At 52.5% G+C, this 1,079,708-nt stretch overlaps 354 protein-coding genes and 2 non-coding genes across 356 annotated transcripts; 173 read left to right on the top strand and 183 right to left on the bottom strand.

Moving 5' to 3' along the window:
* Positions 1–22,763: 22,763 nt before the first annotated feature.
* On the top strand, positions 22,764–23,432 carry J4E84_001813 (uncharacterized protein; the record flags this gene model as incomplete). The annotated part of the gene is made up of 1 exon (XM_049384443.1): positions 22,764–23,432. One exon carries the CDS (start codon positions 22,764–22,766, stop codon positions 23,430–23,432), a length of 669 nt encoding a protein of 222 aa, XP_049247799.1.
* Positions 23,433–24,244: 812 nt separating this feature from the next.
* On the top strand, positions 24,245–25,877 carry J4E84_001814 (uncharacterized protein; the record flags this gene model as incomplete). Its single annotated transcript, XM_049384444.1, has 2 exons — positions 24,245–24,992; positions 25,042–25,877. The coding sequence occupies 2 exons, from the start codon at positions 24,245–24,247 to the stop codon at positions 25,875–25,877; spliced, it is 1,584 nt and encodes a 527-aa protein (XP_049247800.1).
* A 302-nt stretch (positions 25,878–26,179) lies between these two features.
* J4E84_001815 (uncharacterized protein) lies at positions 26,180–26,660 on the top strand (the record flags this gene model as incomplete). Its single annotated transcript, XM_049384445.1, has 2 exons — positions 26,180–26,381; positions 26,431–26,660. 2 exons carry the CDS (start codon positions 26,180–26,182, stop codon positions 26,658–26,660), a joined length of 432 nt encoding a protein of 143 aa, XP_049247801.1.
* Positions 26,661–27,768: 1,108 nt separating this feature from the next.
* Positions 27,769–29,515, top strand: J4E84_001816 (uncharacterized protein; the record flags this gene model as incomplete). Its single annotated transcript, XM_049384446.1, has 3 exons — positions 27,769–28,459; positions 28,512–28,831; positions 28,889–29,515. 3 exons carry the CDS (start codon positions 27,769–27,771, stop codon positions 29,513–29,515), a joined length of 1,638 nt encoding a protein of 545 aa, XP_049247802.1.
* A 1,202-nt stretch (positions 29,516–30,717) lies between these two features.
* J4E84_001817 (uncharacterized protein) lies at positions 30,718–31,540 on the top strand (the record flags this gene model as incomplete). Its single annotated transcript, XM_049384447.1, has 2 exons — positions 30,718–30,887; positions 30,946–31,540. 2 exons carry the CDS (start codon positions 30,718–30,720, stop codon positions 31,538–31,540), a joined length of 765 nt encoding a protein of 254 aa, XP_049247803.1.
* A 593-nt stretch (positions 31,541–32,133) lies between these two features.
* J4E84_001818 (uncharacterized protein) lies at positions 32,134–32,730 on the bottom strand (the record flags this gene model as incomplete). Its single annotated transcript, XM_049384448.1, has 1 exon — positions 32,134–32,730. The coding sequence occupies one exon, from the start codon at positions 32,728–32,730 to the stop codon at positions 32,134–32,136; it is 597 nt and encodes a 198-aa protein (XP_049247804.1).
* Positions 32,731–33,831: 1,101 nt separating this feature from the next.
* Positions 33,832–34,467, top strand: J4E84_001819 (uncharacterized protein; the record flags this gene model as incomplete). Its single annotated transcript, XM_049384449.1, has 2 exons — positions 33,832–34,208; positions 34,254–34,467. 2 exons carry the CDS (start codon positions 33,832–33,834, stop codon positions 34,465–34,467), a joined length of 591 nt encoding a protein of 196 aa, XP_049247805.1.
* A 99-nt stretch (positions 34,468–34,566) lies between these two features.
* J4E84_001820 (uncharacterized protein) lies at positions 34,567–36,336 on the bottom strand (the record flags this gene model as incomplete). The annotated part of the gene is made up of 1 exon (XM_049384450.1): positions 34,567–36,336. The coding sequence occupies one exon, from the start codon at positions 36,334–36,336 to the stop codon at positions 34,567–34,569; it is 1,770 nt and encodes a 589-aa protein (XP_049247806.1).
* A 785-nt stretch (positions 36,337–37,121) lies between these two features.
* On the top strand, positions 37,122–38,149 carry J4E84_001821 (uncharacterized protein; the record flags this gene model as incomplete). Its single annotated transcript, XM_049384451.1, has 2 exons — positions 37,122–37,685; positions 37,751–38,149. The coding sequence occupies 2 exons, from the start codon at positions 37,122–37,124 to the stop codon at positions 38,147–38,149; spliced, it is 963 nt and encodes a 320-aa protein (XP_049247807.1).
* Positions 38,150–38,196: 47 nt separating this feature from the next.
* Positions 38,197–39,174, bottom strand: J4E84_001822 (uncharacterized protein; the record flags this gene model as incomplete). Its single annotated transcript, XM_049384452.1, has 1 exon — positions 38,197–39,174. One exon carries the CDS (start codon positions 39,172–39,174, stop codon positions 38,197–38,199), a length of 978 nt encoding a protein of 325 aa, XP_049247808.1.
* A 1,123-nt stretch (positions 39,175–40,297) lies between these two features.
* Positions 40,298–41,866, top strand: J4E84_001823 (uncharacterized protein; the record flags this gene model as incomplete). Its single annotated transcript, XM_049384453.1, has 1 exon — positions 40,298–41,866. The coding sequence occupies one exon, from the start codon at positions 40,298–40,300 to the stop codon at positions 41,864–41,866; it is 1,569 nt and encodes a 522-aa protein (XP_049247809.1).
* Positions 41,867–42,229: 363 nt separating this feature from the next.
* J4E84_001824 (uncharacterized protein) lies at positions 42,230–42,675 on the bottom strand (the record flags this gene model as incomplete). The annotated part of the gene is made up of 2 exons (XM_049384454.1): positions 42,230–42,528; positions 42,666–42,675. The coding sequence occupies 2 exons, from the start codon at positions 42,673–42,675 to the stop codon at positions 42,230–42,232; spliced, it is 309 nt and encodes a 102-aa protein (XP_049247810.1).
* Positions 42,676–44,418: 1,743 nt separating this feature from the next.
* On the top strand, positions 44,419–45,247 carry J4E84_001825 (uncharacterized protein; the record flags this gene model as incomplete). The annotated part of the gene is made up of 2 exons (XM_049384455.1): positions 44,419–44,488; positions 44,538–45,247. The coding sequence occupies 2 exons, from the start codon at positions 44,419–44,421 to the stop codon at positions 45,245–45,247; spliced, it is 780 nt and encodes a 259-aa protein (XP_049247811.1).
* A 2,024-nt stretch (positions 45,248–47,271) lies between these two features.
* On the top strand, positions 47,272–47,907 carry J4E84_001826 (uncharacterized protein; the record flags this gene model as incomplete). Its single annotated transcript, XM_049384456.1, has 1 exon — positions 47,272–47,907. The coding sequence occupies one exon, from the start codon at positions 47,272–47,274 to the stop codon at positions 47,905–47,907; it is 636 nt and encodes a 211-aa protein (XP_049247812.1).
* Positions 47,908–49,213: 1,306 nt separating this feature from the next.
* J4E84_001827 (uncharacterized protein) lies at positions 49,214–50,513 on the top strand (the record flags this gene model as incomplete). The annotated part of the gene is made up of 2 exons (XM_049384457.1): positions 49,214–49,495; positions 49,548–50,513. The coding sequence occupies 2 exons, from the start codon at positions 49,214–49,216 to the stop codon at positions 50,511–50,513; spliced, it is 1,248 nt and encodes a 415-aa protein (XP_049247813.1).
* Positions 50,514–51,125: 612 nt separating this feature from the next.
* J4E84_001828 (uncharacterized protein) lies at positions 51,126–52,978 on the bottom strand (the record flags this gene model as incomplete). The annotated part of the gene is made up of 4 exons (XM_049384458.1): positions 51,126–51,380; positions 51,429–51,693; positions 51,876–52,148; positions 52,383–52,978. 4 exons carry the CDS (start codon positions 52,976–52,978, stop codon positions 51,126–51,128), a joined length of 1,389 nt encoding a protein of 462 aa, XP_049247814.1.
* Positions 52,979–55,139: 2,161 nt separating this feature from the next.
* On the bottom strand, positions 55,140–55,983 carry J4E84_001829 (uncharacterized protein; the record flags this gene model as incomplete). Its single annotated transcript, XM_049384459.1, has 4 exons — positions 55,140–55,268; positions 55,400–55,565; positions 55,645–55,876; positions 55,971–55,983. 4 exons carry the CDS (start codon positions 55,981–55,983, stop codon positions 55,140–55,142), a joined length of 540 nt encoding a protein of 179 aa, XP_049247815.1.
* Positions 55,984–57,137: 1,154 nt separating this feature from the next.
* On the bottom strand, positions 57,138–58,152 carry J4E84_001830 (uncharacterized protein; the record flags this gene model as incomplete). The annotated part of the gene is made up of 5 exons (XM_049384460.1): positions 57,138–57,524; positions 57,576–57,788; positions 57,841–57,935; positions 58,021–58,083; positions 58,146–58,152. 5 exons carry the CDS (start codon positions 58,150–58,152, stop codon positions 57,138–57,140), a joined length of 765 nt encoding a protein of 254 aa, XP_049247816.1.
* Positions 58,153–58,480: 328 nt separating this feature from the next.
* On the top strand, positions 58,481–60,244 carry J4E84_001831 (uncharacterized protein; the record flags this gene model as incomplete). The annotated part of the gene is made up of 1 exon (XM_049384461.1): positions 58,481–60,244. The coding sequence occupies one exon, from the start codon at positions 58,481–58,483 to the stop codon at positions 60,242–60,244; it is 1,764 nt and encodes a 587-aa protein (XP_049247817.1).
* A 396-nt stretch (positions 60,245–60,640) lies between these two features.
* On the top strand, positions 60,641–61,924 carry J4E84_001832 (uncharacterized protein; the record flags this gene model as incomplete). The annotated part of the gene is made up of 1 exon (XM_049384462.1): positions 60,641–61,924. One exon carries the CDS (start codon positions 60,641–60,643, stop codon positions 61,922–61,924), a length of 1,284 nt encoding a protein of 427 aa, XP_049247818.1.
* A 2,315-nt stretch (positions 61,925–64,239) lies between these two features.
* J4E84_001833 (uncharacterized protein) lies at positions 64,240–65,691 on the top strand (the record flags this gene model as incomplete). The annotated part of the gene is made up of 1 exon (XM_049384463.1): positions 64,240–65,691. The coding sequence occupies one exon, from the start codon at positions 64,240–64,242 to the stop codon at positions 65,689–65,691; it is 1,452 nt and encodes a 483-aa protein (XP_049247819.1).
* Positions 65,692–66,547: 856 nt separating this feature from the next.
* J4E84_001834 (uncharacterized protein) lies at positions 66,548–66,958 on the bottom strand (the record flags this gene model as incomplete). Its single annotated transcript, XM_049384464.1, has 1 exon — positions 66,548–66,958. One exon carries the CDS (start codon positions 66,956–66,958, stop codon positions 66,548–66,550), a length of 411 nt encoding a protein of 136 aa, XP_049247820.1.
* Positions 66,959–69,798: 2,840 nt separating this feature from the next.
* Positions 69,799–71,745, top strand: J4E84_001835 (uncharacterized protein; the record flags this gene model as incomplete). The annotated part of the gene is made up of 4 exons (XM_049384465.1): positions 69,799–69,853; positions 70,008–70,046; positions 70,142–71,309; positions 71,358–71,745. 4 exons carry the CDS (start codon positions 69,799–69,801, stop codon positions 71,743–71,745), a joined length of 1,650 nt encoding a protein of 549 aa, XP_049247821.1.
* Positions 71,746–72,655: 910 nt separating this feature from the next.
* J4E84_001836 (uncharacterized protein) lies at positions 72,656–73,846 on the bottom strand (the record flags this gene model as incomplete). Its single annotated transcript, XM_049384466.1, has 1 exon — positions 72,656–73,846. The coding sequence occupies one exon, from the start codon at positions 73,844–73,846 to the stop codon at positions 72,656–72,658; it is 1,191 nt and encodes a 396-aa protein (XP_049247822.1).
* A 4,840-nt stretch (positions 73,847–78,686) lies between these two features.
* J4E84_001837 (uncharacterized protein) lies at positions 78,687–79,504 on the top strand (the record flags this gene model as incomplete). Its single annotated transcript, XM_049384467.1, has 3 exons — positions 78,687–78,962; positions 79,013–79,246; positions 79,304–79,504. 3 exons carry the CDS (start codon positions 78,687–78,689, stop codon positions 79,502–79,504), a joined length of 711 nt encoding a protein of 236 aa, XP_049247823.1.
* Positions 79,505–80,479: 975 nt separating this feature from the next.
* On the top strand, positions 80,480–82,505 carry J4E84_001838 (uncharacterized protein; the record flags this gene model as incomplete). The annotated part of the gene is made up of 2 exons (XM_049384468.1): positions 80,480–80,485; positions 80,661–82,505. 2 exons carry the CDS (start codon positions 80,480–80,482, stop codon positions 82,503–82,505), a joined length of 1,851 nt encoding a protein of 616 aa, XP_049247824.1.
* A 429-nt stretch (positions 82,506–82,934) lies between these two features.
* Positions 82,935–83,414, bottom strand: J4E84_001839 (uncharacterized protein; the record flags this gene model as incomplete). The annotated part of the gene is made up of 2 exons (XM_049384469.1): positions 82,935–83,194; positions 83,411–83,414. The coding sequence occupies 2 exons, from the start codon at positions 83,412–83,414 to the stop codon at positions 82,935–82,937; spliced, it is 264 nt and encodes an 87-aa protein (XP_049247825.1).
* Positions 83,415–83,744: 330 nt separating this feature from the next.
* On the top strand, positions 83,745–87,027 carry J4E84_001840 (uncharacterized protein; the record flags this gene model as incomplete). The annotated part of the gene is made up of 4 exons (XM_049384470.1): positions 83,745–83,808; positions 83,866–84,968; positions 85,031–85,471; positions 85,570–87,027. 4 exons carry the CDS (start codon positions 83,745–83,747, stop codon positions 87,025–87,027), a joined length of 3,066 nt encoding a protein of 1,021 aa, XP_049247826.1.
* A 418-nt stretch (positions 87,028–87,445) lies between these two features.
* Positions 87,446–88,060, top strand: J4E84_001841 (uncharacterized protein; the record flags this gene model as incomplete). Its single annotated transcript, XM_049384471.1, has 1 exon — positions 87,446–88,060. The coding sequence occupies one exon, from the start codon at positions 87,446–87,448 to the stop codon at positions 88,058–88,060; it is 615 nt and encodes a 204-aa protein (XP_049247827.1).
* Positions 88,061–91,616: 3,556 nt separating this feature from the next.
* J4E84_001842 (uncharacterized protein) lies at positions 91,617–92,240 on the bottom strand (the record flags this gene model as incomplete). Its single annotated transcript, XM_049384472.1, has 1 exon — positions 91,617–92,240. The coding sequence occupies one exon, from the start codon at positions 92,238–92,240 to the stop codon at positions 91,617–91,619; it is 624 nt and encodes a 207-aa protein (XP_049247828.1).
* A 455-nt stretch (positions 92,241–92,695) lies between these two features.
* Positions 92,696–95,815, top strand: J4E84_001843 (uncharacterized protein; the record flags this gene model as incomplete). The annotated part of the gene is made up of 5 exons (XM_049384473.1): positions 92,696–92,710; positions 92,762–92,869; positions 92,928–93,355; positions 93,405–94,453; positions 95,091–95,815. The coding sequence occupies 5 exons, from the start codon at positions 92,696–92,698 to the stop codon at positions 95,813–95,815; spliced, it is 2,325 nt and encodes a 774-aa protein (XP_049247829.1).
* A 753-nt stretch (positions 95,816–96,568) lies between these two features.
* On the top strand, positions 96,569–101,366 carry J4E84_001844 (uncharacterized protein; the record flags this gene model as incomplete). The annotated part of the gene is made up of 5 exons (XM_049384474.1): positions 96,569–97,001; positions 98,289–98,632; positions 98,683–99,245; positions 100,170–101,047; positions 101,131–101,366. The coding sequence occupies 5 exons, from the start codon at positions 96,569–96,571 to the stop codon at positions 101,364–101,366; spliced, it is 2,454 nt and encodes an 817-aa protein (XP_049247830.1).
* A 298-nt stretch (positions 101,367–101,664) lies between these two features.
* Positions 101,665–103,149, top strand: DPH1 (Diphthamide biosynthesis protein 1; the record flags this gene model as incomplete). Its single annotated transcript, XM_049384475.1, has 2 exons — positions 101,665–101,845; positions 101,903–103,149. 2 exons carry the CDS (start codon positions 101,665–101,667, stop codon positions 103,147–103,149), a joined length of 1,428 nt encoding a protein of 475 aa, XP_049247831.1.
* Positions 103,150–103,553: 404 nt separating this feature from the next.
* On the top strand, positions 103,554–104,930 carry J4E84_001846 (uncharacterized protein; the record flags this gene model as incomplete). The annotated part of the gene is made up of 1 exon (XM_049384476.1): positions 103,554–104,930. One exon carries the CDS (start codon positions 103,554–103,556, stop codon positions 104,928–104,930), a length of 1,377 nt encoding a protein of 458 aa, XP_049247832.1.
* Positions 104,931–105,665: 735 nt separating this feature from the next.
* On the bottom strand, positions 105,666–107,348 carry J4E84_001847 (uncharacterized protein; the record flags this gene model as incomplete). The annotated part of the gene is made up of 2 exons (XM_049384477.1): positions 105,666–106,780; positions 106,835–107,348. The coding sequence occupies 2 exons, from the start codon at positions 107,346–107,348 to the stop codon at positions 105,666–105,668; spliced, it is 1,629 nt and encodes a 542-aa protein (XP_049247833.1).
* A 284-nt stretch (positions 107,349–107,632) lies between these two features.
* Positions 107,633–108,967, top strand: J4E84_001848 (uncharacterized protein; the record flags this gene model as incomplete). Its single annotated transcript, XM_049384478.1, has 2 exons — positions 107,633–107,706; positions 107,752–108,967. The coding sequence occupies 2 exons, from the start codon at positions 107,633–107,635 to the stop codon at positions 108,965–108,967; spliced, it is 1,290 nt and encodes a 429-aa protein (XP_049247834.1).
* A 1,307-nt stretch (positions 108,968–110,274) lies between these two features.
* J4E84_001849 (uncharacterized protein) lies at positions 110,275–112,067 on the bottom strand (the record flags this gene model as incomplete). The annotated part of the gene is made up of 4 exons (XM_049384479.1): positions 110,275–110,603; positions 110,781–111,767; positions 111,817–111,935; positions 111,994–112,067. 4 exons carry the CDS (start codon positions 112,065–112,067, stop codon positions 110,275–110,277), a joined length of 1,509 nt encoding a protein of 502 aa, XP_049247835.1.
* A 453-nt stretch (positions 112,068–112,520) lies between these two features.
* On the bottom strand, positions 112,521–113,216 carry J4E84_001850 (uncharacterized protein; the record flags this gene model as incomplete). The annotated part of the gene is made up of 1 exon (XM_049384480.1): positions 112,521–113,216. The coding sequence occupies one exon, from the start codon at positions 113,214–113,216 to the stop codon at positions 112,521–112,523; it is 696 nt and encodes a 231-aa protein (XP_049247836.1).
* A 254-nt stretch (positions 113,217–113,470) lies between these two features.
* J4E84_001851 (uncharacterized protein) lies at positions 113,471–114,805 on the bottom strand (the record flags this gene model as incomplete). Its single annotated transcript, XM_049384481.1, has 2 exons — positions 113,471–114,379; positions 114,473–114,805. The coding sequence occupies 2 exons, from the start codon at positions 114,803–114,805 to the stop codon at positions 113,471–113,473; spliced, it is 1,242 nt and encodes a 413-aa protein (XP_049247837.1).
* Positions 114,806–115,385: 580 nt separating this feature from the next.
* On the top strand, positions 115,386–119,306 carry J4E84_001852 (uncharacterized protein; the record flags this gene model as incomplete). The annotated part of the gene is made up of 5 exons (XM_049384482.1): positions 115,386–115,709; positions 115,757–116,131; positions 116,184–116,844; positions 116,894–119,242; positions 119,296–119,306. The coding sequence occupies 5 exons, from the start codon at positions 115,386–115,388 to the stop codon at positions 119,304–119,306; spliced, it is 3,720 nt and encodes a 1,239-aa protein (XP_049247838.1).
* A 6,547-nt stretch (positions 119,307–125,853) lies between these two features.
* J4E84_001853 (uncharacterized protein) lies at positions 125,854–129,379 on the bottom strand (the record flags this gene model as incomplete). The annotated part of the gene is made up of 2 exons (XM_049384483.1): positions 125,854–128,527; positions 128,604–129,379. The coding sequence occupies 2 exons, from the start codon at positions 129,377–129,379 to the stop codon at positions 125,854–125,856; spliced, it is 3,450 nt and encodes a 1,149-aa protein (XP_049247839.1).
* Positions 129,380–130,914: 1,535 nt separating this feature from the next.
* On the bottom strand, positions 130,915–131,923 carry PCA2 (putative proteasome subunit alpha type-2; the record flags this gene model as incomplete). Its single annotated transcript, XM_049384484.1, has 4 exons — positions 130,915–131,639; positions 131,691–131,741; positions 131,808–131,827; positions 131,880–131,923. The coding sequence occupies 4 exons, from the start codon at positions 131,921–131,923 to the stop codon at positions 130,915–130,917; spliced, it is 840 nt and encodes a 279-aa protein (XP_049247840.1).
* A 1,196-nt stretch (positions 131,924–133,119) lies between these two features.
* J4E84_001855 (uncharacterized protein) lies at positions 133,120–133,420 on the top strand (the record flags this gene model as incomplete). Its single annotated transcript, XM_049384485.1, has 2 exons — positions 133,120–133,269; positions 133,319–133,420. 2 exons carry the CDS (start codon positions 133,120–133,122, stop codon positions 133,418–133,420), a joined length of 252 nt encoding a protein of 83 aa, XP_049247841.1.
* Positions 133,421–134,036: 616 nt separating this feature from the next.
* Positions 134,037–137,066, bottom strand: J4E84_001856 (uncharacterized protein; the record flags this gene model as incomplete). Its single annotated transcript, XM_049384486.1, has 1 exon — positions 134,037–137,066. One exon carries the CDS (start codon positions 137,064–137,066, stop codon positions 134,037–134,039), a length of 3,030 nt encoding a protein of 1,009 aa, XP_049247842.1.
* A 1,517-nt stretch (positions 137,067–138,583) lies between these two features.
* On the top strand, positions 138,584–140,556 carry J4E84_001857 (uncharacterized protein; the record flags this gene model as incomplete). Its single annotated transcript, XM_049384487.1, has 4 exons — positions 138,584–138,932; positions 138,981–139,566; positions 139,615–139,910; positions 139,973–140,556. 4 exons carry the CDS (start codon positions 138,584–138,586, stop codon positions 140,554–140,556), a joined length of 1,815 nt encoding a protein of 604 aa, XP_049247843.1.
* Positions 140,557–140,714: 158 nt separating this feature from the next.
* Positions 140,715–143,253, bottom strand: J4E84_001858 (uncharacterized protein; the record flags this gene model as incomplete). The annotated part of the gene is made up of 2 exons (XM_049384488.1): positions 140,715–141,447; positions 141,815–143,253. 2 exons carry the CDS (start codon positions 143,251–143,253, stop codon positions 140,715–140,717), a joined length of 2,172 nt encoding a protein of 723 aa, XP_049247844.1.
* A 1,119-nt stretch (positions 143,254–144,372) lies between these two features.
* J4E84_001859 (uncharacterized protein) lies at positions 144,373–146,524 on the bottom strand (the record flags this gene model as incomplete). Its single annotated transcript, XM_049384489.1, has 3 exons — positions 144,373–145,531; positions 145,585–146,051; positions 146,099–146,524. The coding sequence occupies 3 exons, from the start codon at positions 146,522–146,524 to the stop codon at positions 144,373–144,375; spliced, it is 2,052 nt and encodes a 683-aa protein (XP_049247845.1).
* Positions 146,525–147,841: 1,317 nt separating this feature from the next.
* On the bottom strand, positions 147,842–149,691 carry J4E84_001860 (uncharacterized protein; the record flags this gene model as incomplete). Its single annotated transcript, XM_049384490.1, has 3 exons — positions 147,842–148,162; positions 148,217–149,583; positions 149,646–149,691. 3 exons carry the CDS (start codon positions 149,689–149,691, stop codon positions 147,842–147,844), a joined length of 1,734 nt encoding a protein of 577 aa, XP_049247846.1.
* Positions 149,692–151,137: 1,446 nt separating this feature from the next.
* Positions 151,138–152,033, top strand: J4E84_001861 (uncharacterized protein; the record flags this gene model as incomplete). The annotated part of the gene is made up of 3 exons (XM_049384491.1): positions 151,138–151,449; positions 151,497–151,640; positions 151,695–152,033. The coding sequence occupies 3 exons, from the start codon at positions 151,138–151,140 to the stop codon at positions 152,031–152,033; spliced, it is 795 nt and encodes a 264-aa protein (XP_049247847.1).
* Positions 152,034–154,255: 2,222 nt separating this feature from the next.
* J4E84_001862 (uncharacterized protein) lies at positions 154,256–156,295 on the bottom strand (the record flags this gene model as incomplete). The annotated part of the gene is made up of 1 exon (XM_049384492.1): positions 154,256–156,295. One exon carries the CDS (start codon positions 156,293–156,295, stop codon positions 154,256–154,258), a length of 2,040 nt encoding a protein of 679 aa, XP_049247848.1.
* Positions 156,296–157,309: 1,014 nt separating this feature from the next.
* Positions 157,310–159,525, bottom strand: J4E84_001863 (uncharacterized protein; the record flags this gene model as incomplete). The annotated part of the gene is made up of 6 exons (XM_049384493.1): positions 157,310–157,784; positions 157,911–158,017; positions 158,127–158,133; positions 158,621–158,683; positions 158,734–159,131; positions 159,181–159,525. The coding sequence occupies 6 exons, from the start codon at positions 159,523–159,525 to the stop codon at positions 157,310–157,312; spliced, it is 1,395 nt and encodes a 464-aa protein (XP_049247849.1).
* Positions 159,526–160,225: 700 nt separating this feature from the next.
* J4E84_001864 (uncharacterized protein) lies at positions 160,226–162,187 on the bottom strand (the record flags this gene model as incomplete). Its single annotated transcript, XM_049384494.1, has 2 exons — positions 160,226–162,141; positions 162,184–162,187. 2 exons carry the CDS (start codon positions 162,185–162,187, stop codon positions 160,226–160,228), a joined length of 1,920 nt encoding a protein of 639 aa, XP_049247850.1.
* A 1,549-nt stretch (positions 162,188–163,736) lies between these two features.
* On the bottom strand, positions 163,737–164,027 carry J4E84_001865 (uncharacterized protein; the record flags this gene model as incomplete). The annotated part of the gene is made up of 1 exon (XM_049384495.1): positions 163,737–164,027. One exon carries the CDS (start codon positions 164,025–164,027, stop codon positions 163,737–163,739), a length of 291 nt encoding a protein of 96 aa, XP_049247851.1.
* A 352-nt stretch (positions 164,028–164,379) lies between these two features.
* Positions 164,380–164,908, top strand: J4E84_001866 (uncharacterized protein; the record flags this gene model as incomplete). The annotated part of the gene is made up of 3 exons (XM_049384496.1): positions 164,380–164,418; positions 164,473–164,596; positions 164,658–164,908. The coding sequence occupies 3 exons, from the start codon at positions 164,380–164,382 to the stop codon at positions 164,906–164,908; spliced, it is 414 nt and encodes a 137-aa protein (XP_049247852.1).
* Positions 164,909–167,118: 2,210 nt separating this feature from the next.
* J4E84_001867 (uncharacterized protein) lies at positions 167,119–168,180 on the top strand (the record flags this gene model as incomplete). Its single annotated transcript, XM_049384497.1, has 1 exon — positions 167,119–168,180. One exon carries the CDS (start codon positions 167,119–167,121, stop codon positions 168,178–168,180), a length of 1,062 nt encoding a protein of 353 aa, XP_049247853.1.
* Positions 168,181–169,170: 990 nt separating this feature from the next.
* Positions 169,171–172,188, top strand: J4E84_001868 (uncharacterized protein; the record flags this gene model as incomplete). The annotated part of the gene is made up of 5 exons (XM_049384498.1): positions 169,171–169,224; positions 169,304–169,667; positions 169,835–171,087; positions 171,135–172,076; positions 172,126–172,188. 5 exons carry the CDS (start codon positions 169,171–169,173, stop codon positions 172,186–172,188), a joined length of 2,676 nt encoding a protein of 891 aa, XP_049247854.1.
* A 710-nt stretch (positions 172,189–172,898) lies between these two features.
* On the top strand, positions 172,899–174,089 carry J4E84_001869 (uncharacterized protein; the record flags this gene model as incomplete). Its single annotated transcript, XM_049384499.1, has 1 exon — positions 172,899–174,089. The coding sequence occupies one exon, from the start codon at positions 172,899–172,901 to the stop codon at positions 174,087–174,089; it is 1,191 nt and encodes a 396-aa protein (XP_049247855.1).
* Positions 174,090–174,477: 388 nt separating this feature from the next.
* On the bottom strand, positions 174,478–175,905 carry J4E84_001870 (uncharacterized protein; the record flags this gene model as incomplete). The annotated part of the gene is made up of 2 exons (XM_049384500.1): positions 174,478–175,573; positions 175,649–175,905. The coding sequence occupies 2 exons, from the start codon at positions 175,903–175,905 to the stop codon at positions 174,478–174,480; spliced, it is 1,353 nt and encodes a 450-aa protein (XP_049247856.1).
* Positions 175,906–176,955: 1,050 nt separating this feature from the next.
* J4E84_001871 (uncharacterized protein) lies at positions 176,956–179,190 on the bottom strand (the record flags this gene model as incomplete). The annotated part of the gene is made up of 3 exons (XM_049384501.1): positions 176,956–178,402; positions 178,458–178,760; positions 179,012–179,190. 3 exons carry the CDS (start codon positions 179,188–179,190, stop codon positions 176,956–176,958), a joined length of 1,929 nt encoding a protein of 642 aa, XP_049247857.1.
* A 748-nt stretch (positions 179,191–179,938) lies between these two features.
* J4E84_001872 (uncharacterized protein) lies at positions 179,939–181,405 on the top strand (the record flags this gene model as incomplete). Its single annotated transcript, XM_049384502.1, has 4 exons — positions 179,939–180,016; positions 180,065–180,200; positions 180,252–181,053; positions 181,105–181,405. 4 exons carry the CDS (start codon positions 179,939–179,941, stop codon positions 181,403–181,405), a joined length of 1,317 nt encoding a protein of 438 aa, XP_049247858.1.
* Positions 181,406–184,493: 3,088 nt separating this feature from the next.
* Positions 184,494–185,000, top strand: J4E84_001873 (uncharacterized protein; the record flags this gene model as incomplete). Its single annotated transcript, XM_049384503.1, has 1 exon — positions 184,494–185,000. The coding sequence occupies one exon, from the start codon at positions 184,494–184,496 to the stop codon at positions 184,998–185,000; it is 507 nt and encodes a 168-aa protein (XP_049247859.1).
* Positions 185,001–185,395: 395 nt separating this feature from the next.
* On the bottom strand, positions 185,396–188,941 carry J4E84_001874 (uncharacterized protein; the record flags this gene model as incomplete). Its single annotated transcript, XM_049384504.1, has 1 exon — positions 185,396–188,941. One exon carries the CDS (start codon positions 188,939–188,941, stop codon positions 185,396–185,398), a length of 3,546 nt encoding a protein of 1,181 aa, XP_049247860.1.
* Positions 188,942–190,022: 1,081 nt separating this feature from the next.
* On the bottom strand, positions 190,023–192,386 carry J4E84_001875 (uncharacterized protein; the record flags this gene model as incomplete). Its single annotated transcript, XM_049384505.1, has 4 exons — positions 190,023–190,104; positions 190,178–191,075; positions 191,146–191,782; positions 191,871–192,386. 4 exons carry the CDS (start codon positions 192,384–192,386, stop codon positions 190,023–190,025), a joined length of 2,133 nt encoding a protein of 710 aa, XP_049247861.1.
* A 523-nt stretch (positions 192,387–192,909) lies between these two features.
* Positions 192,910–195,084, bottom strand: J4E84_001876 (uncharacterized protein; the record flags this gene model as incomplete). Its single annotated transcript, XM_049384506.1, has 1 exon — positions 192,910–195,084. The coding sequence occupies one exon, from the start codon at positions 195,082–195,084 to the stop codon at positions 192,910–192,912; it is 2,175 nt and encodes a 724-aa protein (XP_049247862.1).
* A 328-nt stretch (positions 195,085–195,412) lies between these two features.
* J4E84_001877 (uncharacterized protein) lies at positions 195,413–196,674 on the bottom strand (the record flags this gene model as incomplete). Its single annotated transcript, XM_049384507.1, has 2 exons — positions 195,413–196,234; positions 196,318–196,674. The coding sequence occupies 2 exons, from the start codon at positions 196,672–196,674 to the stop codon at positions 195,413–195,415; spliced, it is 1,179 nt and encodes a 392-aa protein (XP_049247863.1).
* A 220-nt stretch (positions 196,675–196,894) lies between these two features.
* Positions 196,895–198,810, bottom strand: J4E84_001878 (uncharacterized protein; the record flags this gene model as incomplete). The annotated part of the gene is made up of 3 exons (XM_049384508.1): positions 196,895–197,993; positions 198,046–198,334; positions 198,396–198,810. 3 exons carry the CDS (start codon positions 198,808–198,810, stop codon positions 196,895–196,897), a joined length of 1,803 nt encoding a protein of 600 aa, XP_049247864.1.
* Positions 198,811–199,328: 518 nt separating this feature from the next.
* J4E84_001879 (uncharacterized protein) lies at positions 199,329–200,963 on the top strand (the record flags this gene model as incomplete). The annotated part of the gene is made up of 4 exons (XM_049384509.1): positions 199,329–199,338; positions 199,547–199,673; positions 199,721–200,699; positions 200,751–200,963. 4 exons carry the CDS (start codon positions 199,329–199,331, stop codon positions 200,961–200,963), a joined length of 1,329 nt encoding a protein of 442 aa, XP_049247865.1.
* Positions 200,964–201,473: 510 nt separating this feature from the next.
* On the top strand, positions 201,474–204,419 carry J4E84_001880 (uncharacterized protein; the record flags this gene model as incomplete). The annotated part of the gene is made up of 2 exons (XM_049384510.1): positions 201,474–202,025; positions 202,071–204,419. 2 exons carry the CDS (start codon positions 201,474–201,476, stop codon positions 204,417–204,419), a joined length of 2,901 nt encoding a protein of 966 aa, XP_049247866.1.
* A 163-nt stretch (positions 204,420–204,582) lies between these two features.
* Positions 204,583–205,564, bottom strand: J4E84_001881 (uncharacterized protein; the record flags this gene model as incomplete). The annotated part of the gene is made up of 2 exons (XM_049384511.1): positions 204,583–205,474; positions 205,530–205,564. 2 exons carry the CDS (start codon positions 205,562–205,564, stop codon positions 204,583–204,585), a joined length of 927 nt encoding a protein of 308 aa, XP_049247867.1.
* A 581-nt stretch (positions 205,565–206,145) lies between these two features.
* J4E84_001882 (uncharacterized protein) lies at positions 206,146–207,107 on the bottom strand (the record flags this gene model as incomplete). Its single annotated transcript, XM_049384512.1, has 2 exons — positions 206,146–206,634; positions 206,682–207,107. 2 exons carry the CDS (start codon positions 207,105–207,107, stop codon positions 206,146–206,148), a joined length of 915 nt encoding a protein of 304 aa, XP_049247868.1.
* A 176-nt stretch (positions 207,108–207,283) lies between these two features.
* J4E84_001883 (uncharacterized protein) lies at positions 207,284–207,823 on the top strand (the record flags this gene model as incomplete). Its single annotated transcript, XM_049384513.1, has 1 exon — positions 207,284–207,823. The coding sequence occupies one exon, from the start codon at positions 207,284–207,286 to the stop codon at positions 207,821–207,823; it is 540 nt and encodes a 179-aa protein (XP_049247869.1).
* A 1,235-nt stretch (positions 207,824–209,058) lies between these two features.
* Positions 209,059–210,364, top strand: J4E84_001884 (uncharacterized protein; the record flags this gene model as incomplete). Its single annotated transcript, XM_049384514.1, has 3 exons — positions 209,059–209,316; positions 209,856–209,996; positions 210,245–210,364. The coding sequence occupies 3 exons, from the start codon at positions 209,059–209,061 to the stop codon at positions 210,362–210,364; spliced, it is 519 nt and encodes a 172-aa protein (XP_049247870.1).
* Positions 210,365–215,392: 5,028 nt separating this feature from the next.
* Positions 215,393–216,494, top strand: J4E84_001885 (uncharacterized protein; the record flags this gene model as incomplete). The annotated part of the gene is made up of 2 exons (XM_049384515.1): positions 215,393–215,599; positions 215,652–216,494. 2 exons carry the CDS (start codon positions 215,393–215,395, stop codon positions 216,492–216,494), a joined length of 1,050 nt encoding a protein of 349 aa, XP_049247871.1.
* Positions 216,495–220,946: 4,452 nt separating this feature from the next.
* On the bottom strand, positions 220,947–222,218 carry J4E84_001886 (uncharacterized protein; the record flags this gene model as incomplete). Its single annotated transcript, XM_049384516.1, has 1 exon — positions 220,947–222,218. One exon carries the CDS (start codon positions 222,216–222,218, stop codon positions 220,947–220,949), a length of 1,272 nt encoding a protein of 423 aa, XP_049247872.1.
* A 738-nt stretch (positions 222,219–222,956) lies between these two features.
* On the bottom strand, positions 222,957–224,651 carry J4E84_001887 (uncharacterized protein; the record flags this gene model as incomplete). Its single annotated transcript, XM_049384517.1, has 1 exon — positions 222,957–224,651. One exon carries the CDS (start codon positions 224,649–224,651, stop codon positions 222,957–222,959), a length of 1,695 nt encoding a protein of 564 aa, XP_049247873.1.
* Positions 224,652–226,804: 2,153 nt separating this feature from the next.
* On the bottom strand, positions 226,805–227,729 carry J4E84_001888 (uncharacterized protein; the record flags this gene model as incomplete). The annotated part of the gene is made up of 3 exons (XM_049384518.1): positions 226,805–227,258; positions 227,323–227,473; positions 227,537–227,729. 3 exons carry the CDS (start codon positions 227,727–227,729, stop codon positions 226,805–226,807), a joined length of 798 nt encoding a protein of 265 aa, XP_049247874.1.
* A 458-nt stretch (positions 227,730–228,187) lies between these two features.
* J4E84_001889 (uncharacterized protein) lies at positions 228,188–228,841 on the bottom strand (the record flags this gene model as incomplete). Its single annotated transcript, XM_049384519.1, has 1 exon — positions 228,188–228,841. One exon carries the CDS (start codon positions 228,839–228,841, stop codon positions 228,188–228,190), a length of 654 nt encoding a protein of 217 aa, XP_049247875.1.
* Positions 228,842–229,395: 554 nt separating this feature from the next.
* On the bottom strand, positions 229,396–230,241 carry J4E84_001890 (uncharacterized protein; the record flags this gene model as incomplete). The annotated part of the gene is made up of 1 exon (XM_049384520.1): positions 229,396–230,241. The coding sequence occupies one exon, from the start codon at positions 230,239–230,241 to the stop codon at positions 229,396–229,398; it is 846 nt and encodes a 281-aa protein (XP_049247876.1).
* A 1,088-nt stretch (positions 230,242–231,329) lies between these two features.
* On the bottom strand, positions 231,330–236,203 carry J4E84_001891 (uncharacterized protein; the record flags this gene model as incomplete). Its single annotated transcript, XM_049384521.1, has 4 exons — positions 231,330–232,425; positions 232,475–235,641; positions 235,698–236,074; positions 236,137–236,203. 4 exons carry the CDS (start codon positions 236,201–236,203, stop codon positions 231,330–231,332), a joined length of 4,707 nt encoding a protein of 1,568 aa, XP_049247877.1.
* Positions 236,204–237,872: 1,669 nt separating this feature from the next.
* On the top strand, positions 237,873–239,875 carry J4E84_001892 (uncharacterized protein; the record flags this gene model as incomplete). Its single annotated transcript, XM_049384522.1, has 2 exons — positions 237,873–238,461; positions 239,301–239,875. The coding sequence occupies 2 exons, from the start codon at positions 237,873–237,875 to the stop codon at positions 239,873–239,875; spliced, it is 1,164 nt and encodes a 387-aa protein (XP_049247878.1).
* A 1,874-nt stretch (positions 239,876–241,749) lies between these two features.
* Positions 241,750–242,641, bottom strand: J4E84_001893 (uncharacterized protein; the record flags this gene model as incomplete). The annotated part of the gene is made up of 3 exons (XM_049384523.1): positions 241,750–242,022; positions 242,108–242,343; positions 242,476–242,641. The coding sequence occupies 3 exons, from the start codon at positions 242,639–242,641 to the stop codon at positions 241,750–241,752; spliced, it is 675 nt and encodes a 224-aa protein (XP_049247879.1).
* Positions 242,642–248,137: 5,496 nt separating this feature from the next.
* On the top strand, positions 248,138–248,950 carry J4E84_001894 (uncharacterized protein; the record flags this gene model as incomplete). The annotated part of the gene is made up of 3 exons (XM_049384524.1): positions 248,138–248,377; positions 248,478–248,612; positions 248,666–248,950. 3 exons carry the CDS (start codon positions 248,138–248,140, stop codon positions 248,948–248,950), a joined length of 660 nt encoding a protein of 219 aa, XP_049247880.1.
* Positions 248,951–260,938: 11,988 nt separating this feature from the next.
* Positions 260,939–262,435, top strand: J4E84_001895 (uncharacterized protein; the record flags this gene model as incomplete). Its single annotated transcript, XM_049384525.1, has 1 exon — positions 260,939–262,435. One exon carries the CDS (start codon positions 260,939–260,941, stop codon positions 262,433–262,435), a length of 1,497 nt encoding a protein of 498 aa, XP_049247881.1.
* A 523-nt stretch (positions 262,436–262,958) lies between these two features.
* J4E84_001896 (uncharacterized protein) lies at positions 262,959–263,584 on the top strand (the record flags this gene model as incomplete). The annotated part of the gene is made up of 2 exons (XM_049384526.1): positions 262,959–263,126; positions 263,204–263,584. 2 exons carry the CDS (start codon positions 262,959–262,961, stop codon positions 263,582–263,584), a joined length of 549 nt encoding a protein of 182 aa, XP_049247882.1.
* A 299-nt stretch (positions 263,585–263,883) lies between these two features.
* On the top strand, positions 263,884–266,005 carry J4E84_001897 (uncharacterized protein; the record flags this gene model as incomplete). Its single annotated transcript, XM_049384527.1, has 2 exons — positions 263,884–263,889; positions 264,137–266,005. 2 exons carry the CDS (start codon positions 263,884–263,886, stop codon positions 266,003–266,005), a joined length of 1,875 nt encoding a protein of 624 aa, XP_049247883.1.
* Positions 266,006–266,348: 343 nt separating this feature from the next.
* On the bottom strand, positions 266,349–267,142 carry J4E84_001898 (uncharacterized protein; the record flags this gene model as incomplete). The annotated part of the gene is made up of 4 exons (XM_049384528.1): positions 266,349–266,713; positions 266,765–266,848; positions 266,947–266,960; positions 267,105–267,142. 4 exons carry the CDS (start codon positions 267,140–267,142, stop codon positions 266,349–266,351), a joined length of 501 nt encoding a protein of 166 aa, XP_049247884.1.
* A 321-nt stretch (positions 267,143–267,463) lies between these two features.
* J4E84_001899 (uncharacterized protein) lies at positions 267,464–268,282 on the top strand (the record flags this gene model as incomplete). Its single annotated transcript, XM_049384529.1, has 1 exon — positions 267,464–268,282. The coding sequence occupies one exon, from the start codon at positions 267,464–267,466 to the stop codon at positions 268,280–268,282; it is 819 nt and encodes a 272-aa protein (XP_049247885.1).
* A 632-nt stretch (positions 268,283–268,914) lies between these two features.
* Positions 268,915–270,403, top strand: J4E84_001900 (uncharacterized protein; the record flags this gene model as incomplete). Its single annotated transcript, XM_049384530.1, has 3 exons — positions 268,915–268,967; positions 269,013–270,160; positions 270,327–270,403. The coding sequence occupies 3 exons, from the start codon at positions 268,915–268,917 to the stop codon at positions 270,401–270,403; spliced, it is 1,278 nt and encodes a 425-aa protein (XP_049247886.1).
* Positions 270,404–272,624: 2,221 nt separating this feature from the next.
* On the bottom strand, positions 272,625–274,452 carry J4E84_001901 (uncharacterized protein; the record flags this gene model as incomplete). The annotated part of the gene is made up of 4 exons (XM_049384531.1): positions 272,625–273,055; positions 273,109–273,303; positions 273,413–274,008; positions 274,109–274,452. 4 exons carry the CDS (start codon positions 274,450–274,452, stop codon positions 272,625–272,627), a joined length of 1,566 nt encoding a protein of 521 aa, XP_049247887.1.
* A 3,978-nt stretch (positions 274,453–278,430) lies between these two features.
* On the top strand, positions 278,431–280,130 carry J4E84_001902 (uncharacterized protein; the record flags this gene model as incomplete). The annotated part of the gene is made up of 4 exons (XM_049384532.1): positions 278,431–278,538; positions 278,592–279,091; positions 279,148–279,558; positions 279,605–280,130. 4 exons carry the CDS (start codon positions 278,431–278,433, stop codon positions 280,128–280,130), a joined length of 1,545 nt encoding a protein of 514 aa, XP_049247888.1.
* Positions 280,131–280,244: 114 nt separating this feature from the next.
* J4E84_001903 (uncharacterized protein) lies at positions 280,245–281,561 on the bottom strand (the record flags this gene model as incomplete). Its single annotated transcript, XM_049384533.1, has 1 exon — positions 280,245–281,561. One exon carries the CDS (start codon positions 281,559–281,561, stop codon positions 280,245–280,247), a length of 1,317 nt encoding a protein of 438 aa, XP_049247889.1.
* A 307-nt stretch (positions 281,562–281,868) lies between these two features.
* On the bottom strand, positions 281,869–283,086 carry J4E84_001904 (uncharacterized protein; the record flags this gene model as incomplete). Its single annotated transcript, XM_049384534.1, has 2 exons — positions 281,869–282,423; positions 282,472–283,086. The coding sequence occupies 2 exons, from the start codon at positions 283,084–283,086 to the stop codon at positions 281,869–281,871; spliced, it is 1,170 nt and encodes a 389-aa protein (XP_049247890.1).
* Positions 283,087–283,567: 481 nt separating this feature from the next.
* On the bottom strand, positions 283,568–283,988 carry J4E84_001905 (uncharacterized protein; the record flags this gene model as incomplete). The annotated part of the gene is made up of 2 exons (XM_049384535.1): positions 283,568–283,829; positions 283,894–283,988. The coding sequence occupies 2 exons, from the start codon at positions 283,986–283,988 to the stop codon at positions 283,568–283,570; spliced, it is 357 nt and encodes a 118-aa protein (XP_049247891.1).
* Positions 283,989–284,654: 666 nt separating this feature from the next.
* J4E84_001906 (uncharacterized protein) lies at positions 284,655–286,470 on the bottom strand (the record flags this gene model as incomplete). Its single annotated transcript, XM_049384536.1, has 3 exons — positions 284,655–286,190; positions 286,241–286,378; positions 286,438–286,470. The coding sequence occupies 3 exons, from the start codon at positions 286,468–286,470 to the stop codon at positions 284,655–284,657; spliced, it is 1,707 nt and encodes a 568-aa protein (XP_049247892.1).
* Positions 286,471–286,994: 524 nt separating this feature from the next.
* On the top strand, positions 286,995–287,819 carry VMA4 (V-ATPase V1 sector subunit E; the record flags this gene model as incomplete). The annotated part of the gene is made up of 3 exons (XM_049384537.1): positions 286,995–287,027; positions 287,112–287,620; positions 287,669–287,819. 3 exons carry the CDS (start codon positions 286,995–286,997, stop codon positions 287,817–287,819), a joined length of 693 nt encoding a protein of 230 aa, XP_049247893.1.
* Positions 287,820–288,250: 431 nt separating this feature from the next.
* J4E84_001908 (uncharacterized protein) lies at positions 288,251–290,064 on the bottom strand (the record flags this gene model as incomplete). The annotated part of the gene is made up of 2 exons (XM_049384538.1): positions 288,251–289,992; positions 290,061–290,064. The coding sequence occupies 2 exons, from the start codon at positions 290,062–290,064 to the stop codon at positions 288,251–288,253; spliced, it is 1,746 nt and encodes a 581-aa protein (XP_049247894.1).
* A 1,712-nt stretch (positions 290,065–291,776) lies between these two features.
* Positions 291,777–291,874, top strand: J4E84_001909. Its single transcript has one exon. It is a non-coding gene; the product is annotated as a tRNA-Val (tRNA).
* Positions 291,875–292,414: 540 nt separating this feature from the next.
* J4E84_001910 (uncharacterized protein) lies at positions 292,415–294,007 on the bottom strand (the record flags this gene model as incomplete). The annotated part of the gene is made up of 1 exon (XM_049384539.1): positions 292,415–294,007. One exon carries the CDS (start codon positions 294,005–294,007, stop codon positions 292,415–292,417), a length of 1,593 nt encoding a protein of 530 aa, XP_049247895.1.
* A 778-nt stretch (positions 294,008–294,785) lies between these two features.
* Positions 294,786–296,280, bottom strand: J4E84_001911 (uncharacterized protein; the record flags this gene model as incomplete). The annotated part of the gene is made up of 2 exons (XM_049384540.1): positions 294,786–295,433; positions 295,483–296,280. 2 exons carry the CDS (start codon positions 296,278–296,280, stop codon positions 294,786–294,788), a joined length of 1,446 nt encoding a protein of 481 aa, XP_049247896.1.
* A 2,385-nt stretch (positions 296,281–298,665) lies between these two features.
* Positions 298,666–299,709, bottom strand: J4E84_001912 (uncharacterized protein; the record flags this gene model as incomplete). The annotated part of the gene is made up of 1 exon (XM_049384541.1): positions 298,666–299,709. One exon carries the CDS (start codon positions 299,707–299,709, stop codon positions 298,666–298,668), a length of 1,044 nt encoding a protein of 347 aa, XP_049247897.1.
* A 365-nt stretch (positions 299,710–300,074) lies between these two features.
* J4E84_001913 (uncharacterized protein) lies at positions 300,075–301,355 on the bottom strand (the record flags this gene model as incomplete). Its single annotated transcript, XM_049384542.1, has 1 exon — positions 300,075–301,355. One exon carries the CDS (start codon positions 301,353–301,355, stop codon positions 300,075–300,077), a length of 1,281 nt encoding a protein of 426 aa, XP_049247898.1.
* Positions 301,356–302,272: 917 nt separating this feature from the next.
* Positions 302,273–304,367, bottom strand: J4E84_001914 (uncharacterized protein; the record flags this gene model as incomplete). Its single annotated transcript, XM_049384543.1, has 4 exons — positions 302,273–302,538; positions 302,674–302,846; positions 303,702–303,904; positions 303,963–304,367. 4 exons carry the CDS (start codon positions 304,365–304,367, stop codon positions 302,273–302,275), a joined length of 1,047 nt encoding a protein of 348 aa, XP_049247899.1.
* Positions 304,368–305,098: 731 nt separating this feature from the next.
* Positions 305,099–305,732, bottom strand: J4E84_001915 (uncharacterized protein; the record flags this gene model as incomplete). The annotated part of the gene is made up of 2 exons (XM_049384544.1): positions 305,099–305,207; positions 305,257–305,732. The coding sequence occupies 2 exons, from the start codon at positions 305,730–305,732 to the stop codon at positions 305,099–305,101; spliced, it is 585 nt and encodes a 194-aa protein (XP_049247900.1).
* Positions 305,733–306,746: 1,014 nt separating this feature from the next.
* Positions 306,747–308,407, top strand: J4E84_001916 (uncharacterized protein; the record flags this gene model as incomplete). The annotated part of the gene is made up of 2 exons (XM_049384545.1): positions 306,747–308,309; positions 308,360–308,407. 2 exons carry the CDS (start codon positions 306,747–306,749, stop codon positions 308,405–308,407), a joined length of 1,611 nt encoding a protein of 536 aa, XP_049247901.1.
* Positions 308,408–309,320: 913 nt separating this feature from the next.
* Positions 309,321–311,709, bottom strand: J4E84_001917 (uncharacterized protein; the record flags this gene model as incomplete). The annotated part of the gene is made up of 4 exons (XM_049384546.1): positions 309,321–311,056; positions 311,109–311,514; positions 311,566–311,618; positions 311,670–311,709. The coding sequence occupies 4 exons, from the start codon at positions 311,707–311,709 to the stop codon at positions 309,321–309,323; spliced, it is 2,235 nt and encodes a 744-aa protein (XP_049247902.1).
* A 348-nt stretch (positions 311,710–312,057) lies between these two features.
* Positions 312,058–314,083, top strand: J4E84_001918 (uncharacterized protein; the record flags this gene model as incomplete). Its single annotated transcript, XM_049384547.1, has 2 exons — positions 312,058–312,282; positions 312,353–314,083. The coding sequence occupies 2 exons, from the start codon at positions 312,058–312,060 to the stop codon at positions 314,081–314,083; spliced, it is 1,956 nt and encodes a 651-aa protein (XP_049247903.1).
* Positions 314,084–314,249: 166 nt separating this feature from the next.
* J4E84_001919 (uncharacterized protein) lies at positions 314,250–314,828 on the top strand (the record flags this gene model as incomplete). Its single annotated transcript, XM_049384548.1, has 1 exon — positions 314,250–314,828. One exon carries the CDS (start codon positions 314,250–314,252, stop codon positions 314,826–314,828), a length of 579 nt encoding a protein of 192 aa, XP_049247904.1.
* A 626-nt stretch (positions 314,829–315,454) lies between these two features.
* Positions 315,455–316,307, top strand: J4E84_001920 (uncharacterized protein; the record flags this gene model as incomplete). The annotated part of the gene is made up of 3 exons (XM_049384549.1): positions 315,455–315,563; positions 315,612–315,946; positions 315,999–316,307. The coding sequence occupies 3 exons, from the start codon at positions 315,455–315,457 to the stop codon at positions 316,305–316,307; spliced, it is 753 nt and encodes a 250-aa protein (XP_049247905.1).
* Positions 316,308–316,861: 554 nt separating this feature from the next.
* J4E84_001921 (putative NRPS-like protein biosynthetic cluster) lies at positions 316,862–319,056 on the top strand (the record flags this gene model as incomplete). Its single annotated transcript, XM_049384550.1, has 4 exons — positions 316,862–316,877; positions 317,018–317,122; positions 317,176–317,695; positions 317,745–319,056. 4 exons carry the CDS (start codon positions 316,862–316,864, stop codon positions 319,054–319,056), a joined length of 1,953 nt encoding a protein of 650 aa, XP_049247906.1.
* Positions 319,057–319,190: 134 nt separating this feature from the next.
* On the bottom strand, positions 319,191–320,150 carry J4E84_001922 (uncharacterized protein; the record flags this gene model as incomplete). The annotated part of the gene is made up of 3 exons (XM_049384551.1): positions 319,191–319,674; positions 319,728–319,868; positions 319,978–320,150. The coding sequence occupies 3 exons, from the start codon at positions 320,148–320,150 to the stop codon at positions 319,191–319,193; spliced, it is 798 nt and encodes a 265-aa protein (XP_049247907.1).
* Positions 320,151–321,047: 897 nt separating this feature from the next.
* On the top strand, positions 321,048–322,085 carry J4E84_001923 (uncharacterized protein; the record flags this gene model as incomplete). The annotated part of the gene is made up of 2 exons (XM_049384552.1): positions 321,048–321,300; positions 321,349–322,085. The coding sequence occupies 2 exons, from the start codon at positions 321,048–321,050 to the stop codon at positions 322,083–322,085; spliced, it is 990 nt and encodes a 329-aa protein (XP_049247908.1).
* A 2,195-nt stretch (positions 322,086–324,280) lies between these two features.
* On the bottom strand, positions 324,281–325,259 carry J4E84_001924 (uncharacterized protein; the record flags this gene model as incomplete). The annotated part of the gene is made up of 2 exons (XM_049384553.1): positions 324,281–324,703; positions 324,756–325,259. 2 exons carry the CDS (start codon positions 325,257–325,259, stop codon positions 324,281–324,283), a joined length of 927 nt encoding a protein of 308 aa, XP_049247909.1.
* A 1,606-nt stretch (positions 325,260–326,865) lies between these two features.
* Positions 326,866–330,497, bottom strand: LYS2 (putative NRPS-like protein biosynthetic cluster; the record flags this gene model as incomplete). Its single annotated transcript, XM_049384554.1, has 3 exons — positions 326,866–328,799; positions 328,846–330,116; positions 330,163–330,497. The coding sequence occupies 3 exons, from the start codon at positions 330,495–330,497 to the stop codon at positions 326,866–326,868; spliced, it is 3,540 nt and encodes a 1,179-aa protein (XP_049247910.1).
* Positions 330,498–331,136: 639 nt separating this feature from the next.
* Positions 331,137–333,068, top strand: J4E84_001926 (uncharacterized protein; the record flags this gene model as incomplete). Its single annotated transcript, XM_049384555.1, has 1 exon — positions 331,137–333,068. The coding sequence occupies one exon, from the start codon at positions 331,137–331,139 to the stop codon at positions 333,066–333,068; it is 1,932 nt and encodes a 643-aa protein (XP_049247911.1).
* Positions 333,069–335,170: 2,102 nt separating this feature from the next.
* J4E84_001927 (uncharacterized protein) lies at positions 335,171–338,446 on the bottom strand (the record flags this gene model as incomplete). Its single annotated transcript, XM_049384556.1, has 2 exons — positions 335,171–336,695; positions 336,954–338,446. 2 exons carry the CDS (start codon positions 338,444–338,446, stop codon positions 335,171–335,173), a joined length of 3,018 nt encoding a protein of 1,005 aa, XP_049247912.1.
* Positions 338,447–344,011: 5,565 nt separating this feature from the next.
* On the top strand, positions 344,012–344,842 carry J4E84_001928 (uncharacterized protein; the record flags this gene model as incomplete). Its single annotated transcript, XM_049384557.1, has 2 exons — positions 344,012–344,174; positions 344,226–344,842. 2 exons carry the CDS (start codon positions 344,012–344,014, stop codon positions 344,840–344,842), a joined length of 780 nt encoding a protein of 259 aa, XP_049247913.1.
* A 341-nt stretch (positions 344,843–345,183) lies between these two features.
* J4E84_001929 (uncharacterized protein) lies at positions 345,184–345,702 on the top strand (the record flags this gene model as incomplete). Its single annotated transcript, XM_049384558.1, has 1 exon — positions 345,184–345,702. One exon carries the CDS (start codon positions 345,184–345,186, stop codon positions 345,700–345,702), a length of 519 nt encoding a protein of 172 aa, XP_049247914.1.
* Positions 345,703–346,062: 360 nt separating this feature from the next.
* On the bottom strand, positions 346,063–347,301 carry J4E84_001930 (uncharacterized protein; the record flags this gene model as incomplete). Its single annotated transcript, XM_049384559.1, has 1 exon — positions 346,063–347,301. The coding sequence occupies one exon, from the start codon at positions 347,299–347,301 to the stop codon at positions 346,063–346,065; it is 1,239 nt and encodes a 412-aa protein (XP_049247915.1).
* Positions 347,302–348,136: 835 nt separating this feature from the next.
* Positions 348,137–349,750, bottom strand: J4E84_001931 (uncharacterized protein; the record flags this gene model as incomplete). Its single annotated transcript, XM_049384560.1, has 2 exons — positions 348,137–349,477; positions 349,526–349,750. 2 exons carry the CDS (start codon positions 349,748–349,750, stop codon positions 348,137–348,139), a joined length of 1,566 nt encoding a protein of 521 aa, XP_049247916.1.
* A 2,241-nt stretch (positions 349,751–351,991) lies between these two features.
* On the bottom strand, positions 351,992–352,528 carry J4E84_001932 (uncharacterized protein; the record flags this gene model as incomplete). The annotated part of the gene is made up of 1 exon (XM_049384561.1): positions 351,992–352,528. The coding sequence occupies one exon, from the start codon at positions 352,526–352,528 to the stop codon at positions 351,992–351,994; it is 537 nt and encodes a 178-aa protein (XP_049247917.1).
* Positions 352,529–355,695: 3,167 nt separating this feature from the next.
* J4E84_001933 (uncharacterized protein) lies at positions 355,696–358,419 on the bottom strand (the record flags this gene model as incomplete). Its single annotated transcript, XM_049384562.1, has 3 exons — positions 355,696–355,751; positions 355,800–358,243; positions 358,316–358,419. The coding sequence occupies 3 exons, from the start codon at positions 358,417–358,419 to the stop codon at positions 355,696–355,698; spliced, it is 2,604 nt and encodes an 867-aa protein (XP_049247918.1).
* Positions 358,420–359,611: 1,192 nt separating this feature from the next.
* J4E84_001934 (uncharacterized protein) lies at positions 359,612–360,927 on the top strand (the record flags this gene model as incomplete). The annotated part of the gene is made up of 2 exons (XM_049384563.1): positions 359,612–360,337; positions 360,391–360,927. The coding sequence occupies 2 exons, from the start codon at positions 359,612–359,614 to the stop codon at positions 360,925–360,927; spliced, it is 1,263 nt and encodes a 420-aa protein (XP_049247919.1).
* Positions 360,928–365,596: 4,669 nt separating this feature from the next.
* Positions 365,597–366,045, bottom strand: J4E84_001935 (uncharacterized protein; the record flags this gene model as incomplete). The annotated part of the gene is made up of 2 exons (XM_049384564.1): positions 365,597–365,879; positions 365,936–366,045. The coding sequence occupies 2 exons, from the start codon at positions 366,043–366,045 to the stop codon at positions 365,597–365,599; spliced, it is 393 nt and encodes a 130-aa protein (XP_049247920.1).
* A 1,154-nt stretch (positions 366,046–367,199) lies between these two features.
* On the bottom strand, positions 367,200–369,617 carry J4E84_001936 (uncharacterized protein; the record flags this gene model as incomplete). Its single annotated transcript, XM_049384565.1, has 2 exons — positions 367,200–369,259; positions 369,401–369,617. The coding sequence occupies 2 exons, from the start codon at positions 369,615–369,617 to the stop codon at positions 367,200–367,202; spliced, it is 2,277 nt and encodes a 758-aa protein (XP_049247921.1).
* Positions 369,618–369,949: 332 nt separating this feature from the next.
* DPH3 (Diphthamide biosynthesis protein 3) lies at positions 369,950–370,252 on the top strand (the record flags this gene model as incomplete). The annotated part of the gene is made up of 2 exons (XM_049384566.1): positions 369,950–370,144; positions 370,196–370,252. 2 exons carry the CDS (start codon positions 369,950–369,952, stop codon positions 370,250–370,252), a joined length of 252 nt encoding a protein of 83 aa, XP_049247922.1.
* Positions 370,253–370,575: 323 nt separating this feature from the next.
* On the bottom strand, positions 370,576–371,231 carry J4E84_001938 (uncharacterized protein; the record flags this gene model as incomplete). The annotated part of the gene is made up of 2 exons (XM_049384567.1): positions 370,576–370,833; positions 370,887–371,231. 2 exons carry the CDS (start codon positions 371,229–371,231, stop codon positions 370,576–370,578), a joined length of 603 nt encoding a protein of 200 aa, XP_049247923.1.
* Positions 371,232–371,421: 190 nt separating this feature from the next.
* Positions 371,422–372,119, top strand: J4E84_001939 (uncharacterized protein; the record flags this gene model as incomplete). Its single annotated transcript, XM_049384568.1, has 3 exons — positions 371,422–371,490; positions 371,549–371,631; positions 371,681–372,119. 3 exons carry the CDS (start codon positions 371,422–371,424, stop codon positions 372,117–372,119), a joined length of 591 nt encoding a protein of 196 aa, XP_049247924.1.
* Positions 372,120–372,865: 746 nt separating this feature from the next.
* J4E84_001940 (uncharacterized protein) lies at positions 372,866–373,877 on the top strand (the record flags this gene model as incomplete). The annotated part of the gene is made up of 3 exons (XM_049384569.1): positions 372,866–373,321; positions 373,371–373,646; positions 373,701–373,877. The coding sequence occupies 3 exons, from the start codon at positions 372,866–372,868 to the stop codon at positions 373,875–373,877; spliced, it is 909 nt and encodes a 302-aa protein (XP_049247925.1).
* A 7,316-nt stretch (positions 373,878–381,193) lies between these two features.
* Positions 381,194–382,348, top strand: J4E84_001941 (uncharacterized protein; the record flags this gene model as incomplete). Its single annotated transcript, XM_049384570.1, has 3 exons — positions 381,194–381,198; positions 381,252–381,421; positions 381,474–382,348. 3 exons carry the CDS (start codon positions 381,194–381,196, stop codon positions 382,346–382,348), a joined length of 1,050 nt encoding a protein of 349 aa, XP_049247926.1.
* Positions 382,349–382,814: 466 nt separating this feature from the next.
* J4E84_001942 (uncharacterized protein) lies at positions 382,815–383,285 on the bottom strand (the record flags this gene model as incomplete). The annotated part of the gene is made up of 1 exon (XM_049384571.1): positions 382,815–383,285. One exon carries the CDS (start codon positions 383,283–383,285, stop codon positions 382,815–382,817), a length of 471 nt encoding a protein of 156 aa, XP_049247927.1.
* Positions 383,286–388,339: 5,054 nt separating this feature from the next.
* Positions 388,340–389,048, top strand: RPS8A (ribosomal protein S8A; the record flags this gene model as incomplete). Its single annotated transcript, XM_049384572.1, has 3 exons — positions 388,340–388,344; positions 388,397–388,465; positions 388,514–389,048. 3 exons carry the CDS (start codon positions 388,340–388,342, stop codon positions 389,046–389,048), a joined length of 609 nt encoding a protein of 202 aa, XP_049247928.1.
* Positions 389,049–389,776: 728 nt separating this feature from the next.
* On the bottom strand, positions 389,777–391,562 carry J4E84_001944 (uncharacterized protein; the record flags this gene model as incomplete). Its single annotated transcript, XM_049384573.1, has 4 exons — positions 389,777–389,834; positions 389,888–390,672; positions 390,724–391,148; positions 391,199–391,562. The coding sequence occupies 4 exons, from the start codon at positions 391,560–391,562 to the stop codon at positions 389,777–389,779; spliced, it is 1,632 nt and encodes a 543-aa protein (XP_049247929.1).
* A 992-nt stretch (positions 391,563–392,554) lies between these two features.
* On the bottom strand, positions 392,555–393,185 carry J4E84_001945 (uncharacterized protein; the record flags this gene model as incomplete). The annotated part of the gene is made up of 2 exons (XM_049384574.1): positions 392,555–392,872; positions 392,928–393,185. The coding sequence occupies 2 exons, from the start codon at positions 393,183–393,185 to the stop codon at positions 392,555–392,557; spliced, it is 576 nt and encodes a 191-aa protein (XP_049247930.1).
* A 1,922-nt stretch (positions 393,186–395,107) lies between these two features.
* J4E84_001946 (uncharacterized protein) lies at positions 395,108–398,167 on the bottom strand (the record flags this gene model as incomplete). Its single annotated transcript, XM_049384575.1, has 1 exon — positions 395,108–398,167. One exon carries the CDS (start codon positions 398,165–398,167, stop codon positions 395,108–395,110), a length of 3,060 nt encoding a protein of 1,019 aa, XP_049247931.1.
* A 684-nt stretch (positions 398,168–398,851) lies between these two features.
* On the bottom strand, positions 398,852–399,978 carry J4E84_001947 (uncharacterized protein; the record flags this gene model as incomplete). Its single annotated transcript, XM_049384576.1, has 2 exons — positions 398,852–399,420; positions 399,477–399,978. The coding sequence occupies 2 exons, from the start codon at positions 399,976–399,978 to the stop codon at positions 398,852–398,854; spliced, it is 1,071 nt and encodes a 356-aa protein (XP_049247932.1).
* A 1,848-nt stretch (positions 399,979–401,826) lies between these two features.
* J4E84_001948 (uncharacterized protein) lies at positions 401,827–403,944 on the top strand (the record flags this gene model as incomplete). The annotated part of the gene is made up of 1 exon (XM_049384577.1): positions 401,827–403,944. One exon carries the CDS (start codon positions 401,827–401,829, stop codon positions 403,942–403,944), a length of 2,118 nt encoding a protein of 705 aa, XP_049247933.1.
* An 898-nt stretch (positions 403,945–404,842) lies between these two features.
* On the top strand, positions 404,843–406,611 carry J4E84_001949 (uncharacterized protein; the record flags this gene model as incomplete). The annotated part of the gene is made up of 2 exons (XM_049384578.1): positions 404,843–405,311; positions 405,359–406,611. The coding sequence occupies 2 exons, from the start codon at positions 404,843–404,845 to the stop codon at positions 406,609–406,611; spliced, it is 1,722 nt and encodes a 573-aa protein (XP_049247934.1).
* A 233-nt stretch (positions 406,612–406,844) lies between these two features.
* On the bottom strand, positions 406,845–407,277 carry J4E84_001950 (uncharacterized protein; the record flags this gene model as incomplete). Its single annotated transcript, XM_049384579.1, has 2 exons — positions 406,845–407,026; positions 407,088–407,277. The coding sequence occupies 2 exons, from the start codon at positions 407,275–407,277 to the stop codon at positions 406,845–406,847; spliced, it is 372 nt and encodes a 123-aa protein (XP_049247935.1).
* A 380-nt stretch (positions 407,278–407,657) lies between these two features.
* On the bottom strand, positions 407,658–408,404 carry J4E84_001951 (uncharacterized protein; the record flags this gene model as incomplete). Its single annotated transcript, XM_049384580.1, has 3 exons — positions 407,658–407,960; positions 408,017–408,370; positions 408,402–408,404. 3 exons carry the CDS (start codon positions 408,402–408,404, stop codon positions 407,658–407,660), a joined length of 660 nt encoding a protein of 219 aa, XP_049247936.1.
* Positions 408,405–408,711: 307 nt separating this feature from the next.
* Positions 408,712–409,146, bottom strand: J4E84_001952 (uncharacterized protein; the record flags this gene model as incomplete). The annotated part of the gene is made up of 3 exons (XM_049384581.1): positions 408,712–408,970; positions 409,021–409,049; positions 409,102–409,146. The coding sequence occupies 3 exons, from the start codon at positions 409,144–409,146 to the stop codon at positions 408,712–408,714; spliced, it is 333 nt and encodes a 110-aa protein (XP_049247937.1).
* Positions 409,147–410,404: 1,258 nt separating this feature from the next.
* On the top strand, positions 410,405–410,812 carry J4E84_001953 (uncharacterized protein; the record flags this gene model as incomplete). Its single annotated transcript, XM_049384582.1, has 1 exon — positions 410,405–410,812. The coding sequence occupies one exon, from the start codon at positions 410,405–410,407 to the stop codon at positions 410,810–410,812; it is 408 nt and encodes a 135-aa protein (XP_049247938.1).
* A 1,633-nt stretch (positions 410,813–412,445) lies between these two features.
* Positions 412,446–413,032, bottom strand: J4E84_001954 (uncharacterized protein; the record flags this gene model as incomplete). Its single annotated transcript, XM_049384583.1, has 2 exons — positions 412,446–412,510; positions 412,603–413,032. The coding sequence occupies 2 exons, from the start codon at positions 413,030–413,032 to the stop codon at positions 412,446–412,448; spliced, it is 495 nt and encodes a 164-aa protein (XP_049247939.1).
* A 1,165-nt stretch (positions 413,033–414,197) lies between these two features.
* On the top strand, positions 414,198–415,937 carry SDH1_1 (succinate dehydrogenase flavoprotein subunit; the record flags this gene model as incomplete). Its single annotated transcript, XM_049384584.1, has 4 exons — positions 414,198–414,204; positions 414,252–414,790; positions 414,844–415,326; positions 415,380–415,937. 4 exons carry the CDS (start codon positions 414,198–414,200, stop codon positions 415,935–415,937), a joined length of 1,587 nt encoding a protein of 528 aa, XP_049247940.1.
* Positions 415,938–416,384: 447 nt separating this feature from the next.
* On the bottom strand, positions 416,385–419,753 carry J4E84_001956 (uncharacterized protein; the record flags this gene model as incomplete). The annotated part of the gene is made up of 1 exon (XM_049384585.1): positions 416,385–419,753. The coding sequence occupies one exon, from the start codon at positions 419,751–419,753 to the stop codon at positions 416,385–416,387; it is 3,369 nt and encodes a 1,122-aa protein (XP_049247941.1).
* Positions 419,754–421,373: 1,620 nt separating this feature from the next.
* Positions 421,374–422,419, bottom strand: J4E84_001957 (uncharacterized protein; the record flags this gene model as incomplete). Its single annotated transcript, XM_049384586.1, has 3 exons — positions 421,374–422,035; positions 422,086–422,301; positions 422,380–422,419. The coding sequence occupies 3 exons, from the start codon at positions 422,417–422,419 to the stop codon at positions 421,374–421,376; spliced, it is 918 nt and encodes a 305-aa protein (XP_049247942.1).
* A 269-nt stretch (positions 422,420–422,688) lies between these two features.
* J4E84_001958 (uncharacterized protein) lies at positions 422,689–424,810 on the bottom strand (the record flags this gene model as incomplete). Its single annotated transcript, XM_049384587.1, has 6 exons — positions 422,689–422,811; positions 422,866–423,721; positions 423,768–423,890; positions 423,939–424,001; positions 424,090–424,165; positions 424,786–424,810. 6 exons carry the CDS (start codon positions 424,808–424,810, stop codon positions 422,689–422,691), a joined length of 1,266 nt encoding a protein of 421 aa, XP_049247943.1.
* A 989-nt stretch (positions 424,811–425,799) lies between these two features.
* On the top strand, positions 425,800–426,388 carry J4E84_001959 (uncharacterized protein; the record flags this gene model as incomplete). Its single annotated transcript, XM_049384588.1, has 2 exons — positions 425,800–425,854; positions 425,958–426,388. The coding sequence occupies 2 exons, from the start codon at positions 425,800–425,802 to the stop codon at positions 426,386–426,388; spliced, it is 486 nt and encodes a 161-aa protein (XP_049247944.1).
* A 530-nt stretch (positions 426,389–426,918) lies between these two features.
* On the bottom strand, positions 426,919–429,010 carry J4E84_001960 (uncharacterized protein; the record flags this gene model as incomplete). Its single annotated transcript, XM_049384589.1, has 2 exons — positions 426,919–428,296; positions 428,346–429,010. 2 exons carry the CDS (start codon positions 429,008–429,010, stop codon positions 426,919–426,921), a joined length of 2,043 nt encoding a protein of 680 aa, XP_049247945.1.
* Positions 429,011–429,700: 690 nt separating this feature from the next.
* On the top strand, positions 429,701–431,510 carry J4E84_001961 (uncharacterized protein; the record flags this gene model as incomplete). Its single annotated transcript, XM_049384590.1, has 2 exons — positions 429,701–431,191; positions 431,241–431,510. The coding sequence occupies 2 exons, from the start codon at positions 429,701–429,703 to the stop codon at positions 431,508–431,510; spliced, it is 1,761 nt and encodes a 586-aa protein (XP_049247946.1).
* Positions 431,511–433,833: 2,323 nt separating this feature from the next.
* On the top strand, positions 433,834–435,795 carry J4E84_001962 (uncharacterized protein; the record flags this gene model as incomplete). Its single annotated transcript, XM_049384591.1, has 2 exons — positions 433,834–434,186; positions 434,235–435,795. The coding sequence occupies 2 exons, from the start codon at positions 433,834–433,836 to the stop codon at positions 435,793–435,795; spliced, it is 1,914 nt and encodes a 637-aa protein (XP_049247947.1).
* A 2,211-nt stretch (positions 435,796–438,006) lies between these two features.
* Positions 438,007–438,916, top strand: J4E84_001963 (uncharacterized protein; the record flags this gene model as incomplete). The annotated part of the gene is made up of 3 exons (XM_049384592.1): positions 438,007–438,036; positions 438,089–438,323; positions 438,393–438,916. 3 exons carry the CDS (start codon positions 438,007–438,009, stop codon positions 438,914–438,916), a joined length of 789 nt encoding a protein of 262 aa, XP_049247948.1.
* A 2,431-nt stretch (positions 438,917–441,347) lies between these two features.
* J4E84_001964 (uncharacterized protein) lies at positions 441,348–445,081 on the bottom strand (the record flags this gene model as incomplete). Its single annotated transcript, XM_049384593.1, has 3 exons — positions 441,348–441,727; positions 442,151–444,854; positions 445,076–445,081. 3 exons carry the CDS (start codon positions 445,079–445,081, stop codon positions 441,348–441,350), a joined length of 3,090 nt encoding a protein of 1,029 aa, XP_049247949.1.
* A 2,212-nt stretch (positions 445,082–447,293) lies between these two features.
* On the bottom strand, positions 447,294–448,762 carry J4E84_001965 (uncharacterized protein; the record flags this gene model as incomplete). Its single annotated transcript, XM_049384594.1, has 3 exons — positions 447,294–448,027; positions 448,092–448,518; positions 448,577–448,762. 3 exons carry the CDS (start codon positions 448,760–448,762, stop codon positions 447,294–447,296), a joined length of 1,347 nt encoding a protein of 448 aa, XP_049247950.1.
* A 3,592-nt stretch (positions 448,763–452,354) lies between these two features.
* J4E84_001966 (uncharacterized protein) lies at positions 452,355–453,149 on the top strand (the record flags this gene model as incomplete). Its single annotated transcript, XM_049384595.1, has 1 exon — positions 452,355–453,149. One exon carries the CDS (start codon positions 452,355–452,357, stop codon positions 453,147–453,149), a length of 795 nt encoding a protein of 264 aa, XP_049247951.1.
* A 1,243-nt stretch (positions 453,150–454,392) lies between these two features.
* On the bottom strand, positions 454,393–455,599 carry J4E84_001967 (uncharacterized protein; the record flags this gene model as incomplete). Its single annotated transcript, XM_049384596.1, has 4 exons — positions 454,393–454,812; positions 454,861–454,909; positions 454,959–455,200; positions 455,255–455,599. 4 exons carry the CDS (start codon positions 455,597–455,599, stop codon positions 454,393–454,395), a joined length of 1,056 nt encoding a protein of 351 aa, XP_049247952.1.
* A 2,113-nt stretch (positions 455,600–457,712) lies between these two features.
* On the top strand, positions 457,713–458,312 carry J4E84_001968 (uncharacterized protein; the record flags this gene model as incomplete). The annotated part of the gene is made up of 1 exon (XM_049384597.1): positions 457,713–458,312. The coding sequence occupies one exon, from the start codon at positions 457,713–457,715 to the stop codon at positions 458,310–458,312; it is 600 nt and encodes a 199-aa protein (XP_049247953.1).
* Positions 458,313–458,412: 100 nt separating this feature from the next.
* J4E84_001969 (uncharacterized protein) lies at positions 458,413–460,061 on the bottom strand (the record flags this gene model as incomplete). The annotated part of the gene is made up of 2 exons (XM_049384598.1): positions 458,413–458,997; positions 459,048–460,061. 2 exons carry the CDS (start codon positions 460,059–460,061, stop codon positions 458,413–458,415), a joined length of 1,599 nt encoding a protein of 532 aa, XP_049247954.1.
* Positions 460,062–460,880: 819 nt separating this feature from the next.
* J4E84_001970 (uncharacterized protein) lies at positions 460,881–461,786 on the top strand (the record flags this gene model as incomplete). The annotated part of the gene is made up of 3 exons (XM_049384599.1): positions 460,881–461,060; positions 461,170–461,582; positions 461,699–461,786. The coding sequence occupies 3 exons, from the start codon at positions 460,881–460,883 to the stop codon at positions 461,784–461,786; spliced, it is 681 nt and encodes a 226-aa protein (XP_049247955.1).
* Positions 461,787–469,804: 8,018 nt separating this feature from the next.
* On the bottom strand, positions 469,805–470,786 carry J4E84_001971 (uncharacterized protein; the record flags this gene model as incomplete). Its single annotated transcript, XM_049384600.1, has 2 exons — positions 469,805–470,563; positions 470,781–470,786. The coding sequence occupies 2 exons, from the start codon at positions 470,784–470,786 to the stop codon at positions 469,805–469,807; spliced, it is 765 nt and encodes a 254-aa protein (XP_049247956.1).
* Positions 470,787–473,897: 3,111 nt separating this feature from the next.
* On the bottom strand, positions 473,898–475,586 carry J4E84_001972 (uncharacterized protein; the record flags this gene model as incomplete). Its single annotated transcript, XM_049384601.1, has 1 exon — positions 473,898–475,586. The coding sequence occupies one exon, from the start codon at positions 475,584–475,586 to the stop codon at positions 473,898–473,900; it is 1,689 nt and encodes a 562-aa protein (XP_049247957.1).
* A 2,020-nt stretch (positions 475,587–477,606) lies between these two features.
* J4E84_001973 (uncharacterized protein) lies at positions 477,607–480,884 on the bottom strand (the record flags this gene model as incomplete). Its single annotated transcript, XM_049384602.1, has 2 exons — positions 477,607–480,291; positions 480,339–480,884. 2 exons carry the CDS (start codon positions 480,882–480,884, stop codon positions 477,607–477,609), a joined length of 3,231 nt encoding a protein of 1,076 aa, XP_049247958.1.
* Positions 480,885–481,816: 932 nt separating this feature from the next.
* Positions 481,817–483,319, bottom strand: J4E84_001974 (uncharacterized protein; the record flags this gene model as incomplete). Its single annotated transcript, XM_049384603.1, has 2 exons — positions 481,817–483,237; positions 483,292–483,319. The coding sequence occupies 2 exons, from the start codon at positions 483,317–483,319 to the stop codon at positions 481,817–481,819; spliced, it is 1,449 nt and encodes a 482-aa protein (XP_049247959.1).
* A 1,046-nt stretch (positions 483,320–484,365) lies between these two features.
* J4E84_001975 (uncharacterized protein) lies at positions 484,366–488,108 on the top strand (the record flags this gene model as incomplete). The annotated part of the gene is made up of 2 exons (XM_049384604.1): positions 484,366–486,287; positions 486,335–488,108. The coding sequence occupies 2 exons, from the start codon at positions 484,366–484,368 to the stop codon at positions 488,106–488,108; spliced, it is 3,696 nt and encodes a 1,231-aa protein (XP_049247960.1).
* A 145-nt stretch (positions 488,109–488,253) lies between these two features.
* On the bottom strand, positions 488,254–489,257 carry J4E84_001976 (uncharacterized protein; the record flags this gene model as incomplete). Its single annotated transcript, XM_049384605.1, has 2 exons — positions 488,254–489,093; positions 489,159–489,257. 2 exons carry the CDS (start codon positions 489,255–489,257, stop codon positions 488,254–488,256), a joined length of 939 nt encoding a protein of 312 aa, XP_049247961.1.
* Positions 489,258–492,676: 3,419 nt separating this feature from the next.
* Positions 492,677–495,165, bottom strand: J4E84_001977 (uncharacterized protein; the record flags this gene model as incomplete). Its single annotated transcript, XM_049384606.1, has 2 exons — positions 492,677–493,072; positions 493,129–495,165. 2 exons carry the CDS (start codon positions 495,163–495,165, stop codon positions 492,677–492,679), a joined length of 2,433 nt encoding a protein of 810 aa, XP_049247962.1.
* A 651-nt stretch (positions 495,166–495,816) lies between these two features.
* Positions 495,817–498,242, bottom strand: J4E84_001978 (uncharacterized protein; the record flags this gene model as incomplete). Its single annotated transcript, XM_049384607.1, has 6 exons — positions 495,817–495,879; positions 495,968–496,242; positions 496,292–496,421; positions 496,474–496,734; positions 496,784–497,978; positions 498,160–498,242. 6 exons carry the CDS (start codon positions 498,240–498,242, stop codon positions 495,817–495,819), a joined length of 2,007 nt encoding a protein of 668 aa, XP_049247963.1.
* A 1,759-nt stretch (positions 498,243–500,001) lies between these two features.
* Positions 500,002–503,210, bottom strand: J4E84_001979 (uncharacterized protein; the record flags this gene model as incomplete). Its single annotated transcript, XM_049384608.1, has 2 exons — positions 500,002–501,497; positions 502,760–503,210. The coding sequence occupies 2 exons, from the start codon at positions 503,208–503,210 to the stop codon at positions 500,002–500,004; spliced, it is 1,947 nt and encodes a 648-aa protein (XP_049247964.1).
* A 617-nt stretch (positions 503,211–503,827) lies between these two features.
* J4E84_001980 (uncharacterized protein) lies at positions 503,828–505,782 on the bottom strand (the record flags this gene model as incomplete). The annotated part of the gene is made up of 3 exons (XM_049384609.1): positions 503,828–505,377; positions 505,426–505,454; positions 505,526–505,782. The coding sequence occupies 3 exons, from the start codon at positions 505,780–505,782 to the stop codon at positions 503,828–503,830; spliced, it is 1,836 nt and encodes a 611-aa protein (XP_049247965.1).
* Positions 505,783–506,338: 556 nt separating this feature from the next.
* J4E84_001981 (uncharacterized protein) lies at positions 506,339–508,252 on the bottom strand (the record flags this gene model as incomplete). Its single annotated transcript, XM_049384610.1, has 4 exons — positions 506,339–506,365; positions 506,414–507,937; positions 507,984–508,156; positions 508,213–508,252. The coding sequence occupies 4 exons, from the start codon at positions 508,250–508,252 to the stop codon at positions 506,339–506,341; spliced, it is 1,764 nt and encodes a 587-aa protein (XP_049247966.1).
* A 349-nt stretch (positions 508,253–508,601) lies between these two features.
* Positions 508,602–509,760, top strand: J4E84_001982 (uncharacterized protein; the record flags this gene model as incomplete). The annotated part of the gene is made up of 2 exons (XM_049384611.1): positions 508,602–509,002; positions 509,049–509,760. 2 exons carry the CDS (start codon positions 508,602–508,604, stop codon positions 509,758–509,760), a joined length of 1,113 nt encoding a protein of 370 aa, XP_049247967.1.
* An 831-nt stretch (positions 509,761–510,591) lies between these two features.
* Positions 510,592–511,347, top strand: J4E84_001983 (uncharacterized protein; the record flags this gene model as incomplete). Its single annotated transcript, XM_049384612.1, has 1 exon — positions 510,592–511,347. One exon carries the CDS (start codon positions 510,592–510,594, stop codon positions 511,345–511,347), a length of 756 nt encoding a protein of 251 aa, XP_049247968.1.
* A 3,702-nt stretch (positions 511,348–515,049) lies between these two features.
* On the top strand, positions 515,050–516,093 carry J4E84_001984 (uncharacterized protein; the record flags this gene model as incomplete). The annotated part of the gene is made up of 1 exon (XM_049384613.1): positions 515,050–516,093. The coding sequence occupies one exon, from the start codon at positions 515,050–515,052 to the stop codon at positions 516,091–516,093; it is 1,044 nt and encodes a 347-aa protein (XP_049247969.1).
* A 2,895-nt stretch (positions 516,094–518,988) lies between these two features.
* J4E84_001985 (uncharacterized protein) lies at positions 518,989–520,489 on the bottom strand (the record flags this gene model as incomplete). Its single annotated transcript, XM_049384614.1, has 5 exons — positions 518,989–519,063; positions 519,113–519,467; positions 519,648–520,020; positions 520,089–520,180; positions 520,419–520,489. The coding sequence occupies 5 exons, from the start codon at positions 520,487–520,489 to the stop codon at positions 518,989–518,991; spliced, it is 966 nt and encodes a 321-aa protein (XP_049247970.1).
* Positions 520,490–521,926: 1,437 nt separating this feature from the next.
* J4E84_001986 (uncharacterized protein) lies at positions 521,927–523,373 on the bottom strand (the record flags this gene model as incomplete). The annotated part of the gene is made up of 3 exons (XM_049384615.1): positions 521,927–522,388; positions 522,439–523,286; positions 523,340–523,373. The coding sequence occupies 3 exons, from the start codon at positions 523,371–523,373 to the stop codon at positions 521,927–521,929; spliced, it is 1,344 nt and encodes a 447-aa protein (XP_049247971.1).
* A 5,690-nt stretch (positions 523,374–529,063) lies between these two features.
* J4E84_001987 (uncharacterized protein) lies at positions 529,064–530,431 on the bottom strand (the record flags this gene model as incomplete). The annotated part of the gene is made up of 1 exon (XM_049384616.1): positions 529,064–530,431. One exon carries the CDS (start codon positions 530,429–530,431, stop codon positions 529,064–529,066), a length of 1,368 nt encoding a protein of 455 aa, XP_049247972.1.
* Positions 530,432–531,044: 613 nt separating this feature from the next.
* Positions 531,045–532,138, top strand: J4E84_001988 (uncharacterized protein; the record flags this gene model as incomplete). Its single annotated transcript, XM_049384617.1, has 4 exons — positions 531,045–531,195; positions 531,249–531,256; positions 531,309–531,410; positions 531,464–532,138. 4 exons carry the CDS (start codon positions 531,045–531,047, stop codon positions 532,136–532,138), a joined length of 936 nt encoding a protein of 311 aa, XP_049247973.1.
* A 1,946-nt stretch (positions 532,139–534,084) lies between these two features.
* Positions 534,085–535,449, bottom strand: J4E84_001989 (uncharacterized protein; the record flags this gene model as incomplete). Its single annotated transcript, XM_049384618.1, has 4 exons — positions 534,085–534,180; positions 534,232–534,399; positions 534,548–535,035; positions 535,446–535,449. 4 exons carry the CDS (start codon positions 535,447–535,449, stop codon positions 534,085–534,087), a joined length of 756 nt encoding a protein of 251 aa, XP_049247974.1.
* Positions 535,450–535,737: 288 nt separating this feature from the next.
* J4E84_001990 (uncharacterized protein) lies at positions 535,738–536,575 on the bottom strand (the record flags this gene model as incomplete). The annotated part of the gene is made up of 2 exons (XM_049384619.1): positions 535,738–536,391; positions 536,441–536,575. The coding sequence occupies 2 exons, from the start codon at positions 536,573–536,575 to the stop codon at positions 535,738–535,740; spliced, it is 789 nt and encodes a 262-aa protein (XP_049247975.1).
* A 1,351-nt stretch (positions 536,576–537,926) lies between these two features.
* J4E84_001991 (uncharacterized protein) lies at positions 537,927–539,042 on the top strand (the record flags this gene model as incomplete). The annotated part of the gene is made up of 3 exons (XM_049384620.1): positions 537,927–537,974; positions 538,032–538,597; positions 538,658–539,042. The coding sequence occupies 3 exons, from the start codon at positions 537,927–537,929 to the stop codon at positions 539,040–539,042; spliced, it is 999 nt and encodes a 332-aa protein (XP_049247976.1).
* A 512-nt stretch (positions 539,043–539,554) lies between these two features.
* Positions 539,555–540,300, bottom strand: J4E84_001992 (uncharacterized protein; the record flags this gene model as incomplete). Its single annotated transcript, XM_049384621.1, has 2 exons — positions 539,555–539,989; positions 540,046–540,300. The coding sequence occupies 2 exons, from the start codon at positions 540,298–540,300 to the stop codon at positions 539,555–539,557; spliced, it is 690 nt and encodes a 229-aa protein (XP_049247977.1).
* A 444-nt stretch (positions 540,301–540,744) lies between these two features.
* Positions 540,745–543,156, top strand: J4E84_001993 (uncharacterized protein; the record flags this gene model as incomplete). The annotated part of the gene is made up of 1 exon (XM_049384622.1): positions 540,745–543,156. One exon carries the CDS (start codon positions 540,745–540,747, stop codon positions 543,154–543,156), a length of 2,412 nt encoding a protein of 803 aa, XP_049247978.1.
* A 183-nt stretch (positions 543,157–543,339) lies between these two features.
* Positions 543,340–545,519, bottom strand: J4E84_001994 (uncharacterized protein; the record flags this gene model as incomplete). Its single annotated transcript, XM_049384623.1, has 3 exons — positions 543,340–544,700; positions 544,861–545,414; positions 545,470–545,519. The coding sequence occupies 3 exons, from the start codon at positions 545,517–545,519 to the stop codon at positions 543,340–543,342; spliced, it is 1,965 nt and encodes a 654-aa protein (XP_049247979.1).
* An 891-nt stretch (positions 545,520–546,410) lies between these two features.
* On the top strand, positions 546,411–547,594 carry J4E84_001995 (uncharacterized protein; the record flags this gene model as incomplete). The annotated part of the gene is made up of 3 exons (XM_049384624.1): positions 546,411–546,419; positions 546,468–546,578; positions 546,632–547,594. 3 exons carry the CDS (start codon positions 546,411–546,413, stop codon positions 547,592–547,594), a joined length of 1,083 nt encoding a protein of 360 aa, XP_049247980.1.
* Positions 547,595–547,612: 18 nt separating this feature from the next.
* On the bottom strand, positions 547,613–548,026 carry J4E84_001996 (uncharacterized protein; the record flags this gene model as incomplete). The annotated part of the gene is made up of 1 exon (XM_049384625.1): positions 547,613–548,026. The coding sequence occupies one exon, from the start codon at positions 548,024–548,026 to the stop codon at positions 547,613–547,615; it is 414 nt and encodes a 137-aa protein (XP_049247981.1).
* Positions 548,027–548,227: 201 nt separating this feature from the next.
* J4E84_001997 (uncharacterized protein) lies at positions 548,228–554,992 on the top strand (the record flags this gene model as incomplete). The annotated part of the gene is made up of 1 exon (XM_049384626.1): positions 548,228–554,992. The coding sequence occupies one exon, from the start codon at positions 548,228–548,230 to the stop codon at positions 554,990–554,992; it is 6,765 nt and encodes a 2,254-aa protein (XP_049247982.1).
* A 610-nt stretch (positions 554,993–555,602) lies between these two features.
* Positions 555,603–557,836, bottom strand: J4E84_001998 (uncharacterized protein; the record flags this gene model as incomplete). Its single annotated transcript, XM_049384627.1, has 3 exons — positions 555,603–556,568; positions 556,632–556,966; positions 557,017–557,836. The coding sequence occupies 3 exons, from the start codon at positions 557,834–557,836 to the stop codon at positions 555,603–555,605; spliced, it is 2,121 nt and encodes a 706-aa protein (XP_049247983.1).
* Positions 557,837–558,047: 211 nt separating this feature from the next.
* On the bottom strand, positions 558,048–560,036 carry J4E84_001999 (uncharacterized protein; the record flags this gene model as incomplete). The annotated part of the gene is made up of 2 exons (XM_049384628.1): positions 558,048–559,683; positions 559,732–560,036. The coding sequence occupies 2 exons, from the start codon at positions 560,034–560,036 to the stop codon at positions 558,048–558,050; spliced, it is 1,941 nt and encodes a 646-aa protein (XP_049247984.1).
* Positions 560,037–560,740: 704 nt separating this feature from the next.
* On the bottom strand, positions 560,741–561,290 carry J4E84_002000 (uncharacterized protein; the record flags this gene model as incomplete). Its single annotated transcript, XM_049384629.1, has 3 exons — positions 560,741–560,811; positions 560,859–561,216; positions 561,267–561,290. 3 exons carry the CDS (start codon positions 561,288–561,290, stop codon positions 560,741–560,743), a joined length of 453 nt encoding a protein of 150 aa, XP_049247985.1.
* A 1,974-nt stretch (positions 561,291–563,264) lies between these two features.
* On the top strand, positions 563,265–564,026 carry J4E84_002001 (uncharacterized protein; the record flags this gene model as incomplete). The annotated part of the gene is made up of 1 exon (XM_049384630.1): positions 563,265–564,026. The coding sequence occupies one exon, from the start codon at positions 563,265–563,267 to the stop codon at positions 564,024–564,026; it is 762 nt and encodes a 253-aa protein (XP_049247986.1).
* A 594-nt stretch (positions 564,027–564,620) lies between these two features.
* On the top strand, positions 564,621–566,532 carry J4E84_002002 (uncharacterized protein; the record flags this gene model as incomplete). Its single annotated transcript, XM_049384631.1, has 2 exons — positions 564,621–565,318; positions 565,734–566,532. The coding sequence occupies 2 exons, from the start codon at positions 564,621–564,623 to the stop codon at positions 566,530–566,532; spliced, it is 1,497 nt and encodes a 498-aa protein (XP_049247987.1).
* A 5,805-nt stretch (positions 566,533–572,337) lies between these two features.
* Positions 572,338–573,555, bottom strand: J4E84_002003 (uncharacterized protein; the record flags this gene model as incomplete). Its single annotated transcript, XM_049384632.1, has 2 exons — positions 572,338–573,140; positions 573,192–573,555. The coding sequence occupies 2 exons, from the start codon at positions 573,553–573,555 to the stop codon at positions 572,338–572,340; spliced, it is 1,167 nt and encodes a 388-aa protein (XP_049247988.1).
* Positions 573,556–582,285: 8,730 nt separating this feature from the next.
* J4E84_002004 (uncharacterized protein) lies at positions 582,286–583,050 on the bottom strand (the record flags this gene model as incomplete). Its single annotated transcript, XM_049384633.1, has 1 exon — positions 582,286–583,050. The coding sequence occupies one exon, from the start codon at positions 583,048–583,050 to the stop codon at positions 582,286–582,288; it is 765 nt and encodes a 254-aa protein (XP_049247989.1).
* A 24-nt stretch (positions 583,051–583,074) lies between these two features.
* Positions 583,075–583,571, bottom strand: J4E84_002005 (uncharacterized protein; the record flags this gene model as incomplete). Its single annotated transcript, XM_049384634.1, has 2 exons — positions 583,075–583,129; positions 583,189–583,571. The coding sequence occupies 2 exons, from the start codon at positions 583,569–583,571 to the stop codon at positions 583,075–583,077; spliced, it is 438 nt and encodes a 145-aa protein (XP_049247990.1).
* A 3,019-nt stretch (positions 583,572–586,590) lies between these two features.
* On the top strand, positions 586,591–590,037 carry J4E84_002006 (uncharacterized protein; the record flags this gene model as incomplete). Its single annotated transcript, XM_049384635.1, has 3 exons — positions 586,591–587,259; positions 587,310–589,940; positions 589,996–590,037. The coding sequence occupies 3 exons, from the start codon at positions 586,591–586,593 to the stop codon at positions 590,035–590,037; spliced, it is 3,342 nt and encodes a 1,113-aa protein (XP_049247991.1).
* Positions 590,038–590,898: 861 nt separating this feature from the next.
* J4E84_002007 (uncharacterized protein) lies at positions 590,899–592,962 on the top strand (the record flags this gene model as incomplete). The annotated part of the gene is made up of 5 exons (XM_049384636.1): positions 590,899–591,011; positions 591,070–591,264; positions 591,318–591,687; positions 591,939–592,504; positions 592,641–592,962. The coding sequence occupies 5 exons, from the start codon at positions 590,899–590,901 to the stop codon at positions 592,960–592,962; spliced, it is 1,566 nt and encodes a 521-aa protein (XP_049247992.1).
* Positions 592,963–593,779: 817 nt separating this feature from the next.
* J4E84_002008 (uncharacterized protein) lies at positions 593,780–595,468 on the top strand (the record flags this gene model as incomplete). Its single annotated transcript, XM_049384637.1, has 2 exons — positions 593,780–594,685; positions 594,746–595,468. 2 exons carry the CDS (start codon positions 593,780–593,782, stop codon positions 595,466–595,468), a joined length of 1,629 nt encoding a protein of 542 aa, XP_049247993.1.
* Positions 595,469–595,959: 491 nt separating this feature from the next.
* On the top strand, positions 595,960–597,674 carry J4E84_002009 (uncharacterized protein; the record flags this gene model as incomplete). Its single annotated transcript, XM_049384638.1, has 2 exons — positions 595,960–596,172; positions 596,226–597,674. 2 exons carry the CDS (start codon positions 595,960–595,962, stop codon positions 597,672–597,674), a joined length of 1,662 nt encoding a protein of 553 aa, XP_049247994.1.
* Positions 597,675–598,613: 939 nt separating this feature from the next.
* Positions 598,614–598,904, top strand: J4E84_002010 (uncharacterized protein; the record flags this gene model as incomplete). The annotated part of the gene is made up of 2 exons (XM_049384639.1): positions 598,614–598,733; positions 598,794–598,904. 2 exons carry the CDS (start codon positions 598,614–598,616, stop codon positions 598,902–598,904), a joined length of 231 nt encoding a protein of 76 aa, XP_049247995.1.
* Positions 598,905–606,122: 7,218 nt separating this feature from the next.
* UBC13 (Ubiquitin-conjugating enzyme 13) lies at positions 606,123–606,729 on the bottom strand (the record flags this gene model as incomplete). Its single annotated transcript, XM_049384640.1, has 4 exons — positions 606,123–606,298; positions 606,348–606,479; positions 606,531–606,619; positions 606,677–606,729. The coding sequence occupies 4 exons, from the start codon at positions 606,727–606,729 to the stop codon at positions 606,123–606,125; spliced, it is 450 nt and encodes a 149-aa protein (XP_049247996.1).
* A 354-nt stretch (positions 606,730–607,083) lies between these two features.
* On the top strand, positions 607,084–611,934 carry J4E84_002012 (uncharacterized protein; the record flags this gene model as incomplete). The annotated part of the gene is made up of 1 exon (XM_049384641.1): positions 607,084–611,934. One exon carries the CDS (start codon positions 607,084–607,086, stop codon positions 611,932–611,934), a length of 4,851 nt encoding a protein of 1,616 aa, XP_049247997.1.
* A 446-nt stretch (positions 611,935–612,380) lies between these two features.
* Positions 612,381–613,262, top strand: J4E84_002013 (uncharacterized protein; the record flags this gene model as incomplete). Its single annotated transcript, XM_049384642.1, has 2 exons — positions 612,381–612,930; positions 612,994–613,262. The coding sequence occupies 2 exons, from the start codon at positions 612,381–612,383 to the stop codon at positions 613,260–613,262; spliced, it is 819 nt and encodes a 272-aa protein (XP_049247998.1).
* Positions 613,263–615,373: 2,111 nt separating this feature from the next.
* J4E84_002014 (uncharacterized protein) lies at positions 615,374–616,447 on the top strand (the record flags this gene model as incomplete). Its single annotated transcript, XM_049384643.1, has 1 exon — positions 615,374–616,447. One exon carries the CDS (start codon positions 615,374–615,376, stop codon positions 616,445–616,447), a length of 1,074 nt encoding a protein of 357 aa, XP_049247999.1.
* A 2,045-nt stretch (positions 616,448–618,492) lies between these two features.
* Positions 618,493–619,221, bottom strand: J4E84_002015 (uncharacterized protein; the record flags this gene model as incomplete). The annotated part of the gene is made up of 1 exon (XM_049384644.1): positions 618,493–619,221. The coding sequence occupies one exon, from the start codon at positions 619,219–619,221 to the stop codon at positions 618,493–618,495; it is 729 nt and encodes a 242-aa protein (XP_049248000.1).
* Positions 619,222–619,605: 384 nt separating this feature from the next.
* On the bottom strand, positions 619,606–620,023 carry J4E84_002016 (uncharacterized protein; the record flags this gene model as incomplete). The annotated part of the gene is made up of 2 exons (XM_049384645.1): positions 619,606–619,881; positions 619,943–620,023. The coding sequence occupies 2 exons, from the start codon at positions 620,021–620,023 to the stop codon at positions 619,606–619,608; spliced, it is 357 nt and encodes a 118-aa protein (XP_049248001.1).
* A 323-nt stretch (positions 620,024–620,346) lies between these two features.
* On the bottom strand, positions 620,347–620,790 carry J4E84_002017 (uncharacterized protein; the record flags this gene model as incomplete). Its single annotated transcript, XM_049384646.1, is given in 3 exon segments — positions 620,347–620,438; positions 620,492–620,691; positions 620,708–620,790. 3 exon segments carry the CDS (start codon positions 620,788–620,790, stop codon positions 620,347–620,349), a joined length of 375 nt encoding a protein of 124 aa, XP_049248002.1.
* Positions 620,791–621,082: 292 nt separating this feature from the next.
* Positions 621,083–621,718, top strand: J4E84_002018 (uncharacterized protein; the record flags this gene model as incomplete). The annotated part of the gene is made up of 2 exons (XM_049384647.1): positions 621,083–621,237; positions 621,394–621,718. The coding sequence occupies 2 exons, from the start codon at positions 621,083–621,085 to the stop codon at positions 621,716–621,718; spliced, it is 480 nt and encodes a 159-aa protein (XP_049248003.1).
* Positions 621,719–624,972: 3,254 nt separating this feature from the next.
* Positions 624,973–628,028, bottom strand: J4E84_002019 (uncharacterized protein; the record flags this gene model as incomplete). The annotated part of the gene is made up of 2 exons (XM_049384648.1): positions 624,973–627,822; positions 627,909–628,028. The coding sequence occupies 2 exons, from the start codon at positions 628,026–628,028 to the stop codon at positions 624,973–624,975; spliced, it is 2,970 nt and encodes a 989-aa protein (XP_049248004.1).
* A 1,174-nt stretch (positions 628,029–629,202) lies between these two features.
* J4E84_002020 (uncharacterized protein) lies at positions 629,203–630,102 on the top strand (the record flags this gene model as incomplete). Its single annotated transcript, XM_049384649.1, has 2 exons — positions 629,203–629,830; positions 629,885–630,102. The coding sequence occupies 2 exons, from the start codon at positions 629,203–629,205 to the stop codon at positions 630,100–630,102; spliced, it is 846 nt and encodes a 281-aa protein (XP_049248005.1).
* A 1,818-nt stretch (positions 630,103–631,920) lies between these two features.
* On the bottom strand, positions 631,921–634,450 carry J4E84_002021 (uncharacterized protein; the record flags this gene model as incomplete). Its single annotated transcript, XM_049384650.1, has 3 exons — positions 631,921–632,071; positions 632,639–633,122; positions 633,169–634,450. 3 exons carry the CDS (start codon positions 634,448–634,450, stop codon positions 631,921–631,923), a joined length of 1,917 nt encoding a protein of 638 aa, XP_049248006.1.
* Positions 634,451–637,055: 2,605 nt separating this feature from the next.
* J4E84_002022 (uncharacterized protein) lies at positions 637,056–637,725 on the top strand (the record flags this gene model as incomplete). The annotated part of the gene is made up of 5 exons (XM_049384651.1): positions 637,056–637,102; positions 637,152–637,184; positions 637,230–637,313; positions 637,364–637,644; positions 637,715–637,725. The coding sequence occupies 5 exons, from the start codon at positions 637,056–637,058 to the stop codon at positions 637,723–637,725; spliced, it is 456 nt and encodes a 151-aa protein (XP_049248007.1).
* A 926-nt stretch (positions 637,726–638,651) lies between these two features.
* On the bottom strand, positions 638,652–639,789 carry J4E84_002023 (uncharacterized protein; the record flags this gene model as incomplete). The annotated part of the gene is made up of 2 exons (XM_049384652.1): positions 638,652–639,365; positions 639,427–639,789. 2 exons carry the CDS (start codon positions 639,787–639,789, stop codon positions 638,652–638,654), a joined length of 1,077 nt encoding a protein of 358 aa, XP_049248008.1.
* A 1,228-nt stretch (positions 639,790–641,017) lies between these two features.
* On the bottom strand, positions 641,018–643,989 carry J4E84_002024 (uncharacterized protein; the record flags this gene model as incomplete). Its single annotated transcript, XM_049384653.1, has 3 exons — positions 641,018–643,626; positions 643,672–643,745; positions 643,793–643,989. 3 exons carry the CDS (start codon positions 643,987–643,989, stop codon positions 641,018–641,020), a joined length of 2,880 nt encoding a protein of 959 aa, XP_049248009.1.
* A 2,052-nt stretch (positions 643,990–646,041) lies between these two features.
* On the top strand, positions 646,042–647,911 carry J4E84_002025 (uncharacterized protein; the record flags this gene model as incomplete). Its single annotated transcript, XM_049384654.1, has 3 exons — positions 646,042–646,770; positions 646,818–646,920; positions 646,968–647,911. 3 exons carry the CDS (start codon positions 646,042–646,044, stop codon positions 647,909–647,911), a joined length of 1,776 nt encoding a protein of 591 aa, XP_049248010.1.
* Positions 647,912–651,113: 3,202 nt separating this feature from the next.
* RRG9 (Required for respiratory growth protein 9 mitochondrial) lies at positions 651,114–651,878 on the bottom strand (the record flags this gene model as incomplete). The annotated part of the gene is made up of 1 exon (XM_049384655.1): positions 651,114–651,878. One exon carries the CDS (start codon positions 651,876–651,878, stop codon positions 651,114–651,116), a length of 765 nt encoding a protein of 254 aa, XP_049248011.1.
* Positions 651,879–654,276: 2,398 nt separating this feature from the next.
* J4E84_002027 (uncharacterized protein) lies at positions 654,277–655,772 on the top strand (the record flags this gene model as incomplete). The annotated part of the gene is made up of 2 exons (XM_049384656.1): positions 654,277–654,323; positions 654,374–655,772. The coding sequence occupies 2 exons, from the start codon at positions 654,277–654,279 to the stop codon at positions 655,770–655,772; spliced, it is 1,446 nt and encodes a 481-aa protein (XP_049248012.1).
* A 389-nt stretch (positions 655,773–656,161) lies between these two features.
* Positions 656,162–656,610, top strand: J4E84_002028 (uncharacterized protein; the record flags this gene model as incomplete). Its single annotated transcript, XM_049384657.1, has 2 exons — positions 656,162–656,166; positions 656,193–656,610. The coding sequence occupies 2 exons, from the start codon at positions 656,162–656,164 to the stop codon at positions 656,608–656,610; spliced, it is 423 nt and encodes a 140-aa protein (XP_049248013.1).
* Positions 656,611–656,747: 137 nt separating this feature from the next.
* J4E84_002029 (uncharacterized protein) lies at positions 656,748–657,850 on the bottom strand (the record flags this gene model as incomplete). Its single annotated transcript, XM_049384658.1, has 3 exons — positions 656,748–657,282; positions 657,451–657,548; positions 657,608–657,850. 3 exons carry the CDS (start codon positions 657,848–657,850, stop codon positions 656,748–656,750), a joined length of 876 nt encoding a protein of 291 aa, XP_049248014.1.
* An 885-nt stretch (positions 657,851–658,735) lies between these two features.
* Positions 658,736–659,451, top strand: J4E84_002030 (uncharacterized protein; the record flags this gene model as incomplete). Its single annotated transcript, XM_049384659.1, has 4 exons — positions 658,736–658,751; positions 659,013–659,044; positions 659,115–659,273; positions 659,332–659,451. The coding sequence occupies 4 exons, from the start codon at positions 658,736–658,738 to the stop codon at positions 659,449–659,451; spliced, it is 327 nt and encodes a 108-aa protein (XP_049248015.1).
* Positions 659,452–660,566: 1,115 nt separating this feature from the next.
* J4E84_002031 (uncharacterized protein) lies at positions 660,567–662,106 on the top strand (the record flags this gene model as incomplete). Its single annotated transcript, XM_049384660.1, has 5 exons — positions 660,567–660,608; positions 660,657–660,681; positions 660,731–660,927; positions 660,976–661,985; positions 662,043–662,106. The coding sequence occupies 5 exons, from the start codon at positions 660,567–660,569 to the stop codon at positions 662,104–662,106; spliced, it is 1,338 nt and encodes a 445-aa protein (XP_049248016.1).
* A 654-nt stretch (positions 662,107–662,760) lies between these two features.
* Positions 662,761–663,542, bottom strand: J4E84_002032 (uncharacterized protein; the record flags this gene model as incomplete). The annotated part of the gene is made up of 2 exons (XM_049384661.1): positions 662,761–662,982; positions 663,048–663,542. The coding sequence occupies 2 exons, from the start codon at positions 663,540–663,542 to the stop codon at positions 662,761–662,763; spliced, it is 717 nt and encodes a 238-aa protein (XP_049248017.1).
* A 588-nt stretch (positions 663,543–664,130) lies between these two features.
* On the bottom strand, positions 664,131–665,622 carry J4E84_002033 (uncharacterized protein; the record flags this gene model as incomplete). The annotated part of the gene is made up of 3 exons (XM_049384662.1): positions 664,131–664,754; positions 664,801–665,387; positions 665,439–665,622. 3 exons carry the CDS (start codon positions 665,620–665,622, stop codon positions 664,131–664,133), a joined length of 1,395 nt encoding a protein of 464 aa, XP_049248018.1.
* Positions 665,623–667,028: 1,406 nt separating this feature from the next.
* On the bottom strand, positions 667,029–669,843 carry J4E84_002034 (uncharacterized protein; the record flags this gene model as incomplete). The annotated part of the gene is made up of 3 exons (XM_049384663.1): positions 667,029–667,986; positions 668,031–669,624; positions 669,684–669,843. 3 exons carry the CDS (start codon positions 669,841–669,843, stop codon positions 667,029–667,031), a joined length of 2,712 nt encoding a protein of 903 aa, XP_049248019.1.
* Positions 669,844–671,377: 1,534 nt separating this feature from the next.
* BTN1 (battenin CLN3 protein) lies at positions 671,378–673,785 on the top strand (the record flags this gene model as incomplete). The annotated part of the gene is made up of 5 exons (XM_049384664.1): positions 671,378–671,480; positions 671,552–672,287; positions 672,337–672,787; positions 673,127–673,327; positions 673,387–673,785. The coding sequence occupies 5 exons, from the start codon at positions 671,378–671,380 to the stop codon at positions 673,783–673,785; spliced, it is 1,890 nt and encodes a 629-aa protein (XP_049248020.1).
* Positions 673,786–674,384: 599 nt separating this feature from the next.
* Positions 674,385–675,683, top strand: J4E84_002036 (uncharacterized protein; the record flags this gene model as incomplete). The annotated part of the gene is made up of 2 exons (XM_049384665.1): positions 674,385–674,897; positions 675,438–675,683. 2 exons carry the CDS (start codon positions 674,385–674,387, stop codon positions 675,681–675,683), a joined length of 759 nt encoding a protein of 252 aa, XP_049248021.1.
* Positions 675,684–676,220: 537 nt separating this feature from the next.
* Positions 676,221–677,105, bottom strand: ATP5 (ATP synthase F0 subcomplex subunit OSCP atp5; the record flags this gene model as incomplete). Its single annotated transcript, XM_049384666.1, has 3 exons — positions 676,221–676,427; positions 676,514–676,831; positions 676,932–677,105. The coding sequence occupies 3 exons, from the start codon at positions 677,103–677,105 to the stop codon at positions 676,221–676,223; spliced, it is 699 nt and encodes a 232-aa protein (XP_049248022.1).
* An 824-nt stretch (positions 677,106–677,929) lies between these two features.
* On the top strand, positions 677,930–679,120 carry J4E84_002038 (uncharacterized protein; the record flags this gene model as incomplete). The annotated part of the gene is made up of 1 exon (XM_049384667.1): positions 677,930–679,120. One exon carries the CDS (start codon positions 677,930–677,932, stop codon positions 679,118–679,120), a length of 1,191 nt encoding a protein of 396 aa, XP_049248023.1.
* A 423-nt stretch (positions 679,121–679,543) lies between these two features.
* Positions 679,544–680,980, bottom strand: J4E84_002039 (uncharacterized protein; the record flags this gene model as incomplete). Its single annotated transcript, XM_049384668.1, has 1 exon — positions 679,544–680,980. One exon carries the CDS (start codon positions 680,978–680,980, stop codon positions 679,544–679,546), a length of 1,437 nt encoding a protein of 478 aa, XP_049248024.1.
* A 2,555-nt stretch (positions 680,981–683,535) lies between these two features.
* On the top strand, positions 683,536–685,332 carry J4E84_002040 (uncharacterized protein; the record flags this gene model as incomplete). The annotated part of the gene is made up of 1 exon (XM_049384669.1): positions 683,536–685,332. The coding sequence occupies one exon, from the start codon at positions 683,536–683,538 to the stop codon at positions 685,330–685,332; it is 1,797 nt and encodes a 598-aa protein (XP_049248025.1).
* A 1,011-nt stretch (positions 685,333–686,343) lies between these two features.
* On the top strand, positions 686,344–686,851 carry J4E84_002041 (uncharacterized protein; the record flags this gene model as incomplete). The annotated part of the gene is made up of 2 exons (XM_049384670.1): positions 686,344–686,437; positions 686,568–686,851. The coding sequence occupies 2 exons, from the start codon at positions 686,344–686,346 to the stop codon at positions 686,849–686,851; spliced, it is 378 nt and encodes a 125-aa protein (XP_049248026.1).
* Positions 686,852–687,286: 435 nt separating this feature from the next.
* On the bottom strand, positions 687,287–688,073 carry J4E84_002042 (uncharacterized protein; the record flags this gene model as incomplete). The annotated part of the gene is made up of 2 exons (XM_049384671.1): positions 687,287–687,812; positions 687,877–688,073. The coding sequence occupies 2 exons, from the start codon at positions 688,071–688,073 to the stop codon at positions 687,287–687,289; spliced, it is 723 nt and encodes a 240-aa protein (XP_049248027.1).
* A 513-nt stretch (positions 688,074–688,586) lies between these two features.
* On the bottom strand, positions 688,587–690,032 carry J4E84_002043 (uncharacterized protein; the record flags this gene model as incomplete). Its single annotated transcript, XM_049384672.1, has 2 exons — positions 688,587–689,482; positions 689,531–690,032. The coding sequence occupies 2 exons, from the start codon at positions 690,030–690,032 to the stop codon at positions 688,587–688,589; spliced, it is 1,398 nt and encodes a 465-aa protein (XP_049248028.1).
* A 5,767-nt stretch (positions 690,033–695,799) lies between these two features.
* J4E84_002044 (uncharacterized protein) lies at positions 695,800–697,415 on the bottom strand (the record flags this gene model as incomplete). Its single annotated transcript, XM_049384673.1, has 2 exons — positions 695,800–696,952; positions 697,297–697,415. 2 exons carry the CDS (start codon positions 697,413–697,415, stop codon positions 695,800–695,802), a joined length of 1,272 nt encoding a protein of 423 aa, XP_049248029.1.
* A 143-nt stretch (positions 697,416–697,558) lies between these two features.
* J4E84_002045 (uncharacterized protein) lies at positions 697,559–700,015 on the bottom strand (the record flags this gene model as incomplete). Its single annotated transcript, XM_049384674.1, has 1 exon — positions 697,559–700,015. One exon carries the CDS (start codon positions 700,013–700,015, stop codon positions 697,559–697,561), a length of 2,457 nt encoding a protein of 818 aa, XP_049248030.1.
* Positions 700,016–701,098: 1,083 nt separating this feature from the next.
* On the bottom strand, positions 701,099–702,890 carry J4E84_002046 (uncharacterized protein; the record flags this gene model as incomplete). Its single annotated transcript, XM_049384675.1, has 2 exons — positions 701,099–701,271; positions 701,321–702,890. The coding sequence occupies 2 exons, from the start codon at positions 702,888–702,890 to the stop codon at positions 701,099–701,101; spliced, it is 1,743 nt and encodes a 580-aa protein (XP_049248031.1).
* Positions 702,891–705,537: 2,647 nt separating this feature from the next.
* J4E84_002047 (uncharacterized protein) lies at positions 705,538–706,233 on the top strand (the record flags this gene model as incomplete). Its single annotated transcript, XM_049384676.1, has 1 exon — positions 705,538–706,233. One exon carries the CDS (start codon positions 705,538–705,540, stop codon positions 706,231–706,233), a length of 696 nt encoding a protein of 231 aa, XP_049248032.1.
* A 78-nt stretch (positions 706,234–706,311) lies between these two features.
* Positions 706,312–707,707, bottom strand: J4E84_002048 (uncharacterized protein; the record flags this gene model as incomplete). The annotated part of the gene is made up of 2 exons (XM_049384677.1): positions 706,312–707,424; positions 707,498–707,707. 2 exons carry the CDS (start codon positions 707,705–707,707, stop codon positions 706,312–706,314), a joined length of 1,323 nt encoding a protein of 440 aa, XP_049248033.1.
* Positions 707,708–709,624: 1,917 nt separating this feature from the next.
* J4E84_002049 (uncharacterized protein) lies at positions 709,625–710,567 on the top strand (the record flags this gene model as incomplete). Its single annotated transcript, XM_049384678.1, has 2 exons — positions 709,625–709,713; positions 709,763–710,567. 2 exons carry the CDS (start codon positions 709,625–709,627, stop codon positions 710,565–710,567), a joined length of 894 nt encoding a protein of 297 aa, XP_049248034.1.
* Positions 710,568–711,038: 471 nt separating this feature from the next.
* Positions 711,039–712,061, top strand: J4E84_002050 (uncharacterized protein; the record flags this gene model as incomplete). Its single annotated transcript, XM_049384679.1, has 2 exons — positions 711,039–711,072; positions 711,139–712,061. 2 exons carry the CDS (start codon positions 711,039–711,041, stop codon positions 712,059–712,061), a joined length of 957 nt encoding a protein of 318 aa, XP_049248035.1.
* Positions 712,062–712,695: 634 nt separating this feature from the next.
* J4E84_002051 (uncharacterized protein) lies at positions 712,696–714,789 on the bottom strand (the record flags this gene model as incomplete). Its single annotated transcript, XM_049384680.1, has 2 exons — positions 712,696–714,281; positions 714,339–714,789. 2 exons carry the CDS (start codon positions 714,787–714,789, stop codon positions 712,696–712,698), a joined length of 2,037 nt encoding a protein of 678 aa, XP_049248036.1.
* Positions 714,790–718,029: 3,240 nt separating this feature from the next.
* J4E84_002052 (uncharacterized protein) lies at positions 718,030–719,034 on the bottom strand (the record flags this gene model as incomplete). The annotated part of the gene is made up of 1 exon (XM_049384681.1): positions 718,030–719,034. One exon carries the CDS (start codon positions 719,032–719,034, stop codon positions 718,030–718,032), a length of 1,005 nt encoding a protein of 334 aa, XP_049248037.1.
* A 1,956-nt stretch (positions 719,035–720,990) lies between these two features.
* J4E84_002053 (uncharacterized protein) lies at positions 720,991–722,031 on the bottom strand (the record flags this gene model as incomplete). The annotated part of the gene is made up of 2 exons (XM_049384682.1): positions 720,991–721,805; positions 721,872–722,031. 2 exons carry the CDS (start codon positions 722,029–722,031, stop codon positions 720,991–720,993), a joined length of 975 nt encoding a protein of 324 aa, XP_049248038.1.
* A 1,652-nt stretch (positions 722,032–723,683) lies between these two features.
* J4E84_002054 (uncharacterized protein) lies at positions 723,684–724,859 on the top strand (the record flags this gene model as incomplete). Its single annotated transcript, XM_049384683.1, has 2 exons — positions 723,684–723,968; positions 724,017–724,859. The coding sequence occupies 2 exons, from the start codon at positions 723,684–723,686 to the stop codon at positions 724,857–724,859; spliced, it is 1,128 nt and encodes a 375-aa protein (XP_049248039.1).
* Positions 724,860–726,056: 1,197 nt separating this feature from the next.
* On the top strand, positions 726,057–727,825 carry J4E84_002055 (uncharacterized protein; the record flags this gene model as incomplete). Its single annotated transcript, XM_049384684.1, has 5 exons — positions 726,057–726,593; positions 726,840–727,225; positions 727,310–727,359; positions 727,423–727,471; positions 727,522–727,825. 5 exons carry the CDS (start codon positions 726,057–726,059, stop codon positions 727,823–727,825), a joined length of 1,326 nt encoding a protein of 441 aa, XP_049248040.1.
* A 476-nt stretch (positions 727,826–728,301) lies between these two features.
* J4E84_002056 (uncharacterized protein) lies at positions 728,302–729,180 on the bottom strand (the record flags this gene model as incomplete). The annotated part of the gene is made up of 1 exon (XM_049384685.1): positions 728,302–729,180. One exon carries the CDS (start codon positions 729,178–729,180, stop codon positions 728,302–728,304), a length of 879 nt encoding a protein of 292 aa, XP_049248041.1.
* A 3,567-nt stretch (positions 729,181–732,747) lies between these two features.
* On the bottom strand, positions 732,748–735,241 carry J4E84_002057 (uncharacterized protein; the record flags this gene model as incomplete). Its single annotated transcript, XM_049384686.1, has 5 exons — positions 732,748–733,558; positions 733,611–733,868; positions 733,915–734,698; positions 734,796–735,098; positions 735,154–735,241. The coding sequence occupies 5 exons, from the start codon at positions 735,239–735,241 to the stop codon at positions 732,748–732,750; spliced, it is 2,244 nt and encodes a 747-aa protein (XP_049248042.1).
* A 796-nt stretch (positions 735,242–736,037) lies between these two features.
* J4E84_002058 (uncharacterized protein) lies at positions 736,038–736,735 on the bottom strand (the record flags this gene model as incomplete). The annotated part of the gene is made up of 3 exons (XM_049384687.1): positions 736,038–736,484; positions 736,533–736,590; positions 736,680–736,735. The coding sequence occupies 3 exons, from the start codon at positions 736,733–736,735 to the stop codon at positions 736,038–736,040; spliced, it is 561 nt and encodes a 186-aa protein (XP_049248043.1).
* A 324-nt stretch (positions 736,736–737,059) lies between these two features.
* J4E84_002059 (uncharacterized protein) lies at positions 737,060–737,965 on the top strand (the record flags this gene model as incomplete). The annotated part of the gene is made up of 1 exon (XM_049384688.1): positions 737,060–737,965. The coding sequence occupies one exon, from the start codon at positions 737,060–737,062 to the stop codon at positions 737,963–737,965; it is 906 nt and encodes a 301-aa protein (XP_049248044.1).
* Positions 737,966–740,255: 2,290 nt separating this feature from the next.
* J4E84_002060 (uncharacterized protein) lies at positions 740,256–741,101 on the top strand (the record flags this gene model as incomplete). The annotated part of the gene is made up of 2 exons (XM_049384689.1): positions 740,256–740,434; positions 740,519–741,101. The coding sequence occupies 2 exons, from the start codon at positions 740,256–740,258 to the stop codon at positions 741,099–741,101; spliced, it is 762 nt and encodes a 253-aa protein (XP_049248045.1).
* Positions 741,102–741,287: 186 nt separating this feature from the next.
* J4E84_002061 (uncharacterized protein) lies at positions 741,288–743,312 on the bottom strand (the record flags this gene model as incomplete). The annotated part of the gene is made up of 1 exon (XM_049384690.1): positions 741,288–743,312. The coding sequence occupies one exon, from the start codon at positions 743,310–743,312 to the stop codon at positions 741,288–741,290; it is 2,025 nt and encodes a 674-aa protein (XP_049248046.1).
* A 4,388-nt stretch (positions 743,313–747,700) lies between these two features.
* Positions 747,701–749,500, top strand: J4E84_002062 (uncharacterized protein; the record flags this gene model as incomplete). The annotated part of the gene is made up of 3 exons (XM_049384691.1): positions 747,701–747,867; positions 747,932–748,291; positions 748,339–749,500. The coding sequence occupies 3 exons, from the start codon at positions 747,701–747,703 to the stop codon at positions 749,498–749,500; spliced, it is 1,689 nt and encodes a 562-aa protein (XP_049248047.1).
* A 2,881-nt stretch (positions 749,501–752,381) lies between these two features.
* On the top strand, positions 752,382–754,957 carry J4E84_002063 (uncharacterized protein; the record flags this gene model as incomplete). Its single annotated transcript, XM_049384692.1, has 2 exons — positions 752,382–753,309; positions 753,357–754,957. 2 exons carry the CDS (start codon positions 752,382–752,384, stop codon positions 754,955–754,957), a joined length of 2,529 nt encoding a protein of 842 aa, XP_049248048.1.
* A 1,270-nt stretch (positions 754,958–756,227) lies between these two features.
* J4E84_002064 (uncharacterized protein) lies at positions 756,228–756,717 on the top strand (the record flags this gene model as incomplete). Its single annotated transcript, XM_049384693.1, has 2 exons — positions 756,228–756,443; positions 756,511–756,717. The coding sequence occupies 2 exons, from the start codon at positions 756,228–756,230 to the stop codon at positions 756,715–756,717; spliced, it is 423 nt and encodes a 140-aa protein (XP_049248049.1).
* A 1,377-nt stretch (positions 756,718–758,094) lies between these two features.
* Positions 758,095–759,225, top strand: J4E84_002065 (uncharacterized protein; the record flags this gene model as incomplete). Its single annotated transcript, XM_049384694.1, has 3 exons — positions 758,095–758,645; positions 758,713–759,166; positions 759,223–759,225. The coding sequence occupies 3 exons, from the start codon at positions 758,095–758,097 to the stop codon at positions 759,223–759,225; spliced, it is 1,008 nt and encodes a 335-aa protein (XP_049248050.1).
* Positions 759,226–763,137: 3,912 nt separating this feature from the next.
* J4E84_002066 (uncharacterized protein) lies at positions 763,138–765,162 on the top strand (the record flags this gene model as incomplete). The annotated part of the gene is made up of 3 exons (XM_049384695.1): positions 763,138–763,347; positions 763,397–765,083; positions 765,134–765,162. The coding sequence occupies 3 exons, from the start codon at positions 763,138–763,140 to the stop codon at positions 765,160–765,162; spliced, it is 1,926 nt and encodes a 641-aa protein (XP_049248051.1).
* Positions 765,163–766,537: 1,375 nt separating this feature from the next.
* J4E84_002067 (uncharacterized protein) lies at positions 766,538–767,574 on the top strand (the record flags this gene model as incomplete). Its single annotated transcript, XM_049384696.1, has 2 exons — positions 766,538–766,796; positions 766,850–767,574. 2 exons carry the CDS (start codon positions 766,538–766,540, stop codon positions 767,572–767,574), a joined length of 984 nt encoding a protein of 327 aa, XP_049248052.1.
* A 593-nt stretch (positions 767,575–768,167) lies between these two features.
* Positions 768,168–769,815, top strand: PDH1 (ATP-binding cassette transporter CGR1; the record flags this gene model as incomplete). Its single annotated transcript, XM_049384697.1, has 4 exons — positions 768,168–768,281; positions 768,334–769,111; positions 769,169–769,353; positions 769,402–769,815. The coding sequence occupies 4 exons, from the start codon at positions 768,168–768,170 to the stop codon at positions 769,813–769,815; spliced, it is 1,491 nt and encodes a 496-aa protein (XP_049248053.1).
* An 842-nt stretch (positions 769,816–770,657) lies between these two features.
* J4E84_002069 (uncharacterized protein) lies at positions 770,658–772,554 on the top strand (the record flags this gene model as incomplete). Its single annotated transcript, XM_049384698.1, has 7 exons — positions 770,658–771,194; positions 771,246–771,334; positions 771,386–771,517; positions 771,574–771,631; positions 771,682–771,803; positions 771,852–772,126; positions 772,178–772,554. The coding sequence occupies 7 exons, from the start codon at positions 770,658–770,660 to the stop codon at positions 772,552–772,554; spliced, it is 1,590 nt and encodes a 529-aa protein (XP_049248054.1).
* Positions 772,555–775,837: 3,283 nt separating this feature from the next.
* On the bottom strand, positions 775,838–776,830 carry J4E84_002070 (uncharacterized protein; the record flags this gene model as incomplete). The annotated part of the gene is made up of 3 exons (XM_049384699.1): positions 775,838–776,616; positions 776,670–776,722; positions 776,790–776,830. The coding sequence occupies 3 exons, from the start codon at positions 776,828–776,830 to the stop codon at positions 775,838–775,840; spliced, it is 873 nt and encodes a 290-aa protein (XP_049248055.1).
* A 373-nt stretch (positions 776,831–777,203) lies between these two features.
* Positions 777,204–778,137, top strand: J4E84_002071 (uncharacterized protein; the record flags this gene model as incomplete). Its single annotated transcript, XM_049384700.1, has 2 exons — positions 777,204–777,282; positions 777,335–778,137. 2 exons carry the CDS (start codon positions 777,204–777,206, stop codon positions 778,135–778,137), a joined length of 882 nt encoding a protein of 293 aa, XP_049248056.1.
* Positions 778,138–778,349: 212 nt separating this feature from the next.
* Positions 778,350–779,416, bottom strand: J4E84_002072 (uncharacterized protein; the record flags this gene model as incomplete). The annotated part of the gene is made up of 2 exons (XM_049384701.1): positions 778,350–779,179; positions 779,227–779,416. The coding sequence occupies 2 exons, from the start codon at positions 779,414–779,416 to the stop codon at positions 778,350–778,352; spliced, it is 1,020 nt and encodes a 339-aa protein (XP_049248057.1).
* A 967-nt stretch (positions 779,417–780,383) lies between these two features.
* On the top strand, positions 780,384–780,870 carry RPL43 (60S ribosomal protein L43; the record flags this gene model as incomplete). Its single annotated transcript, XM_049384702.1, has 4 exons — positions 780,384–780,457; positions 780,516–780,531; positions 780,591–780,715; positions 780,807–780,870. The coding sequence occupies 4 exons, from the start codon at positions 780,384–780,386 to the stop codon at positions 780,868–780,870; spliced, it is 279 nt and encodes a 92-aa protein (XP_049248058.1).
* A 1,721-nt stretch (positions 780,871–782,591) lies between these two features.
* On the top strand, positions 782,592–784,454 carry J4E84_002074 (uncharacterized protein; the record flags this gene model as incomplete). Its single annotated transcript, XM_049384703.1, has 1 exon — positions 782,592–784,454. The coding sequence occupies one exon, from the start codon at positions 782,592–782,594 to the stop codon at positions 784,452–784,454; it is 1,863 nt and encodes a 620-aa protein (XP_049248059.1).
* A 2,974-nt stretch (positions 784,455–787,428) lies between these two features.
* Positions 787,429–789,492, bottom strand: J4E84_002075 (uncharacterized protein; the record flags this gene model as incomplete). Its single annotated transcript, XM_049384704.1, has 3 exons — positions 787,429–787,832; positions 788,014–788,817; positions 789,120–789,492. 3 exons carry the CDS (start codon positions 789,490–789,492, stop codon positions 787,429–787,431), a joined length of 1,581 nt encoding a protein of 526 aa, XP_049248060.1.
* Positions 789,493–790,127: 635 nt separating this feature from the next.
* MRS2 (magnesium ion transporter) lies at positions 790,128–791,573 on the top strand (the record flags this gene model as incomplete). Its single annotated transcript, XM_049384705.1, has 3 exons — positions 790,128–790,325; positions 790,378–791,006; positions 791,057–791,573. 3 exons carry the CDS (start codon positions 790,128–790,130, stop codon positions 791,571–791,573), a joined length of 1,344 nt encoding a protein of 447 aa, XP_049248061.1.
* A 309-nt stretch (positions 791,574–791,882) lies between these two features.
* Positions 791,883–792,379, bottom strand: J4E84_002077 (uncharacterized protein; the record flags this gene model as incomplete). The annotated part of the gene is made up of 3 exons (XM_049384706.1): positions 791,883–791,995; positions 792,052–792,213; positions 792,271–792,379. 3 exons carry the CDS (start codon positions 792,377–792,379, stop codon positions 791,883–791,885), a joined length of 384 nt encoding a protein of 127 aa, XP_049248062.1.
* A 254-nt stretch (positions 792,380–792,633) lies between these two features.
* Positions 792,634–793,866, bottom strand: J4E84_002078 (uncharacterized protein; the record flags this gene model as incomplete). The annotated part of the gene is made up of 4 exons (XM_049384707.1): positions 792,634–792,667; positions 792,717–793,040; positions 793,093–793,715; positions 793,780–793,866. The coding sequence occupies 4 exons, from the start codon at positions 793,864–793,866 to the stop codon at positions 792,634–792,636; spliced, it is 1,068 nt and encodes a 355-aa protein (XP_049248063.1).
* Positions 793,867–795,309: 1,443 nt separating this feature from the next.
* J4E84_002079 (uncharacterized protein) lies at positions 795,310–796,035 on the top strand (the record flags this gene model as incomplete). Its single annotated transcript, XM_049384708.1, has 1 exon — positions 795,310–796,035. One exon carries the CDS (start codon positions 795,310–795,312, stop codon positions 796,033–796,035), a length of 726 nt encoding a protein of 241 aa, XP_049248064.1.
* A 197-nt stretch (positions 796,036–796,232) lies between these two features.
* J4E84_002080 lies at positions 796,233–796,306 on the bottom strand. Its single transcript has one exon. It is a non-coding gene; the product is annotated as a tRNA-Lys (tRNA).
* A 416-nt stretch (positions 796,307–796,722) lies between these two features.
* Positions 796,723–798,712, bottom strand: J4E84_002081 (uncharacterized protein; the record flags this gene model as incomplete). Its single annotated transcript, XM_049384709.1, has 3 exons — positions 796,723–798,111; positions 798,161–798,240; positions 798,289–798,712. The coding sequence occupies 3 exons, from the start codon at positions 798,710–798,712 to the stop codon at positions 796,723–796,725; spliced, it is 1,893 nt and encodes a 630-aa protein (XP_049248065.1).
* A 1,232-nt stretch (positions 798,713–799,944) lies between these two features.
* J4E84_002082 (uncharacterized protein) lies at positions 799,945–802,639 on the bottom strand (the record flags this gene model as incomplete). The annotated part of the gene is made up of 5 exons (XM_049384710.1): positions 799,945–801,700; positions 801,749–802,181; positions 802,232–802,272; positions 802,325–802,445; positions 802,603–802,639. The coding sequence occupies 5 exons, from the start codon at positions 802,637–802,639 to the stop codon at positions 799,945–799,947; spliced, it is 2,388 nt and encodes a 795-aa protein (XP_049248066.1).
* Positions 802,640–807,507: 4,868 nt separating this feature from the next.
* On the bottom strand, positions 807,508–809,348 carry SUB2 (Suppressor of the cold-sensitive snRNP biogenesis mutant brr1-1; the record flags this gene model as incomplete). Its single annotated transcript, XM_049384711.1, has 4 exons — positions 807,508–807,814; positions 807,866–808,226; positions 808,275–808,691; positions 809,117–809,348. The coding sequence occupies 4 exons, from the start codon at positions 809,346–809,348 to the stop codon at positions 807,508–807,510; spliced, it is 1,317 nt and encodes a 438-aa protein (XP_049248067.1).
* A 4,352-nt stretch (positions 809,349–813,700) lies between these two features.
* Positions 813,701–815,602, bottom strand: J4E84_002084 (uncharacterized protein; the record flags this gene model as incomplete). The annotated part of the gene is made up of 3 exons (XM_049384712.1): positions 813,701–814,889; positions 814,941–815,359; positions 815,408–815,602. The coding sequence occupies 3 exons, from the start codon at positions 815,600–815,602 to the stop codon at positions 813,701–813,703; spliced, it is 1,803 nt and encodes a 600-aa protein (XP_049248068.1).
* Positions 815,603–816,186: 584 nt separating this feature from the next.
* J4E84_002085 (uncharacterized protein) lies at positions 816,187–817,244 on the bottom strand (the record flags this gene model as incomplete). Its single annotated transcript, XM_049384713.1, has 3 exons — positions 816,187–816,427; positions 816,478–817,017; positions 817,198–817,244. 3 exons carry the CDS (start codon positions 817,242–817,244, stop codon positions 816,187–816,189), a joined length of 828 nt encoding a protein of 275 aa, XP_049248069.1.
* Positions 817,245–818,167: 923 nt separating this feature from the next.
* Positions 818,168–819,752, top strand: J4E84_002086 (uncharacterized protein; the record flags this gene model as incomplete). The annotated part of the gene is made up of 3 exons (XM_049384714.1): positions 818,168–818,603; positions 818,672–818,928; positions 818,979–819,752. The coding sequence occupies 3 exons, from the start codon at positions 818,168–818,170 to the stop codon at positions 819,750–819,752; spliced, it is 1,467 nt and encodes a 488-aa protein (XP_049248070.1).
* A 956-nt stretch (positions 819,753–820,708) lies between these two features.
* Positions 820,709–822,088, top strand: J4E84_002087 (uncharacterized protein; the record flags this gene model as incomplete). Its single annotated transcript, XM_049384715.1, has 1 exon — positions 820,709–822,088. One exon carries the CDS (start codon positions 820,709–820,711, stop codon positions 822,086–822,088), a length of 1,380 nt encoding a protein of 459 aa, XP_049248071.1.
* A 156-nt stretch (positions 822,089–822,244) lies between these two features.
* J4E84_002088 (uncharacterized protein) lies at positions 822,245–822,906 on the bottom strand (the record flags this gene model as incomplete). The annotated part of the gene is made up of 2 exons (XM_049384716.1): positions 822,245–822,782; positions 822,833–822,906. The coding sequence occupies 2 exons, from the start codon at positions 822,904–822,906 to the stop codon at positions 822,245–822,247; spliced, it is 612 nt and encodes a 203-aa protein (XP_049248072.1).
* A 400-nt stretch (positions 822,907–823,306) lies between these two features.
* J4E84_002089 (uncharacterized protein) lies at positions 823,307–824,029 on the top strand (the record flags this gene model as incomplete). The annotated part of the gene is made up of 3 exons (XM_049384717.1): positions 823,307–823,353; positions 823,405–823,474; positions 823,532–824,029. The coding sequence occupies 3 exons, from the start codon at positions 823,307–823,309 to the stop codon at positions 824,027–824,029; spliced, it is 615 nt and encodes a 204-aa protein (XP_049248073.1).
* Positions 824,030–825,669: 1,640 nt separating this feature from the next.
* On the bottom strand, positions 825,670–826,367 carry J4E84_002090 (uncharacterized protein; the record flags this gene model as incomplete). The annotated part of the gene is made up of 2 exons (XM_049384718.1): positions 825,670–826,312; positions 826,363–826,367. The coding sequence occupies 2 exons, from the start codon at positions 826,365–826,367 to the stop codon at positions 825,670–825,672; spliced, it is 648 nt and encodes a 215-aa protein (XP_049248074.1).
* Positions 826,368–828,893: 2,526 nt separating this feature from the next.
* Positions 828,894–829,678, bottom strand: J4E84_002091 (uncharacterized protein; the record flags this gene model as incomplete). The annotated part of the gene is made up of 2 exons (XM_049384719.1): positions 828,894–829,574; positions 829,673–829,678. 2 exons carry the CDS (start codon positions 829,676–829,678, stop codon positions 828,894–828,896), a joined length of 687 nt encoding a protein of 228 aa, XP_049248075.1.
* A 4,630-nt stretch (positions 829,679–834,308) lies between these two features.
* J4E84_002092 (uncharacterized protein) lies at positions 834,309–835,246 on the top strand (the record flags this gene model as incomplete). Its single annotated transcript, XM_049384720.1, has 2 exons — positions 834,309–834,338; positions 834,389–835,246. 2 exons carry the CDS (start codon positions 834,309–834,311, stop codon positions 835,244–835,246), a joined length of 888 nt encoding a protein of 295 aa, XP_049248076.1.
* A 335-nt stretch (positions 835,247–835,581) lies between these two features.
* On the top strand, positions 835,582–837,160 carry J4E84_002093 (uncharacterized protein; the record flags this gene model as incomplete). Its single annotated transcript, XM_049384721.1, has 3 exons — positions 835,582–835,676; positions 835,971–836,835; positions 836,891–837,160. 3 exons carry the CDS (start codon positions 835,582–835,584, stop codon positions 837,158–837,160), a joined length of 1,230 nt encoding a protein of 409 aa, XP_049248077.1.
* Positions 837,161–837,295: 135 nt separating this feature from the next.
* Positions 837,296–841,115, bottom strand: J4E84_002094 (uncharacterized protein; the record flags this gene model as incomplete). The annotated part of the gene is made up of 4 exons (XM_049384722.1): positions 837,296–837,503; positions 837,564–839,368; positions 839,865–840,413; positions 840,471–841,115. 4 exons carry the CDS (start codon positions 841,113–841,115, stop codon positions 837,296–837,298), a joined length of 3,207 nt encoding a protein of 1,068 aa, XP_049248078.1.
* A 4,226-nt stretch (positions 841,116–845,341) lies between these two features.
* Positions 845,342–846,688, top strand: J4E84_002095 (uncharacterized protein; the record flags this gene model as incomplete). The annotated part of the gene is made up of 3 exons (XM_049384723.1): positions 845,342–846,041; positions 846,096–846,250; positions 846,545–846,688. 3 exons carry the CDS (start codon positions 845,342–845,344, stop codon positions 846,686–846,688), a joined length of 999 nt encoding a protein of 332 aa, XP_049248079.1.
* A 2,527-nt stretch (positions 846,689–849,215) lies between these two features.
* J4E84_002096 (uncharacterized protein) lies at positions 849,216–850,678 on the top strand (the record flags this gene model as incomplete). The annotated part of the gene is made up of 2 exons (XM_049384724.1): positions 849,216–849,270; positions 849,339–850,678. The coding sequence occupies 2 exons, from the start codon at positions 849,216–849,218 to the stop codon at positions 850,676–850,678; spliced, it is 1,395 nt and encodes a 464-aa protein (XP_049248080.1).
* A 291-nt stretch (positions 850,679–850,969) lies between these two features.
* Positions 850,970–851,952, top strand: J4E84_002097 (uncharacterized protein; the record flags this gene model as incomplete). Its single annotated transcript, XM_049384725.1, has 2 exons — positions 850,970–851,262; positions 851,334–851,952. 2 exons carry the CDS (start codon positions 850,970–850,972, stop codon positions 851,950–851,952), a joined length of 912 nt encoding a protein of 303 aa, XP_049248081.1.
* A 280-nt stretch (positions 851,953–852,232) lies between these two features.
* J4E84_002098 (uncharacterized protein) lies at positions 852,233–853,322 on the bottom strand (the record flags this gene model as incomplete). Its single annotated transcript, XM_049384726.1, has 2 exons — positions 852,233–852,366; positions 852,413–853,322. The coding sequence occupies 2 exons, from the start codon at positions 853,320–853,322 to the stop codon at positions 852,233–852,235; spliced, it is 1,044 nt and encodes a 347-aa protein (XP_049248082.1).
* Positions 853,323–854,094: 772 nt separating this feature from the next.
* Positions 854,095–856,646, top strand: J4E84_002099 (uncharacterized protein; the record flags this gene model as incomplete). Its single annotated transcript, XM_049384727.1, has 3 exons — positions 854,095–854,206; positions 854,261–856,068; positions 856,119–856,646. The coding sequence occupies 3 exons, from the start codon at positions 854,095–854,097 to the stop codon at positions 856,644–856,646; spliced, it is 2,448 nt and encodes an 815-aa protein (XP_049248083.1).
* Positions 856,647–856,870: 224 nt separating this feature from the next.
* On the bottom strand, positions 856,871–858,538 carry J4E84_002100 (uncharacterized protein; the record flags this gene model as incomplete). The annotated part of the gene is made up of 1 exon (XM_049384728.1): positions 856,871–858,538. One exon carries the CDS (start codon positions 858,536–858,538, stop codon positions 856,871–856,873), a length of 1,668 nt encoding a protein of 555 aa, XP_049248084.1.
* A 1,119-nt stretch (positions 858,539–859,657) lies between these two features.
* On the top strand, positions 859,658–863,461 carry J4E84_002101 (uncharacterized protein; the record flags this gene model as incomplete). The annotated part of the gene is made up of 7 exons (XM_049384729.1): positions 859,658–859,707; positions 859,812–860,220; positions 860,270–860,674; positions 860,744–860,840; positions 861,328–861,334; positions 861,393–861,459; positions 861,611–863,461. 7 exons carry the CDS (start codon positions 859,658–859,660, stop codon positions 863,459–863,461), a joined length of 2,886 nt encoding a protein of 961 aa, XP_049248085.1.
* Positions 863,462–863,876: 415 nt separating this feature from the next.
* Positions 863,877–865,015, bottom strand: J4E84_002102 (uncharacterized protein; the record flags this gene model as incomplete). Its single annotated transcript, XM_049384730.1, has 3 exons — positions 863,877–864,596; positions 864,659–864,906; positions 864,967–865,015. The coding sequence occupies 3 exons, from the start codon at positions 865,013–865,015 to the stop codon at positions 863,877–863,879; spliced, it is 1,017 nt and encodes a 338-aa protein (XP_049248086.1).
* A 266-nt stretch (positions 865,016–865,281) lies between these two features.
* J4E84_002103 (uncharacterized protein) lies at positions 865,282–867,351 on the top strand (the record flags this gene model as incomplete). Its single annotated transcript, XM_049384731.1, has 3 exons — positions 865,282–865,503; positions 865,595–866,549; positions 866,603–867,351. 3 exons carry the CDS (start codon positions 865,282–865,284, stop codon positions 867,349–867,351), a joined length of 1,926 nt encoding a protein of 641 aa, XP_049248087.1.
* An 860-nt stretch (positions 867,352–868,211) lies between these two features.
* On the top strand, positions 868,212–870,940 carry J4E84_002104 (uncharacterized protein; the record flags this gene model as incomplete). The annotated part of the gene is made up of 3 exons (XM_049384732.1): positions 868,212–868,402; positions 868,461–869,617; positions 869,667–870,940. The coding sequence occupies 3 exons, from the start codon at positions 868,212–868,214 to the stop codon at positions 870,938–870,940; spliced, it is 2,622 nt and encodes an 873-aa protein (XP_049248088.1).
* A 737-nt stretch (positions 870,941–871,677) lies between these two features.
* J4E84_002105 (uncharacterized protein) lies at positions 871,678–872,333 on the top strand (the record flags this gene model as incomplete). Its single annotated transcript, XM_049384733.1, has 2 exons — positions 871,678–871,702; positions 871,759–872,333. The coding sequence occupies 2 exons, from the start codon at positions 871,678–871,680 to the stop codon at positions 872,331–872,333; spliced, it is 600 nt and encodes a 199-aa protein (XP_049248089.1).
* A 155-nt stretch (positions 872,334–872,488) lies between these two features.
* On the bottom strand, positions 872,489–874,653 carry J4E84_002106 (uncharacterized protein; the record flags this gene model as incomplete). The annotated part of the gene is made up of 4 exons (XM_049384734.1): positions 872,489–874,028; positions 874,086–874,300; positions 874,352–874,459; positions 874,513–874,653. 4 exons carry the CDS (start codon positions 874,651–874,653, stop codon positions 872,489–872,491), a joined length of 2,004 nt encoding a protein of 667 aa, XP_049248090.1.
* A 487-nt stretch (positions 874,654–875,140) lies between these two features.
* Positions 875,141–876,365, bottom strand: J4E84_002107 (uncharacterized protein; the record flags this gene model as incomplete). Its single annotated transcript, XM_049384735.1, has 2 exons — positions 875,141–875,625; positions 875,684–876,365. 2 exons carry the CDS (start codon positions 876,363–876,365, stop codon positions 875,141–875,143), a joined length of 1,167 nt encoding a protein of 388 aa, XP_049248091.1.
* Positions 876,366–879,438: 3,073 nt separating this feature from the next.
* J4E84_002108 (uncharacterized protein) lies at positions 879,439–880,107 on the top strand (the record flags this gene model as incomplete). The annotated part of the gene is made up of 1 exon (XM_049384736.1): positions 879,439–880,107. One exon carries the CDS (start codon positions 879,439–879,441, stop codon positions 880,105–880,107), a length of 669 nt encoding a protein of 222 aa, XP_049248092.1.
* Positions 880,108–883,248: 3,141 nt separating this feature from the next.
* J4E84_002109 (uncharacterized protein) lies at positions 883,249–889,339 on the top strand (the record flags this gene model as incomplete). Its single annotated transcript, XM_049384737.1, has 10 exons — positions 883,249–883,296; positions 883,348–883,435; positions 883,494–883,564; positions 883,625–883,857; positions 883,905–885,658; positions 886,450–886,639; positions 886,710–887,910; positions 887,957–888,301; positions 888,348–889,125; positions 889,194–889,339. 10 exons carry the CDS (start codon positions 883,249–883,251, stop codon positions 889,337–889,339), a joined length of 4,854 nt encoding a protein of 1,617 aa, XP_049248093.1.
* A 7,537-nt stretch (positions 889,340–896,876) lies between these two features.
* Positions 896,877–897,872, top strand: J4E84_002110 (uncharacterized protein; the record flags this gene model as incomplete). Its single annotated transcript, XM_049384738.1, has 1 exon — positions 896,877–897,872. The coding sequence occupies one exon, from the start codon at positions 896,877–896,879 to the stop codon at positions 897,870–897,872; it is 996 nt and encodes a 331-aa protein (XP_049248094.1).
* Positions 897,873–899,132: 1,260 nt separating this feature from the next.
* Positions 899,133–900,113, top strand: J4E84_002111 (uncharacterized protein; the record flags this gene model as incomplete). The annotated part of the gene is made up of 1 exon (XM_049384739.1): positions 899,133–900,113. One exon carries the CDS (start codon positions 899,133–899,135, stop codon positions 900,111–900,113), a length of 981 nt encoding a protein of 326 aa, XP_049248095.1.
* Positions 900,114–901,413: 1,300 nt separating this feature from the next.
* J4E84_002112 (uncharacterized protein) lies at positions 901,414–901,833 on the bottom strand (the record flags this gene model as incomplete). Its single annotated transcript, XM_049384740.1, has 2 exons — positions 901,414–901,529; positions 901,596–901,833. The coding sequence occupies 2 exons, from the start codon at positions 901,831–901,833 to the stop codon at positions 901,414–901,416; spliced, it is 354 nt and encodes a 117-aa protein (XP_049248096.1).
* Positions 901,834–904,166: 2,333 nt separating this feature from the next.
* On the bottom strand, positions 904,167–905,726 carry J4E84_002113 (uncharacterized protein; the record flags this gene model as incomplete). Its single annotated transcript, XM_049384741.1, has 1 exon — positions 904,167–905,726. The coding sequence occupies one exon, from the start codon at positions 905,724–905,726 to the stop codon at positions 904,167–904,169; it is 1,560 nt and encodes a 519-aa protein (XP_049248097.1).
* A 971-nt stretch (positions 905,727–906,697) lies between these two features.
* J4E84_002114 (uncharacterized protein) lies at positions 906,698–907,924 on the top strand (the record flags this gene model as incomplete). Its single annotated transcript, XM_049384742.1, has 1 exon — positions 906,698–907,924. One exon carries the CDS (start codon positions 906,698–906,700, stop codon positions 907,922–907,924), a length of 1,227 nt encoding a protein of 408 aa, XP_049248098.1.
* Positions 907,925–909,289: 1,365 nt separating this feature from the next.
* On the top strand, positions 909,290–911,856 carry J4E84_002115 (uncharacterized protein; the record flags this gene model as incomplete). The annotated part of the gene is made up of 6 exons (XM_049384743.1): positions 909,290–909,680; positions 909,732–910,574; positions 910,625–910,791; positions 910,841–911,107; positions 911,158–911,375; positions 911,424–911,856. 6 exons carry the CDS (start codon positions 909,290–909,292, stop codon positions 911,854–911,856), a joined length of 2,319 nt encoding a protein of 772 aa, XP_049248099.1.
* A 2,163-nt stretch (positions 911,857–914,019) lies between these two features.
* Positions 914,020–914,766, top strand: J4E84_002116 (uncharacterized protein; the record flags this gene model as incomplete). Its single annotated transcript, XM_049384744.1, has 1 exon — positions 914,020–914,766. The coding sequence occupies one exon, from the start codon at positions 914,020–914,022 to the stop codon at positions 914,764–914,766; it is 747 nt and encodes a 248-aa protein (XP_049248100.1).
* Positions 914,767–915,288: 522 nt separating this feature from the next.
* Positions 915,289–916,110, top strand: J4E84_002117 (uncharacterized protein; the record flags this gene model as incomplete). Its single annotated transcript, XM_049384745.1, has 1 exon — positions 915,289–916,110. One exon carries the CDS (start codon positions 915,289–915,291, stop codon positions 916,108–916,110), a length of 822 nt encoding a protein of 273 aa, XP_049248101.1.
* A 1,231-nt stretch (positions 916,111–917,341) lies between these two features.
* J4E84_002118 (uncharacterized protein) lies at positions 917,342–918,376 on the bottom strand (the record flags this gene model as incomplete). Its single annotated transcript, XM_049384746.1, has 2 exons — positions 917,342–918,282; positions 918,343–918,376. The coding sequence occupies 2 exons, from the start codon at positions 918,374–918,376 to the stop codon at positions 917,342–917,344; spliced, it is 975 nt and encodes a 324-aa protein (XP_049248102.1).
* A 663-nt stretch (positions 918,377–919,039) lies between these two features.
* On the top strand, positions 919,040–920,724 carry J4E84_002119 (uncharacterized protein; the record flags this gene model as incomplete). Its single annotated transcript, XM_049384747.1, has 5 exons — positions 919,040–919,300; positions 919,358–919,399; positions 919,446–919,771; positions 919,825–920,143; positions 920,191–920,724. 5 exons carry the CDS (start codon positions 919,040–919,042, stop codon positions 920,722–920,724), a joined length of 1,482 nt encoding a protein of 493 aa, XP_049248103.1.
* Positions 920,725–922,027: 1,303 nt separating this feature from the next.
* Positions 922,028–923,494, bottom strand: J4E84_002120 (uncharacterized protein; the record flags this gene model as incomplete). The annotated part of the gene is made up of 1 exon (XM_049384748.1): positions 922,028–923,494. The coding sequence occupies one exon, from the start codon at positions 923,492–923,494 to the stop codon at positions 922,028–922,030; it is 1,467 nt and encodes a 488-aa protein (XP_049248104.1).
* Positions 923,495–923,676: 182 nt separating this feature from the next.
* Positions 923,677–926,802, top strand: J4E84_002121 (uncharacterized protein; the record flags this gene model as incomplete). The annotated part of the gene is made up of 1 exon (XM_049384749.1): positions 923,677–926,802. One exon carries the CDS (start codon positions 923,677–923,679, stop codon positions 926,800–926,802), a length of 3,126 nt encoding a protein of 1,041 aa, XP_049248105.1.
* A 1,180-nt stretch (positions 926,803–927,982) lies between these two features.
* Positions 927,983–928,984, bottom strand: J4E84_002122 (uncharacterized protein; the record flags this gene model as incomplete). Its single annotated transcript, XM_049384750.1, has 1 exon — positions 927,983–928,984. The coding sequence occupies one exon, from the start codon at positions 928,982–928,984 to the stop codon at positions 927,983–927,985; it is 1,002 nt and encodes a 333-aa protein (XP_049248106.1).
* A 316-nt stretch (positions 928,985–929,300) lies between these two features.
* J4E84_002123 (uncharacterized protein) lies at positions 929,301–930,194 on the top strand (the record flags this gene model as incomplete). The annotated part of the gene is made up of 1 exon (XM_049384751.1): positions 929,301–930,194. The coding sequence occupies one exon, from the start codon at positions 929,301–929,303 to the stop codon at positions 930,192–930,194; it is 894 nt and encodes a 297-aa protein (XP_049248107.1).
* Positions 930,195–932,422: 2,228 nt separating this feature from the next.
* J4E84_002124 (uncharacterized protein) lies at positions 932,423–933,214 on the bottom strand (the record flags this gene model as incomplete). The annotated part of the gene is made up of 1 exon (XM_049384752.1): positions 932,423–933,214. One exon carries the CDS (start codon positions 933,212–933,214, stop codon positions 932,423–932,425), a length of 792 nt encoding a protein of 263 aa, XP_049248108.1.
* A 465-nt stretch (positions 933,215–933,679) lies between these two features.
* J4E84_002125 (uncharacterized protein) lies at positions 933,680–934,714 on the bottom strand (the record flags this gene model as incomplete). The annotated part of the gene is made up of 2 exons (XM_049384753.1): positions 933,680–934,300; positions 934,352–934,714. The coding sequence occupies 2 exons, from the start codon at positions 934,712–934,714 to the stop codon at positions 933,680–933,682; spliced, it is 984 nt and encodes a 327-aa protein (XP_049248109.1).
* Positions 934,715–936,478: 1,764 nt separating this feature from the next.
* Positions 936,479–936,931, top strand: J4E84_002126 (uncharacterized protein; the record flags this gene model as incomplete). Its single annotated transcript, XM_049384754.1, has 1 exon — positions 936,479–936,931. The coding sequence occupies one exon, from the start codon at positions 936,479–936,481 to the stop codon at positions 936,929–936,931; it is 453 nt and encodes a 150-aa protein (XP_049248110.1).
* A 1,151-nt stretch (positions 936,932–938,082) lies between these two features.
* Positions 938,083–940,053, top strand: J4E84_002127 (uncharacterized protein; the record flags this gene model as incomplete). The annotated part of the gene is made up of 1 exon (XM_049384755.1): positions 938,083–940,053. The coding sequence occupies one exon, from the start codon at positions 938,083–938,085 to the stop codon at positions 940,051–940,053; it is 1,971 nt and encodes a 656-aa protein (XP_049248111.1).
* Positions 940,054–941,887: 1,834 nt separating this feature from the next.
* Positions 941,888–942,387, bottom strand: DTD1 (D-tyrosyl-tRNA(Tyr) deacylase; the record flags this gene model as incomplete). Its single annotated transcript, XM_049384756.1, has 3 exons — positions 941,888–941,992; positions 942,095–942,288; positions 942,381–942,387. 3 exons carry the CDS (start codon positions 942,385–942,387, stop codon positions 941,888–941,890), a joined length of 306 nt encoding a protein of 101 aa, XP_049248112.1.
* Positions 942,388–942,432: 45 nt separating this feature from the next.
* On the bottom strand, positions 942,433–942,687 carry J4E84_002129 (uncharacterized protein; the record flags this gene model as incomplete). The annotated part of the gene is made up of 2 exons (XM_049384757.1): positions 942,433–942,626; positions 942,681–942,687. 2 exons carry the CDS (start codon positions 942,685–942,687, stop codon positions 942,433–942,435), a joined length of 201 nt encoding a protein of 66 aa, XP_049248113.1.
* Positions 942,688–943,092: 405 nt separating this feature from the next.
* J4E84_002130 (uncharacterized protein) lies at positions 943,093–945,143 on the top strand (the record flags this gene model as incomplete). The annotated part of the gene is made up of 3 exons (XM_049384758.1): positions 943,093–943,347; positions 943,397–944,976; positions 945,083–945,143. The coding sequence occupies 3 exons, from the start codon at positions 943,093–943,095 to the stop codon at positions 945,141–945,143; spliced, it is 1,896 nt and encodes a 631-aa protein (XP_049248114.1).
* Positions 945,144–947,189: 2,046 nt separating this feature from the next.
* On the top strand, positions 947,190–947,943 carry J4E84_002131 (uncharacterized protein; the record flags this gene model as incomplete). The annotated part of the gene is made up of 3 exons (XM_049384759.1): positions 947,190–947,204; positions 947,338–947,462; positions 947,655–947,943. The coding sequence occupies 3 exons, from the start codon at positions 947,190–947,192 to the stop codon at positions 947,941–947,943; spliced, it is 429 nt and encodes a 142-aa protein (XP_049248115.1).
* A 2,864-nt stretch (positions 947,944–950,807) lies between these two features.
* Positions 950,808–952,312, top strand: J4E84_002132 (uncharacterized protein; the record flags this gene model as incomplete). The annotated part of the gene is made up of 3 exons (XM_049384760.1): positions 950,808–950,998; positions 951,110–951,384; positions 951,435–952,312. The coding sequence occupies 3 exons, from the start codon at positions 950,808–950,810 to the stop codon at positions 952,310–952,312; spliced, it is 1,344 nt and encodes a 447-aa protein (XP_049248116.1).
* A 670-nt stretch (positions 952,313–952,982) lies between these two features.
* Positions 952,983–954,322, top strand: CPR6 (peptidyl-prolyl cis-trans isomerase cpr6; the record flags this gene model as incomplete). Its single annotated transcript, XM_049384761.1, has 4 exons — positions 952,983–952,995; positions 953,066–953,133; positions 953,212–953,390; positions 953,455–954,322. The coding sequence occupies 4 exons, from the start codon at positions 952,983–952,985 to the stop codon at positions 954,320–954,322; spliced, it is 1,128 nt and encodes a 375-aa protein (XP_049248117.1).
* A 789-nt stretch (positions 954,323–955,111) lies between these two features.
* J4E84_002134 (uncharacterized protein) lies at positions 955,112–959,505 on the bottom strand (the record flags this gene model as incomplete). The annotated part of the gene is made up of 2 exons (XM_049384762.1): positions 955,112–956,544; positions 956,595–959,505. The coding sequence occupies 2 exons, from the start codon at positions 959,503–959,505 to the stop codon at positions 955,112–955,114; spliced, it is 4,344 nt and encodes a 1,447-aa protein (XP_049248118.1).
* A 600-nt stretch (positions 959,506–960,105) lies between these two features.
* J4E84_002135 (uncharacterized protein) lies at positions 960,106–961,176 on the bottom strand (the record flags this gene model as incomplete). The annotated part of the gene is made up of 1 exon (XM_049384763.1): positions 960,106–961,176. The coding sequence occupies one exon, from the start codon at positions 961,174–961,176 to the stop codon at positions 960,106–960,108; it is 1,071 nt and encodes a 356-aa protein (XP_049248119.1).
* A 5,303-nt stretch (positions 961,177–966,479) lies between these two features.
* Positions 966,480–967,910, top strand: J4E84_002136 (uncharacterized protein; the record flags this gene model as incomplete). The annotated part of the gene is made up of 2 exons (XM_049384764.1): positions 966,480–967,015; positions 967,061–967,910. 2 exons carry the CDS (start codon positions 966,480–966,482, stop codon positions 967,908–967,910), a joined length of 1,386 nt encoding a protein of 461 aa, XP_049248120.1.
* Positions 967,911–968,881: 971 nt separating this feature from the next.
* ICL1 (isocitrate lyase 1) lies at positions 968,882–970,704 on the top strand (the record flags this gene model as incomplete). Its single annotated transcript, XM_049384765.1, has 5 exons — positions 968,882–969,085; positions 969,133–969,288; positions 969,340–969,682; positions 969,739–970,291; positions 970,347–970,704. 5 exons carry the CDS (start codon positions 968,882–968,884, stop codon positions 970,702–970,704), a joined length of 1,614 nt encoding a protein of 537 aa, XP_049248121.1.
* Positions 970,705–971,126: 422 nt separating this feature from the next.
* On the top strand, positions 971,127–972,341 carry J4E84_002138 (uncharacterized protein; the record flags this gene model as incomplete). Its single annotated transcript, XM_049384766.1, has 1 exon — positions 971,127–972,341. One exon carries the CDS (start codon positions 971,127–971,129, stop codon positions 972,339–972,341), a length of 1,215 nt encoding a protein of 404 aa, XP_049248122.1.
* A 1,222-nt stretch (positions 972,342–973,563) lies between these two features.
* On the top strand, positions 973,564–975,158 carry J4E84_002139 (uncharacterized protein; the record flags this gene model as incomplete). Its single annotated transcript, XM_049384767.1, has 2 exons — positions 973,564–973,689; positions 973,746–975,158. 2 exons carry the CDS (start codon positions 973,564–973,566, stop codon positions 975,156–975,158), a joined length of 1,539 nt encoding a protein of 512 aa, XP_049248123.1.
* A 2,246-nt stretch (positions 975,159–977,404) lies between these two features.
* On the bottom strand, positions 977,405–979,100 carry J4E84_002140 (uncharacterized protein; the record flags this gene model as incomplete). Its single annotated transcript, XM_049384768.1, has 6 exons — positions 977,405–977,461; positions 977,513–978,027; positions 978,078–978,658; positions 978,710–978,728; positions 978,862–978,998; positions 979,051–979,100. The coding sequence occupies 6 exons, from the start codon at positions 979,098–979,100 to the stop codon at positions 977,405–977,407; spliced, it is 1,359 nt and encodes a 452-aa protein (XP_049248124.1).
* An 845-nt stretch (positions 979,101–979,945) lies between these two features.
* J4E84_002141 (uncharacterized protein) lies at positions 979,946–981,694 on the bottom strand (the record flags this gene model as incomplete). Its single annotated transcript, XM_049384769.1, has 2 exons — positions 979,946–981,389; positions 981,624–981,694. The coding sequence occupies 2 exons, from the start codon at positions 981,692–981,694 to the stop codon at positions 979,946–979,948; spliced, it is 1,515 nt and encodes a 504-aa protein (XP_049248125.1).
* Positions 981,695–986,644: 4,950 nt separating this feature from the next.
* On the bottom strand, positions 986,645–988,424 carry J4E84_002142 (uncharacterized protein; the record flags this gene model as incomplete). Its single annotated transcript, XM_049384770.1, has 2 exons — positions 986,645–987,813; positions 987,860–988,424. The coding sequence occupies 2 exons, from the start codon at positions 988,422–988,424 to the stop codon at positions 986,645–986,647; spliced, it is 1,734 nt and encodes a 577-aa protein (XP_049248126.1).
* Positions 988,425–988,806: 382 nt separating this feature from the next.
* Positions 988,807–993,641, bottom strand: J4E84_002143 (uncharacterized protein; the record flags this gene model as incomplete). Its single annotated transcript, XM_049384771.1, has 2 exons — positions 988,807–988,833; positions 988,884–993,641. The coding sequence occupies 2 exons, from the start codon at positions 993,639–993,641 to the stop codon at positions 988,807–988,809; spliced, it is 4,785 nt and encodes a 1,594-aa protein (XP_049248127.1).
* A 3,883-nt stretch (positions 993,642–997,524) lies between these two features.
* J4E84_002144 (uncharacterized protein) lies at positions 997,525–998,001 on the top strand (the record flags this gene model as incomplete). The annotated part of the gene is made up of 2 exons (XM_049384772.1): positions 997,525–997,532; positions 997,623–998,001. 2 exons carry the CDS (start codon positions 997,525–997,527, stop codon positions 997,999–998,001), a joined length of 387 nt encoding a protein of 128 aa, XP_049248128.1.
* Positions 998,002–999,214: 1,213 nt separating this feature from the next.
* J4E84_002145 (uncharacterized protein) lies at positions 999,215–1,002,022 on the bottom strand (the record flags this gene model as incomplete). The annotated part of the gene is made up of 1 exon (XM_049384773.1): positions 999,215–1,002,022. The coding sequence occupies one exon, from the start codon at positions 1,002,020–1,002,022 to the stop codon at positions 999,215–999,217; it is 2,808 nt and encodes a 935-aa protein (XP_049248129.1).
* A 727-nt stretch (positions 1,002,023–1,002,749) lies between these two features.
* On the bottom strand, positions 1,002,750–1,004,098 carry J4E84_002146 (uncharacterized protein; the record flags this gene model as incomplete). The annotated part of the gene is made up of 3 exons (XM_049384774.1): positions 1,002,750–1,003,174; positions 1,003,221–1,003,720; positions 1,003,773–1,004,098. The coding sequence occupies 3 exons, from the start codon at positions 1,004,096–1,004,098 to the stop codon at positions 1,002,750–1,002,752; spliced, it is 1,251 nt and encodes a 416-aa protein (XP_049248130.1).
* Positions 1,004,099–1,007,786: 3,688 nt separating this feature from the next.
* J4E84_002147 (uncharacterized protein) lies at positions 1,007,787–1,008,911 on the top strand (the record flags this gene model as incomplete). Its single annotated transcript, XM_049384775.1, has 1 exon — positions 1,007,787–1,008,911. The coding sequence occupies one exon, from the start codon at positions 1,007,787–1,007,789 to the stop codon at positions 1,008,909–1,008,911; it is 1,125 nt and encodes a 374-aa protein (XP_049248131.1).
* A 402-nt stretch (positions 1,008,912–1,009,313) lies between these two features.
* Positions 1,009,314–1,010,828, bottom strand: J4E84_002148 (uncharacterized protein; the record flags this gene model as incomplete). Its single annotated transcript, XM_049384776.1, has 2 exons — positions 1,009,314–1,010,221; positions 1,010,270–1,010,828. 2 exons carry the CDS (start codon positions 1,010,826–1,010,828, stop codon positions 1,009,314–1,009,316), a joined length of 1,467 nt encoding a protein of 488 aa, XP_049248132.1.
* Positions 1,010,829–1,011,683: 855 nt separating this feature from the next.
* Positions 1,011,684–1,012,392, top strand: J4E84_002149 (uncharacterized protein; the record flags this gene model as incomplete). Its single annotated transcript, XM_049384777.1, has 2 exons — positions 1,011,684–1,011,763; positions 1,011,840–1,012,392. The coding sequence occupies 2 exons, from the start codon at positions 1,011,684–1,011,686 to the stop codon at positions 1,012,390–1,012,392; spliced, it is 633 nt and encodes a 210-aa protein (XP_049248133.1).
* Positions 1,012,393–1,020,474: 8,082 nt separating this feature from the next.
* On the bottom strand, positions 1,020,475–1,021,353 carry J4E84_002150 (uncharacterized protein; the record flags this gene model as incomplete). The annotated part of the gene is made up of 1 exon (XM_049384778.1): positions 1,020,475–1,021,353. One exon carries the CDS (start codon positions 1,021,351–1,021,353, stop codon positions 1,020,475–1,020,477), a length of 879 nt encoding a protein of 292 aa, XP_049248134.1.
* An 817-nt stretch (positions 1,021,354–1,022,170) lies between these two features.
* On the top strand, positions 1,022,171–1,022,923 carry J4E84_002151 (uncharacterized protein; the record flags this gene model as incomplete). The annotated part of the gene is made up of 1 exon (XM_049384779.1): positions 1,022,171–1,022,923. One exon carries the CDS (start codon positions 1,022,171–1,022,173, stop codon positions 1,022,921–1,022,923), a length of 753 nt encoding a protein of 250 aa, XP_049248135.1.
* Positions 1,022,924–1,023,241: 318 nt separating this feature from the next.
* On the bottom strand, positions 1,023,242–1,023,541 carry J4E84_002152 (uncharacterized protein; the record flags this gene model as incomplete). The annotated part of the gene is made up of 2 exons (XM_049384780.1): positions 1,023,242–1,023,397; positions 1,023,443–1,023,541. 2 exons carry the CDS (start codon positions 1,023,539–1,023,541, stop codon positions 1,023,242–1,023,244), a joined length of 255 nt encoding a protein of 84 aa, XP_049248136.1.
* Positions 1,023,542–1,025,291: 1,750 nt separating this feature from the next.
* On the bottom strand, positions 1,025,292–1,025,784 carry J4E84_002153 (uncharacterized protein; the record flags this gene model as incomplete). Its single annotated transcript, XM_049384781.1, has 3 exons — positions 1,025,292–1,025,297; positions 1,025,351–1,025,493; positions 1,025,553–1,025,784. 3 exons carry the CDS (start codon positions 1,025,782–1,025,784, stop codon positions 1,025,292–1,025,294), a joined length of 381 nt encoding a protein of 126 aa, XP_049248137.1.
* A 1,312-nt stretch (positions 1,025,785–1,027,096) lies between these two features.
* Positions 1,027,097–1,027,348, bottom strand: J4E84_002154 (uncharacterized protein; the record flags this gene model as incomplete). Its single annotated transcript, XM_049384782.1, has 2 exons — positions 1,027,097–1,027,261; positions 1,027,316–1,027,348. The coding sequence occupies 2 exons, from the start codon at positions 1,027,346–1,027,348 to the stop codon at positions 1,027,097–1,027,099; spliced, it is 198 nt and encodes a 65-aa protein (XP_049248138.1).
* A 2,271-nt stretch (positions 1,027,349–1,029,619) lies between these two features.
* J4E84_002155 (uncharacterized protein) lies at positions 1,029,620–1,032,423 on the bottom strand (the record flags this gene model as incomplete). The annotated part of the gene is made up of 2 exons (XM_049384783.1): positions 1,029,620–1,031,845; positions 1,032,418–1,032,423. The coding sequence occupies 2 exons, from the start codon at positions 1,032,421–1,032,423 to the stop codon at positions 1,029,620–1,029,622; spliced, it is 2,232 nt and encodes a 743-aa protein (XP_049248139.1).
* Positions 1,032,424–1,033,864: 1,441 nt separating this feature from the next.
* J4E84_002156 (uncharacterized protein) lies at positions 1,033,865–1,035,038 on the bottom strand (the record flags this gene model as incomplete). Its single annotated transcript, XM_049384784.1, has 2 exons — positions 1,033,865–1,034,915; positions 1,035,034–1,035,038. The coding sequence occupies 2 exons, from the start codon at positions 1,035,036–1,035,038 to the stop codon at positions 1,033,865–1,033,867; spliced, it is 1,056 nt and encodes a 351-aa protein (XP_049248140.1).
* Positions 1,035,039–1,046,374: 11,336 nt separating this feature from the next.
* J4E84_002157 (uncharacterized protein) lies at positions 1,046,375–1,047,485 on the top strand (the record flags this gene model as incomplete). Its single annotated transcript, XM_049384785.1, has 2 exons — positions 1,046,375–1,047,334; positions 1,047,390–1,047,485. The coding sequence occupies 2 exons, from the start codon at positions 1,046,375–1,046,377 to the stop codon at positions 1,047,483–1,047,485; spliced, it is 1,056 nt and encodes a 351-aa protein (XP_049248141.1).
* A 2,304-nt stretch (positions 1,047,486–1,049,789) lies between these two features.
* On the top strand, positions 1,049,790–1,053,943 carry J4E84_002158 (uncharacterized protein; the record flags this gene model as incomplete). Its single annotated transcript, XM_049384786.1, has 5 exons — positions 1,049,790–1,050,412; positions 1,050,458–1,051,204; positions 1,051,256–1,053,225; positions 1,053,280–1,053,561; positions 1,053,726–1,053,943. 5 exons carry the CDS (start codon positions 1,049,790–1,049,792, stop codon positions 1,053,941–1,053,943), a joined length of 3,840 nt encoding a protein of 1,279 aa, XP_049248142.1.
* A 1,747-nt stretch (positions 1,053,944–1,055,690) lies between these two features.
* On the bottom strand, positions 1,055,691–1,056,498 carry RPL24 (60S ribosomal protein L24; the record flags this gene model as incomplete). Its single annotated transcript, XM_049384787.1, has 3 exons — positions 1,055,691–1,055,975; positions 1,056,162–1,056,305; positions 1,056,448–1,056,498. The coding sequence occupies 3 exons, from the start codon at positions 1,056,496–1,056,498 to the stop codon at positions 1,055,691–1,055,693; spliced, it is 480 nt and encodes a 159-aa protein (XP_049248143.1).
* A 1,065-nt stretch (positions 1,056,499–1,057,563) lies between these two features.
* On the top strand, positions 1,057,564–1,058,979 carry J4E84_002160 (uncharacterized protein; the record flags this gene model as incomplete). Its single annotated transcript, XM_049384788.1, has 1 exon — positions 1,057,564–1,058,979. The coding sequence occupies one exon, from the start codon at positions 1,057,564–1,057,566 to the stop codon at positions 1,058,977–1,058,979; it is 1,416 nt and encodes a 471-aa protein (XP_049248144.1).
* A 794-nt stretch (positions 1,058,980–1,059,773) lies between these two features.
* J4E84_002161 (uncharacterized protein) lies at positions 1,059,774–1,060,304 on the top strand (the record flags this gene model as incomplete). The annotated part of the gene is made up of 1 exon (XM_049384789.1): positions 1,059,774–1,060,304. The coding sequence occupies one exon, from the start codon at positions 1,059,774–1,059,776 to the stop codon at positions 1,060,302–1,060,304; it is 531 nt and encodes a 176-aa protein (XP_049248145.1).
* Positions 1,060,305–1,060,588: 284 nt separating this feature from the next.
* On the bottom strand, positions 1,060,589–1,061,552 carry J4E84_002162 (uncharacterized protein; the record flags this gene model as incomplete). Its single annotated transcript, XM_049384790.1, has 2 exons — positions 1,060,589–1,061,485; positions 1,061,538–1,061,552. 2 exons carry the CDS (start codon positions 1,061,550–1,061,552, stop codon positions 1,060,589–1,060,591), a joined length of 912 nt encoding a protein of 303 aa, XP_049248146.1.
* A 4,607-nt stretch (positions 1,061,553–1,066,159) lies between these two features.
* On the top strand, positions 1,066,160–1,067,119 carry J4E84_002163 (uncharacterized protein; the record flags this gene model as incomplete). The annotated part of the gene is made up of 1 exon (XM_049384791.1): positions 1,066,160–1,067,119. One exon carries the CDS (start codon positions 1,066,160–1,066,162, stop codon positions 1,067,117–1,067,119), a length of 960 nt encoding a protein of 319 aa, XP_049248147.1.
* A 409-nt stretch (positions 1,067,120–1,067,528) lies between these two features.
* J4E84_002164 (uncharacterized protein) lies at positions 1,067,529–1,067,945 on the bottom strand (the record flags this gene model as incomplete). The annotated part of the gene is made up of 3 exons (XM_049384792.1): positions 1,067,529–1,067,695; positions 1,067,755–1,067,844; positions 1,067,897–1,067,945. 3 exons carry the CDS (start codon positions 1,067,943–1,067,945, stop codon positions 1,067,529–1,067,531), a joined length of 306 nt encoding a protein of 101 aa, XP_049248148.1.
* A 2,455-nt stretch (positions 1,067,946–1,070,400) lies between these two features.
* J4E84_002165 (uncharacterized protein) lies at positions 1,070,401–1,071,509 on the top strand (the record flags this gene model as incomplete). The annotated part of the gene is made up of 2 exons (XM_049384793.1): positions 1,070,401–1,070,405; positions 1,070,579–1,071,509. 2 exons carry the CDS (start codon positions 1,070,401–1,070,403, stop codon positions 1,071,507–1,071,509), a joined length of 936 nt encoding a protein of 311 aa, XP_049248149.1.
* A 993-nt stretch (positions 1,071,510–1,072,502) lies between these two features.
* J4E84_002166 (uncharacterized protein) lies at positions 1,072,503–1,074,118 on the top strand (the record flags this gene model as incomplete). The annotated part of the gene is made up of 2 exons (XM_049384794.1): positions 1,072,503–1,073,136; positions 1,073,187–1,074,118. The coding sequence occupies 2 exons, from the start codon at positions 1,072,503–1,072,505 to the stop codon at positions 1,074,116–1,074,118; spliced, it is 1,566 nt and encodes a 521-aa protein (XP_049248150.1).
* A 983-nt stretch (positions 1,074,119–1,075,101) lies between these two features.
* J4E84_002167 (uncharacterized protein) lies at positions 1,075,102–1,076,929 on the top strand (the record flags this gene model as incomplete). The annotated part of the gene is made up of 5 exons (XM_049384795.1): positions 1,075,102–1,075,133; positions 1,075,935–1,076,156; positions 1,076,212–1,076,522; positions 1,076,592–1,076,752; positions 1,076,843–1,076,929. 5 exons carry the CDS (start codon positions 1,075,102–1,075,104, stop codon positions 1,076,927–1,076,929), a joined length of 813 nt encoding a protein of 270 aa, XP_049248151.1.
* Positions 1,076,930–1,077,324: 395 nt separating this feature from the next.
* Positions 1,077,325–1,078,805, bottom strand: J4E84_002168 (uncharacterized protein; the record flags this gene model as incomplete). Its single annotated transcript, XM_049384796.1, has 2 exons — positions 1,077,325–1,078,513; positions 1,078,801–1,078,805. The coding sequence occupies 2 exons, from the start codon at positions 1,078,803–1,078,805 to the stop codon at positions 1,077,325–1,077,327; spliced, it is 1,194 nt and encodes a 397-aa protein (XP_049248152.1).
* Positions 1,078,806–1,079,708: the final 903 nt, after the last annotated feature.

Genomic DNA, 1,079,708 nt, shown 5'->3' on the forward strand with positions numbered 1-1,079,708 from the left:
TATATATAGCGACTAACTAAAACTTAATCTATTTAGCCTTCTATCTTAGAAAGGCTGCGCGCTACCTTTAAGTGCGCATTTTACCTACTAAAGGCTTATTAGAATAATAGTTTAACTAGGCTTTAGAAGAGACACAATTATTATATAATATAATAGAATAAGTAATAGGCAAGTACATAAAATAGAGAATAAGATAATACATAGAATAGTATACCTAAGAGACGCATAGAAGTAAACTATAAGCTATAGAAACCTAATAGTATAGACACCTAAGAAGTAGGCGCACTAAGAGACCTCTAATAATATAAATAATTAAATAATAATAACTACTACTTAGGCTAATAGATAATATAGCTATAGTAGCGCTGCGCTAAGCAATACAAAGAGCTAGACAAGAGGTTTAGACTAGGCTAATTGCCTCTTAGACTACTATATAGATAGAAAATAATATAATAGAAAGTATACAGCTATATTATTCTACTAAGAATAAACAACAAGACCTAAGAAAGGTTAGAAGAGCTAACATAGTAGATCTTAATTCTAGTATAGCTAGAAAGAAAGAGGCTAAACAATAAGATAGTAGTAGAAAGCTATTATAGTATATAAAAAAGGCAGTAATAGCTCTTCTAGCAAAGAACATCTAACTTTATTAGTAAGTAAATAGTTAAACCTAATTAATAGCACTTATACGTTTAACATTTACACTAGCTATTATACTATTTATAATACTTATATACTACCTTGTATAAATAAGTAAGAGTTAATCTAACAAGACTAAGGTTAATAAATAATCTAAGTTAGTTACTAAAGCCCCTTTAAAAGCCTAGTTTACTAAATAACTATCTTTACCTCTCTAAACTAAGCTTATAAAACTTAAAGCAATATCTATATTATTCTAGAAGAATATTAAGATGCTAGATATTCTAGAGTTCTTAGGCACTACTAGCTAGCAGCCTTAGGCATAACCTCTAGTATAACTCTAGAATAACAACATAGTAAAGCTTCTTTAGATAATAGCTTAGTCTCTCTAGTAGCTAGGCAATCGCTCTCTAGTCTATTCTACCTAGCTTTCTCTATACCTATTAGAGATAGTTCTAGTGTTTAATAGAACTAACGTTACTACGTTTCTTAAGCGTTTTAAGAACATATTAAAGTACTATAAGTTTATAAATAAGATAAAGATTAATTACCTTTTAGCGCACTATAAACCTAAGTAGAGAGTAATTATCTAAGCCTTAAACAAATATTCTAACGCTCTAGTTACTAAATTCTAGAAGAAGTTTAGAGAGGCTCTTAGAAAGCTCTTTTATACTAATAATAAAGACTAACAGAAAGCTTAGGCTAAGTACTTTAAGCACTAGCTCCTCTAGTACTAAGCAAGGTCTAATCTAAACATTAAGAAGTACTTATAGAAGTTTTAGATTCGCAGTAAGCGCTATATTAAAGCATTAACTATTAATAAAGATTACTAAGGTTTCTACCTAGTTAAGAAACTACTCTTTAGGTATGCTATAAAGATACTTAACAAGTTTAGTTTAAAGACTAATAACCTAAAGGCATTTAACTATACTAAGATTAGTAACTACCTTACTACCTATCTAGAGGTAGAAGAAGAAGCTTATATACTTAACCCCTCTAAAGCAGTTAAAGAGATTGTTCTAGAAGTTAAATTTAACCTAGCGCAGCTAATAGCCTATTAGTAACCTTAGTAACTAGTACTAACTCTCTAAAATAACTATACGTAGTCTTTCTAGCTACTTAAGCTTAACGTTCTACTCTAAGATAAGCTGCTTAGGCTCTATGCCTTCTAGTCTTCTCTAGAAAAAGCACCTACTAATATAGAGGTAGATAACTTAGTTAATAAGATGCTTAACCTAAAGATTAATTATGCTAGCCTAGAGATAGAACTATAGAAGATCTAGTAGACCTACTACAAAACTAAACTTATAAACAACTCTAATATACGCAGTAAAGTAGACTATTAAGCTAATAAACGCGCAAACTACCTAAGAGCGTACTTACTCTAAGGCTAGAGGCAATTCTAGCTAAATAACTAGTATTAACCTTAGTAGTAGTAGTAATACAGTAGTTACTAATAGAACACTAGTTAGACTTTCTGCAATAATTTCTAAGGCTTTTAGAATCTAGAAACTAGATATAATTAAGGCACTGCAAATAGATAGGCTCTTAGAGTAACTATAAATTATTAGGTATATAATAAGAGTAATTATTATAAGTAGAACTACCTAACGCTTTAAGCGTATATAGACAAGAGCTAGCTTTATATAGATAAATATAATATACTTTAGTAAGGCACGCTAGAGAACCTCTAGAGTTATATTAATAACCTAGACTAGAGACTATAGGCTAAGAGCATTTTAGCTAAGATTAAGCAATAATTTCTAAAGAAGAATATTAACTCTCTTATAGTTAACGCCTAGTTTAGCAATCTAAAGGCTCTAATTAGTGTAGAGAACAACACTATTTTAGTTTAGCTTATACTAGACTCTACTAGAAGCCTCTAAGTAGATAACGTAGAACAATTCTAGAAGCTTTTAAGTATCTTTACTAAAGATAAATTAGACTACTACCTGCGTCTAGTAAATCTAAATTAATGTAATAACACTATTACAGCTGCAACTATTTCTAGAGTATTCTTAGAACCTAAGAAGGTAGTATCTTATAATTCTTCTAAGGTTTAGAAGAAGATAATACTATAAAGACCTAGTAATAATTACATCTCTTATCTCTAAGGTTATAAGAATAGAATAGAACACTCTTTAAGCTATTAGACGCTAAATAAGAAGAGAGTTATTTAATTTAGCAAAGAAGATAATCTTATATAACTAGATAATAGATTATCTAGAACACTATAAGAATAATTAGAACTAAATTCTAAGATAACTAATAAGTAACTAAGAAAGCGTAAGATTATTAATAAGCTTAAGCCTAATACACAGGCTATAATCTATAGTATTCTAGGCACTTTAATCTCTCTTTAGATTAGTACTCTTCTTAGTAATATACCTAAAGTCTATAAGACGCTATTTAACTCTAACTATACAAATAAGAAGCTAGATAAGTTTAAAGTTAATATTATTAAGACGTTAAGGTAATAGGCTAAATAAGAGAAGCTTTAAGAAGAGAAAGAAGAATAGAAGTTTAATAAGCTCTTAGGCGCTGCAGTTAATACAATTACTCTTAGCACTCTCTCTAACTACGTACTAGTAGAAGTAGAAGCTAGTAGAGTAGTTAACTACTATAGCCTAAAGGTAGAACACTAGACTAACTAGAAGATTAGCTATATATAATAGCACATTATTATAGATTAAGGCTAAGAGTACAACTCTAAAGACATAGATTATAACTACCTAAGAGATAATTAAGCGTATAACTAACTAATAGGTATTAAGTACTTGTGTTAAGACTACCTAAAGGTCTCTATTAATATTAGAGGGAACTCTTTTCTCTACTTTTTAGACTTAGGCGCTAAGCTAAACACTATTAAGAGAGAAGTAGCTAAGAGAGCTATATTACTAATTATATTACTACTAGGTAGTATAAAGGCTGCTTAGATAGTTACTATAAACAGAAGTATAGTAAGCTTTATAAGTATTATCTAGAGTATCTCTATTATTATAGAGTAGATTAAAGTCTAAACAAACTTCTTTATTATAGAATTCTACACTAATCTAATTATTCTAGATAACTCTTTTCTAATAGATGCTTAGGCGCGTATTAAGTATGCAACTAATAGATTAACGTACTATTACATCTTTAGCGTAGATAGCTAAGCTAATATAAGATTTATATATACTAGAAGTAATAAGCTTATAGCTTCTAGTCTTTATACTAGGCCTATAGTAGAAAAAGGTATAGAAGTGTAGTAGCTAGCGCTACACTCTAGCACGTAACTAAAGAGCTAGTAGGTAGCGTAGCGTACGCGCATGTAGAGGCAGTAGATATAATAATAGAGAAGGTTAGAAATAGTAGACTAAACAGTAGTTAGATACCTATACAATCTGTTAGTAAATAGGTTCTATAGAAAAAGCGTAGAGCTTCTAGAAAATATCTAATAGCGTACTTATTAAGATTAAATAGTAAGTTAATAGGCCTTAGACCTAATAGAAGCCTGCTAATAAGAGATAATAAAGGCCTATATATTTTTAAGATAGAAGGCGTTAAAGAGCTATTAGCCTAACTTATAAGTAATATTATAGAGAGTATTAGTAATAAAGATACTATAAAGCAGAGTAAAGCGTTCTTCTAGGCAAAGAACCTAGCTAAGGTAGATAAAAGCCTTATACTAAAGGTTAATATAGTTATAGTGTTGCGCAAACCTACGCGCCTGTACACTAAGTATATAGTAAGTTAGCTAAATAACGCTTAGATTAATAGAGCTTATAAGCGCAAAGGCGTTAAGATTAAACCTATTAACAACTCTAGCTAACTAACGCAACCTATTAAGAGGTAGTTAGACTAGAAGAAAAAAGTAGTAGTAAAGTAAGTACCTAATACTAATAGCTAATTAGCTCTATTTACTAAGTATTTTAAGCTGTAATACGCTACATTTCTCTAAGGCACTTAAATAATACCTAAACGCGTTTTAGAGATAAAAATCTTATTAGAGTTATTACTAGTAGAGAAGAATATGCTCTTAGAAGTTCTCTACTAATAAGAAGTAGCACTAGCCTAGAACTTTAGAGAATTAGAAAGAGTTAGCAAAGATATTATTTCTCTAGTAGTTATTAATATAGTACTATATTAAGCCTAGAGAGTTAACTAATTCTCTATTCTAAGAAAGCTTTAGTAGGTTATAATTAACATAATTTAGAACTATATTAATAGAGGTACCTTAGAGTTATACAAGAGCTAGTATTGTAATCTATAGTTCTTAGTTACTAAGAAAGATAAAAGGTATTATCTAATTAATAACGCTTAAAAGCTTAATAGAGTTACAATTTACAACGCTAACCTGCTACCTAATTCTAATAAGTTTTTAGAGAAGTTTGCTAGCTACGTTATTATAAGTCTACTAGACTTTTTCTTAGGTTATAACTAAGTAGAGCTACACAAAGACTTAAGAGATATAATAGCCTTTTTAACGCTATTAGAACTTGTATAATAATATACACTTCTAATAGATATAATAAACTCTCTAGTAGAGTTTATACGCGTTATAACAAAAATCTACAGAGACTACATTCTAGATAGGTATATACTATACCTTAATAATGTGTATATTAAGAGGCTAAAGAAGCGCTATAGTAACTATAAGATAGAACTAGGTGTAAGGTAGTTTATTACTAAACACCTTTTAAATATTAATAAAGTGCTTATAGACATTAAGCGCGCAGGCATAATAATATTAGGCTATAAGTCTAACTTCTACTATCTCTCTATAATTATTATTAGCTATTAAATTAATAAGTATAGCTACTACTCTAATAAGAAGAAGGTTAATAAGATTACGCGTTAGCTAGATTATTGCAACGCTAAGAAAGTCTAAATATTTCTTAGAATCTACGTTTACTATAGAGTATAGGTACTAGATTTTACTATTATTACAGCCTCTTTGTTTAAGCTTCTCTACAAGAATGCACTATTTAAATAAAGCCTAGAGTAGAAGTAGACAATAGAACATCTTAAGGTAGCTCTAATAACTGCTCTAGCGCTAGTTTCTATTAATTACACTAAGCCTATCTAAAAGATTATTCTTGTAGTTAATAGTAGTAAGAAGAGTTAGAGTATAGTTATTATGTAGCTTAACCTAAACAGCTATTATTACCTAGTACGCTTTAAGAGTAGAGTTTAGTCTACTACTAAGAGAAATTAGAATTTAAGCAAGTATAAATATAAGACTCTTCTACTTACTCTAAAGAAGTTTTAGTTCTATATCTATAGAGTAAACTTCTAAGTTAAAACAGACGTAAAGACGCTTATTACGCAACTCTAACAAAGCGTAACAAATCTCTCTAGAGCTCTAATTACTTAGTAGCTTATACTTCTTAATATATAGAAGTTTAATATTATCTATATAGCTAGTAAGAAGAACGTTATAGCTAATGCTCTTTTAAGAATACCTAAGCTAGATAGCTAGAAGCTACCTAATAAACCTAAGAAAGATATAGAAGACTTTATTAATGCGTATCTAAATATAGTTTAGCTTATCTTTAGCGAAGCTCTAGCGCACGCGTATAGAATGTACTAGGTAGATCTTTCTTTTAATAATTAACTACTAGTAGATAGCTATAGTAATAAGTTATAAGTAATTGTAGGCTAGCTTCTATTCTATAGAAGGCCTAAGTATATATCTACTACTAAGTTTTATAAGTTTAAGAAGAAGGCGCTCTAAATAACTATTAGAGAACAACATCTCTTTATAATCTTCTTAGAAGGCTAGCCTCTACAAAGAGTAGTTAACTTAACAGATAAGTAGTATAAGATTATTAGATCTCTCTATAATAAGTCTAGCTACTAAGGTAAGAAAGGTACCTAGCGTAAGATATAGACGCGCTACTATTAGAAAGAATAGTATAATTAAGTTAAACACTATATATAGTTCTACTCTAAGTGCTAATTACATATATTAGTAATAGTTTAAGAAGAGCTTTAGCCTATAGAGCTACTAACAATACTATTTATATAGATTACTATTAACGTTGTTTATATACTGCCTAGCTGTAATAGCAAGAAGTTCTTTATTATTACCTAAGACTACCTTTCGCAATAGATAGAAGCTAAGGCTTTAGCTAAGAATAACTTAAAGAGCGTTTAGAAGTTTCTACTACATAATATCTTTTATTAATAGAGTATTCTACTTAAAATATTAGCTAATAGAGGCTTTAAGAATAAGAGCCTTGTTAAGAAACTTTAGAAGCAATAGAAAATTAATAAAGTTATTTTAAGCGCCTACTACTCTTAGAGGTAAGAACTTATTAAGTAAGAGTACGCGCCTATTATAGCTACTCTAAAGAAGCTTTCTAGCAACTAGATAGATAACTTACCTAACATTCTATAAGCTAACTATATAACTATTAAACAATCTACAAACAAGATACTAGCTTACTTAGTCTTAGGCTAGCAGCACATCTTACCTATTAAGCTATCTATTCTAACTTAGTAGACGCTTCTATAGAATAACGTTTAGAATATACCTACTCTACTTATAATATAAGCCCGCTAGTTTAACTATAGAGATAAATAATTTAAGAAGTCTATTAACTGCACTATACGTCTTAGGCATAAGAATAAGAACTATTTTAACTAGTTAAGAGTTCTTTAGCTAAGTAAGCTTTCTCTAGATAATCTTATTCTATTAAGAGACTTTTTCTATAAAAACAACTAATCTACACTTACTAAGTTTCTACCTAAGTAGAAGAGGCTATTTCGCATTAGCAGCGTTAATAAGAAAGGTTAGTATTAGTTAGAAGAGCTAGATAGCACCTCTTTCTAAAGTTATACGCTAGAAAACTGCCTAAAGGCTTTTTACTAGCGTATAGTAGCAGATCTTACTAAGATTAATAGGCTAGACTACGCCGCAACTATATTCTCTACTAATAAAACTAATAATATAAATTAAGAAGTAGGTAGTAATAATAATAATAAGACGTCTAAACAGCCTACGTATAGCTAAGACATTCTAGATACTCTAAAGTTAACTAAAGTTTAAAGAAGCCTATAGCTAAGAGCTTAACTAGATAATCTATTAGTTAATGTAGAAGAGAAACAAGACATAGAATAGGCATTATCTAGACCTTAGTAATTATTAGTAGTTATTCTAATAAAGAAGCTAGATTTTAACTAGAATAAGTATTAGGTATATATATTATAGGTATAGTTTTAAGTAGTTTTAGATATGTATATATTAAATACTATAACTAAGCTCTAAACTACGTCTATAAATATATGTAGAGAATAGCTACTACTATTTTAGCCTATAACTAAGCAATATACCTACTTCTTACTCTTCTTCTTCTTCTTACTAGAGGTCTTCTAAACTAATAAGCCTTTAGACTTAGATAGAGTAAGAAATTTATTACTCTTATTATTATTAATATCTATAGCCTTAGTAGAAGGCGTAGCAGGCTTATAAGTATAAAGAGTACGTATAAAGGTAGGTAGTAGTACTAGTTTCTTTATCTTCTTAGTAGAGGTAGACTTTGTAGTACTCTTAGAAGAAACGCGCTTACGCTTAGAAGATAGTAGAGCTAAAAGACTCTTTAGAGTAGCTATAGCCTTCTCTAGCTAAGTAAGCCTTAGCTTGCAATTCTTTTTAGAGATACTCTTACTATAGTTACTAATATCTAAGTTCTAGAACTTCTTAGTAGAGTTATAGTTACTATTACTAACTAGCTTCTTAGAAGCACGTAGAGCCTAAACTATAGAACTCTTCTTATATAACTAAAGTACGCTTAGACTATTAGAGCTATTAAGAGAAAAGAAAGACTAGAATAATTAATAAGGGAGGCAGGATGCTATAGAAAGCTTATTAAGATCTACTAGCTTAGTAAATATAACCTTCTTACTAGAGAAGTTAGACTAACCTAAGAACAAGTTAGCTATTATACTAATACTAAGAAAGTAGATGTCTAAGAGGTAGTTAGAAACTTATAAGTAAAAGAGCACTAAGGTTCTGCGCTCTTTACGTAGCAATTAGTGTAAGTTCTCTATAGCATTAGAAAGCTATTTAATATAACTAAGTAATATAACTTAAATAGAAGCTTTAAACTACATTTACAATAGCTACATATTTTATTATATCTACTAAGCTCTTTATTCTTGCCTAAAGCTAACTTATACTTAATTACGCTAATAAGATAATAGTATATAAGTGTAGTAATAAGAGGCTTAAAGATAATTCGCTTATAGTTTATACTAAGAGAGAAGAACTTATAGAAGAATAAATAGTTCTTAAACACGTCTAGAGGCGCTAAATTAATTTTGCACTTAATCTAAGGTTCTTTACTCTAAGTTAGAAAGTAGGCTACTATAAGAACTAGTCTAGCTAGAGTTTCTAAAGTGTTAAGGTTAATAATATATCTATAGAGGTCTTTAACCTAGTTAATAGTAAAGTCTACGCGTAATATATATATTACTATAAAGAAATATAGTATTAGCAGAATGTCTTTTAGAAAGTAAGAAAGAAAGACAGTAGACTTACTCTAGCTAATAATAGTATTAGAGGTAGAAATACGCTTTAGTAGCTTATGTAACTCTACTACCTAATTACTAAGAGCTCTAGGCACTAGACGCTTTTTTACAGGTAACTTAGAAAGAACTTTAGACTTAGATAGGCTAGAGCTCTTAATAGAGGAGCTAAATTTCTTAATATTAGATAGAGTTTTATAGTAGTTAGGCAGCATAGTAGAGCGTAAAGTGTTTTTACCTATAATACTCTAAAGCGCCTAAGAGGCGCTTAGCGCGTAATTAAGATTAATATCTATTTACGTAATACCTAAGAACGTCTTAATATTAATCTACTCTTAAAGGCTAAGAAGAGATTCTTTATTATCTAAAGTAGAGAAGTTAAAGTTATTAAAAGGCTGCGTGTCTAGCTTATTAAACTTATTAGTACTTATAGGTATAGGCTAAGCAGCAATAGTAGCTAAATAGTTCTTAGTATTAGACTTAGCAGTTATCTTATTAGCAGAAGTTAGCTTAGAAGTAGCAGCCTCTAGCGTAGTAATAGCAAACGCTTACTTAGGCGTAGCGCGTAGAAGAGCTTATAGAGTAGTAGAGTAGGCGTTATTAAAGCTAGAGAAGATAATAGATGCGCTCTTAACAAGAGGCTACTTAATAGTCTTACCTTTAGACGTAGTGTTAATAGAGCTAAAAGCTATAGTAAGAATATGCGTAGAATAATAGTAGTAGTAGTAAAGTAAAGAGTAAGAAGAGATAGAAGAGCGCGTAGAAGAGTATAAGGTAGTTAAAGCGTAGAAAGAGTAGAAAGTAGTAATAGAGATATTATAGAAGAATTTACTTAATATATTTACTGCCTAAAGAGCTATTAAGCTTATAGTAATAGATCTACTTTTCTTACAAGAGCTACTACGCAACACTAGATTATAATACTAGAATTTTAAAGCTAGCTAGTATATAATAATACTCTTAGAATATATTAGCAATGTAAGAAGAATATTATAATACTACAATATAGAATATAATGTATTTAGAGTAGTTAGAAATTTAACTAAAGGCTACTTAGCTAGAGCTATAGTAAAACTCTAACTAGACATCTTAAGTAGGCGCTTAGATTAGTATCCGCTAATAAGAAAAGACTCTTAGATAAGCTAGAGAACAGCTTTAAGAACCTTAGAAATAGATCTTAACTTTACAAAAGAATTATTTTAATTTAGAAAGATATTAGAAGGTCTTCTATATAATTATAAAGGCTGCTAAGATAATTACTATTAGTACTTCTTAATTGCAGCTTAGAATCTAGTATTATTACAATAGCTACTAGAAACCTAAGAATATTATAATAGAAAGATTATGTCTAAATAACATTTAGAACCTAAGGCTAAAGAAGAAGAGACCTTCTTTCTTTTAAGTATAGAAGAGAAGTAATATAAGTTTAGCTATTATAATATTACAGGCGTAAGAATATAAGGTAATAAGAGAAGACTTAGAAGTATATTATAATTTTATTTACTATAACTATAGAGTAGAAAGAATAGACCTAAGAGTTAATTAGAAAGAAAAGAGACTAGAGAACTACCTACGCATAGAAGAGCTAGCAGAGCTAGAAGTTATAGAATTAGTAGAAGTTAAAGAAGAAACAGGCTTAGTAGTTCTAGTAGAAGTAGTAATAGAAGCAGTAATAGTAGAAGCCTTAGACTTAACAACATTATTACTAATAGTATTAGCTTTATTAGTAATAGCCTTCTTAGGCTTAGGCTGCTTATAAGGTTAACTACAACTACTACCTAGAATCTAGATAGAAGAAGAAACAGCACAAGAAGCGCAATAATAAAGTTTTCTAGTTAGCGTAACAGGCTTAAGAACACTAGTAGCTAAATAGCTATTAGGCCTAACAGAAAGCGCAGCGTCTAGAGTAGGCTAGCTAGTAGATAGATTAGACTTCGCAGGTTAGCTCTAACGCTTAGTAATAGTTAACCTAGACTTATTATTACTCTTACTAAGAATCTTTAAGCGTAGCAATAATAACTAAATATAAGTTATACTAGTAGAAGTAGAAGCAGCCTTAGTATTAAAAGTCTCTTTAGGCAAATTACAGCTAAGATTCTTTAGACTTAGTTAGAAAGCTAAGTTGTAACTAGCGTTAACATTACTTAAATAGTATCTGTACTAAGTAGCTATACTATTGCTAGCCTAGGCAAATAAGGCCTTATTACTCTCTTTAGATATAGTAGTTAGCTTCTTACTAGCCTTAAGACAAGTAAGAACGCTCTTAGAGAGACTAGAGATTATATTAGAGGTAACTACAGACTTAGTAGCTATAGTAGACTTAAGGCTACGTCTTACTACTTAGGTCTCTAGAAGAATATATTAGCAAAGATACTAGAAATAAGAAAGTAAGTGTCTAAAGAACAGTTAGCAACTTACTACAAAAAGAGTAGACCTAATAATTACTATGCTTTAAGTAATTAGTATAAACTCTACTCTTTATTAGCTAGCTATTAATGTAGACCTAGATACACTAGCTAAATATCTTTCTATAGTTTAATAACGCACACTAACTATAGATAATAATCTTAATAGAAGAATTCTTAACTAAAGAATTAATTACACTAACTAACTTAGCGCTAAAGTAATAAGATAGTATAAGCGTCTCTATATTAGAGTTAAATAGCTAGCGCGCAGACTTATTATCTAACTAAAAGAATTTGCTAATAGTTATCTCTAGATTAGCTAAGTAGAAGTTGCTATAAGCGTTAACTTATATATTAGACTAATAGCTTTTCTAATTAGTAGCTAGAATAGATAGAGAAGGCCTAAGTATGCGTTCTACGCTTTATAAGGTATATAAGTAATTCTGTATATCTATAGTAAAGCTAAGAGTAATAATATAAGCTCTCTAGTTAGTTACTAATAAAGTAGAAGATATTAGAATAATATTTAGTTAAAAGACTCTAGAGAAGAGAAAAGACTTACGCTAGGTAATATACTAGTTATAACTAGAATTAGAAGTTTTATACTTATATAACTTTGCTATACGTATACTACGCCTACTCTCTTTAATAGCCTTAGTTAGAGTAAAGATAGAAAGGCGTAGAGACTTACTCTAGTTCTTCTACTTCTTAGAAAGGCAAGATATAGGCGTTTAAAAGGCTTTTATTAGAGACTTAAGAGCTAACTTAGGCTAAGAATAGCTAGTAGAGTTAACGTTATAGATAGAGAAGAGTAGTAGAGTAGTATTAGGCATATTAGTTATAATAGTATTAGTTTAGCTAACACTAGCGCTAGTCTTAGCTTTAATTAAGAGCGTAGTCTTAGGCAGAGTAAGTAGAGTAGATTTAGCTAATAGCTATTTAGGCGCACGTAAAGGTTAGAATAACAGCGTAGTATTATTACTAGTACTCTTAGTTATAGGCTAAGTAGTAATAGTAGTAGAATTATCTATAGCCTTAGGCTTAATAGTTATCTTATTAGTAGAAGTTAGCTTAGAAAGCGTAAGCGCGTGCGTAGTAATAGCAGTAGCTTACTTAGCTATAGTAAGCTTAAGAGTAGGTATAGTAGTAGAGGTAGTAGAGCTATTATTAGCCTTAACTATAACAGCTAGCTTAGTAGCGAGCTCTTAAGTAGAGAAGGTAGATATAGTAACTAGTATAGTGTCTACAGTAGCTAAATTGCCTTTAGAGCGCTTAGGTAAAGCTATAGCAAAGAAAGAAAGTTAAGGTAGAGTAGAGTAGAAAAAGAGAAGAAGATAAAGAGAGAATAGCAAAAGGCTACGCGCGTAAAGATAGAGTTAAGAGTAGTAATTACTATGCGCAAGAAGAAAAGTTACAATATTATTATTTTAATAGCCTAGTTACTAAGCGCTAAAGAGCTCTTAGGTAAAAAAGTAGAGTAACTAGCGTATAAGTTCTAATAGCAGTGCAGCATATATAAACCTTCTAGAATATCTCTATAGATGCACTAGTAATATAATAGAGATAATAGAATATTTATTAGAGAAAAGGCTAATATTATAGAGGGTTAAGCGCTAGATAGGTAGGTGCTATAGAAAAGCAAAGATTAAACCTAAGAAAGATATAGATCTAAGCCTAAGAGATTATTAGCTACTAACATTAAAAGTAATTAAGATAAGGTTTAGAATATACTAGAGAAACAGAGGAAGAGGCTATAAGCAGGCAGAAGAGATTAAATTAAAACAAGAAGAGTAATAGAGGAAGATATACTAGAATAGAAATAGCCTAAAGAGATTTTACATTTAGATTTCTAGGCAGAAGTTTAGCGTATAGTATATTTAGATTAAGTAGATAGAATCTAGCAATATAATAGGTAGAAGAAGATATCTAAGAGCTATTCTCTCTTTTATACTTAAGAAGAAGAGAAAGCCTTCTTCTTAAGTGTAGAAGAGATATAGTAGTAAAACTAGTAACATAATAATAGGCTAAATAGCTATTAGGCTTAAGAGTTAGTGCGCTAGAGAAAGCTAGGTCTAAACAGCGTTTAGATAAAAATAATAACTAGATATATACACATAATACAACTAACTATATTAAGTACCTATTCTAATAGAGATACTTCTAATCTCTCTACTACACTAGTATCTAAATTTATTTAGTTCTTTAATAGAGATAATAAGTAGCGCCTTAGATAGGTTCTCTTTATTAGTAGAGATTAGATAGCTAAAGCTATAGCTAAAGGTAAAGATAAAGAGGTAATACTTCTTATTAACTATGTCTATACGCTTAGAGCTCTACTACTATACCTATAGTAAGTAGCTATATCTACTATACTATAACTCTCTTTCTTATAATAAGAACTTTTCTTAGTTAAAGTAGAGAAACTAATAAAGGTTTAAGAGTCTAAGTTAAGATAGTAAGAGCTAGATATCTTTCTTAACTACTAATTTAGTACTAATATACTATACTTATATTATTATCTTTATAAATACATTGTTTGCTATATCTTTACTAAGTCTACCTTACCTACTATTTATAAGCTTACTCTCTCTATACTCTATTATAGTAAGCTTAAGATTATTAAATATACCTAGAATAAAATTATTATATAATTATATCTAGCTAATTACTATATTATAAGCTTTCTCTATACTACTTTTATTAATAGGTTTAGGTTATATTACAACATACATTATTTAATTATTAGTAAATATCTATAATAGACTTTCTTAAATAAGGCTAACTGTAAGAGATAGATTAATATATTTTCTTTAACACTAGGCCTCTTTAGTGCTAGCTAGAAGAATATAGTTAGATCTCTAGTATACCTTACTAACCTAGAAATAGACGTTAATATTATTCTAGATAATAGAACTATAATTACTATATATACGCTCTATCTTATATATATTAGTAATATACTATAGTAGTAGGCAAATACTAGCTATAAGAGCTAGAACGCTACGCATTTCTACTAGTTCTATCTTATTAGAGTAGAGAACAAAGTAAATCTTAAGTATAATATTATTATTAATAGTTACTACTATAATAAAATACTACGCACTTATAAGTATATATCTAGTAAAAGCTAGAGAGAGAGAGATACTATATTCTAGAAGCTTAGTCTCTCTAAGAATTCTTCTTAGCTCTTACTTCTTACCTCTATACTTAACTATATCTAATTATACCTACTAGACGTAGTCTATAGTAAGTTTAAAGAAATTACGTAATAGATAATTACTTATCTATTTAAAGATATATTAAAGCTATTTTTCTATAATATCTTTGCTTACAAGTTTATACTACTACTAACTCTACTTAGCTAGCCTTAGAACTTATATATTAAGAGGTATTATAGCTTATATTTAATATAAGAGTTTAGCTAAGTAAGTATTATACTACTTATTATCTTGCGCAAATAGCTACTACTAATCTATATCTACTAAAGGTATCTTAAGGCTATTACTACTATTCTAGAGTTACGTAAAGATAATATAATATACAAAAGTATTAATTTTCTTATATACTACTTTAGTATAATTATAAAGTTAAACGCGCTCTTTATAGAATCTATACTATATATAGTAGACTATAACTAGGTATAATTAGTTAGTATTAAAAGCTATAAGCGCTACTAGAATATTCTAACTTTTACTATTACTACTACTAAAAGAACAGCGCCTAACTAACTAATCTCTATTAGAAACTTTTATTTCTATTTCTTGCCTAGAAGAAGCTCTATTAATAGTAAAGTATCTAATATAGCTAAATAGCTTACTAGTAGTATAATATTTAGAAAAGAAAAAGAAGTTTTAGATATTTAGCTTACTATTAGAGTAAGCAAAAAGATAAAGGCTTAATAAGTAGCTCTTAAATAAAAGTGTTAAACCTCTAACATCTATTTAATTCTCTACTTTATAGATATTATTATCTAGTATATCTTTACTCTAAATATTCTAACCTTCTAGAGAGAGAACTACTATTAGTAAGTAAATAAGTCTCTATTAACTTCTTTAAGAGAGTTATAATATCTCTTTTCTTCTCTTAGTCTAAAATAAATATATATTTTCTTAAACTATCTATACGCTAACTCTACTTAGTCTTTTTAAGAACTAGGTAATAAGCACTAATAACTAGAGAGTTACAAAAACGCTTATAGCTATAGAGTGCTAACGTTAAATAACAATACTTATACTTAATAATACTTTCTATTACTTCTATCTAGCTCTTATAGATATATATTAGAGTATAGCTATAAATTACCTAACTCTTCTTTAGTACTTAACTATAACGTTTATAGATTTAGAGCTATCTAAGCTACCTAATATTAACTTCTAAACACTATTATTAGATAAGGTATACCTTAATATTAAAGCCTAAGTCTGCCTTATACTAAAAGAAAATCTTACTAAGAATAAGCTACTTAGAGTATAATATAACTATAAGCTTGCAGCTTTATATCTATTTAATAAGCTTCTCTTTAACGTATATAAAAATAATTATAAAATACCTAATATAAACTATTTATAACATTAGAGTATCTAATAGACTAAGTAGTTAAAGTATATTAACTTATACGTTAACTACCTCTAATTACTCTTTATTATTTATACTACTAACTCTATTATAGCGCCTTACGTAAGATAATTATTTTTAAAGTAGAGAATTTTATTAAACTCTAAGATAATATAGCTAGCTAGATTAAGAGAATCTTTACTTACTAATATAGTAATAATTATAGGCTCTTTATAGTTATTAATATTATAGAGAGATTATTTAAATATAAGAGTATTATAGTAGCTCTTTAAGATAAGAGTTTAGATTAAGATTCTATACTAAAGTGCTAGATATTTATAATGTAGAGTAGAAGAATTATTATTAGTATTCTAGCTCTTACTACTACTACTATATAGATTATACTAGGCTAAGAAGAAGAGATATTCTAGTATATAGATAAAGATATCTACTTTATATAGATACTTTTTGCTACTACGCTAGTATCTTCTATAGTTAGTAAAATCTTCTTACTTTCTCTAGCTAACTACACTAATAATACCTACTAAACTACACTTATCTACGCTTTACTTTGTTACTTAATAATTATATCTTCTATTACTAAAAGAAGAATTATGTTAAGACGTGCGTTGTTACTAATATAAATTATTATTAAGTATAGCTAACTATACGTTAAAGTAGCTTCTTATATACACTATTTTAAAGGCGTAATTATAGTAGCTAAACTTTATATATAAGAGAGTTACTCTGTATAACTATTATCTAAACCTCTCTAATATTCTATAGATAATAAAGAGAACTCTTTATATATTATTCTAAGTCTAAGTAGATTAAACCTTATAAAATTCTAAAGGTATTATTTAGTGCAGCCTTATATACTAAAAGAGTCTTAAGAATTAAGATATAGCTATATAAATAGTTTCTTTAGAAGGTTATAGCTCTAGATTTAGTAATAATACGTAAAGTGTAATATATAAATTAGAGAATATAAGAGGTTTATTATTATAACTACTTTTATATTTCTTATATAAAGCTTTAGAGTTATAGCTTTAAGTAGTAGGCTAAGAGAACTAAGTTTATAGCTACTAAAGATAGCTTATAAAACTAGAAAGGTAGATAAGCGCTATAAGCTAGTGTAATATATTAAAATATAAAGTATATTATATAGTAATTCTAGACTAAGTAACTATATATATAATAATAATTAAAGATTAGCTATAGCGTGTCTATACAAAATTAGATATCTTATAGATAGTAAAAAAATAGCTAAGTAAGAGATAGCGCGTATTATAGAGTAGCTATATATTATATAGTAGGTATAGCGCAAGCAGAACGCGCTTATACGTAGCGTTAGGTAGAAGTAGAGTATTATTATATACGTTATTAGTCTAGCTATTTTATTTTTATATCTATAGGCTATTCTAACTCTATAAAAGATTTACTTTATATCTAAGCGCTGCCGCAAATTCTTATAATATATACATCTAGTATATTAGAGAACTAGTAGAATTCTACTCTAAACTACTTATATTAAGAGATTATATTACCTCTACTTAATTAAGCTATACTATACCTGCTATAGCGCGCTGTCTTACACTAATATAACTATTTTCTATCTAGTATTCTTATAACTATGCTATACTTCTATAGTTCTACTTTATTAACCTAATATATTATATATTTTTACGCGTCTAAATATCTAAATAGTATATAGACTATCTAGCTAGCCTTAACTTAGTGCAGCGCAGCTTCTCTAGTATTACTACTTCTATAGAAAACCTCTTACTCTTTTTTACTATACTTCTACCTCTACTTCTTACTAAACGTATAAATATTTATCTACTAGCGTCTATTTCTACTACCTAAGTAGCGTATACCTTTAGCGTAAGGTAAATCTATATATTATACTTATAATATCTATCTCTTCTACTTAGCTTAAAAATATAGGTTAGGTACTAGTAGGTACTATTAGAGTAAGTTCTATACTTATCTAGTAGAGTCTAATAGAGTATAATTCTTCTATACTAAAGACTAAAAATACTTATATTTACTATAAGCGCTAGGTCTAAATACTAATCTATTCTTAGTTTTATATAAACATCTACTACTAATAGTATAGCTAAAAGTAATATAATAGTTATATTTATAGAATATTTATATTCTAGATACTAGCGCTAGGCTATAAAGAGCTTTGTTTTCTATTATATAAAGAAATATTTACTCTAATATTACTAGTGTAATAGCTAAAACTACGCGCAAATTAACTCTAGAATAACTAAGTCTAACTCTTACTATATAAAAGCTAGGCTTAAATTAGACCTAAAATTATTATACTAAGAAATATTTACTCTAAAGTTACTAGCGTAATAACCTAAACCTATACACAAAGTAGCTCTAAAATAACTAAGTCTAGCTCTTAGAGAGTAAAATCTAGACTAAAAACTACTAAGTCTAATCTATAAAATACGTAGAGATATATAAGTATATATATATATATATATATATATATATCTAAGAGAAAGTTAAACAGCGCTACTTCTTTCTAAACCTTAAGGCTCTAGAATATTACTTTAATATTTTATAATACCTTTAGCTACCTATAAGCCTACTAAGATTATACTATTACTAATTCTTATAATATACCTTATTATCTACTATACCTATCTACTTCTACCTAGCCTAAAGTAGACTAGCTAGAAATATCTAGGCTTACTAGGCTTAGATATAAAGCTCTTTAGCTACTTCTAATACCTAATAGTAGTATAAAAGACTACTCTTACTAACTAGACTTTTACTAGGCCTCTACATCTGCCTATATTATGCCTTAGATATAATCTTCTAGGCCTTCTATACACTAGCTATATCTATATACTTATAGGCTATCTTAATTCTAACTAAAACTTCTATTACTTCTATATACTAGCTATATTTAGACTTTTACTTATATTAATTATTCTTTTATATATAACTAAGTCTTTATATAAATATCTTATTATACTATATTCTATACCTAAGTATTAACTAAGTATAAGGTAATAGAAAGTATAGGTTAGGCCTAATAGAGGCATAAATAATAAAGAGTAGCAACGTATATATATAAGTAGATAAATAATAGTAATAGTAATATAAGGTATATATAAGTATAGTAATAGAAGCGTACTAACGTTTAGAAGGTTAGTTAGTAAAGTTTAATAATAATATAGGCTAATACTTCTAAGGTTAACTTATAAGACTAGCTAAGGTTATCTTAGACCTTTACTTTTTTAGCTAGTAAATTAATAGACTTTATAATAGATAATATTAAAATATATTAATATCTAAGTTCTTATTATCTAAGATAGCCTTAGCCTTCTTCTTAGAGGCTATCTTTACCTTAGGCTTTACAGCTGCGCTAGTAGTAGACTACCTAGTTAGTAAGTTTACTAGGTATATTAACTAAGAATAGAGCTAGAGAAGAGAGATAGATAGCTTAAGAATAATTAACTGTAACTCTTAGAAGTAACCTTAGTATTATTACTATCTTTATTAGTCTTAGCCTTTTATCTATAGAGTATTATAGCCTTCTTAGAAGTAACCTTAGTATTATTACTATTCTTATTAGTTTTAGCCTTGCACTTATAAGAAGTAGCTACCTTCTTAGTAGTAGTAGACTATAGAAGGTTAGTAAAGTTTATTAAGTTATTACTATTACTTACCTACGTATAGTAGAATATTATACTACTTTTTATTACACTAGCTAAGTACTACTTCTTATTAGTAGTAGCTCTAGCTAAAGTAATTATAACCTATATAAGTATATAATAATTAGATAATTAAGCTTATATAAGCTACGCCTTCTACGCTAGTAAAGTAGCGTAGGCTAGAGAAGGTTAGTAGAGTTTATTAAGTTATTATAGTTACTTACCTAAGCTTAGTAGGCTAGCTAAGCACACGCTAATAGTCTATTATTAACTACTAAATATAAGTTATAACTATAGAGTAGTAGACGCTTAGAAATAATATTCTTATATTATAGTAACTATAGCGCTTTACAGAATATAAGTAAGCTTAATAGCTATATAGATAGGCTACTAAGGCTAAGTACTATTAGTATATATAGTAGTATCTAGAGAGAAAAGACTTATAAGTCTTAATAGAAGTAAGCTTCTTCTTAGTAACCTTCTTCTTTAGGCAGCTATAATCTTTCTAGATATCTTATAATTAAGCGTATTATTATTATTATTATTATTATTAGTAGTAAAGATAGGTATAAGAGTAAAAGAGATAGAGATAGAGAAGATAAGTAGAGATTTATAAACTAAGGCCTAAGCGCTAGCTATTACTAGTTACTATCTTAGCTAGTAAGTAGTAATAAGAGTAAAAGTAAAGATAGATTATAAACAATAAGAGAAGCTACTACTACTACTACTACTATTAGGTAAAATTTAAGATTTGCTTTTAAGGCTAGCAAGTAATAAAAAGAGTTATACTATTTAGTAAACTTAGATACTATAAATAAGATAAGATTAAATAAAACCTTAGAAAGAAGATAATAGGCGTAATAGTAGTAGAGAAAAAAAGTAAGAAAAGAGCCTACCTACTTAAGTACTAGTAATATTAACACTACTAGAGAGTGCTTTATTAATAAAAGAATAGATTCTTACCTCTAGCTATACGCTACCTTAGACCTAAGGCTTACTTATTATAGTAATCTATAAGAGCTATAAGTACTAATACGCTACTCTTTAACCCCTCTTAAATGTTTATATACTTATATACTACCTATATCTAGCTTTTCTTATCTAACCTATCTATATCTAGCACGCTATCTATAATAAGAACTATAAGCTAGAGTATAAGAGAAAAGAATAGAATATAATATTAGAATAGTTAAAAGACTATTAAATTAATCTATCTAGTAGATAGTATAACACTATAGAGCACTTAGTAACGTTATTATAGTAATATATAAACGCGTTATTAGCTTTTAAAAGTTTATTATAATATATATAGCTAGTATTTAATATAAATTTAATACTAATAAAAGTAGTATTTCTAGCTACCTTACATTCTAGCCTATCTACTGCTATTATAACACTTATGCACTAGGTATACTAGCACTTATTAGCTCTGCGCTAACTAGCTAAATAGCTTAGATTACGCTATATTAGCTATAATAATCTAGAGTAACTTAGAAATATAGTAGATAGATTTTGCTACTACGCCTCTCTCTATATATATAAAGCAAAGCACTACTTTTAATAATAAGAGTAAGTACTATAGAAGGCGCTTTATATTTCTAGCTAATTATTCTTAAGTATAGTAATAATATTTTTATACTCTGCTAAATTAAGTCTTTAAGATATATAAATCTTTATAGCTATTTTTACTTAGTAATACGTTACCTATACTATTAAGTAAATTCTAATTTTAGATATAGTTATTAGCTATAAAGCTATAGGTAATATTACTCTCTAGTTTAGCTATCTATACTACTACTATATAAGTATTAATTAGCGCCTATAGAAAAGCAGACAGATAACTTATAATAATTCTTAATTACTATATCTATTTATAAAGTACTAGTTTTAGAGAAAAGAGAGGCTAAGTATTAGTATATTATAGCGCTAATACAGACACACGTCTTTATTATATAAAAGTTAGTAGCGTATAATATTTATATTATAGGTATATTTTACTATATTATTCTTAAGAGTTATATTCTTTAGAGTAGGCGTATATATATAATATATAGCATAAATTAATCTACTAAACTCTTTTACTATCTAATCTAATATATATTCTATTTGTAATATCTACTAAATTCTTAAAATTATTTAAAGTTTTAACAGGCCGCTAATAGTATAATAAGAACCTATTATTTATAATATATACCTATAATAACTACTAATATATTGCAAAAGTATTGTAAGATAAAATTATATATAATATATAAGTTCTTTTAATAGCTTGCTAATATATATTAGAGTAGTAATAGCTTTCTATTTTTTATTTATTAATAATATCTTTAAAACTTAATATGCTTATAATAGTAAGTAATATAATAATAGCCTAATATAATTAATATATATTCTAGGTAAAAGCTTTAAATTATATATTAATTATATAATAGGTTTTGTATTTAATAGGTCGCGCAGATTTATTAGAGGTTTGTTAGCCTATTAATATTATATTAATTTTAATATCTATTATAGCATAACATGCCTTTATTAGCCTATTCTCTATAACATATATTTATTATAATAGCTTTTAATAGTAATATATATTGCTTGTAAATAAAAAATAGAGAGCTATTACTAGTGTAACGTATTATACAAATATTTAATTTTGCAAGCCTAACCTACTCCTGACAACCCCCCTACGGTGCGCGTGACGGAGGCGTACACCATCCTAGATAAAGTCAACATGCACCCTCCAATATTCACGCCACAACCTTCCACATTCAACAAATTCCGACGTCGATCGCACCGTTAAACACACATCATGCTGACCGGCACTACTGGGTGTTTAGTAATACTACCATGGCTGATCTCACTTGCCGCATGCGACATTCTTTTTGGTAGGCAATCCATACCAGACTTGAGAAAATCAGATCATGAGTACTTGTACGGAGATCTTCATCATTCAGAAGACGCAGCAAATATCATCAAAGACATGTTCGAAGCACCGAGCCAACTCACCTGGCTCTTCATCTCCTTCAGCCTCATCGGACTCTCCACCTGCTATTCGCGCTCATTCGAGAAAATGAAGCACCAGCTTCTTCACTGCCTCTTAGCTACCAGCCTCATCGTGCGATTTTTAGCCATATTCTCAGGTATGCTGCATTTGAAGCTGCGATCCCTAGACTGGATTATTCCCTGGCTTGCAATATCACCTTTGAACATCCTCGTCCTTACAGATTTCATTGACCTCCGTGCTTGGGAATGTACGTCTTTGGGAACATTCCTCAACAATGTTTGGGAAGGCGTGTCTGGTGATCCCGCAGCAACCGACCGCAACCATATCGTCAAGCCTCGATTCGACTGGACGATGATCTGGAATACGACAGAATTGGTAGCAACCCAGGACGCGATCATTCGACTAGCCTACTACCACCTCTTCGAGAACGCGGTACGCGTCCTGTGCCTCCGATACTATCACCCACACAATGAAGGCGCGCCATACACTACGTATATCAACAACTCGGAGATCTTGACCGGGTTACTGGCGCTCCAGGTGGCGGCTTGGACATACTGCAAGATGCGTGAGAACGCCAAAATCCTGAGAGACGTTGAGAAGGGAGCTGCCCTGCAGATGGGTCCAATCGTTGCAGATCGTCTTTAGTTCCGGTGGATCGTGGCCTGTCAGTATTTGGTGATCGTCTGTTATTGTATATTCATTTTCCCGTATGTATGTCGTATATCGAAGATGGCCCGGAAATATTTGATGAGGTGCTCCGGCCTGACAGTTCCCGTGGTGGTGGATCGTGGTTGGCAATGACGTCGCGCGTTGGACATTTCCGCAAATCGTTAGGCTGCGATGTCTGGGCAAGCATGCACGCACCTGAAGAGCTTTGCGTTAGACAATAAAGGTATAGAGAATCAAATAATTCCGCCATGGGCGCTCAAGTGACCGAAGCTTTTTCTTCGGCGATTTTCGCTAGTCCGAGATGAGCCCATTGACCGCGTGTGAACGGGTCACAGACAAACTTTCATGGCAACCTTAATCGACATGTAAGTTGCGCCAGAGACATCACCTGCGCGCACCGTCCCGGCGACTACCGGCAGGCTGGACAAGATGCGGGCATGATGCCAGGCGGTGGAATTGTGAATCTGCCGCGCACACGCAGATAAGATAAGCCTCATCGAAAGTGGGGATCGAAGGCGCTGATCAGGGGTAAAGCACGTGCCCCACCCCGGTCATCTCAGTGTGATAGCAATCTTACCGACGACTTCATTCGCCCAATGCGTTTCATCGACCATTGAAAGGGTTTAGCCTTTGTTCTCACTCGATGCCGCAATCCTGACTGAAGAAACATATGAGCTAGCAGGTGCCCCAATAGACGGTTGTGCCGGTCTCTTTACTTTTGTGCGACTTGCCCACAGTACTTATTCCTAATATCCACGCACTCGCCGTGGTGGTGTGGAAGAGCAGCCATGTCGTTTTTGGGCGACCTTTTCAGTTGTGGTCGGGCGAGACGGACGCGTGAGACGTCAACAGAGCCGCTTGAAACAAACGACGCGACGCCCGAGCCCAGCAACGCGCATGGAACTACTGCAACCACCCTTCACCCCACGACTGAGAAGCCGAACGACATCCCCGCGCCCAATGAAGACCGTTTCGAGCGCGTCGCGAATCCAGGGAGCGCAGGTGTACGGTCTGGTCTTGAGAGTCGCGGCAGCAAGAACGATGATGTCGAGCTGGCTGTCATTTCGGAGAAGTCGAAACCGAGTGCAGGATGGATGGTCGAACAGAGGGTCCTAGTCACAGCTACATCCGCCACAAAGCAAGACACATCGTCAGTAGCCGAGGAGCAGGAGCCTTCGCAGCAACTCGACCAAAAGCACGAGGAACACCATGCTCGTGCAGTCACCCCGCCTGTTCGCTGCACCACCCCTGAACAGGAGCCATGGAACTCGACTCCCGTCGCCTATACCCAAGTCGAGCCTGAAGTCCACGACATTGCCGCCGCTGCGCCTGTGCGATGTGCGACACCTGAACCAGAAACCTGTGCGATCACCCCCGAGCAGCAACCCGAACCGAGTACCCCGTCTGTACACGATGAGACACCAGAACTGGCTATCGATGAAGTCACAACCACCAGTCCCGACGTTGACGATGTTGTTGAAGACATCCCGGCACCCAAGAAGACCGCACCACTTTGCTTCCTCGACATGCCGCCAGGTATGTTACCCCTAGTCTATCTATGTGTATAAGTGCTAATGCATTACAGAGATCAGGAACCGCATCTACGAGCGCATGAGCGAGGAGGTGCCCATCAGGATGTGCCGTCACGATGATCCGGCACTGGTCCAACGCGAAGGCGAAGTCACCCCGACCAAGCGGAGACAATACTACAGCCTCACGCAGGTATGCCACCAGCTTCGCGAGGAGTTCCTACCGATATACGCGGAGAAGGCACACTACATCATCGACCTGTGGAGCCAGAAATCGAACCTGGTCAAGATTGATTCGCTCAAGGGCCATGTCTCTTTGGACATCGATGCTGCGTGCTTTGACATGGAGCCCATTGACCTGTTGCCGCTCATCCGATGCCTTGTCCGCACGCGTCGCACCGATTGTCGCTTCACCTCCACTGAGGGAGTTGTCTTCCGCAGCATCTCTGAGATCGTTGGCGAGCTCAACAAGCTGCTACCAACCCCCGCCAACAGCAACCAAAGCTGGCTTACCGCAGTCAACGGGCCGATGAAGAGGATCGACTTGCACCTGTTTCCCCACGACGACATCCGACAATACTACCGATTCCGTGGTGCCGAGCCCCTGCTGCGAGTAGTCTACCCATCGGCGGTGAGTGAGGAGTGGATGAAGCGGGCTTCCAAGTCTGAGGGATACGAAGCGTACTTGCAAAAGACTGGATTGGACAAGTTCGAGATGCACGTCGTTATCGGCCACGCTTCTCGACGTACCACAAACGAAGGTCGCCTGCCGCTTGACTGGCGCATGAGCTACCAGCTGTCGAGGCACTCCATTGACAGCCGCGCTCCCCGCATGTCTATGGATATCGCTGCTGCTCGCATGTCCATCGACAGGGCGCCTCGGATGTCATAATGACGAATTGATAACGTTTGGGGCGAATGCGCATCCTGCGCTTAGTGCTTACGTCCTGCACTTCACGTTCGAGCTGTATGCCATCTTGGGCATGGCTATTTATGATTGTAACAGGGCGAAGCGCCCATTTACTTGTAATGTTTTCTAGGGAGGACAATCTGTTTGTAAGCGCATGGCCGCCCAGTGACGAACCACGCTCATCTGCAGTCGCTACGGGCGGCGTCATGGCATCATACCCTTTCATGTTTTCTATACCCCGAAATCGATCAAAAGTTACTTCCCTCATCTCCACCTTGAACATCATGACCGACTCAAGTACTGCAAAAATATCGTCCGCCCCGAGATGCGTGCCATCCTACGACATCAGCGATCCACTTCAGCAGGAGGTCACGCGCATTCTCAGAAGCTTCAAGAATGATATCCTCGGTATCAAGTTCCTAGGTAACGACGGCGTTCTGCGCTCGCTAACTGCAGATCGCAAAGTGCTCTCTGCGGAAGGACTCAGTAAGCATCCTACCTACCGGGAGGTTTCAGTACTGATCCAGTCGCACAGGACCTGAACTCATCGAAACTTTTCTGAGCCGCTTTCCAGAAGACTTCAGAGCGCAAATGACGAATCCAGTATTCGCCGATGGTAGCAAGACGCCTAAAGAGAGGTGGTTTGAGCCGGATGCAGGGACTTTGCCGGAGCCGCTGTCTCAGCAGGAGATTGACAAGGTCAAGAATCAGCCTGACGAGCGGAAGGACTTGCTACGAACGCGTATGCGTGAGGATGAGAAGTGAGTCACGACGCCTCATTCTGTGGAATCCTGTAGAGCCAACGCTGACAACTTGAAGTTTGTTGGACGTCAACGGCGTGCTTGCCTGAGTGTCAGGCTGGGAATGCGTTGCGAGCTGCGATGAGATGGCACATGTGACGGCGGCAAAGCAAATCTTGTGGCGTTCAAAACCAAGCTTCCTCGTACAGATTGACACAAAAAGTCAAACTTGTTCGGACGCAAACCATATTTGACCTCGCGCCGAACAAAAAGCATGGCATTCGTAGATTACGACAGGATCGCCAGCACACAGCGGGCATGTGCCTGGACGCCTGAAAGTTTCAGACATCTGTGGCCCAAAGCATCTGTCGAAACCTTCTTATCTTGCCGTTCAGGGAGATGTAGCGCTATCCTTGGTGTGGATTTGTACAAGTTGTGTCGAGAAAAGAACGTTGAAATTGTGTGTCACGACGGCATGTGCCTATCATGAGGGGCGGACTCACAAGGCACGGGTCTGGCTCTGCAAACTTCACCAATCGGCGTAACCTCGGCCCGCGACATGGCCCTTCCCTTTCATCCTCATTCATTACTCCTGCAAGCCCATCCATCTTCATTCCACATCTCGCTCCCCGTTTCACAACTGCGCAACGTTTATCCGCAACACTTTGCTTCTATCATGGCTCATGGGGCCCTTTCTCACTTGTGCGCTCGGCGGTGCTAATGCCTACCAAGCTTCCTTCTTAATTTCGAGAATTTCCCCGGATTTGCTTCGAAACACCGAAAGCCAGCCCCACCAATGATATGGTGCGCACGCGGGTACTAGACGTGCTAGACTCGGAGTAGTACTACAAACGCTGGGGCGAATTATATACCCATGCTCGGCTCTTGTACAATCAGCACCATGCACTACTCCGCAAGGCGTAGGTGCTCTATCCTGATGGCGGAGCACGCTCAATCTGGGAAACTAACGTGGAGTCTACAATACTACCACCGGGAAAGATGGTATTGTAGTGGTGTGTAGTAGCCATCTGCGCACACACGTGGGAAAGTAAATACATTGCTATAAAGCCGTCTTGTACAACGAATTCACATGGGGTCTCTAGCTCATCGTCTTCCCTCAGTCAGTCTTCAAGATGCGGTTCTTAGCGACCGTCACTGCTCTTCTACTGGCCCCTACGGCTGTTTTTGCAGCTTGGGGGTACACCGATGACGGCAAGAACTATGTTATCGATACGAACGCGAACCTCGTGGTCAAGGTCAGCAAGACAAACGCCGACATGACCTCGATCAAGTACCGTGGCGTTGAGTACAACGGCCAGAACGGGAAGAATTCGCACGTGGAATCTGGCCTCGCACCCGGCACTGTCACCATCCAGCAATACACCAACGTCATCAAGGTGACAATGAAAGTAGGAACGCTCGTTCACACTCTCGTCTTCCGCTACGGCAACCCCAACGTCTATATCTTCATGAACAAGAAAGACAGCAGCATTACTGTATCGCGATACATCCTTCGCATTCCGCCGAACATCTTTACCAACAACATCAACGAAGACACGGACTGGGTTCCGGACGGTGCCACTGCCATTGAGTCTGGTGACATCAACGGGCTCAACGGTCAGACATGGTCCAAACATTACTCCGGCAAGTTGTATGGTCGCACTATGGACTACGACTGGGTTGGATATACCAATCGAAATGTCGGCATGTACATGATTAGGTCGAATCACGAGAAGGCGTCGGGTGGGCCGTTCTTCCGCAGCCTGATGCGCCGCGGAGGTAGTGGTGGCCCAGATCTCTATGATATCTACCACTACAACATGGGTACGTGAAGCCACTCTCGGCCTAGACTAAAGCATCGACTAATGTGCTCCAGGTCATACTGATGTGATGCGCTTTGGCCTGCAAGGTCCCTCCGTCCTCCACTTCACGGATAGTGGTGCCGCACCGAGCACCGCACTATTCGCTCGCAACGCTAACTGGGACTGGATGGACTCCCTTGGAATCGATGGCTGGGTTCCGGCTAGTCAACGTGGTGCCGTCGCTGGTGTTGGTTTGGCCAACGTAAAGAACGGCTACCAGTATGTTGTCGGTCTGAAGAGTGCCCAGGCGCAATACTGGGCCATCGCATCATCCGGCTCTTGGCGAATCAGCAAGATCCTGCCAGGCTCGTATACGTTGACTGTATACAAGGGTGTAAGTATAGCCATACATCAGCACTTTGATCTGACGTGAACTCACACGATATCGCAGGAGCTCGAGGTTCACACTAGCACTGTTACTGTCACTGCTGGAGGCACCGTAGCGCTGAACACGATCACCTGCAACGACCCGTCAGATACAGCTGTCGTGTGGCGAATTGGTGAATGGGATGGCACACCCAAGGGTTTCCTGAACTTCGGCGACAGCCCCATGAAGCCTACTTACATGCACCCGTCTGATTCGCGCCTCGCCAAATGGGATGCTAGCAACTACATTGTGGGTACCAGCTCCGCTGCCAACTTCCCCGGCTACATGTGGAAAGACATCAACAACGACCACCTCGTCTACTTTCGCCTCAGCGATGCGCAACTAGCCAATGGCGCAAAGATCAGAATCGGTGTCACAGAGGGCATGTCTGGTGGAAGACCGGCTATCGCGGTCAACAGCTGGACCGCTGCTTTGCAATCAGACAAGGGTCAGGGCGATACCAGAAGTCTGACTGTTGGAACCTACCGTGGCAACAATTACGTTTATGAGTACAGTGTGCCGGCAAGTGCGTGGGTGAAGAGCGCAAGGGAGTATCAGATACTGAAGATCTCTGTCATTTCTGGAAAGACGTCTACGGGATATTTGAGTCCCAGTATCAGTCTCGACGCGATTGAGATGATCTCGGCCTAGACAGCTTACTCTTCTTCTTCTCTCTCCATTACTTGCGCGTGTAATCAACATACATATGGAGGTAGCACCGAAGTAGCAAATGCGTAACGTCGAATTGGTGTAGTCAGGTTCAATCATCGTGTCGAGCTGCTGTGTCAGCCCTGTCCCTAATCAGCCACATATTCACTCGCTCCTCTTATAGACAGGTTCGCATGTCTGGTAAGCATCATAACCCTTACTTCGGTTCACCGGTGGCACTATATAACATTCACCAGCCACAACACCCGTGTCCAACGCTATCTCTGCCTGCGCGCCTGACAGAAAGCTCAGGTGAAGAACTAGAAGTGGTGCCCCGACATAACACCCGTTCCGACATTCAAGGTGTCGAAGCATCTTTGCGGATGTAACAAGTAGTTAGGTTGCCCGACGGGCCTGTCATTGCGCAGACGGAAATCGGTTGCTATCCTTCAATGACAAGTCACGGTCCTCCATATCCCCCGTTTACGCAGTACGGGTATCAGCAGACACCGATGCCTATGGTATATGGCTCCCCAGTACTTTAAGGGGGTGTCTATGGCTACAACGCCCCAGCCTACATGACGCCATACCCTCCAATCTTCTCGACACCCTACCATGTGCCGCAGTCGTTCTCGCATTCAGATTAGACCACCACAGTGCGTCCTGCTCGTTACCTTGTCGAGGATGACTCTGACTCTGAGCCTGATGTCTTTAGACCAAGTCAGACCAGAGTGCGCCCTGCTCATCGCGTCGTCAACGCCTTTGACTGATGGTATATCGCCTTGCGCGCTATTTGGTCTATCTGCAGAACCATCGCAAACTTTGCCAGAGTATGGGTACTCCAGTCGCATCGTCTCCATCAGCAGTTACGATGTAAGCTGTAGCTATGTATGGACGTAAACAGTCACAGTCCCATCAAACCCAGAGCAAGTGTTGGCGCAGCTATCAGTACCATGCAGACTGCCACCGCACAGGTGTGCTTTACTCTAACTCAGCCGGTGATCATTGATCTAGCATGAACAACCAGACAATCGAGGAGCGCTTGAACGCGACGGTCCCAGTACCCAAACCACAAACAATGGACATCAAGCACGCGATTGGAATAAAGCTTGCGATTTTCTCCTGCACGGAGCTGACCAGATTCACACTCCCGAAGTCCGCTCTGAACCAACGTGCAACCGAGCCAATACTACGACGCCACCAGCATGACTGGAAACGATATCAAAGGGAAGTTCCAACGAAGGTCAGCAAGCCAGAAGGAACGTGCGGATGAAGTGACTCAGTTTGTGGGAAAGTTGGCCAACCAGAAGGAGGAGTTGGACAGAATGGTTGCCCAGGGTCTCTTAGACATCAAATCAGAGAACATCTACGTAAGGTATGCTTCCCGAATGCATTACCACGATCTAACTTACAACAAAGGCCAACGTGACCAGCCTCGACGATATTGGGCCCCTGGGTTCCTTCGAGGAGTGGACGATGAAACTAAATAACCAGTCTTCCGCCGCCCCAGAGGGTACCACTGCGCTAGTTCATATAATCGTTCCACCAGCCAGGAAGGCGCGGGCCGCCTCGGTCCTCCTGCAAGACGCTATTACCGAATTGAAAGGACTACCCAAGTACACCGACTCCATTTTGAAGAATGAAGAGTTGGAAATCACGCAACGTTACGAGATGCTGGTAGCAGCGGATGATTGGTACGGCAGCATGCTAATCCAGGCGGCTGAGCTTTATCTGGAGCCAGCGGAGAGAACAATCAGTGCCTTCATCGACGCATACAAAGAGCAAGGAAAGGACCTTGATCAAGATACCCTGCAGGAATTCGACAACCAAAGTCCCGAGCAGAAGATACGGATGATGTTGGATCACCGGGTCGCTACTTTCGCAACCACTGCCGATAATCGCGAGATATCAACCTTTCGCAAAAATATCCTCATGCTGCTCATGTTTACACAGAGCAGATGGAAGTCAGAAATGGAAGACTGCCTTAAGGAGCTTCGTAGTGTTCTCCCCTTAACCGAGACCATCTAGTCAGGAACGGAGCGGATCGTTGGAGGAATGCCTTGCGGTACCATTCGTGTGTCAGCGTACAATGAAATGAGAGATCGTTGAGTCAATCGAAAATGTCGGATACAATGGGTTGATACGAGGTTACCGCATACGAAGCATTAAATGTTAACAAGTGAGTGATGTTTGAGACAATGTATGCTTCAGGCCTAAAATTTATTTTTTGGTTCCATGTAACTTCGACATATACCCGAACCCGGAAGCACACTGAAGATACCCTGTATACCTAGTCGCATAGACAACCAGTGAAGCCGTCTCATGACCTACATTCTTATGGCTCGACTATCCATCGTTGAGCTAACGTAGAAATCATGCGCAAGTTCGACGTGCTAATAGAGAATGAGCCGATAGAGTACATCAGCTCTATTGTCATGAGCTATCTTCCACCGTATATTGTTGGTTTCCATTAGCTTTCATCTCATGTACAATTAGATTGCTTCTTTGTTGTTAGCAAACACATTTGCCTTATATAGATAGTATTGCTCGTAGATAAGTCAAATTATCATCTCATCTTTCTTCAGATCTATCTCTCCAAGATACATCTACCTAGACTGTCCTCATCGAATGGTGTCGTGTTGTGACCAATGACTGGCTCGCCGTGTATGAGCTCGATTTCGAAGGCGTGGCGATATCTCGTCCCACCACTTGGGGTCGTTCGTATCAGACCCTGTGATGTACATAGTTGACGAAGTCATTTGCTTGACTTGGCCCGGAGACCTCTTCGAAATATCAATGCTGTTCCATTGCATCTCGCCAAGCTCTTGGATTATCTGTACATGGACGTTATGCCACGCTTGCACTGTTTCGTCGTCTTGGATGACGGCGTTATTGAACTCCCAGGCGGCTTCGACGTCCACGATCTCGACGTTTATGTCATCGCGCCCCCGGCCTGTCAGCCGCTCCAGGATCTTTTGTGCTGCGATAGCCCAGTTGGCGTGGGCATCTTCCACCGAAATGTCGGCCAAGACGATTATAGTCTTGTTGTACTCGCTGTCCGGACCGGGTGTCTTGAACGGTTTTCGGATGACTACTTCGACATCGTAGTAGCGAACCGAGGCTTTCCGCAGTGTCTGGTGAACTTCAAGCATAAGGCCGCCGGCTAGCCACTCGCGGAAGCCTTGATGCCGAGTTGTGTGTACTGGTAGTCGTGGCATGCCGGGAGAGCATACGCGATACGATGATGTCGTATGTAGAAGAGGAAACGGTGTCATCGTGGTTAGATGGAGGAGGGGGTTGTCTGGAGACTGCGCGAGACGCCGCAGCTGTCTCCGATGGGCTTGTGAAGTAGTTGCGTAGTGTTGAGACCAGTGAAAGCTAGGGGAGTCTAGCGATTTTGCGCGGCGGGTTGAGCGTGGTCGGAAGAGACCCGACCCGTTGCTCCGTTGTCTCTTATGGTCGCTCATGGTGCGTCCCCGTAATTGACCCCACAAGTTGTAATGGTAGCGGAGTTGTTACCCAGGGTTGGAACTGGGGATCTCAGGCTGGGGAGATTGATCAATCCTCGAACGCAAAGCTTTATTGGTCTTGAGATCGTTTGGGGAAGCCATGGCTCTGGGGCGCACGAGCGAATCCCACGTTACCAAGGCAAGTACGGTTGGAGGTTTGTCATTTCCGCTATTGCGCCAGGTCAATTTGCGCGGCTTCGCCTTCCCAATGCCAGTGATCACGTGGCGTGCTGTGGTAGCCGTGAGTCGTACTTTCCTCTCTCACCGTCTGCCACCCCGCACCCGTCCTCCACGACAGATCCATGGATTAACTTCCGACGCACTACCTGCATCTCACACAGTGATAGGTCAAATTGCATGATGGCAAGAGCATACCGTTTGCAGACCAGTCTCCGTGGGCCCAGCGAGACAGCGAGCTCTCTAATCAATTTGTGCCCACGTTGTACATGCGCGCATATGTCGACAAGCAGGGCAATCCTCCCAGCCATCAGGATCATCGATCACCTACGCCTATACATCTCCGGAGACCCTTGATCAGCCCAACAGAACGCTACCATCGACAGCCAGACTCGTGGACACACCAGCCCTGCTGAGATCAAGCAAGATCGTCACCGCTACCTTGGGCGCCAAATTCGTGCCGAGCGCATTGAAACGTTTTGCGAGGCGGTAGATCGAAATCTGCTCCAACACAGCCCTGACAGTGGCAGTAGCCAGTCGGTCGTGAACAATCCCTTCAAGTATTTTGGGGTCACCAGCCACCCTCATCGCCGCATGAACCAGCATGCTTCGCAAAAATCTACCGACCGCATCATGGCGCTAGTCACCAACGTCGGCAAATATTTGAAGTCTGAAGGATCGATAACACGCAGCTACGAAACCAAAAGCTACACAATCTGCCATATGGCGGACGAAATGCAGTGTCGGCTGAGCGAGGAAATCTTCTGCCGAATGGATAGAGGATACTATTACACCGGCCGGGGCTCCAACATCGCAAAAGCTGGTTCGGCGAGCTCTGGTGACTTGGGTGAAACCAATTTCCGCAATGGCACCGAGCAATGGGCAGCGTGTATCGACTGGCGAATGAGACACACAACTTATCTTGACAACATAACACAAGAGATGAACGTGGACTTGCCAAAGTACCAACAAGAAGTCCAGCGACTCGTGGGGGCCCAGGCAGAGCGCCAGTGAGATGAGGCGACTGCTGAAATCAAAGTCGTGACTGCGTCCAGGCTGCCCAATGAAAAGATCGCCACTGCGACTACTGACATGAACCGTGAGCATGAGCAAGTACTACGTACGGTGAGCGACAATGGCGACCGGCGGCTTGTCTATGGCTCTGCATACGCGGCGATCGAACGGATAATATTGGACGAGTCTGAGAAGATCAAGCGCGAGCTGGACGAGGAAGACGAAGTTCTTGTTGAGGCGTCGTTTGTGGTGTGAGATTCGATATCTTTATCGCGATCACATCGCCTACCATCTAGTATGCTGAACGATACTTCTCATCAAACTACGAAACAATCATTCACAGATCCTGTTTCATCACCCCAAAACCTTAACCATGGCTTCCCTCCACTTCTCGCCCCATCTGCCCATCGCATAAAGCGCCATACACCCCGTGACCACACTCCAAATGCCCAGAATCGTCATCAACCATCCATTTCCTATTGCACTCAATATCGGCTCCGCAACTATCGCGCCGGTGAAAGAGAAGATGTTTCGCACAAAGTTATTCAGTGCAATTCCAGACGCAGCGCGTCTGGGCATGAACTCCGTGAGCATGGTATTGACCAACGCGAAAATAAGCATACTGCCAATGCCAAAGAAGAAGTTACTAATCATAGGTACGATCCAGTGGATACCCTTCTCCGCGGTCCAGCCGTAAACGATGAGAGCCGAAGGCCAGAGAATAGCAGCGATCCACGCATTCTCCTTCATCCGATCTTCAGGGCGGAAGATGAGCTTGCCCCTGTCGTCGTAGCGGCCTGCCTTCCGGGCTTCGCGGTGCATGATGCTGTCGATCCATTTGCCGCCAAAGAGTGAGGCGAGGAGGTAGCCGACAGAGTTCGGGATGTAGAGGAGGCCGATTATGAGGGTGGAGAAAGAGTAGGGTTGGGCGGCGAAGGTGGATTGGATGCTGATGTTGAGGATGTAGAGGCAGCCGAATGTTATGCTGGCGTAGTAGACGGTTAGGAAGACGGGTGGGAAGCGGAGCCATGCTATGATTCGCAGTGGATCGATGAAGATGTGGCGTAGGTGTAGTAACATGCTCTTAGTCTTCTGGACAGTGGAGGCACGTGTGGTGCTTCTTCCGAGCGTTGTACTTTGTTCTTTCCCGGCATCGTTGTTGGGTAGGGCTGTTGGGTCCGCGGAGGGTTTCTCTTTTCGATGCAGGGTCTCCGGAAGAGCAAATATGATAAATATCAATGTCAGCCCACCGTAGATGACAAGGAACCATTGTGTTGATCGCCAGCCTAGTCCTGACCCCAAAGCGCCACCGATAATGGGCGCGAAGAGAGGTCCACAGAGTGGTCCAAGGTAGAAGATGCCCATTGCCCTTCCGCGCTCTTTCGTCTCCCAAACATCAGCGATAGTCCCTGCGCCTACAGCCTGTACGGATGCCGCTGCGCCTCCAGACAGAACACGGAAGACGATCAGCATAGCGATGCTTGTGCTGATCGCAGAGAGAATAGCGAACAATACGAAGAGTATGAACGAGGTGATGTATATCGTACGTCTACCCAATCGTTCAGAGAAGGAGCTCCACCACAACGGGAAGATGGACATGCTAAGCATGTATACAGCAACGCTCATGTTGGTAACCGTCTCCGTTGCATTGAAAGCTACGCTAATCTCTTGCAACACTGGCATAACGATTGCGCTACCCATCGGTGCTGCCATGGCACAAAAGGCGACAATGAATGTCAGAAGCCATTTCGTTTGCCGCGCGTAGTGTTCTGGGTTCTCAACCTCTGGGATGAGCGCGAAGCGCGCAAGGAGTCCACGGCGCTGTGATCGTGGGACAATGACGGCATCGGGTAGAACTGAGGTGGTTCTTGCCAGAGTAACTGGACGTTGTTTCGTATTCGATGTTCTCGGCTGGTCGGCATTGGTGGAGTGCGTTGAAGCCGTTGACGCTCGTGATGACGAAATTGACATTGTGTCGTCGTTCCCTTGGTTGCTTGTTTCTAACATATCTTTTTCCGATATTTCTTCCTGTTCTAATTTCGTCTCTTCTTCGATGCCTCGGTCCGGCACATTCTCCTGTTTCAACATCCCGGAAGGCGATCTTGCCTTCTCGTCGTCTGCCATCATTGCCCGTTGCAAAAACGACAAGAAAGAAAGAAAGCCAAGTAACGCAACGACCCGATCTTCACAAGGTTATGTCAATCGACAGCTTGCATTGATTTCCGCGTGCACCTGCTCTTTTCCGTATGCGTCGTAATACCTCGGTTGTCGACAGCCGCTATCTCTAGCTCTTCAGCATACTATCAACGCGTACCTGTACGCTATGTACACCGCAGCGTGTCCTCAACACGGGGAATGTGGGCGAAGAAAAGTCAAACCAGGCCATGACTCCAGACGAAACCCAGCGAAACGCAGTTGTTGAGGGATAACTAAGCAGAAGTGACTGCCGAGACAGGCGGTTTGCCATGCGGAAACAAATCGCATTAATTATATCCGAAGCAAGGGTGGGCCCAGTAGGAAGCATGCTTGCGATCCGGGTAATTGGAGCTTCACGGCACGGGATGTGCCAGGTTTAGATCTGTCGTATCTGTCGTGGGGCCGCAGCGAAGTCAGCCCGTTCGATGCTTATGTGTGTGCATCTGCCAGCGAAGTGCAAACACCCTTGAGGTTGACAGCGCAAGATCCGATCGCATCTGCAAGGCCGTTATCGTCACATCTGGCGTTGTCGCACGAGCAAGTTTTGGCGGGGTAAAGATGGGTTAGCTCAAAATGGCTTGGAAGGGCCCATCGTGGCCTCGGCTTCCTCATTCCGTCATCGTCGAGAGCTATCCCACGACACTATCAAGCCATTGGCCTTCAATACGAACCCAATCGACCTCGCCATACACCACAATCTGATTGCCCACGTCATGGCAACCCAGAACCAAGACCGGCTCCGAACACACTTCTCCTCGACTCCCGACAAAGAACACAACAACCGCTGGGACGACCTATGGAGAGATTCTACATTCCTACCTTGGGATCGCGGTCATGCGAACCCCGCATTGATTGACCTGCTGCAAGAGCGTGGTCGCCCATTGTCGTCCCCAGACCCAAATCCTTCTCTCGGCGCACCACCACCAAACAGCGAATCGGCGGGTTATGCGTCACTCGCTGGACCTTTACGAGACGATAAGAAGAGGAGGAGGGTGCTTGTGCCGGGATGTGGAAAGGGATACGATGTAGCGCTCTTCGCGGCGCATGGATATGACGCCTATGGGCTGGAGGTGTCCTCGCATGCTGCTGAGGCTGCGAGGGGTTATCTAAAGGACGCTGGCAAGGGCCCGTTGGAAGGAGAATACAAGGTGGCGGATGAGAAGATCGGTAAAGGGACGATGAATGTTGTATGTGGGGATTTCTTTGAGGATGGCTGGTTGGCAGATGTAGAGGGATGGGAGGGTGATGAAGGATTTGACATTATCTACGACATTACGGTGAGCAGAGTCCCAGACGTGCCTCGTGAACATTGCCTGGTGTTCTGTACTGATGCGATGAGTAGTTCCTCTGCGCGCTCCCTCTGTCGCTAAGGCCAAAGTGGGCATCTCGAATGACCACGCTTCTCCGCCGCCCGACCGCGAACTCTCCGTCTACGGGTGGTGTCCTCATCTGTCTCGAGTTTCCAACACATAAGCCCGCATCCTCCGGCGGCCCTCCGTGGTCGCTTCCGCCGCTTGTACACACTGAGCTGCTCAAGCAGCCAGGTGAGGATATCTCGTATGACGATCAGGGCGTGGTGATAAAGACGGATAGAGAGGAGACGGACAACGCGCTGGTCAAGATCGCGCACTATACGCCCAGGAGGACCCACGATGCTGGCGTGATCAAAGGTCTCGTGCGAGACTGCGTGAGTATGTGGCGACACAAGGTAGATTGTCCGGAGGAGCAGAGATGGCATTGAGCGTAGCCGTTGTGTGAATGCCAGTATCTGCATTACCGCTCTCAGCCTCATCCAACCTTGCGTAGCGAGTTGTAATGCTCGCCTAGACCGTGACTGTGCTTGTAGTATCCCAGCCAGATTTCTTCCTTCTCTTTGGCCTCGTCCTCGGCCTCTATCTTGTCCACCTGCCCATCGCTGTGCAGCACGCATATCCTTAGACCATATGTCCGAGCCAATGCAAGCAGTTCCAGATGGCCACCCCATTCGCCTGTCTCTCTAATCTTGCGCACATGCTCCGGCAACGGGTCTTCCATGAAGCCCGAAAAGTCGTCCGCGTGGCCTTGGATCCAGTCTGCTGCTGCGTGCCGGACCGTCTTATATGCCTCGGGCTTAGCGTCCGGTCCTTGGTCTCCCTGCCCATTGATGGTGACACCTATCCTCGGCTTCAAGCCCAACTCCCGTGTCTGCAGTTGGTCCGCGACTGCAGCGTATAGACAATGACCATCCGCGCGTATCTCGTGCAGCGCCAGCCCGTGTTTTTGTAATTGTGTCGCCATGCGTTCTCGTTCTAGTTCGCGTGGGTTCGGCGCGTTGGCTGCTTCGCGCTCTGCTTCTGCGATGATGGAGGCTTGTTCGGCGGCGCGACGGGCGAGGCGGGCTTTGGCACGGTTCGGCTTCTTTTTCTTGGGCTCGGTGGAGTCGCCATTGGTGCTGCTGTCTTTGCTATCCGAACCAGCACCATCAACCCTGAGATTGGACATGTCTTCTTGAATATCCTGCGCTTCATCCCCAGAGCTCTGTGTATCCTCTGCTTGCTCCTCCGCATCCACAGCCACTCCATTCTGCACAGCGAGTTCGTGCGCCTGCCGCTCTTTCAATTCGCGTTCAAGTCGTTCGCACTCATCGTTGACACCCTTCCGTGTCTTTTTGCTCGCTTGTTTCTTCTTTTGTGTTATACGGGATACGAGGTCGCGTTGCTCTTTGCGATGCCGAGATTGTAGCGCGTCGAGAGTTTCTGGTTCGGGTGTAGGCGTCACGTCGCTCATTGTGACGGTGTAGGGTGTCGCAGAACAAGGTAGGTAGGGAGGGGAGGGGAGGAGAGGAAACGAGGCAAGGTAGAGACCGTGGGAACTTTGCTGTGAGATCGACCAAACGATGGTGGGGTGGTGGGGAGCGCGACATTCTTTGGCGTCTCGGTGAATGGTTTCGCCGGCACCTACCTCGTCTGGCATGCTTCATCATCTGTCTTCATCCACATACGTCGCCTTTTTCCAAAGATGCCATCATTCGGATGCTCAAGGCTTGATACCAGATCTCGTCTGCGCTTATTCAAAAATAAGAGATCTCGCGGAAACCCACGTATCTCGCCGACTTATTCCCGGTCTCCTTTATGTCGTCACTTCACACTTCAAGAGATGGGTTTAAGCAGGGATACATTTCTTATATCGCTGGCACCGAGATATGACATGTTTCTTTCTTGCTTTCCGTTTTCCCCTCATGTGCTCGACTGGAATTGTAGGCACCCGCAGTGTCAAGGTAGTAGGTTGCCTACCATGATCCCACGCGCCGAACATTTTCGAAATCGTCAGAACGCTTGTGGGCGATATCGAATTGAAGTCGTTTGACCACCCAACTCTAGAATGGCAACAGAGTTTCAAGCGTACTACGATAAGGCCTGGTAGGCTGGAGACATTCGAAATAACTCTCACTTAAGATTCCGTCTTTCGGTCAGCCAAAATGCTCGAATCCTCCATATGAGCGTACAGTGCACTCTCGCATTCGCTCTCTACGCTCGCCTCATGTTTGCAGTTCTGCATGTCTAGATGGAGACCATTAACAACCAGCTCATTCAGAGACAATTGCGGACGAAGCGAGATTATCCGAGCCGTGAAGCCCAACGTCGTACAAAGAGGACCGCTCAGCTACAGCAATATCCTGTGAACATAGCCGGCTCTTACACTACTCTGAAGATAGTATTGCAAACGAACCCGGTCCAGAAGTCAGCTTCACCATCCCGCTCCTCCACCGCACCTTCCTTGGCGGCCGCGCGCCTTCCATTAGGCGCTACCGAGCGCACAGGACTTATCAACACCACCGCTGAAATACCACTGGGACGCGTCATCATCTCACTCTGCCATTGGTATCGATTGGTACCCGACTATCACAGAAATGCCTTTCCACGACCAGGACTGGGAAGACCTGCAGCGCGACTGCGACATCTTCCCTGCCTACACCGACTTCATCTACGGACCCGACGAGCGTCTGGTCGTGACCCAGGAACCTGGTTTACACCCTGCGATATACTACATGAGTCCACCTCCGCCAGTCCGGTACACTAACAGCATGCCTTCACGATCTTGGTCTTACAGGACCGCCGAACGATTCGAGGGGCTTGAGCCTGCAGCTATGAGAGAGGTGCAAAATGCGAACTATGGCTTCGTTAACACCGATATGAGTGGCACACGCAGCGGCAGTACTACTCCCGGATTGGATGTACGCCCGCAGACGGGCAGTCCCCTCTATCCGTTGTTACCACCGCAGGGCGTCCGCACTGTTCACGAGAAGGCAATTGCGCAACGTAGCATGTCGAACGCGTCGCAGCGTCGACCCCAGCCTGGATCAGCAGTTCGCTTTAGCCCATCACAGCAGCAGCAGCAGCAGCCAGTGCGAATGACTAGGCAACAGACGCAGATGAGGAATGCTCCGGTCTATCAACAGCCTGCTGTTCAGCAACAAAAGCCGTCCTTCTTGCGCTCATCATCTACTACTGATATCGATGAGAACCTGGCGCAGGTGAACTCACGTCATCAGCCAGCCATGCTCTCGCCTTTCACCTCACCAGCGCCGATGCTACCCCCGCCAGTTATGCTGCCCCAACAACAGTCATACAGTGCCACCGGTCTGCCTGAGAGCTCTACTCCCAGCCCAGCTTTGAACAACTTCACAAACCCGAGTAAGCAGATTCCTCTTCTCCGACCAGTCGATATACTGCACGATCCGCGATACAACATCCTCCACCCCGACAAGCGTTTGGAGATCGCCAAACTCCTCCACGAAAATGGGGCTGTTGTGCGCGACTCTCGAGATAATGATCTACGAGCGAGAGCTTTCGCGAACATCCAAAATGCCACCATGATTGTCAACCAGTCAATGGCCAGCATGCAGGCTGCGATGGAGTTGCAGCAGCAGAGGGCGCGGCAGACTCAAAATCAGGAGGGCTCCCAAGCGCGGATGGGACAAGTACATCAGACTCAACAGCCTCAGTTCCAGCCTCAAGCTCACCAGGTATATGCTCAACCCCCGCTTCAGCCGGGCATCACACCCGTGCAATCCTCCCCGTCGTCCCCGGACCCATACTACACTATTCCTCACACTCCTCAACAGCAGATGTCGCCACCTCAGCCACCCGCACCTCAAGGCTATCCGACGTCGTATCCTCAGGATTCCACTCCGAACCCTACACCGCCGCAACTGTCCGTCCAGCTCCGTGCGAACATCAATCGCCACCTGCTACAGGTCTGGCAGTGTCTGCGGGTCGTGTTATGTACCCCGGATAACCCGTCAGAAGAAGCTGCACAGAACAAGGAGCGCTCAGGTCGGTGGATTGAACAGTTCAAGGCTAGCTTGCCAGGTGAAGGACGCCCGTACCTGATGCAAGTCATGTCAAGGATGATCAAGGAGCATAACGCAGGGGGAAATGTAATGGCGTTGTTGGGGGTTCCTTCCCGACCAGCCTAGTGGCGGTGGATAAGGGCGCGCTGCGGAGGTCACAAGAGATTACATGCTTCTGCTATACAAAATGGCTTGCAAAGAGGAATGCACGACAGTACATACAAGATAGCACCCAAAAGCCAGACTTTCAAAAACACCAGTTGCGACAACTGAGCCCTCTACAGCATGGCGTCAAGAACGCGTAACCGCTGCTAGTGGATGAGTTTAGTGTTGAGATTCTACGGTAATGACAAGATACAAAAGAGCCGAACGCTCTCTGCTATCCACCCATGAAGCTTCCCAAATCAGAAGCTTAGCCACTGAGATATTCCCTTGGTGTGTCTCATTCCTGAAGGTCGCGTGCGAAATCTCGACGTGTACCCAAAGCGCTTATAGCTTTATGCACTTTTTGCCACACTTCTTGCAGTTCTCGACGTTGAACTTCTCGTAACATTGTTCGCAGGTCATCCAGCTGTTAACCATGCAATTTACCAACCTGAATTTCTCATATTCCACAGGAAAGACTTCTTTCATCCGGTCTTGTAGCGTGTCGAGCCGCGCATCGACCTTATTGCGCGTATCGCAACAATGGAATTCATGCTGAACAGCACCACCGTCTGTCATCTCGATGTCCATCCAGTTGACCCTTGAGTTCTTCTGGCCGCCAATAGGGGGGAGGCGGACATGGACTGCATTTGGGATATTGCACATCATCCTGCCGGGAAATTCGTAGCAGTTGGGATTGCTGTAAGCGTCATCTGTGAACCCCACTGCAAAAAAGAGAAAGTTAGTGATTTTGCATAATGCTCGATAAACAAGCACTTACCCATGACCATAGCAACTGAATCGACGAGAAGCTGATGGATATGTGGGTTTTCCCACTTCCCTCTCGCTGTAAAGCACAACTTGGCTAGAACTGAGATGAGTGCATGCGTACCCAATGCGGATGACATTACTTACTCCACTTCCATTCAACAGGAAATGGTTTCAACTTAGTGACTTCTTCGACATTTATGCAATAGCGGGGTGTGTTGAAGGCGCCGCCCTCGACGCACTCTCCATCGCGCTCTGCACAAAGAGCTTTCGTTACATGGTCAATTCCATCTTTCCATTGTTCGCCTATGAAAAAACCTGAGTTGATGGCTGGACGGCCAACCCAGACTTCCACAGTGGCAAAGCCGTGGTGGACTTTGAGTGGGCTCCAATCGCAACATGTGGCGGTAGTCACATCTATCGATGTCAGTAAGTAGATGCCAGGAGACCATGGAGAGCCGCGCCATACCCGTGTATTCAACTGGCGAGACGTCGGTCATGCTGTCGAAGACAGTGGGAACAGCGGCAGTGAGAAGTGCGAGACCAGCGACCACGTATAGGGCCAATGTACTGAATAGTCTCATGTTGGGCGGAGGGATTTGCTGTTGGTATAAACTCGATCTGAAATTGGGATTGGTTGAGTTAGGTCTCGGGAATGGAGTAAAGAGAGTGGAAGGAGCAATTTTGTTGAGTGATATGTACAGGTGAAGGTGACTATAAGCCAATCGGAGCCTGGTCAACGGTTTAGGATCGTAGTGAAAAAATCAGAGCTTCCTGGTGGTAAGGGCGAAAGTTGCCTATGCGGAGCCACGATTCCTCAGACAAGACAAGCCCTCTTAATAGGCAGCTTCACTAGCTGTGACAGCTGAAGTCACTGCTTTACTTCATGCTGCATCCTATATATGGCTTGTGGTTATGCAGTGTCCTATACAGAGTAGTGAGACGACCAGAGATGCAGCTTCCAGTAGCCCCACGAGCGCTACAGTTGTATCGCTACGTATCCCAGACTTTTGATGTCTTCCTGGCCTAACCTTGAGTACAATTAGAGGCCTCGTCAATGATATCGGCTTGTGCGCTCCGCTTTCGACAGCGACCCTTGCTTCCCCGATAGACATGTATCATTTCGAAGCTAGGATCTAGCATGGTGTCGAAATCCTGTAAAGACCCAGAGAACCAGCTGGTTTAATTGAGAGTGCGTACCAAGATGGATTTCTGATGTTGGCACTTTGACTTCATGGTTTCCCACAGTCCGCGACCTGGTGTGAACGGTCACGGTGGGATGCATCATCAGATTGGTCGCGCAAGATCTCGCAGTCCAGCGATACTGTGGACAATGCTTTCTTCACAAAAACTGTTGCATCCTCTCTGTAGTGTGTGTCGGCATCAGGTCAGTCGTTGGTGTTAATAGCTAGTCGAATACGATGAGGAGGCGAATATGGTAAGGCACCCCGGGTGCGTAGACCGTTGGGTCAAGGCAAACTGTTCCGACCCAAGGTTTACGTTATGAGGATGCTCTGCTAGTCAATAAGAAGTGAATAAAGGCGACGTGTGAGAGAATGCGTCGTTTGTCGCTCGGTCGACAATCAAATTACGTATCCTTTAGCGGCCGACGATTACGTCCTGCCTAATGCGGCTAGCACGCTGACACTCAGCCCTTCACCTTCCTTAATGTGCATCTCTCCACAACCTCTTCTAACCCCCTAGAACTCCCAAGAAAGCTTTTGTTTTGCGCAAAAGCTTGTAGCAACATTGCGATGAGCGTCACAATGTCTTCGAACCCATCCACTGTGAATGCTGGCAGGTCTGCGGGCCGGGGCTTTAGCGACCTTCCGCAAGGTACCATACCAACCTCGGCACAACTTGTTCTCAGCTCACAGACGCGTAGAGGTGCGCAACAGGATATACGCGCTTGCCGCGAATGACAAGCAGCGCCTTATTGAGCAGCACGTCAGCCGGCGCAGTGTCACAACAACAAGTGAAGCGTTCTGGGCTGCGCGCGGTTACTACAGCTTGACTCAGGCGTCACGACAAACGCGTCGCGAGTTCCGCGAACTGTACTTCAGGGACCGTGCTGTATCGGTGCACATTCGCGATGCGCAAGACTACCTGGATACCATTTACCCGTCATCTGGCGATTTTGCCGTCGATCGCAACACCATCAGCGCCTGGCTCACCATACGTACTGATGTCGAACGCCGTGGCAAATACGATACACCCATCGAAATCCGTCCCCTGCTTTTAAGCCTTTTCCAAACGCCTGGTCTCGAGTACGAGTTTGTGGGCAAGGGAGGCGCGATCTTCAACGAACTATTTGTTGGTTATGAAGCGGAGTGGAAAGCCGCAGTGGAGGGCGTCTTCAAGAGCGTGGAGCTGAAGGAACCGAGCGTATTCGGTCTGAGGCTAGTACTGAATCCCAAAAGCACAGTGCCTTGGGTCAAGCAGTGTAAAATATCAGTGACAAGGCTACCGCACGTACCAGAGGATGCATTGGAGTGGTTCAGTGCACTCGGACTGGACACGGAGAACGACATGATCTTCGTGAGGAAAGGTGCGCCGAAGTGGCTGCGCGGCGACTTCATCAAGGGTTCGAAGTAAATTTGGCGATATGGGTTTGTGACAGAGACTCGTCTCCGTGTCAGAAGTTATGGTTGTGTTAATATGGAGTTGAATACTGATTTTTGAGTTGACTGCAGGTACCCGTGGACGTGCAGCGTTCCGAGATCGGGTGACAGAAGCACGTGACCGTGACGTAATCCAGGTGCCGCTCACGATGCGCGATGAGCTGCCATGAACCCAAACAACAAGCAGACGCGTCGATACAGACCAGCGCTCACCTTTACTTTCCGGGTCTGCTTCTGTATGCTGCACTTAACTGAGAGCCTGGTGGGCTCCGACGGCGACTGACTTCTCTAGGAGTGTTCCCTCTTATCCATATCCAGGCACAATACCATGCTTTCCACAAAAGAAAGCTGGGAGTCAATATAATACTTATCCTATTTAACAGCAACACCATGCAGATGTCTCCAGATTTAGAACAGGTGATTCCCACGCGGCAAGCATGCTGGCGGCTTCCAGCAAAGCAACAAGGGGCAGCTCGAAACGCAACCCCCGAAAGACCTTACAAAAGCAATCATTCCACATGGACACAATAAGGTATGTACTGAAAGCTACAGAACAAGGTGAAAACGTGATACTGACGTCCTCTGGTCGCTACGAGCCTAGCGCAAGCATACCGCAGATATCAGCCGTCGATCCGAGCGCGCGAGCGGGCTACTCTCCGCAGGTTCCACCGAGCCGTCACCAGTTGGCAGCCTCTCCTTTCGTGGAGTTGATCATTACTCCAGTGTTTGTACTCTTGACAGACCCAATAAGTCTTTCATCAGAGCTATGCAGCCATGAAGATGGGTGCGTCATTGCGGACGCTGACGCCGGACGCGCGTACAATGTTCGAGAATGTTGCTCTGACTCTGTCGATACGAAGAGGGGATGCATTTTGCCTAGGACTACTGCAGTCTGGCCCAGATCCATACTCGGCTACGTCAGGAGTGTCGTCTGTTGTGCGAATTGACCAGAGATCATCTTCGAGGAGCACGATGACAAGCTTGACTATTTCGAGACATTACCTGAGCACACCGTTCGAATATCTCATCTTTTCCAACGAGAATAACCAGATTCTTGTACTGCAGTGATCACACTGGCGTTCTATCGATCCTTCTGCCTTTATCAGACTCATATTCGCACGAGACATAACGCTCCACCTTGCAGGTGATCGTCGCCCCCACGAAGGTGCGCACGATTCGCAGTGCCGCCGAACTGCACTACTGGATTTGGGACGACCAACCGGTCTGGGAATTGGCTGTCAACAGGGGCTTTCTCGCATCATCTGAGAGTTTGGCCTTCACCTGAAGCTTGTGTCCGGATACCAGATCGTGGATATGGTTCTGAACGAAAGGCTCACCCTACAGCACTGGTACCAGGGATGATTGAGCACTATCATCAAATGGTAGGCTTCTTTTTCCATTCCTTTTGGTGAGTGATCTAGGGACACGGGGAGGATGGTGACATGGACTTTAAGCACGATTTCTGCGACGAGACACCAACACTCATCGCTTCTTCTTCATGGTTCGGAGGGACTGCGCGCACGATCTCGTATGCGCCAAATTGTGGGTTCGGATAGCTTTCGGTGCTACGCAAACTCGGTGTCACATCCCTCGCTGTCGCATGCGCCACGGAAATCGGCAAATTAGCGACGCGCGAAAGCCACCTCACGCGAGCCACACTTCCGCGCTTTCCGCACCGCCCCTGCTTTGGCCAATCACACGGCGGCCTGCGCCATAGAAGCCATGCTAAGCTTCAAAATTGCGGCGCCATTTTGATGAGACTTCTGCAGCGTGCTGGTGCGGCTAGTCCTGCATTGTGATGGAGAGCTGCTGATGACATGTGGCTAGGAGTGGCTTACGCACGCCGTGGGGAAGGGATTGGGCAGAGCATATATAGCGTGAAGCCCCCGTTGTGGCTGTGTGAAACGCACCACAATTACCATCGTCTACTACTCGTTTAGTCTAACGTTGTCGCGGTACGGGCCTAGCGCTATCCTGATCTACGAGACGAACGCCACCATGTCATTCGAAACCTACATACAGCGCGCAGACAACTACATCACCAAACAGATCCACAAGTTCGAGCAACAGAGACGCGGAACCAGATCGCCGCCGCGTGCAAATGGATATCACCCAATGCCGGTCCTCCACGGGCAACAGCAAGGCCGGCCGCAGTCTCAAGGTGGCTACCCCGGCAGCCCTGCTCCGCAAGGCGGTGCACCATCAGTGCCACAGGGTTGGATACAGGAGTACGACACAAGGAGCCAACGATGGTACTACATAGAGAAAGCTACGGGAAGAAGTCAATGGGAACCACCGTCTTTCGCCCCGCCGCGCGCCGCTACGTTCCAGCCTGACGTTCGCATGCCCAGTCCATACGAGCGTTTCACCCGGGAAGACGAGCAAAGTCAGCGATGGCGCGAGCGATCCATTTCCCAGCCACAACGGCCAGGGTCTGGTGTAAGTGGACATGGACAGTTCCTCGATCCGAGAGAGAACGAAGGAAGTGGAGGCGGCAGTACAAGCCCAGGTGGCATGCATAACCAGTTGCCACCAGGATCACATTACGATATGAAGACGGGGAAGGTGGTCAGTAGTATGTTCCCGGAGGGTCAGACTCATCACAGCTGGCAACAGGAGATACAGAGGATATGATGTTTGTTAAAGATGCTGGAGGAGGAATCAGAGCGACATACATAATGTCACCGACATGGAGTTCTTGCTTTACGGAAAGGATACCTTCGACGAGTCGATGAGTCCTGGTGTTATGAGTCTTTGATCAAATGTCTGTTGTACAGGCGACTGCGATAGAACTCTTACCGTTGTCACAACACTAGCAACTGTACTGCGCCTTCTGTAACTGAACTTTGGAGATTCTCGTATCCCAAATGATCTCGTAGCCTCATGCCGTAGCTCAGAGTTTGGCTGCTCGCCGCGATTGCCCTGTAAAGCTGCCGTCACTTCATCTCGTGGGAGTTTTCAACACACATCTGCTTTGTGAGGATGTAGAAAGCACATTCGGCTGTAAGCAGGCCTCGAATTGACCTAGGAGTCTACATTGCTACTAAACTTTCCATTTGTCTCTTTTAACAACAATGTAGGCTCCAGAGTGAACGAAGTCGTTCAGACGCTCCCAACTATTTCTTTCTCTTTTGTATAGAATACTGCCCAGCAGACCACCGTATCACAACCTAGTAAGCCGAAAGCAGACAATTAAAGCCTCCCATGTCCACATTCGGCATCATAATCGACTCTGAAGGATATGTAGAACGCGGCCAATTTCTTGAGGGATGATTCGTTCTTGAGGGATGGACAAGGTAGAGGCCGGAGACATCGTCCATAGATGTATCCGAATCTGAGTCTATCAACCACCTAAGTGGCTAATACAAGGGCCACGAGTAAACACATATCACTGCCAGCCTCGTTCTAACTGGAATAGGAAGGTCAGAGCATCAGCGGCGGCATGGAGGACTGACACTTTATCAGATCCTGCTAGGCAACAATCGGGATGGGGGGCCTGGGCTCATTCCGATCTGATAAGAGCCAAGATCCGAACTCCGAGCGAACATCGTATATACTGTACGCAAAGCGCGTCACGGTTTATTGGATATATGCAATTCTCGCTGACGATATTCATACATATGTGTCATTCCAAAGACCCTGAGAAAGCTGTCGATGGGATTGTTGGTGGTCCGGCACCGGGCATACTCAAAACTGAGCATCGAGCCCGTGACGGGGAAGACCCGGAGATAACGTCTTGGACCACTGACGATATTAACGACCGCCTGGTGCGGTTGAAGAATGAATACGGAGTATGTTAATGTCTTACTTTGATCAATTCTTGCTAACAAATTAGTCAACATGGGCGTCACCCACGGACACCTCCGATCCTTACAACTGGCAAGCTTCACGCAAGATCACCATGGGAATTATATTCTCTTTCGGCCAGCTGATACCCATAATGTCTGCAAGCATGATTGCACCGTCGCTTCCTGCCATCGCTTCCGATCTCACCATCAGCGCTTCTACTGCACAGATAACCATGTCGGTATACTTCCTTGGCATGGGCATCGCGCCGTTCTTAATCGCAAGCGCCAGTGAGATATGGGGAAGGAAGCCAATCTGGCTGATATGTAACGCTTGGTACGTGGCCTGGAACACACTTTGTCCTGTGGGAAGGAACACTGGCTTGATGATCGTTGGGAGGTTTATGACAGGTGCTGGTGCGAGTGTAGGCGTAACGGTAAGTGATGAGCCCGAGCAATGCCGATATGACAGTGGCTGATCTTTCGCAGCTGAATGGGCCAGTCATGGCAGATATGTATGGCGAGAACGAACGCGGCAAATCGCTGGCCATGGTGACCCTACTTCCCTTTCTTGGTCCTGCTCTCGGACCAATCATCGGTGGTCTTGTTACCCATTCCCTCCATTGGTCGTGGGTCTTTTGGATCATGAGTGCTTTCAATGCCGTCGTCCTGATCGTTGGGTTCTTCTTGATTCGCGAATCATACACACCAGTCTTGCTACGCCGCAAAGCCTTAGCCGAGGGTGGTAATGTTCTAACCACCAAAGCTGAGCGTGCTCGCATTGCGCAGAACCTTCTACGTCCAATTCGCATCTTTATGACAAGGCCTATCACCTGGCTCATCTCACTGACGGCGACGTTGTCTTTTGCCGTCTATACACTCATGCTCGCTACTTACGCCTCGCTGTGGATCGACAAATACGGTGACTCTGAGCTTGTCGGCAGCTTGCATTATCTCTCGGTTGCAATAGGCTCGACCCTATGTGGTCAACTGGGTGGCCGCATCATGGACTGGTCGTATCGAAAACAGGCTAAACGAACTGATGGAAAAGGCGTCCCTGAGTTTCGCATCCCCTACATGGTTCCAGGAATGATGATCATGCCAGCCGGTCTCTTCTGGTATGGGTGGTCGGCCGAGCGCACACTCCACTGGGTGATGGTCGATTTCGGTGTTGTTATCTTCACGCTGGGTAGCTTCATCGTGAACCAAGCAAGCATTGCATACCAGATTGAGGAGTTTGGCCAGTTCGCAGCTTCCTCTGGTGCAGCAATTCGTTCTGTTTCGTATGGCCTCGCATTTGTCTTTCCGATTTTTGCGCCTGACATGTACAAAAGTCTGGGATATGGTTGGGGTAACAGCGCATTGGGTTTCGCCTCGATTGGTTTGGGATTACCAGCAAGTGCAGTGCTGTGGTTTTGGGGCGGTAGGATAAGAGCTGTTGGCAAGTCAGGCTGAGCGCACAGCGATCGACTACATATGTTAATAGAGCATGGGGGTACGATTGAGGATGTTGAAAAACGGCTGTTTTGAACAAAACCTGAATTGTAAGATAGGTAGAGTCGGAGGGAATACATGATCAAAACGAACGTGTCGCAAGGTCCGCTCGCTATGACGTCATTGCCGTACTGATCCGCCTTCAGGGTCCGATCTCACCTATAATAAGCTTAAGGATATCTTCGCACCTGTTGCCGCTTCACCCTGGCCCAGCTCGTTGGTCCCAAACCACGGTTGTTGAACGTTTTCTTGCGCGTCTCGCTCCCAGCTTTCCAATTCGTGATCATGTCAAATGTATTCCACATCAATCTCGGAATCAACCGTCCCGCCCTCAAAATCCTCTCCGTAATCTAGCTAGAGAGAACATAACTTGAATATCAGGGAAAGCACGCCGTTGAACTCGCCCAACAACGTGCGGTATACAAATAGGTTGGCCGCAGAATGTAACAGGAAATAAGAAGCGAAAAAGTTTGGATCGTCGCAGGGCTCAAGTTTGATCAGCGACAGCTAGAACTAGATATCTGTGTAATCGTTAAGGAATGGCGTACCCGTAAGTAGCAGACGCATCAACGCTCAAACGCGATTTACAGCCTTGTTGACACCAGTCTTGTCGTTTGCGATCTTATGTGCCTCGTCCAAGATTTGGCCCCTCCAGTATATAACCATAGTGGGGCAACGTGCGAGAACCGGTGTCTTGAAGAAGTCTTCGTGCGACGCTGCAGCGGCCATAGCATCTTCGTAGTCTGACCGTAACGTCTCATAGGATGTTACTACCACATCAACTACAGCAAGCTCGTCTGCAGTATGCGCAGTGGAGTGGTACCACAACTAGTGTCCATAGTATATAATAACACTTGGAGGGTTTTCCAAGTGCACCTGGAGCTCCTTCTCCCATAAGGGAATGAGATCGACTTGGACAACGATCAGAAACCCTATTTGTATGCTCACCTTGCGGTCAAACTCATGCAAATCATGCCCTTCGTCCAAAGTTGTCTTGTCAATCAAGGACCAATCACGCCCATGCATGGCGAAGTCTTGCTTCAAGACGGCGTACAATCCTACGGCTACCAGCGTCTTGCCAATACCCATGCCGTATGCCACAATGGTTCCATGAAGGCCTGCCTGCAATCTCTCGAGGGCCCTATGGATAGCATGGCGTTGATGTGGGTCGAGAACGATGGGCTCTTTCGCATTGGCAAGCTCCGATGGTGTTGCAAAATCCATCCCCGACTCCGTTGTGTGATCATCTGATCCAACCCGAAGCCCTTCCTGTATTAGGCTCCACAGCGAATCATACTGACTTTTCAGAAGTGCGGGACTTACGTCCTTTGCCTCCTTCGTCTTCCGTTCTTGCGCTTCCTCTTCGAAGGCTTCTGTTCGTCATCTTCTTTAGGGGCGATGCATTCCTCAACCTTCTTTCTCCTCCAAGTTGGGTTAAACCCTCCAGTCTCATGAACCATGTTCAAGAGCCTGTTTCGAGCATTGGATGGCGGTGGGGCGGCGTCATCGAAGTCTTGGAAAGGTCGCACCCTGAGCGGGTTCCTCCGCTTGAAGTCTGGCGGAAGCATGGTGATGGGTTGACCAACACTGAATACTCTCCGGGTAGGTTATGTGGCGACACCCGCATGCGATTCCAGCCTGTATCTTCTCCAGTCTTTAGTGATGACTGCTTGTAACCTTGACCGGGCCCTATGTGTCCTTCAGAGTTGTTTATGATGTCGAGGGCGGTTGTGGAAGCTTGGAATGACTGCTTCCGGCGATCAAGCTGGGTAACCTGAAGGGGGTAACAGCTACACGAATACTCCCAGCATTAGTAAGGGTGTTGTATACATGATGCCCATGCTTCCCTGTAGTCGATACGCATGCGCTTGATGCGCCAAAGGTCGGGGCAGTTGTCGAAGTAGTCGGTAGGTTGACCGCCAGCGACGCATGGAGGCAAGGCCGGGTTGCGGTGGCAGCTTATTCTCAATCTGCTTCAGCCACTCGGTTCCCGCCAAAATATCCTTAATAATGGTTCCTTGATACATGTTGCTCGGGGCGGTAGACTTCACACGGAAGCGGTACTGTAGGTCTCGTAGGTAAGTGTTGAGCTGCTTGCCGCGCCGAGGTCGAGTGATGACCGGCAACGTGTTGTGGCGAAAATGCTTCTTGAAATAGGCCTTTAGGACTTTGAAAGGAAAGGTACGGTTCAATTCACCGAAGTTGCCATTCGCGTAGTGGTCCTCTGCTTCGAGGCTGAGGATGAAGTCGAACACTTCCCTGATGGGAGGTACATGTGACCCCACACAGTTCGAGTTGGTGGAGTATTGAGTCTGATTGAGAATGGCCGTGAAGCAGTGAATGGTGTTGATGGCTTTGCCGTCACAGCCAAACTTGGAAGGATTGACCAGCGGCCCTAAAGTCATCTTACCCAGGATCTGTCTCATTGAGATTGGCACCTCAGGGTAAGTTATCTCGCGCGACTCTACGGGGTCTAGCCTTTAGTAGGGGGTTTGGGAGCCATGATGAGGCCAGGACACAGAAGAGGTTTTGGCGTGACCTCGATAGAGGCTCCCGGAGTGTACATGCCGTAATTCATAAAGTATTCTGGGGGAGTCAGAGGGGTGAGAAGGATACGTATAGCGCGTCTGAAGCCGCATAGCTTTGTTTAAAAAATATGTAGCCCTCTCAGGCGGCCCATTCGTCGTTTTCAGTTAGTGAAGGAAGACTTGCCTTCCTCACGCACCCTCTCTCAAGCTGTCACGGAGTCTTCTTGGCCCTAATGTCGATACCACGCACCGCTAGAACCCATTATACAGCTCTGTTGCCCCAGCCGTAGTCTTTGCGGCTCATTTCGTACTGCTTTACATCAAAGTCGGCCTCTTTCCAAGCTCTCACCACCGGATCTTGTTCAGTACCGATGGTGTCGCGTTCGTAGGATGCCTTGATATTTCCTTAAGTGTCGAGTTGGACCCGGCCATCTCCAGGAGCCGATCGAGTGCTTTTGCGGAGACATCCAGCATTTCGCTTACGCAACTCATGAAAGTTCAGGTAGAAGCCCACAATGATTGCTCTGACTGCTGATAGCATCTCATACGACGAAGCAGTAAGATAAAAATGACGCGTCATCATCAAATGCAAACCCCCAAGCCCACCCAATCGCGACCCATCGCACTCAGCATTCCACGCCACCTTCTGCGACCGCGCCAGAACCTCGTCCTACCTCCCGTCAACACCTTCTGCACTGCACCCCGCCCTGTAGCCATCTGTAACTAGCCATCGTGCATCGATCCCACGACACTCATCGCACATGATATTCGTCCGGTACTGGTACCGAAGCGTGGCTTCGCACGCTAAGCCCGCCAACTTCGGGAACTCCGACGATCCCCTAGGCCGCAATCAGGCCAAGTGCGCGGGAAGATGGCGTAAGCGAGCTGCCCTGGGATATAATCCTGGTCTGTTAAGGCGATGCCGAATGCATGGAACGGGGAATGTGGGATTTGATGCTGGGCGATGCATGATTGCGCGTGATAATGTGTGATGATGGCCGCGTTGTGCGATCAATGGAAAGTTTCCAGTTGCTAATTCTGCGCCATGGGGTTGTGTCGTGGAGAGGCTGCGCTGCGTTGTGATTCGTGAGGAAGCACATTAGCACATGTCCATGCTACTGCTAGAGCCTCCATTACTCCTCACTCAGCCCTGCCTAGTGTATGACGTCCATAGCATTGATGCCACGCTAAGGTATCTGCCTTACGAACAACCGTTTGGTAAAAGCCCTGCTGCATTGCATCCACGTGCATAATCGGTCGGCTCCGCAGTGTGGGATTCGACGGTGCGGGTTCGATCTGGCCATGTGCCTGTCAAGCTGAAAGCTAGTGCACAACGCTAAAGGCGGTTAGTTCGAAGTACCCATATCGCTCCAGGTTCCACAATCGTTTCTTGATGAGGGGTTGGTTAGTAACAGGCTTGTGTGCGTTTTCGTGTTCATGAGATGGTGTTGACGTGCTTAAAATACCAATAGTAACTAGAATTATTGACATGAAAAGAAGAAAGTAAGAGAAAGAAAGGAAACAACTCAAGAAGGAACTAGGACATGGGGATACAGCCTAAAAGCCGCAATTGACAAAAGAGCGAGAAGAAGAATAGAGGAAACGCCCGAACAACTGTTCCTTGGTCAACTTTACCCGAACTTTCCTGTGCTTTTGCCATGCTTTGCCATCACTTCGCATGCATATCTGCCGACCGGTCGCTTGTGCCTTCCAAAAGAGCGTAACATGTCCCATGCACCAAAATGATTCAAGACGCCAACGCCAACGCTAAAGTAGGCTGTCATCCAGGGCTACCCCAAAGAAACAAAGTGTATGTGCTTCCCAAACCGTGTGACCAGCACTAGAAGAGTAGTATTCGAAAAGCCTGAACAATGAGTCGCGATGTGTAGGCATGTCTTGCCAATAGAGACTCGCCGGAGGAGACGTGTGCGGGGAAACGATGAAGAGCGGAGGACCGAATCCGCTGCAGTATGATGTGGGAGTGGGCGTATTCGTAGGATGGCGGTAATATTCTCAATCTGATGGAGAGCTCCGGGCAGTGTTGTTGGATCGTAAATGCTCAACGTCGAGTCATAAGTATCTGTTGGATCTGTGCCAGCGAAGGATCTTCATTGAGCCACTTGCCCTGCGAGGCGTCTGCGGCGCGCAGCGTGTTTTCGACATAGGCATCGCTGATTGCGAGGAGTTCCTGCGGCCCAGTAGTCAGTTTAGAACTTAGTAAACTAGCATGCAATCTTCCCAGCCTGGTGCTTCTCATCGCTTCTGAATCCCTCTCCTCCAATCTCGAAGTGGAATAGGGGAATGGCACATTCAACGTACATTTCTCATCGTAGCATCAGCCTGCTGGAGTGCACCCAGATGGCTCGCGTTGGGCCTCTGGCCACGCAAGACGCTGTTGCGGGTGTTCATCCACCGCAGGCCAGCGTGGGCTCGTAGGTAAGCGCGTTGGCATTGGAAGCGTCGCACAGCGGCGTCTGTGATAATGCTAGAACTCGTCAAACACCTCTTTCGTGCTAACTGCTGCAGTCCCTCATTAGAGAAATAGGCAGGAGAAAGTGACCTACTTTCTCAGTTGCTGCTTCTCTGCCTCCGGATCCCCTGAGCCCGTGCTGGCACTGCCAGAAAAGGGTGTCTGTAGGATAGCCTGTGCCTCGCTGGTGCATTGTCGTAGCAGAGAGTAACCCTCAAGATAATACTCTTCTGCTGTGGGAGTGGCGCGTAACTGGACGAGGTAGTGTTGGAGGTTGCGGAAGTCGGTCATGATCTCTGCAATGCGCATGGCACGGGCATCGTTGACTATATGTAAGTCAGTCTTTGTGTCTTGATCAGTCGTATGAATTGGGGGTGCTGGGAGGATGAAATTATTTTCCTAGAGTAGGGAGAGCCTTACGACCGTCAGACATGGTAGCTTCGGTTTTTTTGAAATGAAGATCGACTGGCGACAGATTGATGAAGTGACTAATAAGAAGTAAGTCGTAGATAGTAGAAGAGAACTAGGCTTGCTGGCGTGGATGGGTGAATTGAGGCGGCGTGGCGAGTATTAAATAGCATGTAGGAGACATGTATTCACGATGATGATGATGGTGGTGGTAGTGTTCATGAGCAAGGCTCTCGATAGCGTAAGGTAGGAATAGCCATGCCTGCAGGGCTGCTCCCGCCGCTACCATAAGGACGTCCCACTTTGGGAACGTGAGTAGCTCCCAGCTGTACTAGGGCCCTGGCCTGGTGGACCACTCAGGACCTTGCATTCGGCAGCTCGAGGCTTGTGAGGAGGTGTGAGAATCGGCATAGTAGCATCACCGTCAGTACCAGTCTCCACTACAACGGGATGGCCAAACATGCAGGAACCGTGCGTCTGCATCTAACCATGCCTATTTTTCGATGCTCCGCTACGTTTGCTCTCCAGCTGGAATGAGCAGCGTTGTGCTGGACCTTTTCAGCAGCCCTAAAAGCGCCACATCGAGCGAAGTAGTTTAGCGAGCCAGCCCTGGTAGGCTGCATCGGGTAAGGCATCAAGGCCAAGCTGTGTATCTCAGCCGCAGCATCCGCTCTGATTGGACGATGCTTATAATTAGTGGTGCGGTCTTCGCGTGGTTGTCCGCTGAGTATGAACCTGGAAGTGCGTGCCGGCGTAGGGTTGACGTGCGCGCAAAGTCGAACAACGCTCGCGAAAGCCACGGTAAGCCACGGTCAGCCACGCGACGGCTGTGCTGGGCACTCCGACGACTAGGAGCCAGTAGCATGACGTCGATGGAGCAGTTCGCGAGTTATTGCAGACCGTTGCAGCTGAGGCAGTATGGGAATCTGGTGTCATGGGCGAGACCAAGTGGAGTCATGGCTGAACTCACCACACGTTTCTTGTCCCAGGACCGGCCGCTTCGTCACAGTTGCGCTTATGCAGGAGAGTACAGTCTAACGTCTTCATTCATGGTGCTGCTGGAGCACTTTTGACGTCTGAGAGGTCGTATCATGCTATCTGTTGTTATCGTCATGGTTCGTCTCAGTCATACCTCAGCGACCCACATGCCGTTCCAGCTCCACGGGCAGTGCTCCTTCCTTAGTCCTTGTCCGCGATTGACTGTAGTCGTTCATCGATTTCCTCTTCGGTGAGCGCCCTGAAGGCGGAGTCTGTGCCCTCCTGGCCGTTGGTCTTGGGGCCTCCTACGATGCCAATCTCCAATTCGTTCTTCTTGAAGTCGACCGACAGGACGGTGCTCAAGGCGGTGATGGCCAGCTCGACAACCTCCTCCCAGTTGCCCTCAGCATGCTCCTTGTTCTTCAGCTTCTTCTCGAGGAAGTTGAGCGCCTCCTGCGTCTTGGGCCCAGAGGCTGTTGCCTTGTAGCCTACGTAGTAGCCAGCTGGATCGCACTTGTAGAGTTGGGGGCCGAATTCAGAGTCGAGGGAGACGAGGGTCGTGGCCACACCGAGCGGTCGCATATAAGCCTGCACGTTGCTTAGCATCCAGTCGCACCTTCTTCATGCATCGCCACTTACGCGCTGTGTGTAGACCTGGCTGATGTTGGCTATCCTCTTTGCCAGTACGTCGCAGGGCATTTCGTAGCCGTACTTGTAGCGGAACTCGGCAGCCTCACCCCGCGCTCTGCTCACGGAGGCTCTCGCATCGGCGATGGATCCGGTCATGACACAGCCGACTGAGGGCGACAGGCGGAAGATGTGGGATACGGAGGAGGGGTCGATGAGCTTGTCCTGTGTATATACGTCAGCACCTCGTGCGGCCCGTCGTGCTTGCCATACGTACCGGCACCTTCTTCTGCGAGATGACTACTGCGCAGTCCTTGCCCCGCACGCCCAATGATGTGATGTTTGCTGCCGTAATCGCCTTGAATGCATACTCTGCATGTCGTGTTAGTCGTGGCTCCTCCAGGAAGTCGCGGGGTCTATCGCTGCTCGGGCGGCGTGAATAGCTCGGGATGCGTACCGACTTGGTATAGACGACCTTGGTCCGAGAAGATGGTAATGTGTCTGTCGTAGCCTGCGCTTCCTGTATGACGAGGTCCCTGTTAGCATGTATGCGGCAAACCCCAGGTTATAGCTTCAACGCACCAGACATGATGGGCGGTGGTGGATCTGTGTATTTGTAATTGGCGGCTTCAGCTGCAGCAACGGGTTCCGGAGATTTGCGTAAGCTCGGTGGGCGCGGTCTGGGGGTTGAAGGCGAGGTTGTCGGCGTTGGCTGTCACTACACGCGTTGCTTGTGGCCTGGAGCTCTGGGATCGCCGTCACTTGGTCTGTGCCTTCCTAGATCAGCCCCGAAATTCTCTGCCTGCGACCTCTCATTCGACCTTTCCCTCCTGACAGGACGCTCTGCTCCAGCTGATTCGGTCATGCGCGATGCGATTTAACTCTTTGATACAGATATCCATATTCCGCATCTGATCATGGCTAATGTGTTTGAACCGGGCTACATCCCGGCTTGGAGGCGGCTAGGGCTCAAACTGAGGCACGAAGAAGAAGCCGAGTCCGGAGACGCCGTACCTGAACGTAAAACACCATCGATCCACCACCAAACAACTACAGACTATCCTGCGCAAGCTTTTCCATCCCAGAAGCGTGCCGTAAATGGCGAATCCTCAAAGCTTGGCAAACGGAAACACCAACATGAGGCAGCTGAGGATCATCAACAGGATGCCAAGAAGAGTCGGGTTGAGACCACGGAAAGCGACGTCAACGGAGCTACTAGTAACGAATTTCCAGTCGTGACTTTTGATGTCGAGCCAGAGGCTCCCGCGGAACAGACTCCAGCAACAAACAAGCCCTTCAAAGGAGGAGATCCGAATTATCGAAAGAAGAAAGAGAAGCCAGCCAAACGCCGGAGAGAGGAAAAAGAGGGTGATTCTCAGCCCAAGACGCGTCCCAAGCCAAGCTCCACTCACCCCCCTCACGAGCCAGCGTACGCGACAGCGCGTCCAACTTTACTTGCCTCCACTGAGTTGGACCACGCCAACCCAGCCGCCGCCACAACACCACAAAAGCTCCCCAAGAAATCCAGCCGCAAGGAGCCCTCCGACTCACCCCCACTGACAGACGTGAGAAAATCAGTCGCATTCACCCCCGATACCAAACGGTCCGACGGGAATACAGGCCAGGATTATTTCAAAGCCTGGGTTGCCGAACAAAAGGGAACTGGACCCGTCTCCCAGCCACCAGAAGTTTCCAACTTTGTACTCCATTCAATCATTGCTGAGGAGCAGAAGGCGGCGAGAAGGAACGGACAGCTAGACAAGAAACCAGCGACAGAAGCAGAAGCCAAAGAAGCCACCAGTTCGAAGACCCCAGACGCTGAACCGGAAGAGAAGTCGAAACCGCAGTCGAAGCCGACACCACAAGCAGCACCGAAGCCTACGTCGAAACCTGCCGAGGCTAAATCTACACCTGCATCTGCAGCTGCGCCAAAGGGAAAGAAGAAGGATCCTTCGGTATACATTGCCTATCTCAGGCAGTACCACTACGATCGCGACAACTGGAAGTTCAACAAAGCGAAACAAAACGACGTTGTTGATAACGCCTTAAACATCTTTCGCATTCCTAACGAGCATTCTGAGGCCCTTGTTGAATACATCGCTGGTCTTCAAGGAGCTGGTGTGATTGAACGTCTGCGCGAACGTTGCAGGGCAACAGTAAAAGACATCGACGAGCAAGACGCCCAGATGAATGACGCGGAAGCCAAGAAGGTCGCGCGGGAGGACGCAGAACAGGAGCGCATCCTCAAGGAGCGGAAGAGGAGAAAGACAGAAGGCGACATCACAGACCTTGGAGAACACGAGTACAGTGCCGGGTTCATTCGACGTCTGCAAAGGCGACGAGCTGAGGCGCTCCTGAACGCTTTGGGTCGCGCTGAGCCCGTACTGCCAGCAGTGACTCCAAGATCTAGCATCAACCCTTTGATGGAGCATGTGGAGCCAGCGAAGCCCGTTGCACGGAAGCGGAAGCGCAGGACAGAAGTGTCGAGCGATGAGAGCAGCTCGGACAGTAGCGACTCGGACAGTTCAGACTCCGACTCTGATGACGGCAGCGACTCGGATTCTGGATCAGACAACGCGACTTCTGCCAAGAGCGCCAGCAGCTCTAGCAGCGAATCGGGAAGCAGCGACAGTGACAGCCGCAGTGATAGCGATAGTGAGAGCGATAGTGATAGCGATTAGAATGGTGATTAGGAGTTGGAAACAGGAGCAATGGATGGAGTTTACAAGGCATTGCTAGTCCTCTTCTTTTCGTTTATGCAGTGGATACCTGCAGGCCTGAAAGAGCTACTTTACTGCCACAACTGTACATATCAAAACGGTCGCAAGGAAACATTTTTTGTGGAGAGTCAATACTAGTGGAACTCGGCAGAACAAAATACAAGACGAATGAGATTAAGCATGCGCAGTACATCGTGCCTTCCCGAATAATGCATGTACGATACCCGAAACAGTTAGTGCATCGTCAACATGCAGCAGGTTCCCCGCCTCTTTGCCTCCACAGACGTTCGGTGATTGCCTCATCCATCTTATCAACATCTGTCTCATAGATCATCGTAGGATATAGCACTGAGAGCGATGGCATTGTCACACCTGCCCACCGAATTGATCGAGCACATAACCACCTACCTGGACCTCCCAAACAGCCGTTCACTCCGCCTCAGCAGCCCATACCTCAGCAAACAAACCTCCCATGTGTTCAAAGACCGTTTCTTCCGTCAACACACCCTCCAATGGACCCAAACCGCCTTTTCCAGATTACTGGAAATAACATCGCACCCCCATTTCGGCAACGCCATCCAGCACCTCATCGTAGACGCCACACCTCGCCACTCAATCCATCTTTGGCGAGCACAAATACGGATCGCAGAAACACAGGGCGTTGCTACGCCATACGGCACCGCATCAGCTACCCGCGATCTCGAAGCACAATATATTGCCGATTACACAGTATCAGAAGAAGTAGCCAAGTTCTTCAGCGAAACGAGATTCGATCGCAAAAGCTTGGTGACTATTTTCGAACGACTGGAACGTCTGGAATCCATCACATTTTCGTACGAAGGCATGCACGAGAAATACGCAAAGTTCTGTACGCGGTATTGCAAGAGTAGCCAGCAGGAGATGTCGCGGCCATTTGTCTCCACCATGGCTGCGATTGCGGAATCCAAAGTGCTGGTTCGACGCATTCAGGTAGACAGCGACAAAGCCTTCGGCGCAGTCAGTATCGGCAAGCTGGAAACGCTGGGTCCTTCGCTCCGCTACTTCGATCACGCGTTCGAGAAGCTGGATACACTGCAACTGCATCTCCGGGATCTACGCTCTTCAGTCTCAGGCTTCGAGATAGACACTACACGCGCGCCGTTCGTGGTACGCTTCCTGGCTAAAGCACGGAATGTAAGGAACTTGGAACTGAGCTGTTACAGCATCTTGGAAATGGATGTGTTTGGGGAAATGGCACGGCATTGCCACTTTGAAAAGTTGGAGGAGTGTAAACTTTCCGTTATGCGGATCATGAACGGTGACGATCTGCTCGCGCTCTTGAAGCCGGCAGAGAATACGTTGAGATCGCTGAGTCTGAGATACATCATGAATTCAGATCCCTACAACACGTGGTGGCACATTTTGAGCCGCGTTGCTAAAGAGGAGGACGTGCTGCCGCGGGTGGATCATTTGCATCTGGGCTATTTGATTTCCGATTCTAGGCGCAGGGTTTGGATGAATGAGCTGCAGGTGCAGAGCTTTGCTGGGAACGATTGGCGAGGACATTTGTCTGATGCTCTAGATCAGTACAAGACGAAAGCAGCAGACTCGTCGTGGAGTCTAGGCGCTCTTGCATATCCGTTTGTTGGGTTGAGCGTGTGAGATGCGGCTATAGAGGAAAGTACACCATGCACTATATAACCTCCGTCCGCGCTGCAAAACATCTTTCGGGGTGTATGTGGTCCTTAAATAGCGTGCGTGCTTTGCCATGTACAAATAACATCCGCGTGCTCAGCCAACACTTTAACTCATTCGTGCAGCTTATTTCCGGCTACGATCGTTAATCCACGGGGTCTATCATTGACACTGAAACGCAAGGCTTGCTGCTGGATGGTGAATGGCATCGTACTCGATGCTCACAGGGCAACAGAAGAACAGTGGCAATAGTGACCGCCGGAGGGGTCATACCCCTCGGACAGCGAATGGACGTGATAGTCTTTGACCACGGGTAGATAGCCGTTTCAAGTGTACCGGTGGCGGACCGCCTCGTCCGTCATCACGGGTGGGTCAGATCGGAATTCCGTTGAGCTCAGGACCCTGTGAAGCATGAAGTAGTCCGAAAAGTAACTTCTGCTACACTGTAAGATGTCACCCGAGGGCGGAGCTTCAGCCGAGGTTATGCGGTTGTTGGAGAGTGAAGTAAGACAAAAAGGACCTCCACTATACTGCGAGATTATCAACGAGAAGACGGCCGAGGATGTGTGGTCGGTATCGAGCTCTGATTAGGGGTTGAGAAATTGATGTAGTGATTGCTTCTTGCGAATGTTATTACTCGACACCTATATCAGAGTCTGGCAAATCTCGGATGTCAGCAACGGCAAACCTGCCAGTGAGCGCGCAGTGTCACCAAGCCACGGTCTCGACTTTTCGATCAGCAGCGGGAGATAATCAGCGATGGGTAGCGCAAGGGAGACCCCATAATACACCCATCGCGATAACAGCGGATGGTGGTACAAAAGTTTCACAGGCCCTGTTGTGAGTGGCTGGGTTGGGGAAATGAAAGGGCGGATGCGGGTTAACCCCACAGAAAAGGGTAAATATGGTCGGCCGTGGTTCGTCGTGTTTCGCATGCATGTTAGGAGGGCAGCCAGTGTGCCTGGCACATCAGGCGGGCAGCAGTCGTGCTGGTGCGATACCTGCGGCTGTTGGACCTGGCAGGTGCTGGACCAGAGGAGTGTTGCAGGTGCGTGGAGCTTGGCTGACATGATTCTGTGCGAGGAATCGGATACATGTAGCCTGAGGCTTGAAGTGGCTTGCGCGGAGTTGGAGGTGTTGCCGTGAATGGGTAAGCAGTTGGGAGTAGTATCCAGTAGTATGGATGGGTGAAGGAGGCTGCACGTGGTGGGAGATAAGGTGGATGCTCGATATATTGGCCGCTGCGGAGAGATGAATCTAGACGCGCAATTGACTATTTACCCAAGAGCGAAGGGCCAATGAGGTCGCGGGAGGCTCTGCTAGCGGCTGGATCCCGTACCTGAGGTCAGCAAGTCCCGGTCAGCGCCGGCAGCAGATGAGTGCAAATCTGTGCAACAGCGTGCGAGAGCAGATGAAAGAAAGCGATGCGCGGAATGTGAATAGATGAGGCCGGGCGAGGCCGTGATATGGGCGCTGGTGGTGAGGCAGCTGGAGGCGTTCGGTCGCCCGGTTGAGGCTGCAATTAAATAGATTAAGGTTATGCACACGAGGGCCGCTTGGCCCAGAACGGCCGTGGCTTGGGTCCCCAGTCAGGTGCTTCAAAGAGAGCAGCAACAGTGTCTGTAACAGTCTCCCCCTCCGCAACGGCCAGGTCGAGTGCACGACGATCGCAGCTCTGAGGCAGCGACAAAAAGAAAGAGCGTTTCGGACATTTTCGCGTGCCCATCGACATTGTCGCCCGTCGGCACACCTCACCCTCAGGCCCCAGCTCGCCTTGACGAAACACGCGCGGCCCACCCCAGCCGGCGCCCCAACACCCAAGAGCCACGCCCGTCTGACCACGCTACTGCGCCCTCGTCCTCAGGTTCCTCACCACCTTTGCGCCGCATCACCGCTTTTGCTTCTTTGTTGCGTCGCCTTTGTCCCCAGTCACTCGTTACCACCCTTCGCGCCGCCGTACAAGACTTCGCCCGCCACCCTTCGCACCTTCCCATTCTCCGTAGCGCCGTCTATTCTCGCCTGCTTTCTTTGTCCCCGTCGCCAGGCACTCGAACCGCTCAAAACCGTCGCACCGTGCTATTTCCGCCGTACGACACCTTCACGATCCGCGTCGCACACCACCGGGTGCGCCCATAGCTGACAGCTGGCCCTCGTTGCTTCTTCACCTGGGGTTGCTGATCCCCTAACCACCCCATCCACCGTTGCCATGTCCATCCGTGCGCTCAGAGGTACGATCTGCGACCCTGCAGCGACGTGACTGCATATGACAGCCCGCTAACACGATGCCAGACGCTGAGAATGTCTTCCGGATAGAAAAGCGATGCGTCGCATGTGAGACGGCTGCACTGTCCTGCGAGGGCATCAAGTGCAGAGCCAACGAGGTCTGCGTCCAGAACTCACGAACATGCGACCAGTGCGCCTCCGTCGGCTGCCAGCCCGACCCCACGGCAGGCGACGCTCCTGCTAGCAAGCCAAACGTCGGTGCCATTGCCGGTGGAGTCATCGGCGGAATCGCCTTCATCGCCATTCTCACATTCATCGTATGGAAGTACTGCCTAAAGGGAAAGAGGCGGCCCATGTCCCAGCGCAGCGAATGGCAGGATGTCGACATGACGGCGCAAGAGAAGGCCGAGAACGACTTCCAGTCACGGCGGAGCGCGCGCGCGTCCACACACACCGTTGCCTCGATGGCCTCGTCCGTCCTCACCCGCGCCTCCAACATCATTCAGATCGCCTACATCCCCGGCGTCACCAACCGCTCAGGCCCCGGATCGCCCGACCTGCTCGTCCCTCCCGTGCCTCCGATTCCTGCCATGTCGCCTTCGTCTGGCATGAGCACCCCGTACTCGACCGCCGACCAGCACTTCTTCGTTCCCGACTTCCGCGACTCCATGATGTCTGCCAGCACCGCCGGCCGCACAAGCATCGCTCCCAGTCTCGCCCAACGAGGCAGCGTTGCATCGACCATGTACCGGCAAAACGCCATTGTATCTCCTCTCCCAGCTCAGACCATCGTACGCGGCAAGGCAGCTGTCGTCAGCGTCAAGTCGACTGCGACCAACAGCCCAGCAGAGACACCCAGCATGGAGACACCACCTGTACCTTCAATCGACCCCAAGCACACCGTAAAGCCCATCCGCATTCACATGCCTGGCATCAGCCCCGCAAACTCCGTCCGAAGCACCGCACAACTTGGCCCTGTCCGTGCCCTCAACATCACTAAGAAGAGGAGCTCCGACATCACACCACCCAAGAGCTCATCAAACTCGACAACAAGCGCAGACCGAACACTCGTCAACACACCCGAAGTCCTCGTACCCTCTGCGCGCCCACTCACCGGCTACTCTACCGCCTCATCAGATGATGGTGCTGCCCACTCGCGTGCACGAAGAGGAAGCTTAGCATCCGACTCTGGGGACGACTCCGACGATGACCACGTACGCGCACGACAAACACTACTTCGCAGCAACTCGGGCAGCGACCGCGGCTCACCATACCCTGATTCTCGGGACGGCACACCTACCATGGACCGAAGTCCTTTCGCAGATAGCTCGTCACTCGAACCACCGCGACCCATCATGTCTTCCCGCATCACTTCATACGATACCTCGCTCGGCCTTCGCACACCGATGACGCCCATTGTCGAGGAGTCATCAGCGTCAAAACGCGGCAGCACTGTCTCTAACAGAAGGGACCAGAGCCCGTTCTCCGACAACCACAAGAGCGGGTTGTAAATGATGAATTCTACATCGCCGATATCAAAGGCGTCTACTTTACCCAGCTTCAGCGAACTGGGCACCATCTATGTTAAATCTGCGAAGATATCCAGCCACTGCGGCACCCACACCATTTCCTTTACACTTCTCTTCTCTGGATCTAGGCATTACGACGGCCGAGATCTGGCATCTCGGATGCATTAGTCACACTTTCCGTGTTTTCTCGTTCATTGATATCCAAGCATCTTTTATTCTGTCATGATCTGATTCTGATCTTTCCAACTTAACGTCTAGCTCTGACGGACGTGGTGCGATGACCACCGCACGGTTTTTATATTCCTGTATGTATATATTCTAGCGCTGAGCGAGCGAGCCAGTGAGCGCCCGATATGGATGGGCTGGTATGAGAGGGGAGATAGGTGCGAATGAAGAATTGATACCACATTATCATCATCATCGTCATTGAATTTGTACGCTGTGCTTGAGCGACGTGAGTGTAGACAGTTGCAATGGAGCTTGGACTCCTTGCGGGTTTCAACGTGTTCTCGATATAGCACTGCATGTATCGAGTGCACAGACAGCCGTGTCGTAGCCGCCCTGTGAGACGAATCGACCCAGAGTATTGGTGCGCGTGTTCTACGCGAATCTCTTCTCATGTACACTGTCGCACTTTGTGCTGCCCTACCGCTGGCGACACGGAAGCACACTGAATGCAGGTTCCCGCTGTACCTCGAAGACAGAATCGTGACACCAATGTCCTGGACTCGAGATTGACAAACAGTCAAGATGTAATTACCTTGACTTCCAACCCATTCCTCCTCTCTATCCCCATGCTCACCTTCCACCTATCCACCTATCCATACATTCAATGCCCTCAACTCCCCCGATACGTCGTATACCCAAACGGCCCCAACAACACCGGCACATGATAATGCTCGCCCTTGGCCTCCTGCCTCACAAGAAACTTCACCTCCACCTCCGGGAAGAAAGTCTTAACCCCCCTCTCCCCAAAGTAGCGCTCAGTATCAAACGTCAAACTGTACTTTTGATCACCCTCTTGCGCGAACACTTCTTCTAGACTCGCGGAGGAGAAGGGCGTGCTGGGTGTCCAGGCGGTTACGCGGCCGTCGCCGTTTGTGAGGCCGGTGAATTTGGGGGTCGAGGCGGTGCTCGTGGTGGTTGTGGGGTGCAGGGTGAGGGTTACGGGGATGCTGGGGCCGGGGCGCCCGAGGGTTGTGTCGAGGACGTGGCAGGTTATTGGGGGTTTCTTCTCGGGGGTCGACATCTTTGCGGTGGGGGGTGTGGGTGGGGAGAGGTGGTTTGTGAGGGCGGTGATGCGGTGCGTGGTGGACATGCGGTTGTAAAGGTGTGCGGGTGTGCGCGTAGTGTTTGTGAGGTAAGGCCGTGTGGTCAATGATGTCTAGACCTGGGAAGGTTAAACAGAAAGAGTGTTTGTGAGTGTAGATATGATAATCGCGCGAAGACAGATCTGCGGTACCTTCCTGCTGTTGTACGCGGTAGCTACCCCTCCAGCCCACTTCGGAGCTCCCCGATGCTGTACTACGCGCCGGACGCCGCGTACCTAAACTCGACGACGTCCCGACGCGAAGATTTCATTATTATCTTGCTGATGTGTAAAGTCTACTTTGGTGGCTCATATGCAATTCGCATTGACCAAACAAAAGACCTGCTCTACCCCTTGGTCAGTTGAATTACGTACTTCTTCTTCTATCTCTGTGCACATACCTAGGTAGTCGGGTATTTGTTACTATATAGCCGTCTCACTCTCTCCCTAATGTGTGAGTTGAGGTAAATGGTGTTACGGATTTCTTCTCTATTTTGTTGCTACATCATTGTGTAAGTTCTAGCGGAGGCTTACAGTTTATAGAGCCGATACAGCACCTGCATAGAGATGCCTAGGTGAAGTAACATTAAGATGGATTAGAAAGGGGGATGTTCGGAAAGATGCACCCCGAGCATCTTAGTTGTTGTGTGGCGATTCTTCGACATCATCTGTTTATGGAAAGAGGAAAAGATTGTGTATTGTATGCTAAATCATACCTTGCAAAGCTGTACATCTCGTGCGTCGATGTTTAGCTGAAGCAAGTTATGTTTGGCTTTTGCTTCATGTGTTTCCAGAAATACCTTTCTCTTTACTTGTCTCCAGTCAACAGAAAAGAAGACCCCTTCCACATCGACCTGTCATGAATTTCGAAGTTGATTTGCCTTCGATCAATGTTGCTCATTCCTCCATGCCGTTTCAGCTTTACCCCGAGCTATCAGGGTATTCAAATCTATTTGACAATATCATGAGCTATCAAATTTCATGTGTTGTTGGAAGTAAAAGCATGCTCCGGTGTAGATGGAGTTGGATCCGATTGGTGTCGTAGTAGCGATCAAAAGCATCACCAATAGTGTGAGTTTCAAATGAAAGCTAGGCAAAACACCTGTCTGATGGGGAAGAAGCAGATGTGTAACCCTCAGTCTGCAAGTCTGGCGAGACTAGATGGCTCTACAGCAGTGTTGTGCGCCAGTGGAGATCAAAGGTCAATAACTACGTCACAATTAAGCTTTGCTGCACGCTCATGCGCTACGTGCGGATAGTTGATCGCTCGCATGAGCCAGACCCATGCGGCCAAGCAGCAAGAATCAAGAAGGTACGGGGAAGCGGAATAGCCGTCGTCCCTAACGTTCGTGATACGTCTTTAGGGTGTGGAGGCTGGCATCGCCCTGCCACCCACCCACTGGTTGATTACAGAATGCCAAACATCCGACTCCTGCATTCCACGCTTGTTGCATTAGACAACATGGACATCACGATCTCGATGAGCATCGGGAAAAAGAAGACGATGAAACTTTGGCATGGTGTGATTGGGACAGCGGTTGCAAAGTCCGCGCGAGGGCTGGTACTTTGCCGATGCGAGTAGACGATGTAGATCGGCGAAACATGCGTGAATCGAGGTCTGGAACGGGACCGGCACCTGGCAGAATCAGATCCGCTGGCCGTTGCAGAGTGTCGGCTCCAGTAGCTTCGAGGTTCCTTCCCTGCGGGTGGAGAGGCAGGGATGGAAGTGGTAGCAGTCGTCGATGCGGTCATTGTGAACGATGCATTATCAACCTCCTACGTGTGTCTTATCGCAGCGTGCTGGAGGAGAGGAAAATGCGGTGGGCGGGAATAGTCCTTGCAGTGAATGGAAGGCTGGGGTGCTTCGACGGGACCAGTGCCGGAAAGCGTCTCGTGGCAGGCGAGCCAAAAGGGGCTGCGGATCGGCGGACCAGCGAAGGCGGTGGGGCCTCGGCTGCAGTGATTGGCCCTCAGAGCGGACTAGCGGCCGGGTTTGATTACGAACCCAAGAAATCACGTTATGCGCTTGGCACAGCTGCGTCACTCCCAGAAATTGCTCGCTCGTCCTGTCCTCTGACCTCATCGCCGAACGCCTCACTGTCATCGTCACCACGAGCACAATCCCCGTCAACGCCGGTTTGAGCCTCATTGAGATCAGGAACATCCATCACGCGCTTCCACAGCCCCGGATTGCCTAGAGTCGTGCAGAGTCAGCGCGCGTGTAGGTCTAGAGACTGCGACGGCTGCGAGCGTCACCACAGGGGCTTGACGTCACTATTGGTTTTGACAAGCAGACACCAGCTTTGCGACGACAGAGCCGGCGGTCAACAATATCGATATTCATCGGATTGAGACGGCTCGACCCCGCATCTGCCGCGCTCGATTCCTTTTGCTGAGGTACGTAGTCGTGTCGCCCTGCCCTGCCCTGCCGCTGCCGCCGCTGTTGTTATCTGCGCTGCCGACTTTGCCACGTTCCCAGCGTCTGCGACAGCCCTTTGCGCCCGTCGTCTGCCTGCACCCAGCCCGTCGCATCGTGCCTGCACCTGTAATTCCGTGCGCTGACAGCTCCGCCGAACAGCACAGGTGCTATTGTGCTCGAGTCGCCCGTGTGCGCCCAAAACCGTCGAGAGAAGCCGAATCGCGTGCGTGTGAGCGAGCGAGCGAAGAGAGGTCAAGGCCCGGTACCACAAGCGATCGACCAGGACACCACCCCTACGTCACCACCCCAAAGTATGGCAGCCGCAACCCAAACCGCTCGAACCTCCTCCCCGTCCTCCAAGATGTCCTCTCCCAAGGACAGCAAAACATCTCTTCCTACCGTCACCAAGACTGAAGGTGTGTATGCCCCCGTCGCTGCTGCCCCGTGACGCCCTCACCGCTGCTGCTTCCCACGCCTCCCCTTTCCCTGCCTGCGTCGCGCGCGCATGCATCGTCGTCATCCTCGCCGTCACATCATCACACATGCAAGCATTACTAACACCGTGATCAGCTGAGCCAGTAAAGGCCGAGTCGTCGCCCAAGGTACAGCGTAAGTAGTCCCGTCCCAACATCACCGTCGGCTGTCAACTGTCGCTTTGCATCCATCTCGTCGTCCACCAGCACACGATGCTAACCCACCGCCAGCTGCGACCACCGAAGCGGCCACCAACGCAGACGCTGCCAAACCCGCAACCACCAATGCCCAGCCGTTGGCGCCTCCACCAAAGCCCGCGCCCTCGACCACTGGCGATACTCCCGACTACTTCAACACCGTCCACAACCCCTTCTCGCTCGAGCCAAACGTCTTCGAGCAGTCCTTTGGCGGCGAGTCTGGCAACCTACAGACACCTGGAGGCCGACCTATTCTTCCGCCCGTTGCGAACATTACGTCACCATCACCCCTACCGGGCATCACACCGGGGTGGCAGGGCTTACGCGCAGGACCCTTGAGCCCTGCTATGCTGAGCGGGCCGACTGGACAGACAGATTATTTTAGCGAGTCATTCCGAGGCTTCCCAACCCCGAACGAATCCTCTCTCCGCACCGGCCTTACTCCTGGCGGCGGTGGTTCCATGTTCCCAGCTCCTAGCCCGAACACCCAAGCCATCTTCAATCTCCAAAGTGCTGGCGTGACACCTGGTACTGCCGACTTCCAGCAGTCTGCTCTGCGCGCCGCTGCTCAACACCAAGCTAACAACAACAAAGCCACCTCCAACGCGCCCACGTCGCAGCCCGAAGCCGCGACCGCAGGAATGGACCGCCCTAACAACAACTACCAGCAGGCGCAGCAGCCACAACAGCGCGCCCAGAACGAGCCATATCCAAACCATGACGTCAGCAGTGCCGCTAACGACCTGCTGTCCTTTGCCAGCCAAAACGGCGCTGCACGCAACAACCAGCCACCCTACTCGATGGCTCCCCAACAGCAATCGATGAATGCCGGGCACATGCCCGTCCAACCCGTCAACGCCAATCATGGCCGCCGTGACACCAAGGGTTCCATCAACAGCGTTCAATCTGCAGAGACCGGTGACTTCTCAGAGAGCGGCCAGAGTGAGCAAAACAAGACTGGTACACGGTCACGTGCGAAGAAGGGCGCCGCTAATGGCAAACAAGCTGCCGGAAACAAGCGCAAAGCTGAAGACGGCCCCAAGAACTCAAGAAAGAAGAGCAACGCCAACCAGCCCATGGGCGACGACATGGATGACGGCGACTCTGATGACGAGAACAACATCAAGGAGGAGGAGTACGACAGCAAGGGCCGCAAGATGACCGACGAGGAGAAGCGCAAGAACTTCCTCGAGCGCAATAGGTATGTCTTTTTTCCCCATCCCAACTTCAAGCTACTAACGTGTATCAGGGTCGCTGCCCTCAAGTGCCGACAGCGCAAGAAGCAGTGGTTGGCCAACCTCCAAGCTAAAGTCGAACTTTTTAGTACAGAGAACGACGCGCTCTCTGCTACCGTCACTCAGCTTCGCGAAGAGATAGTTAACCTCAAGACGCTTCTTCTAGCTCACAAGGACTGCCCAGTGTCGCAGGCCCAGGGCCTCCATGGCGCCGCTATGAACAACTTCCTCGGCAGCGATATTAGCCATCAAAACCCATATGGCATCGCCCAGATGCAACCCAACGGCGTACACATGATGCCGATGCAGCAAGGCCAGATGATGAACCGGTTCGTATACCAACCCCAAAGGAACTCCAGCCCCGACGATCAAGAGAACGGGCGGTATCCTTCGAAGTACTGAGACACTCACTCACGTTGTCAGGTAACTGGGAGTAAACAAGCTTCCTGACCATGTTACACGTGTACACCGCCATTGTCATGACTCTGCATCATGGCAATGACGCAAAGCGTGGGGCATGCGCAGCTCCGACGATCACGATGCTCTACCCGTACGACCTTGTAATCTACCCAACCTTCTCCTTCCTCTCCTACTCCTTGACGCATCGTCGTCTCTGTCACAACGCATGGACGGCGCTTGGCGTTACGTCATTATTGCATCCTCACACCCAGGGGATTGCAACTCGGGTTACCAAAACTAAATTTCGACTTTTCCCTCTCGGGCTGGGTGGCTGGATCGGCAGGGAATCATGGGGCTGGCTACGCACCTCATGCACGCGAACACGATTATTCCTCGTCGGCGATGACGACTTTCTTCATCCATTTCCTTCAGTAACCTGTCCGCCGTTTGTGTGTATATACGGTGTGTGCGAGGGCAACATTTCACTGGCGTTGCAACGGCGATTATATACCGGGTCGTTTTCTTCTTTCTTTGATATTACTGCAGCGCGCCAGTCTAGAGCTGCGCTCGGCGTTCGGGATGCTTGGCTTCGAGCCTACCTTTCCTTTCCGGTGGTGTATTCTGAACGCAAGAGCTTTTTCCCGACGTTTGTTTCTCGAGTCTACGATAACAACAGGGATTATGGCGTAGAGAAAGGAAATGGGAATACCTGTCGGCATGCGTGTTGGTCTACAAGTATGGCTCGACGAAGTGGGATCTGTATGTATACCACAAGCAATCAAGAGTTCAATTTCAAGTTTTCATTCGCATTCGCTGCTTCGTTGGGACCAAGCCTGGTTTCCCATACGGTGAGATCAACTACAGTCTGATGTTCGTCATGATTTCCTCTCTCTCAACGGTCTCGGTGTAAAAGTCACTCCCAATACGGGTCCCTGTGCCTCCTAACCATCTCCTCCAGCTCCTCTCTATGCCTCCTCAACATGTTCATCATCTCGTTTGCTTTGTCCTCCTGCGTCGAAACCGCTTCCTCCCGCCTAATCAGCGCTAATTGCCGCTCAAGAAGCACCTGCTCGCGACGCGACAAGGAAGCTTCGCGGCGATCGAGCTGCCTGCTGCGAACAGCTTCGCGCGCAGAACCTGACTGAATAGCGGGGAGTTCGGTAGGCTCATCTGCGGTAAGGTCTATCGGCGTGTCTGAGTTGTTTGGGCTCGGAGTCTGTCTGTATGGTGTTGGGGCTCGAACTCGGCGGGCGCTCGCGTGGTTAGCAGTTCGCGAGGCGGGTTGATCGAACCTGCTTGCGCGTCGTAGCTCGCTTCCTAGACGTCGCTCCTGCGGCTCGCTGCGCTGTTCCAACATCTCGGTCATGGGAACAGGAGACGCGCCAGCGCCAGCGCTAGCGGTGTACTCAGAAGGCTGAAACGGGTGCCTTCCGTTACCCAGAAGACGGTTCAGCGCGCGAGACCTGGCGGTACCAGTCCCACCGTTCACAGCGGTGGTCTCACTGACACGCTCCCTCTCAGCAGCAGCAGCAGCAGTAGCGGCCCGTCTCGTTCTGATACTCCTCGGCCTGCGCGTCTCTCTTGCTCGACTCCGCACATCAGCGACATGGCGTCTGAAGTTCTCGAAGTTCTGGAACTGGACGGCGTAGCCTGCGTTGTCGTCGGAATCAGAGTCGATGACGATGGGATTGTGCTGCTGGTTCTGCACTGGAGCAGCATAGGACTCTTCGCGCCAGGGTGGGATTGGGCTACCATGGGGCGGTGGTGTCGAGGGCGTGTATGTCGGGGATGTCGGGAACGTGGGAGTTGTGGGAGAGTATGCCGGTGAAGTGGGTGAAAAGTTCGGGGATAGCGGGTTTGCTGGGAACGTGGGAGATGTGGGTGTGTATCCCGGTGAGGTGGGTGAAAACGCCGGGGATTTCGGGTATGCTGGGAATGTAGGGGTTGTGGGTGTGTATACTGGCGACGTGGGCGCGTAGGCTGGTGACGTAGGTGTAAGGTCAGGCGATGAGGGTGCACTGAATGGTAGAGGTGAGATGGCGCCAGCGCCAATCAACTCGTTACCAGCGATATCCGCACCGATACCGTCGAGACCTGCGATCATGTTGATGTGTGTTGGTAGTAAAGAGTAAGGAGTAAAGAGTAAAGAGTAAAGAGTAAGGAGTAAAGAGTTGGAAGTAGAGTTAGAGTTATCAGAAAAGACTTTGGCTGTAACAAAGCTTGGCACTATTGAGAGCGAGAGACAATAGTAAGTGAGCGAGGAGAAAACGTCGTTGTTGGCAGAAAATTCATGTAGTGAAGGTGAGTTGTGTGGACGCTTTGACTGGCCGATGAAAAGTTTGTATACTATTGTCTATTGTACCTTGGTTGAAAATGGAGAAGAGCTCACAAATTCTCGTCATTGTTAGCAACATACAATAAGAAAGCAATAAAAGATTGCGCAATAAAGTCTTTTTGAAGTTTGCGCAAATCGGCACGAAGTGTGCGTTCTTCCTTCGCGTCACTGCAGTCAGTCAGAAATCATGTCGCGTTACCGCTGACATTGTATTACAATCTGGGAAGTGACTAACACAGACGCTATTGTACACATGTACGTAGAATATAAGACATAGCCTCTTCCGATTAAGAATCTACGCGGGCAGTAAGTGGAGCATTTCTCCGACGACGCTCCGTTCTCCCATTCGTCGTGTGATGTCACTGAATATAGTCCCATCACGATAAATACTGCCAAAGCTTCAATATCTGTTTTCACGCAGCGTAGTTGCGCTATGCAGTCTTCCGCGCAACTTGTGAAGCCGCCCTTCAGTTCAGACTCGTCGGCCAGTAGCCTGCATTTCTCCGTGGATCGAGAGATACAAAAGGCCCAGCATCTACCGGCACTTCATGCCTATTCGAAACGCTATTAGGGCTCGTGCGAAGTTGCGGCCGTCGAAGAGATACCGGGGGAGGCGTTGATGTGGGGGCGGTAGCTGGCTGTGTTGACCCAGGACTTAAGCTTTCACAGTAGTTTTCCAAGGCTCTAGACATTCGTCCAAAAGCTTCGGTATGGTCAATGCCATGAAATCTGCGGTGCGGCCGGTTTATCAACTCGTATGATCGTGTCCACACGTCGTCTCTGGATGCGACAGGCTCATCTCTTTCTGTACGTGTGACAGGCATACCGGGGTTTGAAGATTCTCGATTTTCGCGAACAATGGGCGGGTCGTCGTTTGACAGACTGATGTGCTGTAAGTACGCGTTGTATTGACGAGCGCTTATCGGGTCTTCGGATGGTGGCGATGGAGGTGGCTGGTGAGCATCCTCCCTAGTGTTTGTAGACGCGTTGGCGGTTTCTGGGCTCTCATCTGGCGTAGGAACCGTAGGTGAAGATGTCACCCTAGTATCTGCGCTACTCGCCATAGAGTTCTGGGCATCGCAAAGCCCGGGTCCAACTCTTCTTCCCAAGTCCATTCGTCTGAGGAAGTCAAGTTCCCTAGTGACTCTGTCTTGCCGCCTGATCTCACTCTCACGTTGCTCTAACTCTCTTTCCTGGCGTCTTAACAATGCTTCACGCTCGTTCAATGACGTCTGCAGAACTCTACTGTTCTCATGTGCAGACTGGGATTCTTGGTGAAGTCTCCGGGAGCGGCGCTCAATCGCTTGAAGACGCACGCGCGTGTCTGCCGTGGAAGTGTGCTGCTCGCTACTGATGTCCTGAATCAGATCCAGTCTCCGGAAGATCTCATCTAAATGGCTACTGATGACTCCGTTGTTCGACGCCCGTTCTTGCTCCAAGATGTTTCGCGTTCGATGAGCTCTCGCTCGTGATTCGACTAGCGCCGGCTGTTGTGGTAAGGTCAAACCTAGCAAACTCTCCGTGACGTTGACGTCTCGTGGCGCCGTCCAGGCAGGTGGTCGTTTGTACCATTCTCGTCGACATTGGGGACAACTGTTGTTACGTGGGCTTTCGCTGTCGAGGTAGTCTGCGAGACATTTGCGGCCAAAGCGATGGTAGCAGCCTGTTATGAGCACAGTGACGGCTTCGTGAGAAGGATCGTATAGATGTAGGCAGATGCAGCATGTTTCATCCTGGGATGCAGTTGGAAGGGCTGCTATATGCGACGTCCTCAGCTCTCGTAGGCTGGATACTGAATGGTCCGGGTTACTGTGTACAGTCAGTGACCTACTGGACTCTCAAAGAAGACAGGCACGAACTTTGAAAGGGATGATGTGAAGTTGAATGGCATATTTGTGATGTTAATCCCTGGCCAGTGTCTCAATAGGTGTGAGAAGAGGAGTGTTGTTTACAATCGACGTGCGCACAGAAGACGATTGTTTGACTGGGTGATCCTGCATGACCATAAGACTCCGCATCATGAGTACCGTGGATGAGAGTTCGAGTGCATTCCGTGTCTGTACAACTTCCAAAATTGGGTTTTGTGGGTATGCGGTGCGTAGAAAGCGTGTTATTCACGAACCATGGAATTGCTGTCCCTCGATTTGTCCTTATCTCAACAGAATGCGAAGGTATAATGTGAAGTCGAGGCTGCGCAAGATGACACAAGGGCAAAGGCACTTTTTTACGCGGCTCAAACCCCTGGTGGTAGTATCTAATCCACGCGCTGCGTGTAGCGACAACTCGGCTGCAAACATCACGAAAATGAGGCTGGTCGCCAATAATGGATGGGTGAGGGTGGATGCTTACGGTTTCCTGGCTCAATGCGGCCCTGAACCAAAACTGCTATACCAAAGTTAGGATTACTGCGGGCCCACAAAGTAAGGCTGCACTCTGACCCCTGCGCCGAGCTTGGGGTTAGAATTTGGTCTAGAATTGGCGGATGTGTGCGTTTCTGGGCACAACGGGTAACCGGATAACGATGCCTTTAATCTCCTCCTTTCCGAATGCCAACGCCGCGTTTGGGTCTCTAGTAGATTCCTTTGACACAAGACATTGGAGTACGTTCGGAAAATGAACCGTCGCGCGGCATGTGACTGTAGAGGTGAGGTTGGAGGCTCTCCCTCCACTCGGTGTCCTCTCTAGTTGTGGCTTTGTTCCGATGAAGACCCTTTTTCTCGTGATTTTGAAAGGAAATGGAACATGTTCAGCTTCGGATGTCTTAGAAGGAAGGATGAAGAAGAGTTGCTGGAGGTTCTTGGGTGCGTTGACCCCGCTAAAGCACGCACCCGTGCCACTGCCTAAGCTGCGCCACTTTCCACAACAAGTTGGGCACCCACAAATTGAGTAAGTGCGCTTCAGATGACAATATAAAGTGCAAACTCAGCATCAAGTTGAAGGTGCCTGCCAGCGAGAGACGGTCGTAAACGGCAGAGTTGTGTAAGGCGGAGGTGCATGACGCTGATTGGTGGAATCGCTCGCGCGTCTGTCATATTGTCCCACACCTGAGCAATTATACACCCCAACCATCCCCTCTCCTAAAGGATGCAGTGCTTTCTCCGAAATCCGGGGTTTTCAAAGCCGTCGCACTGCCGATGCGCTCTGCATGCACGCCACCATGTACTCCAGTATGTACCCCATATGAACGTTTTTTGAACACTCCCGAGGTCCACCAGTCAGGGTAGCTATCCCGCGCCTTGCAAGTAAAGAGCTTGGCTTGTATCGCGTGGTGCACTGCACGACTTAACGGAGAATGTATCTTCCACTCTGCAATCGATCGGTCTTTTCGACGCCCTAGAGTCCTTCTGATTAACGCATGAAACTCCTGGTCTTGGAATTCTCACCTGTTTACTGATCAGTATCCACAAGGTGGAGGACATCATCCTTCGGTACCCATCAGAATCCTGCGCCTTTGCTAAATAATCTCCGCAGCCTATTACTGCGTCATGGTCTTTCTCATACAGTCGCAGTCGTGCAACATGCCCAGGTGAGCTGCGGAGAAAGTATTGCTCATCAGGCCGATTCTAAGCGACGTCGTCAATGAACAGCGTGAATTTTTGAATCGTTGAGAGCCGGTTCCTTCGCAGTGTTCCCATGAACGACAGTTCGAGTTGTCTTATGCATACCAAGACACCGTTCCTGACGGTGTTTCCTAGTTTGCCAGGGCCCGCCGCAAGCGGGATTCCCATCGCTAGCCCAGTTCTCTAGGCTGTATCCGTGCGGTGTCTCTAGGGAGGAAGGGTCAAAGCCAGTATTTGACTGTGATCAGTTGCCCGTAGATTAACTAGCAGAGTCGGAAGGCTGGCATGCTACTGGTGATGGTTTGCTGATATCGGTGACCAAGACAGCTTCAGAGCGCACAACTTTCCGCTATTCTCCGTCATACTGCGGGGAACGTAACCCTCTGGAAACACCAAGTCGTGTGGTATTTCCGCTATCGATAGTACCTCAATAAACCAAGAGCGGATATACAGGACAGAACCGGCGAAATGCTAGTTGGCGGAAGTAATGATGGAAGAGGAAATGAGAGGAGGGTTGCAGCGCTAAGCATTGCGCTATGGCATGTCACTGTCGCCCTAATAATGCAAGTGCCAACGCACGGCGGAGTTTGCTGGGCGTTTCACTTGTGCAATCACCATACCAAAACCACGTGGTACTATCCGATGTGCGCTTCCAAAGCGCATCCTTCTACACCAAGCCTCCGTAACAAGTCTTGGCAATGGCGCGACTCGGGCGGAAAGACGTTCGGCAGGATCGATATAGAAGTCCGCGAATGAGCGTGGAAAGATTGAGGAGGAAAGTCCTAATGTGGTAAGACGACTTGAGTTGAGGGTGCGAGGTTAGCAGTGCAGAAGGCGTGGCAAAGCTGCCTCAGCGTGCTATGGATAGAGCGGAGAGAAGGGGTTCAACTCCCTATAAGTAACGGCGAACATCCCACCGGTTAAGGTTCTATCCTTCAGCCAGAAGCATTCCGATATCCAAGGCTCCAGTAGCATTCTTTCTATCATTTCGTCTATTCCAGCTTCCGCTTTCGATCAATTTTTTCTCAACCCGAACACCATCCTTTACCATGAAGTTTGCAGGCATCCTCGCTGCGGCCACGGCCCTCCTCCCTGTTGCCCTTGGATGCAATGGATACGCTGGAGGTGTCCCTAAAGCCGTTGGTACCAAGACCAATAGCAAAGTCATTGAGGTCGCTGCTGGTCAAACCTACGATGGCCAGTGGTACCGATTCGACCGTGGTAGCGGTGCTTGCTCTGGTCAGTCTGAGGGCGGTGCTGCCGACGCTGTCTTCCTGCTCAAAGAAGGCGCTACGCTGCGCAACGTGATCATCGGCAAGAACCAGGTAAGTGTCAGGTCAAGTCCTGAAGTAGATACCTACTAAGACATGTTTAGGCGGAAGGTGTGCATTGCCAAGGCCACTGCACTCTTGAGTTCGTTTGGTTCGAAGATGTTTGCGAGGATGCCATTTCCATCAAAGAAGACAAGGCTGGAAAGGAGTCCTGGATCATCGGTGGCGGCGCCTACCACGCATCCGACAAAGTCGTTCAGCACAACGGATGTGGAACTGTGAACATCGTCAACTTCTATGTCAACGATTACGGCAAGCTCTACCGCTCTTGCGGAAACGTAAGTGATTTCAATCATCAAGATCAGGTTCCTGAACATCCGCTTACACGATCCTAGTGCTCTAAGCAATGCAAGCGCAACGTCTACATCGAGGGCGTGACCGCGGTCAACGGTGGTGAGCTGGCTGGTATTAACAGCAACTACGGGGACACTGCTACCCTCAAGAACGTCTGCGCTGATGCGAAGACCAAGTGCCAGATGTACACTGGTTGTGCTGGTGGCTGCGAGCCCAAAAAGGCTGGCACCTGCTCTGGCTAAGCTGATCCGCCGTTTCGGGCAGCGTCCAGCGTCCAGCGTCCAGCTTTGTCCAAGGAACTGAAGCTGGATTGGTGAACAGATGGAAAGGCGCTGTGCGGCTCATATTTTCTTGTAAATAAGTTTTTTGGATACATCTGTACATATCATCACTTCTTTGTCAATGTTTTCATCGCAAACTGCTTCATCGAGATGCGCTTACCTTAATCTGCGAGGCGGCTGGATGCTGTGCTGTTACCCCGTTCCCGCGCGAATGTCGAAGTGGATGCTCGGCGCGGCATAGCCACTGTAACTATGCATCGAAGCCTGATGCCAGACAGCTCAAGTGTATCTTTGCGCGCTCATCTAATGACAGCATACATGGCCGATGAGATGTTGGTGTCGAGTCTGTTGGCGACACAAGGGGGCCACTGCGGGACGGTGGTGGGGCCGGCGCATAATCGGTTTAACCAAGATTAGACCGCGCTAAACCTCGGAAGGTTCGCGAACTCCTCTCGAAGACGCGTTCCAACCCTTTGGCCATCAGCCACCCAACGTTTTGCCCCTTCGTTGCATCTGCCGATGCTATCGCTAGATCTCCATCAGTTTGCGCCTGTCTGATGCAGCATTATTTCTCCGTCATCGACCGACTGTCCCGGAAACTTCCTGATTGGCGCGGGAAGCCAGCAGAAGCAACCACGGGCACCTAGAGACGCGACTTGCCGATACGTACTCGTCTCTACCGCCCGAGGAACATCCGACGGTTTGACGGCCTGTACAAGACATTGTTTTACACTGGCAATTTCAGTGTCTCGTGCAGACCAGATTGTGGTGCTCCGTACCCCACGTTGGGTCTCGGTTGTGCGAGAAGGATTTTTCGCGGTCCATCAAGGACTCAACTGAATCTAAAACAAGCAACGTCTAGGCGCAACAAAGTCTAAGACAAGCAACATCCAGGGATCAACATCAACCCCACCTTAGGGCCCGCTGTCATTCAGCATGGCCGTGAATGAGCCAACCTATCAGTTCGCTTTGACGGCGAAAGAGTGCGAAATCCTACGCGCCATTCGCGCTGTCGAGCATAGCAATGCGCCTAGCGAGCAGCCAAGATTGTGGGTATACCCATCACATTTCCTACCCCAGAACTAACATGTTCAGATATCAAAAGCTGGAACTTCAGCTTAGAGACGAGAATGGAGATTCGCTGGGAAGCTGTGACGTCAGCCCGGAGAATATGGTGTTGGACTTTGTTGCCGCTTCGGCCGCGTTTTTGAAGGAGTTGGCAAAGGAGCCTGATCAGCGCAAGAAAGACTTGGCCGAAGTTGACGAAGGTGTTCACATCGATGACCGCGACTCTGTTCTGGGCTCACAGACGCAGGATACTGCTGCTGACCTCCCTGAGCCGGATAATGGACTCCAGACTCCGTCATGGGAGACATTCAGGAAGTCCAGCATCCCGCCGTGTGTCAAAGACGTCAGCTTCACTGTAAGCGAAGAAGATCTGACAACAGAGTTGCGCCAACGGTTACAAGACGACTACCCCGGCGTCACTATAGTAATACCCAAAACCAAAGCCGAAGAGGACAGAGCTCGTGAGGCTCATGCGACAGAGAAGCCCAGAGGAGTCAAGCAAATGATCATCGAGGTTGAAGAGACTGAAATTAGCGAGAATCCTGAGCTGGAAGGCAGTCTCCGAAAGACATACCCGTGGGCGCTGATGGAATTGAAGTCCGGCCCAAATATATCCAGAAAGCGCGCAAGGCGGATGACGGATAGCGACGCCGCAACGCCATCTAGACCAGACCCGGTCAAGCACATCGAAGACTTTGCCGCATACGTCTTGGACCCGCCCTCCGATGATGAATTCGGTTATCACTATCCAGTAGGCGATTGGGATCGTCTGACTTATGCGCGGAAATTTGAAATCGCTCATGCGCGAGCGATTCAACATTACCATGGCAAGGCGGCTGACGGTGGAGGATGCAGTCAGTGTGCGGAATATGGCCATCAGTGCAGAGTCTACTTGCCGCAGCTTGGGAACCTAGCCCACATAGATTTCGGTCACACTTGCCAAAACTGCCGGCTCAGGCATCAACATTGCGACCTTCCCGCCGCCGTAAAACCCCCTCCGAGCACACCAACAGGTCCAGCGGCACTCAGGCTCGATACACGGAACATCCATCACCGAGATGAAACGTTATATACGCCACCATTGATGAACGCCACACCAGGATCGCTAGTATCGAGAATGACGGCGGCCAATGGAAGGCGGTTCAACGATGAAGAGAATAACGGTCATACTCCAATAAGCGGGGATCCTGGCCTGGATATGATGGAATTCGCTGAGCAGATCAATCTCTTTCAAGATTACAGTAACCCCAAGGTCAAATCCGTCATCTTTGCGATGTACAGCCTCTTGGATAAACACGGCAGGGTCGAGCCGTTTGGCAAACACCGCTTGACTCTCGACCAATACTACCAGAACCTCTTCACTCTTTACATAGTCACGTATCTGCGTAAGGAGTACCACTCGGCTTATACTGTTTTGCTTCGCTTCCAGAACACGAACTACCACGAGACCGGAGAGCTGCCTAGCATAGAAAACGTCGTCCGCGCTTTTGAGTACCTCCCAACGCATGCCCCACTTTGTCGCTGGATAGTGATACTATACAGTTTCCTCTGGGGAACGCAGCACTATGGCAGTTGGGACATGTTCATGAACACGCACCCAAGTGTCAAGTCAAGGGTCCGCGCAGTCGCAAAACTTCTCTTCGGGATTTGCTACGTTCGCGATCCATTTACTACGGGAGGCGATGGGGCAGTACGGCAGCAGTGGTGTGAGGTCCACAACCATTCTACGGGGACCCGTGAACAGGAAGAAGCTTGCGAAAACATGAAGAGAGAGGAAAGATACTCGACACGTATCGGTGAGAAGAGAAGGAGTGATGGATCACCAGTGCCGAGGCCTTACAAGGCTGCTAGAGGAGGACGGGGCAGAGGGAGAGGGCGTGGCCCAAGTAGGTGAGGCAAAATGTGCTTAGAGCATGGAAGGCGTTCTTGGACTTTGGTCTTTTGGCATAGCGTTGTGATAGTGAAGTACGACAGTCTGAATGATACTTTGTGTGTCTGCTCAACTTTTGTGTCTTGTGTCACTTACTTCCCTGTCTCAAGCATATCCGATCATGAGTATGGATGAACAACGCTGTTTTGAAGGTGCGTCAGCGTGAGCCACATTGCGCCTGCACAAATGAGTGATATTAGCTATTGAAGCTTTACTACTTCCCATAACACGGACGGAGGAATGTATACACCACTGTTAAACACCAGGATGATATACCCAAATCGCTCCCCAAATACATCAAACAAAGAAAAGAACGTTATCGCTGACCACCTCGCTTCATGCGCCCCATGACACGGCGCTCGGTGTACTGCTAAGCGGTATTCGAGAGGACGCTTATACCTTGCACTCGATGGTGAAGGATGTAACGTCGGTGGGAATAGCAGCTTTAGAGTTCCCGTCAAGGTCGATAAAAGTGTTCCATGCGTTGAGCGCATAGGTCTGTCCAGGGTAGTTGGGGTTCTTGACCTCGCACTTGACGTTGTTTCCGCCTGCACCGGGGGTGACAGCCTGGAGCGAAGTGGCGAGAACCTGGGGCCTGAAGGCATCACCGAAAAGCTGACCGAAGGTTACAGCGTTGTTGCCAACGAAGACACCTTGCATGCCCGAGATTCGCCTAACCCCGCACCCCCACGGACACGCTAACGGCGCCGGCCTTCAGTGTTCTCTGTTCAGTGCAACTCCAGTATTCTGTCTACTTCGTACTAAGTCCAGCTCTTGGCTCACTCGGTACTGGTTGCATCTGCTGTCTCTGAAACACCCGAAAGCTTTCAAGGTCTAGGTAGTTGGGGGCTCGTCTTCAATGGCGCTACCCATCGCGTGGTACTGCGACGGCCTTTCACAGAAACAACTTGCAGTTTCCGGCACCCATACCACGCTCATGCAATTGAATCCTCTCGAATAAGAAGCATCGCCGATTCGAAAACCATCTACCACTACGCGCACGTCTCTTCTAATTGCCGGCTCCAAAACAGGAAGGATCCTTGGTATCCACTGATTGAGCGAATTAGCATGCCGGGAGTTCCACTTGACGCTAGGTCCATCCGAAGTCCCGCTACTCCGCTCTTTCGATCCAGCGGCTTCAATGGTTGATGTTCCACGACTCTTTTCCCACCCGCGCTGTTCTTTCTCACACATCTATTCAAGATGTCGACGACTCTAGATTCTGGGTTTCTTTCGACAACTTATCGCCAATACAAGAAGGATACAGGTGCGTCTTTCTTAATGGCTTCAATTTAGTAGGTTAACGTTACTTACACGACAACAGAGTACATTGCCGGCTGGCTAGTCGAAGCCTCAAAAAAGATCGGGTTTAGTCTCAACAGTGGACCGGCGCCGACGCCGGTAGAGTCACAACGCCTAAAAGGCAAAGATAGGAAGAAGGCCAAGGAGGCTGCCAAAGAGGCTGCCAAAAACCAGCCCTCTGCATATCACATCCGGACCGTCGACTTCATACCTATTGCCGAGGCTATTGCCAAACAAGCCAAGAAAGTCAAAGTGCCATCTCCGCTCCTGACAGTGTTCGGCAGAGCTATAAAAGCTAGGAAAGAGGCACAAGCTTGGTACAAATCTGCTAAACTTGAAGATGAAGGGCATAATCACTTCATAAACATACTGTCCAGAGTCCAGGAGATTCTGCGCCCTTTGGTTCCTGTCGCCAGAGCCGTTAAACCGGAGAAGTCCAATGGTGTCGACAATCGGTTCAAAAAGCTGACGGTGGAGGAAGTAGCGGACACGTCGCCAAAGGAGAATGTTGAACAGCAAGCCACTTTGCCGCCGGTTGTCACAGCGGATATCGAGCAGAGCGAAGAAGAGGCCGAAGAGGAGTTTTTCTTCGCAATACATTCGTTTCTCGCAGGAATCCACGAGATTCAGGACGTGGTACAAGATTCCTGGTTCAAGACACAGGACTTCAACAGGGACCTTATGGCGTCGGCTCTGCTCACAAACACTGCGATAGATCTTGTCAGGCGTGCTGAGAGCGAATTCGACCTTAATCTCAAGCGCCCATCCAGATACCCAGTATCAAAGTTTCCTGTGTGGTCCCTTCCTGCGCTCTTATATCATCACTACCACCCATTGCCGGATGATGTCAAGATCCACAAGGTAGTGGTCCCCTCAGATGTTAGTATTCAGTTCAATGAGGACGAGTACGATAAGATTCACGCCAACTGGTGCTTTTGGCCTGCCTACACAGGTCTGCGATTCTGTGTGAACCGCATCAAGAAGTTCCCCTATCTTGACGCCAACGAGGACGAGCTTCAGGCGATTGGTGCGGATTCAGTGCCACAGATTAAGCGGACGTTCGAGCTTGCCAAAGCGTTCCGGGTGTACACCTCAGCACACCAACGATTTTGGGCTCAAGATGAGGTAAGAGATCTTGGTGTATGAAATGCAAGAGAAACACGCTGACTTTGTACACCACCATCTAGGTAACCCGCGGCATGAAGATCATGTTCACAGATAAAGCCATCCCCATTTGGGTCACATTTGGCATCCAGACGCTTCTCGACATCCAGGACATCAAGGATAATCGTATGGGTGAAGGCAAAGGCTTCAACAATTCGTTCACTCATGCTCGGGTAACACTAAACGACGAGCTGAATGAATGGCCGGCGTTTGATGGATGGGAAGCCCCGTTCCCGGAGCTATTTGGTCCTCATACTCCATCTGGAGATGAACGCTCTCGGTGCAGGGACACCATGGACATCTATCACCAGCTTATGGAACATTCTGACATCCCTGCACTCAAATATAACCCAATACGTTGCGGTTTGATCAAGTATGATGTCTACTTCCAACTACATATTTGCGGCTGGCACCTCGAGGGGCAGAGTGGCCTTGCGTGCGTCTTGGGCCACCTCTATACTGCGGTATGTAAAGCTCAGTCCTGCCTAATTGTTCTAGAGTTTCCAAAACTCCACACAGTGGCCTTGAGTAATCGTCAATCGGTACTAATATCAACCACTAGGGTAAACTACTTTATCCAAACGATCCTACTTGGCCTGACATGGAATACCTCCTCTACTCTCAGGATCCAAATCACATCTTCTACGGCGGCATACCCAAGACCCTTGACGAGTCATACCGTAAGATTAATCTTGCCTTTGGCAGCAAGATGCCCCGCATAGACAGCAGTGGGAAATACCGTTTCCACAAATCAAGTCGAATGTTTCAAGAAACGAGCTTATTGAGTCCGATTCTGCAGAGTAGGATGACAGGATGGAGCGACCACACCAACGAGTCCGTGGACGAGCTTGCCAGTAACCTCAATGTCTTGCTGTGCGACAAAACCGAACAAGGGCAACTAGCACGCCAGTTGGGCGCATCACCGGATTGGGTTGAAAGTGAGATTGACACTCGTCGGGTGGTACGACTGTTCGAGGATGGTCCGGCAGATGGCTCTCCCGTGCTGCTTCGCGATCTGTCTCTATTTATAGAGGGCGAGATGCAGAACGTGTACTTCGACTGGATTTCGATGTACCGAATCTGTGGAGACATATGGAAAGAGATATTATCGGAACTAGCCGGAGACCCTGTCCTGGCGAAGCTCATGCCAAAGCCCACACCCGGGCTAGGCTTATACATCCTCAAGATAGCTTCCGAAGATGCAGCCAAGCAGAAAAAGATCGATCTCGACGATCCAGATCTCGCACCGCAGCTTCGAAAGGTATGGGCTTGCATCCAGAGAGTCATCCACAAGCGTTCGTCACACGAGTTCACCCCGCAATACAACATGTGTAAAGCCTGGCTTGGCGACAAATGTCTGGCTCAGCAAATGGCTCGCACATACCACACGGTGGCTTGGCAGCTGGTCGGTTATAACGTTCCCCAGCTCTACAAATTCTACGAGAACTGGGATTTCGACGACAAGATAGATAGCGGCGTGCTCGCCCAAATCCCTGCTCACAATCGCATGAACGAGATATACCGCGAACGCAACCGAGATCTACTGTTAGGAGGTCTGCGCGATGAGTGCATAAGGGACCAGTATCACAGCAATGACTACTGCGGACGCTGTCGCCGCCGTAATTTCTTCCTTGACCATTACGGCTCAGCGGCGTCGCTCAGAGGTACGGAGCTAGTGCAAAAACACCTCGGGCGGAAGTACCATGGACAAGACGACAAGATTTTGGAAGAGGATGATGTACGGAAAGCCGTGCTCAAGAAAATGTTTGAAGAAAAAGGTATCACGTTCCTCGACGGCGACGATGAAGGCTCTGAGGGTACTTCTGACACTGTGGAGGGTGAGGTGTTAGGGGAACATGAAAATGCGAAGATCACGCCTACAGTTGACGGAAAGTTCCAGGTCGAGATGTCAGTCAGGTCTATTTTTCATCGGCCAGGTGTTTGGCGGAGTCTTGGTAGTCCCCTGAGCAGCGAGGACGGCAGCGAGGACGGCACTGACGACGGCATCCACGATTCTTAGAGCGCAGTGGTATTGCAATTAGATAGTCTCACGATCCGCACCTGTATCAGCGTATCCACAATGATGCGAGACTAGTATCCGTGAAAGTCGTCATCCGTGCCCATCCAAATCATTGACTACGTGCGGCAAAGTCGACTAGGCAGAAGCTATATTAAGAGCTGCGCTTCAACTTTGCGGGTGGTCGATCTATTTGTTAAGTTGTATGTAGTAGATACAAGATTTACCGCACCCGTTAGAAGTCCATTTTCTTGTCTCTCAGCCTCGTCTCGCCAGGCGTGGCCTCGCTTGACCCCGCATTCTCGCCAACATGCTGACGAGCCAGCCTTCTCTGTTCTTACATCTTCAACACCCATCCTACTTCTCTCACACTCTGAGGCACGAGCAATGTTTTCGCGTTCCATCATACTGACCCTGCGAGATGATCGACGATAACTCTGAAGAGGAGGGCCGACGCTACTGCCAGCTTCGCTCAGGAGACGCAAGCGCAGACCCACTGCCCCGCTTCTACTACGAGCCTCTCGAACCCCGCTGCATCCGCATCCTCGAACTCCAGCCTGGTCGACGATCAGACCCGTTCCTAGGCAAATTCATCATTGCGAACGTGGACAGTGACTTCGCGTACAATGCGCTGTCGTACATGTGGGGTGATGCGACGCAGACCGATCGGGTCGTTGTGGATGGCGCCGCTATACCGGTAGCCTGGAATCTGACCAGAGCATTGGAATATCTGCGCGACTTCGCGGGATCAGAGCCACTAAGGATATGGATCGATGCGATATGTATCGATCAGAATAATTTTGAGGAACGAGCCGAACAGGTTGCCATGATGCGGACTATCTATCACAACGCTTCCTGTGTGCGGATCTGGATCAATGAACCGTCTTTCGACGACCAGAATGCGGCCGTAGCAGCTCTGAATGCATTCAAAATCAACCCACAGACGGTGAATCGTGGTCTGGGCGATGATGCCCTTTTCTGGGCCTCGCTCGTCTCAATGCTTCAGAATAGCTACTGGAATCGTATATGGATGTAAGTGTGTGCATGATTGCATGTAAGAGCGAAGATCAGCTGATGTCGTCATCTCTATATTCGCAGACAACAAGAGGTCCTTAACGCACGAAAATTGATGCTACACTGCATGAATGCTGCTTTTGACGGTATAGCTGTTGCAAGCTTTCGGCAAGCCATAGGCGACGTGTTCGCTCAGTTTGACACTCATTACAGCTCCTGGGACGATAAGAGTTTGCATGATTTGAAAGGAACTATATCAAGTCCAATCAGTAGGGAGATGTTCGCCGTCCACGGCGATCGAAGAGAAAGACGGTCACTTTTTGTTCTCCTTTCCAGGAGTGCTCGTATGGAAGTATCCAAAGGTCAAGATCGCCTGTACGCCCTTATGCACTTAGCTAAAGACTACAAAGAAGGGCGGATTACAGTCGACTACAACAAGACGGTAGAACAGGTAATGGCAGATGCAGCCGCATATCATATTAGCCAGCATCAGAGCCTCGATTTCTTGATTGTAAGCTATCGGAATGACGAGATTTCCAACCCAACGTGGATCCCAGAGATGTGGATGGGAAATCACCCCGCTGGAAGTACAATCATTCGACAGAAAACTGATGTGTTGATGCACACTAAATGTTCTTTGAACTCTGTCGATATGAGGAGTATGAGACTACGCATCCGAGGTGTGAAAGTGTATTGGGTGCGTCAATGCCTCGTTCCCAATGCAAGAAAGACGGTGGCTGGCTTCTGGAGATCCCAAATCGGTGAGTACATACAGCCATATCTAGGAGACACCAGCATAGGGTTACCCCTTGAATTCTTTCATGCCATTCGTGGCGGGATGAAAGATCAAACTCACGAGCACCAGTCTATACAGACTGGATTGTCGCATCTATGGAAAATTGGAAACGCTCCAGAACACGCGAGTCGGGACCTGGGCTATGGGGGATCGAAAGTCCTGGATCTACTAGACCCCCTCAAGAACGATAACCAGCCCGCTTGGTCCGCGCTCCGAGATGTCTTAAAGTGTCTGCATAGCAGACTTTGCATCAAAACGAACACAAAACATCTCGGTCTGATACCGGGATGCAATGCAAGAGAAGAAGATGAGATTTGGCTGGTACTTGGATGCAGCCTACCCGTTGTTGTTCGGTCTCAGCCCAACGGAAGATATCAGCACATCTGCACGGCATGGATACCTGCTCTCCAGCAACACGAAGACATCGCACAGTTCGTAAGTGAAATCCAGCCCGGTGAAAAAGTCGGCGAATGGACGGTTGAGGATATCGAATTGGAATGATAACAACACGCCCCACGATGACGCAAGAGTAAGATTCGCTACGAATCCAGTTGCGATCATATTCCGGTCGCACTATATACAACGAACTTAACAACGTTCTTCCGCCGAGGTTGAACCCATACCCCAAGTCTCCGCCCTAACATCTCTCTGACCATCTACGCCGGAGGCCCAACAGGCGTAGGCATAGGCATAGGTGCTACAAACGATCAGCAACAGATCCAGCACTCTCCAAAAACACAATCTACTCACAAAAGCCCGGCACACTCCTCGTAGGCCTCGGCATTGGTCCTCTACTAGGCCGACCAGGGAACCCCCCTGTCGGCATGGGAGGAACGCCACCTGGGAAGCTGGGGAAGCCACCAGTAGGGAACGGAGGCGCACCGCCTGAGAAGCTGGGGAAGCCAGGGAAGCCGCCGGTTGGGAAGGGAGGAGCGCCAGTAGGGAACGCGGGGAAACCTCCTGGAGGTGTTGGCATGGGACCGGTGGGGCGGGGGCCAGTGGGGAAGGGTGGGATGCCGACGGGCATTGAGGGAGTGGCTTGGCGTTCGACGATGGGGGCGGCCAGGGCGCTGGGGGGTGTTAGTTGGGGTGTTGAGGAAGTGGCTTGGTAAGGGAGATGTACCCAGCGGCCATGAGGATGACGGCGGTGAACTTCATAATGTGCGGATGTATAGTTCAGTGAATGAGTAAAGTGGAAACTGTTCGTTGATGTCGATTTAAACTTCTGACACGAGGTTCTCTTATACTCCTGCTCACCCCCAGTCTCCACATCTTCCAGAGCACACGCGTACCTGGCTACCATGCGTCAGCGTAGATTACCTTCCTTCCCTGTTCCTCCGCCCTCAAGCCCACGTTGATGAACCCTAATATCCCGTATAATGGTGCAGCAACGCCATGTTTGCCCGGCTATCAAAGCCCAGAGCTCGGAGAATTCTTTCACTCGCGGAGGTTTGGGGCCGATCGAGTGTGTTGAGAGGATATGACGTTGCGTACACGTTGTACAGAGAACGACGCGCCAGGGTGTTTATGGAGAGTAGCACAGCGGCCAATTTATCGGTTGCTTGTGGCCGGGTCCGTTGTCTAATTAAGCTTTGGATTCAGGGTAGGGACGGGTTGTACAACCGCTGTGAGAGTATGGTTTGAAACAGCTCATCTGTACGATCCAATGGTAATGGTGATCTTGAGCGTGTGGCCTGAGGCCACTGATGTCTCGTTGGATCGAACTTGCAAGAGGCCTGCAGGTAGAGCTGTATGGAAGTAATGGTGCGTAACTGCCGATAGATACTGCATGCAACCAGACGGGGATGAAATCGAGATTCTTTACTTTGGGTACTAAGATCGAGGACGCGTCTCTCCTAGATAGAGGCGGCCGGGCTGTTTAGCCGATCTCGGCATAGTTTCTTGGCTGTGAATAAAAGAGTAATGTCGAGTCGTTCCTATGAGTTTTCAACGATGGCGTACACTGCGGCTCGGGTCTCCGCCACGACGGTCAGTCGTGAGCTCATGCAGAACTGAGCAGGAGTAGTTTTTGTGGGTCTCCAGGCGTAAACTCAGAGGACATCGGCAAGTCGGCGTGTTCAGACACCTGGCATATCAATTGACGACAACGTCATTTTCTGGGCAGCAAAGTAAAATCTGGCGAGACTTGGAAGGATTAATCGAGATCGAACATGAGGTAAATTGATATGAGGGGCAGCGCTGAACTCCCCGCATTCTCGCATCTCATCGGAGTTCGACTCCGGTAGGCAGTCCCGACCGTTCGTCGCAGAAAACTTGATTGCTAAATGAAGCACAAGTACATGGATGTCGTCGAGAGTAGATGAAATGCGGTCGCAATGAGCCAGTGAACCAGACAGATGAAGCCGTCAAGGTCCTGCGATGCCCAACAATTGTGGTTGGTTGGAATGGGAAAAGCCGCGAACTTTGCCGGGCCGCACCTGCATAATTCTCCTGTTGTGCCGCTAATCCTTGACAAGCAACATAGCCCTGATTGCAGATGTTTGATGCAAATGCTCCTGACGACAGTCGACGGGCGATATATGAAGAAGGCGCGGCTGCTGTAGGGGGTCGCATAGGATAGAGGGTTGCGTAACGTCTCGCGACAACGGTAACGAGACTTTTGTATTGAGCGTTAGCACCAGGTTTGGGAGAAATCCGCGTCATCGCACCTTTTGACCCAAATGTGAAGAGTATGTCCATCAGCTCTTGATGGAGCTTTGCTGAATTAAAATGATTATTGTTCCACTCATGCAACCATTCTTCCGAAGTGTGTTCAGGCCGCTCAGTCATCGTCTTCGATGACTAGTCCAATCTCTTCCGCATTCTTGACCTCTCCGCCTTCGTTGTTGGCATCTGCGTCCTCGTCCGTGCCAGTCTTTGGCACATTCGCATTCGGCGCCAATTTCTTCTTCGTCTTGCCATCGTCTGCAACTGGTGTCCCATCCCTCTCGCTGCCTGTTCCGCCCTTTCCGCCCTTCTTGGCTTTCTCTTTCCGCTGTCGCGCCTTCTCCCTCTTCAGTCGATTCTTCTCTGTCTTCTCATTGTCTTTCTTTTCCAGCTCCTCTTTTCGCTTGGCGAACTCCTTTTCGTCTTCCTCCTTCTTCACCTCCTCGTCCATCATCCTCAGCCTCTCATACTCGCGCCTCCGACTCGCCTTGTAGACGTGGAACTCGCCACTTCCCGCACCTGCACTGGAACCTTGTACATTGGCGACGATTTCTGGGGGTAGGGAGGATTTGGCTAGCGCGCTGGAGCCTGGAATGTAGATATCGCGATCAGGCTTCGCAAAGAGAGCCTCGACTTCTGAGGCTTGTACTGAGCGGGGAGTAAGCGCGCGCTTCTTCGTTGGGCGCTGCGAGCGCGGGTCGGCGGAGGTTGGTATTGATTCGGGGATGGGTTCAGACATTGTGGTGAGTCCACAGAGGTAGATGCGAAGCGCTGGCCAGTAGACAAGCTGGCAGGGGGGCTCTAATTTGTTTATGACGTCGTATGTGGTTGCCCGGAGTGATGCGACTCCAAAAAGATAACGTGGGCAGTAGCTGCGTGTAGGTGTGCTGTCGCGCAATGCAGAAAAAGTGGTGAAGATGACGGCCAAGAAACAGTCGCGAGGGATGACGCGCTAGCATTTGCGGCGAACACCTCGGGGGCGCTACGGGCGGCCGAACAAGCCACTCGCGCCAGCGAAGTCGCCGCTATCGTTGGGCTTGCAGCTGCACATGAAACGCCCTTGATCGCACTTTCCCTGCACAGCTGTACATATTCCCCTCTTGCCTCGAAGACACCTTGCTGTACAGCATATTATCAACTACACGTATATCATCTTCCAAACCCACACCATACACACATCCCACTCTCTTCACCATGGGGAAACCCCGCGTAGGTCCACTTTATCAATACCACCAAGGCCAATGGCTAACTCCCACGCAGATGATCATATTGATCCGCCATGCCCAGTCAGAGGGAAACAAGAATCGCGACATCCACCAGTTCATTCCCGACCATAGAGTGAAACTGACGCAGCATGGCTGGACTCAGGTGCGCCCCCAGTCCCATTCGACTTGAGACGAGACATGACTAACTCATATGCTTGTAGGCAGAAGAGGCAGGACGACAGCTACGGTCTCTGCTCAAGCCGGACGACACCCTCCAGTTCTTCACTTCACCCTACCGTCGCACGCGCGAGACGACCGAAGGCATACTCCGTACCCTGACCTCGGACGACCCAACACCATCGCCCTTTCCCCGCAATAAGATAACCGTCTTCGAAGAGCCCCGGATACGCGAACAGGACTTCGGAAACTTCCAGCCATGTTCAGCTGAAATGGAGCGCATGTGGCAAGAGAGGGCCGACTATGGACACTTCTTCTACCGCATACCTGATGGCGAGAGTGCGGCTGACGCGTACGACCGAGTCAGTGGCTTCAACGAGAGCCTGTGGAGATCCTTCCAAGACGACAACTTTCCCAGTGTGTGCGTTTTGGTCACACACGGGCTGATGTCGCGTGTCTTCCTTATGAAATGGTGAGGCGCACAACAATTGGGTCAATAGTCCAGAACTAACATGCTCTAGGTACCACTGGTCGGTCGAGTACTTCGAAGATCTCCGTAACGTCAACCACTGCGAATTCATAATTATGAAGCGAAGCGAGAACAACGGCCGCTATATCCTCCAAAACGAGTTACGAACATGGTCGGAACTCAAGCGCCGTGCTGCGAAGGAGAAGGAAGAGACAAAAAGCGCCACCTCATCGACGCCGAGCAGGGCCACACCTTTGACTGGCCTGGGCCAAGGAGGCATCACCGCATCCCCCACCATACCCACGCGCCGATGGGGAGGATGCGTCAACGGATGTGATCATGACAAGATCAACTACCCCCGTCGACCGATGCGCAAGAACACTATGGAGTACATGGGACAATCGCAACAGCTGCCCCCGCCGGCAGTCTCACACATGGAGCCTGTAGAAAGCGAACAGGAGGACCACCCAGTTGCAGCGCAGCAGACCGAACACGCTCCCATTATCAACGAGCCGTCGCCGGCAAAGCTTTCGCGAAAGCAGAGTACTAAGGGTGCCACCATGCCGGAAATGCCTCCAACGCCAGCATCTCCAAACGATGCGTCCAACGACGCTACAAGCAGTGACGAAGGGGAAGCAACATCGTCCATGTCGCGTTCAGGTAGCCATGCGCAACCGAGAACCGCAGCTGTCCTCCGCCACTTACAACCCCACAAGACACCAGGCGAGGGTTTCTCTGATGATTCCGACTACTTCCCAGGCATGCAACAAATACAACACCGCAAGTTCCTCCGAGCAAGCTCTACGCAGCGCAGACAGTCCAAAGAACGCAAACTGCAGCGCAAACAGACAGAGCAGAGCTGGAAAGAGGAATCTGGCATGGGTAACGGCGTCAGGACCGATAGACTGGGCGACGGCGATGCCACCAGCGATGACGCTGCGTTTGCGAAGGAGAAGGAAGGAGAACCAATCCTCACGGAAGCGTTGAAAGGCAACATGATTGTTGAGAACAGTGAGGAGGATAGGGAAGCCGGGGAGGAAGAGAAGAAGATTGGTGAGACGGAGATTGACAAGATGCAAGACGCCGAGAGAAAGGGCTTTGGTGAGGTATATTGAGCATCTTGAACGAATGGTACGTCGAGGACGAATTGGACGACGATACGGCTGTATTGACGCAGATACTAAACGTCTCAAACGATTTACGGTACAAGATCGAATCGAGCCGGTCTCGTAGATCTTTCACATTAATCGAATGTCTACGGTTTGGTTGGGTCGCTTTCCTTGATTCTGGTACGCTTTACTTGGTTCCATCCCCACCATGAGTGCAATACTATGTGCCAGATGCCCCAATGTTGCTGCCGTGGGTTTCTTCTGAATTAAAAGTATTAGCTTCCACACCAATTTCTCACTCGCGCAAACGCAAACGCACTTTCCTCACTTGTTGTGGACCCACTTTCCGCGTCAGGTGGTTTGCCAAGACCACTCTTGCTATTCTCACTCTCTTCGGTTCTCTGATCTCTTCGGTCTACTTCGCAGCCACTTGGAGGAACCCATTGCCTTGGGGACTATTACACGACAAGCCACTTATACCATGCAAAAAACCGAGATTGACTCTGGCGCAGTTGTTGCGCCCACGCCCGCATCGCCTTGTCAAGGTCGAGCTATCGGCTTTCTGGACTTATCTGGGGGTGAGTTAGGATTTCGGAACCAGATTTCACATTTGCTAATCAGATCTAAAGAAATCCGGAACTACATATACGAGTACGCAGCTGAGCAGAGCATTCTGGTGAAGCTCTCGCACGACCCTAGCCTCACTAAGAATAACATCGACTGGATTGCTCAGGATCGTACGCTCCTAGGTCTCACACGAACCTGTAGACAGGTCCGCGATGAATTCTTGCCTATCTACCTCACAACTACCACTATCGCAATACCATATTACCAGGTCGATCAGTACATCTCTACGTTTGTCGATCCACAACATGGCACCTACGACGACACGGTCGGTAGTGTTATCTTGCTGAGGCCAAGGGTTTTAGTAACACGCCATTCCGTCAACATACTCCCATTGGTCAAAATCATCGCTCGGGCGCCACGCTTGATTGCACGCTTTCTCAACGAGGACACTAATGACTTCCGCCAGAACAGCTTGTTCAACGCGCTGCTCAACACCCATCGCAACCCCCGCTGGAATGTCTACGCAAAAAACTGCATTTCTCAGATCACCATTAGCAGTTGTCCGAATGAAGGTCTGAAGACCACAATCGTGGTCAAGAAAGAGTGGGCGGAAAGCTGGATGGGTCTCAACTTCTATGAGAAGAGTAAGCATCTCATCGCAGCAATGGCATGGAGTAAACGTGTTGGTCTCAACAGGAATAGTGGCAAGTACAGTTCGTTGCTCTATCACTTTGGCCATATAGTTCCGGAAGATTCTGCGACGTCAGCGGAGCTCGACAGTGAATGAGGGCATGTCGTATGTGTTTACATCCAAGGGGGGGATAGATCTGCATAAGACCAAGATATGCTTCCACGGGAACAGGGCTTTTCATCGAGAGGTTCGTGTAGCTCTCCAATGCTGAAAGGTGAAATGGACGCCACGCGCAGGCCTTGTATTTAGTGTACCTAAAGTAGGTGTAGTGAAAGTAATGCTCATTACCACGATCTCAACTGATGCATGTGAAGAGCTATTCAATTATCGCTAACCTTCCGCTCAACTCGGATGTCTTGTTAATTACAAACCACCCTGAAAACTTCTACCCACCGAGGCAAGCAAACTGGTTACCGTATAACATGTCTCATCCACAAAAGTCCGATACTCTCGCTTCAATTCAGGAACTCAACGCAGCTCTCCAAAATCTCACTGTAGAAAGCCCCAGGCTCGGGTTCCTATCCCTATCCGGTGGTAAGTACACACTAACCGTCATCATCAAGTGCATCACTAACAAGCATAGAACTTCGGAACAAAATATATTCATACCTCGCCAATGAACGTATAAACCACGACCCTCCCTTCAACCCAGAGATCACAATATTCTCCTCGACGGCGAACTACTTGCACACGCCCGCACACCAGATCGTGCTGTATTACGAGAACAAAGATGACGTTCTATACGAACCTCCAGAATGGAACACTATACAACGCTACGATATGGGCCTAACGCAGACCTGCCATCGAATACGAGAAGAATACGAAGCCACTTATCGCCAAAACCACTCAATGTCCATCTCGCTCGACGCCCTTGTAACCAGCACCGCCTCCCTTGATCCCGACCAGCCTCCCATCCTTCCTTTAGGCAGCGTACGCATCACAGTCCGAGAGTCCTCGTGGTCAACACCCAACATCGACATTCTCCCTTTTCTGAAGGCATATAAGAACTTCCCATCCTTGAAGCTGCACTTCGAACTCCCCGAACACGCGCGGACTGCTTTTGGCGATGTGTTCAGCGTGAGGGAGAATAATAAGTGGTGGGTCGGTATTGAAGAGCATGTCGCGTTTATACATGTGTGGCCTGAGGTATATGGCGAGAGAGCTAAAGTTGGGATTACGGTTACCAAGGAGTTTGAGATGAAGTGGAGGAGTGGAAGGAGGGGAGTTAAGAAAGGTGTATTGCTGGCTGCGTGGCTGCGTGAGATGGGGTTGGAGGCTTTGGGTAGGTGGCCAGGACTCAGGATATATGTAGTTTGATCTCCTGCTTCATCAAGATGGATATGCACCCTTCAGGCGATTGATGTGTCCAGGAGAGGCTGCATGAGTGGCTGCCAACGGTCGGACTGGGGGCCCTAGTAGGATGGCATGGATTGAGGGTTTACTTGGCGAAGCCGTGGTTGGAGGAGTAGTTTGAAGAATAGAAATAAGGAGGATCTTGAGCTGCGCGTTCGACGACTGGCTTGCAGACCGACCACGCAATCAATCAGAGCAGATGCACACTTCGGCGCAGCGCTGCGGTGTGTCGGTGTCCGTTGAGTACTTGGCATGTTTGCTCATCTTCGAGAAGCATTGTATCGCTCCCATTGCAGGCATTCTGGTCGGCGAGGTAGCTGCGACATGCAGATCTGACACGGAGAATAATCTGAGATAAGCGGGCCGCGTATGCAAGAAATATGCAGCGATGTGAAGCTGTTCAACAAACGCATACAATCGTTCGTGAGAAGAAGTGACAAAAACTCGAAGTCAGTCGCCGCCGTGATGGACCATCGATGAAGTTCGCGCCAGTAGCCGCCACCCGGCACTCGCATCCGTCCGTCGCACGGAGTCCTTCTAGAAACCATCTAGACACCCACACACCAGCTTGACCTAGCGGGCCACGTTAGTAATTCATTCCATGACGAAGGAAGGCCGTGGTAATTCCGACGGTGCGAGGTTTCGGTCGCCGACTAGCCTCCAAGACCCCGAGAACGATGACACTCGCACTCGCTGCCCTCAGCGCAGAAATCATACGATATCCCACATCGTGAAACGCCTTGTCGACTCTACATCATCATGTTCGCGGGTACGCAAGCCTCGCCATGCAGTCGCACAAGCCATGAACCGGGTAAAGTTCCCATGTGCTATCCCTGGGGCGCATTCTCGTCGCCGACGACCCACGCGCCTACCACGCGCGAGCCATGCTTAGTACACACGCTAGTCAATTTAGGGGTGTATGCGTATCTGCTGCCGGGGCGCCACCAGTCCGCCTCCACGATATATCCATCGTCGGGATGATTGCATTCTCGGCTAAGTCCTCGTTTGCAGCGTGAGGTCGGCGACTAGGGAAAATGTCTACACGGCGATTGGCACATGGGCCCGTTAGCGAGGGAAGATCTGGTCTAGTGACCTAGTCCTTCATAATGAGGTGGTGGTCTACAAACGGCTTGTTTGTCCTTCGCTGGCAGGGGTATTCTTTCATTTTGCTGCTTTCGTTCTGCTGATGCACCTTACGGGACGAGTCCTTCGCTAGAGTGGGATGCTTTAAGGGACGGGACCCGACGAAACGACAATACCGGTATCAAGAGGATGTTTACACCCGTTGAGACTTCCATCGGCGCCTTTCTGCTACACCAAGCGACTAGCAACCTCCTCTATCAGAATGGCGATATCCTGGGACTCAGCGGCTACCTGCGTCGACTCTTCTCTGCGCCTACGAAGGAACTGCTCGCTTTCTTCACGGGCATGGCTGCCAGCTATGTTCCGTTGAAGGCATTAGCACCGCAGTTGATCACGGAGTATCCTGCTGTACAGACCAGTCCACAGAGTGCTCTGTTTACGCTAGCGATTGGTGCTCTGATAGGATGGGGGACGAAGGTAAGAGACCTTTGATACTAGACTCTTTCACCACTAACGCGAACGGCCAGATGTCGAATGGATGTACATCTGGACACATGCTGTGTGGACTCCCCAGACTGAGTGGACGCTCAGCAATCGCTGTTGCTACGTTCTTTCCCGCGGCCATCATAACACATCACCTCGTCAACCCAAACCTATCGAGTCCGATGTGCCCCGGTAGTGCACCATGCTACACACCTGTGTATCCGTCAACCGAGACAACCGCATCTCTTCTCATACTCGCCATATTCAGTATCTTCGCCGCGCGAACCATACCCAAACTCGTAGCCCAGGTCACGGTCGCACCCGCAACCAAGGACGCCAAACATCAGCCCACAGATACACATACAGCTGCACGCCTTACGACGCAGTCCTTCTCGGGTCTTCTTTTCGCCCTCGGTCTTCACATCTCGCAGATGTCACATCCTGAAAAGGTGGCCGCTTTCTTCTCTTTCCCAGATCTACAACACTGGGACCCGTCACTCGCTCTGGTCATACTCTTCGGCGTCCTACCCAACTTGATTGAGAACCAGATAAAAGGCTTCACCAGCCCGCCATCTTTCGCCGACAAGTTCTCCCTACCTACAAAGACGTTGCAAGATGTGGATAGAAGATTCGTCGTCGGAGCTGCTGCTTTTGGTGTTGGCTGGGGTTTGACGGGAATTTGTCCTGGTCCGGCGGTGCTTCGAGCTTTCTTTCAGCCGGTTTGGGGAGCGTTGTGGGTTGGTGGATTTTGGTTGGGAGGTAAACTGAACATTTGATCTGGTTCCAAGCTTATTTCTTTACTTCGAATGGGTGGGTCTTTGCGTTACACGATACCCTGTATGTATTCCTGCGCATCATTTGCCACAAGGGCTGGACGACGACTGTGGAAGAAGTTAATAGTCAGATTATGGAATGTCAGTCTAATGAATGATAAAACGACATATGCCAGAGTTTTCGAGTTTCGGTTGGGAGAAGCCTTCGTATATGTCGCTGTTTTTCATAGAAATTGCGAAGCGATAATCGAAAGCCCTTCTCGCCGCCCCAGGGAAAGGTAGGCGCGTGTGTATATGGATCTGTATGACAAACTGCTCAGTTGGCGAAAGAGGAAAGAACAACCCGTGAGCCGAGATCATTGGGAGACGTTACACGATAGGGGCGCACTTTCCAGTGTTGCAAGCTCTGGGAAATGCCCGGATCTCGGTCGCCTTCTTTCGTTTCACTCCATGCGCAGTGAAGGTGAAGGCGGGAGCTACGCACAAAAAAAAGCTCAATCCCGCTTGAGTAGTACGCCTCTGTTTCCAGCACCACCCGGGTGTTTCTCTCTCTCACCTTACACTCATCAGCAACGAACTTGAAAAGTATGCGGATCGGCCAATTCGTCAGGCTTGCTGCCTTCTTCGCTGCCGTTGCAGGCGAGATCTGTCCGGAGTAGGTATAACCCAAGCATTCCGATTTCCGTCTCGGCGGCTTTGATAGTGCTTGTACCAGCGTCTTGCTTGACTAAATGTCTCGCAGCTGACTTGACATCTAGCTGCTCGAACGATGTGCGTCTATCCACTAATGTCACGATTCTCGAGGCGCCATACAAGAATGTCGCTGCCGCTGGGCCTCCGCCTCCGCCCCCTCGAACTCCTCCGCCCGGACTGCCAGATCGGCCTCCTCCGAATCCACAAAACGAACCTGCGACTGATGAGGTCTGGGATAGGTGCAGGAGAAAGGGATGCACGCTCTCGTGGGCGATGAGCCACGACGACAGCGAAGTCGGACCCCAGTACAACCCAGGACGTACCACGGCAGCATCACCGTACCAGAATCGTAATCAACTCGGAAGATGGTTCTGGCAGTATTTTCAATTTGATCCAAGCGACGAGGCGGATTCTTTTTTCAACTTCTATTTGACATGGGGTATCGGTGAAGCACTCGCAAGTCTCGGACTCAACCCCAACGCAGACAGATTCGAAGGTGGCGAGAACCACGTCGTCTCCTATCAGCACAACTTGCCTGGATTCGATGAGGATATTGATGATCAAACGTACTATGTTGACGGCAAGCAGTACCGGGCCACAGGTGCTGATTTTACCTTCTCACTCAACATCAACGAAGGCGTCATCATAGCAATGAGCCGTACAAGCCCCAAGGAAATAGGCAAGGGAAAGGACCCGCCAATTACCGGTGACGGACTGCCACGCCTTAATCAATTCTCAGACGTGGCGTGGCTGGAGTGGCAACATTTGATGAACCAGAACAATGGCGATGTCAGAAATATGCGTTACTTCGTGTCTGTGTTGGTTGTCAACCGAGAGACTCAGGCAGTGGTGGCGAGAGCATTGCGCACTCGAGGTAAAAATCTAGACGATTTTCCAGGGCAGACGTTCGAACGGGGGACAGACGAAATGAACGCAATCATGGGTAAGTTTTGCGCGTTCCAGTAGTGATGCAGGAGGCTCTTCGATTTACCAACAGCTAGGAAGCGTTGACTAACATGTGACCAGGCACGCCGAACATGCAAGGCTTCGCATATATGCTGGTTCAGCACAAAGCGCAGCTGGGCAACATGTACATCAAGAAGATCCAAGTCTTCAAGTGCGTGACGATGCGCGAGCCTCCTTGTATCATCGCGCATGTATCCAAGCCAGACGTCTGGGTTGACCCCGGGGGCGGCGAATTCGTCAGACGCGACGCAGGCCATAACGTAGCGCGTATGCACAAGATCTTCGCGAAGCTCTGAAGTGTCAGTATTTGCGTGGCGTTGTAGTGGAGGATATAGGGCAGCTAGATCTATGGGTAGCAGTAATGTACGACAGTCATCGCTGTGGTTGGAAATTCGATACTGATTGGCTGGTGATGTGTGTAGCCTTTTTGTTCATGAGCATACATTCTCGCATCAATGGCCGGGAGCGGGTGGGAGTGGAAGTAGAAGGCTGTGGACCCTGAGTGAAGTTCAGCCCTACCAAAAAAGTCTTGAGCCCCGCCACATGATCCCACCCGACCCCGCGACGCGCTCAACCACGACATCGACGCGCAAAATGGAAGACGACAGAGCTGCGACCAACCTGGGGCCCGGTGCCGAGCAGGGCATGCCAGAAGAGGCTGTGCCCGTGCAGAAACAACCGAAGCGACGTTTTGTGGGTAGGAAGACGGCGGAAAAGGCGGGCGAGCAGCAAGCGGATCCCAATGCCAACATTGAGGATTCCAGCGCGATACAAGGTGTGAGGAGCCCATACACAGAAGCTTATTAATAACTCTAGCTAATAGTCATCCAAGTTGCCCAGCCTCGACGTACAGCTCGTGTCTTGAACGCCATCCCCGACGACATCCTCCACGACCAGGAGATCAACGACGCGATCGCTCTTCTGCCTCCAAACTACAGCTTCGAGATCCACAAATGTATACATCGCATACGGACATCTGGCGCCAAGTCGATAGCCCTGCAGTTCCCCGAGGGCCTGCTGCTGTTCGCGACGACTATTTCCGATATCCTGACGCGATTCTGTCCCGGTACTTCGACGCTGATAATGGGTGATGTCACATACGGCGCGTGCTGTATAGACGATTACACTGCAAGAGCGCTAGGATGCGATCTGCTCATACACTACGCGCACAGCTGTCTGATACCGGTGGCAGTGACGAAGATCGCGACACTGTACATCTTCGTCTCCATCAGTATCGATACTCAACATCTGATCAATACCATCACCGAGAACTTCCCCGTGGGAAAGACTATCGCGTTAGTTGGTACCATTCAGTTCAACGCTACAATACACGGCATCGTGCCGATACTACGGAAGGAAGGATACAACCCGTTTGTGCCCCAGATTGCGCCTTTATCCAAGGGCGAAATTCTGGGCTGCACATCACCGTCGATGGCCATCAAGCCGGGCCAACTCAATGCGCGAGGCAAAGAGGAGGAAGTACCGGACATGATACTATATCTTGGCGACGGACGCTTCCACCTCGAGAGTGCTATGATCGCCAATCCACACATACCCGCATACCGCTACGACCCATACTCGCGGAGGCTGACACACGAAACCTATGAACACGATTCACTATATGATCTACGCCGCACTGCCATTCTCACAGCTCGGAAAGCTCGTACATGGGGCGTTATCCTCGGTTCGCTAGGACGACAAGGAAACCCACATACACTGACGCTCATCGAAAACGAGCTGGCACGCCAAGGCATCAAATGCGTAAATCTGCTCATGTCTGAGATCTTCCCTGGTAAACTGGCAATGATGTCCGATGTAGAGGCTTGGGTACAGATTGCGTGTCCTAGATTGAGCATTGACTGGGGCTACGCGTTTCCCAGGCCGTTGCTAAGTCCTTATGAGGCGCTTGTCACGCTTGGAGTAAGAGACGCACCATGGTTGGAGGAAGACGACACAGTGAGGAGAGTCGAGGCCAAGGACAGAAAGAACCTCTATCCTATGGACTTTTACGCAAAAGAGGGCTTGGGACGGACTACGGTAGATCATGTGAAAGCTGCGGAAGTAGCAGTTGGGGCATGAGGAACTACAAAGCGTGCATTGGTTTGGCGTCTTTCTCTGCTAGTTTAAACTGAATGTGCATTGTTGCGTGGCGCGGGTCAAGACTTCAACTCTTCCACGTCTCTACGTCTCGGATGAGTAGTTGGGATGAGCTATGGCTGCCTGCCGCTTGCTCTCCTCTTTCACTGCGACGCCATCAAAGGAGCATCTCCCGCTAGCAAAAACAAAAGCACGGACATTCGCGATATCACCGTTAGGCTCCCATCTTGCCCGATTGCTCTCTACAACACAGTGACCGTTAACCTAGGATCTTCCACTATACTGCGACCTATTGATCCGCAACTAGCTGCTGCTTGACCGGCGCGATCATGTCATCAGAAATATTTCCCCCGTCCATCCTTCAGACCGACATCATTCCGTCCAGCATGACTCTAACTCCGACCTCACCGACTCCTCTGAAGCGGAAGCCATCAGTCAACTCCTCTCCTCGGGAGTCTCCCAAGAGACAGCGACTAGACTCACAAAGACCGTCCACTGAAGAGACCCTACACTCTACAAAGCACTACGCCGTGTACTCTCACAACCTCCTCGAAGAACCGGGTAGCGCCAGACCCCAGCTTCTCAGCGCATCCACCGTCTTCGAGACCACCCAGAAAGCCATGCGTGACCACGCTACCCAAGCGATCGAAGCAAACGTCCAATGGGGAGCAACAAGAGAGCTAAGCACCAATCGTCTCTACGAGATTCTCGATAGTAAGAACCATGTGGTTCTACGCTACGAAATGGACGTTGTCTTCCCCGCAGGCGAAGATGCAGATGGTATGAAGCAGTGGAGCCGCGCGAGCGAGCTGGAAGCTTTGCCAATACAGTACGGTCTGTGTGTTGAGTATCTCAATGACAACTACGACGACAAAAAGGAAACTGAGCGCTCCTTGGTCGTTACTTTTGGTAGTCTAGGCGAAGCCAAACACGCAATGAAGAAGTCGGCGGCGGCGTACATTGGCAGCTCCAGTGGAATCAAGGTGTCTGAGAGGCGGATTGAGATGGTAGGGGAGGAGGGACAAGTTCTTCGACGGTACAAGATCGAAGAGGGCAGGAGGGATGCGCAGGGTAGGTTTGTGAAAGAAGAAGACTTGTATCTTGAGCTGAGCGGTGCAGATTCTGAACTTCCACCCGCGCCCGAGAGATTGGAGTCGTCTGCACCGCCATCTCCTCAGCCGATTGCTGCTCCTGCCATCACTGCAGTCGTACGCCAAGCTACACCAAAAGCCGCATCAAACAGTCCTGCTCCCGCGATCCCCGAACCAGAAGCTGTCCAGGGCACTCGCCGCCAGTCTGCTCGGATTAAAGTCGAGACTCAGGCTGCTAAGGATATGAAAGAAGAACAACTTAAGATCGAGCCCAAGCCCAAGCCTCAGCCCAAGCCAAAGGCTCCAGCTCAACCCAAGCCCCCAGCTAAGCCCAAAACGCCAGCTAAATCCAAAGGCAAAGGCAAAGCTCCAGTCCAAGAACCAGTCGATAGAACCCTTCACTGCACTTGTCGCGGCCATGACGACGGCAGTCTAATGATCGGCTGCGATAACGACGCTTGTCCGATAGGGTGGTATCATGGTCGTTGCATCGGCATCTCCAAGCCTATTCCGAAGAACAAAGAATGGTATTGTGCCATGTGTACGAAAGAGATGGAGGACAACAAGGATGCGGGTGTTGGAGCGGTTATTGTGAAGACGCCTGCGAAGAAGAGAGGTAGCGGTGGTGGCGTAAAGACAAAGGCGAAGGCGAAGGCGAGGAAGAGGAAGTAGGAGTAGGTGGATTGATGTGAAGGTTGGCTGAAGGGACTGTGGAATTATGCACTGATTGGCATAGTCGTCCTGGGGCTTGTTAGTATGTATGATACGATAGTAATTCCAGTATGTAAATATACGGTCTTACCGTTCACGTTCGAACTCCAATGATGTTCTCCTGTTATACCACATTCCAAGCTATGTCTCTTTCATATCTACTTTCGGTCTCTGATACTGCGCCGGTGTCTTGATAACACGATGTAACAAGGCATGTCCAAACCATGAGCTGAAGAAGAAGAAGATGATAACTCCAATGGTGATGTTATCCATTTCCAGATGACGCACTGCGCAAATGTCCGGTCAGGTGGAGAAGATGGCAGATTTCCGCACGTCGTGTTTAGGTTTAGTGCTCAGATATGTGGGAAGCGTCAGCGTGTGTTGTACAGGATGCAGTAACCAATGAAGGAGAGCGTTTTTGTGGCCATGAGGCGGGCGCATATCATCGGGCGGCAGTGACGAATGGCTGTTCGTGTCAGCAAACGCCTTCCGCTCTATAGCCACACGGAGCGTGGTTTGGTCAGCTTATCGGTTTGGCAAAACAGGATCTGCTGGTATATCAAGTAACATTAGCATCGTCGGCTTGTAATCCGTTCAAGTTGAAGCGCGTAATGGGTATCGTATTCGCTATGCAAGACGCCAAACAATGTCAAGTATGTAGTCAACTCTTGCCCGCTACTATATCCAAAGCTGCGCTCAGTCAATCTCCGGCATCAGCTCGTCGTCATCGACGAGATCTGGATCAACCTTGCTTCCTAGGTCGGTATCTTCCAGAAACGTGCGCCCTCGAAGTGCTTCCGGCAAGTACTCTTGTTTCACTTTGCCGTCTAGGTAGTGCGGGTTGTATTTGTATCCCTCTCCATAACCCATATCCTTCATCAACTTGGTTGGCGCGTTGCGTATGTGATGCGGTATAGGCAGTGCAGCAACTCCCGGCTCCTTCAACGCATCGTAAGCGTTGTTCATTCCCCGGTATGCGCGCGTAGATTTCGGTGAGAGGGAGAGGGCGGTAACGGCGTGGGCGAGGTTGATGCGGCATTCTGGCATGCCGATCTTCTCGCAAGCAGAGTATGTGGCCGTCGCAAGAGACAGCATCGAGTTGTCTGCCAGTCCAACGTCTTCGGATGCGACAACGATGAGCCGGCGGGCTATGTATCGCGGGTCCTCGCCAGACTCCAGCATACGTGCTAGGTAGTATAATGCCGCGTCGGGGTCGGAGCCTCGTATTGACTTGTGTAGTGCGGATATGGTATCGTAGTGTTGGTCACCGGCGCGGTCGTATACGAGGGTTTTGGTGAGACTCTGTTGTATCTTCTCTTTGGTCATATCAGGCTGCTTCGCAAGGCTCATGGCGAGTTCGAGAAGATTCAGGGCTGTTCTGGCGTCGCCGTCAGAGAAGCGGGCGAAATATTCCAGCATCGGCTTGTCTAGGATAGGGGATGTGACGTTGTCTGCGGCCATGGCGCGCTCGAGTATTCGTACCAAGTGGTCTTCTTTGAGGTCGTCAAGCGTGAAGGTCCGACATCTTGACAGCAAAGCTGAGATGACCTTGAAGGACGGGTTCTCGGTTGTTGCGGCTATGAGGGTTATGGTGCCTGACTCTACAGGCCCAAGGAAGGCGTCTTGTTGCGTCTTCGAGAAGCGATGTAGCTCGTCGCAGAAAACGATGGTCTTTCGACCTGTCAGCTGCAGGTCTCTAAAGGCCTCTGCGAAGATCTTGCGCACTTCCTCCAACTTTGTGCTTGTGCTGTTGATCTCGACGAAGCGTGAACCGGATGTGTTGGCGATGAGTCTGGCGATGGTGGTTTTGCCTAGAGGATGGGTTAGCCTCAATTGGAGCGCGAAGGATATAGAGAAAGTAGTACCTGTTCCAGGTCTTCCCCAGAGTACCATTGATGGTAGTCTGCCTTCATCGACCATGCCTCGAAGCACGCCGCCGGGTCCCACCAGCTCTTGGCCATATACATCGTCCAATGACATTGGCCTCATGCGCTCGGCCAGTGGCATGGCATCTTCGACAGCCTTGAGCTTCCGCGCCCGTTTCGGGGCAGATGGTGATTGCTGTTCCCCATTGGCTTGTGTATCCGACGCTTCTTCGAGAGGCCGTTTTGTACCTGGTGGGGGTGTCTTTGATATCTCTATCCGCTGTGTCGCTGTTGGCGGTGCTGGCTGTGCGGGTGGTGACGACGTTGGGTGTCCATTCTTCTGTGTCGCGCCCAGAGGTTTGCGTGCGCCCGGCGTAAAGAAGCTATACGCCTTTCCCAGGTTCGGCGTGCCTTGTGGTTCTGGCTCAAGCAGAAATTCCTCGCAGCCGCTGTCGATGTGTTCGTTGATTCGGGCGTCTTTGACGGCTTTAGTGCAGATGGGGCAGTCGACCATGTCGAAGATGAGTGGCTCGGCGCACGCGACGCGAATTATTCTGGGGTAACGCGACGAGCGAGGCCGGCGCTATTTCGGATTTGTCCCCGCTTGATGACGGCAGACGACGGACGGGAGCACGCAATGCTAGACGCTGCAGTTGGTGACTCTTCTGGGTTTACTCATCTCCCAATGCCATTGCCATGCGAAGCATCGTGACTCCGGCTCTCAGATCCATCCGAACCTCCCCAAAGAGACAATCCGCAGCTTCAAGGTGCCCCACCAGCTGTCCCCCTCTCCGAGCCATGTCAGCGACAACACGAAGGGAAGACCCCTTCAAGCCCGCGAAGAGAGTCGCGGGCCAGAAGCAGGATGTCTGGTAGGTCAGCAAGCCTCAAAGTCCTACAAATACTAATAATGGCAGGTCCATCGTCAATGAAGCCGCCGCGGCCTCGCCCGTGCAGCCCATCGTCAACATGGGCCAGGGCTTCTTTGGCTACAACCCTCCCAAGTTCGTCCTCGATGCCGCCAAGGCTGCGCTCGACCAAGTAGACTGCAACCAGTACTCGCCCACCAAAGGCCGCCCGCGGTTAAAGAAGGCCATTGCCGATGCCTACTCGCCCTTCTTCGGTCGCACGATAGATCCCGACAAGGAAGTCACAATCACCACAGGCGCAAATGAGGGTATGCTCAGCGCTTTCATGGGCTTCTTGGAGGAGGGCGACGAGGTCATCGTCTTCGAGCCCTTCTTCGACCAGTACATTAGCAACATCGAGATGCCAGGCGGGAAGGTCGTCTACGTGCCTCTTCACCCTCCCAAAGACGGCGCGACCAAGACAACGTCCGCAGCCGAATGGAGTCTAGACATGAAGGAGCTGGAGGCTGCCATTACACCCAAGACCCGCATGATTGTCATCAACTCTCCGCACAACCCAATTGGCAAGGTCTTTTCCAAGGATGAGCTGCAAGCCATTGGCGACCTCTGCGTCAAGCACAACATCATCATCCTCTCAGACGAGGTCTACGACCGTCTATACTACGTCCCTTTTACTCGTGTCGCCACTCTGTCACCAGAGATCGCCAAGCTCACATTGACAGTTGGTTCAGGAGGAAAGAACTTCTACGCCACCGGTTGGAGAGTAGGCTGGCTGATTGGACCCGAGCATCTGATCAAGTACGTCAGTGCAGCCCACACACGAATCTGCTACAGCAGTGTCTCGCCGCTCCAAGAAGCCACCGCAATTGGGTTTGAGCAAGCTGATGCCCACAACTTCTGGGACGAGTCGAAGAAAGAGATGAAGGCCAAGATCGACAAGTTCACCGCTGTCTTCAATGAGCTTGGGCTACCCTACTCGGATCCCGAAGGCGGATACTTCGTCTTGGTGAACATGTCCAAGGTCAAGTTGCCAAGTGACTACGAGTTCCCGCCTCACGTTGCGGAGAGACCAAGAGACTTCCAGCTCAGTTGGTTCCTGATCAAGGAAGTTGGTGTAGCGGCTATCCCTCCAACTGAATTCTTCACGCCAGGAAACGCGCACATCGTGGAAGATTGGCTACGGTTCGCCGTGTGCAAGAACGATGACGTACTGGAGCAGGCAATGGAGAGGCTGAGGAGTCTTAAGAAGTATATTCAGGAATGAAACCACCACATCGAATATCAGAAATGACAAAACAAGTATTTTCACATTCCCGTGACATTCCTCTCGTGATACGTCCCTCAAGATCGTTTGCAGAACCGTCCAGGTCTTTGTTGATCGTGTCTGTCGCCAGTTCATACCACACCGCCGCACGCGCCTTTCAGTATCCGCCCCACGATTACGTTGCTCAAAGTACTCCTCACAAAAGCGACTTGTGTGGCGTAAATATCAGGAATTAGCTCTGATACCAAGTTGACTCACGCCCCACTCGCCCGTCTGCCAGTCACTCTCTGATTACTTCCCTTCACTTCCACGGATCCACTCAACCGCTCATTCAGTCACGACCCCCACCACTGGCCTACTTAGTCACCTATCTACTTCAACCATGTCGCGCCCACGCATCTCAAACGGCGCACCACTACCAACATGCACACCACAAGCCTGCTGTTCGCCCTCTGGTTACCCATCCTCGCTGTCGCTCTATCACAAAGCGGAAGCCCGGCGACAACACTCACAACAAGACCATCGCCTGCAGTCCCGCGGTCTATTTCACCGGTCTTACAAAGCATCTACGATGTCCTAGACATCTTGTCGCCCGGTCAACCTCATCCCACGCCACCACCCAAGTCCACGTCTACGCCTACGTCCACCACCGAGTCAGGTAGTACATTCATTATTACAACCACACCGGGCGTAGGATTGGTGGTGACAGTTATTTCACTCACGACATTACGGAGTACGATGACCCCGCCGCGGTCGCTTCTTTCCACTACGACTTCATGGACAACACTAAGCCAGGTTGCGGGACGTAGGCGGCAGCAGGAGGAGACGGGCGAGGCGGCTTTTGCTCCTGTCAACACACGTCTACCCGCAGCGGAGAGGGACTCGGAGCGAGAAGGAGAGGTCGGGGGAATGCATTGAGGAGACTTCACTCTGTCCCGCGTATGTAGGGGAGGTGAATGACCAGAGGGGAACGACCTTACCGGGAAGTTGCTGGATGTCAATGGCGAGATTGGAAGATGGTTATCTAGAGACAACGGGTGTGTGCGGTGTATTCTGACGGGAGATGTAATGGAAAGGCGGACGGAACGCCCAGGGTTGCATGATAGAAAGAAACATTAATGGTCAGGGCTGCTATAGGGTGTGGTGAGATGGCACGGGTGCAACATCGTACATGGGTTCTTTCATTCGATACTCCCATTGGTCGATCGCTTATTCTTGATTGCACTTGCACTGCATCGATAGTCTCGAAGGATGTGCAGAAGATGTAGTGGTATCATGTACTCATTGATTCATTATATATCAGATCATTACTCGTCATCGTCATATACTTCTCGGTCTTGGAAGACCAGGAACTCGCCAGCATCGTCGCCTACAATCTTCTGCCACACCTCTTTGACATTATCAAGCACTGCGTCATCGAAGGCGAGGTCCATGGAGGGAGGTGGAAAGCGAATGACATGGTCGGTATCGGTCGGTAACGTCTCCGATCCGGATGACGATTGCTGCTGGTATTCGACAGACCATAATATGGTAGGAGATGGCGAGACGTCTTCCGCAGACAACAACGAGTCTACAGCTTTCTGAAGCAGAGCAAACCCATCTCGGCCGCTCACCGATGTCGAAGCATATAGTACACCTGGGGTATAGTCAGTAACATGAAGCTAGAAGACCATGCATTGACAATGTAGAGGATGTGCCGTTGTATCAGGTTGTCAGAGTTAATGTCTTCAATGGTATTCAGACAATGTAGATAAGTATTCGTAAGGTTTGTTCATCATAACAGCGTAGGGGTGAAGTAATAGAAAAAACTTACATTGACCAGAGGGGCATTCGCCAGTGTCGCTCGAATGCACAAAGACGTGAACTGGCGGAAGCTCTTCAGCTTGCGACTCCAGCGTCAAAGATCCGGGCGGGAAGACAACGACAGCAGCGGCTGGTGCTGGTGCTTCCTCGGCGATGGGAGGGAATAGATGCGACAAAGAGGATGACACAATGGTCATCGACTTGCAGTATGTATCCTCAGAAGCAGATGAGGAATTTCCTCCTACGATCCACTTCGCGGTGACAACTTCGCCATCTTTCAGGCGAAGCTTTGTACCATTCTCGGTTGTCTCCGGGGCGCTGTCAGTGGGTGGAGTTACGCCTTTTCCAAGGACATAGACACCACCACCCACAGCACAGGCTCGACACGAGACTTGGCTAATCTCTGACAGGCCACCCCACTTCGGTATGACGGCGCCAAAACCAGCACCGAATACTCCGATCGAACGTAGATGTGTCGCGATTCTTGGTAGAGCGTATTCGGTTGTCGTACGGTCTGCCCTGGTGGGCGAGAGCGTCAAAGCCATCAGAGGTCCTTGCAGACTGGCTGGAACCTTGAACTGCTCCGACAAGAAGCTCGAGAAGGGCTGCTGACGGTGCTCCTCCCAAACTTCAGTCTGTTCCTCGTACTCGCTGATGAAGCGCAAGAACTTCATCAAGGCGCGCTTGGCTTTGAAGTCGAGGTCGTGATCCTGGAAGACATCCTCGCGGCCGTTGGGCACCTTCAGTAGTCTTCCATGCGATGACGAGCTTTCGCCCGGTGCATCGGCAGAGTATACCCACCAGGTACCGACAGCAAGAAACTCGAGTTGACGGTAGACCCTCGACGAGACGAGGTAGCCAAGCAGCGAGGAGCGCGCGTAGATGACCTGGGGGCTTAGAGACAGGCTGTATGCCCTCGAGAAGGATAGCGCGGGGCCTGAACCAGTAGCCTCAGGCTTGGTGACTGCGACGTGGGAGAAGGCAGCATTCGAGGTTTCTGCGATGCATTAGCGACAGTCTACCCATTCAACGTCATCCCTACTTACCACCATTCATCCGCTGCGCCCACTCTTCAGCTTCTTGCAAGCTAAAGGCAGCCTCGGCACCGCCGTAGTAGTCATTCTCGTCGACATGGAGGATCTTCTTGTCCGAGCGCGACAAAGCTCTTCACGCGCTGCGTCAGTCAGATCGCGTCCACCCTCGCCGACGAGCAAGATACATACAAAGCGAGAAGAGACTGCTGCAGGCCAGTGCCTACGATGAGAACATCCCACTGAGTGTTGTCGAGGGTTTCCATGTTGGAGCTGTAGGAAAAGATTGAAATGTCGGAGAGAGATGGTAGCGCCATTTTAGCGTAGGTGACTAAGCGGGGCCTGGTGACAAAATCTGTCGCCGGCTGCCGAGGAGCTTTCTTCATCATCGCGCACGCTCAGGGCATCCCGGCATTACGTATGGCCTGTCCGAAAAGCAGCCTGGTCTTCACTGATCGGGACTTGTGCGCGTGAGAAGAATATCTCGTCCGGTATCTACTGCTTTGGATTTCACCTGAATTAGCGGCTCGAATGTGGCGATACATCACCTTAAGACACGCGATAGCTCGTTTGAATGCGTATTAAATGAATGCGCTCTCGGCATTTTTCCAGTATTGGCTACGCATACGATGGGAAGATCGGTTCATGCGACAATGCAATTCCTCTTAAAGAGATGGCTGGCGATTTGATCAGCTACCCATGACGTGGAGAGCCTCTGCTCATGCCTGATTGCCCTCCGCCAATTGTGAGATGCTCTCAACGATTGCGACTATATCTTGCGGGTCGAAGCCTAGTCCAGTCTCACACTCGATGACATTCATCCCATCCTGCTTCATCGCAGCGATGATGTCGCCGATAGAATCCTCATGACTGTCATATCGCTTATCGAAGACATCGCCCGCCCTTCCACGACTCGTGAACCTCTCTCTTGCTACTTCTCGATCGGTGCACAATGCCAGTACCCAGGTATTGCCATCGGGCTGCCATATGTCTTTGACACTTTCCTTGAAAGTCTCCCACCGATCCACTCCCCTAGGAAAACCGTCGACCAGGATTCGTACGTTTGGCGGAACGATACCATCAGGAAAAATGCGTTCTCGGACGTACTTTGGTGTCCTATTCGAAGGTGCCAATGTGCCTGCTTTGACGTTCTTGGCGAGATCTCCCAGCTCCTCAACGGACAGTTTGCACTTGATGCGTGCCGGGTGGCCCGTCGAGTTTGAAGAGACCAGGTTACGTAGTTCATTGCCGAGAGAGAAGTGGTCTAGGTTGAAGTGTTTGGCTAGAATGGTGCATATCGTCGATTTGCCGGCGCAGGGAGGGCCGAGGACGAAGATTAGAAGGGGCGGGGATGGCTTCTGTGGTTCGGGTGCAGAAACATACGCTATAGACTGGGCAGACTTCTCGATGTTCATGGTTTAGGGTAGTATGTACGATAAATATATCGTTGCTTAGAGAGACGAGGTCGTTTGTGCCTCGAGAGCTGACTATATAGTTAATATACTTCACACGTTCTTTGACTTCACGCAAGTGCTGCTCGCTCGTGCTAGCCCTCGACTTACACAGCGTTTGTATGTAGGAAGGTGCTGACAGTCCAGCGACGTTGTAATTGTTTAGTGTCGCATTGTCAACATGCTTTTTAGCAACAGTGCTCTCGTGTATCTAAGTGTCAGCCTCTTGCTTCACCATCTTCCTCGTGCGCCCTGATGTCTTCTTCCTTGTCCCATACTTTGTGTCCCGCGACCCACGTTTGGAGCACCTCGCCATGCTCATTCAATACCGTCAAGTCTGCTCTTCTACCCTCTTTCAGCAAGCCTCTTCCACCTTCTCCGTCAACGCTCATAAAGGCAGCCACGTTTTCTGTAACCGTGCCTACAGCCTCTGCGATTCCACATCCAGACCAATCCATCAAGTTCCTCACACTCTGCTGGAGCGGTGTACAACCACCGATCAACGTGTCGGTTCCAGCAATCGTCGCCCGTGTACCATTCTTCACCTGTTCAAAGGGAATTTGCGAGTGGCCAGGATATGTTCCATCCTTGAGTGAAGCAAGTTCAATGCTGTCTGTTATCAGAATCGACCGCTTGGGGCTTGAGCGATGGAGCAAAGACACGGTATTAGGATGCAGATGCTCTCCGTCTGCAATGATAGTGTACCACGGTGGTGCGAATTTTCCTGATTCCGGTAGCGAGACCAGACCAGCTAGTCCGGGCGCTCTCGATGCCCAAGCTGGCATGGCATTCAAGGTATGCGTCAATCCACTTGCTCCAGCTTTCAGCCCCGTCAATCCTTGTTCATACGTGGCAGTAGAATGGCCCATTGCTACTTTGATGCCCTGCGACGTAAGCGATTTGATAAGTGCAGCTGAATCTTGGAGTTCTGGTGCGACGGTCACAAGCTTGACAGTAGAGTGCAGATTAGTGGATCCGTACACAGTCGAAGGGGAGGTTGAGCATGGGTGAAAGAGGGAGCTGTTGTGCGCGCCCTTCTTATCTGGATGCAGATATGGCCCTTCGGTATGAGCTCCAAGCAGGGATGCTGAAGAGGAAATCTGCCGTGGTTTCAAAGAGGGAAGAATCTGGAGCTGTGTCAGTAGAGTGGCACAATGTATGCACTTATCGATCGTTCAATTGCACGACAAAGATGTCACAGTACGCTACATCTGTCTCACCTTTTGGAATTCATTACTCTTTACAGTTGGTAGGGTTGCCCAGAATCCGGTGACACCTTGAGTTGCGTAGTACCTTGCGATATCATCGATCTTGGTCGCATATGTCTTTTCGTCCTCATAGTGTGTGAAGTGGAAGCCGTTTGCCCCATTGGTGTGTAGTTCCAGAAAGCCTGGAGCTATGATACTGTCTTCCAAGTCGATAGCCTCGCCGCCAATGTAGCCTTCTCTTTTCAGGATGAGTCCGCTCTCATCTGAGATAACGAGATGGTCCTCAACCAGCTCGCCATTGAGGATGTAGCGACAATTGGTGAAGAGAGTGAACCAGCCTGACATAATGTAGACCTGGCCAATAGCGCGCTCGAAATAGGTCGCGGGTAACTTCCGTTAGCAAGGCGTGAGCAAGGAGATCATGAGTCGTTCCAAGGTGGAGGGGACGATCAGCCCCACCAGGCCCTCATTGGTCAATGCAGCCACACCATGTGCCTTGACGTCATCATAGGCGGATCTCGCGATCCATGAACGCGACAGCCAGGGTGATTACCAGAATTCCAGCCACAGTGGAGATTTTGACAGCTTCTTGCCGTGGCACAAGCAAAGGTTGGGTACGCGTCGTGCGCAAAAAGGTAACGCGGCTGCTCCTGTTGCAGCATTGGGCGCACTTGCCCTACGTCATTGACTGCAATTGGCAGCCCCGCGCGCGGGAACTCTTTTATGGTCTTGCAGCTTGCTTGTTCCTTGCTTTCGCTTCTTAAGCGGGGAGATCTTCGCTAGGCCCAAACTCTCCCAATATATCTCCATCGGCCCATACGATCCTCGATCCTCCCGCAACAGCCGCAACTGCTGTGAGCCCTTTCGCCCCTCCACACCCTTGACTTTGACTTGGGCGGTCACTTCGGAGGAGATATAGCACAGCATGGCGTCACAACAGCAGCAACACGCCCCGGGAGGGCATTACTCGGGCCATAACCCAATCCCTACCGTCAGGCAGTTCGTCGAAAATCTGGACAAGGACAAGGCGGCTCGGGACAAGAGAATAGACGAAGCATCCAAGCAGCAAAATCAGCAGCAATCGCAACCCCATAAGCAGCAGGAAAGACAAATAAAGGGTACGGAGCAGGTTGTTACTGACCCTACGACTGGTAGGGAAGTCACCATTGCCGATGTCAACGAGGATATGATGGACGAGGTCGAGAACCCGCATCTAGTCATACCAAATGCAAACCTTGATAAGCAAACAGTACGTCTTCTATGCCGGCTCCATATTCACTCGCTAATACTGTGCAGCCTATCAAGACCGACGCCTCCCAATCTCTCGAAGACTACAAGCACAACCAGGATGTCACAGCTCCACCAGATCCAGTCGCCGAAGGCACGACGACCGACGTACCGATCCACGGCGAAAAGACGAACGTTCTCTTCCACCCGACACCCTCAGTCAGCTACGAGCCCATGTTTGCCGCACTCGAAACACGAGCCAACTACCTGTGCGCGGGTATCTTGATTGGAACAGTTGTCGTAGGCAAGATGTTCGGTGGCGCACTGAAGGGTCTCATACCACTCGGCATGTGCTTGGCTTCTGGCGTATTTCTCTGGATGAAGGAAGTCGTGCGCAGCGGACGAGAGGTAGAGTGGGACAGCGAGCAAGTCCGTGGCCAGATGGTGTGTATTTGCGAAAGTCCACCCACATGAGCGATAGCTAACCATCTTGTAGGCCTCTCTGAATTTGCTACCCGAGTCCGTCGAATGGATGAACACGCTTCTCGCTATTGTTTGGGGCCTTATCAATCCCGACATGTTCTCCGGGGTTGCGGACATGCTTGAAGATGTCATGCAGGCCTCCGTACCTGGTGTCATCGAAAATGTCCGCGTGGCCGAAATCAACCAAGGAAGCAACCCGTTGCGCATCCTTAGCTTGCGAGCACTTCCAGACTCACACATGGGCGACATGAAGAGGTCCATCCACGAAGAGAACAAAAAGACGAAAGACCCACAAGAAGCAGCAGCAGACGAAGAAGGTGGCGATTACTACAATCTGGAGGTCTCTTTCGCATATCATGCGAGCCCCAGTGGAAAGCGAGTTTCGGAGAGGGCACGAAACATGCACATGCAGCTGGTATTCTACTTGGGAATTAAGGGTCTCTTCGGTGTTCCGCTGCCCATTTTCGTCGAATTGCAGGGACTTGTCGGCACAGTTCGCCTGCGTCTCAACATGACACCGGAGCCTCCTTTCCTGAAGACATTGACCTTCACGTTGATGGGCGCACCGCAGGTCAGTGCCGGATGTACACCCATGGTGGAGAAGGGTGTAAACATCCTCAACCTTCCATTGATCAGTAACTTCGTCAACTACGCCATCAAGGCAGCGGCAAGCAGTAAGTGAGCCCTTCTAGACGGAGAAAGAAAACATGCTAATCAGCCTAGTGTATGTTGCGCCCAAGTCCATGTCTATCGACATGCGAGCTATTCTCCAGGGCGACTCCGTTCAGAAGGACACAGAAGCCCTCGGTGTTCTCTGGATCCGTATTCACCGCGCTGTTGGCCTGAGCAAGCAAGACAAACGCGGATCGAAACATGGTGGAAGCGACCCTTACATCACTATCGCCTTCTCAAAATACGGAAAACCCATGTACTGCACTCGGGTCATTACCGATGATCTGAATCCGATCTGGGAAGAGACAGCAGCTGTTCTTGTTGGACCGGAATTGATCAAAGCCAATGAGAATCTGAGCGTAGAACTCTGGGACTCCGACCGACACACCGCCGATGACATTGTCGGAAAGGTCGAGATTTCCATGCAGAAGATGATTCAACACCCCGGCAAGATGTACCCGCAGACTTCAAAGCTGGCTGGTATGGATGCCGATAGCGAGATGCCTGGAGAACTTCACTGGGAAGTCGGCTACTTCACCAAGCCGAAATTCAGGAAAGAGATGCGAACGGACGGCAAGAACAAGTCTCTCCCAGACGAGTTGAAGGACAAGCCTGAGCTACAAGACGAGAAGGGTGTCATCAACTCCGAAGAGGATGATGCTGTCATGCACACTCCACCGGATCCTCTCTGGCCTAGCGGTATCTGCAGTGTGGTCTGCCACCAGATCGTGAACCTAGAGCTCGAGAACGTCAAGGGTAGTGCCGACCCTAGAGGTCGCGAGTACGAGCCTGCGAAGCCTTACGGCGAAGGCAAAGAAGAGACTGGTGGCAATCTTCCGAACAGCTACTGTACGATCTTGTTCAACGACGAGCTAGTCTACCGAACTCGTTCGAAGGCTGTCTCATCTCAGCCCATCTTCAACGCAGGTACCGAACGATTCGTTCGTGACTGGCGATCGGCCATCATCACGGTAACGGTGCGCGACCAAAGGAACAGGGAGCACGACCCCATTCTAGGCGTGGTTCCACTGAAGCTATCTGACATCCTCGAAACATCATCCCAGGTTACGCGATGGTATCCGCTCGACGGTGGTATCGGTTTCGGTCGCATACGCATCTCTCTGTTATTCCGCAGCATCGAAACTCGTCTACCACCGCAGATGCTTGGCTGGGACGTCGGCACCTTCGAATTCCGGTCGCAGCGCATTCTGGCTCTAGGCTACAACCATCACCCCAAGATCAAGTTGCGGACTGGAGGTAGCACCGGCAAGCTAGGCCGCAGCGCTGCCACCAAGCTCCAAGAAGGCGATGGCTATTACTGGGATTTGGAAGAAGGCAATGGAAAGAACAACGTCCGATTACCAGTTAAGCACCGCTACAGGTCACCGATCGTGTTCGAATTCCACATCAGCAATCATCGCAAGGCCGACGCTTATGCCGTGATCTGGCTCCAGCACTTCATCGACAACGAGGATGCAGACATTAACATCCCAATCTGGAAGACCGCTGCTCCTGCTCGACTCACACAGAACTACATCACCGAATCAAACTGCCACAAGGAACCTGGTCTCGATGACCTCCAAGAGGTGGGTCGCCTGCAATTCCGTGCTCGCTTCAAGGCCGGTACAGACGAGGCGCACGCTGCTTTCATCACCGACAATGACACACGCGAGACCTTCGAGACATGGGAGGCTTGTGTTACGGAGGGTGTTCGAAACCACAAGGTCGAAAAGGAGATACCAGATCGCGTGCAGGAGCTGCATGACCAGTCATTGACTACAGGACGTGACATCCTGAAGAATGCGAGTGAGGAAGAGAAGCGTCAGTGGCTCGCGAAGGATGGTCAGGACTGGTCAGGTGCTTTTGGAGACAACCCTAAAGCCTACATGAATACCAGACGCCAAAAGAGACGTGAACCTGGCGTTGAAGAGCCACTACACGACCGTCACCATCCATCCGACAATGAGGATAACGACGACTCTGATGACGACTATGGCGCAAACTATTCTTCATCCGATATCGGTGTCGAAGATGCTGATACGGTAGGCAACGCGAAGGCTATGAGTGGTGGCCAGGGCGGAGGTGATCAAAGCAAAGGCAATGGTCAACTGAAGTCACAAAAGACCGATCTATCGCCAACCGAGGATCATCAAGCTCGCCAGTCCATGTCAACAGCTCGTACAAGTACCACAGCCGAGACAGATGAAACATCATCGAGCGGAAATGGAAGTGTCAACAAGCAGAACAAGAGAACTGAAGAGAGGAAGCACCGTGGGTTGATGCAATGGAAGCCTGCACGAAATGCGAAATTCGCAAAGGATGAGGCTAAGATCGGGCTGTCTAAGTTGAAGAAGAAGGTCACTGGAGGATTGGACGGAAGGCAACCCGGTGTTGAGACTGGTGAGTTCTTCATGGTACCCATAAGCAAGAGATGCAAACTAACACATTCACAGAAACTGGATAATTACACTAAAGAGCACGATATCATATTAACGATTACACGAGCTCTTCCCATATTCGACTTCGCGACATGGCGTTGGTGAGGCTGCAAAACGTCAAGGTGGTCAATCTTGATAGGACCGAGAATTCTCACGGCTCTCCATTCAGAGGTGCATGATGTTATGAGGTAGTCAAAGCAAAGTTAGGAATCATAATAACTAATCAAATCTCAATACCAACTTTACTCATCGGCCATGGCTTCACTCTCACAAGATCCAGAGGTGCGCATGGGACGAAACGCCCATTGGTAACAGGGGGGATAGCTACGAACACACTCTACCTCTTGGGGCGATTTCATCGCGCAACGTACTGTGATCAATAGGGAAAGTACGAGAACATGGCGACCCTCGTACTCACGATGCGAGAGCTCGGCTGCGGCACGTTGGATGTCACGGCTAGTGCACCAATATCTGGAGATCATATCAGCAACGTAAGCACGACCCCAACATAAGCGGGCGGGAGTCCAAAAGCACAGATGATGATGTAGTCATGAAACAGTGATGAAGCTGTATCCGACGTACCTGCGCGAATTGCGATGCTGCGTAGCTACACGTCTGCCTTGCCCAGCCAGCACATTGCTGGCCTGAAAAGAACCACAGCACTATACTATTCTCGTATACCGACTCGTTGGTTAGCAACCGACCCATTGATTTTGGCCCTCATTCCAGGGACGCGGTCGTCGTCCGTTTGTTCAAGGCAGGATCGGCCCATTTCGCTTCAACCCCATTTACGCGCCGGCGCTTGCTGCGCCGCAGCACTCCTCCAGAGCGTGCAAGCCACCATCATATCCAGGCGATGCTTACTGGACTAGACCAAGACGTGGGTTTGGGAAGGCCTAGCGTTGATCAGCTGGGTCCAGGACCAGGTTTTGGCTCGCTTTTGTTACGACCGCGCCGCACAAGCCGGCGCTTAGAGGAAGGATGACGGACGGGACGTTTTTTTTACGCCTTGCACACCTGCCCGATTTACGTGCCTTGGGTGTTTGGAAGTAAGACATACGAGTGGACTTCATATCGATATCGTGAGCGGTGGGTAGTGCCGGTGGTTTCGCGGCTTCCTTTGTTGGGACGGCCTGCGCACATGGCTGTCACGAACAGTGCAGGTCATCGGTCATCGTAAGGCTGCATGGTCAAGACCGCGGCTTAAACGCTTGGTATTTCTGTCGTTACCACCGTGCGGTCCATGACATGCCTAGGTCATTCAGGCTCAAAATCCTCAGGCCGAAGGTTGGGTCGTTGTTAGTCATGCTACACCTGATATCATCATGGAAGCGGTGTTGCGTCTTCGTTGTTGAGGAGTATGAGCGATGAAACGAAATTGAAGATCGTGTTGGTTGCGACAAATATGCGTTTACTCGGCTAACCTAACCTGCATATGCATACCCAGTTATTTGGGATGGAGTAGTTGTTTTTTCCTGCACCTGCATGCATAGACCTGCGGTCACATGTTTTCAGCACATACCTCATACGTCGGAAGAGGTTGCTTCATTAGCTTAGGTGGAGTATTCAAGAGCTTGCGATGTTGGATTGTTGCGTCCAGTGAATCTGTGTCTTGTAGCGCCGGCCGCAGTTTACACCAGGCCCGTAGCTTCGTACGGGATGACCTGTCTATCTCCAAAACATGGCCCCGATAATCTACCTGAGGATACCATATACTGCTGCTTTGTTTTTCTGGGTTAGAATTGCCGACGGCGCAGTCGCATGACAAGTTGAGCCGTGTGTGACGTGAATATATTTTCCCATTCGTTGCTTTCCGATGATGTGGCTCGAGGACGGATCGCTGCTGGTGTGTGCGTAAGGCTCAGCGTGGTCGCAGAAGAGGTCGATGCCTGGGATCAAGGATCCTGCAAAAGTCCGGATAGTCAAACCTCGGGTCCAACTCAAGTGTTATTTTCCGTGTGCGTATCTCCGTGGCTGGCCGTTGTATACGATACGAGATGTGTCGCTTCCAACAAGCATACACTGTAAGCACTGCCATGTCACGATGGATGAACTGTGGTGATCGGCGGGCGCTTTGCCCCGTGCTACTGCTCCAACTACTATCTGCGTAGTGCGGAGATTTGGTGCAAACCCTAAACTATCATCATGGAGATAGCGTGGGAGTTAGTACCGTGGGAACTGCCAAAACGACGTCACTGCTCAATCTTCTGACAGAGACCACACTATACTGAATCGGCCCTGTGTCCTGGCGAAACCCGGTAGCCGTTGGGGAATTCACCGCGCTCATGACTCGGCGGGACAGACATGTAAGGATGCGGGGAGCTGGGTTCCCTGGAGTACTTCGCAGGCTTAGAGACCCACTGTGCATTTCCAATTCCAATGAATCGGCATGCCACGTTTTTGCGCGCTTAATCGCCTGGTCGAGATCAGCGTCGATCTAGAGTTTTCCTTTTGCCGTCTCCCAGCTACCGGCCCTCGGTCTGTTGCTCGATAACGGGCTTCTGCATGTCATTCTGGATGGTATCCAACCAGATCATATCAAGCATCATTTGCCTAAAGGGACCTAACATGTCTGGGTGAAACAGAGCTAGCTCACATCTTTGGCGTCTTTGTCATGGCCTTGCGCTACGGAATGTGGCAAGCCCTTCCGGATTCTTTTGAGTGTGCGCATGATTCGTCGAAGCAGAGGCTGTCCAACATGAAAGACAACGAATCATGCGCGCTTAGCGCGTAAAGTCCCGCTTTCCCTGCAGTAGAGTGAACGTGCTGGCTTGGAATTGGCACTTCTCATGGTACGAAGCCGTTGTCAATCGGTGGCAGCTTGGGGTCTACGGACTCAAAAGGGTGAACAGATCGAAGTGATGGATCGAGAGTCCGCTGAAGATGGAAACCCGATCCGTGACAGTGATCGCGACGCTGAGTACTCTCCTATGCATATCAGCTGGTGTAGCATCATAATATGGGATGCCAAACATGAGCAATCTTGGTGGTACTGGTGATTGTCCGGCTTCTTCGGCTCATCAGTTCTCTCGATTCGAGGGTTTAGCTAGACCGATTGGACGCCCCTTCCGTTGCAATCGTGCACTCTCAACAGAGAAAGCGGATTCCCTCGGTTATTGCCCCGCCTGATCATTGTGCATCCATCGTCGATCAATCACGGCTGATGAGGAACCGGCTAAGGCGCTGATTAACGTGGGTGTTGGTTGGGGGTCCACCTGTCGCCGCCGCTGCTGAGAATTCTCGCGCCATCTGCCGATTCCAAGAGTAGACGCCCGCATAGCCTTCCAGCCATGGAAGCTCAGGCTCGGTCCGTTGCAGTGCGAGGCGTAGATGGTTGAAACGGAGGACGAAGGCACTCGCAGTATCCCTAGTTGGGGTGCGGATGCCGCTTTGACGTCAGATGCTCTTACCACAAGCAGCTTCTTCCGCATGTATGCGAATCCTGATCATGGGATGCCGTGTAGACAAGTCAACACTCGGAGTGGATCAGCTGCAGCATGGTGAGTGCAAGAAAAGCGATCGGTGCTGGACACTGACACTGACTTGCAAGGTGGGGAGGAGAAACATGCGCAATCAGCTTCCATTCCATTAAACTTGCGTCAACTCAAGCAGTGCAGCTTGATCTAAACATCGTCACTTGACTCAACAAACACCCGAATAGAACCCAAATAGTACCCCACAAGAACTGAAAACGCCCTCGCAACGTGTTCAAAATAAGCACGACTGCGACTCTCCAAGCCCATCTGCACTGATGTTGCAAGATGCTTCCTTTCAGCGCCGGCGGGGTGCGCACTGATAGAATGGTTAGCGCAGTGCGAAACCGTGGAACTGATATACTGACCATGCAATGAGCGCACAGCTGATCCTTTTGGTCGACGAAGTTGTAATTTGATGGGTGACCTGCCTGCTGCCAGTTTGGGCATGGATATTTGTTGTAGCCACCACCTGTCGCGCCGGTAGGTCTGCCACCAGTAGACGACTGTGGCATTTGGTTTGAACAAGACGACATGATGAAGCTGGAGAGAGGATGAAGAGACGATTGGAAGTAGGTGTCGAATCTCGATATCTTGCAAGATGAAGGTCTGGAAAAATGATGGCTGTTCCGTAGTTATATATTTCGTATCGAAGATACTGCGCGCTTTATAGTTACACAAGATATTTTTCTCCATCGAGTCTTGCTATGCGGTTTCCGCGCCTCAATCAAAGATCACTAGACAGAGCAACGGTAGCTAGGTAATTTTCGCCCCTACCGAGAGCAGTCACATTGCATTGATGTTCGGGCCCGGGAAGTGGCCGTCAGGCAGTCTTGTCAGAACAGCGAATACGCCACACGGCACCACGAGCGCCTCACCACAACGGAGCGTCGGAAGGAAACCACCTCAACTGTGCCTCCGCCACACTAGTCTGCAACTCCCGGAGCCGCTCTGACAACATAATTTCTCCCGCAACACCTATCGTGCGATGCCTATTCCGCTCTGCCCTACAATTCGGCTGTGCCGAGCCGGCCCTTTTGGCAAGCGCCGCACACACCGATTACATATTGCAACAACACCGGACAGCCTGAGGCATCGGATTTTGGGTCCACTCCAACAGCCCTACCAGCCAAAAAAGCTTACGTATTCCGCTCCGAGTATCATCGAAGTGTCTTACATCGGACCCACACATATAGCCTCCCCTGGAAGCAACAGTGCTACCTGTCAAGTGCTTGCAATCCAACATGGCGCTAAGGGTGAGTGAATTGGCTCCCTCCAAGCTATGGATTCTTGTATGGACCGCTGATCAATACTGCTACATCACAAGATGCTCAACCGATACCAGGCATCAGCCCGAACCCTCCTTGACCGGCACGTCATTTTATCCGCATCCATCCAATGACTCTGCATAGGGTCTATTACCCATACACAACATGCCATACGGCCCGATGGCTGTTGAATGAGACATACATACCAGCTTCCCGGGTAGAGCTGAGGGGACCTGCCGCGCTGTCGGACCTGAGGCCGGTCGGTTTTATGGTATCATACGACTACCCTCAACAAGTACCTACACCGAGAGACCAGCCAGGCATCCGAGGGCATTGCAAGGGCACAAAGATATCAAGGGCTCACTGGTACTGCCTTAGGCAGCTTCCGAGAAGACTGAGTTGCCGAGACTTTAGGGTCGTGTGAGCGCTGGCTCCCGTGTCGGAAGCAACAGATACTACAACCACGTATCTTTTACAAAGCCTAGGGTAACATATTCTCGCGCTTTCCATGGTAGTTGAAGCTAGAGTCTGTATAGCTCAGTGCTTGTATTGTAGGATGCAAGACTTACGTCTGGGTTTGGGGACTATGCTAGAGCACAGGCTTCTCGGAGCAAGTTCCTAAGCTGTCGACGCCAGACTCCGAACATACAAATCGAAGAAGGGATCAAACTACCTGTTTGGTCTTCGCAAGGCAGAATCATACCCTCGAGCACTCTAATGGCGCAATCTCGAGCCAGTGAGAACACTACTCGCACCGGGTGACTTCAGCGCTCCAAGCCGCCATACCGATCCGATGACTGACGCCACGGCCGAACTGACGAAGGAATATATCATCCAGCGGATATCTATCTTCGGAGGGAATTCAGGCAGAGGATCCAAAGCTTTTGGCTTCGTTTCGTTCTGTTTCCTCAAGCTGCATCCAACGCATAAACGCGCTTCAAACTTCCTCCTCCACAACCGTGCCGCACGGCTCGCTCGATGCGACAACCGCGACCCTCAGCCACGAACTTGGCTAATCGGGATAAATGCTATCGATAAGCGACGTATTTGTCATTGTAGAAGAGGAAGCATACCTTGGGTGGTAGGGATGAGTGGTTGACAGTGACAATTGGAAGACGAAATGGGCCGAATACCCCAGCGATTGGCAACACAGCTAGGAAGCTATAAGAGGGGGACATGGGAGTGAACAGTGGCAAAAGCTACTTTGCCGCTGGCGATAGGCACGAGCCGTCTTCTCGAGGCTGCACCTTTCCTCTGGTCAGGATGCTCGGCGTTGCCGACTCCAGACCACACCCTACACGTCTTGGCAAAGACTTCCTCGGAGATTTAACTCGTGAACGCCTCCTTTGATGTACGGCGCAGTACCAATCACAATCACCGTGCAAAGGTCATCGTCATTGTGCAAAAGGAAACAATGCGTTATCGTCTATAAGCGATAACTACCATTGGGCAGACTACGTCTCGGCAACGCCTCCGTATGCTAGAGGGGTATCTAGGATACTCTATAAGCGCTTGAAACACCGCAAATGGTTGTTACGAGACCTCAATTAGGTTCGAGGAAGGGTGAAAGGATGCGGGGAACCAAAGTATAGTCCAGAGGCACTGCCTCACTGCATGGGGGCCAAAACCGGTACTGACATGTTGACAGTCGTAGGCAACAATGAGCTTCTATGGAATATGATAGGCGTGGAAATATCCAGTGAGCCACAATCTACACAAGGGGCGGTAGAGATGAGAGTGTGATCAACCGGCTAGCAAAGACCAGTGCGTTATCATACGTGATAGGCCACCGTCTGTTCAGCACCCTCCAGCATGACTCCCCCCTCTACGCATCAAATCTCCAACATGACTCCACCGCCTTCTTCAGCATCGAAGAACTCATCTTCCTCGTCTGATTCGTCCTCCTCGGCTGCCGTCGTTGGTACAACAGCAACACCCCCATCTTCCTCGTCTTCTTCATCTTCCTCTTCTTCACCCTCTGCTGCCTTCGTTGGTACAGAATCATCAGCTGCGCCTTCAAGCAGCGCGATAACCTTCCAGGCAGCGATAGTCTCAGTCTGCAACCTCTTGACTCCCTCGACCACACCTCCCACATCCTTCCCGCCAATTCTCACCTGTACCCTATACCCCTTCTCCGGGCTACTCGCTCCTTTACCAGACTTGCCTTGGTCGCTCGTGACCCGGACGTACTTGATACCCTTATCCGCCGCAAGCGTGTTGATCCGCTCTTTCGGATGCCAGCAGTCCACACCATCCCGAAGAATGCGCTCGAGACATGGCAGGATACCCAGACGACGGACAAACTCCTCGCACACGGGGATGGAGCCCTGAGAATCGATGTAGAGGGCGCCGATCACGCTCTCAACTATATCAGAGAGAAACTTGGGTGGGTCAGTGAGCGAGAGCGCATGCCACGGGAAGCGGTTGTCGTGCGCTAGAGCTGTAGCGATCGCATGACGTGCCTCGTTATGTTGTTGCAGGGCTGCAGTCCGCCCGGCGATGAGCTCTGGGCTTGAAGATCGAAGGAACTGCCACAGAGCTCTATGATGCACTTCTGGCTGGAAGGTGGACTTGTTGGTCAACTCTTCCGCTACCGTAGTCTCGAACATACAGTAAGTCAAGAACGCCGCGTTTACCATTGCTGTTCGGACGCCATGCATCTTCCAATGCGGCAGCCTCGACTCATGAGCGTAGAGCCTCTTCGAGATGATGTAGTCGAGCACTGCGTCTCCTAGAAACTCAAAACGCTCGTACGAGCAGTGCACGTTTGGGCCGCGGAACGTAGAGTGGGTGAGAGATTCTAGTAGGAGGTCCTTCTTGTTGAACGTGTGACCAAGTAGCTTCTCCACCAGGGCCAAGTTTGTTACTGTGTCTTGAGAGGGGGCCGCGTTGTAGAGTATCTCGTTCGCTTCCGGGATAGGCGTCCATTTCTCTAGCGGTAGGAGAGCTTGCACACATGCGAACGCTTTGGGGAAGCCACCGACCAGATACGAAGCGCCAATGAGCGACTCTATGACGTCGGCGATGAGCTTCGATGACTTCTCTTGCTTAGTCGGCGGCGCGCTATCAGCGAGTGTATCACTAATGTATCGCGGCTTCCACTTTGCGCCGGTGAAGTTCTTGTAGAAGATGAACTTGTCTAAGCCCGCAGCAAGTGTAGCTCGTGCCAGGTAGCCGTTACTGACAAGCTTGCCTTTCTTCCCAGTGAGAATACCTTCGGGCATGATGAGATTTGCAGCCATCAGATGAAGCGAAGCGACGAACTTCAAAATACAGTCGCCAAGGAATTCCATCCTCTGGTAGTTGTCGCGCTTGTCAACCGCGGATGAAGTAAGTGCTGTGATGATGACTGGAAGGTCCGATGCCTCGAATCCAGCTGGCTGGAGAATCGTCGTTCGAAGTGTATCCGCGATCATGTATACCTCAAGCTTGTGCAGGATCGATGGTAACAACAAGCCCAGAATGGCGTATCTAGTCGGAAGAGCTTCAACAAGACATGATGAAGCTAGTAGACTCTCTACTTTGGTATACGCTTCGCTCTTGTTTGCGTTCTCAAATACCGCATGTAAAAAGTCTCGACGTTTGGGCAAACGCACAACTTGTATCAGGGTTTCGTCAATGCCTGTCAGGTCTGGGGACTCTGGAAGCTCGATAGACATGGGCATGAACTTCCGGAGGTCTCCTTGCAAGGAAGTCAGACCCCAGTTCGATATGTCCAGGTTTCCTTGAGCCAGAATTTTGGATGCTGGGCGCTGGCCTTCCGTTGTCGCATTCCATTCGTAGAGCTCGTTCTCTGTCATCATATATCCCGATGAGTCGCATGGAGCAAGTAGACAGAGAAAGTCGTCGACCCCTTTGATGATGTGTGCTCCGAAAACCGAGCGCAAAATCTTCCACGTGATGGAGCGTAACAGATCAATGTCGATGTCGACCAAAGATGCACCGTAAAGAGCGGAGGTTGTAGCAGTGTACTGCTTCGATTCGTTCCAGTGCAGTAAGATATTAGAAATCTCATGCATGGAAGCTGGTGTTAGTAGTATCATGCGCATCGGTTCCTCCCCTGGCGTCTTCACCTCAAGCAAGGTGCGGTACCATAAGTCAGGTTCGCATTCATGAGATTGCGCAACCACCGCCCACGGATCGAGAGTTTGAGAAACAGGTACAAGGGATGGGCGATCGTCTGGAATCTGGTATTGGGCCGCGTTGTCGTCTCCCTCTTCTTGGACGGGGAGTAGATTCTCGTTTACCAATCCGTGCAGGTAAAGAGCCTTATATGCCTCGAAGGCAGCGTCTTTCTGAGCCATTCGCTCGGTGCTCCACGACTGCAGACTCTTAGCTTTCCTTACAGTAGGGTCAACACAGATTGGTAGCGTGATGGTAGCAGTGATCCGCCCCAGGGTGTTGGTAAAGTCGATTTCAGGTCGCGTGTCGACGTAGGTGTTGCCCCCTAAGCGCGCGCAGAAATGGTAGAGATGTTGAGCCGCGTTTTCCAGAGTCAACAATGCACTAGTGTCTCCAGTAAGTGAAGGCCGATGGGGCAAGGTACGAAAGCAAACGCTGCTAGTAAAGACTTCTCACTCACCCGGTACCTGGGACACTGAAGTAGCGCTCACCCACCTCGTCCTTCTGTTCTGCCTCCTGAGCCACCTGAACTTTGCGTTTATCGTCTTCATACGCTCTCCTCATCTCAGCCTCAAGCCCTTGCCACGATGTTAAAGATCGTGCTTCGCCAGTATCTGGGACGAGGATGAAGTAACGCGACTCCTGTCGCCTCGCTCTTCCGCGTCGCTGAACAAAGCTTTTCAGATTCTTGGGTCTTTCGAAGCATACCACGAGATGGCAACTAGATACGTCGACACCTTCTTCAAGAACAGTTGTCGCCAGGACGAGATTAATGACCCCAGCACGGAAGTCGTCGAGCGTGGTTTGTTGGTTGGCTGGTTCTGCCAGAGCGCATACGTTTGTTTTGCGTTTGCTTGTCTGCGATGTACCGACGAATGTCCCTACCCGCAACAGATCCTTGGTTCGTGGATGGCATGCTAAAATTTCAGCAATTGATGCTACCCAGACTCGCTGTTCAATGAATACAAGACCGGTAAAGCCTGGGGTGCCATTGGCTTCAGCGACCAGAGTGTCGATAAGCTTTTCAACTTTGTGGGACATCTTCTCGATGATGGTAGCAGGTGAAGGTGCAGGGTCCTGAAGGGGAAGGCCTTGGAATATGCTCAGTAGATGTTGTCGCTCATTGGTGGTCAAATCCAGTAGCTGCTGATCCGACCCTTGAGTTGTCTTTTCGAATTTGCCAATGCATTGATGTACGTAGTACTCCATTGCTGAGATTCCGAGCTCGTCTGCCATGGCTTCCGCTTTTGAAACCAGCTGTTTCAACTGGTCGAGGCAATAAGTCTTATTGCTGTTCCACAGCTTGTTCAGCTGGCGAGAGACATCAAAGCCATGCTTTTGTTGGTCCAATAATGCGACGACGTACGGATCCTTTGCAAGATCATACGTGAGTAATGCATGCTGCAGCGCGAGAAGTAGTTGAGAATGCTGTTGCCCTGGGACGTTTGACGCGTAGTTGACCTGAAGTAACTCCGGTCTATGAACATGCCGTATGAGTTCGGACCTATGAAGCTTTGGTGTTCTTACGGTGGCGTGCAGGTTCCGCTCTATCTCCCTACAAAGATCAGAATAGTATTCGCGTCCAAACAAGCCAAACTTACTGGAGACCCTGCTCGGTAGCTGCTGCTTTCATAACAGGGCTCGCACTCAGCCCAAGAACTTTAGGCAGCGACTTGCCACTATTATCCAATTGAGGCATATAGAAATTGGACATGATCAAATTTGCTGGGTGCTTCAAAGTACAGTGATGCGCTACAGAATGTTAGCGGGGCCTTTTCTTGTCAACGCAAGAGACTGGCCTTCGTCAAAAATCAACAAAGCCAGTTTGCCCAGCTTAACAAATCCGTGTGTGAGTGCGTCAAGCAACACCCTGAAAGCGCGTTAACGGGCGCGTGTGGCTTCCCTTGTGCCCAGGCTGTGGACTTACTGGTGTGTTGAAATTACGATGCGGATGTGATCCAAAACGCTGTCCCACTGCGCCTGAGTGGTCCAGAGATCAACGTCATCTCTTCCGCAAAGCAATTGGTATCCGAGTCCAGGTAGATGAGACTGGAAGACCTCATGTTGCTGCTCGCATAGTGTAACTGTGGGTGCTAGAAACCAGACGATCTAAAATGCGTCCCGAATTCGGTGAGATGAAGTTTAGTGTGGGGACTTAGCGGCAGGTATCCGTACCTTGTCGGGCTCGCACGTCTCCAACTCCGCTCGTGTCCGTTCGATGGCTCTGCAGACTTGTCAGTAGGATTCTCTCATAGCGAAAGTCTTCTACCCACATGTGCGTCTTTCCTGAGCCCGTGTCCATGACCACAATGACGTTGCCGTTCATGCTCTCTTCCACCATCTCAGCCTGATAGCCTCGCAGTTGGAACGCCTCACTGGGCACAGCAGGAGGGGCTTCAGCATCGTTATCATCTTGCATTGGTGAATCCATTTGTAAATCGGTATGATGCGATACAAGTAAAAAAGCGTTGATAGTCACCAACTTGGTGTTGGGTCTCAGTGCTCAAAGTCGACAGGGTGCTAGCTTGGCCGTGTTCTGACCGCGGACAATCGAAATGCAGAACCCCTCGCATGCTTCTATCTGCTCTCGTTGTTGCACAAACAACCCAATTGGGTTTGTCGCGTCACTGTCTACGAACCAATGGGATCAAGTATTAGGCATTTCAAGACATCATTTTCGTAAATGCTACATAAGTCGCTTCATGCCCTTAGCACCAAGTCCATCTGTACCGACTCGGAGCAGGATGGTGCTGTGTCATAACCTTCTACCTCTACAGGTTGGTGAGGTAGTCCTCAACTTCAGACGGGCTCAACTTCCTGAATCGCGGTCCGACGGCTCCCTCGACACCCTCGGTACCAAGCAGCCTCTCCTCTGGCGGTCCGACAATGCCAATCTCAACGGTCTCGCCGTTCATCTCTCCTTCTATGGTCTCCTTGAGGGTGAGCAGGGCGATATGGATGGCGTCTTCGAGCTCGAGACCGTCGGTGTAGCGCTTCTCCAAGAAGGTCTTGGCGCTTGTCGCGCTCTTTCCTATGGCTGTCGCCTTCCAAGGGAAATAACTGCCGCTGGGGTCGACCTGGTACAGACTGGGTCCGCCCTTGAGGATTCCACCAGTCTTTCCGCTGACCTTCTTCTTCTCTTCGCTCGTCTGCTCTTCGCTTTTGCCTTCGGCCTCAGGCTCAATACCATCGTCCCATCCAGCAATCAGCAGACTGACACCGTACGGCCTGACACCACCAGACTGTGTAGCCTCCTGCATCACTCGCGCCACATCCTGTACTAATATCCTTGTAGGTGGGTATTCGTTGTAGACGCGCTTGTAGCCGGTATGTGAGACCTTGCGAGCCTTGTCGACGAGAACGCGGTAGTCAGGACCCATGCCCGAGTAGACCATACCGATGTTGGGTGTTATGAGACTGATCTTTGATGACGATTGCGAGTCGATGAGCGGCGATGACGATTTCTTCTCGGTAGCGAGGACAATGCCGTTGGTGGCTGCGAGCTCTAGTCAGCGCTGTTGGGGGGCTAATGAACGATATAACGCACCCTTGATTCCTAGTGAGGTAACACCCTGGTTGACGGCGTTCAAGGCATACTCTGTTCAGGTATTAGATGCGGTCTGATACAAGAAGGCGGGAGTCGCCATATCCCTGGGCCGCGTACCGATTTGTACCAGCTTTCCGCTACATGAATGTTAGCAAACATGTCGTGCGTAATCGATAGCGCAGTGTTTACCTGGGGGAGAAAGTGGTGAGGGAGAAGGAGTATCGGTCCGCCATGACGGTTGCTTGACAGAATCTAGAGGCGGTATATAGGAAGGGGCGTAGTCGGCGGCGGGAGGACGTTCAGTGGGGTTGGTAGACGACGCGGGTACTGGAGGCGATCTGCTAGAGCTCCAGGCTACCCAGAGCTTCGTCGCCGGAAGCGCCAAGACCGGCGCTCGGCGTAACCGCAGCTCCGGTTTGTCTGAGGAAGCTGCAACCCCGAATTCTTTGAGCTTCCAGAACTGCTCCTCTGCATCACCACCACGTCTACAATATCCTGCCACCGTGTCCCTAGTGTCATACCGCCCAAGGAGGCGGTGTCGGAACATGATCCGCACTACCGAGACACTTAAGTTGGCGAATGTCTTCCCCGCGGCTTCCTGATTGATCACTTCGTCATCTCATGCCTACCCACATGCTATATTACTGGTAAGAGCTGCATTAACCTCCGCCTTGTACCTTTACAGTTTCACACCCCGCCATGTCTTCTTCGTCCGGATATCAGGCCATGCCAGGCTGGTACTGGCCTGATGACGCGCCCAAGACAGAACCCGCCCACGCGACATCCTCCTCCACAGGTTCCACATCGCAACCGCCACCTTCAGCCACCTCCAATACCAGCGACAACTCTTCATCGCAGTCGCGCAGCTCAAGACGTACCCACTGGCCGCCCAGACAATGCAGAATCTGCCTCGAGACAGTTCAGCCGACATTCAATGTTCCCTCACAAAGCCTTCCTGGCTTCTTACAGTCGTCCAACGTTGTGTACGAAGATGAAAGTGGCCGTTTGATCCGCCCGTGCATGTGTAAGGGATCATCCAAGTATGTCCATGAAGCTTGTTTGCAAGCTTGGAGGCATGCAGATCCTAGCTATGGGCGTAGAAACTACTGGCAGTGTCCGACTTGTGGCTTCAAGTACCGACTTGCGCGTTTAGGAGTTGGGCGCTTCATAGGCAGCGCTGGTATGTATTCCATTTCACTATAACAGAGCAGTGCTAACATGGACTATAGCTGCTCAGGTTGGTTTGACTGCCATTATATTGATATCCATCGTGTTCATCCTCGGCTTCGTTGCAGATCCTATCATCAGCCTATATCTGGACCCATGGAGCTTGTTTTCCCCCTTTTCCTCGTCGGAATCTGACTACGCTTATTACTACGAGGATGAGTCGGCCACTTGGTACGAGCACTTTGCGAAGGGCTTCGCTAGCATGGGTGTGCTTGGTTTCTTGAAAGTCCTCATCGCCAGTCCACTATCTTACTTCAGGATTGGCGGCGGTCGAGGTCGGACGACTGGTCGAGACAGATATGAACAGGTCAGCTGGATCATCATCCTCATCGGTGTTGGCACATTCCTAGCGGTACGTGGAAAGCGATTGACATTATTGTGAACATGCTGACAATGACCAGGCAGTATACAAAGGAGTCCGTGTGTGGAGTCGCCGAACGCTTGAGAAAGCTGGCGAGCGTGTCATGGATGTCCAAGGTGACAATGACGACGATGACGAATAGCCATGACTGAAATGCATGCAGTCGCTTTCCGGTTCTCCTCCACTCAATGCTTGGTTCTACCCTTTCCAAATTCCGCACTTTCTTAAATTGCCACAAGTTATTCCTCAATACTGTGTCGATTAGTCTACGTGCGAAGATCGAACCAGCCCACGACCTCCATATCGACATTGCGCGTTTTGTGCTCGTCGGCTTTGTGGAACGTGGAGCTACCTGCCATTGGCACTCATTTCGTCTACCTTGCCTGCTCCTGGAGCATCCTCTCTGTGGCTTGAACGAAAACAGGCCTTTGGCACATCTTATGAAAACTTGTAATGAATTAATTCTTGGGAATCACAAATGAAATCGCGCGCCCCCTTCATCACTTGCTAGTGACGCTGCCATCTATGAATCCCAAATAACGCCATGGGGTATGTACCTCAGCTAAGATATGCTGCGAAGCCTGCCCGTCTATAATGGCATTGCTCTGCGATACCATACGCCCAAACCAAACCGAACCAAACTGTACCAATCCGATCCAACCGTGAACAAACGAGAAAAAGTACAATACAATATATAGGCCCAGGGTATCAATGTAGAATATTAAAAGCCACCTCTTCTCTCTCTCTTTTTCTTTCACCTAGTGATCGCCCAAACCGGGCTTACCACCCTTCATAAAGACACGCTTGGTCGCACCAACCTTGCCTAAATCACCAAATTCTGTCTTCTTTCCCCCTACAGCGCTGCCAGGGCGACTGTCACTCCTACTGTCGGTGCGCTCGAAATTTGGATGGCTTGAGGTAATGACGTTGTTACTCACGGTGCGAGCCTGCTTCATCATGCCCTCAATCCACTCCAGCTTCTCGCCGCTGAGATCCAATTTCTTGGCTGATGGGCCTGCCATTCCGACTTCCCTACCCTGCCAGGAACTACGAGACGAGGTTGTCGAGGGTATCGTCGGGTCTTCAGTAGTGGCACTTGGTGTTCCAGGAATAAAGCTGGGCATCGGCGGTGGCGCTTCGTCGCTTGTAAAGGCTAGACCAGATGACTTGACAGGTGTGGTGGATGGGCTGGCCAGGGGAAAGCCAACGCTGATGCGTCTTTCCATCTTACTCGCCCTGCTGTCAGGTCTCGTCGGCGAACTATCGGGGTTCTTCACCTCCAGACCCAGTACCTCAAATTTGCCTTCGCTTGCTGTCCTGCGGCCATGGTGCTCGGCGTACTGGCGCAGGTACTCGCCTAGGTCAGACCAACCACCACCGACACGCACCATGACACGCTCGCCATTCTCGCCAACGCGGCGGATGAACAACTTGATCGGCTGTTCTTTGCCAGGTTGTGTGAGATGATACAGTTTGATGTCGTTGTCGCCTCTCGCAGCTGCAGCCGACCTCCGTCCTGAAGTAGCGTTGTTCAACTCGAACTCAGTCTTTGCAGGGGACAGTGTGAGCTCAGGAGACTTGAGGCCGCTGACTGAGCGAGCTGCGCGTAGATATCCACGACTGCTTTTCGCGAGAAGGCCACGCGCCGACTTGACTTCGGGCGCATCGGGGCCGGGGCCTGACCTAAGCCTAATATGGGCGGGGATAGTCGTGAGGATGTCGGAGATCTTTCGCTCAAGTTCTTCAGCGCTGTTGTTAGCTTTCTGAGCAAAGTGCGTCGGTGGCCATGGAGCGCTTGATGTGTCATCAGCGGTGGTAGTAGTCTTGACTGGTCGACGCTTCGCCATGGCTGCATTCAGTTCGGGGCGTGGCGCTCTCATAGAACGATTAGTGGCGTTTCGGACTGAAGGAGACTCCTCGATGGTACTAGGTGGGCTTGAATCAGGCGACATATCTGTGGACAGCGAACTAAGACTGCCCCTCCATGATCGCGGCGTTTGAGGAGGCTCCATAACGGGGCTGTCCTGTCCGTCGTTCTTTGTGATCGTGGGATTGCCGAAAAGCGCCAGAGGTTTGGGCCTGCCTTGTAAAGATGCTTGGGATGAATGGTCGTCAGTCTCTGTATGGATGGCGACTTCTTCGGGGCCTTCATCAAGATCGTACTGTACAACAGTGTCGCCTTCTTCGAACTCCGAGTCTTCATCATCAGAGGCCGGTCCTGGTTCGAAGCTCATCTTCTCTAGATGTGTGGTCGCAGTAGGGGACTTCGATGGTGACGCGAAACCTTGTGCCAGCTCGTGTTCGGTAGCATCGGTCTCACCCGAGACTTGTCGTGCGTTGCTGGAGCCGATGGAGGTATGAAGTGTTGAGTTGCTGCTGCTCGATGCGTTCATGGCATAGTCTCCAGAGAAGATCCCACGCTGGGGCGCACTGAAGTAGTCATCCTGCATGGCGTTGTGGCGGCTGCTCTGCGAAGCAAGCTTCGGTGGCGGCGATTGGAGTGTAGATGCGACAGAGTCGATTCGAGCATTGAGAGCATCCAATCTGGACGTAGTAGCGGATTGCACAGCCGCAGTGGGTGCGACAATGGACACATCGTTACCAGCATTGACTGATGAGGATGCTGTTGTCAACACCCGCTCGCCGCTTGTATGCGCAGTCGTACCCGCATCGACCTCTGGTTGTAGCGCAGGTTCAGGGGCGCCCTTCTCGGTAGTGTTAAAACCTTCCGCCTGTCTCCGAACCTCGAGATCGATTATCCTCCTTCTTGATTCGAGTTTCCATTGCCCATAGTCAGCCTCTGTAGTTTCAAAGACGTCTATCCAGTGCTCGGGTAGAGTGTCCTCCTGTCCTTCGAGTGTATCGAGCATCTTGTCTAGTTGCCTCCCCAAGTCACTGACCTTCTGATGGAGCACGAGCGATATGGTATCTACTGCCTTCTTCCACTGCTCAAATGCAGCGTCGGACGCGTCTGCTGGTGCCTCGATGGCATCCCAGCCTAGCCGCATGGCTTCTTGCGCCGTATCGAGTTCGCCGGTGTAACGCGGGGCTTCGCGGAGGATGGAGACGCGGGCGGTCCACGTGCTTAGGCGGGCTTTGAGCTGGGCGTGGTGCGGTAGGGCGGATAGGAGGGTCTGAGTGATGAGAAAGGAGAAGTCGTCCATGACCTTGTAGTGCTGGCGATTGGCCTCGTAGCCCGCAGAGGACGGCCTCGACCTGCCTGCCGGGTGCATATCCAGCACGTGCTCCTTCAGCTCTTCGACGTCAAGCTTGAGCATCTCGTCGGCGATGTCGTCGAGGCGCGCCTCGTGTTGCTCCACCTCGACCGACAGCATCGAACCCCAGTACTCTAATGGCGGCATGACATTGCCCATGTCGGAACCGGCGACGTGCTCCCTGATGCGCAGCTCGATGCTTTTCCTCCTCTGCTCGCGGACCTGGGCGCTGGGCTGCTCGAAGCTGCCCGACCACCCCCATTGCTCAATCTCGGCGCACCATATCTTCAGCCGCTGCGCAGCCTTTGCGACGCGCGATCCCAAGTCTCTCTCGGCGGCGGTGAGAGTCTCGATGCAGGAAAACATTTTGTATTCGTCGCGTGTTGTGTCGAACGGCATCGGCTTTTGTGTGAAGGCGCGGAGGGTCGTCTCGGGCGACAGGTCGCGGAGGCGGGTCTCTTCCGAGCTGCCATAGGTTCTGCCTCGTCTGCCGGCGGGTGACATGGCTGGTGATGGGACGCGACGGGGTGTGAGGGGCGGGATCATGCGCATAGGCGACCGAAAGACGTCCATGATGGCGGTTGGCAAAAGTTGAAAGAGCGACTGGTGACAAGGAAGGTACAAAGGAGACGGGTCTCAGACAGAGAAGGTGCGGCTGGCTTTGTCGCTATCAATGCGGCGGTCAGTAAATCGTGTCCTTTGTCTCCTTCCTGTTGCCGTCGTGTTTGCGCTGCCGGCAGCCCAATGTTTATTGACTGACGCAGTCTTCGCCGAACATCTTGCGCCGTGCACTCTTGCATTGGTTCACCCGCCTTTCGATATGACTAAGCCCAAAAGCGTGCTAGCCGTAGATCACTTTCGGACTCGACTCCTGCGCCCTCACCAACATTGCGCGTTATCGCATTGAGAATCTGAGATGGCACCTTGATGGACCGCAGAATACATATAAGTGAGATGCTCCGCTCATCGTTCCTAAGCTCTAGTTCTGTCTCTTCTATGCTGCCAAGTGCATCGCGGAATAAGGACGCGCCCATCACGCGTCTCCGCACTCCCCCGCATTCAACTTCACCCGGCCATCCTCTGCTCTGTGCCGTCTGCGCAGAACCATATTATACTTTCCACCACCGTTACTTTTCTTCGGACGGCTTTCGGGTCAGCCTCTGGCGACGTGCACGGAACGACGGCGTCGGTATGCGCGCTTTTCCGATCTGCTATCTGACCGTCAGATTTTGACCGCAGAAGATACGTGCATCGAAGCGGCATCTCTTCCTCATTTCAGAAGCTACCCCACCACCTATATCGTCATTGCTCTCTGCCAAGCACCTTAATGCTCCGCCCCGCGTTCATATCTCTTCGACCTTCCGGAGTGCGTTAGCCAGTTGCCTGTATACCTCGCGGTTACGCAGTGCCTGCGTCCAGCTACAGCTACCCGCATGTCGGGATACGATGGCACGAGAGAGCAGGGAACTCGCCAGGTTCACCTGCTCTCAGTAGAAGCAGCTATCCTCGGAATGGAAGCCTTGACGTTATCGTACCGAACGCCGACGGAACTGCCTGCAAGTACTTAAAGTACCATGCAACCTATCGTTGTTCGGTACCCTTCTGCCTCTGTGAAGTGTGCATTTGTCAGTCAATATGAGAACAGCACTTCTAGCACTCGCTGCCATTGGCGCTCAAGCCTGTCAGCGTGAACGTGCATTCTTCCATCACCCGCATAAGCATGTCAAGAGACAATCCGTCTTCCCTCCAGCTTTGACGCCTAATGAAGAGATCTTGCTGAACTCGTTCGATTCCGTCTCGATATCGGAATGGTCATACTACTACAGTATGGCTCTCGGGCTCGATGCAAAGTGTATGCTAACAAAATGCAGCTCATGGCCAGCATTTGGCCGGTCAGAACGAGTCAATGGGTATTTGAAGCCATTCCCGGACCGATCCGATATGTAACTAATCCTTGACACAGCACAGTGGACGGCTGACAAATGGTCGGAATATGGCTTCACATCAAGGCTCGACGAATACTGTATGAAACTGATGATGATCGTTGCGGCAGGCACTAACAAGACGCAGATGTCTTCCTCAATTATCCCATGTCGAACTCGCTACAGCTTACCTATTCCAACGGTAGTACTTACACCCCGACCCTCCTGGAAGACGTACTGGAAGAGGACGAGACCACGAGCTATCCCAACAGTGTCCCCGTCTTCCATGGCTACAGCTTCACAGGAAACGCATCTGCAGAATACGTTTACGTCGGAAGAGGCCAGCAGGTCGACTTTGACCGCCTCGAAGCTCTTGGTGTCGAACTTGAGGGCAAGATCGCTCTAGCAAAGTACGGTGGACCATTCCGCGGGCTGAAAGTCAAGAATGCACAGGATCACGGCATGATCGGTGCTGTGATCTTTACCGACCCTGGTGATGACGGCAACATGACTGAAGGTGAGCTTATTTGGCCTCTTCCCAAAACTACCCATTAACAATTTCCAGCGAAGGGAGTGGCTCCATACCCCTACGGCGGAGCGAGGAACCCTTCAACCGTTCAACGCGGATCTGTCCAGTTCTTGTCTACGTATCCCGGCGACCCCACTACTCCAGGTTACGTCTCCAAGCCAGACTCCCCACGCGCAGATCGCACCGACATCACCCCGCAGATTCCATCACTGCCTATTTCCTGGATCGAGGCTCAACCGCTTCTCCAAGCCCTCAACGGCTTTGGAACCAACGGCACCGAGGTCAACAGGACGCGGTGGGTTGGTGCTATTCCCGGCGTAGACTACTTCACTGGCGAGGGATCCGGCGCATCGCTTTCAATGAGCAATGTAATGAACGACACCTACGGTACCATCTGGAACGCAGTCGGTATCATCAACGGTACGAACGAAGACGAGGTCGTCATTGTGGGCAACCATCGTGATGCTTGGATTGTTGGCGGTGCCGCCGACCCCAATTCCGGATCCGCTGTACTTATCGAGCTGGCCAAGGCTTTCGGTGCTCTTGCCGAGACAGGCTGGAAGCCAATGCGAACCATTGTACTCTGCAGCTGGGACGCCGAAGAGTATGGTCTTGTTGGAAGGTAAGACTAAAATGTTATATGAACGAGTCAGGGTACTGATAATCATAGTACTGAGTGGATGGAGGAGTACATTCCTTGGCTGAAGAACGCCGCCGTGTCCTACCTCAACATCGACGTCGCTGTCAGTGGACCAATCCCAGACGTTTCCGCAACCCCAGACCTACACGCCATCGCCACCAGCCTGATGAAGAAGGTCGTGTACCCCTACCGCAACGACACCGGTCTCACCATGTACGATGTCTGGTCGCACGAAAGCGGTGAAGTCGGTGTACTCGGCAGTGGTAGTGACTATACCGCTTTCCTCCACCGTGGTATCGCATCCATCGATATGGGTGCTGGCGGAGGTCAGTGACATTTCTGTACAAATTGTATGTGACAGATGCTGACTTCATACACCCATCTCTAGGTCCAAACGATCCCGTTTACCCTTACCACAGCAACTACGACTCCTACCACTGGATGGCCACGTTTGGAGACCCTGGCTTCGTCACCCACAAGGCGATGGGCCAGTTCCTCACTCTCCTCTTGTACCACATGGTATCCGATCCCGTCCTGCCCCTCGAGCCAGCAGACTACGTCTCAGAGCTGAACACTTATCTTGAAGCTCTGGAGACGGATATCAGCAGCAGCAACTTCACCGTTGACCTTACAAACCTCACTGCCGCTATCACTCAATTCGAAACCTCCGCCCAGGAGTTTGTCGATCTGAGAGATGAAGCTGTTGCTGCGAATGACACGGAGCTCATCACTGTGCAGAACCACAAGGCGAGGGACTTCTCCCGGGGCTTCACTTCGCAGGGTGGACTGCCCACCAGAGAGTTCTATCAGCACACTATCTTCGCTCCTGGACGCGATACAGGATATGCGCCTGTGACGTTCCCGGGTATCACAGAAAGTATTACGTTCGATCAGGACGCGGAGTTGGCGCAAGAGTGGGTGCAGAAGACTAGTGATGCGATTTTGGTGGCTGCTAGTATCCTGAAGACATAGAGAGTCGATCTAAACGCAATACTGCAATGACGAATTCGGTGGTAGTGGAGGGTGGAGGAGATACCCTAGTAAAGGCCTTGATAAGGAAGAGATAAGTCGTCAGTAGTAGAGAGAATAATGATAATGTATGCTGCAGACTCCAGACCTCACCTCTCCCTCTACTTCACAACAGCAAGCAAGAACCCATCGTAGGACTTCTCCCCCACCGTCTGCAACACCACACCCTCCAGCCTCTCATCCCTCCCCACATTCTCCACCACCCTCTTCGCCCCCGCAATCCTCGGATCATCCGTCTCTTCCGCTAACTGCCCCTTCCGCACCACATTATCCACAATAACACATGCACCCGCCTCGCACATACCCAGCGCTATATCCACATAGTTCCAGTTATTCTCCTTATCCGCGTCGATGAAGACGAAGTCGAATTTCGGCCTCTTGCCGTCTCTAGCCTGCTGTGCCAGAGCAGGAAGAACATCCATACCAGGCCCTTCTATGACGTCCACATTGTCTTCCAGACCCGCGGTCTGGATATTCGACCGTGCGACATTGGCGTGATGCATATCGACTTCGACGCTTATTACTTTTACGTTGGGACTGGATGTTGCGAGCCAGATGGTGCTGTATCCGCCCAATGTGCCTACTTCGAGGATGTTCTTGGAGCGTGCGAGGCGTGCGGTGAGTTGGAGGTATTTGCCTTGGGAGGGCGACACGGCGATGTCTGGGAGACCGGCTTTCTGGGAGGCGTCGAGGGCGTGTTGGAGGGCGGATTGGGAGGGGGACATGCGCGTGGAGGGGTGGAGGTGGCCGAACGAGTAGGTGTCAACTGCTGTCCATCGCGGGTCTTTTTCGTGGGACTGGCCTGGCTGCGGCATAGTGAGGATGCTGTTAGAGCTTCAGGATGGAGGTTAGTTGCTGGTTAGTGACGCGCTCTGGAGGCGCGGATTGACGCGTCTTTATAGAGAGATCATGTCGGTTCAGTCGGGCATGCCAGATGTGACTCGTATCTCATAATGCATCTGCCTAAGGAGCATTGAGCAGTCATTGGATGGCATCGAAGAGGGGTGGCGGATGAGCATTCAACCAGCTCGCGGAAGCTTGCTATGGGGCGATCTGATAAGCACAACTCCGAGCTTCGATCTCCGATATCGCCGAGCACACGCAAGCAGTCCACAAGGCAAGCACGCGAAGCAAGCAACATCAACAGAAGGAAAATAACGATTGTATCATTCAATACGCCTTCGCCATCTCACCTACATACTCATTGATCGCCTTCCGAATATCCACCTTCTTCACAGCCTGCAGGTCCTTCAACCTCGCGTGTGAAGCCTGGTGCGCGAGCCGTCGCGCTTCCGGGGGCAGGGGCGGAAGTCCTTTGTTCACGTCCAGCGATGTGACACGCGTTACGTGCTTCAATGGGCTAGGCCTGTACGGCCGGTGGAAACCATATGGCATGATGTTGGTGGAGTGAGTGCTGCAAGGCCTGGGTCTGCTGAAGCTAGAGTTGTGACTCCCTCTTTGGGGCTTGGTGTCGCTAGGCACGCTTTGGCTTGCGCGATGGCTGTTGAGAGTCCGCATGGCGTTGAGGATGTGAGCTGAGGTGGATAGATCTGGTTGGACGTTCGACGTGTCGGCTTGTTCCCTGAACGCAGGATGGCATTCGTTGGCTGGTATCTGGCTTGCGCCAGAAGCTCGCAACTTGGCATTTGAGAGTTTGGCTTGCAACTTCTGGTCAAACTTCCCCACCAGAGTGGTGTTCATTGTGGAGTGGGATGTTGTTCTGCTGATTCGCTTCCAGAGGCCTACAGAGGATTCCTTAGTACCTGGTGAGTTTGGTCGTGTGTTTTCTTGGAGGCTGTCGTATTTTCTCTTTGGCCTCAGCCAGGATAACATTGTAGGTCTCATCCTGGTGACCTGCATACCAATTTCCGCTTTCGAAAAGTCGACTGAGTCAGCTGATGAATCAGATGAGAAACATGATCGGGATATCTCATGGTCTTCGCTGGAACGTCGCTCATCAGACTGGTCTAGATCTTCGACATCATCCTGCCTGAGTGCCTGCTCCGTCGTTCCATCGATCCTCACAGTCTCTGGAGGATTCGGGGGTTGAGGTGGACCGTGGTGGCAGACGTCTATGCCGTTAGTCTTAAGAACCTCCGCTCCGCAGCTTGGCTCGCTGGACTGGACTCTATCGTTTCCAACGCCGCTCGTTGTTGACGCATGCCCTTCTTTCCCAAGGGTTGACACGTCCCATTCAACAACGCCCGATCGACGTACGGAAATCCGCCATGTTTTGTCGCGCGCGTCCGACTCTCCGACAGCTGTAACCTCTTCTTGCGCGACATCGTTCTCCGGGAGATCGCCATCATCGGGCACATATCGCGATACAAGCTCTGCAATGTCGTCGAAGCTCAGGTTCTTATTGCGGAGCAGGTAGGAGAACCTGAGCCAGTCCAAGTCGCTTGTCGGGCCGAGGGTGACCACCAGTGGCGTGCGTGGAGCATCAAGATGAAGGTCTTGGAGGTATTTATGTTGCTTTCCTGTTTCCGTGCGGGTGCACTTGTCGCTCTTAGACTTCGGCGTGGTATTCTGGTGGACCTCTAAAGCACTATCTTTTCGTCGACGACCTCCGCCACAGGATTCGCAATTCGCCCAGCAGCCAATGTCTTCACCATCGCCGCCTCCCCGAAGGGGCCACATGTCGCCGAAAGTATGGACAAACGGCGAAGGCGAAGATGCCGGCGACTCGACCTTGCGACGACCATCAAGAAACCTCACCACTCTGATAGAGTCATCGTCGTTACCGACGATCTCATTCATCAATGGCCATTGTTCCTCCTCTTCCCCTCCACAACAACTGATGCGTTCCAATTCTTTCAATGCAGCTTCGAACCCTGATCTAGCCTCACTGAGCAATCCTCGATCGGGACGCATCGTCTCTCCTTGGTAGACCGCTACGGATCTCACTCTTTCTCCTTTACCGCTCTCTTGCATCTTGCACCGCTCTTCACGTAACCTGATTGCGCACGGTCCGCACCGTACCAGCGTGTATATGGGCCAGTCTTTACTCTGTCCCTCGACTTGCTTTGGATCTATGACTGTATGTAAGACTCCCTTCTGGTCAGCTGGCTTTGAGACTTGAACGAACTCGTCAGGATGACCGCAGATATAGGCACGGCGAAAAGCGTATGGATATGCTGGGGGTGCAGCTATGTGAGTCGTTACAAGCTCAGTCTGCACTGCTACTACTAGTGGGTTCTTATCAGCCATGACTCCTGGTAGATAGTGGGGGGTTTGCCGCGGTACTACTCGGGAAATAACAAGAGTGAGGAATGACACATACAGTTGGATGTTGGTGTTGCAGTTTGTTGGCCACGCGGTCACTATGTTCGGGGCCGACACAACACGATTTGCCACCTCAACGACAACGACGCACCGCGCACCACCGTGACATAACAGTCAGTATGAAGAGCGGACTTTGCAAACATTTGAAGATGCAGCGACGTCAGTCGTCTTTGTGAGGCGTCGACGTTACGCCACACATCTCGTTCCGTCGATTTAGCGTCGTTCGGGATCACCGTGACTAGGGCTATGTAAGGGTTGAAAGGCTTTTCATTCAATACTATTGAACCCGCCGTAGCAAAGTTCATTATTACGCTGTAACAGGTAACGCCATATCGCCATGTCCATCTTTGTGACGCATCCGTCCCCCGGATATCGGATGTGCAAATGACGCTTCTCCAAAACGACAACGCCGCGCTTGCTAAATGACCAGAAAATTACAAGAAGATCTAGAACCACACCGTTCTCGATAACATCCTACGCACTGTAGTTTTGTCCCGTACTCACGGCTGCATATCCGGCTGGCGCGTGACCCATATATCCCTGGGGGGCCAGCGGATCGTGGCTTGACATCGGGGGGCTTGTTATCGGCGGAGTAGCAAGCGGCTCCATAGCGTAGCTTTGGGGCCGCGAGTGGTATTCTGTGCTTTGTGCCGTGAGTGGCACCATGTCTTCGGGTCGTGTGCTCCACCGTGCCGTATTGCGCATCTCTTCCAACCCCGCGTCGTGCGGCACATGCCCGTGTGCCGCACCCGTCTCGTGCACGGATCCATGAGGACTATGTCCGTGTCCGTGGTGTCCGGGCTCTTCGTACTCCAACGCATATGGTTTCCCGCTCTTTTGGAGTTTCCAGTTGCAGTAGATTGAGCTTAGCTTGTCGCTGACCAGGATGAGGAAGAGGAACACAACGCAAATTGGTAGGAGCGCAGGTGACTCAATGACGGCATGCAATCGCTCGGTGTCGGCCATCAAAGCTAACATTGCGCCCCCAACGCCGAGGGTAAGACTGCGGGTTATGATGGACGTAAAGTCGAAGAGGTCGGCTTTGTGACGGCGAATTAACAAAAGAAATATGATCAGACAGACGAGAAGGAGGCAGAACGACGACCAGAAGTAGAGATAGACGAGCTCGAATCCTTTGAGACCGACCTCGAGGGGACTGTAGTCCTTCAGTTTGTCGACTGGTATCTTCATGCCGAGACCAGTGTATAGGCCGTTGTTGAGAAGGTGAGATACGTTCTTGAGTGCTCCGGGCCAGTCGTCATCTTCCTCGCCCATGTTGTACTCGGTGGTGTTTTGCTGAGAGCAGATGTTTGTAGCGTTACCGACACTCCAGATGGCCGACTGAGCTTGATTGTAGAAGCTCTTGGTCTCATACTTGCTGTCGAGCTCGAAATACTCCAAAAGGTACTGCAGCTTGTCTTGTAGTTTTTGGCCGTCGAGATGATCCGTTTGGCAGTATTGGAGGATGGAAGTAGTAACTTTCCTGGTATTTTTAGCAACGTAGCGGGCCAGAGCAACTTGCTGCGAGCCTTCCACGACACCGACAATAGCAAGTTGAAAGGGAAAATGTAGCAGTGACCAGATTTGCTGACGAATGGTTCCATAGTGACCGTGGGGAAAGTTGTCGAAGTACCTGAGTGCTGTTAGCTCACATGCGTCATATCTTCCATACCTGCATATACTTACAGAGCCCAAATCAACACAAGAACCACGATGATGCACATGATTAAGAAGCATCCCTCGACTTCCAACCCGTGCTTCCCCATCATCCTGCTAACCGTCTTTGTGACACCAATTGCACCCTCGCCAATGACGATGATTGTCAACAAGCTCATGCGCTCCATCAAGTGGGTCTTTTTGAAACTCATCATGCGCCAGAAGCACGATATAGCAACGACTGCGATGGCTTCAAGCACCATGACGACGTACCAAACAAGGTAGACTAGGCGTCTACGATGATCGCCCTCAACCTTGAAGGCGGGTGTCATGCCAGCGAATGCACCCATACTGATCGCATAGACGGCGAACATAAGAATGATCGGGAGGTAGATCTTGGTGTACTTCGCTCTCCAGGTAAAGAAGAGTACCACCAGATATTGGATGGCGAGAAGACCGCGGCTTATGACTAGGGTGTAGCATAGGATACGGAAGTTCTATGGGACTTAGTATATCTTCTCCTCGATGTGGGTAATAAACTTACAGTGTTGTTTCCTTGGCCTTTCGCGCTCGCTGGGTTGAACTGACTTCCGACTAGCGCCAGACCGACAAAGACGATGAATTGAATCGTTTTGCACACGCGCTCATAGAGCGAATCCCGCGCAAACCGTACATCGTGAAGTGTGATCTGGAACCAACACGACCACAATATGCCAAAGAAACCGATGTATGCCAGCAGATAGTCGATGTCGGTAATAGAGTGGTAGGCTGTAAAAGTCGCAAGATTGGCAACGAAGAACAAATCGAAGAAAAGTTCCACGCTATTCGCTTCGTGCCGTTGAGAGAAGACGAGGTGTTCGTGATCGGCACCAACTAGCGGGGATTCGATAAACGGTGTTGTCTTGTGCAGCCGTCTCAGATGCTTTTCCGCATCAACATCGCGTTTGTGGCCGTGAAAAGTCCAGCCCATGATGCCAATTTCCCTCAAAGTCGATGGGAAACAACCACAACTCAACTCCAACGGTCAGGAAAGGAGCAGCGAGGTTAAATCAAAGACAGACGGACAAGACTACCAAGACAAATACGAGCTGCTTTCGGCGCCGCAGTGAGTCTTATGCAAATCCCAATTCGCATACTACACGCGACACGAGATAGCCCCGCAAGCTATGGCGCATGTTCTATCTTGGGGCTGGAGGCCCAGGCCGGCGAGTACGGTTCCGCCTTGAGTCCGCTAGCAACGGTACCAATAGCACCGCATAGCGGCGCGTTACACGGTGGGCGCTGGCGGAGCACGCATGGCGGGTTAGGTCGTGCTAAGCCGGAGGAAGCTTTCACCACCAAGCCTGCGCGGGTCGGGCTCAGCAGCAAGCCAGCGCAACAATGCTGACAACGCTATCGTGAATCGGAAGAGCACAGATGCTGGAGTACTGGTTGTAGCGTACGTCGGTCCAATCATTGCCTCCACGTGAGGCTTGGCGCGCTGGTGTGTCGAATTAGACGGTGTGGAAGATAGGAGAGTCAGCTCAGCCCTGAGATCCGTAGACGGGCCGCTAGCGGTGCAGGCGTCCAGCGTCGAGTCTATGGCGGAGGTGCATCGCCAGCTAGCCTCTTCGTAAGACGAAGTCATCGCTGCAGCAGTTGAAACGCATCTTTTTGTCGTGCATTGGTAGAGGTGCTGCAGTAACACTCGTACGCAGCTCACGATCACCCGTCCGCAGCCGGTCAGCTCGGCTTTCTACGTTGCCTCTACAGCCCTTTCGCATCCACAACCTCTTCTCGGCAACCATCAAACCTCACCAAGCCGGCGTTGCGCAGATATTACTTCCTCCTCGCTCCCGGTCTTACACATCCCACTCGCCCTCAAAATCTCACAATACTGGGCCGACCGTGGTACCCGATGATCCAGAGGTGCATGCTCATGCATCTCACGCCCCATCTTCAACAGCTCGCCTGATGTGCTTACATGAGGCCCGCTATTTGCAGACGGGAGGAACCGCAAATACAGCCATTCTGACCCCCATTCAGTAAGCATACCGAGCTTGCCTCACCCATGGGAAAATCTCACAGGTCGTCATATGTCCCCCGACATGGAAAACATTGTTTGCCTGTAGTCTCAGCAAGTGTCACAATGAATGTTCAAGAATATTGATAATGTATTGGCTGAAACCGCAACCAGCAAACGATTTCTAGATCCGCCATATGAACGCCGCGCTGATAGACAAGACAAGGTTTGGGGGGCCTTAGCCATGCAAGTATGCTGTAAAATGCACTAAGTACGATGAAGTCTTCACTTCCGTATCAGACCAGTCCGTTCATTCGCGCCCTCGCCAATCTCCTCCTCTTCATCTTCGTCTTCCATATCATCCTCGCTCCATCCTTCGGCTTCCAGTCCATCGCCACGAATGCCGAAGCTTAAGATGAAACCGAGGAGTGCGATACCAGCGAAAATACCAAAAGGCAAAGCTTCACCTTTGGGCTTCAGCTTGGTAGCGGCTGTGAAAAGCGAGCCTGACACGAACGGTCCAGCAGCGCGACCAGCAGCAGAGAGCGTCTGAGCGAGGCCATTCAGCGTACCGAGCACGTTGTGATTGGGTGCGGAGTTGGTGATCTGCATAATGTCAGCATCCGTAGAGCGCGTCATGTTGGAATTAGAGTAACTTACCATAAGGAGTGCAGCTGTCAGGCCGCCGACACCTGCAATCGTTTTGATAACCAGCACAACGCCGAGCTCAAACCACAACCAACCAGCACCCGTACCAATGCCCTTGTATCCGTTGCTCTCTTTGTAGCCCACAAACGGCATGAGACCGAAGGCTGCAATGAACAGCCCTAAGCTGACTCTGTACCCCATCTTGTTGCCCATCTTGTCTCGAAGCCTGCCAAATATGCCCACCTGGAACAGTATCGTTATAGCGCCTGCGAATGACAGAGATAGTCCGACAGCCTCAGGCTTCAGCCCGCGTCCGGTAGGTGGTTGCTCTTCCGCGAAGATCGGATACAGAGAATTGTAGGAGATGTTAGCGAGCTGGAATATGAAGTACGTTATGAGAAGCAGGACTGTGTCCCGGTTCAGGATCTCCTTCCGTGTAAGTTCGTCGCCGCTACTGTGTGGGAATAGTGTAGGCGCAGATTCCTCAGAGGCGTCGGATGCGTCGTCCTCGTCTACATCGTCCACACCACCGTGTGAGTTGTGGGTTTTGTGATTGCCTAGGAGGCGTCGTACGTAGGTAGGTCGCGTGGAGCTCGAGAACTGCCACATCCATGAGAACAAGTTGCCCAGTCTCTTTCCGAGAGGTGGCAGATTCTTGGCTTCTTCCAAACTCTCCTCCAAGAAGAGCATACACACTATCAGGTCTATCGCGAGGACGAGGGCCGAAAAGAGGTTCGGGAGGAGGTACGGGTAGGGATTCGACTGGCTCTTGTTGAACGGGTTCTGATAAAGCACCAAGAGTCCTCCTACGATCGGTCCCGTTATGCCACCGATACCGTAGACGACGGGCAGATAGGTAAATGCGCGCGATTGGTTGCTTCGATCCGTAATCTCGCCCAAACACGTCGACACAACGCCAGAGTTTCCGTTGACCAAGCCCATCAGGGCCTGCACGAGTATAGCTTGCCATAGCTCCCTGCAGAAGCCAAAGGCCAGAAAACAGCACATGGTCAAAAATGTGCCCGTGATTATTACCGGCTTTCGTCCGATCTTGTCCGATAACCAGCCCCAAAAGAAATTTGTTGTGAATTGTGCCAACGCGAAAGACGACGCGATGAGTCCGACGTATAGACCTGTCTGTCCATCCTTGACAGCGGAAAACGATTTCGTCATCTCAGGCAGATAAGGGCCTATTGAGTTGAGCGCGGTTTGCTCAGCGAGAGCTATGACAGCTAGCACGATGAGCTGCTTCGTCGGTAGGGGCTTTTCATGGTGGGTATGGCTGCCGTCTTCGGATCGGTTGCCATCTTGACCGGACGGGGCGTCAGATGGTGGTCGGCCGCGGGATTTAGGGGGGATAGTTGGGAAGGTCGTGTAATCTACATGGGGATGTACCAGTCAGTATATGTCTCCTATCTATTCCGTATAGGATGTTACCTACGAAGCGTTGACCTGCGCGCATCAAGGCCTGGCCGGGTTGATGGCATCGTCGCGGAATGTACTACCTCTGTGAGGCCGAATTGCTATAACGAGCTTTCGCATGCATTGGGGCGCAGGGCTGTTGCTGGTTATGTGGACACTAACGCGCAAGGCTACACAAGAATGTCAGGTAACTCTATAGAGGCGCGATTTGATGATGGGGTTCTCGAATGCAGGAGGCTGAAAGATACCGATTGCTGTGCAGATTTCAAGCTGGGATCACGCGCGGCTCAAGCTACGTCATTATCGCAGGAACCCGCTGGCTTGGCGCGAGATCTACATCCTCGATGCTGCCTCTCGATCACGTCTCTGACTAATCATTGTTTCCTTCACATCTTCTCTTCATGTCGACCTCGTCTTTTGATTAGGCAGGTCTGATTGACATACGTTGCACTGTTTGCGACAACCCGCTGGCCTACCCAACGACTTCACAAACACAGATCCCAGGACGTGTCTTCATCTCGGTGCACATCAAGCCATGTTCGCATGATGCGAACGGGCCAGGTGAAGCTTGGGAAGTGCGACATGCAGTGTGCATGCCGGTCGGCAGAGGAGGCTGGCGAATTCAGACACAGGACCCGGATGCGATCGTCTAAGCCGGTCCGCGAAAAGAAATATAGAATCATGCTGGAGCGCGACTACCTGGGACCACGCTAGACGCACATCGACATTGCTGGCCCGAAGTACTCTAACTACATGCATGCATCGCGGCACCTGCTCGATCATCTGGCAACCGCGTCGCGGACAGGCACATGACATATCCAAAGACCCGGAATCGACTTCCTTGGCATGCTGCGATACCAGAAACCCATGATACCCCACATTCCTGATTAATTATCGAAAGGGCTGACCGCTCATCCTCAATCTATTACGCCCTGGCGGCTCGCCAAAGCTATTGGACACCTCGCGAACACTGAAAGCTGACTGGCGATACAAGTCATCGGTGGATGCGAATTGTCAAGATGATCAGCAGTCGCTTAAACCAGTGTAGTTGAAATCTTCGCAACTCGCTCATATCTTCTCAAACATTGGATGCCTTACGAAGTTGTTCGTTCTCGACATCGGAGGTGTGTGATCTTCGCATCCGCCTGATCCTCTTGTACCTCAATCATTGCTCGGCGAGGCTTATGAGCGCATTAGAACCAATACAACCACGCGACTTAGATTACACTGCAGCCAAAGTGCTGGCTCCGGGCATCCATGTGGAGATTTCGGTTTTAAGATGTTCAACGAAATTCGGAGTATAAAAGTCTAGTGAATTCCTCATAGAAACGTCAAATAGTCAGAAGACCCAGTTCAGAGCCGCAGGTACACCGCGGCCTTTGTTTGAAGGCCTCTCTTCTACTTAGGTCCCCACTTGGTTGCCCCTTCAGATCTCCTCCTACTTCTGAATTGCTACTTCTCGTCCACTCTCTTCTGCACATCACTATCTTATCAACTACAAATCTCCAAACATGCGATACTCCACCCTGCTCCCGGCTCTGTTAGCCATACGCTCAACTCTAGCAAGACCAAGCCAACCCGAGATCGCCAACACCACAACCCTTCCCACTCATTTCGGTCTACTCACATTCCCACACTTCCAAGCTCTCGACATCTTCGGCCCCATGGACGTCCTTAACTCACTCTTCATGTACTACCGAAACACATCCATTGTGCCGCAGTTTACAGTCTTCAGCAAGACCATGGATCCGGTGACATCGGCCATGACGGATGGAGGCTTTGGCCAGGAAATTGTGTCCACTATGACATTCTCGGACTATCTTGTGAGTTATGATGGTCGTGTGAAGTGAATACGACTAATTGGAAGAAGAACAAGCAAAACGACATTGGTGGTGGCGCCGTACCGTCCACGTCAGACAAGGGCGCAATCGATGTCCTCTTCGTCCCCGGCGGAGGAGGGACTCGTAGAGACATGACTGAGGAGATCAACTTCGTCAAAGCCACTTACCCAAACGTATGTACTCATCCCCTGCCTATCCCTACCGATCACTAACAAGCTACCTCACAGCTCAAATACATCGTCTCCGTCTGCACCGGCGCAACAATCCTCTCTCGCGCAGGCATTCTTGATGGCCGCAAGGCAACCACGAACAAGGCTGCCTGGCCCTGGGCTACATCGACCGGTCCCAACGTAGACTGGGTACCGACTGCGCGATGGGTCGAAGACGGCAATATTATCTCGACCAGTGGAGTTTCTGCAGGTATCGATGGAACGTATGCGTTTGTCAGTCGGGTGTACGGGGAGGAGGTGGCGCATTTCCTGAGTTTGGCTTTGGAGTATAACCGTGAGACGGATGCGCATCATGATCCTTTCGGCAAGATTTGGGACGTTCCGGGTGCTACTTAGATCGAGATGTATCACGGGAGGAACAGAGTACTGGTGGGATGAGACTGGGCGGCGGGTGAACAGATGCGCTAGGCCGGTTCAGCCGCACGGCGTATGCATGTGTCTGGAAAGCCTGCTTTTCCCTCAGCCTTCTTGACAATCACCGTTTGCCCCTCTTCTCCTCTTTTCTCTCGTACACCTCTGATTCTCATATCCAAATGTCTTCATCATCGCAAACCCCCCATCGCCCATACCTACCTTTTCGTGGTATAGAAAACGATGACAAAGCATTTCTGCCACTGAACCCCGACCTGAGAGAGATACGATGCGTCATCCTGCTCCCTGGATCTGGAGACGACCCCATCGAATGCGAGCTTGTGTATACCAACATAGAAGAGGGGTCTGATTCTCGCATACCTTACGTCGCGCTATCGTACTGCTGGGGAGATCTTGAGGATCCCGCTGAGATCCTGTTGCATAACAATTCTTCGACCAGCGAAAGGACTAGTGCGTCCTTTCGAGTTACGCGAAATCTTCACATCGCGCTCCAGGCCATACGGAACAAAACCAGACAATGGCTATGGATAGATGCCCTATGTATCAATCAGCTAGATCCACGAGAGAAGACACATCAGGTGCAATTGATGGGAAAGATTTACTCTTCGGCTGAATCGGTGTTAGTGTGGCTTGGACCAGATGATAAGAACAGCCAGTTCTTTTCAAGAGCATGGACGGTACACATACAGCCTATGGTTAACGGTCACGATCCTGGGGAAATGCTTAGACTCTGGGAAAGACTGCGTGATAACAAGAACCAGACATGGACGTATATGGCGCGCGACGAAGTGCTCAGTCAGCTCGGAGTTACTTACAGAAATGGGATGCGCGACAACTCCTCGCCTGACCTATGCAGGACGGCAATCTCTACCGGTCTTTCTAGTCTCGCTAATCGACCTTGGTGGAGTCGAATATGGGTGTTACAGGAGGTACTTCTAGCTCCTAAGCAAAAGGGCTTCGGACGCAATGTCGAATTCAGAGTCGGTCATACTAAATTGCGATGGTTCGACATGTTGCTACCTAAATGGACAGTGACACAGGGTGGATACACCCACAGGACTTCGCACGAGCATAACCCGCTCCAATCGTTCGCGTGGGATTCACTGTTGTCCAAATACGGATTGTACTCATACGTCAAACTCGAAAAGCTGCTCCAGTGGACGAGGACATTCCAGGCTTCAGATCCCCGGGACAAACTCTTTGCTCTACTTCCCCTGGCTTCAGATACCAAAGATTGCTTTTGGAAAGAGCCTCTGATCAACCCAGATTACAGTAAATCGCCAAAGGCTGTTTTTGACGACTACGTACGTTGGAACCCACTTGCAATGTTCGGCGACCTCTACGTGGAAGGGATAGGAAAGATCGAGATAAATGGCGATTCGGATTGGTCGAAAAGGGAGTGTGGATTCTGCCGTCTTGGTACGTGCAAGAACTGCAGTGTACGCTATATTTAAGAAATACAAACCTAGTCCAAAGAGACAGGAAGCTCCAGAAAAGTGGAACAAAGCGTATGAGGCGCACGTCAAGAGGCTTAACCATCGCCATCGTATCTTCGCGGACGGTAATTTTGCGTGAGGGTAAAGCATGGCTATACTTCGTAAGAGAATAAAGTCGACGCCTAATCAGAGTCCACAACGCAGTGGTAGAACGGATGTATAGGGTATATAGTAGCAGAGCTATACCTAGCCCTTGAGATTCAGTAGATGAACAATAACTGTTGGGAACGTAGGCTCGCAACAACAACAATGACCAAAGAATAGACGCAGTAACAAGGAGTATCAAAGAGAGAGGCATAAGATCGCGATATCCTGACGCGAGCACAGCATTACCATGACACATTGAGTATCAAGCATGTACTTACCTTTACACCGGTGCGAAATTTATGTACTTACGGTCAAGTCTACAATGAGCATGGTGAGAAACCATCAATGCAAGTCAAACAGACAACGATACACAAATGAGTATCCTAACATCAGTAGAGCGCACGTCTAGGGGTAGCATACCATCATCACAGCCGACTGCGGACGTTCTATTTCCAAAATTCGCATTAATGACAACATTCTAATGTACAGCTTCAGGAGCTTACTGACCTTTTGAGCCCGTGGCAATACCATCTGGGTGACCGTCCCATAAACATTCCTCTTATTGGCGACATGAACCTGGTCGAATGTTCGATCATCCAGGCTCTACTGCAGGCGGACACCAGCAGTACCCTTCTTCTTCGCCTGATCATCAAACGCATTCCCCAACCCACCACCCCCACTCCTACTAGCCTCAAGCGAACTCTCAGCCATCTTCTTCTTCTCAGCAGCAACCTTGTCAAGTTGCTTCTTCGTCTTCGTGTTTCCACTACCCTTGCCGTGGAACTGGTGACTGAGCTGCTTGAAGGCTTCTTTCTGGTTCATGTGGCGGCCGTGTTCGTCAACATACTTGAGCTCAATGTTGGGCGTGTACTCCTTGTTAAAGAGCTCAGCGAGACGGCGACTCTCGACCATCTCGGCGCTCGTGTTGTTTTTGCGGGCCCATTCTTCGCGCTCGCGCGGCGTCATGTTGTTCCAGCGGGCGGAACCTCGTTCGCGCTCACGGGCGATCTTGCGTTGGCGCTCGGCGTCATCTTCGGCCTTTTTCTTGTCGGCAATGAACTTTTGGCGGTCGCGGTACATCGCGTTCTTGTCGGAGGCGTCGGATTCTGTGACCAGACCTCGTTGCTTGAGCAGGGCGAGAGTGGCACCCATACCTTGGTCGACAGTCTTCTCTGCCTCGAGACCTGTCTCAGTAATGTCGGTGGAGCGAGCGCGCGAGATGCTGCGGTTTCGGGCCTCTTCTGCTTCGGCTGCTTCAGCGTAGGATTGGCCCATTTCGACATCGCCGTCTTCATCAGCGACGGGCATATCGCCCATGGACTTCGTGCCCTCCGAGATGTGGCTGGACTTTCTACGCTTCCGGCGGGCTTCCTCCTCGTCGGCATCGCCTGCAGCACCTAGATTTTGTACGAACTCGGTTGTTTCGTCAATAACAAGGCCGCCATCACCATCTTCTGTGGATTCCATAACGTCTGGCTGGGGTGTTGATGCGTCTTCACGTAATTGCCGTGCAAGATCTTCCGGTCGCATCTTCTTGCGCTTCTTGAGGGCCTTTTGGCGCTGTGCTGCAAGATTCGCTTGAAGGTCGTCGTCATCCACAAACGACTCGTCGAACACCTTCTTCTTCTTCTGTTGTGGTGCGGAGGATTCACCACCGTCAATGTCCATGTCGTCGCCAGCTGCAGTGTCTTCCGCAGGCATGGCAAGCATTTCCTCATCATCTTCGACGCGTTCTCGCTTGGATTTCTTGCCCTTCTTCTTCTTAGGCTTCTTCATCTTGACTTCCGACACGTCCATGTAATCGTTAGTGGGCGCGTCCTCTTTGAGTATGTCTAGACTGATCGCGACCTTCTTTGGTCTTGAAGAACCTGCGACTTCAGCCTGCACGTCTTCAACAGTTCGGCCCTTCCCGTCCAATGTGAACGCATTGCGCTTCTTGCCCTCAATCTCCTCGTCGTACTGTGCAAGTATCGACTTCTGGCCTCCCTCGTCCATATCGTTGGGGTCGTATGCGCGCTTTCGCTTCTTCGAATCGAGTCGCTCTTGTAGTCGCTCCTTTTCTCTGAGTTCAACCGCCTCTAGCTCGTCATCGTCTTCCCCGTCGACTGCAGTGTCTTTGAGAACAAGGATCTGATCTTCATCGTCGAACTGGTCGACCTCGTGTCCAACTTTGACACCAGCAAGGTCCTTGTCGGTATATTGCATGGCCTCGAGTGCCTGACGCTCGCGCTCTTCGAGCTCCTTGCGCATCTGCTCCTCCTTGGCGATCTTCTTCTGGCGCTTCTTGCTGCTCTTCAGCCAGGCCAGGTCATCGTCGACGTCTGCTTCGTCCGCCAGCCCCTTGCCCTCAAGCTTTGCAAAGCGCGCCGCCTTTTCGCGCTCCTTCTTGATCGCCGCGGCGCGTTCTTCACGTCTTATCTTGGCCAGTCGCGCTTCTTCCAACTTCTTCCAGTTGTCCGAAGCGGCGGCCTGGCGCGTGTCGATGGTGCTCGCAGGCTCTTCGTCCGAGTCGTCGCCATTTTGCGCCGCCTTGAAATCGAGGCCGGGGGCTGCGGGTGCTGCAGGCGTGCCTCCACCGGGGAGAGCAGAGAGACCCATAGACAGACGAATCTTGTTCGCCTCATCGATGGATAGGTCCGCCATGGCTGATGCGGTCGTGATGTCCTGTCGCAACGCAGAGGTTTATGGTCCTGGAAGGAAGGTTGTGACGGCGCCGGAAGTTCGGGATCTTCAATACACTTTCGAGCAGTGTACAGAAGTGGTGGTCGCAAAGAGTGAAAGCACACTTGATATTCCCCAAAGGTGAAGTTCGGTGATGAGTGCCTACTCGTGACCTGCGGGCAACATCGCACCTCCGCCCACACATTTCCCGCCAAGCCGCTACCCACTAGCGCGCCGGCGTTCAGCCGAGCGACATAAAAAAAGTTGCGCGCCCTCACCCATCGAGTTCTCACCACAACGCCCTGTGTCAACGTCTCCTGTCCACGTCCTTTCGGGGAGCCGTGTGATGGTTGAGATGTTGACAGTTCGTCCATCATGGAGCCTTCTTCCTCAATAGAACGCTTCGGACGACAGGCAGCGCAGAGCAACTTTGGCAGCTTCCGGCAGCCTGAGCTCACCGTTCACGCGGTTCGAGCTCGGTGTATGGTTGTCTGTCAGGCAGACTGATTCCGTTTCCCTTTTGCTAGGCCGTTGGCCACTGATGCTTGGGACTAACCCAGTCGGCTACATGCCATCTTCATGAGTGACGTTTGAGCGATTGCGCAGCTTTGCGCTGGTTGATCGTGAAGCCTGATAACTTTCCATGCGACTCACTCAAAAAGCGCGACGGACGCGTTTACGCGTTTTAGAGGAATTGCATCATGCGCGAAGTCATGTGAATGCACTTGATTTGCGAAACATCCCTAGACGCATATTTGAGAATGAAAGCCGTCCTCTGCGCAGAAGCCGCTACCCCATGCATCAATGAGCACCAACATGTCAAAATCATTGGGCACAAGGGCTCGTATTGACGTCGTGAGTATGCCATACAATATACATATGTTACAATATCTCAGCCTTGAAGCCGCTAGATTGCAGTCCAATTGCTGTGGAAGACCACATAGCCTCCTCGTGTTTCTCATGTCAATCCTTCGTGACTTCTCCCAGACTACACACTTAGTTGGCAGCCGGTGCCTCACCCCTCGCCAACTTGAGCAGCTCAGCCTCTCTCCGCTCCTTGATCAACTTCTCCCTAACCAGCACTCTATCCGCCTCCGACCTCTCCTTGAACTCCTCAATCTCCTTCATCTCAGCGAGCTCCTCCTCCGTTGGCTTGATCTCCACTGCGCCTATCTTCTCCACCAGTGCCTCTAAGATCTCGCTCTCCGACTGGTCTCTCATGTCAATCGAAAACGTGGGTTTCGAGGTATCGGGTACGAGCGTATTACGCGGGTTTGGTGTTGCGGATGGCGGTGAAGCGTCTGATTGTTGCGTTGTGGGAGAGTTTGTGGAGCCAGTCGATGGTTGTGTTTTGGTTGCTGTGAAGATGTGGAGGAGTGAGGGACCATCGGGATCGTTGTGTCGCGCGACTTCCATTGGGATGGATGGGTTACGGTATTTCATCCGGGGCAGCATATTGCGCCAGAATTTCCTGTTCGTACAGTGAGCGCTAGATCTTGTCATTGCGTACAATTGCCAGCTCTCAAACATAGTGCCTGAATTGGCTTCATATTCTTGGCCCTCCTTTGGTACTTGTAACGGAGCAATGCCCACATACCTTGCCCCTCTATGTCCTCCGTAGAGTTTTGTGTTGAATTCCATGCTAATCTTCGACACCTCTTTGGGCAGTATGAGCGCGCCTGGTCCGCATCTTATCCATAATAACTGTCGCAGATACCAATGTCAGCATTGTTACAATTCAGGTATCTCGAGTTGGTCGGGTTCGATTGTAGGCTTCGACGTTTTCGGAGGTGTCTGCGGAGGTGAATCTTACGTACGTGCTATGGCGCTTGTTAGTCTTGCCGAACGAGTAGACATGCACGAAGATTAGCTACTTGCCTCGCGTAACTTGCGCATGCGCTTCAATATGTGCACCATGGTTGCTGTGATGTGATATTGGACTGGGGTTGCGGAGTTCGAGAGATTCTCGGGCATTGCCCGTAGCGCGATCGTGTCTTGGCAGCCCTGCAGATGAGATGCATCAACTGTTCACTCAAAAAAGAACATTCTGTATGGATAGTAGTATAACTGAGCATTACAATGATTGAACGCCTTCCCAGGTATCTGAGCTACATTATTCTTCCACTACACACATCCAGATCTCCATCTCCATTTGCCGAGTACTTCCACGAGCCAGACCAGGACATGTCCAATCCCAAGACTGTATTCGCATCGCTCTGTTGGGTATTATCTGAGATCGCGCACAATGCTTATCACGTTCCTGTTGTGCGACTCTAGTCTACAGGAAGCAGGAGTGTAGGCGTTTACCGAGCAGGTTGTGCGGCGGCGGCACGCGTCTCTGCGGGAGTTGGTCCCGCCATGCGCTTGCTCCTGTAATTGGGATTAGTATGTGTGTTTCATCTCAGAGTAATTCGGCTTACATGAACGACCTGCTGAGGAAGGAGATGATGATCATGGGCATCCACGAGGGCATCTTGGAGAATCCCCAGGTGACGTATGCGTAAGGAATGGCAAGGTTGTACTGCTGGAGAGCACCGTTGAAGGGGTGGAAGGGACCCTCGTATGGGGTGACTTGCTCAATCTCGTTGTCAACGATGAGCTTCTTGAAGGTCTCGGTGGTGGTGCTGGTGCGGTTCAAGGGCTTGTAGCGAACGACGGGGACGGGCGCGGACTGGTCAGCCATGGGCTTGGGAACCTGGAAGTAGTAGAGCGCCGGTGCGCCGACAGACCATGCGTTGCAGAGGAGAGGCTCGGTTTCGCAGTCAAGGTACGCAAACTTGGGCGCATCAGGCTTCGCGGCCATGATGGGGAGAGAAGCCTGGTTGATGTTAGTGTCGGTCATCTGTATATCCGCATGCTATACGTACGTTCCATGCCTTGGTTGCGTTGCCACACAGGCCAAAGCAGGTGGTGTTGCCGCCGGTGGTGAAGATGAGCCAGTCCTGTGTGGTAGGAGGGCTGGCGGTAGCATCAACAGTAAGCGTCTCTTTCCAGTTCTCCAGGGTAATTGGGTACTGGATGGCGGCAGCTGCGTTGGAGGCCACCTTGCTCGTTGCGGTGTCGACTGGCGCCGACGGCATAGAGGGGATGGATGCGGACACGGCAGCCGTCGCCTTGTTGAAGAAGCCCTTCACCTTGTCAAGGAGAGGAACCTGCTCCTCGGCGACAGCGAGCGCCGGGAGAGCGAGAACGAGGCCTGATGAGAAGCGCATGTTGATTCTGTGTGGGGGGAGGTGTGGTGTTGAACTGCGAAAGCTGCGGGCGGTATGCTTGCGCTCTTCTGCCTGATGATGCCACAGGGTCCAATTGGAGCGACGTTGAAGTAATGTGGGGGATGCAGCTCAACGTCAGAGGCAACCACTAACAATCGTGAAGGAGCGATAGAAATGTAGATGCAATTGTCGCGCGAAGATCGCAAGGAAGTTCCCAGGCCGAGATAGCTAATAATATGAGGAATAGGGATGAGGACTAATAACCCGGCTCTTCTGCTCGAGCTTGGCAGTCCAGAGCTCTGCCGCGAAATTGGGAAGCCTGGGCCAACCGTTCGTCAATAGCTTTCACCATCACGGACCTGGTGCGTACGCGTTCACTCTTCACCAACCGGACGCGTTACAATGCACACATTCGCGACAGGGTGGACCGAATGACCTATGACGCGAGGATCTATTTGGACAAACATACATCAATTATCTCTCACACTGGTTTGCCTACCCGGCTATCCATTCCCAGCATTCCATCTCACCTCATCTCGTTCCATCCCGTCATCATCATTTCCTAGTAAGCCCGTCAAAACTCCAGCCTGGCTGCGCAATGTGTGCCGCCAAAGTAAAGATGAGATCCTCGCCACTCTCTGATCTCGAAAGCCGTTGGAAAGGAGCTTCTATCAACACCTCAGTACAGTCCTATCCAGCTCTAGGGATAGTTCAACATACTCTCATCATGTAGCTTTCGCGACACATTGGCACTCATCGACGTCCTACAGCCTGCTGTTAGTAAGCTATCGCCAGAACCCCTTGAGGTCCCCGTCATAGAAGTGTCAATACCTTGGCCCAATCTCCTCGCTAGTTCCTCTCTGAACGCTCTGTTAGGTTCTGGTCGATCATCGGCTTCTTCTTTTGCGGAGTAAGCGGTACTCCATCCACTAGCTCCTGATACTGGCAGACGGTTACCAGCGTCCCTGACCTGAGCTCGCTCGTGCTCTTCTACCTCGCGACTGTGTGCTGTTTCTTCGTACAATACCTTGCCCGCTTTCGGGCTACTACTGTCATTTTTCTCTTCAGCTGCCACACTACGTAGTTTGCGTGGGCCAAGGATATCGCCAAATATGGCGGCCATATTGGGTGGTCCTGCTGAGCGTGGTGGAGGGGGTCCAGGTGGAGGAGGTGGTCTTGCTGCTGGTGGAGGTGGAGGAGGCGGTGGTGGAGGCGGTGGTGGAATTGGGGGGGATGCCGCTTGCTGGGGAGCTGGCATCTGGATGCTTTGTAAGAATTCGGGCGTAAAACGATTTGATAGCGATTGAGCGCGTGGTGCGTGCGACATGATTGGTGAGGATGATCCTGAAGGACCTTCTGATACATCAGGAGAAGGGGGTGTATCTGGGTATGGAGGTCTGGCAGAAGAAGGAGGCGTATCTGGATATGAGGGTATGGTAGGAGAAGGAACGCTCTCCGGATCTTGAGCAGCCATGGCAGGAGAAGGGGGTGTCTCCGGGTATGGTATCTCATCATGAGCGAGAGATCCTTCATCTCCTTCCCGCTCCAGATAATCCTGGTCCTCATAATCCCCATAACTCCCTGGCATCGGCGAACCTGGAGCTTGATCGTAGTAGTCTGCTGCTGCACCATTTTCAGACGCATCATCAGCAGCCCGAACACTGGGCTCTCGCGGTGGTGAAGCCTCACGCCCATGAGGTTCCTTCTCAGGGACAGGTGGGGGCCGGCTGGGAGGTGCATACCAGTCGTGCGCTACTGGAGCAATTGGGGGTGTACGATTGGGAGGAGTATTGGCTCGGATAGGTCTGCTCGGCTGTTTTGGAGCCGGTGGAGGAGGATATTTCGGAGCAGTAGGGGCCTGAGAATTGCGAGCCACTGGAGTTGACTGGGGAATGTGAGTTCCACCAGATGCAGGAGGCTGGACACGAACCTTGGGAACCGGCGAGCTACGGTTCTTCTTCCTGTCTTCCTCTTGCCTTCGCTTCTCGGCTTGCCTTCGTTCCTCATCTTGCCTACGCTTCTCATCCTGCCTTCGCTTCTCATCCTGCCAGTGCTTCTCATCCTGCCAGTGCTTCTCCTCCTGCCTTTGTTCCTCAATTTGCTTTCGCTTCTCATCTTGCCTTTGTCTCTCACGAAGCTCGTCTTGTTCACGGCGGGGAGTCCCACTAGCCGTAGGAGGCTGAACACGAATATCAGGGATTGGCGAGCTACGGTTCTTCTTCCTGTCTTCCTCTTGTCGTCGTTTCTCACGATATTCGTGTTCAAATCGTTTCTCGTTTTCACGGCGGCGCTCGTCTTGTTCATGACGATGGCGTTCCTTTGCTTCCTTTTCAGCAGCCTTTTGTTTCGATTCATCCCCCCGCGTCTTTTCAGGCTTCCGTTCGGCCCATCTGACACGCTCTGGTTCGCTCTTTCGTATCTTCTCCCTCTCTCTCCTTGCACCTTCCCTTATTCTGTGACTATCATCCTTCGTATCCGTCTTCATCTTCTCCCTCTCTTTCCTTTCACCTTCTCGGAGTCTGTTACTGTAATCCTTCGCATCCGTCTTCTTCTTCCACATCCCATCAAAGACGTTCTCCAACGCACCTTTGGTACGGTGGCCGGCTTCATGCTCGGCTTTGATGTGCCTATAGGTGGCCATGAAGTGATCCCCAAGACCCATGGCAATGCCGCCTTTGCTTTTGTACTCGGGCAAGCTACCGAACGGTGTGCCATCTGGTCCTTTCTGCTGCCTTGTTGGAGATTGCGATGCGCCTATGCGACCTGGACGATGATCCGATTGTTTGGTACGTGAGCGATCACGCTGATGTGAGCTCCGGTGCCCTCCAGACTTTCGACGATGAGATCGATGGGGTGTACGAGATCTTTTACGTTCTGTACGTTGTGCTTCCTTGCGTCCACGAGATCGCGATCGGGGACGAGGCTCAGGAGCCAAATCTTCCCATGAAGTTTGATAACCGCTGCCGCCACTTCCTGGCCGATCTCCGGCTCCAGGCAATGGAGCGTCTGCCCTCCGATGGCCATCTTGCAAAGTATTTGCTGGTCCTGCACCACCGGTCATATGGTACTCGGAGTCATCGTTGTGAGGGGGCTCGGTGACTGGGTCGCGAATGTCTCTGCTCCGGTCGCGTCGGCGTGATCTGGAGCGTCCACCCCGTGAGCTGTGACGGTGTCTTCCACGATCGTCATCCCTCGATCTAGAACGGTGACGACGGTGTCGATGTCTACCACTGGATCCATGACTGTGTTCATCACCGTGCCTATGCCTACGGTGCCTCCTATGCCCATCCTTCCCACTTTCGTCCATATCGCGTCCCTTCCTATGTCTCCTGTGCTTCCCTTCTTCTTTCCCCTTCCCCTTCTCTTCTTTCCCCTTCTCCTCTTTGTAGCTGCGATACAACTTCACACCCTCAACCACAGCTTCGATGACCAATTTTGCACCACTTTTCTCGTGACGTTCAGAGACCAGGTCCTGGACTTTTCCTTGAACTTGCTTGCGGTACGCGTCGTTGTCAGGCATTGGTAGTGCTCAGGTTGCGCGTGCGGGTACATAGTCGGAAGGGAGTAAGTTGGGTTATGAAGGGAAAGCATGTGAAGCGGAAGGGTTGTGAATGTGATGATCGTGGGCTGAAGTGGCAGTGAGCGGACGCCGCTGCTGGGAGTGTGGTTTGGGTTATGGAATGGGGTGCTGGGCTAGCAAACGCGGTGAATGTGTGAAGATGATGTGGCGTGAACATGCAATGAACGAACGGGGTTCTGTCATGAATGGAAGTGCAATTGCGAACGAGATCAAGGTCTATTAGCCAGCAATCAGGATAAACACACCGATGCTCGATCTGTGGTGTAAGAGAGTCGAAGCGCTGAAGAATTGAGAAAGGGGTAGAGTTGATCTTATTAGAATTACGATACTGAAGCAGAAGTGGACTTCCCAGAGCTTAGCTCGTCGATTTCTTCTCGATTGTATTGTTGTGTCGTTCTCAGTAGGCGCGTCATCGCAGGTATCGCAGTCGTCGTGCTAGGAGTGTTCCAGAAAGACACTCCAGGTCCGCATGTTGGCCAAGTCCGAATGCCAAAACGCCGTTGGTATGCAGCCCATATCCATGTCCCTCAAGCCGTCTATGCTCCTTGTTCCCATCAAGATCATCCTCGTCCCTGATTTCACAGTATTACCACCCCCATTGCCATGCCCGTCCATCTTCCTATGCGTGCACCTACTCCTTCTTCTTCGCTTCGCCCTTTTTCACCCTGACGCCCTTGCCTCTGAAGTCGTTGGCGTCTAACGCATCTGTCTTCCCCAAGCCAAGGTCTTCAGCCTCCTTCTCTAATTGTTGCTTCTGTTTCTTTGCGGCCGCGTTGAGCAGGTATGGTCGGATGAGGAGGTATGCGCCCACGATAGCGATGATGCGAACCCAGCGCTGGGCGGTCATCTCTTCGAAAGACTTGATCGAGTTGTTGACCAGACGGTCCTTCCACTCGACCACGTTGTCAAGTACGTAGTCCATCTTGGCTATGTGATGTTTGTATTCGCGATTGTAGTTTTGTTGCGCAGTAGTGTGGAGGAGCGACGTTCGGGTGCGATTACGGCTTCGTTGGAGGGTGACGCGAGAGAAGTGTTCGGTGACTTTGTCGATAGACGGATGCGTGTGGAATTGTGCGTGAAAGGCGATGTTGACGAGGAAGTAATTGCGCGCAATAACAATAAATCACTCAAGCGTGGACCCCCAGGTGGCAGAACATGGGCGGTGACTTTCTCCCCGGTCATCACCGAGGCCCCGCTATTGGCCCGCGTTAGGCGCGTCGCGTCACTCGTCTGGCCGGCAATTACACGCGATTGAAGTTCAACCACGAGGCGATATGGCGTCAAACGATGATGCCAAAGCAGAGCGCGAAGAGGTAGGAAGTCTTTTGTCTGAATTGATAGTCAGCTTGGGCTGACAATATGCACAGCGGCTCAAGTCAGCCCTCTGGTACTCAATCGGCCAGTTCGTTGACGAGAAGACGTTGGAGAACGACCTGAATGCAACACCTCAGTTCATCGGTGCGCTTACTGAGCTTGTATATACCCAAATCGGTACGATCAACCTCGAGCCCTCAGATACTGCTTAGTCTACAGGGTGCTAACGCCATCACAGCAAATACAGCCCGCGACCTCGAAGTCTTCTCCAAACACGCCGGTCGCAACACAATCAATACGGACGATGTACTACTACTAGGAAGGCGTAATGAACAATTACAAGGCTTGCTGGAGAAGGAGCTCGAGGATATCAGAACAGCAGAGGGCAGGCGGGCAGACGGACAGCCAGTTGCTCGCGCACAGCCAGCCGCGGCAGGGAAGAAGCGAGGTCGGCCTGCTGGTACTGGCAAGGGCAAGGCGAAAGCCTGAATATACTCGGGGAATCATGTATGGACATGCCTGAAAGGTTATTGCGCTGGGAGTTTTGGAGTTGTGGTATGATACCCTCAAGCACGCCTAGTGAAGGCATACTCTGCACGTACATCTCGTGCAAACAATTATGATCGGACATTTTACGAGCCAATAATCAAAACTACGATAGTCATGCTCAACTACTGACTTTGTCTGTGATTGAGACTACTCGGTGCGGCCAGTATGACACCCCAAGGCTAGCCCCTGCATCCGAGGGAAAGCGCCGGTACGCCAATCGTTCGTCAGCACGCCGCGCCTTCCAAACCCGTCGTCCCCACGCTCCATCTTCTCACCACCACTGCATTCGTCGAGATGTGTTATTCAGCCGTAGAAACGATACACAGGCGCACGAAAGCGATGAAACGTTTGCTAATGACTCTTTCCATAGGCTAATTGCAATAGATCATTGTTTGTGGATGCTACGCTGTTCATCAGATGCAGTGCCTTTATCTGCATTGTCCGCACTTGAATTGTTACAGCAGTCAAGCTCCGCGTTGTTTCTTTGTTATAATCACTAAAAGGCAGGTCCTCTTTCTTGTCGCACTTACAGATCTTCCACATGTTCGCCTCCACCATGCACGCCCCAAACCGACCAACGTCATTAGACGTGGCTTCCATCGAACAGGGGAGCTTACCTTCACCAGCTCCAACATACAGCTCTACGTTCCTTTCGTATACCGCTCCTCATACGCCCCAAAACGCCAATTTTGGTTCAGCACCAAAAGGTGGCGCTTCAAACAACCCCTACCATCAAGCCACGCATGAGTCGCCTTCTTCGATCCCGCGTTACAACAAAGCAGCTTCAAAGGAGATGGAGGAAGCTCAGGTCAAGCCCGACTACCAGGACACAAACCACCCCCACTTTGCGCAGTCTTTAGCACCGGGGTTCCTGACCTCACAGCCTGCACGGAATCGAATGCCGCGAAAATGCATCCTTGTGCCGTGGGTGCTTTTCGCCATTTTCTTCCTCATAACGCTGTGGTTCACTTCGATCTTAGCTGGCGCAAGGTTCCTCTCCATCATCCATCCGAAATTGCCAGTTTCTACGGTACCGGAAATTCATATCTACGTCAATGGAGAAGTACTTCAAGGGAGCGTCTCTGTCTCTACTAGAACTCTCGCATTGCCCACGGACACTGTTACCTCCACTGCAAATACTCCAAGCCCAACGGCATCAATATCCGAACCAATACCTGACACGGGCAAGGAAATGGACGGTCTTTCTACGGTGCTTGAAGGACGTACCGTACCAGCGCCTACAGGTTTCATCTTCAAAAGACGAGACCCATGAGGAAGACATTTTCTCCGACTGAGGTGCTGCCCCACCCCAGGCGCCGGTGCAGCGCGTCATGAAGTGCAGCCTCATCAAAGGCAGTGAACTGTAGATTGCTTTTGCAATGAAAGTCGTTCACATGATTCATACGCAATCTCAAGCACATGTTACTCTATTTCTTTCAAACCACCGACTACTGCGTCAACGCAGTCTTGTGAAATTTCTCCGGATATCACACAACCCGTCAGCTGCGTCTACAGGCTTCGGCAACAAGAACACCGAAGTTTTCATGTTCATCGCGACTCGCTGCAGGATCGTGTTCCCAGCGAACCGCTCTTGCAGTGTTTTGAAACATGCGGCTGCACAGTTGAAACGGATTCGCTAACCCAAAGTAGCGAGACTGGAAACGCTCGCTTCCCAGCTTCTCCACCACCATGCCCACCCAATCTCGGATGGTGCCTGTCGCATAAACAAGCATCGCGGACAACGCCCAAAAAGGGCAAACTAGCACTTCATCTAGATGTACTGCTGGCGTGTCGCCCCTTGGCATCTGTCAAGGCGATGTCGTTCCCGTTGCCAGTGGCTGGGATAGCGTGAACGGGTGTCATGGAGGATTCCAGGCGGTTTGTCCTGATCTCCGGGACTATTAATCTCAGGTCTGGCGCCTAAGACAGGGAATAGATCTGCGTGGGGTGAGTACAAAAGCTGCCGTCGTCCTGACTTCTCCAACTCATCATTCCATCAGGCCAGTCCTTTCTTGCACAACACTCGTTCCGGTTTTTGCCAACTTCATTCTTTACACTACATTCATTTCGTGATCAGGCATCACTAGCATATCTTTGCATATCCAGTCACTGTACATATCACACCGACGACACAACTTTGAAACTTCAAGATGTTCACCAAGGCCGTTTTCACCAGCGCTCTCCTCTCCGCCGTCTCGGCTCACCAGAACCTTCACCAGCTCTGGGTCAACGATGTTACCCCTGGTTACCAAGTCGGCATCCGGATGCCACCTTCCAACAGCCCCGTCACCGACGTAACCAGCGACGACATCGTTTGCAACGTCGGCGGCTCCAAGGTCCCCTCTGGTGTCGAGACCGTTGCTGCCGCTGAGGGTGACACAATCAAGGTCCAATGGGACCAGTCCGGCCACCCAGGTCCTATCACCCACATGCTCTACGGACCCGTCGACGATGCTGCCCAGGCTACCGGTATCGGTGCCGGATGGTTCAAGATTGACGAGCTCGACCAAGTCGACGGCAAGTGGGCCAACGAGATCATGGGGGCGAACAACATGACCCACGAGTTCGCTCTCCCCACCGGTCTTGCCACTGGCGAGTACCTACTCCGTTCAGAGATGCTGGCTCTTCACAGCGCCCAGACCGTCGGCGGTGCTCAGTTCTACATTGGCTGCATGCAGCTCAAGATCACTGGTACCGGCAGCGAGGGCTCCTGCACTCCTACCATTGAGCTCCCCGGCGCCTACAAGGCTGAGGACAAGAACATCTACATCCCCGACATCTACAACGGCTTCGACGCGACCACGTACAAGGCTCCTGGTGGCGCCGTTGCTTCCTGCGGTGGTGCCGGTGGTGCTAAGCCATCTGCTCCTGCTGCCAACTCGACCGTCCCTGTCTCTTCTCCCGCCGCCGCCGCCTCCTCTGTCGTCGTTGCCGAGACCAGCGCTGCCGCTCTCCCTACCCTCGCTCCTGCCCGCCCCTCGATGAACGCTACCATCCCCAGCGCTGCCCCCGAGGCCCCTACCACCTTCGCTACTCTCGTCAAGCCTTCCGCCGGTATTGCTGCCCCCACCGGTGCTGTTCCCTCTGGAACTGCTGGTGCCGCTAAGCTCTGGTACCAGTGCGGTGGCCAGGGATGGACTGGCCCAACTGCCTGCGAGGGCACTGCCAAGTGCGTCAAGCAGAACGACTTCTACTCCCAGTGCCTCGCCTAAGGGAGAGCTTCTGAGACAAAAATGGCTATGAGATTAATCGGGGAGAAGGAGATGAGCTGGAAACTTTGATTGGAGATACCTTCTTGATGTTCATGTATATACCTTGACTTTGCAATTCTACTTCACGTTACTTATTGTTCAAACCCTTTTCTGAAGCATGCGTGACGTAGACCCCCGTGGCACGGATTTGCTGACGTGAAGCAGTGATGGCGGGCTGAGACGCGGCCGTTGCACAAGAGGAAGGAGCGTCATCAACAGGTGGCTGGATAGGAAGGAACAAAGGAGACTTCCTTCTTGTTCGAGAACGTCGGACGTCCGGCCCCTGAGTGACGTCTTGCCGTGTGCTGATTCTTTTGCAGTCGCGGACGATCAGGTCGAAAACCAAAAATAGTGCCGAATGCCTGTCGCGTGTGGGAGACGGTGTAAGGCTCTCGATTCGCAGGGCGGGCGGAGGAGGAACAAGCGGCGGCGTTAGTGCATGTTTCAGATTAACCTTATGTATGGCAGGCCATGGTGGGCTGTTTGTACCACCACGGCGCGCCTTGTGAACAGCTGGCCTGGCGGTGCGGCTGCATACCTAGGTATGCACATCCAGGCATGAAGGGGGCGACGTCATGCAGCGTGTCAGAGTCTGAACTGTCACGGACTTCGTCTTCCATGGCCGGCCGTTGTTGGTGACGGACGGGGGTGGAGGTGTCGCTGTGGCTCCTCAGTGGCTTCCCCGAAGTTCAAGGCCGCGGCCAGGGTGCCAGGGTCGTGCTCCACTCTCTCTAATTCACCAACCCACGTCGCTGTCCCGCTCCTAATTCCCCATCACCACCACAACACCGCCGCGCCTCCCGACTTGTGCCCCGAAGCCCGAGCAACACTACGTCTTAATCTCTATTCTCTACACACGCCCACACTCCACGTTCCGCACGTCGACGGCAGCTGCCTTTCAAGATACCCTCGACCGACCCGCAGTAGCCTACACCGCCAACCCTTGCAAATATGGCGGACAAGACCGAAAGACCCACGAGCTCACACAGTTCCGACAAAGACGGCGTAAGCAATGCCTGTTTGAATCTGGCGAAAGAGGAGAGCCTCACTGTGCGAGTTTGCTAACACGCGTGCGGCGGTGTAGGACGACTTCGAAGACGCTTCTGAGATTACCCCTCGCCCCGACTCACACTCCGAACGATCGCAGTCACGATCACGCTCCCTCCTACAGCGGGAGTCTTCCAACTCCACCGTACAAGCCGGCAAACCAGTCTCGCCCAATCCTGCAGTGCCAAAACTGCCCAAAGAGGAGAGCGACGACAGCGAGGAGGATGACGACGATGATGACGACGACGAGGATGAGGACGAAGATGACAGCGACGAGTCAGAGAGCGAGCCCGAAGTCGTCGAAAAGCCTACCGAGGCTGCACCGGCAGCCAAGTCACCACTCTTGACTGGACACAGGGTCTCAGTCACCTCAGACATGGACGACGTGTCGTTGGATAGTGGTGAGTACACCTACTTTGTTTGGCATAATCTAGGGCTATGTGATGTGCGCATGCTCGGCGAATCATGCTTCAAAAGCGAGGGCGCCCCGCATTCACTCACTCCGTAGCCACAAATGCGTCATGCGCAAATGCATGCTGAGCGCAGAACCTGAGCTGACTCCCTACAGAAGGCTCCAAGGCTGCCGGCATACTCCCCAAACTACCACCGCGAGACTCTCGAGACTCCACAAGCTCCGCGAGTGGCCTACAAGGCCTTTCAGGCACAATGGCACCCGTAAAATTCCCCCCTCCACCCGCGCCGCCCGCTGTACAGGAGAAAGAGAAACCCGCGCCAGCACCGACGACCAGGAAGCTCACAGGCCCCTTTGCGTGGCTTTCGAGAAATAGTTCCAGCAAGAAGCCAGAGTCTCCACCCACAACTACAACAACTGCCGAGCGACGCCATACTGGGGCATCTATTGCAACCATCGGCAGCAATCCTGAGCTCACTTTGAGCAGGATCGAAGACGAAGGAGACATGGGCTCCAAGAACAGATCAAGCCAGGGCAGCCTGCGAGATCGCTTCAAGATTCTGCGGATGAGGGAAGAAGCTGGCATAACACTGGATGACACAACCGGAGAAGGCAGTCCAGCAGCAGCGTTAGCATCACCAGGCCTCGGTCTCGGCATTGCCAGCCCCACCCCTCTAGCTGAGGAAGAGCCAGGAAGTCCTCCAGCGCTCGCAAAGCAGCCTACAATAAATCCCAAGTTGGCCCCCGGTACTGCTTCTGGTTTCGCCGCTGGTCCGGCAGGAGATGCGGCTGAGCCTGTTGACTGGGATCTATGGCAGTCAGTGGTCAATGAGGGCCCAGCCGCAATCGCGCGTACCAGCTCCGAAGAACTGAACCGCGCCATCGCCAGCGGTATCCCTCAAGTCATCCGTGGTGTTATCTGGCAAGTGCTGGCGCAAAGTAAAAGCGAAGAGCTGGAGAGCATGTACAGAGAGCTAGTTGCTCGTGGAACAGACAAAGAATATATGAGCGTCAGGAACAGCACTGTCAGCACCGGCCAAGCCAGTGCGAACGGAAAGGACTCCGTCGCTTCTTCCTCGTCTTCTGTGCATTCCGACTACTCGAGCCCGGCCACAACAGCCGCTAGCACGACCGCACCATTAGGCTCGCCATCACTCACCTCGGACGAAGATCCCATCAAGGTGCAAGCGAGGCTTGCGGCGGAAAAGAAGCAGAATGCAGTCACCATCTCGAAATTAGAGAAGGTCATCAAGCGCGATCTCGGAGCTCGAACGAGCTACTCCAAGTACCTCATGGCAGCTGGGCTACAAGACGGTCTCTTTGGCATCTGCAAAGCCTATGCTCTGTACGATGACGCTGTTGGTTACGCTCAAGGCATGAACTTCATCGCTATGCCTCTGCTTTTCAACGTAAGCTATCACCCTTGTGATAATCGTCGCTTTACTAACTTCGGTAGATGCCTGAGGAAGAAGCTTTCAGTCTTTTCGTTACGCTCATGAACAAATATCGTCTGCGCGACCTCTTTGTGGCTGATATGGCTGGACTCCATCTGCATCTTTACCAGTTCGAACGTCTTTTGGAAGATCTGGAGCCCGCTCTCTACTGCCATCTTCGTCGAAGAGAGGTCAAGCCCCAGCTTTACGCAACGCAATGGTTCCTCACGTTGTTTGCATACCGATTCCCGCTGCAGCTCGTCTTGCGCATCTACGACCTGATACTCAGCGAGGGTCTTGAGTCTGCTATCTTGAAGTTCGGCATCGTACTAATGCAGAAGAACGCCGAAACGTTGCTAGGTATGAAGGACATGTCTACCCTGACCCAGTTCCTCAAAGAGCGGTTGTTCGATGTCTACATCGACAAAGCCCCGTCGGCCAATTCCATTCTCGAGAACGGCTTCTTCGGTTCGACGGCCGGTATCGACAAGGAGATTTATCGCGCCGATACCCTCGTCAAAGATGCCGTTTCTGTCAAGATTACGCCGGAGATGCTCAAGCAATACACCGCTGAGTGGAAAGAACAGCAACGTGTGGAAAAGGAGCGGGAGACTGAACTTCATGGATTGAAAGACAAGGTCACGCATTTGGAGCAAAAGGTTCGGTCTTTGGAGCATCGTGCTGAACAGTCCGACATGGAACATGTCCAGGTCGCTTCTGAGCTCATCAAGACCAAGGTCGAGAATGAGAACTTCGCTGAAGAAAACGAAACTTTGAAGACCAAGGTCTTGGAACTACAGAAGATCGTCGACACCCAACCTGCCGAGGTTGAAGCACGGCTGAAGAGCGAAATGGAGACTGTCATGCAAAAGAACATTGTCGTCCACAACGAGAACCGCAACTTAGAAGACTCGATGGCCGAGATGGAGAAGGAGTTGGTCGATGTCAAGATGCAATGGGCTACAGTAAGTTGCAACCCAGTTCGATGTTGGGCACTGCTAACCAGTCTTCTAGATCAACGAAGAGCACGAAGCGCTCAAGCAAAAGTGGAACAACATTTCGCAGATGATGAAGTAAGCCCGATAGTGGGCTCATTTTTGCATCAAAGGCATCGGGTTGACTTGCATACAGCACGCAAGCGCCGCCACCCGTTGGGGATCAGATCTATTCTGTCGCGTCGATCGCCCCTTAATTCGTTTCTAATGTCTATATACATGTCCGCCCCGCACGATACTACTTCTTGCGGGGCCTTGTTGCGCGTTATGCTTTGGCATCATCAGTTTCGCATCACTATCTATACCTGTGGCTTGATGGGACGGGTGGAGATGCCTTCACTTGGATACGATCAGAATTGGACAGCTCGCATGGCATGGAAGCAAGGTGTTTAGGAAAGTGGCGATTGAATAAGCATACGTCTATCTCTATAGACTCATGGAAGGTGTTTCTCGCTATGTTTCGTTGGCTTGTAGTATCTTATGACGGAAGCCTAGTTTGTTAGATCATCAATAGAAGCACGAAATGATTTAGCAGGTATGCACATGCTTGCTGCCAGCGAATGTCATAATGCTACAAATATCGTTCGTGCAGCTTTCGACCTACTATCCTTGTCATTTGCTACTCAAGCCGTGGCCTTCCAAGCACAGCACATTATCAGTCCATGCCGCATCGGGAAGCCACAGTGAAGCACTAGTCTTCGCTTATCTTATCGTGAACCCTGCAGAAAAAGTTACCCAACCCCACAGTCCATTCTGCAACTCAGATCGACGTCGATACAATCACAATTCAAGATGGCCGAACAAGCAACAGAAGAAGATATCCTCCTCGCCAAGCGCATCATCTCGGCGGCAGAGCGTCACGACGTGCCGGCGTTGACCGTCCTGCTCAAGGATGGATCGGCAAACGTGCAAGACCCCACAGCAACAGTATCAACATCACCACTACACGCAGCAATCGCAGCATGCGGCAAGGCTGAAGATGGAAAGGAGGCTGGCGATGCCGCCATCCAAACGGTAGAGACTCTCCTCCAAAACGGCGCCATCTGGAACGACCTCAACAAGGAAGACGAAACACCAGGATGCATTGCCCTCCGCTTAGGCCAAAAGAAGATCTACGAGATGATGGTCGAAGCCGGTGTTCGCGCTGAGATCCTCTTCGCGCGCCTGGAAGCCCTCGGCATGGGCGACAACGACGTGGAGGAAGCATTCGAAGAAGACACCACCGAGCAACCCGCCGCTAAGAAGCAAAAAGTCTCCGCCGAAGACGCCAAAGCCGTGGAACAAGTCGTCGAAGAGAAGGTACTCGACGACGTCTCCCTAGACAACAAAGCATACCTGAAATCACAACTCCGCTACAAGCCGGGTATCCTGCTTGACGAATCCGACAACGCCGTCATGATGGACTGGGAAACGCAAATTATGCAACGCCACGCCGAGACTCTAATTCCCAAATCTGGTCTTCGCACTATGAACGTTGGCCATGGGATGGGTATCGTTGACACGGCGATCCTCACGCATGACCCCGCAGAACACCACATCATCGAAGCGCACCCGCAAGTGCACCAGCGGCTGCGTGAGCAAGGCTGGTACGACAAGCCCAATGTCAAGATTCACGAAGGGAGGTGGCAGGATATTCTGCCCAAGTTGGTGGAGCAGGGTGTTGTGCTAGATGCGATCTACTACGATACTTTTGCCGAGGATTACAAGGCGCTCAAGGAGTTTTTCGCGGAGTATGTGGTTGCGCTTTTGGCCAAGGACGGAAAGTTTGGGTGGTATAATGGTTTGGGGGCTGATCGCCAGATCTGCTATGATGTTTATACCAAGGTTGCTGAGATGGATCTGTATGAGGCGGGCTTTGATACGCAGTGGGAGGATATCGATGTGCCCAAGGGACTGCATGGGAGTGATCAGTGGGAGGGAACTAGAAGGCCGTACTGGACGATTGATGTTTACAGGTTGCCTGTCAACACTTTCGTTAAGTAGATGGCGGGTAGGATGAGAGTGGACACGTTTATTACACAGCACGTCAAGCCCTACGAGAACACGAACCAAAAGTACTGCAATGATGAATGACGCAATGAAGTGTATGTCTAGCAACTACCTTATTGTCTTCATCCCTGCGATCCAACACTGTCCCACAGTCGGCCTGGTCGTGCACCGACGCACAATATCAAACCCAGAAACAGCAATGCCCTTACTTCATGCAAGGAAAACGTTGAACAACCTGGAACCTAGGTTGACCTTAGGTCTTCTACTTTGCCCAACTATAACTCAGTGTAGTCTGCTGACCTGTTCAGGTTATATGTAGTATAACGTGGGTTGTTGTTCCTGGGGCGAATTCGCAGGCAACGATGTACATTATGTAGCCCTACTAAGCTCCGGGTGCGTCGTCGTTGACGGCTTCGTCGGAAGTGGGAGGCTGGCTGACTATGGCTGGGACATCTTGTTGGGCAGCTTCTTCGTTGGCCGGGACGACTTGGATGTTGGAGCCGGCGAAGTCATAGAATTCATTTTGGTCCGCGGGAAAAGCTCCTGCCACTTCTGGGGGGTTCTGGTCGTTTGGTATAGCACGGGTAATCTGCAATTCTCCGTTTGCATCGAGAATGTACCTTGGGTCATGGACTCCCGCTTCACCTGGCAGGAAGTCATCGACAGCGGGTCCATGTTCTGCGTTTATGTTCTCGTCGTCGCGCTCCGCGTCGTCTTCACCGTCATCTTCCCCCTCGTCTCCATCCTCACCATCGTCTTGCGGGTGTGGAGTCGGAGGCGGAGGATGAGGATTGAACTGATCGAACAAAATGCCCTGGTTTTCGAACAACTCGATGCGATGCTGATCCAAAGCGTCTTCGCGGGGCCCGTGAGGAAGCATATTGACAATAGCGCGTTGGTCAGGAGTCAGATGTTGCAGGACTTCCCACTCAGGATCATTTCGCGCATCACCTTCTTCCTCGTCATCTTCATCGTCATCATCAACCTGACGCTGCGCCTCGTCTAGTGCACGAGCACGTAGGATTTCTTGACGACGAGTGAGACCTTCACGACTGAGGCCACTATCACGGTGGAAGCCGTCCTGGTTGTATCCTTCTTCGTCGTACTCTGCGGGTCCGTATTGCGGGCAGCCGTGCATCCCAGGCCAGTTCTCACCGCAGATGTAACAGAACGAGTTGCCGCACTCGCAGGTAATATGATTGCATGCCTCGGCCAACTCCACAGTTGCGCCGCAAACGAAGCACTCTTGGTAGCCCTTCTCGTTCGCAGTCTGCTTGAACTTCTTGTCGTCCTCGTTCTGGTCGCACTTGTGGTTCTGGGTTCCCTGGTCGAGCAGCGTCCTGCACTTGACACAGGTCAACTTTCCGCACTCTTCGGCCTCGCAGATGGCATATGTGATTTTCGATTCGGGATCTTCGACGTGGTTTCCGGGGGGTAGGAACTTCGCGCAAGCTAGGTTTGCGCAGTATGTGCGGAATCTGTTCAAGTGTTAGCTTAATTCAAATATGTTACTCGCACGTCGACCCGTCCAGCTTTTTTCGTTTAGGACTTACTTTGCCAGGATTGTGTACTCGCCCTGCTGTTTCACCTGGTACGCCCAAGAAACCTCCCACGGCAGATAGTCCTCATATTCGTCTAACACAAACATAACATCGCAGCACTGCGGCGGGTATAGACTCTCGTTGTTTGTCGCATTCTCGAAAAAGCTAGCGAGATCGTCGGCGCAGACCAAATGGCGTTTGCATGGAGCTTCGATAAGTAGTTCGCTTTCGCTCTCCTCTGTGCCGCAGATGACACAGCTCTTAGACATGATGGCTGATGTGGTTGAGTATGGTGTGGATTCCTATCAGTTAAAGAGGGCTGCGAGGATGATCGTTCGTGGGTACGTCGCGCGCCGTGGTAGAGTGGTAGAGTGAGTTCGGTACCGGGCGAGAAATAGTTCAGGCGTGTGGAGATTGTGTAGAATTAAGGCAGCACGTAGTGTGCGAGGCGAGTGACTAATTCACAAGGGTAGGATTCACGCCCAAGGTGAAGTGAATGCCGACAGACTTGGACCCGACTAGCTAGCCCTGAATGCGGTGTGAAGGAAGCTTTGTACCTCTTCACATATCCTGATAAAACAACGACCGATCAGTTCGATCGCAGTTAATGACCGTTGCTTTGAAGACAGACGGCATCCACAAAATGGCAAAAAAAACCGGTTCCCTTGTTGCTGTATGGTATGATGTACGAGAGAAAGATGACGCGACAAAACATGCGCAAAATGGAAGCAAAATGTAGGTTGATGAATGCTAGCTGAAATACCAACAAAATCACAGCAGCTCACTGAGAAGACATATAAGGGAAGTGCATCCCGATATCAAAGCTCGAGATGCCCATAACGGGAATGCCAGGCAGCCATCGGCCGGGCGCAGGGGTCGACTCGCAAAGCCATGTGTGCAGCCTGGAAAAGACCCACACAGTGCGATGGCTGACTATCCAGGCAGATTCTATATAGGGAATGATGAAGAGTCCGAGGTGGCATCAGGAATGTGTGGTGAATGACAGGGTCCAGAAATCGTGACGCGACGTCACGTGGAATTTTAGCCGGCCTGATCGTGCACGGATGCACAACATCGAATCGAGAGACAGCGATGCCCTTACCTGTCTCCTTCCAACGCACAACGACACATCTACGCCACCTCATGTCTCGCACTACGATAACGTCGATTGATTTGCCGCGTCTTTATCATGATAAAAGTGGCCCATCGCTACATGCATCGACAAGTGGAGGATTTGGTAAGAGTTCATAAGTTCTTGAACTGAGAGAAGCCCAGGACGATAAGTTGTATGTACAAGAAGATTAAACTACGCGACACCCCTACGCACGGCACATGCGTCCGTCTTTGCTGACCTTCCAAGCCTCACTACCAACACCCTTGAGGATGTAGAGAACATCCTTAGGGTCGTACTTCTTCTTGATGTCCTTCAGCTTGTCATAGTTCTTGCCAAAGAAGGTCTCCTTCCAGTTCGGCTGCTGGAAATCTGCCTCATTAAGGTATGAGCCACTGCCCGGAGTAATGGCTTCAATCTTAGGCATGAGCTCGTTGGTCATCTTCTGCTGAGCTGCCTCCATGGTGGCCCAAGGAGCGGTGGAATCCCAGTTTGTGATAAGTTGCAGCTGGATCATGGCGTCTCTCCATGCGGGCAGTACGCCATTGTCGGCGACTCCAGCGGGCTTCTTGTAGTTTGCTGAGCTACCAGCAAGCAAGACGCCTTCTGCGGCAAGCTCTTGGTAGACCTTGACAAGGTCGGCGGTCTTGTTCTCGACCACAGTTCGGGGAATGAGACGGCCACCAAACTGGTATCGGTTGACTTCGTATGCGCCGCGTGGGAGAGGGCCCATGTAGCGATCGAAGTGGTCGCGGTAAGACAGCTCGCTGTAGACGATTGGGGGCGTGATGCCGAGATCTGTAAGAGCTTTGGCATAAGGCGCAAGCACCACGTCCTTGACGTAGGCAGCTGTTGAGTCCCAGACGGTGACGGGCTTGATCACAATGTACTGAGTGCTGACCAAGAAGACGACCATAGCACCAGCGTCGATCATCGCTGGCAAGAGCTCAATCAGCTTGGCAGTTGCTGCGGCGTACTTCTCGGGGGTGGTGGACGAGGCGAGAAGCTGCATAGCAGCACCACCAACCTGCTTGGCTGGGTATGCTCGTACAGTCAATGAGAGGACGATAGCATATGTGCCACCACCACCTCCGCTGAGAGCCCAGTAAAGGTCGGCGTTCTCGGTTGCTGAAGCAGTGAGCATCTTGCCCTCAGCAGTCACGACCTCGAAGGACAAGGTCTGATCAGCAGCAAGCCCGAACTCAGTGCTGAGCACCGAGTGTCCACCACCTTGGGTAAATCCTCCTGCTAGACCGACAGTAGCGCATTCACCAGACACAACACTCATGCCTTGCTTGTGCACTGCCTCGAGCAACTCGTTGCCCATCACTCCAGCGCCAACGGTGACCGACGGGCCAGTGTAGTGCTCATCGGACCAGTCGCCGAAGGCGATGTTCTTGAGACTTTGGGTCCAGATGGCTAGAGCGCCGGCTCCGGTAGATCTTCCAAGGAAATCATGCCCAGTGTTCCGCACAACCACACGAATTTTCTGAGCTTTGGCGAACTCAAGAGCAGAGACGACATCCTCAGCCTCGGTAGCTTTGACAGAGTACGAAACGTAGTTGCCCAGAGTGCACGGGATGCTCCTATCGGAGAATGGATCGCAGCTCTGATTGGCAAAGTACGACTGCATTATCGAGTGGGAAGACGGGGTGCTGCCAAGAGTATTAGAGTTCTACCCCAACATGTAAACGGAGCTCTTGCACTTACTGTATCAGCGGGTTGAGCCATGATGACTTCAATGCGTCGCAAGCGTCGGCATCGTATGTCGGATCGTGACACGGGGAGCCAATTGGGACAGTGGCTACGAGCTTCCCGTTCACGGTCGAGTTCAGTGTCGACCACGCGTTATCGGATGGCCAGTCGGCATCGCTTGGCAGACGGTAACAATCCTGGGCGCTTCCAAAGCGAGCAAGGAGTAGGGCTCCAAAGAGCGCAGCGTTGTCGATGAGCCTCATCTTGTCTTGAAAGTGCTTGATGGCAGTGATGAATACCAAGAGCCTTGTCCCGACCCTCATATATAGCCATTGTTCCCCTTACTATCGTTTTCGCATTGCCACATGCTATTCTTCTCATCTCGGAGACCATCTCAAAGAAGAAGACTTAGAATATGTCTGCTTCCTCTGTAGGTTACAACGCCGACAGAGTCCACTTGAGACATTGTGCCACATGCCGATATCAATGCAAGGAATAGCCATGCACTGGGCTGGAAGCCGGCGAAAACCTCGTGCGGGAATCGATGGCCGCACGCGAGAATGACTTACTGCAGGGCAGAGTGGGCCAACCGATGAATGGGGGATTCGCCGGGTGGCCTAACGCTTGGGGGTGGACCCTCAACGACGGATTGCTCGCTAGGATTGAGCTTCATGAAACCGTGGGATTCGTCCTCAGGCGACACAGTGTGGCGCCAGGAACCGGCGGGCGTGCAGATCTTGGCGGGCATTCGTCGTCTTGGAACGTTCGGAGGGAACCTCATTTCGGCAGCCGTGCAGCGAACGAGATGTCTAGGTGCGCACTGAGCAGCTGTTATCGCTCCACGTGCTCGCCCGCCTCCAGACCTCTGCCATTGCGCCATGCTCATCATCGCCCTTTCTGTCACATATTCGAAAGTCTAAAATTATCCTCCGTTGGTCATGGATGGTGGACGTTGTCGTTCAGGTTTTACCGTGGTTTTCGGTTGGCGTTTGTGGCGTTCGCAAGCCCATGACACACCGGACCGCACCCCACATTGCGCTGCACCGGCCTGAACAAGGCAAGACCCCTTTCTGGATGACATGCCGCCATCTCTGAAGGATGCTAGGTTCCGACCGTATATGCGCCAGCACTTCTTAACAAAGTTTGCGCTATTGGAATGCCATGGTCGGGTAGGCTTCTGCAGTCGGCACTTCATACCAATGACGGCAGCCACCATGGTAGCTACGACTCGTGGGTTTCAGTCCTGGGCCTTACAAGAGACGCACTATAAACCGCACGAGGGATCCCTGCGTTCATCATATTCGAGGATCACCTTCCGTTTAGAGGCGGAAGATAAATGGTGGAACCTGTCCCGCTGTCGCTTTACTTGAGACCTCCGCGATATCCTACGCACCCGTTACAAACTCGGGGGTCCGCCCATCTGTCTTCAACATTCGGATTGTCTTGCGCAAACGTGGCGTGAGAGCATCGACATGGCCTCTTTCATTCGCACATGCATGCTGTTGTGGCTCGTTACCATCTCCATGGTACATGCAGCACAGCAGCCAGCCCTGTCAAAGCTTCCCGCATGTGCTGTAAGTACCTTGCAGCCCAACTTCTTAACATTTCGCTCACCCTTGCAGCAACTGTGCCTCTTGAACGCTTTCAGTACGAACACCTGTTCTCCAACAGATCAAGCATGTATTTGCACGAACGATGTCTTCCAAAACAACGTAACGCTGTGTGTGAGCGCCAGCTGCACCATCCCTGAAGCTCTAGGTACTTGCACCTATCCCGACGGAAGAGAAAAAGAGGCTGACGAACATGAAGTTACGCGCAACATCAGCCTGACCACCTGCGGAGCCCCGGTACGGGATCGCGGACAAAGCTATGTGCTGTTGTCAAACGTCATGGTATGCATAGCTGCAGCCTTCGTTGCGATGCGTTTCACCTTCAAGGGCACCGTGTCGAGGATGGACTTTGGCTACGACGACTGGTGCGTGCTGGCGACACTCATAGCCGCTATACCCAGTGCCGTCATCACTGTTTTTGGCACTGTGAAGAATGGACTTGGCCAAGATCTCTGGACCCTGACACCGACGGAGATCACTCAGATGCTGCAATATTTCTACATCATGGCCTGGCTCTACTTCACGCAGCTTATGCTGTTGAAACTCACGCTACTGTTCTTCTACATCCGCGTGTTCCCCAGCAAAGGCGTTCAACGACTACTATGGGGTACAATCGTCTTCACCATACTCTGGGGTGTCGCCTTCATCATCGTCGCGATATTTCAATGCCAGCCCATCCAGTACTTCTGGACAAAATGGGATGGCATGCACGAAGGTACTTGTCTCGAAATCAACGCCATCACTGCATCGAACGCGGCCATATCCATCGCCTTGGACTTCTGGATTCTGGGTGTACCTCTTTGGCAGCTTTGGGGCTTGAAGCTACACTGGAAGAAGAAGGTCGGTGTAGCGCTTATGTTCTGCGTTGGTACCTTCGTCACCGTCGTCAGCATTCTGCGTTTACAAGCCTTGGTTCACTTTGCCGCTTCCTCGAACGTGAGCTGGGAGTTTTACGACGTCTCGATGTGGAGCACGATTGAAATCTGTGTCGGCATCATGTGGTAAGTTCTATACTCGTTCTCATATATCGCATCCATTAATGTTCCTACCAGCGCCTGCCTCCCGACCCTCCGTCTTCTCCTGGTCAGACTCTTCCCCATTTTGGGCGGCTCATCGGCACGCAGCCGTCAATACTACAACTACGGCAGCAACAACGAACTCAGGAACGTCAGTCAAAAGCACAAGTCGTACAACTTGAACACGGCTATATCGAGCCCTCGTTCAGAGTCGTTCGATACGAAAGTGGAAGATGGCATCAGAGTCAAGACCTCGTATCACGTGAAGCACAGCCATAGTCAAGGAGACACAGATGAGGCTAGCTTGGTTAGCTATGAGGGGAAACGGAGGCCATAGTTTTGCATCCGATATAGTAATGATCATGAGTATTTCGCACCACCTCACGTTCCCCGCACAAACACATGCTACCTAGGTACTTTGAATACTGCGTCTGCCGGTGCTGAAACCTATTCGAGACGAACTTTACCTTCAAACAGCCACTTGCCAAACGTAACTTTCCACACGCCTGGTAACTGCCGTGATCGACAGGTGCTGAAGCACCCACCTCTCGCGATTTCGGTTGACCCATCAAAGGGTAACGCAGATCACCGGAGTATCACCGACATCCTCGTGGAAGATCACACTAGTTCCACGTGTCGGCGATCTCTGTACGCGGTTGCGACAAGGTCTAAACGACGAACGGTCGGTGGCCTTATTCATTGCACCATCTCAGTATCACGATAATTTCCATCACGGCGAGAGGTTCCGTAATTGGCGTCTCTCAGGCATCCCTTCAAGTGCTGCCGTCCCCACAACACGAATCATCCCGTATCCGCAATGATGGCAAACCCGGCCGAGCTGCGACGAGCTTTCGCGGTGGAATAAGACCGACGAGTCGTAAGTCTGCGATAGTTTGTGGTACGGCAGAGCTACGGGTCCGATGTGGGCCCGATCTCTGGGTACCTAGGTAGCCGATTGTCGGCTGTGCGCAGATGGAGGCTGTTAGCAACGAGTACTTACTGCTAGCGATGGCACTTGTCTTCTGGAAGAAAGACTAGTTGAGGAGAGGATTACTCGAATTTAGCCTGGTTCATTTTCAACGTACACCACCGTATCGGCCGACTTACCAAGTTTTGTGGCTGATGGCACGTGCCCTGGAATTACGTTGCAGTGGCTGAAGTGGCCTTGGTGATGTCGCATTCAACGAGCAAGGCGCTTGCCGACGTTGCGCTCACAATTTCGGATCGAATGAAGACTTTGCGCTGCGAAAGTTGGAAACACGAAAATGCAAAACCCGGTCTCTGGCGTACCTAGTACCGGGTAAGAATGTCGTCATCAACGTCGCAGCGGTGATTGTGCAATGCATTGCGTCTTTGAATAACGCCGAAAGTTTGCGCGCACGCATGCATGTCCTCAACCCGCACATCTAGCAATTGCGACTTGTGACGATGTGTCGGGCGATCAAATGTGATAACCTCACGCGTAGGTCTAACTCATCTGCACTACCTAGGTAAGTGTCTGGAGTAACACGTTTCACGTGTCAACCAAACTTCACAAAGCAGCTAAAGAACTTACAGGAAACTGCCGAAAGCATGTATCGCATGTCGGTATTCCAGCGAGCCTAGAAGGAAGATCTTATCGGCTCCTACTTAGTGCGGCTCCCGCTCTCACATGACCTCGGGATTAAGAAATTGACTTTAACTACTGCTCCTCGACGCAGATCTCGCGGTATACGAACGCGACACTTTAGTAAAATCCTCAACATTGAGCCCATACTACCGTTTGCGAAACCTGAAGATAGCGCTGATAACCGAACGCCAGCAGTACTGGCATATGTCTTATGGTGCAGTATACGAAGATCAACGATGATGTGGAGAGAGTGGACAGCACCAGACAACGTGCAGGAAAGAAGTGATAAGAACTCGGAAAAGGAGCAGGCTTAGGGTACGTGGAAGAAACGCCGCACCTCGAACGGGATCTTTCACCAGCCGGTAGAGAGGCTTCATCTCAGAGAGAAAACTCGCTTTCGCGATACTGATATTCTCCAAATGTTATCGCCATCGTCGCGCCAAGCTGCTGAACTTCCTCGCATGTTCCTAAATCACTGTAAACCCGCAATTCTCAGCTACGGCGTTTACTGAAAGGAAAAGAATGTTGCAAAGCTGCGCTTTAGACATATTTGTAATAACATAACATCTACGGGGACAGTGAGCACCACAAAGACGCTCACCTCACGTTTGCGTCTAGCCGTGTGCCGCTTTAGGCAGGTCTACTCTTCTCACTTTCATCGCAAAAATTCATCTTTGCTGCTTTCTACTGCATTACCTTTCCACCATTGGTGCACAACCCACGATACGCTCTCATCCAGCAACATGGCTCCATTGCGCACGCCATCACAGGGAGAATCGTCATCTACTGCGGGTTCTTCTCTTGCTGTCCGTCATGGGGTGCAGTCCACTCGTCCAACAGCCATCGCTCACGAACTCGTATGTATATCTTACACGATCAGTCCCCATCAAAAGTTGCTCATGATGTGCAGAACAAAACCTACTCGGATATTCGCGCCACTGCCGCCGTTTACAGTGGGCCTATCTCAAAGATGCAGGTCCAAATGAAAGAACTCGCAATTGAACACAGCAGACTATTCGAGGAGAAGGACGCAACTATCGCAGATCTAGAGCTTGAAGTCCACGAACTGAAAAGCCAGAACAAGGATCTCTCATGCAGTCTGAACAAAGAGGCCAACACTCGAAAAGTGGCGGTCGCAGGTATCGAAACTCTCACAAAACAGCATGAAATTTAAGGCAAGAATGTCATGAAGCTCAGCAGTAGGGTTGCCGAGCTCGGGAATGAGTTGGCTCAAGAGAAAGCCAAGCATACCGCAGATAAAGGCGCGAACGAGAAGTTGCGTAGTATCACGGAAAAGTGCGCCGAGATTGCAAGGCTTGTGGCGCAACACCCGTAGATGGAAATCTACCCGTGTTTAGGGAATGGCTGGATGGACAAAAGCGAGCTGCGAATCACAGAACCTGATGATGAGTACAAGGGTATGACTTCAGGTGGTCCCGGGCGGATTGCAATCTTAGGCATACAAGATACTGTTGGTTGGCGTATAGTTTGAAGCTCCAATCTCACCTTCACTTCTGCCTCCGCCATCATACCGCCATTGCAGACCCCGTCCACTCCGTTTGCAGCATCTCAACCTAACTTCTACCTTCCACTAGAGCTGCAGCCTAAACATGATCTCTCGTACCTCGTCTCCCGACAATATCGCAATCTCTCAGAAATGTCGAACAACCGCTCGCCCTCGTATGCGCAATGGTAACGACAAGACAAAACAATCGCGGTCGCAATCCATCTTTTCGAGAGCTTTTCCCCCGTCGCAATATCCGCCCACCTACATCGACAAGCACCGTAAGTGAATGCAACAATACATAAAAGAAGCATGCTGATAAGCCACAAGCCACGTTCTACAGCACACGCTGCTGCCGCAAGATCGTCACTCACCGCGTTGGTCAAAGACCTAAGGGCGCAGGAACGGGAGGTTCTCAGTCTAAGCAGCGCGCTCGATAAAGAGCGGTTGGAGCATGAGAAGCACATTGAAGACCTAGAAACAACACACGCGAAAGAGATCGCGGCCGTCAATGAGCATCACGATCGCCATCTTGCGCAGATCGAAGTGCGTCACAGCGAAGAGCTCACGCGCGTCAAGTTGTGGTGTGTGATGAACCAACCAAGGCCAAACGAATTATCACGGGTTCGCGAAAGGCAGCGGAGGTCAACATTGGAAGCCGAAGTGGAGAAGACAAAAGAAGAGGCGAAGATGAGAGCTCTTTGGCAAGAAACTAGAATACAGGAACTGGAGCGTGAGAACGACCAAGTCAAGCATCAACTGGCAAATTTGCAAAGGGATTCACAATGGAAGAACTGGATGAAGACAATAATGTCATAATGCCTGCCCGTCCTCCCGGCGAGTGCCGACTCAAACCCCCGAAGGGGTGAGTCAAGGTCTCAAACCGGGAGGACTAAGACAAGAGTAAAAAGCTAGCTACAAGAAAGGAAACGTATACAAAACAAAGTACAACAAAAAACGATGCAGCGAATGCAGACCCATGGGTATCGTCGCGATAAACACCAAATCAAAACCAAAACCAAAGCCAACCCAGAAACTCCAATGCGCAAAACGTGATGAGAGCCAAAATAAACGCCCAGTACCCAAGATGCATCTTCCCATGCTCTCGAGTTGTCGCTGAAAAACCAAATGCGCAACACCGTGTCGTGTGGAATCGTAAATGCGGAGTCGTGTCTTTTTCTTCTTCCCCTTCTAGTCGATGGAGTATTCTAGAATTATACCGCAATGAAGGACAAGTCGTCGTAATCATCAGAGAGCATGGACAGGTGGACGAAGTCCTCCTCGGCTTGCTCCAAAGCCACCTTATGACTGTGTGCGCGCTCCTCCCAGCCTAGGCTGATGCCACTGAGTTCGATAGCCGACATCTTAGGTCGGCCAGTACCATGTGCGTTCGAGATTTGATATGTTGGGTTCTCCTCGAGCACTGGGCTTGATGGCTCAAAAACGAGGAATTCATCATCGTCATCGAGGTAAAGCCTCTCATAGCATTTCCTCCAATTTCTGTCGACATGCTTGTAGGTGTCCAGACTGATCAACGTCTGGCGCACGTTCCATTTGAATGCCCAGCTGTTTTCGCGCTTGCGCAGCCAATGGTTCTCATTGTCGAGGGCTTCGAGCATAGTCCTGAGCTTGCTGGGATGAGCGAGCGGGTCGTCCTCTTCCCGAGGTTGCTCGACTGGAGCGGCAATGGTCTCCATGGCGTGTCCTGCGTCGTTTTGCGCATGCTCGTCGGCATTGGCCAGGCGCTCTCTCAAAACCTCAATCTCCATCATCTGGGATCGATTCAGAGCCTGAAGATCCATGATCTTATCATGACGTGTCGTGAGCTCTTCTTGGAGAGCCTCGAGACCTTCGGTCTTGCTGGTAGCGTCCTTGATCTTGGCCATCAAGTGCTCAATCTCCAATTCTTTGGTGGCGATGACTTGCTCTCGCTCGTGAATCTTCAGAACGGTTGCACGATGCTCGACGGTAAGAGTTTGTAACTGGCGCACAGCCTCGTCGTCCTTCTTCCGTCCCGCCTCAACCTCCTTCGCCTTCTGAGCCCAGGGCGTAGGTCCGTGCTCGATCTCGATGGCTTTTGATAGTATGCCGGCTTGGTCGGCCCAGGAATTCAGATGGTAAGTGATGGTGTTCAGGTGGGCAAACATGAAAGCATAATTCTGATCGACATCGAGATTATCGATGTTGTCTTTGATCGCGCGAAGCTCAAGAGCAGGGACTGGCTCGGTGTCGGATAGGCTGGTGCACTTCGCAACCTCCTCGATCAGGCTGCGAACGAAAGCGGCAAGGGTTCCAGCAGCCGATGCCAGCTTTTCGTCGTATCTGAAAGCGTCCTCGAAATCAGATGGTCGTTCCGGAAACATATTATCCTGAACCAGAGCCTTCAGAGTCCGTTGCAACCTGGCCGCAGCCGTGGATGTAGCCTGCAAAGTATCGACTGGCTCGTTGAAATGAATGAGCATCTTTGCGCACTCTTCGCGTATGCTCTCGGGCACTTTCTCTAGGACGAAGTGTGCCAGATCGTAGATGTAGAGGATATAGTTTATCCTCGCGTGGAGCGAAGTCGCTATGGAGAGGAATTCTCCCTCTGGTCGTGCAGCAAGGACCTCTTGGTGGCTTGACAGAATTGCTTCATGTGTCTTGGTCGATCGCTCCAAGGACCCAGCAAATTCTTCAAAGTTGAGTGTGTCTGCTTTGAGAGCGTTGAGGCCTTGATCAAGAACCTGCTCTACCGAGATCAATTCTTGGTACGTCGGGCCAAAATTGGCGAATTCGGGAAGTGATAAGCCACGAATGGCAGACCAAAGACGGTTGCTTCCGTCTTTAAGGACCTCCAGGTGAACAATGGACTCTTCACAGACGAGTCTGGAGACGGCATCGTCCAATCGACCGCCATTGCTCATGTGACGACAGGTGCTCCTCAACACATTGACAAGCAGCTTGGATTTCCCAGCGATCCTTTCTGTTGCGAGGTAGGCTTGGAGAGACTCGCTTCGAGTGAACTCCTTGGACTCTGTCTCGTTCCAAATCTCGAGCTTTTCAGCAAGCTGATCTGCCTTGAGCGATACCAGCGAAGACTCAATCTCTCGTGTGGTCGACAACACAGTGGCTGCACGAAGTTGGCGGTTAAGGTCCATCACTTCGTTGAAGCGACCGGTGGTATCCTTGACTTGGGCTTCCGTCATAGTCTTGGAAGACTCAGCGTCGGCCATTTTGGTTTGTAGGTCCATGACGAGGTCTCGGAATTTGGAGATGAGAGACTCTTGGTCGGCGATGATGTGGGTCTGTTCGGTAATCTGGCGTACTTGCTCAGCGAGCTCGTTGTTCTTAGCGTCAAGCTCTGCAAGCATGTCCTCTTCTTGCTCAAGGTGTTGAGCTTCTAGCTCGTCGTTGAGTTCCCGTAGGTTCTCAAGATCTTGTACGACCAGATCTTGCTCCGCGATTCTATCTTGGAGATTCTGGTTTTGTTGGGTCAACTCCTCGACCATCTCCTCCCATTCATTGGCAGCGTCCAACTGCTGTTTCAGGTGGTCGACAAGATTTTCGGATACAGAGAGACGTTCTTGGAGATTGGCATTGTCTTGTCGGTAGTACTCAAGTTGTGCGACGTCGCCCTCGAGCCCGAGAATGTGTGCCTTGAAGTCTTGTTCCCGCTCCTCTGTCATCTCTTTCAGAGTGATCAACGCCTGTCGCATGCGATCATTCTCGTGTTGGAGACGGTAGTATCCAGCCTCTTGCTTCTGATCCTCTGACATTTCTGTTGTGAAGAGATCGGCCTCATCGCGAAGAATGTCAAGCTCCAGCGTCTGTTCTTCCAGGCGTTTGCGCAACGACTCGATTTCTGCCTCGGCTTGATCCGCCCTCTCCTCGGCCATCTCCTTGTCCACCAAGGCATCCTCCAAGTCCACCTCGTGGTCCTGGTGTGATCTGTTGAGAGCCTGTTGTTCCAACTGAAGTGTGTTCACTCTATCTTTCAGCTCTTGTATCTCGGTGTATTGAGCTTGACACTTGTTCTGGAGCCGCTGGATGATGCCGCTGTAGCGCTCTTTCTCGTCGCGAACCTGAGCATACTCTCTCAGGCGCTCTTGGTCTTCCGCGTGTTGCTTCTCGAGATGCCTAATCTTGGTGTGCAGATTGTCGACGTTGTTATCCCGACTTGCTTTGCCAGCATTGCTTGTGACTGAAGATGCAAGACTCGGTCTTGAGGTTGATGGTGTAGGACGAGAGGGTTCGGGACGAGAAGGTTCTGGGCGGGAGGATTCGGGTCGAGAGAATGGGGCGCGAGATGATTCAGCGGCAGAGTTGCTTGACGTGCTCGCCACGCTGGCCTTGCGGACTGGGCCACGCGAAGGCGGTTGTGATGTTGAGGGAGCTGCGACTGACTGCCGCTTGCTCAATGTGGTTGTCCTTGTAGTGGTTGTAGGCTTAGGGGCAACCACGCTTGATGGGCGGGCTCTGGGTGTGGTGGGTGGTGCCTTTGTTTTGGAGACCGCTCGTGGAGTAGGAGGAGCCGGTGCGGGGGCTGCCTCAGAGAGGATGCTGACAATGCTAGTGTCGCGGATGAACAGCCCGTGGAGAGGTGCGCAAGTGAAGTAACGCTCTCCGCGTACGGAGCCATCGTTCTTGCCATCAGCAGTTGGGAGTTCTATTCCCACAAATCGCCCCTCTGAGACGTGAATGGGGCCTAGGTAGCGGACGATGCCGTCTACACCGCCAGAAGTCTCGACCGTCTGGCCGAGCTTGAGATTGAGGGTAGTCATGGCTACTGGAGACTACCCAGGAGCAATGCTGAGAGTGTGGAGAGAAGCAGTGGCAGACAGCGTGGTGACTGAGTGCAGTGTGGTTACCTGATGCGACGCGTCGAGAAGCAGCTGCGCGTGAGGGGGAGAGCAATTGCGAACAATTGACTCAGCTGAAGTGTGAAGAGTGCAGAGCAGAAGAAGAAGCAGATACGCAACAATGCAGTAGCAGCGGCTTGAGAGTGTTGTGGGAAGTGGGAAGTGGCATGGGGCAGCTGCAGAAAGTGTGGTGTACAGGTGAGAAGGGAGGAGCGAGGTGGCCGGCTTTTACGTGAGGGCTGGCTTGGCGCGGCGATGGCTCGGATCAAGGCGCTAAACCTCGGACGCGTCTCGGATGAGCTGCTGTTCGCGCTAATGGACCCTGAGGGGCGGGAGCACCCGACGCTAGCCCATCTGAGCGCGTTTGAGCGCGCTCAACCGCGACTTTCGTTTTAACATGACGCCCATGAGGCCACTTTCGCCCTTTCCCAGCCACCCTATACACAGATGGGGTAAGCCTTGAGGCAGTTTCCTGCCGGAAATCCGCAACCACGCCACTCGACGCGTCTGAGTTTTGCTACCGCGTACATTCCGTGTCACGCCTCTTGCGATGTTTATTATATAACAATGTTGTCCATGAGAGGTGTTCCTTTCTCATTTGATGTTCCGCTATGATTATACCGCCACCTGTTTACTGTTGTTTCTGAGTATCCTTGCGCGTCGTGCGCCCACATGTGCAAGATGCCTTCTACACCTGCGCGCTGCATCACTCTCAAGCTGCTGCTGCCGCCTTCTGCCTCAACATCGCAGATGCAAAGCCCTTAGTATCGTGCATATCACCGCCAACTATTTGCATATAGATGAATCCGTGCCTAATCAGCGTTAGATGTGTGTATGCATTATCTTGTGGTATATCACGCGGTGAGCTTACGAAGCTATGCACTCTCGTTGCAGTGCGCGATTTCATACATTCTATGCAAGATATGATATAACTACGCATAGATCCGCGGCTACCACATGCCAGCGCCCATTAAACTTGTCCGACCACTTTCATCCACATCCGTTACCGCGAAGCTTCCAACTCCCTGATCCTTTGCTCAATGTCCGGAACAGCTCTGAGCTGCAGATCGATGTCTTCCTTCTCACTACCAAAATGTTAGCGCGCATTCTCGCATACTCCAAAAAGCTCACAAACACCCCAAATGGAAAGGAACTCACTCTTCAAGTACCGCCCTCCTCTCCGCATCCAGCCCTCCAAAGTAGAATCCACCTTGGCCGTCAAACTGCAAAATCCTAGTATGGTACCTCCAAAGACTTCTCCGATGACTGACCGTCATGAGCGTTATACCCAGTCTCTTCGCTTCCTCATACATCACCCTTTCTACCTCCAGTGTAACAGAGCTCGTGCATTCGTCCAAGATAGCGTACCGGGGTTTATGATAGAAAAGCCGCGCCATGGCGACGCGTTGCTGGAGACCACCGGAGAGCACGTCTTCCCATTGAGCTTCAGCGTCGAAGCCGCCGGGGCGATCAATGAGAGATTCTAGGTTCAGGGTCTCGAGGATCGAAAGGATGTCATTGTCGGTAATGGATTTGGAGTGCATGTCGTGTAGCGAGTCTGGGTAGATGATTTGTTGACGCAGTGTTCCGCGCGAGAGGTATGGACGTTGCGGGATGTAGAAGATGTCTTCGAATGGTGGCTTCCGTACTTTGCCGCCGTATACGGGCCATAGGCCGCCTAGGATGCGGAACAGACTGCTTTTTCCGCAGCCGTTGGGTCCCACGATGAGGAGATGGTCTCCTGGCTTCACGCTGAAGGAGAGCTTGCGCACGAGTACATCGCCGTTTGGAGATACTATAGGCACGTCAATGAACTCTATATCGGTGCCTTCGGTTACGGTGCCGCGACCGCGTAGAACGGATGCGTTCTCCTCGGTGTCGGCAGAAGAAACGAGCTTCTTCTCAAAATGACCAGCTTGTATGTCGTCGATTACGTCGAGAAGGGTTGACACGCGTGAAGTGTAGCCGGCGAGCTCGGTGATCTCCTTGTACGAGAACATGACGCGACCGAAAGCGTCGCTAGACATGAGGAGCATTCGCCGGTTGGTCACGAAGCCTGTTATGGTGACACTTGTCAGTAATCGTCCCAGTAAGTGAAACAAGGACAGCGGGTTTTGAGTACTCACTCTCCGTCCGGTCTCCCATAGTCATGCCGCCTGTGCCTGGAACCTTGAAGAACACTGGCACACTGCATAGCAGCAATCCCAGCGCACCCCAGAAGTACTTTATCACAAAGTCCTCCATGACTCCGTGGTAGAATCTTCTCCTCAATATGCGATTGACATGCTTGATCAGCGTGAAGTATCCCTTATCCAAGGTATCCTTCTCCGCCTCATGTCCCGCATACAGTGCCACCTCCTCGCTCCAATCGATCAACCTGGAGTGCTGAAACCTGAATTCTCCCTCTAACCTCGCTTCATCCGCTACGTATTTGCCAAAAGGTGGGGTAAGTGCCCTCATGACGTTGGCCGAGATCTGAACCAGCAAGCTCATGAAGAACAGCCCTTCGCCACCGACGCTGCGCGAGAGCGAGTAGTTGTAGATTATGATGTCTAGGACAGGTTTTGCGAGATTTGAGTAAAGTTCGGCGAGCGAATTGGAGAACTTGGATACATCGACGGTTATGAGTTGGTCGGCGTTTGCGATGCGATCGTCGAGGGCAGAAAGCGTGTAGAAGGTCATCTGTGAGAGGTATTTGGAGTGGATGTGATTCGTGAGGCGCGTGCGATATTGGAGGGAGAGTTTGCACTGGTGGTACGAGAGCTGGGTCTGTTAGCATGTCTTCGGTTCCCCGTGGGCGACTGCAGCCTCGCCGTCTCGCTCTCTGGTGGTGGGATAGGAAGTGACATACCATACTGTTCGTGAAAGTCGCTGGTACGGCCACCGCCATCCACCAGACCAGTCCCAGGAGGAATTCCCTCCCTTTCCCTCTGACAAGCGCACTAACCAGTCTTCCGTCCAACTCCGCGACGTACAAACTGATCATCGTCCTCAACACCAAAAACACACTGTGTCCGATCAAGAGCCTGAACTCTTTGCTCTTCCACCCAGGTATACATATCTTCAAAAGCCTCAGCAGATTCTTGAAGAACTCCCTGTTCAGCTCTACCTTCTTCCTCCCCGTTGCTTCACCCTCGCCTGCTGTTGTCTTGTCCGCTGTTTTGGAGGCACGCCGTATGGAAGCGGCCTTCTGCTCGGCAATGGCATTGCGTATGCGGTTTATGAGAGCGACGAAGAGGGTGAGGTAGACGGCGCGTGATATGCGTGTTCGGTGCTGGAGGTACAGGCGTGTGAGGTCGTTGACTATGGCTTTGGCAGACGCGCTGGTGAGGCGATGGGAAGAGAGCGGTTTCGAAAAGACAGCCATGGCTATCGTGGACGAGGCATTGGTCTTATGCGAGAGGTCGACGCTGTGCGGAGAGCGTGGCGTAGCGGGTTGTGGTACTCAGTACATACGCAGTGGTGTGGAACGCGTAGTCTCGTAGTTTAGCTGGTCACATGTGCCGTTGCGACAGGCTTCCAGAGTGCAGTATCGCGCGTGCCGGCTGTGATGTTTGGTAGATCAGCACGTCGCAGAAGGTGTCGCCGTGCAAGCCTCACCTGCGACATGTGAACGAATGCCTCGGCTTCCCCACAAAACGACTAACCGCATCGGGACTTAAGCTGGGGAAAGCTTTCACATGAACGAATGGAGCACATGCAATTACAATGATGGACTAGATTTTGCAGCTCATCCTGTATGCTAGGAAACAAAAAATCAGCTTTGGTGACCTGTTCTTCAAAGATAGAGCCTTCATTGAATGAGACCTGATGATCCGCAATTTCTCTAGCTAATGTACAAAACCCTTTATTCGAAAGCCCTTTGCAAACCTTGCATTATTCCTAGAGCACTACTTCGTATCCTTGAAATCACCCGTATGCTTCTTCGCTGTCTTCTCCGCTCCATACTCTGGAGCCACCTTTCCCGGTAGACCCTTGACGAATCCACCGATGTCGAGACCCTTCATCTTCTGCTGCGTGACTTGCATCCAGCTTTGCTCTTGCTTCTTCTTGACCACCTGCTCCATCTCCACCTTCTCCTTCTCTTCGTCACCTTCTCCCTTGCTACCTTCATTCTTCGCTCTCTCCTCCTCTTCCTTCTTCTTTTCCTTTGCTAGATCAGCCTCAGCACGCTCTACTTCTTCGATGTCAACGTCTTCGAAGCCGATCTTGCGAAGTATGGAACCTGTGATGAAGCGGTATTGGAGGTGACCGTCCACAATGTCGCTGACGTCAACGTTCTGAACGCCGTGTACGCCGACGACGGGTTGCAGACCTGCGACGCCAAGTTGCATAGAGGATGTGCGGTAGAGGAAGCCAAGGATGTAATCCGACTTGGAGAAGACGTTGACACAACGTCCACTCACTACTGAGCGGATGCGCCGCCAATCGGCAACATCGGAAGGGCATGGAGCGCCGACGAGGACGACGTTCTCGACAAGACCAAAAGCTTTGCGCTCGGCCAGCTTCTCAAGGCAGGAAAAGATCAGGCGTGCGCCAAGAGAGTAGCCAACAAGAGTGACCGGTCGTTCGCCTTGGACTTTATTGATCAGTGCATCTGCGAGGACCTCACCGGCCTTCTCGGCGCGATATTTGGCTTTCGAAAACGGGTTGTCCAACAAAGTCGCAATCTTCAGCAAGCCCAGTGGCCACATCGCAGCCGTCATCGCAGCGAAGACAGTCTGCTCGATGATCTTCTTCTTTGCGTAACCCCAAGCAGCACTAGTCACGAATGTCTCGAGACTGTGTCCGAGCTTGAGAAGGGCTTCAAGCTCCCAACGAAGTGCAAAGCCTTCTGTCCCTGTACTGATATATCTCCATGGCTTTGATACTTCTTCAGGATCGCGTAGCCAGCCAGAGACAGCGATAGCGACGCGCAGGCGACGAGATTCGTTGTCCTGTTTCCTCGGATCCTGGGTACGATGGATTGGGATGAACGCAAAGTCCTCGACTTGTCGGGCGTAGTCGTCCATGGCTCGTCCAGTCATCTTCGCACCGTATGCACCGAACAGCCCGCCCACAAGAACAGAAGAACCAGCAAGGGTACCTAGATACCCTGCAGCTGCAGTAGCACCCAGACCGATTCCACCCATGACACTTCCAACGCCCGCCGCAAGGAGCGGCGCAGCAAGCCCGCCAGTGACACCAATCAACGCGGCACCAGCAACACCAGCAAGGCCGACCTTCCATCTACGAGCATTCTGCGATTTCTCGGCCGCTTCCTTCGTCTCGGCATCAGCGTTCAGTTGCTGAGATGCTGCCTCCAAAAGACCCTGGGCAACCGTCTCTTCATCCTTCTTCAGGACGGCTCTACTCAGCCCGAGAGAACTTGTGAGGTAGAGGTTTAGGACGCGAGAATGTGCCGAGTAGTGCTCCAGGCTCAGAAGTATGAGCACCAGCGAATGCAGTATGAGTGCTCGCTTGCTCTCCTCCAACTGGGTGAGGGCGTTGGGAACAGGTGGATACAGTTCGTTGAACATTTTGTCCTCGTCTTCATCCTTCTCATCGAGCTTCTTAATACTCTTTAAACTTGTCTCGGATTTCTTCGTGATTTTTTTGACTTCCTTGCCTTCGACTTGTCGTGTCTGCTCTTTGGCCTTTTCTTTCGAGTTGACCACCTCGCCGATTCTGCTGATGACGCTACCTCGCCAACCATCAAAGTACTTCAACATCTCCTGCTTCAGCTCTTGCACTTCAGGCTGTGCGAGCTCTTTCCTCGCATCTTCTTCACGTGCCTGCCTCTCTTTCTTGATCTTGTCTTCCTTGGCAACATCGACATCGTCGAGGTTGGAGGGTGCGTCTTGCAGTATTTCTTCCTCTGATTTGGCGGTCTTTGGGTCGATTGGAAATTCCTCCGCGGTATAGGTATCGACCAGGGACTGTCGCATAGACGCTGTGATAGTTGCGACCAAGAAGGTCAGATCCGCGCATTGGTCTGCGTCGAGAAGCGTGGTGAGCGATGTTTCGTCCTTGTCCTCAGACTTGGAATGACCCAAGGAGGTCAACTTAGACGCCCAACCCGACATGTTTGTGGGAAACCAGGCTTTGAAGTTGGTGTTGTGGTTGTGCAGTGGTACACCTGCATGAACTCAGCAGGGTAAGGTGTCGCTGCTTGAGTATGACGTATAGTGGGGCAGGAGCTGCGAACGGTCCAGTGTCATACTAACGTCGAAGATCAGCCGGACTTCCGCTGTCCGAACTAGAGTTCCCTTGCATTACAGGCTGCTCGAGATGACCCATGTAAACATCACCTGACTGAGAAGAGCATAATATCCATGCGCAGCAACACCGTGGATCTGATACACATGCACATATGACGTTCATTATCCACGAGTTTCCAATGGAATCACCATCTTACGAACCTACTCTACCGGTGGGTATCGGCGGCGCATTCCTTCCTCCCACTGGAAAGTTCCTCGCACTCAAAAACACGCCCTTGACAGCCCTGATGTCGTTCTTCAGCACCTCAATCTGATCATTCTGCGCAGTGCCACTCTGACCAGACCAGTTATAGGTCGCTCCATAGCGGCCCATGCCAGGGTAGTATTGGTTTTGGTAGTCCATCTCGGTCAGATATGAAGTCAAATCTGACACCTTCGTCCGCAACCCATCCCTTGATTTGCCGTCATTGGTACGGTTCGTGTCGAGCTCTTCAAGATGTGATTTTATGATCTTGAGGCGGTTTTCGTGCGCTGTTACGGTTGGGTGTGGGTCTGTAGAGGTAGACGGTCGGCGGGAGAGGTTGGGTGTGGTTTGGGTGCCGTAGTCGCGATGGTAAAGCTCGGTAGGATCTGAGTCTGCCTCTGAGACATCATCTGCAGCATCGGTAACCGCCTTTACTTTGCTAGCAGGATCCACGGATACTGCCTTCTCCAGTCTTGAGTTCAGCTCCTTCAACTGTTCGTGCGTATGCGATGCGAAGTCTTGTCTTGATTCGGCGAGGGTATGTGTCATGGGCGCGATGATCCACCTTGAAAGCCCGTATATGCTCGCCATCAAGCCTCCCGTTACGTATGCGGTTGTTACGAGGCGCTGAGTGGTTATGAGTGGTGGTGGCTTTTCGGTGTTCGCGAGGAACTCGGGGTAGGTGACGATCGGGGGTATTTCGCGGGGCTGAATGATAACTTCGCGAGGCTGAGATGTGACTTCGGGTGCCTCGGTCGGCTTTGGCGGTGTCTATACGCATCAGTATCTTTCTTCTGTGATACTATCGATGGCCCAGGCTTCAAGCGCTTAAAGAGTAGGGTTCATGCACTCACTTCTGACCACGCCCGTTCCCCAACTGCTTCGAGCTCTGTATGTGTGCTCTCCTGTGGCTCTTGGCCTAGCAGAGTCTCGATGTCCTCAGGGCGCACACCCTTTGACTGCAGGAACGCGACCTTCTTCTCTCGCGGCGCATCCCGGATTGTGTCATCCTCGAGGAATCGCGACGCTTGATCTAGTAGTCCCGAGCTTTCTGACGGTTGCTCTTCCTTGTCATCTTTCTCGACGTCGTCTTCGGTTGGTGTCGGGGCTTCAACAGCGTGTTGCGCGCGTGCTTCTTCGGGCTCGGATGACGCTGCAGCGTTATCGGCGGAGGCACGTTGCCATTCGGGTATCGCGGGCTTGTTGGCCATGTTATATAAATTGCGGGATCGCTTTGATATGGTATGAGATGTTGTGGACGCGAGATGAAGGCAGGGGCGGTGTTGAGCGTAATGATGGGTCGCCCGGGAAAGATGGCTGGACCGAGGCAAGAGCCCCAGATCCCGCCTTTCCTCTTTAGTCACGCATTGAGCATCGGCATCTTTTGAACACTCGAATCACCTCTTGATCTGCTATCTTATATTTACATTTCTAGAAACCCGTCTCAGTGTTTCCCTCGCCCATACTCTTGCTGCCGGAGCTGCCACTCTGTATCGCTCCCAAAATGCCATCGATGTAGCCTGCGCCAGACCATTTCTGGTGCGTAAGCACATCACAGCCCAGCTCCTTTTCTCTTGCCTGTACTAGCTTGACATACGCAAGCATACCCTCATCCTTGAATGCCCTGCTCAATTCGCAGGTAATCGTAGCGGTAGAGTGCACTCCAGCAAGCGAGATGAGCTGGAAGATGAATCCGTGCTTCGCCAGATCCCAAACAAACGACTTGAGCGCTTCTTCCGAGAAGCCTTGGCCCATCCAGTTGAAGCTGGGAGAGAGGTTGTAGACGAACTTCTTGTCGGGGTGAACCGCGCGAATCTCGCCGGCGAACCTGGCTGCCTCTTGCACATTCGGATCGCCGGTCTCGACCCAGAGAAGATCTGCGTACGGAGCGTATTCTTTACCGCGTTTGGTCGCGGCAGCGACGCCGGCTTTGTAGTGGTAGAAACCCTCACGTGTACGGGGGATATCCCAGTTGAAATACACGGGCGTTTTGGTGTACTTCTCTGCGACTTTCCGGCGCTTGAGAAGAGAGTAGTCCGGGTTCTGCTTGGTCTCATTGAGGTATGAATCGATGGTTGATTGAGATGCACTCTCTTTCTCGAGGTGCTGGACCACGGCCTCGTCGAAGGTTACGAGCTTGTGTTTCTTCACCCACGCAGCCTCGTATTGGTCGATCTCCTTGCCTGGTGCGCCAGCTGCCTCCATGTTCTGCAGTGTTTCGGCCAGGGGCTCGGAGTCTTCTGTGACGCCCTTGATGAACTCGTGATCTCGCACATCGACCGCACTGGAGATGAGCTTGCCGCTCTCTGAATCAGTGCGCGCAATGACAAGGTTCTCGCAGCCCATCATATCCCATTGGAATCGTGCGGCAACCAGGCGGTTGATGTGGTCTCCGACTGGTACGAGGACCTTGCCTGCAAGATGTCCGCATTTCTTTCCGCCGTGGAGTTGATCTTCGAAATGGACACCTGCGGCTCCGTTCTCAGCGAACAGCTTCGCCAACTTAATGACTGCAGAGAGACCTCCGTGACTGTTACACGTTAGCTGCTTGGTAGCGTGCCTTGTGGGTCGTCTAAACGTACCCAGTGTCACCATCAGCAATGATTGGCCTCATGTAGTCCAGGTAAGGTGTCTTTGCCCTCTCCTCTGCGCTCATCTTCCTCCTGGCATCCCAGTTCTTGCGGTCGTGTAATTGCTGAGCCTTGAAAAGCCGCTGGACTTGGTTCGGTACGGTGTTATATGGGTAGTCGCCAAAATCGGCGGAGACTTCGTTCGTGGAGGTCAAGACGGAGGAGCATGCCCATCCGGAAACGTAGAGGACTTCTTGGTTCGCAGCTTGTTGGGACATTTGGATGGGGTCAATTGCGCCCACTGGAGTTTGAAAACACATGATCAGCCATTGTACTATCTATGCAGGCTAGGATAAACGCACTGGTGTGTACTGGTTCGCCCTTGGCTGCCCTCTCTTCAAGAAGGTTAAATAGCTTCCGTGCCATTAAGGAGCTGGGATACGACTGCTGGAGCGCCCCTCGCTTGCTCACAACATCCTCCGCAGAGTAGGGGCGCTTGATGCCCTTATACCGCGGTGACGACCACCAGTCCTTGACGGCTTGTACCTGCTCTTCGAAGAGCGCATCCTCCGCCTGGCCCGCTTTCGAAGCTTCGGGGAGCAGCTGGAATGAATCGCCAGGGAGCGCTGACGATACGGGAGGGTCTACATTCTTGAGCGTCGAGCTCGACATGCGAATTGCCGTGGTGGAGAGTGGGCGTAGGAGTTGTGGTGTTCGGCTTGCTATCCTCGATGGTCGGCTCTGGCGCGCGATGGAGCGCGATACTGTGCGTAGCATTGTGGAGGTGTATGTGTGGATGAGACTCCAGCCAGCAGAATCTCTCTGTGTACCTTAGTAGGCTGGCGGCGTGGAGTCAGTTGGTAATCAGGCACGGAAAAGTATCCGTAAATCGCAGGGGATCAGGTGACGACGTTCGCCACAGACGCCTTTTTCAATTGTGAATCAATTCTTCTTCGCGCAGGTAGATAGCGATGGGTCGCATGAAAATGTGCGTCCGGCGTTGTGTTTGCGGTAACGTTTCTCCAGGGATGCGCGTGGCCGACGTCACTACCGAGGTATGTAGCCCACGTCTAGCCGTCCAGCTGCCCCTCGGTCCATCATTCGACGCTGCACTCGCATCAACGGACCACGCGTGCCTGGCGCATCGTAGCTGCATTACCGAGAGTTGCCGTCAACATTTCTCTGCTAGTTGCTCGTGAAGTTTGTAACGCCATCATCGTGTTCTTGTGTTCTGCATTCCGTGTGTTGAAGAGTGATACTCCCACCCCCCGCATCTACCCCACGTAAAGCTAGCTATGGCATTGAGTGCACGATCAGCTTCCCGAGCTCTACGGGCCGCCAAGGTGAGCTTCAAAAGTTATGCGACGGCATATACAAGACATTGAGAGCTGACAAACGCTTTACAGGCGCGTCCTTTTGTTTCTGGTATGCCATTGGGTCACCCACTTCAACCGTCATCGTCCTAACGCGTTGATCGCTGCAGTGCAAGCATGTAGCTACTCTTCCTCCTCAGAGCCGGATCTCAAAGAGACATTCAAAAAGGTCCTGCCTGCGAAACGCGAACTCCTGAAGAAGGTCAAGGCACATGCCGACAAGAAGCTCGGCGATGTCAAGGTTGAGAACGCGCTCGGTGGCATGAGGTATGGACCCTGATCATATCTAGAAGCGCGCTCTAACATAACTGAAGGGGTCTCAAGGCCATGGTCTGGGAAGGCTCGGTTCTTGATGCGAACGAGGGCATTCGATTCCACGGCAAGACCATTAAAGACTGCCAAAAGGAGCTGCCCAAGGGTACTTCCGGCACTGAGATGCTTCCTGAGGCCATGTTCTGGTTGCTCCTCACAGGCGAAGTGCCATCAGTATCACAAACTCGCGCACTCTCGCGGGAGCTCGCCGAGAAGGGCCAGATCCCCAAGTTCGTCCAGAAGATGCTGGACGACTTCCCCAAAGATCTCCACCCGATGACACAGTTCGCATGCGCCGTCTCAGCACTGAACTACGAGTCCAAGTTCGCGAAAGCCTACGAGAAGGGTATCAACAAGGCCGATTACTGGGAGCCTACCTTCGACGACTGCATCAGCCTGCTCGCCAAACTGCCTACCATCGCCGCGAAGATCTACCAGAACGCATACCGTGGCGGAGGCGCTCTCCCGAACGAGATCGACCTGAACCAAGATTGGTCGTACAACTTCGCTGCCATGTTGGGCAAGCCAGGCAAGGAGAACGAGGGCTTCCAAGACCTTCTCCGGTTGTACCTCGCTCTGCACGGTGACCACGAGGGTGGTAACGTCTCGGCGCACGCAACTCACTTGGTCGGATCTGCGCTCAGCGATCCTTTCCTGAGCTACAGTGCTGGTCTTCAAGGACTCGCAGGACCCCTACACGGTTTGGCTGCGCAAGAGGTGCTGCGTTTCATCCTCGACATGCAGAAGGTCGTTGGTGAGAAGTTCACCGAGAAGGATGTAAACGAGTTCCTCTGGAGCGTTCTCAAGTCTGGACGTGTTATTCCTGGTTACGGACACGCCGTGCTCAGGAAGCCCGACCCGCGATTCGAAGCTCTCATGGACTTTGCCAACGCACGACCCGAGATTGCGGCAGACCCTGTTTACCAGCTGGTTAAGAAGAACTCGGAGGTTGCGCCGGATGTCCTCAAGGAGCACGGAAAGGTGAGATGAAATATTCTGATCGACTCAGATCATTGCTGACTTGTTTTGTAGACCAAGAACCCCTTCCCGAACGTCGACTCGTCGTCTGGTGTTCTCTTCCACCACTTCGGCTTCAAGGAGACGCTCTACTACACAGCGACCTTCGGTGTCAGCCGTGGTCTGGGCCCGCTCGCACAGCTGATTTGGGACAGGGCACTGGGCCTTCCCATCGAGCGCCCCAAGTCGATCAACCTGCAGGGCATACTGGACCAGGTCGGCGCATAAGCGTGAACGGTCATAGGCTTGTTGGAGAGGATGTGAAGTTAGAAATGACGAACCGAATGGTTGGGAAATGTAGCCATGAATTCAAACATCTATGCAAACAATCCAGTCAGCGTGGTTTGGTGAAGGGTGGATGATGCGCAACCAGAAGGCCCGCCTGGATGCAAGCGCGGGCGGGAGTCGACCCACGAGATCGGCACCTAGTCAGGGACGAGACGCCATCGCGCGCAAGCCAGCCCGGTGAAACATTCGCCTTGAACCACGACGCTCGCTGTGTACGCTGTGTCTTCTGTCCTACAGAAGCATTCTAAGCATCCTCTTTACTCGATCCATCACTCCCTCGTGATTGCCGAATTACCGCATTCAATGCTAGCCCCAACATCATAGAGCTCAACGCTCGCGCCGTCATCGATAGCCTAGCCGTTTGAGCCGCGAACGACACAACACCGCCCACCTCTTCCTTTAAAGCAGGCCCCGGCGCCGACCAGAATGCCGCCCTACGAAGCCCACGAAATGCGCCGTGGCAAGTACGCCAAGCTCGACAACCCCGTCGACGACGATGTCGAGACGCCGACGCGCTTCTCCTCCGAATCCAACGGGACGCTAGAAGATCTCGAAGAACACGACCCACTCGCATTCGATAGCAAGATCAGGCGCAAGAAGAGCGCCGGCGATCTCAAGGTTCGGAAGGCGTCCTACAGAGACACCGAGGACGCGGCGCCATTCCCCGTACAGCAAAGGAAGTCGCGGTGTGCGCCAGGACGGTGCTGCTGCTGGCTGCTGGTCTTCGTCGCCGCGACCGTACTGATACTCGCCTCGGGTGGCATATGGGCATACAAGGTCTCGGTGCCTGAGGATGGGCTGAGTCCGCCGTGGTACCCCTCGCCAAAGGGTGGCACCGACCAGGCGTGGGAGGACAGCTACAAGAGGGCTGCGGACCTGGTCAAGCAGATGACGCTGCCGGAGAAGGTCAACATCACAACAGGCACAGGCTGGAGCATGGATCTCTGCGTCGGCCAGACTGGGCGTGTAGACAGGCTGAAGTTTCCCAGCTTGTGTCTACAGGTACGTACACTCCGCATGTCTCCAGGACTAGACTAATGTTTTCAGGACGGCCCACTGGGTATTCGATTCGCCGACAACATCACCGCATTCCCTGCCGGTATCACCACCGGCGCGACCTGGTCCAAGGAACTCATGTACCTACGCGGAAAGGCCCACGGCCAAGAAGCACGCCTCAAGGGCGTCAACGTCCTGCTGGGTCCTGCCATGGGTCCTCTCGGGAGAATGCCAGCTGGTGGTCGCGTCTGGGAGGGCTTCGGTTCAGATCCCGTTCTCCAGGGCATTGCAGCTGCCCAAACCATCAAGGGCATCCAGGAGGAGGGCGTCATGGCTACCGCGAAGCATTATGTCGCTAACGAACAAGAGCACTTCAGACAAGCATGGGAGTGGGGCCTTCCGAACGCGATATCGAGCAACATCGACGACCGCACACTACACGAGATCTACGCATGGCCCTTCGCCGACTCCGTCAAAGCCGGAGTGACCAGCGTCATGTGTTCGTACAACCAGGTCAATTCAAGCTATGCCTGCCAAAACTCCAAGCTGCTCAACGGTGTCCTGAAGGATGAGCTCGGCTTCCAGGGTTTCATTCAGAGTGACTGGTTAGCACAGCGTTCAGGCGTGGCTAGTGCTCTTGCGGGCTTGGACATGACCATGCCTGGAGATGGCTTGAGATGGGCCAAGGGCAACAGCTTATGGGGCCCTGAGCTCACCCGTGCGGTTCTCAATGGAAGCGTGCCCATCGATCGTGTCGACGACATGGTTACTCGTATTGTGGCATCTTGGTATCAGGTTGGCCAGGACAAGTGGGAAAATGACGGACCAAACTTCTCTTCGTGGACCAACGACAGGGTTGGCAAGCTTCACGAGGGCAGCCCATCGGACCACGAAACAGGCATCGTAAATCAGTATGTCAACGCACAAGGAGAAGGGAAAGAAGCACATGGACACCTAGTACGTCGCGTCGCAGCCGAAGGTACCGTCCTGGTGAAGAACGAGGGCAAGATGCTGCCTCTGGACCGAAAGGGCTGGAAGACTGGCGGCAAGGCCAAGACAAAGTTCCGTGTTGGTGTCTTTGGTGAAGATGCACGTCTCCCTCATGAGGGAATCAACCACTGCCCTGATCAGAGCTGCAACGAAGGTACATTGGCCTCAGGGTGGGGTTCTGGCGCGGTTAACTTCTCGTATCTAGTGGAGCCCATGTCCGCTATTCGAGACGCGTTCGACAACGAGACTGTTTACGTCACCGATTGGCTAGAAAATAAGCTGCCTAGCCAGAAGGAGATTCTCGTTGATCAGGACCTCTGCATTGTCTTCGCCAACGCCGACGCCGGAGAGGGCTACCAGCACTATGAAGGCATTCGTGGTGACAGGAATGACCTTAATCTGCAAAAGGGCGGCGAGAAGCTAATTCAGGATGTTGCTAAAGATTGCGGAGAAGGCATGGGCGATGTCGTGGTTGTCATCCACACTGTTGGACCTGTAATCCTGGAGAAGTTCATCGACATCATGAATGTCAGAGCCGTCATTATCGCCAATCTTCCCGGTACCGAATCTGGTAACGCCATCGTAGACGTACTCTTCGGTGACGTCAACCCATCTGGACGTCTACCTTACACAATCGCCAAGAAGGAAGACGACTACGGCCCAGGTAGCAAGATCAAGTATCTTCCCACCCCAAAGGATGGTCTGGCGCCTCAACAGGACTTCTCCGAAGGTCTTTACATCGACTACCGCCACTTCGACAAGAAGAACATCGCCCCACGATTCGAGTTTGGCTACGGTCTTTCGTACACCGACTTCAAGCTGTCCTCTCTCCTCATCGAAGAAAAGGGCGCTAAAACACCTCTTCCCAAGCCTCGACCTGATGGCCTGACTCCACCAAGCTATTCTACCGACCTACCAGATCCCAAATCTGTACTGTTCCCTGAGGGCTTCAACCAAGTTGAGCGATTCATCTACCCGTGGCTAGATTCCGTAAAGGGTATCAAGAAATCCGACCCTGCGACCCCCGCTCCACCATCTCCCCTCAGCCAAGCAGGCGGTGGCCCAGGCGGCAACCCCGATCTCTACACCACGCTTCTGACTGTATCGGCGTCACTAGAAAACGCCGGACCCGTCGACGGCGCATCGGTAGTCCAACTCTACATTTCTTTCCCGCAAAACTACAAGGACCACGAGACGGGTGAGCCCGTCGACTTCCCAGTTCGTGTGTTGCGCGGCTTTGAGAAGATTCACCTTGAGAAGAATGCAGGCAAGCTAGTGCAGTTTGATGTGACGAGAAGGGACCTGAGTTATTGGGATGTCAAGAGGCAGAATTGGGTGCTGCCTAACGGCGAGTTTGGTATTGGTGTGGGTTTCTCAAGCCGAGATCTGCCATTGCAGGGGAAGTGGTGAACTGGTATTTTCTTGGATAGAGGGGCACTTGATCTGGTGTTAGGTGTTATGTCTGTGTTGGTTGCTGATATCCCATATATACAATCTGTCTATTGCTGCTCACACTACCAACTACACTGCAACGATATCTAGTGATTACTCAACTCTTCTTTTCGAGGCAAGCTCATAGCTCACTCTTTCCCGGGCCATCTTGTCCTTCCATCGGTCTGCGCCCTCTGGCAAACAAGATCGTGCGCCACAGCTTCTTGCCACCGATTTCCATGTAGTTTTTCTCTTTCATCGTAATGACATCCACATCCACGAACCCAGCTTCCGTGAAGAACTGCTTTACGCCATCGATAGTAAAGTGCGGAACCACTATCGAGGCGTTCATCTTCTGGCGAAACTCGGTGTTACTCTCGCCAACATCATGCTTCTTGTCAGCATCATGGTGGTGATGATGCGAATGATGATGCCCATGCCCATGAGATCCAGAACCCTTCTCTTCCCCATGACCATGATGATGTCCATGACCATGAACAGCATGATTCCCCTCGCTTCCCTCAATCATACTCCCATCCTCCCCCGCCAAAAGATCACCTCCCTCCAGAAAATCATTAATAACCAACACACCGCCCGGCCTCAACCTCTCCTTCAACTGCCTTGCCGCAAACACCACATCCTCGAAATGATGGAATCCAAACCCCACAGTCGCGATGTCGAAGTTCCAAAACCTATCCCCGGAAAGCGACTCGGGGTCAGGATCAGACTTGTCGAAAAGGTCGCCTACAACGGCATTGACTACATCCTCGGAGAGTCCGGCGTCGCGGGCGCGCGTGTTGTATGTGGAGACCATGTTGGGTGATATGTCGATGCCTTGGGTGGAGGTGACGTAGGGGCCGAAGACGCGGGTCATGAGTCCGGTGCCGCATGCGTAGTCTAGAAGACGGACTGGTTGAGTGGTGGAGTCTGTGAAGGGTATGCCTACCCATGATAGGTCGGAGCGGAGGGTGGTGGCTACTCGGTCGTTGACGACTTTGAACCAAGGCTTACTGTCGTAGGAGTCGGATATGGCACTGTGATACGTTTAGTATGGCTTTACGTTTCTGGATTTTAGGAGGTGTCGCATACTCGAAGTACCGGCGGTTGGCTTCCGCGTAGCTCATCTTGGATGGTGGGTTGGGGTGAGGGGTAGTTTTGGTCTTTTGAGAGTGGTGATGTAGTCTTGATGGGTATGCAGAACGTTTGGAAGGTGCGAGAGGTTGTAATTGGGAATTTGGAGAAGATCCAATGTTCCTTTTGTATGTTGAAGATAGCTGTGAAGATGGAAGCAAAGTCGCCGATCTGCGTCGGAGACATATTTACGCTAAGCCTCTATTGGTGGAGCATCACCAAAATGGGTTGGGAAACACGCAGTATATGGCGTTATGTTACCGGAAAACACAGCATACAGAGAAAGAAGTACGACTCCAGAGTTTTGTGTGCACACACGCTAATTCGATAAGTCGGTGGATGCAACCGGCCGAACGTTGCTCATTCTATATCTGAGCTATGAAGACTAGTCGTCGGAGACATTGTCGTGTGGCTCCGCAAAGTATAGAAAAGCAACCACTTATCGTGAACTCAAATTCGCCGTCGCGATAGACAGAATATGACTCATACCCGTCTACGACATAGTAGAACTCTCGTTGTGTTCAACACAGGCATTCTCGTCGATGCGCATGTGTCTGTGTTGTGCTATATATCATCAGGAGAATATCCCTTCCATGCTGTCTATGTTCTCCGGCGCTGATGAATTGCTGTCTTCTTGGGAGACTTGGGTTTGCAGAGCTTGTTGCCGCGCAAGGCCTTCTTCTCTTTTCCGCCGTTTCCTGGCGTCCGTATCTTCCCAATCTGGCTTGGATTCACTTGTCGCAGTCGGTTCGTACGTCTCCAAGAGGGCCTGGCGAAACCGGCTTATGCGATCGAAGTTGATGTTGAATCGCTCGTTTGCGATATTTACTAGTGTTCGCAGATACCGCTCGTCTACCAAGGCAACATTGCGGCCATCGCCATATTGATACCCAATGATGGAGTCGAATGAATAACCAGCTGACCGGACAGCCACGATGGGGTTCGACTCTGCTGTCTTCGCTGACCCTAGACTCACGGCGCCACTCTCACGGAACCCGGCAGCTAAGGCAGCAGTGAGGACACCTTGGGCATGATCCATGGATGCACTCAGGACGTGGAGTATCTGTGCCACGTCAGACCATGTCAACGTGCTATGATGACTGAAGATACCATGGGTTCAAATTTAAGATGAATGTACCTGCTGGACACGCTAGGTGTTTCCTCCGTTGCTTCGGCCTTGTCTAAGCCAAACTTTGATATGAGGTCACCTGTTGCTTCGTCTCGCCCAAGTGGCGTGTGTGAGATGAACAGCCAAGCACCCCCACCACCTTTTCCTCCTGGTCCAGCGCGTGAAGTCTCACGTTCAGGCAATTCATCTGGTACTTCATTGTATGATTTGCGTCCTTCCAAAAACACGCTGATGCGCCCCGAACAGCTGCTAGTGGTGACTAGTCCTGGGAGACTGTTGATCTCGCCGATTAAATCTCGGATGGGCGCATCGACGGATCCCTTGGGCGACAGATCATGATACTCGCCATCTGGAGCGTCGAGTTGCTCCAAGATCTTTTGCTTGCGAGCTTCGAAGCGTGTCGGCATGTCAATCGGGCGTGCTTTCTGGCTGGGGTGGAAACGTGACAGCGCGCTGTATTTTCGCGTTCGAGTGCGTCATCGATGGTCTGTGCGCGCGTCATCTTTCAAGCAGCCACGAAGGCACCTGCAATGACAACTGAGTGTCACGCCTATCACGTTCTCAAATCGCATCACTCGAGATCATGCCACGTAAAGCCACTAAAAGCGCAAGTGCTCCAGCTCCCAGGAGCAATTCTAAACGTCCTGCGCCGGAGGTTCCAGCACGGCAGTCTAAGAGAGCACGGGCTACCGCAAGGAAGTCTTACGTCGAGCCTGAGAGCGACACGGATAGCGACGGGAACAAACCCAAGGCAGACGTCGCACCCGACGATGACGAGGATGACGTTGTAGCATCAGACTACGAGGAACATAGCGACAAGGATCCATCGTCGGAATCCGAGCACGATGAAACCGCCAGTGACGACGAATCTGAGGGCAAGCGAGCAACTCCTAGAGGGCGCGAAACCAAGAGCCTTGCCATACACAAGAAGGTCGCTGGCGAGAAAGAGCTATGGAAACCCGGTGCGAAGCTCGCACCAGGAACGCAGCTGATCATCAAGAAACCAAAGGCTCGAGATGCAGGCGACACGCCGTACTTGGATCACACAATCCACCCAAATACTATGCTGTTCCTTAAGGACTTGACGGCTAACAACGACCGCCAATGGTTGAAGCGTGAGTGATGGCTTATTACGTTTCATGTCAAACGGCACGATCGGATCGCTAGCTGACGTCTATATCGTAGTCCATGACCCTGACTTTAGAGTTTCATTCCAAGATTTTACCACTTTTGCGGAGAAGGTATCCGAGAAGATCATCGAGGCAGATGAGACCATCCCAGAGTTGCCTGTCAAAGATGTAGTAAGTGTTTCCGACTGGACCGTTGCAGTACGATTTACTAAAAAGTGTAGATCTACCGGATTTACAGAGGTGAGCCCGAAGTATGGTCTCAGCTGGATTATGCTCACAGTAGAAAGATATTCGGTTCTCGAAAGACCCAACCCCGTACAAGGTGAGTGGATACATCGAACTTCCACGCTAGGGTGGGGTCATGCCCTTGAAGCCGTGTCACGAAGTCGAGAGACACAGCATGCTGCCAAATCATCATGGCGCTATGGCATATACTCTGCGACCCGACGAATAGCTTCAGCATGATGCCCTTTCACGGCTATATGCAAAGCAGGCTGACCTGATCTAGACTTACTTTTCTGCGGCCTGGTCAAGAACTGTAAGTCACACATGCGTACAAGCTTATGTGAGCCCCACACTGACATTGTATACGACGTGCAGGGACGCAAGGGACCCTACGCACACTACTACATCCAGGTGCAACCCAATGGTGGTAGCTTCGTAGGTATGTTCGATTCTCCTCTCTTCGTCTTCGCGGAGACACCCGAGCCGCGAGCTGTTGTGGAACTCAAGCGCAGTGCGAAGTGACCTCGTGGCCACCGCATTGCTTCTTTCGACTCCATGTGCATAGGGTATGCAAGTGTACCCAATGCTCGTCACCACGACAGCTGCTGCGAGCCTCGGCTCCACAGCGACTCTTGTCGTGTGGTCGACCTTGCACTCCTGACCATGTGTCGCATTATACGACTGCCGGCTCGGAGACGACAATGCATCGCCATGCGGTGAGATTGACCGATCCGACCAGCGCTGCACGTTATGGCCATGCGGGGAATATTGACGGTCACTATGCCACACAATTGGACCCATGTGCCTATGTCTCGTCGGACAGCGTAGAGTAACATATTGTCTTCTCGGTTGTACCGCGCGGTATCCGGGAGGTAACGTATCGAACCGTTTGAGGGTTTGGCAGCGTGCAGCGAGGTGTCGTCGGGATGGTACATTCATCTGATGCACGTCAGTGTGTATCCATTCTGCCTATGCAAGAGGCACCATAGTCAGCGGCGCGTCAATGGCTCATCGATATCCTTTCTTACACGAGAATGCGCTGACTTTGAAAGGTGGTGGCTTCTGGCAGCCTGACGCGTCGACTCTGGCCAAACTACGACGCGACATTGATCGCAAACCGCACAAGATCAAGGCCGTACTGACGGACTCTGGTATTCGAGAAGCTTTCCTGGGTGGAGTCAAAGATGACGAGAAGAAGGCTGTGAAGGCTTTCACGAGCTTGTCGATGAATCAGTCGAATGCTCTGAAACGCAACCCAAAGGTATGCAGCATCTGTTCAATCCATCCCTTGAGACAGCAGGGTATCAGCAGACAGATCTCGTGTCATCAAGCATGAAATATGCTTGTGAAACACCATGGTCACGACGTCTTCTCACAAGCAGAGTCGATTTTTGCAAGGTCTGGTATCGGCTTTGCCGCGATCGGGTACTGTCCGCCGCCTGACACGGTTCAACACCAAAACTAGCACGGAAGCTCCCCGCCTACAAGGATGTATCTCCATGAAACTCTTCCGCTACACCATCTCGCAAACGGCACACGATCACGATGACGTACAATCAGCTTCAGTCTCGTACTGGAAGGTTGTGCGTTACAACTGTGTGCCGTCCCGCAAATAGAGTTTCAAGTCGCCCCGCACTCAACAAGTTGAGCTGAGTTGGAGTAGTCATGGCTAGCACCCTTTGAGTAGGCGGGGTTCTCTGCTCGCAGCAGTCTGCAAAAGCCCAGTCGCGGGGATTATGATGAACAAACTTCAAACTTCAAACTCACTGCAGCTGTTCATGTTTGCTGACACCTCTCCAGGGATATGACCATGACCACAAAGATATCGAACTCATGCGGCTCCGCAACTACACCATGGGGCGGAAGCTCGCAGACGATGAAATTGTTGGTTCTGGGGGCTTGGAGCGAGTGGGTGAACTCATTGCCAGTATGGTACCCTTTGTAAGTCTATCCTTCCATACTCTTGACATTGACGGCCTCACGTTCCCATTGGACAAGACAAGATAAGAGCGGCGGCAACTTGTTAGGGAAGTGCCTGTACGGTGCAAGCGATGGGGTGACTATAGTGCCGGCCAGTAGTGCGTTGGCAATGCAGTCACCCGCCCATCGTAAAATCCTTCAGGTGTGAAGGACGACCACAGCAATCTCCCGGGAGGCGTTGCACACAAGGCCGCTAACAACCGTGGCAGATCACGTATCTGAACAGCATCGCGATGCCCGACGACGACACGTCAGACTCGAGCGAGGACGAAGGAAGCGATGCCGAGCCCGACGATGACAGCAACGCCGCAGAGGATGACGAGGCTTGATGAGAGCAATTTCAACAACGCATGTTCGAGGCACGGTGCTTCGAGCCGAAGTCATTTAGATGCACACATTGGTGGGAGCGTGGAGGAGTGGGCCACGCAAGCGCAAAGACCGCCAATAGACGCTGGTGTAACCCTGCCACGGTGGCGCTGACTGGTTGACACAACCGATGCCATGCAACAGACTAAGTCATCGTGCAGCATTAGCTCCAGCACGAGCGGATAACTGGGATCAACATGCAGCGCTAGTAGGTCACGGGAGCACTTATGCCAAATGCAGTATCCTCGGTCTTATGATGGGCCTTGTTCATTTCGGATCTAGCTTCTTCGTACCCTGGCCCCCTCTTAAAGCTACGCTCAGACGCGGGCCTGCCGTCTTTCTTAGCGGCTTTTTCCTGGCTAAACGAACGAGGGGAGGCAGTGCACAGTGCTCACTCTCTCTGTTCGATCACGACGCAGTATAGATGGCTGACCGCATCGATGCCAGATTCTCGCCATGACATTGCAGCAGAGGATCTGCCAGGGTTTGCAGCTATCGCTTCATATAATCGCCAGGCCCCGATCAGCTGGCCTCCCCACTATCCATTTTGGCACAGTGACATGCTGCACACGTTGCGTTAGTCTATACACGGCTACGGCTCGGGGCGCACTCGTTGTCCGTCTGGGATGCATGGGTTTACGCCCTAACGCGTCTGATCGAGGCCAGCTGCATCTCGTGACGAAGGCTTCAGCGAATCTTTACCGGCGCCGTGAGTAGCTGGCGGTTAGTTGCTGCATCGCTCAGCGTCATGCACTCATAAGAAGCGGAAAGTTGAGCGGCTTACGCTGTTGGGCTGCGCTTGACGTGGTGTAAGCATGACGCCAGCATCTCCAACGCCAAACCTTCAGAATTTCAATGCGAGCTGTGGTCCTTCTACGGCGCGATTTTGCATCGCACAGTGCATTCCAGTTGAATAACGAGGCTTTGAGGAGCTTCAGAATGCCTTCAAAAGGCGGTGTGGTTATAAGGCAACTCGTTGTGTCTATTGAATCCCACCGTCCATCACACCGATGAGCTGCAGATATTTCTTTCTTCCGCGAATTAGCACGCTTCGGGCTGATCCATCGACCCGCAATGGCTTGCGTCCGCTTATCCACCCCTTCCGCGTCTCTAGATGATATTTACCGGCGTTTGTGACACAGCTGGATCTCGCAAAGCCAAAACGTGTCGCCTTGCCCTTCTCGGCCTTCCGCCGGGTTCGGTAAGGCGAGCCTACACCGTCGTCTGCCCGAAGATGAGGCGGACGAGCGCTGGGGTAGAGAACGGAGATGGGATACCGCTTATCCGACAGGATGTCGTCCCTCACACCACTACTGCAAGGACGGAAACTCGTTTGTTGGAGCATCAGCAACATGCGGTACTGCGGCGCATCAAAAGTATTGTCAGGATGCAAAGGAATGCGTGTACACCGATGCAACGCCATCACCAGACTGACCACGCCTCTATCGCACCAGCACACCTTGACAGATCGGTGAGGTTGTTTGTTTTGCACTGGCCACGGACGCGCTGTGGAAGCATTGCCCGCGTTCTTTATGCCTGTCAGACACTAGAACGGTGCCACGGGCGAGGCATCGTCTCGGAGGCTTGACGATATCTTCCCGCCTGATATATCTGAATCTGGTTTTACCTGCAGATTGGCGGTACACAAAATGCGGCACAAGCGACATGGCCCTTTTGCGCTGCTTACGGTGACACGAATGGGTAGACTCCGCAATCTCCAGCTATGCTATGCATATTGCGGGAAGGCTTCGGTGACACAAACTTCGTTAATCTAATTATCAACGGGACACACGCGGGAATTCCACATCTCGTCCCGAGCCGCGAATACACCTGGTTCCAATTGAGCCAGCTCCCACCGTCCACGCGCGGCGTCGCAATCTCCATGGCCACCACCATGGCTGAGCATCGCTTACCGTCTGCACTGCAGTGGTGATGGACGTTGCGCGGCTATTTGCTTGGGTGAATCGACCGAGGCGGCTGAAGATCACGTCCAGAACAGATCCTGGTTGATCTACCCCACAATCCGCTCACTTGGTGTAACCGTCATCAGCGGCATTCAACGGCACTTTTTCAATGTGCAGCACAAGGCTGCTGTCCTTGATTGTCGGCCAAGTCAAGGATGATGCTCCTTGGACTGATGGTTTCAGACGAATATAGTCGCAGACAAATGACTGCATTGGGCCTCATCTATCACGCGCTCGTGACTGACTCGAAAGGGCGAAATACGGTGTGGCAGTCAATCAAATTACAACAATTATTAAAAGCGATTGGCTGCAAGCGGTCATCCCGCTGAATACGGTGCCAATGAGTGAAAACGGCACTGTGGCCGGGACGACGGCTTTGACCGGTAGACACGTCTTGTGACTGCAGCAAGGATTTTTGTCGTGCTCGATAGGATTTACCCGTCGAGCAGCAGCTGCAAGGCACATGCCAGCTGGAATGCTGAGATTTGCCCAAGTAAGTTGAATGCTAGGCAAGGGACGTGCTGATTGGTCGATTAAATTTGACCGAGACCTGGACGGTGGAAAACTAAGCTTGAGAGAGTGCGGGCCGTCCGCCCTAATCTCGAGGCAAGAGACACAGGACGAGGTGCTTAGGCAAGCATGGATAGCAATGAACTACTGCTGACTATTCTTTGTTCCAGGTGTGGGCGTCGTCACGTATATGCAGTCAGGTGAAAATAGGCCGGCGAGGAGCCGAGGCTGAAAGCGCCCTGGGCGTTTCGCGATTCTCCATGCCACCGTGCCTACATCCGCACAAGTCCGAGATTCGTCACCAGCGGGACTTGCGGCACCGCCACTACCAAAGAATAGGCACAAGTGCCGTCGAATTCTTTGTATCGGTTTGTCTCGACTATTGTGGAGGCGTCGAATCAGCAGCGCGAGGAAGTGTTTTGCCATGGGCACCAGTTCGCAAGCCTTCGCCGGCGCAAGGGATGAACGGTTTGCCAAATTGTGGATGTCAGATTGAGAGGCGTGATTCGAGGACGAAAGTGGGCTGCGTCGCATGCCGGCCGTCTTACACGAAGCAATAGCAGCTGAGAGAGACGATGTCGGACGGTTTCTTCACAGGCAAGACTGGCCAGAATCGGCTCTATGACCAAGCAGCTTGCGCGTGAAGGCGAAAAAGAGCAGCAGCTGCGCTCAACGAACGGTTCTCCCGGCGCAAGATATCGGCTCTCCCGTAGACACTGCCCCGCGAAGGAGTAAGTGCCTGAAGTCGCCGAGACGCACCGGCAGGGCCATGACTAGCGAACAGAGGGCACTCACGTCACAGTTGTCCAAGCAGACGTAGTTGCCGAAGTGTTACACACCAACAGTCGGACAGGGATGCTGCCGTGCTTGTCGAGGAAAATGACCGACGCCCCGAATGGATCAGCCCTATCAGACATGTGCGCAAATGAAGCAGACGGCAGGCGGGAACTCGAGGTTAGGGCAGGGAGGTGCGCGGGTGATGCTGCAGGCGGCCACTTGCAGTGGACACGTCGGAGAAGCAGTTCTGGGGAGGACGAGGCAGCGTCACGATGCATGTGTACAAAAAAGCATATTGCAGCAGGCGGCCGGGGCCAGTCGCGGAGGGTAGGACCAAAGCTGACCGGACGCAGGCGCGTACCGTGGTTCGTGAGCTGTCGAATGCGCGAGCTATGGGCTTGGCGGAGGAAGCGACACGAGGGACGCAGAGACGGGCCGTAGACGATTCAAGAGCCCGAGGTGGTTCCATGAGTGTTTAGCGACTGTGCCACGGTAGACGCACGCGCAGTGCAGCAGCGACGGGAGGGCTCTGGAGCAAGCGCGGTGCAGGCAGGGCGCGGCGTGCAGGGCAGACTGGGAGGCCGTGGCCTTTCTAGTAATTGTTGCGGCGGCGTGTGTATGTAATTAAAGGCTCGTAGATCACAGCGCGACGGGAGTCCCCGAGGGCTTGGCGAGTCACACATCTCAAGCAAGCTGCCGGCCCGCAGCAGCATCATGCACATGGGTGGCCGACAAGGTTGGGGCAGCTTTGACGGCCATGGGCGGCGTCATGGGCGTGTCATGGGCGCGGTCGCAATACACAGGCCAGACAGGGCGTGGTAGGGGCGGCTCGCACTCAGCGTGTGCTGCTCGCCGGTAGCTCGTGTGCGCGGATGGGTGGGCTGCCCAGCTGCACGTCGCGCTGCAAGTGAGGATGCCGCATGGCATTTAGCGCGTTTGGCGGACCGTCGCCGTCGTCGCTGCATGGGGCGGGCAGGGATAAAAACGCCATGCCAGTAGAAGCGGCGAGAAGGTTGAGTTCGGGCACGCGGTGGGTAGTAATAGCGGCCGCTCCAACCTGAATCTCCTTTTTCGCTTCCACGCTCTTGGGTCCCGTCGTCTCCTCCACGCGCTTCGAGAAGCCTTTCACTCCACAGCCTCCCTCGCCCAACTCTGCCCTTCTCTCCAACGCTCCTCGTGCAGACCACACCCGCCTACACGCCGCCTGCACGCCCGTCTCGAAGCGCCGCCCTACACCCTCCCCTCCACCCTCCGCCCCGACTGGCTTGGCTCGCCCACGCAGCACTGCCCGTCGCTCTCACCTGCAGCCGACGTTGCGGCCCGCCTGCCAGTATTTTGTGACACCTCACCCGCCCCAGAGGATCTCCCGCACCACCACCGACCTTCTCTTTACTATCTGCGCTGCTGCCAACCCAACCGCTGCGTCGCACTGGGAGAGCCCCCGCCGTGCCAGCACCGCACACGACCACCGCCGCGCGACACCATGTTCCCTCACCAGGGTGGCCAAGGCCAGCTTCCCGCCCACTGGCAACCGCCCACGGCCCAGCAGCCTCCCAACGGCGCCTATGCCCAGCCTCCGCATGTAAGTGTCTGAAGGGCAGTCACGCGTGCCTGCACGTCATCTGGCTGCCTGCCTCTGGTAGTCTCTCTCGTAAGCTGGGTGACAGCGCGCTGACACTTGACGTCGACTAGATGAGCACCACGCTCCCTCCTCCGCCGCCCCAAGAGCCCCGTCCCGACATGGCTCAACATCCGCAGTACCAGCACCAGCAGCCCTACCGCCTGCCAGGCCCCAATGAGTGGACGCGCGCTCCTCCTCCCCCCGATCCATACCGCCAGCAGCACCAGGGCCCGCCTCCACCGCCGCAGTACGTCCAGCAGCACCACCAGCCGCCAGCTCCCCGCCAGCGCACTGCAATTGCCTGTCGCTACTGCAGACGTCGCAAGGTACACCACGGCCCACGCCATTGACTCGAGACTGCCTGCTTACCTTACCTAGATCCGCTGCTCCGGCTTTGAGGCAACCGAGGACGGCCGCTGCTCCAATTGCATGAGATTCAACCAAGACTGCATCTTCACCCCCGTGTCTGCCCAGACGCAGGCCTTTGTTCCCGCGCACACTGTCTGGCGCGGTGTCGGGCAGCCACCGCCCATGTACGGCGCCTACGGGCAGCCTCTCCCTCCTGCCAGCCACGCCGAGCCCTATGGCCAGCCGTCGCGCCAGCCGCACTATCTGCCCAGCCCCACTGCAGGTCCGTACCCAGCTCATTCTGACTATGGTCCGCCTAGTGCTTCTCCAGATGAGGCGAGCCGTGACGCGCTGGCAGGCAGGAAGAGACTCCACCCAGAGCCTCACACTCCTACCCTGCCTCCGCCGCATCCTGGCTCAGCGTCACAGGCCCCTCATCGAGGCACTGGGCAAGATTATGCCTATCCAGAGCCACCGTCTCTAACATCGGGCGCTTCAACAGCATCGACCCCCGCTCCCTACTCATCCGCACCTCCTCCCGCCCAACCATACTACGCTGCTCAGCCTCCGCGTCAAGGCTCCCCACAGAGCGCCTATCGCTACGAGCCGAGTCGCACCTCGTCCTCGCCACACTCCCAAGCACCCACGACCCCTGGTGCCCCGCCGACGCCCTATTACGCAGCTCCACCGCAGCCCAACGGCGTCTTGCAGCCACCACCCGCGCGCACCGATGGCAGAACCCCACCGCCACCTACATCGCAAGCCTCGGCTAGGCCCAGCATGCGCATCAATGATCTCGTAAGCGATAATGGCCCCGCCCGCAGCTCGACCGATTCGTCCATGCTCAACATGCTCAACCGCCGCCCCATGTAAAAATCTGCCTCGCGCAAGTGGAGACGCTCTGGAGCTGGTCTTTCGAGAGCGCTACACATTTCGGATTAAGCGAAGAGCAAAGAGCAAAATTTCCCATCGAATCTGTCAGCCGTCGTTTCTGCTTTCCAATGTACAATCCATCTTCGCGTCCAATCGACGTTTGCTATCGCAAGGAGTTCTGGCTGGCAACAGCGTGATTTCTGGGCGGCTATCTGAATCTTCAAGAGCGACAAAGATCTTTCAACGTTTTCTACTTTAATACTCACGGATCATCCTACTGTCTCTCCCGGTCTTCCATCTCGAGTGACCTAAACTACTACACTGGGTGGTTATTCTGTCTTTTCCCGCAAACACTAGAACTGGGGTTGCATCATCACATGGAGGCTTCGTTGATATTTGCATCATCGTAGCGTGGGTTGGGTCCGGCATTCATGTGCTTCGCTGCATATTGGCTGGGGTAGTGGTCGCTTGTGCTTTTTGGTGCCTCTTTCCTATCGTACGTTTTTACGCTGGTTTTTCGCGGTATTCCCCTTCTCGGCCTGTCTCTACCGCATCTGAAAGTCTATATGGGAACTATTACTGGTGGGTGGCAATCTGATTTAAATCGCAAAGCACTTTGAGAAAGCGAACGTTTCGCGCATCGTCTTGTACGTAGTCTCCTTTTTTCTTTACTAGCTATCTAAATTGGAGACGTTCGCTGGTGCAATACTTGCTCGACCCTCTGTATGCCTTGATGAACGGCGTACTGCATTTGGAGCACGTCAGTGCTGATGTGCTCATGTTCAATGCCGCATTTCCGAGCTGATCCTACCCGTCGAACCACTTCTGATGCCCAGGTCGATCTGTCATGCTCACCCATCGCTCCTGCCTGCAGTGCCAACCAGCCTGCCCCTTGTACGACGGTATTGCCAAGACACGTGCCAGTGATAAATTTTGACATGCAAATCACATGGCACGTTACGCACGAGAAGCCACGCAGGGCAGCCGATGGTAGGTACACGAGAGCGGGTACGCACGTGTTGCACCTTCCTTTCCAGGGCAACACGTTCCATCCAAAAACAAAGGTCAACCAGATTCAGCCGCCTCCACGCCCCGATCTTGATCCCATGGGGCGGACTTTGTTTTGGTATCGATTGTACCGTTACCATACCAAGTCTTCACTGACACTTGCCTGACAGGTGTACGTGCATAATTCAATTACGCCCACACGGAAAGGCACCGCACAGCACTTCTACCACGGTACGGCCTCGGGGTCTCGGCGAGCCGGAGCGCTGCTACCACGCAAGTTTCGATCTGTCAGTCTCGAACTACATCGGCACGGGACGTGATGGGTTCCACGGTAGAAAGCCAAATGGAATCATCTCAGCCCGTCGACTAGAACGTCGCCGTCTGTCATCTCGCGGTACGGCGCGTCCTGGCATGCACGATGTAGTCAACATGATTTCACCATTACCACTATCATGATTGCGTCTCGCGGCTCAGACGCAGGGTGGACTACCATCGTCCGATGATGGCTCGATGGTACTATGCACTTGCACCAAATGCCACCAGACATCAGTTGAGGCTCTAGATTTCTAGCGTACCACGATACTACTTGGCCAGCTGATGAGCCCAAAGGCTCTATTACTCTTCTGTCTCCTCAAGCTGCCGCGCGGTGCAGCATCGTACCAGAGGTCAGGTTCTGGATCGCACTCCGCCGATGTTGACCTAATGAACGAAGGGCTTGGCCAACCACAGTCATCGACTTACCAACCCACCAACGTACACACCCAAAGTTCCTCGCGAAAAGACTTCAAATTCGAGCGCGAGCCCACAAGAAGGGCTTGGCCATACGCATGTCTCATATCCACTGGCTATTGACACGCTGGCCGTTGCATGGTTTGGCCGCTATAGCGTACCGTTCAAACTCGCCCTTGACTAACGGAACGGTGCGAGCAGGCAGGACCTGTTTGATTCGCTGCCACAAGGGGAGACAACTCCGTCATGAGAACTGCCAAAGCATGCAGGGCAAAAAAGCAAAAACGTCGAGTTTGGTTCTAAAGTGATCTAGCGCACCGCCGTCTGCCTGCCTCGACGCGCATACTTTCTTTGCCTGGGCCGCCAACACGGACACTATTCAGCTGACATATATCGCACCACTCAATTTTTCCTTCAGGCAGACAGACAGGTCGTTTTTCCATGGTTCAGGGTTGCGGCGATGTAATCGAATCTGGAAAAGTATATCGTGGGTAACCGCATGTCACGAATCAACATTAGCCTGTCAGCGTTTCAGTCGAGCAAGAATTATCTTGCTCTCATAAGCCAGCCAGGACCAGGGGTGGTTTCTAGTATGCGACTCGCTTTCAGCCGATCGTAATATAGTAATCCCTCACACATCTATAGGGTCAATCGCTGTTGTACGAAACGAACGTGCTCGGTAACCCCCTCTAACTCCGAATTCGGACCTGGTCAAGCTAAATAGTCGTTGCCCGTCACGGGACGGTGCGAGCAGAAGTTTCGAGCCGGGATGCTCGATGTCGCAAATAGCCGGCTAGACTGAGTCGAGCAACGGGCGAGCCCTGACCTTTTCCCTTCCTTGTACAAGTCATGTTAGTGTACCGCTCTTTGTCTTCCTTCCTCTGGGCTTCGCAATCGCATCTCGGACGGAGCAAGTCCGAAGCCCTTGGTGTAAGCTATAGTGAGAAAATGTAGTGCTGACCAATGGAAAAAAAGGTTCCGTTGGTGTACGATAGCGAAAGTCAAACTCTCCAGCGCCTTCAAGGCGGTTCTGATCCTGATCCTGCTTGCACATCGCACAGCCCGTCGCGCACCCTTGGCAACAACACACGGATGCAATTTTTTGCGCGTGCTTTGCATTCGGGAGCAAGCACACGACGCGCCTCCACAAGTCAGTTTTTTCCTCTGGCTGGCTTAGCCAGGTGCTGTGCTGTTGCTTGCCGCTGTCCGCCCGGCAGAAAGGATTCCCACCCTGGACCCATTTCCTCCGTGCCATCCCTTGCAACCACGCATGGCATGCTGTAACCGACATGTCAAATGTGCCACGTACGCCTGCGACCCCATCAGTTCCGCCGCCCGAGCCGTGTGTGTGTGCTCGCGTGTCGAAATCTGCGTTCCCATCACACATCCATCACACATCATCGCCTGACGGGAAGCAAGTAGCCTCGCCTTGCCTTGAATTTGAGCTTTTGCCAGTGCCAACGAACTACGCCGCATGGGCCGATCGTGTTGCTATCCCTGTTGGCGTGCTTTCCTAAGCTATCAGCATGCTTACCACACCACGCCATTCCTTCGTCCATGTAACAACACTATTCTAATTCCACATGCTATATCCCACAAGCTCTCAGCGCTTAGAGGAAAAACTCACTGCATGCACCATCCCCCTCCCTCCATCCCTCCACCAACAAACCAGCGGTGAGCAGCGGGAAGGAGCCCTGACCTACCCTGTGCTTGACCCTCTCCGTGCCCACTGCCCACACCATTGCTCTCCTCTTAGCGCCCTGTAGCATCGGCCCCAAGGATCTAGCGTACCGTGTTTCTTGCAGCGGAAAAGGGGTTAGCATGGCTGGCGGCCTCGCTGGGGAGCCATGTGCGTACGGTAGGGATCTGGGTTCATGCGGCGGACCGCAACATGTCAGGTTAAAGTGGAGATTGGGACGAGGGCAGGCGGGCGGTTTGGCCGATTTTCCTTTCTGGTGACGCGGGGTGCGAGGGGATGAGCGAGGTTGGAGGGGGGCTGTGCGAAGTATGTTGGAGGTGGGACGAGAGGTGTTTTGTGCTATGTTGGGTGGGCTGTCGCGGTTTCTTCACCGTGTCACTGCTTGACATGCGCAGTATGATTATGACTCGATGGAAGCGGCACAGCAGTTCCTTCGCGTCTAATGAGACTGCGCCACTTGCAGGCATGATAGATTGAGGCTGCTAATTGCTCGTCTTCAAGTCGCATAGAGATAGACAGGCGCTATGCTATGTACGGATGATCCCATTGCTAAGCTACACGTTTACTAGAAACACGAACGTATCCGCGGATACGTATCAGTTGGTCATATCTTTCCGACCTGTAGGTATGAGCCGTAAAGGCTTCTACTTAGATACTATCTCGAACGGCGCTTTCAAGCCCCGGAAAGCGCACGTAGCTCAACGAGCTTCCGATAACGTCTTTGAGATGGCTTGGTATATCTGAGCTCAGAAGGATTGTTCAGGATGCATATCCCACCTCGTCCAAGGAAAAAGAACTGAACAGGTCTGCAGACTACATTGAAACAAAAACTTGCAAAGTAGGTGACCCAACGTCAACGTAGGCTCCAGGCTGTTCAAATTTTCCCTAGGTGGGCGTGATCCTCATAACGGCCATCATGGCGATCCTTCGCCATCTTTGAGGCTATTGCATGTTCATGCGCTGTCTTCCTCCTCAACCTTGCTCAATGCGAAATGGGCCCGCTGAATCCCAAAACATCAATGCATATCCTCCAGTTGCATTTTCGCCCACTTCTGAGGCTCAGGGATATGGCGAGGGCTGCAGTCAGCATACGGATCTTTGGTGCAGAGCTTCCATCTGCCTCTAAAGAGATCCCATTTCTCTTTCAATGGCTCATTCATCGCCGCCATCGATGCCATTCCAACCCAGACGTACTGCTTAGCGACTTCTCCTTTTACTGTATAGCAGTTTCTGTCCTCCGTCGCCTGTTTCCAGGACTTCAACTCCGAGAAATTGATCGAGACCGGTCCAATGATAAGTGTGGACTTGTCAAGCTTCTTTTGGATATCCGCAGGGTAAATTAACTCCCTTGTGGAATGCCAGACCAATTTTTTCCAGTCGTCTCCGAAAGGCAGAGCCCAGACACCTTGTCCTTGTAAGAGATGGGTAGGTACCAAAGCCCGGATGACGCAGACATATGTTGGTGATTTGATGCGGCTGCATGTATATGCTGCAAAGTGTTCAGAGACCCAGTGTTGAGTGCTCCAGCAGTAACCCCTTCTTTCATTGTGGAAGTCACCTGTATGGATTCCTCTTCCGAATTGGAAATTCAGGTCGAGGTTGAGCGAGTGTTCCCCAAAAACTCTCTCGAGTTGTGCTGCTGACGTTGACCGGTAGAGAGTTGTGTGACCAACTTGGGTCAAGTGGTACTTTGACCTGTCCTCAGGGGCGCCGCCACGTAGCGAAGCGAACGGGGTCTTACCGGACTGAAGAACAGCCAGGTTTCGGTTGAGTCGTTCACTTAGATTCTTGAGTGTCCAAAGATTTTCGAAGATAGTCTCCAGTATCCAGTAACTCAACCACTGGGTGCTTCTCACGTCTTCATACTCAGGGTCCATGACCTTCTCTTGCAATTCCGCGGAAATTCCGATCTTACTCATACTGGTCCGCTCGTCATCAGAATCATGACCGCCGAAGTTCACAATGCGAGCGATCATGGCGTCTTCGAGGTCGCCTTCGTCGTCAAGGGCCCAGATATCGAGGAGCCACTTTGAAGCGCTTGCCGTGAATCCTATAAATTCGAACGCTTGGATAGAATAGAGGTTGAGTGGAACCTCAAGGTCAGGATGCGCATGTTCCACTTCGGCAGAGGAGGATGTCGTGCTTGATGCCATCACAGTATCCGGAGGTGATAATATTTGACCGGAGATTTTTCTTGTACCGTTCACCGGTTCTCCAATAAGCTTGTCGTCAAACTTCTTAACGTTGGAAAGCACCCATTCTGAGATGATATCGTTCGGCAGACCCATGATGGGCGGAGGTGTGGTTTCGTGTCACCGAAAAGATGAGTGGCGAGAGTAGGTTTTTGGAAAACCAACTGTCTTTGGTAAAGAAAGAAAGACGAAGGAAGGAAAGAAAGAAAGAAAGAAAGAGAAGCGCAGACAGAATTTATATGGCTGTGGAAAGTGAAGGCAGGGTAAGAGCGAAGTAAAGGTGGGGCGAGAGCGCGAGTGAAGTCGGAGTGAGAGCGCAAGTGAAGGCAGAGACCAGCGCGTGACCGTAGAGTCAGAGGATTGCGATCTCTCTTATTCGATAAGGATTACCTTTGCGTATGTGGTGGTTATGTATTTCGGGAGTCATGAGTGGCTCGTCTCGCTCTGCGTCATCGCAGTACCACGGATGGAATGGAAGGAACCGAAGTATGGGTCGATACTTCATCTATCCACTCGCCCAAGGCGTGTAAGCAAAACAAGAGATGTTACGGCATGAATAAGGCGGACAACATGATGGATATGCGGCCATTGAAATGGCTTCAGCCTTGCTGTCAGCTGATACAATGGTGGGAATAGAGTATTCAAAAATGAATGCTCACTCCTCTGACCTTTTCAGCACTCACGTCCGTGCATAGTACGATATAACCAGGTCTGGTTTACATTTGCTTGAAAGAGTTATCTAGGTCTACAGTGTGAGACGTCTCACGATAGCTCCCGCTTGAAGTAATCTCATACACTCTTCCACCACCTTTCGTTGGTACCTCGACTAAGGTTTTATCTACCTTTATTGAAGTCTTCGCTTCGCACACTCTCAGTCTCAGAAATGTACTGTCTAATACCCTTGTACCTCCACCTTCTGAAGTATGCATTGGGCGTGGTAGCTGGGCAATCTAGCCCTGATCCAGCTCCATTGCAAGTAGCATACACACCAATCAGCGTTCCTACGAACGAGCCAGATGGACTCAGCTGCTCTGTTGAAGCTCTACCAAACGAGATCGGTCTTGACTTGCCGTGCGCTAGCATAGCCGAAAAGACATAAGTCCTTGGATCCGGCATCGTGATCTCGAAGCGCATAGGCTTTCCAGACCAAGATGCGGGCACAGGCGTCTTCTTCTCCTCATGTTCCGTAGAGTTGTAACGCAGATACGTCGACCCATTACTGCGCATGAGTCCGAGCTGGATGTTTGCCGTCTGCCACAGGAAAGCGGTCACACCAGCTTCTTCACCATCAGCTTTCGGGTCGAAGGATAGATCTACGCTAAACTTGAACGTGCTATCCGTCTGACGGCGCCCGATGAAGTTCACAGCCCTTGAAGCTGGGTCAGACCCGCCTGGCGAGCCGGCGAGATTGTTGCGACCAAGAGCGACTTGCAGACCCTTTTGCGAAGTCTTGAACGCGCCTTCGCGAGGAACACGCCAGTAGACGAGGTTGCGTGGAATTGTCGAGTTTTGAGGGAAGTCGTAAACATCTGGGTCCGAGTTGAAGGGTCCATCACCCGGAACATCTCTTGAGCGCGCAGGTAGTTGCCAGCCAGTCATCTTGCCTCTTACAGGTTGGAATACGGGCCACTCGCCTTCCTCCCACGTAACTGGCGTGAGTACCATTTCGCGCCCCATGGGGAAGGATGTACCATTTGGACCCACGCGCGTCGCGAGCGCGCAAGACCACCATGCGCCGTTGTTATCTTGGAAGAGGTCTGCGTGACCAACGGTCTGGAAGTACTCTGATGTACCGCGGTTCGTCAGATGTGGGTTGTATGGGCTGGGAGAGTAAGGGCCCGTGATGTTTCTGGCGCGAGCCATGGTGACTGAGTGGTCTTCGGCTGTTCCGCCCTCGGCAATCAGCAGATAATACCATCCGTCTTTCTTGTAGAAGTGTGGACCTTCGGGCCAAACACCGCCGGTGCCATTCCAGAGCGAAATTACAGGTCCCATTTCGCCAGTATCGATGTCCATCTCCTGCACGATGATTCCCTGGGTTGCGACATACACTTTGCCATCATCATCCCAGAAAATATCGGGATCGATCTTGGGAGCCTCGAACGTCACTGGATCGCTCCATGACGCGTCGTCGAAAGGATCTGTGGTCCTGAACAAGACACCTGCCTCCATGTCTGATCCGAGATATTCGCAGATGACGTAGAAGACACCCTCGTGGAATCGCAAAGTCGCTGCGTACATGCCTCTTTGTTGACCATCGCTGGAATAACTATAGCCCAAAAGCTGTGATTCACGGTTCCATACGTGGCTGATGTGTTTCCAGTCGACTAGGTCTTTCGATGCGTAGATGGGCAGCCCGGGGAAGGATATGAAGGTGGAAGTTACGCAGAAGAACGTCCCGTTCACGTTGACGCATGATGGATCGCTGTGCCAACCTGGAAGTACTGGGTTGAGGAACGTTGAGTTCTGCGCGAGCGCTGGAGCTGCGCATGCGAGGACAGTTGTCACGATGCTTCGTAGAAACCGCATCGTGAAGAATTCCAGAGGGTCTCGACAGAGTCCACTCTCTACGCGGCAAGGTGGGACGCTTTATGCGTACCGTCGACCTTACGACCAAGAGGCTGGTACTTGCCTGCTGTGGAGAAGCGCGATCGACGGCCGTCTCGCGTACCAAATTGTGCCCATTTAGCCAGACTGCTTCCGCAGTGCTATTGCTGTTGTCATCGAACACACAACGTATTTTAACCGTTATGCAGGGTGACGCGAATATACGATGAGCTGCAGAGCCACCGGGCTTAATGAGCTTCCCAGATCCGAGGCTTCATAGAGATTGCGGAGAAATGTATGTCGATCTTCGCGAATGCGCCCGCTGACGTAAAGTTTTTCCGTGCCTGGTGATCGGATGCTGTGAAGCTTTCCAGAAATCCAGCATTGCGTTCCGTGGAACGCAGGTACGTGGCTGGATGCAAGCTGGCTGTCGTCAAATATCACATGCTTGAAGCTACACACCATTATCGCACTTAACAATGCGAATGAGATCGAGTATCCAGGAAAGAAGTTGGCAAGATGAGGCTCGCTGTTCGGAACATTGAGTTCCAAGTACGCGGGGCCGTTAGATGGTGTACACTGCACGTTCCAAGGTTCTGTTCAGGCAGGAGCGGGGTGCCCCGCTCTGGGGAAGCTCAACTCCGAGATCGCCTCATGCAAGGAAAAGCTGAACACCCTAGAGCCTACATTAAGGTAAAGATATGCAAAGTTAGTAGCCTAACGTCAACGTAGGCTCTAGGGTGTTTAATTTTTCCCTTGTATAAGGTGAACTCGCGCCACTAGTTAAACTTACAAAGACGACGAGCAGGCTGGTAGACACGTGCACATCTAACACCCTCATGAAGATAGCTATACACGTTGAAGTGAATTGGTTGATCAATCTGATCAGCTATCTGCATGCATACCCGATAACACTAAAGAAGAACCTCCCGATACAAGTGCCCTTAACGCCAGTCCATCATTTGTCTTTTTTGCGTATATCCTTCCCACTTTCTCTATTCAAAACGAGCAGACTCCGGCCAAACTCCGCCAATCCTGCACGGAAGCCTGCACGGAAGCCTGCGCGCCAGCGATCAAATCCGACAACCTGAACCGCTCTGTTTCGTCGGCGTCGCCTTGCGGGGGTTTCAGGTTCCGCCTGAGGCTGAGGTGCCACGGGGGGCTGAGGTGCCACAGGCAGATCCTCTTCCCCGCCATCGTACGTGTATCCGGGAGGCGGTATTCCGCTTGGAACATGGCTTCCGATTAAAGGCCGACGTTCGCTTGGGCCTTCATACGGAGTATGTTGGATTGAGCTTGTGCTGTCGTTGGGTGGTCCTGTGTAGGGCAAGATGTCCATACTGTGTGATCTGGACGCATTACGGGACCCAGTGAGCGGCGCATTTTCGAATTGAAATGGACTACCGAGACGTGGACTGGGGGAAAAATAGTCACCGTTGTGCCAAGGCCTATTCAAGAAGGCTGCGCTGAATGGGTGCGCTGATGGTCCAGCCGTCGAGGCTGCATCATCCGAAGCTCGTTGCAGTTCGTTCTGCTCATGGAAGTGCTCAGATGCAGCGGCTGATAAGTCGGAAGAAGAAGAATACCCAGACGACACAGAGCCGGGGGACCCCCCAGGTAAAGCTTGGTCTTCGGCAGAGACCTCAGTAGAGTCGTAGAAGTCATCGCCTGCTGGCATGTCGTGATCGAACTCATCGTGTTCTCCTGGCAGTCCAGCGCCTCCTCGAAGAGTACCAGTCGTGATCTTGTATAGTCCAGACGTATGGTTTGCATGCTTGTCCGAAGTACGCTGCTGACTTGTATACGTCAAGTCGATCGTTGTCGAGATTTGCTGCGAGTCTGTGGGCCGAATAGCGAGTGCTTGAGGTAGCTTTGCGGCATGTGTATGTATGTGCGAAGGTACGGAAGCATCGTCCGAGCTATTGAATACGCCTCGCGAGTAGGGAAAGGGAAGAGCTGCCATGATAACGATGGGTCGGGGTATGCTGGTTGGATAACGAAAGCCAAGCAATGTAATACTGGTAGAATAAGCGGTGATCGGGTCGGGATGATGGAGTTGCGTGGGAGAAAAGATGGTGGCTTTGTTGATGCCTATAGTAGGCGGAATGGGATTGCGCCTGCGTTCTGTATGTGCCTCAAGGCGGAACTTCTTTCCCATCCCAGTCCCAACACCTCCCTCGTCCTTCAGGCGCCACTTCCCTGATCACATCAATCAGCCTTTCTGCGACCCAGTCGCGCTCGAATAGCTTTTCCTTCTTGACGTTGCTCCAGAAGTCCTTGCTCAATCCTGTTTTGACAGTTCCAGGATGCAAGGCAACCGCCATCGCGTTGTCGCCAGAAGCAGTCCTCAGATGATTGTCGAAGGTCTTGACTACCTGATTGACACCAGCTTTTGAAGCGCGATAGCTGTACCATCCTCCGAGGCGGTTGTCGCTGATACTGCCGACTCGAGCTGACATTATAGCTATCGTAGCTACATCTGGTAAACCTGTCATGTCCTCTTGGTCCTTATCGACGACTGCGCTTTTCCTTGGAAGGAAGGGAGAGAAGTGCTTGAGCATCAGCATTGGGCCTAACGTGTTGGTGCGGCTGGGTTTTGGTGCATCAGATCAGCACATGTATCATGTAAACCTGGGATAGCGGCATTACTCACAAAGTCAGCAAAGCATCGTCGGCGTTGATCTGGGCTGGTGACTTCTCCGGAAACAGAATCCCAGGAACCATCAGCGCGAGCTGAAGCTGACTGGGACTACCACCGAACTGCTTCTTGCAGGTCGCTGCGGCATCCGCGATACTCGTCTCGTCTAAAACGTGGTCAACACTTGATCATCGTTGTACACACAACACCATCAATGCTGGTTACATACCCAGAACATCCAACTTCAGCACCGACAATCGCGACTCGTCGACGTCCAAGCCATCGAGCAACTCTTCCTTGGTCTTGTCAAGGTCCTTCCGCGCCGTTGCGACAACGGGCGCGTTTGTGGTTTGCAGCACCCGTCTTGCGAGCGCGAAGCCTATGCCCCGCGAGGCAGGTGAGATCAATGACCACGGCGGCATCGCGACGGATGTGAATGAAAGACAGTAAGAGATGCCATGGTCACGACATTTTGGTGATGCTTCACAAGCTACGCGAAAAGTGGTCGGGACGCGATCGATGATGACATACATGCCCGTGGATCGGCTAGCATAACATTGGTTAGCGTCAACATACTAGCGCGGTCTTCCCGAACACAGCTCCAGCCTGGCTACACTCAGGGCATTCACTCTTCACGAGTGGAGACATAGAGAGCATAGCGTCTATGTCTTGCTCTCATACACGGCAAAAGATCGTACAATATCCTGACTCGACATGAGTAGCACCCGAGCTTTGTGTCGCAAGTAGCGCAGCCAGAACAACGCATCGTCAGTTCGCAATAAAATACAATGTGTGCTGCAGTTCCAAAGTCTCATCAACCAACTCATCTTGACACAGCAATAAAGACGAGTAGAGCTAGGTCATGCTCTTCGTCTACGCCCTACTCGTCATAGATATCGATATCGAACTTGTCCCAGTCGTTAGGCTCCTTCACAGCTCCTGCGCTTGCCGGCTCCGCACTGTCGTCCATCTCTGATTCCTGTCCTTTTTGCTCGCTACGTCTCGCCTCTCGCTGTTCGAAGTCCGTCTTCTGCTTCTGGGCCCATTTCTCGCGCATGTCGTTCTTCTTGGTACGGCGCAACGCGGCTTGTTCCTCCTTGGCGCTCAACTGCTCTTTTACTTTCTCGATCTTGGCGTTCAAGTCTTTCTCTTCAGCGGCGGCGGCGCGTTTTGAAAGATTGCGGCGTGCTCTTGCAAGGTCTTCCTTGGCTTTGAGCTTCGCTTTCAGCTCGCGCAGACCGCTGCTCACTTCATCGAGCCTAGTCTTGATGTCCACTTGAGCAAGTCGAAGCTCCTCGTCCCTATCTTTCCGAGCGATGGATTGTTTGGATTTGTAAACGATCTCTGACTCGTGGGATATGAGGCTGGATACTGCATCAGCTGGCTTTGGGTCGTCTGCATCGCCACCCGTCATGGGAAGTCCTTGTTGGAGAGGGAGAGCAGGCGGCTTGTACTCTTCCGCGCTCTCGCGACGTGGTTGAACCGGGCCTTCAGCTTCTTGCTCCGCCTTTTCGGGGTCTGCGGTCGTGGCCATGTTTGTGAGAGACATCGCTGTGTAAACTGGCAGCACGGAACAAGAGGTGTGAGTTGTTGTAGCAGTGAGCTTGATCGAGAGGTAGCGGGGGAGTTTGCGTGATCTGCCTAGAGATTTAAAGTGTCGAAATTTCTGCGCAAGGCGAGCGTAGTAGTCCAAGTGAATGTGAGTCTCCAACTTTCTGTTCAAGCACTGCCTAGTCTTGGCGTTTCCAAGGTCGCGACGTGACGCACACGTGCGCGCTTGGGACAGTTTATTCTGCCAAAAGACTAAAGATTATGATCACGAAGACTTGTAAGTGAACGTTCATGCTGCCAAATCGATGTTGATTCGGAAGCTCTGGGATGCCCAGACCAGAACAAAAATAGCCACACCGATCACCGGTATGGTACTATTACTCTCAAAAACCTTCATCCAAACCTTCGTCAAGTGCTGGTAGTCCGAGCGCATCGCAATAGTGAGAGGTACAACCAAGCTAATCGCCAAAGAACCATAGACTTACGTCAAAGCCGCAATGCAAAAGCCCAAGTAAGCGAGACAAACTCCCCAAACATCTACACTCGATCCATCCGGCTCCTGATCCACGGCTCATACTTCCTCCTCGTCTCTTCGTCACCGTAGATGTCAATGTCAAACCCGTCATCCGCAACCATCCTCTCCATTTCCACGCGCCTTTTGCTCTCTTCTTCTTTCTGCGCTGTCACGACCGTCGCTTCTGTTACCCCCGCCACACTCTCCTTATTGATCTCATCCTCAGGTGCATGCTTGGTATGCGGCCCTAGAAATGGATGTTCCAAGCCCAACCCCTCCATCTCTCGATGCACTCTGATCCTCCACTCTTTGAACGCCAGCCCTTTAGGACACTGGTCGAAACGCAGATGCCGATATACAAAAGCGTCCTCTGCTTGCCAACTCCGCTCGTTCGTCTGAGCTAGTTTCCGCCATGCGTCGATATCTTGGAGGTCTGGATATTTCGGGGCGAGTTGAAGTGCCTTATCTAGTTGATCCTTGCGCCGCCCTGAATCTTTCTTTCGATGGTCATTCTTTTTGGGAGGTACTGGCGCTTCCACTTTCGGTCGTTTGTTGCGGTCGGCGTCGAACACGCTCGGACGCGGCGGGCGGGTATGCTCGAATTTCGCCTTCTTTCCTGGCCCTTGTGCATGCTCGGGCCTTCTGTTACCGGGTTGATTTCCTGAAGTCTTGTCATACTCGTCCGGTGCCTGGACCTCACCCCCAGCCATCGAATACTGCTCATCTTGAGTGTCTTCCCACTTCCTCCTCCTGTTCCTTCCTTGCGCAGGTGCCAAGTCTCCAGCACGTCCTCTGACTGAGGTCGCGCGTCCAGCCTGCGCCCTTGCGTCTCCTACGTTCTTCGCGCGATCGGGATGTACGAAAGCCATGTCTAAGTCTGTGCACGTAGTAAATATCGTTGCGTTGAAGATGTAGCGAAAGGCGCGTGTTGTGAAAGTAATAAGAAGTGGTATCTGTCGGGTGAGTGTAGGAGCGTTCAGTATGGTAGTTGCGGCAACTTACGACTCTTATTCCAAGTGCAAGCGCTCGACGTGTTCGCAGACAAGGCATCCGCAGTGAATCGTGACTTCCAAGGTTGTGACCCACCTGCTCTTGTGGTTGCACTACCCTCGCTCGCCAGGCACCAAGCAACAACGTGACAACAACCTCTCTAGTCGCATAAATGACAAGGAAACATTAGTAACGTACCGAGTTGATTCCAGGTATCTTCTTTGTGACTGACGCCTTTTTCTGTCCGGCAATGTTGTGGTTGTGAGTTAACGTAGGGTGTGAGTGTACCTACCAGATGGACCCTGAAGAGCGCGCTAGCAGCGGATTGGCTGCAAACGCAAGCTGGAGCCGAAAGAGGAAGCCACGCGGTGTTGTATGAGTCCGAGGCATGTGATGACTGTACAGACTCAGACAGAAGAAAGCATGGAAAGCTTGAGAGTCATGAAGCCTATTGACTCCAACACACATCGCACGAACCATCCACGCAAAATGCGATCTTGTAGAACGTTGAGGCTAGCCTAAGAAACTGCCAGGCCAGCCACACATCATTAAAATATCTACAGCCATGCTCATCAACACTTATCTCCCCATCCATCTCACAATGAGCATATCGAGTCTCTCCCCTCCATGGCTCCGATATCAGTGTAGATAGAGAAAGATGTAAAACAAGGAAAGCTCAACGAGGGAATCACAGCTATACATGCGAGGAAAATGCAAAACCGAAAACGCCCATTTAGTCTCTAATCAAGTGAGAAAAAACCGCAGACAGGGAATAAAGCGTAGTAGTGGTAGTAGTAATGTGTGGATAAGGAACATTGTCAGATCGCTAGCATAATGCGAAACGTGACAGGAAAGAGAAATATGATCGGTTATTTACAAAAAAAGAGTCGTAACGGCTCGTCAAAGTAGGAAAACAGTAAGGCGTGGTATGCAAACAAGTCCACCCGTCCTACCGACGCTGCAGGTACTACCTGGGCGGGCTCCTTGGACTTCGTGGACTCCGTGGTGGGCTCTTGGGCACTGCGGGCACGTCCGGTACATCTTCTTGATCCTGACGAAGATGTTCCGGGGCCTCGTCCCGTGTTATTGTTGCTCTCCGTATCGCGTTGCGTAACCGGCTCATGACCGCTGGCTGTGTATTGGGAGTGCCATGTTGATAGCTGTTCCGGTGGCCTTGGAAGCTGTTACGGCTATGCGAAGACTCAAGTCGCGTCAACATAGCTGCCGATGTAAAGTCGTTGCTTTGCTCGAAACTAGGGCGTACACGGTCCATAGACATGCGTGCACGATCGAAGCTCGGTCGCACACGATAATCGGTCGACATACGGTGGGCGAGAGGAGGAGGAGCTTCCGTTGTGGGTGCGGGTGGAAGACCTTCCGTAGAGCGGCGGAAGGTGTAGTCGGTGCTATTACTGCCATTTTGACTTCTTGGGTTATGCGTCGTAGCCGTCGGGGCGACTGATGGTGGATAGATGGGACGCACGTCTTCATCGGTAGCATCGGCGTTAGCGGCTTTGTACTTTGTAGCGTCGGGTTCCGACTTGTTAGAGTCTGACTCACCAGCCACCTTCTCGGGCGGTGGAGGAAGGTAGGCGTCAGTGTCTCTAAGGTAGTCGAATTTACCTTGCTTGACTTGCTCTCGGATGATGTCCGCGTCGAGGGGGAAGTACATTTTCTGCACAACCTTGAAAATGAAGCGCGGAAGTAAACAAGCTATCGTAGCGCAGAGGACGTAAGCCCAGAAATTAAGAGTACCATATGCTTCGGCACCAGCTTTGTAGAACTGAGCACTCGATGTGAAGGAGGTGTACACTCCGGTCCAGAACCAGATGAAGAGAGTACTGATGACGACGATGAGGACCATGAGCCAATCCCAACGGTAGGTGTTGTACAACACGTAAATGTTGGCAGCGCAAACGGCGGTAGTCGCAGCATAGATACCCATGCGTCGGAATTCAGCCAGGTCCAGTCCGTTGGAAGTCGCGAAAGTAGCGGGTGCAAAGATCTCATACAAGAAGAAGAAAGCGACCGCGGATTGGTAGATACCGTCGACCATGTAAGCCCTGGAGAATGTTAGCAATCTTTCATACGCTCTGAGAATACTGTACTTACCAGAACTTCGGCTGGCTCCATTCCTTCCGCTCGATACCACGACGGTACAGCTGTGGAACGGCCAGAGATACTCTATCATCGACATCCTGATCCAGAACACCCATGACGATAACAGGGAGTGACGTAAACGCCAAGTTGAAGAAGATAATGTACGTGTAGTCGAAGATATACTGGCTGTCGAAGTTGGTGTAAATCTGGTACCAGAAGAGAGAGAACGTCCAGATGATGTTCTTGTAGAAGAAGTTGGCAATCGTCTCTGCAAGTCTGCGGTAGGACCATCGACCATGAACAAGCACTAGACGAGTGAGGAAGCGGAATTGACCAATGGCGTAATCAGAGGACATGACGGCTGCGCGTCCCTCAACACCAGCGATACCGACACCGACATGGGCTTCTTGAATCATAGCGACATCGTTGGCACCGTCTCCGATAGCAAGAGTGAGACAGTCCAGGCCGGTCTTCACCATATTGACGACAGCTGCCTTCTGACTGGGACTGACTCTGCAGCAGAGAACGGACCGGCATCGCCTACACAGAAGAAGGAACTTTCTCTTTACCGAATCATCCAGAGCCAGCTTGAGAGTATCTCCGTCAATGATGATGGCATGCGTAGGTGGTGGAGGTTCGTGATCGTTTTGAGCGGCGGCTAGCTCTTCTTCAGAGCCTTCCAAGCCGAAGATCTTCAACTTCTCGTCAAGCTGGGCTTCCACGGAACCGATGTTGTCATCGGTAACCTTGAGAATGATGAGGTCCATGTCGTTATCGAGTAGGTTGCAAGAGAACCCAATGTTGATGGCTGTCTCAACTTTGTCACCCGTTAGGACCCACAGTTTGATACCAGCTTGACTGAGGAGAGAAATCGACTCTGGCACACCGTCTTGAAGTCGATCTTCGATGGCAGTTCCTCCGATCAGCCACAGGTGGTTTTCGATGCGATCAGAGACCTCTTCCAGCTTATCTTCACGCCCCTGGATAGCGTTGGCAGCGATGTCATAATCCCTGTTCCACTCTTGATATTCCTCTTCGGAAACCTCTCTTTGAGCGATGCACAGTGTTCGGAGTCCTTCTCGTGCAAACATTTCCAGGTGTTCACCGGTGTCGGCACGGAGTTGTCGCTGCTCATTGGGGATCAATCTCGAGTAGATCATGCTGTCGGCTCCCTTGCAGAAGAGGACGATTCGGTTGTCGGGCATTCTGATGATCGCGCTCATGCGCTTCCTGCTGGAGTTGAATTCCAGAGTATTGAGAACCTGGTATTTGCGCTCTTCTCCCAAAACATTGACAACGAGACGGTCGTCTTCACGGCCTACGAATGTGAAGCCACAGTCGCGAGCAGTGGCGACAAGTGCAGCTTCGTCGGGCGATTGTGCTTTGAACTCGATCTTCGGTGGGTCGCCTGGAGTGCGTTCGGTAACAACAGTATGACAGAGGGCCAAAGCGATCATGAATTCCTCGTTGGCTCTCTTCTGTTCCATTCCAGAGTCTCCACGCAGGTCGTCGACATAGTCCGGGGCAATGAAGGTCAGGTCGTCGTCCCACAAGTAGGGGTTGTTGTGCATCTTGCGGATCCCCTCGAGCATCCGCACACGGTCGCGTGCTATCTGTTCGCGGGCTTTGGCACCCTCCACTTCGACGTTGATACCCTGTCTGCGTTGCATACCTGCTTGAGCCTCCGTGTACGCTTCTCCGTAGGGCACACCATTGATGGTCGCCTTCTTGAACTCCATGACGTTTTGTGTGAGCGTTCCCGTCTTGTCCGAGAAGATGTATTCGACCTGACCCACGTCGTCGGAGATGTTCCAAGACTTGGGCGTACATGGGTAATCGAGCTTTGCGTAGTACATGTGGATGTCGCTGTAGATGAAGAGGGCCTGCAACGTTCGAATGATTTCCAAGGTGATGTAAAGAGAAATGGGAACCAAATTCTGGAAGAGAATAACGGCAGCCCAGAACGCAATGACACCGTCTGTGGCAGGGTTACCTCCGTAGGACCCATATTCGAAGAAGGAATGGGTGGTGTCGTCCCGGGCCCATGTGACCCCAAGCACGATTCCAGAAACCAGACACATGGCGGCCAGGATGAAAAAGTTGTATACAACGTTCCAATTAAGTTCTTTTGATATCCTGGCTCGCTTGCTAGGCGTGATACCAGAGTTGATCATGATCTTTGTCTCTTCTCCGGTAAATACGACAACGCCCAGCACCCACTCAGTGTTTCGAAGTTGGCAGCCACGGAGGATGAGGTTGTTGATAGAGATAGGCTCGACCATCTCGTACGGCGGTGCTTCAGGGTCCTTTGCATTGTGCTGCTGCCATCTGATGGCTGCGCTGTACGAGTAGAGGTTCGAGTGGGCGCCTTCGCTCTCGATGACGAAGTCGGCGCGTTCGCAGTGTCGAGCGTGTCGCACTTCTCGGGTGCAGTGCAGTGCGTTGCGCACCTTGAGGTTCGTCTCACCGTCCAAGTTCTTCGTCTCGACATAGCACGCGCCGTCGTCGGAAGAGGTGGAGAGAACAATGACGTCGGCGGGGATCTCCTCGTCGTTGTACAGGCGCACAAAGTCGCCGACCTGAACGTTCTTCCAGGCGTCCTTCTTGAAACGTGCCTTTTCCGGGACCGTCTTGTTCGGGTTCAGGACGCTTCCCCAGAACTTCTTTTGCACACCGGGATTGGCGTCTGCACCGCGGATCTTGTCTCCTTCTCCTGGACCGGAAGTCAATGGAGGGGATTGCGCTGGGGATTGGCCTGGGAGCGGTGAAGGCACGGGTGTCATCTGGATGTCGTTCTCGCCGCCAAAGTAGGATTCCCTGTGCGATGCGATGGATGCTCTGCGGGTCTCGTGCGAGGGGCGCGTGCCGTCGACAGCGTTATCGTCGCCGCCTTTGCCCTTTGCACCCTTCTTGCTCTTCGCGTTCTTCATCAGACGCCATGTTGAGATTATGCCTTTGGTGGTAGCCTTCTTGATCCTCCGCCATAGCGAAATCGAGTCCTCGGCCGTATTTACGTTGTTAAAGTCGACGAGTCGGTGGACGGGCGCGTTGTTCAGCTCGTTGTCGAGGACGGTTCTCCGCCAATCTTCTACTCCGTCCTTGATGGAGGTTACGACGAGAATGACGATGAGGGGTACTGCGTTCAGCGCAGGATTACTGGCGCCGAAGATTGAGAAGATCTAGATGGTCATGTTAGTCTGGGGGTGTCGGAAATGCCGGAGGGGGTGGTACGCACGCCCAGGATAATGATAAACAAGAAGTAGACGTTGGCGATGTTGTGGAACTGGAACCACAGGTTCTTGGGTATGAAGCTGAGGGGCGTGTATTTGGCGGTTCTTATCTTGTTGCGGGCGTAGTGTGCGAGGGGCTGGCCTTCTTCGTCGCGCTCTGTTTGGGGCAGCGGCACGTTGAAGTAGACTCTCCGGCCGGAGTCTTCGTGGTCGGCGCCTGCATCTGAACTCTCAGGGGACTGGTCGTGGTCGAGCGGCGGCCCGCCTTCTTTGCCCAGCGAGTCTCGCTTCTCGCCGCCAGAGCCTATGCGCCGGTGCAGGCGCTCCTTGAGCGAGTGTCGCTTGTTGGCCGCTTTGATGCCGGTTGCGCGGTGTGTTGCCCCTGCGTGGCTCCCGTCAGCGCGTGCTCTCAACTCTGTGCGGTCAGCGGGTGGTGTCACTCACAACGTATGCGCTTCTGCGGATGTGACACCTCGGTCTCATTGGGCTCCATGTAGGGTTGCAGCGTCATGGTGCCTGTCGTCGGGGAGGCTGCGGCGGTGCGAGGGCGGCGACGGCCTGAGCCGGGAAGGCTCTACGCGGCGCGGCAGGCCAATTCGATCGTGTCGGACGCGGGTACGAGGCGACGGGTGCAGTGCATGTAGTGCCGGGCGGGTGTTGAGGGGCGGTGGGAGCGTGGTGGTGTTGTTGTCGCGGAGGGTGAGAACAGATGGGCGCCCGTGTAGTCGGATATTAAAAGATGCCGGACGAACTTGCACGCAGAGGCGGAGCGACAGGCAGGCAGGCGATGCGACGGGCGATGAATTAGGCGGTGCAGTGTCGTCAGTACACGATGAGGCCCAGCAGCACGAGGGGAAACAGCGGAGCGGCAGGTACTTCGACAGACCCTGACAGTGATGAATGGATGGATGCGATGCTTGCCATGTGCTTACAGAAGCATCGGCGCGGGAAGCACACGCCTCGCACTCCCTCGGCCGGCCGCTACGGTCTTAACAAGATGCGAGCCTAGTTGCTCTTGGAGGACCCGCACTGCGATCTGATCATTAAACGCACCAACACAGGAGCATTTATTTCTGTCGCGCGCGTTGGCGACGCGTGGCCTGGCCGCTCCAGCACAGAGGCAGTAGACACAGTGCACATCCCCATCTCAAAGCTCGGCAACAGTGCCTCAGAGGGAAGAGAACACATCCTCTGCAACGCATGGCCCCAGCATGTCAGCAGTCAGCACTTGGGCTTGCCAGTGCCAGTTCATGGACTAATCGCAGCGGAGCTTCCGCGGGCCACCGCCAGCAGCCCTTCTAAGCAGGTCGAGTGGAGCATCATCTCAGCCCTCTGTCCTTCGACTCCGCTGTGCATGGCGTAGCCGGGAGATCCTCAGTTCCGTGCTTCGTACAACTCACTTTTCACAGCTGGCACTCGGATTAATGAAGCGTCTAGAGCCGCATCCATGTGCTTAATATAACACCTCTAACGGTGTACGCCTTTGAACCTCAGATCTGATACTGCCCAGCGCAGCGAGAGCAATGCGAAACCGTTGAAACAGACGTCACCACTCTGTGAGGGCGGCATCGCTCGGATGCGAGCTACTTTCTGCAGGTGAAAATGGACCTCCGTCCAGCGAGATTCGGATGCCGGCCAATGCGGATTCCGATGCATGTCGTCAATGGCAAAGAATCTAGCCCGCCTGCACGCCCTGCGCCAGGCAGCGAGGCGTCCACGGTGGAATGCGCCCAGATGCTTAGCCCCGGGTCAATTCAGGGCTGTTCGTCGACCTGGCACGTGACAGCGTGCTGTGAACTGTGGAATTATTCCCGGCCTCGAGGCGCCTCACGCGTCACGACGTTGCACCACCAGGCACCCCACCCGTCTACACCACCACCCCTCTATTATTCTCCGCCATGAAACCCCAAAAGAAAAGCATCCGAGACTTCTTCTCGCCCGTTTCCAGAACCCCTCCGCCTGCTGCTAGCCCGCAGACGACGCTGCCTCAGAGAAGTACACGCCTCCCACCAGTATTGCTGCCCCAGGCTAACCGCACACCCACTGCAGATGCAAACAATGCGCCTACCCGTCAGTCAAACCCTCCAAGTTCGTCTGGAGTGTTACAGGACGCAAATTTACATGCCGTCCATACCCCGCTTTCTTCGTCAAACACACCCGTGTCCAGCGCGCCGTCTACAATGAGAGCTGCGAGTGCCGATGCGCCGCCTTTCAACCCCTCCCAAACATCCGCAAATTCAGGCGCAAGCAAGCGCACCACATCCAATGGCCAGCAGGTGGTCCTCGACTCGGACGATGATTCTCTACCAGACCTTGACTTTGGTCTACCCACCCCCAAAGTCAAGACAATCGTCACGACCACCACCACACGTTCTAAGCGCATGTCCGAAGACCAAGAGAACGGTCTACAAAAGCCGGCTAAGAAGGCCAAGGATAACAAGAGCAAGTTTGATGTACTTGTAAAGGCGGCCCACAAGAATCTCGAGACAGAGCGGCAGATCAAGGAGCACAGTGCGCTTCTGGACCAGTCCCTTGAAGAACACGCAGATACTACCCTGGCACTCAACGAAGAACTACTTGGCCAAGCTGTGGACGACGACGATGACCCAGAGAAAGCGCATCGCCTCCTTCAGGCCATGCAGAGAACAAATGCTACACAGATGGAGAGCGTCTACCATTTCTTCCAAGATCACTCGGACTCAATACAAGCGCAGCCCAAATTCCCCCTCAGCAGCCTGCCTAAGCATGGATGGGCCTCGATTTTCAAAGGTGGGATTGTTACAATGACGATAGGCTGGGTCTATTGCTAACATCGTTAAGACTCCCACGCCAGGGACCAGGCTTTCATGACCGGCTTTGCACAACAAATCTTTCGAATGCAACAACTGCCCGAAGAACTAGCTTCCTGGATGATTGAATGTAGTGCGTATTACGCGAACTTGATAAAATGTTTCTGCTAAGAACTGTAGTTTCCCAAAGCCGGAATGAGGCAATGAGTTGCAGATACATTGAAATCTTGGAATCAGAACCTCACAACAAACACCTCCGCACGCTGCTTGATAACGACAGGCTAGATTCTTTATTCGGGGCAATGGGGGCCAATACAACTCAATTCAAGGCGCAGACTGAGCTAGTCCCAACTTCAGTACCACGAACCGAAACTAAAGTCTTACTTCCTCCGTCACTGGTCTCTGTCGCCAGACTGCTTCAACAAGCAGCGCCAGTGTAGGTGGACTATATACATGTATGGTGCTTTGCTGACTTTGGTAGGCTACGTTCGAAAGCTCGAAGGCGTGCGCTCTCTATTCTTTGCCACGTGTGTCTGGATGACCGAGTTGTTGCAGATGCTCATATATTACACATCATCCAGGACGCTATGGAAGCTCTCATATGCAACCTTGATAATCACAAAATGACCTCCACCGTAGGGAGTCCTCCACTGCAACACGATACCCAGGCTCTAATCTCTTCACAGCTTAGCGATATCATCTCCCAACTACTTGTCAAAGTAACGCATCCTCTGCTTCAAAGGAACCTAGTCTGTTCGTTCCCAGCGACTTCACCATTAACGGCATACCTTCAACGCCACTTGGCTCTCGCGTTATTAGTCTACCCAGTACCAGTCGATGTAGAACTCTCAGACCCCAAGCTGCCTGACATGATTCACCAATACCTGGACAAGTCTTCGAATTTCCGAATAGACAAGGACACCGACTACGAGCACCTCACCGCACGTTTGACATTGCTTGACATTGCCATTGGGCCTGGCTTATTGAACGTCCCGTATCAGCCCCTATCAAGTCCAACAACGTCAGAAACCGGCTCGTCTCCAGTCAGGGCTCCAGTGCCAGCGTCATCAGAAGTCAAAGATTTCAACAACGAGGTGGATGCGCTTGCTCGGCAGTTCCAGCTACTCAGCAACTCCATCGTCGAGGCTGGCGCTGCGGTGGATCTTACCATCATGGACGCCAAAGATTCTATAGAGAGACTACGCGCACGACTAGAGCACGCTGTGCGGATAGGCGGAAAGAAGGTCTACAACGTCTTTGGTGATGAAGATGAACACACAAAGCCAAATCTCAGAAGGTTCTTTAAAAGCACGAGCAAAGACGCGCCGAAGAAGTCTATCTTCGACGAACAGGACGATGTAGCGGTATCACTAGCCGATGACTTGAAAGCCTGAACGGCCCTGTAAAGATGTTGCTCCGCAGACAAATTCAGATGATGCAACGACACTCGCATTGACAGAGTGTCAGTCTCAATAAACAACAATGTGCCAGTTTACCTCTCGTGGAAATTATCTCAATTGCAGAGACAACACCACCCTGCGCATCTTGACGAACCTTCATTGGAAATTAGTGAGAATCAATATGAGATGATCTATCAATACAGATATGTAACGATAATTCGAGATCGTATTGAAAATTGTCATACGATACAGCGCGCGATCCTATAGTTCTGTAACGCACCTGTGAAAGCGAAGTTCGCATCACCATCGGCACAGCACTTGGCGCCCTTCTCCGCGCGACAATCTTGGGACTTCAGGGGCGATCTACAGGAGAAGCCAAACCGGCGTGTCCCATTGCAGCGCGTCCGTCGTCTTCGCAGACTACCCAATGCGAGAAAACCATGCAATTTCACCTACTGCAATCCTTCGAAAACTAGCGTCTTAGCCAAAGGGTCTAGACAGGAGAGAAAAATCATGCGCGCAGCTGTATCCGTGAGGATGCTCGGTCGCGGCCCACAAGAAGAGATTCATCTCCTCCTGTCACATTGCATGGCGGGGCGAGGACGCGGCTTACTCATCTAACTACTGTACGTGCGTGCGTGAGGCGGGTTCTTGGCTGAGAGACCCGCAGGTCTTGCTCATTAAGAACACGTGTGCAGAGATACTCGTACAGATGGATTGCAAGGCAAGCAGGCGGCACGGGTACGCTTCACGAATGGCAGATGCACCTGGCGACATGGAAAACAAGTCCTTCAACATGCACGATGAGAGAGCTGTGGCGCATGCAGAATGCTGACTCGCTATCTGAGGCGGTGTGATGGTCCACTGACGGAACATGTGCAAGCTAGCAGGTTGCGTACCGTGGAAAGCTGGGAACGGCCTCGGCCAGGGTGCGAAGCGAAGAAAGGGAACGGGGGACCTCTAGATTTTGCGCATCTCAAAAGAGCGCGAGTGTTTGGGATAGTACGAAGGAACCAGATTACCTCTGCCTTGAGCACACGTAGACACTTCCTATCCGATCCACGCGCCTCTTCTAGCCCTAGCAAAGCGACCGAAAATGTCGCGCATATCGAGCCTACATGCCGAAGCCCACAACCCGTGACCCATTCCATCGCAGGGCCATCCCCATACAAACTCCACCTGAAATAATCCCGGTGGTAAAACATACAGCTAGCCCCGTTCTGCCACCACATGCATGCAGGTATCCTTGGTCTCGGTAACAGTTCTTGTTATTTCGGATAGCAGTTTCCGCGTTTGAACTAGATGCCGTTTGCCGATGAACGGTTTGGCGGCTTTGCGGGATGGTCCTTGTAAAAGTAAATGCACTGCTGCACTCGATGAGAATGCGGATTAGCGGCCTTTGACCGCGGCGTGCGGGCGAAGAATGTGACAGTGACAGCTGTAGTGAGGGCTTGGGGAGGCTTGATCTGTTTTGGTATTTGGTGTGTTTGGGGGTTGTGTTTTAGGTCGTGAGTTGGTGGGCTGGAGACGGGAGAACCCAAGGATTGTCATGACTATGTCAACTTGTGATGTCGATGAGACTCATATACTATTTCCATGCGGGTCGCGAATCTAAATTAACGCGTGGTATCCAGATCTATATACACAAAGAACGCTAAGTGCAGAAGCGATGCAAAGCTGAATGAAACCAACAAAGCCAGTCGTAGGGAGTATCAGCGCTGCTGAGTCCCCGTCATTACTTCCACATCACCAGCTGTAGACTATGGAGGGAAAGAAAGAGTCGTTCGATTGGACATGTACGTTCGTTGGCTTCGCTCCCGGCTCTTCCAAAAACCCCTTCTTTTTTTATTTTCAAATCATCCAACCGACTATATCCCACCAAGTCCGTTCTTCTCGTCAATGTGTCTGTAGCGCTCCTGCTCCATGCGGTACTTGAGGACCATGGCAACGCAGAGTACGAGGATCATGTCCACGCCGACGATGCCAAAGGCGGCAGTGAAAACGCGGTCCAGGTACGTGTTGGCGAATGAGGAGAACTTGCCGATGCATCCTCCCTTCTGAGCGGCGACCAGGGTGTTTTGGCATGTGCTGTCCTGGACGAATGGAGGGGTGGTCGAGTTCACGTAGCCGCAGCAGTCAAACTGTTCCTCGTCAGCTTGTGTGCACACCGGCGTGGACGTGCGGAAAATGCGCTTCTAGTGCTGACGCCAGTCATGGAGGACTCACCTTTTGCTGCAGGAGACTCTGAATAAGCGGCGACTCACGGCCCCAAAGTACACTGAGGTTGGTGCGGGTTTGCAGAGTTTCCACCCAGATGGCAATACCGAGTCCGAGTGTGAATGTTGCACAGATGACGACTAGCCAGCCCTGAGTACGAAGCCAGCCTCGGTTTGTTGGAAGGAAGAGTGCAGGGAGAGACAGCAGGAATGTGACGAAAACGAAGATGGCATTGACGACGCCAGCTGGATAAGGTGTTAGTTGATATTCCCTAAGACTGCATGTCCACAGGCGATGCGTGGGACGATGGGCCGCCACAGCAGTGCCAGAATATCGATTCCTTCGACACCCCCATCGCCCATTCGTGAAATTCGTACCTGTCAGCGGACACTGGCCGAGCAGCAAGTTCTGCGTGACGTTGTCTACGGTCGGAGTGGCGCGCATCGATTGCTCAGATATGAGGGAGAAGCCCAGCAACAGTCCTCCACATCCGGCGAAGAGGAAATCCATGCCCACAAAGGCCATCATCAGTTTGGTCGGCATCTTGACGGTAGTGGAATTTGACGGAAGAGACTGGAGAGAAAGGAAGGATTGGACAAAGAATGGAAGTCGAGCGCAGCGGAGCCGTCCGGCGTACTCTCGTGAACTACGTCGATCAAAGCGATCAACGCGAATTATTAGATAGAAAGTAGCGAAGAGAAGAGAAGGTGGTAGCAAGAGCAGCGCTCGCGCGGAAAATGCATGGCATTGGGGACACGGGGGCCTTGAGCATTAAGAAGCACTGCGCAGGCGCGTCGCAGTTGGACCACGGCGATGCGTGGGTGGTTTCAGTAGTGTTGGAGCATGGTGGGCGGCCAATCACGGGCGCGAACGGGCATAATGGTTCGATGTTTTGGCGCTGCGACGTCGGTGAGCCACAGACGAGTGGATCGCGGCGTGAGGATGCGACGAGAAGTTTGGAACATTCATCAGGAATTACTTGAGATGCAGTGAACCGCGGCATTTGGCTGTCACGAGGCGCGGTGGTGGTGAGTACCCAGCTGCTGCCTCACGCAGGCCGCCACCAACAGCGCAGGCGTGCGGGACGAGGGATCACGTGTCCGAGTAAGCCTTAGCTTTAGTATCTTAACTATAGGAATTTAAAAAAATCTTAACTTAATAACTAAAGTATTTATTAGCAAACTAACAATTCTATAGTAAGCTAGTTTAAAAAGAGTAAAGTTTATTACTAGTATATAAAAAGACGTATTTTAAAAAGAGTTAAAATTCTATATTTAGAGGTATAGACGTTAGGTAAGCTAAGACTTAGGTCTTTAGTACTACTACCTCTAGTATAGTAGTTAAAACTTTTAAAATTTAGAGTAGTAAAGTAACTATTTTATAAATACTAACGTCTATCTATACTATAGTAAAAAGAATTATAATATAATTATATATTCTTAATAGCTTATAACTAACTAAGCTATAAATTATAAAGTAATAAAATACTAAAATATTTAGTAAGTAAAATTATACTTTTACTATATATATACTCTCTATTCTCTATTTCTATCTTTATTCTTATTTTTATTTTTATTCTTATTTTATAGCTTATAGTAAATTAGAGATTTAAAAACTTATTAAAGTAAATAGTAGCTTAAATCTAATACTAAAGCTATACTAATATATATACTAAATAAGCTTTTAACTATATTACTAATACTTTTTTTATAAGTTCTTCTAGCGTTAGTAAGTCTAAAGCTAATCTTATTACTAGTTATATTACTTTTATTAATTATATTCTTATACTATATTATATTACTTATTAAAGCTTCTATAAACTACTCTAAGACTACTACTAAAAAAAAAGCTCTTAGTTAAGCTATTTTAAAAATTATTATATAGACTATTATTAAAACTATTATAAAGGCTATTATTAAAGCTTTTAAAGTCTACTTAACTTATTTTATATTATATTCTAAGACTACTAATACTATTAATACTATTAATACTATTAAGATTACTATACTACTACTATAAAAGCTTTTAATAAGTAGATTAAAACTTTTTATAGTTCTTTATTATAGCTAAGTCTTTAAGTAACTTACTAGTAATATATAAAAGTTTTTTTATAAGCTATACCTACTTTAAAAAGAGTAATAAAATAGTTATTATATTACTAGTGTTACTTTTTCTATCTAAAGTAATTTATTAATTATCTATACTATTTATACTTATAACTTTATATATAAGATTAAGCTATAAATAGCTTTATTTATAAAGATAAAAGTAGCTATTATATACTAGTGTAAGATATTTATTAGAATTTTTAGCTAAAGTAATAATAAATAGACTAAAGAGAATAAAATATTTAAAGTCTACTTTTAGTATAATAATACTATTAAGAAGAGAGTTGTAAGCGCGATTATAGCAGCTGCAAACAGAATAGAAAGCGTAGAAGTAGCAAGTGTAATTTAGATAGCTAGAACGTAGTAGAGATTCTAAGTTAATTTAAGTTATATATATTATTAGAGCGTAGTAGCTAAAGAGCTAAAGATAGAGAAAGAGCTTAAAGAGCAAGAGCTAAGAGAGTAGTCTAGTTGCAAGAGAGTAGTAGCGAAAAGCGCACAGCGCATTTATAAGAACTTTAATCTAAAAGAAGTATTCTCTATAAAACATTCTCTAAGAACATTTAAAAGCATTAAACAAGTTTAAACAAGTTTAAATAAGATAACGCCTCCTTCTATTCTAGAACTAGTTATAACTAGTAAGTATTCTATAGTATGTGTGTGTATATATAGCAGCTAATTATGTATAGATCTAGAAAGCTACCTAATATAGATTATAAACAAGGTAGACTTTAAGTCTCTAAGCGCGAAGACAATTGCGTATAGAAAGGCAGCTAAGGTTGCTAAGAATAATAAGAAGGCGACTAGCGCGTTAAAGCTAGAGTTATAGTAATAGCTTAGTCTGTTTAGGTAGTTCTTTAAGAATATAAAGAAGTAAGTAGGTATATAGTAGGTGTATAGTAGGTGTATGTGTGTATATACGTATGTGTAGCTACGCAGCGCAGACTAATAGAAGATAGGTAAGCTAAGAGGCGCTAAGAATACGTTTATAAAGCAGCAAGATAATCTAATAAAGGCGTTAATTGTTTAGGTTAGCTAGTAGAAGATAGGTAATACTAGGCTAGAATTTATAGAGGCGCTAAAGGTGTAGAACAATCTAGAGAAGTATTTTCTTCTTGCTTAAGTAGCACTAAGGCGTGTAGTACAATGTATTAGTTAAGTATTATATTAGTATAGGTATTCGTGTATATGCAGCAGGGTAGCAGGTAGTAATAGTAATAGTATTACAATGTTGCTAGTAACAGTATTTCTGTAAGAGTAGCTAAATGCAAAGCTATATTTAGTATATTAGTGTATGCGTGTAATATAATATAATACGTGTAGTGTATATAAGTAATTAGGCATTACGTAGTGTGTAAGGTAGCGCATAAGGTAGGCGTATAGGTATAGATATAGGTAGGTGTGTAGGTAGGCGTATAGGTGTATTGTAAAGGTGCTAGCTAGGTAGCTACTTAAGGTAGCGGGCGCCTAAGGCGCTGCGCGGCCTTAGCAGGCTTAAGAGCTCTAGAGCTACGTTAAGCAGGCGTACGCGGGTAGGTTGTCCTAACTTAGACTAGAGGGTCTAGGTCGAGGGCTCTAATACTATTAAATAGATAGTAGCTATATTAGTATTCTACTATTATAGTTACTTTTAAGAACTAAGCTATAATAGAGTAGTTATTTTTATTAGCTACTTAGCGTCTTAAGTTATATTATATTAATAGCTAACTATTACTAGTTAGTTTTACTTTATATATTAGAGCTAATATAGATATTACTTAATATAAAGTTTACTCTTTTAGTAAGGCTTTAAAAGTAATATATTATTAGTCTATATAGAAGTCTTAGTACTAATAGTAATATATACTAAATATATTAAAATTTTAAAATCTTCTAGTAGTTCTAGAATAACTTTAAAAGCTAGATATTTTTTAATATCTTTTTACTAAATAGAGTCTATAAAATTAGGTATAAGATACTAATAACTAAAGTATACTATTATAGTTATATACTACTAGTACTTAAAAAAAATAAGTAAATAAAATTTTTATACTTATATATTAATTTTTCTTTATTTATTTATATAACTTTATTAAAATAGTAATATAAATCTAATTAAATATACTTATATATATATTACTATAAGTACTTAGTACTAATAAATATAAATAATTTATTAATACTAACTTTTTTAAAAAGAAGTATTTTAACTATACTTTTAAGTATAAGTATACTATTAGCTATATATATACTATAAAGCTTTAAGTAATTACTTATTATAAAGTTATAGCTAAGTTTATCTTTACTAATATTTTTACTAACTTTATACTATAGCTTTTTATATATAAAAAGCTTATAGCTTTAAAATAACTTTATATAAAAGTTTTTACTAATAATACTATATTTACTAAAAATAAAATTATTAAGATACTTATATATAAAAGTTAAAGAAAAGTATAAAAATAAGTAAAATATATTTTAGTTTTAGTTTAAAGTAGATAAAAGAAATAAAATTAAGTAGACTAGTAATTAATAAGCCTATAGGCATGCTCTAACGTCTTCCGCAGCGTGACATTAGGCCAGGACAAGAGAGCAGGCTAGACTGTCGCTGCAAGCGAAGCGAGATCAAACGGGGAAGGTGCGTAAGGGAGGTGCTTGCCTGGTGCTGGCTTGGTGCAGCCGCGGCTTCCAGCACGACCCACGCAGCACCACCGTCGTGGGATGCTCTGGAGTGGCATGAAGTGCATGTTTGGCGGATGGACAAGAGCAGCGGGCGGCAGAGTTTGGCATCTCGTCCGGATGCCTGTCTGCTGCGCGTGTACTGTCTGCTGTCGCCTGGGTAGTGTGGACTGTAAGACGGACAGGAGTGGGAACCGACATTCACCAGTTGACCGTCAATCTGACTTGAGCGGGACTAGCGGCGGGATCCCACCAATCAACATGAGACGAAACAGCGGGGCCTGCTCAGCTGCCTCTAGCGCAGCCCTCGGCCTGAGAGGGACGGCGGACTTTTCATGTGGAAAGGCCGCTGCTGTTCATCTCCAAAAGCGACCTGACAGGCCAAATTCTAGTGGGAAGGGGTCAAAGTTAGTATCAGCACGACGGGCGCGCTGCGCTGCAATCTGCCAGTTCATGCGTGTCGCGACGGCGGCGAGCGAGGCTGGCGGCCAGGGCAATAATTGTCGATCTCCGACTCAGAGCTGTGACCAGGGTTGCGCTCAAGCGCATCCGCCCCCAGTTGTGTGGATAGTTGAGGGCCTGCCCGCACCAAAGCAGCCAAAGCAGCCGTCGAGAGAAATACTTGACCACTCCCGCCGTTTCATTCCCAATACCGTTCGTCCCTTTCCTTCCTCAGACAGCTCTCGGGCTATAACACACCTGCACCACTCCGTCTGTCCCTGCGTGCCCGCCAAGCTCCACAAGCTCAGGGTTCACGAGACCACCGCTGCCTCTTTTTGCACGCTCCCAACGGCGCGCCAAAACAAAGCACTCGCCGCACCTGATCCCCCAGGCCGTCTAACAGGTACGTTGCCAGTATCTTTTCCGTCTCCTGCGAGGCCTGCCGCGCCAGGTCACGCTCCCCGGCACCAAGCCCTTCGACCAGCACCCCCCAGCCACTGGCGCAGCACGGGCCCCCGAGCAATTTAGTGCCTTCCACCGAGCACAGTGCGACCAAGCGTTTCCTCCCCCGCGCACCTTTTCCTTGCATTCCTGCTGCGCCATCAAAGGGACCAGCCCCGATCTTTTAACAGGCCGCGCTTCCTTTTCCTATTGAGGGCGTCCTAAGAGTCTAACCCAACTCAAGCTGTCTGCAGTTCCTTCTGTAACATTTTGCGCGTCTGCCCAAACCACGCAAGAACGCCTGCCAACTCCCCACACTCGGCCCAACTCAGCTTAGGGCCTTCGTCCCCCAAACACTGCGGGTAACCAATCTTTGTCGCGACTCACCACCATGGCCAGCGAAATCACCGAGCACGACCAGAACGCGTCGCCGTCCGTCCACGACGACGGCAATGGCACCATGGGCATGGAGAACCGCGGCGTCAAGCGTGCGCGCGCCGCTGCCGATGACGACGACGACGACGATGACAAGCCCGGCCGCGAGCGAAGAAAGATTGAGATCAAGTTCATCCAGGACAAGTCGCGTCGACACATCACCTTCTCCAAGCGCAAAGCCGGCATCATGAAGAAGGTACGTTGGTGCCCCAGTCGCGCGCATCGTGTGGTGCATCTGCTCCCGCGTCGCTTGAAACCGTTGCCTGCACCGAGCGCTCCGCTAACCTCCACCCCAGGCCTACGAACTGTCCGTCCTGACGGGCACGCAAGTGCTGCTGCTCGTCGTCTCCGAGACTGGCCTCGTCTACACCTTCACCACACCCAAGCTGCAACCGCTAGTCACCAAGCCCGAGGGCAAGAACCTCATCCAGGTACGCTGCAACCACCCACGCGCCTGTCGCATTGCATTACTAACCGCGCCCAGGCCTGTCTCAACGCCCCTGAGCCGTCAAGCGGCGACGCGAATGGCGTCGACAACGACACTGTCGAATCGCCAGAGGACAACCACGCCCAAGTGCCGCCTGGTCAGCCACGCGGAATGCCGCCCAACAACCAGCCCATGCCTCAAGCTTACATGACGCCCGAGGCAGCCCTGCACTACCAGAGCTATCTCCAACAACAACAGCAATCAAACCAGTACCCCATGGCGCAGCAAGGCATGCCCCGCCATCCTGGCGGCCACTACCCCCAGGACCAGAAGCTGGGTTAAACGTAATACACACATACTCTACCACTTTGGTAGCAGGTCACTACTCGGAAGGCGCATAGTAACTGGATAGGGATACCCACATAATGGCAAAAGTAATCACGGTGTCGCTCAACGACCAAGACGCAGGTGCATGCATGCGAGTTCGCATGCGACGGTGTAGCGAGTGAGAAGATATGATGTGGGCACGCAATGTTGGCGGGGATGCACTTGCACTTCCGGACGACTGTACGTCTTACGTGGATATTGGCGCAGTCTGTGGTTTCTTTATTCTCAGTCGTTTGTTCTCGATCAACATATCTAGCATCTCCTGTCACATTTACCAGGCGCGGTGTAGACCAGATCTATAACTCTACTCATAGTCTCGGTCCAATCCAGCACCTTAATTCACTCCAAGCTAGCCTCGTGGGCCGCTATCCGTGAGGGCTTAGTCGGGTCTGGGCATTGCTTCCTATTCCGTCGCCCGAACTTGCCTTTCTGGGAGAATAAGCTTGCCACCACAACTCAAAACCCTGAAGTGTCCGCGGAACCACTCCTTGAAGTGATTTCTACAAAAACTCACGTTATCCGCTGTTTCGATTTCTCTGCCGTGTCTGGCTCACCGGTGCAAGAACTAATGTCCACACGCATCACTTGACTCCTCTCAGATGCCCTATTACCTCTCTCCACTGGACTGCAACGTTTGTTTCGCAGTGAAAAGCAATGTGCAACGTTGACCCCAGGCTCGTGCGCGACACCGATGACGGCTCGATAACGGCTGGGAGCTGGGAGCAAGGCTCTTGTCGCGTACCGGCTGGACTGAACTAGAGACTCGAGAACACCCTCGAGGAAATGTGACATCCGCAATCGCACGACCATGCCCGCCTAGCGCGCCGTCCTAGATCACACCATGTACGTGGAACCACGTACGTCCTTCGGACTCGATGTACCGGGAGGCTTTGCAGAGCCAATGCAACACTGGTACCGTCTACCTCGATGTTTGCTTTACCCACTGGTCATAACGACACTCGGTCACGATCACGGCAATACCCTCCAAATGCATGACTACGTGACTGCGGCATCTGGCTAATACGTCGCACCAAGTGGCAGTCATGTAGCACATAGCCAGCCGATGGATGCGAAAGGCGCACGCCACCTACTCCTTCGGAAGTATCTCGAGGGCTGGGGTACCTAGAAAGAGGTTGTTGATGAGATGCAAAGAGCGCCACAGTGGAGCGAATGAGGCTGTGCGAGTGTGAAGATGTTCTCGAGATGCCGCTGAGCGTAACTGATAACACGTTGTGCGATTCCGATATCGCTCTCACCTTGACATCACCAAGAAGAGAATGTGTGTTTTACGTAGGAGAGAGATGAAAGTTTGTCGCGAGATACAGGTGGCCTCAAGACTGACAGCTGTCGTCATAGGGCTGATCCCAATTTAGTCGGCCAGCGGCTCTTGAAAATCACTGCAAGGTTACAGCTACGGACCGCACCGCGGAAATCCGCCGAAGGATACCTACGCCGGGTCATGAACACAGCATCGATGCAGTGCGACTGAAGTCTTCACGCTTTGTACGCTGTCCTCTGTACGTCGGGTCGACATGGTGGAACTCACTAGCACTTAGCCTCCATGTCAATTGTGTAGCGCCTGTGTAGGCCTCCTGGGGCCATCTCATAACATTTTCTTGTCTTTGCGTATCTGCCGCTGATAATTACTCTTTCAACGTTGATTCTGGCTGTTCGTTGCTTGTGTGCTACTAGACGCGTCATTTCGCCTCCCGGGTGCGGATGTCTTCCCGTAGATGGCCTCTTTACTTCTTTGAGCGGTCCCCGCGTTTAGGAGAGCTAATGCCGGCTCTTAGGGAGTGTGCGTTATAGGCATTGATCGGCGATGTCTTTTATATGTTCGACGCGTATCTCTTTCTACCTCGACGGTAGGACTTTGGGTCTTGACTGAAGATGCAAACAGCGTGTATCTCTGGCATTTGCCGCTGACGAAGCACTCAGAGTACGCTACATGGAATTAAAGTATATACATTGAGTCGACCTCGAATACACATATGGTCACATGCTCCTGGTGGCTTCTTGCCAGTTTCCATATCACAATAACGGCGATGTATTCTAATTCTCTACGACTGATAGTCGAGAAAACGGTAGACAACGCGACACAAATTCGACATTTCACTGTCGTTCCATCTCTACGAAACAGCTCGTGCTTTCTGGATCATATATGTCAAACATCGATCAAGATACCAGAGTTCATTAACCTAACATAAGTGGAAAGACCACCATTCCTCATGTACAGCGTCTGATCATAAGTATCCGAGTAGCCATATCTGCTAATAGGCTCACTGAATCCATGAAGAACGTCCAACCCAAGCCGGGTATACTCCACTACAAGTCAGATCCCAAATTTTTATCGATGCGCATGTCGTGAACAGCTCCGTCGTGGCTACGTTGGGGTATTTGTACCCGGCTTCGTTGACAGCGTTCAATTTGGAGATCTCCCTGTTCTGACCAAACCTCGAAACTCAAGCAAGAACCAAAATGAGCTTAAGATGACAGTAACGTGTATCGTACACTTGTCTCTCAACCACCATTCCTTTTCCATGCCTTCGCGTCCCTAGTTTCAATGGTATGACTTATGGCTCTTGCTGGATCGACCCTGTTGTGATCTTGAGAAATGTTATAAGCTTCCTCAGCACAGAATTTACGATAATCATGTCCTTGATTCCGTATACAAGACCTGTTGAACTGGGGAATATGAGTGGACATTTTTGCTACCTCCGGATAGCTTCACCACTAAGTTGAGATTCAAGCGTTTGCATTCATGAATACATGCCGCCGTCGCCTTCGTGGTCCCCGCGAAGGAAAGGGTTGGAGGTGTGAACCACGGTACTGCGGTGACACACCAGACACTCCAGCGAACAACATCAAAGCTATTGCAATCATACCGTATACCAAAGTACAAATGCTCCAAGTTGTGGATCTGCTCAGGTGGTAGAGTTACAGGCTATATGGTTCAAACGACTAAGGACATCACCACGCGTTAATTGAATGCCATGCACGTGACTTCTTGTTCCCCGCCTTCTCTGCGTTTGATGCGAGGCTCTCATCCGTAATGTGGCCTCACGAGGTTTATTCCACATTTTGAATCGTGCTGGCTTCGCAAGCCTGGTGGGCGTCTAACCTAAAGAGCCCAATACTGGCATGAGGTACTATACTCTGCAGAATCAATCTCACATATAGACCTAGCTCTAGAAATGCGAGTTTCGTGACGTCCTGAAGTTGCTGTGGGGATGAAAGAGGAAGGTTAATAGGCTTGGCAATTCTGACCCGTGGACGCGAAAGTGGACCGCGCTAGTGGACCGCGTCGCGTTTGCATGGGGAATCTCTGATGCACTGACGTCTGTGATGGACCTTTCTTCTGCCCAACGCACCGCAACCTCACCTCGCCCTCACCCCTTGGAGCCCGGCAAACGCTCTTCGACTGACGCTCCTTTGACAGATTTAAGACCACCCAACTGCCTGCGCGCCTTCCCTCCTTCCACAACCACCTGCGCCGGGCATTGAACGGGCGCGACGGACTCTGCAGCATAGATAGCATCCCCTAGATAGTCACAAGTGTAGCCCTTTGCGCTCGCATAAAGGCTCTGAGGACAGTGAATGCTGAACTGCGCTTCGTCATCTCGGAGGGATTGTGAGCGGGGCGCCGTCCTAAGCAGGAAGGGCCTGGGTGAGGCATCATGGCGGAAATCCTCGAGAAGATAGAGTAAGTACTGATGCTTACCAACCCTCATCCCTATCACCTCGATCGCTTCAGGTCCGCCCGGAGTATTGCTACACGTACCCTCCTGTCGTTGCCAGCAGCTACATCCACATGCCAGACATGGCTAACCTTGTGTCTCACAGCGAGCTCCAACAGCTACCCGAAGAACAGCATCTATTTTGCCCTCGAATCGGCGATGACGGATCAGTATACTACGACGAAGACGTTGCGGCATACCCGCCCGAAACCGATCCCACCGAACTCGCCGACCGCAAGCTTAAGCTCGAAGCCGCCGAAGACAGGAAATGGACCGCGCTCAAGGCGACCGAGATACTGGCATTCGACGGAGAGGAGGCAGCACCGCACAAGGAGTGGCTAGTCAGCCGGCTGAACAGCCTCATGCAGAGCTGTGATGTCTGTGTGAGGGTCTTCCACCAGAGCAGAGCCGAATGGCGAACTCGGCTGATCGACTCCTACGACGAGGACAACATTGGTGATTTCTTACAAGTGGTAGACAACCAATGCCTGGGTCGCATACAGAAGGGCTTGGACGATGCCAACGACATACTCAGCAAAGCCGAACCGAAGACGCGCTCAGTCCGACTGTTACCGAACGAATGCACATACGGCTTCTTTGAAGCACTCAGCTGCGACGCCTTAATACGAAACGAGGAACTCCTCCAGGGACACTTCGACGCACCATTCGACATGGTACAGACGAAAAAGCGATTAAAGGTCCAGACATACCTGCCTGCTATGACGAGATTCCTGTTCAGCAGAGTCGACAGACGGCACAAGTGGGCGACGGAGTCATGGTCAACTTTCAAGAGGAACATGCTCAAGTCGGAGTGGGATTGGGCTGTACGGGATTACGTCACGAGTGTCATGATGAAGGTTCAGATGAGCAACTTGGACTTGTCCATCGTACCGCTCTTCTGGGGCGGCATGCGGCTCATAGTAGCAAAGATGGACCGGGACTTGATCACGGACTCTCTACGGGGCCTCGATGGAGACTTCTATCGACTGATGCTTGATCACCTCTCACTGAAGTCTGAGGGCTTCCTCGATCTGATTGCGACCATGAAGCAGCTGCTGGAGAAGTCACCGATCGACTACTGGGACGGCATGAATGCTGTCACCCCTTCCATTGCCACAGTGGTAGAGCAGGTGTTTAATAGCCCTGTCTTCAATCAGCTCCTCCTTGCAACAGCGGAAGCAAATGAGCAGAACATGAACAACCTTCACGCTGCGTTCGCCTGGATACCCGTCTTCCTCGACTCTATCAAGCTATCCAACCTTGGACCGTCTGTACGACCTTTTGCACAAGCGCTACTTGGCCGCTGCCAGTCCGACCGCTACCCCCCTGCGGCTAGAGCATACTGCTACAAGGAAGGCCTCAAAGTACTGGATTACGCCTTCAGGAAGATGGGCGAAGGCAAGACCATCGACAAGTTTGTTGGCCAACCAACAGTTAACGGCATGCTGGATTTGCTATCGACCTTCATACAGTCTCTCGTCACGAGCCTCAAAACCTTCAAGCAAAACAAGGAAAACCAAGAGGATATGCAACTAACCCTCTCAGTGATCGAGCATGCATTCAAGCTGGAAGCGCAGTCTCTCATTGTTGAGCGGCAGCTTATTTCTGCGCAGCGGCCATCGCCCACCGAAACGCCCCCATCAAGCCCACTATGGAAAACGGTTCTACGAGCAATAGGGCCCGATAGCTTAGAACTTGCTACGCATTTGCTGATAGCTGGGAGAGGCTTGATCGGCATCGAAACACTGCAGATGAAGTCGGGTGTCGACAAGGTACCCCAAACGGTACGACACTTCAACGACCGTTTCAGACTACTTTCTCAGTCCGTTACCGACGTTGTGGAGAAAATGTCAGAATTCGACCCCAAATTACTGCAAGCCTTGTTCGGACAACAGCCTGCAGCAAGCGCCATCGTCTCACTAATGTTTTCGTCCACGGAAGACACTCGCAACTCCGCTATTGAGCTTCTGAAGGTCATTAGTGGGGAAGAAGAGCGCCGAGGGGCTCTACAACATATCTTGAGAGCCCATTATAGGCACGTTGTTCGAGGCATCTCGGACTCAGTCCGACAAGTTCGGCTAAAGAAGGCCTTCGCTCCCGCACCAAGTATGATCCGGACATGTACCGACATTATTGACATCCTTTGCAACTCTCAAGACGGTATTTTGCGAGGCCGAGAATACGACTCCAACGACGCTGCAGCAACAATGAACCTATGGGAGAGCCTATGGGATTCACTAACGATGATCTTCGCCACCACTGAAGCCTGGAGTAACTTGGGTTTCTACGACAAACACATGATGATGGACTTTTGCCGAGACACTATGCAATTTGCTGATGTTCTGTTCGACCAATGCAGCATCTTTGCAACTGCGCTGAAACCACCGACCGGCGATGAAGAAGAAGCAACATCAAAAACGGCGTTACTCAAAGAGCTGCTTGCTCGGCCTGCAAACGCGATGGAAGGTCTGGCGAAATGGCTTCGACTTCGTGACGAGTTTCTGTCTAGTAAATCCGTCACTTTGATTAGCAAGCTTCTTGTTCGTCTACATCGCGTGTCCATCGAGATCGACCCCGATGCGCTCTCGTACATGGAACGAGTTCTCTCAGGAGACGTCCGCGCGAAGCTGAGTCAGACACAACAGGCGGAGCTGCAGCAAGCGCTTGAAGAGCATCTGGGCCGCCCGCTCGTGAAGGAAGAAGAGCCCGCGCAACCCAAGCAAGCATCTATCAGCAAATGGATGGCTCCTGGAACGGCACAGTCTACGGCAGATGCCAAAGCTAAGTTGTTGGCCAGCATGACTTCCGGGTCTAGCAAGTTCCAGGAGCGACGTGAGCAGATGAGAACCGCCGAAGCGAAGGCTGCGCAACAGAAAGCTCTCAACGACAATAAGAAGAATACCCAGGAAGAGTTCAAGCGCAAGCGGCAGGCCGAAAAATTAAAGCGCGAACAAGAGAAAGCTGCTGCGATCGCTAAGGCCAAGGCAGCCCGGGGTGCTTCAGGTCTCACCGCCGAAGCCGGCTCTGGCCTCGAAGGCTTAGGTGTCCTGGGCAAAGATCAAGCTGCGAAGGGAGAGGGATTGATGCATTCTTCTGATGAATCATCCGACTCAGACGGTGACATCGATGAGGATTTGTTTGGCATCAAGAAGACTAAGGTCAAGACTGGACCGAAGACGAACATTGTCAACGAAGTCAAGATTCAGATGCCGACGAAGAAGAAGAGAGCTCAGCGTTCTGCCAAAGACATGCGTGCTCGTCTGGCGCCTGATCTCAGCAGTCTGCACCGTACTATCCTTGGCTGGAACTACTTCCACGAAGGCGACTTCCCACCCAAGTCTAGGCCAGACCAGTACTCTAAGGTTCTCAGTACTTTCCGTACACCTAATGATTACCAGAACACGTTCGAGCCTCTTTTGACTCTGGAGGCATGGCAAGGTTTCGTCAAGGCTCGTGAAGAGAACCAGTCCAAGCCATTCGAAATCAGAATTACGTCGCGAGCTGCTGTCGACATGTTCCAGGAAGTTGGTAGCACCATGACCCACGTCGAGAACAAGGAAGTCTTCATTTCTGAAGGAGACATCATACTCTTCTCGCGGACCAAGTCGCCCTCTGCGAATGAGCCCACATGTCTTGCCAGGGTATTCCGCGTGAAGAGGAAGCAACAGCACATCGAAGTTTCGTACCGGGTCGTACCAGGCAATCCTCTGTCAACCTCACTGCAGCCGAACAACACTATCCTCGGCTTCAAACTCGAATCGATTACTTCTCTAGAGCGCGAATACGGTGCGCTGAAAGGTCTTCAGTACTATGATCTGTGTGACGAGATCATCCGCGCGAAGCCCTCTCCGCTTTTGACCTACAAGGATAGCCAGATCCAGCCGCTCATTTCCAACTACGACGTGAACCCGGCGCAGGCGAAGGCCATTAAGTCTGCCATCGATAATGATGCGTTCACGTTGATTCAAGGGTAATTCCAACATCCGTGTGTCGGCAATTACTATACTAACAAGACTGCAGACCACCCGGTTCCGGAAAGACCAAAACAATTACCGCCATCGTTGGAGCGATTCTCAGCGACAGTCTTCGCAACCGCGGCACCGCCATCGCTATTCCAGGCCAGCAACGTTCAGATGCTGCTTCGAAGAAACTGCTTGTCTGCGCGCCGAGTAACGCGGCCGTCGATGAGTTGGTCATGCGTTTCAAGAACGGCATCAAGACCCTCAGTGGCGAGTCGCGCAAACTCAACATTGTACGCCTAGGTCGTGGCGACGCTATCAAAGCCAGTGTACAGGATGTGACGCTAGAAGAGCTTGTCAACAAGCGACTAGGTGTAGATCCATCGAACGGCAACGACCGAGAAGCGACGCAAAAGCTCTTTCAGGAACACAAGCAAATCTCCGATCAATTGAAGCAGGCCTACCAGCAACGAGATACTGGGGAGGTTAAAGGCGAAGCTGCGAGCAAGCTAGACGACGATATCAACGCGTTGCGCAGGCGGAAGACGGCCCTGGGTACAAAGATTGACAATGTCAAAGATGACGAAAAGCTCGCCGGCCGAAACGCAGACCTGAACCGACGACGAGCACAGGAAGCAGTCTTGAATGACGCACACGTCATTTGCGCAACACTCAGCGGCTCTGGACACGAAATGTTCCAGGGTCTGAGCATTGAGTTCGAAACTGTCATTGTGGATGAGGCTGCGCAGTGTGTTGAGATGAGCGCTCTTATCCCCCTTAAGTATGGTTGCGCCAAGTGTATCTTGGTCGGAGACCCGAAGCAACTGCCTCCAACAGTGTTCTCGAAGAAGGCGGCCGCCTTTCAATACGAACAGAGTTTGTTCGTTCGCATGCAAAAGAACCACCCAGACGACGTGCATCTACTAGACACCCAGTATCGTATGCACCCGGAGATCAGCTTGTTCCCCAGTCGAACGTTCTACGACGGCCGACTCTTGGACGGTGGCGATATGGCCGCCCTGCGCAAGCAACCCTGGCATCAGAGCATGCTGCTTGGACCTTATCGCTTCTTCGATGTCCAGGGTCAGCACCAGGCTGCTCCGAAGGGCCATTCGCTTATCAATATTGCCGAAATCAATGTCGCGATGCAATTGTACAAACGAGTCACTTCCGACTATCCCGATTATGACTTCAAGGGAAAGATTGGCATTATCACACCATACAAGAGCCAGCTGCGCGAACTCAAACAGCGTTTCATGAACGCATACGGTCAGAACATCATCGAAGACATTGACTTCAACACTACAGATGCTTTCCAAGGTCGTGAAAGCGAGATCATTATCTTCTCCTGTGTACGAGCCTCTCCGTCAGGTGGCGTTGGTTTCCTCCAGGACATCCGTCGTATGAATGTCGGTCTCACGCGTGCCAAATCGTCTTTGTGGGTGTTGGGTAACTCCGACTCGCTCATGCGAGGAGAGTTCTGGAAGAAGCTCATAGTAGACGCTAAGGAGAGAAAGCGGTTCTCTGCTCAAGATGTGCCAAAGATGCTGAACCAGCATTCTAGCAAATTTCCGGCACCAAAGGAGGGTTATGTGCAACCTAATCGTCCCATACCAGAGGTCAAATCAGAAGTAAAGTCAGAGCCCATGAGCAGGGCAGCCAGCAATCAGTCGAGTACCTCTTCAGAATCAGCGCCCAAGGCTATCAAACAAGAGATCAAGTCGGAGATAAAGAACGAACGAACACTTGTACATCACGAGAAGCGCAAGTTTCAAGACAGCAACGACGCAGGCGTAATCAAGCACGAGAGTAGCGACGCCGAGATGGAAGACGCTCCGTCTGACTCTGCCTCCAACACTATGAATGGTGGCAGTGGACGATCAACGCCAGCTGGCATGGCCGATGCCCAACGCAAGAGCTCAACGCCCAGTGGAGAGATGTGTAACGGAACGCATGGCGCGGTCGCTCCTCCGCCGGGGGATGTCATTGGCGGCATGTCGATGGCAAAGCCCAAGATCCGCAGACGACCTCGCGAACCACCAAACCCTTTTATCAAGAACAAGAAGCCAAAGAATGGCTGATTGTACATTATCTGGCCAACCGGAGCTGCTAGAGCAGCACGATTTCCTTATGTATATGATTTGGCAACAGCTACTTCTAGTAGTATGTGGCATCATTTGGCGTGGCGGACACTTTGATCAGCATTGACTGGCGTTCTGTCGCATTCCTGTGTATATGTAGCTATCCGACATTATTACTTCCTGGGGCCATATGCCCTGATATCGTATTAGATGAAGATCGGCCACGATGCCTAAAGGGGCGCTCTGTGGCTGAGATCTGGCAGGTAATGATCGACGTGCGTGCCGTGAGCTGAATCGCGTTGAGTGTGAACTACCGTACGTCTTTCCCGAAGTCGGGGAATATCCAAAGCGTAATATAGCCTAGTACGTGCAGTTCGGCGTCTTCTAGACATCTGAGCGCAGTGCATTGATCAGGACTATGCGTGGTCGCAGCATCGCAAGTGCGTGAGGGCCACGACTTTCTCTGGCTAGTCAGGCGTTCCTGTACCACCGTGACGCTCACCGCCCATTCTCAATTATTGGATTCTGCACTCCACATCATTCAAGCAAAAATCGACAGTCCCTTGTCGCGGATCATTCTGCATCGGCATATGCCTCAATGCATCAAAGCGCGATATCAGCAAGGCGCTCCCCTCGTCGCCGGATCAAGCAAGCCGCACTGCCCTCAATCTATACCTGTACTACATCGCCACCAATCACCATCGTGCACTCGTACTACAAAGCGATGCGCCCAGTTATCGTCATCGGCGAGCGACACATTCTCCAGATCGTGGCTGGCTTGCAGCTTGAGTTCCGCGGCGATTTCTAAAATGTTTTGTGGGCAAACAATTAAAGTTTGTGCTCCTCGGCTGCAAACATCCTTTGCGTCGCGGAGATTCCACTACTTTCAAATGCTACTCCCTGCTCCTATCATCTTGACCTTTCCAGGGCAAAGACATCTCCCGATCTATGCGACCTCATTGTCGGCTACCGGCTTCGCTGTCAATACGCTGTAGTGTTACGTTGCTCACCTCACGGCATCACGAGCTCGAGAAGTGATCCCTACACTCAGATCCGCCCCTGATTACACCACATCACTTTTCTCCTGTCGAATTTGAGAAACTGTCTTATCTGCAGCAAGCTTAGGCGCGAAGAAAGCTGCCGGTCGCCATACTTCCTAGACACTAAGGCCAAACCCACGTCGCCTCTGCCAATCACCGAAGCCAACCCTCCACCTACCCCTGCTTGGGGTTACAGCCAACAAGCAGCGGTCTTCGTGAGATACAACACTACTGCGTCTGCTGAGTTACCCATCTCCTGGCTGTACCACAATCTGAGCCAGCTTTCCCTGCTACGCAGTACTTACAGCTCACGTTTAGGCATCGGGTTTGAATGAGGACTGTTGTTCCCAAGTCGGCTTTAAGGGTACCTAGCAGCCAGATTGCAGTCATGATGTCGTCTGCTTCGACAGAAAATCTCTTGAACTCGTTTCCAATGTTCGGGAATACCAGATGGAGTGTTCTTGAATATACTGGGGCGTTGGGAGAGACGTGTAAGATGAACACAAGCGTGTCGTCCGAGTCGCTCAAGCGCAATTCAACGGCCTCGACGCAGGACGAAAACACCCCGCCGACCACTGCAGGGACTCCACCGACTGGCTATGGCTTGTCATCACCGGTGCACTTTATAGACGAGTCTGGGTGCCAACGAAGACGCAAAGGCTCTTTCCTCAACCATACCCCACGACATTTCGAAATGCGGTCTTCAAAGCCACTCGACGTGTATCAACCTTCCAGAAGTTTCAAAGAGAACTACTCGCGTCCCAGAACGTCTCAAGGGTTCCGTTCACCCAGCAACAATCGTATCGCTGCAAGTCCACGTGCTTGTAGCTCGTCAACAGCGTCACATACTACTGGAAGGTCCACCACAATTGAGTCTCGGGAGGCAATCGAGCTTGACTCCAAGGAAATATCGTCGCCGTCGTCACTTGAGGTCTATCAACCAACAGCCAAGCCAAATCGACGCTCGTCCTCCGTTCCTTTGGCCAGAGTGCTTACTTATGAGCCTTGCTCCGCTTTGTCTTCCGAGCGTGTAGGCCGCAATGCCAGTATTGGAAACGCAAGCATCCCAATCAGTCGCCCACAAGATAAGAAGCGCCAGCGCCGCCAGACGCCATTCAAAGTAACGATGCCGAATCTCACGAATGCCGCACGACATGCGCCACTGGAGCCACTGGTAGCCAAGCACCGACGCAAGGCTAGCTATGACACCATGAGTGAGCTGCTACCTGAAATCGAAACCGAGCAAGTTGGCGAAATGGGTACTTTTGGAGTGATCCAGAGATACTTCGATAGCCAAACGGGCGGTCCAGTGTCTGCATCGAAGGCGATTTGTCACGCCTACTCACCAGACCCGCGAGATGTTCCCCTCCCAGTTTCACCTGAGCCTACTCTTCCGAAATCGACCAGAGAGTCTATTGATATCTACGCCATTGGTGAACCAGATCTGCATGAGCCGCCACCAGCAGTACCGGATCGAAGTCCAAAGCGGCTCACGAACCCAAGCTTCCCAACCCAGATCGAGCCTGCCGTCTCCACGCATGAAGAGTTTGTCTTCGTAGATGAGGAGCAACATTCGTTACATGACGACGACAAGCAACTGGAGGGTGATCTCCACGTTCGGAAGAAGCGAATCTCAAAACGCCTTGACGTAGGACAGGCTGGCCGCGTAGGTTCATCGCAGGTAGGACGATTGGCGCCACCAATTCTCAGCCACGATGCACTGACAGCGAGTGCTGATCTTGGTCTGAATGATCTCAGCTACTACCTGAAGCATACTGGACCATCTACAGACCCTCAGTCTACGGCACAACCGCGGAAGCAAATGAAGCTATTCAAAGTCAAACAACGCAAGACTCTGGCTTCTCGTGTTGGATCAGTGGAAGGCTCTCCTCAGCGAGCACGCAGACAGGCGCCTATTCCGACGTGCGCCCGCGAGATGACCACGTCTGGAGGCGCGCGACATCTGAGGATCGTCATACCGACCGAAAGCCCTCGCAACACTCAGCTGGTTGCTGTTCCCACATCTCAACCTCCAAAACAACGACGCTCCCGACACATCGCCATCACATTCGACGAGGAGATGCTGAATCCCCTCGCCAGCCCGAAAGTGGAGCGTATAATGGCCAGCCATGGGCGTCGTTCATTCTCTGAACCAGCTCCTGTGTCGCCGCGGAGCCCGAAGAGGCTACCCAAGTCACCAAAGCTGGTGCCTGCTGATGACCACCCACTAGCGGTATCTCCCGAGCCACGGTCAAACCGAGAAGATCAGACGAGAGCTCGGAAGCTGCGAGACTTGCAGCGCATCAAGCGCAAGCCATTGCCGACGTACGAACAGAAAGAGCAGCATCCCGAGCCGGTTGCTGGAGCGTTACCGACGCCAGCTCACACACCAGAACCTCTGTCAGATTCAGTCGCGATTGACAGTGGCCATGACGAGGTTGCCGAGGAAGAGAGTTCGATCAGCAAGATGGCACGGATGCAGGAGAGGGCCATGTTGCTGCAGAGACAGAACATGGAGCTCACAGAGGCGCTGGCGAAGATTGTGGGGCTCGACCTTGAAGATGGAGATCTGAAGCCGGAGGACGTGCTAAGAGCAGTCAGGCAGGTCAGGTTCTCGCGATAAAGATAGTAACAGGCGGACGAGTGTGGGTACTCAATAATCTGCATTGCAATTAAATATATCTTTAATTTGTGACTGGACTCTGTCAATGCTTTGGTGTCGCAATACGATCGTGACGAGCCGACACGAGGGAGCTCCTGAAGATCATGACGAGGCTTCCCTGAATGTTCCAAATATAGATCTGGTTCCTGGATGCTTGGCACATTGCCCAGCTATCGCAACGATCGTGTAGCCACCTTGCTGAGTACCCAGGCATCTTGAAAATCGAACCGCTGCACTGTTTTCGTATACTCAACGTCTCAAGTATCGCTACCAAGCTCACATTAATCTATCGGTTGTCTTGAAAGCCGCGACCTCCTTCTCACCGCCTGCTTATCGATAAGACACCAAAGGACCCCCGCGACACCCAATCCCGCGCGTTGGCACGAGCTGTAGAAAGACTGGTCAATCGCGTCGCAGACCTCGTCACGAACCAATTAACCACCTGCATTCATACCTCACCAGCTTGAAGCAATCCATACACACGATGTCAACGACCGAAGGCCCACTCTTCAGCTCCGAGCTCATCTCGCCCGAAGTCCTCAAAGCACTCCCTGAAGGCTACAGCTGCCGACCGCTCGAGAGGAAAGACTACCACAATGGCTTCCTAGATGTACTTAGGGTGCTCACCACAGTGGGAGACATAACCGAAGAGGTACGAAACCTCTTCCAACCCCCTACAATAAGCAAGACATAGCTCTGCCACACCCACTCCGAAGCAAACACACGTAGTACAAGCGCACCGCTAACACACCAACCTCCTCACAGCAATGGAACAAACGCTACGACTGGATGTCCGCCCGCAACGACGAATACTTCCTCCTCTGCATCACCGACTCGTCCAACGCCATCGTCGGCACCGGCGCCCTCATAGTCGAACGCAAGTTCATCCACCAGCTCGGCCTCGTAGGACACATTGAGGACATTGCTGTAGCCAAGGACCAGCAGGGCAAGAAGCTGGGTCTGAGGATCATCCAGGCGCTGGACTTTGTCGCGGAGAAGGTGGGCTGCTACAAGACTATCCTGGATTGCTCAGAGGCGAATGAGGGATTCTATGTTAAGTGTGGGTTTAAGAGGGCGGGGCTGGAGATGGCGCATTATTATGGGCGGTAGATGTGGTGAGAGGGGGATGAATTGCATAGTGAGGGCGTTATTTGGAGGGATTGAAGAGATGTTAGATCTATGGGATATAGACTATCGACAGAGTACAGCTAGAGCACAGAAATCTGGTATGGAGCTGCGCGTAAACGTCGTTCTCTTCAGATGCCTATATTGTGACCAGGAAAAGTCCCCCGGATTTGCGCACCGGACCTGATGCTCCAGATATTACGAAATGCACGCATCACGATCAATGGTTTTAACGCAAAATGTTACAGAGCGCGTGTTGTACTGTGTTTGTTATCGATTCCGGGATGTTTGTTGCACTTTAGGGTTGTCGTAGATCAGCTAAACCTCGATTTGCTCGCTTGCACTCTACCACCAACGCCATCATCACCACCGCGCAACTTGAGAATCCAAGGCAACGATTACTATCGAAGAAGCAATTTATCGCCGATGGCGGATAATCCTGATTTTCGCTTGGACCGCAGCAATCTGATGATCATTTGATTTAGGCGGGGGTTGAAATTTATCATTGTGGACGAGTCATTCAACATCAAGAGATAGTTCACGGACAAGATGGCACACGATGAGCAACACGAGAATTGCGAAACCAGAACGTCACGAATTAGCGAGAAGAACACAGGTCACGCAGAAGTGGGGAAAGTACAATCAAAAGCGAAGCCCGAAAACCAAGAATCTGCAGGCAACAAGTTCTCACCCTACGACATATCCAGTGCGCCCAGGGTTTCTACCGGCCTCCCACCCGAGATATGGACCATAATGCAATCTGCGCCGGCGAATCTCGCGCCTGAGTACTTTCTCGAAACCAGTCGCGACCTGCTCGAGAACCCTAATCGAACCTCAACCCATCTTGCGCGCGCAGAGCTTTCCTACCAAAGTTTCACAGACGCAACATATAATCCCAAGGCTAGTATCCCAGAGGAACTGGCAAGTATTGTCAAGCATCTACGACCAGAATGCCGACCGCAACTGATCGATGGAGGTATAGAAGGGTACGAGCTAGAGTACACGGTTGTACGGAAACTCATACCTCGGAATCCGAAGCTGGATGACTCGCTGATGCAGACTTGTCATCTTTTTGTATCTCACGAGGATGTCAATATCGCCAGCGCAGATGAGAAAGAGGAGACCGTCAAAGCAGAGCGGTATATGGTTGTATACATTCCTCATGCTGCAACCCCAGAAGCCATTCCCTACTATCACCCCAAAGTCCGCTCGTTGGCCATGCTATATACATACTTTCCATCCACCTCTAAATCATTACATACATCTCTGATCTCCGTACCCGGGCACCTGTCTATTCATTACTCCCTCTTCCCTGGCCAACCTCTGGATAATCGCCTCTCCCGCACTGGTCTCAAGCTTCTGGAAGTCATACACAAACACTCGCGCGGCCGGCAAGCTGGGTATAAGAAGCGCGTTCATCACGATCAAGTCATCAGTCAAAAGAGGTTCCAGGACACGTATGCATTCTTGAAGGGCAAGTATGCGAAAGATCTGATCGAAGGATGGGTGGAGCAGACGCCTGCTGAGAAACATGTCTTTGAAGACCTGGGGATTACTGCCTTTCTCATGGAGCTATGGACGGACATGTACGGACCTAAGAAGGACAAAATCAAGCATGACGAGGGCTTTATGGAAGAGGAGGAAGATGCAGCAAAGCAAAAGACCAAAATAGCACAAGCCAACTTCCCAGGCTTCGTAGACATCGGCTGCGGAAACGGTCTCCTCGTCCACATCCTCAACGCCGAAGGTTGGCACGGCTGGGGTTTCGACGCCCGACGAAGAAAAACATGGGAAACCTTCCCACAACACCACACCGAGAAACTGCAAGAAATGCTCCTCGTACCTGAGATCCTCCAACCACCTCCCTCAGACACAAATCCCCCCTCAACACCCCATCACAACGGCGTCTTCCCACCCGGTACCTTCATCATCAGCAACCACGCCGACGAACTCACCCCTTGGACACCGTTACTGGCATACCTCAATTCCTCGCCTTTCATCGCCATACCATGCTGCTCGCATGACTTTGGTGGAACGAGATTCCGCGCGCCGGCGCATGCAAAACATGTTATTCCCGATCCCATGACGGCGGATTCGAAGAAGCCCAAGCAACCCTCTGCGTATGCCAGTCTGTGCAGTTGGGTATGCCATCTAGCAGAGGAAACTGGGTTTGTGGTTGAGAAGGAGCATCTGAGGATTCCTAGTACGAGGAACATTGCTGTGCTGGGGAGGGGCCCGCTCAAGCAAGAGGGACGCAAGGGTGGCCAGGCGAGTATAGAGGAGAGACTCGAGTTCTTGAGAGTATTGGTGGAGAAGGAATCAGGTGGGCAGCCGATCGGGCAGACTTGCGTTAATTGGATGCAGAGCGGTGATGGGCTGATGAAGACTGGGAAGGGCGGACATTGAGACGGAGGATCCTCTGTGCTACGAGATAATGAAGAAGTGCAAGGCGCCCTATGTCGCGTCATGATCGTTCAACCCAACATCAACTAGGTGCAGCTGACATGATCTGTGACAGGACACGCGCTCAGATGCACGAAGAGCAAATCAAACAGGATAGTTCACTGAAGGTTATGGGGTATCATTGAGGACATGGTCGTCCAGGACTGCATCATCGCAACTTAGACAAGCGATCCATTCGTAGTATCATCCGGTCATTTCGCCGTATCCGAACCCATTTTGTAATGCAGTAAAGCCCGACATGAAGATGAAACCGTATCTAGCCTTACTCCAGAAAGCCCTCAACTGCTTACGAAGCAGGAGCAGCGCCGCGTCCCCGGCCGAAGCCACCACGGAACTCGGGCTTGAACTCGCCAGGGGCAGCACCCTCAGCCTTCTCGCCAGCGTCACGGCGGCGGTAGCCGTCACGGTCACCACCACGGTCACCGCCACGTCCACCACGACCGCCACCACGGCGCTCACGGTCGTCACCGCCGCCGAGCATACCCCGGGGAGGAGCAGAGCGCTGCTGCTTGATGTGGGTCTGGGGAACGATCTCGGCGGGGAGGTGGAGCCATTCACGGAGGTAGTCGAGACCCTCAGGGGTGAGGGTGTAGTAGTACCATTGCCATGAGAAGCGGGTCTTGAGGTAACCGCGCGAGGTCAAAGACTGGCCTGTTGACTGTTAGGGGCCGACGGTGTTGCAGTGCAGTAGGGGGTACTGACAAGCCTTGACGACGTAAAGGTTCTTGGTGTCGATCTCGCCGTGCTTGGGAAGGTTGAAGTCCTTCTTAGCAACCAGAACTCCCTCTGTGGTGACCGTGTGTCAGCCTATCCTTATATGCAGCAAAGCCGCGAAAATGTATAATGGTGCCATAGCCATGGCTCGAGTGCGCGGGGATACTAACCTCTGAAGAGGTACCTGGAGAGAAGAACGGTTAGCAAATATGTTCAATTGTATGGAAGGGAATCAAGTGTAGCTCAGCCCATATCAAGTCGTATCATTTCGTGCGAAACTCAGAGCTCGAATGCGCCGTGGCATTGTTTGTTGTAGAGGGGGACTAACTCGTGGATCTTCTTGCGGTCGGCCTTGGGGATGAGCATCTTGACGGTTTGCGAGAAGTCTCGGGATGTCAGAGTTGTGGTTGAAGGTCGATAAGGGCAGAAGTTCGCTGGTAGAGAGCAGGCGATTTCGAGTGATGGGTGCGAAGCTTGTCTAAGCGAGCGCTATGACCAGCTGTTGCGGTTCCGCCAAGGCCCGGTCCCCAATCTTCAAGACTCAGTCGCCTGATCCCTCACCAAACCACTCTCGCCCACCAACAAGCAACTTTCACCCTAACCAGAGTTAAAACTCCCAAATCGCATTCGCAAGCGATCGCGATATTCACCACGCACGCGCAAAATACACAACACCGCGTCGCAACCATGGACGCCGCCACCCAGTCCCCCATCACCGTCATCGTCAACAGCATTCGCGGGCAGAACATCGCCTTTGCGACGCAAAAGGATGCGCCTCTTACCTCCATCTACGATACACTCTACGAGCGCGCACCGTGGATCCAGAACTCATCCTACATCCTGACCACCAACTCGCGCCGCTCCGTACGTCATGACGCTGCGCCCGTGTCGTCGCTCCTGTCCTCGCCTGCAGACACTTTTCTATCCCTACGCCTGACCGTACCGCTATGTGGTGGAAAGGGTGGTTTCGGATCTATCCTGCGCGCCCAGGGTGGTCGCATGTCCTCGCGCAAGAAGAAGCAGGGCGACGTGAATGGATCATCCCGAAATCTGGACGGCCGACGCCTGCGCACAGTCACTGAAGCCAAGGTGCTTGCCGAGTACCTCGCGATCAAGCCCGAGATGGAGCAGCGCGAAAAGGAGGAGCGACGGAAGAAGTGGGAGGACATCGTGGCCAGCACCGAGCGCAAGCAAGAAGAGCTACAAAACAGCAGAGGAACAGCACGTCTTGATGGGAAGTGGGTTGAGGACAAAGAGGAAGCAGAGAACAAGACGAGAGAAGCTATCGAGAAGATGCTGATGGCACAGCGAGACAGCTCAGAGGAAGAGGACGAGAATGATGCTCAACCGTCCGCTTCTTCTTCAAAACATGTGCAGCAACGGACCATGTTCGGGTGGGACGACGAAGATGATGAGTTCATGAGCGATAGCGAGGAAGAGGACGAGGTCTCCGAGGAGGACGTCAAGCCAGTGATCGAAGGAAAGGGGAAAGGCAAGGCCGTCTGAGATCCGTCGCACAGCCAGGAAAGTCGCGGACGCAATTTAATTTGAGCAGCATACAAAGGCGTTAAGGACAGGCTACACTATAGATACCCCATACCAATACACACATTATTAGCACATGGGGCGCACCCATTTCGCCCCGTGAGTTCAGCATCTTTCTGGAACAAACTGCCAAAGCAATAAACTGCCATTCTTCAACTAATGTCCATTCCATCCGCCTTATCATCGCGTGTTCGCATGCTTCCATTAGCCGACGGATAACCTGCATATCAGAAAGCGGGATAGTCCCGCACTACTGTTATCGGACATCCGACCCGCCCCTTCCTTACGACTGGGCGCCTGTCATGTCATGTTATCCTTTGAGATGCCGACTTCCATGACCCGTGCCGCCATGACTTCCATCTCTTCCCTTCCTCACTTCCTACAACATAATGGCTCTGCTGGCTAACAAGTTCCCGACTGCACTCCGCATTGCAAGCAGACGCTACCCCGCACCGAGAGTTGTACCTACTCCCAGAGCAGGAATAGCATGCAAGCATGTCAGATGCTTCTCGAATTCGCCACAATGGCGGATCAGAACGAAGGAGATGAATGATGATTCGATGAGAGATCTGAAAGTCAACCAGGAGAGGTTGATGAAGGACATCCACGACACATGCCAATGGGGTATAGGCGAGCCATGGGGCGAGTAAGTGGTCCAAGTTATGGATATCCATGTGTCTGACGATAGTAGAGAGCCAACGGAGACGGGTATGAAGCGATTGGCGCTGTCTGATGCCGACAAGACTGCACGTGACTGGTTTGCAGAAACAACAAGGGCACTCGGCTGTGAGGTTACCGTTGACGCCATGGGAAATCAATTCGCTGTGCGACCGGGACTACGGAACGACAAACCACCTACATTTGCAGGAAGTCACTTGGATACGCAGCCTACTGGTGGACGATATGACGGCATTCTGGGTGTTACTGCTGGCGTGGAGATGCTCAGAGTGCTCGCTGACAACTGGACGGAGACCGAGTACCCTGTCGGCGTAGTTAACTGGACTAACGAGGAGGGTGCGCGCTTCCCCATGTCAATGGTTTCCAGCGGAGTTTGGGCGGGCTCTATTCCTCTTGAAACGGCGCATAACCTTCGCGAAGTTCATCCTGGAACTGCAACCATGAAGTCTGAGCTCGAGCGCATTGGCTACCTGGGGGGTACACCAGCGAGCTACGAGGCCATGCCAATGGCGGCGCACTTCGAACTTCATATCGAACAGGGCCCACTTCTGGAGATGGCAAACAAGAAAATCGGAGTTGTCACTGGAGTGCAAGCTTACAAATGGATGACTATTAAAGTAAAGGGGCGAGACACGCATACCGGAACTACCGATCTCAAATCACGAGCTGACGCGCTGCTGACAGCGAGCAAGATGATCCTTCATTCTCATCGTCTTGCAACCGCCAATGCCGCACTAGCATCCACGGGTATACTCAACCTGAAGCCTGGCTCAACAAACACGGTGCCAGGCGAGGTAACTTTCAGCCTCGACATCAGGGCACCGAAAGACGAGACAGTCGCGAAGATGAAGGAGCTAGTTCTCCGCGACTTCCCCAAGATCGCTGCAGGCGAAGATGTTGAAGGCTCAAACCACGGTTGCACAAGTGGTCTTCCACTCAGTGTTGAGATAGTCGAGGATTTCGACAGCCCAGCAACCAAGTTCCACGCAGACTGCATCACGTCTGTCAGCCAATCCGCACGCAGTATTCTCGGCCCTAACCAGTCTATGGAGATGACTTCTGGTGCTGGGCATGATAGCGTCTACGCGAGTAAGCGCTGCCCGACCAGCATGATCTTCGTGCCGTGCAGAGAAGGTGTGAGCCACAACCCAAGGGAGTTCTGTAAGGAAGAGGACTGTGCACTTGGTACCCAAGTTTTGCTACAGAGCGTGGTAAGGTTCGACAGAATGAGGGATGAGAGAAGGGTTTCATGGAAGCAAGAGCCATATACTCTATAGGGAGAGCCCGCTGGGCGACAGCTTAGCATGACCCGTGTAATCTTTGGTAGTTCACGAGCTCATTCATTGGAGCACTGGCAATCAAACAGTATCATCCCACATTCTCACGCTCGGCGGAACGATGTGAAATTTAACATTGACGGCGACCAGGAGCGGGCGACTTAGAGGAAGCTGGAGTGCAGTAGCGCCGCATGTGACTTAGCGCCACTGCCAGTTGGGCAACGCCCGAATGTCCGCCCTGTTGCCTCCTCCACATGCCCAGCTTTCTCGACATATACTCTTCTTGAGAGCTGAGAGCCAATAATGATACCATTCTAGGGGCTTGTGTGATACTCGAATCGCAAAAGCTGCTTTCCGATTGCACCGCGCCAGGGAAGTGCGTTTCACGGCGCGTTGCAGCTGCAATCCAGCCATGCTCATCCCTGAGGCAGACGTTCAGCCCGCCAAGCTCAACACACCCAGCATGTGCCTTCCAAATGGCCCTCGCGCTTCATTAGTTGTACCACGCTGCAATAGGATCTTGGAGTCAGCCTTGGGGAATTTGGCATCTGGGACCGGATCGCACGAACAGGGTGTCCTTCTCGCAAACAATTTGGGCATTACAGATCAGCGTACAACACCACTTGATTATCACTAATTCATACACAGTCCTCCGGAAGACAACTGTCGCGATAGGTCCGTTCGGACTGCGGCTGACATTGCTGCCTGCAGGTGCTTCAACAGGCTCGCATGAGCCACCCCACGCTTAACCCAAGGTCCTACAAGCCGTCGGCATCTATGCTACCCAAAGATACGAGTTATCGGTGGCGCTCGGCCAGACCGATGTGTTACACATGCATACTTGCGCAGGAAGGCTGGTACTTTGCTCTCTCAGCTCGTGGAACAAGGGTAGCCGAGGGTAGAAGCAGGTACAGCGCATGTGCACAAACCGCATTCCTCGCTGGCACTCACAACACCACACGAACTTGTTCCATACCGCTTTACCGTAGATGAAGATGCGACCAAGTCTCCGCTTCTATGTTTTGAATATCGCCGCGCTGGTCGCTGGAAAAGACATCCCCAATCCACAAGTACGGGCGACTGGAGTACAGGTAGCGATACCAGAGAGTCTTATCACGCCGGCTCCTGTTTTGCATGGCGATATATTCAAAAGATCCGTTGCGACATGCGGCTTCATTCGTGGCAACTCAGGTGCATCGATCTTTACCCCGGGGATGCGGCCAACATCTAACCTGCAACAGAATTACCCATCACATGTGCGGAAAACTATAACTGCATCACTACACAACAACTTGACCTCGGCTTCGCATGCTGCAATAACGTTGAGTGTCTCGATAATTGGGCTACATGCAGACCGTACGGTCAGACAGATTGTTTCGGCTATTCCCTCCCAGCCGACACCTGCTCGTCCATATATGGCTCAATTCTTCAATGGTATGCCCTCCAGAGTTTTCGTAATAGAATGAATGCTCATCTCAGTCTACAGTTCGCAGCAAGCACAACAGTGTTTCCGCTACGCTCGCACTTCTGCCCTTGGCGACAAGAATACATTCTACTCGTGGGCATGCGGATCAGCTTCAGACGACATTCTCGTGCTTGCGACTTCAACAGTTGAAGGAGAAGTTCTGACCACGGGATCCGGCACCACGGGTATCGATGATTTCCTGCGATCGATCACTAGCGGGCTCCAGCCCACCGCCGGTAGCAAAGATCCCACAGCCGGTGGTAGTGGAGGTAGTGGTGACAGCAGCAGTAATCCAATCAGTACCACTGCTATTGCTCTCATAACGGTGGCTGGTATTGCTGTACTTGTCATCGCTCTGCTACTTGGATATTTCTGCTGGTACCGGCCGCGCCACCAGAGAAACAATGACGTTGTTCAACACAACCAGCCCTCTCAGTTGGAATACGAGCCGACTGTTACTCAAGGACCTCGTACCGAAATTATACCATCATATGGCGGATCTCGGGATGAGATCATGGCTAAATGGAGCGGCCTGACGCCTCCCGGAGCACATCCGAATGTGCCGCCGTCTGAGGCTCCTAGTGATAGTGACTACTCTGGGCCCACTGCGAGTGAGATGCCACGGCCGATGTCGACAGTGCATGAATCGGGCAGCAACTTTGGCAACAGATTCTATGACCATTAGCTTGGAGTGGCTACACGAATACTCTATTGGCGACTTTGATGCTCCTCAGACTGAGCATGAAGGGCGTAGTTAGCGAGACATCATCAATGGACTTGTCGCGAGTTGCTTTGTATATTAACCTAATATCTAAATTCTATCTTGAGAAAACTGTCAACTAGTTCCAACGAACACAAGCAGCAAGCGACATCTGCCCTCATCTCACATCGAAGCTTCCCATGCCTTCCTGGTCGCATCTAGTTTCCGCACTTTATCGCTCTTGAACACTAATTTCCACTTGCTATCGTCAAACAACTGCAGAAGATCACATTCATCACCACCATTTCCGCCGCGCGATAGCCCGACCTCATTCACGAAGTTCCATTCGCGGCCACACCTAGCATCACACTTGCATGGCACCCACTTCGAGAACCGTTTCAGCATCTCGCGTCGATTAGGGTCTATGTTTGTCATCTTGGTGAGATCAAGACTAGATTCGACGTGGAGCATGTACAAAATCGCCATCACGAACGGCTTCCGATGTATACTGTTGCGCACATCGCGCTTGTCTCGGAGAAGGCGCGCCCAGGTTTCGAAGACGTGGTTAGATGATGGCTTTGCATCGGGGCCGAACTGCTCAAAGAAAGCGCTGACTGGAAAGTTGTTAGTGTTTCTAAGGGCTTGACTTTGGACTTGTGATACGTACAAGTGACTTTTCTGTCTTGAGGGTTGCATCTGTCGTATATCGTTTCGTACACGTAGTATGAGTCCAGCGTTAGATGTTGCCAGTATGATGGCGCATACTCTTTGATGTACTTGGGTCCTTTGTGCAGTGAATAGAACAGTTTCGTCACAGCGGGCTTGATGTGATTTGCAGATGGAGTCGGTGAGATGATTGGTTCTATTTCAGGATAGTAGTCAGCATTGATCTACATGCTGCGAGAAATAGCCAACATGAGAGACCATCTAAGTAAAGTCCATTTCTTCAGCACTAGCGAGAGTCAACGCACTTTTCTCGGTTCCTGCCACGCTCACCCAGCGCTCCACCATCTCCAAAGTCTGCGCGTCGTTGCCATACGTATCAGTCCGCGATGCGATAATGCCCTTTTTGCTCGCTTCGTCGATCGCCACTTCAGAGAGGTCGGGAGGATTGAACCGAAAGTATCCGTCCCTGCTTGCCAATTTCTTATGCGTGAGATGGAATTTGTTCGCTGTGTTCTGAGTCTCTGTTGCGATCGAAGCAATGCTCTTTGCAACCTCGGTGACTTTCTCGCCGAATCCGTGTAATGCTGGTTTGCCGGTACCAATCGATACTAGCACTCTGATCTGCTTGTCGAACTCTTCTTCGGATTTATCGAACAGCGACATCGCTTCGAGGTACAGTTCGTCGATGGGATTGTTGGAGCCGATACCTGCGTCAAGGAATCGTCTAGGTTCACCGGAATGTGTTATCTCCATTGGCGCAAAGAATGATGTTGCAGCGGATGTAGCACGAGCTACCTCCCAGATTTTGACTTCGTTGTAGAAGTTGGAATGCTCGCCTGCTTTCTCATAATCAGTGAAGCGTATCGGGACACGGCTTTCTTCTGTCATGGCAATCACAACACTTGCTAAGTCAGCGTATGGTCCCGAGACGAAGAACTTTGGGACATTACGTTTTACAAGCTGAAGTTTTCGACCCTCTGAACCTATCATCCGATGTCCACCCAGCGTTGGACATCACCTGCTTGATCGCTTTCTCCATGTGCTTCGTTTTGTACCGAGGCTGCACTTTACCATTTCGAATTTTGAAAGGCAGTTTTCTGTCTTTCGGATCGAAGACAACGTCCATCAGTCCGGTGTACGCCTCAATGCACTGATCGACAGACATCTCCAATCGACCGAGCATGATAGCAATCAAACCTCCTGTGCTTGTTCCGCAGATCATGTCAAAATAGACACATGGCTTTGGGCTGCCAACCAAGGATAGTATCTTCCTTAGCATATACAGTGATGCCAGACCACGTACGCCTCCTCCATCGAGACTGAGAAGTCGGAGATCTCCAGACATTGTCGCTATGTAGCTCGGTAGCATTCGTAAATCCTAGATGCAAAGCGCATACATCTGAAGGAAGGAAGAAACACGTGGAAAGACGAATGCAGAGCTCAACAGCCAGCGCGTAAAGACCTTAGACGCACGTGACATATCGCGTAACTCAGCTTTCGTCCCGAAATGGTTTTTCTTGGTGTGAGTCAATTCGCAGCTAGATCCGCAAAGCCGCTGTTCAGCTCGAGACCGGTCGCTGAACACTGCGTTGGGCCTGTACCCCCACGATGCGACGGCTTGCAATGCTAGGCTACGATTCGTTCGTACAATCTTACATCTTCGCGTGAATGAACAACTCTGAATGGCTAGCCATGCTGTCGGGCTACACAAGGCTAAGCGGATGATGCAGAAGACCAAATGCGAGGGGCAATATGTGGCTTTTCTTGGCAGCTGAACAATTAGAAATCGAATGACCTGAACACAATAATCTTTTGAGGCGCATTTCTCAGGGCATTGATTGCGAGTGGTTGAAAGCGCAAAAGGAAAACGAGGCAATGTCACACGGCGTTCTTTGGATGCGCAGTGGTTGACCCCTCAGGAAGCTTGGCCGACAGTCTTGTCCGTACCTTGTCACCCAACTCTTCAACCGACTCCACCAAGTCAATGTTGTACTTTTCACATACCAACTGTACGTTGCCTCTCTTCCAGAAACCCTCTGGACAGCAAACAATCGCCTTGCCTGTTCCGGCATACAGTCCTAGTTCCAGCAGCGTGATGGGCTGTAATGCCTTAGCCTCGCCTGCGAAATAGAAAACGATAACATCGGCTGTGCGCGCGTAGTCCATTTCCCATTCAACCTGCTCTTTGAAAGGCGGGAAAGATATGTCTTCGATCCAGCTGCTGTCCCAGTCATCTCGGCGTGGGTTCAGGATAGCAATGGGTAGATCGGAGAGCAAGGCTGTGAGGTGTGCCTGCCAGTCCTTGTTGGGATCGGACTGAATAGCTCCATAGAGAATCACAGATGGCCTATCGACTAACGTTCGGATGGGGGGTTTGTGAACGATGGCTTTGGTTGTGGAAGAAGACATGTCTGATAGAAGTTGTGATGGTGCGGAGGCTGGCGCGTGCTGGCGCTCCACAATAACCGCGACTTGCTATGACATAGTGATTATGTAATCTGTTGTCCTGAAAATCAGGCGACCCTCCAACGCCTAGTTGGTACCAGCCTTGCATCCGACATCCATCGTAAACCCAGCCATTGATTAAGTACATCGGATATCCATAAGAGCGTCGCAATGTCGTAAGAAAGCAGTCATATCGAGAAACGCACTTCTAGTGTCAAGCGTGGGGCGAAGCTCACAGGGCCCGGGGTGCCAGGTGCCCGTCTGGCCAGACCTGACGTGTGTACGGATTCGCAGGGTCGCCTCCGTTACCCCCTTCATATGTGACCTGGACGGTCCGCTCGTACAGGATAGCTTCCTCGCTATCGTTGTCTCCTTTATAAGAGACGTGCCCGGTCGGCGCCTTGGCCTCTCGCCCACCCGAGGCTTTAGGAGCCACGCTAGCAAGAGGAATCTCATCGTCGCCGTCTCCTTGCGCGCCGTCTACAGTGCGCATCAACGTATCGTACTTGCGCTTGGCGTTTCCATCACTTCCCCAGGTGCGCAACCCGCGATTGCGACCTGAGGAATCTTTGTTTTCAGATCCGCGACTCTCGCCGACTAATCGCGGGGCCGCGTGTTTTAAGAAACGTCGCAGGGTCGGCAAGCAGCAGCATATGACGAACAAGTTCGATTCGACGACGCTGTATTGTGGTTAGTTTCCTGAAACCACATCAGATCAACGGAGGCCTTACATCCACAAGCACCCCACGGCTATGATCCAGGTTTGGTCCATGTCTGTCAAAGCTGGGATCAACACAATAAGGCGAATTATTGAAGTGACCATTGTGCTATATGGAGTCAGCATTGGTTCGTAGCGCGACTTTCCTTCTCGGTGGACACTCACATTGATCCAACACAGAACATGATTGTCAGTCCAATCTTCTGTTTCATCGCCATTTGCAATCCCCAGACGGTCGGAATGGGGATGGCCATCAGCATCACATCCGTCACGATACCGATCACAGCCGTAGCAATATAGATTGCCCCTCTGTTGACGCATGTTGCCGTAGCGAGCAGTAGAGGATCCCAGCTGGCTGCAATTGGCTTGCAAGCGAATATCAAACTGAAGAATATCGCTGTATACGAACCAGCGCAGACGAAAAGGGTGATCCAAACAGCCCATTGGAAGGCGACGGACGGGGAGAGACGACTGTAAAAGATGCAGAGTGCGACCTTCGTCAGGGCTGTGCAAGGAGCATACACGACTGGTGCTGCTAGAATGAGCTGTCAAGTCGTCGAATCAGCACATACGCAACAAAAGTAGGTGAGGGAAAGAGTTGTCAGCTTACTCGCGAATAAAAGCCGTATTTCTCGATCGAGATTTCCCAGGCGTGTACACCGATACTACCGGTCGAGAATCCAGTTATCAAGAGACCTTGAGTGCCCACTGAACAAGCCCAACCAAGGAGGAGTAATGCTGGACCTCTGTCAGAAGAGTTCCTCTGCCACTGTTATTGGATATCATACCATCGTCAATCTGGAACTGCTTCATAAGCCGAATCTTGGTGTAGAGCCGCTGCCCAAGAAACGCAAGTGCCAAGATGTTCTCGACGATGAAGACCACATACGTCTCCGTCACCAGCCTCCGCTGTGGGTTCGCGAAGTCGACCTCGTAGCCATCGGGTGGAGGGATGATGGTTGTGACGCCGTTAACTGTCGCCATGACGTGGCAACCGTTGGACAAAGAACGGATAGTTGATTAATGAACAACGGTCTCGGGAGCGGCAACTAAAGAATACCCCAACGAGGGAGAGCATGTACGCCTAGGACTCTTGAAACCTTCTTCTCCAACTAGCAGGCGGAGGTGCTTCACACATAAGGTTGTGGAGGCTAGACGGCCAAGTTTGCGCTAAATTTCCAGTCCAGGGGCGGAACACATGGGGAGTGGATGTGAACGACATTCATGTCGATCGCATCGAAGTACTCGCCTGGACGTGAAGGCCCGTCTCGGTAAACTTGACCCCTTCGCCAGACCGTTGACCCCGATATGGACATGGAGGCACAATAACTACCGAGAAGGGGTCCGGGGTCTTGCTCAGATAGATATGACACCTTCATGTGATCGGGACGACCATGGCCAATGCACATTTGGCTGCTGGTTTACTGATTTCAGACCACTTCAAACTGTATATCAGGCCTCCATACTCCAGTCCACAAGACGATTCAGTGCTCATCTGGTTCATGCCCCAGTCTCCACTGAACAGATCGGATCATACGATAACCGATATGCTATGAGAGTCATGGTGAACACCTCTCAGATCCGCATTTCTGAAGCATGATAATTGGCCGCAATGCGAGCGAAGAGTCGATGCTGACGCGTGCGAAAAGGTTGAGATCTGATCCTACAGATCGAAAACGTCGAAGCCCCGACGGATAAGGCCGATACTAGCTATTCCCGTAGCTTGTGGGTCTTGTGTTCGGACCGCCCGCGGCATTGGTGCAGAGTGTGATAGGTTCCATTTTACCGTCCCGTGTTCAAGGATAATATTTGCCTATCATATCGATGAAAATATCTGGAGCCCTCGCCTCTTTTCTCAGGGACCAGAGGAGCACACCCCTCCTTAAGGCTAATGCGCACACCACGTGTTAGAACGGCAGCTGGATATGTACCCTTCTGCTATACATGTTAAGATCCGCATAAGAGCCGCCTACCTAGGCAGGAGGAGGACATTTCAGGTTTAAATGCCAAGTTGGAGCGATATCTCTTTCGGGTGCTGTTAGCCGCTGCTGGCATGGTAACTCTGCCTGCAGCGATGGCGGCAATAAAACCCCAACCGACCCGGCATATCGGTCCAACAACATCTTTTTCGAGTGTGCTAAGTTTTAAAGTTGAGACAGCATGAAGCTCCTTGCACCGGCTATTGTTGCATCTCTGGGATTGCACGCCGAAGCTGCCCAGTTCGGTGCCCACAAGAACGAGGTTCTTGGCAGTAAGAATGACAGTTGCGTGCGTGACGGGTACTCCCTAGTCAAACTTTGACCATTGCTGACCGGATTTAGTGTTCATCGCTGGAGGTTGCCGGACTGAAAAACATCTTTTACGAGAATGATGAACAGTACAAAAACCGAACAGCATCTTACTGGTCGGTGAGTGCTCAGTTGCAGCCTAACTGCATTGTCCAACCAGTATCTACCGAAGAGGTTTCGACTGCTGTCAAGACCCTGGGTGCGCAAAGCAACTGCAAGTTTGCGGTGCGGAGTGGTGGTCATTCGACCTGGGCCGGGTCCAACAACATTAATGATGGCGTGACACTCGACCTCGGTCTTATGAACACAACTATCTATGATGAGGCAGCAAACCTCGCACGATTCCAGCCTGGCACCCGATGGGGTGGTGTTTACGGCGCACTTGAACCTTATGGGGTTACTGTCGCGGGTGGACGAGCAAGCAGTGTTGGTGTTGCCGGTTTCTTGACCGGAGGAGGAAACTCTTTCTACACTGCGCGAAGGGGTTTTGCTTGTGATCAGGTACAGAACTTCGAGGTTGTCCTTGCGGATGGGTCAGTACTCCGTTGCATCATCGCACAATACATGGGTTGTCGCTAATACCAAGCAGCGAGGTTGTCAACGCGAACGCTACGTCCAACAGCGACCTCTTCACAGCCCTCAAGGGTGGCTCTTTCAACTTCGGTATCGTCACCCGCTATGACGTGCAAACATTCGCTGCCGGAGACCTTTGGGGTGGTGTCAGGGTTCACGACAAGAACCACACACAACAACACGTCGAAGCTTACACAGCATGGGTCGACAATGTCGAGAACTACCCTGACGGCTCAAGCATTGTCTTCTGGAGCTACCTACCCGCCATGAAGGACATCGTCATCATTGCCGCATACGAGGATGTTGCCGGAAACGTAGCTCCCACAGGCTTCGACAAGTTCATGGCTATCCCTGCTCTATCCGATACCACAAGGAAGGCAAGCCACAAGAACCTTACTGACGAGCTTGAGCAACCTACAGGATACCGGTATGTCATCCTGAACGCAAAAAAATGATCAAACTGACAGATCTAGTGACATCTGGTTCACCATGACTTTCAAGAACGATGCCACCGTATTCAAGTACATTGTCGACGCCCACACCAAGTTCGTCGAAGCATGGAAGGCGATCAGTACCGACGGCGACTTCATCACCCAGTGCATGTTCCAAGCTATCCCGACCACCTTTGCCGAGCACAGCAAGGAACGCGGTGGTAACGTCATGGGTCTTGATCTCGTAAAGGACAACGCAGTCATGCTTCTTTTCGACATTGCTGTCAAAGGAGAAGAGACCGAAGTCATTGCGAGAGAGGCGCTCAGGGCCGTCACCGAAGAGATGCAAAGATTCGCTGCCAGCAAAGACGCTCTGGTAGACTGGCAGTACCTAAACTACGCCGACGCTTACCAGGACCCACTTGGTAGCTACGGCTCCGCAAACGTCGCTAAGATCCGAGCTGCGGCTAAGAAGTACGACCCCAAGGGTATGTTCCAGACTCAGGCACCCGGTGGATTCAAAATCTCAAAGGTCAAGAATTCGACTTTTACCAAGCAAGAGTTGTAAGTCTTGATAGCGCATCCGCTGATTACAGCGAGCAATACGAGGCAGAGGAGGAGGCTTTTTCATGTTTATTAGCAAGCCACGACTTGAAGGATCTTCAGTTTTATCTATTCTGCCTCAGAGATCACCATACCCATTACCTTCATAGCTAGGCGCATCCAAAAGCTCCAGAGCCTCGGCTCTCAGCTCTCTATTCTGTTGTTTCCCCTCAACCTCGTCTCTCGACTTCGCCGCCTTCTCAAAGCGCTCTTCCGCCTTTTCCGTATGCCGCGCGACACGAATATACCTCGCAACTAACGGAACACACCACTCGACAAGCTGCTTTGCCGTAGTTCTTTTCTCCTCGTCTCGTTCCCACAAGCTTTTATACCAGGTGTTGAGTGTTCTAGTATATGGCCAATGCTTCCAAGCCCTGTACTCGGGAAAACCGTTCGCCCAGATGGACATGGGGACGTCGTGGTGATTTACTAGTTCCTCTTGTGTAGCGTCGAGCGGGCGGTAAACGGTGGGTCTGAGAACACGCCACTTTAATTGTTTCCAAGCGCCGTCGTCACTCAGGATAGGCGCGAGTTTGTGTGCCTTTAACTGACTTTCGAGGAAAGCCTGCCGCGATTGGACAGGATTTATTCTCAAAGCGAGCGTTTGTAAGGTCGCACCCAGAGCCCAGATATCAACGGACGGCCGGTGCTTCTCTTGTTCGGTCAATGGCGGTGCGTACTCGGGTGTACCGAGACAGTCTTTTTTGGGCTTCTCGCCTTCAAGTAGAGGATATCGTGTCATACGAGCGAAGTCGGTCAATCTGAATACCGGCTCATCGGGGATACCATCTTTTGGATTCCAGCCTTTGGGGAATTCGACTAGAATGTTGTCTGGTTTGACGTCGTTATGGACGTAGCCAAACTCGTCGTTCATGTTGTGCAAGTGATCCAGAGCGAGGGCCATGTCGCGAAGACACTTCCAGATGGTGACTTCCGATGTTCGTATGACATGCTTTGATTGCTGGAGTTGCTGATCTTTATATGCAGCCATGTATGAACGAAGATCTCCTAGCTCGCAGAATGGAAGGAAGATTGCTGGGGCCGCGGGATGATGGTTATGCGACCATGCTAGCATTCCGGCGATGTGCTCATGCTGACCGAGGATAGTAAGATTCTCGACTTCTGCTTTGATGAACTTAGCTGCTTCAGCTACTAAGTAAGGAGTGTTGTACGCGATTGGTGTCTTTACTGCAATAAGCGCTTTGGAATGTTTGTGTTGGTATGCGTAGACTGTGCCATCACTCCCTTCCCCTAAAAAGCGTGTTTGGTTGAATAGCCTTTTGAACTTTGCGTAGTCTTCTAAATCACCCGTATTGAAGGATGAATTCATGCTCGCCTTTGTTCGCTCCCCGCTAAGATCCAGGAAGATTCGGCTCCTGCGCTTGAGTGAGTCCATTTGACAAGGGTGGGGTATATAAGATTAAAGTGACAGCACTGTGTAAAGCTACGGCTTGAAAACACAGATGTGGCTATTATATACTCACAAGGTGCCTCGTAGGAAGGCGCCCTAGCATCCTGAACTTTGGTTGGCGTTGACTGGTAGTGCTATGACACACAGCGAAACAAGCCACTCACAGCTTGCGCAATAAAAAGAGTACCATGAAAAGGGATCGCGGCGAACAAGCTGAATTACAGGCATACTGTTGATGAATTTCGCAAGTATTGTAACGACGGTAGTGACAACAGTAGAATCGTCAGGCTCCTCACATCTCTCGACCAATCTTGACAGCGATCTTGCCCACAGCACTCTGCTTTGCCATCATCTCAAATGCCTCAACCGTCTGGTCAAAAGGATATTCGTGCGCCACCACTGGCTTGATGCCGTGCGCTTCAACGAACTGCGCTAGTTCGACAACTGCGTTACGCGGGAAGGCGCAACATCCTTTTACTGCGTTTTCGTTGTCAGCATACTTGGCATTTGATCCAGGAGAGATAGTCAAAGACTTACCAGTCTTCGCAGTAAACAAGATACTTGGGACAAAAGCCGCGTCGATAGGCGCATTCGGTGTCAAAACACCTGGCATGCTGATCAAACCGCCAACGCGGGTGCTGCTGATAGATTTCATCAACGTGCCTGCACCGCCTGTCTCGATAACGTGATCGACGCCCTTACCGCCAGTAATCTGAGAGACTTCTTCGTCCCAATTCGGCGTGGTGACATAGTTGATGAGGTGCGTCGCGCCGAGACTTCTCGCAATCTCGAGCTTGCTGTCCGAAGAGGAAGTAGCGATGACGATTGCGCCGAGGGCCGAAGCAATCTACGTCCTGTCAGTATACATCCACTTGCAACACACATGACGACTTACCTGAATCGCAAAACAGCTGACGCCACCCGTACCCAAGGTAAGCACCCACTTCCCTTCCAATCTCCTATCGGTCCAGCCCCCGATCCAATCTCCAACACTCCCATCCAGCCTTCCATCAAGCTGCCCACGAATCGCAGACCAAGCCGTCGCCCCCGCCGTCGTCAGAGAGGCCGCCTCGACTGCCGTCAAGTTCTTTGGCTGCTCCACAATCCACTCATCAGGCAGCACAAGATACTCCTGCAACGTGCCATCTTGGCTCGTGCCGCCTAGGATCGTGGCAAAGTCCAGATTGCGGAAGTCTCCCGACAGCCACCCGTTCTGGTTGAACATGACCGCTAGTCCCTTCTTGCCGGCCCAGGCAGAGTCTGCGCCAGTCGAGTGGATGATGCCGGCTCCGTCAGAGCCGGGCACGAGATCGGGTTTGTGGTCTCCTGGGTATTGGGGGGAGCGGGTGGAGATGAGGACGTCGCGGTAATTGAGGGAGGCTGCTGTCATCTTGAGGAGGACTTGTTTGGGCCCTGGAGTTGGGATAGTCTTTTTCTGTTTCGTTAGGTCGGACAGCTTGGTGGCTGTCGCCGGAACGGTCCATGCTGCGTAGGTGGTTGGGGTAGACATTGTAGAAGTGCTTTTCTTCCAGTAGTAACTTGGTGAAGATGATGAGGTTCTGGTGTTTATCGCGAGCTGTAGCGGCATACTTATACCATATTTTGATACTTTCACCAATACCGAGATGCAGTCAGCATGCAGCGACACCGATGATGCTTAGCGAGCATTCACCTAAGGCGTCCATTTCTGGCCTATTCTGCGACAACTTCCAACTCGGGGTTTTACAAATGCGTCTCCAGAAGTTGAGGCTCATGGCTGGTACTTTTCGACGTGAACTTGTTGATTGGATGCAATGCGCCGACATTGGTAAGCAAGGCGAGCAACGCGATTTCGCAATACATACCACCGGTTACACAAGGATATCCTCGAACGCGAGAAAATGCAATAATCAGAGATTCGGTAAGCAAGGCAAGGAGCTGCATCAATCAGTGTTCATGAGACGCAAGCCTCATTTCCAACACTCTTATTCTCATCTCCATCCCCTACCCATCTACGCACCATCCTTCTTCCTCTGCCCGACGAAAAAGCCCAATCCAAAATCATCCGTCTTAAACGTAATTTTGCTCCCCTTGGGAAAAAAAAACACATCCCCCTTCTCAGCCTTCACTTCCTTGCCTGTCTCATCGCTGATGTAGAAATGGCCGTCCACTATGATCTTGATCTCATCGTACGTATACGTGTATACGAGTGGTGTTCCCTTTTCTAGACGGTAGAAACCGCCGCTGATGGGCTTCTCTGGGTCTGTGGACTCACTGATGAGGGAGGGAGGGTTAGTTTGGGTAGTGGGTTGCTGGGATTTGTGGAGGCTGGACGTACGACGATACGACGTCACCGAGGTAGGCGTTCTCGTTGGCGATTAGAGGGGGTTTGAAGGTTGTTTGCGCTTTTTCGAAGTATTGCATTGCTGGCATTGTGGCGGTTGGTATGATTGGATTGTTCGGGTTATCTAGGGATGTTATAGACGCCGCTGGGAGTGGAAGGCGCACGAGCACGACCGGCCTTATGTACTACGACCTTATCTACCATCGCCCAATCTTCAGCACTTACGACATCGGCATCATCAGCTTCTCAAGATACACTGTTCAAGGGGCTTTCCCTGCTTCCGTCATCCAGTCAGCCGCCATATAGGCGTAGAGCAGCGCATATCTGGGACTTTGATACTGCATATGGCGCTTGGCATGCGTCAATTACATAGCCGATTTGGCGGGAGCTTTGCTAAGCTTTCCGATCTTATCCACTGCCATCTATTAGTGTGCGCTGCAGGTCATGAGCAAGACGACCCCGAAACGTTGGAGGTAGATGCGGATAGTGGGGTGGCATAAGGTGGGGCAATGAGATGTAATCTGCGATTGGCTATGAGCTTATCGTCAGGAAAGGATTACTCCATCTGGATGTCGTGCATATGTGGGTTAGTGTAGTAACGTGGGTTCCGACTATGACTCGAGGAGACTTTCGCAAAGCGGAGATGCTTGTTGCTTGAAAGGGGCGATGGCGCTGCGTAGTAATCCTTAGAACTGCGTCTTGAATTCTGATAATACATTCTGGGTATATTCAAATTAATGGATGCGGTAGTGATATCATGCAGGTCGTTCTTCTTCATGTTCTTCGTCCTCTTTCCACTTCTTGCGCCACCACTTCATCTTGAACCAGTCGCCCAAATTGTCTTGGCTTTTGCTCCCTTGGCCGTACCCCCAGGTCTGTCGTCTCCGGGATGTTTCGTCCATGTCTGTATCAGAGATATCGCCATCCTCTGGATCGGGATGATCAAGAAGTGATGTAGAGCTGTCCACGGGCTTCTTTCCTTGCGACACGCTCCTGCCTCGGCTACCGAATCCTTCGAACCAGGACCGCCGACGCATCTGATTGAGCCACGCCGACTGCGCAGCATTCCTTCGTGGAGGCAAAGTCCCAGATCTTGGTCGTCGTTCTAGATCCACGGATCGCCGGGCAGGAGAAGGCAAAGTCTCTCGGTCGTTGAGCTCATCCCATATCTCATTTGTCTCCTCCGAGATAGTCATCCGCCGTCTCCTCGGCAATCTACGGGATTGTATAGGACTTTTCAAGTCACCGGCGTCTACCGATGCTCGCTTCTTCGGATTGGCGAGTGTTACCGCGGGACCTGTGGGAGCGCCGGCCAGCAGAGGTGTCCTTTCGTCGACCGCTTTCCGTTTGGCTTGCTCCGAGGCATAGCCATGCACGCCTGGGGCTTCTTCATCGATGTCCAGAGGTGAGTCGGATTCGTCGTGGCTGTGGCCATGCGCAAGGCCGATACCGGGTTCCAGCACATTGTGAGGCATCGGAACCCTGCCGGTGTGCTTGCTTGCTACTGGTGACATGGGCTCTTCCTCGTTGTCTTCAAGTCGCCAGCTCAGGCAGACAACTCCCGCGAGCAGAATAACAGTTCCAAGCGCGATCAATCCAGCGTGCAGACTCGACAGGCGATCGTTTTGGTCGAAGTAAATGAGGCCGTCTATAATCGCGATGATGTTGTACACGCAGAAGACCAAGGGGTAGAGCACGCTCGTGCTAACCAACTTCAGTCCGCGATGCATGTAGTAGAGTTGGGTCAGGGCGAAGACGACCAGTCCGACTAGGATCATCCAGGACTGCCAGCGGTCAAACTGATTATGACGGTCGATGAGAGTCCGGACGAGGAGTTCGACGGCGCTCTTTGCGATCAAGAGTGAATGCGCGGAGAGGATGCCACTGACGCAACCGAAGAGGATACCGCGTACGAGGCGTTGTCGAGGAGTGGTCCGCGGATGCATGCGGTGTAATAACCAAGTGGCAATAACCAGCATGACAACCACTATGCCCGTCATGACCATCCATACAATGAAGGTGTTTCGTCCCAATAGCGCCAACAGTTGATCCAGGTTATGCGACGGTTCCGCAATGGCACCGAACAAGGCGATGAGCAATGCGCCTATCGCAACGAGCATCGTGCCGACGAAGGAGTATCGCGTAAAGGGTTCGCTGAGGATGATGGAGGCGCATATCGAGTTGAAGACGAGGCCGGATGCCTGGAGGGTAGAGAGGACGGGAAGGGGGAGGGTGGTGATTTGGATGGTACTGCCGACGATGTTTGCCACGACGAACATGAGCATGCCCAGCTGTATGTGTGTTAGTGAATCGTCTCCGAATGCGCGAGGGGTGTTCGTGCCTGCCATCTCCGCCGCTTGTATGGGGGTCGCCTCTCATCGTCGTCGTCCTTCTCTTCCTCCAAGAGATGGGACTTCCGCTGCAGCGTCAGGCCAACGCTCTGTATGCTGGTAGAGGCAAGGCCGACCATTACTCCAAGCTGCATGTCCTTCCGTTAGCGGTCTATTCCCGCGTTGGTATGGCGGCCTGGGTACTCACAGCAACGCTCGCGCCCGGCGAGAGTTCCACCATGGTTCGTGTCGGCTGTCGTCGCTGCACTGCGCGTATCGCTACCTAGTCGTCGGGCGCATGCTGTGCGTATGGGGTATGAAGGGCGGGGATGTGTGGTCTTGGTAGTAGACAGCGCAGACGTGGGAGTCGCGAAACGTCACGCTGAGTCGGTGAAGTGCACGAGACGGTTGGGGAAGACTAGCCGACGCCGTGCAGGTTGCAGGGATCAGCCGACTGATGATGTAGTTGGATTCAGGAGGAGAGCCCTGGAGAGCTCGGGAGCAGCAACGAGGCGACGCGACGAGGTTGAACAAGAGATATATCCATTACATCCATAGGGTGACACGTTTAATATTACCATCGCGTACCTGCGACGTCGTGCCATGGGTCCTCTGCAGACGTACCTGGGTAACCGCGGGCAGCGTCTGGGTGTCTGGGGGCCCAAGCTTGAACTTCAACCTCCAAGCTCCGTCACTGCTATACCTCGACGCCAGCACCCATAACCCGACCCCGTAGCCCAGAGGACCCCACACAATACCGCCATCATGTCGCAAGTCCACGCCCTCTCCGACGACCAGGTACAACTCCCCACCCGCTCCAGCCCGCGGCAAGCTCCCCGCCCACTACGTCAACACGATAGCTAACACGCACCACCATGGCAGGTCGCCGGCGAGCTCAAGAAGATGACGGCCTTTATCCGCCAGGAAGCCATGGAGAAGGCCAACGAAATCCGCCTCAAGGCCGACGAGGAGTTTGCCATCGAGAAGTCCAAGCTCGTGCGCCAGGAACAGGCCTCGATCGACTCGTCGTACGAGAAGAAGTTCAAGCAGGCCAGCATGTCGCAGCAAATCACCCGCTCCACCGTCTCCAACAAGAGCCGATTACGCATCCTCTCCGCCCGCCAGGAGCTGCTCAACCGCCTGTTTGAGAACGCCGAGAAGAAGCTGGGCGATGTTTCAAAGGACAAGAAGAAGTACCAGAGCGTTATGAAGGACCTCATTGTCGAGGGCGCCTATGCGCTCAACGAAGACAAGCTGCAGGTCAAGGTCCGGAAGGCCGACTACGACCTTACCAAGAAGGCTATCGAGGAGGCGCAGACCGAGTACAAGAAGAACATTGGCAAGGACGTCTCCATCACTATTGATGAGAGCGACCCGCTGCCAGAGGGATCGTACGTCTCGTGATACCATGAAGATCGGACATTACTAACTCCAGACAGCGCTGGCGGTGCCATGATCGTTGGTACAAACGGCCGAATCGACATTAACAACACCTTCCAAGAACGATTGAAGCTACTCGAGTCCCAGGCCCTGCCATCCATCAGGGTCACGCTCTTCGGTGAGAACGAGAACAGGAAGTTCCACGACTAAGAGGTCAGTCTGGAAGTGGAGTAAGAGAGTTGGCTGGTGTGCCCGGCCGCAGTCACGGGTCAGCACAGACGAAGGTCCGCGTCAGCAGTGTCGGACCGAGGTTTTGATGAGTAGACTGTACATGCACGAGATCTTGTAGACCTCTCGGAACATTTAGCGAGTTTTATTCCATGCACATTATCGGAAGTAATGTTTGACTGTGATATCATTGAGCAACTGTTCTCGACTCCTAACTACAGAACCTCGTATGTACTGCGAAGGAGGGTATAAATAACAAAATGTGCGTACAAAGACGCTGTGTATCTTCGCATCAAGTAGTGGATATCATCAACACTCATTACTCCCGTAATAATCAAACGCCAGTGCTAAGTCATAGCATGCAAATGCTCGTATATACAACAAAGGAAATCATTACTGTGCATCGAATGCACTCATACGCGTTCGTAAACGCGATCCCACATGGGACTTCTCGTCCTCTTCTGCCCACCACCCATGACGTTCCTCAAAGGCCACTCAGTCTTGCTGCTCTTCTTGAGAGACGAACTGGGATCTGGGTATCGATCGAAGCTTCTGTGTCCACCATAAAGCTCATCGTCCTGGTCGGTATACCCGTTGTTTGAGTACTCAGGGCCGTAGTCTTCAAGGTATGCGTATCCGCCTGCAAAAGGATTTGAGGACGGTTGCTGGTGGGTGATGGGAGAGATGGGTCCGGAATCGTCGGATTGGTATCCATGGCCGGAGTTACTGGATAAGCTGGAGACAGCAAGGCCAGAGGAACTGCTTCCGCTGTAGTCGGCGCTGTTGTATGCGAGAGAAGGGCGGAGGAGACCTCGTGACGCTTCGGCTGCTGGGCTACTGATGGGACTGGTGGGAACGGGTTTGCGTTTTATGCTCGCCACGGCGGGGACGGGAAGCGTGTCTAGAGCGGACATACTGGGTCTCCGCGGGCCTGTCTTTGGTGGTGAGTTGTTGCGACCTAGCACCGGAGAGTCTCCGTTCAATTCTTCGTCGGGTTCGGTCACTTCGGCCACTGAGTGCAGGCTCTTATAGCTTGTTCGTCGGCCGCGCGCACGATTCGACGAGTGGCTGTGGTAGAGTGCGGGCGCTAGGATAGGCGTGTGATTATCTTGCATCGCCATTGGTGTTGACTCTGATGGCATTGAATTACCGTCGTTGGGATGGGGAATGCCTGCAGTCGCAATGTTGTTTGCCTGAGACGGTGTAGGTGCTGCAGCCGGTGGGATCTGATGGCCATGGTAGGCTGTAGACATGGGAGCCGGATCATAGCCATCATCCTCCCAGTTCATGTCCTCAACGAAACGGCTCGTCTGGTGTGATGCGGGATTCAAAGGCCGCCTGTGTTCGAAATTTTCACCGCCCAGTCCTCGGTCCTGAAACGAGAAACGGGGAATGAAGCCCGGGGATGACGGAGGTTGGCTGCCTTCGATGGATCTCCTTCTCTTTCGGCGCAAAATAAAGCAGCATGCGAGTAGTAATGCGGCAAGTGCGAGTACCGCCAGTGGCACACCCACACCAAGTCCGATCTTTTCGCGTCTTGTCAAACCAGCGTCGCTAGAAGCGGGTGCCACAGGATCTGTCGTTGGGTTCAAAGTTGCAGATGAACTTGCAGCGGAGGATGCAGATGTTGAGATGGTAGTTTCCGAAGATGATGATAATGATGACGATGATGATGACGACGATGATGATGACGACGATGATGATGACGACGATGATGATGAAGTCGCGGGTGTGGTCGAAAGTTCGGAAGAAGATCCAGAGGAAGATACCACGCTGGTGATTTCGCTCGAGGCACTGCTCGAAAATGCCGCAGGCGTGGAAATCGTGCTCAAACTTTCGGATGCTGATATCGCAGAGGATGGCACTGCGCTAGTCGATAGTGACTCAAATATCGATGAGTCCACATTTGAAGCAGTCTCTGAGGGAAATGCCGTTGGTGATGCGGTGACGTCGGTGGGCAATGCTTCGCTTGCAGGTGGTGCTGCCGTCGCTGGTCCGAACTCTTGTATGAAGTAGGATTGTATGTCGTATGGCAGCTCTTCGAACCATTGCGGTCGGTTGTCGTCTAGGAACTCCTCCCATAGTATGCTCGAGACAGCGGGTATGTTTGTCGCAGCGATCTGTCTTAGCGAAAGTGGTAGTGCAGTAATGAGCACTTGCAAGATCTCGATACTATTATCAATGTCAGCGCAGTCAAAATTGATGTATTTCAAGGACCCTTACGCATCAGGATCTTGCCTATGTTGTAGTGATCGAACATCTGGTCTTGGTGCAGGTGTGATGACAGGCACCGCAGCGCCGTGCACCAAACCCACCACATTCCCCAAGACCAGCCAATTCCATCCTCTTAGCGAATGCATGTATGCGTGAACGAGCGAGTGTGGTAAAGAAAGCAGTAATAATAAATGGCAAGTAGCGGAGAGTCAATGTTCGCAATGATGCGTCAGCGCTTCATGTCTGGCAACAATAGTACGAACAGTCAGGAAACCAGTGCCCAGCGGCAGCGGTGGCCATACTTTTTGACTGTTCACACCCATGTACATTGTCGCATGCCGTCGACGTCCATAATTCGTTGAAGCAAGCAAAGTCGTCGCAGTGTGGCGATTGATCAAGAGATCGTCCACACAGCCCACCGGTCTCGTTACTGCACTTGGTAGGATCTCATGCAGATCAGGGTCCTGACAGCCGGTTATGAGGTCGCGCACCCGCAGATTCGCCCCTCACTAGCCACACTTCGGATGACACTTTTGGTCGAATCGCATGTCGAGCTGCCGTTTATCCTGGCACGCATGTTTTTGGTGGAGCGATCCGAGTGGGTCAACGGCTGAGTGTGGCTGGTGCGTTGCAGGAGGGTTCGCTTCGCTGCCGAACTGGAGAACGCTGTGCCGGCGAAGCGATGCCGCGTATACGTTTGATGCGATCTTTGCAGGGAAAGATTTGCATACAGAGACAACGTGACGTTCGATAGACATTCTTTTTATTTTTGGATCAGTTGGCGGAGGACGAGTGCCGACCAATGACTGTTGGGTGCTCGGGCTGTTTGGGTGACTCCTTCCATCTCGCGTCGGCTGCGCGCAAACGCTCAATGAGGAAATCACCGTTCACCGTCACCATAGTCGCGTCTTCTGTCTACGTCTACTGAAAAATCTTAACACAACCTCACACCCACTCCTCCATGACCAGCTTTGTATATACCACCACCACCATTAACACGTTTGCGCAACGCGACCCAGCCATGGCATGCAATCAACCTGCGCCATACCACCGACGAATGCGACATGCGCGTTCCTGCGCGAGTACCTCGAGAGCATACGCGTAGAATTCGCACCTACAAGCGATCGCCTGGACAAGACATGAAATTGCTGAACCCCTGGCTCAGTCAAGATGGCAGTTAGAGCAATCATGTTCAGTGGCAGCCCTAATCCTCAAGGCTAGCCTTTGTACCTTCAACTGACTCAGATACTCCAGGACCTCGCCGCTAAGCACCATGCACACCCATGGCGATACTTGTCACAACGCGACTTGTAACCCAGACTTATCAACGTACACACATCGCGATAGAAGCTATTGTCTCGTCCAGTACCAATACACGCATTCGTCATTGTTCAAGCATGCTGGCTACACCTACGCTCAAGTAAAAAAAGAACTTGCATCTCAGGAGCGGAACGACGTTCAACTTGCACGTTCAGAACACTTCAGATCTAGAACCAGTCACTACAAAGACAACGCGGACGATTGCCGAACGAGAGACCAAGGCTGTCACGCTAGCAGCCAAAGGCCTTGTGTGATGCGTGGATTGGTTACCGAAATGAATTGGCGCCCGACATTTTCCCACTTTCCAACCCCACCTTCCAGGCCTTCTTTCGAGCTCCGCGACAGCGACGACGACGCAATTCTGGCGATATATTGCCCGCTTCTTGACCTCATTTCATCAAGCAAGGCTCGTTGGTGTAGTTGGTTATCACGTCAGTCTAACAACGGCCGTCAAACGCCAGTTAGGACACTGAAGGTCCGGAGTTCAAACCTCCGATGAGTCATCATCGGCGTTCGCAAGAGCGCATCGAACTTTTTTGCCTTTCCTCCAGGCTGTTGGGGTATCTTTTTGCTTGGACAGCCCCCACATCACCATTTTGAGCCGGTTGAGCCTATAAATTGAGGAAGATGACGATGCCGATTTTTCTAGGCCCCCTTATCTCCTCTAGCCGACGGCCTTACACTCTGAGGTACCCTCGCTGGATTGTGGGCGCTCGTTGGCCCGTCTACCTCGGTATCGCATCGGAGGCGAGCCTGTAGCTTGTATGGAACATTTAGATGCGAGTGCGCCTTTGACTTAGACGCGGTCTGGTCATTGAGATTATCCTTTGGTATACGAGTATTCAGATTCTAGTTAGGCAACGCTACTTTGCAAGAACTGCATACGATTACGCATTTGCTGGCTACAAAATTGTGGAGGTTCGACGCCGCGGCGCTGTTCTGTTGGGTTCGAAATCTTAGGCTAACTCGCACAGCAAGCTCTACTTGGTCTATGAGGTCAGGTCGGGATGTTGACGATAGTTAAACATTCTATCTATATTAGACTACCTTCGCAGTATCTGTGCAACAGCTATATGCAGTCTATTCACATGGTCCTCTCCACCTGACTTGCTTCTCCAGGCCACGATACCATCTGGTCTTACTAGAACGGCTCCATTCCCTCCTACCTCTGAAAGCTGATCCCATTTCCCATCAATATCTTCTAGTTCCCTACCATCAATACCAACAACGTGGATTAGCTCGTCTCTGACCTGGTTCCAAGTAGTAGGGTCGGCCGTAAAGAGAACGAAACGGTCCAAGCACAAAAGATCGAGGGACGAAACAACATCATCTCCCTTCCTCAGCCACATGTGGGGAAAGTGATGCCCAGGAATGGTCGAAGGGTGGTATTCGGTGACCTTCAGCTTCCCAGTCTCGTCCACCTGGCCACCGTGAAAATTATCCCGCCCCTCATTGTCGATATCAGCGGTTGGATAGAACCAGCCTATTTCTGCCCCTGGGGCTTTGAACTCTGTATCGAGGGTCTCTTGCGCTCTCTGTACATCCGCATGCACTTGAGCATAGCCTGGATGGCTTTGGTCAAGCAGGACTTGAATGGCTCTCTTGTTCTCTTCGACTGAAGAGTCTTTGCTGATACCCAACGCCTTGTCCATGATCATGCTGTGACTCCGCATGTTGACGAGGCTCGATTGCGCTACTCTTTCCCCAATCGGGCGGCGTTCTTCATCGTATGTGTCCAGAAAGTCGCCATTCCCAAGTTTGCCCTGAAGCATCAAAGCTAGCTTCCAAACCAAGTTGTTAGCATCTTGAATACCCGTGTTGAGTCCGAGAGCACCCCATGGAGGTAGGCGATGCGCCGCATCACCAACGAGGAAAGTGCGGCCGTTTTTACTGCGATACTGCTCAGCTGAAATAGCGTTGACAGACCAGTGGCTCAGACTCATGACTTCAACTTCCAAGTCTGGAATGTTGATGCTCTTCTTCAATCGACTCATCATTGCGTCGTTGTCGAATCGGACGGGGTCGTCCGGGAGGATGCCGCAGGCAAAAATCCACTCTTCTGTGTCGGGGTTGTTGGGGTATGGGCCAAGGTGGTACATATAGCCAGTTCCAATACTTCCGCCCATGTCCGGGTTGATGAACCAAGTTATGAACGCTTCTGGTTCGGGATGTTTGAGGGATATTGGTGCTCGAATGTGTGCAGTCACCATGTCGACTATGTTCTTCTCCCCATGTAGTTCAATACCAAGTTTGTTTGTTACCATACGCCCGCCATCAGCTGCAATAACATACGAAGCCCGTATAGTCTCGCTGGGTCTAGATTTGTCACGGAATTCGATCCGTAACTCCACGTAGTCCTCCTTCTCCACGATGTCGGTAGCTTCGGCACCATACTGCACACCGCTCGGGTTCAACTGCTTGGCCTTTCGTGAAAGAATGGGCTCGAGCCGTATTTGTGGCAACGTGAGATAACGACTAGGACTTGCTGTCCTATACTCGTCGGCATACCTCCCACCACCCCATGCGTCGCGCGAGACTATCTTGGTACCAGTCGGTCCAAGAGAAGTGAACCACGCCGTCTTGGAACATGTGTTCGGAGGTGCTGCATTGGCGATAACCTCCTGCTCCACTCCCATCTGACGGAAGATCTCGCCAGTTCGTTGATTTAGGCCGCATGCCTTCGGGTGGATCGAAGTGCTAAGGTGACGCTCGAAAAGCACGTGTGGAATGTTGCGAAGGGATAACAGGATTGAAGAGGAAAGGCCTACAGGGCCTCCTCCTATGATGGCAACTGGATATTGCTGAGGACTTGCCATTTAGTCCCGGTAAGATTGATGGACAGCAACGAACGCTGGGACACAGGAACTTTACAGCGAGAATCCCCCCCGTCTTTGACGTTTCGGCTCCACATTCCCCTCCCGAGGTCTTTACCCTTCCAGGGTTGTTACCAACTTTACCAACTTGACGTGGTAAGCATGTGGTATCTCACACTACGTCACTCTCGGTTGAATATGGAACGTCAAAACGGCGGTCTTCCAGGCTTCGCGCTCGAGCTTCGAGTCTTGTCGCGACGGACTTTGGGTGTGTGAGGGTGTACATTGGTGGGGTCGGTAAGTGGATATCGGTGATTTCAAGACGGCGGTCGGTCACGCTGAGCGCCGATTCTGTCCCACATTCCGCCTGCTACTTTACCCGCTCTGATCCTCATCCATCACACGTGTGTCAAAAGGATTGATGGCAAATGAGAAGTATTTTTGATAAACGATTGGTTGAGGAAATCTATCCATCCTCTATGTCTCTTTGTTTGCCTAAAAAGCGGCAGAAATATGTACAAGGAACGTAAAGCTATACGATCTGAGTTTTTGTTCGAATCTCTCGAAAATGCTCAAGAGTTACATGTCGCCAAAGCCTGGCTTAGTACGCGCCGTAAGAGCCGGTGCTCATAGCACTGTTTGCATCGACGGTAACAGTGACTGTCTGCTTGACCGTCTCGGTGACGATAGGCGCGCTGGCGCAGGTAGTCGCATCTGCAACCTCAGATGGCACCATGGGGGTAGGCTGTGGGGCGTTGTATCCGCCAGTCGCTGTGTTGATTTGCTTGTCTGGAAGCACAGCGCTGTATGCTGAGTATGAGCTCAGGGGGAGAGCGGTAGCGGCAGAAGAGGCGTTGGGTACAGCCGCAGAGTAGGCAGCAGAAGAGGCAGCGGCGTATCCGGAAGAGATGGCAGCGACGCCAGTGGGGGTCATGATAGCGGAGTAAGCAGTGGTGCTGTTACCGGCAGGGACAACGGCAGCAGTGCATCCTGCGCCAGTTGCTGAGGTAGCAGAAGCAGGGCCTGACTGGATGGGGTTGCATCCTGGGAGAGCGTCAAGAACGCTTCCGTCGTCACCACCGTATGCCTCCATAGCAGAGCAGCTCTTCCAGGACTCATCGCTATCCTTGTTGACGTTGGCAGAGCCAAAGCACTGCTCCATCTCTTCTTGTCCACAGCCGCAACCGCACTTGCATCCGTCGTTCTCGCTAACGGCCTTTTCGAGGACACCGGCTTCCCATCCGTTCATCTGTTGCTTTGTTAGAAATGAATGTCAAAAGGAGTAAAGAAGAACTTACAAAGTCACCGTGGAACCCGTAACCAGTTGGGTCACCGTTGGACAGGACCCAGGGAGCATCATCAGGACCAAAGGTAAACTTAGTAACGTCCCACCAGTACTCGATGAAGAGAGTAGGGAAACGCGCAGCCCTGTGGGTCATGGGGCAGTTCTCGATACCGACACCAGCGTTGCCGTTGGGGTAGGCCATGTGCGCATTGGGGTTCTTGGGATCCATCTTCTCGCCGTTCCAGCACGAAGGGAAGGTGACTTCGGAAGCGAAGCCGTACTTGCAGGTGCTGAAACCTTTGGGGAAGCCATTGGCGAAGATGGCTGTGGAGCCACCGTCGGGCTCGTGGCAGCCCCAGCGAACACCGGCGGGGTTGTCGCCGTCAGAGCGCTTGAGCGGGCTACCAGCGATCATGTTAAAGTCCTCTGGGTAAGCAGTGACGTTTGCCCAGTTGTTGCCATCGCCGTACTTGTAGTAGATCTTGGTGGCTAGCTCGGGTACGCGGTAGAGCTTGGTTCCGTTGGTGAAGAACAGGGTGGGGCGCCAGTACAAGGACTTGTCGGTCTTGATACGGGCAGTGGTGCAGTCAGAGGCCTGGGTGTCTGCAAAGCCCATGGACTTGGAGAGTCCGTTTCCTCCGTCGAACGAGTGGAGATGGGGGCTCTCGGTTCCGGGGAACAGACCGGGGTCGAGGCGCTGGTAGCTCATGGCATTGCCGGCGCGGTTGTAGAAGCTGAAGTAGTTGCCAACGCATTGAGCGGAGGCAGTGGCGGCAAAGCCAGCCGTGAGGGAGACGATATCGAAACGCATGTTGGCTTGATTGTGGTTTTGGGGTATGTGGAAATCTTGTATGAGTCGTAAGACAGCGAAAAGAGTGAGCTGTGTGAAAATGAAAGGACCGAGTCACAGACTCTGTAGGCTCTTGATTTCAAAAGGAGTGTGTAAAGAGTCAAAAGAATGAAAGAATGGTATTCCACCGGAAGCCAAAGAGAGCGATGTGAAGACAGCGATAAAAACAGGAAACTGGTGGGCAGGCTACTAAATAATATATCCAGGGACGCCCACATGCATCGGGAATTACATGCAGCCATGGGGGCGGCCAGCCCACGCTTGAGGCGCCCCATTCTAGGACGAGATTAGCTGAGGCATCCAAAAGTTTGACTGATGTGACTAGATTCGCGTAGGTGCGTAGTTGTTTCCGGGTGGAGATCTGAGCCAGGGGAGCCGCGCGCAGTTCGAAGGCGGCGGCGCGGGTGTCAGGGGTAGGATGAGAGAATGCTATGCCGCGAGTCGCAAGAATACGTGGTGACGATGCCCAACTCCCTCTAGCCTGCAGCGAGGCTTGCAGTGCGCCGTCGCTATCTGAAACATACCAACATGCAGTTCGCGCGACTCCCGTTATTTTTTGCCAGAGTCTGGAAGACGGCTGACGTATCGATAGGACAGAAAGACAGATTCCGTTCCTGGCGGAGTTCGGGGCGCTTAGCGTCACGATCGTCGCACGCGAGGCCCAGGTGGCTGATCTTCAAACGGTGCTGACTCCCCCTGCCTAAGATTAATGTCCGCGCGCGCTTCCATTTGCTGCACATGTTTCTTTTCAGGCCTCGATGCAAGGGCTCCGATAAGGAGGACAACCCGGCAGACATGCTCTTTTCTTCCACCGAACCCACACTATGTGGAGCACAAAGTGTTTGCCGCTGGGCCGCGACGGGAAGCACTCAGAGGATCGCCCCGGTACCTGGGAAACGAGATCTTCGCAAGGACCGCTTGCTGTCGATGAGGACACGATCCAGGGCAACGGTAATCTTGACGAGCTGTCATGTCCTGTATCTAGAAACAGAATCGATAAAGAATCCCACGTGATCTTTCTAAACTCGTCCACGGGTCATCACGCTGCAGCATGCCACAGTCCGAGCTGACGCTCTGTCCCCGAACACGACATGTGCGTGGCGTCGAATCACAATTTTATGATGACCTCCAAGTCAAGTTTAGCAGGCAAAAGTCCTGTTCCAAGGCTAATTCTACAGCATACGCGTTCCTGCAGCGTACCTGGCAGAAGTCTCCGACCGGTAGACGGGCGGCCGCCATTCAACAAGTTCATAGTAGCCGGAGTGTAGCTGCACTGCTTAGTTTGGTACCTGACGTCTCAACGACAGCTCGTGGCACAGCGGCTCGTATCGATAAAGAAATTACCATCCCCACAATTCATGAGACGCACAGGACTCGTGCGAGGGGACGTGTGGTCTAGACCACACTTGAATGGCATACTGCAGGTTACTGCTCAGTTGTGGAGTTGAGAAACACAACCGTCGTCACGATTTACATAAGTGGAGATATCGTAGCGTCTGCATCTACTCCGAGTAGAAGGAGTGGCTGTAGGAGCGCGACTACTCCCTGTACAACTTCATGGATGAAGCCTGAACACAGAGGGCGCGTAACGAAGGCCTGTGGATTACGTAGACTTCAACACACTCTAGAGCCTCCTTCTAGGCGCTGCGTACGTCGCGCGCTTGTATTAGTATACAGGCGTGTAGACGTGCTACGGTTATTGAGCCTCCACGGGATGTAGCGACCGGTACACCAGAGCGGCAGCGTGCCGCGGACAGACGAAACAAGGTTCTAGCGGAACGGCGGAGCGTTTGATCCCCCTGGAGACGTTTTTGTTCGTTGGTTCTGACAGGCTACGCAATCTTGGGCGTTGAGTTAGGTGAGAACTGACGAGTCGTATCTAGAAATGTCGTGCGGTTGAGAAACTAGTCATGCAAGAAGAAGAGTTTAGAGGGATACATAGCATGCAGACAGCAAGTTTTGGGAATGGCGATTGAGGCTTTGCGTGACGTACGCGCCTTGTAACTACCCGAGCAGGCTCGCATACCCGTACGAACAGCGTGCTAGTTCGATCGGGTCTGCGTATGCTTTTTGCTCTACATTGGCGAAGTGGCCAATTCTCAAACTTATGAATGAAAGTCCTTCTTCCGCTTTAATGATGGCTTCCGCCTCAGATAAGCAGGTTGAAGATGTGGCTGACCCGTGACAAAGTCTCTAGCACATGCCGATGTTCACTGAGGTATCTTCTTTCAGTCGAGTTACCCAGGTGGGCTCTGTCTGTGCCGGCTCAATACCGCATCGGATGGCAGATGAAGACTGCTGAGTTCGCCGCGGCGGCTAGTGGGTAAAGCATGCATACCAGCTCACTCAGGCCTTCCCACTCAAGACACCCTCCACAGCGCCCCAACGATCAATACTCCTCTTGATCAGACCTGCCATCAGCTCCTTACCGACAACACCCCCGCCGCTCTTCTCTACCCTTCTGATGACCAAGTCCTTCGTGCCCTTCTTTCCGCCTGCACAATCCACCATCACACTAACGGTCTCTCTACACACACCCTCCTCAAACGCATCAGGATCGCTGAGCACAAAGTCTACTTCTTCGTCCTCGTCCTCTCTCTTGCCCTCGAACACTGCAAATGTGCTAGGTATCGGTAGACCGCGTAATTGAAGGCGATGCGCCTCCTTGGGTTCGTCTGAGCATAGAATTCCCTCGTACTCCTCGTCGTAGTACGCATGTGGTAGAAGTGTGTCGCGAAGCGCAGCGAGTATGGATATCCACGCCGCATCGAATGCGTTCCCATCGATGCTGATGAAGAAGACGTCGAGGTAGAGAACCCAATATCCTTTCAGCTGTGTCTCCGCTTCTGTGTCTGGGTCTTCAGGGTTCGTGGATGGCTTGTATAGTATGCGGAGATCTGAAGCGCGGAGAAGTCGTGTCGAGTTGAGGAGAGAGCGTATGCGGGTTATGAGCGTTTGCGCGTATGTGGAAGGCGCGTTGCCGGGGATGTGCGAGGGTGTGCTGCCTGTAGATAGTTCCACGTTTGGGACCAGTAACCTCAACCCTTCCACTTCTTCACCGTTGTCTTCCCCGTCTTCCGAATCCTGCCCGGCAGTTTGTCCGGGATACTCGAAGGTGCCTGGAATGTCTTCCTCTTTCAAGATCTCTGCGCGCACGCCGCAGACGACGCTTGTGTTGCCCAGTCGCACGACCGCACTGCCATTGCAGTGGGTGAGACTTCCAGTATTTACGCCTGGTGTGCGGAACTCGTTTGCGGTACGGCCATTTGCGCGTATGGGCTTCTTCTTCTCTGCGGAAAGATGCGCCTGCAGGAACGGGTGCGGGGAGACGGCAGCGAAGATGGGGCGAGGGAACGTGAGGGCTGGGGAGGGCTGGGTTGCGGCTGCCATTGCGACTGTACTGGAAATGGATACGCGCTTGAATTGGGTGCGATGTTTGAAGCGCGAATCGTTAGGACCTATGTTGGCGCTGGGAAATTTTGGAGCTCAGAGCTATGACGCGCTAGAGTTAAGCTTAACTGGGTGGGGCATGGAGATCACAACCCCATCGTCACGTATCAAGTCAAGTCAAATTTGTTGGCTGTAAAAAGAGCAAGCAGGCCGACATTAAAACTACGTAACCTATACGCTATGCCTCAAGGGTATTCCGATGCGCTATGAACGCGACGCGACAAACAAAACATTACAGGTGTATCCGATGCTCTCAGTCAAATTGTAAAGTCTGCTCGCAATCGTAGCTTTGTCGAGTTTCGAGCCTATCCTGAACTGAGTCCAGCCTTGCCAGCCTGCTGAACAGGCGTCCACTTGCCCTCTTTCTTGAACTGATCACCCCTCAATGTGCCCTCAGCAAGCTGGCTGATCATGTAGTCCCTTCCCTTGATCATCCATACCATCTGACTAGGCACCCTGAAGCCATTGAATGCACCAACACCCTTCTGGGTGCCGATGGGGCAGATCTGCTGCTCCTTCATGTTCGCCGTGTAGTGGCGATCGCCCTTGTGTGGCTCTCCAGTCAGGTGGGCAAGCAGGTCGTTCTTGAGGTTTGTCATGGCCGCAGGTACAGCGTCGTACATGTCCATGACACCTCCACGAGTATAAGAGCCTGCATCGCCGACGACGTAGACGCGGGGACCGGCGGATTCGTGTTCGACGCGGAGGGTCTTGTCGTTGCATGCGACGCGGTTGCGGGTATCGAGCCACTCCTTCGGAAGAAAGCCAGTGTTCGGCCGGGAGCCTGTCGCATCGATGTAGATATCCGCTTCGACTGTTTCGCCGTTGCTGAGTTCCACCCTCGTCTTTGCGCCTTCTTCTTCGCCCGCTTTGGTGGATCCAACAACCCTTGTGTTGTAGGTAACATCGCATCCGAGACGCTTGAGGAATTGCTCGGCTGTTTGACCAATGGCTGGACGTAGCAGAGGCAAGAGCTTCTTGTCTCCGCAGATGAGCGTGACTTTTGCCTTTGGGTTCTTGGGCGCAGATGCCATGAAACCCGGTCTGCCGTTCAGGATCTCTGCAACCTCTCCAGCGGTCTCGACACCTACTGGGCCGCCTCCACCGATGACTACTGTCTTTGCGCTCTTCAGGCCCTCCTGGAAGGCGGTATGAACCTTCTCGAGTGCTTCGCGGTCGGTTGCCTGTGTGAAGAGCGGGCTTGGTGTGGTGAAACCAGTCGCGATTACAAGCGCAGCGTATTCGACGTTTTGCTGCTCGCCAGACGCGGTTTCAACGCAGACTGTTTGGCCAGTGGGGTCGACATTTGTCGCAGTTCCTTGGATGAACTTGAACTTGGGGAACGCATAAGTGAACGCAGGCTCGATGGGGTAGAAGGTCTTCTCCGAAGGCATCATCTGTTTGGAGACACTTTCCCGAGGTGCTGCGATGCGCCACCAGAGGTCTTTGGAGGGGTTGACGAGCGTGACATTGTATGTGACTCCATCCTTCTTGGGTAACTGTGGGATAACATGCTTGAGGGCGTAGTGCGCAGCGCTGATGCCTGCAAAGGATCCTCCGAGGATTAGGATAGTTTCGGTACTCATGGTGAACGAGAATTAGAAGATGCGCTTGGATTGGGTATCGTAATTAAAAGAAGACGAAGAGATAGAAACAAACACGTCGCAAAAGAAAAGTTCAGGAGACGCGTCGCTATTAAACTTTAGGCGCGCTTCAAGCCTCAGGGACACCGCAGGTGGGGAGCCGCCGAATCGTTAAGTCGATGCTGAATCGAGGGTGCGACGTTTCAATGGGCTAAGCGCGTCGTTAGCTTGATATATGGTTTTCACGATTCCGTTATCAGGATTTTAGCCGGCTTCGGGCGTTGCTTATGCTCACGCTTATGAATCGCGTTCGTGGACAGGCTGTTCACACGCATTGTTAGATATTGGAGGCTTGGGAAAAGGAAGCTAAGGAGCGGGTGCTAGCCACTTCACGCTAAATCCCGGAATCCCTTGCTGCCGATCCGTCGCTGACAGTACATAGCTGTGCAGAGGGTGCTTACATGCTTGGAAACCATGAACAACGCGGAGACATTCCGACCTCGTGACAAGAGCATCGCGAAGTGCGAGTCCTGCAGGTGGGTCATCTGGCATGACGTACTCCTGAGATCTTTGGTATTCCGGGTTCTCCGCAGCATCTTTGGAAACTTTATCCGCAGTGTCTAACCAACAAACGCGGACGCGGGCTTCAAGGCTTCGTAACGTGAAATATAGGTATGCTCTAGTTCGTCATCTGTGCGCAGTGATCGTGAAGAGCGTGCTAGAAGATTTTCATTCATATCTTTCCTGAGACATAACGCCAGTCCGGTATTTTGCCTGCAAGACCCACCGCGATTGCTGACCGTCACGGTCGTTGCATTCATGAAGTCCTCCATATCAATATACATGCGGTAGGCCGTCATTGCACATAATCTCCTCTCTGCCTCTTCCGGATCTTTCTTAAGCTACTTTTGCGTAACTTCTTACTCGACCTCAGTCTTGGACTCGAAGTTGTCGCCAGCGACGAGGTCGGGGATGTCATCATCGTCCTCATCGTCGTCGTCCTCCTTCTTGTCACCGTCCTCGCCCTTCTCCTTCTGCATGCTCTGGTAAGATTCGGCGAGTTTGCGTAGCGATGCGAGTGAGTCGGGGCCGAGCTGGTTGAGGATGCCGGGGACGAGCTCTGTCAGCTCCTTGTCCTCACCATGTCCGTAGATGGCGAAGGTGTTGGCAGGTACTGATGCGTGGACTATACGATGCGTGAGTTAGTATGTAATGTGACGGAAAAGTAGGGTGACATGAGTGTGGATCATGTAGTGCCATGTCTGCGATGTACCAAGGCACTCTTCCCTATCCACATGTCACGACGCCTGGGATGACGTACCCTTTGGTGCTGAGAAGTGGATGACGTTTCCGTCGCTCTTGAACATGTTGACCTCCTCAATGGCCTGGATAGGCTGGACGTTGAGCTTCTTCAGCGCGGTCTGGAGCTTCTTGTCGTCGGTGCCAGCGGCCCTGTGGACCTTCTTGACCTTCCTGCGGGGAGTACCCTTGCCGCTGTATATCGAGTTAGCCTCGAATTCCTTATAGCCATCTGATTCCTGAGTATCGCTCGCTACCAATGGGCGGTCGTGGTGGGATTTCGCGGGTTCGTGATATTTTGTGGTGCGGGGCTGTCAAAATACAGCAGGAGAAGCTTGCTTACCCTGTACACACATGAGTTAGCAACTACTCCCTCGAATGATCTAGCTGACTGCTCTATGGACAATTGCAGCTCAGAATTGGAGTACGTACCAATGCGCACCGACGCTTGCATGCGCGCCAACTTTGCTTGATCCATATTTGCGGTGTTGAGGAAGGATGACTACGTGGGGAGAGCTGTAGGCGTGGAGTGTCAGCGGTCGTGTCCGGATTCTGCGCAGATTGGGGCTTGGGCTTGGGCTCAGAGCGAGCGCGGGGCCGGTACGCACCTAAATTCGGGATCGTGGCCGAGACTTGGAGTGTGGTGTTGCTGGTGAAGTTGTTGCGGCCATCGGCGAAACTCGACGGAAGCGCCGATTGTGTGCATGTCCTCGCTTGTGGAAGCTTCAGATCCCCGCAACGTCAGAGGGGTCATAGCACAACCATCTTTCGAGACACTTAACATGACGCGTTGTTCATTGTTTCAATTGAATTCACATGCATATGCAGATGCACAGATGGAACCGCGGTGCACACCCAAGGCCAATATGCGGAATGGCGGTCCATCGACTTTACACCAATGGAAAAATGCTTCACATCCCAGCAGACGGAACCCTTCCAAGGTTGTGTTGAATTTGATCGCGAATAGTGGTATTAATGCTCTACTTCGAAATGCCCACATCTACTTAGAGCAGTGCGATTCCAGCCACACCAACAGCACCCAATGCCCACGAGAAAGCCTTCGCTTGCACTGCTGCACCTGTCGGCGTCGCTGATGCAGCACTGCCGCTGGCGGCCGAGCTTGGGCTTGTCTCCGTCTCCGTTCCATTGGGGTTTCCTGGAATGTCTTCCTGAGTAACCTTCATGCCTGTCTGGTTCTTGCAGTTGTCGGCGAAGTTGATCTGGGCGTTGTTGACCAGGGTCACGTCCGCACACTATGTGGCCGTTAGCGACTGTCTTGCGATAATGGACCATTCCATGTCAAAGGCTTACCTGGTACAATCCACCCGCCTCGTGGTTGTTGGTAACAACTTGTATTGAAGCCTTGGTACCATCCGTCACATTCAATCCTTCCGGTAGGGAGACGTGACCGAAGCAGAAGTCTCCCAGACCTGATACTTGGGTCTGCTGTTGCGCGACGATACTGAATCCATCTCCTGGGTTATCGCCAATGGCCATGTAAACAGCAACGTTGGTCTGCGGGTGCTCCATGTGCAGTTGTATCGGCCCTCCGCTGATTGGGAAATCGGTGCGCTCTTGCTGGACATCGTTGTAGCCTCCACAAGGGAAGTTGCCCTCAGTGTCATCGGTGAATCCACGCGCTTCAGGGAAATTGAGCTGGAAATGGGCGAGTGTAAGAGGAAGGAAGGCGAGCGCAAGAGCGCCGTTGGTAAGCATATTGACGATTGAGAGGTAAACGTAGGTCTTGATGCCGTGTAGGAAAGAGAGGGAGCAGCGCTTTCAACTTGATGCAGAGGAATGCGAGAAGGTTAAGAGAGCAACAATAAACAATAAGTAAACGCCGGGATCACCTGCCGTATTTATTACAGCTTACTCTGGACCGCACTCCATCCCATGCCGTGCATTCCGTTCCAGTAAATCGCGTGGCTCGCCCGTGAGCACTCGAAGCGACCTGCATTGATCCCGCGTTTCGAATAGGTCGACGATCTAAGCGGATAGCAGTAAGTGAGCAGTATCCTGCATCAGCGGCGACTGTCGCTAATGTGCAAGCCGTTAGGGTATGGTATCGTGTGGCGCGCAGGGTGCCGACAATTGAGCAAGTTTATTACCAAAGCGGTGGTTCCTCACCGCGGAAGCGACTAGCGTCCAACAAGGTTACATTTCACCGATGGCATTTCCGGTGACGCGCCGAGGCCTAGATTATGGTTCTACTGTATAGCCGGGAATGGAGATCAAGATTATGGGAATACCACGTTCATGAATCGCATTTGTGTTGCTGGAAATAAGCTTTGTGCACCCCACGGGTTCTGCGAGGAAGCTCCTAGCCACTGAATGAACTCGAAGTGTTGAGGAACCTTCTTTAAAATATGTGTCTGGGGTATCACGATGAATATTACGTTCTAACAAAGCTTTGTTTGGATATGAATAACAGAATGCAAGTCGAAGACTTAGTGCGCCGCAACCTGATTGAACCTGCCAAACGCCAGCTCACCGACGAATGCACCTGCTAGCACGGACAGAAAGTATCCAACATTGTAAGTCATGACTGCCAACATGCTGCCCAAAAGTTAGCTTTGACGCAATGACTGCAATGCGTAGTGCTTACAGGAGATATCCGACGCCGGCCACAACTGTCATCAACAGTGCCCGGGGTAGGTCGATGCTGAATCTCCATGGCTGAATGTGAGAGACCGGCGCCGAAATGATGCGCACATCTTCCTGGACACCGTTTGTTGTGAGGACACCGGTCATCGAGTTGGCGTCGTCTGCAGCGCTATCGACAACCGCTTTCTCGCCGGCAACGACGATATAGCGTCGCTTCAGCGCGCTCTTGACTGCCTTGATCTCGAGGTATGTCTTTGCGGTGAAGAGGGCGCGAAGGATTATGGACAAGATAATAAGGAAGATGCATGTCCCTGCGTATTGACCAGCGGTCGTCGGGGTCCAAGCCTCGGAGAATAAAGGAGTGGTCGTTGACGTGACGAACGCCATTGCCATACCGCCATGTGAGGAAGTACCCATGGACATGCCGCCCATATCCATCGAATCCATAGCCATATCGTGACCCTCGTGAGCAACCATGGTGATGGGTTCGACGTGCGTGTAGCGATAAGAAGGTTCCGTTGATGAGGCTCAGGATGGGTTCCGTTTAGGTCGCGCGGGGTGATAAGGGATCGAAGAATAGGTACCGAGTTCCAGACTGCTATCTTAGTCCTGGGGCAGGCGATCGCTTAAGACTTCTCGGTACGCTGTGGGCTTGCGCGTTCGCTGGTTCCAGTTCCGTAAAGATGAAGGCGCCTCAGCATGAACGCACGACCTGGAGGCGCTGGTTTCGTGTTGCAGTGTATACAACTGTGGTGAATGCGTAAGATTCTGAGACACTCAAGAAATGGTCAAGTCTGGGCTGAGGCGTGGAGCGTCGGGGCATGTGAGCACATTTCTCGGCAACGCCTTCCCGCCTACATGTATGACAGGCAAATCTCGCAGCTACGGAAAGATCCCTTCCATGCGCGTTGTATGGGCCATGGCACGCTGTCGGTGGCTCGGGCGTGTGAGCGACGTTCAAGCAGCCGGACTCCCAAGGAGCGACTTTGAGCATAATTAGCCGGTTATGGTTAGCGCATGAAGCTTATTTCAAGCCACGGCCAACAGAGTGCCCGCTGGGCCTCGATGCACCCCCGCAGTGCATCGACCCTGCCGCCCTGCATCTGAGAGGCAATTGATTACAGTCGGCACTACGGCCACATGGACTATTACCGGGACCATGGCTGAAGACGGTGCGTGTGTGCGTCTTTCGCTGGACGACTATCACATTTCGTCAACCTCCTATGACACTGTCACACACTGTCTATTTCCCAACGTCCTAGAGTGCGTATCCATACCGATCCTTCGACGTACCAACGAAACAACGACCCTGGTTACATCTCAGACTGCTTGCGACGAAGTCAGCATGCGATAAACATCGATACAGGCACACGCCATCCATCACTGGCAACCGCCCAACCTTGCATCCAGTGCAAGCCTGGAAACATAGACCAAACAAGAGTCGGCAACGGTGCAGCAGCGCGTAGCATCATGAGCCACAATCACATGTCGATGGGCTCCATGGGCGCCTTGCCCCCGCTCACAGAATGGCCGGACTTCTACTACGCCGTGATTGGGGCCGCAGTCGGCGTCGCAACACTGTTCAACGTGTACAACTATGTGCTATACCGCCAAAGAATGCTCGCAGCAAGAGGGGGATCGCGGACGCCTGCAAAGCCCATCTCATGGTTCGCCCTCGGGAATGCGACACTCTACGCCCTTACACGCGAAGCGTCCAATTTCTCATTACGCATACCACTGAAAGGTCGCATACTCAGACTACCAACAGTCGGACGATCGTCGCTCGTTGTCGGAAACGTAGTTGTGCTGGTCGTTCTATGCTTGTACGGCTTCGATGTGACGGATATGTTCAGCATGGAGAACATTGGCTTTCGGTGCGGTGTGGTCACGATCGCCCAACTACCGATTATCGTCCTGCTAGCGGGCAAGAATAACATCATCGGATGTCTGAGCGGTGTGAGTTACGAGCGTTTGAATTGGCTACATCGATGGTGCGCTCGATGCATGCTGCTTACGGCCACCATGCACCTGGGGTATTTCCTCAGTGCGTGGGCTCCATACGATTACATCGGCTACCAATTCAAGAATAACGCGATCGTTTGGAAAGGCCTTGGTGCATGGTGTACCCTGGCGTGGATTGTGTTCAGTTCCATGACACCGATCCGAGGCTGGAACTACGAGATCTTCGTCATTCAACATATCGTTTCGTTTGCAGTTTTCCTTGCGTTCGTCTACATTCATACCCCTCTCGAGATGAACGGCTATGTCTGGGCTCCTGTTGCCATCTTTCTGTTCGACCGCCTCTTCCGGGCATTGCGACTGCTATACATCAACAGCTCCATTTTTCATCCTGCGTTAAAGAAGCGGGGCCAACTGAATGGCCTCTGGGCGTGCAAAGCCGAATTCACACCTCTCCCCCACAACACCACCCGAATCACTATACCTAACCCACCCATCAGCTGGACTCCTGGTCAACATGTATATCTATCATGTCACTCTGTTGTGCCGTTACAAAGCCATCCATTCACCGTGGCCTCGATACCAGCAGATGGGAAGATGGAGTTTTACATCAAGGCCGAGAAGGGAGGTACTAAGCGTCTCTTCAGACACGCGGAGAAATCCGGTAGTCTATCTGGAGTGCCCGTCAAAGCCAGGACTGTGGCCATAGAAGGCCCATACGGCACTCTGAGACCACTGCGCCAATTCGACAGTGTCGTTCTCCTCGCAGGAAGTACCGGCGGTACTTTCACTCTCCCACTCCTCCGCGACCTCCTCCAGGGTTGGAAGGAGAATGCTTGTGGCAACACAGGCAGCAGTTCGATCTTCAAAACACCAACAGGTGCAGTCACACGACACATCCGCTTCGTATGGGTCGTCAAGAGCAGAGGACAGCTAAGTTGGTTCTCCGAGCAACTTTCCTCCGTGTACACCGAGTTCCGAACGCTACAGGAAACACTCCGCGACATCAAACTCGAGATGAGCGTCTACATCACCTGCGACGAGTCCTTCACAGAAGAGCACAACTCCGTGCTTTCAGGCGTGACTGCACCCAATGTGAGTGCAAGGGCACAGAACGAACCCGAGCATGGGACCGTGCAATATAGATCGCCCTCACAGACATCAGAAAAGAAGAGCGAGAAGAAAGCGCATAGGCAGGGATACCAAGAAGTAACATCGATCGATTCATCAAGTCTCGATATCCAAGAAGCATGTGGTCCGAACGGCACATGCTGTTGCCGCACTGCGGTTGACGAATCGTCTTCAGCTAGTAAAGCGGTGTGCAGCTGTTCGAAACCTCAAGCCACTGCCTTGTCTCGTCCTACATCTCTCGCACCTTCCACACCCTCATCTCTCGAGAAAGGCCAAAGAGTCGTCGTGCATCCGTCGATAGCGATATACTCCGGTCGACCGAAGACGCGGGATATCATACGCAGGTCGTTAGAACAAGCGTTGGGCGAGAGTGCGGTCGTGGTGTGTGGACCGCAGGGGTTGGTGGCAGACGTGAAGCATGATGTTGTCTGGTTGAGCGATGAGCGCGCGGTGCACAAAGGGACGGGAGCGCAGGGCATATACCTACACACAGAAAGCTTTGGATGGTAATCCTCGCTCCAATACATTCTTAATCATACCACGCCATTCATAAGTGCATTTAGTGAAGTATGGTAGTAGTAACATTCGTCGCAATAAATAAGAGTACAGATGCAACCCGTCTCATCACGGTGCAACGCCTCAAACGCCTATCCAAACCCAACCCACAATATCGCCAAAAAGATGCTAGTATGCGTTCGTGGAAAATGTGCGTAAAACAAAGCGCAGATGCAATGATGATGACAAAGGGAAGAGATGGTAGATGGGACGCGAGGCAAACGCTCGCTTTCAATCCACAATCCTCAACGCCAGACACCACTCCGTTTGATGAGACAAAGGAAATGGTATTTGCCCGCCCTCCTTTCGTCACGCCAACGCCGTGGAATGTTATGTGTCCAAACACCCCATTGTTTACCCTTCGTCGTGTCGTTGTTGTATATGTCGTAATCGTTCCGGGGCTGTCACACATCGTCCGTCCTACCGGACCATGCGCTTGCTGCGTTGGATAAAAGGAGATGGCATCTCCGGCTCGGTCTCGGGGTCCCATACTGCGGGTGGGCTGATACCGCCAGTTCGCTTGACGGGACTCCTTCGGCCGTTGTATCCGAAGCCCTTCTTCGCGCCTCCCTCGTCTTCACTCATAGTGTGCACAGGGATACCGCGCGCTTGTTGAAGTTCGACTAGTGTGCGGCCCTGGACGCCGCCGTTGTTGCGCATCGCTTGAACGCGGAATGCCTCGTTGCCCTTCTTTGATGGGAGTCCAGCAAATGGAATGGACTTTGTTGTAGCGCCTGTCTTGCGCGGCGATGTTGATGCGGTGTCGGTGGACTTGGACTTCGTTCGAGAAGGCGACGCAGCGACGATGGGTACGGCGGAAACAGGACGGGGCTTTGTAGTTCTGGGACCCAGGAGGTTTGGTGTGCTTCCCAATCGACCGTTGGCCTTCAACAGTGGCGCTTGGGCATTTGCGAGCACCTTGAAGGGGTCCGCACTCATAGGACGACCCCCAGAGGCGCTTCGTGCGCGGGTTGGCGATGGCAGAACAGGAAGATCATCATCGTCGTCGAAGTCGGCGTTCCACTCTGCCTCAGTTGGCGACGGGGGAACGTCAGCTTCCCACTTCTTCGCGCCTTCCTTAGCAGCAGCGAAGATATTTTGCTTAGGTTGCTGGTTGCGACGAGGGGAAAGCGAGAGTCCCTTGAGTGAGATAGGTGCCGGCGACGGCTCAGCCATCTGCACATCCATGGGAGAGTCGGGTACTTGTGTGGTGGAAGGCTGCGAGAACATTGTGCGGGCGCGGACGAGGGGACCGCGGGACGGTCGCTTTGCCTTTGGCTTAGCTGCGATGGTGACATCTTCGGTGTGGTCGTCCAGGGAGAGTGACGATAGGTCTGTTCCGCTGGCGAAGTCGGAGTCTGTGTTGAGGGTGTTTTGCGAGCCGCTCTTAACGGCACCATCGGACTCTGCTGAGAACAAAGCAGACGTTGGTTCTGTTGCCGCCATAGTAGGCGTATTGGACCGAGGAGCCAGCTTTGGCGATGTGCTCAGACGGTTGGGGTACATCTTCAGGGCGCGCTCTACCCGCCTATTCACCTCTCCCTCGAAGGTCGCCTGGAGCTGAGCCAGCTCTTTTTGTACTCGTTGTTCCGTTTGCAGCTTCACTTGTCGCTCAATCTCCAACTGTGCTTTGACTTCCCACTCTCGTCGTAATTGGTCGTCCAACTCTTTGCGTATCCGTGAAATGGCTTCGCTTGCCTCCTTCTCCCGCTTCGCTGTCAGCATACGCTGCTCACGGAGATCTTGCCCCAGCTTAACGACTTCCTGCTCTTTGCGCATAAGCTTGACGATTGGCAGGTTGAGAAGTGCGGCTGTGTCTGGTCGGTTGTCGGGCGTTGTGTTCAGGCAGCTTGCAATGACCTTTCGCAGTTCTGCCGAGTAGCAGGCCGGTATGTCGGGGTATCGGCCCAGCTTGATCTTCGAGATGAGCTCGAAGTGTGTTTTGGCATTGAAGGGTGGTGACTTTGTGCACATCTCGTATATGATGCACCCGAGTGCCCAGATATCGGAGTGGGGACCATATTGCTCGGCCTTGCAGATCTCAGGCGACATGTAAAACGGCGTGCCGACGTAGGTGGAGGCGAAGTCGTGGGACTGGAGGATCTTGGACAGACCGAAGTCGCCCAGCTTGACGCTGTTGTCATCGCCAAGGAAGACTGTGAGTTGTTAGCGCAGAGTCACGCGACGTGGAGATGACCAGATACTGACTGTTCTCGGGCTTGAGGTCTCTGTGGAGGATCATGGGCTTGCGTGGGTCACGGGCAGGCTTCGCGTTGCCAACGAGTCCCATGACGTTGCGGCCTGCCGCAGGTGGGTCTTCACCGTAGTGGCAGCGGTACAGAGCGCTGACGATTTGGCTGAAGATGCTCCAGACGAACTCCTCCTCGCACACCTGGTTCTTGTTCTTGAGGTCGCGGATGACACGTCCGAGGTCGCCGTTGCCGCAGTACTCCATGTAGAGGTGGAGGTCCTGCGATGCCTTGATGTGGTCGCGCTCGAAGTAGGCGACGATGTTGGGGTGGCGGAGTTCCTTGAGGATAGACAGCTCGGCCTGGAGCTGCTCGCGTTCCTTCTGCGACATCTTGAGATAGCTGATTTCCTTGCGGCACAGGATCTAGGCGGCGGTTAGCACATCGCGCGCGCAGGCTTCGTCGTCGCTACTTACATAGCCATCCGACTTCCGCTTGACCTTGCGGATGATACCAAAGGACCCATGGCCTATACAACGTCAGTATGCGTCCTCTTGCGCCTATCGGGGGCGGTCCGTACCAATCTTCTCGAGCACATCGTACTTTTCTTCCTCGGGCATGGTGAAGGTATTGCTATTGCTCAAAAGACATGCAACGATTAAGGGTAGGATAGGGTAGCAAGCTGCTGGGTTAGTAGAGCTCGGAGGTAGCGAGGGATGTATGTAATGTACAGTGGGTGGGATGGAAGCCAAGTTTCCTTGGTGTTTGGCCCTGTTTACGCTAACGGCCGTCAACCCAGCAACGCTGCACGCGCCTCACGTGTTGCAGTTGCCAGGCGCACGCACCCCTGTCACTGCCCTTATCGATAGTCACGCCGATCTCCGCCGCCACTCGTCATCGCAGAGCAATAGTCACTTTCACCTCCACCATGTCGCCGTTACTGAGGACCTCTCCCTCTCGCCACAGCCATGGACGTCAAGAAGAAGTACGAGATCGAGGCCGCCCTCGCGACCGAAGCTCAGGCGATTTCCTCGGGCCAGCTCAAGGAAGAGAATCCGCTAGACACGAGTGAGGATTTCAGGGTCTTCTGTGAAGCATGCCGGCGGGGAGACTTGAAGGTTTGCCAGGAAATGATATCGACGGGGGTAAACATCAACGCCAGAGACAGGTTTGATTACACCCCACTTATCTTAGTAAGACAATCTCCGACTTCAATCAAATCTAAACAATTCGCTATTCAATTCAGAGCGCTGACCGCTGAAGGCCAGTCTATGCGGTCACTACGAAGTCATACGCCTGCTCCTCGAGAACGGTGCACTCTGCGAACGCGACACGTTTCAAGGCGAGAGATGTCTATACAACGCGCTCAACGACCGTATACGTAACCTACTGCTATCCTACGACTATGCGAAATCCTCGAATCCCTTACAACCGCTGGCAGCACATATTACCTCGCTTCTCACGCGACCGTCGCCCAAGACAACAGACATCACAATAACAGCCTTCGGCCAAGAGTTCCACCTCCACAAATTCCTCCTCGCCGCACGATCGCCCTACTTTGCGAAGAAGCTCGAGACAGCGCCGAACACAACGTCGTGGAAACTTCCCAATACTATACCCGCCGAATCGCTAGGTGTGGCGTTGCAGTATTTGTACTTCCAGGAAGTCTCGATACGGAGAGCGTTACATGGTTTGAGTGACGAGCAGGAGCTGGTTGTGTTGAAAGGCATAGACAAGATTGGCAAGCAGCTGGAGATAGAACGCTTGTTTGAAGATATAACAGAAGTCTCCGATCGAAGATTATTACGCCAGCGAAGAGCAGAAGAATTAGAACGCGGCAGAGATCAGCTAGAGGGCTGGTTCAAGAACAACGTCCTCCGGCATAAAAGAGTCGTAGACACCGCAAAAGTGGACAGTATACAATGGGACCGGGAAAACTCCATCTTCGCCGATATATTACTGCGCGCCGATGACGATGACGAGGACCAAGACTCCGATGGCACAGATCGGTCACCAGGGCCGTCGGAGTCATCTACGCCGCCTGTGCGAAGCACACCGGGGCCTCTTCTAGGCATACCTGTCGGATCAGGTCGCTCACGTTCGAGGTCGCCGTCCCGCCAACGAGCGTCCCGTAAATCGACCATTTTCCCTGCGCATCGAGCTATGCTATTGCGCTCCGAATATTTCCTGACCATGTTCAGCTCGCAGTTCAAAGAAGCACAAGATACACCGCATTTGCAGATTGTAACCATTGACTGCTCGCCAGCCGTCCTGGAAACCATACTCACCTTTATGTACACCGAGCGCGCCGACTTCGGACTCGATATTGCCATCGACGTGCTCTTCGCTGCAGATCAGCTCTTCATCGAGAAGCTCAAGCAGCGCGCCGCCATCATCATCTCTGCGCTAGGCAATGGCGCAACCTCAGCAGTCGAGTCAGACAACCCACGGGGAGCTACAGATGCCGATGAGGCCGTGGATATTTACGAAGTTATTCGAGCCGGGTGGGATACAAGGGTGCAACGCCTCGAAGAATTTGCTGCGCGATACATCGCCTATCGACTGGAACACTACATCGACCAACCTGAGTTTGCAGAGCTGGTGCAAGAATCTGCGAATCGCGTCAAGGCACGTCAGGAGACTGACACTGTCGAACTTGTCGACGATATTCGCTACTACCTCTCGGAACGATTCAGGCTTCGCTTCGAAGACAGCGGGCTGGATGAGATGATGGATGAGAACGCAGCCATGCAAGCTAGTACCGAGGGAGATCTCGTTGACACAATGGGCGATCTCGCATTAGAAGACAGTGTACCCGACAGTGTACAGCAGGACGAGAACATCGCGGCGGTTGAGCAACAGATTGCTGCTGGTGTGATTAGGAATTTAGACGGCGAGGAAGTTGGTGATGAGTTTGCTCAGGATGCGATGAATTATCAAATCTTGCTGGGAAAGATAGACACCTTGCTAGAGAAGCTGAACTTGGATGCTTAGATAGCCAATCCAGTTAGGCCCGGGTAAATCCCTAGCGGTCTTGGAACTCATGTATTTTATTGGAGTACGCCACATTCTCATGATACCTTCAGCATTCACCTTTCACCCCCCAATTTGCAAAATCCTTCCTGGCACATTCCTCGGCCTCACGTCAACTTACGCTGTCATGCCTTCTCAATTGGTGAACGACTGCATCCGCCTGGACCTCCTGTGCCGGCTACGATGGAATCTGTTGACCGGCTGGCACGATATTGAGATTGTGGTGGGGTCCAAAGACGAAGAAAAGATTGTCCCGCTGATCGACCACCCCTATGCGAACGAAGAGATTAGCGAGCCTGGACTGAGCCGCATCGAGGTGAACAGCCGCGAATGTCTCGAAAAGTTCGACCTCTCGTACGATTCTAGCCCTGAGGAGGACGGCTATCGACCCCCACCTCCTCTAATCATCGAGAACGAAGACGGGAAGCACATCACATTGAGGCAATTTGTTACCGAAGTACATGCCTATCTCAATGAGCATCTGGCCGAACTCAAGAAAGCCCAGCGCGTAATGGCCGCCGAGCCTTGGTCGGAAACGATGTTGTTCTACAGGCGCGCCTTGCCAAGAAGGACCGATGATGGTCACATCATTGTGAACGTTGAGATGATGCCTCGGGCGCCTGATGAGGAGACCAGGAAAAGGCTTTGGGCCGCTCAACTGAGACAAGCCGAACACTACGAAGGAAAGCGCCGACCTCGTCGATAGTCTATCGAACCGATCCTGCCGAGGTGACATACTCTATGAAATCGAGCGATGTCTCGCTCGTAGGCAAGACGCTGAACGAGAAGTGGAATCCTGGCAAGGTCAAATTATCCTACAGCAGGATCGTGACGGAGATCATGGCGGTCAATATCACCACCTTTGTCGAAGTCGTGCCTGCGGGTGGAAGGGTGACGTAGAAGGTACGATTTCGGGAGACTGTTGGAATTGCCGGTTGAATCCTAATCGCGACTCCGATTGATGGACTTGATGGAGGGTTCGGTGTCTTGAGTCTTTGTTGTATGATTGCATGTAGTCTTCTAGTTATTTCCAGATGATATGCGATGTTCATCGTCTCGGGCAAGAGCACGCTGTTGGTGACATCATGGTGGGGTAGCCGCGGTGCTCAGTTCCCCACCCAACCGTCGTTGACAGTTTGACAAATACCTTAGCAACTCATAATGCGCGTCATTGCTCGAACAACTTCACTTCTTCAATCTCCAATTGCTCGAATCTTACCTCAGAACTTACGAGGATTTTCAATTGCGGCACCACGTTTCTTTACACTCCGCCCAACAACGCTTCCACGTAAACAAGGGCTATCCGCCATCTCCAAACAACAGACCGCAACGATGTCGACAGAATCCACACAGTCGCAGGCATGCTGCAACACACCCGCTGTAGTCAGCGAGGGCTACCAACCCAAGGGCGATTACATTGAGGCAGACGGACTGAAGACTTGTACGTCCCAGCACGACATCACCAGGGACCGCAATTAACTTCCAACAGATCAAACCGGCCCCAAGGACGCAAAACAAGGAATCCTAGTCGTCTACGACATCTTTGGATTCTTCAACCAAACACTCCAAGGTGCTGATATCTTGGCTTACACCGACAACCAGAAGTACCAGGTCTTCATGCCCGACTTCTTCGAGGGCAAGCCAGCCGACATCTCCTGGATGCCCCCGGACACCAAGGAGAAGGAGCAGAAGATGGGCGAGTTCTTCCAGTCGCAGGCTGCGCCGCCAAAGACGTTGCCGCGCATCCCGAAGATTGTCGATGAACTCACTCAGAAGTACGGAATTGAGAAGTGGGCTATCATTGGCTTCTGCTGGGGCGGAAAGGTACGGAAGAGCTAGCCAGATCACCTACGACGTATCTCCTAACACTGTACAGATTGTCAACTTGTCTTCCATGGAAGGCACAAAGTTCAAGGTCGCAGCAGCATGCCACCCCGCCATGGTTGCTGGCGACGACGCCCCCGGCATCAAGATTCCCTACATCATGCTTCCATCAGGCGACGAGTCAAAGGATGACGTCAAGAAGTGGCAGGAAGGCATCAAGGTTCCTCACGTGGTTGAGTGGTTCCCAGACCAGATCCACGGCTGGATGGCGGCGCGCAGTGACCTTTCGCAGGAGAAGGTCAGGAAGGAGTACGAGCGCGGATACAAGATGGTGTTGGATTTCTTCCACAAGCATATGTGAGTTTAATGGAAGAGCTGCGGTAATGTAGGTAGAATGCTCATTTCGCTAGGAGTTCTGAGGCGAAGCTCTAGTGTAAATACCGGTAATGTCGACACGAAACAATATAACGTAGGACAGAATAACTCTTCTTCCCAAACTGTGACTGTGGGTGTGTTGTTAGCAGCCTCGAAATTCCTAAATATAGGCATGGCTGCGCCAGCTATCCTGTGCCCAGGCGGATCAATCATCGCCAACGTTTTAATCCATGGCCAATGTGGAAAAGGTCCGAAGTCATCGCAATGAAGGTTGCAGAGTAGAGTTACGGGTAGGTGTGGGGCTCAACACGTGGGGTTAGGTACTCTGGGGCCGCCAGCCGCGTGCATTGGCGTAGAACGGCGGTTGGGAGGCCGAGGGCATGTCGGCAATTGATCACGTTGCGGATGGCCATGTCGCAGGTTATCTAGAAGCATTGGGCAGACTTCGGCGCATTTCTGTCGCGACATTTACCTTCATTGTTTCTCTGCGCATCTTTCACGTACATTCTTCATTCAAAGACATACAAGAAAGATCTCATCATGGCTCTTCCGATCGGTGCGTGTTCCCATCTCAAGTAGCGGCCGTGGCGCGCTTGTCGTCCCATCCAGCTCCCGACCATCTCTACACAACCGTCGTCGTACATGTTGGTTAACGAAGCTTTGAAGCACCTCAAGCTGTAGCAGGCGCAATCGCAGGCGTTACTGCCGCTGCAGCCTACATCGACGCCAAATACCACATCACCAAAGACCTCAAAGGCCAACGCGTCCTGAAAGCTGCCGCGCGCGATCTCGAGAAGAATGGTAAGCCGAAGCTGCGTATGCCTCCTACCACCCACGTTCTAACAAGACAACAGCACAAGGCAGAGGCCAATCTCTGTGGTACCAATTCGAAGCCCAAGTACACCGCCTGCCCTCGACCGAAGAATGCATCTGGTCCCGAACCGGCTGCTACACCTGGGCCGAAACCTACGCGAACGCCTGCCGATACGGCCAATACCTCCGCCAGAATGGAGTCGTTCCCGGGCAGCTCTTTGCCATGTACATGATGAACCGGCCGGAGTTCCTCTTTGCACATCTGGGTAGCTGGAGCATAGGAAGCGCGCCGGCGTGGATCAACTACAACCTCGCAGGCGATGCGCTGGTGCACTGCTTGAAAGTCAGCGGCGCCAAGGTGCTGCTTGTGGATGAAGACCAGGAGTGCAGAGACCGCATCGAAGCTGTCAGGGAGAGGTTGGAGAGCGAGCTGGGCATGACTGTACTGGTCTTGGACACCGGGTTGAAGGGAGAGATATCGAGGCTGGAACCTACTAAGCCTGAGGATGAGCTTAGGGCGGGCATGAATGGAAAGTTCCCGCTCTTCCTGTTCTATACAAGGTTAGTTACCGCCGCTGTGCTGTGAAGAGGACAATGCTAACTACAACAGTGGCACAACTGGACACCCGAAAGCTTGCCCCTTCGAGACGCAAAGAGCCGTTGGTTTGACACAGCGTGTGGGTGCTATGGGACTAAAAACAGGACCGAACGGCGATAGGTGGTATGTTTGCATGCCGCTATACCACGGTACGGGAGGCACGACGGCACTCGTCTGCATGGTCACCGGCCTTACATGCTGTATCGGCACCAAGTTCTCTACATCGAAATTCTGGACCGACGTACGCGATTCGAGATCTACCGCCATTGTCTACGTAGGAGAGACAGCTCGTTACCTTCTCAACGCCCCTCCTAGCGACCTCGACCGGAAACACAATGTTAGAGCCATGTTCGGCAATGGTCTTCGTCCCGATGTATGGCAGCGCTTTGTCGATCGCTTCGGCATCGAGATCGTCGGCGAGTTCTTCAACAGCACAGAGGGCGTCATGGCGCTTTTCAATGGCTCGCGTGGGCCTTTCACAGCAACTTCAGTTGGACACCAGGGTATCATCGAGCGCTGGCGCTCCCATAACACTTACGTCCCAGTCGAGATCGATTTCGTAACCGGAGACCTCTTGCGCGATCCTAAGACCGGATTCTGCAAACGCAAGTCCTACGAGGAGGGCAGTGAGATCCTCGTACAGATGCCGAGCGAGCAAGCCTTTGTCGGCTACTGGAACAACCCGGATGCTACTGAGAAACGCTTCGAACGCAATGTTTTCAGGAAAGGCGACTTGTATTACCGTACAGGCGACGCTCTCCGCCGCGACGCCGACGGCCGCTGGTTCTTCATGGACCGCCTCGGCGACACCTTCCGCTGGAAGTCGGAGAACGTGAGCACAGCCGAAGTCAGCGAGGCACTTGGCTCTTTCCCCGGAATTCAAGAAGCAAACGTCTATGGTGTCGAAGTGCCTGGCTACGACGGCCGCGCAGGCTGTGCAGCCATCTACATCGACCCCGCACATCTCGACTCGTTCAACTTCAACGCGCTCCTTGCTCACGCGAAGGAGAAGCTGCCGAAATACGCAGTGCCTGTCTTCTTGAGGATACAGAAACAGCAGACTACGATGCACAACAATAAGCAGAACAAGGTTCCGCTGAGAAACGACGGTATTGATCTGAGGAGGCTTATGGAGAGGGCGGATAAGGAGGCGAAGGAGCAAGGAAAGGAAGAGGCGGAATACGATACCATGTACTGGCACCCGGCCGCTCTTGGATCTGGCAAGGGCAAGAGTGACGGTGATGATGGATACGTTGTATTCACCATGGCGGATTGGGACTTGCTCAAGGGAAGTGTAGATATAGAGGGTGGTGCCAAGTTGTAAGGTTCCCCAGTATATAATTGCTTATAGTCTGTAATTCGTAGCGTTCACGTTCTGCAATAAACATCATGTCTGCGAACACGCGTGAGCCATGACTGAGTTTGCTCGGAACACACTGTGGCTTCTTCGTTGTCGTTTTACTTTTCTTCCATCAACGTAGGCTCGAACTTCTCCTTCCTGGCCTGCGTAGCACCAGAAGCCTTCCACGCAGACAGAATCAAGTCCACAATAGCATCCACACCCTGATCCCTCTTGACAACCGCAAAGATAGTCGGCCCACCCTCACGCATCCTCCTGCTATCCCGCTCCATGACACCCAGATCCGCACCGACCGCTTCAGCAAGATCGATCTTGTTGACAACCAGCAGGTCTGATTGCGTGATACCCGGACCACCCTTCCTGGGGATCTTGTCACCACCGGAGACATCGATAACGTAGATGATGAAGTCGGCGAGTTCGCGCGAGTAGTTCGCAGCGAGGTTGTCGCCGCCTGACTCGATGAGCAGGAGGTCCGTGTTGAACTTTTGGTGCAAGTTGGTGAGCGTCATGAGGTTGACGGAGATGTCCTCGCGGACAGCGGCATGGGGGCAGCCTCCAGTCTCGACAGCGACGATGCGCTCACTATAGTCGCGTCAAACATGCTCCGGCAATGTGTGTATTGTGGTTGCTCTTACGCGGGCAAGGCATTGTTCTTGGTGAGAAACTCGCAGTCTTCTCGCGTGAAGATGTCGTTTGTTACCGCGGCTATGGAGAAGCGTGTTCGGAGGTGTTTGCAGAGGGCTAGCATGAGGGCTGTCTTGCCCGAGCCTACCGGTCTAGGCTGGTCAGTATCTTGAGGATATAGTACATCTTGCCATGCCAACCCTGCATCAAGTCGGCCGAGCAGTATATTGACATCTATGTGTCACACGGGGTCCATCATACCCTCCAATTCCGATAGTGAAGGACCGGTCTTCCCAGTCTCTTCCCTCGATGATGGGCAGCTCGCGGCCCAGGTAGCTCCCCGGCCCATCGAGGATCTCATGCGTGTGGCCGTGATCCGCAGCCTCGTGCGAATGCGAATGCGACGCGCCTTCGTGTGAGTGGCCGGTAGACATTGTTGTAAGATGTAGTATGACTATCAATCAACAGAGGAAGCCAGCAAGCAGGAATGAAGCTCGAGGATCTCCATGGTGGGGCACGACACGACGAGAGACGTGGGGTTCAATCCGGCGCAACCCTGGTAGCGAAGCTTCACTCAATAACACCGGCGATAGGCTGACAGGCGACGACACGCCGCTCGCATGAACAACACTCACGACCATATCAAAGGCCAATTCAATGCGGCGGTGATTGTCATTACCGTAGCGTGCCACGACTCGAATAAGGCGTCCTTAATCGGAGGATACGGGAGTGCTCGGACCATGGCGCGAGGGATCATTGCTGCTGCCCCTGCATCTTCATCACGATCCTCGGCACCCGCGATATGATTACCAGCTATAGTTCCCTTCTCTGAATTTCACGGACCAGCATGTTCCCACATGGACCTGTCGTTCCTGGTTGGCGGTGCATAGCAGCTTGCGTACCATTGGGAAAGGAGGATGAGGTGCCGGAGCAACTTTCGCTTCTTCAATCCTTCAATATCGCCCAGACCCGCCACACAGCCACGGCAATGGATATGCAGTTAATTTCCACGCCTGCGAGCCTCCCTATGCGGTGGCCCTGGTACCTGCGGGTGACATGACGCAGGATCTCGCAGCTGTATGTAAAGCCAGCGCAGCACCCGCAAGCTTGTGGACTCTGTTTTCTCAATGCCCTTGCGTTTTCAGGTTTCTGCGTCTTAATCGAGATCGTGCGGTTTGGAGATATTTCCCCATACGGTAGACCTCTTCCTGCTTTAAGGATAGTTGTTCCCTTCTGAAACTCACCTTCGTCGCTCGCCTGCTTTCCCCGCTTCCTCTTGTTTGTTTGTTTTTGCGATTCTATACGCGTATTTTTCTGGTGTAATGTCTAACATGGCTGTCTCGTGGGAGAAATCGACACATGGGTCTCTTACGCTATGGGATATCGATCGCGAATTCCAGGATGCGCATGAAGCGTACGAGCAGTGGCAGGCGCGGCATCGTCGCACGCGTTCCAAATGGTTATGTCTCGGCACGAAGAACCGCGACGATGCTGTTGGCAAAGCTCTACGCCTAGGGGGACAGATCCAAAGGATCATGGAGCAAGGAAAAACAAGATTTGGGGCACGATTCGAGGAAGGCGACAGTAAGTACGCGGTTCAACCCCGAGATGATAGAGACTGACCATGTGTAGCAAAATGCAACACCATCCTCTCAGCACAACTCCTACGAATCCAATACGAAATCAGACAACCACTTTACGACAGCGTTTTCTCTTCGACACCAACGATACCCATTGACAACATAATTACGACCGCCAAAAGCGTCCGTCGCGCCTGCCTTACTGCCCTGCGCGAACAATACGCACGTCTCGAATCGCCAATCCTATCGCCCGTTCTGCCCCCTCCACGTTTCAAAGTAGAGTTCTGTCCATTCGCAGACAACCTGCGGAAAGACCTCAAAGAGTCCAAATCGAGCACACTACGCGCCAAGAAAGCTTTCCCACACGATAAACACGACGACCGCGAGATATGCCCGCACTGTGATGCATGCATCTCCGTGGCCGCACACTCTGGACTACCCGCATCCAGATGTATACTCTTCACCTCGCACATTGCGCTCGACACGATGGCGACCAACGACAAAGCGACCTTTGCATGCAACAGCTGCTACAAGACTTTTGACGATTCCTACGCCTTCCTCGATCATTACTTCCAGAAGCAAATCGGGAGTGAGAGGAGTTGCTTGCGGCTGTCCGTACAGAGGAGCTCGAGCTGGTTCTTGAACGAGCAGTTTCTCGACAGCGACCCTTCGATTGTAGAACAGTGCCTCAAGAATTGCATGGCGAGAGAGACTATGCGGGGCAGAGGCCATAAGAAGATGAAGAGTCAGATTACTATACGACAAGTACATTCGAGCGGGAACGATTGAAGTTCCCCTACCCGGAGATGATAGCACGACCACACATCACGCCGCCACTGACAGGAGCAAGATGACGAAGCAAAGCAACATTCGTCAGCATTACACGATCAGTTGTATACGAATGTGTCCTTTCGTATCGCCAATAAGCCATTCGAATCGCACTGCGACAGCAGAGACCTTACACATACCGTCTCACGACCCGCACACAAGTTCCACACCAAAGCCAAAGCTTTGGTATGAACGCGGACGGAACGCCGCGTTCTCCGCCTCTTCCTCTTCTTGTACCATACATTCCTTTTTCTGTACACATACGTTACTGTTATGTCTAATGCCCTAATGTTTTTGTTAAGAATATCTAGATCGTAGGAGAGTACGTCACGAGCACGATAAATACGAACACGAATCTACAATTGCGCATCAAAACCCCAGCGCAAGCTCAACTCGATGAATACAAATACTTTCTCAAACATGAATACACGATCAACATACCGTCCCTATGTATCCAGCGCTCCTGAACACCACGCGCCGCACCCTCACCTAACACAACGACGATCACACCCATCGCATAAACAGCGCAAGCCGTGCTATCCGCATGCCCAGACACACGTCAGATGGGCATCCCGGTTTCACATTGGCAACGAACGCAAACGCAGCTCGCAGAAGGAAAGGGAAAAGGACCGAGAAAGATAGCTTCATCTCCTCGGCCCTTTTTCCGCGCGGAACTTTCCCTCGAGCATCTTGCTCATCACCTAACTTCCAAGCAATCGGTCTGATATTGCCAGACTGCAGTATGGGGTCATGTACAATGATCGCAACTCTACCCGAGAGAGCTGACGATCTACCACTGTGGCACTCATCACCCAGCCTGTCCGTTCCCAAGAATTGGGAATCGGGGGATGGGCAGGACATACGCGCCACACCCACAAAGTCTATCCTAGCTACCTAAGAGTGCTATCAAGCCGACATACCCGTCTTGTACCCGGCCACTTCTTTCCTTTGCCTTCACTATACTGCACACACATTCATACTCAGAGTCGTAAAACGAACGCGCCAGCGACGCGCAACCACATGAAACCACATCTGTCCGTGGGTCTCTCACTCGGCGAAACCCCACCGTAATACGTCTTGGCTTTCTTACGTATGGATGCGCCTGGGTACGAGATTATTCCGCTCATCACGAGAGGATTATTACGAACGACTGCTTGGGGTTCTTGGTGCATTGCGTGTTGGTGTTGGGCTTGGCGGTTGTGATGGGGATACCTGGTTTGTGTGTAAGGTGGGTTGGTCGTATGAGTTACTAAACATGAGGAATGCGCGTGTCTACTCGGTGATGGGAAAGACGATGTAGACGAAGGGCAGGCTTATATTAGGAGATTCATAGCTCATAAGCCTCCGCAAGACCTTCAATGACACTCCCCAAACACGTGCTCTGTTTACACCCTCTCACATTCCACCACCGCCCTTGCTTTTCCCACCCCTTCCTTCTTCCCCAACCCCAAGCCCGAGCGGAGCCCCATAGCGCAAACAGCGTATCCAGCGTATCCGCGGCGGAACCTGGGCATTATTGGCACGAGTCTTGGACGGCAAGTCTGCCGCAAGAACAAGTCTACGTTGCGGTGAGCAGATAACGTGTCGAAACACATGTAGCGGAATGGGCGGAGCGGCGGTAAGCATTGGGCTGTCAACATGCTCAATCCCCATGTGTGGCTTGCAATTAGATTGGATCGGGCGGTCGGGGCAACTGGATTTCCGCTCTCTGGATGCCATGCGTCTTGGACGCGTGTGGCGTTGCTCGAAGCATTGGAGGGGCCGAGGGGCTGAGTACGGGTGAGTTTGCGCCTGGACTCCTTGGTAAGGCGTGGGTAGTGGCTTGGAAGCGCGGGTAACCTGCTTGGAAATGTAACGATGTAAAGTGTTTCGTACGAGGTAAGCTGTCAATTGCGAGTAACATGTGCGAGAGATGTTGTAGAGATGTTGTGGTATTCGAGGAAAATGGGGTATATCATGTCGAGCTCCGTTTGCTCTCCTACTCTTACACAGAGAGGCCCAATAACGCCGTGCTGTCATCCCAGATCAGCAGTCCTTCATGTCCGATGCCCCTAAAACAAAAGTACGCCATGGTATATGCCGCTTAAACATCGCTCGTCCCATCACTGAGCGAACGGTAAAAACAAAAACTCGTCGTCGTAGCAATAGCCTTCTCTTCAAACATGCGTCTCTCGCAGTCCCCTTGAGAGCCATCGTTCCCACCAGTTCCGTACGCCGACGATGCTCTCTTTGCCATCGTTGTGTCCGTCGTGACCTCCAGGGTCTCCTAATATCAACGAGAAAAACCAGAATCCTGCAGCGGTCCATGCGGCGATTGCGACACCGAATGCGACGATTGGTGAAAACAGGTGAATGACGACGAGCATGGGCGCGCTGTAACCAGTCGTTGAGTCGTGGGAATAGACGAGGTGTAGCTGCAAGTTCAGCGCTGGTGCGAGGAAGGCTGTGATTTGTTCCGAGAATGATGGGCGTTTGGTGCAGAATCGCAATGGTGCTAGTGCGAGTGAGATCAGGAGGGCGAAGATCGTCCAGAGAGCGATGGCGCCGGAGAGGAAAGCACAGGGGCCGCAAAGCCAAAACTGCATTTTGTTAGCCACGCTCCATAAGGCTTCGAGAAAGTAGAACACATACCAGTAATTGCCATGCCTTCTCCTCTGGGCCTTTCTCATGGTAGGCACCTTTGTCGTAGACGATCGCATCGCCGTCTGGTCCAGCCGCAGACACACGGTTTGGAGATCGGCGGCCTTGCGACGAACCGTAGCCATGCTTCTCGGGATCAAGATGCGCTTGTTGTGGATATTGTATGCTTCCTCGTTCTATCTCTGATCTGCTGGAGTATCGGATCTCTGCTGTTGAGTTGCGTTGTTGGCCGATCGAGGAGATGCTGCTGCAGGGGCTTGGCGCAGAGGATGCCTTTGGCGAGAACGGGTGCGAGATGACGGAATCATGGCCACGGCCAAAACTCGACTTGCTGTGACGGTCTATGCGGATGGTCTGTTGTCGCTGGTATGGCTCCTTCTCGTTGTATGCGTAGTTGTACTCGTCGGGCGATGTGTTGGTTGATAGCTGGTGCAGCGGTTGGCTCTGCTGGGGGGGAGTGGCCGAACATGACACCGGCGGACGCTGGGATTCCATTGCCGGCAATTGGTAGTCGACGTCACTGGTTGACGGGCATCAGACGACCCTTTGAGACATGCGAAGTCGATGAGGTGCCGGGCATGTTATAGAAGAGGCGGAGACTTCCCTCAGGAGAGGCAAGACTCTTGTTACATACAATTACGCTCTCAAGACCTTGGGAGAAGGTCTTGGGCTTGGCTTTCATCCCCAAGGCTCGGCATTGGGGCTGGGCAGAGCATCTCAAGACGGGGACGGCCAATCACGGCTCGCGTGGGCGGTCCCAGCGCAACTCTCTTCCAGACGCCGCTCAGACCAAAGACGGAATTCGCGGCAGCGACCTGGCCTCATGTCGTTGGAGCCCCCAGCTCTCATCTTTATCATCTTCGCCCTTTGTCTTGGCTCGCGCCGACGATGCTGAGCAACGCTGAGCAAACGGACCGTCGCACGCTGGTGCACCTCGTCGTCGTGTGCAATGCCCTCTGAGAACGCGCCAAGCCGGAAACAAGCGCTACCATGGTCCGTCTAGGCTGTTCGCTGGATGCGTGAAGCTGTGCCTAGGAAATATTGAACCCACGGATCGTGGACTGTTGTACCACAGGCATGCCACCCCACAAGAATCCAATGCGGTTCTCCAATCCGCCTAGATAACGGAGGGGACCACAGAGGCGCGGCTGGTTACGGCCCCGCGGTGCAACGTCGCGAGCACTCCTTGTGTCGCATCGCCAATCCAAGTCGGAACGGCGGAGCGCATTTGATAGCGCTTGTTGGCGGAAATAGCTGCAAGTTGCTTTGCAGAGTCTGAATCCGGGCTCCAAGCGTGGCTGAAACGAAGTTGGCCTTGCTGATCTCGATCTTGGCATTGGCACATGAGAAGCTCAGATACTCTGTTGAAGGCGCCAGTTGTCCTGGCGTCCGCTGGCTATGCTGGCTTGGTCTCTATCAGGTGCTTTGTTTTGACCTGAATAAGCCCGTCGCTTTCTCGGCATGCTGTTCGCACCCTGATCGAAGGGACAGCAGTGACCGGCTCAAACCTACCGTTCCTTTGGTAATGCCTCATGCCATACAGCACGAAGCGCTGCTAGTGACGTCCACCTCAGTGTTGTTGCATTCACCGCGTGCTCCTTGGCATTGGATTCATTAGTGATCTGGCGATAAGCGTTCTGCTGCAGCCACAGCCGGTGGTAATACACAGCATGGCGGAGTTGTGTTCCGCCCCGCGGACAACCTTAGCGAACCGGGTATAATAATGGAAAGAAATGTAAGCTGCAAGGCAAACGTCGGTTAGCAGCTGGCGCTGCGAGGAAGGATGCTCTATGGCGCTGGGCGGGGTGTTGTAACGTCGATGGGGCTGTGATGTCACTCGACGTAAATGGAAGTCGCGATGGAAGGAGCGCCCAAGCACCTGCATACTCCAGCGTCAACGAACTATGTGTTAGTCTTGATGAGGACGTCGCGATGAACCACGAGCATCCGGCACTTCCGACATGTGTACATGCTGATCATTGATTGCGGCATTGGTTAATATGAAAATATTGTGCTTTTTCTCGATCTCCTTCTAAATGGAAGATCAGATCCCTTGCTAAACATGACCTCAATGTGCACTACAGGGTCTGACAAGGATGATCTAGACACCCCTTCGACCGCCAACCAGCTTCATACCTTCCCGCATAGCATCCGTCAGTCTGCTCATGACCAGCTCTTTGATGCCCTTCTTCTCCGGCTTCGGCATGAAGCCCAGCTCGATCAGATAACTGACGTACACACCTACAGTGTCCTCCGTCACCGCACCGCCCTTGCTCCAATCCTCGCCTGTCCATGCTTGATCTTTCTTCAATGCTTCCGCCGCATTTTTGTCGTCGAGTTCAGGTGCCTTGGTATCAGCAGGCAGGTCTCCAGTAACAAAATGGTACAGCGGTAGGAGAGCGTTCTCCTCTTTCGTACCAGAGCGGTCAGACACATAGGCTTCCATGTTTTGCTTCCACTCTGGGTAGGTGACAAGAGGAGCATTGTATCCAAAGTTCTCAAGGGCTCCCAAGAACTCGTTGAAGGTGATACGGGGGTGTGATGTGATTTGCGCGACTCCTAGGGGCGCGATGGGCGGGTTGAACGAGGATGCCACAACAACGCGAGCAACATGAGTCACAGGAACCATGTTGATGGTGTTTGTGATGTCGGGTCGTGATTTGAGTTGGATGCAACCCTTGAGTATACGCACGAGGAAGTCGTCGGTGTTGGTGGTGCCGTACTCTGGGTCTCCCAAGACATAGCCGGGACGAATGACGCAGCCACTCAACCCTTTTTGACCAGCCTGTCGTGTGAGGTACTCAGCTGCCCATTTAGATTGACCGTAACCAGTGCCCAAGCCTTTGCGAGCACCTTCCAGGTCGTCTTCTTCAGGAACGCCTGTCCCACCACTGGCCAGACTCTTCTCGGACAACTTGACAAAGTAGTCCGTGTCAAGCACTGATGTCGAGCTGACAAGACCGAAGTTCTTGGGCTTGCCCGCAGCACACATTGAGAGAGCGGTCATGGTGGAGATGACGTTAGGTCCGCGAAGACGTGAGTATGGCAATACCCAGTGTACCAATGCGCCATTGTGGATGACAACATCGACAGAGTCTACAAGCTTGTTCCAAGTATTCGGTTCAAGGCCAAAGTTCTCCTTTTCTAGATCGCCCACGAGAGGCTCCAGGCGTGATTCCCAGCTATCTTCCCAGATGCCATATGCAGAGCAGGTTTGCCTGACACGGCCGAGTGCAGCATCAATGTCTTTTGCACGGACGAGTACTGTAACCTTTCCGGGCCTCGATAGGACGTCTCGTAGAATGTAAGCACCCAAGAAGCCTGTCGCGCCAGTGAGGAAAGTATGTACTTCTTCCTTGGGATTCAGCGGCTCTTTAGTCTTGAACTCGGTCAGTTGGTTAGCGAGTTCTCTGGCATCGGCAGAGTAGGCCTCGTCTTCTGGATCCTCATCAATGGCTTCTGCAGTGTCCAGACGCAGACCAATAGGGTCCATAGCCTGGTCAATGTTTGCCGAGAAGCCGCGCAACGTTGGGTACTGAAAGATTGTGGTCATTGGTACATCAATGTCTCTCCATTCTTGCCGGATCTTAAAGAGCAGTTGCTGAGCGATGATACTGTGGCCTCCGAGGTCGAAGAAGGAATCACTTCCGCTGATTCCGTCGGCTGTCACACCGCGGTCGCCCAGAAGCTCAGCCCAGATACCGGCCATGGTCTTCTCAGTTGGCGTCAAGGCTGCACCCAACTGTGAAGGTCGCCTTGCACCTGCCGCTGCTAGATGCGCTGGTTCTGGGAAGGGCAGTGCCGGTCGATCAATCTTGCCGTTCGGGTTGAGCGGGAATCGAATGAGTGGGACGATGATTGACGGAACGGCATATGCAGGGAGCTTCTTCTTCAGATGCTCTCGCACATCGTCTCTCAGATACTTGAAGCGCTTCAATAAAGTGACCATGCTGGTGTCATCGACGGAATCACTGTCTTTCGCACCGCGCTCCTCGAGCCAGTCGTACCAACGCTTCATCTCAGGAACGATGTAGCCTATTATGTTAGCAGACATTTGAGTTGGGATAAAGTTCAAACTTACTGACTAGTGTTGGCTCCTCATAGGCATCACGCTTCAACAGTGTGACGTTCTCACGCACCAAAGGATGAGCAGAGAGATGCGAGTCGATCTCACCAAGCTCGATACGGAAGCCGCGAATCTTGACTTGCGAGTCGACTCGGCCTGTGCAGTGTACGTTACCATCCTCAGAGTAATGGCCCAGGTCTCCAGAGCGGTAGAGTCTGTCGCGTGGACCTTTGTAGAACTCTCGCCATGGCTCAGCGGCTCCTTGGCTTTCCACCTTTTTATTGTCTTCATCTACCCACTTCTGTTGGTCCACAAACCAGTTGTCGACGAATTTGGTAGCAGTCAAGTCGGGCAGACCCAGGTATTCCTCGGCCAGACCACCGGCCCGCACGTATATCTCACCACTCTCACCGGGCTTGCAAACCTTTGTGCGATCTTCGCGGTCGACTACCAAAAGCTGAACGTTGTTCATGCCACGACCAGCCGGGATGACTTCACCGATGGTATCAAGGAACTCGGGCGCTTCGGAGCAGCTCGGTAGCTCGTAGTAACTGACAGCTCTTTGTGTCTCTGTGGTTCCGTACATGTTGACAATGCGTACGTTGGGTGCCAAGTTCTGCAGCCTCCTGCAATCGCGCTTGATTAGCAGGTCGCCTACGAAGAAGGAGTGATGCAGGCTTGGAAAGACAGCTGAAGCGCCTCCGACAAGAATCTGACCCATGGCGGGTGTCAGATGTGTGACTGTCGCGCCATATTTGCGCATCCACTCGGCGAGCTTCTCATGCTGTATGTCCTCTTTGCTGGGTACTAGTAGTTGTGCACCGAGGAAAAGTGGTGTGAAGATGTCTCGCTGGATAGGGTCGTGGGCGATGCCAGAGAGCATGGTGAACTTGTCGTTTTCAGACAGTCCGAATGTCTCTGCCATCCATGGAAAGTAGTGTGTTAGCGAAAAGTGCCGGCCCTTGACACCCTTGGGCTTTCCTTCTGATCCTGATGTGAAGGAAAGTGTGGGTGTTGAGTCTGGACCGACCAGCACTCCTGGCAACTCGGCCTTGAGCTTCTGTTGTTCCTCCAACACGTCATGTCCGTCCTTGGAGCCTCCCACGAGGGTTCCATCGTCCTTGAGCTCGAGCGCGGGGACTTCTGTCCGCAGTTGTAGATTGTCCTTGACGTAGTCTCTCACTTGCTCCGAGATGGGACCGGCTTCGCGGGTGGCCTTGTCGATGACTACGAGTGCGCGTGGTTGGGAGACTTCGAGGTAGATGCATTGGCGGTCTGGGGGGTATCTAGTGATGTCAGTAGGCCACTCTCTATTGGGAAATCTAGACTCACAGCGGGTCTAGTACTGAGAAGGTCGCTCCTGCCGCCAGAACAGCCATAATGGCGACCACTAGGTCCACGCCACGATGGGCAAAGATCATGACCACCTCCCCTCTCTGCACGCCATTTTGCACCAGATGATGGGCTAGTACCGAGGTAGCCTCGAATATGTGCTTGTATGTGAACTTGCGCTCGGGTGTCTTGCTGGTAGCCGTCTCTACCACGCATGGCCGCTCGGGATGCTTGCGAGCATTTCCTGCGAAGATCTCGTGGATGGGCCCCTTGAAATCAGACCAGTGAAGGTCCGCGGTCGGATCCGGGATGCTTCCTTTGGTAAGTGAAGCCATTGTCGCGCGTACCTGTTCCTGCATGTTTTAAGAGTATATGGCGGGGTCGCGTTGTAAGTGTGCGCATGCGCGTAGATAGTTCGCGGATGTCCAATTGGGACGTGAGCGAACCGAAGAAGGTATGAAATTCAGGCTTGGAGTGACGATTCGTCTCACGGCCTCTAGAATTGAAGAATGCAAGGAGAATGCAGAGTCATAGACACCAAGAGTAACAGAAGAGGTATGACGCATCCCGTCAAAATGCTCGACTCAGGCGACATCGGCCAGGGCGACCCCCACCACCGAAGGCTCGAAACGCGCGGGATGTCTGGGTCTGGGGCGCATCATCAGCCCTGCGCTAGCCTTGCACCTCGCCCTCGCCAAACTGGAAACGTTCCCTTAGCACGACGCGTCACCCGGCGTGTCAACTGGTGCAACTATCTGCAACCTCTGCGTCTTTTTGTGCCTTTCTGTCGCTCGTTACGTTTGCTTCAAAGCTTGTTCGCATCGCCTAGCGGAGCTGAGTTCGCGCCGCATTGCCTTCAATCAGCAACATCAGGCCCACCACGGATACCGGCTCCAGTAGTCTGAAAGCGCCCATGTCGCCCGTGTTGCCATAGTCTGCCTTGTATTCACCTCACTTCTACATCCGATTGTGCCATGCCGACTCAGCATACCTTCATGGGCCGGCCCATTGCGCTGCAGATGCCCCCGAGGAGGTTCCAGGTCATCATCATCCTGCTGCTCTTCGTCATAGTAAACTTTACCTTTTACGGAACCCCAACACGCGACAGCATTCCGACCTATGACGAAGTCGCTGATGCGGTCAAGCACCCGCAAGCCCACCTGCCTGACCTGGGCGAGCTGCCAGCGGTGCCCAAACCCTTCGGTCCCTCAGCACACAAGCCACCGGTTCAGGCAAACAGTACCACGGCCAGTGCTTACGGCGCGATAGAGTGGCTCAGTGATTTCAAATGGCGCAACCCTTTCTCCTCCCGCGTAACTCTCGACGAGAACACCGCCCTCCTACCACCGCTACGCGAACGACCGCCGATCTACACCTACTACGACGTACCGAAGAAGCAGGACAAGGAAGTGTCTGCGGCAGAACAACGGCTGATACTGGCATGGCGGCGGGCGTGGTGGGCACAGGGTTTCAAGCCTGTCGTGTTGTCGCGGGCTGAGGCTATGCACCACCCACAATACCAGCTGTTCCAGCGCATGAAGCTAGATCCAAAGATCGAGTTTGAGGTCATGCGCTGGCTGGCTTGGGGGCACATGGGTGGCGGCGTTCTCGTCAATTGGCTCGCATTGCCCATGGCCGAGTACGAGAACCCGATGCTCAGCTTTCTGCGACGAAACGAATACGCCAAGCTGTCGAGGGTCCAGACCTTGGATAACGCCATCTTCTTTGGAGATCGCATGATGGTCGATGACGCGATCAAGAAGGTCATGGGCAACGAGCTGCTCAAGAATGTTACCGCGAGCAAGGATAAGCTGTTGAAGCTCGCCAAAAAAGAGGGTGGACCGATTGTCAACCTCCTAGACACGAAGGACATGGACGTAGACAGCAAGGCCAACGGCATCGCATCCTACAACATGCCTACTATTTCCAGCAAGTACAAGACGGTCGCTGATAAGTTTACCAACACGACGCAAGCCGAGGCCCTCGACTTGCTCGCAAACCTCGTCAACTCGCACCTCCACCTGACCTGGCAAGAGCAACATCCAGAAGGTGTGGTAATCGTCAAGCCTGCACCGGAGCACACGACTGCCCTTTTACACGAAACAACGGACATTGCGCGTAACTTGACGCAATGTCCGACTACTCCAATGCCCAAGTCGTGCCCGCCGAATCGACCAAAGTGCAAACCGTGCGATGCCAACAAAGGAATGAAGCTTCAGCTGTTCCCGGAATTCGTAAACACGACCAAGTTCTTCACGATCGGAACCGTTCCCCACCCATACACGCTTACCTCGTTACACTACACGCGCGACATGATAGACAAGAACTTCCTCCGCAACAGCGCAGCACGCGACCTGTGGATTAAGAAGCTGACGGACAAATCTATCCCGGACGATCACACTGAGGAGTACCGCGTTCTCAAATTCAAGGAACTCGTAGCAGCAGCTCCCGCTCATACACTTTGGCTCACAGCCGAGCGCATCACCCAAGACGATCTGGACTGGATCTTCGGCTTCGGTCTACCCCAGAACGTGTCTGCGAATGCCGAGCCCAGTTCGCCCAGCAAGGAGTCCGAACTCATCGTCTTCCCCCGTCCCGAACCCCCCAAGCCCATCGAGGGTATAGATATCCCGGACGAGAAATGGATCGAGAAAGAAGAAGAGCGCTTGAAGAAGGCACGCGAGGCCATCAAGAGCAAGGACAGGAACATGAAGCTAGTTGTCGAAGCCGTGGAGCAATGGAACTTGGCGGATACCGAGGCCTGGAGGTTCTCGCGCGCCTACTCAGCGAGAAGGCGGCAGGAGCGGAAGAAGTGGGAAGAGGAAGAGGCCAAGTTCTCGGGTAGTGAAAAGAAGGCTGGCGTTAGACCTGGAGAGGGCGGTGGAAGATGGACCGATCGGAGTTGATTCAGTTAGCGATTTGGGTTGTTCTATAGGAGTATCTATTGGCGTTCTTGGGGTATGTTCAATACTAGCGTGTACAGCTTAGAACTAGTGTCTGGTTAGAACGTGAGACTGGCTGGACCATGTCCGTACAGCGGCGAACATAGGAAGAGGCTGTAGGATGTTGCAAAAAGAGATGGGCATCCGCTTGCATAGGCAAAAAGAAGGTCAGAAACATACAACAATGGGGTACATTCGTAATGGATAAAGCCAAACGGTGCTAAGGCGGTCTTGCGAGCGGATGACAACACGAACTGTCGTGACATCAGCAGCATCCCCCGAGAAATTCCTGTGTTGGGACTTTCTCAGCCTCGTGTAACAGCTAACCCATCCTGCAGTGCCTAGCCTCTACCAAGGTAGACAGTGGCGTGCAGGCGAAGCATCTGGAAGAGAGACGGAGGTCCCCGGGGACATCAGCTGCTTAGTGATGGATTGGGATAATGAGCAGCAGTATAGCGGTTTATGGTTGACAAGGCTGAAAGGGTGTTGCACCGCTTAACACCCTGGTAACTTCGCTTCAATTCAGCAGCGCAGGCAATTCGCCCCCGATATCAATGCCTTAAACATTACAAAGCTTTCGGCACAACGTCTCTATTCCTCCCGGTCAATGGGTATTGCATCAAAAATATTCTGTCAGATCTTAGCCTTGTAAGCTCGCCTGAGGATGCTTGCGTGTGACCTCAGGAGGCATTTTTGTGATCATATGCAAGCCGCGATGCACACAGCCACCGAGGCGTTTCGCGCTGGCCGACCGGTAAGGCATCTCAGGCCACAGCTCTCAGAGTATATGTCGCAGTCTACACATCTTTTTCATCATCACTCAACATCTCAAACCCCATGTACTTCAATCTACCTTACCAGCATCAAACATTGATGGCTGCATCTCCCTCTCAGCAGCCTTGGACCTTTGACGTCAGTTCTCTCATCGTGCTGATAAGCGAAGATGAAGAGCGCAACTATCGCCTGAGTCGGCGCTCTCTCCTGCAGTGTTTAACCGCCGCGCCAGTCGTGGGACTCCAAAATTACGTCCGCTCCTACGACCTATTACTCGAACCTAGCACGGAAACCTATTTCTCGCCGTACGGCGTGAAAAGCGCACCACTGCGCAACATTCGATTGGCAAATGCGCTGAAACATAACAAACTATTGGAAGATAAAAGATACACCGTTCTCAGCATACCTGCGACGCGCAGAGAACAGGACTGCGCAAGCCGCTCTTCAGAAATCCTCATCGCGTGCTGGACGGGTACGACATGGCTGCTCATCGCAGGCTTACTGGTCGCTATCCATGAAGTTCCTGGGACCACATGGGTGTCGTACGCTACATGCGCCGCGTTCACAGGGTGGTCGATCATCCTGCGCCTCATCGAGTACTTCAACGTGGTGCCCGCACCCGCCGAACGCCGGAATGTACACGAATCCGACGCGCCTGACGCTGTGTTTATTATGGGTCGCAACAACTCCGCCTTTGTGCTCAAAGGAAGCCGTAAAGACGTGAAAGATTGGACGAGTTGCGGGTTGATGTACCGCGAGGCTCCGTGCGGCGTACCATCGTCTGTGTGGCAAGGCTTCACTCGCATGGCTAGCCTGATGGTGTTGTTGTTCATCTTCTCAGCGGTGCCAAATGGAAGTACACTAGATCAAGTTGCGTTCATTATCCTAAACGCGGTTGCGCAACTCAATGTGCTTGTTGGACAGCGGCTGAATAGTCGCTGGGTAATGGCAAGGCTAAAGAAAGAAGAAGACTCGAGGGTGGAGACTAGAACACATGTTTATGCGAATCTGATCAGAGAATTCAAGGATGCTGAGAGCGAGAACCAGTGGGTTGATGCATCGGGGATTTTGCCCAGGACCGAGGTGTGGAAGGAATGGAAAGAACGGGTTGTGCACGATGAGGGAGATGATCCGAAGAAGTTGTACCGCGTGATTTCAGATGATTTTGAGTACAAGAGTAAGAGCAGAAATGGGAGCTTAGGTGATATGGACAGGTTCGTTGAAGTGAAGGAGAAAGGTCAACAGCGCTGCTAAGTGAGAGTATGTATCGTGAAAGTGCCTCCTCGTCGCCCTCAGCGTAATTCATAAATCCACTCTTGCTCATTTCCGTAGAAGCGTTCTCGCACCGCTTCTCCATCCATGCATCCGTGTACATAGCTCTCCCCTTTGAAGACATAGAATGTTTCCTCGTCTTGTTGGAATCTCTGCTTTGTGGTTTCCTTCTTGCCACGCTGTTCCTTGGCTTCTTCTCGCTCCTTGTCTCTTCGCTTCTTGTCTTCGATAAGGACACTGTTGACTTCCTCCCGGACGCGTTTCACGTCTTGCTCCCAACTGGATTCTGCTGGGGTGTTTCCTTCTTGTTTCTTGTACTTCTCTTTTTGGTTCTCATACCTTCTCTTGCACACGAGGATCTTTTCCAGTTTCTGAACGCACGACCTGAATGTCTGATATTGATCTTCAAAGATCTCATTGTCTCTGTCTCCCCTCTGCTTTTTCTTGACGCTCAGAATTACTGGGACAGTACATCCATGTAGGATACACACCAGGTCTCCTTTTCGGACGTCTTTACCAAGTCCTAGCCTACCTTCTTTGGTTTTGAAGAGAGATCGGCCCCAGATGACGGCATGAACCCGCCGACAAAATTCCGCAATGATGGAATTTCGTTCGTTGTTGATCAAAGCCGTAGTGTTCACACGACCACTTTCCCGCCCACCTTTATCCACGGATTCTCTACACGCTCTCGCAAAGTAGTACGGTGGATTGCGGTTATCAAATCCTCTGTCGGCAACTATCGTCCTCCAAAACTCAGCCGGTGGATCTTGGGTGTATGGCGGCTCCCATCCACTTAGTTCCAGCCATGAATTTGGAATATTTCCTCCCTGGGATGCATCTCTGACCTCATCAATCTCATCCACTTTGAAGCCGGTAACATAAAGACTGTAATGTCCCAAGTAAGGTCTCTTCCTGAACTTGATACAGTCAAGCTTTACAGTCTCAGTTTGCGCCGCGCTGTAGTTTCTGTGCCCATCTTGTGGCCACCCAACCAAAGGGTCTGCATTTGCTCGTCCTGTCTTCTTGAAGTCTCTGCGCCCATCTGTTGGCCACCCGACCACAGGATCTACATTCGTTCGGCCTGTCTTCTTGATCTGCATACCAGGATGGCGATAGATCTCGAACGGTGCGTTCTTAGCACGAGGTATCCATGATGGTAGAGCGATGTCTCTAAATTCCTCCATCTTGGTTTTGTCATCTTGATTCTCTTTCCTCTCTTGCGCTTTTCGCTTCCGTGATTCTTCGCAGAGCTCTCTTGCTTTTCCTGAACTCCAGTTCGTGCTACTCTGAATGAGCCGTTTTTGGTAATCTTTGAAATCACTGTATTTCGTTTTCCATTCCGCGCTTCGCTCACGTATAAGCCTTGGCTTTTCAGCCCGGTCTGCAGGTGATTTTCTTTTCTTTTTCTTCAGTCTAGCTGAACTGCCGAGCTGGGGCTCCAATGCCCATGGACGACATAGTATGTCCAAAGCCTGTACTGGATCACGTGCGTTCTTCCGTCGAATACAGAACTCCATAAAGTCTCGACAGACGTCTGAATATGCTCTAGTATAGTCAACTAGAAATGGTTTCTCTGCAAGAAACCCTTGGAAGAGCGACACCAGAAACGGCAGATCCACATCATTGGTCGACTCGACATGCTTGATGAATGGACACGCGTCCGATACATGATGAACTACGTCTGTGCTGTATGGTATTGTATCCGGAGCGAATGGTGCCGCGTCTCTAGCGATGGCTAGCATAGAGTACACAGAATCTCTGCATTCGCTTGCTTTGAATATGAACATTGTCGTCACTAGATACTCCAGGCTGAGAAGGCTTCTGCGATCCAATGGATCAATCGTCTGTATGTTATCGAGCGATTTAGTCCGCTGGCCATGCTTCTCCTCGTTTGCCTTCTTTTTGGCCTTCTCCTCCTCGGCAGCTTTTTCTTCGTCGGTCATTTTAACGTCCAAGGCCTTGTCGTCCACTTCATTTTCGTCCATGGGTGTTCCATAACTACGAAACACCTTGCCTGTCGCTTGTACCAGGAGGCTCGCTCCGAGTTGTGAAACATGTTCAAACCAGCCAGGTACATGTCGAGACTGGACGTCCTTCTGCATCACTTCTGATAGTCGGTGTGTAGCAGTTTCAACCTCCACAAAAAGTTCGACAGCAACTGCAAATTCTTTCCATGGCATTGAGTCAGGCCCGCACCATATCTCTGCTTTGTTCGCTAAAGACAGCTCTTGAACGACCCAGCGGCGGGAGAACCATTCTCGCTGCATAAGCACCATCAACGCCAGCCATTTGCCGCCGTAATCTTTATCTGAGCTGATTGCATCAAAGTCTTTCAGGTGCGTGATTTCTTCCTTGATGAACTTAAATGCGACCTCGCTCTCATTATCTTGCTGCCCAAGCCAAATACAGACATTAGCTGCTCGAGTGTAGATCCTGGACATCATCTGAACCTGTTGATTTCTTTCGACATCGTTTTCCTGGTCGATACAAATCGCGTCAATCCAGAGAATCCTTGGTCTCCCTTGGTGACGAAGGTATTTCAGTGCTAGGGCCAGGTCCTTTCTCACTGGCATCTTGTAGGACTGGTCACCTTTCGTCACCAATACCACGTAATCAGAGACAGCCCGACCCCAGCACCATGATAATGCTTCGTACTCAATTTCGATCTTCTCAACTGCTTCTAGCTCCTCTCCCAAAATCTTGCGTTTGAGTTCTTCGAATCGATCTTGAAAGCGACCAATGGGTTTCTCTATCGCTTTCAATTCCGCCTTCGCTGTCGTTTCCTCCATTGCTCTCGTCTTTTCTATCTCTCTCATTTGCTCCATGGCCGTCGTATTCCATGTACCATCTGCCATCTGCGACACAGTACTCGCCATCTGCCATAAGCGCCCCGTGGTCCACCAGCTGCCATCTAGCGCCCTCTTTTCCTGTTCCCTCATCGTCTTCATTCTCTTCACTAATCTGCTTAATGACTGTTTCACGTCTTCCAGTTCTGGTTCGAATTTTGAGCGTTCCCACTTGCGGCTCACATGTGTGGGGATATGGAAGGAATTGTCGTAAGCCGCCTCGAAAAGCTCACATTGAATGGAGTCGTCGCGATCACCCGAGTTGAGGCGCATGAGACGAATCATCTTTGGCGGTAGAGGATTGTAGACGTATTGCTTCAATGGCTCAAAGCGCGGGTCGTCGAAGCGAAAGAGCGAGCTTGCGCTTCTGTCTGTCCTTTGGAGAACATAGGTTTCATCCCCAAGTACGAGGGAATTGGATGTGCTGCTGAACTTGGCCCATGCAGACATGATGGAACGATTTGTATGCTGAGTTGATAACGTTTTCCGATGATGATTATAGAGAACACTGAATACCACTACGGTTCGTGATTAAACTGGATCGATGGGCTTGGGTCAGATCGAGGTGAGAAGACAGGGCTCGCTATGCGAAGTTACCTAGGCATTCATCGCTCGTATCAACGCGAACCTCTCAGCTTGAAAAGGCCTGTTTCTCTCTACGACCGCCGCAACAGTCCTGGGAAGAGCCAGGCCGCAGCAATTGCTGACCGCTTTCCTCTCGCAGGCAATAAATGTTGTGCCACGCTCCTTCCATTTCCGGCGCACATCAACTCCAAGAACACATCACTCATACCGCTACTCACATCATAGCCGCATCTGATTGGATCTCCTGAGATCGGCGAGGTCAGGTTCTCATCTGCGGAGTTCGAGGTGGGAGTTCCCATTGCAAGCAGACCAATCTGATCTTGATGCGAACGCCCTGGGCGCCAACATATCATTCAGCCAGCCATCAGCCCGATGAGGCTGACCGGACTGCACTTCAGCTCTCAGCTCTAGCCGCCGTGCCATGGTCTTACGGGTTTATGCTTGTCATGATGCTCCCCACCTTGGCTGAGCCTGATATCGCAAATCGAGGCATTGCCCTGTCGACTGATGATGTTTGACCGCTCTGAGAACATCGCAGAGGCTTTTGGAGTCTTTTGGGACTGGATGCGTAGTCGATGGAGTATGCTTGATAGAAGTTGCTAGTAGACCACATAGACTTCGGGTTGCTTCTCCATAGGCGACCTTACTCAGCTTTCGTATAGACGAGCAGGATACTTTCACCTCAAGCGACATCTTATCTACACACGGGTGGGATCGCTCGCGGGAGGTGCGCAGGTTAGACCAGTCACGGAGTTGCCTCTAGCCGGTCGGCAACTGTTGTCCTCGGAGCTTGCGTCGACAATTTTCAGCCTGATGACATCTGGACCATCATTTCCTATCCTGTACAGCGTAGGATTACGCCAATCGAGGCCACGAAACGTGGTTAGCGATGCGTATTACTTCATCGCCCGCTTAACGGATAACCTCGTCTCTCGCAGCACGCGACTTTGGCGATCAAGGTCTTGTTTCCTACAGTCCGTCTTCATTAAAGCCAGAGGTAATGCAGACAGGAGATTCGCTACTCTTGTGAGAAAGCTGCCAGGGCAGATCGAGTTTAGCCGGGAACCGAGATTATCGATGATACGCATGGGAACAACTGCCGTCTAACGAATCGATGAGAGCATCTCCCGTGCACAGCCTGCCTCGAATCTTCCTCAATTATGCGCGGCAATTAGTTCATCAAGAGCTATCGTAGCCTCGACCGTAGCATCCACGGCCTTTTGGTCCGACTGTCTTCCAGATTCCCTGCAGTTTTGAAACCGGCCCTTCCAGAATCGCAGTCCTTTGACATCCACTGAATTGGTACCGCCTTCAGCCTCTCATAGACTGCCAGAGATGTAACTGTACTTGCTGGAAGGAGACCCCGCGACCACCACTTGTTTGCCCGCAATCACCAACCAAGCCGCCGCTGCGCGAACTGCAGCATGTGCATCTCCATCGTAGTTTGTACCAGAACCATGCATCAGGAAAGCGAAGGTTGCAAAGGCAAAATCGACACAACTTCGCAGCGGAGATGCTTGGGGCGGATCTTGTCGTGCTATCAGAGCTGCGGATGTGTTGACGTTGGTGTACATGTCTCCGGATTTGCAAGACGGTAGCTGGTCACCATCGTGTTCATTGCCAGAGACCTGGCGGAACTGGAGGGGCCCGTTACGCAAGTCGCCCCCAATCCAAGAAGTAAAATATGGTAGCCCGGTCCATAGTTCTCCTCCCGATTGACTGTGCAGCTTCATCCTCTCCCCTGGTTGAACCGCAATAGAACCCTCTTCAAACACCATTGGTTTGTCCGTATTGTTATAAACGTCGAGTAGCTTCGCTAGTTCGACCGTGAGATCTGCCAGTACCTGGAGGTGTTTCCGAGATGAACGCTCTCGTGCGGCTGAGAATATGAGCATGAGGATGTCGCCATAAGCGTTGGCGATATCGTAGCAGGTATCACGGTCTGATACTAAAAGCACCCAGTCACCGAGTCGCTTTGCTGCTATTCCTGCAGGATCGTTTTCGTGTAATACGTCCTGGTAGATCTGTAACAATGCCAGCTAGGAGGGTGCAGGCTCAGGATATTCCACGAACTCCGCAGAGGGGTCTGCCTGCCGCTGGCGTATTTCGTGGAAGAGCGCAAGTTGCTGGAATTATTTCTTCTTCCACGCTTTAGTCATCGTTGTCGCAAAGCGTTACTCACATGGTGGCACATGTTGAGTAAGAGCTGATTGCGAAGGTCTCGAAATTATCGTGAGTGGCAGTTGCGGACGGCCTGTTCACGTGCCGTGCAACGCCACCTGGGCACCAAGGCAACAACGTCATCCGTGATCGTAGACTGGCCCCACCAGTCCAAAAGGCGAGACGACCAGAGACTTCTGCTGATATTCGGAGCTCTTCACCCAGCATTTGAGCTTGGCGAGCGCCTTTAGGCCACCACAGCTTGGAGGAAAATGCGGAGGGCATACGTCACATGACTGCCAAGCACGGCCGATTCCGGGGTATAATTATGAAGTTGGCGTGGTGCACGTGTATCTCGCTTGTTATCGAAATGGAGTGCGATGTTCATCTTTCACATTAACACTTGATCTTTCGGATGAAGCAGTGAGGTCGGAGCCTGTACGCTCACTGCCTTTGATGGCGAAGTCTTCAATGCTAAGGCGTTGCTGTTAAGGCGTTGACGGTGAGGCGTCAATGTTGCGTGTTCGGCCGAGGGCCGTCAGGCCTCTCGTACAGTATTACCCCGCCGTCCCTACACTCCAGGTAATTCAGGTTGCAGCCTGAGAACGACACAAACATCGACTTCCTGCCTTCAAGCATGGAAGAACTAAGCTTGGTTCCTGACGCTGATAACGTTCGTCGCATTAGTCTAGTACTATCAGATGACTCGACTCGCACGACACCTGGGACTAAGCTACAGCAATACCGGGCAAGCAGGAGTCAAGATGTCCAGCCTCAAAGCGCCACTGTCGGCGCTGCTGCAACGACGTTCTGTCATAAGTGCCGCAACATGCACTTCAAACCTTATGAAGACTGCTCACTCGAGTTGCAGGGAGCGGTCATCCAATCACCATACGCGTCACTATACTATCTGCATTCTCCGGGCCTTGACTCTCTTATGCAGACTGCGGACTCAGGCTGCCCTTTCTGCAAGACCATTGCGCATCGTTTTTTGGTGGATACAGAACTCTGGAATGACACGCGCGTTGCCGGGGAACAGATTGTTTTCAATCTTTCTCTCAACTACGACGATCAAGGAGTGGGAACTCCATGCTTCGACAATCTCACAGTGTACAATTGCGAACGCAACTGGTTTTTCCAATGCGAGAGTGATCTACCAGGTAAGAGCCTCTATCCACCCGTTATGAGGTCTCATTGGCTTATTGCTATCTGTAGTCGCATTTCAAAAGCCATTGGCGGCGTTAGCTTCACAAAATTCTGCGGCCGGCGATAGTAATGCTGAAGATCCGATGTATTCGTACTGGACAGACTCTTCGACACTATCAGAAGCAAACATGGAACTTGCGTCAACGTGGTCTCACTTATGCCTGAGCGAACACCCCGGCTGTAGTATCGACACAGAATGCACCCTACCTACCCGCGTCATTCGTATCAGAGGGCCCCTAGATCTTGTCTTAGAAGACGGCCAGGAAAGATGCCTTCCGTATCTTACACTAAGCTACAAATGGGGCGATACGAAGAGATACTGCACTTTGACTGAGAACATCGCCAATCATAAGCAGAAGATACCGCTTGAAGCCCTACCAAAAACCTTTCAGCACGCCCTGTTGGTTACAAAGCGTTTGGGGTTCGAGTATCTGTGGATTGATGCACTTTGCATCATACACGACTCACCCGAGGACCTGCAAAATGAGATCAGCCAGATGGGCAGCATTTACCAAGCATCAACAATAACACTGTTTGCGGAAGCAGGAGATGATTCTGAAGCCGGATTGTCCATTCCACGAGATCCTCGCACGTCCAAACCCTGCAAATTGGATTTTAGGGCGACCTTCGATAGCCGTGTGTTGGAAGTGTCGAGATATGTTTGTTATAACCCGTTCAACCTCTTACATAATGAATCGAAGCAGTCGCCTCTTCAGAAAAGAGGATGGGTTCTACAGGAAGAGCTCCTGTCACCACGACTTTTGAAATTCGGGTCTCGCCAACTAAAGTGGGAATGCCGACATTCTACTCTTTGTGAGAGTCTACCTCATGATCATAAGCGCAACGCTACTATGCACCCCAAAAATCATAAACTGCGTTCTTGGATGTACGACCGGAGAGCTGCACAGGATTTGGACAGTCAAAGACGAATGGATATGTTCACATGCTGGTGCGAACTTGTTGAGAACTACTGCAAGCGCTCGCTCACGTACGCAAATGATGTTCTACCAGCCATTGCCGGCATTGCGAATGTATTTGCGAAGAACAACCAACTATCCTATATCAACGGGCTCTGGAAAGAGGACCTGCCTTTGGGACTACTTTGGGTCGTTCATAAAGGCGACAGTGCGCATACGTCACATTCGTCTCATCAGCAGGCTATCGATAGACCAGACGCTCCCTCTTGGACCTGGTTATCGCAGTGGGGTAAATCCGTTGAGTTCGAACAAAAGCAGTTGCGACATTGGGCCGAGTCCTACGATATAACGATCGATCAACTGGGCCACGCTGATGATGATCTCGAAGAGACAGCTTATGGTCAAGACGAATCGCCTTCAGATCAAACCATGAGTTTCCAACAAGTAGACACGAGACCGCTTCGATTTAGAGGTTATCTCATCAAAGCAGATGTAGAGCTAGGCAGTTGGTCACCTTGGGTTCCACAAGCGTGGGGACGGCGTGTGACCACGCGTCATACCCGGGAGGACATGGGACTTTTCTTCCCCGACTCAGATCCGTTCAAAGAGCCCATACTGGAGGTCACATGTTGCCTTTGTGTCGTGTGTGAGGATAGACATAGCGCTGCGTATATGTGGTTAGCCTTGGTGTCCACATCTCAGCCCGACGTCTACAAACGAGTCGGTATGGGCCGGCTCACCATTGACGACAAGACTCAGCCTTTGCCATCATATTGGGAAGCTGAGGGCAAAGCGACGTTCACTTTGGTGTAAGAGGTGGTGAGCAATATATGATTACTTTTTTGAACGCGCGGGGCGCAGGTGGCGTGGCCTCGCCCTGCGCCCATCCCCGGCCTCCAACTCGCAGACCAATCCATCTCTTGACTGTGATGCACGGTGAAACAAGTAGACGTTAGTTCTTTCGCAAACTTGAATATACTCTGCAAGGGCTCATTCCTACGTCAGCGCTCTCAGAGCCGACAGGACCTGACCCCCGAGCCTTTCAGGCGTCCACGGGTTCCCGCAGTCCTGCGATCCTACATAGCCTGCGCGCGTCTCACGCTTATCCTTTGCCAACGATCGCTCGCGCAACACAGGACAAGCAAGCATGGCAACACAAGAAGAGAGCCAGGTGGAAGACTGTAAAGAATTCTTGCAGAAGTTTGAAAGATGGGCAGATCCGACCTGGGGCTTCTTCGTTTACGGCACCTATACGCGCCCACAAGGCCAGGAAGTCTCAAACGAAGATACAGATAAGGAAGACAGAGCAGGTCAGTGGAAAAGAATGCAGCCTATCGAGTGCAAATATTGATGAACAATAGATGCGACCGATGATGATGCCCACTTCCAAGCAGTGATCCGCAAAGTCTACGCCCACGCAACAGATAACCTGCGTTACAGCAACCCCGCGCCATACAACCAAAAGATGATAGACATCTTACGTCTCGATCCTGCTGCTTATATGCCTGGCGCGTCGCTCGACGTCGTCTGCAGGCATTTCCGCCAACATTATGCTCAAAAGGTCTTCCCGGAGACAATGGGTGAACCTGGGCCTCCCGCAATACAGGACGACATTCCCGACGAGGAGAAACTCGGCCCAAAGTGGGCCTGGTGTATAGTCATCGATGATGAGGCGCTTGAGAGTCTGGCGAACGGCCCCGAACCCATAGGAGATGCGCCGCCAGAAGGCGTAAGTTCTCTTAAACTGGCATACAATGCCAAGGAGGCGTTTGTAAAATTGCTAGATGGGATGAAGACGACGATGGAGGGGCCTGAAGTGATCGCTGCAGGTGGTCGTCCAGGTGGTGAAGGACCTAAAACAGTGTGGAATGGATGGCTCAAGTTCTCGCCTGTGGATCTTATGGGTGTCTGGATTCAGGCGGAGAGCAACGGTATCATTGATCAGTTTTACGGGGAGGATAAGCTTTTCGACTGGTAATCGTCGAGGGTGATGTGCTGCATATGCTATGACAGCTTCGGTACGTACACTTGGCACTCCAATCGATCAAATCAGATCCTCCAGGCAACCATCCTTCGTTCAAGACAAAAAGCCGATATATCCGGACTCATCTGAATCATCTTGGTAGAGGCATGGGAAGACTGACACAACACTCACAATGGCGCATCAGATATCGTTGACTTTGGTAGGAGACAATCCAGTGAGCATGTATCGGTGGCGATGTTGACTTTTCGAAGGGCCATGAACTGCATTCAGATGTAACAACGCTGACACGCCCTTACACCTTCCTAGTAGCCGTTACACCAAAATCATCCACCATCATGAGCTACAGGTCAACTTCAAGTCCCTCACGCCCCTTCATCCAGCTGCATACACAGCTCACGCCTGCTCAAATCCAACTCATCCAGTCCCACGAAGATTTCGGCGAAGTACGCGTCCCAGTCAGCGAACTCAATCTCGCAAGTTTCCTCCGCAACCAGATCGATCTTGAGGCTCCATCAAAAGACGCGCGGACGGTATCAAAGCTCGTCGCCAGGCTTCGAGATGCAAAGGCTGCCCACGATGACGACAGTGACAGTGGCCACAGCGTTGTAGCCCATATCCTAAGCTTCACAGTTCTCGGTGATCAAAGTGGGGAGCTGGTTCCAGAGGGCCGCATGTTACTGTGGAAGTGGGATAAACCTCAAAGCCAGTACCGGAAAACAGGCTCCTGGGGCCATAGTTTGACAAAAGTCCTGGTCGATGCCGAGTGGAACACTGGTAAAGATGTCACGCTATACGTGAAGGCTGTTGAAGAGGAAGAGTATGAGAGGGTGTTGAAAGGCGAGACGAAGACATAAGCGGCGTTCACTTGAGATGAGAACGGGTAGCGTAAAGTGTCTTGATGTGGAACACCTGGATGTTAAGACAGGAAGAAGGGGCGACCGTGCTTTTTCGAGACAGCTCATTGTGGAAGGCGCTATCCTTGATTAGTGTTAGGCTCATTACGCGACGGGTCGAAGGAACGTTCCTTCCGTCACTCATCTTCAATTCAGAAGTGAACGTCAAAACTATGCATACAACACTAATACAAGCGTTGTCTATGAGCCTTTAATCAAGAAGGACCTCATATGTACATCCGAAACCATCTAAGCGTGTTCAAAAACGTAAACAAAAGCACATCCCTCGTCATCTCTCCAAACCAGACGCAAATACCCACCTCACGAACCACTACTACGCTTCCGCAGCAGCGGCATCGACGGCATCTTCGTCAACCGTCTAACCTTCGCCAACGCCTTCGGACTTGGGCTCAGGCTCGCCGTCGGTGTCTTATCCTTCATCGCGTTCTTGGACTCCGCAAGGACCTCACCTGTACCAGACTTGTGTGGCACGAGGAAAGAGTCGAACGTTGTCGCTGGGTTAGCGCGGAAGAGAACTTCTTGGTTCAGAGGGCTGCGTACATGGTTCGAAGAGCTAGACGATGACGGGCCTGATGGGCTTGCTAGAGGCGATATACGACGGGTGTTGTATGCGCTTGTGCGGGGGCTGGAGGGCTGGTAGAAGTAGTCTCCGCTGCTAGCTGCACGAGCGTGTGAGTAGCGACGGTTGCGCGGCTCTTCGTACTCCTCAGGTTGTGTAGTTGGTGTTGACCGAGGCAGCGGAGGTGGCAGCATAGAAGAGCGAAGGTCGTATGTCGACTGAGAAGACTGCCAAAATTGTGTGCGACCATGTTCTTCATCCTTCTTATCGTCAGTCGTTTTCTTAATCCGAGGTATGTGCACTTTATTACGCACCTTCTCCTTCGTCTTGGGAACAGCGCGCTGGCTTTGCTGCATCTCGTGCTCAATCCCCGCGAGCGCGATTATCTTCTCTTCCAAGGGCATGGCCTGGGGTATCAAACCCCTGCGACCCTCATGGTGAGTGTAAAGGCGCTCGTCCGACCACTCTTGGAGGTTGTGGTTCTTCTCGCCTTGTGCGAGCGCTTTCAGGTCTTCTACAGACAGCGCCTGAGCGTAGTAGCGTGGTTTTGGCGCGGGTTGCTCCCATGAGTAGAGCGACATAGAGTCGACTGAGTGACGACGCGCGCTTGACTCTGTAAGGTGGTATCGAGGTTGCGGGCTGGTGCTTGTAGAGCGATTAGTCGCGTTGCTAGTCACGGGAGGCGTCAAGAAGTCGGTCTCGAGTGGACCAAAGTGCTCCTGCAAGGAAGAAGTGAAAACAGGTACTGCCACTGGTTGTTCAAACGGCTCACTCAAATTTGCAGCGACATTGTACGAGGTAGAGTCCTCTGTGCACCCCTGGACTGTGTGTGTCAAAGGCTCCCGCGGAATCGCATCAAAAGAGAAATCCGAAGCCGCATCAGAGTCGTCCACTACGCGCGACCAGTTTTCATCGCCAATTTCATCATTACATGCCTTCATCTTCCCTTTCGCAGATGCTGTAGGCCGTGGGTAGCCCATGAGCGCGGTCGACACTCGTTTCGAGACTTGTGAGGTGAAAAGAATATATTTGTATTTCGCAAAAGCTCCTCCAAAATAAGTACGTGTGATGGGTTGGAGATGCGTGCAATATTGACCTCGCAATGATGAAGACGCCTTTCTTGGAGCAAAAGATACCTGCTTATATGCGCGTGGGCAAAAGTCAGTGTGAAAACCCATCGTCTGTACGATGCGCTTCTAGGGTAAAGGAGCCTCCATCATTCACAATGAACGATACCTTAATGAGTTAACAGAGCAAGACGCCCAGAGAGCCTTGTACGAGGTACCGGCCCATCATTCACTGCCATCCTCCTAGCTCCTCTGATCTTATGCTGGGCCTTCTGCCTTCGCTTCTTCTTCTTCATGCATCTTTCTCTTCTCTTCCTCGGGTGTTCACTGCCTCCTCGCGGATGTGTAACTAGCTGCTATGCAGCTCACTTCCGGCATTTGGTTTCTCTTCGTGCGATGTGTCAGCCGTGGGAGTATCGACATGGCTTCCGAATGACATCATGTGTCAGATGTCTCAATTCTGCGTCGGCGTTTAGCGTACGAGTGTTTGATGTTTTGCGTTCTATTATCCATCGCATTGTTCATATGTAAGCCCAGTAGAAAAAGCTGAAGAGCACGGTAGCGGCGCCCATGTACGCGGATGGAAGAGGTGTGTGCCGAGTTCCGAGAGAGGTGGGGTCGAATACGGGTCTGCGGTCTTCGTTAGCTCACGTTCCTGACTTGGCGTAACTTCTGAATAAGGCAAGGATATCATCGGTACGCAATCTGCCGGCATATGACAGGCCGCTTGATTAGAGAGGGTGTGGACTTACTGCTTCAGGTGCAAACCCATGTCGTCGATGGCATCACACTTTTGCCACTCGGTCTCGGGAATAGCTTCCATGGCTACTTCATTCTTGTCGTTGAAGCTTAATCGCTGCCCTTCGCTTGCGCCGAATGAGTGCCAGTCTGGGCTTTGGAGCTCCGAACCTTTGGAGACCAGATACTCTGCAGCGTGGGTGTTTGGGTCATAGCTTCGTATGAATGATGCCCAGTACGCCTGGACAAAGACACCAGCCGCTGAAGTGGCATTGTTCCAGATTGGCAGGAGTTCGCCAACGTGTGATGCAGTTCCAACATTCCATCTGTACTGCCAAGTCGGGTTCGTGTTGTTGAGGGCGTACGTATCAGTAATGTTGAGACTAGGACAGTTATAGCGGATATAACCGTAGACATCGGCGGTCAATGATCTCCAGCGAGCGTCGCCAGTGGTACCAATGTTGCCATCCCAAAGCTGACGAATCGTGTCCCATTTTATACCGGGGTATTGATCAACTAGGAAGTCTTGAGCTCGAGGTTGAGACATGATACTCTTGGCCACAAAGTTGATCCCGTCGTTTGTGGCGGTACCGAAAATAGTAGGCACGTTGACGAAGTGGCCAGCCTTCAATTCGTTGAAGGTGAAGTCTTTGATGAAATCGTAGTCCAATGTCGGGTTCCAGAAGTAAAGCGGTGGGTTCTTGCCGCCTGGGAAAGGCTTCAGGAGAGTACGTACAGCATCCTGGAAGATGACCGCATCCAAGCTGGCCATGCAATTGAGATCCGCGCATCCGGTTTGGTGTAGTAGCTCATCATACTGCCATTGGCTGTTCTCGACATCTCGCATGGACGGAAAGGCTGGAGATTCGGCAGCAGCAGCGTGGAAGAGGCCATCGTCTCGACCACCGTATGCAGTAAGTTGGAAGACCACTGAGCCCCCACCAGCACTTGCGCCTCCAATGGTAACGTGCCCCGGATCGCCTCCAAACTGCTGGATGTGCTTCTGAACCCATTCGAGTGCCTTCCTTTGATCTTTTAGTCCGTTGTTCAAACTCAGACTCTGGTTTGCAACAATCTCTTTGCTAGCCAGAAATCCATAAGGTCCTACTCGATAGTTGAAGTTCACCACAACCATGCCGTCGTCGCCGGCATCGATCAAGTCTGCACCGTTGTAATTCGCATTGCCGTTCATGTTGAAGCCGCCGCCTTGGATGAAGACGTAAACCGGCAACATGCTTTTGTTGGTAGCTCTTTCTGGTGCAAAGACGTTTACGAACAGGCAGTCTTCCGAGTGTTTCCCCCCAAACTCGGCTGTCAGGCTGCTCTTGGTGCCGATACATAGGGGTCCAAACTAAACTGCTGTTAGCGTGGTGTCCACAAACGTGAGTACGCTCTGTACCTTCGTAGCGTCAACAACATTGCGCTCATCTTCGGGATCTTGAGGTGCAGCGAATCGAAGTCCATCTGAACGGATTGGCCTGCGGGCATATCGCATACCAGCCCATCGTATGACACCATTGCCGATATCTTTCCCACGGTATTGCGCGTATCCAAGGTCGATGGTCTCCTTCAATGCGAGGGCGTGCTGAAAGAAAAGCGCTGCACAAAGCAGCAAACGAAACATTGTCGACAGCTGTATGAGAAAGCGAGGAAAGAAAGGCAGCCGCAAAGTATCTTGACAGTCTGTATCGTGTTCGGCCGCGCTGCCCCTGGTTGTCGCCGAAGGGTCGTTCCGATACGAGCTATGCTATAGTGCGGCAGGGCTATGGTAGATCGTTGTTCTAGGGGAACGAGATAGAAAAACAAAGGAAACTTGACAATTGCATCATAGTTTCATAGCGGGAACTGGCGTGAGGAGGTACACTATTTCCGAGGCGTTAGCATTCACGGGTGGCGTCTGTTGGCATTGTGTGAGTACATACCGTGGGAACGATCAGTGACATTAGCATCGTGCTGCTAGCAAACGTAAGCTCGAGGGCTGAGTCGGTGGTAGGACAACTCAGGTCCACGTCACAGAAGGGCGGACTCCGCGGATATAAAAGAGCCCGGGCGACTTTGTTGTTGGTCTTACCTAGGTACCTATCGCTGCATTGCTCAACACGTACCGCCGCCAGCCACAGCATCAAGCCAGGGTAATTCGAAATCCAGACCATTCGCATGCATGAGGATGCGACAGACACTGTGACTGGGTAGCCCTAGGCCTATGGAAGTGGATAGTGCTGACCAGGGTGATTTACCGACAGGTCGTAGCGCGCGCTGACGGTGTAATTACACCGAGACCATTGCTGCACGACTCCAGGGCTGTGTTTCGTTGGACACTGAGGCCCGCGGAACTCAATCCGGATTGAGGACAGCGATAGGGGCAGTTGGGGAGATGCAGCATGATGGCTAGCGCTGGACGGGACGGCAGATGAGGATTGACGACAACAATGAGATCAGATCTACGATAGAAGAGCGGCTGGCGGGCGGCCAGCGTTGATGATCAGAAAGCCATGTGGGACCTGCAGCTAGATCCATGATGCGAAAGCTTGATCACTCCAAGGATGATAAGCGACATCCTTGCCGGCTTCCCCCCAAAGGGCAGGATCGGCCCTGCCACGCCCGTCCAGCACGGCTGAAACCTGGGCACAGGAATGAAACCACCATGGCCTTGCACAACACACCCGCCCTCACGAGATTTTGTGGAAACATTCATGTTCTGCGATCCAAGGTTTTCGCCCTTAGCTTGGCCTCATCATAGCAAGCTATGATGCTGCGCAAGCTCATGTGGGAATACTTGGCTTCATCGCGATGCCCGAATGGCGTTCAAAAGCCACGTCGAGACGTGCTTGGCTGATCCTATTGCAACTTTTGTGAATGCCTAGGTACGCCCCGCTGCATCGTCAGCTGTCATCTCAAGTGTACTGTGTGTTGTTGAAGCACTCGCCCGGCTGGAAACCTGCTCGTCCTAAACACATGGTGCTCCTCAGGGACCAAGTGCGTCATTAGGGTTCATTCCAACGGTCGTGCATCAATAAATTCCTTCCACGGTTCAGCCACAGAGAACCAAGCAGCAACTCTTCAGTTTCGGAAACCGAAAGTCTACCGAGCACGGACAAACCCCGCATCAAAGCACCAGAGCGTTGTTAGATTCGGTGATCCGGGTGAGTACACTGCCGCGGAACTCCAAGCTATCCGAACGCCATGCAAGCCACTGAACCAGAGTTCTAGAACTTCCACCACTCTTACACCTCACCATGTATATTTGAGCTTTCTTCTGCAGCACATAAAGGACATTTGGTACATGTTCCGCAATTACAAGATACTGAGGTCGGAGCTTATCTCAGGATATCGTACTAGGCAGCCGTAATCTAGGCTATTCTTCCAACATCGCTTCTTGTGTGTACGATCGTAAAACTACATACAATGTGGTTGAATCTGAAAGCTGCTACGAAAGGTATCGCTAATATAATGGCATTGCTGTTGTTCAATGCGCCTATCTTCCAATAACATATAATCGACTCATCACGCGGATTGTCACGTCTCTCGAGATACTCGAATACCTCTTTCAGAATGATAACAGAGGCATTGGCACTCATTGAATCACTCATGGGAGATACCCGCTCATGACAACATATGTAATTACTGGGGATAGACCCAGGCAGGGGTTCTCACATGTATGCACTTGGAAAGCCGTCAGATCTGGAGGACGACTAGATATATGCACGATGGCATTTGTCTTTACATGACTGACACCTCTCTACAATAGTGTGAACCCAATTGAGCATCTTGTTCACCCTCCCTAGAATATACATAGCCACATCATCCACAGTCCTTCCACTCAATCCCCTCACCTCCCCCGTTCACTTCTTCTCTCCGCACCCCCTCAAAAATCAGTAACCCTCCCATTATAACTCCAATCCCCCGTCTTCCCCGTACTCCCCCACCGAAGCGGCTCATTCTTCGGTCCGCCCACCTCCCCCGTCTTAGGATTGACATCGCCCTCAAACTCCGGCGGCGCCCCTCTCCTCATATTAGGATGGAACTCCTCGCCCTTCTTAATCTGCTTGCCATTCTCAAACCTAATCTCCGGTCCTTCACTGCTAGCACTATCAGGCGACTGGTTTATCTGGGGTCGTGACGCCGAGGCTGGAGACGCGGGGGTAGGAGACGAGTCGGGTGACTGGTTGATGCGCATGCGGATGTTGGGGGTCGAGGTGGGTGTTTCGATGTCCTTTGGGGTGCTGAAGGCGCCGGTGCTTTGCTTTTGGAGCTTTTCGAATATTTCTTGGTCTTCCTTGGGGAGGCGGGGTGGTGCTGGGCCCGAGCCGAAGGGTGCTTGCGCGTGTCGGGTGGAGATGCTGAAGGTGCGGCGGGAGAGCTGGCGCGGGAGGCGCGTGATGGTGCGCATTGTGGCGGCCATGATGGGAGATTGCACGGGTAGTCAATCTGTTGTGAGGTATGTGGGCTGTATGAGGTATGTAGCGTGTGGAGTGAAAGTTGTTTGTGAGTCGAAGGCGAAGACGACTTTCTTGACTGTCGATCTGGGCCGCGGTTCGTACGGAGCCAATCGGAGCCTTGCAGTGGCAACGGAGGTCGCATTTTCGTAGATCGTGGACAGGCATCACAACATTCTACATATCTGAATGTACAGTCCCGAATTATTATCGTGATATGGAATGACCCCAGTACATGTTGCGTGTAACTTTTCAGAAAGTTATCGTCCCTTCTGGGTGAAAACGCCCACCATCCTCTGCATCCAAACGCCAGGCTATCGTACAAACTGCAGCACAACCTCTACGAAATGTATCCGTTCGTCTCGCCCAGTGCTCGCGCACTCCTTCCTGCATCGAGGAACAGGCTTTGACATTCCTCCACGTCGTCCACTTCGATTTGCTTGTTCTCTCGTCCATTGACCTCTGCCAGTACACTTGCGGGTGCGAGAAGTTGCAGCGCATATCGCAGACTGATCTTCTCACCAAGAGCGCTGACCTTCTCCTTCGCAGGCGCAGAGATGTTGAGCCTCTCGGTTGTGACGCGCGTGGAAATAATCGACTTGATCTCTGCGGGTCCGTATGGGTGTGTAGGGATGATGAGCAGGCGCGCGAGGAGATCGGTCGGGATACCGTGCGCTGAAGGAGGAAGGTTCTCTCCGCCACGGATATGTGTGTTGCCGCGGTTCGATGCGAGGATGACAAGAGGTGACAGAGGGGATTCCAAAGCGCGGTTCAGGAATGTGAATGCCTCGAGATCGAGCATGTGAACCTGCGCGTGTTAGTCGGGCCCATAAATCAAGGAGTGATGTCTTACCTCGTCGATGAAGAGCACACCGGGTACTAGGTCTGCGATGCCCTGGTCGATATACCTATTGACGACCTTGTTGATCTCCAACCGTAACTTCTCGGTAATCTCAGTCTTCTTAGGCTTCATCAACTGTCCCATCATGCTCATGATGTCCTGTCCACCTTGCGGCCGCGCGTTGGCGACATCTAGGTCGTGCAGGGTAACATCCTGAACAATCTCCTTCTTCTTGTGCACATCGCCCTTGGGTATTGGGACGTACTCCTCCGCCTCGAGGTCAAACTCAGTCGCGTAAGCGTCCGATCGTCCGACGCGCTTTACGGCTCCCGTGTTGGCTTCGATGTAGATGACATCGCCCAGACGGACGCGCTCCTTTTGTATGGCCTCGTATATGGATGGGTCGAGTCGCAGCTTCTTTGTGCCCTTGGCAGACTTGAGGTTGATGAGGAGGTGCGAAATGGTGCGGCCATAGCCTCCGAGCGGGTTTTCGGCTTCTTCAGGCGTAAGCTCTGTCACTTCACCTTCGTAGACCTCCTTGGTTTCCTTCACGCGAAGACCTGTTCAATGTATCAGTACAGTCCGTGTCCATGGATCAAGTGAATGCGCACCTATCGCTCTCCTGAAGTTCTCCATGAGCGCTTCGGTCTTCTTGACCTCCGCAGAGTAGATCTCGCTGCCAACAATCGGACAGAATGGGACCTTGGTACCCAGCTCCTGGCTCACAGCCAACGCCAATGCGGTTTTGCCGGTTCCGGGGCCACCTGCGAGCAGCACGGCTCTGCCTGACATCTTCTTCGCTTTGACGAGGTCGACGACTAGACCACATGCCTGCGCTTGTTAGTACCCAGGCTGAACGAGAGTGCGCAGGGTTCGTGTACCTCTCGTGCTGCAGCTTGGCCGACGAAGCCGCCAGCTGAGGGAGTAGCGCGTCCATCGCTTGATAGACCTAGTCCTTTGATATGGGAATGCGCCGCGGTTCTGGATGAGCGATCGTGCGTGCTCTTGACTTCGCTGACTGGCACAGTCGTCATTTTCGTGTCGCAAGCGCTCAATTCTACGGAACGGCAAAGATTCGCAATCAGAGTGTCGACGGCAGTCGCGTGGGAAGGGTGGTGATGGTATGTACAGCTGGGCGCGCGTTGTTTGGGGTGTCTTGAGCTCGAAGTTTTGGGAGGGATGGCAGTTCGCGAAAGGCACAGCTTAGCGCGTCGACCGCAGCACCGGCGCTCTATGTCAGTCACCCGCTGGAATCCCCACCCTCCGCCTCCACTCACAGCAGCAGGGCATTCACACTCCCGGGCTTGTCTCAGGGTCGCCCGCCATACTGCCTACGTTCTTACTATCGCCCCAGCCTCTGCACTGCACACTACCGTTCACCAGCATTTTCGCCCATCGCGCCTTCCTCTATGGCGTCGCTGTCTATTCCCGTCACACGACGTCGCAGTCAGGGTCACTGCCTGAGCGAGGCGCCCAACACAGCGTACAGTATCTGATCTCCCTCTTACAGCGTCCGAGCCTGACAGTGCTACAGTCCATCGTCCTCAGAAGCATACCTAGCCATGTGCGCGCCCTGAGTACCGCCATCACCATGGTCACCCCTCGGAACTTCCCTCCCCCGAACATCCAGTGGCCGCTCCTTCACCCTGAGGGAACACGGGCTACCTTGAAAACACACATGGATATGCGAAAGAACCATACAGGCGAAGCGACACACGATAGCGGTTATCCCTTTCGGCCAGCTCCACAACTGCGCCGCATCCACTGGCATCCACTGGCATCCACTCTCGAGGCCTGCCGAGCCAAGACCACAAGCACCGTGGAACATCACACGCCGAGGCACAGCGCACATTTGGCAATATTATCTGGATTTTGTTCTGGGCTGCCTACCCGAGCAGCATACTCATACAGCAAAAGGATACTCGCATGTCCTCCATTTTCAGTCGAACCTCCACGCCAAGTGCCACTTGGGGCTTACAGCCCATGCCTTTGACCAAAGGGACCTAAAAAGACAAACCTCGTCACTCGTAATCCGTTGTCGGCATTGGTACCATGATCATGGCACCTCTAGGGTGTGGTCGGTGTGCAAGAGAATACTATACAATCGATGTGGGTTGTTGTGTATGGGTTTGGTGGTGAGTTGACGCCCTCCGACTTGAGCAAGCACTGACATTGCCTCAGTTCTCCCTGCCATCAGACGCCCACGTTCCATCATGTCAAGAAGAAGAAGAGATTGGACCAATCATCGAATCAGGGCGTCACACGAGAACAGCAGGGCTTATTGACGGAAGATCACTCCTCCTCGCTCTCGGAGCCGCTATCGTCATCATCGCTGGATGCATCATGCACTGCAGAGGTTAGTGGGTGATTGAAACGTGCACGTACTGACGACTCACCAGGTGGAGACTGGCTGGATCCCGACGCACCGCCTTGGAACGACTGCAGCTTCTCCTGGATCTTGCGCATGTTGTCTTCTTGCTCGCTCTTGCCCATGGGCTTGTTCTTCTTCGGTCGGGCCGCCGCCTGCTTCGAGACCTGCCTCGGCGGTTCAAAGTCATCATCGACCACGGCACCTCCCTTAGAGCTACGCAGAGACTTGATAAACCTCAACAACTCGCGGAGAGTATCATCGTTGATCTCGTCCATATCGAGCTCCATCTCGTCATCGTTCACGGTAGCAAGGTGCGGGCAGCCGTTTCTGATTATCTGGACCGCCTTACGCATATCGAGATCGCCGAGCGTACTGATACCCTCTGAAATCTCCTGCTTCTGGGCGAAACTCAGAGGCGCAGGAGCCTTTGCCTTCTTGACCGGAGCAGTCTTGATGGGCTTGGCAGGAGGTGGCACCGCAAGGGGAAGACTCTTCCTCTTTGCTGGTGGCGCCACAGCCTTCTTCTTCTTGCCAGGCAACTTGGGGGAAGTACGCTTGCCACCCGTCTGTTGTTGCAGAAGTTGTTGCGCTGTGGCGTTTAGTTGAGCAATCTGCTGTTGGATTGCAAGGAACTGCGCCTGAGCAGGGTCTATCTCCTCCTCCTCTTCGTCTTCCTCATCTTCCTCGTCGGAATAGAGGTCGCTTGGCGAGTGTTCAGGAGCAGGCGCATGCTGAGCAAGCCAGTCCGCCTTCTCCTTCCACAAGCTCTCGAAGAGATCTTCCATCTTGTGTCCCATCTGGTTGACAGCATCACCTTCAGGATTAAACTTGTAGCAGTTGTGGAAAACCAATTGCGCGTCCGCGTAGAAGTCCTTGGCACTCTGGTAGACACCGTTCTTCAGGTTCTTCTCGATCGTTCCAAAGTCCATCGGCTTCTTGATGATCTTGAGATAGGACGGGATGTTGAGTGCCACGGGATCTACGGGAGCGATGAATGGGTAAGTGACCGCACTGTACTTTGGCTTCATGAGCTCGGTAAGGACAGACTCGCAGAACTTGAGTTCTTGTTGGAACTTCTTCCGCCTCGGCTTTGCGTTGGTGTACGGCAAATCCTTCGACGGCCTGTGAATCTCTCGCTTTGGCCTACCGTCAGTGGTGGACGAATCACGTCGAATCAGTGGAGTACCGTCCTGCTGAAGAGGCCAGGCAGCCTGAGGCGAAGTCGCAGCCGAAGTAGCGACAGCAGGAGACTTGACGTTGGGCGGCGCAACGCGAGACTCACGTCGAGCCTTTTGCGAAGTGCTCACTGATGGCTTCTTGGCCTTTGCTGGCTTTGGAGGCTCTTCCGCAGCAGCGCCTCGGGGCATCTTACCCATGCCTTTCAAGAAGTAGGCGCGAAGGTTGTAACCTGCTTGCGTTACAGGATGCTCCTTGTTGTTGAAAAGCTCGCTGTTCGTGATCATCTGATCGAGATCTGCCATGAAATCCCTTACGTAAGTGTACTTTTTGTCCTTCAGCTTGTGCTCCATAGTCGTCAAGTCCATTGGGTTCTTGACAATGTCGGGATAAGTCGGGATATTGAGGGCTACAGGGTCAACAGGATCCTTGAACGCTAATGAAACCTTGATCTTCTTCGTGTTCCTTATCCGCTCAAGAAGAAACCTGTTCTGTGCATCCGTCATCGGAGTGGTGGGCCACTCTTCCCAATCAACAGCCTTGTGGACGCCAGATGCTTCTTGCGCAGAGTCGGATGTCGGGCCCGGGGTACCTCCATTTACGCTGGCCTGTTCTGCCTGATTCGGCAACTCCGGCAGCTTGAAGTCGGCTTGGGCCTCCTCTTCAGTCTTGGTGCGCTTCGCGTCGGGAATGTCGTCATCGTCATCCTCGCGGGGGCGCACCTTGCCAGAGGACGGGGCATCCTCCATTTCCCGGTCTACGATCGCCGGTGATTGAGCGGCAACGGATTGGGGTGCAGTGGCCGCATCGCCATCGGTCTTGATCGTGAGGTCGTGCATTGGCTTGGTAGGCGCTCCAGAGGACTCTGAGGGTTTCGACGCTTCAGGCGCATCAGCGGTGGTGTCCATACTATCTTCAGTCGGGCCTTCCTCTTTGTCGGCTAACTGGGTTTCGGGCACTTCCTGAGTGCTAGCGCCTGTTGCCTGGGTGGCTGAAGAGAGCTCCTCTGCAGTCGCTGGCTCATCGCGTACGTCTGAAATCGGCGCCTCGACAGCGTTCGCTACCGTGGCACCAACATCCGAGTCGCCGAACAGCGAATTATTGTCCTGGTTCTCAGGTAGATATTGTGCGACACCATCGATTCCGGCGGAAACGTTGGTAGTGGGCTCAACTGCAGGCGCTGACTCGTCCATGTCTACGTGATTTCCGTTGGTAGTGGGTTTTGATTGCGCGGTTGTATCGTCGATGGTGGTGGTCTTGGAGTCGGGTTCGTCGAAGAGTACATCGTGAACACTACTAGGTATTAGTAGGTTGCGCGAGGTGAGAGAGGAGGGGCGAATGAAGGTGAAGGGAAGAGCGACTTACCCGTTTGCCTCGGTATCCACTGCCATTGCGTCTGCCGGCGCAAAAGCGCTCGCCTTAAGGTCCAGGGAGGATTTGTCGACAGTAGGTGATGTCATTACTGCCATGGGGCCATGAAAGTCAAAGACGGGTTTGCGCGCGGCTGACAGAGTATATGGTGTGTTTGATGTTGTTGCTAATCTTGGATCGTTAGCGACTTCCGCTTTAGGCACACGCGACTGCGCAAGTATACGCGTGTTAATGACGGACACGGCAGTGAGGGAGGGATGGGCGCGTTTGCGGTAAAGGTGGGGTCGCAAAGTGAGGCTAGCGTCGGGGCAGTGACGCGAGGGATGAGGAGGGGCAGCTGCGGACTATATGTTGCAGAGGCTGAAACGCACGTGACTACGTACCAGACGGTGGCGGCGGCGAGGTAGCAGGGCGGCGACGGCAGTCGGTGATGAGTCAGACTTTATAGCGCCGACGCGTTTGTTGTGGTGGGCCAAGCGCGTAGAGGAAGAGGCAATAACGGCGTGGTGCAGCTGTGCGCCCTCTCAAGATGTGCGACAACAACACAAACGTTGGTGATGTGGTGCACGGATGGTGACGGCGGCTTGGGAGCGCAGACGGCGGGCGGTGAGGGCTAGTGTGCAGCGGATGCGGATGCAGACAGACGGGGATGGATGCGCGTATTAATTATGTCGGGTGAAGTGGGTGCAGCCGCCTAGACTTGGGACGCGATATACTGGGCCTTGGGCGGGTGATGAGGTGTGGCGGGGGAGTGCGAGTAAGGTTGGGTGATCGGGAGCAGGCGCGTATTGATTGGAGGCAGATCAGGAAAATGGACTCAAGAACGTCGAAGACAGACGCGAGAGGAGAGGCATTGGGGTTAAGTAGCCCGGCCCTTCCATCTCCGAGCCAAGCCTCAGAGCAGCCCCTGAAGTGCACTAGCCTCGAAGGGAACGTGTCCTTGCCGACTTCTTGACTATGCGCGTCCGCAACGCCGCGTCTGGACATTGTTTACCTGTTCTGTTGCATTCTTGAGATGCACTTGGACTATCACGCTTCCTTGCCGATGAATCTGCTGTTGCAACGGGCGCCGTGAACGCGTCGCCGCGAGCTTGACAGCTCTACGCCATGATCCCTGTCCGCAAGGCCCGTGCGTGCAGAGGTGGGTAATTCGCTCTTCCCAAATTTTTTGCGACCACTCGCATCTTGCGCATTGCTTCAGGCTGCAACATTACAGCCTTGTACAAACTTCCGGTGAAGCCTTCGACACGCGCCGCCTGCGATATATCGACACAACCGGTGTTCACGAAAATGCCCGCCGCCGTAGCAACCCCGAAGAATCGCGACCGCCGGCCTGCGAAAAAACCCAAGTTGGCGCAATCGCCTGCGACAGTCCGCCAAAATGGTCTCAAAGCTTTAGTAAATGGAAATGCAGCCAAGCCCACAGCGAAGATAAACGGTGTCAAGAATGCGCAGGCAGACCGAGTCGACGACGCCACTGCTGTTGTGGAAGGACCTGCCGATGCGCACATGGTGGACGCGGACGTCATAGAGATCAGCAGCGCCGAGGAAGAGAGCGATGACGACTCGGACAGCGCGCAAGAAGATCCCACACAGACCAATGCTGAGAACGACGCTGCTGCGGATGACGAGAATGGCGCGGAACCGGAGGAGCTCACATTCGGGGACCGATTACGCGCAGAAGGCCCTGAGCCTGTCCAAGAGTCGCGAATTATAAGCGTCGAAGACGCCTTCGACCCCAACCCGGAGCGCGCAGTAACTGCGACAAAGAACCGCACACTTGCACCACCGAATGCAAACTCTCTCGGCACCGTTCTCACTCAAGCCCTGCGCACCAACGACAAGGAGCTCCTCGATTCATGTCTTCAGGTGGTCGATGTAGAGTCGGTCTACGCTACCGTCGAACGGTTGCCATCGCCGTTGGTTGGAACACTACTGCAGAGATTGGCTGAGAGGCTACACCGAAGTCCCGGTCGAGCAGGCATGTTGATGGCCTGGGTACAATGGAGTCTTGCCGTAAGCAGCCCGCCTCCGAATGGAAAAAGCATCGACTAACACTTACCTGATAGGCCCACGGAGGATACCTCGCTTCCCAGCCCCAAATCGTCAAGCAACTCACCGCACTGAACAAAGTTTTGAAGGAACGCTCGAGCGGGCTGATGCCGCTCATGTCATTGAAGGGTCGTCTGGATATGCTACAAGCTCAGCTTGACCTCAGGAAACGGAACCAAGCCGCCAACGACGATGCGGACGAAGCACTGGTATACGTCGAGGGACAGGACGATTACGTCTCTGATGACGAGTCGATTGAGGGAGCCACTGCAACCCCGAAGCGATCGCGCCCCGAGATGGAGGAGGACGATGAAAGCTCGTCGGACGATATGGGCCTGAACATGGAGATGGATGACGTCTCCGACGAGGGTAGTGAAGGTTCTGACGAGGACCTCATCGACGATGAGGCAGAAGAGACGGATGATGACGAGGGCGGAGACATGTCAGAGCCTATGAGCGATGACTTGGACGACGGTGAATCGGAGAGCGGAGACGAATCGAAACCGGAGCGACGATCAACAGCTGCTCGGGCTGGACTCAAAAGCCGGCGCTGAGTGTTGAAGAGGAAGTTCGTAATTCTTGTACAGTCTACGACGGCCCGCGAACCACACTACTTGGCGCGTCCGATCATCCAAAATTGGGATTCACGCATAGGCGTTCATCTCTGGTGGCGTTAATACCTTACTTACGGCAATCTACACGAGGTTTAGATTTCTTCTACGTACCGCATCCCGGGAGTATCCCACACATGACCAATGGAAGATTATTACAGCTAATCAGGCTGTTTGTCGGTCTGAGACATGTCTTTCCCCTGTGGTCAGTTGGGAATATCCATAGTCTAATCTCATCTAGTCTGCACAATGTATTGCCATCTCAACACACAACGTTTTCATCGCCGATTGCATGACAGCACTCTTGTTTTTTCACAGTCCAAATGCCGATCCGATATACCAAGAACACGCGTACACACGCCAAAGTCTTCAGATCCAACGACCAATCGTCTGAGCCAGGACGACATCAACACCTCACACGCAGGCCAACCGAGGAACCCTATACTCATTTCCATTCTACCCATCCACAGTCCAAACTCCGGTCGGACAAAGTTCATGCTACTATATTAGATCGTAACGGCAATTCTATAAATCGCGACAGCCCTTTTCCAATCCTACGCCGCACAGCTTCAGGGCGTCTCTTCCAGTTTGGTACTTCGACAGTCCACGGACGTGTTAGTAACACATATTAGAGCTCTCCCCAGTATATCTTATCAACACGAACAACATAACAACGAGTGCATAGGTACGACGTAACGGAACTGACTTCACTATACCGAAATATCAACAGAGAGAAGAAAAGCGGACCATGGATCGCATTGCTAAAGCCCAGCGCCAATACGAAATTTACAAGAAAGAAGCATGCGACGTCCGCCATGTGACTTCTTGTCACAATCTCAATGCCCACTATAAGCGCGATGGAGGCGAGGACTTAGGGCATTATTGTAAGATAGACGAGTCTAAGCGGTACGATTTGAACGACTATCGTCGGACTGACCGTCTAGTACTCAGCGGTCTGAAACACACAAAGTTGAGGAAGGATCCTGATCTGCGGGAGTGGCTTATTCCAGCTACTTCCTCGGACAGCTCATCGGAGGGGACGGATGAGGACAACATGACTGACATGTCAGATGAGGATATCTGGTCGCAGGCCGGAAAGGATGAAGGAGAAGAAGGCTCCAAATGAGGATATTTGGGAGTGAGACGCTGACCTCTGGTATTGTTTGAAGAGAAGATTTTCTTTCTGTTCTCGCACCCCTCTACGCTGCATTTTCTCTACCACAGTCTTGTTTCTCCATGTTAATCGCGACGATCTTGATTGCTCATCAATCCTCCTTCGACCACCATCTAGCATGTATTCGATATTTCACCATTCTTCCTCCATCAAACATGTACCTTTACAGTGCTGTTGCCCAAACACATCGGCCCTGCCTTTTCTCCGCACTTTGAGAGGAAGTTTCCGGTGAGCTGCTCTCAACCGGATTGAGACATATCGCCTGTGACTAACATGCCATCTCACCCTTGGGGCTCGATGAGTGCCAGACAACGCAAGTATGAAATTGAGAGGATGGAAGCTTGCGACGTTCCACACAAATCGCGTGACAGAGATCTTCGGGCTACTTTCCGAGCAGACCAAAGTGAGAACGCCGCTGAGCCGACGGTGAATTCTGCTATATCTCCTGGGTCTGGCATTTCAAATGCACGATCGTCATCTCCTGCAACAATCCCTTCCGCGGCAGTCGGTCGGTCGTCTCGTCGTCACGGAATAGTCGGCATTGAGCAACTGTACGATAGGGAACATCTTCACCCAGCGCCTTTCCCGTCTCCAAGGTATACCAAGCCAGCACCAACAGACAGGTTTTCTAAGCACATCGTCGCCTGCCCACCATTCTCGACAAAAGAACAGTGGGAGGAAATCCGTGCAGAAGTTCCGATGAGATTCGCAAATGCTGAAACGCTACCGCCAGCTCCAACGTCTGTTCCTCCAACAGCTCTCGTACAACAAGAGACACTTAGCATCTCACACGAAGCCCTGATAGATGAGGCTCCTGAGATCAATCGCAGCAATCGAAGTTCCTATAGCTCACACGTTCAGTCAATACAAATGCGTCGCAGCCAGGTTTACCAACATGAGTATAGGCAAGGTTCCACTCGAACTGACTCTGTTACCGACTCCGACAACGGCGAAGCGCACAAGAGACGAGAGCGCAAGTACACCGTAGTCAACCAAACTACCAGCACACGCTCTGTTCTAAGCGACTGCGACACAGATACAGAAAGCCCTACCACAGAGTCACCCGATAGACCAGCACCTGGTCACATTGCTCTTGGACAAAGCGATGGACCACGCTCCGTTTTAAGCGATTGCATCACAGACACAGATAGCAATACTACGGAAAAGCGGAACAGGAGAGGAGCTATAAGTGTCGCCTTCGGGCGAAACGATCAGCCACGACTTGTTCTAAGCGATTGCGACACCGAGAGCAAAGCAGGTAGCGATACCACGGAAGTACCTGACAGATGGGGGCTAGAACATACCACTCCGTGGGAAATCAACACACCACGATCTCCTCCAGGCAATCACGCTACTGATGTAGCTACCACACGAGCGCTTAACTTGGGCAACAAGGTACCAATCAACAGCCGGCTACTTCTCAAGAAAAGTTCTAAAGATCTCAGAAAAAGCACCCATCACTTATCGACATGGAATGAGACCAAAGTCCTACCTGAAATCGCAGCATCGGGGCGATCTGGACTGCGCAAAGCTAAGTCGTGGTTTGCAGAGAAGATACAGGGTCGCAACGAGCCGCCTCTTAGTGCTGAAGAAGCTGCCAAGAGAAAAGAGGAAGCCGAGAAAGCGGCTGCTGCGAAAAAATGGGCTAAAGAACGCATGGTTTTTGACAGAGCACAGGCTGCTATTGCACGAGCAACATTTGCTCTCGACGAAGCTGCTACCGATGCAGCGTTGAGGCAAATGGGCCCTGGAGCGATGCCTGGGTGCTGCGACCCGGAGTGTGAGCTTGCTTGTTGCAGAAGGGGGAGATGATGGTGAGTGGGGATATCTCAATGTTGGGTTAGCTATCTACCTACGTCTGAAGCGGATATGGTCTTCACGAAAGCTCGACAGCTTGGCTATTTAGTCGAAGTGTTTATCTACACTGTTCAATAGTATATAATCACCACTGTTCGCCCTGCTTACCATCATCACTTCTTTGTCTCCATCCTAAATTTCATCACCGCCGTTATGTCTTTGTTCCATCCACTCCCACACAGCCACAATGTCCTTGTTCACTCACCAGTGCATCTCCAACGCTCAACCTTTTACTTATGTGATAAGCCTACTATGAAAGCCTTCAGCAAGAATGCAAGCTTCCCTGTCGTGTTACGCAGCACTCTTCGTCTACCGCTTCGCATCTCTCCGTTGGAAACCGATCACGAGAAGATCCACAACCACATACATCACCCACCGTTTCGCTGCGCTCTCCCCAGGCCGAAAATCGTGGACAATGCCACGACGCAACCCCAATATGACGATTACCACGAATGCAGTCGTTAAGCAAACGTTTCTGCTGAGTCCAACACCTACAACGACGAACTTCCACGCGAGTGGTAATACTCTCCCTGTGTTCCCCGGAACCCAAGCATTTCTCCTCAGCCCGACGGTAACGCTCAGCCCAACATCTTTCCGTACTGACTCGCCTGTGCTGCCACCTTCCCCACCATCTCCTACACTCACTCTATTTCACGCTAATCATGTACTTCGTACTTCGAGGTCTACAGAAGATCTGCCTGCGTATCCATTACCTCGCAATTGCTACAATGGTAGTATCAGCTCTCTTGATTTGTCTGATAGTTCATCTGGTGGTATAAACTCATCTAGCACACGGGGAGCTGGAGAGGAAGGTTGTGGGTCACAAACCACGCGGATGAGCGATATCCTGCCTGATGACTTGGACCTCTATGGTGAAGACGAAGAAGAAGAGCACAAAGATGAAGACAGCTTGGATACGAGACCGTGGAGTATTGCGCTTACTGATGCGGCTCAAGATGCTGTCCGTGAACAAGATGAGCAGATTCAGCACGTGGATAGAACGGAGCAGACAGGACGGTCAGCGACTGAAGTAGGGCGGGAGACGAAAGCCCTGGAATTGGGACCGGAGGTTCAGGGTTCGTTGCCGATCATTAGTGAGGGCGATTACCCTTACTACCCGCTGTCCTCGCATCGCCCACAGCCAAGGGTAAAGAAAGATGTCCAGTGGGTGGTTCCATTGAAAGGTGGAGGGGTAGCGAAGAGGAGTAGCAATGACAGCGCTGGTTGCGGTAACCATATCAAGAATCTTCTGAGGAGACTCTTCCGGAGAAGGGGGTAAAGTGGTGATTTCTAGTCAGTCAATAGATCTGCCAGACATAATCCCCGTAAGAGCGTTTCCTCTATTGCGATCTCCTTAATGTTAGCGAAAACTCTTCATTCGGTCACTACAGATATCTTTCACGAACCACCAGAACGTCACCAACAGCAGAGCCACATTCATAAAAAGCCACAACCGGGCTCAAACATCAATTCAAAAAAGGTACTAAACAAAGAACGCAACCCTTTGGGTATCGCAACAACAGCAATCTCTCTTCCATCCCCTTCTCCATCCATCTCAAACCACCACGCCTATTACTCAATCTACAAGAAGAAAGCAGCAACGGCACCAACACCGGCGAGCGCACCACCGACCTTGAGGCCGGAAGCAGCACCAGTGAACTCAGAGGGAGGAGGACCGGTCATGCTGCCAGTGGGGGCGGCAGTGCCGGTAGGCATGGCGTATCCGGTGCCGACGGAGGACGCATCGGGGACCATGGGGACGCCGGTGCCGCCCATGACGGGGGCCGAGGAGGGGGCCATGGGGGCGGTGGTGGGGTAGTAGGCGGAGCTCATGGAGGGAGCGACGGGGGTGTGCTGCATAGTCCTAGACATGTTTATTAGTACGAAAGTCGATAACGAATGGGAAGAGGAAAAACGTACTCGGTGACAGTGACAGTGACGGCAGCAGAGCAGGACTCCTCAGCAGCGGGAGCACCGTACTGAGCAGCAGCAACAGCGATGAAGGAAGCGGCGACGATGGTGAAACGCATCTTGAATGTTGATAGAAGTTGGGAGAAGGTAAATTGGGTATAAGGCGTTAGGAGACGTAAAGTCGAGTCGTTGAGTGATTGGTGGTAGTAAAGACTGTGAGTTTGACTTGGCTTGCAAGAAAAAAATGAGTGGCTAATAGAACACTAGGTACTATAGATTATGTTTGGATCGTAGGATGATGAGAGAAGAAGAGTAGTAGGAGGGATATGAGGCGGTCCAATGGGTCTTATACAGCCCTCTTATTAGTAGTCATATGACAGGTGATGGGGTGGGTGGAGGACGCGCCAGCCTTGCCCATCGATCGACTGAGTTGGTTCATTTCCTCGCGGGCGATGGTCTAGATTGGTTGGGTCATCCTTGCATGTCAGGTGTGGCGAGCATGCTGGATTGCTCACAGGTTGGGGTGGGCGATAGCGGAAATTGTGTTTGTTGATCGACGGTTGGTAGGTGCGCGGCATGAGGTTTGCAAAAGCCTTGCCATTGTCGCGATGAATGTGGGGGAGTGTTGCGCGTCATGCTGCGCTTTTTGTGTTTCGCGCGCCTCGTTACGATTGTTCAGACTGCTTTTCCTGTTACAAAGGCGTTGAGTTCTATTTCCATCGCAGCACGCGACATCTCGAGGACGAGTTGTTTCGAAACATCCCTAATCACAGCTTCCAACCAAAAATGCGGCCTGCATATTAAGGTCATTTTGATAGGAACGGCTCAATATTAGCACGCGGCGCCTTCCACCGTTCTGAGACGCCGGTGGGCGGACCCCTGACGCTAGCCGTGATGGGGCTAGGCTATCACCTCGATCATGAATGCTCCCGTCGACGAGGAAATGTACCTGTCGATCTTGCTGCTCAGCCTCGCCCATCGCTGCTTTTGTGTTTGATGAGAGCGCGCGAACTGCGGATAGGGGTCTGCAGACGTCATACCGCAAGAAAGTCAGCAGTACGATGCGATTGTACACTTTCCGCTCAGTGAACATGATGTGAGAAAGTTCGTATTCGCTAATCTAGTGACGAGCAGAAATCCGGGGTATATCGTGTTGCTCTAGAGTCGTTAGTGATGCCGCGTTGCCGGCGGCTGCAACACTGACCCCATGTGTAAACACCTCCAACGCCAGACATGCCATTTTCTCCGAAGTTGACATATGCCAAATCGAGCCTTACTTCACCCTGCCCATGATCGGATCAGGAGGCGCATCCTCTGCTATAGGTTCTGCGGCCTTTGCTTTAACCGCGTTCAACATGCCCCGGTCAAAGTCATCCCTTGTTCTCAAAACAGCTTCCACCCATGTAATACTAACATCCCGATAAGCATTCTTGAACTCCACATACGCAAACTGCACCTGCGACTTGTCGCATTCCAGCAGCTTAAGGAACTGTTGCACAGCGCGCCATCGGTCCTTGATATCGCGACCTTGCTCACCAAACGACATAAACCAGTCGAACGCCGTGTAAAGGTCGTCTTTCATCTTGTCTGCAAACTGATCCGTCCTCTTGAACTTGGCACCCTTGTTGCGCACAGCCCCGAGATATTGAACCAGCAGCTCGTCAGCGAGAGAATCGATGATAAGATCCTGTAGCGAGCGGTGGATCCTAGGGAGAAACTCATCCACGTAGTCTTTAAACGTTGTGATGATCGATGCCATATCCTGCCTCGAGTACCACTCGACGGTGAAGAATTTGGAAAGCACAGGTTTAAGATCGACCATGAAGATGAGCTCGCTAAAGACTTGTATGCAGTGCGATGAAATGTCAATATAGCCGTTCTTGGCCTCGTCCACATTCTTGGCCAGCTTGTCGATCATGTAATCCTGGGAGACGATAGGCGTGACTTCACGCTCAAAGACGCTTAGGAAGGAGGCTTGACCACTGCCGTCAATGTCATCGTCAATGCAGATGATCTGGTCGTTTGCAAGAGCGATGAGCCACTCCTGCAAGACATATATATCATCTTCATCTTGCGCGGGAGTAGGTCCGAGGTATTTGGCCTTTTCTTCGTCGATCAGTTGCGTCCATATACGCTGGCGAGACAATAGGGCACGGAACATGGAGTCGACTACACCATCAGCAACGTCGGGACGCTGACTACTGGCAGCGACACCGATGTTCTGGCTAAAAAGCGTCCAGACGTCTCCAAGAGCCTTCGTTTGGAGGATGCCGTCAAAGTTGGTCTCATATGCAGTTTTGTCTTGCTGCACGAATCTCTGCCGGTCCTGTGTATTGATGCGTTCCATGTATTGATCCACAGCCTGGATGATGACGGAGCGGTAGGTCCGTATCAGCTCGGGACTGCGGTTGTCGATGACATGTGGCTGTAGTTGCTCTTCTGAGTACCCAAGCTTCTGCATCTTGACGTAGTACTTGTCCACCCAATTGATGACAGCCAGCAAGTATTGCGGCCCAAGAGCTTCATCATCGGCAAACTCCATGAGGAAGTCGTGCATCTGCTTGTGGTAGATGTTGGTGTATGTGTCAAAGATCTTCCACTTCTTCGGCATGAGCTCGACCATACCCAGCTTGACTGTGTTCAGGTTGTTGAAGTACCACTTGAAGTACTTTTCGACCTTCTCGGGGTCTTCCTGGAACTGTTCTCTCACTCCGTCCATCTCTGCCTTGCAAACATATTCGATGGAGGTAATGAACTTCTCCTTGTAGCCGCGAAGCTCCTTGGGCCCTTGTGTGATGGACTTGAAGCGAGAGGCGAGATCTCCGAACTCTCTCTGTGCATCTTGCAGCGCTTTGATCTTCTTGTCCGTCTTCTCTTCTTCCTCAATCACGACGGCCAAGCGGACCACCATGCCTACGTTGTCGGTCTGCACCAACTGTATGAGGTTTATGCACGCCTCGCCGATATGCCTGTCAAACCACTCTACGACGTCGTCCAAGCGCGCGAAGAGGTCCTGCACCGTAATACCGCTCTCGAGTGTGAGGTTATCGATGAGTTCGGTGGAAGTGTCGCTGTTCTTGATCTGGCCCATGGCTTCGTCGCGGATGTCTCGTAGTTGCGTCAGACCGTAGTGGACTTGTAGCAGGTTCGGCTGGTTCGCGGGGTCTTCGTCGTCCTGTGCCAGCAGGATCTCGAGGTTCTCCAGGCGCTCCTCAAAGGCCTCGATGTCATTGCGCATCTTCTCCACCGATTCGAAGTTCTTGTGTGTTTGCGCAACCAGGTTGATGTGCGGGAAGTCCTGAATCATATTCTGGGCCTCGGCGCATAGCTTGTCTATCTTCATCATCTCCTATGAATCTGTTAGCACGAATAATAAGAGGTCTCAGAACCGCGTTGGCAAAGCATAGCAAGGGAGCTACATACTAGTAATAAGTTAGCAGGATATCTTGAGGACTATCCGTGGCAGCTACTTACCCTCCTTGATCAGGTTGACGGTGCGCTGACCCTCGGTGATGCTGCTCATACCCGACTGGGTCAACTCAAGCTGCTCTTTCAACCCATGGCGTAATTGTCCGTCTACAGCCGCCTTCTTGCGCATGAACTCTGCTTTCAGCGCAGGTATCTTGTCGAGGTCCTCTGGGTGTCGCAGCAGCTCCGCGAGCTTCACCGTGGCGGACTCGACGTCGCCCATGGTTCTAGACGTGCTGAACACCCTAGAGCCTACGTTGACGTTAGGTCACCCACTTTGAAGGTTCTTGTCTTGATGTAGTCTGCAAACCTGTTCAGTTTTTTTCGTGTCTCAGGTGCGCGCCCATGGTAGGGTGCAGATGAAAGTCGCGGACGGGGTAGGCGGGCGGCCTCGACGTTACGGTACGTGTTCGGAGCTTCTGGTGATGTGAATGGACGGGCGGATCAATGCAGGTCCATGGCTAGCGTGCCGGCCAAAAGTTCCCACCCACCCCGCCACTTCCTCGCAGTCGGCGACGAACTCAATCGCTCTTTCCACGCGCACACCTACCCAACATGGCCGACGAAGAGCTGAACCTCTACGATGAGATCGAAATCGAAGACTGCTTCTATGACGAGACGCTGCAAATATACCACCACCCGTGCCCATGCGGCGACCGTTTTGAGATCTCCATCTATGACATGCGCGACGGAGAGGACATTGCGCGCTGTCCCAGTTGTAGTCTGATGATACGCATCATCTTCGACCCGGTATGTCTTCTACTCAGTACATGGCGAGACTTGAGCACTGACATGTTGCAGTCCGATCTCCCACCAGAGAACGACGATGCGCCCAAGAGCGTCGCGATTACCGCCTAGGTTCCTCGACTATCAATTCATACCACCTTACGAGGTTCCATACCATGTCTCCCAGTATCTACGGCGTTGGAATGCATATATCGGCGTTTGGGGGAAGTTGGCTATACAACGTGGTCGCAGTCTCTCAAAGACCAGGGAGATACCACATGGAATGTTTGGGGAAGCAGAGTTGGGAATGCGCAATCATAAATTGTTGTCGCTTTTCGCTATTTGCTACCGTATCATCGTGTATACTCTCCTGGCCAGAAGAGGCTATCTGCCCAAATATGCTCTGCGACGGGACGACGTACTAGAGCATGTGCTACTGACTATAGCACGCTCTATTAACGCGGGACCTGGTCATCTACACTGACGTCAACGCCCAGCTCTTTCCTGAGAATCTCAGTGAGCGAGCTGCCGTCCCTCATGTATACCCAGTCGCCGATGCCACCGCCCTCCTTGAAGTCCATGCCCTCTTGTGCGACGACCCAGTCGAATCGCTTCGGCCCGGAGATTGGCGAACTGAGCCAGATCTGCTTGTTCGGGGGTTGTTTGTTCAGTACGAATGTGTTCTCTTGGAAAGTGACTTCGAGGACGCCAGCCTGCAATCGAATTAGTATCCAATCCAACCTTGTGCTTTGTAATCGTGACTGACGGAGTAGTCTACTTCGATGGCCGGGTCGTTCTCCTGGGCCTCCTCTAACCTCTGTACCAGCTCGCCCAGGTAGTAGTCTGCGCGCTCGTGGAATTCTTCTATTGAGAGCTCTGTGGGTTTGCCAGGTTCGTCGTGGGCTTCACTCTCCTTGGGCTTCGGGTCCTCCTCGCCAGGCATGATGCCCACCCTCATGCCCATTGACACGTGGAAGCTGCGAACGGGGGTAGCATGGCTGATGGCAGGAGCTCGGCTGGCGATGATGCAATTGGCGGGCGACTGGACGCGGAGGGAAGATCGGGCGGCGCGACGAACGGCAGTGCTGACGAATCGAGTAGCTGGCTTCATTGTGACTGAATTGGATGGATTGGTGTACTTGAGAGGAGTGTTGGTGGTGGAAGTTGCGGAGTAGCGGGAGAGTCTTCTGTTCCTGGGCTGGACGCAAGCTGGAGGAGCATGGACCCTCGCGCGCCTCCCCGCATCCTTCGGTGGGACATGTCCAACGCCAGTGTGCGCCTCACCACCACCTATCCACACCATGATCAACGCAGTCCTCGTCTTCAACAATGCCGGCCAGCCGCGACTGACCAAGTTCTACACACAGCTGGTACATTACACGTGACCTGACATTGCGCTCCAGGGCTCCCGTACTCACCACCGCCCAGGAAACCAGCGTCCAGCAGCGACTCATCTCTGAGATCTTCACCCTCGTCGCCAACCGCCCAAACTCAGCATGTAACTTCTTACCGTGCGTTCTTCCATGGTCTTGGACAGTATTCTCGCTAACATGTACCTAGCCTCCCGCCGCTCCTTGCCAGCAGCTCCAAATCCAGCACACCCACGACGCCCCACAACGACACACCTTCCCTCGTCACCTACCGCCACTACGCGACTCTCTACTTCATCGTCATATCTACATCCACCGAATCGCCCCTTGCGCTTCTTGATCTCATCCAGGTCTTCGTCCAAGCCCTCGATGGTCTTTTCGAGAACGTATGCGAGCTGGATCTGATCTTCAACTTCGAGACATTACATGCGACACTGGGTGAGATGATAGTGGGCGGAGTCGTAGTAGAGACGCAGTTGGACAAAGTCATTCAAGGCGTCAAGGCACAGGGAAGAGTCGCCAAGAGACCTGTCAATGAAGGCAAGAACATTGGCGGCGGTGGCGGTGTTATGGGTGGACTGACCTTCGGCGGTCTAGGAAGGGGCGATGGCATGTGGGCTGGAAGATGAAGAAGAGAGTACGAGATCAAGATCCGTGAAGCCAGAAGCGTTGCGCTCGAAGCGTTGGGCGCGCCGAATAGCCCAACCGCTTACACAGCCTCGATTGTTCAAGAGCAACGACCCAACGGCGAAACCAGAGCTCACCAAGCGCACCGGCCTCCTCAACGTCTAGATCTGGGCCCGGCGCATCAGCATGGCACCCACAGTCAGTATCGTGTCAGACTCCTCGGCACTACTCAAACCCCCTCATCCTGTCCGCACAGGCTCGGCGGACTCGCAAACAATTCTTCCATGTCGCATGCGACCTCTATACATATAGCGCGCCTGCTTACCTGTCCTGTGGGGTTACTGTTGTGAATTTCCCCGGACCGGGTAAACACATGGTAAAGGTCAAGGGTCGGTATATGTTCGAAACGTCGCGCCTGGAACCAATGCCGAGCTAGGATTAATGGAAACAAGCTTTTAATTTACCGCTCACTAGTTCGTTCCAAGTCCCACTAGAGGACGAATGACAACTGTCAGCCCTTCATCTACGTTGTGGCGCCGAAGATGTGGGGAGAAACACTTTAGTCGAGAACTGCGTGACCTCATTTCCGCTACTGCTGATTGCTGCATAGTTTCGGGGAGATCGTTTCAATGCAGACCGCATCCCTTGAACCGCACGCACGCTCCGGCTGAAGACAAGCTTTATAAGAAGGTCTGTATCCCAAGGCTCTTGGATTCCCCACCGCGTTCATTCATTCCAAGTCAACATCATGCGCTTCCTCACTGCTGTCACCAGCTTCCTATCCGTAGCTGCGGCTGCAACCACTGACATCGCCAAGCGTGCCGTGACACCCGGCGCTCTCTCCCAGGTCACCTCCTTTGGTGCTGCGCCCACCAAGGCTGGCTTCTACATCTACGTGCCCAAGAAGCTTGCGGCGTCGCCAGGAGTTATTGTCGCTATCCACTACTGCACTGGTACCGCGCAGGCATACTACACCGGTAGCCCTTACGCCAAGTTGTCTGAGCAGTATGGCTTCATTGTCATCTACCCAGAGTCCCCTCACGAGGGCAAGTGCTGGGATGTCAGCAGCAAGGCCACTCTGAGCCACGAGGGAGGAGGAGACAGCAACACCATTGCCAACATGGTCAAGTGGACAGTCAAGGAGTACAAGGCCGACTCGTCCAAGGTCTTCGTTACCGGTTCCAGCAGTGGCGCCATGATGACCGTACGTCTGATGGAGTCCTGATCATGTCATAAATGCTAACCCGCTTCAGAACGTCATGGCCGCTACCTACCCCGACATCTTCAAGGCCGCCATCCCCTACTCCGGTGTCGCCGCCGGTTGCTTCGCCTCCGCCGCCAACGGAGTCGACGCCTGGAACAGCACCTGCGCCCAGGGTAACTCCATCGCCACTCCCCAAGCCTGGGCCACCGTCGTCAAGAACATGTACCCCGGTTACACCGGTGCCCGCCCCAAGATGCAGGTCTACCACGGCAGCGCCGACACCACTTTGCGCCCACAGAACTACCAGGAGACCATGAAGGAATGGGTGAGTTTCCCGATTTGAGTTCTTGAACAACCACGTGCTAATGATATTGGTAAGGCTGGCGTTTTCGGCTACAACTACGACAAGCCCCAGAGCACCAAGGCCAACGACCCCCAGAGCGGATACACCAGGACCATCTACGGTCCTGACGTTCAGGGTATCTACGCTGCTGGTGTCGGCCACACCGTCCCCATTCGGGGTGCGGACGACATGAAGTTCTTCGGCTTTGCTTAGACGCATCGAAAATGAAGAGCTACCATACACTACAGCCAAGCCTCATGGCAGTCACCAACAATTCAATGTACATATTCGTGACTACACACATCACACTGCATTCTCACCGTGTTCACTTTTACACTTTTTTTTTTTCATTGCTGACCTACCATGTTCTACGTTTTTTCTTCTTTTCAGGCACTTTGGTAGCTTCTACGCTGCGGCTCCGGCGATGACGAAACCAGAAACTTAGCCGCTTTGGGGACTTGTCATCGGTATCGTTGAGATTGTCCCAGCTGAACTTACTTTGAAGCTGGGGTGTCGGCTCACATACAGTCTTCTCCTCGAATCCGCTGTCACGTCGGGCAGGAGGCGGTAGCGAAGGCTTGTAAGGCGGCAGGGGCTTAGTATCAGTATACGTACCTGGTTGGTTATGTCGCGATGCGTGAACGTCAGAACGATGCTGATCTTGATCATACATCCTTTCAAACTTCCGCATCTCCTCGTTGAACTCGGCGATATACCTCGCTGGAATGGGCTCTTCATCCGAGTCTTCGTCTTCGTCCGGCCTAGTCCAAGACCGCTGTGGGTCATCAAGCGCCCGCATCCTATCAAATCCCTCATCAGTGAAATCAAAACCCGCCCCTAAAGCCGCACGCGTGGCGAACTTCGCGGCAGATATCTCTGCCCGGCGCTCACGGCTCAAGTTACCTTGCTTTTGGTACGGCGTCTTTGGTATCATGTTTCGGGTCGAGGAGAGAGAGGGTTGTGCGAAATGCGCTTCTAGGCGAGAGCGATGCTGTTGCTTGACTAGGTAGCGGTATTCGTCATTTGGGAGGTAGTCTGGGGGGATGGAGGGCCGGTAGTGGAGGGCGGGGTGATAGGAGGGAGATAGAGATGAGGGGTAGTATGTTGGTGGGGTGAAGGTGTAGGATAGTGTGGATGCCATTTTTAGGGAATCTTCTTGTAGCTGGGAGGTCGGTTGTGGTGAAGAAAGCGTTTGGTTCTTTTGTTAGTTTTGTCTGGGATGTGTGGTTCAAATTGAGAGACATGGCTATGGACGGAAATGGGACGTGTTATGTGTGTATATTGCTGGTGTGTCATGACTCGAGTCACGTTGAGAAAGTACTATGTGGGGTTTGGGTGAATGTTCGGGGAGGGTGGTGGAAGATGGAATGATACTGTACACACTCACGGGAGTATTCTCTGGGTTGGATTTTTTGTTCGATAATCGAAAGCTGCATCCAAGTCAATGGGTCACGAACATCATCGAGTTCCCAGTTTGCTTCTATCGAAGTCTTACGAGTTACGTCTCTGTCGACGACCAGCATCTGTGAATGAATCAGCCCCATTGTGGTATCCCCGGCTTTCGATGTTTCGGTATCTGTAGAGATGATAATCTGTGTCGTTCCTCATGATTTGGTAGTTATTCGAGTTTGTACGCAACGCGTATGAGGCTAGCGAAGCACAAGGAAGTCATGGAGCTTGAGAGCAATGACGTCATCGCCCTTTCCCAACCTCCCGAGGTCAGCAACCAAAGCGGCGCCAAATCTCAGCTTCCAGGTTATTTCCTGCGCTTCATACTGTGACTTCGAATTTCTCAGCACGAAACACACGCAAAGATGACTGCCCGCGTCCTTCAAGGTTCTCGCATCTTGTTATGGGAATGAAATATTCCACGGTGGCGATGAGGGCTAAATTTCGGCTGTATCGGCGATCTGTTGCTTGACAACATCACCTGTGACAAGGTGCGCAATGCTTGTTCAAGCATCATTACTTATCGAGCGGTTTCTACTGCACTAAAAGATTTCGATCAAAGCACAACTAGATTGAGCATGGCATCCTCAGCAATCAATGGAGATCGAGCGCTAGATCTCACAGAGGCCGTTGTCACACTCCAGCAAACGACAAGGAAATTTATCGCAGACACCAGAGCAGGGCGTGAGGGGTTTGTTTTAAGACCCTTCTCTTCCGCCGATGATGAGAACGGCACGGGAAATATGCTTATCATAACCTCGCCTGACAAAGAGATCAAGACTCACCTGGAAGCTCTGGAAATGCAACTACGGGTGTTGGAACAACGATTACGATCGCGAGGAGATTGGCATCCATCAGATCAATTACTCAACATATCACTACCAACTATTCTCGACATCATCGACCTCTCAAACGCGATCACGCTGCTCGACCAATTGATCACCTCTACAAGCCCCGGTGAATCGACTACCCCACAGCAGACCCTGTCAGCGTATTCTTGGACTTGGGATCCTGCCTGGCATGAGTTCTACACCTACATACCCTCTCAGCAAACATACCTTTATCTTTCGCGCTGGAAGTTGAATGAGATCAGGAACGTTTGGGAGCATGTGAGCATGGCTGGTGTAAATCTGATGCCGGATGTCGCGGTAGAAATGCTAGGTGCGTGGGAAGACTGGACCTGGGATTCAACGTGGAAACAGTGGTACCTGGACGTCGCCGAAAACGATACTGAGGAGAAGAGTCAGATTTTCGCAAGCCCATGGCGTGTACAAGGAGATGGTGAATGGGTCTATGTCGGCAGGATAGGCGGCGTACACTAAGAAGAGTCGACGATCCGGCATCAACGCGACACCCTGAACGATACCGAAGTATCCTCAACGATGTACAGGCTGTTAAACACCCAGTCACTTCGGCAATGTGCGTGAAAGGCGCATGTGAGACCTCAGAATCAGACATCATGTGCCAGACAAAGCGCGCATGTTCTACCCGCACAATGTGGTATCAGTACTATATCCTAGCGTTCACCCGCCTATTCACCATTTTCAGACGGCGTGAATACATGTTCCAAGAACAGGGACAAAGGACGATGAACGGTCGAGAAAACACACGCGTGGTTACACGGACCGAAACATATGCGACACTCCAACCCACAGCGCAAGAGGACTACTTCTCTTATCACCCGAAGACCAATCCTCGTAGTAAATCAGCCCTACAGCGTCCGCGTATCCCAGCTCCACTGCATGTAAGCTACACGAATTGTTCGCCGCTCTCTGCGGGCCCGGCAGGATGGAGGTATACGCCGTTATCTGCGCGCACACCTGGACTTGAATCGTTTCGCCACGATCACGGGGTTAAATTCAAATCGCGTCTTTCATTTCGAGCTGTTCTGCTGAATTGCCGTTGGGATCTGTTGTGGGATGAGGATGAGTTGCCGGCCAGGGTGATCGGTCGCTGTCAAATGTACATCGACGAAAAGTACGAGTCTGTTAAGTGGAGACTGGCGAAATGCGGACGTGTTTTGTGTGGGTTCCTAGGTTGGCCTTGGCGGAAGCTATTCCATCGGCGGTTGGTATTGGAGGAGGTAGATGAGCTTCTTCCAAGTTTCTATCGCGACGATCTTGAGTCTGGGCCTTCGTATGATACAGAAGATGCTCCGGCTTTCCTTGACCATGCAGTTTAGCATACACTGCAGGTGCACATGCAAGTGGACGTGCGCGCTGTATTGTCCTTTACCATTAGCAGGTGAATTTAAGGTATATCTTACACAATTGCTCAATCAAATATAAAGAACGCTGTCAGTCCCCCAAATGTTGTTTGATACTCAACGCGCAGTGGCTGGTTCTAATTTCGAAAGCTTGTTGCGAGAGGGACGGAAAGGGGACGCCCAGGGTGCTTTTCGCGGCTGTGACGTAAGCTCTCACTAGCGCCTAACAGGACAGCCCCGATGCACGCGTCCCAGCCTCCTTCTATGATCCTCATCTCAGCATCAATATACCATCCTCCTGACCACGTATTTTATCGTCGTCGCGCACGAATCCTCTGCGATCAGGGCACCATACCGGTACTGAAGATCTCCGACTTATCAGACAGTTGCTCTTTCTCAATGTCCATCCCCACTTCCGGGCGTCCGCGAGATGCGTCTGGTCGACAGGAGCAATGCGCAGAGAGTTAGCCATGTCACCATACCCATGATCATGTGTCAAGCATCAATAACTATCAGATGACTTCGCGCGTGATGAGCAGGCGCCACTGATTTCGGGCAATATTGGATCGAGGCAACTACCGGCATGGTTAATCACCAGAGATTCGCCCTCGATATTGGAAGCCCTCTCACCAGCTGCACCCCACATTGCGCTTTCACGGAAATGTGTCATGCAGGGCTGGCTCACATGCTGATAAACTGCGAGACGATAGAACCATATCCTTACACTCACATTGGTCTGGTTCTCAACTCATCATACGGCGCCATGTTGACTCTCCTTGCAATCGTACTATTTGTACCGTCTATGAACGCGCTACTGCACCATCTCGCAGTCGGCACTACGAATGGGCAGGCCTTGTACTCGCTGGAGATGGACGATGAATCCAGAAAAGTGTATACGATTCAGGCCAGAGACGCGGGTGGAGCATCGCCGTCTTTGGCGCTCGACGTACGTGAATCAATCTTCAATAAGGGTCATTCCCGTTGACCTATTCGGTAGCGCTCGAAGCAGCACCTCTTCAGCAGTCGTCCGCAGGATGGAACCCTGACCCGCCACTCGATTGCGCCTACATACGAGCTCATCAGTGAAGGCACCATGGAGATACCCTCATCATGTTGGTTCTCATCATGGCATCTGCATGAAGCTTTCTGACCAATGTAGGCAACACTACGAACTTCCTGTCTCTAAAGCTAGGATCTTCCGTGCACAACACTGCTATATGGGGCAGTGCTAGCACAGGAACTTGCAGTATCGTCTTTGGGGTGTCGCCAGACGGTTATGATACTATTAACTCCCAAGAGATCGCCGGAGACGTACACTCTATTGCATGGGCTCCCAATGGGCGTAACTTGCACGCGTTGGACTCGCACTCTTCCGGAAGTCTCTTGGCGTCAATTACGAACTTCCGTATGTCCGAAGACCCGAATTTGCAGGACGTGGTGGGTATTGATGTCCTTGGTAATGTCACAAGCGCTTCACAAATCGTCGCCCATCCCAGCGAAACTTTAACGTACATCGTCACTAAGGATTCAAACGAACTGATTGTCGTTTCTTTGGCAGGTGACACTCTCGTGAGCAATTCTACTCCGGTCCTGCGATATAGAATACTTCCTACTTCTTTGGATGCGACACAGTTTCAGTCATCATCTCTGGCTATTTCTGCGTCTCGAAACACATTGTGGGCACTTTCGCAGTCTTCGCTTCAAGCAGTCATTACGGCCTTTACCCTCAATGTCACAACCGGCGAGGTGGTCGATGTCGCTGCCCGTGCGAGCTGGCAGGGAACTGGCGAAGGCCAGCTCACGGCGGCGCCTTTTGATAGTGGCGATGTAGTCGCTATCACAGACTCTCCGACGGCATACATCACTATACTCGGTCTCGATCAATCCACATTGCCAAGCGCCCGCATAGCCGAGAATTCTGGCCTTCACGACTATTTGAATGCCATGCAAGTTGATGAGAGGAAACGCAAAGACATACAAATGGCTGCACCGAAGATCAAGAGCTATGGTCGGGTTTTTGTTGACGATCACGTCAACTTAGGCGACTGTGCGTGGATCGATTGAAAATATCCAAGTTCCTAACGCATTCAGTACAGGCAATGTTTTGTTCTCAGACAATGAGCCTTTGATAGCCCCGTTTCCACAAAGCCACTACCGGCCATCAGTTTTACACTCGCATCCTTTGTCTGTTCCTCGAATTACATCAAGCTCTTCTGAAGTAGCGGCGGTGCGATGCGATTTTCCAGTCTGAACGGACATTACATATCTATACAACCCGTATTCAAGCACTTCAAGACTTTTTTATATGCCGTATGTTCACATAATAGCGTCATAACATCACTAATGCTGGCAGTCCTAAGCGCCGCCGCGAAGCCGAGACTGCGGCTACTCGCCGAGTACGCGCCAGAAGAGCAGCGGCTGCCGCGGCAGCTACCGCAGTGAACGCCACCAATCCGCTTCTCAGATTTCCCGGAGGTTAGTGAGACGTCTTCTGCAATGCGCACGAGTACTAACGTCATGCAGAAATTAGGAACAGGATCTATCAGGCTCTCTTCGATCAATTCGTACTGACTCATCGACCATATATGATCACGCGCAGGGGAGTAGATCCTCATGGTCCTCCAACTGCTCAAATACGCAATAGCCCATGTCCGCTGGTTATGAGCGCGCCGAACGGCTTCAATGTCATTCCCTGGGCAGACACTGATCCATTGCGACGCGTCAACGCAGCCACTCAAGCTGCGATACATGATGGATACTGTGCTATGAAGACAGACTTACTGGCTGCTGGGCAGATATCACGCCAGTTCATGCGTGGTAAGTCTGGTGTTCGTTAATGTACATGGATATATACTGACAAGTTATCGCAACATTCACAGAGTACCGATCCTTCCAGCGCGCTCGCCTGCAGCCTTTTGTGGCTCTTGATGAGTTCTGGAACTTTGTAAAGATATTCTACCCAAGCGAAGACCCAGCAATTGCTTTCGACTATCAGGGTCCACGCATTACGCTTGCTTTACCACGCCATTCATACCAGATGTATGACATAATGCCAGTTTTGCGATTCTTCAACCGCGCATCGTCCCTGCAATGTAATATTTGGGGTGCTTACAAAGAAGACGGGGACTGGTACAAGGTCCTTGCGCAACCCCTTCGCCAGTATATCTTTGCGCCCCGGGAGGGTGCCCTTACCATCTCGAAGTTAATGTTTCGTCCGTACGGGAGGCGAAGAGTTTATGAGGGCAATCTTGATAACTACCATGATCTATGGTATAGCGCAGCTTTCAGAGTGGTCTTCGATCCTGTGTCAAGACGTGACTGGATGGACGGAAAGTTGATAAGCTTCCCCGCCCAGCCGCAACGAGCTCTCACGCGGATGAACAAAGAAAGAGCAAGAAGGCAAGATATTCTACGGTTCCTTAAGACCGCTGGCTTGAACAATGAAGAGATCATGGCAAGATGGGAAATGCGATTCACTGTACTGGAATAGCGCCAGTCATAGGCCTTGTGGCAACGCCCATGGACATGTTCACTTGCTGAATATTGGATAGTCACTCATACAACAGCCACTCTGACCTGAGCCCGGGTTATCCCGACTCATTACTAGGGGATAAGCAGTGAATAGTATGCAGCTATGGGCGTGATAGTCCGCATCTGGGCAGATATTTCACTACATGTATCCTCAAACACAGGCCATTGCTGCCTGATATGAGGGTAGTTGAATTCATTGTGACCACCTCGGCCCCATCAAAAGCGGCCTTATTCCCCTACTTTCCGATCCATCTGACTATCGCACACCGAACGTTGAAACGACACCCGCGATACTCAACTCATCCATCGCGCTTAGAGGAACACGAACTCGAAGAATTCCGCTATGGTGTAAGTACAATAGCGCCTCCATTCATCGAACCAACGACTAACAGCATCGATAGCAAACGCAAGCGCCCCATTGGGCCCGCTGATACCTATATCAAGCGATCCCGCCGCGCGGCGAAAGCAAAGAGATCTGCCACGCCCACCGCACTGGGACAGCCAATTGCGGGCAGCATCACCGAAGCAGCCAAGAGCAATGAGATCAACAGGTTGCTGTCTCTTCCAGCAGGTAGGTCATAACATCCAAGCGCATTGAACATACGAATCTAATGAGCTTGTAGAAATACGGAACACGATCTACAAAATTGTCACTGGGGATTTGCAGACAGAGTACGAATCTTATAAGTGCAGCAAGATCGAACCGCTGTTGGAGCAGCACACACAAGATCCAGATTGGATGGCTTGCCTCAATCTTTACCCGCCCCTTCCAAATGAAGCAGAATACGCAAACTTTCGATGCTTGAAGAAGGATTGGCTCGCACTAGGCCAAACATGCCGCCAACTTCATGGGGAATTTCGCTCGCTGCAAAACAGTCTCACTCATGTTTACATTTCCGTACGATTTCTCAAAGGCTACCTTGAGACTTTCCATCACGTCCCCGACAAGACGAATTCCGACCAAAAGATCACCACCCGACCCGCTCGTCCTCCTGCGAAGATGACGGTATTCTTCGACAAATTTGACAAGAAGGAACAGCGTCCCTTCGATGTTCTGCCCCTGATGCGGCTGATGCAGAGCTCTTCATCACTTCGGTGCGACGTCTGGACACTTAATCCCGGGCGCGATAATCGCTCCCCACAACCTCACGGTGTCGAAGATCGAGACATCCACGATGCAGTGTTTGCAACTCAAAACTCGCTTTGGGCGCATCCTGATCCGAAATTCCTCCCAAGTCTCAACCGCATATCCTTCTCTCCTCACGGTACACTGAGTATTAGTGTTCAAGACGAAGCTCTCGAGGACTGGATGAAGACCAGCAAGATGAGGCAATGGACTGGTGCTGATTGGAAACGTAAGCGTGGCAAGGGGATAGACAAAGACGGTACGTGGCTGAAAGACAGGCAAGAGCACACGCGGAAGTACCTGGAAGCATCTGGAATGAATGTCGAGCTGTTGAAGGGGTGGAAAGTGACCGTGGGTGAAGGGGCAGGTTAGCTATATAGAGCATATCCAGCCGTTGAAGCTGATGTACGGAGCGATTGCACCTCATACAAGAAAAAAACCGAACAGGTCTGCAGGCTACATTAAGCTAAAACCTTACAAAGTAGGTGACCTAACGTTAATGCAGGCTCTAGGCTATTTAGTTTATTTCTAGGTTGGCGTGACTGTTAGTTTTAGAGTATAGCTTATTATCAACGTCTTTTCTTTCCAATTCTACAACCGACACAAATTACAATCATCCATGGGCATGTAGAAGTGTTTGCGCAATCATGATATTATCGTTCTTTCATATTAATCAGATCTCTTAAGATCTCAGTCCCAATCCAGATCCCAAAACGCCTAGCTAACGAGCCAAATCCCAGTGGTATATGCGCATCCCAAAAATTCACTTTTGTTTTCCCTTTTCCGTTTCCCAAGTATTACAACCCCACATCTTCCCCGTGCTTAGCAATCGAGGCGTCTAGTGGATGCCATAGGTCTGCTCGTAAGCGTTGCTAACGCTCTTGTGGTGCTCAACAACCTTGTTCTTGAGAGCCCTCCACGCCTTCTGGTAGTTCCTTGGGCCAAGCTCAGCAGCCATCTCCTGCTCTCCAGTAGCAGCGCCCTTGCGGGGTGCCTCGCCGCTCTGCCTGGGGCTGGAAGCGAGGGATGAGCTGCGGGATGCGGAGGGAGAATTGCCGGGGCTGTAGTAGACGGCGAATGCAGAGTTCATTTCGCGGTGGTGCTGCTTGATGGCCTTCCATGCCTTGGCGGCGTTGGTGGGGTTGCGCTGAGTGGAGGAAGGGCCCGCCATGGAGGAGTTGCGGGAGGTTTGTGTGGAGGCTGATGGGGTAGTTGCGGAGGAGCCGGTGTAGTAGGTGTTGTAGGCAGCGTTGACGCTCTCGTGGTGAGCCTTTGCGTGTGCCGCAACGGAGGAGAGGAAGTTGGTCATTTTGATGGTGGTTGTTTGTGTTGTGGTGATGATCGATGTGAGGTAAATGCTCGAGGGTCGATCGATGAATTGATAGTAGTAGTTGCTTTGCTTGGAGGCTGTGGTATGCTTTGCTGTGTTGATGCCTCCATCCTCACGTACCCACCCATCCCTTTATACTCCCCCAGCCCATCCCCAGAAACTTCTCTATGACACCCGCCAAGCATCACCGGTCACGCCCTGGGACCAAACCTTTGCCAAAATTTTACTCAGCACAATCTGCGCACGCCCTGCACCTGTCGACGAAACGATCGTGAGATTTGAGGCCATGCGGCCGTCTGATTGGCTGCGGGCTGACAAACCCACTGAATTCTTGTCAACGAACACCTTCACAGGGCGTGAGAGGGCCCGTGCCACCATCATCATGACAATGAGGTGCCCACGCCCTACCCTGGTGCGTCTTTTCCGATGGCGCGCCGGAGCGTTTCCCGTCGGCGGCTAATTTTGGCAGGGCGCATGTGTGTGTAAAGGCGCGGTGACGAGTTTTCGGTCGTGTCCGTTAGCTGCTAGAAGACTGCCTTTGGAGGTATGGCGGGGAAAATCTCTGTTATTGGCTGCCACGCTTCGTCGCACCACGGCGTGTACCTGATCCACGCAGGCCCTTTCCCGCCCCCGAGTTGCCCGTCGGATGCCAAGTTTGCTTCGGTCCTTTTAGTCTAGACGCTGCTGTTGCACTGGGAGTGGATGTTTGTACGTAAAGACCGTGTTTTACCTTGAGCGCATGTCCGTTAACTGTTAGAGAAATGCCTTTGGAGGTTTGGCGACGAGAATTTTTTGTTCGGTGAGCGCTGGGGCGCGTGACGACGGTGTGGATAGGGGGTGTGGTGTGACAGCAAGTGAGTGATTTTTCTGCAAGCTCACGATCGTGTTGCCAGATCTTTCTCGATGCCACGAAGGGGTCACCTGACGACTATCGTGACTCCGAGTTTCGCGGTGTGCCACCGACGATGATTGCGGTCAACCTTACAGCGCCGCCCGCCAGCGTCTACCACTCAGCTCTTTCATCATCAGCATGGAGCCATCGCAATCGCCAGCCTGAAGTATAGCCACATTTGTTCACGAGAATGGCCAACGGGCTACTAGCGCGCAATTGTGGTTTAGGTCAACATCCCAAGTCAAACGCCGCTGGATGCATTGAGAGATCTATCGCGCGAAGATCTACAGGTTCAATCTATGCGAATACACCAACCCTTTCATAGTCGGACTGCAAGATACCCCGTACCCCACCATATCAGCAACAGGAAGCTTCCCAGCCAATTTTCTGGTATCGCACTACTAGTTCGTGTCGCTCCCGCGATGATCGGTTCTCCTGTGGGGTAGGCATAGCCGTTGCCAGTCGACTGCCCGTGGACATTCCCGCCATCTCCATCCGACCCTGTCCCGAGCGCATCTGGCCCCTTGGTCAATGTGACGACTGTCGTGACCGGTTGAAGACTCATTGTAGTGCCCTGGACGACTACAGCAGTTCCGCTATGCTCGAGGCTCAACGTTGTGCCGTCAACTGTAACGGGGACGCCTCCAGGCACCAAAGTCGTGCCAGGACTTATCACAATGTAGCCAGCGCGATTCGGCGTATACACATGATCTTTGAAGGTCAAGGCAGCCGCGACTGTGGACGTATACACGTCACCAAACATTGGAGTGATACTGGATGTTTCGCCGTTGATGATGAGTGCCGTCCCGGAAGGTGCAAGAATGAGTGTTGTCCCGGATATAGTCAGGGGCTCACCGCCAGGAGAAAGAGTTTGGTCTGCAATGACGTATTCTGTCTGCGCGTTGGGCGCAATGACTTCGGTACCGATGGTGAGTATTGGTGGAAGTAGGACCGGTGGTTGCGACATGGGCGCGTCTGTGATAGCAGGTTGAAAAGGTTGCAGTGAGATGACAGTAGTCCCCACGACAATCTTGGTCTTGCCTTCTGAGGTCTCTACCACAATAGGTGTGTCCCCAACGGTAACGATCTGACCAGGTGTAAGAGTAAAAGAACTTCCTATCACGAAGTCACCATGGCTTGGAGCTTGGCCAATAACAATGTCAGATATCCCAGCTGATATCGTTACCTGCGGAGGGTCTGCTGTTGCCGCTTGTGTCTGTTCTTCTTGTATAGTGGAGCCATGTTGCTCTCCGACTGGGTTATCCAGCCACCCTGTAGCAGGTATCTCAAACACTGGCGAGCATCCTCGACACGGCCGCGTAGAACTGAAGTTTGGCTCGCTGATTTCGTGATGCCCATCCGGATCTCCGATTTGTGTCGCGGCAGGCGGAATTGGTTTCAACCCTTCAACTGTTGACAGCATTGGCGGCGTCCCTGTGGCATTTCCTTGAGACGTGGTCAACACAGTCGTCACATCCGTCGGCGGTCCGTCGGTGGGAATGAGCAATGGGTTCGAAATCGGCAATGGTGCAGTCGGTATGGCTCCAGGCGGGGCTAGCGTTGAGGGTATGAAGTTTGGCTCCGAGAGCGAAGCACTGTGAATGAGTTCAGATCGCTGCGAAGGTATCGCGTTGGAGGGAGGTGTTGGGTCTACTGGAGGCGCAAGATATGTGGGTGCACCAATATTGGAGTCTATTAGACACGACATGTCAGATCAGCCATCGAACTTTGGGCTAGTCAGCGCCACTCACTTGGTTCCGCTGTCACAGAGTACTGGACTCCCGAGGCAGAATTTGACCCATAGTCGGCTAGCTCTGTATGAAAGTCAGCGCGAATGATTCTAGTGTCCTATGATGGCCAACACCTGATGCATACCCGCCTGTGCTAGCGCGGATGTAACGCCTAGCCAAGTCGCACATAGGCACAAGACATGACACAACCGAAGGTCGGCACCGGAGTACATGATGAAGATGGCTTCAAATACAGAGTATTCTCAAAGAGCCATGATGTGGAAGTGGTTACTGCGAAGAACAGAGGATACAGTCTTACGTTACACCCTGGTGACAACCCTTCTCAATACACCTAATGCAGGATCTCAGCAAGTAATCAAAGGTAATGAATCAAAATCTCCGCGTCCTACATATACCGAGGAGATGGCCGGTGACTGAGATAAAGGCTAGGACTGTGGTACACAACATCTACTTAGATTGCTATTGATTAGACTTTCTTGGATTCTGGGGTTACGATTGTGCCGATTGGAAACGCCCGAATGCGGAGATGGCTTTACCCGGAGCGGGAACGCAACCTTATACGTCGGCTGGATGTTTACCAGAGACTGGTTCCTTCCAGGTACCTTAGCGAGCCGCAACCCCTGTACCATACCCGTGCTGCCTGCAAAACTGACGAGGTTATTGTGAACGGACGAATCGCGATCGCGCAGGTTTCTGATAGAAGTCTTTAACCAGGTCGAAGGAGTTCTAGGACAGGGTTGGAGGAGAAATGCCATGTGCCCGAGCAGCACAATAATGCGCATGATGTGTTGGTCATTTCCAGCGTTTTCGTCAGCTCATCGCAACTTTACGTGACATTGACTGAGCTTGATCGTCGAAGTTCTGTCACACAGCCGTAGTACAAGCCTGGGATCTCAATACAAGCTTGATTTACATGCATTTTCGATGACGCAAGGAAACTCAGCTATTGAACACTCAAGCGTTATCGATGACTTCCCAAATGTAAAGGTGACTTGTCGACCCAACGTGCAGGTTGCGGAGGACCCGTCCGAAGCGCTCGTCGCGGGTGGCGTATGTGACATTCAGCCGGGCCCATTCAGGCGATAAACCTTCGATGCAAGGTTGAACGCACGTGGTGAGGACATGTATGGTGTTTCTAGGTGCTCGCTAGAAACGTCCCTCGATGTCGCACCAGGGTCATTCGACACGCGTTCACTATCCTGCTGATCGCATCTTTCTGGGCACGGAAGAGTCTTTGTAGTGTTGATAACCTGATCACGCAGCTGCTTTCACGGGTGATACCGGGAGGTTCATGCGTGTAGCCGGTGCGTGCTTCGCTCGCTCCGAGCTCCACAAGGGACCGGATCTTTATGTGTTGGCCGAGGGAAGATCTTTGAGCTGCTTTCGATGTCAAACATCTAATAGAACTCAGGGACCAACGCAAAAAGCCGGGTGATGAGGATCAAACGGTAGAGATTGTTGTCGCAAGCACTTGTGGCCGCGAGATCGTCATCATATCATACTTGCTGTCACCACGCGTTCTCGCAAAAAGACTGGCATTTCCTGGGGCTGTTGATTTCCGTACTCCCGATCCAATACAATGAAAGGATCAGCAGCATCTGTGGACGTTGAGAAAGATACAATCTTGGCGAACCATGTGTAGCTAGCAGCTATAGAGATGGCGGAGGAGCATGTTGCAGCGAAGAAAGAGGAACATCGACTTCGTGACAGATAAGCGGCCTTTCAAAAGTTAGCCAGACGACAAACCTTCTGATGACCATCTGTGGCTGACGTTCCCATGCTGTCCACAGGTGTGGTGATTGATGGCTTTGCGTGGTGTTCCGTTCCTGGTCGTCTTGTCTTTCGGTCGGGGGTTACGCGCGTCGGCGGTGATCGAGCTCCCAACAGCGCAGACCGTACTTGTAACTATCACGCATAAGTGATGTGTACTGGTAATGTTCGTTGAGATGTCCTGGCGATGGCAGGAGCGATGGGGCGGCGGAGGACTCGCTTACTGCTAGCGTATCTTGGCACCAACGCAGCTGCGAAAATGAGTTTCGTGAATTTCCTCTTCGACTTCTGACAAGCGCCAACTAACCCCAACGACAACACAGATTGCACCAGGAGACCCGACATCAGGTACGCTATACACAACGTCCTCTACTCGATTATACGGAGCCGTTCAGCATTGCGACATCGACGCTGCCCCGCGAATGTTCCGCCGCCGTCAGCCTCCGCCAATGGATTGTATGGTCGCACGCGAGTCGCTCGATATCTACACTCCCACAGCAGGCAGTACAAGGCGGAGGACGTCTCGGGCAGCTGGAACAATGCTGCGGCTTCGTCGACTTGCAACTGAGAGCAAAGGCTAATTTGATTGTGGACACAGCGTCTTCTGAACAACCGCAATCATGGGGTATCTATCCTTCCCTCACCCCCACTCCGCTGCAGCCACTAACACTCGCCAGTATCTCACGAGACTCTCGCCACAAGCGTTCCGCGTCCGGTGCGAAGCGCGCATACTACCGCAAGAAGAGGTATGCATAACCCGATCGCTTCTCTAGTCATGTCTAACATGGCTTCAGGGCTTTCGAGAAGGGCCGCCAGCCTGCCAATACCCGTATTGGCACAAAGCGTGTTCATCTTGTCCGCACTCGTGGCGGCAACCGCAAGTTCCGTGCTCTTCGTCTCGAAGCCGGCAACTTCTCCTGGGGCTCCGAGGGCATCGCCAAGAAGACCCGTGTCATCGGTGTCGTCTACCACCCCTCCAACAACGAGCTCGTCCGTACCAACACCCTGACCCGCTCCGCTATCGTCCAGATCGATGCCGCTCCCTTCCGACAATGGTACGAGGCCCACTACGGCTCTTCGCTCGGCCGCAGGAGGCAGGCCAAGGCCGGTGAGAAGGAGGAGGACAAGAAGAAGTCCAACTCGGTCTCCAAGAAGCAGGCCGACCGCTTGAAGAACGGAGGAAAGATCGAGAACGCTGTTGAGAAGCAGTTCGAGGCCGGTCGTCTGTACGCCGCTGTTTCTTCCCGTCCCGGCCAGAGCGGTCGCTGCGACGGCTACGTCCTCGAGGGCGAGGAGCTTGCTTTCTACCAGCGTCTGCTCAGGAAGTAAGGGTGATATTTGGGGCTTCTTCGGTGCATTGGTCAGGTCAAAATGGGTGTTTAGTCATGTATCTGGTCTGCATAGTCGCGGGACACTGAATGCACTCGGCATGATAACGCCACTTCTCTAGATACCACGAGACTACGAATCATGGGTTTCAAATGTTCATGTGAACGTTCTTTTCTTTCAAGTTCTTGTCCGCAGACCTTCTTGTTTCCATTGCGCCTCATCGTCGACCCAACATGACCAAGACTCTTCCCCGCTACGGAATAATCAGACGTCGTTAACTCATCCAAGGCACATTGCTATCGCAGTGGTACCGTGTATATCACAAGTAAAACATTCGATGATGTGGCTGGGGCCGACTGTGCGTGTGTTCATCATATACTATTCGAGCAATGGCCTTTCACATGTCACCCCCTCTTCCGCTCTAGACTAATCACACTTCTTCCCAAGCGCATCTTTACCGTCCATACACTGTACATCCGAGCGCCTGGATCATACCTCGGCACACGCCCGCCTACAGTTTCGAGGCCGCAACTGGGGAACCGACCTGTGGTAGCCGCGTTAGCTTGTGTTCACATGCTTGAGTGATCTGGGGTGCAAGCAGGGTAGTGGTAGTGTGGTTTATTAACTTTATTCGTTTTGGCTACAGACTCTCAGGGTCTGGACATTGGTATAAGGTTACAAGGTATATGAGAGACATAAAGAAAGCTAAAGGTTACGCAAAGTGTAGACTACAACTTGGCGGCTCCTTTGGGCGCACCTACGTTTGTGATCTCATTGTAGAGCAGTCTGGGATATCGTTAGCATGTGTTGTCAAACAAGGAGGAGTGTGTTGAACTTACGATGTCAAGAACTCGGCGTAGTCCTCTCCAGTGACCTGTCCCTCAAAGTACTTGGCCGCAAGGTGGAACTTGTTGCCCTTTGGTGCCTTGTCGCTGAGTGCCTTGGCCTGCTCGTGCAGAAGCTTGAGCGCGTAGTCCTTGGTCACCTTCTTGCCCTCGGCAGTCTCGACGTTGTGCCTGGTCCATTGCCATAGTTGACTTCTTGAGACCTCGGCTGTAGCAGCGTCCTCCATGAGGTAGTTGATGGGTACACAGCCGACACCACGGACCCAGGCCTCCATATAGCTGAGACCAATGTCGAGGTTCTTGCGGATGCCGTCCTCGGTGACCTTGCCGGGCACGTTCATGTTGAGGAGGTCGTTGGCGGTGATGTGGACGTCTTCGCGGCGGACGTGCATCTGGTTGGGGGTAGGCATGTGCTCGTTGAAGACTTCGCTCGCGATAGCCGCAAGGGCTGGGTGAGCTACCCATGTACCGTCGTGGCCAGCGCGTGCCTCGCGGAGCTTGTCGGCGCGCACCTTGGCCATGGCAGCATCGTTCGCTTTCGGGTCCGTCTTGATGGGGATCTGGGCAGCCATGCCGCCCATGGCGTGAACGCCACGCCTGTGGCAAGTCTTGATGAGAAGCTTGACGTAGGCGTCCATGAAGGGAGAGGTCATGGTGACGGAGTCGCGGTCGGGGAGGACGAAGTTGGGGTTCTGGCGGAAGCGCTTGATGGTGCTGAAGATGTAATCCCAACGACCGCAGTTGAGACCCGAGGAGTGGTCGCGGAGCTCGTAGATGATCTATGTAGCAGTCAGTATAATCCATTTGTGTTGATCGTATGCTCAACGTACCTCATCCATCTCGAAAGCGGCGGTGATGGTCTCGATCAAGACGGTACCACGAATGGTTCCGCGCCTCATGCCAATGTAGTCCTGCGCCAGGTTGAATGCATCGTTCCACAGCCTAGCCTCAAGATGCGACTCCATCTTGGGCAGGTAGAAGTATGGTCCCGCTCCGCGCTTAACGAGCTCGTGTGCGTTGTGGAAGAAATACAGTCCAAAGTCGAACAGCCCACCAGAGATGGGCTCTCCATCAACGGTGAAGTGCTTCTCCTCGAGATGCCATCCTCTCGCGCGAGCAATGAGTGTGGGGAGTGTTCGGTCGGTGCGGAGCTTGTACTCTTTCTCGCCTTGCTTGAAGTCGACTTGCTTGCGGATGGCGTCGTAGAGGTTGAGTTGACCGTTGATCATGTTGTCCCATGTTGGTGCAGATGAGTCTGGTGGAGGTTAGCTATTATCCCTTCCACATCAAGGATTGAATACATACCCTCAAAATCGGCCATGTATGTCCAGACGTTCGAGTTCAGGGCGTTGACTACCATCTTGCGATCTGTCGGGCCCGTGATCTCGACGCGCCTGTCAACGAGACCTGGCGCGGGTGGTGCGCCCTTCCAAGCATCGTTCTCACGGATGTGCCTGGTCTCTGGGAGGAAGTCGAGAAGATTTCCCTTGTCGAGCTCAGCTTGTCGGATTACTCGTCGCTGAAGCAGCGCCTTCCGGCGCTCATTGAATGTGCGGTGGAGAAGCGCAAGGAAGACACAGGCGTCCTTGCTGAGGATGTGACGGTTCTGGTCGTTGAGGTCGCCGAGGATGTTGACCTCCCGCAGGATACTATCGGCGCTAGCTGCCATTGTGAAAGATGTAAATGTCTGATACAATTGATGGATATGTTCAAGTACTCAAGGTACGAAGGGAGGAATGCAATGGGGTATGCAGCGTGCGGAGAGGGCAGGGCGGTCGGCAGATGATATATTCATGATACAGACGTCACCCATCTTGACGTCTGGGCCGAGGATCTTCTGGGTCGGCAGACTGATGCAGGCTAGTCGGCTGGCCGTGAATGGTAAACGCCAGGCCCACGTTCGGGGGAGGGGAGCTCCAAGCTTGTGACGGTGCCAAGTCCGGAGCTGAGATGCGGGGATAACCCAGCCCGTTAGCACTAACTCGCCCGATCAGCACAGCAAACCCTGAGCAACAGTGGGCTAGAAGACGAGTAGACGCGAATTATCGCTGCGCAGTATCGCCGTAGTAATGATTTTCAGAGGGATTCGTGGATATCTGGGGCTGCTGACGGAGTGCGCCGGCAACTGACGGAAGTCGCGATGCTGATGCGTGATAGCAAGCGCGTCCCCGATAGCTTCGCCGGCCACTTCCGATGGCGCGTACAACTAAGAGTGCGCATTCTGACCACGGCACTTCTACGAGATCCTGCAGTCGCGCAACGTTCTTATGATTCTCAGTCATGTCCAGCAGCAATGAGCGATGTCGATCACCGAGCGAAGACGTCAACCGATCGTCATCCTTCCACGGCGAGCAGCACGGGAATAAGGTCACCATGATGCATCGTAAGGCCATGCAAAGCACAAACTGTAGCTGTGTCGCCTGAGAACATGCGACGATATCTTACCACGCTATCCCGCATCTACGAGTGAAGAGGTTACCATACCCTTACACGCACGACTTGGGGGCGAAGTTGAGGTTTGTAAGCATGTTGAGGTTTGGATTGGCATTTCATCTCGCGGACGGCTCTTTAGCATACTTTGACTAATCCATTGCACAGGTATACTAGCTACGGGAATCCTGTCACCTCTATCATCCCTTCCAAGCTCTCATCTCCCAACCTCTATAGCTTCTTTGGGGTAATCGCAAAAGGTTTCGCCTCGCCCTTCAAGCCAAAGCTGCAGACTCCACTTCCACCACATGAACCAGCGAGGTTCTGGCCGCCCGTGAAGTAACCTTCCGCTTCGTACGTCGCCGTGTATTGCGCACCCTGGTACTTGACGTCGGCTACGTGGGTAAACTTCAGGGTGAAGTCGCGAGTTCCGAAACCATCACTTCCCTCCAGGACATTCATGACCCAATAGCCATCGGATGTGCCATCGCACGGCCAAGTCCGGTCTAGGGGATTCTCGCCCTTAGTATACCATTGCGCTTTGCAGTTCTAGGGACACATCAGCAAACGGACTGGAGTAAGAGACAGGAAATTTTAGACGTACAAGTCCTTGACTTCCAGCTGGCGCGGTGACGTTGGTAGCATCGAATCTTGCGGGACCGAGATCGATGACATTAGGATCCGTCACGTCGGCTGTGATGGAAGCCCATGGGTAGCTACCAGGGCGTCCCGACGGAGTGTAGACATTCACTTTGGTGACTTGCCAGTCCTGAAGTGCACTCTGACGGGCCGCCAGGGGTGATGCAGCGGCTGAAGACGTAATTGCAAGAACGGCAGCGAAAGCGGTTTGTGTGAAGTGCATGATGAAGATTGGTTCGAAGTACTTGTTGGTAACTAAGAGATGGGATCTTCTTTCACCGACATCCCCTCCACTCTTATATATGACTCTAGGCGTCCAATACGAACATCGTCATCATCGTACATCCGCCTTCCCGAACAGGTACCCACGATTCTGCCTTGATGAAGAGCTTCACACGGCACGTTGCATTAGTCACCCCACAGTCAGGCACCCCGGGCCTAATTATAGCAGGATCGACGTCAGCGTACTTGAACACTTCCCACTTTACGGTGCTGCGTTGTTGATTCTCGTACGATACTGCCTGAGAGACTCGAATACATATCCACTGGGTGACGAGCTCGACCTTTACCTTCGAATAAACCATTTTCGATCTGCGCATTTCATTAACATGGTCACAACTACTATATTGCGAAGAATTGGTCCCATAGGATCTGCCTCAAGCAGCGGCAGTCGTTACACAACACATTTTGCCCGTACCAGTAGTAGCTATGACTCGTGTAGTGATTCCCAAGAAAAAAATTCAGGTACAATCATACATCGCCTTAGGAGGAAGGTACTAATTAGATTTAAGCAAAGTGAATGCGGCAAGAGGCTACACGACCTCTAGCCACCTTGGCGCTGCGCTCGCATCTGTTTATATTTCGCGCATACAAATCCTAAGCATAAACCATCGATTTCTACTATTGCATCTGACACTGAGCTGCGCATACAAAAAGCTAACAAGAACTTCCAGACCAACATCACGCCTCCACGCTCCTATACAGTCCTCGCTAAATCCGCTTTCGAACACTCTGGGACTACTTTTACTGCGTTGACCGGCTTTCGATATGCCAAGATGTTCTGCCGCCGTCATATGCTATCCCATCAGTTCCAGGAACTCGCGGAACCTGACATAGTCCTCGTATCGCTCTTGCAACCGTCGTCTAGCTTCATCCTGCCGGCGTACCCTTCTGCGTCGTACATGGATCGTACAGTCTTGGGTGAAGAAAAACCATTAGCTTGGATGAGGCATGTCACCTTAAGAACGATCTCAGCTTACTGTGGAAAGGCCTGTACAACCACTCACGTAACGTGGGCGAGGCGACGAGCACACCAATCAAGATGCCAACTACCGCTATGCAAACACTAACTAGGGTGAGAATGTCTTGTCGTGACCACTCCGATTGAGCTTGAACGGAAGTACTGGGAGGTTGCTGATCGACGGTGTGTACATCACGGACGTTTGGAATGAAGGAGGCTTTGGCGATGGCCATCTGAAAGAATATAACGTTTGCAACGATAAGTGACTCCATGATCAGCAATTATGCTGTCACGTATGTGGATATGTTAAACAAGAGGGACGATGGAGAGGCGAGGAGATCATATTCAGGTGCGCATCTGCCTTTTTAGGTTTTTGAGTGCGTCGTTGTAGAGGTCTAAGAGCTGCCTACTGTCAGCCTCTTTCTGAATTTCGCAGTTGGGCGAGAGCGCGATCAGGGGGCATTTTGCACGTTTGAAGAATGCAGGGATGCAACCGCACGTTTGACGAGTGCAGGGGTGCAACCGCACGTTTGACGAGTGCAGGGGTGCATCTTAGAGATCTGCACCGCGGACCAATGAAAGGTCCAATCAAACGTCGACGTGCGCGCAAAAAGAGGCACTGGCGTCTTGAGTCTGGCGATGTCATGGGAGCAGGGAGGCTTCCGGCGGCGTTCAGTGCGCGCCACAATCTGTGTCGCGTTACTAACGACGTGGCCTTGCTGTAAGCTTACATTATTTAGAGATTGCTCACATGTTAACATACAATAGTGTTCCATGCGGTAGATGATAAAAACGCGACACGAATTCTGGCCACATCAGTGCCGTCGCAAACCCCCAAAGATTAAATCAATACAACATCTTCGAAGCGTATCTTACAACGCCAAGCTATCTAACAGCATTGCGTGTCAGTCTATACAGAATGAAGGCAGCTTCGACTCGTAGTCCAGCATGTTCCATGCAGGCTTCTCGAGTTCTTCCTCCAGACATCTCAAACACAAAGGCTCTGGTCCAAGAACGCCAAAGTTATAACCTCCAGTCTGACCCCGTGACAGAATGCTCACTGCAGCCAGTCGCGCAGCCCAATTCCCATGCGCTCTGAAAACACCAACACCGTTGGGTTCATCCAGCAATTCTTCCCAGCTATCGATGGATGTGTAGTCAACGTCGCAATCTTGGCTATGATCTCCTTTGCAAGACGTCATTGGTTTAAACCGGAGCATATCCCGAAAATCGACGTCGAGAATGTTGATGTCGCCGACCCAAACACCGCGGTCATGGATAGATATGACTGCTTCTACTGCGTGAGCGTCATGGTCTATCATGCGCGTGTCTTCGGTTGCGAGGGGGACTGTCCAGTCGGTGAAGGATAGGTGTAATGAGGTTGCACCAAAGTTGTTTTCGCGTTTGAAGTCGTACGGTTCGTGTGATACCAGCTCATAGTTGTTGCTGAGTTCGCGAATTCGGGGTTCGACAGGTGAGACCAGTATCGAAATGCCTTGGCGGCCAATGTTACCCGTGATACTTCTCATCTCGTGGTCTGCTACTGAGACGAAAGGATCGGATAGTACAACTGCTGGTACGTAGATTGTATCTTCTGAGCATAAAGCAAATGCATGGCTGAAGTCCTCGGGAACGAGATCGACCACTCCCGAGTCAAGCAGAGCTATACAGCCGAACGACTCGTTTCGATCCGGTAGCGGAGCTCGTAACGAGGTGAGAAGTGGCATTCCATCAAACCTGGGATCTGGGTTGTTGCTGCGAATCTTCCATCTATCGAACAAACATTTGCACCACGCAGCATCTGATAGATGTAGGGCTATCAGCTTCAACGAGATTGTAGCATGAGCAAGATCGTTGTATACGTATGAAGCTGCCTCCAGAGCATACAACGATTGGCTAAAGCCAAGATCAAACTTATGGAAGCCCGAGAACAATGATACCCCGGGTGCTCGGAGAGAGTTGTACCTCGATTCTTCATCATCAAGGTGTATCAAAGAACACATGTAATCTCTCAATCTGGCTGGTTGCGTTTTCGCTTCTCGGAACTCTCCTACTGAGATCGAGAGAGTGTCTGTTTTCATGGTCTCGAGTCTCGCCTCTTCTTGGTAGGACCGTAATGGATCGCGACCTCTACGCGTTACACTACGCGCCTCGCTCTGGAGGAACAGACCCAGACGCGAATCACCAAGAATAGCGTCGAAGCCGATCTCTACTTTGGCTTTCTTGGACTGGCGACTCTCATCTTCATGATGACGCGCGATGGTCGAATAGTTTGGTTGGTAGGGTAGTGGCGGATCCGCCCATCTGAAGTGAGTGGTATTCCCATCGAAGTCTGGCCGGCTTGTACAACGGATGCACAGCTCACCTCGACCGGCGATGGAATGTATTCTGTCTTCTAGAAACTTCGAGTTGACGCCATTCGGGCAAATCCACGTCGTATGACTGTCCGAGTTGGCTTTCTGTACTGTGGCAAGTTCGTAGTAGTCGATTGCTGCAGCAGTGTGTACATTTGAAGCGCTGTGAGCGTAGCAGATGATTGCATCGCTTCCGTCTAATTTCAGTTTCTCCGCTACGGCACGAAGGTAAGCAATGCCAGAGTCGATGTCGAGCTTTTCTTGAAGTCCACACACTACGAGGGTATTGAGTAGACCAAAGAATGGCGAAGGGGTGAGCTCTTGATTAGACAAGAAGCACTTTGCTCTCCTGGTTCCGTGTTTCAGCAATGTCTCATTACGTTTGCGATCTTGATCGTTCGTAGTTAGAAGCTGATTTGCCGCTACTACAAAAGGTAGGAGCCATCCGAATTCAGAGGATTTGCCTTCTTTCACGTTTTCTTCAGACATGCCCAGTCGAGACCAGAGGAGCTTGAACCATTCCGCTACTCTTGTATAGTCCCGTGGACTGACCTTCCATCTCCCAAGCAGACCACCCAACGCGACGATCTGCAGTTGACGAAAGGTCACTCTCGAACTCTCTTGGTTGCTACTGACTACGACAGGAGCGCCATAATACTGTAAGTGTGATAAGGCTAGTGACCATTGCACACCGTCTCCTTCGGAAGATCTCCGGTTATGCTCTACACCAACAGTGCCTACTCCAGAGGAAGGGACGAGCTTGTCTTTGAACTCGACTTTCTTGGGTTCAGGTGTGAACACAATCAGATTTGGGTAGAGGTGCCACGCAGAAAACGCTACGAATACCGATCCATCGATGATGTCCTGTGGTTTGCCGGACAGAAATTGCTCGACAGCCAGCATTGATCGCTTCCACACGTTCATGACTTGGTCGTAGGTTGAAGGCCCCCCGGGGATTGGAGTATTGATGTTTCTAACAATGAGCGACAGTTGACGTTGCGCAAATTGTTTCGACTTGTCCGCTCTGCGAAGCCAAGCTCTTGCACTACTGTCCCACAAAGCAAGATCTTTTCTCGTGATGTCTTGGCATGCACCAAGGAGCGAGGTGGCAGACACGTTGCCGTTGCTTTTGAGTCCTTCTTCGATCTCGATCTTTCTTGCTGCAACTATCTCTACCCATATTGCTGTAGCTACTTTTGCGTCCCAAGCGCGAGCCAATAGGCAACTGAGGAGATACACGCCCAGAGCCGGTATCCCAGATGTTGCCGCAGCCCAGAGAGTCGTAACATCCGCTCCAACATATGGCTCGAACGGTCCATGCTGTCCAGCGCCGATGTCGTTGACTCCAGAGGCATTCATGATCTCCGACATTCGCCGCCCGTATGCAGATATCAGCTTTGGCGTGGATGGCACAACATCTTCGAACAAAGCCCCTAGCCGACGTGCTGTCTTATGGGAAGGGCCTTCTTCAGCCTCAACTCGTCTTCTGGTAGAGAGCCCGGAAGCAATACCACTAAACTCGATTGGCGCTTCCATTTTGACGAGGGAGAAATCGAACTTGATATTTGCTAGCGCAGCATAGTTCTCGTTGGTCGCAGAGAAGACGGACATTAGTTTGGAGGGGAGGCCCGACATCACGAGCACATGTTCGTGCCCCAAGTTGTAGTGGAGGGCTCTGGAAGAAGCTCAGGTGGAAAATCAAGCGGAAGTGATCTGGAAAGATTGAAATAAGTGCGCCTCGCCAGCTGGGACGATAGGACCGATAAGAGGCACAGCCTACAGTATGGGGCTGAGTGCTGGCATGGCGTTAAATTGCAGGACGGCTGTCACTGGCTGTGGTAGGGAGCTGAATGAGGGGTAAATCCACAAGCCACATCAAACCAGTGGAAGAATACCTAGGTACACAGCCCTAGCCACCCATAGCAGGTACAAGAAATAAGTATCCGAGAAGCCTACATTGCGTTAAGTTTTGCCAAAGTCTATTTTAATACTGATGTAGACTGCAGGGTGTTTGTAGCTTTCTTTGAATTTGGTGAAGCGATCTAGGCAGGTAGCGGATTTCGCACGTCGCAGGTTTCAAGAACATGATAAGCTGACGCTTTGCGGCATATGCGATCACCAGGTAGGTAATGATAAGGCTCCGAGAGAAGAAAGCGACACGCGTATGTGTGCAAGCTTGCATTAACAAAAGACGAGGTAGAGCTAATGGACGGTGTAGAAGTGCGGTGGTATTGGTGAACGGAAACGTAAGTGTTTCACTGTGGCTGCTCCATCTGATCGACGCAAATGTCCAGTCTACAAGTTTGCGCGGTCGATACGCTTGCCGCTTTCGTCAAATCGAATCTGCTTCCCGCTGACAAGTGCCTCCTGCAACCAAGCTCCGATCTGCACAGCCTTGACAGCGTTCTGGAACTCCAATGGTACAGGGGTGTTATCCAAGCACGCCGCGGTGAACTCATTCGCCTCCTTGACGAAGCCAGGCTCGAATCGACCCCAGTAGTCGCTGGGTACCTCTCGGGTGATGCCGGCCTTTGAGTAGTAGTTGACGAGGTTCTTCTGGGGGTTGAGGTTGACGGTCAGCTTTCCCTCGGTACCGATAATCTCGGTAACATCCTCTTGACCGTGCGTCATCATGCGAGAGGCGTAGTAGTGTGCGATTCTGCCGTCCCAGAACTCAACGATACCAACGGCGTTGTCATAGTCCTTGTGTTGCTTGAGACCTGGCAGGATGGCGACAACACCGTTCGCGGAGATGGACTTTGGTACCACGTTGGAGCCGAAGTACCATAGAGTTAGATCGATGTCGTGCACGGACATGTCGACGAATACACCGCCAGACCATGCAGCGTACTGAACGAAGAAGTCTAGGCGAGACAGTCAGTAAGCAGCTGATCAAGATATGAGTTATTTCATTTCGTACCTGGGTCAGGGTGTTGCCTGTCGCAGGTTTGTGACCGGACAACAGTTGGTCTGCCGATCGCGCCTTCCTCAATCTTCTTCGCGACGTCTTGATAGCTGTCATCGAAGCGCCGTGAAAAACCGCACATGACCTTGAGGTGCGGCTTCTTCGCAGCTGCATCGACGACATCTTGGCAGATCTGAACGCTGGTGGAGAGAGGCTTCTCGCAAAGGACGTGCAGGTCCTTCTCGATAGCTTGGAGAGTCTCCTCAGCATGTACCGAGGTTGCAGTGCCGATCACTACAGCTTCGAGACCTTTGTGCGCGAGCATCTTCTTGTAGTCGTCGTAGAGTGTCACACCGTACGGCTCGAGGTGCTCTTTGCCCCATTTGAGCTCTTGTTGATCTGGAGAGAATGCGGCGACAAGCTCAGCGCGGGGTGTCTTGTTCAAGATGTTCAGAGCGTGTCGGGCGCCCATGCGGCCGAGACCGGCAACAGCGACTTGCAGTCTGTGAGGAGCCATCTTGAAGCGATTAAAAAACGAGCAAAGATCTTGATAACTCGAGATAGCAAGAAAGAGAGAGATAGTCGAATGAGTGAGCGCGGAGTGGGCGCTGTGAGGAAGGCATTTTATACGAATTGTGGGCAGATCACTAATTCTCGTGCCGTTCGGAGGAGGTTTTCGTAGATGTTTTGTCCATCTTCGGCTCGGCCTCTGATTGGCTAGACAGCGTTCGTATGAAGTTCGGAGGAGGTTTTCGCAGTGCAGTGCACGCCAGTGTGGGGAACATGCGGGCGACGTGCTTCAAACAGGTGCCAACAAGACTGTGCGGGGCTCGGAGGAGGTTTTGGGCGGTAAAATACGCCAGCGTCAAGGCGAAGATCCGGCAGCAGGACCGTGCACGAAGAAGGTGCAGCGATGGCAAATGCCCCCGCGACGGCAATTTCTTCCGCCTCTCTCAGCTCTAACCTGTATCAACATTGCAACAAAGACCGCGCCGCTTTTTCTCGCATACTTCCGCAGCGCTGTGCACTCATCTGGATGCAGACATCTGGGGTATTTCTTTGCTCTAGCTAAATTGGGGCTTCTCTACCCGCCGCGCTAGGACCATGTACGCCCACCTGGGCATACTCCTAAGACAATATAGACTTGACAGAACAATTACAGAGCCAATCATTCCCAACCTTCAGATGCCGATGCAATCCAACGACTACACATTCATCTCAGCAGATGACACACGGTGAGTCGCTCATACTGCATGCGGAAGTAATGTTCTCGAGGTGCTCCGTATCCGCTCTCGCCCGCCGTGCCCACGCCGCATATGCTGTTCAACCCTAACAAATGAAAGGTGCGCGGAGACTGAGAGCGACGGGTGAATAGTGGATCTGGAGGCGGTTGATCATGTTAGTTGCTTTCTATCGATGTGATCGCGGTATTGGTGCATACCATCTGGTGTAGAAAGAGCACACCGGCACCGACCACGCGACTTCCGACGTTTCGACCACGCTAGCGAAGAGACGATTCCCAACACAGCTACAACCACACCAATAGTGCCAATGATAGCTTCCGTGGACATGAGATCATTGCGGGTGTCGGTACCGATAGCTGATCTCTGATGAATTGTGTCTTGTGATGAGGATGTTGGAACTGCGTGGATGGTGACAAAGGTGGCAGACGCTGTCAAAACCCCACAGAGCAGGCGCGAATACATATGAGCGTTTGTAAACATGATCTGAATTGATCGCGCTGATCAAGAATGTAGATTGTGTGCCTTAGGGCATGGCGAGAGCCCTTGGTATTCATATGCAGGTATTCGAAGCCTGACCAGCGGGCTTGGTTGTAAAGGAAGGAGGGCACCCAAAATAAGTGTACTACCTGACGGACATGTACCTTAATCGCGCCGTCTTCAGCTAAAAGGCCCTTAATTGTGTCCAAAGCTCGATTGCGCCTGTGCGCTAGGGTTTGGCCCCGCCAAGCGCCGAACAGAACTGCATGTATCTCCAATAATGAAGGATGCGGCAAGGGCTACAAACATGCATGATGTACAGACATGCTGAGGAAGTTGGGCTCCTGCCTATGGAGCACGGTAACTCGCAGGATAACGTGTGACATCATCGCTTCAAATTATGTGATATGTGATTCGTCCATGGAAGCTCAACTCAGGTTCGCAAGGAATCGTTCCTCAGTCACGGTTCATTATTTGGTGTAGTCGTGATCGTTTGTCACAGCTGGAGGCAACAGCTCATACTAAATCAGGCTTAGTGTTCTGCGGCTGAAAGCGAGGTATTTAGTGCGGTACCTAGATCATCACTCGATAAATCCTCCGGCAAATCACATCTCCCACCACCAACTTCCGTCAACGCCAACAAGATGAACGAAACACTCAGGGAACTCCATCGCGATCTTGCCAACAAGTACCGACAGCATGGCCCCCGCATCGAAGAGAGGTGGCGTTCGCTTGGCCAAGAACAACGCAAGAAGATCATGCAGGCTGGCTCTCGTGATGGCGCTGTCCTGAAGCATGCTGAAGATACGAGCTTAGAGAATGTCTACAAGTTCATTCCCGAATGGAATATACGCGACATCACTGCCCCTTCATCAAACTTCTTCCTCGATATGCTAAAGCACCGGGCAACCCTGCCACTCAAAGACCAATACGCGACAGGGTTCAATGGACGTCCAGGCGATCACGCGCATATAGTTGATATGATGCAGAGGAAGAACCTACGACTCCAAGACGCCGTCCAATTCAAGAACTGTTACACGCTTTTCTTGACGGAGGATGGCTACGGCGAATCGGTCCAGATCCTCGCAGAAAAGCGGGAAGAGGTTTTGGCAAACATGAAGCCGGCCATACAAGCTCAAGTCATAGTACCCCAGGCTACTGGCGAGCTAATTCTCATGCGACAGGTGAACCTGATGCAGCTACTCAACATCAGCATTGAAGACATTCTCGATACCGCGTCTACCACGCGAACCCAGACGAAGCGCCCGAAGAAGCCAGCCGAAGAGGCGACTGCAGCTCTAGCAAAGTTGTCCGTACACTCGGCTCCAAAAAAGGCCGAACTCTCAGACCTTGTTGACATGGCTCGCGATCAGGTGTCGTCGCGTGAAGATCTCATTAGTCTGATCTCCACTGAGCCTACGCTTCTAGCCCATGAAGTCAACTTTTGCTTCTTCAATAGGCCGGAACTTGTCGCCGACGAGAAGGGCCGTATGATGCCTGTACATACAGATAAATACATCAGCGGTGCTGTATTCGATGCCGTCCAGAACGCGGTCAAGATCGCTGCCACATGGAACTACATTGGCCGTCTCATGGATCTGCTGAAGGAGTCATCAGACAAACAGTTTCGAGCGACTATCCTCAAGGAGCTGTCGAACACTTGCCACCTGGAGTATCTGCGCGCTCAGAATGGATTCAAACGTAGTGTGGCCGTCGGCATGGGAGGCAGCAAGTGGTTCAAGCGCATGTCGACCGTACAGAAGGACGACGTTCCGCGCATCTTGTTGAAGCGAAGCCCCGAGTCTTTAACCGTAGAGAACCCGCAGTTACACTACATGCTTCGACTCTGCCAGGAGGATACAAATTGGTCTGGGGCTGCGCAGTGGCTTCAGAAGCTGGAAGATCTCCATCGAGCTCATCCGCTAGAGCGAGACAATCTTTCGGAGCGAGAGTACGACTGTCTCGGAGACCTTGCCATCATTGTCACCTTCATTCAGTCTCTCTCGTCAGTCGCGCAATTACCCGCACCGAACCACAAGAAAAGCCAACCATTCGTCCCGGGTTACACAGCTCTGGACAAGGAGCTGAGGTCGTTGAAAGACGGTATAGACCTCGGCGAGTACGCCATTCCGATCGACAACTTGCTGGAGCCAGGCATGGCTGAAGGCGCTCTTGCAGCACTAAATCAGTATGTCGTTGAGAAGGCGGGTACCAAGCTCGGCTTTCTCTACCAGGATCTGGTTGCGGACTGCATTTCGAGCATTCAGCAACAGTACGAGCAACAAAAGTCGAAAGCTAGTCAAAGCCAAGCTGAATACAAAGCACCGTCAGCTCCCGAGACCCCAGCGTCGGACATCGAGCATCGTAAGCAGAAGGAGAAGACACGACCGGCGCAAACCCCCCTCTACGACATAACGCCGCAAGCCACCACAAATGACCAGCTCGTTTCGTCAAAGGAAACCTTCTACGTCAAACCCTCCACTGCAGCCGTCTTCTCGTCGCTGTTCTCAAGATCGTCAGAAGCTCGTAGCCCCGTACGATGGGACGCCTTCGTGGCTGCCATGACAGACTTTGGCTTTACAATCGATCCCAAAGTCGGCTCGATCTACACATTTGTCCCACCCGAGAAGGTGTCGGTGCGTAGAAATCTAACACTCCATCGGCCGCATCAGGCGAGTATCGAGGGGCGACGTCTTTTTATCTACTCCCGGCGCTTGAAGAAGGTGTATGGCTGGGATAGCTCCACGTTCGTTGCGGAGTAGGCGTAGTTGATGTTATGTAGATAGGTATGTAGGCGCTGAGCTTTGCTCATAAGACGATATGATCGCGACCTGGGAGCGCGATTCCATTGAAACTTTTCAATATGCAAGATTTCGATGTGTGATTGAGGTTGCGCACCCTTCGAAACCTAATTGCGCAAATGACATGCTATTCTGGGTGTGATCTAAGTTCACCTCAGATACGTACAAACTGAACAGGTCTGCAGACTACATTATAATGAGACAAGCAGATTAGAAAACATGACCTTAGTGTAGGCTTCAGGGTGTTCAGTTTCTGCCTTGATTGACGTGAAGCCATGGCAATGCTTTGGCGCGCCGACCGTGTTGTTGTCGCGTCAGACGAGGGCGCCAAATTTGGGGGGCTGGAACGGCGAATTTCAAGGATCAGCAGGGCTCCTGCCGCCGGCCCGCACCCGCACCTGCTTCTCTCCTCCAACACCACCACATTGCGATCGCCATGGACTCATATGACGCGACACACCTGCGAGAGCATTATCCGCACGCTTAAGACGATAGCTATCCACGAGCCTCCCCATTTAGGCAGACTTTTGCTATGTACTGAGCCTCAATCTGAACGGCAGTGTAATCCGTGTTCGGCTTTTTACGCCAGGAAGCCACGTCGGAAAGCAAGCCACATCTGAGGCTCGCAGTCTAGCCCGCAGGCATGGCGTCAACCCCGATCAATCATTCGCTGGGCAAGACATCCAGGCGCGGGGTGCATTTCCAGCTGAGTGAATGTTCATGCGCAAGCTCCTCAAGGCAACATTGAGGCGCAGCGGTTGAGGCGCCTTTGCATATAGCTAGCCACGGAGGCCGAAAACGCGATGTACAATACCACCGCTTCCCTTCCTTCTATACCTGAAAGTCAAAATAAAGAACTATGGCCGCCCCTCCGTTGACCGAGAAGCAAGTGTACCTGGCGCTCAAGGACATCTTCAGCATTGGTCCGACACCGCCTAGCACTGCGAAAAAGATTCGCAAGAATATTGAGAAGTATAGATATGACGCCAAGGTTGCGCCTCTGGTTCAAAGATATGGAGTGGAGGGTATTACCGCGGTAGCCTTCGCTCTGTCAGGAAACCAGATCTTTGCTTCAACCGAGAAAGCGAAAACACGCTTTCCTGATGTCTTTGGGGGCCTTTCGAATGAGCCCAGTCCAGTAGTTGCCCCCGTGTTCCAGACTGGAACGAACAGCGCAGCGGCTGTGCAGCCAGCAGTTACCGAGTCCAGCACTGCAGCAAGTAGTGCAGCAGCTATGCAGCCCGTGGGAGGGGTATATAGTCCCGAGGAACTCATGGGTATCGGTGACGAGCTCAAAGCCAGGAAGGAGAGAGAGAAGATTGAGACTGGTATGTGGCATCAACGTATTCTCAAGCCGTGCTGATAAAAGTTCAAGCATCTTCGCACACGCAGTCGTTCGATTCCGTAGCCTTACCACTCTGGGACCAGCACCGCATCCTCGTCAGAGTACAATACACTCTTGAAAAGGCTTGCTTCGACTTTGCGCAGGAGAGGCTGGTTGGGCTTTTACATCGAGAAGGTTGGGACTGCGCAGAGGCAGTCGAACTCAATCAATGGGCCAGAACATTGCTCATCTACCGTGAAGAACTCAAATTGGACGACTTGAAAGAGGACGCAAAACCTTTGCCCGGTCTCATGGAATCGATTATCCAGCTCCGACATAACGCCGTTCACCGAGTTCGCCTGTCTTCCAGTGAACTCTTACAGCACCTTACCGATGCTATACTTCTTGCGCGGCTTTTACATGACGACAAATGCGGCAAGGTTCTCTCGAATATACAGCAGAGAGCTCATGATGCTATCGAAGAGCTTGTACGCAACAAACAGTTACTAGACGGGAGATTAGCAGATATCAAGAGAGAGTTTGCCGCAAAGAGAGCTGAGCTTGAGCGCCAGGAAGCTGCGTTACTGGAGGCTGCGGTGAACGAGCACAAAGTGCCTATGGTCTCTGTCACCGGAAGTTTGCACCGGTTGTCGGACGACCACGGTGGTACTACTGAGCAAGTACATGCGCCATGGCTACGTGTGTACAATGCCGATCTACCCGATGATGGATCTTCTGGACCTGAAGATACCACCAGCCAAAGCCCGGAGAATGAGGCCATCAAAGTGATCGATGACGATGCAGACGTTATCAGCCCACCGCCCATGCATCCTGTACCTACACCACCGGCCGACGATGTCTTGCTCGAATCAGTCGTCCAACCCAAGCATCAAGAAGTTGAAAAGGATGAGGAGACGATTCCTATAGAGGAGTCAAAGCTCGACGATCACGAGAGCGACCAGGAGGACTCTCTAGACCTTCCACCACTCGACCAAGATGATACAGCGACAGACACTGAGGAAGCAACGGAAGGACATGTAAAGAGTCTGGAGAAAGCAGACGCATCGGATTGGGAAGCCTCCAAGTTCCAGGATAATGATGAAGAGGTCTTCTATGAGCCAAGTACCAGTCTCGCGTCTGCTTGCGTGGACGAAGCTGTAAGTGACGCGTTAGAAGCACATCACGAATCACCTACCGAGGACCAGATACGAATCACACCCTGGATCGAAGATGGCAGCGAAAGAAAGGCACAGCGTTTACGACAAGGATTCTTAGAGGACCACGGACACCGCCCTACATCCTAGCTACGATTCAATACTCAATTCATTCATACAGGCTATCGACGATCAGCACTGAAGCGAGCGAATAGTTCCGCCTTGAGAGAGTCGACGCGGGTGCAACGATAAGAGCCACTAGGACGCCTACTCGATCAAAGACACAGTGATCACCAAGCTCAAAATTCAAATTGTCAAACAAACTTCATTTCACCGCATTATATATCCTCATGCACGACCCTCCTCCTCCTCCACCAAATGAATCAATCCACTACGGAATCGATCCTCGTCTTCTGCCCCTCCTCCTTCTCCGCCTTCTTGGCTTCTTTTTTCGCCTTGCCCTCCGCCAATTTCTCCTTGGTCTTGGCCAAAGCGGACTTTGCGGTACTCCCCACCTTGGATTTGACCTTGTGGGAAATTTTGTCCTTCTTTTTGGCGTCCAAGTCTTCCCACGTCGTCATTCTCTCTGGTGGGAGAATGTCATCGAAGGTGTGGGCTGTGTTTACACTGTTCAGGCGCGGCCTGTTCGAGCACAGATAAGTGGTGGTGTTCTTCGTTGAGGACATCGCTGTGGCGTGGGTGTGAAACGGTGTTTGTGATGGTCTGCGGGTATACAGGACTCGAGAGTCGAACATTATATAGGTATGTCAGAATGCTCTGTCGGTCCGCCTCGAGCAGTCCACTGTGAGCGAACATGTTGATTTGAGTATATACGAATGAGATTGAAGTGCATTGTGAGTGATAGCGGTCGAAAGTATACGCTAAATAGTCATAGTTGACGATATAAGACACTACGTTGCATTGTTTGGAACAGCCCATACTGTCTGACTCGGAAAAGACATGCTAGAGACGACACTGCAGTCGTGGACGGTGTTGTCTCATAGACGAGATGCTGGGCCAGTCGAACTGGCCCTTTGTGTTCCCGCTTCTAGTCGCAGTCAGGATGAGATGACCAGTCTCGAGATGCACAGAGCTGTGACTTCGCGCATAACTGGCACCCCAATTTTCTGCCATGCCGCTTCTCGAACGTCTAGTGCGTGATTGCATACTACCGCAGCTTGTATACATCCAATTCGCTAGTTCCTCGCCCATTCGTTCTCGACACTAGGCTGCTGGTCGCGCTCAACATGTCCTGGCAGCGCGCCATCGAGGCGGCGATTGCCCTCCTCAATAGCACGGACTGAGTCCTGGCTGTCTTCTTCAGTCTCCTCCTCGATGCGGTCAGAGTAGCGGTTGCTGTTGTAGCCGGGTATGTAATCGATGGCTCGTCGAGGCTCGGTGTCGCCGTTGCGCTCGTCGGCAATCATGCGGGAGATACGTTCCGGCGCAATACGATGCAGCCAGGACTCCTTCTGTGTGGGAATAGCGATGATGAGGATCTAGGAAGTCAAGTTAGTATTGGCGTCTCGGAGCGCTGTAACCCTCCACTACGTACCTGCCAGATGAAAACCATGCCCACGACGGACATGAGCATGCCGGCAACCACTTGCTCCTCAGCCTTCCAGAATTTAAAGCAGCCATCAGCTCTGCCAGCATACGTGATCTGGCATGCGTCGGCCTTGTGTGTCTTGTCTGGGAAAGGCCATGCCATGTCGCGCGCGTTGGCGAGGCCACAGCACTCAAAGGCATCCTGGATCTGGCGGATGGCACTCGCATCCTTGTGCTTGAACAACGTCTGCCAGCGCTCGCGCAGTCCGCAATCTAACCCAGAAGGCGGCGCGACATGAGTGCCGACGAGGGTAACGACGACCGTCGAGTAGATGAAGATGAGCGTGTTCGGAGAGCGCAGCTCATCCGACCATCAAAAAAAGGTGCCTGACCATTGCCAAGATCTGCTTTAGGCTAGCGCTTATAACACGTTATTAACACGTTTTTAACAAAATTTTAATAAAATCTTTCTTTATTATTTAAATTTTTTATTTTAAATACTTTAGTTTTCTTTTTTTCTTATATCTCTATACTTACTACGTGTTTTTAAATAATTAAAGAAGACTAAAAATTTTAGAATTTTCTTAAAAATTTAAAAAGAACGCGTTAGAAACGTGTTTAAAAGAACTTAAAATTTAAAATATAGCAATTCTAAAGATTATAGGCTAAGCCTTATTAGGCTCTACTAGATTAGGCTTAGCTCTACCTAGTTAGGTATAGTCTATGGTCGGCCACAAAAATCCAATGGTCGGATGAGGTGTAGCCACGCGTGTTCGCGATGATTACGAGTGGCGGGCGCTGGATCTCGCCGCGGCCCAGATGCTTGCGACGCTCTTGCCGACGCGTGAAGTCATAGCCGCACTCGAGCAGGAGGCCTGAGACGATGGGTAGAGCCGTAGTGAAGCCGGTCAATGTGTCGGAGATGGGCACTGAACGAGCGTTCGCGCGGGAGGCAGCCCACCTAGACGTGTTAGCGCGCTTCTAGCATCGTCGGTTACGATGTGAGTTTACCCTGCGAGCGCGGTTGCGATGACGAGATACTAGATATTGTTAGAACGCGCACGTGAAAGCTCGCACCGTATGAGACCCTACTAGCACGCTGATGCAAGTCACGACCTGCTTCCTGGTGTACGTCATTTTGCTGATGGTGACTCGGAGTCAGACAGCCTAGTCGATGCTAGAGGCGGCTAAGCAGAGTAGTAGCAAAAGCGAAAGAATCCGTCGTAGGCGACGTCGCAGAGGCGATGGCAGACAGGCAGACCTGCAGCGGGAGATGAGAGGAACTTTGGTGCTGTATAGCTTTGGCTTCTCCGCATCCCAAGCAGGCGGTAGGTTACCGCCGTACAAGGGTGCCGAGGACCTTCTGCATCTATCTCAGCGCTGAAGATGATTACTGCTCACTTCTTGGTGCCTATCTTTGCTGGGCGTCGCCGTGAAACGTGCAAAGCCTGAGCATGCCCTCATCGGTGAGACGCAGGCCACGGCAAGGGCAGTCCGCGGAGGACAGCCAGCTGAAAGCGACATGGCAGGGCTCTGACTACCCGGTGACGCATCAAAGAACACGCACGCTTGCATCTGCGATGCGCTGCATCAGGCGGCTGCACACAGACGGCGTATCACCCTGGCCATGTGGTAGAGGCAGTCAATGGTGGTGTGAAGGAGTTGGGGACAGGAAGGGGCGTCTCACGCGTGATTGGGCTAGACGCTAGCGTTACCGTTGGCGGCTTCTGCGCCGGTTGATGTGAGTTCTCGATCTCTCGATCCAAACTTTTTCCATAGCGACGTCATGCCTCATCTACAATCGCACAATGCCTGAGCGGGGTAATATTCACCTCCTCGCAGAGCACCCAGGAGTGTGAGGCAGCAGCGACGCGTCTTCTCGTCAAAGGTCAGCGTGCTCCCAGCTCGTGTGACCACGGGAAGTGGCTTGCCAGTGTGTTGTCTGCAAAACAAACGCGTTTGTCCACACGATCACCGTCGCCCGTATGCTAACATCATTGGGCCCCAGTGCCTAGTGCCCTTCCCGTCCTGCAAAAGCGGGGATTAACTGTTTATACTCACGACTAACAATGGGTGAAAGTCAGCCTTAATCCGCGGTGCCGCCAGCGCTTTGCTTTCCTTCGTTTTCCCAATCTCGTCCTCACCTCAGCCTCGTCGTGCAACACATTCACTGTCCGACATGCTGCTGTTTTCACCGCAACGATGCGACGCTCTCCTCAATCAGTCAGCAAAACAAACGGGCTCCATGTTTAGGCGTTTCTCCGTTCCGCTCTGGCCAGCCAGCCAACCCTCCATCCAACTCTCACCACGCGCACCCAAGCAGCAACATCAACCTGCCCGTCCCTCACCACCAAGAAGAGGACAGTCACCACCAAAAGAAAATACTACCACTCAAATGTCACACCAACCCGGCACTCCCCGCTCAGCGGCCTTCTCTCCCACGCTTGGAAGCATTCCAGAAGTCTTCGAGTATGAACCTCTCGACGCCCAATTCGGTCCTGCTTCACTGAACGACGCGCCCGAGACCCCAGCGGCTTTCTTACCCGAGGTTTCCGACCTGAGTCCGCCGACGCTGACCCGAGCGACGTCGTGGCCCGCCATCATCCAGTCACCATCCCGCAAGGTCGCCTCACCTTTTGCTGTCTCCAAGGCACTGCGCAAAATTTTGGAAGCCGATCGCGTCCGACGGAGGCGCATTATGAAAGTCTACCTGAAAGCTATCGTTTTCCTAAAGTACCTCTGGCGCGCTAACGAGCGCTATGGCAATGTTATGGTCACCACCGGCATGTACATGCAACGATGACCGACGCAAGCAAAAGTTGGGATCTTAAGGCGTTTTAGCATGGGAATGGCGCAAAATGGCACGACACGATTGTATTATGATTTTATGGGTTCCGACATAGCGATTGCATTGACTGGAGGGATGCATAGCCGCTGGCGTTTGGCATTGGAAAGGCGTTATTATTCCCAGGTGAACGTTGCTACTACTATGAGTATGACTGGTATCAGCCAGCTTCTGGAGATTTTGATCGAGCACTGTGGATACAGTACTATACCAAATGAGACTGTGTCAAAAGAACTCGCCTGTGCTTTTCGTTTCTTCACGCTGTCTGACACTATTCACTTACTCTTCAGCGATAAGGTCCATTCACGATACAGTGGTTGCATCACATACTCCAAAGCGCCATAATGTTCCGCCAAACCCACTCAGACTCAACCGGCTCGCTAGCAACGATTCCGAAAGACCTTCGCCAAATCGGTTGTATGAATGAAGGCGCAGCCACCTGGTTAAACGACGCACCTTAGCCCCCGTGAGACTTTGGACAAGCCTTACGACATCTGAACGCAAAGCAAATAGCAATCGACTGGTCACACTCCCTCCCTGAGTCCAACTTATAGACACGCAAGATGTCTTACTTATGCCTCTTTGGCACTTCGCCCGCAACGTCTGGATACACGGCCGACCAAAGTTCATCATCATCATCAACTCGTTCACTATCCCCTTCTAGTGACCGAACGAGTGCAAGCTCCTTCTCGACAACCACGACTTCCAGCACTTCACCGAAGAAACGCACGAAAACCATCGTGCACCCTCCATGTATACCTGTATGCAATAATGGCGCCCCAATCCAACTGCCTGTTACCCAAGAACGATCATCAAAACCTAGACGACCGACACTAGAAAAAGCGTGTTCTGCCTCATCGTCGGATGAGAGGCCGTCAGCATCGGCGTCGGCATCGACGTCGGCATCAGCCACACCTAAGCTAAGACCTTTGCGTCCCGGTGAACAATATGCAGGGAACATTGGCAGACTGGATGAAAGTACTGTAGCGGTTGAGGTTGAAATTTCCAGCGAGGCTGCTAGGAAAGCTGAGAGATCAATCTGGTATATACCGAGACATTAGGTCAGTCGAATGAGGATAGATTGGCGTGGATGTAGTCCAGTTATCAGTGAAGCGGGAAATAAGCTGATGCTCATACACGTTACCCTTGCAAAATGCTAAACAGGTCTGCAGCCTACATCAAATATGAAAACATGCCAAGTAGGTGATCTAACGGCGATGTAGGCTCCAGGCCTGTTCAAATGTTTCTTTGTATAAGGAGCATTATCTAACATCGGCTTATTCATATCCCAACTCCCTTAATCTCTCCTTCCAGAACTGCAACCTTGGTACGTCGCAAACATCGCTCCCCCCTCTTTCCACCCAAAGATCACCCACATTCATCGACTCCGTACCCGCCTCGCACATTTTCTCTATCTCTTTCCCCGCGATCAAAAGCCACTGTGTAGCCGCCGGTACATGCATGGCTGTATTCTCGCCCAGCCTCGTACTAGGCGAATGTTCCAGTGCCATGGCCAAAGTCACACGAGACAGTCTGGTGTAGTCTGCGAGAGCTGGTGTAGTTTGGGCGTCAGGATCATGTGCGGTAAGTGCTAGGAGAGTGTTGAAGTCTTTCCATTTCGTGGTTGCGACTTCAGGGGTTGCTGGGTTACGGATACTGTGAGTCCATAGCTCGGGACCTATCATGAAAACGTCAGCCATGAGATATATAGGGTGGCAGACGGCAGCATAGAGATTTGGCAAACGTACCCTGAAACTTCTCCGTAAGATGCATACTGAACCACGGTAACTGACTCCACAACCTCTTCCCTTCAATCACGATGACCTCTCCGACCTCGATTTTGGGTGGTGGCTCAAGGCCAGGCACATCCCAGCTCCTGGCCTCTGGTCCTCGGTTCACAGCATCTGGTTGTCTTGCGAGTTCAACGAGATATGCTACGAGTAGTTCCAGTTCCTTCAAACTAGTACAAGATTCAGCAGCCGAATAGTAGATACCAACGAGATCGGCTAGTGCGTAGCTGATGTCGTCTTGCGCTTCGACGAGGGAGGCCGTTGCGGAGGCAGAGCTTTCGGGCGATGTCTTGGAAGAGAGGAGCTCGTCGATGATGGTGATCTGTTGTTTAGATGCTGGAGTGGATGAGGGGTCGGAAAGCCATTTCTTTGCCCATTCGGTCGTCATGTTAAGAGGTTTCGATGAAGTCTGTTGTGCGTATGGAAAGGTGTGTTTATGAGCTGTATAGGTTTTCCAAGAGCACGCTGAGGTCTCAGATGTTTCCTCAAATCGAGTATACACCCGCGTTATCCGCATCAGCCCTTTCTACGCCCTTTACTCCACGACACACATTGGTTGGACACACCGAATCCGCCATATTGTATGACGTCACATGAGAACATGTACCGGGCACTTCATGTTAGCAGGAACGGCCACGAAGGGTGAACACTTGGTACGAAATGCCGATAATTGAGATAAAGTGATGTCTTGAACTAGTACAATGTTGTATAGCCGACGGAAGGCTGATCGGTCTTTCGCCTTGCGTAATGCGTTATGACCGATTGGTTGACGCGGTCATTTCCGGGGTAGCGCACGTACGAGTCATGTTGTTCCTGCCCAGATCTTCGCCACATCGCGTCTCCAACATTCACTCCCGTCTACCCCGCAAACTTGTCCCTCCATCAGACGACGCGTGTCGACAGCTCAACAGCATCGTGAATGATGTCCTCCCTATCTCTGACACCTGAAGCACCACTGTCGAGAAGCATTCGGCACTTTGAAGTATAGGGGTCCTTCTCCGCGTTATCAACCTCCACCCACCCTGGGTCGTTATACAGCCGAGGGAAGCATAGAGGGGCATGCCGAACGCCTATATACTAGCGCCATTGGTACTAACTACCGCGTGTACTGTTCTGATGCCTCCAAACCCTTCTCTCGATCTAGCTAAGACCCAATGTATCCTTTTCTCGCCCGTCGCTCTTCATGATGCGTGCCTTTGCGCGAACCATCTCGCGCCGCCAGTACAGTGCTCACCAGCAGTTACTTAACCAAAGACACCATAGGAAGTTCGCCTCCGTCAATGGGCCAAATGTCAAAGGTCTCACAGTCATTGACCACCACTATGAGTAATCGACAGTCAATCTATGGGGTTGCATGTAGCTAACCTTGGACCAGTGCGATCGTTGTGGGAGCCGGTGGCGCTGGCCTCAGAGCTGCTGTAGGACTCACCGAAGCCGGACTCAAAACCGCATGCGTGTCGAAGCTCTTCCCTACCCGTTCGCACACCGTCGCCGCGCAGGGTGGAATCAACGCCGCGCTTGGGAACATGACTGAAGACGATTGGCGTTGGCACATGTATGGTGAGCAAGTGCGCTATCCAAGATAGCTTTGGCTAACATGCGAGTAGATACCATCAAGGGGTCAGATTGGCTCGGTGACCAAGACGCGATACACTACATGACGCGCGAGGCCGTCCCAGCAGTCGTCGAACTCGAGAACTACGGCATGCCATTCAGTCGGACGAACGAAGGCACCATTTACCAACGAGCATTGGGCGGGCAATCGCTCAAATACGGGGAAGGCGGGCAGGCCTACAGAACGGCATGTGCAGCAGATCGTACCGGGCATGCAATGCTTCATACACTCTACGGACAGAGTCTCAAGGAAGGAGTGCAGTTCTTCATTGAGTGGTTTGCGCTCGACTTGATGATGAGCGAGGGCAAGTGCGTGGGCATAACAGCGCTGAATATGGAAGATGGCACAACTCACAGAATCTTTGCCCGGAACACGGTGCTGGCTACCGGCGGATACGGAAGAGCATACTTCAGTGCAACGAGCGCGCATACAAGTACTGGCGATGGGAGCGCAATGGTCTCAAGAGCAGGACTGCCGCTCCAGGACATGGAATTTGTGCAGTTCCACCCTTCTGGCATCTATGGCGCAGGCGTATGTCCACAGGAGCAACTACCACAAAGCCTCTCGACTGACGAATACACTAGGTCTTGATCACCGAAGGCGCTCGCGGCGAAGGCGGCTATCTTCTCAACAGCGAAGGCGAGCGGTTCATGGAGCGCTATGCCCCTACTGCGAAAGACCTGGCATCGCGCGACGTTGTCTCTCGTTCTATGAATCTCGAGATCCTCGAAGGCCGCGGCTGTGGACCGAACAAAGACCATATACATCTCCAGCTCTCACATTTACCAAAGGACGTTATCATGGAACGCTTGCCTGGGATCGCGGAAACAGCAGGAATCTTCGCGGGTATCGATATCACGAGAGAACCAATACCGGTGTTGCCGACAGTACATTACTGTATGGGCGGCATACCGACGAATTACCATGGACAGGTGCTGGATGTAGACGCGAAGAGTGGGAAAGAAGCTGTCGTAGATGGCCTCTACGCCGCAGGTGAGGCTGCATGCGTAAGTGTACATGGCGCGAACCGACTGGGCGCAAATTCATTGCTCGACATTGTAGTATTTGTGAGTACTTGAATCCCTCTAGTAATCTTGCTGTACATGCTGACCATGTTCAGGGCCGCGCGACAGCACTGCACATCTCTGCAAATCACTCCCCATCAGCACCACATACTCCAGCTCCCGACAACATCGGCCTCGACTCTATCAGCGAGATAAACACATTCGTAGATGCCAACGGAAGCACACCAACCGCCGCTTTGCGAAACGACATGCAAGCCACTATGCAGTCCACGACTGCCGTGTTTCGCACCCACGATTCATTATCCAAAGGCAACACAAAACTCGGCGATATCGAGAAGAAATACACCACAGACCTGCGCGTCACCGATCGGTCCATGATATGGAACTCCGATCTTATTGAGACACTCGAGCTGCGCAACCTTCTTACGAACGCCTCGCAGACGAGTAAGGCGGCGTTGACAAGGACAGAAAGCAGAGGCGCGCATGCGAGAGACGACTTCAAAGAGAGGGATGACGAAGACTGGATGAAGCATAGTCTGACGTGGCAGGGCAATGTTGGTCAGGAAGTCACGTTTGGTACAAGGGCGGTACAGATGGCGACGTTGGATGAGAAGGAAGCGGCGAGTGTGCCACCTATGAAGCGCTCGTATTGAGACCAAGGAAGACTTCTCGCTCGATTTGAGGCCTCCGCTTCGTATTTGGCCGCCTGTGTGGCGACCACGTACAACTTAACGTTGACATGAATCTATTGATTAGCCTTACTAGCACGTTCATCGATCCAAGCCACTATTAAAACGTCAAGATGGGTTCGATTCGTGTCTATCGTCTCCCTTGTTTCACGCGTTGTGCAATACGACGAGGTATCGATCCACGCAATGATGAGTAGGGAACACATATCATTCCAGCTATTTGCGCCGTTCGCCGTTGAACATAGTGTCGGAATTTTGCAAACTAAACCGAAATCCTTCGCATAACCTTTGATCTCATCATACACTGTTGTTAATTCGTGAAGTCCCAGATCCCAGCACTAACACCACTAATCATCCCAGCACACCTTCAAAGCTACACATGAAGTTAGCACATTTTCTGAAATCGAAACGTTAAGGTATCAGGAGGAAAGACTTACCACAAGGGAACGGAAAGTACATATCCTGGTTCTCCGTCAGATAGGCATGGTACGAGTACTTCTCCTCGCCCGGTCCCATCTTCTTCTCCACCTTGTGGATCTTGCCCTGCGGACCCAGCGCTGGGCGAAGATTCTTGAGTCGAGCGACTTCCCTGAGCATAGTCGTGAGCGCCATGCGCGTCATCGGTAGTCCGAGACACTGATGTGGACCGTATCCGAGGTGGATGTATGAGTCCAGAGAGCGTGTGATGTCGACTTCATCTGGGTTGGGGAAGACGTCTGGGTCATGAGACGCGACGCGTAGGTTAACGAAGACAGCATCACCTGGTTTGAGGTCTGTCGTCTTTCCGTTCTCAGTGATGGAGGTGGGTTTGGCGACGGCGCGGATGACGCCTGTCTCGCCGTTCAGACGGCCTCCCTCCATGGTGTAGTGCATCAGCTTTTCGAACGCTTCTTCGCTGTCGTCTTCAGCAAGCTTCTGGATCTCGGGCCAGTGTTTCTTGCCGTCGCCGAGGATGTAGTATTCGATCGTTTGAGCAAAGAGTTGGCCTTGATTAGACACCATACCACCTGCTGTACCGAGGATATGACCCCAAGTCAAGGTTTCTGGCGACATGCCGCTCTCTAGCAGTCGCTTGATCATATGCACGCCATAGAACTTCATGGTAGTTTCCTGAGGCCAGATCGTTGCCATGATACTGGACAAGATGCCAGAGTTTGCAATGGCCTGCACGTTCTTCTCGACGATGTTTCCAAGCAGTTGTGTTGCCTTCCTTGCTTTGACGTGCAAGGGGAAAGATGAAGCAGGATCCGCATCGAAGAAGATGAGCGCAAAGACCGACGACATGATGAGGTAGAGTTCAGCCTCTGTAAAAATACCGTGGGGTTGTGCGGCCGTCTTGAGCGGTAACATGAACAGCTCAGAGCAGAAGTGAACGTGGGCAAGATTGCCGATGGAGCGGATGATGTCAACTTGGTTGAAATCGGCAATCTTTACGCTCTTCTCTTTCAACAGCTGCCTGGTCTTGAGCGTATAGTAGTCGCGTACTTCCTTGTCCCACGAAGAGACGTAAAGGGCTTTGCTGACCATTTGCCTAGATTCGGCATTCTTGGGTCCGTCGCCAGCAAGCATGAAGTCGGCGGATGCGGGACCCATGATGTATTCCATGGCTCTACCCCAGACGACTTTGAAGGTAGCTTGGTCTTTCATGATATCGGTGGCGAGTTTGTACTCCTTGACGAAGTGTGGGTGTGCTGTTGCCACTGGTTTGCTAAAGTTGTACAAGTTGTCCTTCTTCAAATCGGTGAGAGCCACCTTCATCGCGGAGGGAACCGTTAGAGGGTAATGTGCGTACACGCTGTTGTACTTGAAGTGCTGTGGGAAAGCGCGAAGGAAGAGCTTGTAGAAGACGCATCCATTGTCAACACCAAGATCGCTATCAGCAAGCTGGTAGCCCCAATTAGTCAATGTGCGCGGGTTGTAGTCGTGAGTGTAGAATCGGTCACCGCGCACCAACGCTACCGCGTCTGAGAGAACAGCACGAGAGACGGTGTACCCTGGGCAGAGACCGGAACCTGGAGCCATGGGCTGCTTCGCATCCTCGACAACGATGCCAGGGTAGATTTCAACCTTATCGGGATGGTCGTAGAGGTGCTTGAGCTGTTCTTGCACATACTTGTCGGATGTGATGTCTTCGAAAGTATTGTGCGGCTCGAGCTTGAAGTATTTCCTGAACTCGTTGAGCGAGCCCAAGTTCCAGCTACGTGCTTGCTCGATACCGAGAACCTCGATAGCACGGAAAACAGCGGGAACTCTGTTTGGCCCGAAAGAGTTGGCACAGTCTTCAATGCTTGATGTCAGGATATCAACAAGGCCTTGGTCAGGTAGCGTGCCGGACTCGCTTCGCTCCAGATTAGCGAACTTGCGTTTCGATGGATCCGGATCGGTCTTGCTGTAGACTTTGTTCAAAGTACCAAGGAACTCGCCTTTGCTAATAGACTTGGGATCACGACCTTCGCCAAACATACCGTCCCACATCTCCTGCGTCCATTTCTCGTCGCGATCGGACACTGTAGAGTGCCATCGGTAAACGAGGTTGAACTCAGCTGAGACCTGGTTGCCAACACCCATGGGTAGGTTCGCTACCTCAGCGCGGGGATTCAGCTGCCAGTTGCTATCTGTGCGGTTGAGATCCAGAATGGTGCGGACGTAGTCGATCAGAATAATGTTGACGTAAAGGCCGCAGGTGATGAGACGACCAGTCTGAAACAGATCATTGTCGTACTTCTTCCATGCTGCATCGTACTTATCCTTTGCCTTCTTGTCGGCCTCAGCATCGCCAGTAGACTGGGGCGCTTCATTTGAGGGCTTCTTGAAGCGCCCTTGTTCATTGATCGCGGCCAGGTTCTCGACAGTGTAGTTGTGGAAACGGTTGAACATGATCAACATGGCGCCTACACCAGGGGGGAAGAACAACAATCGCGCTTCTGAGAAACAGTCAGGCTTGATCCTTCCATCGCGTCCGGTCCTCATCATGTCTTGTTCGGTCTGGTTACTCCCATACAAGGGCGACAGATCGAGGTAAGAAGATGTCATGGAAACGGCGAAGTCCTCGTGGCTCGTCCGGAAGCAGTCGTGGATGATGATAGATGCCAGATAGAACAGCATGCTCGAGATCCTGTTGGGATGCAGTTCGGCATGCTTCCTCGTCATGATGCTGTCGAATACGACACCCGGATCTGGGCGCGCGGGGGTCTGCATCTGAGATGGTTTGACCGTTCTAGCATATGGTGTCCCTGCTGCGCCCACTTGGGGGTTGACTAGACTGTTGTTGGAGCCATCTGCGGATCGATACTGGAACTTCTCTCCGAGGTACGACTGCGGTGGGTGTTGCAAGTCGTTCCATAGCTGCTCTAAGAAATTGCCTGTAACAGCGTCCCTAGTTTTGGATCCGTCGGGCAGCTTGGCGGCGGTCCGGATAAGACCCTCCATCAGGTAAGTCTTGTCGTCAGTATAGCCACCAAGCATTTTCTCCTTCTGGATCTCCAATAGACTTTGGATGTTGTCGACACCAAGGTGAGACATATCGCGAAGACTGCCCTCAATCTTCTTGTACAAGCTAGCCTTCTCTTCTGGGGCAATCTTGGAGCCGTCGCCTGTCTGGTCGGGAATCGGGGCTGCTGCTGCGCCTAGTAAAGCTGCTGCTGCTTTGAAAGAATTGCCGATTTTGTTTCTGAGTGTGCTGATCTCAGATGGATCGGCTGGTTTTGGTGGCTCCGCTCCTGTGCGGGTATCGACATGGGCGTCCCATGCCGCTTTCGCATCTGCTGTTATTGCAGCCATATCTTTGGGTAAGCTGGAAGGTTGTGTTAGTGGCATTCTCTCGGCTAGATCTGATCTTGCGACTGGGTTGAGAAGGGACAGTTTTCTTGGCGGGCAATCCGGAAGCCTCATCTTGCTCGAAGATCTGGAAATGGTAGGTGCATCCAACCAGAAAGACAGGAGCTACAAAAGGAGATAGGAGTGACAGCAGAAGGAGTAAATAAGAGATACCGTCGGGCTTACATTCAGTCGAACACCGTTCAGCGAGTAGTTGCTTTGTTAGGTACGCAACACAGAGTATCTTGTGAGGTCGCTTGTGTACTCTTACCGCCTCTGCAATCGACGTCACGATGTTCAACAATCTCGCCCGTTACTCGAAGTAGCAAGAACGAGATGTGACAGGCAAGAACGTGACGACCAGCCTTGCAGATGCAAGTAGTTCAAGCCGAAGAGCGCGCAGCCAGCCAAAGAAAAAGCAACGAGGGGTATATGTGCGCAACACCAGATCAAACGCTAACAGAACGATCGAAATGGTTCAGCACAAGAGGACAATGGGAGTGAGGCTATTGTTCGTCCCACAATGGCTCCTGCCTCAGTCCTCTTATACACGCGTCCTCACACGACCAGATGCGTAACTGCGGCTGAAGCTAGCAGTCCCTCTAGTTCTCACCGGGGATCGTCAAATCAAAAAGCGCCACCCAGCCCAGCCCGTCACAGCTGAAGAAAGGTCCTCTGCTCCCACCTGGGCATCGTAAGCCGCGGCCCGGCGTGCCCAAACACGGTAAATGGCCAATGGAGAGTTGTTGATTAGCCAGTTCGGCAGGTCGAGGTAGTGCTGCGGCTAAGGCTAGGGCTGATCACGAACGGGCTTGCCGGCTGGGTTGTTTGGCTGACCGCTGGTAGGCAGAAATGAGGGCCCGCATCATCTCAGCCTCGATCTGCCTTTTTGCAGGCAGTTTCTTGCAGGCAGCGAGATATTGAGCGTGATTTGCAGGTCGGTCGAGCCTCACTTGCTTATGAGTGTCGGTGAGCGTGCTTTTGGGAAATGCGTGGGTGGGGAGACGACAGGTGGGTGGCATGCTCTTCCCGCGCTTATGCAGGGTTTGTTCGGCGTTCATCGGGGCGATATGGGAGTGGCCGCCGGACGGGCAGATCCAACAAGCCATCACGACAAAAAAGCAAAACATTGGGTTGTGGTGTGCATGATGGTTGTACCTGGAAATCAGAATCGAGCACACACTCAATGTCACAAGCCTTGTCAATATATTGAGGTGCACAAATGAGTCAAGGACGTAAACTCATCACGCAGCTACATCGAGATCTGTCACCAAAGGTCCTTCAGCAAACAAGTGACGAACATCTTTAGTGTGATTCAGCTGGCCAAAGGCATCGGCGCACTAGCTACGGGTACCTGCGGAGGTGTCACCGTTTTGAGTGGGTGTGACGGCCTACGTCTTGTAGTTCTACAAGTCCGCCTCGCCGCAGCCTTAGCGGCTTCTGTTGTTGCTCATATATTGTTCTTTGTCTTCAATTGGTTCTCTTCTCGCATTCCCCATGTGCGCAAAGCCTCCCCACTAGCACCGCGCACCTGTCAAGTGCAGCCTCCTCAGTGAACCGGTACCCATCGCCTGATGCGTCATTCTACCAGATGCCGGGCAAGATGGCGTACCTCTTGCGCTTGTATTTGTCGCCAAACTCCTTGCGATACCTTTTCTCTTTCTTCCAGGCCCAAACACCCATCTGACCGACAGCCACGATGATGAAAATGACGGTGCTCAAGCTCCAGTTGACGAGGGCCACGCCGATCCAAGCCATTGCCTCGAACATGTAGTTGGGGCATGTGACTAGATCAAAGCCGAGTCCCCTAGGGATACCGCGCTCAGTGCTGCCTGGACGGCGCAAGTTCTTAAGCGTCAGATGCGTGCTGTAGTTGCAGACCTCGCCGATTGCGAATAGGGCAACGCCGAGATATGTCAGGAGCGGATTCGAAGGCTTAGCAGCCGGGCTGTTAGGGCCGTAGCTCCAGTATGCCAAGTTGAAGCCCGAGAGGATCCAGTAGTAGCCGCTGTTCTTGAAGATGTTCATGATGGGCATCGTGGCCGACGAGAAGCGGTGGACGAAGAGGGTCTCGAACTCGCGCTTTGCGAAATGGGCGACGCACATGAGGAAGGTAAGCTTCTGGAGCTGCGAGGGAGGCGCCGAGGTGCCATAGATGAGGGAGCGGCCGAAGTAGATGAGCGGGTGGATGAGGAGGGGTCCGAGGTATTCGACGATGAAGACGGTTCGCCAGGAGATCTGGGGACCTTGCACGTTGTTAGCCATCTCATTCGTCATCAGACGATATGTAGTTTACCAAGATCCTTTACATCCACAGCACTCTTGTTCCTCAGGCCTGTGTCGTGGACCGTGACATCGCGCACATTGTTGATCGGCGAGCCATCACTGCCCTTGGTAACCCTCAATCGGTGAATTGAGAACCTGGAGGCCTTTGCAATTTCCTCAAAGATTTGAGAGGCGGTCGCATCGGACGGGACGGTGATGGTCTCGGGGAGATTCTTGATCGGGCGGCCTATAGAGGGGTTAGCCAACAGCAATCAGAACGCGCTCAGCCAGGCTAGAGCCAACTCAATGAACAGAGAGAACATACCACGGGGGCGCACGACGAGTGTAAGGGGCGACGCGGACATGGCTGCGTGCTACGTCAATCGCCGTGTTGTGCGTGAACTTTTGGCAAGGTCGACGATATTCCGACCGGCAGCCTCGGCGTACGTACAAGCTAGGCTCAAAGGGGCCAGCTACTTCGTCACTAGGGGAAGCAACCGGACAGAGTTCATGAGCATGGAATTGCGCATCTAGCTGATTTATATTGACGCTGCATCGAAGGCGAACTACATGGTCTCTATTTTCATGCATCATGGGATAACATTTCGACGTGGTTCTCGTGACCTCATGCTCTTCATCCAAGCTGTACCACTACCTGCCATGCGACTTCAGGGCCCATGCATGCGACCATCTCGCCAATGATGCCCTTGATCGAACGGGGGTTCTTCAAATCGCTACCTTCCCAAGAGACAAGATCCTATAGGTAGTTAGTATCGATTGAAAGTCATTCATGCATGGGCTGCTCGCGTACCTGAGCTTCCGCCATTTGTCCACGGACCCGGATGGGCATGGTGGCCAGGTCAAGTTGCTGTTCGATTTCTTCGGCTGTCATGAGCCCTGGCACCTTTAAATCGAACAACGACATGCCGTCGGAAATGGCCTTGCCACCTTCGACAGCTGTTGGTAGAGGATAGTCGGAGTAGTCGTCTTGATCTGCAGCAGCATTCGTTTCTGCATCCCCCTTTTGCCCTTTCCTACGACGCTCTCGAGACATGGAGACATAAGACTTCTTGTCTAGCAGAGCGCGTAACTCACCATCGAGCGGATGCCACTCGTACGTCTCAGGATCTAAAACATGCTGAGTTTTGTAGTCGCCCTTGTACTTCATCTTAACGCAGGAGTGGATGTAGTATCCCATGTAGTAGTACTGGTAACCACCTTCGAGCGCCAATGATGCTTCTCGTAGCGCACTCAGCTTTCCGAACTGCCATTGCTCGAAATCGGAATGATAGAGCAAATAGACACCGCTAACGCAATGAGGTAGCAGATCGAGGATGCCCATCGCAATGAGTCGTCCATCGAGTCGGTAGCATTGGTGATATGATCCTAGGAGCTGCTCTTTCCCGTCGACAGTTCTAGAGGTCTGTTTCAACGGCGAATCACATAAGAAACGCTTGAAACCCGATTGAGAAATCTCATGAGGTTTCTCTTTGTGTACGTTTTGCTGATAGTTCTTGAACAACTCATACTTCTCGGGCGTGAAGGCTGCCGGTTCGAGTGTCACCTCGAAGCGATGTGCGGGTTCAGGTGGGCGCTTGACGTTCTGGAGTTCAGTCTTGTGAATCTCACGGCTAAGGTCAAACGTGTTCTTGACACGAGCTTTCTCCCTGGGAGCTGTTAGTCTAGTAGGAACTGCACGGTGTTTTTACGCACTCTTTCGATATTGGGTAAAGCCTAGAAGCCTCTTTCATATAAGCCTCGCCTAGCACGTAGTCATTCCAATGGTTGACTGCCTTCCTCTGATCCTTCGAGGGCTTGAAGGAAGCGACGGGTAGACTAACCTCGGGTAAGCCTCTAGTCGGATGTCTCTGCAATACTGCTTACCGAATGGTGTAGTGCGGACAGCAGTGTCGCAGCACGTCGGGCTTGTAGAAGATGGTACCAGATCTAGAAGCCGGTATCAGCTGCTGTTATGGGCATAGTGCTGGGATGCAAGGTGCTTGCAAACATGCGCCGTGCATGAGTGGGTCGTTACCTTCTCCAGCCGCGGTCCACGAGGATCTGGTAGACCTCAACGGTCAAGCTTTTCGATGAGAAGTAGTAGCTTGCTCCTAATCGGGTAAGGTCAGCCAGTGCTCTCGGCGCTCAGCCTCGTTCCGATTTCCCCCGCTCCATGATTATGCGACAGGGCGACCATGGCGATGGCAGCATTGACTATGCGCTGTGATGCAATTCATCTGGCGACGCAGGATCTACACTCTGCGACGTCTGCCGACGCGTAGACGATGCTTGGCGGCGACGCATCGCTCGAGGCATGGGTGGGATCGGGCAGAATTGCACGCGACGCGGGGGCAGCACGTGAGGGCAGGTAACCTTAACGGAACATCAAATGCAGGCGGGAAAAGCGCCGGCTGCAACATTGACGGCCATTGTTCGTGTGAGAAGGCTTGACCGCTCTGACAGCGGTCTGCAGGCATGGCGATCCATCCATGACGGAGTAGGCATGACTATGAAAATCCACGTACGAGAATTGGCGGTTCTACTGCCATTCGATGCGTCTTTGCAGTACCCGCACGACTCACTACTGTAGCCTGGAAACGACCGTTAGCAACTCGTCCATGGCAGGGTCCGGATATGCCTGTCCGCAGTGCTGGGAGCAGCGAAGACGGGTTGGTGGCCAGCCAGACAGGCACGAGCCGGAACCCAGGGAAATGGTTGGAGCAGAAGATACCGAAGGGCGTCACACTGGACTGCATGAGGGCAGCATAAGCGTGGGAGCTGGTGGGGGTAGTGGTCCGAGGCGGAATCGAGCGTCGTCGCGGCGGCGAGCGAGGACAGCCGGAAGGGGAATGAATAATAGCTCCTTGTCGTCGCCCGCTTGCTGGAGATCAGGGCTCGTCGGACTGATGGTGTCGGTCGAGGCGGTCAGGGGGGCTGCGACGATGTTCTGGCGGAGGAGCGCGGTCGGTCGCGGGGTCAGGACACTCAACAGCACGGCGGAGGTGTTGTATCACAGCGTGCAGGGCGCGCACCACGAACTCTGGCCAGCGTCTACACGGGGGCAATTGCGCGTTTTCTAGTGGGCAATTCATCCCTTAAATGCCTGTACGTCATCCAGCGGCCAGGCAGGCAGGCAGAGAGGCTGCAGGCGGCGCGCTGGTCTCGCGTGCCCCGCCGGCTCTCGCTGCAGCGCCCTGGGCGCGCAGACGGCCAGTGTCTGGCGCGCGCCGGCTCGATCTCTGCCTTCTCTGGCAGGGCGCCGGGGGCTTGATTGCAGTTTTTGTGCAGATATGCGCAGCGGTGCAGAGGGTGGCAGGCACCCCGGACAAAGCTCCTCTTGCAGGCGGGGCTTGGCGACAGGCGTGACGCTTCCGCGAGCCCTTAGTTTCCACGTAAAAAGTCCCTGACCCGAACCACCTACTAAAACATCCATCCACCATGCCGAACTTCTTTGCTGCTCGCAGGCTCCTTCAACATCCTCAGCCCCGTCATCCGCGGGACTGAGCCTTGCTCAGCCCTTTTGCCTACCACATCCGCCCCCTTTACACTTGCTCCCCACCACTGCCCCGTGAAGCCACACGCACACTCGCTGTCGGCTCGGCTTCATTTCAATTCACCGCCTGGCTCGCCTCTGCTCTTCCGACCAAGCCCCTCCTTGACTTCTGTGGCCGTCGCGTCGAGCGAGTCGCATACACGCGGTGCCACTTGATACTATCGCGTCTCTCACAGACACCTCAGCGCCGACATGGCCGCTACCCAGCAGCTGTCGATGCAGTCGCGCACCGGTCGCGTGAACCAACGTAAGTCTGCTCACGAGACCCCACAACGAACCCCAAATACCTGAACCTGTGCCGCGAATCTCTCCCTACTCACCGCTTTTAACTTTCGGCTGATTGGCGGCAGGCTATGGATCCCAAGGCGAGCGCCTAGTCGCCGGCGTTGTCCCGCTTTCTGCCGACAAGTACTACGTGCTCCTCATCCAGTCCACCAAGCGGAACGGATGGGTGCTCCCCAAGGGCGGCTGGGAGACGGACGAAGCGACTGCCCAAGATGCCGCCAAACGCGAAGCCTGGGAAGAGGCCGGCATAATATGCAAGATCAACTACGACCTCGGCCTCATCCCTGAGAAGCGCAGACCCGACCAGCTCACCTCCCAGGCCCCAAAGGCCTCGTACCATTTCTTCGAAGCGACTGTCGAGAAGCAAGAAGCTCAGTGGCCTGAGCAGCACAAGCGGAATCGGAATTGGTTCAGCTATACCCAAGCGCGACAGGCCTTGGCGGAACGACCCGAGCTGCTCGACGCGCTGGACCGGTGTACCATGCACCGCTCATAGATGGGTGCGGGTGCTTGCAGGTGCGCAAAGTCGCATACGAGCACCCAGAGGAATCCCAGACATGACCTGGGACCTCGCAGGTCTTTGCATCTTATTCTTCTTCTAATACTGCATCAATACGGCATCTCAAAAGCGTCGGGGGAACTATAGACATTGGGCATTGTATTGTCTACTCTACATTTGGCGTTGTGGTCGCTTTTCGAAAGCTAGAATGATGCATTACGGCTCTAGATACCAGAGCGCTGGACCAGTTGGTTCGCATCAATGCAATGCAGCCTTACCAGGCAATCTCCTCTCCATCAGTGCGGTGGTGTGACCACAGTCGTTGATTCAAAAGCAATATGGTGTCTCTTGACAACTAACATCGGCCACATTTCGTCCAAGCAACTCTACAAGCGACTCGTTACAGTCGGATGCTTACACTTATATCAAGCGACAATTGTTGGGGCCAGAAAGAGAACCGTCATTCCAGATTGCATTACATTCATCATGTCATATCGCATACTCACTCCACGAAGTCAGCTCTACTATCAATAAGCTGTTCTCCCCGTCTTGACCGTCTTCAGCACACCCTCATCCGCCAACTTCTCAATCATGTTGTAAAGCACAAAGTCGCATCCCCTCTTTACTACCATGTTAATGGTTACAGGCACCATCTCCTCATGGAACGTAACCTCACTCCGATACGGCACCTGACCAATCGGAATCGTGAAATCGGCACACCCAAATATCGGACATATGCCCGCACCAGTGATCTTTGCCGTCGGTGGTGTGACAGCTAGGTAAGAAGCATAAGGCGAGTCGTTGAGATCCTTTTCGCGGTAGGAAGGCAAGCCGCCGGTGCCGATGTCGTAGAGCATCACAGACTCTGAACACGATTCGGGAGTGCTGTATTGGAGTTCCTTCTCGTACCACTCTACGGCTGTGTTCTTGGTCACGAGTGCTGCATCGTAGGTCGTTTGGTTGGTTTCCGATTCGTCGAATGCGAACCAGCCGAGTCGTCTTGCGGGATCGATTGGCGGGAAGCGGCCGTCGAAGAGTGCGGCCCAAGCGGTTATCAGGGGTTTCCCGACAACTTGCCATGAAGACCATCCGTTTATTGCGCTGGTCGCTTGCCCCATCCTGGTGAAGTTGCTCGCGATGGGGTCAGAGAAATTCTGGACTGTGGCGGTGAAGTTGAACTCCTTGACGGTCATGTTGAAGATCCTAGAGATATTCGCAATGAAGTCTTGTAAGATCGGTTCTGCGGCCGAGTTGTTGAGCGGGAGATAGTCTGTGGGGTAGAGAATGGTCTTAGGGAATGCGTTCGTGTCTGGGACGGAAAGCGGTGATAGACCAGTGATGGATGAGTTCTGATAGAGGCTGGGTGTGTACCAAGACTTGCTGAATTTGATCCATTTGTAGGGTTCGCGAGAGAAGACTCCTGCGGTATCGGTTGCAGCACCCAACGGGATGACACGCTCGAGTGATATTAAGCCCTGACTGGGACGTTGTCCATATACACCGGCTACTGCAGCCGGTCGCCTCATCGAGGAGCCGGTGTCGCTTCCTATGGCGTAGTCAAGCCAATCGTACGCAGCAACGGAGCAGCCACCACCGGAAGAAGAAGCTGAGCACGTGAGCCATCCATCACCTCTCGGGTTGAACGGGTAGTGCTCGTCTTGCCATTCCCAAGGATTGGCACCGGAAGCGAATTGAGCGAGTTTCTGCTTTCCAACGACAACACCTCCGAGACCGAGGATCTGCTGCACTGAAGGCGCTGTGCCATTCGAAACGGGCGTGATGCGAGCCCATGCCTGACTGCCACCAGAAGTTTGCAAGCCCTTGACATCGTACAGATCTTTGATTGCAACGCGCTCTCCAGCCAAGGGCCTGTCGTCTCCCCAATAGTATATGCGTGAAGGAACACTGCATACTCTGTTAGTTCGTTATCTTAGACGATCAGATGGCTACCTACGGAATCATGGGGTCCCAGAACTTGGGCAGGAAAACACCGAGCGGGTTGTGATTTTCCTGCCCATCATTCGCATCGTAGGCTCCGAACAGGAATGTGCGGTAGGTATCCGGGTAGAGCCGATATACAGTCGCAAAGCTTACGGAGCCATCTTCGACTGATGCGAGGTATGGACCAGCCGGAATGTCGATAGCCGATTGAAGCACCATTTTGCTCATTGAGGCGTCTGCAGTCACCGAGGCATCCACGAAAAGCATGCTCGTGTTGAAAGACGCAAGATAGTCGGAAGCGGATGCATCCAGTGTCGACTTGACGCCCGAGGAGAGGTACAGTCCGTCCAGAAAATCATGACTGAAGACATCGTCGCTATCAAGATATGACGATATCACACTTTCCAAGACATCCTTCGTAATTGTCGTCTCGTTTGTCTTGATGACGGTGATGGGGATCGATGTAGCAGAGCCGGCCGGAGTTGTGCAGCCAGCACTCGCCTTGGGGTGTTTGGTATTGGCCAGGTAAGAAACATTCCCAAGCTCAAAGACAGCATCACCGTAAGGGTTCTCTAGAACGAAGCTGTAAGGGTTCCTCTTGATAACAGGAGCGGCCGAAGCGGAGATTGACGCAAGAGCCGCGGTCAGCAGTCCGGAGAGGAGGAAACGGCCCGCCATGATGAGCGGTCGGTGGAGAGCACACCTGCAGAATCTGCGGCCGCCGTTGTTGCTTTTATATACATCTCGGCGGAGCCGTAGTTCAGGCTGGTACGACACCCCAGATAACGAGGCCTACAGAGATGCCTCTTTGGTTCATGGTATGAGTACCACGCTGTTACCGAAGCTACTAGTGACTTGGCGAATGCGGGCTCAGCCCGCATCTCCACAATCGATGCCTAACCGGATGCAAAATGCCGACCTTTTGCTTATCGCATATCGGACGGCATTCATAGTCATCAGGTTGGCATTTGTTATCAATCTCTCCGGCGTGTGCGGAAGTGCGAGATGCTTCGCGTCGGCTGAGACGCGCCGATTGCTACCTCTCTGGGGATAAGGCGACCACGGGAGCAACCCACGATGCAATCCTCATAATGCCGATTGAGTTATTGCGATCAGGTACAAGTCGCTGATGTGGTGCTCTAATATGCAGCCGATGGCGACTATCGCGAACGTTGTAGTGTTGGTGCTCCTTCCGCATATGAGTGATGGATGTTCCTTGGGGTCCGAACGTGACTTCTCCACAATGACTTCATCGGAAAGCTGTTTCTTTTGACCCATCAACAATATTGTTGTGCGAACACGAGCGACAGCGCGTCTGAGATCCAGCATAACGCGCGAACATCCCAACCACCGTAACAGGAACTGACTATGAACGTCACCATCCCGGACCCGCTTACGGTCCTACCTCCGGAGATCGTGCTCCGCATCCTCGACTTCACGCCCGTGTCAGCCCTAGGATCGCTTACTGCCGTGTCGCCCGCCTGGCACCAGTTCATCGACGGAACGCATCAAGAAGCCATCTACTCGTCGCCGACTAAAACTTCGCAACCGCATAAGACCTCGCAGCCAGCTGGCGGCGCGCGCGACTTCTCGTTTGTCAACGACTACACCAGCTTCTCCAAGCTCTTTGATGACATCACATCATGGAAAGACCTGTGTAAACGACAAACGCTGCTTGAGCGAAACTGGAACTCACCGCAACCGACCACTCGCGAATCCATATTGCAGGTTGGCAATCATGCGGTATGGAGATTCAAGGCTGACTTCAAGCGCCGCATTTTCATCTCGACATCTCATGCAGGCGGCTTGTACGTATCAGACATGGATACGGGTCGCATTTTATGGCAACTGCCTTCAGCTCTAGACACGACTGAGGATCACGCCGTCAGACCCTATGCGCATCTGGAGTATCAAGACGGAATGGCTGCCTTTGATCGGGAAGGAGATGCAGTTGAAATTTGGCGGACAGATCAAGAGGGCACTGCAAGAGGAGAGTTCCAACGCGTTGCTGTTCTGGATCACGATTGCCAAACAAGAGGATTCCAGCTCTCGTACTGGACACTGGTTGTGGTCTCAGTAGAGGGCCAGGGCTTTGTATACGACATGAAGCAGAACCCACCAAACCTAATTACGCATCTGGAGATCGAGCAAGATGCAGTTGGTCATCTAGATCAGAACGAGGACGTGGTTGTATACTCCATGGGAACGCGTGGCTATCATGTGTATGAGAAGAAGTCTGGACAGGCTCTGGGAATCTTACAGCCATCGCAATGTACGGAGAAATACCATGTCGAGCCATTACCACCTACCGACCCTCCTTCCTCGAACGCAGCACTGGCTGCTTTGCGCTATGGCCGTCCATCACGACGTATCTTCCCTCCTTCAGCACCTCGCAAAAGCCGTCTGACGCCTATACGTCTCGGCAAGGGCCCTCTTCCAAACGCATCTCGCGACCCCAACGAGGAAGACGAGTGGGGTGCCGGTATGCTGGACCGCAGCAGCAATCTCTTTGTAGGCTTCTCACGTCTGGGTCGTGTCTTTGTCTGCTCCGATCTCCGCAAGGCATTAGAAGACGGGTCGAAGAACTTAGCCAGTGTTAGTCAAATTCTGGAGTGCGAGTCTGATGGTTCAACTTTCGATTTGGGTGGATGGCTTTCTGCACGGAACCATCGCATTATGTTCGAGATTCAGAACAGAGTGTATGTGGTTGCGCTCAGCGAGGAGGATCGCATCAGTGTTGGAGACGAGGCTGAGGAAGTGGGCCCTTCATACTCCTTCCTCACGAGCTCGGCGCCGCAGCTCGCGGTGCCAGTCAGCTTCATGGCGCTATTCGATGATGCTATCATGACAACATACGCGGTAAGTTCGCCGCTCAAAGTGAAGAGGATGCAACTGCTAACAATAATAGACACTCGGTCAACGACGGGAAGAAGGAGGCAATGGACGCATCTTTCCGACAAAAGCAATTCGCATCATCAGCCTCGCGCCTAGCCTTGAAAATGACGATAAGGCGACTACCGAAGTCGAAGACCCAATACTCGCCAATTTATCGCAGCATATTGAAAGACCACAAGACGAGCTGTTGCGCTTGCTGTTGATGTTCGATGAGGAGCCGAGCGATGACGATGATGTCACTGGGCTGGAAGATGAGTGGGTTGATGAGGAGGAGACGAACTGAATCTGGACGTCTTGATGAGATCGAACAACGGCAACCTCATGCATGTAACCAAATTTTCTGATGGGTTTCCATCGCTTATCGTTGATCCCAGGTCGGTGCGGCAGTACCCGTGACTGGCTACTCTCCTTTCGCTCCATCACTAGGCCAGACCCCTTGCGAGATGCTGTGGCAACAACTGACTTGCACACTGGCTGCGTAGCATGGCACTGGGTTGAGAAGTACTTCAGCCATGCTGCGTTCCGAGGTTTGCTCCGAAAGACCGTGCGTAACCGAAGGCAACGCTGGCTATATAATAAACGCATCTCCTGCTAACGTGCAGCGCGCCAGGCTCTTGAGTGCAGGTTGGCCAAGCCGGACACGGTTAGCGCGACATCTTTTTTAACACCGCCTAGTGTGAGAGCGAGGAAGCATGGCAGGGTTGTTACACGGGTATATACAAAAGCTCGGGATTCGCGACAAGATGGCATGGACAGAAACTCGAGGCACAAACAACGATGCACACTTTCCAACCTTTGTCAATAATCGTATCCGTCTCCGATTCCTATGCCAGGATGAATTCATCGTGCACTTTACTGCTCTTGAGCGCGCACATTATTTCCTCCTCCCACGCAGCCGTTATACCACACGCTGCGCAGCGGGACTCAACCACGGGGGCAGCTGTCCAATCACATACCCTGTCGATTGAAGCGCTGCTAACGCTCATCGGGGTTTGCGTAGCTGTTCTCGGTTTCGCACTCACTCTAGTGCTATCGTGGCCTAGCTTGAAATTGCGAAGAGGGCTGTCAACGCACATCTCCCTTCCGCTCTCGTCCCGTGTCGACAGGTACTCCTCCGCGCACAACAATGAAGTCGACCTCCAGATGCTGATCGAACATAGTGGACTCTGCCATTCCCCTCATCGACGGCCACGGAAATTCTACTGCCCCTGTTCACCCGTCCGGACCCTGGACTTACGGCTTGAACGGCGACGAGATTCCGCAACCGCAACGCGTGCAGTCGTGCTACACCGAGCAACAACGCGCACTGATGCGACGTACACGCACTATGTGAAGGCTCACGTATCATGCGAAAGGCTGAATATACAGTCGGCACCAACGGGCACCATCGTCGTTCCGAAGTCCTCCTAAGAGAAGCTTAGAAGCTTAAAAGCAAGATCACCAGGTGTTTCGGTCTCCATTGGAGGCGGGCTTCCTAGTTTTAAAAAGGGGTCGTCTTCATTTGTTGCTAGCGCGTTCTCTTTCGTTGTACGATATACTTTGCGTTTCCTTATTTCATATACCCGGGTCACGAACTCATCATGTCGGCGCGGATCCATGTAGAGCATACTTCTGTCACCTGTTCCTATCAAAATCGATTCTTATTAAAACCCGTCAGCCCGTCCACCAACTTAGCTCGATTGGCTTGGAAGTTCCAGAAACACCCAACGCGCGACTTTTATGACAACAATATATCCCTAGAGCTGGTCTCTTCCAGACTGCAATAGTCAAGCCACAGTAGCATGCCGTGGAGGTTCATGCTTGTATGCACATCGCAGTGTCATCCCTCATATAGCGTTAGAACGTGAGAATGGTACTAACCAGCTACCTGTAATTGACAAAGCAATATCCAACTCCCTGCCATACACATCTTCCCGGCGCAGTATGCGGACTGCTGGACTTTGGGTATCCTAGAATGTGGTAGCAAGCCGCGTTACCATCACACGACGTACTCGGCACCTACCACGAATCAAAGAAATAAGTCTACAGTAATGCGCCACAGAACGAATCCCCAAGGAGATCAATTAAGACTTAGTCTATGCCATAATCTAAGCTAATAGTTCGAGCTGCACGTTCCCGGTAAAATCCACGCAAACATGCTCACATGCAGGCTAGAGCGCTTGACGCCGCCAATCAGAACATCATTGGCGGCTAACGAGCACTTTTCGACCATGGCTGTAAAGCCTCTCACAACCTGCTCATTAGCGAACCACATCATTAGAACGCTCGAGTAATGCGGCTTCTAGGCCTGCATTGCAGACGGGTCACAACTGTCGCAGGTCGGGACTGAAAAGGAACTAGGTTGCGGGTATAAGCTGGTCTGACTTTTGCCTCGAATATCTCTGGCTCACCGAGCATCTTGCGCCCACGTCGACAACACCATCATGGAGTTGCTTTGGCTCTTCCTCATTTCGGCGATTCCCGTCGCTCGCTCGCATTTGACTTCCAACAACTTTCCCGGGTACGGGTTTTCCTGGTACAGCCCTAATTGCGGTTTCTCTTGCTACAATGCTGTGTCGTCTGCCAGCCTCGAATGTCCTGCGACCGACTCTTCTGATGGCCACGACATGGGCATGGACATGGACATGGCTGCCGGAGCGCCGACACCAAGTTGCCAAGCACAGAGTCTACCCTTCTTGGAGACCATAGCTTACTGTATGAGCACAAGATGTGGCGCAGACACTCCAGTCTGGAAAAGAGAAGAATTCTGGGCGACGAAACTCATCACCGACATTGTGCCGAAGTGGACCTACTCAGAGTCGCTCGCAGAGCTCGGGAACTCGACGCCTACTATGGTGTACAATGCAAGCTCGACCGAGGTCATGACCATGCCCATGGTGATCAGCGACGCCAGCTATGATATCCAGTTCAACTTCAACCGGCTTTTCGACCACATTGAAGCGCTGCAAGCTCGATATGTGTGAGTAGAGCCGCCGTCAGTCAACGAGTTTCTCTAAAATATAATTAGTATTGTCATTGTCGTCCTGGGCTTCAGCATTCCAATCCTGTGCACACTCATTCGCAAGCTGCCGTTCGCGACTGGCTTACTCGACAAGCTCAGACCCTATCTTGTGTATCCGTCTACAATCGGCTCGTACCAAGTACGTCCACTGCCTTGGCTCATCGGTAACGCACCGACTGTCGGGCAAGCCGCGTACATATTCTTCTTCTTTGCTCTCAACGTCATTTTGAGCTCGGTGAACTATGGTAGTTCGCAGCCGCATCCATGGGGCTTCTCGAAGAAATCGGAGATGCTCTCTTACATTGGCTATCGCACTGGACACATTGGATATGGTCTCCTGCCCCTTGTCATTCTCTTCTCGAGCCGCAACAACTTCTTGCTCTGGATCACCAATTGGTCTTACGGCACGTACCTCTTGCTGCACCGCTGGATCGCTCGCATCTTCGCCGTCCAAGCCATCGTGCACAGTATCGCACTGTTACTGTGTTACCAAGGATCAGGCAGCTATCCAGTCGAGTCCGTCAAGCCGTATTGGTTGTGGGGTATCGTCGCCACTGTATTGACATGCGCTATGCTGGTTTTGAGCGTTCTCTATTTCCGCCGCCTCGCCTACGAGGTCTTCCTTATCCTTCATATAATACTTGCTGTCTTCGTCATCGTGGGTTGCTGGTACCATGTCATCCTAAAGTGGGGCTACAACTTCTACGACAACTGGCTCTACGCTGCCATCGCAGTATGGTTCTTTGATCGTCTTGTCCGCGTGCTACGCGTGCTGAAGAATGGCATGCAGTACGCCGATGTCACCGAAGTGGGAGACAATTACGTCCGAGTTGATCTTCCTGGTGTGCGATGGGCGGCGAAGCCAGGCTATGTTGGCTACGTTGGATTTCCAACGCTGCACCCGCTGCGACCGTGGGAGAACCACCCTTTCTCTATCAACTCATCTGTCTTGTTCCGAAGCTACAGGCATGCCCCAGCACTGGCATCTTCGAGTGATTCCACATCGGACGGCAGTCACGCCGAAGGAAAATCTCCTGATGATAAAGCGCAGGTGACTCGTGTTACGCGCAACGTCAGAGATCCAGCAAGCACGACGGGGGTGTCTTTTATCATCAAGAAGAGGACTGGCATAACGAAGATGTTGAACAAGAACGCTCGGCTGCTTACAATCCTAGACGGACCGTATCCACATTCAGCCAGCACCGAGGCTCTGGAGGCTGATCATTTGTTGTTGCTTGGAGGTGGTATCGGTATCACTGGTCTGCTGGGCTGGCTTTCTATTCATCCAAACGTCAAGTTGGCGTGGAGCGTCAAAGCGTCAGATCAAGCTCTAGTTGATGAGATGGGCACGGCCATCGCAAACGTCGCCGACAAGCAGGTTTTCGTCGGACAGCGCTTCGCTATTAGGAACCTGCTCCAAAAGGAGATTGATTTTGGCTACAAGAAGGTTGGTGTTGTCGTATGCGGTCCTGCGGATATGTGCGATGAGGTGCGAGCTTTGGTAGCAGGTCTGGGGAGAGGCAGCAAGACTGTGTTTGATTTGCATGTGGATGCTTTTTCCTGGTAGACTAGTTCAGCCGCGCCATGCTTGCTGGGTTGACTTGAGACTTGCCTGTTATGTAGGAATAAGGAATACATCTTCGCAACGGGCATATGACTGACTACCTAGGTAGGCATGTACATCACCTGGGCAGCGAACCGGCCATCTGGTACCCCATCAACATTGCGTCTCGCTGCATGTACAGTACCCTTTACCGTATATTCGACGCGGAGCTGATGTTCAATACATGTACTAAATTCCTGCATGTATCCGCGTTGCGCGCGACTTTGCACTCCAGGGCTGGCTTCGATGACGTCATTCGTTGGCTCTGCCTACATCTGGTTGCGATGTGAGCCTAGTTATGCCCGTTGTAACCTGACATGAAATCGAGCAGCTTTGCCATACTACCTCCAGAAGGTTGTTTGTATTACTAGAATTGCTCTCTTTGTTAGGTTCTTATACTCGAACACAGTCTTGACTGTGTTCTCAAGACGTCCAAACGCAGCGTCTAGTGACAGTTGCGAAGGTATCGTAACCTAGGTACTTTTGTACGACCTGTTAAGCATGCTAGTATTAGGTATCTTGTCGGGTAAGTCTTTCGACTAATTGTTCGTTCCGGCGTTGCGTCAGAAGTCATCAGCGACTAGATTATGCGCTCGACAATTCCCAGTGCCACAGGCATCACTGGAACACATTTGCACCGCTCCGATTTCTTCTACGTCTGTTTCGCCCCAGCAACAATCCTGAAGATACCCATGTCACTTGCTACTGGGCTGCCGACCGGACCGTCTATCCTTATCACGAACGGTACTCTTATGACCTCATGCTCTCCTAGGCTGGAAAGAATGCGCGGGCAGCTACAGATAATCGTCTCGTAATTCTTTGATCAAAATCGGATACACCGGGCAGTCGTACTGAACATTTGCGCAAGGATGGAAGGCGACATGTGCTGCGTTGGCTTCGCAAGCTTTTCGATCGTGAGAATGTCTATTCAATCACTGTCGAAGGTCTCGACTTCCCACTTGCGGATACTGGTGTGTGTGAGGCAAGGGTCGTGAAGGTTGTTTTGACAGCGTCTGTACAAATCCTGTAGTCTGTAGTTTCTGCCAGAGGTCATGAGTTGGGTACTACGCGTATGCAAGTAGGCTCCTAGGAAAGACGTCTTGATGATATTCTCGTCGCGGTTTATATCACTATCTCCGCTATACTCGGATGGTGAAAGGCCGCACTGACTCTCGATTGCGTGCTCACTCACTCAGCCCTTCACTGAGCCCGCTCCGCCACCGCCTACACCCGCCCCTTCACTCACCTGCCCGTCAACAACCTTAGAGACTCCCATGTCTATCCTGGTAATATATATCGCTGGTCGCGGTCTTATTGTACTATATATTATATGGAGTTTAGAAATATTCCATCAAAACATAAGGCATTGGGTCATTGGGACCAAACGCACGTCTTACATCGCGGTCTTTCAGGTCCGCATGTAATGGCCTGAGTTCGAAACTGGGTGTTGGATCGGTTAGCTTACAGTTGATCTTCTGCGGATTCGAATTCCAGTGGTGGCCTTTGTTATGATCTGGATGGCCGTCCCTTTTTTTGCTCTTTTTTGCGCCTTTTCGCGCGATCGTGTTCTTTTTGCCCTTCTCTTTCTTTTGTTACGTTCGAATTCATTTCCATATACCGCGGTATTAGGTAGGTGTAAGTGCGAGTAGTATTCCTCCACTTCCCGTCAATTTTAGCACTTCCGCCAAGAAGGTACGCGAGAAAGACTGTCCTGAGGTCGATGAGAGCACATTCCTTGTCGCTAAGAGGTCTTCCAGGACATATTCAAGATAACGGAAGGGATTAATGGGGTTAGACGAGAGCATTTTGACGCTTACACACATGATCAATTCAAAGTTAACCCAGAGCACAGCGGAGCCTGTCGTACACGGGTACCCCTTGAAGATATGTCTGATGTTTAATAATACGTCGAGTTTGATCGGCGGACTAGATGAAGATACCAAGAAAAGATGAAAATAAGCTGAGGATGATCAGGCTCCACGATGTTTGGTCGATGTGAGGCTATGGATGTGCGGAGCGGTACGGAAGAACAATGCACCGAGCCTCGGCTCACCCCCAGCTTGCAACATCCGGGGCAAGCTCCGATGACGAACATCTACCGGTGTGTCGCGATGGCTATCCATATTTCTCCCTACGACGCTTCCACCCTTCGTCTAACCTATACCGATTTGCAAAATGGATAACAGCTCACTCTTCGACGTCAAGGTACGCACATAATCCACCCGCACGTCCGATCTTCCAACTGACTCTCATCCAGGGCAAAATCGTCCTCGTCACAGGCGGCGCGAAAGGCATCGGTCGCATGATCAGCGAAGGCTTCGTCCAGAACGGCGCTACAGTGTACATATCATCCCGCGACGCCAAAGCCTGCGAGGAAGCGTGCAAGGAATTGAATGCCCTCGGCAAAGGCAAGGCCGACTTCATCGCAGCCGATCTATACAAGGAAGATGCAGCAAAGAACATAGCCGACGAGCTGAAAAAGAGAGCAGGCAGTAGGTCCTCCTATGGGTTGTCGTCTTTGCCATCGTCGTGAGACAATAGCAGTTGCTGATCGTGTATAGAGCTTGATGTCATCGTCAACAATAGCGGAAGCAACTGGGGCGAGTCGTACGATAACTATCCCGCCGCAGCATGGGACCGTGTCCTCAACCTCAACCTAAAGCGCGTCTTCCAGCTCACGCAAGCCGTCACACCCCTCCTCGAAGCCGCTTCTACCCCGAGCTCACCAGCACGCATCATCAATATCGGCAGCGTCGACGGCCTACGTGTCCCCGCGCTCGAGACTTTCGCCTATTCCGCTTCTAAAGCCGGTCTTCACCACATGAGCAGAGTGCTAGCGAGCCACCTGGGCAAGCGCGGAATTACAAGCAACACGATCGCGTGCGGTCCCTTCCAGAGCAAGATGATGAAGGCTACATTGGAGAAGTTCAAGGATGTCATTGAGAGCGGGATACCATTGGGACGCATCGGCAGCCCGGAGGATGTTGCGGGCACTTGCATTTGGCTATCGAGCCGCGCGGGATCCTATGTTAACGGCGCGACTATCGCGTTGGACGGTGGTAGCGTCGTTGGCGCGAAGTTGTAAATATAACTTTTGCATATCACATCACATCAACAAGAGTTACATCGATCAGACATGACAAAGGCTGAATATCCTCAGAACGTAACTGATTTCTACAGACATCTAGCAGAAGTACATGTATACCTCAAACCTCCTCGCGACCTACTCAGTTGTCGGCCCCATCACCGTGGTGTTCATCAACACCGTCAGTTCAGCCAGGGCCCGGCTCTGATCCGGCTTCTCCACATCCTCCTGAAGAATGGCCTTAACCTGCTCATGAGTCGCCCAGAAGCTCGTCTGATCAACCGCGCGATGCTCCTTCTCGTTCACCTCACTTGGATGCTTCAGGTCCTTGTCGATGGGAAGGAGCAAGGCCGCCAAGAGCTTCTCATCCCGATCAACCTTGGACATGCCTGGATGCATCAAGTCCTTATCATCAAAGGGGTCGAAATCGTCAGCCGGCTGATAGTCCTTGGAAAAAAAGCCGAAATGTTTGGCCGCCGCAAAATTGCCCGCGAGTTCCTTAGTCCGCTTCAGGTCCAAGTTCGCCTGGGCGAGCTCTTCCTTGTCGTCAACCTTCTGCTGCCGCTTCTCGGACCTCTCGTTCAGACCAATCAGCCACTGCAACGTCATCGCCGCACCGAATCTCTCAAAGATGTCTTCGTTCAGATGGCCTTGGCGCACGGCCCGCATGAAGTCGTCCGGTTTCGGCATGTTCGGGAGGAATCCGGCCTGGGCCTTGAGAATGTTGACAAGCTTGTTTACCGTCTTGCTTCGCCTCGGACTAAAGAAGTGGAAGTCAAAGGGCGAGTTCTGCCATAGGGCGACGAAGGCTTCGCGTTGGGTGAAGTTGTTTTGCAAAGGGTCGTACTTGAAGACCAGTGATTCAATCCAGGCCTATGTTTTATTAGCTGTGTGCATAGGGCATGAGGAGGCCAGGAGGGTTTCAGTATATTTTAAACCTCTGTGGGAAGTTTGAAAAGACACTGAAGATGGACAGGTAGTGCTATCGGGAAGATGACTTACACGCAGAAAGACCTTGACAAACTCCTCGCACCCCTCTTTGCAGTACTTCGGATCGAATCCTGACGCCCACGCGAATGCCATCAGGAGGATGTTGAACCGGATCTGGTCATAGAACCGCGAGAACGAATGGCCCTTGTCTAGACCATAGAAGAAGATCGCCTGATTGACGATGAGAGGCAAGCTCTTGTCGGCGAGGAAGTTGGCCTTGGCGATGTCGTTGTACAGGAGGAAGAAGGTGGTGAGTTGGAGGAACGGAGGAGCTTGAGGAACGACTGCCTCGTCGGGATGGAAGTAGATGCTGTAGAGAGAGGGCAGGAGAACGATGCTTGTGTTGACCTTGTACGTTTTGATGGCAAGCTTTTGCTCAGCATCGCGATGCAGAGCCTTGACTTCCACAACGTCCGGATGCTCAGGCTCAGCGTTGTCGTCCATGGCGACGTCGCCGTCGCGCTCGCGGTTGACGTCAACGTTGTGCTCCGCGACGTTCTCGCATTCGGTAAAGAAGACGATGTCCCCAGACTCGACGCCGTTGTCTACGTTGTCTGCGCTAACGCCGGTGTCGGGAAGATCACCCATGCTGATATCGTTGTCGTTCGGGCTGTCCATGATGTCGGTGGTGTCGTGTATACGGGCGTCAATAGACGAGTGGGATGGAGAAAGCAAGAAGAGAGCGGGGATATTGCGAAAAGTCGTCAAAACAACAAAAAGGTCCGTGGGCGCACATTCCGTAGGCGACGGAAAAACTAGATTTGCGGTCAGCCGACAGGTTCTTCCGCTGTTTCTGTTGTAGTGAAAGGAGAGGGTGGCGAGTTGCGTACCTGTGACCCCTGTCTGCTCTGCAAACGGGCGTCGGCGACATCGCCAGCGACATTGATACTGTGCTTGCTTTGAGGGGAGACTGGAAGATGGTGGAGTATAGAATGCAAGTATTAATGAGGAAGTGTAGGTCGCTGGTCTGTATACATGTCGCGAGACGCATTGAACAAGCAGTGAGTGTTTGCGACACCAACGGACTGTGTTCGCTTAAAACAGGAGCTCGCAACAAGTGACACCCTCGAGGTCTTTCGACCTGACCAGCTTCGTCTCCTGTTTGTTGCTCAAACACACATCAGCGAAATGAAGACATGCGTGAAGGAAGAGTGCATTACAGAAACTAGAGATGGACGTACCTGGGTAAGATGCACAAGCAGATGACAGTAACGAAGTTAAAATGATTGACTAAGATCGTGTCGTGTACGTACCAGAAGAAGAGCTACAGCACCCAAGACATGACAAAGTCCGCGCAGGCAAACAGTTCGGAGGACAGATACATCGTAGACATACCAACGTCGAACATCCAGAAATCTGAGCTTGGACACCCACACTACTTCTTGTTCACTTTCCATTCCCTGTATGATTTGTCCTCGGGCTCTTCTTCATTCTGCTCACCCTACTCCTCATTCTGTTCATCCACCTCCGAGTCGGACCAATTACGCTCGTCGTCAGTGTCAAGAAGTGACACACGCAGGCTGTTCAGTTTCCTCCTAGCGGTTCGCAACTCCGCCTCCAAGTCATCCACGTCCTGCTTCTCGTACACCAACCGCTCTCTACAGACCTTCACTTTCTTCTTTACAGCAGCCAAGTCTTCCTTCAAAGCATCTTGACATTCTACCAGCGAAGAGATCCTGCTATTCCTTTCCTTGACTTCCCATCTGAGTTTCGCGTTCTCCTTAGTCAACTTGCGTATGCGATATTGATCCCGCGTAAGGGGGGGTTTGGCGACGGTTGTCTGACGTTCGCCGGGTGTTGGCATCTCTTCTTTTTTGGGCGCTCTGCGTTGTAGGTTAGCGGAACTCCGGCAAAACGCTTGGACAGAGTGTGCAATTTTACTTGGTTTGTACCCGATCGCCAGAGTTGTAGCTTTGAGAGGGCTGTGACGAGGGCCCAGCGTGTGGTATCATAGAAGAATTCATCTCCGAGATATCCTCGCTACGCATTCTAGCGGCTTCAATATCGAGGGAATAAATCTCAATGAAATTCATTTTTCATGTAAGGCAGTTTGTAGTGAGGATGTGGTTTTGCAAAGTCGTGGGAGTTAAATCAAAGGCAGTGTTCACATCCACGCTCGGTACCAAAGATACGGTAATTATCGTACCAACAAAGCGGTAGTAGCAGTAATAGTAATAACCATGTTCTCATTGAGTCTACATAACCCATTCCAATCATAACCTCATCATTCATAAGTATACCAACTCTTTTTTAGCTCCCTCATCGCATCCTCTGCTTCCTTCCACTTCCTAGTCCCCTTTTCCGCGTCGCCCATCCACGTCATAATGCGTGCTCTGTTTCTCATATACTTGGACTCTGCCCTTTTCCTCTCTTTCGCTGTCTCCTTCAGGTAAGAAAAGTCGTCGTACCTGACAGCTTCCTTCCAGACGTCGCGCATCCTTGGACTCCACAGACAGCAGCTGGACCCGACATCAGGTTCTTCACCAGGGACTAGCTGGATCGACTTGTTGAACATGTGCGGTATGGACGATGACGTGGACCTGGACTGTGTGGCGGGCCAGATAAGCTCGTCGTAGCATTGCTCACAGACTGTGAACTCTGGTAGCGAAGGGATGAAGTGCCATGGTTTGCGGAACAAGATCTTGTACCTTTGGCACTCGCCTTTGTAGGAATTCTCGCGGAGCAATAGGACGAAGCGGCTCAGATCAGGGAGTTGACCGGACAACTCAGCCGCGGCGTCTAGCTCGACAAGCAAATCTAGGTACTTCGGGAAGCGGGTTGAGCTCGTACGCAAGCTGCATACGTGCCTGTCGTCCTTCGGCATCTTAGCGAAGCAACCACGAAGAGAAGGCAGCAAGGCCTCAAGCATCCTCCTATCGCTCGAGCATATAGCAAAGTTGGCTACACGGGTACCGTCGCGTGGGTTTGTAATGCCGTACCAGCTAATGCGGTCTTCTGCACCAGCCTCACGATCTCCAGGACACGGTTTGGCTACTGTGTCCATGACACCTGCAATTGCGTTGATCAGATCGAGCGATTTGCGACCTCGCTGAAGCGTCAACAGCCACGCAAGACGTGCCCATGGGCTGCTGAAATCACAGCTCCGCTCCAACGAATAGTCGTTCAGCCATATCTGTTTGAAGTCCACATCGAAGGGTGTACCGGCGAAGACACCTTCGTAACAACTAGGGCAGATGTTGAAGTTCTTGTTATCTTGGAGCGCGTACCAATCATCGTAAGGCCCAGATTTGTAAGGTCTTGGGCAGTCTGGAAGTTTTCTGTCCATTGAAGCAGTCCTTCGAGATGATCTGTCACGGCGGCCATCGTGAGAGCGAAAACTACCCGACCTGGACCTCCTTGGTCGTGAAGGCTCCTCCAATGTTTCTGTGTCTTGCCTCCTAGCCCGAGAAGGTAAATCTCGTGTGTACGGGGAGCTGGGAATTGACGGCGACGTCGCTCTCGGAATGTCCACGTAGCTTTGCCTCGGCGAACCGACGGTCGAGTGATCAAACTGATAATGCTCTTCGGGTGGCATAAAGACGTCAATGAGCTGGTCGTCGATGGGATATGGCAAAGAGTCGCCTGTGGATTGCCTCGCAGGAGATGGACTGTGCACATCGATGCGAGGCCTCGGGAGTGGCATGGTGTCATGTCGGCCATATCGAGAGGGTTGTCTTGACCTGTCGTCGGAAGGTGCTGGAGGATAGGTGGCGTGCCAATCTGACTCTGATACGGGTATGCGACCGCGGCCCGGCGAAGAAGGTTGGAACGAAGAAACGAGCGGAGAGGTTGGCCGAGGGCCACCGCGGGACGATGGTCGAGAGCCTGGAGGGGAGTCCCGCAGTCGGGTAGGCAGTTGAGGCGAGGGTGCTCGATACGATGGCGAGCTTGGTCTGGACAGCGGGCGTGAGCTGTTAGCATAGACAGTATCTACGGGTACAGGCCTCGATCGCCGCGTGCTGTGCACCGAAGACGAAGACGACCGCGGCGACTCAGCATTGGGGTACTCCTTGTACGAGCCTGACGAATCACCCTTACGTATCGTCGGCAGGGGGCGCTGCCCGGAGTCGTGTCGACGCGGTTCGGGCCTCTCCTGTGTATCGCGCAGGTTTGTCCTTAGATCCTCCCTTTGTAGGTCGCTCTTCACGAAGCTGTAACGCGCGGGCTTTCGTTCGGTTCGCAGGTGGGTCGTGCTGTGCGCTTCGGAGTCAGAGTCAGAGTCGAACACGTATTCTTTCTTTGACGCCGGCGACGTGTAGGAGTTGTGTCGGCTATCAGTTGGCATCGGTCTCGACGGCCTGCTTGCATCTGACCTGGGATGGCTGCTGTTCGAAGGCGTAATGGGTTCTGGCGAGCGCATGTAGTCTGCAGGCGAGGGCGCGGTGGACTCCTTCTGGGGCTTCGAGTAGCCATAGGGCGCCCTCACGCGCTCAGTAAAGACAGGAGGGTCTGGGACGTCGGTGTTGATGTGCGACATGCCCCCACGGTCAGCAAAGCTGCGCCGGCGCCGGTCCCGAAGCGTGCTGCCATCGTCATCGGTGCTCGATTCGGAAACAAGCACATAGCGGCGGTCGTCTTGTGCGACGCTCGGCTGCTCAATCTCGTCGAGCAGGGAGTCTTGGTCGACGGTGCCCCGCGTGTTGCTCGGCGGCTCACCCTCGGCCTGCCCTGACGACCCCACGGAGGACGGCGCCTCTTTTGCTAGCGCCTCCCTCTCGTCCTCGACGCTCGGTGACGGCGGCCATGTCTGCTCCTGCCTGTGCGACCTGTACGAATGCGGCGCGGGTCGTCGAGGTGGCAGGGGTGGAGAAGTGCGGGGCTCATAGGTGTAGGTGTTGTAGGACGGCGTGTAGGACGAAGTGTATGGATTGCTCTGGCGCATGTCTGCCAGCTGCTCGCGCGCCTCAGCTAGAGTCTTGTCGCTCCGCGCATAGCCATAGGGGTCCGTCTCTCTTGATGTATAGTGGGAGTCATGGCGCGGGCGGTGGTGGTACCGGCTGTCGTGTTCGTAAGACATGTATGGGCGTACGTGAGCGACGGTCAGGCGAGCAGTGAGAGACTAGGCAGTGGCTTTGGCGAGCATGCAGCTTGGGCAACTAGCTAGGGCGGCTTCAAGAGTATCAAGACGAATATGGCGGAGAGGGCAGGTTTACATAGCGCGGCAACAACGGCCATGTTGGATGTACAAAGATGCTAGGTGACGCATGTAGCCGTCTGTGAATTGCGGGTCGCGGCTTCCTCGCGCCTTCGCCCTGCACCGTCCCCACCGCCGGTAAAGCCCTATTTGCTCGCTTCCCGTCCTCTGTTCAACGCCCACCGCCTGTTCGCACATCTTCGCCTTGCTGAGATATCTGGGTTATTCCTTGGAAGTATCGTCACGGCACAGTCGTCTTCATCGCATTTGGTCGTGGGAACATGCATGTGTCTGTACCTGTACTATCGAAGTGTCGTATTGCGCATCATAGTTCCCTCTAGCATCTTCTAAACCCTTGTCTGAGCGAAAAATAGCAGTATTCGCCATGATACTACTGCACAGGTGCACTATGACTTCATGGTACCTGGCCGATTCTTTTCTTGTATAGATCCAATAGTTATATGCCGTACTATGGCCAAGGTTTGTGGTGTATCTACTGTAGATCTGCAGATTTAGGAAACCGCTACCTGCCCACATGCAAATATAGAACACGACCTCCGGACCCTTCAAGAACATCATGTACCTATCCCCATATTATCGTGATACATACAGCTACCTCCCGCCCATGTCTACTTCAAAGCCTCTCCTCTTCGCTGGACCGGCAGCCTCCGGAACAGCGGTAAACGGCACTTAGCACAGCCACACAGGCTGCAGCCACCTCACCACGTGCCTCACCAACTTTTCAGCCCTATATCATAATAGAGACATGATTCCACACTTCACGCAGCTGCAGAATAGCTTCTAAGGTGCACAAAACCGACCGATGTCCTCAGCCTTCAACCGGTCACAGTCTGCCTCGCGCCTCCATCACTACTAGCTACACGTCTGAACCCACCGGTACGCAGAACCACAAGCTCGCAACCAAGTGAAGCACTCACCGGATATGCGGCTCTGCTCGTACCATAATTCCTCGCAATCACACAAAGAACCACCTCGAGAGTTGTTGTGATCAAGCCAGGCGCGTGACGCATGGAGCTGCAGGCAGAAAGTGGCTGTGCAAGGCGTTCCCGGAAGCCGCCGAAGACGGAGAACTGAACCACCGACATATATACGGTCGCAGGAGAGACTCGGAACTCTGCAATCCTACAATGCCAAAAGATACAGCTATCTTTGTTAAATCCGATGGATCCCACCTTTTCTGCTTGAACTGGTGCGCATCAGTGTGGTAAACCCGATAACTCCATCCTGCCACGTTGTGTCCGCGGCATGGATACGCCCCGTCCTACCTAGGTATGGTATGCTGTAGGAATGAAATTTGTATATAAGCTGTAGAAAGACGGTAAGACTGCTTACGACTCAGATGACAGGAGAAGCAACAGTAGTCAACCAACAAAACTCATTGACTCAATCCCAAACATGTCCGCCCCCACTCCCACCGTCAACCTCCCCAACCTCACAACCCACCAATCCATAACCGACACCCTCCACCGCCTGATCCTCGGCCTAGACAGCAACGACCACGCCCTCGTAGAATCTGCCTGTCACAAAACACCCCAAATGACATTTACCTACGGGCCGCTGGGCGCCCAACAAACCGTCACGGGCTTCGACGCAATCAATCCCTTATTTGATCGCGTCTTCAGCCTCGTCACCACACATACCGTGAGCAATGTGAGGATAGAAGCGGAGAGCGAGAATGCGACCTTTGCGCGCATGACGGCGCATGTCATTTCCTATCATGTGAGAGAAGAAGAGGCGTTTGTGGCAGCTGATACGAGTTATACGGCCAGTTCGCTGTACGACATGCAGCTGCTCAAAGATGAGGACGACGGAGGATTGTGGAAGATCACGACATGGAACGCACGGATGTTGTGGACAACGGGAGATATCAAAGTCTTGCATCCATAAAGACATAATCTGCATATATCGACTATATAGAAGGAAACTTTTCTTTCCTCTCATTCTTCCAGGTATCTTCTTCTTTCCGTTAAGGTTTTATATCGTAAGGAAATATCGGTTACATAGTAGATCATATCGCTAATCCAGACGCCGGCGCCGAACCAACATGTCCCATTAATCGCTATTCTCGCACAGACGGACCAAAATGTCGCGCGCACTTGTGTGTCGTAAACACATGTACATGGGTATCAGAAGCAGCTTGCATAGAGCCAAAGGGGGAATTGAGAAGAAATCGCTCGGATGGGAATTCGGGTTAAGAAGATAGGAGTGTGGCTGGATGGTTCGTCGCCGCACTTAGAAGTAGTTGCCCTTGGGGATGGCGCAGAAGATGCCGACAGCGACGGCGGAGATGAGAAGAGCGCCGAGGATGGCTTGGATGAAGATGGTGTCCTGGATCTGGCGGAGAGCAGGCTCTTGGATCCAGACCTCACGGTCAAACACCTTCCTCACGACATTGCGCTTCTCGTAGCGGGCGACCCATGGCTCGTCTTCCCAAGAGTTGCTCGACGCGTGCGAGTCAACGCTCTGGAAGGAGTCAGACTTGAAGTCGTAGCTTTGCGGCTCGTCATCGGAAGCGAAGAGCTCCCATGGTCGCAGATGACGGTGGTGCATGCCGTGAAGAACGACACACATGCCCTTCCAGGCTGCGATCAACGTTGAGATACCAATGAAGAAGCCAATGAGGGAGATGACGCGCCATGCACGACCGGCGCTGCTGAGGGTGAGGATGATCGCGACGATCAAACCAGCAACTATGCCGAAGATACCGAGGCCGCGGGCGAAGATCACACGCGGACGGTTGCCATTGCATATGGTCCACCGAACAAAGTTGGGGTGCGCTTGGCAACGGAGCGACCACTCGACGGTGGTGATGATGTCGGTAAATGCCGACGGATGGGTCGTATTTTGCAGAGCGTGCAGCAGTGCTGTGCGCTCTTTCGACGAGAGGTTGAGCTGTCGCGAACCATTGTCGGCAATGTAGATGGAGATGATGCGGTTGATCTCTTCCCGGTAAGGCTGGACGGATACTGTGGTGGATGAGCGATTGGACCCTAGAGGCGAAGAAAGAAAATTAGCAAAGGTAATACTCACGTGGTTTCCACTTTAGTCCTGCGTTATCAAACGCACCAGCAGCACGTTGAGTGTGGTCAACTTTGCCGGTAGTCATGCTATCATCGTACGAGTCAAGGGAGTAGTCGCGCCTGGGTTCGACGCTGGTTGGCGTGCGAGGAGGCGTGAAGAAGGGGTTGTTGCTACCCTTCTCCGAATCAGCGACCTTGCCCTCGTTGGCGAAGTCGGTGCCCTTGAGCATGGCTGCAGCGTCGGCATTGTAGCTGACGGTGCCGGGCCTGGCTTCGGGGTTCTTTTCGCCAGTCCACTCGGGAGACAGAACCCTCTCGCTTTCCGGCAACGCATTGAAGCGCTTGACGTAGTCACGGTACCAGAGGAAGAATTGCAAGTTCTCAGCCGACAGTTCGATGTACTTGAGGAAGTTCATGAAGTCGCGGACAGTGCAGGGCTGGGAAGTGTCAGCAAAGGTACTTGGAAAGGTGATGCTCATGGAAGTGGCAACGTACAGGGCAAGCGCCGCCAGCGATGATGGTGTCAAAGGACAAGGCCTCGGGAATACCGTGGGACATGCCGCTGCTGCCAGACTTGATGGATGCATTGATCGACTTTCGCTTGTCTTCGGTGTTGGTGGAAGAGGCAGTGCTGGGACGAGGAGCTCGCTCTGGACGGCGATAAGATAGTGAGTAGACCATATTGGGCAGGATCCGGGGTCGAATCTGATCGCGGAAGGAACGTGGTGTTGCGGGGTGGCGACAGCACGTGGTCAATTGGTGAGATGGCAGGAGCAACCGTTCACACGCACCGTGCCGCGCGTGGAGATGGAATGCTATATACCTACTCGGCCGATGGGGCGAGTGGAGTAGTGAGACTGAGCTAGCAGAAGATCTGGAAGAAAGCTACTTGCGTAGTCGTCCAGTAGTCGAGCGCTGAGACCGATTGCCGCAGGGCAGGGTGGTAGCGTGGATCTGACTAGTGAGGGCGAGCAAAGCTTGGGATGGAGGTAGAGGAAGTTTGCGCGTGGCCTCTGGCGAGGTAAAGTAAAGAAAGCAAAGTCACGGTCGAGCAGCGGTGTTTATACCCGCCTGCTCGGCATGGCCGTATTCCCACCAGGTCTTCCAGAAAGCGGTCCCTATTCGTGGCAGGCACATGGCTCTCCACCTTCACAGCTTCCTGCCGTCTGCGGGCATTTTCCCAAATGAGCCAGCTGTAGCGTGGGGACGTCAACGCCTGGTCGCACATGGGATCCTCGAGGTCGCCGACAAGTAGGTGCGCCCCACCGCGGCCGTACAGTAGACGGCATCGTGACGGACGGTAGACGCTAGCATGCCGGGACATCAAGATGTGCACTAGGCCCACGCGCCATGAGGAGTCGGCAATCTGGGCAGAACCCGTGTCGATCGTCTGGACCCGGCTAAGCTCCCTTCACAATTGCAAATCTCTGCCCTGTTTGCCGGCTTTTTGGCTTTCTACGAGACAGCGTGGCGCCGACGGTCAAATGTCACATTGCGGTGCAGCCGTTGGGAAATGAGGACTCGACACGCCTGCGTTGTCAGATTGCCTTGGTGTTTCAGCGATGCGAGGCATCTCAAGCTTAACGCTCGCAAGTGCGGGCGGAGAACCGAAGCGAGCGACGGTCAAGAAGCTGCTTCGAGAAGCTGCAAGAGTGACGTCCTCTCAGACAGCCACATTGTTGTTTTAGACAGCCACAAATTTCATAATTGTACGCGATCGACGCTGCATGCATAATGCCAGCGAGCAGATGAACGCCAATAGTCCAATCAGCGGCCGTCAGCGTCCTGATGGGCGGTCAGGATGCGCGCGCCCGGCCTCCGTCGTCACCATGCGTACCAAACTTTGCAACCATCGCTTAAGCCTGGACCTTCTCAAACATCTCCTCCCCAAAAGCTTTGCTCCATGCCCTCACCACTGGGAGTAGTCTTGTGGCTTGCGAGTCAGTATGATAACGTCGAACTGGTGGGTAAGGCAAAAGAAGAGCTGATGGCGCCCAGGCTACGGCCCATCTAGTATGCAGCAACGGCAAAAGCAGATATGCCGCCTACGACATCTTCGAGTGCGAGCCAAGATGGGGAAAGCGCCACCATTGCCAGGTCCCTGGAATTTGGAAGTCCGGACTCATCGGACTCATTCCGTGTCAGCCAGCCTGATAACGACGAATGGCTATTACTCGGCCGAATAGGTCGTGTGCAGGGTCTTCACAGTTGAACTCAACCCCTATGTATAGACTGCGGAGTTTCCGCGGATGAACAAATAGGAAGGGCCTATTCCGACGACATCCGTCGAGGCCAAAGATGAGTCGCGGACACGATATGCTGCGTGAGTTCTTACACGGTGTACTTGCCATATCAACACCAGAGTCTCAGCACGACCGAAAGTCAAATCTTGTCCCCGCTGATGGATGATCGATCATGTGCCTACCAGCAAGCGTGCAAACACCGAAACCTTCTGCAGAATACCTCGTTCTTGGGACGAATGTGCGCTGGAGCTGGGCTGCTAGCTCAAACGCTTTATACGCGCCGTACAACGGTACAGATGTAGCGCTAGAAGCTAGAGTCGCCGAAACTCTGGTAGTCGACAAAGTTGACAAGTCTGAGGCTGACTGACTGAGTCACAACCCGGCATTGCCAAAAGCGGGTTCGCGCACTCTTATGTTTCCCCAACGGGCGTTGTGAGACGTGATCGCTCATCACATTTCTGTGCGCAGCATACGATAGTTGCCACCGCAAACTTTCGCAGTGCTCGACCAAATCTTATGAGAATGCGCGCAACATCCTCTGCGTTTGGCCAGCGCATGTTACCAAGCCGCCCAGCCTAGCAGCTCCCCGATCAGTGGGACTTTGATGCTAACATCGAGACTTCTTCTAGTGGCATGCGCTTTGGCCCCGCCGATTGGACTCAACCCTCAGACTGGGAAATTTGGCGTCATTGGGGATACGTGTGGCGTCCGTCTCGTCGCATTGGACCCTGCGCAGTCGATTTGCAAACGGGATGTGTTGCTGGGAGTTCTTCTTTTCTTCTTCCCGTGTAACGTTGTTGCGATTGCTTCCGAAGCCCTGGATCTGGAGTGCGCCTGGTCGTACCGATAAGATGCATCCAAGCCACGATTCCGTGTACCTGAACTATTCGATTCTTCGCCAGGAAGCACCACGTGCAACTGTCCATCTCCCGCTCTCCGGTTTCCCGTAGACGTCACCCAACAGCATCTTCCTGGAAGGGTGTTCTACTTCGCAGGACCGAGCGTTTCAGGTCACCAACAACCGAAAAGGGTGGGCATGTGGACGCGACGACAGCGGGAGGCTCAGGGGAAAACTCGCATGCTCGCGTGGCCTGGGATGTAGCGCGACGCCTTCAAATTATGAGTCTGGGTGACCTCATTGGTGCGCTGCGCGGCTCATGAGAAATGCGCATAATGCTCTCCCGTCTTTGCAAAATACCATGCCCTCATCTCCGTCCCGTGCGCAATTGTGATCTTTAACTTTTTTTTTCGACCACAGCCGAGCACCTAGGCAACTACAAGGCCTGGTCGCTACGTGGCCGGTGCTGCAGAGCCTGCCGTGAATGTGGGTTGAGCGAGGCAACTCATGTGCTGTAGAGCTGACCAACATGTGTGGGATGTCATCCGTCTGTCCAGGTGGCGTTGCTGGTGGGCGGGATCAATACATTGGATACGTGGGTAGTCGGGTCGCGTCTGACTAGGTGGTGGCATAACTATCGGCTGCGATTTGAGTTCTTGCGGTCATGCTGTCAAAGTGAATATCCCATCCCTTGGCTTGGCGCAGGTGGTGTTGGCGGTGAGTGCTCGAGGCAGTCGCGATGAGCGTCCCAGTCAGCTTATATGGAAGGACGAGTTGGTGACACCTGCCACATTGCGCCGTCGTACGTATACGACAACACGCAACATGGCATCACCTCATCTTCATACTAACGGGCATGTGGTCTGCTGGCCATTCATCTTACCTCCGCTTCTCTCAATTTCCCCCTTCACCACTGTCCTCGATCTTTCCCATGTCATTGAACGCCGTCCCACCACTTCCACGTTCTGTCGTCGTCGTGCCACGCAGTTGCATGAGCAACCGCGAATCCATGGCGACTGCGACTTCCAGAGTCATCCGGTCTTTCGTGATGTTTGGCGCAAGACCTTCCTGAACTACCAAGACAGCATGTTGACGCCCAACACTTCACTTGCATCTCAATCTTTCCGCGCATATCCATCCCGCCATTTCTCGGTGCGAGGTTCAGCATTACTTCCTCATACAGATCGCTGCCATGGGACCCGACGATGGCCACTTGCTCCGGCAAGATCCAAAGTTGGGCTTCATAGTCGTTCGTTTCAACAGGAGCTCTATTACTCCCATCTCTCCCAATACTCCCGCTAGCGTACATCATATCGGCACTTATCATACCTTCACCAACGCTCAGGCCACGGCCCTCAGACTTTTCCAGCTCGCACTGAACGACTTCTATCGCAGGGGACAAAGCGGTCGATACTTCAACCGGATCGACCTCGAGCAGTCGGGATCGATTATGATATATCAACAGCGTCCGAGTAATGGATACATGGCCACTCGCGAATTAGTAGTCAGCGAGTTTCGGGTGGTGCTAGTCAACATGTCGGACAACTTCTGGGAGGTGGAAGCGCGTCTTATAAGAGAGAAATTCACGTTGGTAAATCCGCACGGTGGCTTCATGGACAATACGCCAGTACCTGAATCGAAGATGCCCACTGTGAGGCTTCCCCGCAAGCCGGATCAGCGCGATAATCCAGTAACCCCGAGCCACGATACCATGCAAGAAGAGCATATTACCCTGCCTGAGCTCGCTCAACCCTCTTCGCAGTTTCCTCCGCTAGGTCCACAGTACGATCAAGAAACTCAGCCAGACTGGACGCGGACTCGTACACCGTTGTTCGACCGTCGAGCCGACCCACCCTTCCGCGGGCCCGGCCACAGACCATACGCTCAAACCATGGTCTTCTCGCCGCCTCCACCCACTTTACCCGGACTTTTTGGCGCACAAGACTCCGGAGGTATCTGGTCGGAGGCAACAAGAGCTGCTGTCTAGGGAGACAGTGAAACAAATGTTGATTAGGGACACAGAGAAACACAAGTTCATTCAGATATCCTCCGCAATGCAGCAAGAGAGGGCGTTCCTGAGTTAGTACGTGTGTGCCGAAAGCTCGAAGCAGAGGGGTCATTGACTGAGAAGAGCTATTATGGTTAGACTTGGAATTATTCGGTACGCGACCTTGGTACAAGCGGTTTACATACCTGTACAGTCAAGAAGCTGACTTCTAAAATCACAGTCGATGGAAGGGTGGCATTGTTCAGTCCTCTACATTGCGAATAAATGCTTTGATAAACCTTTCATTGGATTGTCCAAGCGATGGGGATCATACTGTGATCACAACGTGATGCATGCATTACCTTTTCTGACCATCTTCCTGCAAATCTTCCCTTCTTCCATCCTCTTGCGCTAAGACGCACTAGCAGATACGACAAACAGCCAGTCAGTAACCATCTCCACCTTCACCCTCTGTACTCACCATTCTAGCCGTACCGCAGCTCACAAGACCTTTCATACAAGTCCTTATCCTTGTCGTCGTCTTCAGTGCCACCGCCATGGCTAATGACCTTGACACCTGACGCTGGAAAGGGAGCACACGCTTTGTGAACATTATGACTGACTTACCTTACCCCCACAACTGCTAGAAGACAGTGTATGTGTATTGCAAGTCATGATGTGGTAGTGTGGTGGCTGAATGTGAAGTAGCGAGTTCCAAGAATTCCATCTAGTAGGGAAGAACTGCGTTATGCTGCTTTTGATGGATATCAAGGACTTGAATTGGATGGGCGATCTAGCGGGTAGAGTAGCACGTCGAGGTAATGAACTGCACTATGGCTTCCTCCCATACTTGCAACTCCTGAAGATCTTGCAACCGTCTATATTGCAGTCACAAAAACGTGACGTGATCTACTAGATCAGATAAATTAATCGGTAAACATCGGTGACTACTGCACGTTAGAAAGTGGGTGTGTGGGGTCTCACCGATCGAAGCAGGTGTGAGTGGGGCTCTGCGGGAGAGGCGCATCAGGCACGAACACGCGAAGAAAAGCACCGGAGATGCATATAGCGGTAAGCTACCCCGTACATCAGATCTACAAGATCTACGAGGCGGAAGCAACAAGGTCCCAAAAAAGAACACCACTGACGCGTGATCATGTGAACAAGCGTCAAAGCTCCCAGCCATCCACCCATCTCTGCGTTGTTGCCAAAAGCAGAACATGGGTAAAGAGAAATATGCGATCTACGCACGGAACGCTTTACCCGTGGAAGCAACCGTCCACGTAGCGTTCGAATGCCCCGGAAGCGCGGGGATCCAGCTTTGATCACCGATGTCCTCGATGACCTTTCGCGGCACGCTGCAACTGTTCATCATCTCCATGCTTTGTGTTTTCATCGATGAACAGCCGACGTAGCATTCCTCGTCCATGATCTTTTGAAGCGAGTCGTCTTTCCAGCCGAAGATGTAGTCGCCGTGGTTGCCGTACCCGGTGTGGTCGTCGAATGAGTAGACGAAAGGCTGGCTACCGTCTGTTGGCCAGAGAGAAGCGTCATTGAAGGGTGCGGTTTCGTAGATTACTTCGTACATGAGTTGCGGCATGCGAACGGGATGAGAGGCTGGGCAGGGACCTTGGCTCTCGAATGTACCCGAGACGGGGTAGGCCTGTGATGCGTTAGAAGACACAGTCTCCAAAGGGCCCAGGGATCATACCATATGAGCCATGTGATCCGGCGAATCTAGGTCTTCACCATTCCAACACCTGCTTCAGTCAGCATCCTTCCCTTTGCGAGATCTGCGTCACTACTCACGTCGGGAACCTCAAGTTGACCATGATGCCTGCTGGGCAAGGTTTGGTAGGGAACGCTTTGGTTTCTGGAAAGCGTGTGCTCGGGTCTTGCAGACAAGTATATGTAAGTTGAGGATACCTATCCGCTTCTGCCTTTGTAGATGCGATTGGTGAGCCGATGAGCATACGAAAGCCCGGTTGGAACGCCTTGACCTTCGCTTTCTGTTGGTAGTCGGCAAGCTGATTCTGCATGTAGTAAACAGTCTTCACAGGTGGACAGTCAGTGCATGTCCCTAGGCAACTTGTCTATCTACTCACCATACCGCCGTTTTGACCCTCAAATCCTGCATTGCCTTTTTGACTAACACGCTTGTAGGTACCATTCCTTGCGCGAAAGTAAAGAGAAGCCGTCCAGTAGTTGGAGAAGTCATCTGCAGGCTGGCAAGTCGTGCATGTGGACATCGCAGGTGGGTCGTGAACATCCGGGCTCATATCAGGAACAAACGAGTTTCCTCCGATGATCTGGTGGAGATGCGATGATGGAGCGTTGCCTGGTTCAACCAAAGGGTCAAGGCGATCTACGACCAGCTGCGAGCATCCGAATCGAATAAGAGCCTGAGTCGGGGCAACGAGCACCAGGCCGGCCAGGAAGTTCCAGAGCATCTTGGGCTATCTTGGTATGAACACAGCGTAATGATGAAGCGATGGGTGCGTTCTGGATCAGAGTGCTCCGACTTATGTATCAACGGGTAGAACCTCTTCGAGGCAGGAGTGCATGTGCCGAACGACGCACCTCACAGCCTGCATCGCAACTTATCGCTACAATCGCAGTAGCTGCCTGATCCATAAGGGATGGAAGCTGTCAGTGTCTGGTCCAGAAAGTATATTACCCCACCTGAGCCATGTCAGTGACTGTTGAACGCGTCTGATGAAAGAGCAAGTGCCGGGCTGGGTGGGTCATCGTTCATATGGGTTCTGTCGGACACATTGCAGTCAATCTCCAGACCCCTTCAACTGGATGTCTATCAAGAGACGCAAAGTTCACTGATTGCTCAGGTTGTTGCTATTCGACAATTGATAGTGTAAATGCATTCGGTGCTGATCCATACGTGATGAAGTCCGCTCGCTCTGACATAGAGAGCTACATACAGAGCGACGATGTGCGCAGAACGACTTCGGTGTCACCGAGGTAAGCACCAATCCCTTGTGGCAGAATAAGACTCCTCACTGTCTTGCACATCGTCCAGCGGTCGCTTGATGGAAGCTCTGAGGGTACCAACCCTTGTCGCAGTATATTGCGCCGGAGATTGAAGTAGACAAGGCACGGTAAGGGTTATGCTTAAGTCGGAAGCCTTTCTCACATCATGCCTCGAAAGAATTCAAAGGTGTTGCACGCCATCTGTGACTTGGGATGAAAGCAAGCTCCGCGATGGTTGTCCGCATAGCCGGATTGACCCCACAGGCCGTGCGTGCCATCAGGTATATTGGTATGCGGGGCATCAGCCATGACGACTGTGTAGTGTGTAGCCATTCTTTGCTCTGATCGAGGCTGCTCTTGAGCTGGAAACCCGCAAAGCATGCGCGTTGGGCAGCTGAAAGAATGGCTATCGGGGCCTGGCGCGAGGTGCTGGTACTCGATCGGCGCGTGAGGCGTCCGTGGGCGTAGTGCAGAGGGCGTGTCGCGCATTACGTGGAAGGTATACGGCCGCGGATACCCCCACAGACAGCGTGGGTGACATGTACAATGGACGACGCCCCTGAACCAAGTTTGTTGCGCGATGGAGGTGACAGGTGCGCGATAGCAAGCCTCGCGCCACAATGCCTGTCGCGCGCGTCCCAAAGCGGTATAGTCACTTCGCCGACACGTGTCAGCTCAACCATCAAACTCACCGCTTGAGCCTCATTTCCCATCACGATCGTTCGCTTCACGTGCAAACCCGCAGTAATGGAGATCTAAGTGCAGGAACGCACCAATCATTGTTCCGCATTGTCCTAGATGCTGCACGTAGGATGCAAACGCTTATGTCTCACATTGGGTCTGCAGCATGAGCTCCACGCGCAGAGCTGGCTCCGTGGAATGACTCTTATCATGCGTGCGCGATCGTTGAGGCTGTTGACGAGGCTAGACTTGGATGTAATTCCCTTTGCTAGACCGCTTGCCGCTGTCTTCCCCATAGCGGTGTGCTGTCTGGAGTGGATCATGAACCTGGAGCCGCGTCTTCGTACCATATAGTCCGTAGTTCCCTCTTTGAGGGTGCCGTATACTACTCTTTTCCCTCGTCGTATATATCACGTATAGTTATCTGTCGAACACAGCACCAATGCCTATCATGTCGCCTCACGTCATCACTGCTTTTCAGCAGTATCTCAGATGGGATAACGATATCAAAAGACATATCGATGCGAAGACTCGGGCACGAACATCTTCCATTACACGAAGTGGTCACAGTGCCTCTACAGAATGGCAAGAGCAGATTATGTGGCGGCCAGGCCATGTCAGGAGGAACTCAGCGGGCAGTGAGCGTTCAATGTAAGGCCACAAGGATGGGTCTGAGTTGATAGGTATGTCTTTCACCTTCACTTCACGGATTCGAAGACACAAGCAGCATGCTTCAACTATCACCATCACCACTCATGAAGCCTGAAGCCATGAGAAAACCTTTTGCATGGGAATTTTCTCTTGCTCAACCTCATCCTCACACACAATCTCTGCGGATATTGTACGGCACACCATACTAACAACTACATCCAGGAATCTCTCGCGAATTCCTTCAACATGACCAACCAGGGCAGCTACAAGCGCCCAGACAACGACAAGATCAACTACCATCCCACCCCCGGGGAGGTCGTCACCAAGTTCACGGCGTACGCCGGCTACGTCAACCTACCAGTTGGCGGCTACAAGACCCTCGGTATCTGTCCTCCGGCCCAGGATGACACCCCCCTGGAGCCTACGGAGGACGATCCCTACCACGTTCCCGCCTACTTCGACCTGAGCGAGGCGCCTACATCCACACCTGAAGAGGTCAAACTCGAGTTCAACCCTCCGCTTGTGCACTACGCGGAACTCAGGGGTGGCCTCCCAATCGGCTATGTCTGGATCCCACCGAGTTCCCCCGAGCCGATGCTGCGCGAAGGCACTCCCGAGCAGGATGTCGCTTTCACCACTCCGTTGCGGCCGGCGAGGAGCATGGGTACTAGCCAAAAGCGCAAGAAGACTGTCACATTTGATCTCAGTCCCCGGAAGAAGTGCAAGCGAGATACTACCGCTGAATACCAGGCTCGCTTCACCAGCCCGCTATCGGAGGATCTATCAGATGCGCCTGATGGTCTGCTGACGCCTGAGCCGAGGGAGTTCATACCACGCCGTCGCTAGTGGGTGGGAGAAGGGAGTTGGGCGGATACTGGTAGACGAGGTTGAGTGGTAGACCAGAAGAGGAGAGATTATTACATTCGGGTTTTGGTTGATACCAGGGCTATAGCTGCTTCTTCCCATTTGCCTTCAATGCCATACCCTTTTGTCTCTTCACACCCATCAATCCTTCCAAAATGCTGACCCACAGCTGAACCAACATGATGACGATCCTCACAACCTGATCTTTCCACTCCAGGACTGGTTTCCTTCCCCTCATGAATTTGGCATCTATTACTTCCCATCCGGCATCGCCACCCAAAGCTTCTCCTACCTGCAATCCACTCCGGCATCCGTCTTCATGGAAACCATATCCTGTCCATGCGCCTGCGTACCAAATGCCTTGGTTTCCTTGGATCTCGTGGAGGCGGTCTTGCGCAAATACCATGCGCGAGTTGTAAAGCGGATGTCGGTATTGGTATGTCGCCTGAGTCAGAGCGGGAGAGGGAGGATGCGGTGGGTTGAGAGTGACGAGAACATTCTTGTAAAGGTCACGCGAGATGTGCTGCAAAGTGTTCATGTCGTAGGTTAGGCAGACGGTCTGGAGGGCGCCAGAAGAAGTAGTCAGGTTTGCGGATGATGGTGTTCTCTGCTTGGAGGTGGTGAGGTAGTTCCAGGCGGACCATGCTGTGCGTCGTTGAGGCATGAGCTGGGTATTGTTAGTAATAGTCGAGTATATTCAAAGCATTCAAGACTCACTGAAAGATCAGAATGCAGGTATGCTGTGTTTGGTGTGGTTTCGAATGCGTCCAGGATTTCCTTTTCTGTCGCTGTCGCCTCGTCGCCTAACATCCACCTCGCCTGGTCTCCATGACAAGCAAGTACTACTTCGTCAAAAGCCTCTGTCTGACCTTCTCCCCTTCCACCCAGCCTTAATTCGACTTTACCACCTTTTCTTGTTGCCGCCAGAACCGGCGTTCCAAGATGGCCTTCGCAATTGCCAGCCAGGTCCAGGACCGCATCTATGTATTTGCTAGATCCTCCTTCAACAGTCAACCAAGGTGGTCTTTCTGCTATGGTACTAAGTAGGTGGTGGTTCCACATGAACCGTACCAAAGTCAACGCCGGGAACTCCAAAGCGCACTTATCCGCGCCCGTACTCCATACGCACGCTGTCATTGGGATGAGATAGTCATCTCTAAATGCATCTGAATACCCTTCTCTTTCGAGATACTCGCCGATGCTCATTTCCGTAGCGGCGACAGCTGCGGGTGAACCTGGTGGGATGGCTAGAAGATCCAGAGCAAATTGATTGAAGCGGATGATGTCGAATATCATGCGCCAGAAGGAGAGCTTCAGCGCATTGGAAGGTTGCGCGAACAGTGAGCTGCCCGACGTTCCGGACCATTCAAAAGCACCAGCATCGCGAGATATGCCAAAGGTCATCTCCGAGGCGACGGTCTTGACACGCAACGCTGAAAGGAATTTGATGAAGTTTGCTGGACGTTCGTTAGACTTGGGACTACGTAGACATCTGGATTTGACGGGGAACGAACGGTATGTAGCGGTGTTGAGGACGATGAAGCCCGTATCAACAGGCGTGCTCTTGCCATTGTGTGTCCAAGGCACAGTGTTGGTATGACCACCAAGACGTTCCTCTTTCTCGAAAAGATGCACTTCATGCTGGGTGTTGCGAAGTGCATAGAGAGCGCTCAGGCCAGATATGCCACTGCCGACGATGGCTATGCGCTTCTTCTCCATCTTTCCAGACATGAATAACTAGCGCGTAATTATGGCGAGGATACTAACAGCCAGGTACACGGTTGGAGTTGACGCACCAGAGTGACGAAAGAAATTGAGCAAAGGAAAGCTGCTGCTGCAAAGATGCGAGTCATGATGTCATGGATTTGAAGCGAATGCCGTTTCAGTCGGCGCATGACTAGTGTCGAGGAAAAGTACGCACGCTCGAAATGTAGGCATTGTAGGTATCGTGAACTCTCAGCTGCGTGTTCTGAACGCAGGAAGAGGTCCGCGGCATTATACAGTCACTTGGCCATGGGTTCGAGACCCGCTCTCTTGTGGACACGGCAGACTAGGGCCCATGGCATTATCAGCATTATTGTGGAGCTGACTTTGCATCTTCGCATTGCTACCATGTGGAATACATGAGACAGTCAGGAACTATACGACACGGCTGATATGCAGGTGGCTCTCAAGGGGCCAAAGCAACACCTACGTAATCACAGCTTCGGCATCGGCGACCGGACGCTCGTGTTGGGTAATGCGTTGTGCTAACAAGCTGCGACAGGAGGTAGCTTCATCATATCAAGCAGGAGTGATGATATGAAGGCAGTAAAGGATGTTAGGTGGCCTTGCCGGTTGAAGGTTCCCCAGATCCAGAAGCGTAGTGGCACACGTGACACGGCAGGGATGACCTTGGCAAGTGCGTAATGCGCCTCATGAGCTCCGGACTCCAGGCTCGACGCTGCATTCACAAACACATCCAACCCAGGCCGCCATTCACACTCCAAGGACGATAGCCCCCCATAAACACCGAAGCCTACACTGCGCAATCCAGACTTGACCGCCGCCATGTCCAACCTGATCGACGCCGATGCAGGCACCGAGCGCTTCAGCGGCTACGAAGCCGAGTTGAAGCTGGTGCAGGCCGACCTGAGCCAGCAAATAGAGCAGATCAAAGAGACCAGTGGAGAGCCCCGGAAAGCCGCGATTAGCAGAGCAGAGCGCGCGCTGGAAGAAGCCGAAGAGCTGGTGAGTCGCCGCCTAAACACACCTGTTGCACATGCGACGGGCACCACCACCACCACCACAACACCAACACAATGTACAAGACCGCGCTGCTAACCCGCTCACCTCCCAGATCGGCCAAATGCGCCTCGAAAAGTCCAACATCCCCGCCAACCTCAAATCGAAATACAACGCGCGCTTCCGCAACTTCGAACACGACCTCGACACGCACAAGCGCAAGCTAGAAACCTACACGACAGACAAGGCCAAGCTCTTCGGTGACCGCTACACCGACAACCCCGAAGGCGGCGATGCGCAGCTCGAGCAGCGCCAGCAACTCCTCTCCGGAACCGATCGCCTGAACAGGTCGAGTGGCCGGCTGAGGGAGAGCCAACGCATCGCGCTCGAGACGGAGCAGATTGGCGCGGGCACACTGAGCGATTTGCATAGGCAGAGGGAACAGATTACGAATACGAGGGAGAGGCTGCTGGAGAGTGAGAGTTATACTGATCGGAGTATTAAGACGTTGAGGGGGATGGCGAGACGGTATGTTTTTCCCGCATCTTCTTTCGCATCTATCATGCAAGCTCCGGTTGATGTGGAGTCTAGATGGATGCCCTTTTGATTCTTGCGAGAGGGAATGCTAACGAGATTTTGTGCAGGATGGCTACGAACCGCATCATTACGATTGCTATCATCACCGTCTTGGTGCTGCTTATCATTGCGGTCATTTACAGCAAGTTCAGATGATTGCTTCTACGTGCGAGACGCGTTTCTGTTTGGCGTTTTGGAGCACAGTATATTGTACAGATGGGTATTGTTGGTTTGAGGTTTAGATATCGAATGGCATCCACAACTGTCGTTTCAGGGAGCAGCGTTCTGCTACATCTACAATCCGCATATTCTGATTATTGAAGCCTGTGCATTGATGTGTTTATGTATTAATGGATCTAACAATCCATATTATTCCTACTACCTGGGTATTACATTATCATCTAACCTTCTTCGCTTCCGTGCTCCCTCACCCTAATCGTGGTTGTATGCAAAGTAGAATGTAGGTAAATCCAGACACCAGTGATTAGATATTACATATTTTGAGCGTAAAAGAGAGAATGTATGACAGAAATGCTCTAGAGAAGGAATGGCTGATGTGAAAATGCAAGATAACAAGTCTAAAGCGAACTTGTAGTAAAAGATGCGATGCTTAGGATGCACGCGTGGAAACAGGACAAAGTGTCGTTTCAAGATGTCGTCCAGCGTGGTGTGTAGCAGGGGTACATTAAGTAAGGGGCCCGGATCCTTTGTCGGCGCGGTGTTGACGGGGCTATTACCCGCGCCCGAGGCGGACGTTGTGTCTCTCCAATGACATGGCCTCAGCACGTGTGCGGCCATCGTGGTTGTCATCGGTGATGTGGTGGTGTAACGAGTGTGGCGATGACATGTCGTAGTCAAAAGCGACTCTGATGTTGCCGATGTTGGAGCCGCTGCATTGGCGGGGCTGAAGTAAGCCTGCTTCGGGTCGTAAGAGCGACATGAGTCGTATCTTCATCGTAGCATTAGATAATATAAGGACATGTTCTGTGGCGTCATGTTTGGATAACGAGCGTGTTGTTTAGGTGTGATGAATCGTACGTTGTTCTGACAGGCGGAAGGATCATCTAGAGTCCCGTTCAGTCTGCGGATCCAACGGGAAAAGGCGTAAGAGGTAACTGTTTATCTTGTCCCGGCACAGGCGTCCGTGGTGGTAGTGGCGATGGCGTCCGCTGACTGCTTGATTGCCGGGCACTAGGACCCAGTGCCAACGGTGAAACGGTTCGTAGAGGGGCGGGGAAGGGTGGGCTAAAAGGTGTGACAGGCGACATGCGGAGAGGATCAATGCTTCCTTGGAAACGGGTAGCAGACCGTCCTCGTGGTGTGCTCTGTGTGCTTCGTCCAGAACTACTGCTTGCGTTGCGAGAATGGTTGTTGTAGCTGTGCATGCGGATTGTGGTCGGGCGGCTGTTTGTAATGGAGAAACGGCCGCTTGCGGTCCGAGAGAGCGTTGCTGGGAGTGGCTGAAGGGGCATCATGTCGCTTTGGACCGAATCTGCCCGCGGCGGAGTGTATGTCTCAAGCTTCATGGCCTGTGAGGTGTTTGGCCGCGACGATGACCGCGTGCTGGGTCTCGTCAATGTGGTGGCAGTACTGGGCCGGATGATAGTATTCCTAGACGTGTCTGGTGCCGTTCTCGCAGTGGCGGTGGGCGGACGAGTCATGGTCGTTCGTGCTGTGTTGGGTCTGGTCCTCGTAGCTGCGGTACCAGGCCGGACGCTCGCCCGTGGGCCAGCTCCAGGCTTTTGGCGCTCGATATCGAAGGCTCGCTGGTCCGTGTATTGTGCCGCTGTCGAGAAGTAATGCGGTGCTATCAGAGCGAAGAGCGGTCGCATAGCTGGTAGACATGCACAAATGATTCCAACATTCACCTCCACCGCAGATAGTGTCGCGTGATCTTTGTTGTCGAACGAGACGTCGGTCGAGTTGGCGATGTCGTCCAAGGTATACAGTCGGATGATAGAGACCATGGTACCGCTGTTGATCCGTTAGCATTGGTGATACCCGAAACTGCCTGAGTTGCCCTACCTTGCGCCCAGCACGAACATGCCCACTAAGCCTTCCTTTTGTGATTTGGGTATTTGAAGGGCCCGGACGATAGACAATGGCATGAGGAAGATGACTACGTCTTGCGCAATGTTGACACCAGCATTCGTAACCCATATGACAAGTTGGTTCATGCAGCGTCCGTTCCCGATGGATTTGTCCCATGCAAAAGCGACGGGGCTGCAGATAAAGACGCTCGAGAAAGTCGACCAGCCGCCGTAGGCTACGACAACACCCAAGACAGCGAAGCACGCTATGCGGAAGTTTCGCACAGGAAAGATACGGAGATACTGTACAAGAATGGATATCTTTGTCACAGTGAGTGTGAGGTTGTAGACCCAGACGCTCGCCCAGAATGACTGTGTGATTGTTAGTCGTAATACAGATAAGCGATGAAAGGTAGAAGCCCCTCGGTGCATATAGGTGACGCATCTGCATCACTCAATGTCGTGACGACCGTAAGACGTGCTGCAGTCAGGCACCTCATCAGGCACCTCATAACACATGAGCCGGGATATCCAAGTATACCGTCGGAGAATGATGATTTTTCTGCACTTACAATTTCCAGTCTATCTAGCTTGTCGTCTTCAATTCGCGCACCGTGCTCTCCAAGGCCATTCATCACTTGCTCCGCCGTCAGCACAGCAAGTGCGATGGAAAGAACCTATGAGTCGTCAGCAAAAGATGCACGCTGCGCAACCAGCTTCACTTACCATAGCAAAAACGATGCATGCATCTTCAGGTCCAGCTCCCCTGGATATTACCAGTCGCGTAAAAAGTCGTAGAAACACCACCAAGCCAGAAACAAGTGTGAAAGCAAGTACAATGATATTAACCCGGGTGCCAGCGGGCGTGATGCTACTCGTATCCATATTGACAGTGTTATTAGAAAGACGAGTACGTAGAACAGGAAATCTGAGGGACTCGGAGTAGTAGACCTGCGAAAATGCGCATGGTTCAAGCACTCATAATGGCTGATCCGGAGAAGGTGGTGATTGGGATGTTCAAAAGCGGATCGGGATAGGAGATGCGGTGCGAGGTCGGTACCGCAGCACGAAGTCGAACAACAGCCAATGCTAGAAAGATGGCTCGGTGTATTTCAGGAAGGAAAAGCGCTCATTGGTAAGGAAAGTCGGACGACAATGACCCCCGGGACTTGAGTGAGACGCAGGTTCGCGACGTTCATGCTGCATTTGGAAGCGCGAAGGGGACCAATATCGACAAGACTCTCCACACCATGGGCACGTTCCTGCAAAAACGACCGTCTCATACGTACGATAGTCACGGTCCGCAGATCGCTTGGTGCACTGACCTAATGCTGCCTTGTGGCGACTGGCGAGGCTCCAGGTTTGGTAGCAAAAAGGCAGAAATAGTCGAGGAAGGGGGTATAATGTCGCAACTATACCCTTAGGGCCAACTCGTGGCAGCCACGGTTAACAAGTCGCCGTGTTAGGTTAGCTTTAAGGTTGCATGGCTGAGGCCATGGCGCAGCGGAACTGTTGATGTCGCATGTCAATAACTAGATGCCGCTTTGACAGTTCTGTTTTGTTTGGAAAGGCTGTCTGTACACTGTCGAACCGCTGTGACAATGTCATGTGGCGTGTGGTGGATGAGTCTGTCGCGCGCGAACATTGCCTGAGGGGCTGTGGTTGGCCCACCAAGCCCGCGTACCTGCATGTTGTGTGCTCGAAGTGTAGCAGCTCGGATGGTATGGCGCAAGACTAATGACCCTGCTGCAGATCTAGCCGAACGCAGACCGTGCACCGAAACCTTGGGGACTATCTTACGGGTCTGAAACGGACCTAAGACCAGCGGCGCGCTCTCCACCATATAACGTTTTCTCCAGGCAATTGGCGGCTTTCTCACACAATCTTGGTAGATTTGATGACAACAGAGTTGATCGATAGGAGGCTAACCTTATTTTGGCACACCGATGAGGCCCGCACCATGCCGCTAACGGCCGAATTCGAGATCTCGTCCTGCTCTTCGACTAGGGAGCGACCGCGGCTGATCCCCGGTTGCTCGATTTCACGTCCGAGTCACACGTGGTGTAGGGTTCGGTACATGCCGGCCTCAGACGCAGGTTGGGTCGGATTGCGCACTCTGTTCGTTTACAACCTTCTCTGCATCTTGTGACAATAGCGTGTCGGTTCTGACGCTTATGACTCAGAATACGTTGAGCGAGAAGAATGCCAATATTGATGTGACCAGACTTGTAAGCGAATGCAGAGCCAGATCTCCTTGTGATGAAGCAACCTACGAAGCTCCAGCCTCGTCTATAGCCACGGTCGGCCTTAAAGTTTGTGCGCTATCTCTCTGCAGGCGGTCGGACGGCTGGAATGGTGCCAATGAAGTTTCCTTAGGACAGCGTTGCCGAGGGTTTAGACCAGTCATGCAATTATCGACAGTTGTCACATTGAAAAGCGCCGCTGGTCCTGTTGTTTCGAGGATGACCGTTGTTGGTTTGATCTGCCGGAGTCGCCTTTTCCCTTAGTCCTGTCAAACGCTGTCTTTGGAATCAGCGACAAATTCATCCATGTCGAAATCGTCTGCATAGATTTCATGCATGACCGAAAGGGAGCTGTCGCAGGAGCCAAGAAGAATTTTTGCCTGAGAACGAAAGCAACGTTGACGCGCCTCATGCGACTTGCTGGAAAGCATAGTGACTTGAATGGGGACAATGTTGTCGGCGATCCAACGCGCACGGCATGGATCTACCAAGTAGATCCAAGGGGAGCTCGGTGCTTTACGCGGGGGTCCAGGGGACATGGTGGAGAGCCGTCTGGGAGATCGTCATGTGGTAGCATCGGTGGACGCGACGCGTGATTTATACTTTTCGGCACCAAGCGCGAAGCGAAAGCAAAGCCGATCACATACCGACAGTAGGCACCCGTGGACTGCATCGTCCTAGACAACGCTGATCTACGCTCTTCATCGCCTTCATCGTATAGACCGTCTGGGTACGAGAAAACACTCTGTGAGGTGTGACGCGTGTCGCACAGCCGTAATAATATGCAGCAGGAAGCTCGCGAATGGAAAGCGACCAACCGCCTCATAGGCGACGAGCTGCGAGCGCTTGCGACGTACGGAAAGCGGTGACACATGGCGGGGGGAAGGAGCGTCGGACTTGATTACTTGTGGTGTTGAAGATGGAGCTGCATTTGCGATGGGTAAGAGTGCGCTGCAGCTGAGGTTGCAGAAGGCGCGCGAGTCGGTCGTAATGCTAGCAGGGAGATGACGGCGACATGCTGAGGTAGAGCAGGCTGATGGACACATAGCAGAGGGCGTCGCAGCAGTCATGATTAAGGCGCTGACAAACTCTTCTTCGATTGAGCGGCAAGCCGCAAAGATCAACGAAAAGCAGCGCAAAGCTAGCAATGGGTGTCAAAAATTCCCAGCCGATCCGAAGACCAACTGGAGCGGTCATAGTTGTAGTTTTCAACTAGCAAAAACGCTACCTCGGACGAATCCTCACTGGTAAGCGTAAAGCCCGAGCACTTGGATGCAGAAGAGAAAGGAGGACGAGGGGCCGGGAGATTATATACTGGCAGCCAGCGCGCTAGCACCTTGGCGCGCTAGGGTCATGTGACTGCGCACGTCCGCGCAGCAGCGGGCGAACTCCGGCAGAGGGTCTCTCACCCAATGGCACGAGCAGGCGCAACTAGGCAGCAGGTCACGATTTTCACTCTGCACAGTGTCTGCTTCATGCTCTCCTGCGGACGAGACCAACAGCAATAAATTCACGGTCGAGCTTTGATAACCCTACCTGCATCCGCTTGCAAGTCCACAATTACTCACTGCCGTAGCTGCCGCATGCCGCATGCCGTGCGATCCTCTGGGTGGGCCGACGCACCATACCCACCACGCTTGCAAGACTTTTTGTCCTGCCAAACTTGGGCATTAGGAGTGCAAGAGTAGCGTCACGAACACGGCGATACGTGCGCTCTGTTTTGGGCAGCAATCACTGCGTCGGCACAATTGGAACAGCTTCTGTGCGTACGAGGCGCTGTGCAAAGACAGTGCCGCGATCGGCAATGCGAGACTGAGGCACCAACATTCACCTGTCTAATTCTTCTACCAGAATAATCGTCGCGCACATCATATGCTGGCTTTTCGCATTGCAATTGAAGATACTCCGAAGAACGGAGTTCGAGCTGGAACAGCTGTCCAGGACTTGTGCGACGCGCTTCCTCCCTATCACCACTATGCTTCCACGGGCGAATGCGCCGCCCCTGCGTCTTTAGCTGTCTTTCGAATTACTCGCATCCATGGCGATACTATGTATCTGGTAGCAAATACGTCACTAGCAAGCAATTAAGGACTGAATGAGGCTCCAAGAGGAGTTCCGCCCTTGTGTGGTCATGCGCGTCCGAGTCAGAGTATCACCAAAGGATTCGTGATTGCATCGGAAATGCTCTCCGCGTAACTGCCGGCTGCAGTATCAACCAATGTAGGACAAGCTCGTACGTTGCGAGGCTTTGTTGTACCCTCCGCGGTGACCAACACTCGCCAACGCCAGGGTGAGGGCGGACCCTTTCTCCCTCTTCGCTTCGGAGCCAAATGCCGCCCATGTTCGAATCGAAGCTTCGCTTAGGGAGATACATGAGTATTTCAATGTAGGATTCAATACCTGTATGTGCTTACTTATTATCTATCTCGTCCTGTCTGCGCCTGCCTCCTGCGTCCATGTTTACTTCGCATCACGCCGGATCCGCTATCGCTGCAAACGATGCACCAGCTCATCGACGGATCTCATGATCAATCCTCGTCTGTACACGGCTTCATCTTCTCCGCATCCGCCAGCACTCCTTGCTGCTTCAAGGTATGGCTAGACCGCAGGAGACATCATCTCACCTCATCATGAGGTGACTATCGTCGAACATGGAAGCCTCAGGATGGAAAGAGGTACCCTGAGCACCTGAACTACCGTACCCAGCCTGAACATAAGGTCCAGGTATCGACCCTGATGCTTGACCCATAGTGTCGGATTGCGCCGATGAATTCGGCGACGGGCCTGCACGACTGTTGGAGGTCGACGATCGCACCACCGAAGGCTCCTTCCGCTTCCATAAATCCGATATATCGACGTCGTATCGTCTCGCCAGATCCTCAAAGCAGCCGATAGCCACACGGTGCGCGCGCTCTGCCACGGGTCCCTTCATCATCTGCAGCCAGCGGATCGCCTTTCTTGTACAATGGATCATCATTTTAGGCTCACAAGACGTCGATGCTGGGTATGAGAGACCGAGAAGACAGACAGAGATGGCTTGCATCATGTGATGCACGAGACACCACCAGGGACACTGCTCATACATCTGAGGGTTGTATTCCTCTGGAAGAGAAGCGACGATTGTTCTGGCAGCTTCGATACAGCTGTCCGCCATGCGCCTCGAGAAGTTTGCGTCGCCCGCATCCTTCCATGGCTGTCGCCGTGCAGTCAAGCACGGCCGTGTGAGCAAGATCCGCGCGGTGCAAAGCTGGAATCGGAGAAGCACGCGTTCCCGGGCGAACACGTCATGCGGTTCACGCAATCCTTCATGCGATCTAAACTCTGGTGGTAATGAGGAACTCCACTGATCGAGACGCTGGCTCAGAAGATGGGTATCCTGTTGGATCTCACTTGGCGACCGGATCATCGTACCCGCGGAATAAAGAGACGTGAGAATGTTTTGGGATATAATGGACAGCTGAACGACAGCTCTGAAGTAAGAGCCTGAGTTGACATCTGTTGCCCGAGACCCTATCGCCATGTGAGGAGGGTTCGCGGCGATATTTGAAGAGGCGGAAAATGTGGGCGAGTCTGATAGTGATGCAATCACCGTACGCATGCCATGTGTTGTCTCCGCTTCTCCTAGGGGTTCCTCTCCTGGATTCGTCATAGGCAATGGCACCGAACAGCACGAGTCCACAATGATGCTGGGCCGGCCAGTAATGATACTGAGAATTCTCTCAAGTGAGTACAAACTCCACCAAGTTTGCACCAACGTCTCACGTTTTGATGCGTTTGCAGAGGGGTCCTCGTTCCGTACATGGAGACCGAGAGAGTAGGCTGATCGCAAAGCCACACCGACAAGCGTCCACGCCCTGGACTGATTAGCAAGACGGCACTAACTCTCCATCCGGATTGCGACTTACCGACTGACTTGTCCAACACTTAGCCAATAAAACGCAAGAAGCCCCAAGCCTTGGATTTGCGGTACATCGGAATGTGTGGTCAGGGAGGCTTCATTCAACCCAAAAGCCCTCGCTCTTGCGTGGAACAGGTTTGCATCGCCCTCCGGCCAGTCCTTGTTGTAAAGATACGAATAGTTGGCGCCGATAGCGAAAACAAGATTCAGGATCGCCTGCCACTTGGGATTTAGACGCGGTGCCTTTCCCTCACGTAGCGCCGCAAAGTATACGCGAGTTTGTTTGACGAAGTTGCGTGGTAGAATCGGGAAAGAGTCGTGCACTCTGAGCATGTAGCATTGCACCAGATGCTCGGCGAAATCGGGTCGCGGCAGCTCATACGGATCCACGTAAAAGTTGACACTCACGTCATCGCAGTCGGCCCAGAAGCTGAATGAGCTTACTTGCTCGTTGCTGAGAACGTTCGAAGGACGGCGTTGGGACCTGGATCCGGACCATTCTCCGTCTGGTCTTTCTTGTTGAGCAAGAGCTACTGTACGCAACCACTGTACTTCTGAGCTCTTGCCAACGAATCCTGTTGACCGGGCTCCGTCGCTACTGTGTAAGTCTTCGTCCAGCAGATCCAATGCCTCAGTGTCAAGATGCTCGAAGTGCTCGAAACCGCTCGCCTCTCCGCTGCCTTGTGAACCATGACTGTCGACGTCTGGTTGCGAGGGGATTGGGGTCGGAGTACGCCTCTGTTCTGACAGGTCTTCATCCATCTAGCCCATGTCAGCTTTCTAGTCTTTCCCTTTCGCGTCTTGTGCATAAGATCTATCAGGACCCAACTCACATCTTCCAGAATGTCGGCAATCCTTTCCCCATCCTCGGTGCTTACCCGGTCCCTTAACTGCGTTAGGAAGTCGGTTAATTGGTGGCATTGTTCAGTGACGCTGGGAATGTCAGCAATGCAAACATAATTTCCAGGGGAGACTGGACAGACATTTTCAATCGATCTTTCCGGGGCAAAATGTAGACGCATTCGCGATTCGTGGTCGCACAATGCTTGCACCTTGGCTTCTCGCCCGTGCATTTGATCTTGTGGGAGCGACACTAAAAATGCCGCTGTCAGAAGCCGTACCAAATTCAAAAAACACTGGCCTATCGGAAAGCCCATCGGCTGAGACTCCTGGTTAAACCAGGAGTTGTGTAAAATCGAGCACCCGTCATCGGCACAAAAATCTCGTACGCGATTCAGACTTACACCAGTACAGGCCCGTGGGACTCGACGCCTGTCCTTCAGTCCACTTTGTCTTTGCTCGACTCTCTGCAGCCGTGGAATCGCAACTTTCTGTTGCCCGAACAAAGGGGAGCCATAGTTTCCTTGGTAATGATGCTCCGGGATGTTCGATGCCATGATCCAGGGCAGTTTACCATGGATCGACGTGGGATGTTGTTCGAAAGACCGAACGTAATTCCAAAACAGAAGAAGACGACGCGGCAAGGGAGCGAGTAATGTGAGAACCCCAGACTACGGCGGCTACCCGAGATCACCTTCGACCGCATTGAGGCTTCAGGTGAGCGTCTACTGCCAATCCGGATATGGACATGCAGCCTTACCCACTTGATCTCACATGTACCCTGAATTGTACGCATACACGCTTACAGCTGGATGTCTGTTGAGCTAAGGTTTGCGGTTCTTCTCAGTCCCTCGGAAATCCCGTCGGGATGCTTCACCGTGGCCAATAAGCGCCTGGCTTCTCCCCAGCCCTGGCCCTCCGATCCCAATCATCAGAATTATTGTGGGTTGATGTCACTCTTTCCCTGTTATTGGTGTCCTATAGAACATCATCCAACGGTGATTTCCTCTATTTCAACTTCATGAAAGCTTTGCCACCCACAAATTCCAGTCGCCAACCGATTTCCCAGCGACAAGCTGCGCGGCTGCGTGTCAACCAGGATACCCATTCAGGACTTTGGCTTCCCAGGGCGTTGTGGTCGGACCACTTCGCATGCGGCCACCAACTTCTACAGTACCGCTTTTGCCATAGACTAGGATTCTATGTGTTTACGGGAAAGTCGATCGACATGCAGAACTTAATGCCAAATCTTACATGTGGACTATTTGGCATTGCGTATACGATCCAGGCGGAAAATACAATTCCGATATCCCTCATAGGATAAGAGTAGTAGCTGGACCACGTAATGCTTGCTCAGCAATTGTGGGAGCATGCAAATCATACTCTCGTGGGTCCTAGCTGCCAGCCTCCAACCCTGCAACACAACCAGACGTGTCAGTGGTGTTGCGGGGCAGCTGACTCGTTCGACAGAGTCGAATGGCACTACTATTCTTACTTTGAGCCTGGAACGTACGCCAGCTTGAAGTTGAAGGACGAGTCGGCTTTGCGGCACAGTAATACCGGATAACGAGAAAGTATGTACTTGTCACTTACATATGCCGACCGTTGATCGTCAAGTTCAGGTATGTCGCTCTTTACTCGAATTGACTAGTTACCCTAGCTAGCGCAACGAGAGTCAATCTAAAGAAGCACACCCTCTGCCCCGTTGTCATATCTGAGGAACTCGTAACGAGGAAACACCCGCGCATGCTAACACTAGGACGAATTTATCGACGTGGGGCTTTCGATCGCTGAGCCTTGTCGAGCATGGATCTTGTACAGAATTGGTGTCGTGTCACCTGCGCGGCGAAACAAGAACGTTATTCAATTGACTCAAGACCTGCATCTTGAGTATGAAACCTTATGAAATGGCAAGTTGATGCATGACGTTAGGCAGGCTACATTTCGGTGGCGTCCGCAGAACCGCCAACCAATAGTAAATTCGCCACGATCAGCCCTGCACGTGGGGTCCGTCTCTACGTGCGTACGCGCCCGCTGCAGGCACGTCGCAACGAGTAAAAAAGAATTCATGCTTTGATCTGGAAAATTTGTCAAAGGATCGCATCAACGCGATAGTCTCGTACGCTGTGTCGCTACGTCAGCCAAAAAATTTCCGACATGTCAATGTGTTTCACGCTCCGCGGACAGGCATGGCACGTAGTTTTTAGTACTCCGCGCCGATCTAAACAGACGCCCCCCAATTAGTAGACGCCCAATCTTACGACTTGTGCATATCGCTTAATTCTGTACGGTAGATACGGTTTAACTCAGTTAGCAGATTCGCGCCGTCCCACAGAAGTACGATAAGACCACAATCCTGCATCACAGGATCTTGTTCAGGATCTCGCTCTAGTCGACCTCGATCAGATCCCGAGATGCAGAACTTGATGTTGCGGTCCAGTTGTGGCTAGCCTTTCGGCAACCGGCTTTGTAAGGTTTCGGATGACAACATCTGCGCGCTCACACTTGTCCGGACGCACATCCGCCGTTCCTCCCGCGCGGTAACTAACACATACATGTCTTTCTGACACTTCCTCATGCGACCTTTTACGTCCAAGACCGTGTGCTTCCAATTCGATCACTGCGCAATACACGATCCGCTGCTTCCTACACGCAACCATCTCGCATCTGCCGGATTTTGCAACTCTCAATTATTCTGCCGTCGAGAGCATGGTGGAAACGGAAACTATAAAGACAAGTCAAGAAATCAACATACGAGCCTAGAGACGAGTCAAGATAAGCTGTGGACACCATAGTCCTCGGATCCTCCCCATTTCGAAGTAGCTGGAAGACAATCGAGGCCACCATCCCCGCACATTCCTCAACAGAGCACTTGCGACTCAGTATTTACCACCGTTTTTAGCCGTACCTGGCAACGTTTATGGGGCCAACTGCTCTCATTCGGTGGACTCATCGCATTCGCGTCTGGTGCTTATAGAAGCGATAGCGAATCCTGGTTGAGATGCAGCCACCGCATTGTATTAGTCTGTATCCAGGCTGCCACCGACACTAGTACGCAGCTCTTCTACGCTCATCACGGTAGATGCAGAAAAGCAAAGCCTCCGCAGCAGGATTCTCATGCTACGATCTTGACGAAAACAGGAAGTATTCACTAAATCCGGCATCGCGCATGGCGATTCACTTCCGCCAGTCAAAGGACCTAGCATGATACGGTAGCAGCCGCGATCGCTACCCACGTGCAGAACCACCAGAACTCTCAAGGACCCCACTGCACGTTCTTCAGCTTAAGCTTCATCCCATTCCTCGGCTTACTAGCGATCGCACCACCTACGACAACCTTCTCTTTAGGGTTTTCCATTTCCAACTCGAAGCTCCCCACAAACGCCGCAACAAGCGCCCTTAGCTCGGCTCTCGCAAATCTCTCTCCTATACAGCTCCTCGGCCCATGCAAAAACGTGAGAAAACTGTAGTTGCTGTCCGCCCCACCGTTCATCGTCGCGCGCCCCGTCTTGCTGTCGATCCAACGCTCGGGTACGCACTTTTCAGAGTCCGGGCCCCACAGCTGCGGATTGCGGTTTATTGCCCATGGAGCGATCCATACCATGGTGCCGCTGGGTATGATTTGGCCACAGACTACCGTGTCTCTGATGGCGACGCGCGCCGTGATGGGAACTGGAGGGAAGAGGCGCAGGACTTCGTTAAGGACGCAGTTAAGGTAGGGCATATTCGCCAAAAGGCTGGCGGAATTGAAGCTGGAGTCCGAGAGGACTTTTGGATCAGGGATACATTGCTGGATCTCGGAGCGAAGGCGCGTTTGAACGGCTGGGTGCTGGGCCAGTAGGTGGGACGTCCATATCAAGGCAGAAGACGTGCTTTCATGACTGTACCGGTCAGCTTTGTGCACGAGTGGACTTGAAGGTAGGGGTACTAACCCTGCGGCTAACAAGGTGAGGAGTTGATCAACCAGGTTCTTATCCGACAGTTGGCTGTCGCGTATCATGATCGACAAGATGTCACGGCTCTCGGCATCCTTATGCTGCATCTTTGCCCTCCGCTCCGCTACAAACTCGGAACAAATCCTGCGCAAATTCCTCGTCGTAACCCTGGCCCGCTCATGCAGCTTCCAGGGTAGGATGCTGACCAGCCAAGGCGGTAGGACAATGTTAGCCACATAGTACCACATCTTCTCCGCGGAGGGCTCCAGAATCTCCTCGTAGTTCTTGATCAACTCGTCATCGGCGTTCAACAGAGACCCGGTATCCCGACCCATACCAGCGAGACAGATGAGGTCCAACGTCACCCGCGATGTATACTGACAGATATCCAATACGCCATCTGGTCGCCCAAAAAGCTCCTGCCTAATCGCGCCGCAGAACTCCATCGACTTTGCGCAAAACACAGGATACAATTCTTTAACGTTCCTGAAGTGGAACGCAGGCGCTAACCTCTTCCGCTGTAGCCTGTGCTCTTCTCCTTCACTTAGCAACAAGCCCTCTCCCAGGAACCTCATCAGGAACCTTCTTGCTCGAGACGGTTTCTCGAAATCATAGCTCTTGTGCACCAGTACATCTGCCAGTGCCGCCGGCGTGGTCAGGATAAGTCTAGTGGTATGAAGAAACCCTCGCCGGAGGATGATGCCGTCGTTGGGCACTGTCTTCATGGTTTGCAGATGCCAGTCCCCGCCTGCCTGACGCTTCTTCAATAGCAACCGTCCGTGGCCGAAGAGCGGAATGAAGCCTTTGGGTTGCGGCAGATTGCGCAGTGGGCTAAGGAAGAAAGGATAGAGGACCATGTTGTAGAAGATGAGGACTGTGTTGTTGAGAATAGTAGAAGCTAGCCAGTACGTGGTGAGAGAGGTGCCCGGAAGACATTCTGCAAGCACATAGCGTGCGACGACTGCTTCAAGAGCCGGTAAGAGGATACAGTTCGCGCCGTTGAAACTCATGGTTGCGATGCAAGTGCAAGAGAAAGGAAGGAAAAAGTGAAGGAAAAAAAAACACCAGGAAAGGCTTCGACAATATTAGGTCTCTGATATCTCTGCTCCTTTTTTGCCGATTTCTTTGTCTTCTACACCTGCAGTCAGGTGGCGCATAAGATATTTTGAGCCTCACACAACATTGTCCCCGATTGGTTCGTCTTCTACAGCCGCGGTCTATCACGCAGGTCCCTTAACCGCGTAGCAACATCTCTGTTATATAATTAAACATTGAATATATCCAAGCGAAGGCGTAGCTATCGACTTGGTATTGACAAGCCTGGGCGCCGGGCGTAATAGGCAGAACTTCGAAGCATCCGGGCTTACTGTTCTTGCAGGCGCATCACTCAGCCAGCCATGAGATCAAAACATACCCACTACTGGAACGCGATTTGAGGAGTCTGAAAAGATAGCAAGATCCCTCTTATCATGAATCTCACCACTACACCACACTCTCCCCTCCCCTCAAATCACCACCCCTCTCCATCAACCCAGCCTTCTCCTCCTCACCCACCAACTTCTCCGCCAACCCTTCCTTCCCACCTTCAGGATCCAACCCAGCACACCTGAGCACGAACCCACCAATCCACTGCTCCGCCTCGAGCGAATTCTGCGTCAACGCATGGTCATCTCCCTCGAAAAGTTTTAATTCCCTTTCACCCCCACTCCCATACATGTTGTACAACCGCTCCGAGCACCGCGGACTCAACGTGCGATCCCCAGTCCCGTGAAGAAGCAATACCGGTCGTGGCGCAAGTGACCGTATACCCTCCGTTTCTGCAGTCTGACTAGCAACCGTTGCGCACCCCACGACTCTCTTGTCTTGCCCACCAATAGTGAAGACGGGTGCGCCGCCGAATGACCAACCTACTAACACGAACTTATTTATTTGATACGAGTCTTTTAGTTCTTTCATGGCGGCTAACACATCTCTAACGCAGTACTTGTTGCGCGCGGGATATCTGTAGTCTAGTCGTAACGCGGGTACAGGCTGCTTTAACAAAGCCAATTTATCGGCCAAGGAAAGGTATATAGATGATGGGCCCACGACGCCTCCTCCCGCGCCCGAAAGGAGAATTGCTGCTGTTTTGCCAGACGGCGTGGCGGATGTTGTAGGCGGCAAGTGAAGGAAGCCTGGTACAGAGCTGTCGGGTCCGTCTTCAACTGCTATGGAGAGGGGTTTTACGATGCAGGATTTTTGGGCGAGAGGTGGATGCGAGAGGCCTAGGTAGTCGTCCAGACGCGCTGGTCTGGAGGATGTGGGTGCGCGAGAGGTGGCTGATAGTGAGGTAGCGGGAGGGGACATGGTGCGTATTAAAGTGTCGATGTGGGCGAGGAAGCGTTTCATGAGGGATAGAGTAGGGGTATTGATATTATGAGTGAGGTTACATAGCTACATAGCTACAATGTAGTGTTGCCACTTGCCATGTCTTGCCTCATGCTTGGTTAGATATGATGTCACTTCAGAACTACCTCAATCAAGTGATACTGGGTTGCGAGACTGTAAACTTCATCGGCTTCTTTGATCGTTCTGCTCCGAGGATGATTTGTCTGAAAGATGCGTTGCTCCAACGAGGAAGGGGAGCACTGTAAGGGTCCGGACTAGGCCCAAGTGCGCTAGCTGATTGGGCCTTCGCTCTGTTCCTGTGACCGAGAGGAAGCACATCATCACGATGCATGCGAGGACAGCAGAACTAACGCGCACGGAAAGCTCTTGGAAAGAGAGGAAATCTTACTAAGGACTACGATTATCTCCTATGCTGTAGTACTAGCGGAGCATTGCTCGTCGACCAATTGGCCAACCTCCATCAAACGCCATGTCATGCTGAGCTTTGCGCTCTCTTATCCTAAACGCCGCTTACTTGCTGGATATATAATCCATTGAACGCCGACCTGGCCATATGACTCATGAAAACTGACCCGGGCGCCGAAGTCCTGACGGGTTGCGCCCCTGTACCCACGTTGGTGTTTAAACACCTTCATTCCGTCGTCACCTTTCCGTGGTCTCTAAGACCAGGGCCTCGGTCCCCGATTCCAAATCATCTACACGACCCGCTCCGATTTCCTCACTGCCCGCTCTACTTCTTGATGGATGCTGTGCAAGAACGGGCGAATCTGCACTATCTGAGAAGTTGCCAACGCTACTCTCGCGTACCCGTTGTGCTACGCTAGCTGCGATTTTCTCATCCAGCATGGTCACCAACCGTTCGGAATATTGGTCCAGTAATTTGACCATGACCGTCTCCTCAAAAGCTTTGGATTTTATCCTTTCCCCAATTGCCCTCGCGGTAGCCGCAAGCTCCCTTTCCACCTCTTTCGCTATCTCTGGGCTAATAGTATCACTAGTGTTTGCGAGACGTTTCCTGTAGGCTCGCAACGTCCTGCATAAACTCTCGGTCGACGCTCCGATCTTGCTAGAGTCGCTGACAGGTGCTTTCGCGCGACTTCTGGCGTCCATGGAGGCACGGCGTTTGCCGAGTTGCGGGTTTTTAGGGCTAGGTGGCGATGGGGAGCGGTTTTTGTTCTTGCGTATTGTACCCCCGCCATTCCATGCTGTTATTCGGCCTTCGCGTGAACTTGTAGGCATAGGAGATGGATCAAGTTTCGGCGTTGGAGCCAAGGAGAATTTTGATACTTTTTTACGCAGCTTTGGTGACTTACTCCCAGTGTTCGGAGGAGTCTCTTCCACGGGTGAGCGTTGAAAACGTGCTAATTCGGATTGTGAGAATACGCGTCGTAGAGGTGGCTTGTTGGATAGCAGATCCTGGTTGGAAGGCGTATTTGGGGCGAGCAAATCCATCGACTTTGATATGTCTTGACGATTGGGAGCTTGTAAAGCTAAAGCCCATGCAAATATAGTTCCGTCTACTGCTACTGTGACCAGTGACTTCTCGCCCAACTCTTCACTCACTTGCCCAGGTGTTTCCACAAGCGCGATATCAGAGACACCTTCAGTGTGGCCCCAGTCACGAGCAACCAAAGAGCCGCTTTCATCGTAAACGCGTATCGACTTATCGGTGCTCGACACACCAGCTATTAGTGGAGCGCCCCAATTACGTGGTATGTGGACTAGGGAAGATAGAACGACGGCATCCCCACCATCAGTGTCGCATGCACGGAAGTTGCTGAGACTTTGACCTGTTCGAATGTCGAATTTGTGGACCTGACGGTCGATGGTTGACACAAGCAAGACATCATCCTGATCAACGTCCCAGGCCGACGACACTGGAGTTGCCTTCAACATGATAGCGCGTGACATGACAAAAGCGCGGGTCGTTCCACGAGCCTCCTCGAGAGACAACAGTTCGCGGACGACGAGGCTTCGATCGCTGGAAGACGAGACTAGACGAGTGCCATTTCGTGAGAAGGAAACCCCGTTCACTGCTCCCACATGCTCGTCCAAGGTTTGCAGTAGATCCCAGGTCTGCTCTAATCGGGTGAACACTTGAACGGTGCGATCTCGACTGGCGGATGCGACAAAAGTGATATTCGACTCTTCGTGTATGGCGATGCTAGTGATTTCACTGGCGTGAGCCTTGAACTCTAATGTGCAGGTTTTGGTGTTGCAATTGATGAACCGTAGAACGCCATACTTGTCTCCAGCGACGAGGAAAGCGCCATCGGCAGAGACACGAACTGTCCGTAGCTCATTCGGAACGGCCTCGGGATCCTCCAGCTGCTCAAGCTGTACTTGAAGCGAACCTTTACAGGATCCTTGACTCCAGAAGATGACAGTCCCATCAGCTGCCCATGTGTAGTATGAAGCCTCGAAAACGTTCGGTTGTGTGAGACCAGCGTGTACTCCTAACACAGCATGCCCGTGCGCAGGCAATGTGTGGACGACGTTGCCGACGACGCCTTCGTCGTCTTCGGAGCAGAGTTGCGACAGTCGAATTGCTCGGTGTGCATCGACAGTAATAAGGTAGTCTTTGAGACAAGCAATTACACCGATTTGGCTGCTGTCCGTGACCGAGATGGATGGAGACTCTATGCGCGGTGGAGGCGAGGGCGGCGGAGTCAGTCTTCCAATCATATCTTTTATGTTGAAGGTTTTGAGCGCGCCTTGGCTACCGGCAATGTGTAGTCGTCCCTTGACGTCGACTGCTAGAGAACTGACAGGAAAGCCGGCATCAACCAGTCTCGAGAAGCGGTGGTCGGATTCGGTATCGTCGATGAGACATATGTCTCCCTTGTCGGAAGCCACAATGGCCTTGTTCCGGGCTATAGCGACGACGCTTGTGAATGTAGACTCCTTCAAATTCTCCAGGATGCAGTTTCTCCCTGGTAATGTCTTGTGCGTCGAGCCTGAGAGGAACGAAACATCGCTCTGGCGCGCCTTGCTAATGCGCATTGTGGCGTTGAGGTCATCGATCTTCCAGACCTTGACATGGCGGACGCCGACAGTGACGAGCTTGTTTCCCATCCATGCCATCCGATTGATGTGGCTGACGCACTTGTTGCTAGCATGTAGCGTGGCAGCTCCGGTGCGGGAGTTGATGTGCCAGATGTATAAGAAGCCATCGTTGGCTGAGCCTAAGCTAGCAAGGAAGCGCGAGTCGGGGCTGAAGGCTACGCAGTTGACGCCGAAGGTGTGATCCGAGAGGGACGTGAGGGGCGTGTCCGATGGGGCGTCTGACGAGGCAGAGAAGATGAGTACACGCGGTTTGTAGCCCGTCTGGGAAAAGTTAGGATGATGCAGCATGAAGTCGGCACATGTCTCACCTCTCCGACGGCGAAGAATTTCCCGTCAGGACTGAAGCTGACACAGGTTGCCGCCTTGATCTTCTCTTTCATGTTCCAAGCTCTGTTGCTCGGCGAGTCTGCCCAGTCGGGCGCACTGGGCGACGGCAGTGGTGAGCCCCCGAAGCCGGCGTCGCGCAACGACACGGCGGTGCGATTGCGACTCTCATTCTGGGTCGGGGTGGAGGGCCCGCCATAGATGGAAGCCGAGGGATTGATGGGGTTGGTGGTCGGGCGTGCGCGGTAGAAGCGCTGGGTGACACGGCCTTGGTCGTCTATGCACGCAATGACAGCGGCAGCACCCGCCGTGTAGCCAAAGGTGCTCGCCGACGGCAGGCTGTCAAAGGCATTGGCCGAATTGGTCGTGGTGCCGATGACCTGGCGCAAGGCAAGGCTGGCTTCGGCGCGTCCAGCCTTGACGGGCGAGCGCGGGGTCGTCTTGAAGAATGGGGAGGGAGAGGGATTGAGCTTGATGCCGGACCCGATGGCTGGGCTCATCATCCGGGGATTGGAGGGCGTAAGCGACATCGCGGCCTCCAGGTCAGTGGTGGAGGAGGTTTGCGATGGCTAGCAGACATCTCAGAAAGACGTCATGGCACTAGGCGCGCCTGCTTGCTGGGGGAGGGCGAGGTGAGGTGAATATCGCGTGGTTGGTAGGGATTCTCTGCTGCGCCTGCGGAACGGGGATCCGGCCGCTATCAAAAAAAGGGACGTGGGCGCGCAATTGAGCGGGGTGAGTGCGGTCTAGAGTGGTGACGGTGAAGGGGCAAAGAAGCTGCAGCTCGGGCGGTCGTGCATCAGACGGCGACGCGCATCTGAGGGTGAATTGGCTCGACGGGGCCTTTGTTTGGGCGGTCACGACACGCAAGGAAGCGACGATCTACGGCGCGAGGAACAGGCGGAGTGCAGCTCGCTAAACCCTATCACCATGCATCATCACAATCTCGTCCAGCCACACCAATTTCCCCATCGACTTCGCGACTTGCACAATCTGATGACATCGTGAGAGGCTCCGATATGCAGGGCTCATCGACGCAGGTGTCCGGCTGTTGTGCGACCCAGTCATGCATCTCCCGGGTAGCCCTGGCACGTCGGACCCGTACCTGCACCGAGTGCTGCGACGTGGCAGAGTATACGTGTGTACACGCCGTGCAATAACAACTTCGCATAGCAACGCGCGAGGTTGAGGATATCCACATGCTCTAGTGTCCACCGCGGGCGGCGCAGTGGAGTATCGCATTGGAAAGGAACAAGTGCAGCACTCGAAAAGTGGGGCACACACATGTCCAAGTCTCATCGGTGTACCACAAGACAATCTCAATTACGCTGTCATGACAAGAGCAGGACGGAACACCAAGTAGGAGCTTCGCGCGCCATTCAACTACATCAACATCCTTCACAAATACGCCAACACACCAGCAATTTGTCCCCTCAAGGCTGACCGATACCCAACTTTCAGACTAACGCACCAGCTTCCACCCGTTCTTCTTCGCATCCAACCATCGAACGTTCAAGAGACAGAACAGCGAGATCGTCAACAAAGACCCGGTATAAACAATCACCCCCACAAAGTCTCTGCCTTGCAAGTCTACATTGGCGACTCTCGACACCAACGCGCCTGCTATCGGTGCGCTGATGACAAAACCGACTCCGCGTATACTGGTCATCATACCACTCTTGGGATAGTACATCTCCGAGCCAAACAGCATCTTCTGCGCCGAGTTGATGACGACGTTGAAGACGCCGTTGCTCAGCCCGTGGCAGACACTCATACCAATGTAGAGTCCCACGTTGCTCATCATTGCGGCAGATAGCCAGAACGCCCACGTTGCCATGGCGTACACCGCAGTGGCAACAATGAGCATGTTCAGATGTCCAATCTTGTCTGACAGCCAGCCGGTGCATAGCCTACCTGGGATCCCTACTCCTGTGTTGATGGCCAAAAGGTATGACCCGTGGATGATGCCTGTTCCTATGGACTGAGCAAACTCGGGCCCGAACACCATGGGTATTGCCATCGTCAACGGATGTACTAGGTTTGCGACTGCGAGTGAAGCGAAAAGCGGATCCTTGAAGACCTTCCAACCGACTATATCGGTAGACCGTTTTTCGAACTTTCGGGGTGGAAGGGCGAGCGCACTAGAAGTGGACAGGACTGCGAAGCTGAACATGGCGAGAATTCCTAGTGTCCACCGCGTACCGAGCGTCTTGAGTAACTCCGTCAGTGCGAAGACCCATACCGTGCTCCCTAGAGCCGCGCATGCAAACATGACACCTTGTGCGAGGCCGCTCCGCTGTGGGAAGTACTCTGGTAATATGGGCCCAAGAAGATAGATGTGAATGCCGGTTCCAAGGCCGACCAGGAGTCCCTGACACGCAACAAGTGTTGCCAACTGCGTCCTAGTAAGTGACTGATGCGAGAGCAGTTGGGAAGCTTTACTCACCTTGTGGCTGGCTACTGCAGTTGCGAATCCGATCACAACAAACGCCGTGCCTAATCCGCACAAAGATCTAACGTGACCTCCTAATTGGGGAAGATGCGGGTAGTAGAACACTCCAAAGGCGGCGAAGAGCCCTCCATTTCCTAACGACCCTATCGCCGAGATCAACGGGCGTTTGGATAGCTCGGTCTGAAGGAGGACGCCTTCCGTGACAGCCGCTTCTCGTCCGTAGTGTGCTTGGAACACCCCAAAGGCCTGGTTGAGGCCTACTAACGTAAATGCCATCAGACAGGTCGAGCCCAGGATGCGGCATTGTTGTGTCCGTGTTATACGGTCACCAACATTTTCGGCATCTGGATGGGTGGATATGCTGGATATACTTGATATACTTGAATGTCTGGAGCGCGACTTCTCGCGGAGCGAAGGCCGGGCGCTGTCGACTGATGTCGAAGTAAGCTCACATCTACACAAAGGACCAAAGGTGCAAAACTTACCAGCTTGTTCAGCATCGGAGACGTTCATCTTTTCTATCGCAACAAAAGGTATCTGTGTATCAAGAGTACACAGGAGTGCGAATACCGTCCTACTATTTAAGAGCTATACGTGAGAAGTCTGTTTTCCATTCTCCTATCCGTCGCGGAAGTTATGTAGGCAACACCATGCGCGAACTATGGTTCCACTCATTGTTGAATTTTCGAGTCGCTACCGATCCGTGGTACCATCCAGTATCATATCATATGAGGCATTCGCCTCATCGCCTCATCGCGGGCATCTTTAGGCCATCCAACACATGCCAGTTGCAAACTGCGTTGGCACGCTCAGGTTTCGAGACCTCCGGTTGGTGAGATGCAGCGGAGTCAGGTCCCATCCAAGTGCATGGACAGACTATAGGTTCCGCATCAAACGGGCACGCAGTCCTGACCCACTTGCTCCATCACCGTATCCAAGTTGTGTGAACTGTTGAACATTGTGGCCAAGCCATTTCAGAATGCTGCATATAATCGAAGTTGGAGTCATTGTACTCTTCTAGACCTGATATCGACATGGAGGGTACTGAGTGGTCTACCAAACTTTGTGGTCAATAAGAACGTTCCATTTTCGCGCACATATTCCTAGCTTGGCCAGAAGCTGGCCGCTCCCATGGTAATTTGTATGGGACGACGCAGCATGCTGCCTCGTTTGCACATGCGAACTCCTTCATCTCGATGTCTCTTGATGCGCGCATGCCCGCTGCATCGCCTACGTCATAGGTTGCCAATCTATTTGTGTTGACATGCACTACCTTTGCATTAAGAACATTTTCGATCACTAACAAGGATAAACGGAGTAGAGTTAGCATCGCAGTAGCAGCCAGATATATCGCGATGTGTTGTGGTAGGAAGATGGGCATAGGGCGGGAATAGCCGGCGCGTCTTGGGTGGACCCTGGCTGGGGGAATATCAAAGAAAGTTGACGATGGTTATCGCCATCAGACGCAGCGCCGCGCATTGCCTCCACCCCTCCGCAGCCTACGCCAACTCCTGTAGGCTCCCTTCCTCCCCAATCCTGGGAGCGCCTTCGACGTCCGTATGTACGTGATTCGGTCCGCACTGCGAGTGTCTACGAAACGACCTCCAGCGCGCTTTATTCGCGGCCGCCGCTACCCTTCGACACCACGATTACGAGCATTCCACACCACACGCACCCTCGCCCAAGCCGCGAACCCACCGCCCGCGCCCAATAGTACACCCGCCGACCAAGATGACGTCAACAAGACGGACCGAGAGAAGGCAGCAGCAGCAGTCGAGGAGCCCGCCGACAGTGCGGTAGCATCAGAAGACCCAGAGGTTCTGGCACAGAAGCTGCAGCGATCGCGGGAAACCTCACGCAGGTACTCGGCTGCCTTGCGACGCCAGCAGCGGGGGAAGAAGACGCAAGGGCTGCCGCCTGTCCATATACCAGACTGGTTTCTGAAGAAGAGGGTACTACGCCGCCAACAATATCTCGCAGACCCACAAGTAGCCAATGCGCCCACGGTTCTCTCTGTTCAAGTCGCCCATGCTGAGTCCGGAGAGCATGCTGCGTGCACCATACCGGCTCCACGCGACTCTGACGCTACCCAGATCCTGTCGCGACTAGTGCGTGGCCTGTGGAACAGGCGCCTGGACGATCACGAGAAGCTCAAGGTGGAGAGGTATTTGGAAGAGCAGATGGCACCGATCGATCAGGCGGAAACACACCAATCACAAATCCGGAATGACGAAGCAGTCGCTAGCACCGAAGCAGGGCGCCCGGACGAAGTACCCATATCCACAATCACCGAAGACACTGCTTTCATGGACGCTTGGTCTAAGCTGAGCAAGATACAGAACGACAAAGACATGGATCCGCGCCAGAAAATCGAGGCCATGAAGAAACAAAGTGCCAAATTGGGCATGGTTGCGAGGAAACGAGAAATCGCAAAGACTCGACAGGCTGGCAACTCCAGACGCCTATCGTCCTTGGTCGTTGCTGAGATTCGAGCTACTATGGCTGCGTCTCTTTCCTCCTTGCACCCAGCTGGCGACTCGTTCCCTGTTACAAAGACAAACCTTAGCCTTCACTCACCCATGGCTGAGCACGAGCCATTGATAGATGAATGCGTAACATCTACTGCTCTCGAAATGGGAGCTGACGTTGTTGTCCTAAAAGCTCAAGACCTTGCTCATCTTGCTGGAGATTACCTAGGCGAAGGAGCAGAGCCATCACCACGTTCGATACGCTCGCTGGGCTACGAAGCATACCGCATGAACACAGATCTCGGCGATCTCATGAGGGACATAGAAGACTCTATCGCGCAGGACGACTCCGAGTGGAATCAGTCTTCGTCGACGGATCAGCCTGATCCTAATTCAATGCGCCCCCGTGCTATACCCCTCTCCATAATTTCTCTAAAAGGCTCTCTTTCACCTGCCTTGCGGGCTATGACACAAAGCTTGAAGGGCATGGGCCTGTCAGCAGGCGAATTCGGAACGTCTGATGCGACAGTCGATGAGTCTGGGCGCAGTCAGAACCCTGGGGACGTACAGCTTGAGGATCTGAAGTTAGCCGCTCTCTTAGACGCACTAATTGATGCGGGTGATCTGAAGCAAAGCCGTGGTTTCGTCGACAATACACAACCTTCCCACTTGTCTGAAGAGTCCCAAACATCGTCAAAAGCTCCTGCCTTTTTCGACTACTCTCTGAAGCAAGAAGGTGCCGAGCTTGAACTCAACTCTGCCTTGCCGTCTCCTGCAAAGGCAGACATCAGCATGACTGTTAAAGTTGGGTCAGCTGCGAGAACCCTCAACGCCCCGACAAAGTCTAAAGTTATCTACATCCCGGACTTCAAACAACTAAATGCTACACACTATGGTGGCCGCATCGTTCAGAAGCTGGAAGAGCTTGTTCGCAAGCGCCGTAGTGCTGGAGAAAGCGTCATGATTGTGGGAAGCACTTGTTCACGCGACCTTACGCCTGAACTGTCCGCCAGGTAAGGAGTACCCACAACGTAGAAACGGCCAAGCTAACACACACCAGCGGAGTTCGTGCTCTCCAAAGCGAAGGCGAAAGCGGCTTCTTCAGGACCATTGTCGTCGCATCAGAGTCTGGCAGCAGTAGTACACCAAATTTCGACGAAGCTCTCGCATCGTTGGGTAGCAACTCTGCGTCGTCGATTGACCTTTCAACAGCAGAAAAAGATAAATTCCGACGCATCAATCTATGGCATATCCAAGACATGCTTCGCTCATTAGATCCAGCGGCGGCTGCCAATATCTCGAATTTGGAGCAAAGTCCTTTCCGCTTCGCCGAGTGGGCGCCTATTTTCCATTCATCACAGTTCAGCCGTGTGTTGAGTTACGATGAGGTACACAGGGTGGCATTGACAGCTCTCGGCCTGCTTATCACACGCCCAGCAAGCGAGGCAGCAACCTCTGAGGACGCACCGGCGCAAGTAAGCTGGGCACATGTCGCGCTTGCTATGGGGCTGCTAAAGTCGAGTGACACAACTAAATACACCTCTTTCGAGAAGGCTGCGGCAGCGATCCCGAAACGCTCCAAAAACGCTTTTGGTAATCAGGAAGGAGGGTTTGAGGCAGACCTGGGCAGGAAACGTCCAGACGAGAAGAGCATGCAGCGTCAACGAAATCTGCAACGCATAGCATCTACAGCCAACAAGCACGAAAAGCGGCTCATGCCCGGTATCGCAGACCCGGATCAGATCAAAACGACCTTTGACCAAGTACATGTGCCCACCGAGACGGTAGACTCGATACGAACCATTACTTCATTATCACTACTACGTCCTGAGGCTTTCAGCTATGGTATTCTAGCGACGGAGAAGATATCTGGCGCCTTATTATACGGACCTCCCGGCACAGGAAAAACGCTTCTAGCCAAGGCTGTAGCGAAGGAGAGTGGCAGCACGGTACTCGAAGTTTCCGGTAGCCAAATCATGGACAAGTATGTGGGCGAGGGCGAGAAGAATGTGGCAGCCATCTTCTCTCTAGCACGGAAGTTATCGCCATGCATCGTCTTCCTCGACGAAGCAGATGCTGTCTTTGCGTCCCGAGACGCGATGCGTGAACGAACGTCGCATCGCGACATACTCAACCAATTCCTGAAAGAGTGGGATGGCCTCAATGATCTTTCTGTGTTCGTCATGGTAGCTACAAACCGACCTTTCGATTTGGACGACGCTGTCATTCGCCGACTACCCAGACGATTGTTGGTAGATTTACCCACGCAGGCCGACCGGAAAGAGATACTACGCATACATCTCAAGGGCGAACAACTCGATGACTCTGTCGATCTAGCAGACATCGCTAAGCGCACCCCGTTCTACAGCGGAAGCGATCTCAAGAACATTGCCGTCTCTGCCGCCCTCGCATGCGTCAAGGAAGAGAACGAACAAGCCGCCATTGCCGCTGCGAAAGCCAGTACAGAGTCTGAGTCTGAAGCCATATCCACTCCTGATTCGGAAACATCGGAATCCACGACCGCAGCCACATCCACAGCCTCTGAATCCTCCCAACAACAACAACCCTCCTCGCCATCAACACCACCAAAAGCCCTACACCTCGTCCGCGGCCAAAACTACACATTCCCCGAGAAACGCATCCTACACTCACGCCACTTTGACAAGGCGCTGCAGGAAATCAGCGCCAGTATCAGCGAAGACATGAGCAGTCTGAGCGCGATCAAGAAGTTTGACGAGCAGTATGGTGATCGCAAGGGGAATAAGCGAAGAAAGGACTTTGGGTTCGGGATGATTGCTGAGAGGAATGAGAGTGCGGCTAGGGTGAGGATATAGACGAAGAGGGAAGTAGGTAGGGGATAGCTGTGTCTTAGGCAAGTGGATGAGCGGGTGGAGAAGAATGGTGCATGTATATGCTGTACGAGTAGACGCTAGTCATGAAGATGAAGAATGAGTATATATTATCCTACTATTCACTGCCTTACTTCAGCATCTCCTCGACCGTCTCTTCCAACGGCTTCGGCGTCCTCCCCGCCTCCTTGAGCAACGCCTCCAACGTCGAATCATCAATCTCGCATTCCCCTTCTTTGAGCGCATCATACGTGCTGCTCCACCACTCCACACTCGGCCTCTCCATGCCCTTCTCGTTCACATAGTAATCCTCATACTCCTTCCTACTCACGACCTTGAGCTTAATCTCCTCGCCCCGCACTTTACTCACAATGCGCGCGATATCACTCAGCGAATGAGTTTTCTTCTGCGACAGGTAAAACGTCTTTCCAGCCCATTGCTCGCGCGGCGCAGCAAGTACTTTCGCCGTACCAAACGCCATGTCGGGTATACTCGTCCAGCTTACTTTGCCATCTCCTGCTACAATGACTTCCTTCCTCGTCTCCTCTTTGAGTCCGAAGTAGTATCCGAAATATAAGGGCCAGCTCTCGTTGTACAACCCCTCTCTAATCACCGTGTATGTACACTTCCCTTCCTTCGCCAGGTCGGACAGATACGCTTCTGTCCTGATATGCGCACGCATGACACCGGCTTTCGAGGGGTTCGCGAAACCGAGCGAGGTGTAGTAGACGTGCTGTACGCCTGCCTGCAATGCAGCGTCGATGGCGGCGCGGTGGTGGGCTTCGCGGCCGTGCCAGAGGGGCGCGTTGTTATAGTCCATTTCTATACGTGGTGTGGAGACGAGGAAGAGGGATGTGCATCCTGCGTAGGCGGTGGTGAGGGAGGAGGGCTCATCGAAGTTGGCCTGGCGGAGGGTGATGGATTGGGCGCGGAGGGAGGAGAAGCGCTCGGAGGATGGGTCGCTGGATGTCTGTGAGGGTTGTTAGTTACGGGGATGGGGAATTGAAGAGGATAGATGGGAAGAGAGAGACGTACGCATACTACAAGCTCCTTTGGGTCGATGAGCTTGTTGTCGAGGATGGCGTTGAGCACGGCGCCGCCGAGCTTGCCTGTTGCGCTGGTGAGGGCTAACATCTTGATTGTTGGATACGTGTGGTTTCTGTCAAACTTCTAAATCAAAGAACAAAACTGTGGTCGTTCTTTCAGAAACGCGTCGTGGTTAAAAATGTCGCGTCGATGACTTCATCGCTAATCAGGGTCCACGGCAGTTGTGGTCGTAGTGGGGCGGCTCGTTCGACATTCTCGATTTCGACATTGTCGCGCAATTCGTCTAGGTATCCGACACACTGGGATCCCCTTATCGTATTATGACTTACGCCATCGTAGTCGCGTTCAGCTGTGGGTTGGTATGTCATAACAGGCGCGTGTTAGTGGCGCGTCAGGAGATTAGCTTTGGCAAACCCCGCTCCCGCTACGAAGGGACAATCTTCTTTGTATATACGGAATGCCGAAATAGCAAATGCCTCTCTTCGAGCTCTCTAGGATTTCCTCGACATGAGAATCATGAGCATACGACGTACTGCTCTTCACGACCACCGCAAATGCCTGGCATTCACATGTGCGAGGTCCTGCAACCGTACCATAACTGCGAGAATACCCTTGATAGAACTATATTATAGTGATTGTCCGTACACTGAAGCGAGCGTGAAGACGACGGTCTTTAGCATGGTTTCTGTTCATCTCCCATACAAACATCCCTATTCGACGGTATTTCCCCGGTGGGTCTTCTACGAGCATCAGGCCATGATGAGTGAATCTTCCCCTGTCCCTAACCCTAATCCTGGCCTGATATTGGAGGCTATAGTCTTTGTGGGGAAGCCAATTGTACATATGTTTACCAAGCCCATCGCAAGGATTGCGCCTCGGGTGTACTTGTTGCATCAACAAAACTGCCAAAACAGGGATGACTTCCCCATCAAGTCGGCCATGCTCTCTGGCATCCCGAAAAGCCTCCACGGATACTGAAGGGCTCAAATTCATCCTCGCCATAGACTCGTCGTGGTACGGCCATTCGATCCACAGTACAGGCGCCCTTAGCTTCAAGAACCCTGCGTGTATCTTGCCAAAAGTGGTATTGGGCGGCTCTTGTTCGATCGCGAAGTCCATAATCGTAGTTTTTGGATTCTTCGTGAGGTCGTTGATCCGATGATACATGCTGTCGCTCACTGCCCCTGCGGGCCGGGCTACATCAACAGCAGCCCATGACCATGAGGGCGCACGGTATACATCTGGCCGCCAAAAGATATCGCCTCCGCGAGTGCTCCAGCACAAGTCCTTCATCAAGGATTCTTTCCAAAGACCCGCGATATACGTATGACCTGTAGATTGTTTGTACAAATCAGCAAGAGCTGATAGTGCTGTGAGTTTGTCAGACGGGAAACTGGTCTGTCGTATTGCATATTCATCCACAATGCCATACCAGGGTGGTAATTCTTCGTGTCTCGACAAAGGTTGGTAGAGTCGCTGTTCTTGCGTAGCTGCTGCAAGATGGTTCCAAGTTGGTTTCTTCCATCGTTTGGAGCCGTCGCCCTGGCATCGCTTGCCCTCGTAGCAGTATAAAGCAACGTGATTGTGCCTGAAATCAAGGACTCTAGGAGATAATCGTCGCTCTTGATATGTCCAAGCGCGTTCGTTTATATATTCCGTCTTATCTCCGCAGCCACTCTCATGACGAACATATATGATTTCCCCTGTACCCGAGCCCTCATCGGCAAGATATGGCAGCGATATAGGAAGCGCCTGATGAGAATAACATCTTTTCTGCAAGAATCCTTCCGAAACACTTGCTGCGGTAGAAGCAGATATAGTGACCCAGGCTCTTTGGTAGATTTGGGGCATAGAAGCTAGCTCACGCGCAAGGTCTTCGTCGTCGTCCTGGATGATGCAGAGTGAATCCACCCATAGGTAGTCCAAAGACATGGCTATGCAGACTGTGACAGCATCCTGAAGGGTCGGTGGTAGATCTTGTGCTCTAAAACCCGCTTGCATACTGACGAAGGAAGCAGCGGTAGTTTGAAAGGTCTGAACTCCGCCCCAAACATAGCTCAAAGCAGCCCATTGGGCTTCGTCGTACTGCAAGTTTTCCACTAAACGAACAGTTGTTTCCTCCGTGGCCGACTCGATTCGTAAAAGTCGCCTGGGTACGAAGTCAACTTGCTTCTGCCCGCATAAAGCGTGGGAAGAGTGACATTCTTTGAGCCATCGATACATTACTGCCAAATTTGACTTTGAGGCTACATCTGCATTATACCATCCTCTGGAGATGGTGTCTAGTTCATTGGCAGCTTCACCTATCGCCGATTTGATCAGAATGTGCTAGGTACATACATGGATTGACATACCTGTTACTCCAATAGGTACCATCTTAACATAACCCACGTCCTTTCCACCAAGTTGACTATAGTGCCAAAAGTCGAGCATCGGAAGACGTTTCTTGGGAGGGTATTCTGCTGCTGAAAGACGGAGACAATATCGTCCACTTATCGAGTGCTCGCGCCCAAACAGCATGCTCCTATGCCGACGCCGGTGACCTATACAGCCGGGGCATCCAGAGCAGTGTAGCATATGCGACGTCATCAAAGCAGCGGCAAAGCAAAGTATGAGCTCGCATTGATCTTCTGCGGCTTGTCGGATCTCGGCTATGGTATGCGGGATTTTGATTAAACATGGCAACTGCGTGATATTTTCCTTCCGGAGCACGATCCGCTGACAATGTTTGCAGCTGTGAGGGCGAATCGGAACATGGGGGCTTGCCATCGCGTTTCAGGCTTGTGATATTTCGTCCAGGACACGACGAGTGTTCGATAATAACTGGCGTGAACATGTCATAAGTAAGCGGGGCGGTTCGACACTTTTAACGAAAGTTGCAGCCTGCCATAGCCGCGGCTGTGCATTTTCAGCCTCGTTCGTATTGATGTATTCCAGGCCAAACTGGTTAGACTTCATACATCGGTACAACGGCAGGAGTGTGGCTGCATGTTCGATCCGTAGTCATCCACATATTCCAGCGGTATCGCGTGCAGGACGCGCAACGCTGATAAGAGATTCATACAGGCCTTGGTGCGGGGTTGGCGAGAGAGTGGTGTGGCAGGTCGCATGGAGGCTGTAAGGCGCAGGCAGGACACGAACGCTTTGACCCATTAGCTGCCTGAGGCTGGAGCGAAAACGCTCAACTCCAGTCGCGCAATTCACGAACACACTGCTGCGCGACAATTGAAACACAAACATGCACACAAAGAGGGATATATTCTTTCTTTCCACTCCATCTACACCGACACCATCTCCTACCACCCTATCCATCCCAATCCCTAATGCAAAAACGGCAGGCTTCCCACCACCCTACCACTAAGAATCACACAAACGAAACAAAAGTATGAATAAACGCCGCTAACGATGCAGAATTCGCCCAAATCCCGTCAGCTTTCCAAAGCCCAGGGGTGTAAATGACCGTGATATAGTCCTTTCAAACAAAAACAAGACAGAAAACGAATAGCTTACGCATACCGCACACTACTCCTATGCACTGGCGGCGGCATGGGCACATTGCCATTCGGCGCATGTGGATTTGGTTGCCACGGCGCCGCTGCACCATTTGGTGGTGGCGGTCCTTGAGGAGGAGGATAGCCGTTGTTATATTGGCCCATGGGAGGAGGGCCCATAGGTCCGCTTCGATTCCTCCTTGAGCTGCCACCGGATTGGTAAGGCATGGGCGGGGGAGCCTGAGCGTATTTCTTGAGTTTGGAGCGACGGCGGTAGGAGCGCAGACAGCAGCAGAAGATGCAGAGGAGGAGGGCGCCGCCGATTCCGGCTGCGAGGCCGATGACGAGGGGGAGGTGGCGTTGGATCCAGGTTGTGATTTCTTTGCCAACGGAGCCGCCTTCGCATACTCCCTGTAAGGTGTGTTAGTGATTTGGAATGAGGAAGGGGTCAGTTGAGGAGGACTTACGTTACTGCATTGACCTCCACCGGTACAACTTGTTCCGTCGAGGAAGTTTTGCTGGATTCCGTAGCATCTAGCTCCGAATTCTGGGCTTGCGCAGCTGATCATGCAGTTGCTGTTGTCGCAGGCATAGGTGTCGTTGCCCTTTGTGTAGCTGCCCATGATGGTCTTGCATTGCATGTCTCTGCTCGTGCACTGTCCCGAAGCGCAGCTGAGGCCATCGCCACAGTCTGAGCCATCCTGCTTGGTCTTGTCCTCGGGGCAGTATGGCGAACTTCCAGTGCACGTCTCTTGTGGATCGCACTCGCCAACGGAAGCGCGGCAGACGGTAGTGGCAGGAGCGAAACCGCAGTCGCGGCAGCAGTCTTCGTTGGAATCGTCGCACACGGCGTTATTGATGAACTGGCAGGTGTCGGGGTTACAACATTTATTGCCCTCACAGCCTGATGCGCCACCGCAGTCGCACTGCTCGCCGTCTTCAACGATACCGTTGCCGCAGTTTGGACCAGTAAGAAGAGCGACATCGCGGTTGTTGGTAAGACACTGAGACTTGACACTGTTGCGTCCGAGCGCAGAGCAGATGTTTCCAATAGAGCAAGCGGAAAAGCGGGAAATGCCCTCGGAAGTCGAAGGGTTCATGATGAAGCCGCCTCCGGCGTCGCATTTGCCTTGGCTGAGGGGGCAGCATTGTTGTGCGCTGACCAGGTCGCTGTTTGCGCATGATTGCGACGTGCAGTCGTGCACAGCACCGTAGGTGTGTCCCGTCTCGTGAGCAATGACCTGCCACTCGGATTGAGTTTTGATAACAACGTTGGCACCAGCGACTTGCTCGCCAGCGTTTCCGCTGTTGTCCTGGGAGCCTGTAGTGCAGGCTTGTCCAAGCCAAGCCAGTCCAACGGCGGATCCGGTGTTACAGGTAGATAGCAATGTCCAGTGTGAATATTGATCGTTCTGCTGGCCCCTCCATGTGGAAAACTGGTTCAGACGGTCTTGGATAGTAATGCTGCCGCTGCAGTCTTGGTTCCATGGTGTCGCCTGCTGTTGCTGTGTCGGGCATTCAGGTTCCGTGATGAGCAGATTGGCCAAGCCGAGGGATATGTTGAAGGTACTCTCAAACAGCTCAGAAGCCGAGTTCATGGCGTCAATGATGTTGGTCTGCGTCGCGTTCTTGTCACCGTTGAAGGAGCGGACATAGGTGCAGTCGGCGGCCACACCGACGAGGGCGACCTTGCGCGTGCCGGGGCATCCGGCGGTACTGCCAATGGTGGAAGAAAGGTCGACACCTGCACCGTTGCCTCCGGGCTGGTAGTCGTCCTGTCGCTTGAACATGGCACCTATGAGTGATGGGGACGTGGCGGGTGAAACGTCGCGGGCGCGCATGCTAGCAAAGACCGGGTGGTCTGCCTGCGTGTTGAAGAGCAGCTCATCTGACGGGCACTTGACGCTGTCTGCCCGCTTCTTCAGTTCCATGCGCTCCTCGTCGTTGTCGGCAGAGTTCTTCATGTCCGAATCGCGGTAAACAACCATGTATTCCTTGTCGCGCAGGTCAACGTCTGGGTCGTCGGCTGTCCGCACCGACTTGTAGTTCGTCGCCGTCTTGACATGGTGGTGGTCGTGGTCTACGGTGAAGGTGCCCTCGAATAGCGGTTCCAGCCCGTCCTTGCGTATCCCTATGCGGGCCCAGCCGACCTGGTCCCAGCGGTTCCCCCTCTTCAACCATGCTGTGCCCTTGTAGACTTTGTGTCGCAATCGCTCAATCGGCTCTTCCCGCGCTATTGACCCGTCGGTGTTGAGGTGTGTGATGCGGCCGCCGTCTACGAAGAGGTCGTGGTTGGGCTCGAGGCGCAGGCGGATGCGCTTGCCGGAGACATCGAAAGCGAGGTCGAACGACGAGACGGCAGTCACGCGGTGTGTTTGTGTGAGGATGTCGGCATTCTTAGCGAGCGCAATGCTCTGCAATGGTGGGCGGGCGTGCGATGAGGCGGCTGTTATGGTGGCGAGGCCGATGGTGATGGCGGCCCGGAGACTCCCAAAGATGCGCATCGTGTGGCGGTGCTTCTCCGCTCAGGAGACGAAGGGGAGGGTGGTAAAAAGCGAAAGCTACGACAACGCAACGAGAGACATGGGTAGGCAAAGTACGTGTATACAGAAGAAACGCTAGTAGAGGCGAAAGGCTATACGCTGGGTGAACGATGGCGAGCGATAATGGAGAGTCGTAATCGTCTACAGGGGGGCTGTGCAGAAGGGCCAGCCACCGTCTTGGCGGCCGGCAAGCGGACAGCGAGGGGGTCTGGGCGCGACACGAATGAAACTATCCACCCTGCCTGCACGTCTGCGCCGTAGACTGCTCTGCTTCGTATCTGTATACGCCGTTGCGCCGCTATTCGCGCGTTTGCTGTCGCGTTGCTCCACGCAGGAACAGCCGGATGCACAAAAATTCCAGTCAACGTGAACCTAGCGGCTGCATATTCGTGCTATATCCGTACTAAACATAGAGGCGCGCACAGCGGCCGCCCAAACAAACACAGCATGGTCATGCCTCAGCGCGCATACTGCCTGCGTCTCACTATAGGACTGCCATTGCTCGGCGCTTGTTCCCTCCAAGCGCGACTGAATTCCTCCCCACCACACTAGCAGAGCTTCGTATGCTTCCCTCCCATGGCAACCACGCCCACCCGAGCCAAGTCGAGCCGTTTATTTCTTCTTAGACTGGTGCACAATATCGATGATCTTGTCGACTACCGACGGATCCGAAAGCTGTCGGGAGGCGTTAGTAAACATCATCCCACCAAGTACGCGTCATCGCCGTCAACAAGAGGAAAATATTGGCAAAACTCAGACTTACTGTTGTAATGTCGCCCAACTGGTCCTCTTCTCCCGCCAAGATCTTGCGCATGATACGGCGCATGATCTTGCCGGATCGCGTCTTTGGCAGATCTGGCACCACAAAAATGGCCTTTGGTGCCGCAAACGGTCCAATCGACTTGCGCACTTGCATCACCAAGTCCTTCTTCACCTGGTCACTTGACTCTGTGCCGTCCTTCAGCGCTACAAAAGCGTTGACGGCTTGGCCTGTCAGTTCGTCATTGATACCCACCACGGCGGCCTCAGCCACTTGGTCTGCGCAACCGTCAGCAACTTGCATATCGGACTTTCGGACATAACGTACGGTGCTCAATAAGCGCGGCTTCGATCTCAGCGGTAGACAGCCTGTGACCCGAGACGTTGACAACATCATCAACACGTCCACGGATCCAGTAATAGCCCTCGTGGTCACGTCCGGCACCATCTCCAGTGAACTGCAGATATTATTAGAATTTGCATGTAAGTAATCATCTTGCCCAAACTCACGTAGTAGCCCTTGTATACGTTCAGGTATGTGTCCATGTATCGCTTGTGTGCTCCCCAAACAGTGCGGGCCATGCTGGGCCACGGCTGCTTGAAGGCTAGTACACCCTCGACATCGTTGCCGTGAATCTCCTCGCCAGACACGGGGTCGATGATCGCAGGCTCGATACCGAAGAATGGTAGAGATGCGGATCCGGGCTTCGTGGGTGTGATGCCTCCCATGGGTGAGATGACGTGGGAGCCAGTCTCAGTTTGCCAGTAAGTCTGTCTCAGTCAGCAACAATTTCTATGAGCGTACTCAGCCGCAACTCACATCAACAACGTGTGCTTCCTCCTTTCCGACAATCTCAAAGTACCACTTCCACACTTCGGCGGCAATTGGCTCACCAACAGATCCGAGAATCCTAAGGTTCTTCATCTTGTGCTTGACGTGCTCGTCACCCGCACGCTTGAGCAGCCGCAGCGCAGTGGGGGCGACGTAGAACTGGCTGACATTGTACTTGTCGACAATGTCCCAGTAGCGCGAGAAGTTGGGGTAGGCGGGTGTGCCTTCGAAGACGACGGTAGCTACACCAAGCAGTAGAGGGGCATATACGACGTAGGTGTGTCCTGTGATCCAGCCCACATCACCACCGCAGAAGAAGACGTCGTTGTCGTGGATGTCGAAGACGTACTTTCCAGTTGCTGCTGCGCCGAGAAGGTAGCCTGCGGTTGTGTGCATGACACCCTTGGGCTTGCCGGTGGACCCTGAGGTGTAGAGCAAGAACAGAGGGTCTTCCGAGTTCATCGACTCTGGCGCAATGTAGTTGGGGTACTTCTCCACCTCCTCATGCCACCACCAGTCGCGACCCTTGGTCCAGGGAACCTCGGCGCCGGTGCGCTTGTAGACCAGGCAGTGGCTGATGCCGGGACATTGCTTGAGAGCATCGTCGACAATCTTCTTTGTGCTGATTGTCTTGCCGCCACGCTTGCCCTCGTCGGTGGTGATGACGACCTTGCACTCAGCGTCGATGATACGGTCGCGTAGCGAATCTGACGAGAAGCCCGCGAAGACAACGGAGTGAACGGCACCGATACGTGTGCAGGCCAAGAAGGAGATGACGGCCTCTGGAATCATAGGCAGGTACAGAGCAACAGTGTCGCCCTTCCTCACGCCCATCTCCTTCAGTGTGTAGGCCAGCTTCGAGACCTGGCGGAGGAGCTCTCCGTATGTGATGATGCGGCCATCGCCCGCGTCGTCGGCCTCGTAGATGATGGCCGGCTTGTTGGGGTCCTTGAAGGCATGGCGGTCGACGCAGTTGTAGCTGGCATTCAGTCTGCCCTCGGCGAACCACGCGACATCGCCATGTTCGAAGCTACCCGAGGACACGGTCTGGAAATCGCGCTCCCACGTGAGCAGTTCGCGCGCGAGTCGGCCCCAGAAAGCTTTCGGGTCTGTGATGGACTCCTTGTACAGCTTCTGGTACTCTTCAAGGTTCTCAAGATGCGGTTTCGAGTGCGGGTGCTTGCTGTGCGCGCGTTAGCTGCGTGCCGGGCTCTCGTCTGGATGCGATCGCGATCTGGTGGTCGGCCAAACGCTCGGCGGCGCGGGGTCACCCCGCCCACCCGCGAGCTCTGGAGCTTGGATGACGCCGCAGCTGTCATTGTCTTGGTGCATGATGCAATGACCAAACAAACAGAGAGACTCACTCGTAAAACGCCTTGGGAACGTGGAATGTGTCCACCTGGTGGGCTTCGGCCACGACGGGCGGCTTGACGTCTCCTTCAGACATGTCTGGGCTGGTCGATGTGGATTATTTAGCCTGGCTGGCGGGGCAAAGGAGCTCGGCTTCGGCGCGCTGCAATTTCGCGTCGAGGGACAGTTCAGCAGCTTCACCAGCGTAAAAGTGTAGTCTGGCAGGACGCAGGTCAGAGACGGACGGATTGTCCAGAACAGTTATATGTCTCAATTCCGGGTAAAGGGGTCGGCGGTACGCTTGATTGCCGCAGGGGCCGGAGTGAAGTTGGTGAATGTTCGGGAAACAGCTGCTTAAGTGGAGCTTCGCGTGGCTGTTCAAGGTTCGAGATTGAGGCGACGCGGTTGGGAGAGGGAGTTTGTAATGCAGAGCACGAGATGGGCGAACGGCACTCTTATGAGCTGCGACTCTAGTAGGGCGTTGGTGATGTCGCCTTACCCCTCGCGTGCCTTCGCTGCGGGGACTGGAATATGACGAACAGCTTATTGCTGGCTTTTGTCTGGGCCCACACGTATTCCGTGGGCGGCACCATGATCCAATACGGATAGCATCCTGTGATGCCCTCCGTTTCTCCGGATCACTAGCACACCACGCCAGTCAGACTGTACTGCTGTGCCGATCCGCCGTCAATCTGCTTGACTGCCAATAATTGGCGACATTCAATTTGCCCTGCTTCACATGCTATGAACGCGCGCAGCGACATGTTGGCTCATCAGTGCGTGCACTTATTCACCATCATGTACCTAGATATCCATGCCGACCCTGACGAAAACAACTTCGGCAGGCGGCCGGCCCGCAACTTCGCAACTGCACAATATCTCCCGGCCGTACGCAATAGCCCGAATTCAGGCGGCGCGGTCGGCCTATAATGACTTGCAAAACTGTCATCACCTGGGCAGTGTCGAAGAGCAGGAGCTCTTCCGTAAGCTGCAAGCTCGGCTACAAAGGTGCCGAACCCTCCTACAAAGCTCTTGGTATGACACCACACAAGCCCCAAGCACCCCATTGTGACCAGACTGTCAAGAGTACAACTTCTACATATCTGGCAGGTTGTGGAGCTGATCGCATGTTCCTTCGCAAAGAATGGGCCTGACCACGCGATGCCTGCAAGCATCAGCTTTCGGGCGTGGGGAAGAGGGACGCAGGACCCATCCGAGGCACCGGCAATTGTTACCGTTGGACTGGTCGCCATATCTGTTCCCGCTTGTCTGTGCTAGTTGTCCTTTACAGTGGACACTTTTGCATGGCGTGCTGGATTACTTACAAGAGCTAGCTGTTGTGGGTGTGTTTTGTGTGCAGTTCGCGCTAAGCTTTCACCGTGCGAGAGGGTAATATGTTCCGTCTCGGTTGACAGCCCATGCGAACGCTTCGTGAGAGAGTGGCTTTGCGCGCGTGTCTTCGTGCACATGCTCACATGGGTACCTAGGTAATGCAGTTTACTGTAGCATCTCACGTGCGATCAACACAGTGATCGCGATGCGACCATCCATACACATCTTGGCGTTCAACCAGCCGTCGTCATAGCTATCGGCATGCCGTATTGGCTGATGTTGGCAGGTCTGGGCACGTTGAATCAGTTGCCGACCAACAACGACTTACAGAGATGTATTAGTTGGTGCATTATCATTGCGGGGCCCCGCAGGAGAGCAATAGCTAAATCAAATATCTGCAGGGCTCGATATATTGCTTTCAACTCTGGCCAGAATAGAAGCCGTAGTAGCCGTAGTAGCCGTTTCTCGCGTCAGACGAAACTTCGCAGCTCAATGGCGAAAAGATGGGCATGTTTTCATCCAGTCTACATAGCAACAACAGTCCCATCCACTACATGTACCACCACATCCCCATCCCCACCCCCATCTCTACTATCACTCCTCCATTTCCTCTTCACCAACTCAGGATTAATCACAATACCCCTCTCCCCCACCCCTTCCCACTCAAACTCATACGTATCCAATTGTCCAAACAACCATATCCTCACCGTCAGCGTATCCGTAATAATGCGTGCAAGATCCTCATCTCGATCCTGATCGCTAGACGTAGGATTCGCCCAAGGGAAGAAGGTAAGCGAGAAGTGTTCGGCTGCTTCGCGTGTTTCAGACTGTGCCATCCAGGATTTGCGCCGGTTCGGGTACCCGGTTATGGTGCTGTAGAGGTAGACGGAGACGCGGCGGTGGAGAGAGGTGGCGGCTATGAAGTCGGGATCTAGGATTGGGTGTGAGCTTAATGCCTTCCTTGGATCGAGGGGTAGGGATGGAGGTTTACCTGATCCAACGTCGGCGCCATTGGCGACATGCGCCAGCTCTTCTGGAAACAGTGTGCCTTCTTGATCTCCTTTTTGCTTTGGCCCCGTTATACCCAGTACGTATGCTACGAGTGCATGCTTGAGTGCCGCAGTTGGACTTGAGCATTCTTGCAGGAGTTCGGCCATGTCCACGTCTTTGATGCCGAACTTGGCGATTGAAGGTTCCATGCTCGGAGTGATACAGGCATGTACGTCGCGGTAGAACTTCTCGATATGCTCATGCATCATGCTGAACAAGTGCGACACGCCGTTCCACACTTCATCGTCGTCTGCCGCAGGGGGTAAGAACGAGGTAACATCCTTGGACGATACGTCTGCCACGGCGGCTGGCGTTACCATCGGAGGAGACAATGCAGCAGTGGGCGTCGCTGGTGTAGGTGTTTGCGATACCTGTACATATGGGCTGTGCCGCCCTCCTAGACTGCCGACACCTTTATGTTGCATCATTCCCAGATCGGGCGCGGAGTCGCCATAGCTTGGGTAATCTTTGCTACTGACGTTTGCATTCTTGTGTTTATTCCGCTGTCTGAAGAGGAAGAAGGCGGCGGCAAATGCGATTGCTGCGCCAATGATGAATGTTCCGATGGCGATACCCGTTACTGCGCCAGCGCTCAATCCCTTCGTCTCGTCGCCAGCTGCTACTCCTGCCAGGGTTGCAACCGTTGCCTGACTTGGATCTTCCGTCGTTACGGATGTTAGTTGGCTGGGTGAGACAGTCTGGCTTAGCGACGTTGATATTGATGTTCTTATGATTGAGGGGGTTTGCGATCCAAAGCTCGTGAAGATGGGCTGAGTGCTAGGTTCGGCAAGTTGTGTGATGCTAGAGCCAAAGCCATCAAAGGTAGGTGATGGCTGTATGTCCGAAATGCCATCGGATGGAGAAATCCCCCATCCACCCGGCGTCCTTGTCAGAGCGAAACCAGTTCCCTCCGTTTGTGCGGTACTTGTCCCGTCCGTCTCTGAGGTACTTGCGCCGAATTTCTCACATCCTGGAAACCAAGGATTACACCGCGGTAAATCGTCGTCAAACGCGGTGGTCGTGAAACTCCGGATAAAAGGTAGCATCTTTACAGTACCCAAGTATATCGAGCCAAACCCAAGGCTGCACTTCAACCGCGAATCCAACGGGCAAAAGGCGAAAAAAAGAGAAAAAGATCAGGAAACGAAACAAACCTCTCCAGCCTCAAGGGCCACCTATGAACAAAGACAACCCCATCGTATAAGCCGATCAGGCTTCCAGCTCAGCCGCAGCATCCTCCAAGGCACGCCGCACTCCGCCTCACGCACTGCAGCAACCCAAACCCCGAAAATCCTTCCAACTCCCAGACAGACACACGCTTTGTTGCTTACCGTCGTACGGGCAATCAAGCCAGACGCCTTGTCATGATTATGCAGCTTCCCACTCTTGGGACGGCGTAACGTGGGGCGCAAGGGTAGGAGTAAGCCAAACCAGTCCAGTATGAGTGCGCGGATACGACGATCCATTTGTTGCGCTAGGGCGGCGGCTGTTTTGTTGTTTGGGGGCCTGGGGATGCATGTGTGGATAAGGGCGGCTGTGCGCAGCCTTGTTCTTGTTTGCACAGCCTAGGTAAGGGTTGTCCGCGTTGTGCAGCGTAGGATGGGTTTTAGATTGCGGGTGTCTCACTTGTTGGTGGTTGTTTGAGCGGCGGGGAGATGTCACGGCACGTGGTGGTTAAATGGAGAAAGAGAGAGGTTTGCACATGCCATTTTCTCAAATCCAGGTTGCCGGCGGGCAAGGGCAGGGTCTATGTGTTCTAGCGTCCACCACCACCACTTCTTCAAACCTTGTTTCTGGTTTCTTTGGTGAACTTCCCTCGAGTTCGCTTGTCGGTATGGATACTTTGGCACCTTCGGTACCTTCAAGTTCTTGTGCGGTTTCTTGGCATGGAAGTTCTGCTGTGCTGTACGATCCTTTGTGGGCCAGCATCTCCACAATCTGATGGTGAGCTGAGACTTCAGCTGCGCTTTCATCGGAGCTATAACCCCGCGCTCTTTGTTTGCGTCGCCTGATACATACAAAGGCGATGATCAGGGCTACTAACACCGCCAAAGCCACGATGCCGGCTGCGATTCCTCCCTTTGCGCCGTTGGAAAGACTCTTTGAGTTGGTGGAAGCTGCGTCTGTGTTGGTTGAGGTATTTGACGGCGTCGAGGTTGGGGAAGTCGAGGAAGCTATCCATGTCGATTGTTAGCGATTGCTTTGTTGCTCATGGGGATTATGGAAACATACCCGTCACCTTCTCCAATCTCCCGTTCTTCAGGAAGCACCCTCGAAGGCCCAGTGTCTCACAATCTTTATCCAACCCCTCTACCAAATCCGGTGCCAACATCGCCGCATCAATCGCAAACCCGGGATACACAGCCGTCGCCGCATCAAACGTAGCGTTCATGAGCCAACAATTTTCGAATTCTGTCGCGCCGAGAGGTCGAAAATCGAAGCCGTAGCACAGCGGCTCTTTCTTGACGCAGCGACCCATGCAATCGGACCAAGTTTCTTCGAAGGTGGGATCGAGGAAGTCGACTTTGGCGCCAATGTCTTTCCCGCAGAGGTTTTGGAAGGGCACGGTGAGGTTGAAGTCGTGGTAGGTGGTGGTGTTGCCTTCGCATCTGTCGCTGTCTGATTGTGCGGTGGTGTGTGTGATGATTGTGAGAAGGCATGCGAGCCAGACGTATGAAGGCATTATGGGCAGCACGATAATGAGTCGTCCCCTACTTAGCAGACGGTAAACAGAGATCGGGAAGATACAAGAAAGGCCGGATTTACTGAGCACCTTCGGTAGCTAAAATACATCTTCTCCGTCTTCTCCCACAGCCTGGTAACGAGCATCGGCCCCCTCAACAGATGCAGCGGACATGCCGCAGACGATCCTCTCGACGTCAAGATCTGTACTTTACCCAATGATACTCGCACCGTGCATCTTCTCCTCCAGCCACATGTTCTTGGCAAAGCACGAGGCGTTCTCAGCCTTGTGCGAACCTCAGGAGCTATGCTGAGAAACTGGGTCCGTTGTAAGGGTGGAGTGTATAAATAGTCTGAATGAACGGGAGAGAAGACGATCTTGTATTTTACTGCGCCCTTGAACAGGAATGCTGCGCAAAAGATTGAACTTAGTGAGTAGCTAGCCTCGTCCGTCAGAGTGAGCGATATGTATGCCAAGAATATGGCGGTTCATGTGCATTGCGGGACGGCCTGCCGTAATCGTTGTTCATAGAAAAGATCAGCTTCAACGTTGATCAAATTTGCAAGTGTCGACTGGCTTGACGTTGTCAAGTAACCGCCATTGCTCTCCACCTTCCCTCAATAAGAAAACGGCCTAATAGCATACGTCTCCTTCTCCTCCGGCAGTGGCGAAACAGGCTTCTCCATAAATTCGGGGTACAAATACCACGCCAAGTGTTTGCCCTCCGTCTGCGCACTAGTCCACCCATTGCCCAACCAAGCCAACCTGTTGCTCGTCTTCCCCACACCATGTAGCTCTGTACCGTCACTCTGTCCCTCGAGCTCATCCAAATAAATATAGTCGAAGTCTTCCCACCTCGGACTCCTCATCGTCTCAACACAATGCAACGTACTTCCTGGCCAGAGCCCAACGACCTCGCCCGTCCCCTTGTTCTTGTACCAACTTCGGCATTCGTCGGCGAAGACAGTGCCCTGGAAGTAGGCGTCGACGTATTCGATGAAGTCCTTCTCGCGCGCTTCCTTGACAACCATGGCTGCGATGTTTTCTTTTTGGATCTTGCGGATTGCTTTGATGATGTAGTCGCCTAGGGTCTCGATCATGCACGTCAGGCTGCCGGAGCCGATTGCGGCGTTGGGACCGAGCATGGTGAAGAGATTGGGGAAGCCAGATACGGAGTGTGAGAGGTAGTTTACGGCGCGGTCCTCCCACCTTTTAGCAAGTGGCAGGCCGTTGCTGCCGGTTAGGGGGAACGGAGGTGGGGCTGAGGCTTTGAAGCCTGTGGCACACACGAGAACGTCGATTTCGTGCGTTTTTCCGTCGGCTGTGTGGATTGCGGATTCGGAGATGTGTGTTATGGGCGATGTGACGAAGTCGACATTGGGTTGCGTCAAGGCTTCGAGATAGCCTGGACCAGGCGTCAACCGACGGCACCCTGGGGAGAAGGAGGGTAAGAGTGCTTCGAAGATCTCAGGCTTGCTCTTCAGCCTCTCTTTCATGTGCTGATGGAACATATCCTTTGCGCCCTTTTGTAACTCAGTCCCTTTCATGGTAACAGCATGGATGCTGTTTCCATCTTCCTCGACTGAAAGCCTGAACTTGTGGTAATATTCTGGATCGTTCGCGAAACGATCGCGAAGCTCTGGGGGAATCGTCGAACCATTGAAACCGTACTTGTCCCATAGCTGTTGGCCGAAGGGAGGCGAGATCCACGTCTTACTACGCACAAAGGTACTAATATGAGTACCTGGTAGACGCTGCAGCGACGGGACAATCTGGATGGAGGAGGAACCAGAACCGATGACGCCTACTCGCTTGTTGTTGAAGTCGTAGGCTTGATTCCAGACTGCCGAATGCATGACCTCGCCTTTGAACGTCTCAAAGCCCTTTATCTCAGGCCAAGATGGTGTGTTCAAACCACCCCTCCCTGAAACAAGTACGTCGGCCTTGTCCTGTAGCACATCTCCTGTGTCGAGATTCTTCACTGTGATGTTCCACTTCGCAGTCTTGCCATCCCAGTGGCATGCCTGAATCTCATGGCGTAGCTTGATGAAGCGATCCGCGGAGTACTTGTGCGCTACGTCTTGGAGGTAAGATTGAATCTCCGCAGACGGGGCATAGAGCGACGACCAGTTCGGGTTCGGTTGGAACGTATACTGGTATGAGTGAGCTGTAGATTATTAGCCGTGGTTGTACTCGTAAGTTCAAGCTTGCTTACATGGTATGTCGCATGCGCAACCGGGATATCTGCGATCAAGTCAGTGAATGCACTGCGAAACAGTAAGAAGACCTTGGTTAGTCACAGAAGAAATGCTTACCTGTTCTCGTACCAAGTCCCTCCAACGCCGCCATTCTTCTCATAGATGACAAGATCGACATTTCTCAATCTCTCTGGAATGCGAATGCCGCAATAGATGCCCGAGTATCCAGCACCGATAACAACAACTCTCAGACGTCGCAAGTTTTCCACAGGCGCATCGTTGAGCTTGAAAGGCGGCTTCGCTGAAAGCCCATTGGCATCCTCGTTAATGGAAATGCCAGGCGCGTCGATAGGAAGGTTAGGTACTGCCGACATCGTCAAGAAAGAACGAGTTACACAATAGGAGTAATTGCGCGACGTGTATCCAAATTAAATGGTTTATTCAGAGGCTAGACTGGCCAGCGTAGGTGGTAGTATAGAGTATGACAGAAACGATCCAGATGATGTTGGCCGCAAAATGGCGACAGAGAACCGTTATAAGTACGGCCACCTACACCCCTCACCATCGTCAGGGTTGGCCGTATGATACAAGTGCCGAAGCAGTAGGCGGAGCGTTAGCGAGACGTCGAGTTACCAGTCGGATTCAGCAGACGGCCTGGGGTTCCACCGCTAGGCTTAGCCTATCAGAGCGCGACAGCCTCCGCATCTGTGTCGGCCGAGGCGCCACCCCGGACCTCCACATGCGTCCCGCTGCATCCCGCAACACGCTCTTAGTGACTTCGCGGAATGTCCCCGTGAAGACTTGCGCGTTCGGCTCTGGATAGTTTTCTATCCGTCCTGTGCAATACAGCTGAGAAACCCCTGCGATGAGCGGCGCGATAGTTGTACCGCAGAGCTGCAATTGAGTTTGTTCCATAGACGATCCCCGGTACTACCTCGGAACCGTGACGATAGCAATCTGTAGTAGTGTAAGCAATTGGAAATCTTCTCTTCGCATTTTGCATACCTGATTTCCAAGAGCGATAGATAACCTAGAACTATCTGGCTCCCAACCAAGACTGTACTCTCCGTCTATGGCCGGGTTCCATTTGTCGCTGGGAGTTTCACTGGCGCGCCACGAGGCAATTGGTACATCTCTCTTTTCTACATCCCAAACAGTGACGGCATCGGGGCCTGCAGCAGCTAAGAGCGACCCGTCTGGAGAGAAAGCAATCTTAAAGGCCTGCGTACCATCCGTGGTAGGTAGATATTTGACGCATTTGAAAGGTTCGTTTGCGTCCCAGATGCGCGTTGCACCAGCCATGGAGCTCGTTGCAAGCAGAACAGAGGGCAGCGAAGAACCGTTCGTAAGGTGGCTGGTCTTTGATTTTACGCGGAAGCTGAGATCGGTGGGGTACTCATCAGGATATTCGTGGACCTGTAGTTGTATCGAGTCGTTGGGGTGGAGGATGCCAAGATAGTACTTCCTGTCTTCGATACCCAGCACGGCGATGATCCTAGACGCAGCGTCATACTTGACTGTTTCCCATGTTACTGAAGTGTCGAGGGTTTGCTGGGTAGTCAGGGAATCGTTGACTTGGTAGATCTTGAAGAGCTTGATACCACAAACGACAAAAGCAGAGTCACTTATCCAGTGGGCGTCGAATATGGCCGTGTCGGTGAATTCGGTCCATGCGGGTATAGAGTCGCTATCGTTCTTCCACACCTTGATGGAACCCTTTTCGCCGTCTGTTGATATCGAGAGCAGCAAGTTTCGTTCGGGGTTCCAGCGAAGCGTGTTGATGAGGCCGGCAGTGGAGGAGATGACCTGTGAGGCCTGGCCGCCTTCGGTAAGCTTGATGAGCTTGTCCATCATCATCTTCTCTCCCACTTCGTTGGATCGCTGTTCTCGCACAGAGACAGTGAGTTCGTTGTCGGAATGCCAGCATAGCGCGGTGACGTCGAAGTTGTCGACGGGTAAGGGTATGTCGAAATGCTGGGTAGGGGGTTCATGGCCAGGGTCTTTGCTCACAACGTGAACTTGGAGTAGGGATTTGCCGGCTGCGAGCAGTACAGGGGAGTCTATAGGCCCCCATAGCGTGTGTTCGATAAGACAGGCAGGGTCTGAGGGGGGAGGGATGGAGACGATGCCGGGAGTGAGATCAGCCACAGCGATGGCCTCAGTCTGGATCTCAGCGTCCTGGCCGATGCTGAGGGTGGATATGGGGATATCAGCAAGCGAGGGCGACTCGGCTTCCGAGACCATGGGCTCCGACTCAGCCCGCACGCTGTTGGTCACATGCGTGGTGCCGTTGTGCTCGATTTCCATGGCATCGCCGTTGACCTGGGGCTCGGGGCGCGGCTCGACGCCATTCGTGGGCTTCGTCTTCTTGCGCTTGAGCGTCTTCTTGGGCGGGGGTTCTTGGACAGCGCCGTTGGCCTCGGCGGCGAGTTCGTGTGCGGGAATGCCCTTGTCGAGGGTCAAGAGGTTGCCATTGCGCGCCGAATAGGGTCGTCCGTGGTCGCTGCCGAACTTGTAGCGCGGCTCCGTCTGCGCTCGTCAGTACCAGCTTCCCGCGCGCGTGTATGCGACGTACATTGCAAGCCTCGGCCTGCAGCTGGTCGAAGCACAGCCCGTCCTGCACGAGCCTGATGAGAGCGTGCTGCTCGATGTTCTTCGCAAAGGGCAGCGTGTCGGGGTCGCGGATCCAGCATCGCGAGAGTTGCAGGGCGGCATTACCGAATCCGGCCTCCTGAAGATATCGCCATACTGCACCTAGACGTCAGTCATGCAGGCCAACAGAGGCGTGGGCTGGGGACGTGTACCGAGATAGTTCATCGCGTTGCTGCTGAGAGTCTCCGCCATGGCGCATCCTGTACGCGCTGCATGCGCCGGGGAGCAGAGTGCGTAGGGTCGGTGATAGGCGGGGCGTGCTGGGTGCGCGATTCGTGGTGGTGGTGGTCGTCGAGCTGTACTGTAGGAGGATCGAAGGCTACCTGCAACTACTCAGCACTCTGGCGGCCGCTAGTCCCCACAGGATCTCCGTCCGAGCGTCGTTCATGATCCCTGCCGTCGACACATGCAGACGCTCCCACGCCTGCATGCGCAATTCACCCTCGACACCTCCACCGCCCGTCTGGACCTGCCCGGGCCGATACGTGAAGGACGCCCGACTGCCTCACCTCCCGCCTCCAGACGCCGCATTCTCCCCACCATGGCGCGCATCAACCTGCCCCCGCTCACTCGGGGCGTGCTGGCGGCCGTCGTATTCTTTACGCTGGTAAATTTCGCACTGCGACCCAACGCCAACCTGGTAGAAAAGATCGAGAAGCCAATCATCGGCGTGGGAAACGGCGTCCCGTGGCTTACCATCGTCCCCCGCTATTCGGTGCCGTGGTATCCTTGGGTCTTCGCGCTGGCGACGGTGGTGGAGCAGAACCTCCTCGGCCTCATCACCACCGGACTCACCGTCTTCTATGGCGGACGCTACCTGGAAAGAGCGTGGGGGTCTCACGAGTTCACCAAGTTCATGCTCTTCGTGGCCATGATCCCCAACATGCTCGCCTATCTGCTCTACATCGTCGGCTACCTGGTCATGGGCAAGACCTCTCTGATGTGCGTACTCGGCCTTCGTCCCATGCACTGTACTGACCAAGCATAGGCGCACGACCATCTCTGGCGGCATCGCCATCCAAGCCGGCTTTCTCGTCTCCTTCAAGCAGCTCGTCCCCGAACACACCGTTGCCATCGCAAAGGGCCTCATCCGCATGCGCGTCAAGCACTTCCCTGCCATCTTCCTCCTCACCAACACCATTTCCGGCATAATACTGGGTACCGAGACGGCCATGTTCCTGGCGTATTTCGGCTTCTTCACTGCCTGGATCTACCTCCGCTTCTACCGCATAAGCCCATCACTATCGTCTACCGCAACTGGCGACGGCTCTGTCATCCGCGGCGACGCCTCAGATACCTTCTCGTTTGCTCACTTCTTCCCAGAGCCCATACAAACACCCGTTGGCGCCCTCTCGGACGGCATCTACAACACACTCGTATCGCTCAAAGTGTGCATACCCTTCTCAGATCAGGATATTGATGCAGGCAACGAACAGGCGAGCGCCCGGGCTGAAGGGGGTTTACCCAGCATCATGAACCCTAACAGCAGGGGCGGTCGAGGAGGAGCCACACGTGCGGAGGCAGAAAGGAGACGTGCTCTCGCTCTAGAGGCTCTGAACCAGCGCCTGAACGCAGCAGCGTCTCGAGGTCCAAGTGCCGCTGCTCCGTCAGCGCCTTCTGTCTCTGGACCTACCGAGTCACTCGGCGAGACAAACTACGAGCCGGACCGACCAGAAGCACCCGAGAGATCAGGGGCGTAGTACACTCGCTCTCAGGGATATCTTAGATCGCTTTGATTACCCGTTGTCGTTCATATACCCGTGGCAGCAGGCGCCTCTCTTACTCCACCGAGTACCTACAAGTTCTCGGCGTTTTGGGCATGGGGCATTGCGGCCGCGTCTTGTCAGCGTTACAGCGCTTTGTTTGGTCGCGTTATTGGAGCGCATATGATACCACCACTCGGGAGGGACTTGTCAGTATTCTTGTACCCAATTATTGTCTACTATCAGAATAGAGTAAGTCGACTGTTTACAAGTCCATCGTTCCATCCGCCGGCTGTTACACCTTGCGAAAGACGTTGCCGCGACGCAGCGGGCCAGTGCCAGAAACGGCACTTCATCAACAATGCGCACTCAAGTGCTCAACTGTACTCGACTTGAATCAGCACTGCCGTTGCGTTTCAGTCGACATGCATCTCTCATGCGCACATAATCGAGCGCCTCCCAGGCACCACCCGCACTTTTGAAGACTACGTTTCCGCAGAAGTCCTCGAAGGGATGCACGCAGCCTACGTGCAGCCTGGTCGCGTACTGCAGGTGATCAGTGCAACCGGGCATTTTGTTACACAACTCTACCCGCCGAGTCTCACGGAGCCGGTAGAGAGCAAGTGTCGTGACAGTTGATACACAGAAAAAGAAATTGCCGTCTCATATTGCTTTGGGAAGAAAGATGCTCTCACCTCCACGAGACGTACAACTCACGAGAAGTACAAGTAGACCGGAATTCTCTATAGTTTCTGTAGACAACGCGCGTCCTATTCACACTTCAGACCTATCAGATCTCTCTACTTTGACAGTAGCAAATCGTCCATCATGTATACATCCATCCTCACCACCCTGCTCATAACCGGCACCACCCTCGCCGCAAGTCTGCCTCCGAGCCCAGGTCATCCTTTCATCCCCTCAGAATACGTCCCAGAATCTGCACATCCAGCTGCAAAGCGACAAGGCCTCCCCCTCGGCAATGTTCTAGGCGGAGGCGATGTTCTGGGCGGAGGCGATGTTCTGGGCGGAGGCGGTCCTCTGGGCGGCCTAGGAGACTTATTAGGCGCTGGAGGCGACGCCGAGAGCTCTTCCGCTGCGCCCGCCCCGGCTCTGACTCCTGTTCCCAGAGCATCAGACATCGTCATGACGACCACCATGGTCACCGTAACAGCGACCTTGTCCACGCCGTTGCCAGAAGCGCCATCAGCTTCCGTGTCTCCCGCGCCTGAGGATGTGGCTGGTGTGTACGTCTGCGACGACATCAACTGGAACGGCGCATGTTCGCACCACTTCACCAAACCAGGCGGTTCAGATATTGACTGCGCACAACTTTCTGGTAGAGAATCGTCGATTGGACCGGATCCGGGGTTCTTGTGCGAGTTCTTCACGTACGTTCTGAGACCTTATCTCTTCGCGAATCTAGCTAATACCTTCGTCAACAGCAACAACTCCTGCCACAAGACTCCTGGCGTTGAATCAGATTTCCTCAGCTTGAGCTGGCCCGGTAATGCGGATCTGAGGAGTACGGACAAGGGTGATCTGAATGATAAGTTCTTGAGCTATGTTTGCTTCAAGGTGTTGTAGGAATGTGAACTGGGGAGATGGGTGATTGAGAGTCTTGGAGGATTAGGAGGGGCTTGAAAAAGGATTGAGTGAGAGACAGGTGCTTTCGTTCAGGTTCAATTGATGATTTTATGACTCAGATCTTGACTCTAGGTATTGTGAACTTCTTTCTGAGTGTGTTGGTGAGGATTTGCCGTCCCGTGGCGCCTGCGCAGTAAATTGTTGGTTTGAGTCGTTACTGACGATCGATGGCCATGTGCTGCTTCTCGTGCATAAATGTTTCTTGGTAGCACATGTCAGGCACGCTACAAGCTCGCTCCTTACATACCCCGTTGTGTTCTTTGTTTGTTTATCTGCCTGCTCCCATTCTTCCTCCATGCTTCCTCCATCACATCACTTCCACATCACCTGACTCTTCTAGGATACGACCCATTTTTCTTCGTCCTCAACTATCCTCACTTCTATCATCATATATTGCTTCCGACTCCCATTCATACCCACCATTTATATCTTAGCAGTCTATTGGTGTCGTCACAGTTTCTCCTCACGAGAATGCGGTCTGCCCAGAAAAAGTACACCGAGTACCTTCTACTTCAAAAGCCCCTCGAAGGCGATTGGGAGAACATGCTCATGGTCCTGCCTTGATCTCGGACCAGTCATCTATTGGCAATATCGCTACGACAGTAAGTATCTGACCCCAGAACATCTTCACACCATACTGACTGTTCCTTAGTATCATTACAAAATTCCTACCACCATATTACGCACATTTGTATCCATTTGGTCGTCAGAACGAGATTGTCAGGAACGCGTTCGTGCAACGTAAACAGCTGGAGATTCAGAAGGCGCGCGAGCAGCAGATGGCGCAACAACAGGCAGCGCAACAGGCAAAGCAACAGGCCGCGCAACAGGCAGCGCAGCAGGCAGCGCAACATCGCCATCATTCTCCCGCCAGCTCTTATCCTGCCACGATCGAAGGCCAATCCATGATCGGCAATACTATCCTCGAGGAGGTCAGGTGTCCACGATCCAATATCGCTCTATAGGAAACATTGCTACAACGGTATGTCTCTTCTCTATAGCCTCACGATACCTTACTAACCGAGTCTTAGTATCATTACAACATTCCTACCTTATTCATCCTCTATATCAGATCAGTCTTCCATCGGTAACACTGCCCTGGACGAAGCCCGAAAACTTGGTCGACCATTCCAAGGTTTAAAACAGCAGTTGGACGTCAGATACTCGCAGTGCAACCGCGCTCTATTGACCCATGATCGTCGTCAACTTCGACACCGAGAACTGGGAATGCAAGCAAATCGCCCTAACCGAGATCGGCGGCACGAGAGGTGCGAGCTGGCAGCCGTGGAATAAAATCGACCACGACATCCAATACAAATTCCAACATGACGAACGGCAGATACTCAATACCCAGCAATATCGCCTTCAATAAGAGCCCAACTTCGAGGACGACCGATTTTTACAGTGCATTTTCTAGTCGACTCCATGTTCCGAGCATGCCTCGCCGGCAACATCGCCACAACAGTATGTCTCCTGCTCTGGAGCTCCGCGATGTCTTGGACTGTTTCCCAGTATTATTACGGTATCTCTACTCTCATTCATCACCATTATTCGGCGCATGTATCCTCAACAGGCCATCGCTATCCAGTTCATCCTCGCCCCCACCGGGGCGCTTAAACAACATCGACGTTAGTAGACGACGTGTCCACGGGTTACACGACTCTGGGAATCGATCCCATCGAATTCGATGATTCGTTCTCGCTACTTTACAGTAGCTCTCGGTAGCCTCGTTGCTACCGCTGCGCTGATACCCCTTGTCCCATCCGCGACACTCGAGGTACATACCATTCGTCCATTATATTGTTGTCCAAAGCTAACTTCAGTCTACCAGTATCCCGCCATCTCATTAACATGTCCTTGATGTTCTTCCTCCAAGACGGTCTTCATTCTCGTCATCAATCATTACTTTCATCACTATCCACATACTTCAACAACATTCTTACGACCTATCAACAAATTTGTTACTACATCAGCCCTCACTGGGTTCCAGCGGGACAGCGAGTTCGAACTCCATGAGAATCTGTTGAGACGATGCCGAAGAGAGTGCCATGGACGACTTGTATAGGGATACCTTCATTACTACACCCTCGCAAACGCTCACATTGTTGGTATCTCTTACTAGACCCCAAGAAGCTCGACAAATACTTTCAGTGGTATTTCAACGACCTGATGGCCACCCAATAGCCATGCAACGAGTCCAAGATTTTCCGTCAAAACTCTAACGGCGACGAAGAAGGCGCTATGCATGTACTCGAAGCCGTCACTTTCTGCCCCTTTTTGGCTCCAACTTGCACTTCGGCTTCAGCGCTTCGCCCTCATCGCTATCGCATTCCTATCATCCTTATCCTGATCACTTCTCGCCAGCGACGAGTACAACCACGTCTCAACTCCTACACCATCGCCAATCCTTCAGCCAGTAGACACTCCTCATCGAAACTTGGATCACGAGTCTTCACTGTAAGTTTCCCTTCCTACCGTACTTCCTCGTTTAGAGAGGGTACGCAATGTACTCTAGCATCTCTCTGTGCTAGACTAATCTGGCTTCAGCATTCTTCCGCTATCCTTACAACTTCTTTCGGCAATCGATTCCTGTTATCGATATCCTCGTTCTAGCCATGCCTCTACTCCAGTCAGTTTCAGATCTGTGGGGTCTACTCCCTATCATTTCGCATTCATCCATATCCTATCGTTATGCCTACGGCGTCGCACAGGTCAAGCTCGGTTACCTGTCCCATGTCCTTGGAATCTACAACACACCGAGATTCAGGAACTGGAAGACCGCGTCAACGCCCGCGCATCGTCTTGTCCGATGCGTACATACCATTAGTAGCAGGAGCGACTGCGCGAGAAGTAAATGATCACTGGGGTTCATGGGCTGGATGTTGATCGTCGCGATTTGAGGTCGATGTGGATGGAAAGGTCACCTTGAGAACTTTGGGAGCAGACTTTGTTGGCGTGGCTCTTATCTTAGAGAATACTCTGTTCTCTTGTCAACATTACTTCCCATGTCACAGTGATGCCGATGCTCCGTCTGACGCCGAAAGCGCAAAGAAGGCATACTCCAACGTGCGATGGAGATTCCGAGCCTCATTCTCATATCTTACAACGCAATTTCTTACATCATGCGCTAGAAGACGTTGTTCATCGTCATTTAGCTATGTCCTCGGACTAAAGGACGAGAGCAGCCTTCGTTCGTGGAATTTATGTCTTCCGCGCCATTACCATTTCAGTTTAGTGCATCATTTACCAGGTCCGCGATCGTCATCGCAACGGTCATCTTGCCACATACCCACGGCTGCACCCCCGCATCTTCTCTCAAATTTACGACTACCACACTGTTCTAGTGTCATGCGCAATATCGCAAAGTAAATACTTGGCCAATTATGGCTACGCAACATGCAGTAGCATCGTGGCTGTAGAAAGATCTCGGAGTTCTCCAAAGGCTACCCGGTTTTCTCGTCCTGTGCAATTTATTCGGAGGCCACGATTCAGGTCACTCCGGAACTTGTTTACTATTCTACGAGATTAGTAACGGTCCTCCGTGTCAGTCTCCAGTCTAAGTAAATTGTTGCACTGTATAAATGTGTGCGTAGTCGTAATGCCACGACGCGCTGCGCATCTTTCAAACCATCAAATTTCATCATGAAGCTATCCGTATCCCCTCTCGTACTACTAGCAGCCATCGACAATGTCACGGCTGTTCGCTTCCTCGGCCGTGTGAATCCGGACACGCAAGAGTTGACATGGCCCGGAACCGGCGTATCCTTTACCTTTACAGGTTCCTCCGCTAGCATCGGCATCGAGGGCACAAGCGGCACCAACAGTGCTCAGTTGACCATCGATGGCGTAGCGACTGTCATTCCTGATGTTAATGGCACCTCCATCAAAACGCCCGCTGACCTCGGTAACGGCAAACACACGGTCGAACTGCGGAAACGATCAGAGGCTTCATACGGCACCATAACCATTGGCAACGTGACCACAGACGGCACCTTCGGTCCAGACATCTACGCCTCGCGCAAGATCCAAGTCATCGGGGATTCCATCACCGTGGGCTACGGCCTCGACGGCGTCAACCCATGCGTGAACAGCGCCGCTGTAGAGAACAACCCCAAGACCTACGCCGCCCTGGCTGCCGACGCATTAGATGCCGATTACGACATCATAGCCTGGAGCGGCATCGGTCTGACGAGAAACTACGTCTCTCCCACCCCCGATCCAAGCGACATCATGCCTCAACGCTGGACCAGATACGGCGCTCTCGATCCGCTGAACAGCTACACGTTTCCCGCAAACGCCACACCAGATGCTGTAGTCATCAATCTTGGTACCAACGACTTTGGCTATCAAGCCGGCGTCCGCGACCCGATCGTTCCGGCAGAATACACCGCTGCCATGGTCAACTTCGTCAAGACGATCAAGACACACTACCCAGAGGCTGCTTTCTTCCTTCTGACATCGCCTATGCTTGGCGACGGGTATCCTGCAGGTCAGGCACAGAAGACTACGCAGACGAATGCATTGAACGCTGCGATTGCGCAACTTAAGAACAGCACGAAGATCAGTCTGGTGGATATGCCATCGCAGGGCTCAGACGTTGCTTGTGATTACCATCCCAATGCTGCGACACATGCGGAGATGGCGGAGCTTCTGACCAAGGCTCTTGCTGGTGAGCTGGGTTGGTGAGGAAGTAGAGTCGTTGTAAAGAGGGGTTGAAGATGTATGTATTTTGACACTGTAAATGTATCTAAGATTATCGTTGATGCTGAAAAATGTCGGTACGTGATGACTATCAAACTTATTGCGTAGACATATACTTTGTTCGACCCGGTCTACGTAAGAAAGATCAATCGCGTCGCTCGCAACAAGCATCTATGCAAGACATGACATGCAGATGTTCACTCCAAAAGCCCGCGTGGTACAAAGTGTACCATCACAACATCTCCCGAGCAAGCGCTTTTGTTCCACACCATCACATCTGAACAACACTGACCTTTTGTCCAGCCCTTCTGCCACAACTCTCATAACAGCTCACACAAACTATCGAGAAGAGAGGCTCCTTGACATTCACACCATATACACCGAGAGTAACTCTTCTACGTCCACAGGCCGCATCCCAGTGACGAGGCCTCAGGCACAAGCATCTCCCTTGCCCATGCTACATCTGTACAAACCCTTACTTCCACGATACCACATTTCTCCACATGACCCTCTACACCGAAACATCTTCATACATTTACAACCCACCTCCACCGGTCCACCCCCACCTCACGCCACCCCAAAAGACCGTCTCACCTTGCCCCTTCCGCCCACAATATTCGCCCCCCGAATCGGCCCTTCACTCACAATGGAAGACCCAGACTATCCCCTCAGGTCAAGATCCAGAATCCAAAAATCGTATGATAATACATCAAAGTTCACCATTTCGGACCGTCGAAGGAAAGTTATCACCTGGACCCTTGCGCGGGGGTTCCGCTACTTTTCGAGACACGATGGCACCCGTAACGAGGCTGGCAGCAGTCTCAATCCGGCGAGGTGGAAAGCGGAAACCATGTGATAAGGGAAGGGATGTGTTGCGTTACGACGCACGCGATTGCGCCATATAAAGTTCTCACCCTCGGTCCGTTCTGGGGTGTGGACAACTTTAATTTTCCAACGCGGGTTTTTGGGGAATCTGGAACCTGGGAAACTTATGTCTTCGATGCGAGGCAGCATGGGGGGTACTTTGGGGAGTGGGATTGTCTCGTGCGTTCGTTTGGCTTCTTCCGGCTCTTTGAGTTTATGGGTAGCTGGGGTGCTGGTGGTGCGTGATGCTTGATCCTTGCGTTTGCTTGCATGTCGGAGGACCCTGGGGATCTACTTGCGTGCTCTCGCGCGTGTGCGTACGCGGTATATCCTTGTCGTAAGGGGTAGACTGCGTGAATTCTTGAGGCAGCTCGGTAGCCGTGTAGGCTATTGAAACCGTATTCGAAGGGGTTGAGAGAGAACTGTAGTTCGTACCTACGCTGGTTGAAAGATTTCGCATTCGCATTCAGCCGTGCGATAGCGTTGATAAAGGGTCTTAAGGTATGGGGATGGTGGTCATCTGATGGTCAGTGCTGCTGTGGGGTGAACCGTCCTGCGCGATGGATGCCAAGCATCGCGAGAATGTTTAAGCTAGTCTTCCACCGTAGTAAAACAGCGACATATTGTTAAAAATTGACGTGCTCATCGAACTCAGCCAAATTGATACGATTTCGCATTCGCATTGAGACAGCCAAATCACAACTCTCACATCCCTAGTGCAATGCGCAGCCCAGCCACTCGACTGGCGCGCTCGTACGAGCGGCGAGACACAAGCGGCCATGAGTTCCGTTGCATCGCGTGGAACCGTTCTGGACGGGCAGCCGCTTAGCAGCGAACGCTTGTTTGAACATGTTCTTCAGCCACACACTAGCCATGCCGACGCGGTGGCAGAACTTCGGCATCGGTGGATGCAAAAACCACAAGTCCGATCATAGTCAAACCCCAAAGTTAAAATCCGCATTTCACGGATATCTCCAGATTCCACCTCCGCTCAACCCACGAGTTAAACATAGCAACGCGTTTGGACCACTTTCACCCTCGGATCGGAGCGGAAGATCGGTGGGTGAAGTGAGCATCGTGATCTTCATCATGGTTTGAAACCTCCTCGGAGGGTCGGCAGTCGTAGGAATTAATTGGGGAATAAAGGCGACTTGACTCGGCAGGATCTGAGGTGATTACTGATAACAATGATTGAATCCTGAGGGTGGAGGAGGTCGCTGAGTAGTGGCAGGTGGAGCTCTCGGAGTCTACCGCATTTGGTCACACAATCCTCCTTGGGGTATGCTGGCTGCGATATGTGGAGCGTATCTGGAGGTGGCTGAGGTGTACGAACTTGTCGAAGTAACACTAACCGGGAGAGTACAATACTCCGCGTGTTTGTCGATCATCGTTTGATGTCAGTCTAAAGGTGCTGGTTGTGGCTGCATGTTAAGCCTGTCACCGCGCAAGCCAGTACGACGCACATACATCGTGATAGTACAGTACATGCCTGTAAGCGATGTCTAGCGGTGATTGATCCCGCACCTTGAGCATGCGCAGTAAAGATCAGCGAGATCTCGCAGGTCTTGAAACCTTATTTGTGCGTGGGGAGAGTGTAGTTTGACGATGATATAAAGTTCGATCTGCTCCATGCTAAAAGAAGCTAACTCGCTAGTTCGTATCGCGCAACGTGACGGACTAGACAAGTGCCTCACCATGGCGTCCTCTTGCGCATGCATGTCAACCCGGCTGACAGCGGATTTAGTTTAGAAGCACCTGCCACGAGTTTAGCGGAAAGAAGCTGTTATAGAAACGTGCAATTTCATTAATGCACTTAGTGCGACGCCTCATGCTGCAGCAGTGGCTTCGCCCATAGATGCGGGATCTGAAGGCGATCTGCAGATCTTCATAGACCCATGATGTCTATCGTCTGAAGAATAGTCCAAGTCCTGATGCTGATCCTAACGCCTATACCGCCAGTGACGCCGTTAATTCATATGCTAGATGACTGCCGTTGACCGAATGATGATGCCTCCCTTAGTCGACGGGCGCGTGCTTGAAGAGGAAACTAACACTCTCGCCGTTGTGGGTACGCCTGCAGGCCTCGGCAAGCTGTGTGCCGTTAGAGCGGCACCGTTCCAAAGTATAGGGAGTTACTTACGGTCGGACTAATATCGATTGTCTCGATGCGGTCGCACAGCTCCTTCTTATCTTCATGGGGTACGGTGTTGGTGACGACGATCTTCTTGAGCTTGCTGCCGTTTAGAGCTTCAATGGCATTGCCACTCAGTATGCCGTGGGTGACGATCGCGAGCGCATCCTTTGCACCCTCGGAGATGAGAACGTCCGCTGCTTTGACAAGTGTACCGCATGTGTCGGCCATGTCATCGACCAGGATGGCAGTCTTTCCTCGTACGTCTCCGACTAGCACCATGCGCGAAACCTCGTTGGGGCGCGTGCGCTCCTTGTGGATGAGGGCAAAGCCAAGGTTCAAGCCATCCGCTATCGAGGTTGCCCTGAAAATGCGTTAGTACTAGCACATTCTAGAAGTCGTTCTACGGATGACAGTCCGAGAGTTCAGTATGGCACAGAGTAAGACTTCGGGTCTTGAGTTCGCGCCGTTGTACCACTGCTCACTGCCGTACTCGGCACCAAGACTTGGGGAGGTTGTTAGCAGATAGGACGTGTGGTCTTACCTCTTGGCACCCCCCGCATCTGGACTGACGATGACACAGTCCTTGACGTCCAGGTTTTCGCGAATCCACCTGAGCGTGCTGGGTTCAGCATAGAGGTTATCGACGGGGACATTGAAGAACCCCTGAATCTGACTGGCGTGAAGATCCATTGTGATGACGTGGTTGCAACCGGCGGTTTGAAGCATGTTTGCCATGAGTTTTGCGGTGATTGGCGCACGGGACTTGTCCTTCTTGTCCTGGCGGGCATACGGGAAGTTTGGAATCACAGCGGTGATGCGGCGCGCAGAAGCGGTCTTGCATGCATTGATCATAATCAGTAGCTCCATGAGAGCATCATTGATGTCACCTGGTGGTGTGGATTGCAGGATGAAGACTGCGCTGTGGTAAGCCGAGCACTAGACGCAGCGATACTCGATCCCGTATAGATATGATGATGCATACCATCTTCGTCTCGAACGGACTCTCCAATAGTCACGGAGGTCTCCTGGTTCGAGTACTGGAGCACCAGAATCTTGGTAAGCTCGATTCCGAGCCTGTGACTCAATTAGCGATGCAGTTGGGGCACGTGCTTAACACCCCGAGGCTCTGTTTCTGTGTCGGTTTCAGAAGAAAAAAGAAGAAAGCATCAAAGAAAAGCCGAGTGACTTTGCGGATTGTGCGATACCCATTGCTATTGCATGATGGTGGGGGTAAATATGTTGCAGTCGTTGGGCAGCTGCATGCCAAGTCGCAGCCTCGAAAGAGCGTCAGGAGTGAAGAACTTGAACGTACCGGTCGGCAACGAGAGCAGCGAGTTCGGGATAGCTGTTGCCGGTCAATAACTTGATGCTGTTGGTAGCCATGGTGGTGAGTGTGACGGTGGAAATTATGGCTCTCTACAGGTAGTCACGTCGTCGCCCAAAGAAGTGAGGTTTTTCGCTAGGCACGGACCATGCGGAGAAAGGTGGCGCCGACCCAAAGAGACTGGAGCGTCCGGTCGCGGCAGGTGGAAGCGGGCCCTCTCACCCGACTACTTGCTCTATCTCGACCAATATGCCGACCTTTGCACCTGCTGAAGAAGTTTCATCTCTGATAAACGGCAAATATGCCTTAAGCCTCGATGATGGCGGGAAGTCGATGCACGATGCGTGCCGTGTGTTGGGATAGGCCTTGCAGTGTTCTAATCGGCTTCTGAAACTTGACGGCGGCCGAGATCCGTATCTGGCCCGCTGTGTGTTCTGGGCGCGTCCTACATCTTTGCACAGGTCAATGGATATCGACGCAATGTACGTTGAAAACTCTGCAAAACTCGTCCCCAGCTCAACAAGGGTGAGAGCAAGGAAATTGATGTGACTGCTGCGCGGGTGCGCGACTGTGCATCCCCGCGTAACACTATAGACACCCCGGCAACCTATAGAAACAATACTCTGGGCAGTCCCCTCTCATGTTCCCAGCCCCACCGTATGCCCGTTTCACCGGACACCTCTCAAGACGCTGCGATGTCGTCGTCGAAACAGCCTATAATGGGCATCATATAGCAAGGACGCCAGTCTAGCCACGTGCGGTACGTAGCTCAGTGAAACAATTCGAGCTCTAGAATGCGCACTCCTCCGAAGCTGCACTTGCTCCACTGCGCTCGCAGGCAGATTACCTACTATCGTCGTGACAGCAAACGTCACAGCCCGGGCCTTAAAGACGAAAACTGGTCGCCGTACGGACCAGGCCCGTCAGTGCGAAATCTCACGCAAGGCCCGAGCAAGATGTTGGAAAAATGACGATGTCTCGACATGGTCCCTGAGCACGATCAGCGCCACCAGGATTATTGGGAAGAGACCGAAACACTTGGCTTTGAAATGTCATTCTTGATTCATCTACCCCTGCAGGTAGTACCTAGATACATGGTGCGCCACAATAGCGTCCTGCCCTTGTCAAAGCTCAAACATGAAACGCCCCCAACATGGTCATCGCCATTCCTGACATCGTGATGTAAGAGAAAGTATTGATGCGCAAAAGACTACTTCGAAGAACAGAAAGGATGGGCAAAAGCTCGGGTATATATGCCAACGTATACAATAAAGCAGAATGTCGATGGTATGAGCGTTCTTTTGTATAGACAAATGTCAAGGGGCCACCCTGGAATAAAAGAACGAGTAATGGTAAGAGCAAAGTATGCTTGGGCCGTTATGGTACAGATAAGGAAGTCGTGAGAAGTCCGGGGGTCGAAATTAATGGTACGCCGTCAAGGCAAGGAAGAGGGTATCGATGATGGAAAGATAGAAGAAATGAATGTCGTGAGGCGCTCAGCAAGATTGCTCGCACATCTTGCCGATGGCCTTCTCAATGTCGGAGAAGAGATTTAAAACGTGTCCGTCGGCGTATATCTTGATAGACTCGGTCTCTTTTCGTTCATGTCGAGATGGGCTGTCGATCTTTACAGGGCTTCGAGGTGGAGTAGTTTCGGCTACCTGATCCCGCGCGCTAGGGTTGAGCACAATAGCAGCCGCGACGTGCTCGAGTAGCTTTTGCCGAAGTCGCAAGCGCCGATTTTCGGCTTGCTCTAGTTTCAGAATGAACTCGTCGATCGAGATGTCCAGTTCCGCCAGTGCCTCTTCCTGTTTGAGAAGTGATTCGCGTGAGAAGATGACAGTTTCTCCGCGCCTCAGATAAGCAATCATACGGCCATGTAGCTTTTGGCGGCCGGCACGTAGTGATTTGTAGGTCTTTCGAAGGTAGTCGCAGCGCTCGTCGAGTGCTCTGAGTTCCTATAGCGACGTCAGCATTGGTTATGTGGATGGTGATGTGAATAGCTTACCCTTGATAGTGATGCTACGTCACGTTTGTTCAGCACCTCGAAGTTGCCAGCCTGGTCATAGGCCTGCTTGTGGAGTAGCTTCTTGTCGGCGTCGCTCATACGTCTGGCAGCTTCTGGCACACGCATGCCTTCAGGCAATTTCCATGCGTCAGGAGTAGGCTCAGAGCCGTTGGCCTCTGACATGGTGCGGCTGCGATCTCTCTTGCTGTTGCGTCGCTTAGGTCGACCTCTTTCCATGATGGACGATTCAGACATGTTTCGGTTATGGGTAGAACTTTGCGATGAAATAGGATCTCTCCTCTCAGTACGCGGTGAGCCTCGGTTCGAGGCGGGTGATGATGCATAGAAAGGATTGGTAAAGGTTGAGGGTGGGGTAGGTAGAGGAATGCTGCCATTGGGCGATCGCCGGAGGTCCATCGCACTCAGTGGTGTGTTACCGCCTGAGTTCATTGATGCAGGCGTAGTCAGCTGTGGCCGGCTTGCTTTAGAGTTCAGGATGAGTGGGGCTGGAGACGTTTTGCGTTCAACGGCTGGCGATTTAGGAGGTACTTGTGGGCGCAGGTCGGATTCTTCGTCGATGTTGGCGGTCTGAACCTTGAGATAAGGTCTAGGTGTGGCACCGGGGCTGAGGATTGGTGACAATGGTCTTCCAGAGGCATTGGGCAGATCAGAGGACATAGGGCCGTTGGTGTGCTGAGATGGGCCAGGGGAAGGACCAGTCACACAGGCCATCATTGCATCGCCGAAGGGTCCCGTCCTCCAGTTAGAGCCGGGAGCACTGCACGATCGCTCGTGACCGAAAGCCTCGTAAGAAAGCTTGCGAAGAGGTGGTCTCCCTGGGATAGTTGCTGGACAGATTATCAGCCATGGCTCGGACGAAGAGATGTCAGTTCACACTTACGAGAGTCGATAGACATTTCCTGAACGGTAGTCATGGTGTTTCCAAGCTCAGGTACACTGACTTTCCTCCTTCTTGACAAGGATCCAGTACGCTGCCAGAAGGGTAGACTGCTCTCAGGCAATACGGCAGTGTCACTGAGGGAAGTGGCAGAACGACCAGCTGAAAGGGCAGCCAGCTTGTCAGAAGATTCTGGGTGCTTTGGCAGTCCGACAGGGCTTTTGGCAGATGGCCAAAGTTGGTATCTGGAGGTGCTTGGCTGTTGGAGAGTTGCCAGCGAGGGGCTCTTAGAGTGGGAAGAGATGGTGGGCGATTGGGAGTCTCGAGTAGCCTGAATGTCTCTGAGTGAGCGTGAACGTCGGGGCAAATGGTAGTTCATTGCAATGTGGAGTGGAGCAGAGTGGCTTACCATCCTGGAGGACGTTTCTAGAGTTATATAAACGGGAGACTTTTCGGAATCCGAGCGCATGCAATTGGCAATGTGTGCCATGACGGACGTTTGAGGTTGCCGTGGCTCACTGTCTGAAGTACAAGGTTGGTGAGACTCGGGAGGCGGGCACGTCAAACATGAAGGCTTTCCCTGCATGTATGTGGTAAAAAAGACACTGCAGCGGGTTAAGTGTGGCTCACAAGCACTAGTGTTGATACCTGCAGCAACGAGGAGGGCCCCTGCAAGACGCGAAGTACCAATAACAGCAAAAGTGTCTAGGCTGTCGGCGGCGCGTCCCAGGTGGGATTGGCGGGAGTTGGGTGAAACGCGAGCCTAACCTCGCATGTCTGGCGATTCGTGGGGTAGGCTATATCATCACGCAATTAATGCCTAGGGTGATCTGCACGATGGACAGCGCGGCACCACCCTTAGCATCGAGCACAGCGCATGGTTGCGACGGACGGTGCCTTTTGGCTGCAACATGTTGATCTGCAGCATAGTGTGGAGGCGAGTAGCAGCGCGCGACTGAAGCATCAGGTGAACATGTCTAGCGCCAGCGAAAACGGACCTGATGCAGTTAATCGACTATCATCATCTATCGTCGCCTCGCGGACCGGCTGCTCATATGCCAGGCGGTTTATCAATGCCGGTGGTCTGCACCAAAGCGGTAGGAAAGCCGGCCCACCAGCTGCGAACAGGGCGACGCAGCTAAACGGTCGCTGGCGACTGAATAATGGCCCTGGTGGCGAGGTACGGAGCACCAGTGATGTGCATGTTGTTGAGAAGAAAACATGTGCACCGTGCTGGCGCAGTGCATTGGACTCGGTCGCAGTTCAGATGAGGTTGTGCAGCGGCGCGCCTCTGGCCGGCACGCGGCGAAGACGTTGGTGTCAGTGAGTTCGGGGAGAGGGAGGCAGGAGCGCCTCAGGAACAGGGCAGATGCAAGCGAACGTTTAGAACTAGCAGGGGGGCGCCATTGGCTGCGGAAGCGGCCTCGTGGCATCCCTGGGCCGGAAACAGGGTCATCACGGCACAGCTGCACCCGCTCGACTCGTCAAAACTACGAGCTTTTCTAGACGATGACGCTCAAAGCTTATTGCACGCGTTGGTGCGACCCTTCAACGCCGCCCTGGCAAGGGCTTCCGCTCCACTCCACGACGGCCAAATACCGTGAGCGAGACGGCATATTCCACCGAAGCCCATGTTTGGGCACCCTCTTAGCCAACACTCGAGACGACGACGATGATCTCCAGTCAGTGACCCCTCACATCACTTGTACTGTCATCTCAGCGACTCTTCGACAAATCGAGTCCCAATCTCCCACACAGCAGCTATAGGCGGGGGCCGCAATCCGTCGCTTAATTGCCCACGGAGAACGTCCAAAAACATCGTTCGGTGAAGGATTCATGGAAGAGAGTCACGTCTAGCGTACGTCTGGTACTAATTCGGTCTGTGGTTTGTCACTTGCCGGTTCCGCTCGACGGTTGCGTGGGATCAGGTAGATTCCTGGTCCAAGCTGCCGTGGGTCCCTGACACTGTCTCTCCATCTTTTAACTTTGCGCCATACTAGTGCCCATGCCTAGTTCTTCCTTCTTCATACGCCTACGCGAGCAGCACCGTGACTTGCGTCCTTTCACGCCGACATTGATGCGAGCACGAAAGCGAATCTGAAAGACCCGCTTTGCACTTTGTCTGCGATTCCCGTCCGCTGCGGACCACAAAAGCTTCAACACAACACGTGCAGTGCCGCATCTGCCTCTTTCTCCCGAGCCTACTACGCCGTTTCACTCTGGTATCCGTGCGGTGGCTAGTTATCACACACCACAGCCGAGCGTCGACCCCCACGAAACATTATGCGAAAGACATGTGCGCTCATCTTCTTCCCTATCTGCCTATAGGAATGATAGTGACGGTGCTCTCTCCAAAGGTGATGCCTCGTCACGTCAATATGCATATAACTATAGCTGGGTACGTTGCGCTACTGAATTTCGGCCTTCGCGCACCGACTGCATGCAAGTGCTTTCCGACTTCACGCCAAGCGACGCAGTGAACGGGCCAGTCTCAGCAAGGGATTGCTGCACGAGAGCCACCAACTTTTTTCGCAGAGTCAATATCGTCCGATTTGCACCACATGCGGTTACCGTCTTGCCTGTTCCTTATCAAAAGCACTTTGGTGTGCGGTTCGTCTTGCTGTTCATACTTTCGCCTGGCCCATCTTCCCCGAAAGGGGACGTCTTGGCTCCATCGCACCCTGGCTCTTGACTGACTGTTCTGAGCGCAGGCTGCATATCATCACGTTCGGTTGGTTCGCAGGCAGCGAACGGTGCTCATCGTGCAGTCAATATTGGTCCGTTACCTACGAGTAGATCATCTCGCGTACAGCTGCTACAGCACCAGTCGATCGGGCGTCGAAGGAATCAACCCGCTGCACATGTGAGAAATAGGCCGTTCCCCATATATCATGACATCACGTCGAAAATGCGTGTGTTCGTTCTGATTGCTATGTGCCGGTTCCGATCGGTTCGAGAAAAAAAGCGCCACTCCATTATCCAAGGCGCGGGAGTCGGCACACTTCGCCTGATCACCAAGAAGGGAAACGCACAGGGCCTTCTTCCGTTCAAACAATTCAAGGGAACTGCTCGCCATAGCCTTGTTATCTTGCGCCGAACGCAGGTATCGTTTTCGCAGTTATATGATGGTCAATCCCGCCGGGTTATGTACCGTACTAAGCTATTAGGTGCAGATTCAGAGCATACCACGAACCGTTATGATCTGTTCTTAGTAGCGCACTGCTATTGCGTATCACTACCAACATCATCTCCGATATCTCTATTGAGCATTGCGGATATGGCGCAACGTCAAGCACAACACGTCCGTGTTCCAATGCCGCTTCGATAAGGAAATGACTTCAATGCTCTCATGGCCCCACTCAAATCATACACTTAACCACCGCCACAACGTGCCGAATTGATGCGGCTCAAATGGGACCTCTATCACACACAAGCTGGCTAAATACGACTCACCGTCACCTCGTTTCAAACCTCATCCGCTTCATTAACGTTATCTTTGTTGCAACATATTGTACTGTCATATGGTAGCACAGCAGGCATCAAGGTAGTACAGCTTTCGTGTACGGCGAGAACAATTCCCCAGCTCTTACTTTGATACTCAAACGTTACGAGAGTTTACACCCTTGCAGCTGGCCGTTGCCCAGACACCAAACTCCTGAGACCGAAAAGCAAAAGCCACCCACTCGCCGTTACTCAACAATCGTCGATCTGAATTCAATCTCGATCTTCTCCAAGAACAACTTCTTCCCATCGTGCTCAACCCATAGCGTGTGGCTATTTTGATGTTTGTGGGGGATTGTTACGGGACGAGTACCCGGGGACTAGTTGCCATGCATATGAGATGATCGTCAACATGCTGCAACAGCCGTTGAGAAATGCTACATCGCACAGCAGACGCGATCCTTCGCTACCTGCGAGGTCGGCAGTTGCTTGTTCGCACCGGCTATTAATGTGTACGACGATGGCATAGGAAGTCCCTGCTATGATATAACGGCGATGTATACATGTGGCACAGAACAATGAATTCGAGAACATCAGCCAGGCGCCTCAACACAGACTTCAACATTCCTCGAATTTGACATCAACACGACGAATTACACGCGTAGGAGGTAATAACAGTATGTAAAGAAAGAAAGCACCAGAAGGCTTACCTTCCACAAAGCAAGCAAACAGAGCTCACTCGTCCAAAGCTTCCAAAACAAGAGCTTCTCGAAGACGCATGGAAGCCTGAGGCGCAAAAGTAACAGCAGCATCGCACCAGCACTTCCGCCCACGCCACATCAGCCCCTGCGCAAAACCCCGAAAAAGCTTCCAAATCCTTAGCCAACATTCGCAACACCCATCTTTCTTTGCGACGGAAGTGCCTCCTGGTAGTCCTAGGAAGAACGGCAGCTAGCAGCCTCCTTCGACGTCTCTTCTAGCCTCGTCGGAGTTTAGGGGACCCTCCGCTCGCCAGCCAGGCTAAACCTACACCAAACCTGCGCCAAACTTAGACGCCAAAGGCAATGTCGTGCTTTGATCTATGGGCTAGTTTAGCCAACCTAACAACAAGCGCGTTCCCAGGTAAGCAAGCAAGGCGCAGGGTCCGTGACGATTTTGGGTTTGCCTACTTGGGATGCCGCTGCGAACTGCAAGTCACGTCTTATCGCATGCGTCTCGAGCGTGTAAGTTTGAACGGCGCATACCCGCGTCGAAATTTGGTGTTGGTTTGAGGTGAAAACAGGGTCCTTTGCCCCACCAGCTTGCGACCTGCAGGACACGCCGGTGAACTTGGCCACCACCAACTGCAAACTATAACACAGCCGCATATAGGGCGACCAACAATTACAGAACCTGAGACGCGCATTTTGCTGACGTGATGCCAACTTTTTTTCTTGCTGCATTGTCAACATCAGGCGTTAGTGCTGTTCAAAGACGTTCAGACTGCTCGCGTGTGGAAACAGGATTTTCCTGCACGGTACCTTGTGTTACTTGTTTTTTACTCCTTCCTCAATCGGAATTTTTGCGGGGTGCCGTGCATGAGGCTTGCGGTCGACAAGAAACGGAGGTGCAGCAGGGAGGTGCCGAGTCTGGGACCTAGAAGTACCGAGTACCAGTGATTTGAGTGTGTAATAATAGAGACTGTGGTATGGTAGAGTTGCGTTTGATTTAGAGCTACGACTATCGTTACAGCATATTGTACATCGTGAGTTGCCGGCTTCGAAGAGGCGTCCAGGAGATACGCAAGCATGCAAGCGCCGCCCACTCCTCCACTTTGCATGTCAGGCAATCCGTACGGCAGATATCGTCGTGTTTAGAGTTTCGAGGGTGTGATGTCCTGCAGGTTCAGGCAGTCTGGCCACCCAGAAACCACATCATGCAGTGGACATCGCCGTTAGGATTGAAGGGATCGATAGCCGACATTAGTTTCCTCTCTTACACACACAAACACCCACACCTGCATTCGGCAGTCGTCCGTTCGCTCCGTTCCGTTCTTTATCACACCCTCAATGTCACTCTGACGGTTTTCCCCACATTCCGATCGAGATCACAGAATCCCGTCTCTTCACCTGGCTATGCTATTTTCATGACATCTCCTATGTGTTCTTTTTGCGTGGCGGCCTGACTCCCGTACCGTTTTACCGCCACCACCGCCACCAGACTATACTCCTTTCCTCCTTTTCTGGATAGGACATGGCGAACTCGTACGGATTTCGCCGTCCTATCTTACCACATGGCCAGCCAACGCTACCTTAGTTCAACGCCCAGCCTCTCCACAAGCATGCCTTTCATCCGCTCATGCAGCTCATTAGTCTCCTTGTTCGTGAGTGTGCGTTCCAAGCTGCGGTAGTTGAGGCGGTAGCACATGCTCTTGCGCCCAGTCTTTGGATGCACGAATTCATCCGTTAGACGCACATCCTCAACAAGATCACCGCAGACCTCTCGTGCGATTTCCATCACATCGTTTTCGTGGAAGCTGGAGGATGATGGCGCCGGGGCTGCTGGTGGGATTGGCGTGCCAGATGGAGTTGTAGGAGCAGAGGATGGGTTGGGGGATGTCGTGGATGAACTGTGAGTCGCGCCTCCTGCAGGCGGATGAAGAGCAGCGGCGCCACCAGCGGCATTCGAGCTACTCTTCAACCAGAAACTCACGTCCTTGAAACATGCAGGGTGTTTGCTAAAAGGCTCGAATCGACGAATGGCTTTCTGCTCGCTGAACTGCGATAAGAAGCGAGAGTCCTTTGACCAAAACAGACGTATGTCCGGGATGGAGTAGAGCAACATGGCTATGCGTTCGAGACCTATGCCAAAAGCCCACCCTACACGATCGGGAACCGAGGCATTGTTCAGGATGGGTTGTGACACGATGCCGCAGCCGAGCACTTCGAGCCAGTCACCTTGCCAGAAGACTTCCAGTTCCCAAGAGGGTGATGTGAAGGGGAAGTAGGCCTCCACCCAGCGTACCTTTAGTGGCTCGTCTGACGTGGCAGTATCTGCAGCACTCTTTGCAGCATTAAAGATCGTGACCACCATATCCTCAAGACTTCGTTTCAGGTGTGCAGCCATGGCTTCTGCTTCTTCTGCTGAGTGTCCTGTTTGAAGTGGGTTACGCTCGGCGTGGAACGGAGGGTTTGGGTCTTCGACTGCAACATCGTGCTTGGGAATATTCTCCACATCGTCCCAGATGACCTGCGCAAGTGTCTTGCCCTCTTTCTCTGCTATTTGACGATCCCAAGTTCTTGCTCCCTCCATCTGATGGAAAACAGGATAATGGCTTCTATCGATAGCATCTCGTCGGTATACGTCGGCACTGATGAGATAGCCCTCGCTTTCATTGTTGCGGAAGGTGTCGGCTTGGTGAGCTGAGGTGTGTGTCCGTAGTACAGTCTCCTTGTTTATGTAGTACGTGTCCGTCCTGCTTCGACCTATGTGATCTAATGGAAACCCGAGAGAATCGAAATTTTGGCCGGTGGTGACGATAGGGAAAAGATCGTTATGGGTTTTGTAACCCGGAAAGCGTGATTCGATAAGTTTTCGTGTAATGGTCAGAGGGTGATCTGGTTGCAGATGAAGGCGTCTTGGTATAGCGTCGAGGATAGTTGAGGGTGTGTTCATCCATTCATCGGTTTGATACGTTCGTCCCTCTATTTTGACTTCTTTCGGGAATGCGCCTAGGAGAACTTAGATGCCATACTTCAAAACTTCTTTATGCTCATACGCAAAACTGCTGCTCAACACCAATACAAAGATAGCTGAATGAAAGGGTATTCATCATCTGCATCTTCCAAATCTCGCAACACCGAAGGACAGCGGTGACTTCGATATGGAAAGTTGTGAGCCGCGTCACATGACAGCAAACTCACCGGAAGAATTATATCTCACCGCTTGCCGCCACGGCCAGGGCGATACTGAGCTCCGTGGTACTCGCAACAGGGCATTTCGACCTAATTGACGACAAATCGCCGTAGAAGAAAGTGGTATTCGCATCTTTGATGATGAGATTCGCCGTTACCTTCGCGACCTCAAAACCACGCGCGCCGCCAAGCCCAGCCCGCCAGCTCCGAGCTTAAATCCGGAAGCAGCACGTTTTGCCGATGACGTCCGCGTGCCGAATTCTCGGTCCCTCAACTACCACCGAAGCTTTGCAGGCGTCCTTACTTTTAAGGCTACAGCTTCCCTGTCCCTGCCAGCTACACATGCTGTTGCTGCGCGGACTTTCACCTTCAACATGGCGGACGTCAAGAAGCCCGTGAGCGTGCCTGAGCTACGGAAGAGCGAAGATGTGAAGCCTCTCAAGAAGACGCCAATACGCTATCCGTTCTGGTTTGGTGGAAGCGCAAGTTGTTTTGCGACTTTCTTTACACATCCTCTGGATCTTGGTAAGCTTTGTACCGCTTTGTGCGCAACACTGGGTAGTGGCTGATAGTTTGAGTAGTCAAGGTAGCTTTATCGACTGTCGCGTGCGCCAATTTGTGTATACTCATAAAATCAGGTCCGGTTACAAACACAAACGATATCTGGCGTTAAGTTGAACATGATGCAAATGTTCAAGCATGTTATAAAGACTGATGGCGCATTGGGACTGTACAAGGGCGTAAGTCGTCTTATCTATTCAATTCCAATTGGACCCGTCTAATGCGACGATAGATTTCAGCAGCCCAGCTCCGCCAAGGGACATACAGCATGACACGCTTCGGTGTCTACGAAGCCCTCAAAGACCGCATGACGACCGCCGACACGAAACCCTCGTTCCTCACGCTTGTAGGCATGGCTTCCATATCAGGATTCCTCGGAGGATTTGCCGGTAACCCAGGAGACATCTTGAACGTACGGATGCAGCACGATGCCGCACTACCGAAAGAAAAGCGGAGAGGATACAAGAACGCGATTGATGGGATAATACGAATGTCGCGGGAAGAAGGAGTAGCAAGTCTATGGAAAGGCGTCTGGCCCAACTCGTCAAGAGCTGTGCTCATGACAGTTGGACAGTTGGCAACATACGACGGATTCAAGCGCGTGCTGCTGAACTACACGCCGCTGCAAGACAACCTCGCAACACATTTCTCAGCATCCTTCTTGGCTGGATTTGTAGCTACAACGATATGCTCGCCGGTAGATGTCATCAAAACTAAAGTCATGAGCTCCAGTGAGAGTGTGGGACTAGTGAAGACAGTCACGGATACTATGAGAGCAGAAGGATTCCGCTGGATGTTCAAGGGCTGGGTACCGAGCTTCATTCGCGTCGGCCCGCACACCGTGCTCACGTTCTTGTTTTTGGAGCAACATAAGAAGGTCTACAGGCAATTGAAGAAGCTGGAATAGACAAAGGGGGAATGAGAAAGACGCGCATGTGCTTTGTGCAATATTGGGTATGCGACGAGGCGAATGATACCACACGGGCGGGCGTTTGGCGCTGACAGCATTGCGCGGCGCAACATTATAGACTAGGCTTGGATGCGTCGGTCGGCTTGTATATACATACGACCGATGTGCATATACCTTAGAACATATCAAAAAGTACACATCCCAGTACCAATGCTTGTTGATAAGCTGTTATACCTTCAAGCAATCTAGACACGCCGAACCCGACTTGACCGTACGTCAGCTCCATCTATCAGCTAGCCACTACGGGCTTTGTGCTCACCCAGAACCACCAGGAGTGTGCAGCATAGACGTTGGGGGGTCTGAAGAATTCATGGGTTGCGAAGGGACCAGTAACACAACCTTTGTCAGGCATATAAAGCATATAAGATGCATTTGAGTAAGATGCAACACTCTGCCTGCTTCACAGGAAACAACACAACGTTGTATACATAGTAGGACTGCTATTACTAGTACAAAGATGAAGATGGTGAAGCCCATCTGCTCCAGTACCTCATTCTCTATCCCCAATCACTCCCCGGCGGAAGTACAATCAAGCATCACCATACTCATTCTGCATTGTCCTCCATTCATCACAGATCTTCTTTACAGCCAACATCCTTTCATCTCCATCTACTTCCAACGAACGGATGCCTGGCTGTATCTTCATATTCGCGAAAACCCTCTCAGCCTCCCTCTTTTCTTCGTCATACGTCGCACATGCCTCTTCTCTAGCCCTCTGTATCTGGACCTGGACTGGCTGCAAATTCTTGATGGCGCTGTGTATCTTTCGTGTAAAGCTCTGGAGGAAGAACCCACTGGTCTGTTCCTCACGAGTGTCATCCCTCTGATCATTTATGCTGGGCTCACCATGCTTCAACGCCCATCTTACCATAGCGCTGTTCAAATCGCTCTTAACCATGACAACAAGATTTTCGTCAGGAATCCGAAGCCTGCCGTCCTCTAATTTTTCATTGTATACTGTGTCATTCCAGAGGGCGCTAAGTCTTTCTTCGCCATCTGATGCTCGAAACTGTTGACAGGTAGCGTTGACATCAGTACTACGCTTCAGACACTCTATGTCTGACTTAAGCAGGGCTTTGCCTATTTCTTCAATGCCCGAGTGTTTTGGACCGATGATGTAGATGCGAGCTTCTTTGGGCTTGACGCCGGAGTACATCGATTGGTTGGACATCAGTATCTTGAGATCGGGAAGATTGCTTTGGCGAAGGGTGGAGTGCCGTGTGAAAGAGGCTAAGTATATATACATGTTGGATCGCGATTGCTTTGCCAAAGTTTGGCAAGCGAGCCGGACACCGGACTCAATGTTTGTCTGGAGTTGGACGTCTTTAATGGATACAGATGACCAGTCTCATGCGCTAGATATTGGGAGTGAGGTGCCAACGGCGACAATATGATGTACAACGAGGATAAAATCCGTGGGAATCAGATAGTGGCGCTGATCATATGAAGAGGGAGTACGGAAAACAACAAGAGTATGGAAACATGGTGTTCAGGATACCCGGTGGGCGATGCTGAGGCAAACATGGGCCTGGCAGAACTTGAGCTTGTGTGATCGCAAGATGTAGGCGCGATGGGAAGAAGCGATGACGATGGAAAAGCTATGATCAGCAAGGTCGAGATGGACAGTGAGACAAGTTCGAAAGGATGCGCAGTGTAATAAGATATATCAGCAAGGGAAATGTCGGATACGAAGATTGTGGAGCGGTCGTGAAGTGATGCAATTGTTTATTGAGACAACTGCCTTAAGCAGTCAGTGGTATGAGAAGCGCCTATTCCCTAGAATGCCCGAAGTTTTCATTCAGATACAGGAGCCCACACCGTTATTTTCGTGCCGACGCCAATGTAATCATTCCACGACCCAATCATGAACTCATGATAACGCTCTAGTGCTTCATGGAAGACGCCCTCCTCTTGCGGGCCTCCTCGTGTGCGGCCTTGGCGTCGTTGATGCGCTTGGAAAGGATCTGAGCGTACTCGTTCTGCAGTATCATTAGCCTCTGTGCATCTTGTAGTGAATGGTGTAAACGTACGGCAGCATCCTTGGAAGCCTCCGCGCGACGGCGCTTGAGTGCGAGCCTGTGGCGCTTGTGCTGGAGACGCTGAGGAGTAACAAGACGCTGGATCTTGGGGGCCTTGGTGTAGGGCTTTGCGCCCTCCTTCTTGGGGACGACTTCACGGCGAATGACGAACTTGCGGACCTACACACGCAATGATTAGTACTCAAACCTTCAAACTTTCTAGCTCACTTCTTGTTGCTCAGACTCAATGCGCTGCTTGTAGCAGGATGAGCGAGACTCAATCCGCTATGCGAAGCAGGATTGGCGAAGAAGCTATGAGAGAACTCACATCATCTTCCTTGCTGAGACCGAAGAAGCGGCGGATCTTGGTGGCGCGCTTGGGACCGAGGCGCTTGGGGTGGACAATGTCGGTCAGGCCGGGAATGTCCTCGTCGCCCTTCTTGACGATGCTGAGGGCAAGGACGGAGAGGTCCATGCCGACGATGCATCCGCGGACGGACTTCCTCTTGCGCTCACCAGTGCGGCGAGGGCGGTAGCAGGAGTGGCCGTCGGAGAGCAGGAGGCGGACACGGGTTGGGTGCATGACACCCTGCTTCATCGGGAAACCTTGCTTGTCGTTACCGCCGGTGATCTTGACGATGTATCCCTTGAACTCGTCGCCGATGCTGTCGGCGGGGACTTCCTGACCCATGCGGCGCTCCATGAAGACGCGGAGCTTGCGCTCATCGTCGACCTCGATCAGCTTCTGGGTGCCATTGTTGGGGTATGAGATGTTGAGCTTCATCTTGACTGCGGCGTCTCGACGGCGTGTGGAAGCTGCAACGTTAGTAGATTGTCGTGGTGTTGTCGGGGTCGTGGCCTGCGAAATTAGAATTATCGAAATGGGCCTTCGCTTCGTAGTGCGCGCTAATCGGAATGGAGATTATCACGTGCTAGCGCGACTTTCAGGTACGGCCCGCGGGCAACTGCGACCAACAACATGATGCGCCCCACCGGATGTGGTCGTTTTCACATCCTCGTGCTTTTAAAGTCAGGATCTCTCGTTATGAGAGGTTGGAATTTGCAGTACGAAGTCTCATGCTGAACTCTGCGCGGCACACAAGCAGTTCATAGCGAAGAGGCAGAGACATAGAGTACTTAATCAACACTTGCATTGCATTGCCAGAGTTCTGGCGTCGCAATCCCGGGCGGGCTCTGGCTTCGCAATCATAATTGACACAGCATACACATGTTCACGAGATAGACTGGAGCAGGCGAAGTAAAGTTGTGCTTTAACGTATTTGCGCTATTCGAACGGGATATCATACTATGCCATACCCATTAGACCCATTGCAACCAGAGTCCTACCAAAGGTATCCCCACTGAACTTAATACACATGCTATCATTCCTAACTCGAAATCGAGCCATCCCAAGAGGTGAACCACCAACGCCGGAACCATGCATTCGCAATGTCATTTGAGCAGATGATGCTTTTTGAAAACAGAAGGAAAGAAACACGGTGAAATCTGCACGACCGTCTAGTGCATGAGCTCGACCGGTGGCCTTGATGTGCTCACTGCTATGCCCTGCGCCTTCTGCGATGCGATCGGGCCCTCGACGCCCTCCATCGCATCGATGGGTGTCAACGGCTCAGGTGTCTCTGTTGTGTCTTCGACGGATATGGCTGGAAGGTTGGGTGAGTCACCGTGGTCTTCGGGGTGGTAGACAACAGTGGTGCTGCCAGTTCGCCTTCTTGTGATGGATGGGCCGCCGTGGTCGGTCGTAGGCGAAGTCGCCTCGTGGTTTGCATGTAACCGTGCCAGCGCAGCCGCAAGGTCTTCTGGGTGTACAATCTTGTTTGGCGCATCCTCTTCCTTCATTTCCCAGCCCATAGGTGGAGAGGGCGGCGGCGAGATGAAGAATAGTCGGTCGGACTTTGGGAGGGCGAGGTGCTGGTCTGAGGGGTTCATGGGTGTGTTTACGCCGAAGTATACGCGGATGCGGTAGCCCATGAGCTGTTCGCCATCAAGGGCTTGTCGGACCTGGATCGCAGAGTCGACGTCGAAGAAGGATACTACGATGCGACGGAAAGACTTGAGCGGCGCCCATGTGTGTACTTTCGCATATTTGTCTACGGTTTCGCGGATCTCGGTGAGGGTTGATAGTGAGAAGATCTCGGGTGCGAGAAGATTCTGAACGCTGTTAGTTTGTGCTCTTAATTTTAAAGTGAGGAATACTCACGGTTATGATGAGTGTGTTTGAAGGAGGTGATGGCTCGACGAGCGGTGGGAGGTCTGAGAGGTCGAGAGAAAGTGGCGACTTGCTTCCCGATGACGCGCGGGAGCGCATTGGTGATGGAGGTAGAGTAGCCTGCATGTTTGCGATCATTTATGTTGCGCAAAGATATACTGTGGTCTGTTGGTTGAGTTGCTGTGGTGAGTTGGAGGGCAAGAGACCGACAGCGTGTGTCTTATATCAAAGTTCGCCTTCAGCGGTTGGTCGTTGCAGCGCCCGCACGCAAGCAGCGACGGTTGCTCCGCCTCAATCCGCCAAGGCCAGACTCCGGCCATGCCATTTCCCGCGTCCATGTCCCATGTCTCTGCTTCTTTCGCGCCATTTCCTGGGCACCATTGCACTGCCCCGCCCTATTGCTCCCCAACGCACTGTGCTGCTGGAGGTCTCCGGACCTCGGCGGACGCGTCAATGATGGATTCAACTGACGATAGCACGAGACGCAGAGAAAAGGAGAAGCCTCAGCCTCGCTGATGCATAGTCGCCTGCCACTCAGCCTCATGTCCACGAAAGAAACATCTACCAGTGTCTCGCTGGTTCCACAGAACATCCTTTACTGACTGTTCAAGCACCGAGTCCACTGTTAGTGTCCGGCTTATCCATGTTAGGACTACACAGCATGCATGCAATACCATCAAGGCCTTATCTCGTCCGACTGGGCATGTAATAGGTCATCACTCGGCGGCAGACTCGTTTATTGTCCGTCTGCCATAGGCATGCGATACGGCAAGGACAACTGTTCAACTCGGTCGGCTCATGTCGCAACACAGCCATAGGCGCTTTGCGCTTGAGGTTCTTTGTCGGCCAATAGTACCCTTCATGTTTGGGTTTTGTTGTGATGCTCAAGTCAGGCTTGGCCCATGGAAAATGTCTCATGCGTTCAACTGCAAGGCTGATCAAAGGCCATGCTTGTCTCGTGACTGTCTCGAGCTCCGCGTACGCCGGGCGCATCCACAAGTCTTGATGCGCACAACCGTTGTACATGTCTCCTGTTTGGTGTGTACAAGCAACGCACGAGACGGTAGCTGCAGGTGATGCTATGACGACTCCGCCTTTGCGAAATCTACGGTTTCCCTAGTAACTCTTAAGCATAGAACTCAGACGTCATCCAACCATTAATCTTGGTCTATATGACCCTGCATGCAATTCTACACTCGGCGTAATCTCGCCAGCTGCTGACCCGTATGACGATGCCACTGTCAATGGTGTGGCTGGTTCTAGATGTGGCGTAGATGCATGCGCCACACCTGGACGCTAGGCTGCTTCGCTCCCAGACTCACCTCAAAGAATCTCCATCAGGACGACGACCCTAGCCAGCACACCCCACACACGCCAACACGTCTCTCTCCACCTCCGAATCCAGTCGCCCTAGTACCTCGGCTCCATCACGAGCCTCGCAAGCACACAGCCCTCTCCTCCCTGAAACGACGACGCGATGGACTACGACCCAGATGGCGGCGCAATCAACGTGCGCTTCCTCCAGGTACACCGCCCGCTCCGTCTGCCCCAGGACACGTCGAGCTAACCCAGCTATGCGTAGGCCGACAGCCAGCGCGCCAACTTCATCGTCCAGAACTTCAATCTCGAAACCGCAAACTCGCTCCGCCGTGTGATGCTCGCCGAGATTCCAACCCTAGCCATCGACGTCGTAGAAGTGTTCGACAACACATCCGTCCTCGCCGACGAGTTCGTCTGCCACCGTCTCGGCCTTATTCCTCTGTGCTCCAAAGGCGTAGAAGAGCTGCTGTACTCGCGCGACTGCGACTGCGAAGGCTACTGCGACAACTGCGCCGTCGTTCTTACCCTCAACGCAAAATGCACAGGCAGCGAGATCATGAAGGTGTACGCGCGGGATCTGGTGATTGAGTCTCGGGCACCAAATGAAGAGTTGGGGAAGCCGGTCATCACTGATTCAGAAGAGACGGGTAGTTGCATCGTCAAGTTGAGGAGAGGCCAGGCGATCAACATGAAGTGCATCGCGAAGAAGGGTATCGCAAAGGAACACGCAAAATGGGCACCTAGTGCAGCCATCGGCTTCGAGTACGATCCGGCGAATAAGTTGCATCACTTGGACTACTGGCACGAGGAGGATGCGGACAAGGAGTGGTATGTTTCGTCTAAACCATCCGAACATTGTGTAACAGCACGTCTCTAACAGATATCCAGGCCCAAGGACGAAGCGCGCATAAACCTCGACGGCGGACCTCCCAACCCCGACGAACCCTTCAATTTCGACGCTGCCCCATCACGCTTCTTCTACGACGTCGAAACAGTCGGCGGTCTCGAACCCGATGAAATCGTTACACAAGGCATCGCCATCCTGCAACGCAAACTCGCCGAGATCATCAAAGAATTATCTGGCGGCGTCGGAGGCCCCGAGGACTTTGGCGGCGCGCAGAGCCCAACACTGAACGGTGCTGGATACGGTGATGCGGGCGGATATACTCCTGTTGGGGGAGGCGGATACGGAGGAGCGAGCTCGTGGGGCGGTGCGGCACAAGGAGGAACTACGCCATATGGAGCAACGCCTTACGGGCAGTCCAATTGGTAGACGAAGAGAGTGGCGTGTTTGGGTGTACAACATTGCATGGGCCTGGCGTTCTAAAAGGTGTGGGCATCAACAGACTGCAAAACTGCTCAAAAGAGACGCAGTCCTTCTTCACATATTGGCATCTATCACGAAAATAAGGACACTTTGCGAATCGCTATCGAACATGAGTTGATGCGAATGGCATTGGTATCTCTGCTAGCTCAAAGAGCTGCCTTCTTTTGCTCATGGTTCGTCATATCTAATATTACAATATACGCAAAGCCATTTCGTCATCATGCTTGCTTCAACTTTTCCAAGATGCGTCTGAGAGGGGAATATGTGTACACAAATGTACCTCGTGAATTGACACGAAAACGCCATGCCCCCAATGTACCGTGCCAGATCAAAGCAGCCAACCTTACAATGGAGCCGAACCGAAGTAGTCATACACATGCGAAGAAGATCGTGGCGACAGCGACAGAGGTCCTGGTTCGCGTAGAATGAAGCTCATATTGCTTCTAATGATGTCGGGTTTAAGCGTTCTTTACAACGCCAACCTTGGCCGGTCGCAGTGTCCGGCCGTTGAGCTTGAAGCCCTTCTGCTGTGTGTGGAAGCAAGTTCCGTCCTCCTTGTCCGGCTGCGGCGCTTGGAAGACCGCCTCGTGGATGTTGGGGTCGAACTTCTCGGCCGCCTCGCTGGGGTCGAATCGCTCCAGACCGTGCTTCTTCAGCGTGTTGATGAGGATGGTGTCGGTCATCTTGATGCCGTCGTGTAGGGCAATGAGGTCGGTGTTATCCCCCTTGAGCTTCTCTTCTGGCACGGTGCCAAGGGCGCGGTCGAGGTTGTCGACGGATTCTACGAGGTCGCGGGCGAAGCGCTGGATGGCGAAGTCTTTAGCGGCCTTGATTTCGCGCTGGGTGCGCTCTTGGAGGTTGCGGAAGTCGGCGACTGAGCGGAGGTACTTGTCCTGCGGAGGCATGTTAGTCTGCTGCTGTTATGCATCTGGGCAGCGTTGAAGCATACCTTCAAGTCGACGATTTCCTTGTCCTTCTTCTCTAGCTGCTCCTTCAATTGTGTTGCCTCATTGTTCTCTGCGGGCGCATCCTCCTTCTTCTCGGCAGCCTCGCCCTCCTTTGCTGGTGCAGCATCTGAATACCACCGGATAGCGGGCGTCGCGACTGCTCGTGTGATGGGTGATTGTTGACGTAGTGGCGCAAAAGGCCGTATTGAGCGGGCAGCCTGCTGTCTTGAGGCGCGGAGGATGGTTCTTTGCAACATTGTGTGGTATGAAATGTGGAATGAAGCAGAGGATGCACGGTTTATGCGAAGGCGATAGTGTAGCTCAGGTGGATGCGATGATGATGAAGACGTTCGAGAAAAATTCGGAGCTGTGAGTGACGAATGCCTGTGCTTCCATCAGGGTCCAATTCTTTCCGTTCCGAGGCGGACCCTTTCCGAACAATTTGCCATCCGGCGATCGCATACGCCTTTGACATGCATCTCGACAAGTCAATGCCATGATGCGTGATGCGTCCTTCGCCAGTCTTCTCCTTGCGTATACGCTCGTTTGTCTCGCGACATGACGTCGTTCCGCCATCTGCGACAGTCCAGAAACCCATTGAGGCGGCCTATTACCGCGGGGGTACATCACGAGGCGTAATCCTACAGCCGCAAGCCTTGCCTAAAGAGCGCGCAAGATGGCCGACCATATTCCGCCAGATAATGGGGAGTGGTGATCCCTATGGGCGGCAACTTGACGGGATGGGTGCGGGCATATCGAGTCTCAGTAAGATATGTCTCGTAGAACCCTACGGGAGGAGAGTGGCTTTGCCCGAGAGAGCCACTCGATTTCGAACAGGCTTTGGTGGTATTGATGCAGCTCGTAAAAGTGCGCAGGCTGTACAGGCTGCAGAGGCTCTGGAAGAGGCAGGATTGGCCGGACATGAGCCAAAGTTGGACATTGATTACACATTCGTCGGCTTGGGCATTGAAGACAATGAAGTCGACGTCGCAGGCAACTGTGGAAACATGAGCAGTGCAATTGGCCCTTATGCTTATAACGCCGGTCTTCTCCCATCAAGAACATACGCCCAGGGAGACGGAGTGGTCACAGTGAAGATACGGAATACCAACACTGGGAAACTGCTCGACTCTACCTTCGAAGTCATTGGAGGACAAGCTGCCGTCGCGGGTGACTACAGCATTGACGGCGTTACCGGAAAAGGCTCAAAGATCAGATTGGATTTCAAACGTCCATACGGCAGCAAAACTGGCAGAGTGCTACCTACTGGCAGGAGAGTGGACAACATCGGGGGCTACAGAGTATCGTGCATAGATGGCGCGAACCCAGCGATCTTCGTCCGAGCAGACGATGTCGGAGTGGATGGTACCATCCTACCCGACGACTTCAACAATTTTCAGGAAAAGCTTGCTTTGCTCGAAAGCATTCGCAAAGCCGCTGCCGTTGTCATGGGTATTGCATCTACAGAGGATGACGTCCCTCGTACCGTTCCCAAGATCGGCATCGTATCACAATCATCTGCGCACCCCGTCCTCTCAGGGAAGACTCTCAAGGCATCACAGATGGACATTGTCGTACGTTTTCTCTCAGATACACAGCCTCATCGAGCCATTCCTTTGACTGCTGCACTGACGACAGCCGTCGCGGCGCGCATCCCCGGAACAGTTGTCGAACAGATGCTTGCTCCGGAGCCTTTAATGGAGGGCGCCATCACCATAGGTCACGCAAGTGGTCGACTGCAGGTCAACGCCACAATGGATCCGAGGAACAAGCTCATCCCCGCCAGTGGTACGGTATATAGAACCGCAAAGAGGCTGCTCGAAGGGAATATATTCTGGGTCGACAAATTCGGGGAGACGGAACCTAGGGAAGACACTACTGAAACCAATACCACCTATGGTAGTAACGGCCGACACTCTCTCGGGTTAGCTTTCGTTCTGGAGAACCGCGGTAAAGATTCATCCCACCTCTTCGAAGAAGACGTCGCACGTGCAAAGCAACAAGAATCGGACATGGACCAAATCATAAGCCAACAACCGACTCTAGAGCAGATTGAAGAAAACGAGCAGAAAGAGGAGCCCGAGGTCCCAATCCTAGTTTACAGACCCCTCCCCGACCCGCACAGGAAGCGTCGCGATCTGCGGGAAATACCCAAAGAAGAAGACGCTCTCACACTCGCCATCCAAGGTCTACACTCCGAACTCACCGGACTGCTGCACGATGAAAAGATCATGGACACCACGGAACAGAACTCCAACCTTCTCGAAGCTGTCCTCAGGGCACACCGTGACATACAAATCAACTCCCTGATCCAAAGGCGTTCAGCCGAGAAGGCTAGCGAGAAGGCGAAGAAATCTATAGTTCAGAAAAGTAGAACTCGTGCACAGAAGGTTACAGCGGGCGGGAAGTTGAGATGGGAGCATGTGGAAAGGGCAATCTCCGCCCGCGTCACGGAGAAGGCAAGAAAGAGGGTGGAGGGTTGGGGGAGAACGGAGAGGACGGATACCGATGATATGGATGAACATATAGGGGAGAGTGTGGAAAGGAAGATGGCGCTCCAAGGTGATGGCGGTGGACAGCAGAAGACGGAGAGATCGGTGAGAGATGACATGGAGAAATGGATGAGTAGCCAAGAAGAGGAAGACAGAGGTGATGGCGGTGAGCAGCAGAAGACGGAGAGATCGGTGAAAGAAGACATGGAGGAATGGATGAGGAAAAAACAAGACGAAGAGCAGAAAAGGGCGTCTAGAGAAGACATGGAGATATGGAAGAGGAACGCCCAAGAAAAGAAGGAGAGGATGGAGAAGAGGGAGAGAGAGATGGTGAGAGATGACATGGAGGGATGGGAGAGGAGCCAAGAAGAAGAGGAGGAGGAAGAGAGAAGGATAAGGAGAGAAGCCTTGGACGAAATCCCGAGCAACCGCGAAAAAGGGGACACTTCGATGTTTAGTAAGGACCCGGAATTTGATGCTTTAGCGGAGAGAGAGCCGGGGAAGAGGGCTCCTAGAGATGTAGGACCGAAGATTAGCGTTTACCCCGTTAAGACGGCGAAAATGAAGGCAAAGCGGATGAAAGCTTTATACCGTAAGCCGAGGTCGTGGAATTCGAGATGACGGAATGAAAAGAAGAGTCAAGGTTGCAGCTTGTGCTATCTGCGAAGACTGGTCAATGGTAACAGACTGGAGCAGACCTCGATTGTAATTCAGAACCAAAACTTTTGATTCCCAGACTAGGAACAAGTCTGCTCATCTCAACCTATATCCCCATCCATTCCCTGAAGACTTACCTTACCTTACCTACCTGATAATCGTGCCCTGCCTTTCGATACCCCCAGCATAAGGTCCCTCAAGGATATCACTCCCACCTAACAAGCCCATCGAGCCACCACCCAGCAAGCCGCCCGCGCCCATACTACCCCGTCGATCACTCCATATCTCGTGGAACCGAATCGCCATATCACTCGCGGCCACAACAATGCAACCTTCCTCAACACCTCTTCGCGACCACACCCCGTCTTCACCCCTCGCCCTCCCACCATCACGATCGTCGTCTGTCTGCGGACCGCTCGTGGGACCGCCTGGGTAAGCGACTGCACACAACGCGCGATTTTCGTCGTACCACGGGACGGCAACGACTTGTTCGCAACTGGGCCAGGCGAAGACGGCGACGCGGTAGGGGTGCTCGGGCTGCGCGAAGCCGAAAGTTGCTGCGATCTCGCGGCGCGTCTGGGACCAGATGAGGCTAGTGATTTGAGCTGCGCAGTCGATGGTCGCAAGACAGGTGCCGGAGCGGGTGTGGTAGAAGTGGATGCAGCGGTCGTTCGAGCCGCCGCCGACGGCTAGAAGTCCGCGCTGCCAGGGGCAAAAGGCCATGGCTTTGACGGCGGCATTGAGTGTCCAGGTGTGTTTTGCGGCTGATTGCGCGAGATGTAGGACAGCGTTGTTGCTACGGTTGGTTACGGTGTAGATAGACTCGCCACGTGGGCCTTCGCGCACGTCTAAGATGGCTGCTGTGTTTTCGCTTGCGGGGTTCGATCGGAGCACTTTCTTCGTTTCGAACAGATTGCAGTTGTTGTCGTTTCCTCCACTCGCGAAGAGCTCACCGTCGGATGACCATGCTAGGCCACAGATCTGTTGACTGTGGATTGAAAGTCGAGCCAGCAGGGTCATGGCGCCAGTCCAACCGAATAGTTCACTGTGTGTCTCTGACGGCCACTCCACACTGTAAAAGTAGATGTGACCGACTTCGTCCCCAATGAGCAACTCCTCCGTCGATACGGTCATTGCTCTGTCTCGGAGAGAAGGGCGCTGCACAACAGTCGGTCTCCAGGATACACACGATACGGGCTTGGGTTGTGTTGCATCGAAGCGTGGCTCAGCATCCAGTGGGCTCCATAGCAAGATGCGGCCATCTGCGCGTCCCACGGCAAGGATCGCTTGACCCCCTGCTGTAGAGGAAAAGTCTAAGGAGGTGACGTGCTGAACGTCTGCGGGACCGTTTGGCGGCACGGCGTTCAGGGAGTCTGGCGTATTGACACCATTTCTCTCAGACCAAAGATGAACAAAGTTCCCTAGGCCGACAGCCAGACACTTGGAGGTGTAGGAATATGCGAGTAGGGTACAGTAGTAGTCGTCGCGGAGGTTAGGGGCATCGAGAACTGTGAGCGGAGTCAGTATTGAGAAGTATCGGTAAGCAGAAGAACATATCGAAAAGGCAAGATCGGCACCGGTCTTCGCTTTGGTGGTGTTTGGCGGGGATCTTTGATCTCAGATTAGCAGCGACATCACATTTGGAGTCCGTAGCAAATGAAGACAGACTCGAAACGACTCCGTCCCTGATCCAAGCCCCGTCTCGCCAGACATGTTTTGCTTGCGATGCAGGAACACTATGCGGTGAGCTCGCAGACACTGGAGAAGATGAGTGTTGCAGGATGCGATCAGTCGGGTCGATGTCGAGCGCTAGTGCGAGACGTCTTTCGTAGGCTTCAAGTTCGGCATCGGGGTCTGCTCGGTTCAGGAAAGCAGATTTGTACAACGGCGCGTTCGTTCCACTTCCAAGCATTCTACCTCTGCCAGTGGAGACTGCTATTACCGTGTCACTCACAGCAGAAGGCCCACCAACATTCCAGACAGCGCCAGCGCTGATCTGGCGAGTACCCAGAGGTAGAGGGGTTTGTCTGAAGTTGACGTTTCTTCTGTTTGCATTTGCCCGGCCTGAAACTACAGAGTGTGCCTCCCTGAGGCCGCGTAGTTCCTCATTCATACGGCCACTCCTGCGCAGTCGACGGCTGAAAGCATCTGCACCTGTACGTGTACCGCGGTTGGTGTTCTGTTCCTTGTTCCGACGCTCCGCAGGGCTGTTGAGCTCGAAGCTTTCTCGTGTAATAGTGGGTGGTCGGCGGCAAGCGATAAAACGATCTGGCGTACTTGTTTGGGTCTGACGAGGTGATGCTAGTAAGCCACCTCGTGCTAGCCATTGACTGGATCTGAGAGGGGAGCTGGCGTAGCGCAAGGGAAGACGGCGAAGCTTGGTAGGCGGAGAACTGTCGTCAGCGGAGATGTCAATGGAGTGTAAGTGCGGTAGATTAGGCCTTTCGAATGTAGTGACTGTATCTGTTGTAATCAATGAGGGAGATGCTGCGCGGCTTGCACTTTCAACTATGCTGTCTGAGGAACTGCGATTGCTGCGTCTTCGCTTGCTGGATGAGGATCCATCTCGAAACGGGTTGAGGTCGCAAGGTATCGGCACAATTACGAGATTAGTCGGACTCAGGTCTGGAGTTGACAGCGCTTCAAGACGAGAGAGAAATTTGAACTTGGACTTCCTAGGAGAAGACAATGGAGTTGGGCAATGACTAGTAAAGTCGCTGTCGATATCCCTGAAGAAGAGGCAGCTGCGGCTTTTGCGCGGGGACCGAGGCGTCCGAGGTGATGCCCAGCCTTCGGTACTGACAGTCTTCGTAGGAGACAGCGGCGGTGTGAGATAGCCGGACCGAGACGGAGATGCTTCGTCGCCAGTGTCGCTCATGTTGGAACAGCTTGTGTCAAGATGAGTGGACTGGAAGACTGAGCTGTGAGCTTCAGCGCATGTGAAGCTGTCTGAAGGAGAGGAGCTAGGAGGCCGGAGACCGGGTGCTGCCTGATGTCCCGGTGGTATTGCTGCTGGGTTAGTAATAGCAATGGCTGCTGAAGGTTGCTTAGGATGTTCGGAGCAGATATAGGGCTGGCAGATGCGGCTAGTGGTGACGGCAACCTTCCGCGAGGGATGACGGAGGGGCAGGGGCTCCACGCGTGTAGTGGGGCAACATTCCGCCGAGGCTGCAGTTCGAGGAAGCAACGCTGAAGCCTCTGAGACAGCACAGAAACATATGGCAAGCGTAAGTTGACTTCCTGATTGCTCCACGGGTCCTTGCTGACGTGTCCAGCACGGTATATCACGCGGGTCTGGCCCAGTCGTCCGCTCAGAAGAAGCGCGGCAGAAGGAGCTACAACAGATTACAGACTACAAAGATTTGGCTGATCTGGTGAACACAAAGGTAACGCAATCAGAGAAAGCTTCCATTGGACTCTACTGACACTCGCTTTGCAGGTTGCCGAAAAGCAATATACGATCGAAGTTCTGGGCCTTGTCACGAAACTCTTGAACGAGAATCCCGAATACTACACGATATGGAATCACCGAAGACGCGTCTTGATGGCTCTGGTGACCGCAGACACCCCCGAACAATCACCAGACGAACTCTTGCAGGGCGACCTGCAGCTCACATTTGCGCTATTACGAAAGTTCCCCAAATGCTATTGGATATGGAATCACAGAAACTGGCTGTTGCGCGAAGGCGAAGCGCTGATGGGCGCGGATGCAGCACGTAAGCTCTGGTCAGGAGAATTACAACTCATAAACAAGATGCTGCACGCAGACAGTCGCAACTTCCATGCTTGGGGCTACAGACGATTTGTGGTGTCGCAGATTGAGCGTCTGACCACATCCGAGGATGTTCCCGCATCAGGACCAGCACAGAAGAGCCTCTCCGAATCTGAATTCGAGTACACGACCAAGATGATCAAGACCAATCTCTCCAACTTCTCCGCTTGGCACAACCGTAGCCAGCTTATCCCCAAGATCCTCCGCGAGCGCAACGCAGACGCTGAGGCGCGCCGTGTATTTCTCGACTCAGAACTAGCCCTGATTTGCGAAGCCATAAACACCGACCCCTTCGACCAGTCCATATGGTTCTATCACCAATACCTCCTCTCCATATTGTCACCGTCGTGTCCGCCGGATGCGCTTGTCGTCCAGGACCTGAGCAACGGCGAGCGGCAAAAGTACTACGAGCACGAGATGGAGTACATCAGGGACATATTGGAGGACGAGGCGGATTGCAAGTGGATATACGAAGCGCTGCTCGGGCTTGCAGAGGCTTATTTGGAGGTAGATGCTGGGACCGGGTCGTTTACAACGAAGGATATGAGGTCGTGGCTAGACGAGCTGAAGCGTCTGGACCCGCTGCGGCGGGGACGATGGAACGATCTCGAGCGTAGGCTGAACCTATGAAATCCATTATGGTAGCATTCAAGGCTTGCTTTTGGGATTCTCCACACTACTCGTTGCAGTCGCAGGCGCGGCTTCCGTCTTGTTGTCCTTCTTCCATGCCCAGAGCCCAAGCACGTTTGACCACGAGTTGTCGGCAGGAGCGGAGGCCACAGCTTCCTCTTTCTGAGCCTGTACTTGTGCGGAAGGTGGGGGTGCTACAGCACTCGATGCTACGGGGATGGGATTCGGGGTGCTGGAAGCATTTGCAGCGGCGAGTTCCCTGACACGAACGTTAGTGAAAGTGACGAAAGCACCTGTGGACTCTGCGTACCGTTTGTACTCCTCCTCCATCCGTGCGATTCGCTGTTTTTTGAACTCTCCATCAAAGGTAGCCACACCAATTGACACACCAACAATAGTTGCCAACGCGACTGGAAGAATACGTCCCGCCATTTCGTGTGTTCGTTGCGTGGAGTGACGGTGAATGAGACTGGCATGTATGACGAAAGCACTCCCGCGGGCAAAAAGTTGAGCCCGCCGCCGTCGCCAGCACGCGCTAAGCGGAGCACGGGACGACGCGCCATGCCTTCAGCCATCACCCAAAACCTCACCCCGCCAGCATCCAACCGCGGAACGACATGCAGGCGCGTCCAAATGTCCAAATGGCGACAGAAAGGTTTTGTCCAGGACTCGGATGAGGAAGAAGACGAGTCTCAGCTTGAGAGTCAGAGTTCCAGGCAGAGTGTTGGCCTGAGTGGACGCGTCGAACGCGTCGAAGATGGCATCGCGCCGGTCCGACGGCATGAGGCACCCACGGAAGAGGTGCACGGAGTCAACCAAGAGGAGGGAGAAGAGAAGTATGCCGACGAAGGCATCAATGGGATAGAGAAGCAAGAGACGGGCATCGCCACGCCTACCAAACACAGCTCGCCGAGACGCCCTACGCCATCTCCCTTCACGCCCAAATCAACGCGCAGTACAAGAAGAGAGCCCACCGAGAGCCCTGATCCGCTGCTAGGCTCACCTACGCCTAGAAACCGACAGGCTGTACCACCTCCGTCGTCACAGCGCCTGGCATCCCTGATTCTCCAGCCAAGCTCTGCCGTGTCCATACCTCAACTCGACGACGGCCATGTTGTGCCCCTCTCCGATGCCTCGATTACCCCGATACAATCAACTGTCCCCGGGGAACCTCAAACCTCTACACATGCTTCAAGCATACTCAGAGAGTTCGGCATCGCGCCGTTGTCCGATGATTCCGACGATGATCTCTCAGATCCGCCCTCGGACCTGGAATCGCCCCCTCCTGCTTTCGCTGAGCCCCATCGTCGTACGGCAGTTCAAGTTGTCATACCATCCGCAACGGCTCTACAAAGACAAATCGCCGATGATAGGGCAAGACGCGAGTTTCGACAACGGAAGCCCATCCAAATGCACCCATATGCGTTGGAGGGTGAGATGTATCGGAGAGAAGTACAGAGTAGAGGCCTCAAGCCGGTGCGAAGAGAACGTTCACGTTCCCCTCAGGGTCATCACAGACAGCCAAACGATGAGTCGCAAGAACAGGAGTTCAATCCCGATCAAAGCCCCACAAGCAGCCCTCCCGAGGTCGAGATACCCGTCTCTACACCTGTGCTGCCACGTCCAAGAAATGATCTCGTTCATCGGCCTACTTCTGGTCCCGCCAGACGTCCTCCTTCTACACAGCTCCGTCACCCTCATGCAGCCAAGCGTAGGAAGCCTAATTTCTCATCCACACAAGTAGCGGCGGCACCGACAAGCATTTTTGAAGACAGTGATATGCGACGCGATATTTGGTCCATACCTCCGAACTCGCCGCCGTATTCAAGTAGTCCGCCATTACATGGAACCACGTCAGCTCGCCGTCCAGCTATGCTGCGTGTATCAACTCCTGCTCCAAACTTGCCGACGCCGTCTACGTCGTCTGTCATGCAAGAAGACCCTCAGATGCTCCAGGGCTCAGACTCCGAGCCTGCCCCGCGCAGCATACAAAGATCCGGTGGAGAACTGCGTCGGCCAACAAGGGTAGTGATAACGGACAGCTCATCTTCGGCTGCAGGCTCTGCTAGTGAGGCAGAGAAGAGTGACGATGACATGCGTCATGTGGGCCGAAAGATCAAGGGAGTTTTGCCTGCTTCTTGGCTGCGATTCGATCGCCAGGCACAAGAGCGACGGAAGGCTCAACAGCGCGAGCGGGAACGCGCGCGTATCAATGCAGCTGCTTCCCCCGAGCCAACAGTGCCTGTTCGTGGAGTCGCTCAGAGAATCATGAGACCTGCTGGCCGACCTCGACAAAGTTCAGCTTCCAACACGCCTTCGCAAGCTCCTGTTGTCATATCTGATGATTCAGATGACGGGCCCATGGCTTCTGAGCCCCGGCCTTTGCAAAGGGTGCAAGACTCTGTGGCCGACGCCTCTGCGTTAGCTGCAATGTTTGACGATCGTTATGCCGATGACAACCTGTCCGACATGGAACACGACCGTCTACCACTCCCTACGCTCGGTGGGACTGGATCAAAGCGGAGAAAGCAGACCAAACTTACAGACGCTTTCGCGAAATCCAAGAAGGTCAGACTATCAGACGGGTTGGCAAAGAACGTTGGCTCTGGGAAACGATCGTCTGGTGGTCAATCCTCGAACAGGAAGCATGGCCACTCCAAGAAATCACGCAGAACCCCACCACCTGCCATGAGTGTCATTGACATTGATCTTTCGCCTTCTCGACCGAGTAGTAAGATGCCGCAGTTCCTTAGGATCGCCAGACGGCAAGCGCTTCAAAGACCAGATTTAGCCCGTCAAAGTCCACATGACAAGCAGATACGACTGCATAACACTGAAGACACAGAAGAGGCCTATACCACTTTACGACAGTGGCAACGGGGAACACTGAAACCGAGAGCAAATGTCGTATCGCAAAAAAGGAGATCCCGGCATCCTTTGGCTGATCGGATCGATAACCAGCAGCATGCCGAGCAGGTTCCAGTAGCTGACACCGCATCTGCGAAGGGCACTGAGGTACAATCTGAAGCCGGGACGGACGTGTCCCGTACACGCCCACGTAAAAGCATCCCCGCAGGCCTCCATATCTTCCAGCGCTCTACGACCCAGGTCAGGAAATCTACGCAACGAGGAAAGAAACATGTCCAATCAAGCAAGGATCCAGGACGAGCTGGGCGTCAGGTGCCTCTTCCGTTCAGAACCGCGCAACTTGAAGGCGATGAGAACGACTTTGGCCGTGGCCACAGGAAAATCGCATTCGAGAAGGGCCTCTTGCGTGTCGATCAGCAGTTTGGTCTTCAGCTGCCTAGCGAACAGCCTTTCGTAAACCCACAGCTGGCGAGGTATCTCGCAGATGACAATACCGAACTGCCGCCCCTTCCCTCCGCGAGAGACGTCGGAGAAGGCCAAACTGAAGGTCCAAGCAAACAACAACCTCCGGTTCGCAGACGCTTGAAGCGAAAGGTACAAGCGCAACGAATTGATGTCGATGCGCGAGAATACCGCCAGCCAAGCGAGCCAGCAGTTGACGAGATCCTCAAGAACACCGACGCTCCTCAACCACAAGAGGTCGACACGGAAGACGGCTTGCCCGTACTCCACGGGTTGGGTCCTTATGGCACCCGTTACCCGATCACGTTCGATGTATACTCTCTAGCCACCGACACGTACTTCCATTCTTCCACGTTCATCGGGGCTGACGAGTTTCGCCAAGCTCTACTTGTCAGCAAGCCCGGTAGCCGTGACCTCGATGAATTGGCCGGCCATTGCACCATCAGCCATGGCGCTCTGTCAGTCAGATGTGGCCCATGGAATGATGAAACATTTTCTAGGCTACAAGAGCTTGTGAAAGCGGTATCAGAACCTGTTGAAGTCCATGGACCCGACCCTGATACGTCATCATCAGTCCACGAAAGTCCGCTGAACTCAGCTCGATTGGCACGATCACTTATCAGCTATATCACCCACCATCTCAGCTTTTTGGATCCCATCGATCGAGATGACTGTGTGGCCAAGTTGTTGCGGCTATGCCAAACAATCTTTGACAGCTTGTTGGTTGCTCAAGGTACCCTGAACGGCCAAGATCCTAGTCATACTCATGGTGTGGTCCGTGCTATGGCATACCTTCTTGTCATTGGCCTTCAAATCCACCACATCGCTCAACATCCTACCATTGCTCCAGGAAACCAAGTCGGTGTTATCGGTCTTGCCAAAAGCTTGTCCAAGACTATCGTCGCTCACTTGATGCGACACGGCATTCCCAGTCTTGGTAGTTTTCTCGAACAAAACCAGCGACACTCCGTACGCGAGAAGGGTATACAAGATACCGACGTGATTGTTGAGAGCACGGTCATATGCATGCATGTTTTGGAGGAGATGGACATACCAGCATGGGGTTTCTGGGATCTGGTCAGTCAAGAGCTTAGTTCCAAGCTGGGCAGCGCTACTACTTTACCTGCCTTCGAGGCTACCTGGGCCACGATGTTCACCTTCCTTCCCTACAACGAGATCGATTCGTCCGGCATACCGCTTAGAAGTCGGAGGGAGACTTTCCAAAGCGACAACTGGGCTTGCATTCGAGATCTCTTACGCAGATTATTCGAGTTATACCCGAGTACGTACAGGAAGCACAGCACGTCGCTGAATGGATACGTCCGCGCCAATCTTGCAAGATGCCACCGGTTGATTGCTCATTGGCATTGGAGACGTCCGGAGTTGATGCTCAACGCTGTCTTGGATTTCTTTGGCAAGAATGGACTCAAAAGCCTACGACGTGAAGTAGGCGCTGGGTCGGTACCCTTTCTCAACGACCTTGCCACTGCTCCATCACTCAACGTCGAGCCGAATGAGAACTCCTTTCACATCGCACTGAAGTGTCTCGCTCTAGGTCTTCAGGGTATGAGTACTGCCTATCCCGAGAAGAAGATTCGTAGCTTTGTCTTCCGCTCTCTACCTAATCATGGGCGTGCTTACCCCAAGGACCAGCCCCTGGACGAAGAAAATCTCGCAGCGCTACGCAATCACCATGACCTACTCTCAACGCTATACTGGGCTGCGCCACCCGCTTGTCGGCCAAAGCTTGATCACATTCGTGACCTAGTCAATCACGAGAGCTCTCACCGCGAAGCATGTAGAGTCAGTGTTCGAGCCTGGGCCAACCTTGCTACGTATCAGCTATCAACCGAAGAGCCATATACCTCTGCACGGCCATTTGCATCCTGGCACAAAGACATCATGCACCAAACGCTCATTCAGTACAAGTTGGCAAAGACCGAAGCTGACGACTATCTCAAGTCTGGTGTTCTGGACGGCACTACTGATGTCTCTGCCGTCATGGTTCGTCAAACGATGGAAAAGAACCAGGGTCAGGTCATTGCGACGCTAAGAGACTGCATTGCAGGGATGAGCAGGGCCATTCAACATGCAAAAGATCAATCATCCCTAAGGGAATTTTTGGTGGACTCCGACGTCATGCATCTTTTGGAGCTCCCTCATCTGGAAGATCATCGACTCGTCAACGTTATTCGCGACGTCATGAAGGTCCTTCAGGATTATGCGAAGATTCAGAAAGCCAACATGAAGAAAGACGTAAGTCAACAGACAAGCGAGGAAAGCCAGGACTACGGTGACTTTCCTGATATGGATGATCTGGAAGATATGGATGTCGATGTCCCCGCAAAGACCGTTCAACAATCGGGATTGGATTTCATCCAGACTCCACTTTGGCACTTACTGTCGAACGCATTTGGCGCGGAAAACTCGCCAGATGATAACCTGCTCATGGATTGCATCGATACATGGGTTCGAATTGCAGAAGGACAGGTCCTATCGGGTGAAAGATCATGGTCGTACTATCTCGATTCGTTTAGCCAGGTATCGTGGAAGCAGTTACGCCAAACCGAACAGACGCGCAAATTCGGTCCATACTTCATGGCTGCTCTCGTTGACTGTAACTCAGCCGCGTACGAAGAGCATCGACATGAATTTTTCCAGGCTCTAATGGTAAGCTTGGTCGAGCGAGAGTCGATGCTGAGGTTCCAGCACAGACTGCTGCACGCCATCGCGCAAACGGACGAGCACCACCCGCTCATGCAGAACCTACCTTTCTTCCGCGATCTAGAGACTGGAAAATGGGACATCACTGCCGACACTCTGCGCACGCGACGCCTTGCTCTCATCTCCAGCATTCTCTCCAACATGCGCGACGACATCCACGCCATCACCCGAGCCGAACCATCACGTCTCGGCGAAATGAAACGGCTGTACGCATCAATGCTGAAGGACTTCATGACATCTATGAAGTACAACTACCAGCAGCTCCGCCAAGGCACAACGGTGACCGGCGCATACGTCGAATTCGTGCAAAAGATCGTACAGTTCCTGAAGCAATACACGAACGACATCTGCCCTGTGCTGCCTTTCTTCACAGACTCGGTCGCTTTCCCACTCCCAGCTGGAGATCCTACCTACGTCGTCGCTCGCCTCTGCGGATACGCGCCCAAGCTTTCAGATACAGGGACTGCGAAACAGCTGTCTTTCTTCATCCAGACTGTCGCACAGCAAGCCGCTGCCGACAATCAACAGGCTTATCTGGTCAACCAGCTCACAACTGCTCTCTGCACTGATGAGGCGCCAACTGGCGATAGGGTCGCACTGCGATCGGTATTGCTACAGGGCATCTTTCCCGCATACTTGGAAGAAGCCTTCTCATCAAGCACAGCTTTCGCCATCGCTAGGCCCATGCTGCAAGCTCTACCCATGATTCTAGACACCATGATCTTTGACCTGCGTATCACTCAGCTGGAAAGTCTTGCTTCAACCGTCGGCTGCATCGTATCGGTATCGCACGCCTTCATTCGGGGTACAGAACAACTCAAAGACGACCATCATCTGCTCCAGCTACCTTACGTCCTCGCCGCGCTCACGCACATGCTGCAGGCTCTCAGGTCAATACTCTCTCCACTAGAGTACATATGCTGTCGCACCATGCCCTCTGCACATCTCAACCCACCGCCACTCATCACCTACATCGACGAACTCAGCATCTTCATCGCCGAACTTCTCCGTGGCGCAACACCAGATACTATCCCCTCTTACGCCGGTGATGCACACGCGCCGCCTTCGGAGAAACAGCACGCAGACCTTCTAGCTTTCTGCCGCCGCGGCCTGGAAGACAGCTTGAAGACGAATTGGAGCGAGAGCGCTGGGTCTATATGGTTTGGTCAGGGGCATGCGCGCAGAGAGGTGCTTTTCGATATTGGGGGTGTAGAGGAAGAACGAGGGAGACTGGAATGCGGGATAGAAGCGTTCCAGGCTGCGCTTCATGATGTTTATGGATATGGTGACGCTGGGTGTCATGGTGAGGAGGGAGAGAACGACGGGTACGACATGGTAGCTTAGTAACGTCTTGGATTTAGCGGCATGAAAACGGCGTACACTGGCATTTCTCAGATTACAAGTATATAATAAGAATCACAATGAAACAATCACGCTTCCCAGGTATGCGCGGATTGATCAACTAAACACCATGCGAGCACCTCAAACAAGGAACAATTTGAACACGTCCGCAGCCTACGTTAACGTAGAAAGATGCGGAGTAGGTAGCTGACGTCAACGTTGGCTCTAGAACGTTGAGTGTTTTCCCATAAATGAGGAGTGCGCAATAAGTCAAAGCATAAATCACGCGAAATCATGCAGACAAGTAGAAGTTTATATGTTCTCATTTCGTCTCCAGCAGGTGATAGGCAGACCATACCAGCCTTCGCAGTGTGGAATGTGGCTATCAGCCTCATCAACTATGCACCATGAGCGAATAATAAGAACAAGAAATCAAAGCCATAATCATCCCTCTCCCAAGCTACAGCCTCTTAAGTCCATCGTCAGGCACATCTACCCATCAAGCCTCGACCTGAGCGGTCATTTCAAGCTGTGAACACAATTAGCTACATTGCGCTTGAAGGTTGAGTGAAACGTACACGTTTTGGACGACAGACCAGCGTCTTTTCATTCCTCAGCTAGCATGATCATTCAGATCCGCAAGGGCTCGAGCAGCCCTTCTGCTCTCTTCAGCATCCCTCTCCATTCGCGCGTTCGTAACCGCATAGTAAGAGGTAGTATCGTACTTGTTAGCCCGACGAATTGCATCTATGTGGCTCATTTGGGACGAAAAAGGATTATAGTTATGATAGTCCCCGTCCCTGGGGGGGTCGGGGTCAACTGAAGGGAGGACGGGTGCGGTCTTCTTCTTTTTTGGTTTCTTCTTTTTCTTCTTGGGTGCTACAGTCGGGGTGGCGTCGAGCTGGGGTGCTTCATCAGGAGAGACGGTTCGCGAGGAGTCCGGGTGGGTAGGGGCAGGAGGGGCAAAAGCAGACGGTAACACTCGCTCTTCTCCGACTAGCGTGGAAGCGGAAGAGCGGCGAGAGTGACCTGGAACGTGAGTTTGTTGATTGGAAGTGAGGTTATGGGGATCATTTACTTCCTGGGCGGGCATCTTCTGGGAGGAGCCTTGTGCTTTTGGGGTGATTGAAGGGACAAATGGTGGAGTTGAGGGGGTCGGTTCAGCAACTGGGGTTACCCCAGAGTCTCCCGAAGATCCCTGGTTGGCTGGCACGGCGAGGTAGGCCTCCATCTTTTCCGCCTGGTGAGTTACTGAAGAGACATCCTTGGAATCGTTGATATTACCATTGGGTTTACCATTCTCCGATTCGGCAACAGCCTTGTCTTCGCCATCGGTAGAGCTGGTACCAGCTGGCTGCATCTTCGCCTTGCCTTTGGACTTCTTGTCTCCTATGGTGCTACCACCGCCAGTCTTTGAGTTGGCCGCTTCTGGTTCAGCAACTGTACCTGTAGCTCCAGGTGAGTTCACAGAGTCTCCTAGAGACCCAGTTTCACCCTGAGCGGAGGGACCGTCGTTGGGCTTTTGTGAGGATATGGCCTTATCAGCCTTCGCCTTAGCGACCCGATCAGCGTCTTCTTTCTGTATAGGTGAAAATTCAAAGTCAGCATAAGTTTCATGTTCTTTCGTACATGCAAGACTCACCCTCTGCTGCTTCTTTCTGGCCTCCTTTTCTCGTTTGGCCTGAGACTTGTTGCTCTTCGCGAACGGATGGAGCGACTGCATCTGCTGAGCACCAGCTTTCTTGGTTGCAGTGACGGGTGAGGTCTCTGCAGCTGTTGACATTCCTTCGTTTCCTTGAGCAGTAGCGGTTGTTGTAGGATCTTGTGTACTCTCCGACGCTGGAAGCTGAGGCGCGGTATCTTCTTTTGGCGGCGCAGCTACAGGTGGATCAGACTGAGTAGTATTGCGCGGGGTGATCAGTGTTGGGGATTTATCCAGGCTGGTCTCGGTAGGTATAGACGGCGACTTTGTGGTTTCTATGTACTGTCAGTCGTTTTATATGAGAATTGGGTGGGGGTTGTAGTACCATGGTTCGTAGTCATCGCCTTGTCCTGGAGCTCTGGTTGCGGCTGCGCTTGCACAGACTCAGGCTGGATTTCTGGCGCAGAATGGAAGCTAGTGTCGTTCTTGGCCTCATCGTCCGAGACGTCGTTGTCTGCTAAATGCACAGGCGATTCTATCGGAGCTGTACTCGAAGGCCCACCACCTGTGTTCTCACTATTCTTAGCGATGGAAGTAGCGTCAGATCTAGTCTCTAGATTCTTAGCAAGGGCGCCCGCGAAGTTGAGAGGGACATCAGTGTCACGCTCTTTCTGTGTTGTCTTGGCGTCTTGTCCTGCCTCTTGCGTCTCCGAATCCTTGGGTGGCAGTACGGTAGAGGCGTCGGCTACATTTTCCGGTCGATCTAGCGCTGGTGTAGATTTGGAGGGAGAGGATTCATGTTCTTCAGCCGAAGAAGTAGGCCCATCGACAGTCGCTGGCTTCGTAGGTTCAGTGATGGTTTTGGTAGACTCTGTGCCGTTCTCTTCCTCTTTCGTGACAGCTGGGCCATCAGAGTTCAGCTTCGCAGCAGCTTTCGTCTTCTCATCGGCTGCATCGGTGTTCTTGACTGTTGATTCGCGCCTACCTTTGCCCTTGTTCTTCTTTGTAGGAGATTTCTGCTGATGTTTGGGCATCTCGAGCTTGACGTCTCCTGTCTCTGGATAGCTAGGAACGTCCAACTGCGGGGATGGCTTCTTCAACAGGCCGCTTCTAGCATCCTGGGGAGAGTACGATGCCTTGGCGCTCTCTATAGGTGCATTTGACTCTACATCAGTGACAGGCTTATCGTCTTTCTGAATCGACATGCGTGAAGTATCACGCCCAGTATGTGACTGATCGAAATAGCTTGAACTCGATGGTATATCCCTCTGGTAGAATCGCCTTGGTACCGTCACAACGGGTCGGACTCCACGTACGTGAGGATTAAACTTATTAATGCCCAAGGCTACGCTGGCGTCTGCAGTTGATACGAATCTGGATGTGTCAGCGGATACACAGAGACAACAGCGAGTTGACTTACGTAGCAAAGGCATGAATAGAACTTGCACCGATCTTGTTGCCCCTCAAGGAGACCGCGATAGGGTTGATGCCGATCGTCTGCTTGAACATCTGTGCAATTTCAGACTCGCCGGTATCGGGTAACAAATCTCCGATCCAAAGCTCGGTGACGGTCTGGTTCTTGGGTCCAATCCATGTATGACCGCAACCAGAGACGGAGTCGCCAGTGATAGCCGGGTCGTCTTCCGATGAGCGACGTCGATTGTTGTAGTCGGCATATCGAGGTCCGCTGGATGGAACGTTGCCGCTGTAATCAGCGTTGGACCTATTATATGACTCTCGCCCGCCTGGGTTGGATACTTTGCGGCCACGACCAGACTGAGCGGCGAAGCCGCTGTTACCACCCTTCCGGCCTGTGTTGTTATGACCCGGGGCACCGTTGAACTTAGGGTTGTTGCCACCGTAAGGATCGTAGAGCTCTTGGGGGTTGCGCGGTGGATTGGAACGACGGGGCACCGGCGCACGAGGATCCTGATGTTGAAGCATCATGTTGTTAGTCATGTCGCCCATCGAGACGTGCTGGCTGTGTGGCTGCTGCGTGAATATAGGGTTTATTGGCTGAGCTTGCATCATGTTCTGCTGGTAGTTGAGTTGTGCTCGAGACATCAGGCCAGGGTCGGGGTGCTGGAGAGCAAAGCCATGATGGACCACCTGAACATACGGAACTACACCCGACATCATTGGCTGAGCGATATGTTGGCCCGGTGCCATTTGCGGGGGTAGGAAGTGAGGCGACTGCATGGCAGGCATAGCGCCAGAAGGCTGTCGTGGGTATGGACCATATGCAGTGCGGTTGTTGTTCTCGACCCAGCCGTGTTGCTGAACGTAGGATCCAGAGTTCATGTTACGATTGGATTTTGGAATGTTCAAGGATAGCGCATGCATGTTGGGCGACGGTCTCGAGGGCCCCGCCGGAACACCCATATCGCCGCTCCTCAATGGAGCAGAATGACCCCCACGCTGAACAAGACCCTGCGACGGGATGCGTGGAGGAGCATAGCGCATGTTGGGCTGATCTGGTACTCCGGAAGACTCATTCGCGACGTGGTCTGGCTTATCGACGACGAACGAAGGCTCTGCCGGTGTGGTCAGTTTGCTGGGTCGAGATCGTGTGATCTTGCGGTTTTTCTTACTGCCTTTCTTGTCTGTAGACATCTCGACAAGGGTGGACGAAGGCTGGGTTGCTTCATTGGTGGACTGTTGACCCCAAGTGCGTGCTTGTGGCGTCAGGCTCTCGCGCAGTGTCTCGTTAGTCGCCTTGTTCATCTCGATCCATGTAGTAATCAGAATATGAGCGACGTGCCAGAGGAATACACGAGGGAACCCGAGAGGCTCGCCGAACACGAAGATCTGGTCGACGATGGCAAGCGGATCGTTGATGTCGTAGACGTTGCCCATCTGAAGCCCGATAAAGTCGACTCGATCTGGATGCGCGAGCGCCCAATCCTTAGCGAATCGGTCCGCCGCGTAGTAGGTGTTTCGAGAGATGAAGGTCAACATCTCTTCGCAGAATTTCCTGCCCTCGATGTGGACATCTTCGGCATCCCACAGGTCTTCCACGGTCCACCCCTGTGAGGGTAGAATGCAGAGACACCTAGTTGAGTCAGCATAGGGCTCGAGTAGGGCGCGGCAATTTACTCACTGATTCTTGTATTTCACTTGCCAATGAGTCGCTGCTTGCACCACAGCCGCAGGACCTTGGACGCTACGTGCGATGACGGGCGCACGAATTGGACCTAGTGAACGGGGAGCGCGGGTACCAAGTTCGGTAGAAAAGAAGGCCTGGCCGGCTCCCGGACTGAACTTGGGGTCTCTAGTTGCATGGTTGACTGGGTCGACGACAGTGCTGTTCATATCGGTGGGGGGCGCAGGCTGCTCGTCTGCCGTTGTTGCGGTTTGCGTGTCTGCAGCGGGCGGAGTTCCCGGCGGTTGGGCAGTGTCCGACATAGCTGAACTCACTACTCGCTTGACGAGGGAGGTGCAAGTGAGTAGGCGTGGGACAACTAGAGGTGGTGTTTGCAGCAGGGGAAGGTCTTGAGCGGCGCCGAATGCCGTTGGAAACTAGCAACTGCGATGGAGAACGCGAGGTTGAGAATACTTGAGAGATTTGTGGCAAGCGCGAGGGTGCACGATAAACAAGAGTTCGTCGCTGCTTGAGGTGGAAGGAGCAACAAGTCTTGGCGCCGCCAGAAAGAGGAGGTGAGCGTGAGTAACCAACGCTCGAAATCTCCGCGCGCCGCTCTTCCGCTCATGCTATTGGCCCAACTATATAGCTTTGGCGTGACTTGTAAAGATATTGAGTGACTGTAAAAGAACAGAAACAGAAAGACGTAGTCACAGAGAATTTCGACATGGTGAAGCAAAAGGACGCAACGAACAGTAAGAGAATACGACACTTACACCTTACGAAGTGTTGGAAGAAGTTTTTCTTGGGATTTCTTTTGCATGTGCATTGATTTGCATCAGTGTCTTACCGGCGGCGCAGCTACCGGCCGCCTGGCAAAACGTCTCTTCCCGAGCTACTGAGCGGAGAAGCCTTGAGACATACCGGGTCCAGCAATCTCGAAGGCCAATAGTAACTTCCAGTATGTAGTATCCGGAATCACAGGCTGAGTGGAGTGGGTATAGTACAGATCGCATCTCTCCACGCTCTACACCTTCTCCGTCTCCTTCGGTACCGACCGTATCAGCTTCATGATCTCGCTCTCATTCTCTCCAGCGACTGTCAGGGTTAGCACGAGTAGCCTCTCTTCTCCTTTGCGGACATACCAGCTTTTCCCTGATTCCAGTCCACGACAAGCGGTCTCTGGAACGCGCCTCCGTCCGCCTTCAACCTTCTCATGGCATCAGTCTCGTTTTCTGCTCCGCTGATAACCTTGCCTGCCGCGCCTGATCCGCCCAAGTAGTCCAATATGTTCTTGAGCTGGTCGGTTGTGGGTGGGGCTTCTGTGACATCAAGCTCGAACTCTGTGCGCTCGGCCTTGTCCTGAGCTTTGTGGGAGCTGGCTTGGTCTTCAGTCGCGTGCGCAACGGATTGTGCGTTGGCTTGTTTGAGGAGGGTGAGGACGCGAGTGGAAGCTTGGTTCGAAGGCGCGTGGAAGAGTGTCACGACGTTCTTTGCGCCGTGCTGGATGGTATTAGCAGGTGATGCTGAGAACCAATTCTAGAATGGCTTACCTCTCCGAAGAATCGCTTGAACATGTTTGCTGTTGTTGTTGGTGTCGTACTGTTGATGCTCTGCAAATGGAGGTGTTGGTGCTCTGACAGCTCAAGTGGAGTGAGGTTCGGGTGTGACGTAGATCGCCGCTTGGACCTGCCGTTCCCACCGCAGTATGATCTTAAGAGATCTACGATGCAGCACTCGAGGATTGGACTAAAGACAGATAATGCAGAGCTTAGAAAGCTCTTAGCCTATAGATCTGGATGAAGGCAGGCCTACCGAGGGTGCTTCGCTATTGATGAAGGATTTTTCACAAGCTGGACGGGCTTGTCCGCTTTTGAATGCGACCAAGATGCTATGATGGTGCCAATTCGAAGACGTGAAATAATGTAATCACAATGGGGATTGAAACGCGATTGAATGGATGGACACAGCATCGGGTCGAGTGAAGCATAGAGGGTCAGCCAACGCGACAAGAAACAACACACGGCACACAATCCAAGAAGACCAGAGTTGGGAACACAAGCAGCTAGAATTCGTGATGCAGCTGTGCAAAAAGCAGAATGTACATGTACGCCATGAATATGCCCCCATCATCCCAAAGTGTGGGATCATGCTGCTGCTGAGGAACGTGCCGTGGCGACGTCCGTGATTCCCACTTCCCTCTGATCCAGAGTCATAGCCATCCTGAAGAAACCGAATTCATGACCGTATTCTCTAGCTCATAGTGCTCGTTTCGTTCGCCCTTCCTCTAGTGTTTGGCTTATGAGGTTGGGTTAGGGTTCATCTGGGACGTGTCAGTTCTCGCCCATCACACAAATGCGCGATGTCTACTGACCTTGCGCTTGCCACCGGTCATGGTGACGTTCACGAAACGGCGGGTGTATGTGAGCCTCTTCTTGGCGCGGCCCTTGGGGGTCTTCTTCTTCTCCTGGGGCTCAACCTGCGTAGCGTGTCAGTCGGCTGTCCACATCCACATGACATCCGAATTCATTCTATCCTTCTCCTCAGGCGTCGCGTGATTGTGGTCGTGATTCGACGTGTCGCTATCGGCTGGAGGCGTGGGTGTATCGATGGATGAAGCTTACCTTGGGGGCTATGCATTGTTAGCAGACATTCGCAATCGTTCCACATGAGCCAAGACTTACTTTGAGACTTGACCTTTCCGGCACGAGCGAGGGATCCGTGAACCTTTCCCATATTGGCGGTTGTTAATGGGTGTGATGAGTCGTTCGAAGTTGTCTGTGTGGTGGCAAAGTCCGATTAGCGGTGTACCTCTGGGGTTTCGGGTGTTGGGTGCGAGTTGAAAGTCTTGGTTTCGCAAGGCTCCGCGTTTGATGCAGGTGCAGTCGTAGGAGCGGGCGGAATACGTACAGGTTGCGGTCGTTGGGTGTTCGGTGACTGGGCGGCGACGAGAGGGTCAAAATGACTCCAGGGCTGTGGACGGCGGCTCACCGGATTAGCCGAGATCACGTGCAGCGCTAGTGCATCCAAGTGTGAGCATCGAGCTCAGCAGAACGGCCACTATGCATTCACTATAGACACTTCCCACAAGCAATGAATAGGCAGAGCGCATCTAGATAGCTGTGCCGATGCAGAAATTACCATCTATCAGGCTGCTGCGTCTAGATGTTCGGAACGGAGATCTCGCCTCCACATTTACAAGAGATGATCAGATAAGATAATGCGACCCATCAACAAGTACAACGGACAACAGATTAGACACGCCGACTTTCTCAATGACCCTCAAGCCACTATCAAGCAGCGCGGTCATGCTGTGTTTAGATGCTTATGGATGAGCCATCTCTGTGCCGGACACGGTCATGCCTTCCGCAATAGACTTTACCTTTACCCTAGTCGGAGATCCCCGCCGCGGTTGGGTGTCGCATGATGCGTCCCGTAGCTTCGCTCGGACGCGTCGCTGTTTGCCATCAGCCACCACCTTCACTGTAGCGATCTAGCTCTCGAAACACCCTGTTACATCTTTGCCTCACTCAGATACAAGCAGTAGCAAGATGCGTCTCCAAGCTGCCCTCGTAGGCCTCATCTCCGTCACCACAGCGTCCAACCTGCCGTCACCACAGTACTTCTTCGCGAACCCGTCCTCCAGCGATGGATCCGGCTTCAAGATCCCAACGGTCCACGAGTCCGCCGTCCAAGCTCGCAGGATAATGCGCCTAGAAAACATCGGCACCTTATCTACCGTCTTCCCAGACTCTCACACCACCGAGCAACGACCCTCGGATGTCGGCGGCGCGCCCATAGGCTTGATGGACTACTTCGGCGACTGCGAGTCCGACTCAGGCAACCCGACCATCCTCGCCATCACCATCGCGACCTCCTTCAAGAACGTAGATGCCGGCTCCAACATCACCCTGAGCATGCGATGGCACCCCCAGGACAACAAGTGGCGTAGTCCCGCATCTCTCCCTCGCTTCTCACTCGTCGGACGACTCGAGGACATCGATATGGATGCTGTCAAGAAGCTGGGTGTGACGGCTTGCTATGTCAAGAAGCATCCGGATGCTGCATGGTGGCTGCCAGGCAGTGGCATTCACGAGAGCAAGTGGGTGCGTCTCGTTGTCGAGGAGATATACTGGATTGGAGGCTTCGGAGACCGTGCATACATTGGATGGATTCCCAAGGATGAATGGTACAGCGTTACTCAAGAGGAGATTGATGGCGTTCAGCTGCCTGGAGAGAAGCAGAGTGCCTGGAACACCCTCGGAAGCTGGTTTGGAATGGGCCAGCAAGAAGACGGAATGTTCGAGCTCTAGATCGACTTATGCGGGACGGGGTCTGATGCTGCTTGGCATCCATCCGCATGGCCATCTAGGGGGACGTAGCCGGACTCAAGGAACTTCTTTCGGATGCAAGTCAGCATTCCTGATGGCTTTTCGTATTGCATCAACAGAGGCTATGATGTGGGGTAGCTATGCTGCTACTTTAGGTATTCCTGCATCAATTTATGTGTGCATCACGATTTCAAGATTGTAGGACTGTAGCAGCGCTCCTTCTTCGAGACCTTTTTTGTTGCCAGTATGATGTATGAAGCATCTCCCCGCTAAACAAGGCCCTTGTTCTGGCTCGTTTGTTTCGTCCTTGACTTTTCGCAAGACTGAGTCTCTAAGACTAGCCTTCTGGCCTCCAGGGCTGTCGCATCCCGATAGTGGAACGTCACCTGCAGCTTTCCGCCCCCACGGCTCACTAGCCCAACCTTGCCACATTTCCTCCGATCTTACATTGTCGCGCGACACATTCACTCGAACCGCTCTCTCATCACAACTAAGACTTACACCCCATTCGGCAGATGAATCCGATTATAGCTCACTATCGGCAGCGAAAGACTTGACACGGGATTTATCGACAACATGCGCCTCCTTCGTGCAGCAGACATGACGTTCCACGAGTTTGAAGGCTCTTCCATCCCACCTTATGCCATCCTGTCGCACCGATGGGAGGGTGAAGAAGTCACCTATCAAGAGATGAGCGATCGGGCGACTGCCAAAGAAAAAGGGGTTCGATCTACTAAGGACCAGGAGCTCAAAATCCGGGCGGCCGCCACAAAGAGGAAGTCTGGGTTCAAGAAGATACGGCAATGTTGCGAACAAGCATTGGAAGATATGATAGAGTATGTGTGGGTTGACACATGCTGTATCGATAAGTCGTCGAGCGCAGAATTGTCCGAGGCCATCAACTCAATGTATACTTGGTATCAACATTCTATAGTTTGCTACGCCTACTTGGCCGACGTACATACTTGGCCAACATACCGAGCAGAAGACGCCGATGGGGCCTGGGCCGGAATCATCGATGTCTACGAGCACCAGGATGGAAACGGAAGTGGACTCAACAGCCGCTGGAAAACGGGGCATGTTCTTGCTTGGCAGCGACTAGAGCCCATCTCGCATGTCATGAATAGTGCCTGGTGGACTCGAGGATGGACGTTACAGGAGCTAATAGCCCCGGAAGAGATGGTTTTCTATGCCAACAGCTCATCCAGTTGGAGCAAGATTGGCGACAAACGGACTCTGCTTGAATTGATAGTGAAAAGGACTGGCATTGAAAAGTACATATTACTCGGTGGGGACGTCACGAAGTGCAGTGTTGCACAGCGCATGTCTTGGGCCTCTGAACGCGAGACGACCAGAACGGAGGATTTGGCGTATTGCCTCCTAGGACTTTTTGGTGTCAATATGCCACTACTATATGGAGAGGGTAGCAAAGCATTTCTTCGCCTGCAGGTACGATGATCATCCCTCTGGCTCTCCGTTCTTTCCCGCTCATTCCAAACAGGAAGAAATCATGAAACAGTCTGACGACCAAACATTATTCGCGTGGCAGTTAGGCTTCGAGCGTACGAGAAATGATCTCTGTGGGCCTTTGGCTACACATCCGTCGAAGTTTCGAGGGGCCAGCACTTTGATCCCTATTCTTGACGATGATTTCCAGAGTCCGTATTCGATGACTAACAAAGGCTTAAGAATCGAGCTTCCGATTGTTCACCAAGGCGAAGACCCATACGGATTGGCTATTTTGCATTGCGGGACCTACAATACACGGACTGGTCTACCCGTTGTACGTCTTGGGCCACCAGGAACAAACCGTTATGCCCGTGATGCTCGCTCCACTGGACCTCTGATGACTATGAAAGCCGAGGAGCGCACACCCACAGCCATCTTCATGAGTCAAGAGCCAAGCATCAGAGTAGAGAAGCGACGACCTCTCCAGGTAGTCATAAGCGAAGACACTCTAAGATTGTTCAACACAGTCTACTGTAGTGCCAAGGCTCGCCCCTCAGACGTACCAAGTATAGCCACTGACCAGGCGTACACATTCCCTCTCAACTGTCGGCGCGGCGCGATACTGTTGGCTGGAAACGACTACACCAATCATCTACTCATCTTATTCAACATCGAGCTGCAGCATGTTGGGCGATATACCTGCAAGCTCGTCTATTCTGGAGACGAGGACGACGAAGACTTCACGATAGAGCAAGAGAAGATACATCGCCTTGTGCGTGATATGCGAAAGACCGATCTGTCGCAAGAGTATGCGTTAGCGAGAGAGATTGAAGAAGAGCCCAGCTGGAGTCTGATACATGGCGACTCCGGTCCACCGAATAATCGCACTAGCTTCGCTGACCTACCAGACGACGCTATGATACTGGCGAAGTTTGCGCCATACGATGTACTCGATAATAGTGATGACGGAAATCTGGTGCTGCACGTCGATCTCGTTGATCAATCGGAGAGTCCGCAGGATCTGTATGAACTAGAGTAGAAAGCAGACGAAGAAAGAGCGCGCGCAAGCGATGCGATGACGTTGAATCGGAATCGAGGATTATTTTCATGAGATGCAAACATCTGTATCATGTCGCTCGAAGCGTAGGAGCAGGAGTGCCTAGAATTATGTCCCGATCTGCTGCATACACACTGTTGAATCTGGATAAGTAAATACTCTCCAACATAACAATTACTTCTACATTGATGATATCTTTCGTAATACCTCCGTTGACTCTAAGGTGAGGTGTAGCCACCTCTAGTGTAAGTGATGATCCGTTGTTAGAACCGCCAAAGCTGCATGCTAGGCATCACGTATCATAATCATCGCCTGAGAGATAACTCGTCTTCGAGGTGAATTGGAGGAAAGGCCGTTTTGAATAGTAACATCATCGTAATACTCAGTGGATCGGAATACTTGTGACGAAGCGTTTTGATGCATCATTCTGGAACAGGAGTCGTAGAACTGCGCTATCCTCCACTGACCTCAACTCATCTGATCACCGAAAACTGTCCCGGGAAAGTAGACACCGAGATCAGTCTCTTTGCCTAGCGTTCACTGGGGCGAGTTGCCTTCCGCATCATCCTGTACCACGACACTCCTGACCCAAGCACAACTCCAAAGCTATCGGCTCTTCACCGAGACTCAAACCACATAACGCCCGTGGCATCAAGCTTGCGTCAACACCACGTGTCTCTTGCGCCGTGCTTGCGTGTACAGCTCGATAGATCGTACGTTCTTTACACACGGCCAAATAGGACACATATCGAGACGTGCTCAGATCTTCTCCAGTCCGCTCGGCTTCACAACAACGCATTCGCCCCTTCGCGGCGTATTAGTAATGACGATCGGCTGCAAGTCAGCGCAGTCAGGTCACTCGACCTCAATGGCGGTCAGATCTGTGCTCTTTGCGGCTCTTCGGTCGGCAAGTTCAGCCGGTATACTTACGGGGCAGCTTCGTAGGGACTCTGCGCGCCCCATCGGAAAGGTCAACCGATACACTTGCAGAACAGCTTCGCACCCTTTCGGCTTCAGCCGGTACGCATATAGAGTAGCTTCGCGGAATCTCTTCGCGACTCTTCGGCATATTGAACCGATAGACTTCCTTCGCAAGAACTCTTCGCAACACTTCGGCAAGGTCAAGCGATACCCCTTACGGGGCAGCTTCGCAGGAACTTCCTCGCGATCCACATGTTGCGCTGCGTACTTTGTGTAACCTGGAGTAACCTAGTCGATGGATTCACGAGGCCACCCGCTCCTTCTCTTTCTCGGCGAGCGCACGCATTTGGCGATAGCTGACAGCCTCACATTCGCACACCGCATGGTCGTCGCATCGCGTAGGCAACAAGTGCGCTGGCGCCGGCGCGAAGGAGTCGTGCGCGCAAGGATGGCGACAGAAAAATGACAAAGGAGAAGACAGCCCTACATCGACGATGGAGATCGTGTTGTCTCGATGAACTACTCACCATTACCATTGCAAGCTTACCAGGCATCCTCCATGTAGACAACAGCTTCATTGTCGCCCGAACAACCGCATGATTCATCTGCGCCCCTTGGGCAGCGTCTGTACCTGAGCGTGCGCGCAACCAGGTCAAACCCAGCTTTTCCAGAATCCTCGGTCGTTGCTCATCCACGTTGTGTGCCTGATGGTGGCAAGGAGGTTCCCAGCAGCGACGATATCACGTGGCCCGGCCGTTCCTGCCTGAAAAGGACCTACTACACACGTCCCTATAACAACCGCGATATGATCCTTCGAAAGGCGGTGACGTGGTGCATCCCAGTCGCATGAACGCCGCACAAGCACGGCACGAAGATGAAAGGGTAGAGCCTGGGAATCCTTCGGTCTGATCATCAATCACGTTGCAAACAAGCATCATGCCGGTAAAAGTTCTCTACGCGAGATGGACGTGAACCATGGGACAGCACGAAACAGTCTTGCGCGATATGCGCGATTCTAGTTCCCGCAAGCCAGCCAAACTCAATCGCTGGTCGTCGCTCAATGGCGAAACTCTCTTTTCGGCGATATCGTTATTTGGTAGCGAGAGTGGTAGTGAGGCGATCCCGAACGGTGGATGCCCAACGCTGTCCCTAGCATCAGGTTCCGGAACGAGTCGCAAGGAGAATACGAAGGTGATCCGGCGATGGCGGCATGGCGCAATGGTACTTTCCACGAGTCGGCCCTTGAGTGTGATCACTGTTTTCTGACTCAAACGTTGTTCCGGGAAGAGAGTGTGAGTGTGCTGAGTTGGACGATGCGGGCGCGCAGGGACGAGCCTTGATGTTGGCTAGAAGCTGGGATCATCCCATCTCTGATCGTCCGCACGGTCACCTCACACCCCAAGAAGCATTAGTCCCGGAGCATTTGCCCGCCTGGCGCTAGAATGCGGTTCGTGTACTTTGGGATGCGAACGGGCAAAGGGTGGGCGTGGGCGTTCGCGCGACGCGGAAATTGGGCGATCACAGCTGTCAGGCTGGGTGTCCTGGGTGCAGCTATGACTCTGGCAGCATGCTGGTACACTGTGGATGCTCCGACGGTTTGGCCTGTCTCGTACCAGGCGCAAAGGCTGGTATTAATGTCCGAGATGACTGCTATCGGCTTGGGGCTCGTTGCGGGATACGGTGCTTGCTGATACTCACCGCCACGTGCTGCCAGCACGAATGCGACACAGATACCCACAATAGCACCGCCGTTGTTGGCATAGCTGCCATAGCTGTCGGCACTTGGGATTCTCACAAAGACGGCGCAGACGGCTGTCGATCGCGGTTCATTAGGCAAATCTTCTCGTCTTACCATGACAGTGGCATCACCTGCTCTCTCTGTCGGAAATTTCGGACGAAGCTCGCGGTGATGAGAGGGGGTCCTGGTCGACGGCAGGATGCGAGTCCAAGGTCCCTGCTTGACTGCCTTGTCATGAGTAGCGGAGAGGAGGAGGGGCAACGGTCGGTGTTATGGATAATTCCGTGCAAACCTCCTTCTCGAAGGTCTGGCGCGCAGGGATCATGGCTGATAGTTTAGAGTGCTATTCGCAAGGCCGCGTAGGGCGGCAGTAGCAACAATCTCGCAACAATTTCGCAGGCAAATCGCCCAGCCATGATAATCTAGGGAAAGATTGCCTGGAGCAAGATAGCATGCATCCGATAATAGAGCGCTCTGAGCTGCACAGCTGCAGAAGTAGTCGTTGGAGGTTCTGCGTGGTGGTGTTATTTCGAAAACGTCGTCATCCCACCTGGGCACCATGGACCGTCGCGCGTTTGGTTCCGACGCAAAGGTTCGTTGATTGGTGATGGTGCTGATTAGAGGCAACGCTGAGTGGCTGTCATTACGAAGGTACCCCTCCCTCGGTACCTTCAATACTTGACTGCACCAGTCGTGACGGCAAAATGGTACGATACGTTCCCTTGATCGCCGCTGGGCGTGCGCATCGGTTCTTGGTTGTCGGAATTGATAGACGCATGGTGACAACATATGTTGGCGCACTGTTTTCTGTAAGCGGATGCGCGCAGCAACAGGATTCTTGTGTGGCTGGGGGAATCGTAGGCGTAGGCATAGGCTTTGTGCTAGAAGGCTGCTTGGAGTCTCCCCTGCCGTCGCCGTATGGCCCGTATTGCCAGGCTCATCAATCTTCTCGTTCTGGATGCGCCATGATTGCAAGCGAGATGGAACTAGAACCTGAGACACTTGCGCAAAACCAAGATGATGCGCAGATCTTTCGCGAGCACGATCCAAGGGCTTGAAGGGGCGCTCCGATCCACCTGCACCAACAACCCGATTGGCAGGAACCGTGTGCCAGCTCGAATCAAGGGAACTGCTGACGAGGCGACGCTCCTTCATCTCCATCCCGCGATTGCTTTTTGTAGTCTTGTTCAGCGGCCGTCTTCGCTAAACTTTATCACACCTCCGGCAAGTAGTACACTCTCCGTCATCAATGCGCACGAGAGCTTGGAATTGCTTGTTGAGTTTCAGGGCCTCGACCGAGGGGATTGCTTTTCGCCGTTCTGTGGGGAGACAATGCGTGGCGGCGCTCTGTGCGGTGTCGTGTCCGTTGCAAAGGATTCAAAGGATTCCTCCTCCGCCAAACGGATAGACGAGTGGACAGGGGTCTGGAATCAGACCATTTGTTTTCCTTTTGACGGCAGCCAGTGAGCCACACGCAACCGACCTCACTCAATGTTGACGTCGGCCCCTGGGTGGAGAGCCCGCATGACGAGTTTGGTTAACGAGCCGTTACCGTTACGATTGGCGCCGCAATGCTGGTTTCAGTATTATTGAAAGCACGACTTTGTTATTCCGTGATATCCCACATGGTTTGATGAGAGACCCGGGGTTCGGAGAATAGTTAAGTGACGATCGTCACTCAAAGCTCATGCGTTCATGTGCTGGAACGCCTGCGGGAGGATGGGGCCAGACTATGTTGGCAAGCCACATGCGATCCCGAATAACCGCTGTATGCTGCAGCCGAACATCGGACCTGCGCTGGGCGTTGTTGAGGTCATGCCATTGAGCTCTGAACAAACGGCTCAGTATAGAAGAAGCAGCAGCATGCAAGCATAAGCGACGTTTGGCAACCACGTTTAGAGTAGAATGCGGACTTTTGCATTACGGAGAAATTTGTTCCCTAAAAATCAGTCGATAATCGGAGAGGACATGGCCTGGCTCAGAGTCAGTGGCACAGTATCGCCTCCACGTCTCCTAACTGACGGCGCATGACAGTTGACTCCGTGTACACCTTCAGCGCACTCACTTCGTTCCAGAGTGGGATTCACTGATCGACACGGTAATGGACTCGGGAAGACGTGCCTCTGAGCGAATGCATATTTTTATCCATATAGACCGTGGCGAGGCGGAATGGTTCGATAGTCCGGACTTGGCTTCATGGACAACCGTTTTGGGGTCCACAGATGTCGTTTACAGAACGATATGACCTATCCGGGAAAGAGTGGACGGGTAAATGTCTCCTTGAACTTGAGCCCTGATCATAATGCAGTGCAATAAGCATCCAACGTAAGATTGACACGGGAGATGCCCCAGTGACTCCAACGATCTGCAGGAATCCAGAAAATCGTTATGACTGCTCGAATATAGTCCAGGAACATGCGGTAATCCCGGAGATGTATCAACTACCGTGGGTCTTGCCGGGTTGGAAGCGTGGGCAAGCAGCTTGGAAGTGATGGCGACCGATGGCGACTGCCTCTCGCATACGGATTAATTGTTACGCGAAGACAACGACATGGATAACCCGTCAGGAACGATCTATGCGCGCTCGACGTGTCGTAAGTGTCAAGTGTGGCTCTGACGTGTCCGGTTTCCACTAGGTTTAGAAGGCGACTGACATGCAATGCGAAACATCGTTTCGCTCAATGAATCCACAACAACACAGGCAATAGCATGAAAGTAACTGGATTTCGTAGACAGTATTGATTTGATCGGTTTTGGCGCATGGTTGAGCATTGAATTCGCTCATGCAGGATCCCTACTATAATACAAGAAAATAAGGGCGGCTTGTTGGACTAATGCCATGCGCCTTGATGCGATAGCAAACAGCTGACCGGACTAGAAACTAAAGTTGACTGAAGGTAGCGTACATTATCGCAGTAGTAGCGATATAGGATATCGTTGGTGACACGAGAAAGAAACTCCGGTGAAATGCATGACAAGATGGGAAGCGCCCGAAACGCCGATGCGTGAAAGTGGTATCGTTGGCAAGATGCGGCTGAACAAAGCATTTCGTGGGTGGGACCACTACATGGTAGGTCGAGGCTTGTCAGGCCGATTGCGTGAGACAGTTGGTGAGGGCTCTTAGCTCGTTATGTCGTCAGGGTGGTACTGGAAGCCGCGTGGCAACCTCGCTCGTGTCGCTTCATGTTGCTGCGCACGCTGAACGCTTTGCCACATCCAGGCTGCGGGCACTTGTAGGGCTTCTCGCCTGTGTGACTGTGACTGTGGATGCGCAGGCTGCTTGGCCGCGAGAAGGCCTTGTTGCAAGTCGAGCAGATGTACCGATCCTGAGACTGGGGAAACTGAGACTGGCTAGAGGTGCTAATGTAGTGGTGGTGTTGCCATGGGTTGGAGCCGTTCGAAGCCGGGCTGGGCACAGGAGCCGGCAGGGGTATCGAGTGTGGCTGGAAGTTGGAAGGAAGCGGGCGCTGCGCATACATTGCAGTGCTGTTGTAAGAGTGCTGCTCAGGCGAGTAGAATGAAGTCGTAGAGGCAGCGCCTGGTGATGACTGATACGGAGACTGGCCATAGATGGAAGTACTGTACGGAGACATGGAGTGCGACTGCAGCGAATCGCGCTTCATTGGAGGCATCGATGAGAAGGACTGGCGCTGCTGGTGCGGCTCCATGTTGTTGAGCGAGCCGCCGACGAAGTAGGGCGCGGACGCAGCAGAGTGGTTTGATGCAGCGGAGGGAGACTGGGTACCGTCGTGTGCCACGTCTGGGTGCATTGGCGGTGTCGGAGGCAGTGTCATCCTGGGGTTGCTCGGCGCAGGCACTTGCGCGTAGACGGTTTGTGATGGTTGCTGCATGGCTCCTGCCCCTCCCTGCTGTGCCTGCCTTAGTTGCGGCGATGACGACTGGCGGTGCTGTGACTGAGGACTTTGGGAAGCTGCGATGAGTCAGTATGGGAGTGAAGGATGGTGCAGTGGTTGGCGCCTACCTGTCTCGGAAGCAGCCTTGTCGTTCCCAGCAAACTCGAGGAGACTTGAGATAGAAGGCAGTGAAGGCTTCTTCTCCTCTGCTGGTGGTGAGGGCGGCGATTGCAGCCGTTGCTGCTGCTGCTGCTGTGGTTGGTGTGTGTATTGTTGGTGTTGGTGTTGGTGTTGGTGTTGGTGTTGCTGCTGCTGTTGTTGCTGGCGGTACTGCTGCTCGACCTGAGGTTGGGATGGAGTATGCACGGGATATGAGGAGGCGGCAACACCCGACATGGGGAAGGCGCGAGGTTGCGACTGCTGGAAGTAGGCCGGGTGCTGGAACGACTCGCGCTCCCTAACGCTGCCGTGTACCATACTGGCGAGATGCATTGCCATGGAGGAGGTGGTTGTCACGGGTCACAGCAGTGGCTGCGTAACAAGAGAGAGAGGAGTGGGTGAAGGGAGATGGATGATGACGAGATGGAGAGTAGTCAAGGCGACGGGTACAAGCAGATGTAGAGCCAGGAATTCGGGCCTGCAGCATTCAAGTACGGTGTCGAGGGGATTGGCGAGATTCAGCACGAAGCCCGTTCGCACCGTAGCGTCGTCAGTGGGCCTGTCGTTCCCTGTCCAAATTGCGTTTGAGCGGGCGATGAGGCGGCGGACCGTTGTCAAAAAGCCCACGTCCCACTCGAGTTAGCCCGAGACGCTCAGTCCCTTGCAACGGCAATGCAGATGACAGACGGACGAGGTTTAGAGTGAAGATGTGCACGCCCCGTAGTAATGCCTTGGCCGAGCGATCCGCCCACGCATCCCAGACGTGCCAATCGACGCTGCACCGGCGCAACAGCGCTTTTGGGACAGCCACGGCAGGGGCCCTGGCCGCGGTGCTAGGACAGGCCACTCTGCACTGCAGATCGACCGTTCCAGGAGATACCTGAGGAGAATCCTCGTGGGCTTGTCGGAAGCAAGTAAGCTGCAGAGCCGCTGGGATCGAGTGAATGCCCGCGACGTTCCCAACGGGGCGGAACAACCCTCGCCGATTCCTCTCACGCTGCTGCCGCCAGATGACGACTCAGGCCGCACGTCGCCGACTGCTGCGTCCTGCCAGCTGGCCTCCAACGGCGCTTGGGTTGACGATGCAAAGGGTCCTGGCTGCACGGGCGCTGGGGCTGCACCGATCGGTACTCCTGCCAGACTCCAGAGCGCACTGCCGACGTGCTGTCCAGCAGTCGAGAGATCCACCGCGGCCTGTATCTCTGGGAGCGGCGGCGAGACAATACGGATCGCGCTGACGAAGGATTACGCAGGGGGTGAGGCTTGGGAACGGCTGCGATGCTGGCCTTCGGAAAGAGACAACGATGAGACGTGCGAGTCTCGGTGCTGCGCCTTTGGCACACTTTAAAGAAGCCACCACTGTCCACCCACCTCATGCCGCCCTCGTGAAAGGGCACCGTCGCAAGCCATGGCAGTCAACTAGACGATAGCACCGTATCGTCCCGGGGGCGTTTGGCTCGAGGCAAGTCACTGCGGAAGCGAGCCAAGCGCCTCGTGCAGCAGAAGCTGTCTAGTCCTACCCACCAGGCGATGCCTTGACCATTGTTACGACTGCATTTCCTAAAAATCTGATCCCGCATTAGAGAGGGTCCGCCTGCAGTGATGCACATGGCTGCAGCCGCGCTGGGTGAAGCGAAGCATCGCGCGCGGGATGATTTGCTGGCAATTATTGGAGGCGGTCGACTTTCTGGCACGTCTGGTGGTGCGCGGTCGTACACAGCTGTCTAACCACCGTCACCGCCATGACGGGCGAACTCGACGGGCAGTCACGGGACTGACTCGTCCCAACCTCACTCATTACCTTCTCCAGTACATGTCCCAGCACGCTGCATCGAGAACGCTCACCGCATGTTTGCTTGCTCCAGCTAGCAGGTTAGGCCGTGTGCCAGCGACAGATTGGTTTCAGCAAAAAGGCAAGCGCGGGACGTCAGAACGACGGCTCGACGGCTGTTGCCTCTTTGCAGCGACAGTCTCCGACCCCAGCACGCGACGTCTCTGCGGCGCCGCCAGGGCGGGATGGCGGCGTTATCCCATGTCTTGGCCTCGTTCGTCTGTGGAGGATCTCGTCGAAAGAGGCGGGTCGATCAGCGACAAGCGCATGCAGCTAATCCCGGGGGCCACGTTGGCTGTCACCATCTGCTCACTACTCTAGCCGACCTCCCGCCATCCAACCACGCTGCCCTCTGCCATGCTTAGGAGCGCCTTCGAGAAACAAGCTGCGCGCGAGTGAGATGCCACCGCAGCCTGCCACCGCGTGCTTATGTATCGTCCACCACGAGGCGCCGCAGATCTAGCAACCCAAGCCGAGTGTCTAGTGTCTAGTGCTCAAAAGGAAGACTGCGGTTACCGTGCAATTTCTTTACTGCGTCGTCGTCAGGAGCATGATGCGTTCCGGCGTCGCACAGCATCTTCCCAGCTCGGTGCAACACGACCTCGTGGCTCTTCTCTTCGCTAGAACAATCGAAGCACAAGACTTGCAGGGCTATCGTGTGTACCACCACCGACGCAGACGTGAGCGACCGTGGCATCCCACTCTATTGGTGCTGCCGGTCTAGAGAAATGGGCACAGACGTGACCTCAGGGCTTCCGTTGATGGAATTTGGGAATTTCATCGCTTAGGCCTGCGCGAGTGCCGGGCGTCTTGCACATCACATTACCACCGTCCTGGATACCTCATTCGCAGTCTACATCAGATGTCATGGTGCGCACTTCACAATCTGTCAAATCTGAACAGCTGCACCACCATGCAGAACATAATTTTGATCGATGGCCAGTCTCCAGCAACAAAAACTGCGTATCTGCATGGCAGAATGCGAACGCTGAACAGGGTGCATGATCTCCCGGAAGACCACCACCCAGGGACGCTGCGTCCGGTCTCAGGGAGCGCGGGACTGGCAGGGATACCGATACTTGGACCGCATCATGATCCATCATCAGCGGGAACACGCTTACTGCAAGGAGCCTCCCTAGTGCTTTCCGAGCGATCGTCTCGGCGTTTCATTTTCACGAATCGGCAACCCAGCGGCATGTCACCCACCTTCTTACCCGAAGCTTCCCCGTGTCTTCCAACACCTCTTCCCAAAACCCGACACCGTCCTCAATTTCACAGCATATCGCAGTGCGAACGTGGTTGTATCAGATACCCGCTGCGTTCCATGGGTCAGTGGAAGCAGCTTTGGCCTGGCCCCTGTACGTCGCACCCCCGTCTGCTCCATGCGTGACGCTCTCCAGGGTTTCTCCGGCTAAAGCGCCCAAGCTGGATAAGCCCGAAGATTGCAAGGCTGTTCTCATCGTCAGGCGTCTCATTGGCCCTGACCGACAAAAATATTACATCGAACTGCCGGGATTCGTCCAGCGTCCACATCGTGTGATGCTCAGACGAGGGCTATGCGAACTTGCACTTTAAGCCATGACGCAGCCACGCGCTCTCGCTACGAGCAACAACCATGTTCATCATTCCAGACATCACGGAACAACTCACCGTTTATTGTAAAGCGAGCAGCTATAGTTAGTCTGCAGCAGAAACTCTTAGGTGGGTATGTTTTTGGAATGCCTCACCAGAAGATGAAGGCAGAACGTCATGCACGAGCTTTGAGCAACTACCCGGACAACTGGCTCCGCAATCGTCTTCGTTGCATACATCGGTGGGTTTGGTTCGAACTCGTAAGGGTATACCCTGGCAGGTTGACTCCTCTCAGCGCTTACTCGTGTAAATTAGGCAAAGAAATGAGCCCAACCAGAATGAGGCGGAACCGACAGATTGGAGATATCGCGAGATGGCCAGCAGTACCCGGTACGCAGGATTGTTAAGAACACATGGTCTGCTCTGAGCTGCATCGGACACATCTATCGAGCCTTGTTCTTGCACTGCGCTGCAAATTATGACCATCTACTCTTCTTCCGAGCAAATTCGGGTCCAGTCCAGATTCAGAGTTCCTGGAGACACGGAGATTATCTCTCAATACCCTCTAACATGATAAGATTCACCATCCGCGACCCTTCAATCGCGGTGCCATCAATGCAATGGGTCAAACTGGTGCCTACCTACCAGAAGATCACGTCCGATCCTTTGCGCCACTGTTACCGGGGCGCAATTTGCGCTGCAAGAACCCCTTGCGGAGTTGGACGATGTTGGCAATACGGCTAATACGTCGTGTCTGTGGTCAAACAGCACTGCGGTGTGTTTTGAGGCGTCCCCGGGAATCGAGCATACTTTGTCTTCAATCTCCCCAACCTCGTTGCTGTTTTGAATCCGCACACAGGGGTTCGGGTGAAGCAACAACAGCAGCCACCAAGCGGGCCGAATGGGGCAGTAGGGAACCCAAAGAGTCGACGGCGAAAATGAGCGGCCCAGTTGTGTGTCTCGCACCCTGTTCCCTTCCCACCGTTTTGAGCATGTTTTCCGGATCCATTGCGCCACGACAAGGGACCGCGTAGATCATTCCTGATCACCGCGTCGAGGTGGGCTCGGCTGACAGTGAGATTCACCAGGATATCGTGCGGCCAAGTGTCAGATCAGCCGGATCAGAGGGGCTGCCAACCAATGCCGTCTTTGCCGGATCACGGGTGAATTCTATTTCGCCTTCGATCTAACCGTCCATTCGTATGCTATGCACATCGCCGCCGATGAATCCCCATAAGCAAGGTGTTCGGTACGACTTCCATTCATGGCTGCGGCGGTACCTGCCGCGGATATGCTGCCTCGTCAGAATGACCCTCGTCAGAAGACGGAGAAGCTGATTCAGTATGGGGAACCATATGTCCAGTGCCGCTGTTTCAGCCGTTCAACTTCGAGATCCACTTCTGCAAGACGTTCAAGCCATTCACCAGCTAACCATCTCTGGCTCTGCAAAAGCACGACCACATCAAACAAGGCATGTGGAGCTCGCAATGTGAAGCTCATGTAACCTTCGAGCCGGACCAGTTGCGTATCAGCGGCCGCCGATACTCGATAGTGGATTCAAATTGTGGAAAAGCGATATCTTCCAGACATGACTGGATACCTGAGGCTTCTTTTTCTAGGCCCCTGTTCAAGTGACTCGGCCTGACCCACCAACGTCCGCGTCGGCCTGCCTCACTCCCCTGTCATTGCAGAAATCGTTAGCGCACCCTCCTCCGCGTGGCTGACGCTCAGCGAGTTTATTCGTGAACGTTGCGTGACAGGACGTTAGTATCGTTTGGTCGGCGCCATCACAACGCTACCGGCGATACCATGAGATCGCTGCTACTGCTACACGCTCACGGCCTTGCTCACCGTATCCGGTCTACTCCAAGTGTCAGATCTCGAGGAGTCGCATCTAGTGTTACCCCGTTTCTTCCTTATTCAAGCCAGCAATGCGACGGGGTGAGGAGTCAATACGTGACCTGCTGAGAGTCTCCCGCGGCAGCACAAGGCTTGCTTCTGAAAAGTGGTCCGACATCCGCATACGGCCTGTATCCCGCCACATGATTTCCACCACTGGGAATCTTCCTCCCTTCGCAGTGCTCCAGAAGGATCACATAGTCGCGATCGGCGCCGATCTATGCTCAACATGATCCGCAATTATAGCGCCAGGGGGTACTCAAGGAGAGTTTTGTTCACACGGCGGTCGATTCACAGGTGCATAATGAACGCAGGACCAAGCTCACCAGTTTGCCGCTGTCAATGCGCTGGACTCTAGACCTGGTATTATGCTGAAGCAGTGGCCTAAGCCGTTAGTGACCGTTGATGTTTTTTTTTTCGCAACGTCTATCCGAAGGAAGCTCTCTGCGGGACACGAATGCGCAGCCCATCGACGATGTGAAGGAGTCGAAGGATGCACCGCAAGATTAGCCCGAGGGGCCCACGACACGTCAATCACGAACCCACGATCTCCGTTTGAACTTCGGCTTCTAATGACTAGCACACGTGAGACCCGGTCCCGCGGGCAGATCCCAAGTGCTTTCCAATGATTACGGATCAGCCTGTCCGTCTGAGATCGAGTTCGTGTGTCGGCACCCGCGCATATCTCGCATTCGGAAGCCCACCCGCTACATCCCAATCTGCAAAGGTCATCACACGTAAGGGCATAACCGCGCCGGGGTTTTGGATGTCGGGCCCCGCGACAAAGACGAAAAGGTCGCGAAAGGCTTCGCAGTTTGATGACCCAGTGACCCTGTTATTACTGCGAGGCGCTTCAGTGTATGCAGCTGCAACAGTATACTCCGAAGCTACTGCTGCAACTGAATATTGGGTGTGTTGCATTGCATATCGCCGAACAGCGCGCAGCAAACGACACTGCCGTGAGCAAGGGTGGGGCACAAGATCACTGTCACGGTCTGTCGGTCCTTTAACAACGTGAAACTGTCAGCAGATCCACGTTTATCGACCTGGCTGTCGGGAGCCGCACCGCCCAAGTCAAATGTGTACGTGGACATCACTCTATCTAAACCTAATCTCCATCAACTCCGGGTAAGGGCTTTTACGTGTGGTGGCCATGTAATACCGGTCGGGCTTATGCAGCCTGAGGATCATAGCATGGGTCTTTGTCCTTGCTTCCTTTGACCTACCCCATGTTGGTAAGCTCCGTGCAATCTCGATCGCTCAGGAATATGGGTTTTATTTTTCTCTGCCAGACTGCATGCATGCGATACGATCTGCTCCGCAAGCAATGCAGTAAGTTGCTGTGCCGTGCGTGAAAACCGTCGCAGATACATTGGTACTTCGCCGACGACGTTTACCTGCAGCCGAAGGAAGGGGGTGGTATGCGGGCCTAAGTTGAACGAGATGTAACGTACATCGCAATATCTGTTTAGCTTCTTTCTTGGATCATGTCGATACCCGAACCCAGTGCGGGATCTGCCAGCCTGCGTGCTCCAAACTTGATATGCCGCAACGGAGGCAAGTATGACGACATGAACGGGCCCACAACGTCTATCACCAAGGTCCCAGATCAAGACACTCCGAAGCCCCCACTTTCCGATACGTGACCGACATCATACTGGAACAACATCTTGGTCGGAACACGAGGAAGGGGTCTTGGTTACTGTACCAGAAATGCAAGGCAAGCAATATACCTGCCACTGCAATCCTTCTACGTCATTCGTGGGAAAACCACACCCCTGGTAGAAGTAAGAGCACGCACGCATAACTCATTGCACTCCCGCACACATCCTGCAGCCCAGCCAGCCACCCCAGCTTACCCGAGCTCGGAGCCGCCGCAATCCCATCCCTCCATTCCCTTCCCCCATCACATCACGCACCCTCGCTCTATACCAGGGTAATCTTATCATCTGCATCTCTTACCTCGTATATCCCGCCAATTCGCCAAAAGGCTTGGGTCATAATGGCAGGCCCCCAGTCTACTAACTACTAACTTGGTTCCGGCAGCGGTTCTTCTTTTCTCTCCGCATATGCGCCGTTGATCCGCCCCTTCTGCACTGCTGCTCTCTCCACGCTCGTATGACGTGTGCCATTCTGTGCACCAAGCTCTACAGTACAGTGACGCCGGATGGAAGGGTCTCCGTGAAATAATGCCGCGCCTTATATGTACGCTGTACATTGAGCTACATTCGCTTCACCTCAACCTTTTCGTTTGTCTGGCGAATCGCTTAGGTGTACACCGTACCATATTCTCATCTCGCTCAGTCGCTCACGCGCGCCTTTATGCACACGCGAATGCAAGCTTGCCATACACTAAAGCCGCAAGCGAGGACTGCCTTCTCTGTCTAATCTGCTCGCTATTCGTCTCCTCATCGTCGATTTTCCGTGCGTTCATTTCTACCACCGGCCAATGAGTCTTGCTGCATTTTGTTAGTGACAGCGACGGTGTGTTGTTAGAATGAGCTGTCAAGGGTAAGCGAAGGATTCTTGACAGTCGCAAGATGATGCGATGCGGGTTTAGCGCGGATCTGTGATCTGAGGTGATCGCGCGGGTCAAAAGATGGGGCTGGCGTTTGCAGAAAGGTTGGTCGTGATGGAGGGTGGTGACGTGGTTGTGACGGCTGGGAAGGCAGTTTGTGGCTCGGGTGAAGGGCTGGTGTATGGCTGTGTCGATAACCAGTGCGGTGTGTTGTGCCGTATACGAATCGCGGGTCATGACTGTGTGAGGTGTTGCCCACGGGAAATACTCCGCAGTCGATAAACCAATGCGAGATCGCATAAGTCCAGCTCGCTACCTCCAATACATTCGTTGAGACCTGCAACATGTGAATAGTTGGGTGGCTCAAAGGAGACGAAGTTCGTGTATGATTATGAAATTCTTTGAATAGAGTCCAGAAAGAGTAAATCTCCAAGACATGCTGAATCAGATGATGGAGCGCTATGTTCGTGACTCTGCAGGTACCTGCAGTAACTACTGCAGGTGAGACGGGAAAGAAGGAAAGCAATTTCGTCTCCGCGGTTACGCAACATCGTCTTCGGGTGCATGATCTGCTTTGATGACACAGCTACATAAGGCACAGGTAACGAAGCGAAAGGTTTGGCAAGGCTGAGAAGGCTCGCGACATGAAGATATTCGGTGACAAACTTCTTTATAACGAGACGATGCCCCATGTGTATGCATGGCAAGTGAGTTTGAAGGTAAGAGTGCGAAAGACTTTGGTATGTATGCGTGAAAGCTTGTATTGTGAGGGTGCGATATCTGGCTCATCGATTTCATGACTAACTCTTTGATCTGACGGGTCATACGTTGAGTGACTACTATGGCTATGCTCCGTCGTTTACTCTTGCTGTACAGTGGCACAAAAAAAGCTGATGGATGGATAGTCCCATGCAAGGACTACTGTGATGAGTATGCACACGAACCCATGAAGTTATTCGTTTCCGATAGCTTTACATTGAGAAAGATGTTAAATCCGCCTCGACACGCTAATGCACGTCTTCGCATATAGATGTTGCAGTGGTTGTGAGCCATATTACTTGGGCAAGGGGAGAAGGTAAGTCTAAAATGTAGATCAGCATGCACTGCTACAGAGAATGAGCATCGAAGTGCAACGATAAAGGTTTGTTGAAGCTAAGTTGAAACTCGTACGATGACTGTTCACTCCGCTCTTGTATTGTTGATGTGCACTGTCCTCCCCTAAAATAACGTCCAAGAGATCAGACTACTCTTCACGTGCCCAGATATCCATACCTGACAACCAGTCGTAATCGGGGCCATCAGCGGGATCGGCCGCTCCAAATAACCGCTTCCCATCCATGATCTGCTCATACGACTGAAGCGTCTCTACGTAGCCCCTCGTCTCCGGGTTGGCGTAATACGAAGGAGAATCCCGAGGGATCCTGATGATGTCGAAGTCGCCCCAAAGCTTGTCCCTATGGTTGTTGTTCATGAATAGGGCAGCAGGGCCTTTGCCGTCTGGTGACTCGCGTGCAAGATCGGCGATTATCTGTTTGACTGGTACAACCGGAAAGCTTGAGAACACGAGCGACTGTGCGTTGATAGAGAGGAATCCTCCAGGATTCGCTTCAATACGGATCGGTACTGGTAGGTCGGAGAGGAAGGTGAGGTCACGGCCGGTGTAGGCGGGATCTTGAGCGACTATTGTGATAGGCTCTTGGAGCGCTATGCCTTCCTCCTTGTACATGCGGGTGAGCTCTTCAGCGAGCGTGTAGGCGACGATATGCTGTGCCAGCGATCTGCCACCCTCCAGGCTAGATTGATGTAGAGTTCCCAGACCTATACAGACGATGTTGGAGATCGGAGCCGTGTGCTTGAATTTTTGGATTACATCGAGCAGAGAAGAGCGCACTTCATTTGAGTACCAGTCTGACTTTGCCTTGAGTATGCGTGTCTCTAGCTGGAAAAAGTCGTTGTAATCGAGTTGTTCTTCCACCTTTTCACGGATCGTGATGTAGACTGGGAGCATGTAATCATCGTTAATATGTTTAATCTACGAATCGATGGCGAGCGCGTGAATTCCCTTGTACTCCAAAACAGCAACTTGACTGTCGGTAAGTTAGGATACGACTATCTTCTTTAACGTTCAAACATGAGTTGCACATACCCGGGCTTGACTGCACCACCGAAATCGATGGATACCGACTTGCCATAGCAATTCGTCAAGACAATGGTCTGATTGTGGTGAGCTCGGTATTGATGAATTGCGGCATTGAAAAGCATATGATGGCTGAAGATTGGCCGGTCGCCAATTGAATCCAGGAATGCCTTTAGGTCTACGACGAAGTGAGAATCGTTCGTAGACCCGAGTCCGATTTCCTCAAGCACATCGGCGAGGGGCTCGTGATTCTGGGTGGGGAGTGTCTCGTTGGCAGATCCCTGGAATTCTTGCGCGCCGATGGGACACATATTCCACCATATGGCAGCTGCTGGAGCGGCTGAAAAGTTCATTCCGGATGATGCAAGCTGCATGCCCCTTGTGTTCTCCATTGTCGTTAGTTATCGTAGTGCTAGAAAATTCGGTATCGAATGAGACGTCGAGAACGATCGGGGGGTAGTTGGAAACAGTGATGGGCGATATGCTGACAATAGTGGAAGTGTGGGACGATGTTGTGCTGGAGTGACGATGTTGACAATGGGTTGATGGGGATGCAGAACGTAAGAGCCAGCTGGAGATGGAAGTAAACATGACCCGAGCTTGTGAGCAGATGCCTCATGCGCGTATGCCACTGCCGCTGACGGTGACGTGAGGGAAGAACAGACCTGGATCCATGGGCTGGGCAAGAGCATACCGTAGCAGAGTCGGTAAGCCCGCCGTTCTGCCACTCCTGCGATTGTGAGTGCTGATAGCGATAGCAATGTTCTATAATATCACATCCAGTAGCCCTGTAGCTGTCACAACTGATGATAGGGTGATATAAATCCCTGAGATTCGCAGTGTAGCCGCCTCGACTCATGATGGAAAGACTTAAGCCACCGAAGCGCATGCGGTGAATGTTCCAAAGGTCACCTGAACTGCTTTGGTAGCCATCGGGAGTGTCTTTCAGGTACTTTCCGATCATTGAACTGCTCTTGCATATCATTCATCAGAAGTGTGGCTTCCGCGCAGGCGATCGCGATACCCTATACAACATCCCACATTAAGTAGAAGCTGTGAATGAGATGAAAACGTCTTCCCTCGGAGACAACGAGCGAGCGCAACGCGTAAGACACGCGCATGCATCAATGCGATTCTTCTGTGACCGTCGCGAGGCATGACCCCTGGAGTGAGGCTCACCTTAGATAGCCTGGATAGATTCCGTGATCTAGAGCGAAAGCGCGTTGAGGTAAGTTGGGAGGTGCAACTACTCTTGGGGTGGCTGCGGTGTTGCAGAGTCGGCGCGCAGGGACGATGACGCGATAGCGCGGAAGTTGACCACTAGCGTCCTTTTCTGTCGCGTCGTCTCCACGTGACGCGTCTCTTACCCTGCAGCACCTCAGACAAAGGAAAAGCTGAACAGGTGCGCCAAAGTCTCTATCAGAACAAAGACACGAGTTTTAGCAGATGTTAAGGCAATGTAGTCTTGTTAGCTTTTTTTCTTCTAGATTTACTTCGTGGAGGTAGCTGTCCACTTCTTCCCTTGGATGGGTGCCAGCCCTGGAGGGCACCTTCGGGTCTGCATCGTCATATGGTCGCAAGCCTCATCTAGGCACTTGTTCACTGTCGAAGGGATTGAGTAGACTCCTCCAGACACATATTACCTGTTAGTATCTGTGCAATCGGCCATAGCTTGGACGGTCTCGATTTTCACCTCGGCCTGGGCGTGTGTCGCCACCCGTGTAGCGCCTAGTATCAACGAAGAAGAGGATGCGCCTTTGACTTTCGCTAGACTATTGGCTTGGTTTGGGCGGGTTATGAAATTTGTACCTTGGTCTGCGAGATGATTGTGATAGCTTTGAGCTGGTTCGCTGGAGTGTTGCTAGATGCTTCACCGCAGTACCGTGGTCATTAGTATCAAACCCGTTACGCGCCCGCTATAACATGAAATACATGATTTGAGCATTCGGCACTCCCAAGGAACATTGTATAAGCCTTTTCCCTTCTTTGAAGCATGGAAGCATCGTAAACTCCAAGCGCAGACCTCAGTATACGTAGTCCCAAAGCGGCCCTTGTATACTTGTGATTTACCGACACTTAATTGCTTTGTATGTGATGCATCAATCTTGATAATTGTCTAGACCCCGAGGCAGTATGATGTAAAAACAAAAGTAAATGTCGTGCTCTCTCTGGCCGTTGCGGATGCTACGAGCGGAATCTATGTCCTCTGATACTCAACCACGGTGTACCCCAATATGGCCTTGACAAGGTATCCAATGCCTAAATGACAGTAGGTAGGGTAGCGACACTATCTACAGTGGGGAAAAGCAGGCAGAACCTTTGAAGGAGACTAACACTCTGGCCAAATTCTGTCCTAGCACGTCTAAATCGTTGTGATATTTGGAGTGCAAGACACCTATGAACTGGCATATAAGCTGCGACATCCGCCTGCCGCATATGTATGTTCAGCTGACCGCATATGGATTTGTTCCAGCTCACAGCCATGTGCAGCGCTGAGCCTCTGCTTACCAACATGCGGTCTTTGATGTCGAGATAGCATATACAATGCCTCGTTTCGTGGATAGGGTCTTGTGTACCTGCGGCAGTTATCGTTGCTAGCATCGGCTACAGGTACTTTGTTAGTAAGTCGCTCAATCCTTTTGTTGAGACTTTCGCGCGCTAACGCCGTTAGTGTTTGCGTGCCTTACGCTGTTCCGGCAGTAGTCCTGCAGACAGTGTTCTGGGGTATTCAAAGACGAGATTGTGGTACAAGTGACGGGTGCGACGAGAGGCAAGGAGTCTGGAAGTACGAACACGCATATAATGCTCGGGCATCAGGGTCCAGTTGTAACTGGGCGAGACGCGTGCGACACCGCAAGCCAGGTTTCGAAGCCTCTTGGGCTTTTGAGTTTGTCGCATCAGAGTCGCGTCGACAAGTTTCCTTTACCATGTTTCAGCGTGAGCCAATTAGGCATGTGCTCTGGTAAGCAGAGATACGGTGTGGGCGCAGGAAGGTATATCCGGCGAACATCAGGAATGCAGGGAGCCGAAGGGGACTAGGGCGGGCGAAAACCATGCAGACCCGTGGGTGGAATAATCAGAATCTGAACAATTTTAGTGCAGCCAGCGCGCGTATATACAAGCCGCCCCTCCACGCTCCCTTCCGTCTATCTGCCCTCGCTTTTTCAGTTTTCCTGTATTGTATAGACTCTCCACTCTTCCGTTGGGGCGTCTCTACATCCACGCTTGATACCCGGGGTTTTCACCCTCTCGCGCTGTTGGCACCGCTTACGCTTCAGCCGCCGCGAATAATTCCAGACCGTATCGATAAGCCCCTCCACCAAAAAGAAATCGCTCGTCGCAGATTCACAGCGCAGCACCACTCACCCCTACCGGCTTCTTTCGCAGATGCCGCACTCTGAGTCGCCGCCTATGGCTCCCGCTATTGTCGTCGACAAGGCCAGCGCAGCCCCTGCGCCCTCGCAGGAGGATGTCAACGCCTTCATCAGCAGCATCGTCACCGCAAAGACGTCGCACGCCTCGGTCGACGCCGCCTACGCCCTCACGACCCTCCTCCAGAACTCAGTAGGCTTCCGCGGCCTCACTGGCTATGGCATACTCGAGGAGATCAAGAAATCGGCGGCCAACAAGAAGGATGCCGTGCGGAGAGAGGGCGCCATGAACGCCCTCGGTGCCTTCTTCGAGCGCCTCCCGCGCACACAACGCCTGACAGAGGCCATCTTCCTCGTCCAGAACGAAGGGCTGGTACCCATGGTCCTTGACCTGCTGGCAGACAAGACTGGCTCGGTCAAGGAGTCGGCCAAGTACGCTCTCGACTCGCTGTTCGAGAACCTCAGCGCTGAGGCCAAGGTCTTCGGCCTCTTGCCTGTGCTGACCAAGTACCTGGGCAAGAAGTCCGGAAAGTGGCAGGGTGCTGCTTTCGCCTACGAACTCATCGGCCGCATGGCCGACAAGGCCAAGATGGGCATGGAGAGCCTCGAGGTCGAGAAGGAGAAGGATGTTCTCCGCGAGTCCATGGGCAAGAAGCTCGAGGGTCTCATCCCTATCGTCGAGGCCGGCATGCACGATCTCAAGAATGAGGTAAGGTCCCCCATCCGCTATTCTACAGCCACCGTACTAACCACGAGCAGGTCGCAAAGCAGTCTGTCAAGACGATGAACAGCCTTACCACCCTCCTCCAGAACGACGATATCGCGCCCCGGATACCCCTCCTCGTCAAGGCCATCGAAGACCCCTCCACAACAAGTCTGCAGAAGGCCATCCACGCTCTCTCCCAGACCACCTTCGTCGCTATTGTCACATCACCCGTCCTTGCTATGGTCACACCTCTGCTTGAGCGCTCTCTGAACATGCCTTCCACATCACAGGAGGTCACCCGCCAGACTGTCGTCGTCGTCGAGAACTTGACCAAGCTCGTTCACGACCCTATCGAGGCCCGCGCCTTTTTGCCCAAGCTTCGCCCAGGTGTGCAGTCCGTCAAGGACCGCGCTTCCCTGCCTGAAGTCCGAGAGATCGGCCAGCGTGCGCTCGACGTTATCGAGAAGGCCATGGCCGACCCAGACCACAACATCGACAGCGGCGCCATCGCGAGGACACAACCATCGGATGTTCAGAAGGTCATCGAGAAGCAGATCACCGCTTCTGCCAACCTCCTTGACTTCCCTGGAGACGCGGAGGTCTTGGCTATCACCAAGAGGTACATCTTTGAGATGATCGCTGAGGTGGTCGATCAGCGCGAGCTTCAGCGCCTCCCAAAGCTCGTTGGCCCCTACCTGGAGCCTTTGCTCAACGCCGGAGACGCCGACAAGGTCGCAGAGGCCGTGCACCAGTTCTACGTGGACGAGGACCACCGCAAGTTCGGCCAGCCCGTCAAGGAGGATGACGGAGAGACAGAGATCGTCAACGCTGTCTTCTCACTAGGATACGGTGGCATGTTGCTCCTCTCGCACACCAACCTTCGCCTGCTCAAGGGCCACCGCTACGGTCTTTGCGGTCGCAACGGTGCTGGAAAGTCTACCCTCATGCGCAGTATCGCAAGCGGCAAGCTGGAAGGTTTCCCTTCTCAAGATGAAGTCAAGACATGCTTCGTCGAGCACAACCAGGGAGAAGACGCTGATCTCTCTATTCTTGAGTACATCGTTCGCGACCCGCGCTTCGCGGACGAGAGCCGAGAGCGTATCTCCGAGGTTCTCGAAGAGGTCGGCTTCACCGCTGGCCCCGAAGGCAGGCAGTCCGCCAAGGTCGGCTCTCTGTCCGGAGGATGGAAGATGAAGCTCGCTTTGGCCCGTGCTATGCTTATGCGCGCCGACGTGCTCCTCCTTGACGAGCCCACTAACCATCTGGATGTTGCCAATGTCGCTTGGCTCGGAAAGTACCTCAAGTCCCACACTGAGATCACTAGCTTGATCGTTTCTCACGACTCTGGTTTCCTCGACGAAGTTTGCACCGACATTTACCACTACGAGCAAAAGAAGCTGGTCTGCTACAAGGGCAACCTGGCTGATTTCGTTCGACAGAAGCCGGAAGCGAAGAGCTACTACACGCTCTCTGATACCCAGGTCAAATTCAAGTTCCCTCCTCCTGGTATCCTCACTGGTGTCAAGTCGAACACTCGCTCCATTCTGCGCATGACAAACTGCTCCTACACCTACCCTGGCGCTTCCAAGCCATCGCTCACCGATGCTTCTTGCAACTTGTCACTGTCATCCCGAGTCGCCATCATCGGTGCCAACGGTGCTGGTAAATCTACGCTCATCAAGATGCTTACTGGCGAGACCGTCCCTCAAGAAGGTACCGTCGAGAAGCACCCCAATCTGCGTATCGGTTACATCAAGCAGCACGCTCTTGAGCACGTCGAGATGCACATGGAGAAGACTCCCAACCAGTACCTCCAATGGCGTTACGCCAACGGTGACGATCGTGAGGTGCTCATGAAGCAGACACGTGTGCTCAGCGAGGAAGACAAGAAGCAGATGGAGACTCCCATCGATCTAGGCGACGGCTCAGGCCCCCGTAGGATCGAGGCACTCATTGGTCGTGCGAAGTACAAGAAGACCTTCCAGTACGAGGTCAAGTGGTTGCACATGCTGCCCAAATACAACACCCAGATCTCGCGTGAGACGCTTCTCGAGAAGGGCTTCTCCAAGCTTGTCCAGGAGTTCGACGATCACGAGTCGTCGCGTGAGGGTCTCGGTTACCGTGTCTTGGAGCCCAAGGTCATCTCCAAGCATTTCGAGGATCTCGGTATGGATCCTGAGATTGCGAACCACAACGAGATCTCTGGCCTTTCCGGAGGACAGAAGGTCAAGGTCGTGCTCGCCGGTGCCATGTGGAACAACCCCCATCTTCTTGTCTTGGACGAACCCACCAACTTCTTGGATCGCGACTCTCTCGGTGGTCTCGCTGTTGCTATCCGCGACTACAAGGGTGGTGTGATCATGATCTCGCATAACGAAGAATTCGTGGGTGCTCTCTGCCCCGAGCAGTGGCACGTCGCCGACGGTCGCGTCACGCACAAGGGCCACCTTGCCGTCAACATGGACCGTTTCGAGGACTCGCGCCCTGGATCCAGCAATGTTAGCAGCAACGTGAGCTCCGCTGCGCCGTCCACCACCGGTACTCCAGTCATGAGTGACGCCGAGGGCAACAAGGACGATATGAAGTTCAGGTCGAGGAAGAAGAAGAAGATGACCAAGAAGGAGCTCAAGGACCGTGAGGTCAGGCGTAGATTGAGGTACATTGACTGGTTGAACAGCCCCAAGGTATGTTTTTTCCCATTCCATCCACGTCGATGCAGATTACTAACAATTTCACCAGGGTACTCCTCAGCCACCCAACACTGATGACGAGGCCGAGTAGATGTTGTTGCAACTGTTTCGGATTACGATCGCATTATGATATCTTAGACTATGCAGATTTGCATTGCTTGGCGTTTAATAGAGGCCTGGATGATTGACTGCATTTGCGTCACCGATAGATTTTGAACGTCTAGCTGCATCCTTATGATGAATCAAAAGCATTTCCTTTTCTTCAAACTACAGTCTTGTTCCTGGTTTGCGTGAGTCTTGCTACTTCGTATGAGCTACCTTCGCCTATTATGACTTGTGAGCACCAACGCTACCCGGTAGGGTCCCGCAATGTGAGAAGATACCTAGAGTCGATACATCAAACTGCCGCAGTAAGGTAATTACTCGGTGGAAAAGTGATGCGTTTTAATTGTGCTTCTGCGTTCAATAGTGTAGACGTATAGTGCAGAGCTGCTTGGGATGTCGTCGCGTGCATTGTCTTTGCTGTTTAGAATACCCAATGCTTCAACTCCTACATACCGACCGCTCATGTTTTCATTTAGCTTCTTCACTCATTCATCAGTGTGGTGGTTCGATCGGTGGGTGCAGAGCACAGATTGCGTGCACTTCGCTCCTTCCTCCTTCACTATCTCACCAATCTCACCAGTCCACTGCCCCACCCAACGAACACTCACGCTCCGCAAGTCGGACCCTGAGAAGCGCACCTGGGCAGGTGAGTATCGCCTCCCAACAGCTTTTGCCTAGCGGGATAGCAAACGCCTGCAGCTGCTCTCTCGCCTCGCTCCGTTGATATAAGCCCGCCTTTCTCTTCCTCTTTCCATCACCTCCCCGCACCACCCTTCTCCACTATCAACCCCTCCACACTCTCTATATCGCACCCAACCACGACGACAGTACCTGCAAGTACGCTTCCATGAAGCTCATCACTGTCGCCCTCGCTGGGCTGGTGGCGCTCGTCGCTGCCTCGCCGGTAGAGACTACCACCGCTGCTGCGGCTTCCAAGTATGAGAACGATGATGCTCACACGTAAGTCGCCTCGCCTTTCGCTGATATTCTTAGAGGGTAGTATACTGACTGTCAACAGATACAAGTGCGACAGCGACAAATATGTCCTCTCTTGCCTCCGCTCGGGCACCTGCTCTTTCGTCGAGGCGTGCTCCTTCGCGTGCGCCGACAACAGCAAAGGTGCTTGGTGTACCGGTTCAGCTACTGATACCAGTGTTGAGGATCGAGCTGTTGGCGACCCTTCAGCCATGCACCTGAGCAATGACGAAGTCAAGTAGGTAACCTCCATCGTTGATCAGGGAACATTCAGTAATCTTATCGCTACAGGTACTCCTGCACCCACGACGAGTGGATCCTCGCCTGTCCTGTCAACGCCGCTTGTGCTACCATTGAGTATTGCCTGGTCAAATGCATCGCAAATGAGCGAGGTGCTGAGTGCTCGCCCGGTGCACCCGAGAAGCGTGACGTCGATTCCGATGTTCATATCGAGGACAAGAAGACCTACGAGTGCGCCAAGGATCGCACTGGTGTCTTGGTCTGCCAGTATGGCTTCTGCCAAACCGACCACTACTGCAAGAGGGGCTGGAAGTGTCGCGACAAGTGCAACTGCTGCAAGAAGCCCAACATGTTCGACCGAGACGTCGACGACGCCGACATCACTGAGGCACCTCCACGGTCCAAGGACGCATCTGGCAATGTAAGCACTCTCCTGCATTCTCACTGAGCTCGAAGAGATCTGAATTCCAGACTCGAGTTCGCTCCCATCTCACCTCCGTTGGCTACAATTTGTGTCGCCGATCTTTCTAGGTTGGAGTGTGCATCATCTTGGCAAGTGTGTACTTGTTAAGATTTAGTTGCATGCATACTGCAGACTGAGACACGGATTTCTTCCACTTTGACCACTACATTACTCTCCCACAATGGCACATTGCTAACAAAAGTCTTCAGGCCCCCACCGTCGTCGAGTCGGACGCTTTGGCCAAGCGTGATCCTTCCTGTTCGCCTGGAACCTATACCTGCCTGGAATCCGCGACAACGGGTGCCTGGATCATGACCTGCGACTACAAGGGTGCGTGGCAGTACTCGTCGAACTGCGGTACTTTGAAGTGCCTCGAGCGATCCGATGGAGCCGCCCATTGCTGGAACCCGGGACCGGAGTGGAACACGGATCTGGCAGCCGCCAAGCGTGAGGCTTCTTGCATGCCTGGGACCTATTCCTGCGACAACGACGAATCAACGGATGACGCCTGGATCATGACCTGCGACTACCGGGGCAAGTGGGTGCAATCTGCCAACTGTGGCGATTTGAAGTGTCTCGCGCTATCCAATGGTGCCGCGCATTGCTGGAACCCAGGACCAGAGTGGAATACGGCAATTGCAGCTCGTGATGAACCATCGGAAGTTCCATCGGATGTCGCTCCATCTCAGTCCTGTGAGCCTGGAACATTTGGTTGCACCTTCAACTCTGCCACAGGAACGAGCTGGGTAATCACTTGTTCTCCGTCTGGAATCTGGTAAGTTCTGGATCTACGAAGTCTATTTGAGACATATACTGACTTAGTACCTCTACCTCTGCAGGCTGTGGTCATCCGACTGTGGTCAGGGACAGACCTGTGATCTAGCAGCTGACAGGAAATCTGCCCACTGCAGGCAGAATGCGAAGCCTACCATTGGAGCCCGCGACGAGCTTCTCCAAGTCCCATCAGAGCTGGCTCCATCTATGTCTTGCTCACCTGGAGCGTTCAACTGCGCCTATAGGAACGTGACTCAGACGGAATGGACTGTCACTTGCGAGCAGTCTGGATCCTACTGGCAGTGGTCTGCCGACTGCGGTAAGGGTTGGAAGTGCGTTTCGGACGGTCGTGTTGCACACTGCGTCCCAAAACAAGCTTTATTCGAAGCTTGGGAAGCTTGGGAGGCCACCCAGACCTCCACATCGACTCTCGAGGTTGAGGCTTCAGCAAAGGCTTGAGCGGAGTCTGAGATAACAGAGTAGAAGGATGTGAGATGAGAGCGATGGGTGCGCGCGGCCTTACGGATACGCCTGGTGGGTACGCCGACTCCTCCAAAAGCATGCAAGGCGCAGATGGCAGTCGCTAGTAGGGCTCTAACCACTCTTCATGACGTCGTTTCTGAAAATAACAATGAACGAGACACTTCCAATGCCTTGTTCCTTCTCTTGTGTTGCATGGGATATCTGAACAAGCGGTGACTGATCTTTTCGAGACCCGGTGAGCGAATAGTTGAGGATGATGTCGTGAGGCAGAAGGATGCGATCGATCGAATGCGACGTCGCTAATGGTTGGTGGCGCTAAGGATCTTATGCCGCGGATCTGAAGCTTATCAGCTGCACAATAACGGTTTGGCTGCAAGCTGCATGGTGCGCTACATGTTTTTATGGTATCTATAGGAAAGGCACGCGAAAACGCGTCTATCTATCAAGTCTAATCAAGAAATGAAGTTTAAGAGCAAAGAGCCGACAGGAGCCCGTCGCGAGCAAAAGACCCCTTGGAAAACTGGCGGGGCTCACCCAGCACCTAGTCTCAGATCGACATCGCGTCCCTGCATACACTCGTCATACGTTAAAAAACAACCCTCTTCCAGCTGACCAAGAAACATGCACAGTAGCGCCAAACGTCTACCGCGGATTGTGGCTTGTAGGATATTGAAGATCTAGACTTTCCTCCCCTCCTCAGCTTCTTCTTCCTGCTGTGCACCTTCTACGAGCTTTTACTTTCGCAGATTAACCTTCCGCGGAGCTTCGTCTTCGTATCCAGGCAACAGCCACGATGTCGTTCATTGTCGAACATGCGAAACAGGCCGTCACCGACAAACAAACCAATGTCGTCATTTTCTCGGCCACGGCCATTGCCCTCTACGGGTATGACCAGGGAATGATGTCCCTCATCAACACGAATTATGACTACCTATCCACCATGGGCCTCCAGGAGGAGTCACCAGTCGTGGGTGTGATCGTAGCGGTTTACTACCTCGGCTGCGCTGTCGGCGCTGTGCTCTTCTCCATGCTCGCTGATAAGTTGGGAAGGAAGAAGAGCATCTTTGCCAGTCTGGCAACAGCTAGTCTGGGAAATCTGATCATGTTCGTGGCTGGAATGGGCATGTTGGGAAAGAGCACGGAGATCGCATTGGGCGTTATGCTTGCTGGACGCGTGGTGATGGGATTGGGCGTTGGAGGAATCGACGCAGTCATTCCCACCTACTCCTCCGAGTTGAGCGCCGACGACTCTCGTGGCAAAGCGCTGGCCCAGGAATTCCAGTCCAACATCTTCGGTCTCGTAATGGCCTTTGGTATCAATTTGCTTGTTACCATCCTCCTTGGAAAGCAAAATCAGTGGGCGTGGCGCGTTCCTATCATTGTCATGCAGGTCTACCCCGTTCTGTTGATGGCATTTGTTGAACGCCTTCCGGAATCACCGCGTTGGTTCATCTTCCATGATCGCCAGGAGGATGCGAAGAAGGCATTGGACGACATCTATGGAGATGAGGGCAAGGAGAAGCTTGATGAGCTACTTGAACAGCACGAGAAGGAGAAGGATATCAAGGTTGGGTACATGGATATGCTCACCCCCGGCCACGAGCAGTTCCATCCTACTATGGTCACAGTGATGTGCCAGGTCAACCAGGCGCTTACGGGTTACGGTGCAGTTAGTGTGTACGGGCCGCAGATCTTTGAGGTAAGTTGTGTCTATGATCAGAGTGGTGCGGTTTGGCTCAATACTAACATGTGAAAACAGCTCCTAGGCTTCTCAGTCCGCAACTCTGAATACCTCACCCTTGGCAACTACGTGTCCTACTTCTTCCTCATGACGCTCGCTTGGCTCTTGATCGATGCTATGGGCCGACGCAAGATTATGATTCACAGTTCTGTCATCCTTGCCACTTCTTTCGCACTTCTCGGTGTTTTCGGTGGCTTAGCAGCAAACTCTGAGCCCATGAACATTCCCATTATCGTCCCCGGAATCATTGGAACCGTAATTTTGTTCGTCGCCACCGGCGCTTTCGGAATCGGCTGGCTCTCAACCGTGTGGTTGTTCCCCACTGAGGTCTTCCCGACCACCGCTCGCGCCCAAGGCACCGCTATCTCCGTCATCATTTGGGGCTTTGCCAACTTCGCCATTACCTTCCTCACGCCCGTCCTGTTCAACAACCTCGACTACTGGATTTTTGTCGTCTTCGCTGCAACCAATGCTTTCGCTGGACTATGGACGTACTTCTATCTCCCGGAGACTGGTGGCAGGACATTCGACGAGAACATGGACTTCTTCAAAGAGGCGGGTGAGCAAGGAACATGGAGGGTTGGCAAAGTGGGTAAGGGCGAGTGGAAGAAGATGTACTATCCCGATGCTGAGGGAGGTGATGCCGTAGAAGCGGAACGCGTACCGCTGTTGCAGCGGGTGGAAGACCAAGTTCCTAGCGTGGAACAGTCTAGACAGCCCAGCCCGCAACGGGAACAATAGAGAAAGGCAGCCCAGCCTTCTATGACGAGGGGGTTTCGAGGAACCCCTTGCGGCATAGTAAAAGCGGCGCAAAAGGTAAGTTATGCAGGTCAACTTTATTCAGGGCTGCGCTGACGTCACCATCAACAGTTATCATATCAACTAGCATCAGAATGAACATCTAATTTTTCTTCAACAGAATTTCCAAAAAGATCAACACGATGATCTACATGATGTTCCCAGTTGATGCTCGACGTTCTGCCCCACAAACTAATATAGACGATATAGCCAACCCAGTTGCGGAGAATACCCGGCATCTACGTGATCCAAGTACCGACCACGAGCCACGACCATTAGATTGAAAGCGATCAAATTCCCCAGATACTATCGTCATAGCTGCATGCAATCTGTTTTCCGCGAGGCCCAGCGATCTTCATACATCCTATTCATAAGTCTTGCAGCGTCCGCATTATGCGCGCGACATTTCGTTATCCTTTGTATCGACGGCAAAGATGCGCTCACTAACGTGCAAAATTGCGCTCTGCGTCTCTATAGCTAGCGCTGTAACGTTTGCGACGGCGCAAAGAACAGGCTCACCGTCCGACTCGCCCCAAGACTCCGACATCTACCAGTCCTCCTATCTTGGCGGCGAGCACCACATCGACCCCTCAGACCTCTCAACTTCTACACAGCTCTGGAATGCAACTTTCAACACGGACGAGAAAGTAAATTGCCATCACTGCACCTCACCTCTGACCCGTCATTAACACAACCACAGCATTGGGCGCGCCCTCTCGTTCACACTCTCTCCTCCACCGGCCGCCAAATCGTGTTCACCGCGTCCACCGAGAATCGCATCAGAACCTTCGACGCAGAGAATGGGCAGCTAATCAACGAGCGCCAGGTCGCTCCACCATGGCCAATGGATCAAGCCTACTGCACGACGCACGTCAGCAAAACACTCGGCATAATGGGCACGCCAGTCATCTACCGTGAAGACGGCAACGAAATCGCATTCTTCTATGTCAAAAGCTACATCGAGGACTACAGACAACCAGGTGGCGCTTACCCGCCTTTGAATTCCGTTTACTATCTCTACGGCGTGTATCTGGACACGCTACAGGATCTATACAAATACCCCATGATTATCGATGGCCAGCCTTCCGATAACGATATGCGCAAGACGTTTCTCGGTGGTTTGGTGTTGCAGCGGCCTGCGCTGCTGTTGCTGGGCGATGTGCTGTATGCGGGGTTCGGCGGGCTGTGCGACGCGTTCAACTACACCGGAAGTGTTGTCGCTGTTAATCTCGCGACGCAGAATGTGTATACTTGGACTACGCAAGCAGGAAATGCGAGTCTGTATAACGACGACTGGACGGCCTGGCATGGTGGTGGCGCGGGTGGCATCTGGCAGGCTGGCGCGGGTCTCTCGTCGGACGGCAAAGACGTGTTCTTCACGATTGATAATGGCGGCGGGTCGACGGCTGCAACGCTTGATGTCACACCAAGGAAGGGTCACGAGTCTTTGGATGTTCTTTCGGAAACCGTGGCGCGTATTACACTTGATGAGACGGGTGGTGCTGGAATTCAACTTGTTGATTTCTTCCGCCCGTCGGACTGGCAGACGGACTCTGGACAGGATATTGGAAGTGGGGGGTTTGCCGTCCTCGATGGCGATGCGTTCACGACTAATGATGGAAAGAGGATCGGTATAGCAACCTCTACGAATCCAAAGATGTATGTGACGGAAGTTGACAGCTTGGGTGGGTATCTGCAAGGTATAAACGGTACGGATGGAATCCTGCAGACCATTCTTTTAGAAGGCGAGGTCTTTGGTGCGATTGGATCTTATCCGCTAGAAGGCGGTTATATCTACGTCAACCCTGGCAACACCGCTCTATCCGCGTACGCATTTACTCCGAACGCATCGTCCTCGCTCTTCAGCTTCGCTGGCAAGTCCTCCGACATGAACGGACACTGGGGTGGTGCTGGTCTCCCGACTGTCACGAGCAACAAAGGTCAGCCTGGCACAGGTATCGTGTGGGCCACGGATGTGCAGGCTGGACTGAGAGCGTTCAAGGCCGTGCCGGTCAACGGGACGTTGGTTGAGCTGCCGCTGCCGAAGGTGGAGGGTGCGGTGAAGTTTGGACGACCTGTGTTTGGCGATGGGAAGGTTTTTGTTGTTGACGGTCAGGGACGCTTGATTGCGTTGGGGAGGAAGAAGTAGACGTAGGCTTAGGCTTAGGCGTAGGTGCAGTAGTAGTGGTAGCTGTAGATGGAGTGAAAGAGAAAGGAAGAGGAGCTGGCTGCATCCACAAAGGTAGCGTGTCCATCTTCGAAGCACCTTAACGAGTCCTTCTGGCGTACGCAGATGCCCCGTCACCACAAATCCAGAACTCTTGTACCGCCTCCAAAATTGCTGCCTTGGCCCTTCTCTAGGGCTTACTCGGTGATCTCGGACATGTCAACGGCCCTCCCGGCGTTAACAGCGCCATCCCGGGTGAAACCATCAAAGCCGCATCTCCAACCCGCTTCATCTTCGTCTCACACTCCCAGGCAACAGCATAACTACTGACATCGGTCTTTCAGAAGAGCGCGACCCGCGATTTCGCTGTCGGACACATGAGCGTGTGTCCCGGCTATTCATGCCCACCAACGAGAGTGAACGCGCACAGACCCCCGCCCGCTGCATCATGTCGGCTCCGAGGATCTCGTTCGCTGTCGCAGGTGAAACTAGTCCAGTTTGACCATTAGCGCCACCAGCTGATGTGTGCACAACATGTGCATGAGATGTTGGTGTGAGGGGGCGGTTCTTGATATAAAGCTTCCCTAGACGTTGTCGCTTCCTTCTTTTCTCATTCAATTACCTCATCTCACAACCATTAAAATCACAGTCTTGCCACGGTCTTTGTCAGCGTTGAAGACGTACGGGTCTTCGTCCGAGCAACATCTAGAACTTTGTGTACCTAAGCATATCTCTGCGGACCAATCACAGCATACGTGTTTGTGAGCAAGCAGCGAAAAGAGGCGTAATAGGACGAACGGGGATTATATAAACAAAGCGCCGGACCGACTTCAACTTTGAGTATCAACATCGACGTCGAAACCACAGCTTGCAAGAAAGAGAAGGATAGCGACACCATCCCATCAACAAACGAACCTCAATATGTCGACCACACACCTCACAGTCCACGATCTCCTCCGCATAACATATACATACGAAATGCGCGCCCTCGAAGCACAGGCACACATGCAACCTCGACCGCGCTCGGACTCAGCTTGCTCGGTAGGTCTCCTCAAGTTCACGGACGAGGGACGCAGAATGGCGAAGACTAACAACACACAGATGCCAGAAACATGTGCCCATCTCTCACCACCCACTCCCTCCAGCCCAGAACACGCCATCCTCGAAACCGACTTCACAGAAAAGTACTGTCGCAAAAGCCGTCGGGCTTGAACCGCCCGCCCTCTCCTACTGTACTGTTGTCCTGATTAGAAGACAATTCGACATGTGACGACGGAGAAGACGCCACCAGCACTACCACCACGCTATCAGACCGCCAGAACGCCAGAATGTTTGCACCAAAAACCTTAATCACTACGGTACTACACCAACTCCCTCATTTCAACCCCGATGACGAAGAGCGCATCATCGCTTTCAGTCCGCACATGGCGCTTCGCAATGTAGTGGACTTGGTTTGCGCGTCCCGGCGCGCATGGGGCTTGCATGTGCATGATGGGTGTGTGAATCGGTCCGACTGCGGGAGTGATCATTGGCCGCGGGAGAGAGGAGCTGACGTCGCGTGGGGAAGGCGAGGAGATGAGGGACATAGGGTTTTTTCGCGCATGCGCTCCAGGCGCTGGAGTCGTATGATGCGCGGTGGATGTAGCAAGGGGTGATTCAAGATTTGGGATTTGTTGAGTAGTAGTATTTTGGTTCATTGGACGCGCTATGCAATATACCCCTTCTTTCTTCACGTAATTGATATGTCTTGAAGCTTGGGTTAGCATGACTTTGTGGTATTGCATGTGATCTTTGCGATTGTCTAAGAATACTAAGTACGTTGCTGCGCTTTTCTACAACTACTTACCCAGATATAACTTGCCCCCGGAGACGGCAGCTCAGCTATGGTGCTCGCACGTATCGTGTCATCGAACAAGCCGCTTTTCTAGAGGGAGGTGCATTTGTTTTACGCCGCGCATCTAGCCCCCAGACTTGATATTATTTCCATAGACTACAACACCAGATGTACAGAGGTCTTTTCGAGCCATATCGAAGCTCATCTTAATCCTGAAAAGCTTGCCTCTTGCACCAAAGCTCGCGAATACTATATCGCTTCTCTCCGCCTTCTAGTGGAGGCTTTGTCGGATGTTGATGATGGCAATCGGAATAACAGGAGCTCTTGCGCGCCGCGGGAGTGCCCATGAACTTAATGAGCGGCTTTTGCGGTAAATGCAGTATGCTGTCGCATCCCTACGCGCAGTGCATCGCAGAAAAGTCTCCTCTGCTTCTCGTGATATTGCAGCAGCTGTGCCAGCTTGCTGCATAATAGTGAGAGGAGCGGACGCGTTGTTGGGAGTGCGCGATACCGTAAGATGAGCTGTAAAAGCCCACCACAACAGCGCAAACTCTTTCGCAGATACCTAGGAAGCTCGCTATGCTTATGAGCAAAGTATGAGCAATGAGATGTGCGTCTGAAGTCCGAGAAAGCTCTTCTAGTTGCGAGAAATAGCTGTGTGAAGGTTGTAGCGGTGTACTAAAGCGAGAGCGTTGTAACAGAGCTCGCAAGAAAGGGCAAAAAGAGACAAATCAGCAACAAATATACCTATAATCAGCGTGAACTCTCGACCCACCATACATTTCTAAGTCAGAAGAACTGGCAAAAAGAGGTTGGAGCACATAGGACAATATACTATGCGGGGGAACAAAAAAAAAACAAATGGCAAAAAGAAATAACAAGGACGTACCTGATGCCCAACTCCAATACCCAGCCGATCCCATGGGGGATCGACCCACCGCACGTTGTCGAATTGCCGAACCTCAATGTGATCAAGGAAACACAGGACGTACCTTAACCAGATCCTAGACCGCTGGGCCAGTTCGTTTTGTATACCGAGAACGGTCGCCCGGTGTGATTTGATGGAAGATAGAGGTTTTAATTGATATATATACCCCAAGAACCTCAGATTGGGTGGGTCCAATGGCATTTTGGATTCTGGGGCGGCGACGTGGGCGATTCGCTAAGGCGGGGCGACGACAGGGTTGCAGGGGACCTCTAGGCGACGGGGAGCACCAGGTCTGCATTGTAATGCTTCGTCTGATGTTCGACTTTGTTGGGGTGGCTGCTCTGCCGCTTGAGACTCCTCTCCGTGACCACAAGCTTGACTCCCTCCCATCTCCTTGACCAGATCACCCTGCGCCAACGTTGAGCTGAATTGGACCTCGATTCCACGAGAGTTCTATCCCAATCGCCCTCAGTGCAGCTTGTTGTGGTGTTGCGTCTCATATGGCTCGGTGGTGAGCCTTGGCGCGAGTTTGGCTTGATACTGCCTCCCCTCGACGGCAGCAACACCACCACCACGCCACCTTTGCGCACTCGAGCGATATACTATTGCTCGGGGGAGATCTAGCATCCAGCTCCTGCAAATAGAAGCGGCACTGCAGATGTTCAATCTGCCTCTCTTGCGGACCTCCGGGGCGGCGGCAGCGCCGGGCAGCATCCAGCAAGACACCCACCAAGCCGGCAACCACCTCGAGCAGCCTGCATGAAGTAGAGCAGGCAAGCGTAAACGCTACTCAACACCCTCGTCGCAGCAGAGGTATCGCTCATACAGCCTGCGCCCATCGTAGACATCCGGCGCAACGGCGAGTTTTCAACACCACTCGGTACGACACACAATGGTCAAGCGCTCAGCTCGCGAGCCTTCGCTGACTCTTGCAAGCCTTCAGGGAACTATTGGATAGCCTGCAATGCTCCCTGCTCGCGACGGCGACGGCGACCCCTCGAACGAGATCCCCGCGATCATAAGTATCTCTCGTCGGCTGGCGGCCTCGTTCGCACCTCTCGGACACGACGACTGCAATACACATGCTCCAACCAGGGGTGTGGGACAGTATAGCCAAAAGATAGAGCAAATGCACATGACCATCCGTGCGAAGAGCTCCTTTCTCAAGGCTGCCGGAAGGCCGCATTCGCCACAACGCACTCCGCGGGAGTCTCCAAGTGGAGCAAGGGGCGTACAACGCCGTTCTAGCGGTGATTGGGGGCAGACAAGGGGAGAGACTGAGGAAGACAAGGGACATTCACACCCACTCCAGGTAAGGCAGGAGAAACTGTTACCTTTGGGCCTCGGAGCGCCTTCGGAAGGGCCTGCATTCAACTCGTATTCCCAGGGTTGAGGACTTTGATGAAGACGTAGGCTTACGAAGACTGACAGTGTTGTGACAGCAGATGCTCGACATGCACGGCCTGACCCTTGGCCCTTCCTCGAAGACTTGAGGAAAGTCGGGCGCTCCTTCCGCACAATGCGCGCTCCAGCCGTACGCTGCCACACCTCGAACGGATTGAGAAGCCACGAAGCAGGACACCGCACGACCGATCTCGGAAACCACCTCCCGAGGCATCTGCGGCGATGCGCCGATGGCCGTTGTAGCAGATGGCTATGGGGCTATCGCAGCGACACAGTAGGAGTCTGCATCGCTCACACGCTGGCTGAGGGCAAGACCGAGACGCCAAGGACCGAGGAACATACAACCATCGAGAATGCTCATCGTACGGCCGGGGGTATAAAGGCGCTGCGAGCGCTGGAGCTGGGAGGCTGATATACTGGCAGCATTCTTAGGCCAGGAAGAGAAACGACCGAAGGACATCTCCAGGCTTCGAGGAACGAAGACTTCAAGACCAGAAGGGCAACGGTGCAAATGAGTGGTAAGAGGTATGAGCGGAGGCTTCGAGTCTCCTGACCGCTTACCATGGGCAGGTAACCTCTTGTTGCGCCTCTTACCCACTTCGCGTAGCAACCTTCTCTTACCCGAACAACGGCGCTCGACGCAAACGCAATCGAACCGAACCTCTTCAATAAGAAGGATGGAATGTACTAGCGGCAAGGGCAAAGTACTGGCAACCTACACGAGGTACTATTACCTTACCTCGGCCTTTCGAATCCGCGAAGTCTGTCATGATGACTGACTCGAGTACTGAGTGTCTTCCCTCGACGCTTGGTCAGAGCCGTCTTAGTTGTCTGATGGTATGCCAATTGCACCGCAGCAACAGATCAACAGATTGAAGAAGATGTACATGTCTTTCGATATATCTGCCAAACACCCGAGAGCGTCAAGACAGATTCACGAACCGCATGCGTAGAACCCTCACGTCCGCTATGGCGGCATCTCGAACTGCTCTAGTCCATGCCGTAGGTGTCAGACCATAGCGCACCCCAAATCTGCTACGGCAAAGCGTAAGACGAGGGTCACAGCACATCATCACCATCGACATGTCTTTTTCAAGCCGTTTGGCGCGAAGAGATGATGTGAGGTCTTAGCTAGTCCTTCCTCGCAACCGGCGACTTAAGGGTAATGATGACATTCTGACGCTCGGTAACGGACTCTCCAGACAGTAGACGCCATTGTCGAGGCTCTGCAATGAAGTAGCCAAGTCAAAACGTGCGCACACGAGCGCTCCGCTTCTTGACCATCCTCGCTGTCGAATGAGGGTACTCAATCCTTAACTGAAAGTCTAGGTTGTGGCCGGCAACGACTCCGGTCCATACTTCGTTTCGTGCCAAAGAGTTGGTCAATAACATATTTGTGGTCCCATGTCGCATCGGAGTTGAATTCATGGCGTTGTGGTCTTGGTCTGTGTTGCAACGGTATTCCGGCATCGCAGACTCTCCTGGCCACAACGAACGCCGGTCAGACCGGGATTGATATAGGACTCGCGCGACCAAGTTGGAGGTCAACCTGAATCGGCCTGATCAATCGAAACACGGGAATCATCTCTGAGACTCGCTACCATGTGGTCTACCAGCTCCAACACTCAATCCTGTCCAGGAGTGCTGCGAGTCGTTGATTCTTGATTCTTTTCTTGACAACGATGCGGAGATGTATATCCAGGTCTTCATTTGGTCTTTTTGTCGACAGCAAGCTTGATGACACCTTCGAATGATGACAAGGTCGTCAGTAGGAGACGTCGGCGAAATGAGTTGTCGATGTTTGCCACGCGGTCAGCGCTGACCATGGTACAGCGACCGCCACCGTAGCCTTGCCACAAGAGGAAGATGGCGGTGTATATTTATATACAAAGGAGCCGAAAGTTTGCCAAGTTGTGAAGGTATGGGCCGGGTCGATACACGCCAGCAGTGTGTCCAGCTGCCAAAATTCTCGTCGCTGCCGGATTGCACGAATGCTCCGAGCATGAGGGTCTTGACCCGCCCTTCCGCTCGACTGATCGAACGCATGCGCTCTTTGGCATGGCCCGCGAAAGTTGTGACCCTTTAGGCTCGCAACATGCCAGAACTTGCCTCCAGGTTTCTTTGTTCAGCAGTGTTGTCCATTTTCGACATCGACTACATGGCATATGCTAGTCGCCGGCAATCGCTTCGTTCGAGCCTCCGATCGTCGTAGTATTGCGTCGCGGCAACCGCTGAGTTTCGTCGCTTATTGTCGTCAGCCTGAAGAAGGTAAAGATCATAAGACCGGCTTGAGCGATGGCGAAACCCAGTAGAGACCGGTCGGAGAGAGCATTTTCTGCTCTTTGACCACTCTGGAGCCAGAGCATGCGTCGTTCCTCGCGACATCCTCGCGTTTCCCATCTTGCCATTGGTGCATGGCGCACTGCTCTTGTTGACTCGCCTTTCCGACGGCGAACTCGCCGACGCGGGATCCACGTTTGTGAGAGAGGCAGAACGCCAGCCTCTACCTTTGTTCGATCAGTACGACATGGTGTTCAGGCATCGTGACGGAATGGGATCGAGCGGCGTAGGGTGGCCGCGGGGTGGAACTCTTGCGGATGGGCGAAGCGTCGGTATCGTTTCGTAGAATCGAAGGTCCTCACAAACGTCGGTGTGAACAGAAGCGTTGCCGTTCATACAGCGACCAGAGTAAAAGAGGGGCAGTCGGCGCCGCAATTAAGTTGTGAGGTTGCTGCCGGTCAGCTTATCGGCGGTCGCAACGCAGTATCAAGTCCCCGGAGCCTATCGAAGATTCTTTAGGCGTGGCGTGGTATGTACGTCGCGATCTTGTCCGTGGCTTCGGAGGTGCCCGTCGAAGTAGTGCAGGCTCTGCTTCTCCCGAATGAAGGATGCATCCTGTGTGAGCTTGCAGTTACTTTCAGCCGTAAGCGCGTATCCATATAAGTGTCGGCATGGTAGAGGGGTGCAAAGTGGTCGCGATCTGGGCCTGCGGTTGACTGTCGCGGAGCTCCGCCTGAGCTCTCGATGCTGGAGGCTGACCCGCGAAAGTACCAGAGGCGCCCAAGTGCTGCAGATACTTGATACGCCGGCGCATCATGTACAGCCGCTCGAACCGTCAGCTTGGTGTTTGTGAAGCCCATCGCATCGTCTGCGGTGTGAGTCGTTCTGCATTAGAAGCTCCTCCGTGCCCCTTCGGAGAGCATCGCGGAGCTCCCTGGCAGCGACTGCGATATCTGCTGCACCATGTACGATCGAGCGTATCTATTACGAGAAGGGCGGCTCTTCCGGAGAGGCTTGCGAGTTATGCGGTCGTTGTACGTTTCGTTGACGGGGGATGGTGGCGGTAAGGAGGGTGGGGATGAATTTGTGCGGTCTGCCGCGACTAGGACGGCCACTTCATGGCAGCCAAGACACCCCCAAATGCCTTCGCGACGCTGGACACCATCGCCTTGTTCTACTCTCCATCGCGCAGGAGTATCGAGAAGGAGCCGAAGACGAGCGGAGTCTATCAGTCGATGGGTTGGTATCTGCCTGAGAAAGGGTCGTGGCAGCAAGACGCAGGCTGCGCAGTCGAAAAGCTGCGTATGCCTAAGGCGAAACTGCTAAGGAGGTAGGTATCGTCGACAGCAGGACAAATGATTTGCGCGCATCTTTGGGTGTGGTGGCAGAGAGTTCGGCGCCTCAAGCTGGGCCGCCACAAGGAGGGAGTAGCGTTGGCGAGCACCCCCGCCATCCACTTCGAACTTGGAAGCCTCCCCACGCAAGCGTGTACGACAGCCCCAAGACACACAGAACCACACGTAGGAGCTACTTTCAACACAGGACACACTACAACGAACGCAGTATATGCGTGCTGTTAGCTTGATAAAAGAGACATGATCAGTATCAGACACATTCAGTCAACGATGGAAGCGAACAGGATTTGGGTATTGGAGTCGTTATTCATTTTCATGTTATTCGTCCTGGTCAGGGTTCGGCAAACAGAGCTACCAGAATTTCTACTCTGCCAATAGGGTCATGTGCCTCCAATCGTCCATCCAACGCCAGGCTTGCAAGGCAATCAATGGCCAGTATCGTACAAAGGAAATGGGCAGTATCGGAAAGCCAGTCCGCTATAAAGACTAGGCTAACTCGATCCACAATCGCCGGGGAACAGCCACAGGAGAACCCTCCTCTGCTATCTCAGATTGTGTCCTCTGGAGGCAACACCATGATCTTGCCTGTGCTAACCGCATAGTACACGTGGTCTTGGCTATTTCGACGCTCATGGCTTCGCATACTGCTGGGTCCATTCCTGGGCGGTCTGGATGGCTTGTGCCTGGTTCTCCTTCCATGCCTGCGCAACGTCGTTCGCGAGAGGGTCGTCAGGGTTGGGCGCGCCCAAGAGAGCCTGGATCGAGAGGAGGATGGTGCGGATCTGGAGCGCGGGCGACCAGTTGCCTAAACATGTTAGCCAGGTCGTCCCTTTGCAAGGTCGGGTTCCACCTACTCTTGAGGACGTCGAGGCAGATGCGCCCTAGACGGTCGATGTTGGGGTGGTAGATCTTGGTGAGGAAGCGAACCTTGGGCGGCGTCATGGGGTAGTCATCAGGGAGGAACAGTTCGAGCTTGAATACACCTCCTACGAGGCGTGTTAGCAACGACTCGAAGATTGCCGCATGTGCAAACATACCCTCATAAGGAGACTGGCTGGGGCCGTCGATGGTGACATCAAAGTACCGGAGATTGTCGTCGTGAGGTGTCGCGCTGATGCCTTGCACACTGCATAGGCAACTGTATTAGTAAATCTACGGAGATTCTTATAGCGGACATGCTCACGGCTCGTTGACCAGGCGCTCGGTTTCCTTGATGATTCGCTTGGGCAGCGACATGATTGAAGGCGGGGCAGGAATCGTCAGCGGCAGAGGAGGGGTGATCGCGAAAGATATGCTTCACGAGTACGGATCGCGACAGTCGTGGAAGCCTAGTTGGAGGAGGTAAGTTTATTCCTCCAGGTAAGAGAAGAAGATGCCGCGCCTTCGCAGTAAGAGCTACTGCGCTAAACCTCCCGGGCTGGATGTTTGACCTTGCGTAATCGGTCGGGCATGCCACCGACGTTGCCAAACGAGGCCTAGCCCAACAGCCGGCATCTCCATCGCTGGGGAGGCGCGCCAAGGGGCCAGGGTTATCACCAACACCAACACTCTCACCCTCATCCATCGCGGCCAAGTTTGCCAACGCCCAAGATGGCGGCCACAGGGGGTGGGCCATCATCGGCATTCAAGTCGCCAACGTTTGAGAAGGATGTGCAGATCGTAGTAGACGATGATATTGGCGCCGCAAGTATAAGCCCAGCAGGACGCGACGTGGTACTCGCTAGCAAGAATGGCCTTCGCATCATAGATCTGGATGACTTGTGGTCTCTACCACTCGTCATCCCAAACCAGTCCTCATGGGATGTTGCAGATGTACAATGGTCTCCGTTCGCGGCACGCGCCGAATGGATCGCGTCGACGCGAAACCAGCTTGCGCTTGTATACAATCTCTCCATGCCTTACAACAACAACAAAGCGCCCATCGAATATACCCTGCGCGCACATGATCGAGCTATAACAGATATCAACTTCTCCGCACATCATCCAGACCTCTTGGCAACTTGTGGTGTTGACAGCTTCGTCTTCGTCCACGATCTTCGCAGCCAAAAGGCGCCACTGAAGCTTGCCGATTATACCGCAGGAGCCACCCAAGTGAAATGGAACCGCCAAAACGACAAGATTATCGCAAGTGCTCACGACAAATACCTTCACATCTGGGACACTCGTCATGGAGCCAACCCTCTTTCTACCATTACTGCGCACACGACCAAGATTTACGGCATCGACTGGAACCGCAACGACGCGAACAAGATCATGACCTGCTCACTCGACGCGACTATCAAACTTTGGAACAACGTAGGTCTGAAAGACAATATAACCGTTCCTCGCCGCGTTATTCGCACTGATTACCCTGTGTGGCGAGCGCGACATACGCCCTTTCCACATGGTATTCTCGCCATGCCGCAACGTGGCAACTCCTCTCTCTGGCTATACAAACACGTTGATGGTAGCGATCCTTCGACCTTTACCAACACTCATGCTACAGAATTCCCCGAGCACGGCGAGCATGGCCCTGCCCAAGTTCGTGAATTCCTCTGGCGCACGCGTGGCTCTACCGATGACGGTTTCGACAACCGGGACTTTCAGTTGGTTTCTTATGGTACTGACAGGCGACTCATACTTCACCGTCTTTCTACAGAAGATTTGGAAGCGTGGGTCGGTCACCGTAAAGGCGAGCCACTCATCGAACAGCCCAGTAGGACGCGAAACGGTGCAACGTATGTTTCATATCGCGATGGACCTATCCCTACTACCACTAGTACAACCACTCAGGACGAATTCGGCCCACCTCGCAGACAACGCAAAGGCAACCTTTCCACTCTCCTCCAGAACTACTCACTGAAAGAAGACGCTTACGCTCCGCGCTACCATGACCGAATGCATCCTCGGATTCAACAGGAGACAATTCCGCGAGAAACCATGACGGCTCGACCGATTCGGCGACATGATCCACGTGTAGTCAATCACATGAAGTGGATTAATGGCATCAAATTCGGGAGCGACGGTCACAACGATATCAATGACCTCCATGCTCCCCCCAACCATCACGACCGTAATAAGAAGCAGCCATTTCAGGAGCAGAACGACCTTGGTGCAGAGATTGCTTTGGTAGGCCACAAGTACAAGAAGCTTGCTTTTGAAGAAATCGATATTCCCCGGCGACGCATCAAGGTCTCCTTCAGCGGTCCGTGGGGTGATTGGGATGCAGTCACAAACGAACCCAGATTAGTCTTTCTTCGCTTCACCATCAACTTCCCAGTTTCCTACCCGAGGGCAATCAAAAGGGAAGAGTCGGGCTCCGTTCTCAGCAGGATATCGAGTCCTTTGCATATTGAGTTCGAGAGGACGACAGCGGCGATTAGCAAAGAAACCCAAGACGAATTGACGAACAACATGCACCGTATTGCGGAAACCTGCGCAGACCAACAGCGAGAGGGCCTGGAAGCAGTCCTATCGTACGCGTTGGGTGAACGAGCTTTGGACGACAGCCTAGATCTAGCCGAAGGTGATGACCCGCTCGCAGACCTTGGACCACTGCCTGGCGAGAGCTCTAGTGAGGATGAAGACCAGGAGGGCGAGTTCACTGACGACGTCATGCAGTCATCCCATACTAATGCCAACATACCGCTGCCGGTTCAATGTACTGCACGGTTCTCGGTAGATGGATCCCTTGTAGTCGCAAGGATACCCGTAGCAAAATCTATGCCTGGCGCAGATACCTTCAGATTCCAGATTACCAGGAATCTCAGACAGGGTGTTTCGAAGAATGACATCTTCGACTCGTTCGGCCGCTTCACAAATCGTCATCCGGGAGCCTCCGATGGTGCGTCGTCGCCATCCTCCTCCGTTGGATCATGGGAAACATCCTCCACCCTATCTTCATCGTCCGACTCCCACCATGCGGGAAATTCGCATATAGGCAACTTCCAGCCACCGCTTGCTTGGCAAAAATCGGCATCCCGCTTCCAATCCCGAAACTCTATACCCTCTTCGACTGGCGGAGGAAAACAGACGACTAAACCTAAGTCGACAGTGTCAATACTATTTTCTGCCACGGAGGATCTGGTACCCAGTAAACGTGAACTCGCAGAGGAATACAGGATCTTTGGACCTGGACCAGTGATTTGCGAGCACAACTCTGAAGTAGCTCGGAAGTACGGCTTTGATGATCTCGCGGATATCTGGATCCTCTGCAAACTGATATTGAGTAATGAGGTGCCTTTGGAGATACTACCTCAAAAGTACCGGAGGGACCAAGTTCTTGTACTCGCCCGAAGAGCTCTTAGGAGAATTAAACGCAAGGATAGTGGGCTGGACCTACAATTCGACGAGGCAGATACCGTGGCCAATCCTAAGCTCAAAGCTCGCGTGAAATGGGGACATCACATTGTCGTCACGTGGTTGATCCCATCACTGTTCGACCACTTCGAACGCCTAGCGGATACCCAGATGCTTGCCATGCTGTCGTGTATCTTTGCAGAACCTGCTGCTCGCGAAGGTGTCACTTCAGCCATGGCCAAGATGCGACAATCCCAGCTACCTATGTCCATGGAAGCACCAGCGTTTTCATTAGACTACTTCCCTTCAGTGGATGCTGCGTGGAGTTTGTTCCAGCCCACAATTTCTGTTCCATCTACGCCATCGCAATCGCGTTTTGCAACGCCGGCCAACGAGTTTGCTTGGCAAAGACTGGCCAAGAATTTCGATACGTATGGCAGTCATGGAAGCTCAAACGGCCCGTGGGGTAGCGACCATGTCAGCTCCGAATCTGTTACGCCATACTCTACTGGTAACACGCCTCCCGCCTTGTCCAGGGCGTCTACAATGAGGAGTGCGCAGACGGCTAATCACACACCATACGGAACATCGCCAGAGCAAAGTCACACGGCGCATAAAAAAAGCTCCGCTGCAAATTTCGCAAGTGCTGTTGCCGCATTGTCGCGTCCTTTTGCAAACGCAATGTCCTCTTCACCTCCAGTGAGGTCACGCATGGACGATCTCTCAACTTCAGCACCCACCAGTGGTGTTACCTGGGGCACAACCACATTCTATGGAAGCGACTCCCATGATCAAAACAATCTCTCAACCTCACGCTCAAAGCACGGCAAGCGAGCAAGCTTCGGACAGTCAGAGCAAGTCAATGTCAACTACATAGAGGATTCAGATTCTGACTACGAGAGAGTCGAGGATGACGGTGGCGACAGACTAGCGAACTCAAAAGAAAGTGGCCCGTCTGACAAACCTAGAGATGGTGTCAGTAACAGAGGAGGCATCAAGGTCACGCTCAAGAATCAAGATCAGTTCGATGATGAGGCATGTTTCAGTAGGCCACTACTAGACACAAGTAAAGACTGGTTACATCGGGCTTGGCGCGAGCAGTATGCTGAGATGCTGAGCCGCTGGGGTTTGATCAGCATACGGGCCGAAGTACTAAAGTTCAATGGCCTTGTGTCATACTTCCCAGCTGAAGCTCCTCGTACCGGCCTCAAACATGGCTCAGTATCGCTCGCACTAAAGACATCCGCCGACGAAAGCGGCGATGAAAAGACATCAAGACATCTATCTCGAGCTTCATCAACACTGGTTCCGCCAACACCCACCACATCACAGATGAAGCGCACACCGGGCGCATCACCTCACCACTTCTCCTTTAACCCCGAAGCAATGGAGTTCCAACCTGGAACGATATCTGGCGGTATATCAGAAGAGGGTCTACCGTCTTTCAGCACACTCATTCCAACAGAGCAGTATCTCCAACTTTCAATACCCGTCCCAACCCCAACGAAGGAGCTAGACGAGAGCGTTGCCGGCCTAGATACGTCGCCTGGACAGAATCGACTGCAACCCCCACCCAGCAGAGCGAGCCGACCCAGCCTCTCACGAGGTACATCAACCGTCTCAGCCGGTTCATCATGGCGTGACGGACGCTCGCGCACCAATATCACCACTACATCCTCCAAGCCCACCAAAACAGACCCCGTGTACAGTTGCAGTATCTGCTGGATCCGCGTCTCCGGTCTTTTCCACCTCTGCCCTTCATGCGGACACGTCGCACACATGGAGTGCATGGACGACGAGATCGGTATGGACGACGGTGAATGTGTTGTCGGCTGTGGATGCGGCTGTGGCCTCGAAAACGACGACGAACGCAGCAGGATGGAAGCCTATATCGAGGGCGTACGCGCCGCGAACGCTGCTGGTATCGCATGGGAAGAAGGCAGCGAGTGGTTCCCTAGCGGTACTACGACGCCTGCGCTATATGCCGAGAGCGCCTATGGTGACTTCATGACGGGCGGTGCGAGTAAGATGGCGGGTATGAATGGTGGCGAGGAGAAGAGGAAGGAGAGGCTAGGTGGGCGCAGTAATGTGGTTAGTCCTACGCCGGCTAAGAAGAAGAAAGGGAAGAAGAAGGTGAGGGCTTCGGGGTTGAGCTACTATTGACTGTAGGACTACGAGAGGAGATACCCTTTTCGGCTTTTGTAGTGTTTGCTTTTCTAGGCGTCTTCACTGTTTCGGCGTTTGCATATTGCGCGGCTCTTATATGACGTCACATGTACATTCTGTCGATGTAATCGTAGCTGTACTTTACTGTTTGTAGTTTCACATATGGCAGGGAGTTATTATGCACCCACCTGCCCGGTCCATCCAATCGCACGACTGCATGCATGCGTTTCCTCATCCCTGCGCTTGTCAAGCCGATCCTTTGCGTCGCACAAACAACAAAAGACTCGCCTCATCACCATACCGTCCTGTGTTGGCTTCTTCCTCTTTCAAGCGTTCACTTTTTCATATTGACCCCACTCATCTCACGCTTTCGCAGAAGCTTCCTCTCGATACTGATCGTAGCAAAACACATACACTTTCAGTTATTCGGTCAATCGGTTATCATGTCTTTCTTCAACGACGCCTGGAAGGCAATGGACGGCTTTGGTCAAGAAGCGGGAAAGCAAATGGGTGGCGCTGCGGATGAGGCTGGCAAGAACCTTGATCAATTTGGCCAGGAAGCAGGGAAGCATATCGGCGGAGCCGCGAATGACGCTGGTGAAAATCTCGACGCCTTTGGTCAGGAAGCTGGCAAGCACATCGGTGGTGCTGCGGAAGAAGCTGGCAAGGGTCTCGATGAGTTTGGACAAGAAGCTAGAAAGCAGATCGACGATATCGCCAAAGAGACGTACGGACATGTCGAAGCATTCGGACACGACGCGGCGGAACAGATCGGACCTGCTCTAGAAGAAGCGTGGAGTCATGTGGACGCGTTTGGTCAAGAGGCTGGGAAGCAGATCGGTATTGCCGCAGAGCACACCAAGCAATGGATTGAAGAGCATCCAGGAGAGACTGCAGGTATCATCGCTTGTGTTGTCGCTGCTCCTCTCGGTATCGCGGCCGCACATGGTATTCTGCATATGGTGGGCTTCACGGCCGCGGGTGTTGCAGCTGGTAAGCTCCCTCAAATGCCGACCAGGAACCATATGCTGTGTAATTGACTGACATGTCTCATAGGATCTACCGCAGCCGGTGCACAGGCCGGCATTGGGAGTGTTCCAGCTGGGAGTACCTTTGCTGTTCTCCAAAGCGCAGCAGCGGGAGGCGCTGGCGCTATACTTGTCAACGGCATCGCTGCGGGCACGGCTACCGGGGTTGCTGTCGCTGCTACAGCCCCTGGTCTTATCAAAGCCATGAAGGAAGGCAAGAAGGAAGTTATTATCGACGATGTCACGTACAAGATCGAGGACAAAGGAGAGGTAGAATCCTCGCCACCAGGTCAATAGAGTCTGGCTGTGAGCTCAGATGGTGACGGAAGAGTGTGAAGACGCTGGGGCACTACATGTCGCTTGAGACCTACACGACATATCTCCGTCTTGTGAAGGACGACATAGAGATACGAAAAAGCTTAGCCTCCTACTGTTTTGTGTCTTCTGTGCGCAGTGCAACCAATGGAGGCCGGCTACAAGTAGGCCTGGTCTAGACTTACTGACGTATAGTTCCCAAAGCGTGTACGTTCCTAATACATGCTCCACGGGATCTCCCACGGCTTTGCGTCGCTCCCGAAACAAGGCTGAGCCGTTCGTGGAGCGGTTCACGGCCGGCTGCAAGGGTTCCGAATGCGGATAGCGTCGATGAGGGGGCCTGCACCACGATCCCAGCCAACGGCTAATACCAACTGTCAGCCGTCGCACAATATACTGGACTCGAGTAGCTACCGCCGCATATCACTGAGCACAAGAACTTGAAGTAGAAAATTCGCGATTGCGCAGAGTGAAGAAAGATGCTGCAACCGGACCCCACGCGTGATTCGCGACCCCGATAGGTAAGGCGCTAATGACTAGCCGTGCATCTCCCCAGCTTCTTCTCCACTTTAGATACCGCTGCCTTCCTGCTTATCTACCAAACCTCCGGTGATTCTTCTCGCTTCTGCGTAGCTAGTCAATCGTTGTTTTGCATATGATATCTCGGGCCGCCGACAAGTTCGCCCAGCGACCGAACGCTCGCACCTTCCGCGGCAGATGGCTGAGGCTATCACTGTTTCGTCATCCTCATCCGTGCTGAGATCATCCGACACTGCTCCGATCGACGTCAAGCCCGCTAAGCAGGTGTCATCTGCATCATGTTCCGCGAAGAAGAAGGCAACCAAAGCTTCCGATACCTCTGGCGTCACCAAGAGGAAGCAGTCCAAGAGCCGTAATGGTATGCTTCCCCTGCGTCAACTCTTATCGCTCACATGATAAGCGTAACTCGACCTGTTTCCACCTGTGACTATACTGACCTGTGTGTAGGATGCGTTTCCTGCAAGGCGAAGCGCTTGAAATGTGACGAAAGACATCCTTCATGCAAGCAATGCGAGAGACGTGCAATAACATGCGGCGGTTACGCCAAAGATTACAAATGGAAGCACTATGACGAGTTGAACACTACGAGCAAAGCGCCCATCAATCCACGTCAAGGTTAGTCTTGACACAGCCATACTGATACGCATCTGACAGGCTTAGGCCCGACCCTCCAAACCCCAACAGTTATGTCTTCGCAATTCCAGGGACAGTACGGTCTCCAGGAGTACCAATGCACCTTCGGGAACCTGCCCCACCCTGGGGTATACTATTCGCCGCACCAACACTCATACCCTTTCACGCATGGTCCGCCCATACAAGCAGCCTTTCCACATCCTCCCTTGGCACCTATGGGAAACTTGTTCACTGTCCCGACGACATCGCCGTTCATCATCTCTCAGTCGATATCACCAGTGGAGTCATATGCGCCAGGTTCTTTCGAGCCATTTGGCATTATTGGAGCCGAAAGTACGACTACTGCACGAGCCAATACGAATACTGACTCAAGCCTTTCGTCAGGCCAATCTCCCCGAATAGTAGACCTCCTACTCCCAGGAACAGATCTAAATGTGCCACCGGAGGAATACTCTTCCTTTGTGTCTCAGCATGAGGCTTTCTATCAGCCCTCTGGTATGACGCCTCCAGCGCCATTGGATGACGATGTCGATGAAGAAGTTGTACGCGATAAGATTGACGAATCTGCAGCTTGCGTGATGTGGCTACCATCGCCCACAACACCAAGCTCATCAGGGTCTTCCTCGAATTCTCCCGACTTCAAGATCCCGGCCCAGGTGCATTTATCTATGACGTCGGCGGAGTCACTCACACGGCGTTATCATAGGGACACGTGCGGCGTACTGTCACTGAAGGACGGGCCTACAGAGAACCCATGGCGGACTCTCATCTGGCCTCTAACGAGGGATTGTCCCGCACTCTATCATGCCATCGCATCGATGACCTCCTTCCATCAGGCAAGAGATATGCCTACTTTGCGCATCCAGGGTATAGATCATATGCGGAGCGCCGTACATGCATTGGCTGCTGGACTTCAAAACATGCGTGTCGACGCAGCTATATCGACTACACTTGTTCTGGCCTTTGCCGAATCTTGGGACCAGCATATCAGTACCGGCATCAACCACATCAAAGGAGCTAAGATCTTGATCAATCAAGCACTCATGAACCATCGTCTTATGCCAAAGCAAGGCGAAGAATGGGCTCGGCTGAAGTTTCTTTGCAACACTTGGATTTACATGGACGTTCTTGCTCGCCTTACTTCCGCTGACGAAGACGACGCATACGATGTCGACAATGTGAGAGAAAGTATATATGCTGCTGGAGACACCGACTCTACTCTTGACCCGTTGATGGGCTGCGCGCACACGCTCTTCCCCATCATTGGTCGGGTCGCCAATCTGGTGAGGAAAGTACGGAGATCCGATAGCAACGGACCCACCATCATATCGCAAGCAGTGCAATTGAAATCTCAACTCGAGGAATGGACCCCGCCTTCTCACATTGAAGAACCAGAAGATGAGACAACAAGTCCGCAAGATGCTATCAAGACTGCGATCGCTTATCAATACGCAACACTGCTCTATCTTCACCAAGCCGTACCTGAGGTTCCTTCCCAGCCACCCGGCGTGCTCGCAAACAAAGTACTGTGCGCCTTGGCCACCGTTCATCCACGCTCACGCTCGATCATCGTGCACATCTACCCTCTGATGGCTGCTGGCTGTGAGATGACTGAGCCGGATGAACGGGAATGGGTCAAAGATCGCTGGTCTATGATGTCTACCAGAATGAAATTGGGGATCATAGAGCGATGTTTGGAAGTCACGAAGGAAGTTTGGAACCGACGCGACAATCATGCGCTTGAGCGTACAAGCACGAATATGGAGCACTTGCGCAGCGACAGCTTCTCATCAGACGCATCCATTATTTGCGAGAACGACGCCTATCCCGATGATTACGACCCCGATCGCGACTTCGGTTCACGAGAAACACCGTACGGGATGCCGATACCGTCTGGTACCACAGACTCCCAGAATTCGGGAGTGACAGTCAAAAGCCGCTTGCATTGGTTGAGCGTCATGAAAGAGTGGGAATGGGAGGTCCTCCTCGGTTGAACCACAACCAGGCCTCCAGTCATGTTCTGCATTCACCAGCCATTCCAACAGATCTTACATATGTTGTTCTCACTTCGGAAACTTAATGTTCGCATTTCAAGGTTGGGTTTGCTTCGTAATGCCTGTTTTTGGAGTTGGCGTTGCGAGGTACAAGGTGCGAAACTAGCCATATCGCTCAACAATGTTCAGAATCAGGCTCAAGCGGCATTCAATCTCGGACCAAAAAGCCCAATCGGAGGACTCATATCTGACGCTCCAGCACGGCATTAAGACACTCAATGCTTCCAGCATATTGCCGTAATACATATCGACCTTACTCCAATGGACCTTCATTCGCATCACACTGAGCCGTCCTTTTGGCGATAAGAAGCCAGTCCACCAACTCTCAGACATCAACGACTGTACTTCGTTTCAAAACGGCCCAATCGAGTTCACCGGTCTTGTGCGCTCAAACCATCGCACATGCGTCACCCGGGCGGCCAGTATCAACGTGCGCGCACGACATACACTCGTATTCCCCTCGAGGTGGCTTGCATGTTGATAAACTTTTCGAAATTAAGGCACGTCGTTATAGGCTACAGTACTATAGTCATGAATACACGGGCTGTCAGATAGCAGCCACAGACTGTAGTGCCTGCTGTCAGAGCAGCCAACCGCTTTACAGCGCAGAGGTGCTACAGAACGCATGATCCATGCTTGGAAGACCGATGATAGAACTTGCAGACACATCTAATGCAACTAGAGTTGGCTCAGTACGTCGATCATGCGACTTATCACATCCTACCGCAAGGTCCCGTCTGTGGCTTGCATTCCAAGTTGTCGTCATCCATGTCAGTCCTCCACCCAAGGAAGCTAGTAAGCTGCAGCCGTCCGATACTCAGCGGGCGTGCACATGAGCAACAGAGCTACCATGATCCCGTGATCATGTTGACCAAGCATGCGCCGCCAGGGTCGAGTATTGGGTCGTTGCTCAAACAAGGTACAGCTCGGCCGATGTAACGTTGGATGCTTTCGGTATTCTCGCTTGACTGCCGCGATGACCAAGCGCCAGACAGTAGGTATGACGGAAGAGCGGACTGAAAATACCGCATGACGCTATCGCAGTTCGAGACACTTTCCAGGAACACACAGATCAGTGGCCTCCGATTGTGTCTCGCCACAAAACAATCCCACATCAAACAAGGATCTTAGCACCCCAACCAAGCAAGCCAGCTCAACCGATCCAGTTACACTGCCACCTAAGGCACACGCGTCATGACCAGGTCATTGATGCCATTCAAATAAGGCAAACGGGGCAAATAATCTTCTATGGATACAGTACCCGTCGTCAATTCTTACTTCGTTCGGAATACCCTGCAGCATGCAGATCATCTGCGCACCTACTCGGCAAAAGAGCCGAATGAGCACGAAGACGGCGGCAACATACATCTTGGCATTAGCCATATATGCAGGTACATTCTGTTTCGGAGTCTCGGAGACCAAAGGCGGGCGATGACACAACAAAGACAGGCGCCTGACAGCCCACTACGTGTGCCACGAAACACCGACACCAGCAGGCATCAACCTAGTCGACCACGCTATCGTAGTTTTCGAGCGACTCAGCAGCGACACAGGCATTTGTATGTGATGTGCCTGAGAAGCATTATTGGTGGCGTCCAGCACGGAACAAGGATTGACCCAACAGCAGTACATGACGGATCATGTGACTACGCGATACATTGGTGGCGTCTTTCGCCTTACGTGACACCTCGGGGTCATCTTGTTGGGAATTGAACAGGAGGCGCAGCGGACTGACGTCGAGGGTGTTACTGTGAAGTGTGCTACGGGCATTGCAGCATGGACAAGCGGGGCTTTGATGGAAGCTGCTAGCGTTGAGGGGAGGTAGAGAGAAGAGTACGAATAACGAAGAACTAATAGGTGAAGATTTGGACGACAAATAGATCTGAAACACTGCGAGAAATGTACAGTGCATTATGTAAACATCTCCTAGTCCGACTACTATATGCCAATCACCACACCATACCATTAAGCCGTATCACCCACATCTACACCCCAGCATCAGCATCGTCCCCCACCTTCGCCCTCGCCCTAACCTTCATATTAACCATCATGATAGTCTCAACCCAGTCCCTCCCTAAATTCTGCTCAACCTCCAAACGCTCCTGCAGCTTCTTGATGCGCTTATCAGACTTGGCCTGTCGACAACGCAGGAAATGGATGGTCTTATTCTTGTCCTGTAGCTTAGCCCAGATCAAGTCGTCGACGTCTTCTTGGGTTGGGGATTGCACATGGGCGACTTCCAGGGAGAGCTGGTGTTGCTGCTCTTCGAGATCGGCTAGTTGAGCATGACGATCGGTAGCAGTGTCTTGTGCTGCGTCTGTAGCCTTGTCTTGCAAGTCTTGCAAGTCTGCCACTTGCTCAGTTAGAGTCTGGAGCTGCAGTCCAAGAGCTTGGATAGTCTCATTGGTAGCTTCAGCATTGTCGCGAAACCTCTCCTTTAGCTCCATAAATTCGCTCTCCTTCGCTGTGAGCTCTTCAGAAGTTTGTTGGAAGAGCGACTGGTTGAGTTCAGACTGCTGCATCAACTCTTGGTTGCGGTTTTGTAGGCGAGTGTTGGTCGCAGCCAGGTTGTCGTTGTCCTGACTCAAGGATGCGAGCGAGGGCGCCAGGGAAGGCGTAGCAGAGCCTGTGGGTGAGCCCATGACGGAGTCGGTGCGACGAAACCGGCTGAAGAAGCCGGCTTGTTGGGGCTTACATGTCATTGAGGCGGACATGATGCTAGGTTCTCAGGTGGGCGTGATGTGAGTCGAGGGATTTCTGCAGTTCAAGACGCCGAACAAGTGGTACTGGGAGGACTACAATGGCTCTGGGATTGAGCCGGTTGCTGCTACTCTGGAGGATGTATGCGGTACTTTGAGGTATAGTTTTATATAGAAGCATGTAGAACATGTTGCATTCACAATGTCAAAATTACAAAACCACGAAGACACCACTGTACACACACCAAGTAGACATGATATGCGGCACACCACGCGATGGAATTTGATGCCAGAAGGGAGATATCTATCTAAAAAAAAACACAAAAAACAAAAACTCGGAGGGGGGAAGAGGAAACAAGACGGGGAATCAGAATAGTACCAAACCACCCAACCCCATCTTCAAACATCTTTGAAGATGCCAGACCACAGTTCCTCTCCAGGCCGAAGCACGACCCTCTTGGCAGGCACAATGTGCGTCTGCACAAAGATCCCGTTCACCTCATCCGCCATTTTCTTGCCGAGGATTTTCAGCAGGGCGGCGTTGGTGGTCTCCAGATCTTCGATCCGGGCGGCCGCAGCCGACTTCTCTTTCATCAGCAACTCAACGAGATGCTGGTACTGCTGCTCGATACGCCTGAGCGCATCAGCGGCGGGGCCGGCGGCGAGAGCGGGGTGCTATGCAAGTAACTTTGTCAGTGCTGATACAAAAATGACAGAGAGGCCGGGAGGTACTCACGTCGCTGGCCGTGAAGATGTCGAGCTCGGTGGCGACGATGTCGCCGTCATGGTGGCCTGGGAGGGGGACTTGATGAGACATATTAGTATATGTAGTAGTCTCGGTGATGTTTTGCAGAATGTTTGTGAGATATGAAGAGGATGTAGTCTGCAAAAGAGGTTCTGGCGGCTGAGGAAATAGGAAGATGGGAGGCGGTTGGACAGTTTATATGCTACGCAAAAGATGGGATGGTGACGGTGAAGGAGGAATTAGAAGTCGGGGTGAATGAGAAATGGACTCTCGAAGACGGTCAATTCGGGCTATACAGAGCTATTATGCTGTGCTCTCTTGAGCTATTTGTATGCCTATTCGTCTTCACCTACGACTCTTGTCTTGTTCACTTGCCCTTCCTTCCCAGTATGTATTCATGCGCCCTTCTGCACCAGCTCTGTGACTTGTTGTTCGATGGCCTTGTCGTCCAGGCCCTTCAGTGACAGCTTCCGCTCCTTTCCGAAGTCTATCCCAGATTATTAGCATTGCTCTCGTGTGTCGTTCTTGGGTGTGACGCACCGAATCGCGCATATACGGTAGGCTGGGTGTTGCTGGCTTCGCGGATCATGATGGGGATGGATGGGTTGGCCTTCTTCATGGCGGGGTAGCTTCGCATGAGGAAATTCCTGTCCAGTCGGTCAGCGCGGTTCGCTCTATCCTGCCTGTCCTGTCTATCCTGCTCTTGTGCAATGGCGTGCGCGTTGGGTTGCGCTCCTTCACTCGGTTGTCGCATACCTTGTCGCGGCGCTGTGCTCGCTGGTCTGGCAGAACAGGAACCTCAGCTCCTTGAGGCCGTTTGCGAATGCTTTTGACGCCATGGTAGGGACCGGTACTGGTGTGCGGGGGTATCAATGGGTGACTGTCGTCACTGGGCCGGCAGCGACATTCAATGTTCGTCAAGCTGCCAGACGCACGCCTTGCCCAAACGGGCCTAGAGCAGTCGGAGCACCCCCATCGATAGTCCCGGATTTATCATCTCATGCTTGAGCCCGACATCGCGACGGCTCTCGCACACGACACTCGCCAAGGCCTCGACCTCGCTCTCGACGCCCCAATTCCTGCTCCCACTCGAATCGCCGACCTCGAGAGTCCAGGACACAGCTCGCCATCATGTCGTTCCGCCCCGGCTCCCGCATCTTCAGCTCCTTCCGACCCTTCTTCCAACGCGCAAATGCCCGCCGACATGCTTCCACGGCGGGCGCTGAGCCCGCTGGCTTCCAGAAGTTCTGGAATAGCCCCATCGGTCCCAAGACAGTCCACTTCTGGTATGCTGCCTTCATACCACCTCCATGCCCACCCGCAATGCGCTGCCAGCTCCCCGCACTCTCCGAAGCGCATCCGCATCCGCAGCAGCAAACACCCACCTCCAAAACCCACCGCACCGCACCCAAGCCATCGCACAAATGCTAACACTCCAGCAGGGCCCCAGTAATGAAATGGGGCATGGTCCTCGCCGGCGCCTCCGACTTCTCCCGCCCCGCCGAATCCCTCTCCTTCACCCAGAACTTCGCCCTCATGTGCACAGGCGCCATCTGGACGCGCTGGTGCTTCGTCATCCGCCCCAAGAACGTCGCGCTGGCTGGTGTCAACTTCCTCGTCTTCTGCGTCGGTGCCACACAAGTCGGCCGCATTTACATGTACAACAAGAGTCTGGAGAACACCGAGGGTCAGGCCAAGGGCGAGATGCTGGATGTTAAGCACACTGCTGAGAAGGCGGAGAAGAAGGCGGAGAAGGCTCTGAAGTAAACTACGACTGGGTGAAGATAGGGTTGAGAGGTTGGAAAGTGGATTCCCCGGCTGGAAAGCTAGGCGTTGGGTGCGGGCAGATGGGAGGATTGAACGACCTGGATGTACATCTACTACGGAATCATGTTGGAGCATATGCACCAGCGTGTTATTATGACAACGATTCCTTTGCTTTAAGTAGCAAACAAAGAACGATCAGAATCCTTCAGCACTCGAAAGTTTCGCGTGTTCAGATTTTTTTTTATAGCTCTATGGTCTGTCTTGCATGCTAACCACGACTCTCCACCGAGCGATAGACATGTCAGGTCAGGAGCATGCTCTTTCTCAGAGTCGACGTCACTAGTTTCTAACGCGTTGTCGAAGTACAGTGTTTCCGACAGACCGAATGACACCAGCGCGCAAACGCACATGTCCAGCCTAGAGCTGTTGTTGCATTCTGACTTATCTCCTCCATTTGCGTACCTTGTTCTTCAGCCCAGCACCCAGATTACGCACGAACGTGTAGCAAGAAAATTCCCGCATGAGATCGCGGAGAGACTTCTCCTCCCCGCAACGCGTAACCTCCCCATCCTCATTGCTGCCATCGACACCGGACTGTTCGGGCTGTAGGAGAGCAACTTCATCGGCCTCGCTGATTTCGAACAGCGCGTCGGGGCTGAAGATGCTGAGTAATTCCATCTCTAGGTCTCGTTCAACATCTCGCTCTTGAGCCGCTCGACATTCCTCGACCACTTCATCTCTCTCCCACCCCTCGAGCGGCAAAAGAGCATGGTGAAGATCAGCGCAGTGCTGCAGAACCACACCGTCAGGATCACGCGGCTCGATCACAGGAGATGGGTGTCTGAGAGATCCTCCATGTCTTGGTGGATCGCGTGCCCGTGCCTCGAGCATGAAATTGAGACAGAAGGCTTGTCTGACCATGACCATACGAGGTACTCTCTTGATAGCATCGGCGGTCACCACGGACGGACTAGGTGCTACGGGTTCCCTGCGGATGCGGTTGGTGTACCTTCGGAATCTGCTTGGAACGTGTATGCGGGATCGTGGAGGTGGGATGAAGGATTCCTGTCGAGAATTGCGGACTGTGCTGAGCGAGTCAAGGCTGACTGGAGGAATTGCTGGCAGTTGTGTATCGTCTGCCTGGCCTGATTTGGAGGTGTATGGTGCCCAGTTTTTGAGTAGACTGACGACGCTGTCGTCTCTGGGTTCGGTCCTCGGACTCGAGCGACCTTTGAAAGAACCCTCATCAGTCGTGATACTGTTCCTAGGTCTCAGGCTTTCGTCATCTGAATTATCAGATTCATCGCCATCTTCTATATCGCTCAACACGCGTACGAGTCCGCGGCCTAGTCTCAATCAGCCCCAGTACGGCACGTCAAAGTTAAGTCAGACTGACCAAGAGGACGTGGAGCAGGAGGTTGCGTTGGTGCGACTTCTGGTTCACTTCTCCAGATAAAGTTGTATTCACAAGTCCTACAAGTCTGAACTGCGTGTCTGGAGAACTGGTATACTGTCGATCCACATCTAGGACATATCCTACGGTCTATGTAGAATCTACCACAGCCGCGCATATGGCGAGCTCGCCGACCTGCATTCCCGGGCATGATTGGGATGCCGATTGACCCGTGGACTGTACGCTATGTGTCTGGAAAGGTAGGTGTACCTGCTGTGGATGTTTTTGCGAAGAAAAAAGCAAGGCGCGAATACTTCAAGTGCTGCCTCTAGTGACTGAATGCCGGTGGTGAGGATGAGATGAAATGACTGCTGCATCACATTAGAACAGTCCGGAATTAGGTCATGCTCTACATACCTTTGATGACGTTGTCGATGGACCCCGATGCCAACAAATGATAGCGATAGTGCTGTAACGATAGAGGCGATGACTGATGAGCGGAAGGTCGTAGTGGAAGAGTATAGCAGATGCCACTTTGAAGGTCAAAGACCGTCAGCATGGCATTTTGCACGTGCTCTGTCTCTGTGGAAGTCGCAATGGCGAGTGCTTTCTGTCGTGTCGGCGTGTTGACATGCGTCGAAGGCAATCGCGTTCATCCAGCGTGCGAAGCCCTCCAGGCGCGCTCCCACCTTTTTCTCAGTCATCGTTCTCTTTCACATGCGCTCTGCCAGACTTCGGTTCGCCATATTCTGGTTCTGCGATGACCCATAGACCCCTAACGAACCCCTCACGACACCAGTAGTTCAGGTCGATACCTCAACAAGAGTGAGCTTGTTGAATGATAAATACCGCAACCTTCTTCGGGGTCTTCCTCTTTCTCCTCTCTTCCCATGTTTCCGCGTCAGGTGAACGCCTTGCAACACCCAGCACAGCATTCACCACAGCAGTCTCCACAATTACTACACGCATCGCCAAAACAACTTCCCATACTCGCAAAACACGCAATAATCGATTCGATGCACCAAGGGCCTGCCAGCGTGCAATCGATCCGCTGGATGCATCGTGTGCAGCAGTCTTTCGGCTCGTCGTGCGCGGGTGTGAACTCCTCTGTCTCGGGGTTCACTGGGGCGTAATTCATCTTGGATGCGGGGAGAGAGTGGCGACTGCTGGATGAGTTTTGGTGGTAGAGGGTCGGTGCTGAACGAAGGAGGAAGGAAGGATGATGTAAGAAGAGACCAGGTGAGCTTGTAAGTCAGGGTCGATGATGTATTCTGTCGAGAGCAGAAAAAAAAGTATGATAGTGATAATTGACACGTCGTAGATAGAGATTCTAACGTGATAAGAGCCTTGGTGAGCGGTGTTGGAAGTTTTTGATTTTCGACCCGCGAAGTCCAAACGCGCTTCGCGTGAGATCAGGCACGCCAGGCCACCCACAGACACACAGCCCGCCCCCCTCGGCTAGCAGCACGTGGCTGTGAGCGCCGCCGATCTTGCTAATTGGTCTCAGGGTAGGAAAACACAGCCTCTGCAATCGCACAGTTATCATCGAAAAACGGGGCATGCGGTCTAGGAGTGAATGCGGTGGCTGATTGCAAACACGCGCAGAAAGTGGGTACACGTTATTTTCGTCTCACGCGATTCTCAAACAAGTCAAGGACGTGGCAACGGAACATTTGACATGGGCAATGGAGAGTAAAAGTAGTATTCATTCACAATGTGGGTATCTTGTATGCGCGCCCGCAATAATGGCCTGTAGCAAAACTCAAACCCCAACTCCCTGCCCTGAGGACAATGTGACAATTTGAGAAATGTAGCAAAAACTCCAATGCTGGCGTAAGTGACCAAGTAGTCACGCGGCAGCCTATACTCTGATCACAATGTGGATGCCTAAACCTCTGGCCTCGCGAATGGAGCAAGCCAAACAAGTCCTTCCTACACGACTCACGATCGCATGAAGGCCCTTTTCTGCACACCAGGCTCGTGCGAGCAACTGAAGATCAGACGAAGCCCTGGCATCTAGTACTAACACAGCCTTTTTGTTATTCTTGATTGTCTCCGCTGTGTCGCTGTCATTGCTCCGCGACAGATCAAGTAGGCGCTCTGTAGACTTGGACGTGTGAAGCTCGAACGGCAGTAAGAAGTCAGGATCCAGAACATCGGTGACTGGCACGATCTTGTAGGAGTACGATTGGTGTAGAGGATGCGCGTTCATAGGCTTGCTGCTAGTCGCAAGTGTCTCGACTTCTGGTCCGGCAGATGCTTCGTACATCCGCTTTGGCGCGATATCTGCGGCGTCCGGGGGGTGTGATAGGAGCGGCTCAAAGCCGTGGCTGTTGCGGCGTGATAGAGTCACGCTGTGTTTCGAAGAAGACCTAGAAATGGTCCCGGTACCGGAGCGCCTCAAAACCTTGGGGCGATGCGTGAATGAGGGAGGCGCAGACGCTGCGGTGGTGCAAGGGAAAGAGGTGACAAATTGAGCATCGTAGGCTAGAGTGATGGTGTGGCTCACTGCATCTCCTCTGGAGACAAACGTCATCGATGGGGCATGGATGTCACTTTCGGTTGGCGGTCCTGTCAAGCTGTCACCGTCGATGAGGTCCGTGTTGATTGGAACCAGTTCCCATTGCGAGAAGACCAAGGAGGGACCCAGGTACGAATCAGGATCCTGAGGAAGAACAAAGTCCTCCGACCTCAATGAAGCTAGAGAATCGACTGGCGCGATAGCTGACTCTTCAGCGACTGTGTCAGAACCGTCTCTTGGTCGTAAACGGTTTTCGTGCGGAAGCAGTTCGCTGTGAATCGAGTACCAACGGTCGGCAGGGCTGTCGGGCAGCTTTGGACATGAGATCCAGCCCATACACTCTGTAGAGCCTTTGGCACACGCCAGAATACGTCCAACAACAGAAGCCTTGCTCCAAAAGGTTCTGTCGCCAAAGGTGAATCCGCCGTACAAGTTTGCTGATTCTCCCAGGTTGGCAATAGCGTTGCTGTCGTTCTCAAGCAAGGTCGACACGAGGAAGTGTGACATGGCTTCTCCGGGGAGCACAAGACCGGTCAGATAAGACCGACTCAGCCACCCTCCGATATTGTAGCTGGACGTGGCATCGTTTTCCGAGATGGTCGATACGGGGGAAAGTGGCATGCGCAGGGCACGAGAATTGTTGCGATTCAAAGCAGGCTTTCCGATATGGCCGAAGTAGCTGTCCAGTTGTTGACCGGAAGCGAGGGGTGTTTGCAGTGGCGTGCCGTATACACTGATGCCGGAAGGGGTGGCCATGTCGAGCAACCTTCCGCTGGGTGACGCTGGTGTGGGTTCCTCGGTCTTGTGTTGCTCTCCAAGCTTCCGAGCTAAATCCACCGAGACCACGTCAAGGCTAGGCCATTGCAGTGTCTTCGCAAAGTGAAGAAGCCCAGAGAGCTGTCTGGATTGATGCTGTGGAAGTATGATGAGGTCGGACTGCGGTATTTGGGCGTGAGCGCCTTGGCTTAGCAGTGACAGTAGTCCACGTAGTTTGGGTTTGGGTGAGACTGGCGCATCATTGCCTCTCATGATGACGACATTGTCGAGAAATCTCCGCGCGAGCACCAAATCCCAGTCAACCTTCCTCGTCTTGATCTTGAGAAACCCTTCGATATCCTTTGCGTCAATCCGAAGTCGGATCTCAGCGTCGGTCGCATCTGCATTCGTGAAGGCATCCAGTCGAAGCAGCAACTCGCAAGCCAAGGTGATCTGCAGTAATAGTATCTCCCGCTCTGTCCATAGGGTTTGATGATCATGCTCGGAAGTTGGCTCGGGTTCACTCCACAGTATTTGGCCAAGCCTTATCCTCCATTCGACAAGGCTGAAGTCGTACCAGACACCCTTCAGTCCCAATACCCTGAGTAGGGCCACGATTTGTGTCTGCAAGCCTGTAGGGTCTTCGGTAGAGTCGTCGTAGCCCGGAGGGGTAAGGAACTTGGTGAATAGATTCGCGTACAGATCTCCAGAGCTTTGGTTGTTGAGGATCGTCATGGGCTCGGGGCTGTCTTGGAATGCCTCGTACATGTCCTGGAACTCAGCCAAGCGGTCGTATATCAAATTCAAGTCCACCGAACGGATACCCAGTCGCTCAGGAGTTGCCTGCATGACGTCCTTATTTCTGGCCGACTCAGCGGAGTCTTGACTTGACTGAGACTGGTCCAGCTCGCTGGCCAGCGTGTCAGACCTTGGTAGCTCGAGGAAATGCGAGAAGCCAACAGTCCCCGGCTCGATACCCTGGGCACTGACCATGCTCGGCATCTCCACCACGTCCACCTGATAACCATTGTACTGTTTCGAAGTCTCGGGTAGCTGTGAGGTCTTGGATGGATGTTCGTGTAGGGTCGCGGCTGAGAAGGCGGGTTCGGCAAGTGGAACTGTATCGGCTGCTTCCTTGAGCACAGCATCGGCGTTCCAAGGATGAGTGACGGTTGGTGTGTAGCGACTGCCTGTCCTGGCGATGCCAAACTGCGGGGCCCCAGCGAAGAGCGTACGAAGCTGGCCCTCACCAAGAGTCTCCACCTTGTCCTCCTTGGTTTCTTGCGGTGGTGTAGGTACGCGATCTGGCTCCAGTTCTTCTACAGGCGCCATGCTCTCATGATCGACTGCGGCACTCGGTTCCTCTTGGGGTATCACATCGAGTGTTTGTGGAGGGGCTGATTGCGGGGCAGCGTCATCATGCTTGGGCGGTGCCTTTGTCGGAAAGTTTGCTATCAGCTTCTTGATCATCGTGCGAGTATCGTGACGATAACACCACAGAGAAGGAGCAGGTGACATACAGGTACAGCGACTTCACCCTGGCGCTGTGTTTGCTTCTGCTTGAAGGCCCTGAAGAACTTGAGGACGCGCTGCCTCTTGCTGTCCTTCCGCAGCAGCTTTCCGGCATTCTCGTCAACCATGTCGTGGTGCAGTCGTCGCAGCATCGTGGCGGCCTGCAGCAGGCGGGCGAGGCATACCGGCAGCGGACATTATAAGGGGATAAGGGGACGTCAACAAAGCTCAGCAGGCTGGGCGCGACACAGGCGACAGGCTGCACACATGCACGTCAAACATGGCAGCCATCCCTGCACTGACAGGCGCGCACGTCTCGATGGTTGGTGCGAGGCCGCTGCCGGTCCCTGTCCCGCACATCAGCCTGGTCGATCAGACGAATCCGCGGATGACGTCCAACCTATCGCCCCGCTTAAGTGGCCCTGCATCACCTGCACCTCTCACGCCAGGCACTCACATTCCTGTTAGCAGCGCGCCACTGCGCCTACACGACGCGCGCACATCAATCAAACACTCACAGCCCGTTTGCACTCTCCACGCCGTCGTCTAAAGGCCGTTGTCTATGACGCTATATCGGTCCGCTCGCCTCCAGGTTCCAAGTCCTGTTCAACGGGCCCGTGCCAAGCTTCTAGAACGTGGACCCGGGTCGGTCATTTCCGCGTCTCTAATCTTATCGCCTCCACGACCAACTGCATTCCATGTTGTATACGACGGTGCTCTATATCTACGGCAGCAGTGGTCCGAGAGAGCTCTCTGGCCTTGAGTTGGCTTTCGTCGTTGCACCAGCAAGACAGAGTCACAGTCGCGAACCTCCAACAACATTTACTAGGCATCGTTCATGCCCCATTGGGCACGATTCACCCCAATGTTTCATAACGATCGATGTCCAACTTGGCCAATGGGAGATTGAATGGACCATATACTCACAAGAATTATCGTACGACTTAGCCTTGTGGATACGTAGTGTGCAGGGTATCGTTCTTGGTTCTTCTTTTATGCGAGTAGTGCATTGTCGTTCTGTGACTACTTCCAAGGTTCATTAATGTTGTGCAAACAATCCTCGATAAACGGTATTGAGTCACTGCAACCTCTGGCCTCTGCGGCTGGTACAAGCTATTGAGACTGCAACATCATCAGCAATGGCGTTCATACGTGGACCCCGCATGTCGTGGTGTTACACAGCAGCACCTCCGCATTCACCTATCCCGCGCTAGTGCAGATAATGGTTTGCTATCACGTAGCGACACCGAGAACACTGTGCGCGACACTACGCACACAAGCCAAATCACAATCTCCGACAAGATGGGATTGCTTGAAGACGCGCGAAGACTCGCCGACATCTACGGACCAGAGGCGGCGCGACATGTAGCATCTGCTGCAGACAAGGCATGGACACACGGTAGCGCCTTCGGCCAAGAGGTAGCAAAGCGTGCTGGCCCAGTTGCCTCAGACGCCAAAACCCATCTAGAGAAGCTCAGTAAAGAGGCCGGCGAACACGCTGCTCCAATCGCCGGCAGTGCCTCAAAGCATGCTATGATACTTGCCCGAGCAGCCTACAACAGCGGCAAACAAGGTCTACACGCCCTACCGCAAGTTCCGAGCGGATATATGAACGACGAACACGATTGGAAGTTCATCACAAAGTTCGGGGAAGACATGGCGAACCATCTTGGTACTACAGCCGGCGACGTCTGGGAGAAGCTAAGCAGCGGCGACATCCTCCATGACATTGGTCAGGCGGCTATCCCGAACATTGAGTTCACCAAAGAAGATCTCACGGGGTTCAGCGAGAGGCTCAAAGCTTGGATTCTCGCCAATCCCAAATTGTTCACCACGTTGCTGGCATGTATCGCTTCGGGCCCCATCGCTCTTGCTGTCACACCGGCCATGCTAGGCCTTGTGGGCTTCACACCCATCGGCATCGCTGCTGGTACGTATCGATCACTGATCATATCTCCGGACCGACTTTTAACACATGAGCTAGGCTCCATGGCTTCTGCATTCCAAGCAGGCGTCGCTCCCATCGCTGCAGGTAGCGCTTTCGCTATACTTACGAGTGCCGCAATGGGAGGGTATGGGCTTGCAATCGTCCAGGCGATTGTTGTAGGCTCAAGCGTGACAGGAACTTGCGGTATCGCAGCCAGCGCATTCATGGAAGCTGTCAAGGAAGACCAACAGTCTAGGAAATCGAAGACGGAGTAAAAGCAACGTTGGAGAAGAGAGAGAGCACCAAGAGAGGTACAACGGGAAGATGATGTGGTCTGTATGAGCATTCATTACTTCCCCAATGGTATGTACCTGGCCCGACGGCCATATCGTAATCAGCTAGAGCATCCACTCGAAAGAGCCCAACAGCGGATTAACGATACATGGACGACTGCGCCTTGTTCGCCCCATCCAACTCCAGATCAGCTCTGTTCCCATCGTGAAGCTCGTACACCTATCTCAACGTTAGCTCAGCATCCCTTGCCGCGTTAGCATTTCGACGTACCGGTTCCTGATGCGGCATCTCAGCCACGTGGTGGTACCCTTTGGCTAAATCCTGCTTCTGCCTCTCTTCCGCCATCTCGTTTTCAATCTCCCGAGTCTTCTGTTTTGACTTCCGTCTTCGCAGTAAGATGGTCACTGCAATACCTAGCAGAGCACCAACTCCGGCGCCAACACCTACGCCGATACCGATGTTGCGTCCCGAGTTCGATTTGCCCTCATCTTGCTTCTCTCCGTTCTGGCCAGATAGGTTCGCTGCGTCGGACGATGGCGTGGGTTCCTCACCCGTTCCCGTCCCCGTCGCTACCGGTGCTGCACTCCTAGTTATCGTGCTCCCGATCGAAGAAGCCGTGCCCACACGTGAAGAAGCCGGTCCAGCACTTGGCGATGCCAGCCCCGCGCTCGCAGAAGCTACTTGCTCGCCTCCTAGCTCCTTCGGAATCCTGATTCTCTTCGAGACCAGCGCATCAGCGGAGGCCGAACAGCACGCATTGCTGTCTCCACAACACCAGTACTCTGATTTGGCTGTTCCGTCGCAAGGCGTCAATTGTGCGACGGAGTCTGCTAGATTCTAGTCGCTTGTTAGCTCTCTGAAACTAGGCACCCAGCCACATGCATAGCCACAAACTGGGAAAAGCAACATACCCCGTCTCTGCAGACATCCAAGCAACCCTCCCAGTTCGCATTCGCACAGTAAACCCGGTAGAAGTGCGTCCACGGCTCTGCCTCTTGGCCAGGTGCGCTGCTGAAGCCTCTGTTCTGACACAGCCCGTTCGGCATGCATTCATCCGCCGTAGGGCCGTTTATAACATCGCCGCCCGGTGGATTCGGCCATTGCGTCTGGCAGCATGTGTTGTAGAGTGGGGAGCCAGATATGGAGGAACAGCGCGAAGTTCCTTCGTCCTGGTGCGCGGTGCCGTTGGGGAGGAAGCAGGTGGGCGTGCTGGACGGGAGCGACGCTAGGAGGAGGAGAAATGTTGCAGATATCGACGCTTGCGACAACATGCCGGGCATCGAGTATGCGGACTGTACTCCGCAAAGGTTTGTTTTTTGTCGCTGTCGACAGATGGAAAGTCGAGTGGAGAGAAGCGGGAAGAGAAGAGTCTGAGGAGCGATCTGAGCGGAAATACACGAACGAAGCTCCCACTTCTTTCCTTGCACTGCCTGATCGTGATGCGAATAAGGCAAACCATCGAGCTAGGGTCATCCCGAATTAGCGTTGGGGTCGAGGGGCCGCGAAATTAAAATTGGATACCGTCCCGTCCCCTTTCGGGTAATTTCCACGACTCATCAGCGGCTTCAACCGTTGAATTCCGTTAGATGATAATGTCAAAGTGGGTTGTGGTCGCCGACCGTTCTGCAAAGGTAAAAATATACATTGAACGACTGTAGACTGTTGATGATAAGATGCACAAACGAAAGGATGGGGTATCTTGCACGCGCTGTAATGAAGGACAAAATCGCAACGCCTACCACAAAAGGAAATTATCTGTCTCGAGCGGAATCCTTCCGACTCTGCAAACACCAGCTCATTCATGTCTGCCGACTAAGCAGCAATTCCACCGCTCGGTCGACCCTCAGTCCGTCTCCCAGATCGGTTAATCTTAGCGCCTCTCGGGCCTGCTCGGCTGTGAAACCCATCTCGACAATCCGCCATATGGCCTTATCGGCCGTGTTCTCATGACTCCGAGATCCATAGATGTGGTGTTGTTGTTCGTGCTGTTGGAGGGCTCCACCTCTGGGAGTGGAGCTTCCGGCAGATGACTGACTACTACTCTGACGCATGTGGCGGCCACGGTAAGGCATTGACATGGGATGAGGGCGGAATGCGGGGTGAGGCGGTCCGGGTGGTTCGGACAGAGGATGATGTAATGGATCCTCGAGGATAGAAGGCATAGATGTGCCTGTGCTGTAGCGATGCCAATCACGACTGTTTGTCGCCGTGGAAGCGGAGGGTGTCGGCAGAAGCGGCTGAGCAAACATGCGGCGGGGTGGAGAGCTTGCGCTTGATACACTGCCCATGGTGTATAGATCGCGGTTGCTCTGGACTGTTGTGACCGAGGGAGATGGTAGAAGGGGCTGAGCAACCGTTCGACGTGGCGGTGAGGGTGTCCGTTCCCTGATAGGTGCTAGGATTGACGAAATGCTATGTCGATCATGGTTACTAGGAACTGTGGAGGGGGGCGGTGATGGGAGCAAAGGCTGAGCCACAGTTCGCCGAGGTGGTGAAGCTGTTCTGCTGGATGTCGACCTCGATCTAGGAAGAGGCACAGATGTCGGTATGTCTTCCACAGAAGATGATCTCAGTGCCGGAACATGAGTGATGATGTCCTTTCCCGGGCCTTGTGGTGGTAGAGGAGGGCGTGTCAAGTTTCGAATCACAGTATCCCAGTCTGACATGGGTCTTTCCCTGAGAACCATTGGTCGTTGCTCACCATTCCTTTTGCGATCCTTGAGTTCGTCAATGTGTTTCTGAATACGTATCTTGGACTGTTGGCGCTGCACGTCGCGGATTGAGATCTTAGCATAGGTATGCGCAATCTTGTCTTCGTAGACGCGTCGGGCTGCTTCTTTGAGGAAGTATTGTCGTGTACCGTCAAGCACAGGAGGCTTCCAGTTGACCCATCCGTTCTCCGCCGCAATAACAAAGGCTTTGGGATCCGAGGGGTGGAACGGGCCAGTGAGCTTGAGAACAGTATCAAGGCCAAAGGTGAGGAGGTGGTAGATCCATTCGTCTGGTCTGGTTAGCAAGATCCATGATTATGCAGCGGATAGACGAACCAAGCATCATCTCCTCGCCATCAATATCGCCACCACGAATGTCGGTGTTGTCGTAAATACCGGCTTGTCGGGCTTGAACTGTGCGCCCTTCGAAGTTTTGTAGCAGGACGGAAAGACAGGTCCATAGTTCCATCATGTCGAAGAGTTGCTCGGCGGTAAGGCCGCCTTCGTTCCCTTGCCCGAAGCACTCAGGTGCACCGACCAATGTGTCGCTCATGAGGTCTGTGCTCATCATGCTGAAGGTGCAGGTCGCCTGATGGACAAGCATACCACCATTGAGCCAGTCCATCTGCGCAACAATGTCCTCCTCACGTCCTTTTCCCGAGCCAAATAGCTTACAGAATGTCCATATGCGCCATAACGCATCGTCAACCCTAGCAGACTCGGCTGGGCAGGCGCTCATGAGCGCAGCTGATATCTCTGGTCGTACGAAGGACTGGCATTTCTCCATAATCTCCAACTTGATTGTGCGGATGACTTGGATGTCTCGCTTCTGGAGCTTGAGATATGAAGTTGGGGTGTACTCCTCTGCAGGTCGTGTCGTCTCAAGGTCTGCTGCAAGTAGAAGTTCGTGTCCAGGAAAGGCGATCTCTCTAAACTCCCAGGCTGGTGGTGACATCTTTTGCAAGGTAGATTTGATGAGATCGAGTTCATGACGTTTGAACACACGATAGAAGCCTCGGTTGATGGAGGCTGCGGCGAAAAGATCGTTGAAGTGATCTAGATGTTGGAAGATGTTGAGTATGACTTTCTCAGCTCCGTCAGACGTAATGGGTGGTTTGGTGGTTTTGGTAGAAACAGCTCGCGGAGAAAACACCAGGTCCACACTGGAACGCTTGTATTGCGGAATCATAAGTGTCAATGTTCTGCTCGTGCGAAAGGACTTTCGCTTCAGCTGTGAAGCGATATGGTCTCGCGGTAGACGGTTGACTTCAACAGTCGTCCTGGCTGCCAATCGCCGCCTGCTGGATTTACGCGGGACAGCCGGAGGAGGATTATCAGGCAGTACAGCATTAGCGAAATCTCTTCGGGGCTGGCCTGTAGTATCAATAAGCTTCCCGTCTCCAGCTGACGCCTGACGCATGCCCCTCCAGGAAGGGTTGCGTTCTGCAAGGGGCGTCCCATCCTGGGCAAGCATGCGAGGATCGCTGTTGCTGCCAAACGAAGAAGCCAGTTGAGCGTGCAGGTCGAACTCAGCCTCGCTCAACGTAGGGCTGGACGCACGTGGAGGGATTGGAAACGCTTCAGTTCCTGAGGGTTTCGCCTCGTTGATCATGCCCATACTTGCATCCGCGGCTAAGTTCTGCCGCGGACCGCTCCGCTTTGAGGACCTTCGGTTCAATCGTGGCTTGCTCTGAGCTACATGGAGAGCACAAGTTGGTTGGAAGGGGAGATTCTCATCGCTAGAGGACGGGTGGATGTATTCTCGGGGCGCTATCGACGGCGGTGCATGGGATTGGCTCCCGTTGAAAGGTAGGGTGAGCTCAGAGCGAGCATGTAGAGTACCTCTAGGCGCCAGGGTCTGGCCACTCGGAAGATGCGCTGAAGGTTGGCAGGTGCTTCCTTGTGTCGGAGATTTATCGACCTCCACGCTAGTCTCTGAAGAGTGGTTGCTGTGCAGTGATGAAGCATCGCTATCTTGCGACTCGTTACACGAACTGTTAGACTCGAAGCTACTCTTGAATTGGTTCGGTGTGTATCGCGTATTCACTGGAGCGGTTTGGCGGATTGTGTGCTGTGTTTGCGGATGCGCAAGTGGAGATACAATGGAATCTCGTATGCGATGGTGGCTTGCTGACGGAGGCGAGACCTCGTGGTGGCTTTCGAGATCGGTAGGGCCCGTTTCGAGGAATGGAAGAGCGGGCAGTGGCTTTCCACAAGGGATTACCACTTGTATCTTAGGCTTCGCAGCCGGATGTCTGGCCCCGCTCGGAATGTTCTTCTTGTGCTTAGTGACCGTTTTGCGATTCTTCTTTCGCCATTGGATTTTGCCGTGCTTATATGTGCCGATGGTGCCTACAAGCGATGCGTGGCTTGATGCCGACAGTCCACCTGCAGTATTACTGGCTCCCGTTGCGACCACTGCCGAAGCAATGCTCTTCCGTCTCCTACCCCAGATAGATGTTGATCTTGAAGGCAACGGTACGGTCAAACCTGCTGACGACGGTCGGTTGCCGTCATTGCCGTCCCTGCGACCCTCGGTCGCTGTGTTGTGATTGTGAGAGGGGAGAGCCGCATCGTCTTTAGTACTTTCTGGAACTGCGCGTAAGATGGTAGCTGACTTTTTCGGCTTTAGCTTAAGTAAAGCTGACATCCTTCTCTTCAGTGCGCCAGGTGAGGCTGATCACTCAGAGCAATGTGTCAACATGGGCAGGTGGGCTTGAGCGGGTCGATTAGTGACGTATTAGGCTGCAGAAAATGTACGAGTAGCAGTCTGGAGTTGCTGAGGGTGAGTAGTTGGATAAGGGATCTCCCATCGAAGCCGTGACTCGGGCATGGTGGCAGGGCATGGACTGTATATCGTCCGAAGCCAAGATAATCATAACCTAAGGCACTGCTAGACACCACCGAGCTCCATGAATAGCCCGGCCGTGGCGTTCCGCACAGAAGATGCATGCAGCGCCCGGCGAAAGCTGAGCTGAGTGAGATGAGATGGAGGCCAACTCCGAGTGGGCGGACAGGACAGCATGGGTGGGCAGGCGGGCGAAAACCCAATGACGCACGCCCCCGGGACATGTACGGCTCCTCATTGCGCAATAAACGTTATCACAAGGATGCGTTGTAGTGAGGCATAGCAGTGGGGAGCAATCAGAGACATCCAAGGTTGTTGTGTTTTGGCGCTGGGGCCGTGCTATTTGCGGCGCGACTGCTTGCTCAGCCCTGGTGCCGCACTAATTTGGGGCCATTGTGCCGGACACGACGTCCGCCTCGAACTACTCTATAAGCACTGCGCCTTATTGATGCACCAGGCACACCTCATGTATGTCGAAACCCCACGGCACCGTGCATCGACTTCCATCTCGTTTCAGCTTCTCGACCCCAACATCACTGATCATTTGCATCTGCCTGGTCCTTGAACGACTAGCGGTGATCCAAGGTTCGCTCTAGCTGTGACCATGACGTCGCTGACGTCGCACTGCAAGGAGCTGTGCTGGCCTTACCAGGGTGAGGCTGTTGGCTACACAGAATATCTCCAACCGAAGCGGAATGATCAGAGACCTCTGGATAAACCTGGCCCCTCCAGACCCTTCGTGTAAGGCGTGCGCATGCGAATAGGAGTGGGCGTATGGCGCGGTGATACACACTACGGCCCACACGGACTTCGACATCGCACATCTAGTGCCACGATCAACTCTTAGTCCGCACATGATCGAAGGTCCGTGACTGCGACCCTGGTGCGCATTGTTTGCAAGCCGGTCACATCCGTGACGGTGGTTTCGGCTCGCATCATCGGAACCTTTCTCAGATCTTCTGTCAGCTTGGCCTTGTAACGCGTAAGGAGATAAGAGGGCATCAATTCAACCGCTTATTCGTCGTAGCGACCCGTTGCTTGGAGGTCGTACCTACTGGCTTCGATAGTATGAAAACGTGTCAACGCTGCCAACACTCAAAAGTTGGCAGAGAGAGTCTTGTATTCCGCTCCCGAATTTCGGGTAGTCGACATAGTCGATTGGAAGAAGACAACACGCTACATGCTGTGTAACGTTGCGCACAGAGCTGGAACCCCCTCTTTGTATTCTGCGCTAGCAACGAGGGCCGCGTATCTGATCCAAAATCATCGTGATGTCGAAAAAGTTTGAATCTTCATCTCTTCTTTCGCAACCCAGCGCTACTAACGCTAGCGATCGCTCTAGATCCCACTGCGGGAGATTGACATTTAGCGAGATATGGATGCCAACCAGTGCACAGAGCAGTGGCAACGCACGATCCTGAAGTATATCAACCGTATTGCAATTTCTAGACACGCTACTGACTAGACTCAGGAAGAGCAGATTGCTCAAGCAAATTCAAGAGCGGTATGGGCCTTAGCCTGTCTCAAAGGCTTACCACTGACCTCTCAGGATCGCCGATGAAATCAAAGTCACCCGCATCACCAGATCGGAACAGATCAACGTGCTGGAAGATTGGAAAGGCACCTTCACGAAGTGAGTCTGGTCTGTCTATGGTCGTAAAAGTGGTCGCTGATACCGCTAAGTCAAATCAAGGCTGACCTTGAACAATGCTCCGGTCAGCTTCTCGCGCCGCTCCTCAGCGAGATTCACGCTTCGCTTCCGTTGGAGGTCCGTGAGAATATCTACGAGCATGTCTTCGACATCAGCAAGCCGATAGTCATCCCAAGACTGGAACATCCCAAGGTCGAGATCGTGAACGGAAGACTGCAATCTGGCAGCGCTGGAGCGAGCGAGCATGCGAAAGCCATTCGCGAAGAGCTCAATCCGTTCATGCAGGACTACTGCTTCTCCGTTGCTGTGATGGGTTCATCAGCCAGTACTGAATTCCAGAACCTAGCGCTTCGCAAAACCCCCTTCTACTTCCGGGGCTCCAGAACCAGTCTAAACGTTAGACACCTACTGAATATCGAGATCCGGCCGGGGGTATACTTCCGCAATCTTGTCCGCCAATTACGTGTGTACCTTCGCAGCGACACCGCCTTTCACGACGCCGAAGATGTTGCAACGGGTGTGAGCAGAGCTCAAATAGCAAGCTATTCACAACATGTCTTTCTCGACTTACCGTCACTGTCCGCAATGTATCTTGATCGTCTAGAAGGGTTAGAGACGCTCAACTACACAGATCATGCCGTTGTGCTGGAGCTTTGCTTCCTTGCTCCCATAGTAGGTCCTGGAGGGATACTGCATGAACCGAGTACCAAACGTAATCTGTATGAGATGGTAGGATCGGTATACCGTCGTGCGAGGGATGGTGGCGCAGACGTCAAGGTACGGTATGAAAGGTTCACCACAGGAGGTGGAGAAGACTGGACGGAATATCTTGAGAGGGGCAGACGAGACGCGGTGCAGGTATGTCGTACTGCTCTGGCCATGCCTTTTAACAGGACGCTGACTTCAGCTAGTCCAAACAACAACAACAACACGCGTTCTGCGACGGCGCATCAGCAGCCTCCGCGCTCCACGACCTGTTCAACGCACCGATCCTTGTCTCTGAGGCGAACATAAGCTGGCAGCACGGCTTTTTACTCAAATACTTTCATGAATGTGGCTGCAGACTGTGCACGCAGCATAGATTGAGGATCTCAGAGCGCGTGGTACACTGCTTCATGTATCCCACTGGGATAATCTAGAAGATGAATAGATAGCCATAACTAGAGGCTATCAAGCTCAACTGTTAGACGCTAGAAGGAAGATACAGGTATTACGAAGGCTACTACCGCACAAGAGCAGTTGAGAAGTTCGTGAAATTGATGACATTCATGATATTGCCGTATACTTCTAATACTCTCAACACGAATCCAACCGTCCACCCTATGCCGTCATATCCAACACAACCCTACCCTGCAGCTTGCCCGCATGCATCTCATTGAAGATATCCGAAAGTTTATCCATCTTCTCCGTCCTGAAATGCGTCTTAACAATACCCCTCGCGGCAAACTCCATCGTCTCGATCGCCTCCTTCCTTGATCCTACCGCAGAACCAACGATCTGCAGCGCCTTGGCGACCATGACACCAGGGTTCGCGCTCTTGATGGGTACGACGTCGCCCTCAGGGATACCGACACATACCACGCGGCCGCCGAAACGAAGTAGGTCTACGGATTGAGCGTAGGCCATGTTGTTCGCTGTGCAGACGACGACGGAGTGAGCGCCGAGACCGTTTGTCAGTGCTTGAACGGCTTCGACCATGTTCTCTGTTCCGTCTACGGGGATGAAGTGCTCAGCGCCGCTTTCCATGACGATGTCTTTCTTGGAAGAGTGGTCGATGCCGATAACGCGGTGGCCAATTCCCCTGGCACTGAATTGCACGGCCAAGTGACCTAGTCCGCCTCCGGCACCCGATATCACGACCCAAGCACCTGACTCGGCGTTTGTCTTGCGGAGCGCGGAGTAGACGGTCACACCTGCGCAGAGAAGCGGTGCCGCGGCTGCGGAGTCGAGGTCGGCGGGGATGGGCGTGACGTAGTTTGCGGGGGAGAGGACGTATTGTTGGAAGGTTCCTGGTGTGTAGTATCCTGATACTTTCTGTTTACCCGAATTAGTGATCGCAGTCCAGAAGTTGGTCATAGGTATAGGTAAAACTTACTCCTGAGAAACACGAAGCGTCCATACCCGCCCTACAAGCCTCGCATGTCTCACAAATACCCGCCATCCATTTGATACCCACACGATCTCCCATCTTGACTGCCGAGTTCTCGGTTCCAGGTCCCATCTTTACGATCTTGCCTACGCCCTCGTGACCACCGACTTGTCCGGCTTGTGTGGGGAAAGGTAATGTTTTCCACGAGTTCATCATAACGCCTAGATCGGAATGGCAGACACCAGAGTGTGTGAGATTGATCAAGACTTCGCCGGCGCCGGGCTCGGGCATGTCGAGATCGACGATTTTGGTGGAGATAGAGCCGGGCGCATCGTAGATGGCGGCTTTATACTTGGAGGGAAGGGACATGTTGGACGGTTGATGTAGTGTACCACTCGATGTAGAGACAGTTCGGACGAGACGCTTCGGGGAGGGGGAAGGAGCAGTCAGGATGGGTTAATTGAAGACGGATTGAAGCAACCCGAGAGACACCTCCAGTACATATACCTTTCCCCGCACCAACACCCAAGCTCCATAACGCGTCGAGCTACCCTGACTCTCCCTTAGCTAACGACCCTATCTCTACCCCACACCAGCCCCGTCTACGGCCTTCCAACACAATAGATACGAAGTTACGCACACGGAAAAAGTGCACAACCCTCACCCACAAACTACCTCACCCATCTACCGGACCAATAACACTCTTGTCACATTCGGACCGCCATCCATGCCCAGCTGTACCTCACGATAAACACACGCGTCAGCACGAAGTATCCACAAACCCAAGGTAACTACCTAAAGAACCGAAGCCGAGGCAAACAGCTAAAACGCGTGACCACACGTAGCTGAAGTTTACCCCGCACCCGCGATTGGGGGGCAAAGCTGTAAGTGGATTGGGAACGAGGGACCAGACTAGACTACGTCAGGCGGGATGCATGTGAGCGCGGATGTGGGGTTGAGCCAAGACGTCCGAAGTTCCGTTGCTGCACATATGAGTAAGCTAAGAGTATAAGAAGTGGATTTGATCGGAAATTGGGATGTAGCAAGGCGTGCAGTCGATCTACAGTTTTTCCCTTGGTGATACAGTCGGTGGTTTGGATTTTGCGTTCCTGTGTGTATGGAGTCTGGGACGGTGGGGTAGAGCTTGTGGTGATGCGACTGTGGCAGCTTCAGCCACTGAACTTTATTGTGGAAGGCGCGTCATCGTGGCGAGCACGTGGTGTAAAGAGAAATCTAATCGATTAGAGAATTGTTTGAATATGTATGCGAAGATAATGGTTGTGAGGGGGTTGCGATAGATCTAATAGACAGCTATAGTACAAACTGTCTGCGCCCCATCCAAAGCACCCATTAAAAGTTCAGCAGCGTATGCACATGCTGCGTAGCACCTCCCTTTCCTTCTACTAGAAAGGCGTATCGAAAAGTGGTATAGTACAGAATCATTCGCGCATGTAAGCGTTAAGGGCGTTAGAAAGGGAAAAACTCCCAAAGAACAGAACACCTTGGGGACCACTAGATGATCAGGATATACCACGAAATTCCCAATGATGCTTCTCCGTTCCATGCTAGAAATATGTTGTGCGCCGTATGTGAAAATTTATGCACCCTGATTAGTTATGAAATGGCTGGCGAGAAGCTCGTCAGCACTGGGGCGCTTCTCGTGATCGATGAGGAAGGTCTGCGCCAGGAAGGTTCGGGCGTCGTCGCCGGCATTGTCGGGAATGGTAGGGCTGGCATCGCCACTGCCACCGATCTTGAAGATGGCCTGCAGTTGAGTGCAGTTGGGATGCGGGTGACTTCCAGTAAACATCTCGACGACCAGGCAGCCGAGCGACCAGATATCGGCTTTGCGGGTGTAGGCTGTCTGTCGAACAACTTCTGGTGCCATCCAGAAGACTGAACCTTGAAGGGAGACGCGCTGAGCACCCTTCTTGCCGCCACCCAGTGTAGAGGCTTCAATGCGCTTGGAGATACCGAAATCGGAAATCTTGACTGAGCCCTTGTTGTCAACGAGGATGTTTGCACCCTTGATGTCGCGGTGAATGATGTCCCGGGAGTGAAGGTACGAAAGACCGGTCAGAATCTGGCGTACGAAGTTCTGGATAAGGGATTCGCCGAGCGGGCCGTAGTTCACCAGCATGGTTGCCACGGAACCACCTGGGACGTACTCGAGGAAAATGTTGAGATGGCTCTCATCAGAGTTGGAACCGAGATACTGCACGATGTTCTTGTGCTTGAGTTCTCGTAGCAGGCCGATCTCGTGTTTCAGGGCTTCGACCATGTTTGTCTTCCTACTGTCCATCTGGGAGGCGCCAGCTACAGAAGGAAGCTCGACCTGCTTGACAGCCATGAGCTCACCGGTGACGGCATGTAGGGCAAGGTAAACGCTGCCGAAAGAACCTTGTCCGATGAGAGCTCCCTTCATGTACTTGACATTGTCCCAAGAGTCCTGTTCGAGATACTCGGCCAGTTCATCGTCTGACTCTTCGCCATCCTCAGCAATGGCCTCAGAAAGGCGTTTGTTGAGTGAGTCGCCGTTCTCGGTGTTGCTGCTACTGCTACCCGTAAGGCTGCTACCCCCGTCGTCGAAGTAGGATTGTAGAGTGGTGTTGCCCTCCGGGTCTGTAATGGCAAGGGTATCCGATTCACCACCAAACGACACATATGATTTTCGGTTGGGTTCGAGAGGTGACTCCTCGTCTAGAGGTTCCAGAACAGAAGATGCCATAGAGTCACGGTACCCAGATTGGTTGGGCAGACCAAGTCGCATGACCGAAAGTGGGCGAAGTGGGCGGGCTTGAGCACCACCTTGGAGCCAAGTGTCGGCGATGGATGGTAGTGGCGGCGCATCCTTCAGGCTGGAAGCAACGCTGAAGTTGGATGCCATCGATAGACGCGAGGCTGCGCGGCTGAGTCGGTGAGAGCGACGTATCGACATGCGGACGGTCTTGTCAATCTCATCTTTTCCGACGTCAGGGAAGTAGGAGGTCAGGTCGGATGTAATGAGCTCGCTGGGAGGTCGAGCACCGTAGAACTGCTTTAGTTTCCGGGCACGAGCTTGGAAGACTGGTGACCTGTTTGGATCAGAGGGTCCTTCCAGATTCTGGGCTGTTGAGTTGATGTGGCGTTCTCGTTCTCTCGCGGATGTTGGTGATAGAGGGTAGCTGACAGCAGCAAGCGACTCGCCCGTGAGCTTCTCAATCTTGATCTGGCTGCGGTTGCTTGACGGTACGTAGACGGTGGAACTCTGCTGGAAGTTCTGTTGCGCGTAGATGCCAGCCGCAGCCTTCAGTTGGTCTTCATCCGGCTCACCAGCGTGAACCTTGCGAAGTATTAACCGGCCTCTTTCGTGTCTGTTGGCATCCTTGACGAGTCTGAAGAGCTCGATGTCACTCAAGCGTTCAGATAGCGATGGGTCTGGCTCTGGGCTGTTGAGAATGTAGAAGCAGTAGTTCTTGACATGGGCGGTGTTGAGGTGGCCCTTGGTCAGGGTCTTCAGCATGACCTCCTCGGCCGTCTTGCAGCCTTCGATGTTCACGACTGAGGTGCGTCCGCCATCGTAGATAACACGGACTAGCGCCTTGTCGTGTGGCAAGATGGCGCTGTTGGTGGCACTGTCCACGCTAGGACTCGCACGAACGTGGTGGGCGAAGCGGGCTGTCTGTGGTGTTTCGGTGGGTGTAGTGCGTTGGTTGCGCGAGAACTGGGAAGCGATGTTGACGGAGCTGCTGGAAGCACTGAGGGGATGCGCGCCGTATGTCTTGTTGCCAAGCTCCTTGGGGCTGTTCATTCCTCCCTGCCGTTGTGACCGAAGGTTCCGGGTCTCTTGGTCGACAAGAGGAGACGCGGGACGCGAGGGAGGTTTGGCACCGTATGCGAAGCTGCTCAGGTCGGAGTTCATGATCTGTCTCGACATGCGCTTCTCGGTCCGCGAGCTGACGGGATTCGAGTTGGAGACGGGAGGATTCGATCGTGCAGAGTAGAGCGGGCGGGGAGAGCCAGAGGATGGCGGAGTGTATGCGGCGTTGTCGAGCGTGGCTAGCGATTGCCTATTTGATGTGCGTCTTGAGGCTTTCTTGTACTCCTTGTTGCGCAGCTGCTTGGCTTGCGAGCCGATGCGGACGCGGTCGCCGACCTTCTTGATGCCCATGTCCTTGAGGTGGGTCTGGTCCATCTCCATGAGGTTCTCGCCGTTGATGTGGTTGTCTGGGGATGTCAGTGGTCGCTAGCATGATGGGCTTGGTGACATACGCTTGAAGAGGTCGACATACTGGGCGCAGTTGATGCGCTTCAGCCAGTCACCAACTTTGTCCTCGTCCCAATGTCTGTCCATGTTAGTGATGGACATGTGGCTGGCAGCTGTGAGGCTCACCTGATGGCATCGGGAGCGTCGTATATCTCCGAGAACTCTGACTCGGTGGGAGAAGCAAACATGGACTGCTCGGCCCGTGTATTTGAGGCATGGCTGCGGTAGCCGGAGAGGCCGCCGTTGTATTGGGCGGACGACTGCGAGGCACTCCCACTCATGGAGGGCGCGGGATACGGAGACTTTGCGGCGAGCATGGCCATGTGTGCGGGTGTTGAAGTTCAATAGTGGTGGACTAATTAGGAGGATAGGTCGGTGTCGGTCGGTCGGTCTGTTCACGCTATCTCATATATGCATTATGGTTGCTACGCGTGACAGGACAGAAGAAGGTCGTAGACAGAGGGCGTAAACAGAGGGCGCTGCGGAATGTAGGGTGCGGTAGGATGCGGTGTTGGCTGCGGGTCTCCGGCGTCGTGGAGTTGGGGTGGGTTGCGGGCGGACGGCCTTGTCTTTGTGGAATGGGGGTTTCGGGCTTCTTTATTGCGGCGTACACGGGCGCCCGGGATGCTGGCTCGGAGAGGTCGACGAGGGCAGAAACAAGACGCGGGCTCGAAACAGAGGATGATCCCGTCGTCTGCTGAGGGCCAGCGCGAGCGCGGAGACACCTTTTGCCATGGCTCCAAGCCTGAAACGCTAGCGGGTTTGGGGTCACGGCACTCCGCCAATCGCACGCGCCCCAACTCGGCGCTGCCACTGACGGCGCGCCCACACGGCATTGTCGCTATCAGCGCACCCAGCGACACACGACAGTCACTCAAGTAGCCTCCCGCGCCCTCATCAAAGACGCGTGTTGAGCTTCATGCACCCGTTGCTTTGCACGTATCCGTCCATCGTCGCGTGTTGGGCCAGCGGGCGCTTGTATGCATGGGGCTCCGGCGCCGTTAGCGACTAGCCCGCATCTGCCTCACCGCAGACCGACTTAATATAATCTTGGCCGCCTCGCAAAGATGTTCAGGGACTGCCTCGCCAGCTGGAAATAGTTGCAGGCCCTGTATCCATCCCGGTACCTGTCACTTGTCATCTATCTGCCATTCTGCTCGACCTCGTGTTTCTGTTTGCTGACTCTGCCTGGCGCGTTACAGACCGCTGCAACGCGTGGACAGGCAACATGAAGATAACTGGCGCCTACGCATGCTGTGCTGCTTCACTGGTTCTGCGCCTGTTCTCACGCACACTGTCTCACTTCAGCCGCCTCACTGCTCGTCACTCGCGCCCCACCGGCACCGTACTGTGGGAACTTGAACAGATCACCTACTACAATACACAATAGAGAGCAACAAGAATTTATTATTCATGCTAGTCTAGGATATAGACACGTGCAGTGCGAATATCAATGCTATGTCTGAACTTGCTTTATTTGTAGTACAGGTCGTGTTCGGCTCCTCTTGTATGAGCCCGTAACCGCCCCGATGCGCATAAGCCGGCCGTCTGATAAGGCGTCCTCATGCCACCGGCTCGGCACCCCTTTTGCGCTGTTTCTCATAAGGTAGACGGGGATGAATGGGTTGACTGTCATGCCGTGACCTGCGCGCAGTGGCCAGCAGCTGGCAGCGCCGTGTTGTTGAAACAAAAGGCATGCAAACGAGCGGAACATCGCCGTCACTGACAGCTGTCGCTACCGCGCTCAACGTGCGCTAGAAATGACGACTACTAAACCAAACAAACATAATTACCGCCAGTCCGCGCTCATCGTGCCCCCAATCCTATGCCCCAATCCTCTGCTCCTGAAGATCCTCTGCCTGTCCTGAAGATCCTGCCCGTCTCTGCCCCTCGGCTGGGGTCGACTGCAAATAGACGTGATGACGTCCTGCTATTCCCAGGCCTGCGTATGACGCAGCAGTCGCCCTGCACCCAGCCTGCGGTGCGGCACGTCGACGGCACTGCACGTAGAACATGGCCTTTCACAGCCAGTCAAACCCCCTTCAAGACACGCTTGTCCGACCTGCTGCTTGTTGCCCTCCTCACACTCCCTCTGCCCAGGGTATCGCTGCCTTAGAAAACGAAAAGCCCGCAATCCACCGGGCTGAGCCGTGTTTGTCACCACAGCCTTTCTGCCAACGTCTTCTTTCTTCCGTGCCCACATCTCCATTTTGCTAGTCCTCTCCAGCAACCTGTCACTGTCGCGCGTGCATGGGATTTCTGCAATAGCAGCAGCACCTATTCGCTGCGCTCCACAAACGGTCGCCTACTCGACAACTCTCACCTCGCAACGTCATACTGCAGGGGCTCCCGAGCGCCTGCCATTGGGCTCCAGCATGGCCTACCGCGACCAACCCGACCCTCACCACGCTTCCTACGTATCGCCCTTTGACAAACAATACTACGACCGCGGGAGAAGCCCCGACTATGGCACAAGACCCAAGTCTCGCACTGGCACCAATGCCTCCGACTCTCAGCCTCGTGACTCCAGTCCTGCCTGGGACCGCCGCAGTTTCGACAGTGGCTCGCAGCCCATCCAGCAGCCACTGAAGAATGCCATCGGACATGCCTTCGACAAGTCTGATGCTGCGCGCGTTGTCGACCCAGATCTCATTGCTCAGATTACGGAGCAAGTGAAGAGGTCCGTCTTGGACGAGATCAAATTAAGCGGCATGGCTGGTGCTACACAAGCACAAAACATTCCCGTCTCCCCGCAGCAATGGGTCCCGCCCTCGCCAGTGTCGACATCCAACTCGATTCCGCCTCGAGACGTGTACACCCCGCCATCTCCAAAGCGCACCGACTTTCCAAGCCAGCAGTCTCCCGAGCGCGACCCTTTGTATCGCGACCCACTGCTGGATGGCAATAGCGACCTGCCTACCCCGCGTCCTGAGCGAAGCGCACCAGTAGAGCGAGAACGGCCATCTGCGCGACCGGGCCCCGCGCCCAGGATGATGACCGAAGACTATACCCCGATCGAGAAGATGTGGCAGCGACTGTTCGAGCCAGACGGTCAGCCTTTGCCTCGCCTTGGCCAGCTCTTGCGTGGACTGGCTCTGCACTTGGTGCGTATTCAGGATGACGGAGAGATCATGCGCTAACGACAATATAGATCGAAGACTACGAACCCAAGCACAGTCTGGTCATCTCCCCGGCCAAGATGCTCAAGTTCTATGAGGAGGTCAAGCTCAAAGATGAAATCTATCCATGGCAAAGTAAGCAGGCGCATGCTCATGCTCTCAACACATGCTAATATATGCAGCCATCTTTGGAGACCTCTCGTATTCCGCTCTTTCCAAAGTATACCGCGACATGCGATGCCAGCACCATCTCATCCAAGAACATCCCGCAGAAGCGCCTTACATCCCTGCGCTTACTCCCGAAGGCTTCCAGGAATGGATGACGACCATGATCCAGGCATATCCCGACACAGAGTACGAACGATTAGTAAAGGCCATCTTGGACATGCCGATCAGCAACGCAGACGATCGGAAGGAACGGTTCCCGAAAGAACTTCCTCGTAGGATGTTCCCGACCATCGAGAACCTACACGCGCAGCAAAGATGCGCTGCAGCCTTGTCCGCTGAGGGTGTTGGGCCGCTTCGTAAGGCACCTACCTTCCCACCGCCGCCGCCCAAGACCCAAGCCCCTCCCCCAGGGCCCAGTCTTGAACGCGAACGTAGTCCATATTCCTCGAGGCCCGAAGTGAGGCCAATGGACTTTGAAGATGAGCCAATGTCTACATCCGTACCTATCGAGCGGGAGCGCAAGCCTTACTCAGCCGCTCCTGGTGGCGGAAAATCCTATACCGAAGACATGAGCTCCAGCACCTACTCTGATACTTCCGCCAACGAGAAGCGTCGACGCGCGCAATCGAATGCCGGTCAGGGACCGTGGGGTCCTCCTCCTACGGACGCTCACTACCACCAGCAGCCACCTCCCCCTCGTGGCCCGAACGTCCGGCCGCGAAGCCCAAGCTTCTCCAACTTCGGCACTCAGTCTGATCCCACGGTGCGCGACATTCCCAGCAACTACTACGCGTCCAACATGCACAATCCCGCAGATGATCCCCATCGCCGCCGGGAATCTGACAACAAGAGGCACACCCGCCAACGAAGCGGTACCAATGGCATGGGTGCATCTTTCGACTCTCAGGCCCGATCGGTGTACGACGACGATGATTACCCGCGATCGAGGTGGAACTAGGAGAGATGAAGAAAACACGTCACGACTACACCGGTCGCTACTTGTCAGTCATGTTGCTAGATGACGGGCTCGCATTGCGCCCACCAAATTTATGACTTTACGACATATACCCCGAGTTCCCCGGTCGTTGCAGGTATTTCCTTTCTGCTTTCGGTGTATATTCGGTTTAGTAAGAAGTCATATTGTTTTCTTGAATCTGTACTGGTTTCGTCACATACCCTGTTTTTGTTATGATCTCCTTGTCTGGTTATTTTGTCGAAAAGGACGGTCGCTGTACAACATACTACGCAGGTCTTTTTGGGAAAGAACCTGACACCTGCTCTTGCCGTAACTATCTCGCGATGCAAAGTCACCCAATCCATGAAGTATAAAAGTCATTCTCACATATACATATGACTTGTAAAATCGAAGTTCGTATAGTGGACATGTGCATGTCAACGCTTTCATCTCATCCGTACCCCATTCTGCTGTTATGACCCCTCCTCTTCTACTTAGCCTCCTCGTTCTTCTTTCCCCTAGCCTCATTCTTCGACTTGGTACTAGCCAACTTCCCAACCCACCGACAAATCCCCACACCCATCTTCACAGCCTTGGCACGATGTGTCTTTGCCAGCCGCGCTTCTTCTTCTTTGTCGAGATCAGACATGGATTTCAGCTGCTGCTGTGACAGGATGTCTGTGAAGTCTTGGGCTGGTTTGGCTGATGTCGAAGGCCGCGACATGTTTCCAGCTGGAGAAGTTGCAGATCGGGTTGAGTGAGTGGAGTGAGTTGAATGAGTAGAACGAGCGCTATGTTGATAGGAAGAAGGGTATCGCGGTATAGTTGCTCGGTGAGGAGTAGCGCCAAACTGGATGTGAGAATGTGCTGCAGGTGCGGTAGAGGTGTTAGACGACATGATGAGTAGTGGTTGAAGAGTCGTACTAACTAGCAATGTGCAGTTGGAACCCCTTCTCTTTGTGGTTGCTTTGATTGTCGTAACTACAGCAAACAATGTTTAGTAAATGAACGGGGACAAGGAAATACGTCGTGGACAAATGGAGGTGGGTGAACGCCTTTCTTGTTATATCAGCCGTGTGAATGTATGTATTACTTGTACGCGTACACACACAGCTATATTTGTTGTGAAAGTGAAAAGGGCCTCCTCTGTGGCTGGGCTTCTATCCCAATAGAATGTGTGGCGGTGCGCGAAAGTCCACTTGTTTAAGCTTTTTGGTACGAAAGACGTTGTACGAGGTGTAGGAAACTGCGTGTCTTCGGTCACACCTCGCTCCTTTAGGTGGTACTACGTTGCTTGGCTAGTGATTACACGACGTAAATAGATGCTCTGACATGAACGAAAACGAAACTCCTCCGACTACAATGCCACTTCTTTAAGTTCCTACATGAGCGAATGCTACCAAGGCTGACTGGAGCTTGTAATTCCTCCTCGCAACTCCAGAAAATCATTGAACCTGAGGTACTCGTTATATTCTTCTTGTAACTGTCTTCTAGCATCCATACGATGTCGTGATCTTTCCATTCGTCTTGTCTTCGAGAAGTCTGTGGAAGGTTTTCATGTCAGAGGCTAACAGAATGCCTGCGGGCAGCTTGAATGCGTCACTTACATTTGAACGGCTTGCACAGCCACTGCCTTAGTTTAGGTGAAGAAACCAATCCGATCAGAATGCCGGCCACGGTTACGCACACGCCAACCAAGGTGAAGATGGCTTCGTTGGACCATCCGGTCGACGCATTAAGATCAGGTGCTTTCCCGTCTTGACGTGGCAGTACAAAAGCTCGGGAGCCAGCGTCGACATTCGCAGCAGAAAGAAGAATGAGCAGTACCAAAGGGCATCTTACTGCCATGCTGATGTATCGAAGGTTGGGTTGGAGTAGTGTAAGAGTGAAGATGAGTGTGGTTCATGTGTATAGGTTGAACCTGGATGGCTTAGGCTAAGTACTGCCTGGGTTGGCTCGCTTAGAACGGAACGAAGAGGATGGTCAGAAGTGTGAGCCACTTAGAGAACAGAATTAAAGCCTCAAAGCCGTGTGGTTTTCAAGAGGGCGCGATGGCAGGTTATCGTCGCGAACAACTAATTGTAGTATGGTCAAAGCACGGAAAGGCAATGCAGTATGGCTGGTCTTCCGTATATATGTGTTCGTGCCCACGGTTCCGGTGTAGCACTTGAGACGCGCCAGGTGCCCACTTCAGCATCGAACCAACCATAGACACTACAGCTATTCTGCCCTGTAACCATATGTCTGCCGGAGATCTTAGCGAGCCCATAATGGATATATTAGCGGCCTGAAAAGGCTCAGCCCCAAGATACCTAGGTAGTTGGAAGCACAGAATGACCCCAAATGTCAGCATCAAGCTGAATGACCCCAAATTTCGACATCAGGCTGGACGCCAGGACTAGTCGTCCAATCAGTGTGCCATGTACATGTGCTGGTGGTGTTCTCATCTCCATCCCATTGGATGACTTCCCAAACCTCCGCTCAATACGGGCATATACATCTGCCACCATGCGTCCACGGAACAGCCACCCTGCAGTTTCCTTTCTCTTTCCTTGCGTGACCCGCAATATGCGTGCATCTCATATTGTCACCTATCATATGCAGCTCATCTTGTCACCTATCATATGCATCCCATCTTGTCTCCTATCATATGCATGATACTGGTCAGCATGAGCACATGCTACGAAACATCTGACGCACAGCAACGTCCATTGGGGTTTTGGTTGGAAACTCGGTGCACGTCCCGCCGTTAACTTCCATCAGCCGAAATCTCAACGCGGGCCTTAACCCTCATATGCGGCATTCCAGCAAGCTTGTTAGCATCCGGATGCCCTTCCCCGCGCAAAGAAGAGAGCCACCGACGCTGTGCTGGGCCGCCATAGGCAGGCGGGATTCGTGTTGAATCCATGATATCGTGGAAGCGTAGTACCAGATTGAAGCAATGGAAAATGGGTTCCGGGCTGATGGTAGCTTCGACACCACCTCATAGGACGATCCAAATCGAGTTATTTGCCAGAATGCATTATGATGCTGAACACAACGTTAGGTTCTATGCGCAATGCTCTTGTTGTTATTAGACATGCAGCGCCATCTGTGAACAAAGCTGTATCAACGATCGAGAAGTAGATGTAGCATTTTGCACCTCTGTGCCTGGGCGCGAACACCCTGCTACAGGAATCCCGTCCAGACCTACCACATACCATGATTACAATCTCTCGAAAAGTGGCACGCGACTAGTCGTCTGTTTCGACCTTCCAGACTTGCCCACCGTCGGTATAAGCTCCTCGTCCGGAACATAGTCCTTAAAGTCGTCGTGGACGCTGTCCCTAACGTCCACCTGGTTCCGATCTCTTGACTTCCACCTGGGCGCCTCCCCATTCTCAGCCCGACCAACGCCCATCTCTCTCCACTTCTTAGGCGGCTTAACACCCATCTCTACCAGATTTGACCATATCCTCTCTCCGCGCTTATTCCATCTCTCCATCCTGGCCTCGTATTCTGCGTCGGAGGGTTGCCACTTGCTCTTCAGTATGCGGCGAATGGCTTCGGGCGAGACCTTGAAGTGTTGCGCGAGAACGGGTGTGGTGAATTTATCGGGTTGTGTGCTGTGTAGATGCCGTATGCCTTCCATGGTATCGGGCGACAACTTCTTGCGCGGGCTCCATGCCTCGCCTCCCAGCTTCTCTTTCAGCGCTTCCTTTTGTACAGCCCAAGCCGGACGCTCGCGCCTTCTCTCCTGACCGAACTCTCTCGTGAGAGCATCTTCTATCTCGGCTTGTTTCGGTTCCGCTGTTTGTGGTTCGGCGGTGGGTATTATAGGCCCTACTTTGCGTAGTCGGCGCGCATCGGTCGAGAACCGCGATTGTTGCGGACGGAGTAGCGGTCGTCGAGCAGCGAGGATTTGCTCGGTGTTTACGAAAGAGCGGATGAACAGGGTCAGCGTCGTTCTGGCGCAATTGTGGCAACTCATGGTTGTTGGTGTTTGAGTATCGATAGTGCTTTCCTTCCGAAGTTCCTTAGCCTATCGCACGGACCTTCACCTCTTGCCACAGGCGGGCGACTAACATGCACTCTAACACTAATTACACAGTCATAGACTTGAATGCGGTACATTTCAGTACGTCAAGGCGACGATACTACCGGATTAAAGGTTTCTTCGTCTTTTTTTCCGACCGAAAATCCGCCCACGTCGCCGCTACTCCCGGAGCAGGAGCCTCATTTCATCGCATGACAACACCCTCAGGGCTCATACCCAATATCTTTGGGAAGTCGGAAAGGGATACGAACATTGCTGCTTGGCAATGATAGCAGTGCGTGCAAGATCTCATGCAACAATCACGATGATCTCTTCCCTTTGTATCTTCGGTCCTTCCTTGCCTGACGCATTATACGAACAGCCTGAGCCTGTCTTTCATTCCTCTTACTCATGAAGCCCACCGCTCTACTATCCTCTGTTAATCTTGACATCCCTGGAGCCACTACTTCTTCAAGCAAATTTGAGCCTCTCCTGGATCCCGTGAACCGAACAACAGCCCCGTCGGTGTACTGCTTCGGCCCCCAAAGCCAAGACAACACCTCGCTTCCTGCGACCAGCTCTCGTCAATTCGAACCGTTTTCAGCTTCACCCCATGTACAGACAAGATTGAAAAATTCTCCGCAGACATACCGAGCGGCTGCTGAACAAGTGACGGTTGCTGTCACAAGGCTGCAAACTGCGGCTGACTCGAATGGCTTTTTCCATTGGCCGGAAATTACTCCCAAGCAACGGAAGGCTTTCGGTAATGTGAACGGTGTGCGACAACGTCCTTGACTTCATCCCTAAATGTAGAACGTTGTGCAGGTCGCGGTGCGCCTTCGGTGAAAGTCGTGCTATTGAGGGATGGCAATTCGGCGACCATCTCATACAGCATATCATAAAGAGCACCATGGCAGTTCAAATATGTGCTTACTTCCTCCCATTGTCTAGCAGTCATCTCCAAATCATCCTATCCTGAGCTTTTACCGTTCTTCTTCGGCAACAAACAGTCGAGCTTTCCCAAGATGACTAGACGACACCGCCAACTCTTCACCATGGCACTCATCGGAGCCTATCTTACATCCGCAGCAGAAGCATTCCCGACCGACCTTCACATGTCGAGCCCCGAGCCACGCGACCTCGTAACCACAGACGCAAAGAACCTCAGAGAGCACATCGAAGTTTACGGCATACCGTATGGAGTCCTCGGCGCAGTGTTCCATGGCCTAACCTTCTACGTGATCCTCTGTCACTTCTTCGGCAGAAGACCTTTGCTCCCGTGGATGGCTTTGGAGAAAGAACGCTGGAATATCGCGGTGGTCACAATCTCATCGCTCATCTCGACCATCCTTTCTGGCGTTACGATGGCTCGCACAAAGGGCTCCCGTCCCCTACATACTCGCGGGAATGCAAATCGTCCTCCATGCTCTGATAGATATCATTCACACATATCGCCTGTGCGTTGGACATCCTGGTTGGAGTAATTCGACATCCTTTTGGGGGATCCCTCTCATAGTGGTGTCGTGCTTCTCCATATATGCCTTTTACGAGTTTCCCTATAAGTTGCGCTGATTTCATCCATGTGCAAGGTAGACTGACACCCACTCCACAGTCGAAGAAGGCGATGGCGATGTCGGAAGCCTTTTCGGTACTGCCATCTTTATTGTTCTACTTGTGTGGGTTGGCTTGACTGGATTGAAAACCTTGGTCGGCATCTTAATATGCATTATGTCCAAGTTCAAGAATTGTGCGACATTTGGTGTTGCGGCGGTCCTGCTCAGCTGCGGGCTCTTCTGGTTCGGTGATTTCGGCATGGCCATCGTGAGCAGGAGTACGCTGGGGACGCCGTCAAAGCAAGTCGCGGCACTGTATTACACGTATTGGGTTGTGGAGAGGCTCCCGCTATTCACGTTCTAAGATGCATGTCGGCGGCACGGTGGCTATCACAAATAACGTACTTGTAGCATTCGTTGGTATGAAGGGTGCGTTCTCTTTAACCTAGCACTAGGTGTGACGCTACATCGGAACCGGCTCGCTCTTGCGGCTTCGAAATCTGTTCCGCACTAGCACGCGACGGAGTGGTGACATCAACGAACATGCGTCAGTGCCTCCTGCATCTTCACGCTATCTCGACAGCGAACTCTTCCGTGGCAGTTTCCTTGCAAGATCGATCGCGGGGCGATCGCGGCAAAAATGGAAGTGGATCCCCTCATACCCATGCGCGCTAGGGCCTCGGTATCATATGACGGACCATCTTCGCCGTACATCGTGTAATGATTATCTCTTGTCGAATATCTGAGTGTTTAACGGTATCGACGTCGTTCATCTGCGTTTCGCTCTCATTTATTTGAATATGGCTATGCCAAATATGTTCCAGAGGCGAACAGCCAACACTAAAGAGTACGTCCAGAAGCGGAAGACAATGGATGGCGTACACTAACCGCTATCAGCTGCTGGGGATACCGATTCGAATGGACGCCTGAACATCTTACACCGGAGCAAATGAAGCCTATGAAGTTTTCGTACGATGTTTTAGCAGAGGAATGTCTTGATCGTTTGAACGCCATCTCGCCACCGCACAAGGGTGCTCTGCCAAGGAACGATAGCAACCGCGCCGCGCTATCATCAGTTCCGGGCACCGAAGAAGAGAAGAAAGAGCCATTGCCAGTACCCAAGAGGGACCTTTACGCCTTGCTAGAAGAAAATCACAACTCTGATCCTAAGCTTGCGGAACTGTGGCGCGAGGTGCACACCGTACCGGATTGGGTGGATTGGGACCAGATCGCAAGAGGACAGGATGTGTTCTATCGATATGGCGGACCCGCCTTGACTGGTCTCACTTTCCAGTCACTCTTAGGTGGCATGGGCGCTGCGCGAGTGGTGGAGACATTAGCGAGAACTGGAGGCTTCAGCACAAAGGTAGCAAGAGGCAGACTCTTTGAAACTACACAGCACATCCTCCAGTGTACGCGAACACTGGATGGACTTAAACCAGGTGGAGAAGGTTTCGCCTCATCGATACGCGTCCGCTTCCTACACGCCGCGGTCCGGCAGCGCATCATGAAACTCGCAAAAGAACGCCCAAGCTACTTTAACGTGGAAGAATGGGGAATACCAATTAATGACCTGGACCAAATCGCAACAATCGGGACCTTCTCTTCAACTCTGATCTACCTCAGCTTCCCCCGCCAAGGCATCTTCCTCCGTAAACAAGAAATTGACGACTACCTAGCCTTATGGCGCTACATCGGCTACTTGATGGGCACACCCGACGAATGGCTATCCACCCCAACCAAGGCCAAAGTCATCATGGAATCGCTTCTCTACCACGAAGTCGACCCCTCCGAAATGTCCAAAACAATGGCCAACAACATCATTTATGCGCTCAAAGAAGAGCCCCCAACTTTCTCGTCCGCAGATATGCTAACCGCCAGCGCCCGCTGGCTAAATGGCAACGCACTCTGCGACCGCCTCGGCCTAAAACGCGTTTCCGCATACTACTGGTCCCTCATGGCAGGCCAATGTCTCTTCTTCATCTTCTACTGCTACACATACCGCCTGTTTCCCAATGCAGATCGCAGGAGGATCGACCGCGCGAAAGAGATTTTCTGGACGTTGATAGTGAAGGCTAAGTGGGGTTTGGCGGGGACGGAGACGTCGTTTGACTTCAAGTACGTGCCGCAGTATGATACGTTGACGCATTTGGGGAATATTGGGGAGAGGAAGAAGGTGGCTTTGAGCAATGAGATGAGGAATTTGAAAGCGTTGGGGATTGGAGTGGGGGTTTTGGCGGTGGGGACGTTGGTTGCGGTTAAGATTGCGGTGCGCGTTGTTGGGAGATTGTGGTAGATGTTATTGTAGAGGGATTGTATGATATTGATATTATGGGTTAAGGGCTCTGTTATTAGACTCGAGGTTCGACGAATATACCCAGGTGAAGGTACCGGTTACTTCCACCCTGTCTCACCCCTTCGTTCAGCTTTACTACAGTAAGAGACTCGCTCACCCTTACGTTGTTGCGTAGAGTCACCGTCGTTGTACACACACAGACAGCCTCCACTGACCATAGCCTCATCAAATATAAGTTCGCGTCCTCGCTTCCATCTTCTGTCCTTACCAACCTCGATCGCAATAACAACACAACTTCCTTGTGAGTTCACACTTGGCAGACTATAACACATAACGACAGCCCATCACCAGAATGGCAAAGCGCAAGTGTCATCGAAACCCAGAACAAGATGGTGTATGCGGCTGTCCTTCGTTCTGGAGGTATCTGACAGCCAAACCCACACCCGACAACAAAACTGTGTCTTCTCCAACTTCGACATCTCCGTCCGCACCTCTCGTCATCATCGAGAGTGAGCGTGACGAAGACAAAGACTTGCACCACCGGAAGCGACAGAAACGCGAAGACAGTGTAGTCACCCAGACTAGTGTGATTGGCCTCTCAGCATCAGAGTCTCAGGCGTACATGGCGAGCAAGTATGTGGCCGGAGAGTCCGATAGGAAGATACAACATGTCATGGAGGCGGCACGGCGCGCGCAGAAGTTCCGCCGGGTGGAGAAGGAAAAGGCGAAACCAATCAGACCGGTGCGGATTCTAGTCGACTATGTTTTACCTGCTGGTTCTGAGAGGCTGGATTGGGACACGGACGAAGTTCGTCGGATGGTCGGCGAGATTGCTTGACAGGGGCTGTGGTGTATGGAATTGGGCCACGGCGACGGGCATGGAGGATTCATCCGAAGGGAACGGTAGCAAAGGTCATGAAACAACAATGCATATACATTCTAGTATGTGGGTATAGGTACTGCCTAGCGGAGATTTTACGAAGAGTATGCAAGGATATGAGAGTCGTAAGCGTTACAGATATCTTCAGCTGTCACCAGATGTACGGCTAGGTCAATGTTAGTGATTGGTCCGCGAGTGAGGTGTAAGATACTGACCTTATTCTCATAAGTCCAGAATGTGCCGCTGTGCTGTATGCCTTTGCTCTTGATCACTTCGATCATCTTCATCACTGACTCCTCTGGTGTGATTATGCCCTGGACTTCCCACGGTAGCTGAACGTTTGCCATGTCCGTTGCGACTTCTCCCGGGTGCATGCACAAGATGATGGTATCATCGTCTTTTCTCTTCAACTCAGCGGCCATGTGCCTTACTGCCATGTTGAGTGCAGCTTTTGATGCAGCATATGCAGCGAACCCGTCCTCCATCTCCCGGAAGTTACCTTGCGAGCCCGAGTCACTGGACATGAAGACGATGGTGCCAATTGGTATGTTTGTTTTCAGCAACTTTTGCGCTGTGATGATGGGCCCAATGGTGTTGGTATGCAAATGGAAGGCAAACTCGTCGAAAGACCTAGAAAATGTTAATTTCCAGTACTTCAGCCACTTCAGATTGATTGTCGTTTATTGGAAATGCACGCTTTAGCCATAACCAGCAAGGCGTAACGGCAACGGTAATGGGAGACTCACAGCTCAGTGGCCCTCTACATCGGTTAGTGCGGCTCCCTTGCATGCTGTGGACAATGTCGGACTTACGTTTGGGTATCTTAGCACTCCTGCGTTTAATACGACGTAGTCTATCTTCAGGTTCGGTATCATGGCCAGTTGCGCAACGAATTTCTGCGGATGGCCAGTTAGTTTCCCTCTGGAATGACAACGCCATCGTCAACAGCACACACCTCTATGCTTTGCTCTGACAATATGTCGCATGTGTACATTTGGCATCGGCCATGATCGCTCCCCGCTTGTCCCCACAGACCGCTGGCATGACCGGCCCAAGGCTCCCGCACAGTAGCGATGATGCGCTCATTCTTAGTTAACAGCTGTCTGACAAACTCTAGCCCTATGCCTCTGCTGGCGCCGAGTATCAGCCATGTGGTAAAGTCCTCATCGGCGTATAGAATGCCCGGAATCTGGTCCATCCGGTCGGTCGAGGTGTGGCGGGGCACGATGATGTCAACCGTTGAGCTGGGGCTGAAGTGCGACTGACCAACACTAGAAGGCTGTTGGCAAAGAGGGCAGAATAGTGTCGATCCTGGCCGGTGCTTGAAATAGTAATGTGCTGCTGTGCAGATAACAGAGAACGTTATTCATGACCCTGGCCCGTCATGTTAGGGAACCAGGTGCGTGGAGGTGCGCGGGTTAGTGGGCATGTCACATCGATTTGCGGACCCTTGTACAGGCTTCACATATCGAATTCGGGCCAGAGAAAGCAGGGAAGAAGCGTCCTGCAGGGCAACCAAATAGGCCAGACGCTGCTTATTCTACCACCGGGGGAAAGAACAGCGAAATTCTTCACGATGATTGACGGCAGCACGATTGCTAAAAAGACTCGCAGCAGCCAGCGCAGCACTTGGTGACGGCATCATCCCACAAGCTTCATGCGAGATTGCCGAGTAAGTTGCGAGATAGTCTGAATCGCAATTGACGGCGTGGCGTGAAAGTACTCCGAGTAGCGACGGCAAGTTGGCTGAGGAACAGAGACCTGATGCGGCGAGTGCACCGCCATTTGATCGCGATTCCTGTTTGCCATCCCGGACCGGTTCCACCCGAGCACTTTTTGCTACTGAGTTATACCTGTCGCCTGATTGGCCAGTCCCGTGACCCGTGCTCGCGTCAGGGCCCTGGGCCCGTCATTTCGTCGCGGCTAACGGCAAGATTCTTAAAACTCTCTCAAGCCTCTCAACTCCTACTTGGCCATCTTTTCTCTCTCACAGCCTCTCAGTCACGACCAAAGTTACATTAACTTTCACCACTCCACCTCCACCAACACTTCATCTTACCCCAACCACCACCACATCTTCAAAATGGGTTTCGAGCAGGGTACGTTTCCTTGACACCGGTTAGACGTCATCGGCCGTCTGTCACTTTGTCGACCATCGTCTGCTACCCATTGAGCCTGCGCGCATACCGATATCCGACTCCTATGAGGGATCAATTATTTCCGGTGTACCGACCGAATAATTGACAACTCGAGAAGCGGTGAGCGCAAGGTGGCAGCTTTGCGACAAAGGGCGGACGGTGGCGGATTGTTTGGCTGGGCAACAAAATTTTGTCACTACATACAACTAACACATTCCACAGGCGATGCTAAGAAGGGTGCCAACCTCTTCAAGGTACGAACACACCGAACTGGCCTCAGCGCCATCGTCCACGCCTCCCGAACGTAGTCTAACGAATCTCCAGACCCGCTGCGCTCAGTGCCACACCCTGAAGGAGGGCGAGGGCAACAAGATTGGCCCCAACCTACACGGTCTCTTCGGCCGCAAGTCCGGTCAGGTTGAGGGTTTCTCATACACCGACGCCAACAAGCAGAAGGGTGTCGAGTGGGGCAACGAGACTCTCGTACGTTATACCCCAAGAAGACGCTTTCGTTGTGGGCATGCATGCTGACGAAGCACAGTTCGAGTACCTCGAGAACCCCAAGAAGTACATTCCCGGAACCAAGATGGCTTTCGGTGGTCTCAAGAAGCCCAAGGACCGCAACGACTTGATCACCTTCCTCCAGAACGAGACCAAATAAGCGTATCACCTCTCGAACGTTTATACCATCCTATCGACACGCCATGACCTTTCTATAATACCTTTTCGACCCAAAAACTGTTTGGATTGTACCATCATCGATGATAGACGAACGACGGAGGCGGTGAGCGCAGTTAGACCGCAATGCCCCTTCATGTAGATTATGTTAGGTGTATCATTTCAAGGCGCTTTTCGACTTTGGTGCGGCATAGAGCCTGTTTGGACTTAGTTGCACTTTCGGAATACCAAATCTCCTCTACCGATCATTCAACACACTCATCACCTTCTGTGAACAAGTCGCAAACATCGTGCAGCCCCTAGTGATTCATTTCGATTTACTTCCAGAGACGGCAGAATTGGTCAAAGCATCGGTTTCGTATCTCCGACTACAGACATGCAGCTGATGATGAGCCAATTGCATACATCGCAAATTTTCTGACACGTTGAGCGGCATTTCCACAAAATGTACAGACTAGAAGAATAGTCTAGTGCTAGCCTCTAGGGAGCGACTCACGCGAGCAGCGAGCACCTTGCATCCTCGGACCTGAGGAACATGCAGCCAGGAACATGCGCTCTACCGGTGCTTTCTCCGACAGCTAACCGAGGATGGTGTGGCTGGAGCTCATGGATGCTTGCGGAAGACTTGCAATGTCAACACGTCGTTTCGCTAGACAGCATGGGTAATAAAAGCAATGGGGACTCAAAAAAGTAGACACATTGTGTCTCGTCAACTGCGGGATGTCAGTAATTCAAGCGTGAGGCTTCGTGGCGCCTTTTCCGCATCATCTCCACGTGAAAGCAGGTCAAGTGTGGGGGAAGCGCAGGTGCTCGTCGCAGTGGTGTCATCGCCGGAAGACTCCGTGTACATCAGCCATCTAGTCTGTCATAGGGCACACGAGCACATGTGTCTCTCTTCCACTTCACTCTTCTCTTTCTCAAATCGCTCCCCAGCATCCAGACGCGCCGTTACCTCGGCCTGTAGCAGCGAGACCAATTAGCGTCATAGTGGGGCGGGAACTGTGCTTCGGGTAGCTCGACAGTGAACACCACCATCACCAGCACCACTTTGGCGAATACGCAGCGACAAAGGCCGTTTCGGCCTGTACAATTGGCATCATGTCGTGGAAACGGAGCGAGAGGCTGATGGACACCATCAAGGTGGGCGAGCCTGTCGCACAGTCGCGGTTGTAGCTAACATTCGGATAGCACTACAGCAACTTTCCAGCAACCGGTATGCAACACGCATGGTCACTTACAGTATTCGTCTGACATCCCACCAGGTGTCTCCTTACGGCAAATGGTGCAATTTGGAGAGAAGCCATCTACGGGAACCCTCTTCCGCGCGTCACAATTCCTTTCTGAGGAACTGCCCATACGGTTAGCCCACCGAGTGGAAGAGCTCAACGAACTCCCAGATGGCCTCAATGAGATGCCGTCGATTCAAAGAGTGCGCGACTGGTATGCGCAGTCATTCGAAGTGTGTATTGCTAAGGTTCTCGCTGGAGCGCGTTGACTCATCTGACAGGAACTCGTCGAACTGCCCCGGCCGACCCTCTCGAGCGAGGTCAAGGAGCGACTCCTCAAACCAGCGAAGAAAGCCGGCGACAAGAACCTGATGAGCAAGCCGACGCAGAACCCCAGCATCAAAACAGGACAATACCGTTCCGCGCCGACGACGAACGGTAACGGCAATGGCAACGGAAACGGCGGCACAATCACAAAAGAAGTGAAAGGCGCGAGCCGGAGATACTATGCCGCCGCAGATGACGGACAGGAGTGGCCGCCAGAGCTGGGCGCATACAACACAAAGTTCGCAGACACATTGGAGAAGATCAAGAGGCGGCACGACAGCGTCGTTACGACGGTCGCACAAGGCATTCTCGAATGGAAGCGCAAGAGGCAAAGGATGCAGATCGACCACAACATCCAAGCCTTCCTCGACCGTTTCTACATGTCGCGTATCGGTATCCGTATGCTCATCGGCCAGCACATCGCCCTCACAGACCAACGCTCGCGAAACGATCCCAACTACGTCGGTATAATCTGCACAAAGACCAATGTCCAAGAACTGGCCCAGGAGGCTATTGAGAATGCGCGCTTCGTCTGCGAGGACCACTACGGACTATTCGACGCACCGAAGGTCCAGCTCGTATGCAACCCGGATATCAGCTTCATGTACGTGCCAGGACATTTGTCGCACATGTTGTTCGAGACTCTCAAGAACTCGCTGCGTGCTGTGGTGGAAAGACATGGACAGGATAAACAAGAGTTCCCTGTGACCAAGGTCATTGTTGCAGAGGGCAAGGAGGATATCACAATTAAGATTTCGGATGAAGGAGGCGGTATCCCCAGATCATCGATTCCGCTGGTATGGACTTACATGTACACGACCGTCGACCAAACACCGAGCCTGGACCCCGACTTCAACAAGAGTGATTTCAAAGCACCCATGGCTGGATTCGGTTACGGGTTACCCATATCAAGGCTATACGCACGCTACTTTGGAGGAGATTTGAAGTTGATTTCCATGGAAGGGTAAGCCTCCCCACTCACACCTCAAGACAATCTCGTCACTAACAACATCGGTTATAGATACGGCACAGATGTCTACCTCCACCTCAACCGCCTCTCCTCCTCCTCAGAACCTCTGCAATAGCAATTACCCGTCATGAGGGGCGGATGGACGTCGAGCGAACTCATCCGGTCATCCCGAGGAATGGCGCAAGGTAACGGTTCGCGAAAGTATAACCCTTTCCTGGCGAGCAAGGCAATGAAGCTCAAGCTGTCGGGTCAGGTTAGCAGGGAGATTAGTGAGAGGAGGCAGGTGGGCGATGCGGCAGATATGTTTGCTGATAAGGCTAGTGGCGAGGATGGTAAGCCTTGGTGGAGGAACGTCGGTATGGAGGAGGGTATGTGAGATGTACGATTTTCGGTTTGGCAGATATCGTTCGGAGCTGCGGTTGAAAGTTGGGGGGCAACAGATGGGCTTTGACATTGGCATTTTCCGCGACCTTTGGTGAAAAGGTGTCAATCGTTCTTTGGGTTCGGTCTGGCCTGGGCTGGCAAAGGCTTGGCCTTCAGCACGTAAGAAAGACACGGCGTTTGGCGAAGGCCATGTATGATCTTGGAACACAAATGAGAATGAGACGGAAGGGAGCAATAGTTACGCAACGCAAAATAGTAATGCTATACGTCTTGCCGTTGCAGATGTCCCTCATGTGAACAAAACAAAAAAACTGGGGTATAACGCGATCCGCCTTGAATCCAAAGTAACGCCAAAGAATCTCACCATGAACATGCGAGCTTCCGTTCAAGCAGTTCCTTGCCCCGAACTAACTCTCTTCCTCATCTTTGCAATATCCCTCTCCTTACCCTTTCCACTTCTCGCCGGACTTCCACTCCCAGCCATAACCTGCCCTTCTGCGGCTCCACTTCCAGTACCTTGTACCTCCCACTCGTCCTTCCAATCCGCATCCGGTTGTGAGAGACCGAGGACGATGTTACGGTAAAACGCGCGCGTTTGCGGTACACTCTGTATCCACCACGAATTAGCAACCGATCTCCTCTCCAACTTGTGTGAGCGTTGACGGGACATACCTCATTCCTCACCCCCGCAATCCACATGAGCATCTCCTCACTCTCTAGTATACTAACCGCCTCATCCCTCTTCTGCCTCTCCTCCCACGCCCTCCCCTGCGCTTCGCCAGAGAATGAATTCCAATTCTTGCCCCGTGCCTGTATACCCTTGCGTGTTTCCAGCGTGGCTTTACTGGGAGCCTCCGCCTTACCAGCACTACTACTTCCTCCTGTTTGTGGTGATTGCCCATGTAAACGGTGCGCGCTGTACCCACCGCTGCTGGAACCCGCACCGGTGAGTGTATCGTAGTCTAACAGCACGGGGGGGCCAGTGAACTGGGCGTTGAAGGCAGCTTCTGATTCGATTTCGTCGTTGGTGATGGGTGCGTGGCCGCCGGTAGCGTGAGTGAACGAAGGCTGGTGCGCGTGGTGCTGGTTGTGGCTGTTTATGATTTGTTGCGCTTCGGCGATGAACTGGAGGTTTACGCCGCCGGGGTTGGGGGGTGGCCATGTCATGATCGCATTGCTGGGGCTGGGCGAGAGCGACGGGATTCAAGGTGTTTACAGAATAGGTGTGCTGTTGGGATGCTGTGTATGTGCGATGCGGGAGGAGCTTGGGGTTTGGGTGGGGTTGCGATGATGGTCAATGTCCGCGGGGGAGGCTGAGATGGGAAGGTGGCAGCGACGAGGCACTACCATCATGCTTCCCAAGACTGGTAGTACGTGCTTGTTTGTTAGTGCTTTGTGTGCTGCTGCGTCGCAGCTTTTCGTGAATTCACAGCATATTGGTAGATTGAGAACCGTTCTGATATCGAATGGTTTTTGACATTGATATCTAGTAGCTACTGCTATGCTTAGAGACGTCGACTCCTTCCCATCTTGACCGTCGACCTTGGATATTGCCGTCTAGTGATGTGACCAAAACGCTGAAATGCCAATCTATGCCCAATGCTTAACACACGCGCCGTCCCTGGTAACCTTCTTTGTCCGTCTATAGTGCCGAGCCAGACTTGCACTGGCCTAGTTCGTTACGATTCTTCCAACATCCGCTCCCAGGGGAGCAGGCGCGCCGCAGATTTCCCCGGGAGCTGGATAGGAGTTAGGCTATGTGCCGCCATTTGCCTGCTGATGCTCAGCCTTGCTGCCCTTACCTCGCCAGGTGCTGACCGCCGGTATGTCGGCTTTCAATCTCTCTTCCTGTGTTGAGTACGCCTTGGGCGTCAATTTTATCAACGTGTGTAGCGGGACCTCCATCCACGGGCTCTGCTCTTGTGGTACGTTCATGAAGTATGCGTAGATACACCTCAGGATGGCCTGGTGTGTAACGATCAAGATGTTCTCGCTCCGCTCCAGCTCCATGATAATGGGCTCCAAACGAATGACAACATCGCGATATGACTCTCCACCCAAGTAACGGTAGTTGTATTTGTCCTCGTCGCGTTGCTTGAAGTCTTCGGGGAACTTCTGTTCGATTTGAGCGTATGTGAGACCGTCGCAGACGCCGGAGTCGAGTTCGTCGAGCGCTTTCCATTCCAACTTCTCGAATGTGAGGAATCGTGCGGTTTGGATCGTTCGCTTCAAGGTTGAGGTCCAGACAGTAAGTTTGCGACCGTCGCCGACCGATTTCGCAACCAGACCGGGTAGCGCATGCGCGTAAGCATCTCCTCGCTCTGACAGGTTTGCGTCGCCTCCAATTTGGCCCGTGAGGTTGTACTCGGATTCACCGTGCTGCCACGATTAGTTTTCATAGTATGGGTTTGCGACATATACTTACTCGCGATAACCAGATCGAGCGCGGCTTGATGTGGAGATTCATCAAGTAGTAGACGACCCTACTCTGGAGATAGTCCTGGATCTGGTTGATGATGACTTGCTTTCCCACATCGATGAGCTTGACATATGTAAGATCGCGCTCGTCCTCGTCTATGGTCTGGTACACCTTCTCGTAGTTCCGGATACGGTTGCGGAAATCCGCTGCAGCTTCCTCGGGGTCTTGACCGACATAGTCTGGAGATGTCGTCTTTACTTCCAATATGTTGCTCATAATGAGATCCTCGTCGTCGCACTTTGACTCAACGAATAGTGTCTCGATGTTCTCGGCAGCGCATCGCTCCTGTATCCACCTGCGCCGGCTCTTGGTCGAGTTTGTGGCGTCTAGTATCGCGATCAAGCCCCTGCCCTCAGAAAACCATTTGCACATGTCGTTAACAGCTGCTTCGGCGGCTGCTTTCCGGAGACGCTCTCCTTCTGGGTTGGAGGTATCGAAGAACTCGGCGGAGGGGTTTGGGGTCGCAGTACGACGATACTGGCCAACGTTGAACGTCTTGGATTTGATCGATAACCAATGGAGGTAGCGAACCACTGCGTTGCAACTCGTTAGTGTTTATACGAGACCGTACAGGAGAAACGTACCTTTCTGTGCAATCAAACTCTTGCCCCGCGCGGGCAAGCCTACCATGACGACGCATATCCGCGTGTCTTCGGCCTGTACACCAGCACCGTTAGTCTTTCTGCTTGGTCTTACGAAGTCGCCAGCAGGCACTGCGCGCATATTGGGCGCATAGAAGCCATTGGAGTCGGCATTGGAGTCGGTCATTGTATGCGGCAAGTACAGCTTCCTGAAGTCCAGTGACGATGCGACTGGCGAAGCGAAGTAAAAGTTATACGGATCGGAAATCTAGCCGAAGGTATTCCGAGATGCAGCGAGAATGCGGCTTTTAATCAACGATGTAGCAAGGGCAGATGCTAGGCGGTCAACAGAAGGCTGTGGAGTCGCACGGCTGAAGTCGTCTGTTAGGTGAAGCAATAAGTGTATGGACGTCGAGTGTCGTGTTGCAGGGTCGTCAGGTCGGCCCGGCAGTCAAGAAGCGAGAGGAGATGGATTGATTGACGATGATTCCCCCGCATTCGGTACGGCGTCCTTCTTTTCACAAGCCAGAGCAATAAGCGTTCGGATTGCGGCTCCAGGCTAGCGGGCGCGGTGGAGCAGATGTAACGGGTGATTCTCATTCGATAGCACGTGTGGCTGCAGTCCGATGTGTCCACATGTCCGGCAGTCGTGACAGCGCAAACAACGGTCATCGTTGGCGCCTGCCCATGCGCATTCCTTGGTGCTTGCCTACAGCAATGGGCACCGGCAGGACAGCTCCAAGACTCTCAGCCGTTGCCATGCTGCTACGAGCTCTCCGGGTCGTGTGCCACGATGCCGCCTGCTTCTGCGGTATGACGACAATGGCTCCAGCAGCATAGCTAGGGGGTCCAGAAACATGCCTGCCTAAAGCCGCCGATTGCCGGAAAGACGTGATGGATGGGAGCGAAATTTCTTTACATCGTCGTAGTCGCGCGCCAGTCGTCGTAAATCGGCAAAAAAACAATGGTGCATGCTGGAGATCCCAGCAAGGAAAAAAGACTACTTACAGTCGATATGGAGTAAGTCCGGTGATGCATCGTTGACATCAGTTATTGTACGCGTTGTGATGAGGGGCGTCACGTAAGCTTTCGTCGTGGCGGGGCAGTGGGCTGCCAGAGTATCGTGTACCTCGCGATCTGTCGCCTGGGCGTTGAAGGTTGAAGGATCAAATGCACACCACGCAAATGGGATAGACTGCTCTTGCTTAAGGTGCGTACACGCAAGCCCGGGGTACGTCCAGGCCGCTATCGCTCTGGTACTGCGGTGTGTGATCGCCGCGGGATTGGTTACCACTCCCCACGTGTGGCTGACCTGATAACAACGCAGTGCAGCCATAGGCGTACAGTTGGAAAAGCACTCAGCAACACAGATAGATAATGCGAAAAGTAAAAGTTTTTTTCATGTCGTGTGCAACTCCTCATTACATCGTTTCCCAGAATTCGCCGACGCTATGTGCAATCCTACGCCAGACTCAAGCTATAAAGATGCGGGTATCTAGCAATGCTAAAATCATCCTGCGCTACAAATGCCATGCTAAATCACTCTCCAGACGGCCGTTATATGTCATGGACCTTGATCCATCCAACTAAATCTCAAGCATGCAGTTTGGTCATGCCATTGACCCTGTGCGTGTTGTCGATTCCCCTTTGCAAAGCAAGCAGAGTCGCGCTGGCATCCAATCGTCGCTTCAATGCCGCCGCTGTTCGTTCCTGTCCTCGGCTGCCGATGCCTTCCTCAACCCATCGAATCTTATTGATCATGAAGCTGAGACCCTCATGAGCCTTGCTCTTCCTGCTCGAGATGCCATATTCGACGGAACCGGTGTACTCCTGAAGTTGCGGCAAGACGAGTATCTCAATTTGCAAGTCCATATCGGCGGGTGGTGTCACAGGGGCCGCTGGCACCTTTGTTAGAACATCAGCGGCGTCGGCTGGATCATTGGGCGCAGTGATGCGTGGGTCGAGCATAGTGACGTCGACAGTATCATCCCATTCACCACGGATCCATCCAGAGTGGATCGCAGCAGCAATAGGATCTGAATCGTCGCGATACACGCGCGCACCCCAAAGATGCCTCTCCAACACGACGTGCTGGCGTTGTCGTGGCTTCAGGTAGTACCGCGGCACTCTGATAGTAAAGGTGCAATTGATGGGATTGACGTCGAAACGAGGCAGTCGTTGAGGTTTCGAGGCGTATCCGAACTGGTCATCTAGCGATGAGTTGGGCTTGGGAAGCTCTGTCTTTGCATCGTACAGCTGTGATCCAAGATGTTTGCGAGGGCGTTTCGCAGCATCGTCAAGAACAGGCTGTACGTCGTGGACCTTGGTCAGGATCTTTGTTACTTGCTGCAACGGCTGAAGGTTAGGTCGAGGGGTGTGGTGGTGGTGATGATGGTGATGAGGGTTTCCTCCAATGTGATGGTGGTGATGAACTGATTGGCCTGGGCCAGCTTGTGGTAGACTGGGGTGTCGCCCGTTAATGGTAGTTGAGGTTGGCTGGATCGACGTGTCTTCGTCAGGCTTGTGTTGGTGGTGATGGTGATGGTGGTGACTATACTGTTAGTACGCATCTTGTATGGCATTGAGGGAACTCACTGATGATGATGGTGCTTGTTCCGTTTGGTCCCACGCGCACCGGGTGTTCCTCTACCATCAGCATTCTCGATGTCGAAGATTCCCTCTTCATCCTTGACTCGCTTCGGCTTCCTTCCTTGCTGAGAACCGATTCTTCTCATCATTTCGCCGTTGTCCGATTCGAATGAGCCCTGGCCGTTCTGTGGCATGGGACTTCCCCGCGATGGGGTCGTCGATCCCAGCCCGCTGCCGAGACCGGAGAACATGCGCCCGAATTCGCTCTTGATTCCAGGATCTTTGCCAACGGACAAGGGCTGCGCCGAGGCACCTTGAACAGCCTGTGGAAGCGGAGACGCTCTGCCCGTTCGTCTGCTCGCCTCCAAACCAAAGCCAATGTGCGATTTCGAGTGTTGCATGGCCTCGCCCATCCTGGAAGGCTGGTCGTAGAGCGATCTTCCGCTGGAGGATAGAGAGCGTGCGAGTGGCTCGGTCCTCTGTCGCTCTAGGGAGTTGGGGTCGGAGGTAGGAGGAGCGTGGTACTGCTCGACTACGCGATGGCCCAACTGGTCTACACTGCGTCGCAACATATCCTCTGAACTTTGGGCGCCGTATCGGGGAGCGCCTAGCATGGATGGGGGGTACGGGCCATAGGTGCGATGCATCGGCGGAGGTTCCTCTGCGCGACTGTCATGAGGAGGTTCATGGACAGCACCGGTGGGCGCTGATTGCCGCCACAGACTGCGTGGAGGTTCGGATGAGCCAGAGATGTTGCGCTGCGCCTGCGGTGGACTGAAGCCAGACTGCGACACAGGGTGAACAGTCACGGGCCGATCCCTCTCAGAAGCATTGTGGTTTGTGCCTGCTAAGAGTTCTGCAGCATTGGGCCTTGCGTGATGCGACTCCCCCAGTGTGCGCCGCCGCTCCTCGTTTGGCCCGTAGGCGCTGCGCCGGCCTGGGAACCCGTCGTACGAAGATCTGCCCTCTTGTTCGGTGTTTGCCAGAGGGCCCATCGGTTGGCTGTTCGGTCGGGGTGGGACATTCGCGGCCGGCTGTCGACCTGTATCCTGCGCATAGGGGCGGTGGCCGGCGAAGTTCATGGGCTTGTAGGGTTGTGTCGTTGGTGGCAGCGACTGGCGGCCCGGATCAGGCGAGCCATGGTTGCTGTAGGACTGTCTGGGTGAGCCGGCCGAGAAGGCATGGCCTTCAGATGGCCGCGAGGTATTGCTGCCGTACATGTTGCGCTCTGGGGTGGGTTGACGGCGAAACAGAGGGAAATCCGACCGTGAACCAGCGGGCAGGCCACGTCGAGGCGAAGGTGGCTGCATGCTGTGGCCGTTGGGTACTGGGGCGTTGGTGGGAGGCGAGGGCTGTGATTGCGCTGTTTGGTTGAGCGCACCTGTGTCACCGCCGCCGCCGATAAGAGATGAGATGGACATGCTGCTTCCCGGTCGCAACGCCTGACCTAGGCCAGGAAGCTCTCTGTTGGCGCCAAAGTTGGAGGTGTATTGTGGACGCTGCGACTGGGATGCATGGAGATGCTGCTGTGTGGGGGACGATGGAGGAGGCATTTGGGGCCGCGCGAAGGATGGTGGAGGTGGAGGTTCGTGAGACGGGCCTGGGGGAGAGTTAGTTTGGGACAAAGCTTGACCATTGCTTTTGGGAGCGGGGCTGTACCATAGGGGTTCGGAGAGCTGGCAGCGTTCAGCGACGAGGCGCGCGCAGCATCGAAGCTATAGGGCGCCGGGGCTGGAGGGTTGTTGGAAGTGGACATTTGCGGTGGAGGGTGCGACTGGGAGTGATGAGTCTCGTAGTGTATCGGTCGCGCTAAAGACATGGATCAGCACAAGCTCGGACGGCGAGTCGCGACTTTTCGAAAGAGGTTTAGAGGCCCGCGGATCGTGCATTAGCTAGGAGCCACATCTGCGGAGTGCGCCATAGAATTCGCCAGACCCATGCCATCTCCACCGACAAATGGCGCGCACCGTTGAGCAAACGCAGATGTTGGTGTGGCTCAGGATGGCATGGCGACACTAGTAGGGAAAGACTGCCTGCATTTGCCTGCGTCGATATGAGGGCGACAGGCGGTGAAGTGCTTTTTCGCAATTGACGTGTCATGCAGCAATCCATGCAGGCAATGCCTTCCCACTACCGTCTCTTGCCTGTTCCTCGAGCGCCAGACAGCCACGCGAGCGGTGCCACAGACTTGAGACATACAGGTCGAAATGCAGCCTGGATGACGGGGCACCTTTTGTGAACTGGTGAGAGCTACAAAAATTGTACACATGCATGTCCAGGCTACACAGACCCTCCGTCCCCCGTGCGTACTGCGCAGATGTGTTCTCCAAGACATTTGTGGAAATGGTAGCCCGTACCTGTATTTGACCAGCCACCCTGCCCTTGTCCCTCATTCTGGCCTTGCGGCGCATTATTACCAGCCGGTAGTCCTTGACTACTGCGTCGAACGTGTTGTGGTCCTGAAGGAAAGAATGGGTCGCGCCGGGGCATCGAGTACGGGTCGACTGCATACGGAGCGTGGAGTGGCTGTTGCGGTTGTGGTTGTGAGGCTGGCGGGTGGCCTGGGTAGGCTTGCGTCGTTTGCGGGTGGTAGTTCATAGGGCGATCTGGTGGTCGTTGGTAGGGCGGCGGGCGGTCCATAGTCGGCTTGGGCTCATCGGAGAGGTGGTGAGGATGAAAGTGTCGCAAGTACGGGATAGCAGTACACGCTCTCGCTCGCTAGCGTATTACGGAGAGTACAATGGTCGTCGTCGTGTGGAGGGGTGCGGCCCAGAGCGAGCAGCAGTATTGCAGAAGAAAAGAAGCCTCGAGCATGCGAGGAAACGAGAAGGCGCAATGGGACCAAGCGCCACGATCCCTGTAGGACTCTAGCGCAGCCCCGCATGCAGCGACAAAAGCGAGAGCCCGACTAGAGGGCAGGCACTGGCGATGTGATAGGGCTGCTTCCCACAAAGCGCCTACACGCCCACACGGCCACAGGACGTTTGCTCGCCTCAAAGCCCTCAGGCGCATGATGATGCGTATACCAGAGGGCCCCTGGCCATAGTTCGTCGTAGCCCCGCCCAGACTGCCCGCTCTGCGCACAAAAAGAAATACCCATGCTCGTCGGAACATGCGACGCCCGTTCCCATGCAGCCCGTTCCTGAATCGTTCCTTCCAGTTGACCGCCTCGCGCCAAGCCCGATCGGCAGGTGCACCCATCCATGTCCGAGTCCAGCCCAGCCATCAACACCGGTACAGCCAGCAGCTGCCCCTCGTCATCTGAGGCGCGTGACACGTGCCCGTAGCTTTCACCCCCAAACCTGCGATATGTGAAGTAACACCAGCCTCTGCATCCTATGCCGCTTCTCCCCATGCCTGGCTCTCCCGCGTCTTCCTGGGCCGTCTACCGTGCGCGCCTCAAGGCTGTGTTCCACGGCGCCGACCCACGCGTGTGCGCCGCCTTCTGGTTGTTCGGTATGCATGCACCTGAACCCCCCAAAGAGGGGCACCAACACTGTCCGCTCCACCGCGACTAACACGCCCAGGCCTCATTAACAACGTGCTCTACGTAATCATCCTCTCCGCCGCCCTCGACCTCGTCGGCCCAAATGTCCCCAAAGGCGTCGTGCTCCTCGCCGATGTCATTCCCTCGTTCCTCGCCAAATTGTGCGCCCCGTACTTTATCCACAAGATCCCCTACAATGTGCGCATCGTCATATTCGTCGCTCTCTCCGTATGCGGCATGCTCATCATCGCCCTCACGCCTCCACTGCAGGACTCGGGGACCATCGCCATCAAGATGTGCGGAGTGATGCTTGCCAGTCTGAGCAGTGGAGCTGGCGAACTGAGCTTCCTTGGCCTGACACATTACTACGGCCACTTTGCTCTGGCTTCCTGGGGCTCGGGCACGGGAGGCGCCGGCTTGATTGGTGCTGGAGCCTACGCCATTGCGACCAACACGCTCGGCATCACCCCTCGTACAAGTCTACTCGTCTTTTCCTTCTTGCCGCAAATCATGGTGCTGAGCTTCTTCATTATCCTTCCACTCGGCCCGCTGCGCGCTGGCATCCAGAAACAAGGCGACTATGAAGCCATCGATGACCATGGGGACGATGAGGAAGAGGAAGTAGGCCCGGCGCAGGAACAAGACGACCTGTTGTCTTCCTCCATGCACTCGGCTTCAGGCCGCAGTTTCCCCTCTGTCACTAACACCGGTGCTAATAGTGCGCTGAGTAGCTTTCGCGCAAACCTCAACCGCGCGCGAGGCCTGTTCTTCCCATAGTAAGCCCGATCCTTGAAATCTCATCCACTCCAGACTAACGCATCACAGTATGCTGCCCCTCCTTCTTGTCTACATCGCCGAGTACACTATCAACCAGGGCGTCGCACCCACTCTGCTCTTCCCTCTCGAATCCTCTCCTTTCGACGAATACCGCTCCTTCTATAGCACCTATGGCGCTATCTACCAGGTCGGTGTCTTTATCTCGCGATCCTCCACACCCTTCATACGCATACACCACCTCTACGTCCCGTCATTTCTTCAAGTCGCCAACCTCATTGTCCTCGCGTTGCACGCCATGTTCAATTTCATCCCGAGCTATTACATCGTTTGCGTAATCATTTTCTGGGAAGGTCTATTAGGTGGGCTGGTCTATGTCAGCACCTTTGCCGAGATTACAGACAATGTGCCGAAAGAGGATAGGGAATTCAGCCTGGGCGCGACTAGTGTGAGTGATTCTGGAGGTATCTGTATCGCTGGTTTCTTAGGCATGGCTGTTGAGGTGAGTCTGTGTCGCTGGCAAGTGAACCATGGCAGAAATTACTGCAAGCTGCAGTGAAATCCAACTATATCGACTCTGCATCCTATGACTCCAGCTTTCGCACCCCACTCTTGGAAACATTCTCGGTCTCGTTGGCGCGTTACGATAAGTGAGCAATAATGATATAATTTCAGAAACGGAACCACGGTTTAACTTCAGCTATCTATAGTATGCATTCATCTCGAACTTTTCCTCTTAGAAGCCTACACATCCTCACCGCGAGTTTCTATAAGTCACACGACTGCCCTAACCTACTACACCGTATCCATGCAGTTCACAACAAAACCGGCTGAGACCCAGGGAGTCTTCTCAACCCTCTCTCGCGCTACGTCCGACACGGAGTGCGATACGGACTCCGAGACGCTTTTCGACTCTGACGACGACTCCGACGACCGCAAGCTAGGGCAACAAGAAAAAGTCCTACCACAATACCACATCGCCGGCATACTAGTAGGATGGCAACCCGATAAAGACTTCATCGCTTCCTATCCCGCACAAATCGTTAGTTGCCCTCTCAATCGTCAAACTACGGTGGAAACTTGCTAACACCTACTCACTAGATCGGAACCACAGTCATGGATGACGGCGTCGAGGTTAATCCAATCGTCAACAGCTCGGTTGATGTAGCGAACTTGCGCCTCGAAGTGAGGGGCAGGTCGGGCAAAGAAGCCCGGGAGAAGTTGCGGGTTAGCCCTGTTAGCATTTTTGACGGGTTGGGGCCGTGGGAGAAGGAGTGGGATGATATGTGTGGGTGTGAGGGGAGTGAGGACTGTTCGCGTATCGATGACGGGGATAGGGACGAGGAGGTGGGTTTGGACATCATCATGGAAGATGCAGACGGCTTTGCCAGGAAAACTGTCTGCGATGAAGATAACGAAGATGGCGACTCCGTCATAGATGTCGACGAGAAGGTGGGCGTCGAGCCTTGCGTTGGCATAGAGTATGTTTGGCAAGCTTAATTCGGTCGGTCGGGCATTTGAGGGCAGTTAGGCATCAGTCTTCACACACGCACATTCTATTTCAAATTGTTATATCCAAAGTGTTTCATCGCTACATCCCTATTTTCGCCATCCTGACTATGGCGATCCCATGCGCAATCCCATGACGCCGTTCGCCTGATTTCCCACTCCTTAGCGACATCGTGATACACGTCACGAGCTGATCCACTTTTCCTCTCCAAAACCATGGTCCCTCCATTCGTCTGCCTACACGTGAGCCTATGAGTGAACTACAGTTAGCAATACGACAGTAGGGAGTCATGTTAGAGACACGTATAGTAAATGTGTGGCATGCGTTTCTTTCTCTTTCTGAAATACCCTTTTCGATCCCCATTTTGCATACCAACTCAACCTAATACCCATAGATATACTACGTTGAACGAAGAATGCTTTCAAGTTGGTATTCGTCCGAAAGTACTGCTATCAATATGCCCGCGCAACTATTGCGCAACCCAAAAACCTGGCACATCGCCACGTTAGCCCCAGGTTTCGACAACTCTCGTCTCCGCTTCCCGATTCTCGTTGTAAGTATACTCCCGTGTACTCCGGAAATCCGTAGCATGAAAGAGAGACTATCTAACAAGCAAAACCAGGCCACCAACGACACCAGCAGCAAAACTCTTATCTCCTCTCAAAGCGAGTTAGACACCCTGCTCAAAACGCACTACGGGGATGCCTCATCCAATATGCTCACCACAACCTCTTCATCGCCACAAAGAAACGACAGCGTAGTAGACCTATCCACCGCAACCGACAAAACCCCATCAAATCCCCTTACCGACGACTACCTCACACCCTTATCCTCCCATTTCGTCGACGGAGAACTAGTATGTACAGGCGGTCTTGCGATCGAACATCCAGAGTACCCAGACTCTTCCAGTGCTTCAGATTCTTCAGGTTCTTCAGATTCCTCAGACTACGCCAAATGGCTGAAAAGAGTCGGGACTGAAGAAGTATATGGAGGCGATGGGCGGTCTTTTACGGTAAAACTGGGTGCAAGGAGGTGGAGGAGGAAGAATCAGATGAAGAAGGCTGTGTCCAGGCTGAGGAAGAGGCTGCTGTTTTTTGGTACAGTTTGATATCTTTTTCTTGCTATTCGCTGTTTTTGAGTAATGCGAAATTATACCCAATCGAATTGAATCTTTTACAAATGAGTAAATGCTGCGCCTACCCACGTCCTTGGTTGGAAGTGCCTCGCCGCTGTCTTCCCAAGTGGCTAAACCGCGCTGTGGTGGTGAACCATAGTTCAGATATCCCCAACCACGTATGGCCAGAATCGAGACAAACATTCACTGCGAACATCGTGTATGACCCATGAAGAACCCTGCGTATTTTCTCTTCATTCAAGAACTATACCATTTACCGTACGCATTCACGATCAACCAAGCACACTACAATGTCACCAAATACGACTGCAACATCAGCGCCCACACTTGAGGGGTTTCCTTACCAACGAACCCTCTGCATCCGCGAGATCGAACAGACACCCATTTCGCTTATGAAATTCCCTCTGATGATTGTAAGTATGCGATAACCTTCGCATGTCATCCAACCCCTTCAGAAACAGTATTTGACATTGCAACAACTTTTGGAGCATACTAACTTCCCCGCAGATCGAACCCATTTACGAAGGTCCCGGAAAGGAGACCACCGAAGAGGTACATACCCTAGAGCGCCTCTACGAGCTACTCAAAAAGTATTATGCCTTCCTGGCCAAAGCTTTGTCTGAGAAGCGTAGGTGCGACGAATGGCTGGTTCCGAAGCCATACGATGCTGCTGCGTGGGCTGCGACCAATGGAGATGAGCCGTGTGTGCTACCGAGCATACGCGTGCGTTTTCCAGAATTCTTCGACGACTAGAGGAAAGTTGTTTACTTCAACCCGGAAAACAAAGTATGAACAGAACAATACGTCGGTGGACGTCTTGGGGATTCGCGTGATAGGTAGGGGCCACCTCATACAAGGGAAATACTGGACGGGTCTGCAGACTACATTAAGATGAGTACACGCAAAGTGGGTGTGTTAACATCGACGTAGACCCCAGGGTGTTCACCTTTTCTCTATGTTGACATGGGGGCTGTGCCAATGTGATAGTGTATTGTAGCGCGGTAGATAGCTGGCATTCGTCGGTTCTAGGAATATTGAGACGGTATCCGGTGAGCTGGCAGAGCACATTCATTCCTACACATGTTGGTGGAACACGAGCTCGATAGTTGACTGTCTTCTGTATAATATCAGCTACTCCAAAATATTTCTTAACAAATCCAAGCTAAAGTCGTCATTCGATCATGGCGCGTCGCCAGGTGGTAGACGGTAGTAAATTGCTCTTTTCCAAGACTCATCTAGAATACACATGCCTACCCCTCACATCCATCGCCATGCGCTCTCGCTCTATATTTACAAAGTATCCTTGAGGAGCTTGTTCATCTTGGCCATCTTTGCGGCGACGGACTTGTCGATGGTGCGGTCGGCGATCTCGACGATGAGTCCACCGCGGATCTCGGGGTTGACCTTGGGGACGACCTTGAGGGTCTGGCCGTTGGCGACGTATTGCGAGTTCTTGATGGCGTTCTCGAGGCGGCTGATGGTCTTGTTGTCGAGGGGCTGCGCACTGTTAGTTATTTGGTCCCTGAAACACCCTCCTCCCTTCTTGGGGTCTGTCCTTCCATCCCATCTCGGAATCAACGTACCGCAGCGCTGGTGACGGTCAGCTCGACCTCACCACGGTGCGCACCCATGAGCACACCGAACTTCTCTACGACACCCTGTAGTACGCCCAATCGGTTGTTCTCAGCGAGTGTGGCGAGGAAGTTCTTGACAATGCCGTCCTTGTCAGCGCCGCCAATGTGCTTCTGGAGCTCCTGGACAATCTGCTGCTTGTCTGAGACGGAGAGCGAGGGGGCGTGGAGGATCTGGGTAAGCTTGGCGTCCTTCTGGAAAACGCCCTGGAGAGCCTGGAGAGACTTTGCGGTGGGGTCGAGGGCGTTGGTCTTGGAGGCCGCGGTGTACTGCCACAATTGTTAGCCAAGCTCTTGCTCCCCAGCTATTGGCCAGTTTTCCATCCGTCTATCATCGCCAGAATGCCAATTGGAGTCGTGGAAAGCGTACCAGAGCGCTCGCGTAGGTTCCGTCGACGCCAAAGAGGGCAACCGGGGGCTTGTTGGCAGAGCCAGTCGGGGCGGCGGCGGCAGCGTAGCTTCGGGTGGCAGCGTAGCGGGCGGCCATTGGGGCGCGGGGCGCACCCGCCCGGAAAGCGGTGCTGAAGGCACGAGCGGCAGACATGGTGGGTAGAGGGGAGATGGATTGCGGGATGGGGCTGCGTTCGGAGCGCGGGTGCAGTTGAGGATGCTGCGATGAGGTTTCTGAGCCCGGCTCGGCACTGGCTGCGACTAGCACCGATTGGGTCGCGGGACCTGGAATCTCACCCAACCACGGCGCAACTCCATCAACATCTTCATCGCCTCTTTGGCATCTAATTTTACTTTCTCCTCTCTATCTAAACAGCTGCTCGCTGCTTCTGCTATTGAATTGCACTGCACAATTCCAAGGGCTGGTGTGTGAAGATCAACGTAAATATCATCCCACCTCCAAGCAACATCTTGGACCTTGGAAGAGCCGCAAGCACCTAGACCCGTACTGTAATTTATGTGATACTGTCTTTATGGTGGTACGTTGAGATGCGGCTTTCCAAGCTAAATCGATGCGCAGCAGGCGAGGCTCTCTTTCTAGTCATCCCTACCCCTCCACTGCTCGCTATCGTGGTCGTGTAGTCCAGCGATCAATCCGACTCATCACCGCAAAACCTGTAATCTCACGAGAACAATCCCATAGCCCCTCATACTTTTTGTTTGCCCACTGCTTACCATGTATACCTGTACCGACGTGTTGGTCGTTCCCTACGAAACGAGCGGCGGCCGTCCATCACCGTTCACCTTCACCTCATCATAGCTTTGCTGTGGAGACGCCCCGCCTGGCGCCGGCTATAGCGCCCTCTCTCACCTTCACATATCCTCCCTTCGCCCATCTATTAACGTCTTGCCTGCCTTAATCCTCTATCAACCACTATATATCAACCCTACTCATACCCATCGCGATCCGCATTCAATATGGAGCCATCAGTCGAGCGACCACAGACGCCTCCGCTATCGTACCTCATGACACCGCCTTCGACCGGCGGTATGGCTAAACGCGTTCGTTTCAGCAACGTCGAGTACCTTGACGTCAGTTCCAACAAAACAGGACGCGCCATCAACTTCAACGAGGGAGAGTCACCCGAGGTCTTCTTCCACGAGCCAGAGGAGACCTTCGACACCGAGATCCGCGAGAAGAGCGATGACGAGGGTAGTACCTCACCCGCAAGCAACTTCGACCTCTCTTCCCCAGTTCCAGCAGACTCGTACACCGCCAAACCCACAGCTCTCGAGAAGCACGACCCGTTCGCCTCTCTTGCTCTCGCCATTGACAGCCCCGTTTCGAACAAGGAACCGTTCCCATTCATGAACCTTCCCATCTCCGTTCGCAACATTATCTACACGCACCTCCTAGTCGTCCCCGGCCTGATCTGCGTCCGCCAAAAGCACACGGTATTCCACGACGAGAAGAAAGCGTTCCTCAACGCCGAGCGCCGCGAGTTCCTCCCTGGTATCGCATACGCACTCGTCCACCTCCATGTCGACGGACACAAAACCCGCTTCTCGCTCGTCGGCCGCACCAACATCAACATCCTCCGCGCGAACAAAGAAGTATTCGCCGAGGCCAAGGCTGTGTTGTACGGCAAGAACATGTTCGAGATCGTTAGACCAACCAACGAGCTCTGCCCACCGCCCGACTACAGTGTGAGACTGTTTCCTACCGGATGTCAGCGTCTCGTTACAAAGCTCAACATCAAGATCCGTTCCTTCTACGATCTGCACTGGTTGCTGGACGGTGGATACAACGTCATGAAGAACTACTACCGCGGCCTTGTTTCCCTCACTCTTGTTCTGGAAATGGACTCGACTAGCAAAGGCTTCGGGAAGACGTGGACTAAGAATGGTGCTGAAGAGAAGTGGGCCGACTACGTTCAGCGCCTGCGGGGAGAGATGGCGAAAGAGCTGTTCAAGAAGATGAAGGTCAAGGGTGCGGATGCGAAGATTGTTCCGGTCTGGATGAACTTGAGCGTTCTGTTCTCGGGCGAGGCATACGATGGCAACATGTGCGCTGTTGGAGATATCGGTGATGAGCAGCGAGCGAAGCAGGATGAGACCAGGCAAGGTTTGGTCGAGGCATGGGAATTGTTCAAGAAGGGTGGGAAGTAGGTTGGAGACAGTTACGGCTGAGTTGACCAGACTTGCGTCTTTACTGTCGTCTAGTATCACAAACGGATTTTGTGTACTATTACGCCATCTTGGAGATCCTTTTTGGACTTGAAGAGGTCTCGGACGAGTTTGAAGGACATCTTGAGCATAACGGCGTGGAACAGCGTACCATCGCGCATTTGCTGCAGCATACATCTTCTAGTTTGATTTACCAAGTATAAAGATTAACAGCATTACGCTTTATACCAATATCTACCAGAAAGGTCCTAGCTCCACCCAAATGCGGACTGTAGTCCTCCCAATATATGTCCAAGTCGTTATGTATCCCTGTGTCCCATCCAAAGTACCAAGCGCCGCGCTATATGATAATGCATCAAATCGTTACCACCCAATTTTTTCCGAATCCTTCAATGGCCGAGCTCCTCACAGTAGCAGTGTAAGCCATCCCGCCGCGCCAATAACCAAACTCTCAATCCACTTGTCTAAGCCGCCGGCGTGTGTAGATGGTCCGACTCCCTTACTTGTCTCCCCTATTCCGCTCGCGATCAAATCTCCAGCGTCGCGACTTCTTGTTGTAGAAGCGGAGTCTGAACGTGTTGTACTCGCGCTGTTGCTCTTTGGAAGTTTCGGAATGCTGCTGGTTTGCCCGTTGATGACCAAGGCAGTGCCTTGATCATCTAGAGAGTAGGTAGTTCCGTCGATTTCTATCGATGATCCGGGTGCGAGTGTGGTTCCATCATTCAGAACGTATTCGGTCGTTCCGTCTCGAACAGTGTGTGCATACGTCACGCCATTGATGGTCAAGGCTGGTGCGGCTGTGATCTCAGCACCGGCAGCCAGAGTGGATGTGACGCCGTTGACGACGATGACAGAACCGGATGCACTCGTGGGCATGGAGTATGTGGTCCCAGAGATCGTGAGGACGCCACCAGGTGTGAGAGTTTGGTCAGGAGCCAGAACATAGGCTGTCGTGCCGCTGACGACTTGCGCAGTAACCGATCTCCCACCGTCGAGAGTGATGGCTGATTGTCCAGCATTCAACATCGACGTCTGTCCGTTGATGACAAGGGTTGACCCATGACCCTCTGCCGGCATGCTGTAAGTCGTGCCATCGACGACAAGTGTGCTTCCTGCACTAAGCGTCTGACCAGGCGCGACAACAAAGACTGTTGAGCCTCCCACTACGGTTGCTGAGACGGCTTGACTGCCGACCGTCAAAGCGGGGGCTCCGGTAAGCGCCGGAAGGTTTGCGATAGTCTGTGTGGCACCATTGACGATAGCCCAGCCGTCCGGTGCCATGCTGACGGTGTTCCCGTTAATAGTGATCGGAGGGCCGCCCGGCTTCAACGTCTCGGATCCCAGAACATAATTTCCATTCGAATCTGGCGTGACGATCCCCCCACCAACAATGAGCACAGGTAAACCTTGCGTCGGGGCCGGGTTGAGAGCTTGCGTCGGAGCCGGATTGAACGCAACCGTGCTGCCATCTACAACAATCTGTGTTCCTCCGCCATTTGTAGGCACGACCACGGGCACGCCGTTGATGGTCTTCGTCTGCCCTCGTGTGATTGTTACGGTTCCAATGATGATCACTGGAGGAATCTGATCGTGATTATCGTCGTTCGGGCTATCGGGCCTTGCCTGAGTCGGTTTGGGAGTGTTGATGGGGAGGACCACTCCCCCAATCGTTACGTCCTTGGTCGCGGTCGCGTCCGGAATGCTCGGTGAAGTCTTCCCACCACCCTGGGTCGGCTTGGCAGTTTTGTCGGCTGGTCTATCGGGCTGGTTGGGTGATGGAGATGCAGAGTTGTCATCATGCCTATCGTCGTCGCCGTGGCTTGTGGGAGTAGGATCTGCCATTTTGGCTGACACCGTAGGGTCCACAGCATCCTTTATCGATGTATCTTCACATCTTAAACATCCCCGGACCGTGACGTGAACTGAGGTGGACTCAAAACTGGTCGCGAGATACGTGCCTGTCAAGGGCGACAGGAAGATGGGAAGCGATGATAGAGGTGGTGCAGCCGGTGCGGCGATTCCCGAGGGCAATGGACGTAAATTCGATTGAGGCGGCCTACTGTAACTACACGTAGCGATGTCCGCGCCGTGAAATTGTCTCTGGATATCTGTGTCATTTTTTAGATACTGAATTAGTTTGGAGGGTAAAGGCACGGGCTCATCCCTTCCTGGGCTTGGAGGAAGTTTTCCAGTGTGGGTTGCGATGAAGTAACTCCAGTCTGCGGATGCGGTTCTTGCAGGGGCCCAACTCGTTAAAGGTGCGACGTTTGACGAGCATTCTGCTGCTGTCATATTATACTGTGGCAAGAATACCTCTCGATATTTATCTACTCCACCAGACAGCCGGTTGTAGATGACATAAGTTGGACCTGCATCAAGGTGGAAGAATACACCTGGCGTTGGCTGTATGGTGAATGTCGGTGTCGAGCGTGTGATTATTTGACCCTCATCGAGGGTAAGAGTTTTCGTCTGGTTGACAGTCCGCTCCTCAGTGACCACAGTATCGACAGTGTTGTTGTGCAAGTAAGTAGAATACTCCGTAACAATTGTCTCGGTCACCACTATACTGGTCCATGGGTTGTAAAACTCCCCAGGATTGTAAGACGTGGTAATGGGACCATATGCTGCGATGATACATCCGGTACACACACCAGTAGGTATCGGGGAGTTGCTATCGACTGACGTGATGTTCGGGAATGGCGGCGATTGACCATAGGCATTAGATGCGACGACTGCGGACGTCATTGGTGAAACCAAGGTACTACTGAAATTCGTAGAACCCGGAGCCAGAGGAGAGGTAGGTATCTCTGGAGGAGGAACAAGGGAAAATGGCGTGGGTGTGTCCCAGGGGTGCACCTCATGAACCCAATCTAGACTGGTGACTGGGGAAAGAGATGAAGCTTGCGGCGCAGTCGAATCATGTGATGGAGTATTGGTCGAAAGTGTCGTGACTGGAAGCTCCTTGCCTAGAAACATTAGTACGAATGCCTTCAATTCGAATCCCGCTACATACCATCTGGGGTATGTTAGCTAGATGATCTCGATGGGGAAAATGACGTACCTCTCCTGTTGTACCCATTGGCGTCTGAGCCAGCCGCAACCAGTGCAGGCCCGACAAGACTGATAAATCTCCGCATCTTGCTGTGAGCCTTCCACACCAAGCGAGTGATAGTGTGAAGGTCAAGCAAGACGTTTGGGACGTAAGAGAGTACCGTAAAAGCGAAAACAGCCAGTTTCTGCCCTAAACAGTGCGAATTCGAACCATTCGATGAAGGCTATTCGGACGCATGATCAGGTTGCGATCCATGCGCGGCCCTAGCGATAGCCATGCTTAGCGGAAACACGAGGCACATACCGTTGACGCGTATGACCGCCAGGGCATCGCTGGACGGTGGACCCTCGTCTGCCGTGCTGATCAGTTGGATTTGCATGCTCTCGTAGGTCCGCCTAGAACCAAGCTTAATGCTGACATGACTTGCAATTAATTGTCTTCAGCAGCAACCGTGGCAGTCTACAACTTAGCTATCGGTAGCGCCACATGCAACGCTTGTGTCGATTTCCTGGTGTCAATCGGCATACCCTATATCACCTAGGAGATCTGCCCCGCAAGAACGATCCAGCCTTGAACCGATCTCCTGGAGGTTGGAGCGACGAACTACTGGGTTTGCCCTTTAGGGCCAAGTGAAGAGATTGCTGGGCTACGTCTCAGGTTCTCGGCAAGAACAACACGATCATGTCAGGCGAGATAGTGCGAGTTACGTGACATGTCAGCGTGCCTTAGCCGATGCGACATGCGACCACTCTGGCTGAGAGGTCGCCGTTGACTTTTGGCATGCATTTGTCGAGCGCCATTCAAAGGGAACTTGGAACCGCATGACGAAGGCGCTCAAGGCGTGGCCGCTTGGGCCGAGATGGTGTCGAAAGGAGGCTGAGAGGATCAGCGGGAAGTCGTTCCAGGGCTCCGTCATTGGGCAGGATGATGACTAACGTCGCGCTACCCCTTAGCATGCCAACGGATACGCCTCTTCCATGATACCCTCGTATCCAGCTCGATTGACCTTTGAGGCTAGCCGGACTTCCCTGCTACTGTCACCGAATCAGGCTGCACTGCCATGCCAATCTAATAATTAGGGTGGGCGATCGTCACGCGGCGCCCGCAGTTGTTGGAGTGGGTTCTTGGAGCAAAACGCCCATGAACCGCTCTGGCCTTGAAAGCTTCCGATGGCCCTGGAACCGCATTCCCGGTAGCTGAGCTGACTCAAGCCGGCATACCAAGTCGTCCGACAGACGACTCCGCCATGTGTTGCACGCTTCGCACCTTCTAAGTCGTCGACCGATCGCTGCCAGGTCCATGTAGGGACGTCTCACAACCCTCACTACCATTCGCTCGCTACACCATGCGCCTCACACCGCGCGCTACCGAGGCCCCGGAGCCGTATGTTGTGCCACCTTCGAATAAGTTCGACGGTGCCGATGGGAGCTGGAGCACCTTCAAGATAAGCGTTGGAACGCCAGGACAAGACTTTCGTGTACTGCCCAGCACAAAGGGAGGTGTTACATACGTCATTGCACCGGAAGGTTGTTTGGAGGGAGTCGACCCTACAGATTGCCCACAACTCCGAGGGATAGAGGTTTTCCAAAGCGCGCAAAGCACCGGCTTCCAGGTCGACGCGTCGACAACCTGGTCGGCGATCGGGCAATACGACGTTGATTTGGAGGATGCGCTCAACTACACAGGAAGAGGATTGTTTGGCCTGGATACCGTCACTCTAGGAGCAGCTGCGGACAGTAGCTCTTCTGTGTCGTTAACGCGCCAGGTAGTTGCTGCCGTTGCCGACCCGGATTATTATCTGGGAGTTCTGGGCCTAGGTCAGGCAAAGTCCAGCTTTAACAGTGGCAGCCAGCCGGTTGACTCGTTCCTCTACCTGCTGCGCGAAAGCAAGAAGATTCCCAGTTTTGCATATGCGTATACGGCAGGCGCAAAGTACAGGTTGAAGTCTGTATTCGGCAGTCTGATATTGGGCGGCTACGATGCGACGCGGTTCGAGACTGGCGCGAACGATTTCTCGTTCACCTTCTCACAAGACCCCTCCCGGCTCCTGACTGTTGGGGTGGACTCGATCATGGCTACAAACACGCTGCAGGGCACCTACTCCCTGACATCTGGAGCACACTTCTCTGTCATTGATTCTACTGTCCCGCATCTGTGGCTACCCGCAGACGTGTGTGCTGAGTTCGAGACAGCCTTTGGCCTGACTTATGATCCTCAAACAGACTTGTACCTTGTCAACGACACGGTCCACCAAGAACTCCTATCCAAGAACCCGACCCTCACGTTCAAGCTCGTCGACTCCCTCGAAGACACGACTACAAATTACACCAATATAGAGCTGCCGTATGCGGCATTCGACCTCCAAGCCTCGTACCCATACTACACAAACGCAACGAACTACTTCCCGATCCGCCGCGCCGCGAACGATACACAATATGCACTGGGCAGGACACTTTTACAGGAGGCATATCTCATAGTAGACTATGAGCGCGCAAACTTCACGGTTGCGCAGGCAGTCTTTCCTGATCCTCTGCCCGCATCAGACGTCATGACCATCAAATCTCCGAGTGATGCTACTGCCACGCCAGCTTCGTCTCCATCCTCAGGTCTCGGCGTAGGTGCCATCGTTGGCATAGTAGTTGGTGCAATCGCCGCTCTCGCCCTGGTCGCACTTGGTATATTTCTCTTCCGGAAGCGTCGCGGCAAGCAGCAAAAAGAGCAACGATACGAACTCGCAAGCAAGCACATATCGGAAGTTGGTTCAGGCACCGACATTCTTGCTGGCAGCCAGCCGCACAAAGCTGTGGGCCCGCAGGAACTCCACGGGACACCGTTGACTGAGCTTGCCTCTCCTGTCAACGAGCAATTCGTCGGCCATGCATATCCGCAGGATCAGAAGACAGTTATCAGCATGGCAGATGAACCACAAGAGCTGCACGGCGAGTCAATAATGCCAGTCACACCTAGATGGCGAGAGGTACAGCTGCCGCAATACCCTGGCCCACGCGAAGCGGATGCCGAGAGTAGCACAGGGCGCAGTGTGAGCGGCATAGCTAGCGACGATGGATACGCGACAGGCGAGTTTGGAGTACGCTCTGGCGTATCACCAATGACACCCCAATTCCCGCAGCATAAATATTAATGATCCGCATTGAATACTGGGCGGCAATCGTACTAAGGCGTTTGGATTTGGCGTACATCTAGAGATACCACTTGTGGATGCGGAATGGGCGGGCTTTTGGACATGAGCACACGAAACTGAATATAATAATAATCGTTCTCAAAGGCATACGATTGAGCCACCGATAACGTTGCACGCGCGAACTACGACAGCTGAATTTCTTCAACAAACGATGCCGTTGCCATTTGATACTCGGAGAAGCTTCAAAGGGTTCTGAGAGTGCACAAGCAGATTGATGCTGGTTTCCACAGACTGAAATCACCTGCCAAGAGTTACCGGGTGATCGGCTCGTAGGGCTGAAGGACATGCATTGTCATGACAAGGGTAGCAACACGAAGTTGGAACTGTGGGCTACTGACGAGCTCCATCCGGGAAGTGGAGATGTCGGCCATGATGAATTTGACGTATGTGGTCCCAGCTGCGTACATGCTTCGTTTTCCATGCAAGGACGTCTGTGGAAGTCTACCACTGGAGTATCGCACACTGTAATCATGTAGATGCCATCGCTCCTAGCCATTTTAAGAGCTAATTCTCGAAAGTCGAATACGAGACGCAGGGACAACAATGCTAAAGCCATAATTACCACCTGCAGCTTCCCAGGGTACCCGCAACGCGTTCCGCTCGTGAGGCTGATGTCAGACACCACGTAGGCAGATGCAGCCCAAGCATAAGGAAAAGAATCACCAAATCCCAAGCCACTACAAGGCGTTCGCTGCATAACCTGGAAATGAAGTGCATGGATCGCGCTTGACTAGATCCACCTCCAACAGGGCAGCTGGCAGCTGGACTATGTTGAAGCTATGACGTAGGTGACACGCATGGCTGAAGCTACCATCACCCCTCATCCCCGCGCGCCTCCTCCGACCTAGACAACACACCAAACACCTAACTCCTGCCTCTGCCATTCATCCACGTCAACAGTACACACGTACCCCGATACCCCAACCCACAACCTAAAACAGTCAATTGAAAATGGACAAGATCAAGGAGAAGCTCCACCTTGGCAGCAGCAAGAACAAGACGGCTGAGGATGATGTCCGCGCTGGTAATGTCGGCACTATCGAGGGTAAGTCAAGCTTCGAGTTCTCGATGATCTAATCTACACCTATTCCTCGCAAATCACCAATCCAACATCGCGCCCTCCCGACTTCTCAACCTCAGCCTCACCCCAACCCACGACTAACACACTCCACCAGAGAACCGCGACTCAATCGACTCTGAACTTGCCTCGATGCCCCCCTCAGAGCGCGTCGCCTACCTAAAAGAATTCGAAGACTCAGACAAGCACGACACGCCCAAGAAGGGCGGGCTCCTCGAGAAGCTCATCGCCCGAGGCAACAAGAAGACCGAAGACCAAATCGCCTCCGAGACCAAGGAGCGCGAGGCACGCGAAGCAGCCCACCGCGAAGCGACACATGCGTCCCTGGGCCCCGGTGCCGGAGCCAGCGCACACTCAGCTGCCGGACCCGGTGGATTGTAAGCGACACGGACGAAACAAAGGGAGCATGATTGATGGATTGTGAGCGACCAGCATAAAGGTCCCGGGCGAGTATGATCGGGCTTCGTGGACACACTTTCTGCCTGATTCGATTCGATTGTGAAGAAGGCTTTCTTGGCGATGGACTGCGATTACATCTACATACACTTTTCGAGACATGATGACTTCAATGATATGGTTATGAGCTGAGTTGTGATTTCATGGCTTGTGTAGTGAGTTGGGCTGTGTGATATGTATCCCGTCCTGCTTCCTCCATATGTCTGTGACGTCGTCTATGATGGCCAATTGCCAACAACGCGCGCTCCATTACAGACCACTCATTCTTCGTCGCTGACATCCACACTTTATACAAGCAAAAATTTAAACAGGTCTGCAGATTACATCAAATCAAAAACCTGCAAAGCAAGTGACCCAACGTCAACGTAGGCTCTGGGGTGAGGTTGGCGTGTCCAGGTCTGCGTCGAATCCACTGCTGTCGTATGGGGCTGGGTGTGAAGGTGATTCTGGGTTAGAACACCGCACACATGAAAATACGTACACGGTGTGGGGTGGCTGTACGGGTGGTGGGCGAGGAGGGTATATGGAGGCATTTTGGTTGATGCCTTCCTCTTCAGCCGGCGTGACAGGCATCATCTGCTCCTCCTTTCCTTGCTCTTTCTCCTCTTCTACTTCTTTCCCTTTCACATCACCATCTTGCTGACGCTGATGTTGTTCCCATCGCTCGATAGCTAGATTGGCTCCAGCTAGCACGCCTCGGCCGATAATGCGGAGTTCGTTACGGTATAGATATACCGTTCCCGCCAGAACGAGCGCTTTGGCCCATCCACCGGTGAACCAGCTTGAGGCGCCGGGTTCAACGTAGATTTTGCCATTGAATCCTTTGTTCTTCAGCTCGATGTTCAGTGCTGAATTGCACTTTAAAGTGCCGTTTGGGCGGAAGAAACTAGCATAGCATATATGTGTTAGTGATGTTCTAATTGGTAGGTGAGGGAGCAAGGGGAACGTACACCTGACCGTCTTCGTTCTCGATCTTGAGACTGACGCCTTCTCTGAGAGTCTGCGCTCTTATGCTGTCTCTTATGCTATCTCTTATTGTGTTTTGCAGTTTCCTCAAATCGCTTTCACGCTGCAGTTTCTTGGTCTGGTCTTTTAGTTCTTGCATGGAAGATGTCTTCCAATCGAACGTATTGTAGAGGGAGGTCATTTTGAGTAGGGCAAGTATCTTGTGTTGCTTCGAAGTTTGTAACAAGTAAAGAAAGGCGAGGGCAATTTGAATATTTAAAGTGACGGAAGAGGAAGAGGAAGCAGAAGTGATTTTTTTCGTTGTGTCAAACATGGTTCTGCTGTGGGTGAGGATATTTGGTTCTGCCTATGGGGTGTCACCTGAACCGAATAGCACAACACAGGGACGTGAACGGATATGGAAAGATGAAATTGCTGTGGACCGTGGACCCCTGTGTCCTAGAACCCTGACTTGCTCAAGTGACGAGCTGGTATACTACAAGTGCTTTCCAACACGCTCCCTTTTTCCTTCCCAATATCCAATATGTATGCCATATATCCCTAGTCATGTACAAAAGGTTATAATGGCCCCTAAGGGTAAGCGGCGGATGAGAAGCTGGGTAGCGAGATGCGGAGGATCAGTGCTTTGCCCCAGTTGTTGCGTTGTGGTTCAGCGTGGAGCTGGTCGTAATGGCTACCATGTGTATGGCCAATTTCATACAGGAAGACCCTGTTCATCAGGTGCTTCAGGCGCCCCGCTCACAGCCCCATATACCCGTATTGGCACCTGAACTTCAAAGCTCTCAGCGGGCAGTCGCTGCGCAGCTGCTAATATGACACCTCGATCGTCACTAGATATCTCTTCCAAGAGATCATCCCACGATGTCTCCTCACCGTCCTCATGCGTTAGTCGCGGCGTGATGAACTCGATTCTGAGTTTCCACTCCAGACTTACGCCGCTGGTGATAAACTCCGGTGTCGCATTTGGTGGTATTGTAGGTGAGAAGGCGAGCTTTTGCGCAAACAGCGCATTCTCTGAAAATGATGCGTGCACTTTCTTTGTGACGCGGTATATCGACGCATTCGAGCGAAGCGCTATCGCCGGGTCGACCTTCTCTGAAGTCTCCAGTGAGATCTGTATTGAGTAGCAGGGAATGCGTGAATCTGTGAAGTCGATTACGGCAGACATTGTTTCGCCTAACCGGTAAGAGGGCCGCGCCAACATGATGACCGCGACACGGCGGCCGCTGCGAGCAATCTCAAAGCGATTGGCGCTCTGATTGGCGGCACCCGTCAAGTTGCTGCGCAAGATGGCTGTATCAATAGCCTCCTTCATGGTCTGAGGCCCTTCGGCAATCGTTGAGCGCCCAGGCATGGTGCCCGTAGGTGAAAGCAAGCCCATGCTAGAATTGTGCCTAGGTCGATCGAGGAGATTGTCGACGTACTCTAGGAAGTCACTGAAAGTGTTCTCTTCCGTCTTGCTCGAAGAAACGCCCTTCTTTGTAGGGGAAAGTTTTGCGCTCGACGAGGGGTCTATGCTGGCTGTTCGAGCTTGATCGCGCAATATGATGTACGGAGACATGAGGTCATGTCCAAGAATCTCGCCACGGCCTGCAAAGGATTAGCATAGCAACACCGGTAACCTCAAACTTGACATACTGTTCACACTGCCAAACACCCGAAACGGAACGTCCACATGCTTCACTTGTTGTTCTTTGGTCGATCCCGCGCGTTGTGTGCCAATGATGAGATTGTATGCTACCTTCATCGACCGCCCCTTATGCGAAGGTGGCAGACCTCGGGGGATTGTAAAGCTGTACGTGTAGCTGCGGCTTTCGCCGGGCGCAAGCCGCAAATCGACGAACAGAATGGACTGGGGAGTAGTGATGAGCGGGACAGTCTTGGAGCTGGCAACGCCTCGCATCTCTCGGATGCTGGAGGGCTCGGAAGCGCCCAGTAGCCCACCCAGCGACTCTCCTATGTTACCCCAACCGAGCGCGCCAAAGAGCCCACTCTCGCGCTTTGTCTTCTCTACACCCACTACACCACCTCCACCCTGGCCGCCTACTACTCCCTTCCTCTTTACCTCTTCGAAAGGTGCCTGGTTGATCAAGGATCCGTCCAGCGTGAAGGAACCCATAATCTGCGCATAGCCCATCATTATCGACTCCGGGAGAGCCTGCCTATTGGGCGGTGCCAAGTGTGAGGGTCGCCGATGATGCATCGGCCGCTGTAGTAGACGCGCTGAGGGATGAGCCGCATATTCCGAAGCCAATGTCTCGTTGGAATTGTTGCTCATCGAGTAGAACTCTCCACTACTACGCGGGGTGTCATTCATGCTCGACCCAGATATTATCCGTGCAACAGGTGAAAGCACCTCGAGATTGTGGCTTCCAGATGACCGTAGGTAGTCATGTGGCGGTTGTGGAGAGTTGCGCCGGACGTGTATGGGCTGCTTTGTCGGACTGCTACTGGGCTGCGGATGGGTGGCATCGTCGGGCGGAGGTGCGGCGGGGAACTTGAAGTTCTGGGAGAAGGAGTTGGACGGTTTTCGCCCTGCAGTCGGAAGGGCTGGGGTACTCGGGGTGGTCGTGACACCAGGCCGCCGCCTGTTTTGACGCGCAGGAAAGGCAAAGTCGTTGGTGTCGCGGGCTAGCGGAGAGGACGCTTCGCCAGATAGTGGAGATGGATGAGTCGCTGATCTATGACCTGGTGAAGCAACTGCTATCATGTCAGCCAATGACGTATATCGTATGTGTTGTCCGTACTTGGATATGAGTTTGGCCTGCCGGGCACGACCTGCAGACTGGCTGATCTTCCGTGCCCTCTTGCCGGACGTCTGATGGGTATGCCTCTCTCGTGACTGGCTTCAGTTCCCGCATCTGCCCCTAGAGACACAATTGACACGGATCTTCCATGCTTGTGTGTGCCCGTGTTGTTGGCATGGATGATGCTCGGCGCAACAGACGATCGGCGGTCTCCAGCTGTCGATGGCGTATGCAGTGATAGTGCAGGGCGATGTCCGCGAAGCTGTGACGGCGGCAGCTGCGAGGCAAAGGACGAATTGCGGGATACCGAGGGGCGCGTCGAAGAGTGGACGGGCGGTAGTTTGCGCTGTCTCTCCCCACCCGTCCCAAAGCCGTTCTGCCTGCGGACCGGGGAGCGGTCGCGTCCTTCAGGCGGGGCGACATTCTTGAAGGTAATGGTGCATTCTATGTCTTCGCCGGCGAACACGGTAGAGTCCTTCCATTGTACGAATACCCGGATGTTCGACGCGGACATGGTAGGGAGGCTGGGCGGCGCGGGCTGCGGGTTCGTAGGCAGCTCATCGGGTACGGCGGTCAATCGGCATGGCGACTGCTAGAAATTGGCCCCCAAGACGACTGTAATAGCAGTAAACTCCAGTTGAGGGTTGGTGACGATGGCGGACCTCGACTGACAGCTGCGCCGTCATGACAGGGATGTCCACGGTCTAGGCGGCCTGTGCTTCTGGCTTGTACCTGTCCATCGCGTCTTTGTTCAGCCAACTACGACACAACATCCCTTACTACCCACATGTCACACACGAACGAAGATCAGACATGATTTGGACGCCATTGTCACTAGTTGATATACCACTCCGTCCATTCAGAGAGTGTTACCACCTCCTCGCTCACCACGGTCGCGTCGGCCACACTCTCCATCAATAAATCATCCTGTCCCTCCCACAACATCCGCACCATCACACGTTCGATAACACGTACATGGAATTGGTTGTGGGAACCACCACCGAGCTCTTCGACCACCAGTCCAGGGGTTTGCTTCATAAAGCCCTTGATCAAGCCAGTCAGGAAGATAATCATTAACGGTCCCGAAGTATTGCAGTGAACAGGGAGCTCGTCATAGTTTTCAACCAAAACCAAGTCGCCATTTGCGGTCCCGAGGACGAACATCGCAGGTAGTTCACCCGTACTAGTCGAACTCACAACGAAACCTGGTGCTTGAAACAACAGACCACGTTCTGTCCTGTTTGCGGGGGTCCTGAAAACCAACTCGAAACCTCTGATGTCTAGACGAGTTGCGCCTTCATCTCGAAGTAAAGATGCGGGGGCCCACTGAAAGCCTGGCTGGGATAACCTCTCACGCTTGTCGAAAATGAGCGGCAAAGGTATGTACGATACTAGTTTCCAAAAAGCCATCATTCTGCTTACAGGATCTGATACTGGAACCTGGGCTATGGTGGAATTGTCGATCCGGAGTAAATTTGCCAAACACAGAGGCTCATCCGAATGTACACTTATCGATCGAAAATGTACGGCGTTGGCCAAGATTGTCAAGGCACCCGCCTGATCGTAGTAGTTCACTGGAATCCGAAGCTGTTCGATATGGTACAGGATCGACTGTCGTGCGACCAATCGTATACTTGGGTCGGCACTTGCCACAATCCTGGAAAGCCCTGACTGGAGGTCATACGGACCATCCGCGAATTGGAAGAAAATGCTCTGGGCTAGGGCGCCTTCTTGAAGAGTCCATAACCGGCTGGTCCACTTGCTGCATACGATCCGCCATAATATCTCCACATCACTGAGATTATGTGCTGAGTGTGTCAACAGTGAGTGATCCAACACTAAGACAGCTGAGGCATTCTCATATGTAGTCTTCATTTTAGCTATCGCCATGGTTTGTATGTCTGATCCATCTTCGACCGGACAGCAAATCGTGTCCAGCCAGAAAGATGAGTATGGCCCCAACTCTGGTGGATGAGGAACGTTGCGTACTAGTCGCCGCAAGTTACTTAGCTGGCAAATCGGAATGGAGTTCTCGCGAGGGTTGCCTAGGCCGTCTGACCAAATGTGCGATATGGCAACGTATGGAATGGGCGCATGAGAAGAACTAGTGACCTGCCTCGGATTCCCGACAGAACTCAAGCAAAGCTTCTCTCCAGCCGTGATTGCACCGAACATGTCAATGACAGGATAAGCGCCTTCCTCCAAAATGACGCTCATCCTTTCAACGTCTGCAGCAACAGAAGAGCAACCGTCGCAACTAGTAGCATGTCGGGTGTGATAGCTAGATTCATCGACACAGGCATGACAGCAGGTCGCTCTAGTGCAAGATTCATGATTGAGATTCTCATGGCGTGGAAGGTTTGCGACATGAACCAGATCCGTGAGCCTGAGCTTCAACATACATTCTCGTATACGGGATGGACACCAACCGCGGTCTAGCATCCGTTGCTCGTAGGCTCTACTTAAATGACCGGCAGCCATCAATGGATATGGAATTCCGGGGCCGTTGGTATCCGGCTGCCGCCATTGCTGAAGTGTGAAGGGAGACGGAAAGTTTATACCAACGACGTTCAAGAGGTCTCGGAGTAACCAGAGTGAGTCCAAAATTTCAACTGGAAGAGGATTGCGATAGTCGAATGTGGTCATGAACTTGTAAAGCGATATTACGTCTGATCCCAGGCATCCATTTGTGTTTGTCGTAGTTGTTATTGATATGACCCCTTTCAAGAGCAGTACGCCCATCAGCGTGTTAGATCGATCTATGCGATCTTTTAGATCTCCGTCCTGGATTTCGTAGCCTTCCGGAGTACTTTCCACGTAGTCGTCAATCATCGCGATTAGATTGGATGTGTCAACCACTCTACTTCCGCCGTTACAGACTTTGGTAAACAATTCCACAGCCGCGACCCCGAAGACCCAGGATAGTGATCCGAAGTATTGCCAGAGCTGCATGAACGCAACAAACTCGGGAGTAGGATTATCGAATAGGTTCTTCCATTCTAGAGCAGTCCTATCACCGTAACCTTGTCGCGCGGGAAACGTTTCGAGATCTCCTCCATCATACTCTTGATCAGTCAGGCAAGGCACTTCGATATAGCCAATCGTCGGGTTCTGGGGTAAGGGTATGTGCTGCATGGTGTTGTTGGTAACTCAGCCGTTGCGGTTGCCCTCCAGCTAGAATTGAACGTACAGTATGATATACACTGCTACCTTGTTTGGCTGACACCGAGCAAGCAGCTTGACAGTACCTGCACGAGATGCGCACAGGCACCTGATAACGACACCATCACAATAAAGAAAGAAAATACACAAAGCTTGCGATGCGAAAAGAAGCAGCGATACGCAAGACTGATGCCTAGTCGGCGCATATTGTGCTTGCTGATAGGCGCCTTCCGGCGTGCGCTAGGAATATCGCAAGTAGTAGTTGCTAGGACGAACACGTATACATTAGAGATACGTCATGTAAACAGATCATATTAGTGACTACGAGCGAGAGAGCCATAATAACCGAACACAAGAGAGCAGAACATGAGAACACGCAAACAGCCCCTAGAGCACAGTCCACAATAGATCATCGACTCCCTCATCTCTATTCTTCTGACAGGCCACCACCGCACAGAACATATGCTTACTCGCATTCACACTAATCACCTCAAATATCCCACTCTCCAGCACTTTTCCAAAGTCGACCAGAATGCGCCCAATCGGTCCCCGCGAACTCTTACGCATCGATCTAAAATCGCTACGAATATCCACGTTCTCCCAGATGATATCGACGTCGAAGTCCTCATGCGGAGTGGTATCTGGCGGAGGCGATTCTAACCTAGGAGGGGCAGTGGGGGCATTGGGGGTAGTAGGCTCTGTAATCACTGTTAGAGTTATGTTTACAGAGGTCGAAAAAGATAAGACAACGAGTGGCTCTGATGGGTAGCAGCAGTGGGCGTGTGGAGGATTGGGAGCGCATACTCGGTGCACCTGCAGTATTCTCTACACTCTGCATTCTGGCAGTCGTACACTCTTTTGCTAGTGCAGTGACAGCCAGCCGAGCCTCCTTCGTAGCAGCGTGGTAGGGTGTTACCTCCGCTGCGGCAAGTGACTTCGTATTTGACAAGCGCTTCAAAGGTTCCGTTATCCGCGCTCTTCTTCTCTGGAGGGGTAGGCGTGGCAGTGATGATTGTGAGAAGAGTTGCTAAGGCAGTCAGGTTCGGGAGGAGCATGCTGTTGCCTACACTATAGCCGGACGAATGAGAAGCTGCAGACAACAAGCACGGGATGATGGCTACAATAACGAGAGGACCAGCAGGCTCCTTTATATTCGAAGCATGCCTCACAAGCAGAGATGTTGCGGCACAAAACACCGATCTTCTGCTCCCTTGGATAGAAGCTAACCCTCCCTCCCCGTGTAGCGGAAAACCCGGTCGGCCGGAACTAGCCAATAAGAGAGAAAGGTCAGCAAGCATTCCCGCGAGATACTGTATCTTATATCAGGTCTTCCCGGCCTACTAGAGTTTCCGTCACACAAGTAGGGTAGTTGTGTTGGTCGTCATCCGAGATGCCCACAAGGGTTTCAATTGACTTCACTCAATCAGGACGCAGAAGCTCAAATAGGTCAAGGTTAACCCAACTGCAGTACAACAATCTCAGGAATGCGCAGTGCTGAACTACGCCGCAATATAGAGAAGATAAGAAGATGCTGCGGACACTGCTGTCAGAACTCAACCCGCTTTACGAGCGAATGATGCTGCAGATAGCGGCTCAAGATGCCGAGACTACAGAGTACTGTGAAAAAATTCTTCGGTCGATCACGCTTGCCTTCCGGCCGCTGCAGCTGAAAGAGCTCGCCGCGACTGCAGGCCTTCCTAGAGATCAGTTCGGCGACGTGCAAGCAGTCGTCGACCTTGTTAGGCGCTGCGGCTCGTTTCTAACTGTGCGCAAAGGCATAAAGATGCTATCACATATCAAAAATGTGATAGGAGCATTGGGGTTGGTATTATAGTTCTAGAAACACTAGGGTAGAGCTTCTCATGAGGCAGGTGCAACGGGACGCACGAAGCTAGTCGCGCCTGGCATGCTCAACGCTTCTACCTACAACAACCACGAAATCGGATGAACCTTCGCATCTCGTACCGTACAGCTCAGATAAAGCGGTAAACGTGCCTCTTACTGTGTTTGCTGCCCAGAATTGGCGTTCGCATGCGCTAGTTGCATACGCTTCTTCCATGATCCCAATATCTTGGGATCACGTGTCGCCTTGAAGTCCTCCTTGAACTTCTCATACGTCGGTAACCAAAGCTTGTTGTGCTGCGTCGGGAAGAAAGACCACGCGACCATGTTCTGCTCCTCCGCTTCGGTCATTTCAAGACATACATACTGGCTAGCGTTGCTACCGGCGCTCCCGTCGTGGCTCTGGGTAATGGACAGACGGTTACCAATGCAGGTTTCATCACTGTTCGACCCTTCCGAAAACCAGCCCTGTATCATCGCGACAGACGAAACCAGTGTGACTGTGATGATGAAGAGTTGGACGGCAAGGCAGGCCATGCCTAGCGTGACAGCATGGACACCGAAAGCTAGCCAGCAGACAGCACGGCTAACCAGGTGGAGTTTCTCTGAGGCTGGGCGGGCTTCGGTGAGCAGAACATCTTGCGCGATGCCAGTCGTGGTAATAACAGTCAGACGATTACCGTTTGGCATGGTGATGAAGAGCTTGACCTCACCCTTCTTTGTCGCCTGATTGTCCAACTGCTTGATAGCTTCGTCGATGCTACCGCGGAAGTCGGAGAGAATGCAGACTCGAACAAAAACCAGAGCGACAAGACTGAGTGAAGCAGCGAGACCATACCAGTCTTGTATCAGCACCGGCCAGATGATCAAGAAAGTGTTCACTAAGAAAGCTAACCAAAATCCAACCCACTGCTCAGCCGAATGTCTAGGAACACAATGATCAGATTGAATCTCAAGCCGCGTAGAGTTGTACGACAGCTTCTGACACGACAGCCAGCGTGTAAACCAAGCGCTTAGATCGGTTGCCTTAATGCCTTCGGTGATGTTGTATAGTTCAAAGCCTGGAATCGGTTCCATGACTGAGTTATCGGCGAAGATATGACCAGCGAGGAGAGGAAGATATTCGAAAGGTGAGTAGACGAGGCGGCCAAGGGACTTGCGGACCGCGTCGGCGCCCAGAAGCGTTACAATACCGAGCGCATCGATCTTGAAGGGACTCCAGTTCTTGATGTTGACTGGTGACCTCATGATGAGACGCGAGATGAGAAGTGGGACGGCGGCGGTAAAGAGAGCGACGGTAGATGTGGTACTGCAGTAATGAGTATGTATTTCGAGCGCCAGAGGGGTTTATACGTACAGTGTATCCATCCTTGTTTGCTCCAGCGGGTTGAGCAAATACGAGTGTGGTTGAGATGGAGAATGGGAACCGCGGTGAGTTTCTGGAGCTTTATGGAAGGAGGGAGACTGGAAAGAGGTGCTTCTGGACTATGGGCGCGAAGGGGCTGTGCATAGCAAACGACTGTGTCACGAGTGAAGCGCAGTGCACGCAGGGCATTGTAAGTACAACTCAGTCCATTCACTGAAGCGGCTGATATCGCTTGGCCCTATCAATCACATGTCCATTCCCTACTACTTCCACCACAATACCTTCACGCGTTGTCTGTGTCCTCTCCTTGTGTCTCATTCTTCTTCAGCATCCAGTCCTCAAGCTGCGGAGGGCCATTATCCGGCTCACCACTCTCCCGTAAAGAGACGAGGTGAGTAGTAGACATGCGGTCAGTCCTCATCTGCCGACGAATCTCGTCACGGTGTATAGGGCGACTGAATTCGGGCGGCGAGATGGCGCTGGGATATGGGAGATGGAGTTTCCTGTATTCACGTTAACCAAACTTCGCCTGGTAGGGGAAGTGACTGCTTACCCACACCGTCCTTCCAGCTCCTCCTTGAAGCCCCCATACCGATCCTTGTACTGGACGAAGACCTCTGCTATATGCTCCATGTGTTTCGAAACTACCAGGCCAGTGTCGATATCTTTTCTGGCGGCGTGTAGTGCAGCCTTTTCTGCTTCCAGTAAATCGGCCGGGAGAAGGCAAGGATGCCGATTGCTGCGCTCTCCATGTAGTACATTCAATGCTTCCTGAAGCATCTGCGAGCACAATCTCGCTGATTTGGCGTAGTTGAACATACAGTTAGCTAGATCGAGCGACAGAAGCATGCGGAATATCCCCAGGTAGTTCTCTGGATTCGATCTTCTGAAGTCAACTTGTATGTGCTCGATGGTGGATAATGTACCATCCATTGCTTGTATAATGCGACTTTCGTAAGCATTGATCATCGACCCGCCCATGCTTTCCTGGTGCTGGTAATTGTACATGATGGCGCGTAGCATGGGGATTGAAAGGTCAATGGAACGCGGCTTCAAGGGTCGTGTATCTCTCTCCAGGCGGCGCCTGTTCCTCGCAAAGTCATGAGCCTTGGCACCCATTGCTAGCCGAGCTCGTGCGGAGCAGTCTTTCACAGTCTTTGGTACGTCTGATGCACAAAAGATCTTCTTCTTTCCAAAATGTGCCATCGCTATGTCGAGCATCTCCCATCCTTTCTCAAGGATTGCTTTAGTCGGATCATTGGAATGGCGGAGCTGCAAGAGCGCATTTTGGAGATGTGCAGCTGAAGAGATTGGCCCCTGCACAAGTACTTGGTCAGTCTCTTGCAGCTTGACCCCAATAAAGCGGTAGAGTAGTCGAAGACCAGCCCAGACGGGGTTGAGCCCAAGATATACGTTCATGAAATCAGTGGCGTCTCCAAGGTTCGCAGCACCTTTACCTGGGATGTGTGGCCACGCGGAAAGAGTAAGGGTATCCGCTGTCGCATCCTTAGGACGAGGCTCTTTGTGTAAGTCGAGAAGAGCCATATCCGTATCGAAAATCAATTCGAACACTTCTTCGAGTCGGTTACCCAACCATGAGCCACCATCCTGAAGATGCGTTGCTATCAGAACGTCCAGGAACATCTGTGTTACCATGACTTGCTCAACACCAGGCTTCATAGCACCAGATGCTGGGGTGAGAGCGTCATACCACATGCGGGTAAAGCTATCAGCGTCAGGGAGTAGCGTCTGTCGACTGACATGTGCCTTTGATTGTATGCTCTTGAGAGTGCGCAAACATCCTTCAAGCCTGTCGAGAGGAGTTGTGGCCTCATCACCCCGACGCTTATACTCTTTAAACTCGTCTGAGGCCTCGGCAAGGTTGATACGCGGACAGTTCTCTATTCCCTCAAGCGCGCTTGAATCCCCCGCAAACTGGAAGGTCTTGAGGTAGGTGTGCTGGAGTATGTCCGCGGCCAACTTGTGATGCTCAGTCTGTTGTGGCGCTGATATGTCGGCTGTTGAGATTGCGTGTTTATCCTCCGGTCTTATCGTAGGCTCAGTAGGGATTTGCAGGCCTACTTTCACTTCTGGCTCAACTAGCAACATCAAAATCTCATCCATGGATTTGATGTCTGGAAATTTCTCCGTGAAATCACGTGCAAGTGTACAAGCAATCTCGTTTGCACATTGTGTCATCGCGGCAGTGGACATCAGGTCGGCGAAGGCTCCTTTCCTGTCCATGAAGATTTTCCAGTGATGTCGAACAGTGAGACGGAGCTCAAAGAAGTCTTCCAGCAAGCAATGGATGGCCATCAAGGTATCACCCTTTGAGTCGAGTTGATACAAAGTCTCCTCGGGAAGGTTCTTGGAATTTGACGTTGGTTTGGGTGCTGGCGGGACCTCTTCTTGATCGTCCTCGTCCTTGTCCGACACACCCGTCCGTTCGAGCACCCCAAAGGTATTCGTAGACCCCGGCGCAGCAGCTGATACAGACTTTGTGGCGCTTTGTGACTTGGGTAGACGCTGTACAAACGGCTGAAGCAGCTTACGTACAGTTTCTAACGTCGTGTTGAAGTGGCTGTGCGTATCGTTGCTTCTTTGGAGGTCTGCATTACCCGAACACTTTTCTTGCAGTTTGAACCAGGTAGAGCACTCCACGCGAGCAACCAGGGCATTCGATAACGCGTCATACACAGAACGGGGTACATGGGATGGCGATGACTTCGTAGATGCAATATGCTTCGCGCACTCCATGAGCTGGTGCGTGGTGAGCTTCTGTGAAGATCTGTGGGGTTCCGATTTCTCCCGTTCACGGGCTTCTTTTCTAGCCTTTCCCTTCAGCCGTGGGCCTTGACGAGCGGCTGGTTGAGGAGAGTCGGACGTATCAGAGTTCTCTTGAAGATGAAAACCAGAGCTTCCCGCAGTCACAGCCAGCCATGTAACGAAGTAGTCTGTATCCTTCTTGTATCGCCTGAAGGATCCGTTGAGGTGATCAGGAAGCATGTTCGCGTCTGAATGAGTAGACCTGCTGTATGCGAGTGGAGTAGCCCAGGGGTTCAAGTGGTATCGGTGATAAGGTTGGGAGTTGTAGGGGCGAGCGTCAAAGCGCTATTTATCTTCGGTAGACAAAGCTGGATCTTTTTAGATTGGTAAAGTCAAACCTCTGCCCTGTAAGAGGTCGTACATTAAATAGTGCACTCTTTTTATCAAGGCTTGCTTCTGAGAGACATATCTCTCGTGGACAAGCCACCTGAGACAAGCCCATATCACGAGCCAAGACAATTGAGGCTTTGATCAAGACCTCATGGGCAATACCATAGCTCTCTCAGATCTCGCCACATATGAGATCTATGTCAGTAGCTCAGGTATTAGTAGAGCCTGATTCAGGGAAGATGGTACCCACTAGAAACGCTAAGAATATCTCCGCGGTAACAATTGTAAGTGGACGTGCATATCCCTCCTTCACATATACTGTATTGTACCAAAGTAACCCGACTCCTCGGTGATGCAAGCCAAGATGAGGAACCTAATCCCCAGGGTGGAGAGATGATTGAGAAAGGACGTATTGCGTCGCGAATGCTGGAGGTGTATGAGAAGCAACGTCTTCTAGAGACGACGATCGAATCGCGCGGTCTCGCCATGGCCTCCTCTGACCAACTCTCATTGATGCTTGACGCGTAGTGGTATGTTTGTTGTTTAACGGCATTAGATGGGCGGTCGCTGAACTGTCTTGAAGCTGAGGTTTGAGTGAGCTAGCCTGGCCACAGCGCGGCTGTGACTGGGACGCGCCCGACGCGAGGGCACAAAGTGGGTCTGCTTAGTCATCATGCGCCTTCAGCCCGCAGCCGCGACCTGGGCAGGCGCACGCGTCGCAGCGTCGAAGCATCACCGCACTGTAAGACACTAAAGGAAGGTACGTATGTTCTTGCTATGAAAGGTTCAGCTCGCAATGGGAGAAAGCGCATTAGAAATCGCACGCCTGAACTGCTACAATCCCTACTGGAAGCATGCTTTCCGGCAATGGAAGACCTCCGCCTGCAAACGCGTCCACGGGTATTACAGTTCCTGAAACCAGCGGCATGTAGATCAGTTGTTTGAAGGGTAACGGTAGTCAAAGACCGGGAAGAACTCCTCCTTGATCTGCCGTGGAGAAACGAAGCGAAACATGGGATTCGAAGAGCCTGCTTTGTCGTTGGTTCCACTTGCGCGACTTCCGCCGAAGCTTTGCTGGCCGATGAGCGCGGCGGTGGTCTTGCAGTCTGATGGCTCGTTAGCTTTCGCGATGAGCGCCATTCTGGTAAGACTCACTGATGTAGAAGTTGCCTGCAGAGTAGCGGAGCGCGTCTTCTGCCTCACGTATAGCGGTACGGGAGTTAGCGAAAACAGCACCTGTGAGCGCGAAATTACCACCAGCTTGATCAACCTTCTCTAAAATATGGTTCCACTCCGCATCAGGGTAGACGTATATTGCGAGTACAGGACCGAAGATCTCATAGTTGAAGAGCTTGTGGTCTGGCGAATCTGCGAGGTAGACGGTTGGCTTGATGTAAAAGCCTTCAGAGTCATCGTAGGTACCGCCAACCAGGAGTTGGAGCGAAGAATCCTGATTGCTTTCGTCGATGACAGTCTTGATCTTTTCGAATGAACGACGGTGAATGACTGGGCCCATGAAAGCGGTGAGATCTTCGTGTGGATTACCCTGAGTAATACCCTTCACATCGTCGACCAATGTGTCCATGAACTCCTTGGATCGAGACGCTGGGAGATAGAGGCGAGACGTTGCCGAACACTTTTGGCCTTGGTACTCAAACGAAGCGCGAACGACGTGTTTCACTGCAGATTGGACATCCGCCGTTGGATGTAGTAGAGTGAAATTCTTGCCGCTAGTCTCTCCTACCATTCGTGGAAATTCGCGATATGTGTTGTTTCCGATACCCTGACCAATACGAGCACAGAGAGATCTGAAGACGTCTGAGGAACCTACGAAGTTGAGCCCAGCGAAGTCCCGGTGATTTAGCACGACGTCGTTGATGTTTTCAGGCTCGCCGGGCACGAACTGAATGACATCAGGTGGCAGACCAGCTTCAAGCAAAATCTTGTACACGAGGGTGCTCGCGTAGATGTTTGAAGGAGACGGCTTCCACAGTACCACGTTGCCCATTATGGCGGGACCAGAGACCAAGTTGCCGCCGATAGCAGTAAAGTTGAACGGCGAAACAGCGTAGACGAACCCCTCCACCGGGCGGTAGTCCATACGGGACCACATTCCATCTGTACCTCGCTCAGGTTGTTTCCCCAGAATCTCCGCCGCGTAGTTACAATTCAGCCGGAAGAAGTCCGCCAGCTCAGCAGCAGCATCTACTTCGCCCTGCCAGATGTTTTTCCCTTGGCCAAGCATAGTTGCCGCAATGAGCTCGTACCGGTACTTGGTCGCAACTAGCTCGGCGGCCTTAAGGAAGATTGCTGCTCGATCAACGAAAGCCGTATTCTCCCATGACTTCTTGGCTTTGAGGGCCGACTCGATGGCTATTGAGACCTGCTCTTTGGTTGCGAGTGGGTAATTGGTGAAGGTAGTCTGGTGGTTCGCGGGCAATGGCTGATCCCAAGATCTAGAAACTTGTTGCGACTTGCCATTGAAATGAATCTCGCTTGGAAGGGGAATCTGCGACTTCATGCGCTTCAGAGTCACCTCTAGCTGGATGCGCTCCAGGGAGCCTCTCTCGTAAGTCGGATTTGGCTCGTTGCGTGCATCAGGTAGCCGGAATGGTACTGTGGCTTTTGTACGTAGCTGGCATTGGGGGAGGCGGAATCTCGATATATTGGTCAGAGGCCGCCTTGTCTTCTCAGAGAGCCGTGCGAGGCTTCGGGTGGTCAACATGGTGGGGCAGAGAGAGGTACGATGAGCACTCTGTCGTGGATCTACCTTCTATATTTCCAAGGTTGCCTCTCCACGATAGTTCGCAACGGCAATGCTTTCCGACGACACATACTATGCCTAGCGATACCGCTGTGACTCTCATGCCCGCGAATACCCGTTTGCGACAAACAGCACGGCGACTTGTGGTTGGCTGATAAGCTTACCATGCCATGCCTGCCTTCGCATCGCTGCGCATGTTGATCGGGAGGTCTCCCGACGTATGGTCGCGTAAATGGCATTACGGCCAAGGCACTGAACCGGAAAAGACCTTCACACCCAGATAACGTCGCCTCTCCATTTTCGACCACAAATCCTTCCCAACGGGGCTAAGAGCTCCAATGGGTCAATCTGTAAAGCGGTGGTTGGGACGCTCGATGAGGAACGCTCGTGTGAGGGACGGAAGCGCACCCGACGCACGGCTCAGTGCGCGAGGCGCTAACCCAGCCGCTTAGATTGATCATCCAGGGGAAAGCGTAGGGCGTCATTACGTCGACGCGTCACTTCAGAGTCGCGGCCATACCACAGACTACGTTGCGATTTCGGAAGGTATGCGTGAGAAAGCTCAACTGGTAGACGGATGGTCTTTGGTGAGGATCAGGGATGCCCACTCACGCACGGCAGGTGCCAAGCGATGACATCAGCTCCCTATCAGTCCCCGCATTGGTGCCCAGGTGGTATCTAGCCGGAATTGGTCGTCGATGTCTCTGGCTCATGACTGCAGCGCTTCTGCGTGCGAGCTTACACGCGTTACTTCCGCATCAGAACCGACAACCTCGTTAAACTGCCCAGGTGTCCATCCGATTTGTGAATAGCCTCGGCAAGCACGATGCCATCCTCCAACGACCACCAAAGAGTGACTAAACGATCATCAAACGCGTACGCAGCTTGCGTGGTGCCGATGTGGTGCACTATTGACAACTACGGGCAGTTGCTCGCGATGCAGGAGGCAGAAGATTAAATGCTCGGGACAGCAGCCGTGCTCCAATTGTGGCAGACGAAGCCTTACTTGCATCTTCGATGATAGAGAGAACAAGATCCTAGTGACTCAAGGGTAGCTTACAAGCACTACTATCTGGATGAGCAAATATTAATGGTGCTCAGATATCTCTCCGATCTCCAGGCAAAGATAGCCCGGTTGGAGCATAATCCAACATACGAGTCGGGTGCATCACAAGCACGAACGACGGCTAACAATAGGCCGGCTCAGGCCAGGGATGCAAGCTCACCAGCAGCGGATGACGATCAACCACCAGCGAACTCATCGAGCTTCGAGGGGACGAGGGACAATTCACCCATACTTAGACCCGACCCAGATGAAGCAAATCTGATGAACCCGCTTATTGAGTCGTCCAAGTTCATGTCTTCATCCTCTGGACGGCCATGTAAGCTCTTGGTATACGCCTAATGAATCACAACTAAGAGCTTTCGTAGTCTATCTAGGTACGTCTTCGAACTGGTCATTCCATGGACAAATCCTCAATCTGGTGCATGAGCACATCCGAAAATCACCGCTACCTAGCGCCGAATTGCTATTTGATGGCTCGGCATACGAACATCTATGGGATGGCACACGTAGGCGTCCAGACTCCAACTCTCCGATCATACCTAGTATCGACTACGCCATCTTTCTGTTCAATGCTGTGAAATTTCACTGCGCCCAGCTTGTCCATCTCTTTGACGAAAACGAGTTTATGGCAAACTTGCATGCCTTCTACTCGAACAACGAGAGAGATACATGGAAAGACAGCTTGTGGTACATACACTTTCTTCTCATCCTAGCTTTTGGAAAGACCTTCATTCAAGGGAAGAGTCAAACGCCTCGGCCGCCAGGCGCCGACTTCTTCACCCACGCTGTTCAACTTCTGCCTGATACCAGTCGTCTTTGCCGCGAGCCCTTAATGGCAGTCGAAATACTTTGCTGCATAGCGCTATTCCTGCAAGCCTTGGACTCAAGAAATGCAGCACATGTAACAGTACGGCGTCAATGATATCTCGTGAACATTGACTAACATTGCTAGATTGGTCAAGCCATGCGCATATCGATGATTGAAGGAATGCATACCGATATGCCGGTGGAAAACCTAGGCCAGCCTCTTGTTCAGCGATGCCGTAAGATCTGGTGGACGGTATATATCCTCGACCGGCAGATGACATCTTTGATGGGACTACCGCAATCGATTCGAGATGAGGATATAACTTGCCAGCTTCCAGATTTTGGGGGCTCAGCTCAAAGAGTGACAGCCCTCGACATGCAGATCAAGCTTGCACGTATCTATGCGGAAATAGCTAAGAGTATGTGGGTCAACTCCCATCTCATATACGCCATTGCTGACCAATCGTCTAGCTGTTTATGGTTCTAAAGGTCGGCTACGCAAGAAGTTTGTCTTGAGCATCAAAGCCGTTTTAGGCGATCTTACGTCCTTAGCGGAAGAACTCCGACGTTCATTTCCGCTGCATGCAGACGAACGCTTTGGCGGAATCTCGAGAATGCCGGCTTATCTACATCTACTCTACTATCAAGTATGATCCACATTTCTTGCGATATCGAACAACTCTGACAAACTACTAGACAATCGTTGTTGTGACGAGACCGTTGCTCTTCTGTTGTATGAAGAAGGTCTTTGAGTCACCAAGAGAGGTGCAACCGCTGATGTCATCACGCAAGATACGCTACCTACTATGCATGTCACTTGAATCATCTCAGAAGATCATCGATATCCTAGAGATTCTACACGATCAAGGGCTACTAGGTATAGAGCTCAGCCATCTCGCAATGTCGTGGACTGACCATGATATAGAAACCTTCCTCCCCTGGGATCTTGATGCACTCTTCGTGTCAACTATGGTCCTCATCTTGACGCGTTTTATCGACCCTAGTCTAACGGACGACCACAAGCCCTATCTGGACAAAGCCTACAGCTTCTTTAATACCATCACGTCTAGTGGTAACCGTATCGCAGGATTTCGCAACGTGGAGCTCCGCAAGCTTGATGAGATGTTGGCGGAGTACTCCGAGAATAGGGAGCGGCCATTAATGTCACCTAACACTATTGGCCTGGAATCAAGCATGCAACGTCCACTCTCATTCCCTCCAGGCTATCAACCTGTAGCCGGTTTGCCGAATTCGCAAGATACGGTGCGCCCTTCATCTTATACAGGAATCAGTGACGAGGGGAGTGGATTTGGTGATGACTTGACTGCCGAGCAAATCTTGGCTGTAGCAGAGTCTATGGACATGGAAGGAACGGACTGGCTCTCTTTCGCAACGTTGGACGACTACCAAATCATTGATCCGAGTATCTAATGACCACTATCACCACCATACGGACCACGCGCAATGACCAGGACGAGCTTCACGGGAGGCGCACACAAGCCGAAACCTCTACATATTCGCCTTCACCGCTTCCTGTCCTTGCACATCGCGAATCTCTCTAACAGTTCCTATCCGCCAGCTCACATCATGATCAAAGCTCTCTCCCTTGGCCTTCTGCTTTGGCACTCTCCAACGCCACCTCAGAATACTCTGCTTTCCGTCGGGTGCGTTCAGCAAGTTATCCACCCACCTTCCGACGATCGGGAACATCTTGAAACCATGACCGGAGTCACCCGACAGTATCATAACAGAAGAGGAAGTGTTCGGCACGTAGTCGACGATGAAGTCCGAGTCTGCTGTGTCTGCGAACCAGCATATGAACTTCTCGACTAGGGGTCGATCGGCGAGGTAGGGCAGTGTTTGGCGGAGAAGTTCGCGCATCTGTTCTTCGTCGTCTTTCGGTACGAAGCGCATGAGCTCTTGCGGTGCTTCAGAAATCCCGGTGCTTGGGTTAGTGTTGATGTAACCACCTCCCATCGGGCAAATCTTGAGGAGATTCGTCTTTGGGTCTGGCTCGAAGAAGAAACCGAGGTCGCGGGCGTATGTTACTGGGATACCGCGGAGTGCTGCCGTCTCGTCGTCGGTAAGGCGGACGTGTGCAACTGACCATGATTTCGCGGACACTTCGGCACCGACCTCAGGGACAATCTTGTGGGCTGCGGCACCAACGGCGACGATAAGTAACTTGGCGGCATGGAATCGCGCAGCCTTTGTTCGAACACCGATGCTCTTTCTGCTCTTGCCTGATCCCTCATATACGATCTTCTCTATCGCACCGACTTTCGCACCCAAGAAGAATCTAACGCCATTCTTCCTGGCCTCGCGATAAATCCCTCTCAGCGCATTGGCTGAATGCACATAGCCGTCGTACTTGGACACGTATCCCTTCCAGCCGGGCATGTCACCGGTAAACTGCCAAGCTCCAGCTACATCACGTACGTCTTGAGGGCCCGAGATGGGATGAAAGAAAGGCTTCATCTCCGGGTGCTTCTCCGCAGCCGCCTGGAACCGGTGCAGCGTTCCCACTGCTTTTTGGGATGCAGCACCAGAAACAACATTAAGATAGCCAACCCGGTGGAAGTAAGGCGCGTAGAGGGGCGTTTGCCAGGCGTGGGTGGCTTCCTTTTGGTATGTCAGTCGTTGCTCGAACGATCAGTCCCTCATAGCATTGCTCGGGGTGCAGACAGCTACATACCACGGCCAGATCTGTATAGAAATCTTCTTCATATTCCGCCCGCATGATCTTGTTCAGGTCGTTGCCAGCAGACCATCGGGATGGAATTTCTTCATCTTTCTCGAAGACCGTGATGTTGGTGTAGCCTTTCCTTGAGAGCTCAAGAGCCGTGGAGAGACCGAAAGCGCCTCCCCCGATGATAGCTATAGCGTCGCTTTTAGAAACGCTCATGGTGATAAAGCCAGGAAAGATGCGAAGTACGAGTGCAAGGATAAACACCTTGAAGCGTCACAGTATGTCATGAGACCCTGGAAGTACAGGTGCAGTCGTGCTACGTGAGTGTCCAGTCCATACATGACACGAAGCCATCGACCAGAGTCTCGCCAGACTGTCGATACGGGATCGTGTCCGCTGTCGCATGCATTGTCAGCCCCCGCAGATGTTGCAAGCGTTATCGTCGTGTTGTGATGCTTGCTCCTGACTTGCCCAGTGCACGCTAGTGTTATCGATAAGGTCGTCCCCACACAATGTCTGACGCTGTTTGGTCCGTGTCTTCCCCCTTCCTGCAAGGTCGGATGGCCTCCCGACACTTCGAAAGCGAGACTTGTATCGCCCAACCGTGTTTCATTTCCTCTTCTGGCATGATGATAGGTTGGTTTGTTGGCATTACGGCGACCGAGCACAGCCGTGATGCCTGTGACCGAAGGTCGTGCGGTCAGCGATAGGTTCCACATTGTCAGCCTCCAGCAAGTCCTTCTTCGTACATTGGGTATCATCTTCTAACGGCATGCTAGAAATGTAGTCAAAAGAGCACTCTTAGACAGGATTCTCTTGCTATATACGTCTGGGACATAGTTCTTGAACTCATTCCGACAGCGACCGCTGTTTATCGCAACGAAGCTGTGTCCTACATATGGAAGCTCTGTGCACACCATATACGGCCAACGATAAGCTTGATAAGAAAGTTGCTGCATGGGTGCATAGTATGATCGAGCACTTGCCAGCCTCGTTCCTCTTCTGTCAAGACGCTTCGCCAACGTACTTTCCCAAATAGGTGGAAGACGTGCGCTTTGTTCCGACATGTTTTCTCAACGCTGCAACGAGATCATGTATCGAGACAATTCATACCTCCTTGCGCTATACGGGCGGAGTATACGAGTGTTCACAAACGTAATACTCAAAAGGTAGCTTCGCTCTTATATTACGCCGACATCGTCATGCATAACCCGATCCAAGCCGCATCGACAATCAACCCCGCATTGGCCTACTTCCAGAGGGATGTCGCGTTCGGTCATAATTACCATTGGTCTCGTTCTGCTTATCACTTTGCCTCTTGCATTATACTATTGGTAGTGCCGACCACATCCGGACTTTCCACGCGATTCGGCTGCACGTCCGAGCTATGGATCTGGACGCGATAGTCACGAGCATAGCGATGCCCCACGTTCGAGACGTGGAGCGGGGTCGTGCATCATATGGTAGAGATATGGTTTGAGATAAGGAAGGCGATGAAGAGGTAGAGTTGTAGGAGCACTCTACATATCAGCTTCAATCATCTATCCTGAAACACTCTTCCATCTTTGGCTGGTTTCCTTAGTCTCGCCACCTCACATTGGATTCATGATGCTTCATCAACGGCTTACTAGATCAACAATGCGAGCAGTAGCGAGCAGGAAATGTCTTATCAATGGCTTCAACACGTTCGAGACACGTCTCAGCTCTACAACTGCACTGCCACGGATGAAGGCTTCGGCTACACAAATATCAAACCCGTCACCCACACAATACCCGCTATCAGCAATGCCGACGCACATGTTGCTCCGTTCGCTCTTCGTCGCCACAATATCGTCTAACAAGTTCCTTCTGATACCATCACTCAACCTGCTCTCCTTCTTCTCGAAACCGAATCGAAGCCTGTTGTTCAATATAGATCGAAACCCTGTATTGAAGGTTGTTTTGAAGAGAACCCTGTATAATCAGTTTTGCGCCGGAGAAACACAACAAGAGACACGAGCTTGTGTAAAGCAGCTGAAGGATTTGGGATTCAAAGGGGTGATCTTGACGTATGCGAAGGAGATGGTGTTTGATCACAAAACCAAGTCTGCAAACCATCATACCTCGGATAGCTTTGTCGATGAAAAGACTAGTATGGCGCATGATGCAGACGTCGAGGCATGGAGGGTAGGCACACTAGGAACACTTGATCTCATCTCCGAGGGAGACATCTTAGCTCTGAAGTAAGTATAGTTACGATGACTTACTGAATGTATCACTGACACTTTCTAGAACAACAGGCGGTGGTCCAGCCGTCTCATCAGCATTCAGTAAAGGCGAGCTTCCATCCCAGCAAATGCTTGACGCCCTGGATGAGATAGCGACCCAATGTAAAGCACGCAATGTCCAGATCATCATCGACGCTGAGTCTCAGCACTGGCAAGCGGGCATCGCTCGCACGACACTCGAACTAATGCGCAAGTTCAATCGCAATGGTAAAGCTGTCATCTACAACACATATCAAGCCTACCTCAAGGACACTCCCACAGTCCTCGCACACCATATGGCCGAGGCGGAAAGAGATGGGTTTACTCTTGGTCTCAAGCTCGTGCGTGGTGCATACATCCTCTCCGATAACCGCTCCTTGATCCATGACACCAAAGAAGACACAGATAACGCCTACAATACGATAGCACAGGGTGCGCTTCGTCAGCAAATAGGCAGCTTCGGGGCATCTGGATCATCTGCCCGCCGGTTCCCTTGTGTAAACCTCTTCCTCGCATCTCACAACCGCGAAAGCGTGCTCTCGGCCCACAAGCTCCACCGACAGCGCTCGGAAGCCGGCCTACCTACTGTTCCTGTCGCTTACGGACAGCTTCACGGCATGTCAGATGAAGTCAGCTTTTCCCTGTTAGCGGAGAAGGGGGCAGGTGGCAAGGCGCCTGAGGTGTTGAAATGCACCACTTGGGGTAGTATGGGCGAATGTGTGGGGTACCTACTTCGGAGGGCTGTGGAGAACCGCGATGCCGTGTTAAGGACTAAGGATGAGTTTACAGCGTTGAAGAGAGAAGTTAGGAGGAGGTTCTTCTGGGCGTGATAGCAACTGGCGGGATCACGATCAGGATGCAAATAGGGATAAAGTTGACAAGTATACATGCTCGTAAGACGCGTATGAAGTTTCGTTCATAATCTAGATATCGTAGCCCTAAGTTTATTCAAATGCAAGGACTTCCTCGTCATGAACTATCGGCTATCATCGGTATCTGGGGGTTATCTTTATCAGAAGCGCGTTCGGATGCAGAAGGGATGCATGCGCGGAGGTGATCTCCGCCGTCGCTTTCCCCGCGAGAACAGCGCAAAAGAAAAGTGGGGACCGGTTTCCTTCCCGAGACCATGAGACGTGTCTGTCAATGTCAACGCATGAAGCTGGAATAACATCAGCTCGGTATCAGGAAGCCTCCTAAAGCTCTTCTAGAAGAACTGGAACAATAATCAAGAGCCTGATTGAGCAGAGCTACGTCAAAACTCACTTTCAGATAAGGAAATACCGACACACTCGCAAGCAATCATGTCGGACCAAACATTATGCATGTTAGGATGTGGTAAGTGACTCCCATTGAGAACAAAGACGAATTTCGAACGAGACGTCTAAACCTACTCTTGAACAGGTAATCTCGGTACTGCCATCCTACAGAGCCTCCTAGACGCCCCTCCCAACTCGTTGTGTGGCATCACCCAATTCATCGCCTGCGTTAAGAGCGAACAGTCAGAAAGCCGACTCAAACGCCTGTTCTCTCAACACCAAAATGTTCGCATCATGCGAAACGAAAATTTAGCCGCTCTCAGAGATTCACACGTGACCATTCTGGGCGTCGATCCGTCACAAGTAGAGGCAACACTAGAAGGAAACGAGAACGAGCAGTCAACCGGCTGGGGACCGCCCATTGAGAATGCGTTAATGGGAAAACTGCTGATCAGCATCGTAGCGGGCTGGACGCGTCCAGCTATTGAAACGCTGATCAACTCCGAGACGGATTTAATTGACAGCCGTTATCCTGATGCAGAAAGAGCATGGGTTTTACGCACCCTCCCCAACGTAGCGGCGCTTGTTTCGCAATCCATGACTGCCATCGAAGACCATCCCTCGCCTTTATTCCCACCGCAGTTCAAAGACATAGCAACAGCCATCTTCGCGCAAATCGGAAAACCCATGTTCATACCACCCGCTCTTATGCCCGCCACAACAGCCGTAGCAGGCTCCACACCCGCATTCTGGGCCATCATCGTCGACAGCCTCGTCGACGCCGCCGTTGCTGTTGGGGTACCACGCAAAGTGGCCCAGAAGCAGATCTACCAGAGCATGAGGGGCAGTGCGGAGATGCTTCAGAGTGGGATACAGCCGGGCGAGCTGAGGGATATGGGAACGAGTCCGGAGGGGTGTACGATTGCGGGGGTTATGGTGCTGGAAGAAGGTGGAGTGAGGGGTGTGTTGGGGAAGGCGTTAAGGGAGAGTGTTACGGTTGCTAGGGCGATGGGGAAGGTTGGGGAGAAGGGTAGGGAGGTGCATGTTAATGATACTAGGAAGATCTAGTGAAGGTCATCCGATTTCGAGTTGAGGCATATGATACAAAGGCCTAAAGTACAGTCAGCATAGACACCCAAAGCATGAGAAAGCAAACCACACCACCACATCACATACACACAGGCAGCGAGGGAAGGTTTAGAATCATCAACATCTGCTTACTACTCACTACCTACTCACTGGATATAAACCATACCACAGCACGTCAACCGTCGCCGTAGCGTAAACGTACATCCATCCCGACTAAAGGGGCGCATGTGCGTGCGAACACAAACTACGCCTGATCCTGTTGAACCCATGCTAATGCACCTGCCTGTGATCAAGGTATTTCCCCCACCTTTCGCTCAAACCGAGCTGTCCTTGAAAAGATATAAACGCCAGTTGGTAGTAAGGTTGAAAACGCCAAAAGTAACCCAAATAGGTATACCGGAGCTAAGTAGCAAATGAGATCTGATGTGACGCCCAAAGGAGAATACACACGTGGTTGGTTCGGAGGTGGTGAAGGAAAATATACACGGTAATGTAGAGTGTGACTGTGTGTGTGAAATAAGAACAGTGAATAGTTGCGTTGATACTTCCTTCTCTTTCTTTGTTCTTTAGCCTTCTTTGGGCTTTCAATACTGTGATGACGATGTTGTCATGTTTAGAGGATGCCAGCCCACATGCCTGGGCCTTGTGGGCGGTAGGCTTGCGCGACCTCGGTGCTGCAGCACGACCTCTTCTTGCCAAAGTCCTTCTGGATAGGAAGACGCGAGCAATAAGGAACAGTGTTCTTAGGGGACTGCAGCCCCTTTGGTTCACTGCGCGAGAGGGCGAATGATTGCGACACTGATCTATCAGGAAGCACAGGCTTCTGACCACGAAGGTCGAATGCGGAGCGAGTGCTGTGAAGCAAGTGTCGCACATTCTGCTGGAGATCAACTGAAGACCTTCCACGCTTGCGGCTTGCGGGAGTGACGCACGCAGGGCTGTCGACCTTGCCTGGCGACGAATCCGAATCATCAATATGGAAGCTGTCCAGATCGGGTGAGGACATGGGCTCACTTGGAGCATACTCGTACTGCTCCTTGCACTTCGACAAAACCGGGTACGGGAGCTTCGCGCTGCGGCAGGTCGCCAACCGGGCCAAGCTGGCCTGGCTTTGGTTTGGCGCCCAGCCGGCAGACGAGACCGACGAGATTGATGAAGCACGAGAAGTGCGCGAGTTGTCCGAGATCATTGACTCTGGAGAGGACGATAGAGATGAGTTGGAAGGAGCCAGGGAAGGTCGTCGGCTTGGGAAGTGGTAAGCTTCCAGTCCGTTCCTGATGCTTGGGTTGAACTGGTCTACACAGGTGCGTGCCAGTGAGGAGCACTGTGCCTGTTGCATTGCCGTGCACATCGATGGGCGGCGCGATCCGAAAGCCATGGCACTCGCTGCAGGAGTGTTGCTGGTGATGGATTGCGGGGTCAAGGATGGGGTTGGTAGTGGACCCAAGCGAGCCAGGGATGGCAGTGACGGAGTGTGGGGAAGATCAGGCTTCGGCTCCAGGAAGCGAGGCACTTGATAGCGAGATGGAGTTGGTGTGCTCTCTTGCGATCCGTAGCCATCCATCGATGGGCAGCGGTAGGGCGACGCGTTCAACTGAGGCCTCAGAGGAGGACGTACGGGAGCGTTTGCTGACTTCTTGGGAGCCAACTGGACGATATCCAACTCAGGTGTCAAAATAGGAATGACATCTTTCCAAGTGTTGGGGATGCTAGCGCCAGGTGATGGCGGAGGAAGGGTAGGCGTGTGTCGCAGGACGACTTCTTGCCACTTCTCCCATACCGAATCAACGATGTGCAGTTTCCAGTTGACAGCTTCGAGGAAAGCCATCTCGTTGGTGTTGATTTCGCAAACCTTGAGACCAGAGATCTTGCTCCATGCGCGAGCCGAGTAGTTGCGGTCCTGTAGGTACTTGGATGCGAGGATAAGCGCAGCAAGGAACATGCGACGACCACATTGCAGCGCACGAAGAGATGCGTCTTCAGGCTGGGACATGGTGAAGTCGTGCTTGGGCAGGTAAGGCTTGATCAAGATCAAGTAGTACAAGGCAACTTGGAGAGTCGAGTAGCTGGTGCGAGAGCGACGGAGGGTCTCCTGGATGAACATGCGGAGAGGAAGCACTCCACGTCCAGAAGCATTCTCGCAACGGCTCTTAGGCTCTGAAAGTTGCCAGATGACCTCGACCATCTGAGTAGCGGAATCTTAAGGAGGAATAATCAGCGGGGGAACCATGGTCCAGGGATAAAACGTGTACTAACCGACGAGGCAATCGACGAAGTTGACCTTTCGGTCGGATTGCCGTACCAATTGAGGTGGGGGCTTCTGGTTGACAGTGGTCGACGATCGGCGAGGATTCTGTCGCTGCTCCAGAGGTGCCAACAGCTCAGTGCGCAGGGAAGGTAATCTCTCCTGTACAGGCTCCCGGCACACCGTAGACTGGTACTGAGGATATGTGCTAACTCGGCTGATGGGCTGGAAAGCTGACAAGCTCGCAGGGTCGACAATTGTCGGCGGTGCCACTTGGTTGCGACTCCATTCTTCTGAGTCCCAGTTTGAGTGAGACGATGTGGAGCTTGCGCTTGACGCTTGTGACGCAGCGTCTGAGAATACTGAGGAGGTGGAAGAGGAAGCGGAAGAAGAAAGAGGGGCGGCATAAGGGTGGGTCTCAGCCATGTAGCCGTGGCTAGGGAGAGGAATGGCAAGACTCATGGTGAAGGAGGGGTATACAGGACGGGGCCTGGTAAGGAAAGGTAGACAATAAGGAGTGAGCGGAGATGGGACTAGGCTTTGTCGTTACGTCTCGAAGTGCTGACCGTTAGGTAGACCTGGAGGGGTGGCGCAGAGCGTGATCGGGTGGTCGTGGGGTGACCGAGAACTTAACCGATAGGACAAACCGTAGAGGACAACCCTGTGACCTCTGACGTATAATTCGAGACGCTGTTCCCTTGTTGGGATCTTTTCCTCGATCGCGAAATCTCCTCCGTCAAGTGGCCTGATCGTGTGTGATCGTGGTGTGACGGAAGCGGTCTAACGGTCTGAAGAGCTGGGAGAGGGTAGGTTTCGAAGGCGGAACGTATACGTAGGAGGTTGGTAGGGTTTGACGAGTCGCAAGTGGAAGTAGGATTCGAGCAGTGTCAAGTGGTCGAAAAGCTGCCAGGTGCAGACTAGAGCGGGCTCCAGTCACTGTCAACTGCAGAATCACCGAAACAAGACCGTGGTAGAAGACCGTCCGCGAAGCACTCTGATGATACAGCTACTGAACAGCGGGCGCTGTCGCAAGAGCTGGATGTCTGAGGGGATGCGGGGGTCTAGCAAGCGAAGCCTTGGGCGAAGGCTTTGGTTTCGGAAATGGTGGTGAATTCTGAGCGACGAGAGACTGAAGTAGTGTAGGCCGAATGGCACATTGTGGTGATGAGGTGCGACGTGGGAAGCGTTCGAGGATGGTGACTACCTTGGCGGGATCACCAAGCTGAGCGACTTCGCGTGTTCGCGGGGAGTGCGATCGGGTGTTTGAGTGTTTGTTTGTTGCAGGTGTTTGTTTTATTATTATTGGGGGTTGGTGTACATAAGAGCTGTTGGTGGTGGAGTTGGGAGGTGTAGGTCTGACGTGTGAGGAAGTGGCGGTCGGGAAGTCGGTAAAGGTGGGAAGGCGCGACTAGAGGGCGTCGGATCGCGACGCAGGTACGGGACGAGGAGGTATAAAAGGACAGACTCTCTCGTCTCGACGATGACTGGAAGCGCGAGATGAGTCTATGCGGTAGGCGGCAGTGTGGCGGCGACAAAGGTCGATGCGGAGACTGCTACCTGGACAAAGATGGAATGGGTCGGTTTGGGTAGGTAGACGGGTAGGCGACAGAGAACAGACGACACTATTCGCGGTTGGCGTCCTAGATTAGGCCGCAGGGGGCGCTGTAGATGTTCGTGAAGTCCATTGCTGCTGTCTTGATGAGGGTGACGGGCTGGGCGGCGCTGGCGATACTAATAGGAACCCCGTACCTACAGCGCCCCCAGTCCAGTCATCGCACCCGGGCGCACTGGCCAGCTTGCCTCTTTGCCACACAACCCAACCTTGGAAGACTCATCGCGCTGGCTTTTTTTTATTTGCCATCAGCCAGACATGGCAGTGCGTGATTTGCAGCTGCGTTGCTTGGGCAGCGACGTCGCTCTCTTGCCCCCACCGCACCGCTGTTGCGTGAAGCAGTTGCGGGTGCTCTGCCCTCATCTCGTGAGGCGTGAGACGCTCCATCATCACGCATGGCTCCAAGGCTACAGGCATGCCAACACGGCCTGCCGCCATGCCTGGCGCAGCGGTAAATGGCCCTCTGTAACCCGCCCACTCCCTGCGCGCGCTGAGGCTGTTCACGCTGATTGCGACGCGACCAGCTGCTGCGACACACGGCGTCTCCTTTTCTTTCACACTAGGCGCGTTTGCTCTCGAACGCTCCGTGCCATGGTACGCTGGTAGCGCCAGAGTCGCAGACTGCCTGCTACACCCCCTCATTCTGCCTCTCAGCTATGTTGAGATGAAGGGACCGGCCGACTGGGAGCCAAGGACGCGTCTTCCCATTGCCTGCCGCGCCATTGGACGTGGAGGCGACGCCATGCCAGGAAGGGTTATTTTGTGCCTTCACCGTGCTTTTCGTGGCTATATTTGCGGCCGACCCCCTCGACGGCTGCTGCGACGCTCGTAATCTCAGCTGCTCAGCACGCGACGCCCTCATTTGCAGCCTAGCCGGCCGTCGCGGTGCCGTGATGCAGCAGCGATGCAAACACGGCAGGAAATGCCTCAGCGCAATCGCCATGGCACACAAACCCATCGCGATGACGCAAACGGCGCAAGCAGCAATGAACTGCTGCCAACACATCGCCGCCTTGCGCTGCGACGGCCCAGCTCCACTCCCCTCACCGCAGTGGCTGATGACGCCGGGCCTCTGTCCCAAAGCGATGCCAAACGCGTGCATCCGCCTCTGGCCTCGGCTCTCTACATCCGCGACCATTCGACCGTGTCTCGCGGGCGCGCGATGACCATGGTTCGCGCCTCCCACGCTCACAGCAGAGTTTGCAGCTGCATGTTCATCGTCGCCCCTTCCAGAAGCGCCAAGCGCCCGACGAGCTGACGACTCATCGGTGTTGCCCGCCCCCCATTAGCGCACCTCGGCTGCCGAGATGATCCGCCTTGGTCCAGGGCTGAGTCACCTCGACACACCAACGAGAGCCCTCTCACCATCTCCGCGCAGGCAGAAGAGACACTCGTCCTAGCGTGCCACAGACTAGATCCATAGCCTCACCCAACGGCGCAGATTTGCGCCATCCTGTGTGACCAACTTCCAAGTTTCTTGTACGAGGTACGAGGCACCTGACACCGTGTCTTCACCAGTCGCGTCGAGTAGCCTGGCGCGTAGCCACCGACTAGCATGAAACCATGATCACACGTCTTGTTGATGATGATAAAGGAAGGTATGACTCACTGTTGCCTGCGGAAATCATCCTAAACAGAGGCCAGCCCAAGAGGGTTGGGCAGGCAACCGTGGGCGGCAGGAAGGCTGTGGCGGGACCGTTATGCCACTCCGATATCGACTTCCGATTCTTCGAACATGAAGACACATATCTCCCGATTAGATAGCGGTAGTTCAGGAAGGGTACGCTCAGGGTCTACAATATCCAATCTCGGTGAATAATGACATACTGGAAAGCACGGGTGTATAGTACAACCGGAGTATACCCAGATACATGTTGAGCTTGATGATTAGTGTTACCCACTGTACGCGTACGAACTATCGAAAAATGCTAACCGGCTGGAGAAGACATCGGTTCAAGTTGTACCCACCGTCGCTTTCGCCGTGCATGTAGCCCCCATGGTTCACGCAGCGAAACGTATTTGCGAAGAAGATCGAAATTGAAGAATGTACAGTCGCTCATACTCTACTAAACCCCAACGAAACTATGGCCTCACTTCTTTAGTGCCCGTCTATCTTCCCACGAGCTACCTGCGAGTTCTTGGTATATGTCCTTCCATCCCAGGATCTTCTCCTCTGCGTCGATTATAACCTCTTCGTCCTCCGTCAGCTCTCCAGACGCCTTCCCGAGACGTCTTTTTTGCGCCCGCAATATCGCAATTTCCGAGTCTGTCGGCTTCAGTGGCTTGCCTTCTCGCTCTCTCATCTTCCTATAGTCCCTCTTTGCTTCTCTTCGTAGACGACGTGTCTCGAATCTCCACGCGTGCTTTAACGAGCTGCGAGGTCCGACTTTGCCTGCCGCCTTCGCATCTTCTAAGCAGCTGCGCAGCAACACCTCCAGCTCTTCTTTTGCATCCTTGTGCTGCTGATGCTTCAGTCTGATCGGAGGAAAATCAATGTCGTACTCTAGGAGTTCTTTCGGCGCAACCGCTAAGACCTTCTTCTTATACTTTCGGGAGAGTTTCTGCACCCGCCTATGACCCTCAATCTTCGTGCGGTTTGGTACAAATTGCAGATCTACCTGCACATCTTTTACCATGAGCTTCTTTGCAGCCTGCTGTACCCTTTCTACTAGAGCTTCATCTCGTCCCCACGAGAGATCGCTGCTCTTTACAAGGTTCGCAAGCACTTCTTGTGCATTTGAAAACACGGTCAAGTGGTCGATGTGGTCAGCCAGCGTTGCAGCAGCACAGAAAGCTTCCCGGATAGCGATGAGGCTAGCTTCGATCCAAGAAGGATGATGGCTCACAGTGATGTGCACTTCCCAGTCTCTAGATAAGGGGTCGTGGTAGCCTATAGCCGCGGTGCTTGGGTCGTCGCGTCTACCTCCATTTCCATCGGCCCATATGACTAGTGTGCGAGGAGAGGGTGGTTGAGTGTAGCTGTTGAGCGCAAATTCTGTGGCAGCGACGGCGTCTTGGATATGGATCGCTCCGGGGAATGAGGACCTAGTCTCCTCTTGGGCGACCGCAGGATCAGATGATGCGTGTGCCTGCATTGTTGATGCCACTTTGGTCAGTTTGGCCGCGAGTAGTGCTGCAATATGAGGAAGTAAGCTTTGTCGGATTGTTTGACGCTGCTGAGGATGAACAAAGATTTGGACGTCAAGGTTCGATCCTGGGAAGGCTCATGAGTTTGGGTGGTACCAGACTTTGCTACCTAGTCAGCTCTTCCTCTGCATCTATATGGTCGATGAAATCGAACCGCGGATCACGATAGAGATTACCACATCTAACACGCCTTCCATTCATCAGGATCCATATTTGCAGCCAGGCATTTTTCAGGCTATAGTATCATAAAAGTGTACGCTCTTCCACTTCCAAGTCCTTACACCACACATCTTTTTCATCCCATCTGAGTCAGGATGGCATCACAGCGACCAGACATTGGACGTGAAGACAAATTCTTATCGGAGCATCAACTTTATGAATTCCGCTTTCTCACCACAGTTTTATCCTGGACAAACAACATTGAAAAGTCCACTGGCCACACCAAAGTCAACAATGCAGCCTCGAAACACGCACCACTGTACAGGTTCACCGCCGATCTAGCAGATTTACTCGTCCGTCACTTAGAGATTGTTGCTGTAACAGCTTCGGATGAAAAGAACGTCCTCACAGTACATGACAACAGTGGGGAAGCAGAACTAGTTCCCCAAGAAGATGGGGAGGTGAATGTTACCCAGAATCTGCATGACTTCGACCGAGGTACAGAGTCGGGAAACAACGGAAAGCATCCACCACTTAACATCAATTCCACTTCGACTGCTGCTGACGCCCCATCAACCTCTGCAGGGAGATGACTCCTCCGTGTGACCTTGGCTCATCCTGTCGCCCAGAGTTTTCCGAAGACCAATGTCACTTTTGGCACGCATTTTACAAACATCGTAAAACTCGCCCGAGCTACTTACACCGCCGGCGACAAGAAGGCTGCTCGCAACCTATTCAACAACTACATCCTCTTGTCTTCCAGTGCAAAGATCATGGGGCGGATCAGGAAGGGAATGCCGAAAAGTCGAAACTTGTACGAGTTCCTCACCAAGCCAAGAAGCGACCTGATGCATGGACTTCAGAAGACCGAGCTGGACTTTTCAACTATCTCTCTGCCGCAGACTGGAGCCTACAGCTCTCCGCGACTGCCCACGGTCGTTGAAGACTGGATATATCCGTCAAGTAAAGCGCAAGCCAAATGTTACGATTGCAACGGGCGTATCGCGAGCATCTAATCACGCTAGGTAAATTCGGTCAACTCCCACATCGCGTGTCAAATCTGCGTTCGTGCAGGCCTCACTCGATACTGGGCAAGAAGCAGCGGGGAAGCTACAATGGAGGCGCGGACGGCGGGTGATGGATAATCAGGCACCTGGACGTATACAACGAGCGCTATGCGGAGAATTCGCGTCCCGAAAGCAAGGGCTGGAGATCGTCGGCTTGTCAGGGCAGTGTCGGTGTTAGTGTAGTTGGGGGTGAGGCAATGCGCATAGCGACGTTTGGTTCACTAGCAGCCGCTATGGCGTCAGACTTAACTAGTTAACATCGTACCAAACGGCTTTAACTTGCTCGGAAGATCATCCCGAAATGCAGCATCATCTTCGCCGACGTGTTATTTGAGTTGTTGTAAAGTGCAGGGGCGCGATCATCGTATCTGCATAGATGGCTGGTGTTAGGCGCATGCTTGAATCGGTGGTATTCCACGAAACCACTCATCATGATTGGGGATGCATGGCAAAAAGGTATGTTACTTCAATCGAAGGTGGTACTCAGAGATGACTGGAAAGCGCGACTTGGCGAAGATGTCCACGGGTTTGATTGTAACAATATGGTATATACGAATATAATTCAAACGCAAGTTCTCTGATCTGCTTCCATGCTTATTAAGTACCCGCTCATAACTCCCTGTGATTCAAACGGACTCGAATGTGCCATATCTCTACTTTTACACACGTAAATACGCCTCAGTTGAAGCCTCCGGGCATGAAAGGACACCTTCCACCCTCAGCATCAGTATTAGAAGACGACGACACAGCCGGGTGGTCAGCAGGTAAACCCTGGGTGGTTGACATCTTCTCTTCGGTCGTCATCTTATCAAGACGTTCGATCGTCTCCTTGACTTCCTCTTTGCTCTGGATGAACTCATCGGGTAGCTCCTGCTCCTCGGGCGCCTTGATGCCAGCCTGAGCTTCGTCGAGGGCGTCTGCCGGGGACATGTTCTTGGGCTTCTCTTCCTTCTTCACGACGCCGTCAGGCGCGATCTGCCTGAACATGTCCATCGGGTCGAACCAGGTACGAACAGACTGTAGCTGTACCTTGTCGTTGACCGTCGCGACCGTGACACCTTGGATGTCGATTGAGCCTCCATGTGCTTTGGCTGTGACCTTCTCGCCCTTGTTGTTGAAGCCGACGTAGTCGTTCTTCATTTGGCCCCAGTGGCGCCATCGGAAGCTGACTGTTGGTGGGCCGCTGTAGACTTCTAGTACCTCCCATGCGAAGGTAGGCATCATGCGCTTGAACGTCTTGTGTGACGAGGCAAAGTCGGAGTAGTCGGGCGAGTAGTACTCGTTCGGCGCAATGATAGCATTGTATGTGCCGACCTTGAGCATAGCCTCTGCACCTTCAGCCTTGCCGCCATTGATAGCGAATGAGTAGTTTTCCCGATCGATCGTACGCCAGTCGTCGATGTTGGGCTTGAAGGACGCTTCGACTTCCCAGTTCTTGACGAGATTCTGTACGAGCTCAGGAAGAGACCCAGCCTCGTGTGTCATTTGCTTTGCTGTGCATGCTTAGTAAACTGCATTGTGTCTGACATGCAGGCTCATTGCCACATCTGGTAACTTACTCTCAGCGAACACCTTTCTGGTTTTTGAGTAATCAGGCGCTCTGCCGTATCGCCACTTGGCATCATTGTCCCCCAGAACAGCATCAGGGTTTGTGAGGTAGTCAGGTAGTGCGGGTGCAGCTTCCTGCGCAGGTGGTTGCTGAACGTCTGCGCTCGCCATTGTGGACAGTGAGTATGTGATGGAGTAACTTGGATGAAAAGAATGTACAGATCTGGGAAGACTAGTACTGAGGAAGCGCGACTATTCCTGGTATCAACCTGATGTGGCAAAGTGTTATGAATTTTGAAGTGGTACAAATATGCTGTCAAACCGAGGAAAGACACTCATGCTTTATATGTTGGGTGTAGTCAGTAAGCAGGGTAATACCCACACCAATCGACGCCAGTCAACAATGGCTTGATGACCCTGCAGCTGTGATACACAGCCTCTATCCAGTAGTTTGCGGGCGGGAAGGGTAGAAACCTCCGCAAGGGGATGCTGAAGCGGCTGGGCGAACTTTCCCACCGTGAAGCAGACTGGAGAGGCAAAGTGATGTGGGGTGCCAGCCGTCAAACTGATAGCCGGGACGAGACGGGGCAAGAACTGCCTGGACCTAAGGGTCTAGTCCGTTAGACGAGTACGCCTAGATGCATACATGGTCAGGTTGTACCATGTCGGAATTCCCGTTATATTCATCTGAACTCAGGTTGCACAGACTGTTAGCTTTGTGAGACTGTTACATAGCGGAGACTCCATCTCGAGGCTCTGACTGCATTCCTATCCGCTGTATTTGCTTCTCTTTGAGGTCGCAATATTGCATTTGCCATCGCGCTGCTCCTCGCCGTTGCAGCGCTGTAGCGGCACGCTTAGCGCGATCACATAAGGGCCCAGGGTGAAACAGCGGAAGACGTGCCGAGCGGGAGATCGCTTGGGGCGCAACTCCGAGGAGGCAATATATAGCTCGCTTGTTTGAGGTTCTCCAGATCCGCGTTCGAGACTCTAGTTCCAAGATGCAGTGATATTGCCAAGCAGGCAAGGCGGCCAAGGTGGAGAAGTTGAAGCAATCGTGTTGTCGTGAAGGAGCATCAAATCTAGACTTGGGTAAATGCAATGAGCAAATTTCGCAGCGGTATTCGGGCTCCATCCACTAGCCATGTACAACCAGCAAAGTCCCTGACAGTTGAGTAGGCCGAACACGCGGAGATCCCGAGGTCAGGCTAGTCATGCCCCGTACGGCTTGTTGCGTCTCAGGATGATTGCAAACTTTGGTACAGAGCTGATCTTCTCATTGTAGTGCCTCTGCAAGGTTGCTGGTGACGGCTCCAAGACACCGATTAGGTCTCATTGAAGGTACCAGATACCGGGAATAACTACCTGTTACACGAGCACGAGGTACACCGAGTTTCTCTCGTGTCAGACAAGATGGTTGAGAGCGTATCGGCAGAAGCCGTCCTGGACGCCCTCGAATGCGGCGGATGAAATCAAACTGTGGCGCTTTTGTGGCGGTTATGCTGGGTGCTAAACGTTAGCTGCAGCACAGAGAAGCCCGCCAGCCGTCTCGTCAGATCTAGCCGATCCTCGATATTGCTCATCCACATGGGGGGAACTCCGATTCTTCGTGCGAGCTGCTCAACATTTGCGGCGATGGAAATTTGGCGCGCTGGTGAAGATGCGAGGCGCAGACAACACAGGCCTTGTCTCCAGGAGGCTCATCGTTAGCGCAATGACATCATCCTGACATTCACGGGCCTTGGGACTGTAGCGTTTCACGCGTCCGCAACGCTGCCTTCTGTGTACTCTACCAACAACAACCGCGACAAAATTGAATCAACATGGGACGTCGAGACCGTCTCATCAGCGCGTCTATATTACGCGCCATCTTCAGATCAGATTCGCCTCGTAAGGATGAAAGCGCGCGATTGGGTCTATTTGCGCGCATCTATGCCTTCTTCGCTGTCTTCAGTCTGACTCTCGCTCGTTATCGCGCATCTCTGTTCAAGAAACTGAGGAATGACACATGGGAGATTGAAGAGGAAGGGTACATCGAGAGCTTCCGCCCAAGCACGAGCAAACGGACCGATCTGATCGCCATTGGGGACCTGGGCTACTCAGGCTCGGTACGCGCGGAACATGGCATCTGAGGACGACAGGCTAATGCGCATCAGACATTCTTCACGACACCTGATTCTAAGTACCTGATCAAGTCCCTGCCGCGTAAGTTTGAGCAATCCTTCTTCCGTGATCGCCTCCTCGAGCCCTATGTCGAACATATGGAGCTGAATGAGGACTCCCTCCTCGTCCGCATAACCGACCTCCTCTACTGTCCTACAGCTACCGTCGGAGCCGCTGTAGGCACCGCGCCGAGCCATCATATAATAATGGAGAACATTCTGTACGGGAAGTCGAGCTGCAGCAAGGCCCAACAGAAGCGATGGGAGACATATGACCTCAAGCCCAATGACTACTTCTACCCAGAACGTGACGTGGCTAACGGGTGCCTGGCCCCCGAGAGCGTCAAGGAGCGCCTCATTGATGAATTCGAAGACAAGATCAGAGTGACTATCGATCAGAAAGAGGAGCTTGTTGCGCAGCTATCCAGGGATTCTAAGATTCTACAAGGCAATAATGCGGTTGACTACTCGCTATTCCTGGTCCGCTATCCCGCCGACCTGAACTCTGGTGATGTGCCGCCGCCCCCTGGTCGAGGATCTACATGGCGCACAGGTGTCGTATCGCGCGACGGCAAGTGGGTTTACCGGGCCATCGTACTCGACTTCTTCTGGGCGAAAGACGCACTCCAGGCCCAGACAATGACGGGACTCGTCAAACTCTTCAACACGTTAAAGTTTGGAAAAGATCATGGCCCGATGAGCATTACGACGACGAGCGATGAGTATAGACAAAGATTCCTGGGAATGGTCGAGGACATGGTTGAGGTACCAGATAGCGCTGGCAGACCAGCAGGGGAAATACGCAGCCCTGCATCGGTAGCTGCTGATCAAGTGTAGTCGAGCGGCCTACGATGACTGAATGATCTTCATCTCATTCTCTTCGTTGTCGGTCTGGCGTTGGGTTATTCCGGAATAGTAGGATGCATAAGATACCCGGTCCATGCGCATGCAGTTGGACGCTCAAATTCTAATCACATTCCTCGATGAAATTCGTACGAGTGCGCGTAGAAAGCCATGGTTGTGTAACCCATGTCATGATGGCGGTGAAGCACAAAAGTCCAAACGTGGCGTCATCGCACATAGCCCCTACCTTCCGAGTGGTCGATGTCACGAAGCCGACGAGCCTTGCCAACGCACACCAATGTCACGATAGGCTGCACCCTGGTCATTCCTAGTAGATACCCTGCGTTGTAAGGAATTGCAACCCGGTTTTGGGCAAGGGCATTGGAATGTGTATTCCGAGTGCTCTTGGCCCACCGCCCCATAGGAGGCCAGACCCTATGTAGGATTACACGCGGAGAGTAGGTGTAATGCCGGCCGTGCGTCCCTTGCATTGAACATGATCTCCGAAGGCCACAGTAGAAGTCATTCGTGCTGTTGCTGCTGCGTCGATGGGAAGAGTGAAGAGCAGAAAAAAGGCGCATTGATGACATGGACATGTGCATGAATGACTGCAAGATCACCGTTGATCGAGGTGCTTTTTGCATCGTAGGATTCATCTACCAGAGAGGCTGAGGGAGCGACGATCCCCAGGTTGCGGCTCCAATGACAGCGGCGCACGAGCCAGGCGGATGACGTACGACGTCATTTTGGCAGTCTGTAGAAGGCGGCTGCCACGGCGTCGCACGTATGCGCCGAATCAGCTATATCATCGTCTTTAAGCGCAGCTACCCAATTGCCATATCTAATTGCTTCTTGCCGCCATCCGTCGAGGTCACTTGCCGCGGCGCATCCTATAATCCTTTACCTCGCCTACACCCCCGCGCACTTTCTTCAAGACAAATTCTCTGCCAACCCACCTCACCCTCTCCAGGTACCATCTATCTCGCTTACAGATATACACACCAGAACGCGCGCTGAGTAGTCCGGCCTATCGCTATCCGGCATTGCTGCAGACTATCCTCCCAACCTTTGGAACTAGGCCCCCTCGTCGAATCGCTGGGACCGGTCGACTGCGCTCCAATCACAGCGCTGCTCGGGAGACAGTCCTACGTCACATCACGACATCCGGCTTTCGCGGCCCCCATCTGAAGCATGGCGGCCCTAGCCTTCAAGGCCATCAGCTACGGCGCAGAGCAGATTCCCGACAGCTTCTTCCACAAGTTACCCGGCGGCTACTTTGCACCCCCAGACTCCAAAGAGGGCAAGAAGAGAGGCAAGCACTTGAACCGCAACGAACGAGACGCAAGACAACGGCATCGGAGCGAAGACCGATCCAGTAAGCGCAGCTCCCGGCAAGAGCGCAGCCCGCCGACAGAATACTCTGACTACACCGACGACACCGACTACGAGCGCGAACGCGAGCGCCGAAAGAGGGAGCGACGACGCGCAAAGAGCACGGGAACCACTGCTAGTAGGAGTCTGAGTCGCGGACGCCACGGCAGACACAGCAGCGACCTGGACGGGCAGCACAGCGATTCACGAGACATGGCCTCACCTCAGCAGGGACAGCCTTACTTCCCTCCTCCGCCCACTTCCGAATACAAGCCCTATAATCCGCAGGAATATGCACCGAGCCCCGTGCAGGACCGCCGCCCTTCTGTCACTCCAGCCTACGGATACTCTCCTCAGGTAAATAATTTTTCCTCTTTTCGACGCGCCACACTTGCGACCATGCCCGAGCATCCAACACCGGCGAACTCTTGTCCGCCCATGTTGCGAAGCCGGACCACGTCAGCGACTTCCAGCCCTTTTTCCTTTCAGCCTCATTTACTTCGCACGCTTTCTCGCGGTTCTCCCGTTTCTGCTGCTTTCACTCCGTCATACGAGCCGCCTCTCGCGGCCTTGCTCCAGCGCCCACTTACTAACACTCCGAAGCCACCACCTACAGAGCCACGCAATGTCTCGTTGGATTATGGCCAGTACGATGCGCCCCGAAGCTCTAGATACGCTCCCGGCCCCGGCTACGCCCCTTCGCCCGCTGTAGATGCGCCTATCCCTCCTCCGCCAGTGGGATCGAATTCCCCTATGAACCCTTACCACCACACCGAGTTCCCTGCGAGCGGCGCTGGCTACCAGCCATCTCCCCCGCCCTTCAACCGCCAGCGCTCCAACTCTCAGCCTACTTTCGCGCCTGTGCCCAGCGCAGTCTACCCGACCTACGTGCCCCCATCTGCTGAACAGTCGATGGCCCCATACACCGAAACTCGCTCCTCCCGCCGTGAGAGTACCAAGCCTCGTCGCGAACATCGCCACAGGGCTAGGTCCGTTGACTCTCACTCCCATCAGTCCCGCTCTAGCAAAGATTCCCGTCGCGATGATTCACGCATGACTAAAATGCGTGATAGATTTGACGGCATGGATCTGCGCGAAAAGAGTTTGGCGGCTTCGGTGGGAGGTGCGTTGGCGGGAGGACTCGCGGGCAGGTCTTTGGGTAAAAGTAGGCTGACCACACTGGCAGGAGCAGCTGCGGGTGCGTTGGGTGCCAGGCAGATGGCGACACGCTCGAGGTGAGTCTTGCGCACACACTTGACTAGTCTTCGTTCTAATTCCATCATAGAAGCGGAAGCGACCGCCATTCCAAGTCCCGCTCTCGCTCCCGATCACGAACGCGTGCGCATGACCGCGAACGCAGCAAAGGCCCCAGCCTCCGTGCTAGAAGCCGCAGCGTGATAGACCGCCTCCGTTCCAAGTCGCGCGGACACGACGATCGCGACTCGCGAAAGGATGACAGGCGCGACCGCGATCGCCGTCCAGATCATGGATACGACTATGGTCGCGATGACTACGACTACTTCAGCAGCGATTCTGAGGGTGATGGTAGCCCTGTGAAAACGAGGCGCCATCGTAGGAGGGACTATTAGAGTCTAGAGGAGGACCGTTGGTAAGCGTAGACATCCCTACGAGTGTATTATTATATTTCTTTTACCTTCCGAGCTACTTGCGTTCCATCTGTGTTTGGTTTTGACTGCGATTTTGGTTCATGTATGGATATGAGACGACGCTTACGATTTACGATACTGATGAAGGATACGACAAAGATCAGGGATGTGGTCAGGGACGATGAGCTTTCGTTTGTTTACATCGCGAGTCATACGCGTCAACCTTGGTAGCTTGTTTGTTTACATCAACCAGTCGTTACTTCGATGGACAGATGTAGAGATGTGAATGTGATGCTTTGAAATGCTGCCTGTACCCCCTAATGCCAACCTCCGATCTAAATTTTGTAAACCAAAAACGCCCTCAAATGCTCAATGTGCTCTCAAATCATGGTATCATGCCAAAATGCTTGTCCCAAACGATTCCTCCAATTCACCCAACCTTCATAAACACCAGTTCCTCAACACGGAAACGGAATCAAGTTAACGACTCCCGCTTCGGCAACCTCACTCCCCACACCAACCTCCTGCAACGCAGCTTTGAACCTAATCTCCGTCCTAGCCGCCAATACCTGTCCGGCCAATTCGACCAAGCTCTGTCCGCACAGCCTTTCCCTTCCCACCACGAAATCAAAGTAGCTCTCCGGAAAATCAAAGTGCAAAGTTATGTCCCTGACGAGCAAATCCTTCATCGCCTTCTTGAACAGCGTGTTACTATCCGCCATGTAGAACCCCGTAAGCAATTTCTGAACTTGCAATCTCTCGGTATCGGCCTTGAACTTGTCGCTGAGGGTATGAGCGTCCTGGCCTGTGGTACTTCCAACGTAGCGGCGCGTGTCTGCGCAGATTTTCAAGCTGAGCAGACTGGGCGAGACGGTGCTGAGGAGGTAGGATAAGCTGGTGGTGTAGCGGTCTGCGCCAGTGCAAACGGGTTTCCAGATTCCGTCGCGCGAGTCTAGGGATGTGGTCATAGAGGTGGGGTAGTAGAGGAGGTCGACTTCGAGATGGCGGACTAGGGGGAGGTCGGTGAGTTGGAGAGGGGGTTCAAAGGCGCCGGATCCTTCTTCTTCTTGTTGTTGGTCGTCGATGGCATCTTTGCTGGAGGGAGTTGGTGGTATGGATGTGATGTAGAAGGTGTTTTTGCCGAAGAATACGGAGCGGGCTTCGTGGTGTATTTGTTTGTTTGTTCGGAGGATGGCTGTGTGGAGGTCGTATTTTGTGTCTTGACGGGCGACGGAGCCTTTGATGGATGATGGGGCGACGAGAAGGTGTGTGTAGATGTGTAGACGGAGCTCTGGAGGAAGGATATCCAGGAACGGTGAGCGTGTTGTTTTCGCCATGATGGTTGAAGTCTTCAAGGAATTGACTTTATCCGTCAACTTTTAGTACCTCGACTCGACTGATTAGTTGGCGACAGGAAAGATATGGGCCGATATGTCGTATCGAGAAATGAGGCTCAGATCCTTAGCAAGGCCAGCCCTATGGATCAAGAGAGAGTCGGAATAGTAGAGTGAGCAGCTTTCCACAACATCAACATCAGCCACAGCAGCGCACACCCCCGGTCTTTATTCTCGAAGACGGCATCAAGTGACCCATTCCGTAATCGTCATCCTGTTGCAAGCCCATGAATTCATTACACTTGACTCGCTCCACCTAGCTATCTAGGAAGCCGTGTAGCCAGGAACCCCTTCACTGGCAACGGCCTTAGGAGACCCTTAGCAAGAAAAACGTCCATGCGCTCACGATGCAGACTTCCAAATACTCCTAGCTCTGCCGTCCAAAGACGCGATTGACGTGCAGATCATCGATGTTCGCAAGGATCATGTGGAAGGACTGAGGCGTTCGGCTGCAGACATCCTTGCGCCCAATGTACCGGTGTAGAAGGTGATGAAACTATGGTAGGTGCTCAAGGCGGTTCGGCAAGGCTCCGGAGGGCATGTCGAGCGGCTGGCTAGCAGGCACGAAGCAGACGCCCCGATATGTCAGGGAGAAAGTCCGGTAGCGCGGCCATGGTGTGTTTCTAGAAACATTGAAAAGAAGGTTTATTCGATTGAGAACAGACATCCAAGAAGCGTAGTCTCGCATGTCGGCTGCGCTAGGTTCCAAGTCTTGTTCTAGAGTGTTTCCACGGGCGAGCGCGGAAGAGTTAGTCCGCGCCTGTCTGATACAAGTCTCAAGAAGAGCGTTGGTGATGCCCCAAACGGCCCACACGGCGAATATGCGGCATCGTGTGCAAGTGGAGAGTTGATGTCAAAGTTGATCCCTTGCTTTTTTTCCCGCTTGATTGCCGAATCGGCATGTTCCTTTGTCCTGGGTAACCAAGCCGGGCTATCTTAACTCCAGTCGGGCAGACTTGCACTCGTTTCCTGCTGTTCCGAACAACTCAGTACCTGTCGGCCGAAGACTCCGGCACACACCCCGTAAAACAGCGCCGTTTTGCTGTCCTTTGTTCGACGCACGCCCGAGGTCCACCCTCGTTGACCTTCCAAACAGCCTCAAGACCTGAAGCACAGCCCGCTGTATCGACTAACTAGCGAAATTCCGCTGTAGTAGATACTCTAGCTGCAGCACTAGATATTCACATGCGATTCGACGGCGCGGCGTGCATCTACCATGCCGCGCAAGGCTCAAACGCTCGGCATCACAACAAAGCCACAGCAGGTAAGATACAAGAAACAGAAGCGGGAACGCACATGGCACGCTAGCAAGATCAGCACTAGAGGGTCGGGAAGAACAGTTCCACGCGAATGATAAACGAGGGAGACGCTCAAGTCGGCTCCACACTCGTCTCTAGTTCCATTGAACCGGAAAGGGCGTTGTGCCTCACTCATGCAATGTCATGCACCGACGAGCCATCGCCTGACCTGACTTTGGGCCTGAATGTGGTATCCTCTTTACCGCTACTCATCGCACACCTGGCGCGCTTGACGAACAAAGACGATCCCAAGCTACGAGCCGTGTCGAAACAAACCATCCAGTATACGAGCGAACCATGGAAACAAATCTGACATGCGGCAAGCCACCGAAGAGACTTCCCCGTGTCATGGCATTGGCATTGGCATGGGCGTATCGTTGGGTCTCTCCGAACGACAATCGGACCCTGAACGTCCATCATCCCACCTATCTTGCATGCGCATCGTCGATATACCCCTCCGTCCGGCTTCTGTCTCCGCTCCGCTCCCATCGCACCCCCCGACCCTCCTTCATATGACGACGTACCAAGACCGCCCGGGCAGCAACGTCGACGCTTCCTGCCAGCAAACCGCCCCAAAAGCCCAATGGGAAGGGCAACAAAAAAAGACGCTTTGAACCAAGCAATAGATAGCGGTGTGTAACCGGATCCAACTCCGCAGGCACCTCCTCAATCAACCTGCATAGCCCACATCATCTCTCGTGACGAGGCGGGGAGGGGCGCTTACCATCACAAACGGTCCGATCGCAGGTCCCGCTCTCCAAGCAGAAAGGAAAAGCGAGAAAAACCGCCTTTGGATGCATTTGTCGTGCATGTAACTTCGCAATCTAAATCCATCAACTTGGCCGAGAGGGTCGACAGGAGCAAGCAATCTATCTTGGATTTTTTCCTGCCCTCTCGCGCTACATCCGGAAGGCGTACCGAAACGACGTGATTCGCTGCCCTCTTTTTAATTTCTCCTCTTTGTTTTCTTTTTTTCGCTTCCCTTATCACGAGAAGAAGCGAGGCTAGCACATGTCCATCACCATCACAACATGAGCATGGGCGGTCGTCAGAAATGCCAATGTAGGTAAGCACGTGTACTTTGGCGGACGCAGGGTAAACGCTTCTACCACGTCCATGTAAGATTTTGGAAGGAAGGTGAAATTCTCAACATGGGTCATGCTGGTTGTGTCGTGTTTCTGCAAGTTGCCGGTGAGACCATTGGTGCGGGAGAGGGAGGACAGAGCGTCGGTGTTGCAAAGTTTGGCACCCTGGACGCAATGAGGTCAGAATCGTAAGATGTTTACCATAAGACGGGCGGACGTCGGTGCTTGGGGGATGGGCGTACGGCGTATACTCATTACGCGGTTTCGTTACTGTAGCCCAGGTTCGCAAGATGATCCTGTGGATGGGGGTGACAGCACGTCAAACCTGGATTTGCTCGGGCTTGGGTCGCAATTAAGCTTTTGGGTCAGCGGCGTGCACCTGGAATTGGCCGGTCCGGATGTTGTTCCTGGGCTCTGGGAGTCGGTATCGCACACGGTATGACGGCCTTGTGCTTCACACATGCAGTCTGGGGAGCGCTTGGCTTGGGGGTCGGACAATAGCGTACGTCTCTCAAATTACCTCTTTCGGTAGCCTTGTGCTCTACTCTTGTCTATCTTGTGGTCAGGCCCGATTAGTATCCCGCAGAATATTCCGATTATGTCCACCAGTAGGAGGCTGTGCGCATAAAGGCCTCAGTTTGGAGTGTACGGAGTGTTCTCCTAGACATTATACGGATACATGGTGTGCTATGACGCGATGGAGCTAGTGAGGCGCGTTATCAAGATCGAGCATTGTCGCACCCTCTCGAGATCGATGGATAGCAAGGAAAGCAGCCAACATCGCGTGTAACACATCTTGTCACGCATACACCTAGGTCAAGAAGTGGAAACATCTTGTGTATTCTATATACAAGTTGACTGCAACTAGAACCTAGGAAAATGTAGTATGCACGTACTTCGCTGTACAAGTTCCTCACAGACTATCCTTGCAACCTAGATGTGAAACGAACTGTATTCACACAGATGGCGTGTAGCTTGTCACGATAACCGACTGCTTCAATGCACATGACTCGATGTTTCAGAGGTTGCTTCTGCCCAAGTAAATTAAGGCGGCGCAGCTTCCGAGGATACATGAGATCAATTCGCGCAGTGACGATTGCCTCCTCTTCAGACAGAATCTCAGAAGCTCATTCGCTGTCGCTGGGAATATAGATGACTTCGTCATCGTCGCCTGGAATACTAGGCTCGCGACGTCGTCTGGTGGACCTGCTGGCGGAAGCGGTGCTTCTGTTGGCAAAGTTGTTCATGCCACTCAGTACACCATCAAGGAGATTCATAGACGGGAAGCTATTCTCATTCCTGCGGCGCGATTGCATCGAATCGGACCCATGCTTGCGCGTAGAGGGCGATGAAGTGCGTGACTCGGTAGCTCTCGCCACCCTAGGGCTGGCGGTTCGAGAAGGCCTGAAAGGTATGTTGGCGCTTCCGGTGAAGCTATCGAGACGTCGCTGTTGAGGAACGCTCTCACCGCTGGGTCTCAGAATGGTATCCAGGTCAGAGAGATCATCTTCAGCTCCGATAAGGCCCTTTTCAAAGGCTTCTAGAGTCTGTGCAATTACCTGGTACATTGCCTGTGCCATAATTGGCGGGAATGCATTTCCAATTTGCTTCTTGGCCTCGCCCTGGGCACCGGTGAATTGATACACGTATGGGAAGCTCTGGCACAAAGAGAGTTCACGAGGTGTAAAGTGTCGTTTGCCAGAGGGGTGGCAAGCTGTTGTACCGCCGGTGGTAATGCAGCCTTGGAGGAATGTTCGCGGGTTATAGGCTGGTCTGGGGATGGGAAACCACTTCGGTTGATGGTAAGGGTCGTTCATAGCTCGCCTGCCTTGGCGGGTAATGTGCGTGAGGGCATCGTCGATGTACACGAAAGGCTTTAGACCAGTTCCTGAAGCGCCATGCGTGGGCTTTGGGAAGGGAGGTAAAGGTGTACCCCGTCTGAGACATGTTAGTATGTCTATCATTGGCGCGTGGATCGCAAACCACGAACCTTGCAGCAATGATCAGCAAACGCTTGCGCTTCTGTACGAGACCGAATTGACTTAGGTCCTGAATCTTGTAGCGCACATCGTAGCCGGCTTTGCCAATATCATACAAGAGCATAAGGAAGTTCCTCTTGTGTTGCTCGTGAGTTGCGAGGCCGAAGGTTTGCTCAAGTGTTGCGACACGCGGTTTGACCTTGTTTAGAATCGGACCAACGGTGTAGATGGCTTCATAGTTCTCCTGATCTTTGGGTCCATCGTGAGTACTGACAGGTGTTAGTAGATGATCTTATCATGAAAGTGCTCTCTTACTGTGCCGGACTCCAATAACAACAAGGGGGCGAGAGGTGTAGTACGTCGACTTTCCAGCTCTCTTTGCTGATACCCTTCGGCGGGAAATCGTGCGCATTCATCTTCCATGCGTATGCACCAGGATGATTCAGGCGGTATGCAGCAAACGCGCGTTCATCATTGTCAAGACCCCACTGAACATGGTACCCGGCTTGGGCAGCGCCTTGACTTGCACCTCCAGCTCCGCAGAATACGTCTCCGAACACTAGACGGCCCTGCTTCGATGGATGCTGAGTCTTTCGCTTTGATGGCTCTTGTTCCAAGATCTCGAAGTCAGGAGAGTCGTCGCGTGCACGCCGCTTCTTTGCAGAAGGCGCCTGGTTCACGACAACGTATCCGTCCTCTTCAGTTTCCTCTACCGATATCGAAGTCTGGCGAGAATTACCGGGATCTGAAGTTTGAGCTGGTGTCCCAGTCGCATCCGCCTCGTGGGTATATAGATGACGAACGACGCCTCCATATGGCTTTGTCCTTGTGCCACTTATGTAGAGAATGTTGACGACACGGCAAGTGAGCCTACCTCCATGGAAGATCTGTCGCTTGACTTCGTCTTTACTCATACTATTCGGCCATGCAGCACAACCTTCGGATCGGAAGCTGAGTAACGGGTAGGGTTTGTTGGTCAGCGTACAGTCGCGTACTCGTAAGACATCTTCGATTTCGATGTCTTCCATTCCAGCGACAAAAGGTGATGTCGGGTCATCTTCATCAAGACGTAGGACCATGCCCAACTCGTTCGTCTTCCCTTAAGAGGAGTCAGTACACATCTTCAAGCTTGCCTTTTTGGTCGTACTCACAATCGAAGATCTGACCAAGGTATTTTGTACGCCGCATGCGCCAACCTCGGAGTCGCACATCATCCGTCTCCATGTTCATGATTATGCTCTTGATGCGTAGAAAGTCTCCCGAATGCATAGCGCCCTTATCTTGATTCGAGTGATCTTTCAATTCCACTGTGTCGCCCGGTTTGATGACGAAACCTGTGCTGATTTTGTATCTCTGGATCGCAACATCCGGTAGAGAAATGTCGTTGTTGGACCGAGCCTTGTGCGCGCGGCTCTTTCCGTCATTCGCGGTTGGCTTGGATGGTGTAGCAGAGGCCTCACGAGAATTACCCGCGATGATCTCATGATCGGACTCGGAATCTGGAATTTCAATGTCAGTCAGTGAAGTCAGTTGAATGAGGAAGGAGCGGATCACCATAGTCGAGAAGCTCAATATCACTGTCATCGTCGTTCCACTTCTCGTCGTCTTCGTTGAGTACCATGTAGGGTCGCGTTGATGACATGTTGACTGCTGTTGCTGCTTAGTGTTAGCGACACAACCATGAAAGTTAGAGTGGAAGGCGCGACGATCCACGCGGCCTACCTGGCAGTTGCCTTTTGCACAAAGTCGTGACTAGGTAGTTGCTGTAATGCGCGCGCTAGCAACGATAGCTATAGATTTATCGCGACTTGCGAGTTGCGAAGTGCAACTAACAGGCAGACACGATGTTGCTGTAGCCGGTGTTTAAAGCTGCCTGCGTGGTGTTTAGCAGTCGAAACTGCGAGAGACACTGTGTTGTTATTCTAGCAAAGAGGCCAAAGCGCCAAGGCATCAACGGTGAAGGTGAGTCTGCTAGACGCCAGAAGGGGAAGGAAGGTGAGCTGTAGCCCAGTTTTGTTGCAGATGGCGTAGGCAGCCTAGAGAACTCATGCGTTCTGACGCGCGGTGAGGGCGACTTGTGATAATGAAAATTGCGATGCAAAGGTGATGCTCGTCCACTGGTGGCCAAAGCCATGGACAAACATACGTAAAACGTGAGATCAATCTCTCAAAATGTGCAAGGAATAGAAGATAGTTGTGGTGACTGAAAGAACCGACAGTTGAAAGAGACGTAACCCACAGTCATAAAAACATCGCAGTAAAGGTACCCCGCGCGATTCCACATGGGTAGTGTAGTAGCGGTGTATTCAGCAAGATGCAAGTAATAAGTAACGTAGGGATTTGGAGATAAGAAATGCCCTCAAGGATGCTATCCCACCTAACCCAACTATACAAAGGCGCCTATACCAAACCTCACCGTCACAATCTCGCATCGTGTCTCATCGGATGGTCTTTTGTACAAACTCCTTCTCCAGGCGTCCGACCTCCTGCTTGAAGGTCTCGACTTCTTTCCAGCAATCCAGCGGTCGGCGGTCGTGTGTCCGCAGACATGAGACGACAGCCTCCTTGGCCTTGGTGACATCGGCATCGGCCTGCTCCAACTTCTTCCGCTGCTCGAGCTTCGCCTTGAGCTGCTCGATCTCCTTGGTGACACTGTCCCTGCTCATGTCCTTTTGTCTTTGCTTCTCGGCGAGGGTGGAGCTGCTGGATGTCGCATCCTGGATCTTCTCGACTAGGGAGGGTTCATCGGACTGTGGGGTCTCGCTGGAGAGGGTTTCGCTGAACTTGGAGAAGTTCTGGGTTTCTTGTTCGCGCAGCTTCTCGAGCTCGGCGGTTAGACGTTCCTGGTACTGGAGTTCTTGCTGTCTTGATCGCGCCGAGTCTGTCTGCAAGTGAGTTAGCCCCAATTCGCCCATTTCAGCCATTGCACGTACGAAAGTGTTCTTCTGCAGCGATCCGACGAGTTCATTGGAGAAGCTGTAGGGGTGATCTCTGCGCGCAAATTATCAGCACACGACGTCACTGGCTGATTCATCTCTTATGAGGGGCCGGGGCCATTGAATGCGGAAGATGCGACGTACGAGGAGAAGACGTGCTGCTTGACCTCTGACGAGGGTTTTGAGTTCTCGGCGCCCATGATTGCGGTGGTGGCTCCTGGGGATTTCTAGGGCGATGATGCTGTTCCTGCAAGAAGTCGGAGCTGACGGCTTGGCCGACGAAAGCACGCTAGGAAACATCCCTGCAAACGATCCGAGGGCGCGTCAGGGAAACACCAGAAGTCTCCCCTCATGTTTGTGTTTGTGGGTTGCGCTTCCATTACTTGACAATTCACAGCTTATCGCGAGGATACAACGTTAGCAAATCGCTGTTGTCCACGTGACCATACATTGGCTATTATTACCCAAATCACGACCCACGACGACATCATCATCACAGCCAACCCAGCCGCTCTTTGCCCGCGATGCAGTCCTCCTTGAACAACTGGCTCAAGAAGCCAAGCCTCGATAAACAACCCGCGCCGCCCTCAAACGCTCCTCCAATGGCATCATCAAAGACCAACCGGCCACCGCCTCCCCCAAAGTCTGTCTCTGCGCCGACGCGCGTTCCCTCTAACCCGACCCCTACGCCTTCGAACATGGAGAACTGGAACGACATACCCGACGACTTCCTCCAAGCACCTTCAAGACCGCGATCAAAGAAGAGTCCTCGTCCCTCTCGAACAGTCACGCCTGCTATCTCGCGCATACCTTCACCCATCTCCCTCTCTACCCAACAGCCAGCCATCCCGAAGCTCTTCGACCTACGCCCTCTACCGCCCAACGTCCAGCTTGTACCCCTGACCGAAGACTTGCTACCGGCATTCAAGCGCCTGAATACCCTCACTCTACCCATATCCTACCCAGAGACCTTTTACAAGGAAACAATGACCGAGCCACACCACGGCATTACCCTCGTAGCAGTATGGCACTCGTCGCCCGCGAATGCCACCTCAGCATCACCCACAGAGAAACCACATCTCGTTGGTGCCGTCCGATGTCGCATACTTCCTTCCTCGAACCTATACATCTCCACTATTGGCGTCCTAGCTCCCTACCGCTCCCACGGCATCGCTATGCATCTTCTACAGACGATAGTGAAGAAAGCCGTCGAGCTTCACAGTGTACGCTGTGTCACAGCACATGTGTGGGAGGCCAATGAAGAAGGCATGGAATGGTACAAGAAGCGGAACTTTGAGATACTCGAGAGAGAAGAGGGATACTACAGGAAGCTGAGGCCACAGGGCGCCTTCCTTATGAGGAAGTGGATTGGTGTTGGAGACCTCCTGGGAAACGGCACTCAGCAAGAGAATGGAGCAGGCGGTGAATGATCAGGTATTACCCTCCAGGCCTGGACAGTAACTACCGTTCATTTTACCCATGTGGCTCCTCGCGCACTACTGCCATTACTCGCCTAAAGCTTTCTCGAGCAGTGTCAACCCCATGATCTGGCTCGGCATGCAAAGCGCCCACTCTTCCGCATCCTAATCATCCGCCCCCGGGTTACGATACAATCCTGCGATCGTCTCGAGCGTCGCGCGGGTTTCCCGTCAAGTGTTCCGGCTACCAGTCTCACTGCTTGTATCGAACAATCTATCCTTTCGCCATCTGGGAAAAGGAAACGAATCACGATCGCCCTCGAGTGGATGTGAGTCTGGTGTTCGGACATGGGTCAACTGGGTATCAATTTGCGGCTAAAACACATCCCAGTCTATAAGCGTGGCCATGGATAAGAATAGCATCAAGAATAGTCGCGAAGCATCTCGGAACGCAGGCGAGCTGCGATTTGCCTTTAGGCAAGGAATTTTGGTCAAAGCCTTGTAGTTGTGTATCGTGGGTAACCCGTCTAAGCATCACTCTGCAATACTCTGCAACAAACGCGGATACATCCATCGATTGTAGCGCAGTCTATCTCCTCAAGGCTTCCAAATGCAACTTTTGAGTGCTTTGTCGTGTTTGGCTGACTGGACGAGATCTCGCCATGCTTGACATTGCCCGTACCGTCACAATGGCACACAAACTCGCTAGCCACAATATAGGCGAATGCAAGAGCAGATTGGGATGGCCTCGTATCTGGGCTTGGCCCCGGCCAGACTGCATGTCTACAATGGAGCCGCGGGTGTTCAGAAGAGGAGCCACGAAGCTATCATTGAGCCTGTCATCGACTTCCTAGACTTGAACCGACTAGTAACATAAGCTCGTGGCTATAAGATGCTGTCGATGTCCCATGAATTCAGACTCCTCACCTGGGGCAGCATCTTCAGTCAAGAATATATCATTACCTGACTATCAAATCACCATGCAGCTCACCACGCTTGCGCTTTTGACAAGCCTCTCGGCAGTATGCTTTGCGGTAAGCACGTCGATACTTGCAATGGTAGCTCATACTGACTTGAAGTAGGCGCCAGCAAACAACCATGTCGACATCGTGCCACGCCAGACGTACATCATTACATGCATTGGAGGCCGTTGCACCGACAACATCAGTCGGCCTACATCAGGTGTGCCACAGCCAACGACAAGCAAAGTCACAACGACAACAACCAAGAAACCTGAGCCGACCACGTCAAGCAAGAAGCCAGAGCCGACACCTACAACCACTTCAAAGAAGCCCGAACCACCCAAGTCAAGTACGAAGCCAGCACCAACGTCGACCACTACGACCAAGAAGCCTGAGCCACCCACAACCAGCAAGAAGCCAGAGCCTACCCCGACCAAGGTCAGTCATTATAGTCATTCATCGTGAATCCATACTAACCTTTTTAGACTACTATTAAGACGACTACAAAGTCTACCGAGAAGCCCACACAGACCACGGGTGAAGAGACTGGCCCAAGCAGCACGAGATGCCCTGTGCCTGCTTACTACAAGTGCGGAGGATGGGATTACACTAAGCCTTGGGACGGCTGCACGGTTTGCGAAAAGGGCTCAACATGCGTGGAACAGAACGGTATGTTGACACCAATGCGTCGTTTTTTTGCTACGAAACTGATGTTTGCTAGAATGGTACTTCCAGTGTGTGCCAAACGACGCCATTGTAGCGGAGTAATCATATGGGTTGGCTTTCACACTTGTCTGAATGGAGAGTACCGCAAATGTCGTCGCATCTACATCTGCCCAGGCATCTTCAGGAAGGAGATCAGTTTTGTCTCTATACCAAATGTCAGCCAAGATACCTCACCCTCGTCTCTGACATTCGCGCCACTTGCCCTGTCCTTTTGCAGAAGTGAATGTGCTCACCATATACTCGAACCCATCTTCCATTCAAGTTTCCCAACAAGGAGATGACCAAGGCTTACTGTGCGCGTCGAAGCATGACAAGGCGCGTGTAGCGGATATGGTGGGGTAGCTCCAACACGTCTCTGGCACGCCCCACCATGCTAAATAATTCCCCATACCAACGTCATACCTACGGACTGAGCTCCGGTAGCTGCCGTGATGGTTGCATACTCCATTTCACGCTTGCCTTGGACTTTACCTTCGTAACGTTCCCTGCGACCTCGTCTTCTGCACGCGCTTTCCTGCCGAACTTTTCAATTGACCCGTTCCCTGCGCGTCGCGTCTCGCCACTACGATCTTCCTCTACCAGCAGCCACAACAGCAGGTCTCCAAATAGACACAATGCCCGACCCACGAGTCTTCATAATCCGCCACGGCGAAACAGAATGGTCGCTAAACGGACGTCACACAGGAGTCTCAGACATACCACTCACCGAAAACGGCGAGAAGCGTGTAAAAGCCACTGGTAAAGCGCTCGTCGGCGACGACAGATTAATCGTACCAAGCAACCTAGCACACATGTACGTCCAAACCCCCTTCTTCAAACCCCCCAGAAACAACCCAAGAAACCCCAAAACTCTCAGCCACTAAGCCCGCACACACAGCTACGTCTCCCCCCGCACGCGCTCCCAACGCACCCTCGAACTCCTAAACCTCGGCTGCAAAGAACGCTACCCCTGGCACGACGCCTCAAAACCGCACACGCCGGACATCCGCACACACGCCACAATCGAAGTAACAGAAGCAGTCCGAGAATGGGACTACGGCGACTACGAAGGCCGCGTGACCTCTGAAATAAAAGCCGATCGTGAGAAACGCGGATTGGGGTCTGACTGGGACATATGGAAAGATGGGTGCGAAGGCGGCGAGAGTCCAGAGGATGTGACGGAGAGACTGGATAAGCTGATCAAGGAGCTGAGGGAGAAGTACCACAAGGGCAAGTTTGGGAAGGATGGGAAGCCGAATGATGTGCTTATTGTGGCGCATGGGCATATTTTGAGGAGCTTTGCGGCGAGGTGGGTGGGGAAGAGGTTGGAGGAGAATCCTAGTTTGATTCTGGAGGCCGGTGGTGTGGGGACGTTGAGCTATGAGCATCATAGTATTGATGAGCCGGCGATTTTGCTGGGTGGTGCGTTTGTGGTGGATGTGGTGGAGAAGGAACAAGAGGAGAAGAACGATAAGTCGTAGGTATCTTCATGAGAATCACCCAGGAATCTACATCGCCTTCGGACCTTGTTAGATATCGGTTTTCGTACTGATGTTGTCTGCAGTGCACACGTTACATCACAGCAATCATCAGTAAGTGGGTTCAGTTCTTTGCATTGGTTGTCGTAATCCTATCTGTTCTGTCTGTCTCAAACTCTGCGTATCTCATCAAGCTCCTGCAACAGCAACTTTTGGCATAGCGTTCTGATACTCTCGACTCCTCTTTTTCGCCAACATGCCGAGCTTATCGGCGTTCTTAAGCGCCCACAAGCCGAACTCACGTACCGCAAAAGCGTTCATCAGACTGTCCCGACCATACTCGGGGTCGCTCTTGAGCTTGATCTCAGGAAAATCGCGGCACAAGCCATCCAGTGCTAGCTGCGCCTTGCTGAGCGGACCCTGAGCAGCCTTCTCAACGACCTTGGCGATATCGACGGCGCGTCCATGGATCATACGGAGAGCGTCTAGATCTGAACGCAGGTTGCAGCCAACGATAATGGTCTCCTTGTCGACGAACCTGTGTAGCGCATCTCGTGCTGCCGCCCAGCCCTTGAAGATCTTGTACCCGGCTTTTCGAGCTCCCTCCATGTCGTCCCAACTGAACAATCCGGTGACCGGGGAGTACCAATCTTTGACTTTTGCGTGCGGATCAGTACAGACAAGGTGGTTCATAAGGATTCGGCAGGTGATCAGATCAACAGCTGCTATCTTGACGACCTCGGGACAGCCGTTTGCTAGCAGGATCTTGCTGCATGAGATGGCGACTGCGCCAAGGCCTGGTTTGGTTATGTTGCGTTCGGGGGAGGCTTTGAAGTCGCTTGACAAATACGTGGCCTTGTAATCTTCTTTCAATGCCTTTGGAGGAGGTATGTATTCGCCTTGCAGCATTTTTGGGAGATGGCACATCCCGTCGAGCATCTTAACCACGTCGTACTGTTTGGCGACACCGATCCGAGTCCACATAATATCGCAGGCGTTGACCTTTCCATCGTGTAGAATGAAGACATCTGATTGGATGAGCAAGCGTTGTGTCTTTGCCTGAATAGATTTGGCCTGGTCAAGCTCCGCAATGCCGCCCATGTTGATGCTGTTGGGGGCAGGAGGAGGTTGTTGGACTGGCAAGCGAGGTTGCTGCGGCATTGGACGGGCGAAGGCAGATTGCTGTTGTTGTACGGATGGTCTTGTTGAAGAAGGAGCCCCCCGAGGACGGGAAGGTGCTCCACGAGGGGCTGGACGACCTGCTTGGCCGCCACGGCCTCGAGAGGAAGGAGTTTGTTGAAGCAAACCTTCTTGCCGCATTCGTTCTCGCTCGCGATTGCTGAGCATCCACGAGTCGCGGCCGGCCAAGTTCAATGCCTGACCTCCGACACCGTGAGCGTCCTGCTTGTGCTGTTTGAGGCCGGCTTCGGACCTGAAGGAACGATCACAGCCTCGGGTATCGCATGCAAAAGCGGCCGGATTGCTGGTATGCGTGGAAGATACATTAGACGAAATCGGGGCTCGGGGTGCCAGTACAGGTGCGTTTGCAGCCCTCATCTGGTTTGTGGTGAGTGGAGAGCTACCCAATGCGGTAGCGGGGAGCACCTCGCGGACTTGTGCGGTCGTCGATACAGGAGTGCAACCTAGCATGTGGTTGTTGTAGTGGCCCAGGGAGCGGAAGATGCGCTTGCAGTCGTTGCACTTGATGCCGACATCGCTGTCGACGGAGTCAGATGATGATGATACACCATCATCGTAGTTGGGCACTACAGATGGCTCGTCGTTGGGTCTGTCGAGGTCAACGTACCCCGGGGCAACTACAGCGGGTGTCGGTGGCTGCGGCCTTTTCGTGGTGTGCTTCCAGTCGGCGCACGCACTCGCCATGTTGCTGCGATGATTACTGAACTGCTTCTGAGTGGCGAACTGCTTCTGGCAACGATCGCAGTGAACCGCCATTTCGTCGAGCGATGGGGCAAGCGCCGTTGTCAAGCTCGTAGATGCTGGCTGGGGAGGTGCGTGACTGCTCTGTATCTGATGGAGCTCGAGGGCGTGCGAATCGTCGAAATACCAGCCGCAGATGGCGCACACCAGCTTCGCAGTGCTGGTGTCGTCGTGGTTGGCAGTGTGGTGGTTGAGCTCAGCTTTGCTGGAGAAGGACTGCTGACATATCGCACAGTGATAGGCGGCGGCCTTAGCGCGTCTTCCGCGCGCCATCACTGGTGAGATGGCAACTGGCAGTCACCGTCTTCGTTCCGTGAGGTGATTTGGCAGATCAGGCTTTGTTTGTGGGGTCAAATATTGCGAGGAAGGCGCGACGGGCACGGACTGTGTGCGGGCGCGATATCACGTGCATCGCTGGAAGCTTCTGCCATTCACTGCTCATCCTTCATCTTCATAGTTAGCAGTGAGATATTTCCGAAAGCACACAAGAAAATTTCCGATTACAGGTAGGCTTGCCGAATACAAGGTCATCGCGAATGAGGATACTAACTTAATACATGAGCCTGTCGTCCTTCGCGACACTAAGTAGAGTAGAGACCGTTGACACAATAACAAAACTAGCATCAGGAACAATGAAAACGCTACTGTACCTATCCCGCGGTCCGACTTGATCTCGTGACCGCACCCGGAAAGATTGAGCTATAAAGTGAGCCTGCCCAGGTGGATGCCTTCGGGATACTTGGCGAGCTCGATGATCGAGCTAATACAAAAGCCTGTATAGCCTGGCACCGGCCTTAATGAGCATGCTACCATGTTCTTGTAAAACTACCTTGACAGAATATATCACTCTCAGCCGTACCCTCACACGCACGCAGTGAAGGCGATAGGTGAGCCGCATCAGCTGAAAGATTCTCCATGCTTGGAACGCACAGAATTTGGCAGCGTATTTCAGCCTTTGTGAGCAATGATTACCAGAATTCTGGATTTACGGACTAGTATTACGTGGCGACACGACTCACCCGGGAGGTATTCGATGTGGTCAAAATTAACGTCTGCTAACACACAACACACCGAGTACCTCCAGGGCATCCCATGTTAGGCGCCCTCTCAACGAAACACGAGCTTCCTTGTAGAGTGACTGGATAGCAATCCAGAGATCTAGAAGCAACGAGAAACGCGAGCCTATAGTCCGGCACCTTGATATGTGGTAGCATAGTTCATCTTGTGCCCAATGTAAGCCCATCTCTTTCCCAAATGCTTCCTTCCAAACTGACCATCACAGAAGTCCAACCAAACAATTCTTCCAGGTTCACATTTATAGGCCCTTTGTGCTAGAGCTCTTGACCGTGTTCTCTTGGCTCACATATGACATCTCTTGCATCTTCCATGAAATTATAGTCGACGACGGCGTGGCGAATAGTACTCGCGGATGTACTGATACGTACAACGTGGGCATATGCTTCATGCTTGTAACTCACCCCGGCTGTCTGAACTCCATTCTGACGCCCGCCTCCGTTATCGTCTTAACGATGATATCTCGGGTAGCTTTGTTCAGAGCCAAGAGATCAATGAGCGCATCACCGAGATGAGTCGCTACCACATCCATTCGTGATCTAGACAATCAAATCATGTCCAGGGTTTCACGCGCAAAGTCAGCCCCGGAATACACATTCGTTTAAAATGTTGAAACGCACTGAACAGCGACTTTGTAGGCGTCTGGCAACTCTAACGCAATCATAGAACTGGCATTGACACATACATGCTTGCACTATCTACGCACAGCCACTTCCCTCACGCACCACCGTCAGCAGACCATCTACTAAGTTCCTTGCCAACATCGCTCGCCCGAAAGAGTCTATACGAAGCTCGTGCGCGTCTTTCGTGTGGGATTCCGAGTGTCTGCGCTATACTCTGCGCCCAAAGGCGTCCACTTCATGCACTACTTCTACCCTTTGGATTCGAAAGCGTACAATCGTTTTTGGCGCGTCCGTGAACCGGCTCACAAGGGTGATGTCGCAACCTTCGACTTCGGAAGAGGGTAGAGGAGAGTACATGTAGGTGATTCGACAATATGCATAGTCATTGCGAAAATCCGTCGTATCCCTTTTATGCAGCTGGAGTAGTTGACAAGCTACGTGATAGGATGGTGTTACGTGGAGTGCTTCCGGTTCTGAGGCTATGGTGACTAGACTTCCATGACAGCAGACGTATTCTTGTATTGAGGAGCGGAGAAGGACGTATGTATGTTGTATTGGAGGTAGTATCGAGACTGGTGTTGGAGTCGTAGTATTTGGTGGCGTAGAAGACCTCACGGGGCTAGGAGTAGGGGTCCGCCACATTCGAGACATTGGGTCAGAATCGAGCTAAGCCAGTGCCTCCCCTCGGGTCGAAGAATGGCCGCTTATACCATCGCTATTCTTCTGGTTTGTTCCGCATGATTGCGCAGACCATCCTTGTTAATTGCGCAACATTGGGTACAAGCACATTGTCTGACTCCCTGGCTGAGCTACCACGTCGCTCGTGATGTTACTTCAACCAACCCACCCCATGCCTCGCATCGTCGTACCTCAGGACAAGTCTGAGAAGTTCTTCCATTCCCAGCTTAGAATGTAATATCCTCCTCTGAGGTCGAAGTCTTCGGTAGCGAAAGTGCTTGCCTCCAAAGCGTGCTATGGCGGAGCCCAGAAGCAACTGAGTCCTTTCATTCGGCGGGAAGTCTTCGACGAAGACGTCGTCAGCAGTGAGCTTCGTCTGCAAAATTGCAGAGTACCACACGACCGGAAATGGCAATGTATGGCCGAATACTCGTATACGCGCGCAGTCATCGTAAAGGTAAGTTGCGAGACGTTTCGTAGGGTTGAATTGATGATCGTTGTAGTCTGCAATCCATGAGCCGACGTACGATGAACACAGTTCCAAGGCCTGGCAGGGAAGGACGAGTTGTTGGTATAAGATGTGATAGTCCGAGTCTGTATTTAAGCTGTACTGGCCGAGTCGAACGTGTCTTCGGGAGGCCCGTATGAGTTTGCAGAGAGGCAGGTACTCCTTGCGTTCTTGTTCCGTTGTCGGAGATATTATGACAGGCCTCACTTTCCCGCTGAGTGGTAGATACAGCCGATGTTCTGAAGCAAGTGCATCGAGAAGTGCTTCCTGGCTTACTCCATACGCAAAAGCTATGTTCTCGAGGAGGAACTGGTATAGGCGTTGGGCTTTCCATATATTGTCTGGTGCAGATTCTTCTGCGGAACCGGGAGTGTAGGGTGGTGAGTCCATGATTTCCGAGTCAGTTGGGCGGGATATGAGTATGAGGGGAGAGACAAGGAGGTAAGAGCAATGTCTTGCAGAAATACTCAAACGCTCAGCATTTGTACCTGTGTTTTGACGCTGCCGAGAGTGATCCATGGTACATGCCGCTCTGACTCAGCGAAAGTGTTGCTGCTGGCATACTATTCGGCTACTATGAGATTTGTCGCGCACGCGATTGGATGTACCATTCTTCGCGACGCGGACGAGTAGCAAAGCACTTGCAGTACGTCTGTGTTGTTAGCACCACGGCTCCGAGTTGTACCTTCCATCTCGTCTCGCATGCCACGTGTTGGACATGTGTCTCAAGAATCCTGCACCAATTGCCATGCAGTCAAGTAGAGTGTTCTAGGAAGAGATGATGGCCCGATTTGCGACATGATGCGGACCTTTGCTGAGGATCGAGCGTTCTTTGCGAACGCTTGTTACTTCGTTCTTGTTCGCGGGAAAGCAACCGAGCCAGGCAGCAAATGTCGAGGGCAAACCAACAAGCCCATGTGGGTTTGGTGGACCTCGCTGACGTGGTTCGGCGTCCAAACCTTTAAAGTCTGCCGGCACAAAATCGCAGCGGGTGTCGGCCGTAACACCAAGTACAGTCGACCACATTCGCCCCGTGGGAACGGCGGAACTCGAGATTAGCGTGAGGGTTGCGATATCTCGATAGCTAAAGAAAGGAGTTGGAGAAGACGCCACCAAGACTGCGAAACTCGCGAGGCGCTGCTCGGACACGCACGGCTAGGCAATTCACGCGCTAAGTCTCAGCTGTGGGGCTCTGCGGGGTAGCTAGCGTGCTCTCCGCAAAATTGGCAGCTGCGTCCCGTCCTCGCAGGACGCGACGGCCAAAGTTTCCTGTAGAATGCGCATCTCTTGTGCAGTTTCGCGTCTTCATTACCCTCCAACGCCCACTTTTGATGATATCCAATACTTCTGTATGACGACACAATCAGGCTAAACGCATCTGAGATGCATGTGCATGCACCGTTTTCGGCCCTGCGTCCTATAGACCAGATAAGATGCAAGGCCAGCCTAGACGTGCGTTCGTCGACAAGGCATTCCCCAATATTGGCAAGCAAAAGCCTATGAAATGCCGGCCCCTGTGGGGCTTCAGATGAGAGAGGGTTGTGCGGGGGTCGCAGAGACCACATCTTGAACACTGAACCCCAGAAGGCGCACGCTACCCCTGGTCGTGGAGGTCGACGAAACTTGGGGATGCCGATCGTTCATAACGCGCGCGCTCCCACGTTGTTGACAGCCGCATCCTGGAATTGTTCCTCGGAATCCTTCCATTGCTTTTCGCTTCATCCTTCTTTTACTTTTTCGGAAATTTTCAATAGCATAGTGCGGGTACAACCGTCGCGATGGGTTTCCTCGGTATCGTCGAGGACAAGCACCTTGCCCATGTGCCGGCGACTGTCGTCCTCAGCGAGGAACAGAACACTCTCCCTGTTGCCGAAGGAACAGTAGCAGCTGCGACGTTGAAGCGTGGCACTGGTAGAGATGCAGACGTCATCTTGATACCTCAACCGTATGTGTGCCTGCCGAAGAATCGTTCGGCGCATTCCAGTCGTAGCATAGTTGACACCACGTAGCTCCGAAGACCCCAATGATCCCTTGAACTGGTCGTACACCAAGAAGATGACCATCATGGTCATCGTCGCATATGGCTCAGTGCTATACGCCGCTGTTCTGGCTCCTCTTCTGTCGCCCGCACTCGTAGTCATCGCGGCAGACTTCGGAAAAAGTGTCGGCGACATCACAGTCATCTCGGGGTACATGCTACTAGTGACAGGAGGTGTTGGGCCCATCGTCAGTGCTTTGTCCAGGAAGTATGGAAAGCGCCCTCAGCTTCTGGTAGCGTCGCTCTTTGGCCTACTTGGGACTGTGATAGGCAGTGCTGCATACAGCTATGAGGGCCTCTTAGCTGGGCGCATCATTCAAGGAGGTTCTATGTGCGTAGAAAAGCTTTCATGGGGTGCCATGTGCTGACGTTTAACAGCTCAGCTTTCGAGTCTCTCGTAGTCGCCATGATCGGTGACCTCTTCTTTGTCCACCAGCGCGGTGGATTCATGACACTCATCCAGTTCATCTTGGGCGCCGCATCGAACTTCTCTGCCATTATCGTCGGGCCGATCGCAACAAATCTCGGTTGGCGGTATCTGTTCCACATGCTCATTCCTTTCACGGCCCTTGAAGTAGTCTTGCTCTTCTTCTTCGTCCCGGAGACCAACTACAACCGCGACCATCGGTATGATATCGACGAACTATCCAATGATAATCTCGCCGATCTCGCCGCAGTGGAGAAAAGACATGCTGGAAACGACGAGAAAGCTGGAAGCGACGACATGGTACAGATCGAGACAGCAACTAGCTCACCGCCTGCCATGCGCCCGAAGAAGACCTTCGTACAGGAACTGGCCATCTTCACTGGAACCTACTCGAACGATAACCTTCTGCAACTTGTCATCGCCCCCTTTGCTGTTTGCACAAACTTGGCTGTGCTCTGGATGGTCATAGTGACTGGAGGGCTCACCGCTTTCTTTGTCGCGCAATCGTACGTCATGGCACAGATCTTCATGGCTCCTCCATACTTGCTCAGCGCAGCTGGCGTGGGTTACCTTTCGTTGGGTCCATTCCTTGGCGGTCTTCTGGGATCCCTTCTTCTTGGTGCGACACTCGACCCACTGATCAAGTGGTGCGCGAAGAAGAACAAGGGTGTGTACGAGCCGGAATATCGCCTACTCGGCATGATTCCATCCGTGACAATCGTCATTGGCTTGTGCCTCTTCGGCTTTTACGCAGAGGAAGGCAAATCATACTATCTCACAGCTTTCTTCCACGGTATGGACCTTTTCGGCATCGTCATAGCCGCCATCGCGGCGTCTTCATACGTCTTGGACTCCTTCCGCGACATCAGCTCAGAAGTCTTCATCATGAACATGGTGTTCAAGAACTTTTTGTTCTATGCATTCTCATACTTCGTCAATGACTGGGCGGCCAGCGACGGGCCAGCGGTTGTGTTTTATACCTTTGCAGGTCTGGCTGGAGCCATGATTATCACGACCCCTGTATTCTTCTTCTGGGGAAAGCAGTACCGCAGCTACTGGCATAGGCATAACTTATTGGAGAAGTGGGGCATTGCGACGCATGCGGAGATGTAACTGTAGCGAGTTGTAGAGCTCAAGAGAAGTTCGATGTTCATGCCAGTGTCAGCTTATCGACAATGATCACACTGCGTTCCATATTCATCCTAAATTTCGGCTTCGCTGTGCCGCATTGAAAATCCCAGCCGCATCCAGACATGCAGAACAGGACACATCATCAACCCTTACTCCAAAGCTGAGGAGTATCCTCGGCTCCTTGAATTCCCTAATCATATGCTCCTGTTCCAGGGTATCATTGAGAAACGACGTCGGCCATAATTAGATCGCTATGATGGTCGTGACACAGCACGACGTGGCCTGAACAAGCGAAAAAACCCGTCGAGAATTCACGAGCAGCTGCTGAAGATCGTGATACGTGATAGGAACCCAGGCGGGTGGAAATATATGAGTATGCATGCACAGCGCCGTTAGACCACGTTCGCTCGCTCCGATGCAGCTTTGCGATTGGGCGGATGTTTCGAAACATGTCCTGCATGTAAGATAGGATAAATTGCCGCGCTCAAGCGACACCGATGTGCACGCGGGGCGCAAGTTCTAAATCAGAACAGTCAATGATGCTCAGCTCGGGAATTGCTGGAGTTGCCCAAGGGAGGCAAAGCTGAAACTTGCAGCACGTCCCGGTGCGTAGTCATATAGGACATTCAGTGCGACAGCATCCGACATTGCCGGATGTTGGCAGTTCAATCCCTTCCATGGGTTTAACTGACATCATCTTACTGGGGTGCTTCGACAAGATAACACTGTACTCAACTGAAGATACACGCGCTCGGTTCGGCTGAGCCCACATTGTCTGCTGCACGTCAACATATACCGAGCAAGATCTACATCGCCACACTTCTCGAAGACGCTTGAAGCGCCAACAGGCCCATCGAGACGCCCACGACATCATCCAAGCGCTCAGACTGCACGCCACCCAAGACGTCGGGCTTGCTACATCGTGGCAACTTGACACGTTCGATTAGAGTTGCAGCCACCAACCCCACCGCACGTAGTTGAGCGCGTAGACAATCTGGAAGCATAGCGGTACCTGAAGATCCGGCAATTTGGATTATCGGTTCTCACACTAATCTGATCGCATTGGGTAAGCTGAGGGTTGTAGGGCTGGCGGCTACGCATCGTCCATGTACGTCAACATGCGGGGAGGCCGGCAAGGTGGTCTTTGGGCGCCTAAAAGCTGCAAGATGCTGGAGTCTGTGTTTGTGTGTTTGCAAGCAGAGATATTCGACTGGTCTGCTCTGGTCCGCTTGAGCGCTCTGAAGGTCATGCAGGGGAAAGAGCCTGAGTATGAAGGTATGACTGTATCACGGTGACAATCTCGTTTCAAGGAAGGGTGGACCTTACTGATGCCGGGCTGTGACCGCATCTTGTCGTTTGGCGAATCTGAGATCAGAACCGAGTCGTGGCAGAACTTCGCGATAGAGAGGACCCACTCCTGCCCAGAGATGGAACGGGAAGAAGGGTGGACCGACCCACGCCGTGCGATCAGACCCTTGACCGACTTGACCGACTCTTTTCATGAGCTTTTCCAGCGATCTACCGAGCTTCAACGCTCGTGCTGTAGTGTCCTTCGTGGTGTGAAGTGTCGGATGAATTGTTCCAACCAACGAGGACCGAGCGCGGCTTCCCTATCAAAAGCTTGACTTTGCGCTAACCTCGATCCGGATCGTCAGCGCTTAAAACCTCGATCGATACCCAGTCAAAGCTTCGCATCACCAATGCACCCCGCTCCACCGGCCTGCTTTTTCCCATGCATTCGCTGCAAGTCTCTCCAGCAGGGCTGCTGGCCTCGGGGCTTCAGTCGCCCAATTCGCCCAATCTGTGGTCATGCGAACGAAAGGCCAGCCCATTCAGGTCCACCAGATGGAACTGAGCTACCGAGGGGCGGGAACCCTGAAGTCTGTGATACGGTTGCGAGGTGCGTCTTGGTACCTATACTAACACGCTATGACACTAGGTTGTTGAGCGGGTTTTGCTATGGCCCTACGATGACGAGTTGTCTCACATCAGATGGAAACTCGGTAAGGAGGGGGTTGGGACGTTGATGCAGTGCAACACCTCCAGGACGTTCTGGAGATGAACAGCACGTAAGAAACGGGCACAGATCGAATGGCGATGTCCGCTGCAACCGAGAGCGCCTCCCGCCCGAAAAGGATGACCAAGGCCGGTCCGCTTCCATAACGGACCGCCACTCGCCAGTCACAGCGCTGATCCTGCATGATGCGCAGTGCGCAGCGAGGCGATAGCAGCCCTCCGATAATTTAATGTGTATTGCTGCAGCCCGCGAATGTGACGGCGCTTTGGATCCGTCATTTCTCTTTTAGGGACCCCTGTTTGACTTGCTATCACACCTTGGCCCAATAGCGCGGGTTCTGGTGAGCGGTTGAATATCATTTACCATTTGCTGCCACGATACGACGGTTCTTACCCTTGCGAGTCACCCGCACTCCACTTGCGCATGGAACTTAAGGAACCGGACTGCTGCTCGCGCACGGTATCTGAACATAAGCATTTCGCTGTTACATCTTTTTTTGTTTATTCGTACCCGTTTGCGACTGTACCGAATATCTTTAATCGCCTTTATCGCATTGTATGTCGGATTAAGCGGTGGATAAGTCGTTGCTACACGGGAACCTCTGCGCCACCGTAGGACACACCCCCGGATCCAGGTTCCGCTGCACCTTGCACGCATTGTCACAGCAAATCCTACATCTCGGTACCCATGTAGGAACGGACCCCCGGATGTTCATTAAGCCTCTGCTACCCCAAATCAATATCCGTTGGTCTAGGACGCATTTCCGCAGTATTCCGGCTTCTGCTGGCAGAAGTGTTTCACGACCACCACGCCAATTGTTGCGAAAACAAACCCAACGACGCGAATATGCCGGTCCTTCGGGAAGCTCTCGTGGAGCGGACGGGTGTGGCCATGGAGCAGCTGGGCGTGGTAGTGTCGCACACAGAAAGAGAGATTGTCGAGTCTGTCTCGGCATTGCTTCGACGTGTGAACATACCTTTCAACAGCACAAGCCCAGCTGGTCTCATAGAAGCCAACACCGTGGACCCGTGGAACAAAAGTGGTAAATATGCGCTCGCATATGTCTACTTTTGCATACCTCTGCTTGTCATCGCAGCCTTGATGCGATACTATCATCTATTCACGGACAAGATCCGGACAGCACTACACCAAGAAGAGGTATTACAGTCCTCGACGACATCCTCTCCCGACACAGATTACGAAATGTCGGTACTTGATACTGACAAGTCCACCATGAAGTTCTTTCCTCGCGAAGGCCCGCTACCCAGCGCGCCAAAACAACAATCCAGCGTTTCTTCTGTCGGGCCGATCAACAACCTGGTGGCGTTCTTCCGGTTCATCTTCTACCGGCCAATCCCACAGATCAGGGTCAAGAAGGGATGGAGGCCAATCGTGTTCCCATCTTTGGCTATCGTCGTGATAGTGTTCTTAGCTCTGATCCTTGGAGTTCTATACTGCACCCTTCCGCAGCCGCTGTTCTGGGACAGTATCGCTTATGGTTCGCCTCCATTGGCCGTTCGCTCAGGCATGATGGCCGTGGCACTGATGCCATGGATTGTTGCGCTTGCAACCAAGGCAAATCTCATCTCGATGATCACTGGCATTAGCCATGAGCGATTGAATGTGTTGCACAGATGGGCGGCGTACATCTGCCTGTTGCTGAGCATCTTGCATACTGTCCCCTTCTATGTCACGCCCGTCTGGGAGAAGGGCGCGCAGAAAGCGTTCCAGCAGCTGCTCCAGCAACAGAGCGGGATGTACATTTACGGAACTGGTACGACCACCCTCTCCAATAACGGATCAAGTACTGACAATTCTCAGGTATTGCAGCACTCGTGCCACTGTGCTTCCTATGTACGCATTCTATTGCGCCTCTCCGCCACCGAATGTACGAGCTGTTCGTGGCTCTGCACGTACCCGTTGCCATTGTCTTCCTCGGAATGATGTTCTGGCATTGCAACAATTACCTAACGTCATGGCACTACTTACTGTCTACCCTGGGAATCTGGCTCCTCTCCTACTTCATGCGCCTGTTCTATCTGAACTGGACTCGCCCAGGCCAGCTATCCTGGCTCATTGGCGATGAGGCCGCCGTAACGCTCATGCCCGAAAACGCCATCAAGATCACCATCCCAACCAAGATGCGGTGGAGACCTGGACAGTACGTCTATCTCCGCATGCCTGGAATCTCGGTCTTCGAAAACCACCCCTTCACCATCGCTTCACTATGCAGCGAGGACTTCCCTTCAGAGTACGGCGAGGGCTACCGGGACATGGTCCTCGTCTTCCGCCCATTCGGCGGCTTTACGAGGAAGGTCCTTAACAACGCTCTCGATCACGGCCCATGGCACACATACCGTGCCTTTGTCGATGGTCCGTATGGAGGCATGCAGAGGCGTATTGAGGCGTTTGATGACGTCGTACTCATTGCTGGAGGCAGCGGTATCACTGCCATTGTCTCGCAGTTGCTGTCTCTTATCAAGAAGATGCGCGATGGCAAAGCTGTTACCCGAAAGATCCATGTGATCTGGGCCCTCAAGCGTCCCGAAACCATGGAGTGGTTCAAAGAAGAACTACGCATCTGCCGCGAGTATGCGCCTCCTGAGACGGTAGAATGTCAATTCTACATCACCGCCGCGAAGCGCAACCCACACGGCGGACTTGTCAGCGCAAAGACGCCTACCCGTCCTGTCTCGATGTTCTTCCACGACAAGGTCAATGATGCTTTCCAGAACATCGCCGACCACCGCCTTTCCGGTGTTTCCGGTATTTCCTCAAAGCGACACTCGGCTCTTATCCGCGACGAAGCGCAGGGGGACCCAGAGAAGGAGTCTGAACTGCGTCGCGAGAACGAAGACAGCATCACAGCGCTTCCACAAGCGCACATGGTCCCCATCAATCGGGGCCACCTCGCACCACCACGTCCAAGTTACAACAGCGGGCGAAACTCTGCCGAATCAGCACATAGCTCGAACCCCGATCTTATAGCGCCTGCGCCACGCGGCCTTGCTGCCCGACGTCAGGAACGCAACCTGTCCCTTGACATCAGTCAAGCCGTCTCTTCGGGTTCCGGCGCGATTAATCCGGACATCTCCCACAACCCTACCGAAGGCGGGCAGGGTTTCGACTTCGGTTTCCCGTCGACGCCCACTGAGTTTCAAAAGAATCTCATGCGCTTCGCATTTCTACCTGCGGCCGTCAAGAAGAAGGATGGCTGGAGCACCGAGTACGGACGCCCGGATATACCATATCTGCTCAAGGGACTGAGCAAGAACTTTGGGCGCAGAACGTGTGTGTTCGTTTGCGGACCCCCCACCATGCGCGTTAGTGTGAGTGAGACGATTGCGCAACTGCAGAGGAGTGTGTGGAGTGACAGTGGGCGCGATGAGATTTTCCTCCACGCCGAGAACTACGCCTTGTAAGGCGTGGGTGTACTTTTCTTTACCTTCATTTGTGCATAGCGTTTGGACGGCTTGGTGTATATACCCCCTTTCTTTGTTTTCTTTTTATACCTCTGTATCTGTACGATGATCGACGGTGTTAGTGTCTGTCGCAGCTAGAGACTATCGAATAACATCTTGATTAGTGGTTGTAGCAGTCGAAGAATCCTCCTAACAGGCAATGCAGCCACGAAAGAGCTGTGTTGTATGTTACGTAGTTTCTTCGAGTGCTACAACTATCTGTCTTAGATGATACAAACAGTACTTTTACAGTGCATATGTTGGGTTCGAGTCTAGAATAATCCAAAGATCAGCTTACTCTGCCTCAACGAAGAATTAAGTTTGCTACATTGACTCCAGAGAGTTTGCATAAAATCTGACACGGAATGTACGCGTTCAGGAGACATTGTGCTAGTATTGCCTGGCATGCATTCAGCCTCGGCAAGACGACATCCACCAACGCCATGGCGAAGCACCGCGTGCCATACCACGGGCAGTAGGAACATGGAGGCTTGATACTTGGAGTGCTCCTCCAGCGGCACATGGTCGTCACGCTCTCATAGCATTGTCACCTTCTGCATCTGGTTCGCCCACGGCCTGCCAGGAGTACCCTACCCCTCCTGATGCGAGCTGGTGGGGTCAACATTCACCCATGAACCTCGCGGCACAATCAATGCATCCTTGTCGCTGATTGTGGAGAGGGTGTGGGTGCGGAGACACTATCCCGCGCTTTAATGGGCGTGACAAGTTCGAGTGCGGCACAGCGCTATGGTCGTACGGGCGCAAAAGCAAGCAGTCGTGGTTCAGCAGCATGTCGCAGTGGGTGAATGCGCTGACCGCCTGCTCGCCCAGTGCGATACGCGCTGCGTCGCGGATATCAGCATGTGCAGCTTGGGCGACAGCTCAGGGCGGCTGCGTACGGGCGCATGGGGACGGCAGTACATAGGGCTGCAGCCGGCTAAGAGGAGATGAGGGTGTGGGATAGATGGGCGTTCGCAGGCCTTTGCTTTTTGGTGAGAGGGTTTGAGAGCCGGACTGGCCGCTTGGCGCATCTCACTCGCCCTTTGATCCCAAACCACATCAGCGTGCATATTTCCCCTTCCTCCTCCACGCAGGCCTGCTGTAACGTTTCCCAGCAGTCGTAGCCCACTAGTAACAATTGCTCCGCCCGCATCCTCTCCAGCCGTCACACACGCGGAAGCCAGGGCGCAGACTTCCCGATCGACCATGTTCTTAAGATAATTATGTGCACATGTCCGCCATCCCAGTGTCTGACCTGGGCCTCAACTCGAGCGAGAGCAGATATCTCCAGCAGCAAATTGCCGCCTCGCAGCAAGGCTCCAATTCCTCGCGCGCTGCCTCTCACGCCTCCAGCCAAGGCCGTCTCCTCCTGGATCCTTCTAGTTTGCAGGCGCTCAGCGCCCACTTTGACCGTCTGATGTACTCCATCCAGCAGCGCTGGCAGTATGTGAGTTGTCATGTTCATAGCTTCACACGGGGTCGATTGTTTCTGGTGTAGTACTGACAATGGCCAGCTCACCCAGCAGACACAAACAGCAACCCAAATACAGTACGACCGCGCCGGCAACGCCATGCAAATGGCCGACGCTGAAATCGCCCGCTTCCGTGCCATTCTCCGCGAAATCGACGAGCTCCAAGTAGAATTCGACAAAGTCCGTCGCATTGGAGAGATTGTCAAGGGCTTCAAGTCGCGCGTCGACCGTCTGGACCGCCGGATATGAACGCATTCCAGTACGCTGGACCGGCACCTCCCAGTACCACAAGCTACCTTACACCCACCAAGCTACCTACACTCCTTTACCGCTACGAACAGACATACCTCGTCCCCACGGATACCCACACTATACCTACTAAGACTGGAAAGCCTCGCGGCATGGAAAACACTGGGGGATACCTGAGAGATTGAAAAGCCCCACGGCTCACGGCGTTTTGGTTGCGTTTTGCAGGATCCTTTGCTTTTGGGAATACCCACGTCTCGTTTTGCGCATGTCTCAGTTTGCTTCGGATGCCGTACCCTTCTCGTGTCGTTTGTGACACTTTGGACTGCTTCTTTTGGATTGTTGCGTATTGCTGCGAACCACCGCCTGTTGTACGTCATTGTGGATCGCTGTTGCACGACCCGATACCCTGTTCAGCTTCCGTATGTATGCTTTGCCCCTTTGAGTAATTTGCAACACCTGCTTCGTATTCTTCTTTTCTTGGTGATTAAAACGAATATCGCACCGATCGGTGAACTATCAAGCTCTTCTTGCTGGGTGATGTTGATGAGTCTCCGCTCTTGAACTCGCGTTGCCCGTTTCCATTGCGTGTCGAATTGCCTACTACCTAGGTACCTAGGTAGTTTACGTTCTTTCAGAGGGCACAAAGATGTTGCTTTACGAATGCAGTGACCAAACGAACCTTCAATGCATCCATTCTACAGCTCAATGTCCGTGTTGCCGTAGACATTGATCTCCGACATGTTCCTATAGATGTGGTCGCACAAGGCAAAGCATAGTCGCAAGCAGCTACAGCACTTCGCAAGCCCAGAAGGCCGCACTATCCCCATACCATTCTAGAGCATCGTAATCAATCACACATATTCAAGAAAGCTGTCTCAATCGCCGTTTGCACATAAACACATGCATGTCTCTTTCGAGTTTAGGCTCCCTGACAGCCCTGGGCTAACCTGACATGGCTAGGCAGCCATGCATCTACTTCCGAGGTCCCTTGGCTGTTAAGTTGGTACTGCCATCACCGTACCACACTGAGCAGCACCTGGACTTTGTGCCAGACATCTAATTTACATCATTCATTGATATCCATATGCCCCTATCATGCTCGTCCCGCCCTAGTAAAAGGGCAGATCCAAGCGTGTGTTTGTTCCTCTGACCGTCAATTGCTAACGCCCATGGGGTCCGGGGATGCATCAATCAAACGGCTAGAACGGCCCTGTTCAGGCGGACAATTAAGCCGTATCTGGCCTTAGGGGACGGGCGCAGCAACTATGATGGCTATCCTGCAGCCACCCGTGAAGAAGGAATGGGCTGGGCAGTCTCGTCGCGTTTTCGCACGGTGTCCTCTCTCGACTTCCTGTTAAACATTATGGGTTCGTCGCTATGCCCAAACTTCTTACGCGACCAGGGAGCCATCCGCTACGCTCACTATTGCGCACAGCGCAGTCGCACTGGAAGTTGATCTTGGCTATCGCTTCTTTGTTGCTCGTCGAAGCATACGTCCACGTACACAAATACGATGTCCCCCGCCCGTCGCCGCCCCTCGATGCGCCCTTCTACACAGGATGTCAGCACCCCGTCCTGAATACGACCGCGCGCGAATCTGCCGTGTTCATGATGCTCGCGCGCAACTCGGAAGTCAAGGGCGCAGTCTCGAGCGTGCGAAGCGTGCAGGAGCAGTTCAACGACAACTTTGGGTATCCGTGGGTTTTCCTAAATGACGAGGAATGGACTGAGGACTTCAAGCGGAAAGTGGGCAAAGCAGTAGGGGAAGGCGCAGACGTCAAGTTCGAAGTCATACCCAAGGAGATGTGGGGGTACCCCGAATGGATCGACCAAGACCGTGCGAAGGAGAGCATGCAGGATATGAAGAACCGGGGTATACAATACGGGGGACTAGAGAGCTACCACCATATGTGCCGCTTTCAATCTGGGTACGTCGCATGGTCCACTCCAAGCCTCTCACAAACGTAGCGCACAACGCTGACAACAACCCCACAGCTTCTTCTACGACCACCCCGCCCTCCTCCCCTACAAATACTACTGGCGCGTCGAACCCAGCATCTCCTTCACCTGCGCCATAACCTACGACCCCTTTGTCGAAATGGCCCGTCACAAGAAACGCTACGGCTACACAACCGCCCTCTGGGAGCGCGGCCAAACCGTCCCCTCCCTCTTCCGCAAACTCTCCCTCTACAAGAACGAATACCGCCTCCCCACCTCCACGCTCTGGACTGCCATGATCGACGCAAGCTGGATGCCGTGGCCCTTTCGTCGCATGCTGGCTGCGCTGCGCAATAGGGATGAGCGCGGTGATCTGTGGAATATGTGTCACTTTTGGTCGAATTTCGAGATTGCAGATATGGATTTCTTCCGTGGAGATGCGTATCGAGCCGTCTTCGATTATCTAGATCGTGACGGCGGATTTTACTATGAGAGGTGGGGTGATGCGCCTGTGCATTCGCTGGCTGCAGCCATGTTACTGCAGCCCCAGGAACTGCATCATTTTAGTGATTGGGGGTATATACACGATGGTTTGCAGGTTTGTACTTTTGCGAGTACAGAACATGAGAAGGCGAAGGGGATCAAGATACCGAGGTACGAGGACAGCGATGGGGATGGGAGGAAAGAGCTGGGGTGTAGGTGTAAATGTGATGATAAGGCCAGGCTTGTAGAACCGGTTTGTTTGAATAGGATTGGGCTCACGACTGGGTAGTCGTCAAATGTCCTGTGTACGGGTAGAACCCTCGCTATATCCCGATGCTCTCTGCGTCTTGTCTGTACTCTGGTGGTGTCTCTGTCTCTGCCCATTGGAGATCCACGTGCCCACCTGACTTCACCACCTCTTCAGTAACATCATTGCCGTTGATGACGAGCTGGCTTCCGAATTTGATCCACTCATCCGCTCCACGTACGCGAGCCCAATAATGCCCATCCCGACGTCCACCTGCAATTTCCATTCCGCAGATAACCATATCCCACTTGTCCGCTGCAATGATGTGGATACCCTGCACGACAGTTCCCTCGTCGTAAGTACCCGCGCGCACCCGATTGACTGTGTAACGTCAGTTACTTGTCCAATATAAGTGAAAAGATACGCACATCTGATTGTTCTGAGCGCGACATGACGCTCGAGCTCAGCCTCAAGCTCCTCTCTGAGGGCGAGTAGCTTCGCGGTTTCCAGAATCGTCCGGTAACCTGTGCGAACCATCATGAATAGGGCAAGCGCTATAGCCGAACCGAGCCAGGCGATTGGTTCGAAATTAAGGAGGGCTAACACAAGGCGTGTACATCTCGCAGGTAGATTGGTGATGAAAGTCCAGAAGTTGATGCATCGTAGTAGGATGCGAGCCAGAAACCTCAAGATAGCCATCACAAGAGCTTCCAGCATGGCGACGGTAGTGGGTGTTGTTGTTTCCGGTAGCCGTTGGGGTCTTTCGTTTTACGCAGGAGAATGAGAGTGGGAGTACTTCCCGATCGCTGTTGAGGGGGGTGAGAGTGATGGCGCGGGCTAGCCAACGAGCACCGACCGCGTAGTCCCTCCTTCACTTGAGCAAACGATCTTATGCGATTCCTTCGCGATCGACCCATATTTATAGTACGCGTGTTGTGAGAGGTAGGCGTATTGTAGAGGCGCCTGCAGGGTACTGCACGGATCGAGAGTTTCACTGATGAACTTGGGTGAACGTGGGAAATAAGAGGTGGGTGAATATCTCTCCTAATATACACAGAGCTGACGTGTAAGAAAGCAGACTAAGAAGAATGGTGTATGCGCAGTTGATGTTCAAGCCATCATGGTTCGATCGTCAGTATCTACGTGCTCTTCCTTCTTTGAATGCTCCAGGATCGTTCAACAGCATGCTGCGCACGTCTTCCATGGTAAAGCCTTTGTGTCTCTCACAACAAGCCTCCATACATCGTAATATCTTTCTTGGCCATTCCACATATTCCGTCCATTCTCCACTTTTGTCATCGTCTACAGCAGCTATGATCAAGGCATTCCACTGAACAGTCGCCCTTGTAGGGGTTTTCAAGGCCATTTTTGGTGCAGCTAGTGAGGACAAGACGAATCGCACGGCGCAAAAGTGGGCCATGATGACGTTGCCAAGCTGATTTGTGCGGTCAAACATGCGCATGAGTGCTTCATGTGGCCAGGTTGAGAAGATCGTGAGGATGACCATCATAGCTGCAAAAGACCGAACGGGGTACGGAGCGCCAGGGAGTGGATCCGTAACGTTTTCCCAGTCGATGCTGTCAAATGCGAGCCCGAATCCTTGTGGTAAGATCGGGTTGGCGAACGGGAAGAGATCCAACATCGAGTCACGACGTTTTGGAAGTTCATCAGTTTCTTTTTCCAGGTCTGAATGCAGCAGGAGTCGAAGTGTTTCGGCGAGCTGGCCGACAATGGCCTTCTCGATGGGATGTACACCAGTTCCGGTCATTGCACTAGAAAGGGCTTTCAAAGACAGTAGAGCCTGTTGCAAAAGTTCCTGGTCGACTTCAGGACATTTGGTAAATGCTGTGTCCATGGCTATCATGCTCAAGCCTTTCTGTGTGGAGAAAGGGCTGCTGAAACCCTCGTCTATGATAAGCTGAGAGAGGAATGAGCATCCCCGCAAAGATAAAAAGTGTTCGAGAAAGCCGTCACTTATGTAGCTTGACTGGAAGCACAGCAGGTAAGAGGTTGCTAACATGATATACGATTCCTCAGCCGTCGGGGGCCAATTAGCGAAGGCGTCCTCGAGGCCAACGATGGCTTTTTGTCGATGTTGCACCGCCAGGGCAGTCTGTGGATTTTCAACCTGAACGGCAAGATGAGATCCAGCAAGAGCTAGCATAGCGTCCATGAGATACGGGTACTGAGTGGTCAGTGATGTTAGGTCTCTTGCATATAAACCTGAGGCTGCACTCACTTTGTGGCACGCTGCTGGGACATCTTTAACCCAAAGCTCTTCCCAGTCGTGTGGAATCCAAGGATGGGCTGAGACGAGATAGTGATGAAACAGCTGCATATCTTCTGAGCTGTAGATAGTAGGCGTATCGGAAAGCTTGACAACTTGACGAGGACTTGCCACTACTGATTCGATGCAGTCACGCCGTGCATGCTTGAATACATCGGGGTATCTACAAACCACTGGAATAGTTGGTGAGACGTTGATCTTAGTTCACGACGCTACACTTACGTCCACGCTTGTCGCAGTTCGCGCATGAAGGCCATGTCTCTGGACACTAACATAGTTTAGCGGTATACGAGGCACCGGAAAACGGATGCGGTACCTTGATCTTGCGTCGCTTGCACGGGATGCAGCCCAGACGACTCTTAGTGTGTCCGCGTCGCTGTCGTAACCCTGTCAGCGCGGGTGTGTCGCCGCTAGAGGCGGTGGTGCTGCTAGATGTGAGTTAGGTATAGTTCTGTGCATCGCGTGAGAATCGTACGATTGGTCAGATCCGTTCACACTGTTTTCTTTTGGTCGTATGGGTTGCTTCGATACTCCTGCGTGGTGTATCGTTTGCGGAACATCGTCAGGTGCTTTGGGATCGTTGGCAGGAACACTGTCCCCAAGGAAGTCGCCTATGCCGTCCAACACAATGTAGCCATCAAACAAATCGTCCATGACTGCGAATACGTCAAGTAAAGATATAGATATGGTGTTGCAATCTACAATTTTCCATGTCGCCGGTGTTGTTGCCTGAATCAACCGGGATGATGCCAAGCCGTCAAGGTGTCATCGTTCGCTGGAGGCCTTGTAGTCGGAAAGTCGGCGTCAGCGGCGCTGGATCCGAGTATTACAAAGACAATTGACGCTAGAGGCCATGAACTCTGGGTGCGTGCATGTCTTCTCATACGAATGTATGCATGAAGCTGAGGCATAAAGGAGCTTGAGAAGTCGTCATCTTGACAGGGTACTGGTCCCGCACTGGCCTCGCGGACGCAGTGTCGCGTGAGAAAGTCGCGATGCCTTCAGCGAGTGCAATGGCGGGAATTTTGTGTCAATGTTGCATTTTCCAAGAGCAGAGTGAAAGTGGAATCTCGTGATGATTTGAAGCCGTTGTATGGATCCATGGATTACGGATGAGGTTGCTGTGGGTCGGCAAACGTGACGGGGCAGAAAGCGTTGGATGGGTTTCTCCCTTGTCCGCCCAGTCGGGTGGTTAGCCGCAAGTGACGTCTCCCCTTCACCAGCACCGCCATTCTTCTTACCAACACCGTGGCAATCTCCACGCGGCACCGCATCATTCACCTCGCCATCCGTATGCAGCCTCGACTGGCTTACCAAGCGACTGCGATTCTTCCCATGTGCTGCCTAACAGTGGAGTGAGGAGCACGCCCCACCAGCCACGCCCAAGCCCAATCCCAACGGCTGAGCACTCGAGCACGCCCAAACCTCCTCCAATTCCGCGCTCGAGGTCGCGAAGCACGCCGCAATGCCTTCGATTCTCTCCGACGAGGACAAGCAGACGGTCAAGCGCACCGTGCCCAAGTCGGCCAACAAGATCCACACCGTCGCTGTCGCCAAGTTGTACATCGCCTACCCGGACCGGCACCGATGGACCTACACGGGCCTGCAGGGCGCCGTCGTGCTGGCCAACGACCTGGTCGGCAACACCTTCTGGCTCAAGATGGTGGACATATCGGTAGGTGCGAGGGACGCCGCAGCACAGAATGCACGACTGACGGATGCAGCCCCAAAGTCGCGGTGTCATCTGGGACCAGGAGATCTACGACACCTTCTCGTACAACCAGGACCGCGTCTTCTTCCACACCTTTGAGCTCGAGGACTGTCTCGCCGGCCTGTCTTTTGCCGATGAGAAGGAGGCCAAGACCTTCAAGAAGAAGCTCGACGACCGCGAAAAGAACGCCCACAAGAACACCAAGAACAAACCCTTCAGCGCATCCGCAGGCACCAGCGCGCCCGCAGCCAACGGAAAGGGCGGCGGCCATGGCCACGGCCTGCTGGGAAGGCTCACCGGACGTGACCGCCATTCTTCCTCACCCGGCCCGCCGCCAGCGTCTATTATTCCACCCGTCAGCGTCACATCGCCTGTGCAGAGCACCCACTCCAATGCCACAAGCGCTCGAAACTCCGCCATCGACACTACCGACCCATCATGGCAGCCGCTGTTGAAGGAACTGCTGGCAATGGGTATCACCGAGGACCAGATCGAAGAAAACGCCGATTTCATCAAGCTATACATCGAGCAGCGGAAGCAAGAGGAGAAGCTCAAGGATGAGAATAACCAGCGCAAATCCAGAGCGCCTCCGCCTCCTCCACCGAGCGCGCCTCCCATGGCCGCATCTCTCAGCCCTCAGAACACAGGTGGCTCCAAGCGAGGACCTCCGCCCGCGCCTCCGCCAGCGCGAAGAACGAGGACAGACGCAGCCCTCAATCGCAACTCTTCGGGAAGCCCTGCGCCGCCATCACCACCGCGCGAAGCTTCACCGTCTCCAGGGCCACCCAAACCAGTCTTCAGGGCGCCTCCACCACTTGCGGAAGCAGGAAAGTTCGCCAATCTACCCCCGGCACCACCAGGCAGATCGCGAGCCTCGTCCAACGCAGCCAACCCAGGTCCTCCACCGCCGCCGCGCCCGCCCAAGACACCCGTACCCGACGAAGAGAGGCCAGTGGGAGGCAAGTTCGGTGTACCTCCGCCCTTCACAGGCAATCGCGTACCCTCCGGCCCACCTCCACCACCCCCAAGCCGAGGGCCAGTTCCTCCACCGCCTCCCGCGAGAGACACGCCATCCGCACCTCCTCCACTCCCACCGAAGACATCGGCAGCCCCGACACCGCCGCCTGTCCACAACATACCACCGCCTCCTCCGCTACCGCCATCTTCATCTCGACCTACACCAGCACCCCCTTCGAGCGCGGCACCAGTCCCACCGCCTCTACCCCCAACAAGCAATGTAGCCCCGACACCGCCACCGATGCCAGGACGATCGATTCCTCCTCCTCCACCGATGCCCAACAGCTCAGCGCCTCCTCCACCCCCTATGCCAAGCACAGGCGCACCGCCGCCACCGCCAATGCCTCCTGGCTCCGTGCCTCCTCCGCCGCCGCCAATGCCTTCACGAAGCGCTGTAGCACCACCTCCACCTGGCCCACCGCCCCCACCGAGCGGCGGTGCGCCTCTGCCCAAACCAGCGCCAGGGCGAGACGGCTTGCTAGCGGATATTCGAGGAGGAGCGAGATTGAAGAAGGTTTCAGATACAGAGAAAAAGGACCGCAGTGCAGCGGCAGTTCCTGGCGCGGAACCTGCTGGAGGAGCTTCTGGAGGAGCCAGTGGTGCAGCTACACCTGGAGATGCTGGCTTGGCTGGAGCACTGGCTAGTGCTCTTGCGGCAAGGAAGTCAAAAGTTAGTCACAGTGGTAAGTTCAATTCATCTCGCTGGATTAGCAGTATGCTGACGTGTTTACAGACGACGAATCCGACAAAGATGATTGGTAAACGTGTAGAATTCAGAATTAGCGACGAATCGACAAGCCAAGCCAACCACGACCTCATCACAACGCCGAGGAACCTGCGACACCCAGTCAGACGATATGAGGACGTGGAAAGAGTTATGAGAACGTGTATCTGGGTGACACACAGTGGTAGGACCGCCGATATCAATCTCAAGAGAAGAGCTACTTGGCTGATTGGTGTGAGAGTGTTAGTTAATACCAAGAATGATAAAGTATATTCTTCATCTTCAAAACCATCGTCTTCACATCTTAGACACCGTCCCATGCCCTATTAGTTCCCCTGCCTTCGCAAGCCGAACCATCACATCCTTAATCCTCCTGACTTCATATCCACAAGCCGCCAATAGCGCAACCTCTAGACACACATCTGCCTTTAGCCTCCCCTTCTCCCCATATCTAGCGTAAAAGTGTTCAGGCCGGCACATGTACTCTTGACAGCAGGTTGACAGTGCTGCTGCATGACAAAGTCGGTACAGCTTATTCACCGTATAGAAGTCCCATAGCGGAGGCTCTTCTAGGCTTCCGAGGTATTCATAAAATGGCGCGTGATGTAATCTGTCTAGACTTTCGGCCACCGTGAGACAATTCAGAAGACGCGCAGCTAGCTTTTGAGAGACAATGGGGAGGTTTGTTGTATGGGCTGTGTTCAGAATCGCAGAGATGAAGAGCTTAGTATGGAGGCCAGATTTGCGTTGGGTATGAGACCACCAAAGGAGCAAGTAGGTGGATGATGTACGAGGGAAGTGTTCGAGTGTTATATTGGTGTTGAGAGCGTGTAGGACTTCTTTGTTGAACGTCCCTAGGATATGTATTAGTTGGCCGGGTTCTGCGTTAGTGTCTCTGTAACTCACGGCACACAAGTCGCAGATCGAGCGCTTTTGTGAGCTCGTCGGAAGGATGTGTATTTTCATCCATGAGGTGTATAACTGTGTAATCGATGATGATGCTCCATAGTTCTGTGGGGAGAGCGACGATACCCTGGAGTTGTGATGTAGGCTCTTGCGTCAAGTCATTGGCAGCTGGAGGCGTTCGAACGAGAGATTTCAGAAGGAGGATAGTGTTCATTGTAGTGTTCCGGATAAAAAATTATCTGCTACACAGAATGCTAAAAGCTACTGTCTACTTTCTCTGCTGGTGGTTGTGGAAGGAGCCAAGCACGTACGCGGGTCCGGGATGGCTGGGAAATCAGGCACCAGGATTCGTCAACTTCATACATCGCACCCGCGAGTTGTCCAACATGCTCACTTACCGCAATGTATCCTGATGGCAAAACTTTGGGTTCTAGAAGATTATATATTCTCTTGGAAGAATGGTATTGTATCAGCCCCGAGATCCCCATCTCAATCTTCAATGGGGTCATGGGTGGTCTTTGCGCCGTCAGCTTTCCCGCCGTATACACCATTCGCATGATTGAGAGAGCGCGAGAAAAAGCGAGACTTGCTCAAGAGGCGAAAAAGAGGTTGAGACAGATTCCGCAGTCATGTCTCGATGGTGTCGAGGCCTTGCCGGTGGAGCTGTGGAGTCAGATCATTGGATATGTCTTGGACCCATACTTGCTGCACAAAGAGCGGCAATGCTATGGCATACGTAAGGTGCTAGAGATGCGTCTCGTGTGTCGTGAGTACAAGAATGCATTGACTGCAAGGTCCAAGAACTGACTTCCAGACTAGATACCTTTGACAAGGAGATACAGCGGCTGTTACATCAGCACCTGACTCTATCCCAGCTGCCGTACCGTTCATTCGTCGTATATGACATACAGAAGCAATCGAGCCTGGATCGTTCCCTGCGCGATACTCTTCTCGCATCGGCGTTGTACCGCGAAACGCAGCTTTACTCTGGAGACGGCACTGCTCAATTCATGGCACACCGCATCAAGAACTGCGTCCTTGTCGCCCAGCATCTATCAGCCGACTACAGCATGCAGAACGAACAGTTGCTGTACGAAAAGCTTTGTGCCGTTGCTTCCGTGTCGCGCTGTTGCTGGAACTACATCTTCACTCTCTGGTACGTTGGAGGCCATGCGTTCATCGATGGTGTCGACGAGGATGGTGCATTCTCAAGGGAGAAGGATATTCTCTTGGAAATATCCTTATTGTTGGCTATTGGATATCAACTCGCAGAGGTCAAGCGATGGATGCTGAGGCTGAGTAGACTGGGCATGTTGGTTGGCTATAGGGAACATGCTGTAAAGCGTCCTGGTAGTGCATTTGATGGTAGGATCGATGGTACGATTGATGTATGCCGCTTTCCTGCCTGGGATCGAGTGCTGCAAGGGGAAGATGCTGGCTGGTTAGAGGCGGAGATCGAGGAAAGTGTAACAGCGGCGAACGAAGCGCTTGACCGGGACGTCGACGATGAGTATGAAGATCTAGAAATACGATTCAATGTCTAGTCTTCGGAGGCTCTGCGGCTTTGCAGGCATGTGGAAGCGGGACCCAGCCACCGTAGCCGAAGCGTACCTGCCGCGCACATGTGCGGGATGATGCGGGGTAGCAAGTCAAGTGAGATTGCGGGCAGGCAGTCGCACACAAGATGAGGTCATTTCGGCTGCCATAAAAGCGCAGTATTACCATCAAAGACATATGTAGTGAAAGAAAATGATAGTGAAGCCTGTGATGCCGCCGCTGCAAGACATTTCCGTGCGGATGGCGGATATGTACTGCCTCGGTTGACGGCGGTCTATCCATCCTCCCGAATTCTGCGAGCCGAGCGATGCTCATGTCCTGAACTTCCTCAAAGACCTACAGTTCCCTCAAAAGCGCGAAGTACGACTGTCCCTTTTCTTCAAAGCTGCATTGACGTCGTCCGGCACGACAGACGCTAATCAACATGTCGGCCTTCAGTCGCAACCTGTGCAGCACCGCTTCACGAAACCTCCGATCACGGTCCAGCGTCGTATCGAGAGCTCTAAGGCCAATTGCTCTGCGAACTGCTCCTTCAACCCCAACCACTTCGCGCACAGCAACCGCATCATCCTTCTCCACCATGACGGCCCTCAAGAGCTCCATGCCTCAGACGCTGAGCAAGCGCGAGTATGATCCTGAGATCAAGGACATGGCAAACTACATCCACAACACCCCCATCGACTCCGAGCTTGCGGTAAGCTAATTGCACTCTCAGCGAGTATCGCGGCTAATCAAGCCTCGTATAGTTCGACACCGCCCGCTGGGTTTTCGTTGACACGCTCGGTTGCGGTCTTGAGGGGCTGCAGTTCGAGCAGTGCAGGAAGATCCTAGGTCCCACTGTGGAAGGCACCACCGTCCCCAACGGCTGCAAGGTGCCCGGTACCAACTACCAACTCGACCCCATAAACGGCGCCTTCAACATTGGTGCCATGATCCGATGGCTCGACTTCAACGACTGCTGGCTAGCTGCCGAGTGGGGCCACCCCTCCGACAACCTGGGAGCGATCCTCGCAACTGCCGACTGGATTACACGCACAAACAAGGCTGGAGGCAATCTCGGCAATGGCAAGATCTTCAAGGTCAGAGATGTTCTCGAGGCCATGATCAGGGCACACGAAATCCAGGGCTGCATGGCCCTGGAGAACTCCTTCAACAAGGTCGGCCTGGACCACGTCATTCTGGTCAAGCTGGCCTCCACAGCTGTCGTTTCCAAGATGATGGGTCTCAGCGAGGCTCAGACTCGGGATGCCATCTCGCAAGCGTTTGTCGATGGCCAGTCTATGCGTACTTACAGGCACTCGCCCAACACCATGTCGCGCAAGTCATGGGCTGCTGGTGATGCTTGCCAGACCGCTGTCAACCTCGTGCTGAAGGTCATGAAGGGCGAGCAGGGTCTGCCTACTGTTCTTTCAGCTCCTACCTGGGGCTTCTACGACGTCAACTTTGGCGGCAAGCCCTTCCAGTTCCAGAGAGGCTATGGCAGCTACGTCATGGAGAACGTTCTCTTCAAGGTCTCTTATCCGGGTAAGACGACTCTTTCAGGTCAATGCTACTTGTGAGCCATTTGCTAATTCGGTCCAGCTGAGTTCCACTCACAGACTGCGGTCGAAGCGGCGCAGCGCCTGAACAAGAAGCTCGCAGCGATGGGTAAGAGCGCCAAAGACATTGAGGGTGTAGTGAACCGAACGCATGAGGCCTGCATTCGTATCATCGATAAGCAGTTCAAGCCTATGGAGAACTTTGCTGACCGTGATCACTGCGTTCAAGTAAGTCTCACCCTTCGTGGTTCGCCGCCTATGCTGACATCATGGTAGTACATGGTCTCCACCATGTTTGTCTTCAACCGCCTGGAAGCCACCGACTACCCAGATGACAGCGAAGCTGCTACATCGGAACTCGTCGAGTCTCTCCGCCAGCGCATTAGCTGTGTAGAGGACCCGCAATTCACCAAAGATTACCACGACCCTGAGAAGCGCACCATCTCCAACGCCTTGACCGTAACGCTCAAGGACGGAACCGTGCTAGAGGAAGAGGTTGTCGAGGCTCCGCTTGGCCATCGGTTGCGTCGTGAGGAAGCAAAGCCCGAGATTCTTGCCAAGTACAAGAGGCATCTCGGCCCGCACTACCCGTCGCAGCACGTTGACAAGCTCGTCGCGTTAGCGCAGGACCCCAAGTCGCTGGACAACATGGACATCGATGAGTACGTCGATCTGTACGTGAAGAACTAGAAATCAAGATTAGCTAGATTGAGTGACTTCGCGATGGGCGCACCTCGGCATGGCTGACTATCGCGTTATCGCGTTTTCGCTAATGCAACTAGACGCGGTTGAACGACGTCCCGAAATCGGGAACGTGCGCTTCCGCCTTATTACTGCATTCTATATCCCTGTCTCTTTCACCAAAAGTTACTTCCAGCCGTTCCACCTAGCCAGTGCATTGACCCCCTAGTATATTCTTGCAATATTCCACCTTCATCGCGTGATCCTAGCCTGCCGACATATCTGTACGACCGTAATATCGGATGCGTTATGACGACGTCGTCACGGCCGAGAGAAGTCTCCGGATCGATATCGAGGCTGTGGGGTTGTCTTCCTGACCCAACGTTGAGCAGAAACTACCGACATAGGCCTTCCCAGGTTTCCTTGCCCTCCCCACGGGGAATCCCTCACGAGCTGAGCACGGAGTGGAGGCGCCGACCGCCAACTGGTTCAGCTTGGGAGCTATCTATCCGGGATCGACGGAAGATGGTCTGGGACAATGTGCCATCATCGGGCTCGTCTGACTGTGATGCTTACGGACATTGGTACCGTATACTCCAGAGATGAATTGTGGATGGTGTCGCCGCAAGGTTTGATGATCCAGATGACACGACAGTGCGCCTCATGGCTGCTTCCCCAATAAGTACTTCTTGAGAGCACCCAGTCTAGCCTGTGCTCATTACCAATCTTTGTTCACTCGAACGCTCCTGCGTTGTTACCAATTTGGCCAACGTCACCTGTCAGTTGCCCTTGCCCTACCGTCCCCCCGCCTATCTCCTCGGACCCTGGTCTCGTTCCCGCGTACCAGCAATATGTCACTCACACCGAAGAGCCCTCTTACCAGCCATCGTAGCGATGATTCGCTCGATGATGCAGAAAAGGGCATGTACGATAGTACACTGGAGTTGACCGCACCTGGCTTCGTGTATATGGAGCCTAAGAGGCCGACATATACTGTTTCGTCATTGCTTCCCGCTTCCCCTGTTCACCAAGGCATAACACCATGTACAAGCGTACCGGAGCTCTCGCTCTCACTGCCAAAGGGACGGAAACCTACCGACGCTGCCGCACTGGACACAACCGTGAAGAAACCGGCAGGAGCCAAACCTCAAAAGCCAAAGATCAGCCGGCGGATCCTCTTTGACCTCTGGTTCAACACATACAGGAAGTTCTTCACATTCGTCGTCTCACTCAATCTCACGGGAATAATCTTGACGGCATGTGGCCGATTCAAGTATGGCGAGGAACACCTCGGTGCTCTGGTACTGGGAAACCTACTTTCCGCCATCTTGTTCAGGAACGAGTTATGGATGCGCTTCCTATACATGGTCGCCATATACGGACTAGGGGTATGTACTTCTCCCGTCTCTATCACGAGTCTTTCTGACCAGTCATCATAGTGGGCACCAGTATGCGTAAAGCTAGCTGCGACATCTGTCCTGCAGCACGTTGGAGGGATACATTCTGGATGCGCATTGTCTGGTGCTGCGTAAGTAGACCTGCATGCATTCATTGCAAACAGTACTAACAGAAAGCCCAGTTGGCTCATCTACAAGTGCGTCGACATCATCAGATATCGTGCCGTACAGCACCCTGCTGTGATCGCTAGCGGTATCATCACCAACGTCTTCATCATCATCTCGGTCCTGAGCGCCTTCCCTTGGGTTCGCAAGTGAGTAGTTCCAACGAACGTGTAACTCTGTGACACCATGCTTACGCCCTGGTCAGCACCTATCACAACGTTTTCGAGAAGCATCACCGATTTGTTGGATGGCTAGGCCTCGCAGTATGCATCCCGATTGCGTTCTTCCGAGAACTCATACTAACGATCCCTAGATGACATGGGTTTTCGTGGTCATGGGCAACACCTACGACATCAAGCGTGGCGAGTGGAGGACCGACGCCCACAGCTTACTCAGTGCACAAGAGCTATGGTTCGCTGTCTTCATGACAGTATTGTAAGAGCGCGCATACTTCTATCAGCTTCTCGTACTGACCAAGCTTAGCATTCTCATCCCATGGGTCACCCTCAGAGAGGTACCAGTCGAAGTCGAGGTCCCCTCACCAAAAGTCGCTGTCCTCAAGTTCGAGCGCGGCATGCAGCAAGGTCTTCTAGGACGAATCAGTCGCACGTCCATCATGGAGTACCACGCCTTCGGCATCATCAGCGAGGGACGCAATGCTACCCATCACTACATGATCTGTGGTGTTCAAGGAGACTTCACCAAGAACCTCGTCGCGAACCCGCCTAAGACTGTATGGACACGCCAGCTCAAGTTCGGTATGTTCTTGCATTACTCTACTTGTACTTCCATTGCTAACACGACTACAGCCGGCGTCGGCCACGCCTCCGCAATGTTCAAACGCGGCATCCGTATCTGCACCGGTACTGGCATCGGCGCTGCCCTTTCCACCTGCATTCAATCCCCCAACTGGTTTCTCATCTGGATCGGCTCCGACCAAGAGCGCACATTCGGCCCCACCGTCACAGGCCTTATCCACAAGCACATCGAGCCCGAGCGCATGATTCTCTGGGACAGCAAGAAGCGGGGTGGCCGCCCAGACACAATGGAGTTGTTGAGAGATACATGGAAGAGATTCGGCGCTGAGGTCATCTTCATTACGAGCAACAGCCAGGGCAACGATGAGATGATGCAGGGGTGTGCCAAGGAGGGCATGCATGCTTTCGGTACACTCTGGGACTTTTAGAGTTTTGACATGAACTCAATCTTAGACGGAGACGGGTCGATTCAACATAGTACAGAGAGATATGAACTACAGGATGTTGAGGAACATAGCGGCATTGCGCATCTTGCAGATGGAGTTTGGTCTTTCTCTTAGAGGTGCATTGGGTAGACAAAGGGCATTTCTGACTTCACTTTCACATTGGTAGTAATGCAAGTATAATAGCAAAACACGCAACATCATCTCGACTCTAGCTCTCACAACTATCAAATTTGCATGTGACATCAACGTAATCCAATAACACAGTCAGCAAAACGAAATTCCATATCTCGGTGGTAATACAAGTCTCAGATAACGATATCGACCACCTACCACACAGCCGGCTCACCAGCCGCCTCCAAGGCCCAGATCCCACCATTGCACCCACCATCCTCGCAAGTACTAACCACTCCACTACATCCCACACACTACCACATACACGGCGCACGGTAGTCTTGGCCCCACATAGTCCACCCCGTCCGATCGCCAAGGTGCGCATTCCCTCACGTGGTAATAACAACCGGCTGATATAGGTACCTGATCCGCGAAAACGGCGCTATTGGGGTATGCTCGCAATATATAATTAATTGGGGTGGGCTGTGCGTGGAAACACACTAGAACATTGTATGATACATCACATGCGATGCGCCCTTTAATCGTCGATGGGGAAAAAAGAACGAGATTGTGGGTTCTGGTGGTGGAGGTACAAGTGTCATGTACCTGAGGCCATTGTGGCGCTTCGTGGGGTTGGGCTGCGATGAGGGTTTTCGCTTGCAGGTGGGATTATATTTCGGAGCGGGATTCCGTTAGTGAGGCGGAGGGTGGATGTAGTAGTTGCGACGTCATAGTTTGAGTTTTGGTGTGTTGGGAGTAAGAGACGGGGATATAGGTCGTTGCTTCACCCCAAGAATATGTCTGACACGGGAGATCTTCAGGCATACGATGCTACGTTACAGAACGGATGACGCCGGCTCGGTGCGATGGTCCCGTTCAACAAGCAAAAGTTAAGCTTTGTGTCTACCCGAACAAGCATCGGTCTTACTCAGCAGGATGAAGGGAATCGAAGAACCAGGGTCTTGCTAGTGATGCTAATCTTATAAATAGCTCACGACGCGAACATATACTTCCGGCCTTCCTCGCTGCTTATCCAATCTTCAGGATAGGCTAGTTCAGATAGTACTTTCTGCACGAGTTGGGTTGGATGGAAGTGAAAGTGATGAGCCACTTCGACTGCCTTCGGCCCGTATCTCTTGAGCATTGAAGCCATATAATTGACGTACGCATCTTCTGTTTAGCAATGTCAGCGCTATGCAAATAAGGCAGTAACATATGATACGAGCGTTTACTAGTAGTAGCCGGTGTGATGAATGAAGATGAAGGGCTGAAATGAGGGCTTACGTACCTCCTAGCTTGGTGTGGATCAAAATGCGATAGTCAAACTTGACTCCGTGTGCGACAAACAAGTCCTTGACATCCCAGAAGCTGAATGGCAACGGAGGAGCCCTCCCTTTCCTGTCTGAGTACGCTACATGGACCTTCTTGAGGCGTAGACCGTTTGTTTGCAAGGGAAGTGCGCTGGAGAAGAGGCGATGATAGCCATCATGATAATTTTGGGATAATGTCGTAGACTTCACTCTTAATGACAACTCCTGTAGACTATGGGGTAGTACATCCCGAATTTGAGGGTACTGCCAGCCTCCATCGCCGGTATAATCCATTGAGGGCCTACCGAGCAGTATTTGAAACGACGTGGTGAGCTTCTCCAGAGCATATAATCGGTGGAATCCATCGATGCGTGCGTGGTTCAGACCAGGGGCATCTCGTGGGTCGCGATGTGTAAAGTCGAGACGTAGGATGCGTAGCTTGTCTTGCTGCTGCTCGAGACCAGACATGATCTCCGGCAAGCCGCGTAACGAATCATTACTCGAGTCCCGCACATACTCAAATCTCGATAGTTCTTTGCAGGACATGATCATGAGCTTCGTATGTATAGCCGAAATCTTGACTCTGTGGAGTATGAGGGTGGAGACCGATGAGGACCTCTCCTGAATTGGCCAATCTTCTCCTTCTAACATCGACCACACCCCTGCTTTCACGCTTAGACGAAGTTTTCGAGGACTCGGTAAAACAAAGAGGCATGCCACAGTTGAACTGTAGCAAGCGCCATTCTGCATGTTTATATCGATAGCCCGGAGCTCGTTGTAGAATGGGTTGTTGACACTCTTGATGAGATTTCGTTGCGCAACCTGGATGATAGGATAAAGCCATATGGGGGCATCGCCGAGGAACCCGCCAAAGCGCGATGTTGCATGAAGGGCGTCCATGATGAACTCTCGTAGATTGGGTGTGAGTTGGCAACAACCAACGCGAGCTCAACCGCAGCCGGTTGTCCCTCGAGTGCCTCCGCAAGAATATGCCGTACATCATCTGGCCAGCCTCGTTGGGTCATCAAGGCTGACTCGAGCGCCTCTTTTGGTGGTCCTTCGTAAAGTGGCCTTCCATCGATCTCAGCATCGCTCAACACTTTGATGTGCCTGCAATCTGGATATGTATGATGATAAGGCCCAGGCCGAGCTCCCTGTGCGAAAGGTCCGAATGGATGGCGGAACTCCCATACGAACTTCTGACGCAGGATATCTCTTGCGACGTGGGACAAGGTGCGACAGGTGCGTGCTAAAGAATAGAGAGTTGCGTAGGTCGTCGAAAGGCTGTATTTGCGATCACGCGCATGCAGCCTAGCTTGCCTGCGCTGGCCGTCAAACAAGTGATCGAAGATGAGAGTGAGGATTTCATTGGGAAGGTCGGGAAGCGATGGACGACTTGCAATGGCCTCGGTGGACATGCTGTCGATTAACTCGCAATGATTGTACATGCGCAGAGGTTTGCAATATGCGGGTATAAAGGTTAGGAAGCTGTCTCCAAGCAAACAAATAGGAGATTACTGTGTGGTTGAGACTCTTGGCACATGCATGCACCCTCCCGGGCGACGACGTGTAGTCGTCCGGATGGTGCATCGTGCATCGAAAAAGCGATGAACATTTTCGTTTGTGCTACAACACACATGACGTATGCTATATGTGCTCAAAATGACCCATCAGCAAATGAATCTGCATCTTCGGGGAATGGAATACGGTGTATTGCCAAAGACCAAGACTGATCGTAACCAGACCGTATGGCCGGCCTGTTCCACAAAGGATTGGGTCACACGGGAACTGAGTCTGATTGGCATCATCCAATGCTTGCAGCCGCTCATGGCCATCGCGTTTCCTTATCGTGTCTTTTTATCCGGCCCAGCAGTCCCTCTCAGCTTGTTCAGCTTGAACGTCCTTGTGAAGTAAAGATCAAGCGCCGCAGTCGGTAGGTATGTCCACGCGAACCACACGACCCAGCTCATCTTACCCTCCCATATCCATCTCGTCTTGGAGAGTATGCCGTCTCCAGCGAGCACCTGCCTCACGCAACTGCTTGCGTATTGCTTGGTATCCATGCCCAATTCTTGGCTATGCTTCAATCTTCGCTCGTACTCAGCAGCAAGCGGTTGCATGTAGGAGCCCGGTGGCAGAGTTCGATGTGTTCGCGCGATGTTCGATGTGACGCCGCCCGTCACGACGTTGACGACGCGTACGCCTAGCGGAGCGAGTTCGACGCGCAGGGTGTCGGAGTAGGCGTGCAGTGCGGCCTTGGAGGCATTGTATGGTGCACCCCACACATAAGGCATGATGCCAGCTAACGACCCTGTCTGTACAATTGTACCCTTCGCTTCGACCACAAGAGGGGTAAAGGTCTTGCACATCTCCATGACGGAGAAGACGTTGACTTGGAAAAGTTCCTGCAGCTCATCCTCGTCGTAGTCCAGCGCTGGTACGACATAGTTGCGTCCGGCATTGTTGTACAGTACGTCGAGTTTGCCTCCTGTGATCTCAGTGACGCGCTGGTGGAGTGCGCGTATGGATTCCTTGTGGGGGAGTTCGAGGGGTAGATATGTGATGTTGGGGTGCGGCGAGGTGTATTTGGACGGATCGCGGACGGTGCCCAGGACTTGGAAGCCTACATACACCGATTAGCAACCAAGAATCGTGAAGACATGGTGTTATGCTGACCTCGTTCGGCGAATTCCAGTGCGAGATAGTGCCCAATGCCGCCGGGCGTACAGCTGCTCGCGTCAGTTGGAGCCGGGAAGAGCTAAGCCTACGACTGTTGCGACTTGTAGCAGTACTTACCCCGTGACTAGCGCGAATTGCGTTCTCTTTCCTTCGGCCATTGTGTGTGTAGACAGCTGCCAATGTGTTGATGGTCGCAGGCGTCACAGCTCGCAATGCGCATTATTCAGATCCGCGCCTCGGTTGTTCCTGCCACTAGCGCGTCGACGTCACACACGCCCTGTCCGTATCTTGAACCCCCCAACTGACCTATCATGTCCTCGACTACCACAATGCCTGACTAGCATTTGTTCCCGAGCGTTCCATTAGGACATGGAGCTTAGCTGATGATGTTCCTTTTGGGATTCTGGATTCTGTTTCCTTTCCTCCACTTTTGCACTTGCATCTTCATCCATTGATTGCCGTTGCGACTGCGGATCCGCCTCCGAAGTATCTTATAATCGTAATCTCGAGACATACAGGATCAAAGAAATCATGACAGCGTCACAATGGCTGGGCGAGCGTGTTCCGACGCTTCTCCGCCCGTCCATATTGCTTTTCATAGCAGCATATCGTAAGTAGCATTGCAACTATCGTTTAGGGCACCTAGACTGACTTGTACATAGACTTCGTAATGACCATGTTTGAAGTCGTGTTCTATGACTGGCGCCCTTTTTCGCTCTTCAACATTACCAAACTCCGGTTCAAGGCCTTCGCCCGCCTCTGGAAGAACAACGGCGAAGCAATGTCTGCTGAAATGCCCGGCCCTACATTCTCGCTTTTGTCCCAGTGCAAAGGCGTAGTCCTCGACATCGGCCCTGGATCCGGAGAGATGCTTTCACGTTTTAACCCGGATATTATCACTGCTGTGTATGGGGCTGAGCCTGCCGAAGACTTGCACCCAGGATTGTTGAAGAACGCGGAGAAGAGAGGGTTTGGTAGCAAGTTCCACGCCATGGTCTGTGGCGCGGAGCCGGAGAGTCTAATTCCAGCATTGCACAAGAGCGGGATTCTGGATGTTAGTGGAAAAGGCGGGTTGGCATCTGATGGTGTATTCGATGAGATCTGCTGCACTCGCGTGCTGTGCGGTGTTCCCCACCCAGAGCAAACTATTAAGGGACTATACAACCTGCTCAAGCCCGGCGGTCGCATGGTGATCTGCGAGCACGTAGCGAATCCCTGGAGAACCGAAGGCAGAGTCGCTGCACGCTTCATGCAACTGGTGTATACGATCCTTGGATGGCCATTCTTCTTGGGTGGGTGTGAACTCCAGAGGCATACGCTAGACTTCTTGAGGGACGCAGGTGAATGGGATAAGTTTGATCTAAAGTACTACGGCCCCCAAGATTGTGTACCGTTCATCGTTGGAGAGCTGATCAAGAAGAATGGCTCGTTGGACAAGAGTTACGCGGAGGCTGTCAAAGAGTAAATGGAGGATCAAGATGTAATGTGGTAGTTGTACAATGACTGTAGATAGAAGGCGGCCGGACCTATACAGAGGGGGCCTGCATGGAAATTGCAGATATGGCTTCGCTTGGAGGTAATTAAGTAGCTTAAGCTCATATTGTTGTACGTGTAATAAAGCAACGCTAAATTATGTCGGTATTTATTCCTCCATGGTATTACATCTTACTCCCTGACTCATGAGATGAACATGCTACCAGAAACTAACAATACGAAAACCACAGCCCATCTTGGCCAATACATCTTTCTCGGGGCACCATTCTCAGTCTGCTCTGGCGCAGTAGCAGCTGCCGTTGGAGAACCTGTTCCCTCCGCGCTGGACAAAACAATTGTTGATACAGTAGCCGGGGGTTCTACGGCTGAAGATGGAGGAATGCCGCTCGACGGGACGACCGAGTTCGCTGGCCCACCTGATGCTGTCGATGTACGGGTAGGGGTCGCAGCTGAAGAAGGCGAGGCCGCGTCTCCAGGCACGTTCGCGTTATCCGTGGGTGTGGCGCTTGCAGCCGCATCTGACCCACCAGTAGCAGTAGACACTCTAGCTGTCGTGCTACTCGCTGGTCTCGGTGTTGGCAGGCTACTAGGTAACGCTTCTGCGCTGCCACCTGCACAGTCTGCCTGACCACCAAGCTTCACGACCATCCCTACTCCAGCCATCGCGTCCCCCAATCCATTGTCGTCTTGGAATTTTGTAATATCAAAGGCCTCGTCGTCTCCTGGTAGTTGCAGATCCGTAATCTCTTTCCGTCCTGGGTTCGTATACATCAGGAAACTGTACTGTCGGTCGTCTCCTTTCTCGCCGACGGAGCCAGGAGCAACGTAATCCATAACAGCAGGTGAATCAGTTTCTATGTTGGTGATGTCGAAGTTGTTTTTGAAGTTCGCCCGAGCGTAGTGGAGTTTTCGAGCATTTGGACATGTGCTATCGACCATGATGATCGTGTACAGGGTGCCGGGGGAGATGCCACTGCTATCGCCAAGAGCGAATGTGGGCTCCTTTGCTACAGCTACACGATGTTAGATTTTATAGCCTAGGTCGAGCTAAAAGACTAACCATCTTTCTCGAACACGGTCCCATCCTTGAAGCCATTAATTGCTTCGCCTGTAAAAGAGACCTGTACTTCGTCTCCGCCTGAACGGAAGCCTGATCTTAAGTCTTCGGGTATGATGGTGTCGTCTTGCGCTGCGACAAATGCTGCGAAGGCAGCAATAAAAGTTGCATGTTTGAGGAAGCGAATAGCCATACTGTGTAGATTTGAGAGAATGCTAGGTGGAAATGATTAGGGTTGAGCGCGCTTAATCGATGGTGTTATACTCCCTCTCAAAGTACAATGCAGCCCCAGGATATATATCCCCTCCACCATGTTTGGATACTCTGTACTCCAACGGCGATGTTCACGCCGCGTAGTCCTCCCCACACAGTCCACTGCGCCCCAAACCCCGGAAGACCGTTGTGTCCGGCAGACGCCGGTGGAAATAGACCTTGGCATCTGAATACTGCCTGATCTCCAGACGATAAGCGCACGATCGCACCAATTTGGGTGGTTTGTTGGCGCCCGGCTGTGCTTGTCAGCTGTTTTGGTTTCATCTCGTTTCGGCAATCAGGCAGCCGGGCGCTTCTGACAAACGATCGGCTTTACTGAGATTCGCGCATCGGCGGCACACCCTTGGTTGCCTCTGGGTTGCGACAAGTAGGCGAGACGGTACTGTGCCTGAGATGTTGTTGCGAAACTCAGGTGTCACTGCCGAGCCCTTCGTGCCCTTGAACCGCGCGTTCCAACTCAGAGACTCCACGAGAACTACTCCCAGGCTGACAGATTTTCATACAACCGCAGCTTTTAGTATGAGTGGATTCAATGCTCATTCTGGTTGGAGTAACGGTTTGGAAGTGTGCTAGAATCAGCGAGAGGACTCGGCTGTACACAGCGCGACAACGAGACTTGGGTGTAGGATGCAGTCGTCGCATCTGTGTGATACAACCCTCATGATTGCTTGATCAGAAGCCGGCGACGATGATGCAGTACTTCGAGAATCAAATGGAATGCTGTGTCTCGGTGTCTCAGGCCTCTCGCACCGGAGGCAGGGTTGTTCCGGTGCCGCACCACGCCAAGACCCCGGTTTAGCGATTTTTGGCGCCCCACACCACTTTGAAGGTCATCGAATTCAACACCCAGACGCTTCTACACTCGTCAACTCATCACAACCGCCAAAATGACGAAGCGCACAAAGAAGGTCGGCATCACCGGAAAGTACGGTACCCGTTACGGTGCCTCGCTCCGTAAGCAGTAAGTATTCCCTCGCCGCAATCGCAGAGCCAGGGACAGCTATACTGACAATATCTAGGGTCAAGAAGATGGAGGTGCGCAATCCCACACGACCCGTACAGCCTCACTAGAACAAGTCACTCACCTGCGATAGATCACACAACACGCCCGCTACGTCTGCCAATTCTGCGGAAAGAACTCTGTCAAGCGTGAGGCCGTCGGTATCTGGAACTGCAGGTCTTGCCGCAAGACCACCGCTGGAGGAGCCTACACCGTCTCGTAAGACTTCCTGCACACCACCAACCCCATGCGCCGTTGTTCAAGGACTGGCTGCAGATCCTATCAGGATAGCGCTAACCGCTACCAACAGCACTCCCGCTGCCGCCGCCACCAGGTCAACGATCCGTCGTCTCCGAGAGATTGCTGAGGTTTAAGGGAACATTGAGCATTGGGTGGAGTTCTTCGAGGGTTTTCTCTGCATCGGCAGCCATGGTCCGATGAAAGGCTCACTGCAGCATTCGGATGCTGGTCTCATAACGACCAGGGGTTCATCAGGGAATCATACAAAACAATGGCACGATCATGACAAAACAAACACCTCGTTCCTCGCGCTGCGTACAAACTGTGATGATCGCATCGATGATGTGGGCACGTCATCGGATTTGTCCTCTACGAATAGTTCTGTCTAATCACGCCGCGTTCCGTCATCTTAGTGAAGTCACTAACCTTGGAGGTTCGCCGCATTCCTGGGGTATGCAGCGATACCGTTGCAGTAAGCATGGACACTGCGCCGACTATACGGATCTACATTGGTGTCATCATACTGACAACTGCCACGGACGGTGATCGTCATCGACGAGGAACACGGTTCTGCACCCAGAGTATTGTAGTCACGAGACCTAGGTACCTTGTTTCGTCGCTCGCACCACATTTCACCAATGAATGATATACACACCTCAGAGACCGATGTGAGCGACTTTATCTCGATGTATACAATGCCTTGTGAAAGCTTCGATCTCGGGTTTTCACTGCAGTAGACCGCCAGCGCACTGGTTCAGTCTCCTCTATTGATAAGTGCTTGTGCTGAACAAGTCTTGGGCCGGACTGGAATAGACGCAGCAGCAATAACAAGTCGTGGGTAATCTTCGGCTCGTGGACGTCTAGTCCGTGCAGATGCGAACCCGCCACTCTCCCACGTGCCACCTGGGATCCAAGAAGCAACGCTTCTACCGTCGCTTCGACACACATGCATCTCGCATTCATCGGTTCAACGCTGCAATCGTCAGATGGCGCCATAGTCGCCAGTGCACATATTCGAGGACGAAAAGATCGTACACGAGATAGCTCGCGCTGTCATCGGAGAGGTCAGTATTGCCTCAAGGTGGAACAGGCATATATGAAGTAAGCATGCATTATGCGACAGCCCCGTATATCTGACAGATTATGCAGGAGTGACTGAGCCAACCGAGCTTTGCTATCGTGTAAAATCGTGAGGCACACGGTGGAGGTCACCCAACGATCATCGATGTGACTGAAGTCATACGCGAAGAACGTCTGGATCAGACCACTTGAACGCCCGTTACACGCGTGCTCGGACATGCACGGCTGCCGAAGATAGGCTACAATCTAGGCCTCTCCGATACCTATGCAAATTTTGGCATAGGCTATCCACGCGCGACGTCATGCCGTGATCCTGCCGACCGGACCGCCCACTAAGTGGAGTCCCGCAGAGCCTCAACACCAAACTCTTCTCACAGTCCTGGAACGCTAGAGCACATAGTGTCCGTACGCGTTAGAGATAGCAGATTTTTCTCGTCCGTCCACGCTTCGTAATGGCACTAAGTGAATCTATTGGGCATTTGTGCACCGATACTATGACGTCGAAGACGATGAACCTGGGATACCCCTTTGTAGTGATCCTTCGTCCTCGAACCAGCCTGTCGGGTGTTTACGGTCAGGCCATGGACGGGACGAATGCCATCCCACACACCGCCCCTAGTGGCGACGATGCCGTCCCTCGCCGGTGTCGACAAGCAGGATATACATATCTGCTTTCCGTCTCCCAAATCCCATTCCTCTCTCTGAATACGGTCGTCACTCCGCGCCCATTCCTTTGTTTTCCAAGCAGGAACCTCCACTTTAATCGTCGATCAACATGTCTGGGTACTACGGTCCCTCCTTCAACCACAAGTCATCGCGACCTCCATCTCTTGCAGCGTCTAGAGCGAATTCTTCCTACAGAGTTGCTCGCAGTGCACCCGTCACACCTCGCAATGGTTCGATCACCACCCCTCGCAATGGTTCCATTGCCGCCACAATCGCCGGTACGACTGCACAACAAACAGCTGCCAACACAGCTGCCAACACTGGTGCAACGACACCCGCATTGCTCTCCAGAGTGAACAGCAAACTAGAGAATGAAGCCAACGGCAAAGAAGAGGCTCCTTCCATGAACTCCGAAGTATTGCGCAACGAGAAGGGCGAGCTCATTGTTGGAAGAATCGCAGGCGGCAAGCATCTTACCGATGATATCGAGGACATCGATCCTGGTTGTGGCGAGATCAAGAAGGTCGACTGCGACATGCCTCTTACATTGACCGAGATGGTCCACCATGAGGGCAAGGACTACATCGTACTCAGCTTCGCGACTGGTGACAAGGAGAACCCGTTCAACTGGAACCCCTGGTACAAGCGCAGTATCACCACGATGCTGAACTTGATGACACTGTTCATCGGTCTCGCAACAACGGCATACAGTTCGGGCATCAACAGGATGTGCGAGGAGTTCGGTGTCGACACAATCTACGGTCAGCTTGGACTGTTCACCTTCAACATCTCTTGTGCCATCGCACCCATGGTACTGGCTCCTTTCTGTGAGCTTGTCGGACGCAAGATAGTATACGCCAGTGCCTTCCTCTGCTTCTCGCTTATCTTCATTGGTCTCGCGCTCGCACAGAACATCTCCACCATCATCGGCCTCCGCCTACTACTCGGTCTCTTCGGTTGCGTCGGTACCATCCTCGTCGGCGGTACTTTCGACGACATGTACGAACCCCACAAGCGTGGCCGACCGATGGCCATGTTCGCTTTCGTCGCCATCTTCGGTACTGTCGCTGCACCCATCTACGCCGGCTTTATCGACCAAGCGCTCGGATGGCGATGGGTTGAGGGCATCCAGGGTCTCGCCAATATTCCTCTCCTGATCCTCATCTTCGTCGCTTTCCCCGAAACACGTGGCGGTGCCAGACTACACAAGCGAGCCAAGCAGCTGCAAAAGGCAACTGGCGATGAGCGATACGTTGCGGAAGATGACATTTACACCCCCGATGTCAAGTCTATGCTGAAGGCTTCGTCCGTCAAGGCCATCCGCATGCTTGTCACAGAACCCGTCGTCTTCGCCTTTGGTCTTTGGATCGCCTTCTGCTGGGCTGTCGTCTTCTTGTTCCTTTCGGTCATTCCGATCACCTTCACCGAGAAGCGTGGCTGGTCTGAAGGTGTCAGCGGTCTGCCTTACATCTCTCTCGCCATCGGTACTTTCCTCGGCTGGGCTGCCCACCACCTCCAGATGCGTAAGTACAACCAACTCCAAGAAGACCCCAACGTTCGCATCGTTCCCGAACACCGTCTCTATGGCGCCATGTTCGGCGCTGTCTGGCTGCCCATCGGTCTCTTCATCTACTCCTTCACGCAATACGGATATCTGAGCTGGGTTGGCCCCGTCATCGGTCTCGCACCTATCGCATTCGGTATCTTCTTCGTCTTCGAGAGCACTTACTCATACACTGCCGATTGTTATGGCGAGACATCTTCCTCGGCTATCGCTGGTCAGGGATTAATGAGGAACACGCTCGGTGCTGTTACCCCACTTTTCGCGAGCGCTTTCTTCCACAACGTAGGAAGTCAGTATGCGGGTTTGATCCTTGCGATGTTCGGAACTGTGCTGAGTTTGATTCCGTTCGTCATGTTCAAGTATGGACATCTGCTCCGCGCGAGGAGTAAGTTGGCGAAGGAGTACTAGTGGAGGAGAGAGTTGTTCAGTCGTTCATAGCGCATTAGCGTAGCATACCCATCAACACGTCGTTGTAATTTATTGTACACAGAACCTTAATTACACGTTAACCTAAGAAAAAGCTGAACAGGTCTGCAGCCTACATTAACATGAAAACATGCAAAGTAGATGATCCAACGCCGACGTAGGCTCTAGACGTGTTCAGGGTCTTGTATGAGATGATTGCAGGTTCCTACCTGATGATTTCGTATGCTGTTCAGGAATTGATGATGACGACAGGCGCACGTGGGTGGCTTCCCGGGTTCTTCAGCCGTAAGCGAGATAATAGGCAACAGCGATGTAGCCTTCTGAGCAAGATTCTGTACACGATTACAGCTCTACATCCTGCACTCATGCCCCCCAAGCGCATCTTTATGCTCATCGTTTTCATAGTTTTAGAAGCGACTTATCCATCAGCACGAGCGTAATCATCGCCGATAACGTTCGGCCCATACTCCACGGACGCTGGCAAGTCGGAACGCATCCTTGTCCGAGAACACATCATATGTTACCTTTCAAAAACACCAAAAGACCAATTCCTTCCGGTCGCGACTATGAAGGTCGTCACTCCGAGTTTATTTTGCGACAACTGCCAAGAGTTTCAGATTGAGCGTCTGTTTGGCGTTACCAACCTAAAGGATAGAGAAAGTACTGATAACGGCAACTACCGATACCATGCTTATATGACTCCAGGAGGATGCGGGCTCTGTGATTTCTTCACAGAATGTTTGCCAGAGCGGTGCAGAGTACGCAGTACTCATGGCACGTGGTCTATCTGTATGAACACCACGTCTAACATGAGAGAACCTGCAAGAGTAGGAGCCTGGTGCTACCCGCCAACGAAAGAAAAGGAAACTTTGGGGACTGTTTTGATGGCCATAAGTTCAAAAAAAAACTTCAAGAGTAGGTGAAACAGTTGAAGTCTCTCCATTTGTCTGCATAGATAACGAAAGATTGCCGACTCATGAGCTCCAAGCATCGTCCTCGAGGCTCGATTCCGCACGAATTTTTGAGTGGTTGAAGAGAGAAATGCACACGGAACAAGCTCCGTGGTATAGGGGAGGGGCTAGCGCAAGCCTGGCCCTCACCGTCATCGACTGCAATACGCGCAAACTTGTTCCATTACCCAACGAAGAGCGTTACGCAACTCTGAGCTATGTCTGGGGCCCTTCTTCACTGTCTTCATTAGATGAGATGAACGGTGATCGACTGCCGTTACATCTGCCAGATACGATTCAAGACAGCATTGACGTTTGCAACGAGCTGGACATCCGTTATCTTTGGGTTGACAGGTATTGCATAGCTCAAAACAATGGACACCTTCGAAGTTTGCAAATCAGTAGGATGGACGAAGTGTATCACAACTCGTTTCTTACAATCGTGGCATGTGCCGGCAAAGATCCTTACTTTGGTCTGCCAGGGGTGTCTAGACAGCGCAATTCGAATCCAGGTATCGGAGTCCTTGGACTTGGACGTCTACAATCACTTTCAAACTCTTCCGAAATCCATTCCGATGTCTGGGCGACACGAGCCTGGACGTATCAAGAGGCCCTCCTCTCACAGCGGCGGCTTTATTTCACAAACCAAGGGACATTTTTCGAATCAGTTAACGGTCTTCAAGAAGAGAGCGAGTCGGTTTCTAAAAGCCGCTTGGAGCAATTACTGTCGGACCGTTTGCCCGATGGAAGGCCTGTCCCAGGTACTGTGCTGCGCAAGACGAGGACACACTCAATCAGAGGACTGCACGTATGGACGTGCATTTTCGAGTACTCCGCACGAACCCTATCTCATCAGAGCGATATTCTTAAAGCTTTACTCGGTATTTTGGCCTACTTTCGACGGCAAAAGGGTATTTCTCATCTTTGGGGCATTCCCTTCTTTACCTCTGACCCAGTGTCACCGCTGTCCAGTTCTCCCAGTTTCGAAATGAGTCTGCGCTGGGTCGTGATCGGTCTTTCCTCTCGTCGGGCAGGATTTCCTAGCTGGTCCTGGACTGGCTACAACAGTCAGGTACAACATGTTGATGTACATCGGGCATTCGAGTACAACATGCCTACGGCTAAAGAGGAGGCTATCCATATCGAGGTAGAACTTGCATCTGGTCGGCTCTTAAAGTGGTCGAATTATCAAGCCGACTATGCAAACCTCCAGGACTACACTCAAGTTCAATCATCAAACGAGAACGCTAATCAACTGAGTCGATTCATACATCTCGAAACGTTGACATCTCGGGTCGTTAGTAAACACTGGGACCAAGTTGACACCCATTACTACTCTATCGATGCGTCAACACTAAGGGAAAGTGCGCGAGAATTTTTCGGATCAGTGGAAAGACCAAGCTACACGAAATCTAATGTAGAGACTGAGGAGGATTTTCCCATAGGCTCGCTTCTAGCATTGCATTTCCCCAAACTCGATGGCACGAGCTTGAGAGGAGGCATTGATAGTCAGTGGCTTCGTGGGTTCTGGAATAACGGATGCGCACTCCTCATCCGGAATTTTGGAGACCATTGGGAGCGAGTCTGCCTGTTGGGGAGTAGGAAAGGCTTGAAAAAAGAGGAGGTTCCCAAAGTCCGCAGAAAGATTCGGTTGGGATGAGCTCGTGAATAGGGGTAGCTACAATATGTGTCACATGTCTCAAAAAAGATATTAGGGCAGGAGCCTACATCGTCTCGGAACCTGTGTAGTTATCAAGTTAAAGTGTCATGTATACTGCAAGTTAGGGCACGAAATTCACTAAGACGAACTTTTATTTTGGCTAAAATCAAGTAATTCTCAACTCCCGCAGCAAAAATAGAGAATAGAGAGCATGTAACTTTTCCGAAAGACTCGATGTAAGATGAAAAGAAATGTCCAACTCAGAGAAACTCATGGAGGCTAAAAGAACAGAGACGACTGGCATTGGATCAGATGTAATGCTTCTACCCATCATTAGTCGGAGGTCTTAGTTACTCAAAGAACGCATACGTACAGCCTTCCACTCGGCCCATAGATCCTGATGGGCGTAGCGCTTGATAGTATCGCGGGCTTCCTTCAGAATACCGTAGTCTCCTACGCAATTGAGTTTTGCGGCCCGACAGCGGGATGGTAGGAGACCGTCATAGTCGATTCCGGTGTTGTTCAAGTAGGTCCAGTATGCCAAGATACTGAGATGCATCGAAGACAAATTGTCTGGAATTGGATGAAGTTCTGCGGCGTCCAAGACTTTAGTCGTCAAGCCAAATTGGGTCAATGGACAAAGTTTCGATCCACACTTGCCGACATCCTTGGTGAAAGTGTTATGCAAGGCGGTTTTGCATGTCTGTAGGAGCTCTTGAAGTACAGCGGTACGAATTTGACCGGCTTGGGCTATATGAAGGATTAGCATCTATGAGATGGCAAAAGTAAGGCATCATGCAAGGAAAAACACTGAACAGACCTGCAGCCTACATCAAGATGAAAACATGCAGAGTAGATGATCCAACGTCAACGTAGGCTCCAGGGTGTTCAATCTTTTTATTTCTTGACTGATATCGGTCTGTGTACTCACCTTGGATACGGGCGGGGAAGTCAGCTCGGACATGCACCAGCTTATCATCGTGCACCACGCAGTAACGCTTGTCTTTATCGACGGAGATCTCCATGGCCAGCTTATTGATCAGGTATTCGTAGTCAGCCGTGAGCCCGAACGCGGCCGTAATCATCGTAAAGTCTTGAAGATCGATGTCGGAAGGCCAAGATATACCACCGTCTTTGTGTTGTTGGATCCAGTTCTTCAACTCTGCTGCAGCATGAAGGAGACGCTCGAGGTCGTATTTGTCAGACAAAACCGCGATCTGTACCAGCTCCTGCTGCGATAGCGTTGCAGGTAGCTCTTGAAGTTGCCAGTGAGCGATTCGGAGGACAATATGGAAGGCGTAGGCTGAATCCTCAGGAAAGGCGATCTCGGACATGTCGCTCTCAGCCCAATTGCCGCTCATCATGGCGTCCCAGGCCTTGCTAGCATGTCGAAAGACGCCTTTGTTGACTTGATAGGCCTTTTGACCACCAACGTGCTCCGGAGACCCTACGATCAGGGTCAGATCGTACTGCCTGTCGACCGTAACGATTTCGAGGTCAGGATCGGTAATTTTTCTCTTGTTCTGGAGGTCAAGTGGCTCATCATGGAACTCGAGTGACTCTCCATTGTAACACCCACTGCCGAAAATGGAGTCTTCGTTCGTAGCTGCAAGGGTGGATTGAACATCTGATGTATTCTGTAGGCTATCGCCAGGGCTGACAGCACTTGATGGTGTGGTCATGATGTAGATGGCCTGGAGACTCGTGATGGTCTTTGAGGGATGCTTCGTCGATACTGTATACTCGAAAGTATAGGGTAGAGTTGATGGTAGAGTCCTGGAACAGATCACGTATGTGGTAGGTATACATATTACCGACCGGATGATCAGCTAGCGATAGCCGAAGCTGTCAGGCAGGTGAGAGAAGCTTGAACGATACCATCTTCCCCGAAGTCGTCTGTTCGCCATCGGATCTGAGGTAATACCTTCACGTATCGTGGAAGTACCTTTACCGACTCCTTCGTTGATTGCAAGGCCATGTATGCCGATTGACCTGATATTGCGGTAGATTTCAAGACCTAGAAGCTTGAGTCGTCACCCACGTATCCCATGCCCTTCCTCCACCAATTCCAAACACCCATCTTCTGCATACTAACCCCAAATTCTTTCACGCTCTCTGCTTCTTCTAATTTTCCGTATGCGGCGTTGCCTTCCGCCTTTTCCCCCTCAACCTCCTTTCCAGCAGGCTTCTTTACGAGTTGAAAATCCTTGTAACGCAGTCTCTGAACACTTGCTACCCATTCCCTTACACCTATTTCGGAGCCTTGGCAATACATGATGCCTGGACAGCCACCATAGCGTAGTAGAGCGTATATGTGACAGTTGGATGCAGCAGCTTTCAGCTTGGCCACTTTCTTGCGGGAAGTTATGTGATGGGTTCGTATCAGCGCGTTATAGATCGGATGAGACATGCCATCGATAGGGGTAGATCCAAAGCAGAAAACGGACGTTGTGTTCGCAATGTCATAGTTTGCGAACGATGCATGGGAATGAACGCGGCCGCACGTGACGTCACTAGCGCGAAATGATTTTCCAAGATCGCCGAGCGCCAATGACGTGCGGGCGAGACGTGAGCGATATTCTCGAACGACTTCAACAACGACCGTATGGATCGCTGTCGTATACGGAACTCTACGTATGGAAAGTTATGAAGCCTACTTTGCTTCATAGAGTCGCCGCCCCATCACCGTCGGTTCTGAGCTTCCTGAGGGCCCAAGTCACCAATGCATTCGAGCGACCGCTGGCGCAATGCGCACAAGCAACCCAGCAACGACGCGGATATGGGACGAATCTTGGTATGAGATGGCCTTCTGGAGATGCGACATGCAGGATAAAGACATCAAGTTGCAAGAGGAGAGAGGGCAATAGGACATTCGCAACTTCGCAATGTCTCCCGGCCAGGAGGGTTTCGCAACCAGTCCTCGAGATTTCGCTCGCTATTCCACAGGCTACGGCTCTTTCAGTTAGAGACATCGACCCTCAGGGTCACCGCAATTTCTCTACAACGCCTTCGAACAATGGGTGGAATATCTTCAACTCAGCAAAGATGCGAAAATTGGCCCAACTGCAAGCACCGCAGCCGCCACCGGATGAACCTTCGTCAGGTTCAACGGGGTTCGGAAGCAGTCTGGGACGTATAATGCGACCTACGAACGAGCTCAAGATGCGGTGTACCGAACTTGACGAACACGGCAATGTCACACTTGTTAGCGGAGAGTTCAAGAAGAGCGAGCTGATCGCCAAGGTACGCATTGAAACGGACCTGCATAGAGTACATGACTGATAGTTGAGAATAGTACGGTCTGCTTCCTCGCGATCTCCGCAAAATCGATTCGTCGCTCCTCCCACATATTCTCGTCCGGCCGTCTGCGATCCTGATAAACCTCCTCAACCTTCGTGTCCTCCTCAAGCACAACCGTGTACTTGTCTTTGATGCATACGGTACCACCGACTCGAAATCGCAGTCTGTCTTCATGTACGATCTTGATCTCAAACTCCGCCAGAAAGAATCCACCGTCAACGGCACCCTCGCGTACGAATTCCGAGCGCTTGAAGCTGTCCTCATAAGCGTAACACTGAGCCTGGAGAAGGAGTTCGAAGGTGTTAGTGAGCCAGTAGTGAGAGTTCTCAGGGAGCTGGAAGAAGACATAGACAGGGACAAACTACGATATCTGCTCATCTACAGTAAGAAGCTGGGTAGTTTTGAACAAAAGGCAAGACTAGTCAGGAATGCGCTCGAAGAGTTGCTGGAAGCGGACGACGATCTCAGCGCTATGTACCTGACTGAGAAGGCAGAGGGCAAGACACGCGAGGATGACGATCACACGGAAGTCGAAATGCTCCTGGAGTCTTACCATAAGGTCGCCGACGAAATCGTACAAGCAGCAGAGAACTTGGTGTCGAGCATCAGGAACACCGAGGAGATGTATGTGTTCTATTGTTCTTGTACAGTCTTCTCTCACTAACCATCCACAGCGTCAAAGCCATTCTCGATGCCAACCGCAACTCCCTCATGCTTCTCGACCTCAAGTTCTCGATCCTCACCCTCGCAATCACCGCCGGAACCTTCGTCGCCGCTCTGTACGGTATGAACTTGAAGAACTTCATCGAAGAGTCTGATCTCGGTTTCTTCGGCATAAGCGCCTGGTGTTCAGTCTTCGGCTTCTTCGTCGCTGTATACGGTCTGTCAAGGCTTCGAAAGGTACAACGGGTCAGCATGTATGGCCACGGGCCTGGTGCGCTCGTTAGCAGGGAGCCAACCAGGCCGACTGTAGCTCCAGGCGGAGGATGGGGCCTTGGTGCGTGGGGTGGTGGTAGTAGAAACGGGGTCAGCCGAGGGGATATGGGCAGTACAATGTCGACCGGGGCACCAGACCTGGGAGGTATTACGAAGAGAGGTGACACTCTAGCCAGCGTTATGGAAAGAGAAAGAGCGTTGGCGAGGAAGCTGGCCAAGGTCGAGCAGAGGGCTGACGATGCTACGAGACGTTGAGGTTGGCTTCATGTGCTTGTGTGGAAGGTTCTTGCATTTCTTCGATCTGGTTTTGATCTCTGCTCTGATATCCCTCCTCTTTCTTAGACGCTTTTTGTATGAGTAACGCACGGGTTTGGCTGCATAGCGATGGCGTTTGGGACTGATGATAAGACGGGTACTCTTAGACGGGGTACTCATTTGCATCATCAATGTATAGTAGTGTATACGTCCATAACCCGCTCAGACCTATCCAATCTTCCAAGCAATCATAGTTGGGTTGCATCCATCCCTCATGTTCTTCATTCCGTGAAGCCTAGCCTGTTGCCACTATGCGCCGATAGTCCTGTCCATGTCCTTGTCTCCACCATATCCTTGTTCTCTCCTCTGCTTCGCCGCATTCTCGTCATCGTCCTTCAACGCCTCAGTACCACCGAATCCACCTGCTCATGATTAGCCTACCATCCTTGATTACAACACTTGTTTGCCGTTGACGTACCTTCCGCGTTCGCTTGGCCCGTTGAACTTGTTGTCTTGCCACCCATACCGCCTTCTTGGATACTTTGTCCGTATCGGATCTTGTCTGCGGGGGTAATGCCTTGGGTGTTGGGCGCGCCGGGGTCGGAGGTCTTCTTGTTGACTGAGGTGCCTGTTGAGGGGTCTGCGGAAGCCATTGATTAGTAGTTGCACGTCGAGAGGGAGAGAGAGGAAGTCATACCGCCTAGTTGACCGGCTTCCTTCGCGTGAGGCTCAACAAAGGTGTGAACGCCTTCGTACTGGTTCTGGCGCTCGCCGCCGGGCTCGGTGTCCATGAGTTTGTCTGACATGTTTGCACGTATGGAACTGTTCTTTGTGGGTATGGAAAGATTTGTGTGCGGAGGACGTGTACAAGAATTTGGATTGTGTGAGATGGTAGTGGTATTGAAGCTCAGAAACTCGAGGTATGGGGAAAGCCCCATGCTATGACGTAACCACCAAACGCCGAACGCGAGACGCGCTCTGCAGCGCCAGAACACCCTGGTATGATGACACATTATCTACTTTTCCTCCACGCCTGGACCGTATGTTTGTGAATGTGCGACTATGATGAATCGAAATCGATGCCCATGGCGTAGCTGCGACAGTTGTTAGTGTAGGCCTGACTTTCTGGAGTCCAGTACATACCTCTCGTACAATCTCATGTACTTTGCGACGAAAGCCTCCAAATGGAAGATCTGCTTGGCGCCCATCTTACACCTGTGCTCGTAGAACGCTGCCCACTTAATGACCTCAGGCTTCAGCGCATCTTCCGTCATTGGTATGAGTTTCCAGGTAAGCGTTTTTATGATGGTCGTGGAGTCGATGCAATGCGATAGCAGATCGTAGAGTGACGCGCGGACTTGCAGAAGGCGTTGAGGAGATCGCTCCTCGACGATTTGGCGGGCGATTTGCTGGATGAGTGCTTCCCAATCGGGCGGTGGGATGTGCGTCTGGTCTGTGATTTTCTCGCTGTTGATACATTAGCATGAGACTGGAGGTGTAGAAGGAGATGAGGCCATACTTTTGAGCGTGCACTGCTTCGAACATCAACAGCGCTTTCCTCAGGTTTCGCCCGCTATCCTTCGCTATCCTCTGGTTCAGACTCTCGACATCCTTCCATCCCTCCTTCTTGCCGACTTTGCTCAACACACCACAGATCTCGGTCTCTGTAGGCGCTGAAACTCTCACAAGTAGCGTCCTACTCCTGATGGGCGCGATGATGTTGCTCGTAGAGTTGGCGAGCAGGATCAATCGCAAGTTGGGACTGTACTTCTCCATAGTACGTCTCAGCGCCGCCTGCGCATCTCTCGTCAGATGGTCTGCCTCATTGATCACTACGACCTTGAAGCGCTGCTTTGCGCCCAAGTCGACCTGTTGTGTCTGTGCAACTTCTTTGAGCAGGTCTTGGACGACCACTCTGTCGTAGTTTCCGACATCTGAAGGTGTGATTTCGAGGTGGTATACGGAAGCGACGATGTTGAATTCGAGTTTGCGGTTCGTGGTAGTCTGGAAGACGCGCGCGTCGATCTTGATCTTTTCGACACCGGGGCCGTAAAGCTCTTTGAGTGTGGCGACTATGCGCGTCTTCTTTCCTGCGCCGGAAGGACCGTATACGAGCAGATGTGGGAAGTCGCCGCTTTGTGCCTACACAATGTTGCGTTAGTTGCCGCAATCGATGGAGCATCCATGGATGTCAATGTTTCCTTACAAGAGCTCGGAGACGATCTGAAAGCTCGGGATGGTAACTGAGCGCCTCGAGATTACGCGGTCTATGCTTGTCTACTAAGAGCGCCATTGTTCGGGTATGTCGTGGTGTTGTTGGTGAATTTGCGGCTATCGGTGGATGGTGAGTTGGACGCGTCCGGGCGACGCGTAAAGTGGTGGGCTAGCTTGGCAGCCCACACGTCGACGCCTGATCGCGCTCTTCATCACGCTGCATCCTACAGAAAAGATTTGAGTATCTCCAGCACAGCGACTGGGCTTAGACAAACGAACCAATCATTTCGCATTCTACCAACTGAATTAAGCCCGTTCACTGGTCGAGCCTCAAATCCATCACCGAGACATCTGTTTCCCAGAAACCGAAGTGGACTACCTGGCCGGCAACGCCTTTGACAGGACACGCTTCAGCTGACGAAGATTCTTCCAACACCACCCTCCGTTACTCAGTCCATGTCCTCGTTCTCTCTGGTTAGACCAACAATGGTCGACGGGACCACCATCACACGCCCATTCGGTGACCGCCCAACCTCTTTGTCGACGTACTGGAGACATCCAGAGTGTACCGGGGCGCAGATGCTGACTGAAGCAGTCGCGGTGTCCCTATCCATGCGACCAGGATTGTTGTGCAAGCCCCCACAAGTGTCGCCGACCCACATCGTACCGATAGTGCAGCTGTTATCCAGATTCACCTGCCTCAGATCTGTGGGTGAAGCAGGAACGTCAGAGCCTGATGTTGGTCATTGTGTCTTGGGGTTGCTTACCATGAAAGTCAAATTCGTTGGATATGCGTGTTCGCGACGAACGACTCTTGTTTTTGACTCTGGTTATCGAGGCGTTGAGGTGAAAGTATAGGATGTACAGAGCGAGTGCCGCGATTATGAGGAGAAGCCACAACTCGGTTCGACTCATGGTAAAGACTTTGATGTTGGTACAGATGGCTGACATGTCGTGCATGTGGAAGAAAGTGGAGTAGGTGTCGATGTTCAGAAATAGTACGATCCGGGTTAACCTAGTCTGGAAGTGAAGGTGAAAGAGCCAGGCCGATCACGTAAGGGGGCAAACGAACATGGCACGCAAACGCGGACATCACCAGTAAGGATGTGCAGGATCATAACCTGCAGATTTGCCTGCATCAACTCAACGACCTCATACTGCTAGACCTCTAGCCATGGGCGCCGAACTCTTGCGTTAAGTGAGACGTCTCAGAAGCTAGATACCTACATTGTAGAACCAGGCGAGAGTAATGGCATAGCCACGTTCAGCTGATATAGGTGGTGAAACAGTCGGGGCACAAGTACCTGTCGCTATCACAGAGTTCTATCACGCCGCGGAATCACCTGGATCATACAGTGCTATCATCATGTTCTTCCTCCCTCATATTGAATCAGAAACACGTTCCAGTCACTTCATCGCAACTGCACACTTTCAACTGCCAGGTCTCAGGTGCGACTCAGAAGGACATCTACCAAACGGCAGCAAACATCCCGTTAGCTTCACTTCCAACTTCCAAAACGATATGGCAGCCTTCAATGGACCATCCACCACGCCTTCAAGCGAGCTGAACTCCTCAGAGTCTGGTGAACTAAAGCGGACAGTATCAAACGAATCAAGCAAATGGGATGGTGGGTCCTCTGGCACAGAGCAATCGTTTCGTACAGCGTACGCCGATATGCCTCCAAAGCCTAGGCAGACTCGTTTCATCGAGCGCTTCGAAAGCGTAAAGCAGCTGACGGAGAGTAACCTCGCTGTGTTACAGGCTGGGTATACGGGCGCACCACCACAGCCTACATCGCCTTTCGACGGCGAGTTGCACCTCAGACCGTCTCCACGCGCAACAGCATTTCTCGTAAAACGCAAGCCGCTCCCAGATACAGCGCAAAAGGCACTCATAGAAATGAACGACGAGGCAGATATAGAGTCACATGCAAAGAGCGCAGACGAAGCTTCCAATCAAAACCACACACTTGGACATCCAAGTCACGGCCGCAGACCATCTTTCCACCGCACAAATACCGTGTTCACGGATTTCTTGCCGTACGATCAAGTGCGAACTTGGCAGCAGGTTGATAATGAGGAGTATCAGGACCGACGTAGGCATTCTCTCTCAGCTATTGCGCTGGAGGGGATGAAAAAGCTCAATCTAGACCGCGATGCACTATCGGCTCATAGCAAGAAGACTGCGAATCAATTGAGGAAAGTGATCAAACAGCACATACTTGATAAGGAGAAGTCAACTGCGTAGATTTTGGACGTACGACAAGTTGTTGCGCGACGCATGTTAGATTGGGAGTTGTAAAAGTTGTGCTTGGTAGTAAAAATGTTCCTACGACTGCGTCTGCAAACTTGACATTCTGTACAAACCTCATCCGCAAAAAAGGTGTTTCGTTCTCAGATTTCGTCCCCTGCGTCCCAGCGACATCGCATGAGCAAAAAGAACGTCGCCCGACCAGGGACTCGAACCCTGAGCCTTGAGATTAAAAGTCTCACGCGCTAACCAATTGTGCCAGCCGGGCTATGATTTGTTGATGAGCAATTTCTACGCAACGTAATACAAGTACTTCTTGCATCCACGGCGCATCTGCAAAGTCGAAGCTTGTTAAAGGAAGTTTGACATAAAGAATGTCAACCGGCTCTATGGGGTCACGCTGCGAACGATTTACCTAATGGTTGGTAGCAGTGGTGGGGTGGGTCCACGCATTATGCGTCATCGATTTCCTCCATCAAAGGAGCCACACAGGCAGCGTAAACAAAGAATGTAGTCATTTGCATACCTCACAGCTAAAGCGTCGAGCGAAATCCAGAGAACAAGTTTATCTGTTGTTAGATGTAATTACACATCCCCCAGATCCATTTACAGAAGAAGGCACTCTTGTGCTATATATCCAACATGCTTAAGTCGTCACATCATAGATGCCCCAGGCAACAACACTTACTGTGGCGCGTTGACCTTTCCAGCAACAAGCGCAATGAGCGCAGCACCAACACCGGATCCATCCTTCGCGATACCGATCCTGACTCTCTTCTCGCCCTTTGCACCGATTTCGGGCACCGCACGTAGCGCCTCACGGATGTACTTCTCAAAGTTGGGGTAAAATTCAACGAGCGAGCCATCGACACCGACATCGATCTCGTCACCTTCAGTGGCTTCGACATCCCCACGTACAGGCTCAATGCCTGACTTTTGCTCTGTGGTAGCTGATCCCGAGGACTTGTCCAGACGACCTGTGTTGATGACAATACCGGCGATGGCGACGGCAGCAAGACGCGCCGCGCGGCGACCGATCGCTCCAGCGATTTCGCGGACTGCTTCTGCGTCCTCACGGCTGACGGCGGAGATTTTATACTTATCAAGTTCCTGTCGGAGCATCTGGTTGCCAGGCTTGTCATCGCCAGCGCACACGCTGAGCAAGCTAGTGTCGAGACCCCACTGCTTCCATATCGGGCTATCGTCGTGAATTTGAGTGGTGCTGTGGACATCGTTTGAAGACGAGTTGTCGTCAGTGAAAAGCGGAACATTGGGGTCCTTGATGAGCTTGAGCAGGGCAAGACGTAGAAGCTCTCCCAAGAACATGCCCGACACGCGCTTTTCGAACATTTGGATTCCAGGGTTCACAGAGTCCTTGTCAAGCTGAACGTCGTAGGGGCTGTTGGGCAGAGTGCGGAGAGAATTGTCAAACGAGCCCCACTCAGTGTTGACGATCATCTCCCCGGTTGACTTGTCGTATGCGCCATCGCTGGTGTCCTTTGACATCTTCTTGACCTTGTCCAGCTTCTCAACGTAGGCTCCGTTGGTACCAGTTCCAAAGATGGCACCCAGTAATGTGCCAGTCTTGCCGGGCGAAGTGTATGAGCGCGCCATGAGGGTTCCGACAGTGTCGTTTACCAACGCAGCCACCTTGACAGGGAGGTGGAGCTCGTCAATCTCTTGCTGAAGCAGAGCGCATACATCCTTGCCAACCGCATCTTGAATGTCGAAGCCCTTTGTCCAGCGCATCAGCATACCCTTGTTGATTCCGATCTGGTGTACAGGGAATGAGAAGGTGAAACCCAGGTTGAATATCTCCTCATCTTCTGGCTCGCCTGCCTTTCCCTCTCTGCGCCTGAGTGTCCCAGCGTAGTGTTCTTCGTGGTGCAGTTTGAGGAAGGCTTCGATCTGTTTCGCGAGGAAGGAGAAGAGCTCTTTCGATGTCTTCGCGACCATCAGCTCGCGCGGGATGGCTACCTTGCTTTGGGTGAGGGAGAAGGTAGTGTTGCCGTGGAGCTCGATAGAGCAGACGCGGAAGTTGGTACCGCCGAGATCGACGGCCATGTAGAGGCCCTGTACAGCATTAGATGACGGTGAAGACCGGCGCATATAGGACCCATACCTTTTCCGTGCCATTGGGGACGGCAGTGACGTATGTCGGGATCTGGCTCATCTCAGTGCCTTCCTTCTCTAGACCCTCGTCTGCGCGTCGTCAGTGACCAATTGCCCACTCCGTATTCTCGTGCGTACCCATCTCCCGAATAAACTCCTTGACGGCCTTGTTGACGGCATTGTCGTCGAAGTCGAACTCCGCGGCGACGCGCTTCGCCTGGTCTGCGAGTGTCATGCTGCGCTTGTATTGGGTGTTGAAGGTACCGACGAACTCGACCTGCTGCTCAGGCTTCGGGCAAATACTCGGTTCCTGGAGGACGATTGGATTCCGGAGGGTGAAGGAGGGAACTTGTTTGTTGATAACAGTGCGTAAGACGGCGTTGGAGAAGTGGGGTGCGAAGAAACCGGTACCCAGCGCTAGCAGCAGAACAAGGACGGTGACTACCGTGTGGGTCGCGAAGGGACTTCTTGTAGGTCTTGGGCGATCGGGTCGCGCGCTCTGTGTCGGGCTCTGAAGCGGGCGCGTGGCTTTATTGGGGCGTGACAGCGAGCTGATGCTCATTCTGCCCCGCGTTGTCCAGCTATGACGGAGAACGAGGGGTAGGCAAGCTTGGGCGTGCAATTACCATGCATGAACACCATCACTTGCATGCCAACGCGTTGGGATACGAGTCAAATTCACTCCCGGGACGTGCAATTGGTTTAAAGGCGGGACGAGAGCATTGCCTCTCTGTCGGAAGCTCTTTGCACGGCACGCTGCGCTAGTGAAAGTAACGAGCGACCTAGCCGTCGGCATCGTGAAGTGAGGAGCTTGAGCACGTGCACAATTTCCCGTGATCTACGTAGGCGGCTGATTCCGGAACAACGGCACTACGCAGTCTCCGCACAATCACAGAGCCCAGAACTTGGCAACAGCTTGATATCTTCTGTTAATTTCTTGCTTCCCCTGACAAGCAATCAGCTCGGGCAGACATCTTGCTAGTCACGAATAGAACATGGGGGAACATGGTCAGGAGAAAGGAACGTCTTGCTTGCTTTTGTGCTCGTCGGCCTACATATGCTCAACTACGGAAATGCTTCTCCATCCAGCCTTCAAAATGGTACGCGCTACGGTTTGTGTAGCTATGGTAGATATACACAGCACTTGGGAATAGGATAAGCCCATGGGGGCAAACAAAGGAAAAAATGAATGACAAGGTACAAGCAAGCAAAATCCATATGCATGTATCAAACTCCGTAGTATAGCAAACAAGTGGTAAAGGGAAATAACCCAACCTCCACTGAGCATAAAACCCATGCAAACAAGGAAAACATGATTAGCGGGCTGCCACAGTCTGTGTGTGAAGGAGAAAAAGGGAGGCTATTGCCGCCGCCGTAAGAGCGTTCTACAAGTATGTACGATATAGACAAAAGAGAAAACCCGAAAGCAAAGGCTTCAGTCGTGCGAGGCCGGTTTGTGTACGTCAAATGTGTCCCTTGCCGGCCCAATTCTATTCGTCATTAGGACATCCACCATCTGGACGAGCCTCTGGCTGTCCATGAAGCCTCCCGGACCGCCATGGAGAGTCTTGTCGGCCGGATGGTGATGCTTCGGTGCGTATACGTGTTTGTGGAAAAAGGTGTCGAAAGAGACATCTAGACTGCTTCGCTAGCTGTCTTAGACGAGAAAGGATGTGTGTCGAGTGAGGACCAGTAGATGATTTCGCCAATGTCGTCGAGGTTGAAACAGTGTCCATGCCAGATGCCAACATTCAAAACGGATGGCCGCCAAATCTAAGTCGAACATTATCCCAATTACCGAACGCCAACCGGGGGACGGGGTCCAAGGCTGCTTTGGCTGCTGTGCGCAGAGTTTTCCGTGGAATCTACTGCTTTTGCGCTAGCGGAACTATTTGATGCGCTTCCAGTCAGACTGCGAACTTGGGGACGAGACTTGGGCGGGTAGAGATTGCTCACCCCAGCGTGTTGTTCAACTTGTTGTGGTGCCACCTCGTTTCCAGGGTTTCGTGGCATGGGCTGCCTCATGCCAGGAGGCGATGGCCGCCCGTTAGGAATCATTCCATTTGGGGGCATGCCGTTAGGAGCCATGCCATTGGGAGCCATGCCGTTTGGTGGCATGCCATTGAAGCCGTTTGGCGGCGAGGGTCGGCCCATGGGTCGCGGGCCCGGACTGAGCGGGTTGCCAGGTGACTGGCTCATGCGACGGGCGTTTGGTGCAGGGTAAGCACCGTAGCCTGCGCCCCCTGAAAGCTCATCTAGACGAGCCGATGTCAGTGAGTTGGTTCTGGATTGCGCGCCCATAGCACCGCGATCGACGTGTCCGTAGCGGTCGGAGGAGTAGCCCATGAGAGGGTTGTTCATGATAGAGTCGTGGAGACCAGGAACATCTGCCATCAACCGAGCACTACTCCGATTCTTGTTCATCCCCGGACGTCCAAATGGGCCCCTGCCGCCCCTGTTTGGTCCAGGCGCGAAACCTGCGCCCTCAGGGTTTTGACGAATCTGCTTAGCGCTGGGTGCTGAGCGGTTGCGACGCGACGTGACGCTCATCATGTCGAAGTTGTCGGGGTCGATGATTGGGCCTCCACGTCCGCCCATGGGATCGAAGAAGTCATCGCCATCGTCATCATCGTCATCAAATCCGCCCATTGATGGGGGTGGCGGAGGACGTCCCCGACCACGACCCATCGGACCCATCGGAGGACCCATAGGGCCGGGACCCATTGGACCGCCACGTCCGCCTCGCATGTTCATCTCCTGCTCTCTGATCTGGAGTTCTCTCTGCCTAAGCATCAGTTCTCTCTCGCGAAGTGCCAGGTTGTTGGAAGAGCCTCCGGCGCTCTCATAGGGACCGCCATTGACAGCACCGTCTGGAACCATGTCGTCGTAGAGCATGAGGTGGGAAAACTCCTCAAGGTTGCCGGGGTCCTCGAAGGAGGGACGCCTGTTGGGACCTCCGTTCATCCTAGGAGGGTAACCGTTGGGGCCCGGGGGCGGGCCACGACGCATCATTGGAGGACCTCCGTTGATTGACGGAGCACGGCTTCCTGGGCGAGGGCCGCCCTTCATACCGTTACCGTTCATCATGGGCCCTTGGGGAGGGGGCCCACGAGGCATCGGCGCCGAAGATTGTCTGGGAGGAGGTTGCATGCCATTTTGAGGAGATTGTGTGGCGGGAGCTGGAGCAGCTGGGCGTGTTCGGTTGACGATGTTGAGGTGATGGAGTGTAGCATACAACGTCTCGATCCGAGGCACGGCGACACCAGTTTCTTGTGCAATCTTGAGAGGGGACCCCAGATACGTCTCGATTTCCATCGGGCGCTTGGCCTCAAAGTCCATCCACATGGTGCTGTTGTTGTCCTGTGGACGGGTCATCTCTTGAAGCGTTGTCTCGCGGAAATCGTCGGGGAATGTGCAGTTGGAAGCATTTGCAAGCGCGATCATCTCATCGAGCACTCCGGTGATTAGAGCACGCACGCCGACCTTGTCCATGAGTTCAGCGTGGTTGGGTGTCTCGAATACGACACTGGCAGGGTGGAAAGCGATTGGACTGTGGAACGTTAGTTGATGATGTGCGACCATGGCACAAATGACATACCCTATCATTCGCTCGAACTGCTGCTGTCGTATGTTGGACGAGACCTTGCAGTCGACCTGTCCGGAGCTCAATGTCATGGCCAGGGCCTCGGCCATGTCTGACTGGATCTGCGCAGGAATGTTGGCATTTTTGTTGGCAGGACCAACCCAGATGTCGGTCGCGCCTTTGTGCTCGAATTCGCTAGCTCCGAGCTGCGAAATTTCTGCTCCCGATACCAATGAAAGCACTACGTTTGTGGGGAAACGCTGCTCGAGATAGGATTCAACGCCAAGGCTGTGTGTAGTGTTCATAAGGATGCACGTATGCTGAGGGGAGACGACCGACTCGATGATGTTGGCGATATCGTATACATCGGGCAGGGCTTTTACGCAAAGGAGGACGTAATCAAAAGGCTGCTTGGAAGAATGGGCGGCATCTTCGGGTGTGCGGACGACTGAGGGTGTTAGCTGTACGTCAAGGATAACCGTGAGCTCGTTGCCTTACCAGCATGGGGCTTGAATCGCTCGTTGCCGTACAGGGCGGATCTATGGGCGGTTAGTGAGTGGCCAGAGCAGGTGCGGTGGCGGGAGGGCCTACTTGAATGATATGCCGTACTGGGCAACGCTCTCGTATCCCGACTTCCATACGAGGGTGACGTCGCAGGCATTGGTTGCTTGCAGTCGCCATGATAAGAAGGCCGAGACGGCATTACCGCCCACTGGAGAGAGTCAGCAGTTGTTCGGGCGCTGTGATGACGCGGCCCAACGCCCACGATGCAAGAGCAGGCGTGGGCGGCGTATATGGTACAAGCAGAGCGTGTGCGAGGGCAGCGGAGCCGTCGGCTGCCGTGCGACGCTCGCGGGGAGATAACGCACCTGACAGAATGCGTAATCGGGGGACTGCTGGAGCCATGTTGGGAGCGCCTTAGGGTGGGCCGCGAGGTGACAGGCGACAGCGGCGGCGTGGTGAGGGTGAGGAGAGCCAAAAAGTTGGCGTTGGGAGCGCGCTTCGATGTAGCGCAATTGGCGGGCAACAACGGACAGCGGCAGGTGAATTATCGATTAAGATAGTAGCGGAAACGAGTGTGCGGCGGCCTGGGAGATGAATCACTGGGGCGACTCGTAGCAGAACATTAAGAGAGAGGCGCGGGTGAGGAGGCAGGACGGGACAAGACCAGACGGACTGGGTCGTGACGGGCGCAGACGGCGGAGGGTCAGGAAGCTACCACGACTGCTGGCGTAGGGTCAGCGTGAGAAGGAGCGCACGGCGGGACGCGGGTTCCACGGCAGAGTCTCTACAAAGCGAGCGGACGCAGGCAGCAAAGATGCAGTGCAGGGCAGAGGACAGAGGATGGGTGAGGATGCTGGGTGTCGAGGCAGCGGTAGCGGTAGCGGTAGCAGACAAGCAAGCAAGTGCAAGCAAGGTTGATGCGCTGCCACGCAGACTGGCTTGATATCCCGCTGACTGCCTGCTGGTGCCCACTAGAATGCTTTGGGCACAGGCCCTGCACTTATCGCTGTCGACGCCAAATCCATCGCTGATTTATTATGGGCGGGGCCGTGCCCGTCGTCATTGTTTTTTTGCTTCATAAAAAGGCATATGCGCGGCGTGGCGTGCACATTGCGCTGACGGTGCTCATGATTGCGACAGCGCGAACGCAGATCACGGATAGGCTGCCATTGCCTCTGCGACGCGCTGCAAACTGAGCGTTTTGTTAAGCGTCGTGCTGAGAAGACGTGGAAACACGCTGGAAACAAATCCACCTCGCCAGCCCTGGCTGCTGGATGCGTGCGCGGCATCATCCCGGCGAGCCATGGAGATCCGCTTCGCCCACATGCACTCGACGATCTGAAGCCCTCGCCTATCACGAAAACCTGCTGCACCTCGCGCTTGGTGTCGAGCGCGCCGGCCATGGCTAGCTTTATGTCGCCCTTCCTACACGGCGCTGGCACGCTGCCTCAACCACCTGCGCGCGTCTGGTTCACAACTCACCACCGTCAGCGCCAGCCCGCAACCGTGCTAGGCCCAATCAAACTCGCGTGCTAGTCGTCACTGCAGCTCCGCGCGTCTGACGTCGACGTTCGCTACGTCTGGGCCAAGACCAGACCGTCCCAACGCCTATTCCACCGTCGAACTGGGGGCCGTGCGACCGCTGTCAAGTCCCATCCTTGGTCCATCTCTCAACGGGCAGCCTGAAAATCCTCTAAAAGGGGCTGCCACTGTCCGAGATACAGCCCCGCCCAGATAGGGCTATGGCTAATTTCCACCTGGGCCGTTTGCACTGCTCGGAGCTTCATTACGCCCGCTGCTGCTCCGTCGAGTTTAGTCCTCGCGCAGCCTTACTCAGTAGAATAACCAGTGGGCCTAGCTGTACCTTGGACTCGGTCTTTTCACCCTCACCTCGCCGCGAGCGGCAGTGCCGCCCGGAGCCACTACCGTACCATTTCCTGCGACTAAACCCACCGACTGGAAATGCACGGCTCGACTTGCTTCCCGCACCCGAGCCGCGTGCGAGCTTACAAAATCAGACCAGAACTGGAGCGCCCAACATAGCCCGGGTACATGTGCCAGCAGCCAACACGACAGCAGCAATACACAGCGCTCGCCGTGTCTGAGGTTGAGCAACCCATCAATCTGCACTCCAATAATTAGTTGTCGCTCTTGCCACATTCTAATACGCCACCAGCTGCGTCGACCACTGCCAGCAGCCTGTGATATCGCCGCATGCAGCAGATCCGCGACTTGCTCCTGGATAGGACATCTCGCCAAGACATGCGCGAATCACTGTCCATGATCACTGCTTCCTTCGCCTACTCCGTGTACTCCTACCCGCACAACTGAGCTTCAACAGCTTCACACAATCAAACTGTGCGAGTTTATCTGGAACCGAAGCCATCGCTCTCGCGCTGTCGACTCCCGACCCACTGCGATCGAGATCTCGCTTCAGACGCGACCGCTCCTTCCTCGCCCTCCTCATCTCTGCCTTGGCCGCAGGCGACTCTAACACAGCTAGTTGCACTCGCTCGGTGGTCGCTCCTTCTACTTCCGTTACGTAGCACATCAACGCTAGCCTTCACTTACTTAGCCCATTCTTTGGACTCGCCCACGGTCTCCTTTCACACCGTGGTACGTCTTACATACAGAAGTTGCCGCGCGATGCCGGTGACTCTGACAGCGGGCGCCAGAAGGCGGGAATTACAACCACTCCATTTCGTCCGTCAACGTTGAAAAGCTTAACACCTTAACCTAGCTAAGCAATCGCGCCTTTGATGTTCCCTGCGCCCGGGGCAGGGGATCCCGTATTCGTATCCTCCCGCCGCGTTGGAAGCAGTCGAACTACTAGCAGACGACGGACGTGGAAAACGCGTCCAGCTAGGATGCACGCGTTCCGGCCAACGGTCGCTCAGCATGTTCCATAACACGCGTCGTATACACGGGGAACGGGACAGCCTAGATGTTTCAACCGCTAACACAGCAATCATACGCGCTAACACTACAGTTGAGACGCCACATGAATGCGATCGAATATGTATGGGAAATGACGATTGCGGTTTGCAAGCCTGCCTATAATGCAAAACCCTATCATATGCGGTGAGGCAACCGCTTTCGGAACGTCATCTCAAAATAGATCCCTTCCCCTCTGCCCATCACTTTACACGCTCCCTGAAGCTCATCTGCAAAGGGGCGACACGGCTCGCCGCATTATCAGCAAATCGATTTGACAGACGTCTCGCGATAGTCACTGCATTATTGAAACACGACTCTGCATCTCGTTACCTCTTATCGAATCACAAACTATGTGGCTTTAGCCTTCTGACATTTCGCTACCCATGTCTCATTTCAACCTCACTAACCGCTTCCGAGATCCTCGCTCGTGCTCCTGAGCGCCGCCCCGCCACGCGAGTCACTCTGCTCTTGTTCCTGACATGTGGCGCCACTGCGGCCCGGCAATGTGCGCGGCTGCCGAACAAGGGACTGGGTCGCCGCTGTCGATCTTCACATCACGAATTTCCGCAATAGAAATATCGAAATAGCAACGCGGTGATCATCGCCTTATGTTGAGCCCGACCTTATGGATGGTGGTCGCGATACGCGGCAGGCCCCTCCAAACCTCTGTCTCCCGCATACACCGCCTACCAACTTTACCAACTTCTGTCTGTCGGCTAAAGAGAGACCAATAGTCCCTGATGTTGACAAAATACCGATGATCTTCAACTCACCAATCGTCTCGTTTAGGGGCACCCGCGACTCTGATCGCTTGCTCGGAACCTGTCGCAGCCGTGCTCTATGCTCCGCAACCATATTTCGACGTCTATCAAATCTTATTGATGTGATATGCAAGTACGGACACGCCGTTGATGCTCGAACGGGAGTTGCAGAAGCGAGATGAGCTTTGGTAGCAGCCCTTGCCCGTGAGAGCGCATATGGAACCCGCAGGCATCCCGCCAACTTTTCTCCGCTGACCTGCCGCACCAACAACTGTGCTCATATCGGATATGAGTAATCTATGCGATACCCATAGTATAGCCAGACGTAGTATACACCAAGTGGAGAGCGAATCTTATGTCATGTTCTGGTAATGTATCGGCTCGTAGATCGGTACATGTTCCCCGTGAACATATAGACTGGGGGCTTGCTTATAGCTGATATGCGGCTCGGGGCCCGCGATCTAGAGAAGAGAAGCTGTTTGCTGATCTACATTCGTAAAGCACAGTCTCTGTTGCAGCGACTCTATCATCCTCGCTACAAGATTGGCCGACTATTTTACAAGTTTTTCAAGAGGATTACATGAGTCTAGGAGGCACAACACGAAATACCGAAGCCGTCAAGCTCATGGTAGGATCATGCCGTTTCCGAAACCAAGCCATTGCTAGAATTTGTAGTCGCGTTTGCTGTATGGTGTTCTGGCTGGTCGGTTCCAAATGGAACATTGACACGAAACTCCACAGCTTTTCGACACTGCTCAGAGGAGGCTGAACGTCTGTCGCATAGTGAAACCGCTTATAAATTCCCCGCCAGACCGGGAGAGCAAACAAATGTGTATCCAGCAGCCTTTCCCTACACAAGCACGTCTCAGCCTCGGTAACACCATGAAAGCACCCATCATGTACACCAGACTCCTGTCCCACGCGTTCGGTAACCCTTCCACAAACCATCTGTACTTTTCTCTACCAAAATGCACATATACCCTTTTCAGACGACAGATCTACAGACCCTGAAGCGACGATGGTCGCTTACTGCGGCAGTGGCCGTGGTTGAGGAAGAAGCAAGACAGGAAAAGCCCTCTTCTAGCCTCCACGCTCGAGCACCAATGAGCCTATAATTAGGAATACGCTGAGAGAGACAGAGCTTCGGACTCCGATGACCTTTCCATTCTTCTTTAGCACGCGGCACTCTTCGGAAGCAGGGTGTGTTGGGCCTGCTTTTGCGATTGCCCTAGCCGAGAAGATGTCGTGCTCAGCCAAAGCAATGCGGGTAGGAGAAAAAGGAACGAGATACAGTGCCATGTTCGTGCTTCATGTCTAGAGCGTCGGAACGTTGAGATCACATTTGCGCAAAACAAGTCATTGTGGACAGAAGATTCGCATATCAATTTCTTTGGTTCCTCTCATAGCGAGATAATAACTCTTGAAGACTGGAATTCAGAACAGCCTTCACCAACTTAAGAACCACCTTGCGCCGTTGCTTACGTGTTCATTGCACCGAAGGTCAATCGTGACTTTTGTCCAAAAGAAAGAACCCTCTCCTGCACCTTTTCCGTCACTCCGTCCGGGCGGATTTTAGTTGTCCATGTAGGTGGACGAGTTGATACCATCCTCGGGGAACTCAGGAAGCTCGACCTGGAAGCGCTCCTCGATCGACTTGAGGACAGCCTCGTCGTCTGGGCTGCTCACAAACGAGATACTGAGACCCTTGGTTCCGAAACGACCGGCACGACCGACGCGGTGGAGGTAGGCATCGGCCTTGTCGGGCATGTCGTAGTTGATGGCTACGTTGATGCGCTCGACATCGATACCACGACCGAAGATGTCGGTGGAGACACAGATACGGGTCTGGAACTCCTTGAACTCCTTGTAGCGCTTGATACTGGGAACATTTAGTATTGAGCTAGCGAGTGGGGTACACTTGAGTACATACCGCTCTTCTTGGCTGATGCCAGAGTGGACAGCAGTGCTGGGGAAGTTGCACTCGCGGAGAAGCTTGTCGAGCTCGGAGCAGCGCAGGGTCGAGCGAACGAAGATGATGACCTGGTTGAACTCCAAGCTGTCGAGAAGATCGTTAAGCTTTCGGTTCTTCTCCTTCTCGTCAAGCTTCATGTAGTACTGCTGGAGACCGTGAAGCGTCAACTTCTTCTCGTCATCGACGTAGATCTCGAGCGGGTTCTGCATGAACTTCTTGCAAACAACGCGCACCTCCTTGTTGAGGGTGGCGGAGAACATCATCACCTGCTTGTGCTGGGGTGTAGCGCGGAAGATGGCTTGAACGTCGTTGCGCATATCTGCAAAGTGTTAGCGGTAGTCGTCCAGGACAGACGGTTTGTACTGACCAGGCTGGTCCAACATCTTGTCGCACTCATCGAGGACGAAGTGCTTCAGGTTGGCAAGGCGGAGATGCCTATCGCGGACGAGGGCGTTGATACGACCGGGAGTACCGACGATGATGTGAGGGTGGGTATCCTTGTTGCTAAGGAGCTCGATGTCCTTCTGAACGGGAGTTCCTCCGTAGAAGACACCAACCTTGACGTCAGGCAAGAACTTGGCGAAGCGGTTGTACTCGTTGCGGATCTGGTAGGCCAACTCGCGAGTGTGGCACATGACCAGGATAGTGGCGGTACCGGGTTCGGGCTTCTCGTCCATCTGCTGGAGGGTTGCGAGAACGAAGACGGCAGTCTTTCCGAGACCGGACTTGGCCTGGCAGAGGACATCGTTTCCTAGGATGGCCTGGGGAATGGTAACTTGCTGGACTGTAGGGCACACGTTATGTCAGAATGGTCTTTAAAACGGTCGAAACGAAGCGTGGGAAGCGAAGCGTCCGTCCATCTTGTGTAGCCGAGGTTTTCCATCTAGCGCGCGTGCCAGTCTGTCTATCCTCCCCATACGCTCAATGGTGTGCCTCCTCCTGTACACCCGCAACATGCACTCCTCCCCTGAAACCAGTCCTTCGGGACCACGGTAGTGAGCCAATAGGCACCACTGGCTTCTCGATGCATATACCGGTGCGCCTGCAAGAATGCAGTGCGCGTCGACGCTCGTAGGTAGCGGAAGGCACTCGGTCCCTCGCCACTTTGCTCGAATATAGACAGACCAGGCCGCATTACAGATAGTGCTCGTTTCGTAGATGGACAGACGCTTGTAGGTGGATAAGGCTGAGGGGAATTATTAGACTAACCCTCGGAAGGATGTTCGAAGCCACAGTCCGTGATTGCTCGTACGAGCTCGTCCTTGAGCAAGAAGTCGCGGAAACCGGTCGAGTGGATGCCGACGTAGCTGCCCTTCTTGTCGCCTGCAGCATCACCGGCGGTGACGCCGCCCTTGGTTGCAGCTGCGCTGCCGTTGGCGGGCGCATCAGTCGTCTGGATCTCCTCGTCGGAGTAGTCGATGAGATCTTCCTCGTGAGACATGATGGATTATGTGTCCGTGTAAGAGTGTGTGTGGTGTGTAGAGTCGGTGATTGCGCGTGTCGCAAGTAAGGCTGCCAAACAAAGTGGAGTCGCGACAGTACCAAGGCGAGGTATTATACTAAGAGCTACGAGTAGAAGAGATCAGCAGTTGTTTCGCGATTTCACGGTAACGCGAATTCGACGAGGTTGCTGTGGCTTGAGAGGTTCGTGGTGGGCGGTGGACAAGAGCGGTCGCCGCGCTGATGTCGAGGTAAAAAGCTCGGGGCGCCTTGCTGGGCGCGCGCTAGGCCGCAAGCGGACTGCTCTGAATCACGACCCACCACTGCAAATCCTCTGACCTTCTATCATCTATCTGTGAAACCGTAATTTACGTCGCAGACCAGACGACAATACAGCGGCGCATCATGAGCAAGGTCAAAGCACCAAAGACGAAGGGCATTCCGAACAAGCATCTGCACGCCCGCTCGACTTTTCTCTACCAAGCAGCCACATATCTGACGCTGCAAACGGCTACGCAAGAGGACGTCGCAGCTTGTGTCGCACGAGACAAAGATGATCGATCGATCGAGACCCAGCGACCTTCCCCGTTGGCACTCGAACTCGGATCCGATCTTCAACAGGTATCACGGAAAGGCCAGCTACGGCTGGCTGTCGACTTGAAGCGCTCCATGTGCAAAAGTTGTAATACAGTCCTTGTTCCTGGACGCACTCTTACTCAAAACATTGAAAATCCCAGCAAAGGCGGTAAGAAGCCTTGGGCAGATGTACTCGTCATTACTTGTCTCATTTGTGGCGGAAAGAAGCGGTTTCCAGTGGGCGCAACGAAACAACTCAAGAAGGCTAAGAGGATCCCAACGCATACAAGTTCGTTGTCAAAAACTGCTTCGGAAGATGGCCAATGCTCAGAAACTACCTTTGCGACGGGTACTGACTGACTTGACGTCACGTTGTGGTTTATTCCACTCATTTGCTACATGCCACGCCGGAAACGCTCAATTGAGGAACCCATGAAGGCCTCCAGAACTCCCGAACCGATTCACCAGGAAAAAAATGAGAGCTCCTATGGCTCAGACCGCGGAGATCACAGTGAAATACACAGGAGCATTTGCCGCCTCTGAAATATGGTCGTTCAACGCACGTCCAGTTACGCCACGAGGGGATCTAAAGTTTCGCATGGACAATTTCTCCAGTCAAAAAGCCGAGCGGAAACATCACATGAAAACAACTTGATCTTCACCAACCGTTCTCCTCAACGTAAACGATCATGGATAGTCAAGCTCCCAAGGAAAGCATCTCGCCTCTCCAGTCTCTGCCACAAGAGATCCTGTCAAGCGTCTGCAGTTACCTACCGCAAGGGGCTCTCTACCAACTAACCCTCGTCAACAAAAATATCGGTCAGCGCGTAGTACCAGCCCTGTACGGTTCCTTCAGCCAAAATGGAGGCGACAGCATGCAAGTTCGACAGTACTTCAGAACCGCGGTGCGGGAGCCTGAGTTAGCTGAGCATCTTCGCGAGGTTACTATTCAGGGTTCTATCAATTTAACCCACAAGCAAGTGCGGAAATGCCTCCGGAAATTGGACAAAGAGAGCTGGGCTCATCGGCTTCACGAAAATCATCCTCACCTCGCTTACGATTGTTTTTCGTATGGACCGGACCTGGCCATTGCTCTGTTACTGAGCTTGGAACCCAAGATACACTCTATTCATGCTCTGCATCCTCCGAACCCCATAAAGAAAGGGAACTCATTTAAACTCCCTATCTATCTCGAACCCATTCGAGGCATTCTAGCAGCAGGCTCTCCACTGCCGCAATGGACCAATGAATTATCCACGTTAGAGATCACCCTTCGGACCACATCATGGCAGTGTATTGCCCCACTGTTCCAGCTACCGGTACTCAAGACGCTGATTCTGAGTGGTGGAGGTGGATTCCACATGGCTACTAAAAATATGGAAGCTGCGATCCATTCGTCACCGATCGAAGTACTTGACTTTGAAAGGTGCGCGGTCCCATTGACGACCATTGCACAAGCTGTATCTGCTTGCAAGTCACTGCGTGTCCTACGACATAGCGATTGCGACAATTGGGCGGCAGCTCATCATTTGCATTTACTCCAGCAGTTACATGAGCACGCGAGCACGCTGTCCACCCTCAAAACGTGCTGCTGGCACGCCCCCAAGAGCCCTTCAACTAAAGATATGGTACTGGCGGACTTCACTGCTCTAAAAGAGCTCGAGGTGCACTACTCTCATGTCGAAGATAACCTCTTACCGCCAAACCTTTGCCGGCTCGTCGTATGCGCAACTACTCGCGACAGAGAATGCATCATGAAAGACATGGAAACACTCGCACAAAAACTCAGCAAACGATCAAACCTCGACGTAACACTGAAGTATCGGCACTACAGAAAGTTAAACTACAAGCTTCCAAAACTAAGCGAACTGCCATCCGTGTTCGCTAAGTCTGATCTCAATCTGTCGCTTTACGTGTATCCTGTTGTCGGCTCATCATGTAAGTTGCCCGCAGTAACGTTCCTTTAGAATGAGCTGACAGTCAGGATAGGGTACTTGATCGCCAAGTTCGATCACCGCGCTGCATGGTTGTCGCAGAGACCTAGCAAAACAGGCGCAACAGAGTTGAGAGCTTGGTCGAAGCGATTAGATTCGACGTACGATTACCGGGAGATTGTGCTCGCGGAGATCAAAAATATGGTCGGAAAGCACGAGAACCATTGGAAGAGCAAGGACTACGATCTCGACTTCATGCTACCGTATCTGTTTAGAAATCTGTACAAGGTCTGAGGAGAGTAGTCAGTTGACACGAAGATGCGAACGGAAGGATGGATCTGTCACGAATGGGAAGGTGGATTGGAAGCGTAGTGAACGGTAGCTCTTTCTCCATACTGGACCTCGCTTTAAACACATCACCGGCGCTATCTCTACGGCCATCATCCTAGTTACCTTCAGCATCTACTACTCACCACTTATACCTCACCGCTCGTGAACATTTCAATACCGACTCATAAAACTCCCATCGTCTTGACCTACCAACCTTCCACCCCAATACCTAGATTTCCTACATCTCAACCACAGCGCCTCCTCATGACCTCTAACAACTCTGGCGACGGCGACGGCAACGCCTTCGACCCCACAGCTAACAGCGAGGTCTACAATGAACGCCACACCGACGAAAACGTCCACAAGACCGGTGAAAGGATGACTATGCTCGATATCTGCATGCTCGTTCCCTTAGCCCCCTTTGTGGCACTCGCGATCGCGCCCGATGTGGGAATTATTGTCGCAGGTGAGTAAATCACCGTAGAGCGCTTTGTATAACGGCCTCTTTGCTAACCAAGTACCCAGAATTATTTAAAGCAGCTGGGCGGTCAGTCAAAGGCCGGATACGGGCGCACCAGGATTCAAGGGCCAGAAAGTGGCTGGGTGAAGCTGTCACTTGAGTGAGCAGGAGAGAGAAAGTGAACAGGTCATAGTCTTTATTTGCTCTGTCCTATAATGCTGTGTTAGATTAGTCTTCCTCAATACAGCTATAGATCTCTTTGGTGTAACGAGCTCTAAGACTAGACTAGAGATAAACGTTATTACCTTTGTACCTAGGCTGCTAAGAGTCGCTTAATTGTGCAAGTAAGTTCCATTCCACAATCATCGTAAGAGCCTTGTGTTGTGTTCTCCATTCGGCTCACTTTCACCCCTCACATCTCACATCTCACTAGCCACAGCTTCTTTAAAAGCCACCAACAAATCATAGACCTTATTACCTCAGCGACCTTCCACTAGAGAATCCAAAGCTTCGCATCCTACCTACAACAACCTTGAAAACACGAAGATGAACCCTGGTTCTCTACATCTGGAAGCGTTCTGCCAGCCCCCTCTCGCTCTCGCACAACTCTATGGTGGTACAACTCAACCCGTCCCTTTGATTGTATGAAGTCAGAGACTAACAGATCGAAGTCCCGATTACTACGTCTTTGGTAGCCATCGAGGCGATGCGTGAACAAGTCGTTCGAGCGGCAAAGGGTCACTCCAACAAATACGAGGGACAGAAGTGGCATCACTGGCCGGGATACCCCGTTGACACTATCATTTGCAACGTTGATGGGGAGTGCGTGGAGATCAAGATACGGGGGTGAGGAGCTGATATCACAGCCATTGTGGCATGGTGGCCAGTACCCTGTGTCAATTACGATAAGCAACCCTCTGAACCAATCGCCAGACTAGCACACAGGCACAAGGAGGAAGTATATGTACAAAACTTCGATGGGAAGACGATGAGATCGAGTTATATGTATACATGTCATCTACACATCTGCTATACTGCAAGTGTATCCATCTTCTACATCCCCAGCACACCCCTCAACCCCCTAACCTTCCCCCTCAAATCCCCATACCCCAACCAAACAATCCCCTCCGCCATCTTCCACGCCTTCTCCCCCGCACCCTCTCCCCTAAGCGGAATATCCATAGGCGGCGGAATCGCCGTCTTAATCCCCGCCCAAGCCCACCGATCCCTCGTAATACTCTTCTGATTACACAGACTCCTCAGTCCCTCTTTACCCGCAAAGCGCCCATAGCCACTCCCCTTTGTACCACCAAACGGCATCTGAACCATATAGTAGACTGCAAAGTCGTTGACGGCGACCATGCCGGCTTGTAGGGAGCGGACGACGAGTTCGAGGTCGCGGGTCGAGGTGCCGAAGACGGAGGAGCCGAGGGCGTACGTGGTGCTGTTGGCGATTGTGATGGCGTCTGTGACGGATTCGGCGCGCATTAGGAGGAAGACGGGGGCGAAGAGCTCGGTTTGTGCGATCTTCATGGCTGGAGTTACGTCGGCGATAAAGGTGGGTGTGAAGTAGTGGCCTTGGGGGTGATCGGGGTGGGTGTAGCGTTTTCCACCTGCTAGTAGGCGGGCGCCGTTGTTGACCGCATCATGGATGAGCTCTTCGAGCTTCGTGTAACTCGCGTCGGATATCGATGCGCCAATGTCGATGGGTGTGTCTGAGGTGTTGTTGAGAATGGAGCCTGGGCGGAGTGCCTGGATCTTGGGTGTGAGGTACTCGATGAAGCGGTCGTAGACTTTGGGTAGAGCGATTACGCGCTCGATGCCGATGCAGTTCTGACCTGCAGACTGGAATGTGCCCCTCATGAGGATACTGGCAACGCGCTTGAAGTCGCTGTTGGACAGGTCATCCAGTACTATCGCCGGGTCTTTGCCGCCCAATTCTACGCACACTGGTGTCAATGCCTTCGCCGCCGACGCGCAAACATGGTGTGCTACCGGCCGCGATCCGATGAATGTAATGTGCGATATCGACGGGTGTGAAGTAAGGTGATCGGCGACGTCAGGCCAGCAGACGACAGACTGGACGATATCGGGCGAGTGACCGCATGCTTCGAGGGCGCGAGTAGCAATCGAAGCGAAGTATGACGAGGACCAAGCAGTTGCTTCGGAGCCTTTGACGATGATGGCATTACCGGCGAATATGGAGGCTATGACGGGGCTTATGAGATTGTGGAAGGGGTAGCTGTAGGATTGTTAGCCGTCAGGATCATATGCAGTGATGCTCGACACTTACTTCCAGCTCACGCAAGCCGCAACGACGCCCAGCGGCTCATAAACAACCTCATTCCACTTGTACATCATGAGGAAGTTGGTGTCCCTCTTCTCAGCCTTGAGACTCTTTTCGCCGTGTTTGATCGTCCACCTCAGCTTCTCCACCGTCACCAGAATCTCGCCCAAGCTCGCGTCTACCATGGTCTTGCCAGAGTCCAGACATGCGACCCGCGCAATTTCTTCTTGGTTCTCCAGGATGAACTTGAGCATAGTGCGCAGCACCTTTCGCCGCCTGAGGAAGCTTGTCTGAGCCCATTGTACCTGGGCTGCCTTGGCTTTGGCGATTGCGCGGTCGATACCGTCGGCTGTGGAGGGGTTGATGCGCCCGAGGGCTTCACCAGTCGCGGGAGCGTAGCATTGGATCAGAGAAGAGCCCGGTACCTGCTGAAGTCAGTCACCGAAACCGAAACCTGGGGAGTACATGTGCACCTTCAACTGCGGCTTCTCAAGCACCTGGCCCTTCCATCCTTTGCGTGCCTGCTCAGGTGTGTCGACTTCATACTTGACAGGCTCCTCGGGATCAGCACGACAAGTAACCCAGATAAAGGAGAGCGCAGCTATCCAGAGCGCGCCATACAAGGCGACGTTGAAGTCGTTGTCAGCGCGTGCGGTAATGCGGTCCATGTTGCCGATGACGGTCTGACCAGATGTCGCGTGGTCCAAGAAAGTCCGATTCTGGCCGCCTGGACCCTGAAACGCCATCCCAACGCGGATGCGCTAAGACGCGTGGTCATCTGAAACTACTGCAGGCGTCGAGGGCAGACTTGTCCGAACGAATCACTCCTCCACCCCATTTCCAATGCCCATACTCTTGCTCGGTCAGACATTCCCGAGCGAATTGCGTAGAGCTTCTTACTTACGCTGTCGGGCAATTTGAAAGAAGTGTTGATTGCAGTGGAAGACGTCCCGTAGCCACTCAGCGCGCTCTTCTGCGAACTGCCATCTATAAGCCTATGTGACAGCTGCATAAGTCACGTCCTTGACTTCATCAGTTCCAAAGGCCCTTGTGTTGTGGTGACATCCGCAATAAGAAGCAATCCGCGCCAAGGTACAACACGGTCAGCAACAAGAGTAGGTGTTCCACTGATGGTATTGTTCGTCATAAGATCTGATCTCATATATCATACATCCTTCAAAGCCACGGTTCCCTGCCCGTGGGCCTTGGTGCTCTTCCGATCCTCCAACAACCTAACCCTTCGAACCCGCACTTACTTGGCGTTGTTCTTGGGCGCCTCGGTAGGTGGTCCGTCAGGCGTGGTGTAACACCTGGTCATACCACCATCAATGACGAAATCGGTGCCGTTGACGAAGCTGCTCTCATCGCTGGCAAGGAAAAGGACACCCTGCGCCTGCTCGATGGCCTCACCGAAGCGACCAGTGGGGAAGTGGACTTCGCGACGGTGACGCTTAGCCTGGTCGTCACCAAGCCAGTCTTGCAGGAGTGGTGTGCTGTTGCTGTCAGTATATCACAGGTAGCAGATGGTTGGGAGTGAACCTACTTCAACGGTGCTGGGCATAGCGCGTTGAACCTGAAGCCCTCACGTGCGTGAACCATAGCCAGCTCACGTGTCATGGCCAGTACGGCACCCTTGCTGGCGGTGTATGCGAGCTGGGGTGTTGCGCTACCGACCAATGCGACAACGCTGGCGGTGTTAATGACACTGGTCTTCTTCTTGCCGTTCTTCCTGAAGCTGTTGACTGCGTGCTTGCAGCCGAACCATACACCCTTGACGTTGATGGCTTGTGTCAGGTCCCAGATCTTCTCGGGTGTGTTGACAGCGTCATCGTCGTCTGAGTGCATAATGCCTGCGTTGTTGAACAGTACATCCAGACCACCCCATGAGTCCACGTGCTCAACCATAGCCTGCACATCGGCCTCCTTGGAAACATCGGTAATCTTAGTCTCGACCTTCTTGGCCTCTGGGACTATCTCTTTCAGCTTGGCCGAAGCCTTCTCCAGGGCTGGGCCGGAAATATCAGAGAGGAGGACATTTGCGCCTTCCCGAGCAAAGAGAATGGCAGTTTCGAGACCGATACCGCTAGTTGTTGTCAGCAGATAGTTGCGAAATGCGGCATGAATCTCTGCGTGCTGCTCCCCGCGTTGAAAAACGAACACATCGGCGTTGAAGCCAGTAATGAAACATGGTCAAAAGGGTGGATATCTGCAAAAGAAATGCTGGTAGGAAATGTGTCGTGGTACGTGCGGGATCGGTGCTTACCCAGCGCCTCCAGTGATGATGCAGTTCTTGCCTTCAAGACGACCCATGTTGAATGTTTGGTCTGTTTATTGTGCTGATAGAAGTGTAGTGAAGGTGCTGTAATGCGGTCAATGGATATGAAGGGTGAGGCAAAGTTTTGTGGAAGCTGTGAGATATGACTAATATTTTGCTAGAGGAAGCGTCATGAGAACAACACGCGGACCTGTGAATGGGGAAGGTTTGCCAAAGGCGCAAACAGTACCAGTCTCCACACTCACCTATGAATCGGACTTTGCAGTGCGGGCTGGCGTATGAGGAGCGTCGTCGGAATGGAGAGTGCGAGGAGATGGAGATGACGGACGGGTAGTCTCGGACAGCTCACAAGTCATTCAAACATCAAGGGTCCCGAAATCGGCCCATTGCATTGATAGACTACGATAAGGGCGGGCTATCGCGTTGGCGGCTGTCATCTTTGGGCACACGACGAAGGAGCGGTGGGCGAAGGCACGATAGCAGCCTCGAATTAACAAGTGTCCTACGGCATGGATGCGCCAAACGCCGTTACACGTCAGGGCTGATGAAGTATGGCCACTACCCCGCCATGATGGATGACGTGCGTGTTCGCTCGTCTCTTGTATGCCGGCGCATCATCACGTTGTCGCATAGGGATTCATGTTGTCGCATGGGGAGGGTGTCGAGGTGTCGCGTAGGAGAGAGATAGCACACATACGCGTGACTATGCAAGATATAGCCTGTACGCGCATGCAAGGCCGGGCTATGATGTCGTTGGATGCATCGCAGCCCGCATCCCGATAACCCCTCATTGGCCCACCCCAGCTGTCCCGCCTATCGCATCCCAAACGCCTTGGGCCCTTAAGCTCTCTATCCGCGCAAACCTGATTGCGACGCGATATCTCTCACAAACGACACGACGCTCCTTTCACTCACAAGCTTCAACAGCTACACTGCTCCAGCCCCCTACGTCCTCACCATGGCCGCCGAATTCGATGCCTCCAAGCTGACGGCCGAGCAACTGCCCGAACTCCTCAAGAATGACCTTGCAGTCAAGGTCGCGGGCATTGATGTCGACGGCGTCCTGCGCGGAAAGCTCATGGCCAAGAAAAAGTTCCTCAGCATAGCCAACGAGGGCTTCGGTTTCTGCTCTGTCATCTTCGGATGGGACATGCACGACCAGACATACTTCAAGGAGCTGGCCATCTCCAACAAGGAGAACGGATACCGCGACTTGCTCGCCATACCCGACCTGACGTCCTTCCGGAGGATACCGTGGGAGGACAACGTGCCCTTCTTCCTCATCAGTTTCCACGACCCTGACACCAAGGGCACCCTCAGCGCATGCCCGAGAAGTCTGTTGAAGCGCGCCGTGGACAAGCTGAAGGAGAATGGATATGGCGCTATGGCTGGTGGTGAGTCCAACGCCAGTTGAAGAGCGGGTGCTGCGCGTCGTCAATGAAGCTGATGTGTTACTGTATAGCCGAGTACGAGTTCTACCAATTCCGCGCGCCTCAGAGCCACGATGGCTCAGAGAGAAACACGTCGAGCACCGCCGCCTTCTTGCGCGACAACCCCGTCAACTCGCTCCCAAGTCTTACCGAAGGCATGTTCGGATACAGCATCACGCGGCCTGTTCACAATCAGGAGTACTACTACGGCATCTTCAACACATGCGCCCAGTTTGGCTGCGGAATCGAAGGATGGCATACAGAGTCCGGCCCGGGTGTCTTTGAAGCGGTGGGTATATCGATCTCCGGATGCGGGCAAAGAAGACTGACGTAGCACAGGCTCTCGAATTCGGCGAGATCCAGCAAATGGCGGACAAAGCGTCGCTCTTCAAACTTGTCGTCAAATCGCTCGGATCCAAGTACGGCATAACACCATGCTTCATGGCAAAGCCGCGCGAAGGACTCCCAGGAAACAGCGGCCATATGCACGTCTCGATCGTGGACAAAGAAAACAAGAACCTCTTCTACCGAGGCGAAGAGGACAAGAATGCGCCGTATTCGGACATCGCGTACCTTTCGGACCTTGGTCGGCATTTCCTCGCGGGTTTGATCGACGGTCTCCCCGACATCATGCCTATTCTCGCGCCCAATGTCAACAGCTACAAACGGCTAGTAGAGAACTTCTGGGCACCTGTTACTGTATCATGGGGTCTCGAACATCGCGCCGCATCCATCCGTCTCATTTCTCCTCCCACCTCTTCTGGTAAGGCAACCCGCTTCGAAGTTCGTGTGCCAGGCGCAGATACAAACCCGCACTTCGTTCTCGCTGCCATTCTAGCTCTCGGCTGGCGAGGTATCGAGAAGAAGATGGAGATCAGCATACCGCCTCTAGGCAAGGGCGAAGATGTTGGCGGAGAGGCGGATAAGGGCGAGCGCCTAGCCAAGAGCCTGAAGGAGGCCACAGAGCGGTTTATGAGGAAAGAAAGTGTCGCGAGAGAGGTATTTGGCGATCAGTTTGTGGACCACTTTGGCGGCACCAGGCAACATGAGATTAGGCTGTGGGATGAAGCCGTGACTGATTGGGAAGTCAGAAGGTATATCGAGACGGTATAAATTCTTGATCGTGATTGAGGTAAGGTCGAGGAAAGAGGTGGAACCTGTTGCTATGTAACCTACCGTTGGCTCTATGATACCATATTCCTATCCGCGACACGCGTTATCTTGCATTGATCAATGCCGTTCCCAAGAGTTGAATACCACTTCCAAGACTTCAATTCTAGTAGCCTCGGAAGTATTAACGCCCAGAGGAATATATCCGGGAGAATTTCCCGGTGCGTCATTAGCGGCAACGAGAAGTCACACTACACATGCAACTACCTGATCCTACCAAGCACTCCAAGCTTCACTAGAACACACGAGGCTACCCTTCGGCGAGCACTGCGCCGAATACTTGAAGTCTGGGGTAGATCGCTGCTCACGATGCGGAGGTTTTTGATTGCGGGTGCAATTTTCCGGCTCAGGCGTGCAGGAAACTTGGAAGGTATTTAAGTCGACGACAAAATGAATGCAATGATGTTCTTGGATGCGCCTGTGTTGTCTGTAGATCAAGATGAAGGCAATCAGCTTCGTCATAGCGTATGTTGCCACGCGTGGAAGTGCTGCAGTAACTCAACGTAGCAACACAGTACTTTCTTCAAGTACGTCAACCTTGCATTCATACTCCACACCCATGCCTTCTAACCTTCTTAATCAGACGCACAGGATCTTTTCGACTGGTCCATGCACATCCAAGACAACCGCTATGACGCCTCTTACAACTTTATCCAATACTCTGACAAAGGACCATGGTCTGTTCGCTTCACAGCGTGGTATGTAGCCGGATTGTTGCACAGGAACCAGGGAGACGATGTGAAGCATGCGGAAGCTTCGATTAGGAATATGTACGTATCATTCGAACATAGGAGAGTCGAAAGAAAAGAAGCTGTAGACTGATGATGAGAACAGACTGGCATGTCAGATGACAGAAGATTTCGACGCTCCATGGTATGGAACATACAAATTGTCCCCCGATGAACCAGATCCAACGCCTGATTCAAAATTATACGTACCGAAGATATACGTACGTTCCCAATCATCTACCATCACAAGCCTCAACCCCCAAGCTGACAAAACACCCCCCAAAGACGACCTACGACCCCAACTGGCGCGACTTCATTGGCACACAACTAATCCAGATCCTCTCTGAATTCCCCTCCCTCCTCGCCCCCTCGCTCATAACCTCCATCGAAGACTCGCTCGAAGTCGCCGCCGTGGGCAGTATGCGCCGCAACGGCACTTACCCCACAATCGACGACAACCTAACAATCGGCTACACGAATCCAGCTATGATGCGCGCTCTCCTCTGCGAATACATCGGCACCCGGCGATCCAACTCAACTTTCACGTCTTTCGCGGAAGACCAAGGAAAGAAGATATTGCAGTTGTTCCAACGAGAAGGCGCGGAGACGGTTAGCGAGTACAACGCGCCTACGTACTATGGGATCGATGTCTGGGCCATGGGTGCGCAGATCAAGTACGGTGTTGGTAACTCCAGCATGACGAAGGCGGCGAAGTATATCCTGCCGCGGATGATGGGTGATCTGGCGGATCACTACCATGGGTATCTGGGGAATGTGGTAGGGCCGTATGATAGGGCGTATACAAGGGATATCACGCAGCATTCGTCTGTTTTGTCCTTGGTACTGTGGGGTCTTTGGGGCAGGGAGCGAACGAGCCAGCCGAAGAAGATGGAGGGGGATTTACTGTTTGATGTTGCTCAAGGGGCGGCTATTGCGCTTGTCCTGGGGGGTGTGGAGGAGCTTTTGCCAGCGGGTGTGGAAGAGGCGTTTACAACACGGGACTTCATCGGTGAGCCAAAGTGGCTGAATCGAACGGTCTGGGATGAGCTGGAAGGAGGTGAACCGAGGATTGCGTCCAGTTGGGTGAGCAAAGAGTTGATGATTGGCGGACAGCAGGTGGACGAAGATGTGAACAGAGGGGATCAGTTCGTTCCTGCTATTGTTCATTGGGCGGGTGATAAGGAGCATAAGCCTTATCCGCTTAATACCTTCTTCGCCCTCTACCCGTCTGCGTCCTCGATCCACGCTGTCGCCTCGCCGAATCATCTCTCCGTTAGCTATCCCAACCGGACGCAGGAGGGAAGCGATATCTTCACGTTTGCGCTGTCGAATGTGCCGCCGAGTTGGACGCTGGGAACCGGAAGACGGATTACGGGATTTGAGGATTTGCCGTGTGTGGAGATTGAGGTTGAGGCGGAGGGCTTGGTGAAGCAGAATGTGACATATGGTACGGCGCTGAGGAACCATCTGTTCTACAACATTTCGTATGTGGTTCCGGAGGATTTCGAGGGTGTGCCGAGGGTGGAGTTGGATATCAAGTATACCTGCTAGCTAGCTGGCGACGTATAATATATCGTGGCTACCCATTCGAAGGGCCTGAAGCTCTGGTCTTGAAGTTGTCGTGATTTGCTAACAAGTGATCCTTTTCGCCGTTGGAGATCGGGCCTTGAATGCTTGTCGCGATGTTGTGGGGTTATGGCTCAAGCATCAGACCTCTTCCATCGCATCCTTCTCATATTGCCCAAAGAGCTCTTCGACCAATCCAACGAACTCGGCCATGGCGTCTTTCTCTCCTTCTTTCCCCTCTCCTTCTCTTATACCCTTCAACTCCTCCATCGCGTCCTTGTCTCCCTTCTTCTGGGTCCAATACTCTTCCTTCTTCTCCTGCCCTCCATTGAAACCTCCACGTCCACCTCTCCAGGCTCCTCGACCCCTTCCTCTCATGCCTCTTCCTCGTGAGGCGTTTCGCTCGAGCATGCGCCGCCGACTTTCAGCTTCGGGGTCTGGCTTGATGGTCTTGGCGTATACGCGTTGAAGTGACGGGAGTAGTGCTGGGTGTGTTTTGAGTAGCGCTTGGAATTTAGGATTCGTTGCTAAGACGGCGAAGTCGGTGCGCTTCTTTAGGTAGCGCGGTACTGGGGCGGGAGGAGGTGGTTGCGGGAGGGCTGGCTCTGCTGGCTTTGGGGCGACTGATGTGGTTTCAGGATGTGTTGTCTTGTGCGATTTGAAGCATGACAATGAACAGCTGTACGCGGTCAGCATTGTAAGTCCAGGAGATCACAAATGGCAACGAACTATGGAAGCGCGCAAGTCGGGCACTTGTATTTCTTGGGTTCTGCGTTGCAGACGCCGCAGAGGACTTCTGACATTGTGCTGTTTTTTGGAGGGAATCGCGACTCCAGATTTAAGAAAGAAAGACGAATGTGTGGCGTATGGATGGTGGTGCTGGAAGTATCGAAGATGACGTCCACAATCACTCGCGACTTTTGCGCTCCAAGACGCGTTCCTAATCGGGCTAAATCCCGCGGCGAACTTCCATTGCTCATCACTCCGCCGAGGTTTCCTCCATTGGCTCGTTGACTCTTACAACACAACATGTCTGCCGCATCGCCATTACGACAACTTCCCTCGCGGTCGCTGGGATCCTGGACCTGTCTATCATGCTCCCGATCGCTCAATAGGATACCGCGCGCCCGCAATCCCGCCTTGACTGCACGAAGATGGATGAACAGCACGAATCCCGCGCGGCAGCATGGCACCGTGCCAAGAATGGACCAGATGCATGCGCAATATAAGATGAAGAACCGCACAGTCATGTATGTGCAAGATTCTGTTGGCAGAAAGCGCAATTGCTGACCATAGTATAGGAACTATGTCTTCAGTGTGATAATAGGCTTCACAGCGCTCAGTTATGGCTCAGTGCCGTTTTACAAGATGGTATGATTATAGATCACCCCCCCTGTTAACAGGACCCAAATCTAACACATCCGTCAGATCTGCCAGGAAACTGGTTGGGGAGGCCAGCCTATAAAGTCAGCGGCCCACGGCGGCGATACTTCCGTCGATCCCTCCGAGCGCCTAAAGCCCGTCGAACACCACCCACGTATCCGAATCACATTCAACGGCTCCGTATCCGACGTCCTACCGTGGAAGTTCGTTCCTCAGCAACGCGAAGTCCGAGTCCTCCCCGGCGAGACCGCCCTCGCTTTCTACACGGCGACCAACAAATCGTCAGAGGATATCATCGGCGTAGCTACATATTCTGTCACACCAGGACAGGTCGCCCCATACTTCAGCAAGATCCAATGTTTTTGCTTCGAAGAGCAGAGACTAAATGCTGGGGAAACGGTGGATATGCCCGTCTTCTTCTACATCGATCCTGAATTCACAAAGGATATTAACATGAAGGGTATTGAGACCGTCACACTGAGCTACACGTTCTTCAAGGCGAAGTACGACAAAGACGGACATTTGACGCCTGTTCCTATGTGAGGAGGGATCGGGGTATGTACGATATGTGTACACAATACGTGCGGGAAAAGAATCCACAATGTAAGGCTGATGTAGGAGTGCTATTCACTGAGCACCACAACCCTTTACCTAAGTCATTTTCAAGCCAATTTGGGTTCGATTACAATGACAACTTGTGCCGTTCACTATACTACCGTTGTGAAATAGCATCGATCTATACAGTGCGGCACCAACTTCATAAGTATCTGGCCAATTTGGACGGGCAATCAATTTTACACAGAGCAGGCCTCTCCACCCTCAACTTCAGACTCCACAGTAAACCCTTCTCTAGGAGCTACTCGCTTACACATCCTTCATGGATAGACATGCAGAAGAAGAGCTTCGGGAAAGCTATTACATCCACTGCCGCAACAGGGGCTACACCATCGACGAAGCCTCTGAGCGCAGCCTCAAATACGTCGAGCGTGTTCTCAACGCAGATTCAATCATCTCGAAAAGATACCTAGAAGAGCTATATCAAGCGAGTATAGCGCACCATGGGTATTCATCGTCTCCACTCTCGTATGATGATGACCCGCCGATGCATAGCTCACGGAGAGCCAGAGATGGCGATGGATACGATGCTTTTAGTGGGTTCTCCGGTATGATGTGGAGTCTTTTAGACCGCAATGACAGCATATTTGCAGAGATGCGAACGCAAGCTGAAGAAGATTGGAGCATACCAAGTGTACCAGAATATCGCGCTCCTCGGTACTTCCCTTTCCATTACGACCACCAGAACAACGATCGAGAGCCACAATGGCAACACGCTGAGGAACGGAGTACACCGAGCTATCGCCGTCCAGACTACATCCCTTCTGCCTACGACTATCAGAACCATGCTCAGCAATCGCGAGAAAACTCCGATAGATATACTGCTAGAGATTCTGGCCCGCAGCGTGCTTTCTCTTATGGTCCACAGCGTGCATCCTCTTATGGCCCGCAGCGTTCATCCTCTTATGTCCCTCGTAACCATGCATACGGCTGGTCTTCCTCCAGTAGTCAAGACCGCAGGCCACCTCCAGGCTATCGGTATTGGACTACAGAGTCGAGTCAACCCTCGTACTCTTCATCGCCCCCCAGCTACACATTCTACTCGTCGTCCGATTCGTACCCGACCAACTCTTCTTACTCTTTCCGCCCTAGTGCTCCACCTAGAACCTCTTATGTACCACCACCACCACCACAGTCATCATCTCAACGCCCAGTCACGCCACCTCCGCAAGGCATCAAACCCGCAACGGATCTTTACATTGTACTTGGCATCAGCCGAAGCGCCACAGCTGCTGATATCAAGAAAGCACATCGTGCCATGAGCTTGAAGTGGCATCCTGATCGCTGTCGTGGACAAGACAAGAAGAAAGCTACTGAGAAGATGGCGGAGGTTAATCAGGCGAATGATGTGTTGTGTGATGAGGTTAAGAGGAAGTTTTATGATAGATGGAGGGTATTGCCTAGTGAAGTGTAGAAGATTATGGAAGAAGTTTTGAATTTGGTGAAATCCTTGATTGATGACAGCAGTGGCTTGCTTTATCGATAGGAAGCCGACACTCGTGCCCTACACTACTGCGATTCCAGCTACTCAGTTTGGTGACGAAAAGAAAACATCGGCAGTGTCCCTGCTACTCTTTCTCAAGGTAAGAGTAGACCTCAGAAAGTGAATCGGCTTTTATCGGGCGTACCTTGACCATCGCCCTCATCCCATCCGTCAAAGCGTCTTTTGGACATTCTTCGAAGAACCTCATCCAGCCAGCTCCCTTCTCTGAGTCATCCCAGGCCTTGTGTGCAATATTCTCGGCAATGAAACGTCGTAGTGGAGATCCGGAAGGAGTGCCATCATATAGAATGCGGACGCTTTCCGATCCCATAGACTTCCGAAAGACGCCCACGAGCCCGTATATGACCTTCATTACTAAATTCTTGTACTTCACATCCATCATCTTCTCTCCGAAGACGTATGCTTGTGCAAGCAACACGTAGATTTTGTCCTTTTCTTCAGTCTTCTTCTCGGGCGTGAGGGCGTCTGGCGGTAGGACTTGACTGATCGCAAGCTTGTCACAGTAAAGCCATTTGACGTAACTGATGACTGTGTCCGCCAAATCTTCCGGAAGGTTGATGACTCTCTCTTCTTGGTGGGTCCATTCTGGCTTTACGGCGTTTTGGAAGAATTTCGAGCTCTTGCAGAGAACACCACGGTGAACTTTAAGATGAGTCGTCTCTCCGACATAACCCGGTACCACCAACTCGATGATTGCGTCTGTTGGACTGCGTCGGTTAGTAAAACTGAGGAGACAGTCAGAATGCAGTATATTTACTTCATGTTGGCTGCTTGGTGAGGTCGTGGATCTGAGAATCTGTGGACGCGCATGCGCGATGTGTCGTAACGGAAGGAGCTGGCGCTATGATACGGCAAAGACGTCAAATGTGAAGGTAGCGACGCCGACAATGGAAAGTGCTTTATGTGGGGCTGCACGTGGGCTGCGGAAATTGGCGGTGACTGCCTGTTCCGGTTTGGGCAATCGAAGTGTTAATGAATGGACTGGAAGGTGACAACATGTGTGAGCTACTTTGAGACACATAAGATCCCGTTTAATGAGACACTGTCTATCAATCGTGAGAGATGTGAGTTCACTTCATTACCTCCACTATAAACTTAATACTGAACACACAGGTAGCACTTGCCGTTAGTATGAACATACCCGGAATTCGGAGACGCCGAAGGTAGTAAGCAATGGACTGAACGGGTACGTACGCTACGCAGGATTTGCCCGAAGGAGGTGGGAACGAGAGAAGATAAGATCGATCTAGCGCTCCGAATAGCACGTAACTGCTTCCCCCAGCTTGCAACAGTCGATGTCGCCATCGCTCTACTTGTATTTCGAAATCGTAGACTTCGGCTGTCGCCACCGCAGGGTAAGTACACGCTTTCGACTTGATGTCGACTTTATAATTATTATCAAAGAACTAACAACATCAACATATCACTAGCCTCTTCGAACAAGAGCCGCCAGCATGGGCAGAGAAGCCAGTTGAAGTTCATCGATACTGGACTGCTACCGAAGCAGCCAAACATCGCGACATAGCTCCCAACGGACAGAATGACATCTCTCTTCAACTAAATCCAGAAGTTGCACTCCTACACCGCATCTTCTCTCCTTAAAGACAGTGGTTCGGTTTCAGGACCAACTTCCAACAGCAAAGAGTCCTTCTCGTCGGCCACGCTAGCGTATGGGCGTTCATGACGGCTTTTGCTTCCACTATGCGATGATGGTTGAGGTAAGCTCGGGGAGATCTTGTTTTCGGACATGTAGTTGGAAAGCCAGGTATGTTGAACCAAGATTGGGCGTTGGTATGGAGTTTTGCGCTCTCTCTTGGTGTGCTTAGGCCCGGCGGGTCGAACACTCGGCGCGTCTGGGGTGGATTTGGTTGGCAAGACTTGAGGACGCGTACGGGACGATGCGCTCGGCTTGGAATCTTTAGGATGACGTACGGCACTCCGCGCACTACTCATGTCGTGTGCACTGCCTGATCTCGGGTCCAGTGTCTGTACTGAGGCGAGAGTAGCTGCATCACGAGCAGCCTTTTCCTTGCGGCATTTTTGTAAAAACTTGTGGTTTTCCTTAATAGCCTTGATCCTTGCTTTCTCCCATTCCTCTTTTACTCTGCTATGACGGCTGCTAGTCAAGAATAAGTAGCCTTGATCCTGAGAAAGTCTAAATATAGTCTTGCCAATAACTCCGCCGTAGTCAGCGATATGTATAAAAACTAAGGGAACAGGCAGCTTACTGCGGCGACGCTCGCTGTCAACAACATGCCCATCTGTTGAGAGAGGACCTCGAGCTTTTCCATGACATTTCATCGCCTCTTCATCAGTAGTAGCATTGCTTGAATTCAAGACTCGGCTTTCTTGTTTGGGTATCGATGTCCGCTTCGACCCAATGCTCTCCTGCTTTGTGCCAGGGTATCTCTCGACATCTTCTTCATCCCAAAGACAACCACGGAGTGTCTCAGGGTACCGTTCTTCGGATGAGGTTCGTTTGTGTGCCTCTTTTCGCAAACGATCATGTTTTTTTAGCTGCTCACGAAACCGGTCGCGTTCTGGATCATCTAGCAGCGCATCGTCAACAAGAGACCTTCTCGATGACCCTGTTCGAGGCTCAAAAGGTTGGCGCCGTCTCGGTGTCTCCGCATGCGTGAACCCCGGATTACGGTATTCTTCCCATTCTCGTAGATGGGCTTCATATGCTTCACGGTTCATGGCGCCTCGTTCGGGAATATAGTGGTGGGTGTGGGGATGTCCAGCAGAGCTTCTCAAGGTCCAAAATATTTTATATCACGTCCAAATGAGTCCACCGCAGTGAGTGACTGGCTCAACTTGGACGACTCATGGTCGTTGACGCATCTGTGAAAGTAAGAGCAACTGCGTCAAGAATTTGTTTATGCTGCGTCTTCGTTTGACGTATACTGGTGTATGACTGTAGACGAATTGTATCACTCTGATAATGTGCTTGTCATCAGATAATGAAGAAGAGACCAAACGGTGAGACCACATGAACCCAGACAGAGATCCTTTCGCGGTATCTGGTGATGTGAAAGATATAGCGTATATCGTAACTGTGCAAATCGCATGTCTACAGGTGGTCGGCAATTCGGTGAAGCGCTCCGGTGGGAGGCTGGCAACCGACGTTGACCCATGAGCGAAATTCCAGTGGCACATCAAACACGCTGCTATTCATTTTTAGGACAAATTTTCAGAACAATGCTTGCCCACTGAGATATATTCTATAGCTCTATCTAGTGCTGCTGCCTTGCCCCCAAAAGAGCTCCTACACTAGTTCAAGCAAGATCAGGACATAAGCCCGGTCTCATCATAAAAGGCCCTCTTGTCTGCATCAAGCAGTACATCCTTTGTAGCATTAAGGTACGCTGCCTTTCTTTGGTTCTCCTCTTTGACCTTATCACCGTCCGGTAAAGAGTTACATTTGTCTGGATGACACTTCCTGATCATCTTGAGATAGGCTTCCTTGACCGCCGCTGTATCATCCGACCGTGTGACGCCTAGAAACTCGTAGAGATCTTCCGGCGGCTTTTGACCGGGGGCCATACCTTCGTCTGGGGATTCGCTCGATATGCTCGGCGGTCTGGACTGCTGAGGTCCTGGAGATGGGGCTCTAGTGAATTCCTCGTCTGAGGATTGCTCCAACACAGTCTCGCTGACCTTCGGCCCACCACTGTCCTTCGTAGGCTTTGTTGGAGTATGAGAACGGTCGCTTGGCTTATGATCGCCAGCGGACGCAAAAGGAGAATCCGCTTGATGAGTTCCTTCAGTTTGTGAGTGTTTACGTGGTCTGCGACTTGAGCCAACGAATGAAGGTTTCTTGTAATTGATTCTTATGCCGTCCTTTGAAACGTAGTACGCGTCCTGCTCTTTGCTCGTATCATGTAAGGCGCTGGATTGGTATTTGGCGGCTCCTCGTACTGGGGACTGGCCGCGGCCTGAGACGTCTTTACCGTGACTTTTACGAGACTGCGTATGCCGACTTGATCCCCCGGTATGTAGGGGGTGCGCCAGTGGTGGATCATGGGCCTGATGTGTCGATCGATCATGGATCGGTGTGCGCGCACCGACATTCTGTCGAGCATCTGCGTGCAGACTCTCACCATCGTGATAAATGACCTTTTGTCTAACTTGGGAAGGCTTTTGACTTGAGTGTGCCTGACTAGTCCTATCGTTGGATCGGTGCTTTGAAGTGCTAGTGGGAGCTGCTTTCGAGGATGCTGAACATCTGACATGATCTTTACTCAAATTAGTGAAGCTGAACACGATTCGTCTTATGCAGTTACAAACCTTGAATATCTTCATCAGCAGTGGCAGCGGCATAGTGGAAGGTCGGAGGGTGTGAGGATGTGCCACGAGTAGAAATGTGGACATCTACCAAGGCTTCCTGGGTTTTCCGCTCCTTCGCCACTTCTTCTTCGTAAAGACTACCTCCCGGATGGACCGAATTTTTGGCTGGACGGAGATGTTTCTTGATACTGTTTCGAGCGTGTTGCAAGGCCGTCTCGTGAGTGTCTCCACGATCCCAATAATGATTGCTGTGGATCTTCGTGGCGTGATGTGCATGCAGTGAAGCGTCTTCTGGAGGACAATTCGCCTTGCGTAAAAGGTCATAAAAGTAGCTAATTAGCCTTTTCGTGAATTCCTCCCGCTCGCTCATGATCTATCGCTGAGAGATTCCGTTGATGTATTTGTGCGACTCTATAAGAATGTTAATCAAGCGACCAACTGGAATTTCGAATTTATAAGAAACGCTGAATGAGTCGCATGTCGAATTCGGTGAGTGTTTTGTCTGTCATAGAAAAGAAGTCACACTGTGTCAATAGATGCTGAAAACTACGCAATCAGTAGCTCTGAGACTCAAAGCCTTCCATGTTTGTAATCACATGACCTCCACTGTCATATCGTGTTGCGCCAGTTGTTGGTCTTCTTGCGGTGTTTGACCTGGATGGCGCGACGGACATCACATGTTGACGTTCGGTCAGGGTATCGAAGCTGTCAAAAAGACGGGTGAGTACTTCAGTATGCAGAGGTGTGTGGCTAAGAACATTTTCTCTCGCAGGGTAGTGTGGGCTTTTCGAGGAGGGCTTGTCATACCATAGCACAGTATGACTGCTCGTATGACGCATATTGGTGTATGACTGCACGCGAACGTTATGACTCCGATGATCTACTTCTCATCAGATATCGGCTGAAAAGGCTGAATCGGATAGAGGAAGAGACCCTGCGAAGATGCGTGCAATTCCTGGTCCATGAGATTGCGGCGTTTTCAGGCGCATGAAATGCCTGATCCTTTGCGCCACCGCCAGACGCCCTCACCTTTGGGGCCAACAACAATCGCATTGAGCTTGGACTCCAGAGTTTAAATCGATTGCAGCGGTGACAAAAGCCCGACTTGAAATGCCACGTATTTTGCGCCTGAAAATCCACCTAAATGGGAGGGCGCAGCGCATATTAGATCCGCGGAGCAACTCACCGTGGACCGTGTAATCAGTAGATCCTTGGACGCGACCCTTTTGGGTGAAGACTTAATGCTTGTGGTGTTCGAATGTCATCGTGCGTTGAAACTTGCTGAAGTAGTGGTAAGACATGCGCAAAGGGCAGCCCCTTGCTGCAGCCCTTTGTCTTCGCATACGCCCCTGCCCTCAGTTTCGGCCGAGATTTCTGAGTGCAGATTGGTCCAGAGTCGATTGCGCTGCAGGAAGAGAAACATTGCCGAGCTGCCACAATTGTAAATTTAGCAGCCGGCAGTCGCTTCTGTCCATATCTAGTGGGTTGTTGCCCACGATCATGTTTACCAGCGCCCTCAACAAGTTCCAAACACCTCAAGAGAACTGCGAATCCAGTTTATCCGCCCAGGACGAGTAAAGACACCGTCAGTACTGTATGACAATCGGAAAGACACGGGAGAAAGAGACCCATGACGTCCAGATCTTCAACATGGCTCAGCGGTTGTCGGTGGATTGTATAACGACCTTGGGGAGTGAGAGGGAAGACCTGGAACGTGCGGAAAGAGAAGGAGAGGACGAGCATGCCAGGCCTGTGCTATCTCGCAGGCACACTGATCCCATACCTTTTCGAACCACGAAGCCAGATCTGGATGTCGCAACAAATAACATATCCGATAGCGACTCTCGCGTTGTCAAAGAGGCGAGCCCGCTAGTGTATCACCGCGCCCTTTATGCGCAGTCGTCTGGGAAACAGTGCTCGGAGAGTACGATCGCAGATCCGCCACTCCAGTCGGAATCTTCGTACCCAAAGAGCAGCCTAATCTCGTCAGCCACACGGCCGGATGCCTGCGTCTCAGGCGATCAACGCATCCTTGGCGAGCGTATTGGAGCTAGAGCAAGAAGCCTTTTGAAATCGACGATTAGTATGAGGCACTCGACATTGGAGAATATTCGCAAATCCGTCGTGCAGGCAAGCGACTTTCGCCTACCCCCTCAACAGCCGGAGAAACGCTTCGTTGACGACATCGGGATATTGTTCCCTGGGGTCTCCGACCGTCAACAATGTACTCGATCCGAAGCGCATTTCGTGACATCCTTTCGCCTCTGCGAACCTACAGAGTACACAACTGCGCTAGCAGACCATGGCCTCACGTATGAAGATTATTGTCGCTTGACAACTGCGCTGAGGGACTTCTTGAACAAGATCTGGACGGGAGTAAGGAGAAAGAAATGTGCAGGACCGGTTGCGGCAGCCCCTGCTGAAGCCAGTAAACGCAAGGCTTCCGGAAAGAAGCACGGGCCAGGCAAATGCGGCAGGTTTTGGGACACAACCGAACAGTTGAAGAAGAACCAGCATGAGGCTATCGCGCTCAATCAGCTACTTGAAGAGGTAACATGGAATCTTCAAGCCAGGGGCGTTTCGGTGATGGTTTGCGTGCAATCGTTTTCGCTTTTCGCGCCCTCTCGTGTCTCAGAGTCACATATCCAGATTCTCCATGTCGACCGCGACCAAACCTTGCAAGCGGCACTGATGTCTGCGCCTCCAGCCAAGCCGAGTCAGCGTATGGGTCAGCGTCTGTCCTTCATCGATGTATTCCCATGCGCTGAGTCTGGACCAAGACCAACACTTGGGCGTCAAGCAATGTCTGCGGCGGAGACGATCAGGTGTGCAGATGATCTCATCCCCCACCACGCACAAATTCGAGATCGTTCGAAGCCACATCCTCTTTGTCCCAACGCGGTCCCACTTCGTAAGCGGGAGGTTCTGAGTGCCAATATCGATCGATACGGTGCCGATCCTTACTTTCGAGCTTGGATGAGAGCAAGCATCAATGCCAGCACGCGGCGCAGTACATATGCAAAGTATCTGGCTGAGATGGAAGACAACCCTCTAGTGAATAGGAGGAAGCAGTATGCCGATACTACACTGAAGCAAGATATCATTGCCGCGCTGGTGAGCGATGATCGGGCGTGGAAGGAGCAGTTTCCTAGTGCCGTGAACAGAACCAGCTACGAGCATAACAGAAGGTTGGAATGCCGTCAGACGGTAGAGCGAGGAACCAGACTCCGAGTACTGCGCTTCGGATTCAGACATCCCATCTATCCGCCTCATACACCTGAAATGGACGCCCTCGGTCTCAACAAGCATGCGTACCACGCGATCTTGACGGATATCGACCGAATGCACACGAAGCTGCGCCTCAACACGAGATGTCCAGGAATGTATGTGGTAGCGTCGGTGATGAAGGTTCGGCGGAAGGGGACTAAAGACGCGGTTATGAAAGCGAGTGAGTACATCCGTCGATTGAACGCGTCACAACGAGAGCTTGTGTGGACCATTGAGAAGATACCCTGGGTGTATGACAAAGGGGGTGGGAGGAATCGTACAGAGTGGGAAATCAGCGCTTGGAACGCAGCAGATCCACTCGAGCTGCTCACGCAGCTTGAGAGATGGGGGATTATCGAGAACAGAATGAGTCTTGGCGATGAAGATTGAAAGCGCGTTCGCTCTGGGTTGAGGTGCGAATGTAAAGATCCATCTTGCTGCAATACCAGTGACTCTGCAACGTATTAATCAACACGTGTTGTCCGGGATGTCGGTGTGACGAAGACGGTGGGAAAGCGCAGAGTAACAGCTCCAGGAGATGGGTGACCGCGCGTGCGCGCGACTTCCACAGTCATGATCTGGATCAGGCTAGCGCCTTGGCGTGGCGGTGCATTTCCGCGAGATGTGCTAAGCAACCCCAACATCAGCCTTCTACCGACTTGAATCTGATCTATTGGCATGACTATTTCGGCGTAATTACGAGATTAACCTTCGGCGATAGAGCCCTCACCATGCACTACTTCCGCAGCGAAGCTTCTGGAGAGTGGTTATCGGACAGATTAAGTACACCGACCTTACACCTGCCCAAGCATCTAGGTGTCGACCAACATTGGTGTCGTAAGCAATGGCGCCACATCATGATTGAACTGCATGCCATGTGCGGCTTTGATTCAGCCTTCATTACTAAGGTAGCGCGGTTGTACGACGCAGATTTACAAGCAGTGCGGATTTGGGGATGTGGGGCCCTGTACCTGCATCATAGCCATGCATAATCACGTCTTCGTCGTGGTGTACATAAGGGAGCGTCTTCGTCGGTGAAGTATACCACAAAATCAACGACACTCTTAGCATTAAAATCACTACGCATTCTATAGCCCATCATAGATATCAAACCTGTTCAGACTCAACAATCAACACTTCTCGAATATGTCTATCAAGAACGTCATCATCATCGGCGTGTGTATACCTGCCAGACTTCTCCTGCACACGATAGCTAATAATATCAGGCGAGCGGCAACCTTGGTCCCTCCATTCTGAACGCCTTCCTCGAGGATTCCTCATTCAACACAACTGTCCTCTCGCGCCAAGGCTCCAGCTCGACCTTTCCCGAAGGCGTCAAAGTCATTCGCGCGAACTACGAGTCCCACGACAGCTTGAAGGAAGCCTTCAAGGGCCAGGATGCTGTCCTGTCACTCGTCGGCGGCATGGCATTGGGCGACCAAAACAAGTTGATCGATGCCGCCATCGCAGCGGGCGTGAAGCGCTTCCTTCCTTCAGAGTATGGAAGCAACGTCTATGACGAGCGCGCTCGCGAGATCGTGCCCGTATTTGAGCCCAAGTTCGAGACAATCAAATACCTCAAGACCAAGGAGAAGGAGATTAGCTGGACTGGCATTGCCACTGGCCCCTTCTTCGACTGGGGCCTCAGGGTAGCGTTCTTGGGCTTTGACGGCAAGTCAAGGACTGCTACCCTCTTTGATGATGGTGAAGCTGTTTTCTCAAGCACCAACCTCAACCAAATCGGTATCGCGACCGTCAACGCACTCAAGAACCCCGACTTGACTAAGAACCAATATGTCTACATCAGTGGATTTCAGACAACGCAAAAGGAGATGTTGGCCGCAGCAGAGAAGGTTACCGGGACGAAGTGGACTGTCAACAAGGTCAATGTGAAGGAGCACATCGAGCAAGGACGTGCTAAGTTCCAGTCGGGAGATCACAGTGGTATCATGTACTTGATTCAAGGCGCGACATTTGGCAAGGAGCTACAATTGGGCGACTTCTCATCTATGGGTCTTTGGAATGAAAAGCTGGGCGTGCCCAAGGAGGACCTTGAGGAGACTGTCAAGACTGTGTTTACTTGAGCTGTGGACAAGTAACGGTCGATGTAGTTAGTAGTCCGATGTAGTCCTAATATACCACATATTCTACAATCGAAACTCAGATCAGATGCGAACGAGTCGGGATGTTACCAAGAATTGTAATCCCTTCTCAATGTTGTGATGCGAGAAAGGCCATCGTTCTATCCAAGGGAAAGACGTGCTAGCCGCTTTTGGCCTAATCAGGACCTGGGGAAGATCCCGGCGAATCTCCATCTGAAGGTTGATGGAATGGCCGATGACCAACACGCGTAGAATTGTCGCAACACGCCATTGGAACCACTTTTAATCTAGAGGATATCGTCTTACCAATCGCAAAGATGGCAGATCGCGCGGCGAAACGCATGCGACGGATAAGCACCGAGCATGACGAATCCGAGGGCGAGGGATGGGACCAGCGAGGAAACAGCACCAGGTATGTGGCTGACAAGGCGAGCGAATAGCTTGCACCCATCGCCAAGGGAAGCGCAGCGAGTACAACATCCCCAAGAGCCCGTCACTGCCCCCAGAGGCGCCCCTCTCACCACCACCGTCGTGCCACCCGCCTGCACACCCCTGCCCCAGGCCAACGGACCCGACGGCCTATCTGACGCCGTCGCAATCCTTCCTGACTGCCTCCTCCCGCTTTTGCCGGCCTCGCACTTCGCTCCTCTGCAATCATGCCTCGCCTCCGCGCGCGCGCACCTCCAGCTCCTCTAACAGCCTCCAGTGCCCCGACCGCTTCCTCGACCCGCCCACGCCGCGGCACTGCCAACCAGTCGCCCGCTGCGGCCGTCATACAGCGCTCCTCGCCCGAAGAGACGCGCCAGTCGATCCACCTCACCGTCAAGTCGTCACCCAATAAGCTCAGACAAGCCACTGGTGGAGTCGTACCAAAGGCAGGCGTCAGCAGACAAAACATAGTCGCGGGCAAACGCGCATCCAGGAGTAGTCGCGTAGTCCGGGAGATCGACAGTGAGGACGACGAAGACGAAGATGACGACGACGCCGAGGAGGTCGATGCCATGGACGTGGACGACGACTCTGACGAGCCAGACGCTGAAGGAGACGAGGATGAGGACATGGACGCCGAGGGAGATGAAGACGACGACATGGAGGACACGCCAGCACCACGCATCACCGTAAATGCGAGCAGAGGGATCCCCGTCCAGCCAGCGCCAGCCATAAAGCTCACAAAGGCCCAAGACAAAGTTGAGGCCAAGGAAATGGCCATGGACGACGATGATGACGACGATCTCAGCGACCCCGACTCTGACCTCGAGGAGGAAGACGCAGAGGGCGAAGACGAGGATGCTGAGGGCGAGGAAGACGACGACATGGGCGTCACACCAGGTGGAGACATGGACGAGATGGACAGCGACGAAGACCTCAGCCGCGACCAGACCCCCGATGTCAGCAAGATGACGAAGCGTCAACGCGCCCTGATCAACGAAGAAGAAGACGGCGCACTCCTAGCCCTCTCGAACGAGGCGCAGAAGAAGAAACACCTCACAGCCGAAGAGCACGCTATGCGAAGGGCAGAAATGGCAAGGCGGAGGAAGAACCTCAGCGAGAAGAGGAATGAAGAGGAGAAGGTTTGTTGAACCCAGCATCTTCTTGTTTTCACAGTTACTGACCTTCCACCCCTAGCTCGACACCATCAACCGCCTCCTCAAAAAACAACCCCCGAAACGCGGCCGTAAGTCCATGATCGAGCTCAACGAAGACGGTGAGGAGATCGAACAGGAGCCTGAGCGAGCGAACCCACTCTACGTACGATACATCCAGAACGCCAAGGGAACACAACTTGCCGTGCCAGACGAGTGGCTCCAAGCCCCTGTCGGCAGAGTATTCTCTGGGGAGGCACAGAAAGGGACCCAGAAGCCTTTCAGCGGACGCATGGTAGAAGAAGTCGCTTAGCCTTCTCATTGGATACACTCATCGATGATAATGGGAAGAGTAGATGTACATTTAGCGGTGCATAATCACGGCGTTGATTGTCTTTTCTTCTATATGGAGCTTCGATAGATCAAATATCCTATTTCTTGTCTCCATCTACTTCACCTCCAATCTCATCGCGTCGTACTGCACATATACCGCTTCCGGCAACAGCGCGCTCTCGTAGTTGGTTCCGTTGTACGGCAAACTGAGGATCAAACTGTTCTCCCCTTCCTTCAGCATGGACGAAGGGAAAAGGAATTTGTGCGCGAGGTTGTAGCATATGACTGCTGAGCGGACGGCGCAGGATGAAGATTGGTTGTATCTGGTATGATTGTTAGTACCCTTCCATGATTAAAGACGGAGTAAAGAATGAGAAACTCACGGAATAATCCAAGGCTCAAGATCCACCCCATTCACATTAACCGTATACGGCAAATTCGAATACGGCTCACTCGCATTAAACACATCCGTATTCCCCGCCGCCGTCTTCGCGCCCGCAAGCTGCACCGTAAACGTCGCAGTAGTCCTGTTCTTGAGTTCATTCGCCTTGGCATCGAACAGAATAGTCCAGTTATATGGATGATCAGGTACAGGTTCGGGACGCTCGTAGTTTGCTTTTCCGCCGTAGACAGCCCAGTGAACATAGTTGAGTGCTTGAGACGCGTCATCCGTACCGACCTTGTATGTCACGCCTTCGGGGAACTCGTCGATGAAATCGTAAGCACCCCAGTAGAGGCGGTATTCTTCTGTGAGGAGAGGGTGTGTCGGGGACTGGGCGTAGCCGTGGCGGTACTCGCCTGAGGATTTATCGGGGGTGCCAATGCGGAAGAGTTCTGTGCCGGCGGACTCGGGGGTCCATGTCGCTGTTATGGAAGTGGCTTCTCCCGCTGAGACGGAAACGTCGTCTTGGATGTAGTCGCCGAAGATGCCGTCGGCGTAGATTGTGAGACGGTAGTTTCCGGCCTTTACACGGGGGATGGTGACTTCGCCTGCGGGAGAGATGTCTTCCCAGTATTGGTACGCTTTCGTGTCGAAGACGTTGTCTTGGAAGTCGTGGCCGCTCTCTGTGAGGATGGCTATGGGGTTCTTGGCTCCGGTAGGCAGATTGATCTTTGCGTTGAAGGTACCGCGACCAGAGGTGGGGACGAGGTTCGGTACGTGTTTTGCAATGGAATCGTAGAAGTCAGCGTTCCATTCTGGACGGAGGCCATACTGGTCGGCATCTTCTCGGAGCTCCTCAAGTGAACCGCCGGAGTTGAAGTGGAAGTACTGCGGCCCAAAGGTACGGTCGAAGCCATCGGTGATGTTGGGCGTTTGATCGCCGTGATGGTTGGAGACCATGTAGTTGTATACGATGCCATCGACGACGAGGTCAGAATGCACGGGACCGTTGAAGTAAGTTTCGACAGTGTTGTGTACAAGCCAGGCGCCGTAGGTTGAGCCATTGGCGCTACCAGTACCGTCGGCGTACATACCATGGGCCTTGTGATCGCGCCATGTGTCTTGGAAGGTGTACTTCGTGAAGTAGTCTCCTACGCCCGTCACGTACGGATCTTCCTTATTGGCCAGCCACCATGTAGCGTCTTGAACAGTGACTTGTCCCTCGGTATCTGGGCGGGGTGCAGCAAACTTCTCGTTGGTAATGAAGTGCGTGAAGAGCGCGGGTTCATGGTTTGGCCTGAACAGTGTGCGGAACTCTTGCAGGTTGCGCAAGAATGGAGTGGTCTTGTTGTTGTACACCACACGGCTGAAGGTATGTAGCCCTGTTTCCCCTTCTCTCAGGAACCAGTACTGCTCTAGCCTCTGACCGGTCGGAGCGTATGTCTCGCCCATGCTGATACCCCCATACGAAGTATTAGTAGAATCCTTGCCGTTGAACAGCTGGTACTGAACATTGCTTCCCCGGCCTGGTGTCCAGAAGCCAGATGGAGTGCAGTAACAGTCGAGATAGGGACCGACTCCAGTGTTGCCATCTTCCGTCCCAAGGAGGTTCTGCCCGTCAAGAGTAAGAACATTGATATATCCTCTTGTCTTGCTCACCGACGCAACAAGACGATCGTTGGCAATGGTTAGACTTTGGTTGTTCTGACTCGCGTTCAGAAAAGCCCATGCTTTCGAAGTCAACAAGAGCGCTGCCGCGGTCGCTGTGGTGGAGCGCATGTTGTGAACGGAAGGCGCCAACGAGCACTACATGCCCTCAGAGGTACTTCGCTCCCCATTCTTATACAAGCCGTATCCAGGTACACGGGAAAATTAATTGAAGCTAAGCTCGATGATCCTGGCCGTAATCCGGGGTAAAGGAGGAGAGACTGCTATGGGGAAGACGCGCTACTCGGCCCTTCGGCGTGAAAGCGACCGAGGACAGGGTTTGTTGGACAACTGAGTGGCCCACATGCTCCTTCCGGAAGATATTTGCTCGAGCAGAGCATGTTCCATGTCTCGTTGCTGGTGATGATGACTTCATGTTGGATACGGAGAGTTCGTCATATCGTTGTTGGGCCGTGTCCGCAATTCGCTTCGCGATATCCTTCCAGGTTACAACAATCGGGCGAGTCATGACGTTTCGTGCTTTTTATCGCAACCGCCCGATCATCTGCATCATGTTTGCCATTTTGTACCCGCCTACAGTTTCCGCTTTACGTACGGTGGCTCATATAGCTGGATGCTCTGGACATCAGCGTACTATTTCATAGCTAATCTGACCTCTAGTTTCCTCGAGGTTCTCTACGCGTTGAAACCTTTGTCGACTGTGTAACCAGCTTTCTTTCAAGCCCGTAACGAGATTGACATTGCCTTTCCAATAGTATTCCTTTGGCCCATCCCCTTTTGTCCTCAGTAACCAGACTACCCTGCGCCTACCTAACCGTCGCAGCAACACTCCATGAGTCCAGGCTTTGAAGCGAGTGAAGAGTGACACCAGACCTTGTCGTTCTTTCGTTGGTGCCCGCTCCTGCAACTTCGTGACCATCATTTGGACGCAATCCTCGATGGCAAGGAGTGTGGGCGATACGCGGTAGATGCGCCAACCACGGTCTTCAGCCTCATCGATGAAGAACCCCTCCTTATTCGGTACTGTGATAGTGACAGGACCAGAAGTACCACAAAGTGACCCATCGGCGTGACCGACAGAGGTCTTATAGAGCATTACCGAGAGTCGTTGGGAGCTGGAGAAGGAGACGATGCGGTTGCGTTCGAGCAGCGGTAGTGCCGGTAACGGAGCCGGGGAGGCTTTCTATTGGAATGAGAACTTATCCTCATCGTTGAGGCAGGCGTTACGATAGGCACTTACATTCCTAGTCATGGCGTACTCGCTATTGAGAAGTCGAACGAACATTGTCTGCTGCATATCCACAGAGGCCGCCGCTATCTTCGCCTTCATGAATACCAACTCAAGTATGGCTATAGATCGGAAGATCATGTAGTCCCTGAGAGTGATCTTTGACGATGAACCCTTCAAGTATACTGCGACATAGATCAACGTGAAGAAATTCACAAGCGGCGTATCGGACCAGATGAAACGTCCGGCTCTTCTTAAAGCCATGATTGGCATCACAAGGCTCCTCTCCCGGCAAGCCACTAGTGCCGATGCAATGAACGTCAAGCCGAAGGTTGTCGCGATGAGGATGTTAAGCGCGGTGGCTGGAAGAAGTAGGTTCATTGCGATAGCACAGGCGAGCGAGATGGTTAAGAGAATGAACCCAGTGTTGGTGAAGTATAGCTCTGCAAGCTCACCATCGTGATCTCGCGAGAAGACGGAAGTGTAACCATCAAGCACAAGAGCTTTCTTGATCCCAGTCCTGTCCTTGTGACGTACTGCGAGATGGTAGAGTATAGCGAGGCCGTTGCTGATCTCTTTCAGGAAGACCGTAATGCAAGAGTGTAGCAGCAATGCACTGCCGAAGTTGATCTCCTTAGTCCAAGGAACGGGCGACATGATGAAGTAGGGCTTTTGAACAAGGCTGTGGTGTCGTGTTGTGGAGAAGAAGGGTATCACTCACGAGGCTGAGCACTTGAGAAGTAGCTGATCGATAGACTGCATTAGCAATGGCGGGAAGTAAGCTGCGAGTGTACCATGCACTCCTCAACCCAGCCTACCAACATGCTGCCTGCAGCAGAGAAGCAAACACATGCACCTTCAGGCACATGTAGTGGGGGGCGGAAACGCTGTCCTAGCCATGCCCAGGCGAGGCAGCCTTGGAACTACCGCGGCATCGAGTTTGAAGCCATACACCGAGGTTGTCCAATACCCTCTGTGTGTCTCTAACCCCATGCCATTTGACATGCACCAATGATGCCATAGAGGAATGTCAGCTCGTTCGCGATCGATGGTGGCTGCGTTCGCGGTTTAATCTTTCCCGCAGAAAGGAAGCGAGCCGTCACGCTAACTGACCCGGCTTAAGAATGCAGCTGTGTCAACGTGAATGCTAGGTATGCTACGGGACACAAGAGATCTACGGTTAAGCAATGTTCGTAAAGAGGAGAGTTACTTATGTGCAAATCCACAAGGCGTTTTCTGACCGACATCCGGGCATAGTGCAACGCGTCCACGGGTGGGCGGGCAACTTTAAGCCTTGGAATGTGCTCAGATGTTCACCTCGGCAGGATCGTGCACGGGCATGTGCACGGGCACTCGTGTGCGTCTCGCCATTTCCTAGACATCTCGTGCCTGTCTAGGTACCTAAGTTACCACGTTGTCGGACTATTCCAGGGCTTGTTGGTTTTACCAATCCTTACCTTATATTCCGCGTTTGCATAAAGAAGAAGCAAGCGTGGTTAGCTCTCAGACTTCCGCCTAGCTTCCTATCGGGTTTGCCCTTGTCGCGCCACATGCCGTGCCACATCGAGCGCCGGCATGCCGGCAGCTCGCCCTTGCTGGGGGTCCGACAGATTGTTACGAACCTTGACGCCCAACTCATTGCATTAGAAAGGGTCACATCCCTAGGTAGTATCATACTCGAGAGACTGATGACCGTCACGCACAACTGGAAACCTCATTACGCGTTCTTTCGAAACAACACTTCGAGAGGCATCGATCCAATATGCGCTCCTCTTCAACGCTGATGCGCTCACTCAAAGAGAAACTTATCGAAACGTTAATTGTCGCGCCTTACGACCGCGGACTAAAGAGAAGCGCACGTAAGCGGAAGGAGTACCACGATCGTTTACGAGCCGAAGCTTGTGCTGCTTGGAACGCCCGACTTCCTAGAGTAAGGCAGAACTCTGAGGACGCCTTTGACTCTTGTTCAACCGCCGACGTATGCACCCAACAACAATCGCCGTTCTTCGCGAAGCTGCCTCTCGAGCTACGGAGGCTTATTTATACATACGCCATGGGCGGCCAAGTCCTCCGGCTTGAGCTCCATGGCCAGGACGATAAACAGCTTCAGCGGCAGATGTGTGAGGAGAACGACGACGAGATTCCATTCACGCTGAGTTGCGTACAAGCAAGGAAGCTGCTCGGGTTCCCAGCGTCTTGTAAAACTGCGTGAGTAAAGTAAATTTCTCACATGAATAACGTTACTGCTACATGATACAGTATCTGACTGAATATGCTAAAGCTACTTCGAAGCCGCACAATACGTCTATAGCGAAAACATCTTTCGAATTCCCAGCCTTACCGCCTTCTTCGCTCTTCACCGTATTCTTCCTCCGCGTTGGTTCCAAAGCATTCGTCGCATGAATTTGAGATGGGCGTATCTTTCAACACACGAGATGCACAAATTTCTTGAAGGCGACCCACCGTATAATGCTTCATGTTGGTCTTCAATGTGGTTGGAAATATCAAAAATGAGAGCACTAGAGCATATGGAGGTCGACATGGTGATCTGGGCGCCATATGTCCGTGCTGCATATGAACATGTCCTCTTTACTCCGCTGGAAACTCTGAGGGGTTTGAAAAGGTTTGCGGTATACACTAGTTGGAGCGAAGATGGAAACTTTCGACGAGAGAGTGGAGGAAAGACATGGCCTTTCGAGATCACGCGAGGAATAGGCGTGAGTGACTGGTTGCCCATGCAATGATGTCTTTTTCATTGAACAAGTTACACTATGAAGTCAAACTTCACTCGACCAAACAGAGCATATCCAGCCATGGGCTCTATTGGGTCCGCAAGAAGCTAGGCGTGTCACGGTCTCAACCGAGGGGCACCTTGCATAAGCCACGCCCCGACTTTGATGAAGCTGTGCCGCAATGGCTTTGCCACACCAGGGTGATTAGGCACCAGTCTACCTTATCACTTATAGGCCACATTCGACTTCGGAGTGAACCTCTTTGTATTGATGATAAGTATCGAACAAACAGGACGTCGATTATATGGTATCGCTATTGCCCTTTTCTCCCTTGACCACATCTTTCTCAACTCTCTGGCAATGGCCATGCGACCAATCAAAGACGCAGCCTGGTATGTGCTCAACAAGTTTGTGCAAGCAGTGATCGTACCTTTGCATGATAGGGCCATAGCCAAGAAACTGCAGAGGCGAAGACGAGCAAGTATAGAAGGGCGGAACAGGCATCGGGCTAACTGGAACGCATCTTTACCACCTAACTGCTCTGACACGATGGAAGTCTGGGCATTGAGCGCAGCAACGGATGGGTTCTCCACTCAGCCACAATGCTTATTTTTCACGAAGTTGCCTCCGGAGCTGCGGACGATGATCTATCCATACGCCCTCGGAAATGAAGAACTTGAAGTGGAGCTCATCCCCGAAGAGAAAGAGCTGTGGATATATCACGACCAGACGGTATCGTCCTTCGATTTGAAATGCGGGAAGTTTCAGCAGCTTATGGCCTTTCCCCGGTCGTGCAAGATCGCGTATGTCTCTTCCCCTACCTGAGGTCTCACTGGTGTACTTTCGGAAATATGACTAACTTGTTTGCGCTAGGTATCTTGAATCAATACAGTATCTCTATGCATTCAACACTTTCTATATCCCTACCAGCACAGCATTCTTCTGCCTCCATCGTCTTGTACCCACGCATCACTTTCAAGCAATTCAATCGCTACACCTGAAGTGGAGAAGTCATGACTTAAGCATGCTGTGGGAGATGGCGAAAGGTGTACCGCCATACGACCTGTCATGCTGGACTCGTACCTGGAAGGCGATATCCAAGATGGAGGCCCTAAGATACATAAGGGTCGACCTGGTGACATGGAGGACGCGTCCTAAACCGTATCATATCTACGAGGATGCCTTGTTCACCCCGTTGAAGGAAGTTAAAGGCTTGCAACAGTTTGATGTACTTGTCAGTTGGGAACTCGGCAAAGAAGTAGAAGGGGGAAGGCATTGGCCTTTTACGATCAAAAGAACTATGGAACATGTTCGATGAGCAGGCCCGGGCGGCGTGGAGCTTTGGATGGACACATCGAGCAGCTTCCGGGGTAGTTTACATATGTTAGATCATCGCGTTAAGATTTCGTCAGTCGAAGTTGTAACTAACTCACACAAAAGTAATGCTAAAGATGCATCACCGCAAGAATTAAAAGTGTTATACTCATCCAAAATATCCTGTTCCGGCGTTTCGGTGCTAATCCGGGACGAATGACCGGTGACGTCATCATCTGGGGGGGAACCGAATCCGCGTTGTGTACCTGCCTTCCGAAGCATCAACACCAAACATCGGAAACCCCGGGATCATCTCAGCTTTCGCGGCCTTTTTCCGCAGTGATGAGCTCTTCTCAACCCGAGAGCCAGCCTCTGCTACACAGCTCTCCAACCAAAGTCATAGCCTTCGAGTCCCACGATCCAGACGACCCCCGGAACTGGTCGAAAGCGCGCAAATGGCTAATGGTTGCTGCCATTGTCCCGATAGACCTAAGCGTCTCTTGGGGTGCGAGTGGCTTTAGTCCTGTCGCGAGCGACTTTGCGAAAGACATGGGCGTGTCGCCGAGCGTCGCTGTTCTGGGACTGAGCATGTATGTTCTTGGGTTGGCTTTTGGTCCTATGACCTTGGCGCCTCTTTCGGAATACTTTGGACGAAGACCTGTTTATATTGTGTCTTACGGCATCTTTCTCTTGCTCCTTTTGGGGACGACATATGTAGAGAGCCTTGGGCCGTTTCTTGTCCTGCGTCTGTTCTCGGGTTATTTCTCATCCACGACCATCTCGAACTTCGGAGGCACCATCGCGGATCTCTTTCACCATCACGATACCGGGCCAGCAATGTCTTGGTTCCTCTGGGCAGCGACAGGCGGCAGCCCGACTGGATTTGTACTCTTCTCGTTCATCGCGCATGGCCGATCGTGGCACACCGCGTTCCGCATCATGTTTTTCATCTGCTTGACCTTTTGGGTGGTCATGGTCGTCGCGCTCTATAGCCTTGGAGAAACAAGACATAGTGTAATACTCTTGCGGAGAGCACGAGCCCTACGGCAGCAAACAGGCGACGATGAGATTGAGGTGCCGGACGAAATGAAGCAACGAGGACCGAAGCAGCTGTTCACTACAGCACTCGCCCGCCCATTCAGATTCTTGGGCTCTGAAGCTATCGTGCAGTTTGGTGCACTCTACAACGGGTTTCTATACGGCTTGAGCTTCCTCTTTAACGGAGCCTTTCACATGATCTTTGGCCCGAACGGATACGGTCTTGATACTATCGGTGTCGGTATCTCATTCCTGGGAATTGTTGTCGGTATCACACTTGGCCTAGCGACGAACGTCTTTCAAGAACGATACTACCAAAAACAAGTTGCTCAGGCCGGCCACCGCGACGTCCCCGAGGCGCGAGTGCATCATGCGAAGCTGGCAGCTATTGTGCTACCAGTGTCTCTTATGGCTTTCGCACTTACCGCAACGCCAAACATACACCCCTTCTTCGCAGTTCTCGCCAGCGCGTTCTGGGGATGGTCATTCTACACTCTCAGTAAGTTACACAGATGATCCACGTCACTCATGCTGCACTAACAATTCGATGTAGTTCTCATGACGCTCACGTACACCGAAGACGCCTACAAAACGTACTCAGCATCAGCTCTTGCCGGAATTGGACTCATTCGGAATCTCGCTGGTGCTGGATTCCCACTCGTCGGAAGACACCTGTTCTTGAACGTAGGCACCAGGAACGCGAGTCTGGTACTGATGGCGATCGCTATTTGCCTAGCGCCAATACCATTCGTGCTTGAGAGAAGAGGCGTATCATTGCGCAAAAGAAGCCCATGGGCGGCCGCGCATGAAGATGAGGACGAGAACAGCTGAGCCTAATGCCACCGGTGACAACTGTCTCGCATGATAGGGCTCAGTCTGTCCTGTTTATGGGAAGGCATTGGTGGCGCGTCAGATACATGCTCCAAGTTCGAAGAATTTGGCTGCCATACGCCTCGCTATGGACCGCCTGTACACGATCTCATACGTTAATGATGGCCGCAGTGTGCCCGGTCAAGCATAAAAGTCTTCGCAACTCTATACCTGGGCAAGCACGTGGAATGGATTCCTGTATCCGACGAACTCCACATCATAATCGAATCAGAGAGCCCTGTCCTACTCGCGTTCAATCTTTCCATCAGCCACTGATATGCATTCCTCATTACTCAGCCCTTCGGCCGTCTAGGCAGCGGCAAGTTAGCGACCCAAATGGTTCGATCTCGCGCACGTGACATCCACTACACAGCAAACCCAACACACTCATTGGACAAAACAGAGCATGACGGCTACCCAAAATCAGCATAACAACGTTTCGAGCACAACAGAACGTGTTGTTTCGGATCTGCCCGTGGTTTTAGCGCGTAATCCCATTGAACGTTGCGGGCCAACCAACACGTCGCGCAGCCGAGAGGGTCGGCGCGTAACGCTAGATCTCGCGCTGCCGACTACCCACCCGCGTATCCACCTGAGATATTCTTAGACCGTACGAAGTCTACATATGAGGCTCTGCTCTTGCGATGATAGTGCAGTATCCTCCAGCTTCAACCGTCTTTCTTTCCTTCAGTCGATTTTCATTCGGTTCTTTTCTTTTGAGTCTGTTCTGTGAACAACTCTGTGTTTCATTCTCGACATAACTTGCTTGTTTCCTTCAGTCAAGTCTCAGCATAGCGACGGAGTTTTTCTCTCATCTATCGTCTTTCGTCATTTCCCATTTTCTTGTTGCGAGAGAAATTCCGACCAGCGCGCAAGTCGTGTCTAGTACCTACAACGTCATCTCGAATTACGACTACATCGCGACTCATCTACGAAACGATCGCAAGACACCTCGACAGCCTCTTCAGGAATTCCAAATACCCACACCAACACGATAAACTCTCAGTAACAACACAAAAATGTCCTGCCAACCATTCACTCCGGTCCCTCAACCACCCACCAACCTCCCATCGTGCGCCGTACCTGTCGGTGGCTCGAACTCTTCAATACTAGACGCATGCTGCAACGGGCACATCAACGCGATCGCGACATACTCCGCTCCCGACTCAACCACATCATCACCATCCGCGTCCTCCACTCCAGTCATCGTTAACTCAGAAGACAATGACGGCTGCTTCCAATACTGCATCACCGATTCACCAGACATCGTCCAAAGCTGCTTGGCACAAAAAATGGAAGAATATGAGAAGGAAGGCGCAAGCGGCATGGGCACGTTCGGCTGCTTCAACACGGACAAGGCGGTGGGTGCGAGAAAGGTCGATGAGGAACGAGGATACGCTAGTGCGGGTGTGAGCATCAACGGAGGTGCGAGCTGGGTGGTATCAATGCTGCTGGGTTTGAGTGTCATTGGTGCAGTTGTGGGAGGCATTTGAGCTCCATTGAAGAGATCGGTACATGGCAAAACCGTGGAAAGATGCGAAATGCTTGATCGAGTTTTATACCAGGGCTATTCTCTAGCATCTCCTAGCGCTGACGCTGGACGTAATGAATAATGACATATTTCAATCCTCGACTATAGTAGCGGTGTGGAACGACAACACTGATGAGATCTACGATACGATGGTTTGAACGACTTGGTTGCGCATCCGAACCGCAGAGATACCCGTCCAGTCCCAAAAGTAAAAAGCAAGATTTCCCCAGCCTCAAATCGTCTTCGACACCTACAAAGGCGGTGAGTGAGCAAAGGAAGAATTCCCCACACTCACAAAGCGCCTCAACAACATTGTGTGCTAAGAACACGAGCGCAGATCCATCATGCTTGCACTAAGTAGGGGTGTGGTGGCTGCGATAAATTATTAACAACTCTGGTGTTTCTTCTTACAACTACCGTCTAAGCCTGTCAATCCTCGACCATGTCAACAATGCCGGAGCAACCACACATCGTCAGATACTGTGACCAAGAACTGATACACCCACAACCTCGGCATCCGGTGCCCATTGTCGAAATAGAAAGAATAGCAGCCAAAGCTGAGAAACAAGCTTCTTCAGACCTAGCCTTCGCATCGCAGCAACAACCACAGGCGCAGCAAGAGCAACGGCCACAACCACAAACGAAACCAGACCAAATTCCCCAACGAAAGCGAAAAGACAGCGCGGCACCTTCATTATATTGTCCCTCCCCCGTCTCGGAACAATACGAGCAAGCTTCTAAAACCGAGCTGCTCGTTGCCTCACACTCGCCTAAGCATGTGCCGGAGCATTTCTCCAACTCGGGCTTATTAGAAGCTGGGTTCAACCAGGAGACTTCTCGCAGGAATTCCAACTGGCGTCGGTTCTTTTGTAAGCCCCTAATCGTAAGAAACTCTGACGAGAAGTATTGCTAAGCTTTCACATAGATGGTTCTCTAGAGTTCTTGATTCCTTTTGGGAGTGAATGGGATAGTCCGTGTTTAGCGTCCCGGAGGACTTCTGTTTGAATTGTGTCGAGAGCACGCATACTATTTATGAATGAATGAAATCTTTAAATATGAGATCTTCTCCCAGTTGACACTGCAAGCTTGATGTGTACCTGATGATGATGGGTCTGTGGCTGAGGGGCAGCCGATGTGGAGACGAGGGAAAGTTCCCCGCGACGTTTTAGCGCTATCGCACCCCTGCCGCCGATGCGGAGCGTCATATCTTTTTCTCGAACGCGCAAACAGTCACAACCCAATTCCACACCTTATTCTCTCATAGATCTCAAGATGGCATCCGAAAAGAAAGTAGCAGAGAACATGCTCTGGGGAGGTCGTTTCACAGGTTCGTGCAGCCATTGGCCTATTGAGTTCACCAACACTTGAGATGACTGGTGCTAAGACGCGTTGCAGAGGGCCTCGACCCAGTCATGGAGCAATACAATGCTTCTCTCCCCTACGACCGTCTCTTCTACGCTGAAGATATCGCCGGCTCTATCGCATTCGCCCGCGCAAACAAGAACAATGGCATCCTCACCGCCGACGAGTTCGCTGCCATCGAGAAGGGCATGGCACAGATCAAGGAGGAGTGGGCGTCGAATTCCTTCGAGGTCAAGGCGAACGATGAAGACATCCACACCGCCAACGAGCGACGGCTAAGCGAGATTATCGGCAAGGACATTGGAGGCAAACTCCACACAGGGCGAAGCAGGAACGAGCAAGTCGCGACCGACATGCGGTTATGGCTGAGGGAGCAGCTCAGGACACTAGAGGGCTACTTGAAGCTCCTGATCAAGACATCGGTACAGCGAGCCGAGGCTGAGATCGACGTGCTCATGCCGGGCTACACACATCTCCAGAAGGCACAGCCCGTCCGGTGGTCGCACTGGATCCTATCGCATGCCACCGCTTTCGCATCCGAGCTCGAGCGCCTCCGCGAAGTCATCAAGCGCGTCAACCGTTCCCCACTCGGTTGCGGCGCGTTGGCAGGCAACCCCTTCAACATCGACCGCGACGCCATGGCCAAGGAGCTTGGTTTTGAGGGCCTGCTTACAAACTCCCTCAACGCCGTCGGAGACCGCGACTTCGTCTTCGAGACACTACAATGGGGGTCGAGCTTCATGCTCAAGATGTCGCGCTGGGCGGAGGATCTGATCATCTACTCGAGTCTGGAGTTTGGTTTCGTGCGGTTGGCCGACGCCTACTCTACCGGAAGCTCTCTCATGCCCCAGAAGAAGAACGCAGACTCTCTGGAACTCATCCGAGGAAAGAGCGGTCGTGCGTTCGGGCACATGGCGGGTTTGTATGTCACCATCAAGGGTCTTCCTACAACCTACAACAAGGATCTGCAGGAGTCTGTTGAGCCTCTCATCGACCACATCAAGACGGTCAGCGACTCCATCCAGATCGCCACCGGTGTTCTGTCGACCCTGAAGATCAATGCCGACAAGATGCACGCTGCATTGGCCCCGGAGATGCTGGCCACAGAGTTCGCAGACTACCTCGTCCGAAAAGGTGTGCCTTTCCGTGAGGGTCACCACATCTCTGGTCGTGTCGTTGCGCTAGCAGAGGACCAAAACGTTCCCATGGATAAGCTGAGTTTGGAGCAGCTGAAGGGTATCGACTCCAGGTTAGGCGACGACGTAGTTGAGTGCTTAGATTACGAGCGCGCGGTAGAGCTGAAAAACGCCACTGGTGGTACAAGCAAGAGCGCTGTTATGGAGCAGATCGACATCTTGAAGACGATCCTCTAGAGTAGAGGTTTGCCAAGCGACGCCAAAAACGGGGTTAGACAAAATTCACGGTGGTGACAGGTTATGAGAAATGAGAAATGATTACCACACCACTTAGATGTCGAGCGTCGATGAAGGCTGTCGCATGTGTGCGCTGTTAGCATGTGCTTACCCCACTTCATCTAGCCAGCGGATCCGCGTTCACATCGCAATGAGCCCTATGCTTTGGTAGATCTGGATTTACTGCAACTAACTCGCATCTCATTCCTAAGAAAATCATTAGGGTCGAACACCTGTCTGAATAAAGCTACCATGCAACAAGATTCACACAACACCGACGTCATCGCAAACATAAACTACTTCCCTGCCACCGGCATCCCCATCCCCAAATCAGAATGGAAAGTCAAATACCTCGACGACAAAGATGAATACACCCGCCCCATGCTCATCCGCGATGTACGAAAAGCGAATAAGACGTTCGACCTAGACGTCAACGGCTTTACATTCGTCACACTCCCCCAGAAGCAGAGAGTAGACCGGCACAGCAGCGAAGAAGATGTAAAAAGAGAATACTACCCAGAGTTGGAAGAAGTGGTTAAGAAACTGTACAGCCCCACCAATATCCTCCATTCAAGACCCCGTCTTAAAAAGCAAAAATATCTAACAACACCCCCAGAACCAACGCCTCAACCGTCCACATCTTCAACCACGTAATCCGCGCGCACACCTCCCCCTCCGCAAAGGGCATCCAAGACGCCCTCGGCCGATGGCAAGACATACCCTCGGGCCACCCCCACGTCGACTACGCGGGCTCCGCATCCGCTCTCAGCGGTACACTGACTGAACTCTCGCTCCCACCTCACATCAACAATCTCTTCACAACATCCACGCGCTACGCCTTCCTCAACTGCTGGCGGCCCCTAAAGACCGTGCGGCGAGACCCGCTGGCCGTGTGCGATGCGGATACGGTGCCGGAGAGTGATTATCAGGTTAGGTTGAGGGAGTTTAGTCGCACGGGGAATCGGAGTGAGAATTATGTGATTAGTTGTGGGGCGTTGGAAAAACAAGAGAGGGAGGAGGAGGGGGGAGGGATGGAGGAGGGGATAGGGAAAGGGCATGAGTGGTGGTATATGAGTGGGATGCAGCCGTGGGAGATGGTTGTGTTCAAGGGGTTGGATTCGAAGAGGGAGGAGAGGGGGTGGAGGTGTCCGCATACGGCGTTTAGGGTTGAGGGGAGTGAGGGGGAGGAGGCGAGGGAGAGTATTGAGGCGAGGGTTGTGGCGTTTTGGGAGTAGGAGTTGGGGTGGATGGGAGGGGGTGGTGGTGTGGAGTGAGTATGTCATCTTTTTGGTACCTTGGATTTCAAGGCTTCGTCCTGGAGATTTTCTTTGTGAATTTGTTTCGCGACGAGCTATCTACGTTACTTGCTCTGTTTTTCAGACCAGATTTTGCTATTGGTGTGCTACTCATCGCTTTTCCTGGAGGCGTCCGATAAGTAGACGTGCCTCAGAGTCGGCACGGATCACTAATAGTTGGTCCACAGTCCCGGCCTCGCCGGCCGTGATCGAAGTGAACCTAGGCGTATACTGGAGGTAGACAGTGGCCTCGGGGGCCTCTCAGGCCGTTCGCGTATGCTGGGTAGATCGTGAAGAGAGCTTGGTCTGCGTAGGTTCTCGCTGTTCCGTCGCGGTACGTCAAGAAATCGGCTACTAGTCCTAGGTTCCGCCTGATTGCTGGCTCTGGAATCCGACTGACCACTTGCCATCGCAGCCTGCTGTTCATCGTGGAGGTATTTTGTAAAGACGAAATCTCTCCACTTGAGCTCTTTCTTCAAAGCGATAAACTTTGGCTCGGCATAGACCTCTCGGTTGATTTTGGCCATGCCGTATTTGCAATGCTTGTGGTTGTAATCCTTGATAGCCCTGCCGAGCACTAGCCGAAGCGCTTCGCATGATCTTGTCCCCAGCTGTGCAACAACCATATCGTCAGAGACGAGGCGACGTGCAAGCAACTTCTGACTCTTATCCATACCCAATTTCCCCGGCAGGAGACCACGACCTCGGGTCCAGAAGGACGGCTTAGTGTAGAGTAATGTCTTGTGATGATTTCCACCTTCACATCTGTGCATCCGGAAAGCGTAGAGCTGCTCGAAGACGTAAGCGATGTCGACTCCAATAGTTCGTGCCGGCTCCATGATGAAAGTGCTGATGAACTGGCGGTCGCTATCCTTTAGCAGACTTTGAGTATTATCAACGACAGTCTCACATGCCTTGTGAATGACATCAGCGTATTCGAGAACTACGCGCGTTTCTTGAAAAGTCAAAAGGCTGGTATTTCGCGCGGAGAGATTCGTGGTGGATAGTTTGGGCGAACATGCAGCGAGCGCATAATGGAGCTCGTGAAAGTCGACGTCGTAGCTGTATACCAGGATGTCAACGAGAAGGCGGACAAGGAGATCGACTGCGGCAGGCTTGTCTTGAGGAAGTTCCAAGTTTGTATCGTGGCCTAGAATTTGCTCTGGACCGAAGGGATAAGACTCCAAGGGGTGGTGGGAGGTTTCGATCGAATTACGTGGTGTGATGGGAGGGCGATGGCTTGCGCTGTACGTTCGTTTTGGTTGCCCTGCGCTCAGGTTGCCTACACCCTCCTGAGACAGTTCCGGCATTACGAAGCCCTGTGACGAAATGAATGCTGATGAGGATAGCGAGAAAGACGATGCTGATACCGAGTGCGATTGTTCGCAGGTTTGACAAAGAGGAATGGAGAAAGGGGAATCACAATCACGAGGGTGCCTCTGAGACCCTTTTGAACTTCCTTACATCGAACAACGTAACCATCGTCAAGTTGTGGCCTGTAGGGGTCCAAAGCGGAGTCGTTGGTCGTCTGACTGGCCATCCACAGCGATGTATTGCGTGAGTCCTGGCATCTCAGCGGATGATTTGTCGAGAAAGTCTGAATCACATATTCAGGGTCGATGATGATGGTACTATTCAGCTTGCCTGAACCGTAAGTGTCATTCACAGTAGACCGATGCGGCATCTGTTCCTACCAAAGCATCGATTAGCAGAGAACCTTGGAAGGCTGAATGTCTTCGAGCAATCAGCTCGAAGACACGGGCGGCGTAAGTCGACTTCATCGCGAGATATTGCATCGCCTTGAGAGAGGAATTGCTGGAGTGTGATCTGCGAAGGCGTGGGATGGAGTTGGGCATGTGAAAGCAGAAGGCGAGGGGTGAATGCAGGGTGGCAGGGGTGTGCTGCATGACGCCACAGCCGAGGAGCCAAAATTACTCGGGGGGCTGGCTTATCGATTAACAAAATTATCGCCGTCCCACTCTCCACCACCCACCAGACAGTGCAGCGCCGAGTTTCTGACACCGCATAGTCAAGGTGGCGTCGATTCCTTTCCGATTCAAATCAGGTGGCAGCGGCAACAATATGGCGCCCATGGCTGCGACAGCGCACCACCACCGGAGCACGACTAAGAAGGACAAGAAGGGCTTCAAGTCCCGCCATGCCACCAAAGGCGCGCTGAAGGAGCAGAGCAAGGGTTAGTCGCTCCTTCCCCGCCACCGCGCCCAACTGTGCTGACTGTTTCTTCTAGGCAAGGTCAACTCCCTCTCGTTCGAATTCGGCAGCCGCAAGACCCCCCACCAGCAAGTCATGAGCAAGTTCGACCGCCGCAACCGCGCCAAGCAGATGCGCATCAACAAGGACCACGAGCACGCAAAGTCGTCCAACGTCTTCGCCGGGAAAGATGGTGCGCCGAGGATCACCGCCCTCATTCCGCTATGTTCGGACGTCTCCACCTCAGAAGCTGTCCGCAGCCTGAACGCCAGCCTGGACATTGAAGAGGAGGTTCCCGAAGCGGGATGGACTCGCACAAATGTCGACCGTTTTAAGCAAAAGGTGCAATATCTGATCGTCCAGAGGGATCTGCTGGCGGCTCTCGACGCCTGCCGCGTCGCCGATTTTGTTGTCTTCATTCTGTCGGCGCACGAAGAAGTCGACGCAGAGGGCGAGCTGATCATGAAGTCGGTTGAAAGCCAGGGCATTTCAAACACTTTCACCGTGGTGCAAGGACTGGACAAGGTCGAACCCGCCAAAGCCAGGCCGTCAGTCGTTTCGTCGCTCAAGTCCTACATCACCCACTGGCTACCCGCGACCGAGCGCGTCTACTCTCTCGACAACCGCCAAGAAGCCGCAAACCTCGTTCGGTCGCTATGCACAACTACCACAAAGGGTGTCCGGTGGAGGGACCAGAGGAGCTACATGTTCATTGAGGACATCGCGTGGCCTGGAGGCAAGTCGGCCGTCAACGCGGACGACACGGGTGATGTGGTCATTACCGGTGTCGTGCGCGGGCTTGGGTTGAAGGCCGACAGGCTGGTACAGGTGGGAGACTGGGGTGATTTCCAGGTCGACAAGATCGTAGCCGCCCCACTAGAGACGAGGAAGAAGCACAAGGAGGAAGAGATGGCTGTTGATACAGAAGGCGATGGCATCCTAGAGCGTCCCACAGAAGACCAGGACGACCTAGCAGATCTCGCACCAGAGGAAACCATCATGGACGACGTGACCAACTACGCCACGTCTATTGCGCCTTCTGAGCGCAAGGGCGTCTTGCTAGACGACCACCACTATTTCTCAGACGAGGAAGAGGAGGTCGCGCCGGCCAAAAAGAGGCGGCTACCAAAGGGCACAAGTGAATACCAGTCCGCATGGTATCTCGACGACATGTCCGACTCGGGCTCGGATTTGGAAGACTTCGACGACATGGAAGTTGACGAAGACGCCCAGAGCCAGCCTGCGCACCCTGCAGATGGTGTAGAGGGAATGGACGTCGATGGCAAAGCTATGACCGAGGGCGCTCCTTCAGAATACCCGCAATCGGAGATGTTCCTAGATCCATCACCAGAGGACGAGGCCGCACAGATCGAGGAGTACCGGAAGTCTAGGAAGACAGAAGAGGACGAAGATCTTGAGTTCCCCGACGAGATCGAGCTGCATCCAAACGTGAATGCGCGAGAGCGTCTCATTCGCTACCGGGGACTGAAAAGTCTAAGGAACAGCACATGGGAGACAGAAGAGGATCGACCATACGAGCCGGAAGAGTGGCAGCGGTTGCTCGACATCTCCGACTACAAGCGTACAGCGACCAAGTTCATGCGCGAAGCCTGGGCTGGCGGTGTCAAGCCCGGAACTCGGGTCAGCGTTCACATTCGCGGTGTCCCGCTACAATTCCAGGAGATGCAGTCACGGCCAATGGCCATGTTCTCACTCCTGAGACACGAGCACAAGCGTACAGCCGCCAACTACAGCATACTGCTCAGCTCTGAGCATGACGGCCCGATCAAGTCGAAGACTGAGATGATCGTGCAGTGCGGGCCAAGGAGGATAGTAATCAACCCTGTAAGTCACCTTAAGCTTCTACTCTATCCCTCAATACTAACAGCATCTAGCTGTTTTCCCACGCCGGTAACACACCGAACAACGTGCACAAATTCTCCCGCTTCCTCCACCCTGGCCAATCGGCTATTGCATCTTTCATCGGACCTCTAACTTGGGGCAACGTCCCTCTCCTCTACTTCACTCGCACAACCCCCTCTCCCGACCAGCCCTCCTCCCTTCGCCTAATCGCGACCGGAACATCTCTCCCACCCTCCACAAACCGCATCATCGCCAAGCGCATCATCCTGACGGGCCACCCGTACAAGATCAACAAGCGCGTTGTCACAGTGCGCTACATGTTCTTCAACGACGGCGACGTCAAGTGGTTCAAGAGCTTACCGCTGTGGACGAAGCGCGGAAGGAGCGGTTTCATCAAGGAGAGTTTGGGTACGCACGGATACTTCAAGGCTACTTTCGATGGCAAGATCAGTCCCATGGATGCTGTTGCTGTTAGTTTGTACAAGAGGGTTTACCCGAGAGGCGCGAGAGCGTGGAGGGGTGAGCTGGACCAGGCAGGTGAGATGGAACAAGCTGCTTAGAGGCTTACGACGCGTCAATGACTTTTATGATATCATGGGGTTTTAGATAGGCTAAAATGGGTATGGAGTTTGTTGTTCATCTTTTACGAATAGAGTATCTGAGCCTATACTCGTTCAACAGATCCGTGAAGTAAACGCCGTGAAATGCTTATACGAAGGATGCTTTTCACCGCCAACGCCAATTCGAGGTCTTAAAAGTGCATTAAACCAAGTCTCTTGACCCCTCACTTCCTAGCAAACCTCTCAAGCGCCGGTCCATAATCCTTCTTCAATCTCTCCTTCCTCTCAATCTGCCTCTTCTGCATATTCTTCAACGCCTCCCTCGCCCTCTCCTTCTCCTCATCAACCACATTCTTCGTCCCACTCTTCCTCAAATACCTCCTCAGCGCCGAATTCCTGCCCTTTCCCCTCTTCTTCAACATATCCACCTTATCCGGCTCCTTCTCGCCCCTCGCAGCGCGGTATTCCCGCTGCCGCTCTTCGTTAGACGCGAGATCGAGGTTACCGACAAAATTGGGGTCGAGCGCAATCATCTCGGGTTGGATCTTTTCCAGCAGGGCATGCACTTCTGTTTCGCGGCGCTGCTTGGAGGTTTCGTAGGGGTTGGTGCCGGGCTCGAGGGTGTCGGGGTTGGCTTCTCCGGCGCCGGGCACGATGATGGAGGAGAAGCCTTTGTCGTGCGATATGCCGAGGACGTCTTCGAAGGGGCAGAAGCGCACGCGGCTGACGTTTAGGCCTTCGCCGCCCCAGCCCATGTACGGCATGATGGGCGCTGCGGCGTCCTCGGGGTTGCGGCGGAAGATGTCGTCTTTGTAGATGGAGGTCTGTGTGCCGTAGCCGACGGCTGTGAGGTTGCGGTCGGAGATGGAGAGCGTGGTGCCCGGGACGCGCAGGTGGGTTTGGTACATTTCTTTGAACATGCGGACGTCCCAGACGGACATGCGTCGGTCTTGCGATGTGCTGACCATGTATGTTCCTGATCTGTCGACTGCGATGCTTCGAACGGGGCCGCGGTGTGGGAGGAGTTTGACGAGGGGCGTGGCGCTGTTGGGCGACCAGAGGGTTACGAGACCTTTTTGGTGGCCGACATGCAGGATGGCGTTGTGTGGATTTTGTGCGAAAGCTGTCGCAGGGCCGAGTTTTGTGTATAGTTGTGGTAGGGATTGTCCTGTCGAAACATCGGTGTATCGTATTATACCCGCGGTCGATACCGAGGCGAGGAGGAAGTGGTAGGGGAGGTATTCGAGGTGTGTGGCTTCGGAGTGGTTCTTAAGCTTGTGCATCTCCACACCGTCGCCCGAGTAGATGTAGACACAGTTCTTCTGCGCGACCGCAAAGTTCTTCTGGTTGCTCGTATGCAGCCATCGCGCGTCTCGCACCGTCTCGTTGAGTTGGAGTTCGCAGCCGACTTTTCCGTCTCGCCAGTCAAAGGTCGCGACATGTCCTTTCCTGCCTGCGATCAACAAGTCCCGGCCGTTGCGACTGTACTCGCATACATCGTAAGGACCCAGACCGTCTAACTTCAACTCGAAGCCTTTCTTCGCCGTCTCCATACCAACTTCCCGCTTGATTTCATCTTGTCGCACTTTGTATGTTCTTTCCAGCTCATTTTCGGTTTCCAATAGTCCTGGGTTGTTCTCGAGCAGAACTTCGACATTCTTCGCTTCTATCGCCGCCTGCTTGTTCTTCACCTCAAGCGATGTAATGTTTCTCCGCAGCTTCTTATCCTTGACTGTTTTCGGCCGTATGCGGTCGCCGCGCCCATATTGTTTTGTGGCTGATTCGGTGAATTCGGCGATCGCGCGGGTGTCTTCGTCGTCTATGGGCGCTGCGTTTTGCGACTTGCGCCGCGGTTGCGCTGTGCTGGGCTTGGAGCCGCGTTCAGTGGCCATGATGCAGGTGCGGTGGCTGACAGCCTTTGGCGACAGTGGATAAATTGATTCGCTCCGTAAGCTAGTTTTGTGACTGGTGAATCCACTGCATGTATTCGCTGAGAGTGTATGCGCAAAGGGTTCCTGGTCGCGAATGCCCCAATTCTAGAATTATTTCTGCCGGCGTTCACCGCTTCGAAGTCTTGGCGACACTAGTGATGCACAACCCAAACTCCACGCCTCCCTCACCATCACTAAACTTCTGTTTTGCTGACTTCACGTGAAATCAAACACCATCTCCGCTGATATCCGTCGAAGTCCTCAGGTCGGGGTCATCTAGATTATCTTGATCAGGCTTTGCAAGTGGTAGCATCTCAGCGTGGCATTCACCTTATGGCCTCCGCACGAGAGTTATGTTTGCGTGCCGACATCCTTCCTTTCGGGGTTTCCAAGGCTCGCACTGGACGTAGAGATGGCCTTGGAACCGAATGTACCCTTGGTCTGTTTATTCGTGCTTGATGTAAGGTCCATCGCCTCGGCATTGCTCGACATTTAAAGCTGAGGTGACGGTTGAGCGGCTGTTTGAGCTTGAGCATCTGCAGCCGCTAAAGCTTGAGCTTGTTGAAGCTGGAACGCAGCAGCGCGGGCACGCATTTTAGCCTTTCTGGCCTCTGATGGCTCCCCATTTTGTCCCTTACGACCCATGGCAGTAGTCAAAGAGAGATTGGAAAAAGATTGAGGGGGCTGGAGGAGCTGGAGGAGCTGGAGGAGCTGGAGGAGCTGGAGGAGCTGGAGGAGCTGGAGGAGCTGGAGATGTAGTAGGGTTTTAGACAGCTTCAAGGCTGTGTGCTCAGTGTGTATGCTCAGGTGCTCGTACAGGAATCCAGACGATGACTGCTACTCAGCGCCGAGATCGCAGTATCACATGCTACACATGTGTTGGGCAGCTGCAGCTTCTCTCACTGGCTCCTGCCTTCACCTTGAGTTCGGCCCAAACAAACAGCGTGTACCTTTAGGCTTCGCTTAGGCATCCCTCTCTTATTCCCACCGCCGTACAGGGTCTCAGGGTCTCTCATCAACCCCATTCCACTCTCTCGTTCTCATACTTCACATACTACTCTACAACACCAGTCGCCAACGATGGGAGGCCGCCGCAATGTGCACGCTTACAATCAGGATGAGATCGACAGGTACGTACAAATAAGATTGACCGGAAATGCCATCGACAGCATGATTACTATTGAAACAACCCAGTCGCAGTCCAATTTGACGCGCTGCTAACCTTTCTTCCCAGGCTCCAGGGTATCCCGCTTCCCATGAAGATCAAGTGCGGCCGGTGCCACAAGAACCTCCCTCAAGTCAAGTACTCCACCAAGCAGCTGACCGATGCACGACACCAAATCAAGACCTCAAGCAAGATCTTCAAGCCCATCAACTGCCACAGTTGCACTGGGCAGCAGAAGGTCGAGATCGAGTGCACCATGTGTGGCAAGACGAAGGGCTTGGAGGAGTTCGCAAAGTCTCAGCGCGCCAAGCCCGACACTGCCAAATGCTTCAAGTGTGTTGAGGCTCAGCTCGCTGATGAGGCCGTCGATGAAGACCGCTATATCGAACCAGATAGGGCCTTTGTTCCGCCCGACCACTCACAGGGTCAGTTTCCCGAGTACTGGTCCGCAGCTACTAGTGAAACATCTTCTACTTATGTGAGCTTTCTACAAGGGCTGTCTGTGGCCGTCATACTGATCTGTATAGGGGGATGATGAGTGGAAGACTGTCAACGGCATCAACCGACGAACCGAGCGCAAGGACATTGAAGACGGAGGTATTGCGCTGTCGGCTAGCTTCCAGAAGGCTATGTCCATGAACGGTGAAGCAGACGAGAGCCTCATCGGCACTGAATACTCCTTCCCGGCTGGCCATGGAAACGCCAACACTGACAGCTGGAGCGAGGTCCGCACCAAGTCCTGGCACACCCAGTCCAATGCGGCTCCTAGTGCGAGCTCAGGCTTCAACCCCAACGCCTATCGTCGCTCGACTTCCTCCGTCACCGGCTCGTCCCACACCTTCACCTCCAGTGTGGCTGAGCGATCTGACACTTCGGAGATCCGCCCCAATGGATGGGCCAAGATTCGTGCTGCTCCTCGAGGTCCTCCTATGGTATGTTCAACGATGAATCCTTCAGATCTTGAGTGTTGGCAAAAAAAAAAAATACTGACTATTTCATAGATGCCTATGGGTGATACTGTCCGACAGACAGGGTCCACTGTCGATGCTTGGGACTCGGATGAGGAGGAAGACGAAGAAGACGAGGACGATGATGACAGTGACGACGACACAGTCATCTAGTCACTTGATCCCGGTATATAGAGATCACAGAGATTGACAAGTTTGCACAACGGACAAGGTCCTGTTCTGCAAGGGGATGCGGGAGTTTGGATTGGACTGGCGTTTGATGTGTACATGGATTATTTGATTTAGCTGTGGTCATGACAGCGAATTGTCTACCACGTGCTGTCCCACCGGAGGGACGTACATAGGACTACAAAAGTTGAATTCCTGAATCGATAGCGTTATGGATAGCCCTATCGCGCGACTATGGTGACAGTGAATGGAACGCTGTCAGGGGTAGACTAATCCGGAAAAAGCGACTAATTGCCACCACGTGATTGCGCGCCGTACCCCAACGCGCCTTCCTGCGCATGTCCCACCCCACTCACACCCAGCGCAGTCGCTCCACCACGACTGTACCGCAACACTTTCTTTCAAATCACTTTGGTTTCAATCGCTCTTACAGTACGAAATAGATACAGGCATCATGTACGTCAAGTTTCGCTATTCGACTTTATGGGCGCGCAAGACTAATGAGTGGCGACAGGAGCGGACGACGACCTAGAGGCGCAGGCATTCGGGGGCCGCACTCTGCCTTGACAGATTTTCTGGCCGTGAGTGACATCTGTTCTGGGGACAAGCATGCCCAACATTCAAGACTTGCGACATGAAGATCGAAAGCGGCTGGGTTCTTGCTCGATAGCGGCCGCGCAAACCTCAGTGGGCGAGGCTTGAGAGAGACACTCGCTAATATCTCATTATCAGGCGAACAACATCTCTGCAGCAGAGATCCGCGATTCGTACGAACAGCGTCGTCAACAAGCCGAGCGAGACGCAGCAGAAACAGGAGATAATGGCGAGGGACCTTCAAATGCCGGTGAAGAGGACGAAGATGTCGAGGAGGACGTACAAGCCGAATCCTCCGCAATGGCAGCCGAGCGCACCCGCAAACGTAAGCGCAACCAAGACGAGGCCATAGCGAAGATCAAGAAGGGCAAGGCGGCGAAGAAGGCATCAAAGAAGAAGAGCAAGAAGAAGGGCTCAGACGATGAGTCCGACTTCGAAGATGCGATGGACATGTACAAGAAGGCGAAGCCCCTCCCTGGTCAATTGGAGAATTGCGAAATCTGCGACAAGCGATTTACCGTCACACCATACAGCAAAGCTGGTCCAGATGGTGGACTCCTGTGTACACCATGTGGAAAGGAGATGGTCAAAGATGCAAAGGCGGAGAAGAAGTTGGCTAAGCCAGTTGTGCGAAAGGGTCGCAGGAAGATTGAGAGCAACCGCCTTGATGGTATGACACAGCGCGGACCCAAAACACTTCAACAATTGTGTATCGAGAAGCTCGCGAAACATTCGGAGGACATTGACGAGCTGGGCGAGATGCCAGAGGGTATCATGAACCGAATCAGCGAGATCTTCTCCAAGAAGCGAGCGATGAACTCCAACACGATGAAGCTGTTCCTCCAGTCAGACATGCAGTCAATCGCAATTCATGAGGCAGCATATCTCGAGACGGAGGACTACGACCAGATCTTTGCCGTTTGCCCAAATGTCAAGCGTCTGTCGCTGCGCAACTGCTGTCAGTTCAAGGATAGCAACATCGACTACATGAACGAGAAGGCGAAGGCACTCGAAGAGATTCAGCTGCTAGGAGCCAACCTCGTCTCCAACGACAAATGGATTGAACTCTTCATTGCTAGGGGCCAAGATCTCAAGTCGCTGAAAGTTGAGTGGTTAGACGCCGCGTTCGACGACCAAGTAGTTGAGGCACTTTCCACCTTCTGCCCCAACCTTGAACGCCTCAAGATTGAGCGCTGCAAGAAGATCGGCCCGGACAGTATCGACGCCATTGCTCACTTGAAGCGCCTGAAACACCTCACACTCCGCTTCTACGACCCCATCACCCGCGAGAAGCTCGTCCATCTAGTCGACTCAGTTGGCGACAACCTCCGCACCCTCTGCCTAGAGCACTTCCTGGACAACACAACAGAGCCTACCGATGACGTTCTCGAAGCCATCCACAACAAGTGTCACTATCTCAGCAAGTTCCGCTTCACAGAGAACAACGAATGCACCGACGCTGGCTACGTGAAACTCTTCACCAACTGGACCAACCCACCGCTCCACTACATCGACGTCAACTCAACCCGCGACCTAGACAACACAAACCCCGACGGACCCGAAGACGAGCCTATCGGCCTCGGGTCCAACGGTTTCCGCGCCCTAATGGCCCATTCGGGCTCGCGCCTCGAATTCCTAGACATATCCTCCTGCCGCCACATCTCGCACGCTACCTTTACAGAAATCTTCGACGGCAAGAAGGAATATCCTCATATCCGCGAGATCAACCTCTCCTTCTGTCCCGTCGTCGATACGGAGATTGTAGCTGGTGTCTTCCGGTCGTGTCCCGCTATCAAGAAGGTAGTCACGTTTGGTTGCTTCCAGGTCGCTGACGTGGTGGTGCCGAGGGGTATCGTCTTGATCGGAGCGCCGAGGGCACAGGATCAGATTGAGCAGTTTGGTGAGGTGGTGTTGGATTATCAGAGGGAGAATGAGCAGAGTATCGGGCATATGCGTGCTATGGGGCGTATCGTTCCTGTCGTGGGATAGATGTGTGTTCTTCAAAAGCGGCGTATGGGCGCATGTATGGTAGGGCGTACTGGTGGCATCACACGTTCAAGTTTACGCGTCGATATCTGGGGAGACATACTACGGTGGCTATGGGCGTTTTCTGTTCGTATGCGAGATGATATAGATGCATAAAGATGTCAATCACTCTGCGCAAGAATCTTCATATTGAGTATGCGGATGCTGGATGCTGGATGCTAATAGATACATGATACATGGTACTCCTCAAACGCGACCATTGCCCTCGCGCTGACTCCTCGCTTGCCCAAATCGTTAAATGGTAATAAGTAACAGCGTAGCTACGCATATTCTCAAGTCCTACAGATGAGCTGAGTGGGACATACGTAGTCCTCTGCGCCCCCGGCGTAGATGTACTACCCCACTAATTGTAACCCACTCATACCTTGCTCAACCAGATCATAAACCCAAATTGCACCACATAGCTATAAACAAACAGAAACTGCGTCCTCCTCGACTTCTGACCAGTCTTGATATCCTGGGGATATCCCACGGGAGCAGGAGCGCCAAAGGCGTCTTGTGGTTTATTGTCAGGCAACAGCACGTATTTCAGGCTCCTCAACAAGAAGAACGAGTTCGCGCTGAAGCAGTAAAGGAATATGACCCAGCCGACCCAGGAGCTACTGAAACCGATCCAGTTGGCCAAGTTGGTGATGAGCAGAGATACGATGACGTGGACGAACTTGTAGCCGCTGTATGCGACGAGGTCGAGGAGTTGCGAGGAGCTGCTGATGGCGAGGAGGAAGGTGCCGGTTCGGATGATGAGGATCTCGAGTAAGGTGACGGCGATTGCGACGGTAGCGGTCTTGCCCAGGAGTTCGGGGTTGAAGGCGCCGCGTAGACCTGCGAAGAGTGTCGATAGCAGGATGTAGGTCACCAGGGCCATGGTGGGTATGTACATGTCTGGTGAGTTGACATCTTCTCGTGGAGGTTGGTATAGCAGTGCGGCGGAGGCTGATGGGTCGGCCGTGTGTTGTCTTTGGCGCGACCAGGGACGGTGCCACCATGGGAAGAGGATGATGCGTAGTTTGTTAAGGACGTAGGAATTTGTGACGTTGAAGTAGTGCTTCAGTGCGGATACTGAGACAAGGCGTCCTAGCTGGGATATTGTCAGTGGTCTGTTCATCAACGGGGGGCCTGCGCTATGCCTTGTGGACATACGTTCTGTTCCATGTAGTGCTGCCCAGCGTCCACGGCGCTCTTTCCCATCTGGAACCCTAACTGGGCAGTCGGGTCGTTGATGAAGCCGCCGAACGATGGGTGCACGCCATATCCGCCTTGTTGCGGCGGCATGCCACCAGCCTGTGATCCGTAGCCATAGCCGCTCTGGGGTTGTGAAGGGGGTTGCGGGGGAGGTGGTGACCGTAGCTGGGGGACTGTGGAAACGTGTTGTGGGACGGGGTGGTGTACTTGATGGAGTCAGTACACAGCATCTCAGGAGGCATCATGGGACGCGTCCTAATACGTACAAGGTGGTGAATGCGCCGGTGGTGGGTTGCCGTAGTTGGGGCGCTGCATGGCTGCGCGTCGGGGTGCTGGTCGGTGTAGCGAGTGCGGTGTCTAAGAGAATGAAAGAGACGAAGAACCAAGAGTTTTGTGATGCGCAATTGGACACGTCGCCGTCAATGTTGGTTGAATTTCTGCCTTGAGCTGCGGTGTCGTTGGCACCCCCGAATTCCGACCATCTGGCAAGAGCGTGCACGGCCCGTCGTCATATCCCACATGTGCCCGCCGCACCACCACGTCTCCCTTCCGCAACCTTCCCGCCGCCTTTCACCCTCGCCATGTTGGATACCTTCGAGATATTGACTACTTCCGGCGTAGTCCTGTGGTCGCGCACATATGTCCCGGTCGGCGCAAACGTCATCAACAGTTTAATCCGGGATGTCTTCATCGAGGAGCGCGTGCAACCTCACGCCGAAGATGCCGGCGCCAAACCTACATACAAGAAGGAGGGATATACTTTGAAGTGGACCGCAGCGAAGGATCTCGGCCTCATCTTTGTGGTACGAACACTGTTCCCGTTCGATCAAAGGGTCGAGACGGCACCACGGCGCAATGCGCCGTAGATATGCGCAAGGGCTGACTTTGCCATAGGCCGTATATCAAAGTCTAGTACACTTGACATGGGTCGACAAGCTCCTCGATAATGTGCGCGCACTCTTCGTCGGCCTCTATGGCGAGCAGCTGAAGACGGAGCACAGCAGTGTGGTCAACTGCGACAAATTCGGCGCCTACTTCGACCGACAGATGCATGACTTGGAAGGTGCCAGCGACTCTGGCGCACCAAGTATCAAGCTCACCACTCCCGAATCGAGTACCGACAACGACAGCGCCGACGAAAGCGTGCCCAAGCCAACGGCATTACAGAAACCACAGCAGTCCTTGTACGATACGAGCGCCGATTCAACACCAGTGCCCACGCCAGATACCTCGAGGCCTACTACACCGGCGCAAAGTCAGCTTTTGACTGGAAAGGCAAGACCGTTTGGAGGCAAGATGTCACGGCGAGACAAGAAGAAGGCCTCCGCATTCAGCTCGGCACCAGTGTCATCGGGCGACGAAGCATCAGCCAAGAAGAAGGGCAGGGGCTCAGCCAAGAAAGGCAGGGTGTGGGGTGAATTCGGTGCCGAGGAACAGGACGACTCTGTGCTCGACTACTCGCAATCAGACATCCAGGGCGACGCCTCTGGGAACGAGGCGCTTGAGGAGATCCGACCAGAGACATGGGGCCACAAGACAAAGAAGGGCGAGTTCGTGCTCAAAGATCTTGATGAAGAGATGGACGAGATAATCGCAGCACAAAACGCGAAGAAGGACAAGGAAGCGCCTGCTGCCTCTGGTGGGCTAGTAGGGTCCAGTCTGGGTGCCATTGGCGGCCTGTTCAGGAACGTGGTTGGTGGCAAGACACTGACCAAGGAGGATTTGGCAAAACCACTTAAGGGAATGGAACAGCACCTCCTTCGCAAGAATGTGGCTCTCGAAGCTGCGGTGCGACTATGTGAGAGCGTCGAGCGCGATCTCGTGGGCATGAAGACCCCCAGCTTTACCAGTCAGTTGACATGCCTAGCCCCCACTATATGCAGCTACTAACTATCGCAATAGCAATCGAGACGACGCTCAAGTCCTCCATGGAAAAGGCTCTCACCAAGATGCTTACTCCTACGTCCTCCCTGGACCTCCTCCGCGAAATTCAACATACCAACGCCACCACATCCCGCCCCTACGTCATCTCCATCGTCGGTGTAAACGGCGTAGGAAAGTCGACAAACCTATCCAAAATCGCCTTCTTCCTGTTGCAAAACCACCACCGCGTGCTCATCGCAGCAGCGGATACATTCCGTTCTGGTGCTGTGGAGCAACTACGCGTACACGTAGATAGATTGAAGGAGCTATCGCAAAGAGAAGGAGGTCAGGTCGATTTGTTCGAGAAGGGCTATGGCAAAGATGCTGCCAACATTGCAGCGGATGCCGTTACCTTTGCCTCGAAGAACAGCTTCAACGTGGTGCTCATCGACACCGCTGGTCGCCGACACAACGACCAACGTCTCATGTCTTCGCTTGAGAAGTTTGGCAAACTAGCCAATCCAGACAAGATTCTCATGGTAGGAGAAGCACTTGTCGGCACAGACTCTGTTGCACAGGCACGTAACTTCAACGCTTCTTTTGGCGTTGGGAGAAACCTCGATGGCTTTATTATCTCGAAATGCGATACCGTCGGCGATATGGTGGGTACACTGGTGTCAATGGTGCACGCGACAGGCATTCCAGTGGTATTCTTGGGTACCGGGCAGCATTACAGTGATCTAAGGACACTCAATGTTAGTGCCATTACGAGACTGCTCATGAGCTAAGTTTTCTACGGATTACCGGAGCCCTGTATTATAGTCTATCAATTCTAGTAATGATGAATCTCTGACCAGAGTAGGAAAAAGCAACATAAGAACCCACTGTTCGCAAGCTGAATGCCAATGCAAACCCATGTCCAGTCAAGCTTCAAGCGTGAGTAGTGACCCACACACCCCATTGTGGCGCCTGGAGAAAACCTGATCTTCGTCCCATTGAAGCTTAGATGTGGCTAAGTCACTGCGCCATAACCGTTTTGGCAGATTTTGGCTGTAAGGCCCGCCCGTACACATACACTCGCAAAAGATCCTCACACGATGTCAACGACGATGTTGTTGGCCAGCGCTGCACGGAAATTGCCGTTGAACGGCAAAAACGGCAGGCTAGGTGTAACGGAGCAATGCCCAGCAGCTCTTGTTGAATGCATGACCTTGTTTTGCAGAGATTGTGCGAGTTTCGCGTTGGGCAAATGACGACACAGACGCTCGTCCCCGCGTGCGCCTTCGACGTTCACGCCTCCCAAGCTTTACAGCATGCGCGCTATCGTCTTGGATCGACGTAACCGGTAGGCTAGACCATCCTCCAGCCTCTAACCAACCTGCGTTCCAGCCTCCGGCCTCGCGCGACTTGCCCCTGGTCCATCTTGTTTGGTAGAGCATGCGACTAGTCGGAACGCGTGTGCCGACCATGTACTATGACATTGAATGTTTATGGGGAAACGCCAGAGTCTGGGTGCTATGATGCAAGCGCCGTTATGGAAGGTGTAACCAGGGCCGATACATCAAAGGCAGCTCGACCTGCTAAAACCACACACTGAAAACGACACCCTCGTTTCGTGGCCTCATTCACATCCTCGACGTCGCGCACCATGTCTTCACCCAGCGCGTCTTCGCGGTCGGGTAACCACCGCAGCAGCTCTTCGTCTGTGTCTGCTTTGTATTCGACGCTGGTACCATGTATCGTGGTCTCTGGAATCCTTGTGGGAGCTTTCTTGCTATTGCGAGCAAAACAGAGGCGTTTATACGCACCACGAACTTTCCACGATGCGCTTTTCGAAGAGTACGTTTCATCACATATTTGCCTCCATATCTTCCATCGAGACTAACGAAGAACACAGTGAGAAGACCCCATCGGCGGGTTCGAGCAAATTCGGCTGGATCAAGAAGTTCATGCATATCAGTGATGAATACGTCCTCAACCACCACTCCCTCGATGCCTACCTCTACATGCGCTTCCTCAAGGTGCTTACACTCATGGCCTTTGTCGGTGCTATCATCACTTGGCCTGTGCTATTCCCTGTCAATGCCACTGGCGGAGGTGGTGAATCTGGCCTGGACATCATCAGCTTTTCCAATGTTGAAAACGACGTTCGCTACTTTGCCCATGCGCTCATGGCCTGGGTCTTCTTCGGCTGGGTCTTGTTCCTAATCGGAAGGGAGATGTTATACCTTGTCAAGGTCCGAAAGGCTTACCTGTTGTCTACCTGGAACGCTAGTCGCATCTCGCAACGGACAGTTCTATTCACCGATGTCCCGGAGAAGGATCTGTCGCTCGAGAGTTTACACACCGCATTTCCACAAGTCGCGCAAATCTGGTTGGTACCTGACGTCAAGGACCTAGAAGATGACGTTGAAGAACTCGAAGAGAATGTACCCAAGCTGGAGGCCAGCGAGATCAAGTTCATGGCAGCTGTCACAAAGCAGCAGCAGAAGAAGGGTAGCGAGAAGAACGCAACCTACGATAAGGCATTGCGACCGACGCACAAGCTGAAACCCCTCATCGGTCACAAGGTCGACTCCATTGGCTATTACCGCAACCAGATCAAGGAGCTACTACCCAAGATCCAATCGGCTCAACAGTCCCATCTCGCTGGGAGGGAGAAGCTAGCCAGTGCTGTCTTCATCGAATTCGACACCATGGCCGCCGCCGAAGCCGCTTTCAACGAACACCAACATCGCAGACCAGCAAGCTTTGAATCCCGCCAGATGGGTGTCTTACCTGATGAGATCGTCTGGAAGAACCTCGGCATGGGCTCCAAGAACAGAAAACTCCGTCATATCCTTGCGAATATCTTCATTGCGCTTCTGATTATGTTCTGGGCCATTCCTGTCGCGATCGTTGGTATCATCAGCAACGTCAACTATCTCACGGAAAATGTGCCGTTCTTGGCATGGATTGACTCCATTCCTGGACCCATCCTTGGTGTAATCACTGGACTTTTGCCTACCATTCTTCTCGCTGTACTGATGGCATTGGTACCTATTATCTGCCGCTGTAAGTTGTCCTTAGGCTCCCTATTCCCAATGCATACTGACAAATTTAGTCGTCGCCAAACTTGCAGGCGCAGTAACGCTGTCCGAAGTCGAGCAGCAGACCCAGACTTGGTACTTTGCATTCCAAGTAATTCAGGTCTTCCTCATCACAACTTTCACTTCCAGTGCCACCGCCGTCGCCAGTCAAATCGTCAGCAATCCAGCATCGGCTGTCTCACTACTGTCGAAGAATCTTCCCAAAGCTTCCAACTTCTACATCTCGTACTTCATTCTGTATGGCCTTGCCAACGCTGCAAGGTACCTTTTCAACTTGATGGGACTGGTGGGCGTGTTCATCCTGAGCAAGTTCGCCAAAACACCGAGAAAGAAGTACATGCGCTATGTGTCATTCACGGAGCCATCTTGGGGAGCGGAGTACCCGAAATGGACCAACTTGGGCGTCATCGCGATCTCATACGCCTGCATTGCGCCACTCGTTCTGGGCTTTGCGACACTCGGTATCGGGTTCATCTACCTGGCCTACCGCTACAACATGATCTACGTCCACGACACCCACGTTGACACCAAGGGTGGCTTCTATGCTCGCGCGCTCGAGCAGCTCATGGTAGGTGTCTACCTTGGAGAGCTCTGTCTCTTGGGTCTCTTCGGTATCGGCATCGGTAACAGTGTCACATCTGCTGGTCCAACGGTGCTCCAGATAGTGCTGATCGTAGCAACCATCATCTTCCACGTCATGATGAAGCGCAAGATCAAGCAGATGAACTTGCTCGATGACTCGAACCATCCCCAACAGCACAACGACGCTGAAAGACATTCGGAAGGCAATGGCATGCACCCTGGATACAACAACGTCAAACGCTCGCGCGAAGACAGCAGGCGATCTGAGCAAGCTCTTGTTTCTGGCTACAGAGAGGAGAGCCGCCAGTACGCCGGTGAGCAAGGCGCTGGCATGGCTCCTCCGTCAAATGCCCCGCCACAGCGATCCCTCCTCAAGAAGATGTTCTCCCCGCATACACTCTCCGTCAGCGAGATCTCCTCCTCTCTGATCACACGATTCCGCCATCCTGTCCCAGCTTATACCCAGCAAGACGTTCTCGAAGCCTACCTACACCCCGCTTTAGCGCAACGCGAAGAAGTCATCTGGCTCGCGAGAGACCAAGCTGGCGTTAGCAAGAACGAGGTTGCAGAGCTGACAGAGAGCCTTGGAAGCTATGGCGTCGAGGTCACGGATGAGGGCGCAATCATGAATGAGAAGGGCAAGGTCGAATGGGATGATAACAGCGTGAGGCAGGCGCCTCTTTGGGATCATAAGGTCGTTTATTAGGGAGTCTCATTTGTTGTAATGAAGGAAAGGATGACGACGATGTTTATGCGACACCATTAATTTCTATTATACCCTTAGCTGACACGATAATATACTCAATTTGTACACTTCCCGTCGTGGCACCATACCGCAGTCCAGATTCCAGCCACTCTCAACCCACACCGCCAGTGTTATTCGTGGAAAGCCGCCCCAGGCCCAGCGCCAAAGTCAGAAAAGGCCTCAGGTACGATGACACCAAATGTGGGGAAAAGGAGACTACACTCGATCTGGCGCGGTGCCTGAGAGGCTTGCTGTGCATAAAAAGCAGCAAGTCCACTATATCTATGCCGGACGCTCTCCGGTCACCGCCTAGTGGACCGCCTAGTGCAACGCAACGAACAATAAACAAAAGCTATGACGTCTTTGAACCGGAGACCTAGAACTTGGGCTTGCCAACTTTCAAGTACCTAGTAGCTGGTATATGAAGGTGTCGTGTTGAAGCTGGGGTATTGAATCATTTTTGCTACACAGCTTTGCAGTATTCTGAACCACCATACCACTTAACCTTTCTTTCGAATCTACGAATTGAACATTATGCCTCGCAACGGAGACGGATCTAGCGACAATGGCCCAATTGAGGGTCAAGAGCTTCTTCATGGAGCTTCTGGTGATGTACATGTCCCAATGGATTAAGGACTGAACAGCGACTAACACGTGACAAACAGAAAACACTCCAACACACCAAGCACGTAGCTCCCATGCCCGAAGTCGAAGCAGGAGACGGTAAGGAAACCCGAAACACCACATCAAATATATCTCAGAGACTGACCCCACTCCAGCCCTCCCCGGAATGGGCGCCGGCGGCGCCGCAGCCCCCATCGCCGACAACGCAGAAGAATTCGGCGTCAACGAGCCCAAAAAAGATCCTCTCGACGAAGAAGAGGACTCCTCCGCCCAAGACCCCCTCCCACCCAAGAAAGACACATCATCCTCGAAGAAGCGCACAGAACCGCACCACAGCGCCACCTCGCCCGAGCGCTCGCAGCTGGACCAGAAGTTCACAAAGCTAGATAGAGACGAAGTGGATATCTCGACGTCGTCGAGCAAGGGGCAGGAGATGGATGCGAGGGCGCAGCGTGTGGCTGATGCTGTGGGGAAGAGCAAGGGCGCCGGGGATGAGGTTGTGAGGAAGAATGGGGGGCATGCTGATGTGGAGGAGTTGCATGGCGCGACGAGTTTGGAGAGTGGGGATCGGAGTATGGATGGGAAGAAGGGGGGGCAGGATGAGAAGAGTGGAGGTGGAAGTGGAAATGGGAAGGGGGGCAAGGGGGATGCGGAGGGTGTGGAAGCGCATTTGGGGGATAAGGTGCAGAGGGAGCAGGCTAAGAAGTTTGGTGTTAACCTTGATAATTAGTTTGAGATACTGAGAAGATCTGAGTCGAGGTAATGGATACCAAATCACGTTGTATGTATTCTTTGGATGTGGTCGTGATGTATCGTTGTATTGGGGAGACAATGTCGGACAGTTTCAGCACTCAACCATTTCTAATGTTCTGTTTCTTCCCCCTTTTAGAGCATAGAGCTCACTATACCCATCACGATGAGTGCTGACCAGACGGCCCACGCATTTCCTCTTACGCTCGGGGCAGCACCTTCAAACTCGGGCAGCGTGTTGTTACTATGCCCACCAGGCACAGTACCATTCCCACCACTCTCGGCGCGGCACTTGGCAATGACCTCCGGGAACAACGCAGTAGTATTCGCATCGACAACAAGGTACTGGCAAATCTCCGCCGAGCCATCCAGAACCGCATCGACGTACTCCTCGGTGCAAGAGCTGAGATCCCAGGTGTAGCAGTAGGTCAGCCTGTCGCTGGTGAAAGCGTCGAATTGTACATCAGGGTCTGGGCGACCAGTGCTCATGTATGTGCTGCTTTCATCCGTTCCAGATGTTGATTCGGTACCAGTAGCAATGTCGAGATTGAACAGCGCGCGCGTGAAGATCTTGAAAGCGGTTTCGGGCTGGTATGCTGGAATCGCGTGGCCGGCTTGGTACGTGCGGATGTAACTCAAGTTACCGTATTGACGAACGAGACCACCGACGTAGGAGTCGTTGGTTTGGATCTCGGCGTATTGTGCGGAGGCATATCCAGCTGAACCAGTCCAGTTGATTGCCTTGGCGACGGCATCACCGCCAGCCCAGGGGCAGGCAAAGTCTAGATCTCCGTAAACGAGCGAGACTTTGATGCCGTTGTCGAGCAGGAAACCAAGGTCGTCGAGCCAGTTGTCACGTGGGTAGTCACCAATGTCGCGGTATGCGGAGGAGGCTTGGGGCGAGCTGCCTGTCCAGTTCAGTGGCACGCCGAGTTCAGCTTGTACCCATTCGCGGTTCAAGTAGCCTTCATGGAATGGCGGTGGGAATGGAGGTGGTGACGGGGTCGAGATGTCGTAGTAGTCTCGGCCTGCATACTGGTTATATGGGCTAACGATTTCCGCGCGACAGAACGATTCTGCGTCTTCGCAAATCTCGTTTACACCGGCATCGATACCCAGGTTCTCGGGGTCGTCTTGTCTGGCGGCATCGCGACAGTTCTGGATGCGCTCGAGACATTCTGGCACTGCTTCAACCATGGCGTTGTATGTCGTCTCATTGACGGCTTCGATACCGTATCCGTTTTGACGGAATGCTTGCTGAGGGTAATAAGGATACTGCACGTAACGATCAACACATCCGGAGATGAGGAGCAGGGTATCGAGATGCATGATGTAGCCCTCTTCGCCAAGAGTACCATTCTCAATGCGCTGGTTCTGCTCTTCCCAGAAGGACATCATAGCGGGGCCGTACCGTCCACCATACGATTGAGCTGCAAGACTGATGCGGGTGTCGTTCGGAAGGTAGTGGGGAAACTCTTGGAACCAAGCCTGTGCAAACTCCCAGGCTGCTACGGCTCCATTGACACTGCCAAAAGCGGTGTTATTGGGCTCGCGACTGGGGAATGTTCCAGTGAGAAGAGTGGTGTTCTGCTCAGGCACGGTTGAGGTCTCGTTGAGAAGCGTAACCTCGCCAGTAACAAGGTTGCGAGTGATGTTTTGCAGGGTATCATAGGAGCTGCAAGCAAGAGTCAACAAATAAGTCCCTCAACAGGGGAGCATGTGTAGTGCTTACAAGCCAACTTGTACCGGCTGGTCGAGATAGAGCATGTTCGAGGCTCTGTTCCAACTCCATTCCGCTGGTCGTGTAGAGTTGGAATCCGGGTTCGCATAACAAGGTCCATTCTCTTCGAGAATACCATACATGGAAGAGGAACCCGGCCCTCCATTCAGCCAGATGGTAAGCGGCGCATTCGTCGGATCCTCACGAGCTTCAAAGAACCAAAAGAACTAGTTTGCATTGGTAAGTGAGATCTATGTAAGCTTTGGACCTTCACTCACGGTGTTGATCGGGTAATCCTGTCCTTGACCCAAGTCCGCGGTTCCCGGAGGCAGATAGACGTGGCCGGAGTAGGACTTAACACCGGGAGTGGTTTCGCAAAGCGAGTTCTAACATGTACATATTAGATAAGAAGCATTGCTGATTGCTAAATTGCACGAACCTCTTTGAAGGTGATTTTCACACCATCTCCAAAGCGCGATTCTAAAACTTTAAGACCCGTGGGCTCCGCTGGGAACTGAGCCAAGCCGGGCGCGGCGAAAACCAGCAACGCGACGGCTGCGGAACGAATGGTAGGAAGCATTGCGAGGCTGTCAATCTTGAGGCTCCAGGAATTCGAAGCCCATCAAGGTTTATGTAGGCCATCGATGCCAATGGCTTCCAAGCTTGTGTTCATCCTCGCAAGCCGTGTTATCGGCTTTGCAATCAGGCATTGTTGTGCTATACAGTCTTGGCGATGGCTTGGGTACATTCAAAGTGGGAGCGTTGAACTTTGGTTGACTACATCGGGAAGGTGGAAGAGGTGGTTGCCAAGTACCAAGTCTCGTCGTGAGCGGGGTGTTGTTGTTGCGCGCGGTAGTGCGAGCCGAGCCTCGTCATCGTGCTGTAGCAACGGAATACCTCAACAACCTGTCATTGTTCAATTCGACTACGAGCGGTAAACAGCAACTCCGGTCCTCAACACTGTAGTGTATTTTCCGGCATTTTCCGCGTGAGAACCGTCGCGTTTCATCACCCGAAGTATGGCTTCCCGCGTTTACTCGTTCATCGGGCCGTCGGAGCTAAGAAAGTTACTTCAGAGCCTGCTTATCCATATGCTCAATGTGAGATTGAAGCACGGCCGAGCCTATGTCTGAGTAAATAGTCTTCAGCTTCGACCGGAGATGAAAGGCCCCAAAACACTTCTTGTGCAGAGTCAGGCCGCCATTATTTTTGAAGGTCTCCGCCGTAACGTTTGCAGGATCCCAACTAGACCGTCGGATATGTGCTGCCATACCTGTATAGTCATGTGATTCGAAAGTCAAAATCTGGGCAGAGTGCGCGAGATCGTAAAGCTTTTGGATGCTGAAGGGAGTTTCGGAAGCTCTCCGTCGTGCTGGGTAGAGATCATTCTCCAAGAGGAAAGAGATGAAGGAGCCTAGAACCATGGCTCGACACTTGGGCTCCCATGATTCATCGACTTGACAGACATACACGTGTATGATATCGTCTAGGATATCATAGAGGACGTCAAGCATAGCCGAAAGTGTAGCTTCCCTGATTTGCAACATGCGCTCTTGAAGGTTGGTCAGCATATATGCACGATTGTCGAGATTGAGATTGAGATTTCATACCCAGAAGCCCTGGAGGCATGTACTTTGGAAGCTTTTGGCCATCGTCCATGATAGCATTCCCGTCGTCATCTAACCCAATCTTCTTCACTGTAAACCGGGTAAGACGCTGAAAGCTGTCCTTGTAGCCAAAAGTCCAGGCAACATAGAACCAGCCGGGATCGCATCGTTCTCCGGAGTCCGTATCGGGATAGTGGCATTGCGCCCATCCGTAGAGATCCAGGAACGGCCGAACAAGCTTGACAATGTCGTATCTGGCGCACACGACAGCGAGCTCGAGTAGGGCATCGATTGTAAGGCCGTCTTTCCGTGGTATTTCGTGGAAGCGTAGATGAGCAATCCGAAGTGCAATGTACAATGCATCTACTTCGTCATCGCGGAGCGGCACCTCAATGGCGCCGTTTTCTTTCCGGTGTCGCTCGAACATTGCTTTCCATACCGGGCTCGCCAAGGTCATGGCTGTCGAAGATACCTGGACCGGCTGAAGGCCAGCTGAATCGGTGCCGACCAATAGGGTGGCGTCGCCGCTATCGTCGAGAACAATAGTCGGCTGCAACTCCGACATGTCGACATGTCTGTCTTCCACCGATGCAGCTACATCTTCCGGCGTGTCGACCGTGCACTGCACTGCAGGTGTTGTTCTCTCAGGGGTAGGTCGCGCTCGGGAAAGGAAGCTAGACCACATGATCCAGCCTCGCGCTTGCTGAGACGAATGATGATGTCCTGCGGTGGCCAAGGTGACGTCGCCAATTGTGTAATTCCGGTTGGAGTGTGAGTGTGTGGCAAGCTGGCTACGCGTGCAATGATGTGCACGCGTCCCGAGGTCGGTGCACCGTAGACGCGTCGGTGATCGCGAGGCTAAAGGACGCTAGTGAGAAGAGGTTTCAGATGTTCGTTTTTTCAGCGCAAACAAAGACAGAACAGCCCTTCGACAGCTACCCCAGCAAGCTTCCAATTTTACTTTCGTGCGCTGCCGCCAGCCGCCACACTTCGATTGAGGCGATGCGGGTCCATGCCAACCTTGGAGAGGTCAGCCTCGCCGAGTCGTAGCCGACGCCTGGTGCTTCCACAACAGGGCTCGCCCCGTACGATCCCAGATGGACGGATTGTACACCCTGTGTATTCGTGCGATCCAGCCTCGCCGACATGTGACGACAATGCTACAGCACAGCGCCTCATAGCTTCCAACCATATGGAACACGCGGAATCATGCCGAACGTCGGTTTTGGCACGATCATTCGCGGCGCGACCCAATCTCCGGAGTGATATATCCACAATAATTATACTTCGATGACCGTTGGACCCTTCAGTCATCTGGCAGCATTGCGGTTTGAGCAGAGCTCTATGGACGGCGATCTCCGTGGCCACTAAGCTTTGATACAACAGAATGTCGAGCGGGCGCAGCAGGTCGCAGCATGCATGTCTGCGTGCTTGCTTCCCACACCGCGCAGCTACACGTAACACAACGACAGATTCTGGCGAGATGCAAAGTGGTGTTTATTGATCAAAGTCACCACGGGCTTCAGTAACGAATCAACGGATGAGCACGCCAGGGTTTCGATCCCTATCATATCCTACCCGTGCCCCGGGTCGCCCAGAGCGAACGACATGTGACCAAGCCACTGACTCCATATGAAGCTGGTCGTGCGCCAGATGTGGCCTGTCTCGGCTGTAAGAATCGATGTGCATCATCCTTTCGCTCAAAAGATTAACACTAGATGACTCGATCTGGGACCACTGCACGCGTAATGCGCATTCGCCGACGTACGTTGCGGTCAAATCCGATGCCATTTTCGAACGACTGTCTATGCATATGAAAGCTCGACTCAATGTTGCACACATGTCCAGCGCATACTACCATTGCAAGGGCAGGCAGACTTTATACGTCTAGTGTTCTTTGGGCACCACACGGCTACTTACGGTTATGGGTGCAGTCTGAGAGAGATTCGTCATCGCATTGGCAAAATCCAGACGAGCAGGAGGACCACATGTCATCTGACACCTACGCCTCAGGCCCAAGGCATCCAAACACCGCATTTACCCGTTGTGTCGGATCAGAAAACCTCATACCGGCCAAATATCACCCTCCATAGATGAGGTTGTATCGCGGAAGATACAGGTCGTTTTCTAAACTGCCGATCCAGATTGCGTCACAACTGCATATCCGATAGAGTTCTACTCTGGGTCGATCCAATGCAAGTACGCGGTTACACAGTGTTTGCAAAGACTAAAGCAGATGTTGAAGTGACTGCGTCTCGAACACGATGCAAAGCATGTTGCATCAAGAGGCGGATGAACCGGAACGAGTCAGCGTCTTGGGCTTCATCGGGGTCATTAGCAAGGACCTCATGGCCGTGCACGATGATCTCCTCATGTTTAGAATGCTCGAAGCGAAACTTTATCAGAGCATCATCGAATCACGACAGGTTTCAAGCGTTCGAGGTCCAAAATACACGTAACGTCTATTCCACGCTGCTGCGATTTCTTCACAGCTGACGAATGAGATGAGTACCATCGTCTCCCGACAAGTGGTAGACAAGATCCGGTTCAGCTACACAAATCTACGGGCTAACCGGTGGCTTAGCTTCCGCTTTGGCCTGTCCGGCTTGTCGGGTCTCATACCTCATGGTGATCATAGCTGCATGTTAGCGCAGCAACACCACTGTTGACACGATGGACACGAGTGGTACCCAATCGGCACAGGCACATGGCATGTTACCATGCCGGTAGCCTAGCGAGTATGATCAGCGCATCACACCGCCCAGTAACAGTTGAACCGACACATCGGACACATTCTACGCCACAAAAAGCTTCCATGACTGAGCCCGTAGCGTCCGTGTGGTAAAGCATGCACTCGATTGCATTGGTCGCAACTCATGTCACCGGAGATGGCGACTGCCCGCTTTCGTCCAGTACCGTCCCCATTACCTGTCAATGCAACTTGCAGAATCTGCAAGCATCAGCTAGTCGATGTCTTTCCATCATGTTCAACAACCAGCAAGAATGTCAATCTCAACGTCATAGGAGCACATACCGGGTGCGCCCTATCACAGAAGCCGACATGCAAGGACGTTGAGCTAACCGCAAACCAGTGAGCGTGGGAGCCCTGACTACTAGACGTTCGGTACCAGTCTATGGCTTCAGCTTCTGAATCCACTTTCAAACCCCCACCGATTGTCGAGTGTGTCTCTAGATCTCATTGTCTCGGCATCGGCAAGAAAATCTACGTCCCAAATCGGGTCTGCGCGGACTGTCTTCAACGACACGATCCACAACAATTGCGAGTTTGGGCTGACGCCAACACTGTTGCCTTGCAACTCATCAACGAAGAAACTGCGCGCAAGCACATTCTGAAACGCAACATCGAAGCTCGTGGTCGCTATCTCTGCGCCTTTGAGGATCCGGATTTTCAGCACTGCAGGTGGCGACTACATGACCTGAACCTCCGCGGCACTCGCCTGGACTGCCCTTCTGTCCGCAAGAAAGGTACTGCGTGTACCAGGTGTTGGAGAAGGCGTTTGCGGAAGATCAGAATCGCCCAGTTCTTCACGCCGACGGGCCTGTGCCATGAAGAAGCAGACAAACTGGTGACAAGGTCGGCAGGTTCGGAGGAGGGCAGTGAGGAGTCGGACGATGACGTGGAAGGCTACAACACAATAACGAGCTGAAGCCATACCAGAATCTGACCTGGTAAGTCGCTCTGCTAGGTTGTAGGCCACGCTAACAGATAAGGTGTACCGCTGTACGACCTGCTTGTCATGCTAGCACCGCCGCCGAAGCCACACTGTGCATTTGGTACTGCTTGTGGCTCACGTCCAGGAGGACAAGAACAAGGAACAGATATATGTTCATGGTGCAAGAACATGAGCTTCGACGCACTATACAAGCAGGCCGAAGCGCATCCAGACAAGCCGTTGCTGAGGTACCGCATCGATGTCTACAGGCACCAGCTTGAGCGCGACAGCTCCGAACGCATCAGAAAAGGCTGGACGTATCTGTGCGCCTGCAAAGACCCAGAATTCCGCTTCTCAGCATGGCGCAACGACTTCAACCCCCAAGATTCCCGCCTCTGCGGCACAGTTCGGCATCGCGGACAGCTGTGTGCACGATGCTACCGCAAAGCACGAGAGCAAGCCTGCCATTGGCTTTCGGAATTCGATGGCGACCGAGTGGGGTTTCCGTGTGTCTTCGAGGACCCACGACTAAGACGGCCCGTCGACAGCAACTGGAAGATTGGACCGCGGAATCAGCAGGGTGAGGCGGATCCAAGCTGGGAAAAGGATCCAAGGAGAGATGGACGCTGTGACAGGACGAGGTTTAGGAATCAGCTCTGCCAGAAGTGTTTTAATCGTATGTGCGAGATTCGAGGGTTTGGCCGGTACTTCGATACGGAGTGGGGCATACTGCGCCGAAACTACGGGGTGTGATCGCAGCGCCATCGACGAACCGATCTGAGTCAATCATCTCGTCGAGTACCCTCAATCCGTTTTCCGTACACCTCAGATGAGGTTCGATCACAGCCCTGGGTCAGCACACGAGCTTATCACCGACGAACGACAATGAGTCCTCCGAACATGCGACAGTACCACACCTACGGCTACTGCTTCTGATGCTCACCTTTGGCACAGAACTAGAGGCAGGCCGCCCCTTACAGCTTTATCGTATTCACAGTGCAGTCGACAAGACGACACGACTAGTGCTTATAGCACATTCCTCCGCATCGGAAAGCCAAACAGCAACACCGTCACACAAGAAATGGCACATTGCAAGGGAGCCGCAGGCCGTTTCACTTGCTGGATGCTGCAATAGCTTCGCAAAACAAGCATATCGAGACAAAGAAGTTCCATTCTCCGCGGGATATACCAACGCGAGGACGAACCTCAAAAAGTCCATTGTCTCCGCTGGTAGCAGCGCTTAGATGCAGGCGCATAGGGTCAAAAGTCGCGGCTGAGTCGAGCTTTGCGGTAGCATACCTTGCAACCCTTCTGAACGGCCTTTTCCTCGGAGTTTCGGTACCGTTGTCGCAGGAGGGAACTAGAAACTGGTCGACTATCTAGAAGATTGAACTTCCTGAGTTGATCATGTTTAAGCTTGCGCTACCGTATCTTGAAGCGGTAATAATTATTTAACTTCCCGCTTAGTGCATGGCGACTTAGTCGTGGGCGATAGACTAGGAGGAGGTGTGGAAATGGAGCATGATGGTCTTGCGGAGGGGTCATAGTGTTGGAGTCGGTGCGTACCAACAGTGACTCCCGCAATGACTATTCGTGTTACTGGAACCAATGTGACTCAGTCCAGCTATTTAGCAACACAACGAGTGCTTCAAATCATTCTTGAACACTTCGCGACAAATTAAAGCCAGGCGTTAATCCAAAGCTTTGCCTATCCTTTAGCACAAACTTCAACCTCGGAACCACGACAGGCGAACGATTCTTTCAGCATGTCCTTATACAAACAAAAAGGGACGCCACCCGACGGCCCAGACGAAGTCATGCACTGCTCCTTCTTCGCCTTCGATTTGGGTATATGCACTGCTGACGCAGATGGAAGAGCAGACCAGCCTTGCTACTATTGCGTCAGACAGCATCCGCACATCCTGAAAGAAAACATAAAGCGTCGCCGAGATCAATCACATTGCCTACACGATCGCGTCCACGATTCGAATCTTGATGCCCAGTTCGAAAAGCTCAAGGAAGATGCGTCCCGACCTCCTGCTGGGCGGTCCTTATGTTATCTCCGTCACCTCAAGCAAGGTGACTACGACGTCAATAACGCATGGTTTAAGGAACTACTCAAAGCAAGAAGACTGCACAACTTGGAGAAGAAGAAGAACCGCCTGCGCTTTTCTCACATCATCGTCTGCGAATCAGTGCCAACCCCTTTGGCGCTCTGCCCCGAATGTGTTGAAGTCATGCACCGGTACAGCAAGGTCAAGGAATTCATCGAAGAAGAGGATTCCAAGCAGCAAAGGAAGTTGTTCACTAAGGATGGTAGAGTCACTCATGAGTGTATGATGATGGAAAGACCAAAATATGAAGATCTGGCTGAACTGTGGGAAGAACGTTTCAAACGCAGCGGTCCTGAAGGTTGCCAGAGGGTGCTCGGGGAACATCAGATCTGCATCAATGACTATGAATTCTACCGAAATAAGCCAGGTGGTAAAGAGATCATTGATAAATACTTCGAAACGATCGTGTGAGAAGAAGCGTACCCGCTGGGCCATAGTGGTGGACTTTGCATGTAGGGGGAGCATGAGGTCGGCAAGCTGCTATACGCAACAGAATGGATAGTCCTGCAATGGCAAAAGCAGCTATGCTGCGTATTACTAGAGTTTGAATTGAGCGTGTAAGAAGTGAGCGAAGCAGATACTGGTGAGAGTCGCTGCTAGAGGGAGTTATGTTGGCGGAGCACATACATGTCTGTGCGAGGCGCAATGCCACCGCGACGTATGACAGAACCTTTGAATAGTCACAAGTCCCAGTCATACTAGCCATCATGTTTGTGGTGACAGAATCCGCGTGGGTTCTGCTTACTATCAGTACCAGAACTCTTACCTTTAGCAAGTACAAACCTCTCTACCAAGACCTCTATAACAAAGTGCCTCACATTTTCTCCCACACGCTTCCTGCAAGTCGACACCGAACGCGTTAGCTACCTCGCAATCATCGCAAAGTCTAGCCAGACCACCCACACCCACGAAACATGTCGAATACCGAACCGAAACCCTGCGCGCTATATGAGAAATGGGACAAATGTCTCGGCAACGCCCGCGGCACTAAGCTGTGCGACACTTGTCAGGACGTCCATCCTGCTGCCGCGTACCCCTGGAGACGCGATAACCCAGGGTTCAATGATCTCTTCAAAGAAATCGACGAAGAGAACGAGGACCCCAAGACGTGCGTGACGCGCCGGGGACGATACGCCGATAGTCAGATGACGGCAGATGTGCTCGACAGCCGGCAACGCAGTAATGGTCCAAGTTACTCAAAAAGCCCTGGCGTGTTCTTTTGTAACCTGATGCCGAAAGACGCGAAGGAAGACACCGTCTGTACATTCTGCCTGGAGGCCATGACCAAATACGGTCTTGAGAGTTGGTTTAATAAGGACCGCACGGTGAATGAAGATGAAGTTCGGAAAAGTTCCAGAGGCAACAAATGACCGAAGCGGCGGCTGTCAAAGACCGAGCCGTATGCTGTATCTACACATGTAGCGAATGTACCGGGTTTCCATGTATGTAAAACGAGGTTCGGAAGTCTATTGTACGAAAGAGTCTCGCAATGACGTGTATGAGTTGAAAAAAGTGTGGAGTTTGGTAAGACTTGCTTCTAGAAGGAATGATGTTCGTGCGCCTTCCCTCATTGAGCTGCTAATGCCGGAGAGGAGGGGCATTACGCCGCCTTCGGCCCTCAATAAATTGCGAACACAAGACTCATACCAGACCCCGATATCTCCGCGCACCCTTACGACTGCCCATACTGTGACTCACAGTTGTTTATCTATAAGGAAGTCAGCTCCTGGCTTTGTGCTTTTGTCACACACCCCAACCTTTCGATTCGGTATTCAGCAACATGGACGGCATTAAGAAGACGTTTGCGCAATGCAAGAAGGAGGGCAGGGTATGATCTGGCACGAGCTGGAAGAGACACGCCAGGCTGACATGTGTGTAGTCTGCCCTCGTCACCTATGTGACTGCAGGTTTCCCTACCGCAGAGGAGACGCCAGACATCATGATGGCCATGGAGGCCGGAGGTGCTGGTACGTAGCAATTGCTGCCGCAAACGAGACGACGACGACAGTCAATTGACGCGCTCAGACATCATTGAACTCGGCATGCCCTTCACCGACCCCATTGCCGACGGCCCAGCAATTCAGACCGCCAACACTGTACGTTGACTCATTCGCCACAATCCCTTGGAAACCCTCCCTGACACCATGTGTCTATAGCAAGCCCTCAAGAACGGCGTCACGATTGGCCATGTTCTCCAGATGATCCGCGACGCGAGGAAGCGGGGTCTGAAGGCACCGGTCCTTCTCATGGGATACTACAACCCGCTGCTCAGCTACGGCGAGGAGAAGATGCTGCAGGATGCGAAGGAGGCCGGAGCCAACGGCTTTATCATGGTCGACCTGCCACCGGAGGAGGCTCTGCGCTTCAGGAACTTCTGCCGCAGCTACGGGTAAGCACACCATCCAGACGAGCTTGGGATGAGTACTAATTTGGCAGTCTCTCCTACGTTCCCCTCATCGCACCCGCCACGTCCGAGCACCGCATGCGCGTCCTCTGCAAAATCGCCGATTCCTTCATCTACGTCGTATCGCGTATGGGCGTCACCGGCGCTAGCGGCACAATGAACGCTGCCCTTCCCCAACTCCTCGAACGCGTCCACAAATACTCTGGCAATGTTCCGGCGGCTGTCGGTTTCGGTGTTAGCACACGCGACCACTACCTGAGCGTAGGCAAGATCGCTGAGGGTGTCGTTATTGGGTCCCAGATCATCAACACATTGATCAAGGCTCCAGCAGGAGAGGGCGCAAAGGCAGTTGAGAAGTACTGCGACGAGATTTGCGGCAAGAGCACCCGTGAGACAACCCGTGAGGTTGGCATTGTCGAGACATTGAACGAGGCCAAGGAACCCACCGGCGTGCACGTCGACAAGGTCATCACAGATGCCGACACACCAGACGGCCCCGGTCTCGCCGACCAACTGGAGATGCTCAACACTGACGAGACGGACGGCGCGAATGGAACCAACCAGCAGAACGGATTTGACGAGAAGCACAAGTTCCCCGCACGATTCGGCGAGTTTGGCGGTCAATATGTGCCTGAATCCCTCATGGATTGTCTCTCTGAGCTCGAGGAAGGTTTCAACACGGCGATCGAAGACCCCAAGTTCTGGGAAGAGTACCGATCCTACTACGACTGGATGGGCAGACCAGGACATCTGCATCTTGCCGAGCGCCTTACCGAGCACGCTGGAGGCGCCAACATCTGGTTGAAGAGAGAAGATTTGAATCACACCGGAAGTCACAAGATCAACAACGCCCTCGGACAGGTACTCATCGCCAGAAGACTGGGAAAGACTGAGATTATTGCTGAGACCGGAGCTGGCCAGCACGGCGTTGCGACAGCCACCGTCTGCGCCAAGTTCAACATGAAGTGCACCATCTACATGGGTGCCGAGGATGTCAGGCGTCAAGCCTTGAACGTCTTCCGCATCAAGTTGCTCGGTGCGCAGGTCGTTGCTGTCGAGGCTGGTGCGCAGACCCTCCGTGATGCCGTCAACGAGGCCATGCGCGCTTGGGTCGTTCACCTCGACACAACTCACTACATCATCGGATCCGCCATCGGTCCTCACCCCTTCCCCACAATTGTCCGCACTTTCCAGTCGATCATCGGAAACGAGACCAAGGAGCAGATGCAAGCCAAGCGTGGCAAGCTTCCCGACGCTGTAGTTGCCTGCGTTGGTGGTGGCAGCAATGCCGCGGGCATGTTCTACCCCTTCTCCAAGGATATGTCCGTTAAGCTTCTCGGTATTGAGGCTGGTGGTGACGGTATCGACACAGACCGCCACAGCGCAACACTCTCCGCTGGAACCAAGGGCGTGCTTCACGGCGTGCGTACCTACGTTATCCAGAACCAGCACGGACAGATCAGCGAGACTCACTCGGTCTCTGCTGGTCTCGACTATCCCGGTGTTGGCCCAGAGTTGTCCAGCTGGAAGGACAGCGACCGTGCCAAGTTCATTGCCTGCACCGATGCCGAGGCGTTCATCGGCTTCCGTCTGATGTCCCAGCTCGAGGGTATCATCCCCGCGCTGGAGACTTCGCACGCCGTCTTTGGTGCCATTGAGTTGGCCAAGACGATGAACAAGGACCAGGACATTGTCATTTGTGTCTCTGGACGTGGCGACAAGGACGTGCAGAGTGTTGCGGAGGAGCTGCCCAAGCTAGGACCCAAGATTGGCTGGGACCTGAGGTGTAAGTCTGACAGTATCCAAGATGACTGAACATTGCTAACATTCTACAGTTTAAACGATGATGTTATTCACACGACACCAGGCAAATGATTGTATATAGCCCAAAAGTGAATAGAAGTTGAAGCAATGTTCGCCACACGCATTTCCAACATGATTTCCAACATGATTTTCCAACTGTCTTGGTCAAAGTGAGGCTCAACAGACGATCTACCAGCTATCACACGTTTTGAAGCATGATTGGTGCAGAGAATTGCGGGCGAGCTATGCGCAACGATGATGCAGGTCGAGTGGTTTCGGCATGGGTGGGATGCAGGCAATGACTAGCCGCGGCCAGGAGCGGGCCATCGCGAAGACATGCAAAGGTTCCACTGAAGTTGACTGAAGACGAGACAGATGATGCTTCCCATGGACGTGGGGTTTAGGCGCGTGACGATGCCCGAAGACGCTACCTGTCGCGTATCCCGAGACAGTGTATGGGCGTGGGAGGTGTGGGTGCGGGAGCGCGGCGGAGGGCCAATGGCCGGCCCATGTGGTCCGGCGCGGCCCTGGTGTGCGGTGACGAAAGCGCATCCACATCTTCAGGCCAGCGCCGAGAAAGGTTCCGCGCCAATCCCACACATCTCAATGCCGCATTTCCACGTGCTGCACGCCACCTGACCGCCTGCGACTACGCCCTCTAGCCTGTCCGTCGTAGCGTCTTCTCGCTGAAGACTGCCTAAAACTCCCTCCACAACCCGCAAGCCTCCACCCTGGACGCCTTGAGCCCTTACCGTGACGCTGCGCCCATCCAAGCCTTTGAGCTCCAACAACTCACCACAGCCCCAAAAGAGACACGGCGGGAGACCAAGAGGGAACAAAAGCGACGGGAGAAGCTCGAGCAGCTTCGCGAGGCCGACGAGATGAAGTTCTCCCACAGCCTGCAGTTCAATGCAGTGCCGGACTGGAGTAACCACTACATTGCCTACAGCAACCTCAAGAAGCAGTACGTGGCGCGTCCCGGCGGGTATGAGGAATTATTAGTAAGATTGAGAGCTGACAGATACTACCTACAGAATATACAGCCTTGAGACGCAGCTCAACCAGAAGCAGGCGCATACCGATGCCGAATCCTCACCACTCCTCAACGGGGATGCCGACGACCCTGACAAGGTCTTCACGAATACCCTCGACACGGAACTAGAACGCGTCACGTCCTTCTACAAGCTCAAGGAAAATGAGATCTTCGAGGAGATGGAGGCCCTGCTCAAGGACGAGGAGCTGTTTGAGTACCATCAGGAGGAATATAACGAGGAGAACGAGAATGCGCCGCCGGGGAAGAAGATGCGCAGCGGAAGTGTCTTCAAGGCCATCGGCTTCAACCGACCGCGGGCCATGAGCGGTGCGAGCGGGCGATCAACAGACCACGGTGCAGAGGCAGATGGAGACGAGGACGATTCGGACGAAGACGTCGACGAGACCGCACAGCTGCGTAAGAAGAGCCCAGACGGTCAACGGCGACGCAGACGGACGACCGATGAAGACATGGCAGCCTCGCACGTGTCCTCGAGACGGAAGACGAGCGTCGCATTCGAAGACTACAACGACATGGCTTTCTCAGCGCTGTACGACGAAGGTGTGTCGCTTAAGAAGCGGGCTGTCAGTGTCTACGTTCTCCTGTGCGAGCTGCGATCCTTCATCCAGCTGAACAAGACGGGTTTCGAAAAGGTGCTGAAGAAGTACGACAAGATCATGGACCGCAAACTCAAAAAGACGTACCTGAACAAATACGTCTACCCGGCATATCCCTTCCAGCAAAGCACCATGGACACGCTCACGCGGAACCTCGAGCGCATGGAAGAAGCGTACGCGCAGATCGGCACAAAGGGCGACATTGTAGAGGCGAAGCGCGAGCTGAGACTGCATCTGCGAGAACACGTCGTATGGGAGAGAAACACAGTTTGGCGAGAGATGATTGGAATCGAACGGAAAGCGCAAGCGGCCAACATCGGTATCAGCCATACACTGCTCGGACGCGACACAACGGGCGGCAAAATCAGACGGCAGGGAGACGAGGTCGAATCAGACATGAAGGAGGTGGATACGCCGATTGGAAGATATCGGTGCCCGCAATGGCTCGTCAGCAGGACCTTTTGGATTCTGCTTGCTTGCATAGCGGTCTTCATTGTGCTGCTCGTGGTGCCTATCATGGAGGCGCCTGAGCAGCAGAATTGTCTGGCCATGGTGATCTTTGTCAGTTTACTATGGGCCACAGAGGTATGCAGAATGTTTGTGATCTTTAGTTCCATGCTAACCACCAAAGGCTATACCTCTCTTCGTTACATCGCTCCTGGTACCTTTCCTCGCAGTAACACTGAACGTAGTACGAAGCGACGTAGAGCCCCACCGAAGACTGGAATCCAAGGCAGCCGCGTCTTACGTCTTTTCCGCCATGTGGACGCCAGTCATCATGCTGCTACTAGGTGGTTTCACTATCGCTGCCGCACTATCAAAGTACAACATCGCCAAGATGATGGCTACCTTTGTCCTCAGCAAGGCCGGAACGAAACCAAGGACCGTACTCGTGGTCAACATGTTCGTCGCCATGTTCGCCAGTATGTGGATCAGCAACGTTGCCGCACCCGTGCTCTGCTTCTCCATCATTCAGGTACGTCACCACCTTCCAAGCCCTCCTAACCAAGCTAACGTCCCAGCCCATCCTCCGCAACCTCCCCGCCGACTCCGACATGACCAAAGCACTCCTCATGGGCATCGCCCTCTCCTCCAACATCGGTGGCGCCGCCTCCCCCATCGCCTCGCCCCAGAACCTCATCGCCCTGCAAAACATGCACCCAGAACCCTCCTGGGGCGTATGGTTCTTCGTCGCACTCCCCGTCTGCATCATCTCCATCCTACTAATCTGGGTCTTCCTCCTCATCACCTTCCAACCCGGCCGCGGCACCAGCATCGTGCCCATCCGTCCCCTCAAGGACAAGTTCACCGGCGTGCAATGGTTCATCAGCGTCGTCACCCTCGTTACCATTGTCCTGTGGTGTGTGAGCCACCAGCTTGAATCCATCTTCGGCGACATGGGCGTCGTAGCTATCATCCCCATTGTCCTCTTCTTCGGCACCGGTATCCTGACTAAAGAGGACTTCAACAATTTCCTCTGGACCATCATCATCCTTGCCGCCGGCGGTTTGTCCCTCGGTAAAGCAGTCAATTCATCGGGGCTGCTACATACGATCGCCGAGTCCATCACCGCGGGTGTAGAGGGCATGAGTCTGTATGGCGTGCTCGTCGTGTTCTGCGCGTTGATCGGTGTGGTCGCTACGTTTATCAGTCATACCGTTGCTGCGCTTATTGTGCTCCCGCTTGTACAGCAGGTTGGACAGCAGATGCCCGAGCCGCATCCTAATCTGCTGGTTATGGGCGCGGTGTTGATGGCTAGTGGGGCGATGGGGTTGCCGACTAGTGGGTTTCCTAATATGAGTAAGTCTTCCCTGCCTCTTTCGTAATTGTGTTATTGGGAAGTGGATGGGTGCTAACGTGATGTGCAGCTGCGATTATGATGGAAGATCAACGTACTGGACAGAGGTATCTTGCTGTTAAGCACTTTTTGACGAGGGGTGTGCCGGCGAGTATTATTACTTTCTGTGTTATTATTACGGTTGGGTATGGGTTGATGCTTGCTGTGGGTTTCTAAGCTGGGTTGAGCGCATCGCATCGTTTTAGACTGTTGAGTGAGAGTTCTGTTTCCGCATCTTTAGCGAGGGAGGGCGGGTTTATCGAATCAAGCATCGTGTTCCTTGACCGTGTTGCGGTGCTTGTGCATTGCCGTCATGCGACATGTGAGTTACTATTCATCGATTGAAAGAATGTTGGTTACACCATATCCACACAGATCTCCCTAAACTGACACATTTGATAGGCAATATCTCGCTATGTCCTCCAGCTCCGTTGATGACTCTTTGGAAATGACTGGTATGACGAAATGGACGTGCCCTGCACGGATCTCTAAACGACGTAAGGAAACCTCCCCACCATGATAACACTGAACCTCAAACCCCTCCCGGTCATTTCGAAAAGTCGAGTCTGGTGTTCTCTCACGTCGCCTGTTCGTCCGCCTGTTTGATAATTTCATCTGTCAAGGTCTTTTTCCCGTCCTTGAAAAACCCCTTCAACCCAGCCGTCCCTTCCTTGTCTGTAAAACGGTCTATGACTGCTTCGCATTGCCCGCAGATAGTATCCGGGTTGGCGGTGGGTGAACACAGCACCCAGTTTTCGTCGTTATGTTTATCTGGTTTCCCCTTGTAATTAGCCTCGTTGGCCGTTATCACTTCAAGTTTCCTTGCAGTCGTCAACTTCGGAACAAACTCTTTCGCCTTCGCACCCTTTGTGTCCCTGAAGCGCGTCTGTCGGGAAGCACATGCGTACTCGCCGTTGCCCGTTAAGTCGGTTTTCGGTTGCCAGTTTCCGTGGATAGCTTGGATTCCGCGCTGGTAAAAAGTTTCATCGCTTTGGTATTCCATCTTAAGATGTTGTTGCATCAAGACGTAGGGGTGGGTTTTTTGACACGATGGACAAAGCCTTAATTCTCCAAACTTCGTATCCTTGTTCATGCACATTCCGCGGTGCCCGTGCCCCTTGCGTCGGAGAAGGCAGGCGGTTAGGTCGGGACCCCCCATGGTGTCGTATTAATCAGTATTCTCCTTGGTGGATTGCTGATCAACGTTCTTTTGATATAGAGTCCAACTTCGACCGATGTGTAAAGCTTCAGAACTCTTCTTCGATATATTGACTTGCAGAATCGAGCGAAATTGAGAGTGTGTATTGAGTACTTTGATGTCTATCTTCTGCGATCGTTTCCTGCACTTTTTATACTCGCACCCAGTCACACGATGTGACTGGGTGGAGGTGAGTCGGTCTATGACTTCCACAGGCATTTGACTGCTGGAGGGTCTGACTGGGCCAAGCCTGCATACTCAAATATTGAGGTCAGATTGGGGTGGAATGGACGCAGCAGTTAGTAGTAGTAGTAGTAGTCTGACCGGGCCGACGCGAGGAGAGGGCTTGACTGGTGTTAAGTGAGATGTTTGTTCTTGCATCTGTAGCGAGGAAGGTTGGTTTGATCGATCATGGTATCGCATTTCTTAACAGATTTGTTGGCTGGGGTGCTTGTTCGGAGCATCGATTGCCAGGAACTGTATAACTGTTGACTTGGTGATGTGCTGTCCAGGTCTCTTGTTGGAAGATGCGGCAAGCATGCATTGTATGACTGTTTTTTGAGCTATTGTTGGTGGTCCGGTAGCACCACGCCCGCACGGATGTCGATTGTACTAACACGCACCACAATAAACATCATCATCGGCCTATGCCGCCAGATAACTGTGTGTAAATGATTGTTGGTGTTTGTACCGTGTCCTGCACGGATGAGTTTCTAATATACAGTGTAGTGAACGTCCCCGTTGGCTACACTACCTAGGTAGCTCTCTGACTGGGTGAAAATGAGTGTGATAAGGAGATTTGCGTGTCATGCACGGATGTGTTCTGACAGGAAAGATAAAAGAAGCCTCATTGTCCCCTTCATCCACAACTACATTGAGCTTGGCACTCCACCGACCGCAACCTTGGCATACGCTTACGAGGGCTATGTCCGCTAAGCAGCTGCCTGATTGTAAAAATTGTCGTCCAGGAATTTACAATCGCTGTTTTCCATGAAAAGCTTCCGCAACATTTCTCGTTGCTCGGGGTTTGGCAGCGCTGTATTGGACTTTACCGCAGTCTGGCATTTGTTGCATATCTCTCCCTGTTCACCCACACGCTCGCACGGCGTAAAATTCCGCTCAGACGCAGTATCCGTAGACTCTTGATTAGACGCAGCAGGCGTAGAGCTCGCAGCAGGCGTAGAGCTTGCAGCAGCGGCAGCAGCCGCAGTAGCCTCAGCAGCCGCAGTAGCCTCAGCAGCCGCAGTAGCCTGCCTTGCGGAAGTCAAGAACTCGATAAACAACAGAGTATCCGGGTGCTTTGTATATTCTCTGAATCGGACATGTCGAGATGCACAGTCCCACTTAAACTTTCCCCTCGAAAGGGGAATTTCCGGAGACCACAGAGAGTCGATATGACCGTGCCAAATGCTGTAGGTTTCTTCAGTGATTTTTTCCTGGACCCCCGCCAGCCTTGTTTCCAAGATGTAGGGATGGGTGTCTCTGCACTTGTAGCAAGGTCCTTTCTTGCCTGAAGTAGCCGGCTTTGTATCCTGGATACACACTTTGATTTGGTCCGACTGGGTGAGGCCGCAAAGTTCTTTTGCTGCTTTTGATGCTGACATGATTTAGTTTTGAAACGTGGTTTTCGGGGCGACTGTTCGGCGTTCGATCTCGAGCGTTGTGCAAGGCTTTGGGATTCTTCTCCGGTATATTGACTTGAGGGCTCTAGATAGAGGTATTGTATTGGGTACTTTGATTTCTATCCTCTCCCATCGTTTCTAGCGCTTTTTATACTTCCCATTCTCGCGTTCAGTCACCGAGTATATGACTTCTTGGATGTGAGTAGGTTCATGACTTCCTAGGGTATCAGACTTCTAGATGGTCTGTTCTGGTGACGCGCAGAGGAGTGAAATATGACTTCGCAAAGTTGATGTAAGAAAAGGACTCATGGGGGGTATTATGAGTTGTAGGAGAAGCTCGTGGCATAGGAGGGCATGAGGGTGGTCAAGTCTGACTTATCGTTACGCGTGAGCGGCTCATGCTATGAGTGGAAAGAGAAGACTCAACATAGTCGATGAGTACGGTCTAAATCACCTTGATGGACGCACTATCCAAGTGATGAAGCGCTTGAAAAGCCTAAGGTTTACCAGTGTCGTGACTGCCCAGGTGAGTCTGCCGACACTGCGTCAACAGCTGCTAATCCTTCTTAGTGCGAGCCCGACATCAATGCGCGTCGATCTGGGAGATACACTCACAGTCCACAGACTCATTCTCGTCTTTCAAGGCCCCTTCTACTCGCCTTCATCGCATCATTTTGCCCAAGAACCTGAGCCTGGCCCAGGAAGAAGATCTCCGCAAGGTAGGCAACGGCGACACCTGGCCATCTCGATGTCCATTGGCGCAGCAAGCGGCTCAAGCCTGCTAACACCAGTTTGAGCATTGAGCATGATAACTAATCCGAAAATTCGGTTTTGCAGTGTGGTGGTGACTATTGGTGTGGGGGCGAGAAATCAGCCTTGCGTACCTGGGTAGGCTACCCAGTCATGATCCACAGATGTCAGCTCACATGCATTAGCGCCACTCAAGCCTTGGGGAACATCTCGCGTGGAGCCAATAGCCACGTCTTCATCCACTCAGCTCTACTTTTATCGTGGCGCAATATAGATCCATCGACAGCGGACAAGCCAGACGCTGGAGAACCGCTCTGGCATTGGGTACCTGCTTCGCGGGTCAATGCAGTCAGCAAATCTTCAATTTCGTAGCAATGTCTAAGCCACGATTTCACTACCATTGTGCAGACCCATAACCATGCCGAAGAACACCTTTTCAGATCTTCACTCTTTCCTTTTCTTACTTTCTCCGTGGTAACAAACCAGACGCTATGGAAGAAAGGGCCGGCACACCGACAGTGTGTAATAGCCCTGTATCGCAGCATAGCGACATCGATGACGCAGCAACTCCTGCCGACAGGCCACCTTCCGTCCGGGATCTACGCATGTTCACCAGATTTGACGAAACGTCTTCCAATCGTGCAAGCACGTCTGAGGACCACTCTGATCAGTAGAATGAAGGTACAGGCCCTGACAGGCCCTTCAACTCAGCACACTTCTGGAACGAACCGAATGAGGCGCAGCTCTCCTCACCGAACAGAGAGAACAATTTGACGGCACTCTGAAAGACTGTGGGCACAATCTTCGGCTTCTTTCTTACAGGTCAGTGTTGCTTGCCGCATACGAATAACCCTACTGACATCTTTCGAGCTCTCTTAGCTGCGCTAGGACACTACGTGCTCGTGACGCAACTTCACCAGAAGGCGGTGGACACGAGTCTTCTTACACAACGCCAGGTATCTGCAGTTTCCATATTGTTGAGCACGATCTTCAAAGCTGCACTGACAGCTAGCGTGGGCACCTGCTTTGCGCAACACCTCTGGTACCTCCTACGCGGGCCGGCAATGTCGCTTTCGACAGTCGAGATGCTCTTTATTCTTCGTACAAACATATTTGCACTACTAAAGCCCCAAGGGTTATACAGGGCGCCTTTGCTGTGGCTCATGGCACTGTTGACCTGGGGCCTTAGTATCGCAACGATTTACCCTGCAGGAGCGCTGACCGTAGCCTTCGAGGCTCAAACAATCACCGAACTTCACAATATGTCTGTTATGAACCCACCTCTTCCGCCAAATCTGGACCTGGCGGGCGATGATAACTTTCCTACCTTAGCCGGTAAGGCAATATCTGGCGGACAAATGGCATCTGCTCCGGGAGAACCTTCAGGGCCTAATTTTCAGTTCTTCTCATATTTGTAAGCTCAACATCTCAACCATCTATTCGTATCTAATTTTGCAGTCAACCTGCGCCGCCGTTGATGTATGTCGCAAATGCGATCAAGTTCAACAACCAAATCTTTTCTCTCCCTGGCCATCCAGGAGAGAACTATACGTACAACCTGCAGTTCAGAGGGCCACGTTTCGAATGTACCACTTCACAGTATAACACTACTCTCGCCCTTGATTATATACCCGGGGAGTATGCTAAAGTACCTGTGTTCATATCGGCATGGAATCGAGAGCGCAAGGAGCACTCATTGAGACAACACAGAATTGCGAGCTACGGTGCGCAGCGTAACCCGGATGGCAGTCTGGTCTGGAATGCATACGGTGTGCGTAACGAACAGGTTTGTAAAGCTACGTCTGCCCTCTATAATGTCAGCGTCACCTTTCCGCGCGGCGTTCAAACAATTGATTACACCTTAAGCGATATGAAACCAATCTCGAGTCAAGTCGACGTGCTCGGCGCAAGGGGTTCCTTACGGATCGAGCTTCCGCCAGAACCACGAGCACTTGAAGTTTGGTACCAGCAATTGGCCACGGCTATACCCATTTCCAACGAGTGGGCTATTCTAGATACGCTGGGAACAGTTGTGGAAGGGACGTGTACCCAAGAGATACAAATACCTATGGGGGAAAACGGTCTACCAGCGTGCCCGCAGAGGAAGAGCTCATCGGGCGCTACCATGTTTTATGATTGCGGGCACTGGCAAACCTTTTCGGTCAGTAATCGTAACAAGACAAACTGGCATTGTTACATCGACTAAATACGCAGGGCAACGAAGACCAAAGAAAAAATACTCAACGGTACCATCTTCCACACGGCTCGATTCGAAAGCTCTCCACTCGACTCCAGCTACTACGACACCTTTTTCGACCCAAGACAATCGCTCAATATCACCGAGCCTATGCTCAACGAATTCCTGGCCAATGTCACTATCTCTGCCATCTCATTAGGTACCTGGTGGGATATGGTACCAGTAACGAGTACGAGATACCGCAGTACATATACGCTCAGCAGCCCTCTCAGTCTTATCCTCCCATACAGCATCTGTATAGCAGCAGCGACTGTCTTTATGGCCATCGCAATCTGGTCGCTCTGGCGTAACCGCGTGCCTGCGGCTGATGGCGGTTTCCTCCAAATCATGACGGCTAGAGTGGGTCATACGCAATTGGGCCGAGCCATACTGGAAGGGAGAGTAGCTGCGATAGACGAAATGTCTGATAAGTTGAAGAGTTTAGAGATTCGCTACGGAAAGTTGATGGATGAGAACACCGTGGGGACAAAAGACGAACGATTTGGATTTGGGACAGTGGATGAGACCATCTCGCTAAGAAAGAGAAGATAAACGTGTCTAGTACTGGGATCTCTCGTTCGCGCAACAAAACACACCGACTATGTGACTCGCATTCATGCTACTGTATCATGATGATGCCTATCCCATTATCAGCCCATTAACATCCCCTATCCCAATCCCCACCCGTTCGCCTAGCTCGCCATCCACCGGCTCACAAACGGAATAACCGCCGCCGCACCAAAATGCGGCAACGCGAACCCCAGCCCAGCATACTTCATCGTGACCAGCCCATCCACAAAGCCGTCCACCGCCAACATTGTCGCCATCAACGCGACGGCCTTTACATCCCCCCGTTGCAAGAAGATGCCCGCGATGATACCAAAAGTTAAGTTGCGACCGCCCATACATTGGACGAAACCAGATGCGAAAGTGTCGGGCTCAACGGGCATGCCAAAGCCAGCGGCGAAGGTGGTGGGTGCGAGGAGGGCGAAGAGGCCGGTGCTTAGGAGGAAGCCGGTCACGCCGTAGTTGGCAAGTAGTTTGAGTTGGGTCGACATTTAGGGAGGGTTATGAGATTGGTAGAATGTGTCTGGCATGGAAGGAGCGATGTTGCGTTGAGGCAGGTACCTACGTAGGGAGGCTGGACGTGACGTCATGATGTTATCTCCTTTGCCGCAGTCACCACATTCATCGACGCGCTTCACATATAGATGCTACCGATACTATTGAGCGCATTTTCTGATGCAGCTACCACTTTCAATGCGAATTGCAACTGTTCCAAGGTTGGCAAAGTGAGTTCAACCTGGAAGCGCCGATGAGCGTAAGGATGTGATACATTGTTCAGGCTGATCCACGCCCTGACGCAAAGAGCGGTGGACCGACCTCAACACGAAACCGATGGTATTACACGACGAGTAGTCAATATGTGAAGTTGACTAGATGAGTAATCGGACAAGGAGTGTAGTTACGCCAAGCCTCTAAATTGTGTCGCCGATGAGGAGTAGGGCCGACGTTTGCTTCCCACTCCGCACGTCGACATGTTACAGCTGGCGTTATGCGGTATTTCCGGTATATGTTGGTAAACTGCACTTCCTTAGTAAGACTAGCTCGGAGACAGAATGTCAATGCAGACGGAGGAGCGGTGATGTTAGCAAGGCACCCTTCCTTTCAGCTGTGTTCGAAGGGTGTCCGTGGACACCGTCTCCGAGCTGCTTACGAATGGCGGAGTTTAGGTGGTTGAACAACAGGTTTTCGATCAAGGACATACAGGGTGTGGGCAAGAAGCGCATTGATTGACAGCAGCAACAGGGTATAAAAGAACAGCACTTCCCATCTGTTGTATCTCTCATCAAATACTACAGTTTCTACACCCAATTACTACCTATCTTCCCAAGACCAATCGCCGGCATGACTACTCGTTACGCATCCGCCCATCAATCGCCAAATGGCCCCGGTGATCAACGCCCTACAGCCTCTCAGATCATCGCAGATGAAAACCTCCAAGGAAAATGGTCGGACAAGACAGTCCTCATCACCGGCTGCTCATCTGGACTTGGTATCGAGACCGCGAAATCGTTGTTCGATACCGGTGCGACGCTCTTCCTTACGGCTCGAGATCTCAACAAAGCCAAGTCCGCACTCGGAAGCCTGGTAGACAGCGACCGTGTTCACCTCATGGAGCTCGACCTCAACTCCTTAGCCAGCGTGCGCAAATGCGCCGATTCATTCCTGGCCCAGCACGATCGTCTCAATGTCTTCATTGGTAACGCAGGCATCATGGCATGCCCAGAAGGGCGCACCGCAGATGGCTTCGAAACGCAGTTCGGCACGAACCACCTGGCTCACTTCCTGTTGGTCCAACTTCTTCTTCCTACGTTGGTCAAATCCAGCACTCCAGAGTTTAAGTCGCGAGTTGTCATGCTTGCGTCTACTGGCCATCGCATGGGTGGCATCCATCTCGAAAATCTCAACCTCGAGGGCGAATACCACCCCTGGACAGCCTACGGCCAGAGCAAAACAGCCAACATTTACACTGCAACCGAACTCAACCGCCGATACGGAAGTCAGGGTGTACAAGCGTTCTCTGTCCATCCCGGTTTGATCTTCACCGGCCTCATGACGCATATCGACAAGGAGACGATGGAGTCGTGGGATAAGAACCCCAACATCGGCAAGGCGCTCAAGAGCCCGCAGCAGGGTGCTGCGACTACGGTCTGGGCAGCTACCGCGAAGGCTTTGGAAGACCAGGGTGGCAAATACCTTGAAGAGTGCCAGATCTCCAGCGTTCTCAATCCAGACCCTGCGTCCGACGAGCCCGGTTATGCGCCTCATGCGTACGATGAGGAGAAGGAGAGGTTGTTGTGGGAGAAGTCTTTGGAGTTGGTCAAGCCTTTTATGGAGTAGCTTGCGCGTCGTCTATCGTGCCTGTATCCGAAGCGCTCCTTTTGCTAAATTCTACATACTGTACTCCCTTAGCAATATACAAACGTGACAAGAATTTGTTTTGGCCCATATTTGTGCGAAGATCTCGCGAATCTTGTGCATAATTCGTAAAACCATCACACGCGATTTGATGATGCGTGAAGAAGCGACTGTTTCGAAGTGTTTAAGAACGCGGTTGCGCATTAACGCGAAGATTTCGTGAAATACGGTCTTGAAGATACGAGACGGCATCCATGGATTGCGCGTACAGGCTTTGTCACGTGCGCAGAGCCTTCTCCATAGAGTGATGTAGACTTATTCGATGTCTCCAGTGCGGAACCCTTCGACGCTGATATTGCAGCTGTGTTGGAGCGTTCGAGATTCTCTGGGAAGAACTGTGTACCGCTGCCTGCAGCATTGGAGCTGTGTCGGGTCCACGGGTCCCGCGGACTGCACCTGGGCAGAGACGGGCCATGGTGGGGACGCTAGCTACGGATGGCGAATGAGTGGGATACGCGAACCCAACGCTTGGCTGCTAGTTCGTCCGCCTTCTGTTCCCTCTCGCACGCCATAACATCAATACACGACTACCTTCATCATGTGTCTGAGACTTCTTGTTGTCGATTCACTTTAGAAGATGCGGTTTTCTCTGCGCTAGCTCCAGGTCTGGGATAACGCTGCAAAATCTCCTCAGACATGACGCGTCAGGAAACCAGCGGACGTGTCAGCGCTTCACCATTCCAAGGTTATATGCGGCGCTCACTCCTAACTCCGCAATCCTCTTCAGACGCCAACCCGAGTACTGCACCTTTAGATAAAAGATGACAAACGATTCCATCCGAGTTCAGCAGCGGTGGGGCGTCGGACGAATGTCCAAGGCTACCTAGGTAGGCGTACGTGGGCTCCTTTTCATCGCGTAACTGTGGATTACTCAGCGGATAGTGTTCGCTATGATGGCGAATATCGAGGTAATTAGGCCTCGGTGCTTACCGGCCTGGGTGGCCTGAGTGCTTACTGAAGAGCGAGAGTCGACGACAGAAGCAACAAGAATTGCTCGGGCGTAGCCAAGGCCCAACAAACAATGCACGATCGACCCGTACAAAAAGGAAAGCAACCTTCTTTTTCGCTGCAAGGGATGTACACAGATAAGAGGTTCTTCCATCACCGACACAGTACTCAGAGACAGTGTGCCTTTCAACATCAACTCAGCTCTTCCGAAAAGTCCTCGATCAACTACCAGCTATGAAGCACTTTCGCGCCAGGATGAAGCCCATGTCCGTCATCTCAGCCCTTATGGCCTCGACATTTGCTACGAATGTTTCGACGGTCTACCAGTTTCCCAACGGCACATGGGCCGAAAACATTGCTGCGATGGGCAACGGCTCCCTTCTCGTAACAACCCTCGACGCTGCTCAAGTGCATATCGTCCACCCGCAAGGCTCACCCGCGAGTTCCTCCGTCATCGCCACTTTCCCGAATGCAACTGGCGCCCTAGGAATTACCGAGTTCCAAGAGGATGTCTTCGCTGTGATCGTTGCGAACTCAGTTCCTGGAAACACGACGAATCCACAGAGCTTTTCGTTGTGGAAACTCGATGTGACTGTCAAGGACGAGGCAGTCAAGGTCAGCAAGATGTCTGAACTGCTTGACATGGCTATGCCTAATGGCATGGCGACATTGAATCACGAAATGTTGCTGTTGGCAGATTCGATGTATGGAAACATTGCTGCGTACAACGTCAGCACTGGGAAAACGGATGTCGTTCTCGAGGATCCTAGCTTAGCAGCCAATCTCTCTGCCCCGGTACAGCTTGGTGCCAACGGGATCAAATTCCACAATGACTACGTATACTACACCAACACCGCCCAGTCTCTGGCTGGCCGCGTTCGAGTCCACCCATCTACTGGCAGACCCAACGGCTTTTTCGAAACCGCGCGCGACTCAACCTTCAACGGTCCTGACGATTTGGCAGTTGCGAGGGATGGCAGTATGTACGTCTGTGCGCCATTGGCAGCACCCTTAGGCGACAAAATCCATCACATCGAACTGAATGGCAAAATCACGACTATCGTTGAAGGTGGATTGGTTGCGGGCTCTACGGCGTCGACATTCGGAAGAACGGACAAAGACAACAGTACCCTTTATGTGTCTACTATGGGTGGCTTTGGACCGGATGGAGCAGCTAAGGCTGGTGGGAGGGTTATTGCGGTAAAGCTGCATTAGCAGTACCTGGGATGAGTGAAGCCCTCGGACTCGAGATGGTGCTTCGGGGGTCGGGGTTTACGACAAATGATAAACCTTTACAGTGGATGCACTTTCAAGATATTTTATCACAGTCTAACGCATATAGTTACGCATCGAGAGGTCGTGACTTTGGAATTACTAGCGTCTGTATATCGAAATGGCCAGTAGCAAGGCTTAAAAGTCAAGAGTCTGCAAGCACATCTATTCACTTTGATCGACTGTCTCATATGACCCACTTTACAATGACATAATAGGACATATGACAAGGCCGCAACGATTTGTCAAAGCTACAACTCTGCCACTACACAGTTCTCTCCGGTACATTACTCCCGCTTGGGCAAGAGCTACATGTCCGGCCCCCAACACCTTCCTTTTCATATATCACACAAAGTGCGATTTGAGGGCGCCACCTCATCTTTGCAGCCGATGAATCTCCTCACTACCTGCGCTATTGCAGTTGTCGTTCTCGCGATAGCCTGCATCATGTACAGCTTCATTATTACCGCCATCGACAAAGCCACACACGCCAAACTCCACGCCCCGACAACAGATCGCCGTCGCATGCGACGCAAGGCCGTTGGACATAGGGGTAGGCGTCTTGGGGCAAGTAGAACCTTGCTTTCTTTGCTGACAAAGAGCTACATCATAGCCAGCGACGCCAAATTTTTATACGCCCGACAACGAGATCCTCTTAAAGTACATCGTTTTACAAAACAGGAACGAATCAAGTTCGGTATAAGCACGAAAAAGGAGAGAGAGGAGGAACTTCCCGACGCACGATGATGCATGAAGCTGGAATACACAAGAGACAAGGATACATCCGACTGGAACGGCGCCCAAGTGGTGAGATGCAAGCTGCATAGATATCTGGAATATTGAGGGGCTATAACAACATCAATGAATGCCATCGTTAGCGTTATGGATTTGACCTCAGGCTTTACCTTCGTCATCGCTGGATAACTCATCATATCATTTCCTTGCAGCGTGTTGCCTCAAGGCGAAAACATCGAAGCCCTTTATCCCGCACGTTCACATGGCAAAAAGAGCAAGGCTAAGCCAGCCGCACGAGATGGAGCAATAAGACAGAGTTAGAGGTGATGTGGTGAATTGCTACAAACCGCTGCATCGGACCGTAATGTTGGATAGCAGTCGCGCAGCCTCTCCGTGCCTTGCGGCAAAATCTACTCTAGCTCCAGGTACAAAGCTCTCAGCCGTTTTTCCCTCGAGACCCACGAATATGGCCTGTTATCGCACAGCGTTGTCTCTTAGTGTAAGTCCTCTAGCAAGTGACGGAGATACCCTTGATAGGGGGGCCAAGAGCGTAGCACTCTCCAGTTATGGTGACATTGGCGAACTGGTTCACGCTGGTGCATGTGGCATCTGTCCAGATAGCCACTACATCTCGTTAGCTCTGCGCTTCTCTTCACAGCCCGAGTTGTGGGGCCGAAGAAGACTACGTACCCTTGCAACCAGCGTTGGCATAGTTGAGCCTCAAGCTCGCTTGGCAAGCGTCGGTGATGGCATTGCATCCGGCGTGGAGATCCCCCGAACCAGCCTTGTTGCATATGGTGCTCCTGCAGCCAGCACCAGCATAACGGTCGACGGAGGCAACAGCAGCGACCTGGCGAGGCGAGAAGTCGGAGGCAGGGGAGGCGGTGGCCAGACCAAGGGCGGCGACGATGATGGTGAGAGCGTACATCTTGGAAGGTGGAAAGATTGATGAGTGTAAGAGTTGAAGAAAGGATTTGTGATTGTTGGCTGGAGATGGTTGTAGCAATGAGCAGAAGGAAAGGGCATTCTTATACTTGTGATCACCCACAACTCAGAAAGATGTCCATCAAGCGAAGCTGCAGTCTTGAGGCACCAGCAGCTCTTCGGATCATCGGGAGGCATAGCCTCATCCTTCGGTGTGTTGTCGCTGTTGGTGACGAGAGCTCGGATGTACAGCAGTTTATGGCCTACCTCACGCATGGCCAAGAGCGTCAGCGTAGCATCAATGCGATTATCAAACGCCAATAGCGAGGCCGAATAGCTGACTGAGTTGCCTATGGCTTGTGCTAGCAGACGTGGCTCTTGCGGAGTGTGGACTGTGACGCACCAACGAGCGGTAAGACGGTCTAGCTTGCAACGATATGTGATATCCGCGGAAGGAGCTCCGGCGTCATAGGCGATTGCTGAAGGCATTTGGTATCGCTCCGGACAGTTTGGTAGTGACTTGCGTGGTATTTTACATAGTAGAAGACCGTTGCCGGTATGGAGCTAATTCCGTAGATGCAGGAAAGTGGTACGCATTCCATTGCTTCTCCATACCCGAATAAGTCAGGGCTCTGAAAAGTCTTTGCAGGACGGCCGAGGCCATGGTAGTACAGCGTTAATACCAATTTGGCGCGACATAACAGAGGGTTATGCTCTTCTCAGCGGTGGCGTGTTTGTTGTGGGATGATAGGGCCACAGTGCGCCATTCCCATGCATCTTAGTGGTAGGTACTCCGACTCAACGGAATCTCTAACACTTACGTACGCTAGGCTACCCAATGAAGGGCTACGCAACGCCGCGGGTGTCGAACAAACCGAACGTATTGGCTGACGAGTTGGCAACCCGGGACTAAACTCATCTTGCAGTCTTGAACGTATACGAAGAAGATCGGCCATCGAGCTGATCATAGGCAGTCGAGCATCATCGAGATACCATCGAACCCTGCAGCTATATCAGTTGGTTTCCACACATTCAAGATAGGCATGATGCCATGCAGACTCCCTGTAGGTACGATCGCGTGCAGGCTGACACATGGATCTAGTTAGTTGTTACGACGAACACTGCCGAGTCTGTGCTAGTCATAGCCCCAGTGTTCGTCTTCAACCGCCTGGACCTCATCCTAACTCTGCCATGCGTGGTCATCTGGTAAGAATCGCTATAGGAGCGAGAAGTCCTGCAAGCCTTACTAGCAAGTTCGCATGCCAGGTGTCTCAACAAGCCTTCCGGGGACTAGCCTTCGGGCCACACGCATCTGGCGGGCCGAGCCTGTTGTGTGCTTCGGCTGCCGCTTACTGCATCGCGTCTGCAGTATGTAAAGCTAAAATCCCAATTCCAATGTTTGGAGTTGTACTTCCACGTGGGCCAAGCTATCCGCAGGCTCAGTAGGGATAAGATCCCTGAAGTGATCTGTAGCCATGGCAGGCAAACCTGGTCGTATACCCAATTCCTCTGCTCATCCAACCGACAGATACTGGACTGGGTAAGATTAGAGGTGTCCGGCCTAGACGCGATGGTAGAATGACCGGGTAAAGTCGGTCTCGCATAATGGGCGTGCATGCAGACATCGTATTTGACCTGTCAACCTGGTCTGTGGGTGCATAGGCGGTGGACGCCGGATCCCCGTCCACCAACAATGAAGCTATGTGATTAACACGCTGGGTAATGAGCTCGGATCGAGAAGGATGAACAGCAGGTTCCTCACGAGATGCAAGACAGTCTTGGCATCTGGTGTAGATGGTTGGCGGTCTGTGTGCGGGCGTCTGACTGCTGATGCGGCGTCGGACAGTGATACGCGTTCGGCCTGAGTTACAAAGCATTGATCACCTCGATCTGACCACCAAACGCGTCTGTCGGAACTTTCTCGACCGTATCATGTTGACAGCGTGCGATGGATGCGTGGGAGGAAGGAAGCACCGGGGCCGCTGTCCGCAAGGGCCGTCTCGCTTACGGCTTAGTAAGCCGAATCATGTGATGTTCTAATCTCGACGCGTCCACGGGTAGAGTTCAACTCCCATCACAATCACCTCTCGAGACACTTCCTTATCCTCGCGCAGCCTTGGAAAGATTACAAGGCAACCTCAGACATGCATTCCTGCGACCGTGCACAACAAGGGCTTGGGAAATTACGATTATGGAGAAGTGGTGCTTGCAGCAGCTTCAGATCAGAGCTTCGCGGGTGCTTCTGTCGGTCCACAGCAGGTGAAACTGTAGCATGAAGTACAAGAGCAATTAATATGACAGATAAACACAACGATCCCTCGTACCCTTCGCTTCATACTAGATTTGACGCCTGAACCTCTTCAATGGTCTTTGTTGATCGGCCGGTTGATCAGGATCCCAGCCAACCAAGCAATTCACAGTCTCCGCTCCAAGCCCAGGGTCGTTGATGCGGTCGCCAGTCGGCATGCGGAATTGTCCCATAAGCTTGACATACGAGTCTAGCGCATCGACCATAGTCTTTCCAAGAGCCAGAGCCTTCTCAGCCCTAGTATGCGAATAGAAAGTCAGAAGCTCTAGCGCATCTTCCCGCATTCCGTTGTCCACCAAAGTCTTAGCGCTGCGCTCAACCCACTCCATGTCTGCGAATGACGCGTTCTCAAATCCGTGGAGCATGTTTTGGACGATGGGTAGGTATGACTCCGGATCTGAGCAAGTGTAGTAGAGGACCTGCTTGAAGATGCGTCCGGCGAAGTGCGTGGCTTCTTGGTATTGGTAGTCGGTATCTAAGAAGGTGGATGCGGCATCTTTGTAGAGATAGCGATGGAGGCCGTACTCAGGTGGCACGCTCTTCACACCCAGCCACCACGGGTTGAAGGGTGCCGTCACAGATCCGGTTGGAGCGACCCAGATGCGAATCAGATCCGGGTCCATGTCTGCGCGAAGAGACACTACTTGGCCATATCCGGCTTCATCATCTGAAATACGGTAGTCGCGAACGCGCTCGATCAGGTCTTTCTCGGTCACCGGAGCCATTGCGCGGGTGGCGTTCTCAAGAGCCGCTTGAGACATGTACTTCGCACCTCCGTCTCGCGCAGTGTATCCCTCCGCTTGGTAGGCATACGCATTGAAGATGTTGAACGGCTCGGTGCCGTTCGGGTTCCACCAGCCCTGTTCGACAGCGAAGCTCACGATGTTCGGGCTACCCATGTAGTCTGTACTGTCTTCGAAATCGACCGGGAAGTCCTCAATGTAACCTGGGTAAAGCACACGTACGTCGTTCTCGCCGAGACGTTCTGCAGCCCAAAGCTTCTTGCCTCCTGACATCTGCCATACGACCCATCCTTCGTTCGCATCTGCAATGAGATGCGAGTTGCCGCCGTAATCGGCGTATCCGTATTCTGCAATCATCTGGCCAATGAGCTCAACACCTTCGCGTGCGGTGCTCGCGCGTTCCATAACGATACGAGCTAGGTCGGAGTATTGTAAACCTGTCTGGGGGTTTGGCGTCATAGCAATGAGGTCATCTCGGTTTTGTGCCCAGATGTCCCTGACAGCGACGCCCTTCTCATTCACACCACCGTTCGTCAGAGGAGGTGGGAAGCCCTCGAAGTCGGAGTATTCCATGGAAAGATAGCGGAACGTGTGCGGCACTTGGGATATGTTCATCAGTTTTCCAGGCATCGATGCGTCTTCGGTAACTCCAACTGTGATTGTCGCATTCGGGGCGTGATCTTTTGCTGGGAAGATCTGAAGCCAGTGCGAGGACACTTCTTCTCCGGTGCCACCCAGCATAACACTGCCATCCTGCGTTAGGTTCTTTCCGACGTAAAATCCATAGCTTGCTCGGGCGGGCTTCGCGAGGCTCAGAAGCCCTACTGCAAGAAGCTGTGTAAGCATGTTGCCGTCCGGTGGTAAAGATGAAGAGGCAAGAACATCGAGCAAGTATCTCGGAGTTTTTTTTGCGGATTCTTTCTCACAGCAAGGGTGGGGGTGCTCGAAAGCGGTCCGACTACGTCAGATAACTCCGACACGGCACATTGCGGAGATCACATCGACTGGAGAAGGTCAAGCTTGTGGTGTTGGAGATGCGCTATGCAGGAACCGGTTCGGTGGGCCTTGGCACCTGAGTCGTGAACTACTGTTCGGAAATATTGTCGGGCGCGGCGGCCGCTTATCGCACACGTGAGTCCAACGACCGCTATGGCTTCACAGCTGCCTCATCCTTGACTGCTAAACGTTGCAACGTTGTGATCCAGCGGTGTTGAGGAGCGCGTCTCGCAAATTGAGGAGGCGGGGTTGATTCGCAAGCCACTACGCTAATCATGCGCGAAGGAGCGGGTCGTCGGGTCTGACTCTTTCGTGTCGTTTGAACTCCGTCGCCAGCATGCATCCAGATATCTCCGTGCCAATGAGTTTATGATGCGGTGGGTTTAATCGCTATCGCTCAAAGTGACTCATAAAGGCTCATGTCTTCCGCATGTAGCAATCTCCATCACCACAACGGCCATCGTGAGGTTTTGCAGGGCTTGCGATCTCGAAAGCAGCGTTATGTTGGTGCCTGGAGGGACCGCGAGAGCGATGAGGTAAGTCTATGAGCAGACTAGGAAGGCGAAAACGCCCTCGCCATGTTTTGCGCAAATTGCGCCCTTGAGAAAGGCGTTGTGTTGGTATCCGGGAGGATCGCGAGGATGGTAAGCTACCTATTCTCGAGTGCATACGCTAGGCAGACACATCGACCTGTAGGAATGTGTATAAGTATCTGAGGCATCCAGGCTGCAACATAGCAGACTCACACTTCTCCTCTAGAGTATCTAGGTATCTCAATCCCTCGAATTATCATCGCATCTTTGTCATCACTACCACCTGCAATGGCTTCCGGTTCGGCGCCCTCTACTATCCCGCGTCAGCGCATCCGCGATCTGTTACCAACTCTGCATCTTGGTCGCTACCAGCCCGGCCCAAAGAACAGTCTGACAGATATTCCCGGTGTACTCGTGCACACTGAGTCCATCCATTCATCTCCTGCTTATCCCGATGCCCCACCGAACGACATCAACACTGGCGTGACGACCATCATTCCGCGCAAGGACTGGTTTCACAAAGCTTGTTTCGCAGGCATGTTCCGCTTCAACGGCTCTGGGGAAATGACTGGAGCGCATCTGATCGAAGAGATGGGCCTTCTTTTCTCCCCAATCATCATCACGGGGAGCTTTGGCGTTGGCTCAGCGTACAACGGCATCTACGAATATGCGATCCGTGAGAACTGCGACAAGAATGGAAAGGTCGATTGGTTCCTATTGCCTGTCGTCGCGGAGACCTTTGATGGTTTCCTGCACGATGTGTCCAAATTTGCTGTGACACCGAAGCATGTCGTAGATGGCATCGACAAAGCAAGCAGCGACCCTGTGAAAGAGGGAAACACGGGCGGTGGAACGGGTATGATTTGCCATTACTTCAAGGGTGGCACTGGATCCAGCTCTCGTGTAGTGCCTGGTGAGGATGGCAAGAGTTATGCAGTCGCGGCTCTGGTCCAAGCGAATTACGGCAAGATGTGGGATCTCAAGATCGGAGGTGCGCCGATTGGGAGACTCATCTATGAAGAGCAGAAGCGAAAGATTGAGGAGAACCCTGACGATCCAGAACTACTGGCACAAGCGAACCTACTGTTCAAGGTGAAGAAGGAGAAGGACAAGAAAGATGGATCCATCATAATCATCCTGGCCACGGACGCGCCGCTTCACCCGCAACAACTGCAAAGGCTCGCCAAACGCGCGACTGTCGGATTGTCTCGCGTAGGTGGCTACGGCACGAACTCTTCCGGCGATGTCTTCCTCGCGTTCTCTACCGCCAACGAGTTGAACGTGCAGACAGTCACAGCGGGGCAAGCATCTGTCGATCCGTACAAGGCGAGAGAGGTATCGGTGACCATGACCGACGATCAGACAATCAATGCCTTATTTGAGGCGAGCGCTGACGCAGTCGAAGAAGCAATATACAATGTCCTGTGTATGGCGGAGACAATGGACGGTAACGGAAACAAGATTGAAGCGCTGAACCTGGAGCGCGTGAAAGAGCTGATGCAAAAGTACCTGTAGCGTAGTGCATACTTCCGAAAATTGACCCCCATTTGCTCGATATGATGCGTACAGAACACTGTTATTTTGGGGCGTTTCCAAGCCCCTCGTCTGCAGTAGCTCGTGTAAGGATTGGGCAGTCGTACTAATTTTGATAGTTCAAGAGAGCCTGATATTTGGCCAAGGACGTGGTGCATGTGTCGGTTGCTGTACCCTTTGATGCGATTTGACAGCTGTTGCTTGTGTAGCGTGGATCGTCATGCGTGATCCAGGCACGAGCCTCATGATTGATGGCTGAATGCTCCAAGTCGATGAGCAGGATCTGAGTGCACGTGCTTAGCACGACGGCCACGAGGCTGCTCGTTTCACAACATGGAGATCAGCAGCTTTGCCAGCGCCAATGGCAAGGCTGCGCGAATCTACCATGGCCATGATCAGCAAGAGTGTGTGTGGGGAAAGGGTACCGATCCAAGCGAAGAGACATTCCCTACTCATCGCGCGGAGGTGTGGCGCAGAGATGCACGGGAACCGGGAAGTCGTGTGGGTAAGCTAGAGGCTGGCGAGATGGCGCGCCGCTGTGTCGGAGATGCACGAACAGTCTAGGCCTTTGGCCTACATAAGAACACGATCGTCGAGCAGCTTTCGATCGGTAAACTCCGGTCGTGGGTTACACACTCAAGAGACACTGTAGTGCAGATGATGGCTTCTGACTGGAACAGGGAGGTGGAAAGCAATTCCGTAGCTGCTTCATGTATTTGAGTGGTGGAAGGGCGGTCAACTTTAAGCTTCCCGGGAATCATTCCCTCGGCAGATAGCGCAAAAGATCATACGTTGATTCTGGAGCGCGTATAGCTGCATTGAGCGGCAACACACTGGTAGTGAGTGTTTGGGCCACATGATTCGCATCGTTGTCTTTGCGTGGTGTTCTGAGGTCTGGACACAGCGCGGTGCTGCTGCTGATGTCGGTAGCACGCTAGAGAAGGCCGATGCGCTCAGCAGCAATAGCGAAATGAGATGAACAGCAGCAGGACCGAGCCGTCTTAGCAATACGTGCTCATGGAAAAACACAAACACCATGGGCGCGTCGTGTGGCGGCGTCTTGAATTCCCATGGAAGTTCTTGCCCTGTGGCAGAAACCGGCTACTGCCACTAGCGTGTGTCAAAAGTGGGTCCGGGCTGTGACGTTCGAGGCTCTCCCAGAACACCCTTCTTTTCATCTACGCGGTCTGGATCACCGGCCACGACTGCGCGCTACCCTATAACGTCCATCTCAGCTTCAGCCCGCCTGTAAGGCCATAGTCGCGGCATCTGTCATGCCGTGTGGCAGCGCTCATATATGCCATTTGTCCCTTTTCCCATCTTCTTCCACCACAGACGTCACCCCTCATGGCGATCCCTACCTTTCCGAGTTCTTCTGTCCCAGACCTCACTGAAGTCTTGGAGCGACTTGGGCTCACTCAGTATGCTCAGGTGCTCGCTGAGAATGGGTTCCACAACTGGGAGACGGTTGTAGACATCACGGAGGACGATTTAACAGCGCTCGAGTTCAAGCTTGGCCACAGGAGATTACTACAGCGAGAGATTGCCACGTACCGCGGCATCCCTCAATCACTATCACTGGAGCCAGAAAATAACTCGCCTGAGCCGACGTCATTATCGACCTCCGCTTTGGAAAGTTTCACCAGGCAAACAACGTCCCTGCCACCACGAGAGAAGAGGAGGTACAGGCGGCATCCGCGGGCAGACCCAAATGCGCCAAAGAAGCCAAAGACAGCATGTACGCTCTTCGCACATGATATCATCAGGACTTGATCTAACTTGTTGTCAGATGTAAACTTCGCCGACCAGCTTCGTACCGACCCTGAGGTCAGCCAACTATCCTTTGTGGATATAGCTCGCGAAGTCGGTCGGAGATGGCAGGAGCTTCCTTCAGAGAGAAAGCGTATCTGGGAAAGCAATGCGGCCCGAGCCATGCAAGAGTTCGAAGCCCAAATGGACGACTACAAGAAGACGGATAACTGGCGAAAGTATCAGGCCTATCTGAACGAGTTCAAGTCGCAACAATCAAGTCCGAGCATTGGCAAACAGCGACCGACGAATAGTCGCTCAACGACCGACACTTCTAACAACACGAGACAATACTCACGTGCTAGCCCGAGCTCTTCAGACAGCCCGGTATCTCTCCAATCAAGCAGCATATCAGCCGGACCCGAAGCCGAAGCGTGCCACAATGCTCTGACGCTGGCCTTCAGTGAGTTGGTCACCCTCAGAGGCGAGATACTCAATGGATCCGGCCAGCAGTTCAGTCAAGCATTTTTGCCGACCGAGGATCGTGTTCGGCGGTCCATGTACGCGTTCGTGCAAGGAACTGGGTCGCTGCTCTTCATGTGGACTTATGATGAGGTTAATGAGATACTTGACCGTATCTACCGGCCCCAAAAGAAGGTGGACGACATGACACTTGCCGAATGCTTCACAGTTGCTGCTATGGGCGCGCATTACGACATCGATGCCTACCCTGATCGGATGCGCCGATTGCTCTACGCATCTGGGACCCTTCATTTCAACGAGCAGACTGCCAGACAAGACTATTTCCGCACAATGCGCTTGCTATTATCTTTGTCCTTTTATTCTTTGCTCGAGAAGCACATGAGCGCCAAGTATCTTATCGGTATGTTCAACTCGTACACTTGATCATGTGATTGTACTAACAAGCCACAGCTGCAGGACTACAGATCGCCCGTTGGAAGTATCCGGCTCTGCAAACTTCGTCTCGCTCAGCAACGGACGACCACTGGAGAAAGATATTCCGTAGCCTCGTATTCATGGATTCATGGCTTGCCTACACCCTCGGCTATCCCACTGAGGTGACAGCCAGTGACATCCAGGTATGCCAGGGCGAGCCTATATTGATTTTCATGATACTAACATGGCTAGGTCGCCTGCATTGCCCATCGCCAAGATCAGCTGTCCATCGATGAACTCATACACATGCAAACCAGCAAGATCAACCTGATAGCCGCCGAGGTTGCCAAGACACTGGCATCTCCAGAGCTAGCTACCAAAGGGAACATCACCATGCTCACAATGAAGCTGGAAAAGTGGCGTGAAGAAGTTCCGCAAACGTTACAGATCCCTACGCTTCTGTCTAGTGCCGCACAAGACTTGACAGTCTTCCAAAGGCGAGCGGTCTTTATGTTGCACGTAAGGAGACCTTCCATCTTCTTGTATCATCATTTTATTGACTGATTCAGATCATGTATCTTGGTGCACTGGTCCTGCTATACCGCCAGCTACTAGTGGCTTCAGCAGAAGCCCAGCTTATCGACGGAATTCCATCTGCGTTGAATAACATTTCAGTCGAAGATGTCAAGATATACCGACAGGAATGTGCAATGGCTGCCCAGAACATTGCTCGCATATTGAGCCTTATCTCTTTTGACGGTACGCTGACAACGCGTTGCTGGATCATGTAAGTTCGTATACAAAACCCGAACACCCCACGAACTAACGATCATAGTATTTACTGGGCATTCTCAGCTGCCATTTGCCTGCTCTTCAGCGCAACGACTAAACTCATGGACGGTCAAACTGAAGGAGTCGAAGCTGATCTCACGTACGCCAAGTCGTGCATGGATATGCTCGAGCCATGTAAACCATGCGAACCCGTCGCCGCGCGATACCTGGAGACACTCTGGCCCCTATACGACCACTTGCAAGATGTCCATCGTCGGATGATCGGTCGATCAAAGAGCAGCATCTTTGCCATCCTGCAGCCTGATCCGAGTCTGTTGAGCCCACCCATACCTGTGTCGAAGCAAGAGATGGGCCCGATTTCAGAGAAGCTTACAATGCTACTTACGGATCCTTTCGGGAGGAAGCAGACTGCCGACGGCACCCAACGACGCATCCTTAGCAACGATGGGTCGTACTCAGTTTTCTGGTTTAGGTGAAGAAGGCTTCGCTGATATTGTAATGTTTTATCATCGACCAGAGGATACCGGCGGCACGGGCTGGCCAAACAAATCTTAGAGTTCATCAGAGCTACCGTTCTCGATATCGAAGTGCAACAAACCACAAAAGGCCGATGCATAGCTTGTCCGTTATCTGAAGTCCACTGGTAGCCAAGTCCGATAGACGCAAAGTCTACATTAGCTGCAGTCGTTTCTTACAAGACGAATCTGTCATGCTACTAAATATGGCATCATTCTCGAACGCTTGTCACTCCGGCGTGCGCTACAAGACAATTGATCGATAGCGCGACTGCACGTTTCAGTCGTTCCTGACTAGCAGCCAAATCGACGGATTACAAGCCGATGCGCCTGCACGTCCCAGGGGTCTCCTACTGTACTGGTGGGTGAGCGTGGGGGAAGAACGAAGACCGGAAAGGGGGAAGAGGCGTCGATATCAGCCGTGGTACTGGCTGGGCAACGTCATCTCAACAGCGAAACTGATAGTTTGCACCACGATAGTGCATCTCAAGCAGGAAAGTTGAGACTGCATCCTGCTGTAGCGTCGATCACGGGAGCGCCCGTCCTCCGTAGCGCAAACGCCATCGTCAGCCAATTCCCACTCAGCCCGTATCAGCCTGTATCTGAATCAATCATTGTAGCGTCATGAAAATTTCACCACCAATCTTCCGTTCCACGCAAACATTTCTGTCCTGTCATTGTAGCATGTTGCGATGTTGACGGGACGCACCCTGTTCACGGCCGCGGTACCAGCAAGCGATACGCGTAATTCGGCTCCATATTTCATAAACCGAGCGATATCGCCAGCGACGCAGGGCCGAATAGTTCGCAATGCAGGTGTAAGAACCATTCGCATAGAGATACAGGCGGTGCGTCCATGACATCTGCAAGTCGAGAGATGGCGCAGCTGAGGTGGTGATGTCGGCCGCTACGCGCTTCCAATAGTGCGGCAGTTAACAATGTCGCGATATCTAGTGCCTCTCGCGAACCCTTGGGCTAACGACTATCTTTATCGAAACGTGTTTCAGCGGGGTCGTCCTTGTCAACCGACCGCTCTACCCACGACGTCGTTCTCGTTTCGATCGCGATGTTCGGGTTGATCGGCCTCTGTGCGGTCGGGTCGGTGTAGCTGCGCTTGCATCATTGAAGATCATGCTCGCAAATTGGTTTAGGGGAAAGGGAGAGAAGTACGTAGGCGCGGGCACACCTGCTGTATGAGATACAGGAGGCAGTTCGCTTCCCTCAAATTAACGAGGTCGCAAAATAAATGCTCCACCGCTTCTTCGTTGTTGATGCCGCTGAAGTGCGGAGAAAAGCAAGCTGTTGATGCGCAACAGGGAACTAACCGCCCACGCCGCGTTTTCTGCCCGAATCCGAAAGGCAGTACTTCCCGGCCGGTGGTGATGCCATCTGGCGCGAGCTAGTTGGCTACATAAAGCAGTCGTGAGATACGGGCTCTGCACAAGCGTGGGCGGATAAGGAAAGGGGGGTGCGCAATATGCAAGTCTAGATCTACAGCAGTCTCCACCCCGGCAGCGCAGCAGCGGGTGGAGCTCCTGGGCATGAGGGAGGCTCGTTCGCGTCATTTGGGGGGTGAAATAGGGAACGGCCGTCCGTTGCAGGGAATAATGATAATACCCTCGAAGCCTTCTTTCCCTGGCATCTTGCTTGCTTTGCTCTTCCCCCTCTTATCTGCTTTTTAGCCTCGTCGTGCAAAGAAGCTTGTTCGTTCTCGTCTGCCTTTCGACTCGAGATAGCCCGACTGCATACCGATGCGAAGCGAGATAGCCACGCCGACAGAGAGATACGATGGACTACGGATACGCTGTGCCGATGGAGAGCCCTTTTGTGATCCCACATGAGGATGTAGAGGCGCTGGGCGAGTCAAAGGCCTTTTGCGCGCTGAGGAGGCATCTGGCTGGTGATGCTGAGTATGTTCATGTTCCTGTTCTTCTTCCCCCGTCGCGAGCAGCTTATCGCGCTTCGTATCGCTTCTCTCCACCTCCACATGCCTATCCACCCCCAGCTCTACGGCAAACCTCAATCACTAACAAGTATGCCAGCTTCTGCGCAACACACACGCAATGTTCTCCCCAGGCGAAACAGACATATATACTCCACCGCGATATCCTCCACGCCCTCATCATGCCCGTCGTAACCCTCTTCTCCCGCGCATCAACACTAGCCTCCGCCGCACTATGCACACAACGCGCCTCTGACCTCGAGCTCGCCTTCTCGGGCGAATCCCGCAGCGCATTCATCGGGCTGCAATGCTTCATAACCGAAGAAGCGGACTGGTGCCGCACCCGGGGCTGCCCAGCATGCGTCGTAACAGCAACCCTCAGCACCGACAGCCACATCCGCTTGACCATCGCCGCAAGTCTGCTTAGCACAGCAAACATCGCGACGCCAACGCAAGAAGAACCGCCAAAGCACATCGAGGACCGAACGCTGCCTCCGCTCCCTCACATCCTCCCCGCGCTCCAACACGCCGTTATAAACGACCCGTTTTGGGAGGGCTCGGAGATCTGGGGCTATATTCTCTCGCGCGCAACACAGCTCTCCGCTGGCATCCAGGCTCTCATCGCTGAGTGCGTGAACCTTGAGTCCCTCGTTTCGTCGCCTACGACCGAACGCCCTGGCTCGAAGCGTGGGCTCACACATCCTACGGTGCCTTTTGTGGTATCTGGACAAGCGGTTCAGGAGAAGGGCGTCAAGCTCAGAAAGAGCAAGCTGGCGAAGCGACAACTCAGGCTGCGCGATGAGGAAGTGGAGCTCATGCGCAGAGTAGCTATGCAGTGCTGGGCGAAAGCTCAAGTACCCAAGCATGTCAGGGGAGAAGTACTAGGCTTGGGTGATAGCAAGAGGACGAGGAGTTTGACCTGCCCGTAAGCAACGGGTCTACATGGTCTATCAGCAGTGCGTCCGATGGATCGGAAAGGTGTTATATGGCGTTTTAGGGCTCGCATATGGATGATACCACAGCATACCACTTTTCCTTGGGTTAGGCGGCATCTGATGCCGTGGGACTGGTTGGTCTCGCGGCTGGGTTGGGAGGCATATACATGGTATGGGGGTATTTCTTTTGTTTGGCATTAGATACTACTGGGGCACAAGTGGTCTTTAGAGGTCTAATATATCTATATGTTCGTTTTAAGTAAGTACTCAATTATGTCCCATTAACACCCCTTGTCATTCCTGGTAATAACAGTACCCCGCCAAAGTCCTGGCGACACCGTATGGATGGTGCGAGGGTATTTGGGTCCAGAGCTCTGCATCCGTTTCGCCAATCAGCAGGTGGTGGCGTGTAGCTGCCTGATTTCATATAAGCTCAGCCTTCCTTCCCCGCTTCCCTTCTCTCATCGACACGACATGTCCACGAGCGAGCTGGCTCTTTCAACATACAATCGAAAAATGTCGGAATGTACTATCGCATCGTCTGAGATCGGACGACTGGAAATGAGCGATGACATACCTGACAAGACAATCTACAAACCACTACCAGCGGGCGAGTTTATTCGCGTGTTAAAACTCCAATCTGGCGAAACCGATCAAGGCATTGAGTGCAGCCTCAAAATCATTGGCATCGAAGAATCCAAAGGCTCATATGAAGCCATATCGTACGTTTGGGGCGACCCCAACGACACTGTCGATGTACGGTGTAATGGACTGCGAGTAGCTATCACTGTCAGCCTCGCAGATGCATTTCGGAACTTCCGACACACGACTGAGCCTCGACTACTATGGGCGGATGCTCTCTGTATCAACCAGAAAGACGACAGAGAGAAGGGACATCAGGTCAAGAGAATGGGCGAAGTCTACGCCAACGCAAAACGCACACTTGTTTGGCTTGGTCGCGATGATCAAAATATCGCTATCGATGCGTTTGCTATCATTCTTGAGGCGAACGCATACTTTCAGGACTCGTTCTTGCAGGCAGACCAAATGATCCACCAAATGGTCCGCTTTACCAAACCGTACCCTATTTGTATGGATACGAAACGATGGTTAGGAGTCAAGAGAATCTTCGAATTTCCTTGGTTCAGACGAGTATGGACTGTCCAAGAAGTCGCCATCGCCAAAGAAGGTTGTTTGTTTTGGGGCCCGATCAGCATCGATATTGCTGACGTGTTGGAAATATGCACGTGGATGAACAGACGCCCAGAATTCAAGGAAACTATCCGGACTACTATTGGGGTTGTCAAATCTCTGAAAACAGAAAACATGTATCCCTAGTTCTATTACAATCATCACCAGCCGGAACGGTGGCAGAAAACCCGTATTGGACTGGAGTATCTAATCACTAGCTCCATACAGACCACATTTGCGTCGGTCCTTCGGGCAGCCCGCTATCTAGAAGCAAGTGATCCTAGGGACCGTGTTTACGCGTTCTTAGGGTGTCCAGCTGCTATGGATAGTGAAGGCAGTACGTTGGTGGAGGCCGACTATACTTCTTCAATAGACGATCTCAATGTTCGTCTCGCCCTTGCGCTGATGAGGAATGCCGCAGAAGGGTCTTTCATCCTTTCGGACGTCACTCACGATAGTAGAAAGAGGCTTCTGGACGACGTGCATCCATCTTGGTCGCCGGTATGGCACGTCCCTGGGAAATATCGCTTAGGAATAGCGAACACGAACCATTGGTTCCAAGCTGGAGGCACCAGAGAGCTCTTCAAAGACATACACCATGACGGGAATCTTTTGAATGTTGGTGCTTGCACCTTCGACACCGTCATATGGAGATCAAATGCGATACGATCGAATCAAAGTAGGGCTAATCTGACCGATGTACCGACTATAAGGTCAAACGTCCTACTCATGGATACGTTATGGCATGATGTGATGCAAACCTCGTCACAATTGGGCATCGCAGTGCGACAAGTCGAATTTTTGCGCAGCCTCTTGGTAGGCTATCCAGCAGGCTATGGCTCCTCCACCATTACCGATGAGACGATGCAAAGCTCGATTGATGCATACAGAAACAGTATCAGCGTGACGAAACTGAATGATCAGGAGGATGCGGTGATAGAAGAGCACGAGAGACGTAATGCCGCAAACCTCGGATATAGAATGATACATCTCAACGACGCGAGTATATTTTTGACCAGGAATGGGCGCATCGGAGTGGCTCCGATAGGCGACTTGATCGAAGTTGGCGACGTATGCTGCATCATATTCGGGGCGACTGTCCCTTTTCTTCTCACGCCAGCGAAGGAAGGTCGGCACAAGTTCATAGGCTCATGCTACATCAATAGTGTGATGGATGGCGAGGTCATGCAACAATTCGCTGGAAGCGATCTCAGCAAGCATCGGATCGTCCTCGAATAGTCGTACCAACGCACTCCTGCAACAAGAGCTGTTGATAGATCTCCCATCTCGTTAACTGGATATCATCAAGGGACCGGACGTAAACTAATGTTATTTTCATTATTTTAATCGTCCTGAGGAACTGGCATACCAATCATAACTATCGCTCGCTCTCATTCAACCATTTATACACCACCCTCGCGTCCTTCCCTTTATACCTGTCATCCTTCATTGCCTCACCAAAAGCCTCCAACGTAGGCTTATCGAGTATAGTGCGCGCCCCAACCATCTCCGCAAGCTGACTCCCCATGCCCAACACCTTTGCGCAAAGCTCGATGCGGAACCCGCCTTCGTAACCCCGTGAACTCGGCACATTCGCTTGTATACCCGGTACTGGATTGCTCTTACTCGTTACCCAACACTGACCTCCAGAGACGTTGATTACATCCGTAAGTAGTGCAACGTCTAGCCCCATCTTCGAACCGATGTTCAGGGCTTCAGACGCTGCCAGCGATGTGATGGCACTGAGGTAGTTGTTGATAACCTTGAACGCCGTGCCTGCGCCGATGTCGCCGCAGAGGAATATCGTATCCGGCTTGCCCATGTGGCTTAGATAGCCCTTTACAGTAGGGAAGATGTCCTTGTTGTTCGCGCCTGCCATGAACGCCAGCGTACCATCCTGCGCACCCATGGGCCCACCAGACACCGGCGCATCAACAAATGTCAGCATCTTGCTCGCGCTAGAGTTCTCCACTGCTTTCGCAACCTCCAGTATCGTAGCCGTTTCGATGGTACCGCATTCCATGATCAACTTTCCCTCTCCAGCTTCCGGTAGTGCCTCCGCACCAGCGAGCACCCCCGTTTCTTTATCAAGGTACACCTTCAGTACAGCATTCGAATCTGGAAGCATTGTTATAACGGTGTCGGCTCTTTGGACAGCATCATATCCGTTCTTTACTACTTCCACTGGACCCTGGCCTGAGGCGTCTGATTGGAACTTTTCGAGCGCGGAGGTGGATACGTCGCAGATTAGGAGGGTATGGCAGGTGTCGAGACCTTTACGAAGATTGAGGGCCATGGGATAGCCCATTACGCCAAGACCTGCGAAACGTAAGTATGAGAAGTGATGGATTGGAATTAGCTAGGTAGGAAGGAACGCACCGATGAAGGCCACAGTCTTGCTTGGTGACGACATTGTGTTGAGAACGTGATCGCCAGTGCCTTCTCGTCGATTATCGTTTCCTTCTCTTTAGATTTATGAGAGTATTTTCGCAATTGTAGTATCAGCTTGTTGATGTGAGATGTCAATTGGCAGGAGCCATGCCCAGTAGCGCGATGTTTCCTCAAGCGGGATTGCAGTTGCGACGGACTCACCAATACCTTTCCCCGCACACCACCATTCATCCTGGCCATCTGCTCGCAGAAATTACTTCCTTTCTCAGAACACCCATCATACCAAGCCGCGTCGTGCTTCCCCAAGCTAGCCCCGCATCTCACCCCGCATTGGGGAACCACACATGGCTTCTCCACCTCCGCAACGTTCGCAGATCGGCAATCCGGCTAATACTCTACACCCTGCCACCGACGTCGACATGCAGCCTTTCTGTGTCACTCACTCTTCAGGCGTCCTGCGTATCGAAGCGAGTGATGGAGGATTCATGGAAGTTGGAGAAGGACCTAGGCCTAGACGATGGACACGAGTAATGAACGCAGGAAGGGGCATAGCGTTTATACATACCGGATTCACGCCTTTCTATGGAAGATGCATAATAGACGAGACTACTTGATCTTTGAGCTCGGATAAGGCATCAGGAAGCTATCCGCTACCGTTTCCCTCGCTTCTTGACATCTTTCGGCAATGGCAACGCCAGACCTTCAACGCTCGGTTACCGACGAGAAACACGAACAAGTGCAGCGTGAATATCTCACGCAAGATGAAACCCCGGAGATCATCGAGAACAAGAAGGAAGAAGATGCATTACGACGAAAGCTGGATTGCTTCGTTGCGCCAGTCATGATGATGTTGATGCTCATCAGCTATCTGGATCGCGGTAACATTGGGTTTGCTGCGACGCAGGGCATGACGACGGATATTGGACTGAAAGGCAGCGAGTTGAACGTGCGTGATAGCCTCAATGTAATGTGTGAGAACTCGTTCAGACTGACGCAATCGCAGACTGCTGTATCGGTGTTTTACATCTTCTACATTCTCGCCGAAGTATGTGTATCCGCTATTCCAGATCTACCCATCTGACTTCACACAGTTTCCAACCTCGCTGCTAGTCAAGCGTCTCCAGTTCAACAGAGTCATTCCCACGATTACGTTTTGTTGGGGTATCACATGTCTCTGCACCGGCTTTGTGCAAAACTTTGCTGGCCTAGTTACTACGCGCATCTTCCTTGGCTTCTTCGAAGGCTGCCTGTTTCCGGCAATGACACTGTTCCTGTGTAACTGGTACACTAGAGAAGAGCTTGGTATCCGTATCGCGTATCTCTTCATCGCGTCGGCGTTGTCGGGAGCCTTTGGTGGCCTCATTGCATTCGGCATCCTGTACATGAACGGGGTTGCTGGGTGGTCGGGGTGGAGATGGTGAGTTTCAGCTCTCGCAACTCTGATGGCCTTTAGACTAATGCATCATACAGGCTTTATGTCATTGAAGGCATCATCACCATAATATGGGCAGCCTGCTGCATCTTCCTTGTCCCCAAATCCTTCGAGACAGCGTATTTCCTCAATGATGACGAGAAGGCTCTCATGCGCCAGCGCGCACATCGAACGCAGGCCTACTCTGACTCCGAGGGCTCCGGTCATTATGGGAAAGCTGATATCAAAGAAGCAGCGAAGGACATCAAGAGTTGGGTGCATGGTGTAATCCAGATCGCCGTTGTGACGATTCTGTATGGTTTCGGCACCTTCTTACCTATCATCATCAGGAATGGGTTCAACTTCTCTACCAAACAGGTACTGCTAGCCACTTACAGTTTTGCATACAGCACTGACATGCACAGGCACAATACCTCGTTATTCCCGTCAACATCTGGGGCGCCATCGTCTACGCAGTCGGCGCATACCTGTCGGATCGGTATCAAACGCGGTTCTTGCCACTCATCCTGATGGCGCCAGTAGGCATCGCCGGCTACGCCATCCTCCTCTCTCCTGTCAGCCCATACGTTCAATACTTCGCCACCTACCTTGTTGCAACAGCCTGTTTCCTCTGCACCGGCGGAAACATAACCTGGCTATCAGCGAATTGCGCGCCCGATGGCAAACGCGCCGCTTCTCTAGGCATCTTGCTCACACTCACCAACATCGGGGGCGTGGTCTCGGGTCAGATCTATCAGAGCAATGCAGCGCCCAAGTATACCTTGGGCCATGCGTGGAGCTTGGGCTGTTTAGCGTTTGCATGGTGCGGATGGTGGATTGTTAGGGCGATTTATAGGAGAAGGGAGAAGAGAAAGGATATCAAGCTCGCCCAAGGGTATACTATGCCTGCTGGCAAGCAGTATACGGATCGCGAACCGGATTTTAGGTATCAGATATAGCTGCACAGTGGTCCGAAGCACAGCAGGAGTATACAAATGTCACATGAATTGAGTCCAGCCTGGAGGATGTCGCGTGACTTTTGAGTTTTGAGTGTAAATTTGAATGATAGCGTGATGTACTTCAAGATTTCTACAAGCCATGTAAACGATGTTACAGAGTAGCGGGTTGTACTTCAGGCTTTCCACCGATAGCATGGGTAATCCCCACAGGCCTTGAAGTATACCAGGCTCATATTTGACACTGCTAATTGACCATTCTCATGCACCCTGGACGTATACCAGGCGAGGCGATCAACCCTATCTCATGACACGACTTCCAAGGTTGTATTCCGCCCGCTCAGTGAATCCACGGAGTAAGAGGCCCGAGAACGTGGGTTTTGGCCAACATTGTTGGCACTTTGGGCTAAAACCTCGCAGCATGCAGGAACAGTTTGATGAATACATCGATATACCTCCTAGCAGTTCGGTGCGGCATACTACCCCGTGGAGGCTACAACAGTGGATTGCAATGTAGAGCTAAGTGGAAAAAGACATTCTGAGATATACATGGTGTTTCCTACGGAGCATAACGCAGGCCCACTATCGATGTCTGCGGCAAAGGCCTTTTAGCTTGCGTCGTATATCTGATGACGCAGCGCAAGATGATTACGCCAGGAGGATACAGACGGGCTTATAAGCTCGAACTAGACCTAGAAACATAGCCGGGAGGTATTCGATGGTGCCCGTGCATGAGAGGTATCGTCAACCCAGGGACTCTTCCATCCTAAAGTCCATATCAAGATCCGGCATAATCCCGCACAGGTCTGAGGAAGGCATCGACGCCAGGAGGATACAAAGGTATTTGTACCCTCCCCCGAGACCTAGGAATGTAGCCTGGGGGTATTCGCTGGTCCTTCCCTGAGAAAGGCATAGTTCCTTAGTCGAGTTCGATTGGAAAGAACCTCTCAAGGTGCGGCTTATCCTTGGATACCATAGCAGAGTGTGCGCACGCCAGAAGGATACAAACGCCATTGCACACTCAAACTAAGTCTGATGATGAATCTAGGAGGTAGTCGCGTCGTTGTATACAATCATGGCGCAGCTCCCTGGCCAGCTTCTCCAGGAAGGAGCGGTCCAGATGCAGGCACGCTAGGCCTAATCGGTCTGCGAATGTCCATGAGGTGCACGGCATGTGCGTGTGCTAGACAAGGATTCGTGGAAATGCTTCCTAGGGGTGTTCGCGGATCTTCACGTCGATGTGCCGATAGGACAAAAGATCGTGTAGACATCTGGCGTGTATTGAGACCAAAGTATAGGGAAAGCTCTATCTCATTGGGCTCGCTGCTCGGTCTACAGGACTACTCGTCCTACCAGAGCCAACACCAGAAGCCAGTAGTTCAAGTCTCGATGCCTGGACTCGGTGCTTCTTCATGACTTCTACCCACTCTTCCTCGACCTCCTGCTCCTCAATATCCTCCGTGTCTTCTCCTAGCTCTGCCCGCAGGTCCTCTTCCAGGAGAGCAATCATCATACTAAAGTCACCGCCCAGTCTGCCTAGCGAACCGGCACAATATAAGACCTGCGTGAGGAGCGAGTCTCGTTGTGAACGATCTTGCACGTTTGGAAGGTATGTTCGTAGGGTATCGAAGAGCATCTCCACGAGGTGTAGCGGAAACGTTGCGAGGGCCGACGGTATCGGTTGTAGAGGGTTGGATGTGTTGACTGGCTTTACAGCTGGCGCGCTTTCGTCGGACCCTGGCGCTGGTAAGGCGGAGGGGAAGATGCTCTTATACATGGATATGATAGCGAAGCTTTGTTCTCGGAAGACTTCAAGATACTTCTTCAAGTACTTTTCTGTTTGCTGGCCCACGGCCCAGCCTGCGTCGCCTTTCGCTGCCTTAGGTGTCCGCTTTTCTGTCTCTTGGTCTGCAAGTTCGCGTAGAGGATCTAATGCGCTGAGCATCAACTCCAGACAGACTAAACGGCATACGAGGAACAATGCGCCCAACGTGCCTTCTCCACTGCCTATGCCAGCTTGTTTTGTTGACCATGCTTCGTCCAGTTCTGGCGCCACTCGTCTGAGCCACCCGATTGTTCGCATGGCGCCTGCTAGCTTGATACCCTGAGTCTGGAGCGAGTTTATCAGGTTGGTGGTCATTGTCTTCATCTCCTGCTCAGCCTGGGCCGTGAGCGAGGAGACCAGCTCTGAGTTCGGATAAAGCGTGTGGAGTCGCTTGATGTGTGCGTGGAGGTCGAGAGCCGAGGCATAGTTCGCGTTGGCGGTGGCCGTGGATGACGAAGCTTGTGCGGCAGCTGTAGAGGAGCTGATGGCGGACGAGAGGAGGGTCGGTAGGTCGAGCACATCGGATACGCGGTCAATGTTCCGGGACAGCAACATGGCCTTTCTCCGTCTATCTAGTATCGCATTATCCGCCCCTCTGCTGTGTTTCTCGGAGAAGTTCTGCGCGGCTGTTTCCAGGTTGGGCAGCTCTGCCTGTACTGTGCCTGCATCTTGGCCTATCTGCGGGAGTGTCTTGCGGAGGTGTAGGAGGTGGTCGGTCGAGGATATGATGGGTTTATGCGACCGCTTCGAGAGAGCTTGTAGCGATCGCAGTATAGACTGCGAGCTTTGTGATAGCGATTGCTGCTCGGAGGATGTGAGGGCAGCTAGGGGCAGGGTCGTGAGGCGGGAGAGGTACGTGTTGGTAACGGCGTCATTGGGTGAGGGTCGTAGCTGCGCGTCTTGGGCGTCGAAGTAGGGTATCAGTAGCTCGTAGAGAGGATCCGCCATGTTATCGCGTTTCACTCGTCCAATGACGCGTGCAGCTGTTGAATTGCGTCTCGAGGGCGGCGTGGGGTGGCTGCCCAGGTGTCGAGTTGCGGGCGGAGGTGCCACGAGGCTGACCCCTGCCGCGTTAGCGCCCTTTGCACTTCACATGCGGCCGCTACCGCAGCATTGGAACCGCAGGACTCATGGATCGCGGCCACTCCCACACAGACAACCCCAATAGCGCGGACGACGACGCAACTAGACCACAGCAACCCAACGCAGTCGAGCGCTTCCTCGCTGAGCTGTTCCAGAACCGTTTTCTCACAGACCTCTCGACCGCCGACGACGAAGCTGCACCGACACGACCGATTTCGCCGCGAACGCTTCCCTCGAATCACCTCGTGCCTTTCTTCACCGCCTCCAATACCTTTCCAGTGCCGCAAAATCCAGTCAACACTGCAGAAGTGGCAGGAATCACACCACCGCATACTTCAGCACGCCAAATGCAAAGCGCGCAGGATGTCGTCTTCTGTGTCGAGGATACCGTGGGGCTCAAGGACGACAAGTACAGCGTCGGCATCATAGAGAGGTCGTTTGGCGATGTCGACTCGCACGAGCCCCGGCCACAGCGCGACTACCCCGACGACATCGAACGCCACACCGATATCCCCAGGGAAGATTTTTGGAAGTTCATGAAAGACGGTATCCCACCGCGGGGTACGGTCCTAGTGTCATGGCAGACCCAGTACAAGACGGAACTCATACCAGAAGCGAAGCTTCAGCTGCTAGATCGCGCGCTGTACGTAGGCGATGTGGTCAAGAGGAAGGCCGAAGATCACATTAGTGGTACCGTCATTGGCACCCAGGCAGTCTGCACCCTCTTCCCCGCGACCCTCTTCAACGGCGGCCAAATCACACAGACAACCACCGACGATCTATCCATACGGAACATCCCGGCCGACGAGCTCATTAACGTACACGAATTCGTCGAGGGCGCCTTAGTCGTCTATGGCGACTGGGTCGGGCGGGTAGAGAACGTATACGATGAGGTCGCCATCAGGCTGGCCAACAACTCAGTCGTGGTCGTCGAGGACCCGGCAGAGCTGGAACAGGACGACACGACTCTCGAGCGGCTCAGCGTGGGCGATACAGTCAAGACCAAAAAGGGCAACTTGCGGCGGGGAAACTGGAGATTCGGCGCGTACGATCCGAGCGTGCCGCCTGTGGGCATGGTCGTCGAGACAAGAGCATCCGAAATTGACGTGCAATGGCTAGCAAGAAGCATCGGCGCGCGCAACGTCGCCTTCAATGCAGACGAGCCTCCGGCGACAATCGGTCGAGACGAATTCGAGAGCCCCAACTTCTACCGATACGATGCCTCAGGAGGTACGGCCACAACACTCCCCGTCTCCGAAAACGGTGTCGACAAATCATACCATGTTACCGATGTGGCTGTGGGTGATCGTGTACGGTTCAAGGACATCGCCGGCGCTGCTGTAAAGTACGACGGCACGAGGGAACTACCCAACGGATATCCACAAGGGCAGGTGACACGCATCGCGCGGACGGAAAGCCTGGGATACGATCTCAATGTCTTCTTAGTGATGCAGACTCACAGTCGGGTCACCGTTCAATGGCAAGACCTGTCCATAACGCACGATCTCAGCTCTTCTCTACTACCAGATCCCAATGTAGAAGACGACGATGAGGTCTGGCCGGGTGAAGTTGTTTTCTCCAAAGAGAACCGCGACGGGGATAACGCTGATGACACTGCGACAAAGAAGCCTTCAAAGGTGGGTGTGGTCCAGACAGTCAAGGGGCGAGATCGGATAGCTACTGTGCGATGGTTCAAGAACCCTTCCATCGAGTTCTTCGGCCCAGACCTACTTCCTCCGTCAAGTACAGGCGAATTACACGAGACCGTTGAAGACGTCAGTCTATACGACATTTACTCTTTCCCAGCACTAACACGAAGGCGCGGCGACTTTGTACTTGTACATCCAGACTCAATCGAAGGTGTACAGACGCCGCTCAACGTCACTGGGCCCGACTGGTTTGGAGAGGTCATCGACTTGGGTCTAGATGGAAAGCTCACCGTCCGCCTTGGTGCAGCAAAGCCTGTTGTAGATGTCAAGGTTCCCTACGAACGTGTCACTCTTGCCTACAGCAGCGACATGGCTGATGATTTCGGTAACATGGATCCGCTAGAAGGTGAATACATCGACGACTCCGACGAGAGTGATGAGAGCGATTTCGACACGGCGTCATTCAATGAGATGTGGATCGAGTATGAGGGCATGGATGGTGAACAGCCTGTTGGCGACGAAGGGGACTGGTCGACGGAGGATGAGGATGAAGAGGAAGAAGATGGTGGCAACACGGATACATCGATGCCCGATCTTGTCGACATCACGAAAGAAGTCGATACATCGAAGACGACTCCCGAAGAGCAACCCGATGAAGACGGCGGTATAGCGCTGGATGACCATACGGGACAGCCGACAGAGGGGCCAGCTTCGTTCCTCATACTCGAAGAAGCCCCGCCGGCATCCCACCACTACATTTCTCAATCGTCAGCTTCCTCGTCAGCTTTCATGCGCCGGATAGCGAAAGAGCACAAGATCCTCCGAAGCTCACTCCCACCCGGCATCTTCGTCCGCACCTGGGAGTCTCGGTTAGACCTTCTCCGCGTCCTTATGATCGGCCCCAACGATACACCCTACGAGTACGCGCCCTTCGTCATCGACTTCCACCTCGGATCAGCATATCCACAAGAAGCACCATCAGCCTTTTTCCACAGCTGGACAAACGGCAACGGACCTGTCAACCCAAACCTATACGAGGACGGCAAGATCTGTCTAAGTCTACTGGGCACATGGCATACCGACGAGCGGAACGAGAGCTGGAGCCCCGCGAAGAGTACGCTACTACAGGTTCTAGTCTCCATTATGGGGCTGGTACTGGTCAAGGAACCTTACTACAACGAAGCTGGCTACGATGTTCATCGCTCAGCGCCAGAGACGAAACTCAGCTCTGCGCTCTACACCGAACGCGCTTACTTCCGCGCCCGTGCTTTCATCCATCACGCACTTACACACGAGATCGCGCCGTTCAAGGAAGAGCTACAGTATCTCTACCGCAGCCAAGAAGACGGTGCCCCAAAACTCCTCGACAAAGCTATTGAAGCTGCCAAGGATGTTGTCGAGCAAAGCGCCGAGGGTAGTGAGGAGGGTGAGCGTGATGGACTCAGGAAGATCAGTCTGGGCGCGCTTGTTATGCTGAGGAGGCAGGTTGAGAAGCTAGAAGCTTTGAAGCAGGCGAGTACATGAGTAGGAGGACTGGTATGATTGACGCCGGCTTGACTTCGTGTCACTGTATTAGATCTTCGCATCGGGAGACGTATGGCGCTTTACCGTGAAAGTAAGATACTGAAGCAAGAGAAATGTAAAACTATACTTCAAGGTGCCCGTCACCCTGGCCTTGATCGTGACTCTGGATATCTGGGTTGGACCAACTCGTACCAGGAAGAAGCTAAATACGTACCACCTAGGAGTCTACATTACCTTTGGATCTTGCGAAACTTTGGCTTGTATACTGATGTAGTCGGTAAGCACCTGTTCACTCTTGCATGATACTATAGTTTCTCTCACCGCTCTATCCGTATCTCCCACACTCTGACGTTCTCGTTTGCTATGTCATCAGCGCCTCCATGTTTACTTCGACTTCCAGTGCCTCACCTAGGACACTTTGTCACCTCTTGTTACTGCGTGATCTCCCACTGTCTTCTCTATCTTGCAGTCTCTCCATCATACGCTACATTCGCTGTTCCTTCCAAACCGTATCGATGCATTTGCAACTCATCATCTCCGCGCTCACGTCTCCTTACCTGCAGCTCGTCATCTCTCCCACCGTCAACACTCTCGCCTAAATCACCAGCTCCGCACAGACTCTCCCGTCCACGCCCACAATGACGTGCGTCCTTCACCCCAAATCGCAGCCCGCCGCCTCACCCCCAAATTTACTTGTGGTAGGTCTATCGCGACATTCTCTAGGTATATAAAGCCCATCACCGAAGCCTTTCTCATTGAAACGAAGAAGACAGCAATGCGCATCACCGGCTAGTCTAGTCAGTTGTCTCACCCACACTGGCTATCAGCATTGCAAGAGTCATACCCATGGTCGCTCGTGGGTTCGATTCACTACAGTTGACAACAGAAAGCACGCTATAGGGTACGACTCTGTGTTAGTAGGTTGTCAGCGCCATCATTTTGTTTTTGCCAATTCCTTTTTTTTGTACCACAGCACGTCAACCTAGGAAAAACCTGAATATGTCTGGAGCCTGCATCATCGTTGGGCTATCTAATTTGCAGATTTCTATGTTAATGTAGGCGGCAGACCCGTTTAGATTTTTACTTGTCTAAGGTCACAGCGTAAAAGAAAAGTAGAAGGTAAGTTTATTTCTACTATACATGTGCTGCTATATCGCAGGCACGCAACTACACAACAGTTTTAGGTTATAAAAGACATGTTTTGCAGCGCAGTGTCCAGCTCATCAACCGCGGTGCTACTCACACCTTTCATGAATGCAATCGCCGCAGAAGGATCCATCCACATAGCTCGCATATCCCATCTCTCCTTTGGCAGCTCCGGGTTAGGTTCCTCGATGTCCAGGAGCAAAGCCTTCACATGTGGCTGCTCGAACAGCTCTTCGCAAAGGTATCCGGGCGCTTCCCCCATTCCCAACCCACACAAACCGGCCTCCACACCCTCCATCTCCGCATCTCCGGCCTTCTGATTGGCCGCAAGCTCGCTCTCCTCCGCCACATGTTTAATCCATTGCGCCGCCCACGCATGTCCATGCTTCTTCCACTCGACGTCAGGCTGCTGTTGGACCTTGTCCCAGAACTCACTAGCAGGGAAAGGGAGCTCAGGCACCTTGTCCATCATCTGCGCAACAGCCCGACGCATGGCGACGAGCTGCCAAGAGCGCCATTGCATCACATCATGACCCCCTTCTGCCCACAGCTTCAAGAAGGCCTCCCGTTCGGTGAAAGAAGTTGATTGCGACACTGCTTCTTTCCACGCAAGAACAAAGGCGTGGATGAATTGTTGCGCTGATTCGGGGCAGTATGCACCTGGGTCTTTTGACGCGCCTACGATGACGGCGGTCAGGATATTATATCGGACGACAGCGTGGTAACGACTGAAAGAGTGCGACTTGTCGATTTGCCAGTACCATATCGCTTTGACGGCGTCGATGTCTACGCCTGGCGTCTTGATGGCTTTGAAATCGGCGGCCAGAACCGCGTTGTAGTTGGCAAGTAGACATTCCAGCTGGTACTGCTCTGGTATACTCGGGACGTAGATGGTAGGTGCCTTGGTGTAGTACTCGTGGATAGTAGGGCGACTACCTAATGCGAAGATGCGCCTGGGAACACGCGCGAGCTTGATCTTGAGGAGTCGGGTGGCCTTTTGGTGGAGTTCGAGAATTTGGTCCTTCGTAAGCGCCATAATGTACCTATCGATGCAGGTGTTGTCAGGGGGTGTTGTTAAAGGGTAGATTATCAAAATAGATTCAAGAGAGGAAGTCAAAATCTGGCGCACTGGGATAGTTGGTATTGTCGAGGTGAGCGAGAATCGCGCGCGTTTGCACTTAGGCAGCCGACTCACCCTCACTTTCGATCAAGAAATGGCGTCACCAGCGATTTTTCTTTCGCGCGAGCAGCTCGCCTTCACCTCGATTCGGTATCATAAAATCAATTTCTATCGGCCTTACCAACTCTGCTTGTTACAATCTACACACCTATCTTCCCTTCCCTTCCCCAAGATGGCGCTTACCAACCAACAACTCCTCGACCTGCACACCAAAGCCGGTCACCTCCTCAAACACAAGCTATCCAAGCTCAAGATCCCCGGCCGCGTGTTCCCCTCAGGCCGTCTCCCCACCCTCCGCGACAGCTACGAGAACCCGGAAAGTCTACATGTCCCTACCATCCCTCCAAACCTGCAGCTCGACTTCGTGTTTGCCAACTACAACGACTTCGCCGCCGCCAACTTCCTCGCGCGAAAGAACGACCAAGACATCAAAGTCTGCATGGCAACATGGCACTGGCAGATCAGCGAGACACAGTCGTTCTCAAGTTGGCACAAGGAGATTCGTTTCAACGTCCTCCTAGCCCATGTAGTCCTCAACACGCCTAATGCGCGCAAGTTTCTCGCGGAGAAACTCGTTGTATTCCTCGAACAGTTCGTCGGCGCATGGCTGGAAACGGCGATGCACATCGAGTACGATGGGAAGGAGAGACGCGACTACTGGATCGCTCGACTTTGGCGCACAAGCCAGTATGATCTGGTACATTGGGGCAAGCAGGCTAGGGGCCGAATGGGTGAGGCGGTGAAAGGGCTCGAAGAATGCGTTCCACCGCAGAAATACGCCACGGACGACTTTTGGAGCGTAGCCCGGCAGATGCCAGCGGATGAGTACCAGAAACATGGATCTGCTTGGGCTATGCAGTTCATCATCTACAAGGAGAAGAAAGAGAAGGTTGTGGCGAAAGAGCTTCAGACCGAGCACACGCAAGACCAATTCTCAAAGGGAAATTTCATGGGCTTTAGTAGTCTTTCCGTGGACGATTCGGTACCAGAGTACCTCTCGGAAGACCTGTTTAATCAGCTATTGGTGAAAGCCCTTTTAGTAGATGTGCGCAAGCTCTTGTATTAACAATACTTCTCTTTTTAAGAGAACCTAATTATATAAGTATATATAAATTTTAGAAGTTATAAGTTACTTATTATAATAAGTTATTAAGTATACTATAAGATAAAAGTAATAGTTCTAAAGTATAACTTTATATATATAGTAATATAAGTTAGAGGTAAAGTATATAAAGTACTTTAGTATTATTATTACTTATATAATATATATATATTATAGTACTTTCTTTTACTTTTATTACTTTTAGAATTTTAATCTAACTATATATTTTTATTAATATTAAATACTACTAGCTTTTATTTACTAATATAGTAAAAGTAACTTACTACTAAGTAGCTATATAAGCTAAGTATTATTAATAAATACTTATAAATATAAATATAAACTTATATACTTAATAAAGTATTAAGTTATATAAGTTCTACTTTAAGCGCCTTCTTAGTATATAATATAATATAACTTATAATAAGTATACGCTAATAGCTATATATATAAGTTTATACTAAATAAGTAAATACTTTCTTTACGCTAAAATAGCTATAGTAAATATACTACTTATTTATTTAAGTTAGCTAGGTTACTAGCTCTTTTAAGTAAAGACTACTTTTCTTACTTAAAGTAATATTAGTAGTAATATAAAATAGTAAAAGTACACTAATATACTTTTTACTTTTTATAATATATAAGTTAAGATATAAGTTAGTATTTAAGCTATCTTTTTAAATAGTAAAAATAGGTATAGAACCTTATACTAGAGTAAATAAAATATATTATAGAATATATAATTGTATAAGTAATAATAGCTGTAGGTAAGACACAAGAGGTAGATGTACGCAACATGCAGTTGCAGGTGCCTAAGAAGTTCGCCGGCTGGTTGGATCCGCAGAAGGCTATTAAGCTCATACAGGATAAGATGGAGGGCTTGGAGGACGTTACGGAGCAGATCAAGAACATGTCTTTTCTGAAGGCGTAGGCCTTGAGACTGTTGGTAGTTACCTCGGGGTCATAAGAACGGTCGAAAAGTACCCACGTAGTGTCATTTAGGCTCGCGTTACTGTATTAAACCTTGACTTTTAGAAGTGCTAGGCGCCTTGATCCGATGGTAAGATAGTGAAGCAGGAGCGATGTAGAAATATATCCCAACAGAGCCAATGAGGGAACCGCACACCACACTTTTAAGAAGGAGTACACGAGCCATGAAGCAGCAGCGCAGCAGCGCTTGCCCACGCTGTAGCTGCAATGTAGTAAATCTCGTTCCGAGTCCTGCTTCCTGTTCTTTAGCACCCACAAGAAGGGAACAGGTACGTGCACATTTCGTTTCCAAACTGTAGTTTGGCTTTAGCGTGCTAATAATAATGTATTTATGTAGCTATCAACACTAGAATCTCGCGAAAATGTTCGCCTGGCTCGACTGGAATCAAGTCGCCAACAAATTCCTCGGCGACTGCATCGCCGTCATGATTGGCCTGTTTCTGGCCTTTTTGCTGTGGCGCTTCGGCCCTGATTGGCTGTGGCTGCGTGTTCGTGCGGCGCTCGAGCGTCGCATGGTTGATGCGATGGTGAGGGAGGCGATGAGGGAGACGGAGAGGGAGATAGAGGAGATGCGGGAAGTTTTGGCGCGTCTTCACCGTGAATTGTGATTTTCTACACTTATGCATGACGCAACACACACACCAGACAATACATGATACCTGCCTGGTGGCAGAAGAAGCCTTGGCCAAAATTTGACAACTTTGAAAAATGCATGCGTACGTTCTCTTTAATCATAGAACACACGGCGCCTAGCCAGCATGTTTTCGACATCTTGCACGAAGCATGGGATGTCTGCCGAGAAAGATGCGGACTAGAATGCGAGTACAAGTTCCTCAGTAGTAGCAAGACGGTCTACTAGCCTAGAAGAAGTGGATATGATCACTTGGGACTGGTTTTGTTGCTGTACGCTAGGACGACAGAAGTTGCGCGCAACGCGCCGGTGGGGATAAGCTTCCGGTGTGGACTGCCACGTAGAAAGCAGATGGTTTGTAGTAAGTCCTTTGACTATGATCAACTTACTCCTAAGTAGCCTTCATAATACGCAGAGTATGTGCAATCAATGCCACTAAAGTTATACGCTCACCTCATGTAAGGAAAAGCCTGAACAGGTCCAGAGACTACATTGACATGACAACATCCAAAGTAGATGGCCTGAAGTCGATGTAAACCCCACGCTCGCCGCTGAGCCTTTGTCACTTCCATCAAGATCCCACGCCGTTACAGTCCCCCATCTCTTTATCCAACACCTCCAACCCCACATCCAAAGTACTAATACTCAACAACGTCGCCAACTCCAACACCTCCATAATCTCCTCTTTCGTACCCCCATAATTCAACACATTCCGCATATGCAGCTTCAACCCCGGTTTATACATATGCGTCGCCGCCGTATCAAACGCACAATATATCAGCTCCTTGACCTTGGGTTCAAGCACGCCCTTGCCCCCCTCGTTCGTCCACGGCACAGAACTAAACTCCGTATACGCGTCGAAGAAGTCGGGTGCGATGAGCAGCATCTCCTCCCATAATGCGTTCCAGTATCCGCGCTTTACCTCGAAATCTTGCTTTAGTGCGAGTTGCTGTGGACTCATGCTCGCCATGCCTTTTGGAATGGCCTCGCCGCGCTCTTCGAGGACTTCGAAGAGGATTGGGACGCCCACTGTGGAGGCGTGGATGCCGAGGGTGGATGTGAGACACAGTGTTTCGACGATTTCGGCACGGGAGGCGCCTGCGGAGAGGGCGGCGCGGGTGTAGCGGTGGATGTTGGGGACGTGGAGGTGGGTTGATGATGCGCTTACGGCGAGGGAGATTAGGGATTGGATTTTGGGTGATAGGTGGTTGCTTCGCTTTGGTATGGCTGTTAGGCGGAGGGATGCTGCGAACATCTCGGGTGAGTGCTTGAGCATCCGTGCCCAGGATTCGTCGTAGGCTGCGGAGCCGAGCTCGGTGTCGAAGCGCTCTCTTAGGCGCTGCTGGTCTGGTGTGAGAGACATTTTGTGTAATGGTAACAATGTTTCAATTCGATGTTTTGGACAGAAATGAAGACGTGAATAGCATGTGTGGAGGTTGGGTCACTGAGACCACTAAGACAATTGCTTTCAAATCATTGCGGAACATATGAGATCTCGGCATTGAGACAGAAGCGCGCGAAGTTACCAGTTGCTAGTCCCGCGGATGCAATCTGCGTGGTTTTGCCTGCCGCCCCTCAACCTGAGTAACCCCGGATGGTTGACGGTGATGGTGGTGAGCAAGCCAGCCCCACATTCCCCAATTCTGCGGTGTGGGGAAGCGCAGGGATCAGCACACCATCGGATGGCCGAACGAGAAGGATTACAGCTGTAGCGGGTAAGCTAGACTTCCCCATAGTGCGAGTTGACAATGCGGTATGTGCGAGAGGCGATCGGTATCCCGATGTACGGTTGAGAACAATTGCTAGGTGATTTCTTCAGTACTAACAACTAACCATCCACGCTTTGCTCCGCGCCGAAGAAGCGCGTCTTGTTCTTTGGATCGTTCTCCCATTCAACGTCATGTGCAAAGATGATCTCAACACCTTCTTTCTCCAGGCCTCTGATTCTGTCAATCGTCGCTTCAGCTTGCTTTCTGTCGGCATGTATGCAACAGACTTGACCATGGACGTCGTTCCACTCTCCGATCGTTTTCTCTCCGGTCAACAGTCGTCTGTCGTGACATGCATCTCCGCCCATGTAAATTTGGTGATCTGGAGATGTCCGAGCGAGAAGATTGATGTGTCCTGGTAGATGACCGGGTGCGTTGACGATGAGCAGTGAGCTGTCATTGAAAACATCCAAAGTCTGAGGGAGGTTTCCGTACGTTTGCCAGGAGCCACTAAAATTGATATCGCCCGTTCCCCTACATGAGTCGTGCTTCGTCAACACGTTTGCCCAAGGTTCCGATAGTTCAATGGTCCGCTCTTCTGGCAGAAGATCACTTTCGAAGAAAGAATGGCCACCGCGCAAAGACGACGATGTGCCATCCAGCAATGCAAGTGAACCATGGCCGACGACGAAGTTAGATGTGGGAAAGTCTCGAGGTTCGCCAATGTGATCCCAATGCACCTGCCGTAGCCACGTTACCTACCGTCCGCAAAGCAAGGTCGTGTGACTTACGTGCGAATAGATCACATAATCGATATCCTCGGGTACTAGCCCGCCTCCCGCAAGGCTCTTGGTGACGTCCGGATCGGTACTCATTGGCTGTCTCGTCTCGACATGCTTTTGTATTGGTGGCGCGTATCTCTTGATGTCTCTCCTCAGGCCCAGATCGAACACAAGCCGTGTCCGCTTCTTGGTGCTTTGGTTGTAGTGCTGTATCAGAAATGCTAACGAAGGTACGGTCCGGCGTGCATCTCGACTAACAGGGTGTACGAATTGGTACTCTGGGAGAGAAAAATGACCACACGATAACGCGTGCACAGTGACAACGGCCGCCGCTGCATGGTCGGACTGCTTTTGCGAGACAATAGCAGACATTTTTCAAGAATGATGGAGCTTTTCGTAGATGATGTCGTCTCAAGGTTGCAAGACTATGGCTGTTGAGAAGGACAGCCGCAGGTGCTCTCATGCACGAGCAGATGGAGATGGCACGTGAGATCATCGTTCAGCTTACCAAGGTACGTATGGGAGTATTAGGTGTTGGCGAAAGAGTGGGTAGGATTAGTGCGTCGTTATCCGTTGGAGAAATGTCTACCCCGCTTCACCAGCCGCGGCACGCTCACGACGCGTTCTGATGGTAGAGTGTTGACGTGTTTCTCAAAATCTCCAGGTCTCGTATACACACCAACTTCCCACTCGACGCTAACTCTCTGTCGTTCCTGAAAGTACTCTCGGCTTCAAGTCAATCCCCCACCCCTATCTGGCACACGCATTCGGCATGACGCATTCGCACGATTTTAGAAAGCTGGGCTTCATCGGCCTCGGGGCTATGGGAAAACCAATGCTTTCTCATCTTGCCAACAAATTGCCCGAGGAATCGCGCATTTGGGTTTATGACGTGGTCGAACAGATGGTAGACGATGCGTGTGCAGAGTTTCCCGGTCGAGTCTTAAAGGCAAAAAGCGCCAAAGACGTAGCGCAACAAGTCGTGAGTCCAGACACCACCGTGCGAAGATGGTAGCTAACGAGATGACAGGACACAGTTGTAAGCATGGTGCCTGAAGGTGCACATGTACGATCCGTATATCTCGATCCTCAAAACGGCGTATGCAGCACCGATATCTCGAACAAGCTGCTTATCGACTGTTCAACAATAGACACGGCAACCAGCCTCGCTGTGAAAGATCATATCGCCGCTGAGTTCCCCTCGGCGTCGTTCTATGACTCCCCGGTGAGTGGTGGCGTAGTGGGAGCCATCAAAGGCACGATCGCATTCTTTCTAGGCTGTGCAGAGTCGGACCCAAATATTGAGCGCCTCACATATCTGATGGGTTTGATGGGTGGGCAAGTGATACCTTGCGGAGGTCCATCCCTTGGACTTGCAGCGAAGCTATCGAATAACTACCTATCGGGTATCATCGCCATAGCTTGCTCTGAGGCTTTCGACATGGGAATGCGCAGCGGACTGGATCCCCGCACTCTGGCCAAAGTATACGCTGCGGGTACTGCCCAGAACACGATTTGCGACAAGTTTTGCCCTGTCCCACATGTATACCCCGAAGCCCCGTCTTCAGGAGGCTGGAAGCAGGGTTTCAAAGTGCAGCTCATGCGCAAAGACTTCGGTTTAGCCGTGGACATGGCGAAACGAGTAGGGTCGAGAAACGTGTTGGGTGACGTTGGACTACAGACATACGATGGCGCAGCCAACGATCCGCGTTGTAGGGATTTGGACTCGCGGGTGGTATATCGCTACCTCGGTGGCCAGGAAGACTGGCGATCTAAATCGAACGGCGCATGAGCACCTGGGCAGCAACGTGGGCCTGTGACACCCCATCGTTATCTGACCCGATGTCGCTGAACCTCAATTAGATGTGTGTAACTAGTCGCATTAGCGTTATGTTGAAGTTGGAGAAGATTGGGGATGTTTGGGGTAATGCCGAGGGCGGGCTATCTAGGAATGAAGCTACCATCGCGGGGCAAGCATGCCAATCTTGTCAGTTCGTCACAGTACTGGTACTACGAAACGCACGGTAGATAGACTATCACCTTCCTCACCCTAATAATTCGACTTGATTCAGACAGCCTCTTTCACGTCAAAGCCGCAATAGCTACCATCGCACCTCGAAGCAACCGACCGCCAGCATGTCGACCGATCCGAAGCTCGACGAGCTACACAAGCAGCTCTTCGATGAAGGGCTGAAGATGAGACGGAGTGTGGTGGGAGATGAATACGTCAATCGCGCCCTGGAAAATGGGTCCACTGAGTTCTCACGAGCCGGACAAGAGCTCGTCACCGAGATGTGCTGGGGATACGCTTGGACACGTCCAGGTCTCGACAAGAAGCAGAGAAGTCTGATCAACATCGGCATGCTCATGGCACTCAATCGCGCTCCCGAGCTTGCTGTGCATGTGCGTGGGGCAAGGAATAATGGTCTTTCCGAGCTTGAGATCCGTGAAGCCATTATTCACGCCACAACATACTGCGGTGTGCCGGCTGGGGTCGACGCGATGAAGACAGCTGAGAAGGTCCTGGATGACATGGCAGAGAAAGGCGAGATGCCGCGAGAACTGGGCGAAAGGAGCAAGAAGGCGTGAAGGCTGTTGGCTTGTGACAGTGGATAGAAGACGCGTCGCGTCGCGTTGGACTGTGGCTGGGGCAAGTGGCACCCGGGATCATCCGGCCCGGGCAGGGACGAGTTGTTCGACAGTGATCGTAGCAATACCACCATTCTCCATACCTTGCTTCTGCGCGGAAGTGTCAAAACAACATCTTACGCCTCATGCATTCTATCAATATGCGTGCATCCTGGACTGTGGGTACATGTCACATGTGTGATTGGTGGCTTTCCCACCTCTTCCCAGCACCCCGCATGTGAACGGTCGCGTCCCCGCGCTTCATTCCTTTCCCCACAATCTCACGACCCGACTTCGTGAAACACGACTTGCAGTCTCCAAACTTCGTCTAAGTGCTCAGGCTGCTCCAAAACTCGGCTATCGCCTGCTAAGCCGGTCGCAATTGGGCCCTGTGTGAGCGAAAGCGTCGCGATTGGTTTGATGGAAGCCGGTACCAGTGAAGAGCAGGTCCCGCAAGCTCAACCGGGGAAGAAGGAAAAGCGATTCCAATGTCCACACTGCCAACGGGCCTTTGCTAGGCTGGAGCATCTCCAGCGTCATGAGCGCATTCGTAAGTCGTGCGACTCGCGTCGTAAGCCAATTCTAATATGCGTCAAGATAGCGGTGTGAAGCCCTTCAGCTGCGCAGCATGCAACTATTCATTCACGCGCAGGTATGATACGTCCAGCGTCGTTTACGGCAGCAGCTAAAAGCTCGATTCAAGTGACCTGCTCGTTCGCCATGAGCGACTCACTCATCGCAAAGAGCAGAGTACACAGCCAAATCACCAGCATACTCCCGCTGGAGATACATATGGCTCGGTCGAGACTCGGCCGCACAAGCGCATGCGATCAAGTTTCGATGCTGGGCGTCCAGTGCCCGAAATACCCAGTATGATGTCCTCGCCTGCTGTTTTGGACATGCAATCGTCGCTACAACAACCCACAATGTCACACGCCTCCATGACCTTCGGGCATAACAGCCCCTACTCTTTGACAGCCTTGTCCATGGCTGCGGAGTATCAAGCTCTTCAAGGTAATATGGCAAACAGCTCCGCTCATGATGCGATGCCAACCCCAATGCCTTCGCATGCTGGCACGATAGCCGCGAGTGTTGAAGGCCCACACTCAACCATGCTCACGGAGCCGTCTGCTCATAGCTATGAGTCGACCTTTGGAGAGTCACTGGACAGTCTCACTTCATTCCTTGACAGTGAACCACTAAACTCGTACCACTTTGCGTCCCTAATCAACACCGAACAGCCCATGCCGTTCTTCTCTCCAGACTCATTTGGCTACGGTCAACAAATGGTGACCGAGCCAGAGGGAACAACAGCACCTACACATGGGTGGAGACCAACACAATTAGACGAGCCGCCGTCGCTTTCACGCTTCGGCTCTCGTTTTCCTTCCTTGCAGCCAGACGATCAATCCGCTCGGAAACGATCGTTTGCAGATATCTCACACGAGGATCGGCAGGAGATTCTCGAGATGCTCCAACCCTTCTCCATGGTCATACCCAGCGACTTCGTTCTACCAACTCGATTAGCACTGTGCAGATATATTGCTGCGTACATCAACGGATTTCACGAGCACATGCCGTTCCTTCACATACCCACGATGTCCGTGGAGACATGTTCGATAGAGCTGCTCTTAGCATTGGCGGCTATCGGTGCGCAATACACTTTCGAGGGCGAAAAGGGTGTCGAGCTGTTCAACGTAAGCAAAGCAATTGCGACGCACCGTATCAGGAAACGGGACACGCGCCTGGTGCAGCTCCAGCATCATTCTGAGTCGGATCAATCGTCGCCCCACAATCATCCGAGCGGCCCTCGTAGCCCTCAACGTAAGGGTTCCGTCTCGGGACCGCTGGGCCTACCTTCCCAGGCTGATGTTCCCGTACTTGGCGAAGATCTCATGCAGACCGCTCAGGCACTACTCTTGCTCATGGCACTGTGTACTTGGGCCAAACACAAAGAGATCCTCAGAGAGGCGTTAGCAATCCAAAGCATCTTAGCTACCCTCATTCGGGATGACGGACTCGAGACCGAACCTCTCCATGAGACCATCTCATGGTCGGACTGGATTCGGCGCGAAACGATCAAAAGGACCAAGTTCATCGTCTATGGCTTCTCCAACCTCCATTGCATTGTCTACAACATTCCTCCGTTCATGCTAACGAGCGAGGTCAAGTTGCCCTTGCCATGCAGTGCCGCAGAATTCAAGGCACCTACGGAGGCTTTATGGAGGGAAGCGAGGAAGAAAAGTGCGCCTGAAGTCCTGTTCCAGGATGCATTGAAACGTCTATTTACAAAGCAAGGCCGCGACGTTACCGAGGTCAATTCGTCGTCTGGAAACTACGCGTTGATACACGCCCTGATACAGCATGTTTTCTTCCTCAGACAAGTGGCACGATGTCGTTTTGAAGGACCCGGTGATCTGAGCGCAGAAGACGTCGCGTCGCTCGAGAACGCTCTGCGAAACTGGCAGACCGGATGGCGCCAAAATCCCGAATCATCACTCGACCCGATGTCGCAAAACGGTCCTGTCGCTTTCAACTCGACTGCGTTACTTCGATTGGCATACATACGACTATACGTAGATACCGCAGGTCGAGCTTTAGAGACGCGCGACCCTGTGCTGATTGCCAATGCCTTCCGCGCCGGACCTACAATCAGACGCTCGCCAAAGATTACAAGAGCTGTGCTTCACTCGGCTCACGCCCTCTCTATACCCATTAAGATCGGCTATCGTCTCGTGGCAAAGACACAATCGTTCATCTGGAGCATTCAACACTCCCTGTGCACGCTTGAGTGCGCCTACCTCATGAGCAAGTGGCTCGAAGCACTGTCGGTACCAGAAGCAGACCCACCCGTCACAGAAGACGAGCACAGAATCATCGCGATTGTGAAAAGCATGTTGGATGAGACCGAGTTTGCCGTACCCGCCGACATTACGCCCGACTCGCCCAATTTTACACGACATCTCAGCGCGGGGGTGCTCAGGGTCTGGGCGATGATCTTCAAAGGATCTCAAACTTGGGCTATCGTGGATGTTATCGGGAGCTCTCTCAATCTGTATGCGGATATGCTGGAGTCTGGATGAGTGGATTTATGAAGATGGTTCGTTTTCTTCGAGATCACGCAACGACTTCTGTGGACTTCAGCCGAGACATTCGGCTTGCCCGATGCAAACCAGGGTTGAGCATCGAATGAAGTCGAGCCTCGCATCAACAACCCTAATTGGGTAATAACCCAGCTGCATGGTCTGCGCGGAGAATGTGACATTAGACGATCGAAGCATATAAGAGAGTGTCCCTCCCGAGCAGCGCCCACTGATGGCTAATGGGCTCCCAACATGAGATGACAGTCGAGCGATGCGGCCGCCGTTCAAAACCCGCTTTGATTTCCAGGAATACTCCTTGGACACGTCACAAACCAGCGAGATTCACTCCGATACAATTACGCCGATACTCTAGCGTTCCGTGCGGTTATGGGATGTGCTCGCCCAAAACTCCAATAGCCTCCACCCGTGCAGTCGATAGAAAAGAGACTTATCGAATCAAGAATTGTCAAGCGGCAAGCTGAATCGCAGCTAACTCGCGAGAAGCGGCGTGGAGGAAACGACGACGGCCGCATGGGCTTGAAAGAGTGGTGAAAGAGGTCGGGAGTGCAACTATCAAAAGCAAGAAATAAGACAGAAAACGGGACGTGATGGAAACAACGAAGCTTGATCTATCCTGAAGCACCATGGGCGTGTTAGGAGTTCAAGGTATTACCAAGCAGAAGCAGGAATAGAACTTCGAGTCTGTTCACCGGAAGCACGGGGGTCCATCAGCCCACTGTCATGAATGCACATCGAGGAAGCCTACTTTCGGGAACTGCACTGCCACTTCCGCAATGGAGCTTGTGGTGCGAAGCAAGACGTGGAGTTGACGAGGCGCCCGACAACTTTCGGAGAGGTTGTCGCTGCAATCTAGTCCACACGTCCGTTTGAGGTGTGTGTTGCGTAGGATACAGTCACACGTCAGTGTCACTGTCAGCAAAAACCCCAGCGAGTTCGATATGGATGCGTTTCAGGTGTTTCCGGACATTACACACGCTTTGGTGGTGTCGAGATAGCTGCCCAACCACCAATCGACATGCAGGCGTCACCTGAAGGCTTTACAACGGTAGCTTGGCGGTAAGATAGAGGCGCCTATCTTCGAGCAACGTATTCACGCGAGATAGCATTTGTCGATGAGACATAATCATGGTTCGTCGTGCTTGGCCAAGGGCAGAGCTGTAGCTTAAAAGCCCATCGACGAATTTAGACGGTGCTGACGAGAAAAAGCCGTGTGCTCTCCTATAGGTCTGTCACTGGCACAGAGTTCTTCAATCTATCGGCGAGTTAACAGCTTTCGCATACCCTACCTCAAACAGCGTGGGTGCTCAATCCAACTGCATGCCGCGCCGTCATTCGCGAGAGCAGTTAATTACCGTGCTGCCGGGCGTAATGTGCAAGGTTCAGTCCAACTGCATATCGGTTAAGACAGTGGCGCATCGGCACGGGGTCAAGCCCTATCCTCGGGTTGGAGTTGCAACCCATGCGCACGTTCGGTATGTCTGACATAAGCAGCATCTGTACATGCAGTGGAAATGGGCATGATGTGAGGCGGCATGTATGGATGAATATTGTTGTCCAGCAGTAGATGTCTCCTCGTGGTGAGGTAACAATATCCCGGGTCTGTGTTGATCACGACGCGTCGTCGTGGTGTAATGTACCAAGTCGCATTTTCGGTACAAGCAATTCGATGATCGTAAACACAGCGGCTAATTGTATTTGCATCTACTCAAGTCGCTCTACCGGTATGTTGGATTCTTGCGTGATTTTGGTCATGTTGTTGACCACTACGAATTGAACGAGAGTTAGTACAAGGCCTGCATGCGTACTATACGTGCTACTTGCGGTCATCAACGTCGACTGTCTGCCGATTGCTTCCGTTTGGAGCACCCGAGGTTGAAGCGTCCGTCTTCCGTGGGTTGGTGTCGATTTGAATAGTGACCTAGCAATGTCCATTAGCATTAGCAGGCAAAGCGGCACACACTCAGGAAATGTAATGCTTAAGTTGTACCTCGCCATCTAGGCAGGTATAGTCCAAACCTACCGGCCCATCGTTGACCAGAGCAACATCCATCATAGCAGCAAAAAGTCCGTCTTTGACCTTGTCGGACTCATAGAGGGATCCGACCTTCTTGAAGAAGGCGTGGTATAGTGTCTTGGCTTGGTCGCCGTTTGCGGATTGGTGGAAATCCGGCTTGTTTCCCTTCTTCATAGAGGCCAGTAGCGTGAATTGGGAGACTGTCGACAATTAACACACCGATTCCGCAGCAAAAGCACTGTTATAGAGTTTCACACATACCACACAAAACCTCGCCATGGATATCGGTCACGTTGCATTTCCACTTGACATGTCAGTCTCAGCCGAGAGAAAAAGCATCGGCTTCATACGCGGCCCGGCGGGTTCTTGGAATCGTCGTCCCAGAGCTTGGCCTTGAGTATCTTGCTGGCCATGGCCTCAACATCCTTCTCCGTGTCGTCTTTGGAGACGGCCGCAAGGACCAGCAAGCCCTTGCCAATCGAGGAGATCAACTGGCCATCGACCGTGACTGATGCCGACTTGACCCTCTGCAGCACCGCTAGACACGCTTAGTATAGTCGTGGTTACGTGTGCATGGAGGCGGGGTCCGTACTCCTCATGATGGCGGGGTAGCAGCAGTACCTAGATAGTGAGAGAGATTGCGATAGCCTCACGGTGATGTGTGCAGCAGCGCAACGACGTCACGCATGGGAATTGCGACATGCGACAAGTATGAGACGGGGCTGGAAGAGGGTGGAACGCGTAGATGAAACCAGACGCGTGGGGCCAATCGTGGTGGCTAGTGGCCGCACTCTTGGCGAGGACGCTAGGCCAGCCCTGTGGCATCGCGTTACCTATGCGATACGTCCGCCTCCGCATTCAGCCCACGACAAACATCCACGCCATTCTTCGTCGACCGCCCTCACTCGCGCGATTCGACTGTCCCACGGCCGCTGCCACCCCCGGCGCCGCAATCATTGCCGTAACCACCGCGAAAGTCCTCACGACGAGGCTCGACCCTCGCCATGGCCGCCCGCAAGCTCCAGCAGGAGATCGACAAATGCTTCAAGAAAGTCGCCGAAGGCGTCGCGACGTTCGAGAACATATATGAGAAGATCATGCAGACGGGCAACCCCTCGCAGAAGGAGAAGCTCGAGGACCAGCTGAAGAAGGAGATCAAGAAGCTGCAGCGCTCGCGGGACCAGATCAAGACGTGGGCCGCCATGTCCGAGATCAAGGACAAGAAGCCGTTGCTCGACCACCGGAAGCTCATCGAGACAGTAGGCTGACCGCCGCCTCCCGGCATGATGGGACGCTGACATGTGACAGCAAATGGAGCGCTTCAAGGCCGTCGAAAAGGAGATGAAGACGAAGGCATACTCCAAGGAAGGCCTGCAATTAGCGTCCAAAATCGACCCCAAGGACAAGGAGAAGATGGAAATGGTCGAGTTCCTGCAGCAGATGAACGAGGAGCTGGAGCGCCAAATAGAAACCATCGAGACCGAGATCGAGACATTACATGCCAACGTCAAGAAGACGAAGAAGGGCGACAATTCCAAGGCAGAGCGCGTGGCAGAGCTGGAAGAGTCGGTCGAGCGGAATAAATGGCATCAGGGCAAGCTGGACCTGCTGCATCGAGCGCTGGAGAATGGCAATGTCGAGACAGAACAGGTCAAGGAGATTGAGGACAGCATCAAGTACTACGTCGAGAGCAATCAGGACCCCGAGTTCATGGACGACGACACAATATACGACGACTTCAACCTGCAAGAGGAGGAGGCCATCTTTGGCCTGGGCGAGAACCTGGACCATGTGTCTTCACACGAGTCGCAGTCGATAGCAGACGACACACCCGAGTCAGACGTGCGACCGCCAGCACCCAAGCCGAAAGCGACAGAGGCAGTACAACAACAGGCACGACGGCCCTCGACACAGATGAAGTCGCCATTACCAGCACTAGCAACATTGCACACGCCGTTACCTGGCGTCTCAAATACCACGGCCAACGCGATGAAGCCCGCGCCGATACCGACAAGGACGCCGGGCGAGCCCTTGAAGTACGCCTCGGCCGCCGCTGCTGCAGCCGCGAGCGATAAGAATGGAGTGGGCATTGCTCCTCTGCCACCACCACCGGGAGGGGCCGCAGCACAGTCAGGCCTTGTTCCTGGCGGCGCACGGGCAAGCGCAGCAAACTCCCCGGCAATAACACATTCCCAACTGGCCTCGCGCGCGCAGCCAGCCGAATCCGCACAAGCATCGCCAGCTCCCGCGGCAAGTATACCCGTGACGCCTGCTGCGGAGAAGGAGACCCTTTCGCGCGCCGTTTCGTCGGAAGACGCGTCGAAGTCCAGCAGAAGGACACCAGCTCCCGAGCCTGTAGAGGAGGAGGAGTCATCGGCTGCCACCCCGCCGCTAACGAACGGAGATTCGCATGCAGAAGAGGAGGAAGAGGAATCAGTCTATCATCTGCCGTCGAGCTTACAGGACCTCCTGGACACATTTGAGGCGACCAAGAACGACATATCCGCCTCTGCCTCGAAACCTCCGAATGAGCACATGCTAGCAGCATCCATGGCCACCGCGCCGGACTCTGCGGATACTGAGGCGCCGCGCCACTACCGACCCCAGAATCCCTATCCGTTTACGCCCGCGCACTACCCGCAAGAGCCGTTACCCATCTTCGATGATCCTCGCTTGTACTCCCGCATCGAGACCGACGCTCTCTTCTACGCCTTCTACTACCGCCAAGGCACGTACCAGCAATACCTGGCTGCGAAGGCACTCAAGTCGCAGAGCTGGAGATTTCACAAGCAATATCAAACATGGTTCCAACGCCACGAAGAACCAAAAGCAATCACTGAAGACTACGAGCAGGGGACGTACCGCTTCTTTGACTATGAGAGCACATGGTAAGCACCTAATCCTGTCCACCAGCCTTACGCGGGGCTGCCGTATTACAAACTCGCGCCACGCCGTGCTATTTCTGCACGTCATACAGTGCTAACCTTATTGCAGGATGAACCGTAGGAAAGCTGACTTCCGATTTGCCTACAAGTTCTTGGAAGATGAGCTATGAGCAGTCGGCTGCTTTCTTCTTACCGACCCGCATGCTCGGCTTGGGGTAATTGAGTTCTGTATTAAGATTAAGTATTAGGTAGTCCTGGAATGGGTCCCGTCGAGGGCAAACAACTTTTGCTCTTCGGATCTTGAATTGCTTCCATCAGGGTATCTTCGGTGCGTATTAATGTCCGCCCGCAGGCACCCGACCGACCACGCGAGGTGTAAGTCACGGTGAGACAATTATGCATGGATCAAATAGCACTTATTGAGGCTCACCTGCCAAGTGCAGGCCCTCCGCCCGCGACAATTTGGCCGTCCAAGGATGTTGTAGCGGTCTGAGCGCCGGGCGTAATCTGACATGATGTGGCTAACGGCTGCGGAATGTGCTCAATTGGTCCAGACGACGTTACACTGGGTTCCGCCCCCAATCGGTGGAGCCTACAGGGCTGCAGGAGGAGGCTGGTCGCATGTCACTGGCCGCCTAAGCGAAGAATCCTTCCGCGACGTTCAAGCTTCAGTTACGCCCCGTTACGCCCGGCAGCACTAACTCGTGCATGACTTTGAGTTGAGCGGTTACTGCATCAATCATTTTACGGCATTCGTGCGCCGGTCCAAGTCCATCGGGTTGCGGGTTAATTGACCCACTTACAGCAGCAGCAGAGACAGACGAAGACAGGACGCGAGATGGGCGTTTGATGACGGCTAACCTACTTGGAGACGGGCGGTCAAGCAATGTTTGATCTCAATGCGTTTCGAAGGCATGTTGTCATCACAAGTGCTCTGATAATTTCAAGCGATGAAGTGGTCGGGCGCGTTACCGAGAGCCAGCTGGAAGAGCCTGGAGCATCGCGAAACGACCATGTCAAACATGATAGACCTCAGGCCGATCGCTAGGCTCCAGGCCACGTTCTGCAGCGTAGCAGGGGTTCGTTCCTACACCGCGGAACGAAAGTACGCGAACAAGAGCCACGCATGCACATCCAGTCACACGGGGCCCATCGACCTACCCGCATGTGTGTTAATCGGTGAACCATGCCTATCATATATCCCGGTACACCAAGATCAGAACACCAACGTGTACGCATTGGACTATTCTAGCTATTTGCCTTGCCAAGCCATGACAACGACAAATGAAAGAGATGGTACAGTTCAATTAAAGTTGGATCGGGGCCTAGGGGTACTCGCCCTGCATCGCCATAAGACGACACAGATCTACCAGTGTCCTCGTTGTGCTTCCTACCTCTACACCTAGACCACTATTTCACCGCCTCAATTCTCCCACAGCATACGACAACATTAGGCCTTTTGATTCACCCGCGCCGCGACCAGACCCTACAATACCATTTTCCGGTGACAACTAGTGTCCGTGCCGTCGTCAGCCCTATACCGATTAGTTGTGTGGGGTACCACCAAGCTGGTACTGGCTTCGCCTCGCCATCCTACGCATCCACCTCAGCAATCTTGGACTTCTATATTCACACATTTGGCCTCTGGCGTAGCGGTCCTTGTACAAGGAGATCGCAACGCTTACCAAAGACGCGATCTTCAAGCCCTGTCGAGCGAATCCACAACCTGATCCGACTTCTCGCCTTACGACACTTCTAACTTTGTTTCGTCATCGCCATGTTGGCACACTACGGCCCTCAGGGAGATGGCTTTGGGCGCCCGGACGGTTCATTCCCTCCGAAATACCTGTGAGTCGATGCGGTTCTTGAGGGTCTATAGCATAAGCTCTGGGGTGGCAGTGAAAGGTCTTTGCCGATATGAGGGAACGAGTTATCATGCTCGCTTCATATAAGACTCGAAAGCATTCCAGGATAGCAAAAGCAACAGCATCATCAACGACAACTTCTAACACCGGTTTCATAGATCTCTCGAGCAAGTTCAACTGCGTCCTCGAAGACATACTTCCGTCTCTAGCACAAGAAAGGCATCCAGACCAAACAAGCTACGCATAATCACTTCGCCCGTGGCGCCCGTCTATCGCCCTTCAAGCACTACGAGCCGTACGAAGAAGACGAAGACGATACGCCCGAAGCAGGAACAGCCGCCTTCGCCCGCCATGTCCGGATACAGCGTAAGTCACATTCAATCTGTTGATCGTCACTTGCTTTGACTAATAACACCAGTATTCCTCTTCTGACCAAGGGAACTACAACTATCAAACGTCTTACCCAGCTTCATCAGTACCTCAATACACACAATCCCAGATCAACACATACTACGCACAGTATCAATGTTACCCACCTCAACCGTACCAGATTATCCCAGACTACTACGTGCAACCTGTAAATGTTGCGCCGACTGCTGGCTACCAACAGCCAGTAGCCAGTGGGTATGACGTTGGAGGTTGGCAAAGTCACGGCGGTGATCTAGGGATGAGTTCTTCGCAAGCTCCGACTAGGTGAGCATCACTATATCATAAATTGATACCGTTATACTAACACCAAGGCAGGAGCAGTAGCCGTACAAAGTAATTACCCCATCTCCCTTTCCCATCTCATCCACTAACCAATCCCCCTCACAGAACATGGACCTGCGACATCGCCTCCTGCACCTCCTCAGCAAACTTCACCCGCCTCGCAGACCTGCAACGCCACCAATCCACCGTCCACGGCGTCGGCACACCAGAGTACCCCTGTAACGTACCTCGCTGCAACCGCGTAGGCGACAAAGGCTTCACACGACGCGACCATCTAGTCGAGCACCTCCGCAACTTCCACCACATGGACATTCCCAAGCGGAGACCAGGGGAGCGAAGCGCCTTCCCCTTTGGATGGCCCGAAGGAGGTGGCGCGGGAGGATCTCACCAGTGAGTCTACTTCACGTATGGGAGGGAAGCGGGGGAGGATGGGAAAGAGGAGGCGCTGATTGGGGTGTAGGGTTGACGAGGGTGCAAGGTCAGGGGCGGGGGGCCAAGAACGGGGCGAGGGGAGAATTGGTCAGCGTGTACGAAGTGGTGGGCGTGGGATTGTACGAGCATCCACTACTTCGACGACGTCAATGGTGTCGACAGGAAGTCGTAGTACTACTGTCACACGTGGTAGGGTCGCCAAACGCCCGTCGAGAAGAGGTGATAGAGCGGGTGGTAGGAGCAGGGGTGCGAGTTCTAGTGCGGGCATCAGTCGTTTGAGCACTCAAACTGCATCGGCTTCTTCTTCTTCTGCAGCAACGTTATCTTGGTTGGACGCCCCGCAAGAGCAAGGCTTGCATTCTTCATTACATCAACATCCGCCTCCACCACCACTACAACAGTCACAACAACCACAACAACAACAGCAACAAATACAACGACATCTCCTCGACTTCACGAATGCGGAACTTGCCGAGCAGGACATCTTGCTTGGTGGGACCGGAGACTTGTTTGGAGCACCGGCCCCTGACCCGGAGACATTTCACAGGCGGTGAGGCTTAAACGACGACATGGCATGGGTTTCGGTTAGAGTATACGGTGTGTGCATTGATCTCTCGTTTATTTGCGTTTTGGTTATAGCATTGTTTGCACAGTTGTCTAGAGTCTTGTTTTTCTGCATAGCATCGCATGGTCAGGGCATATACATGATTCGGGCTCGGAGCCTAGAATGGCTAGCCCTGAGGGCGCTTTGGGAGTTTCTTGATTTTTATTTTATTTTAGATTTGTCTACCTTGCTCGCTCGCTTTTACAAGTAACAGTAGTAGCAGAATATCAGATTTTTCTTGTTGGTTGATACGATGTTGTTGATCAATCGGGCCGGATGGCGAGAAAAGTGTAAGCTTGCACATACTATACGAGCAGACCAATCTCGATTGCGCAGAGAGCTATTTTGACGATCGTGCTGTTTAGGCAGGTACGCTTCTGCCTTTCTCTACGCGCATTGGATGCCTAAAGACGTTAGTCAGCGGAGGTTGCCTTTGGACATCGTGACATCGTGTCTTCGAGATGCTGCAACAACGTTGTACGGTGCCTAGGCAGGATTGACATCCTTGATGCTTGCCCGTGATCCTGCTCGCGTATTGCGGAGGATCCAGATGCGGGTTGCCTACGGACTCGCCATAAGTTGCCGTATGTCGACTAGACAGGTGTGTTGGTGACTGCGCCGCATAAGCCTCGCTTGCCCTGTCCAAGCTCCCCATAGCGGTCGCATTGTCTTGTGCGTATGTGTGTGCGTGTGCGCTTTACCAAGCTGACGTCGATGCAAAGGGGAAGGAACAGGGTATTTGAAATCCAACAATGAGGATGCATGAATGATGTGCATTCAACCCGGAGGAAGGGGTTGCGTGCGTGGCGGCTTGGTACTGTGCCGCATGAGCCTTGCAGGCTTCATCATTTCCCACGTTGCGGCGTCTGCCTTGGTTGCCGTCTACCGTAACGTCGGTGACGGGTTTATTCGGTTCACAGTACTGCAATGAGATGCCGGGTCGCAAGAAGCACTGCTTTGATGGTGAAAGTCCTGGGGGTTAAGAACATGGGTGCCGTGGTGCCGAGACCAACATTGCCGCTGTCATAGATAAGCCGATGCCAGGTGAAGCGAGACGCTCACTCACCCAAAGCACACAAGTTCGCAGACGTATGCACAGGAGACGGAGCTTGTGATAAGGTTCTGTGCCGCATCCATGACCAACCCTAACACCTATGTCCGCGGCGCATCGGTTGCCAGATGGAGATTGAACCCGAGGCTGAGGTCGAGGTCCAGCAACACGTCTCAGCCCGAGCCGCGGGGAGCGATCCGCTGGCACAGTTCTGACTCCACGTGGTTGTGCCGCTTGTAACACACGGCGGGCGTGGGGCATTTGGCCCCATGATCCTGCTGTCTATTCATATCCATCGAGAGATCCTGCGGTGCACCAAACGGTCGTGGGTTGCGCGAACGCTGTCTGCGCCGCAGCTATTTCGAACGCTGGGCGGGTCGATGGTTGAGCCGCCCATCGCAACACTTGAGCCTCAATCATGTCTTAGAAGGCCTCATCGGCCATCGGAGGAATGTGACGCCAAGGTAGGGCTGGGGGATGGTCGCACGGTAGATGAGATGCTGTGCTGTGTGCATCGCCCTCGCGACCGGTCCGTCGATGACTGTGCGCGGCTTCCTTCCGAGTGTATAATTAGTCGTTTAGGCCTTCGAGGTGAAGACCAAGTCTCCGCCTTGCGAGCTAGGTGCTTTGGTACCTCGAAAGCCATGGAGAGCGTATAGGAGCCAATCAGCGATGCGGCCATTTAGCTTACACAAGATCGTCGCGAAGCGCTGGGTGTTTGCTGGATAATGGTGATTGCTAATTCACTACATACTTCGATATTGCCGCAAGGTAGGAAGGAGATTAGTAACCTAGGTACATCGTTTGGAAGAAGACAGAACTGTAATGACGTAGGTCTTGCTTAGCGCACTTTGGGCAGCCATGGAATCGGGAGAGGTCGTATGGATGGATGAACATCTGACACTTGCAAGTTGCCTCCTGCACCACCAAACGTCCTCGTACCTTTGCAACCTATACCTTGGTTGACTTTTGCTCTGACTCATACTCATGTCTTTCACACCGCACTTATATTTCTACACAATCGAGTTCACAGAGTCTTTACCGTTTCAATAACTGCGCCTTCACCTTGTTTTCCCCGCAGTCCAACCTTGGTTCCGCCACACCGAGCAAACTTCAGCCTCTGCAGGCATATATTATAGTTTCACCAGAACTCTATCAGCCATAGCCCAACATGCGCGACCTCCGAAAACAGGCTCTCGAGAGCCATAAGACAATGTCGCGCAAGGCCCGCTCGCGCGTCGTATCTACAACAGCCTCCAAGACGACGTCGGCAGCGGGCTCGCCAGCACAGTCGCGTGCCGCCAGTCGCAGTCGCCAGGACTCCTCAGACGAAGACGGCTTCAGCGACGGAACTGCTTGGAGGTGAGTTTCAGTTTGCACATAACTTTTTTGGTTTTCCCCACATCGCGACTGCACCGGTGACATCATCGCGTCTAGCCATCCTCGCGCGATCATCTACTGACATCCTCACAGCACAGCATCCATCGACGATGTACTCAACGGCGAAGATATCAACATACCCGAAGACGCGTGGAAGGCCGAGCTCAACACGCGCATCGAGCAAATTACCAACCTCAAGCGCAGCAGCACCGAGGGGCGCACCGAAAGCCTGAATGCCTACGCACACGTACTCATGGCCCGCTATGCGCGGGATGAGGTTGAGGGACATGTGAACGAGCTTGTCTCGTCAATGATTAAGAGCATTAGACAGGAGACGACGGAGGCTGAGGTTGTCAAAGCGCTAAAAGGTATGTACACGCGCAAACACTGTAGATAGGCCTTTACTAACGCTTGCCAGCCCTCGCAGTCACCGCCGTAACTCTCGATTCCGATAGCATATACGACGACGTTTCCGATCAACTTAAGCGATCGATACAATCCTCCTCCTCAGTCGCAATCAAAGTGAACGCGATCCACACACTCGGCACGACTGCCTTCTTTGCTGGGGCCGGCGACGATGAGATCCTGGATATTATGAACCTCTTCATTGAGATCATAGAGTCAGACGGCGCATCTATCGACGCCCAGGACGAGGGCAATGTCGTGATCGCTGCTTTGGAAGAGTGGGGTCTCCTCGCAACCGAGATTGATGATCTGGAAGAGGAAACGGAAGCTGCAATGGAGGCCTTTGTCGAGCAGCTTGAGAGTGCCGACTCTGGTGTTCAAATTGCAGCAGGCGAGAATATCGCACTCCTGTACGAAAAGTCCCTCACTCCACAAGAAGAGGACGAACAGGTGCAAGAAGAGGCAGACTCTGATGACCCAGAGCACGTCCGCGACGGCGAGCGATTAGTCAAGCGCTACACAGTCTGGCGACGACAAGATCAGCTCATGCACACGCTCGACGAACTCGCCAACGTTTCGACACGCCGCATATCCAAGAAGGACCGCAAAGCACTACACTCGTCCTTCGCAGACATCCGCAATTCGGTCGAGAAGCCATCGCGCGGCCCCGCCTACTCCACCGCTCTACATGAAGAGACCGGCAAGGCCTACGGAGCGGGCAGGATGAAGGTTAAGATCAACAAGAATGTCGAGGTCAGAATCGACAAGTGGTGGAAGTTGCAGAGGCTGAACGCGCTGCGACGGACACTGCAGGGTGGTTTCACCTACCACTACGAACACAATGAGCTAGTATCGACAGCTCTCCCTTTCTCCATGTCGGCAAGACGATAATGTTGTGCGCATAGAGAACATGTTTTGGCGTTGGCATCAGCTCGAAAAGTGCTTCTATTATTATACGCGTGGATACCTGGTTGTAAATGGCGTTTTTGAGCTTACTATTATTTTCGAAATGGAAGAGATCGGTGAGCAAAGAGGAGTAGATTAGCGTCTGAGAGTCTAATAACATCAAGATGCATATGCCATGACGATATTGCTGACCGTTCGGGTGATGTTTGCGAGTTTAGCGCTGAGGCTTGCCATGTAGCTTTCGGAGTGTAGCTAAGACGAAGCCCGGTCACTGCCCCGCGTTGCCCCTCATCGCGAGCATCATGTCAATGTTTACAAGACACAACAAGCTCAAGAAAGCTCCTTTACCAGTAATTATGCTGTCAAGACGAACCATGTTGTTGCATAAATATAGTACAGTCTTCTTAAAGAATCTAGTCAACCTGGTTGCGCCTGCCAATGTCGTACGGAGGTGTAAAGGCGGGCTTGGCGCGGCATGAAGCTGTAGGCTGTAGCTTCCGTAGAAAGTTCTGGACAGCTATCACCGTGCTTTTCTTCAGCCTCGCACATAAACTCCGACTCCTGCAACTCTTTCGATATCCTCAGTGCTTGAACATTGATATCCTTCGCTCATACGACGACATACCCACCCAACAATCATAGCGATTCCGCGATCATGGCTGACACGAGTAAGTAACTTCAAAACAAGCCTATCTATAGGTTTTGAGAGCCCAAGAGAGTCTTGCTAACAAGCTTCAGAGCGCCCTCGCGTCTTCTTTGACATCGCCATCGGCGGCGTGAAAGCCGGCCGTGTTGCTTTCGAGCTCGTACGTTCACCAACCTCCCATGCTCTGCACGCGCATACATTCCAATCCGCTCAAACACAAAATCTAACAGCTATTCAGTACAGCGACATCGTTCCCAAGACCGCCGAGAACTTCCGCGCACTATGTACCGGCGAGAAAGGCGAAGGCGCATCCGGCAAGCCGCTGCACTACAAGAACTCGGGCTTCCACCGCGTCATCAAGGGCTTCATGATCCAAGGCGGCGACTTCACACAGGGCAACGGTACAGGGGGTGAGAGGTAAGCTGTGGCCGTACAAAATGCACGTGAGACATACGCTGACTTGGTATCTTCACCTGTGTAGTATATACGGGGAGAAATTTGAAGACGAGAACTTCGAGAAGGTGCACGACAAGCCGTTCTTGCTTAGTATGGCGAACGCCGGCCCAGGGACGAACGGATCCCAGTTCTTCGTAACCACGGTCCCCACACCGCACCTCGACAAGAAGCACGTCGTCTTCGGCGAAGTCATCAACGGCAAGAGCATCGTGCGCCAGATCGAGAACCTCAAGACGCAGAGTGGAGATAAGCCATTCCACGACGCGACCATCATCGACTGCGGCGAGCTCACCGGCGAAGACTACGACAAAGCGACAGAAAAGATCTCGGACGCAACCGGCGACCCCTACGAAGACTTCCCCGAAGACCAAAAGGCCAGCAGCGACGATGAGTGGAAAGGCGAGGAGATACTCGAGATCGCTACCAAGCTAAAAGACATGGGCAACGACGCGTTCAAGAAAGGCGACCTCAAACTAGGCATTACCAAATACTCAAAAGGTATCCGCTACCTCCACGAGTACCCCGCCCCTCTTGACGACGACCCCGCAGACCTCTGGCCCAAACTTCAGGCCCTGAAGATCTCCCTCTACTCGAACAGCGCGCTGTTGCAGAACAAGACTGGTGCGTATGGTGACGCGGCAGAGAGCGCGACCAAGGCGCTGGACATTGAGGGTATCACAGATAAGGACAAGGCAAAGGCGCTCTTCAGGCGGGCGCAGGCCAAGGCAGGAAAGAAGAACGAGGACGAAGCGTTGGCAGATCTGAATGCGGCGCTCAAGCTTGCGCCGGGCGATGCGGCGATTGTCAAGGAGTTGGATGTTGTCAAGAAGAGGGTGCAGGCGCGGAAGGAGAAGGAGAAGAAGGTTTATCAGAATGCCTTCAACTTTGATTAGCCGTCAGGTCATGATGCTTGTGAGAGGTGTGGGGGTTGCAAGCAATGTAGGGAACAGTAGGGAATAGGGACAGATACCAGTGTAGTCATTAGTATAATGGACAGCATTCTATACCAAGACCAATTTCCACCAACACAACAGTCACTTCACAGATTGTGGAACAGAAGTTCATGACAAACAACCACATTGATATCTATGCATAACCCCAAACTTTGCAAATGCTATGTACACCCAAAATGAAACGTACCTCATCAACCCATTCATCCCCTCAACCAACCTAAGATGCCTTACTACCTGCCTGGCTACCCTGTCATGCCAACCCCCTAGAAATGAAAATCTAAATGAATCAAAAAAAAACATCCCAAGACCAAGACGATAAACAAACAAGTCATCGCTCTAACGCGCCATATGTAAAAACGTCAAAACTTTCGTCGCGAGTAGTAAACATGGTTCAGGTAAAGTCGTCCCAGAACCAGCCTCCGCCTTTGTTGTTATGTTATACCCATGCCATGCAAGCGTTTTTGTTGCATCAACGTACGTCTAGCCAACCCAAAACGCAAGGCGATGATGCAACATGTGAGTGTATATGAAGTACAAGCTTTTAGCTTTTTGGTATTTTCCAATCGACTTCGCAGCCGATCCGAAGAAACAGGCAAGGAAAAAGGGTGTGGCTGAAAGCAAACATCACTACGACGGACTCGCTTTATCCAAAAGTTCACCCGCGCTCTTCCTCCTCTTGATTTCGCGTCTAGCAATCGCGCGAGGACTCTCGGTAAACCATCCATGGAGTCAGAATTCCTCGTCGCGGTCTTCGCCGCGGGTGGTATGTTTGCCGCGCATGCTGCCCATGTTGTCGTTGTAGCTCTGGTGGCCGCCGAGGGCGCTGGTACCGCGTTCGGCGCTGCGGCTGCGGTCGCGACTTTTGTCTTTGCCTTTGTCTTTGCGGTTTTCTTTGTCTCGTTCCTTGTCTTTCTTGTCCTCTTTCTCCTTGTCTTTGTCCTTGCGCTTGCCTTTGCGTTGGAAGGGGAGGACGCCTCGGAAGCCACGTTCCTTCTTCTCTTTGGTGGCTTTCTCGGAGAAGGCGGGGAGGGCGGTTGTGTACTCCTCTTCTGCGATACTGCCGCTGTCGCTGTTTTCCATACTCTGACCGCCTGCTGAACGAGGTGGTCTTCCGACGAGGGAGTTTGTGGACACAGCGGCAGGTCTTTGTTGGTTGATGTGAGAGTTCGGATTGCTGTAGTTGAAGGATTGTGTAGAAGTAGATGTAGATATCGTGGTCGTGGTCGTCGTAGTCAAGGCTTGCGGATAGGAAGGCGCAGGGGCCATGTGAAGACCATCGCTGGACCCCGGTGGTGTGTCCTCGGTTGCGGATGCTGATGCGCTGGCCGAAGCAGACGCAGACTGAGAGGCATTTACCGAGTCGTTCCCTGACGGCGTGTATTGACCAGACCATTGCTTCTTCGCAAAGGGGTTCGTGTAAGATATGGTGGCTGAGCTGTTGCTCTTCAAAGAGCTCTGAGATGCTGAGATGCTCGAATTTTGCTGATGCCGTGCCCGAGGTGGTGGCTGCATTGTGATGGGTGTGCTGGTAGACGAAGACGAATAGTCATCGCCGCCGCCTGGAGATAGCGGGGTTTCCTCCATCTCTTCTTCCAGTATTGGTCCACGATTCCTCGTTGCTGCACCTCGTGACGTGTCGATTTGCGCCCCTTGTAGCTGCTCCACCAACTCTTCCCACTTGACACTCAGTGACGATGACGGCCGTTCGGCAGGTTCAGCGCGGTTCAGGCAGTCCTTGGTGCGCTCGCTGAGAGACAGACAGATGTTGTGGAAACGGAGGAGATCACCGTCCGTGGCTTGTATGTCAGGAGCACTCTTCTGTGTGTTGTCTAGCCAGAGGTTGACTAGCATTGCAAAGTTGCGGGAATGATCGATGAGGTATGGCAATGATGGGAACCCTTCTTTGAACGTCGGAGGCAGACGATGAAGAATGGCAATCGGAGTACTGTACGATGGTGGTATCGGTGGTGCGGGTTGCGACGTGGTCGATATTGAGCAGATATCGTCGAGATACTTCTTGAACTCTTGCCGATGCGTGGTGAGAAATTGGTTCATGGGCTCCATCCATGCTTCTTTGGTGCCAAATGAAGACATGTTCGCCAGACCTTGCAGTGACTTTGCAATGAGTGTGAACGTTCTTCGAGCTTTGACCTTGGGGTGATCTAGATGACTGTTAGCGAGATGGTTAAAGCAGAAGTGGAGAACTTCGCACCTTTCAGTAAGCCAAAGAGTTTCGGGTTCAGCACCGCTGGAACGAAGAAGCGCAAGAACAGGAAGCCAGAGACACTGCTGTACTGCACCGTCCGGAGGTAGTCTCCATAGCGGTCGTCAGCACAGGCACGGATATGCCTGAAGATCAATCTCAGCTCCTGTGGACACCTCGCCACGGAGTTGTAGATGGCTCGCCAAACTTCTTCAGTACAGTTGATCAGCCGTCTCCAGTTCCGGTCCAGTTCATGTTGTGAAGTGACCTTGTTTGGATCAACCTCACAATCAGGATCCTTGGTGTTGATCTCTCTCAGCTTCTCGCTCAGGGTCTCCTCCAGGTACTCTTTCCCAAGTCGCTTCATGTGCAGATCCAGCGACTTCGTAAGCAAGGTGTTACCGCGGAAGAGCAGATTGGCCTCCAGTTTGGCATTGTTGCCCATGTCGCGAACGAAGAGCTCGCGGTCGCTCGCAGAACCAAATGTGGCCAGCGAAGATTCATTCGATTCACTTGATCCCAGCCTTTTACTGAACCGTAACCGACTCGCAGGTGACTCTTTCAATGTGCCATCGATCTCTTCTTCAACCAGCGCGCATATCCACTCGCCAGCTGCTCCGGACACCTGGAAGATGTTCAGCAGGTATTCTGATAATCTTCTGAGCTCGTTCGGGATCATCTGGGCAATCTGGAGTGTTATCCCATTGGAAAACCTGTGAAGAAGTTCCGAAAGTGGATAGTAGTCGCGAGCCATGAGAATCGCGCATTCCTCGCTGCTGACTTTGACGAGTACCTCACCGACACTGTTTCCATACATGTTTATAAGCGGCCACCACTTCTCCATCTCTTGATTCGGGCCGAGGTCGTCCAGATAGATGTCGGTTTTCCCTACAGTCTGATCGAAAGAGATGCCAGCGTAACCACCTTCGGAGACATATGGATCGGAGTTGGTGGCCTCGAAACCGCTTTTTTCGGTGCGGTTGTAGCTCGGCGGTCGCTTTTTCAGGAGTAATGAAGCGGTGTGTAGAGCGGGTAGATCCAGGAATTCAAACTCTTCTCTCCAAAACGGATTGTTGCCCTCGCTCTTGACCGTGGTTCGTGAACGGGTCTCGCCATCTAGCAGCACTTCAACGAGATATCCACCCGGGTTGGTTGTGGCAGACGATGACGGTCGTATCGGGGTCGTTCCGTTGCTATCCGAGACCTTGGGGCTAACAGGCGGGATCAGTTTCGCTTCAATGACCCTTACAAACAATGACTTCTCCATGCGGAACATGTCTTGGGTGCCGAAAGATGGTGACAAAGTGCCCTCGTCGGTCATGGCATCCGGCGACTTGGGGCCATATAGTTGCGGAACGGTGAAGGCACGCAGGAGGACTATCCAGACCTCGTACAGAACTCGTGACTCTAGCGATAGGAATATGGGACGCAGGATTGTTAATGCAGGGGAAGAAGCAGCGGTATACTGGGGATATATGGCAATGCAAAATTCGTTATCCAAAACGGAGGGATCCAAACGCTGAACGGCGCATCGGGAAAGCTGGGAAAGCTGAACGGTGGAAACAAGGGTGACATCGGTGTCGGAGTAGAGCTTGAGCTCTCCGTTCTCACGGAGCGTGCACGACACTCTTCTCCAGCGGCGGGATCCGTGGCTCTGGACTCTGTACGCCTGTGGGCGTCCCCCTTGCCCGTTGTTCTTGGCGGTGCCTGTATTGCTGCTGTATGTCACACTGGTGTCCCAGTAGATCATCTTGCCGACTTTGATGATGGGCGCTTCCTTCTTGGGCGAGTCTTTGAGCAGCGACACCTCGGAATGCCGCCGGCTGTCTGGCAGGCGGCGCTCAATCATGACGGGCGCCTGGGGCTTGGCCATCCTGTTCTGGATGCCCTTGGGACGCATGGGCGACCAGCACAAGAGGGCGGCGAACCACGAGTCGAACTCTTCCTGGGTCGGCGGGCGCAGATGGACTTCGAGCTTCGAGTTGTGGACGACGACGTGGATGTAGGCCGTGTAGGCTTCGCCGTCGTATGCGCTCTTGACATGGCAGCCGCGGAGATCGGGGATGAGGGTGCGGGTGTACGACGTGTCGTTCTTGGGCTCGTAGACCAGGCTGCCGGCCTCGTCGTTGATGTAGCAGTACGACAGGCCCCAGGGGTTTGGTTCGCCGCGGCGGAAGGCCAGCAGACCCTGCATCTTGCCGCACGTGGAGCGCATGAGGGCCTTGAGCTTCTTAGCGTCGGAGGCCGGGACCGGCGAAACCCACGAGTCGGGCGGGACATTGGAGGGCGAGAGGACGGGGGAGGTGGAGCGGTGGGCGGCCTGCTGCTGTTGCTGCTGCTGCTTGGTCAGGCGGCTGCGGCTGTTGGTGCTCGAGGTCCGGGGCGGCTGCTGGGGCGGGGAGATGGTGGAGATGTGGCCGATGGAAGTGACGACGGACTCCTCGAGGCTCTGGTAGTTGCTCTGGTTGCTGGCGACGGAGCCGATGCGGTGGCGGCCGGAGCCAAAGACGGACGAGGGCGAGCGCTCGCGGGTGCTGCGCTCCTCGAGGGTGCGGGTCCGGGGCCGTGTCTGCTCGCGCGCATTGCGGTACTCGGAGTCGCTCGAGGCGCGGGCGACGTACTGGCGCGGGTTGGCGGTGCGCTGCGAGTTGCTGAGCTGGCTGTTGTGGGAGCGGGGGCTGTTGGGCGGGGACTGGAACGTCTGCACGGGCAGGCCGTCCTCGGGGATCGTGGCCGTGGCCGTGTTCGTCGAGGTGGTGGTCGTCTGCGAGGGCGGCGGCGGCGGGTCGTCGGGGGTGACGGTGCGGATGGTGTGGGCATGGCGGACGTCGTCGCGCTCGTGGAGGGAGTAGACGCCCTGGGCGGCCTCGGAGGCGCTCACCTCCCTCCGGCTGCGTCGCTGCTGCGTCTGCTGGTCCATGGATGCGGACCGCTGCGGTGTCGTCTGCTGCTCATTGACACACGACAGGCGGCCCGGCTCTGGCAGCTGGTAGCCGTGGCGCTGGCGGGACGGTGGTGACGGCGGACGAGGGCGGCGGGGGCGCGGCAGGACTGGCGTCTGGTGTCGTGAGGCGCATCGCAGGCCTCGTTGCGCGGGCAAAATGGTCTGTCGTTAGGTAGTCAGAGGCCCACCGCCAGCCCTAGCGAGCCAACATGGCCACGACTAGCACCCAGCCTTGGCGCCGCTGAGATGCATCGCTAAATCACCGCGCCCCGGCCCAAGCACCGCGACGCCAGCTGACGACTCTACCCAGCTGCGCTTGGGTGCCCAACGTCCCTGTGCCCGACGTCTCATCTATCTGCTTCACCGATTCTAGAATCGACATGTATGCAGGGGACACGACTGCAGATCACAGCATAAGATAACACGCAACATATAACATAGATTCTCTCAGCATTTCCAGTACTGGTATCGAACGACTGCGCCCGTGGATATCTGAACCTCCCAATAACCCCACTGCCTGCCTATAACCTCCCAACATTGCGAAATCAAATTAGTCCATTCCTATGTCCATGCTTCTCACTTGAACGGGGGCTTGTCAGCCGCGCTCTCCTCCACACTCGCCGCGCTCAATGGCTGCGAGCGCGCACCGCTGAGGTCGCCCGAGTGCGTCTTGCGCAGCGCCTGTCGCATCGTTTCAATTTGCACTGGCAGCTCTTCGCCCGACGCTGGGTGTGGGCTGCCGAGCACGACAGGTGACGTAGGACTCGCCGGTGACCGCGTGCGCGACAGATCCGCGTGCTTGGGCGAAGCTGCTCCGCTTGTGGTTGGGGGCGAAGACGCCGCAGACCGCACTGGCGAGGGCGATCGGTTTGCCGTCGACGAGAGGCTCATGAACTGCAGAGCCTCCGTCGATGTGGCGCCTAGCACTTCCTGCCTGTCGTGCTCAACATGCTCTGCCTGCACCACGTCTGCGAATGAAATGAAGCTCAAGCGCCGCGGATCCGCCGTGTCCAGCGAGCCGTATCCCGGTGCTGAGTCTGGCACGTCAGCATGGCTGGACGCCACAGATTCTGTGTGAGGGAGGGGCGGCGAGTGCAGTGAGTCGGTTATGCTGCCCGCGACTGCGGCGGCGGCTGGCTGATGCGCCGTGTGTGTTATGATCTCCACCTCGTCGGGGTTGAGGTGGTTGTCGGTAATTGCCAGGGAAGTCGCATCCAGCGCAGGGGGTATGTGGTCTTCCGTCTTGATGTGGGCAGGCACGTCGGCTGAGGGTTCGGGCTCTTGTACATTGCGCTCGAAGATGAGCGACGAGGCGGGACTGTGAAGACCGGGCGACGTAGAGCGGATGCGCCGTCCAGGAGATGCGCCAATGGGCAGCATGCGCGGGCTTCCTCGCGGCGATGCTCGTTGCTCGGGCGGTGACATCGGGGGCGAGGGGAGCAGTGTCGGCGTCGTGGTTGTTGATGCGCTCTCTGTTGGCTGTTTACCGGCCTCTGAATCCTTCTTCTTGCCTAGGCCCAGGAGCTTCTTTCCCTTGCTCAGGATGCTGCCATCGTCGGTCGACTTGGTCGCGCTCGATGCGGGTGCGACGGATGCGGGCGGGTTGGGCTGCTGAGGGGCTGCGGCTGCCGTGTTCGTTGCGCTCATGGTGATATCTGCTCTGTTCGTGTCGCGATGTGGAAAACAACGCAAGAGGCGAGATGGGCGCCCTATACAAGAAGCTGCGAGTCGGGCCTATGGCAAGCAATAAATCTGTCCCTGTGTCGTCACGCGGTGGCTATCGTCGCTTTCCAAGTTCAGGGAAGTTGCCGAGTGGGATACACCCTTGACCTTTAATCAACAGGCCTTGGGCTCTCGTGCGCTACAGTGAATGATATCAATAGGCTCAGTGGTGGAAAATGACAAGAAATTCAATCAGACTGTATGAGTGAAGTTTGCACGTAGTATAGCACTGCGCAGGTCTGTGTTGACAATCTCCTCTTCCTCGTGCTTTGGGTTGTTGATCATCACGGCGTGCTGACGTATGCCCAAGACCCTGAATGTGCCTGGGAGACTAGAACGCTTCCCCTAGCTCATCTCGCGCGCCCGCTGTCCAATGCCTTGCCAATGCCCGCCAACAACAACGCCTTTCAACGTGCGACGAGTCTCGCTCAGGTTTCAGATCAAACGTATACCATCATTTCCGCTCGCTGATCCAAATGCCAGTCTTCTATGCTTGGTGACGGCACAGTTCATTGGCACGGCCTGTTCGCTCTCCGGATCCCTCCATGCGCATGCATGCAGGACATTCACGTTGAGTGACCTCTGCGCTTCCATCATGCTTCCACGCTTTTCTTCTCCGCGGTCCCCTCCATGTGGTCGAACCAAGTTCTTGTGATCGCTCACCAGGCCTCGATTACCATGTCTAACATCCCTGCTCCCGATCGAGAGTTCGACCTTACGTCGACAGTTTATGGCAAAGCTCCAACAATCGGGCGAGTCTCGTGGACGCAGAATTTCTCACGGTTCATGCTTGGTTCTGACGCACTCGCAAGGCAAACTCGTCCAGTCAGCTCCAAGCCGCGCCGTGGGGCTGCTCGCTTCGTAGTGGCTGAACCCGCCAAACACCAACATCGGACTAGCCGCGGGTAATTACATTGATGGGGGGCCAGACACGGTATCATCCCTTGGTGGCATAGCATCACAAGCCGTCCCCGCCTCACGTATATGCTAAGTGCATGGTCAAATCCTCATCATACCCCCGAGTTGCAGGCATCATCCATCACGTTGAGAACGGGCGCCCCAATACAAACCTGCAGAAGCACGTGAACACGCATCGACCGCACCTCACTCCAGAACCTTGTTGAGATGAGAGCCGTCATCAACTGCGCCGCATCGGCTTTCGCCATTCTGGTTGGCTTACAACTTGTGCAAAGTTTATCGTCTGCGCCTGCATGACCTGACACGCGGGAGTCAGTAGATGCCGGTGTCAGCTCAGCAGCACAACCGAACTCCGTGAAGAAGTGGTACAACTCCCGGAGATAGCCATCAAGTTCAGCAGAAGGGTGAACGTAGGCAATAGCTAGATCGATTGGCCATCATCGCTCTCCATCATTTCACTTCTTCAATGTACAACATCCTAGCTGGAAGTATAAAATACTAATCACAGTGACTGTACCATCTGACAGATGCCAATATGACATGGGTACAGACTGACGCCCATGGTGGTGGCCGGTCGTGGGGTATACGGATTTGCGGATGCCGAGAAACGCCCTGCTCGACTAGGTATTCAAGATGATCGTGGCGCTACCAAAGTGCAAGTCCCAAGCCCGTGGTTTACCTCGTGGCTCGCTAAGTGTACGGGTATTCCCAGTCTTTCGATTCATGATCTGCCCGTGCCGGGCTTCGAAACGAGTTTTGGTGTTTCGTTTCATGCATTTGACAACAAATCATCCATACCCTCATTTACCAACGTCCATTCCGTACTGCGTATACCGCTACAACGTCACTGCTCCGATGCCGGGCAAGGATGGGTGCAGTCAAGATGTTCAACCCAAACGATTTACGGCCCACTATCGAAATCACAGCTTTCGTTCTGGTGGCCCTCTCGACAGTAGTGGTCGCTGTTCGGTTCGTTTTCTATACTCATTGTTCTACCCTTGTTTCATTGTGCTCATCAGTATTAGGTTCTACGTGCGAAGATGGATCGTCAGAAGGGTTAATCTAAGTGACTACTTAATGGCAATGGCATTAGTAAGTCGAAACCAAGTTGTGAACTGTCATATACTGATCGATTGCAGGTCTTCACTTGGGGGCTTTGCGCCTGCAACCATTATCAGCTGTTATTTGGTTCCGGGTTCGATTATAACCCAGGCGTCAGATCAAAGGTAAGGATAAGTGTTTTGAAATATCGGACGTGCTACAGCAACATGCTAAGCAGATCACAAGGTCAAAGCAGAGCAGTCAAAGTTGGACCGCTACGCCTTAGGTGCTGTAGCAACATGTAAGTAGTTGTGCCGGCAAACACAAGATCATTCTGACTGTTCCAAGGGTACGCATACCATATCGGTTATCAGTTCATCATGGGTCTCATCAAGCTCTCAATACTTGTCTGTAAGTGTATTCCTTGACTACATCGCCCAAATGCACGTCAATCTAATCCCTACACCTCCAGTCTACCTCGGCTTTGCAACCCAACGAACCTTTCGAAGACTAGTCCATATATCGATCGTCATCGTCACCGCTGTTACGATAATCTTGATCTTTATTATCGCCTTTCAATGTCCCAAGAAGCCGTCCGTCGCTTTCGGCGCTGCTATATTGCGAGACAGGGGCTCCATCCACTGTTTCGACTTGAAGATCATTCTCTACTGGCAAGCAGGCTGGAGTATCGCATCCGACGTCGTCATACTACTTCTTCCCATGCCCCTTCTGTTTTCACTGCGTATGCGAACCGCCAAACGCCTATCCGTCATAGCCGTGTTTGCTGTGAGCCTTCTTATTCCGATAGCATCTGCAGTACGGCTTTGCGGGCTGAACCTCTGGGCCAATAGCGGATCGCACGCTCGGTATTACGGGGGATACATCATTTTCTGGTAAGTAAATACTGTATAGGATGTAGATCTGAGACAGCTACTGATCGCACTCTAGGTCCCAAGTCGAGATCAACACAGCCATCATCTGCGCATCTGCACCATCCATCCAACCTCTCTTCAAACGCATCTTGAACCGAATGCTCGGCTTCCGTCAATCCCGCAGCCCTTACTATTACTATGGGGCGCGCAGCTCGCTTCCCGGACTACCTGCCGTGGAAATTGACAGAGACTTGCGATTCCGCAGAGACAGCATTAGTACCCTGGAGATGCCGACGCGGGCTTGCTGTCCAGCCAAGGAAGATGCAGATGACGGACTTCGGGACCGAATTGCTATTGGTCATCCTGCGGAAGAGGAAGAGCTCAGGGCGCGTATTCGTGCGCTTACAAGTCCGACGCCTGTGTTTGTTCGGCCTGTGTCGCTGGCTTCTGGACTGACAGTTCCTGATTCCAGTGTGCTGGAGATACGACCAGAGAATCCGCAAGGCTCTCTGCGCTGATTTGAGGTAACATTTGAGACCTCTCAATTTTACAAGCGTGTAAGATCAACTACGTGCATCAAGCTCCAGGGCCAGATCTCAAAGCAGGCGCGCATCCACGTTGTTCTTACGCCCTGCCCAGCCATGCAATACAAGCCAAGATCGGACTTCACTGTTCATTGCGTAGGCAACCGCTGACCTGTCAGCGACCAACACCGCTCACTCGTGGGCCAACCTGATTCTCCGCTGAGATAAGCCGCCCCAGAACGTGGAGTTCAGTGTAACCATCGGCTACGCGATTAGTATTCGAGACAAGTTGATTTGTCCACACTATGATTATATCCCCGCGGCTTGGGGCATGTGCTTGGGCAGAGGGGGGAATCGATATGCCTGATCCGTTGTATGGGGACGAGAAGGGAGTAGGCGTTCAGATGGAACAACAGCGTTTGCGCCTTGGATTAATATTGGGTGGGAGGAGATGCATGCATCGGCACTGATGCATGCTTTTGTGTGTCATGCACCATTCCAAATCGTGGCGCCGGCTCGAAGTCCGGTCATGGCGTAGACTGCAGGCGGCGTCGCGTCGCGTCGCGCTCGGGATAAGCTATGCCTCCCGCCCAAGTTACACGCGCAGATGAGTACATCAGATAGCACGACGATTGTCGCTCGTAGCCGTCTGGAATACAAATTAGAGATTTGGTAGACAAGACTAGATATCGCTGGTCAGCATGTTGCTGTTCTCCATCTGACCGACTTAACCCCGATGACGCACATATCGCCAAGATAGCTCTAGACCCACCTTCCTCAACAGTTCAGCCTCCTGTCTTCCTTCCCACCAGCTCTACAAGTCGGCGTTCAAACAAACGCTCTACATCGCCGTCTCATCAAAGCTCTTCGCCGTCCTCGACAATGCGGCTCTGGCCCTGACTAACTCCAGACGGGGAAATTCTCGCGGCGGCTATGCTTTCTTGAGGGACCCTGCATATACATTTCATGAGATGGGTCTAGCGTCAAACCACGCTTCGATCTGACATTTATCGCACCACAACGATCCACGTCACAACTTCCCTCAATGTCACGGTGATACTAACAGAAACGTTCATTAATGCGGATTGCTAGTAACGGTCGCGATCTGGGAGTTTCCCTTTTCGAATGCGCGGCCGTAGGGTTGCCACTGCTTTTTGCTGCTCTGGATGGGTGGCAAAAGGTACTGATGCTCGCGGTTTGGATCGGAGGATGTGTTTTCAGACGGCGGCGTGGAGACCGCGGGGTCCTCACGGATTGCGCGGTGCTTGGGGTTTTGTATGCTTGGTTGGCGAGAGAGAAGTTGGTTGCGACCGTGTTGAAGAGCTGGAATGATTGGAGGGGCTGGGCTGAAGGGTTGCCTGGTACATATGCCGTCTTCAGCGTCGCAATACCGCTAGCTATCCTCGCGATTTCTCTATGGCGCAGTCTTCGCAGCAACGAGGACCCGACTGCGAACACACCTGATATCAGTCGATGGAGATCTGATGTGGAAACGCCAAAGCCAAAGATCTTCCCGTGTCAAACGTCGCATGCTCGAATCTTTCCGAAGCGCCATGCTTTCGCATACTCATATCTTCAGTGCGGATTTCCCATCGTCCCAAGCGGAACTAAATACCAGGGGATAGATTTCGCAAGCGGAGATGACCAGACTTTGGGTAAATGGTGGTTGCGGATAAGAGCGGAGGATTATCTGGAACGAGGTGGCGGCGCGTCCGGATTCTACTGGAAGCTAAGGTCGTACTTGCGGGCCCAGCATGTTGAAGACGCGGAATGGGAGTATGCCTACCTGGTGACGGCACCGCGCTTCTTGGGCTACGCATTCAATCCGGTTTCGTTCTGGTATATCTACGATCGCGAACATCAGCTTGTGAAGATGATACTCGAAGTCAACAACACATTTGGAGAAAGACGCATGTACCTGCTTGACGGATCGACCCCTGCCAGTCCGCCGCGCACATCTGATTCTGAACAAACGTCTGGATCCGAGGAACACGGATCGCAGATACCTGTTCGGGCGAAGTCGAAGTTTACCGATGTATGGATGAAAGATTTCCATGTTTCACCGTTCAACTCTCGAAAGGGTTCGTATGCGCTGAAGGCCCAAAACCCATTCCCTTCTGTGGATTACGAGAACCCTCTGATCGACAACACGATTACCCTGAAATCTTCCAAGAACCATGGGAAGCTTGTAGCTCGCCTCTTCTCTACCGGAAAGGCTATTGACCTGGACCAATTGGGTTTCCTCGGAACTCTGCGGTTCATCCTGAGCTGGTGGTGGGTAGGCTTTGTAACGTTCCCACGCATCGTCAGAGAAGCCGGCAAGATATTTTTTAAGAGGAAATTGCACGTGTGGTTTCGGCCGGAGGTGCTAACGTCGAGCGTTGGTCGGCCTCCCACTTCCGCTGAGATGTAAGTACGCATGAAGCACTACGTGAATACAACTAACAATCCCAGAACACTCTACAAAGTTTTCAGAAACTACCTACACGTACTCGTAAACCAAACCGAAGTAGACTTTTGCATCACGTTCAAAGCGTCGATTCCCAACATCCCCACCGACAAGATCGCCACGACACATGTCCCTGGTCGAAATCGACCGTACAAGAACATTGAGATCCGTGTGCTTACACCAGCGTTCTACTCGCGACTCATCCACTACACCTACATATCCGAGGCTATCGATCGCGAATGCATCTTCACCGACGAACGGAACAGGACACTATGGTTGTGCCGTCCCCAGCTCCTACCTCTGCTGCTCTCAGAACGCTCATCGATACGCCTCAAAGACGAGGACACGCCACCAGTCAGAAGAAGCTATCTCGACGAGCTGAGATGGTGGTTGCTCAAGAGGTTGAGGTGCCCACCCGCCGACCCTGCGTACTCAGTCACGCCGCAAAATCCCGCGGTCAATGTAGATGATATCCGCGCCAGGCCATTCTCTGAGCTGGATAGATATGTCCGGGGTTACTTCGGGCATCAGTACGCTTGCGAGTACCGCAGGACCGTTACCAAGCTTTTCTTGGCACAGCGCTTCTGTTTTGGGTTTACAGAGATAGTCGGGCTGGTGGATCTGATTATCAGGGTCTTGCTGTGTTATGTTGCTGCTCGGCAGCTGATGAGTTGGGGTGCGTCAGCGCCGGGATTGATGTCAGCTGAATGCCTAGAAGGTTTGGTGATGAAAAGGGATTGGTCGGCATGCTCCAATGCGCTTGCGATGGATTACTGGGGTTGGTGGTCGTTGGGGAAGAGCATGTTAGCGGTGTACTCGTGTCACATGTATGAATCCTTGAAGGGTTACAGATGAAACGTAGATTACTCTCCTCTTAACTACAATTCAACTCGTTAACATACTTCCCGAACAGCGGTGATGCACATGGCGGTAAATCGCCCAGCCACGAGCATTTGTCGGGATCGTCACTTGCTGCCGAGCGAGCCTTATCCGAGATATTCCAGACGCAACAATGACACCACTCACGTGTTTTCCGAGACAAAAGCGCCCTAAACAGCGAAGATGCCTGCTCGTGAAAGTCGCAGATCAATAGCGGTTCAGGCCTTTTCCGGACAGGATCAACCGAGGTAAAACCCGCGCGACGCTAACGGACACGCGACCCCAGATTTTGGCGTGCGTCTTCACATGCACCAGAAAACCAGCTAAGCAGAGCGACGGAACATCGACATGTGAAGCTGCAGCATAGTGTCGCGTGTCATGCCGAACAGCATCTTCAGTGCATCGAGATGGGAACTGTGATATAGGAGTAGGATGATAACGAAGGATGCAGCTCTGTCTGCAACGAGTTGACCCAAGACCATTGGCAAACGTCATCCCCGTCACGGTTCCGCTGGTCCCCCATCCCCACCCCGATCTACACTGGTCAGCGTTCCAAAACGTCAATTCCCCTTGGGCCGAGGGCAACGCAAAACAACGCTCGAGCAAGTGCCATGGCCAGCGCTAGACGTTGCTGCCAGCTTCCGAGGATGCAGCAGTCGGGCCAATGGTGCGTCCAGCCGGTCGTCCCCGAGCTCACTTGGAGTGCTGTGCTAGCCGTGCTGGTGTGAGTATGCTGATGGCTATGGTTATAAGACGCTTGGCTTTCCCCCCAAGGTTCCTGGCTGCGTAGACCGAGGCTAGAGTAAGTGTGGTGTCATTGCTGGTCATCTTTATCAAAGGACGAGCTTTCCCTCTTGTTTTTGTTCATATTTCTTCATACACACATCCGTCGTATCGAAAGAACCTAGCTTCTCTGTTGTCATTACATATTTTAGACATCACTCATCATGGCGAACATTGACGCCGAGGACGCGCAGTTCCAGAAGGAAGTTCAGGAAGTTAAGCAGTGGTGGACGGACTCAAGATGGAGGTATACCAGGAGGCCGTTTACTGCTGAGGATATCGTTTCGAAGAGAGGTAATCTCAAGATCACCTACCCGAGCAATCACCAGTCGAAGAAGCTTTGGGAGATTGTGGAAGGACGCTTCAAGGTATGATAGTCATGCTAAACGTCAAGCTTCAAGTTAACAATGTGTAGAACAACGATGTCAGCTACACATACGGATGCCTTGACCCTGTGATGGTCACACAGATGGCGAAGTATCTAGACACTGTTTACGTTTCTGGATGGCAAGCATCGTCAACAGCTTCATCGACCGACGAGCCAGGGCCTGATCTAGCAGACTACCCCTACGTAAGTCACAGAACTGAACGGTGATGGGGAACGAAAGCTAACGAACAAAAGACAACCGTCCCCAACAAAGTTGGCCACCTATTCATGGCGCAGCTTTTCCACGACCGAAAGCAACGCGAAGAACGCTTGACCACCGCGAAAGCCGACCGTGCGAAAGTCGCCAGCGTAGATTACCTACGACCGATTATCGCGGATGCCGATACTGGACATGGAGGTTTGACCGCTATCATGAAGCTCACAAAGCTGTTCATTGAGAAGGGTGCCGCGGGTATACATATCGAGGACCAAGCGCCAGGAACAAAGAAGTGCGGGCATATGGCTGGAAAGGTGTTGGTTCCGATTAGCGAGCATATCAACCGTCTGGTCGCTATCAGGGCGCAGGCAGATATTATGGGTAAGATGATGAACTCCAGCCATCAGATTTGGCATGGGCTAACGATGGGATGACAGGAACCGACCTACTTGCCGTCGCCAGAACCGACTCAGAAGCTGCTACCCTGATCACTTCTACCATTGACCCACGCGACCACCACTACATTCTAGGCTGCACAAACCCTGCCCTTCAGCCTCTGGGCGAGCTGATGTACGCCGCCGAACAAGCCGGCAAGACAGGCGCGGAGCTCCAAGCCATCGAAGATGCATGGACGAAGGAGGCCAACCTCAAGCTATACCACGAGGCCGTCATCGACACAATAAACGCCGGTGTACATGTCGACAAGCAAAGCATGATCAACGACTTCATGGAGAAGAGCAAGGGCAAGAGCAACTCGGAAGCACGCGCCATCGCCGCAGGCCTGACCGGCGTTGATGTGTACTTCAACTGGGACGCCGCAAGGACGCGCGAGGGCTACTACAGGTACCAAGGCGGTTGCCAAACCGCCATCAACCGCGCCATCGCATACGCGCCCTACTGCGACATGATATGGATGGAGTCAAAGCTGCCCGACTTCGCCCAAGCAAAAGAGTTCGCTGATGGCGTGCATGCCGTGTGGCCTGAGCAGAAGTACGTCTTCTTCCACCCACTTCTCCCTCACACACACGCACTAACAACACCACAGACTAGCATACAACCTCTCTCCCTCCTTCAACTGGAAAGCCGCCATGCCACGCGACGAGCAGGAAACCTACATCCAGCGCCTGGCCAAGCTGGGTTACTGCTGGCAGTTCATCACGCTCGCTGGTCTGCACCAGAGCGCGCTCATGGCCGATACGTTCTCCAAGGCGTATGCGAAGCAGGGTATGCGTGCGTACGGCGAGATTATCCAGGAGCCCGAAGCGGAGAACAAGGTCGATGTGCTTACGCATCAGAAGTGGAGTGGCGCAAATTATGTGGATAATTTGCTGAAGATGGTGTCGGGTGGTGTTAGTTCTACGGCGGCTATGGGGAAGGGTGTTACGGAGGATCAGTTTAAGTGAAGGGGTGTTGTGGGGGGTCATGATAATGAAGCTTTTATGGGTCAGGTCTCTGGTTTACCACCACCTTGGTGACTTCAAAGACTTACCGCCATGGACATAGTTATCACCGCGCCAGTGAATAAACGTATGTTTATTTGAACTCTCATCACCTGATGAACGGTTGTATTCTTTGAACCTTCAAAATTCATTCTTCACAGTCCCAACGTCAAAGCCTTTCGCTCAATGAACCAACAAGCTCACTGTTTCACTCGACATTGAGCACTGTTAAGGATCCATCGCCCTCCGGGTTAATTATACTTTGGATCTGCAACAAATTTATCCAAAGTTATGCAAAAAAGGCACTTTATCTGGTTCCACTTCTCCGCCCCAGACCTGTGTCCACCAAGCAGCAGTTGAGAACCTAGACTTGACTCTACTACACCATGTCAGCCCAGAAAGACATTGCGGAATCGGCAGAAGCTCCCGCAAACCCCACAACCTCATCGTTTAGGAAAGAACGCAGCGACATGGCTCAACGTATCAAAGACGACAGGGAAAAACAATGTCAATCATACGGTCCACAAGTCTTCGAAGATGCTAGGGCTTTCGAAGCTTCCCTGGACAACGGAAGAATCTTCACCCGCGCGTTCTTCGAAAAAGCAGCAGAGCAAGTCGAGATAGTTCGTAAAGGCGATCCGAACATGCCGTTCATGTTTGTACCACGTGTACTAGGTAGTGGACAAGTGGAGAAGCGTGTCCCACCGTATGCCTCACCCGCGGTCAGCCTGAGTTTCAGCGGGATCTTCATTGGTGCCTCTGACCCGATGCGTCCAGCGTATCACATCAGGACTCCCCACCACCAGGATACCAAGTACGAATTCAGTGATACCAGGGCGCTGAAGCCCGATAGCCTTCAGAGTACACATGAGCAGGCGAGCCAGCGTTGCTCTACATCCGAGGAGTACAACGGAATCCCGAAAGTCCTCGAGACAAGTCTGCTACAAAGTAGGTTCTGGGCCAGTGTACGAGAGCAGCTCGACGCTCTCACCGTACCAGTCGACAACATTGTTTGCGTAGCCCTCGGAACCATGCACGGAACAGAGGAGGAAGGCAGAAAAGAAGATACTCCAGCTACACAGCACGTGCTCGCCTGCGCCATCTCGACCTACTTATCGCAGCGGTATGCCACGACTTCCGCGACTTCCACACCAAGCCTAATCCCAATAGTAGCTCGCGACCCGGCCTATAAACGCGAAGATATGGTCATGCTTTCTCAGTGCAACCCTCCCATTACGGTGGTATCAGAGCCATACCAATACCTCTCTATCACGCCCTCTACGCTCTTACTAAGCCTCTACCAGCCCGCTTTTCTACCGGTCTTCCAGGTCGCTGCGGACATGTGTTTTCCGATAAGTCCCGCGGCAATCATCACCGCAGAGATACTGAGCCATCCGTGGCATAAAGAGGGGAAGATCATGGCGCTCGATACTTGGACACCGCGAGTTGGACGGATGCTGGAGTGTATGAATGCGACGTGGCTGGGTCGGGAGTTTGCGGACGATTGTTTGTCGCCGGATGACGAGGGTAGGTTCGAAAATGCCGGCGACCTCATTGATGATTGGGGAAAGAATTTGACGTTTTATGCGCGGAAAGAGTAGGCTTTTCGTTGCTGTGTCGGCGTTCCTCTTGGATCTCTGCTCTTGGATTTCATCCTTTCCCCTGGTTGTAGCGAAGCTTGTAGTAGATCTCTCTTGTTTCGACGCTGTTTGTCTTGATGTGCGTCACAGATACACATGACCTGTAATGTGGACGCGTACTCATAATTTCAATGTCAAACAACCAATCGAAGAGCTCAGAGTTGTCCGCATAGTGAGGTGAGGATCATCGTCGTTGGCCCCGGGAGCTGCTATCAAATGCTTGTCGAGGTTCTCAGCCAACCATGATATGGCCGGGAGCTGCCCAATGGGCCATGGTGTCGCCAAGAGGAGGACAACATGGTGCTCTGAGATATATATGCCATCGGTTCCCTCTTCATCTCCTGCATCTCTTTCATATGCGCCGATTGTTTGCGACAGATCTTTTGCTGTTTTCTTTTTGCTCCGAGATGATTGCTCTTGCAGAGCCCTGAGCTGGTCTCGTTATCTCTTCAGTTATCGGCTGCTCCGTGCGCCAGGCACAAGCTCCCCGTTTTCCAGGGACCTCGGCGCCGCATGCCGTGCTATCGGCCATCAAACTCGACACCCGGTCACACAAAATGACCTGCCCAGATCGCACGAAGCGGGGTTCCTGGAGGAAGAAGCGACGATGACAAACCTCACGAGGGCTTTTGAGTGTTCCGCGATACACCATGGATCCTAGACGGCCACAGAACGGGTCTCATGCGGGTCCCGCAGCCGGACATGGCCACCTTCCTAAAGAGCTTCCATCCGGCTTTCTTGGCGAGCGTGATCTTGCCTCCGCCGGCATCCACCCGCATGAGTTCTCTCTCTAATTGCGCTGCGGAAACCTCGCAATTGAGCGCCACTATCAGGCGTGCCCAGACGCCGCCTAGGACTCGACCGGAATGAAGCAGGCATTGGCGCGGCTTGTCTTTACCAGCTGCTGGATCAAGCATGAAGAGTGGAGAAGCCATGGGCGAATGATAGGAGCTTGTTCATATTGAGCTGCTTGGCAGACAGGGCGTTGATTGCGAGTGCACGCGATAGCTGCAGAATCAGTTGACGGAACAGGTCCACGGAATCTGTGCATGGCGACGCATGCACGACCTGACGATCGCTGCAACAGAGATCTATAAAGGGCACGTTCCGCGCTCCAGAGAGAAGACACGCCGCAGCTTGCTTCTACCATCTCAAACACTCGAGATAGAGCAGATTTGTCAATATGAGGGTTACTCTCGGTCTCGCTGCGCTCGCCGTTGGTGCTGCAGCCGTCCCTACGGCGGAAATCAGGCAACGCCAGGATGGTCACAACGCCAAGCCATGCCCCAAGAAGCCTCTGGTCACGAAGGTATGGAAATCCAACCCCCAAGAATCGCGTTGAAACTATGCTAACGATCGTTGTAGGAGGCTCTTCAGAAGGACATCACCATCAAGAAGTTGATGAGGGGCGCTCAGCAGCTTGAGGACTTTGCCTACAGCTACCCAGCCCGTAACAGGATCATGGGAGGAGAGGCTCACAACGACACCGTCAAGTGGCTGAAGAAGGAGCTCGAGTCTACTTCATACTACGATGTTACGCTCCAGCCTTTCTCCAACTACGTCATGCTGAACGGCACTCTCAACAAGTTCACCATCGACGGACGTATGATCAACTCCACGATTCTTGAATACTCAGCCTCTACCGATGGGCTCGTCACCGCACCCATCGTTCCCGTCAACAACCTCGGTTGCGAGGCGTCTGACTTTCCCGCGGAAGTGTCCGGCAGCATTGCACTCATCTCGCGCGGAGAATGTGAGTTCGGACTGAAGTCTGCTCTTGCTGGAAGCGCTGGTGCCGTGGGTGCTATCATCTACAATAACGTTGCTGGCACCATCAGCGCAACCCTAGGCCCCCCTCCCCGCCCAGAGGGTGACTACGTCGCGAGTGTTACTCTGTCTCAGGCAGAGGGTCAGGCAATCATTTCCAAGGTCGCAGGCGGTGCTACTGTCACCGGCGAATTGGACGTTTTGACCGACGTCCAAATCATCACCACCAACAACGTTCTTGCTACCAGCAAGTGTGGTGACAAGGACAACCAGCTTTGGCTCGGTGCTCACACTGACTCTGTCGGTGCTGGTCCTGGAATCAACGACGATGGCTCTGGAACTGTTGCCATCCTGAACGTCGCCAAGTCGCTTGCTAAGTACAACGTCAAGAACGCTGTTAGCTTCGGCTTCTGGTCTGGCGAGGAGTCCGGTCTTCTCGGCTCCACTTTCTTCGTCGAGAGTTTGTCTCCCGCGGCAGCTCTTGACATCCGCGCATACCTCAACTTCGACATGATTGCGTCTCCCAACTACGTCCACCAGATCTACGACGGTGACGGCAGCGCATACGGTCTGAGCGGACCCGCTGGAAGCGACCAGATTGAGACTTTCTTCGAGGGATACTTCAAGGATCTCAACATCTCCAGCAACGCTACCGAGTTTAACGGCCGTTCCGACTACGGTCCTTTCCTTGATGCCAACATCCCCGCAGGTGGTACCACCACTGGTGCTGATGAGGTCAAGACCGTCGAGGAGCAGGCTATCTGGGGTGGCGTTGCAGGAGAGATCCTTGACCAGAACTACCACCAGGCCGCCGACAACGTCACCAACCTCAACGAGGGAGCTTGGCTCCTACACTCTCGCGGTATTGCTGCTGCGGTTGCCAACTATGCTACTTCATGGGAGGGTTTCCCAGCCCGTGTGCCCGTCAACGGCACCGCGAAGAGGAGCGTCCGTGAGCCTCACGTTCACAGGGGCGTCAAGGGCGCAAAGGTCATTTTGAGCCTGTTGTAAGCTCGCGGTAACGCAGCTTTGTATATAGTCAACAATGATAATGTCAACGACAACACGAATAACACACTTCAATTACGGATCTATTTTGTCTTGATACAGGTGTAGCTGGTCAAGCTTTGATGGGATTAAATTTCACCCGAAAAAAACGGAACATAGACGTCAGCTTTGTAGTGTCGTCTTACTTGCGCTGAGCCTCATCCTCATGTCAGCCGCCGAACCTGCACAGCCCCTACAGCCATGTCAATCGGCTAAGCGGCTCGCGAAAGCTGCTAACCGCGACACCGCCGCTGAGCCGCACGCGTGTGGAATTGAGGCTTATTGCGATCAGCTGAAGTGCAGATAATGGGAGCCTACTTTGGTTTAGACGTATATGTATCGCGTCTGGGACGCGTTCGTGTGGGTTGTTGATTCTTGGGCCTTGACTGTCAACAACGATTTCCAAACACCTTCATATCTACCAGCGCGACGATACCAATCTGTGGACTAACAGAAGCTTTCACTGCTGTGCAGACTCCCGATCATTCAAGAGTCTGAGGTAATCGCCGTCCCGCGCGTGTTTCGGGCGTCAACGACGTGACAAAACAAAGGGTTGCCTGAACGAGGCTGTGCCCACCGCGCGACGCTTTTGATCACCGCGCCTCCAGGGCATATACACACATCACGCCGCAATTCTCTGGTCCTTTGGTTCCTCCAGCATTTTCGCGACTTTAAAGACATCAGAACCCCTCCATTGAATAAACCAGAGAATCAAGAAAAACAGGAGTGGATAGAAATCATGGACCACAACAGCCCATGCTACGAGCCCTTCCCAGCCCTAGATTCCGCCCCCACAACCCCACAACACGACCACGATGCGCCTATACCGTCAACCTCAGATATCGCCACATCAACATCACCATCAACATCAACATCAGAGCCCTTCTCAGTCCACTACGAAGGCCCGCTCTACACAGAAATAAACATCCCACTCCCCCGCATCACAGCACCACGCATCACATCTCCATCCACACCAACCCACCCATCACTACCGACCAACCCCTCCGTCTCCTCACCACCAGAAAAACAACGTCGACGTTCCCGAACCCTATCCTCACTATCCCCCTTCCGCCACCGCAGCTCCTCATCCGCATCTACATCTGCGTCTGTAACCTCGCCCACCTCACCCACCTCACCCACATCCCCCTTCTCCAAAACCAGCGACCGGAACAGCGAAGACTGGCCGCGCATCCGCAAAGAAGTAGTCAAGTCGCGAGAAGTAAATGCGATGATGAACCTGCGACATCACAGCAAGAGGGGGCGGAGCGGCACGATCGATGCGTTGGCGGTTGTGCCTGCTGTTTTGGTGTTGAGTGCGGAATTGTTTACGCCGGGGGGTGAGGAGGGGGGAGTGGGGGAGGGGAGGAGGAAGGATAGTGGGGTGGGGAGGTGGGAGGAGGGTATAAGATGAGGGTGTTGGAGAGGATAGGGATGGGATATGTATTTGTATGGTAGTGCTTTAGCACTCGTGGTATAGGGTCACCTCATACAAGAAAAAAACTAAACAGGTCTAAAGCCTACATTAACGCTAAGTTACATATCTTGTAGGGTTTTAAGTTAATGTAGGCTGCAGGCCTGTTTAGTTTTTTTCTTAGTTGGCGTGGGGTGGATAGGGGATACAGAGGCTGAGGACCAGGGATAATGAATTAGACTACGATTTAGAGGGCTTGGTATAGATAGGGAAGGCTGATGTGCTTCAGCATTATAATAGGTGATGAGCAGAGGAAGAACTGCCCTCAACGATCCGGAGAGTGTGTTAGTGAAGAGGGCTTCGTAGCCCAATGTACCATAGATGAACGACTACATCAAAACATAGTCACAGCAGCATCCTACAAGTGAAATGGAACAAGACACAACATTCTATTTTGGACCCGGCCATAAAACACACAGAGTCATATCAATACTCGAGTTTTATGAAGAACAGCATCCCCAACGCCAGTCCATGCACGTATGCTCATAATGCAGGTACAGGTATTTGATATACTGCTCCTCAGCAGTCTATAAACATAAAAGCACGATAAAAACACCCCTCATGTCCATATTCCCAATGAGCCCAGTCGACGGAAAGTGTGATCTTTGACAAATCATCAACTCCATCAAACCAGTTTTTTCTACTTTTCGCATGTATCTTCCATGGCAGAATCCGAGCGTCGCAAAGCGGGGCAGATAGCACGGTCTCCCAAGAAACGGATTTTACATGAGTACAGGTACTAACTGTAGTCGAACAGCACGCTAATGCTCTCGCCGTGGTGGACGCGTCGAATGGCCTACAGAATGTCAGTGTAAGTCCCGCCGTCTCGTTAGTAGTTTCAACATACCTCCGCAAACACGTTGCCGACCTCGAGGACCTCCAACTTGGGGCATCGGCTCTTGTGATCCTCCTGGGGCACCGTGTTGGTCACAATGACCTTGTCCAGTGCACTAGCGTTGATGCGCTCGATAGCATCTCCACTCAGGATACCGTGTGTAATGAGCGCAATCACCTGCGTAGCGCCCTCCTTCTTCAGGAGTTTGGCCGCGCGGGTAATGGTGTTGGATGTATCCGCCAAGTCGTCGACCAGGATAGTTGTGCGCTCCCGAACGTCTCCAACCAACATCATGGTCGCGTTCTGTCGGTCGTTGATCTGTGTCGGGCGGCGCTCCTTGTGGATAAGGGCAAAGGGCATGCCGAGGGCGTCGGCAATGGCGGTCGCGCGCTTTGCACCTCCAGCGTCGGGAGAGACTACCACGGCTTGTTGGTAGTTCGGGATGTTGAACTGGATGTATTTGCGAAGGAGATGGCGGCCGTAAAGGTTGTCTACGGGAATATCGAAGAAGCCCTGGTATTGCGGGTCTAGCAGGTTATTAGCTCAGCCATCTCAGGTCCTCCAAGATGGTACATACCGTGGAGATCCATAGTGATAACGTGGTCGGCGCCAGCGCAAGTCAGAAGGTCCGCGATAAGGGTACCCGCCTGAGCAACCCATTGGCGGTATCCAACCTGGGGCTCGAAAGCAGGAGGCTTCGTAGTTGTAGGCGCGCGCGTGATGCCGGGTGTTGGAGCAACTGAGCCGTTCGTGCCGTTGGCTCCATGGTCACCGTTGAAGTATGCGCCCTTGTCGGATTTGCCGGAACTGCTCGAGTCGAGCGTCTCGGTGCGCTTGATGCTATTCTGCTTGACCGGGCTCGTAGGATCGGTGCGGCCGCCGTTGCGCTCGTCGAGCTTCATCCTACTGAGCTGGTGGTGCAGCGCGGCCGAGCCATTGGTGAGACCTGCGCTTTCCGCCTGCCCAGGGAAGGGCGTCTGCGGTCGCGAATCGAACGTGTACGTGCCGGTTCTCGAGCGCGTGCCAGGCACCTTGGAGAGGGGCGCGCCAGTCTTGTTGTAGGGAATGTCCGACTGGCGCGAATAGGGGAACAGAGGGAGGACGGCGGTGATGCGCTTCGCCGAGGCGGTGCGGCAGGCCGAGATGGTAATGAGAAGTCTGGAGGACGGTCAGGCACTTCACTCAACTACACCATGAGGATGGGCCTACTCCATCAGATGGTCGTTGACTGCGCGCAACACGAGACATTAGCGGGGTTCTTCACATATCGCAGAGCACGCGGCCGTCGTGTTCCGTCCCAAGTGCGCTGCAGTACCACTGCGGCTAGGAATGCGCGCGCGACCTGCACGAGGGCTTCGTACCTTTACCGCCGCCGGACTGGATGATGAAGACATCCTTTCCTCGCACACTCTCCTCGATCTCGACACGCGTCTCACCACCCTTGAACTTGTCGAGAAGCACCTTGGCCTTGGGTATGCCGAGGTGGTTGCAGATGGTCCTATCGCCCAGTTAGTCACAGCCATGGCCCGCTTCTCCGCGCGTCGACTTACTCGGTGAGCTGCGGGTGGGAGCTGCCGCCCAGGACCACAATGTTCCTCATGTTGACGGCTGGTGGAGGTGGTGGGGTCGTGTGCTAACTTCGCAGCGGGCAGTATAGCAAGAGGAGATTAGTGAAGGAAGGAGGGCCCTCGCGGAGAAATTCCTCTTATCGATAATGGAAAAGATTTAGTTCCAAGTTGCTTTAAGGTTCCGCCCTGGTAATGCTTGGGTGGAGCAGTCGCAGCTCAGGCAGCTCAGGAATTGGGCAGCATGGTGAAAGATGGATGTCTGTCGTCACGGGCCAACCTTGGAAAGAGGTTTTCGCTTCCTTCGGCTGTTGCACTTTTTCTGCCGAGCCCATGTCGCCATCCAACGCACCTCAAAGCTTCTAGAGCGCGGCATGGCTGCAGTCTGCACGGCATACATACCACAGTGAGCACACCGGATGAATGACTCGGCCTGCACGCCAGCTACTTCCGCGTTGTTGCGCAGGAGAGCGCAGCTATGGCGCTCCACCTGCAGCGGCTGGCGGTCAGTAATCGCGCCATGCTCAGTGGTTGCAGTTCGCGTCAGTGGACCAAGGGAAGGGTCCGTTAGCGCCTGCCGAAGTCGCTCTCTCACGTGCCTTCCTACCTGGCCGTCTGGGGAAGGAAGGACACACCATCCCTTGGTCTTAACGTTACATTCCAGAAAATCCCACATGCGTCTATCTCATCGGCTCATGGCACGTCGTACAGTCCTGCAGTTATCACCGAATGCGGCATCTTGCGCCCTTGATGTGCCCTCGAACAGACAATGCGGATAAGCGTGCGGTATTATATTACATTAGAGGTTTTAGTCTAAGTGCCATAAAGCGGTTCGTCTACAAGGGGTATATGCTAGTCGTCGTTTCATCCATAATGTATCCTACTCGTTCAACTTGGTTCTCGCTCTTCGATCTCTCGCACTTCTTCCTCCCCCTGCGGTGTGCCCAGCCACTCCACCCTGGGTTGACGCACTCCCTCGTCGACTTCCTGTAGCACCACTGACAAGACTCGATGTCGGACTGTAAGGTCTCCTGTGCGCGCTTGATATACTGCTATCCCGCGTTCCGCTCATCGAAAGGACGAGATGAGCGCGCGAAGGTGGTGAGATAGGGTGGTCGTTGACGTAGAATCCCCCGGTACCATCTTGGGTAATCGTAGGCGGGGCCGAGACGAGCTTGTCGCGTTGCTGCGCGTGATCTGGAGAGACTGGTCGCGCATTGACTTCCTCGACAAGCCCTGTTTCTAGGTCGATGTCGACAATACCGTCTTTACTGGTACGTAATACTGCAGGCGCGAAGTCATGAGACTGGATGGCTTCCTGGAGTAGATCCTTCTCTGCAAAATCAGACCTGTCGCTAATAGCAGGTGATTTGGTTTGGTCTTTTGTGATGTTTGAAGCAACCATGGTCATGCTCTGCGTCATCTTGCTTCCGTTACTGTTGTTCGGAGATCGTCTGACTCCTGTACGTGCGGCCGTTGTCGCGGACTGATGGTGAAGAAGTTGTGCCGTTTTGCGACCTCCAGCCGTACGAGCAGAGTGATAGGTCCATGGGGGAGGGTTCGTGTCATCGAAGTTACCCATGTCGAACAGTTCCCTTAGTATTGTCCATGTGAACGGTAGATTGGCAACAAGGACGGCTGTCGAGGATTCTCGGACGTACCAGTAGATCCACGTTGATTTGTAAGGATTGCTGAAGGAGTAGTAGCTGTTCATGATGCTCGCAGCAACGACAAAGATACCGAGAGAGAAGATCCCACAGAGTATAAGCTTTCTCTTCATGGGTAGCAAGGATCGGATTAGCATCTGCAATGCAATACATAGCATGATCAAATCCGAGGATATGTTGAACACGGCTTTGGTGATCCGGTGGTGTACCAAGGCGTTGCACTGGAAGGAAGTAGTCGGCACTGCGTAGTATGCAGAGAAGGGTCGACACCAGGCTGAGAAGTAGAGGACCTCTATAACGACGAATCCAAGTGCCGTATATGCGGCGAGCAGTTTGATGGCGATGTTCTCTTTCTGGAGCGCCGTCCGTGTTATGCGATGGTACATGATCAAAAGACATGCTTTGCAGGCCCAGATCACAGCGATATGCATCTGCTCTACAACAACCACGAGCTTGCTTCCGAACCGTCGTCTCGACAGTTCTTCCATAGTCAGTGCACTGAAGTCGAAATTTTCCGGTTCCAGGTTCGATTGGACTTTAAGCCACCGATTCGCGAGCACAATCATAACGGTATAGGCGGCGGTGACGAAGAGGCCCATGGTCCAGTCATCGATCTGTAGGCCTTTGACGGATCGAAAGAGCATCTTTCGCGAAATCCTGCATGACGATTCTGGTCAGTAAATGGATGCACATAGTACAACGAGCAAATAATGATCTTGAGATCGCAGCCGGTTGATGCGAGCAAGCAGAAGGGCAGAGCACCGATGCGCTCAGTAACCCAACGCCGCCCGCCAGCGCATTACATCGCATGCTAAGCCGCATTCTCGAATGCGAAACCAGATCATGAATGTAGACTGATGTAATGGGATAATGCACGGAAACTGCACTCACAGTCTTGCCGCAATCATGCATACAGCGCATGTATACCAGATCCATGATTCCTGGTTGAACGGTAATGGCATTGTCGAGTTGCAAGGCGGTCTGCGCCGCTGACGCCAGAGTCGCTATCCGTTAGGCCGCTTGAGGTTTAGAAGACGAGATCGACGAAGGATCATGTTGTAAAGCAACACGATAATCGAGGCGCATCCAGAGCACGCAGGAGAGGTGATGTAAATATCCCGAGGGTAGAACGTGTCAGGGAGGAGGGGTGTAGATACACACCGACCAAAAAACAAGGAGGAGGGAGGAAAAGAAAGCTGACAGTGTCGACATGGAAAGGCAAGGTGAGAGGCTAACCTGTATAGCCTGCAGCTGATGCACACGGCAGTCTTCCATTTGCAGCCATCAGCTCGATCCAGGGCTTATCGCAACCATCTGCCGCGCCTCTTGAGCCTGATGGAGGTCCCGCGTGGGGTCGCCGATGCTTGGGCCTGGCGTCGTGTCGGGCCAATTCCAAGGTCGTGCGTGGCGCGTGTGAAGGATAGCTTCAGGTGCGGCTAGTGGTTGCTTTTGCGGGGTTCCGCGCGGTTGACACACTGAGCACCAGTGCGACCGACGCTCTAGACGTCTCGTGGCGTATCATCCTGGGTGCGCAATCACGGTAGTTGCATCTGTGTATAGTATTGTGGTCGTGATATCATGCCCAGCAGTGCAAGCCAAGAGCCAGCTGGCTGAGGCTGTGCCTGCGAGGCTTGGAGTACACGAGGCTGACGGCCGCAGCTGTTACCAGCAACACAAACTCGCGCCTGATGTAAGATTGGACGACTACTGTTTTCAAAGGCGGTAAATGAGCGTTAATGCGCATTAAGGGCATGGTGATGTTGGGTTCATGTTTGCATTTGCCGCTGGCCCTGGGCGAGTGATGGCACAGGGAAGGAGGAGTGAACTGCACGCGGGAACTCGGGAAGTCGCCACTAGTCCAACGCGCACCGTTCAACTCACGTCTCCTTAGCTCCTAAACGCCACTTCGCCTGTTCTCTTGAAAGAACAAATATTCGGGGTCTCGCATCCTGCACCCTGTTGTCAAATGGGGTTTCGACAACGCTTATCGTAGAGGACACCCCTCCGCTCCAAGACACTTTGATGATTTCGCTCGGAAAGTTCCTTCACGTTAATGTCGCGATTCAACCCCAGTCGGACCGCAGCACCACCGAATGCGAGGAACGGTCAAGAGATGATTTACAGATCGCACAGGCTTTGTGGTCGAGAAATTGCGATGCGGCGCACGTTGACGATGCTACAGGAACGCATGACGAGCATCACCAACTACTCAAAGCAGCGCACGACGATTTTCTTTCTTCCTCTTCAAAGCGCACACACGGAGGGTATGCTGCCTTAGCATCGAAGCTTTCGTACTCGAACACCCTTCCACCGCCTTCCGTACCTGCCAATCCCTTCTAGAAGACCTTAGTGCATGATCGAGAAACATTCGATCGCGCGGTCACTCACGATATAGTACTAATCGGTGTACACTTCACCGAATACGTCCTTCTTTACCCATTCTATAAAGTTCTCGTCAAAGCTCTTCCCGTCATCATCACGAGACCTTACCACAAGCCGGCTGCTCTCTTCCGATACAGTCGGCTTGGACATCTATCGCGTATCGCGCAAAAAGTGCTCGCGCGTCACATTCCGATGAGCACGGTTTGGGAAGCGGTACCATACTTCCCGCTGATGGAGTGTATCACTGACGCGGACATGTGTCTTCTCGGGACGCCCATGCTGAGAGATCGCCTGTTAATTGCGATTGGGTTTAGTAGGGAGACATACGCAGGACGCGGCAGTGATCGATCATTGCTGTTATCATGGTGAGCATACTAGACGACGGGGTCTCCGTCAAAGTATGCACCCTTCATCCTCACGACTATTGTCCCCACTTTATTCTTCATTTTCGATCTGGAGTCCTGACCGATCATGTCTGGCTTATTTGTCACTACTGTCGTCACTGATCTGGGCCTGCAGACAGTGCAAGTGGCATAGCGGTAAGAATCGCACCTGAAGTGGACAAACAACATCATTATCATACGTGTCCACCAACCAATCGCCTACCAGAAGTCGGCCTTCACGGCATCGGAGACTTCCACTCTCCATGAGCTTCCTAACTCATCACATCTCTTTCACCTCCAGATATCACGACCGCTCTCTGGGTAACGCGTTTGCTCACACGTCTTCCGAGATATCCTCCAATTGTTCGACAAGGATAGTCTGTCCCTTCCTCGCAGTCATCTTCTGCATACCGCTAGTACATTCCATCACGACGTTACTCCAGGAACCGAATACTAGGAGTGTTCTCGTAGCATCAACGAAACTCTGGAAGATGCTAACTCTGTCTCCGCTAAGTCTCATGTTCACGAGGTCGCCCAGGCGTACTGTGATAACGTCTTCCGCCGCAGGAGACACGCCAACGGCGTTATGGCGTCTATGCAAATAGATCGCAACGACTCCATTATCCCTGAGCACTTTGTTATAGGTCCGGCTCCTACGGCAGCTTATGTTTACAAGCCAATGAAATATCTCGTGCTCCTCGCAATACCGATGCGTGGACCGTTTGGTAACGACGAATGGGAACGATTTCCACTTCATGCGGAAAAGAGGTCGAATATCGATACCAGGAGCTTCAACGGCGTTCGGTGTCTTGAGGCGGCGCACGCCTCTCAAAGTCGTGATAATAGAGCTATTGATGTATTCGTCAGAGTGCGGAACGACCTCAAGGTACTCGGCAAGCTCCTCGATGTTAATGATAGGCCGGTGGGCTTTCGTGTAAAGCGGCCAGAATTCGGAGCGAAATAGTCGATTCGTCTGAGCAAGGCCGAGGAATTGGCGACTAGGGTGACGGTCTCTCAGAGAATGTTTTGAGTGTTGAGAGCGGCCGCGGCGCTTGCGGTGCAGCTTGACTCCATGAGCTGCTTCTCCGGCGACAATGATGCTGTATATGTGGTTGCGCAACTCTTCGCAATGGGTTAGTACACATGGATCTTGGAGCAAATATGACGGTTGGCTTACCACCGGGCAGCTCCAGAAGCCGCGACACCACATCCACATCGGAGGCATCGGTCATTTTTGTATCGACATCCATGTTGGGTTGTGCCAGTTGAGTTCACGTCGTAAGTGGTTGACAGAGACAGTGTAAGAGAGAGACAGACTAGGAGGGGTAATTATAAGTTCCCTGGGGCGCACACAGACCAACCTAGAAGACTGATCAGGCAGCGATTGAAGCTCCGTCTCTTTCACGATGACGTGGATTCACATTCATTGTAGCCGGCCGTGCCTGAACGGTTCCCAGGATCACTCGGACCCGATGCCACAACTCGTCATCCGCCTCATGATCTCCGAATCCCCTTGCACTGACGTCTTTTCCTACACCTCTCGCCTCTCCAAACACACTTCACCCTCAAGAAATTGTGCGACGCCGCCGGTCCGCTATCAGGCATCGAAAAATCCATCTCTGCAACCAGCGCCCGCTCAACATGCGCATGCACGATGGCAGCGCGCGAGATTTCGATCTCAGAGTCGAGCTCTAACGTAACGAGGACAAATGGTTTGCCACTCCTGTAGCGAGACTTCAAGATGCTGATCTTTGTGATGGCTCCTGGCTCTAACATATGGTACCACGACGGCAGACACGCGAGCATGCGGCATAGAACGCCGGTGATAAGGCTATTTCTGTGGGTCTTGTATTCTGTGTCGAGAAACCAACGGCCTGTGACATCGCAGTTATACGGGTCTAGTCTGAATAAGAGTGTTACATCGAGACCTGGGTTTGACGAGTCGAACTCCATTGCCGCTGGTTGTCTAAGCCGTCCTTTTTTGATCATGGATAGGAGGCGGACTAAGGCGGGATATGCATCGTTCTTGCCAGCGAGACCTGAACGGTAGAAGTGAGCTAGTTGGGAGAAGTGGAAGTAATGACCGTTGATATACAAGGGCGCGAACTCTTTACGCGTTCTGCGGTCAACTTGTGTCAGGCCCATGTGCTTGTGCTTTGGATATCGCTCCTGGAATGGCATTGCTGGATCAGGATTGTAGTGTACGCGCATGGCAGACGAAACAACATCTTCTACGATACAATCGTATATGCGGTTTCGCAGCTCCCCTGATAGTTGCGAGAATAGGCATGTATAGCCCGGCAACGGACCGGAGTTTGAAGAGGTGTGCGATGGCGTCTGGGATTCAGCGTTCATTGCGGGGGCCCGTAAGCCGCTTTGCAGGGTAGCTGCAGAGCTTGCATTGGTGTAGGAGATCATATCCATGTTGTGTATAGCGGCGTCGAAACTCTTAGCCTCGCGTTTGATACTCTCAGTCTTCGGCTTGACACTTCTGACCAAGCACTCAATACTTTCAGTCTTGTGCGGAGATTACGAATGTTCACGACCTCGTTGGTAAAGTACTTCCAGTCTTGTGCGTAGTAATTTGAGCCTTGCGTTCGGCACAGCAATCCTTGCGGTAGATACCCTGAGTCTTGACCCTAGTACTTTGAGTCTTTCCTTCACGTTGAGTCTTGCGACTTGTTTCTCAATATACCGAGTGAAGTGATACCAAGACGTTGTGATGTAGGACTACAGAAGTGAGAGAACGAGGAGCCGTCATATATACTTGCTCGCTACTAGCTCACACAATTATTGAGCGCGCGAAGCCACATTGACTCTAGCTCCATCCGGTTTATCGTGGTACTGCGGTGACCCAAATGCCGAGATGTAGCCGGGGAGCCACTCACAACTCGCCCAAAACCAACGCGACGGATGATACTCGAATCCCCTCTTGAATCGGTGGAAAGGCGCAAGAACGGGCCATGTAGAGAACGGATTGGTTGAAATAGACAGGATGTTTCTCGGGCCAAAACTCCGGTGATAGCATGTCATCGTAGACCTTGCTGACCGCCCAACGTTGATTGGACACCGCTTACCACTACATCACCAAGCAGCGCCTGTGACGATTCAGATCTTGACAAAGCCAACAAGTCAGACACTCTCCACTTACTCCGCCTTAGCATCTCCAGCACTAACCAACTCTCCACTCTCATCTCTCTCCCACTCGCACACCCCCAGCCCAGTACCCTTACAAGGAATGCAAGCAGATCCATCACCCAAACTCCTACATTCATCCACGCCCAACCCCCTACTCCGACACCTCTTACAAACGACCAGCTTCTTCCCTTTCTTAAGCTCATCCCTCCAATTCTCATCATCCATAATGCGGTAGTTGATGCCGTTGAAGCGCCAAAAGTCGTCGCTGGTATACATCAATTCCTCGACAGGCAGCTCCTCGCCTTCCATATACGGTGGGATGAAAGACTTCCCCGACGGAAACATTTCCCGCGAAACAATGAAGTGGGCGTTTGTGCTGTACGATTTGAGCATCGTCGCGATCTTGTAGGTAGCCGCGCGGTCGAAGAAGAGGGCGCTGAGGAGGTGCGCTTGTTCTGTTGCGTCGACTATCTCGAAGAGGCGGAAGAAAGAGTGGTCGGAGAACTTGAGGTGCAGTATGAAGTCGTCTGCTAGTGTTCTTGGGAGACAGACGTCTACGAGCGAGGTGAGGGAGCGGAAGGCGATGTCGGAGAGCGAGCGGAGGTCGTGGCCTGAGTTGATGGAGATGGCGGAGTCGAGCATCTTTAGCGACTTGAGGGATGGCGGGAAGCCGCTTTGTCGTAGGTAGTAGTAGAGGTGTGACTCAAAACCTAGCTCGAGGTACTCTAGCTCGACGAGAGAGCGGAGCTTTTCGGCGCCCTCGGGATCGGTGTCGCGCGAGGTCAGATAGCCAACGTGACCACCGCAATGTGTTAAGCGCTGCAATGAATGTGCTTGTTTCTGTAGCGCGACTAGGAATCGAGATGAGGATGTGCGTTGTTCAGGATCCATGGATGGTTGGCATTCCTGGAAGACGTGCAATCGCTCTCCTATCGACAACTCCTTGAGAGCTTTGGGTAGACTGAGGACATTGTCTAGGAACGGAACGCTGACGTTACATTCGATAAGCGTTAGAGACTGAAGGGATGTTGTCTTCTTCTGTGATTCGGAGATTTGGAGATCTCCATCAAAGTTCAGACACGACAACGTGATATGTCGTAGAGTTGGATGTTTGAACATCGCGACCGCGCGACCTAACTTGAACTTGTTGTCTCCCGAACCATGCGCGTGGAGCGTTACTGTGTTTCGTTAGTTAGGCTCATTGTCATGAAACACCCGACTTACACGACTGTAGCATCGGCAAAGTCATCGGCATGCCCGCGCGTGGATACACTGATGCTGCAAGCAAGTTGTTGTAGTCGATCCTTGAGTATCCATCAAAGTAGATGCCATTCTGCCATTCCAAGTTGTTCGGGCAAGGGCTCTCGACATGCAGATGACGCAGCCTACCCATCAAACTCAGATAATGGTTCAGATCCTCGATCCCCTCGCGACAATCATCTTTGTAGCGGATAGCCAGGTCCTGGATATAGTCTGTCCGATTATCCCGGCTGTCCAGTGCCGTGGCAATCTGTTGCGCGTGTCCTCCCGTCAAAACTACCAGTTTGCGCCAGATGTAGGGTTCAACGAGGCCTTGAAACCGCGTGCACGTCGCAGCAAGACTGCAAAGCGCATCCTGGCCTTCGACGTGATCGATGATGTTAAGGAGGAGTTCATCCACTAGACGCAACAGTCCGCTCTCGGCTGGCCCGAGCATCGTGATTCCGGGTTCTTGACGTGCTTTTGTGAAGGTGTAACCGGAATGACGCGTCTTGCGTTTCTTAGCTCCTGCGAAGGATATACTTGGCATTCAAAGGTCTGGGTTGAGTTGGAGTCAAATAACACGACGGGCGTAGTTCGTATGCATGTATTTCGTTATGTCCGCGCTGGCAGAAAGCAGAGACAGCCTGGTGCTGTTCAGCCAACGAGACCCCGGGATGATGTCAGATGCTAGTACGATTGAGGACTAGAGCGACACGTGAAGACATCCGTGCGCCAGTGCGGCATCACATCATCATCGCCAGCTCAACGCGTAAGTTCGGCGTAACGACTTTTAGGAGCAGAACTATTGCATTTACACCAGCATCATTTAGAAATTGCAAACCGAAGATAACATGATGATGTATCGTGCTTTTAATCTACACTAAGCTCACAAGACCCAAGTCCCCCACCGATAGAAACCTCATCCCCGTCTAGTCCGTTTGGTTGATCACAGCATCCTGCGCAACGTTAGCTCCGTGCTAATCACGATTCACACAGCAAAACTTACCCTAGCAACCGCATACAGCGGCTTGACACCAGTCCAGTACTCAAACTGGTGCACACCCTGTCCGACCAAAACCTCCAGACCATTGACCGTCTTCCACCCGTTGTCCATCGCAAGCTGAATCAGCGCTGTTACGGGGGGCTTATAAGCCATCTCCAACAATATTCTTTCTGGACCTGGCTCCACGTCCTTGACGCTCGCCTTGCCCTTCTCGAACAAAGTGCAAAGCGTTTCGCGAATGGCAACGTCGATGGGTTGGTCAGCGGGGATGGTTCCGATAGCGACCTGTGGCGTGCTTTCCATAGATTGGACTTCCTCTGGGGAGCCGATGACGTGTAGGTTGTATTCTGCCGAGAAAGCGTTCTTGAGTGTGTCCATCTTCGAGGGGTTGCGGCCGAGGAGGTAAATTGGTCCATAGCCCATTTCCTTGAGTGCGTAGATGGCGGCGCGGCTTGTCCCGCCGCCCCCGATGACGAGGGCAGAACCGCTGCCTTGGGCGCCGGCGTTACGGAGGATGAGTATCATGCCTAGATAGTCGGTGTTGCGACCGATTAGACGGACGACCTCTTCACCACTGGCTTCATCGACGGAGCTCTCAGGAACGATAGTATTGAGCGCACCGATTACGTCGACTTCTGGGCCTAAACCGTCAAGGAGAGGTACTATGTCCTGTTTGAGCGGGATTGTCACACTAGCTCCACCGAAGTCTGGCGAACGGATGATGTCCTTGACGGAGCTTACATCCATAGTCTCATGGCGGCCGTAGACGTGCGGGAGCCCAGTCTCACCGAACAGCTTGTTGTGGAGACGCGGGCTAGGGCTTTGTGCCACTGGTGAGCCGAAGATGAAGAACTTCTTCGTCGAAATCTCGCCCATCAACGACAAGCCTCGCCGAATATCTCCTGCAGATAGTTGACCTGGTGCGGTAGCAGAGGGCAGGAGGGGGTGCGAGACGGGTGTCATGAAGCCATTAAGTATCCTGCTAAGCTTGCCATGCTCGCCCATGTTAATGGCGATCAGAGGGACGGGATGCGCCGTATTCGCCCAGCTCTTGAACTCTGCAAGCGCATAGTTGTCTTCGAGCGACTTGGCGACACCCACAAGCTTAATGACAGTACCGTACTGTAACGCGCGGTTGTAGTACTGCATCCACGAGCCGTTTCTCCAGTTGAGCTCGCCCTTGGGATCGTGATGGCTAGCGATGATCTCGGAGTATCCGCGGGTGTCGGAAACCTCGCGCAGGATGTCTTCTGGCATGGTCATCTCCAGATCTACAAAGTCACAACCAAGTCGTAATGCTGTCCGATAAAGCACGAGGGCCTCATCGTATGCCTGGTCTGGGAATCTTCCGCCTTGTGCCTTTGTTCGCAAGGTGAATATGATCGGTATCGATGTTACGGTCCGCAGTATTGTCAGTTGCTCGATCACGAACTCTGGTGTTGGCAGACCTTCTTGCCCGTTGGGGTCTTCCAACAAGTCGACTCTGAGCTCAACAGCATCCGATCCGACTACTATCTCTGGTAGAGTATTGATGCAAGGCTCAAGTCGGGGTGCAGATAAGCAGACGAAGAAAGAATGTTTCCTCTTCTTGAGACCCTTCAAAGTAGTGGCCTTGCCAGTGATGGTGTTCAAGAAACGTGCAATTTCTCCTTGCGTTTGAGCGAGCCCACCAGATCCCGGAACCTGACTGTGGAAGCGATAGTTACTGCACTCCGTGTACCAGTCCTTCCTCCGCAGCCATACGCCCATGATGTCGTCTACGTATGCTGGCCGTGTCTTATCGATCTGTAAGAAGGCTACTACCTTGTTGATATCACGCGTGACAAGTAGTACTATACCGCCACTCTTCTGATAGTCGACGAGAATCTTGCGAGCTTCAGGTGTCTCGACAATCCCACCACCGCAGGCGAAGACATGCCCATTAGGCTTCTCCTTGACAGTCTGAGCGAGAAGCTTCAGCTCCTCGTTCCGGAAGCCATCCCACCCCTGCGTTTTGATGAGTTCAGGTATTGTCATGCCGACATGTTCCTCGAGTGCAGTATCCAGGTCAATGAAAGGACGTCCGAGCGCACGTGCTGCCCATCCACCAGCGGTCGTCTTGCCGGCGCCGCGCATTCCGATGATGAAGATTGACTTCTGTTCAGTCTTTGACGCTGCCTTGTGCGCATTCGGCCGTGGCGGTAGCTCCACGCCTGAGAGCTCGGTCTTGAAGATTTGGCTCAGAGAGTCCCAGTATCCAGGCCATGTCTTTCCAGTACATTCCTTCTCAAGAATGAGAACTGGCGCTGGAGCTACTAATGACAGCACAGCGAAACTCATGGCGACGCGATGATCATCGTAGCAGTGAATACCGACCTTTGGAGCTTCGAGCTCGTAAGCTTTTCCGTCAACTTCAATACCATCGTCAAATTGTCTACAGGTGACACCGAACTTGGCAAGCTCATCTTCCATGGCTTGGATGCGGTTGCATTCCTTGACACGCTGGTTTGCGATACCATAGATACGAGTAGTGGTTGTGCTACCATTCGATGATGCTACTGCGGCCAGTACGGATGCTGTGAGGAAAGCGTCGGTCATGGGCTCCATGTCGATCTCGTTGACGGCTTTCAATTCGCCGCGAGGAGGGCCTGTGACCGTTGTAGAGGTCTCGGACTGTTCAACCTTGCAGCCCATAGGTTTCAGAACCTCAACAGCGAATCGCGCATCACCTTGCAGGGAGCCTGATCCGATGTTGGGCACTGTGCATGTTGTACCTGTTATAGCCGCGATCGCGAGAGGGTAGGTAGCAGAGCTAGCATCGCTTTCCACCTCATATTCGGAGGGGTTCGTGTAGGGCTTGTTGGGGATGTGGTAGGTGTTGGGATCATCTTGGGATCTCTCAACTTGCACGCCAAAGGAAGCCATCATGGCGATGGTCATATCGATGTATGGTTGGGAGATGACTTTGCCACCGACCAGCCGCAGCGTTACAGGCTTCTTGGAGTATGGCGCGCTCAAGAGAATGGAAGATACGTACTGCGACGATACGTTGGCAGTAAGCTCAATCTCGCCCGTGAAAGAATCCGGACCAAAGCCACCGCATGCAGAGATTCGCAGCGGTAAGCTGCCTTCATTCTCTTGGTAGTCAATCTCGACGCCCATGGTGCGGAGTGATTTGACCAGCGGGCCGATGGGTCGCTCCTTCATACGCGCATTGCCGGTGACTACTGTGGATGTCACGCCCTCGACGGGCTGGCACAGTGCAGTCACGGAAGTCAGGAAACGCGCGGCAGTACCAGCGTTTCCGAGGTAGAGTTCGTTGCTCGACGCTTTGAGGTTTCCGCCATTACCGGTGACGACTAGCTCCTTGCCGTCATTCTCCCACGCGAAACTAGCACCCTGCATCTTTGCCAGCGCGTCTAGCATGACTTGCGTGTCGTCAGAGTGTAGCAAGTTGGTGATGCGACACGAGCCAGTTCCAAGCGCAGCAAGTACGAGGACTCGGTTGGAGATACTCTTGGATCCTGGGGGTCTGCAGGTCACGTTCAGGTCGGAGGGGATACCAGGATGCACAGATATGCTCGGTGACAGGGCGATTCTGATGTCGCGATCTTCGACGGAGCTAGCCTTCTTTTCGTACGTCCGGCCAATGCCTGACAAAAGCACGATCTTCTTTGTCTTGCCTGCATTCTTCTTGTCCACAGCCATGATCTTGATAAGCTCGTCTACAGGGCAATGCTTGTTGGCCGACCTCTTCCGCACCGTCTTGTCCGCTAGCGATGTGGGCAGTCCGTAACTCGCGATGCACTTTGTCAAGCGCGCGACTGCGGAGGGATCCAGTACACCCAGATATCTGGCCAATTCGGCCTCCTTGACCATTCCTATCGCGACGCACTCTCCGTGGAGGATCTGGGGTGTGAGGATGGCTTCGTAAGCGTGCCCGATCGAGTGTCCGAAGTTGAGCAGATTGCGCAGGCCGCCTTCGCGCTCGTCTGCCGAGACGACTTCGGCCTTGACGCGTACTGAGCCCAGCACTATGCGCTTCAGTATGCTGGCGATCTTGTCGAAGTTCTTGCGGCCGTTGACGGGCTTTTGGTCAATCGCAGCCAGGATAGCGTCTGCGTTGCCCTCGAGTGTTGTGAACTCCTCTTCGTTCCAAATTGCCGCCGTCTTGACCACCTCCGCCATGCCGTTGACGACCTCTCTCTTTGGCAGCGACTCGAGGAACTGCAGATCAATGTATATCCTCTCGGGCTGCCAGAAGGCGCCGACCAAGTTCTTGCCCGCGGGCACGTCAATGGCCGTCTTGCCGCCTATGCTCGAGTCGACCATGGCCAGCAATGTGGTAGGCACATTGACGAACTTGATGCCGCGCATGTATGTCGCCGCGACATAGCCTATCATGTCCCCGATGACGCCTCCGCCCAGTGCTATTATGACGGTGTCGCGCACACATCCTTGCGACAGCAGCCAGTCTTCTACGGCTGCCTTGGTATTCCGCGATTTGGACGTCTCGCCGGGCGCGATTTGGTAGGTGAGGAGGCGTGGGGAGGACGGAAGCGAAGATGCGGCGGACGCGAAGGCGCGCTCGAACGTGGGCGTGTAGAGAGGGCCGATGTTGGTGTCGGTGATGAGGACGTACGTCGACGAGGGAATGTTGGTAAGCAGGTCCTGGGCGATGTAGTTCTGCCAGATGCCGTAGTCGACGACTATCGAGTCTTTGCCCAGGATCGTCACCTTGGTCGGCTCACCCTGCGCGACATTGACGCCGTTGCTCGCCATGGTGGGCGGTGCGAGTCAGACTTGCACAAAGAGCCGCCAGCTGCTGAACGCGAGAAGTGAGGCTGCAAGGAATTACAATTGATGGGGGCTAGTATCGAACTCAGCGCATTATGTCTGGGAGGTTGTGGGTATGAGTCAAACCGGGAGTACACTTTTTGCGAGGGTTGCGTTCTTCGAAATCAAAGTGCACCGCTACCGGACCTTGCATGCCTGACGTGGGGAACCCATGTCATCCCCGACCGCGCCAACGCTTCACGCTTCCAACACCAACTTCGCCCAATACCATCAGCGCCCTATCCGTTCTAAGCTTTACGCGTACAGAACTTTCGCACGCGCGTGTTGGCCCTCGGGATGGGTAGGGCCATTGTACGACATTAAAATGCGCTTCATACGCGTCGCTCGACCAGCGCAGTCGGATAGTCCGCTCACACACTATCCAGCTGTATATGAGTCTCGATGTCGACAGCGGGGGTATTCGAGATCGAACGTAGTGCCCTAAGAGATGGGTGTCACGACATTCCAGATATCGAGAAGCGGGTGTTTACGAGAGCAGATAACAAAAGGACTTTTGCAAAAGCGTCATCATCTCTGGCGACAACGATCAATATTGATGCAGCAGCTGAGATGTGGAGGGAAGCTTGTTCCTCCATCGGCCTTCCGAAGACGAAAGGAAAGGAGAAATCAAGACAAGCTGTCGACCTAAGGCTCAGTGATGATGTGAGCTCGTATGTGTGTGGTATCAACTACTACAACAGTCTACTCGAGATGCAGAAACGGACTGGCAGACGAGACGTTGTGTTCTTCCATGTGCTGAGCCTGGAGACCGAAGGGGAGATCTGTACAGTTGTCCGAGTAACGGAGGAACTCATCAGGGCACTAGTGGCTGTATGGCAGCATTAGAGGATAGCACATGAACCTTCCCCTCTTCCACGTTAATACTTCACGGCGGCCTTTCAAACGGATTTCTTGCAATGGACACATGGCGAGCAGGGATGACCACGTGGGGCTAAATCGGTCGAATGGTGCCTTGGATCTCATGTACAAGTCTTGAGAGCTTAGCACTGCATCTCCAAGTCGTTGTGTGCCTTCCCGCCGTGAGTTTTAGGGCGTGATGACTAAGCGACGCGCCACTCAAGACGCGCTGCCCCTGCCTCGTCCCATCATTCACCAGCGGTTCCGCCTTCGTTCATCCATCATCTCTCATCATCATCGTCAGCGGCGCCATATCTCTACTGATCCTCCTCATGCTGGGCAACGGCTCGGTGCTTGGCCGTCTATCACATCCCTTTGCCCGCTCTGCACAACAGGCGTACTTCCTCTTGAATGCAGAAGCCCGCCGCACAAGCATCTATCATTCCGCCCGAGGCGCAGCACTGCTGCAATGTTTCAGCCTTCCCGTTCGAATCAATTTGTAAAGACGCAGCCGCGATGCATCTCATACCGATCTATCCGGCTGGGCAAGAATAACAACAAGCCGTCGAAGAGCCTCACATTGCGACGTTCTCTGTTGAATCAACTTAGACTCGCTGATATGTCATTACGCTCTCATGCACCACCAAAAATCATCTTTTGTCATACCCACTTACCTCATACAGTAGCAACATCGGATGTGTGGAGAAGCTCGACGTCCTTGCATAGGACACAACTGCCAAGCGCGTCAACGCAGGCTAAGGACTTGGCGACTTGGTATCGAGCATGACAACAACACCCACGGAGCAAAGGAAGGCAGTATATCTATGCAATCTCTCGGACTAAGTACTCCTCACTAGATCCAGTGCGTCCTCCGGTCAAATCAAATGCGGCATCCGTGGCATTTCTCAGCACCAAGAGGAGTACTGCCGTGGATCGCAGCATGCACACACCAAACATGATAGTGATCAAGGCCATTCCACTCGATTCACGGTCGTGTACTATTAACGGACTCTGTGCATATTGTTCTCGTATTCAAGCGCAGATTGTCTTATTGTTCGGCTGTTCAGAGTTGTGCAGAAGCTGTAGGTCCGGACAGGCATTCGAGTCTGTGCACGTTACATGGGAAAGTTGTTGAGCATACCTGCTATTACGAGCATCTGGCACATGGGATTGCGAATACCCTTGCGTTACGCAAGATGATAGGCTACACAACAGAAGATACCCGTTCCTCCGTACCGAAGATCTGGTCCCGTTGACGCGATCCGCGTCCAGCCTTGCCAAAACAGGTTAATAATCCAAGGAGGTGAAGGTCTTGGTTAACCACCAATTACCCCAGTATCAGAAGCTTGGAAGCGCCCTCAACCAGAGCCTCCAAGCACGCCAGGGCGGAAGAACGGCTACCGGCACTTCGACGACGAGATTATCAAACTCGCTTCGGTGATTCTGCCTGATCGATGCCAACGGCGCGTCTCCGTATACCAAGCGCATGGCATATCTCGCTTCCCCATGGGGCCGGGGCACCCTTCCCCAGGTGTTCGGGTTATAAGGGTCAGACTGGTTCCAATACTTTTTTGGTCCGTTGACGACGATCACAGCAACTTACCTCCCCACTGGAAACACCTCCAACTTGAGATCGCACTCATACAATCTTGTTTTCGTTTGTTGACAGCATGAACGCAAACAAAGATGGGCCCGTGCTCACGGAACCGGAGTACAGGGACGAGAAAGGCTCGGACACATCGCCAAACCCGCCTCTCAAACTCGAAGACGTCGAACAATCCGCCTCGATGATTGACATTGATCCTGTCACCGAAGCAAAGCTGCTAAGGAAGCTGGACATCCGGATCGTGCCCATGATATGCTGGATCTACCTGATGAACTTCATGGATCGAGGTGCGTACGGTATGCTCATCTTGAGATCTAGACTGACAGATTCGCGTAGTCAACATCGGCAATGCTCGTCTCTACAAGATGGAGGAGGATCTTGGCATGGACCCCGATAGCAATCAGTTCCAAATCGCGGTATCCATCTTGTTCGTTACTTACGTTGTAAGTGTCGCTCTCACCCAATCTTTGTTGACTTCCACTAATCGTGTATTAGATATTCGAAACTCCGGTAAGCTTGGCGTTCATCAGAGCCTAGCCTTACATGCTAATTAGACATCTAGTCAAACCTGATCCTGAAGCGAATGAAACCTGCCCGATATCTCGGAGGCCTCATGTTCATGTGGGGCATGGTAGCCACGTTCTCCTGCTTTGTCAATAACTTCGCTGGACTCATCGTCTGCCGTCTCCTGTTGGGCATGTTCGAAGCCGGCTTGTTCCCGGGCGTCATTCTTTACCTGAGTATGTTCTACAACCGGCGCAACGTTAGCTTGAGACAAGCGTGCTTCTATGGTACATCTGCACTAGCAGGTGGACTAGGTGTAAGTATCGCCTCCACGAGACAACAGAAAGGCTCTAACAAGCACAGGGTGTTGTAGCGTACGCAATCGGTGAGCTCGACGGTGTAGCAGGCTGGAACGGATGGCGTTGGATCATCTTGATCAACGGCATTCCAACTGTGATCACCGCCGTCGCCGTACCTTTCGTCCTACCCAACAGCCCCGAGACGGCCAGCTTTTTGACCGAGGAAGACCGCCGGAACCTTGTTCTGCTCCGAATGAAGGAAGTCGGCCAAACAACTTCTGGTCAGGAACTCGCGCGCGAGGATGTTATGAAGGGTGTGAAAGACTGGAAGGTTTACGCCTATGCCATTGCGCAATTCGTTGGACTAGGCATGCTCTACAGTTTCTCCGTCTTCCTACCCACCATCATCAACGGTCTCGGAGGTGGATGGAGCCGTCAAGTGGTTCAGGCGTTGACGATACCCGTCTATGTCTGCGGCTTCCTTACCTACGTCATCTGCGCATACTTCAGCGACAAGTCGCAAAACAGAGGTCTTTACTGTATAGGTGGGCTCGCTGTTAGTATGATCGGGTACATCTTCCTCATCGCAAACAAGGTAGGCCCTGAACATCCCACAATTCCAACAACTGTACTGACATGCGTATAGGGACTTGGCCTCAGCTTCGCGGGCTGCTTCATCGTCGCGCTCGGCCTATGGGTCGCCACCGGCATCGCCTTCTCCTGGATCGCTGTCAACAATCCCCGATACGGAAAGCGAGCCTTCGCGAGCGGTATGCAGATCACCATCGGTAACTGCTCAGGTGTTGCAGCACCTTTCTTGTACGCCGCCGACACCGCGCCAACATACATTCCGGGCTACGGAGCTACTATCGGGCTGCTAGCCCTCGGTATCGCGATCTACATTGCGCTGCACTTCTACTTCCGCATGAAGAATAACAGGAAGCTGTCTGGCAAAGAGGACTGGAGGATCGAGGGTAAGACTGAAGAGGAGATTGCTGAGATGGGTGAGGATAACCCGAGGTATCTGTACACGATCTAGATTTTCACTACTACTGCTACTAGGGCACTTGGACTTGAATGTCGTCCTTCTATCGGATGAGATGCTGTAGCCGATACCTCTAGCTAGAATCTCAAACATTTAGCCCACAACTATGTCTCTGTCTCAACCCAAATCTCTCTACACAAGACATCGATGTGAGACCCTCGAACGCTCCTGTCCTACTTTTAAGAAACAGCACCAAGACTCTGTCTTTTGTTGAAGAGCGCCTGGCCTATATAAAGTCTCCCCAATTTCTTTTTGTCATGATAACGTATCCATCTCGCACATACATCATCAATATTATCATCACGACAAAATCACCCACCATGCCCAACACCACCTCACATGAACCACGGCACACCACCCCCGCCAACCCCTTCGGTCCTCTCATTGCCACTAGCTTCCGCTCCAACGGTACAATGCGCCAGTACCACACTTACAACCCTGCCGCAGACATGCCCACCCAAGACGATCCCTTTCGCATTGGCGCAACTCATGCTACCAAGCGACGAAACGCTCAGAGTGAAAGAAGATTCGATGGGCGAGAATATACAGCAGGAGATGGGGTCGCATCGGCCTCTGGGCGTAGTCGTAGCTGGGATAGCCTGGCAGAAGGCCCAGTTAGTGAGGATGTCGAGGATAGTGGAGATAGTGGAGATAGTAGAGATGATGAGGGAAGTGAGGCGTCTAGCCGCACCTTAGGTCGGTCGGAGTCGTCTGGCTCTACTGTAGCGGGGGACGAAGATGATGATGGTAAGAAGACTAGTGGCAGCGAAGAGAATTCAGATGAGAGTATGGAGGAAGACGGAGATGAGGAGGCGAGCGAGACATCTAGTCACACGATGGGACGGAGCGAAGACTCAGACTCTGGGGATGACGGCGGTGATGAAGATAGCGATGAAGAGATGGGCGAGTCTGATGATGAAGGTGATGTGTTTGGGAAGAGTTATAGGGAGGGTAGTAGGAAGTAGGAAGTAGAAGATGAATAGGCGTAGTCGATGTAGAATTCCAATAGCAGTCGTACATTAACTTTCTTCCAATCTACACAGTTTTCCTTATATAAACACCATCAATAGAACCTTTCCTCCCATACACACTAGTAGTAAACGCCACACTCATCATCAGAACTTGACAAAAGAAAAACAGAAGGCCGAAATAACCCCTCTGTCCACACCAAACGTCCTCATCGCCCTTGCAGCGACCCTACAGATCCTTACACCACCTCCTCCTCCTCCAAAACCTGCACAACACCCCCATTCATCGACTTGGCATCCAGCAAATCCCTCAGCCGATTCCCACCAGGCGTAAACTCCATCCCACGTCTCGCGTCCTCTGCAATCTTCCTATCGATCGCTTGATCCAGACTACTCACGATGGCTTTGCTCGGTGTGCGCGTCGCGTTGCGGTCGAGGACGGGTATGCGGCGGTTCACTGGGGTCTTGGCCGCGGTTATGGGTTGGCGGAGGTTGTTGTTGACGGCAGCGGCGTTGCGAAGCGCTGGACCTGGAGTCTTTGGGGCTGGCGTATTGGGAGCCGGCGCGCTGGGCTTAGATCTGGGCGTTGATGGAGCACTTGGCTTGTTGGAGAGCGGTCTTGATTTGACGTCTTTGGCGGGAGGGAGGGCTTTTGCAGTCCTAGTTGATGCAGGTACCTTGGCGGGTGTCAGGATCTTCGCAGGTGAGCCGTCTGGTGTAGTAGACTCGTCCGCCTGGCCTCCTGCCTCTGTCTTCGCTGGTGTGTTCTTGACTGCGACCGTAGGACGATTGATCTGCGCTTTCTTCCGATCCTCGTCGTGCCAATTAGCAAGTCGGTCAGCAATATCTCCAGCGCTAGCGAACTCTTGTTCATACGGTCGCGGACCTGCCGAAGGAACTTGAGTGGCTGGAATGGAGGGGACCACAGGTTTGCGGATCGGAACAGGTCTGGTGTTGATCGGGGCCGTTGGTACGTTTGGTAAACGCTCTTTCAATGCTGCGACAGCCTTACTATGGCCTAAGGCACTGGAAAGCGGCTTTGAACCAGCTTGAGGGACAGACTGTGTTCGCATCCTGGGCTTAGCGGCGTTCACTGATGGTATGCGGCTGCGTGGGGAGCTGAGTGTTGTTGTACCAGGAGGTGCCACGGGTTTGGCTGGAGTGGCTGGGGTCTTGCGAGGTGTGCTAGTGACCGCAGCCGACTTGCCTGTTACTGACACTGTGGTCTTTGATCGAGGGCGGGATCTTTCGGGAACCGCAGTTTTAGTCGCACCCATACGCTGAGGAGTTTCCTTCTTAGCTGCAAGAAGACGGTCTCTCGTTGCTTGTGCTGAGGTAGGAGCACTAGGTTTCCATCGTGGTATACCTGGCGTGCCAGAAACGTTCAACGATGCTACCGGCTTTTCGGTACTTCTCCCTCCATTCGCTTGCACAGCACCAATCGATGGGTTGTCGGAGTTGGCTCTACTGAGGGTTTTTGGTGTACCAACAACACCTGGACTTCTGATATCGTGCTGGCCTCTAACGAAGTAGTCGTTCGACATTGCAGGGAGCTCATTCAGATTGAGCGGACCGCAAAAGGCAGGGTCGACAACACCTGCCGAGCGGCGCATCGTCGCTTCCAAATTAGCCATGTCCTTTTGCATCTTCAAAAGTACACTTGGATCAGTCCCCACCCGCCTCTGATGGCTTGCAGGCAGGGGCTTTAAAGAAGCAGTCTCCATATCTTGCCACCTGGCCTGGTGTTCTTGCTGCGATGGCTCTTTCTGAGGGGCCTCCGACCTCCGCTTTGGGAAGAGAAGCGGGCGGTGTGGTGGGGCTGGTACCTCGCGAGTCGCGTTCAGGGTGTTGAAAGACCCCAGACTGGCTGCACGTAACGGAAGTGCAGATCGCGGTTCGCTTGACACGTCCGCAGTATGATCTGTGGTAATGGAAGAGGGAAGAGCTGCCTCGGTTAATCCAAATGACGATGACTCAATCTGGTTACTTTTGTCCTGTCCTGGGTCGACTGACGCAGGTTCATGTAGATTCAAGGACCCTCTCTTGCTGACATCGGAAGTAGGGTCTGCATTGGTCATCGTGGTCGTACCATTGGCTGACATCCGCAGGAAAGAAGGCGACTCTCCCAGCTTGAGCTTCTCAGAGGCCTTGCGTAATGGCGTCGGTATCGGGGAGATCATGTCGTTGTTGTAGGCGGTCCCCCAGTCACGCGTGCTGGTAGTGTTGCTGATAAGGCTTGCCATGAGGTGTCCAATGTTTTCTGGGCACTTGTTCGCTGGTGGCGCCTGCCTCGTGGGTTCGTGGTGCGGGGCTGGGTCGGTGGCAGTCGCGACCAAAGTTGCTGGAGCGTGCTCGTCCTTCAGGTCCACAAGACGTTCGGGCACCATTCGAATTGTCTCCTCTGGCCCTGATAGGAGTTCTCTCGCGATCCGTGCAGATGTCTTGAGCGGATCTACGGGTGAGTCGTCTTGTTCAATCGAGCGCTTGATGGGACTTCCAGGTCGATTACTTCCAGGTGTCTTGAGCAAGCCTTTTCTCTTCGGAGTGACAGTAGCTATCTTGGCAGGACTCTGCTTCACTGCGCTGTGATTCTTTCGCGGGCTAGGCGTTGTCCGAACAGGAGTTCGTGGATCCGCATCTTGCTTGTGCATCCTCGCTCGCGTCGGCGTACCAAACAACGGCCTCGCAGGGCTCTGCTTGGTCGACTCATCACGCTTGATTGGGCTGCGCGTCGCCCTCGTGGGTGTACTCACTGCATTCTCTTTCGTCGGGCTCGCCTTCTTCAACGGGCTAGGCGTCCTCGTCCTCGTGGGCGTGTCTTCTCCCTTTGGTGTCTGGCTCTTGCTTGTCGTTCCACTCTTCTTTGGCGTGATCTTGTTGGGGGGCAGTTCAATTGAGAAGTAGAACGCGCCCTGGCCAACTTCGAGCTTCATCGGCGATAGTTGTGTCCTCTTGGGAGTATGGCGAACTACGACTGGGCTGTCGCGCGCCTTCTCGAAAGATTTCTGGCTCTCCGTGGGCGGACGCGACGGTGTCGCAGGCGGCATCGAGACTGCTCGCAGAAAGCGTCGGTGCAATGGAGTAGAGTCGGGAGTCGAGGGACTGCCGTGCTTTTTAGGCGACGGAAACGTTGTGGTAATGGTGGCTGTAGATCCTGCGCTGTCATTTGGTACAGAGGCTGGCGTGGTGGTCGGGCTCGCACTGTAGGTCCTAGCGGCTTTAGTCGGGTTAGTCCCGGGAGCGGCATCAGTGAACGCCTCCATCATGTGATCCTGTCTAGGATGAGACGGCCAGCAACTATCGAAGAGGTCAAGAGGGCCCAACACAGAGCTGCTAAACTGAATGCAAAGTATGCAAGCCTTAGGGATTCAACAAGACAGTCGCGACAAATGTTTTGCAATCAGCTGTGTAACAAACAAACATCAGATCGTCCCGCATATGCATACTGCCGTGAGACATGCAAGAGACTGGTTTCTTTTTGAGGATTTGGGTCCCATCGGAAATTAGCGTAAACCCAGTTCATCAAAAGCAACGTGCTCCGGGAACATGTGGAGACGACATGGCACGAGCTCCCTGCCAAAAAAAGATGCCTCGCGCTCTCGCGCCTCACTGGCAAAGGAAGACATGCACAGGCGCAATTGAATTTGTGAACAATCGATTCCTGCCCAAGAGTAAGCAGAACTCCGTCTACATGGTCAGGTCTAGGTATCACGCTGTTACCGAGTGATCCGATGCAAGGAATATCCCACGCGACTATTCAACACTTCTGTACATCTATAGCTTCTCCTTCAAGCTCGACTTTAATCTCCTCTCGACGGCATCAAGATATTCATTGGTGGTGACCCAAGACGCCCGGTCCTTCTTTCCACACGCAAGGGCCAGATCCTTAGTCATGATCTTGTCGATATCCACAGTGTCCACGCAAGCCTTCTCGAGCTGCTCGGCGAAAACGACGAGCTCAGGTGTGTTGTCCAGCTCACCACGCTTGGCCAGACCTTGTGTCCAGGCGTAGATGGAGGCGATGGGGTTGGTGGAGGTCTCGTTGCCCTTTTGGTGTTCGCGGAAATGGCGGGTGACGGTACCGTGCGCGGCTTCGGCCTCGAAGGTCTTGCCGTCAGGGGTGATGAGGGTCGAGGTCATGAGGCCGAGGGAGCCGAAACCTTGGGCGACGATGTCGGACTGGACGTCTCCGTCGTAGTCTGGGAATGTCAGCGAAGTCAGAATATTGGTAGGATGTATACGCACTCTTCATCGCGATGATGTAGCCACCCTCGCTCTTGATCATTTGGGCGACCATGTCGTCAATCAGACGATGCTCGTACCAGATCTTGGCAGCCTCGAACTCCTTCTTGTACTGGCTGTCGTAGATGGCCTGGAAGACATCCTTGAACTTGCCGTCGTATGCCTTGAGGATGGTGTTCTTGGTGCTCATGTACAGCGGCAGCTTCTTGTCGAGCGCCATCTTAAAGGAAGCGTGTGCGAAGCCGGAGATGGACTCGGTGGTGTTGTACTGGGTTTGCGCGACGCCCCCCTCCGCTGGGAAGTCGTAGACCTTTATGACCTCAGGCTTGCCGCCCTTGGGTGTGAAGACCATCTCGAGTGTGCCCTCGCCGGGGATAACGCGGTCCTTCGCGCGGTACTGGTCGCCAAAAGCGTGGCGGCCGATGATGATGGGCTGCTTCCAGCCGGGTACGAGACGAGGGATGGTGGGGATGACGATGGGCGCGCGGAAGACGGTTCCTCCTCTAGAATGTGTTGTCAGTCATGTCCCCTCCTTTATTCCAATGTGCGCCATACAGGTGGTTGCGGATGGTGCCGTTTGGCGACAGCCACATCTTCTTGAGCTTGAACTCCTCGACGCGCTGCTCATCGGGGGTGATGGTCGCGCACTTGACACCGACAGAGTACTTCTTGATAGCCTCGGCGGCATCGAGCGTCACCTGATCGTTGGTCTCGTCACGGTAGGGCAGGCCCAGGTCGTAGTACTTGAGGTCGATGTCGAGGTATGGGTGGATGAACTTGTCCTTGATGACCTGCCAGATGATCCGGGTCATCTCATCGCCGTCGAGCTCGACCACAGGGTTCTTGACTTGGATCTTCTTGATTCCCTGCGAGGACGCCATCCTGTACTGTCCAATTCGAGTGTATAGGCTGGGTGTTGGGGCGCTGTTTGCGGATGTTCGTCGCGGGCTCAAAAACTGGGCCGATCTCGCAGCAGTCTGGGAAGCTAGGCAGCGCGTCGCAAAGGAGCACGTCTTTGGGCGGGGGAGTCGTGCGATGGACGTCGCAGCGCGGAAAGCGGCGGGCGCAGTAGTCGCAGGCCTCATGGCGAATGGGTGGTGTGGTATAACCTCGGAAAGACAAATCCAAGGGAGTCCAGAGGGAGTTTCTTCGCTACCGGCCGCGGTCCCGATTGCGCAATGCGGCGAAGATACTCGGCTGATAGGGCAGACGGCAGCCTCTAGTCGACGGAGTCGCTAGCGGGGTAACGAAAGCCGAGGAATTTCTCTCTCTTTAATCTTGGAATGCTGAACATGGCCCAGACCAGCGAGCAGCACGTCGCTCGGTGGAACGGCTAATACCCCACAGGCGCATTGTGTAGGCGCGAATTGATTGCTCCAACGGGCGGCAGATGTTCCTTCGTGGGCTGTCATGCGCGGGCTCTCATCCTACAGCGCGGGGCACGCCTGTCATATGACGCGAGCCCGCGCTTGACGTATTGGCGTGGTCATGGCACGACATGGCTTCTGCAATGACACTTGATCGGCGGCGAGTGTTTGCGGTTGAGCGGTGAAAGTTCAGGACCGACGCAGTATGGGGCATGAGGTGGTATATGTAAGTTCCTTCCCTGCATTCGGATCCCCTCAAAACAACACGCGCGCGTCGCGGCTGCCGGATCCGCTCCGACTCGACGCGCCCACGACTTCTGTCATTGGCCGCCTGAGCAGATTTACTTTTGCTACAAGGCGTGGCGTTGATCGAGCTGCCTGACTGGATCGAGCACTCCGACACCGCAAAAGAGATGGAATTGAACGTGAGAATCGTCCATGTTATTTGGTTAGCCGGGCAGCGATATAATCCCCAGTCTAAGGAGGTCGCGGAGGCCTCCAGCTCCATACACTCCTTCAAAGCAGCCAAGACCATCCAGATCTAAGACCGGTAATCGCGTCTGTCTACCAGCCAAAGGTCTAACTATCCTCAATCCTCCCATATAATCCGACTCGCTCTCCCTAGCTCTCACAGCTTCGCGAAGATCTTGTGTAGACGCATGACGTTACTTCCTTCGTCGCGTCTGTCGACCTGATCCGAGGTGACTATTGATCCGACCGTTGCATCTTGCACTGGAGTGGCCACTGGTTGGGACACAAATGCGACAATGCAAACAGCGTTGTTTTCACACAGGAAAACATGGATTTTACTAATGAACATGTTGCCCAGATCTGCCTTGTGTTGAACCAGCATGTACCCAAAGCCTTGTACGTTCGGGGTTCCTGTCCATGAGTTAGCCGAGATGCTCCTCCAGGATAAGACGGTGGTCTCAAGTGAGCCTTGGGGTTATGCTCTACTGCAATGAAGACGACACAGCCCCGATTACGCTACGAGATACCTGAACCCCTCTAAGATGGGTGCAACTTACCCAAGATAGCACGGAACTCCCATGTGCCGGCTAGAAAAACGTCTCCAGGCCACCTCCTCATTGCTAGGTTATTAGCCCTGAATATCCTTTCGCACACTGATAAGGTTTGTGTGTTCGCGATCCCAAGGGATAAGAAATACCGAAGATTGTTAACAGGAAGATTATTCGCCTCGGTCATGGCCTTCCATTTTATCCAGCCAACATCGGAGAATTGGTGAAGTTTTGGCATGTCTTCTGGTTTCAGCGGCGGCTCTCGCTCCTTGCCTGCCGTATCTGGGCCTTTGCGACTTATGGCAATGATAACACCATCTTGCAGATTCATAAGCATAGTGTAATCAGCGTCCGAAGCCCGGTATTCTTTTCCGTCGATATTGTAAGTTTGCTTATCAACACTGATATCTGCAGTGGGGTCTTGGTGCACTACAATGGTGAGACGATTGGGACCCTCTTGGGCATCTGTCTTCCAAGGAAGCTGAAGGCCCTTCAGTGCCACATCAGCTCCCCACCAGAAGCTGCTGAGGTCATCGTAAGCTTGCGATATCTTGACACCATCATGCCATCCCCAGTCTCGGAGGTCTTGAGGAGTTTGAAAGGGAGATTGTGCGGTCATGCGGGGAGGTGCAAATTGAGCGCCGGCCTCGCTATCGGAGTGCTGCATCGACCATTCCAGGGCGCATCCTTTTTGCTTGCAATGGTCGTAATACGCGTCGGGCGCTGGAGTCACTGTTACGTCTGATGGTGAATCCGAGTCGTCCGAGTCATCCAAATCGTCGGGGTCACCGGCAACAAGGATCTTATCAAGTCCACCCGGGATCGTAAAATTGACAGCGAGAAGGTCGTTGTTTGGGCAACTAGAGTCTGAGTCAACTACAGCGACATGTAATCAAACAGATGTGGTACTTGATAGAAGGACGTAACCAGAACAACAACTCGACTAGAGGCACGATACCTACCTTTGACAAACCTCGCCTGCGACAGCAACGATGAGGGTTGCTAACCCGAGGAGCCCCGAGATCCGCATGTTTTGGAATAGTCAATGGGATAGCGGAAACAAGAAACAACGGTTGAGAAGTGAGAGACGTATAGATTCCGTGCACTCAATGAGCATAGGTCAGTGCTCGGCAGCGCCTACTAGTTCCTTCATTGGAGGTAAAGTGAGGGAGCTGGAGTGTAGATAACGAGGCGGTCTTTCCCCGACTTATCCGCTTCTGTCGCGCTGAACGTGCAATGGCCCACTCCCGCCATGAACACTCTCTACTTTCACAACCAGTGGGAAACCTTTGATCACTTGGTCGCTTTCTTCATCTCATAACCAAGACATCAGCTATGAGACATTACTACACGCCCCCGACGATGACAGAAGTACTTACAAACGCGGCAACGCTGCTTTCACTAGCAACAAGAACCTGCGACTCTAGCCGGACTCCTACATCGAGTTCAACCAAGAAACTGCGTCGCCCGCTGCCAGGATGTAGCTCTCAACCTTTCAAATCTGCGAGATCTGGCAAGCGCGGAAGACCATGGGCAAGAGTTGGAAATGCCATACACTAGCTTGTATCTGGCGAATACGATGTCTTGACACCAACGGAGGAGCTTGACGACTACTACGAACGTCTCATGCCTTACTTCCGACGCCTGTATCAATCTATCCGAGCCTGATCTATCACTTTATACGAGATCCACATCTTGATGTAGTGTAAAAGCTACAGCGACACCTTCGTGCGCGCGACATACCCATAAGCTGCCGCGATACACACCGCTTTTACCAAACCACGACTTACCAAAGCTGATGAAAGTTCTATAACATCAGCATGTCCACTCCGCATTACCCCAAAATAAGCAGTGACGGAGAGCCAGACCAACTCTCAGACCTCATGCTCTAGCTCTACTGCGAACGCGGGAGCTAGCTCTGGAAAGGCCGCCCAGCTTCTCCTCCTGTCAGCCAGTCTACACGCCCCTCTTCTCTTTTTTCACTTTCACGGTGAACCAGACCCTGAATCTAGCACCTCTCTAGCGGCAGTAGCCTAAATCCCCGTGCACACTATCCCCATTGCTACAACACTCCATGACCAAAACATGTGACCTCCTCCAGCAATCAATTCCCTCTTTCCTCCCCTCTTATTCGCCCTCCCTTCCCGCCCAAAGACCGCCGCAAAATCACAAACGAAAAAGCCATGACCCGACCTAAAGGCACTCCAAACAAGCACCCCCGACCATCCAAACCCAAGCCGGTCAAGCAACCCCGCCCCATAACGCCCAAGAAACCACGCACATACGGCCCCAAACCCATCCCAGGACCCAACGGCAACAAGCTAAAACAAGCGCAATACTTCCGGTTCGCAAAGAATGATGTAGCCATCTACCACTACCGCGCCTCCTTCATCTCAGTCGCTAGACTACGTTCACTGCTGAACCGGCCAACGCACGGCTTCGTCTGCGCACTCCGATCCGACGACCCGTTCTGCAAGAAAGCTGTTCCGGTCGGCGATGAAATCCCACCGGGGTGTCTCGAAGTCGGCTACCTGGCTGATGTCTTCCAGCTCGGTGGCTCCGCACTCGGTTTCCGGACGGGGGATAATGTGGTAGAGTGGCTGTGTTTCGATCGCGATATCAAGGCTAGTATTTTGGATAACCTCGATATCGACACGCCGACGGCGACGGCGAAGGGGGCAATGCTGTTTGAGCATGTTGCTGATATCGAAAGATCGCCGACGACGAGTAAGTGTAGTAGGAGGTTGGTTTGGACGGAGCATAGAGATTGGTTTGATGCGTTGGAGAGGGCGGGGAGGATACCGATGAGGGTTGGGGTGAGGTGGACGGGGTTCGGGGAGAGGTTGAGGGAGGAGCATTTGAGGAAGTGGGTTGAGGCTGGTGGGACGCTGGATGCGGAGGGGGAGGTTGTACGCGATGGGACGGTGAGCGCTGATGGAGGATTCGTGCGCGACGGGGCTCTGTTCACCGAGGCGGAAGTCGTGCGCGATCAACAGGATCAAGAAGTTGGTGGGACACTGGTCACTGAGGCGGAGGCCCTGCGCGATGACAGAGCAGAGACCATCACGCAGGCTCGTCAGCGCGACACCAATAGCCCGGAGACGATCGGTCGGCGCACGCCTGTGTTCCGCGATGAACCGGCCAGTCAGCACTTCGCGTCGCCGCAGTCCTCCAAGTCGAACAAGTCGCGCTCGTCGGGCACTTCTGTACTCAGCGACCGGAGTACGAACATGCGACAGAAGGAATCTCTTCCGTTGCTGCCCGAGAAGTCGAAACAGGAGCTACTACTAGAAGGTAAGTATGTTTGATTCGTTTTCGTCTGGACAAGGATTTGGAAGAACGCGGTCGTAGCGAAAGTGTTGCATCGGATCTCTCGGCGTTCTACTTGTACAATGATACCCGGGGCTTGCTCAACTAGCAATCTATTAATGTTTAATGACTACGAAGTAAGGGTTGCTCCCCTAATACCACAATGTAACGACCACTACCACCGTATACAAGGGGAAAGCTGAACGCCCTAGAGCCTACGTTGACGTTGGGCTACCTACTCTGCATGTTTTTATCTTGATGTAGGCTTCTAGGTGTTTGGTGTTTCTCTTATATAAGGTGCTACTACTACACGTCGTCTCTCATTTCTCATGACATCATCACCTCCACATGCTCGTCCCACGAGCCACCTTTCACTACCATTACAGATCAAGCAAGGAAAGTTAAGCCTTGAGACCAATCTCAACAGCAGCGAGAATGAACTCCATGAAACCAGCATTGGTGTCAATGATGTTTTGAATGTACTCCTCGCTCGTAGGGTAGAAGTTGGTTGGGTAACCAAACTCCATAGTGTATCCATAGACCTTGGTGAGCTTCTTGTTACCCTGCCAGCGGCTGAAAGACCAGTCGTCAGTCGCGCCGGAAGTAGGGTAAAGACCAACAGCTTGTTGAGGGACGTATTCGCGGCCTCCAACGGAGATCATGGCATCGGTGGTGCGGTTGGCTGCGATGCGGATGTTGTCCCAGTCCTCTTGGTCAATGTACTCCTTGTACAGGTCGTCCTCGACGATACCGCGCTTACCGTCGTAAGCAGGGTTGAACAGGTTCTGCTTGGGGTCGTGGGATTGGTCAACGTCGTCTCCCCATGAGTAGAGCAGAGTTCCGGCAGCAGAGTGGACGTCAATGTACCAGTGGATGTTGGGGTACTCGTCGTACACCCAAGCCATGTCTCGCGACTCGGGCTCGGAGAATGGCGCGGTGCCGTAGAAGGCTTGGGAAGCAGGGTTGGTTGAAGCTGGGGAGACGGAAGGGTCGAACTTCTCGGTGAAGTTCCAGAGGAAGTCGAAGTTCCTGTTCAAATCTACACCAACACTGAGGGGTTCGTTGGGCCTAGCAGAGGCTGGGTTGCGGTTCTTTCGCCATAGGTTGCTGTTGGCTTGGTCGTGGCGCACACCATCTGGGTTCAGCATGGGAATGAAGACAACTCCCGCACCAAGAGCCTTCTTGACTTGGCTGTTGGTGTACTTCTTGTTGCCGTAAGTGAGACCGATACGGTGCTCGTTCGCATAAAGAAGGTCAGAGACGAAGTAGATCAGGTTGTCAGGTCCTCCGCGCTCACGTGCGTGAATGCCTACTCGAGTTAGTTTGATCTACGACAGCTTCATGAATCGATGCATACCTGAAGTGAAGTAGATGTACTGCTTGTCCTTCTTGATCTTCTCTGCCTTGTTGGCAACACCACCGATGATGTTCGCACCTTCGTAGGTCTTGTGTGGCGTGGTGAAGATGGACATGCCGTACTCTTCCTCCAGACCTTTCATGGCGGTGTAGACTTCGTCTGCGTTGAAAACACCAGCGCTCTGGAGCTGGGCGTACTCGCTGGGCTTCCTAGTCCCGAGACCCCGGGGCGCAACCTTTCCACCCTTGAAGCGATCACCCTTGCCAATGGGTGCAGTCGCAGTCTGTCGCTTGTTCATGTTGTGTAGAAGCTCAACGCGAACGAGCTCAGGGTCCAGGCTTCGCTTGAAGTGGTCCAAATGGTCCTCTGAGATGACGGCGTGCAGCTTGTGCTCGCCACCCGCAGCCATGACAACAGGGCGGCAGCCATAGTCAATCTCGCTGTTGGCCGAGATGAAGTCGTAGAGCTGGTTCTTCTCCTTCGCGTAGAATGCGACGCTCAAGACATCGGATGCGAGAACAGCGCCGGGAAGCAGACCGAGGAGTGTGGAGACCTTCATGGCAGACAGCGATAATAATAATGCTGCGACGAGTAGAAATTGAGAGTCGTGCAGACACAGACTGTCGCCATCCTGTTCTTATTTATTCAAGGTCGATGGCTTGGTACTATGTGTCGCGAGCCTCTTAGAGAAGAGCATTGCTGCCAGCTTCCTCATCCGGTAATGGGGAGGCGGTTCTCCAAGACTCCAAGACAGCAAGCGTACTTGGCTGGCGTACCTGCCCTACGATTCTAAGCAGGTCCGAACTGTTATCTTCTGCTATGGCCACACGAAATGTACTCTAACCCGGATGATGGCGCTGGTGGTGGGCCAACGAATGCGAAAATGCTCTAAAGGATCCAGACTCCTGGTCCATGGTGTCGAAGGCGTTGCCAAGACTGTTGAATGTGGGTTAGCAAGGCACCGGCGGTTGTTGCTACAGGATCGTGAGTGAGTTGCAGATAAGCATCGCCCCGAGGCTGTCAAAATCAAGCTCTGTGTTCCCCACAGCCGAGTGGATGTATAGTGTCTCTGGGGTGAGACATGTAGGAAGAGCTGGAGAATGCGCAGGACTGCAATCGATGCACGCTAAGATAGCGCGAAGAATGATTTCCATGTTGCCGCATGGCGATATCCTTTCAGGTAGAGCGAGGATGTCTGTAGCATGTTGGCGATCGCGAATTGAGATGTGCGATGGGTGAGGAGTTCGAGTGATGATTGTCTCAAGGACGCGTTCGCGCTCGTTGCCAAGACACTGCGCAGCTAACGCCTATCTCCGCGCCCAGATGTGTTCGTCATCTCCTTCATCGACTATCAAAAGCAAACATGGAACCGCCTTGATATACGATTGCGCCTGCGAGGCCACCAGAACTCGCCATGGATTACAGCCCTCTAACTCCAGAGGTCAACGTCCTGCTGTTGGGCGATTCGGAAGTCGGGAAGTCGACGTTCTTATCGTGAGTTCGGCGCGCGCGGTTCGCGTGACAGTTGATGTCGATTGACGTCTTGCTACCATTACTGACGTATTCGCAGTCGCCTGTCGCTCGGCGTACAGCCTCAGGGCGATGACCTTCCACCTTATGAGCTACCCAAGCTACGCGACATAGACCAGCCCTATGCCTTCGACATCTCGCTCTATGGCCGGCCGTACAGGCTGCAGTTCTTTGACACTGCGTCGCCTCAGAACTACACTCTCCTGCACCCGCAATTTGTGATTCTCTGCTACGACATCTCCTCGCGCGCATCCCTCGACTCTCTAGCCTCGACATGGTTGCCGATCGTGAACAAGCACTTCAACTACGACGAGAACCTGCCTGTGATGGTCCTAGGCTTGAAGCGAGACCTGAGGAAACAATGGACGTTAGCGGAGCATGGCCCGGATAAGAAGGGCAAGGGGCCGAGTGTCATGCCACACGAGGGTCTGCAGGCGGCGCAGAGGATGCTGTGCGACCACTATGCTGAGTGCAGCGCCGTGACAGGGGAGCTATGTAGGCAGGTGCTGGAAGACGTCGCAAAGACGAGTGCGAAGACCACGACTGAGAAGGGCGCCAAAAGCCAAGGGCCTGACATGTGTAGTATGATGTAGTTGGTAGATATATCGAGAGTATAATTGGAAGTAAGCGCGTCGAGCCATACACGTGCAAAAGGAAGATTCGATCAAGCATTACAGCATATTATAGAGGGCGCATTAGATCCTGCTGGCAGCAAAAACAGTGCATTTGGCTCGAATGAAACGGCAAAAAATTGGTTCATGCGACACCTGTGTGATTCGAACACACGCTCCCGAAGGAACTGGCTAACTTTCCTGTGAAGGACTAGCAGGCCAGCGCGTTAACCACTCCCTGAAATTTTGATTAGTAAGCGTTAAGTAGACAGGCTGAATCAAACGTACGCCAAAGTGCCTTCAATTTGCTGTTTTGCTGATTGATGAAGAGCTGGGCAATCTAAACGTATATATCAAAAGTCAATGAGGCCAGCGTGCGCTATGGCTGAGCGGGGAAGCGGGTTCCAAGTGGGGGCCGACAGCACAACTAGGGAGACGCATCTGACGGCACACCGAGTCTACATGCAGCGACTGCTTGAAGCGCTTTGCACACCCATGGACATAGAGATGTGTTAGATGCGAATGTGAAAGACGGGTGAAAATTTATCTACTCTCACATCCACGGAGGTGCACTAGTCCCCTCTGGGGGTTAGGAGCATTTCAGAAAACCAAAGTATTGGCCTTCTCAGAATCCAACTGAAGACCAACAGCGCATTGCAACTTCACCAGTACTCCACCAATTTACCTGTAGTAAAAGCTTTTGAGATGACTGTATTGAATCGCTGCTCGAAGACAGCAGCTTTGCTCAGATTACAAGTCGGGTCAGATGCCTAAGAAGAACCGGGTAACAATACGGTCAACGCTTTACCATGAGCTTTAATTGTCGCCATGCCAAAGTTGTCCTCACCCAACTATGCGCTGTTTCAAATCGCGATGTGACGACTGCTGCATCATTTGTGACGACACTTCACCCAGCCTCTGGCTCGCTTACATGCGGGCCAATCACACGCCACTCGTCCCTGCGTCCTCGAGCTGGCTCAGGCTCCGCCTCATCGTCACAACTCAACAACTCCTCGACGCTTGTCGTGCCCTTGTTCTCGTCGCTACGTATGTATACACGTCAAATTCCATCGGCGACGTGGCACCAGTCCAGCTGTTCAGGTCCATCTCGCCAAGTTGCCCTGTGAATACATCATGGGGCGGGCGCCCGAGTGCTGAGGCAGGCACTCTTCGTTCGCGTCCGCTCATCGACTTCCGTAGCCCTGGCCGCCTGAAAATGCAACGAGACGGAGGCTGACGTCCAGCCGACGAAAGCAACAAACCCCCTGAAACACCTCCGGGGCTTACCATGGAAACCACATCCAGGAGCAGACAATGTTATCCTTACACGCAGCATTCTTGGAGACGTCAGATCCAGGTTGTCACGTTGAAGAAGAGCTGCACGTGGTGAAAAGACCTCAAGTTTGAGCAAAGTCGTGAAGGAACAGACATTCTTTTCTGCATTAAAGCGAAACACATCTCACGTATTGTCAACAACAACGTGGTAGCCAAACTATCCTTCCCACAAAACCGAAACGCCAACTCGAAGCCTCGAGACATCATAATGGTCCGTACACCATAACTCATCAGTCGGTCCGCCCAGGGATAAATGCACGCTAAAAGATACTTGACGAGAAAGAGGTTGAACGTATTAAACGGAAACATGGGTATAGGGCGCATGCTCTTCGGACTCCTAGACCATGGCACGAAGTGAAATCAAGGCTGTCTTTTGCGCCGCGATCATGTACTTCGTCTTATGCGTTGATTTATTGGGATGGGCGCGTTTACGAAGACGTGGGATTCGTCGGCGATGCGAGACTGCTTCTCCTCGTACTCCAAGGAAGACATCTTGAGGTCATCGATTTGTGCCTATCAAGTCAGCCTTCATACGCAAAGTAGGGATATGCTTGAGCTACCTTGGTCAGCGGTGGTCCGATGGTGGTGATCAGAAATCCGTCGCGTCCCTGTCGACACAATTAGCGTTCTGCTATACTCAACAACCACCATTGCAAAGTACCTGGAAGGTGTAGGGCCGAACAATCGCATCCGGGCCGCAATGATAGCGTATCTCGTTCTGAATAACGGCTCTTGAGATGCCGAAGCCTGGCACGAAGTACGAGTTGGGCACAGCCATGATGATGGTTTGGGATGGTCACGTCGGCAGGGTATTGCAATGTTGGCTGGACTCGATGTTCGCGGGCTGGGGATGATGGTAAGGTTGGGCGCGCTGGGGACTTATACATCTGACTCGCAGCCTTGCGACTGGGGAATCGGTTGCATACACTCTATCTACACCGGTTCCAGTCCGGATGAGGATGCGATGCATCGGCTGCGACCAAGTCCCCCGTTGGGCGTGGACGCGTCCGCCTCATTGTTCGCCTCGAAAGCCCAATCACCGCCATTGGGCAGCGACTAAGACCGGGTCTTGCAGCACCCTTTGCAATTGACCACTCACGGAATTCCCACTGCATTTTCTGGTATATCTCTTACTCTTGGAGGACTATTGCGGTTTCGTTATGCTTCGCACCTCGGCGCTAATTGCTGGAGCGGCCAACGCAGCTGCCACGTCTGCAGATGGATGGTCTCTCGCGACAACTACGGATGCTTAAAGACGATCTCTTCGCCACCAAACGTTCCAAAGGAGTTTGCGATATGTGATACTCCCACACCCTCTTGCAGTTCCAAGCCAGCGGGCTCAACCTGTTCTTCCAGATGCGATGAACTTGGCGCCAAAGGTTTCTAGCGGAGAAACCTCGACGCCGATCATACCCCGGCTCAACTTCCACGATGGGTGACACCCAGTCGCCCCACGGTAATCGCACAGCAGAAGGAAAACAGTGTCGCGGTGTCTAAATTCGGCCAGCGTGGCTTCACCGCTAGATCTGTTAAGCGAAGGCGCGATCGCATCCAGGAGATCCCTTCCGCACGCGCTGCTATGGGTATGAATGCATCCAGCTCCGGGGATGTTCCAGGTTTCGAATATCCCAGGAGCCGAGCCGAGACCCTATAGTATCCACCATCATGTACCTTGGTTGACGCAACAACGGCACCCAAGCACTTGGGCTCCTTCCACAGCAGACGGACTAAGCGCCAACACCATCTGGCGACTCCATCTCACTGTGAGGCGAGCGTGGTTTACCCCGCTTGTCATTGATGATCTACTTCGACACTACCGGGAAAGGTGATAGATTACGGCATGTGGTGCCAATGGCAAAAAGAGAGTGTTCAGCAACACCTCTTGCTATCGCTTCGATTGTGAAGCTGTTCGTCTGAGGTGTTCATGCGTTCTGTTCCCTTCGGCATAGATCATCTCTTGCGGCCAACAAATCTCAACGGAACGCGCATCATTGCTCGAAGATACAGGATCACCACCGGAGTTGCATCCTAACGGCGGTCTCGGCTCTTGCAATGGCCGCATGAGTCGTGTACACGTGTGCGACTTCACGAACATGTGCCCAATGCCCAACGTCCGAGCGTTTAGGTTCCATCACAACAAGCATTCCATCGACGTAGCCAGCGTGCTGTACCTACAGCACCTTATGCACCGGACTACCCCGCAGAATCAATCATGCAGTCGCCTCCTACGCCACCTCACCTTGCATCCGGTGTCAAGGTCTCACCGAAATTGTCGCCTTACGTCATGATGTCACGGATGAGACGACACGACGCAGTGGATGTTGTGAGGCATTATGAGTTTGTAGGGAAAACCTGGTGGGGGCCATTTCGCGGGCTACGAGGAACCCCGGGCACATCGAATGCGTGATCACGCCATATTCAGTCGGCGGTTCCTACTTACCGGCCTTACTGGAAGACAGCGGAAGATGGCGCAACCCGAGGTACTCCGCAACTAACGCAAGACCAGAGAGCGTACCTACCGTGACTACACAGTAGCAGTGCAGGGGATCTGAGCGGCTTGGAAGTAATGCACCTAGGGTAGACGACAAAGCGCATCCAGGGACGGACGATCGTATGTAGGATCTGACAAGCAAGGTACGGCTTCTACTTCCGGCAGAGAGCAACTTCTTCGAAACCAACTGTTCGTTAAAGCGGCCGAAATCATAAGCCCGAGAAGTCGCCCCGCTGCCGCTCTGCTCTATCATACGATTGCTTTTCGATCTCGTATAGCATTTGACATGTATAAGTCCTTGTTCACTGGACACTGACAAGGCTCAGCCCGGTTGTGGTTATTCGGGGCGAAAATCTCGACAACATCGTATTCTTAGGGTCAGCTAGCGATCCTGCAGACGTGTCCTGACGAAATACACGACTGTCACTGGGTTGTCACTTTGCAGAGCAATTGTCCTTCGAGCGGGCAACGGTGACGGACGACTGGCACACTGGAGATGGGAGGGTATCAGGCAGTGCGTTCCGTGACGTCTTCCGTGCCTATGGGATCTAGCACACCCTGATTGAGACCCGATAGGCGATGCGCCCAAAGGAAGATACCGTCCAAACCCCCACTCGCCACAGACTAGTAAGCTGCCTTCAGCCCTTGTCTGCCCTGTTCGAAGAGTAGAACCGGAGCATGGGTCAGCAGGAATACGTGTGAGACTATTGCCATGAATTCTGCTAACGATTACTATGTGTGGCCACCTAAATACTTCAACAGGGAAATCCCTTCTACACACGGCTGTTCTGTGTCAGTCACTCGCGTCAGCTTCATTCCATGGTCCCACGCCACCACCATCATACCGCGATCGAACCCACCACGGCAAAATCCTGTGAACAACACACGCTTCATCCGGTGGTTGGACACGATGGCTCTCTCGTTGACGGACAAAGATCGAACGCAACAAGCACAACGCTTCACGCTCTTAGCAGTGAAGGCGGAACACAGCCGAACGAACTGACGGGGAACACTATGCGCCCGTGTATGAACGCAATCCGTACATGCAGCCTGCAACATCTCCAGCGAAGTGCAATCACAAATTCGCCACGAGCGGCATCTCGAGCACGAACCGTGGATCTCGCGTGCCACGTCAACTGTCCTTGTCAATGCGCGTTCGCCTTTGCTGATCGCGGTAAAATGCATGCAGCGCATCATATGCAGGTCTTGCTAAGACCCAGTACCTGCTCTAGCTTTACCAGACTCCTCCACAAACGCCCCTTCACAAATGGTTCTGTCAAAAAGTGAGGCTTCGTAATCTCCGAAGTCGTAACCCTGTTTGCCGATCCGATTACGCCCTAAGCCGAGACGACCATCACGATGTGCTCTGCCGGCTGCGCGCCGTTCGGTAACACCATTCAACACGCCATGCGTGAATGACATGAGTAAATGAGATTCTTGGAAGCAAGGCGACCAATAGAAGTTGTGGCAGAAGCTCGTGCGCTTCAAGTGCCGATCCTTTGAGTTGGCGAAGCGGCCCACTTCCTCCCTTGGACTTTGCTTATTGCGGAGCCGGAGTCGTGAGCCTCACGAACGTCTTGACAGTCTACTCGAATCCCTCCACTGGTCCACCCCTGAAAGGACTTGGTCTTCCTTGTGTGTTGTCATCGGGTTCAAGAAAGAGGACGCACACTGAAGGTCCGCTTCTACTTACATGCTGACCAGGTCCAGCTGAGTCTAAAATAACGAACGTAATGCGCTAACACTCGCTCATCTAGACTTTCATCTATAACACAGCTTCTTCGCGTCTACGAAAGGCTTGAACGAGAGAATACGATCTATCAACGAATGCCGCATACGGTCACGCTCAGTCGCGCTCAAGCACTCAACAAATGCGTTCCGATGACCCAAAGACTAGACTACGCGAATACGTTCAGCCTTCTCCTAGATACACGTACCACGATACCGATATGTCACACGCCCTCTCATGGTGACCTTCAAGGCTGCATTTGGAACGCTGGAATGCCCCCGAACCTGGCCAGACTGCTACGATGTATCACCGGAAGCCCGACGACCATCCATTGATCTTCCATAAAGATCATAGAGCTGTTGGTACATTATGCAACTAGCTGAAGGACGCGGAAACGACTACACTGGCGATACTTTTTGTTCCTACCAGGTCTGGCTGTGCTCAACGAGGACCCAGTCGCAACTTAGTACCTTCAAAAGTTGACCTAGCACTTGACGCACGCATGGTAACCTGCAGAAGATGACTGCGCAGTACCGAACCACATAATCATATTCATGTAACAGGTGCTAGTAAGCTATGGCGAGTCCGGTCCTAGCAGATATCCTCGTCTCATTTCCCAAAGGTGAGAAGACATCATTTGGATGAAGAGGCTAGCAGAGAGGTTCATAGCGGAGTGATCTTCTTATCTCCAAACCTTGCTTGTCACTGCCTGACGATACATCTCGAACCGGTTGACTAGGAATGAAGTCGCACTCGAAGATGAGTCAATAAGCTCGGTCCCGAGAATATTCATGGACGACGCTGGCGATCTCTACTTTCTCCATTCCTTGAAACTTTGGTCGGGCCTTATGTGTCCCTTACGGATGTCTTTGATGTCTCGGGTGGTTGATGGGAGCTTGGTAGTCTGCTCCCGGCTAATGACCGACTTACTGGTTCGCGATTTGGCGGTCTGCTGGGCCAGCTGTGACGAATTCGTGCGACACCCGGGTGGTAAACCTAGGTACTACCGATACCACCGAGTTGACAAACAAGAGTTTGAGGTTCAATTTGTACGAAGTGATCCTTCCCAGATCCGATGTCGAAGTCGCGTTGCGAGGCCCGTCCGGTTGTCGAACCACCTTATGCAAGAGACGATTGAACAGATGCACCTCATACAAGGAGCACACCGAACGGGCCTGGAGCCTACATTAGATTAACAATGAGCAAAGGTGGAGGCGCAGTGTCAATGTAGGCTCCAGGGTGTTCAGTCATTCTCCTGGATGGGGTGGATGCACTGCCGTCTACATTATTATGATAAAGAGAGTTCTGTAAGTTCATTGGGCGATGTATACTCCTAGAAGGTAGGTACTCAGTTGTTTTCTATTATGAGTGGGATCACGTGATTGCACTAGCCTTTTGTTACCTAGATAGCCTGCTGCTATGAGGTCATCTCGAGGTCCAGCCCGATTTAGCTGGAGGCCGCTGGAGAGTCTGACCTCAGCCTTGAGCATCTCCACACATGCTTCGCTTTCGTAGGACGTACTCCTCATACGACGTCTCTTCCCACCTGTATACTGCCGCCGTCGCATAGGCCTTATTTATCTACGGCGAACTCCATTTTCGCAGCCAACGGCCTATGTACCCAAGCTTTCTTGTCAATCGCGCACTTGTATTATAACGCAAAAATTGCATAGCCCTCGATATCTGATCCGAACGCGCCAGTCATGTCTAAAGCTCTAGCTGGAGTCTCGTCGCTGAAGCCGGAAAAATGCCTCGCTCAGGCTGTCTCCGATTCGAAGTCGATTCCTCAGACAAGCAGAAGTCAAGCTCTCGAGCACTGAAATTTCAATCGCCCTCAACAGCACCTACCGCGAGCGATGAGATGCGGCTGACGGCCAGGGTTAACAGTGCGCCTCATACCCGCAAAAACTTAAACAAGTCTGCGGACTACATCAAGACAAAAAACTGCAAAATAGGTGATCCAACGTCAACGTAGGCTCTAGGGTGTTCAGCCTTTTTCTAGATTGGCTTGGTATGTTCTAACATACTATTGATTATCTATAGGTAATGTAGAGCTGTCGGAACACTATACAAATAGCTAGAGCGCATTACTAAAACGAAAATAATAATACGTCTTGTTTCTACCCAGTCTAGCTGTGCTTATTAGGGAGTTTCCTCGTAATTACACAATAATCGATTGCTAGCTGAACAAGCACTAGGTATTACTTAATTCTAAGCGGCGATCGAATTGTATTATGCTGCATTATAGAATAAGGCTCTCCCGAGTCTTGTAGATTCTTTAATACTACTAAAGGGAACTAAAATGTATTTTACATCTTGCTGTATACATACTATTGAATGTCAAGAAGTGAGCAGTCCCTAAGATGATGTAGACGTCTGTCTACCTGTACATTTTTTCCCATAACGTTTCTATCGAATGCGACACAAAGTGTAGCTACCCTACCAAGACTTGGGAATGATCGAGATTGTATGAGATGCATGAGCTCTCTTGTTACCGACTGAGCTCGATTTAACTGGCTATCGGCGAGTAGCCCAGTTGCTCGCTAGTGGCTTCGACTTTCTGCAGAGAGGGTATCCTGAAGAGTACTAGATCCTGGGCCGTTGGCCTTCCAATTCTGATGCTCGAAGCCATCCTTCGAATTTCCAAATCCATGCTTCGGAACATCTTCATTTCATGCTTGAGGCTATGCCTGTGATCGCGACCCAGAGGTATGATCTTCAGTGGAAGACCCGGTTTGGCGCTTAGCGCTCGTCGTGTGATGTCCTTTACAAGCATCATTTCATACATGCAGTAATCTATGAAATCGTCGTCATCCTCGTCGGGAAACAACATTCGTATGCTGATTTCGCAGGTCCTTTTCCGTTCCATTCTTCTCAAAGTGTGCCCTACGAATGGATGCAGTTCCTCGGCTGTGCACTCTCTTTGATTGTAGGCCTTACTATCATCGTCCAGACTAGGGTTCTGAAGCAGTAGCGGCAGGATGATTTCGTTGTACCAGGATGCGAGGACGAGACTGATGAGTTTGGTTCCGTTGTCGTCCCCTGGTTTCTGGGCTTGGCTTAACGATGTACAGCGTCGTTTGCTAGCCTCGTGGAATATGTCTGATATTAAGGTGAACATAGCCTCCCTTGCGGCAGACCTAGGTACTGGGCCGATTGTAACTTTAGGGGACTTCTGCATATTCCTCGTCCTCAAGTGTTCTTGAGCCTCCACGAGAATCGTCTTGTTCACTTGAAGTAGGGCGGTCGGCATTCGAAGTGCTGCCCAGGTGCAGATACCTGGCGTGGGGAATACATGTTTGAAAACACGCTCGGGGAAGTAGTCGTAGATGTAACAGCGCAGTTCGGTTGGTAAGGCCATCAACAGAGACTTATCTGTACTCTGCATGGTGAATGCGGCCATTTGTGGGCTTCGAGGGTAGACTTGTCCTGAGGGCGGCGTTGTTTCTTGTGTGCAGTGTCGCTGGTGTTGAAGGCGGCGGTGAAGACGGAGATGAAGACGAGGATGCTGTTTTATACTTATTGAAAATCTGCTGTCGCATTTGTGTGGCTGACCCATTTGAAATGCTCGATACTACAGTCACCAGTTTGTTGCTATGATCCATGGTTGGGCTGTGTCGTTCGCGGGCGAAGCAGCACCAAACCTTGGAACCATGGATTAGGATTCCCAGCGACTTGACTGCGATCACGCAGAGCGGAACGAGCCACTTACATCTTGTGCAATACCAATAAGGTATGCGACTCGACACCCTCAGAGATGAGCAATCGCAAATACCCAGGTGTAATGTTCTCGGAGTAGAAGGTCTCCCAGCTATGCTGGGGGTGCCGAATAGTTCTGCAAACTGGCGAGGCTGCCATGCCGCCAGTGTTGAGAAATTCTGGGGCCATCATACATGGTAGAAGGGCTTACAATGAACGGTCACATTGCGGCGGCTTGTTCGAAGACAAGGTGCCCAGGTGAACTTTCGAGGTGGGCTTATGATGGTGTGACTTGCGATTCCGAAGTTCCGAAGCTTCGGGAAATTGGCAGCCAATCAGCACGTGCTTTATAATCGTGTCAAATTGCCCCGGAGTTCGCCGCGGATGACATAGGCTTCGGCGAATTTAGTGACAATGCACCAACCGTACCTTGCCATCTATTCACTCAACACGCGCGCCTTACCAAGTCCACACACAGCACTCCTTCGACCTCACGCCCCTTGATCATGTCGCTGCCTCGAACCACAACTGCCTTTGCGCGCTCCAGCTCGACATTCCTACGATTCGCCGCCCCCTCGGCTACTCCCCGCAGATGCCCGCAATGCGCGCGCACTTTCGCCTCGTCGATACCGTATCGACAGTCAGCTAAGCGCCAGATGCAGACGGCGACTGCGTATCATCCTTCGTCGCTATACCCACAGCCGCCACCAAGGAATGCTGGCGTACCCGACACATCGATAGCTGGTGGAGCAGCCGAGGCAAACAATGCGAAGACCCCACAACTACCGCCGCAAGAACATATCCCCGCGACACCTTCTGAGCAACCGAACGTGAGCATACCCGAAGGCGAAGCACAGAAGCCACAGCAGGCAGCAGGTGCCAGCAAGCCGTTACGGCCGCGTCGCTACAACTTCGGGCCACGGAAGGCCACCATCAAGCTATCACAGTCGGCAGTATCGCATCTCCGCGAACTCCTTGAGCTACCAGAGCCCAAGCTTATCCGGATTGGCACAAAGGCAAAGGGCTGCTCGGGGCTGGCATATCACTTGGAGTACGTGGACAAGCCAAGCCCGCTGGATGAGCAGGTCGAACAGGATGGCGTCAAGGTCCTGATCGACAACAAGGCGTTGTTGAACATCATTGGAAGCGAGATGGACTGGCTGGAAGACAAGCTGAACGAGCGCTTCATCTTCAAGAACCCCAACATCAGTAAGTCTCGACACAAGATGCTACGAGAGACCAAGACTAACATTTTCTAGCGGAGCAATGTGGCTGCGGAGAGTCCTTCAGCGTATCATGATACCCTTACGATTCGATCACTATACCTTATAGAAGCATTACCGGCGTTGCATCTTCGGCGTTACACATGCATATGGCATAATTCGAATATCATTACCACCACCGGTAGCACGATTGCTACTTGGCTTCTCTACCTACATGCGATGCAGACTCGCAATACCTCCATTGCAAGATCAGCAACAGTGGTTTCCTGGAACCGTAACACTTGCACGAGTCGACAGCATTGTCTCGGGATATTGGGTGCCAGTGGGATCCATCATTCGTTACTGACACTATGTCTACATCTTCCCTGGCTCGTAGTCGAAGACTTTGACACCATTCGCTACCTCTCCAGCAAACTTTACGAAATCTTGATGGGCAGGGTCTTTGTATACGTAGTAGTCGCGGTCCTCTTCGTTCTCAAACTCCACTACGAAACCATGAGTTGAGTTACCCTATCCATGTCAGCAGGTGTCGAGGGGCTCATGGATATTGCATACGCTGTGTCCTTCAGGGCTATTGTTCTTGCCACCTGAGAAGGACTTGATGTATGGCTTTTGGGAAGTTGGATGAATGCACTGGTCTTTCAAGCCGAGCATACGACTGCAAGCCTATGATGTATTAGTATGAATGATGTATGTTTAGATTAACATGGAGGTACTTCTGAGATTTGCTCTGGTGAAGCTGTGGACTTCCACTCGAATAGTACAATGTGAATGATCGTCATCTTGAGAACAAGTCGCTACGAACAACTGATTATGATGCGAGGAGTGGTGATGTAGCGAATGGCTAAAGAGGGGCAGTTAACATGGCGGGATGCACTTCGGATATAATGACCTCAGCGCTGCTAAGCTCCGGGCGAGCTGCCGCGTCGCATAGTCGGCAGCGCGAACATCGCGAACCCAACTATCAACGCCAGATATCCACAGCATTCCGAATAATGAAGCTAAGACCGTTATGACCCAATACAGATACGATATTCCCATTCAATAGCGCACAATCGCCTCAACCCCCAAGCAGCCGCCGCTGCCTCCTACATCCCACGCTATGTCGAATGCGCCAGCTCTCCCCGAGCAACTCATCTACCTCATCATACGCTTCACAGCCTCAGTACCGGACCTCCCACTCTCAATAGATACCCCACGAACAATCGCGACCCTCTCCATCAAACAGCTTATCCGCCAACACTTCCCGTCCGAACATGCCTCGGCGCGTCTACGCCTCATCTACGCGGGCAAAGTGCTCGCAGACACGGAGCCATTATCGAAATCCCTACGATTGCCACCCCCACCGCCTCCTCGGAACACCAAGAATAGCGATGCAGTGGGAAGCGGTAGCGGAGAAGCCAGCAAGAGCAAAGGCAAACAACCCCTACGAGAAACACCCGCGGTCGAATACGGCACAACAACAGAGATACCCCCCTCCGCAAAAAAATACTACATCCACTGTTCCCTCGGCGACGCGCTCTCCGCTCCCGAACTCGCCAGCGAAGCCACACTCGCCCAGAACACAGAGATAGCGTTGAAGTCGCATTATAGTACATCTTCCTATTCTTCCCCCGGACGGCGCGCAAGTAGTACGACTATAGAACATAATGCACGGAGACGTAGCTCGACGGCTACGACGAATACGGCGAATACAGTGCCTCAGGCTCAGGGCTTCGATAGATTGCTAAGTTCGGGGTTTACGAGGGATGAAATCGCTTCTCTCCGCGCGACGTTTACGCAGAATCTCTCGTTTACACATACGCCTGACACTATGCCCACGCCCGCACAGATCCGCGTCTTGGAAGACAGATGGCTGGACTCTTCGGCCAACGACCCTTCTGCCTCGCTTACAGGTGGCGCTGCGGGGGCTGGTGGTGCTGGCACGGATGCAGGCTGGGGCGCGGGGTTTGCGGTGGAAGAAGGCGGGTTGGATGATATGCTGTACGGGTATCTGACGGGCTTCTTCTTTCCGCTAGGTAGTCTGGTGTGGGGATTTAGGGAGGAGGGGGTTTGGACGAGGAGGAGGCAGGTTGCTGTTGTTATGGGGGTGGTGCTGAATGCTGTTTTTGGGTTTATGCGCTGGGGTGGGTAGGTCTGAAAGGAGGTGAGGAGAGTAGGGGTTGGTATGAGAGAATGATGAGGATGGTCTATTGATACCGGTGCGTTCGATACCCTGGAAAGTATCTATACGTCGACGTCTTCGTCGCGATCATGAGTCTTGTCATCTACGTAACATGTTGAAGGCAAAGATGCTTCTCCTTCTTCCTTCCTCAAGTCTAGCCTTGCTCTGCCATTGCGATATACCCCGAGCCATTCCCACATACCCAACCGCTCAAGCATTCTCGTGCTACCGACGAATATCTCACTTCTATACCGTCAGTCAACCTGAGAGATCGCGCGATATGACAAGCAGCCACATACCTGAGCCTGCTCAGCAGCAGGCACACCACCAAACTGCATCGGGACAGACCGAGAATTCGAAGCCCAAATAGGAGCATACATATTCTTGATATGCGCGCCGCCGCTGCCAATGTTCAGCGGCGCTACAATCTCGCCAGTCATGCCTGTAAAGCGTGAGTTCTTGCGACCTTGCGCCCATTTCGTATATGTGTGTCGGACTTACCGAGTGAGTAGAATCCTTCTTGACCTGTGTTTGCTTGTCGCGCGTTCCTAAGCGCCTTCTCAATGACATTGGCTTCTTGACGTTGAGCCAGTCGCATGTGCTTGAATACGGAGATGATGAGGTCGTTGATGGCGGGGATGTAGAAGGATGTGATGGAGTAGATGATTATCAGAATGACCATGAGGGCGAGGAAGACCATAAAGGCCAGTTGCGGGAACATTGCTGCGTCCATTTTGGGGATCGCGTTTGTGGGGTGGGGTGCGAGAGGGGGTGGTGTGTAGGGTTGGTGGTTTGGAAATGGCGTAAGTGAGAGCGAAGTGCTTGAGCTTTGGTGTAGCGACGAGTGAGGGAAATGTTTGATATATCGGATAGTGGTTGCGACATCTTTGACGATATGAAGGTTATCAAACTCACCGTTATTACTTGGAGATTTTGTCAGGGAACAACGAGACAAACATATGTAGACATTGTGTCCCATCATTAGCTTGATAAGCACCACATATCAAAAGATTTCAACACCTACCTCAGAAGCATACATTACCGTCACACTGGGATAATGTTACTTTTTGAATTGATGTATACAGCAGCAACTTTTCGGCTTTTTCGTTGCATTCAGTGACACCTAGAACGACATCGACGTCGCCAGCAACAACATCCATATCGACATTAGCAGATTCGCATTTTCGAGTTTGTTCAACACATGAGAAAGTCAGATGGCCATCTCTAGCTCCAGCAAGTAAGCAACCTTAGTTTAGGAAAGTTCCTGTAGCGTGCCAGCAGCGTTTCAACGGCGTCATGCAAGCGCATGCACTACGCATGTGTGGCGCAGACGCTATTGTTTCCACCGTCTGCGCTGTCGACGTCCTGCAATGCAAATGCAACAGGGCAACCATGGCGACGAAGAGTAAATGGGGAGCCGGTGGTGCAGTAGGCTGTGGCAGCGAGTCGAAGGGTGCAGCGGCATTGTTTATTTGGGTACGACCTGTGATTACCGTGAGTAACAGTACAGCGTGTCAACAATGCAAAGAAAACAGTCACCAGAAGAAGACGAATATTTGGGTATTATAGTAAGTCTGATTGAAAGCTGGGGGTATCTATGCGACAGGTCCGTGATCCATCAAGAATGATTTCCTCTCCACGACCATTGAGCATCCATCTCTCTCAGACTGTACAAAACAAAAGGAAAAAGTGTTCGCTCAAACTCCATGCTTGCTGTTTCGTTCATTACCGCATCCATCTTCCTTGCTCGATACCGGGGGTATAGTATAGGGTATAAACATCCACACTCTCTCGTCCGAAAAGAGACAATCGCGCTCCGTCCGTTATTTTGCGAAGACTACGCGGCGATGTGTTGTAAACGTATCGTATCGTCGTGTGGTCCTGGCAATGAAGAAGTAACGGCCGTCGAGCGATCGTCGTTCGTCGTCGTAGTAGTAGTTGGGTAGTAGATATAGCGCCTTAGTAGTACCCGTATCTCCTCATGCGCCATCCTTCACAAGGGGAAGTAATGATCAGTACGGCGACATGTGGGAAACGGGTTCACACTAGACTCTACTAGTATGCGTTGTCCTCTTTCGGCCGCCGCCGCGTCCGCAGGTGAGGCAGCTGATGATGATGCCGAAGAGGGAGACGATGGCGTTGATGATTGCCTTAAGACCAGCAGCGATGGCGTTGACAATGGCCATGATGCAGTTTCCGATGGTGCGGAACTAGAAAGCGTGTTAGGGACAGTTTGTATAGGCAGGCAAGTGAGGGCTACGTACAACCGACTTGATGCAAGAGACGACGGCACCCATGATAGCGGTGTTGTTCTGGTGAAGGTTTCGGTGGTGTAGTGGATGGAGGACTCGAAGGTGGAGAGGTGACTGTTCGTAGGTTCGTTGGTAGATGGTATGGTTTGGGGAGAGTGTGGTATCACAACAAAGGGCTTTGAGCCCTCTCACTTATAAGCAGCCGCGAGCCAGGCGCCGGAACAACGACCGCCCTTGCACAACCGCTACGTCACGCGGCGTCCGTGCCCCCTTGTCCTCCAGATCCTTCACCTCAATCTTTGGCCTGCGTAACGAAATTTCCCGACTCAAACTCCATTCCTGCAGGTGACTGTGCTGCGTCTGCAAACAGCCAAGCTCGCAACGTCAGCGGGAAAAGTCAGGTTTGCGACAACCAAGCCGCCCGATGCGGCAGGGATGGGCGACGGACGCGCTCAAAGCAGTCGCGCAAAACAGGGTTGGCCCTGCGACGTCGACGTCGGGTGTGGGTCGCGCGCCACAACCTTAAAGAGCGCCGACGTCACTGCCCGTCCCTGATGCAGTAGCGATCGCAGCCTGCGCGTGGCTGGGCCCATGGGCAACGCAATGCCCGCCTCTCACGATCGCGATGACTTTGCCATGGCAGCGCCTGAAGCAGGTAGACCGACTTTTGATAAGCCCATGCTGCTGATTTGGTGCGGCCACTCTACCGCTGCTCGACGTTGTGCGACGCCAGACCACCGTTATCGTGCCAACCACGCCTGCCCGCCCACCTCCTTCTCCTCACCTGTAGCCATCATCCACCCATATTTGATCACCCCAGATGCTCTTATCCGGCATGGCTCCACCGTTGCAACATTCCCAGAACTGTCGTGCAGCCTGCATCGTCCGTGTCCGTAACTGTGACGTAGCCATCTGTGGCGGCCCATCTAATTCTCTTCCGCATCCTTGCAAACAACAGCGGCTCCAAATCTCCACTCAACCCGTGCTGTCTTCTCCAGCCGCTCTCTCGCCTCGTTGATGAGGTGACGCCACAGATCAAACACGCGTGCGTGGGTCATCCACCCATATTGACATCAGTCCGTCAGGCAATCTCAGCAAACAGGGCAACGGCACGCGGGCCACATGGGTTCTCGTCTCAACGTCTCACCACCTTTTCGCAAACCCATGTTATCATCCGTACCGCGGGAGCTAGTCTTTCCAAGCAGCAAGCAACTGCAAGTAAAATCGTGGTCTAGACTGCCCGGTCGCATGCTCATATCGCTTGGAGGCCATGGCATCTTTCCAAGGCATCTGCTGGAAATAGCACGGCTAACCTGGCACATCGGAATTAACACCAAAACACGATCTTGGATCGGACCCTCGATGCCCAGAACCGCAATCTTGCTTTCAATCTCCATGTCCCTCTGTCGTGGAGATTAAAGATTAAGCAGAGCGGCTGGGAGCCGACATGGCTCATGGGCGTTTCGGGATTTATTGTTTTGCACCCATGTTTGCGGTGAGAAGGTTTAGCGCTGGTTGAGGCCCTTGGTCTGGTGTGGCTGGTGACGCGCCGTCGCAATGTCTGACATCGGACTTCTGCGCACAAGGAGCGGGCCGCCGCTCGACGCTCGAGGAAAAAAAGTTGGTACAAGTGGAGTCTAACCGGCCAACACCACACATCACGCATGCATGCACCAACCTCATCAAAGGCAGCATAGCCCACCCTCAGCGACGCAATGTTTCATCATCATCAGTGTTCCATTATGCGCATTGCCACTCCTGCCTTCGTCTAGCTACTATCCGGCTTTGTTCGTTATTCATACACTTCGTAAACATGCCGTATCCAACATCCTAAATCAAGCGCCGAGATGCTCTTTCTCCCGTCGCGAAGCCATGCACATACTGCTAACGTCATGCTGCTGAGGAAAATGGAAAAGGAAATGTCGTCTGCTTGTTGCTGTGGGTATATGGGTTGTTGTCGAAGAATCATGGGTATTCATTGCTGATGCTGTGTTGAAAGACCAATACAGATGTGCCGAAGCGATGTTCGATGATCGATGCGATGTTTACGGGAATTCGTTGAGCTCTCCACCTCATACAAGAAAGACCCCGAACAGGTCAAGAGCATACGCCGACGTCAGGTCACCTATCTCGTAGGTTTTCAGGTTGATGTAAGCTGCAAGCCTGTTCGGTTTTTTTCTTGGTTGACGTGTCTTCATATACCGTCGTATCATACTGGGTAAGCTGATCGAAAGCTGTTGCATGAGGATGTACTCGGCGTATAGGTCTCTGCTGCTGTTGATGTCGGTGGTATGACTGCTCCGTATGATTCTGGGCTCAGTTTGCAATTTTGTTCTTCGGAACGGGAGGTATAGTAGTCTCCTCGGTGATCCTAGTATCCAGTTTGGGCCTCGAGCTCGATCGTGAGACTAATCTCATTCGACTTGTTGCTTGCTTATCCGGGGTGACGACATTGCCTGCGTCTGAGAGCGCCGAAGAAGAAAGAGCTGGAGTCATGGGCCCCTCAGGATGAATGCCAAGTGGACTTGGATACGTATCGATCGTCTCATGACTTTGCTTGGGAGTCTTCATATGAGCTTCGCTCAAAGCCCTGTGGCGTCCGGGACTCATCGAATCGCTGTACCCGTGTCTGCTCCAGTTGGGGCGATGCAGGCGAGCCGCCTTGGGTAGACTTGAGTAAGATGCTTGCGACTGGAGAGTTGCACTCCTGTGCCGTTGGGCGGGCCGGTCTGTGGGAGTATCGTGACTTTGCTCAGGCAGCAAGAGTTCGGACGTCGCATGATCGCTGTCCATCTCTCGCATGAACTCGTAATCCTCGTCCTCAACCTTGGCTATCCGCTTCACATGTCGCACTTCAAAGTACGGTGTCTTCGGCAACTCTGGCATCGAGTTAATCGACACCGCACGTGGTCGCGGAGTGTCTTGCACTGCGAAATCGATATGCGCAAAGTACTTTTCACGCATCGGGTTCCAGCTCAACGGCGCCATTTGTTCGCGGTTTCGCAAGATGGACAGGTAGCTTGAGACAGCGCCGACCAGGATCAAAACAATCACAGCCACCGTCAAGAGACCTTGGATGACGATTATGATGATGCCGATAACGGTTGTAGGGATACGAGCGATTCCAAACCGTGTATCAAAGGCTGCCGAAAGACCTGTAGTAGTAATCTTGCTAAAGCCGAGAAGATACACGGCCAAAACGTTCAGGCGCTGTCCTTCGAAGGGGCGAAGGATAGTGAAGGCGATGAAGGCAACAATCTCAACGACAAGTAGGCCGAAGACTTGGACGAAGGGCTGAGTCGATGCGCCGGCAAGGAAGCATGCTCGAACGAATTCGTAGAACAGCCAGACGACAAAGAACCACCAACGAGTCCTCCTGTAGCGAGAGGCCAGCCAACCAAACTTTGTTGTGTAACGCTCGTCATCATGGATTGATGTGGTATCCGCCGTAGCGTGTATAGTCCACCAAGGAATTGAACCGATGTAGGTCTCGTCTTCGGAGCGCGGATTGTTGCTGTTTCTGGAAATGCTGAACCATGGAATGATCTTGTGCAATCTTCGTTTGACTACGTTTAGTCGATCGGGTTCCGAGGCATACTTGCCGATCCGAAGTCTGGAGAAACAAGCGTAGGCGGCGATACTGCCTATGCCAAAGACTACGACAAAGAAAGCGGCACAAGCGACTGCAACAGGACCAGAAAGAGCTAGGTAGGAGAACTGGAACATGGCCAGGAATGTCAGCATGTAAAATCCGATGAAGATTGTTCGCAGGATGGTCGACAGAGCGAACGCAAGGTAATGGCTTCGGAAAAAGGCCAGGTGGTGCTTTTTGATAAAGCGTATGCTACTCAAGCCTTCGAGGACAGCTTTCAGGGAGAGTACAGAGACAACACCGCATGCGACCAAGATCAAGAACCAGAGCAGTCCGGTCATGAAGGCGTTGCTTGCTGGGATGTGTTCCGTCGCAAGGGTGCCAGCGAATCCAGAATAGTTGCCCGGGAGTGGCAGCCCAGGCTTTACGGGCAGCCCGTAATATTTGAATCCGCTTTTCACATCGACGAGATGGCGCTTGGCTAGGGCAGCTTGGAAATTCAGATCTTGAGGAAGAGCGTCTCGTTTGTATATTTGGTGGATGTCGACCCCTCCCCCAAGAAGGGGATTACTTTCGCCTGTGCCTGCGGCGCCGACATGCGATGTATTTCCTTTGTTCGAGCCGATGAAATCGTTGATCGTGTTCTGCATTGGCTCAGAGTAGATCATACCCCCAGCCCAGGCATAGTTGCTCCAGAAGGCCACGAGGACGCTTGGCCAGTTCACCGAGAGCGCTCCGCTATAGAAGATGTGGTGCCATACCGCGAAGACCACAGACACTGACAGCGAATGGGCGTAATTCTTGCGCATCTCGACGATGTTGGACCCGTAGGCGGCTGTAGCAAAAGAGGAAACGACGGCTATGAGAGTGAAGAGCCCTAACGTTGAGCCCACTGAGCTCTTCTGCTGAAATGTGAAGCCGTTGGTGATCTGGGCCGCGAAACAGCCGATCTGTCAAGCTGTTAGCACGAATACGAATAGTAAGATGTCTGAGCACCGCGTTGGCAAAGCATAGCAAGGGAGCTACATACTAGTAATAAGTTAGCAAGATATCTTGAGAGCTATTCGTGGCGGCTACTTACCCTCGTTCTGTGTGGAGTTGGAGAACAGTCGCAGGATGGCCTGGCCTTCGAAGTCGGGAATGCTCAACGCAATCTCTGGGATCCCTGCGACGTCGTCTTGATTGATCGGTATGATGCCCGCCGCCTCGATGGGAACGCCAGCTTTGACGGGACAAGCGCTGAGTATGTTGGCGTCGCAAGGGTTGAAGGTCAGATCGAATCGACTCTCGCCGTACGCGTAAACGCCGATGTTCATCATTATGTCCTCTTTCCGGAGCCCAGTCTCACCTTCTAGGTGGAAGATGATGGTCATGTTGTCTTTGTAGTAGGCAGCGTCGAATCGCGTAACGTTGATGGCGCTCTTGCCTAGGCAGTCGCCATAGTCGGCAGTGTAGAGAGATGGTTGTCTGTCGTCTCTGACTTGCCATTTGTCGCCATCGATGATTCCGACCACCCACGTACCGTCATCGTCTACGTTGACGGAGCCGGCCGGAGAGAATAGCAGCAGGCCAGCCGCCAACAAAGCTTGGGCGCACCGTGGTAGATACATGTCGCCTGGACGTGTGAGAACGGATCTCGAGGCCTTGTTGTCGTTTGTATGCGTATGGTTCGGGGCGTCGGTAGGCCGACCGGAGTTCGTGATTGACCGTGATACGGGAAACGAATGTTGGGAGAGAGCGAGGATAGTCGGATCAGGATGTCGGGGTGCAGATGTGTAGTGGTGCGACCAGACGCAGCATCGCAGAGGCCTAGGCAACAGCAGCGAGAGAGAGGTGAAGAGTGCAAACAGGGTGGTGAGTGTGAGTTGAATCATGCAAGCATGGTCTGGCGGGTGCTGGCAGGTGCAATGAAGCAGGAGCCACTAGCGACCAGGCAAGCACGTTCCGATGTAGTAAGCGCGATCTTTTTGCATTCACAGATCGCCTAATCTGGCAATCACTTCCAGGACCTAACTGTGTACATGAATATACTCACACAGCCTCCAGTCATTTCATTGACATTGAAGTTCCGACCCGATTACATGGTCATCGCATAGGATGTAGGAGCAGCAGGTACGATGCGCTAAGCTTTTTGACCTGCGCTAGTGCCGGTCTAGCGCGCTACTGTGGGAGCCGTGGTGAAGGTGCCTTCATATGCGAGCATTCGGTACCAGAAGCATCTCTGAATGTGTCAACAAGACGTGAAATTGTGTCTGTATCCAGGCCAGTACAGGGTCCAGGTCAAGGCTAAAGACCCGAGCTCGTCGTCTTCAACTTGCGGTATGAAGTACGAGATTGGGAAAGAGTACATAGTTTGACAGATTGCCTATTCCTTCACATACGACCATAGGACAATGAGAATTAGGCTTCCCGTCCGCTCAGCCATATACAAGCATTGTACCGGCGGATTAGTAGTTAGGTGGGTGACCACTAGCGAATCCCCGCTGTTGTATGTTTTTGTTCTTTTTGCCGTAGTCTTGAAATGTAGGCGTGGACCTCGAAGCTATCTCTTTGCTTGATGTGGTACGCGGCATGTGTAGGGTGAGGGGTCTGCTTTGTTCCTTTTTGCCCATGCAAGTGAACATCCGTCTCTTTTTGTAACATGGAGCGGTGTTTCTTGCTTGATCAGACGTGCTGCGAGCCCAGGTATCGTGACATCTCTTGTGACCTTTTTGGTCTCATCATTGCGCTATTGGGTATCTCAGCTTGCGTGTCGACTCTCAAGTATCCCATCAAGTCAGATCCCTTCCGTCCATCTCGGGCCTTCTCTTATCTTATCACTAGTACGAGGGCACTACCTTATACAAGAGGAAATCTGAACAGGCCTGCAGCCTACATCTAGACAAAACCATCTAAAATAGATGATCTGACGTCAACGTAGGCTCCAGGGTGTTCAGGTTTTTCCTTGAACGAGGTGCCACGGCAACCCCTCAGACCGTGGGGCTACCTCCATTGAACGTGCCCTTGGCCTTGACACAAAGGTCCCCACCGACACTCTCCAGCGTCGCAACAATCTCCTGCTTCTGTCTCGACGCGTCAATCTTCTTCGTTAGGTCCTTCTGCGGCGACAACCATCCTAACCAGCTCTTTGTAAGTTCCGCTTCAGGTTCTGGCGGCGGCTCGGACTGAGGAAGGTCAGGTTTCGAGAAGGAGGCACGGAGGATGTAGAAGTCGAGGCTGTAGGTCGGTTTGGCGTAGGTTAGGCTGAGAGAGTCTGGACGGTGGACTGGTTCTATCTTCAGTGTCAGCATGAGCGTAATCTCCGTAGGTACTTGACAAGTATACACACCCACGATACCATCTGGCCCTCTGACCATTCTCGCCATGATCTCTTCGAAAATGGTTGCAATAGCCCCGCCATGCGCAACGCCGGGCCACCCACTCATTCCTCCTCCTATCCAGACCACAGCCACCATCTCTTTTGTCTCTGCACTCCAAAACGCTCTTTGCACACCCAATCCTCGCGTGCCACTCATGACGCCCAATATGCCTTTCTTGCCCTCATTCTCTCTCCCAAAGTCCAGATCCAGCTCCAGCCACCCTTTGTACGCTGATATCTTCCGACTTGATCCAGGGGATGACGTTATTCCCGGTCCTGACCGGAGCGCTGTGTCGGTATGTAGGTTGTATGACTGAGAGCGCAAGGATTGTACGATTTCGAGAGCATCGATGTCGCGCCGCAGAGAGTCGAGGATGATCTCGTCTTCTCTTGAGCCTGGCTCTGGGAGACCGAGAGGCGCGGCAAAGTGACGAGCACCTAGACCAGTCGTGATGCCGAGTGCGAGTATGCTGGCGTACCAGAAGTATGACCAGCGGATGCGGGATTGGAGGGGGAGGGGAACATCGCGATGCGCATGGTAGCTGGAGGAGCGGAAGGTTCGGCAGGCGGAATGGCAGGATTGTTTAAAAGGTGCGCGATTGAGAACAACGCGCGCTCGTGACATGCTGACCGCTGGCTGCAGGTAGCAATTGCTGAGAGATCTGGGAGGCTTCGATGATGGAGATATCGCGAATTGGTGGCAGGGATCACTTCACCGAGGCTGAAGGTTAGCGGCTTGGCATTGGCGAACACCTGGACTTCGCGTCCTGCCTTATCAACACCATCACCAAGTGCGCGTCGTTTTCGGGCTGTGAACGCGACGATATCTGCACCGCAAGCACTCTCTATACTGTCACTCTTGAGGCCTTCACGCGTCTTGTCATGGTTCACTTCGATCAGAACACATCGCGAATAGCTGCGCTTCGCGTAGACCATCTTGCGCGCCCAAGAGCATGCATGTCTTCGTTTATCCCGCGGCGTAGATTTTGATACCGCACATCCTCTCCATGTGTTAACCCTCATGGATTCCGATCCTCAACATGGACAATGTCCAACTCCTCCGCCTTAACACCATGGAACATGCGAACCTGCAGGTGCTCTGGTTAGCCTCGAACCCTCCGCGTTGACACCCTTATGGGACGGATACCACATACATTCATCCCTAGCAGATCTGGCGGCGCATCTCCAAACTCGCCCATCCTAGGATCAAGCCAGACTGCACTCCCACACCCACTACAGAACCTATGCAGAACCCTCTTGACACCAAAGGAATAGTCTCTCAACATGTCCTCACCGCTCTTTACTTGTAGCTGCGACCGTTCGGGGTACACGAGCAAGTAGCCGTTGCGCGTGCAGATGCTGCAGTTGCACGATACAACCTTCCACTGGGCCAGCGGCGGCGAGAGTAGAACTGAGTACTGTACGCTACCGCAGTGGCAACTCGCTGCGTACGTCTGACAATTCTGCGGGTCGAACGCTGGAAGAGGAGGTTTGGTAGGTGAGGATTCGGTCATGGTTGATGGTGTTGGTTGTGCAAAAGGTGGGGTTGGAGGGTAGCTGTTGAGTAGGGCAAGTTGATCCTCAGAGTGAAGCGCAATGCGACATATACTTTGTTTGATATAGGTACGAGAGGGAGACCGGCGCGAATGCTCGTCGTTGCTAGACGGGAGCTATCGGTGGGCGAAGAGGTAGGCTAGATGGGAAGAAGTCTCCGAATCCGCTTTCCGGCGAGTATATGTCTCCGATGCCGTTGGTGTTGTTAAACATACGGAAGGATGCTACCGACGATAGCTCAATGCGGTGGTACGAACGAGTGTTATACTGCGTCATCGTCTAACACCTTTCGCCGATTCACAGCACTATGAGTTCTATAGGACCTCAAATGGCCTACCAAAGATACCGCGTAGTAGTGTAAGCTGTCGGCTGTTGTATTGGCCCACTGGAAGTCAAGCGTTTCAGCTACACTAGGACTACCGGCGCATACAGATAGCATTCTGGATGCTTCAATCATATCGCGAGCATCAACGAAACGTCACAGCTACTCAGTTCATGGAACCACGACTACAGGAAACAACTACACTCTCAACTAACGAAATTACAGTTACATCGTCATGACCATTTTACAAGCTCCATCGCTCCTCGGAGTGGCTCAGCCATCCCCCGAAATCTCGTCCTACCATGCAATATATCTCGCACCACCCTCACCCAAAAAGCAAAAGCAACACGACGAAACACATTGCACCACCCACCCACATACGCATACACAAAAGACGCATGTTTCACCGCTTCCGGCATATACGCCAGCCCAAGCGCCGCCTACTCTAGTGCTTCCCACCATTCCCAGCGATCCTGACCGATGGTAGCACAAACGATCTCGTGCCACTTCACTCCGTATCGCCGTCAGTTCTGGTGTGGTGTTATGCATGAGTCCACAAAGGCGGCCACGGTTTCACGAGATATGAGCGTAACAGGTGCGAGGTGGTACGGTGGAGGCAGGTGGTGGAAGTGAGGCAACGGGTTTGTGTGAGGGGTGAGCCGTGGACTCCGATTGGTGTCTTGGGTCGGAGATGATGGGTAGTGGGTGGCGGTTGAAGGGGCGTGTAGATGTGGCATTAGGAAGGGATTTGAGGGTATGGATTCAGTGGGCTGTACCAGGAAGGTTGGGTTGGGAGGGGGAACCTGGTTTTTGAATTGGATGGGTGACATTGGAAAAGTGGAGGTGGGAGGGTGGCGGCTGTCGAAGGTGTCATGCGATCGAGTTGATGATCTTGTCTTGGAGACGAGCAGCGCAGAAAGATGAGATGTACGTTCAAGTCTCAGAGAGCTTTGAGATGTTACTTGCGTACTGCTGATTCGAGCGCGATCTGAGATGGTTATCGAAGTGGAAAACTTCAGTCACCATACCAACCCACCATGCCAACGACATCCAGTTAGCGCGGTGTCTTCTTGGTGTACAAAACCCCTCGGTCGAGGATACATACTCCTCATACCTCAGTCTCTGCTACTTCATTCCAAAATTCGACGAATTCCATAACATGTCCTTGCGCCTGCAAGAACTCAAAAACGACTATAAAAGATTTCATGGTTTCAAAGAGACGAGGTTAACGCAAGACCACTGCACGATCTCGACATCTGTCTTCTCATTCTTTACGTTACCACCGAAAGCTTCACACTTCCAAAATTCGATCTGAAAGACTGCATGTTCTCCTCTCTGGAGGATTCCAAAACCGCGATTCAGGAGTTCCATGTGTTCTGTCGAGTGGATAGCACGAAAAGATGCCATTTCAAGAGCTCTATGACTTCTGGCTGGTTTCGACTGTCTCTGAAAACCAAGAACTAGCCGAACATGTTCTCTGGCGAGAAAGAAGATGCTGTGGGCATCCCAATCTTCCAAAGGCTCAAATGACGCATATCGATGACTTTGGAAAGAGAAGCTACGAAATCATGAAAGCAATCGACGCATGTTTTGCTTGCTCTCCTGGCAACTCCAAAGACTTGTTCTGCGAATCTATGAGTACTAGCTAGCGTTGTTGAGCCAATATATAAACCCCACCCACAAGCTTCCTCTCTGTTCTTCGTTACACTATTTACTACCGCTCTCCTCCAAAAGATCTGAACTTTGACGCTATGTTCTTCCTTCTTTGGGGCTCCCCAAATGTCTCTGCTCAGCTTCCATGTGCCCAGTCTGCGGACCAAAAGCCCGGCACTTTTCACAAAGATATCATGTTTTCGAGCTGCTTCAACCAAATTCAAAATGGAGAGGACCACCCTTCATGTCCTCGGTCGAGAGAACGATATTGCAAACATCCACACTCAAAGTCTTGCGAGCGAGTTCCATGTCTTTGCGAGGTGAAGACCACCAAAATAGGAGAAAACCAAGTGATGGCTTTCCCTCTTGTCGGGTTACTTATGCTGACATGTCTCACAATTCCGAGGAAGAATATGAACTTGCGAGCATCTGGTGTATAAATACCTCCCCAACCTTGGAAGTTCTCCTCTTCATCACTCCCTGTGCGGACGACTTTACCAAAAACCAGAGAACGTCCATGTTATGTTCCTGCCTCGTCTGCTCCAATAACTTCTCAAAACTTATTTCGACTTTAAAGATGTGCGCGCTCGCACATGCCTGCCTCCGGACTTCTCAAAACTCGCAATCGGTCGATACATGGGTTTCCCAGGTATCTCATTCCAAATCACCAGAGGCCGTGGGAATCACAACCACTTTATTCTCTTCAACGGGATAGCCATCGAAATATAAACAAAACCAGTTATCACAAAATGAATGCCTGTTGAGCAGTGTAAAGATGCAAAAGATGCGCCAGCCAGAGTGATGAGATGCGCGCACTTGAGTGTCTTGACGTCTCCCAAGACTGAAAGGCATAATACACATGTGTCGGTCCAGATTTCGCGTATCACACATACCATTATCACATTACATCATCTACCAACACCATCTTTGAGATCTCGATCCCACAATCCCATGAGTTGCGAAAAGCACAAAACCACAACCTATGACGTACCCTACACGCATGCGCATAAACACAGCTATCCATGCGCATACACCACCACATAGCTTTTGCATCGGAGGATATACGCATAGACAGTCGCTATGATGTTGCCACCCGGCGAGCTTGTGGCGTGTGCTAGTGGAAAGGCACGGTGACGGTGGAAGGGACGCTCCGACCCCGACACACCAACCTGAACGGAAGCTTGAGGTTGGGCCCGTGGCGTTTACCGAGAGGGGTGTTGGTGGGAGCTTTCATGCACACTGCTGATTTTCCTTCTGGCATCTCCGCAATCGAGGCTGCGTAGTCTGGGTAGTCTTGAGGCCGAGAAAATGAAGGTTAGTGACGTAGTAATACGGAGGTTTGTACAGTATAACGCACGGATGGTGGAGGACTTGTTCTTAAGCAACGTCACATGTCCGGAGGTGTTGTTGAAATGAGGCTACGTTTAGTGATCAAGTGCGAGATCAGATGGTCAGACAATGAAGTCCGTCTATTGACATATTGGCAATTCAAGATATGCACCTACTTCTGGAAGGAGGACATGTGTGCATCGAAGCATCCGAACTCCGTCTTGAGGCAGGGTAAGCTGAGTACATGTGTGATACGATGATGATAAAGACTAGCGAACAGGATGCATCTCGTAAAGACGGCCGAAGATGTACGTGATCGGTCAGAAGGAAACTCACGCATCCGGTCTGTAAGGAGAGACATAGTCTCAGTATGAGCCGCCTCTGAAGGCCCATCGGTGTGTACGCCCCTGCCAAAGGGTGAGGCGCCGTCTCCGGTCAATACGGAGGCCTCATCAGCTGTCAGGGGCCCGCCATAACAGTAAACACTAGCATCTCAAGCTTCTTACCGCCCGTGATTGTAGTTGGTCGAATGCAGAACAAAACCACAACCCGTCGATACGCTTGACAGGTGATAGACCCAACAGTTAAGCGCAGTAGTTCGAGCGAAGCCTTCAGTTGGAGTGCACACGGGAAGCGCCCTCTCTCACGACCAGTTTCGCCCCGCAGTACACACTCCCCAATCGCGCGCGAGCCGTCCCTTGGCGATCTCTACGTTCGATGCTTGACGACGAATGCATTTTGCAGTCAGGCAAGCCACACTACCATCAAGCACACCAGGCTAAGGCGGGCCAAAGATAGCCGCATCTCCCTTACTGCCGTACCAGAGATGGCTGTCAGACGGGAGTGCTTACGCTGTCAAGTGGGTGCACGTAGCGTAAGCTGCAGTAAGCATCAGCGACAAGACTGGTAGTTGGGAGCTTGACGTCGTGTGATAGAAGGTCATCTTGTTATATCTGCATCGTTGTGTGACCTTGACATTCCAGAGACAGATCTCGGTAATCTCATTCGAGGATCACGAGATAGCCGGTGGATCTTCTGGTGCTTTTTGACGATGATCAGACAGATGCCTTGCAGTTGGTGTATGGTGTTCAGTCCGCATCGGACGAATTACGAGTCTGAGAACCAGGACGTTTTGTTGTTGAGGGGGGGCCAGAAGATTGCAGGACGGTAAAAGCAGTCGAGAAAAAGTAAAGACAAGTGTGATTGGGCCTGACGAGAACACTTCGCATGCAGACAGGTGCTGTAGCACAAGGCCACTATGGTCTGATGTTTTCTCGTATCGCTAAGCGAGATGGGCCCCCCATTGAGTAGCACGCGCGGTAATGGGTATTGGACACGTAAAACGATTGTATCTGTATCCCTCGATTGAAGATAGAGAGTGAAACATGCTGGAGGTGGATGATCCATGATTGGCTTGTAACATGCAAAGAAAAAATGCGTGAGCATAGGAAGCAGGTTTCCGTGCTTGCGAACATCGGCCCACATCATTGGCGCTTCTCCAATTCAGAAGTTATCCACCAATGTTTACGCGCGGACAAGCGAGAATAATTGAATAGATCCTTCTTAGTGGCTGGTGCGCTCGCAACGAGGGCAGGTGTACGAGAGAGCGAATCGCGTTCAATGTGCGCACGTCAGTGTTGGTTGACAGTCAAAATCGAGTCAGCGCCTGGAACATAGCATCAGTGGGTTCTTCCGTGAACAGCTTATCGTATGCTCGTTCGATTTGATGAAAGAAGCGCGCGGGCAAGGACGAGTCATGGAGGGTCTGCTCTGGCTGGACCCTCGGGGCCTGGGGACGAAAGCCTCCAACGGCAGCAGCTTAGGACAAAAGTAGGCCATGCCCCGAACAAAGGAAAACCTCGACAACGGTGTTCCCTGCGTGCATCATGGATGCGTGGCGCACCTCTAGACGGGATGGCTTTGCGGGCGCTGGGCGTCGGGCCTAGCGGACACGACCTCTGGCGCGCTCATCCAGGCAAAGCACAACGCTCCTGGGGACGATCAACGGGATCATCGATGTGGAGTGTAGATGATGGCGGCGCCACACAGACTTGTGCTTTACTGTATATCACAGACGCAGGTACAGTCGTGCAGGCCAAAGACGGCCTCAATACCCGCAGCACAGACGCGTTTCTTAACAAAACAGTCTTCTGCGGTGTTATGCTCGGGGAGATGGGGATAGAGCGCTAACGGAGAATATTGACAGCGATAGAGCGAGGTCGGGTTGAGCGAGGCCAGCTGGGCGGCTGAGGCTCCAGACGTTGAAGGATGGCCAGCTGCGATTAGCGTAGGCGGGGAAACTGGTGAAGACAAATCATGCTGCGATGGCACGAACTGGTAATTAGACAGGAGTGCTGTGATGGGGGGCAGCCCAAACGTGCTTTGACGCAGAGTTGCGTTGAGCACACCGTGTAGGGCAGGGTTTGGCGAGTCAAGGAGGCCTAGCGGTGCTGGGATGTGCGTAGTAGAGTTTGGGAAGGCTGCGCTGACGGCTGCAGCACGCAGGAGAAGGTGCCGAGCCCAAACACAAACCTGTAAACTCTGATAACGTGGGGTGCATAAGATGTCATTTCAGATCACGATGAACTTGGTGCGGCCGGTCAAATATTGCCGACGTGGGCGGATATGCACATCCCCGAGTGGTAAACCTTGTGCGGGATGTACGATGAGAAATCAATGAGGATGCGACAAGACGACGGCGCATGTAGTAGTCTTGGTTCAAGACACAGGAATGTGCAAGAGAGACAGAGTTTACTCCTAGTGACGAGGAGAATTGATGCCGCAACTGTGCCGCACAGCGTGGGCAATGACTAAATGCGGCTCCAAACGCGGCGGCCGTGGTCGGTAGCCGACGGTTTGATGGAACAGATTGCGAGAGCGAAAGGTAATTTGATCGGATTGGGTGGTGGGGAGAGACGGTCCCAGGCGTGCGGGTGGGCGTCGTCGGTTAGAGGACCAGGACTTCCGTCCCAGGGCTGGGCCGTGACGGGGAAGGGGCACGCTGTCTGCGCTAGTCGAGTCGGTGCGCTGATTAGACTTTGCAGCCCGCGAGTGACGAAGCCAAGAATGTGGGCCACGGGCACTCCGAACGCCTGAGACGCTTGTGCTGAGATCTGTAAAGTCGAACGGGCGAGATCTTAGCGCGGCCACACTGGCGGAGGTGACCGCCGCGGACGTTGATGGTCTGGACTGGTGTTTGGTAGACACGGCCGGTGCGGTGCAGGGCAAGTCTGGCGTCGCTGGTCACGCGGCGACGTACCAAGTACCGTGGGATCACAGCAGCCGGCGTCATCTAGCTGGCACCTGGGCGGAGATTGAGCTGGCAAGGCTGAGATGATGACGATGGGGTGGGGTTGAAGGGTACCGTACGCACGTATAGCGTGTCGTTTAGATCAGCGAAGCGTGCAGAACCGGTAGAGGGGATAATTTGCAGCTGGGGCGCGCTGGGATAGCCATGCCAGACGGCGATCCCGGCGGCTGCTTAGATGCTGTCGACGCATGGCTTTCTGCAATGGGGTTAGGGCGCGTGTCGTAGGTGAGGAGTGAATGCCGCATGTTTCTACTCGAGTGAGGTGCAAGCGCAATAGGAAGGCACCACCGGTCAGCTTCAGATCGCGACTGCCCTTCGCGGAGGCCTCGCTTACGGCCTGGGGTGATTGGGCAGGCGCGCCATGGATGACACGAAAATGCCCACCCCGTCACTTGGGACAAAACACGCTGAGATGAAAGGGAGCGCTTGATGCAATGTGACGGGTTTCCTTCTGCTTCCTTCTGCACCTTCTGTCGCGCAGCAGCTGTCAGCCGTCGGCATCCTGGCTCCATCGGAAGCAGACACATGGCCAGGGCTGTCCACGTTGTGACGCCTACCGCGACCCGAGACGGGGAGAAGCAGCAAGCCACCGAACCAGCCTCTCCAGTTCGCTGCGGGCGCTGAGGGCGCTGAAGGAGCCGGCCATCGGCTGCGGCTACGAGATCTCTGCTGGGCCTTGGCCCTGCACCGCAGCGCAACGGGCATGGCTTCGCAGCGGCTGCCCCAAAACAATGGTCTGTGGCATCAGCCCAACTACCACACGGCCTGGCGTGCAGACAACCGAGAGCCCGATCGACCGCGGAGTCGTCCCCAGTTCCTTGTAGCCATGTCATTCCGCCACTCCGCCAACTGGCGAAACCAGGCCGCTGGGAAAGGCTTCGACGACACAGCATCCGCCAGATGCATCGTCGACGCCTCGCGAGCACCTCCACGATGCGTCGACATCGTGCAGCAGCTGTCACGCGAAGCCGCCGGCGCCTTGTGCTTCCGCAGAGGCTGGACGCTGCCCGCCGCTGCCTGCGACACACGCTGCAGCGACGGAGATTCCAAGACCCAAAAGACGGCACCAGACGCGCGCAAAATGGACCGAATATGCACTTCCACGTGGAGATCCACCCATCTAGGCAGAATGTACGACGACGGTGCGCCGGGTCTGGCGTCAGAGAGATTGAGTTGAGCAGGGTATCGAATGCTCTGCTTATTGCACCATGCCTGTTCAGATGCACACGTGCCGCAGGCAATATACCAGCACGTCTAATTTTAGCCCGACAATTCACCCTTCAGTGGCCCATGATTACACATTTCGGGGCCAACAGCAGCCTCCCGGAATGACGCCTTGACTGTCTTGATATTGCTCCGCAACTGGTCAACCGCGCCATGACCGCCGACAGGGAACGGGTGCCAGGTCGATCCGACACTCGAGCACACCTCCCACTTTTCTTTCATCCCGCCGTCGAAACACGCCCGCTTAAGCGCACGGTAGCCCATCGCTTCATCATGTGCTGCTCGCAGTCATGCTCCATCTCGGCTAGCGCTAGCCCGCTCGTTCAGAGCGCCATGTCGTCAGCTAACTCGCGGAGCGGTTGGAGCACGGTCGCAACCTAGGTCGCCGAACTGGAATCCCTGCAGGGATAAGCACTTCCCAGCTGGCCTCTTGTCTGTTTCTCGCGAGACCATGATTGACGCTGAATGCAGCGTGATGAGGTCTGCGACGGAAGCGCTCATGTCCTACCTGCTGGATAGCGCTTCTGCTACCCACCGACCGGACTACCTCTGCGATCAGCGCTGCTAGTAACGGCGATTGGCCTCCAGCAACGGCGAGCTTGGGCAAACCAGGTAAGGGTCGTCTTTGAATGTGCTTTGTCTCTGCCCCGGCACTGTTTGGGCCAGACCATGTCCGTGCGCCCACAGGCTCTCCCAGGTCCTGTTGGCGCCAGTCCCGACGCATGTTAGAGTGCCAGTAGGCTCCTGACCCTTGGTACTTGGGAAAGACAAAAGCATTTCGTCCTTTGCCCGTCTCTTGTCGTGCCGCGAGTCTGGGTCAGGGGAGCAGCCGCATGCCTACCCAATTTCTTCCTTTTGCGCCACTACTCGTCATAATCGACGAGGGTCGAAACAAGTGCCGGCACGGGGATGCTCCTCGTTGCCCATCAGCAAGTGTGATATGAGATAATCAGACGTCCTCAGAGCTCACGGGCCGGCGCAAGCGATTGCTCCTCCACTTTGCTGGTCCAAGCCGTCCCGCACGCCAGCAGACTCCGACAGATGGCCTGCGGACAGGGTCTGGCTACGGTGGGTGCTTTCACCCCCTGGCAATGCATTGTTGTGTGCGGCCCCATGCTCGACTAGTTCTCTAAACTGGACCTGAACGGTGTGGTTTTGTCATTCATTCGTCGCATTACTTCTGCCGTGCCTCGTTTGCGTTGCCTTATTGTGACAAAGTGCGTCTGTGAGTAGCGCTCCCGCCCGCTCACCTGAGGCGTGCTCTCGAGCTAATTCTCATCTCCCATCCCGATCCAGATCCTCAAAACGCTTGGACGGACCCTATCGCCTGGTTGAGCCCTTGATATTCCTGAAGCCCCAGCGCGCCAGTCAGCCACGCGAGCCCACCTACCCTGACATCCTTAGCCCGCCATACATATACGTGAGGGCTACCGCTCTCCACTCACTCGCGGTAACAAAGCCTTTAGTCCACCAAGGTTCCAGCCATTCTCCGCCATCGCTCCTCTTAGGGCGCCAGGTCCCGAGCTTAACAAGGAGTGATCGCCGCTCCACACGCCTCAAACTCCACCACCAGCACCTCACAAGGCTCAACCTCCCCGCCAAAGGATCAGTGGGCCGTATCGTCAACGCACAGCACCACATCTTGCAATACCGCTACCCAGCACCTTGGGTCGAGTAACGGCAGAACCACCACAGCCAATCTGGAGCATTACCATCCTCCTCGGACCACAACACCAGCACCGTCATAGCAGACGACTCAGTGTCCTTAGCCCCAAACAATCGTATACACATCCCGTGTAACAGCCTCAGTAGCACCACGTCTGCGCAACCAGGAATCCGGGCCCTACCGAACAGTCCGTGTTGAACAACACCACAGTTCCACGAGTATCTGCTTTTGATCCCTTGTACGCCCTCCTCTTACGGTCTGCGACGACGAGCACCACTAACACCGCGCAGTCACTGAGACTTTCTAGAGCACTTGCGGCCAGACGTGCGTTTTTCGGTATCACTGCCCGCCTGAACCAGCGCAGGTACCATTGCCAGAGCCGTTCGTTCGATTGCAGCATCTCAAAGGACGGAGCAGCGATTAGCCGTCTGACGCGACGAGAGACTAGACCCGGAGCACCATCGCGAATCCACAGACCGAGCGGGTATTTGTGTACTGGGAGGACCTTTTACAAGATCCCTTTCCCTCCACTACCTGCATATCATCTGTACCTTGTCCCTCTCCACTAGAGCCCCTACCTCTCACATTACGCCTTTGAGCTACGGATCGCTCGTTGCCCTCCGTGGATTCTCAGCCTTCACGTGGGTTGTATTGGTCCGGTGCTCACTACACCCCACCATTTGCAGCGTCACAGCTGCAATCCCTACCAAGTCCTCCTTCATCTGAAGCAGGGAGGTCATCAGGACCTACCCGGAACACAACCGCCAACGTGGCTGCTGCCGTGGCTCATCCGTCTTCCATGCATCCTGGGTCTGACCCAATGGGTGTACCTCCCAGCTTTGCAACGCGGAGGCCTCACGCCCAGCAACTGGGCAGCTTTGAGCTACCACCACCACCCATGCACAAATATCCCTTCACCAACACCGTCACCACATCTCAGTCATCACAGGCTCCGACTACCATAGCCAGCGTTGGCAATCTTCTGACTCCGCCAAATACACACCACAGTGATGTGATAGGCTCATCAGGAGTCTCTACAAGCAGCGCACAGTACTCCACAGCAATGGCATACTCCAACGGGCAGCAGTACATCTACTCCCCGCCAGCGCAGGGATCGGCTGCGCACTACGGGTACCCGGCTGCACATCATCAACAGCAGAACCAATACGGCCAAGCCCGTGGAGGTATGTTTGCTCCACCGCGCAGCGAAGGTCAGCTTGGACGACAAGACTCACTGGGCAAAGGGCTGAATCCGCCACCATATGAGATGAACCAACAACTTCCACCTTTTACGCCTTCGTCCAACGGAGCGAGCATGCCCTCGATATCCACACAACAACATCACCAACAACATCAACATCAACAACCCCAGCATCAACATCAGCAACACCACCACCAACAGATGATGAGCGCACAAACACCAGTCTCTTCTTCGGCACCACAACAATCGCCTGCCCTTAGCCAGGACTCCTTCAGGCCACCACAGCCACCAACTCCAACATATAGCTACCACACAGCCAGTACTCCCCAGCATTCCAACTTCCCCTATTCTACTGGCCCATCTCCCACATTAAGCCAGCAACAGAGCCCCATCAGCGCTGGTGGATCCATGCATCGAATGTCACCCGCCGTATCCCAAGGCTCCATCCCCTCGATACCCTCCAACAACCCTGCACAATCGCCCTACCAATATCAACAAAGGCCACCTCTGCAATACCCCGGTAGCCAAGCACCCGTCTTCTCCAACGTTCAGAACCCCAACGGTGGACTGGCACTTGTCGGAGGCCACCCTGCGATGATGCCAGGATTCAACAGCGGTCACGCAGCAGCTATGCCTCATTTCATGGGCCACCCACAACACCAACAACCCGCTGCCAACGACCGACCTTTCAAGTGCGATCAGTGCCCCCAGAGCTTCAACAGGAATCACGACCTGAAGAGGCATAAGAGGATTCATCTGGCTGTCAAGCCTTTCCCTTGCAATCACTGCGACAAGAGCTTCTCGCGGAAGGATGCGCTCAAGGTATGTTTTGTCACTTTAATGAACACCTAGCGAACAAATACTAACGGATCAACAGCGACACATACTCGTCAAGGGATGTGGAAAAGCCACCGCCGACGACAACACCAAACGCGAAACCCCGTCGCCCAAAATCGAGGACTCGAAGCACTGATCGCCGAACCTCCGCCGTCCATCGCCCTTCTTACTCGATGGAGAGTCCTCGGCCTCTCCTACTTTCACTTCTACTTCTCTTGTATTACTTATTCACCTCCTCCTATACGCTGTCCTATATCCCTCTCGCGCACGTCGCCTGCGCTAAAGGCATCGTTCTGGTTACGACTTATGCATGTTTTATCACGTCCGCTTATTTATTATTTCTGAACTGGACTACCCTGGGAAACGAACGAACGGAAAGGGGAGTTACGGGACTTATTTTTTGCTCGGGCGGATCGCGAATACCTTTTACTTGTTGTTTTATCGCGCTGTGTATGTATGAAGGTATATTTGCATTGGTCACGCGCGTTTCGGTTGTCGATGGTTGTATGTAGTTGGCACCGCATTGCTTCTGTTGTTGTTCGGGTTAGAGATGGGACAACGTTGCAGGAAACTGGTGGTCGGAAGCTTATGGTTCGGTCGGTGCGGACGCCTGCATGTGCCTTTCCAGGGTGGGAAGGGGGCTCTACGCCGACCTTGCTTACGGGTGTAATGTTTCAGGGACGAAGTGGAACACCCACTGTACACCGGGGGTTTTCTTTTTCGCTTCGCTTTTACGGAAGACTGCATTTGCGGTGCGGAGTCAAAACTGCGCGCACTGCATTGCTACTAGCAAAAATACCACATCATGACTTACCTGAAATCCTCACCTATACACATTACTACGCCGTGAACTCGCTTTCACCCACATTCATTCAGTCCATCGACTTGATTCAACACCCCTGCGCACCATCCAGCGAAGTTGCGGTGTGAATCGGGTGTGATGTGCTTCACTTTGTTCCCGTAGGTACATGTAGTTAAGTGCGGCATTACTGGCATATATCATCTGCATTATGTTCCTGAAGGAGCGGTCGCGGCATTAAGGTTTTGATTCGTGCAAGGAACGCAAGACGGTTAAGTGCAGCGAAAAAGAGGTGCGAACCACATTGCCGGTACGAATGGTTCGGCAGGCTCCGGGGGCTGGGTGTGGGTTCGGGTTTGTGCGGAGTGGGCGGGCGGCTTGGCACGGACGTGGACGTGCTGGAAGACGCGCTCGGCGCGTGGACTGCAAACCTCCATTCTACTTCACCTCACTTCGTCGCGAAGTGGGACGCGCTTTCACCTCGCCACGATGCGCTTTCATCTCATCTGCTGCCTACGTCGGATATGCTGCGCGACTGAAATGTCCAACAGGTAAATTGAGGATCCCCAGGTAAAAAGTACCTACTTTACGCTCATTTCAGGCACGCGTGGCTCGCCTTCGATATAAAACCCCATCTTCTGTATGCTTCAACCCTTGCTATGTCTTTTCTCTTGTCACAGTTTTCACACGTGGTGTCTTCTGGCATGCCTATGTACGAGGTATGTTATACGCCAGCTTTCACGCTCACGAGCAAGACCCGCTGGCAACTTCTGCGCAAGGTAAGCAGAACGCCGTTTCAAGAACTTCGATGTATCGGTAGGAACACATTTTCTCTAAGTCTTCATCTCATTTTGTTCTATTAAGCCCACCTCATACAAGAAAAAACCGACCAGGTCTAGAGCCTACATCAACGTTATGTCACCTATTTTGAACGACTTTATGTTGATGTAGGCTGCAGACCTGTTTAGTTTCTTTCTTAGTTTGACGTGAGCCGGTCACCTCAGCTCTCTCATCATGTTTGGGACTCAGACAATGTTCTTATGATACTCAGCGCAATGGCTTGCTGTACCCCAAAAGTCTCGTTTGCGTCGCATTATGGTAGAGGGACACCTTCCTGCTTATGCAGCTCATCGCCACTGCTGTGGCTGATGTTGATGTTGCTCCTGCTGCCGCCGCGTTTGCATCCGATGGCGCTTCCACAGGGTCCAGTCTGTGCACTTCCCTTGTAAACATTTCTTCCCAACACCAACACTTGCATAGCCGGTCCCATTGTATGCATCCATCTACTTGTTAGCTTCTTGGAGCGAGAGCAGATTCACTTGGCATTGCACATCTAGCCGCCTTTCCCTTACCGGCCCCGTCTACGGACTCGCTGGCGGTCAAACGATCGGGCGAGCGCCTTCAGTGTCAACAGCGATAGATAAACAACAACAACACAAAACATCTCGGTCATGGCTTTGGCCTGATACCCCCACCGCAGCAACGCCGACTACCCCAACAACACACCGCAAGCTTTTTACGCTCTTGGACACCCACCTTATCGTCTTGTATCTCTTGGCTCCTCCACCCTTGTATCGTAAACGTAGCAGCTGCACTACTCGAGGACTTCCACCTTGACCACTGCAAGCCCTTACCCACAACATGGATTCCAGCTTCCATGGCCGCCCACCAACCCGCCGACGCGCGCTCGGTGACGGCACGAACCGCGCAAATGAGGGCCTACGCATCCAGCGAGGGAATGAAAAGCGACGCAACAGCTACACGTCTTCGTCGCCGCATCCACTTCCCCACAACGAGTCTATAGTCCCGAATGGCACCCTTGCTGTCAGTCACGAACAAGTCTCACCGGAGAACAAGCGTCTGTCCGCCGTCCAAGCCCATGAAGATCGTCCCCACAAGTCGAAGCGCGATTCGGAGATTTCCAATGCGAGCACCAATGCTTCCAGCTCAAATCGCCGCCGCAAAACACACATTGGCCCTTGGCAGCTGGGTAGAACTATTGGACGCGGTGGCTGCTCGCGTGTGCGGCTTGTCAGGCACAGCGTCACAGGGCAATATGGTGCTGCGAAGATCATCTCCAAGGCTACAGCCGAGAAGGTGCGCGCTTTGAGCTTGGCCAACCTCATCGCGGAGCAAGAGTCGTCACTCTATCCCGACGGCAAGGTCATCCCATTTGGCCTGGAGCGCGAGATCTGCATCATGAAGCTGCTGGATCATCAAAACATTGTGCGCCTGTATGATATCTGGGAGAACCGTGATGAGCTGTAAGTACACCACCGATAACAAACTACTTGTCTAACATGGTTCAGCTACCTCATAATGGAGTTCGTCGAAGGCGGCGAGTTGTTCAGCTACATCCACGAGCAGCATGGCTTGATCGAGATCCATGCCGTACACATCTTCCGTCAGATCATCGCAGCCCTAATCTACTGCCATCGTATCAACATCCATCATCGCGACCTCAAACCCGAGAACATTCTGCTGGACAGAGATACCATGAACGTCAAGCTTGTCGACTTTGGCATGGCTGCGTTGCAGCCTATCGGCAAGAAGCTCACCACACCCTGCGGTAGTCCTCATTATGCAGCACCAGAGGTTATCAAGACTACATCATACGATGGAGGAAAGGCAGATGTATGGAGCTGTGGCGTCATACTGTTCGTCCTGCTTACCGGCACCCCTCCCTTCAACTATTCTGGCGATGAGCGCGATCTAAAGCACCTGTTTCGGGACATTGCCGCGGCGAAGTATGTCATGCCCGACAGCATCTCCAGAGAGGCCCAAGACCTCATTGGAAAGATCCTCGTCGCTGATCCGAACCGCCGTATCTCTATCGATGAGATCTGGGACCACCCATTCTTGCGCAAGTATCAGCAAGAGCTGAATTTCGTGGGAGAGAATGTCAATGTCGACTACTGGACTGGCCCCCTTCCTGCCATCGCCGAGTGGACGACTCTCGAACGCACTTCCGTCGACCGCGAGATATTGCGGTATCTGCGTACACTCTGGCATAGTGAGAAGGAGGAAACCCTTATCCAGAAGTTGTTGAGTAAAGAGTAAGCAGCCTCCTTACTGGATTCATGTGCATCTACTAATAACTGAGACAGGCCAAACCAAGAGAAGTACTTCTACTCCGCACTTCTGAAGTACCACACCGATCAACTGGAGAATTATCAACCAGACGCACACCATGTCGTAGCCCACTCCAACAGCGACCATCACCATAACACGCGGCATTCGCCCACGCGGAGGGACATGGAGGAGCTTCCTACCAACAGCAACGCTCACAAGCGCTCGCAGTCCACGTATTCGATTATGCACAATGAGCATCTATACTCGAAGCACAGCCTCTACGAGTCGCCTGTCTCTGAAGCTAGCTACGACCCATACCGAGCCTCGCGGCAGCCTATCGTCCCTATTCCCGAAGACGCTCCACTCAACCAGAATGTCACAGTTCATCGGGGACAGAGCGGTCGCAGCGAAAAGCTTCGTCCTACCACAGCTTTGGGGCATCATACAGGAAACTCGTTACGCGTTCAAGCTCTGCGAAACAACTCTAAGCGTAGTTCCGCACTGTCCCGCGGCTCTTCACGAAGCACGCCTTCCAACCAGAGTACTCCATCTCATCGCGCTCCTTCGATACAGCGACGCTCCATGTCTCGTTCGTCCATCGCGAGCTCACACTGGCCTAGTAGCCCACCTGTTGCTGCTCGATCCGCTGGTATGGGTAAGCGAGGTGTGAGCTTTTCGCATCTACGCGATCGTCGGACTTCAGCAGCGACAACTAGCAGTTGGCAGACCGAGGCTGGATCCTGTGCCGACTACATGTCTCATAGGCCTCATACGTCTATTGGGTCGTATGGTCCGTCTATCAAGACAAGCACGACTCGGTCAACTCCTAGGCCAAGAGCTCGTATGAGCTCAGAGACGCCGCGCTTGAAGCTTCGCAAGCCAGAGAGCCCTACCAAGTACATCCAGGGAGAGGCTCGGAAGGTCAGCATGGAGCTGGGTAAAGTCATGGAAGAGGCCTTCAACCGCTCTTCAGTCGGTTCGAGCGTTCGTTCGGATGTTTATCACGATGCATCGCAATATGACAGCCCTCCAACTTCGTTCTCCAATACCCGCGACTCAGGTGGCAGTACTCTGGCTGCTACCCCAGGTGCTAAGCTACTCTTTGGAGAGCGGCCGCTACCACCGACTCCCGCCGAGACACCCACTACTTTCCTGCAGCGAAAGTTGGCGGAGACGCGTGCAGACATAGCCCGACGACGGAACGAGGATGACGATACCACTGAACATTTCAACGAGGTTCTTGAGCATCTCGATCGCTTGATGGTGCCTGGGGTTGGAGGCAAGCGCACAGTTTCTGCTCCTGCGAAGTCTCCCGAGCGTAAACCGCTGCGTGCCATCCCGGAGGAAGTGAAGGTCGACGGTGGAAATGGGTTTGATATCCATGTTCCCCAACGTCGAGCTGTCACTGACCCCGTCAGGCCTCTTGGTCGTCGTGTGGTAACCGACCAGCAGCAGACTATCCGTATCGTCGATGGATCGCCCACCCGTGTCGCGCCTCTGAATATCCGCAAGCGCAGTGGTGCAAGCTTGAAGACGAATGCGACTAACGAGGTGCCTGCTGTACCTTTGATTCGATCATATGAGAATGGACAGCACGATCTGCAAGCTCCACGTACGTACGAGGCCGCTCCCGTCCTCCAGAAGCAGAACACGCTGCTTAAGAAAAAGAAGTCGCTGTGGTTCCGTCGCAACACTGGTGAGCAGGAGCGTGATCAAGAGAACAAGGAGAACCAAGTCAAGAAGAAGCAGTCAAACACTCTCCTCCAGATTCCAGAGGCATGGCAGGGTCTCGATGACCGCATCAAGGCTGATCGTGCACCCTTCACGAACATTGAGAGCGAGAAGCTTGATCATAAGGGTGTAGACGGTAGCAGCGGAAGTGAATTCCCCATGCGCAACAGCAGTTCAGCTGCCACGAAGAGCGATGGTTCGACTCGCAAAGGCTTCTTCGCCTTCTTTGGCAAGAAGAAGGACGACAAGGGCAAGAAGCCAATGGAACTTGGAGGTGAGTTCGTCCTTTCTTACATCCATTTCTGACCAAACACTAACATGCTTTCAGGGCTCAACTTCAGCTCATCTTCGATCTTGTCCAACTTCGACATCAGCTCTGACAACAATAACGACACAGCTCGTGCTGGTCCGCCGGAAATGCAGATGAATTGGCTATCGCGCTTCCTCCACATCAAGCCTGCCAGCAAGACGCTGTGCTTCCAGATTGGCCGTGGCAAAGTTCGTCAGGACCTTGTTCGCTTGCTGCGCGACTGGCAGCGGTTCGGCGTTCAGGACGTCTCACTGGACCGCGCATCAAACTCGATCAACGCACGTATTGACAAGAGCAACCGTAAGTGCCCACCACCCCGAGCGTGTGTTCTATTCAGCGGATAGCGTCTGCAACACTGGCGGTTCGAAGTGGCGATGCTCGAAGCCGAGCTTGTATGGCGATGTAATGCTGCGATTTACTTCTACAACCTACACAAATCCATGCTAACTCATTTTCCCTCACAGACCTCAAGATCAAGCCCGTGACGTTCGTTATCGAGCTCTTCGTCGTACTCGAACACGGACGCCGCGCCAACCTCTGCCTCGCCCGCTTCACGCAAACCCGTGGCGCCGCCTCCAGCTTCCGCAAGGTCGTCGATATTGTCGAAGACGTCTGCCGCGCTCGCTGCATGCTGGTTGAGGACGAGGAGAAGAGAGCTTCGATGATGGAGGTCTTGGACTAGGATACCAAGATGAAGAAACAAGAAGATGATGATAATAATGACGGAGCGGGGTGTTTGGATACCAGATGGCATACTTCTTCCCTCTTGTGAGTAGGGCTTAGGGATTGTATTGTGCTTTGAGTCTGGGCATCTTGTTTGCTATATGGGTTCGCCCTCTCTGTCCCGTATACCCTGGCTTCCTTCTTCTTGTATGATAGTGCATTGAGGACGTGGATAATGATAATGTTTCACTTTTGCATGTTAGCATATCTGCGTGTATCTGTACATGTGTGTGCATACCTCTGACTTCACGAACGTCGGGAATGTCACCAACACAGATCCTCCTGTCGCACTCAGTCCTTGACATACGTACATGTGGTCACCGTGATCAAGGCTGCGGCCCTGGACTCGAAGAGTCACCAATTCCACCTTGACACCTACTTGTATTAGCATTTGTAAGGAACACTATGCAGATATCTCTCACCATCATTGGCCTTGACTTCATCAATACTGTCGAGAGCTCGAGAGCACAGGTCGTGCACCTTGATGATGGCAGTATGTATGATGATGAATGAAGCCGCGATAGCGGCGAGCTTGACAGTGTTGTCCGATGTCATAGCGATTGATGTAGATAGGTGGTGATATCGTATGATGTGATGTGTTGTTCGAATGGAGTGTAAGAGTGAGAGAGTGAGGTTGCAAAAGTTGAAGGTTGTGTGGTTTGATATGCACTGAGCTAGCAAACGAACGGTGAGCAAACGCCCGCCTTCACACCTCTTTCTCTGAGCATGTACACAACTGTATGATACCGATGCGATGATGTTGGTTCACTTGTACACGTATACTCCTCCCGGCGCCTACGTCAACGTCTAATACGTAATAATAATACTCGCTTCTGCGCTTACTGTCACACTTCCGTGCCTGTGATGGTGCGTACATGGTACTTTCAATGAATATATGACCACTATGAGCGGCACCCCAGAGGTGTTCAAGCACTGTACCTTTGACACTCGAGCACTTGTTGGGCCGTCCTATGCGAAAGATCCGTACTCAGGATAGCAGCAGAGGACACGAAAACATGCTTTAGCCGTCTTCCAAGTCAACGGCAGCCGTACGATGAGGTAGGAGAAGACATGTACACTTCTGGCTCACGAGGTTGCGCCACCTCTCTGCTTGTAATGATGTACATCACGATGGTGTTGCGCATATGAGGGTGTTACGCAGATGAGATGACAGTACGTACACTGACATTAAAAGTACGGATGATAGGTGTCTTTTGATATGTTCCAGGCAAGTAGAGTTCTCGAGATGTCAGACGTGGGATACGATAGAGAGCATGATGGCATCAGTCGCAGTAATACAAGCATTCCGTTCGGTTCTGTACATGTTGAGCAACTCGCCAGGATATCTGTATATGCCGCCGTTGTCTGGGGTACTTCCTGCAGGTAGGATCTGTGGGATGTCATACCATCCTGCTGTTGCGGTGGCGCCTCACAATCCTGTCGTACTTTACATACACATGTGAGTTCAAGCTCTCCCGGTGTTCGTGAGGACGTGGTATTGCATTTGCCCTATGGCGCCAGACGCTAATGTGGACAGTGTCCGGCACACCGATCCAAAAAGAGGTGAAGAAGCCATGATGCCATTCCATTCATTCCATTTTCCGTAGTGTGTTTGTTCGGAAGAGAGATTCAGAGAGTAAAGGAACACCGAGTCATCCCGAAAAACCAGCCATAACCCAGACTATGCACGCCATATCGAACCCAGCTTAACGAGTCCTTGCCTGCACCTTTGGTGCGGCACCCTTGGCACCCTGCTTGCTGACCTTGGCGGCGTTGCCTCGTGCGGACGCGGCGGCGTTCTTGGCCTTCTCAGCCTTCTTCGCCGACTCGGCAGCGGCCTTCTTCTCCTTGCCCTCCTTGATGGCCGCGGTGCGGGCGGCGGTACGGGCCTCGGGACGTTGGCTGCGGCGCTCCTTGATCACGTCGAGCGAAGCACCGACGATGGCACGCTGGTGCTTGACTGTGCGGCGGGTACGCTTCTTGGCGACTTCCTGTTGGAGGGATGGTGGTTAGCGCAGTCCGCGATGAGGGGATGGAGATGCATGTTGCGATGAGAGCAACATCGCCGCTGGGGACGTTTGCCATGCCCAAGTCTGTCCGCAGTACAGACTGATGTCATAGTTCACTGTCTCCCAAACATGTCCCAGCGGCTTGCATATGAGTTCGCAGCGACTAACCTCAGAGATACCCTTCTTGTGCGCCCTTCGGTAGAGAGTGGTCCAGTGAATCTTGCGAGGGTTCTTGCGCTGGAGGAAAAGGGACTCGGTCTTTCCGTTCTGGAAGCGGAAGATCTTGCTGTCACCACGGATGTAGAGCTTGCCCTGTTTATGCCATCAGCGAATGTCCGACCCATTGTAGTGTTCCATCCTCGTCCGCCACGTGTTCGCGTTGTCGCCGTCGCGATGGCCGGATTTCGACGTCTGAGGGGCGAGCGGCGAGACGTGGAGGGGCAATGTAACGCACCTTGCCCGGGTAGATCTTTTGACCGCTGAAGGAATCGTCGTAGGTACGCATGTTGGCGGTGTTGGCGTGATACCTGTGTGTTAGTCGTGGGGTTGTCGTCGGTCGCGAATTCAATATTGCAACTCCGGAAGAGACCTGTGGGCGGGCTAAGCCTGGGCAGGCTAGTCTCTTGGCGCGCGCGCGGTGGCTGCCACTGGCTGGTGCGCGCCTCACCAAACGCCTTTCACCCACACACACCGCGATGCAACTTCAACGCGAAAGTAATTCTTCATTGCAAAGTGCGCAGTAGTACTTGTGAATTCTAGGCATCTATCAATCACTTTCGCGCATTTGTACGAGAGCTACAAATCCGCCTCTCTTGTCGCATTCAGTCTTACGGCCGCCTTCACATCAACCACTCACCACAAGCGAATGCATTCTCTTTCTCCGTCGCCGGAATCATTACCGATGAGTCCTGAATCATCTGGCAGTCACCCAGATGTGTTATCTAGACCTCTCTCTATACCCCTGTACTTCACGAAGATGCCCAGGCTACTGGAGTCGTTCCACCTCAATCAGCGCGGACTGCATATACTTAGATCGCGGCGTATGGGTGCGGCGGACAGAACGAAAGATGGATTAGGCATCAGCGCAAACGCTGTAAGAGGTCCACGGGTGTCGTCATAGGCTCATCTACTATCATGAGGAAGGTGCATCACTAGGATCTCGACGTCATCTTTGACAGCTTCGTACATCCAGAATGCAGTCGCATGTTTTTATGCTGATGTGATCAAGTTGATGAAGCTCATGTTTCAGCAAAGGGCCACCGTCAAAACAGCTCGAGAAGGTTGGTCACTACCGGATTCTTCAAATCGCAATACTGTGGGCGGTAAGACCATCGAGAGACCATCGAAGCAGCCAGCAACAGCCTAGCCATCACACCGCAAGTTTGGAGAGAAATGAATGAAACAGCTCGTGAAGAATATTCGGTACTAGTTCCACCGTGGGCTCTCTCCGTTTGTCCTGTAAGGCCTGGAATACTCACGAACATACAGCCCAATATTGTTCCAATTACCGAGTACATATAGAACTTCAGCAAGATCAGCAACAAGAAAGTTCTTCCCAATGTTACTTGTCATGGATCCTTCATCACACAAAGTATCGGTTGCGTCCGCCGGTTCCGGTATGCAGTTGCGAGAGCACGGCGATACAGCGTTTGACCCGACGACGCATCGTCTCGTCACTGCACCGACGCCACGGTCTGCACGAGCAAATGCAGCCATATCTACATCTACTCTACACGACCAAGATCTGGTAGATGTCATGGCCGAGCTTGAACGACATCAATCTGATCACCGAGCTGCCTTCGCCTTCGAGATGGCTCAAGGCGGCCGTATCCATCCATTGAACGAGGACGAGCTAAGACACTTCCGCAAGGAAAGAGATGGTGTATTTGGTCCATCTCAGTGGGACACGCCGAACCTTAACGGAGAGTTGCCGTTCACTTTCACATCGCTACCCAGCCCTGCGGCAGTCGAGAAAGCGATCAAAAGCGACATTGGAGGTGAGAATCACTTCCGTTTTGCACCTTCGCGTGGCTCGCCAGAAGACGATGCAAATGCAGTCATGCGCTTGCTCGACAACATAGGCAATCCTAGATATTCTGAGCCTGGCGCGGTTGTCCATATGCAGTCGCCTATCTTTAACCAGAAGAAGCGCTGGATACCAGGATGGGAAGGGGACGGTGTACTGGGTCAGTCAGAGTTCCAGATGACTGTTGCTCCAGCAGGCGAGGTGTTTGAAATGGAGTACTACGAACACCACTTTTCTACGACGCTGTTGACCGGCTCGAAAGTATGGTTCACTTTCCCTCCACTGCAAGCCAATCTAGACCTGCTCCGCAAAGCGTACGAAGGTATGCATGACAGCAAAACCTCACACGTTCCCCTGGATGTTCTTTCGGGAATGCAACATGGCATTGCAATCATTCAGAAGCCAGGACAGACCCTCCTGCTCCCACCATACTGGTCCCACATGATATTCTGTACCGAGACATCAACATCGTGTAGTTTCTCTTTAGCAACCGCCGCGCAATTCATGTACCGCGTCAAGCACATGGATCTGTGGGTTAGCCACAATCTCTTCTGGGACACAGGAGAACAGCTACAATCTCACCTCGTTCGCTATGCCTCAGAACTTGCCACTCACTTCGCGACCATTATGACTGGCGATCTCAAGCGCTTCAAAGTCGCCGCTGTGCAGAACCAGATATGCAGCGAATGGGTCAAGACTGGACCGAAAGAGGCCGCAGAGTTTGAGAACATGAAAGAGAAGATTGGCGTGCTTTTATCATTGATTGAAGACGAGGACGCGAGAGAGAGGATAGATGATGAGATCCGACACGCGTGGATTGAGTTCATGGAGGAGAAGCGCAAAAAGAGACCAGAATGCCGGCTATGTCGTGTACGTATCGAGCACATGCCAGCGGGAGAGACGCCAGATGAGCGACTAGCACGACATGTCACCGACGTGCACTGCTCGTACGAGGAGTAATCATTTCGACATGTCCGTCACAGCGAGAGGTGCACTACTTTGGTGCATCAAATTTGGAAGGTCTTATTCTTATTCCCGGGACGTTCCACAACTGTCATGGAAGAATTCAAATACCTCGCCCGCCCATCTCACGCCACTATCATTCACTATTAGTATAAAGACCCACGTCGCACAATGCGAGTCAAGTCGTCGCAGCCGCGCAACCACAGTGAGGGAGAAGAGCATCGGATCGGTCCCTGCCATCCGACACTAAACCGCCCGGGCCGGCCGCCATCTTCACCCACCAAGCCCAAACAGGTCTAACAAGCGGAAACGACCCACGACTTGAGTTCATGCCCCCGCACACTACACCCTGAAATATTTTGCCTCCGGTGAACTAGACCGCCGCCCTTGTGGCAGCTAGGATGCGCCATTGTCAGCAATCGATACTTTTGTACAAAGCTGAGCTGCGGCTGAAGAAATTTCCTGGGAGCTGAATGGAAGGCCTGATCTACGACCGAGGTTCGGCTCGTACCTGCAGACGAAGATGCAGAAGTGGAGAAGACATTAGACATGTTCTAGGTCGGAGGGGATGGCCAAATCGGGTACCTATATAAGCAGAGTATGTAATGAATGGACGGGACGGCAGACAAGAAGATATTACAACACAAATCTCAAATTTACCTATTAGTCGACCGTTTCTACACGCGTCCCACCCACCTACCCACATCTCCAAAACCTCCATCAGGGACGATCGAAAAAATAAACATCACTATCGACAAAGCCTGTCTTAACACTACCTGCCTACATCTAAAATGCGCTTCCTCTCTACCCTCCTGAGCACAACCCTCAGCCTCCTCACCGTCACCTCCGCCGCCGCCGCAATGAACACCACAAACGGCATGGGCACCACACCCTCCCAACGCTACGTCATCTCCGCCTCGCAAGCACAAACCGTCATCTCCGCCGCCATCACCAACGCCACAAACCTCCAGATCCCCGAAAACATCGCCATCGTAGATCCCTCTGGCCTTCTCGTCGCTTTCCACCGCATGGACAACGCATTCATCGGGTCCATCGACATTTCGCAGAAGAAGGCTAGAACGGCTGTGCTGTTCAATGGGTTGTATGCTAGTGCGGATTTGTACGCGGCGGTGCAGCCTGGTGCGCCGCTTTATGATGTGCAGAACACGAATGGCGGGTTGATTGCTTTTGGGGGCGGGATACCGATTTACCTTGAGGGAAAGTTGATTGGGGGTGTGGGTGTTAGTGGGGGAAGTGTAGAGCAGGATTTGAGTGTTGCGAATGCGGGAGTGGAGGCTTTGGGGGCGACTACGAAGGCATAGGCCCAAGGGGTAGCCGTAGAGGAATGCATTCGAATTTTAGGTCGCTAGCGAAGATATTGTGACCCTGAAGTCAAATTCCATACCCTGCCTCGACTCATACTGTGACAACGACGATTGCGTGCTCAGCATGCATTCCCACTGTCCTCTCTCTTCTGGCGCTTCGGCCCCCGCTCAAACGATTGTGGGAACCCTCCTCCAAGGCGCTGCAAATCTCCATTGCGCACCACCTCCTCCGCAAACATGAATCTGGCAAATGCACATCAGCACGTCAGACTTGGAGGAAGTTACCTCATGAGCTCATACGTCTGGCTCCTCTCCATGGCCTCTATCGCATCTTTGGCATCGAGCCTCGTTCGTTCCTTGACCCCCTCCATCTCCGCGATCGCCGCGAACCGTTCCTTCCAGAGCGCCCATCTTTCTTTGCTGAACTCGCTTTTACCCTTCCAGAGTTCGCCTCCGCGTCCTGGATTGCCTTGCTTTTTATCGGTGGGCGTGAGATCTTTTTCCATGCGGAAGAGGTCGTTGCCGTAGGCTATTATCCAAGCTGCGGCTGCGGGAACGTTTGCGTCGTATTTTTGGTTGGCCGTCGACGTGGGTTCGTCGATGGGAGGTGTCTCGAGAGCTTCCCGCAGCGCGAAGATGGCGTACATGGAGAGATCGTAGATATGTTCCCTTGCTACAAAGGCGAAGAAGTAGTTCATGTTCGTCCAAGCTTGCACCTCGCTCTCGATGAAGCCTTCGTGAGCGGCTGGCGCGTCGTTGAAGGCCTCACGACAGGCCATGCCAAAGTCGGTCATTTCCTTGTAGAGGTAGTCATACTCCTTGTTGTCCGGTATCGAGTGTTTTTTGAATGCGTCGAGTAACTCGATGAGTTGGTGGTGCTGTGTTCGGGCGCCGTCGCGGAATGTTGATCGTCTTGCTGAGTGAATGATGCTGGTCCATAGGTCCATGAAGTCGACATCGTCGAGTTTGGCCTCCTTGATCTTTTCATCAATCGGTCCGAGGATGCGTGCCGTCGCTTCTTTCACGTCGATCTTCTCGCTGAGGTAGTCTTGAATCAATGGGTAGTACGCGCTGTCTTCTTTTGGCCGGAACCATCCTCTTATCTTCGCAATCTGGTCGATTTGATCTGGCTCGTTCTGGAGGGTTGGGAGTATGTCCTGGATCCTTTGGTTTTGTTGCTAGAGCAGAATATCAGTTATGAGTTAAAATGAAATCAGTATGAGCAAATACCGCTATGCGAGCCATCGTTCTGATCGGTGGAGCGAGACGTGGTGCGCTTAGGCTGGTGGGATGAGACAAAGGTACACGGTGTTTCCTTCTAGTGATGTCATACGCGGCGGTACCACGGGCAGTCCTACTAATCCCACGTGTATGCCTCGTTAAGGCAGCTGGTGACCTGTGCCGGACCAGTCGAAGTACGCTATGAGGCATCCCTTTCTGAAAGTGGATACACACGGCCAGTCTGTGTTGATAGGCGCGGAGCATCGTCCGCGTAACGGAAGGTAGGCGTTTGGTTGGCTGGGAAGGTGCATGGTACAAGAGCAGCTGTTACACCTGTAGCAACCACGCCTATAGTATAGCCGATCCGCGCTATGATGGTCCTTTGAAGTGCGATGATCAGGATCGAAGCAGGAAGTCTTAAGAGAAGCTGATCGCCGAACGTGTAGGTGATCAACCCGAAGCTGTCGGTAAACAAGGGTCCTCAGAATGCCGGGAACGGGCTTCCCGCAACCTTGGAACGTGTCTTTCTTTGCCCGCGGGGCACACCTGCATCGCACGGCAGTGATAAGGCGAGCGTCAAAAACAAATCAATTTCAAAGCTTGAGTGAGATTCGGTGATCGAAGGGGAAGTTTTTGCATTTCATGAAGTCAGCGATGGCCTCGGGAGGTATTCGCTATTCCGCAGTACCACCTGGGTACTGTACCCTCAAAAGTACTATGTATTCTTCAACCCTGTTTTACAGCAAAAAATGAAGTGCGCTGTTGACTGAGGCTTGGCCCTGTTATCGGCTCGATTTGGTCAAAGAAATTCCTGTCCTACAGCTTCGCACCCTTCTCCCTCTCCGCCAAAGCTCTCAAATCCTTCCTCAGGATCTTGCCAGCCGGGCTCTTAGGAATCTCGTCCAAGAATACCACCTAAAAACGGGTAAACGAAGTCAGTATTTGTATCACATATGATTCCAGCGTGGGGGCTACTCACACCTCCCCTCAATTGTTTGTGCCCAGCAACCTTCCCCTTCACGAATTCACTAACGTCTCTAGACGAGATCTTACTCTTATCAGCGACAACGTATGCTCTCGGCACCTCATTCGTCCCATCATCCGTCAGCACCCCAATGACCGCAGCATCCAGCACCATCGGATGACTGAGCAACACGGCTTCCAACTCAGCCGGCGCAACCTGTAGCCCCTTGTACTTAATCAACTCCTTCTTCCTGTCCTGCAAAGATAGAGGTACGAAGTCAGTACATGTCTCACATGCAATTCGTACAGTCAGAACTTACCACGATATAAAACATCCCATCCCTAAACTCCGCGATATCACCCGTGTGGAACCAGCCATCCGGCGTAAAAGCCTCCTTATCCGCCTCTTCATTCCGATAATACCCCTTACACACCACGGGCCCTTTCACCAGCACCTCCCCCGCCATCCCCTCTTCCACATCTCCTCCCTCATCATCAACAAGCCTAGCCCGCATATTCGGCAACAACATAGCCACACTCCCCGTATCATCCCTTTTCCCAGGCGTCATAATCGTCGCACTCCCCGTCGTCTCACTCAAGCCCCACGTCTGATCCACAAAACACTCTTCACCACCCAGTTTCTGGCTGGCTGCATACTGAAGATCTCTTCCCAGTGGCGCGGCTCCCGAGACGCAGAATTCCAGGGACGCGAATTGGGTCGTTGCGAGGGGACTTTTGGCGATTAGCAAAAGGATGGGAGGAACGGTGAAGAAGAAGGTTATGCGGTAGAGGGCGTTGTAGGAGAGGAAGGAGGGGAAGTCGAAGCGCGGCATCCAGTATACGGTGCCGCCGAGGTAGAAGGGGTTTATCAGGTAGCCTTGTACGCCGGCTATGTGGGCGGTGGGGAGGTCTGGTGTGGGAAGTTAGTCTACGTCTCAATCGTGATGGGCATAAAGGTTTGACCTACGGGCGATTGTGCGGTATTCAAAGTCCGGCCTTTTCTCTTTCACCCACGCTTTCATCATATCCCCCGTACTAACAGTCTGGCTCACAATATTCCGGTGTGAAAGCTTTACGCCCTTGGGTAACCCAGTCGTCCCGGAGCTATAAATCAGCACTATCAGACTCTCTTCCAACTCTTTCCTATCTGTAATCCGCGTCCACGGCAATAAATCTCCTTCATCAATAACATTCCTCCCCGGCCTCCCATCTTCACCAACAACCTTCAACGTCCATTCCCTCCCCTCACTCATAAACAGTACGCGCCCGCCTCCACCCTGACCCCAGCCAGCGTCCTCTGCAGCTCTGATCGTAGTCTCCAGGGTAGCTTGACAAGTGACAAGAATCTTCGAGCTGGCACCTTGTAGTTGCTTGGCTAGCTCGCTGGCTGTGCTGGCCGCCGAGGCAGCGGAGAAGATACCGCCTGCGCCGATGATTCCATACGCGAGAACAGGGAGGAGGTAGTGGCCAGTTGAGATGACGGAGCACACATCCTTTCCTGGGCCATGGGCGCCGATACCATAGTGTTTGCGGAAGGCGGCTGAGGTGGCTTGGGTTAGGTGGCGGGCGCGCGATGTGGTTAGGATTAGACTTGGGTCTGCGGCTGAGACGTGGAGGGGGGTGTCTGGTTTGGCTAGGCTGTGTTCCGAGTCTGCGAGGAAATGTCTTGTTAATTGGGGAGCTTGATAGGGTGGTGTTAGGGGCTTTTGAAATGGTGGGCGTACCGAATAGAAGCGTTAGTACATCGAGGTCAGGGATCGCATAGCTTTTCTCGGAGCGATAGATGATTCCATCAGCCGTCTTCTCTACAACGGTAGCCATGTTACTGGGAGGCTGCTTCTTATGCAAACACAATGTATGCGAATTGAACCAATAAAGCCCGACGAACGAAGCAGAAATGGCCACTACGGTCAATGGTACCACAAGACGTTGTTCTCGTGTATTTGGTTATATATACTCTAGCTAGAGTAGCCGCACGATTGCCCTCTAATAGCGACGCGTTTCCTCGGCTCCCTCGTTCCAGTCTGGATTGGCTGTCGATCCATCTGTGGCTTCGGCAAGCCTGGTATGTCAGTACTAGCGAGTAAGCGGGGTAAGTCGGGGTAATCACAGCAGCCGTGCTACTGCGCGCTATCGTGAGGTTATTCAGTTCCGACTTCTCAGATTACTGGTTGAGACGTTTAAGACTTGTTCGCGATTTACGAGTCCTTGCGCCGTGAGCGTGGGTAGGTCATCAGAGGAACATGGTCTTTCATCCTCTGCGTTTTGCACTCGGCTCATCATAGGCACCCTCAGCATCATCACCATCGGCGTCGTTTCCACCAGCAGGTTTGTTGGCCTTCTTTGGTTTTCGTCTCTTCCGCTTGTGCTTGACGGGTGGCTCTTCTGCAGCCGCAGTGATCTCCATGGGTACTTCTTCTGGCTTTCGCAATGAAACCTGAACGGCCTTTCCAGGAGGAGCTTTGGTTTTATACGCCATCGGAAGCACTGCTGGTCGTGCGATCGGAGGCAGCTCGCTCTCGTCAACCACATTCTTGCGCATTCCTCTAGGGTTCTCTGCCTTGAGCAACGCAACGTATTCAGCGGTGCGTTTGGTATGCTCAACCTTGGTCATGATCTTCCAATCCTCAGGCTTGTCTGCTGCTTTCCACTTTTGCCAAACATCTTCGTGCATTACGCTTCCGCTGAGGACAACGAAAGCGCAGCTGTTCCACAGTGTATGGACTGCTTGTATCGGTAGCCACTTGGGCCGCAAGTCGCCATGCTTCGCAAGCCAGTATGCGACCTTGGCTGGCGTAGGACAGATGTTGCGTAGGTGTGGCTCGACGTAGATTGTCCGCTGGTCCCAGAATGCTAGGCCGTCGTCATCGGTGACTTCAAATGAGTTGTGAGGTAGGTATTTGGGAGGGTACGAAGAAGGCTTGCGGCGGACATGGTAGCCATTGCTCGAGAGCTCTAGCATCTTAGAGGGGTGGTCGCGGAGTGCTTGCTGAAGGAGGATCTGAGAGGCTTCGGGCTTCAGGGAGGAGATGTTGGGGTGTTCGAGGATGGCGGTGAGGTGGATGTCTGTACAGCAAGTCAGTTATGAGGTAGACATAGACTTGGGTATGTATACAATTCTCCTCGCCATCGACGGTTCTGTAACGGTCGTGCAGCCACCTGGCCCGCTGCTCTTCCTGGTGGGCATAGTCGGTGAAGATGAGCTCGATGCCAGCAGCAAGCTGACCAATGTACTCTGGCGTGACGGGCTTGGTGGTAAATCTGGGACCAGGCTTGGTGGCTCTGAGGTCAGTCTGTTCTGGCTGGTCAGTAGGTGAGCTGGTTCTTGTCTTCTGCATCGCCTCGACCAGCGCATCGTCTTGGTCGCCTTCAGCAGCCGCTTTAGAGGGGGCTTGGGCAGGCTTGGGCCGCGGCTTCTCGCGGATACCCTTGAGCCTGAGCGCTCTAGGAATGAACATGGCACCGATGTTCCGCTCTCGTGGTGGAGAGAGTTGACAAGAATTGGCGTCGCTGAACAAGTTCGAGTGCTACCGCTGACCACATTCGCGACGCGCCGCGGCTCAAGCACGGACCTACGTCAGTCCCCAGAATCTCAATTTCCGTACAGCGCTGTCGACCAACAACCTCGCAAACCTCCTTCATACCCGATCTTGCCCTCGACCGCCAAGATGGCCAAAGAGAAGAACTACAACCCCGTGCAAGAAGCCAAGAAGGCCGAGAAGCAGAAGCAGATCCGCAAGCAAAAAGCCAACCTCCAGACCCAGCGCAATGAGAAACTCGCGCGCCGAAACCCCAATCGCATACAACGCGACATTGACAACCTCAAAGAACTCGACCAGAGCGGCTCAATAAGGCCACATGAGCGGCAACGGCTACAGGAGCTGGAGAAGGATCTCGCCGCCGTCAACAAGGCGCGCGCAGCACTCGGCGACAAAGCGCCCGTCTTCAAGCCAGAGCGACAATACAACAACGAGGACAGGGGGCGGGGAGGCGACCGGGGAGGCAGAGGCGGCGGTGTTCTAGGCAAGCGATCGCGCGACGGACAGCGCAAAGACGACGACAGCAGCGACACCGACGATGACATGAAGCGCATCCCCATGCCGCGCGACACACCGCCGCCCATACCACGGAAATACTTGCCCCAAGACCCGCAAGACGAAGCCGCTGCGCCCGCCGAACCCAAGAAACCCACCATCGTCTACGAAGCCGCACCCCAGGTCCGCGATCTGCGCAAGGAAGCAACAAGATTCATGCCTGCGTCTGTGGCGCAGAAGGTCAAGCTGGCAAAGGGCGAGGGCCGGTTACTCGAACCCGACGAGTTTGACAAGTTGCGGGAAGGAGGGTATATGAATGAGGGGAAGAAGAAGGATGACAAGGAAGAAGGTGCTGCTGAGAAGGTTCCACGAACGGCCGAAGATGAGGAGCTGGATGCTTTCTTGAGGCTACAGAACACGTCGGCGGGTGATATGGCAGAGCAGGTTGCTGAGGCTGCGGTCCAGGAAGCAGAGTACAAGATGATGACTGCTGAGGCCAAGGGGCAGATGGAGGGTATATCTGACGAGGCCAAGACGGCGGAGAATACACTCAAGCATGTGCAGATGGAGGAGGTAGAAGATGAAGATCTATAGCGTGCTATGAGTACTAAGTGTATCATGCACGAGTTATACCTTCAAACGTCCAGTCTTTGTTCCCAGATTCCACATCCTGGTCATAGTTGTGAGAGTACAGCATTCCGCGACAAGGTGAGCGGTGGGAATCCTGACTACTTCGCGGAGAGTAAGCAGCAGGGCAATTGATGTGCGGTTGAAGCTGCGACTGAAGGTCAAAAGAACATCGAAGGCATGTCACGGCAGAAGACGGATTGTTGATCATTGTTATTTCATTCATGGTAGGGTATATAGATATGCGGTTTTCACGCCGAAAGGGTATGTTCCATCCATCGCAGTATCATGTTCGTCCATTCTCAGGTCTTCATGGTCGTAAGAGGAGGGTTGTGTATCGTGGCTACCAGGCAACAGCAAGAAGGAAGCGAGTGCTTTACTTCTTCTGGCCAGTGGCGCCGGAGAGAGTGTCGGAGATGCTCTGGCCAGCGTTGCCGAGAGCGTCCTGAGCTTGCTTCATGACACCCTGGCCTTGGGCGGAGGCATCGTCGCCGCCTGAGCGGGTGGCGTCACCGAGCTTCTGTCCGGTGGACTTCTGGCCCTCTGGTGTGTATGTTAGTTGATCGTCGGGTGGTAAGTGGTGAGTAGTGGAAGAGACGTACCAGGCTGGACCATACCGGCAACGCGGTCACCGGCTCCAGTGAGGCTCTCGCTGGCCTTCTCGGTGGTGGACTTCTGGGAGTCGGGGGTCACTGAGAGACTGTCAGATGATGCACTGAAGTTGGGTGAAGACAGTAAGCTTACTCTTCTCGGAGGCTTGCTCGCCGAGACCCTTGCGGAGGTTGTCAGACATGTTGGTAGTGGGTGGTTGGTTGGTTGAGGGTTGAAAGTGGTAGTTGTAGTTGAGTTGATTGGAGTTGAGTGTGATGAAGGTTCGAGCAAAGGGAAGCAGAAGCAGTCTTATATACTACCCTTCAGCATCGTCCAGGCTGCAGTGACGTGCACGAAACCTGTACGTCATCCCTCGCGAGGCAGGCACCGTAGCCGCAAAGGGTGTGGGTGAGAGAGGGCAGCAGCAGTCCTACCTACCGTGTACTCAGTGGGCCCTGTTACTTGCTCCTTCACATGTGCGGTTGGCAGGGTCTACAGGGGTTCCTGCCAGGATGTATACCAGTTTGCAGACGCCACAGCCCGCCACGATAGGTAGATCAGCACTTCCGCTATATGTGATTGATGGTAATCTGGCGCCTTTGCATGGCATTCGCGTCATCTGGGCACGGCTTAAGGTGGGTACGGGTTCCAGATCTTCTGCCGCAGGACGAACACTGCCCCGCTACGAGCGAGATACGCTGTACAACTTGGATAGAGGGGCATGTGCTGCCGCGGCTCCCCCTCTCCCATAATTGCTTTCTGAACTGGATAGTTGGTAGCGTAGCAGAGACATAGTTGGTAGCGCTGAGTTAGCATCAGTTCTTTCTTGGAAACGGTAGACTATATCCTCGCCCTACTTCTAGCTCACAGCCATGCTCCGGAGTAGGAGCCGCTGTTTGCCAACATCGGGTACACGAACAGTGCGAGGGTTTAGTGGGGCAGTACCCCGCTGACGTAGCTCAGAGGCACGAGGAAGTCGCGCAGCACGTGACCAGCATCATCATCATTGCACACTAACCCCAATCCATCGCTCACCACACCACGCGCTGCGCGTGCAAACATCCTACAGACTTCAACACGTCCAACTTCTGCAGTTCGGCTGAACGGCGGCAATCGACTTCACGCGTACAGCGCGTACAGTGGACAGCGTTGCTAATTCTGGCCTTTTGCCGCTGAGCGAAAACTTGTTTGACATCTGTCGCAGCCTATCCACTTTTCATCTCGTCAACGTCGTCAATGTGACGAGCCTTCGCTTGGGCGATTGGAAGCTGTGCACATCCTGCGCACAACTCCGATCATGTACTTACATAGAAGAAGCGGGCCGTTATCCGTTGCTGAGCTCTGCGCTGTCTGCTGTGGACCTTGGCTGATCTCACAGCATCCGTGGCGAGGCTGAGTCCTGCCAACATCGCGTCCATCGGTACCACAACAACTGCAAGTCAGCAACAAGAAGCGGGAGAAGGGTTGACCTATTTCCGGCCGCAGCTACGGCCTCGAATCACTATCGGAGAACTGGCCCTTGTCTGCACGGCGAGGTCTGCGGTCTCACCTGGCCGGCCGCAGTCACCCTTGGGCCGAGCCCGCGCACAACTCAGATAACGCCGGCTATAGTGTACTCCTATAGCTGATACCAACATCGCCCTATGAAGGTGATCGCCAGCATGATGCCAGCATGGTCAGCAGTCGGAAGTGCGACCGTCGGATGCTCGATGAAAGCTGCCTGGAGGCCCGACAGCCACATTCAATAGCCAACAACGACGTTCGACCATTGTCTTATACGGGTCGCATGCATTCGAGTCTTACCGCGCGACTTGGAGTCGTCTCCCAACTGTGCCGTCGGCGTCGCGCGATATCCTCAGGAAGGGCTCGCCGTTACACGCGATGCTCCTGAGCGAACTCCCAGGGTCGGCAAGGCTGGACAACGCTTCACAAGCCACGAAAGGGCCCCTGTGCCACAACCGACCTAACCAAACAGGCGATATTTCAGATATACAACCAATCAACCCTCAATCTCCCATATCTGCCTTACCAATAGGTAAACCCAGCATCTGTTCCCCGTGTTTCAGATCGGATCCGCTCTAGCGCTTTCCTAGACAGTAGTCGCTTCATGATAGGGTCCGCGTCGATCAGGCTCCGACAAACCTAATTTTACTTACCGCTGCACAGTACCAAACCTCACCGTTTGGTGTATGGACATGCCCTCTATCACAGTCATTGACTCGTCGACGGCGCTCGCCCGCATGAGTCTCCATGCCTGACAATCCGCAAGGCCGCCTGGCTAGCTGTGCCACAGGCTCTAACAATAGCTCAAGCACAGTAATGGCAGGGATGACTTTATGCGGCAGAGAATGCCATAGGCACATTCGATATGTCGAACAGGTTTGCTTGTGTACAGTATTCTCTTGGAGTTCTCGGCGTTATCTGCACTGCCGTGACTAGGATCAAACTCACACGCCAGCCTACAGTCCGGTTCCTTGATACATCTGCCTGAACTTTCGAAGTCGAGGTCGCTTCGGTCACTGTCACAGCGTCTGGGGAAAACATAAAACACAGAGCGGTTCGCCTCCGTTAGTTGTCACTTCCTTATCAAGCCAACATCCTCTCATTGAGCTCGAAGCACTTCAGTAATCCCTATTGTCACTATTGCGTAATCCACCATGAAGTACCTCACAGCGCTGTTGATACCTCTCCTTTGCTGTACTCCTACATACGCAGACTTTGCCGACGACGCATTCTCAGCGATAAAAACTCTACAAGAAAAATGGTACAACTCTGATACTGGTTTATGGTACGTCGCAGTCCACTCTCACAATGGTCAAATCTAATCTCTACCAGGAACGACTTATGGTGGCAGTCTGGCAACATTATTGAGACCGTCGCGCGCTTCGGTATTCAGGATGCCGACTTCAAGGAGCACGCCATTAACATTGTCTCCACCACATACGCCAAATCGTCCCAACAGCACGGGGCAGATGGGTGGAAGAACAAGTTCTACGATGACGAGGGGTGGTGGGCCATGGGCTGGATAGCCTCATACGATCTCACTGGAGACATGAAGTACCTCGACACAGCCAGAGACATCTTCGCCGACATGACTACAGGCTGGGACGGCAATCGGTGTGGCGGCGGCCTATGGTGGTCCAAAGACCGCGACTACATTGCTGCCATCTCAAACGAACTCTTCTTATCCGTTGCTGCCCATCTGGCAAACCGGGCTGAGGGCCAGATGAAAGAGGACTACACCAACTGGGCTGAGATGGAGTGGGACTGGTTCGAAAAGTCCGGTATCATCAACTCCGACAGCTTAGTAAACGACGGCATCGATCCTTCAAGCTGCAAGAACAACGGCAGAACAACTTTTACCTACAATCAAGGCATCGTCCTGGCCGGCCTTTCGGAATTAGCTCGCGCAACAAACAACGGCGATTACATCGAAAAAGCCTACAAGCTTGCGACCGCGTCGACTTCTAAACTCAGTGACGGCAGCGGTATCCTCACCGAGCCTGCTGATTATCCTCTCGACCCCGTCGCCTCGCAGTTCAAAGGCGCATACGTTCGCGGTCTATCAACGCTGTATGAAAACGCACCACAAGAAGGTGTCCAACAATTCTTCATGCGCAATGCGAATGCGGCGAGGAGTCAGCCTAGGGTTGATGGTGGCGTTATCATAGATCGGTGGCAGGGGCCCAGCGACAGTGGCAACCCGAGCACACATGCGAGTGGCATTGACATCCTTGTCGCCGCTGCGCTGGCTGGAGAAGCTTAAGATGACTGGCATGCGTTCCTGATTCTAGTAATGTTTTATACCCCCTTCTGTTTTCATTTTCTCGGTTGTTCGGCGCTGGATTTCGCGGGTTTGTGGCCATCTTGGTCGGAAAAGAGAATCATTTTGTTTAATGGTAATTACGAATTTAACGACACATCAACATCGATTTCCGAATGGTACCATTCATTAACTTACCTGATGTCGTTGTTGGTGGATATGCCGGGCTACATCGACACGGGCCAAATCAAGTAAAGTTTGACCTGCACCTCGTGAACGGCACACTCGCTAAGCTCCCAGTGAAACCTCGACCGGGCTCTTCCGGGCATCGCACGAAACTCAGAGCAAAAAAGCCATACACTCATCTTCATTGACCCTCTGCATGCAGGAGGCGTTCTCTTGCGCGCTCGCTGTCGAGCACGCAATGTTGCGGGGAAGCTCCGGCGTGGCCGGCACCTCTGCACGAGCGACGCTCGGTTGCGCCCAGACAGTAGTATCAACGTTGTTCCCAGCTCCACTCTCCTACACTTATCCGAACGCGTCCAGTACGTCCTCGCCTCACGTAAAACGTTTTACCGAAGTGCCTTAGTCAAACAACCGCGCAGATGCAAGTCGATAAGGCTACAGCTGCGCACTGTTCTGCTCGAAGATACGCCCCGATCTTTGCACACGTCGATTAGGGCTAGAGGCGGCATGCATGCTGCTTCGTTTGTTGGCAGCTGCAGGTCTTGCTGCTCATGGTAGGGTAGATACGCCCGTGGTTACACCGGTTTGGGAGGGTGTTGTATTGTCAGAGGTGCTGTCATGCCGGGTCTATCTGTTGATTTGGGATGTGCAGAGAATGCGTGATGTAAGGTTTGCGAGCTTTTTGCCTTGTTCATCTTGTGGGTATCGGGGCTGGAGTGGAAGAGCTTTGTCTTACATATCAGACCTCATTGTTGGGGGATTCTCTTCATCTTTCACACCTTCTTCGTTTTTCTTCATCTATCTCTCGTCATGGGCTACGAAGCCAATAAGTACCGGGCATGGTTGCCAAACTTCCTCAAGAAGTCGACTCAAGATGACGCCACGCCTGATGAGCGAACGTCTCTTCTCCCAGACTCGCAGCATGAGGAATGGTCTACTGGCGAAACCTACGAGCTTGAGGACGGCACTGCGTCCAAGTACCAACTTATCCTCCACGAATTCTGGGTACTGTTCAAGGGATCACTGCCCGTGGTCGTAGCATACGCGTTGCAGAATTCACTGCAAACAGTATCCGTCCTCATCGTCGGACGCCTCTCGCCAGAAGCATTGGCTACCGCTGCCTTCTCGTATATGTTCGCAATGGCTACTGGTTGGCTCGTCGCTCTTGGTGGCACGACCGCGATCGACACGCTGGCTTCTGCCAGTTTTACCGGAAGCAAGAATCGGCATGACCTGGGTATCATCCTCCAGCGCGCATTTGTCGTTCTTCTACTGTTCTACATACCCATTGCTATCGTGTGGTTCTGCTCCGAGCCGCTCTTCAAAGCGCTCGGCCAGGAGGACTACATCGCCAGAGACTCGGCGAGGTTTCTCTCGGTGCTTGCCCCAGGCGGTATTGGATACGTATACTTTGAGGCGTTGAAGAAGTATATGCAGGCTCAAGGTATGATTTTTGTTCTGCCGCAATCCGAAAACCCATGCTGACAAGGCTAGAAATCATGAGACCCGGAACATACGTCCTATTGATCACCTCCCCCCTCAGCGCCGGTCTGAACTACCTCTTCGTATACACTTTCCAAATGGGCCTCCTCGGCGCTCCGCTCGCTACCGGCATCGCATACTGGGCATCCTTTCTTTTGCTGCTCGCATATGCTCGCTTCGTCGATGGATGGCAATGCTGGGGCGGTTGGGACCGCAAGTGTCTACAAAACCTTTGGACCTTCTCACGGCTTGCTCTACTCGGAGTTATACATGTCGGCACGGAATGGTGGGCGTTTGAGATTGTTGCGCTTGTTGCTGGCAAACTCGGCACGATACCACTCGCCGCGCAAAGTGTCATCATGACCACGGACCAAGTCATGAACACCATTCCTTTCGGAGTTGGTGTCGCTACCTCGTCGCGTGTCGGAAACCTCCTCGGCGCACGCAATGCCAAAGGCGCCGCCAGAGCTGCCAACGTGGCTGCGGTACTTAGCATGCTGCTTGGTGCGCTTGTACTGGCTGTCCTCATGGGAGTCAAAGACTTTTACGCCAAGATATTCAACGACGATGCGGAGGTCGTCAAGCTCACTGCAAAGGTAATGCCTTATGTTGCGCTTTTCCAAATCGCAGACGGACTCAATGGCAGCTGCGGAGGCGCTCTCAGAGGCATGGGTCGACAGCATATTGGAGCAACGGTAAACATCGTCAGCTACTACTGCGGAGCTCTGCCACTCGGTATTTGGCTTGCTTTCCACGGCTGGGGTCTTGGCGGCTTATGGGTAGGCCAATGCATCGCCCTGTATCTTGTTGGATTTGCAGAATGGGCGATCGTTGCTTGGAGTAACTGGGACTACCAAGTCAAGAAAGCTTTCGAGCGGATGGATTCGGATGACAGGGCGGAGCTGGGGGTGCCTCCAGATGAAGCAGCGCCGGTACACAGATAGTGGTCTCGCGTCATTGAGGTCGATCGGACCTCGGAGGTATTAGCAACGCGTCTTACTGTGTAGACGCACGGAATAGAGATAGATAGCTGTCCGGAGCCACCAATGCACGAAGTGTCAAAAATTACTCGATACGTTAAGCGAGACCGTTTTTAGTGCCGCCGGTATCTGAACCCTGGCTCCGCGAACGAACCTCACTCCTCATCACATCATCACCTCCGCACAGCTACCCGATCGCTGCGTACCCCACGCCTTGCTTCCTGCTCAATGGCATGGAACCCCGTACTGGAAACGCGTGAGTGAACGATGTATGCAACCGTGCATGCGCTGCACCTCGGCCCAGCAATCGACCGCCTAACCTGCCACGGAGATCGCGCTCAAAGGATGCATCCGGATCACACAATTCTTATCGAACCAATCCGCGTACCATATAACAGCTACGAAAGACCGTTACGTAGAGATGTGAAGCTCTAGACTACGTAACAACCTCACCGGAAAGCTCACTTGCATGCATGAGCTAGCGTGCGTAACTTTGCTACGCGTCTTGACTCGCTTCAGATAAGGCTGCGATACCCAGAGATCGAGGCTGCTGAATATCCGCGTTACATATCGTCTATAGAGAAGGTTACTGGTCGGATTCCCCGGGTTTTATCACCGTGGCGCCCGTCATTGTACATGCGTGCATGGCGGGGTGGGTATCCACATCGATCAGCAACGGCCGATGCATGTCGTTCTCGGTGAAATGAAGTTGCGCAAGAGTACGAGGATGAGGTGAAGAGCTGGTGCGACCATCACGGTATTCAGATGGTTATTCAAAAGGTAGACATAGTGGACTGCGGAATAGTCCAGTCCAATTCTCATTGCAGCACTTCTTCAACTCCATCCGCGAAGCAAACAACTCCGAGTTCACAACATACGTCAACCCAATATCGAGGCCTGTAGCTTCTCCAAGGACCCAACTAACCGATTGGAGGCAGTGCGGTGCTATGCCTGCAGACGACATCATCATGGAGCAGGGGTAGCTCCAAAAAAGTGTTGTTTACCTAACAGCAGTTTACCTAACGTGAGCTGGTCAAACCAGTCACTGATAGAGTTGTGCTCGATATCTTCAGCTATTTACTGCGAGCTCTCCGCGGTCCCCAGATGTGTTCATCCATCTCCTCTCTTCCTTTCGGTTTCACTCCATCGTTATCCTGAGACTCCAGCAAAATGAGGTTCACTCCCGCGCTTTTGAGCTTCGCGGCTACGGTTGCTGCGCACGGCGATCATGGTCATGACCAAGATCCTTTGAATGGTCCTCACGAGGGACTGTGGTATAACACACTTCCTGGTGATGGCGGCAAGCAAGTACGCATCAACAACCTAAGGCGACACTCTACAACACTGACTTACTTTCCTGCAGGCCGACTCCATCTTCTCCGGCATATCCACATTCGGCCGCCTTCCATACCACCCATGTCTCTCCAGCAACACGCAGTTCGACATTGCATTCATTGGTGCGCCCTTTGACACTGGCACATCGTACCGCCCCGGCGCTCGCTTCGGGCCCAGCGGTATCAGACAAGGTTCCCGCCGCCTCAATCTCTAGTATGTTTTCTTGAAAGCAGTCGCATGCTTACTTTTATTGTGTCGTGATCCAAAGGCTCACGCAGAATTGGATTTAGTGGTGGCTACAACGTTCCACTCGCGGCGAACCCGTTCAACTCGTGGGCTAAGGTTGTGGACTGTGGTGATATTCCTGTTACTTCGTAAGTTATCTCACGTCCATACGTGCTTGGGAAGTTGGTGTTAGGATGTGCTAACTCGTTTGCTCGCGTAGGTACGACAACGCGTATGCGCTGCAGCAGATCGAGGAAGGCCACAACCTTCTGTTGAGCCGCCCACCACACACACACGCCAACAAGCCCGGTCCCTCAAAGACTGGCAAGACACTCCCTCGTCTGATCACTCTCGGAGGAGACCACACCATCACACTCCCTCTTCTCCGTTCCATCAACCGAGAATACGGTCCCATCACCGTCATTCACTTTGACAGCCATCTGTAAGCTCACTCCTCCATCAACCCCCCATGAACCATTCACTAACGCCTCACGCAGCGACACCTGGCGCCCCAAAGTCTTCGGCGGCGCCCCTTCGGAACAAGCCAGCATAAACCACGGCACCTACTTCTTCCACGCCGCCCAAGAAGGCCTCCTCGCAAACGACACCAACATCCACGCCGGCATCCGCACGACCTTATCCGGCCCCTCTGACTACGAAAACGACGGCTACTGCGGCTTTGAGATCGTAGAGGCCCGCGAGGTCGACAAGATCGGCACCGATGGCATTATCAAGAAGATCCGCGAGAGGGTGGGGCTGGAGAAGCCTGTCTATCTGAGTATTGATATTGATACGCTGGATCCTGCTTGTATGTTGAGAATCACGGGGGGAGTCGGGGTACAGCTTAATAGGTGACATGGCTAATACATCACAACAGTCGCACCCGCAACCGGCACCCCCGAAACCGGCGGCTGGACCACACGCGAACTGCGCACCATCATCCGCGGCCTCGAAGGCATCAACCTCATCGCCGCGGATATCGTCGAGGTGGCGCCTGCTTACGACACCAATGCTGAACTCACCACTATGGCTGCTGCTGTGCGTGTCTATTTCCTTACTCTCCTTGGCTCGATCCTGTACATGTCTGTTTGGGGCTTTCGCTGACCGTTTGCGTGTACGTGACTACAGGATACGCTGTATGAGGTTATGACGTTGATGGTTAAGAAGGGGCCGTTGAGCTATATGGGGGCGCCGGAGGAGATTATGGAGTTGTAGATGACGAGATGATGGGATGGGGGTGTGATGTGGTGTGGGGATGATGGAGTTCGTGGGGATGATGAGGATGGAAGGGAGAGGGTGATAGCCGAGACCAGGTCTGTGGTTGATGGAGAGGCGTCTGGATATCGATGGGGCAGGTAGATGGTTGTGATGATAACGATGATACGAATGATAGTCTTTCATGACACACCGCGCAATGTTTCAATGAACTGCAGTCTTTGGCACGAGTATTGAATGCTCTCTTCTTTCTCACTATCACTTCAGAACCTCGGTGTTGACAAGACAGCACGAGCGGCTTGCAGAGATTCAGCTCACAAACCGCCAAGCACAAGATGCACAATCTTTATATGGGTATCACATTCTCCCTAAATACGAAAACACACATCTTATTTCTATATTTCCCTAAAAGACCCATCAACAGGCTTCCTACTAACCCCAGTATACTGCTGCTGCTGCTGCTGCGGTTGTTGTTGTTGTTGCTGTTCCGCGCCCGGCGTAAAAGCGCGATACGGCTGCTGCTGCTGTCCCACACTCCCCGCCACAGGCGTATACGATCTCTGCCCCGGGTATGCTGGCGCCGCATTTGTGAAAGAGCCATGATTTGTTGACTCGGAAGCTGCATAGCCGGGCTGCAACGCTGCTGGTGCTGGCGGGGGCGTGTAGGTATCGTATGACGCGGAGGGGTCGCTGTTGTAGGCGTAGGGGTTCGCGGCGGGTGGTGAGGGAGATTGATGGCGGTGGTCGGGTTCGTCGTAGTAGTCGCGCTGGTCGTAGGTTTGTGGTTGGTTGTAGGAGGATTGTTGGTTGTAAGAGGGTTGCTGGTTGTATTGGCTGAGCTGGTCGTGGGAGTCGTAGGCTTGGGGCGCGCCCGGCGAGCGGCGGCCATAGGGCTGTTGTTGTTGCGGCTGCTGTGGTGCGTATCCTTCGTTTGCGCTGTAGACTGGCGATAGGGTATGCCCTGGCGAGCCTCTGCGGTAGTCGTCCTGCTGCGCGTATGATCGGCCGTATGCACCCTGGCCGTTCAACAGGGCTCCTTCGCTGACGAATGAATCGTTTTGATAGCCGCCTTGAGGGTAGCCCTGACCGTAGTTGTCCATTGGCGACACTGGGGACCGGCCCGGGCCAGGCGATCGTCTTTGTGTGGGAACAGCCGCCGCTGCCACACCTCCCATTGATCCGCTTATTGGACTGCCGTTGCGGTCTAGCCTGTCCATCTCCATGTCGCCTTGCTTCTGGGGCATGGGTTGTTCCTCGACCTGGACATGGACGTCGCGCCCGTCTTTCCACGTGGGCATTGCGGGAAGCGAATCTTCGTTGACGACGGCTCGTGTCGAATCGAAGGTCGCGAACTGCGGTCTCTCGGGCTGCGCGGCTGGCGCGAAGGTGGGCATGGCGTTGGAGCGGTATTGCTGGTTCACCGGGCGGGGGTCGATGGGCGGAGGCGGCGGCGCAGCGGCATGCGCCTGGGCGTAGGGGTTCTGATTGTAGGGGTTCATGGGAGGAGGAGGCGCTCCATATGGCGTGGGATACGGGGCGGCGGGATCGCTCTTGACGCGCTTGTGGCCTCTTCCACCACTGCCGCTGCAGCAGCACGTGCAGCATCTGAAGCAGCAGCACGCGCACTCGGCGCCGCAGCATATGCATCGCGCTATGCAGGTAACCACGGATATGACGATGAGCGCGCCAATGATGATTACGACGATAACCGGCCATCTGTTGTCTGTGAGCAAAGGGGAAGCAGCCTGAGGCCTGGCGATTCAACGCACTTGCAGTAGGCCTTGGCCATGCAGTTGTCCCATGAACTGAGCGTGTTCTTGGCCTCATCCAGCGGATTCTGGCGCGCAAACAGCGAGTGGACAAGTAGCGACGGCATGGCGATATCGAGTGTTCAAGTCTTCCGTCCAGCGGGTTTAAGGGAGTCGTTCGCGGTGCAGAGGCCGGCCGGGGTATATGGCTATGGATGGGGATATAACGATCGACGGGACAGGACGTGCCTCATGTCGCTACAGGACTTCACGGCATCAAGGAGGAAGTACAAGGCGAGGCGTGAGTGTCCGGGTCATGTGGTGGTGCATCGCTTGCTTTGACGTCCCCTGGAATGACGCTGGGTGCCAAAGGCGAAACGGCCGTGAAGCTTGGAAGGGGCGGGACATGGCCAAGCACCCATGCCGACGCGGTCGCCGTGGCTGAGTTAGCCGCTAATCCGCGTTTCGCATCAATACTGCGCTTCTTCCCCGCAAAGCCTATCGTGGCGCTATCGTATTTAGACCCGAGTGCAAGATTGTGTCGTCGCTTTTCGATCGCGCGCAGTAGCTTTTCCATGGTTGGCAATACTACGGCGCGGAGTGGAGCTGACAGCGGGGAGGGAGTACGCAATGCTGGTGACGCCTCACGGCATGCCATCAACAAGAGAGCGCCGAACATCAACAACCCATCCCGGCTACATGGCACGATCGTCTTCCCCAAAGCTTGTAGTGTGCTACGCGTTCAACAGGTTCCATCCGGCAAGAACGGCAGAGGGCGTGCACTTCCATCCGATATCCGATATCGACATATGTAGAGCACGTCGTCTCCTTAGGTGTCATGTCGTTCCATCCATTGCACATCAATGATGCCATTCACTCACGAACCCCGATCCTGGATTGCTGTCTGGTGTCTCGTGAGTTTGTTGAGCGGGTGGTATGATACACTCTACGTCTGCCTGCGCCCTCACAGCTTGCCTGGTGGCAGATGGCATGCGCCTTTCTTCAAGCCCATGGAACAATGGGCTGCTTTT

Source organism: Alternaria hordeiaustralica (assembly GCF_023758085.1).
Source record: "Alternaria hordeiaustralica strain BMP 2776 chromosome Unknown scaffold_2, whole genome shotgun sequence".
Taxonomy (NCBI): Eukaryota; Fungi; Ascomycota; class Dothideomycetes; order Pleosporales; family Pleosporaceae; genus Alternaria; species Alternaria hordeiaustralica.